The following is a 1,153,433-nucleotide window of genomic DNA, read 5'->3' as shown; positions in this document are numbered from 1 at the left end:
TCGGCCTATGTAATTTCCTGCACCACATGTGCTTGTACTAAGATGCCTTGCATGATACCCTTTGCTACTCTAATGTTCTGAAGACTCTGACCAGATCCTGGATCTCAATTGCTCTGGACTTCACTGTGGAGCTCCCAAACTCTGAGGGCCACACCTTAGTTCTAACTGTCATAGACTGACTGACTAAGATGGCCTAATTCATTCCCTGTGACCACCTACCTTTAGCAGAAATGACAGCCCAGCTGCTGGTAATGCACATTGTCTGCCCCCACGCTCCCAGACCAATTAATCTGTGGTTGAAGGCCTCAATTTGTCTCGCTTCTGGCAGGAGACACTCCACCAAATGGATGTTCGTGCATCCACCTCCACAGCATATCACCCCCAGACCCATGGACAGTTGGAGAGGATTAATCAGGTATTGGAACATTATTTGCTGTGCTTTATTAACTTCCATCAGGGCAACTTGGTTTTCCTGTTACCATAGGCCGGATTATCTTCAATAATGCCAATCATGTCTCTACTGGGCAGAGCCCCTTCTTTTCAAATTGTGGATATCATCCCCGTTTCCACCCTGTGTTACCCACATACTTCCCAAACCTGGTGGCTGTTGACTGGGTCCAGTGAATTCACTATAGATCCAAGATCAGTTCTGAAGTCACCTGGCTAAAAAGCCTACATGCAATTTGCGGACTGGCGATGGCAAGAATGTCTGGTTTTTATGGTGGGCCAGAAGGTCTGGCTCAGCATAAAACATCTCAGCAGGAGCAGGACTTCTCAAAAGTTAGACTGTCAGTTCCTTGGTCCCTTCCAAATCTGCAAACAGATCAGCCCGGTTGCATTTAAGTTGCAAAATTTTCCCAGTGACCTCCACATCCACCCTGAATTCTCCACATCACTTTGCAGCCCTACAGAGGGAATCTTTTTTCTGGGTCAGTCTAAACAACCCCCTCCACCAGCCTGAGATTCAGGGGCATAATTATATAGTGCACAAATTCCGTGACTCCCATATGTGGAAAGGTGGCCTCTAATACTTCATAGACTGGGAAGGTTACAGTCCCAAGAAATAATCCTGGGAACCTGTGGCCCATGTCCAAACTCTCGAGCATGTTAAAAAATGTCACCTGGATCATTCTGATAAACCAGGCCCTGAATCTCCCAGGAGGGGAGCGCACGTGAAGGGGATGGTGGTGTAAGGGTGTGCGTCCTCGGTTTTGGGGTGTCTAGAATCTGCAGCCATGGAGGCCCTGGGTCTCTGACAGTCCCTTATTGCCACCAGAGGGGACAGACAAAACAGCACTTTACCAATTCTGGGCGGTCAGGCTCCACAGGCAGTCCCATCAGAATGTCCAAGGCTTGCAGACACTTGATTGGATCGCACCCATTACTTAAGCCAGGAGGTGATCCAACTGGGATGTCTAAGCAACTGCACAGATTCTGTTGCTGCCACATCGGACCCCACTCTTACCGGTCTCCTGCAATCTGCATCTAACTCCGGTTCCCAGCTCCTGCTCCGCTCTCATTCTGTTCCTGGTCTTGCCTCTCTCCCTATCTTGCTCCTGCTCCATGCCTGATCTGTGCCTCATCTCTGGGTCCCACCCTATGCTTCACTCCTGACTATTGGCTACCTGTCCTGGCTGCAACCCCTGTTCATCTTTTGGCTTTTAGCTCAATTGCTGGCTCTGACCCTTGGCTTATGTCCAGACTCTGGCTCCTGCTCTGATCATTAGGTCTGACTGCCTACCCCCAGATTCCTAACACTTGACATTTATTGTGACAAATTGGAGAGGTTTCTTGGACATTTGTGTTGATTACTGGTAGAACTTCATCTCTTATATAGGTGAGTACTGTGAATATAATATTTCATTCTGCTGTGATGACATCTTCAAAGAAAAATTGTGAAATCAAAGTATTGTAAATATGATAAGGCCCAAATTCTATCTTCACTTATCCCTGGGCATTGCCCATATGGCTAGAATACCCCAGTGACTATTGATTAAGGTGAGACGTAATTTATTGTTTCACAACTCTGTAGCCAAATCTTTAAGCAATTAAGAGATGAAAATAACCTTCACTCTCCAGTGATGAAAAATTGAAGAAACAGCCAGTGGGCAGTCATTAATATTTCTTCAGAAAAGATAATCTTTCTTGGTAAATGGGCTAAATTCTGACTATCATTGTCTGAGTCCTTTATTTAGAAGAGGTCACTTTTATGTCACATAAATAAACTGGAATATGGGACATCTATGTACATCAGAAGGTAAAGCAGTAACATTACAGATGTATTTGACTCTTTTTTTTCTTTTCTTTTTTTTTTTTAAAGTTGAAGGGTTCTTTTTCTTGCGCTACTAAGAATAACTAAGCCTTAGTCATTCCATTTTCTCCATTACCATTATAGCCTCTTTACAAAAGTGCCTTTTAATTTCTCATAACGCTCTTCAGTGCCTTGTATAAAATGTAAGGTGACTGATACCTCTGTCTACTGTACATGTGTTATGCTTGGAGACACTCAGTTCTGGCATTTTGGAGTGGTGCTTCCTTCTAGTGCCACTGCTTACCCAGTTACAAAGTTGTGACTGATTTAGTTAAACACCTGAGTCAGAGAAGTAATGACTATACCTAAGTAGCACTAAAAACTGAAGTACTTGTGACTACTTGCAGTTCCCTTTGCATGGAGTAAGAAGCTCAAGGCCCATAAATCTGTACGCTTTTGTTTCATCAGTTCATCTCTTTTAAGAGGGTGTATCATTTCACACACTGTTGTCTTGAAAATGCATTAGTGATTGCAATGTATTTGGTTGGAAAATGCTCACACCTCATAAGTCTGTAAGAGGGCCCTACATTAGTGTTTCCTTCACCAGTTCAGCTATTTTAGTCCAACTATCATTTTACACACTGTTGTGTTGAAAGAGCAATAGAGTTTGCAATAGTTGACTCTGTATGACATGTACTCCTGGCCTTACCATCTAGTAGGACACCAGCTGAGATTACTGTGTTCACTTTCTTTCTGTCTCTGGGCGGACTTGTAAAGCGGTTTAAAAAAAATGTTTAATGCCTCATGGACAAAATCCAGTGTGTCTGCTACAATGATGACATCGTTTTCATCTTCTTTGAGACCGAGGGCAAGTGAACAATCACACAAAATCCCCCCAAAGTCACTCTGGATATTTGTCATTCTCTGCGAACTGGAAACGAAGGGAAGTTTAGCTTTTATGTCTTGTGTATAATCTGCTATTGAACCACAGTAAATGGCTGCCAATAGATGTAGGCACAGTGCTTCACTGTCCCCAACTTTCTAGTTCTTTACTGTTTTATACAGTCTGATCCAAAATAGTTCATGTGTGCCAAATTAGGAAAAGATCATTTCAGCTTTATGAAAATGTAGGGTCAACCTTATCTCTGAACCATGCGCAAATGTCACGGAAATCAATACACCTTTTATCCACTTAAACCAGACTTGAATTTAGCATGTGATGTCTACAAAAGCAGCCATATTAGAAAATTGGTTAAATGGTCAAGTTAAAGAGTAAGAATGATCCCCAAAAAATAACTGAAAAACTGACAGACTTTTGTTGTAAAGCCCTGATCTGGGTTCGTCATGGCAAGAACATTCCATTGCACAGCTACATTTGAGAGTGAATTTCTGAAGTTTGAGATCCTGTTTCTTGACTCCTCTGTCCTCTTCAGTTGCTATGAGGCAATAGGCAAATTTAGAGGTTTTTCTAGCACCCTTAGTGCTCTGTTTCTTACACTATATGCCCCCAGATTGGTCTGTTGCTAGGGAGGGTGGAGCCAGAAGGAATTTCAAAGCATTTTTAGTGTATTTTAAAATCCATATCTTGATTCAGGCTCAGAGTATCCTCTGCTTGAAGCTGCTTTGAGTCATCCGTTTGGAAGAACATTGCCCAGGCAGTCAGTATTTATAATGGGTTGAACCAACCCTACCTGCCCCTGCTGAGAAAAACCTGAATTTTGGGATCTGGATATTCTGACTTGAGGCAATCTCTATGTGGAATAAATGGGTGCTGGGGAAGGAAGGTGCATCAGAAGCCATTTGTAAGTGCTGTAGTTGCAGAGGAGTGAGCAGAAACATGCTGGGCTGTTATGGGTTATCTGCAGTAAGGGTGAGATCTGTGTCTGTGTAGTGGAGGGGCCTTCTCCCCTGCCAACGCTTGCAAATTCACTTATGATTCAGGTAGAATTGTAATCCCTACTCTCTAGGAGCACAGGGACTTCCCCTTCTCTACTCCCCTGGGAATGCAGGGTGCCCCAAAGAGGATAGGGAGGATGTAGGGCTCTGCCTCTGCCCTCTTTGCGCTGCAGAATTCGACTAGCACAGTGATGGAGTAAGCTGTGCCCCCTCAAGGTAGTTGTATTAATGTGTTCTTGGACTTGAAGAGAAAGCACTTTAAGGGCATTCTGCTTTTCAGAGGCAGAATTCAGACCTGCTCCCAGTGCTTCCTCTGCGATGCTGCTGTTCTGCATTATCCATTACCATGGCTGGTCCTTAAAGTCATGATCTAATCTTGAGAGAATTGAATCAAAACAACAACAACAAAGTTTTTTTTCTTCTTCATTTTAATAGAATACCTGTGATGCTGCCTGGGAAGGTCAGGCCTATCTAACTCTGCAAGAATGCTGGTATTCCTGGAACAACCAGCTGTTCATAATGCAGTGACAAATTGTGTTTGTGAACATGCAAAGTCACTTTACCTCGTAGATAAAAAGCTCCGCATCTTAGTACGTGGAATTACCTTTTGGAAAATTGGCTATTAAGCTTAGTGACTCCAGTAAGCTATGGTGATTTATTGATTCAGTTTAATATCACAGGCCAAAAGAAGGACAAGGACATCAAGCCCTCAGGACTTTCATTGTATGATCAAAAAAGATCCTGGTCAATGGATCACTTATAATGAGACGCACAAGGACAGATGAGATGGAAGTGAGAGACTAATCATGAAGAACTGCTCCGACTGGCAGTGCTTGAAATGGAAAAATAAACCGGCTTGTGTGCTCCACACCCACCTAAGGCTGTGATCAGCCCATAGATTCTCCCCTTTTCCACCCCAGTACATTAATGCATAAACTGAGCCTTTTCTTAGTCTCTTGCTTTTCATTCCATTATTCCCTTCCATTTCTTTCCTGCCAACTTTATCATCTCATCTTCTTTGTTTCTCTATTCTCTCTCTCTTTCTTTCTATTGTTTTTTCTTTCCCTCTCCTTCTTGATTACCAAACTGCCTTTTTCCTCCATTCATGCCCCATTTTCCAAGAATCTGATCCAAAGCTCACGGACATCAGTGAGACTCTTTCCATTGTCTGTGATGGGTTTTGTATCAGGTTCTGTGCTGCTTTCTAGCATCTACCCTCCAAAAGTGTTTTGTCCTTTGTCACAGGTCCAGACGAGCACCACCTCTTGGCCACTCACCAGACTGCTGAAAGGTGATCTAGCCACCGAATCCCATGTATTTTAAGCCTCTGGAGTTTGAACAGAGCTGAGGCATTGTCCCTGTATTGGAGTTCTAGGCACACTCTCAAGGTGCAGATTTTTTAGCCAGCACCACCTCCTAAGCCTTGCAACCATGTGATTTGGCTGCCCAGCCCTTGGAATCAGTACTGACCCCTCAGACTCTCAATGTAGCCATGTGGTGTCCTGGTCCACAGTTTACTTTTTTCAAGGGGCAAATGAATAGTGTAACACACAGACACTTTTTGCATAGGATTCTAAAATCATGGCTCTTTACTTAATCACACAAGAAATGCACAAATCTATACAAAAATAATAAACCTTTACATGTATTTTCCTGCCTCGGTTTCCTCACTACTCCAGAACATTCTTTGGGCTGGGGTCAGAATGTCTGCGGATATCCAGAGTTCTTCTGCAGTATGCATTGCTTATGTTCTGAAAAATGGAGCTCTCCCTCCCCACCTCTGTCTTGGCTAGCCTGTCCCCTTTCCTCCTTCTGCCCCAAACTTCCAGTATGGCTTCCTGGGTCTTCCCCTCTTAGTCCTCTCGAAAGGCTAGCATCATCACCGTAGTGTCTTTGGTCTGCTGCTGGTAACTTTCTAATCTTCAAACTGAGGGAAGTTGGAAAGAACTGGTTTCCCTGTGCAGGCAAATTCTTTTGCATCCCTATTGTCCACCAAAGTCTAACGACGCACTATTGTACCTGGTCTGGCAGAGATGTGGGACAGACCTGCCATCCCATGGTGGCTTCTGCAGGATTCAGTGATACAAGTTTTTATAGTAACAACTTCATCACTCCACATTTCATAAGCTGTATTGATAGACACCCTCCAAGTCATCAAATCCCTGTTGTAGGCCTGGACATATTTGACTGACACTGCTTTCTTCTCCAGCTGCTGGCACTCCAGCATGTGCTGATTTTTTATTTTGGGACCATGTGTGTCCTCTCTCTTTATGTGGTACCCCTTAGAATCATGGAGACAAGTTTGGGGGTGAAGCAAGAGATTTTTGAGGGGGTACCAAGAACAGGCATGTTAGGACTGTGGTTGCATGTAGCCTAATTAGCTGAGGTAGAAATGCACTTGGGTGCCAAGGCAGTTAGCATTATTAAAGCTAGTATAATAAAGAAGTGTAGTATCAAGTGCTCTGAGGAGGGAGAGAGCTATATACAGTGGAGCAGTTTTTGCCTCTAATTTCCTACCGACATTTTTTCACCTGCCTTCAAATATGGGTAGAAAAATTCAGCTAAAAATTACAACTCTCTTTTAATGATGTGGCTCAGCAAGTGCTTAAATATTGTTACTATTAAAATCAATCACTTTTATAGCATAGTACTTGCTCTCATTATGTAGTAAGCAGGTATGACCAAAATCTAATCTGATCACATAAATAGGGTCCCAGTCTGTGCGATGATAGGACTACAGAGATGTGATCTGGAACTTTTTTCTAAAGCATGGAATCAATCATTCCACTTTCCAAGTGGGATAACGCACAACATGGCGTACAGCCATTAGAGAGACCCTCACTCCTAAACAGTTGGATCTAGTTGACCTTCACCTCAAGATTTCGTTCTTTCCATAGGTATGAAGTTACCACAAATCTGAGCAACAATAGGGAGCTGTAGAATTAGGCCAGATTAGAAATTTGCTAATGGTGAAAGTAGAGCTCTATACATGGACATAAGAGAAAATTCCTAAGGGTTCAAATTTTTTTAAAAAAGAAATCCATTGCAATAAAATAAAATCGAAACTTAATAATCTTGAAAAATATATGGTACACAGCTGGTTGCAGAAAATGCTTACAATTACCAAAAGGAAACCATGGAAAGTTTCATTAAAAGTTACATCTCCAAATACAGTCTAAACGTAATAAAAGATAATGTCTTCAGCTTCTTAAAATTTAATTTGGTAGTTTATGAAGGAAATAATGAGAACATTGTGGCATTGGTCACATTTATTTTATAAAATGTATATAAAAATGTATAATTCATAGAGCAGTAAGGGTTTTAATTGGCATGCAAGTTTCCTCGATGCTTTTCGACACAACACTCATTAATCTAAAGTAAATAAGGAGTGGGGAGAAATTGATTTTTTTTTTTAAATAAAGGTTAATCATGATGAAGGCCCTACCAAATTCACAGTCCATTTTGGTCAATTTCATGTTCATAGGATTTTAAAAATTGTAAATTTCATGATTTCAGCTATTGAAATCTATAATTTCAGCTATTTAAATCTGTAATTGTAGGGGTCCTGACCCCAAAAGAAGATGTGGGGAGGTAGCAAGGTTATTGGGGGCAGGGGTGTTTGCGGTACTGCTGTCTTTACTTCTGCGCTGCTGCTGGCAGCGGCGCTGCCTTCAGAGCTGGGCAATTCGAGAGTGGCGGCTGCTGTCTGGGAGCCCAGCTCTGAAGGCAGAGCCATCGCCAGCAGCAGCTCAGAAGTAAGGATGGCATGGTATGGTATTGCCACCCTAACTTCTACACTGCTGCTGGTGGGGCGCCACCTTCAGAGCTGGGTGCTCGGCCAACAGCCGCCGCTCTCCAGCCACCCAGCTCTGAAGTAAGGGTGGCAATACTGCGACCCCCCTAAAATAACCTTGCAACCCCCCTGCAACTCCCTTTTGGGTCAGGACTCCAAATTTGATAAATGTTTGAAATCTTCTTGTGAAATCCTTACAGGGTAAAAGCGCACAAGAGACCAGATTTCATGGTCCATGATGCATTTTTCATGGCTGTGAATTTGGTAGGGTCCTAATCATGACCCTGTGGGCTATATAAAATGAGAGACTGCTCGAATCTCAGAAAAAATTCAGCCTCTTGGGGAAAGAGAATGTTTCCAGCATCTGATAATAGCCTTGGTGCTACCGTTCTTCTGATTAAGGCAATCAAAGATAACTTGTAAGGCTTCTAAGGACAGCTTGTGGTGCTCTTACTTTACTTTACTCCACAAATAGTCCCACTGAAGTCAATGGAACTATTAGTGGAGTAAGATATCACTCAGTGCAACTAAAGGCATCACGATATGACCACTAGTTAATAGGACATTCTGCTCTCAGTAACAGCTGGCTTCAGTGAACTTGTACGGATGAAACTGAGAGCAAAATGTAGTCCAATATCCGTTCTTAAGAGATTTCAGTGCCTAATTCGGGATTATTAAAAGTTAGTCTCTGGGCCAAACTGTTTGCTGGTGCAACTCCATTGGCTTGAGTAGAGTTACACCAGCAAAATATTTGGTTCTCAATAATTAGGAAGTCTATGAAATGGCTCGCGAGTCAGTGTGAGTACAGGTGTCTGTTATCATGTACATGTCAGGAGTAGGTTGTTTTTTTAATGGTGTTTTTTGAAAGGGGGAGCTGATTTCAGGGAGGCTTCTGGATTTAATTTAGTTGTATTAGTTGCTGTATTTTTAATATATGATAAAGGCACCTAGCGCCCTGGAAAGGCACTTTTTTATCTTTCTGCAAATCTAACTGAATTTCAGTAATAATTTGGTAACCGTTTTTCTTACCTGAGATCCTGAAAGAGCTTTTGAGTCCAGCTATGAGACAATACAATAACTCACTGCAGGATGTCAGTTTTCCCTGAAAACAATTACTTACTCTCTCCTCTAATAGAATTTCCTTCTTCAGAGTTTCCAGCAGCTCTCTCTCTCTTCATCCATTGGACAGGCCCAAATTGGTAAATTCAATTTGCTGGAGGAACCTGCGACAGTGTTTATGCAGCAGTGCCTGTCACAGCCTGCTCTGTCATTGCCTGTTACTTTCCCTCTGAACATCCCACACACCTTCTCCATGACACATTGGTCTTGAGCAATCTGCTTTTTGATGGAAGTTTAGTTCCTGTACTAAGGTGCCCAGTGCCCCTGCAACATATGGCAAAAAAAAGACATACAGATCCCCTGAACATGTGCTTTTAATGTTTACATATAAATTAAACTATCAAAGTTAGAGAGCTGAACCATGCTTCCTGCCAATTACATTTCAGACTAAAGTCAGTCTCTGTCCTACTGTACAGTGGCTTTTGCTAACTTCATTTTATTTTGGGGGACCAATGAGGGGAAAAAAACTTTCCTGTTGTTCCATTTTTTTTAACCTTATTCCAAACGGGAACCTTTTTCTTCACATAAAGCTGATTCTAGCTCATCCCATGTCTGTTTCTATCTGATTGGACATGTGGGTATTCAAACTGTTTATGCTCTGAGCTAAGACAATAGGGTTCAACAAGTTGTTTGCAGATTTTACTTGCCCCTTGAATGGTTTTAACCAAACTTGTTTTCTTCTATTCTGTCAACAGGTTGCAGCATCTGACCTCTGGAAAAACAACCAGTTACCTTCTTTAGGGATAAAAACATTTTTGGTCTAAAGCTGGGCAGAAAACTGTTCTGTCTGGATAAAGCCATTCCACATACATACTATCCAAAATGAAATGAAAACAAAGCTATTTAACATGCACTTCTAAATGTGCACTGGAAACCCCAGAAGAGGAGAAAACCCCTTGTTGGACATTTCATTCTGTCTTCTCAACTATTGCTTTGAACCAAGGAAGTAAGTATCTCTAACATGCCTAAGGGCTTGTCTACACTAACTGGGGGATCAGCAATCGATGCATCAGTGGTCGATTTAGCGGGTCTAGTGAAGACTCGCTAAATCAACCGCAGATCGCTCTTCTGTCGGCTCCTGTACTCCACCGGATTGAGAAGAATAGGGGGAGGCGACGGGAGAGCATCTCCCATCAACATCATGTAGCGTGGACCCCGTGGTAAGTAGATCTAAGCTACATTGATTTGAGTTACGCTATTCACGTAGGTCAAATTGCATAGCTTGGATCGAATTTCCCCTATAGCGTAGACAAGGCCTAAGACAGGTAGGTCGCAAGACTCTAATACAAGCACCAATTTGGAATTCTGCAGCCCTTCCATCTGAGAACTTCAAACTGCTTTACAAACAATAATGATTAAGCCTCATGGCACCCCTTTGAGGTGGGTTATTATCCCCATTTTACTGACAAGGAAACTGAGAGCCTGAGAGGTCAGGTGTCTGCCTGCTCAGGTGCTGAGCTCCTGAAACCCCAGATGATGCAAAGGGGAGCTGTGGGAGCTTACCCCTTCTGAAAGTTAAGCTCTTTTACAGAGTTGCCCAAAGTCACACAATATGTTGGTGGCAGAGCCAGAAAAAGAATCCATCTGACTGCCAGCGCTATGCTTTAGCTACTAGATAGGCGTTGTCAGCTGGATGCTCTGCCATTCTCACTGTACATGCATTTTTTTTCTTTGGTGTCTGCATATTTGAAATCTTGATTTTGATCTTGAACTTAATGTCTTAAAGAAAACAGGATTAAAAACTGGCCTGTTTAGGTTTATATAAACAACCCTGACTTTAATATAAAAAAAAAAAATCAGATGGATCATATCTATGCCCATTCACTGACACAAATTATGTTTAATCTCTATGCGGTGTGCGTCTCAATATTGAGCAGCAGAATAAGTATGAATTATGGCATAAGTATACTTTGTGACATTATGTCTGGGTTCTCTTCCTCGTTAATACTAGTGTGGAATGAATCCTGTGAAAGAGATAATCAACAAATTACCATGAAATCTCACAGTATTCTAAAATGGGCATGAGTGTCTTCATTAAAGAGTTCCTTAGCTCCATATTTTCATAATTACTTTTCAAAATAAATCTGCTCTGGTGTTGGTTATTAATTGTATTCGAGCTGAGGTATGTGCGAATCACTTCTGTGAAAAATCTAAGCTTCCCTTAACTTTGGAAATCTTTAAAACCAGGTAAATCAGACTTTGTTCGCTTATACTGGACCTGATTCATTGGTGTGCAGTGGTCCCTTCATGGCACCACAAAGTAGTTAAGAGTCCCTTGGTGCAGATTTCAGCTCTGCACTCCCTCCCATAGCAGGAACCCTTGGTGCAGGGCATGTGTCAAAGGTGGGAGGGAGCAGGCTGTGGGAGGGAGGAGTCACATCTGCTGCAGTCTTAAATGCCGGCTATTGCCCAGCTATCATATGTCCATAGGAGCCAGGCAATGTTGTTGTAGCCATGTTGGTCCCAAGATATGAAAGAGACAAGGTAGGTGACGTAATATCGTTTACTGAACCAACTTCTGTTGGTGGAAGGGACAAGCTTTTGAGGTTCACAGAGTTCTTTCTCAGGTCTGGAGAAGGTAACCAGAGCATCTAAGCTAAATACAAGGTGGGTCCATTGTTAAGCATAAAGGGTTGACATGATAGCACAGGGGTGAAGCAGAGGGGCCATGCTAGCCAAGGTGCAAGTTAGTTCAGCCCTCAAAGCATGCTGCACCAAGCCCCCATGACAGGCTCTGTGTTTGTTTGAATTTGGCCCACCCTGCCTGATTCAAACCTCAGTCTCAGAAGTATTAATTCATTCATAGCACATGCACAATTCTCCCAAAGCTTAAGCAATCCCCCTCTCTTTCGGCCTGTTCATTACTGTGCCACGCTTAGATCACAGCCGGCAGCACAGTGTCAGTTTGTTGTATGCAGGGGTGAAAGTAAGTTAGAGGACTTACCGGTAGGCCAGAATCCTGAGCACGGGGCGTGGCCTCAGCCGGAAGAGGCGTGGCCTCAACCGGAAGAGGCGTGGCCTTAAATCCCCAGGCCCTTTAAATCACTGAGGAGCCCTGGGGCCTCCCGGCTGCCACTGCTACCCCGGGGCTCTGGCAGAGCTTTAAAGGGCCTGGGGCTCCGCTGTGGTAGCAGCTGCCGGAGCCCCGAGCCCTTTAAATCCCGGCCTGAGCCTTCTGCCCGAGCCCTGGGATACCGGTGGCGGGGCTCTGGCGGGGATTTAAAGGGCCCCGGGGCTCCAGCCGCCGCTACTGCCCCGGGGCCCTTTAAATCCCTGCCGCCGCTACCCCAGGGCTTTAAATTGCCCTTTTGGAAAGCGGGTCCTGGTACGGCGCACCGGCTCCTACGGGCACGCCGTACCGGGGCGTACCGGCTTACTTTCACCTCTGGTTGTATGGCTTACTAAAAAGAAAAAGATTAATGTCTTCCTTAGTTTCAGGTGCCACAGCAGGTGCTGCAGCATGTGGGGAATGAAAGAAGGCAATCCTCGGCATTCTGTTTTCAGTACCCACCTTAATGGTGGACAGGACCTGTAATGATCTTCTTACCCCACTGCTGCTGTGCCTTTGAGTAGATGTGGGCAGTTGTGCTGAATTATGTGGTGGTTATGCAGTGTGCTCTGGCGACTAGGGTGAGATCATTGAGCTTCTTCTCACCTGTTTACCTAAGTTAGCTGATGACTCAAGTCAGCTGTCTTTGGTTTAAAAACACACTGAATTACCTCATTGTGCCACCTACTCTGGATATGACACTGTTCAGTTTAATTAGAGATGAGGTAATTGTATTGGGAAAATTGCAATGCCAGTCTCACGATTTGGTTCGTGAGACGGGTTTAATTGGAAAAGCAAAAAATGCAGAGAAGCCCATAAAATACATAAAATAAGAATGAAACTGTAGTCCTCATTACAGTGGGTGGAAATGTGAGTATGTGCAGTGAAAGGAATGAAGGATCTGATCCGTCCTCATTACATGTAAAATGTTAAAGCAACTCAGCAGGTACAGTATGTGGTTCATGATTTTAAAAAATTGGATCGCATTAAATATTACAGAATGACAGTGACCTGATTGTTAGAAACAATATTTTTACTCTCTTCTGATTAGATCTAAGGGTGAGATTCTCATCCTTGCTCTGGCCCATTTGAGCCAGGATAAAGGCATCAGAGTGGTGAAAGAGGCCCTAAAAGCCCCAGTTCTAGGTGGAGAGAATTCCCCTGGCACAGGAACTGCAGAACACAATTGCAGGCACAGCACTAAGGATCTTCTTGCAAGCCCTGGCATCAGGGGCTTGCCAGGAGTTGGAGGGGCTTGTCAGGGGCAGAGCCAGAGATGGATGGGGTATATCAGGCCAGGAGGTAGCATAAAGTGTTGTGGAGTTTCTGAACAGTGTTGCTGCCCATTCAAAGTCCAAGAGGCTGCTGTAACTTAGACAGATTCCCCAGGGCCGTCTAAATAATGTCAGAGGCCTCTCCAGAGCCCAGAACAGCAAAGAATTGAGAGGGCACAAATTACCAAATCCCCCACCACGAGCTGCAAGGTCTGTGCTGCATCTCTGAGGTGCAGCACTGGATCCCACTGCAAATCTTTCAGAAGAAGCCGTTATCTATTACTTTTTTTTTTAAATTGCTTGATGATGTTTATGTGCTTCCCACAACAGATACCTCTTTTCCTTTTTATAGCTAGAACTCCCTATATTGGTCATGGCAACCTTTAGATTTTTGTTAACATTTTCGCTTTCATTTGCTTAACTAGTTTTTCTTATGTTTAAATGGTATGTTTGGTATATAATGAAGCTCATCTGTAGTATTTAAACGTAGGAATCAGAACCTGCAAGCAGTGTTTAACTATGGCGTGCTTCCAATCCCTCTTCTTAGTCACACTCTAGGGGCCTGATCCTTCTCCCCATGAAGTAAATAGGGGGAGTGTCACTGACTTCAGTAGGAGTGAGACCAGGCTCTAGAGTTCGCTATTACGTGTCCTCTGTGGATTGGACACACAAAATACATGGACCAATGGTTTACACAACACTGAGACCCACGGGTGGGGGAGGCTGGGGCAGGCTGTGCCTCCCCAGACAGCCGGGCGTGGTCCCACCCACACTCTGCCCCCAGGGCCCCACTTAGGCAGTGTCACTGGGCTCCAAGGGCTGGGCCGCTTGCCTTCTCGGGGCTCCAGTGGCCCTATGCGCTCTCCCTCCCGACGCTCTGGGGCGGGGGAGGCCACAGTGTCACCGCTGAGCGCTCTCCCTTCTGGGGTTGGGGGTCTGCAACGGTGCCTCACGCTCTCCCTCCCGGTACTCCAGGGCTAGTGGGTGGGGGGCTACGGACACAAGCCAGCCTGGGGCGGGGGCCGGCAGCCGTGGGGTGTGTGTGTGGGGGGGGACCTCTGGGTTTTGGGGGTGCAGAAGGGCAGGGCCTTGGGTGGAAGGGGCAGGGCTGGGGGCTAGCCTCCCTCAGCTAGCGGTTCACACGCTACCTATGCTGAGGCTTGTGAGTAAGTGACGTCACTACTCATGGGCCCAATCAAAAGCTCATTGAAATCAATGGGACTCTTTCTTTTGACTTGAGTGGGTTTTGGATCAGGCCCCATGTTAGGAAATAGTTACAACCTGGGATATTTCTGTTTAAAATATTAATTTGCTGGTCATGCTGAGTCATACCCATTTGTCTTCCATTTTTGCTCAGACAGTAGCAGTATAAAGCAACACAAATGTGAATAATCGAAGTGTTATGTGGAAGACTTACTTTCTTACCTCCCATCCATAACCTTGTGGGCTTCTTAATTTGCTTCAATTTTTCTATAGTGTTTGATTAATGGAAAACGTGAGGAAGAAAATTAGCCACCCACATGCTGCTTCCAACACAATTGTATCTATTTGAAAAAATAAAGAATTAAATGGTATTAGACTGCATGCTTGACCAATATATATATATATATATATATATATATATATATAATTACATTGCAACTATCATAGTTCAACTTGATAAAGTAATAAAAAGGAAAAGCCTGACTACTTGAATATAAGGAAATTGCCCTTGAAAACAAGTAAACACATCTTCCTCATATTCACTCTTTGGATTGTTACCTCCCACCCAGTACATCTATGTACTATTTAAACAGCTGAAATGTTATTAGTTTTCCATTAATTTAGTATTCTAATAAAAGTAATATTGTGTGTCATTCTTGCATCATTATGTTGAAAACCTGAAACAGTTATCTCTAGGGCTGTCAATTAATCGCAGTTAACTCACGCGATTAACTCAAAAAATTAACTGCGATTAAACAATGGAATACCAATTGAAATGTATTAAATATTTTTGGATGTTTCTCTACCTTTTCAAATATATTGATTTCAATTACAAAACTGAATACAAAATATACACTGCTCACTTTATATTATTTTTATTACAAATATTTGCTCTTTTAAAATAAGAGTTTTTCAATTCACTTCATACAAGTACTGTAGTGCAATCTCTATCGTGAAAGTGTAACTTACAAATATAGATTTTTTTTTGTTACATAACTTCACTCAAAAACAAAACAATGTAAAACTTTAGAGCTTTCAAGTCCACTCAGTCCTACTTCTTGTTCAGCCAATCGCTAAGACAAACAAGTTCGTTTACATTTACGGGAACTACTGCTGCCTGCTTCTTATTTACAATGTCACCTGAAAGTGAGAATAGGCATTCGCATGACACTTTTGTAGCCGGCATTGCAAGGTATTTATGTGCCAGATATGCTAAACATTTGTTTACCCCTTCATGCTTCGGTCACCATTCAAGAGGACATGCTGATGACATTTGTTAAAAAAATAAATGCGTTAATTAAATTTGTGACTGAACTCCTTGGGGGAGAATTTTATGTCCCCTGCTCTATTTTACCCGCATTCTGCCATATATTTCATGTTACAGTGGTCTTAGATGACCCAGCACATGTTGGTTGATTTACAAACACGGTCACTGCAGATTTGACAAAATGCATAGAATCTACCAATGTGAAATTTCTATAAATAGTTACAGCACTTGACCCAAGGTTTAAGAATGTGAAGTACCATCCAAAATCTGAGAGGGGTGAGGTGTGGAGCATGCTTTCAGAAGTCCTTGAAGAGCAACACTCAGATATGGGAACTATCTGAACCACCAAAAAAGAATCAACCTTCTGCTGGTGGCATCTGACTCAGATAATGAAAATGAACATGTCAGTCTGCTACGCTTTAGATCATTATCGAGCAGAACCCATCATCAGCATGGATGCATATCCTCTGGAATGGTGGTTGAAGCATGAAGGGACATATGAATCTTTAGTGCATCTGGCATGTAAATATCTTGCGACGCCAGTTACAACAGTGCCATGAGAACACCTCTTCTTACTTTCAGGTGACATTGTAAACAAGAAGCAGGCAGCATTATCTCCTGTAAATGTAACCAAACTTGTTTGTCTGAGTGATTGGCTGAAGTAGGACTGAGTAGACTTGTAGGCGCAAAAGTTTTACATTGTTTTATATTTGAATGCAGTTATTTTTTTTAACATAATTTGATATTTGTAAGTTCAACTTTCATGATAAAGAGATTGCACTACAGTATTTATATTAGATGAATTGAAAATACTATTTCTTTTGATTTTTTACAGTGCAAATATTTTTAATCAAAAATAAAGTGAGCGCTGTACACTTTGTATTCTGTGTTGTAATTGAAATCAATATATTTGAAAATGTAGAAAACACCCAAAAATATTTAAATAAATGGTATTCTATTGTTGTTTAACAGTGCGATTAATTGTGATTAACTTTTTTAATCGCTTGACAGCCCTAGTTATCTCCATTATCTCACTTAATAGAAGCTGTTGAGTCAGAAGCTCTAGAATTTTTTGTGACAGTTTGACATCAATTTGAGATGCTCTAGACAATCAGAGTACTGCACAAGCGCACCCATGCACACACAAAGGCTGCAGGCTGAACTAAATGACCACTAAATGCCCGACCACTTCTGTGATTAAATTGCACGGTCAAATAAATTGTTGTTTTATTTATTCATTGTCTTATACTAGCGCTTGGAGCCTCGTTGCGTTAGGCACAGTTGTATATTCACATTGTAAGAGACTAAAAGAAAAGGAGGACTTGTGGCACCTTAAAGACTAACATTTATTTGAGCATAAGCTTTTGTGAGCTACAGCTCACTTCATCGGGTACATGCAGTGGAAAATACAGTGGGAGATTTATATACACAGAGAATATGAAACAATGGGTGTTACCATACACACTGTAACAAGAGTGATCAGGTAAGGTGAGCTATTAACAGCAGGAGAACGGGGGGGGGGGGCCGGGGGGGGAAGAACTTTTGTAGTGATAATCAAGGTGGGCCATTTCCAGCAGTCGACAAGAATGTGTGTGTGTGTGGGGGGGAATAAACATGGGGAAATAGTTTTACTTTGTGTAATGACACATCCACTCCCAGTCTTTATTATTTGTATCCAGTTTGCAAATTAATTCCAATTCAGCTGTCTCTCATTGGAGTCTGTTTCTGAAGTTTTTTTGTTGAAGAATTGCAACTCTTAGGTCTGTAATCAAATGACCAAAGAGGTTGAAGTGCTCTCCGACTGGTTTTTGAATGTTATAATTCTTGAGATCTGATTTGTGTCCATTTGTTCTTTTACGTAGAGACTGTCCAGTTTGGCCAATGTACATGGCAGAGGGGCATTGCTGGCACATGATGGCATATATCACATTGGTGGATGTGCAGGTGAACGAGCCTCTGATAGTGTGGCTAATGTGATTAGGCCCTATGATGGTGTCCCCTGAATAGATATGTGGACACAGTTGGCAACGGGCTTTGTTGCAAGGATAGGTTCCTGGGGTAGTGTTTCTGTGGTGTGGTGTGTAGTTGCTAGTAAGTATTTGCTTCAGGTTGGGGGGCTGTCTGTAAGCGAGAACTGGCCTGCCTCCCAAGATCTGGCAGAGTGAGGGATCATTTTCCAGGATAGGTTGTAGATCAATGATGATGTGCTGGAGAGGTTTTAGCTGAGGGCTGTATGTGATGGCCAGTGGTGTTCTGTTATTTTCCTTTTTGGGCCTGTCCTGTAGTAGGTGACTTCTGGGTACCCAGCTCGCTCTGTCAATCTGTTTCCTCACTTCCCCAGGTGCGTATTGTAGTTTTAAGAATGCTTGATAAAGATCTTGCAGGTGTTTGTCTCTGTCTGAAGGATTGGAGAAAATTCAGTTGTATTTCAGAGCTTGGCTGTAGACAATGGATCATGTGATGTGTCCTGGATGGAAGCTGGAGTCATGTAGGTAAGTATAGCGGTTCAGTAGGTTTCTGGCATAGGGTGGTGTTTATGTGACCATTGCTTATTTGCACTGTAGTGTCCAGGAAGTGGATCTCTTGTGTGGACTAGTCCAGGTTGAGATTGACGGTCGGGTGTAAATTGTTGAAATCCAGGTGGAATTCTTCAAGGGCTTCCTTCTCGTGGGTCCATATGATAATGTCATCAAAGTAGCGCAAGTAGAGGAGGGGTGCTGGGGACAAGAGCTGAGGAAGCGTTGTTCTAAGTCACGCATAAAAATGTTGGCATACTCTGGGGCCCTGTGCGTACCCATAGCAGTGCTGCTGATTTGAAGGTATAAATTGTCCCCAAATCTGAAATGGTTGTCGGTGGGGACAAAGTCACAAAGCTCAGCCACCAGGTGTGCCGTGGCCTCATCAGGGATACAGTTCTTGACAGCTTGTAGTCCATCCTCATGTGGAATACTGGTGTAAAGAGCGTCTACAACCATGGTGGCCAGATTATTGCACCAGTTCAAATAGTCTGCAGGAGCAGAAAGACATGAGTTAGCTTTGTAGGTGCTCGTGCAATTTGGAATTGCAGCAAAGAGCTGAGAGGACATTTCAAAGGAGAGGAGAGATGCTATACTTTTTCTATGAGAAAACAAAGGCAAGCCTGTGCTTTACAGGAAGAAAAGCACAGTGTGTGTAAAAATAATACAGTTTGACGGATTTGGCTGATTGCTATGCAGCCCACTCTCAGTATAAGCAGAATTCATCTATTCCACTGTTCTGTCAAGCAAGCAGACAGTCTGTGCCATTTTGAAAGTTGATAGGATAGAACTTCTTCCATCTGCCAATTACAGTGACCTTGGGAATCCATTGGACTGTAACATTCACTCTTTTGAGATAACTGCTTTATCACCAGGTATACTGAGAAAAATTACACAACCCAAAGATAATCAGTGTAGGAATTCTCTTTTCCCAGCTACTACGTGGGAGATAAAAACATTTCTTTCTTTTCTTTATTACCTCATGATTTGTTTTAAATGTTGTCAGCATGTGTCTTACATTTTTTTCAAATGTATTCCAAATAACCTATCAGGTCAGAAACAGTGTTTGCCAGTCCTGAGATGAAGTAATCTTTGCTGATATGAAGCATTATCACATATCAGTAAGGGAAAATGTTTAAAGTGTAGGAGGAAATTTCCACATAAGTAGTAAGATTTGGCAACTTGAAGAGCCAATGAGAGTTAAACTACAAATAAAGTAAACTGGTTAGTGCTGTTCACTGAGCAGAGTGAATATTTTTCACATTTTTCACAAGTATTTGTTTAAATTTGAAAACGAATTTCATTTTGACTGCATCTGCAACTCTTCCCTTGGACTTGTCTATATAGTACCTTGGTCCAGACTAGTTGGGATGTAAATTACCAATCCCTGTAACAAACCTTGTTGCCTACTTTGTCCCTATATCTACTCTAGTGACACCATCAGAGGACCCAACCACATCAGTCACACCATCAGGGACTCATTCACCTGCACATCTACTGATGTGATATATGCTATCATGTGCCAGCAATGCCCCTCTGCCATGTACATTGGCCAAACCGGACACTGTCTACGTAAAAGAATAAATGGACACAAATCAGACATCAGGAATGGTAACATACAAAAGCCAGTAGGAGAACACTTCAATCTTCCTGGACATTCTATAACAGATTTAAAGGTAGTCATACCTGAACAAAAAAAACCTTCAGAAACAAACTTCAAAGGAAACTGCAGAACTAAAATTCATTTGCAAATTTAACACCATGAATTTGGGCTTGAATAGGGACTGGGAGTGTCTGGCTCATTACAAAAGCAACTTTCCCTCTCCTGGAATTGACATCTCCTCATCAATTATTGGGAGTGGACTACATCCACCCTTATTGAATTGGCCCTGTCAACACTGGTTCTCCACTTGTGAGGTAACTCCCTTCTCTTCATATGTCAGTATGACAATGCCTGCATCTGTAATTTTCACTCCATGCATCTGAAGAAGTGCAGTTTTTACCCATGAAAGCTTATACCCAAATAAATCTGTTAGTCTTTTTAAGGTGCCACCGGACTCCTTGTTGTTTTTGTGGATACAGACTATCATGGCTACCCCCTAATAATTTTTTGTATCTCAAAGACCTACAGTACGAATAGCTGACATTGGCCCTTTCAAACCTTATCTAGATCTGAACCTACTTACAGAAAATTCTTTTGTGGATGTTAAAAATAGTACTGGTAGAATAATGTGCATGTTTGCAATGGCTTACGCAGGTCTCAATTAAAAAGCCTCTTCCTGTTTGAAAGATTTGATGCAACACTTCAAGGGCCTAATGCAACTCTCATTCGGGACAATGGAAAGAAGATACCTGATTTACCCGAATGGGAGTTCAATTCAGACCCAAAATGGTAAATACCAGTATTAGCGGTAATAGCTTTCAAACCAGCAGAAAATTTTTAAATTAACCCACTTTAATCAAGTTCTTCTGTATTATCAGGGGAATAAAAGTGTATTTTTTTTACAGTTAAGGAAATAACTTTAAGGGTCACAATGCAAAATACATTTAGCAGAATCCTTTTGCTTTACTATTTATATATCCCTTATTTTGGTATTGAAGGATGGGAGAACATAAAATTAACTATCACACCTTGAAACAACAACCTTCCTTTAAAAATGAGTCATTTATTAGCTGCTTCATCATCAGGAATCCTCAAGGAATCCTCAACAATGGATTATTTTGTTTACTGCACAATTATGTCCATGGCCCCCAGATTCTATGAGTTCTAGCGGAACAGAAATCCAGTGGAATGTGTCACTATTCATTCATCTGCATTGAGAAAATAGAGCAAATCACTCCAAAAAGAGCAAAAAAAGTAGACTCCACAAATTTAGTATTGCAATTATGAGAAATAATAATGTTCTCTGCAGAACAGCAAATTATCCTTAGGTTGCAAAAAGAAAGGAGCGAAAAGCCAAGATTATTAAAATTGTTCAGTGATTTTCAGTGCCCAACTTTGGATACCTTAAAAGAGGTCTAATTTTCAAACCGTGCTGAGTACCTATCCTCTGAAATGAGGTCCTTTAAAGCCTTTCAAATTGGGCACCGAAAAATTGTTATCCCAATTGTTATCCCAACCCTAAACGCTAGTCACTGATCACATTTGAAAATCTTGGCCCAAATACTCTAAGCACTAGAGAGGAAGTGTGATTTAAGAATAAGGCTGACCAACTTGGTATCATTAAAATAAGAACTGACCCCAAACTGATGTTTGAAGAAGTTGACACAATTTTTCCCTCTTTCCCATTTTTGTACATGATTGTGTCACAGACCAGAGTCGAATACCTTCTTGCAGTCTTAATCTGTACAAAGGATTTTGCAATAAAACCAGATTAAAAAAAACAACTTCTCCATTGCTTGGGATTTTCTTACTAACCTATAACTGGTAAATGGACCAAAATGTTCACTGAGGTAATGTAAATTTCAGTGAACCGAAGCATCATTACAGCTGAAACTCAACTGAGTTTCCCCATATTGTATAATTCCCATTCCCATACCAGGCCCCTCCATAAACACCAATGTATATGTCCATATCTTCTAGTTGTTAGCCTCAGTGGCTTGTTACCAAGACCCTATATACTCAGGGGCAAGTTGGACCTAAACTCTGTAGTAAAATCCTTAGTTTTTCTAGCATTCTAGTGCAGTGGTTCCCAAACTAGGGGCGCCGCTAGTTCAGGGAAAGCCCTGGTGGGCCGGGCTGGTTTGTTTACCTGCCGCGTCCGTAGGTTCGGCCCATCGCAGCTCCCGGTGGCTGTGGTTCGCCGCTCTCGGCCAATGGGAGCTGCAGGAAGCAGCGCGGGCTGAGGGACACCAGGGGCTTCCCCTGAACAAGCAGTGCCCCTAGTTTGGGAATCACTATAGTGCAATAGAATGGAAATTCTGTAGCAGCATCACGTAAATTTTAAAAATAGAGGAAGTTTTGTGTGTGTGTGTATATATGTAGGTATATGTGGATTAATTATGAAAATTAGCAATGCAGTCACTTTAGTCACCTCTGTTGTATGCATTTTGTTAATAAATTCAATTTATTTGAGGCTGTCCTGCATTTTCATTTTTCAGTGTGCTGCGGAAGATTTCATTGACCACGCATCACTGGCTCATGGAAATTGTCAGGGGAGAAGCTGTAGGTTTTGGCACCTCTGGAGGCCTGGGAAGTGGTTTGAGATTGTGGGATTCTTGGCTAAAATGATCAGCAGTGAAGTAGTTTGTGTCATCTGCAAAACAGACATTGATTTCTACAGATTTATTCATTGTTTGCAGTTTTTTTAGATAGTATATTTATGCAAATATATGTTAGCTGATAGGTTGTTTGCAATCTATAAACTTTGACTATATCTTTGCTGATTAATTATTTTTTATATGAGATTAGTTAGTTAAGGCACCTGGTATTGCTGCCGCTGCTTTGAGTGACTCTAATGAGGGAAGCACTTGCAATGCAAGTAGGGTACATCCTGGTACGTGTGTGTGTGTGTGTGTGCGCATAAAGGTGTTTGCATAAAGAACAGATCTTTTCCCAACACTCAGGTGAGCAAACATCCGTCCACACAAATGCTCATGGCCTAATTGCAAAATAATTCCAAATTAGAGTTAATGTTCATGAAGGATCTTAAGCAAAGAAAGCAGTCATGGGATAAGACGGAAGGTCCTCTCAAGGATCAGTTACTGGTTAAAGGGTAGGAATAAATGATCAGTTTTCAGAATGGAGAGAAGTGTCAGTTTCCCCCAGCGTTCTGTACTTGGACCAATACTGTTCAACATATTCATAAATGATCTGAAAAAAGGGGTAAACAGTGAGGTGGCAAAATTTGCAGATGATACAAAGCTACTTAGGATAGGTAAGTCCAAAGCAGCCTGCGAAGAGTTACAAAGGGATCTCACAAAACTGGGCAACAAAATGGCAGATGAAATTCAGTGTTGATAAATGCAAAGTAATGCACACTGGGAAACATAATCCCCACTGTACATATAAAATGATGGGGTCTAAATTAGTTGTTATCTCTTAAGAAAGAGATCTCGGAGTCATTGTGGATAGTTCTCTGAAAACATCCACTCAATGTGCAGCGGCAGTCAAAAAAGCTAAAGAATGTTGGGAATCATTATGAAAGGGATAGATAATAAGACAGAAAATATCATATTGCCTCTATATAAGTCCATGGTACGCCCACATCTTGAATACTGCATGCACATCTGGTCACCCCATCTCAAAAAAGACATATTGAAATCGGAAAAGGTACAGAACAGGGCAAAAAAAAATGCCTAGGGGTATGGAAGAGCTTCGATATGAAGAGAGATTACTAAAACTGAGACTGTTTCAGCTTGGAAAAGAGATGACTAAGGGGAGAGGTGAGAGATCTATAAAATCATGACTGGTGTGGCGAAAGTAATTAAGGAGGTGTTATTTACTCCTCCTCATAACACACAGGGGTCACCCAATGAAATTAATGGGCAGCAGGTTTAAAACAAATAAAAGGAAGTATTTCTTCACACAATGCACAGTCAACCTGTGGAATACTTTGTGAGAGTATGCTGGGTTCAAAAAAGACTATAACAGGGTTCAAAAAAGAGCTAAATAAGTTCATGGAGGATAGGTCCATCAATAGCTATTAGCCAGGATGGGCAGGGATGCAAAACCATGCTCTGAAGTGTCCCTAGCATGTGTTTGCCAGAAGCTGGGAATGGGTGACGGGATGGATCACTTTGATGATTACCTGGTCTGTTCATTCCCTCTGAAGCATCGGGCATTGGCGGCTGTCAGAAGACAGGATACTGGGCTGGATGCACCGTTGGTCTGACCCAGTATGGCCTTTTTTATGTTGTTTTGATTTTCCATCTCTTTTTGCCCCTCTAAATAGCAATGAATGACTAGGGAAATTTGAAATTGCTAGAGTAGATGAATTAGCAAGTAAGAGGAAAAACCACAAAGAAGAAATAATCATGTCTTTTAATTTTAATTATTTATTATGATACTTAATAGTACAATAGTAAATAGTATTAAATGTTTTCTAAGACTTTTCTGAAAAAAATGTAATCTTAGTAATATAAGACCACATTATAGCCTCTGATGGCACACTTTTTGACAAGAGGTGGGGAGATACCACTTTTTTTTTTAAATATAAAATGTGGAAAATAAATGAAGTTCTAAGGTAATATATCACCAGATCAACAGATTTCTGATTCGGTATTGTATAGCTGAATTGTAGGATCAGTGCCATTTTCTGAAGTTGTTAATTACCAGACTAAAGGCCAGCACACAGGGCTACATAAAACTGGCAATAAATCACCACTGAGAGGCTTGCTTTTTATATTTTATTACACAAAAAGCTGTTATTTTAAATTAAGAAATTAATTCAAGGAAAGAAATGGAAAGTAAGATTTAAAAAATGGTGGTTCGTATGCAAGGCAGCTCTGTATTTATAAGTCTCAAGAACTTTAAAATATATATTAAAATGTGCTTGAAGTTTTTTATTCGTAGCACATGCAATTTTCTATATTTTAAGAATATTTATGAGAATTATTACACAGATAGTGACAATGTGCAATTATAGGAAGAATAAAGTGAGGGTCTTGTAGTCTGTGACGGTCTACGCCCCTAGGGTCAGTGCAGCGTGGCCTAGCAGCCAGAGTCTCTAGAGGTGGGGCGCCCACCAAGGGGTGTTGCAGCCCCGGTAGGGGGGCCTGGGCCCACCTGACTCCACTGGGCCCCGACCCAGGGACCTAACAGTGGCATAGCAACTTGCCACTGACTCAGTGCGGGGGGTCCTACCAAAACACGCTGAGGTTTCCTGGGGGGAGGTATCGCTCCATCACCCTCCCTGGGTCACTTCCTACCAGTGTCTGTGTTGGGGTCTCCCATGAGCCATCAGGTTCTCTGTGGTCAGCTGGGCCGGTCGTCTCCAGTGGCTCCTCCAGTCGCCAGGGTGCAGGTGGGCCTAGGGAGGCTCTGATTCCGGGTGCAGTCAGGGGCTGTGGCTAGCCCTCCTCAGGAGCTTGCCAGCCAGGTCCTTCCCCTGTGGCCTCCAGCCCAGAATGAGGTGGGCTTCCTCCCTTTATACTGCTAGAGCATTTAGAGCATGTCCAGTCCTGTCGGGGAGGCTGTCAATAATATGGCCTTAACCCTGTCTGGGCTAGTGCGGCGTAAGCAGACCCCGTCACATAGTCATATGTATATATACAACTCTCAGACTAGATGTAAACCTGTGGATCCTGCTTACTGAAGATCCCATGGTACTTTTTGCAACACTATTGGTAACAGTTGTGGTGATCTGGCCAAATCCTAAAACAGAAAATTCTATTATGCTTATCTGAAATCCACCAGAAGTTTCAATTGTATACAGCCTCCTTAACTCCTGCTGCTCAAGAGTCTGAACCAAAGCCCAACTGACTTCGGAGGTTGGGTCAGATTCCTATTGTGTAATGTTTAAACAGTTATGTTCCACCCGGAAAGTTGTTGCATTTCAGTGCTGGGTGAAGCGATTCCAGTAATAGTTCCTATGGTCCCATTCAGAGTAAAGAGGTTTGATCCAACACCCATTGAATTAAAGTGAAAGATTACCAATGCCTTCAATGGGCATTGGATCTAATGTTACACTAATAAAAATGATACCAACAGGATCTTGTAAGAGGGACAAGGCAAATTGCCACATCTATTGTAAATACAACAAAATATTCCTATATGCAATTTCTAGATAGATCCATTCACACACACAGACATTCACACACAGGTTCTACATAAAGGTTGTTATAGTTACCAGCCTAGATGTTGTTTGTGCCAAGTCACTGGCCAGGTGGCCTGGACACGAAAGTGGAGCCGAGTCGTTGTCAGGTGCGCATCCGATGCTCCTGGAGGGTGGTCATAGAACCAGACTCAAAGAACACAGTCCCTAGACCCAATTTTTATAGGTCTCTGGTTCAATACAAGTCTATGGGAGTTGCTTCATCATGCTGAATTTACAATTGAGATGACCATCAATCAGCTCAATCAGCAGGTGGTACATCCATGACGGCTCCATGATGGCTAGGTGTTATCTTCTTGTTCTTCCTTGATGCGTTTTGGGTGGATTCCGGTTCGCCCTCCGGGGGTCATCTGGTTATCTCCACTTTGCATATTCTTCGGCCCATCAATATCAAGGTTGAAATTCTTAGGATTAGGCTGGTACCATTTACTAACCAATTATTTCCCTGCTTCAGGCTCTCAGTTCCATGCACTCATCATTCATTCTTTTACTTAACAACAAAATCTATGACTTTTGATTCATTTAACAAGTTTTATCCCAGTATCTATTGTTCCCTCTTTGGATACCAAGATTTACCTAGGCATGACAAGGTGTCCCCGCAGGGGAAGAGCATCAGGGTGTTGTTTTAAAGAACAGCATTGTTTCCTCAAAGTTCTTATCACTTTCCAGCACAGACTCTTTGTCCTATACCGGCCTGAAATAATTAGCACTTTGGCCTTGCATTTGTTACAGAGTGAAATTCAACAGCATGGAACTAAAGTTCATACCTTTTTACAATACCTATATACTCTTTTGTCTATCTTTATTTCTACTATACATAATTATAATTCTATCATACTTATATAACTTTGAGGGCAACCCAACACTAATCCAAAATGAATAGGCCAGGGGTATTTACTCCAAAACCTGGATAGTTTTGTGTCATCTCCACTACTTCATCTCATCTTCATGCAAGGCCTGCAGAAGGGCCTGAAAGTGGGGCCTAAACTGACTGAGCAAACCAGTGAACTACAGAAAGCTCTGCTAACAGTCTGCAGATCCCTGACTGGACACACACATGGCATTTCTCTCCTTGATCCTTTCAGGCTTCCATCTTGAATGTGGCAGCAAAGCTGGCCTGGATGCCCCACTGCTCCTGTGCCCTGTGTATAATGGGAGTCATGAAAGAAAAGTTAGCATGGCTGCTCGCAGCATTAACTAATCCTCTTTGGTGTAGAAAATGGGTTATGTAGAAAAGGGAACAAGCCGTTGAAGGTCGGGTGGGGGGGAGGGGAGTTCCCTAATTTCTCCTTTGTGCTCTCTGGCCAATAAGATTCTTTTTTCCTATTCAGCTCGTTTCCTCTGCGGATAATTGAGGCAGGAAGGTAGAGGTTGGCAGAGAAATTATTAGAGCCACATTTCCTTTCATATCAGCTCCAAGGCCTATTTCCATTGGATTTCCAAGATTTGTTTCCTCCTGTAATGTGACATTTGGTATAGGAACCTTTGTCTGCAAAGTGCTTTGGGATCCTTTGAGTGCAAGAGGATACGTAAACGCCAGATATTAAATTAAGAAATGAACACCGAAGGCCTCATTCTCATCCCATTGATGTAACTGAGAACTTTGCCATTGACTTAAATAGGAATAGAGTCAGGTCCCAAGCTGATGGGCCTGATTCACCTCCAGCTTGCACGCTTCATAGTCATTTAGGCCCTGATTCAGCAAGGTATTTGTGCACATAGCTTTAAGTATGTGAGTCATTTTGCTATCTTTAATTACATGTATTTTGATAGCCTCCTGGAATGAGGCCCTATGCCTGTGTAAGGGGCATGCAAAATGCTACTAAACTGGATTTTTCCATTCACACTAATAGCACCATCCCCCACCTCCATATCACGGCTTTAAACGACCACATAAGATGCAGGGAGTGGAAACTCTGGCCCATTGGTTTTTATTTTGAGATACCAGTGCAGTGGATGTAGTGGATATGAACAGCAATTTCTGAATCCAGATGGCTTATATTCCAATATTAGTAATATAATATCGTAACCAATATTCAAGTTCAGCCTTTTTTATCCTTTAAGAAATGCTGTACCAAGGCTCATAGAACATAATTTGATATCCTCTGACTTAGTACTAAAATATTACAACCATTGGATCCCCTGAGTCCTGAAGTTTGCAACGATCATTTCTTTTTTAGATTAGACCAAATATCTGGAGAAGATATTCTATTGTTCAGAGTAATAATTGTTTCATATAAAATATAATAACACAAGGGTCCTAAATTAATGAGGCTTACGGAATACTGGATTGTGTAACATATCTCAGCACATCATATGATAAAAATTGTGGTTTTGCTAGAGACTTTGCAAGGCGCCAATACACATCCTTTTTTACGTCAGTATCGTTTAGAATTGTCATGGATGTACACACACTTCTCACTTGGGGAGAAAGCATTTTTTCAGTCAACCAAGGTTTGTTTCAAGTTAATATATGATTTTTGTGCTAGTGCAAAGCTAACCTTCTATGTTTTGTCTCATGAAAATTCTCAGGATGAAACTAGAAACAGTTATGACATACTTGTGAATTTTGTCAAATGCAGTAGTTTTACCTAGCATTATTAGTAGTATTTATTCGTGTGTATTAATGTAGCACCTAGAGATCCCAATCAGGAATCAGGACCCCACTGAATTCGGTGCTGTACAGCATGAAATCGAAAAGCCATCCCTACCCCACAGAACCACTTTTGCAAGTTTATCCTCACTTTAGACAACCTATTGTCATTGCTTAGGGATGATTATGTGTCTCCAACATGTTATGCATATTGCTTACTGTGATGGGTATACAAACCCCACACTGGACAATAAGAGGTAAAGGAGCTGCTCTGGGCTCAGCAGACTCTGTCCATCACAACTGCAAGGCATGCACAGGCTGGAGGAGGAGCTTAAAAGGGGACCAGAACAGCTCACTTGTGGGCAGATTAGAAAGGAGAGCAGACATTCAACTTTCAGCTCCTGAGGAAAGGGCAGAGGGAAGACTTCCCAGACAGCCAGTGCCTGAAGGCCCCTCCCTGAGGGAAGGGAGGGCCAATTCCTGATGCACCCAGAGGAGGAGTCATTCCCCTCCATCTCTTACTAATTCAGTTTATTTGTGATAATTGCCCTTGCTTTTTGTTCATGGGCTACCCTGAAGAAGGAGAGACTTTGAAATGACCTGGCTGGAGAGCCAAGACACAGGAAAAAACAGGCCACTTTTGGCAGGAGACCTCCAGTGAAGAGAAAGCTGCTATGCCATGCCTGGCCTTGAGGAGATGAGTTGACCCCTTCACACTTGCATTTCATGAAACTCCTTCAGCACCATTTTTATACATTAAAAGCCATTCTACCATCAGATGGGCATGTGTCACTCCCACTGATTCCAATAGGGGATGCATAAACAGATCATAGGGCTTAATTTGACCCTATTTGAACCTGAGGGTTGTAGGGGGGTTTTATGTGAGGTAACAGAAGGAAAGAAGATACCTTTCACTAATGATGTCAGTCATATTCCTATGTAAGTCTACATTATATTATTATGTATTTGCTTTTCATGTTTAATCATTAGCAGTACAGCCAGGATAAGGAAAGAAAACATCTGTGTATCCTAAAGGAAAATTAACTTCTTTTGAAAGGTCAGCATAATTTAACTGCATAGTCCTCATTCCAACATCAGATATCTTAACCTTGATAAGAGACATTTTCAGGATTGTCAGATGGTGTTTTTTATATATATATAGCTAATATGAAATTAGTTTTTAAATGATATAACTATAAAATTAGTTTTAGCAAAGTGAGGAAACTGTTACAAAAGAAAGAAGATGAGGATGACATCATCTCAGTGTAGCCCATAGCAACAAAATTAACAATTTGTTAACTGATGCAGTACAGCATATATAATATATATGTTATCAATGGAGTCCACAGGAAGGTGGCACGTTGCACCATATGTGGGAGTTAATGAATTTATTTTCAATATTTTGCAGAAGTGCCATACAGATTGTGCACCATGAAAGAGAATGTAATAAATGTACGAAAGATGCATTATAATTACTGCACCTCTGTCTCTGTGGGACAGAAAAAGATACACCATCAGTTGCTCTCTCATAATAGCCAGATCTGCACACCTAGTTCACCTGCCCAAATAGTCTATACAAGACGCTTACTCCATCCTAGAAGTTTAGGGGCCATATTCAATACAGTATTTAAGCACATGCTTAAGTCTTATTGAAATGTAGGCGTGATAATGGCATGATGACCATCAGAAGTTGCTGAAGAGGAATGAAAGTGCAATTTGATTGTAAATCAGAAGATAGGTCAAAGGAAATACATTCAGGTCCGTAAGATGAAGCAGAGAGTAAAATTATATTTATTGCAAGTGGTTAAATGGTGAAGTTAGGTTGTGTACCCCTGTTCCACCCTGACTTTCCTTTGGATTTGTGTGCCTCATTCCCTAGTGTCTTTTGAGAAGGGTTTTTTTTTTTTTTTTTTTTGGGGGGGGGGGGGGAATGAAGACTAAGAGCTTCCTAGAATTTATCTCCCCGACTTTGTCCAAGAGATTAGGGTATATGCAATGTCCTTTTTCATTGTCAGACTTTTCTTGCTGCGAGGAATTCGGCTTCCTTGTCAGACAAGGTTATTATTTTATAATAATAATTTTATATAATTGTGACCAGAGTTGTAAGGGGGCCATTCTGAAATTGCTCAGTCAGGGCACACTGCAAAGAATGGGGCAGAGAATCCCCAAAACTGGTGGTTATTTCTAATACTTAGAGTCAACAAACCAGCAACCAGACAGCTTTTACAGTACTTTACTGGTTACCCATAAGCCAGAAATACAGTTCCATTAAAGCAACCCAGTCTTGGGCTCCCACCCAGACAGCCAAGTCAAATATGAGGAAGATTACTGAAAATCTTGTTCATCATATAAAAAGTTCTACCAATCTAGAAGGATTGGACACTTACCAACCAGCTTAATGAATATCTCTGATCTTACCCAAATGTACGCTTACAGCCAATTCTTATTAAGTAAACTAAGATTTATTGCAAAAGAAAAGAGAGAGTATTGGTTAAAAGGTCATAATACATAAACATATAAATAGAGTTCTTAGGTCAGTTTCATAGTAGAGATGGTGAGCTTTAGAGTTGCAAAGAGTTCTTTCAGAATCAGTTCATCAGGTTATAGTCCAATGTACAATATCAGGGCAATCCAGAGTGGAACTGGAGACCTCAGTCTTGCAACTCAAACTTCCCCTGTTGAAGCTTAAGTAGATCTAAGATTCAGGATCAGGGTCCTAGAGTTTTTTATATAGATTCCTGACAGGCTATTGACAACCTCTTGAGAACAGATGTTCCTTGGGTGAAACATTGTGGCTTTGAAATAAAAACCTTCTATTTCCTAAGCACCACTGGTAATTAGCTGCTAGGTAGTTTACTATAAACTTCAAAGAGAAATCAAGACAATGATATTACTACATTCACAGTTCATCTAAATGTTAACATCTCCTTTTGATCTCTGAATTAACAGATACAGTGACAGACAGGAACCATTCTGTTACATTGGCAACCTCTAGCAATATATATGTAAATGCTCTATAGTGGGGCAGTGTAGCATCCCTCCGAGCCAGAGAGGGAGGGACCACTCTCTCTGCCCAGCTGGGCAGAGTCTGGCCAGGCCCAACCCCCTCCATTGGAAGTTGAGAAGCGGGGCAGGAAGTACCAAAGGCGGAGCCTCTAGCCCAGTGGAGGCTGAGCCAGGGAAGGAGGCAGACGCATCCTGCTTGCTGCTGCCCACCAAACTTGCTGCTGAGCCAGGCGGCGGCCCAGACCTGGAGAGGCCCGAGCCCGAGGAGGAGCTGGTGGGATTGCCGGTGGCCAAATACTCTGATGAACCTGAGGAACCGGAGTTGGATCTGGAACTTGGGTAGGAGTAGCCCAGGGTTTAGTTTGATGGTGTTGCAGCTTAACAGCCGGTCAGTAAGTTACGGGAGGATCTCTGCTGACTCAGTGGCAGGACGCCCGCCGCTGTTAGGCCCCTGGGCTGGAACGCAGTGTAGCCGGGTGGGTCTGTGTTCCCCTACTTCTGGCACCCACCTCTCGGGTGGCAGCCTCCCTGCCATTGGCCACATGGCCACTGGTTGCCCGTGCTCCCCTGCCTACGGGTTAGTGCTATAGATGGTTATTTGCTCTACCCTGCCTAGAGGCCTCAGGCCTCTTGACCATTGGGAAGTAACCCTGGTATGAAGGCTGGGACGCTGTACCTACTCTGCTAATTCCCCCAATAGTAGGCCGTGATCCTGGTGATGTACTGAGGCGGGGTGGCATCCCTCCAAGCCAGAGTGGGAGGGACAACTGCTTCCATACTACACACACAAAAACCACAATTATCATCTACTAATATGTCCCTAAAAGCTGAATCTGGGTCAATTAGCCTGCTAGTTGTATAACCCTTTCTGGCCCTGTCATAAATATAAAGGGAAGGGTAAACACCTTTAAATCCCTTCTGGCCAGAGGAAAAACCCTTTCACCTGTAAAGGGTTAAGAAGCTAGGATAACCTCGCTGGCACCTGACCAAAATGACCAATGAGGAGACAAAGCTGGAGGGGGGAGAAGCAAAGGTTCTCTCTGTCTGTGTGATGCTTTTGCTGGGAACAGAAAAGGAATGGAGTCTTAGAACTTAGTAAGTAATCTAGCTAGATAGGCGTTAGATTCTGTTTTGTTTAAATGGCTGATAAAATAAGCTGTGCTGAATGGAATGTATATTCCTGTTTTTGTGTCTTTTTATAACTTAAGGTGTTGCCTAGAGGGATTCTCTATGTTTTGAATCTGATTACCCTGTAAGGTATTTACCACCCTGATTTTACAGAGGTGATTCTTTTACTTTTTCTTCGATTAAAATTCTTCTTTTAAGAACCTGATTGCTTTTCCATTGTTCTTAAGATCCAAGGGTTTGGGTCTGTGTTCACCGATGTAAATTGGTGAGGATTTTTATCAAGCCTTCCCCAGGAAAGGGGGTGTAGGATTTGAGAGGATTTGGGGGGGAAAGACGTTTCCAAGCAGGCTCTTTCCCTGTTATATATTTGTTAGACGCTTGGTGGTGGCAGCAATAAAGTCCAAGGGCGAAAGGTAAAATAGTTTGTACCTTGGGGAAGTTTTAACCTAAGCTGGTAAAAATAAGCTTAGGGGGTTTTTCATGCAGGTCCCCACATCTGTACCCTAGAGTTCAGAGTGGGGAAGGAACCTTGACAGACCCTGTGTCACAAAATAATATAACTTCTTTCTTTCAATGTATTTACTGTCCCAGTCCCCAACTCTAGATGCAATGGCATAATGGGGTGGCCTTGGGGAGCACGGCTAAGCTGACGTACTATGATATTGATTTTCTAAGCATTGTATATTTTTTTTGCCACGTTCAGCCTTGGGATAAGTGATTTTTAAATAAATCTAAATAAAAGGTGGGAAGAAAAAGAACAGTTCCCTTTCTAGCAAAGGGGAAACTAGTAGGAGGTGCTTTTTAATGTGCTCAGAGAGCAGCCTGTCCAGGAGGAAAGTTAAGGCAGCTAAATCGAGAGAGACAACCTAGATTGCCTCAAGAGTTCTCAGTCCCTAAATATAACATAGTTGGGCAGAAAGGTGGTATCTTGGAACATCTGGTACCATGAAGGTAACCAGCTATTCAGATTAAGTACTGGAAACATGTTTACTTCAGGAATATGAATTGAGAGGAAAAGGGAATCTAACCCCTCAAAGCATAATCACAAATCACACATGTCACTGAAACAATCACAAACTTCCTTCATTTTACTTCCCTGTAAAATGGAGTGTCACCATATGTAACATCAGGCTTGATGCTGCTCCCACTGCAGTCAATGACAGGTTTGGCATTGACTTAAAAATGAGGCGATTCTAACCCTGTCTGGTACATGTGTTCCACTGTACGCTGTAATGTATTCATTTTAGCAGAACTGGTGGAATGATTCTCAGCAGTGAGTATCTGTGTAGACAGCATGGATTAGCATACTGAAGGTAGCATGTAAAGATTTTGTGGTTCATAAATATTTGCTGCTCCAAGATCAGGAATATATCAGTGGCTCTTATCCTGGAATCTTCCAAATACTTCACAATGATTCATTTGCTTTATATATGTGTGTGACACAGAGAGCTTCAGAGAGGCAATGAGAACAAATACTTGTTATTTTTCACTATTTCAGTAATATTAAAAACCTGGAAACTAGCAGAGTTGTCGCCAATAAAAAGTCGACATTTACTAGCCATTATCACACCATGCAAGGGTATTTCCCTATAGAACAAACAGGAAATAACTTCTGCATTTTGGAGACTATGGTACAGTAACTGCTGATAAAAGTTGATTTTATGACAACCACTGCACCTTAAATTTACAGCTGCTTCTACCTGCCTTTCCATTTTGAGGAGGCCAAGGGTTGACCCCTGCTTACCTACTGAAGGCCAGCTCTGATGGATAGTTTCATTTTGTTTTGGTCTCTTTATTTTCAGGCAGTAAATCTTTCCTTTTCTAATGCTTCCCACATTCCTGGCTGCCCTTTGCTGTGACTACTGCATCTCTGCGAGACCTTATGTGCTACGTGATACTTCCCTGGATGCTGAATTTTGTCATGTTTGTTTAGTCTCTGTGAACCACAGAGCTCAGCTGAAACTGTAGTTCAGCATCCTGACGGACCAGTTGAATCTTTACCAGCATTTAAAAATAAAAAAAACCCAACCCTGACAAACTTACAGCTTTACATCAGCAATAATGATAGTGAGGAATCATTTCTCATGAGCTAGTCCTATCTTTGCAGTATTAGAGAGAGTTCCCCTCTGGCACTGGTAAACGTGAGGCTCAAGAGCTATCTTGCTCTGATGAATTGAACTATATTTTAAAAATCCCCTCCCCCCAATAGATTATTAAAATCGAGTTCCATATTCGTTCTCCAGACTAACACTGTACGGTGGCACAGGCTTTCCTTCATGGGCCTTGAGGATTGTTATTACCTTAGTTGAGCTAATTCAACAAAGATGGGCTCCTTGACTTAATTAAAAAGTGCAGCCTTGGTTCCTTTGTGTACACACACTTCATATTATTATGCCTGAACTTGTCATGATCTAAGGGGATTTGATTATTAAGTATAAAGGTGGAAAGGCAACCTGAAGGTTTGATTAAGGGACTCTTGTTTATCAAACCAGCAGAGGTGCGAGGAAAGCACTAGGAAAGAACATAGGGGGAGATTTTCAAAGGGAAATAATCATTAGACACCTAATTCCCATTGACCTTCAATTCAAGCTTGGTGCCTAACTGCCATTGGTGCCTCTAAAAATTTTCCCCAGGCTCACCACTTTAAAGGAACAGATTTCATCACTGTAGATGATCTTAATTCAATCTAGGCTGTTCTTCTCCCAAAGTAAAAATCCTATGAATACTATGGGTGGTGAAAACAATAAATTCCAGTGCTGATTCTGCCTGACCCTCAAGACACAGTACCTAGTCCCTACGTACATGCATGCCAGTTAGCAGTTTTACCCTGGACAACCTTCAGGATTCCAAAGAATGACAGCTGGAGGCTGCACATGTCACTTCAGGGGGATGACCATCACAGCCTGATGTAATATGCATCTACTCCCAAGCTCTCACCTCCAGCCCACTCTCCTTCTCAGGCCAGTCTGAAACTGGTGGCCTCAGGATGGCAATGTGGTGTATCTTAATCCATCATGTTTCTTCAGAAAGGGCAGCAGCTCTATTACTGTGGCCTGCCCATTGCCATGACCTTCTGTGCTATAATGTTTGTGCTGCCCTAGGTTTCCATTTTGTCATTAAAATATCTCAAATTATTAACTTTCCAAAAACTGAATAAACATGCAGAGAACTGTCCAGTGACAAGCAATCAACTGGTCACAACCTATTTACTATTTCAGTTCTTTTATTTAAACTACGATTTTCATTTGCACAGCAGTTACAACATTTAAATCAATACCCACAAAATAAAAATGCTTTGATTCCTAAGCCTTTGTGCTGGGGTCATCAATAGTTCATTAGTCTTGCTTTGCATCTATCAATAAATGGAACAATTGAGAGAGAGAGAGCACCAGGAAAGAAGTAAGCAAAATCCATATTGGGAAGCAGACATCTTCCAAACCATTGCTTTGCTTCTTATTCCTCCCCTTTCATTTTTAGAACCCATGATATGATTATAATACAGATGTTGGCCCGGATCCTGCAGAGAGTGTCTCATGGAGCCCTATTGAAGTCAGCGGGGTTCTTCAAGGGCTTGGTGGGGCTTTACACAAGGGGCTTGGTGGGGCTTTACAGCTCTTGCATGATCGAGGCCAGAAATATTTTTGAAATGCTGGCTTTTATAATCATCCTTGACGAAGGAATGAGTTGCATATGAAGGGTTTTTTTATAAATATATCAGGGAGGAAAGTAGTACTAGAGAAAAAGCAGGCCTACTAATAAATAAGCAGGGGAATGAAATTGATTGATTAAAAACTACCGAGTTACTGATTTTTTTAACAATTAAAATAAAGGAAAGTTTAGACAACTGGGTAGTAATGAAAACCTTGTTAAAATAGCAATTGTTTAAAGATCAAGTAAGGGAATCCATGGAAAATCTGAATATATGCAAATCAGCTAGTCCAGTGAGATGCTAGTTTTCACATCAAAAGTGCAGTTCTACTCTTCATAAGTTACCAAAGTGGTGTCATATTTACTAACCCAACATCTTGTGTCTGTTCAGTTACATCTGCTTTCTTAGTACAGAATGAGACTCCAACCCCGCAAACATGTATGTGAGTAACTTTCAGCCCATGGCAGGACAGGAAAAACAGAATCTTGCCTTCCATTTGACGGAGGGACAAGGAGGTATGGGGCTATTGCCTTTCATAGTAACATGAGAGCCATTCTGCTGGCCTAGAGACAGGATGGGTCCAGGAGGGCAAGAAGGAAGAGTTCTGCCCTGTGCATTTTACATTTCCTTTACAAAAGGAGTAGCATGCATCCCTAGCTTACGTGTGCTGCAAATGACAGCATATATTCTAGGTAATGGGGTCCTGGTTCAGTACTTTCGTTGGATAAAAACATCCCTTTGCGACATGGCTAGGAATCCAGGCTCCATGGTTTTTCAGTTGACACCAGTGGGGTCAGAATTTCACTCCAGGTCCCCTCCAGCACTCTCCTGAGGGTTAAGTGAAGCTCCTGAACTGTTGCTTTGACAGAAAGAAGCTTCCTGTATATCCTGGTAAGGCACTCACACAGCACAGGACAGGGCAGGGGATTTGCTCCAAAATAATAACCATACTACTTTTTATAAAGCTTTTACCTTAAGGTATAAGGTGGCTTACACTCACAAGGTGTTTTTCATCTCTGAGGATCCCAAAGTGCCTTAAAAATTCTTAGCTGTATATTGAGATCATTTCACACACCTAGGAAATGCAGACGTGTGAAAATAGCAGGTTGTGTGTTAAAAACAAAAAACAACAACAAAAAAAAACCCCACAGCAACACTGTGCACCACTTTAAAGCAGGGCGTATAGAATTCTGTATTACGTTGAAACAGCACTGTGGACTTAGGCAGGTATAGTGGCCGAGACTTTCAAACTCCATGCAATCTGGGCTTCTAAAATCCAGCCTGTGTCATTAACCAGAGTTGTTGTTTTGGCCCGAAGATAAGGCATACTTCCTACTTTTTAGGGGGAAACATGCGATAGGATGTCTAATGATTATAGTTATGACTTTGATTTTTACCATTAATCTATAAGATAGCAGATCAAGCAAATCAATGCTCCCAGGTTGGGACATTGGCTTGCTATTGATTCTGAAGATAGCATTCCACCTACTGAATAATGAGTACCACTTCCTGGAGCATCTAGGTGGTCCTTGAAGGCCTCCAATCCAAGTAATTACTCAATCTTGTGTAGCTTGATTTGTGAGATTTGACATTATATCAGCATGAGGTGCTGGGGCTGCAGATCATGCTACATGACGACTATAATGTAGCAAAAATTATATTAACAACAGTTCATTACCTGGTCCCTGTCAATCTGCACCACCAAATTTTACAGATAAACTGGAGATCATTTCTTGTAGCAGGTTCAAATCAAAGTTGACTTACTGGTTCAACAAAATTTAAGAACATGCTTGGTAATTTCAGTTTTTATCAATTAATTAGAACTTCGCATAGTATGATTAGAAGGTCAAGAACTAAATTGTATTATTAATTACAGGTTTCAGAGTAACAGCCGTGTTAGTCTGTATTCGTAAAAAGAAAAGGAGTACTTGTGGCACCTTAGAGACTAACCAGTTTATTTGAGCATGAGCTTTCGTGAGCTACAGCTCACTTCATCGGATGCATAGCATATCGTGGAAACTGCAGAAGACATTATATACACACAGAGACCATGAAACAAAACTTCCTCCCACCTCACTCCCCCGCTGGCAACAGCTTATCTAAAGTGATCCTCAAGTAGAGCCATTTCCAGCACAAATCCAGGTTTTCTCACCCTTCCCCCCCCACACACATACAAACTCACTCTCCTGCTGGCAACAGCCCATCTCCCTTTGAAACCCCTCTTTATAATGCGCATGATAATCAAGGTGGGTTAACCCTAACATGAGGGTCGCTATCTTAAAGCAAAAAAACTTCAAATCCAGACTCCAGCGAGAAACTGCTGAATTGGAATTCATTTGCAAATTGGATACTATTAATTTGGGCTTGAATAGAGACTGGGAGTGGCTAAGTCATTATGCAAGGTAGCCTGTCTCCCCTTGTTTTTTTCCTGCAAAACCCCCCCCAAGACGTTCTGGTTAAACTTGGATTATTGCTGTGCACATTGTAAGATGAGCTGTTGCCAGCAGGAGAATGAGTTTGTGTGTGTGGTTTTTGAAAAAAAAAAAAAAAAAAAAAAAAGGGGTGGTGGTGGTGTGGGGGGGGGTGAGAAAACCTGGATTAGTGCTGGAGGTGACCCACCTTGATTATCATGCGCATTATAAAGAGGGGTTTCAAAGGGAGATGGGCTGTTGCCAGCAGGAGAGTGAGTTTGTATGTGTGGGGGGGGGAAGGGTGAGAAAACCTGGATTTGTGCTGGAAATGGCTCTACTTGAGGATCACTTTAGATAAGCTGTTGCCAGCGGGGGAGTGAGGTGGGAGGAAGTTTTGTTTCATGGTCTCTGTGTGTATATAATGTCTTCTGCAGTTTCCACGATATGCTATGCATCCGATGAAGTGAGCTGTAGCTCACGAAAGCTCATGCTCAAATAAACTGGTTAGTCTCTAAGGTGCCACAAGTACTCCTTTTATTATTAATTAGATATTAAATCATTAGCCTGGTAGGCTTCTGGGAGTCTATATGATTGCTGTCATCTTGATCATGACATATTTGTACCAAGAGTTACTAAGCATCTGAATATAGTATATGCTCAAAACCTACCACACTACATAGATGCTCGAGTCAGAGTGTTGAAACAAAGTATCCTATCATCAATAGCTGTTTGAAGTTCTCAGCCTTCCCATCGTGAATTGAAAAAAATAACCAAACAATTAGCAGGCAGGAACTTGATTCTGTATTAATGAGAGCTCTGCTATAGGGGCACCAAGATGCTCCTGGCCTAATAGTGGGAGGGAGGTTGAAGAACAAAATTTCCCACTAAGATGATGCAACAACTTTCCACACTCTGCTGTGTAGCATTCGAAGACTTGCAGTTCAAGGCTAACGTGGGTTTCTACCAACCCACTGTGTTACAATTATTTTGCAAAGTTTGAGTGGTGTATTGTGAACTGTGTTGGAATTGCAAGTGGGGGCATAGATGGTTCTGGGTCCTGCTTTAAACTGGGGTCTCTGTAATCTGTAGTGAACCATGTAATCTGGGAACAGGAGTCAGGAGTGCAGCCAGCCAATCTACAGTAAGGTGGGGTGAGTTTTAGGGAGCAGCCTGCTTTATCACTCTGTTTTTTAATTCTTGCATGCACTGTTACATTGCAATCTTCCAGCAAGAATATTTGTTTTTAATCTAACTTCTCTGTGTGTATATCATGAACATAAGAGTTAGGGTCCATACTTATATTCAGCACATTTAAGTGAAGAACAGTGTTGTTTAAGTGGTCTAATAAAGAGATGGTAAAGACAAGAAACAATATGTGTAGTTTACTCTAAGAAAGCTACAAACTCTTGGGAGTTCTAACACTGGAAACAAGTTATTTGCCATAATAGTATTTATTAGGGCTATCAAGTGCTTAAAAAAATTAATCGTGATTAATTGCACTGTTAAACAATAAAAAAGGTATCAAATTAAATATTTTAGGATGTTTTCTACATTTTCAAATATATTTATTTCAGTAACAACACAGAATTCAAAGTGTACAGTGTTCACTTTATATTTATTTTTGATGACAAGTATTTGCACTGTAGAAAAACAAAAGAAATAGAATTTTTCAGTTCACCCAATACAAGTACTGTAGTGCATTCTCTTTATCATGCAAGTTGAACTTAAAAATGTAAAATTATATAAAAAAACACCCTGTATTCAAAAATAAAACAATGTAAAATTTTAGAGCCAGCAAGTCCACTCAGTCCTACTTCTTGTTCAGCCAATCACTCAGACAAACAAATTTGTTTATCTTTGCAGGAGATAATGCTGCCTGCTTCTTGTTTACAATGTTACCTGAAAGTGAGAAGAGGCATTCTCATAGCACTGTTGTAGCTGGCGTCACAAGATATTTACGTGTCAGATGCACTTAAGATTCTTATGTCCCTTCTTGCTTCAACCACCATTCCAGGGGACATGCGTCCATGCTGATGACGTGTTCTGGTTGATAACAATCCAAAGCAGTGCGGATCGACGCGTGTTCATTTTCAGTATCTGAGTCAGATGCCACCAGCACAAGGTTGATTTTCTTTTTTGGTGGTTCAAATTCTGTAGTTTCTGCATCAGACGTTGCTCTTTAAAGACTTCTGAAAACATGCTCCACATCTTGTCCCTCTCAGATTTTGGAAGGCACTTCAGATTCTTTAACTTTGGGTCGAGTGCTATAGCTATCTTTAGAAATTTCACATTGGTACCTTCTTTGCGTCTTGTGAAATCTGTTGTGAAAGTGTTCTTAAAGTAAACAACATGTGCTGGGTTATCATCCGAGACTGCTATAACATGAAATATGTGGCAGAATGCGGGTAAAACAGCAGGGGACATACAATTCTCCCCCAAGGAGTTCAGTCACAAATTTAATTAATGCACTATTTTTTTAATGAGCATCATCAGCATGGGAGCATGTCCTCTGGAATGAAAGCATGAAGGGGCATATGAATGTTTAGCATATCTGGCGCATAAATACTTTCCAACGCCTGCTACAAAAGTGCCATGCAAATGCCTATTCTCACTTTCTGGTGACATTGTAAATAAGAAGAGGGCAGCATTATCTCCAGTAAATGTAAACAAACTTGTTTCTCTTAGCGATTGGCTGAACAAGAAGTAGGACTGAGTGGACTTGTGGGCTCTGAAGTCTTACATTGTTTTGTTTTTGAGTGCAGTTATGTAACAAAAAAAAATCTACATTTGCAAGTTGCACTTTCACAACAAAGAGATTGCACTACAGTACTTGTATCAAGTGAATTGAAAAATGCTATTTTTGTGTATCATTTTTACAGTGCAAATATTTGTTGTTGAAATCAAAGTGTATATTATTTTTATTACAACACATAATACAATATATATGAAAATGTAAAAAAAATCCAAATATTTAATACATTTCAATTGGTATTGTATGGTTTAACAGTGCAATTAAACTGTGATTAATTGCGATTGATTTTTTTTAATAGCAGTTAATTTTTGAGCTAATCATGTGAGTTAACTGTGATTAATCAACAGCCCTAGTATTTATATATGGTACTGCAGTGTTTTTGTAGCTGTGTTGGTCCCAGGATACTAGAAAGGTAAGGTGGGTGAGGTAATATATTTTATTTAACCAACTTCTGTTCGTGAAAGAGAGAAACTTTTGAACTTACACAGAGCTCTTACATAAGGACATAAGAATGGCCATACTGGGTCAGACCAATGATCCAGCTAGCCCAATATCCTGTCTTCTGACAGTGTCCAGTGCCAGATGCATCAGAGGGAGTGAACGTAACAGGACAATTATTGAGTGATCCATCCATCCTGTCATCTAGTCCCAACTTCTAGTAGTACATTCCCATGGTGAAATATATTGTTATATCAAATTCTTGGTTAAAATCAATGAGATCTCTTGTACTGTTATTACAAGTGTTAGAAGAAGGTTGGGTTACTACTACTCAGTTATCCAAATCAAACCAATTGGCAGAGCTCATATTTTCACTGATATACTTACAGTAACTGGATCATTAGATCCTGGTGTGTAAATTGACTTGATTTTTGGTATTACATTAGATTTTCTGATCCCCACTAGATTCTAAGAGTGATATCTTGGCAAGAATAGCACTTATGCTCTTATAAAGTAATATGATATTGGTGAAAAGACCTTCAATCTACTCATTTGGGGATAAAAAAAAAGCTGACTGACTCAGCGATGCCTTTTATTCAAATTCTTGCTATACATACTTTGGGTGACAAGTTAGTGCAGATGAAAACAGAATATATAGTACCAAGGAGAAGAACACAGAGCAAACTGCAGCAGAACCAGCAACACCCACAGCAGCAATAAAGAATGAGTGTGGTACAGCACCTGTGTAGAAAGCCTGAGGCCAGACTGGTAGGTGGCAGAAAGATTGCAATAGGAAATGGACATGGGGAGTGCCATATGCACTGAACACTGAAAAGCTGAAAACAGCATTTTAATGCTGTGAAAAAAACTTGTGACCTTGAATAAGGACAAGAATAGGGAGGAATAGATGACGTTGTGCAGGTTGGCAAATGCAGTTGTTTGCCTAATTTAAGTATATAAATATCCAATCGATACATGACAGTCAAGTACTGTATTTGCATGTGGCCAGTTAGGCAATCAACTCTGTGTGCGTGTGTGTGTGTGCATGCACGCTTGTACACATAAGTAGTGAGTTGTGTACATATATTAGGTATTTGGACCTTTTTTTTAAAGGTTTCCTCCCCCAGTAAGAATATAAAATGGTGCCTTTCCATGTGCTTGGAGTTAAGCATGAGTTTAAGTGTTCTGCTGAAAAAAGGACTTACAAATAAGTCTTTAAAGATCTTTTTACTGACCATCGTGAAATATTTTGCATGGGGCTCCTTACCTGCTTGCTAAGTATAATTACATGGAGTGCAGTTAACTAAGCTTTAGTTCAGAAGGATCCGCCTTAATATTTTTTGATGTACATGGGTTGCACACCGTGCAAGCCAGTATCTGGAATGGAACTGATCATGGAGAAACAGAAATACACTGGATTTTTTTCCCACTAGAGTAAAATTTCTCATTTTCAAAAGACAATACAAATAAATTGGATGTCCTCCTTACAAGTAGTTGCAATTTACTGCAGTTTAGGTGTCCTACCGGTCACTATTCCATGGTGCTTAGAAAAAAAAGATCACTGTCAACAGCCAAGCCTTGTAACGGTTATTCGTTCTATTAAAAGCAAGCATGTTTTATATTTTTTTAAAATACACACGCCCATGTTTTGAAAGTACTTTACATATAGCTTTATCTAAACAAAGCATCAAAAAGTGGAAAATCTAATCTGACAGCATGCATTCTAGTGATCCCTAATTTCCAGTCACTCTGCCATGTCTTCCAGGTTTCTATTTAATTAGTGTGGGAGGTAGTAGATTAAAGACCTGAATGCCTTTGCACTGACTTCACATTATCTTGAGTTATTGTGATCGCTTTACTCCAAATTCTTTTTCAGTCTAATTTAATTCCTGCAGCATAAATGGCATTATTAATATCACATTTAGAAGACCAGCCTCCTTCAGCCTCCTGATAACTGCAGAATAACCACCTTTCTTTCTGGTTGATATTTGAAAAGTGTGGCCTGGAGTAAGAATAGCTTTAGGCTTAGCATAGATGAAATACATTGGTGGAGTTTGGTTTAAAAAAGAACTGCCCAATAGTTATACTATTACATTAGTTTAGAGAATAGCACTTCAAAACTCATTTTAGATTTTGCTTTTTATCTTGGGACTCTCTATGTAGATTGCAAGAATTGCAATAATTCCAAGTTTTATACAGCAGAGATATTTTCCTCAAATCATTCATTGTTTATGCAAGTGGATGGGAACCTGATTGGAGGAATATGGTGATAATAGCAGAAAGGGAGCTGTGATCCTCATCCTTTTCTTTGACCCCGTGGAAGTTCCTCTGTGGGTTCCCTGTAGGGGGTGGGGGACATGAAGTCGTATGGTGAGGGCTAGGGATAGGATTGGTGGGGGACTGCCCTGTTCTCCACATTGTTCCCTCACCTCGTATTGTGGAGGATGCATTAACAAATGTGCATAAACAAACATACAATGCAGTTCCTTCCACCTCCATCCCAAAGGAATTGACTGAAAGAGAAGCCATGGCTGCATGACTCGAGAACCATGCTTCCATGGAATATGGAGTGGTAGGCCACAAAGCAGTGCAGAGTCATAGGCCATTGACACAAGTAGCTCTTGTGGAATGCATGGATTTTAAAGGTCTGAATACCCTAGCAGTCCTGTATTGCTGGAGAAACTCCAGCCCTGAAGGAGCGATGACACTGAAGGTTGGTGACTGGCACTTTATGGAGTGCCCTGTCTCATGAGTTTGTTCCAGATAGGTAATGACCTGGCCCATCATATTTATAATTATGGTCAAAGCACATACATATTCTTAGTATTAAAAATGAGTAATTATATTGTGTTCTCTATAGTAGATGTGTTTGGTTTTTTTAAATCATTACAATGAAAAGAGGAAGTACTCAAAATTCGTGGTTCTTCAGATATCATTGCACACTCAGATTAAATTTTAGAACATATGGACCCATTTACCAGGGAGAACTGGCCACTTTTAGAACTTAAAGTGTCACTTTAAAAAAATAAACATAGCATTTATATCATAAACATGAAGCATCAAGGGGTTGCAAAACCATTCAAAAATGAAACATCAAACATTTCAAACAAAGAAAGTGAATATTTCACAGCTCTACTGGGAAGGTCAAATGGAATTACCTTGATATTTCCTTATTGGTGGCATTAGGAGTGATCCTCTATCTCTGTGTCCATGAATCAATGGTCTAAGGATTTTCTGAAGGATGCAAGCAACAGTGAAATAACCTCTCTTGGTAGGTCGGCTAAGGTTAAATAATCAAATTGATTCTTGGTCCAAGAAAATGATTAAAATTAGACAGAGCTGTGATCTTTTGTCAATATTGGTGGTATTAGGAAGCTGCATAGATGGGAAAGTAGAGAACATCCAGCTAATTTTGTAGGGAAAGAGTCTGAGATCCATTGATACAGTCATCATGGAGGCTAAGATTTGTTTGTAGATATAATTAACTCAGGGCCAGATTCTGATATCCTTACACTACAAAAATGGCCCCACTGGCTTCAGTGGAACTACATGGTGGAGTAAGATGCTACTCAGTAGGAGTAAGGGTGTCCGAATCTGGCCCTGCTACAACAATCCCAAATTCTTGCATAGCCTTGCTGTATTTATTCATGCTTTAGGAAATCTCCTTGATGCTATCCATTGCATATCAGCTAATGTGGAAGTCATAATGCACTGTAATTCAATCTGATTTAGTTAGGATGCATAGATCAGACAATAAAGAAATCATGATGCACAGTAGCTTCATTGTCCTTGTTAGGATCACATACTTTTCAGTAGTGATGACTTCTATAATCTTGGAAGTGATTCAGAGAGTAGAAATTGGGTGTCAGCTAAATACTGTTAGATTTTCTTTCAGACACTGGTAGTCACATTTGCAAATGTCCATTCATTGAGTAAACCTCTAAGGTTTTATGTATAGTGTCATCCTAAATCTGCTTGGTAGAGCCCTGTGTATATATAAGCAGCCTGCATAATGGTCAACAACAAAGCTCTTCAAAATAAAATTTATTAAATTGACAAATGCACTTTAGTAGTTAAATTAGTCAAATATCTGCTACACTATATAAACTTACTTTCTCTCATGTTCTTCCTCCCATTTTAGACCATTCCTGAAGAAGGTCTCAAGGTCAAAACTTGCTTTGTATTTCATGAATTTATCATAAACCCATTTGTTTCTCTGTAGCCATCACCATGAGATCAAATGAGAAAGGGAAGGAGGAGTGTTTCAAATACTCTTAGAAGTTTCAGTTCTGCCCATTAGAGTTTCTGAAGTAAAAAATATAGCAAAGTATTGCAGAGAATTCAGTGTGTTGAGAGATCTGCATTGCTGATTTTAACTTTAATGCATTATTTGGGCTGCTAAGCAAAATCTAAATGATAAATGTTTATATTTTGATGAAATCTATATCTTAGGATTTTATATAAGAAAAGCCACTGTTGCCATTTTAATTTATTAGGGGTCAGTTATGTGCAGATGGTATATACAGAGTCATTTCCTGACTGTAGTCCAGAGTAAGTTGATTTGTGGTTTAATGATTTTTATCAAAATGAAATAAGCGTTTGATCTTTGGATTTGATCTGACTATATCTGCAGCTGCTACTCCACTACAGCAATTACTTCCAAACTGGGCGTTATGCCCAGGCAAATGGAGTTTGTCCTTGTTTCATGTCTCATTGACTGTCCTGATAATACACATAAGTAACAGTCTAAGCTCTTCCTTCTTATAAATTTGATAGCTGTGAAAACGAGTAATATGATTTTTCTCCCCTAATCAAAGACGAGTGCTGTGCTAGAATAAAGCATTTGGTGGACCAGTTAATTTTATTAATATAAAACTTGAAGACACTTCTAAATAAAATTTAGTATGAATGCATGTAATTTTCTCTACATAATCCTGCCATAACCCTTTTTATAGGAAAACAAGAAACTCATCTATACATTCTAAATCTAGGCCCTTACTGGTAATCTTCACATCTGTCTATCTATTTTAAGAATTGTCCTGTGGAGATTTTTATATATATACTGGAGCAAATCTATTCTTGGTGTAACTCCATTGAAGCCAATTGAGTTGTGCCAGAGACGAATTTGGCCCATTATAACATCATATGAAATACGTGACTATATTTGCTAACCTTTGCTTAAAGCATGCACTAGGCTAATTTTAATGCTAGCTCATATTTTCTTTGCATGAAATATCTTTCCTATCTTTCCAATGCAATATTTTTTCTTTACTTACCTCTAAGGGTCAGCAAAAGTGTTCAGCATCCAGCAGCAAATAGTTAAGCTTCATCCGAGGGCAAACCCTGCAAACTGTTGTTCACGTGAATAGTCCTGACCCATGTGAGTTGCCCCATTGGCTGCAGCGTACTAGACAGTAAAGTAATGTGAAATAGTATGGGCTACTCATATGAGTAGTATCAGCCCTCTAGTTAGTAGCATGCAGTTTGTTCTTTCAATTGAATGGTATTATTTTTTTCCACTGTTTTAGTGCTAAACTATCTTTCATGCATCTAACAGAGCTCAAGTCTTCAGATTTGTAGCATTAAATAGGTTCAGTTGCACAAAATTACAAAACAGACCAAGGATCTATATTTCCCCCTATTTACAGTCACATGGAAAAATGCATGACACCTTAACTCTGTAGCACTTAGATTTTAAATAGTCATTTTTGGCAGAATAGTCTGAGTACAGATCCATATGTGATAAAAATGGAAATAACTGGAGAGCAATGGGGTCGAGCTGACTATGTATTTACATTCCTACCAGAAACTGACATAAAACAGGTAGTTATGAGTATACCAAAAGGATTTCCTATGCCACAGTTGCTACTGTGTCTTTAGCAGATCAGACCACATGTACTCTATTCACTTCTTAATCCAGGAAAATTAAAACCACCAGTGATAGCTTCATTGTCTTGCCATCTGCTGCTCCAGGTGCTCCCGTGCTTTATCAGAGATGGAGCAATGTGACCTAGAATTCTATTGCGTAGTTGGGATTGTTCCCAGAAGTCCTGAGTTTCAATCTCATGACATTGAAATAAAGTAAACATTAAGAATTGATGCAAGAACATATGTCCGTTGTATACCTCATTGGAAGTCTATTGTGGAGCTATTTTTAGACTTTTACCAACTTGCAGTCACCAGAATATCAAGCTTAGTGTAATGTTCAGAAAAATGTACAGCTACCTCTCTTAAGACGCAAACAAATTTAGTTCAGTTGTGGGGGGTGGTTTATGATTGTGGAAGCGTTGGGACCCAGTTCTGCAGCCCTTTAGGATGTCCTAAATTTGAGTTAATTTATCTCAAATGGAAATGGTTGAAAACTGCAAAACTGTGTTCCTTTTCTATGTAATGCTGCTAATAAACAACCATAAGCTTGGGTGACATGATTCTTATCTTACACCTCTTTCCCACTTGTGTAATTCCATTGAATTAAGTGGTTGAATCCTGATGTCCAAATATGGGGAAGTGATGAAAATGATTATCTTCTGTTTTCGAGTTATCCACTAAATATTCATACTACTCAACAGGCTGAGCAAACTGTTAGCCCTAGCCAGTCTGGGTAAAGTGTTACAACTCATTCTCTTGTGGCACCAAGAAGATTTAAAATGCGTTCAGCTTGTAGAACACCTGGGACATTCATGTGTTCTCAGATGAAGCAGTCTCTAGCACTCTTCTCTCTGCCTTGTTTCACCTGACAAACATGGTATGAGCAAAGCACTTGATGGTCATTTTGCTGTAAGAAATTAAAAACAATATATGAGAGGAAATGGAAAGAGGAGCTATTCTGAGAGCTTTTTCCATCTCCTTCATTGCTAGGAAACTGCTACCCATGAGTGCACCACATTTCATCTTCTCAACAGCTGCCTGATTTGTACTGCAGAATTAAGGGCTATTTACAGAGGAAACTTTCACAAGAGAAGGGGGAAAATGTAAATGTAGTTATTTTTCCCCTTTCATTGCTTTCATAGGACCTGATTAATTTTGGAACAAATCTAAAAATGTATGGAAACCAACTGTGCTAATGATAGCAAGAGCCAAGGCCTCAAGGTTTAAGTGATTTCCCCATAGGCAGATACCAGTACTTGTGTGGTGCTACAGTGACTTCAGTGAGGCTCAGTGCAGGTGTAGAAGTCTTGCATGGATCTCATTGTAGGCTTGAGACTCCGAGGGCTAGATCTACAAAAGGATTGAGGCACCTAACTCTTGTGGGGCCCCTAAGACAATATTTAGATCCTCAAAACCCCTGCTTAGCCATCACCTAACCCTCTTTTTTGCCTAAAGTCCCCATGTACCTACATTCCTGCTGCTTGGTAGGACTTAGGAGGCTTTGCGCATGATCCTGTCTTTGCTCCAGCATGATTATCAAACTAGACATTCCCTGCTTCTTGCTTATAAGGCAGGAGCACCTATTGGAACAGACAGCAGAGGAGCAGAGGATGGTGCTCACCTCTCGCTTTAGGCCCAAAGCACTCACCCAGAATGTAGAAGACCCGACTCTGCCTGATTTGGGGCAGCCCTTGAACCCAGCTCTCCCAGGAGAGTGCCCTAGCTATGAGACTATAGTGTAACCTAGATGGATCTCTCAATCTCTCCTGTTGAATCTGTTTCACTTTCCATGAAATACTTAAATAGTCATTTGGCCTGAGAGAGAGAGTGACTCTACAGCCCAGTGGTTAGTGTACTCTCCTGCAAAACCCCAGTTCCAGTCCCTGCTGCAGTAGATAGTTAATTTTTTTTATACAAAGTGGAACAGCTTTAACAGGAGAGATTGAAAAACCCGCCCCAGAAGAGCCAATAGCGCAGTAGTTACAGAATCATAGACTTTAAGGTCAGAAGGGACCATTATGATCGTCTAGTCTGACCTCCTGCACAACGCAAGCCACAGAATCGCACCCACCCACTCCTGTAACAAACCCCTAACCTATGTCTGAGCTATTGAAGTCCTCGAATTGTGGTTTAAAGACTTCAAGGTGCAGAGAATCCTCGAGCAAGTGACCCATGCCCCACACTGCAGAGGAAGGCGAAAACCCCCCAGGACCTCTGCCAATCTGTCCGGGAGGAAAATTCCTTCCCAACCCCAAATATGGCCATCAGCTAAACCCTGAGCATGTGGGCAAGACTCACCAGCCAGACATCCAGGAAAGAATTCTCTGCAGTATCTCAAATCCCACCCCATCTAACGTCCCATCACAGGCCATTGGGTATATTTGCCGCTAATAGTCAAAGTTCAATTAATTGCCAAAATTTGGCTATCCCATCATACCATCCCCTCCATAAACTTATCAAGTTTAGTTTTGAAGCCAGATATGTCTTTTGCCCCCACGGCTCCCCTTGGAAGGCTATTCCAGAACTTCACTCCACTGAGGGTTAGAAACCTTAGTTGAATTTCAAGTCTAAACTTCCTAATGGCCAGTTTATATCCATTTGTTCTTGTGTCCACATTGGTACTGAGCTTAAATAATTCCTTTCCCTCCCTACCCCTCTGATATATTTATAGAGAGCAATCACACTCATATGCAATCACACTCATAGTGTGGGAGGCCTGGGGTTTGAATGTGGGTCTCCATGTCTTGGGTGAGAGCTCTAACCACTCGTGTGTGGGATTGTGGCGGTGGGTGGTGCCACTATGACCTCCTCTGTTTTTGGTGAGAAGGGGCTGGCCTGACTTAGGCACCTACCTCCAGAGAGGAATTCATAGCTGTGAATCCTGTGTGGAGGGAGGTGCTTCCTCCAGCCCAGAGTTAGTCACCTATGTCCCGCTGAGGGGCAGGGCTTAGGTCAAACCGCTCTCCCTCAGCATTTCCTACTGGCTCCCTCAGGTGGCTGCCTGTTCAGTGTGCTGGCTTCTGTAAATCCCATTCTTAGGCACCTAACTCTCCCACTCATTGTATAAGGAGCCTGGGTGCCAAATTCAGGTTGGCAGGGTGCCTAGAGGTTAAGCCCTGCAACACTGAGCCTCAGTGCCTTTTGTGGATCTAGCCCTAAAGGCCTAATGCTTATTTACAATAACATCTCTTTGCCCTGTTCTTAGGGCTCCTTCATGTTGCCAGAGGGTGTAAAGATGCCTAGTGTAAATGAGAATTGGGCCCTAACAGTTTAAAGAAGGTAGAAGTGTTGGAGTGAAAAACAACTTTTGAAACCAGCTAAATTCCCTGCCATGAACACAATATCAGAATGACTTCTGCTATCAGCTAGTCAGGGTTCAGAGAGATGAGTGCAGCTTTGCCATTTAACTCTCTGAGAATTAATCCCCACTGATACCACAGCCTTGTATCATGGGTTTATGGAGGATTCTCCCTAGAGGGAATTAGTGTCTTCCTGTATAAAGAACAATGGGTGGAAAATGGGTAAATATGAATCCCTTTTTCCTTTTCTGTTTGTTGTTTTGTTATGCCTTCCTTATTTACTATGTACAATTACATATTTCTTTTCATGCAATTATTCATTCTCTACTTTTTTTCTTCTTATAACCTCACTGTCTCACCCTGCCTCACTGGACCTGGGGGCCTTGAACTGTTAACCCCACATTATTGCCATATTTCCTCCTGGCCGTTCCCTCAGAATTCCCCACTTGTGATTATGAGCAAAGTTTCAGGAGAGCAGCCAAATGTCAGGTCCCCTCAAATTACTGTACCGTATAAATAGACTAACAGATGCAAACAGTATGTTAGAATAGCTCTGTTCAACAAAAATTAATACTTACAGGAGCTGTCCTCAACATGTCCCAAAGGCAGGCCAGATGGTCACTGTTAGCATGGTCCGCCAACTCTAAGGCATGCAGCCAACTTGCTGTCCCACATGTGTCCCAGGCACCCCCACTTAATTTCTTTGCACCAATGTTGCACAGAGTGGTCTGCAATTCTGAAGTTCTTATTTTCAAAGGTCTGGGAGTTGTTTGCAAAGATTGACCCAGATTAAATGGCACTAAAGACTCAGTGCCTGGCTGTGTAATGAAACTGTCATTGTTCAGAATAGAAGTGGTTGGTCCTCCTGCATGTCCTCTTTGGGTACGTCACCCATGAATGTCTATAGGCTCAGGATATTTCCTGTGAGCTTTTCCATGAAGATTCAGTGAAAAGTGATAACTTTTCTGGGCTTCCAAGGGGCTTATTTGTATTGTCTGAGTGGATCCAGAAAAGCTCATTCTACACCAGCCAATAGGTTACAAAGCCTATGTAGAGTCTCGGAGCCCTTTTTTGTCTTTTTTAAAATTATTATTATTATTATTTTATTTATTATCCTGTGCATTATCAATCAAGGAGTTGTCAGACACAACCGCTGCACTGAAGCAAGAGGATAATGACAGGTTAGTTTATGTGAGCTGAACTATTTTGGGGAGAACACACTGCGGAATCGTATCAGTAGAATGGATGAGCTTTGAAGAACAAAAAGCATTTAATGAAAAAATGCTGCTTCAGTTTCTTTGGCCGACTCTCTCAGGGTAATGCATGCCCAGAGAGCCTGATCCTGAAAGGTGCTGAGTACTTTCACTTCAAATTGTATTCAGGGGCCACACAGCACATCACAGGATGAGGCCCTACTAGCGTATTGGCTGGTTCACATGGCTGCATGCGCTATGAAACATTAATTACTTTGCTGTGTTTGCTTTTCATTTTATACTGTCATATATTGCATCTTCCCACACAGGCAGCGTAACAAAGCAAATGGCTTCATTACAGATTGAAGAAAAGCACCAGATAAGAGCTGATGTGCAACTTCAAAATCTTGTTTGTGACAAACCCTGAGTAACCCATCAAGCAACACCAGGTTTGCAAGTATTTGAGTCATGTTTGGAAAGAGCAAACCATTCTAGGCAGCTCTAATTATCTTTTTTTTTTTTTAAGTGTGATTTCTTTCCTTCTGGTTAGATGTAAAGTTTGTCAGACTTGTCTGTACGTTCTTTAAAGTACTGAAAGGTACAAAAACTTCTCAGACTCTCCTTTCTTTTTTTCTTAGTATCACCATGCTCTCTTCTCCAGCCAAATCCTCTATCAAAAAATGGAAAAAGACTCTTCTGAACTGCAGCAGGAGGGATATTTAGCAAGATATTGCTACATTTAATGCTTTTTCGGGCTTCTTTTAATTGCAAAGGGCACAAGGAGCTAACTTTTCCCACTTTTTTTCTTGTCTCAAAATTACAGAAATCTCCCTGGTCTTTAATAAGGGGCAATCCTTCCCCTCTGCCCCCATACTACACACACATTCTCAAAGCACAGGAAGGCTTGACACAGTGACACTGGTGGGATTCCAGTGTAGCAAGGAGGAACAGAGGATTGGATCCTTGTGCGTGGGTTCTGCCCTGCACGGAGCTGTACCATACTGTGGCTCACTGCAGTCCAGCGATAAGGGGTGTTTCGGGAACAGGCTGGGAGAAGAATAGGCAGGGCTCAGGAGAGCAGCTACTATACATATACGCTGGCCTTTCCCCACAAGGAGAGGGGTTAGTGAAAGTCATTGACTGCTCCCAGCCAATGCTGGGTTAAGGCAATCTGGGGCCAAGGGCACACAAGGACACAGAGCTGCCTGTCTCTAACCCCACATGGAGCCATGGTGATATAGAGCTTTCCTCACTTCGCAGCAAATCAGGGTCTGTGGCATATGACCCCTGTCTCCTTGGGAGCAGCAAAGGCAGCTATGGGGATCCTCTGCACCCCATAAAACAGGGGTGGCAACATTGAGTCCTCAGTATTTACCCTAGCAGCCAGGTTATATATAGAGGTGAATAGGCCAGGCCCACCTGACTCTTCTCTTCCTGCCATACACCCAGGCCTCTGGAAGTGATGTTGGCAGGACTTCCCAAGGCAAAGGGCCTGGTCTAAACACCCCATTTAGATGCATGAAGCCATCTACACATCTGAGCTATTGTTCCAGGCACTCTGCAAACTCAGGCAGACATTGCTGCCTCTGTTACACTTGACTTGTTTTCAACCTTCTCTTCATGGTTACGGGGGGCTAGAGCCTTCATAGATTCATAGATATTAAGGTCAGAAGGGACCATTATGATCATCTAGTCTGACCCCCCGCACAACGCAGGCTACAGAATCTCACCCACCTACTCCTGCGAAAAACCTCTCACCTATGTCTGAGCTATTGAAGTCCTCAAATCGTGGTTTAAAGACTTCAAGGAGCAGAGAATTCTCCAGCAAGTGACCCGTGCCCCATGCTACAGAGGAAGGCAAAAAACCTCCAGGGCCTCTTCCAATCTGCCCTGGAGGAAAATTCCTTCTCGACCCCAAATATGGCGATCAGCTAAACCCTGAGCATATGGGCAAGATCTTCTTTAAATGAAAGCTGAGATTCTAGCACATGATTCCAGCAGCTACGGCCCTTGGCACAGACCATATGGTGCCTATCCCTTTACTCAGCATGCATCCCAACCCCGTGGACCCACCCAGAGCCTGACTACTCAGGCTGTATGCTAGAGACAAGATTTAGCCCTTGGTGGCAAAGTTCTTCAGATACTATACTAAGCAGCATTAAACATCTGAGGAGAATATTCTTCCAATTTTAACCTCTTACACACAATGAGAAAGTGAGATGTTGGGGGGAAGAATTGCATTCAGGTCCCATCCTCTGCTTAGTCCAGAAAATAGATGGCAAATATGCACACAGTAGTATCTGTAAAGTTGGCATCACTTAAGTATCACTTCTACATGATTGCCTTTCCTGAGAAGAAATTAGGGCAAATAACTTTTCAAACCCTGTAATATGTCATTCCCACAAAAATTGTTTTTGGGAGTAGGTCCTTCTAGGAATGACATCCCATATATACTCAAGGCCTTGGGCAAGTCACTTCACCTCTCTGCCTCAGTTTCCCCATTTGTAAAATGGGGCTAATAATACGGACTTCCTTTTTAAAGCATTTTGATATCGGTTGATAAAGTGTGATGTAAGAGCTAGCTATTTTTGTTACCTGAACACCAGTAGGTAACTCCCCAAATGGGAATTACCAAAATTGCTATACATTTTAAAAAACCAAACATCTGTATGACCCTTCTACATTGATCTAAGTGAAACATATAGTAACATTCTTCAGAGGCTTCGACAGGGAATCCCAATGAAATATCCCTTTCTCACACAAGCATGACACACATTGATGTTACTAATAGCAGGCAAAGGCATCAACGTTCAAAAGTTTCTAGCTGTTGCGCCTTGAATGATGAAGATGCCCTACTGACCACAGACTTCCAGAGTGGGGTGGGAAGGGCTATTTACAATATATAGCTGACAGATCAAATAGAGCTACTTCCTGATTCCTGATTAGCTCAAGAAGGGGTGAATTCACTCTTCCATTCTAAGCAGAAAACACATGGCAGTGCAGGGTCCTGAGGGTTAGAAGGTTAAAATCATGAGGTGACCGACAGAATGTCAGTCGTGATGACTGGAGAGCAGTACGGCCAAGAGCGGTATATAAACTTGGCACCAGGCTGCCAGAAAGCATGAATTTCAAAGGCAGAAGATTGTGCAAAAAGCAGTTCCCACAATTTAATAAACAGAAGATTATAATAGGCCCACAGGCAGCAATGTGAAGTATAATGCTTTAAATTCAAGTCACACTGATAAGAATAACAAATAAAGAGATAGAATTCACTTTAAAAGCAGGATTAGCAAGGCTGTTGGGAGGAAGGGGGATATTTTAAAGGATGTTAAACAGAAGTTAATCTGCTTTTATATAATTTGTTTTCCTATTCTTCCTGAGCTGGCTTGCTTTGGAGACAGCTGCTTTCAGGGTTTACAACCATGCATATGGTTAGGAAGGATAGAATTGGCAGCCAATCAAGTGATAGAATAATGACTAACTAGTAAAACAGCTGAGTATATAATTTACAGATGATTTGACCACATCAAATCAGTGAAATGTGAACTATTCATTTTTACTATCTCCAGCTTGCTGTCTGTTGTGAACTGTCCCGTTTACAAGTCTGATTGCCACCCAATAGATCTACTAGCCACACATACGCTCCTGATGGTGGAAGCCTTTACTTTCTGCAGCCCTCAGCATGCCGGCATGATGTAGTCTGGTGATTCCTACACCTTTACAGTGAATTGGACACACAAAAGCTATTTTAAATTCCATACCAGGTACAAAATAGAGAGAGACCTGAATCAAAACCTGGTCACTGGATCAGAATATCTCCTGAACTGTGGGACATTCCAAGTATCTGTAACCCCACCTTCAAAATACGGGACATGCTCAGGATCCATATGCCACCTATACTATGGAAAATTCAGACTTTATAGTTGTCCCATCTCTATGTCAGAGCCAGACCAGAAACCCTGGATCTGCATATTCCCAGATTTGGGAGAAGTATGGCACTGGACCCAAACTTTGTGAACTAGATCAATCACTAACATGGAAACAAAATTGGTAGTGGAGCAGTGAGAACAGAGACTAAAGTTACATTAAAATTGTTTAACTCTTTACAAGCAGCACCCTCTCTCCTCCTCGCCCTCCCCTCATCAAATTCTGTAGGAGAACTCCTCTTCTGAAAATTTTCAGCAGAAAATTTTGGGGGTTTCTAAAGGTATTTTTTCTTTTAATCTAAACATATATTTTCATTCATACTTTATTTTTTTATTACTTGGAAAAAGGGGGAAGGGAGTAATGCAGGAAGTGTGGGGGTGGGAGTGGGGGGTGTGCGAAACTCTAAAAATGGAAAACTGAAGTTTTTCATTTTTCAAGAAGCCCAACAACATTTAAAGGTGACAAAAAATGAAAAATTTTGTTTTGTTTCAAAATGTCAGTTTGAAATGAAATTTTTTGTTTCAGGTTTTCTAATTAGAAAAGTAAAACATTTAGTCACAATCAACACTTTTCCACACACACACAAATTCAATGTTGACAAAACCAATGTGAATTTTTTTGTGCAAAAAATTTTGACCAGCTCTAACAAAGGAATTTGGCTGTTGTTCCTGGCGCTAGGAGAACAATAGTGTAAAGTTTTAGGTGACCTTGTATTGTCTATCTTCTATCACATCCCAGAGTATATTCAAATCATTGTTGTTTTACAGGAATTTATGAATAGAGCTGTTTGTAATGTGGGATATTTTTCTGCAGAAAACGTTGATGAAATTGAAAAAGATACATTTTTATTGAAACCCCAGAAATGTTCAGTTTTACAACAGAAAGTTGCGACATTTCTACCCTTCCCCTTTGCCTTCGTGAAGCTTGCCCTCCTTGGGGCACCAGAACAGAATTGTCCCTATGCCGTCCTGAATATCAGGGCTGTCACTGTACCTGCTGTTTCATGGAGGCACAAGGAGACGTGTGCTTCTCCTCCTGTACACCCATGCAATGGCCAGCTCCAATCTAGCCCATAACGCCTAGGGACAACCACACACATTGGAGAATCATATGTTTCTTTTATTCAGATGCCTGTGTAAATTGTGTTCCTCCTCTGTGCTTATATTTTTTAATCACTTAGAACTCTTCAGCTCATCTTCACCTTAGAATTCTGTTCATTATCCCTGATTCAGGGAATTCAACTGTCCAGCATGAAGCGGCTTGATTCTTTCATGTTGCAAATTTGTTGGTCTGCTAGGCAAGCATTACATTTTGTTTGCAATGTATTTTACATGTGTTTGAGAGGGTCAGGTCACCACTCAATGAAACTGTCGGAAGAGTCCAAACAGGCCACAGTACTGCATGGAGTGCAGATAATATTGATTTTTCCAGCGTTATTGTATTATGGAGAGAAGTCTTGCATCAAAGGATATTATTCTAGCAGTTGTAGCAAATGTAAAAGTGCCATGTAATTTAACAGCTGAAGTGCCAGAATTTTATATGGTGAAGTCCAACTCTTTCAAAATTCTACAGGAGGATACTTAAACTAACAATTTTATTCACAACTCTTATGGAGAGAGTCTTCCCCATTAGGTTTATTGTAAGGCACCATTAAACCCAGGGGCTTAGTACAGGCCAATTATTACTTTTGGCTCATGAACAAAGTAGGTTATTGTGAACTTACACAAGGCCATATATTTGTGTCTTCAAAATGAGTGATTTGCTGTCAGAGTTTCTTAGAAGTCCATGTGTGCCCATGGTGAACAGCTTGAGACAACTGCGGCATCCCTATGTGACGAAATATGTCTGCAGTAGCAGATGATAATGGTGTAGAAGTTCCACAGAGTCTCTAAGCATCTTGAAGGTGGTCCAGAGGATTTAGGATTATGAAACTCTGCAGCTATCATCGTAGGAAAATTCTTCATCTTTGTTGTTCTGTCTTTCCTGCCAAAGCCCACTAGTATCCTTAAGACAAGGTCTGTGAACACTTGAGGGGTAGGAGGGGAGGAATGTTTGGTGCCATAGGCCAACTCATTTCTCTTTCCTAACTCACATTGTCTTCTGGCTGCAGTCTCAGCTTGACAGCTCTTACGAAATGGTATCTGCCCCCTGTTGTGCACTTCAGTTTGTTTGCTTTGCACCTCTTGAAAAAAACGTGTGTAGAGATTATCGGGAAATCATTGCTCTTCAGGACAGTAGTTAAGCATGTGCTTAAGTTCCACTTAATTAAAGTACATGTTTAAATGCTTTCCTGAAGTGAGATCTAGAGGACTGATCCAAAATTAGTTGAGGTCAGTGGGAGTTCTTTTTTCCCCTTGCCTTCGGTTCAGGCTTTGGGGGGTGGGGGTCATACAGTGCGAGAGTTCTGGTATAGTTTATGCCTCCTTGGCCACTTATTAGTTCAGTGTATCCATTCTCCTGATCCTTCCAGGCTGTGGAATGATTAGGGTGGTCTGCCCCTTGAGTTAAACCAGGAAGTCAGAAGAACTGACAGATATGGGGCATTCAGCTCAAAATTTTGCTCCCTGCATTGCATTTTCTGGGGTTCCACTGGGACATTGTGCAGAGTTGGTGAAATTGCTAAACTGAGTTCCTCAGTTTTGTGCAGGAACCAGGATGTGCATTCTGAAATGCGCATAAATTTGCCATACTCTTCAGCTGATGATGCCGTTCAGAGTAGCATACTTTGGCCAATATTTATGAGGCATGATTTATTTTTAAAAATTGCAGTGTTGCAACATGATATTCATTCATTCTACTTTCTTCTGAAAGGAAATATATTTTGCAGGCAATTTTTTAGGATTTGAAGAGGGAAAGAAAATAACATTATGGCCAGTACAGTAGAGTAGGCTTAGTGCACTTGGCTTCTCTCGGCTGGAGACACTTACAGTCAATGAGACCATAATGACTTCTCTACCATCGGTATCATCTTTTGAGTGATAAGTTGAGTAGGTAAACTTTTGTACTGGGTTGGCAACTGGGTTGACATAGAAGTCTATGGAAACTCCAGGCATATATTAGAGGACGGAATTTGGCCCATTTTTATTGTCATATATAGTGCAAATAGGCATGATTCTGGTCCCAAACCCAGTTTCACAATGGAGTAATTTCCTTGACTTTAATGGAATTACACCTATTTTCCACCAGAGGCAGCATTGGCTAGTGGATGGGGGCACTGGACCGTGACCCAGGAGACCTGGCTTCTCATTCCCAGCCTGCGCAACTGACCTTCTTTGTGACTTTGGACAAGCCATTCCACTTCTCTCTCTTTCTGTCTCCCTTCCCATCCTTTGTCTGTCTTGTCTATTTAAACTGTAAACTCTTTGAGGCAAGAATTGTCTCTTACTCTGGTTTATACAGTGCCTAGCAAAATGAAGTCCAAATCTCAGCTAGCCATTAGATGCTACATTAATACAACTAATAATGCACTAGCATGAATCCGATCAGAATCAATCTCCATATACTGAAAGTTTAATAGTTTCCCAGAGCAGCACTACATCATGGGCCAATTATCTACTAAATCACAATTTTCTAAAAATTCAAAACCAATTTTGGGCACACAAGTTCCAAAGTGTGTTTTGAGAAGTTTCCTGCTAGGTTAATCATAAACCTTTTTTTCCCAAGCTGCAGCACAACACACATTTTCAGGGCTGAGTTATAAACCCCCTGAACAAAATGGGATTTATAATGGAACGTTGATGCTTCACTATTGATTTTATACTTCACGGCTGTAGAATGGCACTAGTGGGAGCTGCCATAATAAAACTCTTCGAAACCTACGGATTATACAGGCCCCGAGGTTCCTACCTCTCCTTCCCCTCTCTAAATGGTGCCTTAACAAACTGCACCTCAGTTTCTTCTAGGTCTGGCATTGTTCCTCTTTGAGTTTTCAGAATATTTGTGTAAGTTATTTATCACTAATTTCTGCAAGTTTTATCTCTATAGGTGATATTTTTTCCCAAAATAACTACTCACGTTCAGGATTAATCAGACTATACAAAACTCTTAAAACTACAGTCAACATTGTCTCTGTGTAGTGGAGGAACCCATTAAAGGAATGGGTTTACTAAGAATACCCAAATCAACATATCAAGGCTGTAGTTCAAAGTCCAAACATTACCTTTTGAATGATACATACCCTGACCTCCCAGCCTTATATTCTGACACCACAACGATAAAGAGCCTTTCCTGGGGCCTGAGTCACAGTTGCCCAGTGGTGTCTTTGAACCATCACCGCCACCTGTTGTATTCATTTAGATGGAATAAACGGGCCAAAGGCATTAACATAAATCAGTCACTGTCCAACATTTAATGGTGTTAAACAAGGCCTGGGGTTTGGTGTACAGAGACTTCAGCCTGCTCAGTACCATGGGAAACACCATTAAAAATCCCTTTTAACCTTTTATTAAAGATGCATAAAAGAAAGAAAAACAGTCGAAGCTTTTCGAATTTATTGAATAGGGCTTTCATTTTAACAACATCTCTTGTTCCCCTTTCCCTTTTGCTGGAGACAGTTTCTAGAAGGAAAAAACCCTTGTTTGACTGACTCTTAGATGGTATCAAAGATGGTAATAACTGTTCTTTTGGGGAAAAGACAAGAAATTGGTTGAGATGGTTGGAGCTGTTGTTGAAGTATGATCCTTTTTCATCTCTGGTGGTATCTGAAATTCAGCTAGAGCTGGTAAAAGTGATGATGTCATCTGGGTCCCTTTCTCTAACTCAGTTTAATCAGGACTGTCTCTCAAGATTAGGCTGAAGGTCTGGAGTCCCAGAAGATGGTGGGGGTGGCAGACATGATGGTGAAGTTCACACAAATAGCCAGTTTTTCTCCCCAGAGTCTTTTTTTAAGGACCCAAAAGGCAGTGATAGGTAGACTAGCCCATCCCCTCATTACTTTGCCTACCAAACAGGCCTAATATCTAACATACCAATTTTGGTTCATTAATTTCTGGACACGGATTTTCTTGTTGGCCAAGAATGATTTTAACACAGTTCTTGAGTTATATGAGTAGGCGTTCTTGTTTGGACTAATTCAGTCTTTCTGTCTCCTCTAAATACCTTTTCCCATGAACATTTGTGGTTATAGGTTATTGTGATGGAGTGTTCCAGGCCCTTTTAGGCCCCCTGCTGAAGGCCTTGTGGTTCTACCATACCCCAGCCCAGGAAAAGGAGCAGTGAGGTTGAGTCCTCCAGGCCTGCCTAGAAAAGCTGAAGGGAAGCAGCCAAACAGAGCTCAGCAGGCTCAGTTAAAATGCGCCATAGGGCCTAAGTAGGGTAGTTGCTGGCTAGAACCAGAAGGGTGAAGAAGGAGTGGAAGGCTGTGAGACTCCACAGGTAAAGAGACTGGGGAGTAGCCCTGCTCAAGAAGGGATAGGACTGTAAAGCTTTCCAGATGCAGAGGCCTAGGAGAGCGAATCACGGCTAAAAGGGGGAAGAGACTGTTACAAGCTCTCCAGGCAAAGAGGCCTGAGATAAGATCCTGAGAAACCAGGAAAGAGACTGAGAAGCTCTCCAGGCAAGAAGAAGCCAAGAAGGTGGTAGGACAGAGTGTGAAGAAGCCCAAGGAATGCAGCAATAGCAGCTAGTAAAGAAAGCAGCATGTGACTGCTACTTGTAGGGTCCCTGAGTGGAGTGCCCAAAGCCCTGAGAAGAGAACAACTTCCATTTTGGAGCCCAAGAAAGGGGCTAGAGTTTAAACAGGCCCAGAGCCAGGGCTGAAGACCCTGGAGATGGCCAGCCATTTGTTGGACTGTGTTACCCCAGAAGGGGTTCCGTCATGTGTTTTTAAATTATTTGTGACTTAGGCTGAGGGCTGAGCCATTGAAGACCTGCCTGATGATTACAACCACCAACAAGGGGTGCCAGGAACAGAAATAGGAAAGAGTGCATGATTTCACCCAGCTGACAGGAAATGCTCGCGAGAGGCTAGTGTCTGTCCCCACTATAGACATCTTGTGAATTTTCACACACTTTTCACAGTTGAGCTCAGAATTACTATAAATTTGTAGGCCCAGTTATCATAACCCTCCCATCCCAGAGGATACCCTTAGAGCAGAAGGCCTGTCCCAACAAGTCTGCCACACCTCCACCACAAGAGCTCAGCACTGGTATTTCTGGGTGTGTCAAGGATAAGGGGGAAAGGAGGGGAGTGGCTGGCTTGGTCCTGCATGCCTGTTTATTCCTTGGCTGCTGCGTGCCCCATTGGAGCTTTGGGAAGGTGGGTAAAAGCCTGGTGGGCAGCCCCCAACAAGGCATTTCCTTCCTGTGACTTCACCAAGCTGTGTAGCATCTTAGGGACAAACTCTGCCTCCCTTGTCTGTACTGGCTGAAGAGGGAACACTCGCCCTCTGCTCCATTTCCCCTGATTCTTTTGGTTATAGATATTGCTGCTTATCTTCAGGTCACCAAATTGCTAATTTTCTTTTCATCCGTTCAGCAGCTGATTCTGGAGCACTTCTAGTTGGGCAGGATTTTACTGAGAGCACCAAGCAACGTGCGTCAGATATTTTGGCACGTTCCCTTTGCATTTCATGCTGAAAGGGTCATGTTCAGATTTATATTGAGTTTAGCTCCCATCATTGGGAGCACAAGCAGACTACTTGGAACAGTGCTGTGTGTGTGCTCAGCATCGGACATAAACACTTTCCTTGCCAAATATGCTGGCATGTCATTTGTATTTACCCTAATATTTATGCCAGTTCCTTGCAAATATGCTTGTTATGATCTGTTCCAAACAGCCGCTTGCCATGGGAGGTGGATGCATTTAAAGGGACTGAATTTTCATCTTTCAAGCTAAAACTAACCCTTTGCCTGCTCTGGCTGTATAAAGAGGTCTTAGTATAAGTAAGAATCTGAGCCAGCATTAGGAAATGCAACTTCTTCTTCAGTTGTGAGTAGCTAAAAATGTAGGCTGCCAGCAGTTGAGTGGGAAAGAAAATGCTTGTTTAGATGAACTGTTGGATAAGGCACTTGCATAACCAAAATGGAATGCTTTTTTCCCCTGCACAAACTTATTAATTGTCCTTTATTCATTATTCAATATTGTGGATCTAGGCCCCTTTCTGCAAGGTGCTGTACAAACAGAGAGCTATTGTGATGTTACACCCCATATTCTTCATAGAAATATTGTTATGATATAAATATGGCATAACTAAGATATATTTTAGGCAAAAAGGGTCATGTGAGGTATCATTTAAAGGTTATGATTTACTGAATGTATTTATCCAATTTGTATGCATGTATCATTTCTGTATCTAAAGTGAGGAATATTGTCTATGTAACAATTACTACAGTGTTGTTATGTGCTTGGGAAACGCCCACCATACAGTAAGCAATCAGCCTTAAAGACAGTGAGTCTTCAAAAGGTGTGGATCCCCCATCTTCCCAGGAGTTCCTTCCTGTAGACCTTGCAAATAAACCTTGTCTCGTGGTTGCCCTGACACTGCAAGGTGATATGATGATGTCACCTTCTACAAAATACCACCTTGGACACCGCTGGTACTTTTCCACTGGAAATGAAGGCTTCCTGCCTTATGTAAATTCTATTTAAGGCTGGGAAGGAAGGCATTCAGGACTCTCCTCCATTGTCTGCCCAGGAAGGAAGATGACTAAAAACGCCTGAAGGAAAAGGCAGGGTTGAGTCCAGTCTGTAAAGAGAAATAACTGGAACTCGATGATACAGAAACTCTGCAACTTGCCTAAAACAACATTTAGGGTGATAAATTACATTTTTAACCTGTTTCTTGAGTGTATTAAGCTTAATTTGCGTGTTTGTTTTATTTGCTCAGTAATCTGCTTTGTACTGTTTGCTATCCCTTGTCACTTAAAATGTACCTTTTGTAGTTAATAAACTTATTTCTTGTTTATAACATAACCCAGTTAGTTCAATTCATATCTTGGGGAGGGGCAAGAAGCTGTGCATATCTATCTCCACATTTCAGAGTAACAGCCGTGTTAGTCTGTATTCACAAAAAGAAAAGGAGTACTTGTGGCACTTTAGAGACTAACCAATTTATTTGAGCAAAAGCTTTTGTGAGGTGAGCTGTAGCTCACGAAAGCTTATGCTCAAATAAATTGATTAGTCTCTAAGGTGCCACAAGTACTCCTTTTCTCTCCACATTGAGGGAGAGGGTGATTTTTATGAGCTTGCGCCGTGCAGATTTTTCTATATAGCACAAGACAATATTATTTTGGTTTACTCCCCAAAGGGGGTGTGCACATGAGTGCTGGGTGAATCTCTGAGCTGAATCCTCTCACACAGAGCTGACTTCAGTCAGTGTCTCTGGGTGTGGTCTTACCTGTGTTTGTGTGCTAGAGAAGGCTTGAGGCCCTGCTGGCCTGGCACAGCATAGGCAGGGTTAGTAAGCCCAGGCTGGTGCAATGGGCGGGCTCAGTGAGACCCCAGCACATCAGGTGATACTCCAAATGGGGGCGGGGTCTAACCTGTCACTGCTATCATAAAGGAAAGGAGAGACTCCCATTGAATTCAGTGGGTGTTGGATCAAGCTTGTACATTGTTGTCTTTTTAAACTGTAAGCTCTTTGGGGGCAGGGCTTGTATATTCCTACAAACAGACCAAAGTCCTGGCTGTTTGGATGGGTGGGGTTTGAGGGGTGCTGGGGCCAGGGTTGGTAGGAAGTGGGGTAATGGAAGGACTAGCAGCCCCTACACATGCATAAATTTCCTGTTGCCTCCTTCTGGCCTTTGGGGTGGGGACTTTATTGAAGACATCTGTCAGTGCAGGTCTCACACTAAGCAGCAGAGCAATGTGTCCTTGTTGTATTTATTGTCGTTTATGAACAGTAAGTAACTCTGAATCCAGCCATTGCTTTTACTGTTTACCTAACAGTAGCTGCTGGATATCCCTTAGAAAGAATCATGCAACTTGTTAACTTGGCAGGATGGTAGCAAACCATGATACCTTCTTGTTGTAATCTGGCTCTTGGGCTTATAATGATTTACTTACTTCATTTACTGTAGGCTCTATGGAATGTTAAGCCCCTGCATTTCGTCATAAATAAGATAGTGTGTGCCTGTTGAAGTAATTGCATGTTTTAAATGTACGTTTATCTTATGTATCACAAACACAATACACACTGTCTCAAGAAGATAATAAAAAAGCAAACCTAATGTCACTGAACTGCATAAATCTTTGGTATCTAACTGGTTCTCTTAGTTATCATATGCAAAGTTAGCTGCAGTAGATTACATATCAGTTAACATCCTTATTAAATGTCAAGGAGTATTAACTGATCATTTCCTGCGACTACCTCACTTAGTACCAGTTCCATCCTGAAACCTGTCTTTGCAAGCTTAATATATGGAAAATAATGCTTATGCATTACCCACTTACGTAACCTAAAATTAATTACATGGCAACTGGAGTTATCTGTTATGGTCAAGATTTCAGAAAATGGATGCCTAAAATAAGGCTTCAAAACCCACAAGGGAGCTGTTGGGTACTCTGTATTTTTGAAAATCAGGTCACTTAAGTCTGTTCTAAATACCTTATTATGAACCTAACCTTCAGCACCTCTTGAAAACAAAATTTCCCTATATATTACTACTTAACCATAGCAGCTATTCTTTAATTATGAGCTCACTTGGGAGAGGTGAAATATCACCAAAAGACTTAACTTGCTCCCCATCCTGTAGATACTGCCAAAACACTTGTTGCTCACTGGGCAACCCTCCCCAGTCTTGTACTTAGGAATATGTGAATTGAGTATTTCTTATCCACAAAAAATCTCCCTGTAATCCTTGCCCTCTATTAGTTCCAAAGGGAAACTCATACAGTTCATACATGCCAGATCATTATTTCATGGCTATAACTCAAGTTCATTTGTTACAACTGTTCTTGTTATAAATGACCAGGCAGATCTCTCCAGGATTGACCCGTCTTCCTCATGGCAATTGTGTCATAGAAAGAAAGTGACAGAACTCAGGAGGATAGCATCGCACCATTTTGTATCCACAACCGACGCCCCAAAACATTTGGGTGAGTGGGATGAGCTCTATTTAAGAAAATCAGCATTTTGGTTGCTGAAAATATATGGTTGATTACTTTCTACTGCCAACGCCACAGCTTCTATTTATTAAGGTTGCATTGAGGTTAATCTGGACCAAGGTCAACCAAAATATCTGCTTCCGTGTCCACTTCCTCTGCTGCACCACTAAAAGAAAACCTTGGCATCTCCCAAAGAAGTCACCTCTTCTTCCTTCAGTTTTAGGATGAATAAAACAAGAAGGGCTGAAAGGTTCTGAATATTACAATATGACTTGTTTGATGGCTCAATAAAACTTTGATACTTTTCTGCACAAAGTTAAGAGGTTTTGGAAAGATAATTAAAAAATCATTAATTGATTTTTCCTTTATTGTTGTAATATTTATTTTCCATCAACATCATCTGCTTCATGATGGTTTTGGAATATTCTCCAGAAACATTGGACATTAGGATATTCTTATGCATGAAAGATTCTTAAACTCTTTAAGGAACCTGAGGATTATTTAGACAACCCTTAGCTCAGCAATTTAATTCCATCCATATGTTAATTGTTTGGATTGGGGAGGGTGAATTGGAGTGGGGAGTGGAAGATATTCACAAAGTACAATATGAAGAGATTGGATTAATTATCATTAGAGGAGATTTACCAGTAAATTTAAGGTATTGAATGCTATGCAAAACTAGGGTTACTATAAAAACTATTTGTAGCAAACTCCTCTGTGCAGTAATTGCTCTATGTGTAAGGAAGACTTGCCCTGGAGCATTCTTCCTTTACTGTATATGAAGCTTTTACCTAGGGTTTGTTTTCTCTTGAATAAATTCCTTCTTCCTTTCATACGTTTCACTCTTCCTTTTTAGATTTAGCTGCCATTTAGACATATGGTTTAATCTCTGAGCCTGCCTCTATTCTGGAACTGCATGTAAATACAGTGAAACACAACCAGTTGGGATGTATCCCTCCATGTAACAGAATATGGAATAATAGAAACATAGGGTTAGAAGGGACCTCAAGGATCATCTAGTCTAACACTCTGCCAAGATGCAGGGTTTGTTGTGTTTAACCCATCCAAGACAAATGTCTATCCACTCTCCTTTTTGAAAACCTCCAGCAAAGGAGCTTCCACAACCTCTGGAGGCAGTCTGTTCCATTGTCCAACTGTTCTTAGTAAGGAAGTTTTTCCTGAGATTTAAGCTAAATCTTCTGTGTTCTAGTTTGAACCCACTGCCTCTTGCCCTGCCCTCCATCTTTTTTTTTTTAATGTAGCCTTTCAAATGTCTGAAGACCACTATCATGGTCTCCTCTCTTCCAAACTAAACCTACCCACTTCCTTCAGCCTTTGCTCATATGCTTGCATTCCATCCCTTTAATCATCTTTGTTGCTCACCTCTGGATCCTTTCTATATGATGGTGACCAAAATTGGACACATTATTTAGTACCTAACCAGTGCCAAGTAAGTGGTACTATCAGTTCCCGGGACTTGCATGGTATGCCTCTGTTAATGCAACCTAAAATTGTATTTGCTTTTTTTGCAACAGCATCACATTGCTGATTCATGTTGATGTTGTGATCCACCACAACTCCCAGATTCTTCTCTGTCTTGGCAGCAGCACTGCAGTTATCCCCCATTCTGTATTTGTGCATTTGGTTCTTCTTCCCTCAGTGTAGCATATGACGGTTGTCTTTGTTGAATTTCAATTCTGTTGGCTAGAGCCCAATTCTCCAATTTATCAAGATCCCTCCAAACTTTAGCTTTATCCTCCAAAGTGTTGGCAACCTCTCTGCCCCCCAGCTTTCTGTCATCTGCAAACTTGATCAGTGTGTTCTCTATTCCTGCATCTAGGTCATTAATAAACATGTTAAACAACACTGGACCCAGAACAGAGCCCTGTGGAACCCCACTTGAGACCTCTCTCCAATCTGACATCATTCCATTAATAGTTACGGTTTGTTTGCAGTTGTTTAACCAATTATGTATCCATTTAATGGTAGTTCCACATTTCTCCAACTTACTTATCTGCTTATATATAACTGCTTCATCTTTATTTGGAGACCCACTTCAGTTACGCAACCAATTTTGGTTGGTGCATTGAGGCAGTTACCTCAGACTGGTTTCATAGTGTGAACTGGTGGTTCTGACATTCCTCAGAGTACAAACTGGACTGAACGGTGGTGTCTCCTTAACTCTCTAACCTGGGGTGCCTTTTATACTGCTTTGCTATCAGAACAGCCACCCCGGTCTGATCACACAGCCTTTGGCGTATAAATCCACTCCCAGCTAAATACATGAGCACTTTGACCATGAGCACTCTGAATTACATACAGGGCGACCCCTGCAAATTCTTAGTTCCTCCAGAAATGTGTGTCTCATGCTGTCTAGCACACTACTGAACAATGCACCCTCATAGAAAGTCTGTCATTTCATCATGGGAAGATGATATACGTACCAGCCTTGCTTAACCCAAATGGAGTTTCCCACACGCTTTAGGCTGAACACACTGATTAAGATAAAAAATAAGATAGATTTTAAGTGATTAGAAATATTGGTGCATAAAAGTCAGGATTGGTTGCAAAATAAAAGAAATACACAAGCTATTACCTAACTTAACAAGCTATGTAGCCTTGAAAGCAAAGATTTTTGTCTCACCATACTGCTGTAAATTTCACAGGCTGGGTCTTCTTCCAGCCTGGGACCCATTCCCCCATTAGTTTAGCTCTTTGAGAGTTGTTGATGTCATGAGCAGAGAGACAGGAGGAGGAGAGGGTGAGTTGGAGGTTACTGTCACTCATATTTATATCCCTCTCCCTTCTTTGAGGATCACCCCAGCTGGGGTGTAGGCAACAAGCAGTCTCTTGTGGATGTGAGGTTTCAAACATTCCTGTGATGCAATGTAAAGTTCTTGTTTACAACTTCCCATTGCTGGAGAATGGCCGCTTACGTAGGTGATGGCCATTTAACACCTGTCTGGTGTGCTAGTGTGTCTGTGTCTGAGAAACTGGTTTGTGGGTGTTACCTTGAATTACAACATATTTCAGTAACAGTCTTAAAGTTTCAGAGTAGCAGCCGTGTTAGTCTGTATCTGCAAAAAGAACAGGCGTACTTGTGGCACCTTCGAGACTAATAAATAACCTTATAATTTTACATACAATGTTGATAAACATATTTTTCCAGGACAATGATATCTAGCAGATTTTGACTTTTAAAATACCACCTCACAAGGCATACTTTGTACACAATTTATCAGAGTCTTGTAAAAGTGGTGACCATTATAGTATAGACTGTCACAGTGATGTATCATCCCTCTTTTGTTATATATCAAAACAAGCCCTCTTGTGGCATCTCATGGCAACCAGGATGACCATAGCACATGATCACCACCAGCAGACAGTTGTTGTTTTCTTGTGTGACTACGCAAGTAATTTAATGGCTAGGGAGGGAGTTGGTGGCTGAATATTTCTGCATTTTTACCAAAGATAGCATGGAGAATGAGCAGTCAGTTCTTGCATGTTAATTTCAGAGCGTGGAAGCTCATCACTCAGTATGTGCAGCCTGTTTCTGAATGTGGTTTTGGAATGGATGTGTCACTCCCGTGGTTGGAGCTTGTGATGGTATAATGAAATGGTGACCTGTGGCACATGCCTCTGCACAGTGTTAGGGGATTCCTGGGTGTATCCCAGTGCACAGATATTTGCAGGGTTGGCTGAGGGAATGGACAAATGCAGGTCCAGCAAATCCACCTCTTAGCCATTGTTCACACATGGAGGGGGCACAAGGCTGCTTCAGACCTGAGTCTGAATCTATTTATAATATGTATTACGGTCGTTCTAGGGGCCCCAAATGAGATTGTTCCCAATGGTGCTGTGCAGTGTACAGACATACAATAAGAGGTAGTGCCTATCCCAAAGAGCTTACTCTCTAAACAGAGAAGACAGAGAAAGGATGGAAAGGGAAACAGAAGCACTGAGAGGTGAAGTGACTTGTCTAAGGTCACACAGCAGGTGAGTAGAAGAAATGGAAATAGAAGTCAGGTCACCTGGGTTCCAGTCCTGTGCCTTATCCCCCAGACTATACTGGTTCTCACTGATTTCCTTCCTAGCTGGCCCTCTGCTGCTTCCTGACAGTTAGCTCAATGTAGTTTGCTGGAGAGACAATCCTCCCTCTGTAAACCATACCATCAAATCTGCTTTCCCTCCCCTGCCAATAGTTTACATTTTGTGATTTTAAAAAAAAAGTTTTACCATTTTAGCAAGATTGCAAAATTTGGGACCATCTCTTCCCACCCAAATCTGGTGCCACAGCTGCTAAATGTCACTATCTCACAGTCAGAGGCAAACTGCAATGACTTGAGACAATCACAAAGAGATTCCATCAAAGTGAATGGTTTCTAAGGCTAAGGGAAGATTTCACTCCAGCTGAAATACCTCTAGGGCTTGTCAGGACAAATCAGACAGGAACCTGACCCACTGGCATGAAGATAAAGTACATGCATACACACACAGCTACTCCCCATATACCTGAACTTTTCCCAACATGCTCATTTCCCCTCTTTACACTATAATAGCTTTTAATTTTATATACAATACCAGTAATCGTTTTGTCTCCTTTTGCCTGGATCATCTAAATTGCTTTAAACCCATCTGCAAAGCAACTGCTTCAAATTAAATTTTGTGATAAAAACAAATGAAGCATAATTGAGAACAGACAAAAGACACTTGCCTTGAGAAAAGAATGATAAGAAATGAGACAATGGTGTTCTTAGGTATATATTTTTTCTCTACAGTAGGCCAAATGTTCCTGCAGTCTGTGAGATGCTTACTACATTATAATTATGCCAGATTGGTGCTGTTATTGTAAACATTAAATGGTCTATTTTCCCCATCTACGTTGTACAACTCCCCCCCACCCCAGAACTTAACTATCATACTAATAAGAAAAGGAGTACTGGGGCACCTTAGAGACTAACCAATTTATTTGAGCATAAGCTTTTGTGAGCTACAGCTCACTTCATCGTCTGGAATAGGTCTAGATTAAACACAGATGCAGAAACATCTGTATTTTCAGAAGCCTTGTGTAAAGAAAGTATATTTATTCTATAAAGAATTACAAAGATGCTTTAAGAAAAGGAGTACTTGTGGCACCTTAGAGACTAATTTGTTAGTCTCTAAGGTGCCACAAGTACTCCTTTTCTTTTTGTGAATACAGACTCACACAGCTGCTACTCTGAAACCTGTCAAAGATGCTTTATACTTTTGTCCATGCTGCAGGCAGGAGCATTGGAAGAGACGCAGCTTGTCTCTAGTGGGGTTGCTTTACCATGGAATTGTTCATGCAAATATGGATCTATTGTTTCTTGTGTTAATTAATAAGCCAGCAGCTAAGGTTGCTAGAGGAAATTAAGAGGTACAATAGGCTGTTAGCAGAGAACAATCAGAAACCAGCTTCTTGGAATGTGTGGTTTAATGTTCTTTCTGATAATTAAGCTGCTGCGGAAAAGACTCCAAGGTGTGTGTAAACTTAATAAGGGAGCTGCTCAAGTAACATCCTAGCTAGTGTGTCTTGGGGCTGGTCTGCGTGGACACCTCCAGGAAGATTAATTCAAAATAACTAAAGGTGCAAATTTGAAGTCAGATAGTTAAATCACAATAATCCATTTGTGTGGACTCTTATTCAGAATTAAATGGGCCTTAATTTGATTTAGCTTAATTCGCATTGGATTGTGGAGGGCTCAGAGGTTGGACTGTGCCCGTCACTAACCTGCAGAGGGACAGTGGGGTCTGCATAGGCCTAGAGGGGAGCGCTGGTATTGCCCGTGGCTGGTGGTGTTCGGAGCTGTCACCTGGCAGGCACAGCCAAGGCTTCATCACTCTAAGGGCAGATTGTAGCAAGGTGCCTCACAACCCTGGGGACCCCAGGAAGTGTCATAGGAGGCATCTTCTGCCCCCTCATCAGATATCTGAACCTCATAAACCAACGTGTCTCTCACTTACCATTCTCAAGACAGGATCTAACCAAAAGTGTCAAATGTGTTTTCTAATGGCTGATCACCACAGGAAGCTGCTATGGGTTAAGTCAGACGTTGCTGCAGTTCACGTTCATTGGAACAAGTGCCTAGAGAAATTCATAGCACTCCAATGATTAGCATAGAGCAGAAATGCCAAGAGAAGACATTGCTGGGAACGGAACACGGAACTGTATAATTGAGTAACATTACAGTAGCATTGCTCATTGTAAGTTCAGGCATGTACAGGATTAATTGCCAGCAGGTGCCAAAGATAAGAAATTTCCCTTTGAGCTGGGGAGGGAGGTAGCTTTGTGTATTTCTTTTTATTGCTCCATTTTTACCAACATATATTTGAGCATAAAATGAGCCTTCATTTTAGGAAATGTGATAAATAATTTTGCTACCTTGGAGAAAAACACTTTAATACAAAAGCAATTTCCTTGTGTGAGCCTTCAAAGAGCAGAGAGTGTTAATTAGGAAATTACTACATGGAAAAAAGAAACATTGGGGCGGGGGGCAGCCCTTCATTCTTATGGGTGAAGCCGTTACTTTATAACCTGCCCTGAGTGAGGATGTAGCACCCACTGTCACAAGAGGAGACACAAGAATGAATTGGGACTCAGAGAGTCCCACATCCTCCCTCGTTGCTCTAAGGGGATTTGCACCTATTCTAGTTGGCACTTGGCGGGTGCGGAGCTAGGGAATTTCCCCCTCTTCACCCCTGCCCAGCCCCGTTGGTCACTGGAGAGTATATCAAGCAAATAGCCCTGTTCTCCCCACCCCGAGAGCCAGAGTCCCAATCTGAGCAACGGAGTAAGGGGATGCCTACTGTGTGTCTTGAATAAGGAATGTAGCAATCTAGCCTTATGTGAGAGAGGATTTGCTCACATGAGGTAACATTTGCAGAATCAGGCTCAGTATCACAATAAAAAGACTGAGGTTGAAGGGAATGATTTAAAATTCAGATGCTCCCTCAGCTTCTCAAAACATTTACTAAATACATCATTTTAATCAATATATATCAAAGAAAAGCCATGGGACCCATTAAAATCATGGGAATGCAAATAGAACAGTCAAAATAAGTAACCATATGATAACTCCCATCTTTGCCTGACTGGTCTGCTTCAACAGCAGTTCCTTTGTTTACTGTAATATTGCCAGTTAATTAGAATTGTGAAAGCTATGGAGAGTAGCCTATTCCTATTGCAGCCAATGTGGGTTTAGCAATCGTCTTCAATGGAAGCCAGACCCGAGTCACACACGTTAGTAGGAAACTTTTATGCACCATTTTACGTGGATGGAAAAAGAGCATTGTGCACTGAGCTCAAGAATCGTTGGTTTATATGGGCTCTAGGAACATAAGGATTCCAATGCATGTGCACACACAAAAGCAAAAACATCCTACCCAAATCTTTCTTTTTAAATTGGCAAAAGAGCCATAGCCAATCACTAGTCAAAGGAAAAAATAAAAATATAGTGATCCAAGTTTCTCCTCCTCCCAGCTCTGAACAGACATTTTTCAGCTGCTTACCAGAAACAAATGCTTGTGAAGAAGGATATTCAGCCATTGCCGAAAAATGATTTGTCTCACAGGCATCTTCTAAAATGTAAGTTTTGCCTAACTATTCCATTTCTCAATGGAACTGAACATTCTTTCAAGACCTTTGCTAAAGCAGGAGTGCAGATCTTTGAGTGGCAGGTTTAGGAAACAGAAGAAATCTTACAACATTGTATTTTAAAGTGCTTCCTGGATTTTCTTTTTTTTTCCTTCTGTATTATCTTTTACAAGTATCTGAGATGCAACTTGCAATGAATTCTGCCTGCCCGAAAACACAAAAGGCCAGATTTTGATACCCTTCTTCACAATGGAATAGCGCCTACCTCCATGAGGGGTCCCAGTGAAATCAGTTCACTCAAATGTCAATATTAAAGTGATCAAATATGAATTAAAAGCTCAGTTCAACAAGATTTTCTATTCACTATTCATGCTCTAAAAGAGTGATATCTAGATGTGAGAGCCACTTCCCTTTATGTATTTTGAACCATACTTCATTCCCATTAAACAGCACAAAGATCTTAAAACCTGTCTATGAGAAGTGCTAATAAATGCTAAACAAATTTCACCGCTACACCCTATGGATACCTCTATCCACAGCAGAATGGTTCACTGCACTCACTAGGGCTTCTGGCTGTAAGACAATGATATACAGAATACAAAGAAAATCTGAATCACTGGTGTGATATGGAAATGAATAATTAGAACGCAAATGAAACATTATCCTGTAGCGTGTCTGTTACACAAATATCATAAAGTTGCAATGGGAAAAATAAGTATTAAGTTAAAGGCTGACTAATGTAAGTCCTAGTGGATAAATTTGTAGATATTTAACAGTATTACCAACTCCTGCAATTTTATTGAGCATTTTATGGTATCTGGTGTTTTTCTTAATGCCTTAGTTCCTGTAGTCTTGGGATTAGGTGAGAATTTCAACCTTCATTTAAATTAAACCATAAGTTTCTCGCTCTCATGGTTGCAGAGAAAAGTTTGAAAATGTGACCTGAGTGCTCCCCACAAGCTCAAAACCAAAAGACAAAAAAGAACCTAACGTATATTACTGTAAAATAATTACATGATTTTGAAGCCACTCATGATTGTTTGAGGGGGTGATTTTTGAATTCTTGAGGTTGGCAGTATTGATTAAAGTCTGTTTTCAACAAAACAGACCAAACCATTTTGATAATCTGGCATGAAGATTGCAAAGCTACACATTACTTAGGAAGGAAAGACCCTTAAGTGAGCATTTTATTTCTTTCTAAAACACACTCAATTCACCTGATCACTGCTAGTTCAGATCACCCAAACAGCACCCTGCCTCCAGCTCCTGACCTTCCCCATTGCCACACCTGACAAGTAAAATGGAGACATTAAAGTGAAGGAGATTTTAATAAGGGTATCAAGAATTTCCCAGCCTACCTGGGAAATTCTGGAATCTAGACTCAAGGTTTTCATCCACTCATCAACTTTCATTCTCAATTCCTTACTTGTCTGTCCCTTCCTCCCATTCTGATCAGCAGTTGTCTTTGAGCAAGGCAGCTATAGTCATGCTGGGTGGGGGGCGGTTACAGAAACATTGCATGGCATCTGGAGTCCCCAGGAGAAATTCTGGCTTCTGGGAGTAAGAGGTGCACATAGGAGAGTAATAGGTTTACCACATTTGCGCAGAGTACACCATGTTCAGCCAGCTTTGTCTACTCATTTTCCCTTTCAAACAGCTACCAGCATGTGACCACTACGAGGCACTAGCGAGCACTAGCAAGGAGCAGCAGTGGTGTTCCCCAACAGGATTTTGCACAGCCCCTGTGCGGGAGTATGGATCAGGGAGATGTACTGTACTTCTTGCACCCTGTCTCCTCTACCCCCTTGTGCACCAGTGCCAGAATGCAGCCCTCTATTTGTATTTATTTCCACATTTGTCTTGTGAAATGTGCAAATGGATGACTCAGATGGGCAATGTGGCCCGGTTAACTTTTCTGTTAGAACTTCATTTCTTAGCTTTGTGGGTGGCCTACGATAGGCCACCCAACGTTGTGTGAATGTGTAGACATACTCCCATGCATTGGATTATATTTATTGTTTGGCAATTTAGAGGCATGAGCGCTCAAGCAATTTTATCCAATATAAAAACAATCGTTCAGAGAATGAGAGAGAGAGACTGTGGAACTGGTTATTCTGACCACCAAACCAAATCAAATCATGAAATTAAACCATTTGCGCTTACGGGGAAAATGCAAAAGCCATCCTATATCTTGTTTCGATGGCTGGCTCAGCTCAGCACCCAACTGGCATTGTACTCAGTAATGGATGAGGAATGACAAAATACTGCAGTATAGTGTATAGGAATAGTTACAATTTCTTTTTGCCATCGCAGTGCCTACATCCAGCCTGAAGCATATCAGCTTATACGAGCAAAATGAGGTTAAAAACAAATATAAGTATCTGAAGCACAAAGTAAGATATACTGGGCAGATCTCACATTTTGACAGCACTCTCCCAGCTGCCTTTGACATAACACGCTCATCAAGCATTTCCCGACCTATAAAGTGATTGTTCTCTCTCTCTCTGGTGGAAATTTTGCAGTGCTCAGTTTCTTGAACGAAAAAAGAGCTATGTTTGTGTCATGCACCAGCTGTTTTCCTTTCTGAAGGAAGATGTGCCGGGGCTAGATGAAAGCTGAAGTCAGTGGCAGAAAATAAGGCAGCCAGATCAGATGAAACACACAGGAAGGAACCGTTGGAGACTTTGCAAGTAGAAACAATGAATGGAATAGTGGTAAAGGAACAAGTGAAGAGGTGGGAGGATGTGGAACTTGAAAGGCTAGTAAGATGAGCAGAGGATAAATGTCCAATGTGTCTCTCAGCCTAGTCACCAACACTATGTTCTGATTGTGAGCAGGTAGCCTGAGAAAAGGCACGGACTGACAGTATCCTAACCACTGACCAGAATCAAAGACGTGTGAAGGGGTATACAGACTACATACTGGTCAAGAAGGGATTAATGACAGCCTGTGGGGTCAATCAGCTGTGCCCCACTACACCTGTGAGAGGTGTGAAGCCTGGAGGGAGGGGTTAAAAGGGAGAAAGCCCACCTCAGTAGTGGCTGATTGGGAGAGGAAGTAGAACCGTTGTGCTAGTTCCTTGAAAGATGGCCTGGCTGGGGCCAGGGCCTTTCTAGAGACTGCCTAAAGAAAGGCTAGGCTGGGGCCTGGGGACATTCAGAGACTCCTGAAGGAAGTCCAAAGACTGCTAGATGCCAGAGATTCCTTGGGGCAGGTAGGCCTGGTGCAGGACTTTTATCTTTGCTTTGTTTTCCACTGCTAATGTGCTGTCCTTTTGGTCCTGGGAGACTGAACCTTTACTGTAGCGAAGATACCACTTCTTTATAAAAAAAGACTGCTTCACAGCTGACAGCAGATAAACATAATTATACAGTCAGATAAACATAATTTACAAGACTCTGATGGTGCCAGCTGGTGACTACCAGGAATCTAAATGTAATGGAGTATGCTGGCAAAAATATCTCTCTGTCCATCTAGACATTTTTGCATAACAGTCACTGAAATATTTGAATACATCTCGTACCCAGAAAAAAGTAAACTGGATGGTATGATACCATCCAGCACGTGGATCAGCCATATCAAATTGACCTAAAATGTACTGGGGTTTCCTCATCCATGTGAAATAAATGATGCCAACTAAGAAGGAGTCAATATAGCCATGATCTGGGAAGATAAATAAACATGGTAGTGATGCAGGTAATCTCTCAAGGGCCCTTCCAGTGCAGAATACAAGGGAAGAAAGGGGAAGAGTAGTACTGGAGACCCATTGATAGAGGCACTGGTGATGTAGGAAGGTGTGGTGTGTGAGGTTCCAGGACCATTGGAATGCCTTTAGTAACGGCAACCTATTTCAGTAAGAAGGTCCTCCTTTAAAAAGAAAAATCAAGTTCCTAGAGAAGCTTTCATTTAACTCAGATGACCGAGTTTGTACTTTTGGCATACAAAGGAGAAGATAGAAGGATTCAAAGAAGAATAGAACATAAATGGGCTAGAGCAATGTTTGTACGATTGAAAGAAGCCTGGGAAAAAGCAAGAAGAATTAGGTTTAATACTAAATTCTGGAGATTTTGGTCTCCTGGGTATCGTGAAATCTGGGGGGACAATTTTCATAAGAGTAAGTCAGAAAATGGCAATACTTTGTTTTTGTAGGCTATCTGAATTGCTTAGTGTCAGATACTCACTTACGTAGTGTCTTAGGGCCACTTTAAGTGCCTAAAGTTGCAGATAGGAGCCTCAGGGGATTTTCAGGAGTGCAGAGGCACCTAACACCCATTGAAATCAATAGGCTGGATTAAAATCCCATTGAAATCAATGGGAGTTAAGCACCTAGACATTTCTGAAAATCTCACTAGGTGCCTAAATATCTTTAAAAATCTGGCCCTTATTCCTCAAGTAGTCAGACCTGGGACCTGGCCTGGGACTTGAGAGCCTGAGTTCTTTTCCCAGCTCTGCCACTGGACTGCTGGATCACCTTGGGCAAGTCACTTCCTCTCTTTGTGCCTCAGTCTCCTCATCTGTAAAATGGCGATAATGATACTGACCTCTAATGTACAGGGCTTTGCAATCTGCTAGATATTTTTAAGATTAGTATTATTATTATTCAGTGGAATATGCATGGAATAAGCTAGTACTCGGGTGATTAAGGATATTACAATCTGCCCTATAATGAAATGATATCATGTAATGAACCATTGGTGGACTTTGGAAAGGCCATTTAAGCAAAATGAAAGACTAGTCAGATAAATGTCACTCACCAGAATTACACTGGGAAACACCCGAGCGGGTTCTGACCCTTCAAAAATCACTTTTGGGACAGTAGTCAGTTGTGTACCTATTGATGGTAATAATTTAAATGCCATCTCTCTTCTGTCTTGCAGTATAATTAAATGGAGCTTCCTTTCCCTTCCCCAGTCCAGATACTTTTGACTAGAATTGAAATATCACAGAAGGCTAAACTGAAGTCCTGTCTCTACCTTCTTGCTTATAAATTAAAGGTGTAGGGTCAAGATTTCAATTCAGATTGTCAAAGCAGCTTCAGCCTGGCCTCTAACTTGCAAGCTAAATCAACTGCAGGTGCAATAGTAGAGAGTGTTTGAAAACAGGGTCTGTAGGGTTACATTTGCGTTGTGTTTGCTGACCTTCCAAAGTGTATTGTTTGCTTTTTAATCTACAATAAAGCCCATGGAGTGCATAATTGTGGTAGGCACTTAGGAGATGTGCTTAGATACAGTCTTTATGGGCACTTTAAAAACATCTAAGATAGGCAGATAGATGTAAGAAGACGTGATTTCCAGCCCCAAATAATTTTCAGGTTGTTTTCCTGTTCCCTACATCTCGGAGGTGTCTGAGGATTATCCCTATTTTACAGGGCAGAAAGATAAGGTGACTTGCTCAAGACCACACAGCAAGTAAGTAGCAGAGGCAAGGATAGACCCTGGCAGTCTTGACATCCAGCCTCCTGCTCTAACCAGAAGTAATGCTTCTTCTTGGGCCAGTTTTCTATTACTAGTATTGTTTTTATTGTTTGTTATGGTAGTGCACAATGAACCAAATCGGGATTATTTATTTTTCAAAGCACTAAAATATGCTGGGCATCTTATGGGAAGGCAAGAGGAGAAAGGAGGCTGCAGAGCCCAGTTTACTTGTTGGGTTGCTCTGAATAGGGTGGGGAAAGGGGCTGGTAAGACTTGACTTACCCCTTGTGTCCTCATCATAACTAGTCCTGACTGCTTCGGGGAAGGAATTTGAGGGGCGGGGTGTGATCTGATGGTGAATTGCTGCTGTGGTGATTGAGTTGTGATTAACACTTTTCTTTTTGTCCTTAAACTTTTCTCATTAACCTTTTTGTCTGTGTCTGTGTGTGTGTTTTAATTTAAAAAATAGTCAGAGTATGGCCATGCACAGTGCATAAATTAGAGCAATTACAACTCATTTCATTTTTTCAAAGCAGAGCATTGAGTATGACATACTCTGTGTCCTGTGGGACCCATTCTAATACCCAGCTTCATGTTGAATAGCTCTGCAGTCCGTGGGCATTTCCAGTGAAATCCACAAGACTCCTTGAAGTCCCTCAATGTGACTAAGAGTATCAGATTCTGGCATTGTAATTACTTCATTTTTTCGTCTTAATGTAATAGCATTTAATTGCTGTAAGAAGACATTAATAGAAAATACAGTACAATATGCATCAGATAGAAGTACTGTCATTTAAACCAATGGGATCATATTCTGGTTTATTCTTAGCATGTTCTCAACATAGTCTCAATTAAGTGTGTGTGTGTATTTTATTTTTCCCTCCTAAAGTTTGTAATCCGTGTTTACCAGAAATTATAGGCAGGTTGGCTTTCCAACACCACTGTGCTCCAGGTCAGTTTGATAATATGGGAAATGGCAGTTTAACACCAATTAACAGTCCACTTTATAATGGATTAGCATTCTGTTCAGTTGATAATTTCAGTAATTAACTCCCTGAGTTTGCATGCACTTTTGAACAGAAATTAGGTACTTTTATCAGTGCTGAAAAAGGAAATGCACAGGACAGACATGGCTCACTGAAAATATTATAATCGGTAATGATCATGGGTTTACTAAACTTGAGCTTGCTTGCGAAAACAGAACTAGCTGTATAGATCACTGTATGTGTGTAAGCTAAGGACAGCTGCAGGTGGAGATGGAGAACTTGACAAGTTTCTACAGTTCTGATAAGCTCTGCAGTGCTCGTTCTGCAAAACGAATGTGTTCATCCTGCCTTCAGGATCCCCAGGCTTCCAAACTGCTGACTTGCCGTATACTTGGGCCAGATGGTCAAGGGCTCAGCACCCACATTCAAAGCCAAATTTTCAAAACAGCTGAGTTCCCATTTAGACAATTAAATAAGGGCCAGATTTTCAGATTTTGCTTATCTGCATTTGGCCAATTTGTCCATTTTATGATCCCATACAACTCATTGTCAAAAATCAATGATATACCTGGTTCTACCAATGGGATAGCAATGGTCTTAAATCATTCTTAATCTTTAATCAACAGCATAGTGTCACCAAGAATTTGATTCTGCCAATGGGAGTTTTATTATTGATTTTTGAGGTAGAAGGAGGCAGATATAAATTGAAAATCTGCTCCTCCTACTCCTAGAGAAGGGGTTTTGTTTGTTTTGTCATGCCAGGCTGTCAGCAACAGAATAATTGGATGTGTGCATTGTGTAGCAACCAGTCTCCCAGATGACTGGGTAACAGCATTTATAAGGGTTTGTCATGCAGCTAAGCAAGAAGCTTTAAAACTTTGGCTCTAGTTAAAAATTAAAATATTCATTTACGCCAGCAGAACTCATGTCACTGTTCTTGACATTTCATGAAATTACCACGTACTCAGTGAAGACATGGATGGAATCTTCTTGGTTTATTTGAGAACCATTTAACTCAACAATAATGGAGCTAATTCAGAAACCTAAGTAATGTTAACGATACCACGGCGTTCATATAAAACCCTTGACTCTTTACATTAGTTGCTCACTGGGATTTAAGAATTACATGGGAGAATGCCCACTGGATGCCTCTTGTACTGGTTCTGCACGTGGGGAAATCCCTGTGATATCAATACACTGAAAAGATCAAGTAGTCCTAAATGCTGCCATCAGACATACATGTGCAACCAATTTGGTGGGTGCTCTGTTATCCTAGGGGTGGGTGGGCTACAAACAGACGTGATGAACATGCTACATCCTTGCTTTAAGATGGGGTACTAGCTGGTGTCTGCTACAGATCATCAAATCACACTAGATACCAGGATAACCAGTCACAGGAGGGTAGCCTGGACACGTACCACCGCAGTAATTACTGCAGTGGTACAAGTCAAGCTAGTATAGGTTTACTTACGTTTTTATTGTAGACAAACCCTGAATGACATATGCTGGAATCTCACGCTGTCAGTCCTAAAACATCCTCTGAATTTCTAAAAGTTATAGTTTGCAATTTCTTAATTCAAAAAGTGTTTGTTTAATCCAACATGGGGTGATTCTATATTCGATCTCATATTGACAAATAAAGAGGAATTGATCTCAGAACTAAAAATGACTGGTTGCTTAGGTGCAAATGATTGTGGCTTGATTACATTTGTTGTGTACAAACAGAATAAAGTCCAAACCAATAATATATATACTTGGTACTTTTAAAAGGGCCAGATTCACAAAGTTAAAATCAATTATCCAAATCAGCTGAGAGTAAAATGTGAATGATAATTGGGAACTGCTAAAGAATATTTTACTAAATGTTCCCAAATCCACAATCTCATAACTGAGAAAAGACTGTTCTGATTTAAAAAACAACCTGGCTTAAAGGGGTAGCGAAAGCAGCTATAAATTTCTAAAAATTCTATGGGAAAAGTGGAAGTTGATAGTAATGAATAGAAATTAGAAGCTAGGAATTATAGAATATTGATAAGAGAAACAAAATCACACAAGGAGAACCAAATGGCTAGCAGAGTTAAGGACAATAAGAATGAGTTATTTTAAAGGGGACACCATCACAGGGCCTAATAACATCAGCCACACTATCAGAGGCTCGTTCACCTGCACATCCACCAATGTGATATATGCCATCATGTGCCAGCAATGCCCCTCTGCCATGTACATTGGTCAAACTGGACAGTCTCTACGTAAAAGAATAAATGGACACAAATCAGATGTCAAGAATTATAACATTCATAAACCAGTCGGAGAACACTTCAATCTCTCTGGTCACGCAATCAGAGACATGAAGGTCGCTATCTTACAACAAAAAAACTTCAAATCCAGAGTCCAGCGAGAAACTGCTGAATTGGAATTCATTTGCAAATTGGATACTATTAATTTAGGCTTAAATAGAGACTGGGAGTGGCTAAGTCATTATGCAAGGTAGCCTATTTCCCCCTGTTTTTTCCTCCCCCCCCCCAGACGTTCTGGTTAAACTTGGATTTATGCTGGAAGTGGCCCACCTTGATTGCCATGCACAGTGTGGGGAGAGTGGTCAGTTTGGATGAGCTATTGCCAGCAGGAGAGTGAGTTTGTGTGTGTGTATTTGGGGGGGAGGGGGGGAGAAAACCTGGATTTGTGCTGGAAATGGCCCACCTTGATTATCATGCACATTGTAGGGGGAGTGGTCACTTCGGATGAGCTATTACCAGCAGGAGAGTGAGTTTGTGTGAGTATGGGGGTGGGGGAGTGAGAAAACCTGGATTTGTGCTGGAAATGGCCCACTTTGATTTTCATGCAGGTTGTAGGGAGAGTGGTCACTTTGGATAGGCTATTACCAGCAGGAGAGTGAGTTTGTGTGTGTGGTTTTTGAAGGGTGAGGGGGTGAGAGAACCTGGATTTCTGCAGGAAATGGCCCACATTGATTATCATATGCATTGTGAAGACAGTGGTCACTTTGGATGGGCTATTACCAGCAAGAGAGTGAGTTTGTTTGTGGGAGGGCGGAGGGTGAGAAAACCTGGATTTGTGCTGGAAATGGCCCAACTTGATGATCACTTTAGATAAGCTATTACCAGCAGGAGAGTGGGGTGGGAGGAGGCATTGTTTCATGGTGTCTGTGTATAAAATGTCTTGTGCGATTTCCACAGCATGCATCCGATGAAGTGAGCTGTAGCTCACGAAAGCTCATGCTCAAATAAATTGGTTAGTCTCTAAGGTGCCACAAGTCCTCCTTTTCTTTTTAAGAACAAAAAGGATGCTAACAGTGGTATTAGACTATTACTATGTGTAATGGTAGAATAGTCAATAATAATTAGGCTTGGTAGAATTTGTAATTTCGACAAATAGTGGTGTTTGTTTTTAAGCATTTTTTTTCCATTTTCATCATTTCAAATTTTCACAGTTGCAAGAAATTATGAGGGTAGTTAATCACTATTTAATGACAGGATATGTGGAGCTTCAACGAGTTAGAGCTTTGTACTGTTAAAACACAAATTGTCAACATCACATGTCAAAATAAACAAATTAAATATCCTTAAATCAAACTCTATTAAGTCCTAAAGCAACATTTTTCTTATTTTGCCAGTCTATACATTTAGATTATTGTCAATGGAAATATTTCTTTGTCAGTTTGTGTGTGTATGGTGAAACCAACATATACTGACATTTACTGATGAAAATCTAATCTTTCCAAGCCTAATAATAATGAAGAAAAGGCGAAAGTGTTCATTACGTAGTTTTGTTCTGTATTTGGGGGGGAAATCAATGACTATTGATATCATATGATGCTGTTGGAATGAAAATTATTTCATCGGTAACTCAGGAGGATATTAAATAGTAGCTACTAAAGTTAAACATTTTAAAATTAGTATGCTTTGATAACTTGCATCTGAGAGAGTTAAAAGAAATGGCCAAGTAGCTCTCTGGAGCATTAATGTTGATTTTCAATAAGTCTTGGAATACTGGGAAATTTCCAGAGGACTATGAAAAACTCTTGGGAGTCATGGTGAATAATCAGCTGAACATGAGCTCCCAGTCAAAGGGCTCATGCTATCCTTGAACATCTCAACAGAGGAATATGAAGTAGGAGTAGGGAGATTACCTTTGTATTTAGCACCTACATGTCCACTACTGTATATTGTATCCAGTTCTGTTGTCCACAATTCAAGAAGGAGGTCAGAAAAATTGGATGGGGTTTAGAGAAGAGCCATGTAAATGATAAAAGATTTGAAAAACAGGCCTTCCAGTGATAGACTCAAGGAACTCAATCTATTTAAGGATTAAAAAAAAGGATAAGATGTGGCTTGATCATAGTCTAAGTACCTACATGGGCAGCAGAAATTTGATAATGGAGGGCTTTTCAATTTAGCAGATGAAGCATAACAAAGTCCAAAGTCTGGAAGCTGACACTATACAAATTCAGATGTAAAACAAAGTGAGAATTACAGGGTAATTAACCAGCAGAACAATTTATCAAGACTTGGAGTGAAGTCTCCATCACAGGAAATTTCTAAATATAGAGTGGCTGTTTTGCTAAAAGATATGCTCTAGTTCAAACAGGAATTAATTCAAGGATGTCTTATGGCCTGTGTTGGGGAGGAAGTGGTCACAATGCTGCCTTCTGGCTTTATAAGTGAAGATGATCTAGAAGGTCACAGGTTTGCTTCTCACTGCTGACAACTCACACATGCTCTCCCCTCTTAACTCTAGTGGGGAAAGCATTGATGCTGGAGAGGGGAGACATTTGTGTTTAAGACATAGATTATTCTAAGGAGAAATGGTCAAATAGAGAAATAATGGGAAGAAGATGGATATCTGATCTTTTATAGAATTAGAAATTTGTTTCTGTTTTAAATTGTTAAGAAGTTGATTCAAATTTTCTGCATATGGGCAGGATATTTACTTTCTATGCTTGCTGTTCAACATAAGGTAAACACTCAGCTGATCCACTTAAGATATAAATAAGTAGTTTAATGCACTTTGTGGTGCATAAAACAGATGTTTGAAAGCACATCTGTTAGATGTTCGGGTTTTTTAGTCACCTTCAGTTTTTTATAATCTGATCTCCTTCTACAGTTGTATTAAAGACTATTTTCAGCTGTAAATGTGCACCGGGCCATCTTAAGGATGGAGTGTTTAGGAGTCTGCAGTCAATCTAGGTCTGATTCCTAGCCCTGGCATTCATGCCCCCAGGCTGGAAGAGGCTGAGACCACTGCAGAGAAAGTGTACATAGCCCCTGGGGCGAGGGAGCGCCTTGTATCCTTTGACATTGTCCTGTCTAGCTGCTTAAGGAGTCAGGCTGATGGACTGTAAAGGGAGCCACATTCTGTCATCTTCAGCTAGAAGGATGTGGCGGCTGCAGTGCAGGGGATAAAACTGTTAATGAAATGATGGGATCTTCCAAGAAAAGCAGAGATCCTTCTCCTACCAGAGAAAACTATCAGTTGATGTAAATCGAAGACAATGAAGCTATGCTGATTTGGCCCAATACCTCTCTAACACACTGCTGCAAGAACCCTACTGGCCTCCTTTCGTACTTCAGCAATGTGTTTTTTGTTACCTTGTGCATGGTATATTTCAAACATTACAATTGATTTAAGATTTTGTGCTGTTAAGTACAAAAAGAAGCCTAGCTTTCAGACCGCTTGTGGAAGGAATCCTTTCACTGATTCAAAGCCTGGAGATAGGCCTGCATTTCCAACAAATGTCTTCATAATACTTAATATTCAATAGAATAAGAGGAGAATAATGAGCACTGCCGTATCCCAGGTTAGTAATTACCTCTGTCATTATTAATTTTCTAAAGCAATCCAGTCAAATGAGTCATTATTATTTCAATTCCTTAGCTAGGACTGATTTGATTCTTTCTCCCTATTGTGCCTAATTTCATGTAATGTCTGACTACAATACAGAGCTAAGGATCCCGTGCAATTCTAATATAGAATCATTATAAATAGCCTGATTCTTTGATTATAGCCCAAATGGATCTGATGCTTTGTTACTTTACTGAAATAAATTAATCACTTTTGAATGAAATGGCAACATTTTCTAAAGGTGGCCACAACTATATCATAAGCAAAAAATACACTGATCTGAGCAGAGTTATTTGAACCTGCATTACAGAAATGTATTTATGGCTTGCCTTCATTTAAATCTTCTAAATAAATTTATCTATTCAGTGCAATGTCTGTTGAATCAAATTAGTCCCAACAACTGTGTTGTTTTTTACAGATGACACATTCAGTGTGAAAGTAAATGTTTCTATTCATTTTGGACGTGACATAATATGCTACCCAGGCTATTCTGCTGATTGATGAGTTCATCCCAATTGTATCCAATCAGCAGGCTGACCACTAAGAAATGCAGGTGGAACTATAACCTCACCTGATTAAGATGAAACTGTGTCCTGGAAAAGTGTGAATGCAGTGTAGTAAAATCAAGTTGATGCTCTATTAAAGGTGCCATCCTTCACATGACGGGTCAGATCCTTAGCTGGTGTAAATTACCATAGCTCCATTGAAGTCACTGGATTTACACCAACTATACTGATTTACACCAGCTGAGGTTCTGGCCCAAACATTTTAAATGAGGTCCTCATCTGTGCTGGTCATCTATAACACTTTTCTAAAGGAGTATGGAATATCCTGGGAACACATTAAGTTCCTCACTCTTTGTGAAATAGGTTCTTAGAGCCATCTTAATTATATTGTGTCATGCTGAAGAGAAATGGAAATGTGGCCAGCTGCAAGGGAGGGATATCTTGGGGTGCGGGGGGGGGGGGAGAATTAATGCTGGGAGGCTTAATGAGCTGGTTTTCCAGGTCCATTAGCACTTTTTTGAAGCCTTCATAGCAGATCTAAGCAAGATCTATCAGAAAGAAACTTAGAGGTTAGTCATCTTTTCCCAACTCTTAAAGAGTGAAGACAAGATCAGTGGAAATGGTGCCTTTACCAAGATGCAAAGGGCTTGGTAGATCAGTGCTTTAGTCCTGCCTCTTGGTGAGTTAAATGATTCCCTGTCATTTAGATAGCTTTAAATTATACCTTTTTAATTCATCTTCGCCATGGAGAGGTTGATGAGGAGGAGCCAATGGGAACTGTAAATCTTTGAACACTTGCCCATGCTAGGGTTCAAACACCATCAGCTTGCTTTGGAGGAAGAGAATGGAGTATACATTTGAGGATTGCTCCACACTTAGTACTGGTGTCATTTTTAATCAGTGTCAGACATGATGGCATATATCTGTTTCTCAAAAGCCTAGAGGCCTTGGAACTCATATGCACTGTGGTTGTAGCCATGTTGGTCTCAAGATATCAGAGAGACAAGGTGGGTGAGGTAATATCTCTTCTTGGACCAACTTCTGTTGGTGAGAGAAACAAGCTTATGCAGACCTGAAGAAAAGTTCTGTGTAACCTCAAAAACTTGTATCTCACCAAAGGAAGCTGGTCCAATAAAAGATGAACCTCACCCACAATGTCTCTCTTAGTACTCATTGACAATAAACACCACATAGTCTGTGTAATGGGGATATAGAGTGGGTATAAATTACACTTGCACCCACTTTAAAGCTTTTAGTGCTTCCAAAGAGGTGTAGAGAAGCCTCAGTGTAAATTAGAACAATCTGCAATGAGTAACGTCATGGTGTCAGTACAGTATGTAGTTTAAGGCAGTGGTACCTTTCTATAAGCAGGTCTAAAACTAAGTTTTTTATAAATATTCAACTGTTGGAAATGAGGCCTTCATACTGAGTTTTAAAGCCCAAGACCATTTAGGTATATTCTGTTTCCAGTCCCAGCTGAGTGGATGTTCATTTTTTTCCTGTGCACCCAGTGACCTTTATTTCTTGTGTTGCTTGGAGTTGTGAAATGAGAAGCACCTGCCTGTGTCACTGCTGTGAGCTCTGCTCATTTTTGCATTTCTCAAGCCAGTGTCTTTCCCCAGAGGAAGGCAAGTCTTGGAGCCCAGCTCACATGCTTCCTGGTGCTTTGCTCAAACATTAGAGCTTGTCAGTTTATGCTGTTTTGAGTTGAATTTTGAAATTAAAAATATTGAATTAGACATTTAATAAATGAGGAGACGAAAAAAGGACCTCTTGGGGCATTTAAAAATCTTGACCATCCAACATTTCATCATTTGCTAATTTCTACTGACCATTTGTAAAGAAAGCTTGATTTTGTCCTTTAACAGCAGAAAGCAGAAATAAACATTGTTCTTTTGTAGCTTTTATAAACTCACAAGCACAAGCTGGTTGGATGGCTTTTTCCTCCCTTAATTTCTTTCAACTGATGTGTTTGAATATTTACATCAGATAGTAATGTGTGATAAGTCAGTATTTGTCCTAGATGTTTATTATCTCTCAAAGCGAATAGGCTAAATTCATCTTCACTGTAATAAGGTTATATCAGGACTGATTTGGCCCAGGGAGATTAACTGCAGGAATTAATAATATTTTAGCTTCCCCAGTTTAAACTTCATTCTTTAAAAAAATCTTTATTATTTTGGGTGAAAATCACCTGTGTGAATATCTCTAGCACAAGTCCTCTACAATCTCCTAAATACCAATCTAAACTCTATTTTCAGTCAACAGGATTACTCCAGTAAGTAAAGTTACTCACACATATGAGTGTTTGCAGAACTGAGCCCCTAAACATTATGGTAAGGTCTTCAAAAATACAGACTGATGACCGAGCTCTGCTCCCATTGACATTAACTAGGTAAAACTCAGCAGTCAAAAAAGCTAACAGAATGTTACGAACCATTAGGAAAGGAATAGATAAGAAGATAGACAATATAATGCCACTATAAAATTCATGATATGCCCACACCTTTAATACTGCATGCACAAGAACCAGGGGTCACACAATGAAATTAATAGGCAGTGGGTTTAAAACAAAGAAAAAGAAGTTCTTCTTCACACATTGCACAGTCAACCTCTGGGACTCATTGCTAGGGGATGTTATGAAGGCCAAAACTATTGACGGGGTACAAAAAAGAATTCGAGAAATTGATGGACCTATCCTGCATGAACAGCTATTAGCCAAGATGGTCAGGCCTACAATCCCATGCTCTGGGTGTCCCTAGCCTTTGCCTGCTAAAAGCTGGGAGTGGACGAGCGAGGATGGATCACTTGATGATTGCCTGGTCTGTTCATTCCCACTGAAGCCTCTGGCGTCGGCCACTGTCAGAAGACAGGATACTGGGCTGGATGGATCGTTGGTCTGACCCAGCATGGCCTTCTTATGTTCTTAACTCCCATGGATTTCACTGAGAACAGAGTAAGACAAATAATTAGCATTAAGATCCCACCCTAAACTCTTTGTGGCAAGGACTGTCTTTATTTTTGTGTATTGTACAGCATGAAGCACATTGGTGCCAAAGAAAGAATCATTATCATTAAGAATCCAACACTGTACATTTCCGGGGGATTTTATTTTAAAATGTTGCCTCCTGTAGTTTATGCTCCTATTTATATTCTCGTTTCTGTAACCTGGAAGAGTGCTTGACGGCTTAGTGTAGGACAGGGGTGGCCAACCTGTGGCTCCGGAGCCACACACGGCTCTTCAGAAGTTAATCTGCGGCTCCTTGTCTAGGCCCCGACTCCGGGGCTGGAGCTACAGGCGCCAACTTTCCACTGTGCTGGGGGGGTGCTCACTGCTCAACCCCTGGCTCTGCCAGAGGCCCTGCCCCCCTCCACTCCCCTCTCCTGAGCCAGCCATGCCCTCGCTCCTCCCTCCTACCCCCCCCCCCCCCCCAGAACCTCCTACATGCCACGAAACAGCTGATTGGGAGGTGCGGGGAGAGAGGGGGAGGCGCTGATTGTTGGGGCTGCTGGTGGGCGGGAGGCGCTGGGAAGCTGATGGCGGGGGTGGGGGGGCTGCTGATGTATTCCTGTGGCTCTTTGGCAATGTACACTGGTAAATTCTGGCTCCTTCTCAGGCTCAGGTTGGCCACTCCTAGTGTAGGATATTTAACCCATTCATCCAGCACTATAATAAAAATGCATTAGGGAGCTAAGCCAAAGCCCACTGAAGTCAATGGGAATCTTTCCACTGACTGACTTTAATGGACTTTTGAATCAGGCCTTAAGTGTATTTAATTATAATAATCAAGCATGAACTTGTATAATCCATATTGATTTTAAGTGCCAAATAGAAACGATCATAAATCAGTGGCAATCACAAATAGTGGTAGAAGAGCCTGGAGCAGAAATTTGGAGAAGCCCCAGTTTGCTTTGTATTACCCAGTTCAATTAATATGATCTCCTCTAACAAGACTGTAGAGGATACAGAGCTATCTCTGCTTCCTCTCCTCACATAATTACAGTGTATATCATGTCATAGTCCTCAAGACATACAGTAAAAAAGCTATAAAATTTATATTAAAGTTTTATGATTTCCAGATTTTACTAGGAATACTTCATAATATTAGTGCCTTCTTCTTGGAAAGATTTCACTCCTATGAATCTTTGCTTTTTCTGATGTTTCTCTCCCAGCCATATGATGGGTTTAATCAGTGAATGAAAGTTAAAAATGGTACTGGCTTTAAATCCTGTTTCCCTTTAGTTATGATAAATATTCAACTTTGAAATCTGGTCTGAGATGCTGAAGCCACAGCAAAGGTCTGATCCTGAAAATCTTCACTCAGTTGAATAGTCCTTACTTGCATACAGACCTCTTGAAGACAAGGGGACTACTTCATATAGTGTGAAATTTGCCCCTTTGCAGATGATCCATGCATAGGGTGACCAGATGTCCCGATTTTATAGGGACAGTCTCGATATTTGGGGCTTTTTCTTATATAGGCTCCTATTACCCCACCCCCCACCCCCATCCCAATTTTTCACACATGCTATCTGGTCACCCTATCCACGCAAGGCCTGTGTCAGTCAAGTGCCCAAAATAAGGCTTAAGTTGTGTCTACATCATGTGCCATAAGGACCATGTGTCTGAGTAAGGGTTGCCTGGCTAGCCCTTGAACTTGGATATTTTGGTAAAAGCAAATACTGGAGGAAAAGAAGTGCCATAGCTGACAAAGAAGAGTCAATGCTTATTCTAAATTGGAAAAATGGAGAGCTGCCAAATATCTATTTATTCTCCCCACCCCCCCCACCCCCAAAGCCATCTAACGAGGAACACGGTGGCAAAGTTCCTTTCGCATCTGGAAATTTGGCAGGGATATAAATGTTAATGGAAGTTACATGTGAGAACAATGGAGTCCTCCAAGTAAAAACAGAAAACACCCATTAGGTTATACACCCATCCCCCTTCTAAGGAGAATTATTCTTACAGTTCATCTTCTAGTGCTTCAATCTAGTATTACATGTCTCCTGTGATGGTCAATCTGGTTAGATCCGTACCCTTCAGACTCTTTGTCTCTTTACATTTTCATCCTCATTTAGTGATGCATAATAATGAGATAATAGGCCTGACCCTACTCCATGGTAGAAGTCCCATTAATTACAACGAGAGCACCATGAGGCCAAAAAAAGTATAGGATAAAATCCTGCTGTCTTTTACTTAAGCAAAACTCCCACTGCCATTCAATCAGCCTGTTGCCTGAGTACGGACTGTAAGATTTGGGACCTGTTCCAGCCAAGCACTTAAGCGTGTGTGTGAATTTAAGCACACGAGTAATCCAACTGAAGTAAATTACACACCTGCGTAAAATGAAGCACCTGCTTAAGTGCTCAGCTGGGTCAGGGCCTGGCCCATAGAAATGGACAAAATTTTGGTATTATGGCAAAAAGCTGAATGAGTGAAAGTAAATGGAACTTCTTACATATAACAACTTAGCTGAGCTTTGCCATGAATCTCCGTGGTTTTTATAGTAAATGTTACTTTATGACAGTTGCCATGTTACTTCAATCCTCTTGAGTATAAATTAGAAGCGTATATATCCTAAAATGGTTTGTTCTTTATGTCACGTAATGCTGCCTTTCCTTCCATTCATGATTAATTTTTTTAATGGTTCCCTTTAGAACTTAAAAAAAATAATTAAAATGAATGAATCCTCTGCAGTGGCAGTAAAGCAGTGAGCATATTGCATCCTAGCTCTGCTCCCAAGTCTGATCAAAGGAAAGTGTGGTGCTGGGAAGTTGTAATGTTTTGTATTTAGCGTTCTGACCACCCACCGAGACCAAATGTTGACTTGGGGGATAGTCATGAATTAGAGTTTCGCTTATGCTCAAATAAATTTGTGAGTCTCTCGGGTGCCACAAGTACTCCTTTTCTTTTTGCGAATACAAACACAGCAGCTACTCTAAGAACTGTACAGAGATGGTAGAATTAACATGAGTAAACGTGGAGTTTATTTCCTACTGGAGTCATCTTTGATGCTTATTCCCTACTGGAAGATAATGTTATGCAGAAGATTTTACAATGGCCACAGGTATCTTTCCTCTGCTATCTTCCTTTCTCAATATTTCACATTAGACCTGGCTAACCTATTTCAAACAATAGTTGTGAAGACTCTACCCCTCTTTTATTTAAATGTATGCTTTACTTACTATCCTAAAGCTTTATTTTTTTCATATTTCGCAAATGCACTGAGTCTTCTAAGCCTATGCGTGTGTTTCAGTGGAGATCTCAGTCAGTTTTTAGAATTTCTTTTAAACCATTCTGGTTCACTGTTAAACATTAATATTTATCTGTAAATAATGTAAACAAGTAGATTTGCAGCCCATTATATCTGCCATTCCTCAGATTGTCTACAAAGGCTTTGAAATGAGCTTGAGGTGGGTAATTGACAACTGAGTGCCTGGTGGGGGTGAAATTGTCATTACCGCAAGAAGCAACCTTCAAAGCTCCAATTCAGTCGAGGACCAGCGAGGGCTGGCTCAAGTAATACAGTCCTTTGGGACTGGTGAAAAACAAGCTCTCTAAGCAGGCTCATGGGGCTTTGCAAGCTGTCAGCTACTTTTTTTTTTTTTTAAACAAAGAAGATTTGCTTGAATTCAATGGGTGTTTACCATGTGCAGACTGCAACTCTAAACCCTACGTGGCCTTCCCAAATTGAGCACAATCCCATGGGAGTGCTGGCTGGAACATTTATAAGTTCTAGGCAGAAGGAACGTTGGGTTTATGGTTCATATTAGGAGGATGCTGAAAATGCAAACCATAGCACGGGTAAAAATGGATAGCTGTTGCAATAGCCCTGAGGAGACGTACTTTAGGTCCGATTCTGCCACCTTTACTCACACTTCGTAGCACCTTACTCTGTGAGCAATCATGTTGAAATCAGTAGGACCACTCCTGTTGCCAAGTACTGTTTTTAAATGACTACAGATCGCACTATCAAGCCCTTAGAGTATATCGCCACTACAGATATCATAACCAAACTTCACCAAGTGTAGCCCCACCAGTAGTAGCAACTGTGGAAACTGTAGTGTAGATAGGCCTCAGTTGCTTTTACCCCCATCATGTTGTCTATACATGGACAACACAGTGCTGATAAAAACACCTGACTGTTGTCTGCACTCGGCTTCCTCTGTTGTACCTCTGGTGGAGATGCAGCCACGGAGCATTCAGTGTAGCACATCGTTGGGGCTATAAAGAAGCCACTAGTGCTATCTCGTTTGCCCACTGAGCGCTAAACTATTCACCGGTTTAGGTTCAAGCAGCCTAAAGCCTGCTGCAAACTGTGCTGGTGGCCAAAAAGGGGCCAGTCCAGCAGCCAGGGATGCTTGTCATGGGTCAGACTAAAAGTTCATTCACCTAAAACACATTTCCTGACATTTTGAGGTTTTGCCCTTTTTTTAAAAAAAATGGCAATTTTCTAAATGAAAACATTTCGAAATAAGTCAAAACATGTTGAGATAATTCTGATCTTTTTCACCTATTTATTTTTAGCCAAAACTATACTCTGAATTTGACCCAAATTTGCAAATAGATTCAGTGGCCCCCAAATGGCACTTTTTGGTGAATGTATTAATTTATTTTTTAAAATCCTTGGCTCTATTTGCTAGATCACTAGGATGTCACAGCCATGCGGCCTGTGTTAGGAACTGGAAGGACACACTAGGAATTGCTAGGGTGGTTCTCTCATGCCTGGGGGTCTGGGTGAACTAGCTTTAGAAGAGCTGAGTGCTGCTAGAGTAAGGGGCAGATGTCATAGCAAGGCTGAGAATCTGGCTCAGTGGATCCAGTGCTCTCCCTTTGGGAACTAATTTGCAGCTTCTCAAAATGGAGTTTTGCAGCAAACCTAGGAGAGCAAAAAAGTTTGTAGTTATGAGGGAGTTTGCTCTAAATACTTCTGAGATTTCTCCTTCAAGATATTTGTTGGGGGTGGGGGTGTATGCATGCACATACATTCATATTAGAGTTGCACTTCGAGGTTGGGCTCGCTCTGGGTGTGTGTGTACTGTACTGTACTAAGGGTATTTTGGTAGTTTCCTATTAAACATTGCATTATTCTGGTCAGCGGACTTTACTGGGAGCCCTGTTCATGGATCTGAGGCCAAAATTTGGTCCTTTGTTTGGATGTTTTGTTTATTTTTATGTTTCTTGTTGATTTCACTGAGAGCTTATCTCTTTGAAAATCAAGCAGGTGCTTCAGATGGATTCAGGAGACTCATTTTAAGCTCCTGTTTTAATAAAATCTTGAAGCAGTATCTTGCTCTGCAAGTAGCCCCACTGATTGATTTCCATGGGAATCCAAGGAGTAAGGTATTCCTCAAAATGAGTAAGGATGACAGAATCTGAACCTTTATTCTTGGTTTATCTGGACTGTGATTTCAGTTACTGTTTGTTAGAAAATATGTCTGCATGTCCGCTATCGCTTCTTTTTTTCCTCCCCTTGGAACCAATTAATAAATCATTTCAAAATGAAAAAGTGTGTTTTTCCCAAAGCTGCACTGCTCTACTTTTATCTGGCTTGTACAGCAAGTTGGTTTAAAGATTAAAAACTTGTCCGAACAGAAATGTACCAAATTAAGGCCCAAAAGAGGAAGGATGTTGCTGTGGTTAAGACCTCAAGATGGGCTTAAATTCTTGGCTCTGACATGGACTTCCTGTGTAATCTTGGACAGTCAGTTAGGTGGACCTGTGTTACCTGTCTCCCACCCTTTGTCTGTCTTGTGTAATTAAATTGTAAGCTCTTCAGAGCTGGAACTGTCACTTAGAAGTTGGGTATTATATATGTATCTGGTAAGTGCTAATACAAATAAATAATAAAAAATATCTTAAAGGAAAAAAATCTCAGAACTATTTAGTGCAAACTCTCCCATAACTGTAAACTTTTCTCCATCTTGTACAGTCGTACAGTATCATGCGTTAAAGTGAACCAAATCTAAACTGTTGTGGCATATAAAAACTGCAAACAAAGGAAGGCAGCTTTTTTCCCTAACCCCCTGAGATTTATTCTGATAGTTTGCAACAAGATGAAATGGATAATGGAAGTCCCTTGTCACAATAACTCAGTTTAAATGTATTGTCAGATTAATAGACTCGGTTATCCACTCTTCCAGGGAGAAAAATGACTCATAGTTTCAAATCATCCCCTCACTCATAACATCCAATCAAATTAACTGAACATTCCAAATTTAGATTACCAGCAGCAACCAGGCATTTTATGCTTTTTGTAATAAAAATCTCTTTTTTTTTAAAATATATTTTTAGTGCTAGCCAAATGATTTCCAATTGCCACAGCAACATCTGTTGGTGACTGAAATTCTATCACTAAACTCTCTATAAAAGCCCCGTTGGTTTGTACTGTGCTTAGAGTATGTATCAAAAGATTATTGTGCTGTTCTGGTGATAGGAATCTTTTTCTTTACATAGGTAACTCAACTGCCCAGGTACACGTGACAGAGCATTGGTAATATCCTTGTTTAAGGAAATCTATCTTCACACCCATCTGGAATGGACATTTAGACCCAAATCTGCAAGCAAGATGTTTATATGAGTGCCTAACATGAGCATGTGCATTGTCTTGTTGAATGCCACACTGAACTGGGGCCAAAATAGGGTGCTAGACATCACTGTAAAAGCCTGTCAGGCCAAATTCTCCGCTGATGTAAAGTGACACAGCTCCACTGAAATCAATGGAGCTGTGTTAATTTACACCAGTAGAGAAGTTGGTCCACTGAATTTAGATCCTTTCTATAGAATTTTTAACCCATCCTACATGATTACATAGGTCGGTTTAAAAATTCTATAGAAAGGATTTCACTGTTAAATTCAATAGGAAAGGCATATTAGCTCCTTCTTCTTCTTCTTCCTTATTATTATTATTATTATATATTATTTATTTTATCACATATAAAGGTAGTTGAGGGTAATTAGTGTGCTCAGTGTTATACAAAATAGGCATAAAAGCACTATATATTTGTCAAAGCAGGACTTATTAAATGCAGAGATTATGGTAAATTATTTATGGAAAGGCAAACAAGTTGAGTAAAAACCAGACAAATCTTTTCCCATCCCTTGAACTGAACCAAAAGCAGTCATTTTCCAGCAGTTTGGGGTAGTTCAGTTATGGCCTGATCCAGCATATTGACTTCCATGGGACCACTCACATGCTTAAAGTTAAGCATGTGCTTAAGTGGATCAGGGCCTTAATCTTATACCCCTGGCTCTCATTCCTAGTCTGTCATTTTGCGGCAGTGGGAATTTGGGCAGCATTGCAACTGGTTTCTAGGATTTCTTCAGCAGTGATGTCCCCAAGGTTATGATGTAAGTTCATTAGTTCACTTGATGACAGAATTTTTTGATAGAGTTTTGGCTATTAACTAGCTGATGTAGAGCTGCTGGGGCCTTTTATAATTGTTAAGCAGAATACTTTATGTAATTGTGAAAGTCTTTTCATATGCTGTTTTGTATGTAATTACAAGGAAAAAAATTCTGAATTTCCATGCCATCACATGTGGTGTAGCCTTCAAAGGGCAGCTTCATTCATGAATGCATGGGGAGTGAGTTATCCTGGTTTGCATCTGGATAGTGGCAAATTGCTAGCTTTAATAGTTCTGAGCATCTCTGATCTGCAATCACTGTCTAGCAGATTTTTTGATCTGACACTGCATTGTGGGGAGTATTGCAAGGATCGTTCTTCGACCTCTCTCGGGGAATCCTGCTGTCAGGCAGCAAACCTATGAAACGTGAAATGTGTAGTTTTAAAGTCTAAACTTCTTCTAATTCAAGATGCTCATAGGCACCACTTTCCATTCAAAGTTCTCCTCCTGTGTGTGCTTGTCCATCTCTTGGGATGTGTACCTCATGCCTATCTCGCTCTCCTTTGCATCACTAGAATTTTTTTTAGCAGTGAGTATCATAAGGTTTACTTTCAAAAATGTCATCTTCTCTCTTAATTAGGCATTTTCCTACAATGAACCATATGAGAATCAATTAGGAAGATGATTTTTTGTGTCTTTCCAGGATGATCACATGCAGCAGACTAGGTAAGTGTTTACTGATTGATAAAATTGGCAGAAGGGTAGATGATTGGCTTTGAAGATTGGATTTTTAACAGGGGAAGGTTTTTTTTTTTAAACTCACCAGACAAATAAGGAAAGGAACCCAATAGGGAAATGGAAGTGCAGCATGTCTCTTCACTACATAGCCGAAGGCTGCTCCTGTCACTGGGGACTCCGCTTCAGTGTTTCCCTCTCTCTCTCTGATTCTCCAAGCCTGTTTTTGCTATCACCAGCTGCCACTTTACACCCTCAAAGTGGCTGCATTTCAATTGCAACTCCTGCTGTGGCAGAACAATTCCTGGATGGTTCCCTGACATGGCTTCAAAGTCAATTCATCACCACTGTTTTATTTTAAAAAATCTGTTTCCTATGGGAATGCTATAAAATATGAGACCGTGAATCATATGAAATGAACTCACTTGACATTTTTGTCTTAGATCACAACCTATCCTATTTCCCATCCCTGATTGCTTTGTTGTGCCCTGTCCCCTATACTCTTGCTTTCCTCCTGTCTGGGATAGTTATCAATGCCTATTAGGCGGGATGAGCAGGAATTGTGTCCCTCACCTCTGTTTGCCAGAAGCTGGGAACGGGTGACAGGGGATGGGTCACCTGATGATTTGTTCTGTTCATTCCCTCTGAGGTACCTGGCATTGGCCACTGTCGGAAGGCAGGATACTGGGCTAGATGGACTTTTGGTCTGATCCAGTATGGCCGTTCTTATGGGATCCATTTGCACTTGTTATTTCCCTTTTCTGTTATTTTTCCTTTTACCCATTCCTCTCTCACCCATATATTTTCCATCTCCCACTCATCCTCTTTATATCCCTCCTCCCCCCTTCCCATTCCTGTCCTCTGTCAAGCTCCCATTCCCTTTTTTCATGTTTTTCTTTCTCCCCATCTTCCCTACATTTCGTTATAGAAAATAACTGTTGCATAGATGTTTTGGATCTTTTCACAGAATTTTTAATAGAGAATTACAGCCTTGCATAGAATCCCATAGAATAGGTTAAAAAACCTTTAGGCATTGATTCAGAAAATCACTTAAGCATATGCTTAATTTTTGAGCATGTGCTTAAGTGCTGTCCTGAACAGGACTATAGCACAGATCCCATCTTCTATTAAAAGGCATAGGTTTTTTAAGTCATTTCCATAGAACTCCATTAAACGTTTCTGCTTCTCTAGATCTTTGCCATAAGTGAAACTCCACTTGATGGGATGGAAGCCCAAACAAGTGGGGGTAAACACTGAAGAAAATGTTTTTATGTCCTCCTGAGTAGCAAATTTGCTGTACAACTCACAGCCCCATCACACATTGGAACACTTCTTCTTTAAACTATAAACGCAAAGTGGAAAAATCAGCCCAGACAAAGAAGATTCCCATGCCCTTTTCTTGTTGCTGTTAAAGTGCAAAAATGGAAACACCTACTGCTTGGTGGCTTGCTAAATAAGTCTTTTATTTTTATAAATCACCAGAGTAGAATTTGAATAATTTAGTTTGTAAACCTGCGGCAATGTTAATTTCCATTCTCCAGGTTTTTGTAACTTGTGCATTAACTCTCGAGACTCTGGCCACCCTTTCCTGAGTAGGGTGTCACCACCTCGGAACTGCAGGGGCTTCATGAATTACAAAAGCAAACTGATAAGCTGTTGCCAGCGGGGGAGTGGGATGGGAGGAAATTTTGTTTCATGGTCTCTGTGTGTATATAATGTCTTCTGCAGTTTCCACGATATGCTATGCATCCGATGAAGTGAGCTGTAGCTCACGAAAGCTCATGCTCAAATAAACTGGTTAGTCTCTAAGGTGCCACAAGTACTCCTTTTCTTTTTACGAATACAGACTAACACGGCTGTTACTCTGAAAAAAGCAAACTGAAATGTCAGTCACGTGCAGCCTTTTTGCAACCGCTAAATTATGGATCCAAAGCACTACAGCAAACATTTAGAAATTATTCAGTCAAAATAGTTGTGGGGCTCTGGTTTGTAAAAACACTAGCAAAACCCTACACTTGTGCTTTTGTCATCTATGGGATGGTTGTTGTACATGCTTATGAGTAATATTATCTGGGGGGTGTATGTGTGTGTGTGTGTATATAACTCATTTTTAAAAAAACTAGGTACTTCAATCAGAGCTTCATTCTACCATAAACCCAATTAGCTTCAGTCAGCTTGGCTGTTCACAGGAGTGTGTGTAAGGCTATGAATAATTCCTAAACTCGGTTTTCCCTCTAAGAAATGTCATGTGGCTTTTCTTGCTGCTAGATAACCTTCTGCACTTGTCTCTGAGGTCCCACATCCTAATAAACTGAAGATATCTGTTTAAAAATCATAAATATGTATTTAAATAGTATGCCGGGGCAGCTTTAGCAAGGGTACATGGGTGCAACTGCAGATGCAGAAATCAGGCTGGATTAACCAGTGGGCACTGGGTGCACTTGAACAGGGCCCCTATCTCAGGTCTGTCAGGGGTAGTCAAGGTTTACTTGGTCCTGCCTCAGTGCTGGGGGCTGCACTTCATGATTTCTTAAGGTCCCTTCCAGCCCTACATTTCTATAATTCTGTGATGGTGGGAGGGCTGGACCAAATTTGAGTGAGTGGCATTGTGACGCCATGTGTCAGGTCACAATTCCTAGAGTGGGCAGCTGGGCCCAACTCCATGGGACAGGAGCTGCCATCGTGGGGTGAGTGCAGGGCAGGCTGGGGGAGAGGGGGGATTAGGGTTGCAGTGCCAAGGCAGAGTGTGCTGTTGTGGGTAGTCAGTGCCCCCTCAGCAGTTTAGTGTGGTGCAATTCAGTGAATGAGGAGGCCACATCTGTCTAGTATGAGCATTAGTATTAGTATTCAGCGCATGAGGACATTCAATAAAAATATATACCTGGCTTCTTTTTCTGGTCTCAGCAAAAATGAATGAGGGTTTTGCCATTAAGTTTCAGTGGGAGCAGGATTGAGATACTACTATTCTTAACCAAGACCTCAAGACGTTGTTACCCATAAAAACTTCATAGATTATAAACTCTATTGGGCAGAGACCATCTTTCTGTTGAGTGTTTGTAGAATGCTTAGCACAATGGAGTCCTGATCTCTAGGCATTCCTGCAATTCAAATTAATAATAATATAGCTGCCACTGATAAGTAGATAACATTGCCATACTATTCAGTATACACCTAGACTATAGAGTGTCTAGACGACAAACCTGTTCAGTTCCAAAAACAACTGAAAAGTTCTGAAGGTGTAAAATGAAGCTCCAGCAAATACAAATGATTTACAAAAAGCTTGGGAAATGAGCTATGTGCTTTATGTCCACTCTTGGAGGCCATTTCTTCCTTGGCCTTTCGGCTGAGATGTCAAGATGGGCTACTGGTAACATAGACATCTGTGTACCATGACTGAAACCATTAACTCATTCTCTACAGGCTCAACCAGCAGGTCACCACACAGCAGGCGTATTGCCATAGAGGGGGGCATTTGGTGGACCACCTCGCATGTGGAAGAGGTAAGGCGAGAGAAGGCCAGGAGTAGCTAGTGGTCCAACAGTGCATATTGAGAAGAGAGTAACCTGCTTCACAGTATTTTAAAACACACACACAAAATGCCAACACTGTGTTTTTACAATGGTTTAATATACTTCTGGTGTCTAATGGGAAAAACGTGATAATTTGGGGCTCAAGGGTGTAAATGCTTACTAGCTGGTGTTTTCATAGAACATACTTTACCACTGACTACTTACTTTGGGATTCTAAACAAATAGCAGGTAGGCCTTGGAGGGTGTTAATTTGCTTTTCACCTGAAAACTTTGTCTAAAATGCTGTTGTTTCAAAATGTGCTGGGGAGGATCTGCACAGATCTCCCCGTTCATTCTTTTTTTTTTTTTAGGACTGTCAAGCCATTATAAAAATTTATCGCTATTAATCATGCAATTAATTGCACTGTTTAATACAATACCATTTATTTAAATATTTTTGGATGTTTTCTACATACATTGATCTCAATTACAACACAGAACACAAAGTGTATAGTGCTCACTTTATATTTTTATTACAAATATTTGTGCTGTAAAAAAACAAAAGAAATAGTATTTTTCAATTCATACAAGGACTGTAATGCAATCTCTTTATCATGAAAGTTGAACTTACAAATGTAGAATTATGTATGTAACCCACACACCTTCTGTGTGTGGTGTTCTGTCCCATCTAGTAGCACCAAGACCACTTAGAGAGAGGGAGATTATGAGTCTGCTCTACAGCCTTAGCTAACAGCCAATTGGCTTTTAGCTCATACAGTAGAGGATCGTGCACTGAGGTCCAGATTCGATTCTGCCTGACAACAACAGGGACCTGTTGGTGTTTAACTGCATTAAAAATAAAACAGTGTAAAACTTTAGAGCCTACAAGTCCATTCAGTCCTACTTCTTGTTCAGCCAGTCACTCAGACAAACAAGTTTGTTTACATTTGCAGGAGATAATGCTGCCCGCTTCTTGTTTACAATGTCACTTGAAAGTGAGAATAGACATTCGCATGGCACTGTTGTATCTAGTGTCGCAAGATATTTACGTGCCAGATGCACTGAAGATTCATATGTCCCTTCATCTTCAACCACCATTCCAGAGGACATACGACATACATCCATGCTGATGGTGGGTTCTGCTGGATAACGATCCAAAGCACTATGGACCGACGCGTGTTCATTTTCATTATCTGAGTCAGATGCTACCAGCAGAAGGTTGATTTTCTTTTTTGGTGGTTCGGGTTCCGTAGTTTCTGCATCAGAGTGTTGCTCTTTTAAGACTTCTGAAAGCAAGCTCTACACCTCGTCCCTCTCAGATTTTGGAAAGCACTTCAGATTCTTAAACCTTGGGTCGAGTGCTATAGCTATCTTTAGAAATCTCACATTGGTACCTTCTTTGCTTCTTCTAAAATCTGCAATGAAAGTGTTCTTAAAATGAATATGTGCTGGGTCATCATCTGAGACTGCTATAATATGAAATACATTGCAGAATGCGGATAAAACAGAGCAGGAGACATACTATTCTTCCGCAAGGAATTCAGTCAAAATTTAATTAACTCTTTTTTTTTTTTTTTTTTAATGAGCGTCATCAGCATGGAAGCATATCCTCCGGAATGGTGGCCAAAGCATGAAGGGGCATACGAATGTTTAGCATATCTGGCACGTAAATACCTTGCAATGCCGGCTACAAAAGTGCCACATGAACATCTGTTCTCACTTTCAGGTGACATTGTAAATAAGAAGCGGGCAGCATTATCTCCCGCAAATGTAAACAAACGTGTTTGTCTTAGCAATTTGCTGAATAAATAGTGGGACTGAGTGGACTTGTGGCTCTACAATTTTACATTATTTTATTTTTGAGTGTAGTTATATAACCAAAAACAATCTACATTTGTAAGTTGCACTTTCATGATAGATTGCATTATCGTACTTGAATGAGGTGAATTAAAAAATACAATTTCTTTTGTTTATCATTTTTACAGTGCAAATATTTGTAATTAAAATAATAATATAAAGTGAGCACTGTACACTTTGTATTCAATATTGTAATTTAAATCAATAGATTAGAAAATGTAGAAAAACATCCACAAATATTTAATAAATTTCAGTTGGTATTCTATAGTTTAACCGTGCGATTAAAATTGAGATTAATCGCAATTAATTTTTTAATTTGCGATTAATTTTAATTTTTTTAGTTAATCATGTGCATTAACTGCAATTAGTAAACAGCCCTAATTTTTTCCCCTCATCTCTTCATTGTACCCACACAATCACCCTACTATTTTCAGGCTAGCTATGGGGCTGCTAAAAAGCCATGAGATGGTATTTAGTACCTCATCTAACTCCAACTGAAGCCAGTTGAAAGATTCTCATTAACTTCAGTGGGAATTGGACTGGGCCCTCTTTCATCACCAATCTGTGCTTGCCATATCCAAATGCCAGTCTTGTAGCTACTCACATGTTTTCCTTCAATCACTTTTATGTTGTTCACATAAGCTGATACAGTGTATTTATCTCAGTCTTACTTACTATGGCCCAAGGTTCAGGAAGAGGTAGCGTACCTGAGCCAGACTGTCTGATGTGGAATGGAGAGCTATTTTGGAAAATTTCAAATTTTGAAATTTCAGAAAAAGGGGCCACTTTTTTTCAGATCTTGTTAAAAGAAAAATTCAATTCCAAATCTTGAATTTGTAAAATGTGGAACTTGCACAAAAAAGTGCCCCTTTTTTCAGCCAGCTCTAATCAATACAAAGTTTGTGGTGTTAGCTAGCTATGCCACTTTAAATATCTTAATACATTTGTCCTGGGTGATAATATCTGCAGTACATTTTGTTATTGCTTCACCAGTGCAAATTTCACATTTGAAAATATTGCTGACACTCCAGTGGGAGGTCAGTTTTAACCTCATCCTGACTGATTTTAATATGAGGTACAAAACGGAGTCTCTTTTAACAACTGTGAACTAAGTTCACAGACAGCTGCAGCGGCATAGGAGCTAGCAAACAGAGCTGTAAACAGGGGACTTTGAGTGGGAGTTTGTAAGGGGAGTTTGTCTTGTGGTGCTTGTTTGGTTTTTTGTTTTTTTTTTGCTGTGGGTGGTGGTGTTTTGGTGTGGTTTGTGTTTCCCAGATTAACAGGATTTAGGTGGGAAGGCTATGACAGATACAGAGGCAGCAGTGGGAGTGACCCATGTAGCGGAAGACACAATGAGGATGACTGGATGTGGAAGCTGTGGTATGTATATGATCCTGGAGGGGGCACCTGGTAAGAGTTTTGTCTGCATGAAATGCCGTCTGATAGAGCTGATGGAGGAAAAGATCCGAGGTTTGGAGATGCAGGTGGAAAGTCTGGTTGAGTTTAGGAAGGGGTTTGAGCAGATTATGGAGCAAAGACATGAGGTATCTGAAGGGAAAAGCTCAGACTTGCAGGTGGAATCTGGGCTGGGGAATTCTGAGGGGAGACTGGGTGAGGAAAGTGGTCAGTGGAAGCATGTGACTAAAAAAACCAGGCAGAGGAAAAGACGGGCTAGTGAAGGAGAAATAGAGCTCAAGAATAGGTTTGCAGAGTTGGAAAATGAAGAAGGGGCTCAGCAGGTAGTCACTGAAGGTGGAAGGGCAAGGAAGAAGAGAAGAGCGGCTAGTCCTATAGGAAAAGGGGAAGAGTTAATGGAGATTACACCAAATATGAGCCCCAGGAGGATACAGGATGGGTTAAAGAGGATTACAAGGGAGAATAGGAATGGAAAGAACTTGCAGCCAGAGGGAACAGGGGATAGACTGGAGAATAGCACCGTCACTAGGAAAAGGCAGGTCTATGTGATTGGGGACTCTTTACTGAGAAGAATAGATAGGCCTGTAACCAGAGCTGATCCAGAGAATAGGAGGGTGTGCTGTCTTCCAGGTGCTAAGATACGGGATGTAGACCTGAGGTTGAAAAGGATTCTAAAGAGAGCAGGAAAGAATCCCCTAATTATCCTTCATGTGGGAACAAATGATACGGCTAGATTCTTGCTGGAAAGTATTAAGGGAGACTATGCTAGGCTGGGGAAGACGCTTAAGGAAATAGAGGCTCAGGTGATCTTTAGTGGGATTCTGCCTGTTCCTAGAGAAGGGCAACAAAGGTGTGACAAGATTATGACTATTAACAGATGGCTTAGGCAGTGGTGCTGTAAGGAGGGCTTTGGGATGTATGGCCACTGGGAGGCATTCATAGACAGAGGACAGTTCTCTCGGGATGGACTTCCCGAGGGAAGGAAATAGACTTCTAGGATGGAGGCTGGCACAACTGATTAAGAGAGCTTTAAACTAGGAATTTGGGGGAGATGGTTGGGAGATGTCCGGGTAACCTCCATGCCGGATTTTAGCATTGAGAGGAAAGAAAACGAAGTAAGAGAGGATACAGCTGTGGGTAGGAGGAAGGGCAGTGTAGATACCAGTCTAATAGGTTATACTGGCTGTAGAATGACCGTGCCTAATAGGGTACAGAATGTGAGCGAGGCCAAACAGCAAAAATTAAGATGTTTGTACACTAATGCGAGGAGCCTAGGTAACAAAATGGAGGAACTAGAGCTACTGGTGCAGGAAATGAAACCAGATATTATAGGGATAACAGAAACATGGTGGAATAGTAGTCATGACTGGACTACAGGTATTGAGGGGTATGTGCTGTTTAGGAAAGACCGAAATAAAGGTAAAGGTGGTGGAGTAGCATTGTATATCAATGATGAGATAGAATGTAAAGAAATAAGAAGCAATTAAATGGATATGACAGAGTCCATCTGGGCAAAAATTACATTGGGGAAGAAAACTATTAGAGCCTCCCCTGGGATAGTGCTTGGGGTGTGCTATAGACCGCCGGGATCTAATTTGGATATGGATAGAGCCCTTTTTAATGTTTTTAATAAAGTAAATACTAATGGAAACTGTGTGATCATGGGAGACTTTAACTTCCCAGATATAGACTGGAGGACGAGTGCTAGTAATAATAATAGGGCTCAGATTTTCCTAGATGCGATAGCTGATGGATTTCTTCAGCAAGTAGTTGCTGAACTGACTAGAGGGGATGCCATTTTAGATTTGGTTTTGGTGAGTAGTGAGGACCTCATAGAAGAAATGGTTGTAGGGGATAGTCTTGGCTCACGTGATCATGAGCTAATTCAGTTCAAACTGAACGGAAGGATTAACAAAAATAAATCTGCAACTAGGGTTTTTGATTTCAAAAGGGCTGACTTTCAAAAATTAAGGAAATTAGTTAGGGAAGTGGATTAGACTGAAGAATTTATAGATCTAAAGGTAGAGGAGGCCTGGGATTATTTTAAATCAAAGCTGCAGAAGCTATCGGAAGCCTGCATCCCAAGAAAGGGGAAAAAATTCATAGGCAGGAGTTGTAGACCAAGCTGGATGAGCAAGCATCTCAGAGAGGTGATTAAGAAAAAGCAGAAAGCATACAGGGAGTGGAAGAAGGGAGGGATCAGCAAGGAAAGCTATCTTATTGAGGTCAGAACATGTAGGGATAAAGTGAGACAGGCTAAAAATCAAGCCGAGTTGGACCTTGCAAAGGGAATTAAAACCAATAGTAAAAGGTTCTATAGCCATATAAATAAGAAGAAAACAAAGAAAGAAGAAGTGGGACCGCTAAACACTGAGGATGGAGTGGAGGTTAAGGATAATCTAGGCATGGCCCAATATCTAAACAAATACTTTGCCTCAGTCTTTAATAAGGCTAAAGAGGATCTTAGGGATAATGGTAGCATGACAAATGGGAATGAGGATATGGAGGTAGACATTACCATATTTGAGGTAGAAGCGAAACTCAAACAGCTTAATGGGACTAAATCGGGGGGCCCAGATAATCTTCATCCAAGAATATTAAAGGAATTGGCACCCGAAATTGCAAGCCCATTAGCAAGAATTTTTAATGAATCTGTAAACTCAGGGGTTGTACCGTATGATTGGAGAATTGCTAACATAGTTCCTATTTGTAAGACAGGGGAAAAAAAGTGATCCGGGTAATTATAGGCCTGTTAGTCTGACATCTGTAGTATGCAAGGTCTTGGAAAAAATTCTGAAGGAGAAGGTAGTTAAGGACATTGACGTCAATGGTAAATGGGACGAAATACAACATGGTTTTACAAAAGGTAGATTGTGCCAAACCAACCTGATCTCCTTCTTTGAGAAAGTAACAGATTTTGTAGACAAAGGAAATGCAGTGGATCTAATTTACCTAGATTTTAGTAAGGCATTTGATACTGTGCCACATGGGGAATTATTAGTTAAATTGGATAAGATGGGAATCAATAGGAAAATTGAAAGGTGGATAAGGAATTGGTTAAAGGGGAGACTACAACGGTCCTACTGAAAGGTGAACTGTCAGGCTGGAGGGAGGTTACCAGTGGAGTTCCTCAAGGATCGGTTTTGGGGCTGATCTTATTTAATCTTTTTATTACTGACCTTGGCACAAAAAGTGGGAGTGTGCTAATAAAGTTTGCAGATGATACAAAGCTGGGAGGTATTGCGTGAGATTATTTAAATCCACATGTGCGTCTCACTTCTAATCCATCGCTATGAATAATGTATTGACAAACTGATGACTAGTGCACCTGTACTAGTTGAAGGGACAATGCAGAGAACCCAGCAAGTGTGTGTGTTGTTCTCTGAAGATTTTCACTGCAGTGAAAAGCATTCCATTGTGTATAAATAGTTGTGAGCCCTCTAATGGCACCCAACATCTTCTCTTTTAGCAGATGCCAGGAGCTGATCAGAGCAGCAGTATGTGTATAGCTTGGCCTTGCATGTTTGTATGCAGTTAGCAAATACAATTATCTGGCAACCAGCTCTGACCGTGTGGCGTCTTCACTTTCTTGTTTTTGTGTAAAGACTAAGATCAAAAGACACAACAAATCCAGCCTGCAGAGAAGGGGGCACCGCCTCTTCCCTGAAGTTCCTGTGGACTCTAAGGTAAAGCTGAGAACCTTAATGTGCATATAGTTATGTTCTCTAATATAACAGTGATGCAGTATTGCTAAGGATGTCCACACCCTTATATCCCCACTGCGCCATTTCTTGGAATATTTTCTTAATTCTTACTCAGGCAAAACTCCCATTGAGTTTTGGGATCTTGATTTGATCCTCTAAGTGTGCCTGCAATATAAATAATACATCATAATAAGAGCAGCTTCTGTGCATTGAGGAGTGCCCACAGATATACAGGTGTTTCATAGAAATTATGTGGTGAAAGAGGATATTTTACATCTAAAGGGCAAGTAAAAGATATTGTCCAACTGGCAAAGCTAAAGCTTTCAGAATTAAAGGCTAGCGGGTCTTGAATCATGTTCATGCTTCCCCCTTCCCATTACATTTGTAACCCTTTTTGTGCATTTATTACCTAAGGACATCCTTACAAATTGTTTTTTGTACTATATTATTCATTGTCTAAAATGTTATAGATAATAGGTAAAGCAGCTGGGAAATTAAGGAGTTATTTTAATTTCTGTTAATGAACTACAGCTTGCACAGCTGATAGTCTTCAGGGAAAGGAGAGAGAAAAAGTTCTTAGAAATCCACAGACTCTGTGCTTGCACTGAGCTGTGTTGTCATTGTACGTTTCAAGGGACAAACTTGAGAACATACAAGACTGTTATGAGTTCTGGGCAGAGAGTTACACAGGCAGGTTTTTGCAGTTCACAATACCAAGTTTTATGGCACCTATCAAATCCAGGAACAATGCTAGATAGTCTTGAGCTCCATCTATTGCCACTTCATCTATTAACTATTTGCATAAATATATAAATATATTTATAGATATATAAATATAATATATAAATATATTTATAGTAATAAAGTATTCTTGTAACACTGTTTTTATAAATCCCACATAGGATTTCTAACAGATGAAGAGCCAAATTCTGTCCTCAGATACTTGTGCACAAAGACCACTGAAGTCAGCAGGACTGACACACAAATTTTTGAAAGCAGAATTTAGCCCATATCAGCATTTTCTAAATTTAAAGAACTATTGGAAAGGCAGAACATGTGGCGGTTATTTTAGAAGATGGAATATATGGGAGCAACTTGGAAGAAGCTTGAAATCCAATTAGGGAAACTCACTTAAAGGTTTTGCATTAGCTCATTACAGGATGGCAGATGTAGGCGGTCTTCAAAGCAAAGAAATGTCTGTTAAATGAGGAAAGGCTGCATAGCTGTGTTTTTTGTGGTCATGTCTAAGAATTGAAATATTCTGGGACACAGTTACAGACTCCTGAAATGAATCCCAGAAATTTGCTTTGGGGGATTAGATAGCCTCATATTTAATACAGCTGTCTTGAGCATCCGGTTATTTGTAGCTCAAGAAACAATTCTGATTTACTGGTCGCACAATGTGCCCGTAATTTGCGCCCATCTACAGGAATTTTGGTGAGAATGCTGCCAGTGTGACAGTGGCAGGCTGAGATTGAAAGTGAGGATATTTCACTGCATTTTAACATTCAAAGGTTCTTTTTAATTTGGGGGCTTATATAAACAGGCTATAGAGGGAGACAGAGGCATTGCAAACTCCTCTGCATGCCTCTCAAGTCTGACCTGCAATGTCTATGCTGTTCCTGCAGGACTGAACCCACACACTTTGCATTCACATCAATGCCCATACAGCCCAGTAAGCCAAATTCAGGGCTGCCTACTATGAGATCAATGGGGTTAAATCTAATTTGGCCCCTCACATTTCTGCACTGAGCTCAGCTTGGCCTCTGCCCACAATGTTTATTGAATGTTTTGAATCCTACCTATAGCTTATATTGTCCTTGCATGACTCCCATTTGTTTCAAATGAGGGGAGAAAGTACCCCTTAGATTCTATACGTGCCCTTTTATTAGAGGTTGATCAGGAATTATTACCTTAAAAAAAAAGCTATTTTTAGCACTGATGTGTGAATTTAGACAAATACAGTCCTTTTAAATCTCCTTGCTATAGTGAATAATTGTCTTAAAGGGAAAAATGGAGATTGTGTATCATTAGGAGAAGCATCATTAATGATCTTTTGTGTTTATTTTGCCAATAAGCAGAAGTAGATTGAAAAATGAAATGTACAAATTAACTGGATGATTGTGCCATGATTGTCATCTCCCCCCCCCCCCCCCCCCCCCGCTCTCTCTGAAGTTAGGGGAAGCAGCCACGCTGTCAATGTGACAGGCATGAGTAATAGCATGCAGCTGTGCCACCAAGCTTCTTATTGCCCACGCCAACCAGAGGAAATGAGAGAATTCTGACAAGGCCTTGCACCTTTCAAAAACTGTGAAGGGAATAAGCAAGAAAATTAAACTAGTGTCAGAATGAAACCTGGCCCAACTGAAGTCAGTGGGAGTGTTTTTCCGTTGACTTCAATGAAGCAGGTATTTCATCCCTGGGACCTGTCTGAGAAGGAGCAATATTTCCATTTCAGTCTTGGGAGCCCAGTCTCACAATCCTTCCATGGGAGTTTTGCCTGAGTAAGGATGGCAGAATCAGATCTCTTTACCTCTGTGCTAAACTCCAACTGACCTCAGCAGGAGTTTTGAATGTGGATCAAGCGTAGTTTATGGCACTTAATCATCTACAAAGCTTATAAATGCAACTGAAGATCATTTGTCATTTAATGAGCATGGAGCTCCAATTTAAAACAATGGGAGCTCACACATGGAATGGGTATGGCATCAGGAGACAAACAGGTAATCCATATGTTAGCTGATATGGCCCCGGACCTGCCAGTGACTCTAGTGCACAGCCTCAGAGAGAATTTATTCAGGCATCTGGCAAGAGTAATCTGCCCTGAGATGTTAGAGGGAAGAAAGGAGGAAATATAAAGAGGGAGTGCAGGATGTGGAACTGGTGTTGGCCAAAATCTGAACACATGTTACTGCAGCTTTTGCAGCATGAATATTTGCTCCTATGGGTAGTGGTGATGCCACTGTCTCAGGGCCAGCCTTAGGGAAAATAGCACCCTGGGCAAACTTCTATTTTGGCGCCCCTGCTCCCCGCTGCTGCTCCCTTCTGCGGCCTCGCACCCCAGGCCCACCCCGCTTCTTGCCTCTCAATTATAGTGCCCCCCTGACCACGACACCCTGAATGGTCACCCATGTCGCCCACTCGTAAGGCCAGCCCTGCACTTTCTCCTGCCCAAAGTTGGCCCCATGCTATTAAGACTACTTAAATGAGTTGCTCTGCTGACGCTGCTTAAATCTAGAATATTGGTTAAATCCACAAGCTCTGTGATTCCTTTGACAGATTTGTGATTCCTCTTTAAAAGATATTCCCATGGAACCTCAAACGGCATAGAGACAATGTTTATCTAATTAAAGAGTTTAATGAACAAAAATGAAAAGTGTTCTGCTTTGCTAATGGATTTTTCATTTGAAGAATGCAGTGATATCGAGAGGTGGTAGCCACTCCAGAGTTAAGGTTACAGCTGACTTTTCATTATAAGTCCAACTGCAGCATCCCCTTCTGAAATCAGTGGTCTCCAAAGTGATATATTACTTCTGGGGTCTAGGTAGAATTTGTCTAAAAAATTTGATGTGACTTGGACGAGGGCTTTACAAATTATGATGCCCTAAGTATCCACACACATTTAATTTTCCAACAGAAAATAGAAAAAAGAGAGACAAAACCTCGTTTCCAGGATGCCCTATCTGAGATTTAGAGCCCAAATGGGGTTAGGGCTGTAGCTTAGGGGATAGTGATCTGGGAGGCCTCTGAGACCCTCCAAAGGCTCTGGATTTGGTCCACTACACTGCTAAAGCCGAAAGAGGAGAAGTGGGGAGGTGTGTGGACCAGAAAGGTTTGCCATTGGATTGCTGGATTTACCCACACAGAACTCTATTCCTGTGCACACCTGGTTTCCACAGAAAACAAGCTGTCCTTCTAAGGATCTTAGGAGGTGTTTGTTAGTGAGGTACCTCTCCCACATTCATCAGGAATCCCCCCCGCCCCAGCCTCCTTCAAGTTCCAGTCCAATTTGGGACAATTTAAAAGCAAATAAGGAAATCCCCACACAAAGTTGTTTTATTTTAAAGTGAAATAAAGTTGCAGAAATATATTTGAGAACTCAGCGGGTACTTTTAAAAAATAACATTAGACTTAAAAACCAAAAAAAAAAAAATAGAAATGTAGGAAATTCAGACTTCAGGCTAAAGCTTAAAAAACCCAGACTATTGAAAGCAAGGAAATTCGCACTTCAGGTAGCTCAACTACCTTAACTCGGCTCCCTGCAGATCCCAGCATACCATCTGTTGTTTGTGTGCGGAGTATTGAAAATGTGCACCACAGAACATTAGTTTTATAATGTGCTTTCTACATCTCTGGGCTTATTAGGTTTGTACCTGGAGTAATATTAGTTCTGTGTCTAATGACACTATAATAATTGGCAGCCACAGAGAATCAGACGATCTGATAGTATGTTGTTTAATCAGAGGGTTGTAAAATTCTTGAATGTGTATTGTATATAATCATAAACCAGGTCATAAGGCAAGGTAGTGTGACTTTCCAGTGGTTTCAGGGCATTGCTGGGGGGGAGGGGCAATGTGAATTCCCATACTTTCAAAGGTTTGGCTTTCTTGTTACCTTAACTCTGAATTTCCTAAGGTTCTAACATACATTTTTAAAAGGCACTCTACTATTCTTGCAAACTAACACACACACAATTATGTGCCTGCAACCTTCAATTCACCTTCAGTTTCATGTGGAAATTCCATACACTTATTAAGGTATGTCTACACTACGAAATTAGGTCGAATTTATAGAAGTCGGTTTTTTAGAAATCGTTTTTATATATTCGAGTGTGTGTGTCCCCACAGAAAATGCTCTAAGTGCATTAAGTGCATTAACTCGGCAGAGTGCTTCCACATTACTGAGGCAAGCGTCGACTTCCGGAGTGTTGCACTGAGGGTAGCTATCCCACAGTTCCCGCAGTCTCCGCTGCCCATTGGAATTCTGGGTTGAGATCCCAATGCCTGATGGGGCTAAAACATTGTCGTGGGTGGTTCTGGGTACATATTGTCAGGCCCCCGTTCCCTCCCTCCCTCCGTGAAAGTAGCAGCAGACAATCGTTTCGCGCCTTTTTTCTTGAGTTACCTGTGCAGACGCCATACCACGGCAAGCATGGAGCCCGCTCAGGTAACCGTCACCGTATGTCTCCTGGGTGCTGGCAGACGTGGTACTGCATTGCTACACAGCAGCAGCAACCCATTGCCTTGTGGCAGCAGACGGTGCAATATGACTGGTAGCTGTCATCGTCATGTCTGAGGTGCTCCTGGCCACGTTGGCCAGGAGCGCCTGGGCAGACATGGGCGCAGGGACTAAATTTGGAGTGACTTGACCAGGTCATTCTCTTTAGTCCTGCAGTCAGTCCTATTGAACCATCTTATGATGAGCAGACAGGCGATACAGATTGCTAGCAGTCCTACTGTACCATCTTCTGCCAGGCAGGCAAGAGATGTGGATGGCTTGCAGTCCTTCTGCACCGTCTGCTGCCAGCCAAAGACGTAAAAGATAGATGGAGTGGATCAAAACAAGAAATAGACCAGATTTGTTTTGTACTCATTTGTTTCCCCCTCTCCCCCGTCTAGGGGATTCATTCCTCTAGGTCACACTGCAGTCACTCACAGAGAAGGTGCAGCGCGGTAAATCTAGCCATATATCAATCAGAGGCCAGACCAACTTGCTTGTTCCAATAAGAACAATTACTTAGGTGCACCATTTCTTATTGGAACCCTCCGTGAAGTTCTGCCTGAAATACTCATTGATGTAAAGCCACCCCCTTTGTGGATTTTAATTCCCTGTAAGCCATGGCGTCAGTTGCCCCTCCCTCCGTCAGAGCAACGGCAGACAATCGTTCTGCGCCTTTTTTCTGTGAGGATGCCTTACCAAGGCAAGCATGGAGGCCGCTCAGCTCACTTTGGCAATTAGGAGCACATTAAACACCACACGCATTATCCATCAGTATATGCAGCACCAGAACCTGGCAGAGCGATACCGGGCGAGGAGGCAACGTCAGCGCGGTCACGTAAGAGATCAGGACATGGACACAGATTTCTTTGAAAGCATAGGCCCTGGCAATGCATGCATCATGGTGCTAATGGGGCAGGTTCATGCTGGGGAACGCCGATTCTGGGCTCGGGAAACAAGCACAGACTGGTGGGACCGCACAGTGTTGCAGGTATGGGATGACTCCCAGTGGCTGCGAAACTTTCGCATGCGTAAGGGCACTTTCATGGAACTTTGGACTTGCTTTCCCCTGCCCTGAAGCGCATGAATACCAAGATGAGAGCAGCCCTCACAGTTGAGAAGCGAGTGGCGATAGCCCTCTGGAAGCTTGCAACGCCAGACAGCTACCGGTCAGTTGGGAATCAATTTGGAGTGGGCAAATCTACTGTGGGGGCTGCTGTGATGCAAGTAGCCCATGCAATCAAAGATCTGCTGATATCAAGGGTAGTGACCCTGAGAAATGTGCAGGTCATAGTGGATGGCTTTGCTGCAATGGGATTCCCTAACTGTGGTGGGGCCATAGACGGAACCCATATCCCTATCTTGGCACCGGAGCACCAAGCCGGCGAGTACATAAACCGCAAGGGGTACTTTTCAATAGTGCTGCAAGCTCTGGTGGATCACAAGGGACGTTTCACCAACATCAACGTGGGATGGCCGGGAAAGGTACATGACGCTCGCATCTTCAGGAACTCTGGTCTGTTTCAAAAGCTGCAAGAAGGGACTTTATTCCCAGACCAGAAAATAACTGTTGGGGGTGTTGAAATGCCTATATGTATCCTTGGGGATCCAGCCTACCCCTTAATGCCAGGGCTCATGAAGCCGTACACAGGCAGCCTGGACAGTAGTCAGGAGCTGTTCAACTACAGGCTGAGCAAGTGCAGAATGGTGGTAGAATGTGCATTTCGACGTTTAAAGGCGCGCTGGCGCAGTTTACTGACTCGCTTAGACCTCAGTGAAACCAATATTCCCACTGTTATTACTGCTTGCTGTGCGCTCCACAATACCTGTGAGAGTAAGGGGGAGACGTTTATGGCGGGGTGGGAGGTTGAGGCAAATCGCCTGGCTGCTGGTTACGCGCAGCCAGACACCAGGGCGGTTAGAAGAGCACAGGAGGGCACGGTACGCATCAGAGAAGCTTTGAAAACCAGTTTCATGACTGGCCAGGCTACGGTGTGAAAGTTCTGTTTGTTTCTCCTTGATGAAACCCCCCGCCCCTTGGTTCATTCTACTTCCCTGTAAGCTAACCACCCTCCCCTCCTCCCTTCTATCACTGCTTGCAGAGGCAATAAAGTCATTGTTGCTTCACATTGATGCATTCTTTATTCATTCATCACACAAATAGGGGGATGACTACCAAGGTAGCCCAGGAGGGGTGGTGAAGGAGGGAAGGAAAATGCCACACAGCACTTTAAAAGTTTACAACTTTAAAATTTATTGAATGCCAGCCTCTGTTTTTTGGGCAATCCTCTGTGGTGGAGTGGCTGGTTGGCCGGAGGCCCCCCCACTGCGTTCTTGGGCGTCTGGATGTGGAGGCTATGGAACTTGGGGAGGAGGGCGGTTGGTTACACAGGGGCTGTAGTGGCAGTCTGTGCTCCAGCTGCCTTTGCTGCAGCTCAACCATACACTGGAGCATACTGGTTTGATCCTCCAGCAGCTTCAGCATTGAATCCTGCCTCCTCGCATCACGCTGCCGCCACATTTGAGCTTCAGCCCTCTCTTCAGCCCGCCACTTACTCTCTTCAGCCCGCCACTTACTCTCTTCAGCCCGCCACCTCTCCTCCCAGTCATTTTGTGCTTTCCTGCACTTTGACATTATTTGCCTCCATGCATTCGTCTGTGCTCTGTCAGTGTGGGAGGACAGCATGAACTCAGAGAACATTTCATCACAAGTGTGTTTTGTTTTCTTTCTAATCTTCACTAGCCTCTGGGAAGGAGAAGATCCTGTGATCATTGAAACACATGCAGCTGGTGGAGAAAAAAAAAGGGACAGCAGTATTTAAAAAGACACATTTTATAAAACAGTGGCTACACTCTTTCAGGGTAAACCTTGCTGTTAACATTACATACATAGCACATGTGCTTTCGTTACAAGGTTGCATTTTGCCTTCCCCCACCGCGTGGCTACCCCCTCAACCCTCCCCCATCCCCGTGGCTAACAGCGGGGAACATTTCTGTTCAGCCGCAGGCAAACAGCCCAGCAGGAACGGGCACCTCTGAGTGTCCCCTGAAGAAAAGCACCCTATTTCAACCAGGTGACCATGAATGATATCTCACTCTCCTGAGGATAACACAGAGAGATAAAGAACGGATGTTGTTTGAACGCCAGCAAACATACACTGCAATGCTTTGTTGTACAATGATTCCCGAGTACGTGCTACTGGCCTGGAGTGGTAAAGTGTCCTACCATGGAGGACGCAATAAGGCTGCCCTCCCCAGAAACCTTTTGCAAAGACTTTGGGAGTACATCCAGGAGAGTCACGAATGCCAGGGCAAATTAATCCTTTCACATGCTTGCTTTTAAACCATGTATAGTATTTTAAAAGGTACACTCACCGGAGGTCCCTTCTCCGCCTGCCGGGTCCAGGAGGCAGCCTTGGGTGGGTTTGGGGGGTACTGGCTCCAGGTCCAGGGTGAGAAACAATTCCTGGCTGCCGGGAAAACCGGTTTCTCCGCTTGCTTGCTGTGAGCTATCTACAACCTCATCATCATCATCATTATCTTCTTCGTCCCCAAAACCTGCTTCCGTGTTGCCTCCATCTCCATTGAAGGAGTAAAACAACACGGCTGGGGTAGTGGTGGCTGAACCCCCTAAAATGGCATGCAGCTCATCATAGAAGCAGCATGTTTGGGCTCTGACCCTGAGCGGCCGTTTGCCTCTCTGGTTTTCTGGTAGACATGCCTCAGCTCCTTAAGTTTCACGCGGCACTGCTTCGGGTCCCTGTTATGGCCTCTGTCCTTCATGCCCTGGGAGATTTTGACAAAGGTTTTGGCATTTCGAAAACTGGAACGGAGTTCTGATAGCACGGATTCCTCTCTCCATACAGCGATCAGATCCCGTACCTCCCGTTCAGGCCATGCTGGAGCTCTTTTGTGATTCTGGGATTCCATCATGGTCACCTCTGCTGATGAGCTCTGCATGGTCACCTCTGCTGATGAGCTCTGCATAGTCACCTGCAGCTTGCCACGCTGGCCAAACAGGAAATGAGATTCAAAAGTTTGCGGTTCTTTTCCTGTCTACCTGGCCAGTGCATCTGAGTTGAGAGTGCTGTCCAGAGCGGTCACAATGGAGCACTCTGGGATAGCTCCCGGAGGCCAATACTGTCGAATTGTGTCCACAGTACCCCAAATTTGACCCGGCAAGGCCGATTTAAGCGCTAATCCACTTGTCAGGGGTGGAGTAAGGAAATCAATTTTAAGAGCCCTTTAAGTCGAAAAAAAGGGCTTCATCGTGTGGACGGGTGCAGGTTTACATCGATTTAACGCTGCTAAATTCAACCTAAAGTCCTGGTGTAGACCAGGGCTAAGACATCCAGCAGGGAAAATACCATTACACACAGTCTTTTTAGCCCCTCTTAGTTTGCCTTTAATATTAAATAGCGGTCTTTGAATTTGGTAATGTGTGGTATCCGCTATTAGCACAACGGATAAATTCTCCTCTTTTCCCTAGTAATGTGTTTTAGGTTCTTTGCAAATAGTTTATAGCAAAAGGGTGGATGCATCTGTGGTACATCTTTAAGTGAAAGGCAGAACTTTCATTTCATTCTCTTGCTTCCATAAAATGATTTAGTGTTAACGTAATTATTAGCATTCTCATTAAAAACAGTTTAGCTAAAAACCAAGACACATAAAGACATAGTGACTTCATCAAAGCAACTCAAATCCAGATAAAGCTAGCTTTCTAATTTGACTTCTGTGCTTTGAAATAAATCCTCAGAGCATCAATTATGGTATCTCCTGTAAAGCAATTACTATCAGCCTCCATCACTTTCCTTTACACATTTTAATTGAATTATTATTTCTACTTTTAATATGTAGGGTAAGGAGTTTTACAGTCCAAAAAAAGAACTAAAGCAGGCAAAAAAGAAATTCAATATAAAAACAGAAATTGCTTTCTTTCAGAACCAGGTTGATTAGACTTGTGTATAACCACACACACAGCAGGTGGAAGGAAGATTAACATTTCACTAATTCCTAGTGGTCATTACAGCAAAGAAATTTAATCCACAGAGTTCACAAGAACTGCAATTGCATGCTGGTATGTCTGATTTAAGAGAGAGCAAAAATCGCACAATTTTTGTATTTCAATATCTGGTTTCATTTGAATCTTTTCTGGCCTGGAGGCAGTACCTGTACACCCAGCATCCTCTGTTTAAATGAAAAATTCATTTTACTGATCATGAACATTTAACAAACACATTCACGATCTGCTTCTGCCTCCAGTGGGAGTGGAATCAGAACCTCAGCTAATGAAGCCTGTCGATAGGAAAAGTGTTTGTAGAGCAAGGATATTATTAATCCACCAGGAAGTAACTGATTCAGATCTATGCTATATCAGAGTAAATTCAGAGGAACTCCACTGATTTACATGGGTCCAAATGAGATCAGATTCTGGCCCACTGCTTCATAAATTGGCAAATAAATGAATAAATCCAACAACTAAAATCAAACACAAAAGGCATGAGAGTTCAGCTGGGGTCATCCACTGTCCCTACCAGAATCTCTAAACTCTGTACCTCCTACCTCCACTTTTTATGAGCTACAGGTCCCTCACCAATGAATCACTGGCTCTAAGTTGGTCCCAGGGTCCCTTGACAGCCAGGACTCAGACACATAGATCAATGGGATCTGTGCCTAAGCTGCAAATGGTTGCAAGGATGTTGAATGCTCCCAGAAATTTTCCTTGTAGTTCTTTGGGCCAGCCTGAGCCTAGTTTTCCATTTCCCAGAGGCAAGACAAGAGGGAAGTGAAAGAATAGGAAGGAAAACATTGCTATCTCTAGAACTTACTGCGGAATGCTACTGAAGATGAGATGTGGGTATAGCCAGCAGCACTCTGCAAAATAAACTGCATACTGTTCACTTCACCTAGAACCTGCTGCATCTGCCTTAGAGGCCTTTGGTATAGACACATCAAAAAGATGAGCTACAAGGAGCTGTGTTGGCAGGAAACATTAGTTCAGACATTATAAGAAAGCCATTGCTCTTGGCTATGCACACGGTATCATATTTGTAACTAATACGATGTGATCTCATAATGCAGCAGTGTCCTGTGTCAGTTTGGTTCTTCTCCTGAAGAAAAAAACCAGAAGCTAAGGACCAAATCCATCATCTTTCACACCAGCTGCAGAAAGAAGGCCCCTGTACAGCAGGACTATCTGCAAAGAAGGGTTTCTGCCCCCTTCTCCAGCGTCTAGTCCACCTACTCAGCCAGGTGCTGAGACTGGATGTGCCGCTCTGGTAGATACCTACATGGTACCTCCCTCTGAGGTGTGATTTGGGAACAGTGAGGTTTCCATTAAAATACCTTGGCATTTTGCTTTGCTTGGTGTTGGTGTTGGGTTTTTTAATTAATAGTTTTAAAAACATTTAAAATAGAAAACAAAATGTGGGTAAAGATATTATGACTGGTATGTCATGGGGAAACTAGGTTACAATAGCACGACAATAGGCCCAATTCTCTCCCTCCAGAAGTCAGCAGGAGTTTATCACTAAGCTCAGTGGGAACAGAATTGGGCTCAGTACTATTGTAGCCCATGTTACAACATCAGTGTAAGTCTACAGAAATGTTATTACATTACTAAGATGAAAGCACAACAAAGAAATCAAAATCCGCTACTCAGGTGTATACATTAAAGAAGTTAAATATGCTTTTACATGGATTATCTTCTCTCAGAAAGTCGTGAATTAAAGAAAGTCTCATCCCAACCACTAACTGAAGGGGTCAGGAAGACATTTCCCCTAGGAACACATAATTCCAGAACTGTTCATTTCAAAAGTTTCTTGCACTGTCCTCTGAAGCATCTGAGGTATTGTCCACATATGGAGAAGGGACTACTTGGACCACCACTCTAATCCAATTTGGCAATTCCTGTCTTCCTAGATTCCAATGAGCTCTTAGACATGAGAGTCAGGGTGCTACACAGGTGTTTTCATCCCTTCCTTTCCATACCATGATAAATAAACTTTAAGATGTCTTAGGCATCATCTTTCCAAAATAAGCATGCCGTGAGATGGCTGTTCCATAGATGCAGCTGTCCATTGAGCTGTTCATACTCTGCAGAATGGTTTCAGAATTATGGCTTTTTGTCTATTGCTGGAGCCTGCTACAGTGTCCAAAATCCAAACGTTTTGCCTCATAACACTCCCCTCTCGATTTTGTCACCCCTGAGGTTGGAGCTGCTGCAGCCACTTATTCTTATTTGAACGGGAACCAAAGTGCACCAAGACATGAATGGGTGATTTGCTTTGGTCTTGGTCCAAGTGTTAGGCTGGATCCTGTTTCCATTGACGTGAAATGGCATTAACTTCAATAGGTGTAGAACTGAGACCATTAGTTGATTTTCTTTTTTAGTACTCTTAAGGCCAATAATTCATTCCTCTGGGCTATAAAATATATACACACAAAAATTGTTTTAAAAATAAACAGAAGCAGATGGTATTGCAACTAAATTATGTTTGTATTAGAATAATTGAAGAACAAATAATATATCCCTGCAAAGAAAACAACTGACCATCAGACATATGTTTTACCTGTGTTTTATTAAGCAACAGGGGTTATTTACTAGAATAATTATTATAGTAATGGCAGTGATATAACCCTTGCTGTCTGTATTCAGACAAATATTCTCACTGGGCCTGATCCTCAGCTGGTGTACATTGGCATAGCTTTCTCGAAATCAATGGAGCTAAGCAGCTTTGTGCCCTTTGACTTGCATGAGTGGAGACTGGAAGCTTGCTCCTGAAATGTGAGAGTCAGACCCCAGGGGAAAACTGTGCGGGTCCCATCGCTTTCTGTTTTCCTAGGTTGCCTGTGCCATAAAGAAGCTGTTTTATCCCACTAATGGCTGAGATGAAATTATGGCTCCTGCCTCCTGGCTAACGAGGATGGACGAGAAGACTTGTGGTGTTCCATGAAGGAACTTGTGGGAAACTACTGAGCAAGATATCAGACCTGTCACTGGCTAAGATAAATACACAAAGAAAATTAAACAATAAACGAAGAGGTAAGTTGTTGGGTTTTTTTAAAATGTGTAGGAGTAAATCTGATGCTTCGATGATTATATTTTCAGATATGTGGCCTAGAGCTATTTCAGACCACCAATACTGACTTTTGGCTGACGATAACTGTTTAAATGCAAGAAACAGAATTTATCGCATGCAAACTAAATGAAACAGTCCTTAGGACAAGAAAAAACGGATTGCAGGTGCAAATAAGCATGAAATGAAATTCTGCTAATGAGTTTCCATTAGTAGCTAAATACATAATCAAATCATTTTTCACCCAACATACAACAGTGAGAAAATCAATTTATTCATCATAAGCATTACTGTGTGTCTTGACACTTTCAATATGGGTCTATAACTAGCTATGCTGAGCGAACACTTCAATTTCAGTTAGGGTGCAGCTGGCATCAGCATATAAACCTTTCTCAGTGCAGAGACTGTAGGGTTCTGTGATTGGTCATCAGATGAAAACTAACAAAATGGTTTCTTTTAAAACCACAAACAATCAAAGTTAAGATTACAAAATACATGGCATGTTTCAGGATAATTGTATGTGAAATCAAAAGAAATAAAAAAGGTGGTCTTGGACTCATTAAATCTAGATTCTACTTACAAATGTCTCCGTGCGGTAAGTGGGTTAGTTTTTATTTTTATTTTTCTCTCCTATAATTTATTTAGTCCTCTTGTTAAATGTCTTCCTTGATTTCCTCTCTCCTGCCTTGATGAAAAGCTTTGAACCTGACTTACCTGACTTCTTGGGACTTTATCTGTGGCTTGTATTTCTGTTACAGATATCAAAATTTTGGGATTAGAGGAGAGTGTCCTGGGGTTAAGGTACTAGTTTGGGACTTAGGATACTCGGATTTGATTCGTTTTTCTATCACTGACTTACTGTGCAAGCTTGGGCAAGTCTGAGTCTCTGTCTCTTAGTTCTCCGTTTGTAAAAGAAGGATAATAGCACTTCCACATCACACAGGGTTGCTGTGAGGATAAATACATTAAAGAATGTGAGGCATTCCAATTCTAAATTTATTGGGGGCCACAGATGTACCTAAGATTGATAACTAGGAATAAATGTCGGATAGGAAATGTCCATGGTGAACTATATTCAGTGATGATTCAATAACAGAAGGCATATTTTAGAGTTAAAGGGCCAAATGTTTCGTACGGTACATGTAGCCAGCACAGTGAGATGCACAGTTGCAGTAAATGTACAACAGAGCTGGGCAAAAAAAAAAAAAATTGCCCAAAATGCAGTTTCAAGGTGACCAATTTGGTTTGAATTCAGCAAGTCGTTTGATTGAATAAAAAATAAAATTAAAAAAAAAAAATAAAAAAGTCAAAACCATGTGTTTTGAAATTTTCAGCACTCAGTGTTTCAGTTTTTCATTTTGAAACAATATTTTATTTAGAAATTTAGCTAGACTTTTTTTTTATTAAAAAATGTAAACGGTAAAAAAAATAAAACAACCAAAAACCTAAAAAAATGAAACAAACTGGGGGGGAAAAATGTTTCGGGTCATTTCAGCCACCAATTATTTGCACAGTTCTTGTAGAAATAAACAGACAGCCGGTTGATTATTTCTGCATGTAATGATTACGGCACACAACAGCAGCAATTTTGCATGCAAACCATGCATTTGGAGTTTTGTACATGCAAAACTGTAAAACCTTACATTCAAAAACTGATGGTGATTGAAGCCAATATACAAAATATTGATTCCTTATGGGCCAGATTGTGCCACCTTTACTCCCAATGAGTCAGTTGTCCCATTGATTTTCAATGGGGCTATTTGTGGAGTAAAATACTATTCAATGGAAGCAAAATTGGCAGAATCTGGTTCTAATTCAGTGTTATTTTAAAATACAGTAAATGAGCTGGATCACTGCATTATCCCATTAAAGAAAACAGCACCAACAGCTGGTGACTTTTAGCTACCAAAAAGCCCAAGACAGCTCTTCTTTTGATGCTGACACTCAATACCTTTGAGGACCAGGACCTTTGAAGTCACTGGGAGTTTTGCCTGGGTAAGGACTTTAGGAATAGCCAATAATCAGTCCATTACAGTCCACTGTATTATGTGCATTAGCATCTAGAAAGGCACATGTTTTTCAACCTCATAGAAATCCAAAGTAGAAGAAATCTTGGGGGGGGGGGGAGGGGAGAACCCTCATATCGACCTTTCTTTCAAGTAAGAACTCATTTTGACAGCTGAATGCAGTTATTAAATTTTCAAAACTCTCTCACTGACTGATGACATTGGGACAGTATACCAGCCATGCCTAGCTGATAAAAAGAGGATTTAGTGGACATTATTTCTCAGTGGATCTTATAGATGGAAGTTGAAGTGTGTATTAGTGCACCACTGAAAAGCAAATGAGATTGCTTGGACACATAATACTTCTAGAGAAGCTTTCAACAAATGTATGGTTGGGTGTAAACCTTCTATTGAGGCATGAAAAAATGCCTTTCTTGCTCATAGTAGAAATTTCAGCAAACTCGGAAATGAAATTTTCTTCCTGTCTCATGTCCAAAATCATGAAGAGGCAGGAGCTCAATTATACTAATTGTCATTGATAAATGCTTATAGTTAAAGGATCAGATTCTGATTCCTATTCACATGGCATCTTACTTCATGAGTGGCTGTGTTGATTTCTGTGGGATAATATTTTGCATTTACATGGTGCTTTTCATTCCATAGGATCCCAAAAGGATTTACAAATTTGGTAAACTGGAATATAGCCTCCTCTTGTGTGAAAAGCATATGGTTCTGCTAGACAACTATTTAGGCTTGGAAATGATGAATACCTTACAGTTGAAACTACAATGAGCAATTTAGCCAGGCACAATGTAATGACCTGACTTGGCAATTGCTGTGTTCCAGAGGGCAAGGTCTGAATTTCATAGTGGGTGTGGTGATTCCTGTATGTGCATTATAGAAGCAAAATACTAAACACATTCCAAAATACTTTGTTTTTCAAGTTCATAATTTTTTTTTTGCATCAGTGAAATTTTCATCTAAAGGGGACATAAAATATTGTGTGCTGTCTGTATGTCCACCACGCTTCTGAGGCAGCTTTCCACAGAGTATTCTCAAAGCATGTGGACAGTGTCTCTTTGAATTTCCAGTGGAGATTGGTTACTACTTGGTAGAAGTGGAATAGATGAAGTCACAAGGCATTTCTTCTCGTCTCTTGATTGGCCAAGCCTACCTCAGGAGAAGCAATTTGACTTGTTTTCTCAGAGGGAATGCCAGCATTTGGTGCCTGATGTAAAACAATTGACTCCATTGGATCAGACTCTTTGTGTGCTCTTTTCAGGTCAACCAAAAACAAAGTTACTTTTCCAGGGGCCTGAACCCTGGAATTTCTTTGAGCTATTCACAAGGGTTCAAGAGTTCTCTGTGTGCCTGTAGCAGCTGGAAGCATCTGTCTATTGCTCCCAGCAGCAGTGAAGGAAGAGGGGACTGCTTTTGTCTTCTAAATTCTGAAGACCATCATCCTGGACTGAGGAGGATGACTGCTATCCACCAATGTCACCAGAGGAGCTGAAGGCCCTTTGCCTCAGAAGACCAAGTAGTATTGGTGAGGTTTGTCAGGACTTTTCTTCCATGGAGGGAAAAGAAAATGTGTGGGACAGAAAGAAATGAAAATATTTGCACAACTTATTGTAATATAGTTCAGCAAGTACATTAGGCTTCTCAGACACTGTAGAAATGCACAGCATTCTTGTTGTTTATTATTTTTCAATAGTGTCTCAGAGCCTCAGGCATGGCTCAGGATCCCATTGTGGTGTACAAACAACAACAAAAAATCCCAGCCCCAAAGAGCTTACTGTCTAAGGCCTTGTATTCACTATACAATTAAGTCAACCTATGTTAGGTCAATATACAGCCATTGCAGTAATTACTGTGGTTTTTCATATCCACACTACCCTCCCCCTGCCAGTGGTGCATGTCCTCACCAAGAGCGCTTAGAATAGAGTCATAGAATATCAGGATTGGAAGGGACCTCAGGAGGTCATCTAGTGAGTCCAACACCCTGCTCAAACCAGGACCAATCCCCAACTAAATCATCCCAGCCAGGGCTTTGTCAAGCCTGACCTTAAAAACCTCTAAGGAAGGAGAGGTTTCAGAGTAGCAGCCGTGTTAGTCTGTATTCGCAAAAAGAAAAGGAGTACTTGTAGCACCTTAAAGACTAACAAATTTATTTGAGCATAAGCTTTCGTGAGCTACAGCTCACTTCATTGGATGCATTCCGATGAAGTGAGCTGTAGCTCACGAAAGCTTATGCTCAGATAAATTTGTTAGTCTCTAAGGTGCCACAAGTACTCCTTTTCTTTTTAAGGAAAGAGATTCTCCCACCTCCCTAGGTAACCCATTCCAGTGCTTCACCACCCTCCTAGTGAAAAAGTTTTTCCTAATATCCAACCTAAACTCCCCCACTGCAACTTGAGACCATTATTCCTTGTTCTGTCATCTGGTACCATTGAGAACAGTCTAGATCCATCTTCTTTGGAACCCCCTTTCAAGTAGTTGAAAGCAGCTATCAAATCCTGCCTCATTCTTCTCTTCTGCAGACTAAATAATCCAAGTTCCCTTAGCCTCTCCTCATAAGTCATGTACTCCAGCGCCCCTAATCATTTTTGTTGCCCTCCGCTGGACTCCTTCCAATTTTTCCACATCCTTCTTGTAGTGTGGGGCCCAACTTAAGTGGAGCAGTGTGGGGGGCTGACAGCAGCCTCTCAGCACGGAGAAATGCAGTGCTGACAGGTTATGTAAGTAATGCAGTATTGTAGCGGGGTGGTCACCCGCTCCTGCCTGGAAGGGCTTAAAACAGCCCTCAGAGAGGGCTGGGGCAGAGGAAAAGCGGGACTGATTGGAGTGTGGCCACAGCTGAGGCTGCCTCCCAAACAGTCCCATCTGGTCCTATAAAAGCCAGTGAAGCCAGGAGCAGAACTCTCTCTCTAGCCTGTTGAGAGGGAGGGACCTGGCTGCTGGAAGCATACCAAGGTACCTGAGGTGGAGCAGGGCTGGGAGATAGGCCAGAGGAGCTGGGGAGCTCTGGCCTGGAAACCTCCCAGACTGCAGGCCATGTGGAAGGCCAAATAGGTACTGGGGTTGCAGAGGGCAGCCCAAGGGGTAGGCAGAGGCAGCAGGTCCAATCCCCCTTGCCTATGATGAGTGGCACTTACACTGCAGTTGGCCCCAGACAACGGGGGCTAGGTGATGACTGGCAGTGGCCATAGGCTGAGGCGAGGTGGGTGTAGAGGGTTGGGGGTTCCCCGGGGAGGGGAGACCCAGATCTTTGCAGGGTACTGCAGGTGGCAGCACCCCGGCATGAAAGGGGGCACCGAGGCCCAGAAGAGACTCGGGGCCCAGCGGCAAGCGGGACACCGGCCTGTAGAGGGCGCTCTGGAGGCTGGAATGCTAATTTCCTGGACGACCAGCAGGAGGCGCCGCAGGGATGAGTCTCGCTCCGCTACAAGTATCTACACGGACACTACGCCACCCTAACTACATCGACCTAAGCACTAGGCCTCTCGTGGAGTGGAGTTATTAGGTCAGTGTAGTGGGGGACTTATATCGGTGGGAGCAACACTGTATGTAGACATCTACAAAGTTAGGTCAACATAAGCTGCCTTACGTCAGCCTAACTCTGTAGTGTAGACCTGGTCTAAGTATAAGACAAGAGACAACAGTAGGAGACAGACAGACAGGAGAACACCAGGAAACAATATCAGTCAGCTCACCAGTTCCATTACTGTATTACTGTCAAAGCATTAGAACTTTCTACATATTCTCTGGGAGAGCTGACTCAAGGATGTCCTGCTTCCGCACCTTCCCTTAGACTTGTAAATGAGAAACAAATAAAATGTACTACTTCTACTCTACACATCAGGAAACACCCTTTATCTCACACCAGCTGGATATCTTCATTGCCCTTCATCACCAGACACATTCATCAAACATGACAAATGCCTCCAAAATGCTAAATCACTCCTCTCCATCTCAATGGCTGCATGATAGTTATCATACCCCCAGTCAGTTTTAAAATATGTACATGCCAAACTGAAATACCTACAGCTCCTACCAGGGATATGAGAACAGGGGAAGAAAACTATGAGTTCCAAATGAATTTTAGTTTTTTTCACTTGCTCAAAAAATAAAGTTGAGATAAACTCATGAATTGTTCTGGGACTTCCAGACATTTTCCTGCTAATTAAGCTATGACCTGTGAAGTGTGAAATGAAAATGCAAATTCTTACAAATGCAGTTTTATTGATCTAATGGAATGCTCAGTTCCATGGCCTTTGCTACATAGTTAGCTTGGACAGCTTCAATTATCCGCTTATGTGAAAACTACAGGGTTTGGATTACAAGGGGTTGTAAATGAACAAATGCTTTCATGCTTCCTTGGAGGAGAGAACTGTACAAAGCGTGGCCTCTGGCGGTGGGGGCGGGGTCCCCATGTGCGCGCGGGGGGGGGGGGGGCGCCTGGGGCCCCGCCGCTGAGTGCATTTTTTCAGTACCTTGTTTTAGTCTGGAATTCTTTCAATTTCTGTAATCTGGCGCTATGCAAAGGTGTTTTTTTGTTTGTTTGTTTGTTTGTTTGGGTTTTTTTGGAGGGATAGATCAGAGGTTTGAGCATTGGCCTGTTAAACCCAGGGTTGTGAGTTCAATCCTTGAAGGGGCCATTTAGGGATCTGGGGCAAAAATTGGGGATTGGTCCTGCTTTGAGCAGGGGGTTGGACTAGATGACCTTCTGAGGTCCCTTCCAACCCTGATATTCTATGATTCTATGAAAAATGTTGAGAGGTTTTTGAGGGGGAGGGATAGCTCAGTGGTTTCAGCATTGGCCTGCTAAATTCAAGGTTGTGAGTTCAATCCTTGAGGGGGCCATTTAGGTATTTGGGGCAAAAATTGGGGATTGGTCCTGCTTGGAGCAGGGGGTTAGACTAGATGACCTCCTGAGGTCCCTTCCAACCCTGATATTCTATGAAAGCCTCCAAAGAAGCACCCAACTGCTTCCTTACCTCTCCCTTTCCCCAAGCTGTTCTCTATTTTACTTCCTGCAGGGACCCGTGCCACTCTTCCTGTCTCTGGGAAAACTGGTGACCATCTGGTACTTTGTGATGCTTCTTGAGCTGGGATGGGCCACTTCCTGGGTCTTTTGGGAGTAGCCAGGTGGTTGGTGTCATACAGTTTCCTGCAATATCCTGGACAAAGCTTATTGAATTAAGTTCCTGTATCATTGTGGGCCAGGGATTGTATGCAGTTCCATGGGGGAGGGGGACCATAGCCCTCTAGGAACTAAGAATAGTAGTGGGTAGTTAGGCAAATTCACTCAGGTTATAACACCTTCAGAGAGCTAACACCACCTGGAGAAAGGCTCCCATATACTGGTTCAAACTAGACTCTCCAGTGACCAATAGACAAAGAAAGGACTTTTGGTTAAATAGCCTGAGTTAAAACAGACTCAGGGCCTTCTTTCTGATCCAGCAGCAATCAGGACCTTCTATCCAAGGATGGCCTCAGGCCTTCCTAGTAAGGGTTGGATGGACATGACCCAGTCCATGTGCTTGTTCTGAACTAACAGCTGTTATAAACTTATGACCACAGGAAAAAAATGGTTGGTAGGATTTGAAGGACAGTTGACTGGCCAGAGTGATCTCTGGGACGCTTATTAGCATGTGTGTAGGTTCTTTTATCGTTTGAATATGTTGTTGCTGTAATGCTTTTACCTTAAGAATAAATGCACTTGCTTAGAAAGAGCTGTGTGGTAACTTAACTGTGGCAATTACATTGTTCAATTCTCTGAGGAGAAAAGTGAACAAGCCTGCTGAGGCAATCTGACTTTGCTGGGGAATACACAGTTTAGCCAAGGATCTGTGCAGCCTGAAATACTCCTGTCAGGAGGTAGAGAAAGATGCATGTCTCTGTCTGAGAGAGGTGATGGCTGGGGATCCAGGAACATAAGAGTGCATGCCCTTGCTAGACCACACAGGGGCAATACAGGTGCAGTTGTCCTGAACTGTCACATTCACCATAAGGCTTAGTAAGGCAAAGTAACTTAGGAATCCAAAGGCATCTCTAGCAGCTACCTTCCAGAAAGAGAAGCCCCAAAATCCTTAATTTCCAGTAAGCACACTAGGATGCTCCCTGGTTTTAATTTAGCAGTCTGCATTGGAAGAGGATGTTTCCCTCTCATTCTGTTCTCTGTATTTGTGGAAGAGAAGGAGGTTAAGTAGAAGAAAGGAGCTTGAGACTACATCCAGGCCTCCTCCTAGAAAATCCAGCAAATTTGGAGTGGGTAGTGGTCCCAACTGGCTGGCTCACAAAGATACACAAGTAAGAACACAGGAATGGTCATTCGGAAGCTCACTGGATTTACTGAGAAAGTGGGAGGTGGGAAGGGACTCTGGCTAGCAGGGGATGTTTTCAGAGGGGTTTTGGCTGTTTCCTATCATATAAACATTCTCTACACATTTGTAAAAATGTATCAGAATCAGGCTGAGTTGTGAAGGCTTGAATGAGTATCGCTCTGAGCTCTACCTATAATAACTGCTCCCAGGGAACTGAGTTCTATTCCCATCTGTGTCAGTATAGAAAAGTCCCATAAATTGGGTGAGCTTCCCTTTGGAAAGGAACTTTTATGAGGCTTAAATGAGGTTTGTAAAACACTTTGAGGTCCTTAGATGACAGGTACTGTGGAAATGCTAAACGATATTAAAAACAAAATACTAAAACATCAAATTTACTGTTGCAGCTAATATCCTTTGTGCTTAATGGGTTTGAAAGTGTTGCACTGTATATTCCATTGTTGTTTTACAATCAGGTTAGTGTGTAAATCTGCCTCTTTTTATTACGTAACAGATTACTTGTTTTCTGCTCTGTTGCCAAGGAAATATGCTGGGTTCATCTTGTGGAGTGTTTTCATGTTGTTTTCCCTTAATGTTGGTAAGTGAAGTTTCCTGTTTCTTATTATATATTCCTTTATTTTCATCCTCTTCAGTGTATTGGGTGTGTCTTCAGGCATTAAAATTCCATTCCTTCTGTATGGGGGATTTAATGTTTGAAAGACCCTGAAAGGGAAGCTTTGAGATCATCAAGGCCCAAAACATTGCAGTTATTTTAAAGAAGAAAACTTACAAAAATCTAAAATTGAAACCAGTGCTTTATGAATTTTAAAGGGTTTTAACAACTGAAAGACGCTGAAAGGGAAACTGTCAAGACATCTAGGCCCCAAAATTAGGTTTTATTACAATATATATTTTTTGCAAAATCCAAAATTTAAAATCAGTGTTTGTAGATTTTTCTAAAACAACCTCAGTGACAACTGTATAATTGTTTTGTAAATTTAAGCATTCCTTCTTTGGTGTTTTGCAACCCAAATACAAGAACCTTGTGTTTCATACATAAAAACCAGAAACTGACAAGGAGAGAAGAGGGGAATTTTTTATTTATATTCAGTTGATACATGATTCCAGAATCCTGAAAGCATTGAAATACATTCTCCCATGAAGCAAAATACTGACGGACGCATTTGCTTAGATCTATGCGGAGCACTTTAGTATTTGTTCCATTTTGTAGCTGTGCAAAGGAGAGTTTTTAGTTTTCGTTTTTAACATTTTTTTGCAACACAATTTCCATTAAAGCTGAATGCTGAATTTGTGCTGCACAAAAAAGTGCTAATGTTGCAAATGTCATAGAATGCAAAACCCACCTTGAAGTCGATGGGAATTCTGCATCTGGAGTGCTTAAAGAGTATGGCCACGAATGGAACGATGATCCAATGGTTAGGGTGCTAGCTTGGAATTTGGGAAATCTGTGTTTAATTCCTTGCGGTTCTACAGACTTCCTGTGTAATCCTGGGGAAGTCATTTAGTCTTGCTGTGCCTCAGTTCCCCATCTGTTTAAATGGGGCAGGCAAAGGGATATTGTGGGGCACTCAGATACTAAACTAATGGGGCCCATATAACTCATGATTTCAACAATTTCCATACCACCATCAACCTCAGCCTGGACCAGTCCACACAAGAGATTCACTTCCTGAACACTACGGTGCTAATAAGTGATGGTCACATAAACACCACCCTATACCGGAAACCTACTGACCGCTATGCCTACCTACATGCCTCCAGCTTTCATCCAGACCACACCACACGATCCATTGTCTACAGCCAAGCTCTACGATACAACCGCATTTGCTCCAACCCCTCAGACAAACACCTACAAGATCTCTATCAAGCGTTCTTACAACTACACTACCTACCTGCTGAAGTGAAGAAATAGATTGACAGAGCCAGAAGAGTACCAGAAGTTACCTACTACAGGACAGGCCCAACAAAGAAAATAACAGAACGCCACTAGCCATCACCGTCAGCCCCCAACTAAAACCTCTCCAACGCATCATCAAGGATCTACAATCTATCCTGAAGGACGACCCATCACTCTCACAGATCTTGGGAGACAGGTCAGTCCTTGCTTACAGACAGCCCCCCAACCTGAAGCAAATACTCACCAGCAACCACACAACAGAGCCAGTAACCCAGGAACCTATCCTTGCAACAAAGCCCGTTGCCAACTGTGTCCACATATCTATTCAGGGGACACCATCATAGGGCCTAATCACATCAGCCACACTATCAGAGGCTCGTTCACCTGCACATCTACCAATGTGATGTATGCCATCATGTGCCAGCAATGCCCCTCTGCCAGGTACATTGGCCAAACTGGACAGTCTCTACATAAAAGAATAAATGGACACAAACCAGATGTCAAGAATTATAACATTCAAAAACCAGTTGGAGAACACTTCAATCTCTTTGGTCACTCGATTACAGACCTAAAAGTGGCAATTCTTCAACAAAAAAAAAATTCAAAAACAGACTCCAATGAGAGACTGCTGAATTGGAATTAATTTGCAAATTGGATACAATTAACTTAGGCTTGAATAAAGACTGGGAGTGGATGGGTCATTACACAAAGTAAAACTATTTCCCCATGTTTATTCCCCCTCCCGCCCCACCGCAGTGTTCCTCAGCCGGAACTGGCCCACCTTGATTATCACTACAAAAGGTTTTCCCCCCCAACCCCGCTCTCCTGCTGGTAATAACTCACCTTAAGTGATCACTTTCATTACAGTGTGTATGGTAACACCCATTGTTTCATGTTCTCTGTGTATATAAATCTCCCCACTGTATTTTCCACTGAATGCATCCGATGAAGTGAGCTGTAGCTCACGAAAGCTTATGCTCAAATAATTTGTTAGTCTCTAAGGTGCCACAAGTACTCCTTTTCTTTTTTCATGGATATAGATAGTTCTCACACATTATTATTCTGTTCCCAAACAGAAACCTTTAACCAAAAATTAATGTTAAAAGTGTATTTCAGTGGAGTCCCACTACCATTCAAAAAGCATTTACAAAATAAAAAAGCAAATGTTAGGAAGTCTGGATATGAACAGTTAAGGTATTTGGCTAGTTTCCCCATTCCTCTGCTGCTCTCATCCCCACCAGATGGGTTTAGGCACTCAAATGCCACTGAAATTCAATGGGAGTTGGGCATCTAACTTTGCCTTCCCTTATTGTCTCTGTGGGTATGTCTGCATGAGGATAAACAACCTGCAGCTGGCTCGGGTCAGCTTACTCAGGCCTGCCTGGGTTGGGCTCCGGAGTTGAAAAATCGCTGTGTAGATGTTCAGGCTTGGTCTGGAGCCCAAGCTCTGGGACTCTGTGAGGGTGGAGGGTCCCAGACCTTGGGCTCCAGACCAAGCCCTGAATATCTACATGGCGATTTTTCAACCCCGCAGCCCATGCTCCGCACACCTGAGTGGGCTGACCCAGGCCAGCCGTGGCCGTGCCCCGGGTCTTTTATCCCTGTGTAGATGTACCCTATCTCCCTCCCTGGCCCTGCACCCATTTCAAGGCTGTGCACATTATTTTAGTCTCTTCGGATAAAATTTCGAAAGGGCCTAAGGGTAATGTTTCTAAAAGGGCCTAAATCATTCAGGAGCCTAAATCCCTTTGAAAGCCAATGCAAGTTAAGTCACTTAGGAGCCTAAGTCCCTTTGGGACTATTTGAAACTTTCCCCCTGGTATTAATTCACAGGCTGCCCTTTATAGAGTGGCTGAATTAATTCAAGTGTTTTCAATGGTGAAAGGTTGCAGTTTCTCAGGTATCATCCTTTCCCTCCTTACTGCCAGGGAGGAGGGTGCTGCCAAGTTCAGCCTGTGGTAGCCATTTATTGGAACTGCCAAGGCAGCTCATAAGCAGGGCTGGTTGGGGGGAAAGATGTGGGCAATCTTGACAAAAAAATTCAAAAATATATTTTTAATCAAAAAATATCCTGGGAAAATTTTGACTTTTCATTGAAAAACTGAAAAAAATCCAAAACTTTGGTTGGAAGGTTTTTGATGAACATATGACATTTCTCATGTAAAGCACACTATAAAACGTTAGTGTTTTGAAAATCTAATTTTCCAGCAAAAAACAGCTAGAGACCTAGTGGGGATTACAGATTATTCACATGCATGGTCCCACATTCAGCCATTGCAAACTGCTACTGTTTGACCTACACCGAAATGGTGAGGAAAGAACATTTGTCACATGCCTGTTGACAAGAACAAAGTGGTCTCGTGATGCTGCCCAAGCTCAATAAGATTCATATAGCACAAATGGTTGCATGGAAGCGACATTCTCTTAAATTCAATTTAATAATCCAAACTGTTAACACAGTTGAGGGGAAAATATTTGAAGATTGATTTTTTTCCCCTAAAGTAAAGATTCTCTAAGTGGTGACTCTTAGAAGCCAATTGCCTTACGAAATATATCTATTTTTTACCTAGCATTTGATACAAGTTTATCTGTCAAAATGAGGAGGGATGTCAAAAAGTTTAAACCTGTTTGCAAGAAACCTGTTTGGTGTGAAAACCTGTCAGGCTCCCGGCAGGAGAGGATTTCCCTAGCTGAGAATTACAAAAGAATATCTTCATTTAAAAGATGAATTTAGAAGTAAGCATGTAAAGTCATCTGAGAATGTTACCGGTATTAGCAAAAAGCCTCAGCCCAGAGTTAGAAAGCCTGCTGCTAGCATCCTTAACTAGTAAAGGCTTTATTACCTGAAAGATGAGATCAGATGGAAAGTCAGCATTGTTGGGGGCAGGGTGGGAATGAGCTAGTGGGTTTGGGAAGAAATCTTGCACAGCTGTTCATCTTGCTACTGTCCTTGAACTGTACCCTGGGGTGAAATTTCGTTTTTTGCAGGGGGACTGAGCATGTAATAATGCAGACACCATTGGCATTATCATACTTAATGGTTCCCTGTAGCTACAATGCCACCAGAAGTAGCCATGTCTCAGTCCCGATTCATTTCACTTGCAGAACATCCACTGGGTCAAAGGAAGGAGGAACACCGTCCAGTGTGCACCTCACTCTTTTCTGGCTCTCACAGAGGAAGGAATTCTCCTTCTGTGGAGAGACATCACTTCACCCGCCACTGAAATGCAGCCATCGTTGGGGTGGAATGCAGCTATTGTTTTACAGGGGCCAGGTACCACATGATCATTTTGGGAGCGAGGGAAATGGAAGACTTTAGACCAACATTCTGTGAGTCTAATGACCTCAACTCCATTTGACATCTGGCCCTGTAATTGTAAGTCCAAATCCCTACATGTTGCCAAGACCTCCAATGTACCCATCTGAAAGATGGTATTTCCAAGAAAACACTGCCCCTTTACACGATGTTAGGAATTGGCTCAGTACACAGCTCAGAAGGAAGAGGGCCACCTCCTGAATTATCAAACCCTGTTGGAAGTTCATGCTGGATGTTATACATATATATATATATATATATATATACACACACATAAACGTGTTCTGGACAGGCCCTCATACAGCTTAGCTTGTCAGAAGTGCTGAAACTGCAAGCCAAGTTGGTATAATTGCAGCCTATAATGAATCCTATGAGTTTCCTGTTAAAACCCCACCAAACAGCTCTCTTGTTCTTGTCTGAAATATTAACCTCTTTTTTTTTTTGTAATTTAATATGTAATTTCCATCCATAAACAGGTTAACCTCATCGAAGAAAGCTGCTTCCCACACTGGCTGCCAGCCAACCCAGATGCAGTTTGCAAGTGAAAACCTGTCATTGATGTGATATTACATATGAACTATAGTTTTGTATAGAGATGGGTAGCAAGAGTACCTTCCGTGGGCAGGAGTCAGATAATATGTGTATTTTGGATGTGTTTGCTCCATAATTTACTTTGATTGTGGCAGTATAAGATACTGCAATTGTGTAAAAAATTTGCTTTATTCCATTATTTTTCTAAAAAATCTAATCTTATTTTAGCATCTGCCTAGTTTTAATAAAATTCTGTTTTAGCAATAATTTTACTGTGTGAAAGTCTAATAGTTTTTAGCTTCATTTTGTCCAGGGGAATATCTCTTGGTGAGAGAATTTTATATCAATGTTTAATGCACGTTCCAAGTCCACTTTTGGAAGATTTGTATTTGATCAGCAGTTGATGCAATGCACTTTTCACCAAAGCAAAATGGGTTATATCTTCCATGCAATAGCTGCAAGATTAGATTTTATTCCCTTAAGTAAAATAATTGTGGAATCAAAAGTTTCAGTTTCAGCACCAGTTAAAGTTATAGTTTAATTCCTGCAACTATTTAAACTCTCACTGCCTTTCTATCAAAAATATTTATTTGAGCACAACCCCCTATCCCCATTTAAAGTGACTGATCAGAATTTTTCATCATCTGTCTTTCTACTGTTGTCAGCAGCAATCTGATCATCTCACGCCCTCCCAGCCTCACCCCGGTTAAGAAGAAAGGTGGAAGACGAGAGCATTCAGTGAACATACAATTTTCCCAATTGCTTGAAGGCTTACACTTGGTGATATACAATGGTATGAAAGGTTTTGGAAAAATGTGCATTCAATGTAATCCTCTAAATCCATTGTGCAATGTCCTCTTCCAGAATGCCCAATTACCTGAATGATTTGAGAAAAGTAAAGCATTAGAATGGCACCCAATTAGTCTTTAAGACCAATATATGTGATTCCCTTTATACTGTAAAGTCTCAGGGCTTGCCCTGTAAGGTGCTGGCCACTCTGGCCGTAATCCAGCAAAGCACTTAAGCACATGCTTAACTTTAAGCATAGGACTTGAAAGCCCTGGGTGCTACTGGATGTTGAGCACTTTTGTAAAACTGGGTCCCCAGAAGTAGTGATACTCAGTACTTTTCATCCACAGGTGGGTAAGCATCCTTATCCCCATTTTATAGATGGGGAAACTGAGGTCCAGGGAGGTGAAGTGACTTGCCCAAGTTAACACAGCCAGTCAGGGAAATTTTTGAATTACCACTCAGGTCTCCTAATTCCCAACCTTTATGCTCAATCCACTAGACAACAGCTGATCAGGAATGGTCTAGATAATACTGAGTCCTGGCATGGGTTCAGGGGACTGGACTAGATGACCTCTTGAGGTCCTTTCCAGTCCTATGATTCTATGATGCAGCCATTGTAATGTGTATGCAGTAGTGTTATAACCGTGTTGGTCCCAGGATATTACAGAGAGAGGTGAGGTAATATCTTTTATTGGACCAGCTTTTGTTAGTAAGAGAGACAAGCTTTCATTGTAATGCATAATTTGTTATATCTGCCCCATGAACTAAAGCACTATCCACATGTGCACAACAGGGTGATTTTACTGAGTTACTGCATGGTATTGATGTACAAACATCTACAGTGCCATAGTTCAACTCAGAGGCTGGGTCTTCAGATTTGCCCAGCTGATCATATTAGAATAGACTTTCTCACAATATTTTGGGGCTTTTTATCTTATTTGGAATCTGGAAATGTTGAACCACACAAAAATGAGAAGTAATAGGAGGTACAAATGTGAATGGACATTTCCAAACATCCAAGAAAGAATCAGTTGTATCTAAAAATGGGCAAAGGTGCAGGAATTGATGGAGGAGTTCTTGAATTTTCTAAGCCAGTTCAATCCCTAGTGTACATACTAATTTCTGAAATAATTGTTACACAATTTGCTGAACATAATCAAGTGTTATCTGTGCCCTGTAAAATGAAGCCACGGCTAATATTTCGACTAACCGCAGGGGTGATTTAACAGTTACACTGAGAATAAAGACTTGTTAATGATCTTTAAAAATCACATCATTTACTTCTGTGCTATTTGTAGTTAAGCCAAACTAGTCACAAAGGGGTACATGTTCCTTTCAGTGCATGCATGCAACTCCTGTTAATACTAAAGGCAGATGTGTACCCATTGAGAAACGTCAATCCCCCTAAACCAGACTTACCACCCTGGTGTGACAGCATCAGGAAGCACTGTGATGGAGGAGGAGGAGGAGAGAATTTTCTATTCTAATTGCACAGCTCTAACATTCAATGTGATGAAAATAGTTTAAGGGCCCGATCCTGCAGGCTGTTGAGCATTTCCTGTATGGTGCTGAGAACCCTTGCCGCCCATTTAGCTTTCCTAAACAAAGAACATATTAATATGTTCTAAAGAACAAAAACATTTCAGGCCAGATTTTCAAAGTGCTCAGCACTTGCAACTGGATCTGATTTTTCAAAAGACCTCCGTTCTCATTTAGATACCTAAATGCAGTGGTCAGATTTTCAAAAGTGCTCAGCAACCAGCAGCTCCCATTAAGAGCAATGGGAAATGCTGAGTGCTTTGATGCATTTTGGAAATCTGGCCTTGCAAAGTCATTAGGGCAACATAGCAATAACCCAGGACACACTGTCCTAGGTATTTCCCACTGGCTCTAGTTCTCTTGTTTACAGCAACATTCCAATCAACTCCTACAGCAGCTCATACTTATGCATAACTAATGGTATCAGTGGGCAATTCACATATAAGGGTGAGTGATGATCAAATCAATTCATAGATTATATATGATGGCACTGGGTCTTCACTGCATACCAGTAGTACAATACAGAACATCTACATTTTCACATGAATGATAGTGACTCAGAATTTACTTCTAACTTAATTTGCTGTATAAGGAGCTTAAACTGCCAACAAACAAGTAATTACTATTGTATCTCACACTTTTTTTTTCTTATCTTAAAAGGCAGATAAATGCAATTCTCAGCAAAGGGCCAGTAATTGGGAGAAAATGGTCCACACTTTTTCTGTGACGGTCACATTAATTAAAGTTGCTGGGACTATTTTTCCAATCCATAACTCTCAAACATGAAGAGTGCGTCAAATTATTCCCTTTGTATATATACTGCAACTCTGGATGAAATGGAAGCTTAGGTCCCAATTTTCCATGTTGTTACATCTGTTTTACACTGGAGTGGCCATGGAATAAAACTGGTTTTAAAGGGTGGAGGATCAGGACCTCAGTTTTAGTGTTTTCTTGAATACAAATTCTCCTAGTGTCTCCAAAATTGTAAGGGCTTGATGACTTACAGATATATATATTTCTTGTTTTGTAAGTCTGAAATTTGGATAACTTTGAGCTTATATAACATTTGTAAAGTACTGTAAAGCCTTTAATAAAGTATCATTTATTAAATCTCATACTAAGACTGTTAAATGTAAGAATTATATGTATGTGTTTAGTTAGTACAAGGAATGGGTTATATAGTAAATGCTACGCTAGAAATATACACTGATTTTTACCAGTGAGACAAAGGATGGTCCAGTTATTACAGTGATAGCCTGTGGCTTGAAAAACCTGTGTTCAAATCCCTGCTCTGTTGTAGACTTCCTATACGACCTTGGGAAGTCACTTGGGGCTGGATTCACAAAGAGACTTCGGCACCTAACTGACACTTCAGGTACCTCAGTCCCAGATTCAGGTGCCACCTGTATTCATCCCATGAATTGTGCTCAGCTGCCACCAAACCCTGTAGGTACCTAAAATCACTTGGCACCTAAATTTGTGCTGTGAAAGTTACCTAGGCACTTGTGTGTCTGGCTCTGGGCATGCACACTGCTGTCTCACACTAGGTGTTTGGATGCCTAAGCCCCAGTATGATGCATAAACTCTTGCCTAATTCACCTGCAGGGCCCAATACAGTAAGCATTCTCTGAGTAGCCTACCTCCTCACAAAACAGCTGAATGGGAGAATGGGGGATAGAGTCAGAGAAAGCATGAAAATGACTCGATAGCCTTGTGGTTAGAGTACTTACCCAAGCTATGGGAGACCCAAGATCCAGGCCCCTTCCTTCACTTACTTTCATCCACAGTGTAACAGCACCAATAAGAGAGAATGAGGGAGCCGCACATCAGAATATCTCATACCCCAGTGGTTAAGACGCACAGGCGGCAGATCCCTGTTCAAATCCTTTCTCCTCATCAGGTGGAGGGAGGACTTGAACCAGGGATCTGTTACATTTCACCACAAGTTTTGAAGGACCCCTTCCTCCTCTGCTTAATGCAAGAAACGCCTTAGGCGTTTACCTCCAGGAGAGGGTTCACAGCTGAGAATCTCAAGCAGGGATAGGCATTTCCCTCCAGCCTGGACTTAAGCATGAAACTCCCTGACAGAGGTTGGACTTAGGACACATCCCTTTCCTTGGCATTTCCCACTGGCTAATGTAGGTGGCTCTCCACTCAGCATGCTGGCTTTTGTGACTCCCATTTTTAGGCTCCTATCTTCCTCCAAATTGCTGTGTAGACATTTGTGCTCAGGCTGGAGCCCGAGCTCTGGAACCCTCCACCAAATGTCTACGCAGCAATTTTTCAGCCCTGGAGCCTGAGCCTAAGTCTAGCAAGACCAAGGCTGACCAAGGCTAGCAGTGCTATTTTTATCCCTGTGTAGACATACTCTAAGTGCCTGTCACTTTTGGAAATGGTACTTAGTTACTTAGCTACTTCTGCAAATTTTACCCCTGCCCTAGTCCAACCAGAAATTATGAGTTTGATGCAGGAGTTACTGGGTGAAAGTCTCTGGCCTGTCTTATGCAGAAAGTCACCTTAGATGACCATAATGAGACCTTCTAGATTTAAAAAACATTAATCTTTTCCAATGTGTGATAGGGTGTTCACCCCACACCAGAAATGAAGGGGTTGAAAGTAGCCTAGGGAGGCTGTGCAGAGAGCAGCCAATTGGAGAGAGGCTGCATGGAGCATCCAGTAAGGGCCCAGCAGGCTAACATTAAAGGGAGCTGCAGGGCCACAGATAGTCAGTGGCTGCGGGGACCCAAGGAGAGAGGACTGTGTTCTTGGTGGGAAGGTAGCACCTTGGACAGAGCAGTTGCTGGCAGGGACCAGAGGCGCAAGAGGGAGCTCCTGACTGGCTGCTGGGACTTGTGGGCTGGAGGCTCTGAGAAGAGGGTGAAGAAGGTGCTGGGGCATTGGGGAAAGTGAAGCAGTATTGGCGAAGTTAAGGAGAGGCAGCAGGAGGCTTCTATCTACAGTGTCCCTGGGCCAAGACCCAGAGTAGTGGGCGGGCCTGGATCCCCTCCACTCACACTGGGGAAGTGGCTGGACTATAGAACTGGGAGATTCTTAACCTCCCCGGAAAGGGGGAAGACACAGATGGTGACATGGCCAGAGGGCCGAGTCATGAAAAGGACACTGCAGTTCCTGGGCTGAGATGGGTCTACAAGCATAGAAAGTGGATAGAGAGGCACCACCAGGAGAGGACACGCCAGCTGGGCGCTAATCCCTGAGACAACCCGCAGGTGGAGCTGCTCTGGTGAGTGAATCCCTGTCACAGTAGCTTACTATGATATTGCTTACACTGATCTCCACATGATTCTGAATAGATCTAGATTGTATGGTATTATTAAGGTACAAATTTTGCCATGGAATGAAATCCTGGCCCATTAAACTCAATGGTAAAACTCTTATTGCCTTTAATAGGGCCAGGATTTCACCCCCAGTTTCACCCTAGAAGTTTCAAAGATGTCATGTTATTAGTATGTGTATTTCTTTCACTGAAATATACATCCCAAAATCTGTGGTTCATTTTTACTCTCTGCCAGGTGCCAAAATATTAAGTCTAGTTGCATTTTCCCCTACCTTATTTTATTTGACCTTCAGGTGTTACCTAGAGCCCCATAAGTGTTCCTGGCACCTTGCAAAACACACGAGGACATTACAGAATAATACAACTATGAGGCATGGGGCATTGGTTTAGATGCAAGAGATAGAAAGGAGAGACAAGTCCTAATACTGCACTGCCTTGTGCCAGGTATAACACCACCAGATCAGAATTTACCACTTTGCAGTCAGATTGCATAGGTGTGAATGACATCACGAGGTACCGGGGGAAGAGAGTCAAACCCATAACTAACGAGAGCAGAACAAGAAAGCTCTGCAAGAGAAATGGGTTTGAAGGTGGGGTTTGATGGAGACAGAGTTGGCGGGGTGCATGGGAGGTTGTTCTAAGCATCATGGAGGCAAAGGGAGCATTTATGAGAGGATACATAGGAACAAGAAAGCTATAGGATGAAATGAGAGCGGAGGTGCAGGTGAGGGTGGAGTTGTTCAGGGTCTTTGACCCCTAAGGGGAGAAGTCTGAAACTTATGTTTTCTCTATTATCAGTAAGATAAAGGGAAACCTGACATTGTGTGTCATAGGGGGTCTGCACTCTTCTGTGAAACCTTTTCAGGACTGCCTATAATTTAGGAATGGCTGTTCTGACGTTCTGAAGTTAAGTTCAGGAATGGGTTGTGTCGACTGGCAATGAGCTTCATGAAACTGCTGAGCTGTGCTGAGTTGAGTGCTACCAAACTATACAGTAGAAATCTTTTTTTTAAAGTCTCACATGCCTCAAGTTTCTGTCCTAATCGACCCCTGTTTTTAACATTCCCCTGCACCAGACAACTGGAGCATTTCTAGTTTGGTTTGATTGACACTTCTTTCAAAATACCCTTTGGAATGTGCTTTGGGTCTGGTTTCCCCACAGAAACCTCAATACATCCGAACATTATAATAACCTCTGTCTTGGGACTGTTTCTCTGCAGTGTGGCACCTCAGGGACAAGCCTGCAGTCAACAGTCAGAGTACAAAGTACATTCCACATTGAAATGTAGCTAAAATAGCAAAATGTATAGGTCAAACAGGTATTTAGATGTCTAGATTTGTTAATGATTCATTTGAGGCTCTGAGCTAAAATAAATATTTCTTTCATACATTTTTAAATGAATGTTTGTTTCTGGTTTCTACAAAGTCTTTTACGTCAATCCTTTGGATATTTTTATCCACCACGTACCCCGTAGATATGGCTGTATGAGTATGCATACACCTATCGTGCCACCATAAACTAGAATTTGCACGAACATATTTGGCAAATGCATGGCCACAAAAGCTAAGCATGCAGTTATGTAGTTTGTGCATGCAAACTGCACTTTGCATGTTCAACTGCAGAACCCTCTTTTGAAAATCTGGCTCTTTACATCTGGTAGCAATTGGCATTATACAAAGCTGGCATGAAATATCAGACCTACTCATGTAAATGTGTCCCATTGCTTTCTAGTGGCTTGGTTCTAATATGTATGCACTCATACTACTGCAGCTAATGGGGATTCTTCTCTTATTCGAATGGTAGGTGCTGGTCTCATGAGGCAGAACATTCTAGTTCTATCCCTCTTGACATAAATAGTTCTTGCAGCCACATTTGTAACTGCCCTAGGGGCTTTTTATCAGCAGGTCAGTTTACAGCATCTCACCCTAGAGAAAAACCTAGTGCTGAGCCACCCAAAGGTGGCCAAAAACTTGCTTTGCTCCCACCCCCGACCTTGTGTTGATTACTACAGATCCAGAGAATGTGGATTCAGCTGTAGAAACATCAGAGAAAAAATGAGTTATGCCTGATAAATACTCTTGGTATTTGTGGTGGAATATGCTCCTACACACTACTGTAATAATCTTAGTAAGAAGTATGCCTAGTTAAGGTATCATTTGAAAACTCATAATTTGCTGGTCAGTATTGTCCTGGTAAAATGTGTGGCAACATTGTATGTGAAGTTGTAAGATTCCCCTTTACGATGTTATTAACGCATGTTCCAAACCACACAGCCTGGGCCAGGCAGAAGTCAGGTCTGTCTTAAACAAAGGAAGGAATGTGTGCTTGCCTTAATTTGCATTTAATCCATAAACAGAGTCATCAACCAGGAAGGGAAAACAAAGGAAGTTCAAACAGGTGAAAAAAACCAGCAGGGAATATCCTTCCACATAGACTCTTTGTCTCCTGGGTCTCAGCTGGAAATGTTTTTCAAGAGGGGGACTGAAACTATAAAAAGGAAGGACAAACATCCCTAGGCATTCCCCTCCTGTCCTTCCCACTTCATTCTCCACACCTGAGAAGACAAAAGGAAACAGCCATTGGACTCTGGGGGAAGGATCCTGACCTGAAGAGTTTGGTCAGTAACCTTGCTGGAAACATGTGGTGAGGAAATTTCCTTTGCAACTAAGTTAGCTTCTTAAGTAGATGCTAATAAGCATTCTATATTGTTTTTCTTGGTAACCATTTCTGACTTTTATGCCTCCTTAATTATACTCATTTACAATCTATCTCTTTGTAGTTAATAAACTTGTTTTACTGTTTTACCTAATCCAGTGTGTTTAAATTGAAGTGTCTCGATAACTGTTTAAGGTAATAAGCTGTCATATTACTTCCTGAAATAAATAATGGATTTAATATATTTGTACTGGCCAGGAGAGGGCTGGGAAGTACAGGACATAAATTTCTTGGAGAAGATTCCAGGACTGGTGTCACCCTGAAGTATAACCAAAGCTGGTGAGAGCCACGGTGCAGCTGGCCAGCTGCAGTTACACACACATACACAGGGTGTGGCTTGCATGCTGGAATGCTGTTTGTGAACATCCCAGGTGGGAGTTACTATAGCAAGGCATTGTAAGGCACCCGAGGTTGCAGGGCAGGGGTGACACAGCCTCTCCCCCTCCCCAGTCTGGATTGTGCCCTGGTATGTCACAGTAGTGCAGACTTTTTTCACATGGGCCTTGCAGTCAGAGAAGACATCAACAAAGAAGGTACATTTGTATAAGTGTCAGGGATGCTTTGCAATCTCAAAGCACAGAAGCAGTGGATTCACTGTAAATATTGAAACAGAGTCCTGACCTGCTCTGTGCTGAGCTGGATAACAATAAAGATTGTCAGCTATTTTCTCATTTAAATAGCCCTAATTCTGAAAAAAGCAGCTGAAATGACTACTCATATGTAGTTGTGTTTTTAATAACCTGTGGGTGACATACAACTGCTATCTGCCTCACTAAGATGCTAGTTCACTGCATTAGTATAAACTATTTTGATTTTAAAATTGAATAGGGATGGTGAGATGGTATCAACAGAGTACTGAATCATTAACATATTTATAATTGTGTTCCTCCTCCCATATTTTTGACCCCTCTTTGAAGTCTGTTCTGTAGTAACGGAGTCAGAACCTTTACAAGGCTTTGGTGGACAATGACAGAGCTTTGCTTTCTGGCTGGAAAAGTCCCACAGAATTGAATAGAAACTGGGGTTTTTTTATAGTTTGTGGGGGAGAAGGGGTTGGACCATCTTACAGAATTAGATAGAGAATGGTATCCCTGCTCTGGGATGGTGCAAAACATCTACTGAAGAGTTATAATTCTTCATAAAAGCCTTTATGGTTTTTTTGCAATAAGTTCTGAATTGCCCTATTAACATTGTCCCTATCCTATTTATTCTGACTTTTCTACAAACTTTATTATCATTTATTTTCTGTATTACGATAGCACTCGGGAGTCTTAGTTATGGACCAGGACCCCATTGTGGTAGGTAACTTTTTTGGTTTTCTTTTACTCACTCAAGAACAGTCATTGGCTCTTCATAAAATAAGAGAGACTCTTATTGAATATTTTTGAGTAGTTGAATCAGAGACGTAAAGAGGCCTTTGAGCTGAGGTGGGACTTTGCAGAGTCAGATACATGCCCCGTTCTGGCTCTTGTTCTTGTCTGCCATGCTGCACAGCCCAGTGAAAGAGCTGTCTTGCTGTACGTAAGCATGAGAGTCCTAAAGCTGTGAAGCTTCTGGTTCCAGGGCTGGTCGTGTTGTGTCTGATTATACAAAAACTGATGGTTTTGTTATGGTTTTTGTTTCCCCCTAGGGACTGTACCTGAAAGAGCAACCAGCCACCTGCATTGTTTCAAATGACAGCAGACAGGCTGAGAACCTGTGTGTCCCAGGGACCATTCCCCACCTGGCCTGACACATGCATACACTCTGCCTTTCCCCTATAGGTCTCCCAGGGAGCCTACTCTGCATGAGTCCTTGAGCTAATCTTACCCTGCACGTAGTCACATGGAGTTAGAGTTACTCCAGGCAATGCTATAAGTGGCAAAGTAACAGTCAGCTGAGCTGCACATCGAAGAGATACAGGGGCTACTCATCTAGACTGAGCTGGCATCCATGATTCTCCTCACTTCTAGGTTGTGGCAGAGTATTGGAGGGCAAAAGAGAGCCTGCTTTTAGGGAACAGATTGTGGGGAGGTGAGACAAAGGAAGATTGAGAGTGAACGGAGTGTCAGAAAGAGAAGAGAGAGATCAGTAGACAAATGTGTGTGATGGTTTTGTCTCTAGGTTAACATGCCAATTGTTTGTGTTCAAAGGGGTCCTAACTGTATTTGGAGTTAAATGAGGACACAGTGCCTACTACCCTCTGGAGGTTAGATGAGGATATCATGGCTTACTACACTGTTTCCCTTCGCAATGTCTCCATCTGCTGTCACATAGGAACTACATACAAACATCTGAATGTGGTAGAGGAGAGACTTACACTGGATAGCCTAATTCGGGAGACACATATTCACAATTTACTATGAGTACGTATTGACTGGGACCACTCTGTCATTTTGCTTTTATGCTGAACAATCCAACTTGGACAATTGAAAGCTGTCACGAGCAGAATCATTTAGCAGAGCAAATTAAAAAGAAAAGAGCTATAAATTGCAAGGAACTTATTTCATGGATAACAGCCATCATACTTTTCCATGCTGTGAGAAACAAGATTATACAGCAACTGTCCTTTCATACAAAGCAAAATGTGTTGAGTGACAAACTATCCTGCAAGATCCTAATTTCCCATTCGGTATTTCTTAAAACTGGCATGATTTTACAGGCAAATACATATTTGCCCTAAGCGGTGTACTGATAAAATGTATTACAGGATTAATTACAAGTATAGAGATGGGTTTGTAGTGGCCTTCCTGCTTTTTATTTTCTATATAGTGCTATATTTTAGGATAGAAAAACTGCACTTCTTGGAAAAAATGGTATTTTGTATATGCATTCTTATTTCCTTTCTTGAATATGTAGCCTGAAAAGCAAGTAAAACTGTTCTTCCAAGGCACAAATACAGGGGTTGTCAACATTTAGTTCATGTTAAATAACACTTTCTTCTTATTATTTCCTCATTTTATAAAACAAATGACTAATGTAACTATTGAGAGACATATATTGTTGGGTTAGTTGATCAGCAGCTAAGCTTCCCAATATCAGGAAAATGAGATTGTGAAGGCCCAAAGCAGGTTCTAACATACATGCTATTGGAGGTAAACAAGAAGGGAACAGATTTAGTCCATCTGGAAGCTTGTACAGTGACAATTCCAGATGGCAACTCTGTCACAGTGACAGGGCTGACTGCAACTCTGACCCTTCTGGGTCTTTTTCAATGCACTCCTCTCAAGTGTTGAGCCTCAAGCCATCCTTCCTTTCTTGAGGTGTAATCGCACAGTTCTGCCACTCTCAGACTGAGCCTTGGTCTACAATGCCCAGGTACTAACTGTGATTGTCTCAGTAGGTCAGACTTAGGCTCAGACTCTGCAGTTCTGCTCCCTATGGGGGCAGTGACCAGTGGTCAGTACAGTTACCAAATAGCTTAAAGCAAAGTATTATTTATTTAGAACAGAAGCATTTAAGAGAAAACAGGTCTTAAAACAATAAACAGACTATATACGTGTCTAGCTTACCAGGTTATCCATCTTCCACACAGCAATCCTGGTAGGTCTACACTTCCCGTATACCCGCCACCAAGACCGCCAGGGTGTAGACGATACAATCTGACCTCATAACTCAGTTCATTCCTCTCCGCTTCTTTAAAGCTGCTTAGTCCTTCTGATCGCCCACCTTCTGTTTTTAACTGTTTGTGGCCTTTTGTTCTGTTAGTTCCCAGTACTGGCAAACAAGTCTTTTGACTTGATGGAGACAGCATATAGGATTATTGAAGTTAAAAGGTTTCCCCATTGTCTGTCAAGCGTGTGCCTTGGTATTCTTATCAAGAGCCAATGTGTTGCCTTCTGGCTTTGTTTTTCCAACAGTACCCTTCCTAGATCAATACATTCATACAGGAAAGGCTAATATACCATAACTACCTCCCTGATCTTCTCACATACAGGATTCATGAAAATTATTACATAGCAGCTCTGCATCTGCCACAAGCTCCAGCAGGTGGAATGGGGGAGTTTATAGCCAAACAGGAACCCCTATGTACACTACCTCCACACAGATAACCACTGTTTCTGTTTGAATGTCTTACACAGTCCCCCTGGCAACAAGTTACTCTTTAGCTCTCTCTAGTGGATTATCATCCTACAAAGTTCTGTGAAGTGTTTCCTTTGGCGTCTTGCATTCAGATTCCAATTGCCAGCTATCATTTGCATTAGTGCACACATTTTGGTTGCCTTATAGTAACATAGTTTGAAGCTAAATTAAGGATTTTAAAGGCTGAGGATTCTTAGATCTTGATATATTCTTTCAGGGCAGCTAGAGGAGGCAGATTGGCAAGCATTTTTGTAGATGAAATGATGCCTGTAAGAAGGATGGAATGTATGGAGGTTATTTGTAATTCCTCAGCTATTGACTGAGATAACAAGTATTCAAGTAGTTATGAGGGGACGTTTACAGTAACAAGGCCACCTTTCATTGTGTGTGTTTATTAACACATTTAGCATAGTTATAAGCTATTTCAAATTTCCTGCTTGGCAGTGAACCAATCATAAATAAATAAGCTTACAGTGTCATTAAACCTGCAGTGTTAATGGGGGTGAGTGCTAGACAAAAGCTCACAAATACTAACTTTAGTGAATGGAGTTTTAAATGCTTCAGATATTATTTCAAGAGTCCTCCAGATCCCTGTAGAACCTTTACTCCCTCTTTACTTCCTCCCAATCTTTGAGTTCCTATACTTACACCCATCATTTTTACTAGAGAGGACATGAATCCATATAAGACGCTCCTTGATCAGCTGGGACACAGTCCAATTCAATTAGATTCTTTCCAGTGTCTTTAATGAGAGTTGGATTGGGCACTTGCAGGGGATACTTAAATAATTCAATGTGATAATTTCTCTTTCTTTCAGTGGCTGCGGGCATTGGCACTACACCAGATTAAGCCACTTGCAAACCCTAGTAACCAAAAACAACTGGCTGAACCAGTCTCTTGCACACTGTAAATGCATTACCAGTATAGCTGCTGGAAATCTGAGGGTGCAGTGTGGTGTCTTGAAAAATCTGAGCAGGTGAGATCATGAATAATTTCAAAAGAAAGCAAACAGTTTTGCTTCCTTTGAAATTTTTCACTTTTTGTTTTTCCAGTGAAAAACTTATCAATGAATTTTTAATGAAAAGACCATTTTTCAAACTTCCTGGTTTTTTCCCCCTTCCTCTTATTAAATAAAAAAAGAGAAAGTGTTACTTCTCTCACTTTTAACATTCTTTTAAACTTTTTTCCATGAGAAATATGCAGTTAAGTGTGAGGAAAATGCTTTTTCACTCTTTCTTTTTTTCAGGCTTTCCACTGGGGGGGAAAAAAAAGGAAAAGGAAATAAAAATGGAGAGAGGGTTTGGACTTTTACAACAATTTAAACCAAAACATTTCAAAAATTCAGGCTTTTTATTTTAGATTTCAAATTTTAAACCCCAAACCATTACAATTGAAATTTTTCATGAATTTTTCTTTCAACAATACCCAATTTTTCACTGAAAAAAAATTTATAAAAAAAAATTCGATGACTCTAATTTCTCGTAGTTTAGCTGGCTAGTGCTGCTCTAAAGGTGCATCCACCTCTCAGAACTTCACAGTCAGAACTTAGATCTCCATGGACATCAATGGAAGCGCCACACTTGTAAGGAAAGTAGAATGCTGGAATCGAGAGACTTTTTGCCCTTAAATATTTCTTCTGAAATTTTATACTATGTGGAGGATCAACTGGGGAATACAGGAAATGGGGGGGAGGGTTAACTCAAATGGATGGAACGGCTTCAATGGAACTTCATCCTGGTCCATTTTTCACCAAGAAAGGGCAACAGAAGCAATATGTTTAAACTGGGCTATAAAGGTAGGGTGACCAGATGTCCCAATTTTATAGGGACAGTCCCGATATTTGGGGCTTTTTCTTATATAGGCTCCTAATACCCCCCACCCTCTGTCCCGATTTTTCACACTTGCTATCTGGTCACCCTATATAAAGGAGAACAAGCAAAAGGTAGGAGGCATTTAGGAAAACAATAAACGGACTTCTGGGGAGAATGATTAAAAGATCGATGAGTGAGAAGGAGAATGAAGATGAGGAAAAAAAGGAGCAGAAAATAAAATACTGACAGGGTCAGGTCCTCAGCTGGTATAAATCAGCTTTGCTTCCTTGAAGTCAGTTTACACCAGCTGAGAATCTGTCCCTGAATGGCAAATTGCAGAGAGTATTTACAAAAAGAACAGGAGTACTTGTGGCACCTTAGAGACTAACAAATTTATTAGAGCATAAGCTTTCGTGGGCTACAACCCACTTCATCGGCTGCAAGTATTTAGGTACCATGAAAGAATTTTCAAAACTAGTTGCAGAAAACGGAAGTAAAAGTGAAAATAAGTCCATTGACTCATGCTGGTGGGGAGAAGATGATGAAGAAATGGCAGGATTTTTTGTCTGTTACCAGCCAGCTGGCTCCTGCCTTTAGAGAGGAGGATAAGCATGTAAAACTGCTGAGGACAAAAGATTATATTTCCTGGTGTGATGCAACGGGGGAATCTGATAGTCTCTAGATAACAACAAAAATGAGATTAGATGCTCTCACAGTAAATGAAGTCAAGAGAATTTAGCCCCACACTAAAATGTAATGTAGTCTTTGGAAGAGAGTTCAGATTCCTGATGGCTGCAATGCACAGTAGTTAGCACCATTGTTTTAAAATACATCGCTACTCAGACATATCATAAGCAATGGCACTGCATGCATCCAGTGCAGTGAGCTGTAGCCCACGAAAGCTTATGCTCAAATAAATTGGTTAGTCTCTAAGGTGCCACAAGTCCTCCTGTTCTTTCTGCGGATACAGACTAACACGGCTGTGACTCTGGAAAATGGCAGAGCAGTGATTCCACAGCAACACTTTTTTATTTTTTGCTTTTTTTATTATTCTTACTCTCCACCGTTTGAAATACTCTTAGGACATGGAAAATAAATAGCATTTCTTCCCCTAACAGCTTTCATTTCTCCTCTCCTGTTTACCATTCTCATTTACTTAACTTTTCTAAAAGGAAGCTCAAACATCTGTCCATATCAGTACAGAGGCCCCCACCAACCAGGCCAAGTGCCACCTGCACCATCTGGTGGCTGAGTGCTTTACGTACATTGGATTTGTATTTCTCAGGCTTTGCAGCCGTGCTGAATATTAAGATTGAAAACAATGCATCCTTCTCCCATTGACTTTAGTCTTTATTTTTAATGGCACAAATTTTGCTCTCAATTATTTACAATGTAACTCCATCTTAAGCTTTGCATTGTGTTCATTGGCGTCCACTGGCTTCAATGGAGTTACTCACTCACTGAGAGAATTTGGATCCCTTTCTGTTACTTGTATGTATATTAGGGTACAAATATGCGGACAGTTTTTCAGATATGCTTCTACAACAAAAAATTTGACTGCACTAAGGATTTAAAAAGAAATACATTCTAAGCATGTCATGCTGATTCTCTGAAATAATGGTGTTGACGTTTCCTATGTAAATCATCATAAATACTGTACATGTTTCGAAAAGTAAAGCTTGGACTCTTAGCTAGCTATGACACTGACAAATGGATGTAAATGTGTACAAAGGACAAAAGGGCTAGGCTGGCTTTGAGCCAGGACCTGCATTGTGGATATGACTGAAAATGCAGCAGAATTCCCAGGAGCGATTCTGGCTGACTAAATTCTTTCTGTGGATTTGGGGAGAGTATTCTAGCGAGGCAGCTCCATCACACTTTGGAAGGGCACAGTGTGTGCTCCTGCCTTACAATCCCTCCTGATTCTTTCGCACCCACGTAATGCAAGCTGTGCTCTGGCCCTAAGTACTAGGGGTCCAATTTTGCCTCCCTTACTCATGCAGAGTTGTGCTTTCCTCAGATGGTACCATTTAAAGCAGGGAGATGCCCAAGGGAGGCAGAATCAGACACTGAAAATTGCAGAGATGTATCTGATTGCCCACTTTTGACACTTCTCAACAAGTGGGTAGTAGTAACAGCCAGACCTAATTGAGTAAAGGGCTTTCCAGTGCACAGGAGTTCCTTCCTAAATGTTCTGAGAGGGCCAGGTTTGTCCCCCAAACACTGGCAAAACTGGCAGTTGGTTAAGTCCCCTAAGCCTGCAATGACAGCCTTCATCACTCCCTGAATGATCTTACTCTGACATTCTGGACTGCACCAACTGGCTTCAGGCCCACCCAGCAGAGCAGAGGTTATGTGGCTTGTACCACTGTTATCCCCTGCTGAAGGAGTTTCCACTCTGGTGAAAATCAGTGGAACCCAGGCACTGACTCAGATACTTTTTCTTTTATCCGCCCCATTTGGTTTGCTGGTTAGAATTGCTACAGTATACTCTCCTACAACAGGGGCAAATCCTGCATTCCTTATCATCCAAGCAAAGTTCCCACTGAAGTTTGTTATGTAAGTTTTTCTTATGTAAGAACTGCAGGATTTAGTTTCATGTAGGATGCACAGATAGTCTTCTGAGGCCAATATCAGTGCCATCTCTGAGACATCTCCATCCTCCTCATCTTCATGCTGTCCAATAGTATGACTTTGAGTATCTCCTGGTATCTCCTGCCTGGGAAATAAAAGTCCTTAAAGCTACTCCAGTTACTTCTTCCATGTATTGATTTAGAAATGTTCAAACACAACTCAGTATATTATTATGAATGTGATTTGGTCACCTTATTTAAAATATCCTTAGATGACATTTAAATATGGAAGACTCAGCAAAGTGAGTTGTGATCAACCTCTTTCAATGAGCCAAAAGCAAACTCATTTACAAAAGTACTTTAGTAAGAATGAAAATAGAATGTAACTGTGGAAAATGGAAATTTTGATTCTAGTTGTCATTAACTTACTTGGAAACACATTTGGTATTTCAAACTTTAGTAAATCATTGTGTCTTCCAATTAACTCTCACACCCCAGACAATATAATGTGACTAATTTAATTTAACTCCGTTATTTAAACATCTAAACAATTCTTTATTTCTGAGGCAGAAAGAAATGTGCAGTTGTGTTTTATTGTACAAGCGGTAATGGGCAAAAGGAAAATTACTGGCATAAAATTCATTTTAGCTCCTTGGTTTATCAGTTTAAAGAAAAGATACAGTTTGAATGATGGCAATTAGAACATTAACTTGCCTTCACTGTCTTACAGACTTAATTATTTGTAGTTAAGAATCTAAAGTATTGCAAACTGAATTTTTGTCTGCCTAAGCAAAGGCATAATGGGGATCGGAGTCGGTGCTTAGCAACATCCTTGGATACCCGAGTGCTGACATGACCCTCAGCCTTGATTGTTACCTTCCAGGCGGCATTTTAAGGAGATACCACATCACTGGTGGACAACTTCAAGCAGAAGTTGAAACTAACTGTATGGGTGTGTGTATATGTATTGTGGCAAGGCACCCCTTCTGCCTCACCGGACTTAGCGCTCCCTTCTCTGGCAGGGAGGGGGCCCGGGGTAAATCAGCCCCCACTCTGGAGTGTGCCTGTCTTCCCCCTTCGGGGTTTATTTCTCAGAGCCTTCCTAGTAGGCCTCGGGGCAGGCCTGAGAAGTGCTCTTCCGCCAGACAAAGGGAAACAAGTCTATAACCCACCAAAACAAAAGGGGAATATCTTTCCCTGGCCCCCTCACTGGGGCAGGTGTTGTCCTGTCACTGGCCCCAGGGCTTCAGTCCTTCCCCTAAACAGGCACTGGGTTTGGGTGTCTCCCCTATGGGGAGGAGCGCAGTCTCCCACACTGGAAAAGCCTATCTCCCTGCCATCTCCAGCCTTGCAGCAGTTTGTCTCTCCCTCCTCCAGGCTCTCACCAGAAGAGAGATTTGAACAGGTTTCAGGCAGCCCTTAATTGGACTCAGGTGTCCCTAATTGACCTGAAGTAACCCCTTACCAGCTTGTAGGAAAAAGGGCATTTAGCATTCTAGGGCTAACATACCTGTTTTCCCAGACCTTCTTGCAGATGTCCGGCCTGACTCTGTCACAGTATATACACCTAAAGTGCTGCCCGATCCAAGTTTAAGCAATAAAGAAATATGCTAGGACTTCAACAATAGTAATTTTAGTAATAATAATAAGCAAATGAACTATACTATGCTTAGAGTCTGAGGACAGTATAATGGCTGCAATCATGCGGCCCCAGTCCTGTAAGTACTGCTGTAATACAAATAATGATCAAGTTAGAGAAAAAAGTCAACATGTTTCAGCAAAGTTTTGCTCCATTTAGTCTTTATTATAAAGTTGATAAGGTTTCCCATTGATATCTTTGATAAGGATTCCCATATACTATAGGAACAAATTCTCTGCTGGTGTCACTCCACTGATTTGGGGACGGTCCTGTGCATTTCAGTTTCTACGTGTCATCCCGGAAGCCTACATCAGAGTCAGGCATTGAATGCTGCTCTTAAGCCTCAGTCCAATGCCTTAACCACAAGACCATCATCCTTTTCGGTAGGAAAGTACGAATGCTCCATCAGCTCCCAGCAGACTTTAAAAGTTTCTCAAGTGATTCTAAGAGACCTATGTTTTCATTTAATGGTAAGTAAGTCTCTATAACTTTGCCTTGCAAGTATTCATGCCAGAAGAGTTTGAGCATCTATCTAAAAGGGGAGAGAGACAGTACTATGTGATTTACCTGACTAATCACAGGTGAGCAGCGCCGCTTGAAATTTGAATATCTGTGATCCTGCCATAGAGTAGAGAATTTGAAAAGATGATTGTTGAATAAATTCGCAGGATGAACAAATCTGAGGAAAGTGTGATTCGCTTGTAGTTATTCCATGAACAGAAAATCAAAAACACTAGATTCCTTGAATAAATTTTCCATTGCAAATTATTTGCTCAGCTCTAATTGTAATCACATGCATCCAAAACATGCTTGCTAAACTCCCACTCCTTTTTTTTCGCACAAGCACAAAAATCTACATTTGAGCTTCACAAGCAAGTCTCTTTACACCCGATTTGTGGGCATAAATGTGAGTTTTACACATGGAACAGCACAGCTGAAAATGTATAGGCCACTTTTGAAAATGTGGCCCATATTATACAGTGCTTTTATTACTGTAGTGTTGTTTTCAAATATACATGTTTTCAGATCCATTAAAAGCCAATGTTTAAGCACTATTCCTTTTGCAACCTTTTGTGCTCTATTCTGCAAAGAGGTAGCTACCCTGACAACCTCTTGGAAAGGCAGTTTATAGCATTTGGGCCACTTTCTGTCCTGGCTTTTAGTGACACTCCTGCAGAATCCACTGATTGACCAGCAGTGATCTCCACAATGATTCTGGAGCTTCCAAGAAAGAGATGTTAATCTGAACAATGTTGAGTACCAAGGGCAATGTGATGGTATATGTTTGTGTGCATCAAATTCATATAGCATCATCTGTGACGAGAATGAAAACTTCCCAGTTAATGATGGATAAAAATCTTTACTACATAATAGATTCAAGCATGGCCAAGATTTTCAGAAATGACTAGTGACTGTAGGTGCCTTGAGACGGCCTAACTTTCAGAGGGCAGGAGCTCAGCACTTTCTGAAAGTCAGGCCCCAGAAGGTGTCTCAAGTTGAGCGTCTCAAGTTGGGCACCCAGAATCCCTGAACCATTTTGAAAATCTTGGTCACGGCGGTCTGACTCTCCTTTTGACTTCATTGGGATTATTTCTTCTTTATGTTGCATCTTCAGGTGCTGGAATACAAATAGTAGTAATAATAATACCAGCAAGAGGGGAAATCAGGATCACAGGAAAAATGGCAACCCATGCAGATTTTGAATAATGCAAAAATACATTCTGTTTTCTTCTTTTCTTTTCTTGGCTTTATGGCGGGGGGGAACCCCACTTGATAGCCTAGTCAAAGTAAGAATAGCTGAACCAGGGCTGGTTCATTATACTTCATCCAACCATTGGATGGGAGTATAATGAAAACATTATGGGCCAGATACACATGTGGAACCTTCAGGCCTTTGGCAGCAGAAAGTTGATCAAAAATGGAGTCAGAAGGGTGTGCAATCTCCATTCCAGCTGCTGGCCCAGAATTGGCTGATGTAGCCCACAGAATGCTAGCCTATCCAGGGCTGGCCTATCCTGGGTCCAACTGGGTGTGAGAGTAACTGACTCACTACCTCACCAGAGCAGCCTCCAAAGATAGATCTCTAATCCTGCTTTTAGAGGGGCACATTCTGATATCTTTTCTCTGAATAGCACATTACTGCACAAGTAGTCCCATTGAATCTGACTAAGGGGGTAGACCTTGTGGGGGATGCAGTGTTCTCTGTTTTTATTTCATGGAAAACAAACAAGCCTTAATGCTTGATACTTTCATGTTTGGGCTAGTACTAACCAGTGAAGCATTGCAGATACATTTCAATGTTTTAAAAATATAAGCAATCTCTAAAGATCCGTGATTAATGTGGTTAGATTGACTGAAAACATTTTGCTGCAATGGATCTTAAGAAATTCACAGTTCATTTCCAGTGATTAAAAAAAAATAATTAAATGCTGTGTGGTAAGTTTACCACGAAGTGATTAAAGCCAAGCTTTACATTAACTATTCTACCAAGATCTAAGTCCTGCAAAAGCCCAGTTTTACTCATGTGGTCCCATTGACTTTAATGGGGCTTCTCATACAAATAAAGTTACTTTCATGAATAAATGTCTGTAGGGTCATAAGTCATTATAACAAAGGTAGATATTATTCAGGTAATCAAGAATAGTCCTAAGAGTTATTGGAGTAAAGAGCAATTTAAATATAGATGGTCTTTTTTTTTTTTTAATTTACATTATACTCCTCTATATCAGCCTTACAATTTAAAGGGACTTTTTGTAAATGTAATATATGCTCACTCTGAGATCCCTTTACATTGCCAAAGGGATGTAAAGGAATCTTTGTGTAAATCAGTCTGGCCCATATAGATATAATATTTCAATGATTTCCTCTTAATCAATTAAAAAATCTCAACTGATTTTCTCTTAGTACATTTTTAAAACAACCTCTGCCACCCTCTCCCCCCCCCCTCCCAAAAAACACAACAACTCTATTCTCATAATTCTGGTGTTAGGTGGCAACGTCTTGAGATGAGGTTGGCATTGTTGAACGTGGCTCTGAAAGGGATGGTATGGCTCAGGGGAGTTCTGAAGGCATGCAGAACCTGTTATGTCTGTGTTAGGAGATTGAATTCAGGCCAGGCGGGAGGTGCTGAAAGGTCTAGACAACACACAATTTTTCTATAAATGGTAGGGGTGTGATATTTTACAGAAATGCTTAAATCAGTACAACCTCTCGTGTGGATGTAGTTATAAAAGTGTTTTATAGTGGTATAACTTATTCCCTTTCCCATAAAAACCCCACTGCGAGGGGCAGGGCTTGAACCACTTTAATTACAGTGGTATACTGAAAGTGGTACAATTCGTGTGCAGACAAGCTCCAAGTCATTGCTAGCTCATGGCTGTTCTGTGACTTGTGTAAAATGAGTTATGGGCTCAAGCCAATTCACAGTGGATGCCCTTGCACTTGGGCCTTGTGTTGAAAGTCTTAGTGCAGGGACCGAGAGTTAATAGGGTACCAAAACTGATTCTCTGACCTCTTGTGTTTTTCTCTGTACAGAAAGACTGAAGTGGGTGGAGAACTAAGGCTAGAACTTATTATGCCAAACCTTACTTGTATTGTTAGCACATCTTTCCAACCCTTCCACCCCATTCCTCTTCTCTGATTGATCCAAGTGTTTGTGTTTAGTCACAAAGCTGACTGTGAGCTATCTGAGGTGGGGACTGTCCATTTGTTAGTTGATTGTGCTAGGCATTGTACAATGGGGCCCTAATCTTTGGTTGGAGCCCCTCAGCGTTAATAGTGGTAAGGCTGGATGGGGAAACTTCAGATAGCCTCTGCTATGATGTGCCAGTGCAGAAGACAGAAGGCATAAGTCTCTGTGGCTGCTGTTCTGAAACCTATAACAAAACGACATTCCCTTAATTAAAAATGGTATATGGATCGGCTTAGAATGCAACATAGTGCCAGTGACGTCAGACTTTCTGAGCAGATCACATTTTTGTTTTGCCTGATATCGTCAAAGCTAACTATCCAATTATTTATTAGTTACAGGGTAGCCAGGAAAATCTCCTCCCTCTCATTGCTTCCATCTCTAAACATTTAATCATTTCTCTGCCAATAATTAATCTATCCACTTCTGTTCGATATATTTTCTGTGGTTTGTACTATCATTTCATAAATGTACAATTACCACAGCTGGTTGAAAAATTGTCGTCTAAATACTTTTGATGGAAAGTTAGTTTTTTTTATTCAACTGACATTTTTGAGAAAAAATCCATTTTCATAAATTTAGGGGTTTTCACTGAAAAATCAAAAATCCCTCAAATGACATTTTGAGGGGGAAGGTTGTTTTTTAAAGGGGAAACCCTAAAAATTTCAAAGAAAATATCATTTCCCAGTGTGCTTTAATAATTATTTATTCTTTACCTGGGTCTGCAGCTTTGAGAACCTTTTGACTGTAGTTTTCTGATCAATATCTGGTTATTGGAGTATTGCAGGTGTTTAGAGGCCATGCTGTCTGGGTGTGATGGACTAGACATTCAGGGGCAATCAGCCATGACTATCAACAAGACTTTTGGACTCTGAATGTGTTGTGATGAGGAAGCTGTCAATAATTATGACTGAACTAAAGTTTCCACTGAAAATAACTTTAACAGATTATGCAATGATTAATAATAATAATAATAATAAATATAAAAATACTTAGGACAGTGTGGATACCAGTCTAATAGGTTATACTGGCTGTAGAATGACCGTGCCTAATAGGGTACAGAATGTGAGCGAGGCCAAACAGCAAAAATTAAGATGTTTGTACACTAATGCGAGGAGCCTAGGTAACAAAATGGAGGAACTAGAGCTACTGGTGCAGGAAGTGAAACCAGATATTATAGGGATAACAGAAACATGGTGGAATACTAGTCATGACTGGACTACAGATATTGAAGGGTATGTGCTGTTTAGGAAAGACCAAAATAAAGGTAAAGGTGGTGGAGTAGCATTGTATATCAATGATGAGGTAGAATGTAAAGAAATAAGAAGCGATGGAATGGATAAGACAGAGTCCGTCTGGGCAAAAATCACATTGGGGAAGAAAACTATTAGAGCCTCCCCTGGGATAGTGCTTGGGGTGTGCTATAGACCACCGGGATCTAATTTGGATATGGATAGAGCCCTTTTTAATGTTTTTAATTAAGTAAATACTAATGGAAACTGCGTGATCATGGGAGACTTTAACTTCCCAGATATAGACTGGAGGACGAGTGCTAGTAATAATAATAGGGCTCAGATTTTCCTAGATGCAATAGCTGATGGATTCCTTCATCAAGTAGTTGCTGAACCAACTAGAGGGGATGCCATTTTAGATTTTGGTTTTAGTGAGTAGTGAGGACCTCATAGAAGAAATGGTTGTAGGGGATAGTCTTGGCTCACGTGATCATGAGCTAATTCAGTTCAAACTGAACGGAAGGATTAACAAAAATAAATCTGCAACTAGGGTTTTTGATTTCAAAAGGGCTGACTTTCAAAAATTAAGGAAATCAGTTAGAGAAGTGGATTGGACTGAAGAACTTATGGATCTAAAGGTAGAGGAGGCCTGGGATTACTTTAAATCAAAGCTGCAGAAGCTATCGGAAGCCTGCATCCCAAGAAAGGGAAAAAAATTCATAGGCAGGACTTGTAGACCAAGCTGGATGAGCAAGCATCTCAGAGAGGTGATTAAGAAAAAGCAGAAAGCATACAGGGAGTGGAAGATGGGAGAGATCAGCAAGGAAAGCTACCTTATTGAGGTCAGAACATGTAGAGATAAAGTGAGACAGGCTAAAAATCAAGCCGAGTTGGACCTTGCAAAGGGAATTAAAACCAATAGTAAAAGGTTCTATAGCCATATAAATAAGAAGAAAACAAAGAAAGAAGAAGTGGGACCGCTAAACACTGAGGATGGAGTGGAGGTTAAGGATAATCTAGGCATGGCTCAATATCTAAACAAATACTTTGCCTCAGTCTTTAATAAGGCTAAAGAGGATCTTAGGGATAATGGTAGCATGACAAATGGGAATGAGGATATGGAGGTAGACATTACCATATCTGAGGTAGAAGCGAAACTCAAACAGCTTAATGGGACTAAATCGGGGGGCCCAGATAATCTTCATCCAAGAATGTTAAAGGAATTGGCCCCCGAAATTGCAAGCCCATCAGCAAGAATTTTTAATGAATCTGTAAACTCAGGAGTTGTACCATATGATTGGAGAATTGCTAACATAGTTCCTATTTTTAAGAAAGGGAAAAAAAGTGATCCGGGTAACTACAGACCTGTTAGTTTGACATCTGTAGTATGCAAGGTCTTGGAAAAAATTTTGAAGGAGAAAGTAGTTAAGGACATTGACGTCAATGGTAAATGGAACAAAATACAACATGGTGTTACAAAAGGTAGATCGTGCCAAACCAACCTGATCTCCTTCTTTGAGAAAGTAACAGATTTTTTAGACAAAGGAAACGCAGTGGATCTAATTTACCTAAATTTCAGTAAGGCTTTTGATACTGTACCACATGGGGAATTATTAGTTAAAGTGGAAAAGATGGGGATCAATAGGAAAATTGAAAGGTGGATAAGGAATTGGTTAAAGGGGAGACTACAACGGATCCTACTGAAAGGTGAACTGTCAGGCTGGAGGGAGGTTACCAGTGGAGTTCCTCAAGGATCAGTTTTGGGACCACTCTTATTTAATCTTTTCATTACTGACCTCGGCACAAAAAGTGGGAGTGTGCTAATAAAGTTTGCGGATGATACAAAGCTGGGAGGTAATGCCAATTTAGAGAAGGATCGGGATATCATACAGGAGGATCTGGATAACCTTGTAAAGTGGAGTAATAGTAATAGGATGAAATTTAATAGTGAGAAGTGTAAGGTTATGCATTTAGGGATTAATAACAAGAATTTTAAGAATGCTGGGGACGCATCAATTAGAAGTAACGGAGGAGGAGAAGGACCTTGGAGTACTGGTTGATCATAGGAGGACTATGAGCCGCCAATGTGATATGGCTGTGAAAAAAACTAATGCGGTCTTGGGATGCATCAGGGGAGGTATTTCCAGTAGGGATAAGGAGGTTTTAGTACCATTATACAAGGCACTGGTGAGACCTCACCTGGAATACTGTGTGCAGTTCTGGTCTCCCATGTTTAAGAAGGATGAATTCAAACTGGAACAGGTACAGAGAAGGGCTAGGATGATCCAAGGAATGGAAAACTTTTCTTATGAAAGGAGATTCAAGGAGCTTTTCTTGTTTAGCCTAACTAAGAGAAGGTTGAGGGGAGATATGATTGCTCTCTATAAATATATCAGAGGGATAAATACTGGAGAGGGAGAGGAATTATTTAAGCTCAGTACCAATGTGGACACAAGAACAAATGGATATAAACTGGCCACCAGGAAGTTTAGACTTGAAATTAGACGAAGGTTTCTAACCATCAGAGGAGTGAAGTTTTGGAATAGCCTTCCAAGGGAAGCAGTGGGGGCAAAAGATCTATCTGGCTTTAAGATTAAACTCGATAAGTTTATGGAGGAGATGATATGATGGGATAACATGATTTTGATAATTAATTGATCTTTAAATATTCATGGTAAATAGGCCTAATGGCCTGTGATGGGATGTTAGATGGGGTGGGATCTCAGTTACCCAGGAAAAAATTTTCTGGCTAGTGAAACTTGCCCATATGCTCAGGATTTAGCTGATCGACATATTTGGGGTCAGGAAGGAATTTTCCTCCAGGGCAGATTGGAAGAGGCCCTGGAGGTTTTTCGCCTTCCTCTGTAGCATGGGGCACGGGTCACTTGCTGGAGGATTCTCTGCTCCTTGAAGTCTTTCAACCACGATTTGAGGACTTCAATAGCTCAGACATAGGTGAGGTTTTTCGCAGGAGTGGGTGGGTGAGATTTTGTGGCCTGCGTTGTGCAGGAGGTCGGACCAGATGATCATAATGGTCCCTTCTGACCTTAGTATCTATGAATCTATTTAAAAAGCACATGTTTATAGAACTAAATAAATCCATAAACTGAATGCAAGGCTTATCCATTTCTAAATAGCTCTAAAACCAATAAAGATGTACCTTTTGAATTATGATTGCTTCTACCTCTGCTTAACAAAGCTGTGATCAAGTATAACACCAGCTGCAGATTCAAATAAGTATGTGATATACTTCAACTCTAAGACCCTTAACAGAAAATACACCAGGATTTACTGTAAAATTCCATGGAGCAGTAGAGCAAATGGTAGGTAAGTACTAAGTCAACGGGTCTTGGGTTACTTGGAGCTTTTAAAGTAATCAATACTTTCCAGTCATATTAGCTCATAAGAAGATGGAAGATGACATTAATATCTGTCTCTTTTTCCTCTCTATACTTACTCATACTCTTGCTTTAATCAATTTATGCTGGAATCAATAATAATATAGAAAACAACACTGTTGTTTAAAAATAACACATTTGATCCGTATTGACTGGCTTGTTGTAGCTAATTTATATGGTGTTTCATTGGAGTAAATAATTATTTTCTTTTTCTATCTCTAAATGGAAAATTCATACCCCTGAAAACTCTGGAGTAGCATGTGCTATTCCCCATGGTGGTATTTGTTCCGAATAAACAGTACGATAATACTACAATATCCATTTTAGTAAAATCTTGTAGGGTAGTTTCAAATAATAATACTGAGCATTTATGTAGTATATTATGATTTTAAAAGCAGGGTACAGACATTAACTAAAGTTAATTAACATTAACCTTTTAATCAATCAGCTCTGCACTAGTATACATTCAGAGTTACCTGAAATAATTTCACTCTTTGGTTGAAGGAACTGATTCTTTGCCTTTGATTCTGTATCAGAGAAATGGAGCAGTGCTTCCAATATATTGTCATTGGGTCCAATACTGCATTCCTTACCCAGGCAAGTCAAGATTAGAGGTGGTCAGAAAACAGACGTTCCACAGGAAATTCTGACATTCTGAAGTTTGTTTTTGTTCCAAATTGGAATTAAAAGTTTTGAAATTTCTCACAAAACAGTTCTTCATTGATGATCAAATAAGCACAATCCCTTTTGATGTCATGTCATGATACCTAAGTGAATTTACATGAGCGTAATCTCAATAGACCTTTGTGGATCCAATACTCACTGATAAAGTGTTCTTGGTGTTGTAAGAAAGTAACTTTTGATTTGCAGTGTGCCCATCAACCTGTTCTTCAATATAGACGCTATAAAGTCCAAATATACCCCCTTCCTGGGAGCCTGGTTTTACTACACAAATTGAGAATAATATTACATAAAGTTTAGCTCATACCTTCTTGGTTGGGCCTAGAGTTCCTGTATCAGGACCACTCCTGATCATCTCACCGCCACCACCAATCCCACCTCCTTTACAGCTGAGCGATTTAATGAGACACCTGTCTCTTAGTCAGCAGAACTCACTTTGCCCATTCTCAGCATGATTAACGCCTGCTGACAAGGTAGGGTTTTTTTTTTCAGGAAAACATTACCAGACGGGTATATACCTCTACCCAGATCCATGCCCAGGGCATGCTGTCTGGGTTCCTATCCCATGCATAACCCCTTTAGGCTGCAGCTGAGTGGCACACAGTGCATCTCAAGAGAAGGAGGTGTAAAGGTGGCTTTCAGGCCTTTCTAGTCCTCAGTCCTAGGTTTGGAGGTTGCTTTAATTTGCAGAGGATGCCATTTGGTCCAAGGGCCCGATACAACAGCCAAGAATCATAAGGGCATAGGGAAGCTTAGGCCACATCTCCTTCTTCCAGCCACACTCCCTCTCCTGGCAGCCAGGAGAAGAATGGCATAGGAGCTGCCACAATGACTCTCCACCACTGGGAAGGTGCTTTCAGGGCTGGCTACACTAGCTGAGAAGCTGTTTTGCATTAGCAGCACAACACATCCCTCATGCAGAATAGAATGTGATCCTATGTGTCCATCTCTACTACTGTTACTGGGATGAAGATCATAATGGTGAGTTACAGAACATGGGTTAATCTTCAGAAGCATGTGAACGCTTTTTTGCTTTAATCTGTATTCTACCAAAACACAGACGCTTTTGGAATTTTTTGAGGGGAGGGGAAAGTGTTTGATATTGTGTTTCAATTGCCTTCCCATTTTAGCTGGTTTTGTCCCTCACGTTCCTATTTTGTACATTCTTTCCATTGGCTGGGCTGTTGAATGAACAAATGTCGCTCTCAGAGTGAGGTTAAATGCCAGGATGATGGAGTATCCAATGTAGTTGTAGTTGAGCTGGTACCAGGATAATAGAGAGATAAGGTGGTTGAGGTAATATCTTTTATTGGACCATGTCATGGGGCGGGACTCACCCCTGCGGCACCTCCTGCTGGTCTCTCAGGGAATTAGCTCTTCCAACCTCCAGAGCGCCCTCTGCAGGCTAGTGTCCTACTTGCCGTTGGCTCCGTGTCCCTTCCAGACCCCAGTGCCCCTTTTACCCAGGGTGCTGCCCCCTGGCAGTACCCCCACAGTCTCTGGGTCTCCCCTCCCCAGGGAACCCCCCCCACTATCCCCACCTTGCCTCAGTCTTTAGCTCAGTCTTAGCTGGGGTGGACTACAGTGTATAAGCCAATCATCACAGGCAAGGGGGGTTTGGACCTGCTGCCTCTGCCTAACTGTGGGCTGCCCCTGAAACTCCAGTACCCCTTTTGGCCTTACACTAGGCCTGCAGCCTGGGGGATTTCCAGGCCAGAGATCCCCAGCTCCTCTGGCCTTCCCCCACCCCTGCTCTACCTTAGGTACCCAGTTACACTCCCCAGCAGCCAGGCCCTTCTCCCTGTAAAGGCAGAAAGAGAGTGTCTGCTCCTGGCCCACTGCCCTCCTATAAGGGCCAGCTAAGCCAGATTGGGGCATGGGCACAGCTGAGTCTGCTTCTCCCAATCAGCCTGGGATCTGCTTGCTCCCAGCCACAACCCTCTCCTGGGCTGATGTCAGGCCCTTCAGGTGACCACCCTGCTGCAGACCAATTTCTGTTGGTGAGAGAAACAAGCTTTCAAGCCACAGAGAGCTCTTCTTCAGGTCTGGGAAAGCTACTTTGAGCGTCCAAATGCTCAGAGTAGCTTTCCCAGACCTGAAAAAGAGCTCTCTGTAGCTCGAAGGCTTGTCTCTCTCACCCACAGAAGCTGGTTCAATAAAAGATATTACCTCAACCACCTTATCTCTCTAGGATGATGGAGTGTAAGACCACGAAACTCTATGCTGTGTTCATGAATTTGGCCTAGTATTTATTTTGGATACTTTTGCTAGGAGATATAGATGGCCTAGCTCTGAGTGCCTGGGTATCCACTGACCCAGACCACGGTGAAAAGAGTTACTTTTGACCTCATTTGTTCCAGGATTTGTATTGGGACCTAATCTTGTACTCCCAGTTAAGATCTGTAGCTCTCAGGCAGGATCTTGTTTAAAAATTCTATTGGTATAATGTTCATCTTTGGATATCAGGGAATTTATCGTTGAACTGGGGCGGGGGGAGCGGTTCTCACTTCACTGGTCTTGCAAGCCTCAAAAATATTGATTTTGTACAGATCTAAGAGCTTCAATGAATCCAACCTCAACAAAACAATCACTAACCTAGAGCAATCATGCCACAATCACGGGCTGTGATCTTGCCAAATCTCACAAACTAAGCAAGGTGGACCTAGTAAGTACTTAAAATGGAAATTTACAAGGTAAAAAGGAATTTGTGTATCATTAGGGCACCAGACTGCAGCTGCTGTTCCATCATCTGACAAATTATACCATATTAACTAATGGAAAATAACTGATATTTCTATAACCTTTACTGCCTAGATGCATTTTGAATTATGTTGAATGATCATATAATCAAAGACCCTTTTGTAATACGGAAGCATAAGAGGACTGTGTTGACATTGGTATGGGAACTTATATGCTATTAAAACTTCTGGACCACATTTTCAGCCAGTCTGAAAGTTGGTCTCTGTAATTGCTCCCTCAAGTTTTGTGCACACCAAGAGTTGTGTGTAATGTGTACAAAAGGGTACTTGTGTGTGTGTGTGTGGGGGGGATGGACTTAATAATGAGAAATCTAATTGCCAAGGGTGACTGAAGTGCATCTCTCCATGAACATTGTCTTCTTTATGGAAAGTAAAGTTTGTCTAACAGCTTGGAAGAACTTGACTGTGGAAATGCATTGCAATAATTTAAATTAATGTCTCTGTTGAATGATGTTCTTTTATAATTAACTAAATCATAAACATGGCCATCTAATCTACTCAAGAAGAGAATGGCTTGCAAATCAGTTATGTAGTTATGGACAATAAGCATCAGGGATTCCTTATGTCTGAAAATACAATCTGTTAGCATGAGGTCTGTTTAGCATAGCAAATTTTTTTTTCTTGTTTGAACAAACATGACTTGTGCAAACTATTGTTTCTAAGTACAGAGTTAATTTGCAAGCAGTGATTGCTAGATTTCTAAGTAAATGAAAATGAATGATGAAAGAATGTGTTTAGCTATTTGTTGAATTCACTCATTTATTAGTGTTAGATTCAAAAGATACTGGGCCAGATTCTCTGGCTTGTTTCCATCCCTTTTGCACCATCTGAGATGTACAGAGGACCAGAATATGGCTGTAGCTACCTAGCTGAAAATTGCCTTGGTGGAAGGCAGGATAGCTCTCAGCTGCTGTAAAGCCAGCAAAGCTTGTATCTATGACAATGGCCCTCAGCCTAAGACAGTTTTTAGGGGCTGGGAAGCATGGGGTGGAACACAGCTTTGCTTTGTCAGTTCACAGTTGGTATACCGGCCTTTAGGAACTGTAATAAGCTGTTGTAAATTTAAAGCAATCCCCTCTAGATATCTCCCAGGATCCACTACTTTCAGGATAGGTACCCAGAAAGCACTGCAACTGAAATGGTTTGGAACAGCAGGAATATGAGTGCAAGGGAACCTGAAGCTGTTCTTAAAGAAGTTCACCATGGCTCAAGTGAAGACACTGGCATTTATGCTTAAATTAGTTTACTGCAATAGGTTCAGTTACAAACAGTCCAATCCTGAGTGCAGACACGGCCACAGATTTAATCCCTCAGGAAGCTGCACTTTGGCAATGATATGTGACCCAGGTATAACTTGGTGTCAACTTGTGGAGGGCACAGGAGGGTTTTACAGGGATCCCCTGGATCAGCTATACGCATAATAATTCACTAATGGGAAGTCTGTGCTGAGAGCCAATGGCCAACTGGTCATCAGAATCATTGTGAAATATATGTATAGATACTAGTTAAGGAGTTATGAGTCTATACTGAAAATTTTGTTCTTGAGGCCCGTAACCAGGAGGTGGCATGTCTCAGACAGGTTTTTTCAGGCACGGGGTAGCAGACACCTATTTCAGTATCTGGTCATTTTGTAATGTGTCTCACAATGTATGCCTATTTGCACACTGAGCCAGATATCAATTAAGAGATTGTGAAATCTACAAGAAAGGAATATACAGGAAAAAACAACCAGCAGTGCTGGGGATGTAGGGTAGGGTGGAGTGGGGAGATGGTCCTGTTTATAATTAAGGACAATGGATTGTTCTGATATATCAGGGAGTGCAAACAGACACCCTGGATTTTTCACTGAGGAGGCAAGCGATGGCGTGACTTGTCTCATGAATAGTAGATCACAGTCAAGTCTGGCTAGAAGGACTTTTGGGTAAGAATTGCTCTGTAAGACATGAATGTATCTAGCTTAGCAAGTCTAGATTCTAGAATGCATCTTATGATTTTATTTTATATGTAACCATTGGTTCCCAACACTAAACTTTTAATTGTTTTCACTGTAAAAATATCTAAGTGTTGTGTGTCAAATGGAGTGATCTTAGGTGACACTAGTAAGCTGGAGTGTACTGCTGCCTTGGAAGCAATGAATCTGAGTACCGTTATTATTCAGTGAAACAGGGACTGGATATTCCAGGCAGACACTTGGAGGGTTTGGGGATTGGAGTGTGCATATTGCTGAACTGGAGAGAGACAGTGGGGTCTGCATAGGCCTAGAAGGGAGTGCTTGTGTTCCTGTAGCCACTGGAGTTGGTCAGACACAGACAAGGCTTCCTCATGCTAAGTATGGGTGGTAGCGAGGAGCCTCACGACCCTGGATAGTGTCACTTATTAATTTTTGAAACTCTGATCCAGATCAGGTGACTGGAGGTAGTAAACAAGGTTATGAATTTCAGAAGTGCTGAGTCCTACCCTAAAAGTCCAGTTTCTGCTGCAGTGTGTGAGGTGTTTGACACATAGTAAGTCAGTTTGCAATGCTCTTTGGGATTCTTCTAAATAGACAGCACCCCCATAAGTTATAATCAACTTTCTCAGACTATGTGCTTGCTTGTCAGTGTAAAAATCCTGTTCTATCTGTGGACTACTTGTGCAGAAAATATCTCTGTCTCAAGGATGGTAAACCTATCAACCTTACCAGGGAAGGCTTACTGATTCTTGTTGCTTGTTCGCCCTAGCTGTCGTGGCTAGTCTGAACTGAATATAATTAGATGAGCTCCATGAACTCAAGGGAAACAGCTTTTCCTTTTTTACAGCTCCTTATAAACAGGACATAAAAAGAGAATGAATCAGTTTTGCCTTCTACAAAATGGTCAGTTTTTGCCATTTCATTATCTGACCCTATTCATCAAACCAATGAAAATGAAAATACAGCACTCAAACACCTCTTACCTGAACACAGAAACGTATTCTGAAGAGACATGCCAAACCGGCAAACAAAACCCACAAAAATTGGGCTTGTTTTTGGCTTAATTGGCTTGTGAGTTGCTAGTTTTTGGCTTGTAGATTGTTGTTTGTTGTAGCTTGTTGCTTCAATTTTTTTGATAGGCTCTGGGCAAGCAGGGCTGACTTTAGTTTTTTTGCCACCCCAAGCAAAAAAAAATTTGGTCGACCTCACCCCCCTTTTTTAGGGGGGGGAGCTTTTACACATGTTTGCACTTTGCAATTTTTTTTGGTTTGTTTTGGGTTTTTTTGACTGTTTAAAATTTTTAAAAAATGAAAACAGAGACTTTGTAGTTAGTGAAATAAAACAATTTCCTACTAGTGTACTCATTTAATTTTAACAAAATCACAATTACAAACAATTTGGGTGCAACTATACACTGTAATGAAAAACATTAGTGTCTTCTGGTGCGCCCCGTTTCTCATAAATTAAAAGAATTTATATGAACTGAATTTTTCTGGTTTTTATACTTGCGTAGTCTTTTAATAATTCAGTGAAATCTAAATTTTTTTGCAATGGTACTTTCAACTGAAATTAATGCGAGTCCTGACAAACGATTGAGACATGGTGGACCTCAAATAATTTTTTAGTAATTTCAGTTTTGAGAAACTGCGCTCACCAGAAGCCACTGATACTGGTAATGTTAAAAGAATGCGTAATGCTATAGCAGTGTTTGGAGTGAGGTGCTCGGTGCTTTACATCCCGCCCGCGGGCCCCCAGCCCGATCTCAGACCCGCCCCCACTCCCGCAGAGGGTACAGTAACCGACAGAGAGGCTGGGGGGCGGGTCAGCCGCGGGGAGGGGGGCGGACCAGGGGCACCCGCCCAGTGCTGAGCTGCCTGGGGCAGCGGGTCCCTTACCAGCTGCAGGCCTGTGCCTTTTTCTGCCTTAAGACGTGTGTCCCAGCCAAACAGTAGGGCTAGACATCTCTCCCAATCAGGAGCTTCATAGGCAAGATGCTTTTTGAGCTAGTTGTGCCCCAGGGGAGAGCAGGAGGGAGAATAATTTTATCACAAATCTCCTTAATCTAGAACATAAGAAAGATTAAAATATAGAACCGTCTTGTCTTGCACAGAACAGAAATTCTGCTATCAGCAACATAGCTCAATCTCACAATAAAGATAATAAAAGTTGCACTCATGAAACTGACAGCAGAACTTGGTTTTTAATCTTTCAAAAGCATTAAGGTAAAGGAGCAGGATGGGGCAAGCACGGCGCACCTGCAAGTTGGCAGATGATTGGCCAAATGGTTTGCTTAGCAAATCTTTGAATTGTAAGTATCCTCACACCTTCTTGTCAACTGTCTAAATGGGCCATCTTGAGTATCACTACAAAAGTTTTTTTTCTCCTGCTGATAATAGCTCACCTTAACTAATTAGCCCCTCACTGTTTGTATGGTAACTTCCAACTTATCTGTATATGTATGTATATATATATATATCTATATATCTTCCATTCTATGCATCCGATGAAGTGGGCTGTCTCCCACGAAAGCTTATGCTCTAATAAATTTGTTAGTCTCTAAGGTGCCACAAATACTCCTGTTCTTTTTGCAGATACAGACTAACACGCTGCTACTCTGAAACCTTACATAGGATAGATTTTAGTTGCTTCACCCTTTATGGCAAAAGTTGCATGACCACATGTGCTACTATTTCATAAGTATACTTCCAATCCCTAAAAATAATCCCTCACAAAAGCAAGTACTATCTAGCATGGGATGTGCAATAGTACTTCACTGAGCTATATACAGTACCATAGCATAAGTAAACCAGTGGGTTTTAACCTTTTGAAAGACTTGCTAGTGGTATATACTGAATATAATGTTGTTGTGTCCCCACTAGCCCTTCAAAGGGAAGTTGCAATGTTTGCATGTACATTTCAGTACATCAGCATAGAAAAAAACCTGTGAAGGTCTTGGTTTCAAAACCATTACTGCTCCTCTTACAGTCCCTTGTCAGTGTTAAATATGACTGGGTAATACATTTTAAATTCTGTAGTCTGCTGAGATTACATATTCCCTTTCCTCAAAACTCGCTCCTTCCACTGTGAAGCCAGTAAAAACTGAAGCAATCCTTAAACCAAATCAGGGAGTATTCCTAAAATTAATGCCAACTACTGTTGGAAATGATGTGCTTGCATTAAGTTTTCTGAAGTTTGTTCACTATTGAATGACTTTGTATGAGAAACAGAGATAATGTAGTATAAACTGTGCATGTAAACTAGTGGTTTCAACTGATTTATGCTTTAGACTTGAGTCTAATTTATGAATTAGTTCTCTGTATAGATGTGTGTAAACAATGATTTTAAATTAGCTGCATAATGTATGGAAATAATTTAATCTTTGACTTTTCTGGTTAATATATACATGTGTAAACCTAACATTAATGCTCCATTACCCAATGATTTACTATGCCTTGTTTAAATATTGTATTCCCTTGAATTGTTGTTTGGAAACATTTACACATCCAAGATAAGCTTTGTAAATTGACTGTTTACATCACATTTCATTCAGTTTGCTCACTAGGGGCCCAATTCTCCTGCCCAAGTTAATGTGGAGCAGTGCCTTATTTTGCCAATAGTTCCCCCTCATTTCACTGTGAGCAGGGATGGCAGAAGTGAGCCCTAAATTAACTTCATTTTCCATTCAGATAGAGCTGTTCAGAGACTCCACTGCAGCACCAGCACTGTCCAAAACTATGCGTTGTTCCTTCTGCTGAGACAGGTGCCACCAAGTCAAATAAGAGCTGTGGTGACAGAGAGAGAAGTGAAAATCACATTTTAAAACTACCTGTATAGGCCTGATTCAGGTATAAATGAAAGTAGCTGTTTAATTCAACAGTTACTCCAGTTTACACCCGCTGAGTATCTGGCCCTATATGACCATTATCCAGTAATACAAAATAATTAAACAATAAAGGAAAATAGCAATATTATTCATTTTTATTTGACTGCAAAAATCTAAGAGCCAGATCCAGTTTCTGGTACGTGCTCTTTGAACTTTAAGGCAGCAGCTGAGGATACCCCAACCCTATGCCAACCCCCAGACTCTAACAATGGGGAAGTTTCAAGGTTGCGGGAGACAGGACCAGAGTGTAATGCTCCCCTGAGAGCTGCTCTCTTCTGGTGCAAGTTAAAGCAGCCCCACCTGTGCTGTCTCACTTTCATAGGTGCACTAAGAACGACTCTAGTGCGCCTGGGGATCTGACCTTAGGGCCTGATTCTGCTCTTACTTATACTAGTTTTACAACAGTGTAACCCAAACCACTTCAGTTAAGTTACTCCTGATTTACATTGGTGTTCATGAGAGCAGCATTAGACCCATAGATTTGGCTGGGAAGGGGCTCCTTGTCCTGTTCTCACTACAACAGAATCATCTGCTATGGGCAACAACTAGATTGTGAAGAGGTAACCCTCCCTATACCTCAAGGACAGCAGTGGATGGGACAGCATAGAACCAGTTTGGGGAAGGGGCAGGGTTGGATTTTTCTTGGGCTGGTTTGCATACTCCTTTTCCCCAATTAGCCCAATGTTGCCTAAATCTATGACTTCATTTTCTACTGTCTTTATCACATTTCACTTTATAACCACATTCACTTTCTCTCCCAGGCTGTGTATCACTAAAGTTGAATACAAGTTTTGCACACAAGCCAAATAGTTTGCTGCATGGGAATGCATTGGCCAGAGTTTACTGGCATGAGAGTTTGGGCATGTTTAGTAATGGTCTCTCTGTCTAAAAAACATTTTTCCATGTCCAATGAGATGCTCACTCACTGAGATGCCTGCCCCCATCATATGCCTGGTCAACAAATATAAAATGAGAATCATAAATATATCATGTCCTGATTTATTGTTTTTGCTATAGATACTGTATTTTCAATTATTTATCAAGTCACCTAGAGCCTGGGAGTCACTTTTTAAATTTAAATATATAAATATAGTGTTACTCTTCTGCCTAGTGGTAGCAGAGTTCAGTACCTCGTCTGGGTATTTTCTTAATATTACTTGTTTTATTTACACTATCTGTACACACCAGTTCTTGAACAGAAGTGATCACAAACGGCTGAGATTTCTACAATGTGCTTGCCTGCTGTGTCAAGATAGCAACGTCAGGTTCCCGAGGAGCAACACTGCCCCAAGAATTGAAAGATTAAGGTAGAGAGCAAACTCCCCTCCTGCTTGCCCCCTCCCCCCGAAAATACATCACAAACTAACAATGAACCATTTCGTCAAAGACCAACCAGTGATCACATGCTATGAAAAAGAACTTGCAAATCTGTTTGTAACAATGACATCTGTTGACTCCAATCATAGCAATAAAGTACATTAATCTTAAATGCACAAGTTTACACTTCACTTGGGGATATATGTTAGGCAGAGGGAACTCATATTTGCTACATTTTTGAAGGCTGGTTTTTAGAGACTGTATTCTCTCAATCAATGCTGAGGAGTAGGGGGCAAATAGCTCTAAAAGAACTCTGGAGTTTCACATGGCAGTAAGCCCTCTCCAGTGCAACTGTTGCTGCTCGTGGCTGCCACTTTCCATCCCTTAACCAACACAGTTTCCCCTCATGAGTACAGGCTGGGGGCAAGCACATGAAATCTACCACATTCTGGAAGAAATGCTGAACAAAGGGGGAGAGAATGGGAAGGGGGTGAGAAGCAACTTGACCAATAGGTAAATTATAGGACAATTTCTGTGATTGAATAATTAAATCATAAATGAGGCCCTGACTGAATATATCAACTCCCTCTACCAGAATAGTTACAGAAGTGGAATTCTTTCTTTTGCTTTCTGGGTAGAGGCCTTTATTTTTAGTAGCCAAAGAATGTAAATTCTGTTTCATGTATATAATTTGCTGTTGAGTGTGGTGTTGGTGTATGTTTGCAGCTAGGGAACACTGCAAACTGCACATGATATTAATAGGTTTCAGAGTAGCAGCCGTGTTAATCTGTATCCACAAAAAGAAAAGGAGGACTTGTGGCACCTTAGAGACTAACAAATTTATTTGACCATTTGTTAGTCTCTAAGGTGCCACAAGTCCTCATGATGTTAATGTGCATGTACTGTGTACTCAGACCTAGGGTCTTTATTTTCTGTATCACTAGTGTCACTCTCTGCCACTGCCAAACTAATCTTTGGATTCCTAACTTACCGATTTTTTTACTTCCTTTATATTGCTGCTCCTCTTCTGCTGTTTTCCTCTGGGAAGGTGATTACCTTCCTATGACACCAAAGCAACTCTGAGATTAGCCATCAGTAGTCTTGCAAGTAGCATATGGCCATTAACCACCCACTATAACACTGTCTTCTAGGACACAGGCAGATAACATGCATTTGCATGCTGTGCTCCACAGACTCAGGGAGAAAAGTATGTAAAGTGTATTCTCATATCCCAGTGTTCTAAAACACAGTACTCCTGAAATAATAAAATGCAAATTCACTGCAGCTGTCTCTAATAGACAGATGCAAAGGAAAAATGAAGGAAGAGAGATAAGGGCCCCTTCAAGTGCATTGACTTAGTTTAAAATTACAATAATTTAAGCTGTTCACAGACAGACTGGCACTAACCAGATTAACTAAAATAGCTTGGGATATACATTCACACTCACTGGCTCAGACCAGATTAACTAACATAGTTTTGAGTTTTTTATAGCAGCTTTCTGGTCTCTGACAACCTACCCTTTTGTTGCTGCTTGCCCTCCTCTATCAGAACCCAGGTTAGTACAACAGTAAGTGTACAAATTAAATTGACTTCTGTTAACTCTGGTATGAACTCTGGAGCAGCCTAATCTCTGCTGGGATGGATTAAAGAATGAAACCTTGTGATATCAGACCTTTCAGCCTAGTGATTGCCTGATGTGGTACAAAAGCCGATATGAATCTATCAATTTAAAAACCCGTTAGAAATTACATTTAACAATGTTCAAAAATTGAAAGAAAATATAACTTAGCAAAAATAAGAACAAAATAAGTAACAATACTTCTTAACATAATATAACTGCAGACAGAGCCACTGTGCAGAAGGCTGGTAGAAATTATCATCCATATTTTACACAGCGAGAAACTGAGTTAGAGGTTAAGGCCTAAATTTTCAATGGTCTAATTCTGGGTTTCTATTCTTAGACACCAACTGGAGTTATGGATGCTCAGCACCTTCGTAAATAGGTTTAGGAGTGTCTAATGACTTATCCAAGCCACAGGAGGAGTCCGTGTCAAAGGCAGGATTAGAACTCAAGAGTTCTTGTCTCCCAGTTTGCGTTCTCAGCGCTCACAATTTTATCATGAGCCAAACAATATTTAGTGATTTTCTTAATATCCCAGCTCCTTGAGTTGAGATCTCAGCTTTCATTTAAAAATAATATTTTTAGTTTTGTCTTTGCTTTCTATACAATATTAAATTTTTTTAAAAACTGCAATAGCATGGTTGGATTTCAAAAAACTATGTTTATTAATTAAATACAAATATACAAGACATAGCTACTTATGTGCACTGCTGCTGCAGCAGGGTTCTGAATGGCTTCTAAACAAAAGACAAAGAGGTCAACTAAAAGGCTCCCAAATGGTTTAAATGGTTCTTATACACTAGCCCTAATGATTGAGTAGAAAAGCTGAACATGTGACCCAAGCATGCACGTACCCAAGATGCAAAAACCGAAAGGCAAAAAAAAAACAACTCAGCATGTATTTTTTTAAAATATCTTGAGTTTTTAAGCCAAACTTATGATTTTTGTGGGTGCTAACTCATGACTTTTGAATGCTTGAGGTTGGCAATACCAGTACACTCACGTTGATTTGATTTCTTTCGTTTCTGTAGTATGTAACAAACATATATCTGGGTCCAAAATGCAGACTGTTCCACATTATGGATCACTGGAAAGGTATTTGATGATACCATCAGATGCCCATTAAAATAAACTGTCTTTTTGTTGTTGTTGATTCTGAAAAATCTTTTAGCAGCACTGGGAAACACTTTGGGCTACGGTCATACTCTTTTGTAAGTAAAAGTGAGTTGAAAATATCTATTCTCTGAGGGCTGCCAAACTTCCTTTCAGATTCTACTACTTCAAAAACACATATCCTGGGATAAGGATCTAGTTTTTGAACTAGTTTGAAGAATGTTATTTCTAAAGTATTTGTCAGTGTTCATACAGCAATGAGCATCGTATCTGTAGCTGCATAAAGAGTGTTGAGTAGAGATCCTTGTACTGAAACATTTGGATTTAAAAAAAACAGGTTTCAAATGTATCAAAGCTTTGAGGTGTTAAGATCTGCATTTTGGAGTTGGCCCATTATAAAGTATGGGTCATTTGTAGGACCACATATTCGACTTGTGTAAATCAATATAGATACACTAAAGCCAATATGTTTAGACCATCTGAGAATTTGGCCCACAAAATACTAACCTGGGTTCACTTTTCAAATATCCCCCAACCTCAGGCAGGGTTAGCATGTTCCTATCTGGGGTTTCAGTTTAGTTCCATCTCTAGTTTTGTAAGATCTGGCCTGAAAGCACAGTGGGCTCCCTTATAAGTTTCTTACTTGAAAATACATCAATCCTGTTCCTAATGACAAATATCATTATCCAAAGCACAGTTTTTTGTATAAAAGACCAGAGTTTTGTTTGTTCCATGATGAATTAACTTGGACATGCATTTGACCAAAAGGCCCCATATTACAAATATGAGCCAACAGTATTTCTTGTGAGCACAGTTTTGTGTACATAGGCCATTAGATACTGTAATCCCATCTCACGTTTTGGAAGATAATTCTCACTGGTGTTTTCTCACAGAGTGTTTTTAAAAAAATTAAAGCATTGTGTTGTAAATAAATATGTTGTTAAGGGGAAGGGAAGGCACATTAAACATAAGGGTTAGCATGGAATAAAGTGCAAATGTACTTGTGGAAGTAGACAAATGGGTGATCAAGGCTGATATCCTTGGTTAAGTGTGCATGTGTGTGTGTAGAGGAGCAATATGATTAAACACCAGAGCAAGTAAGGAGAAAGGGGTTAGGGCCTTAAAGAAAAGAACAAGATATTTGTATTTGATGCAGTAAGGGAAAGTCAGGGGCAGAAACCAAAGCAGCAGTGACATGGTAGCCTGAAGGGTCAGGAAAATGATTTAACAGCAGCATTCAGATGAACCCAAAGTGGGGAGCGTGACACATATTGCAACCATGTGCGGTATTATTGGAGACCATATTGTATTTTATGTTGAAAGCATGAAAAGCTCAAAAAGCCACGATACTGACTGGGCCAGACAGTATGAGCTATACAGTATTCATAGCTCTTGCTAGAATGCAAGTGATGTTTATTTGTGTGTTCTGGGAATCACTAGGGGGTGACTAATGCAAAATCACAAGGCTGGCTTTGAAGCTTGACCACCTGGGGACTATGGGACGAGGGCTATCTGTTTTCAAGAGGCTGGGAGACAAAGCAAGACTTTTTGTATAAAAGGCTGAGTTTAACAACTCAGGGTCTTCTTTTAGAGTCAACAAATAGGCCTTTTTTTGGCCCTAAGGTGACCTCAACCCTGGATGGTGTAAGGACTTTGTTCTACGAGGGCCCCATAAGACCAGTGGGCAATTTCTGATACATTTAATGAGCATATAGGACTTTTGTTTTCTCTGTATGGTTTTCTATCCTGGATGAATTACTCTGCTGAGAAAGAAAGGGCTCTGTGGTAATTTATAACTGCCGGCATTTTCTGGTCATAGTCCTGGGACAGGAAGTACAGCACATCACAAATTGGCTTGTGGGAGATATTTCAGTGTATGGCAGGGAACTATGCAGCCTTAAAACCCCTGGTCAGAAGGGAGTGGGACATAGGTCCCTGTACAGAGACAGCTGACAGCTAGAGGCCTGAGACTTGACTGGGGACTCCAGGAGTGGACTGCAAAGGGATGATACAAGTTCAGTTACCCTGAAATTGTGGCGGGAGATGGGTATCCCGAAGGACTAAAAGAAGGAAGTGATGGAAATCAAGATCGGAGATGAGAGTTTTAGCTGTGGAGAGAAAAAGGGGCTTATTTTGGAACATTACAAAGAATTAGCAGGCCAGCATGGCTTCCCACACTTTCACTTTGCTCCCTGCAGTTTGTTTGCTTTAGGCCTTCTGCTCAGCTAGACCAGTAATTTGTATTACTGCAATGTTTGGAGGCTAGCAGGGATTGGGGCTGCAGTGTGCTAAACACACAGCACAAAATAACAAACAGTCCTTGCCCTGAGGAATTTACAATCAAAAGTGCCAGAAATGAGGAAGGGTAGGAGAAGGGGATCTAGGGTGACGAGATGTCCCAATTTTATAGGGACAGTCCCGATTTGTGGGTCTTTTTCTTATATAGGCTCTTATTATCCCCTACCCCCTGTCCTAATTTTTCACATTTGCTGTGTTGTCACCCTAGAGGGATCTAACATACAGTGATGGGTTGCCCAAATCTTATTAGTGCCACAATTTTTCTCCCCATGGGGCTGGTGGATTTTGGTGGTGGATGGTGTTTTTGCAAAGAGTGGATTAGCTCAGTGGAAAGCCAAAGCAAGGAAGAGGGACACTGAAGGGGGGGGGAGTAAGGGGGCGAGGGAAGGCAGCAGATGGAGTGAAGCCACGATAACGAGACCGAGGGGAAGGGCTGGCTGCGGTTGAAGCAAATAACCCCTCAGCACAGAGGAGAGAATCTCCGTCGTGGAAGCTCTGGGAACCAGCTGACGCCAAAAGCAGCCGTGCTCGCCGCAGGCTGCCTGTGACGGGCTCCGTCCGTCTCTCTTCCCAAGTCCAGGCTGCTGGGGGGCGGCGTGGGGGGGTCCCCGGGAACCTGCAGCCCTGGCGGGAGAGAGCTGCTTCCCCCTGCGCGGGGCTGCTGCTGTTTGCGGCCTGCAGCGCGCCCGGGCAGGCGGCATGGACCTCCTCGGCCCGGCTGCCGGGAAGGGGCCCCGGCGGCCACGCGCTCTGCGCGGGATCCTCGCGCCGGACCCGTTTTAACCCCGCCGCCGCCGCCGGCAGCGCGAGGAAGGGCCCCGGCGCGGGTCGGCCCGGCCCGCGGCTCCCTCCCCGCTGGGCGCTAGGGGTCGCTGTGGCGCGGCGGCGGGTCGGAGAGATTCCCCGGCGGCGTCCCAGGCTCCTCTGCGGGTAAACAGCGATGGCCGCCGAGGAAGGAGGCGGAGAGCCCGACAACAACATGGGGAATCACCTGCAGCTCCTACCCGGTAGTGGCCGCTGCCGCCGCCGCCCCGGGCCGGCTGCCTGCGCGGGGGGAGAGCGAGGGGCGGGCTGGGCGAGCGGGGTGGAGAAGAGGAGCTCGGCTGGAGGGGGGCGCGAGGGGCAAGGGGCAGGGCCCCGTGGGATGGGGGGCGCAAGGGGCTGCGGGGGGGGCCAGGGCCCCGTGGGATGGGGGGAGCAAGGGGCTGCGGGGGGGGGCCAGGGCCCCGTGGGATTGGGGGAGCAAGGGGCTGCGGGGGGGACAGGGCCCCGTGGGATGGGGGGAGCAAGGGGCTGCGGGGGGGACAGGGCCCCGTGGGATTGGGGGAGCAAGGGGCTGCGGGGGGGGACAGGGCCCCGTGGGATTGGGGGAGCAAGGGGCTGCGGGGGGGGACAGGGCCCCGTGGGATGGGGGGAGCAAGGGGCTGCGGGGGGGCCAGGGCCCCGTGGGATTGGGGGAGCAAGGGGCTGCGGGGGGGGACAGGGCCCCGTGGGATTGGGGGAGCAAGGGGCTGCGGGGGGGGACAGGGCCCCGTGGGATTGGGGGAGCAAGGGGCTGCGGGGGGGGACAGGGCCCCGTGGGATGGGGGGAGCAAGGGGCTGCGGGGAGGGCCAGGGCCCCGTGGGATGGGGGGCGCAAGGGGCCAGGGCCCCGTGGGATTGGGGGAGCAAGGGGCTGCGGGGGGGGACAGGGCCCCGTGGGATTGGGGGAGCAAGGGGCTGCGGGGGGGGACAGGGCCCCGTGGGATGGGGGGCAGGGAACTGTGGCATGAGGCTGTGGTGGGGGGTAGGGGCCTGTGGCATGAGGGAGCAGGGGGCTGCAATGGGGGGCAGGGGCCTGTGAGGGGGAAAGGGGGATATGGTGAGGGGGCAGGAGTCTGTGGCATGGCGGGGTATGGAGCTGCAATGAGGAGCAGGGGGCAGGAGATTGGCGCAGGGAGGGGAAGAATAAAAGGGGGTACCGTTTGTTTTGGGCCTCTGGAAATGCCACCAAGGTCCAGAAGCCTGGGACAACATTGGGGAATAGGGAGCGGGGCTAGGTAGTGGAGTGCTACGGCACTGGTATGGTGGGGAAGCAAGTGAGAGATCTAGGGAAGGGTCTTGGACTCTGGGAGCAGAGGAGGGAGAACTAGGACGGGAACCTGAGGACTTAGGCAGTGGAGGAGGGATTGCTGTGTATTGGGCTCAGGATAGTATACAAATAATAATAATAATTAATGACAGGTTTCAGAGTAGCAGCCGTGTTAGTCTGTATTCGCAAAAAGAAAAGGAGTACTTGTGGCACCTTAGAGACTAACCAATTTATTTGAGCATAAGCTTTCGTGAGCTACAGCTCACTTCATCACTCAAATAAATTTGTTAGTCTCTAAGGTGCGACAAGTACTCCTTTTCTTTTTAATAATTAATAGAGGGACATGATATTAAAAGAGGTGTTTTTCAGTGGGGGACCAGGCATGATCAGATTAGGGGAAAGTAGGAGAGAACAGGTTCTTTGGTGGAGGGTGAGGTGTGGAGGCAGGGAAGGAAGACAGGCTGTGTTAGGATGTGGTGTTTATGAATGCTTATGTACTGCCATCCCTCCTGCTTTCAGGGGTGCTCTGAATCTGCCTCCAGGAGAATAGCCCCAGCAGAGGGCTGCTCTTGGGTAGAAGAAGGAGCAGTGGCAGCATCTACTACTGTTTTAACTTCTGTTTGTGTGTATTGAGGAAGCTTAGACAGAAATGGGAGGCGTTCTCTGATTTTTTTTTTTTTAATTGCTGCTCATGTAGTTGCAATCAGTATTTAAGCAGGGAGTAAGATATGTAGAGGAAACAATGTTTTACAAATGAAGCTGCAATCTTTAAGCCTTCATATGTCATGTACTTGTCTAGTATTGGCTTGCTGCTTGCTTACAGCAGGGACTGTGCAGAAGTTAAACACCAGCCAGGCAGCACAGAAGGGCAAAATAATTAAATATTGAATGTGTGTTAGAAGTTAGGAATGGAAACTTTATCTTTTAGATCAAGTCCATACCCATGTAAAAGGAGAATCGGATATTCAATGTATGATTTATGTAAATCATAGATATGATTTACAGGGGTGCTGAGCACTGATTCAAGGAGAACTGCAAGTACCTTTATCAGTAGCTCAAGAGTTACTGTATTAGTTTGAAGTCCAAGAAGAAACTTTCAGTTTGAACACTGTAAATCCCACTAATAAGCAGGGAAACTGGGATGGTCTGTGGTTAAAGCACTGAACTCAAGAGATCTAGAGTCATCATAGAATCACAGAATATCAGGGTTGGAAGGGACCTCAGGAGGTCATCTAATCCAACCCCCTGCTCAAAGCAGGACTGATCCCCAATTAAATCATCCCAGCCAGGGCTTTGTCAAGCCTGACCTTAAAAACTTCTAAGGAAGGAGATTCCACCACCTCCCTAGATAACGCATTCCAGTGTTTCACCACCCTCCGGGTGAGAAAGTTTTTCCTAATATCAACCTAAATCTCCCCCACTGCAACTTGAGACCATTACTCCTTATTCTGTCATCTGCTACCACTGAGAACAGTCTAGAGCCATCCTCTTTGGAACCACCTTTCAGGTAGTTGAAAGCAGCTATCAAATCCCCCCTCATTCTTCTCTTCCGTAGACTAAACATCCCCACAGCCTCTCCTCATAAGTCATGTGTTCCAGTCCCCTAATCATTTTTGTTGCCCTCCGCTGGACTGTCTCCAATTTTTCCACATCCTTCTTGTAGTGTGGGGCCCAAAATTGGAGAGTCAATTCCTCCTCCTGCTACAGAATTCCTGTGTGACCTTGACCCACTCAAGATAGTAATTTTAAAGCAGCCTAACGGCTTGTCTACATGGGGTAATTTGCGAACATAAGGAAACCACTATAATTATACTGCTATAACTCCCCATGTGGGAAGAAAAGGAGTACTTGTGGCACCATGTGAGGACACACATTTTGGAATGAATGCCTTTCACCATGTTAAAAGAAAAGGAGTACTTGTGGCGCCTCAGAGACTAACAAATTTATTTGAGTATAAGCTTTCGTGAGCTACAGCTCACTTCATCAAATGCATTCAGTGGAAAATACAGTGGGGAGATTTATATACACAGAGAACATGAAACAATGGGTGTTACCATACACACTGTAACGAAAGCGATCACTTAAGGTGAGCTATTACCATCGGGGGGGGGGGACCTTTTGTAGTGATAATCAAGGTGGGCCATTTCCAGCAGTTGACAAGAAAATCTGAGGAACAGTGGAGGGGTGGAGGGCGCAGTAAACATGGGGAAATAGTTTTACTTTGTGTAATGACCCATCCACTCCCAATCTCTATTCAAGCCTAAGTTAATTGTATCCAGTTTGCAAATTAATTCCAATTCAGCTGTCTCTCATTGGAGTCTGTTTTTGAAGTTTTTTTGTTGAAGAATTGCAACTTTTAGGTCTGTAATCTAGTGACCAAAGAGATTGAAGTGGTTTTTGAATGTTATAGTTCTTGACATCTGATTTGTGTCCATTTATTCTTTTATATAGAGACTGTCCAGTTTGACCAATGTATGTGGCAGAGGGGCATTGCTGGCACATGATGGCATACATCACATTGGTAGATGTGCAGGTGAACGAGCCTCTGATAGTGTGGCTGATGTGATTAGGCCCTAGGATGGTGTCCCCTGAATAGATATGTGGACACAGTTGGCAACGGGCTTTGTTGCAAGGATAGGTTCCTGGGTTAGTGGTTCTGTTGTGTGGTTCCTGGTGAGTATTTGCTTCAGGTTGGGGGGCTGCCTGTAAACAAGGACTGACCTGTCTCCCAAGATCTGTGAGAATGATGGGTCGTCCTTCAGGATAGGTTGTAGATCCTTGATGATGCATTGGAGATGTTTTAGTCAACATTCTTGTCAACTGCTGGAAAGGGCCCACCTTGATTATCACTACAAAAGGTGTGTCTTCTCCCTCTCCCCCCCGCTCTCCTGCTGGATCTTACCTGATCACTCTTGTTACAGTGTGTATGGTAACACCCATTGTTTCATGTTCTCTGTGTATATAAATCTCCCCACTGTATTTTCCACTGCATGCATCCGATGAAGTGAGCTGTAGCTCACGAAAGCTTATGCTCAAATAAATTGGTTAGTCTCTAAGGTGCCACAAGTACTCCTTTTCTTTTTGCGGATACAGACTAACATGGCTGCTACTCTGAAACCTTTCACCATGTTAGTTTATATTGGTTTGGAAGTGGTATAAATTAATCTAGAGAAAGGCATTCCACATGGGGAGCCAGACTGATATAGTTATAATAGTAAATTTCCTATTATGGATAAGCCCAGAGAATTAGGTGCTTAATTGCCATTTAAATTCAGTGAGTGGGGTGTCTTACTCCCTTAGACTCCTTTGAAAATGCCTACCTTAATCTTTTCCCTGTACCTCCTTTTCCCAGCTATAAAATGAGGTACTTTCTTACCTCACAAAGGCATTGAGAGTAAATTCATTAATATTTGTGATTGATGAGATATGTTTGAGTACCTAGGCTGGTGATCTGCCTTCTACCAAGTAACTGTAAGGTCTGCCATATGGTTTGAATGTTATCTTGGGTGCTTGCCCTGACTTTTAGTGTATTAAAACTATGCCAAGGTCACATTTTACTTTCAACTGAAAAATTAAATAGTTTCTGTTAGGTAAGAGAAGGCAAGATACGCTCTTTCTGCCTTCCCTCTCATTTTTTTGTGATTAAAATTTTGTAGAAAAATAAAGACACTGATGCTCTTTCAATGTTCACATTGTGCTACTGCAGTAAAATGAGTCATCGTTCCTCACAGGCTTCCAGGCTCGTTCGGCCAGCACACTGCAGTTGATATATATTTTGGCAATGCTATGCAAAACTTTGCAGGGCACAACTGATTTTTAATCTACAAATGTTGCTTTCTAGTCTCTGTTTCAAACAAACAAAGCATCTCCTCCTTTTCTCCCTGCCTCTTTTATAATTTAAAAAAAAAAAAAACCCACAAAAACCCATTACTTAGTGATATAACTGAATGAGAGTTCATTTGAACCAGAATATCATCTTTAGATGGAAGGCATCAACTAGCAAATATCTTTTGGGTATGACGTTTTAAAAAAGGTGGGCCTATTGCTGACTTGAATACAGTTGATTTTATAATATATACAAGACTTCTCCCTGGAGACAGTGGGAGACAACTCTAAGTAGAAATTAAATGTGTTAGACATCTTCCCAGTTATTGTTCAAAGTGTTTAGAGCTCCAAAATATAGTTAAAACAATATAGGAAATGAGATTAGGGGGTTGTCAGACCTGGTCATTTCCTATTAGTATGCATTCTGCACCTAGAATTGAGCCAGCATGTTAAAATATTCATATGAGAGGGAGAAATGTGATATGTGCAAGGTTCATAACACAGACAAATCAGATCATGTCCTCCTATGTGGAAAGTTATGTAAAATATATTTAGCACACATTTTCAAATGTAGTTTACTCTTGGGGGAATTCTGCACCAAAAAAATGAAAATTTTGCACACAATGTTTTAAAATTATGCATATTTTATTTGTCAAAATAATACAATATAATCACACCAGTTTCAATTATTTTTGGTTATTTATTTCAAAATACCTGCCAGCGAGTATGTTTGTAACAATACAGACAACAAAAAAAAAGATTCAGGAAATGTTTTTTGACAAATAGATTCCTTACTAGGCATATTAATACAGAACTCAGAGTAATAATTAATTTAAACTACAATATAGAACTGTATTTCCCGCACCCCTCAGAAGCAGTGCAAAGGCTTGGTGGAGTCAAGGGTAATGGAGGAGCTGAGGGAGAGGGAAGTAAATTGCTGGGAAGGAGCCTGGGTGTGAATTTGGAGGGTTTTTGGGTATGGGTGGGAAAAGTATGGAACAGGATTTTGGGGGTGGAGGGGCGGGATTATAGGGAGCTTCCCCATGCAGACCCTGGTTGACCCCTAGCCTCTCCCATTCAGTCAGGCACATTTGCCCCTGTCTCCATGTGTTCCTGCACCCCCAGATGTCCTTACACCCCCTGTCCACATGTGTCCCTCCACCCCCACTCAGACACCCACTCCCCATCCCCATGTGGCCCTGCACCCTTTCCCTGTCCCTATGTGTCTCTATGCCCCCACTCAGCCACCCTCTGTACCTATGTAGCTCTGCACCCCCTCCCGTCACCATGTGGCCCTGCGCCTCCACTACCATTCAGCCCCTGCTGCAGTCTGTCCTCCCCCACCAGCCCTTATAAGCCCCTGTCTGATCCCTCCCCAGCACCCCATGTTGTCAGTCTCCCAATAGCCCCTGTCTCCTGACCTGGCCTGACCGGTGCTGTAAAAAAGGCAGGCTCTTTCTCTTCTCTAGCTGGCTGGGAGCTGCTGCTGTGATCTATCGCCACAGCGCCCTCAGGTGGGCAAAAGGCAGAACTGTGGAAGTTATTTTCTGCTGGGAGCTGCTGCTGTTTTTGCGCCCCAGTGCCCCGTGGTAAGCAACAGGCGGAACTGCAGCAAAATTTCGGCAGAAGCTTTTTTCTGCATAAAAAATTAAAAGTATGCCTGGTTCATTAATTATGCGCACACGCAGTAGCGCAGATTTCCCCCAGGAGTAGTAATTGTCCAGTGGAACATATAGAAAACTATCAACCAAGCACTTGGAAAAGCTTGCATCTGTGGCATTCACTTGTGATGGGTGAAGAGGAGAACTTGAGAAATGCCATGTTCAGTGTTTTGCAATCTGTTCAATATTTACCTTATGTTAAGATCATTTACAGACACACATCTTAAAAGACATACAGGGTGTCATGCATCATGAGAATCCTCGAAAGGCTGTTGGTTTCTTTCCAATTGTGCCCCTTTACCTCTACTTTTGAAAACAAATAGAGTCTTGGTAAGCGAAGGTTTATGTAGCCTACACTTCCATTGCTGAGAATAGAATTGTTCATCCTGAGACACCTTACTTTTATAAGTCTGACCTCTTATTGTGATTTCGAAATAAGATGCAGTTGCTGATCTTTGTCAATATTTGTGGTTTGTCTTTGTTACTTGGTTTTGTTTTCTTTGTTTGTTTTAAAGAACATATCAATTATAAAGAAGAAAGCTGAGCAAGAAATATCTGTCATAACCCTTATATTAGGTCCTTTGTGTTATACAGTGTTGTGTTTCAAGATCTGAGTGATGTATTTCAGCACCATTACAATCGATTCACTACTCATCATTTATTGCTAGAATCCTGCAAATCTATTTTAGAAAGCTTACGTGAAAGCTAGGCATGACTATATCATGTAAAGGTCATTTTCATTTCTTCTGAAGAAAAAGTCTGAGTGTCATGCAACTAAAAGAGAAGTGTTGTGTAATTAGCTCATTGCACTATATGGATATAAACTAACAGTAGCCATTATGTAGTCAGTGGTCATGCCTAGAGTGATCACTAGTTGGCAGTTTATAGAGACATTTATTACTTTGATTTTCTCCACTGTAGGCTCTTACATTTATTACAGTAGAAAAATATTTAAATTTTTAAACACGTTTTCTATGTAAGTGAAGTAGCTATTCTGAGCACCGAATCACTAAATACTTTTCTTATATAGGAGATGTATTTACTGCATATAAATTATGAAAGTGAAGGATTAAAAAGGACATTGCAAACTTAAAAGTCACACTTTTGTCTGAAAATATTTCTGAAGTAACATCTTATAATTACTGTAATGCAAGAGATTACTACTTTCCTCCAGTTTTACATGTTGTTTACTGTTGTATTTGACAGCAATTTCTAAAGAATCAGGTTAATTGCTTCCCTTCATAGTAACTTAGTTTTGCTTGCTGATTTGTGTGGGTGTTTCACACAATGATGAGAGAGGTTAACAACAACAAAAAAAACTTGGCCAGAAATATTGTCTGAGGGCTTCAAATGGGTGTAGTACTTGATATTTCTTTTAACTCATTTTGTGTAGATACTACTACTAACTTTTATTGTGCAATTGTCTAAATTTCAAAGTACTATAAATGTAATAAAATAGCCTAGTTTTGTAGGTCTCCTCAATTCATTTCCTTACATAATGTGAGTAAAAATTTGGAATTAAGGTAAAGTACTACTTTGTATTATAGTTGGACATCTTTGATGATAATACTGGTTTACGTAATAATTGCTGTGCCTTTTTCTGTTTGGCACGTTGAAAACATGTTACCAGCACTTGACTGTTTCTGTGAAAATGTGATTCTGTGCAACAGCAGGAAAATAGTTTCCCATAAAAGTAAAACACATTTGTTTTTCACCAATTTATAAATATGAAGACTATTTGCCTATGGAAGGATATATTCAAGGGATGCTATGTATCCTCTTTTTCCTAATGCTTTGAGTTTTCGAGGCAGGTTAACACTTGCTGGATGATGTTTCTTCTTGACGTTCTGTTTCCTGCTTGCTAGCAGAGAGTGAGGAAGATGATGACCTTGAAATGGAAGTTGAAGATCAAGATAGTAAAGAAGCTGAAAAGCCAAATATTAATTTTGACACCAGTCTGCCAACATCACATATGGTATGTGGTTTTTCTATGTGCCTCCCACAGCATCTTAAGCATCCTTGTGAAGAGGTTTTGATCCAGTTGTATGTAAATGTACAGGCTTGGATTTAAATAAAGGCTCTGAATAGATGCAGTGGCTTTCCTAGTGTTGTCAGGTTACATAGATTATTCTTTCAAATATTGTCCTAGAAGTCCCTCCTTTTAGTTCTGGTAGTAATGGAATAGAGACAAGAGGTACATATGACTAACTTGAACTTCTAGAAGAAACAAATGGTGGGTATTTAATTTAGCACAGTTCCAGTTGGTGATCTCCATCATATACTTAGTGGATCAGGGATTATATCCTAAGAATTATGAAAGGCCGCAGTTGTCGCCCTTATTTTCAGCATAGAATCGAATGGCTACTTGAAGCCACCACCTTCTCACGCATAAGTGGGTCTTCCAGAGTAAGGTTGAGGCATTTTGGCAAACCAGTAAGAGTAAGTGTTCACAGCTGTAGCTTCTGGTGTGCCAGTTCTGTCTGAAAATAACAGACTTCACACATCCAGCAAAAGTATATCAGAGTCGCAGAACTAATTGAAAAATCTTCAGTTTAAGTATAGTTCAAAGTTTTTACATGCTAAAAAGGGCCAGGCATTTTAAAAAAAATCAAACACAGTAAAAACTCAAGTTTTCATAAACTTGAATGGGCATCATCTCTAGATAGCAAAATGCAAAATTATGTTTATTGTAAGGCCAGCAGAACAACTGTAAAATATTCCTTTGACGTTAAAATGTTACAGGATTCCTGCACTGTTGTCCTTTATAGGTACTTGATCATGTAAATGTTAATTACTGAGTGCAGGGCTTTACTACCATGAATAGTCCCTAAGTACCCTTTAGGCCTTGTCTAGACTAAGGAAAAAGGTGCTTTTAAAAAAGAAACATGTTAGCCAACTGATTTTAAATGTTACTTAGCATCTTGGTGCTGACTGTGTTTAATACCTTTAAAACATACTAACTGATTGTGGATGTCAGTAGTCTGGGGTTGACGAAAACCAGTGAAGTTTTTAAAGGTATTAAACCAGGTCTACATTAGGTGCTACATGAGGTTTAAAATCATAGTAGCTAACATGGTTTACATATATTATTCCTATCCCTTCCACTTGTCTTAGCATGTTACTAAATCCATGGGCGTTTTTGTAAATTAAGTGCAGTTTGCAGGCCAGAAGCTCCTTATGGAGTGCTTGCTGACGAGCTGCAAGGAACTGACTGATCATTTGGCCGTGGTTCTCTTGCTCATTTCTATCTGGTAAATCATTATATATTTTCCTAATATTACTTTTCCATTTAAGCAATTGGTATAGTTGCCACAGAAATGTTCCATGATCTCAAATGTAAGATGGGTATGCATGATTGTGAGTGTGAGGGAAGGTGCCTTATTAATATTAAGATGCAGTCCACGAAGACCCCCTGTATTAGTACATTAGAACCAGTTTTTTCATAATCTTTATTCCTGCATTGTTCAATATTTTTAGAAACTTTGCAAATACTATTATGTTGTCATCTCCTCAGGCTAGACATCTGGTCTTGCTTTATACCTACTAAGTACCATAACTTCTTATAGCTCTCAAAAGTAATATACTGTGATATTTATTTTTTGCTTTACAGTATTTGGGTTCTGATATGGAAGAGTTTCACGGGAGAACGGTGCATGATGACGACAGCTGTCAAGTGATTCCAGTGTTGCCCCATGTGGTGGTGATGTTGATTCCTGGACAAACCTTGCCTCTTCAGCTTTTTCGCCCTCAAGAGGTTAGCATGGTGCGGAATTTAATTCAGAAAGACAGAACCTTTGCTGTTCTTGCATACAGGTAAAATACTCAGTAGTTACTGATACTATGAAGCTTATGTTTTATCACTGATTTCTTTGGGCAGAATATTAAAAACAGATGGCTGAAATACTTCTGCAATATATTCCATGCTTTAATGGCTTATAGAGTTGTGTGTTAGAAAACCAAGTTTGCCTAATTATGTAAAGATTTAATTGGTTTGTTTCATGACATCATCACAAACATCCCCTTTGAAATAGGTGGGGAAATACATTTTGGGGTTTTTTTATGTGACTATTTTATTGATTTCATTAGATGTTTGAATGCAGTGCCCCTCTTTGCTTAAAATAAAAAGTCTCAGGGTCTGGAACATAAGGACACAAACCAGAGGTTAGCTTCTTATTTTCTAGAACTTTATTTATTTAAAAGTGTGTTTTGCCTGTGTAATCGAAAGAATGTATTTCTGATTCGCTTTTCCCCAAATTGAGTACTGCATAACTTATATGTAACATACTTAGACACATGATTCAAATAGAGCTACGGCAAATGAGGAGATATTGGAGCTGCTATATGGTGGGTGGGTGTGTAAAAGAGAGAAAGAAGCTTACTGTGACTGCCAAGATGTCAGGCTTTTCTCACTGCTTTGGTTTTTAGCTGTCCCTTTTCTTTTTTTCTCCCCTTACTCCTAACTGGCTCCTCATCAGTTTCTCCCTTGTTTCCCCCTTCCCCTGTCATAGGCAGTGTACTCTGAAGAGATGCTCTCCTTGCCATTTGCCCCACCTCCATTTGAGAGCTGAGGGAGTCCCCATGAGACCTAGTTAAAACAGTCAAATTGCAATCACTCCTCCTTCCTTCCCTCTTTCACCCCCACCTGCACCAGCCAAAGAGATGTTCCACAAGGGAGTAGAAAGGAGTAGAAGTATGGTTTGCTTTCTGTGCAGTAGCTGATGTGGGGAGAAGCCACTGCAGCCCCTCAATATCTAAAGGTCTTCTCCAACTCCAGCCATCTTGGTCAGACCTTGGGAGTGTTAACCAAGGTTCCTCACTTCAGAATCAAGTTCTTTTTCTTCCACCGTGTGGTATCCCTGCCTAGGGATTGCCCAGACTGGTTAAGAAAGTGCAGGTTTTCCCCCCTATCCACTAGAGATGTTACTAGATCATACTGGGGGCAAGAGAAGCTATTTTCAGAACCATACAGTCTTAAGAATTTGTTAGTATGTTCATTAGCAAAAATTTAAACACAGAATTGTTTGTTTTCTTACCATTATGTCATGGAGGAATCATTCTCGCAGATCAGCTGTGTGCTGAGTCTGAAGGGGTTTTTGCTAAGTAATTTTTGAATCATTGGTAAACACACAATTAACAAAAACAGACTTTATTTTTCCAATGAAAACAAATATTGCTTCCCCTTTGTAATAATTCAGATAGTTGAAGAGATTTTCCTCCTCAAAGTTAAGACCAAACAAAACAATTTTAGGCTAAGACAAAGCATGGATAATTTCAGCCCTAAAGGAGACTTTTTCAGAAAGTGATGAATGAGTGAAAAATGGAAGTGGGAGGGTTAAGTTGAGTGAACACTGTAACCTGTATGGTAGGTAATGTGTATCTTATTCTCTTTTTTAGCAATGTACGTGAAAGGGAAGCACATTTTGGAACAACAGCTGAAATATATGCCTACCGAGAAGAACAGGAGTTTGGAATTGAAACAGTCAAAGTGAAAGCAGTAGGAAGACAGAGGTTCAAGGTGCTTGAAATAAGAACTCAGTCAGATGGGTAAGAAAGTAGATAATATATGCATCTCTGTGTTCAGCAAAACTAGTGACTTCCAGCACTTTTTATAATTGGTTGGTAAAATATGACTGAAGAAATTTTCCCTCTGAAGAAAATTTGCTCTTCCCAATGCAACACTTTTAACTGTAGTGCTGGGAAATCATGCCTCTAAGGGTCACTGAACTGATCAGTCATTATGGATCAGGCTGTATTTTTAAGGTAGCCTGACGCTGCCTGTTATAAGACCCTGTTTTCAGTAGACTAGAACTTTACAAAATGTTTACCACAAAATGATTCATCCATTTTCTGAAATGAGACTAAGGAAAAATATATTGATCTGCTGTGTTAAAATTTTTTGGCAACTTCTTCTTTTAAAAGATTTACCTACCGCTGCTTTGGAACAAGGACTTGAAATTTGGCCAAGGGCATGGCCTTTGTGTCAGGAATGTGCTTTTTGCCATCCCCATGAAAACGCACCCAGATTTGGTCAAGTTATGAGCCCTTGCAAAATCGCAGTTCTCACTTGTTCAGTAGCAATTTCTTAGATTTTAGCAGCTAAATTCCATCTCTGCACATATCCCCATTGTGCACATATGTTATAAAATAGTATGTGATAATGTAATTATAGACTGTTTCTTCCAGAGGACCCCTGCCTTTTTCAATGCAGAGAATGGGCCTGCGTTGAGGGTGAATCAGGGTTGTATAGTGAAGGAGACTATTGCCTGTAGCACCTCTGCTTTGTGGCAGATGTTTGAAGGTTTATAGTGAATGAGGCAGGGGATTTCAGGAAGAAAAAGAATGATATCATGATTAAGTCAGCTGAGTGTTGCCCTGGAGAATTGGAGAATCCCTGCCTCTGACGGAGTTTGTGTGATGTTACTCAAGTCACTTAAACAAAACTTGGTTACTGATTGTGAGTTCCTCATTGTCCTCCTGACTAAGTCTCTGGGGTCTGATTTGCAGAAGGTGCTGAGGACTCTTAGCTACAACTGATGTTAATGGGGGCCCATGCTTTGAACATATGAAGTGCTATATAATGGTAAATACTCTGGAAAAAAAAAAATCAGGTCCGAGGCATCTCAAATGGGGTACCCAAAAATTAGTGGATACTGTTGACCTTAATCTCTGTGTCTCAGTTTCTCTATCTGTAAAATGTTGATGATGATATGCCTTCATCTCACACAGGTATTGAGGAAATAGATTCATTAATGTTTATGAAGCACTTAGACACTATAATGATGAACACCATGAAAAAGCCAATGAGGAAGTTTAATTCTGTCTTCAGAGCAGGGAGGAATTAGTGCGCAATAAATAAGGCCTGGGGCTACTCGATGAACAGTGAGGAGAAAATAAAATGTTGAATAGCTGCTCAATAAGTGAGCACATCCATCCTGTGCACTGAATTTGGCGGAGGTCCTGTGGAAAAAGTACTACATGTGAGTCGCATCATACGTGCATTTAATTTACACGAATTCAACTATACGCACTCGGCAAAAAAAAAAAGAAAAATAACAAGATACCTGTAAATAGTGCAGGCAGTTCCGCCCACCATTCCAATCAATGAGCGTATGCCCCGGAGTGAGCGTGAGATGGGAGACGTGAATCTGCTGTTCCCTCAGTCAGTCTCAGTTCTTGCGTGCCTCTCATAGTGTGAGCATCTCGCCGCGCTGAGTGTGATTCTCATGTTTAAAGATACTCTATGTATTTTTCGTACAACATGGCCTCTAAATGCAAGCCAACTACTTCATCTGGTGCTCAACCGAAGAAACAGTGATCTGCTCCAACACTGGAGGAAAAACTGGCTGTGTTGGACTTATTGAGAGACGGTATGTCGGTCTCCGATGTGGTGTGTAAATATGGTTGCAACGAATCTAGCATCTGAGCCATCAAGATTCGAGAGAGAGAAATTTGTCAAGCCATGGCAAAAAGTGCTCCAATAACTGCTAAGGTGACGAGCCAGGTATGTGATAAGACTTCAGTGAAGACTGAAAAGGCATTAGACTTATGGCTGGAGGACATGAACCGTAAACGTGTGCCTATTGATGGCAACACGTTGTGAGAAAAGGCTCTTAGCCCCTATGCGCTGTTCAAACTTCCCGCCGTAGAGAGACAGCCTTCTGATGAGAAGGAATTCAAAGCCAGCCAAGGTTGGCTTAACAGTTTTAGGAACTGCTTCAACCTCAAAAATGTGCAGACTACTGGTGAAGCTGCATCTGCCAATGAAGAGGCAGCAAAAGCCTACCTCACACAATTAAAGAAAATCATAGAAGAAAAGGGCTATCTTCTGGAACAAGTTTTTAATGCTGATGAGACTGGGCTCTTCTGGAAAAAAATGCCCAACCGCACTTACATTTCGAAATCAGAAAGACAAGCCCCTGGCTTCAAAGCAGCTAAAGGCCGTGTGACTGTGTTGTTTTGTGGCAATGCAGCTGGGCATTTAATAAAGCCAGGCTTGCTCTACAGGGCTGCAAATCCCCGTGCCCTAAAAGGCAAGAACAAAAATCTCCTGCCTGTGTTCTGGCAATCAAATAAAAAGGCTTGGGTGACGGCAGCATTATTTCTGGATTGGTTCCACAAGTGTTTCATTCCAGAGGTCAAGCAGTACCTCGAAGAGAAAGGACTTGACTTTAAAGTGTTGTTGATCATAGACAGTGCTTCTGGCCACCCTGCGGCACTCCGGTTTGCGCATAATGATGTTGAAGTAGTCTTTCTCCCGCCCAATACTACCTCCATCCTCCAACCTCTCGACCAAGGCGTGATTCACTGTTTCAAGGCCATGTACACGAGGCTTACATTCTCACGGATACGTAGTGCAATGGATGCTGATCACAATCTTAATGTGATAGAGTGTTGGAAGTCCTTCAACATTGCCGATTGCATCACTTTTATTAAACAGGCAATGGATGCAATCAAGCCTGAAACAGTCAATGCGTGTTGGCGAAACCTATGGAAAGAATGTGTGAATGATTTTAAGGGTTTCCTGACCATTGACAAAGAAGTGAAATGCATTGTTCAGGTGGCCAGGCAAGTTGGTGGTGATGGCTTCGTCGACATCCTTGAGGAAGAAATTGAAGAATTAATTGAGAGCCATAGAGAAACATTGACTAACAAAGAGTTAGAGGAACTGATAAAATCATCTACAGAAGATGATGATGAACAGGAAGAGCCAGCAAGTTGGAATCTTCAAAAATTTGCTGAAGTGTTCCAAGCAGCGAAACATTTGAATGATTTAATTTCTGAATACGATCCCTCTATGGAACGAAGCCTCAAAATCACACGTCGTATTACGGACAATTTGAGACGGTATCAAGAAATGTTTGAGCAGCTCAAGAGACAACAGCAACAATTGCCGATCACCATGTTTTTCAAGGAAAAACAACCGGCAGCAGATTGAGCCTACGCAATCAACTTCTCGAGCTGAACCAGAGCCAACCATTTCATCTACAACTTGCTCTCCATCACCCAAGCTCTCCGTCACCTCCGTCTCCTGGATCAACATCAAGCCCTGACAACCTTCCTGTAATTACCCCTTGTAATTAAAAATACAGTATTGTAAAATTATATTTTGCATATGTACTCTTTATTATACATGGTACATTACTGTATACATTATACATATTACTGTACAGGTTGTATACACAAAACCATGTACAGTATACTGTACTTTATGGGCGATTTAAGAGATTTTCAAGGGTAATTTTGACTATACGTGATTTTCGCCTTGCACGCTGACTTTAGAACCTAACCCCTGCTTAAGATGCTACTCCACTGTATGTGATCATGTAATTAAAGACTGTATCACATACTCACAAGAAAAATTAAAATTGCACAGGCAACCTTCATTCTGGCATTTCCTAACTTTTGAGTGTTTGACTTTGCAACCTTAATGTTGATTTAATGTTGTTTCTTATGTATCTACATACTTTTTCTAATAATTTTTGCTTTTTCTCATTTGCATTTTAAATGTTCTTAAAATTTTGTGCTAACCGTTCTAATTGAGAATTTTAAATTCTGACATATGATTTTTGAAATGGTGGAGTTATTTTTCTGGCCAGTAACTCTGCAAAATCACATCTCTGGCACGTTGGCTAATATACCTTTATCAAAAACAAACATTCTCCATTCAGAATTTACTGATCGGTTTTGTTTCACTCCGATAGCAGTGCAGAGCCAATACAGCCAACATGAGTGAAAAGTAATAAGTTGTTTTTAGCATTAAAGTAAGCCCAAATTATTTGGCATATTCACAGGGCCCAGATTGGTTGAGTAAGAAGGTGCTATATTTATAGTGATCTTTTTTTAAACAATAGCTATGCTTTAAGTTAGGGACACATGGCTTAAACTCCCACATAGATTTCCATCACAACTTTAACAACCACTACTGTCCATTAAATTTTCTCTGGAACACTCCCACACTAGCATCAACTTCCTGGACACCACAGTCAGCTTTAACAATGGAACCCTACAAACAACTAGATACAAGAAACCCGTGGATCACACACCTACCATCATAGATCCACCCCAAACACACCAGGAAATCTGTTATCTACAGCCAGGCACTCGGATACCACAGATTATGTTCAGAGGAGAAAGTCCGGGACATGCACCTTAACACACTAAAACCGCCTTCACCAAACAAGGACACTCCACCAGAGAAGTAGATTGCGTCGTAGAACGGCCCACCCAAATACCCTGAGAGAACCTGCTTCAATACAGAAATAAAACCCTCTCTGACCGCACACCCCTAGGTGTCACCTACCACCAGACACTGGAACCCATACCATACAGGGTATCATCAAACAGTTCCAACCCATACTTGATGGGGACCCCATCCTGAAAGGAATCCTTCCTGAACTTCCATTTCTGGCCTTCAAACAATCCTCAGCTTCTTTAAGCTCATCAACAGAAGCAAGCTCCCCACAGAGCAGGACACAGTAACTCAAAGCGACATCAGACCCTGCCAGAACAACAGATGCAAAACCTGCAGACATATCTCCACTGCTCAGTGATCAATACCGGTTGACTCCGGTTCTGGCCTCCAGGTGTCCATTGAGTCCAGTGCTGATGAGGGAGATGCTAGTATCAACTGTTCCACATTGGTGGTGAATCCAGCAGGTACATACCTCCTCTGCCTTTTGGTCCAGGACTCTGTCAGGGCCGTGTCAACGATAGCCCTGGAGATTGAATGAGCCGCTGTTAGCACCGCACCCCAGTGTTCCCCTTCCACAGGTTGTGGAAGCAGGGCCAGTACAGGTATCGGTACAGGGGGCCTTGGTACCGCTTAAGTTGGCACCACAAATGCTACCATGGTGACTTTCACCACCCTCCATGTCGGTACTGTCAAACACTATGGTACCACAGTTCACTTCGGGACCGACACCGGTATGCTTGATACTAATAGTACCACTTCCGTTGGCAGCATCGCTTCGTTCTGGGTGACGGATGAGTCAGACAGGGTACTCGCTGCCTCTGGTCTCCGTTCATCCTTATCTCTGGGGTCTGCAGGCTCCTCTGCATCTGAGTCGGTGTCATCATCCTCCCTCTCTCCAGCGTCTGACCTGCATCGAGGGCAGTTGATGGAGCATTATGGGTACTAGGATTGGTGCCCATCTTGCAATCGAGATGGAGGTGCCTGGCTGAAAGTGCATTAGGCAGTGATATTGGCATTTCATCTCCCTGTTCAGGGAAGATCAGTCTTCTCCAGTGCCATGGGAACAAGATTCTTAAAAGGGATCCTTTGTCTAAATCCTCTCATCCAAGAGCGTGTTCCCCTGTGGGACCTAAACACAGTCCTAACAGGTCTGATGGGTCCTTCTTTCGAGCCCCTAGCATCTTGTCCCTTTCCACTCTTGTGTCGGAAAATGACTTTTCTGGTAGCAATAAAATCCACAAAGGAGATTGTGTGAGTTGCAGGCTCCAATGGAAGATCCTTTTTATGCACAATTTTCTCCAAAGACAAGGTGACTTTATGACCACACCCAATTTTTTTGTCTAAAGTGGTTTCAGTTTCATTTGAGCTAGTCAGTATATTTACCTGTTTTTTGTTTTTGTTGTTTTTTGGGTTTTTTTCCTAAACTGCATTCAGCTCCAGAGGAGCAGTGTCTCCATACCTTAGATGTCAGGCAGTGTTTAGCCTTTTATCTGGACAGGACTAAACCGTTTCATGCTTTGCATCATTAATTTGTGTCATATGCAGACCACATGAGGGTTCAAGCAATATCTTCGCAGACTATCTCCAAATGGATAACATCCTGCATCAAGATGGCATATGTCTCCTCAGTGGGTGGGAGCTCATTCTATGAGGATTCAAGCAATGTCCATAGCGTTCCTCAGTGACATTTCCATGTTGGACATATGCAAGGGTGCTATGTGATCATTGATACATTCGTTCATGAACCATTACCTCGTAACCTCATATTTCACAGCGGATGCAAGCTTTGGTAGTGAGGTCTGAGTTTAGGTAGACTCTGAGCCCTGCCTGCTGCAGCTGGGGGACATGACACTTCTGCTTGTGTCACCTAATTGGAATACACAGCTGCATCTACTCAAAGAAGAAACAGGTATTTGTTGTAACTGTGGATCTTACAGACGTGATGCAGACTGTATTTCACGACCCACCCTGCATCCCCTCTGCATCGGAGTCTCATTTCTGGGCATTTAGTGTGAAATTACTCCGTTGGCGCCTCCTTCTCTATTGCATCAAACACTAACTTCTGTTCCTTTACTTCACCAGTTCACAGTTTAGCTTTCCCAGAACTTAATCCATTTCTTATCTTATCTCACTGCTTTGTGATCCATCTCCTTCACTCCACCAATCATGTCAGCCTTTTACCAGCTTGTCATTTCTCCCATAATCACTTCTCACCTTCTTCCATGCTGCCCATTATGCATTAAACACTATTCCCTAATCAATTTGCAAGGAAGTTCTCTGTCCTCTATTATGATGCCTATGGTAAACTACGTAATGATATTGGCTAGGTTGGTGGCCTGTAGGTGATTCATTAAGACTTCTTGTCTGCTTATTTAAAAAAAAAAAAAAAAAAGACACTTCTAAATTGTACACTCAATTGAGAATATATGCAACGTCCGTATTCCACCTGCTGTAACCCATGTATTTCTCCTCCTATCAGGGATGCTGGAACAATTTGTATAGTGGGGGTACTGAGAGCCATTGAACCAAACTGTAAACCCTGTGTACAATGGAAGCCACTTCAAGCCAGAGGGTGCAGCAGCAGCACCCCCACACCGCTAGTTCCAGCACTTATGTCTCCAGTTATGTTCTACACCTTGTTGGAGCTTGTCTCTATTTAAAATGTAACCACTCTGGGTTAGAGACTGTATTTTGTTATATATTTGTACAGAGTGCTGCACAGTCCCTACTGAGGGCTGTGCATGGTAGCAAAATACAAATAATATTTTCGTTAAAAAATTTATATTTAGAAATGAGATTTCCTGTCCACCCACTTAAAAGGAACAACATAAATGTTTGCATTCATTGTTCAGCACAGCAACATTCTTTTTAAAAAGAGGCATTAGAATATCAGCTAATTGAGCAATCTGATTAACTAATCATTCTGTTACTTTACAGTAAACTTAAGTAAAAGATTAAATAATGTGTTGCCGTTTACAAAGGCCAGTACTGCTCTGCTGTCCCTAACCATCTAATTTTTTTGCTTCTGTCACTGATCACTTCAGTTTTGAAACAAGAAAGTTATTGTTTGAACACAAGATGGCAGTACATAGTTAACAAAGGTAGCAACCACATCTGTTATGAAAATTGAATATCTGGAGGTGGCAAAGATACAGCTGTTTTATTCTGCTGCTAGAATATTTTACTATGGCAATTACATTCTACATGTGATTTAGAAAGTTCATTATCGCACAGCAAAATATTAATCAAGAAAATGTGAAATCTTAAGGAACTTGTTTTTTAGGTTTGTAGAACTAACTCAAGGCAGCGTTGAAAAATTATTTAAAAATAAGATATTGTTTAACTTTTTAAAGATTAAATTTATTGGAGTGCTTCAGATCTTGTAATATAGTCTCCAACATATGTTCAGTTTGATTGCATGGTTCGGGAGGCATTCTCATATTTGAAACTGTTGCCTGCATTTACAGCTTATACAACATAGATGTAACTCCAACATAGTTAATAACTCCAGTGTGCTGTATTCAGCTTCCCTAGTGTGACCTTTGAACCACAGTTAAAAATCAACGGTTACCTACGTATATTTATGTTGAACCTTTTAAAACCTTTTTATTACTGTATTTAAGTCATATGAAGTGACTATCAAAAACTAAAGGGTGCCATTCTTTTTTTATTTTTTATTGCTCACTTTCATCCTATTCTTTATCTTCAGTAAATATTAAAATATCACTTTACAATATGATCTGCATTTGTGGGTCAAGGCAGCGCTTCTAAAAAATATGCGATGGGAAAGTACTCATTAAATATACCAGAAAAAGAAGCAGAAATCTAAGTCTGATGCTTTTTTTTTGTTGAATTGAAACAACATGTGGAATCACACTTTCAAGCTGACAAATTCATTTTAGTATTTTAGCATTCTTGGTGCTTTATAATGTTAAGAGAACAGAACATATAAAATACTTTCCTACTAAACAGTACTCCTGGTAGGTGGTTTGGTTTTTGTTTTTTTTTTTAAAGTACAGTGGCCTTTTTGGGGAGTAGGTGACCTAGTGTATAAGTGGGGTACTAAAAGATGATTAGCATCTGTATCCTATTTCTGCTGATTTTGAACTCTAGTTAATCACATAACGTTTAGGGTTTAAAGAAAGGAAACTGCTTTTCAGCTAAACTTCCTTTCTGAGAGTTTGATATGTATTATCTGACAGTTATTTTAATACCAAAATTAACTTGGAGACAAAAAACTAAAAATATAATGCTGAGATGGTAGAATGTTCTGCTGTGACTCTACTTCCAAACTGACTTCAGTTCTGATCACAATTCTGATACATAAATTATGCCCTTAAAAATGTAGATGACACTTATTTTGTATCTCATGATAAAGGAAGCTAACTCTGAAAGGAAGAAAGTAACCATGCTGACAGTTTTAGATGGTAGTTTCCACATTCCTGCATAAAAAGATGTGTTAAAAGAATATTCATTAAGTTTAAAGAAAAATAAAAAATAGAGATTAAGAAATCTAACTATTTTTAAACGGTGATACTTTATTCAGCATGTTTTGAAAATGTCAGATACACTCAGCACCTAAAAGTGCTTCTGGTGGTTTGTTTATTAACTGGAACAAATTTCAGTGGACTGCACTTCTTGAAAATCGGAAAGATGTAAGATACCCTAATCTATGTTCTGTTTGCTTTCAAATACAGTAACTCCTCACTTAACGTCCTCCCACATAATGTTGTTTCGAAGTTACGTCGCTGCTCCATTAGGGAACATGCTCCTTTAAAGTTGTGCAATGCTCCCTTATAATGTCGTTTGGCTGCCTGCTCTGTCCACTGCTTGTAAGATTCTGTGGAAGATCAGCGACTTTACAAGGGACCATTGCACAAGTTCCTCTTCTCCGCCTCCTCCCCCTCCCTCCCAGAGCTTTCCCCGCTGACAAACAGCTGTTTGGCGGCACTTAGGACTTTCTGGGAGGGATGGGGAGGTGCGGGGAGGTGCCACATCTCCATTCCTCCCTCTCCCTCCCAGAATGTCCTAAGCACCGCCAAACAGCTGTTTGGTGGCAGGGAAGCGCTGGGAGGGAGGGGGAGAAGCGGGGATGCAGCGTGCTCCAGAGAGGAGGTGGAGTGGAGGTGGGAAGAAGTGGGCCTGGAGTGGAGCGGGGACAGGAGGAGGTGGGCCTGAAGGATCCCCCGGCAAAGTTGGCGCCTGATCTTCTAGGGGGGAAGCTGCTGTTGCGCAAAGTGCTTCCTAGCGTCCTTGCCTGCAGTGGGCTGTGCCTGTGTGGGGTAAGCCAGGGGCACCTCCCAACCACAGTACAGTGTATATATATAATGCCTTCTGTCTGCCCCCCAAAAATTTCCTTGGAACCTAGCCCCCCCCCCCGCATTTATATTAAATCTTATGGAAAAATTGGATTCATTTAATATCGTTTCACTTAAAGTTGCATTTTTCAGGAACATAACTACAATGTTAAGTGAGGAGTTACTGTACATGAGTTCTATGCTATGTAGTCACAACAATAGTTCAATTTGTATAAGTGAGATTTAAGTAACTTTAAAAATCTAATGAGATGGCTTCATGTTTGAAGATTTACATTGCTGCATCGAGGTTGGTTCTTCTGCACATATTTACATAGGCGGTGGAATCCAAACTGTTGCTCGTCTAAATTTTTTATATATAATTTTTTTTTCTTTATCAGAATCCAGCAGGCTAAAGTACAAATCCTTCCTGAGCGAGTGCTGCCTTCAACTATGTCAGCAGTACAGCTGGAATCCCTGAACAGATGCCACATAATTCCTTCTTCCAAACCCACAGCGTGGCAGGACCAACATATACATCAATGGTGGCAGAAATATCAAAAGGTCAGAAGCTAATTGTTTTTTTTTTTTTATTTTTGATGGCATTTCAAAAATCAATAAGTTCTATCTGTGTGTCTTTAAAGAAAAATGCACAAACTGGGACCCTATATGTCAACCTTCTGCTGTTGCTGCAGATTGTGTGGGTTGTTTATCAGCGGACAGCAGTGGGCAGATACACATTTTGTATTAGATTAGTTATGTCTTATTTTAATTACCATGTCATTGCTTGGGGGAAGTAATGTTGTATATGTATATCTTGCTAAATTGCTGGGAAGGTATAAGGATTGCCTACACGTGGAAATTCACCAGCAGAACTATACTGCTATAATTCTACTGGCATAACTCCCCATGTGGACACTCTTATTTAGGCATAAGAGTGCTTTTTTTTTTTTTTTTTTTTTGCATAGCTTATGTGGCTAAGTCCATATGAAATCTATTAATGTTTATAGTGGCACATAAACCTTTTTTTTTTTTTTTTAAATGTAAGCTAAGAATCCCAGGCTCCCAAGACATATTTACAAATGCATTCTATTTATTGGGGTGGTCAGTGTTAGGAGATTGTGGTGATTGCTACATAATGAGAATTAAATCTAAGGGCTTGATTTCTAGTTCCTCTCTCTAACATTTACTTTTTTTTCTCATATCAGTTCCTTTCATCCATCAGTTTCTTTCCTCTTTCATTATCACCGTGACTTCTAGTACTTCCGGTGAATTATAGACCAGTCAGCCTAACTTAGATACCTGGAAAGGTACTGAAACAAATAATTGAACAATCAGTTTGTAAGCACCTACAGCATAATAGGGCTAAACAAAATAGCCAGTATGGGTTTGTCAAGAAAAATCATGTCAAACCAACCTAGTTTCCTTCTTTGACAGGATTACTAGCCTATTGGATGGGGGAAGCAGTACCTGTGATGTATCTTGATTTTAGTAACGCTTTAGAAACGATCCTACATGACATTAACATGAGCAAACTAGCAAATGTTTATGTTCTGCATTGTTTTTCTGGCGATTTCTGTAAGTGTACCTCACTAATCTAACACTGATTAGTGAGGTTTGTAGAATACTGAGAGCGGGGGATAGGGCCAGCAAGTTGATATGATGATCTTTGTGGGCAAATAGAAGGGCTTCTTGACGTGCCCTGGGTTTAGCTTTGACTTGAAAACTGTTGGCCATCAGTGCTGCTTCTACTGCTCCTGCTGCTGCCTGGGTGCTACTGCCATGGCTTTGGTTTGGCTGTCGGAGAGAAGAGGGACGTGGTAGCTGATTTGTAGTGGAAAATTTTAGAGTGCCATCATTTCCTGTCTTTTCTCTGTGGTTGGGTAAATTCAGCTGAAGGGCAGAGGTGGCTTTTTTTGGTGGCTTTATTGATCTATGGGAACACTGAGAACGTGCACCAGTGGAAGAGCATGAGCAGCATCTGCTCGTGGTCAAATCTTCTTCCAGGCATTTGATATGTGGGTGAGAGGTAATCCATGGGTGACGCTGTGTTCCTGTAGTTATCCACAGGGAGGCGACTTCCCCAACATCAGAACCTCTGTGTTTACTTCCTCACTGAAGAGCAAATTTAGACGTCTACTTTCCCTTTGCACCTGTGCAGTTTAACAAAGTGCAAATCAGTGAGGTTCCATTGTGCTTAATTTTTTGTATTTAAATACACAGTTGTTCCGCTCATGTTAGGAGTGGTGGTCCTAGACCAGGGATCGGCAACCTTTGGCACACAGTCCGCCAGGGTAAGCCCCCTGGTGGGTCGGGCCAGTTTGTTTACCTGTCGCATCTGCAGGTTCAGCTGATCGCAGTGCCCACTGGCCGCGGTTCGCCGTTCCAGACCAATGGGGGCTGCGGGAAGCGGCGGCCAGCACATCTCTCGGCCTGCACAGTTTCCCACAGCCCCTATTGGCCTGGAGTGGCGAACCATGGCCAGTGGGAGCTGCGATGGGCCAAACCTGCAGACGCTGCAGGTAAACAAACTAGCCCGGCCCTCCAGGGGGCTTACCCTAGCAGGCTGCGTGCCAAAGGTTGCCAATCCCTGTCCTAGACCATAGATGACAATCTCATAGGCTGGATGCATTTTACTGGCTTCTACTAAATACTGTAAAGGAAATTTTATAAATGAGGTTAATTCACAGGCTGAATATGTAATACAAGAAATAGAAGTTTCTTGGTCTTTTTAAATAAATTGAGAGTGTCATGTTTTAAGATCAGAGGCCCCTAAGTGTTAATCCAATACAAATGATGATGATATGCCCCTTGCTGAATAACTCAAGAATCCTGACAGGTTTCAGAGTACCAGCCATGTTAGTCTGTATTCGCAAAAAGAAAAGGAGGAGTTGTGGCACCTTAGAGACTAACAAATTTATTTGAGCATAAGCTTTCGTGAGCATGCATCCAATGAAGTGAGCTATAGCTCACTAAAGCTTATGCTCAAATAAATGTGTTAGTCTCTAAGGTGCCACAAGTACTCCTTTTCTTTTTTCAAGAATCCTGAATATCCCAAACTGATATTTGCTTAACACGTTTTTGCTTAAATATAATCCTGTTTCGCTTTCAGTATTGAAATGAATCAGAAAGAAGGCAGGGAATAGCTGATTGCAAGTCCCTCCCTCCCTGCATATGCTAATCAGGTTGCCCCACACTTTTGCAGTGAAAAAATGTGCTTTATGGCCAGAGTTCATCACCTGGAGAAAGTAACTCATCAACAGAAAATGCAAATCCAGACTTTCTGAAGACCAAACCTCTGCAGGAATCAAAAGAAATCAGGTGTGTAGTGCTCCTAAGATTCCTTGCATCTCGATTCTCCCACCTGAGAAGCTGGTAGTTAAACCTAAGAAGCTGAAATAAAGCACGTTCATGTTGTAATTATATATCTCTTCATATGTTCTCAATATGATACCCATGACTGTAATTATATACAAAATATTTCTGCATACTTCAGTGCCTAATAACCTGCCCAGTAAGTTATGTCTACCAGAAAACTACAATATTTGTATTTAATCCATTTGTTTTGGACAAACTCTCTATATTTTTAATGCTGCTTCATTGTTCTTGGCATATGTTCAACACAAATATTTCATTTTCAGAAGAGCTAGTATATAATTTTTGATTACGTATTTTGAAATTTAAATTTAGAAAATTAATTTGATTTAATGCAACATTAAGGTTACACATTTAAGTCAGGAGATGCAAAACATAAAGTTAACGTAGGCAAATAAAGGTTTCTGTGTTGCATGTGCTCTATTTGTAAGTTCTAATAACTAGTGAAAGCATAATATATATGAATTAGTGTTTCTATGAGAATCTTAACTATTTTATTTCCTTCTCTCCTTTTTAAAGATTCACCTTTATGCTGCTGTAATGTAGCTTTTAGAATTTAATTCACTTTTTAAAAAAAAGAGGAGAGGAGAAGCTGCTATTGCACTTTAATAAGGTGTTGGTCTTGACTGACAGGAATTTAACTTCATAGAATCATAGAATATCAGGGTTGGAAGGGACCTCAGAAGGTCATCTAGTCCAACCCCCTGCTCGAAGCAGGACCAAGTCCCAGTTAAATCATCCCAGCCAGGGCTTTGTCAAGCCTGACCTTAAAAACCTCTAAGGAAGGAGATTCTACCACCTCCCTAGGTAACGCATTCCAGTGTTTCACCACCCTCTTAGTGAAAAAGTTTTTCCTAATATCCAATCTAAACCTCCCCCACTGCAACTTGAGACCATTACTCCTCGTTCTGTCATCTGCTACCATTGAGAACAGTCTAGAGCCATCCTCTTTGGAACCCCCTTTCAGGTAGTTGAAAGCAGCTATCAAATCCCCCCTCATTCTTCTCTTCTGTAGACTAAACAATCCCAGCTCCCTCAGCCTCTCCTCATAAGTCATGTGTTCTAGACCCCTAATCATTTTTGTTGCCCTTCGCTGGACTCTCTCCAATTTATCCACATCCTTCTTGTAGTGTGGGGCCCAAAACTGGACACAGTACTCCAGATGAGGCCTCACCAATGTCGAATAGAGGGGAACGATCACGTCCCTCGATCTGCTCGCTATGCCCCTACTTATACATCCCAAAATGCCATTGGCCTTTTTGGCAACAAGGGCACACTGCTGACTCATATCCAGCTTGTCGTCCACTGTCACCCCTAGGTCCTTTTCCGCAGAACTGCTGCCTAGCCATTCGGTCCCTAGTCTGTAGCTGTGCATTGGATTCTTCCGTCCTAAGTGCAGGACCCTGCACTTATCCTTATTGAACCTCATCAGATTTCTTTTGGCCCAATCCTCCAATTTGTCTAGGTCCTTCTGTATCCTATCCCTCCCCTCCAGCGTATCTACCACTCCTCCCAGTTTAGTATCATCCGCAAATTTGCTGAGAGTGCAATCCACACCATCCTCCAGATCATTTATGAAGATATTGAACAAAACCGGCCCCAGGACCGACCCCTGGGGCACTCCACTTGACACCGGCTGCCAACTAGACATGGAGCCATTGATCACTACCCGTTGAGCCCGACAATCTAGCCAACTTTCTACCCACCTTATAGTGCATTCATCCAGCCCATACTTACTTAACTTGCTGACAAGAATACTGTGGGAGACCGTGTCAAAAGCTTTGCTAAAGTCACTCATTTCAATTCAATTTCACTCATTTCCCCAGAGTATGCTCCACTGGGGAAAATCCTGTCTCCTTCCCTGTGCTGCAGAGTTGCACCATTGCAGTTTTGCCAATGGCTGAAATTGGGGATAATCTACAATGTAAACATTTCAAAAGAACCTAACATTTCAGTTTGTGACTCAAGTCTTGCCATTAACTCGATTCTCATCCATGTACAAAAACCTCTTCCTTAAATTAAGAGGTGTTTTAAGATCAACCTAGCTGGCCTATCAGGGAAGTGAGTTGAAGCTTGAGTGATGCTGGTGCTCAAGCTAATAATGCAAGAGCTCAAGTTACAGTAGCTAATCCAATCACTTTGCTAATCCAATCAGTCTGTGCTGTTGCTGCATGTTTGAATTTAATAACCATTTGAGATTGTCAAATAACAGGCTCAAATGGAATTATTTGATCAAAGATTTAATCAGAGATTAGTTCAGCACCATCCAGAAAGAAAAGATATATTACCACCCTTGGTGTAAGTTAAAGAGCTGGCTCTTTGTGTCTCTCCCCTGTGTAACTGGTGTGTTGATGGCAGATTTCATTTCCCTACCTAATTCCCAATATGTCTGTCTTTTCTGTGGGGTATGAAACAAAGAGAAACCCCTTTTGTGGATGGAAAAAATATTTTCCTATGATTGATTTTTGCCATATGTTATGTTTTTTAATGTTTTTGTTTACCTCATTACTTATGGAATTTCCTTTATGGTATCTGTAGGCTACATGATGGATAAGCAAAAAGGGAATTCTAACCAGATCACTATTCCTGACAACGGGCAATCCCCAAGACCTCTTTTAATGGATCCCCATTTCATCATTGCAGAAAGTATCTGCAATAATAATTGTTCCTTACCAAACAGTCCTGCTTATATCTCTGTAGAGTCTTTTGGTAGTTTGAGGAGGCCTTTTTCCTGGACATCTGTTTTCTCACAGAGTTGGATGGCTTATAGTCTAAGGGTATGGCTACGCTTGCAGATGTAGAGTGCTTTGAGTTAAACCAGCCTTCGTAGAGCGCAGTAGGGAAAGCGCTGCAGTCTGTCCACACTGACAGCTTCAAGCGCACTGTCGTCGCCACATTAGCAGCTCTTGCAATGGCCACAGAGAGCAGTGCATTGTGGTAGCTATCCCAGCATGCAAGTGGCTGCAATGTTCTTTTCAAATGGGGGGGGTGGAGTGTGACAGGGAGTGTGTTGTGTGTATGTGGGAGGAGAGAGAGTGGGTTTTGGGGGACTGAGAACATGTCAGCATGCTGTCTTGTAAGTTCAGACAGCAGCAGACACCCCTTCCCCCCACGCCTCTCTCTCACACACACAGCATTCCACAGTAACAGCTTGCTTTGTCTTGGAGCAGATAAGCAGCCAGCTGTCAGAAACGGAGCTTTCAAAGAGCATATCTGCATTCCTACAGCGAGTTAAAAACAATGAGAAGAGTGGCCACTTGACTTAAGGGGATTATGGGACGTTTCCAGAGGCTGATCAGAGCGCAGTAATGCAACACCTCATTCACACCGACGCTGTGGCGCTCCAGCGGGGGCGCAGCAAACGTTATTCCACTCGCCGAAGTGGAGTACCAGCAGAGTTGTAGCCACGGGGTCAGAGCGCTCTACGTGCCTTGCCAGTGTGGGCGGGTAGTGAGCTAGTGCACCTTTATTGTGCTGTAACTCGCGAGTATAGCCAAGCCCTAATACTCAATCGTAAGAAATTCCTGCATATAAGTCACTCACAAGTTATGGACCAATACTCTGGCCTTACTAGTCAAATGCACTTTGCTAACACTATAAAAAAATTTGGGAGAATATATCAATTTAATATAGGGTAGAACCTCAGAGTTACGACACCTCAGGAATGGAGTTTGTTCGTAACTCTGAATAAAACATTGTGGTTGTTCTTTCAAAAGTTTACAACTGAACATTGACTTAGTAAACTTTCAAAGCTGTATTATGCAGAAGAGAAATGTTGCTTATAACCATCTAAATTTAAATGAAACAATCACAGAAACAGTTTCCTTAGCTTGTCAAATCTTTTTTTAATTTTCCCTTTATTCTTTTTAGTAGTTTACCTTTAACACAGCACTGTACTGTATTTGCTGTGTGTGTCTGCTACTGCCTGACTGCATACGTCCAGTTCCAAAAGAGGCATGTGGGTGACCAGTCAGTTTGTAACTCTGAAGTTCTACTGTACGTTCTTATAAGAGTAATATGTATTTTGAGCAAAACTAACACATTGGTGACCTGGTCTGGTCCCCAGCTGCGAGGCTGTCAGTTCTTAGCTAATGCCTGCAGCCTGGGCAAGAACTAGCGTCTGGCCTGCTAGCGTCATGCGTACATCTCAGTATTAGTACTTTACAATATTGACTGTCAAAAAATTACAGACAGGGTACAGACACGGTGAATCAAAAGCTTTCCATTCTAAAGAAAATGCTAATATCTTTAAATTGGTGAACTCAACCTTGCAACATCTTTGCTGTTCAGTCTTCCTGTTCTATTTATAACAAGTGCTACAGATGCACGCAACATAAAATGGGGTGTTCACTGCAGCAGGTTCACAATGTGGGGATGTTGCAATTCCCCTTAGACAGAAATATATATATACCTTCTGAAGCTCAGAGCCATTCATTGGACATTACGAGCATTTTTTATTCATCTCCAGCACAAAGTTGTCCATGTAATTATGGAAACATCACTGCAATCCTTTATATAAACAAGCAGGGCTTTTCAGTTTTACTCATCTTTGCAGGGAAGCAATGGTTTTGTGGGAATGGTGCATTCTCTGCAGACCCTCCAGTTATGCATCTCTCAGGGAAGAACAAGAATCTGATGGACTAGCTATGCAAATCACAGTAGATATCAATGAGTGGTTACTGAAAACATCAGTGATACAGGAAATCTCCACACACTTGGGACACCCCCACTTCTTTACAGCCAAATAGAATGCAAAATATCAAAAGCTTTGTTTGAAAGCAGTGAGACATATTTTGGATGCATTCCTCATGTCCTGGAGCCAGTGTCTCTTCTGTGCCTTTTCTGCTATAAACCTAATATGCTGGATTCAAAGGGGGGAAAAAAAAAAACAGGACAAGGCAAAGATCATTTTAATGGCTCCCACATAGCAGTGGCTCACAGACCTTCTATGTTTTTCAGCAGGGATCTATGAGAGACTACCTCTTGTTCCAGATTTGCTGACTCTAAAAGATGATCAAGTGTGTCATCCAGATCTGAGCTCTCACCACCAGAGCATTAGGACAATGGGTTTTTAACTGACCTCGAACTATCTTGTTCCACTGCTGTTCTGAGTGTGTTAGAGAACTCTAGGAAAGGATCTACTAGAAAATGTTATAATTAAAGGTTCACAATGTGTGCAGATAATACTGTAATAATAACAATGTCCCCTACAATGGCCTCAATCCATTGTATACTCGCATACTCCGGCTCAAAATGTCATACCTATCACTTTTTTTTTCTTTTTAAATTATGGTCCATTTATCAGTCAGATTATTGAAAACTCTATTGATGGGGGCACCATCACTGTAATGGGAAATAAATGTACATAATTACCGGAGATTCCTTCCCCTGCGTTAGGCTCTCCCATGCTTGACTACCGTAACTAACTGGACGTCGGTAGAATCTCAAACAGGTGCTGGCTTGTGGTATAGCTCGACTCCCCCCTCCCACCTGCAGTTGCAAGTCCCCCTTCTTTATTCTTGCTGTTCATGTCCGGGGACTGTGATTTGGGCTCCTAAAAGGTATCCGCAGTGGTGTGTGGGGTGGTGGTGGGGTCTCCGCCAATATGGTATACAGCTCTTTGTAAAAGCAGCAGGTCTGTAGCTCAGCACTGGATCGACTGTTGGCCTCTTCTGATATGCCTGCCACAGTTCCTTTGTTTTTCACGCAGCAGTGGTATTGATCTCAGTTGTACTCCTTCTCCTGCATCCCCCTGCAATCTGCTTGTAGATGTCCATGTTACTATAGCTGTGCTTGCACAGCCTCTTTGCCCAGGAGGCCAATATGTCCTGTCTGCTCCAAGCTGGAGAATGTCTGGAACATGTAGCTGACATGGTCATCTGGGCAGCTGCACCGAACAACAGATAGCTGCTAGATGTGCTTGCCCCGATGGATAATCAGGAAAAGGCATTTCAAAAATTTGTGTGGTTTTAAAGGGGGTTTTGGCTTCTGTTCTTCATGACCCCTGGCAGTGAAGTTCACAGTTGTGACCAGAGTAGTTAGTGTCTGGGATTGTGGGACAGCTGCTGGAAGGACTGTCAGGGTCAACATAGGCAACGCAGTGTCTACACTCATGCTGCATCGACCTCAGTATGTTGACCATGGCTCAACACTGCTCAGGCAGGTGGTGTTACTGTGTTGGCTTAATAGAGAGCATATGTTAATGAAGACAAATTGAAATGTAGACATGCAGAGCTAGGTAGATGCAAGTGGCTTGTGTCGACCAAACTTTCTAGTGTAGACGAGGCCAAAGGTACCAGTTAGGACTGGTTGTGGTGTTTGTTTTTTGGCGTGTAAACCTCTGTCTGTTGGCAAATGGACAGAGACCCACCGTACTCATTTCTCATATGCTAGTGAACAATATAAAGTTTTCAAATTATTAGAATAAAAACAAAGAAGGAATTCTTGCATTGGTACCTTCACATACCAAGATTTCTGAAGGAAGATTATTTGACCTAGTAATATCCCTGAAAATAAGGGCTTATACTTAAATGCTGACAGATTTTTAGCTAGACCATTGCAGTAGGTGCAACTGTTAAGACACCCACACTAAATTAAATAAAGAAATAAAATAAAATGCCAGTCTTGTGTACTTGAGTTCAATATCTCAGTAAAAGGTCCCTAAGTGTGTAATGACCAAAGCATTTTCACTGCAGAAATCAGTCATAATATATGTCCTTGTTTTGTGTTGGGGCATCAGCCCTCATAGAGAATCATTAATTCCCAGGAAGTAGCCTGTCTCTTCCTCAGTATTGCTAATATCTTAATCTCTCTCATTCTCTTGTTAATTCTTTGAAACAAGCGTTCACTGCAGAGATTTGATTTGTTTTTTGAACAACTGAAAAAAGTGTGTTACTGTTGGACAGGTTGAACATAGAGAGATGATGTCGCTGAGCCTTTTCCCTTTCATGCTGTTTCTCTGAATCCACTCTGTATGTCGTAGTGCTGTTTCTTTAGAGCAGAATCAAGTGATCATGTTACTCGTTTTCATATTTGAGAACAACTCAGCTAACTCAGGTCACTCTTGACAGCTCAAATAAATTTGTTCGTCTCTAAGATGCCACAAGTACTCCTTTTTCTTTTTGTAGAACTTTACTGTAATCATTGTGGTTATGATTTGTTCTACATCTCAAACTGCGCTTTGTGTGTGTGTGTATATGGGCAGGTAAACGAACCGGCCCAGTCCGCCAGGGGCTTTCCCTGCACAAGCGGCGGAACAAGTTTGGGATCCATTGTCCTACTGTATTTTCTACTGCATGCATCCGATGAAGTGGGTTTTAGCCCATGAAAGCTTATGCCCAGGTGTGTGTGTGTATGTGTATGTGTATGTGTGTGTGTGTGTATATATATATATATATATATATATATATATACATACACACACATACACATCTATTTCTCCTGCTGATAATAGCCCACCTTAATTAATTGGTCTCGTTACAGTTGGTATAGCAACACCCATTTTTTCATGTTCTCTGTGTGTGTATATATATCTTCCTACTGCAGTGGTTCCCAAATTTGTTCCACCGCTTGCGCAGGGAAAGCCCCTGGCCGGCCAGGCCGGTTTGTTTACCTGCTGCATCCGCAGGTTTGGCCAATCGCGGCTCCTAGTGGCCGCGGTTCGCTGCTCCAGGCCAATGGGAGCTGCTGGAAGCGGCGGCCAATACGTCCCTCAGCCCGCGCCGCTTCCAGCAGCTCCCATTGTAGAACCACTGTCCCACTGTATTTCCTACTGCATGCATCCAGTGAAGTGGGTTTTAGCCCACAAAAGCTTATGCCCAAATAAATTTGTTAGTCTCTAAGGCGCCACAAGTACTCCTCGGTTTTTTTTGCTGATGCCACTCTGAAACCTGTATTCTGTTTGTTTTTTAGGGTCTTGTACCACACTCATGGTATCAATAATGCAACTATTATTTGATTTTAAAAAAGACACTTCAGTAATGTTACTCATTATACCTTCAGTTAGATAGCAATGGACTTGTGACTTGACCACAGTTTTGTACTTAATATGAAATGTCCTTACTCAACAACTGTTTTACTATGAGGAAGCACTCTTTGGATCTACTTACTAGACTACTACAGAGCTGAGACTCAGGTGATCTGGATTCTGTTTCTGGCTTGTCCACAGATATTTTTTGTGTGTGTTTTAACTTGTCATTTGGGGACACTGGCAGCTTAAAAATCAAACATCTATGTGAGTACTTCTACCTGCTGTTTTTACAAGCAACACTTACCATTGCTAATTCTTTAAAAAGTATTCTTTTGAAGTAAGGGAGACAGTTTACACCAGCTAATTATCTGGCCCATTGTTCTCAATTTTTTTTAGTTTGCATGTGCGTTTCATTATAATAATTTCATTGTTTACCCTGTGTAGTCAGTCAGTTTCCCCTCCTACCCCCCATTGCTGGAGGGGATCATTCATATACAACAGGAGAGGGATAAATATGTTTAAACTACAAAAAAAGTGATTGTAAAACCCACAAAAATTAACAGTGGACTAATGGGCAGGCAAACTACCTGAAACTACTGATAACTTCTTATAAAACTGACTAGATTTGAAGGTGATTATGTACCTTTAAAGGCCACATCTGCGTGTTGATTATTTGTCATTAAATGAGATTTAATCTCTGTTTGTTTGTTTGTTTGTAAATCTGCAATGTGGGTACTGTGTATCTTAATGCATTTGCAAAATATTTTGAGATTTTTTTTGGATTGAATGTGCTAACAAGTCCCCAGTGGTGTTATGTTGATTGACAATTCGTGGCATTTTTAAATAAGTAGATGTCTTCCCAGATTATTTTCTCCTCTCCCTCCCCCATATCTGTTTGAACAAGATCTACAGAAATGTTATGATTCAAAAGTAAATGTTATGTTTTCTGTTTCAGCGGAAGTTTCACTGTGCTAGTTTGACTTCTTGGCCTCCGTGGCTCTACTCCTTATATGATGCTGTAAGTATAAACCAGATCTTACCCAGGTATCTGTAATCAATTTTATGTTTTTGGGTATTTCATTATTAAGTGGCAAAAAACCATATAATCTGTTTTTATTTTGTGTTTTTAAGTACTGACTGCGGCATTATCAAAACATTAGCCAAAATGACACACATTTTAAAATATCTTCAACAAACTTACACATATTTGCTGCAGAAATACTCAACACAATAACAATTTTTGTTTTTATTTCCAAATCAGTAGCTTGGATTTTTATTTGCTACCTTATAGTCTGTGTACATGACTTTAGTAGAAACTGTGAATCCCCACCAAATATGACCTATCCTAATAGTTGATCCAGTACTGAAAGTTTCAGTGTAGTTAAAAAAAAATACACATTTAGAATCCTTAATCAGCACTAAATTAATCAGCTGTTCCGCTCCCTCCCAATAAAGTCTGCTCAATCTTTACCACAATCATTATAAACAAAACAGAATATGCATCCTGTGAAGAACTTTAGCAGTACCAGCCCTGGCTGTTAGTGTATTACCTCGTCTGTGAAATCTTGTGGTCCCACTGAAGTCAGTGGAAGTTTTGAAACTGACTTCAGTGAGGCCAGGATTTCACTCCTTGTGTCCTGTGGAGGTAAAGTGGACTATGCATCTGGTCACAAGGGGAGGGAGGGGGGCAGTTCTGCTGCCAACCACCCTGATACTACCATAGCATAGAAATCCTTTAAAGGTAGTTAATTTATGTTCCAAAACTGATCAGATCTCTTGTTTCTGAGAAGTATCCCCACCTTGCCTGATGGGAAACCTAGGCTGATTTTTAATTTATTAGCTTAAAATATGTAGACATGTAGATAAACTGTCTTTGTGCTAAGCTTTTTAAAAGCTAATGTCCACTAGAGGCCAATAGCTCACTCCCCATTTTGCTTTTATTTTAAAGGGGAAAAAATGTGTATTTAAATTACGCTTTTCTTCTAATGAAAGGAAACCTTAATGGAAAGAGTCAAGAGGCAACTACATGAGTGGGATGAAAATCTTAAAGATGAATCTCTTCCATCAAATCCAATAGGTATTGTAAAATTATGTTGCTTGGTTTTCAGCAAATTTGTATTTTCTCCCCTCGTATTTTGTTAAAGGTAATGATCTTTTTTTTTTTTTTTTTTCTTGCTGGCTAGCCCACGACTACTACTGGGAAGAGATTATGTGTAGTGAAAGCACATACTAGTCCATTAACAAAGCCCCTTTACCAAAAATTTTCCAACACACTTTTAGCACTTGTTTCCTGACCTGCTAGAAATTAATGTTTAAAGCTGGAAAGTCCAGCTTTTGAATTTTCTGACTGGCCATGAGATGGGACTGTAGTAGTATATCAGGCCTGTGCTTGTCCTGTGGTCTAACGGTGCTTTTGATGACATAAGAACAAGAATGAATACAGTAAAGTCCATTACCTCATGACAGCATAAATTCCAAGGTCTGGTTAAAGGCAGCTGATTTTTATATAATTTTTAAAAATAAAACTCAATTGAGTATATCAAGACTGAAACGTGTGACTGTTGTTGCGTATGTTTTTGTTCTGTTTACAAATCTGGTGGAGGGGACCTACGGAAATGAATGCACACAGAAAATGCTTATCCTTCCCATGATATAACACTTAAGCAAACGTTGATATTAGAGCCTACATTGCCACTTGGATACAATGTGTGAAAAGTGTATATTTTTGCTAGTACAATCTTGTTTAGAAAAGCATTGTGCAGACATAGAGAACTGAATAAAAGGCATCTGTATTTTATTTTTTTATTTCTTACATTGTAACAGGCATGGTGCTTTTCTCCAGATTTTTCTTACAGAGTTGCTGCTTGCCTGCCAATTGATGATTCATTACGTATTCAGCTGCTTAAAATAGGGAGCGCTATTCAGCGACTGCGGTGTGAATTAGATATTATGAACAAAGTAAGTATCTTATTTATGTTTAATTTACGTTACTTTGATTTAGTGTCACCAGGTAATAAGAGTAGAGTTTGTATAATCTATAACAAAATATAACTTGGAAATGGCAGAATTTTTTTTTTAAGAGGTGGTATTTTTTAGAACTTTTTTTATTTTTCCTATTTATTTTTAACTTTGATAGAATATGTGCTCCACTGATAGTGGCTGGCCCATTATATTTAGCAGCAGACTCGCAGTGCATTTTATCCTTTTTTTTCCTAGCGCTAAAGTACTTGCTGGCTTTTTTTCATCTTGAAAGAATGACAATCATATTTTTAAAATGATGTTCCAACACTTCATTGTACGTTGCCAGCCAAGAGATGGTGCTAGAAGCCTGATGCAGTTAGTACCATTCTTTCAAAAATCAGAAAGCATTTACAGTAAAACATACATTAATGAAATATTGCTGTGCCATGATAAGTGGAGTGGATTTTGGTGCTTTTTAAAGTGTGATATATCTCTACAATGATAAGACTATATAAATATTGGACTAAAAGGATTTTTACATTCAAACATCTACTACCCTGATAAGCAGCAGGATTCCAAGATGCTTTAAAACTTGTCTTTTGTTGCCCTTTTACGTGGGTTTTCTGGAACTAAAAATTAACCAAGACTATCTAACGCAGGAATTACAATAGCTGTGTGTTCAGATGGGCTGTCAATCTAGTGTACATGTACTAACTTCACATGAAAGAGCTATGAGAAATGCACAGAGGAGCATTTGAGAGTTAATAACAGATGACAGAAAGCTGAGGTATTTAAGGCCTATTTTGTTTCAGTCTTCACTAAAGAGGTTAATGGTGATCAGATGCGTAACACAATCAATATTAACAAGGGGGAAGGAACACAAACCAGAATAGGGAAAGAATTAGTTAAAGAATGTTTAGATGTTAGAGATATTCAGTGCAGCAGGCTAGGATACTTAATTCACGCTAGGGTACTTAAGGAACTAACTGAAGCAATATCGGAACCATTAGCAATTATCTTTGAGAACTCATGGAGGATGGGTGAGGTCCGAGAGGACTGCAGAAAGACACACGTAGTACCTATCTTTTCAAACGGGAACAAAAAGGACCTGGAAAATTAAACACCAACCAGCCTAACTTAGAAAGTGGAACAAATTACTAAACAATCAAATCGTAAGCAACTAGGGAAAATAGGGTAATAAGTAATCGCTAACATGGATTTGTCAAGAACAAATCATGCCAGACTAACCTAATTTTCTTCTTTGACAAGGGTTACTGGTGGGGAAGCAGTAGCTGTAGTATATCTTGATTTTCAGTAAGGCTCCTGACATGGTTCAGCATGACATTCTCATAAGCAGACTAGGGAAATGTGATATAGATGAAATTACTATAAGGTGAGTGCACAACTGGTTGAAGGACCATACGCAAAGGGCAGTTATCAGTAGTTCTCTGTGAAACTGGGAGGCTGCACCTAGTGGAGTCCCACAGGGCTCTGTCCTGAGGCCAGTATTATTCAATATTTTCATTAATTACTTGGATGATGGGGTGGAGAGTAGGCTTATAAACTTGTGACTGACGCTAAATTCGGAGGTGGTTGAAAGCACTTTGGAGAAGACCATTAGAATTCGAAATGAGCTTGATAAATTGGTTTGAAATCAAGATGAATCAGTAAAGACAAGTGCAAAGTATTTCCCTTGTGAAGGAAAAATCACAACTATAATATGGGGAATAACTGGCTATGCAGTAATACTTCAGAAAAGGATCTGAGGGTTATAGTGGATCACAAACTGAATATGTGCCAATAATGTGCTGCAGTTGTGTAAACTGCCAGTATCATTCTGGGGTATATTAAGAGTAGTATCATATGTAAGACAGGGGAGGTAATTTTTCTCTCTACCTGGCACTGGTGAGGCCTCAGGTGAAGTATTGTGACCAATTCTGGGTGCCACAGTTTAGGAAAGATGTGGACAAATTGGAGACAGCAACAAAAATGATAAAACCTTTAAAAAACCTGACTTATGAGGACAGGTTAAAAAAATCTGGGTACGTTTAATCTTGAGGAAGAAGACTGAGAGGGACCTGATAACAGTTTTCAAATATGTTAAGTCAAAGTTCCCTTGAGCCCATGGCTCATCGGGATGTCATAAAGAGGACGGTGATCAACTGTTCTCCATGTCCACTGAAGATAGGACAAGAAGTAATGGGCTTAATCTGCAGTGAGGCAGATTTAGGTTAAATATTAGGAAAAACTTTTTAACTATTATAATAGTTAAATACTGGAATAGGTTACCAAGAAAGGTTGTCTAACCTGTTCTTAAAAACCTCCAGTGATGGGGATTCCACAAACAGGGATGGTCTAAAGGAAAGGAGTACTTGTGGCACCTTAGAGACTAACCAATTTATTTGAGCATAAGCTTTCGTGAGCTACAGCTCACTTCATCAGATGCAGACTAACACAGCTGTTACTCTGAAACCTGTCATTATGCAAGGGATGGTCTAGGCATTCTTGGTCTGCCACAGCATGGGAGGATTGACTAGATCGTCTCCCGTGATACCTTCCAGCCCTCCATTTCTGTGATTTTTAGGGCTGCATTGGGAAAATTTTCAGATGGGATTTCTCTAATCATTTAGGAGATTAGCCACCTCTTTCCTGTTGCTGAAATTATAAAATGTTCTAATGTTAACACTCATGTAATTCCAAGAACTGCTCATCTACAGCATTAGGTACATCTTTTTATAAATCCTGAAAGAGACTAGGAGACCTGAACTGCCCTTATGAAATATATAGCATTGACTTTAGTCTATAGTCTTTCCTTGCCCAACAATATAGGACACAAGTGTACATGTGAAGATCCAGCTGTAAAAATATATAAATCTCTCTAACTGTTGGAGTAATATATAATATAAGGTCACTAAATTGATTACATATGGAATCAGCCAAATTCTGATTTATTTTTGATTTAGTGTTGTAACTGAGGTCAGAATCTGGCCTATTGCCTTAATGCATGTGAAATATATTGCATTAGTAATGCGTTTTGTGAATAAAACTTGCACTGCTCTTATGATAAACAGTTTATTTATATAGCGCTAAAAATGTGCATAGCACTATACAGAAATAATACATACATGATTCCTTCCCCAGAGAGTTTACATTATAAATCAGACAGTCCTAGTGATTGAAACACCAGGTAAAGAAGGGAAGGATGGACAAAGAATAAAATAAAGTAGAATATGGGTGATGTCTGATGCTTAAATTCTGATAATTTTAAGATAAGTGCGGTAGAATGAAAGAACAATAGAAGATGGCACACAGGAATGGGTTAGTGGTGGGGAAGTCACGCAAAAAGAAGTGGGTGTTGAGGGACAGGAAGGAAAGTAGTGACAGTTGGCATATTATTAGAGGGAAGTCATTCAGGGTATAGTGCACATCATCAAAAAGCCCCCCAAAAGGCATAAGTAAGAGGAAACAAAAGGAGCAACATGCTGAGGTGAGCAGGACATGAGGAATAGGGGTCAGAACTTAGTTGGAACCAAAAGTACGAACTGTGATTTACATAAATTGTTTTAAGTGAATATTGTTAGAACAACATTTTGTTTCATAAACTTATTAAATTGTTTCACTGACAATTTCAAAAGTATTATTCTTTTTTTTAAAAAGATAGGAAATATTTTACATCCCAAAAATTTATACTGGAATAAAGTATTATTATGAACTGATTTTTACAGGTTTAGTTTCTGGGAAAGGTCAGTAATTTTGTTTTGTTCCAGCTTACTTTCTAGTAATTTTAAGTGGTAGATTAATCTGTTACAGTACTTCAGAGGGGGTAATAAGAAGAAGGATGGTGAGGGAATCAATCCATTTAATTTTAAAAATATTTTTTCTTGAAGAAGTTAAAAGCACTCTCTCCCAGTATTTCAGAACTTAATACATTTTGCCGAAATTAAAAGCTCATGTTTATGCTTGTCCTCCTTTTCTGTGTTACATATTAAATAGCAACATCTTTTTATTTCTCTAGAAGTATTAGTTTTTCAAAAGCTCTTGAAAGAATAGACCTTTTCCTAATTTATTACAGTTACATAGTCAGAGACGTTTTCTTTTAAAAAAACAAAAACAAAAAAGCTTGTGATTGTGTTACTTTGATGACAAACATGCAGAAGTGAGTAAAGTTGTCCTCATGATAGTGTATTTGTTTTTCTTTTGAAGTGTACATCTCTTTGTTGTAAGCAATGTCAAGACACAGAAATAACAACTAAGAATGAAATATTCAGGTGAGTTTTTAATTAGTTTAGTCTCTTCTTTGGAAGACATGCAATTCCTGTACTTTGTCAACATTACAATAAATGAAAATTGGATATGTATTAATAGTTTTGCTCTTCCTACAACTCTCATTTTCTCTTTGCATATTATTCTTCTGAGATTGTTCTGAGCTGATCAATAAATATTCACAGGAAATTCTCTGTGTAAAACAATATAGATAAAATAAACTCAGACATCATCCAGTCCACAGATATCTAACAAAAGGGTTATTTATGATGACTTTAGAATAATAGAAGTTGGAGTTTGAAAGTCCATGTTATATTATCTGGCCCAGCACCCAGCCACTGTAGGGTTGTACTCTTATGGTGAATTTTGGAGTCTAAATTCTTGTATATCACTGTAATATTTCAGATCTGATTAACCTAATTCAAAAGTAATAGGGGAAAAAAATCTCAGTTGTGCATAATACTTCCACATTTTAACAAGCACTGATTTCAGATTACCGTATGTGATTTGAGTATCATAGATGTGCTATTAGTATGTTGTGAAGCAAGGAAGACATGTATCATTGGATATGACTTGATGTCAAACAGTCTAAAAATCATTCTAAGAGTTGTAGTAGGCAATTCATTCTTATATGCATGACCTATCCATTGTCCTTATTAATAGGTATGTCAATATAGTATTTCTTGAAAACAGTTACCACTGCTGGTGGCCTTGTCTCCAGCTTCACCCAGGATAACTAATATCTGTCTATCACCTATGATGATTTGAAGGTTAAAAGATTTCTTGGCTTAACAAAGGTTCTTCATAGTGGTTTTTTTGTTTTGTTTTGTCCGTGTGATAAGCAGCTGTAATAATTATCTAAATGATAGATTGTGGAACGCTTAGCTGCTGCTGTGTTCATTTGTGGGGTGTCTTTTTTTAACTACTTTTTTGAAATTGAGACCTTAGTGTGGTAAATGCTTAATTTTGGTGACTGCTCAATTTTAAAGGCAGAATTAAGAGGATGAGTAGTGTTGCTATTTGTTGTAAGTTTTTACTCAGTGGAGGCAAGTAATGTTCTCTCATGTAATGAAGATGCACATACCTATTTTTATTCCATCTTTTAATACTGTAACTCAATAAATTTTGTCTACAAGCATATTAGACTGCTTTTTATGCAAAATATTTTTAAGCATTTGGCAATTTCCTTCCTCTATTCATTTTCTAATTAGAGTTGTTTTAATTTTATGAACACTTTTCAGCCCTGTTTTCCTTTTTGATATATGTCTTGGGAAACTATCAAAGCACATAACTGGCTCTTATTTATCCATTGTAGTTTATCTCTGTGTGGACCCATGGCAGCATATGTAAATCCTCATGGATATGTCCATGAGACCCTTACAGTGTACAAAGCCTGCAACTTGAGTCTGAGTGGCCGACCTTCTACAGAGCACAGTTGGTTTCCTGGGTAAAACAGTATTTCTTTCTACTAATAATGTACTCCAGTATTACAAAATACAGTTCAGAAATCTTATTAGCAAATAATAGAAATTTATAATTCTGATTTAAATGCATTCTGGCCTACAAACAGAAGCAGACATTACATTATTTTCTAAACTCTTAAAAATGATAATTTAACTACTGTAAATGAAGAAAAAAGTAAATTTAGTATTCCTTCTTAATCTAAAATAAATTGGACAAGTTAGACAAAACGTATTGAAAATTCTCTTGTACCTTTAAAATTGTGCATACATTTTGCCACATTTTAAAAGTTGTTTTTGAATAATTCTCTTTTAATTACCCAACCAGCATCTTGATAAATAACTATATATAATAGGGAGTGTTATAATTTGTATCGTAGTAGTACCAAATGACCCCAGTCAGGTAGGTATCAGGGCCTCATTGTAAAATAGATACTCTGTCCCCAAAGGGCTTACAGTCTTTCACGCAGATGGCGAAAGAACCAGCAGCTAAAGTGTCAGGTGACATTAACTATCCTCTTAAAATCTGTTAGCTGTAGGATCATGTCTTTCATTCTTTTTAAAAACATTTCAGTCTCCAGAATGATACTACTGTTACTTCTTCCCTCCCTCCCTCCATCCCCAGTTTGAATTGTCTTCAGTATGTAATCTCCAACCCTAGAACTTTCCACATAGTAAACTGTGACAGTCTCTCATTATGACTAGAGATTATTTACAAATCTGAGGACCTTGTTTTAAACTATTTTGGTTGTTTATATTGCTTATGGTTGGGAATTCTGTCTTTCATGGACTAAAATGTATAGATTTGTATTTATTTTATTCATATTAGAAACTTTAAGTGGTGCACACTTTAATCCTGACTACTGATTCCTCACTATCAAATATCTGATAGATCACTGAAAAGGATTAAGTGTAATTTACTTCTGTTCTCCCTCAATCTCCTCCGTTTATCTTTGGTGCTCCATCACCACCCTCCCTACAAGTGTAGTTGATGCAAAATGCCAAGCAGAATATTTAGCGTATTGATCATTTCAGACCATGTCATGTTACTCATCTTGTCTAAAAAAATTACGAGGAAAATCTCATATATAAACCATATAACTGGACTAGTAGCTTCTTAAGTAGGTTGGAGATTTTGAATACCCAGCTTTTAAAATAAAATAGAAAACTTTAAATAATATATTTAAACACAATCCAGCTTCTGGAGCAGATAAGTGGGATATTTATTTCCTAAGAGTTTCTCTGTCTATGACATAGACAAATTTATGGAAAACATATTATAATTATTTCTGTAGGGACCAGTCTTGTCCCTACAAAAATTTTAAACAGGGAATTGTACGGCATAAACAGATGAATTCTGAAAAAAGCCATATTGTTTCTCTGCAGATATCTTTGGTGATAAAAAAATTTAGAGACAAATACAGAAAACGTGATGCATAAGTGGAATTGTTCCTATATAGAATATTTAGAAAAATCCACAAACTGTCAGCTATGCTTTAATAATAATTGAAAAATAGAAATATTACCTTATCCAGAGACTGATTTAAATGTTCAGTGATATAATTCTGCTGTTTGAGGAAGTAAGGTACTTACTTTTCAAAATAACAAAGGTGTTTATTCCTGAACCATTTTTTAAATAAACTCTTTAGCACCTGTAGCACTGCTGGAATAATAACCTAATTTTGAAGCTATTTGAGTTCTGAACACTTAAAAAGTGTGTACGCTTCAGCAGGTGAAAGATGCAAATAAATCCTGTTTTTCTAACTTGAAGGAGGTAGAGGGCAAGGAGGAAAACAAAATGTACAGGTGCAGGAACTGTCTCGGATCCTGCCAAAAATCAAAGGGGAAACTGAACAAATTTAGAGCAGTCAGAGTTGTTCATGGTTTATCCATGGACTTTTATTTTCAAAAGGTTATTCCACAGAACAAGTCTTGGTAAGGTAAAGTGATACAGATCAATTTCTCAAATAAAATTACAGTAATGAATTCTCTTAGATAGTGCACATGTTTGAAAGGTTGATCTCAGCTTCTGCAACCAGTAAGAGTTGCATCTGAGTAATTGGATTCCTACATCAAAGGGTTCCCCCCATTACCCACAGCCTTGTCCTGAGCTCTCCACTAAAAAACCTCGGGATATAACATTTTGGGTGTGGTGCGATTTTGGGGTTTTTTTCTGTCCTTTATCTGTTGTTTTCTTAAGCAACCACTATGATCCTTTCTTCCAACTGAAGTTTAGGTTCCCTTAAAGTTGCCGCCCATCCCTCCCAGAACCATTTAAGCTTTTGGTTTGAATAGACAAGCATATTTTAGAATAATTAAAAAAAAACAAAACAACAACTTGCACTTGTAAGCTTGTCATAATTCACATACATTTCAAATTGTAAGTTGTGTTCTACAACTCTGTCCTTAACTTTAATCCATAAATCGTTTTCTGCCTCTTTCTTTCTGTACAATACTATCAGAAATAATTTGCTCATCAAATTTAACTCACCTTAAACCAGTCTGTCTCTCCATGGTGATCTGTTGTCTCCTAAAGGAATTGGACCCTGTTTTTGCATTCACTTGCTGACTTAAACAAATTGATAGCTACCACAATAGCCATCCAGGGTACTTGACTAATTTGCACACATTTAAATTTGCCATTTCTCACCTTGCTGCCTGCTTCTCCTTTGAACACAAGTCCACCTGTCAGTGGTGAGTGATGTAGATGGGCGGTCATCAGGATATATGGAAAAACCAGTTCACTGACTGATCTGTCAGAGCAGTGGTTCTCAACCAGGGGTCCAGGTCTCCCTGAGGGGCCATAAGCAGGTTTCAGGGGTCCTCCAAGCATGGTCAGCATTAGACTCACTGGGGCCCAGGGCAGAAAGCCAAAGCCTACAGCATGGGGCTGAAGCCCAGGGACCTGAGCCCCATCACCCAGGGCTGAAGCCTGAGCAGTGTAGCTTTGCGGGGGGGCCCTGTGGCATGGAGCCCTAGGCAGTTGTCCTGTTTGCTACCCCCTAACGCTGGTCCTGGCTTTTATATGCAGAAAACCAGTTATTGTGGCACAGGTGGGCCGTGGAGTTTTTATAGCATGTTGGGGAGGCCTCAGAAAGAAAGAGGTTGAGAACCTCTGTCTCAGAGGATCTTTTTTCTTTCATGCATTCATCACAGAAGGCATCTGGTGACTCATATTATCTGTTCTGAAGTTAGTCCTTACTTCTCACTCTCAGATATTCTCCTCTGGAGGCAGCAGAATTTTGGTTTTCTTCCTTTTGAAGCTATTAAAAAGAAAGATTCCATTGCTCTATCAAGCTAGATGCCTCCTTCTTTATTAAATCCATCAGCAACTCAAAAAAATCATTCTCCTTTAAATATATCCTTAAAACCATCCCTTATGTCTTAAGTTTGTTATGATAAGCATTTTTGATACTCCTGTATTGGCACACAATAATTAATCATATTACTGAAATATATAGGGAAATAAAATGCTTTTATTATTGTACTTTTGTGGACAATATAATAATCTTAAAGCCTGAGATTTTCAAAGAGACCTAAGGAGTTTGGTGCCCAAGTCCTATTGAAAAATCAATGAGAATTGGGTCCCTGAATCCCATAAACCCATTTGAAAATCCCAAACTAAAACTGATATTTTCTACTTACTGAGTTATTTAACTGTTCCAGTTCCATTAAAATGTTCTCATGAATGATGTGACTCCTGCCAAAACACTTTCTTTTTTTTTTTAGGTATGCATGGACTATAGCCCAGTGCAGAATTTGTGGGAATCACATGGGGTGGAAGTTCACAGCTGCTAAAAAAGATCTGTCTCCTCAAAGATTCTGGGGATTGACCCGATCTGCTCTCCTGCCTAGAATTCCAGAAGATGGATCAGGCCACGATAGAACACCATTACTTTGCCTGTAATCTAGTAAACCTGTTTTTGGAGTGAATAAGCAGCCGCCAGTATCTCTCAGTTGAACATGGTCAATGCGGCTTCTGATGCTTGCTTAAATACGTTTTTTTTTTTAAATGAAAGCAAGGAAAAAGACAAGCATCATTACATTTTGGGTTTGGTGCACAGACAAGGTACTGTTGTTTCCAGATATACTGGGAATTGAAGGTTGTGTCTTAAAATTTGACACTGGGAAGAGAAGTACAGTGAGAGACCAGAAAATGCATCTGATTCTAGGAATGTCAGATAAATGCTGAAACAGATTACTCAAACTTGCCACTGTATAATTTAAGAAGATGTTTACTGCAATTGAAGTAAGGTTAAAAGATATGCAAAAAAAAGCACGATTAAACAGTATTTGATTCATACAATTTATGTATGATGGTAAATATCAAATTTTGTTTGTGGGATATTGGCTACTAGTATACTTCAAGTATATTTTGCTGAGAAATCCTTGTTTCCAATTATATGAAATACTCCACGTTCACACAGTCTTTTTCAAATGTTTGCCTAAACAAGTATCAAAGAGTGTGTCAGGTCCAAACCTCTGTACCGGTTGATGTTGCATTGGTTAATGTCATCCTTGTAGCGATGCTGTAAATGGTAGAAGCCAAGCACTTACTGATATCTGCTGCTAAAGCAACTACTGTATAAAATTCCTTTTTAAAGGAATCCTGTATTACTTGTTTTGTCCTTATCAGTTATTTCATAAACTTAGCATGTTTGACATGTTGATTAGCAATCGTATAAAAACTAAATTATGAATATAAAATGTACAGGTTGATTCCAGTGCATAAAATACATTATCATTTGTTTCCATAATACATTAGTAAATTTCAGTCAATAAAATTAAATAGTTTTACATTTTTTTAAACAATTTTCCTCTGAAATTAATTTACCTTGTATACATGCCTAAAGTTTGGTGATGTAATCTGTGAAATACTTCACACTGGAAATTGCTCACATCTGTATTTTGACTAGGGAGAGGCAGCATACCTTTACGGCTTTTTATGTTTGCATATCATAAGTGAAAGGCTGTGCATTTATCATCATTCTTTCCTGATAAAGGAGTAATGTTTCTAAATAAAGCAGAAATCAAAGGCAGGTTTGTTTTTATGAGACACTGTGCTACAGAAAAGGGTGCCAAAAAGGGTGCAGCTTTTGCTGTTTTTTCAGAATGCACTTTGGTGGTAGAATCTGAAGATGACAGATTTCTCCTATAAATATATATATATATTCCCCTCTTCTGTTCACTCTTTATTTGTTCAAAGTAAATCTTAGAGATCCTGTATGTGTGGTTACTTGTATTGATAAAGAAAAATTATACTAAAATGTTTAAGATTATATTTATGAAATGCTTCATCCATCCCCACATACCATGTTTGTTTATTGTATGTAGCATTAATATGTTACTCCAGTAAAGGAATAAGGACAAATATCTTTAAGAGATAAGCAACTGACTTTACTGATGTTGCCATGGTGTGTTGTACTGAAGCCAAAAAAAGATTTTCAAGTGATACAAGATGTTATATGCTGAAAGGGTATTAGAAAACTTTATTATGTTAGATATCTAGAGAGTAATGATGGTGTAACTCAGGTTTAATTCCTTGAAGCCTTCTACCTCTGTGCTTCTGTGATGTTTTTAGTTATCACATATACATCTGTAAAATCAAATTTTACTTTATTCTGCAACATTCTTAACTTATCAGTGAGCGGTGAAAAGCAATATTAGTTTAAACAAAATTCTGAACAAATAGAGGGTGAAAGATGATTCATTTTCTTAAAGCATTCTAGATTTTATTTGTATTTTTAGAATCAGCTTTCAAAAAGATTAAATGTTAAGCACTCGTGTGAAAGGAGCAAGAGTCTGTGAATTATCTGTACTATAGTCATTCAAATTATATTGAGGGTGTTTTTTCTAACTTAGTTTGATTATTTTTTTTCCTAAGGTACTAAGCACCTGAAGTTCCTATTGACATTACTGAGCTTTGTGGATGCCTAGCACTTTTGAAAATCATGTCATTCACTGTTAATATTCACTGAATTGCGGTGAGTGATTTTTTTCAAAAAGGATGTTGTCTTCGGCTATCATCAAACCTAATAGTGTGCTTTTATTTTTGGCTAGGTCTGTATCAGTTTGCCTCAAGTAAAAAGATCAGAATAACATTGTGAGACAATATTTTAGCATGAAATAGGCATATTTTTGGTATTGTGCATATATAAAAATGTAAAACTAATATAATCGAGTGAGATCACTAAGAAGTTAATTTAGCAGTAACTTAATGTTGTTTTTCACTCTGCCTAAAATTCTGTGTAATGTTTGCCATTACAAAGTTCATGACATTTTCTAAGTTGAAAACGTGTGATTCAGGTTAATTGCAAAGAAGATAAACTCGGTTGTAGGGCACCTTGCCATTAAAAAACTACAACTGTAGGGATCCTTAATATGTACAGTAGGTCTTTTATAGTATGGATGTAGAATTGTAAAAGGTTCTGTACATTAGTTAGAATTTTCTATGCTTAGAAAAATGGGTTTTCTTTTCTGAGGAAAAATTACTACAATGTTAGGATTGTCAGCTGTTATCAGTAAGTTATTCAAATACAGAGATTACATACTTCTGAGAACCAAGTACTAAACAAATCAGTAAACATCATGAAAACAGTTGTTTCAGCTTCATTCAGTTGCTTCTTTTAAAGTCATTATTGCGGTAGCACTAAGACACCACATTGATCTGAAAGTCCATTTCACTAACAAATATCAAAATTTCAAAACAATTTCTGTTAAATTTAGATGCATAAACAGAACCATAATAAAATGTTTTCTGTTGCATGTAGCTGTTTCTGTTCTAGAGTGTTTTGGAGTTCTATATCTCTTATTTTATTTTATAATGCTATTTTTGTACATGAAACATTTTGTTCATCCACCTGTTTTTCATCTGACTGTTAAAACTTCTTTGTAAAGTTGCAGGTAGGGTAACACGCTCTCTTTAACTGTTCCTTTGTCTGCCTTTTTAAACAAGTTTTCAGAAAATCTCATTGCTTGCAAACATTTGCGAAAAATAAAACTCTTTCAAATATATTTCAAAACAAATGCCTAGGATCATGTTTTTGGGTGGTGCTTGGGCTGGGAAGGAAGGATAGCATTTGGTTTTGTATTATTATTTAGATTGTGGTGTTATTCAAAGTGCCCTAGGTGTGTTCCAAAATACAGAGGACACTGTTTCCACTTCAAAGAGCATGCAGACTGGAAAGGCAAAGAAGGACAAAAGGTGTAAGATAGTCACACAATATGTAAGCAAAATGGTACACACATGGCTCAGTAATTCTACTGGGTTTTTGTTTTTGTTTTGTTTTTGAAGGGGGCGCTAAATGAAACACTAAAGTCCCTCGTCCCTTCCCCTCCCCCATCAGCCCTTTTAGGGTGATCACCCATCCTGAATTGGGTGGGACGGTTCTGAAATGCAGAGTTCAAGTCCTGGTCCTGGGTTGAATGACTCCAGACAGCATTTGGCCCAGATTCCCTCCAGTGCCTGCCTAAGGCTCAGGGCGGCACCAGCCTCTTCCCAGCGGCCTTAGCCCCCCTCGCCATGAGGCCCTGCCCTTGCTCCTCTTCCCTTCCCCCCTCCCCTAAAGGGCCCACCCCGGCCAAGCCAAAAGCCGGAGCTGGGCAGTAGCAAGAGCCTTCCAGGTCGCTTTCGGGAGCCCCAGACCCTCTACCTGCCCTGGGCGGTGCTCCCTAGGGGGCAGGGACACAAGCATCTCGAGCATGCCAGACCTCTGCCCAGGGGAGGTGGAGGGTCCTGGTCTCTCCACAGTGGCCCAGGTTCCTGGGCAGCTCTTACCACTGCCTGGTTCTGGCTTCTGGCCTGGCCAGGGGGAAGGGCCTCAAGAGGAGAGGAGAGGCAGGAGGTTGAGGGAAGAGGTGGGGCCTTGGGGGCAGGGCTCCTACATGGGTCCGAGTTTTGTCTTTTTGAAAAAATGGTCCCTCTAAGCCCTTTACTTCCACCCACCCAAGCAATCCCTAGCTTCAATTCCAATTTTTATCTCCCTCTCTTCTAGCGTTCCACCATTTATCTTCATTTAAATGAGTAAATCCTTCATTAACAGAGAGTTTAGATAAATAAGTAGATAACTTAGGCAGCTAGTTTTCGAGAGGCATCATGGAAGAAGTGAGTTTTGAGGAGAGAGTAGCTATGACAAGTTCAGGAAAAGTGAGCCATCTACGGGGAGTTGTGTGGAAAAAGGCTCAGAGACAAACACGGGAAAGGCAGACAAATGGTATGTTGAGCCTGGCAGAATTAGCAAAGAGGAGGGCAATGAGGATGTGATAAGACCAGGGAAGATGAGGAAAAATTATGTCAGGCAGGGTTCTCAAACTGTGGGTCGCGACCCCGTTTAATGAGGTCATCAGGGCTGGTTTAGACTTCCTGGGGCCAAAGCCTGAGCTCCACTGCCTAGGGCCAAAGCTGAAGCCTGAGACCAGCTTCCCTGGGGCCAGAGATGCAACCCAACAGCTTCAGTCCTGGGCATCAGGGCTCAGTTACAAGCTGAAGCCCTTGGGTTTCGGCTTTGCGTCCCTCCCCTGCCTGCGGTGGTGGGGCTCGGGCTTTAGGCCTCCCCTGCCTGGGGTGGTGGGGCTCGGGCTTTAGGCCTCCCCAACCCTGACCCCAGCGCAGCAGGGCTTGGACAAGCTCAGTTCCCCCTCCTGGAGTGGTGTAGTAATTTTTGTTGTCGGGGGTGGGGGGGTCTCAGTGCAATGAAGTTTGATAAATCCCAATGTAGAGCCTTAAAAACTGTTACAAGCATCTTGAATGTCTAAGATAAGCACAGGGACTAGCCAGCTCCAGGATGGGAAGAAATATAAAAATGATGTAAAGCCACCATTGCTCCACCTCTTGCTCAAGTCCTGCATCAAGTGCAACTGAGCCAGAGCAAAAACTCTCAGCTTAGATATGAACCCACCAGTATGCTCATAAATGTGTGCTACCGCATGAACCAGGAGCATTTGGACCTTGTCTAATCTGAGCTTTTTCACCTCTAATGTTCTATGCTCTGGGCTAGGTTACCTAAAGAAATAGAGTAACTTGGTTTAGCTGTTGACATTTTTGTTCTAAGTACAGGCCAGGAACTAATTTTCTGTCAGAAAGCATCCCCAGTTCTGCCCCCAGCTCCGCCTTCAGCCCAAGCTCCACTGCTGAACCAGCTGTGCAGTAATGAAGGTGGGAGGGGAGACAGGAAACATTTGGGCGCCACTGAGCTAAGGGCTTAAGTCGCTTGAAAATGGCTCTGAGGCATGTATCTTGCTTAGGCATTTCTGAAAATTTTACCCCTAGACTTGATGTAAAGTGGGAAGAGTTTTCTCCAGTTACCTGGCAAGAATTATAATGGAGGGTGGTTAGTATTACTGCCAAATACCAGTAAGTCTGAAATGTAAATCATGCCCAGTTCCTGTTAATGTTTTCACCAGTGCTGGTGTATGACTAAGTTTCTGCAGAGGCTTTTCAGGTCATACTTTGAATGTAGACTGAAAGTGTTTGCTATTTTTAGTATATTCTAGCAGTTTATAATCACATGGCTGAAAAGCTATTCAGTGCTACATATTATATGCATTTCTAACTTCTCCCCACCCACACAAGATCTAGCATGCAAGAAAACCTGTGTATGCATTTTCTCATAAACAAGTTGCCGTTGATTGGCTTACCAGATGCTTGACTCCGTACAAATTTAAGATGTCTGCCCCTCTTCCTTGGGAGATCCCATGTTTTTCAGCATTGTGCAAATCCGCTAGGGGCTAGTGACAAATGCATAGCTATTATGTTGGGCATGGGTTGATAGATTCTTCATAGAAATGTGAGCATGTACCATATGAAGAGGACAGATCCTGAGCTTGTTGTCTAAAGATATTATGACTAAAGGAGGCTGTTCAACTTGTACTTAAGGTTATATGCAGGTAGGGGAGCATGTTGAATTGAATTTCAGATTTTCAAAGAGCTATTGTGTTATGAAGAAATTACCTAAAATGTCAAGACTTTAAATCCTTGTCCTTTTACACACATTGATAATGAAGGGCACTGATAGCTCCTTTAGCACTAACATTCTATTAAAGCAACAATCTTTACTATCCCATTGGAATTCGAAGAGGATTTTGTGGGGAGGGGGAGGAAGAGAGGGTAGACTTATTAGACAATAACCAGTCATGCTTCACAGTATTCTATAGGATTTGCTGATTTATTGAAGCTCATAAGAAAGGTCAACTACCTGAATAAAATCAGTGATAAAATACTAGATAAGGATAAAGATATGATCACAGGCTTTACTTAATCCATAGAGAAATTACAAAGGGTTTGGAACGGCAGCGTGTTATATGACTTCTTTAATGTTTGTGTGACTTTTAAAAAATAAATAAATATGACTTTTAGAGGACTTAGAGGACAAACTGATTGAAAAGCTTCATCTATGTCTGAATACGGTAGCACTTGTCTATAAAGGGCTGTAATCTGTATTTTATTCTCTGTGCACATTTTCTTCACCTACTAGTAATTCCATTTGTAATATATAGGAACAAAAAGGTTAGTATTGTCATAAAAACTATCAACCGAGACTGTGAGAGTCCCACAGAAGTTAATGAGCCTTCATGTCTATACCAGATGGGCAAGTAAAATAAGGATAATGTTCTGCCTTCACATTCAGCCAAATGGATCCCAGTGCACAAACATTGATTGTGCAAGCTATAGAGGAATCACTCTTACTCCAAATTGAAGTATAACAGCGTATGAGATGAAACACAACAAATTCCAACAGAGCACAGCAGGACTTCACAAAAGTTTAGGAAGTAAAGAATAATTTACAGAAACGAAAGCACGAGGGAGATTTTAGTACTCAGTGATGTAGTGTTTATTCAGGTGTAGACCTCTGTCTGCTTTTAAAACACGGCTAATGTATCATTATTTCCTTTTGATGGATGGGGAAATGGGAAGTGACTTACATAAGGTAGTCGAATGATTCAGTAAGAAACTAGGATTAGCACTCAGGGCCCAGGACAGAGTCAAGAGACCTGTCTATGAGCTATTTGGCATACCTATATAGGAAAAGTATAATTACCCAAGATAAAAAGAGGGATTAGCCCTTCTGTGAAAACTTTCATAGCATCCGCACTGACCATAAATAATGAGGGCCATGTTCTACATTTCATCCAAAAGACAATGGGTAAAATTTTCCAAAAGTGCTCAAGTTATTGAGGAGCCAAATCCCATAGACTTTCAATTTAAAAAAATACAAAAAGTAAATAAAAGAATTCAACTAACTGGACAAATAGGGCCAGAGCCTGAGATCCTGTAAATTGATAAATCTCCACTGAAGTTCATGGAGCTACAGCAGTTTATACCAGCTGAAGATCTGACCCATAGCCTTTAAAAATACAGCTCAAAAATCTGAGCTCTGAGGCAAACATAAGTGTTATGCATTCATTATATTGTTTGTTTGCAGTGGAATGCAGCCATAGGTAAGAAAAACCCCATAGAAACTACCTTGCAGTGAGGGAGGCTGTCCGTCACACAATGAGCAATAATCAGTACCAAACTTGCAAACTGCGTCTTTATTTTCATTCACTGAGCGTACCAATCAGTACCATGACCTTGATTCTCCACCTGTGCTTGGGATGTAGAGGAGAGTGGGAGTTGCAGAGAGTTGTTTGCAGCCTTCTCATTCTTTGACACCTGGCTCTGGTGGAAGTTAGAACAAGAAGGTGGACCTACTCTAGCTGAGTCAGTGGCATAAGGTCCATAATGGACCACCACATTCCACTGTTCTCCCTCCTGCCCTTGCAAGTACCTGACAGTCCCCCCCCCACACACACACACACTCCATATTAGCTCTGGTTACCCTACAGAAGGGAAATTCTCTACTAGCTGTTTTAAAACCGTCTTGTGCAAAATGGCTTCAGCAGACCAACAAATCCAACTATACGCATCTCGCTGAGAACAAATGCTGGGAGAAAAGCGAGATTAACACAAAATGTAACTATCACATGCCTGCCAATTGTAACTTGCCTTCATCTGATATTTTGTATTCATGTGTCACTTGAGCTGTAATGTACTGGGGCCATGTTAGCACAGTCTCAGTAAGTTTGAATATGTACGGTGTGGTCCTTGTGATAAAATAAACTACAATTGCATTAGAAATTTATTTGTTGTAAAATGATTCTGCCCAATACCTGGGGAATACTGTTCGCTTTCAGTGAGCATGAAGTTTGAATAAAACTTTGTCATAAAATAAAATTAGGTTTAAATAATCATTTTCTCATGTAGGAGCAACAGATTTGTCTTTGTCTGTAAAAAGAAACCGTCATCTTACTGCAAATGCAGCATAAGTCCCTTCATAAATCAAATTGTGTCTGTTCATTGCTGAAGTCTATGCTTGGAATAGAGATAAGACTTTGAAGAGTAGGGGAAAAAATTAAAATGCTGCTTTTGTCACTAGCCTGCAGTCTGGGTAGCTGCAAACATACCTTATTAATTCAAAATGGTAATGATTTAACCCTTGATGTCTTAGAGTATGTTTTTCTTCAAAAGAACATTTGCAATTTAGGAAGCCAAACAATACAGTCATAATATCATTCTTATTTGTCTTGCAATAGCACCTAGGATCTTTAGTAATGGACCAGGACCCTGTTGTGCTAGGTCCTGTACAAACATACAACAAGAAAAGATGGTTGCTACCCTAAAAGACTTTATCTTGCACTTCTATCGCACCAAATGCCATAGAATCTCAAGATATTCAAAGCAATAAAGCTACACCACTCCTGAAAGCAAGATAGGTATTATGTGATGTGAGTCAGGTGAACTGAGGCAAAGCAATGTGACGTGATTTGAGGAAGGTCACAGAGTGAGTCAATGGCAGAGTCAGGAATAGTTCGCAGGAGGCTTTCCCCTTTCGTCATCCACACACTGAGACAAATAAGTTTCTAACCCCAGTCTGTTAGATAGACTGAAACAATGACAGATGTGTGAACTCACCCCAACTCTCATTGGAATGTCAACCCTGGAGCCCAATGATGTTATTATCTGCACTATATGTATATACATATATATATTTGCATTAAGCACCAATAACATTAAGCCCAAATATTGTAACGGTGATATAGCCTAAACTGGTCTATATCATAATCCTGTTCACTCATGCTAAGTATCCCATAACACCTTGTATTTGCTGAAGTAAGCACATGGCGCAGGCAGATAGGAAACTTGTCAAAATCAAGATACGTTCATTCTATGTCTTAGTACAAGCTAGGGAAGGATCTTCACAGATGGAATGCTAGTATCCAAAACAAAGATAAGGAAGGAACAGAACAACAGCTTAGGGAACTGGAACAAACTGATTGGTTGGATTTTAGTGACGTGTAAAGAAATGTGTAACTTGTAAAACCATCCAAATAATACCAGCTGAAATGTGTAACTTGGGGAGCACACCTTCTGCATAAGGTGAATGTAACTTCGCTGAACGAGTCTGCTCTTCAGAGAATAGTATCATTATAGAACCGTTTTCCTGTACCATATTAATAAATCAGACTGGCATTGGTCTCTTACATATATTTCATAAAGAACTAACAAACCAACCTGTGGTCAAGTAATTGACTGTACAATTTATCACCAATACCAGCACTAACTGTTCAATTGCTTAGCATTTTAGCGGATAGCCTGGGGCAAGGGGAATTGCTGCAGTGAAAGCAGTACAATGGTGTAAAAGGTTGAGAGAGAGAAAGCAAGGGAGAGGAGCAAAGAACGGAAGATGGCGGGGAAAGAGAAATAGCAATGGTCCTAATGTGGAATAGATTTTCTCTCTGGTGAGTGATACTGTGACTATAGGGAACTGAACACACAAATAATGGTAGTAACTAAAGTTAATTCACCACACACAAAATGCATTCTATCCTTGATCTTTGCACTAACTTCTCATTGCCAGCGGCAGGAGATCTTTTGTGGGCTGAGGGCAATATGAAGTCCTGAATTTATATCCCAGCCTGTAAACTATATTAAAAATGGAATTCAGTCTCTGCAACGAATGAGTTTAACACCTTATTCTAGGTACATGTTAGGCCATCCCATTGCCATGGTGTCGGTGGGTGTGAAAGGCATTTATCTTCCCAACTCCTCTGCATGGTAGGGAAGTGTAGGGGCAAGGTTGCGGAAGATTGGCGAGGAGCTAAGTGGTGGACTGAGTATGTGACTGGATGTAAGCGAAGGATGCAGGCAGTTTCAATGAACTTTGTCCGACAGACCCTGCCAAAAGACATTGTAGCATAGCTCAGCATATTTTTGCCTGTAAACGAGTCAGTTTATGTAATAAACATAAATCGTACATATAAAAATCTAGCTAGCTGTTGACCCCATGTAATCCCGAGATAAGTGTGGAGAATATAGCGCCGCAGAGGACTCCCCTCCCAGGGCGGAGTCCTGCCTGGTCAGCTGTCCCGAACGGCCAGAGTCCCCTGCAGCCCCTCCGTGCGTCCTAGGGGCTCCCCGCGCAGATTGGAGCGTAAGTTCTTCCTTCTGTCAATAAAGCATAGTTTACTATTCTTAGGCCTGAGTGTCCTCCTTTTGCTGGTATCTTCCCCCTGCCCACCCCCAGCCCTTGCGGGCACAGGAAATATTATCACCATTTTGCAGATGGGGAACTGAGGCACAGAAAGGTTAAGTGATTTGTCAATAAAATGTATGGCCATAATCACAACCAGTGTAAATACAAAACATACTGTTAAGCACTTGCTCAAATTCACCTCCTGCTGCTAATAATCTCACCAGTCATGGGCCTCTCTTTAACCTGCCCTTGTTGGGGAGATAATGATGACATCACATGACTTGATAGCTTTCCTTGGTCCCGGCATATCAGGATGGGCAGAAAATTTTCTTTCCCATTAACTACACAGGGTAGAGGATTGGATGATGTTGGCTGCGATTGTCTATCCAAAATAGAAGGGTTGCTGGTTGACTGCAATATGTGTCTTGAAAGAAAGGCATGTATGATGCCTACCAGACGCTGTTTGCTCAATTATCTGAAATTACTTCAGAGGGACTTTACTTTTACCTGAGCGAGAGAGTGCGTGTGTGCATGCACATATATAGAAAGCTGGCTCTGTATGTATTTTTTGCTCTCTTTGTGATTTGTGCCCAACAGAAAGCTGAGGCAATAACGGCCATCTCGTTGTGCATTGTTAGCCAGAGCTGCTCTTCTCTCCCTCAGTAATGGAAAAGGATAAAAATGTTAAATCGAAGAAACACTCATCACTGTGAGTTATGCTTAAAAAGTAAATTAATATCATTGCCAGAAACTCATCAGAAGAACAGCTCTAATCCTCATTAATGCAGCCCTTGTGCAGAAATATTATCACAGAGAAAATGAGGCTACAAGAGGGACTAGGCTCAATTGCTGTGAGTGAAATAGATTATATTGTCTTCCTTCAGATCAACTCCTAAATATTAGCTGTCACTAAGTCAGATTAGGGGTTAACCTATTCGGAAAGCGACATCTCAGCTTGCACATGGAGTTTATTTTCCTTATGCAACCTGATAACTTGTTTAACCTCCTTTATGCCCTGATTCCCACCGCCCAATAATTCATTTCTCAGTGGTATACTTTTCCACTTAGCATAATGACTATTATAAAAGCCCCACTCGTTCCTTGTCTCTTCCAGCACCAAGCACATTGTTTGCCCATTAAAAATGTGAATCAATACCATTAGCCAAGCTCTTAAGCTACAGGTTGCTATGTGGGCCTAACCCATAAGAAGGGATTTAGTTAACATTTAAAGCCTAACAGACACACACATAAGCAAATGAATTACAGGCCTGAAAACAAACAACCAAAAAATGATGTAACTGCATGTGTAAGTGCTGCTTTGTCGACCCTGGTTAGTGAACCCAGGCCCTTGCACTGTATAGAGCACCTGATTCCGCTGTGCTCACGCCTCAAGGACTTTGCAGCGAGTTAGCAGGCATGTTTGACACGAGCTGGTGTGCAGATTGATGGTTGGTATCACCGAAACACTACAGTAATGCATGTGGCATAAATGCCGAGCTCTAATGAATTGTTATTATTTAGCCTGGGAGGTGGCTGGGCAACTGCTGTTGTAACACATCTTTCTGAAAACACAGCTTTGGAGTACAGTGTGGTAAAATTCATCGTGCACTTCAGCGTAGGATGCGCAGTCAAACTGATTGTGTTGCCTCTTGCTCAGCAGACCCTCCTTTGTGGAATACAGATCCCCCGAAACTTTTCTTCCCCTGGAAAGGATGTCAAAACAAGCCCCAGCAACTAGGGTGGCCAACTGTCTCATTTGTGAAACGTGGACACTGAGCGCTGGAACCTCCCCCAACCCCAAAACACACACACCCACACTCTCTCTCCCTCTCCTTGGGGGCAATGTTCCTAGTAAAGCTCTTAATAGCACACATGCCCAAATAAAAGCTTGTTAAAGCTAGGCTTCTAAAAAGAAGGGTTTATTGTCCATGAAAAGACTGCATAAAAATACTTACTACTGGTTGCGTCTTCCTTTCCTTACCTATATGCAGAAACAGGCAGCAGGCGACTGCACTCACTGCCTGCTGGCTGAAAGAAAGGGTTGGCCTGGAGTGTAAATTTTACTTAAGTGTTTGCTTTTGTGTGATCACCCTCATCTATAAAGCTAATCTGGAGGGTGGAGCAATTGCTCAGCAGCACTGGGGTGCTTTGAATCTATTATAAGCAGCCTGGTTGTCACTGCAAACAGACAAAGCAAGGTACAAGCAACAGACATTTTACTTCAGCGAGTACAAAAAAGGGCAAGTGTGACTTCATGTCTTTCTCTGCATCCTTCATCTATTAGCAATAAGGCAAAAAGAGCTTTCATGCCTAGCCTCTTGTTACAAAGCTACAGCAATAAGATCCATCGGCTACTTTGAAATGGAAAGGAGTAGTCTAATATATGCATTAGGGCACCCTAAATGTTATTTGGACTGCAGAGGGACTAACCACCTCAGGTTGCTCAACCCCCATGGTACAGTCAAGAGCAACAAAAGTTTATTTTAAATTAAAGACCCAACTTGAAACTTGATTTACTGATTACAAATCCATATGGATTGTCACGTGACACAGCGATTACTAAAGGGGAACTGGATGGATGCAGTGACTGATAATGGGCCATATTAGCTGCTGTGCTGAGTTTACAGATACTGTACTTCCATGTACTCTTGGGAGGGTTTGTCAATAGGCGTGTCCCACTGAAACCTTTTCACCGTGCCTGCTGCCTCATAATGTGGTACATATATTAGTGAAATTTCCTAGTTTGTAAAGAGTCTGTGCCCACCCTGCTGTAGACCTGGTCAGAACCTGCTGAGCTCAGAAGACCAGCCAAACCCTGATTACAAGTAACAGCTTCACCAAGAAACATGCAAGATAATGGAGATTGTGGAAAATATTTGTTTCAATGTATCAATACATTAATTGGCCCACTGACTGAATCTGAAGCATGAAGCAACCCCACTACACTTTCCTACATTGCAGGGCCATAATAGGGGGCCATATGCTCCTTAGGTACAGCATGTGACTAGCGAACAGTGCTACACTTCACAGTCAGGCTGAAGACAACCAAGGTTGTGTTCTGTGTGGCCTTGTCACTCACGCGTGTACATAATATCAATTTTCATATTGTTTATCAGGCGAAAAATATGGGAATTTAGGGCTAGATGCACCATGGCGCCTTGGGTGTTGCATGCTTCCCTTTTAGGTGCCCTTTCACCTGGTGAAATCCACAACCCCGAATTAGGCGCCTAGATAATACATTGGGAGGTGCCTAAGACTGGGATTCATGAAAACCAACATGATTCTCAGGGAGCCACTTAAGCCCCTGGTCCCCAAACTTTGAGTGTTGTGGCCTCCCCGTCCCCTTACCACACGCATCTCTGCCCCCCACTCCAGAGCCGGGGCAAGGAGTGGAGACACAGCTTGGCGGGGGTGGGGGGTGGGAGACACGAGGTAGACAGAGGTAAGGGGGCTGAGGCTGGAGCTGGGAGCGAAAGCAGGGCCAGGGCCTGAGGCTGGGGGTGGAGCATAGCTGCAGCCAGGCCCACAACCGGTGTGGCTCTGCTCCCACCTCCACCCGCCTGCAGCCTCTGCCCCCCAGGCCGGGAATGGAGCCACGACCAGGGGTCAAGGCTCGGGCTGGCGTGAAGCTGCAGTCAGACTGTGATGGGTGTGGAGCTGGGCTGAGGCTGGGGACGGGCCAGGGTAGTGCTTGCGGTGGGGGGGAGGGAGGGCAGTTTGGGAACCTCTGGCTTAAGCTAAAGGACAGCAGCTGCCGAGAGAGGGGTGTGTGTCCTAAACCCCATCCCTCAAAGAGATGTAGGTGCCTAAAGCAGTGCTGCCAGGTGGCATTTATCACCACGTGGGAGTCTTCACAACTATGGCCCCTCTCTTGGCATCAGTCGCCCATTCCTTGCAAGAAACGGGGCTGTGTACAGCTACCTCCTTACAAAGCGGGGTGATCTTCCTGAGAACCCCACCGTTAGGTAGCGTACACACAGAACACGGGTGAGCCTGGTTTAAATCTGCCCTTTACCTGACGTAAGAAGGGCTTTGAACTTAAGTCTCTCACTATGCCAGTGAGTGCCAAACCACTGGCCTATTCTGAGGTGGGTCTCTGGTACTGAAGTTGTTGTACAAATAATGATTTGGCTGGAGAGTTTGTGAGAATGATGCTGTATTCACGTGAGACATGGGCGACCCAATTTCAAATCCCTTCTCACTAGGCAAAGGGAGAATTGAACTGGCAGGATCTCCCATCCCAATTAAGTGCCCTAATTACTGCGCCAAACAGTTATAAGGGGAAACCATTCTTCCCCAGGCTGTATTGTGTGAAATTAGGCATGCTCTGCACACACCTACCAGCAGCGATGACGTGTTTGGGGGGGCGCCCACACTGAGTTGTGTCCCCTCCTCCCCCAGTTTTTGCCAGGGTTTACACTGGATCATCAGACCCATCAAGTGAGGGCTGCTGCCCTTGTTCCCTTTGCCCTGCCCTGGAGCTGTCCCTGGCTTGTGTCTTTGCAGCATTCATCCCTTCCCTGCTTCTTCTCCATGCTGCAGCTGGAAGCAGCTCCCGCCCCTTCCCACTCCTCACAGTACCAAAAGGCAGCTACCATCTCCAGGTTGCTGCTGGCCATGGATATAGCCCAGCTGCCTCCTGCAGCATGGCCAAGAAAGGGTTAAGCCGTAATGAGGCATTGTGCACCAGGGACCTGGCTGCAGGGGCTTCACTGGCTGCAGAGCCACGCAAAAGGTGGCTCAGTGGGGAAGGCACCATCTGCAGGAGGAGCCGCACCTCACATGGCTCCGGGTGCAAAGCCTAGGGGATGGAGGAGCCCCTCTCGGCCTGGGGGCCTCAACCTCCCCACCCCACCACTTCTCCCAAGTCCCCGCCCCAACCCATTCCACCCCCTGCCCCAAGCGTGCCCTGTCCCTCCCCCATCCTCCAAGAGCCTCCTGCATGCTGCTGAACAGCTGATTGTGATGAGCAGTAGTGCTGCGGGGGTGGGAGCTGGCTGCTGGTGGGCGTCGACGCCTATGCTCAGGCTGAGCGTGGTGGCAGAGGGGTGAAGCCCCTGCCTGGGGCACTGCCACGCAGCCTGAAAATTCAGGGTGGCTCTGGACTGGAAATGACGTCTCTCTCTCTCTCACTGGGAGCAGGGTGTGCCCCGCTGAAGGTTTATGGAGCAACAGCAGGGCTGGGGAAGGGGCGGGGGGTGAAGGGCCAAAGCAGGGAGGGGCCAGCGAGAGGAGGCACTGAGGGAGGAGGCAGCAAGACTGGCCGATGGGTGGGCAGCAGAGATGACACATGGGGCCGTCACTTGCCTCCCCCTTTAAATTGTGGCCCCCACTATCGACAGTTGTGTGTTGCCTCTGCCTACCAGATCACACTCATATAAGAATCCTGTTGGGGCTTAGGCAGGAACATAGGCATAAAGGCCTTTTAGTGCCAAAAGTTACGTGCTTCGGGAAGGCAGGCACCGCCAGCGTTTGGTAGCAGCTGTGTAGGAATGCTAGGGGGTGCCTAAATGTTGGATTTAGGCATCTAGAGAGGGAGTCAGTCACCTTGTTGTAGCTCATTAGCACTGGCCGAGAAGAGTACCAGATTAGATGGCTCATGAGTGCATTCCTGCTTCGCAATTCCTATGCTACAGTCTTTTGCACATTGGGTAACTGGTGTACACTGCAAATTACCCAAGCTGATCTTGTCAGCGTTATATGGTCAACCTCTGCATAACGCTACCCATTTGGGGCTGTTATAAGAGGAACAAGCATTCCTTCAACAGCAGGCAGGCATGTGCAATGACAATGAAGAACACATTTACTGTGGCACATTCAAGGGACATCCTGCTGGTTACTGTAAATTTGAAGTCCTTGCTATAAATGCCAAGCTTATTTTAGAGCTTCCCCGATGAAACACAACCTTAACTCCAGGTCTAACAGTTACCACTGTTATCTTGCTAGATACACACTCTCATAGAATTTGCTTTTGTCTGAGAATTTAGTGTTTGAGAAAGTTGCCAAATTATTGCAGCTGTAATCCAATTTCCTCTGTTACCCACATCACGGGCAATGCATTTTGAGGCCCACTTAAATGTATCCATCTTATTGCTAAATGATAAACACTTGTAACTACGCTATAGCAGACAATAGATTATTTTATCAATACCCTTCCAGTGTTTCTTAAACATTTAGACGTGAAAGACAAAATTCTTAATTGTCCAAACCATTACTTGTCAGCTAGCTGAGGTGGTGGGAATATTTCCCAAATGGAGTCACCATGTAAGCGTGGCACAATCACAGCAGATGTGCCTAACTTACAAACTATTGCCCTGACTTGGAACCATGAAAGTAGCCTTCTATGCCTGTTCCAAGCACCAGTGAAATCCATGTCCGGCACTAAGCTGATGTGGGGGAATGGTGTCTGTGAATACCCAGTTGTAGCACTGGATCCTACAATGCTAATAACTTGCATGTAAGGCTAAAATGAAACTTGGTGGGGGGAAAAAAGTTTGAACTGGAAAAAAATGTATCTGAGGTTTTTTTTCAAATGCCACAGCTCTAAAACTCAAACACGATTTGAGCAATATGTTCTTGATTTTAAAAAAAAATCATCTGGGCTCAGATTACAAATATTAAGGCGAAAGTTTGGAAAACTGGTTTTATGGGCTGGTGTTAGCCTTATGTGTAAAACTTCAGCTCCAGTTGGAAGCTCCTGGAGTTGAGCAGGTCATTTTGATGTCAGGATTTAGAGGTGTGAATTGCATGGGTTGTTAACAGGCAATTTAGCAAGTCTGAAATGTTTAGCTAATGTCTGTACAGCACTTCGAAATGTAAACCCCTACGTAAGTGCTAAGTATTACTATAAAGTGAATAAGAAAGGTGGGGGGGGACGGGACAACACAAGAATGCCCTGGAAGTGGGGGTTGCCAAGCCTCCAGGATTGTCCTGGAGTCGGCAGGAATTAAAGATGAATCTTTAATTAAAGATTATGTCATGTGATGAAATCTCCAGGAATACTGCCAACCAAATTTGGCAACCCTACCTGGAAGCCACTCATGCATGCTTGTGAACACTCCCACTCAAGCCAGGCCTCAGCTGCCCTGCTCATCCTCTGCTCAGTACTGATGTCAAAGTGGCTTGAGTGCTGGACTCAACCAATGATACCTGGCTCTCAATGTGCTATGTGTTTTCTAAAGAAATCAAACCCTATATTCTATGTACTCCAAGAGGCCTCAGGTCCTTACAGTTATTTTCCTACTAACCTCCCTCCAGTAAGCCTTTACATTTAGAGTTCTCAGGGGGCATAAAAAGCCCCATGTAGTGATAATACTGCTCCCAGCCTGCTGGCTCTGCCCTTTCCTTTTGAGATGCATTCAGGCCCATTTGGGACATTAATGATATTTACACAAAGCACAGTAAATACATTCAATAAACCTCACAACTCACCTTGGTGATACGTAATTAGTATTATTCTCCATTTTGCCCTCCTCAGGCGGTTCCTTATCTGAGGTGGTGGCATATAGGTAGTCTTTTCTTGTCCCTTGGGGGTGTGGGGAGAACAGGTATCTGGAGAAGATGGAGGGCAGATGAGCTGATTGCTGAGGGCAGGAGCCCCCTTGAAGTTCTGCACAAAGCGAGGCTGAATCCATCTTGTTGTGCTGTGCTATGGATCCTGAGTGAAAGAACTCCCTTCTCCCTGAGATGATGGTTGCTACCTCAGCATGATATCCTTGGTAACATATTCTAAATATTAGTCCTTTTCTAAGCATCCCTTTAATGGACATCCTGGGATGGTTAGTCATCGCCTACCAAGACCCTGGAAGACTACAGAAGCAGAGTATCATTGCCTTGTTTATAGCTACTCCCACCCCTGCTTAAACCTGGCAGCACTGACTCTTTGCAAGAAAAAACAGAAGGGACAGAAAGCAGAAAAATTGCAGGGAAGAGACAGTGGAAGGGCACTTTCAACTCTTCCTCCTGGTTTTCTCCATGAGGAATCTACCTCTGCTGCGTGGTGGTTGGGAGCTCTTTTGAAGGATAAAAGGAATATGGTGTATTAGAACAGAACCATCAGTCGCTTTCAGTGACACAGGACAACAAATGAAGATGCCTGTCTGCACACCGTGGGGTGAGGGTGGGGCCGGGTATGAAAAATCTGAGGATGTCTACACTACAAAATTACATCGACTTAACTTACATTGGCAGACAGCCCCTGCAGTTATTAAACTGCTTGTGTGTATGCACACTTGGCTCCTTGTGAAAGCAGTGTGTGTCCTCACCAGGAGCGCTTGTATCATCAGAGTGGGGCGTTGTGGGATGGCTTCCAAAGGCCAGTAACAGTCAACATAATTAACAGTGTGTACACTGACAGCGTGTTGACCAAATTAGATAGACTGTGACTCTAAGCTGCTCAGAGAGGTGGTGTTACAATAGTCTTAGAGAGACACTTACGTCAGTAGGAGCCAAATGTAAGTGAAGACACTGCCTCAGCTAGATTGACACAAGGTGGTTTATGTCACCCTAACCATGTAGTATAGACCAGGCCTGAATTTGCTTAGGTATTCCAGCTTTACAGAAACATGAGAAATAATCCATTCAACCATCATGGTGGCAGCCACCTCAGAGAAAGGGGCACAGTATTTGGGAACAGGGATGTCCCACAGTGCACCAAACCCGATTTAATGTGACTTATATGAAACTTTACAAATTAATACAAATTATGAATATAGTAATATATAACTTAATTAAGCCACTATTACGGAATGCACTACTTAAAGTAAATTTGACTATGATCTCTGCAACAGCTTTGTTGCTTAATTGTGGAATTGAAAATAATAAAATTTCATACTGAATAGAGCTATTAACAGCAGCTTTTAATGTTTTGTAGAGTTTAATAGAATACAGTTTGTTTAAAATGTTATATAGTCATTTACAGATATGAAAATTGATGTCTCACAGTTTCACATCTTTTAATTTAATTTCTTCCAAATTCTGTGAAACAGTAATGTTGAGCATTCAATGAACCTGAGGTAGGGACCATACATTTAATAAGAATTTTAACTGGGCTATTTGATCTGAGATGCTAATCAGGCTGCAATAAAAACAGAGTGATTGTATTTAACCACACTACTTTCAAAGCAACTTGCTTCTCCATCTGCTGAGAGTGTGAAGTTTAAGGATCGAAAAGTCAAAGATGCCAAACCCTCCCTCAGAGTTTCATCCTGAAAAGAGAATTTTCAAAGCTGCCGCACTGAGTTGCTACCTCAAGGGGCTGCTTTAAGGATTAATTCAAGTTTGTAAAGTGTTCTAAGTTCCTTAGAAGGAAGAATCTACTTCAGTGCTAAATTGTATCCTGTTTTCCCAGGCAAAATTAAAAAAAATACTTTAACAAATTGTACAGGTAGAACGCTTGCAAGCATATCAACAGACTAATAAAATACAACCATGCTCTTATTAGTATGAAAATACAGTACTCAAGGATTTATGTTTTCTCCTCAGTTTCTGATCATTGGCCCTAAATATGTACAGAACAATGTATTATGTCTTGACTGTGTCAGTAACTGGAATTCCAACCCGCCCCATAATAATTAGCTATATAAAAGTACACAAATATACGTCCTGCTGTAAAACTGCTCTGATTTTACTGCCATCTAATGTTAGAGTCATTGTCTATTTTCCTGAACTAATCCCACTAATTTCAATTCACCTATTCATTGAATGACACTAAACATAAGTAAGGGTGGCAGGAACTCGACCCTACGTCAGTTATTTTGAGAGGTGTGGGGGGATTATGGTAGTAAATATATTTTTACAGTCAGTTTCTTATCCCCTCAAATGCTAGACATTTTTTACATATACACCCCTGTACGCGGTTCAGGTTCACTTTGCCTAGGGAATGTCAAGCAAACACACCCTAACCCTTTTACTCCCTTTGATATCTGTGACACTAGGGAAAGGTAAGAAGGGAATTACTTCTAATCAGTAAGGAGAATAGGAGGTGGTTCTCTTTTACTGTGACAAAATGTGATTACCTGACACTGGGAGGAGAAATCTGGACTAGCTGCTCTGGATCTGCTTTAGTTTTCAGTGGTTACATGTTACACTTTAATATTCCTCATTTCATGTATAAAAACTAAAATATACTTTAGGAAAAAGGACAGAGGGGCTCCAAAAATTTGTATACTTATAAAATGAGAAACAAATGACTGAAAAATCATAAGACATAAAAAGTACTTATACCCAAGTAGATATTTATGATATCAATTTAGACTAGTCATCCGTTTAATCTAAAGTTGATTTCGGAATTAAGATAAAAACTAAAAGCTTTAGGAAAACAGGGTTGTTTCACATGATAGGATATCATTTGTTTGGGAACTGCTGAAGTGAACCTTTCAAGCTGATACTCAGCCTTGACTACAAAAAATATTTAGATCTCATTAGTCTAGGAATATGAGACTCCCCCAGGCAAAAATAATGCATTAAAGAGGTTTTTATCTGGAGCACAGAAGTCATTCACCTTGTCTGTAGCTAAGTCAGAATATCAAAAATCCTTGTGTCACCTCTACTTGCCATTAGGAACACTGGAGATAAAAAACCCCCAGGTATTAATTATTTACCATTTAAACATAAACAGAGGTAGAGTTTTCAGTCAGATTGGCAGAAATAAAGCTCCATGTTACTGCAGAGCTAACTCCTGCATTCAGAGCATAGTATGAATTTTGAACATGAAACAATTCAGTGCCTAAAAGTCTTGAACTCAAATGCAATATTGGTTGGTAGTAGCATTATATTTACAAATATTTTGATTCTTTCTGTAACAAGGTAAATACAATTATGTGTATTACTAAATCATCAAACCCTACTACTCGTACATTTTACACCTTCTTTACACAACTTAAGAGTTCTTCTTTATCCATTTGGTAACCACTCTTCTTCCACTGATCCCTTAACTGCTGTAACATTGTTCCAATTTCCTTTCCAGAAGAAATTCCCATTTTTCTTAAATCATGGCCACTGACAGGAAAAGAAGGGACAGACCACTCTTGCATTTCCTTTAGAAGATGCTCCTCTCCTTGGTATTTTAGAAGCTCACAGATCCTGGAGTTCATATCAGGTTCCCTAGACTTAAACAAAACAAAAACACACAACAACTATTAAGTGTCAGAAAACAGCTTAGTCTCAGATCAGCTGATGTTGTTCCTACTCAACATCACAAACTGACACCACAACTGGCACTCGCTTGACAGCCTGTAAGGCCCTAATGGACAAGTTAATATATACATAACATCTCCATTTTGACTGTGCAGTTGATTAGCTTTCCCCAACATCTAACCAAGATTGGCACTTGCAATAGAGCCACTGTAGCTACCAGACTGGCTCAGATAAGTAGTTGGATTTAGCATTTTGGGGAAGGTGGAACAAATCAGAAGATATTTTTCATCCCAAGTGAGTGAGCCTGTCTTTTATTACTTAGGTTTGCAACCTGGGGATTTTGGCAGATCCTTGGAGGCTTCTGGAAACCCAGATAGTAGTAGTAGTAGTGGCCATTATTTCCGGTATATAATTGGCAAAGAGGCTATTACCAGAGTGATCCATGCCTTGCTCACCTCCAGCCTAGAGCACTGCAGTGTACTCAACATGGGGCTACACTTGAAAATTATTCAAGCTTCAGCTGTAGCAGAATGGGACTGGCTGCCTACTTAATAGTACTTCTCACAAGGAACATATTATACCTGTGTTTCAGAGACTGCACCAGCTTCCAGTTCATTTTGTGCACAATTCAAATGGTTGAATTTGATCTATAAAGCTCTTTATGGTTAGGGCCCCTTGAAGTCAACCTTTTTTCTTCTGTTTTGATACAGCAGAAGAGATCAGCTAGGACAGCCACAGCCAAACTAACAAACCATTCCCCAGATATGTTTACAAGGAGTTGTGTAGCACTGACTCAAACTTTTCTTTCAGATGTTTAACTCCAACATTTCAAACCTGGCTGCCTTAAAGTTAGACCAATAGGCCCATGCAAAAGCTGCTACCTTACGGAGTTGGGGCAGCTCAGCACTGCTAAAAATGATATTACTTCTAAGAAGGCGCATACATATGGATTTTAGGAGCCTAACACAAACCATCAAATTTGAAAATTTTGGCTTTTTTAGGTATCAAAGTGTGATACAGGTGCCCATGCGAATGGCAGCTCTGAAGGGGGTCTCAAAATATCAAACCTTGGTGTTTTATGTTGCAAGTGATAGATTTATTATAGTAATTAACTTCCTAACAACTCCTCCTCTGACCCCCAAACCTCCCCACCTCAGTTCCATACTTCTCCCACCCACACTCAACAACCCTCCAGGTTCACTCCCAGGCTGCTTCCCTCTTCTTCAGCTCCTCCGTTGCCCCTGACTCCCCCAAGCCGTTGCACGGCTTCTGGGGGGTATGAGAAATATGTTTCTATATTGTAGTTTAAATGAATTACTCCAAAAAGTTCTGTATTAATTTGCCTAGTAAGGAATCTATTTGCCAAAAAACATTTCCTGAATAATTTTTTTTTTTGACTGTATTATTACTGCCATACTTGCTGACAAGTATTTTGAAACAAATTACCAAAATAATTGAAACTGGTGTGATTATAATGGTGTTATTTTGACAAATAAAATATGCAGAATTTTAAAATATTATGTGCAGAATTTTTAATTTTTTGACGCAGAATTCCCCCACGAGTAAACTATAGTTAACTCTGTATAGCACTTTTCATCCACAAACCTCAAAGTACGTTTGAAAGGAAGGAAAGTATCATGATCCCTCTATTACAGGTGGGGAAACTTTGGTGTATAGAGGTGAAGTAACTAACCCAAAATCACAAAGCAGGTCAGTAAAATGTCTGGGAATAGAATGCAAGAGTCCTGATTCCCTGTCAAGGGTCCTCTGCGCTGGACGATGCTGCCTCTTTTCCTGTCTGTCTTAAGAGAGAGCTTTGAGTTTAATATGAGAAATAAAATAGACAGTGACGTGAAATGCACTTACATCTATAATGAAGTCTTGATATGGTTTAAGTGGTTCTGGACTATCTGTAGCTTTGATTAAGTCTCTTCTATGCTTCACTATAAAAAGGCCAAGGTTTTTCTCTTCTTTTGAGATTTTCAGCCTCAAATCGAGTTTTATGACATCATCCTGCACCTTGAACAGTGATGTTAGAACGGTCATTGGTTTTGGAAACAGATTCTGAACATTTTTACTGACTTTGTCAAATTCCTCTAAACTCCCATTAACAGGTAATCCTGAAGGGGGACACACAAAAAGTATCATGAAATAGTGTTACAAAAGAACTAGCAAATCAGCAGAAGAAATGGTCTAATCAAGTACTGCACGACGACACAAATGACTATGGAGACTACTGCCATCTTAATATGCTGGTCTGCAGTTATTTGTATTATACAATTCTTATGTAACCCTCATTGTACTTTACCTATATAATGGGCAACATCGAGCTCATACATAAGTCGAACCAAATGATTTACATGGTTTCCAACAAGAATTTTTTTCAGTTCCACCCAAATCCTCTCTCCTGATATTCCAGCCAAACCTTTGGCATTTTTCTTAATTGCTTCCAGAGTATTAGGTTCATGGTCACCAGGCTTTTCTGCTACTCTTCCATAAAACCTACAAAATAAGAAATTCTAAATCTTACTACATTTAACGATTCTCCTGTTTATTACTTCTCTTCAGAAAATTACCTCAGGGCAATATTAACTGTCCTAATCTTAAAGTATTCATGGAGTATTAAAGTGCAACTGATCTTACATAATTAGAACTTCTTGAGTGCTTTATATATCCACAGATGTCAAAGCACATCACACTTTCAAAGGCATCATCACTTCATTCTACAAATGAAACTGAGGTGCAGTTGCAAAAGGTCTTACAGAAAGTTGGTGGCAGATCTTGGGACAGAACTGAAGTCTCTTAGGGCCAGATTTTCAAAGGTATTTAGGTGTCTAGTGGGTTTCTCAAAAGCACCTAAATAGATTAGGTGCCTAACAAGAGTCGGGCACCTAATCTGTTTAGGCACTTTTGAAAATTCCACTAGGTGCCTGTTTGCATCTTTAGATGGCTAAATAAATACCTTTGAAAAGCTGGCTGTTGACTGCTATGACCTACTCCCAATGAACCAAGCAGTTTCTAAACTTGTAATGATTATCCAATTTTTGTGTCTTCGGAATACCGCTTTCCTTTTCTCTCTGCATGTTCTCAGATAACGTGTCATTCATAAACCATTCCCGAGAGCTTAATGCCATGTTGGCTCTACTCTTACTTCCCCTGTAACAGATGGCAACATTCCCCATTCCTCAACAGAAGAATCATATTACACACCCACTAACCTTCCCAGCCACTGTAGTGAACTTGGCAGCAGATGTCCAGAATCAGAGACGATCACAAAAGAAAAGCTGATTGATCACTGAAAATTTCTAGGCATGGTAACATTAGACCCATTGAGGGTCAGAGTAACCAGTAAATTGAGCGTCATGTTATTAATTAACTCCACAGTTCTAAAGCTGACTTAGTCTTGTTTCTCCATCTCCATGTTTTGTTAATAACTGGGACATGAGGTTGCAGAAACAAGTGTGGTAAGACCCATCACCCTATTTATCACTGCAGAAGGAAAATCATTACCAAAATTACATGAGTCCCTATTTTCAGCATCTTACTGAGGACAAGGCACTATATGAGTTTGGCTTGTGTGTTTTTCATGACACACTAAGCTTCTATTTATCCAACTGGCTGTGGAATATAACACTCTTGTGAAGATTTTGTTTGAAAATAACTATAATGTTATTCATTTCTTTATTTAGAAAAGCAAAATATTACCTGAAATATCTCAGTATTCGTAAATAATCCTCTTGTATTCTCTGGCTTGCATGTCCTACAAATCTTACTTTCTTGTTTTTTAAGTCTTCGTAACCCCTGAAATAATCAAAAAGCGTGCCATCCAAACCTAGTAAAGAAAAAGTGTTTTTAAAAGGTGTACTTAAGTACATGTAAAAACAGCCTATAATTTTAGTTGATTTAAAGCAGCAGAAATTATACACTTAGTTTTAACACAATACTCTATTACTGGGTAAATGATTAAATTGCAGCAAGGGAGATTAAGGTTGGACATTAGGAAAAACTTCCTAACTGTCAGGGTGGTTAAGCACTGGAATAAATTGCACAGGGAGGTTGTGCAATCTCCATCATTGGAGATTTTTAAGAGCAGGTTAGACAAACACCCGTCAGGAATGGTCTAGATAATACTGAGTCCTACCACAAGTGCAGGGGACTGGACTAGATGACCTCGAGGTCCCTTCCAGTCCTATGATTCTATGAAGAAAACGTTCACGTCAGAAGACATGAAAGCCAAGATATCCTCTGATCGGTCAGACCTCCCCCATTTGTGCAACCCCCAATTTAGCTATGGAGGCAAATTCTGGTTTTGGGCAAAGGCCTAGATGAAACACTGCCTTCAACATTAAGACAGAAACTGTATTTTATTTTTGGAAGAAGTTACCTAAAAACATAGAGTTGATTGTAAGATCTCTTCTTTCAGCATCTTTTTCCCAGTCCGTTGTGAATTCCACCTCTGCATGTCGTCCATCAGTGACAACATCAATTCTAAGTGTGGTAATTTCAAAGTTCTGTTCATGGAGCTGCAATTCACACAATATTGTTGTTTTATCTTCAAACACAATAGGGAAAAGGAATCAATGTACAAGAGTTAAATTTTCTTTGTGCATATCCACCTTCTATACAAAGGTACAATGAACAGAAAAATCAGAATACGTTCATTGCCTTTAGGTAAGGTTCGTTCGATAAGGTTTCATTTTTAATTTTCTCATGCTACTTGGGGTGCTATACTTTTGTTCAGAAAACAGAAGCCAAATAATTATACAAATCTTGGAGGAAATAATTGCAATGGTACTTTGGCTAAGATCAAGCATAGTATCGGTTTACTATTGGATAAGCCCTGTATTGGGGAAAATATATCCTGCTTTTATATGGGGATGGACTATCTAACAGATTTTTTCTAACTACTAAGAGCCTACAAGATTTATAAACCTAGTTTGTGATTACCCTGGCAGTAATGGTTCCATGTTTTTCTCCTTTGTTATTGATCATACGAACACCAGCAGACTGGAACATTTCCTTCATCTGAGTAGGTGTAGCAATGGTGGCAAAGTCCACATCTTGTGGTTTCATTCCATTTAATAAATCTCTGACAGCACCTCCAGCTATTCTTAATTCATACTTTTCCTTTTCAAATAACTCTGGGAGGGGAAAAAATCATGGTAAGAATATTTTCTTTTAAAAATGTAATATCCCTCTTTAACCAGCTGTAGATTTGGCTCACGCATATTGGGGCACATTTTCAAAGATATTGCAAATGTTAAATACGCACAAATACCAGGATTGCATATAAAAAAAACCCCCAAAACCAAAACCACTAGTCATGTGTGCATACAACCAAGCCAGCTGATTGCCTAACTGGCCATGTATGGATGCAAATATGTTTGCATTCATGACATCGCATGCACACATTTGAAAAATCTAGCCCAGTACATCACGTTAACAGAGGCTTGTTTTGCATAAAGGACAAAGAAAGACACTATAGGCCTTGTGCATTCAACAAATAAATATTTAGATGACTGAAATTTGCATAAGGTTATACTTGCTATAAAGTTTGAATAGCACCACAAGAGGACCTAAACAAGAATAATTGTGCAAATGCCTGAACATGCACACCTCTACCATTGGGTCCATGTGAAATTAAAACATGCGAACAACAGTTTAAAGCAGCGATACCCAGATCTCAGTGGTTCAGAACCCAAATTAGAGATCAACATTACCCAAAAGAGCTACAGTAGCATGAATTCATTGTCTCACAGCAAAATGAGAGCTGCAGGAGACACATTAGAGAGCCACTTCTGACTTGCGAGACTCAGTCAGTATCACTGGTTTAAAGATTACTGCTAGTAATGGTTCAGTAGTGACTTCTGTTGTCACTGGACACAGAATGTGAAGAAATGCCAATATGATCTTGAAGAACTAAAGAACTTAAACTGCTGCCTTCAGCAGCTTCTTGACATAAATTATGAGGAGCACTGTCTTCTTTGGAATTTATACAAATGATTGTCATATTTGAAATTGGTAAAAAAGAATACATGGCAAAGTACAGATCTCCCTGTAGTCTTAATATTTTACCAAAAAGGGCCAACTTCCTCAATTAATTTAGGTTCCTGCAAGCCTTGCAATACACTGAAATAAAAGTATCTGCAAGATTTGTGAGTTAGAAACAAAATATTTATTTTCTTTCAGGCAATACGTTAATTTTACTAGAATTTAAAATATTTTTTGAAATAAGGTTTCAAAAAACACCCTCTTTAAAGTTGAGAGGCATGGTCAGTACATTACTACCACACTCCAGCACGTGACACATTAAAATTTATGTAAATATTATTACAGTGCAGTTTTCCCAATCTCCCATGTTTTCTTGACAGATTTACTGATGCAGTAACCTCAAAATGTGATACATCTCAATTCAAGGTCAGAGGTGTAACTACAATACCATATTTATTCAGTGGTGCCAAAATTAGTTGTTCCACCCCAAGTTTAAAAGAAAAAGTCAGACTGAAGAAGTGAGATTTGTTTTCAACTATAAAGAAAAGAGAAACACACAAAGAGCGTATTATACATAAAAATGTGTTCAAATGTCCAAGTTTGCTAAAGTGAGGCAGGGTTTTTTTAGACCTCTTCATTGTAAAATGAAGACAGAAGAAACAAGAATATATACTAATTTAGGAACAAAATTGTTGATTTTTTCATTGTTTATAAACCTACTGTGAATAAAAATGTTTTCATTTATTATTCCAATTAAAAGAGTTTTGAGGATAAATATTCCCTTGTAGAGTTGAAATCCTTAACAATACCTGCACATGAGACCCAAAATGTCAAATGGACTAAAAACTGACTGAAATGGCTTTGACCAATGTGCCAATTATACTGTCCTAGCTGAATGAAATGCAAACAAGGAAACAACATAAGTAATTCCTCACTTAAAGTCATCCCGGTTAACGTTGTTTTGTTGCTGATCAATTAGAGAACATGCGCGTTTAAAATTGCACAATGCTCCCTTATAACGTTGTTTGGCAGCTGTCTGCTTTGTCCACTGCCTGCAGAAAGAGCAGCCCGTTGGAGCTAGCTGGTGGGGGCTTGCAACCAGGGTGGACCAGCAGCCCCCGTATCAGCTCCCCGCTCCCCTAAGTTCCCTGTGCTGCAGCCACCCAGCAGGCTACCAATTGCCGGAAGTTCAGCTGTCCCTCCCCCCACTGCCGTGTGCTGCTCCTGCCCTCTGCTTTGGAGTTGCTCCTGGGAGCCTACTGATTGCTGTGGAAGGGGAGGGTGGAGGGCAGGGGGGGCTAATGTCAGGGTGTCTCCCTCCCCCCCGCTCCTGCCCACCGCTTACCCCATCTCCACGGCAGGGGCGAGGGGGGATGCGACACGACAGGGTTCAGGACGGGGGGAGCTTGCTGGCAGCAGCTGCTGTCTCAACTTGCTGATCTACTTAAAAAGACAATGTACTTAGAGTGAGGTCAGTGTACTTAAAGGTGCAATACACATCTCTCTCTCTCCCCCTCTCACACACACATAGGGTATGTCTCTGTCTCTCATGCTGTCTCCCCACCCTCCATTTGTGCTGCCTTGTAGAGTGTGAGGCTACATTAATAACAATGAGTTAACCCTTGAGGGCTCAGTTGAGTGCTAGTTCATCATTTAGCAGTAAGGCATTCCCTGGGAAGTACTCCACCCTCTGACTTCACCACCTCAACCAAGCTTCACAATCATCATTGCTGTGTACAGTATTAAATTGTTTGTTTAAAACGTATACTGTGTATGTGTGTTGTGTGTGTGTGTATATAAGTCTTTTGTCTGGTGAAAAAAATTTCTCTGGAACCTAACTCCCCCTATTTACATTAGTTCTTATGGAGAAATTGGATTCGCTTAACATTGTTTCGCTTAAAGTCACATTTTTCAGGAACGTACAACGTTAAGCGTGGAGTTATTATACATGGGAAAAAACAGCTGTTTAAAACTTTCAGTTTCAATAATGTTCAAAAAATGTTCGGCATTTTAGTATCAGCCATATTAAAATGTTCTTTTTTCTTGAAAGTGTCCCCTTCAAAAGTTAGAATAAAATGTTATATGAAGAAGCCACTTTAATGTATTTATTCATTTATTTTACAAAGTGATTCAATAATATTTTAAACTTTCATAGTTCTATCCTGAAAGATCCCAAACACTTCACACATTACACAAAACACCCCAACTTTTGGAAGGAACAGCAAACAAATGGCACACAAAGTCACTGAAATTTTGTCTAAGACACTAGAGCAAATCCAAATTCAATATATGTACCATCATATCTTTAATATATTTACAAAGCTAACAGGATCTCTGAGTTTAGAATGCAGTTCTACCCTCAGGAAATGAATCTCTAAAAATGTCATAGTGGGACTCCATATACACTGTCTCACTGATTTGCATTCCAAATTTGCTCACTTTGGAAGTGAAAAGATTTGTTTTCTAAATGCCATCACCCACAAACTCACCCTGGACTCCTACTTCTCTCCATTTCATAAATCACCACCAGTAACAGAGGTTCTCCAAGTGAAATGTAACTTCATGCCTGCAGCCCCATAAACTTCAGATTTTGCACTCAGTGACACTATCAGCCTTAGGTAACTTTGCACAGGTGTTACCTATAATCTGAAGACAGAGGGGTTGCCAAGGTGCAATTTGGCAGATACCTACTAGCAAAATAAAAGAATCCAGCTTGACTGCAAGAGCACCCAGGGTTTGTACAGACGACACGTGAAAAAAAATACATATATATATTTTTTTTTTACTTGCAAACTGGGCGTATCTGAAATGTGAATCAGAGAAACACAGGACTGGAAGGAAGCTCAAGAGATCATCTAGTCCAGTCCCCTGCACTGAGGCAGGACTAAGTATTATCTAGATCATTCCTGACATGCATTTGTTTAACTTGTTCTTAAAAACCTCCCATGACAGAGATCCCACAACCTCCCTAGATAATTTGTTCCAGTGCTTAACTACCCTGACAATTAGCAAGTTTTTTCTAATGTCTAACTCAATCTCCCTCTCTACAATTTAAGCCCATGTATCACTCTCCTCTTTATAACAACCTTTTACGCACTTGAAGACTGGTACATCCCCGCTCAGTCTTCTCTTCTCCAGACTAAACAAACCCAAGTTTTTCTATCTTTCCTTACAGGTCATGTTTTCTAGACCTTTACTCATTTTAGTTGCTCCCTTCTGGACTCTCCCCAATACGTCCACTCCTTTTCCCAACTTCCAAGTGTGGTGCCCAGAACTGGACGCAATACTCCAGTTAAGGCTTCAACAACCTTGAAGAGAGTGGAAGAATTACTTCTCATGTCTTGATAAATCTAACACTAGAACTCACAATCAATTTGGGGCTTGTGCCCTGCATTTTGACAGTGCGCCCTGAGGTTGGTACTCACGCTCTTGTGCTTCTGCAAGACAACTTGACTCAGAGAACAATACCTGCACATTGGATGATACAGTTGCACATTTCATTTTCTCAGTTCATAAGTGGAGTAAGAGTCAATGAATATGGAACCATTTACACAAAGTCACGTTTGCAGGAAGAACTGAATTTTACAGGTAAACAAAAGCATACATGTTCTAGCATGCACCACTACCTAGCCCCTCCTACATACAAGCCTAGATAAAGGCCATGTGTACATCTGATGGAGATATCCTTTCATTGGTGAGAAATGCACTTGTGTCCACACTCAAATTTGTTCCAATACATATTTCTCTAGCCATTAACCAATGCATGCTGTGCCAACACAAGGTTAAAGTAAGCTTCCCTCTATTAGCTTCATCAGTTGAGTGGCAGCCTGGACCCCTTCAAATTCCATTCAGTGCTAACAGTGGTCTGAGCTACTGAGCTACAATAATCTGGTCACTTTTCTGAACTCCACTGCCAGAGGTTTGCTTGACCAGAAGTCACCTCTGAGGATGGAAGTATAAGCTGGTTTCAGAGTAGCAGCCGTGCTAGTCTGTATTCGCCAAAAGAAAAGGAGGACTTGTGGCATCTTAGAGACTAACAAATTTATTTGAGCATAAGCTTTCGTGAGCTACAGCTCACTTCATCGGATGTAGCTCACAAAAGCTTATGCTCAAATAAATTTGTTAGTCTCTAAGGTGCCACAAGTCCTCTTCTTTTTGGAAGTGTAAGCATCTCTCACCTGCCACACTCTTCAGCCCTGGGGTGAAGAGAGACTGGAATTCCGGAGACTCCAGCTTCATGGTGACCAAGTGCCGTCCCTGGACCCGGACCCCTCTCTGGGTGAGGGGGAAGAGGTGGAGACCCGCCCTGCAGCGCGGCAGGAACAGCTGGCACCACATCTAAGGAGAAGGAACGGACCCAGTATAAGTGGGGACGGAGCCCATAGCTGAGGGGGGAAAAGCCAAGTTCCCCTTCTCTGCAGCTTCTCCACAAGGTGGGAAGGGGCAAACGACTGATCTTGACGTGAATACGCCCCTCAACCGCCACAGCACCGGAGCGCCTCCAGGACTCCAAGGCAGGTCTGCTCAGGGGGAGATAAGGAAGCATCACCCCCTTGGCTTTACAAATGGGAAACTAAATGGCGCTCCGGCTAGACGAACGGTGCCTTGCTCTGGCTTCGCTCAACCGACTCTGACAGGTTGATTCCAGAACTAGAGCGTCCACACACACACAGAGCTACTCCGAGTCCGGACCCCGGCCCGCCACGGCGCGCAGCGCGGGGGGGGGGGCGCGATCTCTCCTTGCACCCCAAGACCCCCTGAGTCCGGGGTTCCGGACCCCCCCCAGGCAGGACTCCGAGGGGGCCGGCTGCCCACAGGCCGCACTGGCGGCCCCAGGTCGGGTCTGCTACCTCCGCGCGGGGCCGGCATCGCAGCGGGGCAGCCCCGAGCGAAAGGCGCGGCCCCGTGCAAACGGCGCCGGGATCTGCCTCCCCAGGCCGAGGCTCGGCAGGAGCCCGGGCAGCCGCTGCCCCCGGGACCCATCGCCCCTCCCCTGCCCGGTGCCCGCCGCAAGGTGGGGGGCGTCGCTGGGCCCGGGGCAGGCGCCGTGGGGTCCGGCCTGAAGGGAGCGGCCCCAGCACGCCGGGCGCTTGGACCGCGCGGGGGCGAGGGGGGAGAGGAGGCGGCGGCGGCGGCCTTACCCAGCCTGCGGCCTCCGTGCCGAGCTCCCCCGCCGAGGCCGCCTCTTCCGGGAAGGGCGCGTGAGCGGGGAGGAGCCAGTCCCGGGGCTGGAGGATGACAGGCCCAGCGCCCCCTGCCGGCCCCTGGGGGAGGTGCGGGCTGCTGGGCTCTGCGCCCCCTGCCGGCCCCTGGGGGAGGTGCGGGCTTGGGGACTCCAGCGCCCCCTAAAGGCGAAGGCCGCGGGACTGTGGGCTCTGCATCCCAGTGTCCTAGTGCACTTAGACCATCTCACCCCCCAGCCCCTCGACAGCCAGCACCGAGCTTTCAACCTGCACCAGCTCCATGCTGTCGTCCCGTCCCCCCGATCGCCTCAGTGTCCCGTGGCCCAGGCTGGGGGAGGTCACGATGAGCCTCCTGCTCCTGTGAGCATCCCTGTTGTGGCTGAAATAAATCCCCACGCAAAAGTGCCCACGGGCGAGTCTGAGGGACCCCACAGCTGGTCACTTGCCCTATTCACCTGTGTAGGGCACCTTGACTGATCCTGTCACTAACCCACAGACAGTGCTTCTGTTTTTTGGCATTTATTAATTTCATTTGGGGTTGGGGTTATTTTCAGCAGCGTTTGAGTTTTATGTAGCTGTCCAAAACCAGGGGGGGTTGTGGCTTTCTCTTTAGATATTCACTGATTTCGTCTTTTTTAATTGGGGCATTCATCCGTTGCACTAGAAAATCAGAAGCCAGCCCGCAGAGTAGCACGAGAACCTCCATACACTCTTGGGTAAGGTGGGCAGAAGAAACATACAGTGTACGGTAATAGGTTTGTGTTGTCAGACGTCACCAGTGTGGTGCTCTGCTCTATCCAATGTTGATAACAGTCGGCTGCGTGCATGTGTGTTCTCCCTGTGTGCTGTCCCAGCTCTTCGCAGATCAGCTGGCACAACGGATCTCGAAGAACCACCCAGTGACCACAGACTCAGATAAGGTACGAAGGCACCCGGCCAGGTTTACTGCCAAATGAAACACAGTCTCTAGCTCCCCGGATCAGATGTCTATAGCTCTGCTAGTTCATATGTGCTCCCTGACAGTGCCTGGGAATGTTAGGCCCGGGACCATGACTGAGGAATGTAGTATGATTGAGCATTAGAGGCACTCCCAAATAATTAATATATGTGAATAATATGGATATGGTGTATATATTTGTAGTGTATACGGGCATATATGTATGTATATGTACATATAACAGCAGTTTATATCCAAGCATAACAATTCTTTTCCAATCTGGTGTTATAATTTGGCCCTTGTGGTACTGCAGGTAGCAACCCACTTTTATTAGGGCAATTACAGTTACCATTTGTATCATTATTAGTAGTCGGCTGAGTGTTTTGAAATACTGGGATAGGGATTGTGATGTGTCCCACAGTGCTATGTATCTGAGAAGTAAAACAGAAATTCGGAGTAGTGACACTACCACTGAGGCCTTTCTATATAAATATATTGTAATTAGTTACTACACAGTAGTAGTAACTGTAGCTCACGAAAGCTTATGCTCAAATAAATTTGTTAGTCTCTAAGATGCCACAAGTACTCCTTTTCTTTTTGCGGCTACATACTAACACAGCTGCTACTCTGAAACCCGTACACAGTACTGTCCATCCTTGTTATAGATTACCCTTACTACTGGCTGTCACCCTTTGGTAAGCTTCACTGGGCAGGAAACAGAAGTGGCTAACTTCTCTGTTCCATTGGTTGAACTGCTCTGTGATACACCAGTACTTGACTTAGATCCACTTGTTTCTTGTGGATGCTGTCTTCCAGATAACCTACTGAATGGATGGTAACCAATTTATCAAATATTGCTGTGTCAGGATGTAGTATTGATATCCAGACACTGAATAAGATTGTTTTGACTAACATGTTAGTTAGGATGCAGTGTCAGTAACCCACATTATGACTGGTACTAACGGGGAATTTGTTTACCCAATTTGTAGTTACTGTGCAACTTAATTTCTTTACCAATTTATTTTTTCCTTGCCTTCATGTTGTTTGCTGCCATTCATCTGATGATTTTTACCTGTGTGTTGGTTAAGCAGTTTAGCAAGGTTATGCGCCTTGTAAACGTTGTACAGCAATAACACAATACAGAAATAATACCACAGTACAACGATAATACGGTAGTACAGCAATAATACAGCTGTTTTTACACAGTAACCAAGTTGAAATTAAATGACAGTTTATCCTGGTCCAGCTAGTGCTTTTTAGCTGATAGTTAACTTAATTGTCCATATATGGTAGACAGAGGTGTATTTGACCAGTCTCTTATTTATAAAGCACTTCATTTTTCTTTTCTTGATGCTTGGTAGTTTCTTCACTGTATACGGATATTTTCTGGTGTCTTCAGGGTGTGATATTTTCTGGTTTCTTTGGTCTGTGGGATGCAACTTAAACAACTTTGGTTAGTTAACATAGTAAAGTTTTTTGTTTGTTTTCAATAACCCACACTTAATACAAAATTTAACTAAGTTTGTTTACAATGTAATAGTAGGGTGCTGCCTCTCACCTTGTACATGTTGGTTCGAACAAAACAACTCTATCCATCATATTATCCTTTTGCCCCTCTTTAGGATGGGTCAGACTGTTCCTTGTTATCTGTGTGGAATGTGCAAGTATCTAAGTATTCTGGTACCTTTTAGGTATGTGTATTTTTGCAACATCAGCCCTTTTCTTGCCAGCGTCTGTGAGCAGGGTCTGCCTCTGGCTCACAGTTTAGCTTTGCTTTATGTTAACGAAGTCTTGATCATTACTTTAGTTCAGGCTTTAGGCCTCATACTGGGCCTCTGATACAAGGGTTTATGTTTCAGAGCCTCATCTTACTACAGTATGTTGCCAAACAGAGAAATGTAGTGGCTGGAGGGGACTTCACGAGGTCTAGTCCATCATCCTGCATCATCGTCCTGGGCCATCCCTGGCTCTGACAGATGCTTGTCCAACCCGTTCTTAAAAACTTCCCATGAGGGACTCCATACTGTCTTTTAATTCATACAGATGCACTGTTGCCCACCCCTAGAGTTCAAAGATCATGACTCAGGTCCCGCAAACTCATGATTAGCTGGTTTAGAAATAATGAGATTAAAAAAAAATGTGTTTATTTGCCTTGGACTTTCTGAGCCTTTAGGGTGCTTTACTATGCAACTATAAGGGCTAGAAATTTACATTAAAAAAAAAAATCAAAGCTGAGATTCATATACAATCCCCTGATTCCAGCAACCTGAACTTTAAGAAAAAGTACTGCAAGTCTCACAACAATATCACCAGAGCTGGCCACGCTGCTGATGAGCTGTAAACATGACGAGTATTCTGTGGTAAAGTCTTAGGACTAGAATTCCAGCTAGATTGGCCTGGTTGCAGCTGCTTACCTTTGGTGGAGCCCTGCCTGGATGTAGAGATGTATGCAGTTGGATCAAATTTCCGATGTCTTTAGTCCTTACATTTCAGTATAGAGAGCCCAAGCAGAACAGAGGTCCTGTGTGCAGCATGCCTGGATGCATTATGGATAGAAATAATGCAGAACATAGTTTAACTGTTAATTGTAAGCTCTTTGGGACAGGGACTCTCTCTTACTATATGTCCATAGCAAAATGGAACTTCAATCTCATTTGGAGCCTCTAGGTACCGAACATATTTTTTATATGACATATAGAAGTTATATAAAAACATAAAATACTATTGCTGGACAGTTGCAGTGTAACGCTACTTTATTTCTTAGAATTCAGAACAATACACACAAAAACTTAAAAACAGAGAGACGCAAAGCGGGTGACTCCCTAAAACAGAGAGACACGACTCACTTAAAGCTGGCTTTCTGCAGACTGTCTTCTGAGAAAGACCCGGATTACATGCTTCCCTATAGAGCCCTCAAACCTGCAAGCAGGACTAGTAAACCCTTTACAAATTACAGTGATAGCATCTTATTTTAATACAGCTTTCAATACATCACAAATACAAAGAATAAAGTAGCACATTCCCATTTGGAATGTTGCTTTCAGTTTTGGTATCTCAATTTGAAGATATAGCTGAGATTCAAAAGGTTCAATGAAGGACAGTAACGATGGTTAGAAGCCTTTTATGAGGATATGTGTATAGAAAGAGACTGAAAAGCGATAGAACAGTAAACTACAAAACATAATGAGCTAGTACTCTGAACACAGGATGGGAAGCCAGGAGCTCCTTGAGTTCTAATCTCAGCTCTGTTTGTAACTCATTGTTTGCCTTGGGCAAGTCACCTAACCTTGCTGCCTCAGTTTCTTCATCTGCATATTACCTACCAAATGATATAGTTTTGATGATTAATTACTATTTGAACAAAACTTTGAAAACGTAAACACTGTAACAGCTTTGAGTGTCATATCATAGCCTAGACTGTGGGCACGGGTACATTAGAAATACTATGAAAGATATATACACACTTAGTTGAGGTATTTAAAATTAAATATCATCCTGTTTTTTTTTATGTGGTCCCTTATAAAAGAACATAAGGCATCTGGCCCTGTCAGTTCAGAGTCCACAAATTCATGGATTCATTTCCTGTTGTTAGCTAAGTAGCTTTCCAGTGTACTCCTTACCTTTGATCTCAAGAGCAAGGGGTCATTTGAAATTAATGGCCGGTACTTTTAATATAAAGCAAAATAATTCTTCACAGTGTGTTTAGTCAGTGAGCTGAATTCACTAATACAGGAGGTCAGAACATTATATGCTGTAGCTGGCTTTAATAATGGCTTGGATAATTCTGTGACCAGAAAAACAAAATTATAGCTACAAAGGCAATGTTAGAGCCCATTGAATTTGATACTCCAGGTATTAAATGTTAGCCCCAGGGTCAGAAGGATCTCTTCCCCATGAAAAGCATTTCACAATTTCTGAGGTGCATTAGGTGATGGACATTCTGCTTTCCTGTGAAATAATGACAGTAGTTAGGCTACTGGTCCTGGTATTGCAAACCTGATGGTCCTATGTTTTCCAGTGCAGAGGGCACTATGCCTCACTTAAACCTTTCATTAAGGCTTTAGATGGAATATACTGGTGTAGTGGGACCTTGTTTGGGTCCATTGAAAAATTTTGTCGTTAAGCCATAATCAGCTTGGGAAGATGCTGGTGTTGGTCCATCCTCTGGTGCATTTAAGACAATCACAAAGAAAAGTACCGCAGGAGTTTGCTTAGTACCTACCCTGGCCCTGCTTGTTTCTTATTCACTGAACCATCATAATGCAAATGTTCTGATTTCTGGCAAATGTAGCATGTGACCTCCCTCTTAAGGTTACAAAAGAATACATTTATAATTGTGTTCAGAAAAATTCCCTCATTAAATACAAGTTCATACTAATCTTCAGGCTGCTTTAATATTAATAGAACTCTATCTGAAATGTAACTAATGTTTACAATTCTGAAATATTTTACAAACATAGGCCCCAATTCCGCAAAATGTGTCCACCCACACAGAGCCTTGTGGGGTCTATATAGACCTTAATGGGTCTATAACTCATACATCAACTACAGAGATCACTTCAGGTAACGAACTGGAGCCACTTCTGGTGTTAAACTTGAGAGCTGTTCAACAATGATCTGTGACATTGCATAATAGTTTGGGTATCTGGTGTACCTTTACTGAGAGGGAATGATTCAAAAATGGCTACATTTCCTCTTAGAAAGTTAAAAAGACACTCCTGACTGAGGTAAAGGGACAAATTTGGCTCATTAGAACATGAAGGCAGGCTGGGGTTTTCAAAGGAGCCGGAAGGAGTTACACATCCAAATTTCATTGAAAGTCATTGGGAGATGTCTGCCTGGCTTCCTTTGTGAGTAAAGCTCAGTCTCAGCAGCAAGGGTGTTGAAATGGTCATTGCAAATGGGAGGCACTGTTACATATAAATGGACTCTTTTGTCTCACATTTTACGCAAAGCCAGCTGACACAGTAGCATTTTGCTGTGGAAAGATTTTCCTGGCATTGAACACTTAAAAGACATTGCAAGAGTGAATGCCTGCAAGTATAAATGAACTCTTCCAAAAAATCTGATATATATATAATGGCCTTCAGTCAGACTTGTCTAAGATGGTAAGAAGACTAACAATCTGTCCCTGAGTGGCGATAGCTAGGCTGATGGAAGGATTCTGTCATCGACCTATCCAATCCACATTTACACCTGGGATAGGTCAGCATAACTACAGGCTACAGCTGTCAGGGGCATGCATTTGTCACACCCCTGAGTGCCATAGTTATACCAACCTAACTTTTAAGTGTAGACCAGGCTGATGTGGCATAGCTATGAAGAAGTTTTTTCTGCCAATGTAGGAACACCACCTGCTCAAATAATATTAGGTTTGGCAACAGAAGGACTCTTCTGTTGGTGTAGCTGCATCTATACTGGGTGGGTTTGTCAACATAGCTATTACAGTATAAGTTTTAAGCATAGACCAGGCCTAAAACTAGCCTCCTTTTTACTCCTTTACAGAAACTTTCCATTGATAATGACAGAGTTGCCTTCCCTATAAATCAATTCTTTACATTTGTTTTTTCCTTTGCTTCTTAATCTCTCATTTCCTCTGCTATCACTTTTAATTGTAACTTTGTGCCAGAATTCTTTAACCCCGCAGAGCATTTCGGGATGCAGTTTGTATGAAAGACAAAAATCATTGTGGTGTGTTGTATCATATTGCTATATGCCAAATTATTTATAGTCCATATTATGGTATATAATTAAGCCAACACAGGTAGAAGTAAAGCCATTTCATTGCTTAAGAAAGCTCTTCATTCTGTGGTTATATGCACAGTTCCCTTTTTTTCTGAAGTCTCCTAATTAATCATCCGTCATCATTTCTAACGTACGTCTCAGAGTTGCATTTAAACACAGAGCAGAGTTATAAAAGAAACACGGAGAGAGCTGCCCAGAGGCCAGTTTTCAGAAACAGAGCTAAGAATCTGAAAGGAACCCTTAGGATTCTGCTGGGAACCTCAAGGAACATTTTTTGGAGGAGCGAATGGGTATCCCTTTTACAGATTGCCTGGTCTTTCATGCACTGGGAAATGAGAGTCTGGAACCTGCTCCCAGTCAGTAAAGTCTTGACAGTGGACTAGACTGCAGCTGTGCTAATAAGTAAGAAAAACCTTAACTTCTAGCAGATGTTTTCTGCAACTGTGGTTTTTTGCTGTCTTTTAAGACGGAAGATATTATTTATCATTTTCTACAGTATTTATTTTATACCATTCGTAATCAAAATTTGCTTGCCTCTTATTTCAGTGTGAATACTTATGCTTATTAGTGAATAGGCTGTTAATGCTATTGTGGATATCTAATCACCTTGTCTAATTATTTAAAATGACACTTTTGTTTGGTCAGAGAGACAAGGTGGGTGAGGTAATATCTTTTATTGGACCAACTTCTGCTGGTGAGCGAGAAAAGCTTTGGAGGCAAACAGAGCTCTTCTTCAGGTCTGGGAAAGGTACTTCCAATGTCATAGCAAAATGCAACATGGAATGGATTGCTTAGCATAAATAGAAAAGGAGTACCTGTGGCATCTTAGTCTCTAAAGTGCCACAAGTACTCCTTTTTTTTTTGAGAACACAGACTAACACGGCTGCTACTCTGAAACTTAGCATAAATAGTTAGCACATAGTATAAGGGACCATTCAAGGTAGAGTGGCCCGTTAACACCAATAGAAGATTTTACCTTGCTCACCCTGTCTCTGAAATATCCTGGAACCAACACGGCTACAACTACACTGCATACATTTTCGTTTGATTACATTTTCAGTAATTTCACATACACACCCACCAGTAAACGATGAAGTACAATGATAAACATATCTGAAAAGTTTGTAGTATCACGTGAGTATGGAAATGCCTCTTTAAAGAGTTAATTTTTCTCTACTGGGGTGATGGAAAAATGAAGTATAAAATAAAAAGAAATGAGGAAGGAAAAGATTTGGAGCTAAAATCACAAGGATTCAAGGATAAAACAACGTAAGATTCAGTCAAGGTAAACTGATCTGCATTAGTATAATATTTTTCTCCCATTTTTCAAATGGGAAATTGAGGATCCAGGAATCTTAGGGCAGGTCTACACTTAAAACGCTGCTTGGCACAGCTGCACCAATGCAACTGCACCGCTGTAGCTCTTTAATGAAAACACTCTAAGCCGATGGGAGAAAACTCCCGTCGGCTTAGTTAATCCACCTCTGGGAGAGACGGTAGCTATGTCAGTGGGAGAAGCTCTCCTGCCGACATAGTGCTGGATTATGCATACTCCTGAGTGATGTACTTATACTGAAGTAATTCTGTATTGTAGACCAGGGCCTAGTGTCCTTCCAAGGTCCCAGGAAAAGTATGTGGTGGAAGAAGAATTAGAAACCAGATCTCTTGACTCCAAGGTAAAAATTTACAAACTTGGGTGTTAGGCACCCAAATCCATCTTTCAGCTACTAAATAGATGGCTTGATTTGCAGGCATGCTAAGTACCAGCAGCCTCCGTCCAAGTCAATGTTCTGAAATTACTGAAGTCAGTACAAGAAGTGGGTCTTCAGCACATCTGACAAGCTGGGCATTTTAGAAATCTAGAGATGAACTCAGGTGCCTAACTTTAGGCACCTACGGTTGAAAAATTTCATTGCCAGCGTTGTGCTCCCCATTTACTCAGAAAAATATAAAGCTCTCTTTAAAACATTACATAAAGGTACTGCTGCAGCTATGAAGCAATAATAAAGCACCTCCCATAGCTAAAAAGTTTAATCATAAGTGAAATCCAGTTCAATACTCTGATTACATCGGCTTCAATAATACCAGAACTAAACGGTAAGTACTGTTGCATTGCCTCTGGGAGGCTCAGACCTCCCTGTTAGGATTTGTATGTGATTTTTCAGTAATTTGGATGCGTTTTAGCAGAAATATGATCTAGCCATTGTCTGTAGATTTTTGTATCTTTAGTAATGTTTATGTAAGAAGAAAAACTGAAAATCTGTATGAGGCATGCAAATGGAATTTTAAAGAAATGCTATATTTCATATTTTTGCAAGACCCACTGGGTCTTTTCTTACATAAAGACTTTTTTATTGGTATGATTTCTGTGTCTTTACATACAGATTAGGCAACAATTAAATAGCCCATTTTAGGGCATGTCTACACTACAGCCCTAAGTCAACCTATGTTAGGTTGACTTACAGCCACCACACTAATTACAGCCAATGGTGAAATCCACAGACACATGGCTTTTCAGGAGCTATACTGCCATCGAGGGCAAGTGGTCTTGGAGATATTGTGCAGGCATGTGGATGGCCATGGCATGATTCTTTGAAATTCCCATGGATCTCAGAAGGGCATCAAGTATCAGACCAAATCTGCTTCCAACTCCATAGTAGCAGATGGAGGCCAAGCTTGGCTCCCCTGAGACTGATCAGTTAGAAATGCCACAGGTCCAACCAGACTCATTCACTTTTCTGACCAGCAAATAACTAGCTCCCCACAGGATATAAACATAGAGAATGGAATGGGACTTGGATGTTACACAACACCTTGTTTTCATGAACTCAAAATTAAAAATAGCTACTCTGCAGCAGCAGTTTCCAAACCTGCACTTGCTGGATCACTGGGGATCTGCAGAGTACTTGCTGATGGGTCATGGAAAACTGATAGGTCGCAGGATGCTAGCTCTTTTCACTTCCAGCTGCTAAATCACTTTACAGAAGCTAAAATACACTAAATACTTTCACAGTGTTATTTTTCCATGTAAGGAATTGCTGTAGTTGCCATAGACAAGTTATGTGAGTCGGACTGGGAGGGAATGCAGTCATGCCTGAGGATGTTCTTAGTGAGACAGTCTCTCTCTTAAGATGCAGTCCGTCATATGAAAGTTTGGGAACCTGCTGGTCAGTACTGCCTTGTTGTTTACTGGGTTATGTGTGAATGATCAGTCGAACAGATTTTCTGTACTTCACACACAAAAACCGAGTTTAACCTCAGCACACCATGCTGTTTACTAAACATTAAAAGTAATCACTCTTTCAGTCTTATACAAACAAAAATGGTTTCTCTTACACCCAGTAATAAACACAGACATGTAGGTCCCTGGAGAACGTAACCTTTAGGGCTAGCCTGCTAGCTTGTTTTATTAGAAACCGCAAGAACGTGGAAGTAACAGTTCAGGCACATCTAGCAATAACAGTGTTGATGGGGTAAGTTAGTAAAATAGTGTATGTGGAAGGGAAGGAGGGTAGAATGAAGGTTGTGGTGTGTGCAGAGACAACCTTTACCCTCAGTCTCCCACTCCGGAAAGCAGCAGCCCCTCTCTAAGCTTCCAGATTTTGCCCCTGCCTCTCCCTGTGGGGTGCAGCTCGCAGCACACTGACGCCGGCAGCTGCTGCACAGGGAAAGGGGACAGAAATTTAGTAATGGCAAGAGGTGTACCTGTAGGCAGGGCCATCCCTAGCCATTTTGGTGCCCTACTCAGCCCCCCTGTGGGGGGAAGGGGCAGGGTGTGGGGCCCCAGGCCTCCATGGGGGGGGCAGGAACAGGCTTGGGAGGCAAAGGGGAACCACCCCCCTGCACGAGCCATCGGAATGAGCGGTTTGGGGCTGGGTCGCTAAACTTCCTGCCACACAGTGAGTGTACGGTGTGCCTGACCCCTGCTGCAGTCCTCAGGGGAAGGGGTGGCGTGGGGTGGGGCTGGGGAAGAGCAGGGGGCGGGAAGAGGCAGGGCGGGTGTGGAGCAGGGCAGGGGCTTTGGGGAAGGGGTGGAGTGGGGGCGGGGCTGGGGCAGAGCCGGGGGGGCATGGGGAAGAGGTGGAGCAGGGGCTGGAGCAGCACGCAGTTGCATATTTTGTGTACGGGTAGGGATGGCCCTGCCTGCAGGGGAAGGAGTGGAGGATAGGCACTATAAGGTGACAACTTAATTTCCTTAATTTTGTTTATTTGCATGTAGCCACCTCAGATGTTACACTACAAACTTTGTATGTGTTAATTTATAGGTAAGGGGCTACATCTTGTATGATAACTAACCATTATCACTTATTACCAAAAGGATATGGCCATCCTGCTGAGCATTTTTCCAGTTCTCCTTTGGACAATGATGGCATTTCAGGCAAACTTATTGCAAGCTAAAGGAAGTAAGTAATTTTCTCCTAGTGATACTTGAAGCTTTTGTTCTTTTGCCATTTATATACTTACATTTTCCTCCCATCATGATTTGTTCTCCCGAGGTCTCTGTCACCTGGTCCTTCTAAATTGTCAGTCCCATCCTTCTTCTATCTTTGCTAATATTTATGCCTTATTTCCTTGTTCAGCATAAATATGTTCCACACATATATGTAGGCTTGGCAGAATTCAATTTTTTTAATTTCTTCAATGGATAATACCAATCTTTATTTCAAGCATTTTTTCCAATTTTTATTGATTCTAATTTTCACAGTTGGGCAAAATTATGGGTGTGTGTATCAGACAATTATTTAATGACAGCAGATGTTGTTATTAAAGTTAAAGCTTTAATACACTTTAAAACACTAACTGTCAACATCACATGTCAAAATACACAAAGTAAATGTCCTTAAACCAAACAAGAATAAGTTCTCAAGCAGCATTTCTCTTACTTTGCCTATTTGTAAATTTTGATTACAGATGGAAATATTTTTCGTCGGTTTGTGTGTGTGCGTACGGTGAAAGCGGTGTATACGGACATTTACCAATAAAAATCTAATCCTGGAAAACCTATACATATAAATTCTTGTGTTTTAAATGAAATCTCTCTGTATGCTTTAATATACATTTTTCCCAGGGACAAAACTCAATTCCATCTTGTTTGTAAGGCCCTGATTGTGCAAACTGATCTGTGGGTGATAGCCCTGGGCCAACACAAATGGACGTCAGGGATCCATCCATGTAAATCAACCTGAAGGATCCAAAACTATATTTTTTTAAACAAACTAGCTGTGATAGTAGGTTACTCAACTTTGTGAATTTAAAGTAATCTGGTTTTCATAATAGTTTTATCGTGGTTAGGTTTCAATTAAATTCCAATTCAATAATCTATTTGCTCCTATCTCTCAGCCTTTTGCCCAAGTATAAGAAACATGTTTTATAAGAAGCTATTGAATGAATAAAGTCTAACATTTAAGTGAAGTCTGTAACCATTTTCCTGTATTGATAGTTACTTGTAAGTAGCTATTGCTCTGAACTACTCACTATTCACTATTATTATTAGTGACATACTATTAATATATCATTAATTATTTTGTTTTTTCCCTTAATAAACAGTTCAGGTTCTCCCACCTGTTAACTTCACTCTCACAGTCTCTGCTCTAGCAGAAGTACTTTTGCAATGGAAACCAAACCCTGATCAAGAAGAAAAGAACTACACTATTAGATATGATGTGGAAATTATGACTCCTGAGAGGGACGAGGTAAGTGTAAAATATTGCTTATACATGTTGGATTAAATGTGCTATATTAAATTCAAACCCAAGATTTACTGATTAAGATATGACTTTCAGATACATTGGCTCATCAGATTTACTTTTGGTTTTGTGTTGTAAACAAATATATTAGCCATTGACCAGATCCATCTCTCTCTCTGTCTGTGGGAACAACTCTGTTGCAAGGGAGATTAACCCCAGGAAATAGCAGGTGTCAGTACTTCTGTCACGATTCCCAAGGAATTCTACTAAGTGAGGGTAGTTTTAATTTTTGGCTCACTGGAGGCTGTCCGGGAGAGGTGTTGAATCAGCACTGCTCCTGGATGGTATAGTCCACCACTGATGTTACTGCATTTATTGCAGATTGACGCCAGTATATAGCTAGTATTTGGATCCATGTTTCACCAAAATTCTGTACCTGGAAACCTTCATTTAACCCATTTCCAGTAGGCAATCCCCCATCTTAAGCAACACATTTGAAGTACCTTCAAATACCACATGATTTGAACTTTAGTAAAAGATCACCTTTGTTAGGAGACCTACCTTTGCTGGTCCTCTGCGTGAGAACCTAGGTCAGGTTTCATTGTATTTGATACTAATAAATTGTTTATTTTTCAAGTATGATACAAAGAAAACTTGCAGTACCCGTGTGGCTGTGCTTCATAATGGTTTTTCTGCACGTATTCGGACATTGCTTCTCTATACCAACTCGCAAATAAAAAGTAACTGGGTTACAGCTAAACTCCAAGCCCCACCAGGTAAGATGTGTTACGAATGTAATTTTATGTTATGTTGTAGTCTGTAGACAAGAAAGCATGAAAAGGATGACAGGTTAAAAACTTCAGAAGGAAGACACATCTCCTGCTCTACATGGCATTGTTCTTATACAATAGTTTTGGTCCAGATTCCAGTATCATTTTTCACACTGAATAGCATCTTACTCCTGATTATAACTCCATGACTTCATTTTGTCAGCGGCACTACTTGTGGAGCAAGATGCTATTTGATCTGAGTATGGGTATCAGAATTAGGCCCTCAGGAGGGACAACAGTCCCAAGGAGCAGAAGATGGCTGAGATTTAGGGTATCAGTTAAGATAGGCCTGGTTTGGCCAATATAATCGATAAAGAGGAGGTGGAGTAGTGGTTTTGTTAGAGCAGGGAGTGGGCAGAGATATCATGAGAATGTGTAAGATCCTGAAATGAAAAGAACAGAAAGATGCCTATCCTGGAAGACTCATTGGCTCAGGGGACTGGTAACAGAATAACAACCTTTTTCACCTGGAGGTTACTGGCTGACTTTTAATTACTACTACTTAACAGCTGCTCAGGGGTCTGCGTGAAATAAGTTGGGGAACCCTGTTTGGTTTCTAGTAGAGTTGGTTCCTCATCACAGTTTTAACTAATTGTCCATCTATGCTGACAGGACTGAATGGAGATGGGCCCTATTTCTCAGCCTTAGAAACGATCCCTACGGGTCAAGATAGAGGCACTTTAGATGGTAGGGATGCATGTAGAAGGTTACACTGCTGTTGTAAGATTTGATCCTGTAATGGACTCGCATTCTTCTAAATCAAATCTAACCATCCACCCTTTGTTTTAGAAAACATACTCCTGTTTTAGGATTTTGAATTCTCCATGAGACAAGTCTGTAGTACTCGTCTCCTACAGACTTTTCATGTTCCCAGTTGTCCTCATCTCTATCCTGCATTGTTTTCATTGTTGGCCTGGTATCCAGCAATATCAGCAATCAGAGCCTTGTGTTACAAAAAAGCTAAGCAAACAGGCCCCAGAGAATCATAGTTATCTCCATTGCTTCTTCCATCTCCTTTCCAATCCGTATCTGATTTCAATCTCTCTGCAGCTCTTGTCATCTCTGTGCTAGCCAGACTCACTCTTGGAAGCCCCCAAGCCTGGAATACGTTCTGCAGCTGTACAACTTTGATAATCCTTACAACAGAGTTCTTGAAAGACAGTAGCTGAGATCATCTAATCCTCCCTTATTTAATAATTTAGTTCACTTCTACTCTAGAGACAGTTTAGGACAGCTCAAGTCTAAATGCGCCGATTACATCACAAAGCCTGAAGGGCAGTGTTGTGTCTGTTCTAGTCTGACTTCCTTTATGCAAACAGGTTCAACCAATTCTGGGAAAGAAGGAAATGGAAGTGATTTTAAGAAGCTTTTGATTTTTGAAATGTTTATTTAGAGATAGATAGGTTTGTTTACATATGTATGTATGTATGTATGTATATTTGTCAGACATCATGCAAACTGCCTGAGAAAGCCTTATACTCTTGGGGCCTGATTCAAAGCCCTTACAAGTCAATGAGACTACTGAGAGGCTTAAAATTATGCATTATGTGTAGTAATAATTGGGCCTACAAATTCACCCTAATTGTGAGCTCAATTGTAAGAAGTGAGTTAAAGTTCAGAAAATGTCACAGTAGCCTATAACAATAAATGTTGATGGAGAAAGGTACAAAAGGGAGACAGAATTAGTTAAAAAGCCTACTGTTATAACTCAAGCACTGTGTTAAGCTCATGCCTGGTAAAGTCAGGGGCCAGAACTCAGTGAACCAAAATTGGTGTTTTGGAAATTAGGCCTAATTGGCAAGCAAAATAATGAGGAAATGGGCTATTCTGCCCATCATTCCCTTTTGGGCGCCTTAAAAGAAAAGTCTTTAGGAGGAAAAAAAAATCAAGCAGCAGCTGTTTGCCAACAACCGGTGACTGAAAGATGGGAGAACAGGAACAAGCAAACTTCACCACCATGGCTTTCCTCCCTCCCCCGCCTACTGGAACTCTGGGATCCACCGTGGGTCTTTGTCATCCTACTACCAAGAGATGTTCTGAACAGACTTGGCCAAAGGGAGGGACCCAGATGATATCACTACCCCCACTGCTCTGGCTAAACCCCGGACACCGTCTGGGGTCTGAGACTGTGTTGTTTTCTTCCCCGCCTGTGTATCTTTTGCTTGTCCCACCTTATTTCTTCTCTTTCCTATCTCTTACCCTATCTCTTCGTTTGCCTTCTGTTTAATAGACGTCAGGCTTAGCTAGCCAAGACTGCATATTTTTCCAATATGTCTGAGAGCCTGTGCCCAGAGAGGCAGATAAAAGCAATGCCTAATTAGTCCAACCCTGGTACAAGTTTGCCACGTCTTGGAGTGGCTGATAAGACTGCTATGCCTGTGTTTCTCCAGCAGTAATGCTGCAAATGAGAGTTAACACCAGTGACAAAAGTTGCATTTTCTATCTTTCCTGTTCTTTTCTCTCCCCTTGTGTGTATATGTCTTGTTTTGTGTTCTAGGAAATGGGATCAGACTTTAAAAAAAACAGCAACAGCAGCTCCAGCCCTTCTCAACTAACTTTTTCTCTTTTCCCCAAAAAGGACCATTTAAGAGACTGTCAAACAAAGATTGTTTTCCTTCTAAAGACTCTCTATAGGTAAACGAAAAGGGAACAAGGGATGCTGTTAAAATGAAAGTCTTGCTTAATACCTTACATTTGAAATGCTTTAACTGTTTTCCCTTCTTTTTTCTATCTTTAATAACAGGTTAAAAGGTGTTTTTAATGATGTATTTGCCATGGTACTAAGCAGGCTGAGGTCTTTGTTTACCAAATGTTAAAGATTGCTTAAAACTGTTTCATGTTGGAAAGTTACAGGGTCATGTTAACACCTTTAACTCTTTGGGTTGGTATATAAGGCCCTTCTTGAATTGTGGGACGAACTTTAGATAATTGCGGCTGAGTTGCGAACAAGACATGGAAAATCGTGGAAAAGTAATAATGGACCTTTATTAATAGCAGTAATTTGGAAAAGCCAAAGTAGACCTATTTGTTTATGAAAAAATTACTGGAAGGATATCAACACTGAAGTATTATGTTATGCCTGCTCATTGTTTTGATAACAACCTCTTTTGCTGCAACTATATTACATTCATTTTAAACCAGTGACAGGTACAATATAAAACTCAGAAGACTAAAAGTCTTAACACAACTGCTGTAGAAATTGAGTGCAGTCACGTTAGCCTTTTACAGGCATTGAATGTTAGTGCAGTGCTAATTGCATAATCAAAATGTATGCAAAATTGTGGACTGTGCAAAGTAAGCCAATTAAAATACAAATTGCAGCGGAAGCTGCAAGATCTGCAATTTCCGTAATATCACGAATGAAGTAGGGCTGTCCTCATATAGACCATTAAATGTAGTATAACATGTGTTTATGGTTTTTGCTGGAATGGGATTTAAAGAAATTGCTTCAAGTGAATGGGACTAAGAGAAAATATTTTAAAACTTTCTAAAACATTGTTTCCTATAATTGAGGGGCATACACAGAATACGTGGTGGTGTCCTGTGGTATAAAAATAATATTTGTAATGTTTGGGATGAACTGCTTCACCACTCATGGGAGAGATTTGATATATAGACAGAGAAATATTTGATATATAGACAGATTAGATAGAATATATACATATACAAGGAACCAAAGACTGTAATCCATTGTATTTTATGTTATTTTATAATCATGAGTAATAAGAACATGCTAGTAAATATTTAGCACGTATTACCTTACAAGTGCCACCTTTTATGTATTACTGGTGCTATAGGTGCTGTTGAGACATCAGTCACTAACTTGTCCTGTGTGATTTACACTGCCATTAATAATACTGCATCTCTTCATTGCACCTGGCTTGCTGGCAAAGCGGCGCCAGAAGATACCAAATACTTTCTATTTTACAGGTAAGTGCCTGCTTCTATTTTTGACCCTTGTAGGTTTCCTTAAGATAATAATGTCTTACAAACTAATCTAATTTAGGTATAACAACTACACTGAAGAATGCCAAGAATATAGTAAAGACAAATGGGAGAGAAATATTGGTTGCCGATTTTCAAACACTTACATAAAGACTAGTGAAACTGACGAAGTCATCGTAATACACATTAATGGGTCAAGCAATGGTACTGCAATCAAACCTTTTGAACAGATATTTAATCAAAATGCCATTCGTGAGTAAATATGTTTATTTTTTACACATTAATTTAAGGACAATAAAAAATAAAAGATATTTTTTGTCGGTTTGTCTGTGTGCGTACGCTGGAAGCAGTGTATACGGACATTTAAATAAAAATCTAATCCTGGAAAGCCTATACATATAAATTCTTGTGTTTTAAATTAAATCTCTCTGAATGCTTTAATATACATTTTTCCCAGGGACAAAACTCAATTCCATCTTGTTTGTAAGGCCCTGAATGTGCAAACTGATCTGTGGGTGATAGCCCTGGGCCAACACAAATGGACGTCAGGGATCCATCCATGTAAATCAACCTGAAGGATCCAAAACTATATTTTTTTAAACAAACTAGCTGTGATAGTAGGTTACTCAACTTTGTGAATTTAAAGTAATCTGGTTTTCATAATAGTTTTATCGTGGTTAGGTTTCAATTAAATTCCTATTCAATAATCTATTTGCTCCTAACTCTCAGCCTTTTGCCCAAGCGTAAGAAACATGTTTTATAAGAAGCTATTGAATGAATAAAGTCTAATATTTAAGTGAAGTCTGTAACCATTTTCCTGTATTGATAGTTACTTGTAAGTAGCTATTGCTCTGAACTACTCACTATTCACTATTATTATTAGTGACATACTATTAATATATCATTAATTATTTTGTTTTTTCCCTTAATGAACAGTTCAGGTTCTCCCACCTGTTAACTTCACTCTCACAGTCTCTGCACTAGCTGAAGTACTTTTGCAATGGAAACCAAACCCTGATCAAGAAGAAAAGAACTACACTATTAGATATGATGTGGAAATTATGACTCCTGAGAGGGACGAGGTAAGTGTAAAATATTGCTTATACATGTTGGATTAAATGTGCTATATTAAATTCAAACCCAAGATTTACTGATTAAGATATGACTTTCAGATACATTGGCTCATCAGATTTACTTTTGGTTTTGTGTTGTAAACAAATATATTAGCCATTGACCAGATCCATCTCTCTCTCTGTCTGTGGGAACAACTCTGTTGCAAGGGAGATTAACCCCAGGAAATAGCAGGTGTCAGTACTTCTGTCACGATTCCCAAGGAATTCTACTAAGTGAGGGTAGTTTTAATTTTTGGCTCACTGGAGGCTGTCCGGGAGAGGTGTTGAATCAGCACTGCTCCTGGATGGTATAGTCCACCACTGATGTTACTGCATTTATTGCAGATTGACGCCAGTATATAGCTAGTATTTGGATCCATGTTTCACCAAAATTCTGTACCTGGAAACCTTCATTTAACCCATTTCCAGTAGGCAATCCCCCATCTTAAGCAACACATTTGAAGTACCTTCAAATACCACATGATTTGAACTTTAGTAAAAGATCACCTTTGTTAGGAGACCTACCTTTGCTGGTCCTCTGCGTGAGAACCTAGGTCAGGTTTCATTGTATTTGATACTAATAAATTGTTTATTTTTCAAGTATGATACAAAGAAAACTTGCAGTACCCGTGTGGCTGTGCTTCATAATGGTTTTTCTGCACGTATTCGGACATTGCTTCTCTATACCAACTCGCAAATAAAAAGTAACTGGGTTACAGCTAAACTCCAAGCCCCACCAGGTAAGATGTGTTACGAATGTAATTTTATGTTATGTTGTAGTCTGTAGACAAGAAAGCATGAAAAGGATGACAGGTTAAAAACTTCAGAAGGAAGACACATCTCCTGCTCTACATGGCATTGTTCTTATACAATAGTTTTGGTCCAGATTCCAGTATCATTTTTCACACTGAATAGCATCTTACTCCTGATTATAACTCCATGACTTCATTTTGTCAGCGGCACTACTTGTGGAGCAAGATGCTATTTGATCTGAGTATGGGTATCAGAATTAGGCCCTCAGGAGGGACAACAGTCCCAAGGAGCAGAAGATGGCTGAGATTTAGGGTATCAGTTAAGATAGGCCTGGTTTGGCCAATATAATCGATAAAGAGGAGGTGGAGTAGTGGTTTTGTTAGAGCAGGGAGTGGGCAGAGATATCATGAGAATGTGTAAGATCCTGAAATGAAAAGAACAGAAAGATGCCTATCCTGGAAGACTCATTGGCTCAGGGGACTGGTAACAGAATAACAACCTTTTTCACCTGGAGGTTACTGGTTGACTTTTAATTACTACTACTTAACAGCTGCTCAGGGGTCTGCGTGAAATAAGTTGGGGAACCCTGTTTGGTTTCTAGTAGAGTTGGTTCCTCATCACAGTTTTAACTAATTGTCCATCTATGCTGACAGGACTGAATGGAGATGGGCACTATTTCTCAGCCTTAGAAACGATCCCTACGGGTCAAGGTAGAGGCACTTTAGATGGTGGGGATGCATGTAGAAGGTTACACTGCTGTTGTAAGATTTGATCCTGTAAATGGACTCGCATTCTTCTAAATCAAATCTAACCATCCACCCTTTGTTTTAGAAAACATACTCCTGTTTTAGGATTTTGAATTCTCCATGAGACAAGTCTGTAGTACTCGTCTCCTACAGACTTTTCATGTTCCCAATAGTCCTCATCTCTATCCTGCATTGTTTTCATTGTTGGCCTGGTATCCAGCAATATCAGCAATCAGAGCCTTGTGTTACAAAAAAGCTAAGCAAACAGGCCCCAGAGAATCATAGTTATCTCCATTGCTTCTTCCATCTCCTTTCCAATCCGTATCTGATTTCAATCTCTCTGCAGCTCTTGTCATCTCTGTGCTAGCCAGACTCACTCTTGGAAGCCCCCAAGCCTGGAATACGTTCTGCAGCTGTACAACTTTGATAATCCTTACAACAGAGTTCTTGAAAGACAGTAGCTGAGATCATCTAATCCCCCCTTATTTAATAATTTAGTTCACTTCTGCTCTAGAGACAGTTTAGGACAGCTCAAGTCTAAATGCGCCGATTACATCACAAAGCCTGAAGGGCAGTGTTGTGTCTGTTCTAGTCTGACTTCCTTTAAGCAAACAGGTTCAACCAATTCTGGGAAAGAAGGAAATGGAAGTGATTTTAAGAAGCTTTTGATTTTTGAAATGTTTATTTAGAGATAGATAGGTTTGTTTACATATGTCTATATGTATGTATGTATACTTGTCAGACATCATGCAAACTGCCTGAGAAAGCCTTATACTCTTGGGGCCTGAATCAAAGCCCTTACAAGTCAACGGGACTACTGAGAGGCTTAAAATTATACATTATATGTAGTAATAATTGGGCCTACAAATTTACCCTAATTGTGAGCTCAATTGTAAGAAGTGAGTGAAAGTTCAGAAAATGTCACAGTAGCCTATAACAATAAATGTTGATGGAGAAAGGTACAAAAGGGAGACAGAATTAGTTAAAAAGCCTACTGTTATAACTCAAGTACTGTGTTAAGCTCTTGCCTGGTAAAGTCAGGGACCAGAACTTAGTGAACCAAAATTGGTGTTTTGGAAATTAGGCCTAATTGGCAAGCAAAATAATGAGGAAATGGGCTATTCTGCCCATCATTCCCTTTTGGGCGCCTTAAAAGAAAAGTCTTTAGGAGGAAAAAAAAATCAAGCAGCAGCTGTTTGCCAACAACCGGTGACTGAAAGATGGGAGAACAGGAACAAGTAAACTTCACCACCATGGCTTTCCTCCCTCCCCCGCCTACTGGAACTCTGGGATCCACTGTGGGTCTTTGTCATCCTACTACCAAGAGATGTTCTGAACAGACTTGGCCAAAGGGAGGGACCCAGATGATATCACTACCCCCACTGCTCTGGCTAAACCCCGGACACCGTCTGGGGTCTGAGACTGTTGTTTTCTTCCCCGCCTGTGTATCTTTTGCTCGTCCCACCTTATTTCTTCTCTTTCCTATCTCTTACCCTATCTCTTCGTTTGCCTTCTGTTTAATAGATGTCAGGCTTAGCTAGCCAAGACTGCATATTTTTCCAATATGTCTGTGAGCCTGTGCCCAGAGAGGCAGATAAAAGCCATGCCTAATTAGTCCAACCCTGGTACAAGTTTGCCACGTCTTGGAGTGGCTGATAAGACTGCTATGCCTGTGTTTCTCCAGCAGTAATGTTGCAATTGAGAGTTAACACCAGTGACAGAAGTTGCATTTTCTATCTTTCCTGTTCTTGTCTCTCCCCTTGTGTGTATATGTCTTGTTTTGCGTTCTAGGAAATGGGATCAGACTTTAAAAAAAACAGCAACAGCAGCTCCAGCCCTTCTCAACTAACTTTTTCTCTTTTCCCCAAAAAGGACCATTTAAGAGACTGTCAAACAAAGATTGTTTTCCTTCTAAAGACTCTCTATAGGTAAACGAAAAGGGAACAAGGGATGCTGTTGAAATGAAAGTCTTGCTTAATACCTTACATTTGAAATGCTTTAACTGTTTTCCCTTCTTTTTTCTATCTTTAATAACAGGTTAAAAGGTGTTTTTAATGATATATTTGCCATGGTACTAAGCAGGCTGAGGTCTTTGTTTACCAAATGTTAAAGGTTGCTTAAAACTGTTTCATGTTGGAAAGTTACAGGGTCATGTTAACACCTTTAACTCTTTGGGTTGGTATATAAGGCCCTTCTTGAATTGTTGGACGAACTTTAAATAATTGCGGCTGAGTTGCGAACAAGACATGGAAAATCGTGGAAAAGTAATAATGGACCTTTATTAATAGCAGTAATTTGGAAAAGCCAAAGTAGACCTATTTGTTTACGAAAACATTACTGGAAGGATATCAACACTGAAGTATTATGTTATGCCTGCTCATTGTTTTGATAACAACCTCTTTTGCTGCAACTATATTACATTCATTTTAAACCAGTGACAGGTACAATATAAAACTCAGAAGACTAAAAGTCTTAACACAACTGCTGTAGAAATTGAGTGCAGTCACGTTAGCCTTTTACAGGCATTGAATGTTAGTGCAGTGCTAATTGCATAATCAAAATGTATGCAAAATTGTGGACTGTGCAAAGTAAGCCAATTAAAATACAAATTGCAGCGGAAGCTGCAAGATCTGCAATTTCCGTAATATCACGAATGAAGTAGGGCTGTCCTCATATAGACCATTAAATGTAGTATAACATGTGCTTATGGGTTTTGCTGGAATGGGGTTTAAAGAAATTGCTTCAAGTGAATGGGACTAAGAGAAAATATTTTAAAACTTTCTAAAACATTGTTTCCTATAATTGAGGGGCATACACAGAATACGTGGTGGTGTCCTGTGGTATAAAAATAATATTTGTAATGTTTGGGATGAACTGCTTCACCACTCATGGGAGAGATTTGATATATAGACAGAGAAATATTTGATATATAGACAGATTAGATAGAATATATACATATACAAGGAACCAAAGACTGTAATCCATTGTATTTTATGTTATTTTATAATCATGAGTAATAAGAACATGCTAGTAAATATTTAGCACGTATTACCTTACAAGTGCAACCTTTTATGTATTACTGGTGCTATAGGTGCTGTTGAGACATCAGTCACTAACTTGTCCTGTGTGATTTACACTGCCATTAATAATACTGCATCTCTTCATTGCACCTGGCTCGCTGGCAAAGCGGCACCAGAAGATACCAAATACTTTCTATTTTACAGGTAAGTGCCTGCTTCTATTTTTGACCCTTGTAGGTTTCCTTAAGATAATAATGTCTTACAAACTAATCTAATTTAGGTATAACAACTACACTGAAGAATGCCAAGAATATAGTAAAGACAAATGGGAGAGAAATATTGGTTGCCGATTTTCAAACACTTACATAAAGACTAGTGAAACTGACGAAGTCGTCGTAATACACATTAATGGGTCAAGCAATGGCACTGCAATCAAACCTTTTGAACAGATATTTAATCAAAATGCCATTCGTGAGTAAATATTTTTATTTTTTACACATTAAAATATCTATAGCTTCTTAGATCTTGGTGAAATGTTTGCAGTGAAATCTTAAAAAAATCTGGTGTAAAACTCAAACGTGCTCTGCATTTTGGTTTAAAGATTTGCTGAAGTTCATTGGTGGTTTGAATGATACATGGTCCATTTTAAGATATGGGCTAGTTTAAGGGTTCGCATGTATATTTTCTGAAACTGGAGGTGTTAGTGTGGAAATAGGGGAAATATGATGATTTTAACAGTGTGATTTTAATAGTTAGGTTTAAATTTAAGGACAATAAAACTAAAAGATAGAAATAACCTATTAGTTCCCCTAATTTATCTGTCTGCCAAAGGTCTTGTCCCCTAACGCCCCTACTCTACTTGCACTACATTAATGACATCTTCATCATCTGGACCATGGAAAAGAAGCCCTTGAGGAATTCCACCATGATTTCAACAATTTCCATCCCACCATCAACCTGAGCCTAGACCAATCCACACAAGGTGTCCATTTCCTGGACACTACTGTGCTAATAAGCAATGGCTACATAAACATCACCCTATACCGGAAATCTACTGACCGCTATACTTACCTACATGCCTCCAGCTTCCATCCAGGACACACCACAGGATCCGTTGTCTACAGCCAAGCTCTAAGATACAACCGCATTTGCTCCAGTCCCTCAGACGGAGACAAACACCTACAAGATCTCTATCAAGCATTCTTAAAACTACAATACCCACCTGCTGAAGTGAAAAAACAGAGTGACAGAGCCAGAAGAGTACCAAGAAGTCACCTACTACAGGACAGGCCCAACAAAGAAAATAACAGAAAGCCACTAGCTGTCACCTTCAGCCCCCCACTAAAACCTTTCCAGCGCATCATCAAAGATCTACAACCTATCCTGAAAAATGATCCCTCACTCTCACAGATCTTGGGAGGCAGACCAGTCCTCGCTTACAGACAGCCCCCCAACCTGAAGCAAATACTCTTCAGCAACCACACACCACACAACAAAAACACTACCCCAGGAACCTATCCTTGCAACAAAGCCCGATGCCAACTTTGTCCACATATTTATTCAAGTGACACCATCATAGGACCTAATCACATTAGCCACGCCATCAGGGGCTCATTCACCTGCACATCTACCAATGTAATATATGCCATCATGTGCCAGCAATGCCCCTCTGCCATGTACATCAGCCAAACCGGACAGTCTCTATGCAAAAGAATAAATGGACACAAATCTGACATCAGGAATCATAACATTCAAAAACCGGTAGGAGAACACTTCAATCTCTCTGGCCACTCAGTAAAAGATTTAAGGGTGGCAATTTTGCAACAGAAAAGCTTCAAAAACAGACTCCACCAAGAAACTGCTGAGCTTGAATTAATATGCAAACTAGATACCATTAACTTGGCTTTGAATAGAGACTGGGAGTGGCTAGGTCATTACACATGTTGAATCTATTTCCCTAAGTTAAGTATCCTCACACCTTCTTGTCAACTGTCTAAATGGGCCATCTTGAGTATCACTATAAACGTTGTTTTCTCTTGCTGATAATAACTCATCTTAATTAATTAGCTTCTTACAGCTTGTATGGCAACTTCCACCTTCTCTGTATGTGTATATATAGCTTCTTACAGTATGTTCCATTCTATGCATCCGATGAAGTGAGCTGTAGCTCACGAAAGCTTGTGCTCTAATAAATTTGTTAGTCTCTAAGGTGCCACAAGTACTGCTGTTCTTTTTGCGGCTACAGACTAACACTGCTGCTACTCTGAAACCTGCCAAAGTATGGTTTCCCACAGTATTTTTTTACTGCTTTGTCCAGTCTAGCTTTAAATGTCCCAAGCAATGCAGCTTTTAGCAGTTTTTAATGTACAGTTTAATACATTTCATCGGAAGGAAGCTTTTCCTGATAGGTTATTTTTCCTTTTCTTAATGTCATCCCTTTACTCTAGTTTATACTCCCTGGATCCTCTTATATAATTCCCTTCCCATCTTAGTTTGTACAACCTTCAGTTATTTATAGACTTATCACATCTCCTTTCATATGTTGCTTAACTAAGAGAAACATATTGAACTTTTTAAATTTACTTCTTAGAGGTATCCACATATTCAGTTTCAATGCTCTTCTCTGAACTTCTTGCAATTTTTCAGAAACTTTATGGCAGCATGGTGCCTGGAATACACTGAAGTATTGTATTCCGGTCACCATATTACCAAAAGGATGTTGAAAAACAGGAAGGTCTTACAACACAGATGGACTCAGCAGGACATATAGAAGCACCTTTGGCACGGTAGAGGCAAGATTTGTGTGTGGAGGGCAGCCTCCATATACACAATTCTAGGGGTCATCATCCAACCCCTAAAATAAGGCAACATGAAATGATATATGGTGACAAAAGCTGGTGGAGGCTAAGGAGAAAAGGGGGAAAAGGTTATAGCAACAAGACCTATTTTGCATGAAAAAAATCTCCTTACCTTCTCTTTGTCAATAATGAATCTTACAAGGCATGAAATAATTGAAAGTTGTTGTTTTTTAAAATCTTGTAAAGGATTTTAATAAAGGAGATCAGTTACTCAGTAATTGTTAATATATCAGTGGCTTTACCAACTTTTCAGTGTTTGTTTTTCCACTGATATATTCAGTTCTCTTAAACCCCTTCCTATCATACAACAAACTCAAAGTGAAATTCGTGGGCTGTAAATTCAACCAGATCCAAACCATAGCCAAACTTTTGAACAACCTCCTGCCAAGAGAATTGCTTTATGGGTAATACATTGGTATCTTATTCATTTTCTAGAGAAAGTAAATCCTCCTAGAAATGTCACCATGTCTTTAAAACAAAACAACCTTCTGGTCAAGTGGGAAATGCCAGCTTCTTCTTTCCTAAAGGAATGTTTTAAATATGAACTTAACATCTACAACTGGAAGATGGGTTACAAACAGGTAACTGCTTGTTAAAAGTTGAGGTATTCTATATAGAACTTACCTATGAATTGTCTTTCTTATATGTCTAAAATATGTCTTATATGTAATCTAGCAAAAAAGTCTTCTGGTTCATGGATATCTTTTGAGTTTCAAATTATGCATGTAACCAGCACTCCAACTACCATCCTCTAAAATCTACAGATCTAGCATCAAATCTTAGTCCCACTGAAATCAATGGCAAAACTCCCACTGACTTTAATGGGGCTAGGATTTCACCCCTAATTTTTAAATCAGCTTTCTTTTATGGAGCACTTTTTTTTTTTTTTGCCTACAATGAATTATACCCACATTTCAGCTTGGAAAACACGAATGGAAGAATTTAAAATGTACATCAGTTTTGGATGTTCATCTTGACGCATCCAGGTCCATTCTGTCAAAGGTACAGGTGCTCAGCAACTCTGAAAATCTAACAGTAAGGGTCTTAAACTGGACCCCCCAAAACCAGTGACTACTTTTGAAAATTTTGGCCTGAATGAATTGCAGGGGGAAAATGGTGGATGTAATTAATTGTGGGTGCAAAATTGTGTCCACAAATATGGAGGTTTTGTGTGAAAATCATGTCTTTCACATCGACCTCTAGGCTATTAAAACTAATTTAAAAGAAGAACAAACACAATAATCAATTTGTAACAATGCTTATATCTATGCCTAAAGCAAATATTGTACATTTACTTCTGAAGTTTAGTAACTGGAGCAATTTAAGTGTTGCTGTCTTGACCTTATTAGTCTTAAGAAATCTATGACAGAGTTATGTTGTTTTTAACAGATATTGGAAACCGAGTTAAATAGTTTCAGTTTAAGGATTGATGACACCTGCAGATACTCCATACAGATTAGAGCTAATCATCAATCATGGTGTACCGAAGGATTTTGGAGTGATTGGACTGAACCTCTTTATATTGGTAAGAATCAAAATGTCTTTGTTGTCTAATAGTTACTTTAATACATATGTTATTGAAGGCCAAATTCTGTTTAATCATGCGCATGTATAGCTACCATTAACTTCAGTGGAAGCCATGCAAGTGTATCTGAGGACGTACATTGACCCTTTCATTGTTGCTACTCCTTGCTACCTCTGGATAGTCCAGAATATGGGTTCCATTCATAAAGATATTTGTGGATAAATGAAAAATTTGTTTGAAAGAACACTTGAAAATAGTGTAGATCCCAAATTCAGGTTTTAATTAAAAGAATCAATAAAAACAGCTTACTAAAAATAAACATGGTGCAGTGAACACAAATGCTATTGTATTGCTAACACATGAGAACCAGAAAGTGAAACTGACTGGTTCAAATTCTAGAGCTGGTTGAAAACGATTCATTGAACTACACCCACAACTCTTTTTGAAGTCAATGAGGGCTGTGCATGCTTGGCACCTCTGAAATCATGGTCGTAGGGGAGTGTATAGCGCTCCTTCCTGCCTACTGATACAATGTTGGAGCATTGGCTATGTCTACACTTGCAGAGTTTTTGCACTATCAGTTTCAATGGTGATAGTGAACCAGTGAAAGAAAAGCACTGGTTTGTGTACTCACTTATTTCCAAAGGTGTCAGAGAGTTTTTACATTTGCAGCACTTCCATCGCGGATCAGGGCAGCTATCCCACAGTGCAGCTCTCTCCATTTTGACGATGGGTCTTGTGGGAAGGGTGGGAGGTGATCACGGGGCACCCTGGGTCCCTGCACAGCCTCCTCTCCCCAAACACTGATCAGCTCCAGTAGCTCAGCATTGCTCCAAGCAGGGGATCGTTTGCTCAGTGGAGCGGCCATTGTCACCTGGCCAGAAGATAAATGAGCACTTGCAATAAAACAAGAAGGGGAGTTTCAAAGTTCCCGGGGCTTTACAGGGGGAGGAGTGGATGTCTGTTTACCTGGCATCACAGCAGCAGAGCTGCTGCCACAGTGGTCACCTAGCATTGTGGGATATCCTGCGGAGGCTAAAAGCTGTGTAAACAGGAAGAACGTGTCTTCACTTGCACATCACCGCAAAAGCATCACCAGTAAGAGCTGCACGCCTCTCGTGGAGATGTTTTTCTCTTTGCGGTGAAACTTCTGATTATTACTGCAAAAAGTCTTTGGCAAGTGTAGATGCTCCCATGGTTTTTGCGCAAAAAAGGGACTTTTTCTGCTTTAAATGGCAAGTGTAGACATGATTGGTGCAATACTATTTCAGAGAAACGAATGCCACCTCCTGAATCTACCTGTTGTAGTAACCTGCTGTTTCCTTAGGTGTCTCCATATAATTACTAGCCTGGGGCAGTTTTGCTCTCCAAGTGAAATATGACAAGATCCTAGCCTGAGCTGGCACAGCTGGATCTGACATGCGTCACACAGGAAGAAATCAGCATGTCCTGCTAGCTGTTTAATTCTTTAAATTTGACACATACTTGCCTCCCCCGCCCCCTCCCCCCCCCAGTGATGTGGGTGCTGATGTGCTAATGCCAAAAGTCAAAGCGAATGGTGAGGTCAGGTACTCCTTATTAGAAGTTACCTGAACTCCCATGGGAGTCTGTGAAGGTTAGTATCTTTGGAAGGCATTAATTTGCCTAGATCGGATCCACTTGATACTGCATTTCCTGATTGCTGAACATGTTCTCATAGAAGTAGCAGTTATCATATCATAACACATTATCGACTGTTTGTTCTCAGCCATCCCCTCGCTCTCTTATCTTTGGAGTTATATTTCTTTACTTCCTGATTTTCTTTTTAAAAAAATGTTCTTCACTTTGCTCTCTCCTGTTTACCAAACTCTTCAATGCCTTTACACCTATTATCTAATGAACATTAATGTGTTAATCTGCCTACTTGGCTCTAATGAATTCACTGGGTACCTTCACCCAGCTCCTGGTAACAGAGTGTCCTTCAGAAATGGGGCCACAGCATTGCTATGCAACTACAATTCATGCTCTGGCGCTGACCAAGCTGTGCTCACAAAATGAAGGAAGTCAGTATAGGGTTGCTTACATCAGCCCTAATCTGTTTCCATTCTGGGGCTCAGCCCTTTGTGACTCATTTATAGGTCCCATAAGCCAATGGTTCTTAAACTTATTTGATTGCACCCCCCATTCTTTGTGTCTGTAGTAGTTTAAACTCCCCCCCCCACACACACACACTCCCTGTTCCTGGCCCACAAATACATATATGGCCACCCTAGCTCTTAGGACAGAGCGGGGAGCAGTGGCTGCTGGTGGGGCGTCCAGCTCTGAAGGCAGCACCACCACCAGCAGCAAAGCAGAAGTAAGGATGACAATACTACACCATGCCACCCTTATTTCTGCACTGCTTTCAGAGCTGGATGCCCAGCCACTGCTCTCCTAAAACTTCTCCCCGCCCCCCACCGAATACATTCCACGCCCTCCCAGTTTGAGAACCTACTGGAGCAAGGGTCAAAATTGGCCCTACAATTTCCACACGCACAGTATCTGAGTTGCCATGGTTAAGGCCCTGTGTTAAGTTCTTTCAGCTGCCATTAGTTGGGCCCTTACTTCTTATTTGAAGTATGAGGAAATACTGCCTTGTCTCAGGTAGCACACTGGTAACTTTGGCAAATGTTGGATCTGCAGAGGATAACTGGGTAAATTTTAGTCTGCTTGTCTGTGGAGAACTTATTAGACATGAACTAGCCTACGTCAATGAACTGTTTGTGCGCCAAGTGAGTCGGCAGAGAGCTGGTTTCACATGTTTTTTGCAGAACTTGAACTTGCAACCTCATATGTTGCATCACTAATTGCAAACATGAAACATATTCAAACTGATGAAAAAACTAAAAATGTACCTAGATGTCTCACCAGGATTATTCATTTAAAACCTAAAAAAACTCAAGGAAATTCCCCAAAACAAACTTAATTCAGTGTCTGTTAAGGTTGCTAGGTTTCTCTTGTTTACAAACAGAAATTTGTATTCCTGATTCCTGCCTTATCTGATGGCTCTTTAGGATCACAGGCAGCCAAAAAAGGACACAGAAGCTTCAGGACTACTCTACTATGTGCTGGGAACCAGGAGTAGCTCACTCCAGTTTTAGGACTAAGAAAATGTAAATGCATCTTAGTGCCACTTTCCACCCCACCCTCCCAGACTTGCACCAAGCACAGCTTGGCCTTAGACCTCATTTTCTTGGAAGTATAATTGTAATCAAAATTTAAAAAAAAACTATTTAAATCAATGGCAGTAATTAATATGCACGTTTGCCCCGGTTGACAAGCTGCAATGGCACAGGCCCCAATCCTACAATCGTTTCTCATGTGAGCACTCCATACCCACAAAAGTAGTCCCAATGACTACAGGAAAGGAGTACTTGTGGCACCTTAGAGACTAACCAATTTATTTGAGCATAGGCTTTCGTGAGTTACAGCTCACTTCATCGGATGCATACTGAAGTGATGAAGTGAGCTGTAACTCACGACAGCTTATGCTCAAATAAATTGGTTAGTCTCTAAGGTGCCACAAGTACTCCTTTTCTTTTTGCGAATACAGACTAACACGGCTGTTACAATGACTACAGGGTGACTCCTCCCATAAGATCTGCAAGCTTAGACACTTAGGCCTTCATTGCACAGAAAAGAATCTGTTCCAAAGGTGAATATTATTTCTTCGTGAAACCTGAGTATTGTGCTGCTGACCAATTTATATCCTTTCAATTATTCAGTGACAGTCATTCTGTCACCTTGATATCGGCTGCGTGCCGTTCTCGTAGGCATACGGGGAGTGGGAGAACTTTAAAATCTAAGGTTTCAGAGTAACAGCCGTGTTAGTCTGTATTCGCAAAAAGAAAAGGAGTACTTGTGGCACCTTAGAGACTAACCAATTTATTTGAGCATGAGCTTTCGTGAGCTACAGCTCACCGATGAAGTGAGCTGTAGCTCATGAAAGCTCATGCTCAAATAAATTGGTTAGTCTCTAAGGTGCCACAAGAACTCCTTTTCTTTTTAAAATCTAAATGTTCAAAGGTAAATGTTTTCTTTATATAGCTCAGAGTGGTGAAATGTGACATTAGGAACACCTTTGTCAAATAGGCACATTGTCCTTAATACAATAGGTGTTTCTGCCCCCAGGCAGTTGGAGCAGTGACATTCTTCCTGAGGGAGGATAAACAACAGACTTCAAAGAAAAATTGGTGGTCTCACTGCGTGTTTTATTGGCCCTGGCTATTAAGCCAGGAAAATCCAACTCCTGGCTTGAAAGGATTAAAATAAATAACTGAAGGGTGGTTTAACGGAAAACAAGTTCTTTGTGACCACGATTATAAGCAAACTGTCTCTTTATTGCAGCCTCAGACATATTTGCCTGTTGTGTGGAATTGCACAACTCAGTATGTTAACAAAGCAGGGTGCACTGCACTGATAATGACTGTGGCCCTGATTCATGCCAATTCTTAGCTTGCTTGCTTTCTTCTATGCATAAACTGAAACCTAGCCATGTGGAAGAAGTTCTTAATGCTTAATTTGCTACAGATTGTTCCCCAGTCATAGGTATAAAAGATTTTATATGGAGAGATATAAATTGTGATCTCAGATACATCCATGTAAACCCACTGAATGAAGTAAGCTTGGTTCCAAGGGCTTATCTACCGGAAGAATTTTTCCCAATATGTTTTCTTCAAAGGGAAAAAATCATCCTTTTTTTTTTTTTAAATCCAGGAAAAAACCAGCCAAGGACTCCTGTAGACTCCAAGACCTACACGGTTCTCATTGCGCTTATAGTATCCATATGTTCCATGGCATTGCTTATTGCTATAATATGCAGAAAGTAAGTATTTTTGCTTAGGCAATAACTAATTCGCCTAGATTACATTTGCATGAGGAATCATTAAATGCATTATTCGGTACTCAAAGGGCTTTTATTTTGGTATTAAACATGATTAATACATATCAAGAATATTGATTAAATAATAATAGTTGTTCAGTGAATTTGAGGAAGTTTAGGAGAATGAACAATTTAATCTCAAATTCCAAAGCCATGTGTTGAAAGAGGGACTGAAACTGTCTCAGTGTGAGATGGACTGTTGGGAAGCTACCTTATCTACTTTGCTCAGTCCTCAGTAAGATGGACCCTGGTGGCCATTTATCTCCATAGAAGAATGCCACCTTGAGACCCAACAAAAGCTGCTCAGAGAAACCATCTTTCATGGTTAAAGACAAAGGCCAGTATTTTCAACTTGTGGTCGAAAACCAGGCACCTGAAATCCATATTTAGGCACCTGTACATGTGGCCTGATTTTCACTGACTTCGCTGGGAGGCAAAGGTGCTCAGCACCACCAGAAAACCAAGCCAGTATGGACTTATACCCATTAGCATTTAACTATTCTCTAGGACTGGTTTGGCAAGTATTTTATAGCAGCTTCTTTTTAATATTAGGGCCCATGGATGCCCTTGTAGCCAACCTTCCAAAGACATTGTGTGAACAAAGCCAGAAATAGTTTGGATTTCAGTGGCAGTATTCAGAAATCAAGGAAGAGAATCATAAATCAATGATGAAGTCAGTTCATCAATGATGATTCAAAGAATCAATAATGTAATTACAAACTCTTCTCCCTAAGAGCTATATCAAGCAGCAACCATTAGGTTCACAATAAAAATGCTCCCAGTAATTGAAGCACTGTCCTTGAATCCACTAACTGCCTGTTAATTTCTTTAATGGCTCCTAAATTAGTTGCTCACCTGATGAGTCTTCAGCTGACTTCCTTCCCCCAAAGTTTCTTTTGTCAAACTAAAAGCACAGGTTGTAAAAAGAATCACTTTGGGTATGTCTACACAGCCGACGTTAAAGCGCAGCCATAGCAGCTCCAGTGCTGGGAAAGAGCCCAGTGCTGTAAAAAAGCCACTTCCACGAGGGGAATGAACACTGGGTGCGCGGGTCCAGCTCTGTAGCACTGTCTACACTGCCACTTTACAGCGCTGAAACTTGGACCGCTCAGGGGGGTGTTTTTTCATTGTATATTCCCAGTACAGAGTTAACTTGGGAGTTGGCCCTAATTTCCCTCCTAGCCACACACAAAACCCTCCAATCCAAATTTCATGGGGACTTAAACCTGGGCTAGCTGGTATGGTTAGAGGTGTGGGTTAGAACTCCAGTTCCACTTTCACCCAGGCTGGTAATCCACCCACTCTGCAATATGGACACAGGCTCACTCATTTGAATGCTGATAGTCCTCCACTACCTTCCCACAATTCCCCTTTTGTGCCCAGGACAGACATGTTCTCTCACAATTCACTGGGGAGGAATTATAGAGCAGGTCAGCTTACTTCAGCTCAGTGAACATGGGATAGGTCTCTGAAGTCCTAGCCACACACATGCATGAGTGCAGCACCAGTGAGGTATGTCTACGCTGTGATAAAAAAACCCCATGGCGCCGAGTGTCAGAGTCCAGGTCAGTTGAAAAATAGCATGTTTGAGCTTGGGCTGGAGCCCAGGTTCTGAGACCCCCCATGAGGTGGGAGGGTTAAGCCTGAGCCCCAACATCTACACTGCAAATTTTATAGCCCTGCAGCCTAAGTCAACCCACTCAGGCCAGCTGTGGCCGTGCCACGGGTCTTTCATTGCAATGTAGACATACCCAGGAACTAGGGTAGGGGGCTTTGCAGCATGGCTGCTCACACCTGGGCTGGGACAACATAAGTGCTCAGACCGGCTGCCAATCTCCCGAGTTAACTGTGCTGTGATGATATTCCCTTTGTGGTACAAGTAACTCACCTGCCAAGAGTTGAAATGATAGCAGCATGTACAACGGTACTATCTCCAGTCAGCTGTGTCCCATCCCTTAGCTGGATCCCCAGCTGCAGCTGCCCCCCCGAGTGACTCCAGCTGAGCCACACTTCAGGGGTTGACATGCACATTCCAAATCATTTTGTGACGCCGTGTTCAAAATAGGTTGCAGAATGTTCCATCTTTTCTCCTTGGTAAGGAAGAGGAAGTGCCTAGGTCCCCTTAGAAATCTCTTTCTTAGGAAACCCTCTTTCTCCCACATTCCCAATGATTCCTTGGCCACACACCTCAGGCATAAAGTTATAGCCTGTACAACAGTGAAAAGACTTCATTGTGTTTTCAATATTCCAAGTCTTCCCTTTTGTGACTTGTAATTTTCATCATCACATCACTAAATAATTAGCTAAGCACAAATAGGTGTTGTAACATTTACCTACTGAGGCAGTGGCCGTTTTAGCCAGGGCATGTCTACCAACTACAATACCGCATGATAGTCATGGAAGACTTTGAAGGAGCTATCTGTGGGGTATAATTAAGTGCCAAGTGGGTGACATGAAAGGGAATAAGTTAGTAGCAGGAATTTACTGTAGATAATTTGCTCAGAAGGAATAATGGGATAATAAGAGCGTGGCAGGAACCAAAGAGGCTTTTGAAAAGGGCAAAGTGATGGTCATGGAAGAGTTCAACCAACCAGATGAACTGAGACAGTGGTGATAAAATAAAACGATCAGTAGCTTAGTGGGAATGGTACAGGACTGCCTCTTCCTTAAGCAGCACATAACAGAGTGAAACAGAAACAGGCAGTTCTCACCTTGACCCCGACCAACACAGATGAAAGTGGTGCAGATGTAATGCTAGCTGAGCATCTAATCAACAGAGACTACACTAATTGTTGCACTGGTTTTAAACCAGTGTCATTTCACTTAAATCATATCAGCTTGTGATGGAACGGACAATTAGATCATGTATATTAAGGATATAATTTTGTCACGGAGATCACAGGATCATGTCTGTCCTGGGCAGAAAAGGGGAATTGTGGGAAGGTAGTGGAGGACTATCAGCACTCAAGTGAGTGAGCCTGTGTCCATATTGCAGAGTGGGTGGATTACCAGGCTGGGTGAAAGTGGAACATTGCCCCTCAGCATCAAAGTTGGGTGTAAGGATCTTGATACTGTTCCATAGGGGGTTGCGGGATTTTAATCTCATCTTTGGCGGGCTCTGCAAGTCATAGTGCAGTGGGATCCTCGTATTTGATTAGGAAAGCAAGATAGTGCTTTTTTCTCAGCAGATACTGTAGATTTTCATTTTGGTGATCAAAGACTGTAACTGAGCCTCTGATAAACTCAACCTAAGCTTTTGAGTTACTTCTCACTGTGTTTCTGTGGGGACTGACCTGTTTAGCCTTACTTTGTTTTATTTATGTTTGTGTATAACTGTGAAGTAGCCTTGTTATAATGCAGAAATTGTTCTTCTTATGTTTCTTTAGCATTATAAGATTATATGAAGTTAGTACTTGAGAATTAAGTTCATTCCTTTTAGACTTGGTTTGGGGAGGTTGACCCTGTGCAAGCCTTGTTGAATATCTTCAGCAACTGAATTCTAGGTCTCCATATGCTTTCCTAGGGGAGATGGGTTTTTTGAGGCACTGGAGAAGGGAAGCGAAGTCCACCCAAAGTGTACACGGCATATGGGCCACATGGGCTTTTGCAAAGCAGAAACCCTGACTACTTACCCGCAATGGAGTCCAGCTACAAGGAACCTATTGAGTATACCCCAAACTACACCCAATTTCAGGAACTTCTGGGTGTGGCTTGCTAATTTTGCATTTATCAAGCACCAATGACCCAGTTATTCCTAAACCCCCACCCTGTCCCCCCTCCTCTATAGATCTCTTAAAGAGATCTCTCGCTATTAGGCACATGGGTTACAGCGGCACCATCCCAGCACCTCAGAGAACAGATTATGGCACCGAGTCACATTCCCTCCCCTTTGCCCTGGGGAAAGCGTAAGTTATTGCATTCTTTTCCACTGCGTGGCACTTCACTACCCACAGCGTGCTAGGCCAGCTGCTCTGGCCAGTCATTAGGGGTGAGTGGAGTCTCCTTCCTCATTGCTCTGGCCTCAGCCATTTACTAGCAGGTGAGTAGCCCCCCAGCTCTCCTCCCTGGGGCAGGAGTCACAATCTGAGTAGGAGTTGGGGCAGGCGAGTTGAGTGTATGTGACAATAGAGTCCCTGGGAATCAAACCATTGTTAATCATGATAGAGTGAAGAAACCAACTGATTTCTTTCATAAACCTGCTTTACTGTTTCCACAGGTATCACGTATGGAGCAGACTATTTCCACCAATTCCAACACCCCAAAACAGTTTAAAAAATATGTTTTTAAATAAAAGCTATCAGGTAAAAGAAATGTATTTACGTTATTTGCACAGAGAAGACAATTAACAGTCTTTGGCTGCTGCCTCTTTCCTAGACATATGTTAAGTATGTCTTTCTTTTGTATTGTCCTCCTGGAGAGCAACTAACATTGCTCTGATTAAGAACTCCCTTCCTGCTGTTCATAACTTCCCATGTAAATATTACTTGTGAGCCACATTTCCAGACTAGTGCATGCAGAAATGTGTGCACATAATTTGTGTGTGCAATTAATGCAATAACTCAGACAATCCTAACTGCAAGCACAAAAAGCTGAGCTAGAAACGGAATGAGCCATTTGCACCTGCAGTTGGTGAGGTTGGGTGTGCAATTATGGCAACTGTGGCCAGACTCTCAAACTCGTTTAAATTAGCAAAGATCTGTTGACTTTAGAGAAGACTTGTGACCGAGCCCTGTTTGTGCATCGTATATTTGTGTGAAATCCTAAAGGGTGGCCCTATGTATTACATAGCTCTACTATATTAAATACACACTAAAAATAAGCCACAAAGTTAAAGGTATAAGGCCAAATCCTGGTAAAAGAACCATGCCTGGGTAGAAGACTTTGCTTGCTTGAAGAAATATCTGTAGCTAGACTAGGGCTGGCTGCAGTTGTGTATGTGTGTGGGTGGGTGTGGGGGGGAAGAGCAGTGGATGTGGCCTGCTACTACCTTCTAATGTGAGGCATGATAACGTCCTGCCATGCCTGTAGCTTGCCCACTGTGTTGCAGAATGGAAAACTGCTGCAGTGTCTCCTTCTGGGTAGCACAGGGGAAGCCATATACATTCCTTCCGGATTTGAGAGAAATAGCCAGATTTTCAAGGTAAATGTGCACCCAAATCACACATTTGCTCAGGCAAACAGGCACTTAGATGCCTAGCAAGCTACCCATTGGAAGGCCAGAGCGCCAGCTTGCCTAGTCAGCTGTAGGATTTGCACTTACGATTTAGAATTCACTTTTGGAAGCTGTGCCCACAAAGTCCATTTACTGTGTTCCAGTGTGAGCCCAGATTGCTACAGATGATGCCATAGCTTCAGTGGGGAAAGGAGCTGTCTCCTGAACAGTGAAGTGGAGTTCAAGTGGCAGATTTGTTCAGGATAGTACAAGTGATGTAACTAGGACTAATCTGATGAAATGAAGAAAGGGAAAACCTAGGCAGATTTATCTGGAAACATTTGCTGACAGCAAGATGTATGTGGTGGAGGAATGGTGCGAAGTGCTGGAAAAGTCCATCCCATAGGAAACTTAAAACCTGAATGGACAAAGCACTAAAGAACGTATTCTAGGTAACATTCTAGGGAGGAAGGATGATCCAGTGGTTATGGTACTAGCTGGGAACTCTAGGTTCAATTGCTTGCTCTGCCACCGACTTCTTGGGCAAGTCAAACAGGGCACTGCAATCGGAGGTATGAGCGTAGTACGTTACATGCCTGAATAGCTTTAATCCAGCCAGCTTGGGTACTAATGGCAGTGAACCATTCGTACTAGTTTCAGAGTAATGGCCCACCTTGATTATCACACACATTGTAAGGAGAGTGATCACTTTAGATAAGCTATTACCAGCAGGAGAGTAGGGTGGGGGGAGAGAAAACCTTTTGCAGTGATAAACACCCATTTTTTCATGGTTTGTGTGTATAAAAACATCTGTATTTTCCACAGTATGCATCCGATGAAGTGAGCTGTAGCTCACGAAAGCTTATGCTCAAATAAATTGGTTAGTCTCTAAGGTGCCACAAGTCCTCCTTTTCTTATTAGTACTAGTGACAGCATGGACTGCAGCATGAGCTAGCTGTCCGAGTAGGTACCCAGGGTTCTGGGCCTGGGCTGCAACCTGCTGTTGGTACCCAAGCTAGCCAGAGTAAAGCTAGTTCAGATATGTCTACTCCAGCTGCAATCACACCCCTGATTGCAATGTACGTACCCTTAGTCTCTCTGTGTTTCAGTTCCCCGCCTGTAAAATAGGGATAATGGCCTCTCAAGGACGTTGTGAGAATAAGTACATTATAGATTGTGAGCACGCAGATATTACACTTCTGTGGGATATGGAAGTACCATAGATAAATAGCCCTGTGTTGGCATGGATGCAAACACCATGTAACTTCTGTCTTCTGACCTGATTTACTTTGTGAAAACTGATGAGAGATTCTTTGGACTTAATATTAAGCAGTTTTTATGCCTTCTTATGTTTGCTATTCCTGAAAAAATATAATTGCCTTACAGATAAGATGTAACTTGGCCTTGGCTTTTCATGGAGAATTTTGTATAGTAACTTGCTTCTAATTTCCCCCCGCCCTCTGAAAAGTTTTCCTTTGTTATTCCACAGTCTGATCAAGGAAACAGGCTTAAGAGATTATTGTATAAGCTTTCAGTTTGTTTTTAATTAAAGTAAAGTCAACTGTGGAAAATAACATGACTGGGTATGACAAACTGATTTTAGAATAAGAGAAATAGCAAATATTAACATAGCAGCTAAGCAATCTTTAGAAAAAGTGAACTGAGACAAAGAGCATTTTACATTACTGAGAGCAGCACTGGGGTTTATTTAGCAATCTTTTTATTTAAAGTACATTTAATGCAGGTGAACGAAACCACATTGAGAGCCCTAGTGGCAGAAGGCCGGTGTTCAGCAATAGACTACAATACAACCTGAGCAGCTAGCAGTGCAAATTTCCTCCCACCCCACTGACATGCCTTAGTTTGTTCTGATGGGACCACTTCTGTGCCAGATCAATTTTGGTGTCTCTGCTGAGATTGCCAGAATGGGTGCAATTATAGTGTTGCCCCTCAGTTCTTAAATATTTAACACTAGGGTGTGGTTCAACTCAGAAAGGGGCCTGTGTAAAAATGGCAATTCACAGTTTCCATATTTATTGTGTTTCAATGACTCCAAGGCAACTTTGTTCAACTTACAAGTAAACAGATATTTTATCTCTCTGCCAGCCCTATAAACTTAGCTTGGGATCATGAAAGTCCAACTGTGTTCTTTCTGGTTCATGTATCAAGGTTCTGAAGGCCACATTCTATCCATAATTACACCTGTGAAAGTCCATTTGGGGTTCAGAGGTCAGAATTTGGCACCACCATTCTTATATAGAGAATTCTTAAATAATGGATAGCCCGCTCACTCTCTCCTAATACTATTCATCCTGCTTTTCCTCCATAGATCTCAATGCATTTTACCAAGGAGGGAAAGTATCATTGTCACTTTACAAAAGGGTGAAAATCTGGTCCCACTGAAGTTATGGCAAAATCCCCAATGAAGTCAGTGAGACCAGGATTGTACAGGACTTGTCCAAGGTTACGGCAGGCCAGTGGCCAAGCCAGGAATAGAACCCCAAGTCTTTTGTATGCTGGTATGGTGCACCACTCTGCTCCTCTCGGAGCCTTATTAGCTCTGCAGTGCTAACAGGACAGAGTTAAAAATGGTAGTCAAGCATTGATTTTGCAACGAAAATAATTAGGTAGGACACCAAATACACCTGGGGCAGATCTGTGGAGTAAGATAGTGCCATTTTCCCCACAGCCCGTGCTTTAGCATTTTTCTTCTGCCAGTTAAGGCAATATTATACAAAGCTGGATTTGTGACCTTTGTCAATGGATCTCACATTGCCAGTGACAAAAGTGACATGCGTCAGCAAAATGGCCACAATCAGCAACGGGGTTAATTGTGATACAAACTTTTACACAATTTATCCCCTGCTGAGACATACTTCGCACCCTGCAAAATTTCATACTGCTTGGATGAGTTAATGGGTGCATTGCTCCTGGAATACACCAGTTTCAGAGGTTAAATCTCAAGCATAAATATATATTTTTGAATTGTGTGTTTTTAATCATAGTGAACTTTGAACTATCATGAACTGGAGCTCAAAAGCATTTTTCACCTACCATTTGGTAGCTAAAAGCAGTGTTTGTGTTTCAGAGAGCACGTACCTATACCAGTGAAACGGAAACAGAAGTCGGAAGTTGCTTTGAAGATCTTGGAAGTTATACTGAAGACCTTTATTTCGAGGTCCTCGAAGATTCATAATCTGAAATATTACTCCATTCCTGATCTTGAAATTAACAGGAGTGTTACTGCACGTGACAACAGCTTAGAGTGGATGGACCTTCAGGCCACGCCATCATCAGCGCTTCAAAGATAGAGAAATGTGTTGCTTCCAAGCGGTTAAGTTGCTTAATTACAAACTAACACATATGAATATGTCACTTTTTAAGAAAAAAGTGAGTACAGCCTGTGACGCTCTGTGCCTCGGGGGGGCACCCGACACCCCCATGTTCATCTTTATAAAACGATTGCGTGGTATCCAGTGCAAAGTTTCTCATGTCGGGTGTCTTCAGAAGCCTCATAATGCACTGAGCATCGTTGTTATAGTGATGTTATAGTAATTGTTACAGTGATGTTGTAGGTTATCATTTCATGTATATAGTTACGAGGCTGAAAATGTGTCCTCGTGGCTGAAAGCAAGCCCAGACAGAAACTCTCCAAGAACAGGGAAGCAGTTCACACCTTGTCAGGGCATGGATGGGACAGCCCAGCCTCACAGGAACAATGGACACTGGCTCAGGCAGCAACAAAAGAATCTGTTAGACCCTCGAGGGAGTCACCCCCTTCTTTGGGCAGTCTGGGACTGCGATGAGATAATGCTCACCTGACTCTGACGGGGGGACGGGTAGGCAAAGCCAAGAGGAAAGAAAGGACACGATAAAAGGGAGAGATATTGTGCCATGCTTTCTCTCTTCCACCTACATCTACAGACACCACCATCACCAAGCGACTGAAGCGCTGATCAAAGGGGAGAGCCTGGCTGAAGAGCCAGCCTGTGGTGAGAAGCATCTAAGTTTTTAAGGACACTGAAAGTGTTAAGATCAGCTTAGAATGCGTTCTGCTTTTATTTCATTTGACCAAATCTGACTTGTTATGCTTTGACTTATAATCACTTAAATCTAACTTTATAGTTAATAAATCTGTTTGTTTATTCTACCTGAAGCAGTGCATTTGGTTTGCAATGTGTCAGAGACTCTCCTTGGGAGAACAAGCCTGGTACGTATCAATTTCTTTGTTAAATAGACAAACTTATATAAGCTTGCAGCGTCCAGTGGGCATAACTGGACACTGCAAGACGGATGCTCCGAGGGTTGTTTCTGGGCAGGGCCAGCTCTCGGCACCAGCTAAGCGGTGCTGCTGAAGGGGCGGCATTCCGGCAGCAGCCCCGGTGGCAATTCGGTGGCAGCCCCTCTCCGTTGTTTCCCGCGGCGGTAATTCAGTGGCAACTCTTCTGACTCAGGTCTCGCCGTGGGCAGCAATTCAGCGGCAGCTCCCTCCGATGGTCCTGTTCTCTCCGGCAGCGGCGTATTCGGCAGGGCTTTTTTTTTTTTTTTTTTTGCTGCTTGGGGCAGCAAAAAACGTAGAACCGGCCCAGTTTCTGGAACCGGAGATATTGGCTAGTGTCATTCAGCTGCACAATCCAAGGAGCAGCTTACATGCCAGAGGCTGTGCGTGAACAGCCCAGGCGTGGGGGCTCTCACAGCAGAACAGGGTAAGGCTGGCTCCCAGAGTCAAGGATTGGAGTGGCCTAGCAGATCACTGGTCCAGACAACACCAGAGGGGAACGTCACACATTCTGTAAGCATTTCGTATCAAAGCATGAAAAAATAAATTCCTTTCTGTGAGAGCCAAAGACCTCTTCTGCTTGGCAGCTAAGAGATAGAACTCCAGTAACCTCAGTGAAGCTACTTCTACTTACATCGGAGCTGAATTTGGCCAAGTGGAACTACTCCTGTAAGAGTGGGCTGAAGAACTTGTCTCCTATTGCTGCTTTTGTTCTCCGATAACTGGCATATTTTTGTTCCCAGGACCATATGTTCTGAGAAAGGGGCTAGGGAGCTATCACACTGATACAAATCACATTTGAGTCTTTGCTCTTTGTGAGCTCAGGTGGGACAGGGCCAGAAAGACTCAAAAATCAAAATACAGTGAAAGAACTTTTTCAAGAGGTGGTGGCTCAATCTGTGTTTTGTTACGCAAGTTCCTTGCCCTCCACTCCCTTTTTAAAAACTCACCTTTTCCCAGACAAACAACCCCCGACATGGAACTAAATTATGATACATCCTTCGTTGCCATAGCTGTTCTAATATCTGGTACTATGAAATCCATCCTCCCGCCGGCCTTCCCTTTTTTAATATTCATTCCCTTAGCATCCTATGTTTGTTGAACTCATCTTCGGTTGTAAGCTTCTCAGTTTGCAAGACCTGTGTCTTAATATATGTAAAAAGTGTAATTAATATCAGTGGAAGTATAAGCAAATACTAACAACTTATGGATAAGGGAACATCCAAACTACCTAATTAGGCAAACTACCCGGAGATTTAATTTAAAATGTGGATTTTCTTCCTTTTTTGGGCGGGGGGGGGGGGGAAGGAGGTGTAATTAGAACTGCTTTAATGGTGTGTGAGATTTGATGTGCAGAACTCTGTTTCATAGTATTTAACCAGAGGTCAAACATGAGGGCCTGATTCTCCATTACCTTGTGCAGTTAGTTACAGTACTGCAAAATGGGTGTAAAACTTTGTATTTGCATTCTTTTTGCACTGCTGTAATTGATTAAACAGGTGCAGAATAATGGCAGATCAGGCTCAGACTGAACAAGGTGCAGGATATGGCAGCTCAGGCTCATCTGGTCTTCCTTAATTACAATTACAAGAGTTTGTAAACTGTGAGGTCATGAGAGACTGATTTTGAAGAGGTTAGTTACCTTCTGCGGCATCCAAATAAGCTGCTTACTTTGCATATGCAATTGATAACTGCACATGCAAATTATCTTTTTGCATGCACAACTAGTCAGACTTACAAGCGATCATGTGCATTCAGATAATTCATTGCTTCTGCAATCAATGCGACCTCGGATGTTATACATCAGGATTATAGTTTTTGTGCGCTGCAATGCTATCAGTGTGCCAAATTCAAACACTGAGTGACTTCATACTGAAAAGCATTTAGCGCAACATCTATAAAGTTCAACAGAAAACTAACAAAAGTCACACATTCACACGTAAACAGGAAGCCAACAGATTCTTGGTAGCTGCCCTTTCAAACATTATGAAATGGTTAGTCTATCAGCATCAAGCCCATCTGTACTACGTGCCGTGTGCAGACAGGGCCGAGCACATTGTCAGCACTTAAATCGTCAGAATTTCTTTGAAAATGCTGCTTGTGCAGATGAAACAAATTCTAGGCCTAAGTGACAAAGTCAGTGGGAGTGGCAGGCACTCAGCACCTCTCTGGAGCATGTCCTGTGCCCTCTCATGGCTTCTTCTCGAGCATGTTCTTCACAATTTCTGTGCTTGAGTGCCAGATATCTTCAGCAATGTCCTGTTGTGCTAGGAATGCCTTCAATCTGAGGACTGGCCATTTGCCCAAACCAAAAACTGAGTGTTAGAGTAAATGGTGAAAATGGTGTTTCTCACCTGACCAAATAATTTTCCACTCTGAAAAGGAACCCTGTTTGGAGCAGTAAGTTTTGTGAGATCCTGTCTCTAGGCACATTGGCACACTTCCTAGGCTATAAATATGTGAAGATAGAAGATATCCCGAAAAGAGCGAGGGAAACAAAGACCTTCAGTTACTATGTTTTCAGCCCCAGTCTCTGTTTTCACATGCTCATTTTTGTGAGAACAGTTGAATGCACCTGTAATAATAGGAGCACATCCATTCTGTAGCCACAGACAGTGAACTTTGGACAAATGGATCTCTGTGCATAAAACAGGATCATGCCCATTTCTGTGGTCTTAGTCAGTTGCACTTGCAAAAGGTTGGCATGGAAAAGTAGAGGGCATGGAAAAATTTGTTCCCAAATAGATATGGATGTTTCATAAAGTCGTCCTGACTAGAGTGCCCTCTTGTGGCAGGCCATGGTACAACATGTGTACCCATCACAGTTTGTCCACTCAGGTAAATCAGGGACTCCATGCTAGGCTTTCTTGGTTGAATAATACCCCTCTGGGGGTCTGTTTATTACAAAATGTAACACAAATAGTCCAAAACATAAGTCCCACAAAGTCCCTTTATCACAATCAGTGCATATAGTTCTTAAAAAAAAAATCACACATCCTCTTGGCCTTTAGCGTAACACATACCACATTCTGGCATCTTCCACCACACCTAGGCTCCTTGTCAGTCCTTTTTAGTCCCTCTTCCAGGACAGCTACCCCAGCCTCTTCCAGTGAAGTGCAACCCTGCTCTTCCCTCTGGAAACTGCCACAGTCTCTCTGCTGGGAGAGCATCCTCACCCAGGGAGCCCTGCTTGCTCCCCCAGCCTTCTCACTGTTCCCCTGGGTCCAGCTCTGCAGAGTGGAGACATCTATGGGTGAGCACCACTGCTGTTCCCCTGCTTTCATCCCTCAGCTTTGGCTCTCCAGCTTAGAACCAGCCAGCACCTCCCTCCGATGCTCCTCCTGCCTTCAGCCCCCTTCAGGAAACACTTGGCAGTTCTCACCTGCATTTTCCTGACTGACTCCGCCAACCTCGACTCACCAGGTCTTTCTGTTGGATCATATTAAAGAAGTTCTGTATTAAAATCACAAATGAGTTTGATTCCCCATAGTTTAAATTCCAGGGTATTACTAATTAAGAGGTCTCTTGGTTTTTTGTACTGTTTCTCTCCCTCTGTGTGTGAAACTTGCAAGCTGCTAATTGTGTTAGTACATTCTAAGACAGAGTCTGTTCTCAAAGCAATTCACAGAGAGAGAGACTCAAAGCAATACTCTAACAACAGAAACAGCACCCAGAGACTCCCCACCCTTTTGTTGTATTAACAATTGTGATTAAAATAGAGATAGAGGATGTATGTGGATGGATGCTTGGTGTGGATAATAACTGAATGGTCAGGGAGGTGCCAGCCTAAGAATCCAGTGTCCATCGGCTGAAGAAGGCGTCACGTGGAAATAACCAGAGGACCCCCGGAGGGCAGACTGGAATCCACCCAACAGCCTCAAGAATGGGAGAACCAAAGAACAAGATAACATCTTGGAGCCGTCAGGAATGTGCTATCTGCTGATTGATTCAGCAACAGCATGATGAAGCAATTCCCATAGACTGGCATAGGAAGAAATTCCTATAAAAATAGACTCTAAAAAGTGAGAACTTTGGGGTCTGATTCTGCAAAGCAACTTCCAGGAGCATCAGATGAGCATCTGACAAGGCCCTGCTCCCTCCTCATGTCCAGGCCACCTGGCCAGTGTCTTGGCATGAGCAACTCTAAGGCTGGTAACTATGATAACAACCTTGCAGAACCTGTGTGTGTGTGTGTGTGTGTGTGTGAATGAATGTGTGAATAAATATGAGATTGAATGGAATGTTATAGCTGTAACTAACTGCTTACTATGATTCTTTCTGTATTCACAATAAATGTGGTATTTTGCCTTTTTCCCTTTAATAAGATCCTGCTGGTTTTTATTTTATTGGTATAACATTTCTTCCTCCTAGATTCTCCCTGAGCCTTTATAGCCCCAAGTGTTGCGCTGCCCTCTTAACTAGCCAGCCTGGGAGCATCTGTTCTGGCACAGGGAAGCTGGATCTATTTAATTTATGGCAGCCAGCCACCCTGTGACAAGGTGAAAGGAAACCCCCAGAGAAATATTATTGCTCTTGGCTGGGATTTCTGAACAAGCCAAAGGGAATTAGGCCCCCAACTCCCCATTAATTTCAGCTCCCTTAGGATCCTTGAGAATTCCAGCCTTAATCAATAGGGTGTTCTGGTATTGCCTACATTGTACACTACACATTTCAGCTCCCAGTTGCATCAGTCCAACCCCAATGAAGCAGAGTTTAAGCCAGTGTTTGTTCTTTTAGTTTAATCTTGTTGCCTCCCTTCCAATCTGTATGCTTGCCTTGTGTAATCCACAGAGCACACTGTAAAATAAACCTGCATCTCAGAACCACGCAGGCAACTTTGTCTTGAAAGGGAACTTGTTTTGCTGATGCTCATGAGGTGTGGTGACTTGTGCAGAGTTTCTCCTAATACTATCAGGAAGTTAGTGCCACCACTGTCCGGTGCTGTTGTTAAATAGGTGCCTGGTAAGGCAACTCCCATATTTTCACATGCTGTGTATTTATACCTCTCTACTGTATTTTCCTCTCCATGCATCTGATGAAGTGGATTGTAGCCCACAAAAGCTTATGCCCAAATAAATTTGTTAGTCTCTAAGGTGCCACAAGGATTCCCCATTTTTTTTACTTTAATTAGCCAGTTCCCAAACTGGTGTAAATTGGTATGACTCCTTTGAATTTTTGTGCCTAAAAATCTCCCTTCAGGTGATTTTAATGGATCTGAGGAGCCAAGATATAACAGCCTAAAAGCAGAGTGTATTAGATCAACAGAAGCTTAAAATGGAAACAGAGGAGAATACATTTGCTATTGACGTATTTTATTTGTTTTATGCCGTCAACTGTCCTAATTTATAAAAATGCTAAATCTAGTTCTCTCTCATTTATTAAGCCCTTTTTAACAGAAGGCTACAGCAGGGATTATGCCGTGTATTTAAATAATTTTTGCATTGTATTACTATAGGTTCAGTGATTAGAAACTGTCTGGAATGCTCAGAATTTACCAGCCAAGCTAGTGATGTAGCCAAAAAATGTGATCAAACATAAAAGACAGGTATATTAGGCTGGCGTACTTGGACAAATATTTGTGTTTCTGATTAATGTCTCAAATAAAAACGAAAGACAATCTTTCAAGTTTTAGTGTTATTGACAAGAGCCAGACGGATGGTGCATGAGGAAATTACACAAACATTTTGAAAGATTTGATGAAAACATACGAGTATGTGTACAGATTTTCATAAAGCCAGAAACAATGTTCCAGATGCTTAGTACTTCTTGAAATGACTTGCTTGCTCAAGAGGGGCCAGATTGCAAAAACCTTACTCACAACACTAGTTGTGGTGCAAGGTATTATGCAGTGTGAGTAAGGGTATCATAATCTATCCCATAGAATATAAATGCTGTGTGGGGACAACAGCCATTGCCTTGCTCTTGGAAAAATGCACTTAAATAAAATACAACATGAAAGATATATGTCCAGCAACAAACTGTTAGGGTCTGGCATCTAGATTTGTTCGTTCTGCCCACAGGTGAGCAATACTGCATATCCATGTATCTACACTGGTATGCGCTCTTCTGGAATCCAGGTACCCCATCTCTAGAGAAAGAACAGGAGTACTTGTGGCACCTTAGAGACTAACAAATTTATTTGAGCATAAGCTTTCGTGGGTTAAAACAATGGGTGTTTTGATCACTCTTATTATGGTGTGTATGGCAACACCCATTGTTTCATGTTCTCTGTGTATATATATCTCTTCCTCCTGTATTTTCCACTGCATGTATCTGATGAAGTGGGTTTTAGCCCACGAAAGCTTATGCTCAAATAAATTTGTTAGTCTCTAAGGTGCCACAAGTACTCCTGTTCTTTTTGCTGATACAGATTAACACAGCTACCACTCTGAAACCCATCTCCAGAGAGTTGTTGTCTTGTCTAAACCACACAATTTCCAATAAGATTCTAGCAATAAAGTCTCATCAGGCAAGTTTGTAAATATAATTGAAAGAGACAGTGTGGTCAGTGTATAAGGCACTGGACTGAGAATCAAGATGCCTAGCTGTGTGACTCTGCCTCTCTGTGCCTTAGTTTCCCCCTCTGTAAAAAAGGGCATCATGACCTCACATCCCTTTGTAAAATGCTTTGAGAATTGCAGATGAACAGCAGTAGGAAAGAGCTAAATATTATTATTACATGGTCAAAGATATTCAAGATGTAAATTTCCCTTTGAAGACAAAATGTTTGTGTGTATCGGATGATAGGAACTAAGTAGTTTTCAAGGCAATCACTATTTTCCCCTCCTTACAGCACCAATTTATACTGGGTTTATTCTTGTAATGGGATGAGATCCTAACCTGATATAAATCATCATAGCATCATGAACTTTACCAGCTGAGGATCTAGCCCATTGTATTTGCCGTTGTTGACATCACAGTACTGCCTGTCTCATGCAGATGTAAATTGGGAGGCTTTGCTTGTGGCTTAAAGGGACTAGCTATTTATTTAAAAAGAACAATAAAACAACTCTCTAGCAAGTCATTCCTTACTGTCATTTAGCAATTTAAGCCACAGGACAGTAATCTGAGTCACTGAAAAATTTCTAATACACTCATAACCCTCATGGTTAATTGAACTATCATCATTTAGTGATTATTGCCTCGTTACAGTGTAATGTGGCAGAGATGATGGGCCAAATTTACCAGTGGCGTGGTGGCTGCAACTGTGCTGAAGCAAATATTGGGCCTGTTTATACCAGTGTTTTTAGATCTGGATTACAAATAGGTTCAGTACATTTGTGCTAGACACCCAAGTGAATACTTCACACAGATTTTGCCTTCAATTAGGATGCACAAACCCAATACATTCATCATATACATCAACACAAAAATATCTGAGATAACATCAGGTGGAGAGTCAGCATAGGGAATGCCTACCACTAAATACTGACCTTGACTGAATATTGCAAATTTAAAATTGAGTTACCAGGCCATTTGATTTTTAAGCTCCCTTGGTCACAAAGTGGAGCCTGGCTCCTTTGAAAATGTACAGCGTCATTGGACTGCTATAATTATATTGCCTTCACACACTGGTGCACCCGAAATTCAATGTTAGAAATGTAATACAGCAAGATATTCATACCCCACCCCATTCTGCTGGAAATATGTGATGGTGGGAAGCTTGTGCATATCGAGTTCTCCCCTGGCTTGCTTGTTCACTGAGCACTGGAAAGTTGGAGTCTGTCAGAAGAGCTGTGTTGGACTGAGTGGCAAACCAGCTAGCATCAAACTGGGAAAATCTGCTTGGAAATCTTGCACCTTTGCTTACGTAGCCTGTTGCTCTGCCTGGGCCTCTTGCTTAGTCCGTTCAATAGAGACTCCTCTTTAAATCCACATAAGGGCTGCAATTAACTCCCCTCCACACCCTTTTGAGGAGTGTCTGTTTACTAGTAAATTTAACACACAGCATCCAGTGAGAGCACATATCCAGATCCAGAGATCATGTTCACAAGCAGAACACTGAGTTTATGAAACCGCAGTATGGGCCATATAAAAGCCAACTCATGACTTTAATGCCATTTTCAATTTACCATTACCATAAATCCAGCAGCACTGACAAACTGAGGATACTACTGATATCAAAGAAACTGTTAGCCTCTCTAGTGTTGAATTGAAGAGAACCCTCACAGTACAAATGATGACATATATATTCTTGACACTCTGCGCATCAAATTCAGGGGTAGTCAATTGTTAAGGTTCAAATTTCTTGGGAAAGGTACAGTCAAGGTCCAGGAAAAAAAAAAAGCATAATGATAATAATAAGTAAATAAAAAGATTTTAGGGTCTGTTCAAAAGCGGATTTGGCCCGCAGTCCGCCTATTGACTACCCTGATGTACATTGTAAACCACAAAGCAACAGCCTTCCTGGTGAAGGTTCATTGGAATTGTGTATAACTTACAACTGGATGAACGTTTAGAAGAAAATTTCATCAGTAATACCAAGAGTCAGCAGGAATCTTGATCAAGGTTATATATCCTTATGTACAGAATTAATATTCCCACAGGCACCAGAAAAAAGGTCCTCTCATCCTCTGGACTGTATTTGTGCTATCTGCAAACGTTATCAGCAAATTGGGCACCTGTACTTGTTCTGACTGCAGTTCCTTCCTACCTGCTGAACTTTTGTAGCTTGTGTCCTTCCTCAAAAACTGTCCGAAGTGTTAAATGGGTTTGTGAAGATAAACATTTCATCTGTTTCTTTTTTCCATATCTAAATGAGATGCTAACTGAGGTTCTCCATCAGTAAACACTCTATGATATTAGTTCACATAAGCTTTGAAAGGTCACAGAGCAACACAAGAGTTTGGAATCATCCAAAATTCATCAGATACTCTTTTTTATAGTGTAGGAAGCAGAATAAGCCTAGAGACTTCATGTAATTTGATTTCTCTGCCTCCCCTTAGTTCTGGGTTGGACTGCTTCCCACTTTTAAGTCAGTGGCAATCCGAGATAACCAGTGCTGAAGTTTGTCTCAAATTATAAACAGGTATTTAGGAAAAATGCTCCTGGAAGACCAGTATCTTTACAAATGACAGAATATTTATTACCAATACCTTTAAAAAAAGATTACATCTGCTAGATCACTGATAAATATCATTTACACTGGGGAGAAAACTACATCGGCTTTTTTTTGTTTCATTTTCTTGTTTTTGTGGTTTTTTTTGTTTTTCTGTTTACATAGAAGTAACCATATCAAACTAAGAAAGGAACACAGCTGGAAATATTGACAATATTTCTCTGGTTAACACCCCTGACTTTTACACAAGTGGAATCCCAATGATGAGTTACTGAATAAATATATTTAGAAGGTTGAAAAGTTAACTTGTAGTATTTTGTAAGCAAAAAAGACAAGTTACAGGCAAATTTAAGCTATCAGGAAAAAAATAAAGCACTGCAGCGCATTTAAACTTGAAAATTTGTATAGAAAATTCCATTGCCTTTTTACCAGCATTGATCCCTCTGAGTGGACTTACAAAATTCTCCCATAGTAACAAACAGTCCTTTTCTCAAGAAGAGTTATTTTTCTGTTGATATTGTCATTTTCCAATATGATTCTACTTAGACTTTATATTTGCATGACGAGTTTGTAAAGAAACAAAGACTTCCTAGCACAGAACGGTTGAGGGACCATACACACAAAGATTCTTTGCAAATGAATATGAAAATTATACTTTAGAGAGTTATTCACTAGAAACATGATACATCTGTCAGATTCAGTTTATGATCTACACTCAAAAGAGATTATAAAAACAAACATAACTTTGGAATTAAATTATGAAGATTTATGAATTATATTTAAAATGTACACTGAAAAGAAATACATATTCACACAGTGGAACCCAGAATTAGTTTTAAATCTTAAAGACATGCATATTATGATTATAATTTCCTTGGTGTAAGCCCAGAGTAAAATAATTGATTTAAACTGGCATTACTTTGGATTTACACCAAGATAACTAAGGTCAGAATCTGATCCTTCTTTTGCTGCAGTAACTTTTGGTCTATGTTACTATAGGAAGAGATTACGACTAAGTAATATCAACTTTAATGTTCAATTTAATGTTAATTATGATCAAGACAGAGCTACTTAAATACAATAAAATGAAAGCTTAATATATGATGTTAAATTATTGGCTAGGAACAAAAATCTGTATACTTATTTTTGAAGATTGTAGCTGTTCTTGAAGGTTAGCTCAAGTTTATCTTGTTTACTCATCTGATCCAAAATGAATAAATATCATAAGCACTTGATTTAACATAGGAACCATCATAACTGCCGTTTAAATACAGCTGCCTTGAGTTACGAACCAAGTCCTAAACAGTTCTCCCAATGTGTACCCTTGTAAAACTGTACAATCAATTTGTAACCAATTTACTAAGAACAACTTTGAACTCTCAGTTCTAAAGGAAAACATTCCAAACAATATTTTTTATGATAGTGTTATCTGTAGCATTTTATAGCAGAGGAAAAATTAATATCTACATCATATGTTAACTTTAAAAAATTCTATAAAACACTAAATATATAATAAAAAATATGCATATAAGGACATATGTAAACTGCTTTGGTAACATCATATTACAGATGTTTTCAGTGCATTGCAGAGTTTCCAAGGAAACTTCAAACAAAGCTATATTTGCTTTGAGGAAGTACTGTATAATGCCATTCCTAAAGAAGCATAAAACATTTTTTTTCCAGTAGTAAGATGTACTTGAACAACAATATTACTTAGTACTGGGTGTCTTCAAAACAACTAGCTAAATGTTGCTTATATTATAAACAGGAAGTCCTTTATGTAATTTTTGTCATAAACTTGATCTAGCTGTGAGGGATATCATTATTGTGCTGATGGCTGACAACGTACACGCATTTGAAGTAGAAGAACCAGATCCTCTCGCATATGCATCTGAGAAAAGGAGAGAGAAAAGTAACAGTAAAGAGAGCAGGATTCACCCCGCAGCCATTAAATCCTGCCATGATGAACCCAAAATGCATTTGACAGCAAAATGGGTAACAAACCACAAATGAGGAGGTGGTGACCTCCGAAGGTCCAGAGTTCAGAGTAAATTTGGCTACGGACCCAAGAGTTCCTTCAAAGGTTAGCCAACCTGTATGTCTGCAGATTGGGCTGGGGATCTTACTACAACAGCCTTCTGATGAGACATCATGAGTACAGGCACAGGGTTGGTCAAACTCCCAAAGAAATCAATCCAAGCATATTGAATGCCCAAGATTTGTAAATCTCACAGTCCCAGTCTGAGGAACATGGGGAAGACGGGATGGAATTTCTCTTTCTTGGACCTAACCAACCTCTTCTCCCCTTCTAGATTCTGTCTATTTAGTGGGACCTACTACTTTCATTAGCCATTCTGCATTATGGAGTGTACTTGAATTCCCCCAGCCTTTTGTATTCCAGGTACATTCAAAATTCTATTACTTTAGGGAATATATCTCTTTAGAATAGAACAAAGTTCAAGTTACCAAACACTATACCAACATGGCATGATGGGCCAGATCCTCATGTAACTAGCTGATTTATACCAGCTTGGAATCTGGTCTGATATATTTTGTGACTCCCATGTTAGATCAGAGAAAAATAGCATGCACGTTACTGGCTTTTGATCTTATGATTTTCTGTGACCGACACAGATTCCTGACTCATTTGTATGAGTAAGGTACATATCTACATAGGTAAGATCGGAATCGTAGCCTATTACCTTTTACACTGCTGTAACTCTACTGACTGCGGTGGAGTTACTCTGTAAGTAAGGGCAAAATCAGGCCCTTAGAATGGCTTAGAATGAGTACAGTATAGCATCCAGAACTCTGAGAAATATTAAAGATTCCCAGTAAAACCACCAATCTGGATTTAAATTCAAACCTAGTCAAACACCGCAAGCAAAAGTGACACAGCCTTAAAAATTCCCTTCAGAACATCCATAAACACCCTCCCCTCTGACAAATTTATGCCAGGGTCAGGCTTAAAGAACCTGCAAAAACAGTTAGCCTAGCAACACCTCCCTAAACTTTCAGCTTGATGTCTTGCCCTATCAGCTCTGATCCTGCTTGGAGAATTTCAGTCATCTCAGGTGGATTGGGGCTTTTCTCCTGACTTTCCCATGGTATGTGTCAAATCCTGCCATCCCTATTTCAGTGGGAGTTTTGACTGAGTAATGATGTCAGGATTTGGCCCATGGCCGTAAACTCCCCCAGCCACCTGATTAAATCAGTTTGCCAACTGCAGCATCACTCATGGAAATCACTTGGGAAGGCGGAACATAGGCATTTTATAAGACCAGTGCATTGTAATAACTACTCCTTTCTCTACTTAAAATGAAAATATCAGCTTCTACATGGAGATAAAGCCTCATTTCCCTAAATAAGTAAATATGCACACAACATACAGTGAAGTACTGATATAAGGTGACAGTATAAATTAATACATTTTTGCACATCATACTGGACACTTTCTGATCATAAATTGCCGTGAAACAACAGATTCAATATATTGATATTGAAGAGACTATCAAAACCTGTAATAGCAAATGAAAAAAACATGAGCGTGTCAGTCTAGAAATGCTCAGTAAAATATAACCCTTTTTACTATGCTGTTGCATGTAGTTTATTCTTGAGTTGGGGCCAAACCTAAACTTTGGGTTTGAATGCCCCCAAATTCTGGGAAAGTTCAGGTCTGAATATGAGCGCTGTAGCTCAGTCTCCTCTCTGGTTTATTGTTTCTCAGCATACCTACCTGCGTACGTGTGGAATTGGGCAAATTTGAAACCTGCCTTCATTATGATTGAACGCTTGCACAAAACCTTTCTTTGTGGCTGCAGCTGATAATCTGCATATGCCAAGTGGGCCACAGTGCCCGCAAGAGCTCAATTTTAGAGTGCAAGCAATGGGATGCCATCTGAAAATTTGGGCCCTTGATCCATTAAGAATCCATGCTCCACGGTCTGGAAACACAAGCACAAACCCCAAAATGACAACATTCTTACTTGATATCTTTGGAATTCGGATTTGTTCACTGCTGCTACCATCGCCTCCATCACTAAATGGCTTTATTTCTATGATGTAGTCTTCATTAAAAGGCAAAGAAAGCTCAACAGATGTTTTATTCGTTTCGATTACAGATGTGCTGCTCTGTCTGTTCCATCTGTATAAAACCTGCAAAACATTGGAGCGGAGAATGGGGGTGGGAGGGGGAAAGAGAAATAGCAGAACTGATCATCTCCATAACAACCTGAAGATTTACTATTGCTCTTTCCCTTCCTAGAGTACCATAGAATTGTCTCTATTATCACCAGAAGCACGACAGATTTCACAGATGTGTTGATCTGAACCTGATCAGTGCTTTAGGAAGCAACGTTTGTGAATACTTCACTTTGTGCTGATGTGAAGCCACTGGGCACTGAGGGCTAACTACGGAGGGAGCTTGCAGAACACGGTTCTTGCTGGAATTCTGATGGGTAGCCCTGTCATAATGCCACATGACACGCAGCAGAGGCCCTTGTCACTGGCAGAGCACCTCTGCCTCTCAGCTTGATTAAACTTCATTTTCCCATCAGCTGGAGCAATTTCAGAAGCTCTCCAGCACAGCCAGCTTTAGCCAGGTGGGTGTGCTTCAAAAGGGCCATCTAATTTATGGGTCAGCCATCAGAAATCGTTCTGAACAGGTGCTGCTGCTGGGCTCTTTATTCACTAGGTTGTTGGGAGTAGCAGGGAAGAGCACTTCAACTGGAAAATAAAAAACAAAAGCGATTCTGCTGTGGCTTGTGATCAGATGAGCCTGGCATAAATCACCCTTCCATTCAAAGAGCTAACCAGGCATATGTCAACTTTATTCAGAATCACTGAGTTCCTCTGCAGATACTTCCTTCCCTCTCCTCTAATGTAGCATTTGGACACCTTAATTTATACTTTGTAAATGCAAGGAGCTGAATATGATTTTCCTTAAATTAGAAAGATCCCTAAGCCTCCTTTCTAAATTCTGGGCACCAGAGACATCAAATTCAGTATCACCTTAGTCCTTACTAAGGATCAAACTAAAATAAATCCTTTGGCTTATTTAGAGATGTCATAACATCTTATTATAGTGCTTCAGAAAACTGGACTGGCGTATTTGATGTAGTGTCACAAGCAGCTTCACAGAATAAATTGCTTCTTTGATTTACCTTCTGTCTTTTCCTAAGATCTGGAAATTCTACTTATTTAGAATATAAACCCTGCCACAAAATAGCATATTTCCAGAAAAAAAGAAGTGGTTTTGCTCTCTGCATATAAGTGCAACAATGTGGCTGTACGACTGTAACACAAAAGAAAAAGAGGAGATACAAAAAAGACACACTACTAGATGAGAAGGCTTTGGAAAGGTCATGAGGGCCTCTCTTCCACCATTTCAGGCTGACTTTTGGTTGAATTTTGAACTCAAAAATGTGGCCAAAACTGCTGAGATTTGCTGGGTTTGGATGGAAATGAGTTTTGCCCATATAAAAATGTGGTCTAGATTGGGTCAAATATCAGCACAGACATGCATGAAACTTGGCCCAGATTCATGAAGGTAAGTGAATCTGTCTTGAGTTTCATGTTCCTAACAAAACCTGAAACTTTGTAAAATTTTCTGTAGTTTCAGGTTCCATTGCAAAAGGTTTGCCGAGTTTGAAACTCAATGTAACTTGCTGCTTCCTCAGGCCAAAGTAAGGTCTCGTGTAGCATGGCATAGTTCCAGGACTGCATTCTACCCAAGATTTTTCTCCTTATAATTTGTACCGGACCAAAATTGCTACTAACTGGTATGTCATGCCCTCCTTCCTTCTGCTTTATGAACAAAGCTGAACCATCAAACAAGCACTTTAATCTTGTCTGCTGCAATTAGTGGGCTTATTTCAGCCACTGGTGGGCCCCAGTAAGCAAGTCTGTCAAGGGCAGGGGTACAGTGGTGCAAGCTGCCCACAACCCCTAATTGGCATGTTGGCTTTGGCCAGTACAGCCCAGATAATTCACCACTTCTGCCAGAGGGGTTCCCATAGAGCCTTGGCTAGAGTTTAAATCGCTTTCCTTCTGGCACAGATAGGAATCTCTGGAGGTGAATGCCCTTTACTAATTACAGAACAAGCCCACTACGTGTTGATTTTGTATCTATTTCGGAATGTCCTTACATAGTTATAATGGGCTATGTAACTGTGTACATCGTTGTTCCTGCTTGGGTCAGGATAGCTGTGCAAATAACACAAAAGTCTCTTGGCTAGGGTGACCATATTTCTCAAAAGCGAAAAAGGGACACTTCCTGGGGCTAGCGCAAAGTGCCCTCCCTCTCCCGATGGGGCTGGCCCGATCCCTGCCCCCACATCTATGTGGGGCTGGCATCAGGCACCTGGCCCAACCCCCCGCCCTACCCCCCACGGGCCATGAGCCGCCAACCCATGCTGCTCACCCCCTCAGCCTGCGCTGTTGACCCCACCCCCCTGCCAAGCCTCTCACCCCCCTCCTCCGGCTCATGCAGGGCCAGCCTGAGCTGCCTGCCCACTCAGGGCTGGCCTGCACTGCTCACCCCCCTCAGCCCATGCTGCTCACCCCCCTTGGCCCCTGCCGCTCATCTGAGCCACTCCCCCACTCCCCGCCTGTGTGGGGCTGGCTTGGCTGGAGCCCCTCACCCAGGACATCATCCCTGGATGTTCCTCCGTGCCCCACTAGTGGTCACACCCCACTTTTTTTTGCAAAACTGGGTATTTGTCTCCTTTGCTCTTGCCAACGGATGATCAGGACAGGGTTTAAAAAAAGGACTGTTCCAGTCAAACCGGGACGTATGTTCACCCTACTCTAGAGTTCTGATTTTATTCCAAACTCTAAATTTAGCTCTGGATTCATGGATAGGTTCACTTTAACCCAAAAGTCAATGTGAAAATCCCAGGGAAGTTGAATCTGATGAGTTCATCACAGGCCTACTGTCAAGAGGCAGTTAATACAGATAAATAACCAGTCTTATGTACCCATGCTAAGAAGTTACCCACTTTGTATCCTTTCACTTCAGATTCATTATCCAGTGCTTTAACTTGATCCCAGTTCAGTATAATCTTGGAGTCAGATGAATTCCATATGATGTTTCCAGGGGGTTGACTCGGTGCTATATTAAAATATACAAAGTATTATATGGTTATGTAGCAATGTTTTCTGGCTTAATCCATCTAAATACTTCTATGGCTTCCATCACCACAGTAGCTGAACATCCCCAAAACCCGAATGCTCTGGTAAGTTAATGAGCTGTTGCAGCAAGGTATGTGTTCTAGGTCAGAGCAGGTCTTACACAACACAGTGATATAAATGAAAAGGGACTCAGTTGCTTGCTCGACATGAGTATGACCAGAAGAGAGAGCACCACCTTGAATGATGATATGAATGTTTAGCTTTCTTGCATAGCAATAATTTCAGTAGAGTTGTTTAAAAAAACCCAAACCACCACCTCAACCCCACAAAGCTCTTGCAGGAAAAACATGGCTACAGAAAAAAATCTCACAGCACCTTCAAACTAGAGAGAGACCTGGAAAATGCCAACAAGGAAAGTGCTTGTTGGCATCCCAGTGTTAGACCATGATCTATCACAATGAATACTCACGGGGCTTTTTGGTAGTGACATTGACTGGAGCACTGGAGGGTCCTGTCCCTGCGGTGTTATATGCCTTGACGGCTAAGTGATATAATGCATTGCCTTTCAAATTAGTGATTTTTGTAGATGTTCGATTACCAAGAGTCCTGATTTTTCTAGCATTTTCTTCCTTATCTTCATGTCTCCAACATCTAACCTGAAAAAACAGAATATGTACATTTACCTACTTAAGTCAGCGTAATTGAGCCTATCCATGTCTTAATTCTCAATAGCCATGGTACTGCAGTAAGCGAAATCCCGAGATTAATAATGTAAAATTTATCTCTATGGTTAACACGCCCTTAACTACTGTCAAATGGAACAGGGCCATTCACCATCCTGAAAGTGAGAATCATATTAAGACAGTGTTCCTGCTCCACTCTGTAAATCTTGCCATTCTCTCCATCTTAGAGAAGACCACAACTGGAAATGTTCATAAACCCAGAGGTCAGTGCTTCTGACCTGCAGTGGACTCTGAGATGGAGAAAATGAAACAATTTATAGATCTCAATTTTCAACTGAACAGCACTTACTGTGGGCTATTATAGTCTCCACAAGTCCCTAGAAAAGACAGGTTCCCCCCCCCCCCACCCTGCAACAGACTGCTACCCATTTTCATCATGGATGACATATATATTTTCCTTTGTACCTTAAAAAGAGACATCCCAGTGTACAGGGAGAAAACAGTGAGCAAGCACTGCTTTGGGTCATCATCAGCCAGCAGATACCCATGTAAGAAGCAGTGTTTAGGTGACCTTCAATTATACATTGCTATGATCTCCTCATTGAACAGTATTAAGTCTGTTCCAGCCTGATATCATATTTTATTCTCATACCTCATAACCCTGTATCCTTCCTTTACTCTGATTCTCACGTGGAGAGGCCCAATAAACTTCAATGTCTGAAGCAGAAAGGCTTTTGGCAAAGACGCTGGCTGGAGCTCTGGTGGGTTCTATATGTATAGATGGGGGGAAAACAAAGGTCTCAATGTAGGTTCTATGGTTAACTTTGCTACAAACTTCAGGGTTTACTCCACTAACTAGAAGAGAGTGGGGTTAAGCAGCTAAAAATACTGTTTCAAATTCAAAATGGTGATCCATCAGACCTAGGAATGAATTCATTATGCCAATGTGTAATAAATAATCAGATGTCATTGGGGCACTTAAACCAAGACACGACGTATTGGTATTAGGACAAGAGAAACATTTTCTAACCAGTGAACGTTAATTCCTGTTAAATCTCAGTTGAATTCTTTCAAAATTACATATTACGTTCCCATTAATATTAAAAGATTTCACTGTGACTAATGTTATTTTAATGACTATCAAAAGAATTAGTTGTGACTCACCATTTATAATAAATCAGAGCAAGGATTAGAAATCAACGGATGTGTCTACCTGGGATACTAAACCCTTTCAAAAACAGTTAGCAGCATGCCTCATGCATCAGATTTCAAGACAGTGCAAAGGAAGGAAGTGCAGTGCACAGCATACTGTACCTTCTTCTGCAGAATATACAACTGTCACAGGGCTAAAAGAACCTTCCCCTTTATTGTTGTACACTCCCACTTTAACTTCATAGGGAGTGAAGGGCGGCAAGCTCTCATTTCGAAACACGTATCTGGAGGCATCAGAAGAAGCTACTACAGTCTGCATCCAGCTTACTGTGCCCAAGGGTCGGAATGCCACCACGTAACCAAAGCCACCTCCATTCTGTAATTCTTCAGGCACTGTCTATAAGGAGGGCAGATCATACACAGAATAATCAGTAGTGTCAGGTACTGCCTGGATTTATTTCTCCTTCTCGCATGCTTTCCATTCTCAGTTTGCTCCCTTTAAGAAACCCTCTCATAAATGGCATATTCCAAACAGGAAACAATTGTAGTTCTCCAGTAGGTGCAGCTAATAATTACGCCAGAGCATCTTTTTGCCAAAGATCTGCAAGGCAGCTCCTCAAATTCATATAGAAATTCCTGTATAAAACATTCTGAGCCACATCATACCTGCAGACACAACTGTCTACCCATCTTAGGGCTGTCTGCAGCCCGGTGATAGCACCTATCTCTGTAGCATATCCCAGGTAAACTAAATCTGCAGATCAGCTCCTGTTTGGTTTCAGTGAGTTTCTCATCTGCATATCAAAGTTAACATGTGGCTCCATTGTTTATACAAACTGACATCAACCATGTGTATTTCTTATCCAGATCTCTGACTTTATAACCATCAAAGCCTTTAGCTTGTATGCTCCTCTGGCTACTCTCTGTGCAGTTTCCAAATTCCTGGTCATGGTACGTAGCTTGTTTTCAGGCAAAGAGCATAACGTGAAGTATACTAATAGCTGTAAGATAGCAGTGAGTGACATGTCATAAAAGTGATGGAGACTGGCAGGCAAATGATGTATCACATAAGATGAAGAGATTTGTCCCCTTCAGGTCACTTTTGTACGTGCTGCAATTGCCTAGCTTCATATTTTTAACCTTAGAAAAGGAACATAAGCAATAAAAGCCCCAAGTCAGTACAATTACGTGCTTTAGTCTCACTAAAGCCAATGGATCTTAAGTGTGTGCTTATGTGATTTTTCTGAGTATCAGAGTAAAAATAAAACAACTTAAAGTGACAGGTTTCAGAGTAGCAACCGTGTTAGTCTGTATTCGCAAAAAGAAAAGGAGTACTTGTGGCACCTTAGAGACTAACAAATGTATTTGAGTATAAGCATCCGATGAAGTGAGCTGTAGCTCACGAAAGCTTATGCTCAAATACATTTGTTAGTCTCTAAGGTGCCACAAGTACTCCTTAACTTGAAGTGAGTGTTCCATAATCAGTGTTATATGGATTTTTAAAAAAAGAAAAGAAAATGACTGTGTGTTGATCATTTTAGAGGAGCCTAAACTAAGATACTTTCAAAGCATGATTCAAAGTCATGGATGATGGTTTTGATATCTCTCTAATATTTTTTTTTAAAAAACGTATATTGAGTGTCTTTAAGGGATTCAGTGAAACTAATTAGTCCAAGGGAAGATAAGGTTCAACACACTGAGCCATGCAGTGAGGATAAAAACACATTTGCAGATTTTTAATAATCTTCAAAAATACCTCTGGTGACTCTCGGCTGCCAGGTTGCTCAAAAGAAATGCTGAGTGTGGGCAGTATCAAATCTAGTTATATTAATGGCTAGTTTAACTCACTCCATCACACCCCAATATGAAAATAAGAGCAGTCAAAACAATGAATATTTCACCCTCAATTGCCTTCAAGAATTTTTCATCTGTGCTTTCTTCTTTTCTAGGCTTTGCGATAGACTGAAATCAACCGCTAATGCAAATTCTGTATGATGCACTATCATTAGAGCCACCTTCAGATCATTTACTGTTATTCAACAAAAATAGCCTGGCGCTAATCACCTACAACTCATCAAGCAAATCAGCACCTCTCAGGATTTGGCCTCTTGAAACTTATTTTATACACCAAGGTTAATTCTCTGTGGAGTGGCTGGCCTGAGTAACCAGATCAGATGATGGGCAGGTGTGCAGAGGAGCAAGAGTGGAGGAATCCTGCCTCCGCTTCCCAGGCCATGGAGCTGCTTCCTGGGATGGGGGACAAAAGGATCCTTTCTCTCTCTCCACCCCCTAGCCCAGCCCATCCATGTTCTGCCATTGTCTGTGCTGATGTGCAGGGATCATCGTGGAGCTCACTGACACACTGTAGTGCACACATCCTGCACCGCCGACCCACAGCCAGCTCCACCCCCCTTGAACAAAAAATATGCATTAGTTCCATTGCTTGGAGAGCCTCCATGGAAGAACAGGCTGGATTTTAGTCTAATTGAATCAAAGGCAGGAACCTTTTCAATAAATGTGGTCTTGTGCTCACATAGACAGATGTAAATCAGCAGTATCTCCACTGGAGAATGGAAATACAATGGGATAAAATCGGTGTGAGCAGATCATCATCAGTCATGTGCTGCACACTATATAAGAATGGCCCTATTGGGTTAGACCAAAGGTCCATCTAGCCCAGTACCCTGTCTTCTGACAGTGGCCAGGGTCTGGTGCCCCAGAGGGAATGAACAGAATAGGTAATCATCATCAAGTGATCCATCCCCTGTCGCTCGTTCCCAGCTTCTGGCAAACAGAGGCTGGGGACACCATTCCTGCCCATCCTGGCTAATAGCCATTGATGGACCTATCCTCCATGAATTTATCTAGTTCTTTTTGAACCCTGTTATGGTCTTGGCCTTCACAACATCCTCTCGCAAGGAGTTCCACAGGTTGACTGTGTGTTGTGTGAAGAAATACTTCCTTTTATTTGTTTTAAACCTGCTGCCTATTAATTTAATTTGGTGACTCCTAGTTCTTGTGTTATGAGAAGTAGTAAACAACACTTCCTTATCTACTTTCTCTACACTAATCACAATTTTATAGACCTTAATCATATCTCTCCTTAGCCGTCTCTTTTCCAAGCTGAAAAGTCCCAGTCTTATTAATCTCTCCTCATAAGGAAGCCGTTCCATACCCCTAATAATTTGTGTTGCCCTTTTCTGAACCTTTTCCAATCCAATATATCTTTTTTGAGATGGGGCAACCACATCTGCGCACAGTATTCAAGATGTGGGCATACCATGGATTTATATAGAGGCAACATGATATTTTCTGTCCTATTATCTATCCCTTTCTTAATTATTCCCAGCATTCTGTTTGCTTCTTTGACTGCCGCTGCACATTAAGTGAATGTTTTCACAGAACTATCCACAATGAGTCCAAGATCTCTTTCTGGAGTGGTAACAGCCAATTTAGACCCCATCATTTTGTATGTATAGTTGGGATTATGTTTTCCAATTACTTTGCATTTATCAACATTAAACTTCATCTGCCATTTTGTTGCCCAGTCACCCAGTTTTGAGAGATCCTTTTGTAGCTCTTTGCAGTCTGCCTGGGTTTTAACAATATTTAGTAATTTTGTATCATCTGCAAATTTTACCACCTCACCCCTTTTTCCAGATCATTTATGAACATGTTGAATAGGACTTGTCCCAGAACAGACCCCTGGGGGACACCACTATTTACCTCTCTCCATTTTGAAAACTGACCATTTATACCTACCCTTTGTTTCCTATCTTTAAACCAGTTACCAATCCATGAGAGCACCTTCCCTCTTATCCCGTGGCAGTTTACTTTGTGTAAGAGCCTTTGGTGAGGGACCTTGTCAAAGGCTTTCTTAAAATCTAAGTACACTATATCCACTGGATCCCCTTGGTCCACATGATTGCTGACCTCCTCAAAGAATTCTAGTAGATTGTTGAGGCATGATTTCCCTTTACTAAAACCGTGTTGACTTTTCCTCAACAAATTATTTTCATCTGTATGTCTGACAATATTGTTCTTTATTATAGTTTCAACCAGTTTGCTCGGTACTGAAGTCAGGTTTACAGGCCTGTAATTGCCGGGATCACCTCTGGAACTCTTTTTAAAAATTGGCATCACATTAGCTATCCTTCAGTCATCTGGTACAGAAGCTGATTTAAATGACAGGTTACAGACTACAGTTAGTGGTTCTGCAATTTCACATTTGAGTTCCTTCAGAACTCTTGGGTGAATACCATCTGATCCTGGTGACTTATTGCTGTTTAATTTATTAATTTGTTCCAAAACCTCCTCTAATGATACCTCAGTCTGGGACAATTCCTCAGATCTGTCACCTAAAAGGAATGGCTCAGGTTTGGGAATCTCCCTCATATCCTCAGCCGTGAAGACTGATGCAAAGAATTCGTTTAGTTTCTCCGCAATGGCCTTATCGTCCTTGAGTGCTCCTTTAGCACCTCGATCGTCCAGCCTTATAAAACAGATGCATTAATTCTCCCATTGATTTATACTTCATTTACCTCCCAGGTAATGACCAGCTCCGACTTGCTCCCTCCACCGCCACTGACGTTAGCCGGGGTGATTTCAGGAACTGTGTAAAAGAAATGTTACAGGAGGTGGCATGGAAGCACAAGTGATTAATTTTGAAGCTAGAAGTTTGATTCATTTTAAACAGAGAAAGAAAGAAGCACATGTAGTACTGGCATCTTGTGACTTTTCCCTTTTGGGACCATGAGCCTGACTATCGAAAGGAGCACAGAGAACAGATACTTTTAGTTTTTTGTAAGTGAGATGGACTATTATCCATGTATCTAGTTGCTTGTTTTAAATATTTATTTTCCATATAACAAGGTCCATTTATTTTCACAATATTGATTCCTGCTTTTCAATTTAGAGCCAAATCCTGCAGTCAGTAGGAATTTTTCCTGAGTTAAGACAGAGCAAGAACTACAAGATTGGATGCATAATGAACAGTCCTCGTGACAATTGCCTGGGGTGATGTCTCCAACCCTGCTCCAAGACCTTTAGGGCAGGTCAAAGGGCCAGAGCGGCATAAAGGGGCTCTGAAAGCCCCTTGGCGCAGACACTGCAGAAGACGGCTATAAGGCTGCCTTTTAAGGCTCTCCTCATGAGCACTAGTTTTAAAGGTGTCAGGGAGTGTGGCTTGTCAGGAACGAGATCATAGCACATTGTGCTGCAGAGATTATGGGCAGTGCTGTGGAGCAGAGGACAATCCACAGAGGCTGCAGTAACTAAGGCCGGTTGAAATTTTTTTGACAAAAATTATTTCTGTTGGAAATACCATATTGTCTAACCCAGAATGTTTCATGGAAATATATTGGTTTCAGTGAGAATTTCAAGACAGACCCACCCCAGAGTAGCCAAAAGCCTAGTGGTGAAGGTTGTCTCCTAAGATGTGGGAGACTCAGGTTTAAGTCTTTGTTCTGCCATATCCCAGGTGAGCGCCCTAACCACCAGCCCATTGGCTATTCTGACATGCAAGCACAGCATTCTGTCTCTTGTGTTTTTTTGTGAAAAACATTTCAAAAGGTCTTACTTTTGTTCCTTATCAAAATGAAAAGAAACCTTGAAATTTTTTGTGAAACGGAATTGATTTTTTCTGGCCAGCCCTCACTATAACTCTCACAGATGCCCCAGAGCTGTCTGAACATGGAGTGGCCCAGGACCAAGAAGGCCTCAGGATGACTTAAAGCTACCTAAGTCTCTTCTCTGTCTCTGCACTGCAAATTCTGTGCTCTGCCTCTTAAACTACATCTACACTGCACACCACTAGTGACAGTGTGTAGAGTTAGCGTAGCTACACACCACAGTAAAAAACAAGCTGCCTCCACACTCCTGTGGGGAAAGGCTCCAGCAGTGAGGAGCTGTCAGAGCCTTTCCTGGCTGCCTTCCCCCCACTGCCAGAGCCTTTCCATGTTGCTGGAGCCTTTCTCTGTGACAGGGAAGGACTCTGGCAGTGAGACACGACACTGCTGGGAGAGGCACTGCTTGGATGTGTACAGTGCTGTATAGATTACATACCCTAATGTAAGAGTTCAGGGGCCTAAGCAGTGCCTCAGTATATACTGCCATTTATACCCATGCTGGAAGGGTGTGAAATGTATGTCCTCTACTCTCCACCGTAAGGAGTGTGAAGTGTAGATGTACCTGAGAGGAGTAGACCAGAAACTCACCTCTGATCTGAGGAAAAAAGTAATCATACTGTACTCTACTAGTGTTTCCTCAGCACAAATGTGGGACAACGCAGGAATTACTAGACTGGTTCATATCAGTGATCCATCGTATCTTCAGAGGAGGCTGAATTCACCTCTCCTCAAATGCCCTTTGTCAGCTGGGCTATACAGGACATGGGGGGAATTGGGTGAAGTGTTCCCAGTCATGTACTTCTAGAAAGCATGGCATAAAGCCCATCTTGGGCCTCATTTTTTCTATTAATTCTATTCTACTCTATTTATGTGTGCTCTTTGTGAATGTTATACCATGAGGCAGAGGAGAAACTAGATAATATAGCTTATAGAAACTGTCATATAGAAAATACTTCTTAACCTTGTTCGAGGTAACCTACTGCTTATGGCAAGGTGCTTTTTAAAAAAGACTTTATTGGGCTTCCTTTCTACTACTTACGAGCTTCTTCAGTTCTTCTTTTCTCTGAGGGTCTGCTTGGTTCCCCAATCCCAATGAGGTTGGCTGCAACTGCTCGAAATTCATACTCAACCCAAGGGTTTAAACCCACCACGGTTGCAGTGAATGTCTTGCCATCAATGATATCTGGAACTGAAATATACCCTCAGGTTAGGAGAGTGAGAGTTGGACATTAAGAGCAATTACACTTATTCAGTCATTGAATAACAGTAGCCTCTTGATCTATAGGCGCAGTCTTGAAACTATTAAACAATGGGAGTACTTGTGGCACCTTAGAGACTAACCAATTTATTTGAGCATAAGCTTTCGTGAGCTACAGCTCACTTCATCGGATGCATACTGTGGGAAGTATAGAAGATCTTTTTATATACACACAAAGCATGAAAAAATACCTCCTCCCACCCCACTCTCCTGCTGGTAATAGCTTATCTAAAGTGACCACTCTCCTTACAATGTGTATGATAATCAAGTTGGGCCATTTCCAGCACAAATCCAGGTTTTCTCACCCCCCCGGATTTGTGCTGGAAATGGCCCAACTTGATTATCATACACATTGTAAGGAGAGTGATCACTTTAGATAAGCTATTACCAGCAGGAGAGTGGGGTGGGAGGAGGTATTTTTTCATGCTTTGTGTGTGTATAAAAAGATCTTCTACACTTTCCATAGTATGCATCCGATGAAGTCAGCTGTAGCTCACGAAAGCTTATGCTCAAATAAATTGGTTAGTCTCTAAGGTGCCACAAGTCCTCCTTTTCTTTTTGCGAATACAGACTAACACGGCTGTTACTCTGAAACCTATTAAACAATGGAAGATCACCTTGAGAGCAGAACAGTTAAGGACTATGAATCTGGGCCCTTAGTGTGTTTTCCCATTTTATTCTTTTGACGATGCTTAGTATGGGAAGCAAAGCAGGATGTATACAACCAATATGCAGGCATTAAGGAAATCTATGCTTTAGAAATTGACTTTTCATCCTCACAGAAATACCACCGTATCCTTATATAGTCTCATTAAAAGGTAACACAACTTAGTCCTGATCTACACACAGTTTTTGTACCATATGATTATTTTGTTTAGGTGGTTATTGGTTTAACTAATAGAGATATACTGATACAAACCCTAGTGTGGATGCCTTATAGCATTATATAAGAAGGTGCCTTATAACATTATAGCTTATTTCCCCTCCCATGCAGGAATAGGTATACTGGTATAAGCATATTTACATCAGTGTAACTATGTTCACTCTAGGTTGTATAGTTTTAACTATATGGGCTTGGTTAAAACAGTACAACTTTCATGTGTAGAGAAGGCTTTCCATACATACTGTAGCATTCTGAACTTTTTGCTTACAACAGTTGAAACAATTATTATAAATTGTGTCTTTCACAAGAATTTGCTGAATCAAATGAACATATTGAAGAATGAGCAAATATACAGTGGAATTTTGTTCTTCCTCTGTTGGGAAAGTAATTCCGCCAAAAGAGACGGTACTCTGGATGACGCTGTCTGTCACCTGAAAGATGTCTTTAGAGTACCATTGTTGTCGTCATGTTTGTACATCACCAGCGCAGCACTGTGTAATATATGAAATAATGGAAAGAAATATTTCCCCGAAAATACAGCGCATAAAAACTGATGAGAAAAACTGGTTGAGTAATACCACTGCAAGGTTGGCAAATCATGGAAAGGATTAAGAAAGACCGAATGTATTGCTATTAGAGCTGGACAGGAAGTGGTTTTCCCATTCCATGAAACTTTTTGAGATTTCAGCCATTTTTCCCATTCCACCTTGAGACAAACCCAAGATCTTCTGAAGTTTTTCTGTGAAAAATGAGAGAGACACTACCTCATAATAGCCAGGTGGTCAGGGCACTCACCTAGGATGTGGGAGACCCAGGTGAGAATTCCTGATTCAGGCCAGGAACTTGAACCTGTATCTTCCACATCTCAGGCAAGTGCCCTAACCACCAGGCTATTGGCTATCCTGGAACAGGTGGGTGGGTCTGTATCTGTCTGTTTCTCTCTCCCTCCCAGACTTGAGGAACCTTTTCTGACAAAAGCTGTATCTAAATGGATAGGTTCCTGGAAAAAGTTTCAGTTTCACTGAATGGGCGTTTTCAGACAAAACAGTTTTGGTGAAAAATTCCCAAACAGTTGTAATCACTGTGCTGGAGGCATGAGTTATTCTGGCTGCATAGCTAACTTTACTCATCCTGTATGTTTGTGTAATGGATCAGTTTTTACATGTACAGAATTCTTTCGTGGCCAGCTTTAGATACTACTGACTTCTGCATTTACCTGTGTTCACTGCTTGCCATCCCACAGAAAATGGGGTCCTTGCTTGAATGACATACATAGTAATTGGGCTGTGATTATCTGCTCCTGGCCTCCAGGATAATTGAGCTGTAGTGTCCGTGATTTCATCTATTGTCACGGCTTCAGGTGGGCCTGGTGGACCTGTTATAAAATACATACAAAACAGTTCAGCTGAAATTATTGAGATGACACAATATAGCATGTGAAGGAAGAAATGTTCTATTCTTCATTTAAGATTCAGAAACAGAAAGTTCAGCCTTAGAATGGTATGGCTCTATGGTTTTTGCCTCTAGCACATAGATCTAGGAGCAGCCCTAGCTGTTTTGCCGCCCAGCGTGAAAAATGTGTTTGGCACATGCCCCTCTGCAGAGGTATAGCAAAAAACTCCCCCAAAACTAAGAAAAAAGCCACAACAGCCAAACAACTGTCCAATCAGCAGAGCAAAACAAAGGCTGGCCAATCAGAGTGGAGCAAAATCAGCTGGCTAATCAGAGTGGAGCAAAAACAGCCTGTCAGAGCAGAGGGGAAAAGAAGCACCCAGTGGCATGGTGGAGCCGCAAGGAAGTTGGTGCCCAGGGCTACCACCCAGTTTGCCCAGCCCCAGAACCAGCCCCACACAGACCTACCAATGACCTTAGTGGCAGACCAGCAGTGCAGCGCATGGGCAGTGTAGCCCATATAGAAGAGAATTGCTACAGCTGAAGTAGACTTTACAGGAGAGAATTTAATTAGAAAAACACATAAGAATGTGCTTAAGTGCTTTCTAGACAACTTAAACTCATGCTTAAATGATTTGCAGAATCAGGGCTTTAAAGTGATGGTACATCTAGTTCAATCATTTCCCTGTAGTAATAATCCAATGCAATTAGTTTAGAATTTGTACAGCGCTCTGTGTGAAACAGCTATTATCACAAAGTATTCAATAGCAATGACCTGAAAAGAAATAACCTAAAGAACCAAATGTCCAAAAGAAGAAACACAAAAGTTTGGTCTCCTAATTCCAAGAAGTCAGACTCCTCCTCTCTACTAACTACTGAAGTTGGAAAATCTTTGCTTGATAACCATTTGGGTTTCCTCTGGTGATAAAACAGACAGCTTTCCTGCAAACTCAAGCCATGATTTGAATAGGCTGAGAGTGTATGTGCACAGGAAAGGCCAAAGACCCCAAACTTCTGATTTCCTTCTATAAAGAAGGAAGGCAGAAGCATGATACAGATAAAGACCTATTTAAAACCTGGTTAAGAGAAGGCTTTACTAGAGCTGGTTGAAATTTTTAAAAATTCAATGACATTTCAAAATTCTAAAATAAAAAAAAAAACCATACTACATTTTCACAATCCTCTTCCCTCTCTCCCACCTCATTTTTGCCGACTTGTAAGATTGGTGGATGTGTTTCAAATTTCAAAATTCAGCAGAAATTGAATTACAAGATTTTCCAGCTTTTAAATCTAGATGATTTAGACCAACACTGCACAGATTCAGGCCTCTCACCTCGTACCTTATTCAAATACACAATATAATATCACTTTCGATTACCTGCTGTAAGACTTGCTTCTTTCGCAACCAGCCTGGTCAAGTGTCTTACAAATTAGACAACAAACCCTCCCCAGTAACACAAACTTTAAAGCAACTGCTGCGGTACTTTTTACTTCCAAGACTCTGGGAGAATACAGTTCTCCTTAGACAAGATAGTTTGATAACATCGTAGACGTTCTTCCATGTTATACTAATTAAATCTATTGAAAACTAGAGACACAGCTGGGAGAGAAGGGAGAGAAGAGAAAATGAAATTAAGATATTGATCCACCATCACTTCAGCAATGTGTGCCTGTTTTAGCTGCCAGCATGCACAGACAAGAGACGCTATCATTACGTGGCTTCAGAATGGAACTCTAAGCCTATGATGGGTAGCTTCTTTGTTATTTACACAATGCCATGGGTATGCTTGTTCAGTATTATCTTGTCAGTTTTTCTTGTTTTGTATCCTCTGACATAAGGTACCTAATTTATTTGAATTCTAGATGTGAATAACACACCATATCTAATCTGTGTTATTAATATAACCTAATTTGAATGGCTATATTGTACATTTATTAAAACTTTATTTCTTTGCATTTATTAACACACTTTTATGGGATGTATTCTCTTTCTCCATGCCTATCCCCATAGTATCTTTGTGGCTCTCTCCACAGGAAATTTTTTTGTATGCCCCAGTAAAGGGGGAGAGGGAAGAACAGAAAAATCTATCTTATGTTTTTATACTCTCACCCACGATCATAGTATCTGAGTGTCTTGCTTGAAAATTGGTAGGTATAAGTCCTTAGTAGGCTTCATGGAGTCTCTGGCTTACCTCCTTTTTGGAGCTCAAACTATGGTTTGGTGTTTTTTGTTTTATTTGTTTGTTATAGGTTTTTATATTTTATTTTTATTTTTGGGAGGTATAGGGTGGCGTCTGTGTGGTAAGGGTCATTCTGCCTATTATGCAAAGGAAAAAAATATGAACAAAATGTCAGTGTAGTGAGAAGGAAACTCATCTAGACAAAGCACAGACCATGTGAGCATTCAAGGAGGTCTTGAAAGAGCCAGCATTCTTGACCATGCAGGGATGCTGTCGTTTTGGGAGGTAGCCTCTCCAGCATAAGTATGGAAGGGCGGAAAGTAACAGAGCCATGACCCTCCTGCTGTTATGAGAGTATAGACCATAACCTTCCAAAGGATGACTCCCCTCTTCTGGAAGATATATAGATCTTTAACAGCATGAGGGCTTGAACATGGGCCTACAGGTCCCCTGGTAGTGCCCAGACTGCAGTGGCCTTCTGGCAGCTTACTGAAACCAGTGTAGAAGAGGACTAGCAGAGCTTTAGCTCACTCAGGGCCACGCCCACAAAATCTACTGATTGGGGGAGATGTCTGGCCCCACAGATTGGCTCAGATGCGCAATTTAAGCCATCAGGAGGCCCAAGAAATTATCTGAGCAACTAGGTGAATCCCTGGCTGGCTGCCATTTTGGACCCTGCCTAATTCCTGGTTCCTGTCCTCCTTATCCCAGATCTTCCTCTGCTCTCAATTTCTGTTTTCCTACCTCACTCCAGCTTCCTGCTCTTTTGCTCTACCTACTGTAGTAAGATGAGGACCTGAAACATAAACCCTTGGTATCAGAGGCTCGGTATGAGAACTGAGGCCTGAAGTAAAGTAATGGTCAAGACTTTGCTAACATAAAGCAAAGTTAAGCTGTGAGCCAAAGGCAGGCCCTGCTCACAAAAGTTGGCAAGAAGAAGGCAGTTAATTGGACGTATTCACATATCTAAAGGGTATCAAGTATTAATAGGATAAACAGGTGCCGGGATGGCACCAGAACAGTCCAGTACGAACACATTCCACAGAAATAATGAGGAACAGGCTGACCCATCCTAAAAGACAGGGTCAAAAGGGTAATATGATGGATAGAGTTGCTTGTTTGAACCAACATGTACCAGGAGAGAGGCAGCACCCCAATACGTAGAGGGGTTGTACCTTGATGTGTCAGGAGTGATGTGTAACTTGTTTGTACCTGTGTATAAGAATGCATCCCTGAGTGGATGTCTTTGTCTGGCCTAGGGGGAAGTGGTAAATCCCACCACTGACTGAGCCGGTCCATTGTCAGGGACCACATATGTACTAGCAGAACTGTAGACATCCGATCCGGGGAGCTAGAGACTGTTTCGTTTGGCAATAAACCTGGCCGGGTGCCTTCGTACCTTATCGGAGTCTCTGGTCATTGGCGGTTCTCTTGAGATCTGCTGTGTCAGCGATCTGCGCAGATTCTGGACAGCACACATGCACACAGCCGACTGTTACCAACATTGAAAAGAGTAGAGCACCACACTGGTGGCATCTGACAACACTGGTGACCCCAATGGCTGATCTGGTGAGTAAGCGAGCTGCCTGTTGTAGGAATCAAGATCTAATATGACAGAAAACCATGAGCTAGGGGACCCCTTTAGCCCCTCCCTGCAAATCCCCAAAGAGTTTAAAAAATATTATGGGGAAGAAACATGTAATGTAATTTGTAAGGCTAGGGCAGAGACTGTAGCCTTAAAATGTAAAATATTGCAAACTATAACCATGGCTGTTAAATGGTTAAAACAGCACACCACAAAATTGGTGGGGCAAGTAACAGTAACAAAGAAAGAGTTAAAAGAATCAAAAGAAGCTACACAGCCTTGGAATGCTTCCACCCCCCTTGCAGGATGGCAAGCAGCTGAGAGACAACCAACACAGGAACAGAATAAAACATTGGAAACAGCTGCAAGGAACCTACAAAAAACACATGTGCCGTCCCCTGTTATAAGTATTGGTGGTAAACAGCAGGCTCCAGGTAGCTACCCTGTGCCTGAAGAATGGAGACAGAAATGGAAAAAGGTGGCCCTCGTAAAATTAAAAGATGAAATGGGGTCCACTGCATTGCAACCACTACCTTATGATAAAAGCCAGGTGCTGGTAAAACCTAAATTGGGACCTGGACTGGTGCCTGTCAGAAAGGGACAAGTAAGTGCACAGATGGAAAAGGTAGCACACAATACTTTCGCTGAATTGGTAAATCAAATGAAGAAAAAAATGGTACAGTTCACAGAGCACATTAGGAGACAGGAGCTGCGACTGGATCGCAGGGGAGTGAATAAAGAGGAATTTCAAAGTCAAAAACTAAAATTGAGCAAGTTAACACCTAGAATTGATGCATTAACATATGGAGTTGCCCAAAAACAATTAACTGCAGGAAAAAAAAGGGCACTCCTGCAATCTGTTTGGCATGCAGACAAAAGCAACAGATTCAGGTTTTACAAGAGCAGATAATTACCCCCATTCTCATCTCAGAGTCAGGATTGAAACCCAGTGTGCGGTTTCCCAACTGCTTTGACCCACGGAACCACACTCTGCACTCAGCTAAAAATATAACCTCCTTTCTCAAATATTTTTACATACCAGTATGTTTTCTTTTATATCCTTTATCAGTTTGCTAAACTTGCTGCTGCTGCCTGTACCTTAAGAGTTAATCTCTCTTAGCTCAAGTCTCACTACCTTCCTAGGACGGTAGCTTTTCAATCCCCCCACCCCCTTGTTTCCTGCCTCTCCTCACTTCGACTCTTTCTCTGTGTTAAAAGTTATAGTTTTTACAGAAACCTCCAAAAGATAAAGCAACTGAAAACAGAACAAAACAAGAAACAAAAAGAAAACAAGGTAAAAACTTTACTTTAAATAGATCCAGTAAATTAATTAATAGATTCACAGATACTAAGGTCAGAAGGGACCATTATGATCATCTGGTCCGACCTCCTGCACAACGCAGGCCACAGAATCTCACCCACCCACTCCTGAGAAAAACCTCTCACCTATGTCTGAGCTACTGAAGTCCTCAAATCGTGGTTTAAAGACTTCAAGGAGCAGAGAATCCTCCAGCAAGTGACCCGTGCCCCATGCTACAGAGGAAGGCGAAAAACCTCCAGGGCCTCTTCCAATCTGGCCTGGAGGAAAATTCCTTCCCAACCCCAAATATGGCGATCAGCTGAACCCTGAGCATGTGGGCAAGATTCACCAGCCAGATACCCAGGAAAGAATTCTCTGTGGTAAGTCAGATCCCACACCATCTAACATCCCATCACAGGCCATTGGGCCTATTTACCATGAATATTTAAAGATCAATTAATTACCAAACTCATGTTATCCCATCATATCATCTCCTCCATAAACTTACTGAGTTTAATCTTAAAGCCAGATAGGTCTTTTGCCCCCACTGCTTCCCTTGGAAGGCTATTCCAAAACTTCACTCCTCTGATGGTTAGAAACCTTCGTCTAATTTCAAGTCTAAACTTCCCAATGACCAGCCTTCAGGAATGCTGGAATTATTCCTAACTTTCTTGAAGATATGGTTGCCAAGTAACAGAAATGCACACTCTGCTTCTAATCCTAACCACTCACTAATATTTTAATCTTATTTCCATATAGCACAGTTTTAAAATAATCTGAAATATAAAGTAATGCAAATTCCTTGTTACCAAATTAATACAATAAATTTGGCAAATATTAATATATATTGTATCCATTTTTGTTAAAAGTTTTAAATCAGGTAATAACTTGTTTATTCAAATGTTTAACCCTTTTTTATTTTTGTTTGCCTTATTTGAAAGTTTAATACCCTTAAAGTATTTGCATGGACCTGTATTTAAAATTTATTTTGGTTTAATTTTATAGTTGGCTTAACTTTATATGCTTTTCTTTTATGTTATGTTATGTTAATAGGAAGCAGTGGTTGTTAAAGTTTGTGCTTCTAAACAGTTAACAAGAGTGAAATTGGTATCACGAGCAAATTAACTCTAAAAAGCTTAGTAAAAATTATGTGATTGTCTTTTGCTAACACAGAATGTTCAGCAGGAAAAAAAGCAATAAACCTTCTCACAGAAGATTGTGAGCATTTATTTTAGCAGTTAAGCATTACATTTAATATAAAATATTAGTAATGCACCTCAAATGAAAATTACTGTCTATACAACAATTGCAAAAGTATAGCTTGTGTTATAAAAGACTTGGTCCCTATTACGTTGTCCCTATTACATTGTAAACAAACTAAGTTAAACTTTGTAGTAAGTTTGGGTTACTGAAAACAAAAACAAAAACAAAAAAGTTTACTATGTTAACTCACAACAATTGTTTAAATTGCATCCCACAGACCAAAGACACTAGAAAATATCACACCCTGAAGACACCAGAAAATATCCGTATACAGTGAAGAAACCCTCAAGCATGAAGAAAAGAAAAATGAAGTGCTTTATAAATAAGAGACTGGTCAAATACACCTCTATCTACCATATATGGACAATTAAGTTAACTATCAGCTAAAAAGCACTAGCTGGACCAGGATAAACTGTCATTTAATTTCAACTTGGTTACTATGTAAAAACAACTGTATTATTGCTGTACTCCCGTATTATCGTTGTACTGTGGTATTATTTCTGTATTGCGTTATTGCTGTACAACGTTTACAAGGCGCATAACCTTGCTAAACTGCTTAACCAACACACAGGTAAAAATCATCAGATGAATGGCAGCAAATTACATGAAGGCAAGGAAAAAATAAATTGGTAAAGAAATTAAGTTACACAGTAACTACAAATTGGGTAAACAAATTCCCCGTTAGTACCAGTCATAATTTGGGTCACTGACACTTCATCCTAACTAAGGCACCTGTTATTCAAAACAATCTTGCTCAGTGTCGGGATACCAATACTACATCCTGACACAGCGATATTTGATAAATTGGTTACTATCCATTCAGTAGGTTATCTGGAAAACAACATCCTTAGAAACAGCTGGAGCCACGTCAACTACTGGTGTATCACGGGGCAGTGCAATTCATGGAACAGAGAAGCTAGCCATTCCTGTTTCCTGCCCAGCAAAGCTTACCAGAGGATGACAACCAGCAGTAAGGGTAACCCATAACATGAATGCACAGTACTGGGTAATAACTAATTACAAGACAGTTATATATAAAGGCCTCATTTGTAGTGTCACTAGTCCAAATTTCTGTTTTACTTCTCATATACATAATGCTGTGGAACACACTATAACAATGCCTATCCCAATATTTCAAAACACTCAGCCTACTACTAATGATGATAGAGGTGATAACTGTAATTGCCCTAATAGGAGTCTATATGTGTCACCAAAGTAAAAGGGCCAGAGTACAACACCAGACTGCAAAAACTTGGTTATGCTTGGATATAAGGTTGTGTCATATGTACCCATAAATACTATACATATATACCCATATATGCTTCAAATATATATGCCATATCCATATTATTCATATGTATTAATTATTTGGGAGTGCCTCTAAGACTCAATCATAATACTACATTCCTCAGTCACGGTCCCGGGCCTAACATTCCCAGGTCCATCATAAAGGACTAAAAAATAATTGGATAATAAAATCTGTCTATCAGTCGTACGAGGGAATGTGCAGACTAAAAAGACAGGTGGGGCATAAGTGTATGGATGGTAAAATGAGGTAACCACATAACAGTGTTTAGCCCACTGGGTTATCTGTAGTCCATGCATTATGCTTTTCCAGGACGATGGGGAAACATCCTCTCCATAGAAAGACAAAAAGTGGGAGAATGTAGTAAGATGGACTACACACATATCTAAAGGGTATCAAGTACTGATAGGATAAACAGGTGCCAGGATGGCACCAGAACAGTCTGGTACGAACACATTCCACAGAGATACTGAGGAACAGGCTGACCCATCCTAAAAGACAGGGTCAAATGGATAACATGATGGATAGAGTTGTTTGTTCAAACTAACATGTACCAGGAGAGAGGCAGCACCCCAACAAACAGAGGGGTTGTACCTTGACGCATCAGGAGTGATGTGTAACTTGTTTGTACCTGTGTATAAGAATGCATCCCTGAGTGGATGTCTTTGTCTGGCCTAGGGGGCCGTGGGCAGTTCTCTCAGGATCTGCTGTGTCAACTATCTGCGCAGAGCCGGGGCAGTACACAGAGGGAACATGCACACAGCCAACTGTTATCATCATTGAACAGAGCAGAGCACCATACTGGTGGCATCTTACAACACCTATGACCTGATCCTGGCTTCGAATCAAGCGGTTTGACCGCCATGCTCCAGTCATCACAAACAGCTTCCTCTGTGGTGGTGTGACTCCACGTAAACCTCTAGTAAGTAGAGTTTGGCAAATAACTGATTTGTCAGTTTGGTGGCAGTTCAAGAAAAAAAAACCCAAAATATTTTTCGTTTGGGTTGAACTGAATCAGAAATATTTTGGTGAATAAAAAGAAAGTCTGTTTCAGACCAGGGATTTGAACCCACATCCCAGGTGTGTGCCCTAACCACTGGGCTAATGGTTGTCAGGTGGGGAATAGTGTCACCACCACCTCCTCCTCATTCTCTGTCTGTTTGGGAATAGGCAAAACTATACCAATAGTTTATGAATAGTTACAGGTCAAGCTGAAACTGTTTTTTTTTTTTTGTGGTCTAATAAACTATTAGTCTGAGAAACTTTTGCCAGATCTACTAGTAAGGACGGCCCTCAGTATGGCCTCACAATGCTGCAATAGGTATTTTTCAGCCTAATAATGGATATGGAAGCTGAGGACATAAATGACTACTCATAAGGGTCAGTGGCAGAACCAAAAGTGAAGCTCGGGAGCTATGGCTCCTAGTCGCACATCCTAATGTTTAGTCAATACATTTATCTGCCTTTGTGGCATGCATAAACCCTTATCAATAAGTTACCTGCTTTTTGTTTCCTCACCCATCCTGACACAGAAAGTTCCCATAGTTTCCCTGGCCTTTTTTCCCCCTTCACTTACGTTTGAATGATTTCTTTATTTTGGTAAGATCAGTACAATTAGCAACAAAAATGGCACTACTTTTCAATCGAGGAGGCAGAATCAACAAGAGTGTGCATAGTCGTCATGGGACAACAATCTTTTAGGAAAAGGTTCAGACTAGGCTGACCAGATAGCAAGTGTCAAAAATTGGGATAGGAGGTGGGGGGTAATAGGTGCCTATGTGAGGAAAAAGACCCCCAAAATCAGGACTGTCCCTATAAAATCAGGACACCTGGTCACCCTAGTTCAGACTGGTGTTTTTTGTGGTGGCAAGGTCACTATTTCTGCTATCTTTGTGGTCATTTTGTTGTAAGAATCATGTTCTTGTTGACTGCTTACAGAGTTGGTTTACGGGAAGTTACCTAACTCATGTTCCCACCAGCGGACTGTTTTGAAATGTTTATGCAAAAATATTTATCTGAAACAATAAAAGACAAAAAATATGAAACAGCAATGTAATTGTATTACTTGAGCTCTCTGGGGATACGGGGTAGTAGCTTTCCTTATTGGACAGGGGATGTTGGGTATAGCAATTAATGAGTTTTTGCTTCACACATGCTGTCACAAACAATGATTTGATGATCTGGCACATGCCATTTCATCAACAGCTTTCATCAGCATGTGTTGATAGATTCATTAGGAGAAAACATGAATGTTAGAGTCATTCCTCCCATAGGTATAGCTTTTCTCAACTATTTTGCCAATCGAATAAAGAGAAATTCGGAGTTAGGAACAAAAGACCTAAATCATTCATTGTGTTCACTGGGCTTTTTAGAATACGTTTTCTTCTAAGAATGGTGTTGACAAATTCCTAGCAGAATTTGTCTCCTGTAAAATGAAGTATGCAATATCACTTAAGAACTTCACATACTACTAATTTAAATACTTAGTAGTTTAATTTATTGGCATTTAAGTGCTGATCTGAGCATCATCCTCATTAAATAGAGAAAACATTCAGAACAGCAATAGTGTCTTTTATCCTACCAGGGAAGGACTGAAAAACCATGGTTGTCTTCTTAAATGGACAGAAATAATTTCTCCTCTGCTAGACTCTGACAGCTTGCCTGTGGTTAAGAACTTCAGCATTCACCTCCTAAAGTAGTACACATATTTAAACTCATAAAATAGGATGTTGATGTCAGGAATTCCCATCTATACACAAGGGTGCATTTGTGACGGTAGGTTTATGGCCTAATCTTGTATGTTTTACTCTGACAAAACTGCCACTGCCGATAGGACAGGGGTGCAGGATCTAGCCCTTGCTACACAGTTTTCTCTTTTTCCTTTTGGAGTGAAATGAAAGCTTGTGGAATACATTGGGTAGACAGCAATAAAAACTGAAGTCTTCCATTGGCAGATAAGAATGCAAGCTTCTCCTCACACTGCCCAAAATGTATGTGCCTTTATCTTGACCCAGAGGGACATCTTCAGTGGGGAGAGAGTCCAACTGGATCTCAATTCCGATCCCATTCATAACTGCTTTGCTGAGGCAACCTATCAAAGGCAACTGGAGCAAGTTGCAGGTCTGGGTTTTGGGACAGTGTCCTTTCCTATGAGGAACTGAGCATTCTCAACTTCCGCTGAAATTGGTAGGAACTGAGATTGCTCAGCACCTTGCATGAGCAGAATGTGCATTTTAGAAACTGGTTTGGTTGAAACTAACAATTATTTTTCCCCACACAGCAACTGTACACTGAATCCAGCCTATATTCATGCCAATGACCCAGAATAGAGATTTAATACATTCAAATTAAAGGCCAGATTCACAGATCATCTAAGCACACTAAAGATTTGATCTCAAAGTTAACCATGACGGTCGTTTTACTAGATCATGATTAATCTGGAGAAGCAATGCAGTATTGACAGCAACGAATTTAGTGAATTAACATTACAGTATTTCAGCTGCAGAAGTAACTCAATACAAAATCTTGTTTTTGCAAGTTATGAAAGTTTTGTGATGGCTATGTAAACACACATAGAAGGATTTTTGTGTGCAGTATTTGGAAAATGTACTGTGTGGTACCTCGTAGCTTATTTCTTACAATAATGATAAGGTGTTGGGAATTTCTCTGAGACCATGCATTGTATTACTAAGAACAGCAGACAGTGTAAAAAGTAGTTTTACAACAACAACAAAATTCAAATACCTCTTACAATCAGGTCTGCAGTAGCCGATAGCTTGTCCACAGTTGTTTGCACCATGCAGACATATTTCCCAGCATGCTTCAGCTGGATGCTTCTGATCATCAAATCACCAGCTGAATCCTGCTGATAAAGTAGGGAAAAGTGGTTACAATTACTTTTTAATGAGCTCTAAACATCATTACCACATGAAGGACACTGTGACTAATGGATTTATTTTACACCGGCTGATGAAAACATTAGTAATGGAAGCTGTGTGGCCTATTACAAATATGTGAACCTGCCTTGAAGATAAGAGCAGTAGCATTTCTAAAATTATAGTTTCTACAAGGGATGGGGGAGTCTGGTGGGTTAGGTAGACAGTTTACCATTAAAATGATGTGACAAAACTTATGTGAGGCAGGTTCTCTATGATTCCTTATTTATCTCTCCAGCCATCCAATTTATAGACTTAATTGGTATTCAGATACCTATGTTCCGCCTACAGCCATTTCATAGGTGAAAACCAGCCTAAATTAGGAGGCATATAGTTTGACAACCTTGTCTTACAGCCAGCATTTTGATTGCCCACCATTTATATATTAAAGATCATGAGAACAGCACTCTCTAAGGAAATCTTGCTTCACCTAGCATGGAACAACACTAATGCATGTCTGATTAACAGTTGAATAGAACTAATTATGTTTATGTACGTATATGTATCTCAATATTTCTATACTCTTCACCAGACACAATGCTTTCAGTACATTAGAAATCTCAATTTAAGATTGTGATTATGGTATCTTCAGTGAAGAATATTAATAAAAAGTTTGAAATTTTGTAGCCCTGTCAAGTGTAATCACTAGAAACAGCTGTCTCTGTTGCTGTGTACCCTAGAATGCAGATCTTTGAGTGATATGTTGCATCTTCAAATTCATTTTGTTCACCACCCCTCAAAATGATAACAACAAGGCTCATAAATTGCATTTGCTTTTCCCTGCAGCACTAAATTTCACACCTGACAAATGTAAATGGAGACCATTACTCTGTTTAAAGTCTAGAAGAGGCTCTAACTTTGTGAAATGTCCATGAAAGCCACATGTGGAAACCTTTTTCTTTCCCTCCACTATTTCTAGTGAATACATATTTGGTTTCTTCCATCTTTTCTGTTAGCTACATTGAATGCAAGCAGACAAGGGGAAAAAATGAAATTAAATATTTTTTTTCTGTTGCAACTAGGATAGATTAAACCCTCAACAGACCCGCACAAAATGGAGTGGGTACAATTAGATGAAATAGGAAATGTGAAAAATAGCATAGATGGATTCCCTCTCTGTATGAAATACTGCACACAACCCAGTTCTCAAATTTTTTATTCAAATGAAACACGAGTGAACCTAAACCTTATATTTTCAGTGAACTGAGAGGGATTTTGGTCCTGTGGGCCCAAATGACCTCAAAAGAAGTCACACACAACAACTCAACCCATGCTCTACCCCTCTGAAAATTTAAGGGGTGAAAACTTTTCATCTGTGTTATCAATTCTTTTCAATCAGCATAATAACATCCAAAAGTTTGGTTGATTGTTGGGAGAGACTCATGGATCTGTTATTCCTATTTTAAACCTCCTTTATAATGACTTAATCCAGGGCTGTCCCTGGGGTATGGTGAATCGGGGTGACCGCTCCGGGCCCCATGCTTTGGGGGGCCCCGTGGGCCAGTGCAGTCAGTCCCGGAAGTGATGGGTCAGTCCTGAAAGTGATGGATTTGTCACTTCCGCCCCAGGCCCCGCACCTCCCTAGGGACGGCCCTGACTTAATCACATACATTTTATAGCACCCAATCTGTAAGGACTTCCAGAGATGGTTGGTATTACAAAAAAGTGTGAAAATTAAAACAATTACAGGTGAAGACACATTAAAGCAGCGAGTGTATTATTCATATTTCAAACTACTGACAACAATGCCATAGATTGCCTCAAATGACTGTTAAGAACTTAGATGTTAAGGTGCATTGGATGACTCAGGGGCTCTTTTCACCTCTAGGTCAACAGTTTGATCCTCACTAGTGACTGAAAGTTATTACCTCAGGATGGCTGTTCATGAGTCCACATATAATGAGATCTCATTCTAATTGGGTGTGGATTCACATTACTAAATCCCCTTTCAAATGAGATACCTATGTCAATAATCTCAGTAGAGAGGCCAAGTACTGATGTGATTAATGAAATGGACTCTATTCCTGCCTTGCTCCCTTGTTTTCTTTTCAAAGGCAACTCTAGGACTTTGTACTGAAGTAGTAAGCACTTTTCTTTCCTACAGGGCCCATGAGGAAACCTGCTTGTGACCACTGCAGGAACACCAAAAGCACCATGAGGTTGTCATCTTCATACGGAGGACCTTGACTGCAAAAGTATATTTACGGCTTTAGCCTTTGAGAAATGACTTCAACTTAGTGGCTTTGATAATTATTATATTCACTGCAGCTGGGATCTTCAAAAGGGCCCATCCCTAAACAGCACCCAACTTCCATTGAATGGATGCATTAACTCCTTTAGGTTCCTTTGAAAATATCAACCTACATCTATTAAGTTAAACCTCAAACATACTGTCACAGACAAGGTACCATGCAGAAAGATTGGCTGCCTCATGGTGTTCTTCCTGCTGCACTGTCTGCCATGCAGTGGATCCTTGAAGAGAAAAGACAGTATGACCCGTTAATACCATAAAAATGGCCAAATCTTGATTACATTCAACTAAATGTGAAAATTCCCATTGATTTCAATGGGACCAGGAATGGGCCCAACGTCTTTTGTTTTAAAAACAAAAGAAAACAATAAGGTTAAGGCATGGAGGTCTTTTCAGTGAGTTTAATGGCCACCAGGGTACTAGATTCACAGCCATGGAGACAGAAGCCTTCTCCTGACAGACAGAAGAGGTTTGGCACAGGTAGCAGTTGGGCAAACTTCCCCACACTGTCACACCAATTTACCATGCCTCAGCAGACGGGAGAGGGTGGTTCATGCCCTATGCCCATTTAGCTTGAAGACTCTCCATGGGGGCTGCTAACAAAAGTGTTAATTAGTGCCGATTACGGCAGTTGTTTTCTGATGTGCTCCAAACAACTCTAGAAGAAAATGGACACATTTCACACAGGCTGCTAGGCAGTGATCAGACAGTAACAACTCTGGGAGCTACATTTGACTAGTGACCTAGAGGTGAAAGGTGTGAGGTCACTAGTTAAGTGAATTTGAATTTGAATTTGAAATGAAATAATGTAACTCATAAGGCAGAGAGAATTTTTATGGATGCTTTCCTAATCCCATAGTCTATTCTGTAATGAGATACACACATTTTGAATGTGAACAAAATGGTTAAAAAACTTTTATCAAACCTGCTCTTTTACTCAATACCATGTTTTCATGGACACAATCTTTCTAACCTACGAGTATCATATTCTTTGGTCATTGAAAATATTTGCATTATCTGGTGTCACAGTTTAGATTTCAGATAAACAAAGTAGTATTAAGTGGTGCTAATACCAGCCAGCCATATCACACAAACAGAAAAATCAGATGGTAAAACATTGAAAGAAAACCTGATCCCAGAGGCAACACTGTTGTAGTTTGCAGGAGAGGGGGATACTTATTTTGCAGATGTAAACTGGCACAAGGGTGAGCAAACATTGATTTATGAGGTCACAGAAATATACTGACAATGACAAAGACTAATCAAACAGGTTACAGAGCTCCAGAAAAGTGTGTTCCCCAAATTCTTTCTACTTTTTATGTGAATATAGAGTTTTACAATTACATTCAATTTATACTTTGCTGTTTCAGCAAGGAGGAGAACGCTAAGCAATTTATTCACCTTGGGGCAGATTAAGAAATCTATTCTACGCAAAGGGAATTGCCAATGTATTGTAGGGCACTTTAGCATTAGTGGGATTTATTGGCATAAAATATGTCCCTCAAGAACCCACAGAAAAATAGACCTTGAGAAATACCAGTCATATTGGGCTATATATGAATTACTACAAACTGGGATACAGTACCTATTTAATGCTTTACTTAATAGTCAGTAAAACGCAAGATACAGTTCTCACTATTAGCAGGGATATATCACTACTTTATCTTTCCCTTTAAGTTTGATTCTGTGTAGACAGTCCTTTTCTCAGTTATCCATGGTCATTACTGTGTCTCAGTATAACATATGCATGGCTTTTGGGGGTAGTTAATATTAATACTTACCCCTCCAACTCTTTCAAAGTGATCCCCGTCTTTCTCAAAGTCTATCAGGTGTCCATTAAATGACCAAGTAAACATAATATCTAGCGAGTGATCATGAGATACCTGGCAAGGCAGGACAATACTTTCTCCAACAGTGACATCTGTGCTGGAAGGTGGTACCACAACCCGTGTTGGATCTGTATACAACAAACAGAGAATACACAAAAGAAGAATGACTCCCTTCTCCTTTAGAAATACACAGATTTCAAGAGCTGATTACAACACTAGGCAGCTTGTTGCAACCTCTTTATTGGTGAGTGAACTTTTAAAAAGTTAAGAGGTTCAATTAGGAGAAGAACTTAAGAGTTAGGAGGATGCTTAAAGGAACAATTAAGTTTGTAAAAGTGGGCTGGGAATTTTGTAAGAACAGGCCCTTGAGCCCTCTGTTTTCAGCTGAGTTGAAAATACCACCTGCAAATCTTTCAGGATGTCTGCTTCCATCTGCAGCCTGGAAGTGTAGGGAGAGGTGTATGAAAATGAAAAGGTAATGACCAGATGTGGAGAGGGGGCGGGGAGAAGGGGTATCAAATTTGAAAGGCTTGGTTCAAATTTAGGGGAGGGGCCAAAGATCAGAGAATATTTCATCAGAACCTGTTTATCCTCCCTTTATTATAACCATTGTCAGTTGATCACTTTCCTTTTATCTGGGAATACATGCTGCAAGGTTTATCAGCGAATGTATTGGTTCACGAGTGTTATAAAAAAAAATTGCGAGTATTCCCCAAACGGAGCACTACCTTGATACCATTCATTCATGGACTAACATGCACTTCTTGCCTGAATCATCCAGAGTGCTAAAGCAGCAGCAATCAAAGTGAAGCAAGAACATACTAAAATTAAACTAAATACATTCAGAATCTCCTTTATTCATGGCTCTTATCACAAACTGTGTATTTGTTTGGTACATCTGTTTACCATCTTCCAAATTCTGATGCTCTTAAGTCCATTCATTTTGGGTGAAATTCTTTGTTTTGAAGAGGGCCCACACAAGGTCTATGCACCACATTCCTCTTAAATGGGAGAGTTTAAGTGATGCATAAGCCGTATGCTGGCTCCTTGCACAAGGATGAATTTTACCATTATTAAAATTTCAAAGCTTATACTGGTTTCAGAGTAACAGCCGTGTTAGTCTGTATTCGTAAAAAGAAAAGGAGTACTTGTGGCACCTTAGAGACTAACCAGTTTATTTGAGCATGAGCTTTCGTGAGCTACAGCTCACTTCATCGGATGCATAGCATATCGTGGAAACTGCAGAAGACATTATATACACACAGAGACCATGAAACAAAACTTCCTCCCACCCCACTCCCCCGCTGGCAACAGCTTATCTAAAGTGATCCTCAAGTAGAGCCATTTCCAGCACAAATCCAGGTTTTCTCACCCTTTCCCCCCCCCCCCACACACACATACAAACTCACTCTCCTGCTGGCAATAGCCCATCCCCCTTTGAAACCCCTCTTTATAATGCGCATGATAATCAAGGTGGGTCACCTCCAGCACTAATCCAGGTTTTCTCACCCCCCCCCCCCTCCAAAAACCACACACACACAAACTCACTCTCCTGCTGGCAACAGCTCATCTTACAATGTGCACAGCAATAATCCAAGTTTAACCAGAACGTCTTGGGGGGGGGTTGCAGGAAAAAAACAAGGGGAGACAGGCTACCTTGCATAATGACTTAGCCACTCCCAGTCTCTATTCAAGCCCAAATTAATAGTATCCAATTTGCAAATGAATTCCAATTCAGCAGTTTCTCGCTGGAGTCTGGATTTGAAGTTTTTTTGCTTTAAGATAGCGACCCTCATGTCTGTGATTGCGTGACCAGAGAGATTGAAGTGTTCTCCGACTGGTTTATGAATGTTATAATTCCTGACATCTGATTTGTGTCCATTTATTCTTTTACGTAGAGACTGTCCAGTTTGACCAATGTACATGGCAGAGGGGCATTGCTGGCACATGATGGCATATATCACATTGGTGGATGTGCAGGTGAATGAGCCTCTGATAGTGTGGCTGATGTTGTTAGGCCCTGTGATGGTGTCCCCTGAATAGATATGTGGGCACAGTTGGCAACGGGCTTTGTTGCAAGGATAGGTTCCTGGGCTAGTGGTTCTGTTGTGTGGTATGTGGTTGTTGGTGAGTATTCGCTTCAGGTTGGGGGGCTGTCTGTAGGCAAGGACTGGCCTTTCTCCCAAGATTTGTGAGAGTGTTGGGTCATCCTTCAGGATAGGTTGTAGATCCTTAATAATGCGTTGGAGGGGTTTTAGTTGGGGGCTGAAGGTGACGGCTAGTGGCGTTCTGTTATTTTCTTTGTTAGGCCTGTCCTGTAGTAGGTGACTTCTGGGAACTCTTCTGGCTCTATCAATCTGTTTCTTCACTTCCGCAGGTGGGTATTGTAGTTGTAAGAATGCTTGATAGAGATCTTGTAGGTGTTTGTCTCTGTCTGAGGGGTTGGAGCAAATGCGGTTGCCAGAAGAATTCCCAGAAGTCACCTACTACAGGACAGGCCTAACAAAGAAAATAACAGAACGCCACTAGCCGTCACCTTCAGCCCCCAACTAAAACCCCTCCAACGCATTATTAAGGATCTACAACCTATCCTGAAGGATGACCCAACACTCTCACAAATCTTGGGAGAAAGGCCAGTCCTTGCCTACAGACAGCCCCCCAACCTGAAGCGAATACTCACCAACAACCACATACCACACAACAGAACCACTAGCCCAGGAACCTATCCTTGCAACAAAGCCCGTTGCCAACTGTGCCCACATATCTATTCAGGGGACACCATCACAGGGCCTAACAACATCAGCCACACTATCAGAGGCTCATTCACCTGCACATCCACCAATGTGATATATGCCATCATGTGCCAGCAATGCCCCTCTGCCATGTACATTGGTCAAACTGGACAGTCTCTACGTAAAAGAATAAATGGACACAAATCAGATGTCAGGAATTATAACATTCATAAACCAGTCGGAGAACACTTCAATCTCTCTGGTCACGCAATCACAGACATGAGGGTCGCTATCTTAAAGCAAAAAAACTTCAAATCCAGACTCCAGCGAGAAACTGCTGAATTGGAATTCATTTGCAAATTGGATACTATTAATTTGGGCTTGAATAGAGACTGGGAGTGGCTAAGTCATTATGCAAGGTAGCCTGTCTCCCCTTGTTTTTTTCCTGCAACCCCCCCCCAAGACGTTCTGGTTAAACTTGGATTATTGCTGTGCACATTGTAAGATGAGCTGTTGCCAGCAGGAGAGTGAGTTTGTGTGTGTGTGGTTTTTGGAGGGGGGGGGGGTGAGAAAACCTGGATTAGTGCTGGAGGTGACCCACCTTGATTATCATGCGCATTATAAAGAGGGGTTTCAAAGGGGGATGGGCTATTGCCAGCAGGAGAGTGAGTTTGTATGTGTGTGTGTGGGGGGGGGGAAAGGGTGAGAAAACCTGGATTTGTGCTGGAAATGGCTCTACTTGATGATCACTTTAGATAAGCTGTTGCCAGCGGGGGAGTGGGGTGGGAGGAAGTTTTGTTTCATGGTCTCTGTGTGTATATAATGTCTTCTGCAGTTTCCACGATATGCTATGCATCCGATGAAGTGAGCTATAGCTCACGAAAGCTCATGCTCAAATAAACTGGTTAGTCTCTAAGGTGCCACAAGTACTCCTTTTCTTTTTACAAAGCTTATACTGTAGCTCTCAACAGATACTTCCTCTCAACCCGCCCTTGATTTACTTGCCTTTGAAGCTAAAAAAATTATTTTGGCTTTAAAATAGCAGTGACTCTTCCTCCCAAACAGCCCTTTATGAAGGATTTCTCATTCTGTCTTGAGATATCAGATGTTTCAATACTTAGGTAACAGAATCCAAGAGGCATTTCCAGAGATACAACAAAGCAAATATTCCACCATATACCTAATTGTCAAAGACTAAATAATCATGTATGTAATGTATGTATCATGAATGTAATGATATTAAGGAATATTTCTCATCATGGCATTGACGCAAACATTATGCATAAACACTGCTGAACATTTTACAACTTGTTAAAAGACAAGGCCAGGGGACAAGGGCCTGAATGTACAAAAGAAGTTATGCATCTGTCTGTTTTAGGCATCTAAGTCCCAGTTTCAGGGACTGCTGGGATGCACAAAACTTCCACTGAAACCCTGTAGACGCCTAAACTCACTCGGCACCTAAGTTTTTGCAGTAAATGTTCCCAAGTTGTTTTTGCTTCTGTCTCTGAGCATGCACATTGCTGCCCTACTGTGGGTGTCTGGGTGCTCATCTGCCTATGCCCCAAAGTGATTCACAAGCTGGGGAAAATAGGCATCTGGCCACCTAACTCACCTGAGGAGCCCAATCTAATAGGGTCTGAGAGCACTGTAGCTTGGCAGATTGCTGGGATAACTGGGTTGGCCTCCCGCAGTAGGATGATAAAATTATTGTTTAGGCATCTCCTACATGATGTATCTAATCCAAAGGTAAACGTTTAAAACCTGGGCATTTAGGGCTTGATTCAAACCCCACTGAAGTCAAGAGAAAAAGAATCCCACTGACTTTGTTAGGCATGCTTTCAAACCCTATGGACTTTAGAATGAAGTTGGACTGTTGTTGGTTCACTAACTACATAAATACAAAGAATAGAAGACTTGGGTAATACAGATTTCCACAATGTGTAGCAGGAAAATTAGCAGAACAGGTAAGGAAATACAGTATGGTGCCTCTCATCTCAGGTTTAGTGTTACCATAAGTAGGCCTACAACATCTGTACTGACTATTGTGTTTCATTATAAATGTTATACGTTAGCTAGAGGTTCAGAGTCTAAAGGATTGAGTACATTGGTTTCCACCCAACCCCCTGGAATGGATTAAGACACACTTGATTCAAGCTACTCTTTACAGCAATCAAGCATGTTACTCTAGGGTTTGTACCAGTGAGGGTTACATTGATGTTGCTACACTCATGCAAAATTCCCTGTGGGCCTGATCCTGTGAAGTAAAGTTAATGGAAATTGAGGGCACTTAGCATTTCAAAGGAAATCTTAATTTACCATTTCTGTCCACCCATCCCCCGAATAATTTCAAATAATAATAATGATAAAAAACCCACCTATCAAAGGCTCTACATGTCCTAACACGTCATTAATGCTACAATAAAATCCTAGCAGGATTACAATAATCGTTTAGACAGGAACTCCCTCAGCCCTCTCCAAAAATCCTATAAAATGTTTAAGGGTGTGATCCTGAGAAGAAATGAGTGTCTCCTACAAGTTTATGAGCAGAGTTGGGCAAATTTTTTTTGCACTAACCTTTTTACTTAGTTTAAAAAATGCAGATTTGGTGACACCAAAATATTTCTTGAATTCGTGTTGATTTTGCTGAATTTTCCTATTTTGGAAAAAAGTCAATAAAATTTTCCAAAAATGTTGAAATGGCCAGTTAAAATGATTAGTTTTTCAGTTAGAAACATATTTTCGTTTCAAAATTTCCAGTAATTTTATTTTAAAAAATCTAAAAGGTTTAAAATGCTCAAAATCAAAATAAAATGTTTGTTTTGTCAAAACAAAATATTTCAGTGAACCTGAACTGTTTTTGTTTTCTTTTTTTAACTTTTTGGAATTGCTAACATCCGATGAAGTGGGCTGTAGCCCACAAAAGCTTATGCTCTAATAAATTTGTTAGTCTCTAAGGTGCCACAAGTACTCCTGTTCTTTTAACAAACTGAAAAATCTCTTTTGCCCACCCAGCTTTTGTCCTGATCACCTTCAGCTTCTACTAGAGTCCTACAATTTATCTTGCAGGATTGGGCCCTACACAAGTATTAGTGGCTAGTTTTTGCTGAGTCTAGTCTGCACTTCCCTGTGACATCCTGCAAAAATGCAAGAGGTCATCACTACAAAAGGGAAGGGAAGGGCACAGACTGGTTGCTGATATACACACACACACAAACGCTTTCAGAGATGCTAAACATAATCCCAGTGGAAATCGATAGGAGCTACAGGTGCCCTTGCCTCAGGTTCCTAATCCCTTAGTGTCGAGAAGCAGAGTGATGTTATATTTTAACATATAGTTTTTCACTGAACGGCTGATACAGCCTGATGACAAATCACACCTGAGTGGAATACAGGCAAGACTTTGACCCTAGTCATATTTAGCATGAATGTGAGCCCTCTGTGATGCAATTTACAAATCACTCTGGGGAGAATGGTTACCAATCTGTGTTCAAAGACTGGAGAAGTAAAAAAAAGTTCTATTTAATAGTCCTAGTTGCAGCAGCAAATGGAAAGTGTTATGCACAAGCCAGTTGAGGACAGTCAAGTGGCAGACCTTGGCAATATGAGGCCAAATGGTAATCAAAGTTATTTGATTTGCATTGTTAAAAGTCATAGTTTGAAGCACCTATTTAATCAAAGAGAGTGCTTCAGTGACACCAAATTTGTTCTGGTTAGCCTCCATATTTCAAAGTTAGCTACAACAAGGATTTTTATGAGCTAGTCAAAATTTGCTATGAAATAACTATTTAGTTATTCATTCTCTATTGCTCTTAGTTACTATACAAGAAAGACGAATGAACCATTTACCTATATACTACAGCAGAGCGGGTTTTTTTTTGTTTTTCCACCATGATGTTCTCCTAACTACAGATTATTTTCCTCAGCTATCTTTGTTAAGTAACCTTTACACAGAGGAAGATTTCCAACGGCAGCTAATTGTTTTTAAAAAGTGGTCAAACGGAAAGGTTTTTTTATTTGCGATTCAAGTGAACATTTGCTTTTGGAAGCCTTCTTGTGCACTTTGGCATGGCTTTAAAAATAAGAGCAATCAAAGTTGTTGAATGGGAGTTCTGAGAAAGTTCAGCTAGCATTACTGCACGGATACTATTGGAAATACAGCCGCATATTAAATTGAAAAAGGTAATGTTCAGTTTCTCTAGAAGTTTTTATTTTCTTCAAACACCAAATGGGTAAAAAAACCTCCCCACTTTCCAGTTGTGAAAAGGAACACATGACAGATTAAGAAAAAAGGGCAACTGAGTGAAATAGCATGTTTTGTATGCATATATGTAAGTATATATCATAGATTAATATACATAGGGCCAAATGCAGCCTTGGCGTACAATGAAAGAGTTCAATTCCCATTGCAGAGGGATGGAGTTCAACCATAATTAACAAAAAGGCTTTCCTAGATAAGTATTGAGAGGACAGGCAGTAAATGATGAGATTTACAGTTTGATCTGACTCACAGCTACAAATACTGTCAATGAGTAGTTAACACTCTTGTCTGTAGGTGTCACTGAAAGCTTAGTAGAAGAGGAAAGCTGCTTTTTTCTTTTCTTCCCCTCAAGTCAGCAATTTTCAGGACCACAGTTTTAGTGCTTATCATGTAAAGGAAACTTCATTTTCTTATTTGACATACAATATTTCTTTGCATGCCAACTATATCTGAGAGATCATTTATGTTTTGAAAGCTTAGATCTTTTGAGAAGAGAATATGCTTACAGGGCCAGATCCTCAACTAGTGTAAATCAGCACTATTCCATTGATTTCAGTGAAGTTATGCCAATTGACACCAGCAAAGGATCTGGCCCATAATACATACAAAAGAACCCTCAGAGAGTATTCAAGCTTTCCTGACCTATCTTTTGATCTGCATTGTTTCTCTTCGTTTTACTGTTGATTGCAGGCTACCAGAATCTGCTGTATTTCTCATTAGTTTAGTTTGCTTATGTTGGACTATATTTTTAGCAAGAGTTTACCTTCAAAGTGAGAAGACGTGGGTAGCATTTGTCATCAATGTGCCTGCTGTAACTGTTGCTTTTGTCACTTGTATTCTACCAGAAGAAAATCTTCTCTGGCTGTTTGCACTATTTGGTTTTCATGTTTCATTTCGGGAAGTTGCTACACATTTTATAGTTACAAACCGCCCAGCTGTATATATCACCGATATTTGAGGGGAACAAATTATCCAATTTGAAAAGAAACCAGCTTGCCCTGATTTTTTTTAATTGATTCTGTGTCCATTAGGAGGGATTGTTTGTTGAGAATAAACAGCTCCATATTGCCATATTTGCTTGTTGTAGATCACGCAGTGCTGTGTTGTGTCACGTTGATCTAGAATACATGACACAGTGGGACACAATCTGCTGTGGCACAAAATAAGCAACATAAATAAATCAGAGGCAGACAGTCAGAGACGGATGCATTGTTTTAAAGTCAATGCCCAATGTGAGAGTGTCAGCTGCTGAATGAAACGAGTGAGCAACAACAGAGTAATGAATGACACCACAGTGAATAACAGTTTATCCCTAGTGACCAAAAAGACTTCAAATGAATTGGGGATTTCTAACTAGAGCTAGGCTGGTTTGCTGGTCCATTGCATTGCACCGCCACACAGGGTCCCATTTCAAGTGTGTTCACTTCCAACCTGGCAATGTTGTGTGCTTAGACTGTGAAGGGATGGGAATGCTATAATGTTAATAACCGTAATGTCTTTCATTCAAGGACATCAAAGTGCTTAGCAAACAAAGGATGAAGCATCCTAAGTCCTGAATGAGGTGGGAGGATAGAGTATTTTAAACCCCAGAAGGCTGAATACTGTTTGCAACATGCTCAGGACTTGAGACGAACAAAAGGAGTTGTGATTCAGTGGGAGTTGAGCGTCTCAAATGATTGGTCCCAAAGAGACGTAGGGCCAATGTTTTCATATGTGGGTCTCTAAAGTTAGGGACCGAAATATGTATTTAGTCATCTAAATAAGTGATCTGATTTTCAGAGGTACTGGGCTGAAGAAGACAAGCCTTGTGATATTGACACAGGACTGGGACCTGTGAGCTGGGGGTTCACTTCTTGGCTTTGTTACAAACTCCCTGCAACACTTGGACAAATCAGTCTCTGTGTGCCTCAGTTCCACATCTGTAAAATGGGGATAATAGCACTTCCCTTTCCCCACCCTTGTCTATTTGGGGACTCTCTCTCTCTCCTCTGTATGTGGGGTGCATTGTACAAACGTCCCTATCATTTCCATTGCTTTGGCACCTCGAGCACCAGACAGCTTATTTAGGTGCCTAAATACAGATGTAAATGCTTAGCTTCAAGTCCCTACGTTTACATTTTTTGCCAAAATGACTTTCTCAAGGTTACACAAGTCACTGGAAGTGCTCAACAAAAAAACAACCCAGGAGCCATGGCCCCCCTTCCTATATTGTAATCACTAGATCAGGGGTTCTCAAACTTCATTGTACTGCGACCCCCTTCAGACAACAAAAATCACTACATGACCCCAGGAATGGGGAACCGAAGCCTGAGCCCACCTGAGTCCTCACTGCACTAGATGGGTGGGTGGGTGGCAAAAGCAAAGCCCAAGCCCCACTGTCCTGGGTGGGGCAGGGGGCGGGGGGTGGAGGGGATGGGCAAAGCCAAAGCCCAGCAGCTTCAGCCCCAGGAAGGGGACCTATAACATGAGCCCCACTGCCCAGGGCTGAAGCCCTTGGGCTTTGACCCTGGGAAGCGGGGCTTGGGCTTCAGCCATAGATGGTGGGGTTCGGGCTTTGGCCCCGGGACCCAGCAAGTCTAAGCCAGCCCTGGCAACCCCATTAAAACAGGTCCCGACCCACAGTTTGAGAACAACGCTGCACTTGATCAAATGCTCTCGTCATACAGCCCCATTGGACTGATGTAAAGAATGGCACAGACAGGGTTCATAAGGAGTCTGGTCTCTCTCTGCTCCCCGCTGTTATTAAACATCTCCAGAAGAATAGCACTATGCTTAGCACCGTATCAGCATATTTGAAGACCCAGATCCCCAAAATGCTTCATAGAGTCAGAGGTTAGACCAGAAAGGACCACCAGATCATCTAGCCTGACCTTCTACATATCACATGCCATCAACACCACCCAGCAGCCACACACTAAACCCAATATCCAAACTTAGATCAAAGTATTATAAACTTCAGGAGACTAGACTATTATCACAGAATGAAAGGCCAGAAAGGACCTTGAGAGGTCATCAAGTCCAGCCTCCTGTGCTGAGGCAGGACCAAGTATACCTAGACCATCCCTGACAGGTGTTTGTCTAAGCTGTTCTTTAAAACCTGCAGTGTCGGGGATTCCACAGCTTTCCCTGGAAGCCTATTGCTGTTCTTAATTACCCTTATAGTTAGACAGCTTGTATTTTGCCTCTTAAAACTCTCCAGTTTGTACCCGTGTTTCTTAGAGTAGACTGGACACTGTACTCCAGCTGAGGCCTCACCAGTGCCAAACAGAGTGGGACAGTTAACTCCTGTGTTTTACATACATAAGAATTGAAGCTAGCTCATGGAGGGAGAACAAACCTGGTCTGGCTCTTTACCTGGAAGAAAGAAAGTGAGTCTTTGCTCAGGTAACTCATGTACATTTTCTTCAAGCTCCTTGGTACCATTTGGTACCCACATATTAGCAATAGACTTGGAGGCAATGCCTGAGTTAGAGAGCCTGAGGAGCTCTGGCACAGAATGGCCAAAGTGGCTGCTGGCGAATGCAATGAAGAAGATTTTGTTCTGAGCTGGAAAGAAGGATGCCGTATAGGCCAAGGCCATTTCAGCACACAAGGTGCTGACTTCCGATACTGTGTATCGTCATTGTTAGATTTTTAATGAAAGCCAGTGTGGATGACAAGGTAATTTCAGGTTCAAGCATGAATGCTCAAGTGCAGGGGTTTATGTTCAATTGCCAGATGCTTCAAGCAAGCAGCTAAGACAAAGGAAAGCAATGCCAAGCACAAAGGGTCAAGTTCAACACTATTGAAAATGGACAGAATGTTGCCTTTGCTGTTGATGTACAGTAATCAGATAAGACACAACAGGGTTAGGTAAAAGGTTCACTAAAGTTTTAGCATCCTTTGTGTGGGTCAGGGGATTTATGCAGTAGCTATAAATTTGAGGCCAGCCATTCTATGGCCTCAGGTATTTAACAATGTTAGGAACACCTCCCCTTCCTTCCCCCGTGCAAATAGGAAGAATAATAGACCACAGTTTTTACTAAACTCCACCCAAATGCATAAAGTTATCACTTTTGATTGTGCATTCATGGTTGATTCCGGAGGAATTTACTTTGATTAACAATACTGAAAGGCTGGTTCAGGAAATTATATTGAGTCATTTTTGTGCCCAATTGACCCTGATGTGCATACAAGATGCCCCCACAGCAAAAGCAGATACAGGGCTATATTTTTTCTGTGGCCTCCATTCCGCATCCATTTTTGTAGATACAAATGATTGTGCTTGCAATTGTGGACCTGGAATGATTTTCAAGTGCAAATATTCATCCCCACCCATTTAACTACCTGATTTTGTGATGCAAACATCAGAGTTAACTTTCAAAGTTCTGGGCCATATATCTTTTATTTTATGCACAGGCACTCATGCAACTTTACAAGGATTTAGATTTAAATTCAATTTTTAAAGATAAATTATAACCCCAGAATTTTGGGGATGATTTTTGAAATATTTTTGTTTGGTTTATTTATTTTTGCCATAAGTAGCTGTTCAAAGATCTCCATTACTTAGTTTCAATTGGCAAGGACCAGTGATTAGATGGATATAGCAGAAACTGCTCCTAGGCAATTCATTTTGGCCTTGGATGTGTGTGACTTTGGAAATCCATTATGAAGGGAGATAATGGGCAGCATACCAAACCAGTATGCCCTAGATTTTGCCCTGCATTGTAGAGCATTATGTTGGTTTCAAGTAAGACTGAGTCTTATCTTCCTTTGTGTAAGTGCAGAATTTTAAAGTGTTCCTAGCATGTGTATCTCACCTGAGTGAGCAGATGTTCTCACCTTCAGATTTAGGTCATTCTGGTATTGTTGTTGAAATTTTGCTTGCTGACTTTTGGCTTCAACATCAGGGGTTAAGAAGTTAGGTTGTCTTGTAAAGGTAACAAAATACCAGTAAGATAAGAGATGATCTCACCATTTTCCAGGAATATTTTAATTGCATAATATTGGTACTAAACCACACTTGGTGCCTGAATGTAAGTTTAATAGGAAACCTAACATGAAGGGTGTGTGTGATTTCAAAACATATTTTCAAGGTTTGTTCTAGGCAAAAAGGAAGTCAGAATTTTTCAAAAAAGGACAAGAGGATTACAAAGTTGTAACGGCTTGGGTACACCTCCACCTGAGTTCTGGACTGTAGAATAAAGGAGGAAAAGAGAGAAAATGAAAATATTTGGAGTCAGTGGTGATCTATTTTATGAGTGGTGTTTATGGTCATTCTTGGTTTGTGACTAAATTATTGCATTATGTAAATAATTCAGTGGCCTTTTCCCTTGTCATGTTAGTTTGTACAAACTGACTAATTCTCTGGGAAAGGGTTATTTGGGTGTCTGCCAGGGTTTAGATATAAATTAGCTAGGATATAAATTAGATAATGTCTTCTGCTGTTTCTATAGATGATAATGTGATGGAACCAGAAGTACTTGCAGTTATAGTTTGGTCCAGAAGCAGGATGCTGGTGACAAAAGGGCATATTGACAAACAAGGAGAGAGATTAAGCAGATGGGGAACCACATGAAGTGGTTGGAAAAGCCCCCAGAAGCAGACCGATAACAGTCAGCACCGTGACAGCAAAGAGAGAGTAAAAAGACACACTGATTTGGTTTTTTTTAACATGCACAAGTAGGTGACATTTTTGCCTGTGCAGACAGTGAAGGTCGAATGCCACACTGTCGTTTTTGATCAGGCAGAAAAAAAGCTTGGGTTATCATGCAAATATGCTCAACAATAGTCTTGGTGTCATCATAAAATTTGTCAAACTTTTGAAGAAAATAATGACTGCCTTAAGAGTGGCAATGTGAGATAGCAGATACAGATTAAACTGAAGTATTAAAAGCCTAAGGCATCCATGTAACACAGGCAGAATACCTACCCATTCAGGTAAATAGGACCAGGATAACGACACAATGAAAACACAATGAAAGTGTAAATTCCAATGATTGAACCAAATTCACCCATTTACAACGATGAGGTGACATGTAAACTTATGCTGCCATTTATGTTACCTCTGAATTTGGCCCTAAAAATCTATAAGCATCATCCAGTCCCCTAGCATATGCCTGCATCCCACAAAGACATAACAAAATGCAAATTCGCAACAGCACGGATAATTAACCATTGGAACAGTTTAGCAAAGGATGTGGTATGTGCTCCTTTATTTAGAGTCTTCAAATCAAGATTGGATGACTTTCTACAATAGAATGTTCTAGCTCAACCAAGAATTATTGGACATAATGCAGGTCTCCTAATGGGTGACATTTTATAGCCTTTGTTATGTATGAGGTCAGACTAGATGGTCATAATGGTCTCTTCTCTTCTATGAAAGACCTTGCAGGACAAGATCTATATTATATTAGAGACAATATAAATCAACAGTAGCATTTAAATCACTCTGCTTTTGATATGTGACCAAAGATTAGAAATCACCCACAGGAATACACTAAATATTCAGACAAGCTGCAACATTTTTCCCCCCTCCCCCCTGCCTTTTTGTATTTGCTAATGCAACATTTATACAAGAACTGCAAATTGACTTAAAGTCAAAAGCATCTGAAGCTTGGTGACTATCAAACTTCTGGGACCTCTTAACATTCTAGACATCTTCAGACACTGTGAAAAATGCTGAAGACAGGATAATGTGACCCTGAACTGAGAAGATTAATAACCGGTGAATAGCTAAACTAACATGTGGTAGTTTGCTATGCTAATTTCTATAGCTATGCTAATGGATTGTTTGAGTAGTTTATGGGGCTTGGCCAAAATTAATTTTAGTAAGGAACAGGGAAAGGTCAGAGCAAAGGTGAGTGGTTAAACAAAATCTTCCGCTTTACAATATCACAGCATCCACCTGCATTGCTTTCACTTATATGCTGTCAATCTTACAGGAAGGCAACAGCACATAATGGTCCACATATAATCAGTAAGACTCAGGCTGGCTCTTTTCATATACCAGTATATGTTTCCATGTGTTCTGTACAATGAACCACTGTACGTGTGTATTCACAATCAAAGGAACTGATTTGTAAGGCATGTCCCGTATAAGAAAATGTATAACATTTTACTGTATTATTTTCTGCAGTAGTATGATATTGCTAGATATAGAGTAAAATTTCTCATGACAGGTCAGTGGGACTTAACCTCCTAAGTGCCTGAGTCACTTTTGAAAATAGGACTTAGATGCTTTTGAAAAGTTAACCCATAGTGTTGCTATATACTCCTGCCATACTTTTCTGTAATAAGGGATGTCAGTGATTTATAGCGATGTACATAATTGGGAGTGAGGCTTGGAGGGGGAGAAATGCGGTCTTTCCTGAAGGAGCAAAGGTCCTGATTCAGCAATTCATCCCCAATTCAGCTATCAAACACATGCTTAAATGCTTTCCTGAGAGGGGTCTGCATGATTACAACACTGGCAACTTTAACATGTTTAGTCTTTGCTACATTAGAACCACATTTTATAAACGGAGAGCTTGTATACTTTTTAGATATATGTTACAGTGTCTCCTGAGCCATTTTCTGTTAGGAAGCATCTATTTCATTTTAACGTGGGCAATTTTTCCTTTTAAGTAAAATGTGAGCAAAATACTGTTCCATTGCTTTTCCTACTAAGCTGTCCATCTGTTCACTTTTAAAAGTGGCAGTTTTCTTCTTGGCTCCATTCATACCTGAACGACAGTTTTGGTACAACATATTAACGCATTTCTTAAAATGACATTGAAAAAAAGTTTCCCATAGATTGAAAACTGTCTAAACATGATGTAAGAGTTCCCCTCCCAGGAATTAATGCCTCCCATCTCCAAGAAAGGGACCAGCCAGTCAATCAGCAGACAAGCATTTCTGCATACTGAAATACACACTCTTTGTGTGGCTGAATAGTAAATGAAGGTTAATTTAAATCTGAAAACAAATTAAAAACGGAATTGGATCAAAGAATACCGGGAAGGGATGCACCATTATAGCACTATGAAGACATAACAAATTAAAATATATCTGGTCCAGAAAGAGAGCACAAAGAGTGTTTCTTAAGTAAGAACAGGGAACAATACTTCATTTTAACCTCCATTTTAACCTGTGCAATGCTATCTTATTAAATCAAGCTCTCTCCGTACAAATGTGACAAAGAAAATCTTATGTAATGGGGTCTGAAAATGACAATCAAATCTGTCACTCAGAGAAATTTTTACTTGCTCTTTTATAGCAGTCAGCATTGGTGCCTGATTACAGTAGGAAAACAAAGCATACTCTTTGCTATACATGTATCGCTTTGTATTTTGCACTAAAATAAAAGGCACTTCACTTCAGAAGTACCTTATATGAAATCGGTATATTTGACAAATGATTGTACCATTTGTGACAGACTTTATAGATAATCCAGTGAATTCAAGGTGTCACCTTTTGTGGGCTATTGATTAATACTAGCTGATATCCATCTTTGCAAGTATGGAATAATCTACTGTCATTAAAAAAATGATGGCCATCTTACGAGGAAGGTTAATCAGATACAGACGCAATCATATCTGGTCTTTGATAAATTACAAGTCACTCAAAGATCAATCATCGGTCCCCCCTGAAACAAGCCATTGTTACGGCAGAAATGTGATGACATGCAGTGTGTTCTACTGTCACATGCACAGCATCCAAAAGAATTTTGCCATTTTGAACAATGTAGCCTGCTGAGATTGTTGATTTGTGGCGTTTTAAAATATGTTTAGAATGATAATGATTGTAAATATAGAGAAGTGCTGGCTTAAATTTTCAAGGCACTACAGGCGAGCAATAAAAAATAACTAATATGCCTGTACTCAAACACATCAGCTATAAGGTGATTGATATAGTTTGTGCATTTGTATGGAGCTGTATGTATTCTTACATTTCTCTACATGCCCATCACGCCCCGACATTTATCTCTGCTCTGCTACCTCCATACCCAGGGTGCAGGCCAAGAAGTTATTCTAAAGCTCAGGATTTAGTGAACATGCAACAGTAACATCAAAATAAACCATTTTTAAAGTCTAATAACTCCGGGCTCACCAAAGCTAGAGAATACCATTAGACATCAATGGAAAACCAAGATTTCCAGCAAACATGGTATAGCATTAGTTTCTAATCCTTAGTATCATGGATGTCATACCATGAATTGGTCACTGGTCTGAAGGGATAGGCAAATATCTAGGCCTTCCAGGACATTTACTATACAGACTATGGTACTTTCAGCCACTTATGGCCACTATCCTTTTGTCTGATGACCATTCCCCAGAAAGCTGAAGTTGCTGGAACCAATCACTATATATATTGCTATACCAATAATCTCAAAAGAAGTTGGCGAATTTATTATTACTTATTATTTGTATGATGGTAGCCACAGAAGGCCCCAGTCATAGACCGGAGCCCCACTGTGCTTGGCGCTGTAAAAACAGAACAGACATCCATGGCCTCATGGAGCTTACAGTCTAGGGATTAGGGCAGCTCAATACTTTAAATGCTGCAGCTGCACCCCTGTAGTGTTTCAGTGAAGACAGTACCTATGCCGACAGGAAGGCTTCTCCTGTTGGTCTAGGCACTCCACCTCCCCGAGAGGAGGTAGCTGTGTCAACGGAGACTTCTCCTGTCACCTTAGCGCTGTTTGCATCAGGGATTAGGTCAGTTTAACTGTGTCACTCAGGGGTGGGGCGTGTGTGGATTTTTCACAACTCCAAGCAACGTAGCTATATCAACCTAATTTCCTAGTGTAGACCTGGTCTTAGACAAGATGTAGATATGACTGAGGAGGGGGAGAGGGCACAAGATAATAATGAGACAAAACGGGATACCCCTCTCTTCTGCTTTTTCCCTATTCAGTTCTTTTGTATCTCCCTTTCCCCATCTTCTCTCACTCATTTCCTTCTCTACCTGCTCAGATGTTGTGCTATCTTAATCTGATGTAAAATATTAACCGTTGTACCTGGCTCCTTGAAATGGATAAAAACCTCGAGCTGTGCTTTGTGTCAGTTTTATTCATTAAGACAAAACTCTTAGGTATTATATTTTGTAATGAAGTTTCTTTATAAATCTGTACTTTGTATTATTTTGTAAGACATATATAATTATTAATGTAATTTTTAGTACGGGGTGGGCAAACTTTTTGGCCCAAGGGCCACATCGGGGTGTGAAACTTTATGGAGGGCCAGGTAGGGAAGGCTGTGCCCCCCCAAACAGCCTGGCCCCCGCCCCCATCTGCCCCCTCCCACTTCCCACACCCTGACTGCCCCCCTCAGAACTCCCGACCCATCCAACTCCCCCTGCTCCCCGTCCCCTGACCCCTATCCACTGCCCCATCCCCTGACAGGCCCCCCAGGACTCCCATCCAACCCCCCTTGTTCCCCATCCCCAACCGTCCCAGAACCTCTGCCCCATCCAACCATTCCCTGTCCCCTAACTGTCCCCCAGAACCCCCTACCCAACCCCCCCACTGCCGCATGCCACTACTGGCCCCTTACCATGCGCTCAGAGCGGCAGGAGCTCACAGCCCTGCTGCCCACGTGGCAGCGTACCTGCAGGGGAGGGGGGACAACAGGAGAGGGGCCAGGGGCAAGCCGGATGTGGCCCGCGGGCCGTAGTTTGCCCACCTCTGTTTTAGTAGATGGGGAGCGGGTGGGGAGCATTATCCCGGTTTTTAGCTGCCCAAATCCTGGTACCATTATTTTGATTGTACATGTCTTAGGGGGTGACAACAGGGGATTATACTCAATGGACAAGTATTTTGTCTCTCAGATGTTATAGTAAAAAATATAAAGGCCACACACCTGTCTTTTAGATCTCAATTCATGTTGCAAATAAAGCCACAGGAAAACATTTCCTTTTTCTTCCATTTGGCTAAGAGTCAAGTCCTAATGTTTATTTCACAAAAATTCATGTTTTGCCCCAGAATAACGCAATTACTGGTCATAACATTTCATTTGAACTGTACTGGGTTACTGAAGGACATCTGTTGCACATTTAAAAAAATAAAACATTCCTGATTTCATGCCAATTTGTTGCAAGTTTTACAAACTTTTTCAAGGTGTGAAAGACGAAATTCTATCTATCGTCCTCTGTTGGGCAGAAGCAGATATCAGGGCCTTGAAGTTTGGTTTCCTGGTGGGGGAGACATCAGTGATGTGGAGTCTAGATATTGTCTTAGTGCAACTTTTTTATTTTACACTAGATACATCACTCCTTGAACAGTCATGGTCACAAACAGCACACAAGCAATCCACTTTCAGGCATCTCACTCTGCACACCAATGTCTGGCTCCCAAGGGGCAACTCTGCCACAAGAATTGACCTTAACGAGCAAGATTAAGGCAGAGAGCAGCTCCATCTTATTGCTTGCCGTAGGTCCCACAAGAAGAAACTACATAACAATAATACAATCATTTTTTCCAAGACTGAATAGTGCTTGCACACTAAGAAGAAGAACATCCAGGACTATGTAACAGTGCCACCTGCTGACATACCTAAATACAGTTACATATTGTCTTTCATTTACAGGGGTGATTAGTAATTCTTAATGCCTCACTTTTTTGGGTACCCCACTGGAAGTATCAATGAGGGACCTGATTTTCAAAGGGTGTCTTATCATCCCTTTCTAAAATCCAGACCCCTAGGCAGTGTCACAAGCTAGGCACCCAAGATCACCGGGCACTTTTGAAAGTCTCGGCCACAGTATGTGAATCAAAGGAATATGCTGAAAATGTCCAGCGGAAATTCAGTGTCATAAATGTCTGAGGGTAAAATTAGCTAATGCTGTCCTCAATTCAGCAACCTGAGGATGAAGGGGATGAAGAAAAACTTTCCAAAAATAAAGAACACTAAGTATTTTCATACTAGTTAAACAATTTTCATTTATTTTCTCTATTTGTGATTCCCTCAGTGATGCAGAGTACTGAATGCCACAAAGCATTAATTTTTTTAAACAGAACTATCACTGGGGTGGACTCCTAGTCTTAATTTATTCTATTTAGCAAGTTGAACAAAACTCACAGCCCTACACAGAAACTAAAAACACAGACGGGCAGATTTTCAGCCGGTGTAAATTGACTTAGCTTCTTCGACTTCAACAGAGCTACACTGCTTAGCTCTAGCTGAAAATCAAATCTTTTATCTCTCCGTTGACGCACAATTTCCCTCTCCTTCCCTCATCCCCATCTTTGTATATGAAAAACCCTGTTCCCACCTTAAAATGGTTTTGGACAGGAAGTGGACCATCAGAGCTTATTGATGTTACTGGAAGCCAAATTCTCTCTATTATCGTATATTGGAATCTGTGAAGGAACACAAAGGACAGTGTAAAAGAAGAACAAAGCAAAGAGTTTCACACTGGGACCTACAGTTATTTCTCCAGAAAAATGACCACCTCAGTTTTCAGCAATGAGTGGCAACAGCCTGTAGTTATTGCAATGGTTTCTCTGCAGGTTGGGTTGTTGAGTCAATCTCGCAGATGACTTCAACCAAAGTATTCCTCTAAACAGCATCTGCTGCCACTATTTTATAATTAGAAGAAAATTAGTTAAAATGTTAGCAAATAGCTCCCTGAGAGAAATGATTCTTCAACACAAGTGCCAAGTCTAAGACCCTTAAGCTTTTTAGAAACCACACTAAAAAGAGAAATCAGCTAGGCTGTGCTTTTGCAGTACAATAAAGAGACAAACTAGACTGTAGGATATATTAACTTACTGTTATATATGCAGAAGTGTAGGTCATAACACAACCTGTGGCTGTTACAGCTCACTTTGTTTAGTTCCAACCCAATGTATTTTGGACTTGCACAAAAAGATAAGAAGTTTGGGATCAGGCCTTCCATGTAAAGTTAAATTCTGCCTGTATATGGACCAAGCGGAGAATGGCAAGCAGGCCCTGAGACATGACTGCGTAATAGAGGGAAATACCATCATATAAATGTAGATAATTCTTATTTTGAAATACATCTTTATCCTATATCCTGTTGATCCTTTGCCCTATTACTGCACGCAACACAGAAGACAAAACACATCTTTCTAAAAGGACCAAATGCCAAGAATTGAAAGAAGCCCAACCAAACAAAACCCTCCAAAACAAACCCCTTTTAAAAAAATTCCACGCTCAGAAGAGACTAATTTCTTTTCTGGTGAAGATGATAACCTCTTCTCAATTTACTTGGGAATCCTGCACGGTACTGATTAATGTTTCCTTGTCCCATTGACAGATCTTGAGACAGCAAACTTTTATTTTGATAGCTGAGCTTTTCTTCTATTACTGATAACTTCCTGGCATTGATGTGAGAGAAAAGTGGAAGGATCAAAGAAGAATCATGTGTAGAATAAAAAACTCTCAAGATCATCCCTTCTTCAGAGGTTGCAGAAAATCTCTGGTTCCCACTCCTGACTAGAAGTACAATATGAAGCATTATTAGAAAGCATCTCTAATGTTGCTCTCCTTTCACAGATTTTTTCTCCAAATCAATCACAGGTTTCCTTATGTAGATCACTTCATAATATGACTCAAGAGCTAACTTATAAAGATATACAATGAGAGAGAAACATATAGTGTGCCAACATGTAAAATAATTTTCGTATTTCAAACTTTATTTTCAAGATTTTTTTAAATGATTAAATTTAAGAGTGGGTTTAGTGTTCATAAAAGTGAGAAACTAAAGGCACTAGGTTTGGCTGAAACTACTTATTATTTGCATTGGGTATATATAATAATAAGGGATCTGAGCTCAGCTGTGCTAGGCACTGTATAAATATATAAAGAGAAGATGGCACCTGCTCCAAGACATACTGGGGCATTCATCTCGACTTCAATGCAGTTAAACCATGGATGAATTTGGCCCAGTGCTGGTAGCTACCATAATAGCTATCCTACCTACCCCTGCTGATGCCCTTTAATCATTAGCTGCAACACCACTCCTTGCCATTCACATTCATGGTGCTCTTGAGAGGAGAAGATCAGTCATCTTGAAATATATCAGACAGTTTGGTTATCCGGACAACTTATGTCTAGCCTTAAATCATTAAGATCACTTTCTATTGTACCTAAGCCAGGATATTAATTCAGGTCTCCAGTGTTGAGATGCAAGTGAATCACTATATCACATCTCTCTCTCTATTTTTTACTAGTAAATACAATAATAATAATAATAATAATACCCAGCTCTTACATAATGCTTCTCATTAGATCAGTAATGTAGATGTTGGAAAGAGACTTCCTGCTACTCTGATTTCAGAGTCACTGTTTTCAAATTTCACTGTGTACAATTTTCAGCACTGAAAAATTCTTGACACTGCTGTCCGTTTCACTCCCCCACCCCGCCCCCATATTGCTCCCTTTGGCTTATCACCAGGCACTGAGACAATCAGTCACATTTTCAATGTGTGTAACATCTAGGTTTAGGTCTCCAGTCTCCTTCAATAACATGAATGGATGGGAGTCAGATTGCTCCCCACACTTTGACAGCCATTGACTCTATGACAAGCTTTCCCTTTCCTCCAAGACAGGGTTGCATATTAAGGGAGGGTTTGTACTGTTCTCTGTGGTGTCCTTTCCCATTAGAATATCAGGGAAATAGCAGCATAAGATAATGGTGACCCTGTCTGCAATTTCTCCCTCCTGTGAAAGTCATGCTGCCTTGGCAAAGGAGATATGAGGCAATACTGCAGAGTCCCTGCCTTCTCTACCCCGCCCCCTCCCCAGATCTGTGGGATTCCTGTAGAGCTGATGCATTTGGAGGTCCGTTCCCTGCCTGCTCTGGAAAGAGACAAACCACACCCCTTAGAGTGGATGAGTAGGAAGACATGCTAAGAGTTGAAATTCACACAGTTTGACTAGCCTCTGTGATGAGGGTTTTTCCTGCACTGGGGTGTTCTGGGACAGTAGGAATTTTAAGCCATGGCAGCACAACTGTCACATTTAACTTTATAAGAATCAAAACGGTCAAAGGAACAAACAAACATACAAACTCACTGAGCCAGATCTTCAGCAGGTGTAAACTGATGTAGCTCCATTAAGACCATGAAGCTACTCAAATTTACACTACTAAGAATCTGGCCTACTGCATCCAATTAGAAACGGACTCTTCTTTTTATTCTTATGTTGCAGACATTGGCGTTAGCAGTACAAATCATTAACTGTCAGAGCTTAGTGATGCAGGAAAGGTTAGCCAGCTCATCACTCCTGTTCTAACCCTGCAGCTACCTCCAACTGACTAAATCTGTCAAACGCATCTGTGGCCTTCTTCCCACGATGTCGCTGCCTGACTTATTGGATTCGAAGATTCTCTCATATGCTACAAGTTACAAACATTCTCATTTCCCTAAGTCAGAATCAAAAGTTGAGCTACTTTCTATTACTGATAGCTGAGGGAAGTGGGTAGGATGATAAACCAAATGTAGCCGCTTTACTGTAAACACACTCACCATGTTGATAATTTTCAGTTAACTGGCCCTTGCTGCTCTTTACATGACTTCCCTAGCTATGAAATTAAAACAGCTTCCATCTGGCCAGGTTCAAAGTAACTTATTCTTGATATTTTGTGCTCATACACATACACGCTCAGATGCAGATGTAAGTAGGCATCAGATACATATCAAAAAACCACTATGTGTGCTTTGAGAATGCTTTCATTTTAACAACATTGAACTTTCATTTGTATTCAGAAAACTGCAAAATATTGTAACCTTTCTGAAATGGATCATGTTAAACTAAATTGGAACAAGTTGATGAAAAAGTGTTAATTAACCTTCTTTCATCTCATTGAGCATTTGTGTTTAACCTACAGGCCATCTCCTTTTTGAACTGCTGTATGGATTTGATCTTCAACGACAGGCAAATCGACTGAATCATCTATTGACAGTGAAATTAAGTGAGAACTCTTGAACCTCTTCCTTTCTCTGCAAGGGTAAGTAAATTCCTAAAATGAACCTGTTCATGAATTATTTTAATGGGTTTTTTTATGGTAGAAGAGGTTGTAATAATTCTTAGTCTTAACATGTGAGCTTGTTTAAATTTGTCAGCTATGCCTTAAGCTGAAAATACAGGGTGACAAATGGAAAAACCTCTCCTTTTCTACAGGGAATGTAGACAAATGGCTGACCTCTTTAAAGTCATTTCCCCACAAGTTTTACATACTGACATAGGAATATTTAGAAACACAAGACACTTGCTCCTGTCTTGACATGGTTATTTATCTGTGCAATTATCTCATTTAAAACCACTAATTGACTAAAAAAGTAAATGGGGGAGGAAAATCCTTCTGAATTTAACATTTAATAGAACAGACATTTCACAGCACCCAGCTTTCTCTAAATCAGAGTGGGATAGGCAAAATAAGAAACTGAACTGAAAAAAGAAGCTCAGAAGGAGTCAATATATTTTTATTTCTGCTGTTAAAAATATAACTTTAATAATGCTAGAAATAAGTCCAAAACTGGCAAGTGAGGTAGGTCAGAGATCTATGCTTTTTAATATCTAGCTTTTCTCCAGTAAGACTTTTATCACATTAATGGCTAAATCATACTGATTGTAAAACAGCCAAAATGAAGCAATTAGTAAGGCCTGTGACAGCCATGGAGAATTAAATGCACAAGGTTTTCAATGCAAGCCAGATGGATATCTTCAATATATTTCTTATTATCTGCTCATGGTAATATGTTCAATTAAACTGAATCAGTACTACGGAAGACCATTTGAATTGCCTGAAAAAAATAAGTGTCTGCTACAAGTTTAATGAGGCTAAACAGTCATATTATGTTGACAAGTTTTATTTGTTATGATCAGTAAGTGTTTACAAGAAAAAAAGGAATCTATTTCATGTGAGCAGCCTTTCCTAAGTGAAAAGTATTATACTTTACGCTTCAATTTAGCTGCCTGAGTGTGTTCTATTCACTTTTTAAATCCTTTAGGTATCGGAGTTGAACTTAAATGTAAAAAGGGCAAGAAACAAACATTTTTTTCACAAAGCACTTTCTGTTCAGCAATGATCATAAATTAAAGGAATGCAGTTTTATAACAATATACACTTAACCAATTATGGGACTGAAGCAGCTCCCAGTGAGGTCAATGGAAAAGCTCGGTTGTAGTTGGATGGGGCCCTAAAAGAGGGCAATGTTCAGTAAGCCATTATGCTTGCTATAATCTTTATCAAATGTTATGGAAAGTTACTGACCTTTCTCTACTACAACACAGTGCTAATGGTCCATGGCTGTACTGCTTGTCATGTTGGCATTAAGAAAACCAAAAGTAAAAGACATTCTCACAAGAACCATGAGGATGGTAAGGATCATACATTCCATGGCACGCACACATTTTATACTCCATGGGCCACATTTTCAGCAGTCCTCCTTAACAGTGTTTGCAAAATTTGAGGGGGGAAGGGAATATGATTCAAAGGTTATAGCATGGATCCTGGGTTCTATCCTGGCTCTGCTGTGTGACCTTGGACAATTTGCAATCTCTGTGCTTTAATTTACTCATTTGAAAAATGGAGATACTGAAACAATGCAATTTATTTTACCTCAGAAGGGTGTTCTCTGAACCATAGTCAATGTTTCCAAAGTACTTTTTTAGATCCTCAGGTGAAAGGAGATGTCTAAGTTCTAAGTATTATTAAATGCAAGTTTTGCATGCATAAAATGCATACCCCCACAAATTTTGATTTCTGAAGACGATTTCTGAATATTTGACCCTACATATGTGATTTGGAATGGAAATGACTTGTGTCTCACAATGACGATCCCAAAGTGGTCTACAATGAGACTATTCAACCTACTGTATTTAGGAGAAGATGTGAAGAATAACTTACCCCAATTAAAACTATGTGGGAAATGCAGTTAGGCAACACACTGGAATTCTGCTTGAAATTGTAATACTGCTCTTGCAAAATGATACCTACTGGACATCAACAACACATTTTTCACTTCTATCCAACTACTGACCAGGCTTAGCTTAGAACAGTGATTTTCAACCAGTGGTCCGTAAACGGCTGGAGGGCCGCAGACTATGTCTGAGGGTCCACGAAAGGTTGTTGTTACCACAGACATGGATCCCTGGGGGTCCACAAATTATGTCTAAGATTTCCAAAGGGGTCCACACCTCCATTCAAAAATTTGTAGGGGTCCGCAATTGAAAACCGGTTGAAAACCACTGGCTTAGAAGATCCACTACCAGCACGACAGCCCCAAGGGGTATGGCTACAACAATTTGGGGAGGTGACAAAGAAGGATCAGTGAAATGTATAACTTTCTCATTTAAAAACTTTTCTTTCATACAGTGTATGCATTGGATCATATTTAATCCTACTAGAAGACACTTAATTGTATCCTAGGAAATAATTGGTGCCATTGGAAACAGTCCAATTAGGGAGAATGTACTCAGTTGCAGTTTTATGGCCAAACGTTATTGCTTTTGTTAATTGCTAAAATTTAGTGTTCATTACTGATTTCTAACTGTTTGTGAGTCAGAAGACAGGACATATTTTTCAATACTTACACATATTGGTTAGTTTCAACAGACTATGTGAACACTATCACAGTTTTCTTTAGAAAAAAATGCACAGAGATGGTCTCTCTACTGAAAAACAAAGTGGAAATCAATTTTATTTTTCTACTCCAAAACTAAACAAGAACACCACACACAAAAACCACCAGGAATAAATCAGAGGTCAAATGTCTCTATATCCCCTGTATTTTTCCCCATAGAATTTTAAAAATCTGGATTTACTGAAACGTGAGATCAATTGTGGGTTTTTTTTAAACCATTATTAAGCCAAAATTGGGATTTCTCTCCCCAAAATTATTTCTTTAAACTAGTATTAATTTTTATGGAATACTCAGATCTTACATATGTATGATGAGTCCCCATAAAAATGGTCCTCCATTACTTAACAAAATATTTTAAAATTGTCTTTCCCCCCCTCTTTTGACCTTTTCAAAGTTCTTGATGATGGGTAACTGAATAGTTTTGGCTCTGATACTAGTTGACAACACACAGTGTGCCATCAAATATAATTACCAAAAACCAAACCATGGGCAGCCCAAATTGCCTCTCTTTGATTGCTGGTCTATGGAAGCTATGCTTTTTTCTCAATGGGCATTGTGACACTGGCAAACCAGCTAACCTGTGTATGACCCTTATAGGCATTGTAATCAGGATAATTCACTTGTGTGTGGGTATCAAAGAAATGTTAATTAGACTAGCAATCACTAACTTGTTCATGTGTAGTGATAAGACTCAAGAGCAAATGCTAAATGTATTTGTCCGTGTTTACCTATATCTTCTTAGAACTTTACCAATGTCACCACATCAGCTTGTAGATGCTAAATCATTTTCATGTCTCTTCAGATGATGTATGTGACTGTACTCAATCAGCCTTAAAACCAAAGATGTGTATATAATGCATGAGACTAATGATAATAACTGATGGTCGTCAATTATCCATGCCTGTTATAATGAACGGTCAGCAATTACCTTATGTAAATCAATGTACAGTAACTGGTTTGTTTATTTATGCATGGAAAGCAGAAGGTTAACTTCAAAGAAGGGTTCTAGTTTAACAATGAAGATCCAACTTGTTGTGACAATTTCTGTCAGAAGGCTTGTCAGCCTGCCGGAGAGCTATAAATACTGGACCTTGGGCAAGATCCTGCCATCTCTAGTCTGTTGAACTTTAAACAGGGAAAGTTTAGGCCATTGGACAGAGATGTCCAAGTAACTTCTTGGATTGCCCTGGATAATTCATGCAAGGACTCTAACAGACTACAGCTAAAATGTCATTTGTACTCTAATCTTTTGGATGATCTAAAGAAATTTATTTGCAACCTACCAGATTTAACATCATTGGTATTAACCAGATCTACAAACTCTGAAATCAACTGTAATTTACATGACTCATTTACCCTCTTAATAATTATCTTTCTTTTTCTTTTATATTATTAAACCTTTAGTTTTTAGTTCCTAAAGGATTGGCTATCAGTGTGATTTTTGGGTAAGATCTGAAGTATATTTTGACCTGAGGTGCATGTCTGATCCTTTCGGATTGGAAGAACTTTATATGTGAATTCTGGTTTTAATAATAGCAGAAGTCCAGTTGTCTGGGTGGTAAGCTAGGAACTGGGATGCCTAAGGGGACTGTGTTTTTAGCTTCTTGTTAACCAGTGTGGTGATACAAGAGTTCAGTTTTTTTACCGTCTTGGTGAACTCTAATGTTGGAATAACCACCAGTTTTGGGGTGTGTCTGCCCTGAATGTGGCATTCTCAGTGGTGAGCCATACCAGGCAGCATGACAGGCCTATCCCCTTCTATTTCAACATTAAGTTGCCATTGCAACTTGCTCTCTTCTCAATGGCAGAGTCAGAGATAACTATCAGGGCTCCTGGAAATGACAGTCTGACCATACTAACTTTCACAGTTCAAAGCAGACTTCCTGGCTGGTGCTAGGATGAACTTTTTTAGGAGTTTAAAATTGGATGATGTACATCAGTCAGCTGGGAAAGAAATGTAAAGTAACTGCATGTCACAAAGCACCACCACCTCAAAACAGATCTCAGAGAAAAGAAAAAAGCAGCAATTTATTATATTGATATGGTGAAAAACTGGGTCATAACTCACAGAGCATGTGTGAAGAAGATGCTAAGGTTCTAAAATCTTATTCTGGTAAATATGAAATATACCTTGTAAATATGAAATATACCTTATGTCTTCAGACAAATATTTTATGGGGAATAATGCAAAGAGACATTTGACCAGTGATTTAGAATTCTTAAGTCAAACATTGTAGCTAATACTATGCAGACAGCAATGAAATGGTTAGAGGTAGTAAAGTATTCGATGCAAATTCTCTCCTGGGGAATATCTTCTTGATCAAGGACTCAAGCTCCCCCTAAGTGAAAAACAATTGATATAGATATGTCCCTGGAAGTACCTCAATCATAACTGGAAACAATAGCTAGTGAAATGCATAGTGATAAAATGCATATGCAGTCAGTGATGAAAAAAGAAAAAGAAAAAGAAAAAGAAAAAACAAGGGCTACAGAAAGACAGCCCAAACTCTTGCAGAAAATCTGCACTTTGTATATCCGTAAGGCAAAGAAATGTTGTAGTTAATGCCCCGCCAATGAAATAATATACCCAGAAAATGGTGGTCACTGTTCTAAATGTAATACATTGAAAAACTTGGGAAAGCCATGTAGATATGACACAAACCAAGCCATGTATATTTTTGACCACTGCATGATAAAGGACAGTTAATGAACACAACACATTTGTATTGATATAGTCAGCATTAATGTTTGAGAAATAGATCAGTCATGCACAGGCCAAGCATTTGCTGATCTCTTACTGTTAGATTTAAACTTGACACTGGAGAGCCCAAAGAAACGTTATATCAAAGTACATGATGTATTTGGCAAATTCAGCCTTTTGGTTCCATTGCATTGTACAAGTCAGAGTTTCTATGGCTATAGAACTAAATGACAAAGTACAAGGTACAAATATAAGCAGAAATGCAGACATGCTGAGGACTGAGATTTTTGTTATGAACACTCAAGCATCTTCAATTATGGACCTGGAATCATAGAAGATTAGGGTTGGAAGAGACCTAGGAGGTCATCTAATCCAACCCCCTGTTCAAAGCAGGACCAACCCCAAATAAATCATCCCAGCCAGGGCTTTGTCAAGCTGGGTCTAAGGATGGAGATTCCACCACCTCCCTAGGTAACCCATTCTAGTGCTGCACCACCCTCCTAGTGAAATAGTTTTTCCTAATATCCAACCTAGACCTCCCCCACTGCAACTTGAGACCATTGCTTCATGTTTAAATCTTGCAGTTATTAAACTGGGGATATCTGTAGATCCAGTTGACAACATGTAACTCTGACACTCTAAGCATCATCCCACAATGAGAAGAATTACAATGCAAGAGTGATGAGACCTATGAAGAATTTGCAAGGGTCTAAAAACTCTACTGCAATGCAATGCAGAAGAGGCTCCTTCTTTTAAGCAGCCTTGGTGGTATGGCTGAACCCAGGAAAAAAGATTGCTATGTGTACTGGAGGTAAACTAGTCGGAACATTGTTTGACGGAAATGGGATCAAACCGATCCAGTTTAAATCATTCCAATAAAGAACATGAAACAACCACATAAAGGAGCAGAGTTACATCATGTTCTTGTAGTTAACTACTGTGGCTGGCAAAGTTTGCACCAGACTGTTTGAAATTAATGCACCCCCATGGCCATACTAAAACAAGTCAATGAATTCCATTTAAGATAAAGAACATGACACTGTTTTCCATAATATGATGGACCTTTTCGCAATCCAACCCAGTTCAGTGTTTTCCTGAGTTTTTATTTGAAAAGTTGACCTTGCAAAGCAGATGCTTCTATGAACGGCCTTGGTGCAATAGAGCCTCAGAAAGGCTGATTACTACTGAATGTAACAAAGTCACTCAGACCAATCTGAAGAGCATTATGCACACGCAGAAAAGCAATTCCATCTGATTGCAAGTGTGATCATTAGTATTGGCCCAATCACCCTATTATAGAAAAATTAAATCACTTGAAGAAACACTAAATTCTCCAGCGCCAATCACTTTCAGAACAAAATTTCTGAAACATGCAATATTGGATAGATGGCCAGACATTAGAAAGCAATATTTTTCTAGTGTAGCAAAGTTTTGGAACAAGACAGTTAAGTTCTTTTCAGCTCCGTCTTGGATGTCATATTCTTAATTTTTGAAGGTGAGAAAATAGTTATTTCACATCCACTAAAACAAGATATAATAGTGCAAATCCACACTGGTCCTATGGGTATAATACGAGGCAGGGACGTATAAAATGCAAGGCAGGGACATATTCTCTCGGCCTGGCACATGGCAGCAAGTTAACCACTTACTTCAAAGTGTTCAAACAAAAGGTGCATGTGACATAGAAAAGAGTCATAGATTGCAAGTTAATGTCTGTAAGACCATTCCAGACCAGGGATATGGTTTATGTGGGATAATAAAGTCTGTATCAATACTGATTAATACAATGCTCTTTGAACTACAAGTCTGAACATTACCAAAGGTATTACAATAATCCATGAATTGTCAGATACGGAATCCCTGAAAAGCTCTCAGACCATGGAGGTAAATATTCCTCAGAGGAATTTGCTGAATTTTGCCAAACCACATGATTTTAAAAATAGGTCATTAAATCAGTGTATCCGCAAAGTAATGTTCTTGCTGCGGGTGGAAGAAAAGAATCCAAACTCGAGCTGCTGGAGAAAGCTGAGGCTCTTGACAAAGACCTCTATCTCAGTCTATTCCAGGGTGGGAATACACCTATTGGCAATATCGTTGCTCACTACTCCTGTGTGGAGGTAAATAGCTGAAAACCAAAGCAGCCAATATGAGATGGATGCAAGCTAGTCTGAGACACAAACAAAAATAAACAAGGGTTTAAATCTGTTAAGCCATTCACTGCTTTGAGCGCTGGCATGATGGTAGCTGGCAACCTACTCCTAAAATGAAACAGGTAAATAAGGTAATTAGAACTTGTCCTTGCCCTAGTTGCATGTAAGTACCGGAACCATTGTTATAATCTGCTCTGGATTATCAGTCTACAAAACATACTGACTTTATCCCCTACCTACTGTGATATCGGACACCACAAAGTGATAAAGCCACTCCACCAGACTGTTACTTACAAACCCCATAGATTCTCCCCTGTCCTGAAATTTATCTAGCTATTTACACCAGGGAAAAGTGAATGCAAATCATTACCATTGGGAACGTGTAGTGTTTTACATACACTGAGTAGTATGAGGTGCAGTACAGTGAGGAACCTGACCCTATCTCCCCAACGTAATCACAGTTTATGAACCATTAGAACAATAATACTTGCAGCATCACTATTTCTGGCTAGAACAGTGAAAAGGCCTCTGCTGTGAAGCCAAACTTGGCCAGACAATACTACCAAACTTGGCCAGACAATCAAACCAATATTGTTTCAGACTCAGAAGCGATTTGATATGATACAGAGGGCTATACCAAAACAGATATACACTGCATGTGTTTACACAGTTTGAGTGTTAAGAACTGATATGATCATTCCATTTCTCTAAAGCTACAAGACTAAATCATATTAAGAGGATCATGTACGTCAAAGTAATTTTGCCACAAACTCACGTAAGTATTTAGTGTAACTCATAAGCACCAAGCTGTATGGGAAGGATTGTCTTATTTTGGGAAGGGAGCAGTAGCAATATCATTTGCATTTATGTTATTATTAGCTTGTTTACACGGCTCCCTCCTGAACCCCTGCCTGCCAGAGAAACTTCATTTATGTATTAGTTATTGCTATCCGAGTGAGAAGGGAACTGGTGGTAATTAAGCCATTCTGCAAGCAAATGGTATCCGACTTGTGCACATAAACAAGACACAAAATAACACTTCAGTGAAGATGAAGGAAGCTGGTCCTCCCTTAGCCATTGACAATGCAAGGCTCAGGGGAACCATTCCAGCAGGCTGCTTGCACCCACTCTGATAATGTGAAGTTGAAAGAGGCAGAAGACAGGAGTCAGGACTGGTAGTTGTGGTGTGCAGGGGAGCTACCTCATTGGAAATAAGTTGCTACTGTAGTAGCTAGAGAAGCTCCCTTTCCCAGAGTCTCTCTATAGTTAATGTATTCAGCTTTGCCATTAAAATCTGAATTAGTCCTCCAGCAGCTCAGAGCTGCCTCTATAAAAAGCCACTTATGTGACTGCATTAAAGTACAAATAAGCCAGCATTCGACAGTATATGCCTAACACTGTTTACTCTATTCGTCATATAAACACTCTAGTACTAAGTCTTTTTATGTCATGGAAGAATTGGAACATTTAGCCTCAGGTACAGCAAAAATGGAAAAATGACTGAAAATTAATATGTATATGCTGCATGTAAACACAACCGGTGTTCTACACATCTCCTAATAATATCTGCTGAATTGTTCCCTATCCGTATAGATGCAATCCCTGGTTTTTAATGTAAAGGTCAAATTGTACATGCAAGGTTTGCAAGAATTTGAGTCTCAAAATCCAGGACAGTTTTCACTTAGAACTAACAGAACAAACCAAAAATGTATTCTGATTGGTCTGGGAAACCACTGAAGTTCAGAATTTCTGACAATGGCATGTTAATAAACAGCCCTATGGGCACCTGTCAGAATGTTATATTTTTAAGACATCTACTGATGCATAATACAAATATTTATTCATCTCTCTGGTTGTTTACCAGAGATTATTTTAAGCCTCCACGTATCTGGTGTAACAGATATTATCCTTCCTCCCCTCCCCCTCCAAATCCTCCGTCCTTGCTCAGCCTATATGTGACACTATTGGCATCTCTCTTCAAATTTGGTGGGGGAGGAGGAAAGAAGGAAATAGGATTTAAAAAAGAGAAATGCTTATTGTTAATGGAAGAAACCAGAAAGGTTAGAAAAGATGTCTTCTGATGTATGACCTTCACGGTTTTTTAATGAATGACATATGATGAGATCAAAAAGAATAAAAACATATCTTAAGGTCAGAGAACACATCAGCTGACAAATTAGCCCTTTTGTAGACCACAAAATTGAATTAAAATATGGCATTCAGAAATATTTCCCCCCCAACTATTAGATATGTGTAGGTCCTATTAATGTTAATAGGATCAAGTTGCTAATGAGCACTGACGATGAAAAAATAATACTTGCTAATCTCTTATAACCTTAACACAATGTGAAGCGATACTTAAACCATGTGACCAATAAACAATGACCAGATGCAATATATACACTTGCACTAAATAGCAAACAGGCTGTCTCTAATAATAATAAGAAGGAAGAATTAGATAATTCTTAAATTACAAAATTACTACTTTTCCACAGCATCAGCTAAACAAAGTAATATTTTTAAATATTAACCTTTTATGGATGTACAGTCAGGGCCTGATTTGTGGAGGTGCACCTGACTTCAATTGGAGATATGGGTCTTAGCATTTCTGAAAATCAGACCTTGTATCAATTATATTTAAACTAAAGACCCAGGGTATGGTTCTTATCTTACTTATGTTGGTTTTACATCTGTGTAACCCTCTTGACTTCAATAGAGTTAGTTCTGATATACATCACGTAAGATCAGAATCAGTCCCTAAGGGTTTGTCTGGACACCAGCTGGGAGCATGCTTCCCAGCGCAGGCAGACAGACAGACATGTGCTAGCTCTGCTAGCTTACGCTAAAAATCGCAGTATGGCCATGGCATGTGGCTTGGACTATCCACCAAGTATGTACCCAGAGGGCTGGGCGGGTTTGAACTTGGGTGGCTAGCCCGAATGACAGCACATGCCGCTGCAGCCACACTGCTAGTTTTAGCAAGCTAGCTCGTGTCTGTCTACCCATGCGGAGAAGTATGTGCGCAGCTGCAGTGTAGACATAACGTAAGGGCAAATTCTGCCTCCATTTACACCTATGTAACCCCTCATTAGGGCTGACTAGAGTCAAATTGGTCCTCAAACACAGAGCTCTTTATTATTATTATTTAAAACAGTATGTTACAATTCACACAGAGGTGAGGAAAGTGTGCTTCTATATCTCTAGAGGCAGGAGTGCTGGAACAATTTGTATAGTCGGGGTGCTGAGAGCCATTGAACCAAACTGGAAACCCTGTATATCATGAAAACCCCACTTCAAGCCAGGGAGTGTGGTGGTGCCCCCAGCAGCGCTGGTTCCAGCACCTATGTATATAGGTTCTAATACCACTCTCATTACCGTAGAATCTGGGCGCCTTCTAGTAGTGCATTGAGCAACGTGACTGACATCTGTCATGGATTGTTCTCTCATCTGCTCCCCGGGGGGTGAAGCCCATATAGTGGAGTGTCTTGTTTTGGTAGGGGGGTTGGTTGTTTTTGATAAATATACATATTGCCCTGTTTATTGTTATGGGTCGAATTAAACCCCCACCGAGACGGATAGGTGTGAAACCACCCTTCAATTAACATAACTGTTACCATAAGCCCCTGTGTCAGACAAAAGATGTGTGTGAACCCACCCAAGAGCTTTTGCCTGAGTATTGTTTTGGGTGGGGATGTCTGCGGGAAGGGGGAAGGGGGAAAAGATATCACACAGAAACTGAGACCAGACAAGAACAGAGACAGAAGAGGCAAGAAAGCCAAGCAGGAGCCTGTAAGCACAGTGTGACCATGGACAAAGCTAAGATCTACTGTTGGCATGATAAACTAAGAAACTGCTCCTTTTGTTCTTGGCTCCTTCTGCATTCAGAGACACAGGACTTTGTACCTTCCTTATAAATAACCAAAACTGCATCAAAGAAAATATCAGACTCCATCGATTTCTACTTGCAACTGAAACATCTTTAAGGCCCTGAACTTTGACCAGCTACTTTGGTCGAAAAGGGGCAACATTATTTTAGAGAAGGCAAAGGCAAAGAAATGAACCTTGCACTAGGAACAGAAGTGGTGAGGTTTATGATGGTCCTTTGTTCTTGGGAGAGTTCATTCCACAGTCTTGGACTGGCCCCCAAGAAAATTCTGTGTCCCACTTGACCTGGCTATGCTTTGGGCAAGCGTTGTTCTCACATATAGCCACCACAATGCCTGACAAATGTCTCAAGTCTAGCCCTGGCCCTCTCCTGACCTGAGATTGACGCCAGGGTTAGTTGTGTCAAATTGTATGGTGGTTTTGAGATGTGCACAAATGAGGGTTCACACACTGGGATTCACACTTATTTGGTGCTACCATCTTTAAGATCTGAGCCCAGGGTCAATTTCACCGCTGATATAAGTGAGTGCAACTTCATCATAATCCATGGAAGGGCCATTGCACCACCCAGTCATATTCCTACCCTATCTGCTTTCTTGTACTAACCTAATGGACTTAAGAACTGTATCCTTTTGTGCCAATAAAAGGTCGGTTGTTATATTCTGTTGTTTACGTTTTCCATGCAGTAATAATGTATTTAAATTAGTACATTAATTTACAAAGGATTCACAATTAGACTTTTCCTTAAGGAGAAGCTATTGGGATCCAAATCTACAAGGGGCTGAGCACCCTCAGCTTCTATTAAAATCAATAGGAGCAGAGGTCACTCAGGGTTATCTCCTGTGCCTGCTGAAGTGTTAAGCTCCCGCTGACTTCAGTGGTGGGGCACAAAGCCTTCTGCCCCTTACAGGAGGTGCTCAGAACCTTGGGCAAGACTATTCCTGCTGTCCTGTTCTTGGGAACTTCCAGAATTTCAATCACACTTATTTGTTATGCCTCAGCTTGAGGAAAACAGGGATTAATGTTTAACATGACTCTGACAGCCAGAGTCATCTTAAACACAGACCTAATGCTAACCTTAGGGACTTCCTGTTCAATGAGACTAATATCTGCTGAGGCACATGCTGTACAAGCTGCACAAACTGGAAGTGTCTATGTTAAGTCCAATTTATTTCTAAGACATAATATAGTCCCCCTAGAGCCTTCATTTTAAAATAAAAATTGCACAAAGGTACATGAACGAAAGAGAAGAAATATGCATTATGCAGGTGCTGTCCTACTGTGGAGCCTGACCCTTCAATTCCTAAATATGTGCCAGCCTCATCAATGGGAGTTCTACCTGGGAAAGGACTGCTGAATTTTGAGATGGTATCGCAGAAGTGACAGAATGTTACACTGCACATCTAGAGGTCCCAAGGGGAAAAAGTGAAGGGTATCAAGCACAAAACACAAAGGGACAGATTTTCAGCTGGTATTATTCCATGAAGCCCATTGACTTCACTGGAGCTATGTCAATTTACACCAGCTGAAGATCGCCCCAATATACCTAAAAACTTTTCTAATATAAAGAGAAGCATGTAAAATTAAAGATAGAGAGAAGATCTAATAATATAATTGGGAAAGTTCCTATTCTCACACACAGGTGCACACCCAGCATTTTAGGGACGATTTTGCTCCATGAACATGCTGGTGCTGCATCACACACACACACATAGGTCTGCAAAAAGAAAAGGCGTACTTGTGGCACCTTAGAGACTAAGGTGCCACAAGTACTCCATTTCTTTTTGCGAATACAGACTAACAGGGCTGTTACTCTGAAACCTGACACATAGGTTTGTAGCAGGTAAAGCAACATGGGGGATCACTGTGTTTCTTAGGGCCAGCTGTCCTGGGATTCGTTGCTTAAACCCACTCTGATTATAAAAAGCACCCGTTTAAACTTGCATTAAAAGCATTTTTAAGAAGTCTCTGTATACTATAGAAATAATTGATAGGGAGAGCCTCTAAACCAATACTGTCCATCAATGCCAATATATGGGAGAATTAAAACTGACAGCATTAGAGCTCTGTGATTGATTACAAAATAATAAATCAATCTCTCCTGATCCGTTATCCAGCATAGCATTTTCCACAAATAAGAGAGAGATGGAGAGTGTTTATCAGTGTAATAATCTATATACCTGTTGCCTATAATAATTCATCAGACATGCAACTTCTCATAACAGTGCATAACTTTAAAACATTTGTCAGTGTCACTGCATTTAACAGATTTGAACTTTAAATCCTTTGATCAAACATTTTATGTTTACTTTTTTTAAAAATTTGTTGAGAGAGAATTTCTGGGCATACACTTGGGATTCGTGGGATGTATAAAGAATATCACCCAGTGGGAAGAATTAATAAATCGTGTTAAATCACACTGATTATATTTTGGAAAATAAAAAGCTGTATTGCACGGGCAAAAGTTGCATATTATTTTGTAAACCTGCATGTATTAAGAGTTTACCAGGACTTTTAAAAGGATTAGACATCTGCAGTTTCATTAGATTAGATAAACATTTTTAAAGGACATCAACAAGCCATTAACTGCCTAGGGTAAAAAAACTTCCTCCATGGATATTCCGACTTTAATGCAGAGGTGGGCTGGCCCCTGAGCGCCTGGCCCGGGAGGCTTGCCCCCGGCCCCTCCCCTGCTGTTCCGCCTCCGCCTCCACCTCAGTGCGCTGCGCCACGCTCTGGGCAGCTGGGCAGCGCAGTTGCAGAGCCGTGGCCTGACCCGGTGCTCTGGGCGGCACGCCTGTAGTGCCTCCAGCCACCGGTGCTCCAGGCAGCACGGTAAGGTGGTGGTGGTGGGGGTGTGTGGATAGAGGGCAGGGGAGTTCGGGGTGGTGGTCAGGGGTGGGGGTGTGCATAGGGGTCGGGGGGGTCAGGGGGTAGGGAGCAGGGGGTGGTGGATGGGGCAGGAGTCCCGGGGGAGCCATCAGGGGGCGAGAAGTGGGGGGCTCGGATAGGAGCCGGGGGCCGGGCCACACCTGGCTGTTTGGGGAGACACAGCCTCCCCTAACTGGCCCTCCATGCAATTTGGAAACCTGATGTGGCCTCAGGCCAAAAAGTTTGCCTGCCCTGCTTTAATGGGTTTCAAGTTAAGCATGTAGTTCAAAAACTTTGCTGGATCAGGGCCATAGTGCATAACTGTTCATAATTAGTCATTAGGGAGGCAACTTCTTCTGAAGGGTCTAGTGCTGGTGACTGTCAGAGACAGGACAGTGGACTTAATGGACCATTCGTCTGATCCAGTGCAGCAATTCTTATGTTCCTATATTTCATTCAGTTTAATCTTATATATATCACAAAACATAGTACCAACTTGCAATAAATATTATTCAAGACATCAAACAGATTTTACTGTTAACATATCTTTGGCCTCAGTGATACTGAATGGCATTAGGTAAACTTTGATATTTGAAAATCAGCAATCTCTGTATACTCCACAGAGCCATACAGCAGAAGGGAATGTGTAGCAACTGCTCCCATTGACTCGTGGGAGCTGCTGGGAGTCAGTACCACGCAGGATCGGAGACATTAAGAAGCGTGGAACATGTGTGGCTTCTTCTTTCTCTATCAGAGATGAAGGAGGAGGTATCAGTATTGTGTAATAAGGGCTGTTACCTTTCACCACCAAACTTCCAGTGCTGCTAGCCGTACCAAAGTGGTTTGTTGCGATACATGAATAACTTCCAGCATCTGCCTTAGTGACATTGACAATTCGGAGGCTTCCATCATCCATAATATTGATTCTGGAAAGACAATCAGGCATGAAGAGTTTTTTTTTAAGATAGCATAATATTCTTTTAAGTCTGTATCAATTATTTGCATTTTGAACAGTACACAGTCCATTGCCAGTTACAGAGGGAGTTCAATTGACAGAAATCTCTTAGGGCCCAATTCATAAATACTGCATGCATCATTTACTTGAGTTTTCTGTGTCTTTACCTGAGAGCAACTTTAATTTACACACTAGGAGCACGTGTAGGTTTTATGTGAATCTGCCCTTTGATAGTCAGTGCTCACCGGAACAACTCTTGCAGCATGTGGTGCACATGCTACACCCAAAAGTCTAGAGTCAATTACTTAATACTGCAAAACAGTGTTATTACAAAATTTGACTTGCTTTCTCTGATTTTTCTGTAAGACACTTTGTGGCTTCTAAAATAAGGGTACAAAATTTATCAAAAATCAGGGTGAATTTTCTGCTTATTGAAAACCTACTACCTGGATGTTTTAATTGCACTCTCATTTCATGGCATGTCCAGCAGCACTGGCCTATACAATCATGGTTTGAGAAGTCCTGTAAACTTTCTCTCCTTTGCAAAAGAATTCCTGCACCATGCAGTGTTATACCTTGCTTGCACAGCAGGGGGCAGCTGGAGAACTGAATGTTAACAGGTCAGCTTTTCTAAACCTTTTATCATTTTTGTTGCTTTTCTCTGGACTCTCCAATTTGTCCACATCTTTTTTAAAGTGTGGCAACCCAAATTAGACATAATACTCCAGCTGAGGCCTCACAAGTGCTGAGTAGAGTGGGGCAATAACCTCCCATGTCTTACATACGATACTCCAGTTAATACACTCCAGAATGACGTTAGCCTTTTTAGTGACTGCATCACACTTTTGACTCATGTTCAATTTGCAATCCACTATAAGCCCCAGCGCATGTCTTTACTCGTATACTGCCACATATCAATGTACGTGTGACGTGAACTGTATATTGGAACATAGAGATTGCCATACTGGATTGGACCAACGGTCCATCTTGTGCAGTATCCTAAATCCAGCAGAGGCCAGCATCAGCTGTTTCAAAGGAAGCACTTGGTGCTATTATCCACTTCAAGTCTTAAGAACAGAGCTAGAAGTGTTTTTCTGAAAGCTGAAGATGCCCTGGACATGCATTAAAACTTCCAAATAGACATAAAGAAACAAATGCAAAGAACAAAAAATATTCTCCAGCCCCCAAAAGAGAATCCCACCCACTCACTCCAGCCACAGCATACATCCCTCCCCCCACCTAACCCAGCCCGCAGCACCCCTACTCTACACAAAAACCCCAAAAAGGTGATAATCTTATATTTTATTTTTGGTTTTCAGAACTTAAAGAAAGGGATGAAAGGAACATTATTAAAAATATCACATTTTTGAAACCAAAAAGGGAAAATGATTGTGTATTTCAATTTTCTTTTTTAGAATTAAAAAAAAATGTTGGAAAAAAAAACCCTTGTGTGTCAGTGTTCATTGTTTCACTTTTTCAACAGAAGCCAAAGCTGTACAGACAGGAGAATGAATCTCTTGGGTCTGCTGGAAAAGGCGTCCGGGGGCAACATGAGCTTAGACCGTGGCTGAAAAGAGCCAAGTGTGGCTCAGGGGGCAGAACAAATGGAGCAAATTTATTTAAAAGGTGATTATTCGATTTAAAAAAGCCATGAGGCAAGTTCAAGGGTGAACAAGAGAGTCTGATGGGACTCCTTTAAGTGCAGAATAGGACTGAATTCAGGAGGCAGTGCTGCCTAGTCCATAGGGCACAAACAGTATGTCAGGAAACCTGGGTTTGCCTCCTAGCTTTGCCACTGACCTGCTTTGTTACAGCTGGTAAGTCAATTACCCTCTCAGTATTTGTTTCCCCATATGTATGCTGGAAAACCCTTTGAGGTCTGTGGATGAAAAGTGCTAGATAAGTGCTATTAAGTACTGGCATAATGCTCCTAAGGGGATGGATCATAGATCTTTATTTCGCATAGAGCTAGTTGGAAGCTATTTATCAGATAATATATTTCATGAATAATGCATTTTAATTTTATCCAGTGTTCAAATGGCTCTAATTTTGAGTTTTGTCTAATTCTCTCTCTCTGGCTTCCAAATGCTACCCTTTCTCTTTTTGTATGAGCTTCCTTCACGGCATAAATTTAGTTTGCTTATCACTTGAAAAGAATTTTGGATTTCAGCTTCCAAAGAAGTGACCTTTGGATGATGCCAGTGAGTCTAATATCAGCTTTGTGCACACTCGTGGGGAGGGGGATGTTAATGCGGCTTTACTGAATGAGGATCTATGTCACTTCTGTTTCCAATTTTGAGGTTCATGTGGGTAGCTCTCAAAACTGACGGTGTCTCTTAATGATAATATGAAAGTGCCAACAGTCCACTAAGTACCTACATACACCGCTCCACCTGCATTTTAATAGCTGTGAATACACCCTTCTTAATTCTGAAACCACACTCCAGTAAGTAATCCCTTTTACTTTCATGCTAAGGATTTACATTAAAACAGACAAATACCTATGTAAGACAAATGTATTTTAAATAAATCAGAGCCTTAAGCTTACTGTTTAAACTGTGACTCATTGATTAAGTGGGCCTCATGGTCCATTTTGCTGAAAGTACTCTTCTAACCTGTACATTTTGCCCCTTAACATGAAGCTCACGTGGTGGAAGTTAACAGGAACAATTATTTCAGCACTTTGAAATTAGTTAGAGAGAGTTCAAAAAGTAGGAATGACTTCCACTGCTTCACAAGTTTTCTTTGTAGATGTAGCCACATTAAAACAAGGGAAAAAGCTCATTGTAGGCCTTTGAAGGCTCTCTAACTGCTAACTGCGTTGAAAGAAAACATGTCTTCATCAACCACTTTCAGCAGTTTGGTTAAAAACGTTCTTTCAAGATGAGAAGTTCAAATTAAATGAAGCTTTGCTCAGCATACTTTTTGTTCTAAAATATACCCACCAACACATTTTCTAATTAGTTGCCAGGAACGATGTTAACTAAAGCAACATTTTCCATAAATGCATGTATTACTTTAGCGGAGAATCAAATGTCAATTGCTGAGTACATTTTTTTTCCAAATTAAATAGTCCTTTAAAACTGCTTCAAACTTGAAAGTAAGAAAAAAACAGTAGTTTTCCCTGGAGAGAGTGTTAACAGTACTACCATCTGCAATTAATTTACAGTTATAGGTGTCTAGCAACATGGTCAGAAAATGTAAAAAGTTCCCACAAAGTTTGCCTTGTTTATTGCAACTCAATGCGCATGGTTTTTCAGTCTCTGTCAATCATTATTATTTATACAGAGCCATATAAGCACAGTATTATCTAAATATTATTCTGTAATAGACTTCCATTGACTTCAATAGGGTCTGGATTAGGCCCCTAAGAGTTACTCTTATCCTAAAGATCCACAAGGGACAGATTAGGGCTATAGAAATATCTATCCAGACTCAACAGGCAATAATCACTTTGCTGACATCAAGCAAGTATAATGCTACTGAAACCACCAGGCTCATCATAACTTCACCTCTTGGAAAGGCCTGCCAGCCTTATCTTATTCACCATTCTTCATTTCCCTCTCTTCTCCTATTCTTTTCTCCCACCATCTGCAAAGTGCTAAGCAGGTATTTATGAAACGTGTAATTCCCCGCAGCATCTAAAGTCAGCAGAAACCAGATATTTCAGAAGAATGAATTTAAGAAGAATGCTTCAGCAGCAGCATGGCAACCTGGCAGCAGTGATATTGGACAGCTGAGTGGCAAAAGCTGAAGTTTTATTTGTATAGTGACCACAAGTTATTAGGCAAAGCCAATACATACATTAGGATGTTACTTAGGCTCAGAATAATAATCTTTAAAATTGATCCAAAACCCTTCAAATCAAGGAGATCCTTTCTATTGACTTCAATGGGCTTTGGATCGGGCACATAGCTCTTAAATATGGGTATTACTACATGCTGTAGGATTAGACATCGGACTTTCCCCTTGCATGGCTAGTTATTTATATGTTTGGAGAGGCACAGCCTTCCCCTGCCTATGTTACCCGCTGCCCATGACTGCAAAAGACAAAAATTGGTAACTTTGGGCCTGATTCAACCAAAAAGAGGTTGGGCTTGTCAGAGTTGAAGCTGATTTTCTGGGTTTTCTGCAATGAAGAATTTAGCACCCTTTAAAAGTCAGGTCTCACCCATTGAGAGAAGCATTTCAGTTATTAACTTTTTTCAAATGGCCCATATTTGTGAAAACCTGTATTTCTAACTCCTCTGGTAGAAGACACTCATACTCTCAGTGAAATCAGGCCCATGCAGAGAGTTTTGTGAAGGTAACCGTCACAGGAAGCAGGCTGCAGAGCACTTTCATCCTAACAATGAATAATTCATATCTGAAATACCCATATTTAGTGTCCTCTTAAAAAGGACTGGACACAGTAATTTTTTTAACTAATGGCTTAAGCCACTATTACAGAATACGTTAGCATGGTTTGTAACTTGAACCTGAGAAAAGTTACATGTGAATACTCCCAATGATTTCACAGAGTATTCTCATTAATCTAACGTGTTTTCAGAATTGGACCCTTAGAATCTACTTCAATCCTGCCTTTACCCAATATTTAGGATTGCATTATGCTTACTATCTGTGTAAATAATATAATATTATTTGATTAAAGGATAACGACTATACGCAAATAATTGGTTAGGCAGATTAACCACATTTACTTGCTCTTTCCATGAGTATCAGGGAGATTGAAAGATTCCACTGAGGCTAGTTAAACTGTCCTTGTTCATGCTCATATGATTTTTAATTTTTAAGTCAGTTTGTTGTCCAGGTTGGATTTTCCAGGTTCTGGGTTTGATATACTTCAAGGCCTCCAAATTTTAAACAAGTGACTGACTTGCAACTATTAATCTGATTCTGAGCATCGGGTTCCCTACTAATTCCCATGAATCCTGGTAACATTAGATAAGAACTGAAAATGTATATCTGCTTCTACTCTTGCATAGGCTAGTGAAACTGACCGACCTGTAGGCTGCCTTTTAATCACTGACAATATCATAGAAAAGTCAAAGAAGATAAAAGTATCAAGGTGGAAAAATAAGGAAGAGACAAGTACTTCAGCACCCCTTTATAAAGATAGGTCATCTTAATTACAACATATTACATTATCTGTAATGTACAGAAGCTGCTGGTCTTGGCTGTCAACTAGAGATTCAGATCCATCGAGAGTAGGAACATATCTGGACTTATGAGATAAATTGAATCTCTATTTCTTAAAATGAGGCTTTGGGTTCTAACCATTGAAGAGTTGACCTTGTTCTTCTTGTAAATCAAAACCAGCCTGGGGAGATGGTAAAAATGCAGATTTTTCTTCCCCTACAGCAGCAGCAAATGACAAAACCTGCACACATCCTGTCACCCTAAGGAAGAGGTCTATCCCAAAACTGAGACATACACAGTTTTCATGACAGCTCCTCATTGATGCTGTATAGCCCATGTGGGAGCAAATGCCCTTAACTGTCTTTGAAGCAAGAGAAGAAAGTGTCTTAAGGCATTTGTTCATTTGGCTGGCATGGACCTTGGAAAGGAGAACACACAAAGGAGAATTATGAAAGAAGAATGTAAGAAAGAAAAATGTAAATATTGAAAGCAGAATTTTCAGTAGGAGTTATATTTTTCAATGAGTAACAAATTTAGAACCAGATTCTGCCCCACTGAAGTCCATGAGAGTTTTTATCATTGACTTTATGGAAACAGGATCAGGTTATATAAATGGGCAGCCTGCCTCCTGAGCCACACCTCATGGCCAGGGGTGGCTCTCTGGCATCATTTGTCTGATGACCCAAAGTTACACAGGCAAAAGACCTCCTAAACTCATCACAAACCTGGAAATCAGTGCTAACCCCTTACCAAACCTCAGAGGAAATCTGACAGATCTTTTGTGTGTCTGAAGATATGCATTTCGACCAAAACATGCCATCGATCTGTTCTTCAGTTTCAAACTCCTATTTCAATCTGGTATTCACTTAGAAATCCCAACCTTGCATTATTTACTGTAAAAACCTGTCCCAAGCTGTATGTTTAATTTAAAAAAAATCTATAAGGGATCCAAACACTAAATCTAACACCTTTGCTGGCCAGGGATTGACAGCATCATCCCTACCTTGCAACGATTAGGGAGAAGGATGCCCTTGTACATGTGCATGTAGGTGCTCTGCTGGCATGCAAAATGCTAACACAGTTCACTTTGATTTATTTACTAACCTGCAAAGTACATGCAACAATATTTGAAAAATTAGATTTTACCCAGAGTGATGATATTGCAGGTATTTATGCTTATACGATTCTCAACATTCCTCTTTTTACTGCTCTGTGAGATGAACGGGGGTGGGATGGGGGCAGTGCATATGGTGGGCCAAGTGTGCAACATTAACATTTTTACCTTCTATAAAGAATTGATATGGACACAGGCTACAGGACTTCTGGGCTATCATTATTGACTTATAGGATGGTTTCTTTAGAGCAAACTACTCACAATTATATGGTGGCTTTTGTCCACATTGGGCATATTAGTTCTTCTGCAATTAAATCAGTTATGTTGCTGCTTATGTGATAATATTAGTATTGCAATTTATGAATTACAAGCAGATCTTTACTTGCTTTGGCTGTTGATTAAACACATAAATCAGAAATATTTCCTGCTTAGCCAAGTGAATGTTTTAAATTTTAGTTCCCCAAGAAACAATTTTTAGAATGTCTGATCTTTTTTCTATTACAGGGAGAAAAGATGTCTTCGAGCAAGAATTTAAATGAATGTCAGTTGGAAGAAACACACACAGAGTGCAATTTCAGATAAAACTACCATTGATCCCTTCATGTACAGCCTTTGTGGCAGTGGTTGACATGGCTATTGAAAAGAGACTGTGGTGACAGAATTCTTCTAAAAGGTAATCTGTCTTCTCTGGGAAGATTTAGGTTAAATGCACCTGTGTTTCAGCCTGTATGATAAATGGCTCACTGGCCATCCTCTGAACCTTATGGGAGAAAAAAAGAAGGGCTGATCAGACAGACCAGACTGTATTCCTAGCAATTTATCTGTTCAGTCTCTAGCCATAATTCTACAGACAGAATCAGGCCCTACAGCATTTTAAGAGCATATTTAACCTAACTCATGACCCAATTCTGCCATGAATTCAATGGAAGGGTGAGGGTGTTGAGCACCTCTTTGGAGGTGCTCAGCATCTGGTATGATTCTGGTGCATTTTATTATTTACCATATTATCTCTCTTAATTTATTTCTATCTAATAGCCTTGTCAAAGTGTGTTACCCTTTTCTATTTCTTGCCATTGAACTAAGCAGAAGGCTGAGATTATTAAAGTGATCCCATAACACAAGTATTAGCCATTAATCTATTTCAGTAAAATAAGCAGAGATTGCAAAAGGCTTACAGGGCAGATTGTGAATCCCTTACTCGCAGTGATGAGTAATGACTCACAAATGTGTTGCTACTGAACTCCGTGAGACTGTGAGTGACTGCTCAACATATTGTGAAAGGGGTTGGTTCAGAATATGACACACATACTGTAAATGCTTTGGAACAGGGACCTTGTCTTCATACTTGAGTGTAAAGTTCATATAATTCTATATAAATAAATAAACAACAATGATCAAATATTGCATTTACGCCCATTCTTTACCACGGTTGTGAAATTAATCGCTAACAAAGTGAAGGCAGAAGGCAAAATTCTGCACCCTTAACTGTACAAAGCTGGTAGCAGAGTTTTGCCCTAATGGCCCAATCTAGATCCCATTTACCTCAGTTCCATTTACTTTTATGGAAAATGGATCACACGCTAAATCAATGGAAGTTTAAAGTGCTCACCATCTCACAAGCAGTGATGACCATCTCCCAGATCAGACCCTAATAAGTGGCAGATAAGACATTGATACAAAACTGTATATTGCAGAATAGGGGTCAAAAATTATTACCACAGTATAGTTCTCCACCCGAAACAAACAAACAAATCCCCCAAGCAAGGTTTTTACCCCATAAAGGGACAAATGCCAGAAACTTCATGAATTCCAATAGAAACTTCACTATTGCTACTGATCTTACATGGAAGATGGCTCAGACACTGATGGCAGTATAAAAGCGTAAGATAGGGAATGCATGGGAAGAAAATAGTCTTATAGACTGGTCTGATCAAATCATTCTGACAGGATGATTGGATACCATATGACATTTCTGCCCATTTTAAAATCTGTGGTATGCGGAAAATCCATGCTACTACAGTTGTGGGAGTCACTGAGCACCGCTTGAATATCATATTAATTATTAACTGAGAAATAGAAATGAGGGACCTGAACAATATTCACAGTTATGTAATCCAGTCATTACGTTAGATAGGACCACAGGGAAGACAGGCAGTTTTTGTTAGCACTGCGTTAGAATGTATTTCAATTTCATTATCAAACTAAACTCAGAATTGAATGAAAAACTAGGCAATAGATGGCTAAGTCCTGCATTGTGCACACGCAATTGCCTCTCTGAAACCTGTCTTAAAGACTTGTTAGTTTTGCTTTAGTTAAGCAGATAGTTACCTCAGCACACACTTCCCTATATATATTGTGGGAAATAGTCAGGGATTACTGCAAATACTAAGGTAATGTTATTTAGTGACTGATCGAAAGCCATTTAAATCACTGGGAATTTTTCCATTGATTTCAATGGGCACTGGATGTTGCACTTACTTGTCTATGACAATTGACAGGTCTTTTAATAGTGACCACTGTAACTAAATCTCAGAATTTACATTTGCTAAAAAAAAAAAAACTCCTCAGGTAAAACGCTGACATTATCAAGGTCAACAGAAAAACGGCCATTGACTTCAGCGGGGTCAGGATTTCACTTCTCATTTGAGTCTGATAGATGCAAAGAGAGTATGTGCTTTTCCCTTAGGGAATTACATGTATAGTTGTTCACAGTGAAATGGATATCTGCTATTTTGTAAACAGAAGACAAACCAACCATCATGTGAAAAATCCCATGTTTAATTGGTCACCTCTTATCATCTCCTTCCCAGGTGACAGTTATTTTTTGTACCGTAGAACCTCAGACCCTGATGGGCAACCAATCTGGAAAGAACTGTGAAATCACCCAAGTAATTGGCTATAATGACTAATTAAATCTGTTGACCGGACATTTTGCTAAAGAGTTGCATTTTCTGGAAAATTTAAATATTCCAGAATGACAAAGGCCCTTCCATAATTCTAAGGAGATGATGATAACAAAGAGCTTTTTGTATTCCCAATAACCGAAATACATATGAAATCAGTGAGTGTACTCTGTGAAATCACTGGGAATATTCACATGTAACTTTTCTCAGGTTCAAGTTACAAACCATGCTAAAGTATTCTATAATAGTGGCTTAAACCATTAGTTATTCTCATTATAAAAAAAAAGGAAGAGGCCAGATTCTTAGCAGGTGTAAATTGATGCAGTTGTCTGTGATACTATGCTGATTTATGTCATCTGAGGATCTGCTGCAGATCCTCCTTCTCAGTAAAAATGTTTTCTTTTACTATTAGAATAATATTTGCAATTCTTCTCAACAATAACCTGGAAAAATTATAGCTTATATCTTCCTCAGTCTTAACTAGACTGTCTCTACTGACAATCGTATAATTAAAGTGGAAATAAGTTCCTAAATCACAATTCACTTCATTGAAGGAAGTCCATTTTGTGTTCTGCAGGAGATAAGTATCAGGAATTAGCTATGAACTGGTTATATTAAAAAAGTCTGATTGCCTGTTTTTTCAATGCAACCCGATGTGATTGTTAATTAGAAAGACCTCCTGGAAGTTTCATTTTATTTTAACTCTGGTTTCCGTCTCTGGTCTCAGAGCACTCCCGAAGCCAGCTACATTGAATCATGCAGGGTTCAGTTTACCTCAGAGTTTTCTAACCAATTTACCACCTACATAACTGAATCGATGTTCCAGGTGATTGTACTTCATAAGTACAAATTGTACAAGACACTCTTCCTCAATATGTTGCCAAATGCAGCTTCCCCCATGAAGCATGACATTTCTCATGTTTTGCTGCGAAAGCTAATATTAGTCAAAATAAAATTTCAAATTTAGATTCCTCTCCCCAATGAAAATGTCCTTGGTTCAGAGTGAAAGACACCCTTCACTGTCACTCAGATGCATTAGGGAATTGGTTTAATTTTACAAAATACTTAAAAAAAAGTCCTTTGCCTCATAGAAGTTTTTCCATTGGGAGGGAGGCATTTTCCCCACAGAGAAGTCAAATGCTCAGCCACCAGGCCAGACGCCACAGATCCCCAGAGAACTGCACAAGTCTCAGAGGATCCACTAGAGAAGGGGTGGGCAAAATTTTTGGGCCAAGGGCCACATCTGGTTGGGGAAATTGTATGCAGGGCTGGGACAGAGGGTTGGGGTGCGGGAGGGAATGCGGGGTGTGGGAAGGGGTGCGGTGTGCAGGAACAGGCTCAGGGCAAGGGATTGGGGCAGAGGAGGGGTGTGGGGTGTATGGGGGGCTCAGGGCAGGGGTTTGGGGTGCATGGGGGTGCAGGATGAGACAGGGGGCTCAGGGCAGGGAGCTGGGGTGCGAGGTGCAAGCAGGGGGCTTAGGGCAGGGAGTTGGGGGCCAGGGGTGCAGGGGTGCAGGAGGGGTTCGGGCTCCGGCCTGGCGCCACTTACCTAAAGCAGTTCCGGGGTGGCAGCAGTGTGCACCGGGACCAGGGCAGGCTTCCTGCCTGCCTGCCCTGGCCCCACGCAGCACCGCTCCTGGAAGTGGCCGGCACCACGTCCCTGCGCGGCCCCTGGGGAACAGGGAGCACAGGGCTCCAAGCGCTGCCTCCAGGTACCTCCCCCAAAGCTCCCATTGGCCGCAGTTCCCTGTTCCCGGCCAATGGGAGCTGTGGGGGGTGGGGAGCAGTGCCTGAAGGCAAGGGCAATGCATGGAGTCCTCTGCCCCCCACCCCCAGGGACGTTCTGAGGCGTGGTTCTGAGGCGTGGGGCCCGCGGCACCATGGGGGACAATCCCACAGGCCAGATCCAAAGCCCTGAGAGGCTAGATCTGGCCCGCGGGCCGTAGTTTGCCCACCCCTGCACTAGAGGTACAAGCTGCACAAATTCACACACACCCCGGAGACTCAGCCACCCATTGGAGGCCCTACAATGACACTACAATGGTGACACTACACCATCTCTGGAGCTCCAAGACTTTTCCCGTCAGCAGTGTAAACCCCTCAGCATCTCTCTACCTGCCAGTTTCCATCAGCATCTGCCCCAGGAATGATCCACCCGCATCTCCCAGTGGAAATTCCACAGCGCTGAGCAGCCACACCAGCAGAAGTAAATACAGCTTGGAGTCATATTAACGTCCTCTGTTTGTCTCTCAGCTGCCCACCTGACCTCTTTCCAACCCCACCAGTTCCACAGATAGCCTAAGAAGGGGCTTCCCTCAGATTGAGGTGAACAGGAAAATGCCTCACAGGTGAGATTCTCTCCTCCACCCTCCCCCACTTTCAGGCACAAGCTCCATTCTGCGATTGGATGGGGAAGGAATCACAAAGCTCTCATAGCTGTATACACAGCTGTTAGCCCTTCTCCTGTTTTCTGGGACCTCTCCTTTCCTCCATGAGTTTGTAAATATTATTGCCAGTGGCTCCGAGATTTCTTCAGCACTCTCTGACCCCGCTGATTTGAATTCATTCAAATTGGTCAGAAGATCTCTGACGTGTTCTTTACTTATCCTGATCTGCATCCCTACCCCTTTATTGTCTATGGTAACTTCGCTAGTCATCCAGAAACATTATTTTTTGTGAGAAGACTTAAGAGTCCATTGAGCAGCTCTGCCTTCCTATATTTTCTATTACCAGCTCACCTGCTCCATTGAGCAGCGAACCCACACTGTCCTTGATCTTTCTCTTTTTTGTCTGACATATTTGAAGAACCCCTTCCTATTGTCTTTAACATTTCTTGCCAGCTGTAACTCACTCTTTGCCTTGGCTTTCCTGATTTCGTCCCTACACGCTCATATTATTCCCATGTATATTTCCTTGGTGACATGCCCCTCCTTCTATTTCCTGTATGTGTCCCTTTTGGTTTTTAGATTGGTAAAAAGCTCCTTGTGTAGCCACATTAACCTCCTGTGGCTCTTCCTATCTTTCCTCTGCATCAGAATAGTTTGATTTGAGCCTCTAGTATTATATCTTTTAAGAACTGCCAGCCCCCTTGACTCCTTCTCTTCCTAATTGGTCTTTCCATGGGACCTTGCCTACTATTTCTCTGAGTCAGCTGAAATCTGCCTTTCTGAAGTCTAGCGTCCTTGTTTTGCTGTTCTCATGTACTCCTTTCCATAGGAGAACATGAGAACAGCCAAACCCTGGGCACTGGACTGGACCTTTGGCACGTTGTTTAAAGATGCCCAGGGTCACAATTCCAGTATAAAAATATCTCTAAGTTATTTAGGAGGAACAGCTCATTACAAAAATATATTCCTTAAAGGCTACTGATAACAGGAAAAATAAATAAATACATAAACCAAATGGTTCTAGGAAAACCAAAGGAAATGAGAATGCTGTGAATATTAAATAATAGAAACTCTTTTCTTTCATCTCTCTCTCTCTCTACTGATTTATCAGGATTCAAATAATTAAAAAAATAAATTTGGGGAGACCAATTAATGAAAATAAGTGTTTGGGTAGCCAATGTGCATGCAAAGCCATGGAAAACTAATTTTTCATAGCTTCCACTGTTCATAATATAAGCATGTTTGGTGTTAAATGGGGCCCTTTGTGTTGAATTGGGAGGATTATCTAAGGTTGGAAGGGACTAATGCTGCAAGATGCTGAGTTCACCCATTTCCTGTTGAACCCAGTGGGACATGAGGGCATGACAAACACATACGAATTCTCAGTCCCTACTGAAATCGAGCTCTTATGGCAAAATTCTCCAGCTCCTCATTTTGTTTTTATAGTAGAAAGTGGGTTAAAAACAGCTACATGTCCTCAGACTGGTCCTGAGGTGTCACTGTGGCTCTTTGGGGATAGGGAGTGGCACACAGCCTGCATTGGGATGGGGGATGTAAGCATGGACCAAGGTATGACTGTTTGTGGCACTAACTGTATCATCAATACCACTCCCCATTTTCCCTTCAGTGGCCTGTTGAGTTTGTCTGTTCTTAAAACTGGGTTCTTGTATGGGAGCCATGCATTTAAAAGTATACGTTCTGGTTATGTTTCTGACACTAGAGTTTAATATACAACAGCAATGGTTTACATTTAAATCGGCAAAATTTACCCACATGTGGAGGGCCAGTGCAGAGTCATTGGCACAGCTAAGGCTCGGTGCTGGGGGCTGTGAGCAGAGAAGCTGCACAGGATTGCTTCACACTCTTTCTATTCACTAGAAGAGATCTCTGTGCTGGCCTCACATAGACTGGTGAGAGGTGGGCAGCAGGTGGGAGGAAAGGGGCTTGGAAACTAGCCAGCGGAAGGCCTACAAGATCCACATTTATGTAGCTATAATCACCACAAAACACATTTTAAATGGGGAGGAAGAGCTACAGTTACTACTCTAGCTTTTAGCAGGAGCAGCGGACAGGCCATGGTTTGGGGAGAAGAGTTCACACATGTCACATTGTTACTATATAAGCCCAATAAACTCAGGATTTATGCAGGTGAAGTGAATTCCACACAAGTATCTCAAGGTGCTTTACAAAAACTAATTCATTCAGCCTATCCAAAGTCCAGTTGAGGTACTTTAGGAAGCCCATTCTTACACAAGAGTAATTGTAACCCAAGTCACAGTGGTTAAGTGACTTTCCCAAGGTGACTCAGATTCAGTGGAAGCACTAAAGAGACCCCAAGAATTGCGACTTCCAGCCTCCTGCTCTAACAGCTCTACCAATTGGAATGACAAGCTCTAGTCCTCTCTGTGGAAAAATATGTACATTCATACAGATTTTCTATGTGAATCAGCTGCTGACACAACCCATTTTTGGAACCATTCATGAGATTAGAAAAGAAGCAGTAAATGCATTCTCAGCTTATTGTTCCAGCTGATACCATCTGAACAGAAGCCCAAAGGCATAGTCTTTCAAATACAAGACATTCTTTTTGTTAGTTTCAATGAAAAATGTCCACGGTACAAAGACAGATTACCCACTTCACTTATAATTGACATTAACATGGATTTTAAAGTTCCAAAGACACATTTTAAACTACATAAACATAATATTTAATTACTCATCAAAAATACTATGATAACATGCTAGAATATCTGAGAAAAGTACTTTAGAAATCCTTTCCCCCCTCCCCAGATATATAGTTATTTCCTCAGATTTTAAACTCATTACATGAATTTCTTAAAGCTGAGCCTTGAATGTAGAATCAGTATCTTGGTTTTTTTAATTATGAAAACATTGTAGAAAAGAAACACTTGACAATAAATAATGTTTTCCTTTAAAATGCATAGAAGTTACTGAAATCAGTTTCTTTGGATTAGGGGAATACTGTGTGTATGTGAATGAATGAATGAATCTACACTTGCATTTAGGAATCTAATTTTAGCATTTTTGAAAATTTTGGGGTGTATGTGTGTGCGGGTGTGGGGGTGTTAAGCCCTCCCCTAAGAAAAGTTCTCTGCTACTTGGAGACAGATTACACCCGTCTCCTGCGTAGTTTCACTGCAGGGGATAACTCTATCTTTCGCTAGAGTGCACTCACAGGGTGAGAGGAATAATTTAGCCTTATGTACAGTACACTGGGATAACTTTAATAGTCACTGAAATGTAGCCATTGCCGGTGTGGAAAGCAACAGCTGTTTAACAGCCCAGAGAAAATGACACTATTTCTTAGGAAGGTGTAAGCACATAGTGCCTCTGACTGCATCCAGGAGGCATGCTGCCTGTCAGAGGCAATACTGTCTGTAGGCCCCAGTTCCTCTCTCTGCCCTCCACCTTGTGACCTACCAAACACCACCTGAGAAATGTCACAACTGAGCCCAATGTTAAGAAGTCTGTTGACAGCTTTGGGTTCTTTAGGTGAAACTGCCGCTAGAAGGTTAGTCATTACTTTGACTAGGCAGACTTAACTCGCATCCAACTTGTGTGTGTATGTGTGTGTGTGTGTAATGATGATGATGAGGAGGACAGAACACTCAACACTTGCATGATGAGCATATATTTTAGTACAGTGGTCACCAACCCGTCAATCACATTCTCCGGGCTGCTAAAAGTCTGGTAATGCAGCAAGGCTCTGGCAGGCTGCCTGCCTGCCCTGGCCCCGTGCCGCTCCTGGAAGCAGCTGGCTGCTGGTACATCTCTGCGACTGCTGGGGGAGGAGGTGGTGCCACGCACTGCCACTGCCTCCAGAACAGGCCAATGGGAGCTGTGGGGGCAGCGCTTGTGGGCACGGGCAGCTCAGGGAGACCTGTTGCCCACCTCCCACCAGGGGCTGCGGAGATGTGCCAGCAGGCAGCCGTTTCCGGGAGTGGAGCCTGCCTGAGACCTGCTGCGCTGCCGGCCGGGAGCCACCTGTGGTCAGTGCCTCCCAGCCCAGAGCCTGCACCCATACCCCCTCCTATACCCCAATCCCCTGCCCCAGCCTGCAGCCCCCTCCTGCACCCAAACTCCCTCCCAGAGCTTGCACTCCTCACTCCTGCACCCCAACCCCCCACCCCAGGCTCAGCCAATGCACATCCCACAGTTGAGAATGTTACACTGGTTTGTGACAATCCCTGAAGGATTTTGGATCTATAAACCACAAATGACACTAATAAAAAGTAAAATTCATGAAATGTCCAGTGGATTCTATGAGATTAGGTGCAATGTGACCATATGACCTCTGCACCCGAACTCCCTCCCAGAGCTTGCACCCCTCACGCCTACACCCCAACCCCCTGCCCCAGGCTTAGCCTGGAGACCCCTCCCACACTCCGAACCTCTTGGACCCACCCGCCAGCCCAGAGCCTGCACCCCCTCCTGCACCCCAATCCCTTGCCCCAGCCCGGTGAAAGTGAGTGAGGGTGGGGGAAAGTGAGCGACAGAAGGTCGGGGGAATGGAGTGAGTGGGGCGGGGTCATGGGGAAGGGGTGGGATAGATCCTGGGTTGATCTTAAATTCAAAAAGTGATCTTGTGCGTAAAAAGGTTGGAGACCACTGTTTTAGTACTTTTTCCTCTCATTTCATGAGAATAATATACATGAAACGCTCAATACTAAAACATCTCTGACAATACAGAGCACTGCATAGGTCAAGTGGCTATGGAGCCTGTCAGCTCCAGGTCACTGGTTGAAATATGGCTTAGGTTGGTATTAACAAATTCATTATTGTCTGAATGTGCTAGGTGACCTCTGTAAAATGAACTGAGGAGTGCCATTCCTAGACAATAAGTGATCGTACTAAGGACAAGATCATGGGAATAAGAGTAGAAGATGCCTGCTTACTCCAGTAGGTGGGATATCCAAAGGAAAGCACCTCCTTGCGGCTGCCACTCTTCCTCTCACACAGAAGGCACAGGCAGGAGTGGGAAGTGTGCAAATCTTGATTCAGCTGGCATAGGACTGGGGTAGATTATTTCCTCCATGGAGCAAGGTGGAGCCAAAGACTGAACTGCGACTCAGACTTGTTTGTGTGGAACCACGCACTGCCCTTTACTCAGGGTAAATTGTATAATTACAATCTGTCCCTAAATAAGCATTAGTTGGAAACCAGAGAGTCCATCAACGGCTATTAGCCAAGATGGTTAAGGATGGAACTCCAGCTCTGGGTGTCCCTAAACTTCAACTGCCCACCTCCAACTGGACGACAGAGGATGGATCACTCGATAACTGCCCTATTCTAGGAATTCCTTCTGAAGCATCTGGCACTGGCCACTGTCAAAAGACAGGATACTGGGCTAGATGGACCACTGGTCTGCTCCGGTATGACTGTTCTTATGTTCTCACTAGACTTTAGAGGCCTGGACATTGAACTTTTCCATGACACTTACAGATGGGCCTTCCAGTTGAGCAGTCGAGCATTTGTTGGCAAAGGTTGCACTGCTATTGCTAGTGTTATAACTCTTCTGGGGATAAAGTGAGGACCTCATTCTCCAGGGCTATCAATCCAGCCCCTTTTAAAAACACTACATTCTCCAATTAAAAAGAAAGTTAAGTTTTGAACACACAATTTCAGGGCATTTAAGCATTAATAAAATAAAATAAAATAAAATAATAATAATAATTAAAAAAAGCAGAAAGCACCTTTGCTTCCAAAGAGCAGTTTTCTGATTTTTATTTTTCTTTCTTTTTTATTTTTGGTAGGGCAAGTATCCATTTTTTGCACTATTTAATAGACATGTTTCTAAAGTCCAGTGTTGATGACAATGACTTGACACAAAATGACTGTTCGATATAATGAACAAGAAAGAGGCAAGCAGGTCTTTATGGATACATGTGGCGTTTGTAAAACTGCAGAGATGTTGATTAACAATATATTCAAATTATTTTTAGAATGTCTTTTCTTTTACTTAAAAAATTTCAAAAGGAAATTGTATTGCTCTAGTAACGTATGTACACAAGTCCCATTAGCTTTCGTTGAACTTGTATGTGTTCATAAAAGCTAAGTATATTTATTATATTTTCTTACTTTCCAACTAACTGTAACAAGTTTGGCATAAAAATTATTGAAAACGACATATGGATCAGAATTTCAAAGAATGGAAAAATGACCACAAAAGGATACATACAAAATGCTACATCAAAAAAGTTCATATAAGGTTCAAATATCCATATTCATAAAGTTATGAAATTTGAGGAAATAATTAATTGTATAGTATAGTATAGTTTGTGGGATGGTTAAGTTATAATGAAAACAAACCACTGTCCTATGCAAAGAACATTTTGGGCTTGTCAACATGGGGACACTCAGAAAAATTAATCCAAATTAGCTAAAGGTGGATATTTAAAGTGGATTTGTTAAAACGCATTAAATTCCTGTGTGGACACACTCATTCATAATTATAATGGCCTTAATTTAGCTTAGTTTAATTCACTTTAAACCTCTGGAAGTGATTTAAACTCAACTAAATTAAGGCCACTTTAATTCTGGGTGGTTGTCTACTCTAAGAATTTATGTCAACTTAGCTTCATCTCTTAGGGGCGTGACAACCCCGAGAGACATAGCTACGCCAACTTAATCTCTGGTGTAGACAGTGCTAGGTCAATGGAATAATTTTTCTGTTGACCTAGCACTGTCTACACCAGGAGTTAGATTAGCTAAACAATGTCATTCAGGGGGGTGAATTTTTCACCCCTTGAGCGACGAAGGTATGCTGAGGTAAATTCCCAGTGTAGTCCAGCCCTGGGTTAGTTAGGCTTAACTTTCCTGAGCGTTCCCCTGTAGATAAGCTCTTATTATGAGGGTATGAAGTAAGCCTACTTCAGTCCGATTGATTTTGATAGCATGTTCTAAAATTCTACCATGGGGATGGAGAACTGAATTCAAGGGTCAATGAAAAAACCTGATAAATATAATTGCAATTTCTTTGCAATATCCTTTTTGATGATCAGACTTCTGACATTGTGACAATTTAATATGGGGAGGTCTAGACCTCAGTCCCCTCATAGAAATTGATCGTGTTCATAATTCTCTATGGAATTTGTGGATGATTACGATAAACCATTTCCTCGTGCTAGGTGAGATGAGGTGACAGATCGAGCTCATTTTTGTGACCACTGCAACTATTTTACAAAGGGAGGAGGGAGGAGAGAATGGCACTAAATGAAGAGTTCAGATAATGTTAAAGCAATTCTAGGAAGAGGCTTCACTGGTAAATTAGCTTTGTTAAGAGTAGAAGGAGACCTTCATTGTAGCAAGTGCTACGGCAAGCTTAAATAACAGATAGGAGGGAGCCACACCCTGTTTCACAGGAAGCTTAAAACCCTACCTATGGCGAAACACAAATCTTGACGACTTTTAATGCAGTGAATTTTTATCTGCTTTTCAAATTCTAGTCTTTGTGGAGATGCCCTTCACAGGAGAAAAGTGAAATTGGTATTGTAATAATTTAAGGTTCCAGTGGACGCAGCACCAAATGGTGTTGGTTTTATAGTGGACTATACAACACACTCATAATTTCAAAATGGGATTCCATGTTTCTATGATCCTCCAAGTGCAAATCATTAGGTGCCTGATACTGTGAGCTCCTCTGGAGAGGCACTAAGCGCCTTCAATTCTCATTGCCTTGGGCCCCAAATTACCAAGGTATTGAAGCAAAAACACATGTTTAAAGTTAGGCATGTTCTTAGTAACTTGTTGAACTGGGGCATTAATCAAGAGTGAAGGATGCTGAACAACCCCTTAGGAAGTGCTCAAGATATCACTAAATCAAATCCTAGAACAAAATGGTTACTTTTTTTTTTTGAATACTTGCAACACAGAAGACTAAAGCAAAGAGAAACGTGTCTCACCCACAAGCGGTCAATGGAAGTTTAAGAGAGAAATAAGATGCACCCAACACCTCATTTTCTGCCTCATTCTCTGCACACCATCCAACCTGTCCACTGAGGGCTCAATGTAATGAAGATCTATACTGTGATAATTGAAAACAATTGCATAAATAAAGCACTGATTTGTAGCCTCTCTGTCCTAAACTCAGAGTAATAATCATGTGCTGCTTCGGGTGAGTGAAATGGATTGAATCCGAGGATTAAAACTGAATCTTTAAAACCAATAAAACATACATTTTTCTGTAAGTGGGGGTGGATTCTTAGAGCCAAATTCTTAGCTGATGTAACCAGCATAGCTCCACTGACTTCAATGGAGCTATGCTGATTTACACCAGTGGAGAGTCTGGCCTTTAGACTCCAACCTCTTTAAAGTAATTCCATAAACCAGTGATCTTCAATCAGCTTGCGAAGCAAAACCTGATTCCATGTTAGGAAATCTTGGAACTCATTCAATTCACTAATAAAGTGAGCTTGGACTCTTGTAGAGCTGGGTGAAATTTTTCATGCAAAAAAACTTTATTTTGCTGAAAAATGCAGATACAGGTCTACTGAAACAATCTGCAAGTTCAGGTTGGTTTGGGTGAATTGTTTTGGTAAAAAAAAATAAGAAATCTGGAAATGTCAGAACAGTTTGTTTCCACATTTCTGAAACATTTTGTTTTGGCTTTCCCCCTAAGTTATTTCATAAGCATTTTAAATGTTTTTAAAACCCCAAAATCAACACAATTTTTTAGACATTGTGGTTCACCAAAATTTTGAAACATTTTCATTTTGGGTTGACCCAAAACATTTTTCCCCAGACCTATGCTGGAGCCAAATATTCAGTTATTTACAGCCATCGCCTCTTGATAGCCTTTACAATGGTTGAACTGTCACAATTATGATAAGGCAAAGTGGAATGAGAGGTTTGAATACTGCCCTTAAGTTAAATGCACAAAGTTCCATTTGACTCAATTCATTTGCATGGCTGTAACTGATGGCAGAATTTGGCCCATGGAATCTGCCCCTAGGAATGGGCAGCTACAGTGTCAGAAATGTATCGTGTGGAACTGTAGGACCTAGTCTTGGACAAGTTCTGATTCCTCAGAACTCTGAGCAGTCTTGGCAACTGCCAAGGCCAGGAATCTCATGAATCAGCCTGCGTGGCTCACTTCTGGCTGCTCATCAGAGCAGTGGTTCAGAGTCACTTCCAAATGCCAACTGAGCTAAACTAGTACAAAAGGCAGCCAAGGTGTTTTACCAAAGAAACTCCACAAAGCCACAAGTTACATTGAAAGTGTTGAACACATATCCATGAGCTTGTGTGACATTACACTTTGATCCTTCCCTGAACAAAATACAGAGAAGCACAGGTTCTGCTGAGAAATAATCAATTAAAATGATTCCTTTTAAGAACAGGATACCCAGTAATTTTGGACCTCTCTCTGTCCAATCAAGTAGTTAAATTCTTCATTTTAGCTCTCTTTTGCAGTAAATGGGTTAAAATAAGTTGACAGGCCAGTTATTTCACATGTTCAAACAAGGTAAAGCCACCTCTTTGAGAACTAAGATAAATGCTGTAATGCCAATTCAAAGCTCAGAAAGCTATTTACACAGTGTCATTTTTCACTCTACCAAGGCAGGATGTAATGAAAAACCGACAAGTTATTGATGATTTGGCTACCTGCCTGCCTAAAAGAAATTGCATAGGTGCTTTATTAAAAAAAATAGCCAATGCAATCAATGCAAGACAATGGCTGGAAACTTCCTTTGGGGTTTTGGTCTTCTCTGGAATGCCACTAGACTACATGTCCAAAACAAATTCTTACACTACATCTGTCAAGTTATCAATATGAAACTAATATCATCTCTGTTTGCATACAGGCACCGTATGGCTAATATGTGTTTTCTATCCTACTGTCATTTTCTTTTTGATGTTCAGAGCAGTTAAGAAATAATTAAGTAGGTTCAAGGCAACCAACCCCTCTCCCCCAAATCTGTATTAATACTCTTTAACTCAAGAAACATCTAAACTGCTAGGGAAAACCAATTTGCATTCTCTTTCTTATCTGGCTTTGCATTTTTTCCTTACTAAAATGGTACAGTTATACAGAACTGTAGTTAATATAATGTCAGAATTTCCATTACGCAAAATCCTTCTAGTTTTAGTGGCTTGTGAGGAAGTCCTAAAATTTTATTTTTTAAACACGGTTCTTGGCATGCAAAATGACAGCCTGGGAGCAAACATTGATTAATATATTTCCCCCCTAGAAAAGCAAAGTTGTTAAACCTCTTTAAGGATCAAAAGTTCCAAAAAATAAAAGTTGAACAGAAAAATCTCTACCTTTCTATCACTTAATTCAGTTTACCCCTTGCAGAGAAAGCAGAAAGCGGTGTGTATATATGTTTATTTAAAGTTATGGGCCAAATTTTAAACTCTTTGGTAAATCACTACAGAATATGGACCTACTTGCTTAACTTAAAATACCCAATTCTGCGAAGAAAATACATTCAATTGAGTAAGCAAAGTAATGAACATAAAAACAACAGTTTGGCTAACTGGCAGATAACTTCCTATTTTGGAGTAGTGCTACTAGTTATTTGGGAGTTTTTAGAAGCTCTAGTTTTTTTTAAAAGGGGGTTGTATACATTACACTGTCAAAATTAAAATAAGTTAGATTTCAAATAACAGGCCAAATTCTTCTAATATAAGTAGTCAATATGGCCATTATTGTGAATAAGGTGAATTGCAGTAGGATAAAACTAATGAAGTAGCACAATGGGGATGAATTCAGTCCATCAAATCCAGGCTATTCAGAGACAATTCTAAAAGTCCAATTTGACGGTTAAGTAATGCTAGTGAGCCCAAGAACTGCTATCATTTAAAAATCACAAACATACCTTATGGCTAATTCTCCACAAACTAACTTTAGTTAGAAGAGTGACAACTGAGCATGTCGGTTGACATTTTCAAAGCAGAGTAGGGGAGTCTGATTCACATTATATCATTTTTGCAGAAAAACGTGTGTCTGAACTGCACACACTACTTTGAAATTCTCAGTTTGAACAATTGGCTTCTGGCCGACACCTCCTGGGTTGTAGTGGTGCCGAGATGAACGGACTCTTCTGGAGCTTTTGCGTTCTCTCCTGTCACAGATCTGAGTGCACGGAGGCCATGATCTTGCAAGGAGCTCCACATGGCAGACTGCTACATTTGCAGAATTAGGATCTAAGTGCACATATATCAAGGGTGAAATCCTGGCCCCACTGGACTTCAATGGGGTCAGGGTTTCACGCTACATTAGTGAAATTGACACAATTAGAAGCCCAAATTTAGAGCAGCATCCTTCAGGACCAGCAATTCGTCACAGGCGTAAGTGCTATATGATTAAGCATGGATGTAAGCATGCGCTTAAGCACTTTCCTGAATCAAGGCAAGAGAAATCAGCCATGTATTTTTAGACAGCAGGAAATCTGAAATCAAGAAATACATGCTTTGACAAGATACTGTCATTTTTATGTATTGCAATAAGCAATATTTTTCTTTACAGAAAGACTCCATCCAAGTGACAAGAAGAGTCTCTTTCCGGTCCTTGACCTGTTTTGACTATGCAGTATTCTCAGGGTTGCTGTGCTTATGCAGAAGGACTGAATTCCTTTCTCAGCTCCTAGCTAATGAGGTAATCTGGGCAAGTCATTTCACTGGTGAATCAATGAAGTAAGGATACCAAGAGAGCTGAAATATCCAATACTACTTCATCCTCAGTATGTGACTGATGTGCTATTAATGGTGTCGACAAAATGTAAATGCTAAATGATTTAAAGTGATGGGATTCTTGTTTATTTGAAATGCTCAATAAACTCTAGCCTTTTTACTCAAACCCTATAACTATAGCAGAGAGTAGGACGCCTTGAAACAACTACAGAATCATAGAAATGTAGGCCTGGAAGGGACCTCAAAAAGTCCTCTAAGCCCATCACCTCATGCTGAGGCAGCATAAAGGATACCTAGATCTGACAAAAAGAAAAGGAGTACTTGTGGCACCTTAGAGACTAACAAATCTATTTGAGCATAAGCTTTCGTGAGCTACAGTTCACTTCATCGGATGCATTCAGTGGAAGCCTAACACGACTGCTACTCTGAAACTAGATCTGACAGTTATTTGTCTAACCTGTTCTTACAACCATCAAACCTCCCTAGGTAATCTGTTCCAGGGTGTAACTATCCTTATAGTTAGAAAGTTTTTTGTAATATCCAACCTAAATCTCCCTTGTGGCAAACTAAGCCAATTGCTTCTTGTCTTACCCTCAGACGACAAGCAGAACAATTGATCACCGTCCTCTTTATAATGATCTTTTACTTATTTGAAGACTTATGTCCCCTTATCAGGGGGTAACCGTGTTAGTCTGTATCCACAAAAACAACAGGGAGTCCAGTGGCACCTTAAAGACTAACAGATTTATCTGGGCATAAGCTTCCGTGGGTAAAAAACCCACTTCTTCAGATGCATGGAGAGAAAATTACAGAAGCAGGCGTTATTATACTGACACATGAAGAGAAGGGAGTTACCTCACAAGTGAAGAACCAGTGTTGACAGGGCCAATTTGATCAGGGTGGATGTAGTCCACTCCCAATAATTGATGAAGAGGTGTCAATTCCAGGAGAGGCAAAGCTGCTTTTGTAGTGAGCCAGCCACTCCTAGTCCCTATTCAAGCCCAAATTGATGGTGTTAAATTTGAAAATGAATTTTATTTCTGCGGTTTCTGTTTGAAGTCTGTTTTTGAGGTTTTTTTGTTCAAGTCTGGCTACTTTTAAATTTGTTATAGAATGTCCAGGAAGATTGAAGTGTTCTCCTACTGGCTTTTGTATGTTACCGTTCCTGATGTCCGATTTGTGTCCATTTATTCTTTTACATAGAGACTGTCCGGTTTGGCCAATGTACATGGCAGAGGGGCATTGCTGGCACATGATAGCATATATAACATTAGTAGATGTGCAGGTGAATGAGTTCCTGATGGTGTGGCTGATGTGGCTGGGTCCTCTGATGGTGTCACTAGAGTAGATATGGGGACAGAGTAGGCAATGAGGTTTGTAACAAGGATTGGTTCTTGGGTTAGTGTTTCTGTGGTGTGGTATGTAGTTGCTGGTGAGTATTTGCTTCAGGTTGTGGGGGCTGTCTGTAAGTGATGACTGGCCTGCCTCCCAAGGTCTGTGAGAGTGAGGGATAGTTTTCCAGGATAGGTTGTAGATTGCCGATGATGTGCTGGAGAGGTTTTAGCTGGGGGGCTGTATGTGATGGCCAGTGGTGTTCTGTTATTTTCTTTGTTGGGCCTGTCCCGTAGTAGGGCCTACTTTCCTTGTTGGGCCTGTCCTGTAGTAGGTCCTACTATAGGACAGGCCCAACAAGGAAAATAATAGCTCTTAACATGGCCGGGTTGCGGTTCCAAGGCCCCGTACCCCAGCCAGAGCTGGGTTGGGGTAAGAGCCATGCAGATAGCTGTTGGGAGCCATGAACCCTCCACCTGCCCTAGGCGGGGGACTCGCAGGGTGGGGACACGGACTGGGGGCTGATGTGCGCCCCCCTCCCATCCCAGGCAGGTGGAGGGTCTGTGGCTCATGGTCTGCTCCAGCTTCTGGCTTGGCCAAGGGCAGGTCCTCGGGCAGAAGGGGAGGGGTAGGGCATGGAGGGGGCAGAGCCTCTGGCCCCACATTTTTGGGAAGGCTCTGCTGGGGCTGACTCCAGCTGAGGCCTCACTATTGCAGAATACAGTGGAACAGTCACCACTCATGTCTTACATATGGCACTCCTGTTATATCCCACAGTGACATTTCCCTTTCTTGCCACTGCATCACAGTGTTGACTCATATACAATTTGTGGTCTTCTGTGTTAAGTAAAGATGGTCTGTGACACAAAGGCGTCAATGCAAAGAAATCCAAATGTCAGTGCTGGCACTATCAGTAAAATTTCCAAAAGCCAAGCCAAGCGAGTCAGGAGCCTGTGTGACTTTCAGTGAGATGTAGCCTCCTTAGTTACTTTTGAAAATTGGACTTAGGGATAGATGCCTAATTCCCAATATCTTTAAAAATCTGGCCCTCAGGCATATTTGAAAATACTACTGTATCACCTTAGCTTGTCCCCTCAAGCCTTCATATGGCAGAAGTATAAATTTAAGGAGCGATGTGACAGACCTCCAAGCACTGCATTACCTACGCTCAGAAGAAGACCAGTTTGAATGCTGCATTTCTTTGTTTTTACTAGATTTCATAAAAAAGAAAACCTTCTGGACTTAAACAATACGGTTTTGTGTTTGTGCGCTCATATATCACCAAGCTTGTCAAGGCTGCAACATAAATGGGACCAACTGGGAAAATTCCCATGAAGATAGCAAGCACGCCTAGAGTATCTAGGTCAGATCGTGCTGTAACAAAGCACACCGTGAAGGCCCCTTTATAAAGAAACTTGTTTAATTAAGATAACAGATGTTGTTATTATACAAGTCCTTGTGAGCGGCTGTTTAATTGGACACTTTCACATTCTTTGCCAGCAGTCCTGAACATCATTTACTTTTTATGATTTTTTCTCCCTTACAAATGAACCGAATAAACAATTCACACACTGTATGTTCATACAAAGGAGAGTATTCTAATGGTAAAGGAGCTTAACATGAGCCAGAATGGGAGGAGAGTAATCTTTTTTGGCATAAAAGGAAAGTTAGTTTTCTGTGCGTGTGTGTCTGGTAGCAGCGTCAGTTTAATATTCAGTGTCTTTCAGGAAAACATTAGGAACACCAGCCCCCCATTTGTGGATTTCAAATATTAATTATTTTAATAGAATATTAACTGGTTTGGAAACGCTCAAGCTCTGGTTTTGATATGAGCTGGCAAACTGGATAACTGACAATAGACCATGGGGCTCAATGTGTGATGGAAGGGGAAAAGGATGAATGACTGAATCGGAAGGCAAAACATAACATAGGGTCTCTTGTCATCTTTGCATATTGCACAGCTCTAAGTCTGAAAAGGGAAGACAAGATTTCTCACTTACCTACACCTGGAGAAAGAAAGCATGTCCAAATCCTAGCCTGCATAAGGGCCAAATGCGGTCATCTCCTTCATGGGGATGGAAGGTGTTAAATCACAACTGATTCACTATGGTTCTGCAGCGGGGGCGGGGGTGGGGACTACTAGCTGTGAGCTGCCATGAAAGCAGATCGAGTACACCCTTTGTGCTGTGGAGATTTGCTTTACAGTGCCTATCTTCAGAAGCAGTACACAGCAGGAGTTAGGGGGTGGAGAGCAGTGAGCGGATTCATCATTATGCAGTTCCATAGTGCTAAATTCTTTCAGATAGGGGGGTGTACAGGGCTCTCATGTGCCATTATTGTCCTTAGGCTACAGAAACATCAGTGGAATGGCTGCACAGCATCCCCACAACAAGCTCTGGGGCTTTTGGGAAGATTTCCTTCAAGTAAACCCTTCTTGGATTATCCCTACAAAGGCTATTTACTGGAGCTATGCAGAAATGTGTGGGGAGTAGCATTTGACATTTAGACAGTTACTAAAAATTCTTTTTTTTGTGTCTGGTCATGGAAAAGTAATAAGCTTTGATGTGTGTACAGAGAGACCGATATTTTAAAATGAATACCTACCACTTAAAACAGTGCCTTTCATCTGAAGACTGCCAGTGCTTTGCAAACATTCATTTAGTCCCATAAACCCCTGCCCCCATGTGAAATACATAAGTGTGATTATCCCCAATATATAAGGGTGTAAGTTGAGGGGGAAAGAGAGAGATGGTGACAGGCCATCCATGATGGAGCAGGAAAAGGAACGCATAACTTCTGGATGCAAGACCTATGTTCTAATCCTTGCCCAACCCTCCTCAACAGCGACATGATTTCCCATCAACAGCGAGGTACATGCTGGGGAATAAGATCAGTTCAGACAAATATTCTTTCCATATATTACAAACACACACAAATGCAAATAAAGAAAACCCAACTGTGAGGCTTCAGTGAGTTTGGTAATGCAGATTAATAAATCATATTGTACTAACTGCAATGCTCCTTTGGCTGAAGGTGCCAAACTTTATCCATTTAGCATATATGGTACTGCTTGCAAGCTCTTTGGCCTGTGCAACTTTATAATTTTTTGGACGATGGAGGATTATACTATAATGAAGGGGAATATATATTTACAAATATTTAAAAATATGCTTTCTGATTTAATTACATAGCTCAGGTGGATAGTTACCTAAATTATAGGATATTTCTTACTCAATTTGAAATATGGGCATGGTTGTGCCTGAACATCATAGCTTTAGTTGACAGCGCTCTATAGACCACCTGGATTTATCTGTAGTCTCCCAGGGCCTGATTCTCTCTCTCTTACACTGTAAACCAAGAGTAACCACTATAGTCACTGACTTTAGTGGAGTTACTTCTGATTTACACCCATGTATGCTAGAGCCAGAACAGGCATTCTATCTATAACAGAGTAAGTTCCCTGCAGGAACCATACTGTAATTATAAATAAAGGTAAATCTTCCTATAATAAGATCACCTGAAAAATAAAGGTTTTAAAACACAAATTTAGGTAACAAATCTATCTAACATTGTAACTGAATTATTATGAGAGGATTCAGAAACCCTGTAGGAACAAGTCTGTCATGACTACCCCAACCCTGTCTTCCTGTATGTTAGGGGGCTTATTCCTTCACCCACTTACTTCCCTGGTCCTTCTCGCATGAACAGAGAGCAACAATACCCAAAGACCAAAGGTGCAAACAATTTGATGTTTATTGGGGTGAACTTCCAGCAAGCATGATTCCAATTTCCTTCCTTAGTGTCCCCCTTCCCAGCTCTGACACCACAGAGCCTTACCTTTGTCCCTGTTCCCATTCCCCCCCTTAGCAAAACATGATTCCAATTCCCTACCCCCATTCCCTGTTCCCATTTCCCCACCCCACCCCCACAGTTCCTGATTGACTGCAGACTATATAGTAAAACTTGAGTTCTGCTTAGCTATACCTTAACCAATTATTTTCCTGAAATTTAACTAACCAATCCTAACATATTGTAACATGATTATGTAACCAATTATATCCCACCACCTTAATTAGTTTACACCCAGCAAAATTAATTATACAGCAGACAACAATCACAGAACCAGACAGAGAGTATGCAGACAAACAGTAGGGAAATGGGGACTACAGTGATAGAACAAACAGAAATGAGGATTTCACATCCCAGCTATTGATAAGTGAGTTCTTGCCAGACAGGATGCTCATCAAACTAAGTTTCCTTTTACATTTTCTAGGCACTTCCCTTTCTCTGGAGGCAATAGGCATTATCAGGACAGGATTGTATTCCTAACAGCCCAATAGCACCTTATTTCAATGTGACTAGTTTGGAATGTGAGGATGTGACCGTTTGCTTCCTAGCTTATGGCTGCCTCTGCTGCTTAGCCAAGGGCCTTAGCCTAAGAACAGGGCCTCAGACTGTCACAGTAAGAGAAGGACCTTACACCGGCAGACAGTGATTTTGATTCTTTCTTTATACCTCTATAACTAGCCAAGTGATAAGAATATACCTAAATTCTTAGAGTATAGGCCTTTACAGACAGGCCTGAATATCTATATCCTAACACTGTATATGGCATTTAATGCTAAGAAATGATTGTCACAAATAGGGAATATGGTGAAACATAAAATGCTTAATCAAAAACTTGCATGAAAGGTGCAAGAGTTTAAGAGAAGAGTTTTCCCTAAGAATATGAATCTCCTCTCATTTATACCAGCCTCCCACTGGGGTAACTATTCAGTCCAGTGAAGTTGTTCCTGATTTACACTGGTGTAACTGAGAGCAGTATCAGGCCCTGCGACTGAACATGGCTCAGTTTCCATAGTTACCACGATTCATTTAGCATTTTCTTCTGACCAAAGCTCTCATTAACTGTTCAATGTTTAGAGCCCCGGCTCTGTTTCCAAAAGGGTAGGGAAGGGAGAAGAAAGGTAGGGCCCACGTCTGCTCTCTCCCCCGCACGGTGTTGGGATCTGTCGATCTGGTTCAGACCCTGCTGCTAGTCTACTTGTACTTTTGAAAAACTATAGGGCCAAATTGCTTGGCAGAGCTCAGGAAGGTGGTGGTGCAAAAGTTTGCAACCTCCTCTTCCCGATCCACAGACCTATCTAGCATAAGGTAGAGCAGCAAGCCTACTCTACATTTTGCCAGGTGCGCAGAGTCTCAAGGGTCTACTCTGAGAACCACAAATTGCCAGAATCTAGGATGTCTGGCCATAACCCTTACGCCGAACGCTTGGAGGATGGGAGCTGCTGTGGTAGCACTGAATTACTAAGAGTTACCCCAGGTTAGGGAAATCCTCTACTGGGATGCTTCAGCCATATGTAATGTGGTTATGCACAAGGATTATGTTATGTGTTGCTCATAGAACATAATAGGCTCTGGGCTGTGAATAATGTGATTGGATGTTCATGTAGCACCACGAACGGGTAATGAACTCTGGATCCATAGCTATGTAGGAGCGGTCTTTATTTCCAGAGCTGATTTTGCAACATTTCTATATCTATGCTATAGCTATATATAATTTAGGTTCTGGAGCCAGGCTGCTAACATTACTTTGATGCAGTTATGCCTCCAAGGCAGGATTTCCATTATTATGGAGATGAACTGCCCTTAATGATTGCAATAATATAATTGTACCCCAGGGCAGAATTCCTAATAACACAATGGTAGAGCTCTCAAACACCACTCAGAGATACCTCCAGGGCAGGTTGTTCATTAAGGCACAGAACACAGTAGTTCTGCCTCCAGAGAAGAATACAAAACCTAAAGCAATAAAGCTCTCTTTTTCAAGATAGGCTGTGCCTTCTGGGCAAACACTAAGCATCACATTTAGTTCTTCCTCCTGGACAGCAGTAGCCCCCAGAACAGGATTCCTAGCAGCACATGATGCATGTTATTTCTGCCTCTGGACGTTATTCCCTAATATTACACTCTGTCTACAAAGTCACAAGAGCCCCAAGGTAGGAACTTGAACAATTGCCATGATATGGCAGAATTCAAAGCATCCCAGGGAACTGGCACATTAACATTGTTTTTAATTCCTCTTGGAATTGGAAGGACTATCCACACTAATGAACCTCCACAGCATCAGAGCTGAGGTTCAGCTAGGAGAAGTATCCAGAAGTTCAGATGCTCGTCCAAAGTTCACAAATCTTCAGTGTTGACTAGGCTGGAAATTTTGTGGGAACAGCTTTTCTCACACGCTACCCAAAACTTCTGCTTCCAGCCCAGATGAAAATATCTCAGCAGCAGCTATTCTTTATGCTCTTTTTTCCATAGATTTCAATATATTTAAGACCAGAAAGGACCGTCATGATCAACTACTTTGACCTGCATAACACAAGTCAGAGAATTTCACCCAATGAGTCCTGCATCAAGTCCAATAAATTGTGGTTGAACAGGAACATATCTTTGAGAAAGACATCCATCCCTGATTTAAAGGCTCCAGTTGATGGAAGATTTACCACAAGCCTTTGGACCTTTAGTATTTTCAGTTTCAGTCTGAACCCAGGACTCACTCCTGCTCTGGCCCCTTTGGGCCTGATAAGACAGCTGCAGTCACATAAAGGGATTTACAATGCCCTGGTTCCTGCCAAAGGATTCTCTTGGCACAGGCACTGCAGGAGATATCCATAAGACTGTGCTATGACGATCCCCTTGCAAACCCTGGCATAGGGATGAGCTGAGGCAGGATGGGCATGGCAGGGCTGTACAGATTCTGAGCACTGCTGCTGCTGAGAGGGCAGCCAGGGTGGCTGCTGTAACTTAGGCCCCTAACGCTGTCTAAATTACATAGGGGGGAAGAGGTGATCTAGCAACTGGATTGTGAAGATGCAAAGATGGCTTAAAGCCACTTTAGCCTCCCCCTCCTCTGGGGCTGTGAGTTCTGTGCTGAGTCTCTTAGAGGCAAAGCAAACAATCTCACCCTTGGTGTGCTCTGTTATCAAATATGACCATAAGGCTTCTGTATTAAATTGCCTATTTTGATCTGTATCTAAAATGCAGTCTGTGTGCTTGACTTCTAAGATGGAATGTTAGACTAAGCTGGGGATAGGCAGTTTCAACACCCTCCCGCAAGGGGGAGACAGCAATCAGGCCTCTGATTATAACCCATTGAGAATGAATGGGTTTAATTTCCCAAACAATGGAGCAGAAGCCAGTGCAGGGACATTCTCCTGGATAGGCCCTGCTGAAAGATCCAAAGTCAGAAGTCAAATTTCCCCTGAGCCAATGGCTCATCAAGCTGACAGGGTTAAGGCACATCAGTTTCACAGCCAATAGCACACAAGGGAGTGATGTGGCCAGCACCTCATCCAACTGTCTTTGACTGCCGTAACCTGATGCATAAGGTACCCACTTTGCAGCTGGGTGAACTGGAGGTGGCCTTTCAGTGTGAGATCCAGCTGACTGGAAAAACCCAGGTTGAAACACCAGAAGATGCCACATCTTGGCTTGTAAGCAGAAAAACTATTGACCAATATGGTAAGTGGGCTCTGAACACTACACAGAAAGGGGATGGAGCTTTCTTGAACCAGTCAAAGAGAGACACACTGGAGGATGTGACCTTTGCTAGAAGAATGAAAGCTGGATTGTCTCTGTTCCTGTACCTTATAGAGAAAGCCTATCTAACATAGCTTGAGGGGAAGCATAAGGTTAGATAAGACTAAATACCCATGCAGACTGTTGGTTGTTTTAAGATCTATTTTTCTCTGACATACTGTTCCAGCTGCTAAATAAGAGTACTTTGTGTGAAGAAGGCTGTTGTTCAATATCACTGGCCATGGGTTCCTCAAGGGAGGATCAAGCAGATGTCCACAAATCTATTTGGACCTGCAGAGTGATAAATGGTTAGTATATATGGGGTAGTGAACTCAGGACCTGGTCTAAAGGCTTGTCTACATGGCTAGTATGTCAAAGCATACTCAGGTTTCAGAGTGGTAGCCGTGTTAGTCTGAATCAGCAAAAAGAACGAGGAGTACTTGTGGCACCTTAGAGACTAACAGTAGGAAGATATAGTATGTATGGCAACACCCATTTTTTCATGTTCTCTGTGTGTGTATATATCTGTATCTATATCTTCCTACTGTAGTTTCCACTGCATGCATCCAATGAAGTGGGTTTTAGCCCAAGAAAGCTTATGCTCAAATACATTTGTTAATCTCTGAGGTGCCACAAGTACTCCTCATTCTTAAAGCATACTACAGAACTGTTAGTGCAGTAGCAGGGTCCATGTGGTCAGTTAGCATGCAGCAGGATAGTGCACTGTAGATTCACACCCTGGCTTGCTGCACACTAACTCACTGTGTAGAGAACTGCATATTTCCACCCCAAAGCAAGTAATTGCAAGACTCGAGATCTGATCTGCATGCATTCAGAAACACCAGGAAGGGAATAGGACCACGGCCCATGGTATGGAAAAATGAAAAGTGGGTGCAGGGGAAAAAACCCTCTCAACATTTTCATAGAATCCTAGAATATCAGGGTTGGAAGGGACCTCAGGAGGTCATCTAGTCCAACCCCCCTGCTCAAAGCAGGACCAATCCCCAATTTTTGCCCCAGATCCCTAATGGCCTAAATGGCCCCTTTGAGGATTAAACTCACAACCCTGGGTTTAGCAGGCCAATGCTCAAACCACTGAGCTATCCCTCCCCCCAAAAGTTTTTAAGTGACTTTAAAAAGTTTGAGTTTGAATTTCATTCTAACAATAAATGAAATATTGCAGAGGAGAGACTTTTTTATATTTCCAAGCAGCCAGCATCCCCAATGGTACCCAGTTTTACATCTGGACAGGTAGGCTATCATGTATTTGTAATAATAAATACAGTATGGGAAACTTAGAAGGAAAAATGGCTTATTAAGGCATTAGGGCTGGGAGAAATAATTGGAAGAACAGTAATTCTATTTGGGTCCATATGAAAGAATGTAGTGATATCATGCTTCAGATCTTGCATTAGTCATCATTATCTTCTTTGCTATTTTTTCGACAATTGCATCTGGCTCTCTCTGGTGAATATGAGTTAGTTACATGGAACAGATGTGATACTGTGATTTGCTAAGGCTTTTACGAATGAGTAGTTAATATACTATAGTTAATGTGTCCTGCTGAACTATTCATGTATTTGATTATTTTTTTCCCATTAGAAGCCAAAATGATCTCACCTTCATGAAATATTTTGGTGAGCCACCCTTGCTTAAATTCACATGGTATCTATTACCTTCCAACTCCAACTGTTCTGTATCTAAACTTTTTCTAATAGTAACTATAGGAGTTAAAGTATAGTTTTCATGTTTTAGTTCATATTTTCTTCTGGGAGGAAAGGTTAAAGTCCAAAGAATTGTGTTTGGTCAGCATTGTATCACAGTGAGAGTACATATTTAGATGAGAAATATATATTCGTATATTTTCCCTTCTAGATAGTAGCCCTTTGTCCAAATAAACCAACCCTCAGTCACCCCACCATCAGCACACATGAGAAAATGTGCACAGGTGATGCTTATACAAACTTCAGATACAGAGTTTGGCTAGTGCAGAATGCAAGGAGAACAGTGAGCTTACAATTCTGAGACAGTAAAGGCTTAATTGTTCAACATTTTCTATTCTCTTTAAAGTCTTTTGTCTGAAGAACAAAATATCTCCATTTTAAAACCCAATACATTGTAAGTCCTAAACACTTTTTTATAACTTTAATCTAGACTTGCCTCAGATTCTAGTTGGTGGAGGTAGCTCTATACTTTATCCACAGGATAAGACTGAATGAAATTCTGCTGGGCTCATCCAGGAACAACTTGCACTTACTTCAATGGGTTAAATGTGCAGTCTAGCCCACTTTAAAGAGGGAGTGGGGCAAAATGACTGGTCTATTGAAAATGGCATCTTGAGAGTTCAAAGCAAACAGCACATAATGCAATAGTTTAATAAATAAATGTCAGATATTGCAACGCAATGAACACCCTTGTTTTATTGCAAGGCAATGAGCACCCTTGTTTTAGCATCTGGCCATAAATGAGTTAATGAGCACCCTTGTTTTAGCATCTGGCCATAAATGAGCTAAATTTTGACATACCATTCTAATGTTTGCAATGAGAATGGGTTTATTACAGGTAAGCAGTTCAGATAAAACAACGCATGAGGCTAGACTTTCAGGTGAACCAAACCTGAGCCAGTCTAAGCTGTGAAAAAGGTTGCTACATATTTTAAAAGTAGTACTTGGGCACTTCTGCATTTGCTGATTTCGTCCATGCCTAACTGAAGGATGAAGGATAAAGTCATCCTTGTGGGCAGGTGAAAAGCCAACAGTACCAGAAGTCTTGAATGTAAGTATATTTTCATTGACAATATTTTAATAAACACATAGAATTATGTGCATTAATTTTAAGAGCTATAAAATTCAGCTATCTGCTAGCAGTACAGGAATCTGCTCATTGAGCGAATGCCACCAAAATTGGCATGTAACACTATCTCATAAATTCCTTGAGACAAATTTTCAAAGAATGGTTTCAATTTTTTTCCTGTGCATAATTGCAAGCACAATTGTTGCACAAATTGGGTAGATAAAGCCATCAGATATAAAAACATTCAGTACCAACACCTGACTGCATGTGCGAAATGTGCATGTGCAAATTTAGAGGCCATGTTGAGGCCAGTTGCAAATATCATCCTTGGTATAAAATAAATGTGACTTGGCCACTCAGAAAGTACTGTCTCCAAGTCAGACATCACAATTGCCAAACTAGTTACTTACCCCAAATAATTGCTGTTTGCTGGGAGACTGAATAATTTACAAGGGGATAATAATTTGCAGTTGAGAGTTTCAGGGAGAGGATCTTCTGGGAAATCTTTTTGAAGAACCATGGCTATTTGGAGCAATCCAAAGGCAAAATATTTGCTCTTTAGACTATATCTTTAGTGGATAAGCTTCTTGGCAGGGCTTTTTTTTTTTTTTTTTAAACTCTATACAGAGCTTGGGATGAACACAAGAAGAGCAGCTCTCCCACCCCAAATACCACAGATTGAACACTAGGGGTATGTCTACACTACGAAATTAGGTCGAATTTATAGAAGTCGGTTTTTTAGAAATCGTTTTTATATATTTGAGTGTGTATGTCCCCACAGAAAATGCTCTAAGTGCATTAAGTGCATTAACTCGGAGGAGTGCTTCCACAGTACCGAGGCAATCGTCGACTTCCAGAGCGTTGCACTGTGGGTAGCTATCCCACAGTTCCTGCAGTCTCCAGAAATGAGATTCAAAAGTTTGCGGTTCTTTTCCTGTCTACCTGGCCAGTGTATCTGAGTTGAGAGTGCTGTCCAGAGCAGTCACAATGGAGCACTCTGGGATAGCTCCCGGAGGCCAATACCATCAAATTGTGTCCACAGTACCCCAAATTTGACCCGGCAAGGCCGATTTAAGTGCTAATCCTCTTGTCAGGGGTGGAGTAAGGAAATCGATTTTAAGAGCCCTTTAAGTCAAAAAAAAAGGGCTTCATCATGTGGACGGGTGCACGTTTACATCGATTTAACACTGCTAAATTCGACCTAAAGTCCTAGTGTAGACCAGGGCTAGGTGTTTTTACATTTATTTGCAATTCATTTCCAGGAAGCTACTAATGACCATTTTAGCTTTCATTGCTGAAAGCCCTTGGGTTGGAGCAAGCTAACAAAAGTAATGGTTACTTTAAGAGTTTACCTCTCGTTTTCTCTTAGGATCTCTTTTCCTTTCTTCCAAGTATAAGTAGGTCTGGGGGAAGCTTTTGGCTTACACTCTATGATTACTTCACCGCCCACTTTAACAAGAGTTAATCTTTTCAAGAGGGTTTTGGAAAAGTCTGGACCCAAAGCTGAAAAAGAAAAGTAGAAGCAGCTTAGAATTCACTCTGGAAAGAACCAGTCGGGTTTCGTTTAACATTAGAATATTCTGGTGTAGCCTCTCACCAATTTAACATTTGTAACTTCCGTAATTATCAACATCAGGAGCTACACATGCAGATTGCTTAGGAAAATAGATACTTTTGTGCTTAAAAGCTTAATTTATTTAGAAAAATATATTTAATAGCAAAACTTATTGGTAATGAAACCTAAAGATCATGGACCAAATACTCAGCTAGTGTAAATCAGTGTAGCCCTAATAAAGTCAATGGAACCTTGCTGATTTACACCAGCTAGGAATCAGGCTCCATTTATATAGTGCAATTTGGAGAAGCTCACATCAGAAATACTTATATGTGCAGTGGGTGTCAATCTTCCATGTACATAATATAACAGTGTGTGGTGATGATGAAACTATGCTAAGATGCCTAACAGTACACAGGAGATTACAGATCTCTTCCCCAGTACTGTGTGTGCATAACACAATAGTATGCAGGGAGGTGACTGTTGCCATAATTATGGAATGGAACACATAATATAGGACAATAAATGCTGTGGTTTGAAGAGGGGTTGAGTGACTCAGGGAATTTAGTGGGACATTTATGTTAGGTTCTCAGCTTTTTTTTTTTTACATAAATGTTTCTTGTTGTAACACTTTTTATTGTAGATACCGTGATCAGCATTAAACTGTCAGCATTTGTAAACAATTACTCCAGAGCGGCTTCTGAGATAGCACAATTTACTTTATACTTAAAAGAATGCCAAATAAAAGTGATATCTCAGTTTCCATCATGTTGGAGCTCTTGGCAGATGTTGACATGCTAATAGTATAATTTAAAGAGTCAGAAAAAGTAACATTTATATTCAAATAAGGTGCATAGTTTTGTATAGATACAAGAATCGATTCTCCTTTTACACTAAATAAGCTAGAAGTACTATGAAGTCAGAGGAATTACATTTGTATAAAGCCAATTTTAGGTCAGAATAAGCCCCATAGTATATAAATATGTTCATTGTGTTCAGAATCAAACTTAACACCCATAGTGACAGTTAAAGGGTTTGATAAATATTTTTCAGCTGACCAAATACATCTTTGTCAACCTGTCTCAAACCCAAAATGAAGCTTTTTGATTGAACTTGGTGCTCCCACTTTCCCCCTCCCCCTTGATCTGTAAGCCTTCTAGGCTTTGGGGAACAAAAATCTTGTTACACAGCAACATTTACTTCAGGCCTCCTTAAATACATCTGCACATTTTACCGATGCACCCAATTGCATGAACAATCACCTACACCGGCATATACAAACTGAAGTGTCTGGAAATTTGGAAGATGCAAGGAAGCCTGCTGAAAGTTTGGTCCATTTCAGTAGAAATTCAAGTTTTATTTAAAAAAAAGTTTTATAATTCAAACCACAGGCGTGGAAAAACCAAACCAAACAAAAAACACATTTTGTAGGTGTCCCCTGAAGACTTCATTCACATATCCACAGACCACCTGGAACAATGATCTATTCTCTCCATGCTCACTGTATAGCCTGTCAGCTGGGCCTAACATGGAAGGTTTCTGCAGTATAATGGAAAGTACTAGGACTTAATACAGAGTGCCAAGCCCAGAGTTTGTGATTTGAATTATCTTTAAGCATACAGTAAATTTTGTTTGCTAAAATGTCTTCAACAAACTTCCAGAATTAAACTGAATTATGGAGTACATACTGTATTGACCATAATTAACATGTATGCACAAATCCAAGTTTAAAAAATAGTCAGCCCTATAAATGTGACACTTACAAAATGGGACAAATTAGAAAAGACCTCATCTCCCCCACAACTGATAACATACTAAATTTGCTACTTTTGTAACTACAAAAAAGTTATTTTTACATCTTACATGTCTTACTGTATTAGCTAAGATACGATGCAGTATACTAATTCAATATGATTATTTTACATGTGTACTAATCACATTAGAGCTCATTTCACAGTACATTTCATACAGTTATACTTTTGAATACAATGCTTTGGCACCATGTTTGGCTTTTAAGAGTTATGACATTCATTTTGCATTCTATTTTCAAATCTATTGCTGTTGTTCCAATGCATGATGGTCCTCACAACTCCCTTCTCGGATGCAGGTTTTTTGTTTGCTTGTTTGTTTTGGCAAATAATTCCTGCTTGATAATATATCGAACGTGGCCGCCAGAATGCTTTGTGGCAAAAATTAAAAACTTTTTCATGTTATGGCATATAATTCTAGAAGTGAGCCCAAAGATTTGGCTTGGCTCTCCAGTTTTATGTCACTCCGCTACTTCAGGAGAGTTTTAATTCACTGTTTGTAGATCAAGTAGATGTTACACATAATGACTAAAATAATGGCTGTAGTTTGGGGAGGCACGGGAGAGGGGAGGTATTGCCCCCTCCATCCCTGAAACTGCAAGCCTCAGGTAGGCACGGAATTCTCCCCCCCATGCATAGCCCCATTGTCTGGAATGGAGCTGCCCCCCCCCAAATATAGAAGTCGAACTAGGCCTATGTCTACAATGCTCCTGAAGCAATAGGGTGGCACAAAACTGGATAGTGGAACCCAGGAGAAATTCAGTTTTCTTGAAAAAAGAAAAGGAGTACTTGTGGCACCTTAGAGACTAACCAATTTATTTGAGCATAAGCTTTCGTGAACTACAGCTCACTTCTCTGCCACTCAATTTTCTGCCATCCACTCTGCCTCCAGTGCAAAAAGAATATAGGATAAGGAATAACTTCATGCTGATTAGGGGATGGACTATATGGCCTAAGACAACTCTTCTATCTCCAATTTCTGTAAATCAGTGAGTCAACTAACATCTGAGCTGTCTTGCCTTTTATGTGTGATCATAGATGGATCGTTTCATTTTGGCATAGAGAAAAGTACAATACGTTATATAGGAGACGATCAAAGAACCAGAAAAACAACACTGGTGCCAAAAAACCTTTCAAAATAGAAGACACACAGTAAGGACCTCTACATATTAATATACTATATATATCAGAGTTGGTCACATTGCTCTTTGAGAACAATATTAATTACCGATTTTAAAATGAAATGTGCCACTTTTTTTCTATTGAAAAATAATTTGGAAATCAATCTTTGGGTAGATCAGTTACTTATAAATGTTTACTGAACAGTTTAGACAACTAATGTTCAGAATATGGGTTGCTTGCAAAGTATTTGCATTGACCATTCACTTTTGTTACTCGCATACATGTGTTCTATGTATAGTAGCCTGAGACACACAGTACTAGCATTTTTGCTCCCGGATGGTATGAGATGGCTGTAACTTTCTAAACTGGAAAATAATGAACACCACATTCATTGCAGAATCATCATTCTTGTCATTTTGTGTAGGGGGGGGGAAGGCGGGGAGAGAGAGACAACCACACAGAAACTACTATGATTTACATATAAGATACCGAATACTGAGCAACAGCCTAATTATTTGTGAAGAGATAATATAACCCTAGGAATCACAGAAAATTGAACTCAGGTCTTGGAGTTACCAATATATTTGTAAAGTAGGTTTTTCAGTATTCTACTAGTCCTTCTATTTCAAGCATTTATCTGGAACAAAGAACTGGTCTGAATATAGAAGGAGGATCAGTTCCTTAACAGCACAGAGTCATTGCAACCTTAATGTGAACAAAGCAAATCTAGAATTAACCATATCTTTCTCTCAATCTGCAGGTTTTTAAGGATAACTCTTTAAGATCTTTGCTAGTTATGCATGAGCAGCTCTCTTAGACTTGTTCTACATTTGAGCTTGATGAAGATGTAAAACACTGTATGTAAAGACCCCGGGCACTCCTTGCTTACCCATTACATTTGCACAGGCCCTGATGAAATGGGGTATAATGCAGAATAGGACTGCTATCAGACAGGCAGAGTGTCATACCAGCACAGGGATTTATTGAAGAGGCAGACAGAATAGAGAAACAGGGATTTTGTTTGCTGCTTTAAGAGATGCTGACCTTGAAGAGCTGGATTTTCTTAGAAGTGAAGCATCAGGGTAAAAGCTATCTAAAATCCATCCCTGTTTCCTGTGTGGATATGGGAAGCTATTGCTCTGGCCCATTTCCTCATGTTTCCTGTGTCGATATGGGAAGCCACTGCACTATACTCTTTCCTCTCTGGGGGCTATTGTTAGGATCACCCACCAACTCCACAATATACTGGCCTAGACCCTCGGCTGCAGCCAAACACTGGAAAAGTAAAAGTGACTTTCAGCCACGTTTTTGTACTCCTGATCTTAGGGCTGTTGTGAATTTGTCCAGTCCACAGGAATGAGAGAGCAGTCTCAGGGCTACTCTAAATGACTTCAGCTGTCAACAGCTCCAAGAGGCCATTCTACCATCCAGAGATTATTGGGGCACAGGTAAGCCCTAGATATGCCCCCTATACCAAGTGCAGCCTGCATGCAGGGAAGAATCTGGGTCTTTATCTTATGCTAGTTTCTGCCTACCTTACATGGCTCATTTTATAATAGTTCTGAAGAGACTGGAAAAGCATCAGTAGGTTTATCTGGATTTCTTTTATACAGTAGGCAACATGCCCAATAAATCTTATCACTGTGAAGCCTAATTGTTGAACATGATTGTACTTTCCTCGAGCAGCAAACTTCCAGATGAAAATGTTTTTTTCTATGTAGGCATCTCTCAGGTTGATAAAAGGATGACCTACATTGAAATGTGATGTGCAGAACATACCTCATGCCTTGTTCTTAAGGACAAAGCAAATCAAACAACGGTACTGAACATTCTCTTTGAAAACTCCTAAGACTAGATTGTTTAATCAGAAACTCTAGTTTCCCCTTGGAAATGCTGCATGTAATCTGACCTCTTTACTGGTTCCCTCTTTTCTCTCTGATGGAAAGAACTTTCCCAGCATTGTAAGAGAGCAAATTAGCTACTCACAAGCTTATGCTGAAGGAAGGAAGGAAGGAAGGGCAGCTTTCTAATTCAGTGCAGAACTAGGAGTCTGGAGACATGAGTTCTATCCCTGACTCTGACATACACCTCCTGGAAGTCCCTTTAGATGTGATTCTGATCTCCCACCAGTTTTATGCTGCCAATGAATACTATGGGGCTACTCCTGATTATCAACAGGATAAGTGAGAGGAGAATCAGAATTAGTCTCTCTGTGCTCCAGCTTCCCCCTCTGCAGATAAGATAAGGAGACAAGATTTCTAGTTCAAAGTGATGGTCTGAGGCTCAGTCCATGGATCCTTGTAAAACTGACTGGTTGGCTCCTCATTATTTGAAACTCTTTTTATCGCATGGTATGAAGGGATAGCCAAAACCCCTGGTTAAATGGAATTGTATAATATGCAAGACCAACAACCAGCTGGTCTCTATTCTGGACTTGCTCTAGCGTTACACAAAATGACCCTGATTTTCCTCTTGCTTACATCAGTTTTACCAGGTGTAACTCCACTTCAGTGAGTTACTCTTAATGTACTCCAGTGCAATAGAGGCCAATATATCAGGCCCAATGGGTTTACTTACTGAATGGACCTCAGAGTGCATAACACTTTTTATGTGTGGATTGACAATCATTTGGCAAATGAGCTGCTCAGTGCGTACTCATAGCAGACTGTCGCAAAACAAAAATGCATACAGTGGAACCCTCTTGTGGTGTAGTCATAGAACAATTTGACTGTAAGCAGATATACAGGAAGAAGTGCAGTTTTACTATTGCAATACATTGACACAATTTATAGCTGTCATTATGCTCACTGAAATGGATATATAACATGGGCATGACCCACTGAAGTCAGTCTGTCTCGTTCTGTCTGAGGATTTTATACGGCTTTCCACGTAAAATCAGTAGCAATAATGAAGTCCCTACTGGATGTTATGGAGTCTCTGGCACTTCCCTTTTTGTGGTGTCAAAGCTCTGTGTAAGGTAGAGGTGTTTTAGGGATTTAGGGGTTGAAAAGGGTGTCAGCGTTGTGAGTGTCATTCTTAGGGTGAAAAGGCTATTCAAAGAGGAAAGTTTTGCAAAGTTTCCTAAAGAGGATTAAATTCAGACTCTGTATTCAATAGACAGACTTATTGAGTTCAACATGGATCAGTTCCCAACTGCACTATCACTGGTTCCCACTGTCTTATTAAAAGGCTGATATAGGGGCTTCTAAACACCAAGAGGTGGGTAGTAGGCCACCAATTTTCCATGCTCCTGTATTAACAACAAGATGGAGTGATGTGAGGAATTCTTTGTTCCGTGTATAACCATCTGCCTCAATAATTGTTATTACACTTGTTTCCTTGGTGCCAGAGGTATACTGATGTACTCTTGGCTGAGACATTTAAGCTTAGCAACATTGGTATAGGTAACAAGAGATTTTCGGTTTTTAGGAAAGGAAACTCACCAATTACACTCAACTCCGCACTGGTGAAAATGACTCCATGTCTGTTTTCTGCTACACACTGATACATGCCTGCATCTGACAGATTCACATTTGTTATTGTAAGTGCTCCATGTTCTATCTGAATTCTGTCCTGTAGAACAACAAAATAAATAAGGAAACCCCACCTTAGAATTTATGTTACAGCAGCTGTGTCATCTCTTATATCACAGGGGACAAGAAAAAAATAGTAATATGAACAATTTACATGCTACAATCTATTTGTCTGTCAACTAAATTTATATCAGGTTAGACTTTAAATGGAAAAACCAATACCGTAGTTGGTAAATGCAATTTAAATGGGAGGACTCTCCCTTGAGTTCTCATTGATTTAATACCTAAACCATTCAGATTAATATCCCCTTCAAAGAGATAAACTTGAATCTAAAAATGCACTTCTGTTTTAAGGTAGTGTATCATGGTCAAATACATTCTTGAGAACATTTAAAACAGTTGAGTTATTAGCCTGTAGCCCTCTGAAGGTTAATAGGAATAGTAATCATCTTAGGTAGTGCAGAGAGAAACATTTAAAATCAGCTGCAGTTTACTGGAAAAAAATGTAGATGTTAATAATTTAATGATCCTTTACTTTATTTCTGCCACTAACGTGATTTAAGAACAAGACCATCTGCTAGTGACCAGCATGAAGTAAAATTAGCATGTGGAACAAAAGACCATGGTATCATTTGTCAGCCTAAGGATATGGCACTCATATTATCAGTTTTAATAAGTACAGCAAAATGTTCCCTCCCCCCTGGGAGTTCTGCCATTTTTAAAAAATAAGTAATATAAAGAGCTATTGGCTTTCTACTTGGCTGCAGGGTGGCAATTTAATGTTTGTGCAATCTTTATTAGGACTTGATCAAATCTAGGCAGCCATGTCCTTTCACATTAAGTGGAGGGAGAAAAATGCAGGCTACCCTGATAACCCTTTAGTAATTTGCTTTAGTTTTGCTGTATAATTGAGACAATAATGGGACTCAAAGTTGCCCTCTAGTGAGAGAAGGAGGGGGCGGTGGGAGAGTGAGCTTTATCCCCCACTTCTGTGGATTGCTAATCTGTAGGCAGTTCTTCATGGCACTGCTAATGGCAGGTCAAGTCTCTGGTCGCCTATACAGGAACAACTCTAAACAAGAGAAATTGGATTATTGTTTAGAGACTGGAGGAAATGCCAAAGTTTCATTAACATTTGAAGTTCAGCTGAAAACTATCAAATGAAAATCATTTTATGTCCTAAAACCCCATGGTACCTGATTTTACTGGGGCCTCTCAACCATCAGATTAGTATTATGAATTACTTGTTCCACAGAGCTATAAACAGTTGAAAAAGTATAATTGCTTCATATACCCTATTTTCCCTAATATAAATCTCTTCTGAACCTGTCCTGAAGCCTTCCCCATCATCCTACAGAAAGTAAGGGACTATTTTTCTTCAATACAGGAACTCAATGTCATATAATGGCATTGACCCATGAAGGTAGAAAATATGCTCTAGCTTGAATTTTAAGGCTCAGTCACTGTTTGCACTTCTATTTCAAAGGCAGTGAACTATGCAGACATGAGAAAGCTGCCAAATCAGCAGAATCCTTGTAGAACATTCTGCAAAAGGCCACCTCGTTCAAAGAACAAAGGCATTAGACTTCAGCAATATTCTTACCTGAGGCATCAATGGCTCACCATCCTTTAGCCAGCTGTATGAAGGCTTTGGTCTCCCATTTGCTTTACACTCCCAAAAGATGCTTTCTTCTATAGCTTTGTGAGCATCACTTATTTTCTGAATCCAGTTAGGTGGTGCTGCAGTGCAGAAAGTAATGAATAAAACCACGTTTGTAAACAAGAGTCTATTTTCTAGATGCCAGCAAACCCCCCAAATAGCTTTCCTCAAAGAATCACATATTTAATACCATTGGATTCGCTTTGGGGATTTTTTCCCTAGGGGTCCAATTCTGCTCCTTTTGAAATTAATGGGAACAGGATCAGGACCTCGTTTCCCAACTTTTATTTTTAATATAAGTATTAAATAAAAAAAAATTGCATCTTCAGAAATGAAGTACTTCAGCACATGAGAAGTGCCATTGAAATAAATGGGACTGCTGGCATGCCTGAAGTTAGTGCTTTCCTGATGTTTTCACAAACTGGGCCTAAGTGGCTTGCTGGGTCACAGCTCTCGATCAAAACCCTTTAAGCTTTGGGAGCGTTAGGAGCCATATTCAAGCACTATTCAGATCTAAGTTCAGATCCTAACACCACATCTTGGCCCGTTGCTAGTTTAGGGACAGATCCTGCAAAACCCGAGCTACTCGTGAATAAAGGATACATGTGTAGAAAAAAGCATCTCATGTCAATAAGAGTTCAGAGGATTGGTACTTAATACAGTAGCATTTAAAGTACTGACTTCACATACTTAATCTTCTAAATAGATCTCTGTGAAAACTGGCATTTGTTGTTTGCAGGTGTCTGAAAACCTTTTTCTAGTTTTGTGTTAGGTAGGTTTTCACACCCTTATATTATCCATATTCAAAACTGAGAGCAAATTTCTGCTGTAACTCTCAAGTTTTCCTTGAAACCTTGAAAAACCACTGAGTTTATGTTATCTCCACAAAACCACATTGACATAGGTTTGTCTCTAGTCCACTGCATAAAACCCCAGTGAACGTTTCAAAAAACTCAGTCTGAGCTTCAGGACTGTACTAAAATCAGATGTGTTTCAGGTTTTTCTTAAAGGTAGATTTGCCCTACTTTAAAATAACAAACACAACCTGAAAGAATTTAAAAAAATATTACCAGCAGAGGTCTCCAAGAACCTGAATAATATTTTTTGATACTTTCCCTCAATAATCAGATAAAACAATTAGGATTTCTCAAACAAAAGACAACAGCTTTATAAATCCCGTTTAGCCTGAGATGAGGGAACAGAGAAAGGTTTGACAGAATAGATGAAAAAAACAAACGATAGCAAACACCAAATGTTAAATTGAATGGAAACTTGACATCACTACACTTTAAATACTGCTGTGTCCGTCTTTTTATGTTCCTGCTGATAGACGCAGGAAACCTCAAAGAGCTGGGATGCTTTTTTAATGTTCTGCCTGGGGAATTTGTCTCAAATGATGTTGCTGTTCATAACAGATATGCACCTAATTCCACATGTGCCACATTGAATATTTCCCCTCCCACTGTGTCTATAAACAACAAATCAAAGGGAAAAAAACATAGAAATTTGCATAGAATTTTAAATACACCACAGAAATACTCAGTGGGGATTACAAAAGCAGAAAGGCAAACTTAATACGGTGAAACAATGTTAATGTAGAACTTAAACAGATCTCACAACCAAAAATGGAGAGGTGGACGAGGCTTACCCCTTCCTACCTTTCCTACTGTTATACTTTAGGCTTGTTCATTACATGCATCCCAAGAGTCATAAAAAGGGGAGGTCGTGAAACATAGCAAGATGGGTGGCAACTGCTAGCACTGTATTGAATAAGACATGAAGTAATGAGTTCCGGCACACATTCCTTCTCTCAGTGCAACAGGTTCCAAGATTTAATGCTATTTGCAAGTTACAGCTGACTGCACAATTTGTCTACATGGCTACTATTACTATTAGCATCTAACGCATAACTTTGAAGAAAGCCTTAGGATACCCTTTGTTATGAAAGGACTCTATAAAACCTCCTTTTTGTTTTGTTCATTTCCCATTTCCCAAAAAAAATTCCCAAATTGCTCTTTTAAAAAAAATAGACAAAATAATCAAATGAAGAAAATCTACATAATCTGTACACTGTGTTCTGTGGCATAGTTATATTGGAATGTCATATATAAATTGTCTCAGGTGAAATTATAAGAACTCAAATTCTATAATAGGTGAGATTTTAGATCTTTCTTTTTCCTTTTGTGGCTATCAATCTTACATTCCTTGCATAAGCAAAGATTTCACCCATGCAAATGGCAGCTTTTTGCCTGTCCAATCCTGGACTGAAGGACTGAGCCAGTGTTTATGAACTGGAAGGAGCAATCAGATCCCTACTTTTAGAACATTCCAGTCTTTATTTTATTCGGGTTACAAAATCTTAAATCCTAATGCAAATAACTGCATCGAGACTCAAACTTCTGATCCTGGAAATGATCCAAACAGCTACAGAAGCTATTCATTTCAATCTCTTGTGCAGCACCCGTGAGCCACAGACTTGAATGATAACCCAGTGTTCATCCATTCTAGTTATGTGAACTGGTTAAACTTTTTAACGTAATGCTATTTATGATGCAGACAGCTATCGTGAAAGCTTAGTAGCTCAATAATAAATCTCAGTGACAACAGCAGGGCCCATTGTTTCACAGGAATGCAGTTCTGTGGTTCTCTTTGGGAGACATTTTTAATTAGGTCAAACTCTCCATTGAACCACTTGTTCTAGAGAATACAAGACATTCTCCTAATTTAGTCTTATGTAAAACACCAGGGCTGGTTCATGAAGTAGGTGTGTTTGAGCCATCAGCACCAGCTACCATAATATAATGAAATTTTGACATCCTCCCATTGGGGATCATACAAAGAAGCAGTAAAGTGAGACAAAGCTTCAAGCAGGCTAATTTTTTTTTTAAAAAAGAATAAGGGTGTAAGGCCAGGTGTGCATTACAAACTTTTAATGTCATAGCTATGTAGGTCTGGGGTGTGATGAGGTGTGATTTGTGACTGACATGGGGCTGTGCTGGCAACAGCTGCTAGTTTAAAGGCAGCTATATTGAAAAAGCTGCTTCTTTGTTGGTAGAGCTTCTTCCAGACCCCTGAAAACTCCGGAAGGGAAAAGCTAGGTCATTAGACATCATAAAAGCAGCATGGAAGCTAATTTAAGAATAATATTAACATCACAAGAAATTGGCATATGTCACATCTATGAGAGAAAGGAAAAAAAGGCAAGAAAAAATACAAAAACGGTTGAATGGATACGAGTATTCTTTAAAGAAAAGAAATCCATCTCAAGTGATGGAATCAGGGCCTGGAGCTCAGTCTCTGGCAGGTACAATGTAAAGTAGAGAGTAAGGGACACATTTCCAAAGCCCTGCTTACCTTTTACCACATTCAAAGGTTTAAAGGTTTAGTTTAGGACATTTCGAGAGCTAAGTGAGTAGCTATACTCAGATTAGGGCTGCCAACTTGGTAATATTTAAAAACCAGACACTCCAGCAGCTGTGCTGGAACCTCCCTTGTCCCGCCTCTTCCTCCCAAGGCCCCACCCTTGCCCCACCTCTTCTCCCAAGGCCCCACTTCTATCCATGCATCTTCCCCCATCCTTCCCCACACTTGCTGCTTTTCCCCGCCCAGGTCAGGAGGGACTCGCCTGCTTTGCCGGGGTTGGGAGCTACAGCTGCCTGACGCAGGTAGGAGGGGGTCCTAGGTGACTAGGGGCTGGCGTGGGTGATGACCCAGCGCCACCCTGCCTCCCCCACCCACGGTAACTGGACTCTGGGTGTTCTGGCAGTAGAGCTGACCGGACACTGTCAGGTCCCCTTTTTGACCAGACTTTCCAGTCAAAAGCCAGGTACCTGGTCACCTTAACCCAAATAATATAGTCTGGCACTTATATGTCTAAATAGCCTAAGCTGAGTTTGCAATTATTGCACAAATTGCAAGTGCCAAAAAGGAGACCCAGCTAAGGCTGGACCTGCACTAAAAGGGTTAAAAGCAAGTTTGAAGATGAAATAGACAAAACTAGCAAAGATGTGTCTGGAGCAAAAGAGCGACTAATACACATATTGTTAGATTCACAATTGCTATATATAGACTTCAGTGGAGCTAAGCCAATTTATAGCAGCAGAGGACCTGGCCCAGGCTGTGTAATTCATCATGAACAGCAGATACTCTACTGAAGGGCTAGAAGACTGCCTATTGTTGTATCTATTCTTTATGAAGACGCTGAAAGTGAACCTGGGAATCAGAGCAGAGAGCCGAACACTACTACTAACTAAAACAGTTGAAAAAAATAATTAACAATAAAGCATTTTTTTGTTCTGAAGCACTACACAGTGAATGATGTTTGCCCCCTATGAGGGACAATTAAGCACACCTGTTATATGGGACAAAGAAGAACGTAGTCTCACTAATTTATACATCCCTAATCTGTTAGAATTCTTAGTGGCCATGTGAAGGCAGATGACAAGCTGTTTCCTTTTCTCTACCCTCAATAAAAAACAAATGATAATCCACTTATCTAACAAAGCTGTCTAACAAAACTTCAGCAGGTTCATTGGCTTGAATGCGGTATCCTCATCACCTACCCTTCAGCTGTTTGTGTCTGGAGAAAGTAACCCATTCTGGAAAGGGATTGTCTTTTCTCTGTTTGTACAGCATCAGCACAATCCTGACTGGGGCCTTTTGGTCAATACTATAATATCACAGAAGTAGAAGTAGCAGTTCGCCGCTCCAGGCCAATGGGGGCTGCGGGAAGCGGCGCGGGCCGAGGGATGTGCTGGCCGCTGCTTCCCTCCGCTGGCAGGAGACGCTCTCCCACTAGCATAGCTACAGTTGCTCATTGGGGATGGTTTAATTATGTTGATGGGAGAGCTCTCTCCTCTCGGCATAAGTGGCCAAAATGGAGATCTTACAGCAGTGCAGCGGCATAAGTACAGCAATGCCGGTGTGAGGTCTGTACTGTAGGCATAGCTTAACACTCCCTTTGTCTGTCATGCACATTCAGGCCCCCAGACTTGCAAGCATTTACTTAAATTAACTTAATTTTATTCACATTGAAGCTAATAGGCCTACACATGTGCTTAAGTTAAGGATATGCATAAGGGTTTGCAGGATCATGGCTTTCATTTGTAAGTTCTCTGAGAAAGGGGCAGTCTATAAAGAACAGTTTCTTACCCTACAATAACTGTGGTTATTCATCATGTCATCAGTGTAGATTCCATTATAGGACTGCATGTACCTTATGCTCACAAAATTGGAGTCTTTCTACCATCAGGGTCACATATATGCCCAAGCCTCCCAGTGCTCCCATATGAGGGCATAAAGGATGGTGCAGGGCCCTCAGATCCCTCACAATCCAAAGACCATGTCACTGAGAACACTGAAAAGTGGGGATGGAGGATGATCATGGAATCTGCATTGACAACAATCTCTGTAACCCAAGCACCCCCCAGTGGCCAGAGGTCACTCTACAGCACCCTGCCTCAACTACCTACTCTCTTCAGGATCCTTTAAAAAACTCAGTTTAAAGGTAGTTCCAACAATCCCTTCCTAAGATCCTATTTATTGAGTTCTTAGGCACGTACGGGCCCTCTGGGCCTCAAACCCAGTTCAGTATCAAAATAACGCTTTCAAACATAGAACACAAACTCACACACAGTCTTCATCCCACATTCAGTTGGGCACAAACCCAGCTCCCTGCGGGACTGCCTTTCTGCTTCTCCCGCAGCATCTCCTGCCTAGAAATTGTCCTCCTTCACAGGTCTTCCCAGCTGGGCCTTTGGAGTCTCTCCCCAGCTTGGACAGGGTCTCTCTCAGGCTTCTTTGCCTCAAGAGCTTTCTGCACTCTTTCCTGCTTCTTGAGCTTTCCCCTGCTGACTCAGAGACTTTCTGTTCCCTGCAGTGTGTACAAATATAGCCAGAGTTTCCTGGGGCTCCCACCTTCACTGCAACCTCCTGCTCCTTTTTGTACTTGAATTACCTGATTCCTCTCAGGTGGAGATCATCCTGTAATGGAGGTTGGCTTATCCCCAGCCTCTCCAGCCCATGAGGCAAGCCACCCTGTTTCAATCTCAAAGAACCACAGTTACAGTAGGGCAGAGGTGGGCAAACTACGGCCCGCGGGTCACAAGAGGCTTGTGGGACCCTCCTGCCCGGTCCCTGAGTTCCTGGCCTGGGAGGCTAGCCCCCGGCCCCTCCCATGCTGTCCCCTCTTCCCCCGCAGCCTCAGCTCACTGCGCTGCCAGCGCAATGCTCCGGGTGGTGGGGCTCTGAAATGCCTAACTCACTTTTGAAAATGATTTAGGCTCTTAAGTCACTTTTGGGTAAATTTTTCAAAAAACACGTAGTCTCACTGAACATCAATAGGGTTTAGGTGCTCAAGTGCTAACATCACTTTTTAAAAATGGGAGTTGGCACTTTTGAAAATTGATTTCACTTGCAAAAGTCCTTTTAAAGACATCATGTAGCCATTTGTTTTCTGTATTTTACATTATTTGCTATCCATGAAAACTTGTTTTACATGGGACTTGTAAAAGAGGTGCATGGCAAAGCTGAGTGCATTTGCTCAGCTGGCGTGGGGCCAGTTTGCACTGGAACAGCGTACTGGGACGTTTGCCATGTGGAGGATGACATTTTGTTCTCAAAATGGCATCCTCCACACAGCATGACCTCAAACTACATGGAGGATGCAGAGCAAAATGGTGTCCACCGTCCAACATGTGTGTGAAGTCAGAGTGGCGGGGGCATCCTGGTAGTTGTCCATTCAGGACTACACCACAGTGTGGAAGTAAAAATCAGAGCTGAAAACATGTTTTGCACCTTGAATAGTCATAGCTTCATAGATTCCAAGGCCAGAAGTGACCACTGTGATATCTAGTCTGACCTCTGGCAAAACACAGGCCATATAACTTCCCCCAAATACTTCCTTTTGAACTAGAGCATCTGATTTAAAAAAAAACATTCAGTTTTCATTTTAAGATTGCCAGTGATAAAGCATCCACCATGACTCTCAGTAAACTGTTCCAATGGTTAATTACCTTCACTGTTAAAATATTACACCTTATTACTAGTCAAAAATTGTCTAGCTTCAACTTCCAGACATCGCATTGTGTAATACCTTTGTCTGATAGACTGAAGAGCCCATTATCAAATATTTGTAGATACTTACAGACTCGTACTCACCCCCTAACCTTACCTTTGTTAAGCTGAATAGATTCAGCTCCTTGAGTAAAAGACTCAAAGAGTAGTTACCAAGAGTTTACTGTCAAACTAGGAGGATGTATCTAGTAGGTTCCCTCAAGGTTGTGTCCAGGGTGCTGTACTAATCAATATATTCATTAATGACTTGGGTAATAGGATATGCTTACAAAATTTGTGGATGGCACCAAGCAGGACGGATTGCATGCACTTTGGAGGATTAGAATTCAAAATTACCTTGATAACATGGAGAATTGGACAGAAATACAAAATGGGGAATAATTTGCTAAGTGGTAGTACTGTAGAAAAAGATCTGGGGGTTACAGTGGATCACAATTTGAATATGAGCCAACGATGTGATACAGTTGCAAAAAAGAGAAATATCAAGCGTACGTGTATTAATAGGAGTGTCATATCAAAAACATGGAAAGTTATTGTTCTTCTCTACTAAGTACTGGTGAAGCCTCAACTGGAGCTGTGTTCTAGTTTTGCGCACCACACTTTAAGAAAGATGAGGACATATTGGAGAGGGTCCAGTGGAGAGCAAGAACAATGATAAAAGGTTTAGAAAACATGACCTATGAGGAAAGGTTAAAAGAATTGGGTATGTTTAATTTTGAGAAAAGAAGACTGAGGGGGGCTATTATAAAGAAGATGGTGATCAATTGTTCTCCATCTACTGACCATAGGAAAAGACCTTAATCTGCAGCAATAGACATTTAGGTTAGATATTAGGAAAAACTTTCTAATTATAAGGATATGTAAGTACTGGAATAGGTCACTAAGGGAGGTTGTGGAAATGGAATCCTTGTCATTGGAGGGTTTTAAGAACAGATTAGAAAAACACTTGTCAGGGATAGTCTAGATTTACTTGCTCCTGCCTCAGCATGGGGGACTGGAGCAGATGACTTTTCCAGGTCAACTTCCAGTCTTATGATTCTATGATAAGCCCTTTTGGGTTATTAAAACACATATTGTTTGCTTGTGCTCCACTTACCAGGCGATCCAAATCATTGTGGCAATCCAAATCACTGTGTATCAGTGACCTGTCCTCTTCATTATTAACCACTCTCCCAATGTTTGTGTAATCTCAAAAGTTTATCTGCGATGATTTTATGTTTTCTTCTAGGTCACTGATAAAAATGTTAACTAGCAGAGGGCCAGGAACCAACCCCTGCAGGACTCCACCAGACACATTCCTACTCAATGATGATTCCTTGTTTACGTAAACTTTGAGTCCTATCGGTTAGCCAGCTTTTAATACCTTTAATTGTAGCATGTTAATTTTGTAGTGTTCTTGTTTTTTTAATCAAAATGTCATGCGATATGGAAGTCTAAGTATATTACGCCAGCACTATTATCTGTATCCACCAAAGGTAATAGCATTGGTGTAATAAACTTAGACTTCTGTCATTTATAGAGCTTGCTAATAACTGATTTTTAAGTTTGCTGGTAATTCTAAAAGTAAAAAAAATTGTTTCAGATCAACGCAAAACTGAAATCTTTAGCAAACAGAAAAACGGAAAAAATATTGTTTTGTTTTTTTAAGCAGTTTTTAACTATTAAAAATAATATTAAAGGAAATTCTAAAACAAAAAGTCATTCTGAATCAAAAATTCAAAACATTTCTTTTAAGAAATGTTAAACACTGTGACTTTTACATATTTTTTTTTTGTTTTTTCGACCCAATTCGTCAAAACTGGCATAAACTTAGGGCACATTTCAGTGTCACTGAATAGCGTTTTTTGTTGAAAACAGTTTCTGTTAAATAATTATGTCCAGCTCTAGTCACTTACACTTCTACAAAAGGAATGTAACGCTATGATGTGGTAGCATTTTGCTCCCACTAGGTGCAAGACAGAGGAGAATCAGGCTCACTGATTTCAGTAGAAATATAGCAGGGATGTAGTTGGCCCCTTTTTTCCTAGGAATGTTTTTTAATCACAGTAGTTGAAAAGGCAGCACTATTGTTTCTTTGTGTTCTCCCATCAGTCTGTGTCCAAAGTTGTCTCCTGTTCTATATTTAGACTATAAGCTCTTTGGGACAGAGACTGCTTTTTGTTCTGTGTTTGTACAGTGCAGTCCTGGCTCATGACTGTGCATCCCAGGAGCCATGGCAAATAATAAAAAATAATAATAAATAAAAAAGTTATCTTGATGCTGGTTTTGTGAAAGGAAAAGCATCTCTCTCTTAGAATTAGCTCAGAAGAGTCTCCTTGGAAAACCCTAAAAGTGTTGGGTTTTTACCTCTGCATAATATATAAATCTTTGCTTCATGTAAGGTTATCAAGTTTAAAATTTCTGAGCCGTTCCATTCCAGATTAAAAATGGAATTCAGGTTAAAGTGAATACTTCATAAATGTTTTGGATCAAAACATATTGCTCTGACTTCTGAGGAACCTTACTTCCAAGTTCAATCAGTTCAATGAGAAAGCAGAAGCTAGAAGCCCAGGAGCCAGTCCAAATGATATGGCAATAATGCATTCCTACCATCTGGGAGCCCTGGATCTGGTAATAGGCTCAAGTTTAAAGGCTCACTGCATTGCAGAGGGAATTTGCACACCTTCTTCAGCAGCAGAGGTTCAAACTAGATCTTGTTATGAAAGCTCATTTTTTCAGCTCAATAGGGAGCAGATTGCAAAGCCAGATATACCATACAACATACCTGTGACTGCTACTGTGGTGTTGTATGGATAAGCAACACATAAGGGCTAAAAAAAAAAAAAAAGAGAGGTACATCTCCAAACTTAATTCACTCGTATTCAGGAGTTAATCTCAGACACAAAACACCTGGTTAGGTATTGTGTGTGTGTGTTATGATAGCCTCTTATGGTAAAAAAACCAAGGAAAGCAATGTTTAAGTCAGGGTTTGCCATATACTTTTGGTCGAGAAATACGAGTACTTATAATTATATTAATTTGGTACATTTTCTAATAATGAAGTAGGACAGCTGGATAACAGGAATGCATGCCTTTGGAAAACAACAACACAACATATTTTAGTGTCTCAAAACAGAGAAATCTATGGAAGAATACATCTGTCATGTTTAATTATTCTTTCCTGCAGCAATGAGAATGCCAAACAACTTTCGTGTCACTGATATGCTAACAATGGGAAAAGTCACACAAAAGAATAAACATTGATACAAGAGTGAAATACAATAAAAGTCAGCCTTTCCTGACAACTTTCTGAAGCACCAAAAGTGGTTGACAAAGGAGGTATGCCTGGGTTATCTACAGCAAGCAGGCAAATTTGAATTTCATTTTCCTTTTTTCCACCTGTTCACAGACGTAGATAACTCAGTTTAAAAGAGTAACACTGTTAGAGCCAGATTTTAATCTCTGAGGGCATGCATTGCGATAGAACATTTCCCTGAGCAATGCTGCAAGTAAGTGACAAGTCTGATTTTCCATATCAAATACTCTGGAGTGTTCCTCTTTTTAGGCTGTGAACGTTTGTCCCACTAGAACCAACTTGAAAAGCTGTAACAACCTTAGTTATATTTCCATAAAGATATAACATTTCCCATCTTTAAAAAGAAAAAGGATTAAAGGAATATGCTTTCATTCATTCATGCACCACTCATATGAGGTATTTACACGAAGTTGCTTTCAGGATGAAAATTTTAGCCTTTATATGAAACTCAGGGTCAAGTTTCAGGGCCTATGTTGTGAAAATGGTCTACATTTTCAACGTTAAATGGGTGCCAACAAAAAAAGGTGTCCTTGAAAACTGGAAAGATTATGCCAGCCTCAAAATGACACTACTGGGGATAAAAAAAAAAGATAATATTTTAATTTAGTATCTTCCAAATAAACAGTGGAATTTGCACTGGTCACTGGTCACGGAGGAACAGTTCTGGAGACTGAATGCCTCTATTTGCCCAGAGAAAAGGTAGGCACACAGGCAGCAGTAGAACAAGCCTCCCAGCATTGCACTGCCATGTGCTTCAACCCCGACCTGGAGGAACAGGGTTTTAGGGATAAGCGGGTAGCTCAGTCTCCGTCATCCCATAAAATCCTGACCTTCTCTGCCAAGACTGCTGATAAGTATGACAAGCGACAGCAATTGTGGTTGTGGCTTTTGTGATGTGGACAATTGTCCACTGGGAATTGGATTGAGGTCACCAAATTCATGATGCTTACTGCTTATAATCTAACAGAGGTTGTGCCAGCAATGCAGTGGAGACATGCTGTACTGTCGTGGTGGGGAACATAGATTTGGTCTCAGAGTAGCAGCCGTGTTAGTCTGTATTCACAAAAAGAAAAGGAGGACTTGTGGCACCTTAGAGACTAACCAATTTATTTGAGCATAAGCTTTCGTGAGCTACAGCTCACTTCATCGGATGCATGCTGTGGAACGTGTAGAAGATCTTATTATATACACAGAAAGCATGAAAAAATACCTCCTCCCACCCCACTCTCCTGCTGGTAATAGCTTATTAGTGATCACTCTCCTTACAATGTGTATGATAATCAAGGTGGGCCATTTCCAGCACAAATCCAGGTTTTCTCACCCCCACCCCCCCACAAACTCACTCTCCTGCTGGTAATAGCTTATCTAAAGTGACCACTCTCCTTACAATGTGTATGATAATCAAGGTGGGCCATTTCCAACACAAATTTCCTAAAGGCTGACACAATTTGGGGCTGAGTTTCCAATAGATGATCATGTATCTGCAGACACTTCTGTTAGGATTAGAGGCACCAATACAAGCTTAATCGGAGGCCCATGTAGGGTGACCAGACAGCAAGTGTGAAAAATTGGGATGGCGGTGGGGGGTATTAGGAGCCTATATAAGAAAAAGACCCAAAAATCGGGACTGTCCCTATAAAATCGGGACATCTGGTCATCCTAGGCCCATGCATTTGAAATTTGACATTTATATCGTGCTCAGATCAATACCGATGATTTAACTCTAACAAGAGCAGATACAGACAATCTTTGGAGTGGGAAGGATTAATCAAGCACTGACTTGGTTAATCACCAACAGTTTTCAGTCTGTGTAGTGTTACCACCAAACCCCTTCTAAAAACAGCCCAGTTAAGAGCAATTACCAATGATTAATGAAGGGCAGCACACAGCTCTCATAATAAATCACAAATCATAACCACCAGAATGCCTCATAGGACTGTTAGGTTTGCAGCTATTTGTAGGGAAAGGCAAACAAATTGCTTTACAATTGCTTTCTGTGTGTTACCATGCCAGTCTCCTTTCCACAATGCATGTTTTCATTTCCCTCACTTCTTTAGTCACAATCAATATGCCCTACTCAGAAAGATTTTATTTTATTTCAAATTGTACTTGTTGAGCACTACTGCTGGCAAAATAAAATAATTAAGAAACCATAAAAAAACCCAATGACATCCTGGCAAGATGTTTACAACACATTGCTTGTGCGGCAATAAAAAAACAGGAAAGTTGTCATGCTGCTTACCATAAAATGTAAGCTGCCCTCGCGCCATGTTCTTTCCTCTCACATTTTCAGCCACACACTCATACAGACCAGCATCTTCCTGCTGAAAGTTTGGGATTTCGAGAACTCCACTCGATTTTTGTCTCCTGGCTTTCCTGGGTATTTGTTTACCATCTGCTCTTCTCCAGCTAATAGTAGGAACTGGGCTGATAATAAGAATAAAGCAAAAGAGCCTCATAGTAAAAGCTACATCCCGTTACTGGGTTATTAATTCATATTTTAAAAAGTAGAACCAGTAGAAGTTCTGTTTCCCTAAAGCAATAGTTTTGTTCATATACTAAGTATAGTGTGCTGTGAATCCAAACTGCAAGCAACAGACACAATCCCTAGATAAACCTCTCCCCACCTTCCCTTCTGACTTTGGGAGTCAGGACTAGAACTTTGATCCATTAACTCCAAAAACACAGGTGTGTTTCACTTGAGGTGAAGAGCATGTTCAATCGCTGGTTACAATAATAGGTCCTTTATTCTCTCTGGGGGTCAGTCACTAGCGGGTGATTACACAAACACATCCACCCATCTTGATATATTATGCATGTTGCTAAGTGAGAGCTGCTTACCCACTTGAAAATATTTCAACAAGCACTTCACAGGCTTAATTTTAATTATTTGATTTGATCACCAAAATCTCAATTGTGTATTCCTGATACTTCTCTTGGAAAGTGAACAATGCTATTCTCTTGATTTTATGTCTTCCTGGGCCTAAGCTTAACTCCCACTGAAACTCAGAGGGAGCAGGTTTGGGCCCCATATTGGTATAGTATTGGCCAGATTAAGATAACTGTTTCTCTGATCAGTTCCCTCTGTTTCATATACGATGACCTCTCTTTCCACAGGGTGAATACTCTGCTGAGGAACTGGAGTAGTTTGGTCACTGATTCCATAATTTATTTTTTAATCGGTTTACCAGCTAGCCCATCATTCACATTGTCTGCGCTGGCCTAGTGAGCAGGAGTCCGTGAATGAGTGCCAACAACTCCATTTTCCCATCTTCCCCATATATGTGCTGAAAATGTATGGTAATTGCAACATGTGACACTTTTCAGAGCCTCTCAGGTGCCAAAAGAAACTTAGTAACAGAATATACCTGATGCAACTTTACAAAATAAATTGTCTCTTTTCTTCTCCTTACCAATCACATTTTTCATGGCGGGTTAAGCTAAGACAAATCTCTTCCATGTAAAGGAAGTCAGCAAATATCTATACTACAAATAAAGCAAGTGATTTAAAAAAGCATACTCTAACATACACTACTATTATACCCGGGTAAGCTAAAGTAATAATAATGAACCAAAACTTACTTTCCCAAGGCAAAGCATTCCAGTTTCACAGTTGTTCCTTTTGCAGATGGAACATTTTCTGGGAACTGCACTTCTATTTTTGGCTCATATTCACCCATCACCCCTGTGAACACATCATAGATGCTAAAGTGTGGCTGAATTTTTGTAATACATTCTCAAGTGTTCCTGCATTATCACAGAGCCGTTCTATACATCATTACTTGCCCAGTTAATCTGCTCATTTAAAACAGGGCCTGTCTCTAACAGCCTAGTACTGTGGGCTCTCTTCCCATTTACTGCCAGAGGAAAATCTGCATCACAGCTCCCCTCCATCTGTTTAAGATTAAATTTCTTCATGGTTCCATTACTTTTTTGCTTTTGAATATTTAGTTCTTTTTCAGGTATCTTGTAAAATACGGAAAGAGATAATAAAGTAGGATCACCATCTTTTGAATAATGTAATGTGGAACAAATAGCCACTAGAAAAAGTTTTAAAAGCAGTGGGGGCTAATCAGGGCTCCTATTAACTTCAAGGATTTAGATGCTTAGAGATCGTATACTGTACTAGTAATTTCTTGATCTTTAACTGCCTTATTAAATAATGTAACATGGCAGGATTTTTATGAAATTGTGTTTAAAAATTTGTGCACATAAAAAAGCCATTAAATTTATGATAAATTGCCAGATTTCTACTGACTGCAGAGTCTTAAAACTGGTACATATAATTTCACCGATAGTGATTATAAACGAAATGATGATCGTAGTTTAAATCTTAACTGTTTCTCTCTGGGAGGCCACCATGCAGGACTGGGGTTTAAGAATGGGGGCAGTCCTGCAGTTTTGGAGATAAGGAACAGCGCACCTGATGAAGAAAAATGACTGCTACCAATACACACTGATTCAGAATTTGGGCAGCACAGGTTCCCACAGAGTTAATTCTGATGAGTAAATCAAATATATTGAAGTAGTTCTGGTGGTCTTTTTTTCTTATTTGCTGTATTGCCATGTGTGTCATTGCTTTATAAAAAGTACTGCATGGTGCAAGTTTAATGACAGCAAGAAGAAGCCGGAGAGGCTATTTGCTTTGCTTTTTCACAGTGGGATTGTTTTATATCAAAAATGCCCAGGATAAGTGTGTGTGTAAGACTTACATCAAATCCATTTTTACTTCTTGACCTATATATTATCTGTTCTGATACAACAACAGGTTACATCACCTTCCTTCAATCCATTTGCTTAAATGAGCATTGTCTCTACATTATATAAAAAGCAGCTGCCACATGAAATCAGTCATCTGAACAAAGTATGTTTGTTAACAATACAAATACACAACACTTACTACCAAAACAAGACACATAAAAGTATCAGGGAATTCACAAGTGAATGTCACTAAACTAGGCATTTCAGTTTGAATTATTAGGCCCAATAGTTTTCAGCCTTTGGAGATTATAATATGGATGGAGCTGATAGTGCTGTTCATTTTAAGGCTGCCTGACAGTTTCCAACATAAGACCCTGTTTTCAGTTGCTTAAAACTTGGCAAAACTTCAACTGTTTGGACTGAAATTTTCTATTCTGGGTGTCTGCCTCAGGATGATTTTGTTGTGTTTGTTGAAAACATCTGCCAAAGGAGACTGGGCCTGGGAACTAGGGAGGAGAGGCTCAGGCTGGTTGGGCAAGAAAACCGGGATTGGGAGCCGGTGATAGAAATGAGCAGGACTGGGAGCCAGTTGGCCTGAGGAAAAACACTGAGATTGGACAAGGAGCTGGAGGGAAAAAGGGAGGCTGGGATGGCTGGATAAGGTGACTGGAACTAAGATCCAGAGTAGGGGGGGGAATGGGAGCCACTGCACAGAACTGGTAGCCCTGGGGCAGAAGGGGCTAAGGTGTCTTTAGGTCACATTTTTGCCCCGAGATCCTGGGCTGCTCCAGGAGCTGGTGAGACCCTTGGCATAAATTAGACAGCCCCAGGGGCTGTTGTCCCAGGATGCAGTGCTACCTGGAGTCTCTGCTGTAAAGTGTGCTGTAGCCCTGTCCCAGACACACTCTCCCAACCTCCACTGCTGACCCACACCCTATACCAGGGTTTGCAAGGGGAGCCTCAGGAGACAATCTTACGCCTGTCTTCCACAACGCCTGTGCCGGGGGAATCCTCCCGAGGCAGAACTGGGGTTTTTAAGGCCCTCTTTATGCTGCTAAGGCCCTTCAACCCAGCGTAAAAGAGCCAAAGTGGTGGAAAGGATCTCCACCTCAGGTTTTCTACAGGTGGAGAGCATTTCATCCCTAGTCTAGCCTATATTTTTTGGGGAAAAAACCCCAAACCTTCCTTTTCGGGGGTGTGTGTGGAGGGGAGGCTTCCTATTCCACCTCACCATAGACAGGAATTCTGCTACATGGTTGCATGTTTAATCATATATAATGTACAGTAAATAGATTAATAACAGTTTAGTATATTTTAAGTAAAGTGGGAGAGGTACATTGTGAAATTTTCTCATGTAATTCTAATTGAAATTAGATGTAACTGGGACATTAATTGTTGATGAATAGGCCTCTTAGCCTGCTAATTTAATGATACAGCAGTCTAATGAGAATAATATGTCCTATATTAAGATGTGCTGGACATGTCGGCATAAATCCAAAAGACAAGCAAGACATATTTGCCAGTTTAAATACAATGTGGCTATTCTGTGGTTTCCACTTCATTCATTTGCGCTCTTTATATTTCTGAAATGTGCTGTGTTCTTTCTTTTGATGCATCATAGCATGTTAAGTCCAGATTTTATTGCATCACTAACTGTTGTATTAGAAACCAAGTTGTAAATGATTTTAGATGTTGCACACAATGTTAGTGACAAGCTTAGTTTCAAAATACAAAATTTAGCACATCTTAAAGATACTAACTTTTGTGCCTGGGGAAATCTGACCATATTTTGCTAAATGGACATTATAGCACCTTTCCTGTTTAATGCAATGTTTTCCAGGGCTCCTCAGCAGTTCAATTAAAATTTCAAGTCCATAATAAACTCTAGAGTACACCTCAAAGGAGTTGGAGTATGTTTAGGAAGGCAATTGGACCCTGTAAATATGTTAGTGTGAGTGTGCAGAGGAATCATTTGCTAAGGCAAAGCCCTTGGCGATGTGCTTCACAGTGAGTACCACTAGTAAGCATCATAACATTATGCTCCATTTCAAGAACAGCAGCATATACAGGGCCCAATCTTACTTCCGCTGAAGTCACTGGAAGCAGAGCATTGTATGATCTGTGTAAAATATTGTTACTGAAGATCTTAAATAACATACAGGCTATTTTTATTCCTCATATGGAGCAGATGCTAATGGAAGACTTGACAACTTTAAGCTTTCATCTTTTTCTTTCGTGCACTGTAGTAACCTATACGGGAGCTAAGGGCCAAATTCTGCTATCCATTACTCCATTGACTTCCTAAGGCTAACTTGATCATTTAAACACTGCAAGCAATCACGAAAATATGATTTATGTATCTACTCAAAAACTTAATGTGATACAGGTCTATTTGTGGTATAAAATTAGAAATCTTTACTTATTTTCCCCTTCTTGTACCACTCCTCTGACTACTAAAAATAGCATTCATTCTAGTGGGAACTATTGCCTAAGCTAATAGCTTCCAAAACAGCAAAGTGTTTGTGTGATCATTTTTGGCCTGTATAAAATGAGCAAAACTGCAGCATATCCACTAAAATCTGTTTTCTTCCCTGTCCTTGCTCAAGTGTCTCCAAGTTTGTATTTTATTTTACAACAATCCCCTGCTATTGTGGCATCTTCCAGTGACAAAGTACCTTTCACAACAACAGCTTTAAAAAATACTGATTTCTATGACATAGAACTGCAAACTGAGTCTGTGCATTCTTCAAATTCTCAGTGGAACTTTAGAAAGTTGAGACTAATTATTTATCTTTACTCTGAATAAAAATTCAGGCCGTTTCTTAATATTTGCAGAATGATTGCTTCAAAAAAACAAACAAACAAACAAACAAACAAAAACCAGATATCTTACCATCATTTCTCAGTATCAAAGGAGTTGGGGGGCCCAGCACTTTATTATTTGTTACAGTGTTTGTCACCACGCATGTGTAGTTGCCCACATCAGATGTTTCCACCTTTGCTATGTACAAATTCCCAGTCTCTTGAGAAACAAAGCGACGATTATCCTGGTGCACAAATGATGGATATTCATTGAAGATCCATGCGTAAGTCAGTTCTAGAAGTAAAAGGTATTATTAACACAATGCTTTTTTAATTTTAAAATATGGTTCCATCCCAGGGCAGAACTGAATCTCTGAAAATGAATTTCTCCCTGTCTCTTGTACTTACAGTAAGGGGACAGTAACTCATAATGAAATGAAAATGTCTTGTTTGTACAATTATGAATATAATCTTCCATACGTGTACTGGTGCAGTGCTGTCTTTCAGAGTCTTCAGCCAGACAGCTTATAGCTCCAATGCCTCTGTTGCCCCTCAACTTTTCCAAACCAGAACAAAATGAAATTAACGAGAATTTCTCTAATTCTATTCTGAAACTGTCAAGAATCATGCCAATTTCACATGGCTTAGAAAAGTGATGAGCTGTAGCAGAGGCAGGCACTGGAGCTATTTATGGCAAAGATGACTCAAGAGCAGCCTTGCATAAACTGTAAAGAAGCAGAAATGCAGATAGACAGTACTGTATAGAATAAAGGTGTCTCAGTATCTCGCTTCTTTTTTCTGGACTAGTCATTAATTCGGGAAAAAAATAGTAAGAAAACCTGCTACATTTGGGTATAGATAATGTTGGTCTTGTTTAGTGGGCTTTTACATCAATTGCAATGTTGATTTTTGTGAGACTTCTTTGATTTATACCCAAAGGTTCAGTTTTTAAAGAATTTCATCAAAAAAATCAGCTTTGTATGTCACAGCATCAATTAAGAGCAATCTGAATTTTTTTTTACAAATTTAAGAACCATGATATCCTGTACCTACAATAAAACATGTGTGTAGTCTTAAAAATTTACACATTAACACATTTAAAAAGAAACTGGTTAAAACTGAATATATTTTCCTCCTATACTGACCTACGTCCAGGCTTCTATTTTTCTCTTGCAAGTGTTGAAAACTTTAGACACAAAGCATAACAGGGAACAATGCAGCTGCTGCCATAGCATTTGGTCCCAATCTTGCAATGTTACCGTGCTGGCTGACTTTCATGCCCATGTAGAATTCCCAAGTAAAGGCCCCACAAATGTCTTTCTGCATTGATCACTTACCAGGATCAGGCCTTCTACCATTATGCAAATGAAATAGAGAACTATCATGAACCATTGTCTTTGGCAGGGGAAACTTACTTTGTAGTTCACCTTTAAGAACTGTTGTGGACCAGCTTTCACAAGCAAATTCTACATCTTCGCTTCCAAAACGGCGCATCAAAATTGTGGGTGACTATGTTTGTATGTGCACACAACTCATTGGGATCCACCTCCATTTATTTGAATTTATCATCCACCATATCGCAGAGAATTCAGACTTAATGGTTTGACAGGTCAGGACGTTTTATCACATGGAAACTAAGTGTGGAACAATTGTTATGCCTTTGTCACCAAGAACATATCTGTAACAGGGTGTGCTGACTCAGGAACTAACTCAGCACTCCGTCACTCAAATCCCCATCTGTTTACGCTAACTGAGTTCTGACTGAAAGACAGGCAGTTGACAGAAGAGGATAATCAACTGAATGGGGATACAGCTGAGTGGCTAAGTGGGTAGAAGCAGGCCCAACAACTGGGCCCACATAAGCAGACAGGAAGGAAGGGTCGTGGGAAGGGTTGGTAGCCGGAAGGAAGGCAGAAGTAGGCAGGACTGACTGCTGCTGCTGCTAGTAGGGTTCCCTTTGCTAGAAGCAAGTGGGGAAGCTGGCTATGAACAGTAAATATATGTGAGCAACACTATACGCGGTGGCCTGCTGGAAGAATACGATAAATAAAGGTGGTGGAGAAGGAGACCTGGAGAAGTTGTGATCTGTGATAAAGGCCGAAAAGGACTCACAAGGGACCACCCCGTGACAATCTCATTTTTCCTGAGTCATGAAGAATACTCTTAACTTTATTTATTCTTTCCTTTCAAGATAAATTATGGTGGAATCTGCCTTACTCTGTTCTTGTGAACTATACGGTTTTATACTTTGGAATTTTTTAATACACTAAATTAAGTAGCTATAATCTTCAGTGTGACTAATTCGATAATACTTTAATTTATAACATGTCTTTGGAAGTTATTTGCAAAAGAAAAAACAGTGAGAGACATACTGCAAGTGATTGCAGAGTTTATAAGTTAGGTTAATGTAATATAACCCCATTATATTTGTCTAAGACTAATACCTAAACATTGAAAATGTTTGAGAAATTACAGTAAGGAAAGATCACTGTAGCTTTGTAAAGTGAACATTAATTATAGTAAACAGCATATTCTTAGTTTAATACTCTAATGAGCCATAATTGTAATTGACCTCAAGTACTGTTATGTACTTTAGGAAATACATTCTGTCCTAATGTTCCAGTGTTTACACACATAGGAGGGGGTATGCAGTTTGTTGTGGTTTTCATTTTAGTTATTTATTTATTTAATGACAGGATTATAAAATATCTGCTTAGACCTCTTGGAAGATATAATTACGTTTATGTGGGAATATCTAATCATTGTATTTACACATGTGCATCTAATTATAAGTAACCCCATGCTGATGTCAAGAGGATACTTCGAATAAACGAGGTAGCACTTCTCAGCAGGCTTATTATTTCCTGCAAGTATTTAGATTTTTTTTTTTAATTTACTCATGGTGAACAATTAACTTGTTTCCCCCAGAAGCATCCAACAATAGACAAACATTTCTGCTCTAGAATGCAAACAGCAGCTTTTAGGTTTGAGTGAATCTCCACAGACCATGGTCCCCCCCGCAAAATAAGGAAAAGCCTAAGACAAAAATGTTATGTAGTAACTACAGCACAGTCAATGAATAAGATACTCAGCAATTTGTTTGACTCCGATTCAGTGTGAGTTTAGAAACCCTAGGCAAGCAGATACAAGAGTGAAGAAGACTGTGTGGATGTTGTATGCAATGGGGAAGACTGATTTAAAAACCAACTAGTGATTTTGAGTACTTCAGTTATTGGGAGCCCATCTTGAGGCAAAGTGGACAAATTTTCAGAGGCTGGATGCTCAGCACTTTCTGAAAATCAGGTTCCTTTAAGTTGTCTCAAGTTGGGTTTCCCTCCCCCACCCTCAAAATACAAAAAGAGGAACCCCAAATCACTAGCCACCTTTGAAAATCTCAGCCTTACTAAAGATCTAATGATTTAGTATCTCTGCCTTATGCTGATTCTAACACAGTTACACTGCACAGTACTACAGCTGTATAACTAATAACTGCTGTAGTTATAAGGCATGAGGCAGCATTATCAAGTCAGATGTGCTGTGTAGTATTGAAAATAACTGGGTGATACTATTAAGAGTTCTAATTTTATTGCTCTAAAATAACTGGGGACTTTTTATTATTGTAGAATTACAGTGAGTTTGAATCAAGTGATATAATAAAAAGGATGGGAAATAAAGCAGACTGGAGAAGCCTTAAGTACATTTCCTTCTGTAGCAATACATATATATTGTACATACTGTACAATACTCACTTTGATTTCCTTAGAGATCCCTGAGCAATATTTATGTCTTTTCAAACTTGACAGATTTCTTTTGATAAGGTTTCACATACTAATTGCTCTGGAAGTGACAGACAGTTCCTGTGCCGTAGGCAATTTGTAACATCTGAGTAAACAGACACTTAAAATACAGTATGAGATAGCATTTGGTGATTCTGGTGGGTGATTGAAACACTTATGTGGGTTATAACAAGGTGCCTTACAGTGTAAAGATTGTATCCAGAGTAGTTCATGGTTTCTCACAGACTATACCAGGTATCCTTTCAGGACTGAATGTGATGTGCTGTTTTCTAACTTGGGTCCCTTCTCATGTAATTTTGGGTAACAGACAATGTTTTACTACACTGCATACAATGTTTTATTTGTCTTTTTAAAATACATTAAGCTAGATCTCTTAAATGTGGTGCACTATTTTATATATTTTGACTCAGATTTGCAACTGGTGAAAATCTATGAAGCTTGATTGGTTTTTAGTCAATTGATACCAGCCGAGAAGCTGACCCTTTATACATTGTATATCTTTCTTTTCCTAGGGAGATGCACGTTCCATGCGGGGAGTGCTTTGACTGCACGCATTTCCAAAAGAGAGAAAGGTGTGTCAAAAAAATTTAAGACTGCTGGCAAATTCACACTTTGGCAAGGATTTCAAGACTGGACAGAGGAAAACTGCTATTTTTGAACTTTTAAGGCATGATCACAGGCTTCCACAACTTTTTAAAATTCACTGGATTCAGGACATTAAATAAGAAACTTTTTTCACTACACTGTTCATGTTAAGAACTTTTCCTTATATATACACATGTATGCTGCTGATTTAGGAAAACTGGTGACTTCAGCTTACTCTGCTGTTCGTGCTTCTGTACATACTCGGGATGCTCAGTGCAATAGCAGTAAGCTTATCGCATTCCAAGAGAAGGAAAGCAGATTTCCTTTTGTCAAAGAATGAACTTCTTTGTGCACAAGGTCACAAGATACTAGGATCTGCTCTAAGGCTCTGGAGCAATGAAGCAAACATAATACAGATATGGAACAGCATGTTAAAACTCTATAATATTCCTCAGAATTCAAGGGAGCCCTTGGTAAATGCAAGCACAAGTAAAGACTGGTGAAGCGAAAGGTGGGGAATACATTAGGTTGTTGAGAGAAGCTTGGTCTCACTCTGGCTAAAATAAATGGTGGAAGAGAAGTGCAGAGACATATAGTCACAGAAATGGGAGTCACATAAACATATCACAGAGAAATGTACCACACAGTAGTACCTAAGAATCTACCTCATTTAGTTAGCCATCAAAATTCACCGACAACCGGAAATACCATAAGCTTTTAGGGAAAGCTTGGGCACACAGCAATAACAGAGAACATATTAACATTACTAGTATTAACATATTTAATTTTATGTTATGGATTAGTGATCAGCACTGGAATGTGATAGACTGCATGATACAGGTGGAATATACATTTTAAACACATCCATCTAAGGCAGTGGCTCTCAAACTTTTGAACTGGTGACCCTTTTCACATAGCTAGCCTCTGAGTGCGACCCCCCTCTTATAAATTAAAAACACTTTTTTATATATTTAACACCATTATAAATGCTGGAGGCAAATCGGGGTTTGGGGTGGAGGCTGACAGCTCGCAGCTCCCTATGTAATAACCTTGTGAACCCCTGAGGGGTCCCAATCCCCAGTTTGACAACCCCTGATCTAAGGGACATTAACCTTTATCCCAGTTCAAAGCCCTGTGAACATTCTTGGCTTCTACTCAGGCGCAATATCAAAAGATAGGAACCCTTTACTTCAATTCTTTCATCACCTTCATAGATTCTCCCTCACTACCTGCCTGAGCGTGACAATTTCGCTCCACATCAGCTTGGACTATGTCTGCATTTCAGAATCGAGTATATTGATCACAAATCCATATTATACACTATAAGAAACACACAAAAATAACCCATTAACAAATCTCAGCCAGGATTTAAAAACAAGAAGTTTTAGGCTCTTGCATTCATTCCTAGATGGCTAAATAAATGGCCTGATTTTCCAAAGTTTGGAACATCCAATAACTCCCATTTACTTCACTTAACACTTTTGTAAACTGACCACTTATTTAAGCTACTTAAATAAAGATTTTGGAACCCAATGTAAGACACTCATTTTTGAAAATCTTGTCCCAGATACTGTCTCTTCTGGCCTGTGATATACTTGTAGTTTTGCTGAGGAACTCTCTCACACAAGTTGCCACTAGAGAATCTACAGAGACAAGCAGACAAAGGCAATCACTCTGCACCAGAAACAAAAGGAGGACTTGTGGCACCTTAGAGACTAACAAATTTATTTGAGCATAAGCTTTCGTGAGCTACAGCTCACTTCATCGGATGCATACTGTGGAAAATACAGTGGGGAGATTTATATACAGAGAGAACATGAAACAATGGGTGTTACCATACACACTGTAACCCGAGTGATCACTTAAGGTGAGCTATTACCAGCAGGAGAGTGGGGAGTAATAGCTCACCTTAAGTGATCACTCGGGTTACAGTGTGTATGGTAACACCCATTGTTTCATGTTCTCTCTGTATATAAATCTCCCCACTGTATTTTCCACTGAATGCATCCGATGAAGTGAGCTGTAGCTCACGAAAGCTTATGCTCAAATAAATTTGTTAGTCTCTAAGGTGCCACAAGTACTCCTTTTCTTTTTGCGCATACAGACTAACACGGCTGCTACTCTGAAACCTGTCACCAGAAGCAGTATCGCTAGACATGGCCTGAGTGTGATCTCCATGGAATGACAGGAGATGGAGGTGTAGGGATGCAGAATTACAGAAAGATGTGTAAAGCACGATACAGACACAGCGCAAAATGGCATCTTTTAGCACAGCAATGGGCAATGGTGGAGGACAGAAGAAATCAGCAGCCTCATCAATCTGTCTGCCTGTGTATTCTTTCTGCTAGCAGCATCCACTTGCTCTCTCATACTGGGATGTCTGTGCCTTTTTTTCGATTTATCATCTGTGTCATTACTTCCTGTCTGGCTACTCTAGAGTACCTTACATTCAGATGCATGCTTAGTTTGCTACTAGTATCATCTCGTTCAACTCACAGAGGTTTTATAATATAAGTAGAAAGTGCAGTGTCTTTAGGAACATTTGTATATGTGAGAGAACAGTTTTGCTGCTGGTGTGCTCAGTCTTCATTCTCTGACAGAGCTAAATCTGATGAAAAATGGATTACCCCATTCTTGCTCTTTTATACAATTTGGATGTTACTGTGAACACCTGATGCTCTTTCCATGGTGCAAGCTAAAGCACTGTAGTGCTCTTCAGGCTGGCAAAGGTTCTCTTGGTCACTGGCCTGGTTCTCTGTGACTCTTGTTATATCTGTCTGAGAACTGAGACTGGCCAATTTCCTCTTTAAATGTAATCCTTGAATTATAACTATATGACTTGTGAATATGTAATTTAACATTCCTCATAATCTCTTAAATGTCTTGCATCTTGTTGCATGCTAGATTGACTTAAATAACCATCTTAAGTCCATGGCTCTGGATTTCAGAAGCCAGCTGAGCCAGGATGACCTGAAAATATACGCATTGTAGCCAAGACTAGTTACTTTGCTAGGACACTCATAATACCCTGGACAACAAAAAGCTTCTGTACATGCAAATAATAAATAAACAATAATGGCTCACTCTTATAGAGCTCTCTTTATCAGTAGATCTCAAGGTGCTTTACAAAGGTGGTCATTATTATTTATCCTGTTTTACAGATGGGGAAACTGAGGCACAATGACTTGACTTGCCCAAGGTCACCCAGCAAAGCAGTGGCAGAGCCAGGAACTGAACCAAGGTCTTCTGAGTCCCAGTCTAGTGCCTCTATATGTGTATATATGTCTTCTTTTAGATATTCTTGTTATCTATAGGTGCAACAAGGTGCCTGCAATGCCAGTGGACAAATGGTCCTGTCATTAAAACAATGAGGAGTCCGGTGGCACCTTAAATAAATCTGTTAGTCTTTAAGGTGCCACTGGACTCCTCATTGTTTTTGTGGATACAGATTAACATGGCTACCCCTCGGATACTTGGGTCCTGTCATTGTGCATGAGAATTTAGGGGTGGAGTCACCCATTTATTTTCTCAATTTGGTTCAAGGGTGTGCTACTAGGTAAGCAACCATGGATTCTCTTTACTCTGTGACAAGTACTGTTCCCATGAGTATCATCATGCACTTCTCCATAGTATTCAGTTCTCCTGAAAGGCAGGCACATAATCAAGCATATCTACCTGAGGAATACCTCAGGCTCCACATTCCTCTCCAGAAACTCAAAACTCTGCCCAAACTGAGAATTACTTTCAGTCATACTAGAAATATAGCAAATCCCTACTTATGCATCAGGCAGAGAGAAGAGCTGAATCCACATATCCTACTTCCCAGGTGAGTGCTTTTAATCACCAGGTTATAGAGTTGTTCTTACTTGCTCTCTCTGGCCTAATGTATATATAAGTATGAATACAAAGTAGAACAGCTTCAATAGGAGAGACTATTGCCCATTGGTTAGGATATTCACCAGGAGGGAGAAGATCTGAGCTCTCGGATGGGGATTCAAACCTAGGGCTCCCACATGACATCTCAGGCAAGTGCCCTAACCACTGGGCTAAAGGTTATGGGGGAGGAAAGGAATGGACACATAGACATACTGTCTCTCTCTCATTTCTGAAGCTGACCCTGAAAAACTTTTTTCCAACTGAAACTAAGTGGGTCACTCTATATCTGACCTATCAGTCATCATCCTCAAAGGAAACACGCACAAAACTTTCAAAAGACAAGCCTGGGAGCTTAAATTCATTACTCTGCTAGGTTTCAGAGTAACAGCCGTGTTAGTCTCTATTCGCAAAAAGAAAAGGAGTACTTGTGGCACCTTAGAGACTAACCAATTTATTTGAGCATAAGCTGTAGCTCACGAAAGCTTATGCTCAAATAAATTGGTTAGTCTCTAAGGTGCCACAAGTACTCCTTTTCTTATTACTCTGCTAGACACCAAAGATCACTTGGACTGAACAGAGACACAGGATTTATGATTTATTACCATTAACCCCCTCTTTTTGTCCTTTGACTGCAGAGGTGTTAACAGGCCACTCTATCTTGAATGGTCCCTTTCAATCTGAGCTAACTACTTATGCTAAACAATCTGTTCCACCTTGCATTTTGCTGTGAGGCTGGGAGTTCCTTTCCCAGACCTGAAGAAGAGCTCTGTATGGCTCGAAAGTTTGTCTCTCTCACCAGCAGAAGTTGGTCCAATAAATTATATTACCTCACCCACGTGGGTCAAATTCAGAGATAGTTTTGGGTTGACTGAAACTGAACTTTTAGAGAATAAACTATGGATCCAAAAATTTTTGCCTGGCTCTGCCAAAGTGGCTCTCAGTTACACCATTAAATACGGATTATCTCTATAGTTTTCAGTGTCTATTCTGCATTTACTTTGGTGCGAATGAGAGCAGAATTTGGCCCACAATATTTCCAAAGAGCATTTGGGAAATGTATTCTTTGCACTGAACTTTCCCATCGTGTAGTGCTTGGCAATTTTTGGCTTAGAGCACATCACTGAATATATAAACCTTGAACAGTTAAAAAGGTGTCTCCCCATTTTTGTATATATTCTTCCCCTTTTACATTTCCATTACTCCCTGTTTATGTGGCATGGCCCAGCATATGGGGCACGGCCCAAAGCCCTGGCAGATTGCATTTCTAATTAATTGATGAGAATCTATATGAAACAGAGCGTAATCCTCAGTACATCCCCAGGACAACACGGCAGCATACATTCTACTTTAGGAAAAGATACACACTTAAAGGAAGTTAATGTTAATTGCAAATTTTCTCAAATAATAACTTTTACAAAGTTGTCAAAAATGTTACTGAAAGCTGAATAGGAACTTATGCTTTGAATTACAATTTTAATTAGACAGATAATTTGCCAGAATAATGTTCTCTCAAGCTCCCATGTAATTTAAACCTTTTTTTTTTCTCTTAGTGAACACAAAATGCACATTTCATATCTCATACAAAAACAGCTTTGTTTCTGGTATTGCTTTTAGACAAAATATACATTTTCCATAAAGAGAGGTCTGCCACTGAGCAAATTTAAAAGGTCTATATAGTGATTATGAAAAAAGCTATTAAAACATCAAGATTTCATTTACCATAAAGCTAAATGGAAGAGTAAAAAATGTAAATGAATATTAACAACAAAATGGGGAATGTTTATCATTTTTAATACCAAAAGTGTGCTATATATAATATGCAATGTTAGGTTTTACAGGCTTTACTGAAAGTTACAAAGATAGATCATTAATAATTCCCCTAATTTATATAGTATCACCCAATATTTCATCCTCAACAAGTGGGTAAAAATTGGGACTCCCTTTTAATCACAGAGCTTGCAACATTTGCTGTAAAATCTAATATAGACAAAGAATGTATACAGATCTTAAAAGATATATATGCTACAAATTCACTGTATGATCTTGGGGAAATCATTTAGGCTGTTTGTGATTAGTTTATCATTGGTAGAATGGGGATATTTATACCTTAACCACCTTTTAAAAACTATCTTTAACGCTGGGATGAGAATGGTATGGGAAGGCTTATCCAGCTACCAGTGGAGTCAATGAAGGACTCCCATTAATTTCAACAGGGGTCAGGCCTCAGTATGAAATATCTTTATTTATTTTTATCTTCAGATAGTATACGGCTCGAGCTATGAACTTTAAATGGAAAATATCTACCTTATTATTATTGCTAGTATAGCAAACAAACAAGCAAAAACTCCTGAAATAAATCAAACTTAAAATTAATATAATTAAAAACATAAAACAAAACAAAAAAGCCCACCCTAAAAAGACTTTTTACCCCACTAGGGACTTCACTTAAGCTTAGAGATTGTTATGAAATATTCATATTATGGCAGTACCCAAAAGCTCTATCTCCATGTATCTTATCTGTGCATTTCTAATGCTCCCATCCACACAGCGTCTGGACACTGATCGCACTGTAGGGCATACCATTGTAACAGAGTTCACTACATTAGTCTGCAAAATACGTAATCTCTCCCTGCTGAATTCTGCAGAAAGAGACAATTCTTTTGGCTGTCTTCATTGTACACAAAAATATCTTTACTCTTTGGAAAGTAGGCTAAGTCTCCAAGCTGCTGCAATAGTGAGCATGTGATCAAATTGAGGGGAAAAAATGTCAAATAATGTATTTCTCTCTTCTTAAAGTGTCTTAGATTAAAGCTGTTGTATGACAGACAGAAAAAGGCTTTCAACCTGAATAATTGTCTCCGGCACCTATCACGACTGCACAGCCTTTTCACCAATCAGATTAGCAAACCACTGCACCCACCATTCAGTTAGAGATGGCGCGTCATATAAATGATACAAATTATTTTATGCTGAAAACAATGCTGAAAACAAATTAACAATTATTGGCTTTGAAGCCTCCCCCTGAAGAGGGATGCAGATACATACTCCCCTCTACCCTTGCAACAGGCACTCAGACTTCTTCCCACTGTAGAGATGGTTGAAGCTTCCTTTCCCACAACACAGTCAAGTTTTGTTAGGCTATGGCTGCCCTACAGAGCTTACAGCGGTGCCACTGTCGCACTGCTAATGCAGATACTCTAAGCCAATGGGAGAGAGCTCTCCTGCCAACTTAATTACTTCAGCCCCCGTGAGCGCTGGTAGCTATGTGGGTGAGAGAAGCTCTCCCGCCACCATAGCGCTGTCCAAATCGGCGCTTAGGTCAGTGTAACCTACATTCCTCAGTGGGGTGGCTCATTCACACCCTGAGCGATGTAACTTATGCCAACCTAAGCTGTAGTGTGCACATAGCCTTACACTCTCTGCAGCCTTCCTGAAAGTGCCCTAATGGGGTGCCTCCCACTTGTGTCTGTGTTCCCTTTCTCCCTCATCTGCCTGCTTCCGTTCTGGGTCTCTGCCTGTACAGGAACACACGGCCAGGGGGAACGGAGATCTCACTCTCACTCCCCATTGCCAGTTCAAACCTAATGGCAGGTTCAGGAACTGGAAGAGGAGAAGCAGATTAGCTGGAGAAAAGGGGCATGAGTGGAACTCTCCGGCAGAAAACCCTCCTCCAACCCAAACATGTTCACATTACATGAACACTCAAACCCCTTAAATGCAGTCATTCCCCGTGGATAAGAAGTTCCAGCCCCAGTCGGCAGGGACTTCGTTAGCAAAACTCCAAGCATGAAGATGCTGCAAAACTGGGCTCTTAAACAGAGTGTGGGCTGGGAGGAGGAGGAAGTGAAGGCTTTTTTAATGTCTTCATTGAATATGAAGGGAGTCATCTCTTCTGTGCCCCTCCACTGTAAATTGTAGGCCTGCTCCTGAAGCTCGATGCTGTGCAAGGTTCTCAGTTCCCTTCATTCCCACTGGCTTCCTAAGACCAGCAGCACACCTGCTGCTTTAGTACTGCACTCTTGATCTTCCAGGAGAGAGAACAGCTCATGTTGCACTGAGACTAGTGATCCTAAGAACAACTCCCTTTGCTCCTGTGAAGTACTGAACTCTATATCACAGATCACATTTGTTTTTCACACACACACACACACACACTAGTGATATATCAAGCATGTGTATGTAACCATATACATAGGAATTACATTTGATATTAGGTGGGTGGTATTGGGGCTAGAGAACAGATTTGCATTTGCCTTCATAAATGATGATTATTGCTAAGCTATAGGTAATGGACAAAAATATGTTATTGCCATTCATATAATACAGCAGCTTGTGACAGAAGACCATATATTGTGCTGTAAGCTATCGTGGCAAAGCCTCAAGGGCCCATTGCAGATTTATCTGAAAATTTCTTGGCTATGGAGGGTTGAAAGCAGACTCTTAACATTATATTTAATATGCTTGCTTGAATTTCCATAGTAATTTCCATGGAGACTTACTAACAAAGTAACAAAGTAACAGGAGCCGGTATTTTGCTGCATTTCCCCTAGCAGCAACAAACAGAGGTAACAAGAATACAGAACTGACACATCACATACATCCCAGCTGTTTCTGGTATCTACCATTCCATTCCCTCTCCCAAATGTTGCTATTCTTCACTTTTATTTCTTTACACTATCATCTATTTTGTAACATAAAAAGTGCAGAGGCTCTGGGAGGGAGGGGACCTGAAGAGGATTGGAATATAGCTGTTTACTGCCAGATATTACCCTGAACAAACACTGCATACCAAGTCACACAACACAGTCTCACAAAGCTCATACCCAAAGTTACAAATATGGCAGCTGTCAATATTCACTTGTTATTACAACCAGACAAACTCCAAAGCATATGGTGTGGGGACGAATGTGACCTATTCTTAGGTTGTTTCAATCCACACTTTAAAGCACTAACACCTTCTCTCTCTCTCTCTCTTAACTGGCCTTCACTGTTGATCTTCATTCAATTTTAAAATAAAAGAGGAGATCCTGCAAAAAGCTGGGCTTCCATTAACTTCAGCACAAATTGAGGAGGCTTAGCATCTCATAGGATCAGACCCTTAATAAAAGGACAATCTCTTACTTTATTATCACTGAATTTTCAAAGAATCTGCTACAACTTGCATTCACAGGTTAAAAAAAAAGATACACTGCTGATCTAGTACCAGTATACTCCTCAGAGAAGAGAGACATGAGTAGTGAAGCTGTCAGAGAAACCACAAAAGGAGCAGGAGAGGAAAGCAATGATGTTTCCCTTCATTTGGTCCTACTCAGGGAGCCTGCAGAAATCCTTCTGTTTTCCACTGTACAGATGGGGCTCTGCAGTTCTAGGGCAGAAGGAGGGGGACTGAAGTCTGGGAGCATTGTCCAGGGAATACGCTCTTCTCAGCCAGGCAGATGAATTAGTACTTCTCTAGATAAAGACAGATAAAGGGCAGTATGGCAACTGCTGGCACAATGTAACTAAAGGAGAAGAGAAGACAAGGCTTCATCGTGAGGTTAGAGCTACCAATCTGTGAGGTTTGGAGAACACACTTCTGCCCTGTCTCCAGCCTCCCAAGCTCCTTCTCACTTGAGTGGAGTGTTTGTCTGGAATTCTGCAAGGGTTGTTGGAGGGCAATGGTTCTCAACCCTTTGTACTGGTGACCCCTTTCACATAGCAAGCCTCTGTGTGATCCCCCCCACTTATTAATTAAAAACACTTTAAAATATATTTAATACCATTATACATTTTGCTGGATACAAAGCAGCATTTGGGGTGGAGGCTGACAACTCATGATCCCCTCATGTAATAACCTCGTGTCCCCCTGAGGGGTCCCGACCCCCAGTTTGAGAACTGCTGTTGTAGAGTGTTCTGGCTTCTCTGCCTCTCTCCGGTGAACTGTTCTGTGGCAATAAAGCTAGCTATATTATTAGTTGTGAATAATATTTGTTGTGAGCTTAGCCCATTTCTCTTTTCACAGATTATTCATTAGCTGATTCCCCCAATTTCTATCCATGTATTAACTTTTAAAAATAGCTGCTTAATCATTTAATTGTCAGTGGTGCTTGCACTCACAACTCTCACTACACAACTCAAAAGATTGCTCTAGAGGAGATAGAATAAAATGAAGAATAGTAAAGTAGATGGTGAAAGTGAAATAACTGTTGATATGATCAAGGCAACTGGAGATACTGGAGTAGAGTGTCTTCATAGATTATTATGTGTTTACTGGGATCAACCCTGATGACTGGAGAATGGGGTTGATGGTGCCTCTCTTGAACAGTAAGTGTGATCCAAATGATTTTAACACCTATTGGGGCATCACCCTGTTAAGTCAGCCTCTCAAAGTCCTTGAGAGAGTTCTGGAGGCAAGATTGAGGTGCAAGATGGAGGAAAATTTAGGAGACGAGCAACATAGCTTTAGGAAGGGAAAGAGTACTATAGATACAATATATGCAATGAGACAGAAGGTTGAAAGCATGATAAATGGAGGCCATAACTGCTATGTAGCAGTTATTGATCTCAAGAAAGCACATCACTTGGTTCTGCAGCAATTGGTGTTTGGAGCAGTGAGCTGGATGGGAGGGGGCCTGCAAGAATTGGAGATGATAGAGGGTCAAGAGCTAAGGTGTAACAATATGTGGAATTTCAGAGAGTTTTTGAGATAACCATGGAACTGAGACAAGGCAGTGTGCTGAATCCGCTTCTCTTCATCCTGGCTATGGACTTAATTAGTAGGAGAAACAAGCCTGTGGAGACACAGAGGAAAATAATGTCTGCTGATGATCTGTCCCTTTTGGCTGACAGCAAAGAGGAATTGGTAAATACAGTATCAGAGTGGGCATTGGTGTTTGAAGATCATGGTTTGAAGGTAAACACAAGGAAAACTGATGTTATTCAGTTAGGGAAGGTAGACAAACCTGTTGGCTGATGTTTGAGGAAAGAAGCTGAATCATAAGAAAGAATCTGTGCACTTCTGAAGTACATTTGGTGCCATTAGAGAGAGATCTAGAGAACCTTAAAAGAAGAACCAAATGTGCATGGGCAGTAGTGAAAAAGGTGGCAGGCAATTAAGTAACAAAGTGAAAGGAAAAGCATATGCTGCATGTGTTTGTGCCTGCCTGCTCTATGGTTTGGAAATGGTGGATCTTGCAGAGATGAACGAAGAAGACACAGGGAAAAACAACATAATGAGGAATATGCTAGGTAAGTGAAGGGTAGACGGAGCATGCATGGAAGAAATCAGGGCACATGGAAGATCAACTTGGGAATCTGAGTGATAGGCTGGAGAGTGCATGTTTGAATTGGGTGGGACGTGATATAAATGGGAGAAGAATGACCACCAAAGAAAGCATGGGACGAAGAAGACAGCAAGAAACAATGTGGAAGACTGAGGATACACTGGAAAGACACTGTCAAGAGAAGTTTGAAGAGAAAAGGGGTGGAACTCCAAAACCTTTGAAAACATGACAGGGACTGAAAGGAGTGGCAAAGAACTATGGGCACCTGTGACCCCAGGTAAATGGAAAAAGGAGTCAAGAGGTGAAGGGAAGTGATCTGCTTAATAATTTAGAGGAACCAAATTTAAGACCATCAATTTATTCACTTATTCTTCACTTGGACTATTTGCTATGCACTAACCATGCTGTGTGATTGGTCACTAAGCCACATTCCAGGTTTCTGGCCCCTAATAGGATGACAAATTAAAATAACACATTTTCAGAAGAATAATTACTTGAGCTAAAGTTTATACAACTTTCAGGATGTGTGAATATTTTCACAGATACTCAGCGGCCATCTGACTATTTGCAACAACAAATAATAAGAACCCACAACAGCAGTAGAGAAAATATACTACTTTTAGCCTAAAAAAATCCAGGAATCACCTTTCTGTACTACTGTATTTGACCAGTTCTATGTAAAAGGATATGATGTGGTCCTCAATAAGTAAAACATCAGAAGATTTTTGGTGACTGATACAAGGTGTATTCCAATAGGAATGTAGCACTTATGCAACATATTTAAAAAATAATTGCTACCTCTTTATGGACTTGCCTCATACCTGAGGGTTTCAGGAGGCAAAACAGGGAATTAAATAATTAGGAAATTTGGAATGTACTTTAAAGGAATTAAAATTGCAAGATGAAGGCCTATGTGATGGGAAACATTTATAATAAAGATCTACATAAATATCATAGGCCCAAGTCCTGCAAACACTTATGCACATGCTTAAATTTACCCCCTGAGTAGTCCCTTTGACTTCAGCGGGACTAATCATGTGTGTATAATAAGTTCACAGTAATAAGTGATAGAAGAGATGCTATACCATAATATATATATATATATAGAGAGAGAGAGAGACATATTATGCACACACAAATGCACACACACACATTTTCCTTACAATGTGTTCCTGCATTTAAACCTATCTTTTCCCACTTGCAATAATTTGAATACACAGATTAATTATATTTTCATTAAGGAACTAAGACTGTGTAAGAACTTCGGTATTACATGAATTCTGGTCAATAATCAGTTTGACCCATTCCTTATCTCTGCTTTTCTATATCTCTAAAATGGTTAAATATTTGACAGTTGTTCAATAATTGACCTAGCTTATCTCCTACAAACAGGTTGCTATTCTAGTTGCTATAGCAACTATAAACATTAACGATTATTACCCCAACATCCCATTGGGGATTTTGACACAGTCTTAACTTAAAAGTTCCCTCAGGGAGAAAAATCACCAGTTGCCTCCATCTACGACAGAATGGAAAATATTACGAGACTGAAAGTCCTCTGTATTGTATTTATTACAGCTAAATACACAAACCTATTGCAGAAACTTCTCATGGGTAGCAGATTTTTTTCCCTGCCAGCCTAGCATGCAGGCAGATAGGTCTTGGGAGTAAACTGTATGGATAAGAACTGCATGGGTACTGTCACAGTTCAGGGCAACTGCACCCTTCAGTGGCCCAACAAGGGAACCTACCCTCAGGCTTCTAGGTCCCCATCTGTTGCCTCTCTTGGGTGGAGACCTGCATCCCTCTCTCTTCTGACTGGGGTATTCCCAGGCTGCACAGGTCCCTGACTTCTCTGTGTATTTTCCATCACAGCCGGGTTGCCCAAGGACAACGGCTTGCTTTTTCTTTAGAGACAGATACCAAGTGTAAGGGCTACAGATATGTACCCACACAGGCTTCCTATGCAAGCATACTTTATTCTTAAGGTAAAAGCACCACAGAGAAAATGTATTAAAACAATAAAAGAACCTGCATGCATGCTAATAAGCTTACCAGAGTTAACCCAAACTCTAACATGGATTCTGACAGGATAAGTCCTCCAACCCTGCACCTTAGGAGTGTCCTTGTGGTTACCAGTTCATCACAGCTTCAGCTCAGAACAAGCACGCTCATAACTAAGGCTGAGATTTTTTCACCGTTATTTTTAGTAAAAGTCACAAACAGGTGATGGGCAATAAACAAAAATTCATGGAGCACGTGACTTGTCCGTTACTTTACTAAAAATAAGCAGGGGCAGGGCTAGGTAGGGGGAGGAATGAGTCCCATATGGGGGGAGACTGACAGGCTGAGCCCCGGGCCATAGCAGGGGGCAAAGCTCCGACTCCAGTGGCCGCAGCAGGGGTCACAGCCATGGGTGACACACAGCCCTTGCTCCAGCGCTGGCCCAGCTGCGGGACAGAGGTACACGCCCGACTGCAGCCCCAGCCACAGTGTGGGGAGAGGGGAGGCACATGGCCTTGGGAAGCCGCATGGGGGGCATGTGACCCCAGCTGCAGCCTCCGGTGAAAGCCACGGGGCTGGGGAGCGTGGACCCTGCCAAGCCCAGGAAGCTGCATTCCTGATTCCAGCCAGCCCCAGTTGCAGGGCAGGGGCGCACAGTCCTGCCTCCTCCTCCTGAAGCCCTAGAAGTCACAGAGCTCCGGCAAAGTCATGGAATCCGTGACTGCCATGACCTCTGTGACTAAATCATGGCCTTATTCATAACCTGTTCACTTCATTCTTTATACATTTCAGGGGTCTTTAATCTGGAGTTTTCAGAAGAGGTAATTAGTACACAATGGGTCTCTCTCTTCCAAAAGTTGGTTTCTGGGGGGAGAACTTGCATTTCCCTTCCCCCAAAATACTTCCTTAGAAGTCCACCTCATACATATTGTTCCAAAAAAGACTTCTGATGTTCCTACTACCAGCCAGAGATAGAATTAATCTTGTCTTCCTGCTAAAGCAATTCTATACAATCTCACAGTAGTACATAAACATTTGTATTTCTAATACAATGAACTCCAAAGATGTTAAATTTAATTTACCAAAGTTTAACTTAATTCCATAAGGTTTATTCAGGATAACACAGGATATTGTCAGTCTGTCACAGGTACGCTGACCTAACAAACCAGAAATTGCCTCCAGAACCTGTATCTTCTGGGAACATTGTCTCAGCCTCAATTAATCTAACTCTCTGGGTTTTCAACTTAATTTCTTTACTTAATTTCTGGGGCCAACTGGAGGGGAGAGGAAGGTCAGTGGCCCAGAAGATAAGTAATTCTATAGCTGTGAAAAACCTGGTTGGTAATTTCAATTAGCAAACGTTTTTTCCAGTGTCAATTCACACCAAAGTTGACACCACTACAGTTTTTGGTCTGACTCTGGGTCATAACCATGAATTGTCTCAGATTCATTCAGAATTTGTTTGCTTGAAGTTTGTTTGAAAAATCAACCCAATTTTGTAAAAAAAAAGATTTCAGAAACATTTGATGATCCAGTCCCAATGTTTGGACTGTTATAAAATTTTAAAAAAAATGAATTTTCCCTGGTTGCCGGTTTCATTACACACATATTTTGCAGGTCTAGTTTCAGCTAGGCTCAGTTTGCTCCTGGCACTAGACCAATGGGTCTCCCCTAGAGTGGAGATATAACTATTAATACTGTCCAAAACCCTACTCTGTTGAGGAGGGGACTGTATCTGGGTGGAACAGAGACCCCAAAGTTGGGAGAGGATGGGACAGGCCCAGTCAGCAGATGTACTCTGTAGAGAGGTCTGTGGAATTTAAAGCTGATCTCCTTTAACAGAACTTCTGGGGGTAGGTATCCCTCAAGCCAAACCCCACATAGCACGGCTACTACAATGGGCACAAGTGTTGCAAATTGCACCCCTTGTGTCCTTCCGTGTGAAGCTGTCTCTTAATGTTAAAATAATGATTTCAGGCAAACTTTACTGCATGGGGACTGTACAGTGTCATACAGCTTCATCCAGTCATGGCCACAAAACCAGCACAGGGCATTCATGAGTGGATCAAAACCCCTATATTAGCAATTACATTCTATGTGAAAATACTTGCTCTTCTATTCAAGCCAAGATGGTTTCACAGCACTTCCTATTGAACTATACATGGGGCCATATGCTTCTCTCTGTTTTTGATCTGCACTTCCTCATTAATTTTAGTCAGGAAATTTTCCTTAAAAGAATAATAGCATGATATGGTCCACAGAGTGGCATAGAAAGAAACCTCTCATCCCATTCTGCCAAGCAGAGATAAGGTTCCTCAATGGTAGATCTTGTCAGTAGTAAATAGGAAGAGGAGAGAACAAGAATAAAGATAGGACAGACTAAATGATTAGGAGGACCAGACCATGGCTGCTAATTACCTGTGGCCTTAAGTCAAAAGAGAGTCCAGATGCCTCAAGTTAGTTATGTACTTAAATGATACTGAAATTGATTTTTAACTCTAGAATATATTTGTCCTTTACATAATTCAACCATTACTTATATTTCCCAAGCTTATTATGTGTACTATATAAACTATAAATAATATCACTTTAAAGAGTGATTCACAGATTTAATCAGTCAGTTTGTTTTCTATTTAAAGTCATGGAGAGTTAGCTTAAAGCCCTACTTTTGTATGCTTGCTTGAGCTGAGCCTGATCTAAAGGCACCATTCTTGTTTTAAAACATATTTCAATGTGACCTAGCTAATCCTTTAATACCACGCTTTCACTACCTTTGATCAGCCTCTTATTGTAGCTATAAGAGATTAGATCAAACCTTTAAAAGAAAGTTGCTTGTGGAGAATTTTCTTACTGAAGTGTATTAATATCAACTCTAAGGCTGAAATATTTAGCAAAACAGTATGGGAGAGATGTCCTTTTTAGGAAATATCAGACTACCAAAAATATTTGATATCTGTATAGATATTATTATTGCATTACATTTTTGATGCTACTGTAACGTGCATGCTAAAATAACATTATATCGATGAGCTGGATTTAATTGCTGTAAGTAAAGTTACATTTAGACTTTACTAAGACACATTGTTTTCTGAAAAAACTCTGCATTTGGGGGTTAAAACTTTATTTATTTTTAAGCTGGGCAGTTTCTCTGTTTTCTTTTTAAAAAATCATGGAAATTATCCCATGTTCATACAATATTAAGGTTACACATTTACACACAGAGGGAATGTAAAAGTTTGGGTTTTCACAGTGCCATGACCTTGCTCATGATTTTGTTTTTTAATTGAGGTCAGATTTTGCCTTCGTCTTATTCCACATGGATTAACACACTACCTCTATGTGCATAAACGACTGTACTGTCAGATCCGTTAACTTAAATGGGACTCTACAGGAGCAAGCAGATCTAATTGCAAGATTGGAGATGCACCAGTGTAGTGTTTTGCATATATAATATGTGGGTACATGTACACAGACAACTGTCCCACTCATGTGCTTTGTGTTCTGTTGCTCAAAATGTTGCTCACATTTTGCCTTCGTCTTATTCCACATGGATTAACACACTACCTCTATGTGCATAAACGACTGTACTGTCAGATCCGTTAACTTAAATGGGACTCTACAGGAGCAAGCAGATCTAATTGCAAGATTGGAGATGCACCAGTGTAGTGTTTTGCATATATAATATGTGGGTACATGTACACAGACAACTGTCCCACTCATGTGCTTTGTGTTCTGTTGCTCACAGTCTCTGCCCTTTTTTGACATCTCTGTGGGAGACTGCCAAGCAAAGTTCAAATTATTATGGGAGGAGGTGTGTGGTTGTGATGTGACCAAAAGTACACTAGTAACTGGACTCAGGTCTCTAATGTATTGTATATAGACCACAAAATGGTCATAACATAACATAACTTACTGCGTCTATTTACTCAGTGGTGAAAGGTTTCAGCCATTAGTCGCCTCCCTTCAATATTCATTCAGTATAGACCCCAATTTAGCAAGGTAGTTAAGCACATGCCCAACTTCCAGAATATTTGTTTGTTTTTAAACCCTGTCACGAGCCATCACCAAAAAAGAATAAAAAAAATCCATTAATGTCTTGTTCCTTATTATTTCAATATCGTCCAGGGTCTTTACCTGGGAGATGAATCACTTATGTTTTAGTTTTTGTGAATGCAGCATGAGTTACATATGCCAGATGTCTTTTCCCATGCTGTCTATCTTGTGACAGTCCAACAGCCCAACTGGCATATAAGGGAAAATAGTAAGTGTTCGGTAGGAAACTTGCTTTTTTCAAAGATTTAGTCAGTTATTAACAAGAAAAGTCACTGGGTTGTTAATGCACATGTGTCAGAGTTTCAAACTTGAATACAGATCCCTGGGGAAGCTGCACTGACAGATGTGCTGAAGACAAAACTGCAAGTGGGCAGTCAGTCAGCAGGAGATCATTAGTCTGCATGAAGAGTTGCAGCTCCTAAGTGACTGAAGGGTAAAAATCTACAAGAATCATGCATAAATTATATATAGCGGGGTTACACTACCAAAACATCATATATATTAAACCTGCAGAGGTATAGGGCAGCTGTAAGCGGAAACTGTAAGCAAATGTATTCCCTCCTTTCATAAATAGAAATTTTTAAATCCTCAGATGGTATAAATCTGTGTAGCTCCATTGAAGTCAAAGGTGCTACTCAATTACACCAACTGGCTCCAAACATCTGAGCTAAATTCTACTCTCAGTTATGGCCCACTTCTGCAACTCCAGCTCACAAAAGTTGACCCCACTGAAATCAGAATTACTTACTTTGGTAAGGGTTGTAAGATCGAACAGTTAAAGAAGTGTAAATCCAAAGTAAACTGTATTTACACCAGTGTAAACAAGAGTAGAGTTTTACAATTTCTTGAAATTCCCAATTAAAACAAAACAACAACAAAACAATCTTAACTGTAATGTTGTTAGAATTGAACAGGTGATAGACCAGTAAAATGCTAAAGGACACATATGTGATGAGACATTTAAAAAAGAAGTTCCAAAACCAAAAAAAATTAATCTATTTCCCTCCCATCTTTAAATAAATTGATAAACATGTAAACATACTGAATGAGCAGTTTTAAAACAAGGATTATGGAGGATTAATTTTAATCTCATCCATGTCTATCTCCTGAGAAGCTTTTTACTTCTTGATCTTAATAATTTAAACAGGCTGCATATAAAACATAAATGATGGACCATATACTTTAAATGGAAGTTACAACTTTCAACCCATCTAATTTAAATTAGAGTAGAGTTTTTTATGAGTGATTTTAAGTTTCAAGAAACCTGTCTGGCAGATCAGGACACTTCTTCAACATGCTGAATCAGAGAGAATATAGACTTATGCTTGATGGTACGGTTTCCTAACCCTGTAATGTCGTATTTCATTCAGCAATGGCCTTCTTTTTCTGTAATTTTTTTTAAACTGATTTTCATAAAGGAACAGACAATGAAAAGTACAAAAAGGTAAATGATTTATAGGTTGTATTTGTTTCCAAATACTGCCCTGATGCAAATGATGCAGGACTGTCCAGCAATGGATTCTTGATTCTGACTCATTGTTTACAGGCTAATCTGTAATACTAGTACCTAATGAGATAACTCACATTAATTTTGTTCTGTTGATAAATGATTGCCCCTGGTACACAGGATTTCAACCACTGGCTTCAATGTAGCTACATTAATTCACAGCAGCTGAGGATTTGGCCCAAAAATTCATACTGAAGCGTGCAGAATTTGGAGCAGCATTTTTTGGGTTCTCTGCCTGCAATATGTCACTTGATGGCTTTCAGAGCCAAATATGTTTTTCCCAGACTAGAGAGCACTTTTTTGTATTAGTTATTTGTATTGTCATAGCACCTAGGAATCTCAGTCATGGACCAGGACTCTATTGTGTTGGATGCAGTCTCTAATATTGTAACTATTTTTGATCCATGCGGTTGGACAAAATGTAGGATCTTGTGGGTTGTTTCCGTTAGGGGGGGAAATCCATGATGGATCAAATCATGTTTCATTACAAAGAATGAACACAAAATCCTGTTTCCCTAAACACAGTTGGAACATGAGGAGACAGGTTTTTTGCTCACAGTTCAAAGCCCCTTTCCAGCCTGCACTTAGCCCAAAGTTCTTTCTCTTAGCTTTTTCTCAGGGTCATGGTACCAGTTCTTCTACATCCGTGTCTGATGCTTCCTTGGTGCCGTCTCGGTCTCCTTCAGTGGTCTTTCTGGTTGCATCTTCTCTCTCATTCTCTCACTCTCTCTCTCTCTCTCTCACACACACACCCCTACCTCCAACAAATGATTACCAGCGAAAAACCTCTACCAACATAGCTCTGCCTCTGACCAGCTCAGCATGACTTGTTTTGGGCAGTGTCTTCTACTGTTTCGGCTATCTATTGTATAAAAGAGCCTGACTGTTTTCTTACATTTATTCTGAATGAAGGTTAAGGTTTTGCCCACCAGCTTCCAAGAAGTGTAACCCAGAATGACAATATTAAACATATGGGTGTGGGAGTGCTAGTTCAATGTGGAGTGTGTGTGTGTGTGCGCGAAGTGGTCCTCTTGTCACAAGATAGCTCATTTGTCCCCATGTAGATCTCTGAAATAGGCCACACTGCCATTTGGCTAGGATTTGTTTAGCTATTTCAACTCCAGTTCTGCTCTGTCTTCCCTCACTGCATCTTTCATGCACCTCAGTAAACACGTCTCAATGGCACAGATGAAAGTTCACCTTTTGAGATCCTAAATGTTTCAAGGCAGCAGCTCTCTCATTAGTGCTAATTCAAGCAGTTTTAGTGATAGCTGCTTTTTCCCCCAGGCACCAAGGAATGATCACATTTTCATTCCAATCTCCTCCACAGTCAACAGCGGATTTTTCACAGATTCAGCAGTTAAACCAGCTAATCAAGTCTCTCCATTAATTTGACCGAATAGAACACTGTGATTTTTTAGCATAACTTTTAATATTAAACTCAGGTAATTGATGCAGGCTGCTTTGGTTTTGTCTGTTCTAAATTGGCCCATTCTAATGACTTTGCTCATTGCAAAGTCCCTTTTTGGACATATACAGATTTTTTCCTGCAGAAAAAAATTCCTTTTCAAAAACTTTTGTTAGGGGAGATGAGAGCCACAAAAATAGAAAATGTATGGACATCCTGTGATCCTTTCTATGTAAACAAAGGAAATAAGCAGAATTCTGATCCCAACTGACATAAAAAAATAGCACTTTTCCGAATACAGCATCCCACTCCTCCATGACAGCTAGAAATAACATGGTAGGAATCCCAGGTCAGGTCACAGCGAACCAAGGCTGGACCTATTCTTCCAAGCTCTTCTCCATGTTCCCTGCATGAGGGTTTCAGAGAAAGGAGGATAAATTAATGCCACTCTGAGTACACTTAAACAATCTCTCATTTCCCCGTGGACACTGACTGGCATGTTTGATCTTCCATATTGACTAGAGGGGCTATTTCCTCACTCTACTTCTTACTTCCTTGGCCCATTCTCTTTGACTACCTTGGGTTTTTTGGGCCACACATTATATTAAGATTCCATTTATAAATGGTTAATAAAGGGTTAACAATGATGACGAGATGTTACATACATCAGCAGCATATGAACAGATGGTTATAAATGTTATCAGAACAAGGTGTTACAAATGGTTATTAGCCATTGTTATAAGCAACTTTTTGATCGGTTGGACTCTAACATTTGTTGAGACGTATTAATAATTTATAAACCCTTTATAAATGGCACCTTGTGTGACCATTATTTTTGGTGGATGGGAGAGAGGTAATGAATGGTAGGCAAATATTTGGTGCCAGAGTGTGATACCCAGGATTTGTCCCAGGGACAAAGGGCTAGATTGTGATACCCTTTCTTATTTTGAGTGGTACCTTACCCTTGTCTGCAGGGAGTCCAACTGAACAGTCCTGCTCAACTTTCCTGCTTTCCTCCCCCACCCTACTTCCTCCTCAGCAGAGTTGGATAAGCGAGGGAGAACTCTGGGACATGATCCATGCAGAGATGATTGCACAGGCAAAAAATAATTCATTTCACACAACAGTTCATTGTCCTCATGAGTACAACCAAAAACATTGTATTGGTTTCAGCCCGTGAAATGACTGTCATTGTTTTCCAAAAAATTCAGGTGAGGACAAATGTGTTTTCAGGCCTGGCCTTAGGGAAAATGGTGCCCTGGGCGAATTTGTATTTTGGCACCCTTTCTTTGAGTCAAGTACAGATACACAGTATGGTCACACACCTGAATTTACTGGAGAAGCTTTAAGTTACAGTCGGGACTGTGTGTACCCTTCAGCAGAGACCATTGCATGGGCACCCCTGGCAAGAACATCAGGCTGGCGACTGTGTGAAGCGCTGGAGGGATGGCAGGGCTGCGAGGGACGAACTGAAGCCTAGCACAGCACGCACCTGGCACAGGGTCTGTTTCCCTGAGCTGCCATAAACCTGCCCAGGGAGCCCCGCTGCCTCTGTTCCTCAGTGCTGCCCAACTTCAGACACTGCTGTGTGCCCCCAGGAGAGCTTACCACTAGCCTGGGCACACCTCATCCTCCCCTGATCCACGGGCTTTTGGGAGCGAGTGAGCAGCTACCCTGGCAGGCAGGTTGTGTCTAGGGTGACCAGACGTCCCAATTTAATAGAGACAGTCCTGATATTCGGGGGATTTCTTTTATAGGCACCTCTTACACCCCACCTCTGTCCCAATTTTTCACACTTGCTATCTGTTCACCGTAGCTGTGCCAGGCAGCCTGGGGTGAGTGCAGGAGACACAAGGTGGAAGTAGCTCTCCCCCGGGTGCTCTCCTCACCCCCCAGTCCAGTGCAGACCGGCACATGGCCAGTCCTGGCCCCATCCTGCCCTGCAAGGTGCTCCCCAGGCCTGCTGGGGCTCCCAGAGCTCAACCCTGGGACAGACCGTTCCCAACCACAAGTTGTAACAACACCCCTCACAACTTCAGCTCCTCCCCTATCTGGGAGCTGTCCCAGCCTATTCACTCCCTCTGCCAAGCAGGACCTTGTGTGGGCCAACAAAGCTATCCACAAGTGGGGAGTGGAACCTGGCCGGTGGGCACTTGCCTCTTGCCCTGCCCGTGTGCCAGCATCCTCTTAACCACGGCTCCCCCCTGACCATGGTGCCCTGGGCAGTCACCCACGTCGTCCACTTGTAAGGCCAGCTCTATGTGTTTCCCCAACCAATGACACCCTGTGCTGAGGACTTTTCTGCAGAACTTTGTTGCTGTAATTCACAGTGTATTTTGAAAACAGGGCTGGCAGCTGCACTTCACTACCTACCATATAGCATGAAAGGCTGAGATTGAGATGAAATCAAAATTGCCATCTCTTCTGTCAAACGCTAAAATTTAGTTAGTTCTACTTGATTAAGCTGTGCAACAGAACCAAAAGTTCTCTGAGCTATTGAAAAAGTCAGGAGAGAACAAAAAAAGAGAGAACCTTTAGCAGCTCATCCATTATGTGAAAAAGATGTGAAAATAATTCCCTGTCAACATATCAGCTCAAAGGCACAGAGCTTACAAATGCAATTCCATCAAAAGTAATGTTCTGAGATAGTTAAGAGTTCTTTGAACAGGTTGATCTTTAATAACTCCCTTCCCCTTGGGAAGATGGAAATATGCAAGTGGATCTTCGTAACATGTATGCATACAATAATTCCGAAGAACAAGGTGTCAACTCATTTTCCTTTAAATCTTGTTTTTCCAAATAAAGCCCTACTAATCAACCCCAATGTTTTAAAATTCGGTACCTAAAGCTAGGCTCCTAAATGGAAAATAAGTGACTAGATACGAATGTATGAGCTTCATTTCCAGCATCCGGAACTGAACACATGAGTGCAAATTTCTATTTTAATTAGTAAAACGTACCTCTTTTATAGTTCTAACAGAACAAGGTGGAAGAAAAATAGCTGAATTCTGTCAATATTCAGACAACACCGATCAATCTATGAAATGATCAGGTTTAGCTCAGAGTTGTGTTGCACTGAAATTCCTGTGAAATTCTGGATACAAATTTAGAATGATCTTTTTAAAGTCTCTTTGATGGGTAAATATTATAGCATTTAACCGAAAATACTACGCCAGATCCTCTCGTTGGTGTAAATCTGCATAACTCCACTGAAGCTGTTTGATAATCTGGTATAATTTCTAAAGAAATGATGGGAGTGGAAGGATAGTTCAGTGTTTAGGGCGTACTGAACCTGGGTTCAATTCCCAGCTCGGTCACAGACTTCCTGTGTGATGCTGCCCAAGTTACTTAATTGCTCTGTGCCTCAGTTCTCCATGTATAAAATGGGCATAACAACACTCCTGAACCTAAGCTGGGTGTTGTGAGGCTAAATCCTGTAAATATTGTGAGGTGCTATGGCCATGGGAAACCACATAAATAAAACAGAGAGAGAACATATAAACCAATCTATGGAATTTACTATTGAATTCTACAGCTGGATTAAAGTAATATTTATAACATCTTAGAAGTCTCATCTTTATTATTTTATAGGATGTTCCCACAAGTGTTGGGAATAGGCCTATGTGGCTCCTCTTATCAAGAGGCATGGAGGTGAGCAAATGAAACAAAAATGGGGAAGAAAAGCCCTAAAGGCAAAAGAGGGGGAGAATGACTCATTATGGCTCAGCCACAGTCTCCTCAAAAGCCTGTAGTGGGAGCTCCCTATACACTGTTTGAGGCAGGAACTCTCTTTGTTCTGTGTTTGTACAGCGTCTAGCACAATGAGATGCTGATCTGCAACTGGGTCTATGAGGTGCTACCGCAATACAAATAATTATAGGTGGGGTTCTACTTTCAATTATAAACTCCTGTTTTCCATTGCTTATAATTTTACCAGACTTGAATTATTTGGGCTGAAACTTTCCATGCCAATTGTCTACCTTGGGCTGACTCTTTCTGGAAAATTTCAGCCCAAAGAGTATTGCTGTTTATGAGAATGAGGCTAGGGAAAATAATGTTTTCAATATTAAAAATAAAAAAACCCCGGCTACCCTTTCTTTGGAAAGCTCTAGTACCCCCATACTTTGCAGCAGCCACATGAAATCTGTCATGTGGGTGGCCTTTGTGCCACAGATGTGCTGCTTGCCATCCCCATGAAAATCTATCCAGACCTGGTAAAGTTATAAGCGTTTGAAAAAAAAATCACAATTCGCACATGCTCAGTAGAGACTTTCTAGAGCCTAACAGCTAAAAGGTTTGAAGCTGCAATCCTCACTGAGCCTGCTCCATCCCCTCACAGCTCCTGTGTGTTACCAGACTGTGTACACACCATCCTCAGAGAGTGACCGATCATGCTGTATCCCCTCAGGTTTCCTGCACATGACTGGACAGCACATGCACCGTATTCACAGAATGACTGAGGCGTGCTCCAGCCCAGGGATATGGGGATGGAGCCAGCCTTCCCCCGTAACAGCTGTTCTGGGCCGGGATGCGGCTGGGCACAAGGACTGAGAGCAGGAAGCCTGTCTCTCCTGTGTCTTCAGTAAATTCCTTCTGGTACCTAGGTAGCATGGAGAAAGAAACCATCTGCTTCAAATTCAGGGGGAGGCAAGAGACAGATCTAGGCTGTTGTGGGGGAGGACTGGGATAGTGGATTGGAACAAGGAGCCTGGGACTGGAGGGTTGCATGGTGCAGAGACTGAGAAACCAGGGAATGCAATGGGGTAGGGGAGAAACTGAGATCAGATGAAAAAACAGGTGGGGGATGGGTCTGGGAGCCAGTGGGGTGTGGAGAAGGAGGGAAAATAGATCTGCCAAGGAGCCAGGAGATACAAGGGGAGAATAGGCACTGGCTGGGCATAGCCTGGGGTAAGGAACTGAGGGTGGCGAGGACACAAATTGGATGAGAAACCTGGGGAGGGAGACTGGGACTGGGAACTAGTGGGCATGGGGAATGTGGGACAGGGGGGATGGGAAATTGGAGGGAAACAGAAACACATCAGGGAGTAGGGAAGAGAAATGGGACTGGCTGGGCAAGGATACTGGGAGTGGGAGTCTGGGGAAGAGAGGGATGGGAGGTGTGCAGGGGTAAGACTAGGATTTTCTGGGCAAGAAGACAGGGACTGGGATCAGAAGCCTGAGGAGTGAAGACTGGGCCTGGGTAGGCAAGGAGAATAGGAATGTGATGAGGAGCTAGTGGTAGGGTAGAGACAAGACTGGGATATGGAAATGTTAGGGGGAATAGGGCGGAAGGGCCAAGCTTGTGGGCAATGGTCAGAAGCATAGGTGCCGACCCCGGGGTGCTGCAGGGCTCAACCACCCACAGAAAAAAAACAGGGGTGGGGCCACCGATCAACTGTTCAGCTGTGCCACAGATCAGCTGTTGGGCGGCTGGTGGAAGGACGAAGAGCAGCGAGGGGCCTCAGGGTAGGTGGGAAGAGGCAGAGCAAGGGTGGGATCTCTGGGGAGGGGCCAGAGTGGGGGCAGGAAGAGGCGGAGCAAGGGTGGGGCCTCAGGGCAGAGTGGGGGTGGAGCACCCACAGGGAAAATAAAAGTCAATGCCTGTGGTCAGAAGAGTCTGTGCCCACTAGAATGCACACATTTCCAGAGTCTTGAATTACACCCTCCTCTGTCAGCAGATATTTGTGAAACCCACTGGCAAAATGTCCCATCTCCCTCTAGAGCTGGCCTACATGGAGAATAACTACCTACTACTGCTATCAGTTATTCCATTAGTTTAAGTGGCAGAGGTCGGTGTGGCAGATCTAAAGACTTCACCCCTGCTAATGATCTACGTGGGTATCAATATGATGCCACACGATATAATTTCTGGTTTTTCAGTTTGCTTTTTTTAAGAGGCACGAAATCACACACAAACCCCATGTTAAAAGATTATTAGGGTTGCAAAGTCAAGCACTCTGAAGTTAGGAACTGCCAGAATTAAAGTTGGCTGTGCAACCTTACTTTGGCCCCTTTATGGGTATAGACTAATTTGATCTCATACTGTATATTTGCGCAGCAACACTGCTTCATTCAGTGCACAGAACAGACAGTCCGTATTTTGTTCTCTCCATGTTGCTCAATGCATGGCCTCATGCCTTATTTACGTCACATTATTCAAGCCCGACTCTGAAGACAGAACTATTAATTTCCTCATGGGCTTTCCTGTGGTGCTCATCACTATAGAATATGAGTGCTTCACGCACAATAATGAAAATTATTTTCATACTCCCACTGTACAGATTAGGGATGTAAATATCGGTTAAAAATGTTAACCGACTAAATGATTTAAATTACATTGTTTAACCGGTAAACCATTAACCGAGGTCACTCAAGTGGGACGGCACGGCGTGGCAGAGGCTGGAGTCCCGCTGGCCTGGCTGGGGCTGGGGCCTGGCTGGGGTCCCGCTGTGGGCTGCGATGGTCCCACGCAGCTGGGGATGGGGTCCCGCCTGTCCAGTGCACCGTGGCTGGGGCCGCTCCAGCATGGCCTGGTGCGGCTGGAGCTGGGGCCGTCCCAGCCTGCCCGGCCCATTGAGGCTGGGATCCCGCAAGAACCCACCTGGCCCACCGCGGCCGGGGTCTCACCCCAGCTCACCTGCTGCAGCCGGGGCTGCCCCAGCCTACTGCAGCTGGGGTCCCGCTGCGCAGCCCGTCTGGCCCGCCAGCCCGCCCGTGGTGGCTGGGTCCATGCCAGCCCGCCCGCAGCAGCCGGGGCTGGGGTGCTGTTGAGGCTAGGGTTCCTCTGGTCCGCCGGCCCAACACAGTTCTGGCTGGCCACCAGGGTAAACGGTTAAGATCCGGTTAATGGTAAACCTAATGTTTATTGGTTAACTGGTTAACCAATTAACCTTTTATATCCTTAGTACAGATGGTGAATGGAGGCACAGAGAGAGAAAGGTAAAATGTATTCACTAATTTTGGGTGCCCAATTTGATACATGTAGGACCTGATTTTGCAGAGTACTTTGGATTATATAGCACTATTTACACTCACAGCCGAGTTCCCGCTGAGTTCAGTTGCAGTCGTCAGCACTCCTGCAAATCACGCCCAGGGTCTGAAGTCAGGCATTGAGAATATGAGGAACATACAACTAGTGATCACCCCTAAAAAGACCAGTTTAAGTAACTTGACTGGTATCTCACAGGAACTCTATGGAAAAGGCAGGGACAGAACCCAGTTCTCCAGGGCATCATTCAACTGCTTCAACCATGCAACTGTCTTTTCTCTTTCTGCAGTACCCTGCCTCATTCACTACACACCTTCCAACTTCTCAAACAAATAATGTAGGGGTACTCCAGACAACAGCCCCCTTCACTACACAGCATTCAGCAATCCTGTATAGGAAATGAGGCTGGGGTCCTGTGGAAAAAAGTTGTATATGATCATGTAATTAAAGACAGTATCATAATGCATGCAGATAAGGGGGTGAATTAAAGTTGCACAGGCAACCTTAATTCTGGCATTTCCTAATTTTTGAGTGCTTGACTTTGCAACCTTCATAATTTTTAATATAGTTCTTTTGCATGTAATAAATAACAACAACAACAGCAACAGCTAACTCTTCTCTGTCAGGACTCGATGATGGGAGGAACATATCAAGGGCACACAATAATTACTTTCTCTGACAGGATTTGCAGATGGCAGGAACACTGATGGCAAAATCAACCAGAACTGATGCTTTGATATGTATTTAAATTCCACACTGTCCTCTCCTCATGGAGACGAAGAATAGCACAGATACAGGTGGGGCAGGCAATGCAGATCTGATTCTTGCAGTGCTTTGATTCCAGAAGGAAGGGAGTCACCCCAAAACAGAACAGGTCAGAGAAGCAGGTGGCAGAATTTACACTCCCCCATGGGTCATTGATGTTGGCAAGCTGCCTGTCCCATCTTCCTATGTGCACTGCCCCGAAAGGAGATCGTACATCAAGAACACCAAAAGGACAACCTCATGAACTTTCCTGGGCCCTCCACCCCACTCCTGTGGGTTTTACTACAAGCGTGTGTCCTGTGTCCCTGCAGTTATTACATTCTACAGGCTGCAAGAGTTACAAAAAGAGGCTGTTAGTGTTCAGTGCAATTGAAGCCGGCTCAAATTTAAACAGTTCAATGTCACTGTTTAATCTATAGACTCATAATGAAATGGCAGAGATATTGTTAGCAAGTATTCAAAAATTAAATTACTATTTGTATAGTAGGTAATGCAGCACTCAGCAACAACATACATCTGGCAAATGTGACAGTTAAATGTCCCAATTTCCATAAATGCACAGAATAAAGTACCAGTGTATTAGCACTGATTCGACATGAATTAGTGAAAAGATATTAAATATGGAGATTTGTACTGGAATTCATTTAAAGGGAAAGAATCCCTCAAATATTTCCAAGGGGGTCTCATCCCCTATGGAGTGTACTCATCTTCAGAGGGTATTGATCTAGCAGTACTTTGAAAATGTAAAGCACTATAAGTACTATTTTTGCTACCTCCAAATTATAGGGCTGATCCCAAGAAACGCTGAATACTCACAACCTGTCTCATCAAAAAAGCCACCCAAACATTTCCTAAAACGGCCATTGGTTTTTAATGTACTTAGCAGGAGATACTACGATTTATTATTATTGACTAGTTAATTTGATGGTAGCACACAGAGGCTGCAATCAGAACTCAGTGTTGTTAGGTGCTGTGAAAACAGAGGTAGATGTAGTCTTTTGTCTGAAGTGTTTACCATGTAAAATGATTGAAGTAGTTACTACAATTCTGCTCTTTCCTAGAGTGTATTCAACACTGTGATTCCCCTCCGGAGAATGGAAGTTACTGGCGCCGTTGCCATTGTTAATGTCCATCTTTAAAAAGCACTTTGTCAGCAATACCAGTGGATCTAGGCGTGGTGGTATGAATGAAGGAATTATTAGAAATGGACTTATTAATGATGAGAGAACTGAGAAGTATTGGGAAGAAATACATGAATGTGATAGGATAAATGGCTAAGGAACAAAGATGACGACTTGGGTAGCTTTTTATTATTCTTAGTTTTACTACTTCCCTATTTTATACTTGCCTAATAGTTATGAGTGAATAAATGGGGAAAGGGAAAAAAAGGGAACTTCTAAAAGACAGGGTCCTATAAATACGGCAAGCCAATCTTCTCTGCCCATCTATGTAATGTTTCAAGAGCTGAACATCTGACAGTGCCAAACGTTTGATTTACATCCATTCCTGCCCTTATTCCTCAGCTCCAAATAGGTGTCTATTTCCAAATTTCCAGCACTTAGCCAGCATTTTAGCATTTCAGCATGTCGCATCATTATGCTGCTTAACACAATATAACACTATGATACACTAACCTGACAAAATGCTGACTCCCTGCTGAAAATGTATCCTAAGAAATACACATTTCTTTTTCAGCTGGAGGGGAAAAAAGGACTGGATTCATTCATTGAATTTCCAGCTTGTATTAAAATAAGAATTGTTGCAATGCATCTTGCACTGGAAAGTCCAAATGACTATGTATGAACTGTATTTGGTCCCCTTTAAGAAGCTGAAAATACTTGTTAATCATTTGCCTCACATTAAGATAAATTACTGCTAGCATTTTAATCAGAGACAGCTGACTTTTTTTTTAGCATCTCTAAGGTAGAAAATGGCTCAAAGCTCAACTAGCACAAGAAATCCAACATAATTTTGCTCTCAGCTACAATCCCTTTAAAAAACAGATATATCCCAAAGACCAAACTTCTGTTTACATACATGTAGCAAACTACAGCTGAAAGGAATGAGGGTAGGGGAGAAAGCAAAGAAGTAGAACCATTTGGGGTTTGTTTTTTTTAAAAAGGATGAACCATTAATAGTTTTTCTTAACAATAAAACAAAGGGGAAAAAATTGTCCCGGTGCCATACATCTACTGCTTTCACCCTGTCTGATCTCCCAAGTGAAGGAGGGTTGGGCTGGGCCACTACATGGCTGAGTTTTCTCCAAGGAATAGCTGAGGATGTGCTAGTGGTAATGATTCACTAGATGGTGCTATTCCATCTAAGTCACAGTTCTAAGGGGCACTGTGGTCTTTTTTATGATATGTAAAACCATTGTCCTGAGTAGAGGTAGTTGGGATTTTTTGGACAAAATGTTTTTTTTGTCATTAAATGCCAATCTGTCAAAACCAAAGCTTTTTGGAGAGAGACTCACCTCAAAATAGGCAATAGGGCAGTGATTAAGGCACTTACCTTAGGAAGTCCAGATGCAACTCCCTATTTTGAATGAGGTAGAACAAGCACTTGAACCTGGGTCTTCCACTTCCTAACTACCGCACCATTGGCTATTCTGGGGTGTCTCTCTCTTGTGGGTTTTTTTTTTTGAGAAAAAATACAAAATGTCTAGAGTTAGACGTGAAAGGAAAACAAATGTTGACATCTCAAGATTTTTCATGAAACAGATTTCTTGTTTTCTGGCCAGCCCTAGTCCTCAGCAGGTAAATCAAAGGTCCATGGCACTATTTGCCAGGCTATGGCATTAAGCACAGTGTCCTAATCAAATTCCAAATCAGATAATTGTATTTTCTCTCTCTAAATTGCTCTTGTATTTTCAATTACATATAGTATTCTTCACGTCTTGCCTAAAACTGCTGTGTATTGCTGTAGTAAAGCATTAAACAATTGCTGTGTTACATCCCAGAGATGGCAGAACTACAGTGTTGGATGAAGTGATCTCTATAGTTTTAGTTTGTAAAAACTACTTTGGGATCCCTTGGGATGGAAGCTGCTATAATTTTTCACTAATAAAACATCCCTAGAAAGAGTATCCACCAGGAACATCAGATATTCTCATACTCATTTCTATCTCCCCACAGTTGGAAAAGGAGATATCTGCAGTAGTTGTGCAGTAATCATTAATAGGTTTCCAATGTATATTGTGAGCAAGCTAGTTGGCTAACTAAAGTGCAATTGGGAAACAATGTGCAATTGGCAGCCTAAAAATTCTACCATTCCTTCAGGTTATTTCCTGCTGATCAGGGTGAACTATATTAAATACAAATTAGGTCCTGTTAAAAAAAAAAGAAGATGACATTTTCTTCATGCAGGGCAAGTGAGATTACCAGGATCCAGATCAGAAGAGACTGGAATTACTTTGCCTTTCATAACATTTCTTCTTATTGAAAGCGGTTTAGAACATCAGCTTCTGTACGCTGGCACAGGCCAACTGATGACAACGGAGCTGTGCCAATTTAAACTAACAGTGGATCTAGTAATAATACCTTCAGTCTTCTGCCTTGCTGGGCACCAGAAGCGAGTGTCCTTATCTCACGGGCACCAAAACATGCCTTTCCTTACATGCTGTACATATTCAGACCCGAGTAATGGGAAATAACTTTATCAGCTCTTTAGAGTGTTACTGTCATCACTGAATACATTTACATTAGAAGGTCTTTGAGTCACTTACACACAACACATCCCCCTGACAGTTCAATCTGGATCTCAGCCATTTTCTCTGCAAAATAGCAACAAAATTCCTCACTGCAAAAAAAAATAAAAAACAAATAAAAAATTAAAAAAAAAAACCCACCTCAGCACATAACCTGGAATTCCCCTCACCCTCGCATTGCTCGCGCTAAATTAATTTACACATTTAATCTTCGTGGCAGAGGAGTTGGTATGTAGACCAATTCTCTGTAAGGGTGAGATGGGACTCATCGGGGTGGTATGGAAGGAGCATGGTTTGATTTTAAGGCAGCTGAATTAATTGATGGATTGGAGAGAGTAATTGGGAATAGCATTATTTGTGTCTTATCTCTTGTTTATAAGTTTCCCCGTTACCTGCCCCTAATGGGAAATGGCAGCCCCTTTACTTGGTGATGTTATTGTCAGGGTAGGGGTGGGTGATAATTTGTGAGGGTTCATGATGTGAGGAGAGAGACTGGATGGTAGCGTTGGTTTTATGGGAGAGTGTGCATCGGGTGTATGCAGGGAGAGTGGGCCAAATTCATCAATGTAGTTACACCATGGATGGATTTGGCACCAGTGCTTAACGTTATTTTATGTTACAAATAATAATAAAATTGTCAAGATTTTACATGAGCTCATGCATTACTTGAAACACAAGCCACAATTCTGACACTCAGTCCAGTAGCATTTTCAATCAAATTCCAGCCTACAGCCGTTTCCTAGGTAACCAATATACAGCCACAGAAACTAACTGCATAGAGCACACAGAAAGCATGGGGAGAGGAAGGAGGGAGGAGAGAATGGGGCATAATGGGGGAAGATGGTGCCTTCAGACAGTAATATTCTGTTCTTATTTTTGGTATACAGTGCCTCTCTCTATGATGGTGAACTCATTATAAATAAATTGTTAGAGGCATTTGCATACATACGTCTTGAAACTATCTGAAACTATTATATCTTTAAGAAGCCAATTTTAAGTATTAGAGTAATGTTTGTTCAGGATTTTTACAAAGCAATGGGTTCAAAGACTGACCAGTTACTGGTACGGTTATAATAGATGCGTAATTCTTATGAGTATCTCAGCAGATCTGTTTAAATCCCATTTCTCTAGACAAAAGCAGAGATTTGAATGCAGATCAAGTACCAGCCTCCTGCAAAGTTCAGTGCATCTTTGATTTCAGCATGGCAATAAACATGATCATAACACTAAAACGGTCCAGAAGAGAAAGAAACCCCATCAAAATAAACAAAACAAAAAACTCCTCCCAAGACTACAGCACCAAAATTGGGATGAAGGGGTTTCTGAGCACCTGGGAGGCTAGGGCTAAATAACAGTGACCAAAAGAGGAGCAAAACAATTTATGTCACATTGTCAAGAGCTAAATTCAAAGTAAACATAAGAACAAAGAACGACCCTACTGGGTCAGACCAAAGGTCCATCTAGCCCAGTATCTTGTCTTTCGACAGTGGCCAATGCCAAGTGCCTCATAGGGAATGAACAGAACAGGTAATCATCAAGTGATCCATCCCTGTCATCCATTCCCTGCTTCTGGCAAACAGAGACCAGGGACACCATCCCTGTCCATCTTGGATAATAGCCATTGATGAACCTATCCTCCATGAACTTATCTAATTCTTTTTTAACTCTGTTATAGTCTTGGCCTTCACAACATCCTCTGACAAGGCGTTCCACAGGTTGACTGTGTGTTGTGTGAAAAAATAATTCTTTTTGTTTGTTTTAAATTAAAGGGGACTCATCATAGGGGTAGGGGAGGTGTAGCCTGCAGTTGGGGAAATTAAGTCAGGAAACTTGTCACAGGGAGGGAGACAAGGTTTTTGTAGCTGGGGGGAGAGAAAAGTTGAAGCAGTTGGTAGTGGGTGGCAGGTGATGGAGGCTTTGTGCACCTCGGGATATGAATTGGGTAACAGGCTTGTAATATAGAAGTCAGCTCAGGGTACATTTTACTGAAAAGTTCCTACCGGACCCTTCAACCTCTTACACTTAGTTCTGACCTTTCAAATGCCAACCACTACAACCTCAGGGTCTTTTTCCTTGCAGAACCCTCCAGTAACAGCCCCTCTACCTTAAAATTGCAGGTTTCGTTGCATCTGTGTTGGGCCCCACATCTCTAATGAAAAGTTGGGTAAGCTGGTATGCATTGGGATCTGGGATCTCTATAAAACCTTAGGCACACCAGATTACATGAGTTGACAAGAGCCAATCCTTCCATTATATACTCGAGTACTTAGCAGTTAATAAATGCAGATGCCCCAATGGGGCACAGTCCAGGTGCAGGTAGGTCCCAAATGTAACCTTTAAGGTAGGAACAAAGTGCCTTAGATTGCAGATGTAACAACCATGTCCCTGTAATGGGTACTTCCATGGAGATTCCAGAAGTTGTAATTCTGATGATAATATTATACACTGAAGGAAAGGCATAATGCCTAAAAAAATGAAGGCAAAAGGTGTCCTACTTACAGAAACTAGGTAGATGGTTATCCTTGTCATGGCATTCCCCCTCTCCCATACAGTGACAGCATTGAATGTACCTTTGGTGAAGAAAATCTTCAGAGCGCCCCACAAGTTAAAATGCAGAACAATGTCATTGGTGCAAAAAATATTTACTCTTCTCAATAGAGGTCAGTGGGATTTCTGCCTGGGGTTTATCCTGATTCAAAAGGTTTGGTCAAGGCTTACAGATGATATTCAGAATTAAAATCTCTCTTGATTTGTGAGCAGTAGCAGATCACACAGGTCATTAAAGTATCAGACCCAGGGGCCTTCCAAACTATTTTTTTTTTAATTTTGTTTCTTTCAAGTGTCAGTCTAGGTGGGGATTGTGAAGCCCAGGGGCCAAAGGAGGCTGGCAGACTTGTCAAGCTTTCGTGACAGCTGGGCAAAAGCAAATGGGCTCAGTAAATACTTGCCTCATTGTGTCTGAGCAGTAAAAACACCACAGTGGCAAATGGTTTGCTAGGTAATTTTTAGCTGATGAGTGAGGACTCAAATGGCACATAGATTTAAAAAGAAGATTACAATTTAAAAGAAAAAAGAGAGAGAGAGAGAGAGAAATTACCTGAAAATTTATATGTGGATTACTGGAAATACCACTTGGGTGTATACCCAGCCAAAATAGACGGTTGTTGATCATAGTGATTAGTGACAATACACTGAAGTTGTATGACACACTTCATTGACTATTGGGCACACAATGCATTGCCTGCAATCAAATCTAATATCAAATCAATTGATATAATAGACAACTAACTAATTATCTTTCCAATGCTTGATTTGTGAGAATCGCAGCACAGAAACACACATGTATAAACACCCAGCCAACCAAGATAGTTTTGGCACCACTCGTTACATACCTACATAGGATATAACCAGAGATCTTTATAAAATTTTAGTTGAAAATGATTGCTTTGAATTTTCTAAACTTTTTTTTTTATCATCCCCTTTTAAAGTGACGTTGTAGTAAAGTAATTGCTATAGTCTTCATAGTTTATAAAATCCATTTAGAAACTTGATTTTTTTGGGACCATCTACCACTTTCTTGGCCACGGAGGAAACACTGAGTTTTTATTGAAATGTCCCTGTTAACTTGTCTGAACAGCAGCATCGATGATGCTGATTCCCATCATGGACGAGGATTTGATAGCTATCAAACACTGTCAGAAGAGAACAAATCACTTGGGTTACTGTAGTGTGTTCTTTTTCATTTCCCTGTTAAAGACTGTTGAATATTTCTTTATAAAAGGAATATATTTAGAATATAGGGGATGTTATGTACCATGTTTTAAGGTAATTCATATTTGGAAGTTACACTAACTTGATAACATCCTTTCATGTCTCCCCACATTATTTAAAGCCTTAGAACCACATAATGCAGGGTCAAATTTAGATCTGGAATAGTTGGGTGCAAATCTCATTGACTTCAATGGGATTTGCACCTCAGGGCTAAACTTGGTGCACAGGATATAAATTCTCTTGCACTGAGGGTGAAATTCATTATTGTGAATGAAATAATAATGCAATGGAAAGAGGCTCAACATGTGATCCACCCTCTTTCTACCTGGTTACCCTCTCTGCCTACTGAAAATCTGCAGAAGACCAAACATACAGAGCATAAACAGATGAGCTTCTATGAGCTCCATGTAATCTAGGTTCATCTGCTCCACTTTGGCACACACTGGTATTTGCATTAGTTTCTTTCCCTCCATGCATGCATTTAGATGATAAAACTTTTTCCTTTGTCTGGGTTTATCACACCAAGTTCTTAGCAGATTTACCCAGGTGTCTGTATGCCCAGCAAGAACCATTCAGGATGGATCATTCTCTCAGTCCAACACTATCACCTGCTTCTTCCCTGGATGGAAACTTTAAGAACTCTTGAAACCCTATTCTGGAGCAAGAGACAGAGAAACTTGCAAATTGCCATTGAATATTGAAAATAGTGTTATTAATATGATTTACCTCCAGAATGCGGTGGTGGTCCACACAGCAGTACCATTCCCTGACCCTGTCGGACTGACACTGTACTTCTTGTTCTTGTCTTGAAGTTTTCAAGGTCTGTTAGCAAGAAAGAGTGCATGAAATGGCATTAGTATTCTCTTCTGGAAGGACTGCATATGTTAGGGCTGTTTATTTTATTTTCTGAGGGAGATACAAAATGAACATCAGTTTGGAAAAGATATTTGTAGAAGTCTGCTCCTAAGACACAGGCAGAACAGGCTGTTGCCTAGCGTAGCAAAACATTGGAGGAAGCAAAAGGTTCAATAAATATTTGGGTGATTGTGGACTGGTACTGGTGGACATTCACCTCGGGCAAAGTAAACTCTTTGAGATACCACTGACAATGTATTATGCTTTGCAGATAACATTATAACACACAATGAAAGAAATTATTGCCATAAATTGCTATTTATCCTCATTTATTTTATAATCCATGTCTGTTTCCCCACAGATTATGATTCTTTCCCTTTTGGATGAGTCTTTGTTATCCATGTCCCATGCAACCCACATGTGGATGCAAATCTGTAGTTCGGAACATGGAAAGATTCACCATGGTGAAGCTCCCTGCTAACACTTACATTAATCCACCAACGTATGTTAGCTGCACAGTGCTTTATTGCACTAAATTCCTCAGTTCATTTCTCTCCTGTCCTTTCCTGGAGGTATTAGACACTGTGAAAATGTGCCCCCCCTCTCCCTGTCTTGCACAGTGAGCTTGAGAAAGTTACTATTAATTGTTGAGGTTACAATTTGTGACCGAACTAGCAGCACCAAGTATTGATCAGCAGCATCAGCTGCCATGGGAATTCTATGCAAGAGCTCTAGTATATTGAGTCACCCCAGTAGCCTTTTTATCTTATACTGTGGCTTGCTTTTAAATTTCCATTCTGTTTTTCCTTTTGGTGCAGCTGAGCCATTGTTTGCTGATCTCAAAATTGCTGTTTGGCGCAGCAGAAAAACACAGAAAATACACCTGAGATAAGTGAACAACAGGAATGTCATTACACTGTTAGAAAGTGAAAACAATTATACTTAATTTTTATCCCCTTTAGATCTTTTTGCTACGGAAGAGTTAACACAGGTCCATAGATAGTGCTCTTTGCTATTAAGACGACTCCATTTTTCATTTTAACCACAGTGCTGTTCAGGTATTAATCTCACAGTAGTGTCGTAGATTCTGAACCTGCAAAACAGTTATGGATGCACATACCTTTACCCTCCGGTGTAAAGCTACACAATGTGGAAACTGTTTGCAGGGTTGGGGCCTCGTTCTCTCTTATGCCTTGGAATGAATGCTATGCCCGATCACAAAGAGACTTTTTGGGGACAAGGCAAGGGTTTATTATTCTTTGTATTGTGGTAGCACCTAGGAGCCCAGCCATGTTCCTAACTGTCAGGGTGGTTAAGCACTGGAATAAATTGCCTAGGGAGGTTGTGGAATCTCAATCATTGGAGGTTTTAAAGAGCAGGTTAGACAAACACCTGTCAGGAATGGTCTAGATAATACTTAGCCCTGCCACGAGTGCAGGGGACTGGACTAGATGACCTCTCGAGGTCCTTTCCAGTTCTATGATTCTATGGTCCAGGACGCCATTGTGCTAGGTACTGTACAAATTCAGAACAAAAAGACAGCCCCGACACCAAAGAGTTTACAACCTAAGTAAAAACAGTAATCAGAAGGCAAATAATGGGCAACAATTAATTATAAGGTTTATACAGATTTTAGCACAGTTCTGCTGTGTCCTTATGCTATATTTTACTATTTTTTAAATGACTGAATAACATTGCACAATATTCAGAAGGTATATGGCTTGTGAAGGGAGATAAAGTAAATTTGTGCACTGCTGTGGGTTAGTATATAAACCTGTTTGTTAGCCTGAGAGAGAATTTTGGGTTTGACTTTTAATACTCTTACATCCTTACTAATATGTGTGAAGAACAAAGGACAATGATGCTGTGTGTTGCATTTCCCACAACCAGATGGGGCTTTTAGTACAATGAGACAGATAAGGGATGGAGCTGAAAGTGTTACAGGGTATGGTGGGAGTGCACTATATGAGCGCACACTTGACATCTGCCTCAACTCCTTATCTCAAAGCAAGGTCAGGCAACTAGTCGGGAGGGGCAAGGGGAGATTGGGGCGGAAGGTAAAACACTGAAAGACCAGAGGAATGCCTGCCCCTAAACGGAGCACAACCTCACTCCTTACCCCTTCCATGGGGTACAAAATGGATGGGATGAAGACCCCAACTCATGACCCTCCAGAACGGAAAATGACCATAAGTTATAAGGGGTGTGACTAGGGTCGTGTGTTGCAGGTATATTTGGGCCTGCTAAGAAGAAGGAGTGGGAATGGGGAGTGGGAAGGGGAATGAGAATGGTAATGGCAGAATGGGAGAATGGGGGACTGGGAACAGGGCAATGAGGAACAGGGACACAGGTAAGGCTCTGCAGCTTCAGAGCTGGGAAGGGGGACACGGGGTAAATGCTCTGTGGCATCAGAGCTGGAAACAGAACACTGGGACGAGGGAGCTCCATCGGTGTGCGTAGCTAGGGGTTAGAAGAAGGGTTTCTATTGGCGTACAGAACTGTAGTTGTGGGAGGGAAGGGAAAACTCTCTCGGCGTATAGCAATAAGCCTGACTGGTGTGAAGGGCTTCAAAATATGTTTGCTTGGAACTAAACCCCAATAAACATCACAGTGCCTGCACTTTGGACTTCTGGTCTTCTGCTTTCCGTCTGCATAACAAGAACCAGGGAAGGGGGTGAAGGGAAAGCCCTCTAACACTGTGAATGAGTTGTAAAAATTATAACAGTCCAAAATATCAACACGTCTCAGTTCCTTTTGGAGTCAGTAGACTGAGGCAATGATAAGTAAATTGAGGCCAGTCAGCAATTGGCTAAGCCCTTTACATGATCAGACCCTTAGGGAAGATCAAAGTAACATATAAGTCTCAAAGCTATGATCCAAATTAAATAATGTGTCATCATAATTTGGGCCCCAATTCTGCATTGGATCAACTGCGTAGGACTCCACAGGGAGAAAGAGGTTCATACTGGCAACCCTGATTAAAGATTGGGAACATACGTAGCAAAAACAATGCAGAATACAAAACCATGCATAAATAAGGAAGAAAAAACGGAGTCATATTCCTTAACTGGGAAGTTACTGAATGCTGAGAATCAAGCAACAGACAGTTGTGGGTGAAGAGAATGCCTTCACACTGCATTACTTTGGTTGTAGCCTAGAGAAAAAACAATGGTGATGTCTTTTCAAGCAGGCAAAAATATACCTTTAAAATTAATAATACACAAATGGGAAAGTGGTGCTTTTAAAGGTCAAGTCCTGCATTCCTCATCCTCCCCAAAACTCCCACTGACTAGTTATGACTGTGCAAAGAATGTATGATTGAACTTCATTCTTGCTGAGGATGGTAACATAAGAACTAATGGCCTGAAACCAAAGTCGGGAGAAAATAAATTAAATATTAGGATTTTTTTAACCGTAGAACCAGTCTGACAATGGAATAATCTGCCAAGGGAGGTTTGCATACATAATAACAAAAGCACTAGTGATTTTCAAAACAGACTCAAGAGATTGTTGCAAGGCAATTCTGCCCCACGGGCTTGAACTGCAGGTTTAAACATGTGAGGTAGTCCACTAGGGCTCCTCATGTGGGTATGGGTTGCAGGATCAGTTCCCCAGAGCAGGGGGACTAACTAGATCAGTGGCTCTCAATCAGTGGTATGCGTACCCCTTGGGGGTACTCAGAGGTCTTCTGGGGATACATCAACTCATCTAGCTATTTGCCTAGTTTTATAACAGGCTACATGGAAAGCACTAGCAAAGTCAGTACAAGCTAGAAGTCCATACAGACAATGACTTATTTATACTGAAATGCAAGTACAATATTTATATTCCAATTGATTTATTTTATATTATATGGTAAAATGAGAAAGGAAGCAATTTTTCACTAATAGTGTGCTGTGACCCTTTTGTATTTTTATGTCTGATTTTGTAAGCAAGTAGTTTTTAAGTGAGGTGAAACTTGGGGGGGTACACAAGACAAATCAGACTCCTGAAAGGGATACAGTAGTCTGGAAAGGTTGAGAGTCATTGGACTAGATGACTCAGGAGATCTTTGTCAGTCAGTTCACTTCATTGTGATTTCATTCATCCACACAGACATCTTTGCTCAGGTATAAGACTTCACCAACATCACTTCTCTTCAAGTCAACAAGTAAAGCTTTAACGTTATCTCATTTTTATTTTATTTTAAAGTAAGTTTCTAGCCTTTGTGGTTGTGGAGAAAAGTTTGAAAACATGAAGCAAGGACACACCAGAGGCTCAGAAACCAGAAAGCAAATAAAAAGAGCCCCTTTGAAAAAATCTCATGATTTTTAAGCTAATATCAGGTTTGGGTTTTTTTGCCAGGCTTCAACATTTGCAGTTACCAATACTGTACAGCCGGGGCTAGCTCTTCAACCCTTACTCATATCGATGAGAACTTAATCATTGAAATAGTCCTATTGGCCTCAGTGGGACTATTTGCACGAGTAATGGTTACCAACATGTGTAAGGGTTGTACAATGGGGCATTTAATAAGCAAAAACTGTGTGTGTGCATATGTATACATACACATGTATTTAACAAATAATAATGACACTACCACAACCACTATTACTACCAATTAATATCATCATCTGGGAAATACAAAGTTAAAACTGCACAAATGAAACCATTTGGAGAAAAATGTAATGATTAGTACTGATGATAAAAAATCCAAGGAAAAGGCATCATGGTTCCACTCATCAAGGGAGATGTATGTATTTAAAATGTGTCCATCTATCTAGAAAGAAAATTTTAAAAGTATTATAATGTCAAAGTCCTGCAGATATGTAGTAATAGACTTTTTAAGCTGTGACTCAGCTATTCAATTATTCCTCCACCATAGACTGAAGTATTTAGTTTTGCATTATATAAAAAGGCACTGCACCGCTACAGACTAGGGACCGAATGGCTAGGCAGCAGTTCTGCGGAAAAGGACCTAGGGGTGACAGTGGACGAGAAGCTGGATATGAGTCAGCAGTGTGCCCTTGTTGCCAAGAAGGCCAATGGCATTTTGGGATGTATAAGTAGGGGCATAGCCAGCAGATCGAGGGACGTGATCGTTCCCCTCTATTCGACACTGGTGAGGCCTCATCTGGAGTACTGTGTCCAGTTTTGGGCCCCACACTACAAGAAGGATGTGGATAAATTGGAGAGAGTCCAGCGAAGGGCAACAAAAATGATTAGGGGTCTAGAGCACATGACTTATGAGGAGAGGCTGAGTGAGCTGGGATTGTTTAGTCTGCAGAAGAGAAGAATGAGGGGGGATTTGATAGCTGCTTTCAACTACCTGAAAGGGGGTTCCAAAGAGGATGGCTCTAGACTGTTCTCAATGGTAGCAGATGACAGAACGAGGAGTAATGGTCTCAAGTTGCAATGGGGGAGGTTTAGATTGGATATTAGGAAAAACTTTTTCACTAAGAGGGTGGTGAAACACTGGAATGCGTTACCTAGGGAGGTGGTAGAATCTCCTTCCTTAGAGGTTTTTAAGGTCAGGCTTGACAAAGCCCTGGCTGGGATGATTTAACTGGGACTTGGTCCTGCTTCGAGCAGGGGGTTGGACTAGATGACCTTCTGGGGTCCCTTCCAACCCTGATATTCTATGATTCTATGATTCTACAGACTGTACATAATACAGTTTTCAGGCCCCGATCCTGCAAACACTTCTGTGGGTGTTTAATTTTAAAACTAGCTGCAAAGGGAGAATTTTTTTTAATATTCTGATTTACTGCTCTTGGCGATTTTGCTGGTAAGGATGGTTTAGAAAAAAGTTCTTAGGTCATTTGTCATGACACCGGTAACTCTAGTTCTTTCAGCATGGGAAAAAAGTACACAACATAATGGTAAGTTTAAACCCAGAGCTGGTCTTCTAGCTTCTTTGTGGGTGTGAGAAAATCACTCAGAGGACATCAGTTTGTTGGCAAAACAGCCAGTAATCTATTTATGACAAGAAAATGATTATAACCAGGGGAAAAAATGTCTCCACTTGAGTGAGCTGCGGAGAGATGACAGAATAATGGCCAGAGCTCATTTCCGGGTAAGTTTCAGGTTATGAATATAGACGATCATTCATCACTCACGCTAACATTGCAAATTACTATTTTGTAAATTAGGCCTGTGTCCTGCAAATGCTCATGCATTACTCAGCCTTACACTGTAAATAAGGGCCCTACTGTGAATCTGTTACTCACATGAGTAGTCCAATTGGCTTCAGTTGTGAGTAACTTTTCACTAATGTGTGTAAGAAGGATTTTCAATCTAGTCCTAAGTGAACAAACATGAATAAAACTTAAAGGCTGATGCATCACAAAACATATTTCATTCCCTTATTTTGAAGTGCATAGTTTTATTTATGCATCTCCACAGTGTACATATGGATTTACTGTGGTACATAGTATCTTGCTATTACATTTTTTTGTGAGAAGTGAGGATAAATTTTGGCTTTTCTTGACTTATTTATACAAATATATGGATTAGTGAAGTGCTAATTAAAGAGGTTCTGCTTTACTCTTGATGCTGTGCAATGTGGAGACACTGCCTAGAAACTTGTATTCAAATAGTTACAAAATGTTCTATTTCAGAATTAAATTCTGCACAATTGAACAATCAATACATGAAAGCAAGACCACTTGCCATACAAAAGTTAAATGCACTTGCTGAAAATTTCCCCAGAAGCAGCTTTATTGCATAAGTGGCACTCATACATTTTATTCCTTTGATTTATGCTATCCTCAATCAGTGGCAACACACCTTTCTAGTGCCTCTCCACCCCTGCATGAAGAGTAGGTGGGAAACTGTTCTCTTTACTTTTTACCATAAAGATCAATGGGATGGCATCGGAGAAGAAATGAAAATAAACCTTTACAACTTCAGATTACTGTGAATTACAGTGCAAATGGTGCAGCTATGTATATTTCCCAGAGTGACTATCATTCCTAACCTGTCATGTATTCACTACAGTCTGACTTGCCCACAAATTCTCAGATTCTAGATAACATAAGGAAGATTTTATCTTTCTTTTAGTTAATTAAAAAAATAATTACATAACTCTAAAAGAGCTCTTGCTACAGTATTCTGACTTTCTAGTTTGTGCTTTGTAAACTAGATGAGCCCTTAAAAGTCATGAGACTCAGAACATGAACTTTTTTAGCCAATTTTTAATTAGTTAGAACTAGGAAAGTAATTAACAGATTTACTTGAAACTCCTTAGAAAATTCAAGCTTCACTCTGAGATAACGTGCTGAAAATTTGAGGTGGTTACGCTGTGGTTTTCAAACAAAAACAGAGGGTGAAGTCCTGCATCGAGTGCAAAACCGAACCGCTGCTTAACTATGGAGTCGCAACGGCTCTGCCACAATGCATAATAACATAAGAATGGCCATACCGGGTCAGGTCAATGGTCCATCTAGCCCAATATTGCATCTTCCAACTGTAACCAGTGCCAGATACTTCACAGGGAATGAACAGAATTGAGCAATTTTCAGGAGATCCATCCCTTATCACTCAGTTCCAGCTTCTGGAAGTCAGAGATTTAGGAATACCCAGGGCAGGGGGTTGTGTCCCTCACTCTTTTGGTTAATAGCCATTTATGGATATATATGCTCCATGAACTTATCTAGTTCTTTTTTGAACCCAGCTATACTTTCGGCCTTCACAATCCCCTGGCAATGAGCTCCACAGGTTAACAGCGCATTCTGAAGAAGTACTTCCAAATGTTTGTTTTAAACTTGGTGTCTATTAATTTCATTGGCTGACCCCTGATTCTAATGCTATGTAAAGAGGGTAAATAACACTTCCCTATTCACTTTCTACACATCGTTCATGGTTTTATAGACCTCAATCAGATCTGCTGTTTGTCGTCCCTTTTCAGAGCTGAATATTCCCAGTCTTTTTAATCTCTTTTTCATATGGAAGCTGTTCCATACCCCTAATCATTTTTTGTTGCCCTACTCTGTACCAATTTCTGATATATCTTTTTTGAGATAGGGCAACCAGAACTGCATGATTCATGAGAGCTAGTTCTTAGATCTACACTGAGTGAGGTGATAGTATACATATTGCACAGTGGGGCATTTTCTAAATTAGGAGCAAGTGGGCGTACATGATCTGCAGCAGTTTGCCATGCCAAATATAATTCACTTTCTTCTCCTGTCTTGCTCCATATGTTGCTTGTTCAGCCCCTGTTGCTCCACTCTTTCTCAACCTATTTCTCTCTCTCTCTCTTACATCTCTTCACTCTTGCGGCCCATTTTCTGTTGTCTGGTTCCCGTCCGCACCTTTCTGTTGCTGACGCTCTCCATATGCTTCACTCTGCTATTGCCAAGATCCGTCTGTGCTCTGCCTTTCTGTCTGCCATTGACCCAAGTTTCCTATCTCTTATCTCTTCAACTTTTTCTTCTTCACCATCTTCTTTTTTTCCTATTGCTCCTAAAATTTAAACTAATTTCAAATATCCCATTTCTTTTCTTTCCCCCGTCACAGATCCTAGCAAGTCACGCACTAGACAGCTGTGAGGGGAAGCCAGGCCTCTGTGCTCTGGATCCCCTGAGGTGTGTTTGTGAAGGCCTTGGCTGGCCTCTCTGGCACATTTTCTAGGCATTGACTCCCAGTCTGCTACCCCTTCTTGGAAATGAGGATCCTCAGCCCACCTGCTTGGGGCCTCCAGGACCAGCACTGACACCCAAGATCCCCAGCAACCTAAGCACACCCCTTTCCCAGAACTCCACCCCAAAGGTGTGAAGATTTTGTTTACAGTTTAACTCTCTCAGGGGCATGCAGAAGCAGTCCACACACACAGAGAGTACAGTCTAATACTACTATCCTCTTTTATACTTAATGATGCAAAGCACAGGAGACTACAGACCATACAAAACAATAAACATCTAAAACCACAAATATCCTTCATTTTCTACATGCTACAGGCGCTGTCAGCAATGGTGGACCCATATACATATAGGCACTCATAATAAAGCACTTTTTCATAGTACAACTCCACAATATTAATCAGTGTTCATAAATTGTACAGATTTCACCAATCCATAGCACCCCCTTCTCATGATGACATCATCTCCCTTTCTTTGAAACCCACACTGAAGGAAGGGGACATCAGTTGACTCATTTTTGGACAGTGCATCATAGGTTCTTCGACTTTGCACAGCAAGACACACACTCAGAGTACAGGGGCCAGAAGGTGGCAAACAAAGAAAATGATTCAGCCAGCAGCCCCGCAGCAACACAAGATAACTTCTTCCCCTTCTAAGAAAGCAGGCTACCAAACAGAATATAATGCCCAGATTCCTACAGCACTTAGATAGCAGGTAACAGTAGAGCTTTGGTAATATGGGCATGAAGACGTACACAAGTTGGATGGGCTTAGATCAGCTGTGTTGATAGAGAAAAGGCACGGTCCTATCTTTCTGTAAATATTCTTTATAAAAAGACTTTGGATAATTAACTCCGCTTAAAATGAAAATTCTGAGATACAAGAAATGTTAATGCTACCAATGTCTTAAACAAATTAACTTCTCAGTGAGAAGAACTCAAATTATGTGAAGTGACTGAGATGAATAAAACATTAAGCATCATGAAAATATACAGATATGGTTACCAGTGGTGTAGTACTTTCACCACGCTGTCAGTGATGTATCATACAATTATTTGGTCTTCATTTACCATGGGAGTTTTATAACTTAATAGGCTACCAAGCATGACATTGAGAATTAAACTATATATCACAACCGCAAAGGGTTATGTGAGCTTTATATAAGAAATAGGCTTCAATCATTATACGGTATAAATCTCCAATGAATTCTTGATTATATTGGTTTCTAAACAATTTTCTTTGTTTAAACAAATAAAAGATGTCTTCACATAACAGAAATCAACAATAGTGAAGGTGAAATTAAATAAATTTAAATGAGGCTTTGCAAACAACTGAACAGAAAAAATGCTTTATTTGAAGACTGGGGGAAAAAAACATTCAGGCTACAAGAAAAGGTTTACGGATTGATTCTGACCTCAATGACATTGATCACACAGATTTAAATCCACAGACTTCATAGTGTGATTACCCTTGATTTACATTGGTTTGCGATCAGAATCAGGACCACAATCTAGTTCAAATTTGTAAGTTATAGTATCAAGAGGAGATATATATTAGTGACTCATATTGTTCTACTGGCTCCTTAGAGACTAACCAAATTGTCTCTAAGGTGCCACAAGTACTCCTTTTCTTTTTGCGAATATAGACTAACACGGCTGCTACTCTGAAACCTGTCATATTGTTCTGTGATGCCCTTGACTGCCCATGGATAGGTACCATCTTTAGCTCATCTGCTTACAAACCCACCTGGATACATTGTACTATATGAAAATAATATCTCTACAAGACAGCACCTTCTCCGTGTAACATATTGGTAGTACTGAATATTGAGATTCACAGATAATAGAAAGCCACTTTCTATACAGTACAATCCTTCCACACCCAATAAGATATTGGTAATGTAATAAGAGATCAGCTCAGTGCAAGGTATGCTATGTCATCCTTCATTACGGGTAAGTACAAGTGGTTCCCCCAATCCACTAATCAGAAGTCAGTAGACACACATATTTTTGGGAATACAACCAGCCCCTACGATTTGCCCAAACTTCTTCATCAATAAGACTATGATGCCATCGAGGTACTTGCCACTTCATCACAAAAGTGCATTTTAATAAAGCCAAATACAAAGTTACATATCTAGAAACAAAGAATGCAAGCCATAATGACAGAATAGGAGACGGTAATCTGGAAAGCAGTGAATCTGAAAAGGATTTAGGGGTCATAGTGGTGAAACAACTGACCCTGAGCTCCAAGTGCAATATTGTGGCAAAAAAAGGCTAATGTGATCCTTGGATGTATACCCAGGGCAGAAGTGAACAGGAAGGTGATTTTACATTTGTGAGACCAATACTGGAATGCTGCAGCTTGGGGATTTAACTAAAAGGGTTGAGTATATTTTTGTTTCATTTATTTATTTACATTTATTGTGGAAGAAGGGAGTCAACTTTATATTTGTACGTCAAGTCAATAAGAATATTTATATGTAAGACAAATACAATGTGACTAAAATTGGGGACCCCTGAGATGATTAAAAAAATCATACCATATTAGGCTGTGTGTGTGTTCAAGCACTTCATTAGATCAGGCCCTCAATCGAGGTATCCCAGGATAATCCAGATTTTTTTGTGGCAGCAAGGTCATGTGTGAGGAGTAGGAAATACCCTTTCTAGTCACGTGATCAAGGGAGAAGCTTTATACCCTGACACCATTTCACGGTTGGTTTAGCAGATGATAAAAAATAAGTGGGAACTCATTCTGAATATAATACTTATTCTCAGATACCGACCACTGTCAAAAGCAGGATATTTAACTTGATGGACTGATGGCCTGAATGTGGGTACAAAATCCCATGCCCTACTCATCACAGATTGCTTGCATGATCAGTAACTACAATTTATGCTGTATTTTGTTCAAATGAGTATTAATTATCATATATTTTTGTTTTCATCAAACCAAATATCAACAAAAAATCAACTACTGTATTGGGGGGGAAAAAAACAACCCAAAAACGAGCCCTCACATGTACAACTGTTGTGTGTCTGCACAATTCCACTAAGTGGACACTTTAATGGAATAAAAAGAACTGGTAATTGAAAATTACTCCTGAGAATAAAATTTTTATGTTAGCATTAAAATGTAGGGAATAAAGAAATACAAATCAAGTAGGTACATAAAATCTGCATAAATTACACTGTATGTAAATTTCTATGGCCCTTGAGCATCAATAACTTATGCACTGTCTTGTTCCATAATTTGTGATTATTTAATGATTGCAAAGAATGAAGAAAATGAAGAAGAAAGGGTTGAATCAGGGACCTACTTTCAAATCAGGTTTTTATTTTAGAGCCTTGATAACAAACTAAATAAGACAGAGTTTCTTTTTTATAATTTGCTTAAAAAAGCCAAACTAACATCAATATGCATATATGAGTTTTGGTTCTATTTAATCTGAGCGTTCCAAAATAGCACAAATTTGTTGTTAAGAAATGATAATATTGGTGGGTGAAAGTTATACTACAGGGAAATTATTATGAGTTTACATTCATTTCATAACAACCAAAAGGGCTATACAAACCACACAGAGGATTGCTTCATCAGCCATTGGAAGGTACCAAATATTTAACAGGGCACGGAGATATCACATTCCTATTAAGAAGCAAACAGTAAATTTTCCAACTGACACTGCAGAGGGGAGATTATTAGGCAGTAAATAACCAGAATATCGGTATGCCACCAGGATTAACATAGTCAATCTTAGCAAAAGTGCCACAGGATCTGCAATGACCATGATTGTCCAAGACCTGTTTTTGTCTCTCTCCAGAACATATGTCCAGAAACACAGCAGCTTTGACCCAGTACTGATTCAAAATATTCTATCACATGCTGAAAGCACCACTTTCTGGTTTTCCATAAAGGTTTTCCCTTTCATGTATTGTTTCAGCCTGTTCTTGCTTAGGATGGGAGTGTGCTGACGGGGCCACGTCTAGTGGTATAGCTGGTTGAAAGAATAATGGTAAAGCAGAATGGTTGAAAGAAAGATGACTTGATCATTAGAAAATTATTGTGTTATGAATCTTGATTCTGTCTGCAAATTGCATCTTTTGGCATTCTTTGGCTTTGCTGTTCATTTGGAGATATATATTTGATTATGTTGCATTTTTGTGTTGCATAGTAGAGATCAAAACTTATCTATAATTATACCTATAAATAAGGCATGCCCTGACTTTGCATCTAAAATTCCTAAGGAAATAGTGGAGGAAAAGATGAACCATGTATTTTAAGAGTGGTAGCCGTGTTAGTCTGTATCAGCAAAAAGAACGAGGAGTACTTGTGGCACCTTAGAGACGAATGAATTTATTTGAGCATAAGCTTTCGTGGGCTAAAACCCACTTCATCGGATGCATGCAGTGGAAAATATAGTTTATTTTTTAAAAATAAACTTATTTGCCTTTAGTGAGGAGCTTTAATTTATTATGTGATGCAAATTACAAAAATGAGGAACACAGATTAAAATAAAATCAAGCAACACCAATTAAAATAGCATTTCTTGATTGTGCCAAATTCTGCTCCAAGTTAAATGGATGCATATCAAGAGTAACCAAGAGCAGAATTTGATCTAACAATTCAAAACCTTTGATGTTATTAAATATCAGCAAGAGGAAAGCTGGAGAATATTTTAGGTCTTCCATGATGTAGACATGGAACTCACAAAAGTTACAAATTCAGATTTGAATCATAACCCTAAGAAAGCCTAAAGGGAGTCTAATTAAGTTCCCCTCAATGTGTATGTTATGCCAATGTAGATTCCATCAAGAATTAACTGTTCAGGCCTTGGCTACTCATTCATAGGGCCAGATTCAGGGGTGAAGTGTAATTTAAATTCCCTTACAATAACTATGATCCCATAGACTGACTTCAACTCCCTGAGAGCTACTTTCTCTCACTCTACTGATGTCTAAGGGAGGGTAAGTGATTGTTGCACATACATCTGTGGCCCAGTTGAGGGTGTAAAGAGGTATAAATTAAAGTAGCCACCATACTCCTTTAACTATACCTTCTTCCAGTTCTTTGGTGTGTAATTTACACTGACTTAGACATCAGTAAAATGGATTTAATCAGCTCTAACACCAACTAAGTGAGCATAAGGGAATCTAAGTTAGTGTAAGGTGGTCTGATACATCTCCTTCAAATTTGGTCCATTGCCTTACATAATATATATTAAGAAGAATTACATCGTGCAGACCTAAGACTACAACTAAAACAGCAAGAGGTGCTGTTCTAAATGTATTGGACACCACAGAGGCTGTGCGTGATGGGGGCCTTCCCCTCCGACATCTGCCGGTGCTGTAATAGAGAAAAAGGAACTGTGAGGCATATGCTGTGGGACTGTTCAATGGTCAGGCAGCTATGGAAAGAGGTGGACACAAGGGTGAAAATAGAGCATGGCTTTCAGCAACCAAATCTCATCTGAAAATTATATCCTAGATTATGTACCGATCTACTAAACTGGGTTTAATTCCACCAGAAAGGTTCTTGGAGGGCATAATGATTACAAAAGGCATGATTTTACAAAAATGGACTAGACATATGCCCAGACGAGAGCAGTTGTATTCAGTTCTGTCTGAGTTAGTAGCAATATAATAACTTATTGACGTAAAGAGCAATTATATAAATCTGAAAAGAAATTGGATCCTGTTTCTTTGTATATTTTGATAAAGAATGCTGAGATAGCTCAAACAAAAGAGATTTCCATTCCACCTCAGCCTTTTCCCTTCCTCTTCCTGCCCCTTCACTCTCCCTGTCCCCTCCTTCTCTTTTTTGCCTATTTGTGTATGTCGTGTGTGTGTGTGTGTACATATATACAGTGGTGAGCTGGAGCTGGTTTGGACCGGTTCGCTGAAACCGGTTGTTAAATTTAGAAGCCCTTTTAGAACCGATTGTTCTGTGAGGGACAACCGGTTCTAAAAGGGCTTCTAAATTTAACCGGCCAAAAGTGGCGCCTTAGGCGCCGACTCCATGGGTGCTCCAGCCCTGGAGCACCCAAGGGGAAAATTTGGTGGGTGCAGAGCACCCACCGGCAGCTCCCCGCCCCGCCTCACCCCCGGCCCCAGCTCACCTCCACTCCACCTCTGCTTCCTCCCCTGAACGTGCCGCCCCGCCCTGCTTCTCCTCCCCCCAAGGCTTCCAGTGAATCAGCTTCCCGCTCAGGCCCGGGAGGCTCAGGCACAGGGAGGCGGAGGTGAGCTGGGGCGGAGGGGCGCGAGGAGGGCTGCCCGCGCCGCAGCAGGTAACCTGGTGGGGTGGGTGCGTGCAGGGGAACCGCTCCCCACCCCAGCTCACCTCCGCCACCCTTGGCCTGAGTGGGAAGCCGCCGCCTGCTTCTCAGCCCTCCCCGGCTTTCCGCTGAACAGCTGATTCACGGGAAGCTGGGGTGGGGCGCGAAGAAGCAGAGGGGGGCAGCGCGTTCAGTGGAGGAGGCGGAGCGGAGGTGAGGTGATCTGGGGCCGGGTGGGGAGCTGCCAGTGGGTGCCCTGCACCCACCAAATTTTCCCTGTGGGTGCTCCAGCCCCGGAGCACCCAGGGAGTTGGCGCCTAAGGCGCCACTTTTGATGTGATCAGTGCGGGAGCGGCCACTCCCCCTGCTCCCCCCCTAGCTACGCTCCCCCGCCCCTAGGAGCCAGAGGGATCTGCCGGATGCTTCTTGGGAGCTGCCCCAGGTAAGCACCTCCAGGACTCCCCACCTCTCCCCCTGGCAGGTGCCTCTGGCTCTTAGGGGTTGGCACCCACTACGGTGGCCCACGAGACCCTCCTGCCCAGTTCTGGGGGCAGTCAGGGGACAGGGGAGGGGGGTGGATGGGGCAGGGGTCCTGGGGAGCGGGAGTGGGCAACGACCCCCTTGTGGGCTGAGGAGGGAACCCGTTGTTAAGATTTTGGCAGCTCATCACTGCATATATGTATTGTTACCTATGACTCATAAATTTTAAGATCAGAAGGGACCATCGTGATCATCTAGTCTGACTTCCTGCACACTGAAGGCCACAGAACCTCACCCACTCACTCCTGTAATAGACCCATAACCTCTGGCTGAGTTACTGAAGTCCTCAAATCATGCTTTAAAGATTTCAAGTTACAGAGAATTCACCATTTACACTAGTTTAAACCTGCAAGTGCCCTGTGCCCCATATACTGCAGATGGTGAAAAATACCCAGGGTCTCTGCCAATCTCCTAAGGGAAAATTCCTTCACAATCCCAAATGTGGCAATCAGTTAGACCCTGAGCATGCGATCAAGATAAATCAGGTGGATACCTGGGAAAGAATTCTCTGTAATAACTCAGAGCCCTCCCCCATCTAGTGTCCCATTTCTGGTCGCTGGGAATTTTTGCTATTGGCAGTCAAGGATGGGCCACATGCCATTGTAGGCAGTCTCATCATACCATTCCCTTCATAAATTTATCAAGCTCAGCCTTGAAGTCAGTTAGGTTTTTTCCCCCCAGTGCTCCCCTTGGAAGACTATTCCAAAACTTCACTACTTTGATGGTTACAAACCTTCACCTAATTTCGAGCCTAAACTTGTTGATGGCCAATTTATAGCCATTTGTTCTTGTGTCCACATTGGTACTTAAATAACTCTTCTCCCTTCCTGGTATTTATCCTTCTGATGTATTTATAGAGAGCAATCATATCTTCCCTCAGCCTTCTTTTGGTTAGGCTAAACGAGCCAAGTTCTTTGAGTTTCCTCTTATAAGGATTCCTTGGATCATCCTAGTAGCCCTTCTCTGCATCTGTTCCAGTTAGACTCTTAACCTGTTATGTCTGTGTCATAATGTCTGATTTTGTGTGGTCTGGTCTTGCGGTTTTGACAAGTTGTAAAATTGCATAATTTTATTGGCTATCCTGTGAAAATGCGGTATTTGATAACATGTGTGCTGTAGGTCATTTACCTCTTGTACCTGTTACTGTTGGTTTCTTTACAAAAATTAACAAAAATTAGTCACAGGCACACCACCATTACTTTGGATAAGTCTCAAAACATGAAGAAACAACAGATAAAAATTGAGGAACACTGCTTAGACTACATCATCTCTATAATACTGTCATCCTTAATCAACCATCATTGAACCCATGCGACTGTAAGAAAATTTGTGATATATTTAGTCCGTGAAGAAAATGTTGATTTGTGTCACTGGCTCACTGTGCGACCTTCGGCAAGTCACTTAACTTCTCAGGGTCAAAGTTTATTCATCTGTAAAGATGGTTATAATAAAACTTGAACTATATACCTCAAAAGAGGCTTAATTAATTAATATATGCAAAGAGATTTGACATCCTAGGATGAAACATACCAGATACGTGCAAGATATTATTAGCATGCATGCATTAACAACCTTCCTTTAGTACAAACTTGAATTTCTTTTTAGTGCAATACTAGCTTTTTCTGTGACCTTTATTAACATGCCATATTGAAACTTCTTACTTTTATGAATGCACCCTATTTTGGTAGAATGAAGTGATGACAGTCTAGAGTAGATTATTAGACTATACTAACCCTCTGAAAAATGTCCAAGGTCAGTCAAACTTGCCAGCTGCAGCTAGTATGATATCGCAACACATTTAACTTTTCCTTCTAGTTTATCATTTAATATAGGGTACTACATGATTCACTTCTGAAACATCATATGTGATGGAATAAAAGTCCCCCTGCTCCAAACAAAACGCCCCTAAAAAACCTCACAAGCCTCTGTAGTTTACTCAATAAACTTAATACAGAAATGTTAACGTGGAACATATGGCATTTGATGGTTATAATTATCCAACTTTGGCCGGGGTAGGTAATATTTTCTCCATATTTTAACATTCACAGAAAGCACAATCATCAATATTTATAGGCTAAGAAGATTAAATGATAAGCAAACCAGGGTTGCTGTATTTGTCCTTAATTATGAATGACTAGGGTCCACATGGCCAGGGATTAAAGCAATATAAAATCTGGAAACTCTAGCATATAACTTTTACCTCCAGAGAGGTCTTGAAAATCACAATTTGATCTTTTATGCCAATGTCACATCAGTTAATAGCAGAGATCAGAAATGCACCAAATAGCAAGAAAAAGTCAAGATGATCACTCTTTACAAAGAATTCATGGGTAGAATGAGACACAGATAATGTAATGTTTGACCTCTATTGTTAGTATTTAAACCCATTTTCATTTACTGCTCACCTAATTGCTTAATTTTGAAAATGTGAAGTCAGGCATGTTTACAGCATTTGTATACTAGGTCCACTTGCTTCCTGTTGTTGGCTGCAATGTGGAAATAATTCAACTACTGAACTCCAGACACCCTGGAAACAAGAATGAAAACAGTAAGACTTCCCTAAGGAGGCTGCATGTCTCAGGTCATTGGTGATTTGACAAAGAGCTTCCTATCTTTTATGAAAGCTAAGCTCTGGTTTGCATTTCTTTGTTTGCCAGGGGAGTGTTTCCATGGTTGTTTCTCCTTAAGCTTGTATAAAAAAATGCTTAGCATATCTTTAGAATCCAGAATGCTTTTTGTAATTATTCCACTTCCGAAACTAAGAGTGTTACACACACGAGGAATATTTCTTAACTACTAAACAAAATAAAAAATATAGTAGAAAAATGATTCAAATTGGTTGTGACAGGTGTCTACATGTCTTTTAGAAAGCCAATTTATGTGACTGTATCTTGCAGAAATAAGCACAGTTGTGCATTTGGTTGAATGATGCACTGTCAAAACATCATACTCCATTGGTTAACTCTTTTTTATTAAGTTTAAAGCATTTTATAATGATTGGGACATGAAGTTTCAATGTTATTTCTTATCTACTACACTTCTACCTTCTTTTTTTAAATTTACAGCTTATATGAAAAATAATTATTCATTCTGATATATCGTAAGAGCAGCAGATGCTTAAATCAATCATAGAACTGGAAGGGACCCCGAGAAGTCATCTAGTCCAGTCCCCTGCACTCGTGACAGGACTAATTCTCTAGACCAGTTGTGGGCAACCTACAGCCCATTAGGGTACTCTGATTGCGGGCCACAAGATATTTTGCTGACATTGACCATCCGCAGGCACAGCCCCCCGCAGCTCCCAATGGCCACAGTGGGGAGCGGCGGCCAGTAAATCCCTGAGGCCTGCCACTTCCCGCAGCTCCCATTGGCTGGGAACGGCGAACTGTGGCCACTGGGAGCTGTGGAGGGCCGTGCCTGCGGATGGTCGACACCAGCAAAATGTCTCGTGACCCGCAATCAGATTACCTTGATGGGTTGCATGTGGCCCGTGGGCCGCAGGTTGCCCATCACTGATCTAGACCATTCCTGACAGGTGTTTGTCTAATCTGCTCTTAAAAATCTCCAGTGATGGAGATTCCACAACCTCCCTAGGTAATTTGTTCCAGTGCTTAACTACTGTGACAGGAAATTTTTCCTAATGTCCAACCTAAACCTCCATTGCAGCAATTTAAGCCCATTGCTTCTTGTCCTAGTCTCAGAGGTTAAGAAAAACAATTTTTCTTCCTCCTCCTTGTAACGACCTTTTACATACTTGAAAACTGTTATCATGTCCCCTCTCAGTCTTCTCTTTTCCAGACTAAACAAACACAATTTTTTCAATCTTCTCTCATAGGTCATGTTTTCTAGACCTTTTATCATTTTTGTTGCTCTTCTGTGGACTCTCTCCAATTTGTCCACATGCTTCCTGAAATGTGGTGCCCAGAACTGGATACAATTCTCCAGTTGAGGCCTAATCAGGGCAGAGTAGAGCAGAAGAATTACTTCTTGTGTCTTGTTTACAACACTCCTGCTAACACATCCCAGAATGATGTTAGCTTTTTTTGCAACAGCGTTACACCTTTGACTCATATTTAGCTTGTGGTCCACTATGACTCCCAGGTCCCTTTCTGCAGTACTCCTTCCTAGGCAGTCATTTCCCATTTTGTATGTGTGCAACTGATTGTTTCTTCCTAAATGGAGTACTTTGCATTTGTCCTTATTGAATTTCATCCTATTTACTTCAGACCATTTCTCCAGTTTGTCCAGATCATTTTGAATTTTAATCCTATCCTCCAAAGCACTTGCAACCCCTCCCAGCTTTGTATCGTCCACAAACTTTATAAGTGTACTCTGTATGCCATTATCTAAATAATTGATGCAGATATTGAACAGAACCGGACATAGAATTGATCCCTGCAGGACCCCACTCATTATGCCCTTTCAGCATGACTGTGAACCTGATAACTCCTCTTTGGGAATGGTTTTCCAACCAGTTTTGCACCCACCTTATCGTAGCTCCATCTGGGTTGCATTTCCCTAGTTTGTTTATGAGAAGGTCATGCAAGACAGTATCAAAAGCTTTACTAAAGTCAAGATATACCATGTCTACCGCTTCCCCACTATCTACAAGGCTTGTTACCCTATCAAAGAAAGCTATCAGGTTGATTTGACATGATTTGTTTTTGACAAGTCCATGCTGACTGTTACTTATCACCTTATTATCTTCTAGATGTTTGCAAATTGATTGCTTAATTATTTGCTCCATTATCTTTCCAGGTACAGAAGTTAAGCTGACTGGTCTGTAATTCCCTGGATTGTCCTTTTTCCCCTTTTTATAGATGGGCACTATATTTGCCCTTTTCCAGGCTTCTGGAATCTCTCCCATCTTTCATGACTTCTCAAAGATAATCGCTAATGGCTCAGATATCTTCTCAATCAGCTCCTTGAGTATTCTAGGATGCATTTCATCAGGCCCTGGTGACTCGAAGACATCTAATTTGTCTAAGTAATTTTTAACTTGTTCTTTCCCTATTTTAGCCTCCTCTGATCTTATCTCATTTTCACTGGCATTCACTACGTTAGACGTCCAATCACCACCAACCTTCTTGGTGAAAACTGAAACAACGAAATCATTAAGCACTGCTGCCATTTCCACATTTTCTGTTATTATCCCCCCCCCCCCCCCGCTTTGAGTAATGGTCTTTCCTGTCCTTGGTCTTCCTCTTGCTTCTAATGTATTTGTAGAATATTTTCTTGTTACCCTTTATGTCTCTGGCTAGTTTGATCAAAATTTGATCAATAAATAAATTCTTTATACATTGTTAAATCCCGATTTAACATGATTCAGGGCTTACAGCAAAATATTGGACGCTATTATTCTGCTATACTTGGCTCAAAGGTATGTCTACACAGTATCTGGGAGGCTGGTTCCCAGCAGGGGTAGACAGACACATGCTAGTTCTGCTCCAGTTACATGTTAAAAATAGCAGTATGGTTATGATCGCATGGACAACGGCTCAGTCTAGCTGCCCAAGTACAATTGTTCCTGACTTCCTGGGAATGTAGCCTTAATTAATATGGCAATTTACTAAACTAGGCAAAGGCTAAATTATAGTACTTTACCTAGCTACATTTTCAGGTATATAATAGCCAAGAAACACAAGGGGATTTTGAAAACTGCCTAAGATTTAGAAGCACAAGTCCCATTGATATTCAATGGTTTGTGTTTGTATACCCGCTATTTTTTTTTAAATGTTTCCAATAGTGTATAACCTTTTCAGATGTAAAATATCTTGGATCTATGATGAAGTATGAATTTTAAGGCAAAATTCAGGTGTCCTTAACAAAATCAATGGACATTTTGCTTGATTAAGGACCACAGAATGCAGCCCCAAGTGATTATGAGTAAGTCAGAAATGCCATATTATTGAAAGCACAGACCAAAGAGGTTGGCATATTTGCTCATTTTAGATTGGATAAAGCATGTTCTATCAAGAGATTGCTCATACACAGTCTTCCAAATTGCTTTCACCAGATTTGCATAGCTCTAATACACACAACAGACCCATGCTTTCATATCCTGGACACAAATACACAAACAGATGGAGAAAGAAGCCATTTGCATTGGTGCATATGGAGTAATGTGACTTCACTAGATGTAGACTATAAAATCTTCTAATTTGGCCCATAACACAGCCTTTAAAAAGCAGGTTTCAGAGTAGCAGCCGTGTTAGTCTGTATTAGCAAAAAATACAAAAAATAGCATACTCCAGGCCATCTTAATAAGCTGTAGAGTTTAGAGGACATAGCTTAAAGGAAATCATAGCCTGTCTATAAGAAAGTGTGCTGAAAGCACTTTAACTGATGACTAGCACCCAAAAACATTAAAGCTTTTTGCTCTCAAAACACTAGACAAGACTTGCCTCTCGATATTTATGGATCTAATATTGCTAAACACTGTCTCTACAAAACCTGTGGCTGACTTCTTAAAAGCAGGTTTTATGTCATCCCTTTCACAAATACATAAAGATTAAGTGCTTCTGCCTGTGTCCTTGCTGTGGTGTCAGGACTGTACAGCTGCCTGTGTAGTTCAGAAAAAAAGCTCTGTTGATACAGGGCTTAATAGTGTTTTAGTTTAAAAGCTTGTGTTTTAATGAATAATTTTTAGAGTCACTGATTTGAGAAATAGTTTACAAGTCTTAGGATGGATGCTTTCTAATTTGACCTTCGGAGTAGAAATTTCACTGGGATTTGAATTTAATTGGGGGTGTGTGGGGGGGAGGAGAAGTTTCAAGAGGGTAGGCCCCCAACTCCCCTATCCCCTATGAAAATACTGTTGTTATGAGATTTTTACTGTGTGCATTAAACAAGAGGCAGTATAAGGTGGGAGGGATAACTCAGTGGTTTGAGCATTGGCCTGCTAAACCCAGGCTCGTGAGTTCAATCCTTGAGGGGGCCATTTAGGGATCTGTGGCAAAAATTGGGGATTGCTTTGAGCAGGGGGTTGGACTAGATGACCTCCTGAGGTCCCTTCCAACCCTGATATTCTATGATTCTAGGTTGAACACTTTTATTTTCTGTTACAGATTTGTTTTTATTAAACTCCGTTTTATTAAATGAAAGCATTGGTGCCTTTCAGTAAATACTGGGGATTTTACTTAATTGAATACCAAACGTGCTAATTACTAAACTGAATATGTAATTTCTTGTTTAATTGTTCTAGGGTAATTAATATTTCTGTAAAATATTTCTATTATTAACCATTATATTTTTATTGCAATAATATGCAGAAAATTCAATCAGTGTCAAGGGTTCATTGTGCTAAGATCTATACAATCATAAAGGAAGTCCCTGACCTAAGAAACTTGCAATCTAAGACCCACAATGAATTAACTTTATCATGTTAGCTCCATTGAAGTTCATGGAACTTAAGCACATGGTTAAAGTTAAGCACATACTTATGACTTTTCAGGATCAGGTCCTAAGAAGCAAGCAATATATGAAGGGTTAGTGAGAGGGATAAAATCAAAATGTATATAAAATTTAAACAGAGATCTTAATCTTTCCTCCCAAGCCTTCCCCGCTACCTCTCCTTTCTTGATCACTGTGGACAACATCAGCGGTCTATTCCTGAGGCCTGTTACTGTGTGTCGACTTCTACTCAAATCTCTCTCTTGATTCTCACATCCAGACTATGTCTAAATTTTGCAGAGTCTTTCTGCATAATATCTGTAAGATATGACCTTTCTTATCCACATAGCTAAAACTCTTGTTCATCTCACATCTCATTTACTACAACATCCTTTTCTCTAGTCTTGATAAAAGCAATTATGCTCATACCCCTTAAGAACACTGCTGTAAAGACCATTCTCCTAGCCCATCGTTTTGACCATGTCATCCTTCTCTTTGCATCCCTCCTTTGGCTCCCTATTCTCTATCCCATCAGTCATAAGTTGCTGGTCAACATTTTTAAGGCCCTTCCTGGTCTTTCCCCACCCTGTCTTTCAGTGAGCTGTCGATGGTCACCTTCAATCATCATGATGTCAGCCTCCACCACCCACTTGTTAAGTTTTCAGACGGGCACTTTTCTGCTTTCTACTATCCTTCCCTACACTCTTGGGAGGAGATCCTCACAAACAACCACAGAACTACCCCATTATCCTCCTTCAAATCCCCCTAGAAAATTCTCCTTTGCCTTGATGCCTCCAAAAAAATACTTAACAATATAACTTGACAATAGTATAACTGTCTATCACCAGTATTGTCTCATTGTTCCCAGGTACATCTGAATCCATCTCTTGTTTTATACTTAAATTATAATCTCCTTGGGGACCATCTTTTTGTTCTGTATTTATAAAGCATCTAGCATAGTGAGGTCCTGGTCCATGACTAGTGCTACTAGGCCCTACGGTAATCCAAATACAAATAATAACAATAATAATATACTGTACATAAATGCTTGTACTATAACACTCTCTTGCACTGAGGATGGAACAAGGGCATCTAACAAAATTCCTGACACCCTCTTCCCCATGACAAGGAGTAAGTGTGTTTGCAAAGAGCAAGGTTGAGGGCCTTGCAAATTTATTCATTCATTTGCTTACTCATGGAAGCAAAATGCTTTATTATAACCAGGATACAAGGAGGCACAAGCTGACAAATACACATACAGGTGCCTACTAAATGTATCTGCTGGAAATGATTCTCCTTTGTTTCTGTTAAAGTATAGTGTAGTGTTCAACATGTGTAATCTGAACTATGGCTCTCATTCAGCAAAACAGTTATGCATATTCTTTAATTTTGAGCACATGAACAATCCTGCCAGAAAAACTTTTAAGCATGCGCTTAACTCCCATAGATTTCAATGAGATTTAAGCATGGGTTTAAGTGCTTTGCTTCATTGGGGTTTAAGGGACGTTGAGTGAGGACCATGCATGTTTGTGGAGTACTGGACATTACCTTCCCTAAGTTTTTATTTTAGTGCAATTTAATGCATTTAAAAATCAAACTATTCTTCAGAGGTATCTTCATGACCTTCATTGAAAGACCATTTCTAGCAAAGATTATTTAGCAGTATCTAAAGAGAGAAGAGTTCATCAGAGGCAGGGAAAAGCACTCAAACCCTCTCTTCTGCTTGATTACACCACATTATTAAGGGTCCTCTGAGAACTCCTTCAGCACACCAAACCTGTTGGATTGTGTTGTACCACACCTTGTTACTTTGGACTGCTGCTGGCCCAACCCAAGACCAGATTTCAATAGCAGACATTTCATTCTTTCTGCTCCTATTTCTATTCTAGTGAATGATAAAGTAGTAGTCATGTTTTGTTGCAGATGGGCAAAAGGAACTGGCAAGAGACATCCTGACAAACATGTGTTTAGAGTCTCACTGTTCCTAACTTACAATTTATGTCATTGTTTTATATTTTCCCCTCCCAGAAAATAAAATGGGAAAGGAAGGAAAGAAAGTTCATGCACTGAAATTACACTGTTTGTTTTCAATTCATTAGAATGTCCTAATAAAACCCGCAATCCACAAGGCACCATCCTACAAGGTGCTGAGGGTCCTCAGCTCCCACTGATATCAAAGGGAGCTGAGAACTTTCAAAACCGCCACTCAACTATCTGGCAAGATATAGCCCTAAATGCTCATGGAGGCACTTCGATACTATGTTGGTGGGCACTGTCTAAAATCCTGGAGAGACAGATTCAAAAGATGCAGGTGGGTTCTATACTTCAGAGATAGCCTGGTCCAACACAAGCTATCTTTTAACTAATGCAAATACAATTGGAAAGTACTTTTAAAATATGGACAAGTAGTATTATCCTCATTTGAAAAATGGAGAAACTGAGGCTCCAAGAGGTGATATGACCTAACAAAGGTGTCACAGCAAGTCATCTTAAGAGTTGAATCCTGGATCCCTGTCCTGTGCTCGATTCACTAGACAGAGCTGAATAAAAATTAAATAGCTGAATGCAATATACACACATTTGGCGTTGTGTATTCCATCCCAACAGTTTTAAAGTTACATACATTGCCCACTTGATCTCTAAGAAAGATGGTGACTGCTTTTCACCAGGGGTTTGTGTAAGTTTTGGTTCAGGTGAGTTCACAGGCCTGAATTTTAATTTCAGTTTAAGATCTGAAAGAAACTGAACCAATCCAAACCACAACTGAAACCACAGAAATTTGTGTGGCTTTAGATGAAACACATGTTAAAACCAAAAAGTTCACAAATCTGACTAAAGCTTTAGTTTTGTAATGAAAAGACCTGACAAATTTTGTTTACTTAAGGTTTCATTATGAAAATTGTATATAGTTCTATTATTCTTCCCTTGTTGGAAAAATAAGAACATAAGAATGGCCATACAGTGTCAGACCAAAGGTCCACCGAACCCAGTATCCTGTCTTCCCACAGTGGCCAATGCTAGGTGCCCCAGAGGAAACAAACAGAACAGGTAATCACCAAGTGATCCATCCTCTGTTGCCCATTCAAGCTTCTGGCAAACAGAGGCTAGGGACATCATCCCTGTCCATCCTGGGTAATAGCCACTGATGGACCTATCCTCCACGAACTTATCTAGTTCTTTTTTGAACCCTGTTATAGTCTTAGCCTTCACAACATCCTCTGGCAAGGAGTTCCACAGGTTTACTGTTCATTGTGTGAAAAAATACTTCCTTTTGTTGGTTTTAAACCTGCTGCCTATTAATTTCATTTGGTGACCCCTAGTTCTTGTGTTATGAGAAGGAGTAAATAACACTTCCTTATTTAATTTCTCCACACCAGTCATGATTTTATAGACCTCTATCATATCCCCCCTTAGTCATCTCTTTTTCCAGTCTTAATAATCTCTCCTCATAGGCAGCTGTTCCATACCTCTAATCATTTTTGTTGCCCTTTGCTGAACCTTTTCCAATTCCAATATATCTTTTTTTGAGATGGGGGACCACAGCTGCATGCAGTATTCAAGATGTGGGCGTACCATAGATTTATATAGAGGCAGTATGATATTTTCTGTCTTATTATCTATCCCTTTCTTAATTATTCCCAACATTCTGTTTGCTTTTTTGACTGCCGCTGCACACTGAATGGATGTTTTCAGTGAACTATCCACAATGACTCCTAGATCTCTTTCTTGAGTGGTAACAGCCAATTTAGACCCCATCATTTTATATGTACAGTTGAGATTATATTTTCCAGTGTGCACTACTTTGCATTTATCAACATAGAAAATGGAAAATTGAAAACAATGGATATATACAAAATGAAAATGCAGATACACAAAGATAATATAATTTGCACAGACATAGTAAGGGTAACTGAATTCTGGCTTGTTTTGACTAAATATTAAGGGCCATCCAATCTCTTTGATCTTTATATATAACTTTCACTGATGCTAGAAACAGTTGTACATAGAAATCAAGGTTGATAATATGGTTCTAGAAAATTAGAATGGAATGTGCTAATATGTAGGTCATAAAGATGATCTGCAAAAGATTTTTTTCAATGATTTTGTGTTCTTTTTTTCTCCTTCATAACCAGGGTTGACAGTTTTGGTTGGACATATACCTGTAGGTTTCATCACAAGACATTATCTTTAATTAAAGATTAATTCCTGGGAGACTCCAGGACAATCCTGGAGACTTGGCAACACTATAATAATGACATATGACAAGGAAAGGTCTCATTTTTTTTAAGCCTTAGAAATATCAACGATTTTCTTAGCTATCAATTCAAGTCAAATCAAATCATTATGGATAAATGTGTGTGTATTGTATACATACACACACATCATTTATATAGGTGTGTGTGTGTATATATATATATATTTCCATCAGTACTAAACTTCATTCTATTCATGTTAAAGAAGCTTGCAGGCATTTTAAACAACAGCTATTTATATAACAAAACAGTTATACTAAGTAAAATTCTGTAGGATGGAAGGAAGACAGGGCTTTTCTAAGGTCATTATGCTCTCTTTTGAGAGACCTATTGTAACCCACAATATTTTTTTCCTGATGAAATTACTTACACCAACTGTTCTGATTGCTGACTTTCGTGTACCTTTCTGAATACTCATCATGTTTAAAGACATTCTAAGAATTAAAAGAATTACCATTATATTCATTTAGCAACAATGTTCCTGAGCCATATCATTTTGGTCTTATATTTGACACACAATAGCTCAGATGGTTCTCCAGCATCACTAGTCTCCATTTCCTTGAAAAGTCAGTAGCCTTCAGTTAGGACACATCTCAGTTTTCTCCCTTTGAATAATCAGGATCCCTGAATTGTTACTGCAGTCTGGGGACACTGTATTTTACAGTATCATCTGCATTTCTCGACTATTCTATTTATTGTTGAAAAAATAACTTCATTTGATGGTATATATATTTGCTACTTCTGTTTAGGTATCCCTGCTATTTTACTGCAAAAATAAATAAACCGAGTATGTACTGTAGTCAATAGCACAAATTTTTCCATGTATAGAAAGATGAGCAATCTAATAAAAGCTACTTACCAATCTATATTACTCAGTTACTCCTGTCCTGTATTTTAAATTATAAACAAACAAACAAAAAGGCTAAGAAAAATATTTGGTAAATATAGTCATGATCAGAGGATTAACACCACAGCTAAGGAGACATTAATATTCACAACAGGCTACTTATCTTTAAGGGACCCATTTTTTTATTTCTTTATTTTTTCCTTCAAAGACTGGGCTAGATTTCAGACAAACGTCACTGAGTCTCTAATAATCTAGGAGTAAACAGCCAAATGGGCCATGAACTGGAACTAACTTGGTGGTAATACAGATAGGCTTTGGGAATGAGACAGAAGAGAACAGGAAATTTCACTGATAATAGTACAATATGAGATTCTCTGCAAGGTTGTGGTAAACAGGCAAAAGGTAAAAATCACCTTGACCTTCCTCAGTCTTACTAATGAAGTTTTATATTGGCTTCTTTATGAATAGCATATTTTTACATATAATTGTGCGTGTGTGTAATATATATATGTATATACAACTGGATCAGGGAGTCATTAGTTAATGTTAGTGAATTTGTAACTGGTTGATTAAGGCTGTGGTGACCAAATGACCTTTAAAAACACAGACAGCTAGTTTATTTTAAAGTGAAAACTGTCCTGAATATCCGGGATCAAATCTGTGCTTCAGAAATAACAGAAAAAAATGGAAAGTTTTATATTCACTTCAATCTAGCAGCAATCTGAGTAAATCATAATACTTTGCCACAATTCAACACAATGTATAGTGTGGCTAGCAACTGAAAATAGCAACAGGCTTTGCAACTCATAAAGTCTATTAGCAGAGCTTTGCAAATTTTTTTTTTCACATTTCCAGCCCTAGCTATGCTGTGCCCAAATGAGTGCTATTTTACCGTCAGTTTAATAAGCAACACGAGCCCAATCCACAGCTCTCTGAAGTTGCTGGCAGCCTTTCCATGGTCTTCATTGGGCAGAAAAAATGTTTGAGGCCTTAACTTCATTAACAATTATAAATAAATAAATAAATGTGGAAGTAACTGACAAATCTATGTTCTCAAAGAACAGAATTTTGGAAACCCTTCCAAATTGTATCCTGACTCATATACCCTGTGCAACCCAATTAATTTAATTAATTAAAGGGATTTACACTGACTAAAGATCTAAACATAGGTAAAAAAGTAATTTGTACCTTAATTTCTTTGGTTTATTTTCTACTTAGAAATGGCACTTCACTTGTTTTAATAAAAAGAATAAACAATCAGAAAAAAAAGAAGTGATATCAGTTCCGGAGATTACATTGATTCAAGTAAGTATGGCAGATGAATCAGGCTGGAAAAAAGCCTCTGATTTTTTCCCCCTTGCACATGTAAAAACTGAGATTTTTTACAGTTCAGAACTGGGTCTAACGCATATGAAAACAATCATCACAAAATGTAATCAGGTCAGATTCCACCTTAGAATGCCATTGAAATGTTCAAGTCTTTTACTGAGGCTTCTAGTATATCTAAATTTCAATGGTATGCCAGGTTTTAAAGTAAACTTTAGAAGAGCCAGAGAGCTTAAATTCATAACTTTGCTAGACACTAAAAATCATGGACTGAATAGAGACACTGGAGTTATGTCTTATGACAATGATCTATAACTCATTAACAACTCCCCAGTTGGTCCTCCCGGGCCCTGCCCCAACCTTTCCCCCCTATGACTGGACAGATGTTAACGAGCCACTTCACCTTGAATGGTCCCTTGAAATATGTGTTAACTACTTATGCTAAATAATCTGTTCCATCTTGTATTTAGCTATGACAAAGGCTGCGAGTTTGTCATGGAGGTCTGGAAATCATGGATTTTGTGACTTTCCGTGACCTCTGCAGTGGCCACTGCCCCCGCCAGCAGCAGCAGGAGTTTGGGTTGGGGGCTTAGGGCTGGGGCATTGGACAGGGTGAGGGCTCTGGGTGGCGCTTTGGAAGTAGCGACTTCCCTCAGCTCCTAGGGGGAGCCGTGGTCAGGGGGCTCTGCATGCTGCTGCCGCCTGCACACACCATCTCTGCAGCTCCCATTGTCCGCGGTTCCTGGCCAATGAGAGCTGCGGAGCCAGCACTTGCGGAGAAGACAGCATGCAGAGCTGTGTGGCTGCATCTCTGTCTAGGAGCTGAGGGATGTCGCCCATTCCAGGAAGGCACAGAGCCGGGTAGGGAGCCAGCCAGCCTTGCCAATGTGCCCCCCTCACTTCCCCAGCACCAATGCGGGTCCTGGGCCACCCACACTGTCTATCCCCCCCAGCACCAGCAGGGGTCCCAGCCCTCCTCAGCACCCTGAGGACAGTCCCCTCCCCAAGACTTACTCAGGGGTATATACTACAACTCATGAAAAGACCACGGGCTGAGAATTTTTGTTTACTGCCTGTAACCTGTCCATGACTTTTACTAAAAATACCCATGACTAAAACATAGCCTCTGAGAAGAAAAAGAGCTCTGTGTAAGCTTATAAACTCGTCTCTCTCACCAACAGAAGATGGTCCAATAAAAAATATTACTTCACCCCACCTCACCTTGTCTTCAGAAGAGCCAGTCATTTTAGATATTAAGAATGACTACAGTTTTTTTGAAAGAAAGTGCTCCAATAACAATAGTTCTCTTTGTAACAGGCACTTTCAAGAGACAACGTGATTAAAGCTCAGGTAGGGGAACTCACTTCACAGTCCATTATCTCTCAGTATACTGTAAAATCTCTGCTAACTATAACATTTGTCATTAACCATCAATGCAATCTCCCTCAATCCTATTTTACTTGTAGTCTTCTTTCAATTCTAACTTCAGACAGGTCACGGATTTTATTTATTTATTTTTGGACTTGCTCTTGCATCTGGCTATTTTTCACTAAAGGAAAGATTAACAGAATTTTTGAGTAACAAGTGTGACAGGATAAAGCTGGCCCCTCATAGGTTTGAGATCATCTGCTCTGTGCTGTCTATAAAACAATCTAATGCAGAGGTGGGCAAACTACGGCCCATGGGCCACATCCGGCCCGTGGGACTGTCCTGCCCAGCCCTTGAGCTCCCAGCCGGGGAGGCTAGCCCCCAGCCCCTCCCCTGCTGTTCCCCCTCCCCCACAGCCTTAGCTCACTGCGCTGCCAGCGATCTGGGCAGCGGGGCTGCGAGCTCCTGCCAGGCAGCATGGCTGCAAGGGCCACTGGCCTGCCCCAGTGCTCTAGACTGCGCAGCGGCGTGGCTGGCTCCAGCCAGGCGGCGCAGCTGCCAGTCCTGGTGCTCTGGGCGGCATGGTAAGGGGGTGGGGAGTGTGTGTGGGGGGGGTGGGATAAGGGGCAGGGAAACCCGGGGGGCAATCAGGGGATGGGGAACAGGGGGGGGTTGGTTAGGCGTGGGAGTCCCGGGGGGGGTGGGCTGTCAGGGGTTGGGGTGTGGATAGGGGTCGGGGCAGTCAGGGGTCAGGGAGCGGGAGGGTTGGATAGGGCTGCGGTCCTGGTGGGGCAGTTAGGGGTGGGGGTTCCCGGGAGGGGGCAGTCAGGGGACAAGGAGGAGGGGGTTGGATGGGTCAGGGGTTCTGAGTGAAGCAGTCAGGGGGTAGGAAGTGGGAGGAGGTGGATAGGGGGCAGGAGCCAGGCTGTTTGGGGAGGCACAGCCTTCCCTACCCGGCCCTCCATACAGTTTTGGAATGCTGATGTGGCCCTCGGGCCAAAAAGTTTGCCCACCCCAGATCTAATGCATATTTCAAGTGCTATGTTAGGGATCCAACAGGATAAGCGTTTAGGTCCAAATTTTCAAAACTTGCCTTCAGTTTTGGGTGCTTCCACCTTTGGATGTCCACTTGGGGCCTAAATCCTCAAATGGTGTAAATCAGGGCAGCTAACTTGTCTTTATTGGCTTCCGTGGAGCTACCTCAATTTACAGCAGTTGAGAGTCTGGCAGCCAGAAACAGAGGCCTCTAGAATTTGAGGCCACTTTTGAAATGTGGGCACTACAGCATTCACAGATTATAGATGTAATTTATAAACACCAAGATAGCTCGGACAGACGAATGTTATATTCCATTTTGCAGCATCTCTGGCTATACTTCTAAAGCACATATTTTAACAAACTGGTTAGCTTACATTGGCCCATGGTTACTTAACATATCGCTCTGTCAGGTACAAGAAAGACATTGATGGCAGTTATCCAATACATTTTGAGTAGCTACTTCTGTGAGTGTCCCTTTAGACTGCATCTATATTAGGACATAACACTCCCTTTTGCATTGTTTTCTTGTTTCAATAGTAGCCTCTCTGTGTGATATAAATTGAAAACCATTTCCTGAATATCAAAGGGGGCCTACAAAAGTACTAGCTTTGAGATAGGGTGAGCCGATTATTTACCAACATCCTGCCACTGTTTTAAGTAATAACACAGTTATCTTATTTATAACCCTCAAGTAGAAACAAACTGGATATTAATCCTTACACCTCTGTTTCTTGTTCATTAAGGTTATAAAACAAACCTCTGTAATGTACTACATATTAGTTCTATTCATCCAAAAAAGCTGATGGTGCTTAGAATGTCTTCCTACTCATCAGAATATGTGCTTGAAAAGGTGCAGAGTTTGTACAGCCGATACCAGAAAGACTAGTAATGTGCCTATTACAGCTGTGTGTGAAATGATGATGTAAGCAAAGAAGAAAATGTGTATTTGGAAGCATTTGCATGAGCAGAAATTCAGGGGAGGAGTTTGCAAGTCATCTTTTACAGAACATACTCTCCTGCATCATAGCAAACACGATCACACGGGACCTAGCACAATGGGACTCCAATTCTGGATGAACACCAAAGTCCTACTGTAATACAAACAATAGCAATTAAAAAAAAAGATCAGGGCCCTACTCTGTTAAGTGTTGAGTACACCCAGAGATAGGAAGACACAGCTCCCTGTTCCATGGAGCTTACAGTGCAAGGAGGAGATCTGCTCTTTCAAAATTGTGTCAGATGCTACAGCTTCCCTCTCCTCCCGCCCCCGGCTTTGGCCCTCTACGTACCATGGTGGAGAGCTGTAAACCAGGCCCAGACCCATCTTCACAACACTGATGCTTTCTTATTGATTAAGGAACCAGTAAAGACCCTAACATGCTCCACTGCATTCGACAGACTGGACCTACATCCCAATGGCATGTAATCAGTGTGGGCCTGGGAGTATTGGGGCGGTAGATGTCAGCTTTGTGGAAGTGAATGTCGGGTTCCTGAGTTGTAGCTAGGCTGTATACAGCTGTGCTTGGCTTAGAGATACTGCTGAGAGAGGGGAGCTGTTTCTGCATATGCTGCTGCTGCTGCTCAAGAATGCATTGATGCTGCAATAATGCAATTCTTCGGCCATGTGCAGGGATGCCAGGGTTTGCTGTCTCTAACCTTCTGGTCTTTATTCTTAATTCATCTGAAGCCTAGTTCATGAAATTACCCTGTGAACAGCTTAGGCACTGAGTGATCAGCAAGAACATGGAAATGCTGAGGCCATTCAAATTGGATCATCTAAACTGTGCTCAGCTGTGAGATTGCCTTGGTCAGGCAGTCAGCATGTGAACAATGTAAGCGTCCATCTGGGTTTTCAAACAACTAAAGGACAAACTGTACAAAAAATGAAGTTTATTTTTAAGGGGCCTCACCTCACAGTGTTTTATTGATGGTACAAAATGCACCATGTGTATCACAGTGACTGATTGCCTGATTATTGCTTGGAAACAGGCGTGACTGAATGTTTATAAGCAGCTTTTTATTGGCTGTGGGTCAAAGACATTAGTCACCAAGGAAGGGATGTCTCTTGAGCTATAAGATGGGTGGATCAGCCTTCTGTTGGGCAATGGCTAGTGAAAGAAAGAAAACAGCTTCTGCAGTTTAGAAAATGCATGTGATGTTTTATTTCCTGGAGGAGTCTGTAGCTCAAAGAACATGTTTTGATTTTGTGAAAAAATGGAGACTATGAGCAGGGGCAAAGGTGCATTGGTTATGTGCATTGGTGCAGTGGTTATATGCACAGTCTAAATGCTGGCGCAGGAAATCAAAAATATAACACCCCGACATTGTCATAGAACTGCAAAGGTTTTAGCCCCACAATCCCATGAAAGTCAATGTGAATTAGGGGGAGGGGGCTAAAAGCCAACCCATGACTGAAAAAAAATAGCACTAAGTGTTCTATCAGCTGTTCATCCTGATGAACTAGATTTTGAATTGAGTTCATGACTAGATCACTATGTGGGCTAGCTATGTATGTTGAGGGTCATACAGCTAGCTCTCCAAAGATTCTGTTTCTTTCACAAACCTTCCAAGGAAACTATGATGCACATCTTAAAGAGATACATTAATCTTATGTGGACCATGAACTGTTATAAAATTTGGCCATTTGGGTAGCAGAGCTCCTGAGCCAATGGACACTCACAGGCCCAGGAAGTCTGGCAGACAATCACCTGAGTTCACCTCAGGCCCTTGGCTCTGGACACAATTTACTCCTTAACACCTCCCTATTCACTCCACTCAGCTCTTTGCCCTTCCTCCTGACTGATCCCTACAGGATTAGGCTCCACTGGCCATCTATCTGGGAGTTGCATATGAACTGCATTCTCTCAGTCAGCGTTCAGTATAGCCAGGTCTCTAAAATGACTTGCTTCCTTCACCATCTGGTTGCTGAGGTGATCTGGGCAACTGTTTGCCAAACTTCCTGGGCCAGTAAATCCATCAGTTCATATCTGGTGGTGGGGTGGGATCTCAATGCCTGGGTGAAAAACACGGATACTGAGAAGAACCGCCACAGAAAACAACTGAAAAAAGGAAAAGAGATAGGGAGGAACCTGGAGAACTAGATTTCTACCCCTTGCTGGCAGATCTGGAAAAAAAAAAAAAGTTCAAGGTTGAGATTAACTCAGGCAATCATTTGCCAAACCTTTCTGGGCCAGTGAGAGAACCACCAGCTCACAAGGTCTTAATTTCCAGATTTTATTTTTTCATCCAATATAACGACTTCCAAGAGGTTTGATAATTAAATTACTGCTTATTAAAGGCACCATCTTTTCTCAGCAGCCAGAAATTACAGTTACCACCTTGGAACTGATTTCATTCAGATGTGCCAAAAGCTTCGTTCAGTTTCATACGGTAATGTCAATAAATTAATTAGGGAGTTTTGTTGTTGTGCTTTTTATTTATATATTTATTTATTTTTGTCCTGAAAAATGCAGAGGCATTGGTGGCTTTCTGCAAATGTTTTCATTATTAATTGTTCTTGAAAGAATTACTTCATTGATCATTTAATCTTCAGAAAGCAAATGAATCCACTTCAGGGCAATAAGAGGCTACAACAATAAAAAATTTGAGCAGCAATTATAATTTGTTTCTTAGCAACTAATAGCAAAAATTATGGGATTTGGTCTACCACCAAATATTACAGGAATCATTACAGCTTTGGGAATATTGCGAAAATCCTTTATTGTATAATGCTGGGAGTAATTTTCGTTTTCAACTATCATAGTGAAATTATTTTGGGACTGGTAGGTCAAACCCCAAAAGTAGTCTCATTACAAGTGTATTATTATTGTTTTTGCTACTGCCATTGCATTGTGCTGTGCTGCACACTATCTGTTAAGTCACGCATAGTAATAATTTTCAAAGTAGCATTTCTATAAAACAAATTCCTTTAATAAACTCTGTGTGTGCGTGTGTGTGTGTATGTGTGGTGGGGGGAGGGAAGAAATAGGTCTCTAGCTATTTCCTGCACTTAAAAAAACATCCTGTTGGTTAAGGCAAATTAAAATTTCTATAATGGATCTGAATGAAATCAAAAAGGATTTTAAAGAAAGGAGCCACGCTAGAAAATAGAGAAAATGCCCACAAAATTTGAGTGGATCCGTTAGATTAAACTGTCCGGGGAATTTACAGTTCAGCAGTTTCCATAAAGATATCAGACCTGTGGCCCACATTTTCATCAAAACAAAAATCACACCAAAATATAGATTTTTCAAGAAACCCTTCCATCCCCCCATAAAATGTTACTAATTTTTTTTTTAGAAAATATATATGTTGTGTAGCAAATATTTAGCCAGCCCTAGGAACAACCTCTGTTTGGTGGATGCGAGGATCACCATTTTGGCTCCATCAGAAATGAAGTGCAGGTGCAAGTCTGAATACTTGCATCTCTAACTCCCTAGTCTGTGCTCACAACCAGGTGGTACAAAGTGCAAATACTCCTGTTGGTGCACACTGTTCAGTTGCTGGCAGAAGTGTTGCTGGCACAAATTGCATCCACCACAGAGAGGCTGTGTGGCTGGACACATACCTTTGAATATCAAAATCAGTTCTGAGAGTTAAGTATGAATAATAAGAATACAAGCCAAGCAACAGAAGCATATACATTTCTGTATTAAAGTTGTATCTAATTAGAGAATACACCCAAGAGATGTTAAAATGGAGGGTTAAAACTTCCATTAGAAATTATTTGGTTCATAGATGTCAAAGATGGACCCTATTAGGTAATTTACTTCATCACCATGCCAGTGAAGAATTATTCTTTTAGTGCTTTGTCCATTTTAGTTTTAAATGTTTCAAATGGGAGGGCTTCAACAGCTTTTCTACCGTCTAAGCAATCTCACCCTTAAGAAGTATACGGTGATGGCTTCCCTTAATTCTCCATGACCCAGGTTGGGGATAGTTGGGAGAGAGACAAATGTGCGTGGGAGATAGCTTGGGGGAAGATGAAGAATGATAGCATGGTAGATCCTCAAACCCAAAACATTAGAAGTGTGTAAGTGGAATCTCCCTCCTCTAAATAACAAGGGTGACACCTACATTTTTGGTGCATCCACAACTAAATTTTCAAAATGAAATTATTACATACTAATTGGGACTGAAGGTTTTCCTTAGGCTCAAAAATCAGAAAGCAGAGCAAAGAATCACTGTATTTGATTTTTTAAAAAATCTCATGATTTTTAACCCAAACTAATTATTTGGGGGGGGGGAAACTAGACCTGTGTCGCAGTGTCCCCAATTGTAAAATGGGGCTAATAATATCACTTGCCCCATGGATAAATTCTGATGATTAATTAGCTCATGTTTATGCAGTCCTTTGCAAAATATAAGTACTAAGGGGTAAATGCTGCCACAGGCAAACAACTCAGATAACTGGGCTGAGATCTATGAGGGAGGGAAACCTCCCCTCCCGGTGCTCCACAACCATTAAGGTAACCCTAACTCAGTAATGTAGCTTCATTGGCTGTTTGTCCCCAGCCCTTGCTGTGCAACTAACTTGGGGATTTATACAGGTTCCATCCCGGCTTCCTCCCCAGCCTGTCTCTCTTCACCTACAACCTTAACTTTCTGGAATGGCATGGAAGGAGCCACTGCAGCAATGGGCTCTGCCAAAATAGTCCCAGAAGCGATGATCCTGGCTTCTAAGCAGACCTTGCTTGGCTCTTCTGCAGGTAGAGTCCATCACACCAGTCCAGGAAGGGATAGGCTTTGACTCAATACTATATTTATTAATAAGTAAAGTCCCCAAACTTCCTACATTTTAGTGGTCAGACGTCCTGAGCGAACACAGTTCGTGGACCACGGTTACACAGTATGTGATTTACATTGTTAGGAACAGAAACAAACCACCGTCTGTGTCTGTGGAAGAGCCCTTATGGGCCTGCAGTGAAACAGTATATGATGAGTGAGCAATAAAGACCAGATGCCGTGCTTAGCATTACCTCATGTCATAGAATCATAGAATATCAGGGTTGGAAGGGACCTCAGGAGGTCATCTAGTCCAACCCCCTGCTCAAAGCAGGACCAATCCCCAATTAAATCATCCCAGCCACGGCTTTGTCAAGCCTGACCTTAAAAACTTCTAAGGAAGGAGATTCCACCACTTCCCTAGGTAACGCATTCCAGTGTTTCACCACCCTCCTAGTGAAAAAGTTTTTCCTAATATCTAACCTAAATCTCCCCCACTGCAACTTGAGACCATTACTCCTTGTTCTGTCATCTGCTACCACTGAGAACAGTCTAGAGCCATCCTCTTTGGAACCCCCTTTCAGGTAGTTGAAAGCAGCTATCAAATCCCTCCTCATTCTTCTCTTCCGTAGACTAAACATCCCCAGTTCCCTCAGCCTCTCCTCATAACTCATGTGTTCCAGTCCCCTAATCATTTTTGTTGTCCTCCGCTGGACTCTTTCCAATTTTTCCACATCCTTCTTGTAGTGTGGGGCCCAAAACTGGACACAGTACTCCAGATGAGGCCTCACCAGTGTCGAATAGAGGGGAACGATCACGTCCCTCTATCTGCTGGCAATGCTCCTACTTATACATCCCAAAATGCCATTGGCCTTCTTGGCAACAAGGGGCACACTGTTGACTCATATCCAGCTTCTTGTCCACTGTAACCCCTAGGTCCTTTTCTGCAGAACTGCTGCCGAACCATTCGGTCCCTAGTCTGTAGCAGTGCATTGGATTCTTCCGTCCTAAGTGCAGGACTCTGCACTTGTCCTTGTTGAACCTCATCAGATTTCTTTTGGCCCAATCCTCCAATTTGTCTAGGTTCCTCTGTATCCTACCCCTACCCTCCAGCGTATCTACCTCTCCTCCCAGTTTAGTGTCATCTGAAAACTTGCTGAGGGTGCAATCCACACCATCCTCCAGATCATTTATGAAGATATTGAACAAAACCGGCCCCAAGACCGATCCTTGGGGCACTCCGCTTGATACCGGCTGCCAACTAGACATGGAGCCATTGATCACTACCCGTTGAGCCCGACAATCTAGCCAGCTTTCTATCCACCTTATAGTCCATTCATCCAGCCCATACTTCTTTAACTTGCTGGCAAGAATACTGTGGGAGACGGTGTCAAAAGCTTTGCTAAAGTCAAGGAACAACACATCCACTGCTTTCCCTTCATCCACAGAACCAGTTATCTCGTCATAGAAGGCAATTGGATTAGCCAGGCATGACTTGCCCTTGGTGAATCCATGCTGACTGTTCCTGATCACTTTCCTCTCCTCTAAGTGCTTCAGAATTGATTCCTTGAAGACCTGCTGCATGATTTTTCCAGGGACTGAGGTGAGGCTGACTGGCCTGTAGTTCCCAGGATCCTCCTTCTTCCCTTTTTTAAAGATGGGCACTACATTAGCCTTTTTCCAGTCGTCCGGGACTTCCCCCGATCGCCATGAGTTTTCAAAGATAATGGACAATGGTTCTGCAATCACATCCGCTAACTCCTTTAGCGCTCTCGGATGCAACGCATCCGGCCCCATGGACTTGTGCACGACCAGCTTTTCTAAATAGTCCCGAACCACTTCTTTCTCCATTGAGGGCTGGTCAACTCCTCCCCGTGCTGTGCTGCCCAGTGCAGTAGTCTAGGAGCTGACCTTCTTCGTGAAGACAGAGGCAAAAAAAGCATTAAGTACATTAGCTTTTTCCACATCCTCTGTCACTAGGTTGCCTCCCTCATTCAGTAAGGGGCTCACACTTTCCTTGACTTTCTTCTTGTTGCTAACATACCTGAAGAAACCCTTCTGGTTACTCTTAACATCTCTTGCTAGCTGCAATTCCAGGTGTGATTTGGCCTTCCTGATTTCACTCCTGCATGCCCGAGCAACATTCTTATACTCATCCCTGGTCATTTGTCCAATCTTCCACTTCTTGCAAGCTTCTTTTTTGAATTTAAGATCAGCAAGGATTTCACTGTGAAGCCAAGCTGGTCGCCTGCCATATTTACTATTCTTTCTACACATCGGGATGGTTTGTCCCTGTAACCTCAATAAGGATTCTTTAAAATACAGCCAGCTCTCCTGGACTCCTTTCCCCCTCATGTTATTCTCCCAATGTCAAAAAAGTTATAATGAAAAGTAGAAAAAAATCTGAAGAGGATAAGGAAAGTGAGCAGACAATGAGTTCTGTACTAAATATTTAGAAGATGAGAACTATTTCAGCTTAGAAAAGAAAACAATAAGAGGTAGCCTACCATAACGTTATAAAACAATTAATGCTATTGAGATGATGGGCAAGGCATTACTATTTTTTCTCTCTCATAATACTAGAAAAAGGGGATGCCCAAATAAATTAAAGACAACAGATTTAAAACTGTGGAAAACCTGTGGCATTCACTGCCGGGAGACTGAGGCAATTAACTTAGTAGTGTTTTTAAAAGGATTAAACTTTTATAGGAAAAATAGGTCTGATTCTGACCTCATTTAACCCTGCTGATTTACACCAGTATAAATGAAGTCAGAATCAATTCCAGTAAGAGCATCCATATTTACAACAGACAGTATAAAAATGCACTCAGGAGATAAGCCCTCTTGATCCAGGGAACATTTCTCGGTTAACTGACAGGGGTTATGAAGAAATATCCCCATTGTGCACAATGGACACCTTCTCCGGTGAACTGTGGGGACTCCAAAGATCTGTGGGGAATCCTAGCCTCAAGTCAGTATATCTCAGGTCAGCTGCCTGGGGAACATGTTCCTCTGTATGCTATCCTGGCCCTGTCACTCCCTGAGCTGCACATCTCACTTCCTAGCAGTGTTCCATTCACTCTGTTCCTCAGTTTCTACACATCAGGGTGGAAGAAGCATTACAGTCTGACAGGAAATCTGTGCTTTTCCAAAGAAATCAAACTGCCTAGGATGGCTGTACGTGGCTCATAGTACAACAGAAATTAGAGAAAAGACTCGTTAGATCCAAAGACCCATCCCGTCCATCACCTCGAGGCCAATACAAGATTGTTCCCTGCTGTACAACTAGGATTTTGTCCAGTCTTGTTTCAGCTATCCACAGCAAGAAAGCCTCCTGACTTCTCCTTGGGGGACTATTCCACAGCCTAACATGTTGCACTTCTAATATTCTTTTTGTTTTTCAATCCTGTTATTCCTATTTGTGCTTTCCTCCTTCTGCCAGCCATACTCCCCAAACTCACAGGGGACCCAGTCATGCAGGGGGCACTTTACAGTGACGCTGGCAGTTCAAAGAGAGCGCATCCATCAGTTCTGCTCCACTCCTCTTCCCACAATTTTCATCTCCCTTCCATCTCTGTCTCCTTCTCTTTCCTGAACTATGCAGTGGAGGGGAGCATAGTGGAGGGCCCAATATGTGATTTCCCCCTCACCCCCTTTGTTAAATAAACCTCTTCTGAATTTGCCTGTTACCTACGGCTCAGCAGCAGAATAAAACTTGGCTTTATCCGTCTGTCTGCATCTAGTATATTTGTGACTATGCGTGTTCACTGTTGCCAAGCACTGCTGGCAACGTAGGTCTCTCTTGGCATTGTGCTATTAACTAAGTGTTAGTTTTGGACTCTTGCTATTCCCAGTGCACCAGGTTTTCCAAATGCAATTCATTCTCACGTAACACTGTACTTGCTCTTAACAACTCCTTTGCTGTGCACATTTCACCTGTACCATCTGCAGTATCATGAGCTTTGCTTTCTCTCTCTTGTCCCGCCCTGCCCATTCTCATCTTTAAGGTACTTGGTGTGACGATACATGAATAATGAATGAACACATCTTGGAGAGTTTATGCTAAAACATTTACCATAAACATCTGCAAATCATTTTACATTTGTTAGCTTCAGCTGGTAGGCAAATTTTGGGGGATTATTTCCCTTCAAGGGCCCAATTCTGCTCCCTTTGATGTCAATGGGAGTTTTGCTATTGATTTTAAGGAGAGCAGGATTGGGTCTTCGATTGGTAGAAGCTATTCTATTCTATCTAGGTTCAGATACCGCATTCATCATAGTACTAATCTGAATGCTTTCCAGTAGTGCATTAAGCAACATGACTACACATCTAGGCCTATCCTGCTCCCATTGAGATCAATGAGAATTTTGCTATTAACAAGATTAGAGTACAAGTGCTCTGAAGAGCTGAATGACTTGGCCATGTCTGGTGATGGGGTGTGTGTTGAATTGCACAATCTCGTGAGGCATCCTCCAACCTGTCTCTCCACATTCTTCAATCAGAACTAGCCAAACATTATTCTGAGGAGCTCTCTTGTCCTGCTTGGGGTAGGTTGTATATGTGGAAAACAACTGCTTGAGAGAGAGGAGACGGTCATTGGATATAGGAGCTGGTGAAAAAGATGTGCTGAGAACTACATTTAAAACATCAAGGAAAGATTACAGTGTATCTGATGCAGAACTAGGTAGGTAAAGTGCACCCAGAAAAGACTCCATTGGTTGGAGAATACCTCCTCTCCCCAATGAAGGACACGTATAATTTGAGTGAAAAACGTACTATGCAACAAATTAGCATACATTTTCCTGTTTTACACTGCAACAAAGGTAAAATGTAATACACAATGGAATTCATTAGAGGCTTGAAATCAATAGCAGAACTCCCACTGACATCAATGAGAGCAGAGATTGGGCTCTAAGAGAAAGTAATAATCCCTCACTGATTCCAAGAGGAGTCAGTCTGGTCCCTCACTATGGGTTCCTTGTAGACACAGCCCTGCCATGCAGTGCTGCACTACCCCAGGGAGAGCACTGGGAGACATTCTGGTTCAAGGAAGAGCTTCCAGATATGCAGAGTCAGAGCGCTTGCTGCTACCCCCTTTCATGACTGATTTCCAATGGCTGGTGTGTAGTACAGGGCAGACACAACCTCACTTCCTTCCAGTCCCTTCAGGGGTGCCAGGCATCTTTGGAGAAACAGAGAGTGAGCAATCCCAGTTATCCTGAAGACAGGGACTGAAAAGTCTTCATATATGGACTGCCAAAGGGTAAGCGAGACTCCTCTTACCCTCCCAACCCTCCATACTTCCCTGCACTGCAAACCTGGGTAAGCGACAGGCAGAATCTCAATGACAAACAAGCATAAAGAATGACATAGGTTTAATATCCTGAGTCTTTTAGTAGTTCTACCAAAAGAAGGGATGCAAGGATGCAAAGCCTTAGACTTCAGTCCCAGAAATATTATGGATTGACATTTAAAGGGATGCATCAACATGAAATCTAGTCAGTTTAACAAAAAGTGAGTTCAGAGGCACTACACCCATCCGAGTTCTCCTGCTAATGTGGGTGTTTTTGCAATTATATCTTCTTTGCTTTTCTTCTCTTTTTCAAAGTGTTTTTCCCCCTGCCCTGCTGCCATGTGGAAGACTCCCAGAAACAAAAGGGAAAATGACTAAGTAAGACTCAGATTAAATAAATCGTGTTGATTTCAGAGGGACTCAATTGGGGCTTAAATGATAGTGCAGCAGGACCAGTGGCACTGGCTGTTCACACAGAGTGGGATGTATTAATATTCCAAAGCTAAAACAAACAGGACAAAAATAGAGAAACATGCATTTAAATACAATCTCATCTTTCAGTCACATCAACCTTAAAAGTATTACTCATAACTAAAGGAAGCAAAACTATTACACGATTAATGAACTGTATGCTGTTTTTGTTCCTCTAGATTTTTATTGCATAATCATCATCATGTGATGAGAACCTGCAGTTTGTAATAAATGTATTCATCTGGCTCACCTTATGGCCAGTTTATAATAAATCCCAATTTGTGGGTAGTCTATTTATTTATTTTTAAATCAAAGCTACTGCATATAGCTACTGCCTTTGTATCTTTCCATGTCTAGCTGTACATCTTGTTGAAGAATTCAGGTACTTCAGGCCAAATTTTACCCTGGCTACCATAGCAACATCATGCCCCCTTCCTCCCTTGCATCCCGCTGCTGGCTACTAGCATCCTGGGTAGCAGTGAGGGAGTAGGCTAAATCCCACCCCTTGCACAGGCAGGTGGGAGGCAGCAGAACGGGGCAGAGCCTTGGCTGCACATCCTCAATGTGCCAGGCAACATACAGTGGCTTGGGTATAGACTGGTTGCAGTTTACTGACTCCCCAGAGTAGCAGCTCAAGCGGGAGGGAGACTATGAGAGTGAGTCAGAATCTCCTTCCTGGGCTGCTCCTGAGGCAGCGCTAAGATGCACTGCACCTTACTCGGGCCTGGTGGTAAAGTCACAGTTGAGCATTTAATGAAATAAAATATGATATTAAGTTTATCATATTAGGAGACTGTGTGCTTCACAGAAAATAAAGTGAGCTATCTGAAATGTAAGATTATATTATATTATACATGCCAGAGTGTGTGTGTCAGTGTGTGTTTGAGACAGAGATATTACTGTCATCCTCCACCTCCGTTTCACTAACTCAAATGGATTTTAAAACAACAGATTTAATTTAAAAAAAAAAGTCATTTAACAAAGGTTTGTGAACAAAAGCAAAGGAACTGAAATAATATCACAGCTTTTTACCAACCCTTCTAAGCTACCCTCTTTTTTGGGACTGATTCTGCAACCCTTTTACTCATTTTGAATGGTATCTTCTTTTGCAAGTCATCCCAGACTCTACTCAGGGTAAATAAAGGCAACTGAATTTGTTTCATTGTCATTCTTTGGTTAGTGATGGCTGGATCGAAAGAGACTAGACAAAACGTATGTGATAGTTGGGATTCTTCCAGGGGATAGATATGGTGTTTATCCCTGGGTTTTCAGCTCTGTCGTGAAGGTTTCTCTCTACAACAGTATGGTTTCTGCTAGGAAGGGGTCACAAAGCATGAGTTGTTGGAGATTTCTGGGACGCCAACAGGTCAATAAACCAAGAGTAGGTTTAGCCTCTCATATGAGCTAGGCTCCAATTAGTTGAAACATACAACAGAGCTGTTGCTTTTTTCAGTTTTTCAAATCAATCACAATATGGCAACTTAATAATATTACAGTGAACAACCGTCACTCTACTGCATATCCATCTGATGTAATGATAAAACTGATGTCAATCATTTGATACAATAATGAAGTCATTGTTAAAGAATCTTTCCACGGAATCAATATCACCTTCTTACAAAGCAAATGTCTCCTCTTTGTCTTCACATCTATAGTAGTTTGCACACGTGCCCCAGAATGTTCCTTCAGTGTTTATGTAGCAGTAGGAGACCTGCATCCTGAAACAATTGTCTCTTTATAACTGGTATTGGGGCCTACATTCTTCTCTCAGTCACACAGGTACTACCCCATTCGAGGGCCATTGAGAGGAGTGGCTAGCTGAGCACCTAATTTTTATGCTCAGAACAGCAATTAAGTGCTCAGACTGGTCCAAGTATTTTGTACCCCATGCTCTTGAGAATAAGGGAGCATGCATGCTAGGGGGCTTGAGACTTACTTCTAGAAAAATTGTGGACAACATTTAAGCCTTGATCTTGCAAGTCAAAGCACACAGCACAAGGCTGGTGCACTCCAGGACAAGTCTGAGTAGGGGTAACTATGTACAGGTAAGGTTAGGAACTAGCAGAGTCCCCAGACAAGTGGAAATAAATCTTAAGCCCACGTGACACCTTGCTGTTATTACTGTTAATAGCATACACACAACCTGAGGTGAGGAGAAAAAATGGCCATGACTGACAGGACAATCCTCAGCATGGAAATGAGATGTTTTGTTACATACTTCCCTCTTCCATCTTACTTTTGCTAGTATCTAGGAATTACTTGGCAGCCACGCAGCAATGCTAGGATCACACTCCCTGTGTAAGCCCATTACCTATTACTTTCCTGTCCAAGCCCATTACCTATTACTTTACACTTATATGTACAACACTCTGCACCTGTGTTGGCAGGATCAAGCCCCCTGTATTCAATGTTACTTGTGCCCATGTGTAACTTCTGCTCCCATGTGCACCAGAGTACAGCCTTGTGCTCCTTACTACACGTCAAAAAAGGGTTTGCAGTGTCAAGGCATAGGTATAACTGTGTTTCTTTAAGTGGAATTTCTTTGGTGTATGTGGTGATTGGCCACACCATAGGCTTTACATGGGGGAAGCAAGCTTCGAAGTTCCCTGTACTTTTTCCCCAAGCGGAGCTTTCCTGAAAGAAGCCTTAGTTTAAATGAAAATTCATACACACACATTCATACACATACATTATGGCACTCTAAAGCAGAAAGTAGATGATCAGTTTACAAATACACTTCTGAATGTGGCTGGATTTAAAAATTAATAGAAATATCTTGTGACGTATACATGGAGGAAGCACATCTTGCCCAAGGACTTCCTCAGGCTCCTGTCTTGAGACACCCACTCTCCCTCCAAATATCTGCTCAACCATAGGTTGGTCCTACTGATTCCTAAACCCAGGGACAGTCTGAACAGTGTTCCCCCTTCACACATCTCAAAGGGCTCACTCCTAAACTCAGCCATATGGCCTTGATCCAACTCTCCATAAAATCAGCGGCGAGACTTCTATTGCCATCAGTGGGAGTTGGATCAGGCACAATACTTGCAGAGTTAAGAATTTCAGGTGTAATCCATGCTCAGTACCTTGAAGGATAAGGCACTTTGTGATGCAGTCATGTGCTAGCAGGGCCTGATCCGACGCCACTGAAGTCAACAGCAGTTTTACCATTGACTTCCATGAAAGCGCGACTGGGGCCATAGTTAGAATTTGTAATGTTATCTTTGAATAGGTGAATACATTTAAAACACAGCACAGGGGCTGCATTTCTTACCTAGGCAAGACTCCCTATCAATTTCAGGCCCTTTATTTCGGAACACAAGTTACCGTACAGCAAATAAAATCGTCAAACTATCCCTCCTCCACAAAAGAGAAAACACACAATTCAATTTAGTTTAAATGTATTTTCATATATCATTTTGAAAAGCAATTGTTGGGTCTCATATTAAGAGTTTAAGGCTTTTTCCCCCCATGTGAATCTGTACTGCTACAAACACAGGGTTTAAAGAATCATTAATCCATATTCCATTAGTGTGGTGTAGCAGACTCCTTACTTTTTGAAAATGTGTTCAATTTAAGAGACAACTAGCATGTCAGGAAAAAAAGGAACAAATTTGAAATGTTAATGATGTATAACAAAGCAAGTATTTGGGGGCATATATTAGCACTTTCATCATAATTAGTTTGTAACCTAAATACATATTTCAAGAATAAATTGCTGACCCTCTCTGACCTCCACAAGAGGCTGAATAGCTATTTCAGAGTTTAATCTGCAGTGAAAAGGCTAGAGAAGAATAATTTAGCCCTTGAAATAAGAATGAACATCTTTTAATGATGCCCCTGGATTCAGAATTTAACCCTTGCACTTAAAAGCGAGTATTAGTCTCAAAAGGGCTGGCAATAACTTAGCTCTCAAATAAGAACGAGATAACAAACAGCATAAATACAGAGCAGCCCAGAGAAAAATGGATTGTTCATTTTAAAGACAAAGCAGTGAAAGGTGCTGGCTGGTAAAACAACTGAGTCTTGGACTCTATAACAAAATGGTATTCCACAGCTAAAAATGTCATAACATGTAACGGTAACAATGCTTGGGAGACCACAGTTGAATTGCTGGAGCTGCAGGTAGGGCAGAGATTGCAAGTGCAATAATAGCAAGTTTCTAGGTCTCCAAATGCCACACAAAGGGGTTAAATTCAGGGTAAATGACCCTGGTAAAAAATAAAAATCCAGAGAGAGGGATTGAGGGCAAATGGACTTTACTGAGACACTTCAAACTGCTAGAATGGATTCTTGCTAGGAAATAATTTTAGATTATTCCATAAAAAACCTACAGAGGGCAATTCAAAAATGATAATGTCAGAAAAAAGTATAAGGGAAAGAGGTTACGTGCTCTGAATTAGCGAGGACTCCCAGTTCCTGCAACAAGTGCCTCTTATTGTTGATTGCGTTGTAGTAAATAGCACCGGCACATCCACATATCTTGGAATGTCAGTGTTCAAAAACATGCGTTATTAAACCAGATTCACACTTCTCAGAGGCAGAGCTTGTGTAATAAAATTAAAACTACAGTGGGTATTTCAGAATTCAGCCAGTTCTGGTTGCAATCTCTTTGCTCATATAACTGGGAATGACTTACTGTTTTGCTGAAGAGCGGAGTCTGACTTAACAAATGCTTGTTTTTCTCCCCATCTCCAATCCAAATGTTCCTAACATGATTAAAATCTAATTGATCTACATTTGAGCAATTTATTTATCCAAACACTCATCCATCACCATTTTAAGTGCTAAGAAACAAACTTCGCCTCTTAAAGCAACCTTCTTAATTAAGAATCAGTCAAGCCTATCTTATGCTTGGTCATCTATCAAAACTCCGAGTACAGTCCAGATTTATTATTGTCAAGAAAGATAAATCAATTAATTATAAATATAATAGACATTAAGGTTCCATGTTTGAAAATAAATATGCAATGTTATGATTGGTTGGTTTTTTAAAATACAGCCTTGTTTTTGTGATTACCGCTAATGGTCATTTGATACAAAATGGCTTAATGAATATAGTGGCATATCCTGCTCCCATTCATGTAGTCAGTGGGAGTCTGACAATTGATTTTGATGGGAGCAGGACCTTGCCTTACATCACTGAACTTTTAACTTACTACACCTGCTCTCACCCTCTAGGTAGTTAGAAGCTGAGATCATTATTGACTTTCATAAATGATACAATTATAGCACAAACTGTTTTCAAGTGCTTAGCTATGAATAATGACATTGCAAAGGCTTAGCCTGATGGATTTTGGAAGTCCTTGATTTGTAAGATTTGGGCTGCTGTGAAGCAAGTGATATGCAGAGAAGCAGGCCCAAAACAATATTTATGAAACAATCCCCTTGACATACTGAAATCTAACGTTATTAGATGAGTTTTGCGGAAGCAGTTCATTAGCGCTCTACAGTGAAAGAGCGTCTTCAGTCATGGAAAAACACAAGCAGATCATAAGAAAAACTGATAATATATTGTTAACTACTCTGGGAGAGGGAAGACTTTAGCTTCCCACAGCTCTGTTTCTCATTACAAATCACCTTTTTATGTGCAGCGAATCTAGCACAAATTTGGCATCTTACCCCTTTTACTTGCAGAATAGGATCACATTAATTGTAGATATTAGACAGTCCATTAAACATATTGCATTATATTAAAAGTCTAGCTTTCCCTTACCAGGTAAATTATGCTTAAGAAATACTAAGATCTGACCAAAAATGCACATGAAGAAAATTATTGTTAAGGTATAGCTTGCACCTTTCACAGCACAAAGCCTCTCAGGGTACGTCTACACAGCAAGTAGACACAGCAAGCAGCAAGGCCCCACTGCTGGCCTGTGACAGCTGACTTGGACTCGCGAGACTCGGGCTCCAGGACTGTTTCACTGCTGTGTAGACTTTTGGGCTGGAGCTCAAGCTCTGGTAGCCTCCCACTTTGCAGGGTCCTAGAGCCTGGGCCTGGGCCCAAGCCAGGAAGCCTACCCACCAATGAATCAAGTTTGCTGGCCTGGGCCAGCTGCAGGAGTGTAGCTGCTGTGTAGACATACCCTCAGAGCTTACAGGTATGAAGGAGGAGGGACTTGCCCTCAGTGCTATTATGCCTGCTAGTCAAGGAGGTTGGCCATGGCTCTTTATTATCCATGGTCTTCCTTTCAAAGACCCTCACCCTGCACTCTATGAAGTCAAATGCAGAATTCTTACTGGCTTCAAACAATGCAGGTTCAAGCCCATAAAAACCTATTTAGCTCTCCTCATTTATGAAGGTGTGTCAAAAGTGCTCAATAGGCCTTAAATAAATATTATAAAGCAGCCTTTAAAAAAAACAAAAGCAACTTTGGTGGTTCTAAAATGATCAAATAAATCAATGTACATGATACATAAATAGCACATATAAAGAACTTAGTATTGCACATCACCTTTACATTAATTTCAATATTGTGTATATATACACCCGTACACAGTGTCAGTGTAACCCACACACCTCCTGGGTGTAGAGTTCTGTCCCATGTAGTGGCACCGAGACCACCTAGAGATTAATGAGTCTGCTTTACAGCTTTAGCTAAGGGCCATATGGCTTTTAGCTCATGCAGTAGAGCCTCATGCATTTAGCTCCAGAGGTCCGGGGTCCATCGGTGTTACAAGTGGGACAGAACACCACACCGAGGAGGTGTGTTACATCAGCACTTAAAAACTCTGTCAGATATGTACCTCCCACTAGATCTTCTATCACAGGAGTGATAAAAATTGCCATTATGGAACTGCTGCTTCTGAAGTGCCCTTTGGGCACTTTTGAAGCTTTAAAATCTTTGTTTTCCATTGGAGGGAAAAATCATTTTTGAACATTTCTATTATTCACTTGTAAAAAGTGTTAGTAGCATGTTTCCTACTGCCACGTACTCACATATCCACTGTCTCTTATCGCTAGGCAGATATACACATTCTGTGCTGTACGCCCATTTAGTTAACTAGTCACAAAATAGAACATTTCCAATCCTCACTCAGATTTAGTCAAGATATGTTCTCAACAAAACAAGCAGCATGACAAAGAATAATGAATAACAAATTAGATGAGGTTAAAAAAAAAGCCATCATCTTACCATTTTTCCAGCATTATATTGCAAGAATTCAGTATTTGCCATGGGTTGTAATCTCTACTTACAAGCAAACTGAAGTTTTGCCTCTCTGCTAACAATGGTTCCAAATGAGTTTGTTGCTATGCACTGGTACATTCCAATATCTTGGGTTTTATTGAGGTTATTGATCAACAAGCTGCCTCCCACCACACTGTAGCGGTAATCCATACCGACGTCAACACTGGTTCCATTTAACTTCCACCTACAGTATAAAAATTCCAGTTGAATTCTCCTAACATTAACCAATATTTCTGTACGTTTCTAAAGCAACATGAAAAGTAAATACAGAAAACATTACAACCCATGATTTCTTATTTTTAAACCCAGCATGAAAATGCATGTTTCCTGCACCACATTGAAATGTTCTAATATTTCACTTATAGAGCAACATCCTTAACATATATTTCAGTCACTGATTTGATTAATGTTCTTATTGTTTTGGCTGTTGTTATTGATGTTGTTAGTCTTTGGAAGTAATCATTTTGCAAGGGGAAGCCCCAGAAACAGAATTTTTGAACCACTCAGCTTCTTTTCTTTTTCTGCCTTAGTTGTTTGTTTGCTTTTAAATTTAAGAAAACTCACTCACAGCAGATGTTTTAACAAACTGGGGCATCAAAATTTTCTAAAAAATCTCTCCCCAATTACAACTGCCATCTCTAGCAGCCCATGATGGAACATATAAAGGATTAGATCCTTAGAGCAGTTCCCTGTATTGGAACCTACGGGGAAGGAATTTGAATATATTTGCATGACAGAATCAACATATTCTACTGCATTAAATGCTAAGTATTGCCAGAAGACAGCAACAGGATTGGGGTCTTATGAGTTTAATCAGTTTCAAAGTGGGCATTTACACTAGAGAGCAAAATGGGGGGTGGGGGCGGGGAGGGAGACACCAGGTTAAATTGGTTAAGACAACCAGATTAATTCTATGTAATAACAACAGCATCACCAGAACAGCATATTTTCGTATATATAGCTTCTTTCATCCAAGGTTCTCAAAGCACATTATAAAGCTAGGAACCATAAGTAGCATTATTGAAATTTTACAGATTTTTAAGATAGTTAAGCACATAGATCTTAAGGGACAGATTTTACTGTGAAATTATCATGACTGTGCACAGAAAGTTAGACCTCACACTGCTGATTTGCATTACAGCATTAATGTGCAATTTTTGTGGCAAAAAAGAGGGCGTAAGGACCAGATTTTTAAACGTATTAAAGTTCAGGGGATTTTAGGTAGATTCAATGTATTGCATAAAGATTTTAATCCCAAATATCTCATTTAATGTGTCAACGCAAGTCTTAAGAAGCCTTAGCAATAAATGAATAGGATTCAAATTAACTACATTATAGTATTTGGTGTGTTTCATGGATTTTAAAAGTGATACGAAAGGGTAAACTATTGTATCAATTCAAAATCAAACCACACCAGCAGATAAAGATGCATCACACCCCAAATTCTGATAGAGCTTCTCTGGGTGGGATGCATGCAGACATGTGTCTTGGAGAGACACGATCATGGAGAAGGCATGCTAAAGAATAGCAAAATATGTAACAAACCTAATAGTTGGTTTAGGATTTCCCTTTACGTCACAGCTCAACTTCACTTTCTTTTCCTCAGAATCCAGTGGAAAAATCACATTGTTTGGTTCCTGAATGAAAACTGGCCCATGCAGCATGCTGTCATCTGTGTTACATGGAACAAAAATGTGACAGGTATTGTACAATATCTTAATATAACAAATATAAAGAAAAGTCTTAAAGAGAGGTGCATCTGGTATATCATTCACCCTAAAAATGACCATGCAACAACACTTTTACTGGGAAAAGAAGTCAAAAGATTTATTCTACAATCATACAATCTCTTATACTGCTGTCTTTTCACAGACTGTTGGACTTTCACGAAAGGGATCACAAACATAACCAGCAGAAAGATCTGAATTTCATATAGGCCCCAGTTCTGCAACTGACTGTGAGCTGGCTCATCCCCCCAGGCCTACACATACTTCTATTAAAATTAGAATGTATTATTCTTGCGTGTGTGGTTTACATGCTTTGATGTAGACATTATCTTTAAGAAACATTTTATTTTGAAACCATTTTTAAATGCAATATTTAAAATAATGTGAGTTGTAGGTTCATAGGTATTTACAGGGTCTGATAAAATCCTGCATGATAATTGGGTACTGTTAACCCACTGTGTACTGAAACCCCTTTGTACTGAAAGAGTTCACTAAAATACTGGCATTTCAAAGGGGTTCTTCGGCCACACAGTATTTATTGTAAAATACTTTTCATATTATCAGACCCTTGACATAGACACTGTCTCTATTTATTTTTTGTCTTGTACAGCTCCAAGCAAACAGTTGCCATTTGATGTAGCCTTATTTATGTTATTATGATCAACTGTTATGATATTTTCATCATTATTATCATAAGCATTCAACAATTACCATAAGAGCATTTTGTTTCATGTACCTGGTATACAACACAGCAGTGAAAGAGCTAAGTAGAAGATCCATATATTGCTTCTTTCTATGGTCCTGATCGTGCAATGAACTCCACATGGACAGACCTCTTCACCCACAGTAAGGGCATCTCTACACTTAGCATGCTGAAGAGCACAGCTGCACCACTTAAGTGTAGACACTACCTATACTGATGGGAGGGTTTCTCCCATAGGTATAGGTAATCCACCTCCCTGAAAGATGATAGCTCGTTCAACAGGAGAATTCTTCCATTGACCTAGCGCTGTCTACACCAGGGATTAGATCGGTTTAACTATGCTGCTCAGGGGTGTGTGGATTTTTCACACCTCTGAGTGAGGTAGTTAAGTCGACTTAATTTTGTAGTGTAGACCAGGCCCAAGTTTATTGCAGAACGAGTGCCTGTATGTTTAGCTACTCAGAAATGGCTGAGTGCAGCTCATGGGAAATGGGCTCTGAACTTTTCAGAAATAAATGTGTGGTTTTCCTTCTGCCCCCCCCCCCCGAAATGTAAACTAAAAATGTCCTAAATTGGTGTATAAGAGTGAAGATATTTTATCAAAACATCCCGATATGAAATGCAAAGAATGCTGTAGCCTCTTAATATTCTACAGTAAATTAGGGAGGGAGAGGGTGGATGAAAACCTAGCTAGGGTTGAATTTATTATACTCTCCATGCTATTATCTTCTGTTAATCCTTTCATTCCCCCCGGCCCTTTCCTTCTTTTCTTTTCTTCTTATTCCCCGATGCAACAGGAGCTCTCCTAACCTTCTCCATCTTCTTTTTTTTAATCTTTATTATGCATGGAGCTAAAGGTGAGCATTGCTAAGAGATATAGGTGAACTGGTTCAATGAAACTAAAAAGCAACCCAAACCTTCAGCCAAACATTGACTGCTAGACCTTTCAGAAGAGCTAAAAAAGTTCAGTTAACTTTTCATCCCCCACCTTCTGCTTTCAGGCTTCTGTGCTCCTAAACTAAAATTGGCAGCAGAATTTAAATTGTGTGAGGGAGAAAATGCAGGTGGTACTTCTGACCTAAGTTCAACTTGAAAGTATAAAAGAAAAAAACTCACAAAAAAGTTATCACAAGATTTCCGGTCTAATTACCTTACCTAAGAGCTTTGATGGATAAGCCTGGATAGGAACTGGAAAAGCACTTGAATTCTGCATGCTTATCTGAACCACACAATGTCCTGATTTCATAGTCAATGTCTGAGTTAAAAATCTATCAGTATATTGTTGGACTCATTGTTACCCACAATTCCTTCTATTGTTTTCTAGGAGTTATGTTAGATATAGCTGATAGGAAACGCCAAATACGGTTCGTGTTTCTCACAAACATACAGACCAGTAGTTACTAAATCAGGCTACAAATATATTTTAAAACTACTAATTAGGGCAAACTCCCATTGTGACCTAACTGGACTTTTTAAAAATGTTGTAAAGGACTCATATTTTTACAATGATCCAGACAATTTCTGAGCTTCTTAAATTCTTATGAGACATTAATAGGAACTTCTTGTGGGATCACCAGCACTGTGTCATAATTAAACATAAAACAGTATTTCAAAAAGTAACACCAATGTTGTTTATGATATATAAACACATAGTTTGTATTATAACATAAATTCATTACCATCATAGATCATGTCTCTGAGTGATTTCATATTATCTTTAGAATAACTGTAACATAAAGTAAACTCTGATTTTTTCTCTCTCAAAAATAATTCATCTTCTTGCTTTTGTCAAGCAGTTGTTGTTGTTTTTAATTTTGCTATTCAGTATCATAAATACTGGTTCCTTGCTAGATGTCACAAAGCCCAGTCTGACTCCATTTTAAGTCAGAGAGGCTTTTCATTGACCTTAAAAGGAGTTTGATCTCTCCCTCTAAGTCAATAGGGATCTTCACAGGCCACTCTACTACACTACTACTCTCACGCACAAGAACCTGGAGAGCTCCTGTTGCATCGGGGAATAAGAAAAAAAGAAAAAAGAAAAGAAAAGAAGATAACCTAATCTCCGTATTCCACAAATGAGAAGTGAGGTAGATTCTGTTTACACACGTTTACTCTCAACTACACTACTGATTGTGACCTACCTATGGATTTAACTTGAAGCCTCCTAAGAGGCGCTAATCCCCTAATTAAGGATGAGGATTCTCAACTCAATTAACAATTTAAATAATTTTTACATGAGGTTAGGTGACCAGTCTTCCTGGTATTACCCTTCCACCTTGTTCTGACTCCCTACTACCGCCTCAATAAACTCTCAGGAGAATTGGAGAGAGTGGGAGAAAAGGAGTCACATAAAAGAGTGACAACGAGGCTGGAAATGAGCAGAGGAACTATAATACTATGATATAATACTCTGAAGCAATCATATGTGAGGAAGATGTATCTCAGTGGATGCATGGCACTCATGGCCAGGCAGCTGGGAGAGCATAGAGCTGGTGGGGGTAACCTATAATTCTAGCATATATTCAGGAACTCTACTGAATTGTTTTGAGGGGTGTCAGAAGAACTATATAGCAAGTACCTCAGAAAGAAAACTCTGCCTGTGTTATGTAATGATTTGAGAGAGACTGTGCAAAGATTATCAAGGAGCTACATTTCCCAAATCTCCTCTCCTCAACACAAAAGGGGATGCTCTAAGCAAATACCTGTTGTATTTATCTTTATTTTTAAATACATATTAAATATGTCCGACTGATTCATATATTATTCAAAACACATTTCACATAATCTCTACCTTCAATTATAGCTGTGTGCAGCTCTCTGTTGCTGGCAGAAAAAGAAAGATAATAACAACAACTAATAATAATCACCACCACCTCAGGATGAGATTGGGATATCCTTACTCATTTCTGATATGCATAGGTACTTTACTCCTGGAGTAGTTGTATAGGCTTCAAAGGGGGTAGATTATGCAGCATGAGGAAGGGAATTGCAATCTGGCCCACAGGGATTACAGCTTCAATTTTTATACTGACTGGATTTACAACAAAAATTAAAGGACATTTTAATTTCTCCAATGTCCCAAATAGTCAAATACAGAAATGAGCATTTTTAAGCATCTAATTTCAATAGATGTGTTGTCCTGATGCTCAGATAGTGTAGTGATGGGTGCCTAGAAATATCATAGACAGACTGATTGATCATGCTGGAATAGGGAAAAGACAAACTATCCCCTCATAATTCTATTAGTCAGTGAACCATGCTGATGCAGATATCTACTGTATCGACTACATTATCTATGTTACACCACATTGAGGTACTTGAGTCACATTGTCTTGTTGTTTCACATTATTTCAAGTGTGGTGTGTCAGTTTACATTGCATCACATCATACTAAAGGTCACAAGATCACAAGAAAATATACCTCATGTTTAAAAGGGAACTGTTGCCATTAAGCTCAGATACTCAAACTAATAAAAAAGGCACACAGCAAACTTGTCTCTTTATTGCTGGTCTTTGTCAGACCCCATGGACATATGATGGCTGACGCCAAAGTGTAATTTTTAAGGCTGTTTTAAGTGGCTTATTCCTCCAGAGGAACTGATGTGGTTCTGGTATGAAAGGTGGGGCAAGTAACCACAGTGTGCCAGAGGGTCATAAATACCTCACTGTGCAAATGTTCAACCAGCAATGCAGCACGGCTGGAGAGGGACCATAGAAAAGGATGTTATTGCACGGACCTGATTGTAGGACTGGTGCCTAAATAATTTTCTCTTTCATCCTCTGCCAGTGAACCAATTTTGAAAAGCAGACGAGACAGCGGTTTTCAAGCTTCAACCATACTGGTTCATAAATGTCTAGAGACATTTGATTTGGCACTGTATTGCTAAGAAATAAGTGCAGCCTATTTACATCATTTGCAAGCACTGTACTGGGTAGTTAGAAAACTAGTCACAACACACAAAAGATACAGAATTCAAAGGCAGTAATGGCCTCAGTTAGGTAAAATAATTTTGTTAATTGATGTAATTAATTTGTATCAAACCCATGGGAGCTGAGAACAAAATGACATCAAGTGTAAGCTGATGACAGATCATGAGATCAAGTTGCTTTCCACATACCAAAATACATGCACTTGACACCTTTTAACATTTGTCTTTTACCCCCAACCCCCACTCCACCCCACCACCAACAACTTTTCTGCTACCTAACAACAACAACAGACACAGCTAAAAATACTACTTGGCTTTCAAAAGAGAAAATTGCATTGGTTAAGCAAAATAAATGAGAAACTCTGGGAGCAGCTGTCAGCATAAAAGTAGAACAAAAGGGGGAGAGAAAAATTACAACGATGTACAATTAAATTTATTTCTCAAATTTATTTCTGAGTGGCTATTCTTCCTTCTTCTTTCTCTTGCCAATTACTGACTGTGGGTAGTCAAGATAAGCAAGTCCAAACTGTTTAGTCCATAGCCCACACAGTCTTGTTGCCACGATCCAATGTATTATTGAAACCAGGACATGATCCTCTGATTGTATCTGGTAACAAATGTGCTACGCTGATTTATACCAGATGAGGATCTGGGCCAAAGAATTCTAAATACTCAGCAATTAATAAACAGAACAAAATTGCTGTCTTGTCTCTTGTATGTGGAAACTACTATTTGCACCATAAATATGATAGTCTTGATTAAATTACAATATTGCTGGTTAAAAAATGAATTTAATATATACAGTATCTAGTATATCATGAGGCAAATACATTTTATTTTACTATACTATGTCTTTTGCAGGAAGAGGTTTGTTACACGACGCTTGTTATTGTAAAATAGTCAAGGGCATTTAAATTCACCACAAAAATGATGATTATTTATATTGCCGTAATGGCAAGAGATCTCAATCACAGATTCGAGCCCCATTGGGCTAGTCACTGTACAAACATACACCAAAAAGGCTTACTTATCTAAGTATATGTTTACTAGATGCAATTGTTAAAATAAAGATAATGAAAAAGATAGTGTTAGTTTTTATAGATCTATATATTTTGATAGAGGCCCTGGCTGAAAGATTGATAGATGGGTAGATCTGTAAAGACTATCAGACCACGTGGTGGGTATCATTAAAATAATATTAAATATCAGTAGTGGCCATGGGACATGGTTTACCAGTTGAGAGCCTTGACATCAATGGAAGTCCTTCTGTTGAGTTCAGTGAGCTTTACATCTAGCCCTAAGTGGGGAGAACATTTATAAGATTATTTTAATTATACTTTCTTTTAGGCTTTTATGCCTATAAAATGATGATTCAAAGTACCTAAGTTTACAAAGATCTACTACCATATGATTCATGGTGCTCTCTTTGATCCTTTACTTTCCAGCATCTACTGTCTGGTCTGAGTTAGTCTTTACAGATCTATTACTTTTCTGTGAAAATTCAAGAAATACCCTTCATGTGTAAGCTATGCTTTCTGTTTATGTATTTTCACAATAATAGATTCCTTTTGAGTTGCATCTGTTACTCAAGACAGAGACAGCTGACCCAAAATGAACATGGAGCAAGCTTAAGCTTAAGGCCAGTTGCAAACAGTGATTCACCTCCAAAAGGCATCTCTTCTTCTATCAGCAAAAATAAACAGAAGCGAAGATCAAGGTTTTGACTCCTTTGAAAGGAGCATGCTTTTTTATGCTTGTGAGGCTTTCATCCAACACACACAAAATTACATTGAATTTTAGGAGAAAAACTATCTTTTAAACACAGTAGTACAGGAACTGCCAGGCTGGATCGAGTCCAATATCCTGTCTTTGACGGTGTACAGAAATAAATACTGCAGAGGAAAGTCCCTTGCTGTTCTATTTCTACTGGGACGGACAGCTGTGGATCAGTGAGCAGCAATTTGCCCCCTGCAGCCACATTGTCTACTAAGTCAAGCACGGCTTAGAAATAGTTGAGAATCAGGTCCCAGGTACACAGTGGACATAGGAAAGTATCTACATTTTCACCCTTCATGTCTGGGTTCCAACACACTCGCTGGGCACTGCAGGAGAGCCCAGTCCAGAGCCACTGTCTATATTATGTATGTTCCATAGATACCCAGAAGCCATGGTTTTCTTGGGCTGTCAATCCATCAACTTTCAGAAACACTAAATTCACTATAAAAAAGTAAATGAAGTAATTGGAAAACCCATCTGGAAATTTCTTTACTAACTGCAGTTTATTCTATCAAAAAGAATTTCTTTATCTGAATTTTAAAAAAATCTTGTCCTACGTTGCCTACTTTCAGTTTTTTGAATGTACAAAGTTTTACCCATGTCACCGGTGTCTAGGGTTGGGCAGGAACTGGGCTTTCTGTTTCAGGGAAATTTCACAATTTTGGGAAACCAATTCTGTTCCAAAATGGGACCAAAAAAAAACAACCCCCCCACCAAAAACAAAAAAATCCTCTTGGATCAATCATTTTGAGGTGAAAAATTGAAATGTTCCATTTTGAAAATGTCAGAACAGGAAGTTCCAACCTTATCACAATTTTTTTTTCATTTTGTCCTCAAAATGAAATTTTGTTGATATTGACATGTTTCTGCAAAATGTTCAACTTTTGACATATCAGCATTTTCGGATGGAAAACGGTTCCATCGGAAAAATTCCAACCAGCGCTAGGGGAGTCCCAACAAAGTGATTACTTCTCTGCAGAGGAGCTGAATTTATGTTTACAAGTCTGGCCCAGAAAGATCGCTTAGCCTACAACTACAGGGGACCCAAGCCAGAAGTCTTCTGTCACCATCAGGAGCAAGATTCACTTGTGTGATAATTCTAGTGCCACGTGACTTGACTCACAAACTGCTACCTGGTGGCTGAGTGCTCTGTGGAAAGAATAGCTAAGCTGCCTGGAAAATGAGGATAGCTCCACCCCATCTCAACGTTTGTTGGAGCGCATCACAGGTTTTGCCCTCTTGTTTAATAGAAAACTGACATCTGTTATTCCCTCCCTAAAACACACCCTGGTTTCTGGATGCTTTGCTCACAGATCTGTCTTTTGCATGACTGAAAGTCCCCCAACTACTGTGGCAGGGCTGTTTGTGGAAAGTGGCATTTTGAGGGACTGGAAAAGCACAGATGAATTAACTGCTACTCAGAATCAAACCTCTTCTGAGCTTTAAGACACTTTATAACCTTTTGATCCTCCCTTTTGATTAGCGGACCCACATGGACTGAAAAATAAACTTTTATACCATGCATATTAAGTCCTTACTTTTTTGTAGTCAGAATTTTTCATCTCATTGTTTCATGGATTTATTACAACTTGATGTTTCACCCCAGTGATCTTCTAGCCTAACTTTATTCACTGTCTTTGAGATGTAACTTAAACTTATGGAGAGAAATGCCTTTAATGTTCCCTTAGCATTATAACATCTTCAATGTACTGTACTCAAACGATCCTCCCCTCTTATGTACCTAAGTCTTCCATTTATGCAAAGCCCTTTCCCTGTTTTCTTCCACCCATCTCCACCACTCTATATTTAATTCACCTCAGCTACTTTTATTGAAGCTTCATTACTCTTTGTTATGGAAGAAACCTGAGTTAATATTGTATAATTTTCTGCAAAAATGCACAGAATAAGCACAGAAAGCACAGAAAGACTTGGATATTTTACTCAGACAGGGATCTGCCCAAGGATATATACATTTGAGTCCTGTTGACATCATCAGCATCAGGGCAACCTTCCAAGTGCTGGACTTGGCTCCCTCTGATTGTGCCATAAATCTATCACACAGATCAAAAAAATTGAACTTAGGGGGATCTAAGTGTGATCCCCATCAGGCCATGTCCCGAAAAAGTTGACTCTGATGCCAAGTCACAAGGAGTTCAGTAATGAGTTTAAAGCACAGACACTGGTTTAATGGCATCATAATAACCTCATTTTGTTTTGGTTTAAGTCACCCATTATAGGCTGGCTATTTGTTAGTTTGTAAGATCTAATAAGAATATTGAAGTCAGCTGTGATATCCCTACAGCTCTCAATTCTCCTCCAACCTTTATTTATTTATTTAAACTTTCAGGTCAATTTTGTCTGACCCTCCCTCTACTTGCTTTGCCATAAACAGTGTACAAATAGCAGGAAATATGGTAGAAGCAAACCTGTTTGGGGCAAATTTTCTATATCCTCCTAATATGTACCTGTAAAATTGCAAGTGCACTTATTTGCCTGTGCAAAATCTTACATTTATGAATACAATTACCCATTTCATGAGAGTAAGCATAGGAATTTACAGACTCAAATGGATATGCACATATATTTTAAAGATACACTTTAGGAGGCTCTTTAGAATATTTTCCATGTGGAAATACCATGTGGTATTGAAATTATATGCAAATGCTATAATGGAACTTATATTTGACATCTCTGTTTTATGTTCAATCATAAATAAATCATATTCAGATATTTTAAGTTATAGGAAAGTGTACTATTTCATATGTTACTGAGTCACTAATGCATCGTATGAAAATATATTATATACTCTTTAGGTATATGAAACTCATATTTCCTTTACACATGGGGTGGTCCACTCCAATTTTAAAGCTAGAGGTTTCCTCAATTTCACAAAAATCTAATACAACATTTGATTAAAAGAAACCATGAAGATCCTGCAAACTTTTTGTTTTTTTTTATCTATAGTACATTTTTTGTATCCAGCAGTCAAAACCCAAGGCAAAATAAGAAAGCATTCAGGAGGCTGCTAAGCACTAAGCCCTTGTTGTCTGTCTGTACATTTATTAAAATGAAACTTGAAGGGAGTTTAGAGCAAACTGAGGTTAAACATTTTATTTCAAATGAACAGGTGGAAGCCGTTCTTATTCTCTCTGAACATTATACTCAGTGATTGATATTGTTAGCTAAGTGGAACTTTTAAAATTTCCATTGAAAATTATGGCCAATTTGAGAGACAGTTTAATTGAATATTTCATACTGTAGGGAAAGCTAATAAAATTGAAGAGAGAATTCTTGGAATATATCCAGTTTAAATGATAAAACCCCTTTCCTTATTTTCTTCCTAGGGAATTGGTTTTAACTACCTATGCCAGTGTATTTTCATACAGTTACAAATCGGTATTTCTGCAAGACAAAATTGTGCCTTGGGAATAGTAACTCTTTTCAGGAAAATAAAAAGCCAGATAGATTGGACAGCTGAAGGGCATCACTGATTAACACAACATAATGCTCTTCAAGGTGAGTCAGCTGTACTAAGACTTCCAGAGCAGAAAAGATCTAAAACTCTCAATTTCTCTCTATTTTTTTTTTGCCTATCACTTCAATTACCTTCATTACATCAAATGCACAAACATATCTTGCTAATAATATTTAACTGATAAGAATGAGATTTCACATACGACATTTCTAATGCAATAAATAAATAAATAATAATCTGGGTGTTTTTTATAAACAAGTTGCACCAGGCATTTTTGGGGTGATGCAGTGCGGTAAAAAAAATGAAATTATATTTGAAAATGGATGGAAACACTCCTGCATAAAGAGCTGTTTTATGGGGGAGGCTTTCCAACCTTTGCATGCTTATGGATGCTTTGCATGCTTCCTTTGCTAACAGAACTGCGGATAATGCCTGCACCACAGCCACACCACTTGCTTTTAAGAAACCAAGATGGTCAAGATCAGACATGCAACCATGAGCATTCTCATCAAAAACCAATTTGAATCCTTTGATATTTGATCAATATCATCATACCCCACAGATCTCAAAGACAAAGGGTCTGGCGACACCAACCCCACAGCTGATATATCTTAGCCATGGAGAATAGAATAAATTCATCACAGATAATTGAAGGGAGTATTACGAAGTTGAGACACTTGGTTTAGTAAAATGGCAAAGAGGTGGATGGGTGGTTGCTGGTGGTTTCTGTAGGTTAGGACAAGCAATTCCTCTTGACGTCAGTCATATCACTTCTGCAACTTTGAACAAAGGCCTACAGAAGACCATACTCCAAGAAGCTCCCGCAGTTATCTCCTCTCTTGTCTCTCCTTCACTTTCCACAGATCACGGTTATGCTGAGTCCAAGCAGCTGTGAAGTGGCGAGAACTGTCTAACAAGTGATGTACGTCATTGACCCAGTTGACACTTTGTCAGATATACCTTGCCATCAGTAACAGGACCACAAAAAATCCATAGTTTTCCTTAGCCTCTGAGGATGCGAGCAAATAAAGCTATTCCAGTGTTAATTTAGCTGTGGAAGAGTTCCGGCACTGAAATGGATGTGGGAATGGATAGACCACTGTATGAGAGTAAATTAAGTGTCTGAAATATTTGAATCAAAGTCAAAGACAAGGCAAAACATACATCCAGCCCAATAGAAATGGGCTTTACTCAAAGGTCACGGAGCAGAGTCCATCATTCACTGAGCCAGGGAGAATGAGTATGACTCTATAGCCTTGGGGTTGGGTACTCACCTGGGGGTGGCAATGACAGTCCTTACTCCAATTAATCTTTAACTATTTATACAAAGTGGAATGTCTTCAACAGGTACTGAGAGTGCCCCACCCCAGAAAAGCCAGTAGCCTGGGAGAAGGAACACTTGACTTCAAGTCCCTGCTTCAGTTGTGGGTCTGCCACATCCCAGGTGAGTTCCCTAACCACTAGGCTATTGGTTATAGAGGGTCACCACTACACCACCACCTGCTCCTCCTCCTCCTTCGTTTTGAGATTGGTGCCTCAGTCTCCCTGGGAATCGAGCCTGAGAAATCAAAATGTTTCATTTTTAAAATGTCAAATGAACCATATCAACATTTTCTACCCCCCAACACACACTTTTTTATTAGACTGTAACATGTGTCATCCCTATAGTTCCACACTATGATCATGATCACAGATGCTTTCTCTTCAGTACAGGTCAAGAGCACAGAGTTTATGGATTACTGACACAAATGTTCTGACACCAAACATCCATATAGTCAGCACACCGCAGCTGACCACAGCTAATAAGCAGATATATTCACACTACTCCATTAGGATTACTTATATTAGCCCAATACAATGCATGATACAATGATAAAATGTATAAATACACTGCATATTAAGAATACATAAAACACAAGGAGACATCTCTAAGTCCCTTAACATGAGATAAGTTATCAAGGAGAGACAGGCCCCACAGCATATTTATTAATGACCAAGTCATTTGTTGTGTTCAATTTCTGAAAGTTAGGAATTGCTCAAGGGACATTTCTGAAAAGTAGTTTAAAAAACAAAATCAGTCCTGTGCTGATGTCTTATTAGTTAAGTTTGAGCCTAGAGGAAATCATTAGAGTAAAGCTGCACATCCATGGAAATACAGGAGTATAATGGGAACTTCCAAATACCAACCCTTAACTATAGCAATACCTGTAGGGGTACTATAGGATGAAGAAAAAATACAAAGAACTTCAGGAAGAGAAACAGAAATAAATATGGATTATGTTTATAGAAGCAAAATTATACAGCAGTTTCTGCAGCAACTTCCAAAGCAGCTGGAGAATGAATGTATCTATTATTCAGCCGAGCTGCATGAGTTTTACAGCTAGCAATAGGTGAATTAAGTCAAAGTCAAAAACTCCACTGAAACCTTTGCTTATTTCACAAATTAAAGATGTTGGATCTAGAAGTTTTAAAAGTTTTTTTAATCTATTATTTTTCTTTTACATGTGCCTCTTCTTATGAGTTTGGGTTGTTCCCATGACTGTCATAACATCATTGGAGTTTGGACATTACATCCACACTTTTGGGGCTTATCAGAACCAAGCCAAACCCACACTCTGAAACTTGGTTCTTCAATTGCTGGTTATTCCTTCCCTTTTGACCTTCTTCACTCTCCCAAACATACATACAGTAAAAATTGAGGGTATTATGCTATCTACCTAATTAATTCAAAGCTTATTGCTTATATACACTATTAAGTGTCTCATGAGCTCCTCCTCCACTAGCATATATAGAACCAAACTAAACAGATACAGTACAGTATTATAGCAATTTTATGCCGAGGCTTATTTAAACTCCATCATATTTGCGGGGAGGAGGAAGAGAAGGTCAAGTTAGAAGTTGTTCCAAAGTATATGTGCCCATTCATGTACTACTCTTCGCTGTAAATTTTACCACTTGTAGTCGGACTTCATCAAATTGATATCTTTGCCTAACACATTAAAACTAAAATGGGGTCAGTTGTTTCATTTGGTTTTGAATAATATTGTACATTTATTTTAGCATCAGAGTTCAGGCACATCTCTAGTGAAAATACAGTTTCGAGTAAATTACTGCACATTTTATAGTTAATTCTTCCAGGTCAGGGCTTTTTATAGTTCAAGTTGGGGAGGTCAGTCAATGAACAGTGGGATCCAGTTGGGATTCATTATTTTTTTAAGGGAGATTTTTCTGCAGCTAGTAGCCTGCTCCAAGACTGTCATTGTTCTCAACCATTTACGCAATGGCTTCTAACCATCTTCTGTCTATTCTTCATCCTCACGGGTCACACTGATGGTCTGTAGATACTACACTGAGGTGCAAGTCATGTTCCATATCTGATGAATTGTGGCTTTGAGTTTTTGTCACTCAAAGCTTATTGCTTGTATACACCAGAAATTATTCTATTAACAAGTTTCTCATGAGCTCCTCCTCCACTAGGGGACTGGAACTTGGATTGGGGCAAACTGGCTGTGGTTCAGTCTTAACAAGAGTGACGGGACGCTTGTGGGCTTACAAGTAGCTCCTGCCTCTATTTTTGAGAAAGTATGTTCGTTCTTTGTCAAAGAGTTTTGATTTTGTGGGCACCTTTGGAGACTTCTGTTACCAAAGTATCATTTGGGACTGATAACCAAGAACATCTTTTTCATTGGCATGTGGCCTTTCCTATCTGATCTGGCTCTCTCCACAGCAATCCATGTAACTTCCATGCTGCATTATTGCACTGAACTTTACTTGGAGCTACTCTAGAAGATCGCTCAGGAGCTTCCTCCAGTGCAGAATGTTGTTAGATAAATTATCGATTTTCTCCAGGGACTGTCCTGGTCTCCTATTCATTTTGGGGTACAATTCAAGGTGTTACCTTTGATGTAACAGCTTCCTGTCTAGCTGAGAGTCTTCATCTCTCTTTATGTGCTTTCATGACAATTTAGGTCATCTGAGCTCCTTAAACTAAAAATCTCTAGATAATAAACATGAGGGTTCTTAAGGAAAGTATTCTCTTGACGGATGAAACAAAAGCCAGACTACAGATACTATTTTTCCACTAAAGAAAACATTAGTCAATAAAAGTTATGGAATAACCACCTTACAAGGCTGTAAAATACTGGAGACTGGAGTAACCATTAATCCCTGTATCATCTAATGGTTAGAAAGCTAAATTGAATTCTTAAAATATATGCACAGGTTCTAAACTAATTGAAGAGAACAACTTTTTGCAGAAATCCTCAAGGGGAAAGGAATTCTCTCTCAATCACTTCAGTGGAGAGCCTGATGCTTTTGTTGTCAGGTCGAAGTACATCAGGCACCATCAGAAATAAAGCTGATTCCTGCCAACTTTGTATCCTGCTATTTACAGAAAGGTTTAGGCAAGGGATTCAGTTCTCAAATATTTGTGAATAAGCAGATAAAATTACCAATGAGTAATTTAATACTTCTCCTGGGTAGGAGCAAGTACTAGATAATCTGTCTGGCACGTTTCTTTAACACGGAAGGATGTGGAACCTAATTTGCACTCACTGGACTGCAATTGTGCTGTATTCTGTTACCTAACAGAGCAGCCAAAATATATTTTTCTATGTTATAGTTGCATATTTTGTAAATATAGCAGAAAAACATGACACAATACTGCAGAGTTACAGCATTACTGGTCTTGCTTCAAATAAGGCAACAGGATACACCAGGAGTGCTTTAGGCCCTGGATGTTTATAGTTGTAAAATATTAAGAGGACTAGTGCTTACATGTCAGAATTGTGAGCTGGTGGCTGGTATAAAAATATACTTGGCTGTATCCCGTATAAGGAAGGCTGCGGCGCAATTATGGAAATCTTGGGAATATTTTTTTAAAAGGAGAGTGCTGTTAATTTTAACATGCATGTTTTAATGGTAAAAGCAGGTTTTTAAATTTTTACACAGTGAAAAGTAAAATGGTAGTTAACCAATTCAATAGAAATCCATGTAGTTCTACCTACATGTTTTGCCTTGACAACAATAGGAGCACTTAAAACAGTGTTCTTGGGAGGACACCATAACAGGATACCAGTGAGTGAGTGTGATGAAATTTCATCATACCCACCTGTCAAAAAGGAAGTGTTTTCTTTGGCTCTATTTCATTTTATGATTAAAGAAGCATGCAGCGTCTGATTGATTGATTGATTTGGGTTCTTCGTCTTCATCTTCTCTCTTGCTCTCTCTCTCTTCCAGATTTGGTTAAAAGTACTTGACGGTAATTCTGTGCTAACACTCCCACAGATCTACCAATGAACTGTATTCTGACTTCTGGTAACCCTGATTCCCCCACTCCCACAAAAACAGAGAGACTTTAAGACACGTGGCTGCTTTGTGATGGGCATAAATACTTTGTCTCTCTCATTCTGGGCCCCTGGGGGTGGAACCAAGTTCTGTAACTCCCTGCCTTTACCACTCTGTTTTGATTGCATCTTTCACGGCTCAAGGCTAACCAATGTAACTGTTCCGGGGGATCCCCTATTGGTTTTCCTCTCCGAAACTGAGTGGTGCTTCAATTATTGATAGGTAACTACAGCCATATATGAATTAAATGTATATTATTCAAGTTAAATGTATAACTATTTTATACTGAGTTTGTAAACTCTTTGGGACAGAGACCATTTTTGTACCAGCACCTGGCACAATACACTCCAGAGCCATAATGGGCTCCTAGGTGGTATTGTTTTACAAATAATAAATAATTATAATAAGATAATAACTGTACAGTCATGGGCCTTTGAAATTTCTCTTTTTCAGCAGGGAGAGTGTTATTTTTTTAAAGGAACTCAGGTTAATTCAGTTAAATTGATTCTGCAGGAGTTGTCATCGGAAAATAGGGGTAATAGGCAACTTGTATCCTGTGGCGGGAGAATCAGGCCTGGGTGGTATTTTTCAAAAGAGTCGGGGTGATTTACGCACCTACGCATCATTGAAAATTCAAAGAAAGGCAGGTGCCTAACTCACTTAGGCTCTTTTGAAAATCTCACCCTTTGGCTGTTATATGTCTGTTCTTATATAATTGCTTTGATGTTTACATGTTAGTGTTATAGTCACATCCTCAAAAATGTAATGGATGGAATGCAAAGATGATTTATTTATTTTTTTTACAGAAAAATGTAATGTTTAATTTTAAAACAAAAAGAGAGGGGAGGGGAGGAGGTCAGACTAGTAAGCAATGTAGCACTAGCTGTTAAATAGGTCAGCCGACTAAACTGGAGACACTTCTGAAAAGGAAGCATACCAAATTTAAATGGGTTGACTGGCCGAGCTTGGTTCACAGGTGGCCACCTACTGTGTTGTATAAAGAAGCTCTTTTAAGGACAGGTAAGTTGGTTGAGGATTGAGGGTTGCAGAGAGGGGTAAGACTGTTAAAGTCCAAAGAGGGAGCAGAGCGGGACAGGCCCTGTTGAGATGATAGGGAGGAATACAGATTCAAATGATTTCAGGGGCTCACCATTTAGATTAGATTCTTCTCTCCTTATTTCACACAGGTTAATCTCTCCATCTAATACTGGGGTTTAATCACTCAAGTAAATGCTATATTAAGTGGACTGTTTCTAAGTATTGGAGCCACAATCACAGTTTTGGAATAATACGTGGCAATACCTGGAAAGTCAGGTCGTCTTCACTGATTTCACCTGACCTGTCTTAAACCCACTATTTTCATGTTAGCTGTCCTAGATCATGCTTAAAACATCCAGTTTTAATATGCTGAGAAAAACAGCAACAATCTGATCTAGCAAAGCAAAGATTAAAGGAAGTAGGCTGAAGAAAAAGCACTGTGCTGTTCCCTGTATAAATCAATTTACCTCATGTTTTAATCCTTTAAAACTATACAGATCATTGTAAAACCAGTCACACTTTTAACAGACCCCTTTTATTGACATTGCAGCTGCTTTTATAGAAAGACTGCAATTGAATTAAATTGTAAACAGATTCCCCAAAAATAGAGTTTGGGATTTGCATTTTTCCTAGTGAATTTCAATAAAGGGGAGAATAAGGAAGGCTCACAAGGGAGATAAGCACGGTCTTTCCCAAGATTTATTTGAATTTACAATTACTTTGGATAATATTAATATATTTTTATATACTTAAGTTACCAGTGGGACCAATATGTTTATGCTTTGGAGGGAGAGGCCTGTCAATAGGCCTGTCAATAGCTTGATTATAACTCCCTCACTTGGGATGTATGTAACTCAGCGTATGCCTGTACTACAAATTAAACATGATGTTCCAGGTCTGAGCCCAGGAGTAAATTTTTTCAGATTGGAAAATCTTCTGTAGTAAGCTGTGTGGAAAACCATCAGAGGAGAGGGAGATACCCACCAGAGAACTTGGAGGGTGAAGTGTATCTATTTATTAGAGCTGACTGGGAATTTTTTAACAAAACTTTATTCATTAAAAAATGCCAATTCACCATTGGTTTTGACAAAAATTTCATTGAGAAGGTTCCCCAGGTCCAGAATGGAATCTCTCTCTCTCATTCACTCTAGAACAGTCCAATGGTTCAGGCACTTACCTGGGAGGTAGGAGACTGAGGTTAAAGTCTCTACTCTGCCTGATTCTTGTTTTCCAGTCAGCTCTACTGTTTATGTCCATTCTATTATATTCTAATGCTAGAGAAATTCAGCTTCTAAACGCTTGCTTCATAACACAAATCAGGCTGATATATTACACCCTAAAGTAAACCATGCATCCTGCCCGCTATTATTAGTTACAGCATTTATAGTCTACCACCCAACAAAAGCAGGCACAATAAAGAAATATTTTTATGCACAGATTTCAACACATTTGGAAGAATTGCCAGGCAACCTCTTCATCTTTATTCATTCATTCATTGGTGCAAAACTAGGCATCAGCAGTTTTCAATTATCTCTTTGATTTTTCATTGATTAGAATGTCTGCCTACCACCACAAAGACCCCAGCCGTCTGCTTGGAATTTAAAGAGAACTGATTTGGAAAGACAAAAAATATCTCTTATGCCAAGTGCGATATCAAAGCAAAGTTTGTGTGATTTTGTTCTTCACTATATCAAGTTCCCTCTTCAGATGCTCTGGCCAACATATATCACAGCATAGCTTCAAAAACTGATGGCGTGTGGTTGTGGGTGATTGTGAAAGTTTCACTAGCTTTTCCCACTTGTCCCGAATGTTCAATCCTCTAAACAGGATCCAGTGTTATAATCTCCAAGTTGCTACCATGTATAAATGGATTTATGTTATTTGATATATGTTGGTTGGACATGGGGCCAAATTCTCAGCTGAGGTAAATCTGAGTACCTCCACTGAAGTAATTGGAGTTACACAAATGTACACGGTCTGAGGAGCAGGCTCAATCTTAAGAAAGTTACTGTGACCTAAAACTGAAGCAGCTATAAGGCACTTCAGTTTTCCTCAGATGTACAATAATTAATGCACATTGCCAGGACAACCTTTGGAATGGTGACAAACAATGCTGAATCATTTGTGGTCAACCTATGAACACTAGATCTTAAGAGGACTTTCTTTAGCATTCTCTCTGGATTTTTCACTTTACAATACCCTATTTGGGACTGGGGGCATATTCACGCACTCTTTCTTTATGTCTGCTTAGTATGAGCAAAGTAGCTTTAGGCACAGGAAAGTTTTCACAACACTGTCCAGTAATATTCCATCAACCATTTCTTTCTTTTATGGACTCCAATCTTGCAGACCCTTTCACATGCCCACTTACTTTAATCGCTGTTCCATTGTAGAGGGACTGGAGAACCTGGACCCACCTAAATGTAATCACACGCACACAAAATCATTCCACACAAACACAACATTTAATTTAATGTTCTGAGTTACACCAGTGTAAATTCAGAATATTCAGTTTTCCATGGAGTTACTGGTATAAATTTAAAATGTATCTGAATGCTTAGGATCCCTTCTGCACATATAATATAAATATTTTAATCTTCAAAAGGGTTTATAAACTGTAATTAATCTTCACAACACCTCTGTGTAATATAGAAACGTGATCACTATTACCCCCTTTTTTCAGTATAATGTAGCTCATAAAAGCTCATAAAAGCTGTCAAGATGTATGACACGGAAAGTGATGTCATCCATACAACTGGTATAGCATTGGCAATTTAAACTTCCTAATGCTGTCTTGCTAATGTGCTTCAACTCTAACCTGGTGGTATCACCTGTAGAGGTGAAAGAGTTGTTCATTTTCAGTGGTCCATTCAAACCTTGACCTCTCTGTTCAGGTAGCCAACAAGTTGGACCCCATTCATGGTCATTCTTGTCACAGGGGACACACATCCAGTGGAAAGACTATTAATGTTAATGCTGATACTTCAAATACATACTTCAAGTTAAACTTCAAACTTAATCCAGCAGTACCTGAACAATTGCTTTAGATACATAAAGCCAGGAAAGAGAAAAGGTGTCTTTCTATCTAAACTATTTACAAACAAGCATAAGAGTAACAGATGTACAGCGGTCTATCAAATCTACAAAAATCTTTGAACCAGGTTAATCACAAAGTAGAACTTTCTATCAAATCTACAGAAATCTTTGCACCAGGTTAATCACAAAGTAGAACTTTTGTACAGTACAATTAATAACTGATACCTAGGTATGATGCAAGGCTATTTTCAGCACTAACAAATAAGGAGGTTCTTTTATATGCTGCATAGAGGATTTCCTACATCATCATACCCCCAAGGCATTAAGGATAAACACAAAATAATTGTATCTCAAGAGATGGAACACAGCTAGTTGCCCCCTGTGGAAGCTCTTGTTTTGATGTTGTAATGAAGGAAAATCCCTGAAGAAATGTATCACAATAAAATTGATACACAGATAAAAATCAGATCAAATATTAATGAAGGCAGCACACTAACAAATGAAATGCAAGGGAGATGATATGTATATCTTCAGAAGAAAAGTTTCAGTCAGAAATTTCTATTACCTTACAACAAACATATTTGTTTTATTGCATAGTAAGGAATGCTATTTCTATTGGGTTGGTGTGATCCTTCTAAAGTAAACTAGTTCTAAATACCGTATATTTGTGGTAATTTGGCAGATCTTAGGAAATCATCAAAGTCATGGACTAGAATTTCAATGGAAAGTAACAAATGTTACCCTTTGACATATTTACTGGGATTAACACAAGAAACAAAACATTCATGAGGCACTAAAGCTGAAGAATCTTAATACACCTACGCTACTAGTCAGAGAGTTTATGACTACCTGCAGTATTTTATCAGATGGTCACATGCCAATTGGAGAGTGGTGTGTCTCATTTATTTTTCTTTTTAAATTACAAGTCATAGAAGCTGAAAGAAAGACTATTAAAGAAAAATATAATTTCCTATTCAGTGAGTAAAGTGCTCAGTGGGTAATCAAAATGTATGCACTGCTTCAGCAAGTTTTTTTAATTACAATTTAAATAATAGGTTTCTCTATATTGAAATTAAAGGATTATACTGGATTGAGAACTGCACTACACAGAGTCTATAGATTATTTTTTTTAAATGCCTCGAAGACAATAAGAACTTTTCTAAGTAGTCTTTTATTTAGTCTGAGTGCTTTAGTTTTAACTTTATACTGTACTTTTTAAAAAAGTAAGCCATTCCATGTCATAATGAGGAATATTCAAACAAAGTAATTAAAATAAGAATAACTATGTATAGATTGCTTTGGTTGCACTCTGTTTTCTCATTAGAACAATGTTCAGAAAACAGCAGAAAATTAAAGATGTTCAGAAGGGTTTTTCTTGACCTGTTGGTTTCACAACCTGCTGTATATGAAATAGAATTTAAAATGAAAGGTATCAGAGCCATTAATATTTTGGTTGTTAGCAGAAGAAAAGTCTGTAACGCACTTAGAGGATTGTCAACAACTAGTTCAAAGTCAAGAGAATTAATACATTTTTAATTATTTTTAAAAAATCATTTAACTTGTGAAAGCTGAATGAGCTGTAATGATGATATCTCATTAAATGTTAACGAAAATACTACTATAGTACTTGTGACCCACATCATCATCAGCATTATCACATAAACACATGGTGTTTTTAACACCTCAGTGCTCATTAATTTTGCTACAGCCACTGTTTCTAGAATACATCTTCGTACAGAGATCTCCTAAGATTTCTCAGTAAAGAGGCAATGAACACAGAGCAAAGATATGGCATCAGTACTATAGCGGAAAAAAAGTTCATAAGCATATTCTAAATAGAATGGAGGGCTAGCTGAACATGACTGTGGTGTACATGGGTGGGTTAGCGGTCTAAACTTCAGGTTTGACATAAACAGACTTCTTACAACCACAAAATGCAATGAGGATAGCGACACACCTCTCTGCTTCATTCACAAGTGATCTTTCAGATAAAATATTTTAAAACAGCAAGAGTCTCATGGAAAATGGAAATGATCATGGAGACTATCCAGTCCTGTCTTTTCTATTGACATAAATGATGTCCCTTTTGTGAAATAGGGGTTTTTACTAGGATCCCTGCCAAAAAATGCCTCCACCTTCAGCTCCACTCCGTCTCCCACATACATGCACATTGTTCTGCAGTGTGCTGAACACTAATTACCTACTTCACTATCAGGTTCCATCAAAAAAGGAGCTGCATTTCAGTGCCTTATGAACTGATATCTGTATTGTAGAGGCAAACCTAAGTTTTGGACTCATGCTTCCCACGTAAACTTATAGCCCACTCCAGGCATAACTTATTTATACATGTCAACCCTGCATATTTGCTAATGTTGCTGAGACTGTAATTAAGATTTGTATTATACTGAGAGAGAGAGATTATGTTGTGGGTAGCATATCTCCTTATCAGTTGCAGACACTCTCTTGTGACAATGTGAAGTCTTGTTACTGTCAGTGCAACTGTGCTTTGGGTATAAATATATGGCTTAATGATGGCCTACCTATGACTTGTTATATCTTTGCTTTTGGGGGTTTGCACTGTGGTGGTGGGGACATCCACTTGAAAGACAGTATACAAATGAATGAGTAAATAGAAGAAAGTACTGACATTCCTAACAGTATGAAAATGTGATGGCCACCATTTTGGCCAACATAGAAGATTGAACTGGGGATCTCTGGAGCTGAAAGCCATGAGTCTCTACAGCCTGAACTAAAGAGCCATGCTCCTTAGTAGGGGGCTGTGACAGACTCACATCACTACAAGAAGGATGTGGAAAAATTGGAAAGAGTCCAGTGAAGGGCATCAAAAATGATTAGGGGACTGGAACACATGACTTATGGGGAGAGGCTGTGGGAACTGGGATTATTTAGTCTGCGGAAGAGAAGAATGAGGGGGGATTTGATAGCTGCTTTCAACTACCTGAAAGGGGGTTCCAAAGAAGATGGACCTAGATTGTTCTCAGTGGTAGCAGATGACAGAACAAGGAGTAGTGGTCTCAAGTTGCAGTGGGGGAGGTTTAGGTTGGCTAGTAGAAAAAACCTTTTCACTAGGAGGGTGGTGAAGCACTGGAATGTGTTACCTAGGGAGGTGGTGGAATCTCCTTCCTTTGAGGTTTTTAAGGCTTGACAAAGCCCTGGCTGGGATGATTTAGTTGGGGATTGGTCCTGCGCCGGGGGGGTTGGAGTAGATGACCTCCTGAGGTCCCTTCCAACCCTGATATTCTAGGCTTCTGTGATTTTATATGAATCAGTCATTGAGGGGAACGTGGCGCGCGCGCACACACACACACACCAAGAGTCAGAGAAAGCTCATCCTGTGGCACTGAGGCCACAGGAGCTCGGATATTGGACAAGCCCCAATTTGTGTGACCGCTGCCATTTTGGCTGATACACTGGGGATTGAACTAAAAGTGTGAAACACTAAAGCTTAAGCATAGGTGTAATTTGACATCTATATTTAGGGCGGGCAGCTCCAGTCCTGCCAATGGGGCCACATGTGGGGGTGAGGCAAATTCCACCCCTACCCGAGGTTTCCATAATGGAGGGGCAACACTCTTCATGCCCCCCACAAACTTCAACTAAGGCCAGAGTGTAGCATTCAGCCATTGCCCTAATGTGGGAGTAGCAATCAGCTACTTTTCCCTCAAAAGGAGCTCTTGGGAGGGGTTGTGGGAAGTCTGTATCTAGAACAATATTAATGCTAAGTGGTTATTAAGAACCTTACGTCTTCTGCTGACTACAAATGAAAACTGGATCTGAGAAACTTCAGTTCTGTAGATAAGACAAATATAAAGAAGGACTTCAAACAGCATTCAGAAAACATGATGAATGAAGAAGGTTGCAAGGCATATGTGACATCATGCTAAGTGCAGAATATTCAAGTATATTCCAATAAAAATAAAAACAAAACAAATATTTACCAAGTTATTGCAGAGTACATGTGTTATAGCATTAACCTATATTAGGAATTAACTGCAATAGCCAAGTTGCCACAATGTGGTAAGTGTTAACTTTGCTGGTTTCAGAGTAACAGCCGTGTTAGTCTGTATTCGCAAAAAGAAAAGGAGTACTTGTGGCACCTTAGAGACTAACCAATTTATTTGAGCATAAGCTTTCGTGAGCTACAGCTCACTTCATCGGATGCATACTGTGGAAAGTGTAGAAGATCTTTTTCTACACACAAAGCATGAAAAAATACTTCCCCCCCACCCCACTCTCCCGCTGGCAATAGCCCATCTAAAGTGATCACTAAGTGAGCTCACGAAAGCTTATGCTCAAATAAATTGGTTAGTCTCTAAGGTGCCACAAGTACTCCTTTTCTTTTCTCCTTACAATGTGTACGATAATCAAGTTGGGCCATTTCCAGCACAAATCCAGGTTTTCTCTCTCCCCCGCACAAACCCACTCTACCAACAGGAGAGTGGGTTTGTGTGTGTGTGTGTGGGTGGGAGGGGGAGGAGAAAACCTGGATTTGTGCTGGAAATGGCCCAACTTGACTATCATACACATTGTAAGGAGAGTGATCACTTTAGATGGGCTATTGCCAGCGGGAGAGTGGGGTGTGGGGAGGTATTTTTTCATGCTGTGTGTGTAGAAAAAGATCTTCTACTCTTTCCACAGTATGCATCCGATGAAGTGAGCTGTAGCTCACGAAAGCTCATGCTCAAATAAATTGGTTAGTCTCTAAGGTGCCACAAGTACTCCTTTTCTTTTTGTTAACTTTGCTGACGCTTTATTTATCATGTCTCTTGATCCTTTAACAATTAACGTCCCGCAGTTAAGCAGTTTTGTCCACAGACTAAATTAACTGCAAATAAATTGATTCATCCTCTAATAAAATGACTTAAATTTTGTGGAGAAACAATTTTGGTTTAGTGTTTTCGATTAATTTTAATTTGCTTCTCTCTCTTTTTTTCTCCTTTACACATCTACATAAACTTTCAGAGGAAATTTATAAGGTTTTAGTCAACCTTTTTATTATATCAATATACACATAATATCATCTCAGAGGAATTTCATATATATTAAAATGCAAATATACGTCCAATAGTTACAATTTAAATAAAATGAGCATTTACTAATAGATACTTCATTGTGATTTCCGAGAAATAACATTAGAAAATAACCTAGAAGAAGAAATAACTGATGCTTCTCAGATACTAACATGTTGTAAATGTTGATTTTCTTAATGGCTACCTGAGCAGTACATGTAGCATACACAAAAGATGTGTATCCTCAGCTGATGTAAATCTATTAAGCTCTGTTCACTTCAGCGCAGGATCTGGTTCTACATGACAATAAAGTGAAATAAAACCCAGATCCTGAGAGCTGCCCAGCACCTTTCTGGCGATTCTAATTCCTAGACCAGTATCTTAATAACAATGCCATATTTTCTCTTTCTGCAATGAACGAGGCAGAGGTCCTAAGGCCTCATTAATTACACAACCTTGTCCAAAGGCAATTACACATCAGTCCTAAGGCCCCATAAATTACACAACCTTGTTTCATTCCCCATCCATCCTGTACACTCAATGAGGCAAAGTTCCCAAGGAAAAAAATAGTATGTGAAGACATAATTAATAACTATGATCTACATAAAGGAATAAAATCAAGGTTGCATGGCAATCTTACTTCTGACATATCCTTACGTTAAAGTGCTTGAGTGTTCATTTAATGGAATTTTTGTATGGAATTTCACAGGGGCCTTTAATAAATAAACAAAATAAATAAATAAATAAATCTGAAAAAAAAACCATTGCAATAACACGGGTTATCAGAAGAGCGTGAATCCAGGATCTTTATTTCACACTGCAGGTCTCTACCACTTGAACTAAAAGGTTAATTGATATCAGCTAGCGGTATCACTAGAAACCTGTCATCCTTGTGCACCAGTCACCGAAAGTGGAATCTGACACCTAATTTGCCAGTCAGATACACAACTACGTGCTACAAATTAGGATTCCAGTATTCTGTTCCTGCTAAGGAGGCTGTATATTCTAGTAGTAAGAGCAAGGAACCAGGAATTAGAGCATGTGGGTGCTATTAGTTTGTTACTAATGCTTTGCATTTACATGATGACTGTTTGTGCATAGTTCTTAATGGTTGCAAGATAGGCAAGAGTATCCTATTTTACAGACATTATTGCCCAAGAAATAGATTTGAAATATTAATTATGAAAGGTAGTTTGAGACTTGGGTCTACCACGCTAAGGTGCTGGGTTCTGTTGCCAGTTCTGTCAGAAGTGACCTTATACAATCTCTCAGACCTTAGCCAAAATTTCGAAAGGCGACTAATAATTGTTAGCTTTCACAAACTATAATAATTCGAGCTATAAATTATCATATTTATTTATTTATTTATCTATCATAAAAAGCTCCTCAAAATGTGAGTGTCCAAATAGAGGCACCTTAAAGGAGCCTGACTCTTGAGACAGTGGATGCTCTGTGCTTTCTGAAAACCACCCCTTTAAAATGCCTGAAGATGGCCACCCAAGAACAGAGGCACCTAAAATCACTAGTCACTTTTTAAAATCTTCAACTCATCTGTAAAAGGGAGGAAATTATGCCTGCCCGCTTGCCGAAGTAGGGCGTGAAGATTTGTTCAATAATAAGGACTATGACATGCATAGAATTATTAACACCAGCCACTGGGAGAGTCAAGACTAAAATTAGAATAATAGAATCATAGGGTCTGAAGAGACCTCAAGGGTCATCTAGTCTAACCCCCAATACATGGTTTCTTGGCTCCCAGACCAGTACATCTCCCCCAGGCCAAAATATATTCTGATGGAGAAAAAACAGGAGAGGCTCTTTTGAGCTTTAGCTCTATAGGTATCATTTACCTATTATGTAGGTTGTAGGAGACACTTGGAGCTCAGGGAGCATATTCAGTACAGTTAGAATGTTCAGCAAAAATAAGGAACGAAAAAAATAAGGAACTATAGAGATTTTGACTGTGTGTGTGCAAATGGCAATTTTCTGTGGCTTATAACTCAAACTCGTCATGTTTTCATAGGGACAAAGAAAGACACTGATTTGACCTCAGAAATATCTCCCTACCAAATTACTGTTTCCTACTTGAAACTATGGATGTGCTAGAACTCTTTAAAATGGTTAGGCTTCTTTAATGTTTGAAAAACAAGCATTGGTGGGCTGTCATACACAGATGGTCAGACTAGATGAAAAATATGATTCTTTGAGCCCAACCAGGAAAATTTCAACTTGAAAGATTATAGTTTGTTAAAGCTAGCAGCAGCTGAAATATTTTCCATTACAACTTTAACTAAAAGTATTTGGAAACTGTCACTATAAGCATCATTGCTGCTCCATTAATAACAGTATAGATGTATGTACACACACACACACACAGTCCTGCTCTTTAAAATTTTTCCAATCCCACATGTGATTTCCTCACCTGCTGGGTGAATTCCATTGAAAAACATTGAGTTCCTAAAGAACAAAAACAACAATAAAATATTTTCTTCCTGCAGAACCGGAAGAATATTAAAAAGTGAGGCTGCATACACAACCATACAAATGCTGCATATATACACCAACACCCTGTGTGCAACCGTGGATTACAGAACACTTAGAAAACTATTTTACTTCCTGCATTCCCTGTAGTTCTATCTTCCTTTCATGTAGCTGTTCCAACTTTCAATTCACAAAAACAAAACCTCTTTAGAACCAAAATAAATACTAATCTTAAATTCAATGTACCCTGACAGCAAATAAGTTTGCTGTGCTTACTTCAGCATGAATAAAAAGCCCGCTAGGAGACTCCTACATAAGAGTATATTTACAAGTTCCATTACCCACTGGAGAGATTGATGTAATAAACCTATAATAAAAAGCCTCATGTTATGGATTTCTCTAATGTTTCTTATCAAATAGCCTGTATTATGTTGGCTTGTGTATTCAATTTAAAATAGGTTTTCAATAAGTGCCTCAGAGCTAGAGGTCATTTTTGCTTAGTTTTCTGACACGTAGAAATGTTTATAGTCTTTTCTATTCTTTTAGACTCTGAAAGCTGTGTTTGTAGTTTGGTCAAGTACCTTACAACATTTATCTATATACATTCTTTTCTTGTATCTACCTCCAAAGCTAATACAATTGCTGGTCCCATTATGTAATTTATTTTTTATTACTAAGTAGGAATAGGTGAAGTGTTTCACATCAAGTAAGACTGGCATACAGAAATTGTTCTGTACTATTCATAGCTGTCACTGATTTCCTGTTGTCTTGCTGGAACACAAATAAGGTATTCCTTGTTCCTTGCAAGGCAGGAACACTCCAGCAGTTACTTCACCTTTTATGTTAGTGGAAACAGCACAATGTCATAGAATGGATGCAGTGGTAGGAGATGCAGGCAATAGTAAAACAGATGGTCCTCTTTAGCAGTTTTTATTTCTGTGCACTGGATGTAGCTAACCGCATGAGATATCTTTGCCATTAATTTAATTTAATTGCTAATTGCTATCTGTTGTAATTTACCTTAGGAAATATTTGGAATCAATTAAATATTACTATGCTACCTTTTTTCTTGGATTGTTATTTAAGATGCTTTATTATTTTTTTCCAATCTGTACAAACCGTTACAATCTTAAACTCTGATCCTGCAATCAGAATAATGTGGGAGACCTTCTTATCTTCCAGGGGTTCCATGGGGGGCTAAGGGCTTGTCTACACAGTGCAGCAGTACGCTTCAGTGGGGTGTGACTTCAATGCGCACCAATATGTCACTAACTGGCCCGTATACACCCTGCTGGTGCTCATTAAAAGTTCTCTAGTGCACAATAACCTAGTCCCGTTTCTAACAGTGCTATGTTAGCAAACAGTAGGGAACTTTTAATGCATTCCAGCAGTATGTTCACGGCCCAATTCGTGTGTGACACATTAGTGTGCATTAGTATTGAGACTCCATTGATGTGAACTTCCCCACCACCTAGACAAACCCAAAGAATCTGTGTATGAGTATCTGATTTCAGGATCAGTGCCCTAAAGCTTATTCTCCCTTCAATGGGTACAAAGTTAGTACCATTGGGAGTTACATGTATTAAAATGAGCTTTCTCTTCATGGGCCAGATCCAAAGCCCACTGAAGTCAATGGGCGTCTTTCCATTCATTTCAGTGGGCATTCAGTCAGGGCCCATATGCAGGCAAAACTGGAAGTCAAGAACTGGTAAAATACCCCCCCCCCCAACTTACAGAGGCTTTTTTTCTCCTCTAGAACAGTTAATATTCTGTATTCTACGTGCTAGAAGCAAATAAAAAGGGAGAGAGAATGTCAGACAAATGTGAGAATACTGTAGTGCATTAAATGGAAATTAAGACTCAATTCAACTTCTATGAGAACAGTAGCAATACTTTTCCCCATCAATCTCAGTCTAACAAAGGTGAAGGGCACTCAGAGGCGAGGAATCAACTTGCCATTAAAAAAAGTTAAAAATAGAAAGCTTCCTTAGAGTACATCAGGTAAGCACTAGTCATCCAGCACCCCAAATACTGGGGGATTCTTTCAGATCCGACAGCTGCAGTTATACATCCAAACTTCCCTTTGAAAACAGAGGGGGATTTTGAAATGAAAAGTGGTGCCTTTTTTTCTTTAAGCTACATTTCAGTACTCCTGTCATAAGAAATCTGGAACACAAGATGCATTTTTGCACACATTCAATATAATTTAGCCTACTATTTAAACTCCAAGCATTTTCCAGCCTAGTAATTAACAGTACTGGTGCGACTACATTCTTGTTCTTGAGACATATGCTGTAGCAGGGCCATAGCCAGGATCTACATGAGGTGTGACATAGCAGCAGAAGCATAGCATACAACCCCCAGAAGTATCATCATGTGAAGTATGATGTGAAGCCCGGCTTACCCTCAAGAGGACTCATTCCCTCCCAGTGTCTGTGCCCCCCTCAACGCATTCCCCTCCCTTTTCCATTTCCTTTCCCCACTGTGTCTGGCTTCTTCTTTCACTCTCAGCCACTGTACCTACCCATTTTGTGCCGTGAGTTCGGTTCCATCCCTCCCTTTCATCTCTCCCTCACTTTTTCTTCTTTTCCTTTCCTCTCCCCTGCATTTATATTTTCCCAATCGCTAAGTGTTGCCCCTCCCTATTCTTTCCCCACTTCCCACATCTCACCCTTATTTGTGTAAGTTCATTATTTTTAAAGAACACATTTACAGCAACTCAGAGAAGCATGAAAGTTGTAACATTTCCGATCCCATTAACCTATGCATGGTAAGAGTTCAGTGGTGACAGCGCTCAATCCACAATATCAGTGTAGCTCACTCACCTCTCAGACAAAAGGTCAGAGGCTCAAGTTGCACACCAAAGTTTAGACTGTATATAACACTGACATGCTATTACTACAGCATGGTACAGGTGTTTTTCTTCAGATGAGATGCTCAGTGATATCCCTTTTGCCCACGTAGATGTTAACCGCATCAACTCACTTTTGAAACAACTAAGTTACATTGTCCTGACCATCATTCCCAATCTCAGTACAATAGGTTCTAACATCCTAGTCTGGACGAGAATTTAGACACAACTTTAATTACCTACACTTTCACTGTATTACAAGTATCCCATTAATTTGAGATACTCTGTGTATGAAAAGTACTATGAAATAAAAATCTGTTCTATAACAAAACTCAATCCATTCACCTCTCATGGTGGTTAGTAATGTCACAGAGAATAGAACTGTTTTTTATTTATAGGCCCATTAGGTCCATGTTCCCCAACCTAAATAAACAAGCTACTAAGAGTAACTTGGAAGCAGAACTTCATATCTACACATCGAAAACATGATGTGCTGATGCATCTTCAGATAAAGAGGGTACTGGCTTCTGGAAAGCACTCACCCTCCCTCCCTACTTTTGCTCTGGCCTCTATGCACAAACAGCCCAAGATTCTCCTGCAGCATTCCACTCAGCTGGGGGGACTAGAACCTGTGGCAAGGAGGAAATAGAATAGTAAGCAACAAATGCTGACTGCCAGAAATCTCACAAGTACAGACTATCATGACATTTCAGGTATTGCCTGACTCCGTCCAGACCAGAAACATTGTGTTAAGAATGTTTCTTGGAGTATTTCAGTACTCTGTTTTTCACCAATATAAGCAACTATAAAAATCACACACTTCCTAAAATACTCAGAAGCCATCAAGACACTGCATGAAGTGTATGTATTGTCAGTGTAAGAGACAAATGAAAAAGGTGAACACCTTTTCATTCTTTACAGTATTCTCTGATTTGGGAGGAGGCAATGGTTGGTACCTACAGCAGAATAATACCCTTGCTACTTTCATTCAGGGTTGAACAATATTTCCATTAAAAATCTTGAACTATAAAAATCAGATAATGTTTTCTAAAACAAAACTCTCCTTACAGCTATTTCCAATAACCTGGGTAGCTTGATACTTATTTTATTGACATTATAATATAAAAAAGTGTTGTTTTTTAAAATTGATCTTAAATAAAAGCACAAAACCAGCCTTAAAACTCGGAATATTTCATGTGCTTTTAATGCAAATATGATAGAGTTCTAAAATGCTTTAAACTAGACTAATATATTTGGTTACAAAACAACATTATTTACTATGGAATATCACAACGTTAGGCTGATATCACAGTCTCTTGAATTATAAGGTTTCCAGTCTTAATAAATGACCTACCAATCCAAAGCAACTCAGAGGAAGATACTTTTCTTTTTCACAATGTTTCAATACTGTAATAAGGGTGTGGGGAACAAATCTTCGGCCAGTATTTTCAAACAGGGTCCTAAGGTTTGGCACCTAAAAATATATATAGGCACCTAAGCAAAAGTCACATAATTTTCACAGGTAATGAGCATTTTCATGTCTTGTTGAAGCCAGGGGAATCTGTGGATGCTCAGCACCCCTGCAAATCAGGCCATTTTTATTTAGATTTCTAAGTACAGATTTAGAAATTCGTGATTTGAAAAGACTGCTTTAGAAAAACGATGCTTGAGCCCCCTCTGAAATCACTGGGAGTTTTATCATTAACCTCAAGGGTGAAGGCTCAGATCCATAGCTATTATACCTACAAGCTACAGTGGGGTTGTTTAAATAACCTCAACTCAAAATGTATTTGCTTTGGTCAGCATAAAAGAGAACTTTAATGTTTTTATAACATAGGGTTGGTTTTTTGTTTTTGTTTGGTTGGATTTTTTAATTTTATTTTATTTAGTAGCCTCCTAAAAAGAAAAAGGATGCTCGGGACTAACTTTTAATGAAACATCTTGAACAAATTATAGCAAAGGAAAATTTGAGTCCTTGATAATTTAAGTGTTATTTTTACTACTAATGTGAATTCAACCCTAGCAAATTAAAACAGAAAGAATTAATTGGATATGCAAATGAGATTATTCAGTATATAAATCTAATTACATACCAATTTGCATTAACAGCATGAAAAAAGAATAAATTGTTCTTTGTAAATTGATTGTCTTAAATAACCACCTGTAGCACAATAAAGTGCCATGCAAAAGGTATATTTTATAGGCAGTCATTGTCAGCATTAATAATACAATGCTCTTCAAAGATCTTGTCAAGAGTACCTTCTAAAGAGGAATCCTGCTTACACTTCTGATTTACAATATTGCATTATTAGTCTCCTAGTATATACTAAAACACTGTCACAACTTCTCCAGTTTTTTATGTCAGCTATAGACAATATGTAAACAAAACACACTGATCTTTAAAATATTCTGTGCTTTCAGAGACAAAACCAGACTTTCAGCAGAAAACTTTGTTTTTCCTTATCTGACTTTAGAAAATCCAGGAACATAAAAAAGAACACATTTGAATGAGACATGAGACACTGCACACATCCTTAGCAATCTGACATTTACAGTAAGCTCAGTGATCCTGAAACAGCTACCAGTACACTATATTAGATGATCCCTTTAGGAAAATCAGCTTACGTTTTAACTTTTATTGTTGCACAGCTGATAAAACAAAAGGGTGCAGGAGAATTTTAACAGAATGCAAAGAAAAAAATGAGAAAACAATTCCTTAGAGAGAGACACTTCTGATAACTTTGGGCCAGCTTATAACTCTCCTATTCCAACTGTGGAACTGGTACTGGCACAAGAAGCCTCTTGAAATCAAAGGACTTCTTGTTCAACATACTGTTCATTAGCGGGAGTAAGTAGTTTAAAATCTGGCATTTAAATAACTTCACATATATGATGATGGTCAACAAAATATACTGTCCACAGTCAGAAGAATGGAAATGGCCTTTTCACTGGTAACAGAGGAGATACTGGGAGAGAGCAGGGCTGCTAATTATAGAAAATTAAAATATAACAATCTAAAATAAGTTTTACCCATTTAGTAAAAAAGTAACAGTCAGAGATGGGTGAATACTGCTGAAAGTTGTCTGTGGTTTCATCAGTATTTCTAAACCAATCTGATTTGACTGTATGTGTGCATTCTTTTCACAAATACTTTAGCAAATGAGTTTCCCTGCATGAAGGTCAAGGAAACCACATCTAAAGAGAATATTCCAGATTAATGAATTTGAACTCAAACTTTACTGTTCAAAGCAGAAACCTGTTACTAAGCGTTCTACTGATCCTACCAGAAACAGACCACATGACCTGTGTTTCCAATCAACACTAAGCAATAAAACTCAACTACCCAATATCAAATATTTACAATAAACAGCTCATGAACAAACTGCAGAAATTACTGGGAAAACAATTAACAAGTAATTAAACAACTGAGAATGTCCCAATCTGTTTTCAGACAATTCATGAACAGAAAGAGTGAAATCCATCAAATAAATTATTTGCTACAAATTGTTCATTTCTAATAAAAATACAATAAAATTTAGTACAATACAGTAGAGAAACAATTCACTAACATACATTTCACCTATTTTTAAAAAATTAAAACAGTAAATATATGAGAAAAATAAATCAAGAAATCAACAAGATAAAAAAATGATTGCTCCAGGGCCAGTATGTGATCAGAGGATGGAGTGCAAAGAGAGTGAGGGAAACACAGAGAACTCCCCTGAAGCCCCTCACTTCCCTCCCCTTGAAATACAGGAATTGCTGCTCTTTGTAGGTGAAACCTACCCCTCAAATAGGCTTTAAGTGGGTCTTCCTGGCTTACAGCTGTGGGATAAACTAGCTTGCCTGAAGAGAAGAGAAAGGTCCTTCTGGCACAAAGATTTCTCTAACTCCAGTGAGTACTGGGACAAGGAAGTGAGACTTCTTTCATAGCGAAGTTGACTATAACTGCACTCTGAGGAGGACAGCTCTATAGCGACAGGCAGCAGATTAAGGACAGAAACACAACCATGCTTCCACCCAGAAGCTGGGATGGGATAGAGACCTCCAGCTATGCCAGTTGAGAGAAATTTGGTGCCGGTGTACATCATGTTCACTGGGCCCCCCTACCTCTCCTATTTCACTTTATTTACTTGGATGTTACAGACATTTTGACCCCCACCCCCAAGCTTGGCACCCCAGTACAACTGACCCCCTTTCATCACCTCCTTGTCAGACCTACCTCCAGTCCTGTGAGCTCCTCCCCATTACAAAGCAAGAGATGTTCTTTCAATGGCCTCAAATTAACATTTTGGAGTTCAATAGGTCCCATTCTACTCTGCCACTGGCATGCTCTCTTCATTAAACAGAATGGAAATACCCACAGCAAGGGGTTTTGTTCTTCCTCCCACTTTGAGACCCCACTACCCCTGGAGCAGCTCCCTTGGATGGAGAAAAGGGAAACGGGAATAGTGAGTAGGGCTGCTGTTGTTTAGGGGAGGAGGAGGGAAAACATTTATTATTCTTCCATGCCAGATCTGATGAACTTCAGTTAGTTAACAAGGGGGGCTGCTACATTTTGCACTAGCTTCCGATCCCAAATGGACAAGGCAAAGAGCCACATAGAGCTCTTTGCAGTGGTCTAGTGTTGAGGTGACAAAGGCACAGATCAAGGTAGCGAGGGTCAGATCTACACCCTTTGTTGTAAACCACTGAGCATGAATAAAAATCCTCTCTTGGTCATACCTGCTATCTGATAACCTGAAAGCAGATGGGAATCAGGCCCTAAAATGAGAACTCAAGTGACAACTGGTGAGCAAATTCCCTCTCAGTCACCACCTGAAGTGAAAGGCCTATTCTCAATTCTCCTAAAACATCCAGTCCATTTTATGGAGATGCCTTTCCTCCTGAACTCCTTCCCCATACACAACATTCTGCATGGTAATGAGAAGTGAACTATAAAAGGAACTGTGAATTTACAGATTGTTTTGTAATGGAATAACTTTTGACTTTAAATTGTATTAAGGAACAGAGGACTACAAGGGACCTCTGGGGCATCCAGTCCAGTCCCCTGCTACCACAGGCCACCCTGTCATATAATCCCATTCACAAATGTATCAATCTCCATTTAAAAACTAGTTTGCCCCCACTACTCCTATGGGAAAGATGCTCCTCTACACAGAGTTTCACTGTATCCAACCTGACTAAGAAAAGGTTCCACTGTATGTGTATCAGTGGAAAAGGCAATCTAGTGTCATCTTGCACATCTGGAGATTGAAAGCAGCAGTTGTACCCAAACACATTACAGTCACTTTACAGGCATTTCTTGTTTCATCTCTGTAGGTAACATGTCACTGTTCATTGCTGAAAAGTTAAATAATCACTGCACCATTACTTTGAGGAAAATCTAACATGATCTTTGATACTGTTGATCCGCCAACCAAAAGAGGAGCACCACAATGCATTAAGTTGTTATGACTAAAGCGTCACTTCTTTAATGAAAGATGACAGCATCCTAATTAGCCAGCCCACACACCTACACTCCTGCTTTGAATGTATGTGTTGAATGTAAATATTTAACCCCAAGTCACATTAGCAGCCAGGCAGATTATGGTTCTAGTTGATCTTTCTCATGAATATTCTTGTCAGTTTTCCAATGGGATAAAGTGTTAGTTTATTGAAACAGTCATAATTCTTCACCTCTTTATTGCCTGCCTTGCTTTCAGTTGAAGGAAAGATTCCCAAACACTAGTTTTTTTCTGCTAAGTTTAGAGAGATTTAAAGGATTTTTTTGGAGGTAAAGGAGAGAGAGAGAGAGAGAGAGAACAAAAAAAATGGTGAAAATGTTCCCCTACTCATTTGCAAACCCTTGTCTCTGGTTGGATTTTCTTCACCCTATAGAAAAACAGATTTCATTTTACAGAGAAATGCTGGGATTTATGATATACATTTTTGCTCCAATGGACACAGTTAACTATCCTTGAAAAGCTAACTGCCTCCAGGTCCCCTCATTTGATTACATGTAGAGGACAGATTGAAAAGAGAAGGGCTCTGTCCCAGGAGCAGCTCACTCCATTTTCCCCCACCTACATAAGCACCATGGACTGAAGGGGGCAGGGCACTGGATCTTCTCCTCCTCAACACACAGACCTATGGCCTGTATATTAACTTTTGCTGCTTTCCTTCCAAGCCATGGAGAAACTTCTGGGCTAGACAGGGCAAGAAAGATTGCTGGAAGTACAGCTTGTAGATTAAGGGCAGATCCCCTGTTGTGTGCGTGCAGAGAGAACCATACTACCCGAATATAAAAATTCGAAGGAAATACCATGACTTGAAACTCACAAAGTGTCCTCTCACATATGAGGGCAATTCCTGCATGAGGAAAAATGGCGCCCCAGTCTTGCAGTTCATGGCTGCAACACATCTACCTCTACCAAAGAAGAGGGAGTTTCTTTTATTAGACACGGAACTACACAACAAAATAACCTGTAACATGCTGCATAAGAACATCCTTCGGTTTTATTTTTCTGTGTCAGAACCATTTATTAGCTGATTCCCATTAACTCAAAGGGCATACGATATATGGGATACTTTACTGAATGAATCACTGCAGGACATGATGCAGCACCTTTGGACAGATGGGCTAATGAATGCATAAACAATATCTTTGCTTGTTGATCAGCTCATTTTTTTGCATTCATTTTCAATATTTGTATGTGAGTTTCCTCTAAAGAAGATGAATTTTCTTCACAACAGGCATTTCCAAAACCCTCCCATCTTCTTCCCTGCATAGCTGCCTTCACTGTTCAGGGTAGGATGCTGGTGCTAAAGCTAGTTCTCATTCCACAGGTGTTCTTAGAAATGATTCCATACTTGACCCATATTTTCTGTATCCTGGGTTGCTATCGAAGTATAGAAAAAATAAAAGTCAGTTTTGCTAAATTAAGGAGCAGGTGTTGGTGTGATGTGTGATACCGAGTGCTCCATTTTCTCCCTCCTCCCCATACCACTTTCAGTACTGTAATGACAACGGCCCAGATAAACTCAGCTACATGCCAAGGAAGGTCAGGGCAGAAAGAAGCGAGGATTAATTGGGGAACAGCTGGAGAAGTAAGAGGAAACTGAGCCCTAGATTCTCCAAGTTGCAACCAATTGTATGTGTTGGGACTCCTTTTAGAAACCACAGAAATTAACAAAGAAAACACAACTCCCCCGCCCCCCAACTCTACACTTCTGTGAGGTGTCACTACAAAGTGGATGCAGTGAAGCTTCATTTATAGTCTGAGTGACCTTTGGAGTCCTTGAATGAAATGTTCTAGACCAATGTTTCCCAACTTTCCCCCTTTTAGGAGGCTGATTTGTCTTGCATACCACAAGTTTCACCTCACTCAAAAACTACTAGCTTACAAAATCAGACATAAGAACACAAAATTGTCACAGCACACAGTCACTGAAAAATTGCTTACTTTCTCATTTTTACCATGTAATTATAAAATAAATCATGACCCCCTGGTTGAGAAACACAGATATAGTATATAGAGCAGTATAAACAAGTCATTGTCTGTGTGAAATTTTAGTTTGAACTGACTTCACTTGTGCTTTTCATGTAGCCTGTTTTAAAACTTGGCAAATATCTAGATGAGTTGATGTACCCCCTGGGAAGGCCTCTGTGTACCCCCAGGGGTACGTCTACCCCTGGTTGAGAACCACTGTTCTACATAATCATACAGCTACACTAGTATTCTCAGGATCTATGTCAGTGCTACATACCACAAAGGCGTGTTTACACGGGCCAGTTAGCTCTGGGTTTAAGGCTTTCATTTAAGTTTGGCTTGTAATAACGAAGATTATACCACATTGTACAGTGATCATCTCAATGCAGCTTACTGCAGAAGTAAAACTCAGACACAGTATAGTGTAACTATGCACCTTGGTTGGCACAGTAATAGGGCTCATATCCTCAGTAACATTCCTCAGTGACTTTTACAGTTTAGTCACCTTCAGCTTCATAATACACAGAAGCTGCACAAGGCAGAAATTCAGGATATGTGCACTTCCACATCCATGAATGCAAGTTTCTCACACAAAGGCTGCATCCCAGGAAGCTGTTGTTCCATAGATCATATTTAACTGAACCACTGTTTTAGCAAGGCAATTTAACTCGCGTAGGGCCAAATCCTGCTCAGTTGACACATGCAGATGATCCTGCTAAAGCTACTACCCAAGTGGTCCTGGGAATTAAAGTTTGGACCGCCTATCAAAAGGTATCATCTCCACATGCCTCACCATAGATGCAACCCTACTAATCCCAAGTTTACTTTATCAGTGGCCTTTGCTGGTTCAGAAAGTAAACTAGCCAATTTTTTGTAAAGCTGTCACTACAAGAGACTCATATCAAGCAGGTAAAACCATATAGACTGACAAGGGCAGAAAACTACCCACTGACCAGGGAGCAAATTCCCTTGGAGGAATGTCTACATGAAAGGCAGGCTACTGTTAAAAAATTCTCAGGACAGTAAAGATATGTGTGCTGTTAAGCTGAAATGACCACATTGATTAGAACTATTAGGGCCACATGACAACCCAATGAACCAGTGTAAACACAGTGAAGTTACCATAAGACATCAGGGCTTGATCCTTCCAGCTGACACAAGGAAGTGAGGCAAGCTGCGTTCCCTGAGCCAGGCAGCGTCAGTGTGTCCTTGGGGGATTCCCCACCTCCCCCACTCCCATAGAAAAACAGCTGGCATTTTCACATTGCCCTCTCCCAGGAATTGCACAGGTGAAGAACATCTTCATATTGTGGAAACTCAGGACTCCACAGCAGCATTGCTTGGAGAAGCTGTTCCAAATCAGCACTCCAATGGACTGATTTGGCCAATCCTCCCTCTCTACCAGCAACACCCGCTTTTTGGGCGGCCCTAGTTGGCTGCAAGCTCCCTGGCAGAGTGGGCCTTATGGAAAAAGTCCTGAAAATTTTTAATTGGGATGAAACCAATAGGAAACTATAAAGGCTTTGTCCTGCATGGTGTTGAACACTCCTGAAAGGTTGTTCAGTATCTTCAGCTCCTGCCTACTTCAGTGGGAGTTGAGAGTGTTCAGCATCTCTCAGAAGGCCTCAGAACTTGACAGGATAGAACCCTTAATAGGGTTTTATAGAAATTATTCATAAAACCTATACAATTTATTAGAGAGTGACATCTTCTCTACATGTTTTTCAATGTGTAGCAAGGATATAATTATTCATTAAAATATATAGGATAGTCCAAAATACCAAGAGGAAGTTTTCATATTCTATTAAATTATACACGACTTTCATCACATAAGGGAGGAGAAGGTAGTTTGTGGGTGCATTGTATTGAAAACTCCCTTCACACATACTCTGCACCTGCTAGGTCTCCCCACCTCGAATCTGGACTAATCTAAAATCTCTCCAGATTGGACCTTATGTAAAAATGAAAATCCACTTTTTGACATATACTGTATAGAATTTAGATGTGACGTAGGAGACAAACTAAGACTATTCATACAGACAAGTTCCTCCTTTAGTTGTGAACTAGTCCTGGGTTCTGAAAATCTAACTGCTATTCATAACTATTTCAACAAATAATTTTCAGCCTAGGAGATGTCCACAAACTGTTAACTTTAGCTATTTGTTATTGTTCACCTAACTCACATGGTGTTGTTTCTGCTCACTGACTGGATAAGTGAAATGGAAAAATAATTTATGAAGAATGAATAAACGTCTAATTCAAATGTACAAACAAACATTTGCAACACTAATTCATGAAACTTCTGGGATCCACAAGCATTTTCAGGACTATGGGGCACTCCTCTGAATACTCACAAATACCTCTCCTCTTCAAAAAAAAAAAGACCTCATCAGTCATATCAAAGCAAACTGTACTTTTGCTCACAAGAATATTCACAAATCAGAGACTGTTTGTTTTTTGGGGAGGTTTGCTATTCAACCATCTTTAAGATGGGAGATAACTATATTGACTGTCCTATGCAAATATTCTATGAACAAATAGTTTCTACCACTTAAAAGAAACCAAAGGAAGCAGTTTATAATCCAGTATTTATTGTATATTTTAAATAATATTTATACTTAAAGGACTAGCTGAAGTTAAGCATCATATATCAATCTAAAGAGAGGCTGGTAATACACTTGTATAGTTCAGCTAATACATTTTTCATTTAACTACACAGTGGATGCCAATACATTTGTATAGTGAAACTAATACATTTTTCATTACTTTAAATGCAATGTGGGCAACTACAGAGTTACTAATGAATTTACATGAGATCCTCCAAAGACCTCAGAAACAATTTAAATCATTTTTAAACCACTGTATTCTCTTGTTCACAAAAAGCAATGATGGTAATGAGTAGGATATCATTTGTACAGAGTGTGTCAGCATATTTATTTCCACTATCAACTAGGACTAAAGAATCATAGAATATCAGGGTTGGAAGGGACCTCAGGAGGTCATCTAGTCCAACCCCCTGCACAAAGCAGGACCAATCCCCAATTTTTGCCCTAGATCCCTAAATGGCCCCCTCAAGGATTGAACTCACAAGCCTGGGTTTAGCAGGCCAATGCTGGAACCACTGAGCTATCCCTCCCCATAGTAACAAAAAGCCCATAGTAACCAAAAACGCATGTTTTCTCCATGTTTCTTCACGATATCTGCCTCCCACTGAGAGCTGTAAATATAGTGACTTACTCCTGGGGGAATTCTGTGTCACTGTGTGTGTGCAGAATTCATGCCCCCGGTAGATTTATTTGCTTCCCTGCAGAAAAATGACTTCTGTGGTGTAAAGGAGTCTTATTGTAAGGACAGTATGGCTTATAAATGCTTATGGTGCTTTAGTGATTAGAACTGGTCTAAATTTTTGGACTGAAAACATTTCCTATCAAAATATGCTCCATGAACTGTTTGCTACTGACTTTTCTGGAGATGGTCAGTAGCCAATATAAATTGTGAGTTTGATTCACCAGCCCTCACGTGCTCTTCACTTGCCTATGGTGTAACATTGAACATATGGCTGCATATATTTGTTGACTAATAACTAGAAATAAATGGTCAAACCTAGCTACATTACTATTAGACCAAAGAGGTTTGGGGTTTTCCTCTAAAGCTCCCCACTCCCATTCCCCATCCACTGTATTGTACAGATGCTCCCCCACTTACGCGATCATTCCGTTCTGGAACACCTTGTGTAACTCGAATTTTGCATAAGTCAGAAACATATACCTGACCATTACGCAAAAAAACCCTAAACCAAACCAAAACAACAACAACAAAATCCTCCTATTTCTAGTTTACGGAACTTTTTCTGTAAGTGCGGATTTGAGTAAGGCGGGACTTGCGTAACCCGGGGAGCGTCTGTAGTTTAAAAAAATTACCAAAATAATTGAAACCAGTGTGATTATATTGTGCTATTTTGACAAATAAAATATGCAGAATTTTAAAATATTGTGAGCAGAATTTTTAATTTTTTGGAGCAGAATTCCTCCAGGAGTGGTGACTAAGAGAAAGTTAGAGGTCAGAAGACAATGTTAATGTCTCCATGGATGCCAGTACCAGGACTTCTAGGTGAGGGCTGCACAGTTGGACTGGGATATTTCCCAGGGCCCATTTGCCATATAGAACAATTTGAGAAGATATTCTGTTGTGAAGTTTCTGATACTATTATCATTAAATATCATCTCAAATTATTTTAGAACACAAAAACAATTAAAATCAGGATCAAACACATATTAAATGTTTGAAATCTTCAATTTAAAATAAAATTGTGCCAGATTTCTGATTATTATTATTATTTATAACACAGTAGCATCTTGGGGCCTTGATGGAGACAGGAGCTCCATTGTCGTAGGTGCTGTACAAACACAAAATGAGACAACCTCTGCCTCACAGATTTGACAATCTAAAGAGGACACACAGAGAAGTGAGAGGAAAGGAAACAGAGTCACAGGTGGGTAAAGTTAATTGCCCAACATCCTAGTACACATACAGCACAGCAAGGGATAGAACCCAGGGCTTCTGACGGCCAGTATATGAATCTATCCACTAAGCCACAGTTCAGAATCCTGTCTGAATACAAGCAGGAAACAAATTCCGTAATCATCGGACAGACCACTCAAGCAAAGAGAAGGTAGCTAGGTCCCAAATCTCTCTATACTAACTGCAGTCCTGGAAGAACTGTCAGGCATATCCTTGTCTCCATTCTATTGTCTCCAGAGTGGAACATGGATAAAATACATCACTGGAGGAGAAGCCTGGTGGTGCCACTGGAGAACTCACCAATAGCTCTCTAATCACCATGCCCTGGTGGAGTAAGCCCATTCATCGATCTAGGCATCCACAACATATTTGACTTAAAAAAAATTCAGAGGGAGAAAATAGAGGGATGAGGTAGAAGCAGAACAAGAGGGGAGAGAAAGAGAAGGGGACAAATTGATAAAGGGAGTGAGCCAGGAATGTCTAATGACCTTAGGCCTAGAAACAACCCTGGTGCCATGTTACCCATCATACCGAACAGATTTAATTGTATCCCTAGGATAACATTTTTCTTCTTTTTTACCCCACAAACTTATCCTGTTTCACTGACAACACTTGACTCATTCAGTGAATCAACGATAACAAGTTGGACCAAAAAAACCCAAATCTGAGCAACACCAAGAGCAGAGACCATAGCCCCAGACCAAGCTTTCTGGGGGTTAATTCAGCAGGAAAGATATGCTCTATCTCAACTAGGAAGTTAAGGGCTTGATGCACATGTTATTGATTGAAATTTCATGGCCTGTTTTATCTGGGAGATCAGATGAGATGATCATATTGGTCCCTTCTGGCCTTAAAATATATGAAACTTAAAGATCTGTTTGGCTTTAATCAGATCAGACTCTGATCAACTAGGGAAGCCAGATGTGGTGAGGTTCTTAACCCTGAACAAAAACAGCCACATTCAGCCACAGAGTAAGTGACAACACCAACAAATGAAACCCATGGGAGCCACACTCGCTTCGTTCACTGTTGGATTTCACCAGAGAGGGCTGGGGCTGAAGACACCTTATGAAGACATTCCCCAAATGATTTGGATGAGCCATATTTCATTTAGTGTGGGAGTCATATAGTCTGAGGCCAGAAGGCACCAGCAGATCATCTAGTCATACTTCCCGTATATCACAGGCCTCCAATCCTACCCAGCACCCACACACTATAGCCAAGAACTGAAATGAGACCAAAGTATTACAGCCCCAGGAGACTAAATTATTATGTGCCACAAGAAGAGAATAGGGATGACATGGTGCACCAGTGTCTGAGGTTCTCACGATAGCATAGAAATGATTAAGTGGGGAATTCCCAGACAATCCTGACAATGATCTACACTCACACACTGCAGAGGAAGGTGCCCTCCCCCCAGTCACTGCCAATTTAACCTGGAGGAAAATTCCTTCCCAACCCCACATATGGTGATCGGTTAGACCCTGAGCATATGTGCAAGAACCAGCCAGCCAAGCATCTCAGAGAATGCTCAGTCCCACCTCAGAGTCCTGGACCTCCCTGTGTAATGTCCCATTTATATCCTGGCCATCACTGGAGTACCTCTAACACATAGGTAATACATCCAATTACATAAGAAGGCAGAAGTATTCATTGCCAAAGTATTCACTGTTATATTTTAAAGTTTAAAACCTAAGATGAACAATCTGAAATGTGTTCACCATAGTCCCAGTCCTCCAAACCTCTAAGCATGTGCGGATCTTTATTTATGTGAATAATCCCATCAATTGTAGGGCCACATTTTATCAGTTGATAAATATTAAAAAAGTTCTTTATTTTGTTTCTTACAGGAATGTTGCAGCTTCTATCAATTTTTTGCAAAATACTCATTAATTGCTATGTTTGTTCATGTGTATCTCTCCCTCTCTTTTATATTCAAAAGGCAATAATTTTAGAAACAAGCAGTTAAAGATTCCAAATAATCACTAAATTCCACTGTGACAGGGGCTTGAGGTATTTGTTACCAGTAATTGGGTGCCGCATTAAGGAATGCTAAAAAAAATTGTGTTGAAAGGCTGTGTGATAGTTTTTAACTACAGCACCTTACACATGAACTGCGAATTCTGCTGCTGACTCAAATGTGTAAGACCTAACAGAAGGTTAACAACCTTTCACACATCAATCTGCAAACATCTGATAGACAGATTTTAACGTTGCATCACTATGAAAAAGTGAAACTATAAGTATATTTTATGCATAGCAAGGTTATTTCAAAAGAAGCGCGAGCACGCGCGCGCACACACACACACACACTGATTTTGATGGTTCTCAGAATAAACTAAAACAGAGAGCTTCCAACTAAGTTTAAAAAATGTAATTTAAGGTACATTTGGTTCCACAGGATTCAGAACAAATTTAAATGAGAAAACAGTAATACGCTTATGAAAAATTAAGCAAACTTTATTATTGGTTGTAATGATCATTTCAGCGAGAACATCTTTGTCATAGAAGTGCCACGATTTCTCTCTAGGTCAGCATAAAATGTTAAAATAGAGTTTTCATGTGTGTGTGTGTGTAAAATGTTAGCAGTCATTAAAAGGTTGAAAGAATTAAACATGAAAGATTGACATCCCTGAAGAATAAAATCTATTCTTCATCCCAGAGCTCTGTGGCACAATACTAGACCTGATTGTGGCCCTTTTATTCCACTTCTGTAAAGGGGGCATAACATCAAGCGTTGGGCCCTCAGAGGCAGACCCCCCGCCCCCGTACAGGGCCATACTAGAGGTAGGAAGGGAAGGATTGTGGGTGGGGAGGGGAAGTGGCTCAAGGGTTATGTGCTCCAGTTCACAGATGCTCTAACTTATTCCAGTGGCTGCACTGGCCTCTGAATCAGACCAGAATATGGGAAATGCAAACATGGTCAGAAGCCACCTTTGCTCTGTGACTGTGGGGCCTACTTCCACTTCTCCCTGGTCTCACGCATTCGGGCAGAGTTCCTCTGAGCGGCGTCTGCTGGCTCCCTTGACGCCTTTGAGGAGCAGTGGGTGCTGTCCGGGGTTCTCTGCTCAGTGTCCCCGTCCTGTTCCCTTAGTTTAGCCCTGTGACCTCACTCCCATCCCTGTTCTATCTTTAGTTGTGCCCCGTACTTAATTGAGATCCCGGACCTTGTGGATTCTCCCCTTAGGCTCTGCCCGCCCATCTCCAGGATCCCAACAGACTGACCTGTGTTTTCTGTGCTTTGATTCCTGAGACACATAGCATAGATTTTGGCACCTTGGATTCTACCTGTCCTGCAGGAAGGGAGTATTTTGCTTTCATTTTAACAAGAACTCAGTCTTATTAAACGATATTCCCCCTGCAGAGCAGGATTTACTACTTCTAGAGGAGAAAAGTACAGTCTCTTGTCTCATCCATTTCTTGGGCTCAGTGCCAAGATTACTAATAAAGTGAATTACTTGCATCAGCAATAGATGACAGTGTATTTTTGCAATGTGGATACATTCTTTTCTATTCTATATAGATTCTTATACCTCCCTCTTCACTGTAGAATCTGACCAAATCCTGATATTGCACTAATTGATGTGACTGGCCTGTGTCACGTGGTTCATTCTCTCTGTCATCCTCTCCCCAGGTGGAGAATTGTGTACCTAGTGAAGTGTTTTGGTAGAGACTTTAAAAAAAAAAAAGTACATACCACTAGAGAGAATGCAATGACAAAAATGCACCTTGCACTTAAAGCAGAATGTGGTCAGGTTTCCAGTGTTGTAGCAGCGAAGAGCTCAGAATGCTTCTACCTATGCCTGTTTTCAGTCATCATGATTGAAGTCTTAAAAGCTTCCGTACTGGTTTATAACACACTGTTGTCATGTTCTGCATTTTCTTATTCAGCTCTGCTCCTAGTGCAATTTGTTTTTTGTTCAGTTGCTGGGTGCAGTAATTTCATGTTTCATCAGTGCTGATACCGTATTATTGCATTTTGTTCTCTACTCCCAGTTCCCATGATGTAACCCAGAGACCTTGTTATTGTTGCTGTTTCTATTGTTGCCATTTCACCAGGGAAAGCTTCTGTGATTTATCATTCATACCCCCTGTTCTTTTTAATAAAGTAGAAGTTGCACAAAAGAAAGAACACTTTTGGAAACTACCATCCACCATGCTTGTTTGCACACATCAGTGTTTACTTTCCCTTTGACCTTTCTCCCCCATTCACATTTTGATAACTACCACTGCAGATGGGTGACCTGAATTACCCTGCAGTTTATTACACCTAAAACAGAAAGGTAGTGGTAACTAACTAATAGAGATTATTTATCGAGTAATCTGTAAAATATAGAAAAGACTGGGGCATTTCAGGCTGTGAGGTGAATACAATAGATAGATGTACAATATGATCCATCTATTGCATTAGTAAACTAAGGGTATGTCTTCACTACGATAGGCGGGTAGTGATCAATCTATCGGGGATCAATTTATCGATCCCCGAATTGATGCCTGTACTCCACCTCAGCAGGAGGAGTAAACTGAGTCGACGGGGGAGCCGCCGCGGTTGACTCGCTGCCGTGAGGATGGCCAGGTAAGTCGAACTAAGATACTAAGTTGTGTATCTTACTTTGAAACCACCCCTCACCCACCCGCCCAGTGTAGCCCAGGCCTAAGGCATAGAAAACTGATAAGAAGCAAGACAATAGAAAGTAGAAATGTAAGGTGATGTCATTATAAAAGTATGGGCCAGATCCTCAGCCAGTATAAACTAGCACAACTTGATAGAAGTCAATGCCCTGATTTGAAGATCCAAGCGCATACTGTCATTCTAAGTTTAGAGTTTTCTGATCAGCCCAATGATTTTGTTTCTTTCCACATCACATGTGATCGTTATAGAGGTTTTTGTGTGCGTGCTCATTTATTTTTCCTTCCACTTGCAACAAACTGTGTGGGTTTTTTTTTCAGAAGGGAAAGTTTGCTAACTCAAGTTTTCCTATTTCACCCATTCACATATTTTCAAAAAATTAAATCTTGCTTATTCCAAGTGCTTGCTTATACAGATCCCTAGATAAACAGGTTATATTGCACATATAAGCACACAGATCTGTTTTCTTTTTAATTTATTTCTAATTGTATTTTTTCCAAATATAACAAATATTCCAAAACACCAGATTCATCATAATACACAAAATAAACAAACAGAGTTTGGATAAAGGGAGGGGAGGGGAAGCGGCATATCTATCTTCAGAATCTATGTTCATTATATACTTCTAAAAGGTCAGACCAAATTGCTTTGCGTTTTTCAGGCATTTCTTTTCTGTGCAATGATAGTCATTTGTTAGCTGCGAGGTCAGCCATATCATGGAGCCAGGCATCCATAATTGGTGGAGATCGACTTCTCCATTTTTGCGGGATTCATTTTTTGGAGACCAAAGCTGCACGTTGGAACCTTGCCGCCTTGTTACCAGGAATATATACAAGAATGAAACTTTAGGGGAGGGCTCCAACTTAGCAGCCAATATCGACTCAATCCTTTGACCCACCACATATCAGAAATTCTTGATACAAGGGCACTTCCAAAGCATAATAGCTAACGTAGCACAAAGGGAGTTACATGTCCAAGAATGGTTAGCATTTATGAGGCCCATTACCGTTAGTCTATGTGGGGGCCATTATATTCAAACAAGTGTCTTTTGATGAATAAACTGTAGTCTCAGGTCTATAAATGTTTTTTTTAAACATTAGATACAACTGTATTTCAATGGGTTGGCTATAAACTGTGTATCCAAATCTCTATTCCAAGCAATTCTCAAATGATCAATCTTTGGGACAGGTTTTTGGGCCATAAAAGTGTAAAAGGATACTGATGGCCAAGAAAATACAAGTTTCCTCAAAAATAAAAGTTCTCGAGGTTCTGGAGTTCCCAATGCATCCAGTCCAAATACATTTGTAAGTAAATACTTTAGCTGAAGATATGTCCATGCTCCAGAGCAGGCCAAGATAAATTGTTGCTGAAGACCTACAAATTGTTTACAATTTATTATAGTCAATTTGCTGTGACATAGTCATAATTCCTCTATCCATCCTCATCCCTCCACATCAAGGTTTTGGCACTGATTTCCAGGATAGGATTGTACCCTGGGACCACCTCTACATGGAAAAATGAATGGAAGCAGAACTTTCTAGCCAAGTTTGACAAAGCTTGCCTCACAGACATTATTGTGGGAGCTCTGGAGCCATCACATCTATAATAATTTGACTTTACAATGCCTGAAAGAAGACAGTCTACCAATTCTTGTTGAATCTGAACCCAAGGTGGGGTCTGTGTGGTCATATCTAACAGGCACTTGGATGCCTGGTTTAATAAAAAGGAGATATGATATTTTCCAAGTTGTGAAAACAAAATCCTCCCAGAGACAGGGGGAACTGTAATTTGTTCAGAGCCAGGCTATGTTTCTTACCTGTACCCCCCAAAATGTTCTGAAAATAATACTGAATTTCTTAAAATAAGTTTGAGGAATAGAAATAGAGAGATCCCAGACATTCAACATTCTGGGAAGGACATTCATTTTCAACATATTCATTTTACCCCACAAACTGAGGGTTAACGAAATCCATCCCCCCAAATTGTTAGCTGCATGCATAATAATTTGTTCCATATTTATCTTAGGGATGTTCTGAATATTTTTGGGACTCAGTATTCCTAAGTATTTCATATAAGAGGATTGCCACTGAAAGTCCCAATTTGAGAAAAGGTGTTTTGTGGGCATATTTGTTAATGCCTAAGATTTCTGATTTACCCCAATTAAGTTGATATCCTGAGAGGAGTCCACACCTCTGTTTTCTTGTAGTATAGTGGCAAAGAATTGACACTATGGAAAAGGCTCAACATCTACTTTTTACAAATTATACATGACAACTCTTATTACAAAGCCACTTCCAAGTTTCCAAAAGTTTGTGAGAGAGACATATTAGATGAGCAATAAAATATAACTTAAAGTAATTGTCATTGACCCTATTAAGTTATTGAACCCCATTCCAACCACATGAATGCCTGGCTCACATCCAAAATTCACAGAATTTTGATGGGGAAATGATATACTGTGTCTCTCCAAGCAAGCTGATGACGTATCACTATGTAGTCACTCATTAGAAGGTAACACGCATATGCTACGCTGTCAATTTAGGATTAAAGAGACAGAAGAGAAAACATGCAACTCCAACTGAGCATGCAGTAGGAATCTACAAATGCAAATGGAGAGAAGGGGATTTTCAAAAGCTCTCAGCATTGGCCTAACTTTGCTTACACCAAAGTCACTGGTAAAACTCCCATTGACCTAGGTGTGAGACTAGAGTTAAATCAACAAGTAGTTAAATGTTCATCCATTCTGCTCCACTTTACAAAAAACATTTCAGCCCTGGCTACATTAGAGAACTGAACTATTACTGATAATGGCTCTCAGCAATGGATCCACAAAGTTTCAGTCAGTCTTTCTGAAGCAGAACAGAAAGCAGTTTAGTCTTCTCTACATTAACACTGCAAGCATTTTCAATACCAATTTAGGAGCACACATTGCGAAAGCCATTGTCAACAAAGTTCAGTTTTCTCCTCCACCATGTATTAGACTTGCTATTTCTCCACAAGCACTTGGATGTACCTAACCTTCATGGTCTGGAGTCAGCCACTCTGCATATATTTATGCATGGTTCTGCTAATAATTCTCTACTCTCTTTTGGTTTCCAGGGCCCCAGCTATCCTGTTTATCCTCAAACCTATCCAGCTGCTCTTTAACTATCTCCTCTCCTGGCTCCCTATCTATTGGTGTCCATCTGGATTTTGTCTTTGGTCATCTTCACTGTTCCTTCATACTTTAGGCTTTAAGGAGCTCACCTATCGAGCTCACCTATCGCTAATGCCTCTATATGAACATCTCATAAATCTCTCTCTTCATCCCCAGTCTTTCCCCTACCATCCTGTCTCATATCTCTGACTCGCTTTCTAATGTATTATCCCAGATCTACCATTGCTAGTGAAAGCTTCACACGGCAAGAACCGAGCCCCTCATATCTTAAACCCCTGTTCCTTCCTCTCCATTTCCACGGACAATCCAGCATCCTCCCTTTTAAATCAAGATTGGATTTTTTTCTAAAAGATATGTAGGAATTATTTTGCGGAAGTTCAGCGGCCTGTGTAATACATGAAGCCAGACTAGAGGATCACAATGGTCCCCTCTAGTCTTGGAATCTATGAATCTACCCATGAGTCTTCAATTACAGAGAGAACTATTTTTATTTGCTCTCTCTGGCAAGGGGCATACTGTGTGTGCCAATCAAAAATGAAGCTGGAGACATTCTTACTGGTAAACTATAGGCATTGGGTCTGCATTACATGCTCAAGAAGATCACAGATCCGTAAGAATTGAGACATCAAGCTAACATTATAATATCACTGTGACCAACTGAACTCAGAAACAGAATGATCATCCTCCTATATGTTTGCTTTTTAATCCCAGTAACAAGAACATAAGAATGGCCATACTGGGTCAGACCAAAGGTCCATCCAGCCCAGTATCCTGTCTACCAACAGTGGCCAATGCCAAGTGCCCCAGAGGGAGAGAACCTAACAGGTAATGATCTAGTGATCTCTCTCCTGCCATCATCTCCACCCTCTGACAAACAGAGGCTAGGGACAACATTCCTTATCCATCCTGGCTAATAGCCATTAATGGACTTAACCTCCATGAATGTATCCAGTTCTCTTTTAAACCCTGTTATAGTCCTAGCCTTCACAACCTCCTCAGGCAAGGAGTTCCACAGGTTGACTGTGCGTGAGTGAAGAAGAACTTCCTTTTATTTGTTTTAAACCTGCTGCCCATTAATTTCATTTGGTGGCCACTAGTTTTTATATTATGGGAACAAGTAAATAACTTTTCCTTATTCACTTTCTCCACACAACTCATGATTTTATATACCTCTATCATATCCCCTCCCTTAGTCTCCCTTTTCCAAGCTGAAGAGTCCTAGCCTCTTTAATCTCATATGGGACCCGTTCCACTTGGCACCTGAAAAGTTTAATTAAGTTGAAAGTCATCAACTTCTGCTCAAGATGCTGACTGCCGGCTTGTTAATTAGTTGCCTTTCTCATTGATTAGCCACTTGTATAGTACTCGATTATAAATGGTTGTAATGCTTGCTTTGTTTCAGTGCCTAATTAATATGATATAGACTATTTAACAGTTGTGTCTTAGTTTGATTTATGATGCTAAATCTGTATATTTTATTGCTAAATAAAAATAATGCACAAGAAAAAATAAAGAAACAAACTGAAGCACTGAGGTGATAACTTACAAGTTTTGTTTTTTCATCATAATTTATAAGAAAACTTTTCTAAACTTGCAATAATGACTCAGTGCAGCCTGTCATGGGTAAATAAATTTCAGTGTGCAAGTTGTCACAATACTTGACAAATGCTTCAATAAACCAGCATTAAACAATGTTCAAATGACTGAGTTACAGTATATCATTTTGTGGTGTATTCATGAAAAATAATATTTATTGTGAACAACCGTCATATCTGCCATTTTGGGAGATAACATTCCTTTGCAGGAATATATAAGGATCTCATTTCATGTTAAGGGCTTAATCCTGATAGAGGCTAAAAACCCTCAGCAGCCAGTGAGGGCACCCAAGCACCCTCTCAGATTCAGGCTTTTGGGTAAAATCTACACATGGGGCTGGATTCACAAAGGAACTTGTCTGTGGTGATGTTGAGTGTTGCCATGACTAATTTTAGGTGCTTAGAAAAATCACTGAGATTCACAAAGCCTGAGTTCAGTGCTTTGACTCCCTATACAATGAATGTGGATAGGTGCTTTAGAATGGGATTCATTAAAGCCAGCACACTGTGAAGTTCTTGACTAAACTAGCCAATGGGACATTTCAAGCTGAGGGGTGTGCACAAAACCCCAGCCCTCTCTCAGAGATAGGCCCCCAAGCCTGGGCTACAGGGAGATGCCTACCTCTGCTTGGGATTTTCAGCTGCCAATCTTCTCTTGGCATTAAGGCATCTACACTATTTTAGCAAGAAGCTAGGGGTGGGGAAAAAGAGGAGGAGGGACCTCCCTCATCACTTTTAACCCAGTGGTTAGGGTACTCCTCTGGAATGCAGGAAATCCAAGGTTCAAGCCCCACCTGAGAGGGAGAAGGGACTTGAAGTGCGTTCTGCTACCCCAGGCGAGCGCTCTAACCATTAGGTGTGGTTTAGTCTTATGTGGGCTCCCTCAGTCTCTCCTGCTGAAGCTGTTCAACTGTGGATAATAAATTAAAAAAACTGGAACAGAGGGACTTGATCCTTGGTCTCCTGCTTCCCAGGGGAGTGCTCTAGCCATCAGGTTTCAGTGTCATACTCTTGCTCTCCTCTCTTTTTCACTCCCCCATGATTCTTTCCTTATGTGTTCACAGCTTCAACAGGAGAGACTGAGAGGGTCCCACATCTGCATATCCCATAGTCCAGTGGCTAAGGCACTCAGTGAAAGGAGGTAGATCCCCATTCAAATATCTTCTCCTCCTCAGATGAGGGGAAGACTTGAATTGGGGGTCTCCCACATCAGATGAATACCCTAACCACTGAGCTAAAGGTTCTGAGGGAGGTCCTCCCTTCACTCCTAAGCCTCTGTGTGTAAGTTCACTTATAGGGGCCTGATCTGGTAGGTGAAGTCAGAGTATGCTTACTGGACAGGGAACCCTTGGTGAGTTAGGCAAAGGAATGCCTATTTTCCTCAGTACGTGAATCACTCTAGGGCAGGGACTGGCAACCTTTCAGAAGTGGTGTGCCAGGTCTTCATTTATTCACTCTAATTTAAGGTTTTGCATGCCAGTAATACATTTTAATGTTTTTAGAAAGTCTCTTTCTATAAGTCTATAATATATAACTAAACTATTGTTGTATGTAAAGTAAATCAGGTTTAAGAAGATTCATTTAAAATTAAATTAAAATGCAGAGCCCCCCCGGACCGGTGGCCAGGACCCGGGTGTGTGAGTGCCACTGAAAATCAGCTTCTGTGCTGCCTTTGGCACGCGTATCATAGGTTGCCTACCCCCGCTCTAGGGCTTAGGCCTCCAGATGCTGGTGTGGGCTGCAGTGTACATGTTCAGAGGCTGAAATATAGACAAGGAAATTCTACTGCACAAATTTAGGTGCAGAGTGATTTTAGGCACCTACAGAGTCCAGGGACAGCAGAGTGGGGGGTTTTGTGAATCCCAGTGGGGTCTGATTCTGAGATTTAAGCACCAAAAGTGGCAGTGAATCCAGCCCATGATGCAGAGTGCCAGCAAACTCTCATAGCAGGCTACATGCCATAAATATGAGGGGAGCAGTCATTCAGCAGTCATACACCCACTTAGGCTGGCGTGAAAGACAACAATGAGGGTGGGCCAAGAGAGAGAGCACAGAATCTATGATTTTGCGGACTCGGTAGCCCCAAACTCCAGCACAACTAGTGCAGAGTGGCTGTGGCTGTTCTTCTAGCTGATAGGATGGAACGGCATCTACTATGAGGAGCTGTACAGCAGTCCTGCTCAATGGCTCCAAGATTCTCCAGTCTCCTCCAGCCACAAAGAGGGCCAATGAAGATGGAATGGATTTATTTTCTCTTTCTTTCTTTCTTTCTTTATTCAGACAAACAGCAAAAATCATGCAATCCCAACTAATGTAAAACTCCTAGTTGTAGTCAGTGTAAGGTCTAAGGCCCCTCAACAACTAAATAAAGAATATGAGGAAACACTTGCTTTCCCCATGAGATAATATTAGCCAGCCATATTCTGCTGATATAAATTTACACTTTATAGTGTCAGAAAAAGGACAATTCTATCATTCCCCACACTTACAGTATCATTAATTATCAGGGTTGAAATGCCCCTTTTCCCATTTCATTCCATCCTCCTTGGAAGTGACACATCCATTGACTGCATGGATGAAAGATCTTTATTTAAGCTATAATGACCAATGGCAATTGCATTCCTTGACAGTTAATGATAAGCTGGAGGAGACCAGTGCATGAGCCTAAGTCAAGGGACCTGAACCCAAATAGTTATTAACTGAAATTAAGTGCCCTTGGTGATTATTGTTACTATTATAAATGGTGGACTTAAAAAAAATGGAAAGAACAAGAAAAGTAATTCCCTTTATGTGTGAGGGAAAGTCAGACAAAGTTAAAGTGGCCATGACACAGCCATAGATACTCTGATTAGGAGTACTGTTTTTTTCCCTAGCAGTTCAAGATGGGGATAGGGACCAAAAGGCGCACAAAGCTTAATTATCCACATTAAATAAACCGGCAATAGAGCTGGCAACACTTTGCATTATAACATGCAATGAATTTAAATGGTACTTTTTCTAGAGAGACCAAATTATGGATCCAATCCTGCGGTCCTTAATCTGTATTTAGACAACAGCCCTGCCCCAAAGAGCTAATAATATAAATCAGTAAGAGATAGGGTATTCTCCAGGGTCACACAGATGCTCAGTGTTGGAGCCAGGAATTCACCAGATTTCGTGATTCTCAGTCCTGCATCTCCTGGACCATGTTCTCTCTCAGCACTACCATTTACTTCAATGACTGGGTAAGGATTACAGGATGGTTTCCTATCCCATCACACAATTCAGATTTTCCAGGGAACACCAAACTTTTAAACTACCTAAGAGTATAGCAATCAACAATGCCTATGCTATGGCACTTGGTACTTACTAGCAGTAGAGTGATACTTTGCGTCTTCATTCTCACCTAATTTGAGAGGAGGCTATGTTATGGCTCCCTAACAGATTTAATTTCAATCTCCACACAACTAATTTTCAAAGCAAGGAAACTAAAATGAAAAAAGGCATCATATATAATACACAAGGGATCAATATGCAACCAAATAGTGTGAACATTTTCTTACAAAAGATCTTCTGTATATTTTTATCATGATCAATATTTTTTTCTTAGAAGATGTCATTAATCACGTCCAGATAGATTTGGGACCGATAGGAGAGAACCGCAAAATACCTAGCAGTTTGTGTGGAAAACAAAGCTGGGCAAATTATAATGCTGTTGCCTCTCTCTATAGGTACTTTCATATGTGTTGCATTAATCAGAAGCTGGAAATTATGGGTCAGAGACTTTGTGCTAAACCACTGGAGGATTTTGGCCATTGAAGTTGTATGAATGATCACTTTAATGCAGTGGAGTTACTTGATGTAGGTCACACACCCACATTGTTGCTGGCTTACTGGAAAAGGGGGTGACACCATCTGAAAGAGGGTTTTGACTGGAATGAACACTCCTCTACATCAATCCTGGGTTATGTATTCTGCCCTGTGTGGCTGTTACAAACCAGCATAGTTTAGTGAAGCCCTGATGCTGTGTTAGTAAATAGCCTGGTTAGGATATGCATTAAATGATATGTGATCAAATGGGTGCTTCATGCTAGCATTGCATATCATCTTTCCCCTCTCTGTGTATCAGGAATACCAGAGAATGTGGCACAATGACTCATAATATTTATTATTAGCGGTGATACCTTTACAGGGCCTTACATCCAAACCAATGCACTTCACAAACATTAATTAATTATGACTCTCAGTACTCTTGTAAAGTGGATAGCACTTCTTCAAGGTCATACAGCAAGCTGCTGATAGACCAGGACCAGAGAACCCTGAGACAGAGCTGTCAACAGATGGACTAACAGAGTTGAGTATAATTCCTGAATTTTAGCCCCAAATTGAAATGGAAATTGTACAAAATCTATAAAGGCTGGATAACTTTCCTGCCATATTACATGTGTGTACTTCCTGGTTTCTGAACAGCACTAGAAAATGAAGTATTTGGGTCCTGATCAGAAGCAGAATGTAAAGCAAATTAGATTTAAAAAAAAAGTCTGTCTGTTCTCATGAGATTACTAGCCCAGTTTTGAGGATTCAAGAGGCCAACCAGATAAGCATATGGATTCAGGGTAATTTTCTGAACTGAACTGCCAGAACCTTTTGAGATATGCCTATCTGTTCTTGTAACTGACCTAGCTATTAGAGTACCCCCTGTAAAATGGATAGGACTTGCTCAAGTTCATATAGGAAGCCATGTATCTTTTTTTCATGATGGGCCTGATACTGCTCTCTTTCCTCATTGAAGGGGGAAAAAAGACTGCAGGGTTGGGCATGGTTTTTTTCCACTGGAACTTTCTATATAGAAAATAAAATTTCTGGCCCCATTTTAAAAGGAATTAAAAGAAAGACAAATCTGTTGTGACTGTAAATTTAGAAACATGTTTGGTATGAAAATGTTTAATGTGTGTTTTATCTAAGGATGCTGGCACTTTTTAAAATTATAGCTACCAAGTTTACCGTTGTAATTTAGAAAACTCTTTGTGAAAAAGAAACAAATGCCTTTCCACAGCAATAAGGAATGGTGAGCACTATTAATAAGCATTTATCATCATTTTTAGGGAATATTTAATGTTTATGTTCATTCTCACTTTCCCCTAATTTGTTTTATTCAGACAATGATCAGCAGCATGCAGGCGTAGCTTTCCTTAGGCAGTTATCTCTGCACAGTATTTTGTACTGCATCTGAAAACCCCTCAAAACATTTAAAGCTTTCTATACTAATAAGGGGAGTAACTCTAATCCTGGGAGGTCTTTAAATCTTATAAAATGCTTCATATTGGTGGAGCCACTATGTGATTTGATCTCAAATTGCTACATGTTGTCAGCTGCAAATTGCGATGTTTGGCCTCCTTTGTTTGATCACCCATAGTTCTTCTTGCCACAAGCAATTACTTTTACAGTAGCAAGTCTTATCATCACTACAACCTCCCTTGTTTATAACAGAATTGTCCCCAGACATAGTGAAAACAAACTTAAAATGTTGATGGGATCTAACCGTGTTTAACAGGCTGTAACATAGTTTGGGACACAGGTTGAGTCTATGCTAAAAGTCAGACCCATGTCTTAACTGCATTGGGGGTAACAGAACAGTTACCCCCAACACTCTTTTTGTGGTATATGCAGGCTCTTTATATTCCTATGGGTCTACTGGGAGAGGGCTGAGAGATGAAGCACAATTGAAAGTTAAAAGATGACCAGACTTTGCCAACGAGACAAAAAAATAAAGTTTGTTAACCAATGAAAACCCCCGCCAACAAACAGGGAATATTACTGGGGCTAAACTCATCTGTGACCTGGGTCACATGCCGATTGATATATTTTATTATTCTGGGAAGTGATATTTTACCTCTTTTCCAACTCCTGACTTTAAATTTTTTCCATGCCCTCTTTATGCTTGAAATTATCTCTGACCCCTTGTGTGGGAAAAAGCCACACTTTCTTCTTTCCTCTCCACAATTTCCTCTTTAGCTCACTCCTTCCACAACACCTTTCAACAAGTGTCAACTGGATAACGATCTTTCATTTAACAAAGCTTACTTTTGCCCTGACTCAGCAGTTTTCAAACTTTTTGAGCTAAGCCCCCTTTGAGTTACAATTTTTGGTTGTGCCTCCCCCCAACCCAGACAAAAAGAGGCAAGTCAGGGGGTGGAGGTGGTACTCCCTCTCCAAGCCCTTGCAGGCTGAAGCGTGAGCCCCACCAGAATAGACTGAAGCTCGAGCCGCCTGGCGTCACCTCTCCTCTCCCCCCCGAATATTCCTTGGTGTGTCCCACTGTTTGAAAATCTGTGCCCTAATTTACGTGAGGTTTTTGCCTGACCACTGTATTAATTGTGGCTGATTTGACTGGAAGCTCCTTTGGGGCAGGGATTTCTATGTTTGTATTGTGTCACCCACATGTATGGTGCTCAAGGAACAATACATAGCAATAGTAAGTCTTATATTCATTGTGTGTCCATGTTCAACTGTAAGTTTGTGAAGATAAAAGCTCTGAGGTGCACGCGACACAACTGCAGTTTCCATGGAAATGGAAGTGTTTGTAAACTAACACCAAGAAATTAAGAAATATCATATTCTGGGGGGAAAAAGCCCAAAATATCATACACGAACACATTAAGGGCAAAATTACTTTACCCGCATAAACAACAAATAACCAGGATTTTTACAAGTGGGCTGGGAAGTTAAATATACTCATCCAACCCTGGGCAACCTGCCATTGTAGCCTATGAGCTACAGTAAAGGTTGCTTTCTCTCCCTATCACTTGTGCAGTGTGTTGGGGCCAATCCACATAAATATAAATTCCATGAACCATCCCCTGGCCTGCCCAGTTGCTGACCTCCATATGGCTGATAGTGGGCCAGCATGTGAATTTCACCTTAAAGTATTTATTACTGCTGCCGTGAAATCCTAGAGTATGTTAACTATGCAACTCAATGACATAGAAAAACATGCACATTCTTTTAAATCATCTAGATAAGTGGCTCTCAACCTTTACAAACTACTGTACCTTTTTCAGGAATCTGATGTGTCTTGCGTACCCCCAAGTTTTACCTTACCTAAAAACTATTTGCTTACAAAATCAGACATAAAAATACAAAAAGTGTCACAGCACCTTACTACTGAAAAATGGCTTATAATTATAAAATACGTCAACTGGAATATAAATATTGTACAGTAAAAGCTGATTTTTCTGGCACTTCACCACCCGGAAAGCTCTATAAATTGATACTTCTTATCTTCATTGAAATTCCGGTTTATAATCCGGTTGGCGCACTGCCTCTGCCAGCAGGTGCCGCCCCCGCAGCTCCCATTGGACGCAGTTCCCAACCAATGGGAACTGCGGAGCTAGCACTCGGGGCGGGGTGGGGGCAGTGTGCGGAGCCGCCTGCTGCGCCTAGGAGCCAGGACAGGTCACCGCTTGTGAGGAGCTGCCCGAGGTGAGTGCCCCCCAGATCTGGCATCCCGTGCCGCCAACCCGAGCCCCCTCCCACACCCAAACTCCCTCTCAGGGCCTGCGACCTACACCTCCTCCTACATCCAAATTCCCTCCTTCTTAGTTAACCAGTATTTTTCACTTACCGCCCCACCCCACATTTCCCCAACATGCCGGATAGAACAACTTTTACTGTACTTACGTTACAACTTTTACTGTACTTACATTTCATTCTACTGTACTTACATTATACAGTGCAGTATAAACAAGTTATTGTCTGCATGAAATTTTAGTTTGTACTGACTTCGCTAATACTTTTTATGTAGCCTTTTGTAAAACTAGGCAAATATCTAGATGAGTTGATGTACCCCCTGGAATACCTCTGCATATCCCCAGGGGCACATGTATCCTTGGTTGAGAACCACTGAATATCCTTTGGGCATATGTTTGTACAAATTTCAAATCACTACATGCATAAATATATGAACTAATTGAACTAATATACATTACAGTAGCTGCTAGCAACCTTTCTATTCAGCTTCCAAGTCTAGTTACATTGAATTCCCGTTCAAGTCTCTTTGGTTTATTTGAACCATGAAAAAATAATAATTATAGACAGGTCATGCACTCTGGCTTTATTGCAGCCCAAAATATTACACACATTTTCACCTTCCAACTTTAATTTAAAATAGAGATGTGCCAAATAGTGAGATTAAAATTGTTCCCTGAAAAGTCAACGCCACTGTGATTAGAATATTAAAAAGCATCAGAGAAATACTTTGATTCCACCCCCCACCCTTATTAGTTATACACCACAGGACATGTTTTATCAGAACAAGGTGTTCCAGAATGAGTGATCATACTTTTTTAATAATATCACTATTTATGATATGATGTACATGCACACACCCATAGCCCGTTTGGTGATATTAACGTAAAAATACTTGACAATCTGGGTTAAAACCGGGAGTCAATGAAGACCTGATCAAAGAGAGGTAAATAAATTGCCTGCTACCCCAAAAAGGGGCAGAATAGAAGCTGCTGGACTGTGGGCACATTGCAACCTAGAAATAGCCTCGTGAGAAAGGCCATAAAAAGTGAATTACCAAAATCAATTCCTGAGGTAACCAAGACATGAATAATATTTTAGCAGCCTGCCTGTTAAAATATGTACAGCTGCAAGAAATGTTCATGAGGGAAAAAAATAGAACCTAAGTAGGAGATGTAAAAGTAATAAAGCCTACCTTCCGTTTCCAAGATGAAACAAATAATTAAAGTGATGGTACTTATTTGAGTAAGACATAAAGGTTCATTTCTAAAGTCTTTTAAAAAAATTATATTGATTGTACCTAAAAAGTCAAAATTTTCCTAAAAAAGTTAGGCTCCTCAGTCCTTATTTAAATGCTTAAATAACTAGCCCAATTTTCAAAAGTGCTAAGCACTTAGCATCTTCCACTGGAGGCAACTTTAGGCATATTTTTAGGCACCAATTTTTATGCCTTACCCAAAGCAGAGCGTGCTGTACCTGTGACAATATTCTATAACTTCTATAGTTTCTCCAGATAGTGCTGGGTGGGAAATATGGGTATTTTTTTTATTAGTTTTTGTGGCAAAACTGTAATCACATATTAAATATGCCATTGTTTCTGTAGGTGTTCACGCATTATTTTGCCTCACTTTTACTTTTAAAAATACATTGTTTTATGGAAGTCACCCTTTGCTGTTGAGTAGAAATGACAAATCACTTCAGGAAAACATTGACTATTAAGGGCCATATCATGATCTCAACTCATAAAAGCAGCTCTCGTTGATATTTGTGAGAGCTGATTGTGCATCGCAAAGCCATTGGTGTTTTGATACAATGGGGTGCTGTTATGCTAGACAACTAATGATGATGAAAACAGTTATACCATGCTTTACCTGTTCAAAGTGCTATACAAATATTAACTAGGCAGTCAGGTACTGGAGTTACTGGAAATACATAAATTAAAATAATTATATAATTAAAACTAACAAATTCATTTGAGCATAAGCTTTCGTGAGCTACAGCTCACTTCATCGGATGCATTCCTGATGAAGTGAGCTGTAGCTCACGAAAGCTTATGCTCAGATAAATTTGTTAGTCTCTAAGGTGCCACAAGTCCTCCTTTTCTTTTTGCAGATACAGACTAACAGGGCTGCTACTCTGAAACCTATAATTAAAACTGATCATTCCCTATTTACTGTCAACACTGAAGGAGGAGGTGTGGAAACTACGTAGCACTAGTACAACAGTACTTCATGGGTTAGTGGTTCATACTTATCTAAAGGCACAAGCAGAATTTCTCTTATATTTGTAGTCTCCATTTGTACTGAAACATGAATTCCACTAGGTTCCGTAAGCATTCATCTGGATTTTCAAAGGCATTTGAGGGAGTTAGGCACTCCGATTTTATTAAAATTCAATGGGAGTTGGGCACTTAACTTCCATTTGTGCCTTTTAAAATCTCCTTATATTTTATTTGGTATATTGGGGTACACCAAAAATACTGTATATACATTTTGTCTGATTCCTCCTCATGTAATTTGTGCTTACATTAGTTTAAATATTGCACTCTTCTGAAACATTTGGCTTATGTACCTAAGCAACATATTCTTATATTTTGTTATGCACATACTGCATCATGGACTTTGTACCCATCTAAAATCATTGCCTTAAATTAATGTACTCACTTTGGAAACTTTTCCGATACAAGCATGTGCATTTGCTCATATACAATGTTCTCAGTGGGTCATGGCCATACGTCTAAAGGCAGAATCAATCCCTTTACATGTTGAATTCATTGATCTGGTTACACTGATTTTTGGTATGAAAATACAGGATTCTAGAAAATACACTGGAGTTTTTCTGTGAAGCACAGAAGTATGTTTGAAAAATATCGGTCTGCATCATTTTTTATTGTTGGGTTGAGAAATATATGGTTGAGGTCTTTGGCTATATTGTACCATCATGTCAGAGAGAATGTCCAGAGATGATGTTGACAGAATATTTTCATGTTTGAAAAACAGTACTGAAAATTACATTGAAAATATACCTCTTAAAAATCTGTCTCCAGTTTCAGAATCTCTGTTCTCATGTACATGTTTCAATGTTAAAAAATCCAGTGTGGGTGGGATAAATGATTATGCAGAGCTGCATATTTTTAACTTTGTGAAAGATATCATCCTACTGAATGTCTGAAGCTGGATTTATTAAATCTGGACAGGTGCTGATGGTACACTATTCCCTAATGCTGACATTCTCCCATGTCTAGAAGACCAGCACAAGGACTGCAGTGCTTAAGTCCCACTTAAACCCTATTTTGATTGCCTGAGTGGTGTATAGGCCTTGCACTGGTGCTCTGTGAATTTCACTACAATTTCAGATGAGAGAAGGTATTGTGCCCATTGTGCTCATGAACAAATGCACATGCAGGGAAAGGGTCACAAACCCAGGAAGTGATAGTCAGACATCTTGAAGAAACTCAGAGCCAGGACAAAGTGCAGTGATCAGCAATCACTAACGGTTATGTTTCAAATGGTAAACAGAAAAGGAGTACTTGTGGCACCTTAGAGACTAACCAATTTGTATATACAGACACACATCATCTTCCTTTCCAAATGCAAACAGATGGACATCGTAATACAGACAGACATCATCTTCCTTGCCAAATGCAAACAGATGGACATCGTAAAATTGGTTAGTCTCTAAGGTGCCACAAGTACTCCTTTTCTTTTTGCGAATACAGACTAACACGGCTGTTACTCTGAAATGGTAAACAAAAATCCTTTGTATAAAAGAGCGTACACTTCACAAAGTAGCAGAACTACACATGGTACCGGAAGTGGGAGAGCACTTGGTGGGAGAACACTGTTCGGAAAACATCTGAAGTCAGCATATAAAGGAGAGAGGGACTGTTTCAAGCAGCCATTACACTAAAGAACAGATCAGAGGAACTCCCCTCCCTGCTCCAGAAACCCACCTCCTCTGCAACACAGACGGAAAAAAAAATGATAGCCTAAAGCCACCTCTGGAACATGGAGGAATCTTGGAAGAGGCTTAAACAGTGGTTTTTTTTTTTTTTTTTTTTTGCTTATATGACAGCAATAGATGCAGGCTTTTTGAGCTGAACCTGGAAAGTAGCCTTACTGCTAACCCTAGCTGGTGTGGGAAGCTCTAGATATTTTTACAGCTTCCAGCTCTCCCCAGAAGACTGTGCAAATTTTGATAAAGTCTGAGGACAATTTGAGACACACTGCACACCTAGAAAGACTGAAACTCATGAAAGACTCCTTTTTCCACACAAAAGTAGAAAAGGAAAACAAAAAGGCACTGACGATTACATCACAGACTTGAAGCACAAGATCTTGCAATTTTGGGCCCCTAAACAATTGCTTAATTAGAGATAGGCTGGTGGGAGTCTACAATGATGCAGTGCTGCAGGAGCATCTCCTGAAAGACTGTGATTTACCTTTGGAAAAACATAAACATCTGCAAAGCAGCAGAACAGGCAAAACTGCAAATGCAGGCTTTAAGCAAAGAGGATACCAGGGAGACTGTGCAAGAAGTCACTCTACAGGAGGACAAGAAGGAAACATACACAAAAAAGTGGTACACTGACAACAGTCAACATAAGAAAGGGCAAAAAACCCACAAAAAACACCACCACATTTTATAGCAGGGCTAGCCCAAATAAATGTGTTGGAAGTGTGGAACCAAACACGGGAACAGACAATGCCCATCATCTGGACAAAAGTGCAGAGTGCATCACAAGTACAACCATTTTGCTCACCAATGCAGCCCACAGAAAACCAGGGCTGCAATGCGGGAATATGGTGATAGCTCCAGTGAGGAGGCAGTATATGTTGATGCCATGCGGCAATGACTGCCAGTAGACAAGAACTGGCTCATTACTCTTAATAGTAATGATTCACAGACCACATATAAAGTAGATACAGGGGCTGACACCGTGGCAAACTTTAAAATACAAGCCCCCACTGGAGAATGAGGCAAGCATCCTGACAGTGTACAATGGACTCCCTATTCCAGTGATGGGCAGATGCCAGCTCAATCTGATACACAAGAAAGAAAAGACTAGGCACACCTTTGTTATTGTTACATGAGACAAAACATCTATATTGGGCCTGGAATCATCTGTGGGGACTGATATGCCAGCTGTTTAATATAGAACATAACTTGTCTTAAGGCATCAAAACCTTAGTAGAGAAATATACGGATGTGTTCAAAGGCTTGAGAAAGCTGCTAGTCATACCTAAAATTACTTTGAAGAAGGAAAGGAACCTTGTTATACATGCAGCCAGGAGAGGCAGATTCCAGCAAGAACTGCAATGTCTCCTACCCATGGAAATAATAGAAAGAGTTGAGGAACCAACAGCTTGGGTGCCCTCGCTGGTGATTATACAAAAGAGATCTAGATCTTAGTGCTTGTGTCTCCATCCCAAGGAATGAAACACTAACATAATAAGGGAGCATTATCACTTACCCACCAAACATTAAAAAGAAAAGGAGTACTTGTGGCACCCACCTTAGAGAAACTAACAAATTTATTTGAGCATAAGCTTCTGTGAGCTACAGCTCACTTCATCTGTAGCTCACGAAAGCTTATGCTCAAATAAATTTGTTGGTCTCTAAGGTGCCACAAGTACACCTTTTCTTTTTGCGGATACAAACTAACACGGCTGCTACTCTGAAACCCAACAAGCATTAAATCTGGGGAGAGATGGCAGGCACCAAATTTTTCACAATTCTAGATGCATCTAATGGGTTTTGGCAAATGTTCTTGACCGCTGAGATCTCACAGCTGTGTACTTTTAACACTCCTTTCAACAGATACTGCTTCAAACCTTGTGGCATTTGCTCTGCACCTGAAGTATTCCATAGAACAATGCAACATTTACTGGATGACATTGAAAGTGTTAAAGTGTACATAGATGATATCCTCATCTGGGGCACTAGAGAACAGGAACACAATACATGGCAGGCAAAAGTTCTGCAGATTGCCAGAGAGGAAGGATTGCAGTTGAGCACAAAGAAGTGCCAGTTCATGAAGACAGAACTTCTCTATTTTGGGTAAATCCTGTCAGAAAGTGGTGTCAGTCCAGATCCAGCAAAAGTACAAGCCATCTATAGGATGCCAAGCCCAAAGCAAAAAGACTGACAAAGGTGTGTAGGTATTGTGATTGACTCAGCAAATTCATAGATAACCTGGCTGATAAAACAGAAAATGTGAGAAAACTGTGACTTAATGGTGTGTATAGGAACTGGACTAGAGAGCACGAAAATGAATACAACACACTGAAAAGATTACTTGCAGGTGCTCCCACCTGACAATATTTTGGCATCTCATGCCTTGCAAAGTTATCCACAGATTCTCCTAAGGATGGATTAGGTGCAGTGCTACTTCAAAAGAAAGGCTGTGCTGTAATCCTACAGTGTATGCATTGAGAGCTTTCACAAATACAGAGCACAGATTGAAAAGGGAATACTGGAAATACCAGGAATGGTATTTGGCTGTAATATTTTTTACAACTACATTTATAGAATAGCTTTTGTAATTGAAACAGATCATAAACTGTTGATAACCATTTCAAGAAGGAACTGCCTAGAATTCAGAGACTTCTAATGAAGCTTCTAAAATATGACTATGTCATTGAATTCACTCTGGGAAATCATTTAATCATGGTAGGTATGGTATCCAGGATCTGAGATGAATCTCAGAGAGCTGTGGATCCAGAAACTGAAACAGAGAGATATTCCCATCAACATGACAAAATATTCAGAAGCCATTTTACCTCACACATGGGCACAGCTAAAAAGTGCTACAGTGAAGGATGAGATGCTGCAGTTCATTATTCATGCTCTACATTTTGGAGGGAAAACACAATTCATGCCTAAACAGTATGTTCTTTCACGCACAAGCTGTTTATGGTTGAAAATGTTCTTGTCATAAGTAAGAGCATTGTGATTCCATTTGAACTCAGAAAAAATGCGCTAAAGACCATTCACGAAGGGCACTTGGGTACAGAGAAGTGCAAAAGAAAGGCACGGGAAGCACTCTATTGGCCAGGCATGAATGATGACATCACTGACATTGTAAATAGCTGTGCCACATAGGTAATGAGCTTGCAAAATGTGGCATAAAAATGATTAGGTGGCTGTTTAAAAATGCAACACATGATAGAAGACCCTCCTCTTGCCTTGCTGAATCACAGAGCAGTACCATTACAATGTGGTAAGTCACCTGCAGAGCTTTTGCTAGGACATCAGATAAGAACTAAACTTCCTCATCTGAAGATGAAACAAGGTGCAGTTAAGGAACAGATGCACAATTGAGCGCACAAGGACGGGGAAAGACGTAAAGGTATTAAAAAGTTCCACTGTGGCAAAACCTCCATGTGCCTGAGGTAACTACACCCTGGAGAAGCTGTTAAAATTTAGAATAATGGTTCTCAGGGAGATTAGGCTGAGGTGATTAAGCTGGTTGCTCCAAGATCATATGAGATCAAAACAAAACAGGAATTTTTGTTGAGATGGAACCGTAAGCATCTCTTACCAGTACCAGTGATAAGCATCCCAGATGAGCTACCTCCACACACAGCGCAGGACTTATCAGCAAAACCACCTACCTATCAAACTGGGCACATCCCAGTAGTCACACCAAGACATACCAAAATGATACCGCCTGCCGAGACGACTAAGGATGTGGACTTATCAGACACAAGATCATCAGATAACCAGGCCGATTACCCGCGAAACTCACTGCCATAGCCACAGGAAACTGATGCTGTCCCAAGACTTCCAATGGAGACGAGGACACATTGTGGCAGAACTGAAACCCAAAGAGACTAATTGAAAGCTGCTGAGCAGCAGGGAAATCACATCTCACCATTTTATGAAGTTCTGCAATATTGTTTTGTTCATTTGGTGTTAACAAAAAGGCTATGCTGTGTATGCTAATGAACTAATGCATAAGCAGAGAAAGGGACACAAACCCAAGAAGTTGTAGTCAGACATCTTGCAGAAACTCAGGTCAATACAGAGACAGGACACAGTGCCGTGATAAGCAACAAAATCACCATTAACAGTTATGTTTCAAATGTTAAATAAACACCCTTTGTACAAAATAGCATATGCTTCATAAAGTAGCAGAACAACATAGGCATGAGATACTGTAGGCCACATTTTCAAGAGCTCACATTTAGACACCAGAAGAGGGGTCTAGATTTCTGAAAGAGCTTTGCACTTAGAGTGCTAATCCGTTTTTAAAATCTGGCCCTAAGTGTCATAATAGGAACTGATGGGAGCTGAGCACTTTGGAAAATCTGTCTTCCCCCACCCAAATGGTGCCGCATATTTGAAAAATCTGGTGATGAGGCTTTTTGAAAACCTGGCCATATGTGACTTATTGTGTGTAGGCCTCAGATTTTTTTTTTCGTGGTGGAGAATAATGGATATCTGCTCTCAAACTGCTATTAACCAGTGTGAAAGAATGCACGTTATGATAAAATGAAAAGTTGTAGGCATTTTGGTTGCTTGTGTTTTGGGCACTGGCGGATTAGGGTTTTGTGGGACCCTGGGCCAGACCCTCCCACTGCTTCTGCCTGCAGTCCCTCCCCACTCCCTCGCCGGCACTCTGCCTGGGGGGAACAGGGTTGGAGCACAGGGGCTTGCCCCGCTCTGCCTGCCTGGTGCTCCTGCTGGGGGGGGAGGGGGGTCAGGTCATGGGGGCGCCCATTTTTCTGGGGTCCCCCAATTGGCTGGGGCCCTTGGACACATTGGCTAATCTGCCATGGTTTGGGGTGGGGTGGGATTGTTTTGTTCTGTTCCTGAGGATGGAGTTCTGAAGAAAGGTTAGATCTGGGAGTGAAGAGTCAGGATTCCTGGATTCAATTCCTGGCTCTGCCATTGAGGGTGAGTCTGGTGTAGGTGTGGTTGCAGCAGAGGTAGGCATATCTATATTAGCTTTAATCTAGCTAGCACAAATAATAATAATAGTGAAGATAAAGTAGATCAGGTTTCAGTGTGGGCTAGACCCCCAAGTACAAACCCACTGGGGACCCTGGGTACGTACATGGGTTGCTAGCCCATGCTATAGCCTGTGCCAGCACATCTTCCCCACTATTGTTACCAGTGTTAGATAGATTAAAGTTATCATGGGTAAATCTACCCATGCTACAATCACACCTTCACTTTGCTGAGTGTGAATTGCTGTGTGATCAGGGGCAAAATACTAAATGTGCACACGTCTGCACACACCTTTTTGAAAATACAGGCCACACCTTATCCATCTGTATATGGGTAGTCTCCTTCTAGTACAACAGTTTTAACAGGAGTGTTGTGAGGACACGTTCATTTTACGTCTGAGAGATACCCGGAGATCTATGTATCAAAGTGTCCCCAGAGTTGGGAGATTGGTTATCTTCAGAAACCCAAGTTTACAGAAGACAATTTTACTAGGCGTACAGGTAGAAGAAAGGAAATCGCTACCTAAATTAGAATTGGAGGAACAGAACATTAGCTGGTGTCAATGAGCATAACTCCACTGACTTTACTACTGAGAATGCGACCCTGAAAATGGTCTGGAGTGCTGCAAAAATACTAGCTATGTTCTGGGTGACAGGCAAAGATTTTTAACTGAAAAACTTGAATAGCGCAACAGGATTTTTAATCTCAAGTATTGCATAAGAGTAAAGGTGCCACTTCATGCCTTGAAAGAAAATACATGCATCAAGAGAAAGGAAAAGGCACTGCAAGGAAAGTGTGCATAATGCTTCACACAAGCACAGTGTGAGAACACACAACCCAACCCAGCAGACACCCACTAAAAACTGCCAAGATGGAGTTAGGCTGTGACAGGAGGAACAGGTTCTCATTTTGTAGTAAGAGTTCACTACAATTCTCTTATTTTGTTTTATGTTGGTATCATTTTCTCCTTCTCTGCAGTAGCCTTGTTTTAACTATGTATCCCCCTCATCTTCTCTAGCTTTCATAATTATTGCATCTATTCAATTTAATCCCTGCCCTCTACAATCTGTAGGGCAGGCAGTGACACTGGTCAGCCGGACAGTATTCCTTCCAGGGCTCTCATGTTGTACTAATGGGGAAGTAATTTGTGACACCCCTTTACGGGGTATAAAATACTCTCTTCCATGCATCTAACCACCTCCACTCACCAGTGCATATAGGGGGCTGGGTGCCATGGTTCTGCCTTCTGACCACACACTTTCTCAAGGAAGGAGCACCTCTGGAACAACCCCTCTGCTCCTCAGCGCCAGGAGCTAGGATCTGGGAAGCTCTAACACGAGCTCAAAAGGGGTGGGGGAATCCTAACTCTCCTTTACTCCTCTATACGGCCACCTTCATGTTAGGCACAATTCTTAGCAGGGTTCCAACATAATTTCCCTATCCCTGCCATTCTCCCTGCAAGTTTCAGCTATTCTTTTCCTTTTATATATACAAACAATTCTGGGAGCTAGCAGCAGTGCTCAGCACCTATCAGGATCAGGCCCTATCATACAACAAACCAATGACAACAAACTCATCTTTATACATATCACTTCATTGATTATAAACCAAAGACTTACACAGACAATCCAATAGGTTTCATTACCAAGCTATTTTGTTGGAGAGTAAAAATAAAATTCTGCGTGCATTTTAATCAATAGAGCAAATATAAATCTCATGATGCGACACATCAAGTCTTTGTACTTTGGCCTGCACACTTTGAAGTCTGTTAAATGGCCACTTTAATTTTAAAACCGATCACTCAAATACTAAATGGATAAACTCTTTATAGCATTTTCCCTATGACAAAACACACTTAGTAAAAACAAAAGCATTATCATAAAACTGCATAATAAGTTGTCTCTTTTGGATTCTTTTATTTGGGCATGAGTTTATGAGCTTTATTCTAAAAAAGGAAGGAAGGCAAACAATTTTACTTGATAAGTTTTGCTTTGCAAAGTGCTCTGAGTAAATGTTATGAACAAGTCTAGAAACCCAAATGTCCCAGAAGAACTAGAGAGGGGGAAATTATAGGAGCAAACAAATTCTTCTTAGAAGTTATTGGTTTCCTTATTCTCTTTCTCCATGTGGTCTAACATCCTCACTGCCAAACACACAATATCTGTGTATTTTATAAAATGGGGCGTGGAAGGGTGGGGAGGGGAGAGGGAGCTCAATCGCAAAACTTTCAGGTGAATATGCTTGGTCACATGTAGAATACTCATATTTGCACACAAAAAAGGTCCTACTCCAAATGTATGAATAAAGACCTGACTTCCTTAAACAGGATATCAATAAGCAGCAACATGATAAAAGCATATAAATAATAACTAGCACAGAGGAAGTAGATCATGAATTTCTGTTCTCTCTGGCTGCCTAACAACACAAGAGCACAGGGACAGTCAATGAAATTAAAAGGTGGCAAGTCCAAAACTGATAAAAGAAAACACTTTTCACACAATGTGTAATTAGACTGTGGAACTCTTTGCTACTGTAGGTCAATGATGACAAGAACTCAACAATATTCAGGAAGGGATTGGACATTTATATGAACAACAAGAATATCCAGAGTTACAATTAATGGTAATAATTTAGAAATTGATATTAATCCTCATGCTTCAGAGTTTAAGGCAGTCTGGAATTATTAGAGAGCAGGATGAGACTTAATATGGGAGGCAGATTATCCCACATCTGCTTGCAGAGGGGTGCTTATACCTTCTTCTGAAGCATCTGATACCGGCCACTGTCAGAGACGGGATAGAGAACTAGATGGACCTCATAGCTGATCTAGTATGGCAATGCCTATGTTTCTTTTGTGAAACAGAAAAGAAAAGAAAAAGAAAAAAAAAAAGAAAGAAAAAGCGCATGTACAAAATTGTACTGCAATTGGCAAGCATGTTTGCAAATACATTTCCCCTAGTTTCCCCTTTGCCATAATCCATGACGATACTCTCCTGGAAAGGAAGACAGACTTAAAGCTTCTACTGTCTGTTGGTTCCTTGGTGGCCTATGTTAAATGAACTGGTGGACAACAATCACACAATCCACCGCCTCAAGAAGCACCTTTGTTGAGAATCTGAGGTCAAGTATACATTACGCATGGAGAAGAACTACCATCTGTAGTACTAGCCTCTTCTAGTCAGATTTTAGGCAGGTTGCGCCAGATCCTCAGATGGTGTAAATTGTCATTGCTCTATAGAAGATAGTGAATCTGTGCCTTTGCTTCTAGAGAAGGCAATCAAGCAATTTACACCACCTGAGGACACAGTCCATTACTGGGACAGGGGAGGGGAAGTTTGCCCTGTATTATTTCCTTTATGGATAAATTAGATGGCCTCCGTATTCAATGCTGTCAATCCAGCATCCTTCATGAGCACACAAATTCATCAAGGAAAAAAAAAGTCTCTGGTGAAATCCCAGCCCCAATATAATCAATGGGAGTTTTGCTTTGTTCTACATGCTGCATGAGTAATAGCAACCATCTGAGAGGTAAATGACCTTTTAGGAAAGTCCCTTGCTGGTGGCAACCAAGAATTTTCAAAACATTAAATGATAGAAGCTAACAAAATAAATAAAACTGCATTAAAAGGATTCAACTTTAGACAATATGCCACCCAGTAAGCAAAAGTACCATTCCTAGAAAAGCTGAGTGAATCAACTAAAGTAACACAGACCCCACCACTCCACGGGTAGAGCTATCAACTCTTATTCTCCTTACTCTTCATATTAATCTGAATACTAATGATCCAAATGATTGATGAACTTGATTTTATGTTTTATGCCCCCATGAACTGTGGGGCTTCGCCTAAGGTCAGAAGGGCCTGGTCCCATATGTAAAAATTAGTCTGATCGTTTCACTCAAATCAGAACCTATTTGATGTAACTGATTTTTTTTTCTGTAAAGTTTAATCTTCATGCTCCCTGAAAATTATTACAGTGCTTTGCTCCTGAATCACAAGTTTATGCTTAGTTGGTTGTCTTGATATTCATTTCTTTTGTAGCAATGGGAGTGCTTTTCTGGTGTGTTAATTTATTTCTGGTGTTGGTGTCATTTACATTGGAGTATTACACTTTAATCGGTGGCTTTGCATTTTGATTATTCATCTTGCTACCTCAGCTTTATAGGCTACGTCTGTGAGGTCTTGATGTATTTTGTTTATCATCACAACACTTCCCTAGATTCTCTTATGGTTCATATTAGTCGTTCTTTATTACTACTGTTTTGGTTGACTTGGGTTCAGTTTAGTCTCATGAGTGGAATTTATCATTTGTTTATGCTTTGATCATTTTAATTAAATTGCAATGGGGTTTGGAAGATTTTGCTTTGTGGGCTGGTTTTAGTTCTTCAAGGTCACATGTCATCTGAATATCATCTCCAAGTAGAATGTGTCATTTTTATATGCAGGATTTACAGCCGTATATTACTACAAAGTTTCAGTCAACACACAATCAATTTTTTCCTCAGTTCATTCTTCTGCTTTAGTTTTGTGTATTAATGCTCAGAAAATTCTGGGGGATGTGCGGGAGATATTTTCTGCATGGAGAATTGCCATACGTGGCAGATATACTGGACCATATACATTCCTGGTATCATCTCTTTGCCTTCACATGGCCCATTCTATACCATAGCTTCAGTTTCCCATCCCTATCCACACATATTTTATTCTGTGACATATGGCTATATCATACTTTCCAAGAAAGAAATTGCTGGATCTTTGCTAAAGCCTGATAAATGTTTTTTTTATGGGCCATTCCCCCTTGGGTTACAATTATTAGCATAAGGATTGTTTGGCATAGTAGTATTAATATAATTATGAGGAGTGCAGTTCTGCAAAGTTGGCAATTCAAGGAAAGATTCTAGAAAATATAGCAGTCTTTAAGAATATTGGTGTGACAGAATATTGGTGTGACAGAATACACCCTTGTATTCACATCCTACACATTATTAAAATAATCTTTGTACAAAATATGCCTTGTAAGGTCTCATTTGAAAACTCACAATTTCCTGGTCAGGACTGTCCTTGTAAAATATCTGTGGCAACATTATATGTGAAGTTTTAAGATTCCTTTGTATGGTTCCTAACCTCATAGCCGTGCCCAAACAGAAGTTGGCAACATGTCTCTCTTAAACAAAGGAATGTGTGGTTGCCTTAATTTGCATTTAAGCAGTAAACAGAGTCATCCAGCAGGAAAGGAAAGCAAAGGAAGTTCAAACAGGTAAAAAAACCAGCAGGGAATATCCTTCCACATAAACTGGTTCTCACTTGGAAATGTTTTTCGGGGGGGGGGGGAATAAAACGATAAAAAGAGGGACAGATATCCTAAGACACCTCTTTCTCTTTGTCTGGCTATCTCATTCACTATACCTGCAGAGACAAAGGAAGCAGGTGTTCAACTCTGGGGAAGGGATCCTGATATGAGAGTTTGGTCAGTAATTTGCTGCAGCATGAGGTAAGAAACTTTGCTTGAATCGAATATAGTTTATTAAGTTAGCCATTAGTAAGCATCTTATCTTTATTTTTCTTGTAACCATTTCTGACTTTTATGCCTCATTACTTGTACTCGCTTAAAATCTCTGTGTGTAGTTAATAAATTAGTTTTGCTGTTTTATCTAATACAGTGTATTTAAACTGAGGTGTCTGAATAACTATTTGAAATAATAAACTGGCACATTATTCCCTGAAAGGAATAATGGACTTAAAATATTTGTGTTGTCCAGAAGAGGGCTGGGCAGAACATTACATACGTTTCTGGGCGAAATTCTGAGACTGGGGCGGGGATTGGGGGTCACCTGGCAGCATAACCAAGGCTGGTAAGAGCCAAGGTGTGGCTGGCTGGTTGCAGAGAGCCTAACTGGGAGTGATTTACATGCTGGGGGCTGTTTGTGAGCAGTCCAGGCTGAAAGCTACAGCAGCAAAGCATTGTAAAGGGCACCCCAGTTTAGAGGTCACAATTGGCATTAGTTATGATGTCCAGGGAAAATGCCATCAGTGATCAAGAACAAGATCTTGGAATGATCAAAGTAAAAAATGAACTTTGAAGACTGATCCAAGGTTATATTGTATATGTTCAAGGTTCCTATGTATATGAACAGGATATGTTGGGAGTTTTATTTCATTCTAGGTGGACCTTCAGCAGTGCAGGATATGAGGGAGACTAGATAACTCAAGGAATTAATAGACTTTCACCTGTAGGTAACATTTAAATACAGTCCAGGATTGGTCTATATATAATTTATTTTTTTCCAACACTCCTCATTGCATTATTAGAGTTAATATTAAAGTAGACTGTGAGCCTCTTACACTGATGACTACTCACACAAATAGTCCCACTGACTTCAGTGACACTGCTCATGCGAGCAACTGCTCCCCAGTGTGAGAGAAGAGCTAAGAATTCTGACCTTTATAGCTCATAGTAATGACCAGAAAGGTAGGTAAGTAGCTGATTTCCTAACTGGATAGCTAAAATGACAATTGGCAATGCGCTAAAAAGGTGGTTTCTGGAAACTGGAATGAATTAATTACTTTTAAGAGACGGGAAAAGGCTTCAAAATTTAGCTCCAAAGTTGTATTCTGAACAGTAAGATTCAGGAGTGTTCAGATTTAGACTTTGAGGTTGGATTAATCTCAGACTACTACAATACTAAACCATAATTTTTATGAAAACTGAAAATTACCTCATTATATTCTTTTGATTTGATTGAACTTTTTTTTTTGAAGGGATGGAGTCAACAAAGCTTTCTAGCTAACACCATGGGACTTTTAAAAAATACCTTCTTTTGAGCCCAACAAAACGATACACAATCTTTGAAAATTTAAAGTAACGCAAAAAGTCTGATTTGATTCATGGTGCTAATTCCATAGTGGGATTCCCTGACACCCCTCTTTCTTCCTATATGTCCTTCTATGCAGAGTCTTACAAGTTTTCACAGGTAAAAACAATGTTCTGAGATCACAAGGAGTTCCAGAAAAGGAGAGTAATGACGTTTGGTCCAGGCCACATTTGGAAGGTAAGTTTTCCTTCCCCCTCTGTAGTGCTGAAGAAGGCTTATCCATAAAACCAAGAGACTAAATCCCATACAATCAATTAAAGGAATTAGGAACTGGGGAGCCTTGTTAGTTTCTAATTAGGACATATTTTTGGGAAAATCTCAGTTTTACTGAGAGATACTTTGAAGGGAACCTGAATCATGTATACCTTTCCCTAGGAACAGGAGAGTACAGTACTTTTATATTTTAACTACTTTATTTTGGTGCCTAGACATGGTTGGTGCTCTAAAAATACATCAAATAAAATAAAGACTGCAAGCTTTTTGAGATAGGTGGTGGGTTTTTTAGCGTACTTTATGTATTGTAATGTACATCATACAGTAAGGCAGCTGCAGAACTAGTAATTAACCACTGTCATACTAATTAACAATTTTTAATTAACCATGTCATATTTTACATTTTTGTCATATTTCGCCCCTTATGGGGATCATGGGGTCATGGCCTGAGCAAACGAGGCTGTGGCTATTCTCTGTTGCAGAATGGCCCACAGGGGGCCATTACAGCTGAGATTAAGTTAGAACAGTCCCAGGATAGTACAATTTTATTTATTTTCGATTTCACTCTAAGTGGAAATTCCACATCAAAGGATGTCCCTATCCAAAGCTTTGGCCATCTTTGGCAAACAATTAAAGACACAATAATGCAGGAGTTACAAATATTCTCTCAAAGCAGCAGCACCTCTCTCTCTTGCCATAAAACCAAGCCTCATATATTCGTCACCTGAAATAAAACGTGCCCAAAACTTGAGATCACCCACTCCATTCCTGGGGTGAGTGCAACTTAACTGGAACACAGAATGTGACACCATGTCATTGGGAAATTCACTGCAAAGCACAGAAGAGGGAAAAACTGCTGCTGCAGAACAATCTGTGTTAAGGCCAGTTTTCATTTAAATTAGATCTTAAATGGGAAAAGTAGGAATGGAAAAAACATCAGGGCTAAAACCCAAACACAGTCCTCTGAAATATTCTTTTACTGAATTGCTTTATATTTCATGGAGAAACAGATTCTTTATTTATGAGTTTTTGGGATGGAAATGATAGCAAATAAACATGCATTCTTGTGGTTTGTGAGATTGGGTGAATTTATTATTATTATTTATAAACAACATAGATTGCATTTAGGGAGGACAGAAATACCGACAACTCTGCAGTTCACTCACAGCAGTGCTGTAGCAGTTAAATTATTCTAGATCTATACCTAAGACACACTGTTAGAGTTAGAATTTCTAGTACCATGGATGGAATAGTATAACACTTTGTAACTAGTTTTCATCCTGCTCTGAAATTGTCATAGTACATTTAAGAGACTTGGGCCAAAATTTTCAAATGTGGGTACCTGAAGTTAGGTACCTAAATCAATATTTAGGCACCTAGACAAAGTGGCCTAATGTTCAGTGGTCCTGAGTATAAGAGAATAAACATATTTCCAACTGGCTTTTAGAGAATACTCAAAAGTAACACAGAAACATAAAAATATAAAAAGGGAGGAAAACACAAGTTAATGAAGAAAACACTTAAGAATTCTGAATATCAAGCAGTGAATAAATTAGAGCAATCAAGATGAACAACAAGATGACAAAAACATTAATTAAAACCTAACTACCCCCATTCTGAACAAAGCACGTGTTTAAGAATATTAATACTGTGTAATGAGAAACCTATCAATGAAGACTTAACGAGGGAGGAGGAAGATTCAAAATGACCTTACTGTATTTCTTTATCATTCATGAGCAATCCTTTGTTCTACCTCTAAATGTGTTTTTCATCACAATTTTGGGTCTGATTCTGATTTCACTCACACTGCTTTTAGTAGTATAATGCAAATTTAGCTATTCCTATTTTACATCTGTGTAAACAAGATCAGAATCAGATCCATTGTTTGCAAAGTAGTGGCTTGTTTGATTGAATTAGAGTGCATGCTTGGCTGTATTGCCTTAGTGCTTTTGCTTCTCAGGCAAGTTACATATCTCTGGAGAGAGGGGGGTGGAAAAGCAGGCCTCCATTCTAGAAAAAAATATGAAATTATTTAGTAGGGCTTGTATTTTGCAAAAATACAGTGTACAAAGTGATTTTGAAGATTAATGTTTAAGAAATTGGATAGGTCCCAAGTGAATAATACCTAGGAGACTAGCTGTTTTAAAGGTGTGGAGGGGAGAATTAGGGATCAGAGTGTGGGATTTGGAGATTTTCCCACTGAAGGGGTTTAGGGTGTATAGCACTCTTGCTGGGAAGAAGTCATATCCCAGAAACTCTCACTTAGTTGAGGCCTACGCTCCGCAAAGCACTCATTTCCCAGTTACATATTGTTGAGCAGACAATCAAACCAGAAAACAGCACTGGGTCAGAAGGTCAGCTGAGAACAGACTGCACAGATGCAGGCAGGAAAAACACTGAAACAGGGCAGAGAAGGTTGGGAGACAGGGAAGGGAAATCAATTTATCCCTCTTTGCTGGGGAGGATTATAGTTCTAAATAGGTGGATGAATGAGACAAAGTCAGAATTTTAATTGCAGAACTCAATTAGAGAGACGTCTTTTTCCATAGACATTTTTGGCATCTGTGAGACACACTGGACTGGAAGTGGTGAACTTTCCATAAAGCACAATAAAACCATCTACTGTGGAAGCACAGACAATGCCCAGAATGAAGGAGATGCCTTCATACTATCAGAAAATATTTACAGCTCTTTGAAAATCTTTAGATGTGTCTCATCACGCATAATGAGCATTAAACTACAAGGGAAACACGACCCTGCTACCATAATACAATCTAAGCCATTGGTGGGCAACCTGTGGCCCCACAGGGTAATCCGCTGGTGGGCCGTGAGACAGTTTGTTTACAATGACCATCCATAGGCACGGCTGCCCGCAGCTCCCAGTGGCCGTACTTTGCTGTTCCCGGACAATGGGAGCTGCAGGAAGTGGCAGGCCATAGGGCCATACTGGCCATCGCTTCCTGCAGCTTCCATTAGCCGGGAACAACGAACCACGGCCACTGGTAGCTGTGGGCGGCTGTGCCTGTGGACGGTCAATGTAAACAAACTGTCTCACGGCCCACCAGCGGATTACCATGACAGGCTGCAGGTTGCCCACCACTGCTGTAGAGTGATTCTTGACCAAATGAAAAAAAGAGCAGAGGAAATCCTTTGAATGATAAGATGGCTTTTGATCTGGATGTTCTATGACATACCAGATACTTGTTTTTCCATCAAATGTTGGAGTTACACAGAGGTCAATGAATGCCTAAGTATTCAAGTCTTAACAGAGAGGCTCTGTGGCAAGTAATCAAGTGGTATGGTTTTAGCAGCAAGTTGATTTAAATATTGCAGAGTCTGTATAACATAGCTTGGCATACAGTATGAGTCAGCGGCAAGCTGACAGAGTGGTTTGAAGTGAAAACTGGAGTCAGACAGGGATGCATATAAAGTCCAATACTTTTACTGTACACTTAGAAAACATCTTATTCAACTCCCTCAGCAACACTCATTGAGCCTGCAGTGGGGAAAATTATCAATCGCCTTGACTTTGCAGAAGATATCATAGTTATTGTGTTTATAGAGGAATACAACCAAGAAGCAGCAAGTAACCTGTACAGAACAGCCATAGAATGGGGCTTAGAAATGAAGGAACAAAAGTCAAAACCAATGATAACATCAAGAAACAGGCTAAACTCGTCATTAAAATGGTGTAGACATTGAACAAGTAGAGTTTCTGTTAGCTGGGCTTCATTGTATGACAACTGCTGTGAAGATGACATCAACAAGCGGGTAGCGATTACCAACACAATGTTCGCATGCCTGAATAAAAGTGTGTGGATCTTAAAACGAGTGTCCATACGAGCTACAACCTGACTACATACAACATTTGCAAACAATTGAGATGAAGTGCCTGTGCTATATCTTAAGTGTCACAAGGCTAGACAGACCAAGAAACGATGACATCTGTGGAAGACTAAAAGTGCAGTGCATGACTATAATCATCAAAAGGTGCCAATTACAACGGGTTGGCCATGTTGATAAAACATCCCATTATCCACTGCCTAAAATTGTTCTTTCAGGACGAGTCAATGGAAGAGAGAGAGGCCGAGAATGTCCAAGGAGACAGTGGTATAACATAAAACCATCCAGGCAACACCAAACAGGCTCAAATTATGCCTCAAAACAGATGTGGATGGGGTCTGTTCATAACCTCAGGCCTACCCAACCTTGGTGTTGGAAAAACAAGATGATGACAATATAGGTGGGAGAGGATCTGGACTATGGTGGGCAGGGATCAAGCATTTGAAGGAGTGTTAGATTACATTAAGGGAGGAGGGAGGACTGAAATACCGACAATTCTGCAGTTCACTCACAACAGTGCTGTAGCAGTTAAAAAGATGAGTACAGTGTTGCATCATATTATTCAAATTATTTGGATCATTCCTCTCAATATTGTTCTCAAAGGATTTAATGTTATACTATACCAGTGTTTAATTGAGCACTGAACTGCTTAGCATGGAACATGGGCAAAATGATAGCTTTCATCAACAGCAACTCAATTAAAAATGGGTAGAAGTGGTATCTGAAATAGCAGGGTCTAGCTTTGGAGATACTAATCAATATTAAAGGAGCAGGTTGAGAGCGTTGCTTTGGTCTGTTCAGCAGCCTTTGCTAATGCAGTTCACAGAGTGGAGTCTTACTTTGCTGGTTTATCATTGACATATAAAACTTGGTGTACTTTTGAATTAGTGTGAAATACAGTGGCATTTTTAAATCAAAAAGTTTTAAAGTGACACTTTACCTGCAAGGCACAACATGAATGATTGCAGCACGAGCAGTTCCCATAGCAACCTCATTTTCAGTTTCCGAGGTCAAAGGAGGATCGCGTCCAATAACTAGTGAATAAAATGCTGCTTCTTTTAAGTTTTACACAACCTTTAATCTGTGGGGGGGGAAAAAGAGAGACACATTACAATGAGATTTAGGATTACAGCTCTTCATACTATGAGAGTATCTTTCCATGTGAGCTAAATGAAATTGACACCTGGAGGGAAACAGAAATTGTTGTTTTATAAAGTCAGTCCAGGTGGGTTGGGGGTGGGGAGCAGGAATTAGAAATTGTGGATCTGAAGAACAAAGAAGAGGATTTACAGAGTGTGTTTCCGTATTTGCAGAGGAGCAGTATATCTGTGAGATGTGCGGTCTAAGTGATCTGAGCATAGGACTGGAAGGCAGACTCCTGTGACATAATCTTGGTTCTGCATCCTCCTCTTTCTCTGTTACCTTGGGCAAGTCATCTGAACTTCTCTACTTCACTTTTCCCATCTGTAAACTCACCTGTTTGCCTCATGGGGGTGCTGTTATTAGTTAGTTAATTGTGTAAAACACTTTGAAGATGAAAGTATTACTACTATCCCTCTTTACTGTCTGACAACTTTAAGTACTTCAGCAACTGAACTGAAAGAAGCAAAATGTAGCTACCTCCAGAAATCATAAATATCACTCTGTACAAAGGAGACTGTCTCCAGAGGTAGTGAGGCCTTCTCTCTACCTATTGAGCCAGGACACTCCCTCTCCTCCTCATGACCCTGCAGTGACATGGTCAGCTTTGGACTAATTTCCACATTGTAACTTAGATTTTCTGCATGGCAGCATGTCGTGTTACCACTAGACTGGGGTGGACAAACTTTTTGCCCCGAGGGCCACATCTGGGTATGGAAATTGTATGGAGGGCCATGAATGCTAACAAAATTGGGGGTTGGGGTGCGGGAGGGGGTGAGGGCTCCGGCTCGGGGTGTGGGCTCTGGGGTGGGGCCAGAAATGAGAAGTTCAGGGTGTGGGAGAGGGCTCTGGGCTGGGGCAGGGTGTTGGGGTGCGGGGGGGTGAGGGCTCCAGCCGAGGGTACGGGCTCTGGGCTGGGGTGAGAAATGAGAAGTTCAGGATGCAGGAGAGGGCTCTGGGCTGGGGCAGGGTGTTGGGGTGCGGGGGGGTGAGGGCTCCAGCTGAGGGTATGGGTTCTGGGGTAGGGCTGGAGATGAGGGGTTGGGGGTGCAGGAGGGTGTTCTGGGCTGGGACCAAGAGGTTTGAAGGGCAGGAAGGGAATCAGGACTGGGGCAGGGGGTTAGGGCACAGGAGAGGGTCGAGGTGCAGGCTCCAGGCAGTGCTTTCCGCAAGCAGCTCCCAGAAGCAGTGGCATGTCCCCACTCCAGCTCCTATGCGGAGGCACAGCCAGGTGGCTCAGTGCACTGCCCCATCTGTAGATGCTGCCCCTGCAGCTCCCATTGGCTGTGGTTCCAATGAGAACTGCAGGGGCGATGCTTGGGGTGGGGGCAGCATGCGGAGCCCCCTGGTTGTCCCTACATGTAGGAGGTGGAGGGAGACATGCCACTGTTTCTGGAAGCCATGCGGAGCCACGGCACACATGGACCGGGGCAAGCCCCCAGCTGAAGCACCAGAGAGGGACAAGCCCTGGATCGCACTCCCTGGTGGGAAATTGAGGGTCAGATTAAAACATCTGCAGGGCCAGATATGGCCTCTGGGCCATGGTTTGCCCACCCCTGCACTAGACCATCAGGCCAGCCAAGGATTACAGTGCTGTAAAACATTTGAGAGTCACATCAATTTGTCTCAAGGCAATATATTTTCAGTAGAGCATGACTTTGTTCTTCCCGCCCCTCCTCTGGGAAGTTTTTCTGAAGCATCCGCACAATTACCGATGCTCAGATAAGGAACCTGAAACACACTGGAAACCTTCAATGGAATTATCATCTAAGCATTTCCAAATGAAACTTGATCTTTTCCTGGCACTCTAATCTCCATTACAAATTAGGAGGAGAAAATACCCCTTTTCTACAAAGGGCTCCTCTCCAGAAATAACCACAGGAGGCATTTAAATACTAAAAATACATACATAATTCCACCCAATCATACATTCTTATCATTTATTCATATCACTGATGTCTGGAAGTTAAGGGGCCTTCATGTTTACAAGACAAACTGCATGACTAATAGAAAGTGAAGTGGTATCATTAGAGGTCTCTGGTTGCTTTTCTGAGTTAAAATTGATAAGATTCTTCTCATAAAGTCAGGTTCAATGTGCTGAGAAGACTAAGAACCCTTATCTTCTGATCTGAAGATGTAATTCGAAGAGGGTGAAGACTAACTGAATATATTCAGATATTCTGACATGCATGGTGATTAGACTGGTTGTAGATAAGCAGGAAGGGCTGATCAATGAAACGAATAACATCTTAAGTGAATTATTAGGGCATTAATAATTAATTGTATTTAAAAAAATGTCGTGACTGACCTCTGAATTGATCTACAATGTTAAGCCATTTCTCTCTTGCAGCAATTAATGAGGAAAAGTATCCAATTTCGTAATACAGATTTCATACTAGGTAAAAAAAACTAGTTATGCTCTATGTGCCAAATTGTGCTCTCAGTTACAGTAACAGAAGTACAGGGTAACTCCACAGAACTCAAGGCAGTTATTTTCAATTTACATCTGTGTAACTGAGAGTAGAATTTTGCCCTATGCTCAACATCATGTTGTGAATTTCTTCTTAGCATTCTGGCTTTCCAACAACGTATTCTCACCAATAAGCAGAGATCTTTATGTATAAGGTATTATTTGTAAAACTTGTACTATACTGGGGCCGTTCAATGGTTTAGGATTATTCTTCTCACTTCATGGAATAAGCTGAGTGGAACTTGAGCAGAATAGTAATTTACATGTAGTATTTCCTTTGATACCTAATTAAGAACACAAGAGGTAGGATAACACTTATAATTAACTTAATATACTGCCAGAAAAATATCTCCAATGCCCACAGACACATGCCACAAAAAACACAGCTACTAGCATATAGAAAGACTAACTATGATGATCCCCAGGGGTACTGAGATTTGTGAGACACCTCACCAACACCTGGCTTTAGCATGAGGAAGTCTGGTCTGTGCCTGCTGTGGATCCTCTCCCTGAAACCACCAGCCCCTAGTGACATAAGCACCTCACTCTCTCAGCACAGGTAGCAATAGGCACACACCAACTCCAAAATCCTGAGGCTGTTCCCTGTAGCGTCCCACCCCTTGTCCACTGAACACTCTCAGAATTTCCAGGTCCGCTGTTCCCAAAGAACAGTACACACCAGCGTGTAAGATTTAACTCAGGATCATCACTTTGCTTAACTCCACACCACTTAGATATATTTACAGTGAAAACAAGAGTACATTCATTGTCAAAGAACAGAGATTCAAGTGAAAGTGAGTAAGAATATTGGAAACAAATGGTTACAGGCAAAACAAAATCTCAACATGCTTTCTAGAGACTAAACTTAACCAATAAGTTATCCTCTCAGCTAGAGAAGCTTATCTCAGCCAAAGTTCTCTCCAGCCATTTCAACCAAGCCTGGTTGTAGTCACATTTCCATGCAGTAAACTCATTGTTTGTTTACTACCTTGGTGAAGGATGAAAAGGATGTCCCCCAAATACAGTAGAGCAACCCTTGATGAGCAGCTCAAGATACATCCTCCCCTTCCCACTGCTTGCTTTCCTGTTCATAGAATCATAGACTTTAAGGTCAGACGGGACCATTATGATCATCTAGTCCAGTGGTTCTCAAACTAGGGCCGCCACTTCTTCAGGGAAAGCCCCTGGTGGGCCGGGCTGGTTTGTTTACCTGCTGCATCCACAGGTTCGGCCGATTGCGGCTCCCACTGGCCGCAGTTCGCTGCTCCAGGCCAATGGGCCTGCGGGAAGCAGTGCGGGCCGAGGGATGTGCTGGCCGCCCTTCCTGCAGCCCCCATTGGCCTGGATCGGCGAACAGCAGCCAGTGGGAACTGCGATCAGCTGAACCTGCGGACACAGCAGGTAAACAAACCAGCCTGGCCTGCTAGGGGCTTTCCCTGAACAAGTGGCAGCCCTAGTTTGAGAACCACTGGTCTAGTCTGACCTCCTGCACATCGCAGGCCACAAAATCTCACCCACCCACTCCTATGTCTGACTACTGAAGTCCTCAAATCATTGTTTAAAGACTTCACGGTGCAGAGAATCCTCCAGCAAGTGACCTGTGCCCCACACTGCAGAGAAAGGTGAAAAACCCCCAGGGCCTCTGCCAATCTGCCCTGGAGGAAAATTCCTTCCCGACTCCAAATTTGGTGGTCAGCTAAACTCTGAGCATGTGGGCAAGACTCACCAGCCAGATACCCAGGAAAGAATTCTCTGTAGTAACTCAGATCCCACCCCATCTAACATCCCATCACAGGCCACTGGGCATATTTACAGCTAATAGTCAAAGATCAATTAATTGCCAAAATTTGGCTATCCCATCATACCATCCCCTCCATAAACTTATCAAGCTTAGTCTTGAAGCCAGATATGTCTTTTGCCCCCACTGCTCCCCTTGGAAGGCTGTTCCAGAACTTCACTCCTCTGATGGTGAGAAACCTTTGTTAATTTTCTTCTTCGAAATTCCCACAATCCTTCATTAACCTTCAGTTCAGACTGGTGAGAAGAGACTCCTGGTAAACTACACAATACTTAATTTACATGTAAAAAGCCCCCTAGATTAAAAATATATATATCTGACAGAAAACTTGTTCACCTTTGCTGGTGATCATTCCCTAGACACTGAGACATTAGAACATAATTTTCACTGTATATACATAACTCCTTACACAACATCTGTACATGCATTTCGAAATGACAACCAGTGTGAGAGTGGCTTTTATTTGAGACCTCACATGACATTCTTTGGTGACCTAGAGTGGACATACCAGACCCAGGAGATCCTAGTTGTGCTAGTTGGCACAAAGTGGTTCCTGGATCACATTCACCAGTCACATTTTATTAGAAAGGTTAACGACAACAGTACCAATTTCAAGCCAAAAAACTCTCCAAGTGGTTTGCATACATCCCTGTGAGGTAAGGAAATATTATAGCATCCATTTTACAGATGAAGAACTGAGAATAGAGGCTAGAAGTGTCATCCAAAAAGCCTACTGAAGGATTTCCATTGATTTAATGGACTTTGGGGATCTGTTTGTAGGCAACTCGATCAAATTGATAGCTAAGCAAGTCACTGACAGAACTGGAACTATATGCCTGGAGATCTGGCTTGCTTTCTTCCCTGTTTTTCCATAGGCATCAGAAAGCAGCCAAATAGCACTCTGTCATTCATGTGGCTCATATTGCAATTTCTAACTCCTCCTCTTGAGGTAGAAACCCCAGAATGGGGTAGAAACCCCAGAATGTGCCATGGCAGTCACAAGTACTGCCATCCTACTTCCAGAAATTGGGGTGCTCACACACAGGGGAGTAATTGGGACCTTTCATATTTGTGCTGTGTCTGGTCTTAACGGGATGAAGTATTAAGGTGGCTTCCAAGTATATATTATACCACAACATGCAGATATATCTCTGTTCACATTTTCGAAACTTTCAGTACACAGGAAAAAGAAAGAGAAAAGTAGATCATTGACTGACATGATGTTATTACCATAAATTTCTTCTAAACATTTAAGAAGGGCATTCAAGATGGCAGCTTCTTTCCCTTCTATAAAATCATTTTAACACCACAACTACCTGTCCTGGTTTTAGCTGAAAACAAAATAATGAGACAGATATTTATTAGTATTCAGCACAGTTATTTATCAAATACAATGGAAAATGTGAAAAACTCCCTAAAATTCTGCTTATTTCAACATTTTCAATGTAATCAGAAAACTTCAAAGGGAGATCATCTGCTTTAAAGAAGAGGTATTTTGAAGTAATCTCTGATGATGGTAGACCAGGTGCCAGCTCTTTCCAAGGCTGTAGCCTTCAGCTGAGCACGGACAAATTCATAGCTAGAAACCAGACCAGCTCATCTGCGTGTTCAAGATATGTATTGCAAAGATGTATTTAATGTTTAGTGTAGTGTTTAAACTATAAAATACTTGTACATTGCTGCTCTGAATTTGTGAGCCCAGGCAGACGGAGGAAGATTATCAATACTAAGTTGGGGGGTAGTAACACATCACAATACAAAGACTGGGTTAATGGCCTTCTCACAGGGGTGAAGGTGCTATGTGCAAGCAAGCTTGTCCCATCATTTTGAATTCTGGAAATAAAGATACCTGGCATGAAAATTCTTCATCTCTTTGTTGTTTGCTGCAGCTAGGAAACAGAAGCAGAGATCCCAAAGATCAACCTGGGTTAACCCTAAAACACATGGAGTGTTGACGGATTACTACATGTCTGTCACCTTTTGGAACCATATCTGCAACTGATTTGTTTATGTATGTTGTCTGTTTTAACCTGTAAATAACTCTTTCATTTTCTACAACCATTGTCTTTGGTGTGAGATCTGAGGTACAAATTGACCTGGGGTAAGTGACTGGGCTCTTGGGACTGGATACAACCTTAATCTTAGTTGATTGCCATACAGTAAAGATCAATAATCACTAGTTCAGCATACCTGGGTGGCATGACAAACTGGAATGCCCAAGGGGACTGTATGACTCTGTGGTAAGACTGTTAGAGTGCTTCAGAGTTCACATTTGTTACTGGGTTGGTGATATCTAATTATAGAATATACAAGCAGTGTGGTGTGTCTGCCCTGAGTTTGGCACTCAATGCCGTGAACCACTCCAGCCAGCATGACATAATCAAAGTTCAGAGTAGCAGCCATGTTAGTCTATATTCGCAAAAAGAAAAGGAGGACTTGTGGCACCTTAGAGACTAACCAATTTATTTGAGCATAAGCTTTCGTGAGCTACAGCATCCGATGAAGTGAGCTGTAGCTCACGAAAGCTTATGCTCAGATAAATTGGTTAGTCTCTAAAGTGCCACAAATACTCCTTTTCTTTTTATAATCAAAGTTGAAATTCTCATCATTTGTGACATTAAGGACCAGCCTACATATGGCACTTGTCTCCTTCAGGACTTCCTCGAACCTCAAAGAAAATTTTATGCATGTACAGGGGGGCGGGGGGTACATCAGGTTTAGCAATTACTTTAGAATACATTCCTTGAGGATGTGCTTGCAGATATTGAATTTCTATTGGACCAGTACCGTGTTTTGATGTCATTCCCAGAAATACCGTTGCTGAAAGCAATTATTTCCTGGAATGATATTACAGTTTTAGAAGCACTATCTTCCTGATACTATATAACAGCTTTCCCAGAAGTCCCATTGCAAACAGGCACTTGGATTATTGGCATGCCAGCCCAACATAGGCATTGCGTGATAAAGTACCTATCCTGGTCCCTAAATGTGACATCTAATGGGCTATGGGAAAATCTTCCAATAGAAATAATGCAAGCCCCATCATGAGAGGAAGTAAAAAGTAAGTGGGGAGGGGAGGTGCAAGCACACCATTAGAATTAATATTCATCGATATTTACAATATGGTGGTATCTTAGATACTGCTTTATTTTCCTATACTTAGAATCGCAGATTCTTCTCCCATTTCACATATCAATGAGCCTGAGCCTGAAAACCTTTTCTCACATGTGTGGTTATTATTTATGCCAGTAGGCCCATTGCCAACAGCTGTGTTTGTGCTGAAAGTGTTGGTACATGTTTTATGACTACCACCTTAGAACAGGAAACAACCAAGCCTGGGCAACGAATTTGATAATTGAAAAGATCCTTCCCATCTCAAATTTCTATGTTTTCTGGCTGAGTAAAAGCCTTTGGTATTACTTTTGCAAAGGAATGCAACAAACCTGAACACTCATAAAAGGAATTCTTATTCTTAAGAGGAAATATCAATGGAGTCAAAGTAGCGTGCAATTTTTTTAAAGATATAAAAATGAGAGCCTCATGATTTAAACTCTAATTATATCCCCTCTGAAACACCCCACCTCGAAACACTTGTGCAGATGCTTTTCTATCCTTACTTTTCGTAATGCCACCATCAGTAGCAATTTGTTTTGAAAGGCACCTTTTTCCTAATTGGATTTTGACAGAGAAAGTTGACTGTACAAGTTTTGAGCATAAGGTATTAGAAGAAACAGGATGTGCATAGTTGTTGAGGCATTTAGGAGTTGGTTTTCCAGAGATGCTGAGCACACATTGCTCTCATTAATTTCAACTGTAGTTGTGAGTGCTTAATGCTTCTGAAAACAAAACAAAACAGGACTTCAGCCTTCAGGGCACTTGGGATGGTGAGTTCACATTGTACCGAAAGAGAACACCAATAGAGGGAACTCCCTTTTTCCCTCCAGTGTAAAGGAAAGCATTGTAATCTTTGATGAAAATGTTAGTGCCCAGAGTCCAGCATACAGACCCTCCACTTTTGCAGACATTCAGAAATAAAATTTGCAAAACGCCTCAGGCTCTCAGCTGAAGTAGTAGTAGCAAGAAAGGTTTCTTAGCAATCATCTCACGTTTGTTTTTCTTCTACCCATTGGTGTGCTACAGAGTGCCAATTCCTCTGAACTCCAAAATAAATCACTGGTAATGAAGCATGGTGCACATACAGACAGCAACAGGCATTTTTTAATCACCTAAACAAAAGAAGAGCTAAAGGTAAGCACAAAACACTCCAAAACCTAATATATGAGTTGTCAGATTTAAAGTGGCAAGTACGCTATGATTTTCACAGCTCTCACCTGAGTGCAGTTAGGAGCACAAAGGCTGAAGTGTCATTTTCCATACTAGCTTTCAAGCCACATACCCGTAACCCCTTAAAGCCAGAAGTCTTTTTGGTCAGAAATACAGTCATTTTCAAACTCAGAAATTCAGGATGCAACATGCAACACGAGTCAAATACTGGTCCCCACCAAACAGGAATACAAAGGCTTGGTGCAGCAATGCTCTATTAGGAGTGAAGATTCCTCCCACACAAACTGAAGAGAAGAAAGAGACCCTCTCAATAGCGGCTACTGCAGCCTCAGTGTTGCAGTGCTCCTGTGGACTGTTCACCACACACAGGTAAGTGGCTAGCATCTGTGCAGTCACAGAGCGACCTGGTCTGGTCCCATTCTTCCTTCAAACATAATCACCCTACAAGTATGGAAAGGGTCCTGTAGAGCACAACCCCAAGGAGCACAGGGCTGTGAAGGCACCTTGTGCAGATTCTTGGCATGTCAACCCTTCTATCCTATAGAATTGCATTGGTTATGCTGCCTTCAGAGCCCTCCATGTCAAAAGGATGGAGCGTCTGGATTCAGTCCTTTGAGCATTATGTTGCAAGACACGTAAATAGTGCATTTCACCGTGATACTTACCAACGGCTTTTAAAAATGGTTTATGTTCCTTTTTATAATGCTGCACTAATAAATGAGAAAGTAGTTATTACAATTTGTACTTGCATCCAAGGAACTAAAGGTTCTTTGCAACGGTGATTTAATATTAGCATATTATTTTAAAAGGTAAGGAAACTGAGGCACAGAGAGTTTAACAGACTTGCCCAAGATCACACACCAAAGCAGCACCCAGGAAAGCTGGCTCCCAATCCCCTTCTCTAGCTGCTAGATCACAGAGAGTGGGGTGGGAGGAGGTATTGTTTCATGGTCTCTGTGTGTATAATATCTTCTGCAGTTTCCACAGTATGCATCCGATGAAGTGAGCTGTAGCTCACGAAAGCTCATGCTCAAATAAATTGGTTAGTCTCTAAGGTGCCACAAGTACTCCTTTTCTTTTTGCGAATACAGACTAACACGGCTGCTACTCTGAAAAAGTGCCTCCTTTGGTACTTTGCTCAGCCTTGTACAGTCTTCCTGTCTTTATAGGTGTTGGCTATATGCCTTTAGTGCAGAGGTGGGCAAACCATGGCCCATGGGACCCTCCTGCACAGCCCCTGAGCTCCTGGCCCAGAAGGCTCGCCCCCGGCCCCTCTCCCGCAGCCTCAGCTCACTGCGCCGCCGGCGCAATGCTCTGGGCTGCGGGGCTGCAGAGCCTGGGCTGCCTGTCCTGGTGCTCTGGGTGGTGCTGCTGTAGCGCCACCAGCCATCGGTGCTCCAGGCAGCGCGATAAGGGGGCAGGGAGCAGGGCAGGTTGGATCGAGGGCAGGGGAGTTCGGGGAGAGTGGTCAGGGGGCGGGGGTGTGGATAGGGGTCGGAGCAGTCAGAGGGTGGGGAACAGGGGGGTTGAATGGGGGCAGGGGCAGTCGGGAAGGGATGGGGTTGGATGGGGAGGCAGGGGGCAGTGAGGGGCAGGGTTTGCGGGGGCCGTCAGGAGACTGGGAGGAAGAAGGGGTGGTTGGATGGGGAAGGGGTCCCGGGGAGGGCAGTCAGGAATGAGAGGAGGGGTTGGATGAGGTGACAGGGGGCAGTCAGGGGACAGGGAGCAAGGCGGGGTGGATGGGGCAGGAGTCCTGGGCGGCTGTCCGGGGGTGAGAAGTGGGGGGAGGGAGGGTCAGATAGGGGGTGGGGCCGGGCCACGCCTGGCTGTTTGGGGAGGCTCAGCCTTCCCTAACCGGCCCTCCGTACAATTTTGGAAACCCAATGTGGCCCTCAGGCCAAAAAGTTTGCCCGCCCCTGTTTTAGTGGCAAGGTCCTTCCCAAGAGCAGACTCCATGCCGCCTTCTTCCTCTGTTTGACACAAAACTTAAAACAAACATTAATGTGACAGACAGCTTAGAATTTGTGGGATAAATTTAATATTTACCCTCCTGATTCTAATAGCTACTTGCTGCCAAAACGGTTAGAGAAAAAAATAGTGAAATATTCACATGATACAATCAATATTGTCAAATGTTGTAGCTGGTTGGCAATTAAATTAAAAATATTGCTGACTGTTCAAAATAGACCACGAACAGATACAAATTCATCCTGTTTTCATGAAAAAGGCTGAAAATAAACGCGTGTAGGATTTCGGAGATTAAAAAAAACCTTGTCTTTGGAAACGTGTGATCGTTCCAAAGACACACTATTACACAGATCATGATACAATCATCATTATAAAAATGTAGGAACAATCAGCACCATTGCATGGTCGCAGTTTCAGTTTGTATCAGGACATAAACCTAGCTCCTTAATTAGCATTGTGGACATGTTGTGTGGGCACGTAATTTCAGTAGTTCTGGTTACCTGTTGAGAATAACAAATGGCTGAATTATGCAAAAAACCCAACCAATCACTTTTGAGAATAAAGACCTCATTAGTTTGAGTTGTTTCTGAGTTCTGTAATCAAAGTCCTGTGCTGTTTTAATTTTGTATTTATTTTTGCTAATTTGCTGAGAAAAGAAATGAGGGAGAAAGGAACAAATGAACTAAGTTATTTCAGAAGCATTCAGTTGCTGTGATAATTGAGGGTCTAAATCCTTACTCCAATTAGTAGTTCTTACTTACCCAACTTGTCCCACTGCTGCTTGTGTGTATAAAGACCGCTCATGTAAGATCAGACCTTAAGAGAGAGTACTTTACTTCCTATAGACACTTTATCTGATTCTTCCTGGTTTAATATTTCAGAATATTAGTCAGAACTGAATCTGAAAGACATTGTTTTACATAAACCTTCAACTTGGCTTGTAGGGTGCAGGCACTCCCTCCTCATTTGTACACATAACAGCATTTATTCCCAACTAAAGAAGTGTGGACTATGCATGTTAGTGCTATAGAATCACTACAAACATTCAAAAATTCAGCAAAGTCCCCACAAATCATTATTTTTCTTTCCCTTGCCTCCTTGAACTCCATGCACATCCCTGGAAAACCCTAGGGGAAATAGATAATCTTTTCAGAGTTTCCTGAAGGTCACAAATCTAGGCTCTGTCAAACCAAGGGAAGTAAGTGAATTCCAGAGTCAAGGCCTCCTTTCTGGGCATTCCCTGTCACCCCAAACCTACCCTTTCATTTAAATTGTTGTCACCACAAGCACTTTAGTTGCTCACAATTGCCACATCCCCCCATGAGAGTCTGAATCCAAAAAATCATGAGTTTGTCTCAAAATCATGAGATTTTGTAAACAAATTGTTTTTAAAAATTTATCTTCTGATTTTTGAACTCACTCTGTCCACCCTGAAAGTATGTGACAATTACAGTGGTGCCAAATTGCAAATTTAGCATAAGGCAGTTTTGGCCTGCAGGAGCTCTTGCTAGAAGACCCAACCAAGATTGTGGCCCCATTTTGTCAGGTACTGTACAAACACATAGTGAGAGAGGGTCTTTGCCCTGAAGAGCTTGCAGTATAGTGCAAAATACAGTGGTGAATTTGTGATGAGAGAGCTGGAACTCGGAACCACAAAACTGATCTAATTTTTGACCACCAAAGACCCATTAATTGGAAACAACTTTGCATTCCTGCTTAATTAAGCAGAATACAAACTAGTGAACTTCAGGTGAAAGGTTCTAGAGTGTGTTATCAGCATACTGAGGCATCCAGTCCCCTGGAAGTATTAATGTAACTTTCCAGAAAGCAAGCCACATTCTCAAAGGTGTGACATTTACTAAATCAAGTTCTGACAATGTATCCTGCATTGATTGGGTTTTCCAGTCTCTGGACACACAGAGATAATCTCCTACACACTGTTCTCAATCTCAAATACAGGATCTTAAAGGGACAGCTTTCATTAATCAAAAGACAAACAATAAAATTGCAAGAACAAAACAAATATTAACACAAGGTTCAAAATCATTTCTTAAGTCAATGTTTGGCAGACATAATAATCTCAGCTATTACTCTTTGGTCCTTGTACTAACATTTAAATTTATGAGTATAATTTTTTAAAGTCCACGTAGGTCCTCCATAAGGCTTAAGCTCACAACCTTCAGATCCACAGCACATACCCCATCTACTTTCACTAGAGACATAAGTGGTGGGATAAAAACATGCTGATTTCTTATATGTGGATCACCAGTACAAGGAAACACAACATATACTTTGCCAGTGGGATACACTACTATTTGCAAGACAGCAGAAAAATTTTGGGCATCAGTGTTCCTGTTCCTGGCTCTGGAAGCAGAGTGTGATTTAATGGTTATAGACAGAATATCATCACCAAATGTAACACGACCTCGGTTTGGGTTGTGAGAAGAAAATGAACTTGGGACCTCTGGATATAAAAAAAATGAGCCCCTGCCACTTAATCATATCTGCTAGCATCAGAGATAGCAGCCAAACATCTATAAATGGTATAACAGAAGGTCAATACTGTGTTGTTCTCAATTACAGAAGCACCAAATTTGGCACATTCCTTCTGAAAGGCTGTATGCCAAAGCAAATGAGACTTAGCTCTTATATAGACACGTGGGTCCTACTCCTAACTATGCCTGAAGTATCCTTGTGGGAGCACTCTGATCTGTGAAACGGGTGGAAGATGGTTACCGTCAAAGTAGCATGAGGCTTTGATTCATAATAAAGTTATGAAGATCCCAGAAATATTAACAAATATTAGTGGAAAAGATGTGTGCAGAAGTCAGGTTAGTGTACATTCCCCTAGACTACAGGGTATTGTGTGAGGGAGAGTCTGTCTGTCTCATTTTCCTTCATCAAGATTGTGTGAAGGCTAGACAACTTTGTGAGCACATTGGCAACAGAGGCCAAAATAATGTCACTCAGGAATAATTAGTAAGAATTGGTAACAATGGAAGAGGTGGTTTAGGTGGCTTCAAAACTGTCCACGATTTAAACAATGCAAGGCTTTTCAGGGCCTGTGTTTCATTCAGGTATTGACTGGCATTCTGTGCAGTTCACAGAGAGTTAACATGATCCTTTCTTCATGAAACACACTGTAAGTAGGGAGCCACAATTTCCCAATAGTTTTAAGGAGTAGGCCACAAATGTAGACTGTAAAAAGAAAAGGAGTACTTGTGGCACCTTAGAGACTAACAAATTTATTTGAGCATGTAGTGTCCAGAAAGTGGATCTCTTGTGTGGACTGGTCCAGGCTGAGGTTGATGGTGGGATGGAAATTATTGAAATCATGGTGGAATTCCTCAAGGGCTTCTTTTCCATGGGTCCAGATGATGAAGATGTCATCAATATAGTGCAAGTAGAGTAGGGGCATTAGGGGACGAGAGCTGAGGGCCATAAAAATGTTGGCATACTGTGGGGCCATGCGGGTACCCATAGCAGTGCCGCTGGTTTGAAGGTATACATTGTCCCCAAATGTGAAATAGTTATGGGTGAGGACAAAGTCACAAAGTTCAGCCACCAGGTTTGCCGTGACATTATCGGGGATACTGTTCCTGACGGCTTGTAGTCCATCTTTGTGTGGAATGTTGGTGTAGAGGGCTTCTACATCCATAGTGGCCAGAATGGTGTTTTCAGGAAGATCACCGATGGATTGTAGTTTCCTCAGGAAGTCAGTGGTGTCTCGAAGATAGCTGGGAGTGCTGGTAACGTAGGGCCTGAGGAGGGAGTCTACATAGCCAGACAATCCTGCTGTCAGGGTGCCAATGCCCGAGATGATGGGGGTGTCCAGGATTTCCAGGTTTATGGATCTTGGGTAGCAGATAGAATAGCCCAGGTTAGGGTTCTAGGGGTCTGTCTGTGCAGAGTTTCTTGAGCAAATGGTATAGTTTCTTTTGGTAACCCTCAGTGGGATCAGAGGGAAATGGCTTGTAGAAAGTGGTGTTGGAGAGCTGCCTAGCAGCCTCTTGTTCATATTCTGACTTAGAACAACGCTTCCTCAGCTCTCATCCCTTAATGCCCCTACTCTACTTGCGCTATATTGATGACATCTTCATCATCTGGACCCATGGAAAAGAAGCCCTTGAGGAATTCCACCATGATTTCAACAATTTCCATCCCACCATCAACCTCAGCCTGGACCAGTCCACACAAGAGATCCACTTCCTGGACACTACATGCTCAAATAAATTTGTTAGTCTCTAAGGTGCCACAAGTACTCCTTTTCTTTTTGTGAATACAGACTAACACGGCTGCTACTCTGAAAATGTAGACTGTGTGTCACTAAATGGTACATACTCATTTTCACAGGTGGAATCACTGACCCACACAAAACCTGATGTACCAAAATAGAAGCTGCCTACAATGTATGTCCCACAAAGTCCAAGTCTTTACAGAAATCTATGTTCTTGATATACGGAGCCTAAATCTTTTTTTAAAACCTAGGACTTGATTTTAACCCTCTCACTGTTGTAGGTGTTGCTGTGAATCTCGATGTAAAAAAGTTATGCAAAATTTGTTTTTTCAGAGACAGCCCTTTCACACCACAAAAATCAATCAACCAATAAATAAAAATAAATAAAAAAGAGAGATAGTTAGGAGAGAAGAAGGTAATGGGAGAGTACCAGTGACATCTCTCACTGTATTCTACGTGCTCTTGTTATTCTCACGGCATGTTTGTCAGATACCGAAATATCTCAAGTTCATTTGCTGAAATTATCCTCTTCAAAACTCCATTATAAAATGAATTTTAATATCTGGTGGTTGATAAAGCAAACGATATACAACTTTATATGTAACACATTTACAGAATGTGTTCATCATAAATGGAAGAGAGATGCTCTTTTTAACATAAATTTGAATATCTTAAAAAAAACCCTCAAATTTGCTGTCTAGTTTTCTCCTCTGGGCATTTATTTTTAGTGGCTAGATAGAGACTTCATTTCATTGCATCTCAAGAAGTTTTAACACCTCAACAAACGAGTTTCCAACTCACCACAGTCATTTATATTTGTCAGACCTTTTCGGTCTTTGGCATGCGTTGCATATGAAGTCTCATCTCTTAGTTGCACATCTGCCATAGGCTGTCACAAAGCTCAGTCATCATAATCTGAAGAAAATGAAAAGGTGTGCAACTGCCAGAAAGTAAGCTGGCTCCTGTTCGATTGCACCACCTCAAACAAATCCAAGCTAGAGATACTTAGTATCATTTCTACTATTCTGCACCATGGGGATACAGCCCAGGAAAAGAATATTCCCAGAAGAACAGCACAATGGATCCAAATCCTTTGAGGTTCCGATTGCCATCACATTTGACTGAGTTTACTGAGTCACACAGTATCTCTCAGGATTGGGCTAAGTAACACTACCATAAACTCAGTCATATTACTGAAGAGTAATAGACCATCACTTCCTACAACTCTTCTTCATTCACTAATTGAACTATTAGAAGACCAAGGAAAGCGAGTGAACATATAAAAAAGAAACAGTCTTGTGGTACATTCAGCTCCATCTGCATGCAATGCTCTCCATATGTCCGGATGAATTTATTCATTTTAAATTTATGGTGGTTTACAAAGAAACAATTTATCAGATGATGATGTCAAAATATTGCGGGGAATTCCGCATGGTGGCACCAGTTATAGAAACAGAATCATGCTTAAACTTGCTCCTCAAGGGCTATATAAACAACTAGACTATTCAAAATAGATTAAGAGAATAAACATGCTTCCAACTAACAGCAGCATAGCTCACCGAAAGGATGGTCTGGTAACCAAGATGATGTCCAGTCTGGTGCATTGCGATCCACAGAATTTGAGCATAATTTGTTCTTGCTGGCTTCTGTGGAACACAGAGGCCTCATATTATATACTCCTGTTGTACAATGGTTTGGTGCAGGGGCAGGTAAGAAAACTCTTTTAAGCCATGTAACTACCAACTTTTGAAAGAGGGAGAAATATGTGTATATATTCTAAGGCTTCCTGCCCGCATCACTTTGTATGTATCTTCTTTGATTATAAACAATCTGATCTTTGCAGTGATAGAGTCTGTCTGTTGCTGTACAGCAACAATCTTAAAAGGGTCCAAATCCTGATCTGAGCCCTGGCCACCACTGTAACAAAAATACCAAATCATCATCATCATTATCTGCTAACAGTTCTGCTGTAGTTCTGGTGTAGTATTCCCTATTGTCATTGCCTGCAAAGAAAAACATGATACAAAGCAGCAGTATGCCTCAGAGAAGCTGAATATTCCCAGCTGTACAACTTTTCCTTTTACACACTTCAGATCAGAGTGCAGGTACCACTGAGAAAATCCCACTAATTAAAGCCTTTTAAGGGACCCACACACCACCGCAGATCCCTCCATTTTCACTGCTCCTGCTTGCTTACTTTCAGTGGTAAGGTCCAACATTGTAGCAAGAATCCTCCCACAGCAAGAACAATTGGGTGACTAATGTAGTTGCCTCTGGATCCATCAATGGGACTTAATCAAGGTTCAACTTTGGAACATGCCCTCATGCGGCTAGAGATGGAGTGCTCTGCCAAGGCTACACCATCAGTTAACATGCCACTCTTCTTACACCGAGAAAACAGTGTTTCCTCCTATGTAAGACAGCCATTTCTGCACACCACCTGCACGTCAGCATCCACTACAACTTCGTGCTGAATTCAGAAGCATCCTGCTGCGCAGGAGTGGAATTTCATAGCCTAGCATTTTCTATAAATTACATTATAGTCCCTGGAAAAAAACAGTGTTCTTATGGAATGACAGTCCAACCTTTTCCTTAGCCTCCAAACAATTCCCAGCTGCATGCATAATAAGATTATCCCTTTAGTTGTTTGGCAAATTTAAAATAAATAAATATTTTGTATACCCAAGGAATTAACAGTAAAACATGCTAAAGAAGCTGATTTTAGAGACAGCAAGCTTTATTCCTTTTAACCTTGGAGCACAGTACACATGGAAGAGGTTAGGCTCTATATTCAAGAAATAAAATGGACCTCTTCTTGCCATACAGCAGATCTTGTATCCACAGAGGAGGTAACGGAAGCATATTCTCAGGTAGCATTCTCATGGATGCCAACGGGAGTTCTGCACATGACACAGTACAGGGTGTGCAGCAGAAATCAGGAGAGGTTTGTCCCAAAGTCACCTCAACACAAGCAGGTATATTCCAAACTGTTTTGTCTCCCCTCCACCAATAATTCAAAATAGTCCATCAGGTGCTGTACAATACGGTAGATGAGAGATTTTGGGAGGTCTTTCCATAGAAGTGCTGTTCTGTGTCAAGAACTGGTGTTTAACGTTTAATGAAAGACACAACTCGGCAGTGGGAGTGGAGTTTAGCTTTGCCTATTGCCCTACTTTTCCCAAGGATTGGGGTTTTTTTTTTAAGTAGTGGGGGTTAAATTACCAGTATCTCAGTGGCTAATTCCACTGAATTCTTTCCCTAGGAAAGATGGCTCAAGGGACTGACAGTGACAAAGATATTTATACATCTGCGATTTTGGACCAAGAGAGGTAAGTCGTATACAAAGTTATTATGCAGTGGGTGTTCAACAGCCTGTAGGAAAAAAAGTTTCTACCAAGTCCACACCACAAAATACGCCATCACCAAAAACAGCGATCTTGTCGGTGAAGAAATTGAATGGTCATGGATGCTGAGCTAGACCATCTCTGGCAGTCAGAGGTGATGCGTGGCAGGGGCACGCGGGGTCCATTGGTCCCCCAGATTTCTGCTGGGTGGGAGTCAGGCTGCAGGGGGGGAGACATGCCTGGGAAAGGCTCCAGCAGCTAGTGCTCCTGCTGAGCTCTGCTAGGAGCAGGGAAGAGAGACAGGGCTGGCAGCACAGCTCTGCCAAAGGGGGCATGGGCAAGCCCTCCAAATCCTGTCCCTTCCTCGCCCACAGCCGCAGTTACCTGCTTGGTAGTAGGTATCCGGAGCCTGCTCCAGCCTGCACTGTGCCCGCAGCAAGGAGGCTATGGGAGAAGTAAGTGTGGAAAGAGCTGTGAGGAAAGTGGAAGCAAGGTGGTGCCGGCTTGGAGCGGGTGTGGGAAGTGCAGGGGGAGTGAGAAAGGAGCCAGAGGCAACTTGTGGGGCAGTCACTTGCCCCCCCGCTTTAAATTCTGCACCCTTACCATCAAGAGTTACAGGTTGTCTCTGCTGGCAGTGGCTCCTTCTCACTAGGAATGTGGCATATTAAGGTGATGGCACGTGAAGCATGCCTTGCCTATTTTGTACCCTCAGTGCTATAATCCTGACACCTCCGGTGAGTATAAAATTTACTTAATTTTACTGATGATTTTTCTCTCTTTAAACTTTTCTAAGAAGTTCAAGTCTTGCAGCTTACATTATACTCTATATTCCTTGTCAATGTAGTCTATTTACACAAGATCATGCGTAGCCAGCAAAGGTCCTCAAACATAAAAATTAAGTTTTGTGGGTCAAAATATTTTATACTATTTTGTTAAAAGTGCCTATTCCCATGGAGGGGGTGTAGCGAAGCGATGACTCACCGGTGCAGCGCCTCCTGCTGGTAGTCTTGGGAATTAGCTCTTCCAGCCTGGAGCGCCCTCTGCAGGCCGGTGTCTTGCCTGACGCTGGCCCCATGTCCCTTCCAGACCCTGGTGCCCCTTTCCCTCGGGGTTCTGCCCCAGCAGTACCCCCAACCCTCTAACCCCACCTTGCATCAGCAGCTACTGCCAGTCGCCATCTAGCCCCCGCTCACTGGGGCAGACTGCAGTCTGTAATGGCCACTCATCATTGGGCAAGGGGTAGGACCAGCTGCCTCTGCCTGTCCTCAGGCTGCCCCTCTGCAGCCCCAGTACCTTTTGTAGGCCTTCACCGAGGCCTGCAGCCTGGGGGTTTACCAGGCTGGAGCTCCCCAGCTCCCTTTGCCCTTCCCCAGCACTGCTCCACCTCAGGTACCTTGCTCCCCAGCAACTAGCCTTTCCCAATCCAGGGCTAGACTGAGACTCCCCCAGCTTCTGGCCCTCAGTCCTCTTATAAGGGTCATCTGGGCCCGGATTGAGCTGGCACAGCTGCAGTTAGCTCCTCACTCAGCTTTTCCCAGCCGCAGCCCTCTCAAGGGCTGCTTTTAACCCTGCTACAGGGGGGGAACAAAAATCTCACTTCCTGGTAACTCTTACTATTTCCTTATGGAATTTTTTTTTCCCCTCTGAGTTTACTGTAAAAGGTTGTTTCTGAATCTGAATGGCTGTAAGTGAATAGCAGTGTCTTCACCCTAAGACTTTTTCAAAGATAAGGTTAGCAGCTTAGCTCTTCATTACTGCTGTGATGCCATTAAAGTTCTACTCCTTTCAGACAAAAAGACATCCTCCTTATTTTTCAAACTAATGGCATCTGGTGAGCCATATATTTTCTCTGACTGACAAAAATAGGCTTCTCAGAGCAATTGGAAACAGAAGTAAATAGTGAGGGATTTATCTCTCAGCATCCTCTGACACAGCCATGCCCAAAATTTTAGCTGTGTGCGACCTTTCATAAAATTAACATTGTTTGAGTTCAGAGTTGGGTGAACACTGAAAAAAAAACTGAATTTGTTCAAAGTATTAAACAAATTCAACTCTTCTGTGATTACATTTTAGGAAAATTCTAATGGATGAGTTTACTGGCAGGAACGTCCTTCGAATCAATTAGTTTTAAGGAGACCTGGCAGGATATTTGCAGAAATCATATCTCCAAATCAGAATCCTCTAGGCTTCTCTCCCCTCTCCCACCCACCAGAAATGTGATTCTGACACTTACATTTATTCAGTCAGAGAACAGAAATATACCAGGTGACCTATACATCTAATCAAAACCACCTGAATACTCACAACAGCAACAAAACAGGCTTAAAATGATTTGAAGTAATTATCCAACAAATAATTATGGATAATTAATACATGCATGAAAATAATTTGTTCGGGCACAATTCATAACAGGAAAAGGTGCAAAATGTGTCATATCTAGTTGGTGCTTCTCCTGTTCCCTTATAACAGACAATACACCTACACAGGATTTGCCTCAAACTCTGCAGTAATCAAGCTGGAAGTGCAGGAAAATGTTCTCCTTCAAGAGGTACGCCAACTCTGCAGTACATCTACCACCAATGGGAAGTCAAAGCACAAAGCACCATCACTCCTTTCATGATAAAATTGATATTCCTGAAGTCAGGAACAAAAGCTGGTGCTGTAATTGCTGTGCGTGGTTCAGAACGCAGGTGTCTCCACACGACAGCTTGCTCTGCTTTCAATCTGCCAATGAGTCACCAAGCTCTGTTTTTCCAATTTATCTAATAACGCAGAACTTCCACACTATTCTGGCAATATTTACAACAAAATCCATCCAAACCACCTAAAAGCAAATCAGGCACAATAGGTTTCTCATACCGTGAAATTATTTCACTGTCCTAGAACTAATCTGCAACTATTTGTGCCTCAGTCTTCACAATGAACAGCATGCTTGGTGACATCCAAATTTCCATTCTGAGAAAGGGAGTTTTGTTTCAAGTCACACATGGTTTGAAGTCAAATCAGCAAGTGACTGAAAAAGAACTATACCCTAAGACGTTGGGTTCTTCAAAGAGACCACTCCTTGAACAGCAATATAAGAAATTAGTCTGCACAAAGTACTGTAGCAAACATCCTGCAGTGGCAGAGTGATGGACATGAACTAATGGTACAAAATAATCAGTCAAACTCAAACTGGCCTTCATTTCTGTTTTTCTACATAAATTGCAATCTCAAAAGCAGGCACACCTGTTTCATCTATTGATATAGTACACAGCATTGGATCACCTTGCAATATTAAATTTATTTATCCTCACAACACCCCTGTGAGCTAAGGAACTATTATGCCCATTTTACAGATGGGGCATTGAGGCACAGAGAGACTAAGTGACCTGCCCAGGGTCATCCAGGAAGCCTGTGGCAGAGAAGGGAGTTGAGCCACAGCCCAGGCAAGCACCCTAACACCCTAGCCCTTGGCCACCCTTCTGCCACATACATAAAATCATCATTTCCTAAATTGTGCACACAGAGAGCTGTTTCCAGGCAAAAATTTGGAATATGTTCAATGTTTCAGATGTGGTGAGCCGCATCTGTTAAAATTGGCACTTGAAAATAGAGGGGCTGAAAATCTGGCTCCATGCATTTGTTATTTCTTCCATCTATAATTTCTATGATTTTTATGACCACTAGTCTTAGCATTTTACATAACTGTTCAGGTTACCTTAAAACATCAAACTTTAACCTTGCTCTGGTAAAGGATCTTAATATAGTATCATGATTAGCATACATGAATTTTCCATACAAGAATTAAAACATCTTATTCCTACTCTGTAACTACCTTTAAAAGACCCTTTCATGTTTGGTCAACCTCTTATCATGGCCTGTGTATTAATGTTGTTCAAATTCCAAAAAAGGTAACTGTACTTTTTTGTTTTAAATACATTTTGGATATTCTCAGAATCTTATAACCAATTTATTGCAGCTCCAGAGGACAGCATAGAGAGAGACATCACGACTATTGTTCCAGTTCTTTACAGCTTTAACATTCACCTCAACTTTGTATGGCAGGGGTAATGTTATCAGTCTAAACTTTGCACCAAATATTTTCTTCAGCCACGATTAAGCTTAAAATAAAAGTCTAAAATCATATACTGTAACTAGCACATTTATGGTCTCAACATTTTATTTAAAAATAGTGAAGAATTGCATTGCAAGGTCTCTGACGCATAATGTAGCTAGCGTATATTTCACATGGGCACAAATCTCAAGTAAAAGCTGCTCCTTCTCATTCCAAGTTAATTAGCAGATTAAAGGAGTCCTTTAACTCTGCATGGCATCAATTCAGAATCCCTTAGTGCATGGTTCTATTTACAGTGAATTTTTCTGTGCTTGTCTGAAACATCTTGGCTACTACATCCTCTGTCATTGGCTGTCAATTAATTTATAACAAATGTCTTTAAGACATTTTTTAAAAAATATTCCAAACAGGTTATTACTGACAAAGGTTTGACAACAGGTGTCAAAAAGGTTAAGCCCCACAAGTTCAAAGTTTTCAATATGTACATCTTTTTTTTCCTGAAGAGTTGCCAGTATTATCTGTGATCCTTATAATTTTGACATTTACAGTAAGTTTCCTAATATTAGTAGGAAACACTTTACATTACAATCATGTCTTTTAACTTTGTTGGTTTTTTTTTTAATTTTGTCAGAAATGAGGCCAATTGTATTGTAAAAGGGCATAGCCAACTCTGAAATTAGTCACTTAAAAAAAAAAAGTGAGAAATTGAGTTCCAGCTGCTACAGCAGACCCTCAATCCCCCAGCCAAGTTTTGTGATTTAACAATCCCATTATATTTTTATGTTAAAAATATTTTTCTCATCTCAATGTTGTGTGAAAAAGCCACACAGCACAGGAATTGACTAAAGCTTGACCCTACAAACACACATTCATAGAAGTCATTTTACTCATGTCAGTAGTTCCATTGGCTTCAGCTAATGGAACCAATCAAATCCAATTGATTGCCATGTAAATTAAATAAAGAATTCTTAAAGTCGTGTGTCAGGCCTGAGCAGGAGACAAAAATGGTACATTCATTTTCACGTCAGCATCTGTCAAATCTTGCAGAGCGAAACTGTTCCATGCAGTGGGCACACAAGTTAAACCAGTCTCGCTCCCATCAGTTACAGACATGGGTGGGTCTCACTGAGGAATTTTTATCCGTTTCACTGCGACTACTCAAGTGAGTCACCTTATTTGTGTGTGCCTGAGTTTGCATAGAATTACTATACAGGGGAAATGCTGAAACAGACTACATAAGAACTGCCATCAAATGCATATAAATAAACTGAGAAAAAAGTTTGTTGTTTTTTTTTATTTTCTCTCTAATCTCTTTTGTGGTAGTAAGCTTATTTGGTGTTTGTTGTTATAACAATAGCAGGTACAAAATTCAGGTAGCAGAGGGATACTTGTGTCCATTGTGTCCCTTTAACTCATATGTTACCACCACTCTAAATATAAATACTCCTGGTAGGAAGATACAGATTTCCCCCCCCCTGCAAATTGTATCTAGCTGATGTACTAAAGAAGGAAAAATGGCAAAGTATGAACCTTCATCTACTGAATTTTGTTTTGTAGCAAGGGCTCATGTACCTTATTACTGGTTGGTTTTTTTTTTTTGCATTCTCTAATACTTTTCATCCCCCAAATATTTTAATGTTATATACATAACAATGACATATCAATGACTTAAGACATATCAGTCAGAGGAGTGTTCCTATAAATTCTGTACTTGTGTACAGTAGAACCTCGATTTTATGAATGCCAATCTTAAACCCAACCAGTCATACGAACCATTTTTCCTGACAATTAAAAAAAAAAAAAAAGATCGTGCAATGGAAGTGATGAAGAACAAGCCAACATCCCTTCACATTCTGATGCCTTCGGTGCACTGGAAATCACTTTACAGTGATTTGAAGAAAGAGATGCAGTGTGCCATACTGCAACTTATGCACCTGCTGTAACTTTGAGATGTTCAATTTTATGAACTACTCAACCTTCAATTAGTTCAAAAAACTAATTTCTGTATAGAAATGCACAATATATTGTGGGATACTTCTGTAGATCCAAGAAGCAACAATGGAATTTCTAATACAAAAATTAAAATTAACTTGTGAACTAACATTGCAAATCTCATTAAGACTTATGAAAGCAGACAAGTTTGAAGACTATTTCTTGGACTGAAACTAACAGTTTGAGACTGCAAAAGAAATTCCAGTTTGTATTATTGGCTACATTTCCTGTCAGTGGTTACATAAAATATTTATTAATATAAAATTAAAGTCTAATATAATACAATTATTTGTACTTTTATTAAACCTAACATTATGTTCAACTCATTTTATGCTATTAAAATATTATGTTTATGCATGAGGGCAAAATAAACACTGAAGTTGTTATTTAAACGCACCAATTTCTGACTACTGATTTCTCAGTTATAAATTGCCCTAATGCAATTCTGAGTTTCTTTTAATATGGAATTAAATAACATTAGCAGAGATGATGGTATGGCAAAGTAATAGAATGACAGGGTTAAATCCTCGGCCCACTGAAACCAATGGGAATATTGCCATTGAGTTTAATGGGGCTAAGATTACACACATAGAATTCAAAGCATAGCCATCATATCCCTGTTTGCAATAAATGTGAATATTTGCCATTTTGTATACTTCAGAGATTGTGGGATACTTACTTGCCTAGGAAATCTAAAACAATTAAGTAGCAAATGTGTCAAAATCCTACCAGGAAAGGCATATTTTTTCCTCTCAATGTGTTTGGTTGACCTCTAGGTAAACAATTGTGTGGAGATCCAGTCCTGAACGTTGTCGGCACAGAAAGGACTAGCTCACTGTCTTAGAAATCATTAGATTGGTAGGACTCAAATCCCCTGGGGCAGATCAAGGACAAATCTCCCACATTTACAACATGGCTTAAAGAACTTTCAGTATCTTTGAACTGAAGAGCAAAAAGGACCTTCATCCTTTCCCGATAGGAACTGCTTAGCCATGCTCTGTGTTGTTAGCTGATTTAACCTTGCTTAAGAAGCAAATCCCTTGTGGCACAATATATAGAGGGAAGAGAGCCCTGCTTCTCAGGTGACAACCATAGGAGTCATGTTACTGTTAGAGGTTTGGGGATTGAATTGGGCAGTAGTAACAACAGCATACTGGTCTGTCTAGACACAGGAGTAACATTAGCATTTCAAATCTATACACATTTTTAAAATATCTATTTGAAAGTAACTGCCATTCCCTATAGCAATAGGTACCCAGCCACCTCAGAGGAATGGGACCACCAATATCCTATTTCCCCACTAGCTACAGTAGCTGGCCAACCATAAAGGAGAGGCCAGCAGCCCTTTTAGGGATGGAGGCTTCTGTGTGCACCTGGAGCTCCAGGAAATGTTTTCCTCCTGTAACATGCATCCCACTGGGGCAATAAACCTCTGCACACACCCTAATGAAGGCCCGTGACTTCAAAAGCACAACTGAGTCCTGACTAGCCAGTCAATAGTTCTTTTGGCACCAAGCCCCTTGGATGAGTTGGGAGGGCAACCATGCCAAACTGTTTTCGACTGGATGACCCTGTCTCAGCTACGCGAGTCTTGCTTGGCAGTCCAAAGATGCAATCTACACAGTGTCCAGAGCAAAAGGAGGTCATTCCTATGGTATCCTCATGCAATCATGGCTATGCTTTGGTACATTCCACGATGCAGTATTTCCCCCCTGATTTAATTACTAACATAAAAGGAAATAAACTTCAGAATGCAAACAAAGAAATTGCATTTCATCTAATTTATGTAAGCTATTCTTTAGCTGAATGCCATAAAATCCTGCATGTTTATGATGGTCTATTAGAGGGCTGAAAACATGCTTGCAGTTGCACATATTGACTATGCAGATTATGTGATATTATTGCTTTTTTCTGCCTCTTTCATTTTTCACAGAAGAAATTTATTTGTTTAAAGACATCCTTGCACAAAGCGCTGGCTCCTGCTAGGAAAAAAAAAAAAAAAAAAGACTGTCTGCGTGCTCCCTCATAGCCACAGGCTGTCAAGCTGGTAAGTGCGCTGCAGCCAGCTGTGGTATGCTAAAGCAGGGGGCATCGAAGACTGTTTTGTTTCCCATTCTGGAGTATCAATTATTGGAGGGAGCAACCCCGTGGCCAGATAAGTATTTCTGCAGCGGAGAACTTAATGTCAAATGATCTGAACGGCATGGAATTTCAGGAATGGCTGGATGGCAGTGTGAGGATTTGTTGAGGTGTCACATTAATCCCTTGGTTTTCTTGTCATGTGCAGCAGATGAAAGGAAATAAAGGAAAGCAAACCTTAACGCATCATTGATTTATGTATAATAGATTCTGGGTGCAAGAAGAGAAATATACACTTCTGTTATCCCTAGCTTCGGGCTCCATGTTCCCCTTCTCTCCTTGAGCCACAATGTGTGGCTCCTGGCTGGAGGAAGTCCTACATCTTTGACATGCTCCAGAGCTCTCCTGAACCCTGCCTTCCCTCCGCCCCCCCCCCCCCACCCCAGTCACTCACAGGGTGTCTCTTCATAGCACAGTTAGCTCAAAGTTATAACTTGGGTGTTACCCCTTCCTTGACTCCTGTCCACACACAAAAAACCTCTAGCTTAAGTTAAGTGGGGCTTTAAGCTTGAGCCAGCTGGCCCATTGGGAAGAGTGGATTGAACCTCCAGGGACGCTGATGCTCAAGCTAGAGATCATAGAATCGTAGAATATCAGGGTTGGAAGGGACCTCAGGAGGTCATCTAGTCCAACCCCCTGCTCAAAGCAGGACCAATCCCCAACTAAATCATCCCAGCCAGGGCTTTGTCGAGCCTGACCTTAAAAACTTCTAAGGAAGGAGATTCCACCACCTCCCTAGGTAACGCATTCCAGTGTTTCACCACCCTCCTAGTGAAAAAGTTTTTCCTCATATCCAACCTAAACCTCTCCCACTGCAACTTGAGACCATTACTCCTCGTTCTGTCATCTGCTACCACTGAGAACAGTCTAGAGCCATCCTCTTTGGAACCCCCTTTCAGGTAGTTGAAAGCAGCTATCAAATCCCCCCTCATTCTTCTCTTCCGCAGACTAAACAATCCCAGTTCCCTCAGCCTCTCCTCGTAAGTCATGTGTTCCAGTCCCCAGTCATTTTTGTTGCCCTCCGCTGGACATTTTCCAATTTTTCCACATCCTTCTTGTAGTGTGGGGCCCAAAACTGGACACAGTACTCTAGACGAGGCCTCACCAATGTCAAATAGAGGGGGACAATCATGTCCCTCCATCTGCTGGCAATGCCCCTACTTATACATCCCATTGGCCTTCTTGGCAACAAGGGCACACTATTGACTCCTATCCAGCTTCTTGTCCACTGTAACCCCTAGGTCCTTTTCTGCAGAACTGCTGCCTAGCCATTCGGTCCCTAGTCTGTAACGGTGCATGGGATTCTTCTGTCCTAAGTGCAGGACTCTGCACTTGTCCTTGTTGAACCGCATCAGATTTCTTTTGGCCCAATCCTCTAATTTGTCTAGGCCCCTCTGTATCCTATCCCTACCCTCCAGCGTATCTACCTCTCCTCCCAGTTTAGTGTCACCTGCAAACTGACAGACTGGATGTAACAGCAACAGTTCATTAAGAGCTAATCCAATCACTCTGCTAGCCCAGTGACTCTGTGCTGCTAATCAAATCACTCTGTGTAACTCCAGCTGTTGCCCAATGTGATCGCTCTCCCTTGAGCTCAGAGTTGCAGTGAAGACAAGCTCAGAGTGGCTGGAGGAGTTGGGTTCCAGCTGTTCAGATGGGGAGACACCAAAGTGATGGTGGGGAAGACACAGGAGGAAAGGGGCAGAGCTGACAGGCATAAGGGCTTAATATGGAGGCAAGAGGCAAGTCCCCCTGAATTTCAATGGATTCCCAGGTTTGGTGGTTTAAACACACTGTGGAGTGGCAAACTCTTCCCCCATCTTCCACAGGTGAAATGCTTATGAGTGAAGGTCTGTAACAGCCTTCCAACGAGAGTAGAGGAGGCAAAAACCTAACTTGTTTCAAGATTGAGTTTGCTAAATTTATGGAAGGGACGGTATGATGAGATTGCCTACGGTGGCATATGATGCATCTGCGTCTGATATGAGCAAGTATCTCCAACAGCCACAGATGGGGAGGGCTCTGAGTTACTACAGAAAATTTGCCCTGGGTATCTTGGTTGGTGGGTCTCATCTACATGCTCAGGGTCTAACTGATTGCCATATCTGCAGTTAGGAAGGAATTTTCCCCCCAGTCAGATTGGCAGAGGCCCTGGGGTTTATTTGATCTTCCTCTGCAGCATGAGGCACAAGTCACTCGCTGGTTTTAACTAGAGTAAATGGTGGGTTCTCTGTAACTTGAAGCTTTTAGAACAAGATATGAGGACTTCAGTAACTCAGCCACAAGTTATGGACCTATTACAAAGTGGATCGGTGAGCTTGCGTAGCCTGTGATGTGCAGGAGGTCATGAGTTGATCATGATGGTCCCTTCTGGCCTTAAAGTCTACGAGGAAATTTGGTGGGTGCAAACTCATGGGGTTTCCATTCTAAAACGTAGGCTACTTCCCTATAGAGGGACTAAAGTGGCCATTGTTTGCAAACACAGAGTGCTCCAACAATCTATCAGATTATGTCTGTGATGTTGTAGTAGAAATGCTCCTCTCTATTGCCCATCAAAGGTCTGGTTTAATATAATCTATGAGTGCTAATTTTTAACATTTCAGCATTCATCTGTTCTTTATCTACAGGCCTTAAGTACCAATTCAATTCCTGACATGGTCAATAGTTTCTATGGCTCATCCTGTGTAGATATATTTGTCAACCCAGATTGAATATTTTCAACATTTGATAGAAACTCCTTAGTGATTTAAGGACCAAATATTTTAAAACTACTTAATTTCTTTTTTTTTTTTTTTTTTAAAGCCGTAAGGGTCCAAATACCAGCTCATCAGGGAAGTATAATAATGATTTTAGACATGGGATTCAAATCTCAAACTTGGAGCCAGATAATTAAGAATTAAAAAAGGGAATGAAAAGATACATTTGTTTAATCATTTCACCCACTTCATCTTTATAGGTTTGAAACTCATTGATCTGAAGCTTCCCTGAATCACCTTAAAGTCTCAGGGCCAGATGCCCCCCTCGTGTAAATCAGCGTAGCTCAACTCACATCAATTGAAGATCTGGCTTTAACCTTTCCAAAAATTATCACAATAGCAAGAGTAAAGGCAAGCTATAAAGTAAGACTATTTAGAAGCTCATGGTTCTGTTCTTGGTTTTGCAGCATGAAGGAGACAGAATGTTCTTAATGCCTGACCTCGGTAGTGTCACCTCATGACTCAAGTAAGTTTTTACTTTGGTTATATAATCCCTTCTAAAACAGTCTCTGAGAGGTGAATAATTCCTTGAGCCCACTGGAGGAAAAGTCTTCAGCTGGAAAGGTCAAATGTTTCAATATAATCAAATGGGGAGATTTTTCAATGCATTCATTAAGGAAATTCTTCATACAGAATCCTCTTAGTAGGGCACATCAGTTATGAAACCAGAGATGAATCAGGTTAAATGCAAAAGGATTCTTCAGGTGGGCCCCTCGCAGGATACAGCTATAACTCATTGACTGTGATGAGAATTACTTGTATCCTGCCAGGGGAGAATCAGAGTAGACTGCACAAGGAAGCACTCCTCCCTTAAATATGTCAAAAATCATTAAGAGTGACTGGGCAGCATGGACAAGAATCAATATTAGGGAAGACAGGAATAAGCACATGAAGCAGGAATTGCAGACACAGAGAGAAACCTAGAAGCAAAACAGAAACCTGTGGGAGATAGAAGGAGACCTTGGACCCGAGATAAAAATACACACTTGGTGGGAGAGGGAGGAAGGGAATGAATGAGAGAGTTTGGGTGTTGGAAGCCGTGACACAAGAAACAAAGTGACCTTTACAATGGAAAGAAGAGGCTCTAAAATGAAAGAGAGCCAAGGCTAAAGGGGAAGGCTTGGGAATCCAGCGTAGGGGAATTCATTTCACTATGGGGGTTGTGATTCTGATTATCTTTATTTCTTTGTATTTCTTGCTTTTTCATTTTATAACATCAAAGTGATCTTTTGAGTAGCCAGATAAGAATTTACTGCATATAGTAAACTTCAATCCAGCTATTTAAAATCACAGTGATAGTATTTTAATTTCTCTCCTCTTAAAATAGTTACAACCACCATAAGTAGCTATATCGTGCAGTAGGAATGGGGGTAGGAGTAACCCATTTTAAGGCTTGATCCAAAGACCACTGATGTTAATGGAAAACCATTTACTACAATCAGACCCATAGTGAAAATAGTTATATTATCTGCATTTAGTGGGAAAAAATATTGCCATGAGATAAATAACAGTCTATCAGCTAAACTGCTGCTGTGTGTGCAGTTAATATACAGAGAGGAAATGGACCAAACACAGAGAGATGGTAAACTCTACAATTAAATTAAATAAGCACCTTTATTATCCACTTTTTTATTAAATTAAGGCAGCATCCAAAGGAATTCCCAGAACAACCCCCCACTCAATATTTCATGGCTATACTATCTCTTCAGAGGGAACTCAAAGTATTACTAGAAGAGAACCAGAAAACTCACAAATAATCTAGGAGTAAGATAAATATTTCAATAAAAATGATGCTTGTAACATAGGCAGATCAGTTGTGTTACATGAGTCAGGCACTGAGCAGCAGGAAGTAAGTTGGGATAAGATTCAGGGTTTTCAGAGAACGCACGCGCGAGAGATGTTATATGTATTGCAGATATGCTGTGTTCAATTTCTGCAGTGGAAGAGTGAGGGGGGATATGGCCGCCCTGAGAAGAATTCACAGACAGATGGCAAAGGAACAGAACTGGCATAAGGTTACAAAGGTATAAGGAAGAATCCTATTTCTTTTTTTAAAGTCACTGCACACGAGAATGAAAATGACAGTGAACTCACAGCAGGCAACTCTGTTCAGTGATAATCACATGGGCTGAAGTGTGTCAGTGTTAGAGATGGGCAGATGCTTGGTTTCAAAATGCTTACCAGATTTTTCTGGTTTCTTTTGCAGCAGCTCTCACTCTGACTTTTACAATTGAAAGACCCTGAAATTCACTGAAAAGGTTTCAGCTTCAATCAATGCAGCAGTGTCACAGGGTGACTGGCCTCTTTATGGGGAGATGGGGCCAGCCACACCTGTGACTTCAGCAGCTGCTTCCAGCCTACGAGGGAAGGACTAAGGGGAGCCAGATGGTAGCTTAATGGATACCTGGGCCTTGTAAAAGGACTGACAGTGAGATCTGTCTGGGAGTTGGAACCACAGAGAGCAGGCAGGTAGGCTTCTGTGGAAGGCACTGAGCCAGGATTCGGAGGGGAAAGGTTACTCCAGGGGAACCAGCCTGGGGCCAGCACTTTAGCCCAGACCAGAGAAAGACTCTCAGAAGTAGTACAGAAGGGAGCTAGGAATAGGGCCCAGAGCATAGCCTGAAGATAAGCCCCAAAGGGCAGAAGAACATTTCTGTTTGTTAGATCTTTTTAGTTTAGACTTGTTTTGTGAGTTGGCTGGAGGGTTAAGACACCTCTCCAGAACTGACTGGCGTGTGGAGAGCAAACCCACCTCAGGAAGGAAAACTGACGCAGGGATCCCTTGCAGTGCAACACTTGTCCAGCAGGGGCACTATGGGAGGCCACACCCACTTACAAGCTGAAATATTTTAAATTTATTGGAGAAGCAAACACAGAAATGGCTACACTCATAGCAAGTAATAAATGCTGAGCCAGATCATCCCCCAAACCAGCATATATAGACACTATTATGAAAGTATCATTAATGTGTGCTTGCACTTTGGCAAACCAAGCCCCTCTGCATAGTCTGCCAGTACTGCTACCTGCCAAAAGATGAAATACATGCTGAAGGCTCATCGCTGAGTCTGTGGTTATATTCCCTGAAAGATGCAAGCCATCACCATGGGATTGCCCGTCTGGTAGCAGAGGGCCTGGAGAGTAGAATCTGTGAATCCGAAGGACCAAAGGGCCCAGTCAGTCAGAATTTTGCTCCGAACGGGACAATTTATCACTTTTTCCTAAGAGAAGTGTCATGAAAGACTGTGGAGGAAACTGGAGGTAGTTCTTCTGCAATACATTATTACGTTTTGAAGCTCACTTGATGAGCCTTGCTACATGTGAATTGAGCAAATATTAATCAAACTGCTAGAATTTAAAATGAAATCACCCCAGTACAGCTGCACAGTAGTGGGAATTATTTCACGGTACAGAAATAACACAGATTGGCAAAATATTTTCTCATCTCATCCAAAAATATATTATATATTAAAAAATATAGACCAAAACACCCTCAAATTAATTTACTATGGTATTTTGAGTACCAAATCATTAAATCTTTAACAATTCCTCTTTTCAATAGTCCTTCAAACGTCATAGACAGAAAGGCAGTTCTTCCAATTCCATTTTCAGATCATAAAAAATAGTGACAAATCTTGTAAGAAAAATATCTCTTAGCAACCGGAGGAAAACGAAAGTGCACATATATACCCAAAGGGATAAATGCTTAGAAGCATCAATGTATAGAGACAGACCGACAGATATAGATATAGGTATTAAATAAATAAATAACCACATAGTGTGTTGTACAGTTGAAAAGTCATGTGAAATCTAATATCTTTTAGTTTCACTAATGTTTTTCTTTCATTTTATAGGCAAATGTGTATTAAGTGCTTTGGGCTCATGTATGGTCGATGTCAAAATAATAGTTAGGGTCAACAAATGGCCTCTCCCGAAAAGCCATCTTAAGATAACTCCTCTTGACATCCAAACCATCAACTTGTTTTCTTCTGGAAGAACAGTCTGGACGAACAAATGACTGCCCTGCACCTTTAAGCAGGGAGGTAATTGGCTAGCTGGCCAAATGAAGGGAACAGTGCTTTATGGCTGGGGGGTGAGGGAATGAAAACTGCTGAAAAAGGGTCACCCCGCTACAATGGGGTTTCCTTGTAAAGCCTCGGAGCCCATTTGTTTGGCCAATATAAAAGCGGGGCAGTAAGAGATGTCTGGGAACCCAACTGGATTTGGGGGAAAGGTGTCAGCCAAGCTAATTGCTGGTGCCTCTTTGTGTGGATGTCCAGTGCAGGTACTCCATAGGAAAGGTATACAGTGCCCGGATAAATGGCTTGGAAAAGGACTTAAAAGAGGTGTTCATTAAAGGAACGAATGGGGGGTGGTTGGGGATTCCTATGATTGGTACGTCAGGGAGCCAACCCCCCATTAGTATAGCCAACCGTAACCCTCCTACAAGGGGGGTGGATGGTAAGGTCCCGGCAATCCATTTGTTGGAGGGCCCTGGAGGGAAAAAGAGGGGGAACTGGTAAGAACTCCCGGGTACTTCAGTAATAAACATGGGGTTACTTGCACTGTACACTTTTATCTGCTAGGTAGTCCCAGACATCTAATAATAAAGTTGCGACCTGATTAAACCCATGTCAGATGTCTCCTGTCCTTCTTTTGGGGCAGCCAGAGAATGGCCTTGCAGTGTTACCTGAAAGAACAAGATCTGGCCTTTGGTGAACGGAAGAGAGTTCCATGGTCAAGAACCTCTCACTGAAATGTCCTGCCTCCAGTCCCATCACAATTAAACTAGTAACTGTTAGCTCATAGTTATAATGCAATCATGAGGAGAATTATAAACAAAGTGGAAAGCCATTTTTGTGATTGAGACCGTAAAATAGAAAGTTACTTTTTAATCAGAACTTCTTAATACCCAGGGTATCCCCGCCTTCATAAAGTTAATCATTTTGTATTCTCACAATAGCATGTCTGGACCACACCAGAACCAAGTCGTTAAAGAAAATACATTCAAGTCTTAAAATCTGGTTTGAATTTACGGTGAAGTTTTACGCCATTCTTATTTTAGCCTGTTTTGAGCAGTTCCATTCTTATACTGTTCTCTGGATACATACATGGATCACACGCTCTTTTTCTCACTGTTGTTTTATGCAGCAGCACAAATGCATTCACTATATGATTTTCAAGAATCACCTCTGGAAACAATTTTTCTAAGGAGCTGAATTCCTATTTAGGTGCCTAGATGAAGTGACCAGATTTTGAAAATCGCTGAGCACCCAATGGCTCCCATTTTACTGAGTGCTCTACTGAAAAACACAAATTGGTACCATTGCATTGGACACTGGTAATAAGTGGAGCAGAACTTTACAGAACTTTTCTTTCTGGAGAGCTCTCCCAAGATTTTGAGTTCTTCCTGCCTCACTTGCTCTTATTAGTTTTGTCTTAATTGGGGGAAGTGGAGAGACTCAGTGGAAATCGGAAGAGGAATCTTCTTACACTCACCACAATGAAAACATTTCCCTGTAGAAAAGGAAACACAAGTTCCTGGTACTAAAAATATTTGGTGTTGAATATTGCTCTTTGGAAACCTTTACAAAGAATCATTCATCTCAAAGACACCCCCTTAATTCTGCCAAGATTTGTGGCACCCTGTGTTGTGCTCTGCATAAATTAAGGCTGCCTTAGGACTGCTCCTCCATTTTTTGCACATTCTCTCTCTCACACACACACTTCTGGACTCATATAAGCCCCTTTCATATGTCAGATGAGTATTTTATTGCAACATGAACCATCAAAGATAGCGAAAAATGACCTTTAACACATTAGATGAGAAAGTCACATTCCATAGCCCTGTGTGTGGTCCAAAAAGGACCCTTCATCTTCACACCACTAAGGGTATGGCTACACTGCAAGGAGACACCAACAGCTGGCCTGTGCCAGCAGACTCGGGCTTGTGAGGCTCGGGTTATGGGGCTGTTTCATTGTGGTGTAGACATTTGGACTTGGGCTGCAGACTGAGCTCTGGGTCTCTCCCACCTCGCAGGATCCTAAAGCCTGGGCTCTGGACTGTGCCCAAATGTCTACACTGCAATTAAACAGCCCCCTAGCCTGAGGAAGCAGGCACAGGCCAGCCGTAGGTTTTTAATTGCAGTGTAGATATGCCCTAAGAGCTCCAAAATCTGTCACCTGAAGCAACTCTCATTAAACTATCGCATTGAATATACCTTCATCTGAAGAACTTTGAAAAATCACTTTATTTTTACCCCTTCCCATGCAGCTGTCATCATGTCACTATTGCAGGGAGAAGTAAGTGTCTCTCTATCCCTAGAGTTGTTACTAGCAGCAATGAGTCATGTAATATGCAGAAGAAAAATAAACATTTTTATTGGGAGCCACAGGATGTAAAGCTCCAAACAGACCCCGGTCAGCTCACACAACATACTGTGTAGGGGAAAATAAAGTTTCCCGTAAGAAACATACTCCAGACCAAGAGCATACACAATACATTCCAAAGTCAGAGTTTGTTGTTTCCATCTCTAAGAGAGAGAAATTGTTCTCCCCCTACAGTAAGTCTAAAGAAATATTCCAGCAAATCTGATGGCAGCCTGAACCTGCCTAAAAGCCATGAGATCTCATTAACTGAGCTTTTTATGAACAATCATAATTCATGGTAGGAGATCCAGCGAGTTTAAAACAGCTCCAACTTGCTTGAGTTTGCACACCTTTCTCTCTGGTAGTTTAAATCTGCGGGTGGGTCAACTGAAAAAGCAACTCAGTTTTCTAGTGAAAAGGAAATCTATGCTATGCATTAAGCTGTTTTGGCCTTCCATATATAGCAAAATATGTCACTGTGGGGCGGGAGACACAGCAGCAGTTTGAGATGGAAGGGTTACACACAAGTGGTGAAGCTTTGAGTGAGTTATTTGGGAAGGGCCTGCGTGACTGCCAGTAAAATCTGTCACATCATCCTGTCTTCTGTACGTGCCACATATTTTACAGGAAAAAAAATAGAGAGAGTTAGTAAATTTGTAGCAGTACGATTTGTCAGGTTCCTCCACGTTCAAAGTGCTTTGGTTATTATAGGGTTCAACTGTACAGGACTTTGCAGGAGAGGAAAATGTGGCATAGAAAATGTCTTTTGTGTATATATTAATTATTAATTATTATTATTATAAGTTTAAGGTTTGATATTTTGGAAACTCACACCCGAGAATCAAGTGCCATACAACTCAAGGGAAAGCTGGAAACATCCTCATTCTCATGGTAAAAAACCTCCTGTTTCTAGTCCTGATACGATATGAGAAATCGGATTTTAACCCTCACACTGGTCCAGCACATTATCTGAATTGGCCCTCAGACCAGTGTAATTCTTTTTTAAAGGGGTATGATGGACTGGCACATTTGGAGGAAAGGAAACATTTCTCTACTACATGAAAAGAAGAAGTTGTTGTTGTTGTTACAGGCTTTTCATAGGTTTGGAATGTTGGAAGTACCCTGTAGGTTGCATCTGAAGAAGTGGTGTTTTACCCACGAAAGCTTATGCCCAAATAAATCTGTTAGTTTTAAGGTGCCACCAGACTCCTTGTTGTTTTTGTAATAGCAAAAGAGATGGATTAGTGAGAACATGTAGGTGAAGTGGTCAAAGGTGAATGTTAAAAACAATTTAGCACACAGCTTTCACTGCCACATACTATATATAAGATGTTTACTGTATTTGTTTTTTCATTACATTTCTTCTCCCCATTCGATCTCTTCCTCTTTTTTAAAGAAAAAAACTCACTCTTTCTATATTTTCCCCTAAGACTCTTCTCTGCTCTTTCCATCCCCACCAGTCTTTGATAAGTGGATTATAAGCTACAAACAATCAAGTAAGACCTTCAAACCTATAAGGTCACAAAATGGGGAAGAGATGGCCAGCCCTCTGTAGAGATAGAGGTGGTTAGGGACTATTTAGAAAAGCTGGACGTGCACAAGTCCATGGGGCCGGACGAATTGCATCCGAGAGTGCTGAAGGAATTGGCGGCTGTGATTGCAGAGCCCTTGGCCATTATCTTTGAAAACTCGTGGCGAACGGGGGAAGTCCCGGATGACTGGAAAAAGGCTAATGTAGTGCCCATCTTTAAAAAAGGGAAGAAGGAGGATCCTGGGAACTACAGGCCAGTCAGCCTCACCTCAGTCCCTGGAAAAATCATGGAGCAGGTCCTCAAAGAATCAATCCTGAAGCACTTAGAGGAGAGGAAAGTGATCAGGAACAGTCAGCATGGATTCACCAAGGGAAGGTCATGCCTGACTAATCTAATCGCCTTTTATGATGAGATTACTGGTTCTGTGGATGAAGGGAAAGCAGTGGATGTATTGTTTCTTGACTTTAGCAAAGCTTTTGACACGGTCTCCCACAGCATTCTTGTCAGCAAGTTAAGGAAGTATGGGCTGGATGAATGCACTATAAGGTGGGTAGAAAGCTGGCTAGATTGTCGGGCTCAACGGGTAGTGATCAATGGCTCCATGTCTAGTTGGCAGCCGGTGTCAAGTGGAGTGCCCCAGGGGTCGGTCCTGGGGCCGGTTTTGTTCAATATCTTCATAAATGATCTGGAGGATGGTGTGGATTGCACTCTCAGCAAATTTGCGGATGATACTAAACTGGGAGGAGTGGTAGATACGCTGGAGGGGAGGGATAGGATACAGAAGGACCTAGACAAATTGGAGGATTGGGCCAAAAGAAATCTGATGAGGTTCAATAAGGATAAGTGCAGGGTCCTGCACTTAGGACGGAAGAACCCAATGCACCGCTACAGACTAGGGACCGAATGGCTAGGCAGCAGTTCTGCGGAAAAGGACCTAGGGGTGACAGTGGACGAGAAGCTGGATATGAGTCAGCAGTGTGCCCTTGTTGCCAAGAAGGCCAATGGCATTTTGGGATGTATAAGTAGGGGCATAGCGAGCAGATCGAGGGACGTGATCGTTCCCCTCTATTCGACACTGGTGAGGCCTCATCTGGAGTACTGTGTCCAGTTTTGGGCCCCACACTACAAGAAGGATGTGGATAAATTGGAAAGAGTCCAGCGAAGGGCAACAAAAATGATTAGGGGTCTAGAGCACATGACTTATGAGGAGAGGCTGAGGGAGCTGGGATTGTTTAGTCTGCAGAAGAGAAGAATGAGGGGGGATTTGATAGCTGCTTTCAACTACCTGAAAGGGGGTTCCAAAGAGGATGGCTCTAGACTGTTCTCAATGGTAGCAGATGACAGAACGAGGAGTAATGGTCTCAAGTTGCAATGGGGGAGGTTTAGATTGGATATTAGGAAAAACTTTTTCACTAAGAGGGTGGTGAAACACTGGAATGCGTTACCTAGGGAGGTGGTAGAATCTCCTTCCTTACAGGTTTTTAAGGTCAGGCTTGACAAAGCCCTGGCTGGGATGATTTAACTGGGACTTGGTCCTGCTTTGAGCAGGGGGTTGGACTAGATGACCTTCTGGGGTCCCTTCCAACCCTGATATTCTATGATTCTATGATTCTATGATTCTAAGGTCTGAGTGGGTTTGAAATTCAGCATGAGTTTAGCCATCCCTAGGCACAATGGATTTTTCATAATACATGTGTCCTCCAAGAATGTGCAGGCCCAGTATAAAAGTAGAACCTAAAAACTGGGACAAGATTTTCAGATGTGACTAAGCTATTCTTGGTGCCTAACAAGACACACCTTCCAAGATACTAATTTCAGAGGGTAGATTCTCAGCACTCTGTGAAAATCAGACCCTTTTAAGGTATGCCAAATTGGGGACCCAAAATCACTAATCTAGTTTGAAAATCTTGATCTGGGTATGGAAACTGGTATAGGTTGGTGAGAATTGAGAAGAACATAGTTCTTTACTGATAGCATAGGAGACATGGCTGGTGGTAAGATTGAAAAACACAATACAAAAGCAAGTTTCTAAAGTCCTGGCTGCTTGACTATTTGGTTACCAATGCAACAGATACGTGCTTCTGACTAGAAAAATCTCAACAACAATACCGTCAAATGGATAAAAATTTCTGATCATTTATGAAAGAGATGCACTCTAACATGAAGTACAAAGATCACATGCATCCGATGAAGTGAGCTGTAGCTCATGAAAGCTTATGCTCTAATAAATTTGTTAGTCTCTAAGGTGCCACAAGTACTCCTTTTCTTTTTATGGATACAGACTAACACGGCTGCTACTCTGAAAGATCACACCGTAGATTTCTTGTGGAAGAGTTATACTAAGCCCTAATATTGATGTAAGATTAAAAGATATTCTAAATCAATTGATATTTAAGACTGCATCATTTGTTAGTGTCTCTGTGGAAAATGCAACAACCTTGTTAACACTCTGTGTATAGATCTTTACCTTTAAAATACTACATCAATTTGATACCAGGCAATGTGCCACTTAGCATAAAAGGAGTTTCCAGGCTATTAAGAAAGAGTTATATGGTATGTTTTTATTTTAAAGAATATGGGTCAGATCCTCAGCTGTTGTAAAATGACATAGCTCATTTGATTTAAATGGACTACCCCATTTGATACCAGCTGAGGATATGACCCTACAGAGATAGAAACCAATTTTGGAAACATTATAAACGTTGTAATTTTACCTGTCACATAAGGTTTTGTCTTGTTTGTTGAATTTTTTCAAAATGGCTCATTAAGTGTATTCTATTTATGCTTAAAATCTGTAATCACAACCGCATATGCCCACAAAAGCCAGAATGTGTCAGGAAATGGAGATTCTGATCAGGTAGGCACAAATGATAGAGAAAATTTAGTCCTTAATTTCCATAGCTGAGGCGAAATTAGGTGTGAATACTTGAGAGACCACAAGTGATCAAAAACACAAAATAGCAGGTGCACATTTAGGGGCAGATAGCCTTGCTCTCATATAATAGCACGTTACCCCATGAGTTATCCCACTGATTTCAGTGGGACTCTTTGTGGAGTGCAGTGTTTCTTTTTACTGTGAGTTAGGGAATCAGAATCTACCTACCATCCCTTTAGACCACAATATTAGATACACAATATGTAATAAATATATATTTTACAGTGACCTAGTCTTTTAATATCAGGGACCACTTTGTCACTCATGTCCTTTCTGTGTTAAACAAAGCTGTCAGTTTCAACAGATTGTTTACTGGGAACTGCTAAAAATAGCCTTGACAGTGAAAATTTGGGGGTTTTAGTGAGAATTCAGATGTGCATTCTATATAAAGATACCAAACTCCACTTTTCTACCATTGGAAGAAACAATGTCAGCACCTTCCATCACTATTAATCTTACATGAATCTTCGATTTCTGGGCATTGCAAAAAGAAAGCTGTCAGCTATAAATCATTTTCAATGGCTAGCTCAAATCTCATGCAGGACTTCAAGCTACTCAGTTAAAATAATTCAGGAAGTGGTAAAACAAAAAGTTGTGGAATAAAATATGCATCAAGGTGGTTATAGTGTATAGTATCAATTCTGCTTTTGTTGGAAATAGTATAGTTTGTATCTGTTAGTGCTTATCAGCCTTACTATTTTTAACCAGCATACCGCCTGGGCAGTGGAGACCCACTGATCTGGGGGCCAGTGCCTTTGTCCGCCAGGGGGCAGCAGAGCTGTCACATAAGTATGACAACAGCAGCTTGTCTTCTGTAAAGTGATAAGGAAAGGAGTACTTGTGGCACCTTAGAGACTAACCAATTTATTTGAGCATAAGCTTTCGTGAGCTACAGCTGTAGCTTATGCTCAAATAAATTGGTTAGTCTCTAAGGTGCCACAAGTACTCCTTTTCTTTTTGCAAATACAGACTAACACGGCTGCTACTCTGAAACCTGTAAAGTGATAGCTACCATCCCAAGATGAAGAATAATACAACCCCAAGACCACAGATTGCTACCTACAGCATCCCTACCTTGCCACCTCCCTGCAAGCACAACTCCCACTAGTGGTTAGCAGACCTCCAGGAGAAGGAACTAGAGAATTACTAGAGAAACTAATGCATTTCCTGCCCAGTGTGGTGCTGGGAAACCCCAGAACCACTGTGATTGGCAAATGCAACAATCACAAAGGCAATACCAATAATACTGTAGCCTCTGAACTCTTTTTCTGCACAGAAACGTAGTTCATGCCAACAATCTCCACAAATTTAGCTAGGGACACAGTGGACCTAATCTTCAGCCTAAGAGTAGAACAAGGGACATCATACATGAAAGAAATTGACTCATAAGACTCACTGAAACACTTCAACACTTCTCTCCGTAAGGCCAATAAATATACAATAAAAGATTCTGGGTAACACTTCCAAAAGTACCTAAGAGATTTAGGCTCCCAAGTCCCATTTTCAAGAGTCTTACTGCCAGATTAGTAAAGGTATTTAGACACCTAAAGATGTACTTGAACATCTAGTGTGGTTTTCAAAAGCAAACAGGTACCTTACACAAATTGAAATCAATGGGAGTTAGGCACCTAAATGATTTTGAAAAGCCCACTAATGCCTATCTGCATCTTTTTGCACCTGAATGCCTTTAAAAATCTGGCCATTAGGCAGGTAGTAGTTTATATGTCATTGAAAGTGCATGGGAATAAGGCTTTTAAGTGCTGAAGTCACTTTTGAAAATGGGACTTAGGTCTAACATTTTATTAAACCTTGAGTTTTCACAAACTCTTTTCTTCAAATTTCCCACCTAGTTCATTTTTGCAACGAATCCAAAATGCATAAACTGTCTAGATGTCTCAGCTGAAATCCTGCATCCAAAAACCCTTGAACCTTGGGGAAGTGTGGACCCAGAGCTGAACTTTACAGTTTAGGCCCATCTCTAATAAAACTCAGCTTTGTAAAACTATCTTGAAAATTTAGTAAATCAGCCACAAATCCAGCTAGCCCAGCCTTTACAATCATGTTGAAGGAGAAGGAGGTTTTGTTTGCTCATCAGAAAATGCATTTGGCTTTAATGAATGTACAAATATATTATCCTAAATTTGTTATGCCAACACATTACACCAGTATTTGCTAATTCCCACATTTAGGTTCATAATTTTCAACCTCACATAAGAAAAGTTTAGTGTAGCCCAATCTATGTTATGAGACAAGCTACCTGGTTTTATTCTATGTTGCTTTTCTTTCTAAAACTATGCATCTTTCACAGATTAAAATTGTTGCAGTATTTCTATTATTAGTGCAGTGCAATGCTGCTTATTCTGCTCAATTTAGCAACTATCCTAATCTTTAACGTCATTTCTTCACTCTGTTGGGTGAATACTCCCTGACAGATGTGGGATAATCTACTAGCTCTTCATTATCCGTAGCTGCTTAGTTTTACTTGAAAAAAGAATTCAGGGAACTTTCTGTAGTCTTTGTGGATAAATGTAAAGTAATGCACATTGGAAAAAATAACCTCAATTATACATACAATATGATGGGGGCTAATTTAACTACAACTAATCAGGAGAAAGATCTTGGAGTCATCATGGATAGTTCTCTGAAGATGTCCACACAGTCTGCAGCGGCAGTCAAAAAAGCAAATGGGATGTTAGGAATCATTAAAAAAGGGATAGAGAATAAGACCTAGAATATCGTATTGCCCTTACATAAATCCATGGTACGCCCACATCTTGAATACTGCCTACAGATGTGGTCCCCTCATCTCAGAAAAGATATACTGGTATTGGAAAAGATTCAGAAAAGGGCAACTAAATGATTAGGGGTTTGGAACGGATCCCATATGAGGAGAGATGAAAGGGGCTAGGACTTTTCAGCTTGGAAAAGAGGAGACTAAGGGGGGATATGATAGACGTATATAAAATCATGAGTGGTGTGGAGAAAGTGAATAAGGAAAAGTTATTTACTTGTTCCCATAATATAAGAACTAGGGGCTACCAAATTAAATTAATGGGCAGCAGGTTTAAAACAAATAAAAGGACGTTCTTCTTCACTCACGCACAGTCAACCTGTGGAACTCCTTGCCTGAGGAGGTTGTGAAGGCTAGGACTATAACAGGGTTTAAAAGAGAACTCGATACATTCATGGAGGTTAAGTCCATTACTGGCTATTAGCCAGGATGGATAAGGAATGTTGTCCCTAGCCTCTGTTTGTCAGATGGTGGAGACGGATGGCAGGAGAGAGATCACTTGATCATTACCTGTTAGGTTCACTCCCTCTGGGGCACCTGGCATTGGCCACTGTCGGTAGACAGCATACTGGGCTGGATGGACCTTTTGTCTGACCCAGTATGGCCATTCTTATGTTCTTATGTTTATCTAGTCCTTCAAGTAGGATACCAATTTCATCTTATGAAGCATATAAAGAAGATATTGTGAGATACATTGAAGTCAATCTACTTGGTGAAAAATCTAGATTTGTACACCACTTTTATTACACATTTAACATATTACTCCATCTATATGGTAACTTCCCAAGATAAAAAAAATACTTCATTTGTATTTTTACACAGGTTTTCTAATTTGCAGGGAAGCATTAACCTTCAAAATAGGACATTTTGTTAAATATTATCCTCAATAGTTTGGCTACATTTACTGTAAAATAGTGACATAGCATTTTCTCTCATATAAGTGTAGTTATAGAGTTATCTAGCATATGCAATATTTTAAGTGTACTGTATTCTACATAGTTTCAACAAGAAACACAATAATCTAAGAGAGGTTAACAACAGTAGTAAAGTGGTTTTCCCGAAGTAGGTACTGCCAGGGAAGGGACTGTGCGGGACCCCGAAGTATCTCTTAGCCATTGCATCTTCCCACTCCATACATGTATCAATAGTTGAAGACGAAAACAGAACACTTTGAATTACAGAATCTGCTTTTGCACAATACATCACTTACACTCCCTTGAAACCATATTCGATCACAATATTTACTCTGTTCTGAGAGCCGCCCCAAGGATTTCTTTTCGTGTCATGAAATTCTTTCTGTGCAAGCAGCTCTTCTATTCTAAAAGGTGCCTGAACGTACAAAAATCCAAAGAAGCAGAACAAGAAAACCACTTCCAAATTACTGTGCCTAATGACTGACCTTGCTCATTAATAATATATCCAGAAGGCAAACAATATTTTACGTCTATAGCATCCAGATATGGTTTTGATTCTCAGACTCAGAGAAGGTTTAGACAAATGGTTTAGAAATTGTCTTTTTGCTAACTAAACACATTTTCCATAGTTGTGTATAATTACACCTACACACACACTTCAGTTTGAATCACTCATTCACAATAAAATGCTCCAAGTGTACTTTATATACACAAATTTCCTATTATTTAGTGAGACAAGGTGGATGAGGTAATACCTATTATTGGACCAACTTCTGTTGGTGAGAGAGACAAGCTTTCGAGCTTACACAGAGCTCTTCCTCATGTCTGGGAAATGTACAGAAGCTGGTCCAATAAAAGATATTACCCTACCTTGTCTCCCTAATATACTGGCTACAGCATATGACAAGGCTACAGCACTGCAACATTGAAAACTGTTATTTAGTAATGCCTATCTGGCAACCACATTCACACAACCTTGCAGGGAGATTCCGTGTTTCTAAAGCAGAATCGTAGGGCACTTATAGTATCACTCTAACTACTTCCTACAGAATAGCAGTTTTTATTTTAAAAAAAATCTTTTTAAAAGCATATCACAGTAATTTTATTAACACGCTAAGGCATCAAAAAGCAGCTAGAGGCAACAACACTTTTGAACATCTCGCTACGCGCTGTTCAAATTTCATAATCATTTACACAGTAACTTACCAATGCGTGCGGCAGCTGTTTCTGAATTTGTCCCAGTGGTCTTATATTTGATATTTTTCCACATACACCACATCTTCCCTCCTCAGCTTGAAGCTGTTTCTGTGCATTTCATTTGACTACAGAACTCTCAGATTCTACTGCCTTATTTACATTTCCTTTGCAGGGCACTTGAATCTACCCACCGAGATAGGGTTTCCTTCTGGCAAGTCTTAACTCTGTCTTCTTTAGTCCCTTCTGCCAACTGCCTGAGATAGTCAGCTTCTGTAGATTCTGCCATCGCCTCTAATATCTACAGCCCTGCATTCTATATCTTGCCATAAGATATATTTTATTTCTTTGCAGTTCTTCTGATGCTTTCCTCTTAACATTAAATCACTGGCTTTCCCTTGCTGAAAAACAAGCTAATCTGTTTTACTTTATAAACAAAACTACTACTTTATTCATTCCTTGAGAATATGTACCTTTTAATTACAGAAAAAAAGGACTCTAACAGAAGGGTCCTTGTGTAAATACAGCCATGTCTTATCTATGATTTATAGCTTTCTCATACAATACAATAAAACTGTCTGGTACACCATTGGAACTATTAACTAACCAATATTGAACTGCACTTTCAAAATCTTCTCATTCATTGGTTTAAACCCAAATGCATGATGCCACTGAAGAAAATATATAAGACTGCAGCTAAGGAATTAACAGTGTAAAGAAATCCTGTCTGTCACCATTCTATTCTGCATAAGAGAGAGACTATGTGGATAAGAATATATTATACTTTAATATGGAAATTCATTGCCTGGATGGAGAGGAAGAATACAATGACAATAATCTTGCATCGCTGCTTTCACTTAATTGGCTCTGTGCTGTCCAGCAAGCATACTGATACGTGGGAAACCAAAAGCAAATGATTTTCACATACTGCATTGATCTCATAAAAAATTAACTATTTCCTGCTTCAATATGTTACACTATATAAGTTTAATCGGGGTGAAATTAGAATTCCTAAAGTACAGCAGAGCAAACCTGAAATAATGCCAATCTCGCTCAAGAAGTTTGTGCACATTTACATACAATTGTATGCATAGAGTCCAGAAAATACTGCATTGTCCTGTTTTATATTACATACACATTAACATACAAGCATTGAATGTTAGTGAGAATCAGTGTCCATTAAATAAGTGCTCATTAAATAATTTAAAGAAGCGCTCATTAAATAATTTCTTATGGTCTCCAATTGTGTGTAAAGTACATGAACAAATGTACACTCTCCACTAGCTAGCTCTTTCTTTCAACAAATTAGCCTGTGGAAAAGTAAATCACAGTAATCTGATCCTCTTGCAGTTACTTAACAAATGCTCATTCTAAAATATCCTCATGTGATGAAGCAACAATTGGAGGTCAGTAACTATATGTTTAAAGTAGGGTCCTATAAGAATCACAGGTTTGAAAGTAGTTACTATAAATCCATAATCAATGCATCATAAGTATTTCCCAGGGTTATTATTTTCCGGGGTGGCTGTAATGGGTGTCGGAGGGGGGTAATATTAGCCCATCTGAGTTGCTTCAGAGTTAAAACTTCTACAGGATTAGAGATTGTAATATGCAACAAATCATGTGTTACATACACATTTTTAGTAAATAATTTGCATTGACCTAATTTTGTCATGTCAATAGCTTAAAATTAGAGAAATAAAATTCCCCATGTACAACTCCACTTCTGAGAAACAAATGGATAATGACTCATTTGGCATTCAGCAAGTTCTGTATCTCTGAAAAAGATGGATGCTATTATTATTCTGGCAATTTTATGCCAGATCTTTAAGTTGCAATAATCAGTACTTTTTAAAGTTTCTTTTGTCTTATATGGGAATTAATGCTGTGGAGAGACACTAACAATATAGATGATCAAAGTAACAAGCACTGTTCCTAATCTTACAACAAGTGGTTTGGTTTTGTTTTTGGACATCAGAAGTGACCAGTAGCTAGAACAGGAGACTAGAAACTGGATGCAAAGGTTTACACTTCTGGTTGCATCACAGACTTGCTGTATTGTGACCTTGAGCAAGTCTCTGCCAAGTGAGTCTGTGCCTCACTTTCGACTTCTGTAGAAGAGGGATAATAATGCTGAGCCATGGCACAGGTGCCTTGGGAGGCTTATTTCATCAGTTTGGGAAGCACTTTGAGAATTGCGTATGGAAAGTTCTATACAAAGCCCTGATTCAACAAAGTGCTTAAGCATGAACTTAACATTAAGCACATAAGGCGTCTCACTGACTTCAACCCATCTGCTTAAAAATCACCCACATGTTTAAAAGTATCTTGCTGACCCAGGGCTGTAAGCTTAAGCATTATTATTTACAAGACCAGTAAAACCACCCCCCGGCACTTGATTACTCAGTATGGATAATAATAATTGCTGTGTTGTTGTTCTGCAGCATTGCTGGAATTGCAGTTTTCTTTTAATTCCCTCTTCTCCCCAGTATACGTTTTTAAGCAAATCTGGACCAAAATCAAAACCTTTGTTTCAAATTCACACCTGCCTGCAAGGTGTGCTAGCACTATGTATTGTTAGTTGCCTCATATGCCACGTCCTGCACAATGTGCCGTAACTCAACTTGTGCCTTCCATGGGTGCTCCTTTTGGGAATATTTTGCAAGCTGCTTCGGACGACTCCATCACAGTTGCAGTCAGATGCTTAAAGTTTCAAATCTCCCAAAAGGATAAGAAACATTACAAAAATCAGTAATGGCAAACACTGCTCACTAATATTCAAAATATCTGTGTCTTGAGGCTCAATAATAATAGTGAACATTCCCGCATAAATTTTAAATGTGCTAGTGAAGTTTGGCTAGGAGGTCAAGTTCAAGCAAACAAATCTCCTAGTGTAAAAACCTGAGATGAATGAAAATGATAGCTCTCATTTTTATGAAAACATACATATTTGCAAAAGGCTGACAGATAACTAAGTACACTGGTTTAGGTAACGCATATCAGAGCAATATCACATTTCATGCTGCATGTGCTCATAATCATTAAAGAAATGCTGAAATAACACCATTAATAAAGAAACAAACTATCATAACACCCATGTAGCGTTTTTTAAAGCGGGGCTCATTGGAGATGCCTTCTATTTTGAAATGAGGACAAGTTCTTCTTTCAATTATGGGGAAAAAATGCTTAGGAGGCAGTTGCTGAAAACAATTAACCTTAAACATGTTTTCTGCAATACTTAATTCAGACTTACCCTTTTCCATGGAAGCAGAAACCTCCACACTAAAATCCCAGCATATGGACGGCACATGGAAATACTGTATTCATTCTCTAGCATCTCCTCTTACTAAATGTTATTTTTTCCTTATTTTCTCCCAGGATCCCTAGGATCTGAGAAGATCTGTACTACCACAAATAGCCATCTATTGTGACTCTACTCTTTCTTGTGCTGTTCCCCTCAACCAAGTCTAATGAGAACATATTCTATCCTCACCAGCAAGACACTTTCATACTTCACAGCCTATGGTTTTCTCAGTGTTGAGACTTATTGCCTATACAGAGAAAAAAAAATATTTGCACTCCTTATGTACCTTCTGCATCATAGGATTTCATTCAACTTGTCTGACTATTCTACCCTTCAAATCAGAACAATTTTGAATTACTTTCATCTATTCCAGGGCTTGCCCTATTGCACAAGAAGTCCAAGGGCACTGTATGTAAAGCCACATGTTATATAAATGTATAGAACTGGAAGACAAAGCCCATGAAAGCCAGAAAAAATAATATTAATACTGATATTAATTTTAATGCCACTACTGTCACTTATAATTTGCCAGTCACTACAAAAACTTATTTGTTCTGCAAGTACAGTGCTAGATTAATGCACCTTTGTAAATGACAAATATTAACATGATGGATGCTCAGATATTACAGTAATCAGGGCTATATAAAGCATGTTGATATATTGCATCTTTTACTAAAAATAAATAAAACACCTACTCCAAATTTCAGTTAGTCAGATCTGTGTTCACAATATGCCTTGCAAACAAAATGAGATTCTTATTGTATATAGCATATGCTTGTCTTATATTTTAACTCAATCCTCAACATTTAAGTGAAATTAACCAATACCACAGACATTCCATTATACATATGCATGTACATTTTAAAAAGAAAGTTTTAAAGCACTTTGCAACTCACTGAACACTTCACTCCCCTTCTTTCCCCATACAGTTTGTGGGGAAGACCGAAAGCTGGTAGCTTGAATGAACTATTTTGTCAACAAGGATTTTCTACATTATAATAAAGAATACAAGCACCTGTTTCAGCTAAATAATCTTTGGTCATACTTTTGTTATTGATATGCACAGAAAACCTGTAAAAGACTCAAATGCCTGCTTTAAGAGGTCTCACACGAGTCTTTGAAACAACACAATACTACCTATGTAACAAGATCTTTAATGTTCATAAAAAGCATTTTGGAAAAAAAGACAACTAATTTGCCTAAGTGAATCAATTACATGCCTGTATAAAGAAGCCAAAGAAAACTGCAAGCTCTAAACAGATTATACCCTGTCTCACGGGTTAGATTCAACAAAGAGCAGTGGAATAGAAAATCAAATGCATCGGGCAAAGTCACATTCACATGCAGCTATGGAGGAAAAACTGGTACTTACAGAACTGTAAAGTAAAATGTCCCAGCTTCTCTTTACATTTTACAGCAAATCAAACAAAGATTTCAGCTCTCAGCAAGTCACTCCTTCCACTACGTTGATCAGCCAGGCGGAACAGGCCCTTATGGATTGTCTATGCAGCTGGGAGATAATGGAACCATATTCTCAGCTGGGACTAGAGATGCTTAACTGCTATCCACTGAGCACTGCATGTCTCTTCCCCAGCATTAATCAGGAAGTACACTGCTTCACTGCTGTATTCCCCCAAAGGACCTACACAATTAGCACATGAATCAAAGATGCATACTGAGAGAGAGCTGCACACATCTTTAACTGGATATCCTAACACAGATTCTGATTAGGGAATCAATTTTATTCACTGATCAAGTGTGTCAAACCTTTAAAAAAAAACAGATAAATATATATATATATATATATACTTGTTCACCGGTTTGAATGAGGGCTTTATGTCTGCTATGACCACATAAAAGATGATTACACAAATCCCTATAATTAAACTGGATGCTTTACATATACAGTAAACTATGCTGTTATAATCCAACAAGTCTGTGTCAGGTCTTCTCTGCAGCCCTATTTAACTAATATATGGTGCCATACACACTGCAGTATCATTTTCACCCCTTCTCTGTATAATATTTATATCCTTTTCAGGTTTAATCTTTGGGGAACAGAGATTTGGTGAATTCTGACCCTAGTGGGGAAGAGCCTTTTCACTGAAGATAACAGTCCTGCAGCAAGAATCAGAAGCAGACCTAGTTTTCTTTAAAAAGCGAGAGCACTATTGTACTTGTATTTTTCTTGTTAATATACTGTGGTTTTATTTTGGGGGGCATGTTTTATTTAAGTTTCAAATCTACTAGTTCATAAGAAGGCTGTGTAGGAAAAGGGTAGTATATCCAGTTGCCACATTTCGTGAAAGTGAGCCATTCTAGCCATTTAAAGACTGTGCTCAAAGTTGGTGTAAAATTCATCTCTTGGAAAGTGTTTTCTCCATCATCACACATCAATATGTAAGGTATGCTGTCGTGAGAGTGGTTTTGGTTACTGAACACTAGTTTTTTTAAAAAAAACCCTTTTCTATTTGTTGAGAAAAACAGTTAGGATAAGGCAGAGTGACAGCAGACACTATTATAAATTATTTGTACTACCACAGTGCCTCAGAGTCCTGATCATGGACCAGGACCTCATTGTGGTAGATGCTGTAGAAACACAAGAACAAAGAGATGGTCCTCTGCCCCAAAGAATTTACAATCTACGAATAAGACAGCAGACAAGAGATGGATTCAGACGGGGAGCACAAGTAAACAGAAAACATTGGTCAGCACACAGTAATTTACACCAGCCAAGAACTGAGCCCACCACATGAAAACTTCTTCACAGAACTCCCAGGACACCTTACTCATTGTCATGCTGCTATCCAATGGCACAATCTCTTGAGACTCTGAGTCCTACCAACTTCAACTGAAGGCTCTTAGTGTTTTGTGGGATCAGTGATTTGGGCCTCGGAAAGAGTCTTCTGTGAGCCAAGATGAAGTAAAACATTCATTTGTGACCCAAGTCAGGATTTTGACGAAGGTTTTCTGCAGTGACAGGCAAATGACTCCCAGTTCCCAGACAGGCTAAAAATATCACTGTGTTGTATGGGAGTATACGTACCCCTATTAACATGAAGAGTAGAATATACAACTCAGCTTTATGAAATAGCCTTCACTTGCATGTCAAGTAGTGAATAATTCTTCATTTGCTCAATGTGAAACAATGAAAATGACACTGGTCCAACTTACATGCAATAATCTGAATCCACACCTTTGGTGAAAATTGTTTTGGCTGTATTCTCAGTTGATGTAAACCGGCATAGCTCCTCAGAATTCAGTGAATTGAACTGAATTCTGATTTACAGAGACAGAGGGTCTGGCCCAAAATTTCAGATAATGGGCTTGATGGGATACTTGCTAAATGATTGATGCTTACGAGTCCCTTATTTTTATTCTTGGCATTATGGGAACTTCAGCCCATGTGTTTCACAGAGAGTATGTGAGATGCAGACCGTAAAAAAGGTTAATTAAATAGCAATTGTGCATCTCAGTCATATTAGTAAGCAGACCACAGGAGCAAATAAAAAGAGAAGCAAATTAATATATACTGAAGTATTTATTCAGTAATAAAGTTGAAAATAAATGGTTTAATTGATTTTAAGTTCTATTCAATTCTTATTTGCTGGGTAGTTATTTCGATTCATTTTTGATTATTGTTTGGGTTGGATACACTGTAGTGCCCAGTGATTTGCACTTGTTTCAAAATATAAGTGATAATTAGTAACCACAATTTTCTTAAACTCCATCAATCACTAGTGTAATCCCCGGCAGGAAAATTATTAGAAAAATAGAGCAGAATCGTAGAAAGCCTTCAATTGTGTGATGTAATAATTATTTCTTTATTGAAAGTAGAATACCAACATTGATGAGAAAATAAATAATAAATATAAAATCTAGAATCTTTATAATTTACTTAGGGAAAGGTTGAAAAAAACAGACAGACCTCCAATCGAAAGCTGTCAAACAAGAAGTGTATAGGTATTGTTAAAAGAGATGGGTTGAAATAAATAAAAATAATAAAAAGAGCTAGCTGAATTGGTAATGTTTTACATTTATTGCTTTGTAGGAAGTTAGAAAGTGCTATGGTTGATATTGTGGTAATGCTTAGGAGCTCCAGTCAGAGACCAGGATGCCACTTTGCCAGATGCTGTATAAACAAAGAACAAAAAAATGGATCCTTTCCCAAGGAGCTTATGTACAAGGACTTACATGGATTGGGACCTTCCTACCTGACTCTTCCCTATTTGAGATGTAGTGCCACACTTGTGATCAGTGGAGGTGCTCAATCTGTTTAATAAAGCGGGTGGTGGGGGTGGTAAAGCCTTCTCAGGGATGAACATTCAACTCCGAGTCAAGCTTAGGCCCCTGCTCTGAAAAAGCCCAAGTCTGTTGATCTTCAAGCATGTCTATTTGTGCAGCATGCTGCAGAAAGTGAGGTTCGGTTTCCACAGGGAAAAGAGTTCTGTGTTTTTGATAGGGGTTGAGCTCTGCTGGCTGCCAGGAATAAAGCAGCTAGGGTTGCCAATTTTGGTTGGTCATATTCCTGGAGGGGTCATCGCACGACATAATCTTTAATTAAAGATGAATCTTTAATTCCTGGGAGGGTTGGCCACCCTATCACCGGCACACCTTGAACCTTGGATAGTGATCTCTTTTTCTCATTGTATAAATCAGTCAGTTGTCTCGAATGTTGTCTGATGAGTAGACAACTGAAAACCAGCATCAGGGCTCCTGTTCCTGATCCTCTTCCATTGACTTACTATGTGGCCTTGCAAATCGCTTCAGGTCTGATATTCCAAAAGTCAGGCTCAGGACTGCACGTCAGCAGCCTGCACACGTCAGGGATCTGCCTGTACCAATGGACAGACAGATGCACGACGTGCCATGAATATGCAGAAATATGCAATTTTCAAAGGCAACTATGGCAACGGCATGAAAAAAAGTATTAAGCATCCTGTCATGTGTCTAATTTTGGTAAAATAAAGGTTCGTGGAATACAAGGCCATTAATCTCTCTGTCTTATATGTAAAATGGTTCCACCAATGATAATTACCTACTCCACAGAGGTGTTCTGAGGCTTAATTAATATTTATAAAGCAGTTTGATATGCTTGGACAAAAGGCGCCATATATAAATGCACATCGTTATTGTTTTTACTCCCAGTCCACGTAATTCGGAAACAAGATTCTACATTAAATTTCTCCTCATGGTTGATTCCTAATCTAATAGCATATGCCACTCACCTCAGACCAACTGCTCTACCCTTATTGTCAACAGACCAGGGTTCAAATCCAATAGTTTGCCTTACTGAGTGGAAGTGTATATTCAAAGTCTGGCACTAATGCAAAGTCCACTAAAGTCAATAGGAGTCCTTCTCCTGACCTCAGTGGGCTTTGCAGCAGGTTCTACATGCAAGGAAGCATTCGGATTATCTTTGAATCCTATGTATATTCAGTGTCTTTGAGCTTCTTATTGACAATTAGGGGACATAATGGAACAGAGAGGCCCAAGGTGTGCCAGGTGGAACAAAATGGGTTAAAAGAAAAAGAAGGGAGGTGCTCCTGCAGAAATAACAAAACAAAACAAAAAAAAAGAGAAAGAGAAAGAGAAAACTCTCAGCTAATACTCTCAAACCAGGGGAGCTGCAAGGCATCTATCTATCCCTGTGTTGTAGGCATAAGAAGTAGGTTTTAAACATATTATTCTGCATCAAACCCTCCAACCAGAGAAGGCAGACAACTATCATAGCACTGCTCCTCCAATTGCCAACTCAGAGCTGCCAACTCTGAAGAATGTACTGGGCAGAATTCCTTCCTCCAGATATTCTTGATAAAAGAAAGGTCAATTGGGTGCTGGTGGTAACCCCGTGTTTGGCAACGAGTGTTACCTCTAACTGCTGAAAAGAGCCACATACAAAATGAATACACTGTAAACCAGTCTTCCAGAATCCTTCTTGGAATGCTTATAACTGGTCTGGATACAATGGTTCTTAGATTCTACTGCTGAAAATAAGTAAAAGGATGAAGTTGTTTTGTTGCAAATTTACACCCATATGTCTGTTCCCAAAGATGCAAGGGCAAATTGGTAGAGGTCCATTGAAGTTCATGGTGCTATGCTCATTTTAAGATAGTAGATTATTTCGCCCAATTTTTCCTATGACATTAAGTGGAGGCAATTTCATTGGCCAGCACTTACATTCACCCAGAGTGAATATGGCCAATTCTGTATGGAGAAGCTCATATTTTGAAACAAAAATCTCAGTAATTACTGAGCTTCAATCTTTTGATTGAGTGAAGAGCTCTAAAATTATCTGACCAGAGACATAAACTCATCTATTCCTTAAACATTCATTCCATAGAACCGTTGCTTCATATTGCCAGTTTTGCTACTAAAAAAAATGCAAAGTGACTTTTAAACTAAAGAAAAACACTTGTATGTAGCCACAAAGGTGGAAGGAAACCCCATTTCAGGATGTTAACTGATTTAGGAATCAAATATTCTCAAAAGGGATATTGTCAACAATGCTTAGTCTATATCTCAAATACTAGAGGGTTACCATACTTCAACCCCACACAGAAATAAAAGTGCTTTGAAGGATGTTCTTGTGAACAAAATGCTGGAGGCTATATCTTCAACATCCTCCATATCCATTTCCCTAGATCTCATGTGTCAGGTATATATCTTAAAACACATCATTTTTTTAGAATGTTGGACAAGACAAAAGAAATTGGAGAAACAGGCACATCGATTCCACCTGCTGAACCAGCAACAGCAGTGGGGCAAGGGGAAAAGCAGGCATGCCTGAAAGTGGAGACTATGTACCGTTAACATTACTTGATCCATCTCTCCTGGGAAGAATTGAAAAAAAGTCCCTCCCCAGGCAGATTTTGATTTTTGGAAGGATGCTCTCATAAGCAAATTGCCAGAAGACATAGCATTCACCCTCGTCCATCTCCTGAAGTCCCATGTGGATGTCAGGTATATCATATAAAACAGAGTATCTTCCTGGATGTCTGGGAGTGCCAAAGAAACTAATGAAAGAATAACAGGCACACAGACACTACAAGCACCTTTAGCAAAAATTATAACCACCAACATGTACTCAAAGTATATCTTAAGTGACGCTGGGGGCATTTCATAGACCCAGTTGAATGCAGTCAAGGACGAAAGCCTCGCATTTTAAAAGAAAACTGGAAAAGTTATTTCCAGGTGCCTTCTCTCTTACAAGTGCTCACGCACTTAAATGATGATGGCCAAATAAATATCAGGGTAGTCAGATTACACTTCAGCAGACATGCCTAGAGAGGTAGCAAACATTTATTTATAGCTGGTTGGGCATGTTTACCTCTGTGTTTGAACAGCAACTGGAACAATGGGATCTCAATCCTGACCATGGTCACTGTGTGTGTTACCACAATACCAGTATTAAATAAAGAAGAAGAGAGGTAAACTGCTTTCCCCCTTTTGCTGTCAAATATGCTGTCGATGATCTCCCTGAAAATTTGTCTGCTGTTTCTGATCACTTTTGCCACTTTTGATGCAGCTAAAGAACATGGGACTTGCCAACTGTTTTGTTTACGATCAGTTTGGCTTGGCATCTCTTCCACTCACACCTGACCCTTATTTGTTTTTATTGTATCAGTATAATTCAGAAGGGTCACCTTTCTTCTCTTCAAGTTGATGACTGGAATTCTACTTGGCTCCCCTCATCAATGGCCAAAGAATATAAAATTTCAGGGGGGCCTGAACTGCAAATGTGGCATACTTCATCAAAGCTGACAATGCAGTATGCATAATGGAGTAGGCTGCTTTGCAAGCCATTGTCACCAATGCTGTCATGTAACTCTAGCTTCTGACGTTGCATTGCCAAGACTTTCAACAAGATTGTAGAACTGCTGATGTTCTCCACCACAAGACTCAAAGCATGCCACCGCTACTTCAGAAGAAGAAAATCAGTCCAAGAAGGTGTTTCATTTACTTTCCTGGTTCTTGATGTCTTCACTACTTTGCAATATTTCATAGCTTTGTGGGAAGGGTATTATGGGAGATCCAGACAGAGATCAATAGCTCATCATATCTTCTATTTGATCTATATTCCCCAGTGAATATACCTTCTCTGCATCAGCTTGTTTCCTATTTTTTTGAGCAAAATATCTTTCCCCCCCCCTCTTGAGTTCTATACCTCTGCAGAAGATGGCATTCCAGATAAATTAAAGAGAATGCCACCATTTTAATTAATTCTCACACTTGATGCCTTTGGGAAAGGCCATAATTATCACAGAGGATAACCAGTTATGCCTACAATTAAAAGACTTTAAAATATTAAAAGCAAGATAGACACTTGTTTACAAGAATTAGCATTTATGCACAGAAAATATTTCCAATCCATAAAAAATAGTTTATAATGCTCCAGGGTGATCAATTTTTATGTTCATACAATAAAAACTGGACAGCTCAACATGCCCAGACACTGTATTTTGCAATGTTTTCCTGTAAAATTGATTGACTTGACAATAAAATATAAATAAACTTAAACTAGTCTATCAATATTATATTCATTAATTACTGTCAACATCAAAAGGCTTTTGAGGCACCTCCCAAAATAAGGTGGTGGTATAATCTCTTCCCAAACTATATACTATATGACATATGAGGGGACTAATGATATAGCGGGAAGGAAGATGGGATAACAACAGTAAGATCACTTGATTATTCTGCACAGGCTACACATGGCTGGAGACAGTAAAAAGGATGTTTTCTGCTGTTGTGTTTTAAACATTGTTCCTGAATATCACAACATATCAATCTAGATGGATAGAAAGCTGTTTTGCATAAAAGAACTGGCCACTTCTTGGACCTTGTGATGCCATATGCTGGGTATGACTAGCAGGCTTACCAAGGCATCTCTTGGGGAGGTGGGGAGAGCGTTCAGGAAGTCTCCAAAAGGCTAAAACTCCTATCGGCCCAGCCATCTAGATTCTAATGTGGCCGGGACCACTGTATTTTGAGCACTGCCAAGGAGTTAAAAGATAGTAATGCACTCTCTCTCTCCTCTCTGCCTCCAAGAACCAGGCTGTGGGGGGGGCGGTGAAAATAAAAAGGAATCTAGCTCTAATTCTTTTATTCTTGTTAGGGTAAATCATACCCTCTCTTCTACATAGGAAAGCTAGAAGGGACTGCCTTGCCCTTACCAGAAAATATTTCACACTAGGAGACCTCTCATGCTATCTTCCACTTTCTCTGATATAGGAATCAGGGTGGATGAGTCTTAGCCTAACAAGGAGAAGAGTCACCATCACAATTTTCAGTAGATCCAGAAGTAATCATTGACTGGCTAGTAAAGGGGGGAAAAGAGGTGAGGGATTACATCTTGGAGGAGAGCGGCCCCATGACACCACAGTCTACTAATACGGGATTAGGGTTGTGAAAGTGCCATCTCTCATTACAGCATTCTACTTTAACTGTGGGATGTAGCAATTGCATCTGCATGGTGTCTGGTGCCCTGTATGCTAGGCCAATGGGGAACTGGGGTCTTGTACACCACAAAGGCAAATGGGTTTAATTATAGTGGGTTGAAGATCACTATTTCACTACTGCATTTGTCTACTTAAGTCACGAAACGTTCTGTAAAGGAAAACAAGGGCAATGGGGAGGTTCAGAAGGAACAACTGGAACCGTCTCTTTATGGTAGAATGAGATAAGGGAAAGAAGCAGAGGGGCACTAAAAGTTTTGGTCACATGCATTTCCTGCTGCTGTGCATCATCAAACAGACAGATCTTCCAGTCTGGATTAGTGGAGCTGAGGGTGCTGAAAAAGTATCATTTAAACTTTGTTTAATGTTAGATTCCAGTTTTTTTTTTTTTTTTTTGTGTATGTCATTGTAGCATTACTCATCAGGAACAATATATATAGGAAACCATTCAAACAAAGCACTCTGCTTATTTATGGTCTTCTATGATCCTGCTGAGTTGCCTACAGTAAATATGAGAGGTCAAGAATGACATTAATTACTGAACTTCAGCAAATGCTTCCACAAAACATCATAACTACCTACTGAAAGGATATTCTGCATAAGTGGAAAATCATACTGGAGGTCTCACAAAATGGAACTTAGTTTGGCAATAAAATGGGGGGGAAATCATCCTATGCAGTTTTAAACTAGAAAGAATCAGCCTGTGGAGGGGAATATTTTCTCTCTTACCTCTTTGATGACTTCCTAAATGAATCACAATTGTCAAAGAATAAAATAAAATAAAAATCCCTTTATTTCAAATTAACAGTTTCCAGGTAGACTATCAGCAAACCTTGAACAGCTGATGTAGGTAAAGAGTTTCTTCATTTTATCAATAAATAAATAAAAATCAGGAAACAACTACATTTCATTGCATAACCAAAGACAAAAAAATAATTTGCAAAACCAAAACAAGGCTGTATGCCAAATGAAAGCTAATGCAAGTCAGCAAGTCTCTATAGGGCAATGCTAAGATGAATGATTCGGCCTCTTTTGTATTATTTATCATGCCTTTTTATCTATGAATTCTAAACTATCCATTACCAGAAATGGTACCTACCCTCAATTTAAATAATATTATGACAGTCAGTTGTTTCTCTCATTCCTAAAAGCCACTTCAACTGAGGCTGATATTAATGCACTAATACCAAAGTTAGGATTTGTGCTAGCTCCCAGCTATTGTTTCATTGTGTATGGTATGGAATTTCTTTGCTCGCTTTTTCCAGCAAACAAGAACTTGAATGGTTAATTGTTAAGCCTGTGCATTTTAGAGAATTACTGATTGCTGTATTTGAAGTGTAAGTGATTGTAAAATGTGCTGTGGCTAATGCCCAGAAAGCCAACCTGGTATCAGGGATAATTATAGACAGTTTAATTGCTTTTGGTGTTTTAATTGGCAAAGTACACTGACAACGGGAGGCCGAATGAAACTGAAAGGATTGGCTAGCCCATGTAGGTGTCCAAATTTGCTAGTGGTGAGCTGATCTTATGTACTGTGGGTACAGCCTTCAAGGACCCAAGCATTCCTAGGACAAAGGAGACCTAATTATTTTTCAGATAAAACTATTACTGCCCCGTGTATGTATTTAGCTCTTGCTTTTGAAAAATAATTTTGCTTGCCTGCCACAAGGGTCTTATAAATACTATGTTTATTTCAGTTATATACATTATGCAGAGACAGACTCAGCCCATCTCCTGCAAGCCCAACTTTCTTTTGGGGAGTTTCTTTTTGCTTCAGCCTGGAAAGATGCTCAAACCATGAGTTTGAGCCTCAGCTGAGCTAAGATGCAGAAGAGCCAAAATCAGTGGTCTTTATGCTTCCTAAATTTCCACTGACTAAGGATTACAGGATTTGACCAACGAAGCAAGCCCAGCCAGCAGATACGGTGAAGTAGTCTTCACTACTTGTGTAAGTCTGCTCCAGTGTTTGCAACAACTCAGTAAACCCCACTTCACAAATATTATTAGTGACATTTCATGCTCGTTAAATGTGTCAGATTGACAGATACGAAAACTTAAATCCTCTATTTACCCCCAGAGCAGAAGGCAACTGGGCAAGCTTCCTTCATTCTATCCTGTAAATCTGCCTTAATCCTGCCTGCTGAATTCCCCTCCAGTGGCTCTAGGGTAGTTCTCCTTTTTAATGCACAAAAAAATTGAACCATTTTCCTCTCTGCAGTTCCTCATTGCAGTTCCTCTCTGCAGTTACCTCCTTGTTCTGTGACTTTCATGCACCACACTGACCGGCTGTCTGTCTGCCTGTCATCTACCATAGACCCATTATACACGTTATTTAGTCTCTTCTGTTATAATTTACTACATTGTGATAGGCATGTGTAGGATCCATGGATCTTGAAAGGTGTGTTGTGAGGGGTGTTGATCACTGTAGCAGTGGGGATATCATAGAATCAAAAGGGCAGGTCTGGAAGGGACTTCAATAGATCATCTAGTCCAGGGGTTCTCAGACTTTTGTACTGGTGAACCCTTTCACACGGTAAGCCTCTGAGTGCGATCCCCTCCCCCATATATTAAAAACACTTTTTTTATATATTTAACACCATTATAAATGCTGGAGGCAAAGCGAGGTTTGGGTGGAGCCTGACAGCTCACGACCCCGAGGGGTCCTGACCCCCAATTTGAGAACCCCTGATCTAGTCCATTCCCAGCACTCAAGGCAGGAATACGGGCATGTCTACAAGTACAGTGCATTTATCAACATCTACTATTTGTTTCCCGGTCACCCAGTTTTTTGGGTGCTTCCCAAGATAGAGTCCCTTATCCTGCAAGTATCACCTACATTCTTTATTCCTAGATACACACATTTACATTTAGACATATTAAAATGCATATTGTTTGCTAAGTGATCTAGATCAGTAGTTCTCAACCTGGGGTATGCATACTCCTGGGTGTACGCAGAGGTCTTCTAGGGGGTACATCAACTTATCTAGATATTTGCCTAGTTTTACATCAGGCTATGTGAAAAGTGAAGTCAGTACAAACTAAAATGTCATATAATGACTTGTTTATGCTGCTCTACATACTACACACTGAAATGTAAGTACAATATTTATATTCCAATTGATTTATTTTATAATGTTATGATAAAAATGACAATAGTCATTTTTCAGTAATTGTGTGCTGTGACACTTGTATTTTTTTGTCAGATTTTGTAAGCAAATAGCTTTAAGTGTCATGAAACTTGGGGTACGCAAGACAAATCAGACTCCTGAAAGGGGTACAGTAGTCTGGAAAGATTCAGAGCCACTGATCTAGATCACTCTGAAACAGTGACCTGTCCTCTTCATTATTTATCCCAATCTTTGTGTCATCTGCAAAATTTATCAGTGATGATTTTATTGGTAAAAATGTTAAATAATGTAGGGCCAAGAACTGATCCCTGAAGGACACCACTGGAAACAGTCCCACTTGATAATTCCCCGTTTACAATTACATTCTGAGACCTATCAGTTAGCCAGTTTATAATCAATGTAATTTGTGCCATGTTAATTTTATATCATTCTGTTTATTAATCAAAATGTTGTGTGATACTAAGTCAAACACCTTATAGAAGTGTAAGTATATTATGTCAATACTATCACCTTTATCAATCAAGCTTCTAATCTCATAAAAAAAAAATATCAGGTTAGTTTGACAGGATCTATTTTCCACAAAGCCATGTTGATTTGCATTATTAAATTACCATCCTCTAGTTCTTTATTTATCAAGTCCCATATTAGCTGTTCCATTATCTTGCCTGGGATCAATGTCATGCTAATAGGCCTATAATCATTTAACCTTTTAAAATATGCACATTCACTTTCTTCCAGTCTTCTGAAACTTCTACAGTGCTCCAAGACTTATTGAAAATCAACATTAATGGTCCAGAAAGCCAACTCTTTTAAAACTCTTGGATGCAAGTTATCCGACCATGCTGATTTAAAAATCTCTGACATTAGTAGTTTCTGTGTAACATCCTCCAGAGATACTAGTGGAATGGAAAGAGTGTTACACCATATGGTGAGACTGCATCATCTGTTGTGTAATCTATAGAAACCTATTCAACTTAATTAAAATGTGACTGTCTTAAAGGCTGTTCAATTCTATATTAATTTCTGTAACTGCTTTTGAGCTCATTTAATCTGTTATGGGTAGTGTATTTGTTTTAAGGATGTCTGCTTCATAGGCATATTTCCCTTATTTTTGGCAATTTGTTTTTAAGAATGCCTCCATTCTTCTTGGCATGTTTTGTAAAGTATTTCTTATGAAAGGGAACCATAGGGCAAAAAGGGGGGAGGGAAGAGAGGGAGATTCAAAGAAGAGAGCAGTGATGGCTGGGAGCCAGATAATTTGATGTGGCAGCTGTCTTCAATTCACCATTTTGTTTGTCCTGTGAGAGGGAATCAAAACAGTGCAGCAAATGGCATTTTCATAAATTCTCTCTCTTGCTCTCACACTCACACCCCACTACAGTAAACGAATATTGTATTATACTTGTGAGTTGTGAAAGGAGAAGAATAAAAGCCTAGATACGGGCAAGCCTCCAACACCGAGGCACACAAAAGTGCATTAAGGAAATAATTAAAGGGGCCTGCAATGGTGCTGGTGTTTCACCCCCCTAACAGTGGTTAAAATTCCACAGTGAATTTATTTGCTTTCATTTTGGCGCAGTAAAAGCCCATTTATATGTAGCTGGCATGTTAGTTCTGCATGTGTCTGTGTGGCAAAAGTGATTTTCCTTCTGTTCAATTTCTCCACTAAGGAAACCCAACTCATAGAATCATAGAATATTAGGGTTGGAAGAGACCTCAGGAGGTCATCTAGTCCAATCTCCTGCTCAAAGCCGGGCCACCACCACCTAAATCACAACTGGTCACATAGACATGAATGTGTGATGAACTGAACCCTTAATTTAAAATTTGGTGCAAATTTAAGTCTTTTTTTCTACAAGGAAAAAAAAAAACCAAGCAAAATCCTTCCATGCGTATTTTCATTGGCTCAACATTTCTAATGTTAAAAGCTCTACCATTTTGAAAAGTTTATGGTTAAGTTTGTGTTTATTTTTGCATGAGTTAATGGCTGGGGTGCATGTGGTTTCACAATGATGAATTGCTCATGGAAATTAATCTGAATATTAAAAACGTGAATGCTTTACAGAGATTGTTAAAAGTAAATAAGACTGATATGGGCAAAATGAGCTGTTACCATCATCCTTTTTAATATGCGTATATATAAATATAGCTATGAAATAACTAGTTCAAACCTCAGTAAATCTCTTGGAACAATCTCCTGAGCACAGTAACTATTTCAAAATGTTTAGTATTGCAGAACAGTACTTCCTAGGGACAAATACCCTGAGTTGTAAGAATGTTAATATGAAAATATGGTTACCATATCTTTTTACCTGCTTATTGTTAATAGTAGTCCTCACATAGAGGCTGGGGCCTTCCATCTTTTTTAAATCCACAGGATGAGGTAACAATGAGTTTTGTGGTCTGGGGGATTGATATATCTTCGTATTCTCAACAGTCTGATGAGAATAAGAGGGTGTAATGAATTAAATGCTTCCATATTGATGTCTCATGATGGTTTGGTTACAGGCAATTTTTCTCATTAAACCCAAACATTTTTTTGCCTGACATCCAGCCCTCTATTCCTAAGAATCAGACAAATCTCAACCTTCCCTGCTTATTATCTCCTTGATGCTAGGATAACCTTTATAGTCAACTTCTCAGAAAATAGAATTATTCTCCCTTTATATAAAGAAAAAACGTGTGATAATAGCCATTCCCCAGAGATGTGGGTATGTTAGTGGGAGACTATAGTACCCAGGAGAGATGCCTGGTTTGACGGCCTTGTATGTTGCAATGCGTAGTCAGAGAGAATGGGATCTATCGAAGAGTACAGGCCTCACCATTCTGTCTCATCCACATGCTTTAACCTCTGGACAGCACATATCCAGTGGCACATGGCCCTCTATCCCATTATCAGTCACCTGTGTCATTCAGTCCCTCCGCTTGATTCAGGACTCTTACATTCAAATGGCTTCTGTTGATCATGGAATCATAGAAGTTAGAGATGGAGACAGCATGTTAGGTAGACTACGTCAAATGCCTAGAGATGAGTTGGTTGAATTAGATGGTCTTATGCATCTCTTACTTCGAAAAGCCTATGAATTTCGGAATATTGTGTTCTGAGAAAAAAATCCTATGATAAACACACTAAGTGCGATCGGCTACTTTTGCTGTTGTTTTTAAATCCTAGGAGTTAGTAAACATATTAGTCAGTAAAACATCCAGCTAAGTGTATCGTTTACCTTCTCCCCTTTAGTGTGTGTTGGGGCATCTCTGCCAATGCAGGATTGTTCCCTACAGTGTGTTTTCTAGTGTTTAGCCAATTTCATTTAAAATGTTCAAGTAAAGAGCCTTCCACTACGTCCCTAGGGAGAATATTCTACAGTCCAATACATCTCATGCTCAATACATTTCTTCAGCTTAAATGTTATCTTGATTATTTTTTCACCTTTCACTTCTAGTTACACAACTTTTTGTACAACTTTAATTAGATCCTTTCCCTCGTTGGAGCTTTTCCCTTCAGCTATTCTTGTTCTTTACACTCTTGATTTTCAGAGGAACTGCAGAGCCAACTCTATTGTCAGTTACACCTGTGAAATCCTGGAAAACCATGGGGCTCCACAGGTGTAGTTAAGGGCAGAATTTGTCCTGCAGATTCTTTATTGCTGTAGGAGATGTACAAGCCAGAAAGAGCACAGCGTGACTTTCAGATCTCATAGAGAGCCAGCAGTTGGAGAAAAGAAAAACATCTTTTTACTTGTAAACTGAACTTACTGAGATGCAATAAGCCTGGAACTCCACATTGTCCCTTTTGCTACCTCTTTTTAGAGCAGAACCATACTCTGATATTACATTTTTAGAAGTGTAGCTATTTGAAGAGCTTACAAAGCTGCTTTGCAACTGCCTTAGTTTGGAAAGACCTTTTACTTATCGTTAAAGACTGCAAAGGAAAGAATTTCATTTCCCCACATTTTGATCTGCTTGTGCTTACTGAATTCAGTGGCATTCCCCAGTGATGGAAAGGATCTTTGTGTGTATTACAGACATCTTGAAGCTATCACATCTCTGATGCAAATGTTGATGCTTTAAGGATGATGGTAGCAAAACAGGCTAAACATTATTAAAACTGGAGATGGAGTGGAAGGCTGAATTCTTAGCTGTGCCCAGCTCACATTTGGAGCATCTGAGGAATGGGGAAAGTGGCTGTTCATCACCTTCCTGCCTTCCATGATCCACGGGTTGTTGGGGGCCAAGATATCTACCAGCATAACTTACAGCAGCCAAAGGGTTTCTCCAAGATACACCAGAGGCACTGGTCCCATAGCTATAATCAAGGACTGGGAGCAGTGTGTTCATTTTAGTCCTACGTATCCCTCCCCCAACCATGCCTCCTAGCCTGCCTCTCTCTGTCCCGTACACACAAAGATCTTATCTTTCTTTGGAAGCTGTTCATTAAGTATGCTTGAATCTTTGTTGTTTTAGTTACCTGGTGCCCGGGCAACTGGTACATCTTTTGACCTATCGTGACAGGCGTGATAAGGAAATAATAACCATTAATTTGCAATAGCTAAATTCTGCCTATAAGAGAACAAAGTGGTAGTGATTCACTGTACATTCTTAAAACTGTCTGAGGACAACTACAGGATGGAACGTGTGATATTACTAGAATGTCAAACTTACAAGACAGCTCAAATACATGAGTTGTGGTTTGAGGTGAGAGCTTCCATCCTGAAGGTATTGGATATCAGATTAAAAAGTGGTGTTACTTCAGAAACAAAATGCAGTGTTATGTACAATGGAGACAGCTGAAGAGTACAAGGCTTCCTGCCAGGTCCCTCAGAACAGGAAACACTTGTAAGTAATAGAGATGTCTCTTGCTTCCCAGGAAGATTTCACAGACCCTCTGAGTCCTTTACTGTGGGCCCGTACTTTTCTATTAGTTTAAAAATAACCCATCAAAATGACAATATTTTGCACTTCTAAAGCACCTTTCATCAAAGATTCTCAAAGTGGTTTCTGCTCATTAAGTCACAGACTACTCTATAAATATCAGTGTCCCTGCTAGCTGGGGAAACAGAGCCTCAGAAAAGTTGCTCTTCTGACACAGTGAGTCAGTGATATGGGCAGGAACATACCCCAGAACTCCGATTCATATGCTTTGCTTTAACCACTGGGACGTGTTTTCTCATGATCTATCCAGCCCCATTGATGCGTATCGCGCTTTACCATCAAGTATACAGACAAGGTCTCTGACCCCATGTAAACCTGTCCACCACTTAAGTCCTATTTTCAGGTCTTTAGAGGGACACAGAGGCATCAGGCTCTCTGTACAGGCATCAATTTCACCCCGTTCAAACACTGCTAGGGAAGTAATATTCTAATACAGAGAGCTACTGATGTCAATTGGGTTTTAGGACCACTGTGGGGACAGAAACAATTTGTATTGTGTTAGGAATATACTAATGGCTACTTGAAGGACACGTATAGGAAGGATAAACATGACAGACTACAGAGAGAGAGCGAGAGAGAGATTACAGAAAGGGAGATATACTTAAGGAGCACAAAAAGTTTGGAAGGTGTGTAGTAGGATCTGTGACATCAAAGGACACTGAAGATTGTGGAGAGGCATCGAGAAGAGGAAGAAATACTAGCAGTTTTCCATTGATGAAAGGAGGCATTGGTCTAAAAAAAAGAATAATTAAGAATATATATAAAAAATAGGATTGGAGTACAGATGAAGTATTAGTTGTGGTGAAGAGTATTTAAAATCAGAATGACATGTTGAGAATGCACAAAGCCAAGCACAAAAACCTTGAGCAAAAGCTGACGGGGATGATGAGATGAAACAAGCAGAAACACATTGGTGCACTTTCTTTGCTACCGCATAAATCCAGCACAGCAGGAAAAGCAGCAAGAAGGGTCTGCATTATTTCACTGTATGAAAGTCACCCAAACAATCGCTGCTGTATGAGTCAGACAGTCACAACATAATCGGCATCGCAGGTAACAAAAGTACTATGAGTAGAGAGATGTATATGGCACCTCGATTAATACATTACCTAAAAATGTAGAATGTTATCAGAGTGTTTATACATCAGCAGTGGTAGCCATGCTCAAGTAACCTTATCAAAGGGCATTTTATCAGGAAAAATGTGTTAAAGAGGAGGATAGGGATGAATGAAGAGTATCAGACTGGCTTTGCATTTTTGTTTAAGCTGAAAAAGTGCATATGTTCATAATGTTGCACAACCCAGGCACTCTAATTCATATTAATTGTCAAATTTGCCTAATGAATCAATTCCTATTTAATTACATTTAAAGTGTGTGCCCTTTAAAAATTGCATACCACTTTCCCACCCTGTTTGTCCTGTTACGCTGCTTATCAGTTCAGGCCCCAGTGAGACTAACCATGTGCTTAAAGTTAGGCAAATGGATAAAAACTGGCAAGGTGAAGGCCTTAGATTGTAACTTCTTTGGGTTTGGTTTTTGCCCACCTAGCACAGTGGAACCCCTTCTTGATTATGGCCTTTAGTAGCAACAATACAAATACTAATATAAGAAAAGATGCAGAGACTATAACCCACCTGTACTGGAACCATCCACAGTTAAATCCTGGTCCACAAAAATTGGATTTAAGTGAGGGAAAATGACCTAGGTGGAAGTTTATGCTGCAAATAAATACAGATGGGATAAAGACCAAAAAGACAATATCCATGTGTTATCAGATCCAAACTCCTGAGCTTTGTAATTTGGCATTATTTGTACATTTAAGGACACGGCAATGGCCTCTGAACTAAATTTAGTTTCGTGTGGTATGATGCCAGCCCACAAAAAAGGGGAGCTTCCAAGAATGACACATATATATGTTTGTCTTGGTCAATTTTCATAAAAGAGGAGAATGGCCATACCAACGAGTAGGTGAAGTTAAATTGTTTGGGTAAGAGAACACAACAGAAACAAATGCCTATTTAAAATGTGATATGTTATTACAATACTGTGCCACACATCATACATGGCATGAATAATTATCTTTTCTTATACAACGCTGTGTCTTAAATGAATAGTGCCAAGTTTAGGTAACTTGCAAAAACCAACACTCATGCACATGTTATGCATACGCCACATCACAAAATTCTGCAACCCCTGCTGCATGAAGTGGTCATACATGCCAGAGAGGTATCTTGAATTGCCAGACTATAACATTCAATGTCTGACAGTATCCCGGTAGACTAAAACTGAAATACTGGTAGGACACTATAGTGCTGCTGTGACAAGTACCCTGTAAAGTTTTTACAGTCCTAGGTACACAATAATTTTGTGCCTAGAATATTATGCAACTCCACATACCACACTATTTGTGACATTTTTGCTAAATGTCTTGGATCGCGGAATAAGTTTTTAGATTTAAAAAAAAGAAAGGAAAAAATCATAGTTTAATCTGTATTTTTTGTACCTATTGTTATAAGCAACCTCCTAAACTTACTATAACTGAACAAGATGAGAGAGGGAAACATTGTTCTCTCCTTCCCCCACCCCATCCCCCCACTCAAGTTTGCTTACTTTGTGCATTTGAACAGTAAAAAGTCCATTCCATTGTTCTGAGGATGGTCAGTTACACTTCCTGTCTCATGTACTAGCATGATATCACTCACTATTCTGGTGCAGTCTCATGCACTGCTCATTTGTACAGTCCCTGCAAGAAGATGTTTTAGTAGTTACAGCAGGAGCAACAAGAAAACTGAAATAAGAGCTGTCATAAATATAAAGGGAAGGGTAAACCCCTTTAAAATCCCTCCTGGCCAGAGGAAAAATCCTCTCACCTGTAAAGGGTTAAGAAGCTAAAGGTAACCTCGCTGGCACCTGACCAAAATGACCAATGAGGAGACAAGATACTTTCAAAAGCTGGGAGGAGGGAGAAAAACAAAGGGTCTGTGTCTGTCTGTATGCTGCTTTTGCTGGGGACAGAACAGGAATGGAGAACTTTTAGTAAGTAATCTAGCTAGGTATGTGTTAGATTATGACTTCTTTAAATGGCTGAGAAAAGAGCTGTGCTGAATAGAATGACTATCCCTGTCTGTGTGTCTTTTTTGTAACTTAAGGTTTTGCCTAAGGGATTCTCTATGTTTTGAATCTAATTACCCTGTAAGGTTTCTACCATCCTGATTTTGCAGAGGTGATTCCTTTACTTCTATTAAAAGTCTTCTTGTAAGAAAACTGAATGCTTTTTCATTGTTCTAAGATCCAAGGGTTTGGTCTGTGGTCACCTATGCAAATTGGTGAGGATTTTTACTAAACCTTCCCCAGGAAGTGGGGTGCAAGGGTTGGGAGGATTTTTGGGGGAAAGACATGTCCAAACCACGTTACCCAGTAAACCCAGATAAAGTTTGGTGGTGGCAGTGGAAATCCAAGGGTAAAATAATTTTGTACCTTGGGGAAGTTTTAACCTAAGCTGGTAAAAGTAAGCTTAGGAGGTTTTCATGCAGGTCCCCACATCTGTACCCTAGAGTTCAGAGTGGGGAAGGAACCTTGACAAGAGCGTACAACAAGGACAAGATAGGGAGTTTGGTAGGTCTTCATGTGCTTTGTTCTAGGGCCCACCCAAAACCTTTATAAAAATAATGAAACACTATTTAGAGAGTGTCCTCTCAGAAATAAGATCTTTTTATTTAAAAAAAAAAGTTTAAAAATACTCCAGTTGGCAGTGTCCCTTCATATATTAAGATTCTCATCTTTCAACACACACAGAAATGTGCTTTAGATAGTAATGGTCCAGGTTAGAAAGATGATTGGATTACTTTCAAGCAAGAAAATTATTAAGAAAGGCCTATTGTGTTCTTTGTGGCCAGAAAGAGGAAGCTTGAATGAAAACAGCCAGCACAAAGAACAGACAAATGGAAGCAAGGAAACGATTGATAAGAATATGAAGACCGGGAAGAAAAAATATATACAAGAAAGGGTAGAGAACAGAAAAAGTATATATTAAAAAACAGATTTTAAAAAAAGCATAGCAGAAAGGATAACAAAAGCAAGAAAAGTTCCCCAAAACAAAGAGAAAAGAACAGAGAATAAAAGAACACAGGAAAAAGGCAACTGACAAAAAAATCCCGAAAAAGCAAGACAGTAAAAAGAGACTATTTATGCCTATGAATGCAGGTGAAACTAAGACCTGTTCAAGTCAGAACAGATGTGTCTGGTGTGAGTCTATCAGTAGGGTGACCAGATGTCCCGATTTTATAGGGACAGTCCCGATTTTTGGGTCTTTTTCTTATATAGGCTCCTATTAGCTCCCAACCCTGTCCCAGTTTTTCACATTTGCTGTCTAGACACCCTACTCTGTAAGTAGATCCTCTACTTTACTGACTCTCTACACTACATCTTGATTACAGTTCTCAGGAGGAAGTGTGGTTGGCTATGGGCTATGGTAGGGTAGATGGAAATGTTTGTTGTGAGGAGAATATATTGCAGTGCAGTATTTGACAAAATAGTAAACCTGCCTACACAGAGCCATCCATTAAGCTTTGTAGACAGATTTCTGTTTTTTAAAAAATTTGTTATAAGGTTAATTTTCAAAGTGTAGTGTTGACTTCTTTTTGCTGAAATTTCTTTGTTATTAATTGGAGTTACATGGCTAACAGCACATGATGCTTTGATAGGGTGACTGGATGTCCCATTTTTAAAGGGACAGACCCGTTTTTTGGGACTTTTTCTTATATAGGCGCCTATTACCCCCCACCCCCATCCCGTTTTTTTCACCGTTGCTATTTGGTCACCCTATGCTTTGATAATTTAGCTCTATGTTTAGAAATAAAGATATGGAGGACATGTCATCTCAGCTTCAAATGCTCTTGAATACAGAGGTGGGTTTACTTTTTCTGATAGACTTCACAAAACAATGAGGGCATTTTCAGGTTCACAGGAGCTTTCAAAATCTGCAGTCCTACCATATTTTATGGCCTGATCCTATTCTCATTGAGGTCAATGAGGATTTTGCCAATGGATTTCACTGGAAAAGTCCCATTTACTAAAACGGGAGCTGGATCAGGCTGTAGGAGACTAGATGAAGGTTAAATCACTGGACATGTCATACGTAACAAAATGACCTTTGATCTAGTGGATTATCTTGTCTACGTGATAACCAAAATACATGACAGCTTTCAACACATCCAAACAACTTGATTAACTATATCACTGAAAAAGGTTTGCAGGGAATTCAGCATTTAAAAATCATAACATTGTCACCAGAAAGTTTTGGTTCAGAACAAATGTAAAGGGGAAAGGTACAACAGATGGATCATCAGTGTTTCTCATTGTAATGGGGTTCACACTGGCCCCTCCAGATTCGGCCCCTGGGCCCTTCTCCTCCGTGAATCAGGGACCTTTCAGTCTGGTGCAACACCTGTATTCTTTATCCGTGATCAGTTTCCCACCACCAGTTTCCAACTATATACAGGCTTTACAACTGCTTGGCCTACCACAGGCCTGGCCAGCAACAGACTAGGAGGCTCCTACTCCCTCTGAGCCTGGCCTCCCACTCTTAGTCTCCACCCCTCTTTCCCTCACTTCCTGCCAGCCTTATAGCTCCTGCTAATGAGGCTGGCAGGTGTGGTCAGCTGATCAGGCAAACATAGGGCGGTTCACCCAGCCCCAATCCATTCTCCCTGGTTGGGGCTGGAGTGGCAGGAGCTGATTAAGGGCTTCTGTAGCAGCACCCTGCCACACTCATATAATATATATATATATATATATATATATATATATATGAGTTTTTGTTGTTGCAGTTACCTAATACAATGAACTTTTTGGTATTTTTAATATGCCTGTAATTAATGATACAGAACAAAATATAAAGATCACCAGTGATTTGAGTCTTAAAACAGGAAAGACTGGCATTTAGTCCAAATGTCAAGGTTAAAATTAGACAGCGACTAAGTACTTTGGCACCTTTAAATGAGGTGTCAGATGATTTAGTGATTGGTAATGGGATATGGATGTTTTAATTTTAGGAAAATCTGCAGTAGCTGAGTAACACAATAGATCTTTTTATGGAGTGTTGAACTAATAACCTGTAAACAATGGAATATGTATAACATGATAATTCTGCTGACACTATGGTTCATGACATAAATAATTATTTTATATAGCTGAAGCATGATAATCAGTTTAAAATATTAGATTTAAATAATATTCATTTAAAATAAACACGTCAAAATATGTATACAAACGAGAAGTTAGTTGTGGCATAAAACAACATACATTAAAATTAGTTTATGTACCAGGTATTTTAAAATACTATAACTAGATAAGAGAGAAATGCAATGTCCACTGTAGTTACCATTTAGTATTATTTTTATTAATTATTTGTACTGCAGTAGTAAGTAGGAGCCCCAGTCTTGGTCCATGGCACTGTGCAAATTCATTGCAAAAAAGACTGTTCCAGCCCCCAAAGAAATTACAATCTAAAAGTAAGGCATGAGACAAGAAGCAAGTACAGAAAGATAAACGAGGGAGCACAAGGAAACAATGAGACAATAGTCCGATGTTTCAAACAAGGGATAAAAAATCAAACTGAAGGCTGTCAAATCATTCTTTAGACCATAATTTTGTGCTTTTTGCCCTTCCCACACCCTTAAGCTCTTAAGAACAGTGTCAGTCTTAACTTTGAATTCCCTATTTTTTGTTATTTTGTGTAAAATGACCTTAACATTTTAAATATACAGTACATTGGGCTTGATCCTACATTCCTTGTGCACCCAAAATTTCCACTGACTTGAAAAGGTGGTTTGAAACAGGGTCAGAGATGTCTCTTTTTCTATCCTTGCACATGTACCTTCCATGAATATCAACTGGAGTTATAATAGTGCTTGTGAAAAAAATCAACTCCATGATGTTTGTCTGCAGTAATTTTTTATGGTCCAGAGAAACGTTACTATTGATCAGAATTTCCACTTTAGAGATTTTTCTTCTTTAAATTCATTTTCCTTAATGTCTGTTCAAGATGTGTTTGATTATTGAATGCTTTCAGTGATTTTTTTAAAAGTCCATCATATGATGATTGTCCATTTTATATGAGCAGGATCACCTGCATTAATTACTATGAGAGATTAGCAAACCTATTCTATGCTCTGATGGCTTCATGTAGTGTTGGTTTAGTGCACTGAAGTGCATGTAATAGATTGAGTCCCCTGGTGTTTACAACAGACAGCCAATTACAAAGTACTTGCACACTTGATGTTTTTGACCTTGTCCATAACAAAATGTGAATTGATGTATTGAGTCACTTTCAAATGATAAAACTTTTGAGCAATAAAGTGAACACAACTCCTTCCAACGAAAGTTTTCAAACTATAAAATGGAAAATGTATTCCAGATTTATAGGAGGATTATTGTAATTTATTTCTCAAATTGACAAAGTCTACTACACATCTTACTGTTCCATCTCTCCCTACTTTATTGGAAATCAGAGGAAAAAACTGTATCACCATTGTTTCTTCAAAATTGAAGGCCAAACTGAGAACCCAAATTTTGAGGAAAGTGAAGTTTTATAAGCATCCTACCTACCAAAAATTTAGGATTTTCAAACTGCTACACTCATAGTATTCTTTACACTGTGCTGTGCTATATATATAGCCACATTCCTGATTTGGGTGTAACGTGGTATTTCACCAACCCAGCAGCTACTCTAGAAGGAACAATGTCTCTTATAGAGCCGTTGGGTAGCACAGCCTTTTGACGCTGGTCAGTGGAGAAGTGTTTCAAGGGCAAGAATAGTAAATTATTTAAGAAATTGCAATTACTTGAAAACTAGACAGGATTCTCTGTGAACAGAAGCATTGATATAAAAAACCCTCAGATTATGGACAATGTTATCGTCAGTCTCTCAATCAGACTGGGCTCCTGTTCAAAAGTGAAACCATGTGACCTGGTAAAATTATTTCTTCTATTACATTTCTCAGAAAAGGCCCCCCAGTAGCCTAGAGGGAGAGTGTATAAGTTCAGCTTTCAGATGTGGAAAAAAAACTCAAGATAGGTCACGCAGAACGTTGATGTCAGAACAGGAAATAGAACCCAATAGGTGATGTCATAGCATTTAACGAACAGGGAAACTAAGGCATAGTGCATAGTGTGTCTAAGTGATTTGCCCATGATCTTATGATGAATCAATGGCAAAGATGGGAATTGACCAATATTAAAATTATAAAGGCTGAACTTAAATGTTTATTTGTGAACCATTTTCTTAGTTTCCTTTCCCTTCCTATTACAAATTTATTAATAGAATTTACTCCACGTGTAGCAATTTATAATTCCCAAAATTGTTGAGGTGAAAAGGGAGAGTTTATTTTGAGTACTTTGGGATGAAACTCAGGTGTATTATATGCCTTGGTTGAAAGTGTCTTCTGAGAACAACTTATTCTTAAGAAGGTCTGTTCTTCTGTAGATGCACTGACTATTTACACAGGTAAAATACTCACTCTGTGAGATCTATAGGGCAGGGTTTACCTTTGTGTTAGTAATTTGTAGGTTGCCTAATAAAAATGAGGCCATGATCCCTGCTTGGGTTCCTTATGTTAGGCTTGGCAGAATTCAGTTTATTTTATTTTATTTTATAGTTTCAACAGACAATATCAATATTTAAGAACTTTTTCCATTTTTATCTATTTCAATTTTGACAGTTGCACAAAATTATGAGTTTTAAGCTTTTTTTAGTTTTTACCAATTTCAATTTTCACACCTGTGGGAAATCAGACAATAATTATTTAATGACAATAGACATTAAGATTCAAATAGTGAAAGGTTTATCACCATTAAAACACAAAGGGTCAGTGTCACATGTCAAAATACACAAAGTAAATACCCTTACATCCAACTCTAATAAGCTCTCAAGCAGCATTTTTCTTACTTTTCCTATCGGTACATTTCAATGATCTTTGATGGAAATATTTTTCATCAGCTTGTGTGTGTACAGTGAAATCAATGTTTACCAACATTTACCAATAAAAACCTAATGATTCCAAGCCTACTTACATGCTACCACAATAGAAAAATAAATACTATATAAGGGAGTTGCATTTTCAAATCTTCCATATGTGGACTGGAGAGTCAATACTAAAGACTTTGAAGTTAACATGTTATTACACATCTGTTGTCCAAAAAACATTTGTGATATATTCTTGCTACAATTTTCATCTTTAATATCAAGCCTAGTCATAAGCAGAACAAAAGGAATTAATACTGTTGTTGAAGTACTCACCAGATGGCACTCTTGTGCATGGTCTTACAAGTTTTGGTGTGTGTGCACGTGTTTTGTTTTGCTTGCAAGCAACAATGTACTGTTAATTTTGTTGTTGCCAGTTCTTTGGGGTAGGGAAAGCTGTAACGAGCAGCGGAGGAATATACTTTTGGCTCAATCTGTCTACACTAGGCTTTGTCTACACTACAAAGGTAGGTCAACGTAAGGCAGCTTACGCTGACCTAACTCTGTAAATGTCTATATTAGAAGGTTGCTCCCGCCGATATAAATTGCCCACTACCCCGACCCAATAACCACCTCTGTGAGAGGCGTAGCACTTTGGTCAATGTAGTTAGGGTGATACAGTGTCTGTGTAGACACTGCATTACTTACATTGCTTGTTGGCTGTCAGTCCCACATGGGGCTCACAGCTGGAGCCCCACCACCGCAGGGCTGACAACCTGCCCCACACGGGGCTCACAGCTCCAGCTGTCAGCCCTGGAGAAGTGGGGCTCCAGCTGAGAGCCCTGTGAGGGACTGATAGCTTGGGCTGTGGCCATAGGGCTGGGGGGGCTCCAGTTGTTAGTGCCCCACAATGCCCCACACAGTTAAGTCAGTGGAAGGGCTCCTGGTGAGGATGCACACCACCGACAGAGGGGGCATAGAGTGGACATGAACCACCACAGTAATTACTTTGGTAGTGTCGACCTAACTTAAGTCAACTTAATTTTGTAGTGTACACAAGACCTGAGTAGAGTTTCTCCCTCAGAAGTGGGCATTGTTGTTGGGCTGCAATTTTGGAAAGAAGAGATTTCCATGGTGTTTGACCACCTCTGCTCCAGGGATAGGCAATTTGTAAGTAAAGCAAACTAATAATATACTCTGCATCACTGATTCTCCTACAACAGGGTGCTGACCTGCAAGACTCTGGATGTCTATCATCACTCAGTACAGAGCTGCCTCTATATTATGAATATATACCTCAGCCTCTCAGAGTTGCCTGTAATAGGAGAAAAGAAGTTTAGACAGACAACTGAAATGCTAAATATTGAAAAAGATCATAGTAGCATGTTCCACTACAGTAATTCCTATGATATAGGAGAGACATTCTGCATTCTTGAGCTGTGCACTGAACAGGAAATACGTTAACATTAATATATTCTTCTGACAAAGACTTTAGTGTGAATAGGAAACAACTTGATCTTCACCCAGTCTCTGTTCATTCTTCCTTAAAAATGTGTCTGTTCTTCTCGGATATTATATCCTAAATGAATTCAGTTTTCAATTGGCATTCCTTTGCATATCTGTGAATGGGCCTTTGCACAGATCCTCATCCCAGCCGCATGCAAATTATGTGCCTGAATGTTGCTTTTCTAATTGTATGCATCTACTTTACAGCCCATGAGACTTCATCACACAAAAAAATGATTAAAATAAACAAAATATTTATTAACATTGTTAGTTTAATTTCAGCCACTGTATTTTCCAGTGTTTACTAAATAGTGTTTAGAAAATACAACCGTTTTCCCCTATGCTCAGATTAGAAAAAAATATCTACGAAGACTGCTGACAGATGTTGACTTTTTATTGTCTTCTACTGTAGGTTGCCATTTAAAATGAGAGTTTCTTTTTCCCCCCTTTATGATCAAGCTCTTAATTAAAACAACATTTATTTAGAGTCTCAGGGCATAGGACAGTAAAGTCTTTACGAACTACAATGGACTCGCACTCACCATGTGGCAAGCGCTGGGGTGGTATTTGACAGTTTAAACAGCACACAGAAGCATTACTCAAGGGTTTAGAATGATAAGTGAACAATATCATATCTGAATCACAGAGGGAATTTAGTAAGTACCATGTAGTTACTGAAACTGAATTTTGCCTAGGAGACTGAGGTTAGTTTGGGCCCCAATCCTGCAATGGCTAACACACATTTAACTTTATGTACTATGACTAGTCAGATTGAGGCCAACGTAATTAGTTGCAGCAGGTACAGGTAAGAACATCTTTGCAGGATCACACCCATACTTACTAGTACTAAAAGTGTCACAAGAACTTTAATGACTACAGGTTTACAAACTCACTTTTATGCCTCATTTGAAAGAGGATAGCTCTCATAGCACTGTGGCCCCCAACACCAGATCAGACATTTTTGGCACGGTCCTGACTCAGAGAAAAGAGTAGCAACAGAATCACCAACAGCAGTTCATCGAGAATCTCAGGAGTTCCACAGAGATCTCCCATCCAACTACTGAACAGGCTTCGCTTATGAGATCTTACATGTTCCCATCGTGGGCATGTAGAGCTTCAGGCATAATACAACCTTACTAGTGTGTAAGACCTTTACACAGCAGTTCAAATAAAGGCGTCAGTGGAAATGCCATAGCCATTCCTTTGAAAGATGTGATCTGCCTTGGATATGGCATTCTGAAGCCAGTATTAATGCAACTAGAGTAATGTATGTGTGGAGGTAAGGTATACAACTAATTAATGTAATCAAAAACCTCTAAAACTTGAGTAATTCCAATTTTCAAATTCTCTGTGCATATGTGCAGGGATTAATAAGATTATAGCTACATTATTTCTTTAAAATATACATTCCTGTAACATTCTGTTAAAAGTCACCAGCCATGGTTTTTTTGTTTGTTTTTTTGTTGTAAATTCCCCATGAATATACAAAGGAGATGACAATAATTCCTTACCACGAATGCTGCTAGGAAAGTGTTAATGCTCCCTTTTGCATCTACAAGAAGCAAGGTTATCATTTAAGCTTTTGCTGAGATTGCAACTCACTTGCCTCAGGTATTAAGTGTATGTAATTTTCCTAACCATGGGATATCCATTTATCAGATTTGATACTTAAAGGGAAAATCTATTGCTGACACCTCCTAGTTGCTTTAGCTGCAAGAAAGTGTGTTACTCTGAAAAAAGGTTATTCAAATCAAATATGGCGAAGAATAAAAACCAAAAGCAACCTTAATATACTAACCAGGTCCAATTTGATAAAATTCACTGGAAATTGGCAGTATGTTGGGGGAATTTAATATAGCAAAACAGTAAGTTATAATCCTTCACCCAGCAATTTATTCTAATAGTCACTGTTTCATTTGCATTAATGTATAAAAAGTACTAATGAAAAAGACCAGCCAAGAAATACCTTTGACTATGCAAAATCATGTAAGGATCTTCATTATCACAAGAAAGTCATTAAACGTCCTTTTGTCCCTGACCACCATAAAAGAAATCACTAATATTTATGGGTGTTGTCTTAGCAGAGAAAATTAATTCTTTAAAAATTAATCTGCAAATTGCATGCAAATTTCACTAGCACCTCCACTCCAAATGACCCCTATATACTGCTCATAAGAGGTGGAGAAAAGATAATGGCCAATTAATATCTTTACACTTAATGAAGCCATGAAACTTTAAGTCCATATATAGTTTTTTCATTCTATTTCATTAATGCATTTCTTTTAAAAGAAATAACCTTCCACATAATGAGAAGCATGCACACAATCCTTGGGCCAAATTCAGCCTTGCTGTAACTCCACTGCCTATGAGCTGAACTTTTAATTTAACAAATATATGCATACAATAGTATATACCATATCATTAAATTATTTGTTAGAACACTGCACATTTCAATGCACCTGCCACCATGGTGGACTTAGCTTATTAGCAACTTGTATGGTTAGATTTTCATCAGTTGGGTAAGAGCTATCTATTCCCAGAACAACATGTCTGTGTAGTTTGATTTCAGTCAGAGCATCCTGGGACTTCATGAATTTCAGTAAAGGGAAAAATAAATAGGGAAAATGAGTACATCACATTAAAAAAAAAAAGTCTGATACATGTCCTACCCACTCAGATTTTGAGACTTTGACATGTATTTCCAAACCTTTTCAGAATGTTGAGTTTTGTAAGTAAGATCACTATGAATTTTGAGGACATGAAGTCCAGCAGTATTTTATACTAGCTATGAATTTTGGATGCAAATTCTAAATTTCTACAGATAGTCTAATATTATGGCTTGCTTCCACCTCTGCCTCAAATCATCCATATACTACCCCTGGCTCCAAATTCTGTTCCTCTTCAGCATGTGTGAGAGGGCAGTGGGACCACGGAAGTTCTGCTTCACTGAGAGGAGCACGAGTTCAAGAGCCCACCCCTGTGCAGCACAGATCCGAGCTCTACAGGCGATTTCTGCATGCCCATATGCAGCAGGGTTTGGAGTGGAGTTGGGCCGGTGGCTCTGACACTATGCTGATCCTTACATGGAGGTGATGTCACAGAAGCTATGGTGGCTCCTCTAACCCTCCATTACTACCTCCATCATAAATTCAGAGAGGATCCTTCCAAGTTACACCTACAGAATTCTTCAGAGCCCAGTCCAACCGCTTGGGTTATGCGCCTGGAACCAGATTTTCCCTTTAAAGTACAAGGAAATGGAGGTCACTTTCTCTGCCTCTCTCCCTGTATCCCTGTATGTATAGCTATTACTTAGCAATAGAGATGGTGTGAGATGTTGCTGTTGTGATGACAACAAAGTGTGCTGAATCTGATAACATCAAGATATCAACAGGTTTGGTATGCTTGGTATCGACAGAGATGGCAGTAGCTTTTCTATGTCAGCTGGTGGTGATCAGTGTTTCAGTGTTCTGCAACTACTACCATTGTCCGTGTGCATGCAGCACGGCTAGTCTTAACCGCTAGTTTGTGGAAAAAGGTACTTGGTGAGTGAGCGATTTGTATTTAACTCTTAGCCCATGCTTCCTGTATCTACTTTGTAAATACGTATCAGAATAAATGATTGTTCAAACTCATTTCTAAAATTCCGTAAGGGCTTTGTGAGTTAAAAACACAATTAATCATTACAAAAGAATTATCATATGTGAATGTGCCCTCAAAGTGTGAGTGGTGGCATGGAAAAAGTTAGGGTTGTGCTGAGAGACGGAGTGTTAACTGGCACAAGGGAACATGGTCATCAGGAAGAAGAATGGTGATGGCAGAGGGTAAAGAAAGCATCGGTTGCTGGTAGGTGGCCTAGGAATCACCAAACTTGATTTCAGGTCACAATGACAGTTCAAAACGTGTGGGCAAAAAACTAGTTTAATAAAAAAGGTTCCACAAAACAGATAAGAACAAAAACAATACGTGACCAGTATTGCATGGTTCCAGAGCACTTAAAATGATAACTATAGAGATTTTGTTTTACTTTGAACGCTTTGGGAACTCTCCCAGAGGGAAAATATTTGAGATAGCGAGGTAAATGTGCTTGCTTTCTGATGCAAACACAAGAACAGTTGGAAAGTTCTCAGTATCGTACACTCCTCCAAACTTGTGATAGGACACAGATTACGTATTAAATATGATTAGTCTTTTAACATTTGAATATAGCACAGTAGACAAGCCTAGAACTGCTTCCTGCCCCAACAGTTTACAATCTAAGCATGATAAGACACAGACAGCGATGGAGCTAAGAGGGAAGGGCAATGGAGGGAAGAAGATAAAAATAAACAAACAAAAAACCCCAAGGCTATGGGGCTGCTTAGGTATACAGTAAGCATCATGTTAGTTCCTAGCTTTTAAAAAATATATATGTTTAACTGATATAAATCTCCTCTGTTGGCAGGAAGAAAATATATCAAAGGCATGAATGAAAAGGGGACAAAGGGTCTTTCCAAGAAAACAGAGGGGCTTCACTAGATTATTTGAGAGTTATGATCATGAACTAGGTGTTAATATATAGTGTCTAACTATCACAATCCAGCAGCTGTTCACCAAGGAAACCTGGTGTCAGGGAGATCATGTAAAGCTCCTGTTTGCAACTGGAAAAGAGCCCCTCCCTACAGTGTTTTTCTTCTCCAGTTCAGAAAGTCAAAGAGCTCCATGACCAGTATGTACGGTAAGATCTTCTTTTCTTAATATTTTGAGGGTTACTGGGGTTCTCTGGTCTTGGTTTCACTTAAATAATACAGATGTGTCGATAGCATACATTTGCTGCAATATTTATCTGAATGTTTAAACAAAACTCACCTCAGCAGGGTCTGCACCCTTTTTCCATACATGTTGTGTGCAATTGATATTGCTAACAAGAATGCTCACAGAAAGTGCATGCTAAACTTACACACTTAAAATACTCATCAGAAGTAAATTTTAAATTCAGTTTCTGCAAACCTTCACAAGAAAAAACTTATTGCTGTAGTTACGCTCACCCAATCAGGGAATAGAGACACAATTAAAACAAAGCAATACAGCTGAAAAAGCAAGCCATGATATTCACAAAAGAAAAACATCATTGAATAAATTCAAACAACAAATACATTAGAGATAATTGTTAGATCCTTTGAGAACATTCCAGGAAAAAGAGGCAAAATTAATAAAATACATTATGAAATTATGAATTATTAACTCAGCTCTATTAAATACCAACTAGAAAAGCCCTTTTGCATCAACCATGGTTTTAAAAGGTCTGCAAACTACAGATTAGATATCTTTGAATTTAAAGTAATTTTGATTTAGACCTCAAACCTATAACAGAGTCTCTGAAGGGAAGCTTTCCTAAAAAGTGTATCAGATTCATTGCAAGAGCATCTTATTCTGAAGCAACATAGACAGTAAAGTTAAGCTGCTTTCATAGAACTTTCAGAGAGTGAAAATGATGAGGAAGGAAGACAGACACTTTCTATCTTACAGTATCGTATTACCAAATTTAGAAATATCTGAAAATTAAAGAAGTCTTCTTACCGACTCTTGTAAGTGCGCAGTAGTTTTGTTTCTATTTTGAATAATGAGGTTGTCTACTGTTGCGTCATTTAATTCCTAAATGAATAATGGCTGGTCACATATTGCTGTAACAATTTCAAAGCAATCTCAGGATTTTGTTTCACTTCTCTGATAGCACTTTGGACATTTTAGCCGTTTAATAAAGTTCTTTCTTAATCACACAATCATAGAAATGAGGGTTAGAAGGAACCTCAAGAGGTCATCAAGATCCATCCTCTGTGCTGAGGCCTAGACCACAGGTGTTTGTCCAACTTATTTTTAAAAACCTCCAATGATGAGGATTCACAACCCCCCTTGGAAGCCTATTCCGGTGCTTCACTATCCTTATCATTGGAAAGTTTTTCCTAATATCTAAACTAAATCTGCCTTACTGCAGATTAAGCCCGTCACTTCTTGTCCTGCTTTCAGTGAACATGAAAACATTTGATCACTGTTCTTTTTATATCCATCCTTAGCATACTGGAAGACTGTTGTTAGGTCCCCACCTCAGTCTTTTTTTCTCAAGACTAAACATGTCCAGTTTTTTTAACCTTTCCTCATAGGTCAGATTTTGCTAAACCTTTTTCATTTTTGTTGCTCTCCTCTGGACTCTTTCCAATTTGACCAGATCTCTCCTAAAGTGTGGTGCCCAGAATTGAGCACAGGACTCCAGATGGGGTCTCACCAGTGCCAAGTAGAGTAGGACAATTACCTCCAGTGACTTAAATACAACAGTCCCAGTAATACACCCCAGAATGATATTAGTCTTTTTTGCAGAGGCATCATATTTTGGTTCATATTCATAACCCCAGATCCTTTTAAGTATTACTACCCACCTAGCCAGTGATGCTATAGTTTGTAGTTGTGCATTTGATTTTTCCTTCCTAAGTGAAGTGCTTTACACTTGTCTTTACTGAATTTCAACTTGTTGAATTCAGACCAATTTTCCAAGTTTATTTTGAATTTTAATCCTGTCCTACACAAGCACTCCCACGCTAGTGTCATCTACACATTTTATAAGCATTCTCTCCACTGCGTTTGCCAAGTCATTAATGAAAATATTGAATAGTACCGGACTCAGGACTCACCCCTGTGGAACCCCATTAGATATGCCCTCCCCGTTGGACAGTGAACCATTGATAACTGCTCTTTGAGTACGATCTTTCAACCAGTTGTATACCCACTTTCTTGTAATTTTATCTTGACCACATTTCCCTTATTTGCTTAGGAGAACATCATGGGGGACTGTGCCAAAATCCTTACTAAAATCAAGATATATCACCTCTATTACATTTCCCCATCCACTAGGCCAGTAAACCATGTCAAAGAAGGAAAGTAAGTTGGTTTGGCATGATTTGTTCTGGAGAAATTTATGTTGGATATTCCTTATAATCCTATTATCCTCTGGGTGTTTACAAACTGATTTTTAAAGTCATTTGTTCCAGTATCTTTCCAGATATCCAAGTTAGGCTGAGTGGTCTGTAATTCCCTGGGCACTCTTTGTTTCCCTCTTCAAAGATAGATACTATGTTCGCCCTTTTCCAGTCCTCTGGGACTTCACCCGTCCTCTATGAGTTCTCAAATATAATTGCTAACAGCACCAAGATTGCTTCAGCTAGTTCCTTAAGTACTCTAGGATGAACTTCATCAAGCCCTGCCAACTTGAATACAGATAATTTATCTAAACAGTCTTTAACCTGTTCTTGCCCTAGTTGGGCTTTCATTCCTTTCCCCTTGTTGATAATATTAATTGTGTTGAGTATTTGGTGATAATTAACCTTTTTAGTGCAGACTGAAGCAAATAGGATTAAACACCTCAACCTTTTTGATCTCATCACTTATTAGCTCTCCCTGCTAAATAAAGGGCCAACACTTTCTTTCATCTTTCTCTCTTGCTGCTAATGTATTTAAAGAACCTGTTCTTATTGCCTTGTATTTCCCTTGCTTAGGTGTAACTAATTTTGTGTCTTAGCCTTTATGACTAAGAACTTCTTGACAGGAGACATTTGACATGGGTTTAATCAAGCCACAACGTTATTACTAGATGTCTGGGACTACCTGGCAGATAAAAGTGTACAGTGCAGACAACCCTGTGTTCATTCCATAATTACCTGGGGGGCTTCTGTCAGCTCTCCCTTTCTTCCTGTCTGTGTCCCCCCACCCAATCCATTACTGGGATGTTATCATCCACCCCCACCCCTGCCTCATAGGCTGCTGGGCTATAAGCAAGGGGGGTTGGCTCCCTGCCGTACCAATCATAGGAGTCCCTGACCTCACCCCCGTTCTGTTCCTTTAATGAACACCTCCTTTTTAAGTCCTTTTCCAAGCCATTTATCCAGTCACTGTGTACCTTTCCTTTGGAGTACCTGCACTGGACATCTGCCACATAATTATATAATGACTTGCGACATATAGCCTACCGTCCTTTATGCAATGCATGAACAGAACCCTTCCTGAAACCCGCTGTGGGGAAGGCAAAAAAACCTCAACTCCACCTGTGCTAATCTGGTGGTAAGGGAAAAATTCCTTCCCAGCCTTCCTAAAAAGGGGCACCTAGTGCAATGCCCACAGCAGGTCTTGACCAAACCTGGTATTTCACCACCTAAAGGGGAAGGAGGGCAGGTGCTTCCTCAGCCTGCTCCGTGTAAAAGGGGGCATCATGCACTGAGCTGCCCCTTTTAAACCTTTCCACCCATCCGGTTCTCAGGGGCTGAGTTAGGGTTGCCACGCTGGCCCTTTCTCCCCTTGTGCAGCAGTTTTCCTCTCTTTCCCCCCACCCAGCTATAAACCACTGTTCCCTTCAATCGGCCAGCCAACCAAATTCCCCCCTCCCATGCTTAAAGGTGCGGTACAGTCATTAGCATGTTGTTTCCTAAACAATTTGTCTAGCACAGTCCATTGTTCACTGTATTCAGCATGATGAAACTACATACTTTTTCCTCGAGTAGAAGAATACGAACCCGCAAGCTTTACAGTCTGCTAAATATACTTAATTGTACAATGATTTGTTGTTTCCATGCTGTATTTACAGGTTTTATTTTTGTCTCTGCACTTGCCGACCGATACAATGCATCTAACGTTTAGTGATTTAGCCACTGCTCTTAGATATTTATGGTGAAGTGCACTTGAATCTGTCTGGCTTTCTATTTCTAAATGGCTTACAGTATGTCTAATTACAGTATTATAGCAATAACAGTAATATTCTGACTCAAGTGAAATCCAGTTTTGGGGGGCGGGGGTTTAGTTCTTTAAAGGTTGTATTTCTACAGGGGAAGAAGTTTCTAATTAGCTCAAGATTTCTGCAGAGCACTACTCCAAACACGACAACTGTTAGCTCTTTTTTACATTGTGCTCTGATTGTTGTGTGTGTTTATATTCTAGGGGTGCAGAACAACAGTGGGGGAGCCACATAGCTTCTTGACTCAGCAGGAAGAATTTCAGTCCCATTCTTGCCTCCTTCTCAGCTTCCCCTCAGGGTTCTGAGTCCTATTACCCTTATCCTTGCATTTGTAATATGACCAGCTGCACCACCTGTGTTTACAGCCAGCTCTGGTTCACCTGCCTTTCAAACTGTAAAAAGAAAAGGAGGACTTGTGGCACCTTAGAGACTAACAAATTTATTTGAGCAAAAGCTTTCGTGAGCTACAGCTCACTTCATCGGATGCATTCAGTGGAAAATACAGTGGGGAGATTTATATACACAGAGAACATGAAACAATGGGTGTTACCATACACACTGCAAGGAGAGTGATCAGATAAGGTGAGCTATTACCAGCAGGAGAGCCGGGAGAGGGGGAAAACCCTTTGTAGTGATAATCAAGGTGGACCATTTCCAGCAGTTGACAAGAACGACTGAGGAACAGGGGTGGGAGGGAGGGAAACAACATGGGGAAATTCAAGCCTAAGTTAATTGTATCCAGTTTGCAAATTAATTCCAATTCAGCAGTCTCTCGTTGGAGTCTGGTTTTGAAGTTTTTTTGTTGAAGAATTGCCACTTTTAAGTCTGTAATCGAGTGACCAAAGAGATTGAAGTGTTCTCCGACTCATTTTTGAATGTGATAATTCTTGACATCTGATTTGTGTCCATTTATTCTTTTACGTAGAGACTGTCCAGTTTGGCCTATGTACATGGCAGAGGGGCATTCCTGGCACATGATGGCATATATCACATTGGTAGATATGCAGGTGAACGAGCCTCTGATAGTGTGGCTGATGTGATTAGGCCCTATGATGGTGTCCCCTGAATAGATATGTGGACACAGTTGGCAATGGGCTTTGTTGCAAGGATAGGTTCCTGGGTTAGTGGTTCTGTTGTGTGATGTGTGGTTGCTGGTGAGTATTTGCTTCAGGTTGGGGAGGCTGTCTGTAAGCAAGGACTGGCCTGTCTCCCAAGATCTGTGAGAGTGATGGGTCGTCCTTGAGGATAGGTTGTAGATCCTTGATGATGCGTTGGAGAGGTTTTAGTTGGGGGCTGAAGGTGATGGCTAGTGGCGTTCTGTTATTTTCTTTGTTGGGCATGTCCTGTAGTAGGTAACTTCTGGGTACTCGTCTGGCTCTGTCAATCTGTTTCTTCCCTTCAGCAGGTGGGTATTGTAGTTGTAAGAATGCTTGATAGAGATCCTGTAGGTGTTTGTCTCTGTCTGAGGGGTTGGAGCAAATGCGGTTGTATCGTAGAGCTTGGCAGTAGACAATGGATCGTGTGGTGTGGTCTGGATGAAAGCTGGAGGTATGTAGGTAGGCATAGCGGTCAGTAGGTTTTCGGTATAGGGTGGTGTTTATGTGACCATCGCTTATAAGCACCGTAGCGTCCAGGAAGAGGATCTCTTGTGTGGACTGGTCCAGGCTGAGGTTGATGGTGGGATGGAAATTGTTGAAATCATGGTGGAATATTCTTCTTTTAGCTCCAAACTGCACCCACAGTACATGGATACCCTTCACCAAACATGCCCTTAATCTTTCTCTTTCAAAGCTTAGAAATGATTTTGTCCATGATGGTGCATTTGTCCTTGCCCTTTTCCTGTTTAGTTCTAATGTCAAACAATTGAGCTGCTGCCCTCTGAATTTGCATCTTAATCTTCAGCACTGAATTCAAAAGGAGAATTCAAAGGAAGCAACAGAGGAGGTTCCACAGCACTCGAGGCACTGTGGAAAAACTTGTAGCGAGTTGATACATTATTTGATGATTTTGATATGATTGATTTTGTTCTTGGTGAGTTTATTATATAATTACAAATTAGTAGATTATTTTATACTGGAAAATTGTTCCAGGAATTAGGTCACTGTCACTTATTATAATTTCTTTACCTAACACAGCCACTCTTTTGATCTGTTAACATTCATTTTTACTCTGCCACATTTTTTTCCAGTTAATATCTACTCTTGATAATTACCGTGACACAATGAAGAAGAACTAAGCTGACAAGATCTTACAAAGCCTGAAAAATGCCCTCCTTCCCTCTCTGTTTAATTTTCCTCATTAGAAGGTGCATAACAGCAGCTAATGGCCAGCTCTATACATCTTCCAATATATTGTTCTAATACCGATGAAGTTCTAAGCAATTACTGCAGCACTGACACTGTCTAAAGTCACCTTGGGTGGGTGATATCACTATTGTCTAGGCTGTCTTTAATTAAAGATGTGAAGTAGTAATAACTCTATACCTTTCCTCATCACGTATTTTTTAACAGCTTATGGTAGTGTAACGCCGACAGACCCCAGTCGGGTGGGATCAAACCTGGGACCTCTGGAGCTTGGTACATGAGCGTCTACTGCATGAGCTAAAAGGCAACTCCCTGTTAGCTAAGGCTGTAGAGCAGACTCATTTTATCTCTCTCTTTAAGTGGTCTCGGTTCCACTAAATGGGACAGGACATCACACCCAGGAGGTATGTGGGTTACAGTAGCACAGGGGGCAGCTCTGGATGACTGTTCAAGTTCATACATAGGGGCTCCAGGCAGGTTTGTGCTTGGGCTAGCCACCCGAGTACCTGCCTGGACTCCTAAGTACACATTTGGGCTGTTAGCCCAAACTGCTGCCAATGCTACCCCAGCTACACCGCTATCTTTAGCACACTAGTTTGAGTGGAACTAGTTCAGTCTGTCTACCTGTGCTAGGAAGTGCTTGATATCTGCAGTGTAAATGTATCCTACATTTCATTTTTGGCCACATGTGCATTTTTGCCGCCATTCAGCAATTTTGAAAAAAAAGATTTTTTTAAATGTTTTTAGTTTATCCTTATTGTAATAATTGAAAATAAATTAATAAATATAGATCCCATGCCTTTTTTCCATTTTCAGAGGAAAATATGCTCTTTCTGCAGTTAGAACGAATTTTAAAAAATTAAATAATTGCACAAAACTGCTGGTAAAATTTGAAATAACTTAAATACTTGCAAAAAGGGCACAGTAAGTGAAGAATACATGGGAAGAATATATTTCATTTGATTTTCCTCATTCCTTCCCAGACAATTCGTACAATTCTATATTTTTGCTGTATATGTGTAACACTGACAGGCCCCGAGCTTTGGCATGATGGGATCAAACCTAGGTACCTCTGAAACTTAGTGTTTGAGCCTCTACTGCATGAGCCATATGCCTCTTAGCTAAGGCTGCAGCAGACTCTTTAATCTCTAGATGTTCTACATGCCACTAGAGGGGGACAGAGCACCACATCGAGCAGGCATGGGTTACATATGGACTGCAATACAAGGTCCACTGAAGTCATTTGACCTGTTTCCATTGATTTCAATGGACTTTGGATCAGGCCCTAAAATGTGAATTTAAAAGAAGGGGCAGGGGGCAAATCCTAATTCTGAAAACATTCTTTAAAATATTTTCTTTTAATAAGGCCTTTTGCCTTCCATGCTTCCATTCAAACTGTGTCACAAGGATAACAAGCAATCACTGTGACCATATTTATTTACTTACTTTACAAGAAAGGCTCTTTAACAGTACTGCAGACAAAGTACATCATTTCTGCTTCTTTTCAGAGCACAATGAAATGAAATGGATGAAGTTTGCTGGTATTGCCACTGAATTATATAATCCTAGAGAAGACATTAACGGCCGCTCTAAAAATCTAATTAAATTTTAGAGCGCAAGTAATGCAGGCATAAGGCCTGTGTAAGCCATTATCTACATTAATAAAAATTAAAGTCAAACAATACCTATACAGTAATAATGTACCTGGACTCAAGGTCACTTTAATTCCCTTACTCCAGTATTTTTCTTTATTGTTGCTATAAATATTATTGATTATTTAATCAAATTCCAAATGTATGTTCATTTGTTTCCCTACCCTGTTTTCCTAATGAACAGCATTGAGAGAGAAACTATGAGTCAATTATTTCTTTTACTTACTTAACTATTTTCATGCTTTGACCATAATGTTATGGTTATTACTAGCATATCAAAGAACAAGAAGCCAGGACAGGCAACAGGTATTTTTAGGGAGCATTTCTAAATATACCTCTAGAGTCATCTTCATTTTTAAGTGTATTGCTTTTATTCTAGAACAAATGACTATTACTGAATACTTGACTTTGCTTTGTTTCTCTCTTTCTTCTGCTCCCCCTGCTTCAGATTTTAAACCTCTCTCTACTTTATGCCTTCTGTCTCTCTTCCATAAACTCTTTTCCTGTGTTCCATAAACTCCCTGTGTTGCATAAACACTTTCCCTGTTTTGTTTTGGTTTTTTTTCACAATATGCAAAGCTTTATTGAAGCGGAATGACAGTGCTAATATAGTGTTCATTAACATGTGTTGCGCAAGAAAAATAGAGAAATAAGTAGTGCTTTAGTATTTGGTAAAAGTTTGATCTAAGCAATATTATAATAGACTTGTGTCAGTTTCACAGTAACTAGTAACGCTAAACCTGTGCCTTGTTGCAGAGGAAGAGTCTCGGTGAATCATGGTCAGTCTTGGATTTTACTCTTTCACTGAGCATGAACAAGGGCACCTGCTCCCTGGCCATATCCTAATCCTTTGGAGCCAAAGTTCTTTCCGAGGCTGGTATTCTGAGGCTGGTATTCTGCAGTATTCCTCCCCTTACCCCACTCAGTACTGTAGTTTCTTCCTTTAATCTCCAGATAACAGGATCTACTGGTAGTAAACTGAGCTCTCTTTCAGATGATGATCCTAGCAGTGTCACTATAATTTCTTACTCATTCTCTTCCCTTACTTAAACTTAACCCCCATATTACACTTTTTTCAACATAATTCAACTCCCCCCTCCCATAAACTTACATTCATACATTTTGAATAGAGGTGGAGAGAATTAGTCATAGTACACTTTTTATTACTCCATTATTATTTTGTTTTTCTTTTTTCCTGTATGTGTTCAACCTTGTCTCTCTGCCAACAAGGATATCGATTAGTGGCAGTTGTGAAGAAGCGGAGATTTATTCAGTAGAGCTGAGTGAAAAATCAGAATTTCCATCCTTTGTGAAATTCAGGTATTTAAACTTTGTGCGTGTGTGTGTCCAGGTGCATCTGTGTGCTGATTCAAGATGAAAAATCAAAATATTAATTTTTTTGATGGAATGAAAAGTTACAAAAAAAAATTCGATTTGGAAATGCCAAAATGTTTTGTTTTGACATTTCAATTTGAACAAAATGTTATAACATTGCTGAACTGAAATGTTTCATTTCATTACATTGAATAGAAACAAAATGTTTAAATGGTAGAATGATCAATAATGCAGAAAATGCATTATTAAAAAGCAGAATAAGTCCAATAAGTATTTCTGATCTGTATTTGGAGGAAAAAGATCAGATTACATATGGTGATGATAAAATTCTTTCCATTCCTCTAGTATCACAGGAAGATGTTAAACAGTGGCTATTAAGTTAGATATTTTTAAACCAGCAGGTCCAAATAACTTGCATCCAAGAGTTTTAAAAGATTTGGTTCAGGAACTCACTGCACCATTAATAAGTATTGAAAAACCAGGAAAGTTCCAGAAGACAGGGAAAAAAAGCTAATGTTGTAGCAATATTTAAAAAGTATTAACAGGACAAACCAGATAATTATGTGCTTGCCAGTCTGACATCAATCAAGGAATGGAGTGGCAGATATGGGACTTGATTAATAAAGAATTAAAGGAGAGTAATAAAATTACTTACAATGTGAGTTTTTGAAAAATATATCCTGTCAAACTAACTTGATATCTTCTATTGATAAGATTATAAATTTGGCTGATAAAGGTAATAGTGTTGATGTAATAAGACTTTTAGAAGGCAGTTGACTAGGTACCGCCTGACATTTTGATTAAAAAATTAGAACAGTATACAATTAACATGCTACACATTACATAGATTAAAAGCTGCCTAACTGATAGATCTGAAATCATAATTGTAAACCAAGAATCATCATCAAATGGGTGTGTTTTTAGTGCGGTTTTGCAGAGATCAGTTCTTGGCTCCATGTTATTTAACATTTTTGGAATGATCTGGAAGAAAACATTAAATCATCACTGATAAAGTTTGCCTATAACAATAAAATGGGGCAGACGTAACTAACGAAGAGGTCAGGTCACTGACAAAGAGTAGTCTGGCTCACTTGGTAAGATGGACAGAAGCAAACAATATGCTTTTAATACGGCTACATTGTAAATGTATACATCTAGGGAAAAAGAATGTAGGCCACACTTACAGGATAGGGAACCATATCCTGTAACAGTAACTCTGAAAAGATCTGAGGGTTGTGGTGGATAATCAGCTGAATGTGACCTCCCACTGTGACTCTGTGGCCCATAGGGCTAATGCAATACTCAGATGCATGAACAGGGGAATCTTGAGTAGGAGTAGAGAGATTATTTTTCCTCTGTATTTGGCACTGACATGACTGCTGCCGGAATACTGTGTACAGTTCTAGTGTATACAATTCTAGAACTCTATGTTGATAAATTGGAGAGGGTCCAATTGATAAATTGGAGAGGGTTCAGAGAAGAACCATGATAATGATTAAGGGATTAGAAAACTTGTTTTATAGTCATAGACTCAAGGAGCTCAATCTAGTAAGCTTAAAAAAAGAGAAGGTTAAGGGGTGATTTGATCACAATCTATAATTACGTACTTGGGAAACAAATAGTTGATAACAGGCTCTTCAATCTAAAACAGAAAGGTGTGACTTGATCCCATGGTTGGAAGCTGAGGCTAGACAAATTCAGTCTGGAAATAAAGTGTAAATTTTTAACAGTGAGAGTAATTAAATGTTGGAACAATTTTACAAAGGGTTATGGACTCTCCATCATTGGCAATTTTTTAATCATGATTGGATTTTTTTTTTCTAAAATACGTGCTCTATTAACTATTTGGGGGGAGTTATATGGCCTTTGTAATACAAGAGGTCAGAATAGATTATTACAGTGATCCCTTCTGGCTTTGCAGTTTATAGATCCATCTGCCTCAGGTGCCATGGTACCTTATGGGAGTTGCAGTTTGGGTGACTAATGTTGTAATTCTTCCCTATAGGCTAGGATCCCTGGTTGCACTACATGTCCCATTATACACTTCAGTAATAATGGTTTAGTCAGAGGTGAGACCATAATGCATTATGGGAAATGTGGTCTTAGAAAGAATGTTGGGCATGATCATCTCATGATTCACTGCAGCACCATTGGCAGATACACTTTAATGTCCAAATGACAAAATGTTTCAGTTCATTTCATGTCTGAATGTCTTGATTCAGATTAAACTGATCCAGAACAAAAGATTTCACTAAAATTTTCCATGGAAAATTTCAACTTTGCAGAAGCTGCATTTTCTGTCAAAACAAACAAACAAAATTAAATAGAAAATTCCTGACCAGCTCTATCCACTCAAAACTGGACTGAGACCATCAACTTATTTCACATTAGATAAAAAAAACCCAGCAGTTACTGCTCAACTGGGGTGGATCTCAAGTTGCAATGTTTCATATCTCATTACCAACCTATTAGCCAACCGAGGGATCTTAAAAGTACAATTACCTTTTGGTCATTTTCTTCTGTGATGCACTTCCATTTGAGAAAGCTAACAGATATTTCTTCTTCTGCTTGGACCAACTTCTGCTGGTACAAGAAAGAAGTTTTCAAGCTCCACAGAGCTCATCTTCAGGTCTGGAAAAAGTTATCAGTAATCTTCTGCTCATCAGGTAGACAGGTGACAACCAAATGTGACTTAGAGGACAATAGAGATTTTGGTGCCTAAGGAAGGGCCAGTTCTTCCTATGTACTCCAACAGATCCAGATGATCCAGAGCTGTAATAATCTCAGGCCATGATCCAAAACTTCACTGAAATCAATGGCAATCTTTCTATTGAGTCAAATGGGCTTTGGATCAGGCTCTTAAGATAGGCCACAACACAAATTAACTAAGGATGCTTCACCATTACCGAAGGGCAAGGGCATCAGTAAAACCTAATCATAGCAAGGAATGATCAAGTAAGAAAATCTCCTCTCTGTGAATGGAAACGATCAGGGGATGGTGAGTGATGTGTTCCTGGGTTTCTTTGTCGGGGTTCCATATCTGACTGCTATTGTGATGTAAAGTAGGCTCATCAGAGCTTTCATACCTATCCCCCTCCCTCCCCGACACACTCTAGGAAGTGAATGGCTGTTGACATAAGGGTAGCGTAGCTGAGCACTGACAAAAGCACAGATGAGTGGGAGACTCACCTAAATGCATGGAAGAAGAAACTACCTCAGCACTGGGCAGAAAGACCTAGCCATGGACCTAGCTCTTCCATGCCACACTGCAAGTGGAACAGTACTGGCTTTTCCTCGTTTGCTCCAGGTCTGAATAAGTATTGGTAAAAGAGCTGAAAATAAAGGACTGCTAACAAAGAACATACAATCCTAGCAGCACACAAAGCAGCGAGCCACCTTTCAGTACACATTCTGAACCTGGTCAGAAGAGGGAGGGGTTGACCTTCAGGGGAGGGAAAGAGGGCTACACAGTTCACTCCCATTAGTTGGGACCTCTCTCACTGACAAACAGAGGAGGGACTAGCTGTGTCAGCCTGCACTCATGCCAAATGCATCACAGCAAGGGAATGAATAAGTAAGGAGCCATCACTTGAAAATTAGTATCTACTACACATTTCTGATTGGCAATGTTGCATTTATAATGAGATAATTCTTCCTAGAGCTAAGGATGCTTACAGTTGATGGAAAAATAATCACTAAAGTGCATTTGGTACATTATAATGCACCAATTGTTCTGAGATATGGAATAACAAAGAAGTTGGTTTTGCAATGCCAGGCTTCTATAAAGTACAGTTTTGCAAACAGCATTGTGCTTTCTCTTATTGCAATAAATGCAGTCTTGGTTGAATTTACCTCACAATAACTGGCGATCGCTATGGTAAACAAAAGCCAAACAATTACCTGATAACAACTACCTAACACACCAATGGTGAATATTAGTGTTCTTATAGTATGTCTCTTGCCACTGTCAGTAAAATGAAGTGCACTCATAAATTTGCTCTTTCATCTGGATAGCATCACAGCCACAAAGAATGTGAGTGAGTTACATACAGTGTTTTAATCTGCGTCAGAACTGCCCCAAAGTTCTGGAGTGGTTTTTGGGTTTGTTTGTTTGTTTGTTTTTGTATTGGTATTCTAGTTTAGTCAACCACTGAGGTGGTTCCAAGCTCTTAGACTCAGTGTAGAGTTAATATTGAGATGAAAGCCAGAGAAAAACCTGTAAACAAACAGAGGAGAGATCACCAGTTGCTAGAGCTGGTCAGGAATTTTCCATTGGAATGATTTTCTGAGGTAAATCTCACTTTCCACAAAATCAAAATTTTCCATGTGAAAATTTTAAATGTTGCTAGGAAATTTTAATTTTCTGTTGGAAAATCATTCCCGGCTCTGTGGCTCTCCTGCTATTTGGCAGCCTGACTGGTGGTCTCCTGGGCAGCCAACTGATCCAGGCTCCAAAGCTGCCCAGCCATCTGCCATGGCTCCAGCTAGCTTGAGAAGCCTCAGAACCTTTTTGAAAAGGTCAAAAGTGAAACAAAGCATTATTATAACTAGGCTTGGCAGAATTCAGTTTTTACTTTTTATAATTTCAACAGATAATATCAATGTTTATTTTAAGGATTTTTAATTTTTTATCAATATAAAATCACAGTTGCACAAAATTATGAGTTTTATGCTTTTTTATTTTTATCAATTTAAATTTTCATGGCCATGAGATAATTATTTAATGACAGATGCTGAGATTCAAAAAGTTAAAAGTTTATAACTGTTAAAACATAAATTTTCATGATCATATGTCAAAATGTACAAAATAAATATCCCTAAATCAAACTCTAAGAAGTTCTCAAATAGCATTTTCTTACATTGCCTATTTGTAAATTCAATGACCATCAATGGGAATATTTTTGTCAGTTTGTGTGGGTTGGAGAAATCGACGTCTAGTGACATTTATAGATAAAGAATTCTAATTCTTCCAAGCCTAACTATAACTTTTTCTAGACTAAGAACCTTGTTAAAAAGGTCAAAAGTTAAACAAAGGACCATTATAACTTTTTCTAAATAACTTTTTTGAATTCCTGTTCCACGGGAAATTGCAAAATTTCAATTTTTCATTTCATTTTGGAACTTTTTTTTTTAATTTCCCATTGAAAGAAAAGTCTGTTTTCCAGTCAGCTCTACCAGTTATAGATAAATTCCAAGGGGGATTCAAAAACACACCTCTGATTCAGCTGGGGAAGTCTCTGGCTCTTGTTTGTTGTGGTAATGAACTTGAAAGGGTAAACTGGTCTTTAGGGGTGAGAGTTTCTCACAGATTTTTCCTGACATTCATGTTATTCATAATCTAGTAAGCCATCCACGGATGGCCTTTCTGACTGACAGAAGCCCATGGCTGTGGCTCTCTTGTGTTTTGGGGTTCCTTGGAGTAATTTTAACTATGGGGGCTAGAAGTTGCCAGAAATGCTGTTAGGCTAAGGCTACCACATTTTCTTTCAGCTATGAAGCAGCTGCTTTATCTAGAGAGCAACAAAAATGGTGATCAGTGCCAATATGAAATGTAAAAATCTTTAAAGGAAAAAAAGCTGATATCACACAGGCCTCTGAACACTCTTTAGGTAGTGACAGCTTTTCGTGCCAACCCCTCAGCTGGATTCAAATCAGTAATCTAAAAGGGAGGTACTGTCTAACTGAAGGGGAACAAAAACAGAGCACAGAGATTTTATAAGACAGTTGAGAGAACTTTCTGCTTGTTTAGGAAAAAGATTTTTTTTTTTTAAAGCATGTTAACTACTTGGATTGGCCTTGTGCTGATAGGACTGTCGAATGATATTTGCAGTTTATTTCTGTCTCTAATGTGCTCTCCCTGCAGATGTGAACAAATGGTTTTATTTAGTTTTCTTAGTTTGAACAGTAAACGATATTGTGCATTTAAATAACATCTCTCCCCCACTAGGGTTTATTTGAAATGACAAAACAAATTACAAAGATTATTTTAGAATAGCTTCCAGGAGATGGAAGATTTCATTTTTATTTATTCATGTTTTTATTGCAATTTCTTTGGAAGCCAGAAAGGACCAAAAAGTAGTTTGAAAACCAAAGATTATTGTAGATCATGTACAGATTCTCTACCTTATTTCTATCTCTCTGAACCTTTTCCTTTCATTCTGTACTAGGGCTAAAACTGTGCTAACTATGATTGTATTCAAACAAAATTGTAGCTTGCCTGATTCTAGCTTCGTTTCTCTGATTAGTATTGACAGGGATTGTATTCTGAGATCGAAGCTATAGCCAAACCACCCTAGAGGTTACTCCAACCACAGGTCTATATGCAGCTCCAACCTCTATTCCTTTGAATGATCTTCCTTTCCCTCAAACAACACCGGCAAGAATCTATACACATATACAATCCGCCAGCATGGTGGCATTCCTAGTTTGAAGATAATGGCAAAAATACAAACATTTGATGTGAAAATTTTAATAATTTTTCAACTTAATAATTAATATGCACAAATTATTTCCATAGAGATGTAAGTGGGGTGAGTAATAAAAAAGTGAAGTATATTTATTTAAAATATTTAACTTAGGTGAATAAATTATTCGGTGGCTATTGTTTAAACCAACTCTACCCACAGTAACTTCCTTATTACTTAGGAAGCAGAACAAAAGGTCATATTGGTTGTTGCTCCATCAGTCCCTCAGATACAACAGATACCTAATTAGCTATATTAAACTAAGTGCCCATCTTTGAGACCATAAAAATAAATAAATGCTGTTGCACATACAAAATTGCAGTGTAGGAACTCTGGCTGACTGTAGAGTGTTTTAGACAGTGTCATATGCAACTCCACCCTCTATCCCTTTGAATGACTTTCCTTCCCCCAAGACATCATTTGCACATGTACAATCCACCAGCACGGTGGCTAGGCTGCTCGCTTTAAACTATTCATCAGTGTCTCAAACTAAAGAGGCTAAGAAGCCTGCTGCTGCTGTAGCTGTTGGAATATTTCTGTTAACACTCCTAATACCCATATATCTGGTGCCTCCGATGGTATAAGCTAAGAAGCTCTCCAAATAAGTATCCATTTTAACAGGTGAGGAAGGGTTATTTGCTGCTCTTTAGAGTCCAAAGATAAATTTAATAATTGTCTTGCTTAAAAAGGAAAATACAGATCCCCATGTACTTCATTAATGGAAAGAAACAGAACACATGCTTATATTACCAGTACAGATATTAACTCTAAGGATAACTCTGCCCTATTTATTAATAGCAGAGGATGTTTCACATTCAGAGAAAAGTTCAACATCAGATACTGAATCTATTTGAAGAAACTGAGGATGAAGGTATGAACTATAAGAATAATGTGCTGGAAGATGTGCATTTGCGGAATCCTAGTGAAGGGAAGCAGAAGGAGAATAAAAGAATAATTGGCATGAAGACAAACAGACCTTTACGAGAAGTGTCAGTTTAATGGGATAGCCACGTTCTAAAAATAATAAAATAAAATCCAAAGAACACTGTATATGAGCAAAATAAAATCGACAACAGGTCATATTATTATGTTTTCTGCCTGAGTCAGCAAGGGAAAAAAAATCTAATTTTTACATGTTATGTGTATTACACTATATTTTGGAACCAAAGACAGGAAGAAAGGGTGAGATGATTTCTGGTTCAAAAGCCATAGACAGATTCTGTTTGTAGCTGAAGTGGAGTGTGAACATGAAAGGAATTTTTATGGAAAGCACATTTGCTGCTATGAAATCAGATGTTAAAATAAAACTCTAGTTCAAACTGAGTGTTCAAATGTTTGACTCAAGTGTCTCTGCTTTTCTGAGTTATGATTAGAGCTGTGAGAAATATATTCTCAGTGAAAGCTGCAAACATTCACCTGCTTTTGGATTTGACTGCAAAGCATGAAATCTGAATCATACTGGATGAAAGGTTCGATAGATGTCACAAGCCTGGACCAAACACTGATGAACCTTGGCCAAGAGATGCCTCCACGTCAGAACCATGCTATTTGCTCTTTCATGGTGCGAGGGACATCTTTGGGAATGAATTGAGGCCATACTGTCTTTAAATCCAGTAATCCTTAAATGCAGCCAGAGCCCTCACCCACATACCTGCCTCCTCTACAGCTTGGAGTATGCAGCACCACTCCCATATTCCATGGTGTCAGCTACTTATTTTAAACCTTCAGTTCCAGTGTGACACTCTGAGTACATTTCCCAGACCTGAAGAAGAGCTCCGTGTAAGTTCAAAAGCTTGTCTCTTTCACCAACAGAACTTAATCCAATAAAAAAAATTGTCTCTTTAATATATGGTTTATATATGACTGATGATAATTAGACATTAATTGTTTCATTGGTTAAGTTTGTGTACATTCCTGATATTAATTGGAAGATATATAATGCTTAATGCCAATTGGAAGAGACCTAATGAATATGTAATTTGGATATACACATATATACTAGAATGAATGTGGGTAGGTGAAGTATTGTAGGAGAAATCCATCATGAACCTCTGAAGCCCCAGGAGAAGTTAATTGATCATTCTCTTTTGTTCTGTGTATCTGTTACTGCTTTAATAGTAGTTAATTGCAAAAACACTTTTGATTCAAATAAAGTTTTGAATTAATAAACGTGACTGTATTGGCCTGAGTGTGTCAAACTACACCCAACAGGATGAATCGAGGTGTGGATGCTGAGCTCAGCTATGTGGATTGAGACTTAAATGAATGTTTGCACAGATCCTTGTAAAGCAAAAGAGGCAAGTTGTGCAGCTCTAATGATAACCAGTTACAGTTTGTGACTGAGTGTGAATTTTTGTGCAGATATTATGTGTGACTGGGTAAAGTATGTTTATTCAACTGTGTGCATCAGATACTGATTACGTGGTGCATGTCCACAATACAAGCAGCCATAGCTCCAACTTCAGTGGATTGCCCTTACTCGCATCAGCAGCATATCTGGCCCAACATACATAACTGGAACTGTGCACGTACCAGAAGCCTCTCAGAATAGCAACATAGGGCCACATTCTGACCATAGTCTAAAGTTCTTCCTTTGATTTAAGAGGGCAAAATTTGGCACAACTGAAGATAAAACTGTCACCTGCACCACAAGTCCTTTGCTGAATGTGTTATCAAACACACATCACAGTCCTAGATAAAATATCGTGAAAAAGCTTCCCACATTATTTTATCACTTCTGGTTTTAATTCAGGCTGGAACCCTGAAGTAGGGAGAAAAGAAAAAGCCAAACATCTGAGAACTTTGACTCAAGTTTGGTTCCACAATTGGGGAAAAAAATCCCAGGAATTTATAGGGTAGAGGGAGAAGGGGTAGGGGACAGCTACATTTTTCAGGATTGGTTCAGTCATCTCTAGTGAATTTGCAGAGTTTTGGTTAGTTGGGTTTAAAAAAAAAACTGTTTTAAGCATTCAGTTTGTATGTTCAAGAATATGTACTAATTCTTAATTTATGTATTTTCCCCTGAGTTCCTTTTCAAAAGGTGACCAAGCAAAAGACAGCGCACAACAGGAAATATCAACTCAGGAAGGGAAACATTCTGTATTCTGTTTTTCTACATCGTTTTAAAGAAAGTACCTCACAACATAAGAGTGGCCACAGTGGGTCAGACCAATAGTCCATAGAGCTCAGTATCCTCTCTTTGGACAATTACAGGTGTCAGTAGATAGCTGCATGACAGCTTTTTCATTTTTAAGCAACAAACCCTAACGACTTTTTCCAGCTAAAGAGAAATATTCAGGCAGTGTTATTTTCTCCAAGCAATCCATTTTGCTGACAGGCATACTACAAAGGAAAATCTCCATTAGCAAACGGATTTTTTGTTTGTTTTTCAACACTGATTCTTACAAAGGATGGTAAGAACTTGCTTTGGGGAATTTAAAAACCACTTCAATATTGTTGGTTCAAAATTTCTCAACAGAACTGAATATTATGAAGTTCAGCTTCTATTTATAACATTTTCCTTTTAAGGCTGGTTGGCAAGGGAAAGTGAGAGTTTGAGTGATAGTTCCCTTAGCTCCCTGTACCTACTCAGCCAGCCAAAGTTTTGTAGGCTGGTTAAATGGTGTCACAGGGAAAAGGAGGGGTGGAAGCAGTGAAAGAAGTATGAGAAGTGTTTCTAGCAGCCAGTTCCAGAAGTGATGGGAACAGAAACACTGAAATAGCAGAGGCATCTTAGGGTAGAGTGCATAAGAGGTTATCAGAAAAAGACCTGTCAGATGAAACACTGTGTGTGTGGTAGGAGTGGGGAGAAGAAAGAAAAGAGGCCTGGAAGCAGAAAGAGGAGACTCCAAAGAGAGAAAGCCCAGACTAAAGGACCCCACAAGCCTAGAATATAATGACCAAAAAGAAGTCTTCAGCCTGATTGTTTGCATTTATATTTTAAGATATAAACTTCTCAGTTTAGTGAGAAAAAAACTTTTTGGGCCAGATTCTGCTCGGGATTTACACCAGAGATTTCAAGGCAATTATTCCAGATTTACACATGTAACTGAGATCAGAATCTGGGATCCTCTGTACGTGCCTCTGCTAAACAAAACTTTAAAAAAAAAAGTCGATCTAGGTCAGGGGTGGGCAAACTTTTTGCCCCGAGGGCCACATTGGGGTTGCAAAACTGTATGGAGGGCTGGGTAGGGAAGGCTGTGCCTCCCCAAACAGCCTGGACCCCACTCCCTACCCACCCCCTCCCACTTTCCACCCCCTGACTGCCCCCTCAGAACCCCTGAACCATCCAATCCCCCCTGCTCCTTGTCCCCTGACTGCCCCGACCCCTATCCACATCCCTGCCCCCTGACAGCCCCCCCCCCGAGACCCCACCCCCTATACAACACCCCCTGCTCCCTATCCCCTGACTACCCCCTGGGATCCCCTGCTCCTTATCCAACCCCCCAACTCCTTGTCCCCTTACCATGCTGCTCAGGGCAGCAGGCGCTCGCAGCCCCGCTGCGCAGCTGCGTGGGAGGGGAGACAGCCGGGGAGGAGCCGGGGGCAAACCTTCCTGGCCGATAGCTCAGGGGCCGGGCAGGACAGTCCCGCGGGCTGGGTGTGGCCCATGGGCCGTAGTTTGCCCACCTCTGATCTAGGTATTTAAAGGGAAAACATCCAAAATATTTTGTGCTACATCTAGAACTTTCCAAAGAGCTCAGTGAGGATTCTTACCCTCTCTAATTCTATTGCTGAGCTTGCTTGGTTATTGCATTCTCTGCTTCAAGAGCTTTGGTTGAGACTTATAGAGAGATTGAGGGACCCTGAAGGAAGTTAGTGTTACCACACTATTGAGAGGGCAGCTACACTACTGTGGTTAATGGGGGGAAGACAACCAAAGAGACGAGGATGGATGGCCATGAGTGGGTGGAAGAGGCAAGAAACACAAGAGCCTGAATATACTGAGAGACACTGTAGACTTTGGGTGACAAATTAGACTATAATATCCATTTCTTGCACCATTTCCTATTCTCTTTAGGATGGGTCACTGGTACACTGGGAGGGAGCCAGTGTACCAATTACAGTAAATGGACAAATCCTCCAAACAATGTTTTCTTTGCTCTGTAGCAGCAGGGACTGGCTGTTTGTTTTTACAGTTAGTCTTTCCAGATGTATTTTATATAGTTGTTAAATAAATTGCTTCAATAACTGAGTGGCAGAAAATGTCAAAACAAAAGCATTACTGAAGCCTTGCACTTTAGATGCCTGTTTCAACTTTTGCTGAGATTTAGTTTTTGAAGACTGTTTTGGGGTAAAAAAAATATGAACTGTCTTCTGCGATTCAGAAATTCACATCTAAATGTGGGTATCTGAGGGGGAGCAGAGGGAATGTGTGTGTAATACGTTGTGCTATTCTGGACCACTGTGACTCACTAAACATAGATAACACAGTCTGGCTGAAAACAGCAAGTATTCTAAGAAAGTCGCCTTCTTGCTGGCCTTTAGCAAATTGGCACATTTCAGATTCATTATGGGACAAATACCGCACATTTACTGTATGTAATGCCTTTGATTCAGAGTACCCCAGGGTGTTGCAAAACTTTCAAACTGATTTACCTAGGGTGGACAAGTTCTGCTCTCACTTAAATGGTCTCAACCCTATTGAAGTGATCAAGGCTGTACAGGTTTATCTGAGGGCCTAATCTGATTCTATGTTTACGGGAATCACTAGTGACCAAATCTTACCAGCAAAGTTTGTTGTGAGGGGTGGGAGGGAGAAGAAAGAGGGGAATACAGATTCAGTGATTCAAGTCTATCACAGACAGCCCCAGCAATACATGTTCCCTCCCCACCTCTAACCAAACATTGCTCACCTTGCTCCTCCTTCCAAATTCCAACTCTCTCCTCCCTTTTCCCCACACATCCTCATTTTCCCAGGCCTCCCCCCATAGCCTGTGCTCCCTGCAACATCCTTCCTCCCCAGGGTTTCTCTCTCAATCCTTCCCTTGTCTACATCCTTAAGTCTGTGGCTATCTGTGCCTCCCCTCAGCCTGTGCCCATCCTTCAGCTCTAATCCTGAACCTCCTTCAGAAGGTGGAAAGGAGGAGGAGAAGCTGGAGCTGCTGGGAAGGGTTGGTCTTTCCTCCGAGGCCAAATCAGCCTTCTACCTGCCCCAGCTGCACTCACAACCAGCAGAAGGAAGAGTTAAGGAAGGGAGCCGTGGCTCCAGAGAGCAGCCACCTGCCTATCCAGCACAATGACATTACTGCAGTTATCAGCTGCTCCCTCCTGGCTCAGTCCATCATCTGGGCAGTAGATCAATGGGGAAGACAGGAAAGTGTTGAGCTGCACTGAACAGCCTGAAACCTTTCTCCCCCAGCACCCTCACAACCTTCCTCCCTCTGTCCCACTCCAAGGTTGGAGAAAAGAGGGTGAAAGTTGGGAAGGAGAAAGTGTTGTTTCCCCCTCTTCCATACTGGACATTGTGTGGGAGGGAACTCTCCTTATATCACTCCTTTGAGGGGACCCCCAAATGTAGCCACCTCTCAGGTGGAATGCAGCAACGGATTAACAGCACAGAGCAACATTATGCAAGTGCAAGGCAGTAGACGAACTGTATTTTACTTACATGAAATTAATGGGGGAAGAAAGGAGGGAGATTCTATGCAGTTAACAAAAACTGAAATTTGTCAAGACCAGGATCCTGGGATGAACCCATATAAAATAAGGCTCCAATCCTGCAATTGGACCCATGCAAGCTGACATGTGGGTGCAGACACAGATTAAGGCCGTTGTGTCTGACTCATGTGAACGAGTTGGTGTCAGGGCGGGAGGTAAACAGATAGTTGCAGCATATACACACATATCTGACTGCTTCTATTTGAAGAAAAAAAAGTTTTGAAAAAAGCTGGACCAGTGTTTTGCTTGGGGGAGGGAAGGATCCACAACCTTTCCCCAGTTTGACACCTTATCTGATCCAGAAGCTGGCACCCCAAGCAACACTGTGCCGACTAACACCTTTCTGCGTCAATGGTACACTGCCGACTCAAAGGGAAGAGTGCCACCTTCTGAGTCACTCCTAAGTTTAAAACATATTATTATTGATAATTCCTTTCATGTGTGGACCAAGATTGTTTTGTAGATACATATGGGGATAGGGATCAACACAAAAGCAGCATCTTGGAAAGTCTCTAGCGAAAAGTTGTCAGGAGTTTCCCTTCTTGGTTCTAATATATTGTCAGAACCATAATATGAAACTGCATAAGGCAACACAAAGTTGGTCTCTCTGGTATTCTTTCGAGTGCAAAAACAAAGCTATTGCTATAGTCTGACCTGCAAAACAAATTCAGAATTACCTCTAGATGAAATGTTAAAGATAAATTGATTGAAAGGTTAAAGCAGTACTTTATAAGAAAAGCAATATAGCTTCTAAATGAAAATATATCTTGGAACCCATTATGACTTCAATGGTGCCTTGTGGACGCTAAAGCTAATTCTCTGATCATAACTATCACCTACTTATTTTATTTACTTTTTAAAAAATAATTTCCAACTTTACCTCTGGTGAAATGGCTGTCATATTGTCTAGTAAAAAAAAAAAAGAGAGAGAGAGAGAGAACAATACAGTACAAATGGGATTCTCTTTCTCCTCTCTGGACTAAACATTCCCAGTTCTTTCAAACCTTTCCTCATAGGTCATTCTTCTGAACTTCTTTAAAAAAAACAACAACCCCCTCCCTTTTATTAAAACTTAGCTACAACAAAAACTTGACTATATCATACATTACTTATTCAGGATCAGGTTAATATTCTAAAAACCCTTCTAAAGATTCTGGCTTGTTGGATGGAGCATCCTCTTCCTCTGAGTATGCTAAAGAGAGTGATCAAGTTTTTAAACACCTATCCTTTTTTTGTTCGCGTGTGTACACATACTTCGTATGAAAGCTTTTCCATTACAAGGACAGTCCCTATTTTATTATACCAGAGTTCCACAGGAGGAGAAGTCACATTTTTCCAATCATATGAAATACAAAATCTTGCTGTTAACAATAAAAAAAAAGGAATTAATTTGTCCTATTAAAATGTTGATCCTTTACTGGAGCAATAAGAAAGTAGGTTGGGACTCTCTTTGAAGCTCACATTTTGTTATAAAATGATCTTTTTAATAATGTCTGCCCAAAATAGTCTAATTCTTGGACATAGCCACCACATATGCAAGTGGCTCCAACTGAGTGCATCCCTAGTAGCAAAAATATGATGGCTGTTAACTTGAGTCAAATGCCATCTACACAGTAATTTATAAACATTTTCTTTGTGAACTACACAATTTAAAGATATATATCTTTTTTCCCATTTTGAGATCCACTCACCTTCAATTTCTTTGTCCAAACCCCTCTCCCATATTTTCATGTGGGTTGTTTTCCTATCAATATCTTTTTTCCGTCAAAATTGTATATTATCTTACAAATTAAACCCTTTGTTCCAGCTTGCCTAGGGTCAAATCTTCAGATGTGATTAAAGATGTAGGCAGAGTCAACTTGTATTCAGATTTCACAATAAAATGTTTGAATAAATAAATATTGAAAATATGGGATCTTTATATTATGCACATTATTATAGATATCTTGGTATGATTTCAAATCAGGACCCAGGAACAGCTGTCCAAATTGAATAATCTCAGCTCTTACCAAAAACTAATAGTCGCTTGGCTATTTTATAGAGCTAAATTCCTGATTATGAATGGAAGTAGCTAAGGGAGAGGGCCTGAGTGCCAGGAATTTTAAAAATTACCCCAAAGCTACTAAGGTGGTCTGGATGAAAAGGTGATTTTTTTAATTTCATTTTCAGTGACCTAAATTTCTTTTTAACTAACAATTGCTATAAATAGCTATATTTGGGATCCAGTCTTCTTTGAGTTTTATCCAATGTGTGGATGGTTTATTGTTAACCCAATTGATCACATCTTTTAATTGTGATACATAATAAGAAGTCAAATTAGGAAAAGCTAGCCCACTGCCACTTCATAGGTTTATATAGAACCTTTAGAACTCACCCTTTGTCTTTTCTGTGTCCATATGAATTTTAATGTCATGTCAGGGATACCAATAGGGATGCACTGAAACAAAACCAACAACTTTGGGAGAACATTCATCTTTCCCAAGGCTACCCTACCTAGCCAAGAAATTTCATATTTGGTTGTTAGTCCCCTCTGGATTCTGTCCAGTTTGTTCACGTTCTTCTTAAAGCATGGTGCCCAGAATTGGAGACTGTACTACAGCTGAGGTCCCGCCAATGCCTAATAAAGCAGAACAACTACCCTTGATATCTGACATATGACATTCCTGTTAATACACCCCAGGATGACATATGCCTTTTCTGCAATTGCACTGCACTGTTGACTCATTCATTTTGTGATCCACTGTAACCCCCAGATCATTTTCTCAAGTATTACTGCCTAACCGGTTATTCCCTATTTTGTAGTTGTGCATTTGATTCTTTCCTACTTTGCATTTGTCTTTATTGAATTTCATCTTACTGATTTCAGACCAATTCTATGATTTATCAAAATCATTTGAATTCTAATACTGTCCTTCATAATGCTTGCAAGTCTTTCTAGTGCGTTGTCATCTGCAAATTTTGTAACCATATTATTGAATATTACTGGACCAAGGAAGGACCCCTGCGGAAGCTCACTTGGTATGTCCTCTTGGTCGTCTCACACTAAGGAGCTAAATTCCAGGAGTCTGAATCCTGCAAGATAATTTCAGAGAAGGTAAATCTTCTCATTTTTCTTGAACTCTCCCTACAAGCAACAGTGTCTCTCTAACGGGCATGTGATAGGATACTAAAAATAAGATACAACTGTCCTCCAGAGAAGAGCTCAACAAGTATGCCTCATTCTACCAAATTCATGTCTTTGGTGAGACAGATTATGATTTATTTCTCACACACTCAGAGCGTTACTTGGTTTTGAGGATCTCTTCATAGCTTACTAGTCACTAAGAGACAGAACTTTAAAATGTTATACATTTCTCCTTAGTTGGCTTTTCAGTCTCTCCATGTGACTCTTTCAAAGCCACACAGAGGAAAAAACGTGCACAAGTTCTCTTCTCCCTCCACTGGCTGTAAATGCTATTGAATGTTGGATGAGCAAATTTGTGTGTCCTGAAACATTTCCATCTTAACTGGCTGACCAGAACCTTATCAACTGAATACCAATAACACCTTCATTATTATTGTATATTATTTTAATTTTCAATACAGTTTTAGTTGATTTGAGAAGTTACTTGATTTGAGGGTTTTGTTGTCATTCTTTCCCCCTTCCCCTCTGTAGTCATAAAAGATTTGAAAGGTTTAACATACACTCTATGTAAGTTCTTGGGAAAGGGTATATTGTATTAAAGATTGAGTATCAGCAGGGTCTCAGAGTCTTCTCTTTAGCCTGTAGATTAGGTGGGAGCCTCAGGCAGCAGAAACTAAAGATTAGAAATAGAACCCACTAAGAATCAAAATATTTTAATATTTTTGTGTGCTTTATTGCTTTCTTACTTGACTTGACAGTCTCATCAACCTACTGCCATAGGCTATCTTTATCACTAACTGATCTCTCTCTCTTCCAGCTACATAGGGAAATTTGAGAAGCAGGATAGAATATATACCTTTATTTCATATAATAACAAGCGGACTATAAAAGGGACTGCCATGTGTTGAGCACTCTGTGACTTAACTTCCATTTATCTATGTTTAATATTCCTTTCTGTCTCTCACTATAACAATTGGAACAATTTGAAACTGCAGAGAAACAGAATACAGAACAACACAGCTACAGTCAATCCAAGCCCTATGGGGTCTTCCACTATGACAAAAAACGCTAATCAGTTCCATTAGTACTGAATACAAAGAGCATCCATCTTCTACTGCCTCTCCTGTTGGTATGATGTTGCTATAAATAATAGCTTTCATACCCCGTTAAATAAATTTCTGAAAAGACCAGCTCTTAATTTGGAAGAACTACAAAAGGAAAGAGAAAAATGGGCATGAAAGGTGTTTAGACTTGTCATTGTTTGCAAAGGAATAAAGTGCTCGTGGAAGCAATTCATAGAAGTTGTGCATAAAGTTCTACCAGAGGCCATATACTGCACTTATTTCAATGGAAAGGGGAATATATTAAGTCATTAAAACAAGACTGAAGTGTTTGGAAGAGAGAACATGTTAAAATAAAATACCACCATCAGGAAAATGACATTGAGGCAGCTATAAATTCTCTGAGTGACCCCATATATGTTGGCTGGACCTCCTTTATAGACACAGGATACAGCACAGTTACTTTGAAGTGTTTTCCTTCATTTAAAAACTCTGCATTTCAACCTACTACAGAAGTCAGCACTAGAAATGCATTTTGCCTGATGTATTGAGTAGGTCAGAATACCTTGTAGAGATTAATGACACCAGCTACACAAAGAAAGAAAGAAAGAAAGAAAGAAAGAAAGAAAGAAAGAAAGAAAGAAAACCATTGCTATGTCCAATGTTGATAAGCTCTGAAGGTTACCCACATGTCCATGACATTAGAAGAGTACATCAACTGACAAGATCCCTGTATTACATACTAAAATATTTCCAAATTATATGCTAAAATGACGGCAGCCACAGGAACATGCCATGCTACTAACAACCACTATCTGAGTGATAGCCAACATTCACTGTGTTAAGAGCAGTGCATGAAATGTTGGCTTACTTTAAGCAAATTGCCTCAACTCAAGGATGGAGACTAAAGCTGTTCCAAACTACTGTTTTGTTTTAAAGTTGTTCACTTGTAAAAAAAACCCTCCCAACATTTTGAGAAAATCCTGTTCCTGCAAATATTTATGCATTGAACCAGGAGGAAATGTTGGCAATTTCAAATCTATCTTTTCATGATGAAATTCCAAAATTCTGCCAAGAGGACAAAATCTTGAAATTTTAATGATATTTACACCCCGAAAAAAAATCCCACGCTCACTGCAAATTTTGCCAATTTTTATTTTTTTTAAACAAAGTTCCTCTAACAAAACAAAATGAAAAACCCCAAACAAACAAACAAACAAACAAACAAACAAAAACCCACAACTTTTCTGACTGTAGAAATTACCTTTTGTTTCAACAAAACGTGTTAGGCACACACAAACCAACTGCACTGCCAAAAATAATCCTTTGGCTTTTTCATGAAACCGTGAAAATCTGATTCTTTTTCACAAGTACGGAGACATTAGTGTGCAGGGCTCTCTCACAGCCATTGCTGAGCTCCCACCTCTGGACACTCACCATACTACAGTGTCCAGGTCCTAAGACTGGAGCCATGTGCTTTAAGCTTCCTGAGACAGAGCAGAGTCCATAGGCAAACTCCTGCACTCCAACTAGCTATGCTAGGTGTTCTCAAACTGGGGGTCAGGACCCCTCAGGGGGTCACAAGGTTATTATATGGGGGAGGTCACAAGCTGTCAGCCTTCACCCCAAACCCGGCTTTGCATCCAGCATTTATAATGGTGTTAAATATATTAAAAAGTGCTTTAAATTTATAAGGGCGGGGTCACACTCAGAGGCTTGCTATGTGAAAGGGGTCAGTAGTACAAAAGTTTGAGAACCACTGAGCTATGTCTTGTGAGTAGTGCAGACTCCTCCAGATGCTCTGGTTGCTTTAGTCCCTCTGAGTTTTTAAATGCTACCATTAACACTTACACACATACACACACAAGTTGGAGAAAACTGGTTTTATCTAGGATTCAGTTACTCCCTTAGGGCAGGTCTACACTACATCTGGGAATGACGCTCTGAGATCGATCCCCCGGCAGTCGATTTAGCAGGTCTACTGAAGATCCGTCAAATCCACTGCAGATTGCTCTCCAGTCAACCCCAGTACTCTACCCCCGACGAGAAGAGTAAAGTAAGTCAACGGGAGATTTTCTCCTGTCAACTCCCTGCGGTGTAGACCCCGCGGTAACTTGACCTAAGGTACGTCGATTCCAGCTATGTTATACATGTAGCTGAAGTTGCGTAGCGTAGGTTGATTTACCGCGGTAGTGTAGACATAGCCCTGGCTATTTTTTATTTTTCCTGGTCAGAACTATTCAGGTGCTGATAGTCTTTAAGGACAGACCTATTCACAGGCAGACATGCAGGCACCACTTTCCTGTCTCCAAAGCACAAGCAGTATGACGCAGAGCACAGCACATTACAATTGTAACACAGAAGGATACAGAGAGTTCATAACATCAAGCTGGAATTCACAAGTTGTACACAGACAGATTCCCTAAATTATAACACACATTTATGGAGGAACTATCTACTATGCAAGAAGCAGGAACATGAGTTTCCACAATATTTCGTGAAACAGTGGGTTCCATTTCATTTGAAATCTACTTGTGCTATGCTCAAATGACTCCTGGAATGAATAAACATATGGCTGGCCAATTAAGCATCCTATTCTGAGGAGCAGTCTAGTTCCTCCTTTTTTCCTATTAGAGATGACAAGCCAGAAAGTCAGTGCTGTGACAGTATATCTGAGCATGAATATTAGGTATCAGTAGAAAGTACAATACATGAGGCTTAAGGGGAAAAGCTATTTAAATTAAAAGGAATTCTTCTGACAAATCACTTGGAAAAAAATATTGTCTATCAAATTTTAAATCAGTGTCATTATGAACCATTTAAAAGCAGAGTGCTGGCCTCTGGAAGAATGTTAAAAATATTTATTCTCATAAAATGTATTGAAAAATTGACAGGAATTTTCATTGAATAAATTAATTGCTGGTCGACTCTCTAAAGCACAGATTAAAATAATGAAAAAAAAGCAGTGTCAAATAATTTCTTCAAACAAAAATGCCAAAATTCATCAGATCAGTTACTTACAGTGAATAATTTGACTTGTTCTATCAGGCTAAAAATTCAGCTGTCAGCAAGAGGTTAGCTAATTAGGAGGATCATCTGACTTTTCCACTGTGAAAATGTCTATATTCCAACAAATCCCACCCAAATTTTATTTATTTTAAATTATTTAACATTTGCTTTTATTCCCCACACACTTGTCCATATCCTGGTTTCATCTGGGAACAGAAACAGAACCTGTAAATGAAAAAAATACTTTCAAACTGGCCAGAATCTAAAATTATTAGAAATCTCAAGACAGCCTATTTTTGTGAGATTTCTATACCAATTCTAGACCTAAGAACTTTACACATACATTTTAACATGCTTTATGTAAAAATCCAAACTCTTAGATTCATATCTAATTGATCATTAAAACCTTTTGTTGTTCACTTTTCCACCAATTCTGATGCGTTCTTACGCAGTCATTTGGAGAATTAATATTTATGTATCTTTCATTCAGAACCCCAAAAGTGTGATGTGTAACTGCAAAAAAAAGATAGTATGGACATAGACTTATGGCACTTTTGGGGGACTTATGGCACTTTTGGGGGACTGTTCACCAAGTTTGACCTGACCCAAAATGAAATATTTTGTTACATTTTTCCCAATGGTAAAATAAATAAAAAAATCAATTTTGATTTTGCAGCAGCTGCATTTTCTGCTAAAAAAAATTAAATGGAAAATTCTGCATTAGCTGTCGTTAAAACAGAAGCCATTGTAGGGTAGACTGTGATCAATCAGTCTTCAAGATCTACAGAAATAGGGAGTTCAACTATACAGTTTCGGAAATATTGCGTCAACATTTCTTCAAATGCAAGAAATTCAAAGGTTATACTTTGGGAAAAAAAACAAAAAAAGGTGAAAGCATTGTAAACAAGGGGAATGCAGAGTCCCTTACTCTGTCAGTCTCAGGGTACTCAATTATACAAGTAAGGAAGGGTAGTTATCCACATCAAAGGGTTGCTGTGAATTCTAAGGGCCCAGTCCTGCTCAGGAACTCACAGGATCAGCCCCTAAACAATATTTAAAGGTAGGTTTTTGAAAAGCTTTCACTGCTGACCTGCCTCTGCCACCCTCAGTCCTGTACTCATTCCTCTAGTCCATGTGGTCTCCACTGAAGTGGCTCATCTTCTGGGCATGTGTGGTTTAGAAAACTTCTGTTTGCTGATTCCTAAAGTACAGTACATGTCTACATCACAGGTCCTTAATAATTTTACCTCCTAAGTCCTATTTTGGATCAGCCACACTATGCAGCATTCCTAAGGCATGCGTGGTACTTCTGTGCAACCTGCTCTTCATTAAATAATTACATAAAGAAATACACTACAGCTAGACAAAGGCAGCAGTCTTTGCCAAGCAAAATAGATTAAAATACTATTGGCACTCCCGGGCCATTTGGAGGTCTGTCAAGTAAAATAAGAAGATTTAGGAGAATGTATAGCAAGATATGTTACTCTGAAGTCCAATATCTCCCAAATACCTCATCCAATTTACCTTAAACTTTCCAGAAAAAAAGTGTGGTCGGGGCTGGTTTACTTCTGGTCATCTCAGAGGAGGGGTTCAACTCTGTGTTTGTAATGGAAGACCAGCCTTAAATTTAAATGTCAGCAAAACTTATTGCACTATCACAACAGCAATGTTCAACACATCTACCTTCTGATTTCTTATCTAAGGCATTTCAGCTAAGGTTTTATGGGTCAATTGCAGAAGAAAGATGCATGATTATTTTCATGCAAGGGCCACTAATCAAACCTGCCAATAAAAGTTTATTGTTTTCTTTATCCCTCTTTCTTCTTTTATACATGTCATTTCTGTCCTTTATCCTGGAATACCAGCAAACAAAGCTGATACTCAAAAGATGCTGTTTCTTTGCTTATAGTGGGCCAGAGAGATTGAACAGTTGACTGGATAACTGACTGATTTCCAGCTATTGACCACTGGAAGAGAAATCTTTTTAGGTAGTAATTTGGAGTTATCAGCAAGCACCTGCTCTAATATAAGTCACTTTGTTAGGTTTGTCTGCAAATAGTTTTATTGGGTAGTTCTACATTTCCACATCTGTCTCCAAGTTTTTTGGCCCCAGAGCACAGACAATCTATAGATCAACAAATCCCAGTACAAATGTAGGAGCAAAACACCTGCATCTTTAGCATCTTGAGATAAACTATGTCTAATGCTGAAGAGTGGAATTCCTGTGTGACAAAATATTATATGAAATAAGTGAAAAGGTAGAAATTTTTGCCTAAAATTACAGAACCCTCACATATATGAACACTGCTAAGGAGTGCTTCCTGTAAGCAGAACGAAAAGAAAGGAATTACCAGTACGAAGTTCAGATTCTCAAATTCAAGCAAAATAATAATAATTCAAGGGAATATTATGTAATGTTTGCACCAGTGTGGATTTATAAGGGTAGTTCTAGGTTTTTTGTTTTAACTTATTTGTTTCACAGCAAGCTACTCTATAAAGTGACTCCATGGGGATTAAACCCATCCTCATCGTGTACAAGTGAATCACAAAATAAACTGTTGATGAATTTTAGCAAGAAGACTGAAGTGCATCTGTGCTAACCTATTTCTCATTCTGTAAAGGATTATTTATTTATTTATTTATTTAAGAGGGAAGCATGTTACTGGGATTTATATTTGCCTATACTTTATTGAAAAAAAGAGAACATCTTTCCAGGTACTTCTTGAGGGCTCTCTAAAATATTATGCAAAAAGAAAAGTTCATGCAGTGTTTTCAGAAACTGCTGCCTATTTGCTTTATTCAAATATATGTCTGGATGAACATGATCAATGTTCATTAAAAGCACTAAAGTGACAGGTACACAAAACAGCATTGGATGTTTGCGCATCTAAGCTTTCACAGCTATAATGAATAAATGGAGCGTGTGCTTCCAAATGCAGCTGGCACCATCCATAACTTTGCATTTGACACTTGACTGCCCTTAGGAGGAATCAGTTTTTCAAAACTAGTATATCTGGAGAAAAAAAAAACTCATCAAAATAACCCTTTAAAAAAAAAGGCTTTAAAATTCAGTTACAAATGAGATGCCAGGAAAAAACGCCCTTGCAAATAGTAATCTTTATCTTGGCTGAATCAATTATTTATTATACATGGTGAAGTTTATTACCAAAAACGTTCAAAGTTTATTTTAAGTATAGTAGGAGCATATACTTACATATTTCCTCAAGTAAGTTTTAGATCAAGTATATTTCCGCAGGTAAATTTAGGTAGACTATCCAAATCATTCACATTTCTGAGCAGCCATGTGGACTAACATCAGACGTCTACAGCAGGTGTTTTGACCTTTCACCGCTTATACTAAAGCTGCCGTTGTGGATGATGAACACAGAGTACAGTGCTCAACCAAATGGCAAACAGTCACATTATACTGACGTTGTCTTCTGCTGCAGAATGGCTTTCAACACAGAGCCAGCTTCTGCCCCTACTTATCCTCCAGTGAAGCCCAATTATTTCAATGAGGTCACATGAAGTTTAAAGTGAGGACTGAATTTCGCTTATAGCTAGAAAGGTCTAGAGGAACTGGTACTTTGGCAATGGCACAATTAGAAGATGAGTAAATCCTAGCTGCATAGTCTTCCTTTCTTATTACTAGACAGCAAATTACTTTGGAACTCTAACACAGTGCACAGGCATAGACATCTCCCAGCAGGAGATGCATCTGATCCTCCGCACTGGGTGCTCTGGCTACAAATACTCCTGTGAAGTGGTAGGCATAGATAACCTAAAGCAACTGCTACAGCTGTGTCTCTTCCTCTCAGTTTTTTTTTAATCTCCCTGTGTCAGTAGCCCTGCCAGACTCAATGCCTTTAGGCTGAGCGCCTGCTGTTTAAGAAGCCTCTTGCAGCTTTTTGGTTAGAGGAGTCTGAGGAAATAAATGGTTTGAGGGCTTGCTTCCAAGCTGTTGTTTCCTTCCCTTCCCCATGTCAACACTAATTATTAGAGATGTACATGTTAGCATGTTTGGATAATAAAGGAAGCATCCTCACAGCTAGAACTGAATGATGTCAAACTTATAAGGTTCACAAATATCTCATTAACTTTTTTGGCCAGCTTCTGTTTCCCTTTCTCATGCTGAGTTGTATCTGAATTCACAACAAGGGTGTCGCACACTTTGTAGCTTCTGTGAGGCGAGCAGATTACAGGCCCCAGAGATTCCTTGCATCTTTCCATTCTCCACAACAAGGTCCCTGTGTGCCATGCTCCCATCTTCCCATCAGAGTTCCCAGCAATGCCTCACCTTCCGTCCTTAATGCCAGGGCTTGTGTGTATGTCCTCCCTCCCGCTCCATGCCCATCCCTCATTCTTCCCCCTTCCCCATAGGGTTTTGTGTGTGCCACATTCTCTTCCTCAGCATTCTGCCCCCTTCTAACAAGGGGTTCTGTGTGCCCCCCATTTCCCCCCCATCAGGTATTTCTGCGTGTCCCCCATTCTCCCTTAATACCAGGGGCTGTGTGTGCCCCCATGCCTCCCTTCCTCCATGTTCCCTAGTCCACCCTCTGTTGGGAGTTCTGAGTGCCCCCCCATCCTAAAGGTTCTGTATGTCCCTTATTCCCCCCTTCCCCCGATTCTCCCCCCTATTCCAGGGATTCTGGGTGCACTCCCAGTTTCTCTCCTTCCTCATCCCATGCCTCCCTATTTCCCCCACTGTTCTTATTCTTCTCTCTTTCAAGATGTCAGCATTTTTACACTATATTGGGAGGGAGGAAAGAGCTAAAATGAGGATTATTGTTTCGCTAGAATGTGTTAATGGCTGCTATAGTTTCCGAGGTGGTTGAAGCTGGTAGCTCTGCTAACCAGATGCTCTGTGAAATATGTACGTATATTCTTGATCTGTTGAAGAACTTTGAAGCCAGATCCAATGAGCCTGACAAATAAAGAAATAGTCTAAATGCCCAGTATATATGAGCATAAGTTGATTAAATTGTGTAATACTGCAGGCTACTGCAAAACTAAAGTATAAATTGCAATCGTATATAACAGAGGCACAAACTATGCTGCTCCCTTCATTCAAAGAATTGTATTTTGCTTTGGGTAGAACATTAAGGACCCTTTACAAAGCAACACAATCAATACCAGTACAAATATATTTGCTCCTGGCATGGTCACTCATGCTGAGAAGGTTAGGGATCAGAAACCAGAAGAAAGAGTCAACACTCTAGCATGAAATGTGATAAGGCAAAGTACATTTGATAACATGATGTATGATTAAATGGCTATTCTAGTGATTCCCCTCTTCTTCAAATGGCTGATCATTGTCTCTATTTACATTTCATAAATTCTCCTTTAGGAACTGGTTCTACAAGGTGTTGAGCATCTTTAAAATCAAAGGGAGTTCAGGACTCTCAGTGCTCTCCAAATCAAGGAGCTAGGTTTTCAATAATTGAAAAATACCAGCGTTAAGGGCTGGCTTAGGGCTGCCTGCTGTTCCACTCTATTGATCTCCAGAGTGTGGAATGGCCTTTTGCTCTGGAGGGGCATGCAAAACTATGTTAAAGTGCTAATCCCTCAAGTAGTCTGCTAAACTCACAAAAGCAGAGAGAACACTCACTCCACATCTCATACATGTCTACAACAGCAGATCTCAAAAAAAGGGATACGCCTAAAGTTCTTCCTAAACTACCTTCTAAAACTTGTGGGCAAGATCCCCAGGCAGCGTAAATCAGTGTAGCTCCACTGATATGATAGTCAATGGAACTATGCCATTTACACCGTCTGAGGCCCCTCACGTTAGGATTATGGAGCCAATGTATTGACTATGATTTATTCCTGATTTTTGTTGGAACAACATAATGCTTTTGCTTAAGTAAGAAAGTAATCAATATAGCTATCTATCTAAATTAGATTTTAGGCATCTTTCAACAAAAATCTGACATCCAATTTTTGGCCAGATATAGAATAATCCTCATGTACTGTGCAAATTATTCATAGTGAATAATTTATTAGCTAAATTTCATAATTTTGTTTGCAAATTGTCCACAAACATCTTACGATTTTCTCAGATTTCTTTAATATTTAAATCATTTAGCAAATATTCTCTGTGGTCTACAGACTATTCATGAGCAGTATGCATGACTGTGAGTATTCAATATTTGAATTACAATGTGTTGGTTAGTTTTGATTAGACCCATAGATAAGGTGCAATGTTGCAGTTCCCTGATTGGATGTGTAAAACTCTCAGTATAAGATTACCTGGATAAATACTCAGGATCCTTAATTTTTGTGTTGCTTTCCAGGAATATTCTTCAATGTTCACTTCATAGTCACTGAATGTTTGCAGAACATTCTTGCCATTAACCCCATGCATAAGAATATTTTCAGAAAGCAAATATGAAATGGACACAAATACAACTGAAGTTAATTTATTTAAGAATTAAAATGAAGGGTCAGGGACACTTTTTGCAGGAGCTGCCCAGTTCTGCTCAGGACAGTTATTGTGTAGATTTGAAACACTGACCAGAGAATTTTAGATACAGAATAATAAGTGAATTTAATGTATTGAACATGCCATTTTTCCCTCTGGGTCTGAGCAAATGTGGTTGAAGTGTATTCTGGACTGGATTTGTCCAAACTGCCCTATAGACAAAGGGGATGAAAACCCAGTAGATTTCTGGCTAGGAGGCAGAAGGTGGGTGTGCATGGGGAGGGAAGGGGGAAGTCAGTTTCCTCTGAACAATCATACTCTTCATCCTGCACCCCCATAGAGAGGCCTCCATAGGGTCATGGGTCTATGTGTGAGGAGGAGCTTGCCATGGGGCTATGGTAATGAAGTTTTCAATGCATGTCATTTGTCACCCCAGAAACCAGCAGGGAATTCACAGAAGCGCAGATAAGACCCAAGTCTATAAACTAATCCCGCTCTCTGTGTGTTGGCAGGGGGGCAGGGTGGTAGTGGAAGAAATGGAGGCAGCTTTGAGGGGCATTCCCTCTGTCAGGGGGTAAAAGAGCTGCAGATTACCATGACATCTGTACACAGGCAGCCCTGGCTTCTTTGGGTTCATTGGGTCCAAACTCTGCCCACTTCATGGAGAGAAGACAGGGAGATACAAACACATGGACAACTGTATGATCCGGTGGAAACTCTTTGAGGAGGATTTCACAGAATTTCTTTTCCGTTAATAGGGTTTTTCCGCCCACACAGAGGAAAAATCTGCACTTATGTTCTTAAGTTAAACATTATCCTCATTTAGCAAAAGTGCAGAATGAAAGTAGATTGATGGCTAAATCCATGAACACAGATCCATGAAAATCAGAGATCAGAATGTTGTCTACCTTTTGATTGACTTGGTCTCTCTCTCTCGCTCACACACACACACAGATCTGCCAAAATGTGTGGTGAAACTCATCCTGATTATGCCACTGATGCTGTCCGGGGCAAAAAGGAGCCTTGCATTCCACTTCAATGGATTGCAATAAATACTAAGACAGTTTATTCATTCCAAATCAGGAAACATTTCAGTATGTGCTTGTATTATATCACCGAAGAATTATGAATAACTGACAAAGGGGTCTCCAAATAAACATACAAAATTAATTATGCCATGCACAGGAAATAAAGGAAACCACAATCCCCATTGCTAACATGAGAGTTGGTAATAAATAATAATATGAAAACACTTTACTGTACTTATTTTGGTAAAATTAAAATCAGTGTTCATGCAACAATACATACTAAATAATACTGAACAAGGAAAGTCTGAGAATCCTAAAGTGCAACAAAATGTGTGTCAAGAATCAAACCACACAGTGAGAACAAATGGAATAGATCAGCTGCACCATTCTGAAGTCTTTGGGACAAAAGCAGCAAGCAAATTAGCCACAGATTTGTGAAGTCAATTGAACATCTTAAAGTGATAATACCACATGTTGGGGTGACCATAAATTCTTGGTGACTGATCATCATAGAATCATTGAATATCAGGGTTGGAAGGGACCTCAGGAGATCATCTAGTCCAACCCCCTGCTCAAAGCAGGACCAATCCCCAATTTTTGCCCCGGATCCCTGAATGGCTCCCTCAAGGACTGAATTCACAACCCTGGCTTTAGCAGGCCAATGCTCAAACCACTGAGCTATCTATCCCTCCCCCCTTATGATCCCATCTATGCAATTGTAAATCAATCAAAACTCCACTGATTCACCACTGTGTTACTCTAATTTTACACTGGCATAATTCCACCCAGATCAATGGAATTACACTGATAGAACCTGCCACTCAATTAAACAGACTATGTTAAAAAATAAACTATTGGCCTTCTAATGTAAATACCCCTACAACTAATTATAATAACCCTCTAATACACCTCCACATTCACGTACACCGTTCATCAGCTTCTCAGAGGGGAAAATATTTGCCATTTGAAAATTTGATATGAATCACTTTTCACTCCAAAAATTAAAGAGAGGCTAACCTCAAGAAAACCAGTCCACTAATTTCCCCGATAATAACATCTTCATCACAGAATGGATTGGATGAATCATTCTTGTTTTAACCTCCACACAAAATCATCTTTGAAATCAGTTATACTGCTCACAATAGGATAAGAGAGAGGATTTGAAAAATAGCAGAATTAAAGACGTGCACCTTCAGACTTGGTTTGAGAGGATGAATATAGAGGATTAGAATCTTAAAACTGGTAAGAAGAAAGAATTAATTTGTTATAATTTTCTGTTTTCATTCCCTGATGTGAAAGGGTTACATGAATTTCATTGTCTTTACTCACATGGTGTAATTTAAAGATTTTTATAAGAAGAAAATAGTTTTGCACCATAGTGCAATTATTCCAATTTTTGTCTTGCAAATTTTTAACATTCTGTTCTCCTCATAATATAAAGACAGCTATTAGTCTGGTTTAATTATGGACCTCTTATGTTTTCAATATAGTTGTAGTAAAAAAAAAAGACACACAAGAGATTTATCAGAGCTATTCAATCTTCTTATTCTTCCCTGGACAACATCTGTGGAAGACAACTTGATTTGGTTAAATCTAAATTGTTAATCCTCCTTACTGCAATTCTTTTTGCTTTGAATGGATTAATGTTATGGTAATGGTCTGCGCTCATAAGAATGTAGTACCTATTATACTATGTGAATTATGGCACTATGCTGTTTCACTTTGACCTTTTCAGTATTTTCATCCTGATTAGCTAGCCAACCTATTGTTTTCATCACAGGGTAGTATAGCCATAAATATGCCAAATGAATGGGATGAACCAGTTAAGATATAAATGATCAAAATGGTCAAAGTAGTATATCACATGACTGGAGCTCTCACATAAATATAAAGTATAATTCTTTATAACATTGAGAAGCATCTTGTATCAAACATAGGGTAAATGTATAATGATGCATGACCAAAAATATGCAATTAGTAGAAAAGAACAGACCATATAAAGCCCTCTGGAAATGCCTTTAAATGACATAGTAAATGGACAACACCTCTTTAAATTTTGTAATAGCAGACTCCCAATGTCATTAATATATTACTGCTAAGGGCACAGCGTGGATTGAACTGATTTCCTCCCCTGATTTCCTCCCCTTGCAAAAGCACTAAAAACCAAGGGAGAAATGGAAGGAATCGGAGGGAGTTTAGAGGTGAAGGAAGGAATAAAAGCCTGAATATTGCACTGTCTTGGCTCACTTTGTCTTCTTGTGATTGAACACTGAGCATACACGCATATTAAACCCAACTGCCAGGTAATGGAGGGTACCTCAGAAGATGTCTCTGCAATCTAGAAGAGCTGGAGACTGAAGAGGCAGCACAATCAAGAAGCAGCTGGTTGGACCATTCCACGGCTAGGACTTTATACTGTCCAGAGCAGATGATAGTAGGTGACTTGGAATGCTATTTGTCCTGCTGCCCTCTAGTGAATTCTGTCAGTCACGCGCTAAAGCGCTAAGAGTCAGCTGTGAGAATCCAGCACAGGTGGACTCTTTGGAGAACAACAACGCTGCCACGCAGCAGTGTTTAAGAAGGTTAATTAATGACAAATTTTCAAACTTGGGGACCACCTACATCCATGTTCAGGCACCTAACTAAATATGTGGTCTGATCTTCAGAGGTAATGAAGACTCACAACTGCCATTAGTGGGAGTAGGTGGAGCTGAGGGGCCTCAACATTGTAAATATCGGGGCACCTGTTTAGCTGCTAACTTTTAGGACTCCAAGGAAAAGGTTAACTTAAGTTTCTCAGAAAATGGAGATGATGTACTTGCAAAGTATTGCAAATTCAAATAGGAGACACTGTAAATGTCTCTCAGGGGTGTGTGTGTGTGTTTTATGCTAGCTTCATTCCTAATTATCCATGGGCCGCTCTAAACAAAAATTAGCTCTCATATCCACATTTTATTAAAATGAACCACAGGTCCAAATACATACACTAAAAATCCTCTCCGCCTATTAGCTCTATTTATTATATAAAACCACGACAGTCCTTTAACAGTGACTTTCTCTGCACTTCCATTAGCAAACTGCTGGCATGATTCCCCCCATATGAGAATTATAAGTTATACCTCCCTACTACTACTGTTTTTTTAAAACACATTTTCCTAATATTTAATTTATAAATCATTTCCCAGATGTATTAGTAATAAATGTTTGAAGGCGGCAGACAGGAATACAACAGGAAAGCAATAATGCGTGCTGTTTACTAGGAGGCCTCATTAAAAAGGCATCAAGGAAAATAAAAACAACCTTGTGAACCTTTGTAATTGGTCTCAAGGGAAATGTAACTCTAAGGACATCAATGCAGAGATGTCCCAGGCCAATCTAGTGCTTAACATTATAGAAAATATTAACTTCAGACTCCATTTCATACTCTTCTGTTCTTAGAATGGAAGTTATTTGTGATTAGAAAAGCATTTAGTATTGCATCAAGGGTGACAGTTATATACCACACTTTATATACCATACTCGACATTTAGAAGTATGACTTTGCATAGCATAAAGTACCTGTTTTTACATCTCTTTCCTTAGAAGTTATTTTGTTGGCAGGACAATTATATACCACTTTCATTGCAGTTCATCTTGATCACGTTTCACTGTGCCCTCCTGGATGATCTCTGATAATGTGGCCAATGTCCAATGCATTCGGTTGTATATTTTAACGGTTTCTATCACAGTAGCTTCACTTAAGAAATCTACAGTGGGTGTGAAGTTAAGTACTTATATTAACTTGCTGTTTTTAGAATGGATTGGGCCAAGGAGAAATTTAGTCTGAACTCTGGGCAACAGAAAGGGTTAATACATCACTAAAGTGAACAGTTAATTTGGCACATTCCTTCCCCTTATCCCCCCACTCCCAAAGTGCTTCCTGTATATTCATTTAAACACAGATGTCACTTGCTAAGCTTCATTTTTAGACCAAATGTAGCATACCACTTATTACTGAACAGACTTCAAAATCCATATTTAAACCCAGCAGGTCCCAGAGGCTCTTTTCAGATACTTCTGGGCTTCCCAGAAGACTCATGAAAGTAGATTAAACTAAAAATTGCATTTCATTTTCCTGTTTTGTTTGCATTTAAATAGTGGAAGTTACAGCTGGATAATAGCCATCCATTTTCTTATGTACTTCCATTCCAGCAAAATGCATTTCCATAAGGTTCTTAGGCCCATAAAGTACATATTTCTCTCTACTTCTTGGAACATGGAATAAGACAGTTTTCTGCTGTGTAATTTTGTATGGGGAAAAGCTAAGACGTTCTAAATGGATTTAATTTGTGAGATCTAAAAGCCATCAAAGCACAATTATTTTTAATGTCTTCATTTAGAGATGTATTTCACTGCGCAATAATCTGCTGGGGGGGGGGGGGGGGGTAATCTACTTTAGATGCCTAACTCTATGGGTTTGTGTTCCTCTCATCTTCTTCAAATCCTAACACTTAGTCGGATGTCTAGGATCTTATTTATGGCCTGGAATTATTACCAAGGGCACCCTGTTAGGAATGCTACGTATCTGTCAGATTACCTATTCATGGTATTAGTATTTCTACCATTTTAAATCCTGAAATACGTTGGTTGTTATTCCCACTTACTGTTATTTCATATTTAAATTAAAATTGTGACCCAGAGGCCCCACTGAAACACACAGGATGGTGCAGTTCACTCCACCACACTTAGAACAACTCTGCCTTGATAGGAGTAGGGGAGTTTCTGCTGCTGTCTGTAGTGAGGCAGGTCAGAGTGTTCTCTTTCACTCTGGACCAAATCACCTTCAACAGAGGTAAGAAGAAGTGAGCATGGGCAACTGTTGCTTTGGGATCCTGGTAGCGCAAGACCTTAAAAATATGTCTATTCTTAGGACCTGCTGAATGAGTGCTTCCAGCCCCTATCAGCTGGGGAGGCAGTAACGATCAATGGGCAACTTGTCAGAACAGCTGTTTTCACAAGCTGTTCTGCCCCTTTCCCAATAAGGCTTTGGAAAAAACTTGGGTCTGAACTTCTGTATGCATGTTCAAGCCAAGCTTGCAAAGCTTTAAATGTTTGCACGTTGCCGTTTCAATGTTTTGTTGTGCAGTATTTCATGGTTTAAGTTGCTGTATGCTAAAGGAATGTCTCAGCAGAATAAAAACAGTCACAGTCAGCAAGGTCTCTTCTTCAAGTGTAATATTTACAACCAGGAAGGCAAATAATTTAACATAGTAGAAAAGTAAACAGAAACACTCCCCAGTTTGAAATTCAACCCTGTTCCACGAAGTGCAGAGTCCAGTTGCACTCTCTCCTCTATTGCCACTATTATAGCCCTGCCTTTGAGCACCTGGGGTGGAGGAAAGCTGAAATGAAGTGGCATCCAACAGCTGAGAACTGGGTGAATGACATGCCAAAACTGCACAAAGCTTCAAATACCTCCTTTTATGCAGGGACAATCTCTGCTTTCTCTCTTACACATGGGCTTATGAAACCGTTCACTATATTCATTCTCAGTGTTATAATTTTCACTAATAAAGATAGCTCCATTCCTGGATGAACATGATCCAACCCTTGGTCTTCTGCACCCAAATCCTCCAGACTACGTTCTAAATCTACTCAGTGTTTTTGAACGCTCGAATTTGCATTCAGATGTCTTGTTCAAATGAAAGAAGCATAAACACTGCTTTAGTTCGCTGTTGGTTATGTATCTAAAAAGGCCTGACAGCATAAATTATTCTTTCCAAAGTCAATTTGTAAATTTTTCAGGCCCACCTTTCCCAAGCAGAGTCATAGGAACAGTTTATTAATTGAAGAAAATCAAACTCTCCAATACAGGAAGATGACACCCTTTGATACAGTTGTCATCACAGACAAGGAAAATATTTCTCTCTGAGGAGTAACATATTTAGGAGGATACCTGAAAACTAGTACTTCCCATAGGATTAGATTCCTAGATTCTAAGGCCAGAAGGGACAACCATATCATCTAATCTGACCTCCTGGCTATGGCAGGGCAATAAACACCCCCTCCCGCACCAAGCCTCCCCAGCAAGATCAACAAGTAGAATTAGAGAAAAGTATAGAAACACTCAGGAGACTAAACTATTGTATACCACAGGCAGAGTACAACAAAGACCAAGGCAAACCGATGTCTGAGGTCCCTGCAATGTCAGGGAAATGATTTAGTGAGATATGCCTAGGTGAGGCTGCTATTAGTTCCTCTGAAGTACAACAAACTCCAAATTTCAGGGATCTGCAGCGTAAATCTGAGAAGAGAATTTGGCCCTCGAACTTTGAAATACATATGTGTGATGGGATCCCACCCCAGAGAAAGTCCCATCTGGACAGAAGCAACACCCTGGCTGGTACCCCGTTGTGGCTGACTGTGGGTTTGCTGTATTTAACCCTTGGTCACCTCCTGTTGGCTGCCTGTGTCTGAATCTTCTGTGGTCTAGCCCTCCAGCCAGGTTACTCAGACATTCATTCCCTTTCTCAGGTATCCAAGTCCAGCTGTAACTGCCCAGGCCCCAAGCTGGCTTTCCCCAGCAGTCCATTCACCCAGCTTCTCCTGGGCTGGCAGCAAAGTCCTTACAAGTCAAACAGAATCACACTCTTCTTTTACTTCTCCCTGGCCCCTCACTAGAAATCCAAAACTACAAACAAAGCTAAATGCTACCAAAAATCTTTTATCCCTCTCTGGACCTCCCCCGCCTTTGAGGAGCTGGACTTGTGCCCCAAATGGTCTCTCCTTAAACAGGAATCCCTAGCTCACTGGGTTGTGATTTAGCCAGCTGCAGGGCCTTACCCATTTTATCCCTCAACTGTCCCCTGCTGATGTCTACACCCTGCAAAGAGGGAGGAGTCAGCATTTATGCTGATTCCCTTCTCCCAGCTCATCCCTAATTGTCTGGGTGAGAGCTGAGCCTGGCCCTGCCTCCTCTGCAAGGCTGCTGGCTTTGAGCCCTTAAAGATACAATGATGGGATTATCTCCCAAACACCGCTTATTCCCAGGATCACTTCCTCTCTGTCAATATCCCCTAGATCCTTTTATAGACAAACACACACACATACATATTGCACCTCTTAAAACCTTAAAGGGCAATGCCACATGACAGGGGTGGGCTAACCACTAAGCACCATTATAGTTAAGGGCAGGACAATACGAGAGGCTATAAATCACATTAGCTTTGAACACCATTCCTGCAATTCACTAGGGGATTCAGTTCAGACAGAATAGTGGTGGAAAGATGTTTGTCCCTCCTGCTACTCTGGCAGCCATGTGTGCCTGTCCCTTTTAACAATATGTATAAAAAAATACAGGGGTTGCTCAGGTGTAGTTACAAGCAGTGCACATGTCAAAGACCTCATCTTCAGCTGATTCTGTTTTATTAGATTACAGCCTCACAGCTGTTTTTTGTCCTGAGGAGTTCCAACATACTTTACATTCAAAGTCTGTCTCCCCTGAGAAAAACTGAAAATCTAGCTACCATTTTGCAGCCCTATAAAATTGCTTTTGAGGGATTAAAATATTAAATCTCCCAAGCTTTCTGTGGCAGTGGGGCTAGTTCTGGATACAGGTAAAGGAATGATCCAGGCATGTGCAATTTATCTTTAAGAGGACAAAGGGAAAACTAGGGAAAATCTGTTTTGGACCCAACTAAAATATATTTTTAAAAATATACAGATTTAAATGATATTCAAGAAGGGGAGTTTAGTCCATCAAGCATTAATGCCTAGCTGCTGAAAGGGGAAGTTATGTACAATGATGTACATTTTCAAAGGCACATTTGGGGAAACTGTGTGTGTGCTTCTATGTGTGCCCAAAAAGAACATGCACACTCCTTTCTGAAAACTGATAATTTATTCCTACCCTTTGTTTCCTGTCTTTTAAGCAGTTACTGATTCATGAGAGGATTTTCCTTCCTATCCCAGGGCTGCTTACTTTACTTAAGAGCCTTTGGTGAGGGAAGTCCAACTACACTATATCTACTGGGTCACCTTTGTCCACTTTAGTCGACCCCCTCAAAGAATTCTAGTAGATTGGTGAGGTATGATTTCCCTTTACAGTTTGGAGGGAAGAGACTATGGGCTGTCAACCACAGCCTTAGCAATTTACAATTTTACCCACTGACTTTCAATGAGATTTAGGGAACAATTTTACAAAGTGCCTAAATAGTTTAGGAGACTAAGTCACATTTTCAAATGTGACTTAAGAAGTTAGGAGCCTAAACTCTATTGACTTTCAATGAGACTTGGGCTCCCAAGTCTTTAGTGAAAAAAGTAATCCAGACAATGGTATTGATCCACTATTAGATGGAAATGGTAGAATTATCAGTAATAATGCAGAAAAGGCAGAAGTGTTCAATAAATATTTCTGTTCTGTATGTGGGGGGAAAACAGATTACATAGTCTCATCATATGTTGATGATAAAACTCTTTCCATTCCTCTGGTATCTCTGGAGGATGTTAAACAGAAGCTACTAAAGTTGGACATTTTAAAGTCAGCAGGCCAAGATAACTTGTACCCAAGAGTTTTAAAAGAGCTGACCAATGAGCTCACTGGACTGCTAATATTGATTTTCAATAACTCTTGTAAGCACTGGAGATGTTCCAGAAGACTCGAAGAAAGCTAATGTTCTGTCAATTTTTAAAAAGGGTAAATGGATGACCCAGGTAGTTATAGGCCTGTTAGCCTATAAATAAAGAATTAAAGGAAAGGAACTCGATAAATAAAGAATTAAAGGAAAGTAAGGAAGTAATGCAAATCAACATGGGTCTGTGGAAAACAGAACCTATCAAATTAATTCAATATCTCTTTTGATGAGATTACAAAGGTTGGTTGATAAAAGGTAGTAGTGTAGATGTAATGTACTTAAGGCTTCAGTGAGGCATTAACTTGGTACCATATGACATTTTTATTAAAAACTAGAATGATATACAATTAACATGGCACATACTATGTGGCTTAAAAACTGTCTAACTGATAAGTCTCCGAATGTAATTGTAAATAGGAAATCATCATTGCATGGGTGTGTTCCCAGTGGAGTCCCACAAGGATCAGTTCTTGGCCCTACACTGTTTAACATTTTTATTCATAACCTGGAAGAAAACATAAAATGATCACTGATAAAGACTGTAGATGACACAAGAAGGGGAGAACTGGTAAATAATGATAAGGACAGGCCACTGATTCAGAGCGATGTAGTTTACTTGGTAAACTGGGTACAAACAATATGCATTTTAATATGGCTCAATGTAAATGTATACGACTAGGGACAAAGAATGTATGTCATACTTACAGAATGAGTGAATCTGTCCTGGGAAGCGGTGGCTCTGAAAAAGATTTGGGGGTCATGGTGGATAATCAGCTGAACATGAGCTCTCAATATGACGCTGTAGCCAAATAAGCTAATGCGATTTTAGGATGCATAAACAGGGGAATCTAGAGTAGGGGCAGAGGACTACCAGGAGTACCAGTAAACAAGGGAATCTTAGTAGGAGTGGAGTACCTCTGTATTTGGCACTAGTGTGACAGCTGCTGGAATATTGTGTCCAATTCTAGTACTCACAGTTCAAGAAGGATGCTGATAAACTGGAAATAGTTCAGAGAAGGGCCACGAGAATGATTAAAGGATCAGAAAACATGCCTTACAGTGATAAAGTCAAAGAGCTCAATCTATTTAGCTTAACAAAGAGAAGGTTAAGGGGTGACTTGATTACAGTCTATAAAGTATGTACATGGGGAACTATTTAATAATAGGTTTGTTGGGGACACTGGGCACTACACTAGGTTACTCGGGAGGGTGGAAGACCACGAGTGTCGAGGAAGCCCTCCTGCTCTAGGCCCGGATAAACCAAGGCCCCTTTGCTCCTTGAACCCTCTGTGATCCTGCATAACACTGAGGAAGCTAGCACACAAACAGACAAGTTTGCACATGGCTCGCCAGCCAAGGCCAGCTTCGGCCTGGGAAACAGATAGATAAGGCAGAAATGTTTAGCAAAAACCAGTAACAAATAGGACCAAATAACGCAAGGCTCAGGCAATGCTACTGAAGTAAAACACAACTGGCTGCTTTAGCTGATTGGCTACGGTATTGTACGGCGCAACAGATAATTGGTTGCATAAGCTTGTGTAGTGAAATAGGCAAAGGTATAAAATGTATATTGGAATCTGCTGCACTGCGGCAGGATTTGAGACAGCTCAGTCCCCCTGCGCCCTGTTTGGAGCTCCAAATAAATCTCTCTGCTTCCCCACCCCGTTGTGGTCATTGGCACGACGCATACCGGGCAACAAACCCAGGTGTTGCTTGCCTCAGGCACTCTGTGCCGGCAACAGGTTCTTCAGTCTAGGAGAGGAAGGTATAACACGATCCAAAGTCTGGAAGTCAAAGCAAGACAAATTCAGACTGGGAATAAGGTGTACATTTTTGCCAGTGAGGGTTATTAACCATAGGAACAATTTACCAAGGGCCATGGTGGATTCTCCATAACCGACAATTTTGAAATCAAGATTGGATGTTTTTCTAAAAGATATGCACTAGGAATTTTGAGGCGGGGAACTCTATGGCCTGTGTAAAACAGTCTGACTAGATGATCACAATGGTCCCTTTCTGGCTTTGGAATCTATTACTCTAAATGATTACTTCTGTTTTGAAAATGGGATTTAAACTGGATTTAAAATATTCCGAAGCATCTAAATGTTAAAAAGGATGATTTGCGGAGAACCCACTGAACTTATCCTTTAAAATACAGCAATTTATTTGCTTCTTTCATCTATAACACACTCTGGAACTCTAACTTAGCCCACATGAGAGCTAAAAATATTATGTGAGCCACTAATCCAGGTAACTAAAGCAGGAAATAGAGTTTGAAATGCTCCTCTAGTCTTACGGCCAAATTTGGCCTTAGCTTTCTCCCCGTGTGAGTATACTCAGTTCAGCAGGGTTGCTCAGGTGGGTAAGTAAGGGCAGGATTTCCCCCACAATAAAGAACTGCCTGACAGAAGGAACCTTCTATTATTCTGAGTAAGAGTGAATGAGACACAATGGTAGTGACACTCTGGCCTTTCTTTTCATCTGCAGGGTTGCTGGAGATACTGCAAATACACAAGGAGAATATGGCAGTTGAATGCATACAGGCATGAAGGAGAACTTGTTCAGCTACTGTCGCAGGCCAGTTTCATGCTTTCATAGTCAGAGGAGCATGATGGCTGCAGGCATATGTCAGGCATGAAACAGACCCTCTTCAAGTGCTCTGGTCAGCCTGCTTCACGCCTGCACAAGCATTATGCAATGGCTGTAGGCACACAACAGTGCTTCTGCATTTGTACAGCAGCTGAACAGGACTGTTTTGCCATTAGAGATATAAAACAGTGGAAATATAGGTACATAGTAGGTATTTTGATTTGACTAGGAATATAGTCAAAGACTGGAAATAAAGGTATACAACACAAAAAAGAAGTGACCCATTCCTTTAACATTTTGATTTCCTTGATCTGACTTTGATGTAAATATGAAGGTGTTCTAAATGGCTTATAGAAAAGGAGTACTTGTGGCACCTTAGAAACTAGCAAATTTGTTAAATAAATTGGTTAGTCTCTAAGGTGCCACAAGTACTCCTTTTCTTTTTGCGAATACAGACTAACACGGCTGCTACTCTAAAACCTGTCATTATAAATGGCTTATGGGAGACGTAAGCTGCAACTGAACAAGTGAGACCAGCTAATTTGGAAGTAGCTCAAGGACTGGTCTGCTATTTAGGCCCCAATATTCAGATCACACATTGTATGCCCCTCAAGACTTTTTAACATAGTGGAAATTGATATAATAAAAAAGTTTAACTTCATGAAGAAATCATTCCTAATTACCTTTGCCACATTAAATTATTCAACACACTGCATACAAATGCACCTTGCCTTGAAAGATTTTATAATTAATGAAATGCCCTCTTCCACTGCCTATAGCGGAAATAAAATGCAGAAGTTATTTTAACAGGTTGTGCCTCACCACAGCACAATTATGTGTTGAGTTAATAATGAAAGAAAAACCGTCTGCTTCACAGCCTGAGCAAAGCAAACTTTAGAACTTCTCCTTCCACAATTCCGCAAGCAGCATTTCATAGTATAGATGGACAAAGAACTAATTTAATCTCCTTCCAATCAGAGTGGTGCACTGTGGTTCAATGTCAGCCCTGACATAAGCGAATGCAGCTCCCATTGAAGCAAATGGGACAGATTTGATTTCAATTAGAATAGGTTACATACGGATTAACACTAAGGGCAGAATATGCCCCACAGTAGCAAAAGTGCAAGGATCACACAGGGGTCGTGCAGGGCATGCCAAGATCAATTATTCAAGAATTAATGCAGTCATTCTTAACCTGGGTGTTGGAAACATGAACTGAACATAAACCAATTTGGTGCTATCTGCCTGAATCTTCAGACAGCTTGCAACGAAAGCTCTGAAAACGGGGATCCCCAGTTTGGACGTTGTGATCTCCCAGCTGGTCATGTATGGATGTCACGAGTCACAACTATCCTGCCCTTCCAATGTTGCTAAATTTGAGAGCGGTCTCATCTAAATCCAGGCTAAATGGGAGCTGATGTCTTTTTAAGATAAAAGGGGCTCTCAGCACTGAAAAGTTGAGAACTGCTGCTTTAATGCAATGATCATGTCTGATTTAAGACATTCACTCTTCTATCTTGTAGACTGCATGCATAATCTCTGCAGCACGTGTTTGTGATCCATGTATTTTTGCCTGCATGTGATCCTAATATGGATACTTTACAGAACAGCTTTAATTAATATAGATGCAGAGTTATAAAAGACTAGCTACCTATACTTCCACAGTTCCTCTCCTCCTCCCCCCCTCCACTTTTTTATTATTATTATTTGACATGATGAAACAATGGCAGTAGTTCCAGGTATAATATCACAGAATGGTTGATTTAACTTTTCCAGCAGGAAAATGGAACTCCAGAAAGAAGTGCTTTCTGAAGGGGGTACTTCCAAGATGATACTAAACAGCAGCAAGGCACCTGACAGGGCCTTAGGGACTGCAGATGGTGAATCAAAATCTGTTACCACGTTTGCTTATGTTGAAAATTATCTTTTTTAATAGAGATATTTTAGAAATATGGCTGTTAATGATGTTCATATATTTCCCAGCAGGAAATCAGTTCTTTTTTCAGACTCTACACTCTCAGAGGCAGTTGGGGGATAACAGTAAGTCAGAAAAAATTAACAAGATTAAAAAAATATTTTCAACTTTTTTTCCCAATATGGTATCACATACCAAATGACTCACTGTTCTATGTAATCATGAAAAAAATCCATAATTAGTGTAGGCGCTTGCATACTTCCTTTGAAATCTTGTATGGAGTAATTAATTTTCTGAGAACCAATTTTATATGCACTTTCTTCAACACCCTGAACTACTCCTTTAATAATGTTGTCTGAATTGCTTGAATCAACAGATGGAAGCGTTTTTTTTTAAAATAAGGTACAAATGGTACTAACTATGCAACGTGCTATACTCTTTCAGCTGTCCCTGTTAAAATTTCACATTCGAATTTCACTATAATATCACCATATGTACATTTTATACTGTTATGGTGATGAAAGAGTTGTAATTTAAAAAATATGTTGACCCAATTTCTCATTCATTCCATTTCTATCTTCTATTAAAATTAAAACAAAACATTTAAAACAAGGGGCAATACTATAATATTTTACATGTAAGCCTCTTTCCTTGTTAATTTATTACAAATTATCTTCATATGTGAAGAAAAAAATATTTCCTTTTTTTTTTAATTTTAGTTCTCAACTGACAATATAAAAACTGGAGTATTGAAATTTTTACCCAGATCCACTTTAAATGTTGAAGCTGAGAGTTTATGAATAGCTATTTCACTCAGATGTGATACTGTCAAAGGTAGGTTATGTTTGAGAAGGACAAGATTTTGATCCTTTTGTAAGTGTCCTATGCAAATATAATTTTGTGATAAGAAAAAAAATGAAGAATTTTAAGTTCTAATTTCTTTTCAGACTGTTTAAATATTACATGGGCAATATGTACTAGAGTGAAACAACATTTTAAGCCTCTATTAAATAACACTGAACAAAATTAATGCACACCACACCCTTCCAATATTGTATGTTAAAAATTAAGAGAAGTACATTTCTTATAGAGAAAAATTGTACTTACAGTATCAGATGTCTGTGTACTCTCATTTGCATTAGCCTAATTTCAAGACTTAGAGTATTTCTTCTTTTCATCTCACATACAAGTGGATACAAGTAGCTTCAACCCTTTATTTTCAGACAGTTTCCTTCAACCACAGACTGTCTCACAAATGAAAGAGCTTCATCACTGGGACAAGTCCAAAAACCTTGAGAAATCCACGCACATTCATCTCTTTTTACAGTATTTCACAGAGGTAAGAAAAAATACTTCCTTACTTTGTGTTACATTTCAGAAACTTTAAATGGTCTAATATCCTATTCCTTTTCAACATACCACAAAGTGCTAAATGGTAAGAATTACATTACTGCTGCTCCTTAGATTATGACTGATAAGGTGAGCCTTTTACATTTATATTGAGTTCCGAAGAGCTGATGCTATACTGGTCCAATAATTAATAATTCATGGAGCCAAATTACAGCCCCAGAAGGATACAGTCACTTTTACTAGTTCTTTCATATTCCACTGATTTATGTATGACAGTGGAGAAGCCTGAGCAAAGGAAAAAGTTAAAACTTCTACTTTAGGTTTAAAATTAACTCCTTTTTCTGTCCTTGCAAAAGAGGTACGGTATACAATGACAATTCTGTCAAAATAAATATAGGTGCCATTAATGAAATCTCAGAACATAAATTAAATTTATAAAAAATTAACTTTCTCAGGTACTCAGAAATTTGGATATTAAGGCTGATAATAATCCTCAACACAAATATCTCTCTTTTTTATCCCAGAAATGCTGTATGGCCATTCAATGATCCATTAGTCTTCATAACCTCTTCTCAATGCTCTCTTTTTCCTGCTGTCTTACATGCAGTCCCTTCATGGACTGATTTTCCAATCCAGTCTGTCTGGCCCCCAGCTTCTTCTTGTTTTTCTTCATGACTTCTGATGTGAAGCCCAAACATGGAAACAATGAAAAATGACAGACTAAGAGGTTTGTAGGCTAACCACTTCATCTTGGTTTCTCAAGCACACCTTAGTTGGGATTTTCAAAAGCGCATAATTCCCATTTTCAAAAGTGACAGGCCAGATTTTTAAAAGTATTTAGGTGTCTGAAGACACAGATAGTGGCATTTTTAAAAGCACATAGCCTTACTCTCGGAAACCACTGAACTGTTTTGGCTGAAATGTTTCAAAACAATTCACCCTGAGGCAGATGTCCACCATGATAAGGTTCAGCCCAAACTGTAAAAGTTTGGCTAAGTCAGGGATCAGCAACCTTTGGCTTGTGACCCAGCAGGGTCAGCCCTCTGGTGGGCCCGGCCAGTTTGTTTGCCTGCTGCATCCACAGGTTCGGCTGATCACAGCTCCCACTGGCTGCAGTTCACCGCTCCAGGACAGTGGGGGGCTGCAGGAAGCGGTGTGTGCTGAGGGATGTGCTGGCTGCCGCTTCCCGCAGCCCCCATTGGCCTGAAGCAGCGAACTGTGCCCAGTGGGAGCTGCGATCGGCCGAACCTGTGGATGTGGGAGGTAAACAAACTGGCCCAGCCTGCCAGGGGGCTTACCCTGGCGGGCGGCGTGCCAAAGGTTGCCGATCCCTGGGCTAAGTTATAAGCAACTGAAAACTGGATCTTATAATAGGAGATATCAGGCAACCTTAATAATAGGCCCACCAGCCTTATAACCTGCTTGAATGAGGCAGGCTCAGAGTGTCTAAACCAGTGGTGGGCAACCTGTGGCCCATCAGGGTAATCCTCTGGCGGGCCGCCAGACCGTTTGTTTACATTTGCATGGCTGCTCGCAGCTCCCAGTGGCCACAGTTCGCCGTTCCCAACCAATGGAAGCTGTGGATGACCCTGACGGGCCGTGTGCGGCCCGCAGGCCACAGGTTGCCCACCATTGGTCTAAACTAAACCCATGTCAGATCAATATTTTCACATGGAGAAATTTCTATTTCTTTTTAAAAGCCATTTTTAATTTTCAGTGTTTACAGGGACTAATGAGTAATAATTAATGTTTTGATAACGGACACTAGAATTATATGAATAAACGGTTATAGAGGGGGTTATCATGTAGATTTAATCTGGGGGAAAATAAAATAGGAGTTGACATAAGACTACACTAAACCACTCTATACCCTCTTATCGTATCTTCTAGTTCATTCTCTTATCTGCTTAGCATGTTTGGACTGGATACCTGCTATTTTATTTGAATAGGTGGCAGATATCCAATTACCCAAATAAGGATAGTCTTTCTATTGTAACTATTGTATAATGCTAGTATGATGTCCACTGCTACTTTACCATGAAAGCCAAAATTAAATCCTTAAAAAGATAAAGCTGCCATCTATATCAGAGACTAGCTATTGAAAGTCTGCAAGAAACACCTGTTATTAAAGTTTTAGGCCAGATAACAGCCATTAAGTCTTCTGATTGGCACTTCATATTTTACAAAGCCATAAAATATGCTTGAACAACATATATTTCCATAAAACATAATGCCTCTTGGAACTCATGCTGTTTAAAAAGGATTCATTTGAAATCTGAGTTTTGGCAAGACTCCGAGCAAAATCTCCCACTCTAAGCAATATACGAGGAACCATTATTTAGAACAGGGGCGGGCAAACATTTTGGCCCGAGGGCCACATCGGGGTTGCAAAACGGTATGGAGGGAAGGCTCTGCCTCCGCAAACAGCCTGGCCTCTGCCCCCTGTCCGCCCCCTCCCACTTCCTGTCCCCTGACTGCCACCCTCAGAACCCCCAACTCATTCAACCCGCCCTGCTCCTTGTCCCCTGACTGCCCCCTCCCGGGACCCCCCTACCCCTAGCCACCCCCTCCCCCAGAACCCAATCCTCTATCCAATCCCTCCTGCTCCCTGTCCCCTCCTCCCAGGACCCCCCGACCCATCCAACCTCCCCACACTTTGTCCCCTGAACGCTTCCTCCCAGGACCCCCGTCCCTAACTACCCCCCCAGGACCCCACCCCATCCAACCCCCCCCCCCCGCTCCCTGTCTCCTGACTGCCCCCATCCCCATCTGAACCTCCGCCCCATCCAACCGCCCCCTTTCCCTGACTGCCCCCCAGGATCTCCTGCCCCTTATCCAACCCCCTCCCCCCACCCTCTTACCATGCCACTCAGAGCGGCAGGACAGGCTTATTGGAAAGCCTAGGAGGTGGGCGGGCGCAAGCTGTACCTACAGGGGAGGGGGACAGGGGAGGGGGACAGCGGGGTAGGGGGGGACGGGGACTAGCCTCTCCGGCCGGGAGTTCAGGGGCCGGCCGTAGTTTGCCCACCTCTGATTTAGAAATTAAAATGGCCTGCTGAATTCCAGGTTATTTGTTCGGAGTTAATTTTGCATTGTTCAAATCTCACAAAAGCACTCCCAAGCAGTTTGATTCATTTTTAAAAACAAATTGAAACTGCTGTTGAGACGAAAACACTTCTTGTTTGGATTTTGAGAATGTTGTGTAGGGGTAAAATTTTCAAAAGTGCCTCAGTCTTAACATTGGGCTAAGTCATTTTTGAAAATGTGACTTAGGCTCCTAAATCAATCAGGAGCTTTTGAAAAGTTTGTCCTAATTCTGTTTATATTTATTTATTTATTTGTTTATGTAGTCTGTTTTGAAAAGATTATGTTGGATTTTGTAGGCTCAAAATGTGAAGCCCTGCAGGGTGCCATATATATATATATATATATATATATATATCTTAAAGTGTGCACACAAGTGTTTACACATTTCAGATTCAAGTGACCAGCCAAATTGGCTGAGGCAGTAGTTTCTGTGGTGGGCACTCGGATTGAAAAAACTTAAGAAGTCCGCAGCCCTTTCTAAATTAACCAAATTTAAACCAGTCGTTTCTGCCTGAGCTATTGACAGCCTAGATTAACAGGGATGTTAAACTCTGCAGTTTAACGATGATAATTTAAATGTTAACACTCCATACTGTTTCACTGCAGAGCAAAGTATGCAAGAAAGGACAGGGACAATCATATGACGAAGGTCTGCACAATTCACTGTGAATGGCATGTGGTTTGGCATTTCAGACAGGCAGAGTTTAGGAGAGTAACTTTACAGGGAATGATCTGGGGGGAAAAGTGGAAATACATGTGCAATTCTGCATGTTTGTAAGTGGAGGCCTGAAACATTTTTCAATCTTGAGAGTTTCATTCAATCGAAAGCATGTGTTGACTATTAACAGGCAACTGATACCTAATTATCTGTATCTGGTTTTTAAATGTAAGGTAACTAGGCCAATAGAGTTGAACTGTTATTAATAAGGATCCTGTGCTAAACATGTCATTGAGCATGATCTAAAAATGGTTCCATGAAATAGGTTATTTTATATATGTGACCCTCAAGGGGATTACCTAGCTTCCTGGGGCTCCACCTGCTGGCAGCTGAGGGAGAGGCACCCTGCCCCTGGTAGGGAGAGGGAGCCAAGGCAGACTCAGAGTCTGCCCGGCAATCAATAGGGAGTAAGAGGCCCTTCCCAGGGAGTCCAGGAAAGGGGAGAAGCCATTTTTGAGTCAGTCTGGAGCCAGCTAAGGCAAGGGCAGGATTGGCTGTGTGGGGAGCTGGTGAGTCCCAAGCCTGCATGCACGGTTCCCCCTGAAAACTGGCCTCTAGGGACCTGAAAGCAAGATCCTTCAGCTGGGCTTTTCCCTCTCCACTGATGACTCCCAGTTTGTAGAGTTTTGATGGGAAACTTGCCCAGCGAGGCTGATTTAGCCCTCCAGCTCCCTAGGTGAGACCAGTCGCCACATGGTCCGCTCTGCGCAGTCTCCTAGTCCAGGCCTGCTGTGTGTGTGTCTGGACACTGGGCTAGGAGACTACAGTTTGGATTTTAGTACAGTTGTGTAATCTGCACCTGGAACCCTGCACCCCTTTTTGTGGTGAGGGGAAATCCTGAGACTGAAGCAGCCTGATTCCTGCCTGACGAGGATCCCTGCCAGCAGAGATCAGCCCCTCTGCAGTGTCTGAGGAGTCCAGAGTCATCTCTGAACCTGAGGATCATTCATGGAGTTTGTGGGTACACCATCTTTCAGTCAGTCAGGGAATTTGTTTTGGGGACCCCCCCCCTCCCTGAACTGTGTCCTTAAGCCAGGGAGTAAGGGGTTGGGGATTTTATAACCTGCTGCATATTAAACCTGTGGAGGGATTTACCACCTTCTCCCACTTGTGAGTCCTTTGGGCTGTACTGAACCCAGTCAGCCACACTGCTAAACCACTGCAGAGAAGAATTTTGTGGTCATAGGTCATCAAGGCCCCCAACAAAGTACGCGTACCAACGGGACACTGATCTTACATTTGCTACGTCAAGTCACGTGATTGAGGAAGTCACAGGTATTCGCAGCATGGGCACCAGTGAACCTAGAAATAGTGTTTTACCCTGTTAAGTTATATTTGTTTAATATAATTATTGTGCTGAATATATTGTATGTGTTTGTGTTATTTCTTGGAAGTCTCCAACTATCTGACAAGTGGGGATTACCTTTGGTTAGAATTTTCCTCCCAAGCTGCCCTGGTGACCCTGCCAGGAAGGAGCGACGGGAGTGGAGGCACCGCCAAATAAATTCATAGGAAAAAATAAAGAAGATACACCCTGCTGAGTGGGTGGCGGGATCCAGAAGAACCCAGACCTGTCCATCAAAACCTGTAAGCAGATTGGCATTAAAGAAGGTAACCGGGTGGAGAGGGGGCACTACATATATAATTTATATATACAGAAAGTTAACAGGAGATGATAATGCTCAGCACATCTAAGAAACCACTCAGCACCCGGGGGGGGGACGGGACGGGGGGACGACTGGCCATACATTTGGAAGAGGGACTTCTAAGAAAGACCCTGGTATAAGCTTTATAAATCAAATCACTGTATGTGAACTAAGAATTTCTAAATGGCATTCTAATCTCATCATTTTGAACAAGATTATGTAGGTTTAAAACATGGGTATTAATCTAGCACAGTCCAGTTTTAAAACCAATTCAGTTCACATTATGTTCTTGAGAAACATTGTTTTCTGCCTTCTAGAGAGGCTCACAGAGCAGGTACAATATAATGGGAGAGGCATCAAGAACAATAGAGAGCAACAGCAAAGGAGACCTCAGCAGAAGCATTACATCTTTTTGGAAGACAGAAACATAACATAAAACCTCATCCTCAAAGAAACAAATTTAAGGTGAATTTAGAAGTGTAAGTTTATCAAAGACTATTTATCTTCACTGGCAATTCTATTTATGCTACATTTTTTTTCTGTGGATTTAATAATATTCCCCTCTAAACAAAATGCATCCGATGAAGCGAGCTGTAGCTCACGAAAGCTTATGCTCAAATAAATTTGTTAGTCTCTAAGGTGCCACAAGTACTCCTTTTCTTTTTGCGGATACAGACTAACACGGCTGCTACTCTGAAACCTGAGGTCAATTTGTAGCTTTTGAATTCACACAGTCATTAGTAGCTGCGCATCTGTACTTCCTGTCACTCGATATGATAAAAGATACGGATGCCATTTGCAAAGATTCTGGTAGGAATTCAATCTGACTGTCACGTGCACGCATCCTGCCATTTTATGTACAATTTCTTAGCCCTTCATTCAAATGAAAGCTTGTGTTGCCTGAATTCAGACTTTAAAGCTGAGATTTTTTTGAAACCATTTACAGGACTTGGACATCTAGTGTAAAATTTTCAAAAGTGATTTAGGGCCAGATTTTCAAAGGTATTTAGCCTAAAGATATGGATAGGTACTTGGTGGAATTCACAAAAGCAGGTTAGCTGCCTCAATACCATTGAAGTGAATTGCAGTCAATGGGAATTAGGTACCTAACCTGCTTAGGCACATTTGAAAAAGTCTATTAGGTATCTCTCTCCATCTCTAGGTGCCTAAATGCCTTTGAAAATCTGGCCGTGACTTACGAGTTTTAGCCTCATTTTAAAAAGTGATTTAGGCGCTGCGGGAGCCTAAGTATCATTGAAAGTCAATTGGAATTAGGCTCCTGAGTGCCTAAATCTCTTTTGAAAATGGGGTTTAGATGCTTTTGAAGATTTACCCACAAATCCCAATATGTTTAATGGGAATTAGACTTTCAAACCCCACCCCTCCCAGCAGCACTGAAAATCCCACATTCAGATGTTACATTTGCACTACTAAAATAGGTATTTAAATAAATGAATAAATAATACAACACTTGCTTAATGTATTGCTAAATTGGCACAGTAAATGATTAAAGCAATAATATACATTTTCAGTCAGAAGGTAAAAGCAAAGCCACAACAGAGAACATAGAACATACGCAAGGATTTGAGCTTGAAAACACCTTTAGTGGTTCTTTAGTAGACAGACTCTATTCAAGTAAAGTCTAAACCAATTAAATATAATTTAATCTTTTCCTTCATCTGACAAAATCACCCTTCCCCACTGACAGATTAGTTTTAAACCACTGCCTTATTTTTCTCATATCTAGTTGTGAAACTGCCATCCTACAGAAACCATTAAAAAATCCTGTGAGTTGTTTTCTCCCCTCATTGTGAATGTGATGCAACTACACATGCATATAAAAAGAAGCGCAAGTACTGTATCTATACACATATACACAACTTACATATATGCATCCCTATTCCTATCACCTAACAGATGGTCAAGTTCTACAGTCCTAACATGGGTAGAATTCTTGTTGATTTAAAAGGGAAGTAGCCTCCATGAAAACTGAAGGATGAGGGTCATGTGCAGCAGAGTGTGCATGTGTACATCAAATATACCATTCTGTTGCTAAAGAGGATTTAAATTAATCAAAAGCATTCAGTGTGTCACCAGCGTGGATTTTTTTCTTGAAAATACCAATGATTTTCATGATAGGCTTCCACTTCTGTGTCATTTAAACTTCAGACTAAAAAAATGGACACACATACTGAGCTGAGCAAAGTTCATCCATTCTTAGGAACAGACAATGTGTGCTCCATGAATAAAGCTGCAAATGCAATGTCTCCAATTAAAGAACATCTATACTGCTTCATGTGCTCAGCTGACTTTTCTTTTTTTTTTTTTACTGTATTATCTATGAAAATTGCTGGTAATTACTACATCTGCATTGTCTTTGCTGCCAGGTTTTAAAAAAAAAAGTACAATGAAGCACTGCTATATCTCCAGTATTAACTTCAAATTATATTCAACTCTAGTGAGAGCGATGTGTCAACTGAACCTCACATTGCTAAGAGAACATTAGATAGATTGGCAAAATGCCAGGCTAAATTTGAAATTAACCCTGGAAATTTTCTCTGTCAGCTAAATATTTAATCTGTTTAAATACATTTCCTCTAAACAGCATCATATTTCTTACCTTATATCATTTACTATTTCCGTGCCATGCTGCTGAGCTGAAATGTATGTTCAAATAGAAAAGTGGATTTTTCTGAACTGAGATGTTTAAGAGACTGACCTTATTATACTTCAGTCTTCATTCATTATTACCAGAACAATTTAAAATCAATTTGTCGTATCTGCACGGTGTTTTGGAAACTAGGATCTCTGAACCAAGAAATCAACTCTCTGCTCTTTCCAAGTCTTTCGATAAGACAAAACTGAAATACTGACCAAATGTCATTATTAAATATCTCCTGGCCCTTTTCCCAAGAGTAGAGGTCTTAGCCCCATTGTTCTAGTCAAATTTCTGTTTCAGTAATTACGCTCTGCCATCCTAAATTCCTCATGTAATATCAGTTGCATAAGCTATTCTTCCCTGTCTCTCCTAAAGCATTATGTAGAGTCATCGTGTGCTGTTCAACAGATGTCACTTTTCACCCTAGAGGTAGCTGCATTTCTGTACTGGGTAAAGTGATTCCTGCAATTTTGTATAGTTTACAATCTATGTGTAATAATATAATGTTGTTAGGGATCATTTGGGAGAGACAAGGTAGCACGGATGCAGTAAATGTAAATTGCCATTCCTTTCTCGTGTGTCTTGTTGATACCCACTAGGAAATAAGATATGCAGAAATAAGTTTTTCCTTCAGATGTCTTCATCATGTCTGTCTGAGCATATAAATAAATTCGCAACAAGCATCTTAGCAATTGTAAAGACATTTATCCTGATAGTGGTCTTATCCCTGTAATACAAAATATGTTGTATTTACATTCTTTCAAAAGCTAGAAAAAAATTGGCTTGTATCATAGTTACCTATGACATATTTTAAATATCTGATTATAGAAGTGTAGGACTGGTGCTTCAGAGGGAATGAACAGATGAACCATTGGTCTGACCCAGTATAGCTGTTCTTAGGATCTTAACAACCTTTCATGTACTTGAAAACTGTAATGTTCCTCTGTCTTCTCTTCTTGAGACTAAACAAACCCATTTTTTTAATCTTTCCTCATAGGTCATGTTTACTTTCAATCATTTTTGTTGCTCTCCTCTGGACTTGCTCCAATTTGCCCATATCTTTCCTGAAATGTGGCACCCAGAACTGGACACAGTACTCCGGTTGAGGCCTAATCAGTGTGGAGTAGAGTAGAAGAATTACTTCTTGTGTCTTTGCTTACAACACTCCTGCTAACACATCCCTGGACGATTTTTTTGCAACAGTTTTACACTGTTGACTTATATTTAGCTTGTGATCCCCCAGATCCCTTTTTGTAGGACTCCTTGCTAGGCAGTCATTTCTCAGTTTGTACGTGTGCAGTTGATTGCCCCTTCCTAAGTGGAGTGCTTTGTGTTTGTCTTTATTGAATTTCATCCTATTTACGTCAGACCATTTCTCCAGTTTGTCCAGATCATATTGAATTTTAATCCTATCCTCCAAAGCACTTGCAACCCCTCCCAGCTTGGTATCATCCTCAAACTTTGAGTGTATCTCTATGCCATTATCTCAATCATTTATGAAGGTATTGAACACAACCGGACCCGGGACCAGTCGCTGGGGGACACCACTCACTTTGTCCTTCCACCTTGACTATGAACCACCGATAACTACCCTCTGGGAACCGGTTTTCCACCCACCTTATATTAGCTCCATCTAGGCTGTATTTCTCTAGTTTGTTTATGAGAAGGTCATGAGAGACAATATCAAAAGCCTTCCTAAATTAAAGATATACCACATTTACAGTTTCCCCCATAACCACCATCCTTATTACCCTGTCAAAGACAGATAATAGGTTGATTTGACATGATTTATTCTTATACAACATGCACTATAGTCATAGATACAGTAAAAGACAGATTTAAGTTCAGCTGCACAGAATGCACATTACTTGGGGAAAGGAATGTCTTTTTATCCCTTGGTTGCCTGAAGTGTATATACCAATTTATCAATATTCTCAGGTTGTCTTATGGGAGTGCTTAGAAGAGTGCCTAACCAAGATTGCAGCCCTATTATGGTAGGCATTGTGTACACGCATGAGTCAATCTCTGCCCCGAATAGCTTACAGTGTAAATAGAGAAGATAGGGAAAGGAAGTATTATCATTTTCAATTTGCAGCTGGGTTATTGTCATACAGAGAAATTAAGTCATTTGGCCAAGGTCACAAAGGCAGTCTTTGGTAGAACAAAGAATTGAATCAGATCTTTTGAGTCTTAGTCCAGTGCTTTAACCACAAGACCAGCTTTTCCTGCCTAAGTACTGTTAATAAGTAATCATTTTGCCATGTTAAGCAATGAATGTTGTGGAAGGGCAGAGAGTATACTGGATGGAAGAGTGTAAACAGAGAGCACTAACACACACACAAAAACATTTAGGGCCTGGTTCTCAGAAGTGGATCCAGGCCCAAATAGGTCCTGTGGATGCTCAGCACTTCTGAAAATCTGGCTCCTGTACTATATTTGTTTGTGCTTCAGTCTTGTCTACATTCGATTCCATGGGAGTTCTAAGTTCGTATTTGAAACTAGTAAGCCTCCAAGATAGATATGTCTGCACATCGGAACTGCGCCACACACTGTAGTTAAATAACATTTTCATTTCCGACACTAGAAAACTTTCCCAGTATGAGACTGTTCATTTAATCCCTGAATAAAAGCACTTCGATATGGCAGAACCTCACAGAGATCCCCTGCACATGCAGCAAAAAACACACCTGGGTGAAATTACCTGGCGACTGAATATTATTGTATATTCTAGAAATAATATATTTTTACATATGTATAAGGCCTTTCATCTCAAAAGGATCCCAAAGTACCTTACAGTTAAACACACACGCACACACCTGTGCACCTTAAAATTGATCTGTCTCCAGGGCAGATGGCACCAACCGATGCACAGCATGCTGCACAAAAGGGGAGAGAAAAATAACCTGCACCTAAAGGCAACAGGGCAAAGTGCTACTCTTACCAGAAGTGCCATAAGATTTTTAAGGCTCATGCGTAACAGACAGATTCTTGGTTCTTAATACCCTGCTATAGTATATTGCACGGAAGTCAGTTTTTTTATTATGGAAGGATGAAGAGCATATTCCACCCGGAGGGTATACAAACCTCTGGATCCAGCAAGGCTAGCTATTTGAAACCCGATACTACAGGCATAGCTATTCTGCCCCTCCAGCGGCAATGAAAATATTTCATTTACTAGGAAAAATAATGGACAGGCAAGTACAGACAAACTGGCATCCTAATATATCCGCCACAGAGCACCCCTCCAACTTTACTTGCACACTGAAATAAATAAAAGGGCTTTGCAAAGGAAGATAAACATCATTATCCCTACTTTGCAGGTGGGGACACTAAGGCACAAGGCAGTGAATGAGATGCCAAAATGTCACTAGCACAGTCAGGGATAGAACCTAGATGACCTGACTTCCACTCCAATGCCCTATATACTGTACCACACTGCCACTCCAACAGGTTCTGCTAAATCATAGGTCCATACTTAGCAGCTCATGATATACTAATTTTGATTAAATACAATTTTCCACCAGCCTGGCATTTGTTAAAAACACAAAACAAAACAATCAACAAAGTGTTACAAGATTTTTTTTTACCATACAGAGAGTAATTTCTTTGTTTGCTGCAACTCGTGTTTCTGCTGCGCTTTTCAGCACAACGCTGATCTTGCTTTCTCTTCTGAAAATCAAAAAGAAAGTCACCGCGAACAACAAGGACACCAACCTGACCTTTCCCAGGCAGACATCACATCGCTGAAGGAAAAAGCCGTAATGCTGCACAGCAAAAACACAGCCGCGTGGCCACCACAGGGCATTGTGTGTGAGTAAGAGGGAGATAGAGAGAGGCTGAGACAGACAGGCACTGCTGAGCATCCAATTAATGTACTCTACATAAGGCACAACTTGGTATTTATATTACAGATGCTTAGATAGTGAACAAGCCACTCCATTTGGTACCTATCAGATAGCAAGGCTATCAGGGTAAAAATCTTAATCTGCTGCATGTAAAACCACTGGACAGTGTATCAGGAATTCAAGTATTACAGTGGTACATTTTTCTATTTTAGTTACACTGGTACTGTAACTCTCCATCTGCATTTCACAAGGATGGACAGGCAAAAGGAGGGTGCGATCATAAAAGACAACTCAGTAGTCAAGTAGGGATAAAGGTGCAATGACACAACTTAGCAGCATGCTGAAGGACAGCACTGGTAGCAACAGCTGGACAGAATCTCAGTGCAACAAGGAGACAGCAACAAGATTTATGAATTGGTTGAATCATTTTTTTTAAAGAGTAAAAATTAACCCTCAACCACATCATGTATGGGAATGATGCGATACTGTAGTTATGTATCAAAGATTTCCATCACAATATAGTCTGAGCTTCAAATACAGTCATTAAGATTCATATAGAGTGGCCCATATTGTTCGCACAACTCTTCGAGGCAGCCACTTCCTTTACTTTAATTCTTCCTCTCCAGTTTTAGCAGAAATGTATTTGCAAAAAAATGATGACAGTATCATTTACAGAGCTGCTGAGCACTCACTGCTCCTAGTAATTTTGATCAAAATCTGCACACCTGAAAATCAAGCCCCGATAACAATCACACTTGAGCTCTTATCTCCTCCAATAGGTTGTTCCATAGTCAAGCACACTTGGACAAGAACACCTTATCTCTAGTTCTCAAGAGTTATACCCTTATCTGCATTTTCCCAGAAAAGTACAGCTGTCTCGATGACCCTGATGCAGCCAAGCTCCAAACTACTGCAGCATTTAAGATTAAGGAGTTTGATCTGATGCCAAAAGTAACCAGGAACCAATAAAAGATGTGGAGTACCAGTGAGATATGTTCTCCAAGTGCTCCTGAGGAGGGGAACAGGACACACTGGCTGGGGTTTCCCTCTTGTCCCCACCTTCAGCCATATATACTGTGCTGTAATTTATTGTTGTTGACATTCAGCTGTTCTTGACATCTCAGCTATTGTATTTCTAACTGTGTTTGTTTAGTAACCGAGTTTGCGTGTGTTCTATATACATTGATATGGAGGGATGCTTTGCCCTGAAAAGTATGGAATGAGAGGTTTTTACTGTAAGGTTGTACAAATGTTTTGGGATCAATTTTGCCTGGCACAAAAATAGGTTAGCTGAAGAACGAAAACTATTGAACAGTATGTTGAAAGAGTGGAGTTCTGGCATTGCAGGAACAGCTGTTCTTTTCCAGTTGATATATTTAGGACAGACATAACTAGAGCTAGGAGAACATCTGGACAAAACCCGAAGTATTTAATATTTCCAAGAAACTCAGTGAAATGGATGATTTATAGTTTTTACATTTTATAGTGCCATCTTGCTTTATGGAATTTAGATAACAAAAAATCCTTACAGTTTCGTATCATAAAAATAGTGTAAAGGTGGTGATAAAAAAGTCAACCCAGCTTAGAGCTGCTCTGTAAGCAATCCAAGTCTGGGTCAGGAGTACTCTGTATATTGCTTAGCGGCTGCTACTGATTCCTTCCTGGCTAAGCATCTTTTAGACCCTGCCCTCAAGCATGAAATCAGAGCCAGGTCATTACAAAGAAAACAATCAGAAAATTAAATTGCTAAGCTGAATTATTTAATACCTTTTAAAATTAAGAAAGCTGAAAATAATATTTTAAGATCCCATCTCAGGAGGGGTGAATGAAGGTCCTGTTTGATGCCTTATTTAAGCCACGGAAGTGCTATTTTAGTACCACACAAGTGGGCCTTCTGCATTGCTGGCATACTGCAGGGTAGAAGAGGGCTCTGAATAGGCTGGCAGAATCAAGCTGAAGCATGACTGGGAGAGCCATAATTGTTTGGATATAGAGGCTCAAAGCCCACATGCTTTGGAAACAGCATGGTAGCAGCCACTGTTCCAGTTTGTAGGCTGGAACTGGAGTCATGGATCAGCCTGCTCTTCAACCTCATGGTCTGCTCAAATAGATCTCATTCCTTCCATCCTCTACACAAAGCCTAATTATTCTGGTTTTGTTTGCAGGGAGGGATAGATGCAAAACCCACTTTCTAAAAAAACCAAACAGAAAACAAAACCACAAAGTATGGGCTTGATCTAAAGCCTACTAAAGTGAGAGAAAGACTCCCCATTGCCATCAATGGCCTTTGGTTCCAACCCTATCTGAACATCATCTCTTCCTTTGCTTATCTGCCAAGGCCTGACATCACAATTCTTTATTATCTCTGCAGCAAAGCAGGAAGCATTTTCCCGTACGCCCTTTATTGTATAATTGTGATGGTACCATTAGTTTGGGGAAGATGCAGTAGCTATCAGCTAAGCGAAGGAGGAACTGATGTACAAATATATAGACTTGTCATTTAGATAGTGTCATGAATTTGCAGGTCTTCATTGTGTTGTAGTTCTGACAAGAGCTACGGAGCTCACATATCTTCATACCAAGTGTCACGAAATTTTAAAAAATGTAATAAAGAAATATTGCTATTAGGGAGTACCCTGAATTGTGAGATGTTATACATACACAGAGAAAGTAAATACAGCTGTTGACAATAGTTGATTCAAAATTTCCATTGCTTCCAATATAATGGAGCTCCAGTCTATGTATGTCCACTCCCCATTTTCAAGAGTATGTATATAGTTGCTTAATTATTGCATCCTGTTATACATCAGGTACAGCTAAACTTGTTTCAACCTTAACAAAAAAAATCATGATAATAGATAAAAATGTCATTTTAAGTAAGACATCAGGGAACCAAAAGGATCATTTCTGCTCTTTCCAAATTAAGCTTGCAAAACTTTAAGCTGCAAGTGAAAATGCCATATATTGGATTGCAATGAATTTCCAATAATAGTATCTACTTTATATTGGTACAGACAAACTTAGTCTTAATTAGGTTGACCTTTAAAGAGCTTTTCAGGAACTGGAGAACTTTAAATTCTTTAAAATACGATGCATTCACATTCCCGTCTGCTCAAACAAAATTATAAAAGCTTTGAACACACACATCTTGGGCCAATGCAATCCCTTGTGTAACTCAGCTGAAGTCAACTGAGTCAGGCCTGGGATCAGTTTTGGTTCCCTTATATTAGAATTTCATCTCTCATATACTTTGGAATACTTGCAGCAAATTCTATGTGCACATGTTTACATGGGATACAGTAAAATATTTCATTTGTGATCTGTATGTGGCGTGACGTGTACTTTACTTCTTTTGTAAGGCACCTCATGAACACGTCTGTCCCACCTCATTAAATTGGAAATATAGCTGTAAATTGGAAAACATGGAATGGAGGCAGTGCTGGATTGGGGTCCAGATGCAATGCAACCAAAGGCTCTTTCACAGTCCCTCAGCTAAAGTGTCTGTGGGATTCCTGGCTCCCTGCTCTGTACCTCCTGCTCCTCAGTCCCCTCTGGCAGTGTTCCCCTCCAAGACTCCCTGAATCCAAAGTTTGATCCGTCCCACCACCAAGAACAGATCCACGTATATCCACGGATCCCACCTTAATCCACCTCCTGAGATTTGGAAATCACAACAGCCGGCATCTATAATCAACTGAAATGGATGAAAATTGATTCCAGGTCTCTGTCAGATGTCTGTGCCCGATGTAACATATCTGTTGACACACTAGTAAATGCACCATAGCATGTGGGTTGAATATGAACATGCTCTCTGAGAGCCTAGAGATTTGCCTATCAGATTCCAGTTTAGAGTTTAAAGAGAGTGTATCTCTTCCGCTGTGTGTATATTTGTAATGCAATTTGTTTACTTTAATTGAATTGTTTTAAGCTGCCCAGACTCTCGTTTTAGTGTCATTTCATCCAGCAAAACATTACAGCTATTGCTGTTAACAGCTAGTGCTGCTACAGGAAAACACATTTCAATATGACTGGACTTCTTTTTTTTTTTTTTTCAAATGTCTGTTTCTGGCACAAGATTAGTTGCACTGCCAAGCTGGAGCAGTAAGTTTGCTAAGGCAGGGCATCAGCTGTTTTCGGATATTGGTTTCAGATCAGCTGGAGGGCAGCTATGAAGTTTTAACTGATGTGGATAAAAGGCCACAACTAAGGGGAAAATTAAAGGCACATTTGAGGCTGCAACTTCATCAACTAATGAACTTTATCTGTTTATCCTCATAGATTGGCTGATTTCCTATGGGACTTGCAGAACCAGCTAAGAGGAGCTGCTGGGTGCTAAGCACTTTTGAAAATCAGGCCACTAAGATCCCAGTCCTGCAAAGCTGTTCACATGTGCTTATCTTTACCCACATATGTCGTTCCATGTGCTAACTGCAGATTGTATGACCAGAGTTGCTTGTGATGGTAGGGGGCTGGACTCAACAGCCTTGGGGCTCACGTCCAGTTTATGTCTTATGTTCCTAAAAGCTCATGCTTCAGGGTATCAGCCCCTTTACCCCTGCCCCTCCCCACCATGCATAATGTATTCTGTTTTTGTTGTTGTTGTTTTTAAATTTCCTTCCTCAGAAGAATCAGGAATGGCCATGGCTGGAGATGGGACACTGGACGGGGTGAGCCAATCCTCAGAGGTGTTTTTTTGTTTGATTGTTTTTTTTGCCTTCCTCTGCAGTATGTGGGTGCAGGTCACTTGTCAGGATTATCTGGGTGTCTCTCACTTAATTATTTCCCTGCCATTGTGGGGGCCTCAGGCACTAGTGCATGATGGCCCTTCCTATTCTCTGCCTGTGGTACACAATCGGCTTCTCTCCTGTGGGCTGTAATACTTTGGTCTCACATTTTGGTTGTTTGGTTTAGTGCTGGGTGGCATTGATGGCCTGTGATATATATGAGATCAGACTATATGATCTGGTGGTCTCTTCTTCCCTTAAACTCTATGAATATATTTACTGTGTCCTATGTAGGCTTCACGGGCCACTCAGAAGGGCTCAGATTTAGAGATGCGGAGCAGCCACAACTCCAGTTGTAGTTGTGTCATGGTTCTTTGAAAATTAGGCCTGTCGTACACATGCTAGAGAGCTAGCTTATGCCCACCCCTGCGTGAGTGAGGACAGATGGCATGGAGCTTTCTCTCCTTATGTCCCTGTACATGGGCCAGGGCAGTGCACTAAACAGCAAAGTGTGTACCACTCATGCTACATGACCCATTTATTCTCCCAGACATTTCCGGGAGGTGGAGGGATGAGTAGATGGGTGGGAGCGGTAGGAAAGGATGAAGGTTTTTGGTGGGGTCTGGTGGATTCAGTTTGTTGGTCTCAGTTGCTGCTGTGCTCTAATAATAAACATGCATGTGCCTAGAGCACTGGATGGTGGGTTCTGGGTGCACTTTTTAAATAAATTGAAATAAATCAATACAAGAAATTCTAGAAGGCAAGCCCTTTACCTATTTAGTATATTTCAGTCCTTGAAATGCTGAAGTGACTTTTATTGTTTTCAGTATGCATAAAAATCAGTTGTCTCATGGTGTTTCAGCCTTTGAGGTTTAAACGCCTATAGTGTCTGTCCTTGATGTGAAAGGGAAACGAACAGTATGCCATCATTCTCATGAGGGGTATTGAGGTACTGATCACATTTATACAATTCTCCTAGCTTGTGTGGGGACAAAAACTCTGTGACCTTAATATCCACGACTATTACCATTTGTACACAGATATGCAAAGTGTTCATTTACATGGACTAAAATTGTTTTTGTCAGCCAGAAAAATACAAGATAGTCAAGCTTTAAATTGTCCCTCTGAAAACATTTCTAATATCTAGAGAACCTGACAAATTGGTATCTCATAAAGATGCTGCCTGTTTGATAACACAGCCTGGATCCCAACCTCTCCAACTCATGGCAAACCACTTAAATAGCAAAGCACAGCTTCCACTCGACATTCATGCAAGGAGATTCTAATGCTTTCTCCTCACTAAAATCCCTACTGACCAAGTGAATGAGGGAAAATTCAACCTACAACTTACTTGGGTCTACTGTCTACAGATATATAGCTGTCACAGACTCCTTGCAGCAACAAACGTATTAACTATTATCTGGGCTTTCTATGTATAGAATGTCGAAGCCAATAAACTGCAACCTAAGGGCTAGATTCAGACACCGCCTTGTGTTTAGGACAGGGTGGTACCACAGCATGGCCAGGGCATTCTGTCCCAGGGAAAATGGCTGCCTTTTGGAGCTCTCTGTTATGTGGGGAAACATAGAGACTACTACAGCATATTTCCCCCGTGCAGAGGCAGCTCAGTGATTGCATCTTGTCTTAATTTAACCCCTGGATTTGTAAATTATTCAATGTGGGCAGACTCCTGCATTTGTACAGAGAATCTTGCAAGCTCAGGGCCACAGATTTTAAGTTCTCTGGAGCAGGGACTGGGCCTTCGTATGTGTGTTTGTACAACACGTACCAAAATGGTGCTACAATCCCGACTGGAACCCATAGGAGCTATCATAATATTGGGATTGGAACTGAGGTCTCATTAAATAATGATAAAATACAGGGTTTTGGAGTGGAGCCCGGAGCAGCTCCGGAGCAGTGGAGCTGCAGGTTTTTGCTTGGAGCTGGAGTGGAGATGGAGCACAGCTCCAAAGCTCTGACAAAATATCATTCATCCCTCACAATCTCTTATAGAGAACAAGGCAAGAAAACTGTAAATCAATGCTTTATCTCATACATTTTCAACATTGCTGAAAGGTCTTTTAAGAAAGTGTATTCCTATGCTATATCATCATCTTGCTGCTGTTAGAAGATGAAGTTCAATTAGATGCTTCCAGTGGATTGGTGCTGCCTTCCAACATCCATTTTAAATTACACTCAAATTATATTCAACGTTCTTATTTTTTTATTGTTCCTAAAGCTATAATAAGGGTCTGCTCCTTTACTCTGAATTGTAACTTTCAGGCACTAATTTAGTATTTATTTGGAGTGTAATAAACTAGAACCAGGAACTGGATTTGAAATAATAAGGGAATTTATTTTGCTGGTCATGGCGACCTTTAACAGTGCGTGGACCTCGAACAATTGAGCATAGGAAAGCTCATGTTTTAATTCCTGCACTTGTCATCTTTTTCTACATTCCTTTTCCTAAAACACCATTGCAGCAACTTGGAGACAATCGTAATTATAAATAATAGTGGGCCAAATTCTGCAAACTCCTGTTTATTAAAGGTTTGTATGATTTGGCACTATACTAACAAACAACTAACACTAAGACGAAGAATAACAAGATTATCCTCGAATCAGAAAAAGTTGTTGAGTAGGGCTAGGTAGTTGGTGGCCACACCCCCACCCAATTGGAAATGAAGGGCCTGATCCTTCAGATCCTGGGTTTACAGGATCACATCTCAGGCCAGTCTTCTCTTTAAGATTTCTGTTCCCCACTGCCCAGGCAGCTAAAATTTGGATTCCCAACAAATATAAAAATGGAAATGAGAGCCCAAACTGTACACAAATCCTGGTAACTTCCCCCTTGGCAGCAGCATGTAATGCAACAGCATCACCACGCCAGTCATGATGACTTGCTTTTACTTAGTTCCCATAAAAATTCCTCCTCTTTTTCTTTTGCATGTGAGTGTGGCTGATTGTTCATTTCACACTGTCAGTTTAAGGGATTCCTTTTATGAACTTCAGCTCTGACTAGATTACAGAGACCGCTTATGTTACTGGAAATGAAGAGAAGAAGAAATTAAGGCTAGTAAAGCTGGGCAAGTATCATAAAAATAACTGCATATAATTGGCTAACCTGAAACACAAGTACAAGGAAACGAGCAGGGCAGGCAATAAAGAACCTGAGGAAATGACCTTAAAATTTCTGCCTTGGGATGGACTGACTACCGTCTAATCAGCATCGAGTGCTATTGCCACAGACTGAAGGAGGAAACATAATGCAGAAACATGAGAAAGAGGGGAGATAAAAGAAAAGCAGTGAGGCGAACAACATGTTTCTTAAATCAGTCAGGGAATGGAAGGAAAATGGTATAGCCTATTTATTAGACCTCTGGGTCTATGGCAAACTCACTAATATATTTTTCAGTACCATGCTTAGAATCTTTAAGAAGCAAAGTTAAGCAGCTTACAAAGAAAGGTGTGTGTATATGAGTTAGACTAGAGTCTTATTATGCAAGTGTGCAGTAAGATAATCATTGTGATGATGTGTTTTGGAGGGGATTTTCAAAAGCATTTAAGAAAGTAGGATGCCCAATTATCAGTGATTTTGAATTGGAGTTGGGCACCTAACTGCCCTTTGTGCCTTTGAAAATCTTCTCCTTTCCCCTTTAAAATGCAGGCTCTGAGGCAGAAACTGTGACTTTCTGTGTGTTTGTACAGCACCTGGCATATTTGGGTGCTACTGCAATACAAAAGGATAATTACAATGTGTGTCTGTGTATGTACACACTTGGTTTCAGTGCTTATCCATCTATAGTCAAACCACACAATATTTTATTTTTATTAGGGCTGTCAAGCGATTAAAAAAATTAATCGTGATTAATCGCACAAATAAAAAAATTAATCGTTATTAATTGAGCTGTTAAACAACAATAGAATACCACTTATTTTGAATATTTGTGGATGTTTTCTACATTTTCAAATATATTAATTTCAATTACAACAAAGAATACAAAGTGTACAGTGCTCACTTTATTTTTATTACAAATATTTGCACTGTAAAAAACAAAAAAAAATTGTATTTCTCAATTCACCGAATACAAGTACTGTAGTGCAATCTCTTTATCATGAAAGTTGAACTTATAAATGTAGAATTATGTACAAAAAAACCCCTGCATTCAAAAATAAAACAATGTAAAACTTTAGAGCCTACAAGTCCATTCAGGATTACTTCTTGGTCAGCCAATCACTCAGACAAACAAGGTTGGTTACAATTTGCAGGAGATAATGCTGCCTGCTTCTTGTTTAAAATGTCACCTGAAAGTGAGAACAGGCATTCGCATGGCACTGTTGTAGTTGGCGTTGCAAGATATTTATGTGCCAGATGTGCTAAGATACATATGTCCCTTCATGCTTCAACCACCATGCCACAGGATGTGTTTCCATGCTTGTGATGGGTTCTGCTTGATAACTATCCAAAGCAGTGCAGACTAATGCATGTTTATTTTCATTATCTGAGTCAGATGTCACCAGTACAAGGTTGATTTTCTTTTCTGATGGTTTGGGTTCTGTAGTTTCTGCATCAGAGTGTTGCTCTTTTAAGACTTCTAAAAGCATGCGCTACACCTCGTCCCTCTCACATTTTGGATGGCACTTCAGATTCTTAAACTTTGAGTCAAGTGCTGTAGCTGTTTTTAGAAATCTCACATCGGTACTTTCTTTGTGTTTTGTCAAATCTGCTGTGAAAGTGTTCTTAAAACGAACATGTGCTGGGTTATCATCCGAGACTGCTATAACATGAAATATATGGCAGAATGCGGGTAAAACAGAGCAGGAGACATACAATTCTCCCCCCAAGGAGTACAGTTACAAATGTAATTGACACATTTTTTTATGAGCATCATCAGCATGGAAGCATGTCCTCTGGAATGGTTGCCGAAGCATGAAGGGGCATATGAATGTTTAGCATATCTGGCATGTAAATACCTTGCAATGCCAGCTACAAAAGTACCATGCAAACGTCTGTTCTCACTTTCAGGTGACATTGTAAATAAGAAGCAGGCAGCAGTATCTCCCGTAAATGTAAACAAACTTGTTTGTCTTAGCGATTGGCAGAATAAGAAGGAGGACTGAGTGGACTTGTCGGCTCTAAAGTTTTACATTGTTTTGTTTTTGACCTCAGTTACGTAATAAAAAAAATCTGCATTTGTAAGTTACACTTTCACGATAAAGAGATTGCACTACAGTACTTGTATGAGGTGAATTGAAAACTACTATTTCTTTTGTTTATCATTTTTACAGTGCAAATATTTGTAATAAAAAATTATATAAAGTGAGCACTGAGCACTTTCTATTCTGTGCTGTAATTGAAATCAGTATTGAAAATGTAGGAAAAAAACCCAAAAAATTTAATAAATTTCAATTCTATTGTTATAAGTGCGGTTAATCTCGATTAATTTTTTTAATCACGGTTAATTTTATTTAGTTAATCGCGCAAGTTAACTGCGATTAATTGACAGCCCTAATATATATGTCAATATAGCAGCGAAAGCATTTTTCATTTTGTATTTCCCAACTAGGTAATAGCACAAATGACTCTCCCTCTAAAAGCTCTCAGCTTTTCCCTCTGAGAGTTTGTGATATCCTGGCACCACTGCTCAGGAGAGTTTCTAATCATTGGTAGGATATGTTCAAAAAGAAATCACCCACAGGCCCACCTCAAATTCTGAAAACAAGGAACTGAATACCAGCATGCATGTCAGTCCAGTGTCTGAAAAAATAGAAAGGAAGCCCAAACAAAAATCAAGCGTGTCTCATGACACTCAGATTCACAATCTTCCTAACTTCTTGATAAGCTTGTGGGATATTCTACATAGTGGTCTGTGCAGGACAGAGTTTTTTAGCCAGGTCCTCTTCCAGCAATAAATTGGCTAAGTTCCATTATCAGCAGAGGAACTATACAATTTCCACCAGCTGAGGACCTGGCCCTTATAGCGTAAATGTTCTCTTTACTACATAAACATGTGTTCATCAATGGAGACTGACAGCTAACCATGCAATCAGACATAGTGAGCTATTATACACAAGAGAAGGTATCCATTTCCTTTCCAGTATTACTTATTTATTCATTCATTCACTCTGCTAACACAAATTCAGATGCTTATTCACACTATTTGACAGAACACCAGTGCACCCAGATACAAAATAAGAACTTCCTCAAAACTTTAAGTCCTTGACATTAACTGGTCTATAGTAATTCAAATACTAGCAAAGATGTTTTGTCCAACGAACTATTATTCATAGAACATTGGCATGCTTTTTTATTTAAACTGTCAAGTCAGTAGGGTGCAGAGTATGCACCTATGCGCTACAGATGCATATAACTATTTGCACGTTAATGTATTTTCAAAACACCTACTTCTCACGAACTCATAAAGTGATAGATACCAATTTTCAGCTGGGAGAACCACTCGCTGCTCAAGAGAAGGTCTCTCCCAGATGAAATAAAGATGCAAAACAAGCCGGAATCAAATATTCTCATTAGGCAGATTTCCTTCTATTCTTCTTAGATCAAACATGAATACAAGCAGTAGGAGGTAAGCCCATATCTACTTTGCCATATGTCACCCTATCATACTTATCCTCAGTCCAGTTAGCTCTTTCAAATGTCATTAAACTTGACTATACTGGAAAATATCATAAGATCACTGCATCTGTGCTTTTCCTGACCCATGGTATTTATGTCTATAAAAAGATCTCACAAAGATTATAAAAAAAGCATTGGCATACACTCAATCCGTGGAAAGCATACGGGGCTCAATCCTGTGAGGTGCTGGCAACCCTCAATTCTCATCAACTTTAGAGAGCTGATTTTGCTCAGCAGCACCTCACAGAATCAGGCCAATATTAAATACAAAGGAGATTTACAAAGTTAGGTCTGGATGCTGCAATTTTATACATTAACACAAAACTCACATTGACCCCCCGACTGAGGCCAGTAGAAGTCTGGCCTGAATAAGGAACCATGGATCAGGCCCATATTATTAATTAATAATAAAAGGAGTAATAACCAACAATTAACATTCATATATAATAGGTACATGAAGAGATCTATTTTCATATACCACACACAGGGTCATAGACTAAAAACTGTGGTAGCTCCTGAAGAAAAACTGCTGCACTATTACTCCAATGAAGGTTTTGCATAATCTGTATTGATTTTGATTTACAAAGCCCTAAATTGTTTGGGACCTGCCTATACATTTGATATTTGCCACAGTGACAAGTGCACAAGCCTCTTGGTTAAAAAGTGTTAGAAACTGGTAGCAGGGCATGTTCCATGCACTGACCTTAACTTTGGAGTTCATTTCACCTGTGTTCTGAGATAACCTGATTTTCTTCCTGCGGAGGACCAAGATTTCAGGAGACTTTTTGAGGAGGTTTGAGAGGTCTGAGGTAGTCACGGCTTTAGGAAAGGAAGCGAGTTCACAGTCCACCTATTCTGATTTTTATACCATGCCCATCATCATGGTATCTGGTTCACTGGTTCTGTTTCTTCCATTAAGATGTGTTCAGGATGAACTGGCAATCATATTTTTGGATTAGATGTGGAGGTTTTAAAGTTTGTCCCAGAGCCTAAGGTTTTCAGTAGGTTCTCCTTAATACATGGAAATAAATATCAGAAAAATCTTGGATCTCAGGAAAGAACCCACAGAGTTTAAAGCTTTGTTTTTATTCACTCAAACCATTATTTTAATTAAGGGATTATTGGTTCTACTTGATACAACTGATATTGGGCACTTGCCTGAACACACGAAAAGCTTGGTTGATATTAGTCTAACATCAGTGCGTAAGTCTACAGCAATGGAAGGCCACTCGAGCTGTGACCCAGAAGTTAACAAATAATAGTATACCTAGCTCTCATAAAGGGTTTTTATAGGTAGATCTCAAAGCACTTTACCAAGGAAATCAGTGTCATTATCCTCTTTTTTACAGATGGGGAAACTGAGCCACGAAGCAGTTAAAGTGACTTGTCCAAGATCAGCCCACAGGCCAGTGGTGGAGCTGGAAGTAGAACTGTGGTCCCCAAAGACCAGTACAATATTCTGTCCATTAGGCATCACTGCTCTCTAGCATCTCTGTTGCAGATGGTTTTCGTGAGATGAGATCACATTCAGAAAGAGAAACAGAGGAGAATTTCTGAGGTTATTTGGAAGACTTGTATGCTCTGTATTTACAAGGCAGATGTTCCTTCTTAGCATTTAACCTCAATTCCATTTTTTGTGTATGTACAGTTTGAATTATATTACAAAATGCTGATCTTCCCTTCCACAAGCAATTAAAATTGTCCCTCACCTTTTACTGATATATAGCTGCAGTTATGCTACCCAGCCATTTGATGTCTCTGCTCTATACTGAAAATTCCAGAAAAGAAGTGGTCTTTGTTAAAAAAAAAAAAAGACAAATATAGAGATTAATGGCTAATGGTGACCAGATGCTCAACACAATTAATATTAACAAGGGGGAAGGAATGCAAGCCAAATCAGGGAAAGAATGGGTAAAGAATATTTAGAAAAAATAGATGAATTCAAGTCAACAGGGCCTGAAAAAATTCATTCCAGGGTACGTAAGGAATGAGCTGAAGCAATCTTGGAACTATTAGTAATTAACCTGAGAATTTATGGAGGACAGGTGAGGTCCCAGAGGACTGGAATAGGGCAAATATAGGGGAACAAGGAGGACCTGGAGAATTACAGCCCAGTCTGCATAAATTTAATATCCTGGAAAATACTGGAATAAATTATTAAACAATCAGTTTGTAAACACCTAGAGGATAATAGGATAAGGAACAGTCGGCATATCAAGAACAGATCTCATGCCAATCCAACCTAATTTCCTTCTCTGTCAGGATTACTGGCCTAGTATGCAGAAGAGAAGCTGTAGACATGATACATCTTGATTTTAGTATAGCTTTTGGCACAGTCCCATGACATTCTAATTAGCAAAGTAGGGAAATGTGGTCTAGACCAGTGGTTCTCAAAGCCGGTCCGCTGCTTGTTCAGGGAAAGCCCCGGCTCGCCGGACCGGTTTGTTTACCTGCCATGTCCACAGGTTCAGCCGATCGCGATTCCCACTGCCTGCGGTTCGCCGCTCCAGGCCAATAGGGGCTGCAGGAAGCGGTGCAGGCCAAGGGACATGCAAGGGACACGCCCTTCCCGCAACCCCCATTGGCCTGGAGCGGCGAACGGTGGCCAGTGGGAGCCGCCATCGGCCGAACCTGTGGACACGGCAGGTAAATAAACTGGTCCGGCGCGCCAGGGGCTTTCCCTGAACAAGCAGCGGACCGGCTTTGAGAACCACTGGTCTAGATGAAATTACTCTAAGGTGGGTGTACAACTGTTGGAAGGACCATACTCAAAAAGCAGTTATCAATGGTTCAGTGTCAAACTGTGAGTGTGTATCTAATGGGGTCCTGCAGGAGTGAGTCATAGGTCTGGTACTATTCAATATTTTCATTAATGACTTGCATATTGCAATCGAGAATATGCTTATAACATTTGCAGATGACACCAAGCTGGGAGGGGTTGAAAGCACTTTGAAGAACAGGTTTAACATTCAAAATGACCTTGACAAATTGGAGAATTGGTCTGAAATCAATAAGATTAAATTTGATAAAGACAAGTGCAGAGTAGTTCACTTATGAAAGAAAATAAATTGCACAACTACAAAATGGGGAGTAACTGGCTAGGCGGCAGTACTGCTGAACAGGATCTGGAGGTTATAGTGGATTACAAATTGAATATGAGTCAACAATGTGATGCAGTTGTGTGAAAGGCTAATAGCATTCTGGGATGTATTAACAGGAGTGACATATGTAAGGCACAGGAGATAACTGTCCTAGTCTACTCAGCACAGGTGAGGCCTCAGCTGGAGTACTGTGTCCCAGTCTGGGTGCTTTAGGAAGCACTTTAGGAAAGATGCGGACAAATTGGAAAGAGTCCAGAGGAGAGCAACAAATATGATAAAAAGTTTAGAAAACCTGACCTATGAGGAAAGGTTAAAAAAAATCCTGGTCATGAGAAAAAAAGACGGAGGAGGAACCTGATGATCATGTTCAAATATGTTAAAGGCTGTTGTAAAGAGGACGATGATCAGTTGGACTATGTCCATCTAAGGTAGGAAAAGAAGTAATGGGCTTAATCTGCAGCAAGGAGATTTAGGTTAGCTATGAGGAAAAATCTGTCTAACTATAAGAGTAGTTAAACTCTGCAATAGACTTCCAAGGAAGGCTTCCAACCTCCCATTATTGGAGGTTTTTAAGAACAGGTTGGACAAACATCTGTCAGGAATGGTTTAGGTCAGGGGTCGGCAACCTTTGAGAAGTGGCGTGCCAGGCCTTCATTAATTTAAGGTTTTGTGTGCCAGTAATAAATTTTACATTGACAGGGGCCCCCCCGATGGAACCCCAGACTGGCAGTGGGATGAGCGGGGCTGGCGGCTGGGACCTCGGCTGGCAGGCGCCGGCGGATGGAACCCCAGACCGGCAGCGCGCTGAGCCGCTCAGCCCGCTGTCGGTCTGGGGTTCCATCCTCCGGCCCCACTCAGCCCACTGCCGGCCCTGGGTTCCGTCCATCCAGGCCAGCAGCAGGCTGAGCGGGGCTGGTGGCCCGGACCCTGGCTGGCAGCAGAGTGCCACTAAAAATCAGCTTGCGTGCCGCCTTTGACACGCGTGCCACAGGTTGCCGACCCCCGGTCTAGGTTTACTTGGTTCTATCACAGTGAGGAGGCTGGACTTGATGCCTTCTCGAGGTGCCCTCCAGACCTACATTTCTGATTAAACTAGTAATGAGTGACTGTTTAGAGAGTGTTATTTTCTTTAATAAAAGGCAGTTGTTTATGAAAGTCTGTGGCTCTAAAGAAGATGACACCCCATGTATTGGCTCTCATTTCTCTTAATTTTCATTTCAAAGATGCAGTGCATTACTGTACTGTATCACAGCTTCCCAAATCCTAGAGCTTTTCTCTCAAAGGGTGTTACAGTCAGGTAGAGCATAAGCAAATAATTGTTTTTTCCATTTTTTAAACCTTCCAGCATTTTCCTGAATCCCATCAGGGTAGGAAACATGCTCCTTTCACCTTGTGTTGATTTAATCAGAGCCCAAGTATCTCACTTTTTCTCATTCCTATTTCAGAACAGAACTCAGGATAAATTAACTTGACCATGGGAATTTATATGTGGATTATCTGCACATGCATGTCAATAAATCCTGTCAGTTCTTCGTGATGTAGCACCATGCAACGAGTGGAGTGTTCTTGAAATTGGAGCACATTTCAATCCATTCTGTATAGGCAACAAAGCATTCATTGAAGATGCAGCATACATCCATACAGTTCTCATTAGTGTCCACCCTGCAAAGAAATGTTTTTAGGTTTAAAGTCAAATTTAAAGGGGAAAAAATCCCAGTGTGATTATTGATAGATACAGTAAATAAAGTATTTGGAAAATGAATGGTGTTTGAAGTAGGAAGATATTGGATTAAAAATCTTAAAACATGTTCCAAACCAGTCATGTCAGAAAAAGAAAATGTTAATTGTATGAAGAGGTGATATTTTTAAAGTTAATATTCAAGAACCAAGTTGGAAAGAGACACCTAATATATATATATGATAAATGGTTCTCTATCACACATCAATATGAGAAAAGCCAAAAGGAAAGGAATTAATTAAAAGGAACGAAATGTTAAGAAAATATCATGTTGATCTCACGTGACTAGCAGTGTATTACTATTTTTTGTGTTTCAAATTCTTTATGTGTTTTCTCCATTTCATGTGTGTTTATATTTTGATATCCAGCAGATTATGTTTGGTCATACATTTAATAAGGCCAAAATGTTTTGAAAATGCCCAAATTTAACACGATAGAATTAGGTCGTAACTAGAAATAGCCAAAAAAATATGTTTTTTTTCCTAGGGACTTTTCAACACATGCCTCATGGGAGTTGTATGGATGGGTGCCTCCTTCTCCCATTTTTCTCTTTGGGGTGGGCTCCATGGTTGGATTACATTTTCCATGATGCTTCAAGGCAGTGGTGGGCAACCTGCAGCCCACAGGCCACTCGCAGCCCATCAGGGTAATCCGCTGGTGGGATGCCAGACAGTTCATTTACATTTGCACGGCCGCCCACAGCTCCCAGTGGTTGCATGGCCAATGGGAGCTGCGGGAAGTAGTGCGAGCCACAGGGATGTGCTGGCCGCCGCTTCCTACAGCTCCTATTTGCCGGGAACGGTGAACCGCAGCCACTGGGAGCTCCAGGCGGCCGTGCAAATGTAAATGAACTGTCTGGCAGCCCACCAGTGGATTACCCTGATGGGCCACAAGTTGCCCACCACTGCTTCAAGGTCTACTCCTAGTTTTAGGCATTTGCATTAAAAAAAATCAAAGTTTTCTGTGAAAAGCAAATGTTTTTAGCAAAAAAAATTAATTTATCCAAAAACCCAATTTCCCACTGAAAAATTAGCCTTGTTTGCAACACCGATAAAAACATAATTCCCAACAATATCTTAATTAGCAATCTTTGAAGTGAGAAAGCCCCTCTAACTAGTTTAGATATAACACACACAAACCTAAAATCATAGGACTGGAAGGGACCTCAAGGGTCATCTGGTACAGTCCACTGCATTCATGGCAGGACTAAGTATTATCTAGACCATTCCTGATAGGTGTTTGTCTAACTTGCTCTTAAAAATCTCCAATGATAGAGATTCCACAACCTCCCTAGGCAATTTATTCCAGTGCTTAACCACCCTAACAGTTAGGAAGTTTTTCCTAATGTCCAACCTAAACCACTCTTGCTGCAATTTAAGCCCATTGCTTCTTGTCCTATCCTCAAAGGTTAAGAAGAACAAGTCTTCTCCCTCCTCCTTGTAACAGCCTTTTATGTACTTAAAAACTGATATCATGTCCCCCCCCTCAATCTTCTCTTTTCCAGATGAAACAAACCCACTTTTTTTCAATCTTCCCTCATTGGTCATATTTTCTAGACTTTTCATAATTTTTGTTGCTCCTCTCTGGACTTTCTCCAATTGTCCACAACTTTCCTGAAATGTGGTGCCCAGAACAGGACACAATACTTCAGTTGAGGCCTAATCAGCATGGAGTAGAGCAGATATCTGATGAGAACATGATATCTGGCTGTTACTAACAGGGAGAAAGAATTATTTCAATTCCTACCATTTTGTCACAGCCAGGGATGGGATTGGCCCCCTCCAAACATGTAGGTCTCTCTGTGGAGTCACAGTGCCTTCACAATGTTTCCCAGCCACAGCAATAAGTTTTCAGTAGAAGACTCCTGGCTTTTTTTGCTAGCACCTGTCCCTGTCCCACTCTTGGAAATGTGTGTGTGTGTGTGGGGGGTGAGTGTGGTCACACCAGTCAGGATGAAGATCTAGGGCTTTTTTATTTTATTTTTTTAGTCTATTTAGTCTCAAGGCTTCTGCGCATAGCATCAAGATCCTCAGCATAATCCTGCTTGCTCCTTCCTTATGATTTCTGGCGAGATGGGGCTGCATAAGGAGCCCAACTTACCTATCTCCTCATCTTCCCCATCTGTACAGAACACACAGAATGCATACCATAGGGAAATTGGATGGAAGGAAGTGATGCCATAAAGCCATCACCCCATGTAGATGAGGCAGATCTGAATCCTCTCTAATCATATGGATCAGTGGTTCTCAAACTTTTTTTTCTCAGGGGCCACTTGAAAATTGCTGAGGGTCTCAGCGGATCACTTAATGATCTTTCCAAATGTTTGTACAGTTAGCTAACTATTGTAAAACGCTTTGGATAAAAGTGCCATATAAAAAAACCAAACTTAATAATAATAAACATTATTTTGTTCTACAAATAAAAGCACACAACTCATATTTTAGTATCAGTAGTCTTACCTTTCTAATGCGATGGATGTGCCCTCTCCCCCCGCTGCGGCAGCCCCCAAGCTGGGGCTGGGAAGTAGGGGAGGTCTCTCCCTCTCTCCCCCACTGCAGCAGCTCCTGACCTGGAACTGGGAAGGGGGGGGTCCTCTCCCCCACCACAGCAGCCACATAGCTGAGGCTGGGAAGGAGGGCCATGTCTCCCTGGCAGCCACAGCCTTGGAGCTGGGGAAAGTTGCCTCTTTCTCTGGCCGCCACAGCCCCCAAATGTCCCAAATTTCCCCCAGCCCCTTTTCTCACCCCACTGCCCCCTCCCACCTACTCCCTATTCCCCCCAAGGCCACCACCTCACCTTACATGTGCATCTTCTCCAGGGTCCAGACACCTAATTAATGGAGCCACGCCTGCACAGCTCCACTAATTAGGTGGGTGGCCCTTCATTCTCTCATGTGCAGCTGAAGGGGATAGAGGGAACTATCCACCGACCACCTGAATGGAGCTCGCGGACCACAGTTTGAGAACCTATGATATGGATGGTGGGGGATGATCTAGCCCATTGGGACTAACCATATCTACTGTCCTGTCATCTAACTTGTTTCAATGACAGCACAGACACACAGTCGTGCCCAGCAGCAGAAGAGTTAAGCCTTATACATAGCAATTACAGAGCTCAAAATACCAAGATTCTCTAGTCATGTGACTACCTACATGCACACATTAATTTAATGAAAAATCAGACAATGTACTGTTTATTTTTCTTCTTCAACCAAAAAGGAACTACTGAAGTGTTTTAAGGAAATGAAGCATATTTGAGGATGCTAAAGGCAATTGGGAGTGAGAAGTTAGTTTAAAAAGATGTGTTTTAAAAAAAAAAAAACAACCAAAAAACAAACCATAATCCCAACGGGATTTAAATTCACACAATCTTAACATATGGCAGACACTTTCTCAAGCAAGTGTATTCCTTCAAATTTTACCATAGCAAACTTATACACAGCATACAAAATGAACACAATACATCACCCTCCGCATACTGCAGTTGTAGCAAATCCTACATAAACACACTGAAGAGAAAATCCCAGCATCCTGTCGTATCGCTAGCTTCCTGAATAACACTACATTGCATTAGTTCCACTCAAGAATGTACAGTGCATCTATTTAATCTTTCATGTTTTCCAGGCATCACAGATGTGCTAACCTCAACACTTTATGATCTAAGTCAGGGGTTCTCAAACTTTTTTATTATATTAATTATTATTTATATTATTTATTATTGTGTGAACAATATCCCACTAGAGAAATTGTCCTGTTTACCACCTCCACTCTCATTCATGATGATATAATACCTGTGTGGCAACTACAGCAACTCTGTACCTGGGAAACTAAATTTAGGAAAGTATGTAATGCATTTTTATTTCTTTTGATGTAATTTAGCAGCTAGAAATAAGGAAGACATGCCTACTTTTCAGGTGACTAGCCTACTCTTAATAGACACCACCAAATTGTCTGTGGACCAGACTGGGGAATCTCTCAATTAGGGAAACTCAGTCTTTGGTTCTGGGTGCTGGGATTGGAAAGTGCTAATTTGGCCAACAAAATGGAACTTATATTGTTTCATTAATGTAACAGAATCAATGAGTATTGCAAAGCAAATTAATACAAAATTGTATCAGAAAGCAACAGAATTTGTGCAATCTCTGGTTTGACAAAATAAGTGCATTCAAGAAAAAAAAATCATTAATCACCATACTTCATTCATTGTCTGTTTGGTCTAATGGGGAAAAGAGTTTGGTACAGTGATTAGAACAGCACTTTGAGTCAAGATGGCTGTACTCTACTCTCAGCTCTAGCTTGGACTTGCTGTTTGAATTTAGGTAGCTTACTCAAACCTCTCTGTGTCTCAGTTTATGTATCTGCAAAATAAGTAAAGTATTAGTATTTATTATTTATATTACATTAACATATAATACTCCAGTATTTATTATTTATATTACATTAACACTCAATACTCCAGTCCAGGATTTGGTACCCATTACGCTAGGCTTGGTACACATAATGACAAGATGGTCCATGCTCCAGAGATTTATTACAATTATTTATAATTTGTGCTGTGGCAGTGCCTCAGAGGCTCAGTCGGAAACCAGGATCCCATTGATCTAGGGCGTTGTACAAACACAGAACAAAAAGATGGTCCCTGTCCCAAAGAGCTTACAGTCAAAATACAGGACTAACCGTTGGTACCTCATGGACCTACTACAATTCATAAGCAATGTTTGTAATGTGTTTTAAGATTCTCATGTAAAAGGAAGTGCAAAGTGTTTTTGGTTATTGCTTCCAAAAGGAAAGAAAAGAAAAATAAATGGAGGGTTTTGGTACATTTTAGTTATTATTTGTCTTATTAACTTGTACACCTAAAAATAAACCAGTTCCCCCTCTTTGCGATGTTACAACAAGGAGGGAGGTCTGAACAAAATTATATAAAAGAATGAGGTTCCAGTGCTTTATATTGTCATGGCAATGCCCTGGATTCGCTGGTCTGGTCCTGGACAAATTGTAGGGGATAATATATAGTGGCTAGAACCACTAACATGAGTTTCATTTACCAGAAAACAATGATGCACGATGGTATTTTTGCCTTACTTGCAACTTACACAACACAACGCGCTACACATCTACTTTGTCCCTATATGTAAGAGGTACATAAGCAAATTGAAATAATTGAGATGTAAGAGTCAATTGAGAGTAAAGGCTGAGTGAATATGACATTTCAAAGGGCCATGTAGCTCTTTTCAAGTAACTCAAGTAGGCTTTGCAGCTTGAGGTGAATCCACAGCCCATCAGCTACCCAAGAATGTGGCAAAATTTACTTCACTAACCACAGACCTTCTGGGTTATTATTACTCTTATAAATGATCATTTCTATACACAGTAACCTTTTAAAAGATATCCAGAACAAAGAAACAAAATGCCATAGCAACTAGGGCTGTCTATTAATCACAGTTAACTCACAGGAGTAACTAAAAAAAATTAATCACAATTAATTAATTGCAGTTTTAATTGCACAATTAAACAATAGAATACCAATTGAAATGTATTAAATATTTTGATGTTTTTCTACATTTTCATATATATTGTATTCTGTGTCGTAATTGGAATCATAGTGTATATTATTTTTTATTACAAATATTTGCACTGTAAAAATGATAAACAAAAGAAATAGTATTTTTCAATTAACCTCAAACAAGTACTGTAGTGTAACTTATAAATGTAGATTTTTTTTGTTATATAACTGTTCTCAAAAACAAAACAATGTAAAACTTCAGAAGCTACAAGTCCATTCAGTCCTACTTCTTGTTCAGCCAATCGCTAAGACAAACAAGTTTGTTTACATTTACAGGAGATAATGCTGCCCTCTTCTTATTTACAACGTCACCAGAAAGTGAGAACAGGCATTTGCATGGTACTTTTGTAGCCAGCATCACAAGGTATTTACATGCCAGAAATGCTAAACATTCATATGCCTCTTCATGCTTCGGCCATCATTCCAGAGGACATGCTTCCATGCTGATGACATTCATAATGCATTAATTAAATTTGTGACTGAACTCCTTGGGGGAGAATTGTATGTGCCCTGCTCTGTTTTACCCGCATTCTGCCATATATTTCATGTTATAGTACTCTCAGATGATGACCCAGCACATATTGTTCATTTTAAGAACAGTTTCTATCCTGATTTAATGAAACGCAAAGAAGGTACCAATGTGAGATTTCTAAAGATAGCTACAGCACTCGACCCAAGGTTTAAGAATCTGAAGTGCTGTCCAAAAGCTGAGAGGGATGAGATGTGGAGCATGCTTGCAGAAGTCTTAAAAGAGCAACACTCCAATGTGGAAACTACTGAATCCAAACCACCAAAAAAGAAAATCAACCTTGTGCTGGTGGTATCTGACTCAGATAATGAAAATGAACATGCATCAGTCCACACTGCTTTGGATTCTTATTGAGCAGAACCCATCATCAGCATGGGCACATGTCCCCTGGAATGGCGGTTGAAGCAGGAAGGGACATATGAATCTTTAGTGCATCTGGCACATAAATATCTTGCGATTCCGGCTACAACAGTGACATGAAAATGCCTGTTCTCACTGTCAGGTGACATTGTAAACAAGAACCTGGCAGTATTATCTCCTGCAAATGTAAACAAATGTGTTTGTATGAATGATTGGCTGAACAAGTAGTAGGACTGAGTGGACTTGCAGGCTCTAAAATTGTACATCCTTTTATTTTTGAATGCAGGTTTATTTGTGCATAATTCTACATTTATAAATTCAGTTTTCATGATAAAAAGATTGCACTATAGTACTTATATTAGGTGAATTGAAAAATACTATTTCTCTTTTCATAAGATTTTGAAAGTAAATTTCACATTTCTATAGGCCCTGGCTTCAGGCTGCACCAGAAGCAGTAATGTGGACTAGAGTCACAGATGGTGTAACTGGATTACTTTCACAACAACAGATTAGATTCTCAGCTGGTGTAAAGTGAAGGCTAGGGAGCCTCTATTATTAATAATAGTTTAGATTTACGTGTCACTTTTCATCCTGAAGGGTTCTAAAGATCTTTACAAGCTTACAGCAATTTACAAAATATAGAAGATATTCATGTATGTATGTTGATATTTAGCTATTAATAACATTGACCAATAACAAAATAATTAATTTTATGTATTAGCACTTTTTCCCACACTAACAATACATTCCAGGCCCTGCCCAACATACAAAAAAAACAATTAAAACACAATAAAAGAACTCTTACCAGTGACCTTGCTAAATTCAAACAGATAGAAGCCACTAGATTTCAGTAGTATTCCTGTTTGTTAAAACAATACAGCCTCACTGTAAATTACTGGCTATTACTGAATTAAATGGTACAGAACTGATTGCTTCTGTGTGTGGCATCATACTTTACATTGACAGTCACCCTCATTTTCCCGGTTGTCATTAAGGGCTACAATAGATTGATCATGCAATCCTGGAAATAATATAATTCTGTTCTACTAGGCATATTAGACCTATTGATCTTACAAGTAATTGCAAGGGCAGTTACCACTTTTGGAAGGTGTGGGTCTTCTGCCATATAGCAGTGTTCACTACTAATAGTGTTGTCTTGCACAAGGGAGCTGAGAGGACCATACAGCATTGCAGTGATTATTTACTGAGGCTATTAGACACAGACTGATCCACAGCTATTGGGTCTCTACCTAGCAGACTAACTCAGCCTGGCAAGTCCCAAGTCACCCACACGGGGTCTCCTTACATCCTTGACTGAACGAAAGAATGGAATACTAACTTCACCAAGCAAATACTGCTGTTCTATATGGAAGGAGAGGATGTGCTCAGAAAATTCAAGGGGTCTGAATTTGCAGAGTTTCCACGGAATGCATCCCTCAGGTAGAGACTGAAGCCTTGCAGAGGGGGATGGGACCCAGCCATTAGTTCCTGTCCAACTGACATGTTTCCATTTAGAAACATGCCACACATAGCAATTGTTCTCCACCTCAGCTCTCAAAACCCCATAACACCTCACTAAACCCACAAAACCCCAAACAAATGCTGTAATGAAGTGGAGGAGCATGGAACACAACCACTTTCCTCATTCCTTGACCTGAGTCGGCATTGGTGGACTTTCCATTCCCTGGCTTCTGTTGACAGCCCAGGATGGATGGTACCCAGTGGCCCCTTGAGTACTGAAAGATTTGCTTCATTAACATAATTTTAACATCCATAAATAACTGCTGCTTCCTGACATTTACTGCAAAGGACTTGACTGGGGGAGAAAAATAAAAAAATCCACACTCCTAAGTCCCTGATTCCCTATTTTAGTGTCTGCACCACTGTGACCCCAGTAGACTGAATGAAGTTACTCCTCTTTTACACCAGGAAGACGACAATCGGGCCCAGGGTAGACATACTCCATTTATATAGTTTTACTGCCTTACCGTACTTGAGAATCATAGGATGATTATGAAGAAAATCCCAGTACTGTTCATTGTTTTTTTCCCAGTCCAAATCTTAGTATGGGTTGAGTTCTGTGTTCTGATTATAGAGGTCCTGAATTACTTTAATCTCAATGCTTCAATGACAAACCACGGGATCCAGTTATTCTGTTCTCTTCTCACATACTGATTTACTAATCAAGTCTTGAATGAGAATAAAATATAAAGAAATGTTATTTTCATTCAATTTCTTATGTATTATGTAGGAATACAGTGTAGTGTCTTACTTAATGCTTTGTCTAAGGGCCAGGGAACAGGAAAGAGACCTGACTGCTGTGCTGGAAAGCCAAAACGAGCCCTTGTCACAGCACCAACGAAGAGAGGCAAGCCCTTGCTAGTGACCCACGAAGCAGGGGCAAGACTCTGTTCTGCTCGTGGAGAGGGCTGGCAAACTGCAAGTCGGCTCGATTTGCAGGTTGGAGAGCTGTGACTGAGGAATGCTGAGATGAAAATCAGAGATGTGTGTTCTGTTACTGCATTTTTCTTTACCATATTGTGTTATTTACATGAGGACTGTTTTCTGGACCTTCTCCAGGACCACATGTTAACATATTCCCAGCTGTCCTAGCTCTGGACACTTCCTGATCATGCTGCTGTTGCACACTGCCAAGCCTTTCAGTTTTTATTTATCCCTGAATAGGTTATGGCCATTTGTCTGGGGTGTGGGGCAAGAGAGGTATCTCACCTTGTTTGGAGCTCCTGACGAGTTTAAGCAGCACAAGCATGATAGGGTGGTTGACAGGACAAAGAAATCTGTGTACACAATCAATGGTTTATGCCCAACCAGGTGGTGGTGGCTGCAGTACAAAATGAAAAAAACAAAACCCTGCTTAAAAATCATAATATAAATTCTCTAAGTACTGAATCACTATCACCATAATTTATGGCTTTGCTTTTGAAAATAAATTAGACGCATAGGGCCTAATTCAAAGCCCACTGAAGTTAACATGAAGGCTCTTGCTGACTTCAACGGGCTTCAGATCAGGTCCTTGGAGTCAGAGAATGGGTTGGCTTGCTCTGACTTGTATAAGAGGTGTTTTTAAATCTCTCTTTTGGTACAGTCTCTGATCATCAGGGTAAAGAGAGGAGAGCCTATTTCATAAGGGGCTATAGATGTACAAGGTATTTTTGTAGGATATTATTTTTTCTGTGCCTAACTTTTTTTCCTTTAGGTTCTTCTTTTCTTTTGTTCTATCTTGGTCTTTTATCATACACCAAAGATTAATTTTGAATTTTCTGCTGATTGTATGAACATGGACTTCAGGCACAAAAGCTCTTTTATGGGAGACATTAATATTCATGTTGATGTTCCTGAACATCTACTTTCTGAAAGATCTAATAATTTTTTTAAACCTCATGATTTTGTCACAGTGAATTGTATTCACAAAAGAGCTTGTACTTCGTCTTGGGCGCTGGCATTTACCTTGAGGTTTGCCTGCATAATTAGCACTGGTTAGGTCCCTTATTCATCATCTTAGTAATTGTGATTTCTTTTCCTATCTAGTTTTTAGAATAGAGAACTTCAACCTGGGCAGAAACAGGAGCTAGGGCCATGGGAGGAGGGAAGAGGTGATTTGAAAGTAGACAGTTGCCTATGTCTCCTCAGTCATTCTCTCCCCAACCTCAACCATCATTGAAATGGGACCTTTTAAAGTCAAGATAGTGAATTAGGAGCCTCTTAGTTCAGCTTCCTGCAGTCAAAGTCCACTCTGAAGATGACCAGCTATTTCTGGGTAGCTGAGCTCTGAGCCTGGGCTGCTCAGAGAATCAATAGTTTCCCTTTGAAGCACTGCTGCTTGAGTAAAACCAGCCAATGCTTCAAGGGTGCCTCTTCCTCCTGCAGCCTACCTGCTGTGAACACCACCACTGAAGTGGACCCGGGTCTGGAGGAAGCTAAGCTACGAGCTGGACTAAGTTGTTTCTTGACTTAAAATATCATGTATAAGAAGATGGAGGTCCTGGAGGAATTTCCTATATTGGTATAAATTATAAAAAATGGGCTGGGAAAAAGTGGAAATTGTAGAAATATAGCTTCCAATATTTGTTTAAAAAACATTTTAAAATAACTTATTTATTTGTTTTGCTGGTACAATTCTAACTGTGCATGATTTGCATTCAGCCCCGGGTCTGTCATGCCCCCAAAGGCCCACAAGATGAACAAGAAAGAATATGACAACGAAGTGTGAGTTTCTGTAGGATTGGGGCCACAGTGAACAACATATGTTACAGCAAAGACCTGTGTGTAGAGTTTGTTGCTGTTTTTTGGTTGATCAGTCGGGTCTTTCTGAAGATAACTTAACCACGGACAAAGATAGGGATCTATAGTATCTTCCCTGACCTCATTTTTATTGGTTTCAGAGTAACAGCCGTGTTAGTCTGTATTCGCAAAAAGAAAAGGAGTACTTGTGGCACTTTAGAGACTAACCAATTTATTTGAGCATGAGCTTTCGTGAGCTACAGCTCACTTCATCGGATGCATACAGTGTTACTTTTAAGTGGTGCCCCTCCTGGTAGCTTTCATATTTTTTTTCTTTCACTGCCATTGGCAACTTGTGTTTTTTCCCCACCCCTCTCATTTCCCTCCCCCCGTTAAGTATTGATGAGATTAAGAAGATTATTCAGCAGCTTCATCCTTCCACCACTCTTGATACATTGTATACATACCTTGGGCTCAGTTCTTACCAACACCGTTAATCTTTCCCTTCCTCAAGGCTCCTTTCCGTCTTGTTTGAAGATGACTGCAATTAGGGATCTTATAAGGCCTCAGTTCTTTTTAGCAAGTAACTAGCTAACTTTCATCTAATGACTAATCTGCCTTTTTATTTCAAAGGCAGCTCTAAAGTAAAATAGGAAGTGATGAAATCTCTGCAATATATGTGAGAGCTTGACCTTTTATGGTAAGTTTTAGCCCAACTTCTGAACAGGCCACAGCATGGCTGAGACACAAGGGTTCAGCAGCCCTCATGTATCTGTTAACCAAGCAGGTACTTACAACCTACCACTGAAGGATTTTTCTTATGCTTTTTATAATATTGGCTATTACCTGCTTTTATCTCACGTGGATGTTTTTGTATTGGTTTCCCAGGTACTGTTCTAGATTGAGGATGATTCTATTTGCTTCAGCCTCCACAATGTGCTGCACTGGGGCACCAGAGCTCCAGCTGAGATCATATTTAGTTCTGCATTTGTATGTCCCCACAGGGTGCCATTCAGTCTTCTGTATTTGCAGTAGAAAATCCATGCTAATAATACTCATTGATTCCATTCAGTTCTTGCAGAACTCAGGAAGCAACTTGATGTTTAGCATAATTGTAAGACATCCAGTCATAGATGCAGCAATTTGTTACATTTTAATACAAACTAAATTAACCCAGTATTGATTAGTGCACCTATTCAGAGGTCTCAGGTATTATCTGTTATGGTTTCCTCGAGTGATCATGCCCTCTGTCTTTCACACAATTCATGGGGCTTTGGGAATTAAGAGAGATTATTAAGAACACTGTATCAATTGGAAATCTAGCAAGACAGACCTACACTTTCCTAGTCTGATCTCTGAAACCTTAATTCATCCTATTCATTTACTGCACTTGTGTCTTTATGAGATTCTGCTCTCCACTGGGCTAGATACTCAGCTTGTGTAAGTCAGTATAACTCTTTCAAAGTCAATAGAGTTATGCCAATTTACAGCTGCTGAGGATTTGATCAGCAGTAGTATAGATTCTGGAAAAGGAAGCATTTTACCAGGTCTGTTACTTTACCCCATGTTTGGAGAATTTAGATAGAGTCGGATGAGCTGAAGCTTTTTTTTTTTTCTGTTCCCTTTCAAGGCTTTAGTATAAAAGCATCAACTCCATCCAATTTATCCAATCCTTTGGCACTTCACTCAGCCTCCAGATGGCTTCCATGTGTACAGACTGCATCATATAGATCACACATTTGCCGGTTATGCTCCTTCCTTAGCTAGAATAGATAATTTATTCATTCAAACTTCAGGGAAATCGATCGATTTTCAGGCTATATCCATCTGTTTGATTTTGCTGTTTCACCTGGTATTGGTAATAGTTAAAGTTGTGTGAACAAAATAACAGATTCTCAACTAGCCAAAATATTGACTCGGACTGGGAGAAAGTCATTTTCAAATAGTAATTGGAAACCATTCAGCTCGGTGTATGCAGCTGTATTTCCTCCCGTAGCTCCCTCCTGTAGAGCCTCCAAGATTTCTTGACGCACAGTATGCCATTCCCTGGAACACTGGTTTAGTTTTAGATGCTTCCAGATCTGCTATTACAAGGTGCCCCATCCCCGCAGGGCAAAGTTGCCAATGGGATATGCATTGTTCTTGTTTCAGTGCCATGTGGTGTTGAGTGAGAATTGCTATTTCCTGACTGGGAAACCTACAGTTATAACTTGAATCTCTGGGGAAAACAGAATGTCTTCTCTGATTCCAGTCCTGGCAGGAGAATATGACAGGCTCCTCGGGTCCTTTAAACAGGCAACCTTCATTCACATTTTCTCTTAACTCTCTTAGGAACATACTACCTAGTTCTTGATACAATATCTATTCTCCCCTTCACAACCAGTTAGTGTAACTGCAGTTATTGTATAAGTCTTTCCCACTGTCTAGCAGACTATACAATTAATACCGATGGGTGGGAAAGGAATATTAGAACAACTGAATCACTTAGCAAAGGGCCCCAGTTTATCTTGAACTGGTCCTAATCTCTAAACACAATCCCTCCATTTTAAGGGATATGCCTCCTTACTAGTGGATCCGAGTCTCTATTGCTCTGTATGTTTACACCAGACCAAAGAGGTACAAAATGTTATCATATCAGAATGGTAACAGATTACACTCTGCACTCACTTGGCACTGCTGCAGATGACTACACAAAGCATGAAGCAACATAGAATCAGGCCCCGTGCATTAAACCCTCATCTCAATCCTGTGAGGACAAAGGGAAGGCATCAGAGAGGGTACGAGGATAGGCAGCCCTCCATCTTGAATCAGTGTTGTGGGGCTAGCCAGGTAAAGTTTTGGAAGGAGGGGGTTGGAGACAAGAGACCCATCTGTTTCCTTGCACCCAACTGCTGTAGAAAAACTGCTTTCCCTGCTGCTAAAGGGAAAGAACCTTTCGAGCCATAATCAGGGCAACGCACGTTTATAAGGTCAGAAAGCTATCGGATATAAATTCCTTGGCCCTGATGTACACCTCTCTGCTATTCTATTGGTCTCAGTAGGATTGAATAGGTACCAACAAGAGAAAATCTTGACCCTGTCCATAAATTGTGCACAGAGAGGTTTGCATTTAAATTTGCTGTAAGATCAGAGATTTCTGATCCAATATTTCCATTGATTATAGTTCACTGGCTATCTACTAAAATGTTGGCATTTTAATTATCAAAATTAATTAAAATGCACATGACACCAATTTCTAATTTCATACAGTTGTGTGATTGCAAATGAAAAAGTACACATAAAAAGGAATCCACAGAAAGCATGTACAAATATGGCAAATTTATCTGTCAAATTTGACCAGGTACATTTCTGTTTCATGTTTCCTTGAAATAATTGTCTTAATTTTTTCATACAGTATTTAAATAGAAGAAATACAGAAGGAAGTTAATCTGCTGAAGAGAAAAATCAAATTCTTAAGTCTCAAGAGAGAAAAGAAAAGGAGCGTGGGGAAAAAATCTGTTGATTAGGCTTTACAGCTCTGTTTCTGTGCCTATAACATTATTTGCCAGTCCCAAAATAGAATCATAAAGGTATTGAATTATTTACAGATTTGAATTAGAACCTGATAATAAAAATTAAACTTTTTTTTTAGTCCTAAGCTGCTCAGAAAAGGCCTTATTTTCATCTGTGAACTGACTATACCAAACTATGCCAAAATGAGGTAAGGAGCATAGATTCCATCAGTTCAGTCATTGCCCTTATGACATGTTAATGCTGTTCTTGCAAGGCAGCTAATATTGTGTCAATGGGGGAAAGTCACTCTACTATCAGGAGAAATATATAAAAAACTAAAAACATGAGTTTAAAAAAAATGGAGTTCTCTGCTATATCAAAGGCCCCATGGGAACTTATTAAGCTCGTTAAGAGCAAGTAGAAAATCCAACAGCACGTTCATTTTTGCCACGTCTCAGAGAGTAAAACATGTCAGGTTATAGATGTCTAAGCTGTCAAAAGCCCAAAGCAGGGGCATAAGGTAATCTCAGGAACCAGCATTATTATCTATCTCTTCGTTTGCCTCAAAACGTTTTATTTTTGCCCTCTGAAAACATTATTTGTTATTTGAACATTTTTAGAACATCAAGCACACAACCACAGCGGGAAAGGCAGAGCTAGAAATATGCAGTTCAGAAATACTGATATTCCTGATGAAGAGTGCTGTAATTATAAGGTATATGGTCTTAAACTGGGTTGATCTTTGGAGGCTACCAATGTCAATCGAAGGAAACTACTGGCAAAATAGTGCCTTACAAGGATGACCTCACCTTGGTGACAGTGTGCCCTGCTGTGGATGAAAGGACTCAGACACAGATTGCTTAGAACCCATTGCCCTGGTGCTCTGCTCTCTGCACTGGCTCCCTTTCAAAAACAAAGGTGACAGATTTGGGTCTTTATCTTCACAGCCCTCCTTGTTTGAGCCGAGCCATCTGAGATCTCATTATCAAGGTCCCATGTATGTTTCAATGGAACAAATCAGTCACAAGAGTAAATGGGATTCTGCATGGGATTCAGCTTCCTGGGTAGCTTGCCTGACAATGCAGAAGCCACACCATTGTCAGACTGAACTATGAAGCCCACCTTTTTGACTCTCCTCCCCACGCCCACTAAGATAAATGGGCATCACATACCAGCCAAGGAGAGGAAAGAAAGATATGGTGGATCCTTAATGGGTTTGGTTTCAGAATTTGTAAGGTTCTTAGAAATCACGGTGATTATCAGTACATAAACAGTGTTACAGACAGACATGACCACACCTTATTGGGATGCAGCATGAGCTACTGTCTTACAGAATTAATGAGGGATGAAACTAGTTGGGTTCTATAGAAATTACGCTAAAAAATCCTGTAGGATTGAACAAGGAATGAAATCCCCTCTGTAGGTTTCTGGAACCTTCTACAGAGTTCTATACCAGGGATATAATTCCCTAATGGATTGTCTATCAAGTAGTAATAGGAAAAAAACTCCACCAGCTAAATAAAAGTTTATTATTTTCTATTGAATTCTACAGGAGTTTTACATCAAAGATACTGACTGGTGCAGAGGGGGAGTGAAATGAAGCATGGCCTGGCCCCCTTCCGAGATCCCTTTGAGAGAGTTAGTGCTGATAGTTGAATTCTGGTAGATGCTGAGCACTCTGGTCTCAAGACAACAAAGCCAGTTTAAGCACATGTTTAAGTTCCTGAAGTGAGTGGGTTACATGTATGCCTAAAATTAAACCCACACTTTTGTGTTGCACATAATCAGGGCTGGAGTACTCAACACCTTGCAGGACTGGACCCACAATCTTTTTGCTTACCTGAATGCAGGGACTGTAATGATGCTGAGTTCCTCTGTGGGTGCAGGAGGGGACACAAGTAGCAAGGGGCTGGGTAAAGTCTATTACAGATTTTTATTTTTTGAAGTTTGCCATGTTTATTTTAGATGAAACTTCTGTGGGGTTTCCCTAAATTTAATGAAGTAAAACAATTCACCTAACAGTAGCTAGGAAATGTACAGAAGACAGCTCCTGAGTGATGGTTTAATTCCTTCCTATTCCTATTCACAAGTTTTTGAATAAAGAAACGCAATGGTTTAATAAGACACTGACTGGGTGGCTGAGCCAAATATGGCTTCTGGGAGGGGTAAACTGAAAATGAGAGCTGATTGAAAATATTTTCCGTAGAATGGTTTTCTGTCAAAACCTCAAAATTTAACCAAAATTTAAACATTTTGTTGGACTTTGACTCTCTCCTTTCATTTCAAAAAGGAAGAACATTTCATTTGGCCTTTACAATTTTAATTTATGTAGTTTTCACTATTATATTGATATTTTATTATATGTAGATTATATATTATGTTTAATATTTTTTGAATACTGCAATGTCTGACATAAAAATAAACATATTTGATGGTTTTAAATATTTAATTATTATTATTATTTTGTGTGGATTTTTTTATTCATGGTAAATTTTTGTTTTTTATTCTCATTTGGAAAGAAAAATTTTCAAAAAGTTTGATTTTCCTGCAGAATGAAAACTTTCTGACCGCTGTATTTAAAACATATTTAGCCTGTAAACTCTTTCAGGCAGTGACTGTATTTTACTCTTTTTGTATTGTCTTTCCATTGTTTTCAGCGAACACTGGACCAGATCCTTTTCAAACTTATTGGTAAAGTTGAACTGAATAAAGGCAATGCTAGCGACCTAAATTATACCACTCTGATGAGGTTTACATAGACAGAATATGGAATTAATAAGGTATATAATGTAAGCCCTGAATTGATGTTTTGCAATCATAACAAAAACACTGGCAGTCTGGGGAGTGTATAGGTTTATTGTGGGATAGGGTTAGAAAAGAAGGAATAGATACAAAGTATTTCCAAATGCTAAAGAGGAAATATAAATTGAGGAAATAAGAGGCCTTTGAGACCTTATATATATATTCATTCTGAAAGTAATATATCTGAGCCTGCAGATTTGAGCTTCTTCCTCATGGCATTTCAGGTCCCCATGCTAAATAACAAACAGAGAGATGGATTACAGGAAGCTGTATCAGCAGGGGAGATAAAGGGGGCCATAAAATCCATGCAGTCTTTTAGGAGTTCAGAGTTGGATGACTTTCCTGCTGAATTTTATACGTAATGTATGGATCAGATCACATCATCGCTGCTAAACACCTTTAAATCTGCTTGTAATATTAGTGTCTTCCCCTTTAGTTTAAGAACTGCTCTCAACACTCTGATTCTCCACCCAGGTAAAGATGGGGAATAACACATAAATTATCATGCAATCTTCCTAATCAATGCTAATTGTAAAAATTCTCACTCAGGCCCTTGATCACAGACTTAATCATGCCTTGCCTGAACAGATTTATCCACATTAAATGGGATTCATCATCAATGGACTCTCCCATGACAGCATCATATTATTTTTGAATGTAATATATTTATTTAGGAACAAACAAAATTGAGTTGGAACAACTTCTTTAGAGGCAGAGGGAGCATTTAGTCAAGTGGGATAGGCTCTTGTTCCTGCATGAATTCAACTGCTATTTATTAATCTGGAAACCCGTGTTATAATTAAAGGTGTAGCATAGGTTGTCTTTTCCTTATATTGTCATCTGTTTCTGAAAATACTTTCAATAACTATTATGCAACTTTATTTTTGGATTAACAAATGAAGAAAGCTGTGAACAAAAACAACAATAAACAGGGTTGATATACCTTTTGCATCAAAAGTGAAAACAAGTCATCATCTATCTAATCAGTCAAGTGTCCTAGGCCTGGTCTAGATAGTGCATTAGTCACATGCTCATTGACCGATGTGAATACTGCTGGGGTGCACTCCAAGTTCCCTAATGAGCACTAACATAGCAATGTTTGAAACAGGACTACATGAATATGCACTAGGGAACTTTTACTGTGTACCAGCAGAGTTCACATGGGCCAGTTAGCACATACTAAATGGTATACCCTTATGGTATGGATTAAAGCACTGTGTAGACAATCCCTTAGAGTTTTGTACTGCTGTCCATCACCACAGTATCTGAGCTCTCTGTGGAACTGGAAGTAGGGAAGCTCCAGTACATTTTAGTCTCTGACGCGTCTCCCTTTTTAGGTTATAGAAAGCTTTACTTTGTGTTTGTTTATTTATGTTTTCCTGGTTTATTTTAAGGGGGATGGTGAAGGAGTGATTGATGTTGTGAATGCCATTCTGGTCATGGTGGGAAGGCTTTATCAAATAGGAAGCTTTTGCAGCTTTTCTTAATATGGTGATCATTGTCAGGATTTCTCTTATGGAAGCTTGTTCTTCACCTGTATCCCTGAAATTCTTTGCCTCATTAACTAGTAGCTATTTTGAACTGGGAGAAATTGGAGGCATTGTCACTTCACAAAGTATGCCTAATACATATTGAATACTATTTTATGTGGATTCTAAGTGGTTTAAAATACTCTATCTTAGCAAAATCAAGCAACCCCAATGTCATTGTAAGGGTAAATCTCAACACCATCATGAAGAAAAATAAAATTGGTTTACAAAAGATGAGAAGACCATAACTCCATGTTTGGAATAAAAGATTCACTATTAGTGGAGTCTATGTGACTAAACTCCCCCAAAAACCCAACCTAAAAAATTCATTTAAATGATTCCCAGCTTGTACCCCAAAGTACTGGGTTATGATTTTCCCTATTTTCTTAAACTGTGCATGCATGTCATATGTATGTATTAGCCATAAAATACTTCTAGCATTTTTTTTCAGTTAATTGTTTTTATGTTTTTTCTGATTTTCATTAAGTGATGGTGAGGGGAAACTATATTGGCCACAAGGAATATTTGGATACTTTAAAAGATTGATCACATACTCTAATATAAGTCTTATTCAAGATGCATAGACAAATAACCAAGCTGTTCAGAGAATAAGGTATGGTATAAAAATTATCTTTTTTATTCAAGTGTTTGACTGGGGAACATAATTGGGAAAATATTCTTATGAGAGACTGGGGAAGTATACATTGGGAAATTGTGGCAGATTAATTGACTCCATTGTTTAAAAATATCTATAATGAGTCCCAGTGCCATAGGAATGCAAATAGAAATAATTACATAATGAAATTTTGACTTGGATTTCTATATAACAGGAGCGTAGACAAGGGACATATTTTAAGGCATCAGAAAAACATCACACTATGTTGACAACTGGTAAATGCACATTCATCCAACACCTGATATGCCAAACTTACAATTGAATTACTTGGACAATTATGAATAAGTGGCTATTATCTGAGGAACAATATCCTTTTAACATTCATTAAAAGATGCATGCCACACAGAAATTATAGTATAAAAGGAATCTGCAGTCTTTGAAATTTAAATACAGGCTTTTACCTGATTTATTATAAGGATGTTACAATCAATAATGGAATTGAGGCTTAAAATAATAAGGTCTCATTTACTCGTAATATAAATCCTATCAATGACTGTACAGTATCTTCTTTATCTGCTGTAACTGCAACAGATGACTTCTGATGCATTGCATATTAAGTAATAAGACTCACTTTCTGCCAATGAAAGGGCATGTCTTTCCATTGAGTAACATTTTTTTTCCTAAATGTCTAGGCAGATTTAATAGTGCTTTTTCACGCCATCTGTCTCTTTCACGTGCATCTAGAATCTAATTTCACTTTCTACATCTTTTATCAAGAGAAAAATGGTTTTGAGCTGACACCCAGAAATCAGCAACACAAGCATTATCTCCAAAGCTTGTCTTTATGAATTTCTTTGCTTAATGAACCAAGTCATATTTTTTCTTTATCCCTGACAAAGCCTTAAAACTTTAATCTTTTATGACTCAATTCAATGGATGGTCAGTCTGATTTTGTTGCTAAGACCTCCTACCCTGTAAAGTCCTGTGTAGGGCATTTGAGTCTTCTTCATGTTGAAACCACCTTTTTTACAGGGTACCAATTGGCTTTTGTTTCACACAATTACCATGTTTTGCTGCCATCCTCTTTAGAAACAAGTTAGTACAGATGCTGCATTTCAAGTACAGTACAAACAATCTCAGTATGCTACTTTGTGTCAGTGAGTCTATTTTTCACCTTATGATCCCTGTCATATCACCACCGAGTATAATAATGTTATCAGAGATGCAGAGTCTCATAGGAAACAAATTTTGTCTTACTCTGTGTAAAGGCCCAAAGAGAAAGTGGATGACATTTTCCTATCTGATAACCAAGCATGTTATCTGTATAATTTGAACATTTTCCACTTGTGGGCCTGCCTCTGAACTAAGGTTCTACTGTTGGTTGTGTACGACGGAGTGACAGTCATGAACTCTGAGTCATGAACACAATATATATTCTAAGATAGACATCTGGATACAGATGTAGACTGAGACTGTCTTCAACAGAAGTTTAGCATGAGTAAGGGGAGCAGAATTTGGCCCTTAATGTGAACCTGTATAGATTATAATATTATCTACAATTAACCCTTGTTTACCACACAGGGAGTCCTTCAAGGTGGGCCCCATGGCAAATGATGAATGAATGATTAACTTCAAGCTAGCCATATTTAACTTAGGAAACACAACACAACTGAAACATATCCATGCGCCATCCCAAAGGCAATTTAACTGGACATTGGTGGTCCCTTCTGTTTCACAAGCATGCAAGTGCATGGGCACTATTCAAAGGAATGAAAACATCGGCTCTCTGAGCTCACTGATCTTGCATGATTCTATTATTGATGTGCACAAGTCTATGTCTGCAACTAGAGATTGGCCACAGTCAAAACTCTGTATATCTGGACACCTGAAAGCTCAAGGGAAAATATGATTTTGGATCTAGATCAAAACAGTGTGGACCAGGTTTATATCGGATTAAAACTATGTCATGATCCATCTACCTATATTACTAATGTTAATACCCAGTAATTTCTTTTTCTTTTAAAGTGCATGTCTAATTCCTGTTTTAAGTATCTTCACAGTTGCAGCTTTTGTTGTGCCTTTGCTAATCCATGGTAATTAGCCTATGTGTAAACATATTTTCCCTATACTACTTTAGAGCTTCATCTTTTCTTGGCTGCAGCTGAATTTTACACGCAATTACATTTATGTAATCTGTGAAAATTGTACATCCAATCTATATATATATATGTATGTATATATAGAAATATATTCTGCTATATACATTGCGCATGATAAACAGGCCAGGGTAAACGTACTGGGTGAAATTCTGCTCTCATTTGCACTGATGCACTAAATCTGAAGTAATTCCAGGTTTCAGTGCAGTTCCACCAGATTTACACCAGAAAAACCAAAAACAGAATTTGGCCCCAAGTGGCTTATTTATTTGTTTAATATTTGCATATTCACTGAGCCAAACAATAGCATTCTTAGTGACCAAGTGGAGCTTTCGGAGCCCACGGCCAAATTTGGTTAGCAGGCACTCCTCAGAAACGTGGTTAAAAGTGCCCCACTAAATATAATGGCTGCAAAAGTGGTTCTAAACAGGTGATGTACATGCTTTTTGAAGAAGATAAAAAGGAATATACAAGATAAACAGAATTTTTAAACACTGAAAAAACAACAAGAAAACATAGTAACATTTATACACCCAATTCAGTAATTTGATTAAAGGTAATGAATCAGCATTTTTCATCAGGCATTAGCTAAAGGATCGGCACTAATCGCAGTCTTCCAGTGACATCTAGTCTTTTTGTTTCCCAAAGATATTTGAAAATGTAATTTGTTAGCTACTCAAGTGTACAGGCTTTCTGCTATTAAGAATCTGTTAAGCTTGGCATTATAATGACAGAATAAAAAAATTTCACACAAAAACTCATTCTGCAAACACTTAAGTGAAATTCAAATGGCATTTGAGTTATGCAAAACAAACAGAATAAACTGTGGGATTTAGACACTTAAGCATCAATTTTGAAATCCTGACATCAGAAGAGCTCTCTTTAGATCTGGTTGAAAATTTCTGACCAAAACATTTTCCTTTCAAAAAAATGGGGGAAATATTGTTGGGAGGACATATAAGGGAGGATATTTTGAAGATTTTTTTCCCCAGGAAATTTGAAGATGAAAACCAGAAAATGATCTTTCCAGCTGAAATTTGTCTCATTTCATTTTACTAAAACCAAATTTTAAAAAATTCCCCTTTCTAATTTTTTGCCAATTCATGTAATAGAATGAATGAGGTGTAGGTTTTTCCCCACTTTTTTCCCTTGTGTTTTTCTTTTTATTTAGTAAGAACATTGTAGATAAAACTGCAGCAAGTGCTACACATTAAAATAGCCCAAAAGATGACAGTCTTTTCAGAATATGACTTCATTCAGAGCATAACTTGTGCTTATGGACTAAACCTCTGCTCTTTCCAAACACATTCACCTTCACCCCCACGCATGCAGAACAGTGCAGGATCCATCTCTAGTGCTTGAAAGAGGCATGACAAGCAGATGTTGTGTGCTGTTTGAGTGAGAAGAGGCTCTCCAGGCTTTGGCTGATTAATACATATACTCATATCAACAGCAAGGACTAGTTAAGGATACAGGCTGCTCGTGTTCAAGTAGCATAAAAATGTGCCCCGCTGTATAATCCCCAAGAATGCCCTGTGGGATCCTCCCTGGCTATCAAGATGTCTATGGCAGAGAGTGTACTAGGAAGCATCTCTGCTAATCTTTGCTGCAGGATTTACCCCTAAGTGCACCCATTAAGAATTCCCAAAGGGTACATATTTTCTGCTTCAAGTAGCAATTTTTTTTTCCACGTGATGTCCCTAACAAACATAGTGAATGATCGTTAGTACCGGAAAATCCCTGAAGGGGTAGAATGGTGGAGTATTTCTTTCCTTTTCAAAAAAAAAGAAAAGAGAGGGGGAAGGACTGAAGGGAAAGCAGCAGGGGTCTCCAAAAGAGGAGAGGAACAGGGTGATGAAAAGCAGAAAATTCCTCTAAGAATTTAATAGAAAATGATAACCTTTCTATAGATTTTAAACCCTACAGTATAACATAATAGTCAATTACATCCTGCTATAGCATTCTATAGGTAGTCTTTAAAAAGTATGGAAGTATTGAGTTCTCCATTATATTCTATAATGCAGCTTGGAAGCACCTCTATTGATTTTACCCTGATTAGGGAAAGATCCTGTTGTGCTTAAGTATCAGAGGTTATTTAGACTAGAGTTTGATTGCAACCTCAAATATTAGCCCAGGTTTACAAGCAGGCAATGAATCGCAGCTAGTGCTGTTTGCACAGCCCACCCCTCCTCCTCCACTTTATTCCTTTTCTGAAAGCCCCAAGACCTTAACTTTGTTGCCTATGGGCAGCCTCTGGCCTGAACTGCCTCCTTGCTCCAACTTGAGGCTGGTGGGATGAAGCTACTTGAGGTCTTCAGGGATAACCAGTCAGTTGCCTCGATAAATTCTTCAGGGGGAGGGGGGGAAGGAAAGAAGAGGGAAAAATAAGTACCACTGAGCCCCGATCCTTAGTTATTCTTCAAGGGACAGGATGCTCAGGGATTACCCTTCACAGCAGCAGAAAGACTCTTGCTCATGCTGCCTGTGACTGCTGCAGTGAGCACAGGTATATATATGGGAAATAGGGAGTCCCAGGAACCATGTAGTCAAATTTATGTGGCATCCAATCCACTGCCTGGAAGCTAGGAAACACCCATGGATTCCTTAGCTGCTGTGCAAGAGGGGATGAATCTGAGCTCACGGCCGCAACTGGCTGTGAATTTCCATATGATCAAACTGCGCAGGGTTATCAGAGCCTCAATTATAATAATCTCTTTGGGTATGGAAATAATTTGAGAACAAACACAGGCTATGTGTCTGCTGCCTAAAAATATACAGCTGGTCTCCAGTCTGAAATATAACGTATACGTACAAACAATAAATGATTGCTAACAATTATCAAGTATATACTGTATTACTTTTTGTCACAGACCTGCACAAAGTTGGCTTAGTATCATTATTATTCCCATTTAACAGGTGGGAAAACTAAGGCAGAGAGCGATAAAGTGATTTCCCTAAGGTCACAAAAATTCAGCAGTGACAGAGGCCGGAATAAAATTCTGGTCTGCCCACTTTCAGTGCAGTAACCTATCCACTCCCAGTCCACGTTGCCTTTCACAAAGACACCAATATAGTTTCAAAATGGCTTTCTCCCTTTCTTATTGAAATCCAGTACGTTATTTTAGGTATATTTAATCTTAAGACACTCTATTAGCACATGATAAATTGCGGGAAGCCTCAGAAATTTCAATTGCTTGCTATATAGGCATTTGAGAACCAATCTGAATTTGCTGTGGGAAGAAAAGGTCATACAGATATTAAAATATCTATTTGTTTCCAGAATTCCTGTTAATTTTGCTTGGTAAAAACCGTATGAACACTGAGAGTTACTGAAATAAGACCAGGACAGAAATTATATTTAAATGCATTTACTTTTCTGCAACAACAAATGTAATATGTTTGGGCTTCTAATCACAAAGCCTGACACTAACAAGTAAATGGTCACTTTATTCCTTTATCATTATCACAATGAATAAATATGAACTACATACAAAGGTTACAGATACTTTCTCCATTGTAAGTAAACAACAAAGCATAACAGGCTACAGAGTTATCAGGAGATAATCACATCCTTGGGACATCTACTGGGTATAATAAAAAGAAAAGGAGTACTTGTGGCACCTTAGAGACTAACAAATTATTTCCGATGAAGTGAGCTGTAGCTCACAAAAGCTTATGCTCAAATAAATTGGTTAGTCTCTAAAGTGCCACAAGTCCTCCTTTTCTTTTTGCGAATACAGACTAACACGGCTGCTACTCTGAAACCTGGGTATGATAAGTGCCACTGCCAGAATATGATTATCTCTTGATAACAAGAGTCCCTGGAGTTTTCACACTGTTGCATAAAAACTCATTACAGGGAAGAAAATGGGTATTTATTGTTTGTGAACATGAAGTTGCCAGTTTAGACTACTGAGCAGCAGTTTTACCTGCGATACTCATTTCACATAGCCAGCTGTCAATGTGACCCAGTCAGTCATGCCACTTTAAACTATTCATTATTCCAAGAAGTTTTATAACTAAGCCATGCTATGTTCTTACATGATCTAACCCTTGGAAGCTCTTCAGTGAAATAACTGACAGTTGGAAGAGTTGTGTGTCCAGAGGGTGAGAATGCATGTGAACCTCAAGATTAATTAGATGCTCCTGTGGCAAAAGTACTGGAGTGAGTCTCAGGAGACCTGTTGTCACAAACTTCCTATAAAACCTTACGCTAGTTGCTTAATCTTTCTGCCTCACTTCCCTTTCTTCGGGATGGAGATATTAATACCCCCCTGCATCATAGGGCTGATGTTTTGTGTTGATAAACTCATTATGGTTTGAGGTGGTCAGATACTATGATGACTGGGAGAAGAACAAATGCATAGAAAAGAAGACATTACTTAATTGTTTATTTAAGCACCCTCCGTTTCTCACTGAAGTCAAATTTCCCATTATAGGATAACAATCATGGGGTCCTGTGCCATTTAGCCCTAGCAACTTTTTATTTTCACTCAGAAAAGTGAAACACGCCATGTTCTAAGCACAAATACATATCAGGGCATGTGTTATTTGCATAACACCTTCTCTTCTCAAGAGCAGAAGGCACTTGGCCTCAGGCCTCACTGTGCACCAAAGGCAAGAATTCCTCTCTTTCTAAATGCATCTCCTGGAATGTGTTGTCCCTTATCTAGACCCTCTTCCCCCCCCCGCCAACATTCTGAACTGGTCTGATTACAATGTCATGCAAGTAATTTGTCTAAGAAAGAACAACAACAAAAACAAACCAAAAACAAAAAAAACCCTGAATGTTAAAGACTTAGGCTTCTTCATTTTATATGCATCTATCTCCAGCTGGATTCTCATGCAAGTTGATGCCAAATGGAAATAAAACAGAACTAGAGACTTCCACAGACCATTCCAAGCAATGAAGGAGTGTAATGGGTTTCTCTTCCCCCATTAGGGGACATGATAAAAGTTTTCAAGTACATAAAAGGTTGTTACAAGGAGGAGGGAGAAGAATTGTTCTTTTTAACCTCTGGGGATAGGAAAAGAAGCAAGGGGCTTAAATTGCAGCAAGGGAAGTTTAGGTTGGACATTAGGAAAAACTTCCTCACTGTCAGGGTGGTTAAGCACTGGAATAAATTGCACAGGGAAGTTGTGGAATCTCAATCATTGGAGATTGGAGACAAATACCTGTCAGGCATGGTCTAGATAATACGTAGTCCTGCCATGAGTGCAGGGGACTGGACTAGATGACCTCTCAAGGTCCCTTCCAGTCCTATAATTCTATGATTAGCTGAGTTGCAGGCAGGTGCTACAGTCTTCTGAGGCACAAGCAAGAAGTTTATACCAGCAGAACTAACTATCCCAAACAGGTTCCTTCTTCAGTACTAATGAATGGGAGGAGGGGTTGTCTATAAATATTTTCCCCTCAAAATATTTTTATTTACTTAGACTCTGGCCAAGCGACCATTTAAGCCATTTAGAGCCATCCCTAGGGTACGGCAAATCAGGGTGACCACTCCGGACCCCGCGCTTCATGAGGAGATGGGCGCGGAGGTGAGATGGCGGATGGGCGGGTGGGGGGCAAGGCGGAGCCCCCCTACCAACCTCCCCTTCCCCTCAGCGCCTCCTGCCTTTCAGCAGGCACCGCTGATCAGCACCTCCCCCTCCCTCCCAGCGCCTACCCCCTATTAGCTGTTTCGCTGTGTCTGGAGGCACTGGAGGGTTAGGGGAAAGGAGAGAGGCTGCAGCTCACTCGGGGGAGGGGGTGGGACTGGGAGGGGAAGAGGTGGGGTGGGGTGGGGCCGGGCCTTGGGGGAAGGGGTGGAGTGGGGGAGGACCTGAGGGGGGACCCCCCCCCGACAGATAGAAACTCAGCACCTATCTCCCGGGCCCCGCATCTCCCGAGGGACAGCCTTGAAGCCATTAACTCTCTTATGATATAGAAGGGACTGTAGATTACCTGTAATTAGTAGTAAATTAATTACACTGGACCCTCACTAGAACGTGTGTATATATAGCGCGAATTCGCATTTAACACGGTCATGGCCATGGATCCCAAATTTAATTACTTTAATTGCATTTCATTTTAACGTGGTCCCCACTATAACGCAGTCCCCACGGTACCGCGCATGGATTCCAAATCCCGCATTCTAGCGAGGGTCCGGTGTGTGTGGCAATGAACTAAGAATCACCTCAGAATTATCTTGCATGGCAGAGAGAAGTGTTGTTTGTGGTTGCTGTTTATTTTGCAATATATTCTGGGTTTTCTTTTCCTTTGCTGCCTGTGAGAGGGAAGGACTTAATTTGCTTCATTCTACCATAGGCCTAAGAGGTGCTTTGTGAAATCTTAAAGCTCCTCTTAGGACAGTCATCCTGGTAGAGAACCCCTCCCTCACTCCTTTTTAGAAGCCTGTTCAGAGTACAAGATAGGGAGCTTCATCCATCTGTGGCTGCGCTCTAGACTTATTTGGAATTGAGGAGGTGGGTCTATCAGACCTTCTTTCTGAGTCTACCCAAGGACTGTGGTTAGTTTATGGACAATCCACTCACTCTACAAGGAGTCAGAGTCTTCGTAATAACTCATTTGGGCCTGGCCATGCAAGGATGCACAAGGAAGGAGAGAGAGACAGCCTGAAAAGAGCCATCCCTCATCCTGCACACCCACATACTCTCAGACCTTCTGTTCCTTGAGTGCAAGAAGCTGGGGTCTCTATTACTGGCTGTGGGACCTAAAACCCCAAAATAAGAGCGAGAAGTGGGGCATGATCTCTGATCTCCTCTGCTCCATTTAGGGTTGCCAACTTCCTAGTCACACAAAACCGAACACCCTAGCCCTGCCCCTTCCCGAGGCCCCGACCCTGCCCCACCCAACCGGACACCTGGTCACCCTAGCTCCAGTCAGTGCAGGTGGCCCCATACGAGGGAGACCGTACAGTTCACCATGCCAAAGAGTCACAGTGCTGCGTGGCTGCCTGAGACACAATGCCTACAGGAACTCCCGGTTCATCTCTGCACCATCCCTAACACAAGAGGTGCCTTCAAGGCACAGCTTAGCCCCAAAGCAGGAAACTCTAGAGGTGTTGGTGGAGAGAGAATGATAATTCTTAGGAAAAGGTGCTTTACTTTATGTAGCCCAGTTTGTCAGCTGGCTACTCCAGCAACCAGAAAGACAAGCTTTGTGCCTGCAAGGAACAGCTTTCCCCATCGGAAAAGATAGGGGGGAATTGCCAGGCTTTTGGCTTTTCACAAATCCAGTGAAGAAAATGAATTTCTGCCCATTTCACCAACAGTGCAGAACCCTTGGCACAGCTGTAATGGAAACCTGTCACTCTGCATTTTCTGGTTCTATCGTGCCAATTTGTGTCACATCACAGCTGATTAATATGTCACTTTATGAGATGTGATATAATAATATATTGGAAATTCGAAACACAGTATTTCCTGCAGGTACGTGCCCTCTATCTCACGTAGGAAGTAGCTAACTTGAATATCTGCACAGGTAATAAAGCACACAGACTAAATTACCCACATTGGCCACTATTCTGTACTGGATGATTCAATACTTCTCTTATTTGAATGATGTTTCAGCAATATATGAAGGTCATTTCAAGGCATGTCCAAACTTGATCAAAATCAGAGTTCTTTTCAGAGCCAACACATAGTACATTATCTAGATTTAGAAATGACATAAAACAGAACAGCCTATTTCAGTGAACTAAGGGCTATTACAATGAATTCTCTCCACTCCATATCTTTGCTGCACTTCCCATGCTGCCATGGCTACACTGCTATTTATACTCCTCCTAGTTCAGTGGTTCTCAACCTATTTACCATTGTGGGCCACATTCAATATTATCTGTATGGCCCTGAGGATGTCACATGGGCTGCAGCAGTGTGGCAACTGGGCCGCAAACGGCCCATGGGCCACAGGCTGAGAACCACTGCCCTAGTTCTATGAGAGCTAAAGTGAGTACATGTACAGAAGCATGGGAATCACACCCCTAGCTTGTAGTGTAGATGTAAGCCTATGTGTTCATATGGTACGCAGCACGAGGCCCTAATATTACTTGAAGATTCTTCATGCTACTGTAATACCATTACTACTTCTAATAATGATTTAGTTCATAACCAAAGATAAGAAAAGAACCTCCCACCTCTCAGGGTCTTACAGCCCAGGCTTCAGCCTGAGTCCAAAACATCTACACCATTATTAAACAGCCCCTTCTCCCAAGCCCTACAAGCCCAAGTTAGCTGGCATGGGCCAGTCACAGGTTTTTAATTGCAGTGTGGACATATCCTTAGGTAACTAAAGGGGAAGATAAAATACTTGCAAAGAATATAAGAAGAAGCAATTCAGAATTAGGGGCAAGCCTTGCAAATAGATTAACATGTCCAAGCATCCACATGGCAACACATTCACTTTAATGGAGTGCTCTCTGATGCAGTGATGCACCAATAACTTAAAAGATCCTTCCTCCGGACATTGAAGGTGTACCTTATATGTAGATGTTGGAGACTTTCCTAACATTTTCTAAAGTCTCTATTTTCTGATATAACAAGGCATTATCCTTAATTAAGATACTTGTTTACAGCTTTGGTACATTCACTCTGTTTCCAAATGTGAAAACTTTTTTCAGCATACATGCAAGGTACTTCTCTGGACAATGGTGTTATACCTTATTGACATCTATATGAGACCGGCCCAATGTACCTCTCCCAAATGGCTTTGTTAGTTTCCAGCTGCACTGTTCCAATAAGACAGGCAAAGAGAGCACAAAGATCTGTAGAGCCACATCCTCTATAGTCTTCCTATGGCAACTTTTTGACCCACCAAGCAGAATTTCATCAAGCCATGTTTGGTAAAACAGATTAAGGAGGGAGATTGCAAGGGGAACAAGTTGGGTGCCTTGATATGTATCTTTCTGTGCTAAATCAGATGGCACCTTATCTGTTCTCTTAAAAGGTCCCTTGATGTCATATTAGCACACAGAACTACAATATGGGGAATAAGTGGCTAGGTGGCAGTGCTACTGAAAAGGAGGTGGGAGTTATAGTGGATCACAAACTGAATACGAGTCAACAGTGTGATGCAGTTGCAAAAAAAAAAAAAAAGCTAATATTATGGGGTGTATTAGCAGTGGTGTCTTATGCATAACATGGCCGTAATTGTCCGGCTCTACTCAGCACTGGTGAGGCCTCAGTTGGAGCACTGTGTCGAAGTCTGGGCACCAAAATTTAGGAAAGATGTGGTCAAACTGGGAAGAGTCCAGAGCATAGCAACAAATATGATAAAAGGTTTAGAAAATCTGACTATGAGGAAAGGTTAAAAAAACTGGGCATATTGAGGGTATGTCTACATTACGAAATTAGGTAAAATTTATAGAATTTGTTTTTTTAGAAATCATTTTTATATAGTCGATTGAGTGTGTCCCCACACAAAATGCTCTAAGTGCATTAAAAGAAAAGGAAGACTTGTGGCACCTTAGAGACTAACCAATTTATTTGAGCATGAGCTTTCGTGAGCTACAGCTCACTTCATCGGATGGATACTGTGGAAATTGCAGAAGACATTATATACACAGACACCATGAAACAATACTTCCTCCCACCCCACTCTCCTGCTGGTAATAGCTTATCTAAAGTGATCATCAAGTTGGGCCATTTCCAGCACAAATCCAGGTTTTCTCACCCTCCGCCCCCCCACAGACAAACTCACTCTCTTGCTGCATGAACTCGGTGGAGTGCTTCCAAAGTACTGAGGCAAGCGTTGACTTCCGGAGCGTTGCAATGTGGGTAGCTATCCCACAGTTCCCGCAGTCTCCGCCGCCCATTGGAATTCTGGGTTGAGATCCCAATGCCTAATGGGGCAAAAACATTGTCGCGGGTGGTTCTGAGTACATGTCGTCAGGCCCTCTCTCCCTCCGTTAAAGCAATGGCAGACAATCGTTTTGCACCTTTTTTCCTGGGTTACCTGTGCAGACGCCATACCACAGCAAGCATGGAGCCTGCTCATCTCACTGTCACTGTATGTCTCCTGGGTGCTGGCAGATGCGGTACTGCATTGCTACACAGCAGCAGCTCATTGCCTTGTGGCAGCAGACGGTGCAATAGGCCTGATAACCATCGTCATCATGTCCTTGGTGCTCTTGGCCGCCTCATTAAGGTCAGTCAGGAGTGCCTGGGCAGACAGGGACTGAAATAGGAGTGACTCGACCAGGTCATTCTCTTTAGTCCTGCAGGCAGTCGTATTGCACCGTCTTCTGGCGAGCAGCCAGGAGATGAAGATGGTTATCCTTGATTATCATACACATTGTAAGGAGAGTGATCACTTTAGATAAGCTATTACCAGCAGGAGAGTGGGGTGGGGGGAGAGAAAACCGTTTGTAGTGATAATCACCCATTTTTTCATGGTTTGTGTGTATAAAAACGTCTTCTGTACTTTCCACAGTATGCATCCAATGAAGTGAGCTGTAGCTCACTAAAGCTTATGCTCAAATAAATTGGTTAGTCTCTAAGGTGCCACAAGTACTCCTTTTCTTTTTGCAAATACAGACTAACACGGCTGTTACTCTGAAACCTGTCAAAAAGGTTGACCAACTCCTCCAATAAGGAGAGGGAGAGTTGGCTCTTGGTGTCCCCTTGCCACAAGAAGAACAGTGCTAAGAAAGAAAGGATGAGAGATGCAATAACTGTCATGTCAAAGCTTTGAGTGGTGTGACAGAGTCAGGCCAGATGGCTACAGGAGAGTGATAGAAGGCAGATATATTAGCCCCAGGTTAAGTAGGTCCCTTTTCCCTGGGTAAGGTAACAGGGAAGGTTCCTGAACAATCAGGAACTTTCTAGAAACAATTAAGGCAGACAGGCTGATTAGAACACCTGCAGCCAATCAAGAAGCTGCTAGAATCAATTAAAACAGGCAGGCTAATCAGGGCACCTGGGTTTAAAAAGGAGCTCACTTCAGTTTGTGGTGTGCGTGCAAGGAGCTAGGACCAAGAGGTGCAAGAAGCTGAGAGCGAGAAGGCGTACTACTGGAAGACTGAGAAGTACACGCATTATCAGACATCAGGAAGAAGGTCCTGTGGTGAGAATAAAGAAGGTGTTGGGAGGATGCCATGGGGAAGTAGCCCAGGGAGTTGTAGCTTTCACACAGCTGTTACAGGAGCCACTGTAGACAGCTGCAATCCCCTGGGCCCTGGGCTGGAACCCAGAGGGCAGGCCCGGGTTCCCCCCATTCTCCCCATCCCTCCATTCCCCCAGCTCCCTATTTGATACCGGAAGAGTTGACCTGGACTGTGGGTTCCACCAGAGGGGAAGGTCTCTGGCCTGTTCCCTGATCCACTAGGTGGATCAGCAGAGACTGCGGGGATTGTTCTTCTTCCTTTTCCCCATCCTGGCCAGCAATGAGGGTAACTGAGTGAACAGCAAATTTGAGCCATGAAAGTGACCAAACTGGGGGATGCCGTGAACCTCTGAGGCGAGCAAAATCCGCCAATAAGCGCAGGACCCACCACGGCAGAGGAGGAACTTTGTCACAGTGGTTACAGAAGATCTCATGTATTAGGTCCCATTGATGAGGTCACTGCACATATAAAGAGGCTGACTCACATACTATACATTTTTCTTTCTCCTTTGCTCTTGTATTTCTCCTTCCTGTTTATACTGATCCGGGGCCATGTAATAGAGTTAAGTTTTAATACCACTGTAGGGCTTTCCAGCAGTAGATTCCAACTAGCAGTAATCAGAGTTGCATGTATGCTCGTGAAATTAAACTGGGACAGTTTGATTCCTTGGGAGTATACTTGCTCATACTGAAAATCACTCAAGATTCTTGCAAGAGCTGCCTTGACCAATAATGCTTTGGCTTATCAATTTGAGGCTTTTGAGCTCTGTGCAGCCAGAGTTACAATTCCTGACCCATATAGCAGCAGAGGGAGCTGAACCATATAACTCACGACTATAAGCTTCAGTGATACTGTACAGTGCTCTGCCCTCAGCTTTTGAGTCATACTTTCCTTTGATTTTAGTTCTTTAAGCAGGTGAATAAAACAAGTTGAAACATATGGGTATCAGAATATAAATGCAAGAATTTTCAGACTTAAAATAAAAGGTTACTGATAGTTTGAATCATGTGCTGATCACAGGTTACTGAAGACATCTGAGTAGGGCGCATAGAGCCAGATCCTGCAAATTTTAATCACAGCCTGTGGCCCAGATATACTAAGACCTTCAATGTTGTTAACACTTGTGGAAATGAGGCAGCCTAGCTGTTGGGCAAAAAAATTTTAGTGTAGACAGGGCTTGAAGCATAAACACCTTCATCCACACTGGCTGGCCAAAGAGACTTGAACAAGGAATCTGGGGTGGAGGAGAAGACTGAGATCAGATGATGACTGAGATCAGGAGACTTGTGGAAAAAACACCATGTCTTCATGTAATTAATGAGTATATTGTAATGAATACACACATAAGGCAGGGGAGGCAGAATTAAGGTTGCATGGGTGACCTTAATTTTGACATTCCTAACTTTTCAGTGCTTAACCTTAATTTTTTCAACATAGCTTTTGTAATATTTTAATAGGGAACAAACTCATATCATTCATTAAAATGCTCCTTCAGACCAATATGTATATGGTGTTCCTATCCAGCCAGTGAAAAGATAACAAACATTATTATGAATATACTCATCACATCCCACAGAAACACCCAACTAACCATAGATTTGTGCTTTGTTCTGAGCAGTAGCATTAATAGATTTAGAACATGGCAGCATGCACATTTCTGAATTCATATTGATAATTGCTACAGGATAATTTACTGCAGTAAAGTGCTACACAAGGAGCATAATACCGTAGTAGATATTACCATAGTAAATTAAAAAGGAACAGTTACTGATAACTTGTATAAAATTAATGTACCATTGAGTGTATCTATATCAATAAAGGTACACTATGAAGGTTAACAGCAAGAAATAAACAAACTCTGGATACGCATCAATTTGCCGGCAGATGCATAGTCACCTGAAATTGCAGTATGGAAATTTCACAGAGAGAAGAGAGGAAGAGATCATAAACAAGAGACTATAAGACAAATTCAGGCCTGGTCCAATTCCATTAACTTCAAAGGAGTTGCATCTGTTTCCACCAGTCCTGAATTTGGAACCAAGACTATAAAAGATACACTAAATAATGCACACAGATTTGGGTACAGAATTTACTCCAACCTCCAGGCAGGTTTAAGTTGCCTCATTTTCACTTATATGGTAGAAAAGCATTCTGACTTTGGATTCAAAAGCATTAGAGAAACAACAGTTGCTTTAAGATAACTTTTGAGAATGTGCGTTATACTAGAAACAAGTTCTTCTTCAACATCAAGCATCCACGTAATGTTCCCTCTTTTTTTTCCATTTATACATTTTTTAAAAATAATGTAGTACTTGTGAAAGGTGCTGGAATGACAGTCCTGGAGGTTGAAGTCTTCTTATATATCCAGAGATAGGGCAGTAGTGCAAATTTCCTCACACTGGTCTACCAAAGCAACCCTCTAGGGATCATCTTTAGGTGCGTTAAAATTGTTCTGAGGCACTATTCGTTAATTGGTCTCTTTGATGTGGCTGCCAGTAAAGGTGCCAAATTGCTGCCAGTTGTGATGATTGCTACTGTGATGTAAATATAGCTAGGAGGTAAATTGAGAACTACCAACAGACCACTGAACAACCATTAGATGCTAAACTTTGGGGTGGGGCGGTCATCACTCCTGATATGGGACTGTTTGGAAACTGTATTATCAAGGTGAAAGGCTCCATATTCCATGATCAATGCCTCTGTGCTGGCATACAGAAAATGCACAAGGGATAAAAACAGGAAAAACAGGTACATACAAGCAGTAACATCAGAAGCAATCCCCTCAATAAATTTGATTCTATGCTTTAATTTCCGTATTGAAAAGTCTTCTAGAATTATTTGGGATCAAACTATGGAGGCTCTCTGGAAATTCAAAAATATAACAAGCATCTACAGAAATTAATCTAGAATTTCATAGAGAATGATCAACCTCCTTTGGATTTTTGAAGTATCCTACAGAGTAGGATAGAATCAATGAGGATGGTTACAACAAACTTAGAGAAAATTTACCATTTTCTGTTAATCCTAGATTATGATACAGAATACAGGACACTTTTAGACTAATCGGCATGTAGGTGAAAGTTCCTCACAGTAAACTATAAAATAGGATGATAGAAATGTGCAAATTTTGTACTTCTCTTTTTACAACTTAAGGAGAGAAGCAGAAATGAATGAAGAAAGCAGAAGAGTAACTAAACAAGTGGATGTGATGGGGTGTTCCAACCCCGCACTGGGCCAACAGGGACGGACCAATCATTGTGGGCCCAGGAGACCATGCCCCCTTTCCCCTGCTGTGCATGATCCAAGTGGAAGAGCTAGATAAAAGGAGGCAGCCCCGCTCAGTCGGGGCTGGCTGCGGAGGGGGAAGGACATGTCCTGGGGGCTCCTCAAGATGTACCAGTGATGCTCTAAGCAGCAGGGCCCGTGGACCCGGAGTACACTGTGGATAACTTGCTGACTACAGAGACTGACGGGGATGCTGGATCACCGCCAGCCAAGGAGACACCTGAGATACAGCTTGTAGGAAGTGATGTCTTCTGCAGTTTCCACGATATGCTATGCATCCGATGAAGTGAGCTGTAGCTCACGAAAGCTCATGCTCAAATAAACTGGTTAGTCTCTAAGGTGCCACAAGTACTCCTTTTCTTTTTACGAATACAGACTAACACGGCTGTTACTCTGAAACCAGGGGATATAGTGGAAGCTGCTGCCTAAACCCTTAACTAGGGAGTCCCTGGCTTCACAGGGCCCTGGGTCGGAACTTAGTGGAGCAGGAGGGGTTGGGTTCCCCTACCACACCCCCCAACGACTATCACTTGCCACAGCCAGGTTGCAGGGCTTCGGACTGTTTGTTTGCTTTGCCCTGCCCAGGGGCTGCAGCCTGATTGCTGCTAAGTACTATTGTTTGCCCCAGCCAGGAAGCTGAAGGGCTCCAGACTGTTTGTTTTGCCCGCCCAGGGACCCACGGACTGTTCGTTTAAGTGACCGCATCAGGGGGCCAGGACCCATTTGACTGAAATCATCTGCTTAACAGGGAATTCCAACAAACTGGGTGATGGGCTGTATCAACCCCGCACATGGCCGACAGGGGCGCCCCAAATCAACAAGCAGGGCCCCTGTCACAGTGGAATTAAAGAGGAAATAGCGCAATCATCCACATTCCACAAGCTGGTACATTAGGTAGCAGGTGTGCCACAGAATCAGCAACAGCAGCACTTCCTAACAAGCAGCAGTATGAAAATACAATCTGTCGTATTTTGGACTATCTGATCTGGCTCTAATATAATATGTCCCCACATGAGTCCATGTAGGAAATGGTTTCTAGAAGAGTATCAGACTGTACTTTCCAGTCACTTTGTTTGGAATACAGCAATTTTAGTAATAGAAGATTTATAATCACACATGATGTGGTGAACAGATTTTTTTTTCCCGTTCCTTTATCTACGCAGAGACAGAGCATTTGAGAATGGAGACAACCAAACCCGTATAGCAAAGGCCTAAAACAATGTATTTTAACATAATAACTAGAGCTCATTGAACATCCCTTTCTTTACTGCTGTAACATTTCAAAAGTTCAACTACCATTTCTCTGGAATTCCATGTATTCCCTCTCTATGAATTCGGAAGGATAGTCTGATAAGGAAAATCTCCATAGCTCTTGATCTGACTCATGGAAGTCCTACTTCACTTTTCTTTCAACAGCGTGCATTCCACATGCTGTCTTTCTGTATTATTCAAATCCACACTATAGAGTTTTGAAAGCATTGCTGCCAAATACATCCTGGCTTGTTATTTTTACGCTATGGATTGTAGTAGAATATCCTAACAAAAGATCCACCCCAAAAGACCAAACTAAGTATCCAGTCTCAAATACTGTAGATATTAAAGAGGACTTTCAATGCTCATCAATATTACACAGTATATTTTCTATAAATCTGACAAATTTGCTATAAAAGATTCAGCTTGTCTGGGGAAAGGAAGACAGAGAAATGGAGGCCCAAGTCGCGTTTGTTTTCACCTGAGTCGATTTATCACTCCAGCCGCCTGGAACTCCTCAGTTCTTCAATGCCAGGCATAATCTTCCCACACCCCAAAGACAGCTGAGTCAGCAGGTAGTGCAATAGGGCACCTGACTCTGGAGTTTACCCATAGATTCTTAGGGGCAGATCCTCAGCTCATATAAGTAGTTGTAGCTCCACCGACTCCCATAGAACTATGACAATTTGATGAAGGAATCTTATGTCAATGTCAACATATGAGGATTCGGCAAACCTGAATGGTTTGGAATGGAGGGATGCTGAGATAAAGTTTCTTGACACCTTAAATGACTGCTTCTTGGAGCAGCTAGTTCCGGAACCCACCAGAGGAGTGGCAATTCTTGATTTAGTCCTAAGTGAAGCACAGGATCTGGTCCAAGAGCTGGACCGCTTGGTAATAGTGACCATAACATAATTAAATTTAACATCCCTGTGGCGGGGAAAACTCCACAGCAGGCCAACACTGTAGCATTTAATTTCAGAAAGGGGAACCACACAAAAATGAGGAGGTTAGTGAAACAGAAATTAAAGGGTACAGCACCAAAAGTAAAATCCCTGTAAGCTGTGTGGAAACTTTTTAAAGACACCATAATAGAGGCTCAACTTAAATGTATGCCCCAATTTTTAAAAAACATAATAAAAGAACCAAAAAAGAGCCACCGTGGTTAAACAACAAAGTAAACGAAGAAGTGAGAGGCAAAAAGGCATCCTGTAAAAGCGGCAAAGAGTCCTGTGGCACCTTATAGACTAACAGACGTTAGTCTATAAGGTGCCACAGGACTCTTTGCCTTTTTTACAGATCCCGACTAACACGGCTACCGCTCTGATACTTGACATCCTTTAAAAAGTGGAAGATAAATCCTAATGAGGAAAATAGAAAAGAGCATAAACTCTGGCAAATGAAATGTACAAATATAATTAGAAAGACCAAAAAAGAATTTGAAGAACAGCTAGCCAAAGACTCCAAAAATAATAGCAAACATTTTTTTTTAAATACATCAGAAGCAGAAAGCCTGTTAAACAACCAGTGGGGCCACTGGAAGATCGAGATGCTAAAGGAGCACTCAGACGATAAGGTCATTGAGGAGAAACTAAATGAATTTTTTGCATCGGTCTTCACGGATGAGGATTGTGAGGGAGATTCCCAAACCTGAGCCATTCTTTTTGGGTGACAGATCTGAGGAACTGTCCCAAATTGAGGTATCATTACAGAAGGTTTTGGAACAAATTGATAAACTAAACAGTAATAAGTCTTCAGGACCTGATGGTATTCACCCAAGATTTCTGAAGAAACTCAAATGTAAAACTGCAGGACTACCAACTGTCATCTGTAACCTATCATTTAAATCAGCTTCTGTACCAAATGACTGGAGGATAGCTAATGTGACACCAATTTTTAAAAAGGTCTCCAGAGGTGACTCTGGCAACTACAAGCCAGTAAGCCTCACTTCAGTACCGGGGAAATTGGTTGAAACTACCGTAAAGAACAAAATTGTCAGACACATAGATGAACATAATTTGTTGGGAAATAGTCAACATGGTTTTTGTAAAGGGAAATCATGCCTCACCAATCTACTAGAATTATTTGAGGGGGTCAACAAGCATGCGGAAAAAGAAGATCCAGTGGATATAGTGTATTTAGATTTTCAGAAAGCCTTTGACAAGGTCCCTCACCAAAGGCTCTTAACCAAAATAAGCAGTCATGGGAAAAGAGGGAAGGTTCTCTCATGGATTGGTAACTGGTTAAAAGATAGGAAACAAAGGATAGGAATAAATGGACAGTTTTCAGAACGGAGAGAGGTAAATAGTAGTGTCCCCCAGGGATCTGTACTGGGCCCAGTCCTATTCAACATATTTATAAATGATAGGGAAAAAGGGGTAAACAATGAGGTGGCAAAATTTGCAGATGATACAAAACTACTCAAGATAGTTAAGTCCAAGGCAGACTGTGAAGAGCTACAAAAAGATCTCACAAAACTGAGTGACTGGGCAACAAAATGGCAGATGAAATTTAATGCTGATAAATGCAAAGTAATGCACATTGGAATACATTATTCTAACTATACATATACAATGATGGGGTCTAAATTAGCTGTTACCACTCAAAAAAGAGATCTTGGAGTCATTGTGGATAGTTCTCTGAAATCATCCACTCAGTGTGCAGTGGCAGTCAAAAAATGAACAGAATGTTGGGAATCATCAAGAAAGGGATAGGTAATAAGACAGAAAACATCATATTGCCTCTATATAAATCCGTGGTATGCCAACACCTTGAATACTGTGTGCAGATGTGGTCGCCCCATCTCAAAAAAGACATATTGGAATTGGAAAAGGTTCAGAAAAGGGCAACAAAAATTATTAGGGGTATAGAACATCTTCCGTATGAGGAGAGATTGAAAAGACTGGGACTTTTCAGCTTGGAAAAGAGGCGACTATGGGGGGATGTGATAGAGGTTTATAAAATCATGAGTGGCATAGAGAAAGTAAATAAGGAAGTGTTATTTACTCCTTCTCATAATACAAGAACAAGGGGCCACCAAATGAAATTAATAGATAGCACAATGAAATTAATAGATAAAACAAACACAAGACAGTATTTTTTCACGCAATGCACTGTCAACCTCTGGAACTCCTTGCCAGAGGGTGTTGTGAAGGCCAATACTATAATGGGGTTCAAAAGGGAGCTAAAAAGATTCATGGAAGACAGGTCCATCAATGGCTATTAGCCAGGATGGGCAGGAATGGTGTCCCTAGCCTCTGTTTGCCAGAAGCTGGGATTGGGTGACAGGGCATGGATCACTTGATGATAACCTGTCTGTTCATTCCCTTTGGGGCGCCTGCCATTGGCCACTGTCAGAGGTCAGGACACTGGGCTTGATGGACCTTTGGTCTGACCCAGTATGGCTGTTCGCATGTTCTAAATACTATAGGTAAATATGTATGTGTTATGTCAGACCAACCCAAGAACCACAAACATGGTTACCTGTGGGACATATAAGATTGTCAATGATCATTGCAGACTACTGTATCCTTGCTTTGCACTGTTCACATTTTTCACATAAGGTGTTAATGCACCTTGCTTCAAAATGGTAAATGGCAATATGACAAATCTGTCACCACCTTGCTCTGTCAGGGACTGTTTGACCCCAGCAACTGGGAAACATCTGACATGCTTTTAAGCTTGACATCCAGTGTCTTTTTATCATTTGTACTGGCTACAATGAACATTTAAACCAGTTGTGGATCTGTTGCCTGTTGTTACTACCATGAATTAAAGTTTTCTGTCTGAAAAAAAGAAGAGAATTCCCACTCTATGCTTTGAAAATTCTAAAGAGCTTGGAATTGGCCATCCCTTTGCTGTAGAGCATTTTCCTGTTTATGTAGAAGTGTCACAACTACTAGGCATGTTCATAAAATGCAGGAAAGATCAATGAACTTAGTTATTTAGTTATTGGGATTTGACTTGTATTATCACATACAAAAGAGACTTGTCTCATTAGAGACAAGAAATTGTGTGAAACCTCCCAACCACAGCCCAGGATTTCATTTAATATACAGTACCACAATGTCAATGCAAATGAAAAGGAAACATTTAAACGGTGCTATCCTTTTTGGGGGGAAGCAGTGACAGCTTACTAGGATATGGAATCACATTGCTGGAACATCAGCAATTTTAAAGAAATTACTGGCATGCTGTGTTTGGTTTACTGTCTCCCACCTTGCATTTTACAACGTGTATCAAAGCACACAGTGTAACAGCTCCAATTTCTTTCACAGCAGCTACACTGTCTGAGAAAAATTGACAAATTAAATAGAATGCAGCCTTGAAAGCAACTGTAAACTATGGCTGCCCAACAGAACAGAATTATACTCCTCAGAATAACCTGTTAAGGAATGCTTTGGCGCTCAAATGTAACATGAGCTGGTGGCACTATAATGCTTTTGGAGAAAGACACACACACACCCGGACCCAGCAATTGGAACCTCTGGTGTTCTGCTTGACAGTATTTTCAGGTGAGGAGCACTACCTAGAACAGAAATGTACCTATTGATTTTTCTTAGTATATGTAGTTTTAATTTGATGAATTCTCAAGCTGCCCTTCAAGTAAAAAAAAAATTTAAAATATCTGATCTTAACAGAAATTGGTGATGCCTAGCTAAATGAAATCCCTACTACTTCACTGGAGACATTAGTGTTAAGCCAGTCAAAACACTGGAAGTTCGCTACTTTAGCGAGTGTGACATGCACAGGACTAAGTGCTTGTGACATGTGCCTACATGTGTTATTTATCTTGATCTAAATATATTAAATGGATAAATTAGTACCACAAACACTTTAAATTCATGTTGTCTTTCCAAAGAATTATAAACACTGCGGAATGAGTCTTTTCAACTTCAAAGGCCAGTTATGATGTTAACCTTATTGGATAGACAAGATATGAAACACACTTTATTATATTGTTTATTACTTGAACTGACATCACATTATAATCTGGATAGAGTACTGCCTCACAGCATAGCTTTAGTCAGAAGTCTATCACAGATTCCATTTAAAATCTCATTTTTGAATAGTTCATAATTCAGCCATTCAAATCAGCACGTAAGCAGAGGCTTGAAACAGCATGTTCCCAAACTTGCACATATATACATATTTCAGAGTAACAGCCGTGTTAGTCTGTATTCGCAAAAACAAAGGAGTACTTGTGGCACCTTAGAGACTAACCAATTTATTTGAGCATAAGCTTTCGTGAGCTACAGCTCACTTCATTGGATGCATACTGTGGAAAATACAGAAGATGTTTTTATACACACAGACCATGAAAAAATGGGTGTTTATCACTACAAAAGGTTTTCTCTCCCCTCACTCCACTCTCCTGCTGGTAATAGCTTATCTAAAGTGATCACTCTCCTTACAATGTGTATGATAATCAAGGTGGACCATTTCCAGCACAAATCCAGGGTTTAACAAGAACATCTGAGGAACAGTGGGGGGAGAGGAGGAGAGGAATAAACAAGGGGAAATAGGTTACTTTTTATAATGAATCAACTATTCCCAGTCTCTATTCAAGCCTAAGTTAATTGTATCCAATTTGCAAATTAATTCCAATTCAGCAGTCTCTCGTTGGAGTCTGTTTTCAAAGTTTTTTTGTTGAAGGATAGTCACTTTGAGATCAGAAATCGAGTGACCAGAGAGATTGAAGTGTTCTCCGACTGGTTTATGAATGTTATAATTCTTGACATCTGATTTGTGTCCATTTATTCTTTTACGTAGAAACTGTACAGTTTGCCCAATGTACATGGCAGAGGGGCATTGCTGGCACATGATGGCATATATCACATTGGTAGATGTGCAGGTGAATGAGCCTCTGATAGTGTGGCTGATGTTATTAGGCCCTGTGATGGTGTTCCCTGAATAGATATGTGGGCACAGTTGGCAACGGGCTTTGTTGCAAGGATAGGTTCCTGGGTTAGTGGTTCTGTTGTGTGGTATGTGGTTGCTGGTGAGTATTCGCTTCAGGTTGCGGGGCTGTCTGTAGGCAAGGACTGGCCTGTCTCCCAAGATTTGTGAGAGTGTTGGGTCGTCCTTCAAGATAGGTTGTAGATCCTTGATAATGCGTTGGAGGGGTTTTAGTTGGGGGCTGAAGGTGACGGCTAGTGGCGTTCTGTTATTTTCTTTGTTAGGCCTGTCCTGTAATAGGTGACTTCTGGGAACTCTTCTGGCTCTATCAATCTGTTTCTTCACTTCCGCAGGTGGGTATTGTAGTTGTAAGAATGCTTGATAGAGATCTTGTAGGTGTTTGTCTCTGTCTGAGGGGTTGGAGCAAATGCGGTTGTATCGCAGAGCTTGGCTGTAGACAATGGATCGTGTGGTGTGGTCAGGGTGAAAGCTGGAGGCATGTAGGTAGGCATAGAGGTCAGTAGGTTTCCAGTATAGGGTGGTGTTTATGTGACCATCGTTTATTAGCATTGTAGTGTCCAGGAAGTGGATCTCTTGTGTGGACTGGACCAGGCTGAGGTTGATGGTGGGATGGAAATTGTTGAAATCATGGTGGAATTCCTCAAGGGCTTCTTTTCCATGGGTCCAGATGATGAAGATGTCATCAATATAGCGCCAAGTAGAGTAGGGGCGTTAGGGGACGAGAGCTGAGGAAGCGTTGTTCTAAGTCAGCCATAAAAATGTTGGCATACTGTGGGGCCATGTGGGTACCCATAGCAGTGCCGCTGATCTGAAGGTATACATTGTCCCCAAATGTAAAACAGTTATGGGTAAGGACGAAGTCACAAAGTTCAGCCACCAGGTTAGCCGTGACATTATCAGGGATAGTGTTCTTGACGGCTTGTAGTCCATCTTTGTGTGGAATGTTGGTGTAGAGGGCTTCTACATCCATAGTGGCCAGGATGGTGTTATCAGGAAGATCACCGATGGATTGTAGTTTCCTCAGGAAGTCAGTGGTGTCTCGAAGACAGCTGGGAGTGCTGGTAGCGTAGGGCCTGAGGAGGAAGTCTACACAGCCAGACAATCCTGCTGTCAGGGTGCCAATGCCTGAGATGATGGGGCGCCCAGGATTTCCAGGTTTATGGATCTTGGGTAGTCGATAGAATATCCCAGGTCGGGGTTCCAGGGGTGTGTCTGTGCGGATTTGATCTTGTGCTTTTTCATATGTGTGTGTGTGTTCCTTTTAGATACTTCAGTGCAATTTGTGCAGTCACACTTTTTCAAAGAACAAATACAACAATTTAGATGGTTTCAAGTGTCATTTTGGGAGCTCTCCAGCATGAGAAAGCGCTTGCTCCTTCCACAGACTTACAAAAGGAGCAGGTTTATCCTTAATCTAATCTTTTACAACCCTCTGAGCCATTCCACAAGCTTGGCCAGGCAGCTGAACTATTCTTCTGTATGTTCCACCCTTTTTAAAGGAAGAAGGAACTGGATAGTCTAATGAGGCATCCACCACCTGTAGAGCTTCAAAGTGAAAAATTAAATCTATACATTGTCGGTGAACACTCTTTGATGTCCAGATAGGCTGCATTATTTAGCTGGTGAAACAAAGAAAGCAATGGGCTCAATCCCCCAGTTCTCTAAACCCCCTTTAACACTCCTCATCCCATGCTTGGGAAGTCTAGGACCCAAATCAGCCCCTACACAAGTTAGAGGAATCATAGGTATGTTCTGTTCTAGCATGTACCCTAGTTACCATTCCACCAATGAGAAATCAACACTCCGCCTCTGACCTGTCAGACCCACTTTCCACCCTAGACAATCCCCCGAAGCTCACTTTGCCATCAGAGGATTCCCCTCTGCCAGACAGCTTTGAGGTCATATTAGGCCACTGGGGCAGAGGCTCAGGCCTCTCGTTTGCGATCCAAACATTAAAGGCATCTAAATCGCTGCACTCACTTTCTCTGACTCTCCATCTCATTCCCTATGCTCTTCTTGTCCCACTCTTGTAATTCCTCTTTTTGCCTCTGTGATCTCCTCTGGCTAACCAACCAACCCTTACTGTGTTTGTTATACAAGTTGCAATGAGTTTAATTCTGTGTATATGAAAGATTGTGTTGACTGCCAAAACAGGGAGCCTTTCCAGAATGAAGGGGCAATAAACATAAGAATGGACCTTAAAGAAGGGAATCCCAATAGTGAAGTAACTGGAGTCACTGGGACCACTCATATATATAAAGTTAAGCATGTCTTAAGTGTTTTGCTGGCTCACTGTGCTGGGTGAGGGGATAAGAACAGTGAAAATGGCAACACAAGTCACTGCCAAATACAAAACCAAAACAAACTGAGAAACAAGCTTAGAGTAGGTTTCAGAGTAGCAGCCGTGTTAATCTGTATCCGCAAAAAGAACAGGAGTACTTGTGGCACCTTAGAGACTATCAAATTTATTTGAGCATAAGCTTTCGTGGGCTACAGCCCATTTCATTGGATGCATGCAGTGGAAAATACAGTAGGACGATTTTATATACACAGAGAACATGAAACAATGGATGTTACCATGCAGACTATAACGGAGTGATCAGTTAAGGTGACCTGTTACCAGCAGGAGAGAAAAACAAACAAACACCTTTTGTAGTGATAATCAAGGTGGGCCATTTCCAGCAGTTGAGAAGAACATGTGAGGAACAGTGGGGGGTGGGGGGTGGGCAATAAACATGGGGAAATAGTTTTACTTTGTGTAATGACCCATCCACTCTCAGTCTTTATTCAAGCCTAAGTTAATGGTGTCCAGTTTGCAAATTAAGCTTAGAGCAGAATTTTGCAAACAACTGATTTTTTTGGTTCTCTGGTTAAACCAAAAAACTGGGTGGGGCGGGGGGGGGGCGGGGGGAGGTTGTCTCAGGTTCACCCAGACAAAAAGAAATAAATATTTGAAATGTTTAGGCAAACTAAAAAGTCAAAAACAAAGTAGTTTGGGATAGAAAAAAAATGTTCAACTAAAAAAAAGTGCTTTGAGTTTTTTAAACCCTTTCAAAATAAAATTCAAAACAAAAGTAATTTTGAACTGAAAAATCGAAATATCAATTTTTCAGATCTTTAACAAAAACTCTTCAGCAAATTCGACAGAAGTTCATGACACTGAATCTGCATTTTCCCATGAAAAAAATTTGGCCCAACATGTGTTGCCCACTCTAGTTTACAGGAATACTTGGACATGGAACATTCAGTCACGTGTCAACTATGGATTTGGTCCACCTGTGCACATGAGTATGGCGGGATATTCTACAGCCCCAACTGACACATATTCCTGACCCCTAAGTCAGGTTTAAGGTCTGTGAGTACCAATCTGTAGACATTAGGGGAATTCTTGTGTGCTGCATATCAAGATCGATATCAACTTGTACTTCCTTTTTAGAACTTACATGTATAGCCTCATATTTCACCATGTGGTGGTCTCAGTTCTTTCAGCATTTGAAATCAAATGAGACTATAACTAAGCTTATTTATATTTGGAGAGTAGCACTGCTTGCATTTAGCAACTTTCATAACAGATGATAATGCACATACACATTCCATTCCATACTATGAATTACTTCATGGGTATTCTGAAAACATCACATTAAATTTGGTTTGAATTGGAGTACAAAGATTTACATAACAATTCACTTCCAAGCATTTATGATGTTCCGGTCTTACCAGGATCTTGTGTAATATTCTCACTAAGTGATGAGGTTTTCCACTGTCAGAATAAGATGCAACCTGCAGGGTTCTCATTACACAAAATGCCATTAACAGGTACTATGATGTTAAGGAAATTGCTAACACTTTAATAAAAACAACCCCTAGCAATTCTAGTGTAAGCAGAATTTAATGCACTTTCTTTCTTATGTTTTATTTCAGTTATACAATTAAAATAATGCAGCAAACTAACCAATACAAAACGGATATAAAAATAATATTAAGAAGCTGATTTCAGAAGATACGAGCAACATATTTCAAATCAAAGCAGACAATTCATTATTAACTAAATCAATTGTAGCTAAATCTTAAAACGGTTTCTGATTCACGCATGCTGGAATAGCCAGGCAAGACAGGGTAAGTAACGAACAGAGTGGCCGCAATTATAACTCCCTTTCTTTCATCAATTCCAATCAGCCCTTAATACTATTTTAATGGAGATAAGTTTTTTGGGTTTTGGGGTTTGTTTGTTTTTTTGAAAATTCCTGCCATTTCTCTCTTTCTTTGTTTAGGGCCTGCTGCACTGCAGGGTAAGCCATTATAAACTAAAGGTTTGCCACTCTGCAGTGATTGCAGACCACGGTGTCTCATATCCCAAGCATAGGAAGACACTGCAGCTACCACTGGCTTGTGGGTGGTGAACATTGAGATAATGCCTATATATTGTTAGATGATAACAACAAAGTTATTGTCTTCCATAGGATTAAAAAAAAAATTGAAAGCCTGGCTCCATTTTAGGTTATTCACAATGGAAATGATTTACAAAAACCATGCAAACAGAGAAGATGATGATTTTTGTTTATAAATCAAGTATGGCCATTGCAAAGCAGCCTTATTGCTTGTTAAAGGATTGGCCACGTGGTTAACAACTAATATTTACCTAAGGCTTTATTCATGTAACATGTTTTTTTCCTTATTCCTTTCAACTTTTTAATGAGGTAGCAACATAAATAAAAGAAAGAACATTACCACAGGTCATGCAGTGGGCCAGATTCTGATCTCATCTGCACTGCTATAAATCCAGACCAACCAATCACTTACTGCAATACAATTAATTCAGTAGAGTTCCACTACATTTAAACAGCATCAAGAGAACTGGTTTATATTACTACCAATATTTGGTTCATAGTTTTCTCATATGCTTTTGAAACTGCAAAATCAAAATACAAGGAAAAAAATTTAACAACGTTCACAGAAAGAAAAAAAGGAGACAATTATTTCTATGAGAATAAGCATGAAGTTTTAAAACCCCTTTCAAACAGTAATAATCTGCCATTAGTCCACCTTAACTCACAAGACTGTACTCTGCACTAACCTGCAGAAGTCCATCTTAACTCACAAGGTTGCTGCATCAGCATCTTTCCCTATAAGTTCTGCTTTCAGGATGCGATCTAACATCAACCACTATGGTATAATTAGGTAAAGAGTCAGAGAGTAGAGATGGTCAGAAAATGTACCCCCCAGTGCACAAAGTTTCAATTTTTCAGTGACAAACTAAATATTGTCCAAAACTAGGATGACCAGATAGCAACTGTGAAAAAATGGGACAGGGGGTGGGAGATAATAGGCACCTATATAAGAAAAAGTCCCCAAACACGGGACTGTCCCTTTCAAAATGGGACATCTGGTCACCCTATCCAAAACCAAAATTGTTTGATTTGCAAATGCCACAGTGCCTTATGGGAATTGTAGTTCAGATGCTTCCTGCTTCCATTCCCCTGTCACACGACTTCTGCCACCCAGGATGCACTGTGGTCTCTCCTCTTTTTAAGGAGACATGATGCATCATGGGAATCCACGGCCATGATTCATCATGGGAGATGTAGTCCAGCTGGAGAGCCCGACCCAGAACAAATGGGGACACCAAACTACCTCTTCCATGAAACACTACAGCAGAATATCCAAATCAAAATATTTTACATTTGCAGACCGTTTTTTCAAAGAATATTTACACAAAATTTTCACCCAGCCCTGTATAACAGGTATTTAAAATATAGTGGCACAGTTCTGAGCATACCTATGCACACATTCAAGAGAATTTGGAAAGATTTCTGGTTTCACATGGCTTAGCTGTGAAATAAGCCAGTTTGCTCTGAGTTTTTCTTTCAGTTTGTGAGTTTGGAGGCAGGAATGTCCCTTTAAACTTGTATTTGAGAGTGAAACCGTGCAATAGTAATGGTTGGAGAGCCTACATATATTGGTTGAAACTAAAGGAAGTTTGCACAACCCCACTGAAACAAAATTACCAACTTTCACCTCTAATGGACATATGAGTAAATTCTCGAGGCAGGGTTATCCCTGGGAACTGGGCATTGGTATTGGGCTCAGATTCCTGGAAGAAGGGATTGTCTTGCATGCTGTTTAATCATCTTATTTCAGGACTGATGTTTGTTTGCAAATAAAGACAGTTCCACTTAGAATATACCCAGGCCACACTTCACCGATTTCTTCTTCAACAGGAAGCTAACTTGTATGGTCCTGAACATGTGATGATCTATCCCACACACCTTCTGGGTGTGGTGTTCTGTCCCCTCTAGTAGCACCGAGACCACTTAGAGATTAATGAGTCTGCTACAGCCTTAGCTAAGAGCCATGTGGCTTTGGGTTCATGCAGTAGAGGCTCATGCATTTAGCTAAGAGGTCCCAGGTTTGATCCCAGATGAACTCCCACTTGTAACACTGACAGACCCCACTTGTCGGTGGGCGGGATCAAACCTGGGACCTCTGGAGCTAAACGCATGATCCTCTACTGCATGAGCCCAAAGCCACATGGCTCTTAGCTAAGGCTGTAGCAGACTCATTAATCTCTAAGTGGTCTCAGTGCCACTAGAGGGGACAGAACACCACACCCAGGAGGTGTGTGGGTTACATTGCCACTCAGTAGAGGGGTAATAGTGGGGTTAAAACAGGAAACTTATGTCAGAAGAAAGTGCAACATAATTTACAGTGATAACACTGATAGGTCTTGCCATTGTGTGAGTTGAAAATTACACGATCAAAATGAAAATGACAGGAAAATGCAGCATGCGTGCTGATTTCTGGTGCAGTGCAGTGAATAGGTGGTCATGCTGATTGTTCCTCTAGGATACATGTCTACACAGTAGCTTCCTAAATCACGGAGGATATTACTTATACTAATAGTGAGTGACAGGCATTTTACATTATGTGAGAAACGAAGGCTATTCCTTTGTTGAACATGCTCTTTTGAAAAGCACAAGGGCTGAAGAGAATATGCCGATCACATCTACGGTATTTGCAAGGGGAAGCTTTCAATGAGCAGAACAGTATAAAAAAGTATTGTTAGGCTTAGGGCTTAGACACACTCATGTGATCACCAGCATCCCAGAAGAAGCTAGAAATATACTTTATTCTCCTCCCCCCGTTGCCCAAGACAAAGACACCAGAAAAACCAAGTTTCAGAAAACCCACTTGTACTCCCATTTTCATTTTCTAAGAGGGGGGAAGTGACAAGGAATTAATACCAGATTTGTTTTCTCCTCATCCCTTAACAGTTACCTCCTTGGGAAAATATTCTAGGTCAATTGACTCACTGAAAAGCATAAACACAGTGCTCCCCCGCACGACTAAACCAGAGCATTCTCTCGCTTTTGGAACTTCACGACACCATTTTATTAATTCTTGACAACAAACCCTTGAATCTTGGCACATAAACAAAACAACAAATGGCAGCAAACAAAAGAGAAACACCAAACCAAGCAGATAATGAACCTGTGGTAGACATGCCTGTCGAAAATATGCTGCCTAGAGTTTTGACAAACACTTATCCAGCTGGAATCTGTAGGTCTTCCCAGTTCAATCAGGGCCTAAGCTGATGGGGAAATCTACCTCTTGCTATCACTTGCTTGTCCCTAATGTACAATAAGGAAGCCTGGCTTATAGTCTCATCTTTACTTGAACATGTTGAAAATATAACTAGAGATTCCACTTTATCAATGGAGACCATTGCTTTGACAGCCCATTCACCCTATTCTGTGCCTATACCAATATCTTAAATTTACTGTGAGAACCTATAATAAATCATAATATATTTTGTTTGTACAGTTCATATCTGTGTGCACGGCCGATAAGAATCACTTCACCCCCACCTCCCCGCCAAAAATGTAGTGGATCCTTAGATTAAATTTGGCAAGTACTTGACAGCACAGGGCAGCAATACTCTATAACAGTGGCTCTCAACCTTTCCAGACTACTGTACCCCTTTCAGGAGTCTGATTTGTCTTGCATACCCCAAGTTTCATCTCATTTAAAAACTACTCGGTTACAAAATCAGACATAAAAATACAAAAAAGTGTCATAGCAGACTATTACTGAAAAAATACTTACTTTCTCATTTTTTACCATATAATTATAAAATAAATCATTTGGAATATAAATATAGCACTTATGTTTCAGTGTATAGTATATATAGCAGTATAAATAAGTCACTGTATGTATGAAATTTTCGTTTGTACTGATTTCGTTAGTGCTTTTCGTGTAGCCTCTTAAAAAACTAGGCAAATATCTAAATGAGTTGATGTACACCCTGGAAGACCTCTGCATACCCCCAGGGTTACATGTACCCCAGGATGAGAACCACTGCTCTATAATGTTTTAATGGCAGATGTGAAGACTTATCCCACATGCTAGTGAAACCACCTATCTGAGATTTATGTAGGTAGAGCTTAATTATGTAAAACGTAAGAAGGTTGAGATACCTCTTTTCTTGGAAACAAATGTCATGGGATATTGAATGATCAAGTATTCTGGGCCATTGTTTTAGGACTCATTTGAAAAACAACATCTCCAGCAGCACAGTGCCCCGTAAAATCATATTGGGAGCAATGGGAAAGTATCAAGAGAGAAGACAGCCATGTTCTGAATCACCATCATTACATCGTACAGCAGCCTGCGTGTTCCTCAAGGGTTTTACATTAAAGATTAACCAGAATTGGCTCGTTTTAGCTTAGGTTTGATATGTTCACAGCCTGAGGTGATATGGCTACTAGCCAATAAAAATGAGGGTAGTACCAGATGAATCATTTCACAGCTAAAGCAATCAATAATGACATTCTGTTGAAGTGACAGCTAAAGGGTCAATGGATTAAAAAAAACTTTTATGTAATAACCACAAATAAAAAACAAATCTTATACTTTGCATTCTACCCTATCCAGAATATATCTGCCACATGCAACCAAAGAAGGACTTTGCATTTGTCATCTTCATGGCTCATTGTCACCTTGATACTTTCAGTTTTAAAGATATTGATTGTGGAGGAATGAGAGGAACCTGACTCCCCTGTGCCAGGACAGTACCCTGTGTTTAGAAAATCTGGCAGAATTGGACCTCAGACAGCATTATGAGTCAGATCACCCACAAAATAATGAAGTGAGAACCGTTTTTGTATATGTCTACACAACCCACAACCCCCACGGCATTGGTTCTTAGAGACCGGGGCAACCGACTTGGGCTTGTGGGGCTTGCACTGTGGCACTAAAAATAATAGTGTAGCAGTTTGGGCTGAGGCAGCAGGCCGGGCTCCAAGATCCTCACCAGGTTTCAGAGCCCAGCCCCAGCCCCCAAGTCTACACTGCAGTTTTCAGCCTGGCAGCACAAGCCCCCCAAAGCCGAGTCAGTTGATCTGGGCTCTGACACTCACTGCTGCATAAGGGTTTTTTTTGCTGTGATCTGTTATTTATTAGGGGAAGGTGCCAACGTTGTCCAGAGCTTTGGTCACCCTTTGCTGTGAAGCTTGCAGAAGACTGAAATCTAAATGAGTAAATTACACAGTCTCTCACATGCACACGCGAATATTTTGGTGTGGTATATGTCAAGATATTATACAATGTCACGTCATCTCATTTTCTGGGTCAGGTCATATGAGGAGTCTGGCTTTTGCACTTCATTATTTTTCCTAATTACTGAGACCAGCAGTGCAAGATCTAAATTACACTGTAAACTGAAGTGAAAAGATGGTAAGTGTTTTCAACGTCAATAAATGAATGCCCCTTTCCTTCCCTCTTCTTGTCCCATCCCCCATATTAACCAGGGTAAGTAAGTAACATGGGTATTTTAATTTACATGGAATCATTTCAAAACTATATCCAACACTTCCAAAATTGTGAGCCGAATCTTAGGCACCAAAATAAAAAGTAGCTTGGTTTTGAGTGGTACCTTCTATATCCTTGTACTTCCAACAAAAACTGCAGGTGCTCAGCACCACTAACATTCTGGACATTTATGTACCTGCCTAACTTTAGACTCTCAAGCTTGAAAAATGTTGAATGAACACCCATACACACACACACACACACACAATGGGTCATATCAACAGATAGTGAACATCAGCAGAGCTCCATTGAAGCCAGTGGAGCTAAACCAATTTACACCAGTTGAGGATCTGGCCCACGTTTATAGTGCATTATACCATTGTAATGTATTTTAGCTTAATACTCCTCCTAATAAGCAGAAAGGTCTTTGCAATATTCCATAAACCTCATCTCTCTGGGCCCCAATTCAGGAAAACAGTTAAGTACATGCTTAAGTTCATCCTTATTTATGATAGCAGTTAAATGTGCTTAAAATTAAACATGTGCTTAAGTGCTGCCCTGGATAGGGATGCTTCCTTGAATTGGAACTTCAACTAAATTAAATAAGAAAACTCAGCAGCAGAATTAGAGATTTTTACCATTCTTACTCCACAGATTTATATTGCTACTGCTGAATGGCATGTTAAAAGAGTAAGGGCTAAACGCCATTCTCAGTTACAACTCTCTGGAGAAACGTTCTTGGGCTTCACCTAGAATAGAGTGAGACTTCCTTACAAAATTAGTCTCATTTCAGCTATAGAATTGCTCTTGCAAATTCAGTCATAATTCAAAGACAACTGAATGACTGCGAGTCTTTCTATTGATTTCAGGGGGCTTTTGATAAAGCCCCACGGAAACAGGAAGTAACCATAAATTTAATGTGCATGTGGAGTGCAACTGTATCTCATCAAAAGGAAAATTCTCCTATTCAGTAGAATAATTGTAGAGTTCCTACCTCCACCACTTCCACACTCATGTATACAATGAAAAATATACACTCATGTGAAAAAATGAGTTATCTCTCGGTGGATGAAAACCTATAGGGTTTACATGTAAATAAGAAAAACTACAAACTCGGTGTTTGTTGGAAGGCATAAGGAAGGAGAGGATACATTTTTAGGTACCCAGAACCTGATAAGCCAAACAAGATATCAACTTCCTGCCGGAGAAATAATCATGGCAACAGGTTTAAAACAATAGGTATATTACAAATTGTGTAGTTTGTTTTGTAGTAATCGAGAAACTTGTGGGCTGGCACCAAAAGGACCACACCTCATGGAGGTAATTACATCATTTCATTGACACTTCTTTTGTGGGCATGCGGGGGAGAAACCCAGAACAGGTTCAGAGCTCTTGATATTAGTGGCTTGAAGGACATTGGGAAAGGGTTGCATATGTTTAGAGAAGCACTTACATTTTGCAAGATGTTTATGGCATCACAACTGATTTAGAGTTTTGTTCAGATTCCTCCAAACTCTCACTCTATCAGTATTTGAAGACATTTTGTATTATCCCCTAAATGGCTTGCCTCTTTGTTGCTGTGATTATGACTACTGCTCAGGGCAGATAATCAAATTTCTTGTGAATCAAAAGGAATAAAACTATAAGGTGAAGCTGTTAAAAACTAGCCATCAACAAAAAGGTCAAGCCTCTGGCAATGAAAGAAGAAAAAAATGCTCCCCAGGCTTCAAACAGATTTATTCTTGATATAAAGCTGGTCTATTTACAACTAGGCAAAATTTCAAAACTGGTGGTAAAGCATGTTACAAGCTTTCGTAATTCAATTTTCTCTGGCATTTATCATGTTTAATAAAATACCTGAATGTCAACTAGATTTATAAAAAATGTATTTATAGTTTAATAAATGCATAAACTGGATTATTTATGAACACAACTTACATGGAGCATAATATCTTAAATTGATATAGATTTTTGTTTACTTCTCCATCACAGAGGTAATTAGTGTTTGTTTACAGAGATTTTATTTTACAGTAACAGGTACTAAAAAAGCATCCGGTTGCTTTCATGACTCCATGTCGCATAGTCAGTGGTCAACTTCATGGTGTTTATTTTGCTTTTTCTTCTTGACTATGAACTTTTATTGACTTTGACACAGAAACAAAGGTGCAAGGATGCCTTCGCACAAGCCCAATCCGCTCAGAAATCTGACCAACATCTGTATTATTCACAAAAACAGCCCCACACAATTATTCAGTTTGTTAGAGGTCAGGTGGAGTGGAATACTGTACCTGACTTGGTGAACACCACTGACTTGATATAAATTTCATTTGTGCACTAGTTTTATGATTAAGCTTTTCTGGAAAGACAAAGAGGAATCTAAGAAAAAAACATGAGTTCATTGATGGAACTGTGCCAGAACTGAGACCTCTGGATAACTTACAATGCACTGAAATCGCTTCTTTATACTGTAATTTACTGTTAAGTAATAATAATAAAAACACTGTTAGAGATATTCATAATCTATTTCGCTCTTTTCCATTTATAGAATGCAAGCATAGAATGCAAATAGGATGACATGAAAATAATGAAGTCTTAGCGCTATTTCAAAGTCACTGTGTAGTGCAATGAAAGGCCAAATATCTTCAGAGAGTGGTTTCAGTTAGAAGTAGTGCTACTGGATCAGCTCAGCTGATTCAACTGCGTCATAGCACAGCAGGTTTAATTATTTCCGTAACTAACCTTTTCTGATGGATGTCTAGTCTAGCCTTGAATATAGTCAATGTTGGAGATTCCATCACCTTCCATAAGTAGTTTTATGTATAAGTAATATTGCTGTGTAACCCACTGACCAGTAGCTCACAACTGTATAGGGTCTAATGTTTCTGAGGGCCACACTTGGTAACTGATGAGCACAATCTCCTTCTCTGGCAGTGCTGGAGAAGACAACATTCAACTAAACATGCCTCTGTACAACTAGAGAGTGAGGGTGGTGAGCCAAACACTATCCAAGCCCATTTTGGAGCTTGGGGGTCCATTCTTATTTGGCATCCTGCAGATCATAAAGCCATTTCTGAGCAGCTTGATTTCATTGACAAGTATTTTTTTAATTGTTATAACAAGTTCCCTGCAGTGCTTAATTCAGGGTTTACATGCTGTAACTTAAGCCCCAAGCCACTAATTCTGTTCTTGCTTAAAGACAGAATGGGCCATATCCTGAAAATGGAGCCAAGACAAATAAAGGGATTTAGTTCTGAGGGAACTGCTTGGAGCACATCAGGGTTAAAGGAAGAAATCCTCTGAATCAGAATGTCCATCAGACCCATCTAAGCCATGGCTGGGAAGCTACCCTGATGTTCTACTACACATGAATCTACTCAACAAGCTTCTCAGCGTGGCCAATTCTCCCTCTGCCTATAGAGGAGGAGGAGGAGGAGGAGAAAATCTATTATGGATGTCTTCTGCAGCCTCACTGGAGCACATTTAGAATCCCCCTAGCTGGGCTCTCCACTGACTTGCCCTCCATTGCAGGTGAAGCGTGGCATCCCTTGCTGTATCTGGATCATATCGATTTGGGGGACCCAGCATAGGATGTAGGCTATGTGAAGAGTTAAATATTTGATGACTTTGGGAAGGCAAAAAAGCCTGATTTCAAATAGCAAACATTTTAAAGCTATTGTAATTATTTTAGGGGCCTCAAACTAGTATTTCAGGTTCCAGAATACTTTTCTAAAATGGATCTAAGCAATAGAAGTGCAAAAGAAATCTATGCTTCTACATAGGGTTTATTTTAAACCTAAGTTTTCCCTATACCCATTTGGCAATTCTTAAGGAGACCACCTGATTTGGGAACTGTTTACTGGCTTGCTATGGTTATGTCAAACCCAGCAAAATATTACAGGCAATTCAGAATATTCAGCCTACCGGATATTTATAATTTCAATACCAGTTTTGTCATTAACTGGTATAAAAAAGGACTTGCAAGAGGAGGGAGGGATGATTATAACACAAATTGCAAGCATTTTGTACATCTTCAGGCCAAAATTGTCCTTTCAGATTTCCTAAGTTCCAGGAATATAGGGAACGAAGAAGAAGATCAGAGTCCAGGTACACAGAATATCCAGAGTACACTGTGCATATCTCAGAAAAGAATTCGGTCCTTAATGTCCAATTTTCTAGTTCAGTGAAATTTTCTTTCTGAAAAATGATAGCATGTATTAACCAAAAGCAGTTCTGCTTACAATATTTGTCACTTAGGATAGCTGAATAGTCCTCTCTCCCTCTTTTTAAACTCCCCTACTAAACCTCAAAGCTAGTTTTGCCATTTCAATTTTACTGAACTTTGTCATAAGAATTTGCTGACTACCCAAAAGCTTTTTAAGCTCAGCCTTCCTACTTCCATCTTCAGATAACTATTATATCTCTAATAGTACTTCTAGTCAGTGTCAGCACTTCTTTCTGATAAACTTTAATGTTCTTTAATGACATCCATGGTAAAGATGATGGAGAATACTACATTCTAAACAAGTACTTGAACATTAGCGTAACCAAAGCTTTTATGTCTAATTAGTGCTCTGAGCTGAATTCAGGTACAGTACCATTTATATCTGAAATACATTTAATGAACATTTAGATACACCAGACTAAAGGACTACATGTTTCTAATACTATTAATGAATATTTTATTTTAAAACTGTCTAAAATACATCTCAATAAGCAATACAAACAAAATTAAAATAATCGGTGTTCCAATTTACTTTTACGAGATATTTGTTCAAATTTCATCAGCATTATGAAAGTTTCATGTCTTTTAGTGCAAAAATTTAAAAACATATATGAAGTGCAAATAGATTAACTTTAGAAAGAAGTGTGTGTGTGTGTATGTATACACACGTACAAGAAGAGGACCATAAAATCTCTTTCTCTCTAATATATATGGATGGACGGATATATTATGCCATATCGTCCTCTTGTTGTGTGTGTGTGTGTGTGTGGATATAGACACGCACACATGTTTCTTTCTAAACTCAATCTATTTTATTTTTTTTTTAAATTTGCTCTAAAAGCAAGAAGCTTTGTATACACACACACACAGCCATTTTGACAGTTTCAGATGAACAGCCCCTAGACATTTTTATGCAAAATGAATAATCTAAAATACGTTAAAAACATTTATGATCAAGTTGCCCAGAAAGTTAATATATGCATGTTCCCTATCTACCCTAAATACTTCCTGAGCCCTAGCTAATATGGAAGGCCATATGACTGTTTTGCCATTCATTCTGTGTACTGGTAGCTGCAATTTTGAAATGATGAAAGCTTTTATTACTTCTGAAAGTAGAACTTCGGGAGGGTTCTCAGACTTTCGACTAGAGGGTCTTTGTTTTTTATGTCTTTGATTTCCTTTGAAAGCTGCCATTGGATTATACACTGTATGCCAAGGTCTTCGTGTGACAAAGTCAGTGACAAAGGAAGGGTGCTTTGAAAAAATTGCTGCTCTGCTGTACAGAGCACAGTTCAAACCTTGTCTTCCGAATTGCGTTGTGGGGCTGCACAACCTTTGAGTTTCACTCTGAATTTTGGGTTTGAATGAGTTCCAAAAAAGTTAAATCAAAAGTGAGATGAAACTGGTGAAAATTCAGTTTTATTGCACGTTTCAAGGCAAAAGTCACAAAGCAGGGTAGGTTCACTCAAAAGGCTGAACTATTTCATGAGCTTAGCATGAGTGTCTAGTTTATAACCCAGATAAGTCCCAGATGGGGATGGATTTTACCATGACTGGTTTTGCACAGCCCTGAGGAGCCCAGTACTCTTTTCTGGTGGCTGGAGGTAGAGCTCACTCACTATGAAAAACATAAATGCCGGATGATGCAAACGTTTCCTGGGAAGCTTTTTCAATATTTAACAACCCTCAAATATTTTTACAGAGATTTAATACTGTTTAATCAATATTTAATTACAATTTTTAGTTCAGAACATCTCTAAACGATTAAATAAATATTGAAGAAATTTATTAGACCTTGGCTTTTTATAAAGCATATGACTAATACAACTTTGAACAGATGTATTATAAAAAAGAAATCTTTAGCATCTAAGTGAACCAATAAAGTTAAACTGAATAAGAACTTTAAAAACAGCAACTAGGAAAATGGAAGATTTACAGTTAATTTCACTATCATACCAATTCCAAAAAGGTATAAATAAATATGTACCTTCCCTACTAGGAAAATAATTTAGACCAGCATTATTCTAGTGCTAAAACCACATTTTCACATGTGAGAGCCTAATATTAGGCACCTACGTCCATATGTAAACACAAACAATGGTCTGGGATTCAAACCGCACAGAACTCACTGGGAGTATTTCCATAGACTTCAGTGAGCTTTGGATCAGTTCCAAAATAGCCTAGCCTGTCCTCACCACTCCCGTTCGCTTCATCTAGACTTATGCCTCTGAGAAACTCAGGCTGCTTAAATAAATACATAAATACGGATTCAGGTGCCTAATTGTAGGCAGCCAGGCTTAAATGTTTTGCCCCTATTGTAAACACAGATTTAAATGATTAATTGTAAGCATCCAAATTTGGTCTTCACTATGTGACATTGTGCAAGGATGATGTTTATCTGTCATGGTCTTTCAAAAACAAATGCTAATTTTCAACTTGTATAATTTTTCTTCGGAGAAAACTTTTTAACAGATGGTTATTAGCTGTATCCTTTGCTGTTTGACCTCAATATTTATGGGTCTCATTCACTGACCTTTCATGGCTTGGCACAATTTTCTCTTTAATGAATTCATGTCAAGCCAATTAAGGTCTGTCACCGTTCACTGACCAGTTATATTAAAAACAAAGTCGACTGCAAAGTCTACTGCCACACTTAAATTGCGCCTAGTTTCAAAGTTACAGGATGATGGCCTATTAGTTGCAGTGCAAGAAGTGCCTCATAATGGGAAAGCACAATCCTGTTGCTTTACAAGTGAGTTTTGTCATCTTGACCAGATGAAAGTTCTAGCTCCAAAGTTGTTGCAGTTACCTATTCCATTTAATCATTGATTGCATGGTTTCTAGTATCAGTGTCTATAGTTTTTTTTTTATTTTTAAACTTTCCAATAAAATTTGTATGCATAATTGTACTTCATAAAATTAATTTCTCTTTTATAAAAGTGTATAAAACTCAGGACATGACACAAAGATCCAAACTTCATTCAGGGACTAAACCTGCAAGATGCTGTGCACCTCTTTGGGTGTGCTAAGTGCCTTCATCTCACACTAAATGGCCACAGAGCGGTAGAAGGCACGTTGCAGGAGAAACCATGCAAATTTAGTTCCAAGCAAAAGAACAAAGCTTGAGGCTGGCCAGTTTCAATACCAACAGATGAATCTATTGCTACTCAGAGCTTTGGGACAGCACTCAATTTTTCCCCCGTAGGTTGGAAGGAACTGAGAGAGATACACAAAAGCAGAATGTTCAGCCACTGAGGAAGGGTTGTGCTTTAGTGCAGCACTGATCAACACCTGTTGCTCGATTTTCCACACCTCTTTTTGAAATTTACATCAGGGCAAAATGGATGGAAAAATGCTAGCATGTCAGAATGGTGGTGGTTTACATTTTGCAAAGGAGAAAGTGACTGCACAGATTCAAGACTGCGGTCAGTCAATCCCATAAAGGGGCACTGAGAGATTCCTTAGGTAACCAGTTCGCTCAGAAGGAGAGTTATCATACAATGGGATCTCTAAGTACACTGGGGCTTCTCAGAATATTTGGGGTATGGGGGAGGAGCAATAAATAAAAATTTAAATTAAATATTTACATATAAAGCTCTAGAGGTTGTTATGGCACGAAGAACGGGTGCCAGACGTGGGGAACTGGGGTGGAAGAGGAGCCACAATATTATTTTAATTATCACGGAGGAAATGACATTGTCACAGGCAATGGACAACAGACGTATCATTAGGACATTCACACAGACTGAAATTTAGGTCTCATTTATGCCTGAGCACTTCCATTAAATGCAATGAGATGGCAACCTAATTCTGCCTTCATTTAAATAGGTAACTGTAATTATGCAAAATAAGACACTACTCTAGTCAAGAAGCACATCTATAAACAAAGCAGGAGTTAAAGGTATGAGCTATTAAGGTTTATTTTATGTCCATGCTATTAATCACGCTTTGGGTTTGTATATGGTAACATTATGTCCTATTTTATCCAGAGCCTGAAGTACAAATTAAAATGTTCCAGAACTGCAGTAGGACAAGATTAGCTGCAGCAACAGGCAATGAGTATTCACAACTATTTCCTGACTTACCATAGGTAACTAAAGATAGGTAAGTGCTTTGAATCAAAGGGTACATTGCTCCAACTGTATGACCAAAGAAAGATTTCAGCCATTACAAATCACAGCCCAGACATGCTAGAGTTGAGTAATCAATTTGCACAAATGAAATCATCATCATCCATCATCAGATGAATGCAACCTTTTCTCTTCATGTGGAATATCCAGGAGGAGATTTTCTAGAAACTATTAGATAACAGAAAAGCATTCTGTGAACATATATATTTTAAACCTCCAGAGAACTGATCACAACAGGCAGTTGATATTTGACATTTATTATTCTGTTATTAATAAATTTGTATTACTTTAGCACCTGGAAGCTCCAATTGAGGACCAGGATCATTTTGTGTTACGTGCTGTACAAAGACAGAACAAAAAGACTATTCCTGCCCCATACAGCCTACAATCCAAGTACAAGACAAGAGATGGATACACACAGATAGTGGAGTTCATGGAAACAAAGAGACAATACTGGTCAGCATGATTTGCAGTTGTATCAGCACAACAATGGCTTAATTCTTCCCAAGTTTTTTTGTAGACATAATAGAAAAGACAAGGTTTAAGGAGGGATTTCAAGGAGGACAAAGAGGTAGCTTTGCAGTTGTTTAGGGAGAGCTCCTCTCAAGAACGAGGAGGAGCATGGGAGAAAGTATGACTGTGCTTGTAAAATTTTCAAACAAATGGCCAACGGAAGCTGGCAGCATGTGCCAGCCCGAAGTGGGAGTTGACTCAGGTTACAAACTATACAGGGCCTGGGCTTGCATTCGAGCTTCTAGCCTGAGTTAAAAGCTGAGTTGGTATGTCTACACTGCTAATTTAACCCAAATTAAGAACACAGCTTTTTTGTAGCATAGACACACTCTTAATGACACTGAGGCCTGGTCTACAGTATGCGGTTATTTCGGAATTAGCCGAGTTAATTCGAAATAAAACAGATTCCGTCCAAACGACCAAACCGTTTTCCCCCCCAATTTAAAGGGCTCTTTAATCCGATTTCTGTACGCCACCTCGGAAAGTGGAGTAGCTCTAAAATCGAGATAGCAGTTCCGGGTTACAGGTACTGTGGACACAATTCAATGTTATTGGCCTCCGGGAGCTATCCCAGAATGCTCCCTTGTGACTGCTCTGGACAACACTCTCAAGTCCGATGCACTAGCCAGGTAGGCAGTAAAAGCCCTGGGAACTTTTGAATTTCCTGTTTGGTCACCATCAGCACAGTCCACCATCACAGGCGACCATGCAGAGTCCACCATCACAGGCGACCATGCAGTTCTGGATTCGCAGACGAGCTCCAGCATGGTCCAAACGGGAGGTACTGGATCTCATCGCATGTTGGGGAGACCAATCTCCGTAGCTTTCATGGAGGGAGGAGCTACTGGCAACACACACCCAGAAACACCCACGAGAATGGTTTTGCCCCATCATGCACAGGGAGCTTAACCCAGAATTCCAATGGGCGGCGGGGACTGCGGGAACTGTGGGATAGCTACCCACAGTGCACCACTCTGACATTCAATGCTAGCCTGGGTACTGTGGATGCACTCCACCAAATTCACGCGTGTTAGTGGGACACACAAGACCGAATGTATAAAATCGCTTCCGAAAATTCAAATAGAATTTTGAAATAATTTTGTACTGTAGACGTACCCTCATACTACTACTTCTGTATTTTTTTTAAATCGGCCTTTGCCTTGAATATGCAGTGTTGTTGCATCCGTGTTGGTCCCAGGATATTAAAGAGACAAGATGGATGAGGTAATATTGTTTATTTGTCAAAAAAATTATATTAACTCAACCATCTTGTCTCTCTAAGTCCCTTGAATAATAATGACTGGTCACTGGTAAAAGACCATCCATGTGGCCCTTACAGACTCTCACTCAGAAGGCATGAAAAATACATTTGTTTTTAATTTTAAAATATGTTCATTATGATTATTTTGTCTTCTTTAATTTAGCTGTAATGTACAGAGCACTGGAGAATCCCTGCATTAAAGGGTGCTTCTGGCTCTCAGCCACAGATGACAACCACTTATTCTTCATGTTCAGCACTTTGGCAGCATGAACTTTACCCTTAAGCAGAAAATACCCATGGTTCCCCTGCACAGCAGAGACTTTAGTCCTACACATGTTGTGTCTCTAATTCTGTTCTTGGGATAACACGAGAGCCTTAGTCAATGAGGATTTGTGATGGTCTGCTTAGCCAGTAGTTGGTGCTCAGTTCTGCCACCTGCCTCATGCTGAGTAGTGCTTTACTCTGCAAAATATTCCACTTAACATCCCAGGTGCTAAACACATGAATTAGGCCCTGAATTATTTAAATGCTATTTTAAGGAAGGATTATACCATTCCAGAACACTCCCCAGATATACAGAGATTGCATACCTGCTCCTACACCGCTGAACGGGTTACACTTAGCCCTCCAAACAGTGGAGCGGACTGGCATTTAGGAAGGGGTAGAATAAGGACATTTCTTCCTTCCTGCCTCCAGGGCATTAGTGAGGGAATTATCCCTGTGCTTCCTGGAGTAAAGGAACTGCTATTCTGCCTAGCTCACAGCTGAGGAGGTTCCTTATGCTGCCTGCAAGACTCCCTTCTGTTCTCCCCCTCCAATCACATGTGCAGTGCAGCTGCCTAAGGGTCAGGCAGAATCCAGTCCTCTGAGCCAGCCCATCTTGTCACGTGATACACTGGCTGATGAGTTTAGCAAAAGTGGTCAAGAGAACAGCAACCAGGTTTAAACAGAAAAGGGGGTTGGTGGTGACTCATTTTATTTTATTTTAAATATGTTTCCACAACACCCAGCTATTGAGGCCTTCTGTCTAGGAGATGATTTAAGTGGGTCATGTCTTTAAATAGGTCTGGGCAGAGACGAGGGTCTGATCTATACTTAAAACTGAGGTCAACACAGCTACAGCACTCAGAGGTGTGAAAAATCCTCCCCCACCCCAAGTGACATAGCTATGCTAACCTAACACCTAATGGAAACACAGCTAGGTTAAAGAAAGAATGCTTCCATCAACCTAGCTTCCGTCGCTCAGGCAGGTGTAGTTCCTACGGGGATGGAAAAATGCCTACTCTGTGGGGTTCTACCAGTATAGCTATCGTGCCATAGCTCTGCCTCTATAGTCCCTGGTGATTTGAGGGAGTAGTCCTCCTTTGTGGCCTCTTCTCATATTCTGAGGTCCTTTCCTCTGAGTCTGTTCCTTCTATTTCCAGTAGTTGGCATCTAGTTTCCCTCATTCTAACCAATGTGAGATTCATATTTTTTTTGTAATTAGGCTGAAGTTGAACAGTTAGGTGTTTGGAGGAGTTAAAAGAAACAATAAATGGATCCAAGAATATTCCACACTGAAGAAATAAAGAGGGATGCCTCAGAAAATTCTCACCTACATTAAAACAAAGAATAAAACTGGATGTTTATATCACATGTCTGAGAAAATAATTTTCTGTAGCTCTACAGACAAGGGCTATAGGGAATAACTTGTCTAGACTGATTATAATAGTTCTTCCATGAAAATTACAGTCCTTGCTCTGTGAGGAGAGCAGCATTTCAGAGCTTTCTGAAGTGATGCCACTACCACTCTAGAAATGAGATAGCTGTTGATACCAATAGCATGCCTTCCCTAGACAGCTGTCAAATGAGGCAACCCCCACATTATATCCAACCCCTGTAAGCCAGGAGCTCAAATTCTTCCCTGAACTTTACTCTATTAGTCTGTAGAGCAAGATGCAATGGCTGGAACTTGGGCTGTTGACTTCAACCATAATTCATTTTTTTCTTATTTCTTTTCTCAGCTTTAAAGCAAAGTGCATTTGGTTCCATTTTGATATAAACAAAACAAAAAAACACAACCAAACAAAAAACCTTATATTTTTTTCTGTAACATGATGTTCTCACTTGTATAGTTTAATTACTGCCCTTCGCAAGAAAACATAGATTCAGTGTTTAAGGGCAGAAGGGACCATTATAATCATCTCACCACCTGCATAAGACAAGCCATACAAAGTCTCCTTGTCATTCCTCCATCAAGACCTTTTGATTGCATTACAGCATGAAGTATGATGTAAATACTTTTAGTTATGTCAGACCAAAATTCTCTACTGTCATTTTATTTCTTTATTCCCAATGAAAACTGGGATTTTCACAAACCTGTGCGTATTTGTGATGGAGGACATGAGAACAGTTTTCAACTACGTAAAATGTTGTTACAAGGAGAAGGGTAAAAAATGGTGCTGCTTAACTGCTGAGGCTAGGGCAAGAAGCAACGTGCACAAATGGCAGCAAGGGAGGTTTAGACTGGACATTCGGAGAAAACTTCCTGTCAGGGTGGTTAAGCACTAGAACAAATTACCTAGGGAGGCTGTGGAATCTCCATCATTGGAGGTTTTTAAGAGCAGGTTCGACAAACACCTATCAGGAATATTCTAGTTATTACTTACAGTAGAGCCTCAGAGGTACAAATACCAGAGTTACACACTGACCGGTCAATAACAAACCTCATTTGGAACTGGAAGTACACAATCAGGCAGTAGCAAGACAAAAAAAACCAAAACAAAACAACAAAAAAACCCAGCAAATATAGTACAGTATTGTGTTAAATGTAAACTACTAAGAAAATAAAGGGAAAGCAGATTTTTCTTCTGCATAGTAAAGTTTCAAAGCTGTATTAAATCAATGTTCAGTTGTAAACTTTTGAAAGAACAATCATAATATTTTGTTCGGAGTCATGAACATTTCAGAGTTACAAACAATCTCCATTCCCAAGGTGTTCCTAACTCTGAGATTCTACTGTAATCCTGCTTTGAGTGCAGGGGACTGGACTAGATGACCTACTGAGGGCCCTTTCAGTCCTACATTTCTATGATTTTGATCAAAAATGTGCTGGTTACACTGGTGTATTTAATGCTTTGCATTTACTTCATTAGGGCTCTGCATGGCTGTGGTGGGGCTCTCAAGTGCAGTAATTTGCAAGATCAGGGCCCTAGGGACTACTCTTGAAATTTTGCTGGGTGTCTGAGATGAACAGAGACACAATTACAGCAATCCCTATTCCTTACAGCCTCCCTATTCCCAGAAGCCAACCAGGGTTCCTGCTTCTGATTCAACAAGTTGTAATGTGCTGCTTATTTAAAGTGACATAAAATAATTAAAAACTTGGAGAAAATGGAAATAACTTTATGGAAGACTGGTAGAGTTCACAGACACTCTTCAGACTCCATCTGCATGTTTTCCAACAAGTCTGCAAACTGTGAAACTTATATTAAGCTCTGCATAAGATACATACCAGAGAGAGCAACCTTGATATAACTTTGAAAAACTTCCTCATTTGCTTTTTACATAATTAATTCCCTTAATATTCATAAATTTCTCTCTGTTCACTATTGACCCGAATGACATACTGTAATGAATAGTGATGAATGAAACCCTAAAGATTTGGAATTCAGGATTCAGTCCAGCTGAACACCCAGAAAATTCAGAGACTTATTCACAATCTATGGGAATTATTCAACACCTTATGGTTATAAAAAATTGGGCTGGAAATCTCAAGGACATGTTTTCTTGTGAGATTTGTGGTCCTTCCAGTTTGCAGCCAGTTTGTAAGTCATCAAATAAAAATGTCCTTTATGCTCTCTCGCTCTTCTCTGTCTCTGGAAAGCAGAGGTAAAAATAATGCAAAGGAAGAAGAAAACCAAATCAATAAAACTATTTCCAAACTTCATACAATGCCCATTTCAAGGTTTCAAAAAATTGTGTTACTTTTAATTTTATCTAATCCAATTCAATCATTAATAATGTTTATCTCTTTTAACAAAAAAAGAAAAAAGAAGCAATGTTATCAAGTATATGTTTGATACAACTCACATTCTCCATTATATATATTGTGTGTCACGACAGTACACCTCCCCTTTATATTTAAGCAAATTATAACCACATCAGCTTTCACAACTTCATCTCCTTATCTCAGTACAAAAGAAAAACAGAGCTAAATTTTCAAATATGCATGAACAAAAGTGTGCATCTATTTGTGTCCAAATTAGGCACGTGCAATGCATGTACCCAATTTATGCATCTGGACTAGACAGGCGCACTTTTGAAGAATTGGATCTAAATTCTAGAAGATTTCACTTTTTAGAAACGTTTACAAAACAAAGATTTTAAGGCCACGATCCATAGCCCATTGAAGCCAATGAAAAGATACAACTGATTTCAATGGGCTTTGAATCAGGCCCTAAATACAATTTGCACAGTGCTCAGGGAAAATTATCTTGGAGGAAAGATTGACACATACACTTAAGAAGCCCAAAGTACCATATTGAAATCCGGTCACAATTTTTTTTTTTATAAAGACCGAAGTTCCATTACAAACAGCAGGACATTTGCTTTCATAAGAATTTTGCTTTTCATAAGATTGGAGTGTTCAAATTTTATGGTGGCTGGTGCAGAAGACATGCTGGACTGTTCATATTTTCCTCTGTAAAGCTCCATAATATGTGGTCTTGAGTTGACAGAAATGTCTGATTTTGATGGGAGTAAAGAAGGTTTTTTCCTTGAACGTGGACAGAAATCAGCTCTCAGAGTCAGTGCTGACAGTGATACTTAACGGAAATTTCGAACATGGTCAGTTGAATGATTTGACTGTTCTAATTCTTTGAATACTAGAGTCAAGTCTGAATTCATACTGCCTCATGCATATAAATTAAACTCAAAAGTGTCTAAATTGGAATTTTCATACCTCTTCAGGACTACCTTAATTCATGGGATGCTGAAGAAGTGCAGTGTACCATCCTGTCAATATACAGAACAGTAGAGGAAGGAACTTGAGTTATAGTCTACATTAATTTCATTCCCTACTGAAAGTACTTTCAGTTCATTTAGAGCTTAGTGGATCATGACATATATTTCATCTACTTATTTTTTTAAGAAACAGAATAAGAATTTCAAGCAGAAGCAAATTTCAACTGTCCAATAAAAAAAAAAGCATCAAAAAGTGTACTACATATTTGGCATTTGCCATCTAAGAACTTAAAAGTACATTCTAGTTCCACGAAATACTAATTTTGTGTGTAAGATTTATTGCACGTGTAAGCACTTGAGTAGTCCCATTGACTCATTTTACAGCACTGTAAGTCCATTGACTTTCATGGAGTTACACCAGTGTAAGGAAGATAGGAATCAGGCCTTTAGAACATAAAAAGACCTCCCAAACTACCAGATGATTAGATAGATCGAATGACAGATAGCATGTACAATCGATTGATCTAATCTGTCTAGCTGGCAATAGCAGTTGTATGCCACTGCGTTCTGCTGGATGGAATCAGAGCTGCTCCAAGTGTCTGAGACTGTGCTACTCTGAAGGGGTGGCCTCCACAGAGGATAAGTTTGAAGTTAATAACACCACCCAATGGAGGCTCTCCGTTCATACAACTGGTAAAGGCTTGTTTTTAAACTGCAGTAAGTCCTGAATTCTATTACCAGTTTGTATGTATATGGATAAGTGACCCGCACCCACTCAGCGTGTGGCATTCTATCTACTTCTGGTGGTGGCTCGACCATATTAGAGAAGTTGATGAGTCTATTACAACCTTAGCTAACAGATCTGATCTCTTACCTCAGGCAGTAGAGGCTCATGCTTTTAGAACCAGAGGTCCCAGGTCTCATGCCCGCTGCAGACAACAACCCAGGGGGCATGGCATGATAGATAAGAGCTTCTCCAATGCTCAGATTGGCCATGCCCTAAATCTAAATACCTCTGGCAATACAAATAACAATCCCATAGAAAGGACTGATATACCATTTTGAAATCATACGCATCTTGACAGATTCATTGACAATCTCCAAATTGCTAAACTACTACAGAGAAGCATATGAAGAAGATCCAAATAATAGCAGGATTTTCCCCAAAATACTTTATGAGTCACTTATTTTTCTATGAAAAAAAACCATGAGGACAACAAATAAATGTCCTAACTGCCTGTGTTAGACTTATTTTCCAGGTCAGTACCTTTACCAGTTGGAACTAAAGGTAGCTGCCCTCCTTCATCTTTAACACCTATTAGATACAACTCCACTTTTAATCCAACAACTCTTATAGCTCCCTGAGAGACTGAGATAATACAGCAAATGTTGAAGGATGAGGACATTTATAGAGGGGCTCTATGAACACAGGAACAGAGGAATTACCAAACTGGGCCACAGCAGTGGTCCATCCAGTCCAGTATCATGTCTCTCCAGTACTGGATGCTACAGAGAAAGGTGCAGGATACTGTGCAGAGTACAGTTATGGAGTTATGTTGTTACTGGCCCATAGAGATGTTTCTTCAATTAGAAGTAGTTAGTTTGTATTTGGAGTTTCTCTTTTTTTAAGTGCTATTATCTAATGTGATTGCAGTAGTCTCATTGTCCATATAACTTCTGCACCCTTTTTTTCTGAATCCTAGGCAGCTCTTCATCCCAGTGGTATCTTGTGACAGTGAGTGCCACAAGTTAATTCTATTTATCAGTTTTATCCATTTAATTGAATCTCTCCCTTGATCTTCCATTATGAGAAAGGGTGAATATGAGTCCCTTCTCCATGGCATTCATTATTCTGACTGTTCCATCACGTCCCCACTTATTCTTCATCTCCACACTAAACAGTTCCAATCATTTCCATCTCTCTTCACACAGAAGTTTTTTTCCCAGGTTTCTAATAATTTTCATTGCCCATTTTGGGTCTCCTTGTATTGAATTTGAAAACAAAAGTAAAATGTGGATTCATGAAAAAATGGAAGATAACAGATAAAGAACTGACTATGAAAGAGTGAATGGGCTTCCACTTTCTTTCTTTGGGACACAATGAAGCAAAATCACTGTAAAGGTACAGGTATAGATATATCATTGGAAGCTTAGTCCAGGAAGTTTAAATAGAATTTATAATAATGCTTCAGACACGTGCTAGAGGGAGTACATTCATGTCTGATGGAATTGCCCTAAGCCCCAGTATTCTGGGGACAAATAGAGACAATTATAGGAAGTACACGACCAATAGATCCTTAGAGAGACAAGGTGGGTGAGGTAATATCTATTATTGTACCAATCTCTTTTGTTGAGAGACACACACACTCCACTCTAGACATCCCTACATGGTTTTATACATTTAGGACTCCACTGGCGATCGAGATGATCAGACAGCCAGAGAACAGGACCTGTGCACTGCCACCTTGAGATGTTGTAGACATTCTTTCCCAGGACTGAACTCATGAACTGTCCCATTCAGGCCCACCTAGGTTCTTAAACCAAACCTATCACCTCGGCACCTGAGAAGGATTGGAACCGGAGATGTCAGTAGGGCTACACTGATTTACACCAGCTGAAGATCTGGTCCATTATATTTACATGCGTGAGGCACGTTAGTCTTTAGGCACATCAAGACAAAATCCATTAGACAATTTGGAAAAAAACAGCTAAGCCAGAAACATTGTCCTGTCCAACCTACGTAGTAAATTTTGTCTCTGATGCTCTCTTCTGTTTATCTGCATAGAAAACTCCTTAACATCAAATGGAATTCTATTTATTTAGGAAGGGCAAAATATTGGAGCCAAGGTATATTATACAAATCAAAAAGGAAAGATGTGTATCCTAAGATAGCACTAAACTGAAAAACTATTTAAAAAAAATGTTCCCAGCCAGAAAATAACCCCACAATCTCCCATAGCACCTTGCAAGAAAGTACTGGTATATTCTCATTTCTTTTCCTTTTTATCACGTACATGCACTTAAATTGTGCCACTTCCTGTTTTGGACTAGCCCTCTTTGTTAATGAGCTGCAGCAGTAGCTATGTTTTTGTCTTGGGTCTGATAACAAACTAAGGGGCCGCTTACATGTTTACTGCATATTGCACTGTCACCAAACTGTTCAGATTTGCTCTGCTGGGAGGCTGTCTCATTCCAGGAATAGAAATTACTTAATCAGTATGCTTGCCGCCCACGTGCCAGGAAAAACCTCTCTGATTAAATTAATGTAGTAAAGTTTTGCAATCACCGGTGACATAACTACTGATTAAATGGAAGCTTTGTAAGCACGTACTCATTTTATGGGTTTATTTATTTATTTATTTCACTTCCTCTCATGCTTTTGTTTTAATTACAAGGGTGTAATTCTGAACACTTTGCTACTGAATAATATGGCTCAAAAAAAAATCTAGATTAAATTCCTAAAACAAATTATGGTCTTGTGGTGAAGGCATTAGATTGGGACACAGGAGCTGAGGATTCTCTTCATGGCTATGCCACAGACTTCTTAAGTAAACCTGAGAGAGTCATGTAATCTCTCTCTGACTAAATTTACCATCTGTAAAATGGAGATAGTAATATTTCCCTAATGGCTAACTTCAATAACCAATAATGGAGGGCTATATAAATACCTAGAGGAAAAACAATGTAATTTAACCTATTACAGTAGAGTAGGGCAGCTAATGTGTCCAAAATGTTGGCAGCGGTCGGTGTAGCTAAACTTGTTATAGCTCTCCTGAAACTCTGAGGTGATAGTTTCTATTTATCTTTAGGTATTAGATACATATTATCTCTGAGAAGGAAGGGGGGTCCCTGCAAGTCTGTTTGATTTAGAGTCAGTGACATAGGGCCTGACCCAACTCCCATTAACATCAAAAAGTTTTTCCGCTAACTTAATGGCAGCTGGATGAGGCCAATAATCCCTTAGGCACTGATTCTACATTTCAATCTGCATGGACGAATTGGGTGCCCCCACAGAACTCCACTCAGGTCAAACGAATCACATGGTATTATTTTTGTTCTTTGATTGGATGAGCGGTAAGAATTTACAATTTGAATACTTGCACGTGTTCATCCTGCAACTGGCTCTGTTCAGGTGGATAAACTGTCTTCAGTGGGGCTCTATGCAGGTGCAGTCAGCTCCAGGACTTAGGGCTAAATATGCCCTGTGTGCAAATATTGCAGAAAATGAATTTTAGATTTGCAAATGCAGGGATTCAAACTAGAAGTGTTTGCAGCGCATCCAATCCAGGAACAATAGTTTGACTTATCACCACAGCTAAGCAGCACAGCTGAAATGTCAGATATTCATGATCAATGCAGAGTTTATAAAAAAAAGACTCACCATATTAACTGGGCCGTGTAATTTGTGGACCTGGAACAGTGGGAACATAAGTGCCACCCTGTCCTTCTCTCCCCACTCTTTGGGTGTGTGGGAGAACTCTGGTTCCTGCCAGGGTCCCCAGGCGGGCTTGGGGATGTTGAGGGAGTATTGCCCTCATACTTCTCCACAGGTGTATAGAATCCAGGGTCATTGGTGACCAGTTAAAATCTGCACTGTTACTGCCCTGTCATTTGGGGACCGGTTCCTCATTGGTTGATTGTTTAATAAAGTTGCAGCCTCAACATACACCAGAGAAAGGTTAATGTCTCATTGCTTCCTTCTCCACATCAATACTGAAAAGATGTTCATGGAATAATTTTGGACAAATTAATTAGCGGGATGAATCCTCACATACATTTTGCTAGAAATACATGGATGCTGCATTCATGCAATGAATTTCAGGTGGTGAATTTTCAGTCAGCTCTAGTAATAGGCAAGAAGCAATGAAGGCCTCATTCTCCTAATCATTTCCCCTATGCATTTCGACCACTTGGTCTACATGATTGTTTTATTAATTATCCTTGATCCTTTCCTAGCTGGCATTCTACTCCTCCTCCCTTGCATGCAAGTGTGTGTTATGTTCACAGCATACATGTAGAGAAGTTACATAAATATATAAATATTCTTGCTGGAAGGTTGCAATGTAGCACTACTTCATTTTTTAGCATTCACAATGATAACATGCAAGAACTCCAGAGAGACACACAGCAGGCTGCTCCCTAAAACAGAGAGGCACAACTCACACAACTTTACTACAGGAAGGCTGTCTGCAGACTGACCGTTCCAAGGCCCAGTTAATACACACCCCTAGAGAGCCCCTTAACCTGCAAGCAAGATCAGGAAAACCCCTTAATTTTAAAGTGACAGCCTACAATTTTAACAGAGTTTTCAATAAACTACAGCATGTGTCTGATGGAGGAGCTGGCAGAATTGGGTAAAGAGTTGGGTTAACTTACCAAAGTTGCAAATTCTCTCTTCGGAAGAATTCTATAACATTTTCAAAACTTGATGTGCATAAATTAGCAGTACCACATAAGGCAGCAATAATTTATGCACTTGCTATGGACCTCATTAGGCCCTCCATAACACAGAGTGCCAAACAGATTTTTTTTTTAAAAAAAAAGCAGAACATAATATTGCATCTAATATTTATATATAACACATATGCATCCCAGTTTTAGTGCTGTCATCTCATTGTACTCCCTTCAGTTAGACATAAAAAAGAGCTTAGAAATCGGCTTGCTTTTCACATGGAGTCATTGACGGAACATGGGACAGTTCTTCAGGCAGGATAAATCAATATAAAGCAATAGCCAACGGAGCTTCATTGATTTATACTGGCTGAGGGCCTGGCTCTGTAAGTGTCTGGATATTGTACATGTGGGTTTCTACAAAGTTCCATATTATTGAACAAGGGAGAAATGTGTATAAGGTCATTAGGATGCGTAGGGGCTTATACAGTGGGAATCTTCCCATTCACTTCAATAGGCATGAGATCATGAAGTGAAGAAGAGGGGCTGTGGTGCATTCAGTACGTTGACGACACTTGTTTTAACATGTCTTTTCTCTTCCAGCCTAAATGGTGCAGATTAGTGCCTTGGTCCAGTATCTTGCCGAGATTGAAGTACAACCGAGAGCTAACAAACTGAGGCTCAGCCAAAATAAAAAAAGAGTTGGTCTGGTGGAATGAGGAAAGCAAATCCAAGCTGCAAATAGATTATTTTATCTGTCTCTCTGATTGCACGCGTTTACCTGACATTTTTCATCTGAGTTTGCAACCTGGAAGTCTCAGTAGATTTCTAGTTATTGCTGCATAGCCACATATCAGAACAATTCTCCTTTGTATCTGTGACCTTTATTTCAGATATGGCCCTCAGTACAGTGATTCATAAGTCTGTCACCTCTAGGTTAGGCTCTACTTGGGGGCTACATCTTAAATCAATTTAGCAAACCTGATGCAGAATTCAACAGCCTGCTGACAAACAGGATCTCTCATTGCAAGTATATTACACTGCTGTTCTGAGGTCTTTGGCGGTTGCTTGTGGGTTTCTGTAGCTCAGGGTGTTAGTTTTGACCTTAAAGTGGCTTGGGATCTTGTTACTTCAGAGATCACATATTTCCCTGTGCCACATTGCCACAGCTGAGGTTCACAAAGATGCCCAAGATGGAGCTCCTTCAGTTTGAAAGGAAAGGTGCTCCTGGTGAAACTTTTTCTATAAAGGACCCTGGACTTTGTACTCCCTTTGTCCAAAACAACCTCTATCTGCTGACCTTCAGGGCACAATGCAAAGATCACCTTTTTACCAGGCCTTGTGTGGAGGAGGCTGATGCCTGACTGTCGCTATCTTGGAATGGTGTATATATGTAGGGCCCTACCAAGTTCATGGCCATGAAAAACGCACCATGGACCGTGAAATCTGGTCTTCCGCCGTGAAATCTAGTCTTTTGTGTGCTTTTTACCCTATACTATACAGTATACTTTCCCGGGGGAGACCAGCGATTCTGAAACTGGGGGACCTGACCCAAAAGGGAGTTGCAGGGATGTTGCAAGGTTATTTAAGGGAGGTCGTGGTATTGCCACCCTTACTTCTTTGCTGCCTTCAGAGCTAGGTGGCCAGAGAGCAGCGGCTCTTGGCCAGGCACCCAGCTTTGAAGGCAGCACCCTGCCAGCAGCAGCCCAGAAGTAAGGGAGGCAATACCATACCATGCCACTTTTACTTCTACGCTGCTGCCTTCAGAGCTGGGCAGCCGGAGAGTGCTGGCTGCTGTCTGAGGGCCCCACTCTGCAGGCAGCAGCGCAGAAGTAAGGGTGGCAACACCATACCAGGCCATCCTTACTTGTGCACTACTGCTGGTGGTGACTCTGCCCCCTACAATAACCTTGTGACACCCCCACAACTCATTTTTGGGTCAGGGCCCCTACAATTACAACACCGTGAAATTTTAGATTTAAATAGCTGAAATCATGAAATTTCTGATTTTTAAAATCCTATGACCATGAAATTAAGCAAAATGGACTGTGAATTTGGTAGAGCCCTAAATATACAGTAGCATTTGCTGATAGATCTTTGGTTTCCCACAATAATATCATGGGTGCCTAGAGCCTAGGACTGGTGCCTTTTTAGTTCCTTCTAAATCAAAATAATGACAGGGATACACCAGTATATGTAAATGAGGTCAGTGCAGAAGTACCAGCAATAATGATGTGAAAGTCACATTCAATGAAGATAAAAGGTCAAATGGAGTTTACATATTTAAATATGATTAAATTTCTCCTTGTGTAAATGGTGTTAACATAATCAGTGTGACTGGATCACATGTACTTTCTGTGCTCTTGGCACTAACTTTTAGAAATGGCTTCTGGTTTTGCACCTTCAGCTGGAATTGAGAAAAATATTTACAGCGTATAGGAGTTAATCTGGCTTGTAGGATCTAGCAACCTGCTTATCAACCACAGTACCTATCATCATTTGTCTGCAGAGTTGCACTCACAGTAAACAAATTGGAGATGCCATTGAAAAGGTGACACTGTGAATACATACAATTCTCTCAGTTCATGGAGGATCTTCCATTCCTCCCAGCCCCCATTTTCACTCCCAACCCTGTTGATCTTTGGCGTATTCACCTTCCTTCCACTAAGGAAAGAAAAAAAGGAGGTTTCTTCAGAACCTGTTACTTTAATTAGCCAGAGTGGGGATCACTGTTGAGTGAACTTCCTTTCCAGTGACTCAGTAACAACTACAGTCCAGTGATCTCTAAAAATGAGACTTCAGGATATTATCATGGGCCATTTTAATACTATATTATTATCATTATATTAATATGCCTGCAGTGGTTAAAAGGGAAAAAATATGTATGTACATTATTCTGAAATGGCCATTTTACTCGGTTTCAGAATGAGGCAGAACCAAGAAGTGCATTAGGTCATCCCAGATGAGTAGCAAAAAAATTAATTTGTCCCTTTGGTATTTATTTCAACAACATTAATCACAATGAATCCTTCTGATATTCATACAGAAGTAAATTACCTGCTTTCTTATGCAGAATGACATTTCCCAATCAAGAAGCTCCTAATGGACTCATAATTATGTTATTTATTCTGGCATAAAGCCTCTGTAAAACACAAATTTAATACTTTTATAGTCATGCAAAAGAACATGACACAATATTAGTAATAGGATCCAATTTTAATATATTAGATTCAGACAGTAATGCTATTTATGGGCTTTGTTTTGTGTTGCAGACTTGGATTCCAGAATCCAAACTCCACATCTGGGCCTGGGTCAAATTTCCAGATAAAAATGCCCATCTCTAAACATTTCACTTTTGGCTTACAGATATTTTCTTTCCTTTTTTTTTTAAAAAAAAAAACAGGCTTATAACTGTTCAATGAAGTTTGGCATTTCTTAAGCAGAGGGCAGTATTACATCAGTGAACGATTATTGAAGTTACCTAATCTACAGTATGTGAAATTGCATTTCTACAGAACAAGGACACATAACACAGTTTACTGGCTTAAGGCACAGATATAAAACATTAGTGAAGCGGAGCTGTTTTCAAGCCTCTTATGGGAAATAATAGTAAAAACACTTGATTATTAAAGCCTCCTTTTTCCCCAAGTGCTTTACCATTGAATGGTGCCTTGCAACTCACTTTGTAGCTTGACTTTGACCAAGTACCATTACGAGATCCTTCCACCAGCCCAGTTTTTCTTAATATTTTCTCCTTCTCCTTTGCATGGTGCAGGGACAGGATCATTAAATATTCTCCATGCAGTTAGATGCTTTTAGTTCACTTAAAGTTCTCTAATAATGAACAGTGCCTCATTCATTTATGTCTCCGCATCCAAAGCCAAGAACTAGAACAACGATCACAAGTTTCCCTTTTACTCTATGGCATTGGTCCTTCTGGTGTCAGTAATCTCAAGCAGAAAACTTGTCAGTCTGCTGATGCTGCCGTCCTTAATTGAAAAGCTGGAAATGATAACTCTGCTAAGAGATAACATTCAAAAGTAAAAGACCAAACCTTAAAACTGTGCCCAATACTTTGACATTTCAGTATCATTCAGAAACCACTTACTCACACGGAGGTGGTGTTCTTTACTCATGAAGCAGTTCAGATGGAAGGTATTATCAATTCCTAACTGACATCTTTCACTCAATGAAACAGTTAATTAACTTGGTCCTAGGCCACTTCTCATCCTTTTCACACATGAATACATGAAAATGAATGTGCTTTTTACTTCTTTGGCGCTATGTTCACTGCCTCTTCTGTCCCTTTAACAGGAACTTTACTTGGTTGCAATGTACAAGAAATTCCAAGCTGGTACTAGCCACACCTCATTAGTCAAAATACTACACAAGATAGGAATGCTTTGGTACAGAGATGGCTTTGGAATTCAAAATTATATGCGGAAGCTGGAATAGAAGTTAAAGTGAAAAACATATCTGGCTGTAGCAGCAGAAGAAAAATATAATGCATCCCTTTTTTAGCAACCACTGGGTGTATTACTTTAGTTTAGAGTGTGAATTTTGTACAAACAATTTCATGGAATATGCTGTATATGGGGGTTATAAAAATACTTGGAACCGGTATACTAAAAAAAAATGCATGGAGTAAACTCAGGACATGATGAAGAAAAAGGGCCTGAAAATAGCAGTGCAGAAACTGCATTTCACCAGCTGGAGATGGGCTTGGGTAATAAGCAGAGACAATATGATTTGTGAGTTACAGTAAGTTGCAGAAAGCACTAAAGAGAAGGGAATGAAAATAAAATGAAGACGACAGCATGTTGGAGACTCGTTCAAATAATAAAATCATTTTTAGCATGCATCTCACACATACAGTGATGCAGATTTAGATGATCAGTTCTGACAATAATAAAAAACTGTACAAACAGAGAATACCCAGACATCTTCAAGGTAAACAGTTTTGTCTGGAAATTAAACCACTAACTTCCGACTCACAACTGTCCATTGCAAGGAGAGAGCTAGAATACCGCCTGCCTCATGTTACTTGCAACACACTGCACAATTATTTCTAGCTCTTGCAAACTGTATCTGAGCAGCTTGGAAGAGCTGGCTGATGTACACACTTCTGGGTCAGAAGGTAAATAAGATCAGAGACCTTTATAGACATGACACTCCGATCCCAGTTTAAAACACATTCTAACCACATTAACACGGGGTTGTATCGAGTACCAAATGGAAACTGGTAGGTGATTATCAGGAAAATGGGGCGAAGTCAACATGAGCCATCTATAGAAAATCATAAATTGCAGCTTTCCATATTCTCAATGACCAACCAAAAGTATAGAGTCTAGGGCTCAGACACTGCAATTGTTTGCAGTGCTACATCTGTGTGGAGTCTTATCTTTAAACCGGGTTCTTGATAGAGCTGTGCAAATAACTGATTTTTTGGTTTGGTGGTTCCCCTTCCCCATATAATAATATGTTTTGAGATTTTTAACCTTTTACATTTTTTAAAATAAAAACTGTGACATTTTGAAATGAAACCTCTTTCTGAAACAAAAAAAGTCAAAACATTTCTCTTCAGAAATGCCCAAACGAACCTTTTCAATATTTCTGAATGTATCGTTCTTTATTCAACTGAAACAATTTACCAGCCAACACAACTAACACCAACTTACATTCATGAATTATTACAGTCTCCCTGAATTTGCATTTTTAGTGGGGAAAAATGATTCACGTGAAATTCTATTGTAGGATTGGAGCCTTGGTATAGACTCTTCTAGAATAATTTATTCCGTGCTGACATTTTTTTCTTCTGAACACAGAAAGAAAGAAAATAATTGAGTAATGCAATTAGAGGACATGTCAAACATGAGACATGAGTCTGGGAGCCTTAGCAATGCCACATGCCACTTCTGCCCAGCTGGGTGAATGTCACTGAATAATTAAATCAGGCATCACTCTCCTGAATGGGCCCATGGCATTTTTGGTTCCAGGATTGCATATAATGAAGTTCATCCTTGGCTCAGACTTCCTCCCCTGTCACAGGGGTCTCGTGGTGCAGAACTCAGACGTTCCCTCTTTTCTTACTTTTCAAGTGGGTTCGGATTAACTGCTCTCCCAATTTTAAAGTCTATCTAGGAGATTTAGAGTATGAACTGACAAGGAAGGTGGGGCTACACAATCAAACAAAGTAAAACAGGAATGAGTAGCAAACAAAGACAAAATAAAGGTTCGACCCACGGACCCATTAGTGCCAACTAGCAGAGGGCATAATGGGTGCATGGTGGTTTATAGGGGCCTTCCGGGTCAAATGTCTATATAACAGTACACCAAAGGGCCACATGAGGTCTCTACCAACAGCCAATAATGCACCAGTCATCCTAATCATTGTGAGATGTATGTACAGATGGTATTTAAGGAGTTATGTATGAAAACCGTATACTTAAGATCTGAGAGTTATGACAGGTCATAAGGTGATAAACAGGTTTTATGTAGGCAGGGGGTAGTAGACTCTTCTCTGGCTGATCATTGTGTGTCTCACAGTGTAAGCCTATTTGCATTGCTAAACCTGAGGCTATTGAAGAGATTGTGAATTCACATGAGAGAAGATATGCAGCAAAAAACAAAAAAACAGCAGGGAGCATTCCATTTATAGGTAAAGAAAATGGAATTGGGGGGGTATAACTGGGAGTACAATGAGGAGATAAACTGCAAGTGTATTCTGTTTTAAGACAGCTGGGTCAAACTAACATCCTAACTGTAAGAACAGCAGGACAATGGAACAGACTGCCTCGGGAGGTCGTGCACTCTCCTTCACTGGAGGTCTTCAAAAGGAGGCTGGATAGCCATCTGTCTTGGATGGTTTAGACACAAAAAATCCTGCATCTTGGCAGGGGGGTAGACTAGATGACCCTTGCAGTCCCTCCTAAGCTGACGGTTCTATGATTCTAACCAACCTGCCTTGAAAATGCTGCAAAGACTTTGGGTGAGCTCAGCTTCTTTAAGACAAGGCAATATTTTGTTAATCAAGTCTATGCTGTAGGATGCATGTTGTGATTTTATTTTACATATTACCATTTGTTTCCACTATTTGACTTGTAACTTTTCATATCTCTATACGTTGTTAAATAAACTTTTACTTGTTTTCACCATGAACATTGTGATGCTGGCTGACCCAGGTCATGCTAGACTGTATTGCAAACTGGATACAATTAACTTAGGCTTGAATAAAGACTGGGAGAGGATGGGTCATTACACAAAGTAAAACTATTTCCCCATGTTTATTCTCCCCTTGCCCCCCCCTCCCCCCGCTGTTCCTCAGACATTCTTGTCAACTGCTGGAAATGGCCCACCTTGATTATCACTACAAAAGGTGTTCCCCCTTCCCACCCCCCCCCCCCCCCGCTCTCCTGCTGGTAACAGCTCACCTTACCTGATCACTTTCCTTACAGTGTGTATGGTAACACCCATTGTTTCATGTTCTCTGTGTATATAAATCTCCCCACTGTATTTTCCACTGAATGCATCCGATGAAGTGAGCTGTAGCTCACGAAAGCTTATGCTCAAATAAATTGGTTAGTCTCTAAGGTGCCACAAGTACTCCTTTTCTTTCTGAAACCTATATTCAGGTCAATTCACATGTCTATTAGTATAGATCAAAGCGATTAGTGTTTTGGGTATTTAGACTTCACAAAACTAATGGGCTGTTACATCCATTGTTTTCACATATCTGTTCCTGTCAGAATGTAATATCAAACTTTTACATTGTAAATCCCCCTGTAACTAAAGAACTCAGGCATCAAGAAAAGCCTGGGAGAATGCTAATGAAGGACTTTGTCAGCCAAGGTGTTAATTCCAAAGTAAATGTCCATTGTGATGATGACCTGAGGTCAGAGGCTCAAAGTGCATTCCTCACTCCCTGTCATCAGAGGAAAAGCCCACATGGGTAGAGAGACTGTCAGTTTGTCTTCAGTGAGAAGATATAAATATGGATTCAAAGAAAGATCCTTTATCTCTGACTGTCTGGACTCTTACAGTGGAGTGTGCCAGATGCACAGTCGAGATCCCTAGAGACAATCTGAGTACTCTGAAGACTTTGGGGAAACTCACAGTTTATTACATCTCTGCCACCATTTGGAGTTACAAACTGATTCACCTGTACATATATTTTACCAGCTTTAACCTTTCAATAACCCTCATTCTTTTTTCCTAGCTAATACTCATTCAGTTAGTTTCTTATAGAATTGGCTACCGGCACTGTCTTGTAAGATCCAGAGGACCAACTGATCTGGGGTAAGTGACTGGTCTCCTGGGACTGGGAAAAAACTGGATGTGGCGTGATTTGGTGTTTAAGTCCCATTTGTCTGGGTGGCAAGATAGGCTGGAGAGTCTAAGGGAATTGTGACACCATGGTAAAATTGCTATAGTGATCCAGGACGTCACATTTGTTACTGGCTTGGTGAAACCTAATTATGGAACATAGCAACAGTTTGGGGTGTCTGCCCATGTTTTCCAACAGTCTGCTCTGAGGTAGGCACTCACAGTTGTGAGCCACTCCAGACAGCATGACAAACATATCTAAGTTCAGCATGTATTACACAGAGCAGTGATCTGAAGGGAAACTGGTAAGCTGGGTTGTACTGCCTCTTTGGGAGCTGCTGATCTTCGAGTGTGTCTAGTGGACCAGCGGCTGATCACTCCAGGAGCACCCTCGGGGGGCTCAAGGGTTAGAGTGTGCCTATCACTAACCTATAGAGAATGAGCAGGGCCTGCATTGGCCTAGAGGGGAGTACTTTTGTTGCCCATGGCTGGTGGGGTTGCGGAGCTGACCACCGGCAGGTATAGACAAGGCTTCCTCACAACCATAAGTAACCCAGGAAACATCACAATGGAAAGCCAACTGGGGGGCGGAGGGGAGATAAGCTATAAATCCAGAGTGACTCCATTGGCCTCAGGGCAGTTAACTCCAGTGTAAATTTAAGTTATCAAGAGTTGAAACTGGCCAAAAATACATACGAACTAAGCAATGAACCTTCTAGGATGCTAGTATATTAGGAGACAATTAGGAAAGGTTATGATCAGAGGTACAGGAGAAGAATTATGACCCTTGTATCCTGTAATGTTATCACAAAAAGAGGGGGTGATAAACCAGATCACTGGATTGTCAATATTGCAGGGTACAATTTATTTTGAATGGACAAGGGTGTGCGCAAGGAGCTTATGTACTGCAGCAAGAGTATTTATACTATCTACAAAATACAGACAGATAATGAAATAAGTGGCAACAGTGACATTTTAGAAGACAGAAGAAGAGACAAAGATGAGGGATACAAATTTTCACTAAGTATCTCATATTCCTAAATCATGACAGAAATGATGATTTAATTCTAGAATACACATAGAAAATCTCTCTCTCACACACACACACAAAATCACAGGCCACTATTACTCATGAATGATTTTAACTTGAACTATTGTTAAGAGTAAAGTCATCAAGGAAGTTATTGGACTGTACAGAAGATAACTTCATGTGTCAATGAGTGAGGAGATCAAATGGAATTTTAGATTACATACTAAAGGGGAAATAATTGAGATCCTCGAGCTGCTGGTGAAGAGGAGCTTATGAGCTGAACACCATGAGTGTGATCTTGCACTACTGAAATCAGTGGGGTTTCGCAATATACTTCACTGGATGCATGATCAGGCCTTGCATTAAGATATTCAAATTGGGGAGTTTACATATTGCACTTGATTTCAGCAAGTTTAGAAGAACTAGCGTGCATCATTCTATGGGTGGAAATAGTAAGAAGTAAAAAGATAGAGAAGGCCTGGAATACAGTCAAGATGCTACAGCAAAGGCAATCAGTGGAAAGCAATTCTTTTACAAGATAAAACTGAAGGAAAATGGAAAGGTCAATGTGACTGTACTGATAACTTCTGAAAGATTTGAAGGGTGACAGGGAGTTGTACCTTAAACGAAAAAGGGAGGAAGTAACAAGACAGGAGTATAAGGTAGCAATTAGATATTGCAGGCAAAACAAGGGCCTGATTCTGATGTCCTTTCTTAGGCCGTGTGGCACCTTGCTATCAATATGGCTACTCCTAGTCAGTGAGAATTGGGTCATTGTTAAGGAAAGAGGTAAATAGAACTTCAGAAGATAAAGTAATTATATACTTTTATCAGAGGCAAAAGGAAAACTGGGGCAATGAAAAAGTACTTGAAAGCAAACAGTATAAGAAATGAAGGGTGTTTGTTTACAGAACTTACTGTGGCAGAACTAGATCAATGATCTGTTCATGAAAAAGGAAAAAAATTAAACATGATCTAAAGGATCAAATCCTCAAGTTCTTTCCCAAGCAAAACTCCCGTCAGCTGCAATGGTAACTTTGGCTTCAAAAAGAACACTGAGAACAGACTCCAAGATTTGACTAAGGATTTTTGTATGTTGTTTTAAACTGATAGATTGATGAATTGTTCCCTTGTTTTAATCAAAGAGGATGGTAGAGGAGTCAGCACTAGAGATGTTTACGAACATACTAGCTGAAATGTACTGGGACCAAATTTTGCCCTTGTAAACCAAAGTGAAGTCATTTACTCAAGCATTGTTATTGTTGCTATTCTTAATAGCAAAGGCTCCAACTGTGCTACCCTTATTCTTCCTGTTGAATAGTACCTTATTCCAAAATCAGATTTACTTCAGAGTAAGGTACTCTGGAGTAACCTGGAAAACACAATGTCAATGCATTTTACCAGCATTCCTTGAGCAAATGTTTAACTGTTTAATGCTTATTAGGAGTAAATGGGTGACTGGGCTGAATTTCCTAAATGTTAATTGACGCTATTACAAACTGCCAGTGGCATTGTCAAGATGTACAAGGCAATTAACAACAGGAGAATTAATGGCAAAAGGAAACTATTTTAATAACTGGTCAGAATGACAGATAAGGTGGTGGTTTACTATCCGTGGCAAAAAACATTCATTCTTATTTAGCTTGTTGAAAAGCTTGTAAAGCCGATCTAATTTATAGTGACAGAAAACACTATTAATCTCAGAAACCTGATTTCCCTTTTTCATTTCAAGGTAGGGCTACTTTTAATTTGGCTCTGGGCCTGAATCTGGGAGGTGACAAGCGTCTCATTAACTAAGGAGTTGAGATGCTGATCACCTTGCCACAGTTAATTGGCACCTCCTAGTATGACTCTGCCTTTCTATCCTCCCCATCTATGAATGAGCAGTATCTTCATACTGCAATACGTAATCACACACAAAAGAAAGCAGGCTACCTAGTGAACAGGATTCAGACAGTATTGTCTGCTTAGACTGTAAGCTCTTTGTAAAAAGAAAAGGAGTACTTTTCGATGAAGTGAGCTGTAGCTCACGAAAGCTTATGCTCAAATAAATTGGTTAGTCTCTAAGGTGCCACAAGTACTCCTTTTCTTTTTGCGAATACAGACTAACACGGCTGCTACTCTGAAACCTAAGCTCTTTGTGGCAGGGACAGTCTTTTGGTTCTCTGTTTGTATAGTGCCCAGAGCAGTAGGATCCTGGTCAAATACAAATAATACATACAACTGCTGGGAGTGGACAACAGGGGATGGACCACACAATAATTGCCCTGTTCATTCCCTCTGAAGCATCTGACATTGGCCACTGTCAGAATACAGGATACTGGGTTAGATGGTGTAGTAGGAAGAGAGCCTGAGACATAAGCCATTGTATCAGGGGCCTGGTATGAGGCAGGACTTGCTCACAGAATCTGGCAAGAACAGGGTTGATATTGCAGAAGTACACATTCCTAAGAAGTGCTAGTCACAGAGTATTCACACAAATACATCCCGATATGGTACCAGAACATCCCGATATCAAGGATGGTACAAAAGCATTCCCCAAGGATAACAGGAACACACTGACCCCTCCTAAAAGATAAGATCAGGATGATAGTACGTAATAGAGTTGTTTTGATTGAACCAAAATGTACAAGGTGATGAGTGATAACTAGCCACATCAGGGGGCAGTAACTAACTATGTTAGAGGGGCAGTACTAACTTGTTTGTATCAGGGGATAAAAATGTATCTCAGAGGGAGTATCTCTGTCTAGCCTAAGGAGGAACAAAAAGGCCCGCTGTTTACTGAGCTGGTCCACTGTTTCAGGCATACGTGTATTAGTGGTCCGGTAGAGACTGTGGGATACTAGTACCATGCTTCGTTGACAATAAACCTGGCAGGGTGGCCTCATCCCTTAACAGATATTGTAGCCATTGGGCGGTTCGCTCAAGGTCTGCTGTGTCAGCTGTCTGCGTAGGGCTGGGGTGGCAAACAGAGGGAACACACACACACACACACACACACAGCTAAACATCTATCAACATCTAACCACAGATGGACCATTTGTATGATCCAGCCTGGTAATTCTTATAATAGATATTAGGAACATTTGATTTATTTGGTCACTAGTTTGAAGAGCCAATAAATCTTAATAAATCTTTGGCTTACCTCTTTAGCCCTTCATTTCTTTGCGCTCCATACCTTCTTCAATTAGTTTGCCTACAACCTCTCTCTCCTGTACTGAAGCTTGAGAGAATTATTTCTTTTAATATTTAAAATTGTGACAGCCATTGCTTCAGCCAAAGAAGAGATTCCTCTTTCAACTCTGCAGCACCAAACAAGGTTTTTGCATTCAAATTTGCTATGGTTCAATTTTGACTGCCTTGCTTTTCACACCCAAGAAAGCTCTTTCGTGTTCATTTTGATGCAGGATTCTGATCAAGCTGCTGCTGCCTCTAAATTCTCTTTCATTCTGAAAAGGGCTTTGTAGATTACTAATGCTTTTTGCCCTGGTTAACTCTGAGAATATTTAAATTACGGAAATGTGGAATACAGACATTACCTTTACCTCATTCTTATTAAGATGGGAATAGTGGCTGAATTTATCATTCTGACTCACAAAGTTTAGTGACTCTTCTTACCTATAACAAGCACTCACACAGGTAGTAGTTTGAATAATATTACATTAAAATGCGCAGTGGGACTAGATGACTTAGCAGATGAATAGTAAGACATGGAACTGTTCTTATGAAGATCACCAATTCACGAATGGGGGCTGCGGGAAGCGGCGGCCAGCACATCTCTTGGCCTGTGCTGCTTCCTGCAGCCCCCATTGGCCTGGAATGGTGAACCACGGCCAGTGGGAGCTGCAATCGGCCGTACCTGCGGACGCTGCAGGTAAACAAACTGGCCTGGCCCAGCAGCGGATTTCCCTGATGGGCCATGTGTCAAAGGTTGCCCATCCCTGGTCTACGCCAAATACCAACCAGCCACTGAGTCTAACTTTTGGGAAGAGGTGATTTTCTCCCCCTAATACATAGGGATCATCATGATCATCTATTTGACCTCCTACACCTTGCAGGCCACGGAACCTCACCCACCTACTCCTGTAATAGACCCCTAACCTCTGCTAGCTAGAAAAGTGCACCTTCTCTTTTAAAAAAATAATAATGGATTTAAAGTACAAGGGAAAAGAGCAACTGAAATTAGTTTGTGAGATATGCAAAACCTTAAATCTCTCTGTATCTAGCTATGTGCCTATGGTATGATATTGTATGGTATTGTACTTTTGATACTGTTTGGTATCTAAGTCCCTAGGGTTCATTCATCCCAAGTCACAAACCATTAAAAGTTGTTGATTACGTCGTAGGCGTCAGGAAATAAGATAGCGGTCTCATTTCAGTTCCTAAATCACTATGGCAATAGATATAAGTTAGCAATCTGCTTGCAAGTCTTAAAAGATACCCAGAAACTGCACTTTCCTCAGTCCTAAAAGTGTATCCTTTCTGCTCAGGTACAAGTTAGCCTGGCAAACCCTTGTATCTGTGCTGCACGTGCTGTACCTGTCCTGTGAGTAAACAGAGAACCTCACTTCCAGGACTGGCATCTTTCATGAGCACTAAATTCACTTAACTGTCCCTTGAGTCATCTCCAGTCCTGAGACATGGGATGATGGATGTAATACCTGAAATAACAGCTCCTGTAGCAATTTTCATCTTTCTTATTGCACCAGACATATTGTTTTGCCGTGCCCTTTAGAACCAATACCACATGCTTGCTTACAGTGATGCAACATTTCATTTTTCAGTACAGTAATTCTTTCCATGAAGCAGTTTTTCATTCCCTTTAAACAGTGCCCATGACAGCAGCTACCTATAGCATTGTTTAAGGCTCTCTCCCTCTTTCATTTAATAAATGTAGTTTATCTCAGACAGACCTCTTTGCTTTCAGCCCCAACCACTTTTACACCCATTGGAAGATTCTCTACTTATAGGGCTTTTAGTAGGTGATAGTAGACATGATGTACATTTCTTCAAAATCCCAAACAAGACCTGACTTCCGTACTACAAAAGGGTACTTTCCAAAAGATCAGTCAGAGATTGCAGTGGGAGCACGCTACCAACCTTAAAACACAAACAAGCTCTAAGAGGCTCTTCCTCATGTCAGAGCAACACATTTATTCTGCCAATTTTCAAGTGCTCACTCAACAAAACTGCAGACAGGCTGTTTTTATTGTTACCCTGAGAGAGTACTCAAGCTCATCATCTAAACTCCCAGATTTGATAAATAGCCATAGCATACATGTATTTGTTAAGGAAACAGCCGTATAAAGCTGGGAGAACTTTGATTGATAATGTTTACTGAATGGATATAAACATTATTGGCCTTTTCTTTAAAACTGTTTTTTATTCATTCTCCCTTTTGTTCAAGCATTGGAATTAAAATTCAACCAGGGCTTAGCACACATAGTAACAACACTGGAAAAATGACTGCTGGTGTCACATGAAGAGAAGGGTTGAGTGTGCTGGCGCCAGGGTCCTGTGATGTTATAGAAATAAAGCTGGAAGGACTAGACCACCTTTAACAATTACTTAAACCTTATTATGCATTTCAAGGGCTTATCTATCACAGTAATGAGTGCTTTAAAAAAAAAAGTATAACAATATGCCTCCACCATTATCATACCAGAGCCACGAGCTGTTTGTCACAGAAAAGCAATCCTCATAGGAGTGACCCCCTATTGTCCAAAATATAACACTGTCACTCATGTAATAAGTGGGCAATAAATCACCACAACCTATCCTGTAGCACCAGTGTTAGTGCTATTTCAGCATGGCGGTTACTTTCCCCTTAAACAGAAGGGATGTCTAATGCAACTAGAAACCCAGATTACATCATAATCTAAGGAAGGAACCTTGAAATGTCTGGCAAATGGGCAGTTTGTGTGCATCTGCACACACACACGATTTAAAACAACCACCCGTCGTCAGTATCAATCACAAGTGGCAGCAGCTTTCGCAGCATTGTTTATTTTCAGTACATATTTAACTAGATGACAGCTTAACCTTCTCAGAAGATCAAGATAATCTCTCTGTACATCAACCAAGTGAAGAAAAGTGGATTCGCTCCGATGTAGAAACTGTTTTTCCATCTGATTTCATAAACATGTAAGTACACTTGCTAATTTAATAGATATTTGGTGTTATTTTGAGCACTGTGCACTCTTATCAGGACAGTAAATACCATATAACTCAAGGGCAGTCATTTTGAAAGCCAGGCTTGCAGCGATCAATGCAAAAGCCTGCATGAACAGCAAAAGAAATAATCAGCCCCAAATCAGTTAAACAGTTAAAGGAATATAAGAAAACTTCCAAGATACACTGTTTTGGATAGCTACCCGCATCTTTCAATTTAAACTAGTCACAGAGCTCTTTCAAATATCTCACCCCGTGACCATGGTGGGTATAAAACTACTGAATTAACACCAAACAATGAGCATTGCCCCCGATAGATTTCCTCCTTCCCTCATTCTCCAAGTCATAATAACCCCAATGCTAAACACCGTTGTACTGTGACCAAGTGTGGTCCAAAGTGTATATGTCAAGAGGAATGCAATCCGGGTATGCTGTGGACACAGAAAGCTTCCTCTGGGTCTCTTCTGAAATGCAACTTCATGAGAAGTAAAGAAAACTCATTGTCTTGCAAGAGAAACTTAGCACGTTGCAGTAATGGGTCATCTTTGGGTCTCATTTAATGGTACCTGTCTTTGAAAGACTTAAAATGACACAGTGCGTAAAGTAGTGCATAACCTTTTAATTTAACAGCTAGAAGAAGTACTATAGAACCCACTTCCTCCGATAGAACTTCCACAGCTATAAGATCAGATAATAGTTTTACTGATTTTTGACATTACTTCAAAACAATTGGTTTAAAAATTGTTTGTCTAACCAGGCCAAAGAAATGCCTCGTGTGTTTATTTACTGACAAGTTTAAGACATTGAAAGTTGCATTTTTAACAGCAGCATATTGAGAACCTTACACTAACCCTCCATGAACAGCCCCGGTATGAGAATGCCATGTGAGTGAGTAATGGTAGCAGCAGAAATCCAACAAATATTTTCAAGAAGAATAGTGAGGAGAACAAAAGTACCTAAAGGTAACGTTAGGGAGAGCTGGCAAGAGAAATGAAAACAACTAGGAGGGAACGGAAGTAGGGGAGAGAGAAAAGACCCTAAATAAGAGGAGATGGGGATGTTGCTGGGGGAGAGGGAGGGGGGAGAGAGAGAGAGAAAGAGCCTAGTAATGATCAAGGAAGTCCTAGGAGGAGAATAATTCTCTTCAGTGGGGTTGAGAAGACTACAGGAACAGCAAAAGCTCCCAGTGCCTTTGAAGAAGACAGAAAGAGATAGGAGATCTAGATCTTAAATAGTCCATTTAAGGACACTGACTAATTGAACTAATAGAGAAATGTCTCCAAACTGAATGCAATATTAGTCAGTCTGTGACAATTATTAATAGCCAACTGCCACAATTGCTCCTTCACCCCAGAATTATCACTTTGCCAATAAATACTGAGGGGAAAAAATAGTCTCAGATCTTTTCAATAACTGATTGCTATGTATGCTATATAACTGAATATGCATCCGTTACAGTTTCCTACCCTAGAGCTATTGTCCTGCATTTCCAAGCAGGAAATGATGGCACTGAAGCTCGTGTACAACAGTACAGTATGTTTGCTGGTAATATTTCTAATTAAATTACATTGACAACTTAGTTGTTGAATACAAAGCATTGCAGCTAAAAGCTTTCGAAGATTAATGTTTGCAGGCAGATGTTCCATTGACCTCAACAAGTAATAAAGGAACAGATTCCACATTATTTTAATTGTATGTTTATAAATATTTGCCTACAAATCTTTACTTATTGGGCCCTTTTTGGAAAATGAAAACCTGATACGGAACATCTTGCTTATGTACTGAACCACAGAAAAACACACTTCTATCACAAACCAGCTATAACGTCACATTAAGGGAATACATCAAGCGTGCGTACATATAAGTGTTAGACTACAAATATTCAGCCATTGCCAAATGATCTTAGAGACTAAATGTTTGTTTTTAAACTACATTACTAGGCACATATATTAAATTTGGAAAAAAATATGTTGGCTAAGGACGTATTTAATACAAATGGAACACATTTCATATGCAAATTGAAACCGACAGCATTCGTGTAAAAATATCTAGTTTAGCACTGCTAAACAGAAGATAAGTAAATAGGGCAGTTGTTTTATTGATGTTTGTGGGTCATTAGTAGCACAGCTATTACTGTTCCAGAACTTTTCTTTGTATCAAATTGATGTTTTGAAAATTCAGAGTGCAAAACACAGACCTAGCAAAGTTAGGATATCTTTTTCATAAAATAAATCTTGATCCTACTGTTCGTATTCAGGCAAAATTTAATAGTTCCTTCAGATTAAATTTCCTTTATCTCTTTCTTTTGGACAATTAGAAACTGACGTGTCACAGGAGCAAAATTTATCAAACCATATTTAAAAAGAAAAAAGAAAAAAAAATAACTTTGCAAGTTTAAGAAAGAGGATCCAATTTCCAACAGGACCACATTGTTTACACAAAGTCACTTGAATTCTCTTTTGATTCAAATAAGTACACAAAATTCTTCAATTGGCATTCTACACAACATGCAAGCTGCCCAGGAGAAACATTTTAAATTATTCAAATCTAGAAAAGGAGAACAACTGAGAAAATAAATATTTTAATGATGTGCTGTCTGCAACTACCCAGTAGAGATGGAGTAATCAAATCTCAGATTAGAAGAATGCCACAAGCAAATTCATACCCATCTCCCAAAATATGACTCAAAGAACAACTTTTGAAGAGGCTTATATAGATCCAACAAAATTGCTGAATGCAATACTTACTACCATGAGTACTCCTAGTACGTAGCTATTTAACAGTGGAAATTGACTACCTCAATATTAGAAAAGGTGAAAAATAGATTATAGAATAGGATACAGTATCTGACCCAAAATGAGCTCATTTCTGCCAATCTTGATTTGAATGGGAGCAGACTTGGGCCCCTAACTTCTTTCACAATGAAATTTAGATTTAAATTCTTACCCTGCACCACTGAAATCAATGGGTGGTCTGGCGTGCCAGACCTAACTCAAAACACAGAGGCCAAAATCTCATCTCAAACTAGTAAATTTTCAAACCTAGGTGATGTAATTTTGCGGAGCACCCAGCATTTCACACTCACATGACCTACTTAAAAGTAAGTTGATTAAAATAAACACACTCTTAATTTACGTTCTCAATGAATTACTAACCATCAGGTTTAGAAATGTTATGATAGAACCACAGGAAGGGACAGAAAATATAACCTGAACATAAAACACAATTTCTGTGAGAAGGCCATTCTATCAGATATACACACGGAATCTCAAATGAGGTTACTTTTGGAAAAATGAGGGGGAAGGAGGCAATTAAGATGAAAATAGTTACATGAGTGCTCTATGTTTTGTCTAATCCTAATTTATGCAATATAAACTATAACTCAAAAATTATACCTATGTTACTGATCCTGTGTCATTTAACTAGGTAAACAGTAAGCAAACTTCTCCACTCAGTTTTCAGAAGTTAAAGAGGGCCTTTGCTACCAATTAAACTATCATTCAATAAATGAATGTAGTTCGAAAGCTGAGAATCTATGGTGAAATGCAGGGTATAAGACGAATTATAAGAGATGACAACAGTAAATATTAAAATATAAATACTCTACCTACTCCAGTGCATGGTATGTAGTCTTGATTCAATTCACCATAACCTGAAAAAAATAAATACATACAAAAAATAAGACATAGTGATTTTTATCAGTAAACTGATTAATTGTGTGTGTTACATCATTTTTACCTGAGGGGAGGGATGGGTAGAGCTATTTGCAAGTACAAAACAGAATATAATCTACAGTTATTACAACAACATGAAACAGCAACCTACAGGTTAGCAATTCAAACTGTACCAGAAGATAAGACGACAAGTGGACAATTAAATGAACACACTTGTGCTGTGCTGCTAATGAAGGAGGATGAGACTATACCATACAGGACTTATTGCATGCAGGTGCCCAAATGTCTCTCTATGCAGCTGAGACAAAGTATTACAAGGGCCAGATCCCTATGTCCTTAATTTTTACTCAGGGCTAAACTTTTCGTTGTCAATAGTAATTTGCCTTGAGTCAGGACTGAGTACAGACTTCAGGATTTGGTACTAAATAGCTTTTCTGTTTTTAGAGAAAATACCATATAAAACTGAAATGCTGGAAAATAAGTTTACAAAGGTATGATGGGCAGCAAAGTTACCCAATCTGCAAAAAGTGTTCTGTGAAAGTGTAAATGTAAGTTGTCATACGCACCAAATAAATATATACAGTGATGACAAATAGTCAAGCATAAACAATTGAATGCAGTCATCCCCTTCCCTATTCCAAAAACTAACCTCTCTCTTCCTGCATTTCTCCTAATACATCTATGTTCTTGGATTATGAAAGTTAAAATTTAAAAAAAAAAAAAAAAAGAACAATTTGAAAACCGAAGGGTTAATTGAACAAAGTAACAAAGGGAGTTAAAAAGTAGGTTAGGCCAAGTACTCCACTGGATTTTTCCACCCTATGATTCACAGTTCCCTTCCACTTGAGTTAATTCTGTCTTGAACAGCTCTCGGCGGTGGCATATGACTCTCAGACCTACCACTCACTGCACTCAGTAGCTTACATTCACGTTCAAGAATTCTACTTGTTTGAACTTAAGCTTTGGACTTAACTGTCGACTGAACACACTCTTATAGCCTGCCAAGTCCTCCCAGTAAAACCCAGCTTCCTTCGCTGCACGAACGTTCTCAGTCTGCCAAAACTGGCAGACTTCCACTGCTTGCATGGATAGAACTTACAGTTCCTCAAGATCTCAGCTCATAGCTTATAGCTCACCAAAATGGGTAGGCCTAACACCCTAAAGTTTGGGTGTCAGATCACTCTACCTTGCAGCCCATGCAGGTCCCAGGAAGTTCTAACTCTGCAGGTAGCCAGTTAACCCAAATGACCATCTGCTCAAATTTTGGTTTAGGGTAAATGTGATGGAGTGACCACCCCACACAAGGCCAGGAGGGGTTAAAGTGGCTAGGCAGGCCAATTAACTGCCCAGGCTGCACCTGAAGAAGGAGACAGGGAAAAGGGCAAGAACTGGAAATGGGCAGGAACAGGAGGGGCTTGTATAAGTGCACGAGCTGCAGGCAGCAGGGGGCTTTATGAAATATCTATACTCACTCCCTGGGGAGAGGGAGTTTGAGCTGGCAAACCCAGGAAGAGCGGGAAGCCAGATAGGTAGGAAGAAGCCCAGGGAAACAACAGTAAGGGGTAGTATTGTATAGACCTTGGCTGCTTGTTATAGGGTCCTCGGGATGGAACCCAGTGTAGAGGGCGGGGCTGCGTAATCCTACCAGCCATTGGAAAGTGTCACAGAACTTTGGAGACACTAGCCAGACAGCTGGTATGGAAGGATTCTGAATTCCCCAGAAGGGGCGAACTTTAGTGACCTGGCCGGAGGGCCAAGCCACAAACAGAAACGTGAGCAGGGTGAAAGAGATGGGTAGAGACACCACCAGAGGAGGGCAGTGCCTGGCAAGAGCTAATCCCCAGAATCACCTGGAGGCGGCACCACACGCGGTGAGTGGACCCCATGACAGGAAATAATTGGAACATTTGAAAATACGGAAACCATTTTGAAAAGTAGAAGATGCAGAAACAATTTCAATATAAGGATTTAGAATACGTTTCTAATATACTTAGTATAGCACCCAGCCCTGGGACATGCAAATATCAGTTGCTTAATAAAAGTCAGCTTTTGTATAACTTCAGTGGCCTGCTTCTAAAAAAAAAAAAAGTGTTGAAAACAGTGTTGCAGAACAACAACGCTGCACCTACTGACAGTCATGCCACCAACAGCAAGTTTCACACATAATTAATGGAACAGAACAGCAGACCTCAACTACAGAACAATGGGCTCCCACAGGGATCCATGTTTTCAGCATTTGCTTTTTAATATTTATATCAGTGACACATCATTGACCTAGTTACGGAAATTTGGATACATGAAGGATTCAAGCGAGCATTTTCACCCAAGTGGAACACATCTTCACAGAAGACCTACAAAAAACTGGAGTACTATTGGTCATGGCAGCTCTGATCTGAACCCTAAACTCCCCCCACCCCCACCCCCCGGTGTCTCAATTTTCTACCAGAGCAACCAACATGTAAAGAAGTGCCTGAATGTCATCTTCCTCAACATTACACTCAGGCACAAGGACTTCCTGAAACAGCTGAGTGATTCTGGATCATAGCCTCACATACTGACAGCATCTGATGAGGACGGCTGCCAAGATAAAGGAACAATGTAATCCACAAACTAGCCAGGATCAGTTGGGAAGCAGAGCTCACACCTTGTGGACAGCCACTTTTGGCCTTCATCTTCTCAACAGCTGAATATTGCATGCCAGAATGGGCAGGTAGCAAACATATGAAATTTGTTGATGTGCAATTGAACACTGCTATGAGAATTGTCAGACTGCTGAAATCAGAGGCTGGTTTCCTGTCCTCATGCATATCTTACCACCATCCCTCCAAAGAGAAGCAGCACTAATATGAGAACACATCTCTGTGATAATGAACTCAGTCTTGCCCATTTATGAAGATCTCAAAGAAACCCTGAGATGCCACCTTAAGTCCAGGAACCTACTTCTGGTTAACAGCTAAAACTCTCATTGCTTTGGGACTGTCGCCAAAAGACAAGTGTCAGAAGCTGTGAGAAAACAGTGATGTCAAGAATCAAGACTTGATTACAGATCCTACAGTCCACCACCTGGTTTCACCATGCCACATACAATATGGATCACAGCAACCTGCATTTGAACCTCACATGGATGCTGCAATTACTTACTACACAAATGAAGAACAGGCCAGTATGCACATGTGGAGAAGACATCCAAACCATGGAACATGTAGTGAACTGCTGCCTTCTCCAGAGAAATAGCCTTGATTCATTCTGTTTCATCAAAAGCCATAGAGTGGATTGCAAACTTGGATGTTAACCTTTAATGTTGCTTATCAAATTGTCATATGAAAAAGAATGTTTACGCAACATTTGGGTGGGTATTTCTTTAGAAATAAGTGCAGACCCCTTTTTACTGTCAACTCTGACTCTCCAAGATAGCCGAAAACTAAGAGTCATTGGCCAAATTCAGCCCTAGTATAAGTCCATTGATATCAATGGAGTTGGAGCTACTGATATCACCACCTTCACTCTATGCACTGTGCCGCACTGAGTTTCAAACCAAGTCTGCTATTTTTGCTTTGAATATGGAAAATGTTGCTTGTTTATTTTGTAAAATGAAAGTTTGATACATAGAGGCTGGTAGGTATCATTCGTTGCATTATTTAATGTCATGACGTAATACTGAAGGGGAAAGAAATAAGGAATTTTATATCTTTCAACAATATAGTGACCAGAATGTGTGCCCATTCCTGCTTCTGTTAAAGTCTCTGGTAGAACTCTTCCATTTAATTCATTGGAAAAAAGATCAAGCTCTAAATTCCTAGATTATTAAACAATTTTGCTGGCTGTAATTTCATGCGGGGGAATTATACATTGCTACTCTCTATTGAAATGTAATGGGCACATTTTACAAATATCTACCACAGCACATGCATTTAGACTTTTTCTTGAGGACTGACTGAGAGTTTCTCAGCCAGTGTTTGAGTCAGCATAACTCCACTGAAGTCAATGGAGCTATGTAGATATATAGCATCTTGGAATCTATCCCTTGACGTTGAGAAGAATGCATATAACTAAAGGTGAAAGAAATCATGTATATGGTACAATTTATTCACTGTGACTGTCATTTATTTAAAGAATCTGCAGTTAAAAATAAATTTCTTTTAGAATTCATGGCTTGAGTAGAATTCCAAATATTCCCATACCCAAGAGGGGGAAATTCTGATCTTGCTTACACTGTCTTAAATCTAGATCACTGGTTCTCAACCAGTGGTACACATAGCCCTGGGGGCACACAGAGGTCTTCCAGGGGATACATCAACTCATCTAGATATTTGCCTAGTTTTACAACAGGCTACATAAAAAGCACTAGTGAAGTCAATACAAACTTAAATTCCATACAGACAATGACATGTTTATACTGCTCTATAAACTATACACTGCAATGTAAGTACAATATTTATATTACAATTGATTTTATAATTATATGCTAAAAATGGGAAATTAAGCATTTTTTCAGTAATAGTCTGTTGTGACATCCTAGTTCATTCAAAGTTAAGAAGGGAGACAAAAGCAGGAAAATTTGTTTTCCTCTTCTAATCTATGAACTAAAAACTAGGTGTGAGAGAATGAGATCTACTAGTTCTAAAAACTTAAGGACATGGTTACCAGAAACAATCAATTCATTGCACTAACCACAAATAATACTTCCTTTGTCTGATAAATCAGTTTTAAATGCAAAACTTTAATAAACTTTTTTCTTATGTATCCAAGACATTTTAGGTAATTATTTAATACTAGTTTTAAAAATAAATGTTTTTGTGCATTTTAATTGGATTTACATTTCCAACCAAATAGACACATCAGAAGTAAAAAATTAATCTAGTAAACAAATACATCATTCAGCATTTTCTAACATAATAAAAATGTAAACATTAAGAATCTGAATAAATGTAACTTAAGTTATACAACTGCTTAAATAAATGTAAATATAAATAAATATATCCTCCTCGTTTACAAAAGGAAGCACCAAATGTGTAAAGGCTATATTTAGTCACAAATCAATATGTTTTGATTGTTAGCCACCAGTCAGAATCAACCTTTCTTTAGGAAAATAACTAAAAAGTACAAATGAAAAAAACATGATTTAAATCAGGAAGCAGTAAACACTGATTTTAATCATAATTAAAATTGCTTTGATTTAAATCAATCTACCCTATGGGTTGAACAAAATGGCAAGTTATGGGAGTTCTTTAGTGCATGGGCAAACTTATATTTAAGATTTTATCTAAAAATGATTTAAAATTAATCAAAACAAACTGCAAATCTCGTAGCCTTCTTCGGCTAGATTCTGCAAGATTTGTATATTTACCAACATGCTAAATGACAGCTTGTATTTCAAGTAATGTCCTATAAGGGACAGCCAAGCCTGGATTTGGATGAGAATTTTCCTGCATAAAAACTGCCAGATTAAGCTCACAAATCAGTTCTGATGTTCTATCTTTTACACCTTTTGATTCCCAGACGTTACATGTTTTCGTTTTGTAGTTATACTTTCTACTGTGCACTTGGTTTTGCTCTTGGTTTACTTAAGATTTCCTTTTGGTTTCACATAAATCAGTTTAGTCTAGAGTGATCTTAGTCCACTCCTCATTTCACAGTTTTGGGATACTTCTGAAACTGATCTGCAGTAGCAGCCTGAAACATTTCTTAGAAGGATTTCTCCTGGGATTCAGGCAATAACAGTGTCACTATTCTATGTTCACTGTTCAACACTTACACTAGAGTCAAAGTATACAAGTGAGAATTAGCTTTCATTCCTTAGGATCCACATATAAACTGGTACTCCTTAAGAGAGTCTTGTGACCTCAGAATAACTTTTGAAAGGATATTCTTTATTTGCTTATCTCTATATGAAAAAAGAGGGCAAAATTATTGCATGGTACATGGTCTAAAGTTTCCATCGGCATGAATTTAGAATGAATGCATTACTCACTGGTGGTAAAGCCAAGGGCATCCCACACTCGTGCCAATGGAAACTTTAAATTGTACAACTACATCACAGTCAGAAGAAAATTATTCCAGAGCATAGGAGTGTTTGTCAGAGCCAGATCCAATATGGCTATGTGAATGAGTTGCTATAACCAGAGGTGCAGATATTCATTATTGGAATTTGAAGTGTAGATTCTTGTGTATTCAAATAACCTTGGGTTCACAGGAATCTGCCAGCATTTCACCCTAAGGTACACAGATCGCCTAAAGAGACATTGATGTTGAAAGTCAATGTGAGCTGAAAGCCCAAGTTCCCTTTGTGTCTTTAAAAATCTCCCCTAAGCTTGTGCCCTTTAAAACACAAATAAGTTCCAAAATAACCACAAAATCTTTTGAAGTAGCTCTGAACGATGAGAGCTGAGGTCTTGCATTCATATAGGTCCTGAATTTTTCTAGTGTTCCTGCAACTAATTTTCCTTTATATGAACGCTTCATTAACTAGTACTTAAACTTAAAAAAATAAAAAACACCCTCAAGGAACTTCTCATTTCACTCTAGATACACATTGTTGAGGAATATGTTTCACAAACTTTTTGTGGTGTATATGTTCAAATATTAACAGTTGAAATCCTCTTATTGTTTCATTAATTGGTGTCATGTTTATTTCGTTTCCGCCACAGATACACTTCTCCATAGCACAACCCTAGAGGGCAAAGATGAATGACTGCCTGACAAACAGATAACTTGGTGGCCAGGTGCAAGCATAAATTTACATTTAGCAGAGAGGAGAAGAAATGAATGACAAAACACTACATCAGATACAAAAACTAATGGAATTAGAAAACATCACACAAACTTAACTCTGGCCCTAGGTTGCTTGCTACCCAGGATGGAAAACTTTATCTGAATCGCCCTTTCCCCAAGCAGCCTAGCTAAGGTGGACTGGTTGAGTGACTGATCAACATGTTCCCTTCCCTCCCCGCAGATGCTGAGTTGATGGTGTCGGAGATGGGTGCCCAGAACAATTGCCTTGATTGCCCACACCCTAAGACTGGCCCCACTTCTTCATTCTCCTATAGCAGCAGTCTTTAACTACCTGATCTCATGACTTATTAGTTAATATGAGCAACTGGTGACAGAGGTGAAATGTATCTCAGGGAGATTTCCATAGAAGATTGAGGCTCCTCCTTGGCCTCCCTCCAACACAGGATGGTGCTGCTGTGGATACAGGCATGTCATCCTCTATTACCCATCTTCCTCTCAAACCCGTCTGTTCTGGGCTTAGGGTCATTATCCTCCCTCACCATTCCAGGCCATATTGTTGCTTTAGACGTACAAGAAGGAGATGAAAAGCATATAGGTCCACTTGCTCCTTAGAAGGAGCTTGTTAAAGTGGGGTGAGGTTCACTCCTGAGCACTGTGATTTTGCTCATTGCCAAGAAAAAAGCATTTGGCCATAATGGAGTCCATTTAATTAGATATTTTTCAAGGTGACAGATTTGAGCCCAGAATAATTTTTTAAGTTTCAAGGATATACTTGGAAATGAAAACATTTACATGAAGGAAAAATTATTAGATCGAAGTGTTATAATTCCTTAAATATTTATTCCCAGGAGCTGCTCTAGCTTTAGGCAAATTAGGTAATTGCCTAGTGAGGCAGATTCTGCCTAGCCAAGCAGCGGTGGTTGGGCTACCTAGCCAGGCAGGTGAGGGAGTGGTGCTGCAAGCTGGTGCTGCAAGGCGCCTCTCCCCCGGGGCCACTTCCACCATAACCACCGAACTACCAAAAAGGCTCACTGTGCCCCCACAGAAATTCTGATGCAGTTCAGAATCTCAATAAAAGGGGGGCAGCACCCTGAAATTTTGCCTAGTGCAGCAGATTGTCTTGAGTGGTCTCTGTCCATTTCTCCTTTTCCCCTCCGTTCTCCTATTCTTTTTTTAAATCTTTTTCCTCACTCTCTCCCTGAATTCAACTGTTAATTTCATATTATTTATGAAACAATACACAGAGGTCAGAGGAAAACCTTAGAACCTACATGTTTTAATGTACCTGTGTTTGTATGTGTCTGTCTATAAACACAACAATAGACACTTTCAAGCATGTAAGTTCTCAGGCATTCCATTGACCTTTGTGTATTTTACACAGTTTTCTGTTCAGCTACCTGCATGTTTTATCTGTATCATAGCCACATTCCCTTTGCTCAAGGAACTCCCCCTCACAAACAAGCTGAGGCAATGAATGGACAAAAACTGCCACCACACACTGTCTTCTTATTGCATTTGCCATTGTAGCTAGGCCACAAAATACAAGGTGGAGCAAGAGAAGGGAACTAGTCATTCTTCCCGTCATGATGGCCTGTGTGTTACCAATAGATTATTAGCAGTGTGAAATAGTCAAAGCCGAAGAACTTTCAGCTTCAAAACAGAAGCATTGCTTCTATGGATGGTTTCATGCAAAGCACGCCATTTACATGGAAACGGCAACTCGAAAACTGGGAAGAGGGGCAAGTTTATAGTGCTTTAATTTCACTGCAAATATTTCACCCCGCTCTAACCCAAACAGTATAGTGCTCTGGTAGGCCTGGTCTACCCTAGGGCGGAGGGGGGGGGTGGTTGATCTAAGATACGCAACTTCAGCTACGAGAATAGCGTAGCTGAAATCGACATATCTTAGATCGACTTAGTATCACTTACTTCGCATCCTCGCAGCATGGGATTGACGGCTGCCGCTCCCCCATCGACTCCGCTTCTACCTCTCACCCTAGTGGAGTTCTGGAGTCGACAGCAGAGCGATTGGGGATCAATTTATCGCGTCTACATTAGATGCGATAAATCGATCCCTGATAGATCGATCACTACCCGCCAATCCGATGGCTAGTGTAGACGTGGCCGTAGACACATGTTTGAGATGGTGATTAAAGTAATTGTACTTGTATCCTCACAATCCACACTGAACGCAGATTTCCACACTTGAAAACCTAATGCATTACCACTAACAACCAGCAACCCCCAAGCAATTTTGCTTTAGAATAAATATTAGTCATAGCTTCCAATCAGCTCGAACACTCACTTCATACCCAGGTGGCGAACACACTGGAATTAATAACTATGAAATTACCGTGAAACAAACATAACACTCTCCTAGATGCCACTATATAATGCGCGAAACACATCCTGGAGTTCTTAAGCTGCTCAGAATTTTCTGTATGCCTTTCTCTCAAAATCACTGCACGGAGCTGCAGAATGCAGATATAACGTTGTTCCAAAAGCTAAAGGAAATGACAGTTCTTTAACGTGGCTCCCCAGTCACCACCTGTAAATTTTGTTCTCTCAGTTGTCTCTTCCAAGAAACGAAAAAGGTTCATTTTTAAGTGATTCTCATTTTATATAAAAGAGTAACACAGGCTCCAAAGGAACAATTACTTCAGGAGGAAAAATTAAACGGAAGACACCGCTTCATTTCACAGAACCCCTGCTTAATTGCACAAAAAATAAAATCTATTTTTCAGGTGAAGGCAGCTTTTTGGTGGCTAGTTACTGGGAGCTACTGATGACAGCCTAAAGACCATTTGATGTTATCAGTTGGCAATAGAAATCTTTACGCTGCACTCTGCATCTGCTCAGTTCTGGTAGATTGCAATTTGTGTTTATATTGACATTATTCAGATTGCAGTTTTTCAACAACAGGAAGCCATACCACAAAAGATGCACATTCACATCTCAGGCACTTGTGTGTCCCCAGTCACCATCCAATCCCCAGTCTTTACTGCATTTATCCTCATACCACCCCTGTGAGGTAGAGAACAGCTATTTCCCCCATTATACAGATGAGGAACTGAGGCACAGAGAAAGGAAGAGAATTACCTCAGTTCATATCAGAAGTCTGTGGTAGAGCAAGGAATTGAACCCAGGCCTTTGGCAGGCACCATATTCACTAACTTATCCTTCTTTATCCCTCTTCTTTTGTGATTTCTCACTGTAAAGTACTTAGTTAGAGGTAATCGGCATCAGAAAATTTATATAATCTTTTTGCCCATTGTTATGCTGTGAATGCAGTAGGTTCTGGCCCAGGGAGAGAGACCAATTCTTTGGCCAACTTAAGAGTGGCACTGACTGACTCCCGAGGGAGTTGCTCATACATGGATTGTGAGTGATGGGATGAATAGAGAAAGTTTCTTAGGGCTGTAGGAGGGGCTCAGACTACAATGAAAAGAATATAGCCCCCCTGGCATTTTTGAAGTCTTGAATCCAGCAGTTCAGATTATCACATACAACATGCACTGTTAGGGATTATACTAGTACGTGTACTGTCATGGCTAATTACATACTAGATTGTTAATGCTATTGTTATAGACGTTAAGTTATAAAAATCATCGTCCCAGCAATTTGTTGTATCTTTACTATGCTGATGTCACTTGGCTATAGGGACTGAATCCTCAAGTGTGCTGGAATAGCCCTCTGTACCTATGGGTGGGATACAACTGATGCCGGGGCTGATTCAGTTACTGGCATGTGAGAGGAATCTGATGAATCCCTAGATTGAACAGAGCAGGAAAAACTAGCTTGAAGACACTCCTTCTAGCTCACCCCTTTCGACACAATTACTTTAAGTCCCCATTGTGTTGTTTAAGCAAATGGGCCAAAGCAAGGCCAAGAATTTGACCCTATACATCCTTCTCATAAAAACTGTACAAACTGTAGGTTTCAGAGTAACAGCCGTGTTAGTCTGTATTCGCAAAAAGAAAAGGAGTACTTGTGGCACCTTAGAGACTAACCAATTTATTTGAGCATGAGCTTTCGTGAGCTACAGCTCACTGTAGCTCACGAAAGCTCATGCTCAAATAAATTGGTTAGTCTCTAAGGTGCCACAAGTACTCCTTTTCTTTGTACGAACTGTAGTTTTCAGTTCCATGAAGGAAGCCTGGAACAGGTTGTGTTTGTTTGTTTCACTTTATTTATAAAAAACAAACATAATAAAAATAAATAAGTTATGAGACAAATGCCAACAAATTCACAAAGTGCATGCAACACTTAGGGGTAGACAGAGCCTTTGTTCTGTGCAGGGGTGGAATACAGCTCCACAGTCTCACGAGATGCACTAGATAGGAATTGCGACTCAGTGGGATTAAAACGTGGATCTCCCACCTTCCAAGTGAGCGCCTTAACCAGTGGGTATTGGGCATAAAGGGGCTGCCAGTGCTACCTCCATCTCCTTTTGTGACTGGTATTTAAGTTCCCTTGTGAAATTCAAGAAATTGGTAGAACAATTTGGCAAATTTGTTTCAGTTGACTCTAAACTGCATTTTGGGAGGAACAAGCCATTCTTCCAAAAGATTTAATTCAGCTCTATTCATTAGTGACTTTTTGCCTTCTAATCCACAGTATGCCTCCACTGGCTTATATTTTTCTTTTCTTAGATTCAGGAGAGTTGATTTATGGCAGTAAGTGACTCACTTTTATAACCATTCGTTTGTCAATTATTTCCCTAATAAACGGCTAGATTGTGATATTTTTTACCCGCCCTGAATAAAGTGAGTCATGTAGCCACACTGCCCCCAGAGCAGACCAAGCCATGAATTTTGATGCAGTCACTATTTGTTTCCTGGTTGCCTTCTTGCTCCAGGAGAAAGCCATCTGTTACTGTTACCGAGAAGTAGGAGATCACTTCCTCTTGGTGCTGCCTCAGCTGTGCTACTTGGACAGCTCCTCTCAGACCCTACCCTTACCTGGTTTCAGAGTAACAGCTGTGTTAGTCTGTATTCGCAAAAAGAAAAGGAGTACTTGTGGCACCTTAGAGACTAACCAATTTATTTGAGCATAAGCTTTCGAGAGCTACAGCTCACTTCATCGGATGCATACTGTGGAAAGTGTAGAAGATCTTTTTATATACACACAAAGCATGAAAAAATACCTCCTCCCACCCCACTCTCCTGCTGGTAATAGCTTATCTAAAGTGTGTAAGGAGAGTGATCACTTTAGATAAGCTATTACCAGCAGGAGAGTGGGTGGGAGGAGGTATTTTTTCATGCTTTGTGTGTATATAAAAAGATCTTCTACACTTTCCACCCGATGAAGTGAGCTGTAGCTCACGAAAGCTTATGCTCAAATAAATTGGTTAGTTTCTAAGGTGCCACAAGTACTCCTTTTCTTTTTACCCTTACCTGATTACCTACAACATTGCCTAACCCTTGCCCTTCGAGCCATCAAAGGGGAACAATGACATGGTTAACTCCCCTGTGCAGGTGCACACAGCAAGCAATCATCTTGCCTAAAAGGAATACCGTGTTTTACTCACCTACCAGCTGTAGCTGATAAATTACGAACACTTTTCTCAGATATTTGAATCCCTGGCTTTCCTCCTACCCCTGAATTCATACATAGTCATTAACACAACAGATTGATGATGACAACTAAACTGAAGAGATATGATTTCAGAGGTGAAATATAAATCCTGTATGTATTTGTCATAAGCACATTTCTTGTTCATCTAAAACATTCGGTAAAAGCACTCTGAGTGCAATCTGTCTCACGGAAAGAGGACTCCAAGTCCAATCGCCACAGTAGCTCTCCCAGCGTTCATCTGTTTAACTTTGAAGAAAAATGCTGTCAAAACAAAGATCTGATGGTTTGTTACTCCTTAAACGTGAAAATGTGATAGCTGAAAATGTTTTTTTTAAAAGGTAGTAGAACACACATCATCAGCTTGAGAACTGTATTATAAATCTCTATTGATTTTCAGGTTTTAAAATGAAATTTTCTCAATGTCATTTGCTTCACAAATGAAATGAACATTGAGCTGCGTGACTGCATGTTGACAAATAAAATCATCTTTAGAAAGTGTCAAAAGAAATGTAGACATGATTTACAGGCTGATTCATAAACTGAAGATATTAGCCACATAATCTTGAACTTTTAACTCCTTTATTGTTTACAGTGAGCTTTCACTCTCCATTGAGCTAAGCTCAATACACACCAATATACTGAAAATAAGAGAGAGAGGCATGAACCTGAAAAACTGTTCTTAGGGAAACATTTTGCTGTGTGGGTGTAAACAGGTTAAAGTATATCTGTCAGTAAAAATGAATGATTGCTAAAGAATGCAGTCTGGATTAGAACAAATTAGGTTAATCTCCTTTCTACTTTAAATGCAATTAAATGCATTACATCATTTTGTATTTCCTCTAAGTGATACACTAATCTCTGAACTGCTGAGTAAGTGATTCTTTACTTATTTGCATACAGTACATCAACCCAGTCACTTATCATAAAAGATTATTTAACAGTATGCCAGACTCCAATGGTAAAAATGGAGATTTGTTGCTGATTAAGTTAGTTCTGCTTTGCTTGTTTTAACTTTTTCTTGTCACTTTAGCAGCATCTTCCAATAGTCATGGGTTTTCTGAGAAACAGAGGGTTATGGGTTGCATCAGGTGGTAGCCAGTCTTCAGTGAACAGTCAGAATTCATACACTATCATTTTAATCGGCTGATGTATTTTTTTCTTCTTTGTTTTTAATGAGATGTCTAATAAGTAGCAGCCAACCTGGTGGCAAGTGGTAGAGCTCTGCTCTCTAGGAGGATCAGTGTTCAGATCCTGATCCTAGTCTTTCACTCTCTAGAGCATCAAAACAGTCATTGTCATCTCCATAACATGGTCGGCCTATAAGGAAGGGGAGAGAGAATGCCTCCTCTGGCCAAAGAAAGAACAATGCTGACCGATTCTCTGAAGTGCTCTATTTCCTTCTGCAAGAAAAATTCCAGCCAACCCACTGGTGGTTAAAGGAGGGAAAAAATCCACAACTTCCGAAAGTCCAAAATGTCTACAGCTTTTCATGAACAAATGCGGGTTTCTCGTGATTCTGTATTTCTATTTCCAAACTGTTGTATTTCTACATCTTTTGCCCAAGAAACATATCATATTAAGACAAAGATGCAATGCAAAGAAGATTTTTCATGGCAAGTCAGTACATCTTCTTTGGAAAACACATCAGAAAGAAAGATATACAGTAGGCAAAAATCTTGAGATAGCAGGGTAATTGGCTAGATGGCCATCAGATCTTTTCCTTTTCTAACGTCTATAATTTTCTGATTTTCAAATTTGTTTTTAGGGGAAAAAAGTGGTTAAGAATCTTTTAGCGTTTTCCTGATCATGACTACGTGTGTGTATTTGATTTTGATTCTTAGTAAGATCAGTATAACAGGACACCGGATGTCAAGAACTCAGGAGAATGCCTAAACAATCTATGTTTTATGACAGCGTCTGTAGTAATTATTGACATCACTGTATCATCCACTTTGCATTTCTTTAGAATTCAACTTTTGCTTATTTGAAGTGATGATTTTGTGGTTCTTTGCCAGCTAATATATTCATCCATCCAGTCCATTGATTACTCTGAATGAAGGCCTTGAATATTTAATGCTAGTTAAACATTTTATCAAGGTTCTACTGTCACTGATGACTAGCTTGGTAACTGAGATTTTAGCATGGCTCTCTCACTTTTCTGTGATAAGAAGATCAGATGGATACACACCCACATTCTGGCCTGCCTGGCACAACAGCTCCATCTCTCTCAATTTGTCTAGAGTTGTTTTTTTTTTTTTTTTTTAAATACTGTTTCTTTACTTCTTAAGACTTCTTGAATTTGTTCTCAGCTACGCTTCAAAGCTACAAAGTAGGAGCTGCAATCTCAGATCACTCACATTCTCCCACACACGTGCCTTCTCTTCCACAAAACAAAGAACAGTTTGCTTTCTACACCAATTTACCAAATAATTTTGCAAGCTCATATATCTGGGTCACGGGACATAGACGTGTAAAATCATCATCGAATCTTACAAAATTTGAAAAGTTCACTCCAATAAAATAAATAAGTGTCTCTCCCATCATTGTATAAGAAGTGAGTGTGGGCGAGGGACTTAACCACTGATCAGCTGTTTGGTGTCTAAAAAGGCGCTTTGGGGAGGGTGGAGAGCAGCAGGCATGAGCCTTGGGGAAAGAGGCGGAGCATCCTTGGAGAAAAATAAAAGTCAGTGCCTAAACGTGCAACCCTCTAGTTTATAGCTCAACTTTATTTAATGCTTCCTTTAGGCAAACGTTCTTTCATTTGACTCACTTAATATTAAAGGAAGTCATTAAAGGAGTACAGTCCTTCGGTGGCAGTTTTTGGCTTTGGGTGAAACAAACACCTTTAGGTTCACACTAAAATCTCCATGCCTCTACTCCACTTCTGGAAGCATCCTCGTACACCAGACAACAGAGTGTGAGATGTTATGTTTCACGACATTGAGAGAGCTAGTTGATTTTTACTGCAATCTGACCCATACTATTATTGCACAAACAAATCAAGTCTGTGTGCTCTAAAATGCCCTCATGGAATTGCACCTGCAGGTAATTCCAGGTCTATAATTACAGAAAGAAAAATCTATGGCTAAGTTGAGACCCTGGTGAAAATCAGAGCTGCAGAGTCGATCTTTGGGTCTGATTTGTTTGTTTCGGTTAAGCCTCCATGGTTCTAGACAGAGGACCCTTTTGGTTTTTTAAGTAACAGTTTGTATGAACCTACTGTAGCAGCTCCTAAACAAACAAACAAAAAATAGGACAATAGACTCCAGCAATCCATAAAGGCAGTAACATTTACTGCTTTCAGTAGTTTCTTTCCTTTATTAATGCCCCTAAGAACTATGGGTTAATACGATCAATGAAAGACCTTTTCATGCTGTAGGCTAATTACAGCACTTACACATTTTGTGGAAGCATTTCCACATCTCTTGGCCATGAGACGTATGACCTACGGGCTCAGGCTTTTCCCTTGGAGTGCAAGAGTGATTCAGCTTCCATGCTAATTTCTGTGCTCTGAACAAAAGCTGTCCTCTGGGTTGAACTTAGCCCACGGGGCCTTTGGCTCTAATATTGGAACAGCCATGAAATGACAGAAAACAAAAAAACCTGTGTCTTTGGTAATCTGCATAATTTAAAAAAAATGTGGGCACCTTGACAACAATGCCTGAAATGATCAGACTGCTTTTCATATGCACATGGTGAAAATAGCCCTACAAATTTCAACTTAAGTATCACATTTGTCCTGCAGATAAACCTCCATCAAAATGCTGTTTCCCTATAACTCTGCTTTCTGACAAAATTCAGATGCAACTCCAAATTTCAACGCCATCCCTCATCTCTCTAACAGGCCAAGGCAAAACCTGGGACCAAATACTTCAAAACTTTGGAAAGACTTAAGAAAGTCACCCTCTAATGAATTATTTTCTGAACTACCTTTTGTGTTCAATATTATAGGGGCCAAGTTACCAATTTAACTTCATTTTTGGATTTTTAATTTATATCACCCAAAAATATTATTTGTTCAAAGATTATGATTGGAGTCAAATTCTGCCTCTGGTACCCGTGGCCAATTTCCATATTTGTCACTGGGAGCTGCATGTGTGTATGGGAAGCATGCCAACCATCAAACCTACCAATGTGCGATATAAGTAATTCAAATATGACAAATTAAACATGGAATGCCTGGATTCTGTTACATGACATCCCATAATTGACATATTACAATTTTTTTTTTAACTGTGAAGCCCATTTCAAAGGAGGTTAATTATCTAAACTTTTTTTTTAAAAAAATACAGGATAACATCTATCATTTGATCAAAAAGAGTGTTTTTTCCCCTATATGGACCAGACACTAAAGGTGATATACCACACTTTGCCAGTGGCTTACACAACACTTACTAGAGAACAGAACATTGAGGATCAAGAATTCTAGTTTCTATTCCTGGCTCTGACAGAGGATCATGGTCCAGGGGCTAGAGCACCAGCCAGGCACATAAATTGACACGTTGATTCTAAAAGGATAAGAGGATAACACTTTCATTTTCCACATTGGGTACTGAGTTATATTCCCAGTTCCACTTGGAATGACTGTGCAATTTCTCAGTTGGCTTGTTGTAAAATGGCAGACAATACTGGACTACCATCTAAGACAAGGGTATATGGCCTAGCTCAGTAAGAGCTATGAAGTGTACAGTAATGTAAACAGCGGTTAGACGTGAGATTGGAACTCATATCTTGACTCCTAGCTCAGTGGATTTTCTCATTTCCTACAGGGTATTTGGGAAGTGCAGTTTCTCTGCTCTGTCCACTCCATGTGGAACCTGTGATGCCCGATTCAATATATATACGTGAAACAACCAGCAACTAGAGAGCTCCAATTAAAGACACAGAACATAATCCTAGGGGGAAAAATGTCTTTCTTGGTTTTGCATTACTAGAATTGTGCTGTCTGCCAACTTTGAGAGCACAATACAAACACTGTTATAGATTGTAATGCTGGAAGGTGTAAATGGCTGCCATCAGTCACAGACCTGCCTAAAGCTGGTTAGTGTGCTAACCACTCTTTTCAAGCTAAATGGAAGGAGCAATTAAATACTTCTTTCTGTAGCGATAACCAAAAACAAGAAAATGGTATTGCCTAGGGCACTAGGCTACATAGCCAACTGTGAACAGAGTTAAGCTGAGGGTATGGCTACATTCACATTAAAAACTCATGTGAGCCCAAGCCATACGGCACAGGCCAGACAGGTCTTAGGCTAAGAGGCTGTTTAATTGCAGTGTAGACATTCAGGCTCGGCCTGGAGTCCGGGATCCAGGACCCTGTGAGGTGGGAGGGCCCCAAAGCTCATGCTTCAGCTTTAGCATAAATGTCTACACCAAAATAAAACCTGAGCCCTGAGAGCCAAAAAGTCAGCTGATCCAGACCAGCAATGAATGTCTAATGGCAGTGTAGACATACCCTGAAAGATTTCCCTGGGACTGATTGTAAACAGAGGTGCTGGAACAATATTTATAGTGGGGGTGCTGGGAGCCATTGAAACTGTAAACCTTGTGTATAACGGAAACCACTTCAAGTCAGGGGCTGTGATGGCACCCGCATTACTCTTAGTTCCAGTGAACACAGGGGCTTGATTGCAGCTATGTTTGTGAGAGGCAGAAAGCATGAAGAAAGCCAACAGAAACTGAGGGAAGCAGTCATGAGCATGGCTCTGGCAAGCAGCAGAGACACAGATTTTTTGGCCACAGTAGTGCCTGGAAAGGCAGACTTGGATTTCTGAGCAAGGAAACTGCCTGCTGTTAGTTTCTACTTTGTTCAGGGAAACATGACTGTGTGTATACTCTTTGCAAACACAAAACCAGAACTGGAAAAAAAAGAAAAAAAGAAAAAACCCACCACACCAGTTGCACCAAGCTCATGTCATTAATTTCTCCTCTTAAAGGAAACAACAGGGAAGGCCCCAAATATTGGGCAACAGCTTGGGCCAGACAGATAATAATACTTTGCAAAAGTTATCATGACTAAACGAGTTCATATGCTGTATTTGGAAAACAGTAAACACCCATTCTAACCATCAGTCAAATCTTACATTAATTTTCACTCTGAGCTAATATTTAATATAGTTCTATCTGAATACTCTTTATTTTTCCTAAATTCAGTCTCCCTTAACAGTGCACTGGAAGCAAGCAAGGAAATAAGACTCATCCTGAATGATAATAAAATTGATAGTGCACAAAGCGACAGTGAAGGCCTCATGAAAATTTCCAAAGCAAGGGAGAATGTCATTAGCAACTGATGTACAATAAATCTTACTCCCTATGAGACAGCATTTGGGATTTATTGCTCAATGCAATTCTGCCACTAATCAGAAACCTCATGTTATGAGATTACAACTTCAGTCAGACTGTTCCTTCAGGAGGATTCATGCAATACTGGAAAGTAACGGAGAAGAGATAGCTCAGGTAAATAGATAGTGGGATAATACCTTTCACATGCATGGATTGAGCTTGTAGTTTCTGTGCACAGATCCCGCTGTATATGAGTTCAACACGCAAAAGACAAAATGTGTATTACGTCACTTTCCATTCTAAACTCCTGTTTTCAGTTGCTTATAATTTTGATAAACTTTAACCATTCAGGTTAAAATTCCCATGTTTCCTCTCTGCCGCTGGCTGACCGGTTTTGGCAAGTTTCACTAAAAGTGGTCGAGGCTTTTCTGAGAAGGTGCTTAGGGAAAAGATAAGGTTTGTGAACATTGAAGCTTTCTCCCAACCATTTTTCTGAAGAGCTGCAACACCTCCATCTTGGTGTCAAAGAGATACCTTTCGTTTTTTCCATCAAAATCCACCCAGAAGTCATAAGCCTCTGAGAGCCACCTGTTGTCAGATGCTTACTACTAAAATCTCCAACATCCCTCTGCACTGGCATGCTCCAAACTCATAGAACTCCGCAAATACCAACCGCACTGATCATAATCCAGCCAGGTAGGAAATGCCAGAATTAAGGTTGCCCTGTGCCTAACTTTTGAATGCTTGTCCTGATAAACAATGTTTTAAAAAGCATACTACTAAGGTTTTATAAAACATGATTTGGGGATAAAACCTGTACGTCATTCCTTGCCTTTGTGCATTCTGTACATGCCAGAAAAACTATTTCAGGAATTTTTAGACACTTTTTTGCTTCTCTCTTCTGTAAAGCAGGTGCCTTGGTTACCATATGTAACCATCTGTAGAGAGCTAAGATGAAGCCATAAAAAAAACTTTCATAAACCTCTTAAAACCTTTAGCTTTCCACTACTTAAAGTCACAATTGTAATGTTTCATATCTCAAGATATTCATGGTCTTTTAGCAAGTGCTCACAGAGAAGTTGGAAGTCTCCCATTTCCAGTGAGACTATGTATTATATTCACACTCATTCTTTATGTAAGTTATATGTGCTCCAATATCAATAGGGTAGGATGGGTGTTATAGGGGATATGACACTGGTCTGGAACTCAGGAGACAGGTCAATTCTTGGTTCAATCACAAATTTCTTGTGCCATCATCAGCAAGTTGCTTTATCCTCCCCGAGACTCAATTCCCCATTTGTAAATTGGGAAAGCAGTTCCCATCACAGAGTTGTTGTCAGGATAGGACTGTAAGACACTCCAATATTACTGTGGTGAGGGCCATATCAGAAGATAACAGTCCTAACTTTGCTGCTCTTCTTCAGGTCAATTCTAGTTCCCACTACCTCTCCCACATGCTAAAAGAGAACTAATAAACGAATTTAGCAGGCATAGCTGTTTATTCACATCAGCGTTGCATCCTTGAAACTGACATCATCTGAAACAAGCACATGTGTTTCATTCACGAAGAGTGAATGCAGATTAAGCTAAATAAGTGGAACTTCATTAAACCCGACAGACTGCTCTGTCCATGTGGCTGAGTTGCTCCCAGCCTAACTCCCCCATGATCCTGTTTTCCTGGTATCCTATCAATAACAGTCCCTCCAGGGAACATGGGTCCCCTCTACTCCATTTCCACTGGTCATGATACATCTTCCCTGTTTCACAAATATTTTATTATAAGCATTAAAAACAAAAATGATTGACTCCCAGACCTCCACCCCATATCCCTTCAGCCAGAGGTTAATAGCCTAAAGCTGAATTAGAATCTTGTTTTTAAAACATTATCTCAAAAAATAGCTGAGTCTGTTTGGTTTCCTCAACAGGTGACCACACTAGGAATGACCTTTCTCTGACTCCCTGTTACCTGTCTCCAAGTCTAGCAAAACTATCTGTGGAGTCTCCTCCCCCCATGTGGAGTTGGCCTCCGAATGGTTCTCTCTGTCCTCAGAATATGATTTCATCCTGCACTCTGCCCTCATCTTTTATTTGAAAATATGGACATATTTTCTAGCCACCCTGCTAGTATTGCTCTCTTGATGCCTGTAGCTGGACATCCTTTCCCATAGGCTCTTTGATTATGAGCTTCACTGTTGAAACTGGGAGATTAAATCCATTAACATGCTGCACCTGATTACCTCCTCCCAACTCGCTGATGCTGAGTATATGTGCCCTGCTCAGGGTGTCAACACACACCAGTAAACATCCTGGACAATCTCCAATCTCTACCGGGTTGCCCTGGACATGCATCAGCTCTTTGGTGTACTAAGTAGGAGCTTTGCTGTGATTGTCTGCACAGGTTTTTGGTCTGATTGCACTATTACTGGGTGGCCATAGTATTTGGGTGTATCTGTGTTCAGTCTGACAGGCTTCTGCCGGCATAAGCAACTGACAGCTGCTCCTGAAAAAATGCTCTACCCAATTGCATCACAACTGGATCTCTCCTGGTTGCTAGTACTTCAGGACAGGGCACTCTCACCATTTGTTTCAGGATGTCAAACGCTTGTTGATGGGGACTTGCCCAATCCCACTCAGAATCCCATCTCATGAGCTGCCACACCTGTTGCTTTTGAAAATATATTCAGAATTTTTTTAATTGTCTGTTGTGTATGGGACTGCCCTTCCCTGTTGTTTCTTGCACTGCAGCTATACAATTCTGATGCTACGCCCTGATCAGATCCATGGCTTGCATGGCTATAGTCCCCAAAAGGGAGCTGTGTGCTTACCACCAACCACCACAAACATCAGTTGGTACCATCTGTTATTTTTCGGGTTAGTTATTATGAGGTCACATTTTCCTACGGATGCATTATACTCCTATTGTACATTTTTCGGTTGTGACTGCTCTTTGTAATGGGTGCATTCAAGCCTATTTCACCCAAGGAATCGTATTGAAGGAAGCCCCGCCATCCACGTGAAATTGCACAGGGCAGTTCCTGATTAAACACTGTTGCATGCACAAAGATTGGTGTCGTCCCTTGTTGCTTTCCTATCCCAACAACCTGAACCTGATATGCTCTCAGACTCCAGGAGAGAGTTGTGTCGTCATCACCGCTGTCTGATGCGCCATCCCCCTTGTGCACAAGTCTAAAAATCTTTCTGAAACCTTCCACTGCTCTTGCACGTACTGCTAAACTGGTTCAGCTTGCCACATTCCTTGCAATGCTGGCCTAGTGTGGGGCACTTTTTCTTTACCTGCTCATGCTGTCTGTTGCAGTAAATGCATCTCACTATGGGTATGGAAACCTGGCCCCCTGTTCTTCTTTACTGTGGCTTCACTGCATGGACTACTGGGGGTCCGATGCCTCCTGGGGCTTTCAGTTTCTCTCTTCTGGTTTCCACTGCAAGCCCTACATCTAAGCACCTGTCTAATGTAAGATCACCTTCCTGGAGCAACTACTCCTGCAGCTGGTGATCCCAAGTGCTGCAGACTATCATGTCCCAAATTAGGGAGTTCTGTCAATTCCCCAAAATTGCATATAGCAGCCAGTGTGCATAAGGCAGGAAAAGAGGGGTCTAATCCCTTCCCTTTTGGACTCATCTCTAGTGAAAAACATGTGATGCTCCACAGTTTTATTCTGCTTTGGAAAAGAATAGGTCCCAGGGCTCCTATAACTGCTGTGAGACTTGAGGCAGTGGTGAGCTTCAGGAGATGCATACCACTTGGACTTGTTCCACAATAAGGTAAAATAATAGTTTTACTTTCCTGCTGTTGTTTTTCTACTGCACTGTCACGTCTGCATACAAATCAAACTCTACCTTCCAAAAGGTCCATCAGTGGGCTTGGTCTGTGTCTGCAAAATCCAGGGCTCTGCAGGGCTTCTGACCAAGCTCCATGGCTCATACTGCCAGCTGCTGCACTGCAGAAAACTGATCGTTCCAATGTTGCCACCATGTTTCATTTGCAAAGAATTTGCTGAAGTCAGGTTAAACCGAACAAGTGGAACTTCATTAAACCCTGTGGACTGCTCTATCCATATGGCTAAATTGTTTCTGGCCTCACTCCCTGCATTCCCTGTCTCTCCTGGGAACATGGCCCCTCTGACTCTCTGATCATGATAGGTTTCCTAAATATATTCTAAAGTATTATCACAGCCTGGTAGGAAGGCTGGACATATGGTAGCCAGACAACTTTTCATTTTAGATCTCAGCTATTTTTATATTTGGATTATTTCAGAGAAATATCAGAAACTATGATGAATGAATTTTGTAATTCTTTGTGAGCTTCATAAATCACCATAGGCACCTACTCCTGTAGGAAATGATCTTTCTGCTTTTACTCCCTCTCCCACCCCTCCCCCAGCAACTTCCAGAAGAGAAACTGCTGCGTTAACAAGACACGTAAAGTACCTGGGAATATTCTACAAATTTATTCACTAACTTCAGACTGCTTGGTTATGACTAGGAAAAAAGAAAAGTGGTCGGGGGACGGGAACCCTGCTGCAATGTAATCTATCCACGTGCAGAGGTGCAGAAAGCTATTAGTCTGTGTCCCGGTGATACCATGCCATTTCAAACATTAGAACAAGCTAAGCTATCCAGCTATGACACCTGTCAAAATAAAGTAGGTCTTGGGTAGTAATTGGTAAGTTGGATTTTTTCTGTTTCCAAGACTGGTTCAATTATTGTAACAGCATCACAAATAAATGGTATGGGTTTTTAGGGGAAATTGGGGGCGGGGGGGGGGAGAAAAGAAAAATATTAAACCCATAGTTAGCTAAAATCTCTTCCTGGATTTCTGTATACTTGCCCACTCTCCATGGATTGCAAGATCTATTCCTAATGAAGAACTGGTTTAATGGTTACAATTGCAAGAATATTACTCAGATTCACCTGTTTTGCCCTGATGTCCTCTTCACCATTTACCACTAAGTCTTGCACTGCTTACACAGACAGTTAGCATAGCTGAAATCAATGGATTGCCTGTATGAATAGGGAAAGCAGCATTTAGCCCTTAATCTGCATTGGATAATCTAGAAGGCATTAATAGGGTCAACCGCACATACAGTATTTTATTGGGGCAAGATCCTACTGCCATTGATCTAGTGACAGCATATTCAAGCCCTTCATTCTGTGCTTTGTATATCAAAGTAATTCATGTCATTAGATGACGTGAGCCAAATTTTTATTCTTGCCTGTGCAGTACGGCTTACAATACCTAGGCACATGCAGTCTGCTTCTGTGCAAAATGGGCAAGATTGTATGCTAAAGCTGGCATGCAGAAAGAGAGGCTGCAGCTGAGAAGTTAGTGCTAAAATTTCAAAAGTACTAATGATGTTTTAAACTAAAAACATTTCTTATTAACACAACATTTTTCAACCATGAGAGAATAATAGGTTCTCAGATACCAGCTATAGGGACCATATAAATACCTAGAATGATTTAGGTCACAAAGATTACAGATTGCTTCACAAACTATATACATCATTACCAAGCTCCTTCTGAAGACCCAGACAATCACCCAAGGGTACACAGTACACTGTACAACAATTGAGAGGAGGAGAAGAGGCTAGGACTGTAAGGCAAACCCAACAAGAAGTGCCCTGGGAGTTTTAATATCTCTGCACATCAGACATGACCTAATTCTTTAAGGTCTAACCTGATAATTACCCACAGGGTAAATTCCTTGCTAGTAATTTCATCTTCTTTGGAAGGAAGAAGGGCTGAGCCAACCCTGTTAGGAATCTAAACCATGTATCCAGGGTACCTAGAATATCTATCCTAATGTGTACTCCATATATTAGGTTTCAGAGTAGCAGCCGTGTTAGTCTGTATTCGCAAAAAGAAAAGGAGGTTTCTAACTAGTCTCTAAGGTGCCACAAGTCCTCCTTTTCTTTTTCCATATATTAGAACACTTTGCTACACTAGGTTTTGATCCCATTGACACTAATCATGAAATTCCATTTCAGGTGTTCATAGAAGAATTTCACATTCAGTGCCTCACAGGTGTATAGCCCAGGGGCAAGTGTACAGTAAAAAATAGTTTTAAATAAGTCTGATCTTTTGTTTTATTGAAGTAACAAAAATATATAATCATTTGCACTTCAGAAGCGTTTCTCCCCCCCGTGGAAAAACTCTCAATTATTTCCTAAAGTGTGAGGGGACCCACAGGATATTAGAGAAAGAGGTGAGATGCAGCTTTACAAGTAGACATGTTACCTCTTCAGCAGAGTACTGTAACATGCTCCACAGCGTAATCATGAGGGGTTTGGGGGCCTAATTACAGTTTAAAGCTACAGAAAGGAAGAACTTACATTTATTGTGGCTATCTCCTACTCAGCTACAAACCGATCGTCAGCATTTGTGTTTTATTTAGTGAGTGAGTTACATTTCCGAACCTATTAGAATAAAACAACATGTTTATGTTACCAATAGTGTATTGCAATAAAGCTGTGGGACTTTGATCTCCAAAAAAGGATATCTATGAAAAGCAGGAAGGCTATGGGCGATGTGATGAACATCCCAGGCTTCATTTAGAATGATACCTATTGCTTTTATTACGTGTTGTAGCAGGTTCCTCCTAGTGAGATTAGAAAGAGCGTCATAGTTGGCTGTCGCCTGCATAAACATATGCTTGAGGAGGTCTGACAGTTTGGTGTATATTTGATATGCTAGCTGCAATGCTAGTCACTCGATTGCAGCCTTGAATGGCAAAATAGCCAGTTGGTTAATTACATTGTTTCTCCAAGCATTTATTATTACTAGAACAGATTTGTTGTGGCTACGGTGGAATGACTGGCTATGTGAAAATATGTTCTATTCTCACAGCACAAGTGATGCCATAGAGTCTATTTCAAATATAGACATTTTGGGGGCAAGCATAAAAAATAATCTGCCTACAGTGTTCCTAGGCCCTACATTTATATGTGCATAGGGTATAATGTTAGTAATATCTCAAGATGATATTGTGTATGTTATAGATATAGTTAGTTGAGTGTATGCAGGTATGTTTATGAAGGCATATTGCACAGTGTTATATTCAGTCTGTATTTGTATCTATATTCTAGATATATAAAATATGTTAAAGATTAATTTTGCTAAATCAAGTACTGAAAAGTTAGAAGGTGACAAAGTTAAGAATACTTGTGAAACCTTAATTCTGCTGCTTTGCATGTATGCATTATGACAATCTTTAATAACATGATTGCATACTAATTAAAGTCAAATTCAGCTTGGGAGTAAACTAGTACAGCTTAATAAATAGAGCTCAGTTTTGCCCATTAATTTTTATAATTAAAAATCAAGCCCTCCTTTTTGTGAAGTCCTTATTTCACTGCAGTGAAAATGAGTGACCTTTATGTTTGGGAAAGATTAAAATTAAGGCTGTTTAAAAAAAACGTACGGAAAATTTTCAACAGACAGCTGTTTTCTGTGAAACTTTTCATTTTGTCAAGTCTGCCTTCCTTGAAAAAAATTTGGGTTTTTTTTTTTTAATAAAAAATCTAACATATCTAAAGTGTAAAAATAGAGGAAAAGTCAAAGATTTCTGCAGGAAAAAAATTCCAATAATTCCAGCTCTAATAAAAATGCATTACATTGTTTAAAAACAGGCAAGTATAACTCTGCTGCTCTTACATTTAATTAGGGGGGAAAACCAGGTAGAATCAGAGATGGGACCTGTCATTATGGTCTCAGTCTGGACTTGTTGAAATCAATTGCAGTTGTGTAATTGACTTCTATGAAAATGGGAATGAGCCCAATATCTGCATCTTCAAGAGTTTTACTCCATAATATACTAACTGATTAGCAGATAGTGGTTTGAATAAACATTTTATATAGGTCACAAATCTACAATTTAACTATGTATGTAGTAAAATTGTTCAGTGATCAAACAGCAAATGTGACATTTCATGTTATATGTGACAACTGTAGTACTACCATGAATTTACCTGGTTCTCCAGCCATTTTATCCATGGTTCGATGATTAAGGCTGTACTTTTGTCTCAACGGTTACAGAATCCATTGATTTTATTTTTGTTTTTAAAGCAACATCCATGACTTTTGACATTTTTTAAATTTTTGCATGTGGTAGACAGATGCAGTAGCAAATAGTTGTGCTAGGAACATTGACAGCTGCCAAGTTAACACCTGGACTATGAAACCCATCACAAGGAAATGCGACATGCTTCTCAAGATACACGAACAAAGAAACCCAGGCAGACCTATCGTACCTGGCCACAGCTTTATTACTGAAGGATCATCAGAACTCATAGAAACCATCCTCAAACCCATTCACTGCACACACTGTCAGCTTCCTTCAGGACACAGCCAACTTCCTCCAACTCTGCAACATTAACAACCTCCCTCAGAATGCCATCCTTGCTACCATGGATGTCTCTTCCCTATACACCAACATCCCTCGCAATGATGGAATAGCTGCCTGCCTCAAATATTTACAAGACAATGGATAACTCTTAGCCACCCCAAACACATTTCCAAGGCCATCCATTTCATCCTCATCCATAGCAATTTTACATTCAGCAATAAACACTTTGTCCAAACCATGGGAACTTGGATGGCTCCCCAGTATTCCAATCTCTTTATGTATCGCCTTGAAGAGGAATATCTGGACAAGTGCACGAAAAAACCAATACCTGAGATACATTCGTTATATTTTCACCCTCTGGACAGATGGCTTAATCTCCCTCCAAGATTTCCACCACCCATCAATCAAATTCTCTCTGGAACACTCCCACACTAACATCAACTTCCTGGACATCACAATCAGGTTCAAAAATGGAACCCTACAGACAACTATATATGAAACCAGGGATCACCACACCTACCATCATAGGTCCAATAACCATTCCAAACACACCAAGAAATCTGTTATCTACAGCCAGGCACTCAGCTACCACAGAATATGCTCTAAGGAGAAAGTCTGGAAAATACACCTTACACTCAGACTGCCTTCACCAAACCAGGACACTCCACCAGAGAAGCAGATGGCATTATGGATCAGGCCACCCAAATACCCCAAGAGAACTAGCTTCAGTACAGAAATAAAAACCCCTCTGACCACACACCCCAATTGTCACCTACCACACCATACCGGGTATCAACAACTACAATCCATACTTGATGGGGATCCCATCCTGAAAGAAATCTTTCCTGAACCCCCCTCTTTTGGTCTTCAAAAACCCCCTCAATCTCATCATCAGAAGCAGACTTCCCACAGACCAGGACACACCAACTAGATATGGGTCAGGCAGGGTCTGTTGTTCTGGCAGAGTCAGAGGCACCAGAACAACAGATGCAAAACTTGCAGATATATCTCCACTGATACAATGATAAAACATGCACCATAACACACCTTTCAAGATCCATGGGTCCTACACTTGCCTGTCACAGCATGTGGTGTCCCACATCCAGTGCACTAAATGCCCCAGCAACAACTATGTGGGTGCAACCAGACATTCACTACGCTCTCAAATGAACTCACACAGGAAAATGATAAAAAGACAAAACCCACAATATTACCTGAGAGTGAACACTTTTCTCAAAGAGATCACTTGTGCCTGACCTATCAGTCCTCATCCTCAAAGGTAAACCTCAACAATACTTTCAAAAGATGAGCCTGGAAGCTTAAATTCAGACACTAAAAAGACACTCAAATGGTTTTAAAAAGACACTGGATTTATGGTTTATTACAATAATCTGGAGTCCACTAGCTCCTCTTTTGTCCTATGAATACAGGGGTGTTAATGTGTCACTTCAGATTTGAATGGTCCCTTAGAACAGTGGCTCTCAACCTTTCTAGATTACTGTACCCCTTTCAGGAGATTGATTTGTCCTGCATGGCCCCAAGTTTCAGCTCACTTAAAAACTACTTGCTCACAAAATCAGACATAAAAATACAAAAGTGTCACAGCACACTATTACTGAAAAATTGCTTCCTCTCTCATTTTTACCATATTATAAAATAAATCAACTGGAATATAAATATTGTACTTACATTTCAGTATATAGTATATAGAACAGTATAAACAACGTATTATCTGTACGAAATTTTAGTTTGTACTGACTTCGCTCGTGCTTTTTACGTAGCCTGTTGTAAAACCAGGCAAATATCTACATTAGCTGACATACCCCTTGGAAGACCTCTGTGTATCCCCACTGGGACATGTACTCCTGGTTGAGAACCACTGCCTTAGAATATGCACTAACTACTTACGCTAAACGATCTGTTTGATCTTTTAGTTAGCTGCAACACTCTCAGTATCTTTCTGGGACCTGAAGAAGAGCTGCGTGTATCTCTCTCACCAACAGAAGTTGGCCCGATAAAAGATATCACCTCACCCACCTTGTCTCTGTATACTTTATGTATACTAATGTAGCTGCCTGCTACAAGTGGTATTTACGAGTGTGTGAAAGAGAGAGAGAGAGAATGTGTAAGAATACATATGGGAAAGCTATTTGAAATAGGGCAGGGCAATGTGTTATGTCCAATTTTGGATTCACTTAAGCCTCCCATTAAAAATGGAGAGTTCCATTTGGCCTGAATAAATGTAAATTTGCTTTCTAGTCAAACTCATGGTTGATATTGCCAGTCCCAATTGCTCAAAAATCATAGTTAGGTCCCCAGTGATTATGAGATTGGCTTAAAAATAAGATAAAAAATAAACACATACATTTTGAGCTCTTTTCATTTGTCTTCTGGTTCCTGAGCCTTTAGGCTATACTCACTTCACATTTTCATTCTTTTCTGATGCAGATACGAGGGCTAGTAACTTACTTTTTTAAAAAATGAAAGCAGATTGTCATGCAGTTTCTTGCTTCCAACAGTTGGAGCTTTAGGGAAAGACAATTATTTCAAGATTTGCAATAAAATTGCAAGAGTTGGCAACAATGGATTTATTTCCATAGCAGGAATTACAAGTGATGGGACTTGCTGGATGGGCAGATGATTTGAGTTTTAAATTTGGCTGGTGGTAGGTTATCTATAAATCTACTGCTGCATTTAATATGTATTTTTAAATTGCATCTAAGGCACCTAGAGCATATGGATTAATGCCCTCAGAGCATTTCTATAAATAATAAGACAATTACTACCTCCCTAGATTTCCAGACAATGAAAGTCTGTCATGGCTGAGTGAAATCCTGTTGCTGGGATAAAAGGAACAGGAAGAGGTTGACAAAGATTTTCTTTCATACAGATGATTTTTAAGGAGTAGAGAGCAAATCCTTCATTAAATACATGGGGTTTCTATGCAGCAGAGCAGAGAAAAATTGTTCATTACAAAACTCCAGCCTGGTAGGAGACCTGGCTGTACCAATGATAATATTGTCGTACAGCTTTCCATGCCACTCAAACTCATTCTGTGAATCCCAAGTATTCTCTCAATACCTCAAACTTCATTGTGTTTGCCTATCTCTACTCTGAATTGGCCTTTAGGTAGGGGCATAGTCAGAATTTGAACTCCAAGGTACCGGACACTCTTAACTCTCCATGAAGTCAATGGGAACAGAAGGTACTCAGCACTCCCACCAGGGGACAGTCAGCAACTTGCAGAAGCTACAGTGAGGGAAACTTAGCCCAGAAGTTATTATAAAGCCAATATATACCAGCTGTTACCACAGATCCTTCCTATTCTAAGCATAAGAAAAAATTAAATTGATCTCAGATATAGTGTTACAATAATTGTTGGCAAATGCTAATTTTACAAGGGCACTGTCACCGGGGTGTGGGAGAGTAGGAAGAGGGGCAGCATTTGCTAGCGGGTAAAGGGAGCAGTTGCCTCCCCTGACTTCAGTTTACCCCCCCAATTTTTCATAGACCTATATGCCCCACTCACTGCTCCTGCCAACTTCACAGGATATAATATAAATTACATAGAATGCTCTTTATGCTGACAGAACTTTCTCTCTCCCCCCTCCCCATTTTTCTGAAATGTCACTCCTGGGTAGGGAGCAGTGCACCTGTAGAAAGTCTTGCCAGCAGAATAATTGTAGACGGAATAAAAAGTGTGTGTGTGGGGAATAAAATTCCCATTAGAAATATTGGACATGAAAGCCACCATTGCCCTTGATGACAGTCATAGAGTGTACCCTTAGTAGGTATTATCTTAATGGGGTAATATTTTTTGTTATAGATGCTACATGGAAAGTGTTCTTCCATGCCAAGAGTAGAGGTTATTGCCTCCAGGCTTCCTCGTGGGTTACACTGGGAATTCTATCAAACAGATCTAGCAGTCTCACCTCTTTTCTTAGGCAGGGGGTGGGTGCCATGAGGGATGGCAATTATTTTAAAATGGCATGTAGGTTCAGGCCAAGATTTTCATACATGACCAGTGATTTTGGGTGCCTTAATGTTTGGCTGCCTATCTTGAGACAGTCTGAGGGGCCCTGATTTTGAGGTGTACTCAAGCTGGGCCCCACCCAAAACATCATCCACAACAATCTTTCTATAGTCACTGTTTGACAGAGCGTGGTAAGGAAGAAGAAGGGTGAAAGATTTGTGGACAACTCCCTTAAATTCAAATATTTAATGATGTCTAAATACACCATTCCCTTTACAAGGTGCAAATAAGTATGTGCAATTACATGCTAATTACTTACAGTTTAATTACTGTGTAAATACAGTTATGTAAAAAGATAATCAGATGGTTACTTGTGCAGTGTAAATTAACTGATAGGAGATTAACAATTGCAAATTAGGGCGATTACACTTTGAGTACTATGTTAGATGTTAAGTGTAATGCATAGTTAATCACTTATCTTTATTTCAATACATCACTGCATTATGCATTAAACATGATGGCTTGTGCCCAGTATTGGGGTGATATGGAGGGGAAGAATGACAATATTTTCTGAGTTCACACATTCACATTGTGATATTATTTCCACCATAATTTTCCTGCATAATTTCTGTCATTATCTGTTACGTTCTCAGTGCTGCTGGCAACAGGCGACGGTTGCAATTTCATTTGGAGAGAGAAATTTCTGCAACCTTATCTTTAACTTTCATTTCAGATTCCTTCATCTGGTACTCAATTTCATTTCGCTTGTGTGGCCGTCTGCAGCTATCAACCAATTGTCTGCAACGGCATGCCACCAAAATGCTGCTTTGACTTGTATTTCTTTCATTGTTTCACCAGCTTACAGGGAAAAAAAGTACAATCTATGCATAAAAACGTGGATGGTTGTTTTTGCTGCTTACTAGAAGTTGTTTGTCCTCTTTTTAAACATTTCTTTGTGTCTGTGTTATTCTTGAATCTCTGCATGTCACGGCAGATCCTTGCTAGATAAAGGATGCCTGCAGTAGCTGCTTGTTGATGTTCTATTGACTTCTGTTTGTGGCTGAAGGTGTTTCTCATTACTTTCTTATAATACAGTGAGGATACCAATTTAGCTACATTGACCTTGTAATGATGTTTATTTCTTCTTTTATTAGTGCCTATGTTGAGCATAGTTCTCATTACTCAATCCATGCCTGGGTTTTGTTGCTTTTTGGATTACATGAAACAGCTAGTACATGCTGGATACCAGTCTGCGTTTGTTCAGTTTCTGAAATCTGAACATGTGTTTTTTTTTATAGCAAGGAACTCCTGGCATAGTCATCACTAGGAGTTTAAGATATAGTTTATTTGCTGGATTCCATTTGCCTTAAACATTTGTCTGGATTAAAAAATAATAATGCAGTGAGTGGGCACTTATGTACGATTTCCTGCATTTATGTGGTAAAGTAATATATTGACTGATTTACGTAGTAAGAACTGTATTGCAAACCCTGTGAGTTGAAAAGCCACGAGTTAGGTTCCCCCAGAATCATGAGATTGGTTCAAAAATCATGAGCATTTTAAAAGAATAGTAAATTTGGGGTTCTTTTTATTTGCCTTCTGGTTTGTCAGCCTTTAGGGTGCACTCAATTCATATTATTCAGATTCTTTCTGCAACTAAGAGGGCTAGAAATTTACTTAAGTAAACAATGTGAGATTCTTACCTAATCGCATGCCTCCAGGAGCCGGGGCTTTAGATATCACAAAATACCAGAGAAAATGAGATTAGTAATAAAATCGCGAGAGTTCGCAACACTGAAACTCAGTTTCCCATTACCATGTAAAGTGTTGGTAATCCTCAATCAAGTCATTTGGTCTTTAAGCATTATTACTTTTTATTATTTGTATTACCATAGCACCTAAGATCCCTGGTTACGGACCAGGCCCTCATCGTGCTAGGCACTGCACAGACACAGAACAAAAACTGCACTTTTACGCATTTTTATATGGCAGGTGGTAAAGAATTGCCCAATTAGTGCTTGTTTGATCATTTATTATGCACTGAATATTTAGGAGTTTATCGTAACAGAAGCTAGAATGTTATGTTCCAAGCTGTGTAGAGCTTGAGTGTACACAATGAATAACATTTAAAAATATATATTTCTGGTACCATAGGTATCCCCAGCTATTAGAAATAAAGGCCTGATTCTTCAAACAGACCCACATAAAGATACATTGACTTCACCTCTAATTGTGCTGTGAGGTGGGGCTACATTTTAAACATAAAATAGTTAAGTTATCAAAAGCATTCAGCATTGGTTTAACTCAGCTCCCACTGATTCAGTGGTAAAATTCCCTTTTAGGCTAATGTTGAGTGCTTTTGTAATTTGATCCTTAGGATTTTTGAGGTGGTCACCTTAGACTTAAGAAGTATAGTTAAATTTAAGAAGTATAGTTCTTGGTGTATGTATCTTCTTCTCCTTAAAAATAGGCACAAATTATGTGTAATCACTACAGGTTAACTGACGCAGTATGTCATATCAGCTTTGGAAAGACAATTGGTATAAAAACAAAAACCAAAGGTCTCCACACCCTCTGGAAATACTTTCCACCTCATGAACTTTCGCCCCCAGCGTTTATTAGATAGTTTCTTCCTAAGTCAAAACTTTCATATCAAGTTGAAGCATTCAAGAGGCTTTGTACCTGGGGTGATCATTCTGTTAAACTGTATGGAATTTATATAATAATGGAATGCTTCACAGATCTTTAACTGCATCACACTGAAGTAAAGATCTATCATATTGAATCCCCTGCATATTAATATATGTTTTCGTGTTTCGTTATTGTACGCTTCTAAAACAGAAACCAAAACACTAATTATTTTAGACCCTCAGTGCATGCTGAATGAATGAGACTAGTAAAGCTAATTATTGGTGCTTCTTGGATTAAGTTTCTAGCTTCCTTATTCCCCTACCGACTACACAGTTTTAATTATGCATTTTTTTGCTAAAACTTAATGCCCACATCAACAAGGACAGCAGGTAGCACTCAAGACTTTATATCCGAGAACTCTTTTTTGGCCACCTAACTCTTCAAAAATTGTTTGCCAGTGAGTATGAACATTTTTCAGTTATCACAAATGGACTTCATCACCTTTGTAAAGCCATGCCTTTCATTAACTGTATTTCATTTCCCTGTCACCAAAAATCTATCTAAAATAAAATTGCTATTATTTATTCAACATACTGAATGAATGTGCCTGATCATATAATATTCCACTGGTACCAAGTGACAACAGCTTGCAACTTGCCTGCCAAAACCCAAACATAACCAGAATGAAAATGGAAGGCCACCATAAAATCTTCAAAAGTTATGTTACAGTTCAAAAAGACATTCTATACAAACCGCGTAGTAGAGGCACATGTGCATTATCTGTCAGTGAGTTTTAGAACAAATCTGAACAAGCAACAGGATATTTTTCAAGTTGCCAACTCTGCAAATTTAGCCTATGTTCCTGAAGTCAAGAGAAGAATCATAGAATCATAGAATCATAGAATATCAGGGTTGGAAGGGACCCCAGAAGGTCATCTAGTCCAACCCCCTGCTCGAAGCAGGACCATTTCCCAGTTAAATCATCCCAGCCAGGGCTTTGTCAAGCCTGACCTTAAAAACCTCTAAGGAAGGAGATTCTACCACCTCCCTAGGTAACGCATTCCAGTGTTTCACCACCCTCTTAGTGAAAAAGTTTTTCCTAATATCCAATCTAAACCTCCCCCATTGCAACTTGAGACCATTACTCCTCGTTCTGTCATCTGCTACCATTGAGAACAGTCTAGAGCCATCCTCTTTGGAACCCCCTTTCAGGTAGTTGAAAGCAGCTATCAAATCCCCCCTCATTCTTCTCTTCTGCAGACTAAACAATCCCAGCTCCCTCAGCCTCTCCTCATAAGTCATGTGCTCTAGACCCCTAATCATTTTTGTTGCCCTTCGCTGGACTCTCTCCAATTTATCCACATCCTTCTTGTAGTGTGGGGCCCAAAACTGGACACAGTACTCCAGATGAGGCCTCACCAGTGTCGAATAGAGGGGAACGATCACGTCCCTCGATCTGCTCGCTATGCCCCTACTTATACATCCCAAAATGCCATTGGCCTTCTTGGCAACAAGGGCACACTGCTGACTCATATCCAGCTTCTCGTCCACTGTCACCCCTAGGTCCTTTTCCGCAGAACTGCTGCCTAGCCATTCGGTCCCTAGTCTGTAGCGGTGCATTGGATTCTTCCATCCTAAGTGCAGGACCCTGCACTTATCCTTATTGAACCTCATCGGATTTCTTTTGGCCCAATCCTCCAATTTGTCTAGGTCCTTCTGTATCCTATCCCTCCCCTCCAGCGTATCTACCACTCCTCCCAGTTTAGTATCATCCGCAAATTTGCTGAGAGTGCAATCCACACCATCCTCCAGATCATTTATGAAGATATTGAACAAAACCGGCCCCAGGACCGACCCCTGGGGCACTCCACTTGACACCGGCTGCCAACTAGACATGGAGCCATTGATCACTACCCGTTGAGCCCGACAATCTAGCCAGCTTTCTACCCACCTTATAGTGCATTCATCCAGCCCATACTTCCTTAACTTGCTGACAAGAATACTGTGGGAGACCGTGTCAAAAGCTTTGCTAAAGTCAAGAAACAATACATCCACTGCTTTCCCTTCATCCACAGAACCAGTAATCTCATCATAAAAGGCGATTAGATTAGTCAGGCATGACCTTCCCTTGGTGAATCCATGCTGACTGTTCCTGATCACTTTCCTCTCCTCTAAGTGCTTCAGGATTGATTCTTTGAGGACCTGCTCCATGATTTTTCCAGGGACTGAGGTGAGGCTGACTGGCCTGTAGTTCCCAGGATCCTCCTTCTTCCCTTTTTTAAAGATGGGCACTACATTAGCCTTTTTCCAGTCATCTGGGACTTCCCCCGTTCACCACGAGTTTTCAAAGATAATGGCCAAGGGCTCTGCAATCACAGCCGCCAATTCCTTCAGCCATCTCGGATGCAACTCGTCCGGCCCCATGGACTTGTGCACGTCCAGCTTTTCTAAATAGTCCCTAACCACCTCTATCTCCACAGAGGGCTGGCCATCTCTTCCCCATTTTGTGATGCCCAGCGCAGCAGTCTGGGAGCTGACCTTGTTAGTGAAAACAGAGGCAAAAAAAGCATTGAGTACATTAGCTTTTTCCACATCCTCTGTCACTAGGTTGCCTCCCTCATTCAGTAAGGGGCCCACACTTTCCTTGGCTTTCTTCTTGTTGCTAACATACCTGAAGAAACCCTTCTTGTTACTCTTGACATCTCTTGCTAGCTGCAGCTCCAGGTGCGATTTGGCCCTCCTGATATCTTTCCTACATGCCCGAGCAATATTTTTATACTCTTCCCTGGTCATATGTCCAACCTTCCACTTCTTGTAAGCTTCTTTTTTATGTTTAAGATCCACTAGGATTTCACCATTAAGCCAAGCTGGTCGCCTGCCATATTTACTATTCTTTCGACTCATCGGGATGGTTTGTCCCTGTAACCTCAACAGGGATTCCTTGAAATACAGCCAGCTCTCCTGGACTCCCTTCCCCTTCATGTTAGTCCCCCAGGGGATCCTGGCCATCTGTTCCCTGAGGGAGTCGAAGTCTGCTTTCCTGAAGTCCAGGGTCCGTATCCTGCTGCTTACCTTTCTTCCCTGCGTCAGGATCCTGAACTCAACCAACTCATGGTCACTGCCTCCCAGATTCCCATCCACTTTTGCTTCCCCCACTAATTCTACCCGGTTTGTGAGCAGCAGGTCAAGAAAAGCGCCCCCCCTAGTTGGCTCCCCTAGCACTTGCGCCAGGAAATTGTCCCCTACGCTTTCCAAAAACTTCCTGGATTGTCTATGCACCGCTGTATTGCTCTCCCAGCAGATATCAGGAAAATTAAAGTCACCCATGAGAATCAGGGCATGTGATCTAGTAGCTTCCGTGAGTTGCCGGAAGAAAGCCTCATCCACCTCATCCCCCTGGTCCGGTGGTCTATAGCAGACTCCCACCACTACATCACTCTTGTTGCACACACTTCTAAACTTAATCCAGAGACACTCAGGTTTTTCCACAGTTTCGTACCGGAGCTCTGAGCAGTCATACTGCTCCCTTACATACAGTGCTACTCCCCCACCTTTTCTGCCCTGCCTGTCCTTCCTGAACAGTTTATAACCATCCATGACTGTACTCCAGTCATGTGAGTTATCCCACCAAGTCTCTGTTATTCCGATCACGTCATAGTTCCTTGACATCACCAGGACCTCCAGTTCTCCCTGCTTGTTTCCAAGGCTTTGTGCATTCGTATATAAGCACTTGAGATAACCTGTTGATCGCCCCTCATTCCCAGTATGAGGCAGGAGCCCTCCCCTCACAGACATTCCTGCCTGTGCTTCCTCCCGGTATCCCGCTTTCCCACTTACCTCAGGGCTTTGGTCTCCTTCCCCCGGTGAACCTAGTTTAAAGCCCTCCTCACTAGGTTAGCCAGCCTGCTGGCAAAGATGCTCTTCCCTGTCTTCGTAAGATGGAGCCCGTCTCTGCCCAGCACTCCTCCTTCATGGAACACCATCCCATGGTCAAAGAATCCAAAGCCTTCTCTCCGACACCACCTGCGTAGCCATTCGTTTGAGTTTGTTTGGGCTCTATCAACACTATCAAGAGTTTGTTTGGGCTCTATCAACACTATACTAAAATTTAGCTAACAATTCCACTGATACGTAAGACAAAAATAATCCAGTTCACTGTCCTATAATGGTGCTGGCTCTGCAACGCTAACACTAACGCTTACTTATGCAACTGTTACATAGTTCACTTATGATCAGAACCCACTTTAAATGATACAGGATCAATTTTTATTGCTTGCACAACTTTATACATAACCTCAGTTTCATGATTCAGCAATTACAATTATGACGGACTAGAGTGCATTCAGACTGGTGTGCCTTTGCATGGAGAATGTAGGCCACAGGCAACCCTCTGCCCCGTGTGCTTATGAATGTGGCGCAAAAGTCATAACCAGTGTGCTCCCTGCATACAGGGAGCAGGGTACTTTAAACCGACAGCAGCATTAGAAATCCCCTAACAGGTAGACGGTGTTAATATTGATAGGTCTTTTGAAGGGGGTGTTTTAAGCAGAAACAAGGGAGAAGACAACAGAGCCATGGTGGACCAAATCGAGGGGAGTACTAGCATATGGGCCAACTTGGGAGAGGGACTGTATGTGCGAGTGAGATGAAGGTGGAGGTGAGAGGGAGACTGAGAAATCTGATGGCGACATGGAGTTCAATCATAAAGAAGGAAATGGCAGCACCCTGATTTGTAGGTCATTTAACTAGCAAATACATGTAACCCAGAGGTTGAACATGTATGGCTGTAAGGCTTGTTAGGAGTCTGATTGAACTAATTGATGGAACCATCATGCTGCACCAAACTGACCTTATTATTGTCCAGATTAAAAAAGGTCAACACTGAGCTATGACAGCCACAGCTTTCGAGAGAGCTTTCACCGATAATGTGACATTTTACCAACATGCAGAGATATTTCACACTGCAGTCACTCCTAACGGCACCCATCATGGGAAGGCTGTACAATAATCCTCTGAGAGATGGTATACAGGCAGGATCATTAAAATGCATGCTGTTCCCTGCTTGCTATCAGATCAGTAGGGCATAGGAATATGATGTCTCTAATAGCGAAGGCACTGGCTCCCACCTTCTTCTTCTTTTGAGATACCTTTACTACATCAGAACTGAACTGACTTATTTCATAAAAGGGAATAAGCCAGGTGTACATGTCTCCAGCTGGCAAGATTTACCAGGAAATGAAACAGAGGAAAGCATACAAGTAGCTTTTTTACTTAATCTCAACTGAACTCACCGTAGGATTATTCAGGTTGCAATTTATTTATATATGGAGAGGCTAAAGTTTCTTTTTAAAAATGTACATCTTAATCATTCCTCATCTATGGAGTCTATTATTTTCATGGGAGACAAAAATATCAAATAAAAAAACAGGAATTGATCTCTGTCATGGTGAGATATGAAAATATCTGAAATCATTCAGTAAAAGAAATCAAAACAAAAGGGTCTAAATGTGTTTGGCTGTTTTCCTAGCTATTCACCTAGAAGAAACAGAAAAGAGCACCTGAGAAAGGAGATTACAGTCAATTTCAAGGTAAGTAAGGGGATACTTTTTTCCATTCTACCTGAAGGCATTGCACAACCAAACGAAAAGGCTGAATGGTGATGACAGACTAACAGCAGTCTGCATATCAAACAAACATTTTGAGGGGAAAAAAAGCACAAAACTATGCTAAACAGGGTCCACATGAATCCTGAATACACTAAGGTCCTTGGAAATAAAATGGAGACCTTTCACAGTTGGTTAGCAGGTAGACCTTATGAATCCTAATAACAGTATTTATTGTACTTGTATTTTAACAGGTGTTTGTAAAAGAGAGGAAGAAAGTTCACGAGGCATGATTAATTAATGCATATGAAGGTCACAGAGTGGATGAATTTGCTGCATGTTATATATATCAAGCAGCCACATGAGAATTTCAAGCCCTGTAAAGGTGTGGGCAGTCCTTATGAACCCCCTTGCGATCTGGTGTTGCACTGTGAGGGAGCGCCACTTGAATTTTCCTCAGGTGGGGCAGCAACAGGTTCAGTTTATGAGCCCAGGACAAGGAGAAGCCAAACACACATTAACAAAGTAGTAAGCCCCCTTTTTCATAAGAGTCCAGTACAGGAGCAATTACAGCAAATGATTGATAAGGTTCTCAGAGCCTCCAGACTTAACATCCATAACACCAAGTCTCTGAGTCTGATTAGGTTAGTCTCCTGGAGCATGGGAGAAACCACTGCAGCCTGAAAGGCTTCTACTCCTCTCTCCCTTAGCTTCCTCTTCCTGTTTATATATCTCAGCCCTGATACAGGGCCTCCTTGATTACACCCCATGCTGTCCTAACCATAGGTTCCAGCCTGTCCCTTAAAGGGATAGTACAGTTCTTCACAGAGCCCACAAAAAGATAGTCCCCCCATACCCCTGCCACCCCCAGGAATTATTTATAGAAATTCAGGGTCATGTAGCTAGCTAAGGCCACAACTTGAGAACATGGGAAGGATTTACAGAAAATATCTGTTCCGTATATAATTACAGAAATAAATTTGAGTCTAGCAGTCGGACACTCCAAGGTGCACTGCTGTCAACCTTAGCTGAACCTAAAACCAATCTCCAGAATTAACCATTTATTTTTTGTAGTATGGGTATCTCCCTCAGGCCCCAATGTAGATCAGTTGCCCATTAGATTAGGTGCTATACAGATACAGAGAAAGACAGTCCCTTCCCCCAAAGAGTTTAGAATCTAAATAGACAAGAAACAAAGCACGTTGGAAAAAAAACACAGAGATGTGAAGTGATTTGCCCAGGATCACAAAGCAGGTCAATTGTAAAGCCAAGAATAGCACCTACGCCTCCTGACGCCTTAGTCCAGAAGTCTGTCCATTAGACCACACTGCCTCCTAAGCAAATGAGTCGGCGTCGCCTTATGGTGACAAACCAAGCTTGCTAGGTAGTTATTACAGGAAAAGACACCTATAAGAGCAACTTCTTTTTAAGAAGTCATTCTGGAGATTGCCATCTTTCAGGAAATCATGTAAAATCTTTGGAAAGTCTACAGTAATGGAAAATACAGAAGCTCATCGCTGACAAGCATCACTTTTCTGAAAGAGCAGTATGCTTTTTGTGTGGAAGTTAGAGCATTACAGGCCTGATTTTATCTTAAAAGCAGGTCCTTGAAAACAACTGGGAGCATGCCAAGAAGGTACACATGCTCTTCATGGATTTTGAAAAGATATAAAGGCAGATAGCAAGAGACAAATTATGGGCAATGCTTCAGTAGGATGGAATGCAGGACAAGCTACTGCAGCCTAGCAAATCCCTTTGTTACGAGGGCGAAAGCTTTGTACAGGTATGTCTCTATGGCGTCTGTTTCTCTAACTTGCTCTATTCTATTGCATATATGGACAGTGGCCTGAGGAAAAAATGTCTTGGTTTATATACGGTTGCTAAACTTGACTTGATTATTTTTATTTCAATGAAACAGAAACAACCAAAATATGCCATATAATTTACAAAATATATTAGCAGTAATTAGGAGGAGTTATGTGAAAAGACCAAGAATATTGTCCTCTGGGGAAATCACCAGGTACTGGCATTTTGCATTAAAAATATCAGCAGGACACCAAGGGTACTGCCAGAATGGAAAGAATAAGAAAGGTTAACATTTCTGGCTTAATGATCGTCTGGCACAGGGATAAATGCTAATGCAAGTAAACTAAACAATGAACAACAATTTTTGAGGGTATACAATTGACTGTATTCCTGGAATTAAACTGTGCATGCCATTAAGATGCAAATGGCTGGGGTTTCTAATAACAAAATGCTAGGTAATGTGGCTCTGATGGAGATGCTGCATAAATACCCCAGCCTCATGAATAAAACTTCCACAATGCCAGATATCTTGTCATCTGGGGATTATGATGCAATATACTATATTGCTTGGGCATGATACTGCTAGGACTCCAAAAGGAATCCAGAATTATGTTTGATTGAAAAACATGCCACGAAATACAATATAGTGAATTATTAAATGTTAGAAGCTAGTTTGGAGGAGTATTCACAAAGACACTGGACCAGACTCTAGTCATTGTCTGGCTATTCTGGAAGAAGGATAGGAGACGCAGGATATGGTTTAATCAGCCTGCAGCTTTATTATGAGATGTCTGGGACTACTCGGCAGATAGAAGTGTACAGTGCAGGTAACTCCATGATCATTTCAATATTTTCCCATGGGCTTCCACCCCCCCCACCACCCCTTTTCCATCCTGGTCCCCAGCCAACCCATTGCTGGGACCTTACCATCCCCACCCTCAAACAAAGATTAAGGTGTGCTATAAAGGAAGGGGATGGCGGGATGGCTCCCTCTGTGCCAGTCATAGGTGCTCCAAACCCTTCCACCCCCCCACCATTTTGCTCCTTTAAGTCCTTTTCCAAGTCATTTATCTGATCACTGTATCCCTTCCCTGTGCGGTACCTTCACTGGACAACCGCCCCACATTTACATAATGAGTTGCAACATCATAGCCTAACTCCTTTCCCTACTCACTGTAAAAATCTCCCCCACCCCCTGAACCCGCTGCGGGGCAGATGAACCCCCCCTCCACACACACACTCCACCTTGGCCAATCTGGTGGTGATAGGAAAAATTCCTTCCCAGCCCCGCTAGAAAGGAGCGGCTAGCGTGATGACCACAAAGGGTCCTGACTATGTTTTATTTTGCCACTTCCAAGAGTGGGAGGGTGGGTGCTGCTCCATTTGGTTCAGGGAAAAGGGGCTTCTTCCACCTGGCTTACACTTTATCAACTCCTCAGTCATTCCAGTCCCTGGGGGATGTGTCAGTGTCACCAAGCTGATCCACTCTGCTCTGACTCCCCACCCTTAAAGCGATAGGCCCCTTTCCCCGGCAAGCCAGACAGTGCCCTCCAACCACCGCTTAAGATGTGGTGTGATCATTAACATCAATGCAAAACCTGAGTAACTCCTTTGAGTTCTGTGGAGCTACACCAGATTCACACCCCAGCATTAGAACAGAATCTCTTCCACAATGGCTGCATCTACATTAGCTTTTTCCTCTGAAAAATCCCATACCATTGTTAACATTGATGCAGCTTCACCCCTGATAGCAATCATGGGGTGGTGCCCATGTACATGTAATGACCCCAGCCCAGGTCACCAGATTGAATCTGCTCAGAGCAGGACCTAACTATGCTTTCTGACCCTGTGCTAGATATAGCCTGTCCTTGTCTGTACTTACAACATAATCAACTGCACTTGTAGCCAACCCCCACTGTCAGCAACTGGCAATTTCCAAGCATAGTCAAGACTCATGAGGTAAGACAACAGGAGAAGCTGAGCAAAAAGATTAGGCATTTTCCAACCTATCTTCCCCCTTTCGGGTGGAAATTCCCAAGGAATGGTAGAGGATCAGTGAGGGGACCATCAAATCCAAGGTTATGAGATCTTTACAGTGACAGTTTAATTAGCATTGTATAAATATTCTTATTTAGCCTTGTCAAAAACATATGTTGTTAAAAACAATGATTTAATGCGATCGGAAAGGTCATCCCCCGCTTCCTGATTTAAAGGAATAGGTCACAGCCTTGTCAGATGCTTTTGCATGCAAGCGAGCAGTTTATAGGAGACTATTATCGTTATTGCTATTTGTTTTCTGCGTCATGACAACAGTGTGATCCAATTTACACAGATATAAAGACAAGGTCTCTGCCCTGAGAGCTTATGAAGTCATCCAAACCCCACAGAAGTCAACAAGAATCTTTCTGTTGACATAAGTGGATATTGGATCAAATCCCTAAAATCTAAATAGAGAATTAGAGGACCATTATGCCATTTGAAATCATCTAACCTGTGTTAAAATATATTGATGAATTTGTGACTCTTTGAAAAGCAGGGGCCACTTTCCATTTTCATTCTTCCTTCCCTTTATCATAAACGATCTGGAAAGGGGTTAAACAGTGAAGGTACAAAATTTGCAGAAGATACAAAATTACTCAACATACTTAAGTCCAAAGCTGATTGTGAAGAATTCATAGAATAGAATATCACAAAGGGATCTCACAAGACTGGGTGACAGAGCAACAAAATGGCAGATGAAATTCAATGTTGATAAGCGCAAAGTTACACACGTTGGAAAAACAGAATCCCAAATATACATAAAAATGATGAGGTCTAAATTAGCTGTTACCACTCAAGAAAGAGATCTTGGGGTCATCATGGATAGTTCTCTGAAAAGATCTGCTCAACGTGCAGCAGCAATCAAAGAAACTAACAGAATGTTAGGAAACATTAGGAAAAGGATGACGATAAGATAGAAAATATCATAATGCCATTATAGAAATCCATGGTATGCCCACATCTTGAACACTGCATACAGCTATGGTTACCCCATCTGAAAAAAAAAGATATATTAGAACTGGAAAAAAGTACAGAGAAGTGCACCAAAAATTATTACAGATATGGAACAGCCTCAATTTGAGGAGAGATTAAAAAGACAAGGACTCTTCACTTTAGAAAATAGATGACTAAGTGAGACTGTGATAGAGGATTATAAAATCATAAATGGTGTGGAGAAAAAGTTTGTTATTTACCCCTTCACATAACACAAGAATCTGGAGTTACCCAATGAATTAATAGGCAGAAAGCTTTAAAACAAATATAAGGAAGTACTTTGTTACACAACGCACAGTCAGCCTTTGGTACTCATTTCCCAGGCCAAAAGTACAACTGGGTTCAAAAATAATTAGATACGTTCATGGAGGATAAGTCCATCAATGGCTATTAGCCAAGACGATCAGGGATGCAACTCCATGCTCTCGGTGTCCATAAACCTCGTATTAAAATAAGCAGTAGGCCAAGTTTTCTTAAGATTTCATGGCTTAACAATTTACTGCAAGTTGTTACACTTCTATTCAATAGCTATTTGTTCAGTTTATTATTTTGGCATTTCATTATGGATGCTGTGGTCTCATGAGATTCCACACTCTTATTACTCCTTTCTACAAATTGATTTTTTAAAGCAGTCACAGAAGGGCCCAATCCTATGAGATGATGCAAACACTCTCCCCCACATCACCTAACCTTCCACAATAGGATTTGTGCAGGACTAGAGCCATAGCTCAGGGGAAGGAAGAAGAGAAGTGCTGTTATTGATTCATTGAGACTGGGAGGTGCCCAGCTCAAGATATGGGTAACCAGAATAAGCATCTATGCTGCTGAATGATTCCAAGCACCACTGTCATTCCAAAGTGGAAGTCAGTAATCTGGCACACCTTTCAACTTTATGGATCAGGTTCTTTACTGATATAAATCAGCAGAGCTCTATTTAAGTCACTGTAGCTATCCTGATTTACACCAAATGAGGATCTAACCGATATGCCTACTTACAGGTGGCAATTCTCTTTAATCATATTGTTGGTTTCTCTTCTCAGGATGATTGTTAAGAATATCTGGATCAATAAGTCAATTATGTGGGACCTATTAATAGGCAGATCACAAACTCAGCTAAATCTCCATCTGTCTCCATTAGTGATAAACCAAATATCATTATACCCCACAAGTACAGTACTGGCTCACACACTGTTTAGCCGTACATTTAAATTAATGTTGCTGGAGTCTGACAGAATCCCAAACACTGTCTTGCTATACTTATGCCAATATTGCCTCATTAATATACATGTTTATAGGATTTGACAAAGGGATTTCTTCAGTTTAAAGTGGAAGACAAGCTAAATGAGTCAGTAAATGTTAATGTGTCCATGTTCCTTCCAGATAACTAGTTGCCCCTAGGACAATATCAATAAGTGGCATTTATGTGGTATTATGAATGTGTTAATTATGTGTAGACAAAATAATGAGTAAGCAAAGGTCAAGGACTAATGTAATTTTCCCAGAAATACACATCACAGCATTTCCAATATTGAGGTCATTACCATTACTGAATATTAACCACTACTTAAATTATGTACATTCTATTCACTGTGCTTGTATTTTTTGTTTGGGAGTTATTGTGTAATTTACAAACATTTCAGACAGATTTTTAATAAAACCAGGACTCACTTATCTACCTCTTCAGCAAAGCTAGTCCAGATTTTGAGCAAGCCTGGCTTGATTTTCAACTTGAACTTGGACTAATTTATGGTTTGAGAGGGAATTCTTTTTGGTATAGTTTTGAAACAGCGCTGGGTTAAATTTGACCATTTTCGCTATGTTTAACTTTTGAACCTCAAAAGTCAGTTGACTGCAAACATATGCAAATCAAACTGAAAAAGGTCTCATGGACCCTTGAGAACTAAGCCGCTAGTTTTGCCCTGGTCTGTTCATTTGTCAATGTATATCTTTTTTAAAAAAAGAATGCCTTTAGTCTGTAGGGGATTTTTTTTAAAGTATATTGCTACACTTCTGTTTCATTAGTCAACCATAACAATAAACTTGTTAGTTTAGGAGATTGTTCTGCAAATTGAAATATTTAAAGCACAGTGTATGTTTGGGGGGGCGGGGGGGAGGGAACCCTACCTGTTTAATATTAATGTTTATTTTTAAAGAAGAGAAGCTTGAATCATGAGTTTTCCTTATGAACAGACATGATTACTGTTTGAGTGTTTCAGAGTAGCAGCCGTGTTAGTTTGTATTCGCAAAATGAAAAGGAGTACTTGTGGCACCTTAGAGACAAACAAATTTATTTGAGCATAAGCTTTCGTGAGCTACAGCTCACTTCATCGAATGTGTCCAGCCCTCCTTTCCTTTTTGTTTGAGTGTTGATACTACTTTTCATTTGCCTTTAGGCTTGATGAAACAGTTGGGTAACTCAGTAAGCATCCAAAAGTTATTGTGCTGCTAGGCTGCTCAAGGAAAAGCTGAAACTAAGATTCATTGAGTCTCAAGGGGTTTTCTGGAAGTCTCTCTCCTCCAAACAAGATGTTGTTCATATATGAAATATTAATGTTGCATAATAAAAACATAGTGCACAATGTTTTAATAAGAACAGGAGGACTTGTGGCACCTTAGAGACTAACCAATTTATTTGAGCATAAGCTTTCGTGAGCTACAGCTCACTTCATCGGATGCATTGATATTTTATATCTTATATATTTTAATAGTGCAAGCTGTTTCTGTCAATTAGGATTTCTAAATCAGTTTGTCTGTGTTGTCTCGAGAGAACATTGTTTTCTGAATATTTACCATGCTGTATTTTATTAATTAATTATTTTTTAAAAATAAAGAGACACATTGCCTCTGCATTTAAGGTTGGAGCTCAGGAAGTTTTGCTTCTTTTCTCTCTCTCCACAAGCATTTGCCGCCAAACTAACCTTCTATTGAGGGCACAGGAGTCGCTCTATCAGAGTGACAAATAAACTACCCAAAAATATTGGATGTGCTTTAATTCTTTCTTCCGTCCCAGTACAAATGACACCAACAAAATGCATTATTACTTTTATACTGACAATGTATATAATAAAGTAATTGAAAATATGGGGGGAAAAAGGAGAACATAATATAAGAAAGTCCATCCTGGGTCAGACCAATGTTCCATCTAGCTCTGTATCCTATCTTTCCATAGTGGCTGGTGCCAGGTATTTCAGATGGAATGAACTGAACAGGGTAATTTATTGAGTGATCCATCCCATCATTCTCCATATCATTTATGATATTATCATCTCTATCATATCCCCCTTAGTCATCTCTTTTCTAAATTGACGAGTTCCAGTCTTTTAAATCTTTCCTCAGACGGAAGATGTTCCATACTCCAAATCATGATTATAAACCCATTTCTAAACATTTTTTCCCAATTCTCATATATCTTTTTTGAGATGGCATGACCAAATGTCTACACAGTATTCAAGGCACGGGTGTACCATGGGTTTGTATAGTGCCATTATAATATTTTTGTCTAATTATCTATCACTTTCTTAATGATTCCCAACACTGTCACTATTTTTGACATCCACAGCATGTTGAGCAGATGTTTACAGAGAACTAACCATGATGATGCCAAGATCTCATTCTTGAGTGGTAACAGCTAATTTAGACTAATTTGTATAGATAGGATTCTGGTTTCCAATGTGCATTGCTTTGCAATTATCAACATTGAATTTCATCTGCCATTTTGTTGCTCAGTCACCCAATTTTGTGAGATCCCCTTGTAACTCTTCACAGTCAGCTTTGGACTTAACTAATTAATTTTCCATCATTGCAAACTTTGCCTCACTGTTTACCCCCTCTTCTAGATCATTTATGAATATATTGAACTGCACTGATTCCAGTCAGATCCTTGTGAGACCCTGCTATTTACCTTACTCCACTGGGAAAACAGACTGTTTATTCCTGTACATAGTTTCCTGTCTTTTAAACAGTTACTGAACCACGAGAAGACTCTTTTCTCATGACAGACTAGTTTGCTTAAGAGCCTTTAGTATGGGACCTTGTCAAAGGCTTTCTGAAAGTCCAAATAGATTATATCAGCTGGATCATTCTTGTCTACATGCTTCCTGACACCATCAAAGAATTCTAATAGATTGGTGAGACATGATTTCTCTTGACAAAAGCAGTGAAGACTCTTCCTCAACATATAATGTTCATCTATGTATCTGATAATTCTATTTTTTAGTATAGTTTCAGCCAATTTGCCTGGTACTGAGGTTAGATTTATGGTGTGTAATTGGTAGAATCACCCCTGGAGCGTTTAAAAAAAAAAATCAGCATTACATTAGCTATCCTCCAGTCAAGTGGTACTTGAGATTTAAGTGATAGATTACACATCAAAATTAGTATTTTGCAATACCACATTTGAGTTCCTTTAGAACTCTTGGGTGAATGCCATCTAGTCCTCGTGACTTCCTATTGTTTAATTTACCAGTTTGTTCCAAAACCTTCTCTATTACCACTTCAATCTGGGATAGTCCCTCAGATTTGTCGCCTAAAAGCATGTGCCAGTATGAGGTTATAAACCCTGGCATGCATCCAGGACACCTATCACCCAACAATTTATCATGACTTAATCATTTGGAGGATAAAATGCAAAAATCCAATCCCTTTGCCAAACTGCATATAATAAAAGCCTTTTCTACGCACCCATTAATGACAGTGCCTCCCCTGCCATTATTAAATCCTTCCCACCAACATCATAACTACAAGTGCTCCTGCCCCAAAGGAGCTATGCAAGTTACAGAAGTCTACCTGCATCCCCAGATCTATGGGCCTGGGACTGATTATTGTTCTTTCCTTTAAAATATTTATCCAGTTATTGCTTCTGCCCTCAATTAAGAAAGAACGTAAGAAAGGCCATACTTTCCATCTAGCCCATTTATTAGACCTGGTCAGGAATTTTTAAACTAAACTTTTTTTTTGTTGTTGGAAAATGCTGATTCACAGTGACACTGAAATTATTCTCAGGAAAGAGTCAGCTTTCATGAAGTTCTCAACTTGAAAACATTTTGAAATTAATTTTGAAGTTGTCAAACTTTTTTTTGACATTTTCAAAAGAAAAAAAATCTGGTTTTCATGTTTCAAAATGTACACTAGTTCCAGTATTTTTTAAATGGTTGAACTGAAAGAAAATGTTTCAGCTGACCTGAACTAATTTTTATTTTTAAATTTTGGTTCATGAAAATATTTGAGATTTTGACGTTGTCCAGTTCAGAACAGGAAATTTCAAAGAAAAGAAAATGGTTTCCCATGCAGCTCTATTTTTTAATCAAGAAAGAACAAATGGAGTAAAGGCCTAGAAAAGAATTTGTTATGTAATGAAGGAATATAGTATGTTTGAATCTAAGTGATAGAAACAAAACATGGGATGTAATGGCTACCTTGGTTTGCTGTTGCCCATTTATTATGCAGAAGAGCTTGGAGATAAAATACAAGTTGAATCACTAAGTAAAGTCAAAAAGAACAAGGAGGACTTGTGGCACCTTAGAGACCAACACATTTATTTGAACATAAGCTTTCGTGGGCTAAAACCCACTTCATCGGATGCATGCAGTGTAAAATACAGTAGGAAGATAGATACACACACACACACACACACAAACATGAAAAAATGGATGTTGCCATACACACTATAATGAGAGTGATCAATTAAGGTGAGCTAGTATCAGGAGGAGGAATAAACCTTTTGTCATGATAATCAGGATGGTCCATTTCCAACAGTTGACAAGAAGGTGTGAGTAACAGTGGGGGGGGGGGAAATAAGCATGGGAAAATAGTTTTCCTTTGTATAATGACCCATCCACTCCCAGTCTTTATTCAAGCCTAATTTAATGGTGTCCAGTTTGCAAATTAATTCCAATTCAGCAGTCTCTCATGGGAGTCTGTTTTTGAAGTTTTTTTGTTGTAATATTGCAACTTTTAGGTCTGTAATCGAGTGACCGGGGAGATTGAAGTGTTCTCCAACTGGTTTTTGAATGTTATAATTCTTGACGTCTGATTTGTGCTCCATTTATTCTTTTACATAGAGACTGTCTGGTTTGGCCAATGTACATGGCACTGGGCATTGCTGGCACAGAAACAAATGAAGTCAACAGAATGTCACAGTTAACAAAAATCAAAAAGACATTTACACCTGTGTAACTGAGGGAAGAATTTCCCCTTATGTCTCTTATCAAAATAACTTTTATTTTAAATACATGTTCACAAATGAACTATGGGCCAGGAATTATTCACTGAAAAATTTCAAACAACAAACCCATTTGAAAAACTCCAATTTTTGCAAACAACTCAAAATAGAAAGAACAAAGTCGTATCAAATCAATGATTTGCCAAGTTCCAACAGTGAGATTCTCATATTGTTGCATGATCTGCTGTCATAAATATAAAGGGAAAGGTAAACACCTTTAAATCCCTCCTGGCCAGAGGCAAAACCCTTTAACCTGTAAAGGGTTAAGAAGCTAAGACAACCTCGCTGGCACCTGACCAAAATGACCAATGAGGAGACAAGATACTTTCAAAGCTGGAGTGTGTGTGGGGGGGGAGAACAAAGGGTTCTCTCTGTCTGTGTTGTTTTTGCCAGGACCAAAGCAGGAATGCCGGTCAGAACCCCTGTAAAAAGTCAGTAAGCAATCTAGTTAGATATGTGTTAGATTCTGTTTTGTTTAAATGGCTGATAAAATAAGTTGTGCTGAATGGAATGTATATTCCTGTCTTTGTGTCTTTTTGTAACTTAAGGTTTTGCCTAGAGGAATTCTCTATGTTTTGAATCTGATTACCCTGTAAGGTATTTACCATCCTGATTTTACAGAGGTGATTCTTTTACTTTTTCTTTAATTAAAATTCTTCTTTTAAGAACCTGATTGTTTTTTCCTTGTTCTTAAGATCCAAGGGTTTGGGTCTGTGTTCACCTATGCAAATTTGGTGAGGATTTTTATCAAGCCTTCCCCAGGAAAGGGGGTACAGAGCTTGGGGGGGGGAGGGAAAGGCGTTTCCAAGCGGGCTCCTTCCCTGTTATATTTGTTAGACGCTTGGTAGTGGCAGCAAAAAAGTCCAGGGACAAAAGGTAAAATAGTTTGTACCTTGGGGAAGTTTTAACCTAAGCTGGTAAAAATAAGCTTAGGGGGTTTTTCATGCAGGTCCCCACATTTGTACCCTAGAGTTCAGAGTTGGGAAGGAACCTTGACAGCTGCAAAGAATATATATCGGGAAACATTTAGAGTATCTGCCAGGTTAGTGACAGTTGAAGGATGGATCAAATCTGATACCTGGAATACTAAATGATAAGGTTTGAAAATGAAGGGAAAGAGTGACAGTAGGTTTGGGGGATGGAGAAAATTTAACAGAACAAGGTCATATATTCAATACATTATTTCCCTTCATTAATCATTACCATAATGAAGAATGGGTTGATTCCAGTGTGAATGCATGTCTCAGTACCAAGGGATGGCACTAAGAAACTTCCATTTTACTGTTATGTCTGTTAATGATGTTGCTAACATCTGAAAGTATCTTATGAAGACCAGTAATGATAACCATTAGGTAATACCAGCTTGCAGTCACAGTGCTCACCTTTGCTTTTGGTTTGACTTTGTCTTTTTTTTTTAAATTAATTAATCTATGCCAATGGGTGCATGCTTCAAATCCAGCACTTCTACCCTGATCTGTTGGGAGATAAGACTAGAGCTGTAAAAGCAGTAGAAAATATTTTATGACTTGATATAGCTTATGTTATCAATTCACTCCTACTTCTAAAAACAGAGAGAGTTATACAATATGCACTGTAACTATTCTTTGAAAAGTTGTACAATCCAAACTCAGTTTCAACTTTGAGTTAATTGTATATTTGTTTGCTTCAGAAGCAGGAATTTGCTGTCAGATTATTACACTCAGTGTGTTATCTGAGGCTATGTTCACACTGCAGCTTAGGTTAGTATAAGTTAAGTCACTCAGGGATCTGAATAACCCATGCCACAGCAATGTAAGTTATACTGACCTAAGCGCCAGCTGGACAGGGCTATGTCGGTAGGAGAGCTTCTCCCGCCCAGGGCTGTCCCTATGGGGGGGGGCCAGGGGTGCAGAGCCTGGGACAAATCAGCCCCCGCTGGCTTGGGGCCCCTGCTTTGCATCAGCTGCTGGGCCGGAGGGATGGATGCTGTAGCATCCCCTGCGCCCCTAGTTCCCATGCCTATGTCTTCTGGAACTGAGCACGCCGGCCAATAGCACCAGCCCACGGGGCCCCCCCCAAAGCACGGGGCCCAGAGCGGTTGCCCCACCCAAGGGACGACTCTGCTCCTGCCCACATAGCTACCACCGCTGATGGGGGCTGGAATAATTAAGTTGACGGGAGAACTCTCTCCTGTCAACTTAGACCGTCTTCACTAACAGCACTACAGCTGCATCAGTGCAGCTGTAAGCTCTGTAGTGTAGCCGTAGTCCAAGAGTCATAATGACAACTGGTCAGAAAAGGGATTTTTTATTGCCAGAAAGACAGGGGATTGATCACTTGCTAACTGCCCCGTTCTGTTCATTCCCTCTGACGCCCCTTGCACTGGTCACTGTCAGAAGACAGGATACTGGACTAGATGGACCATTGGTCTGACCCAGTAGAGTTGTTTTTATGTTCTTATTTTGCTAGACAATCCAACATTTCAAAAATGTTTTCTCTTTTCATTGTGAATGAGAAAGTCAGAAGTTTCCCATGGAATGGAAATTTAAAAAAAAAGTGGAAACATTTTGTTTTGATAATGTCAAGCCATTATAATATAAAGTATTTCTCTCTCTCTCTCTAAAATATAATTATATAATATAATCTTAAAATATTTTAATATAAAAGCATAAACAAAATTAAGGTCAAAACAAAATGTGTTCATCTTCTTGAAATGAAACATTTTGAGTAGAGGTAGAAAATTCCCTGATGAAATATTTTGGAAAATGCTGATTTGACAAAAATCAAAATGTTCCATAGAAATGGATTACCAGGGAATTATGAAACGGTTTTGACCTTATTGAAAGGGAACGTTTCATTTTGATATAGATTCTGAACTACCAATAAGGATGATAGAAGAAACGTTTAAACGGTTTTAATCCTTTCCTCTACAGTTGTGTGTTGGAACACAAAGAGATTACTTCTCGTGATTTTTTTTTTTTTTTAAAAAGGATGTTTTCCCCCCTTCTTCGGTCTTTGTAAAACTCACCCGTCCTTTTCAGTCCATACTAAACAGTCACTAGGATTAAATTCCATGTAGAGCTGTGCGGGATCTGGATTTTGTTTTGTTTTGTGGGTAATTTATGTAATTTCAGAATTAATTCTGTTCCAGAATGGTTGAAAAACAAACAAAAAAAATTGGAATTTCCCATGCACAGAAATTAATAAATTATTTATATTTTGGGTTGAACATTTCAGTTTTGCTTCATTCTAATTTTTGACTTTAAAAAAAATGATGTAGTATAACACAATAAAAAAAGACAGTCATTTTGAATTGGAAAATTGAAATATGCCATTCAAAATAGTTGTAACATTTCAAGCTTATCAAAACCTTAATATTTCAATTTGTCTTCCAAAATGAATTTTTGTCAAAGGCAAAATGTTTCGATTTTGACAAATTGGCATTTTCTGACAGAAAAAAATATTAGGTTGGAAATTATCCAACCAATTCTTCTTCTTCCATGCTTGTTACTCCTCTTCTCCCACTACAGTTTCAAGCTTCTTATCCTTGTTTTATAGCCTCCCTCCTGCCTCTTTTTCAAATGGTCCCTCCAGGCCCCTCTTCTCTGCCAGCGATGTGGACATGGGTATACTGTTTGTTCTTCAACTATCAACTCTGTGCTTCTTTTCACATCATGTTTACACAAAGAACATCTTAGCTGTGAGCTAGGAGTAAGTGGGGGAAAACAACCAAACTAATTTTAAGATGGAGCTTGATATATTTGTGAACAGGATTATATGATAGTGTTGTGTGTGATAGCAGGGGATTGGACTTGATGACCCAAGAGTTCCCTTCCAGGTTTATGTCTTATGTTCCTATGTCATCCACAAGACCACAAAACAAGCCATTGTACTACTCAAGACATGGCCCTATATCACTGACTCCTCCTCTTACATATTATATCCCTATCTCTCCACCCTTTGTCTGACTCTTTTTGGACTATATGGTCTGTGGGACAGTGACCGTCTTCGTACATTTTCTGTACAGTGCCTAATGCATTGGTGAGTATACTGGAAACCATGATAAAGTTCATAGAAAGCCTGCATAAGTGGTGCCAGTCATTTATACACATTGTTTACATAACTAATACACAAAATATACTTTGCAGTAATAGAGACCTTGGGAGACTTGTGTAAATCCCTGAGAAGGAAAATTTGCCAAGTTTTTTTCTCCCTAAATTTAAATTATAGGATTTCAGCCACCACATTTCCCGCCCCCCCCCCCGAAAACAAACCCAAAAACTCAAAGAAAAGAAACTGGCAGAAACAGGTGTTTTCTAGAGGACTAAAGAAATCTGTACACAAAGGCTTGCCACCTTTGTGGCAAAAAAAAATATAAAGTTACCCCAATAATTCACAATGCTAGATTAATTTTCACTAAAGAACAAATCAAGTTTATCTACAAAGAGATAGATTTAAAATTACCACATGTTTTCAGTACATTACTGACCAAACTTTCAGGCCAGAATCTGTCCCCAAAGTGCAATGGCTAGGATTTTTGTGTGTGTTGTTTTCTTAGGTGAAAAGAGAGAGATGGATAGGAGGAGATAACTTGGGGTTTTCTTGTCACTTATTTTTATAAGTTAGCCACCCTTTAAAAGCATTTTCCTGAGCATGACCTCTAGTTGAAGTTCTTTCCGGCTGAGAGCAAGGAGACGTGGAATCCAGTAAAGGGAGGCGGCTTCATGCTGTTTCTTTTCACCTGTATATAATGAAATTCAGATTTTCTTTGTCTTGCTGTCTGAAGACTTTTTAAAGCTTATAAATAAATTGAAGTTAATACACATCCCTTTGTTTAAAATGTCCTCAGTCAAGCAGACCTACTTTATAACTTGGATACATATATTTTACCACAGTATTATTGACCAGCAAGTTATTAGTTTTCAAATGATACCTTACAAGGCATATTTTGTTCAAATCTTATTCCCATAACGGGTAGGGTTTGAATACAGGGGTACATTCTGTCACAATACGGAAAACACACAAGTGCTTAGCTTTACCTGTAATCATAGACTTATGGTTCACTTTAAGTGACTTTAAAAATAGAGGTTTCAGAGTAACAGCCGTGTTAGTCTGTATTCGCAAAAAGAAAAGGAGGACTTGTGGCACCTTAGAGACTAACAAATTTGAGCATAAGCTTTCGTGAGCTACAGCTCACTTCATCGGATGTAGTGAGCTGTAGCTCACGAAAGCTTATGCTCAAATAAATTCGTTAGTCTCTAAGGTGCCACAAGTACTCCTTTTCTTTTTTTAAAAATACAGTTCATGAGGTGGAATTTTCAATTGCAGGACAGAGTTCTTTGCACTATTGTATAAAGGAGATGATCTGAGCCAGATACAATTTTCATGACCAGAGTAAATTCCAATGGAGAACTACAGTCTTGTGTTATTTGGAATTTAATCAATTATTAAGGCTGCCTGGAACAATCTAAATGATTTGAGAGCTGTACTTGGATTGAGATATTATAAAAAAATAAGTTTTATGCAAAACCTTAAGTAGTTTGCAGATTTATACCACTGTAATGTAAGAGTTTGTGATATGTTAGTGTCTAGTTATTATTATAGTATATTATTAGGTTTTCCTATGGTGTTTATTCCTCCTCATGTGTAAGTCCGCTTTTGAAAAATAAAATACATTTTGAAACCCAAGTATTTGATTAGGTACTCAATTCTTAAATTTTGAAGTTTAATTTAGTCCTTTAAATACAGAAAGATTAATGAATTTTAAAAGACTCTGCATTAGAGATACTCTATCCTACATATTCCAATGGCTAAAATTGAAAATTTGAGGAATATACTAAAGATGTGTCCAAAGCAAAAAAAAATTAAAATAAAAAAATGCAAAGACACTAAGACTTTGCAACTCAAGACCATTTCTTATTTTAATTAGGCAGGATATAGATTTATAACGCTATTCATGGCCGAATTAAAAAGTTAATATTAGGTGCCTTTCTGCCCATTTTGAAAGGTTAAGTTAGGGGTGGCCAACCTGTGGCTCTTCAGAAGTTAATATGTGGCTCCTTGTATAGGCACTGACTCCAGGGCTGGAACTTTCGCCACCAACTTTCCAATGTGCTGGGGGGTGCTCACTGCTCAGCCCCTGGTTCTGCCACAGGCCCTGCCCCCACTCCACCCCTTCCCGCCCCCTCCCTTGAGCCTGCAGTGCCCTCGCTCCTCCCCCCATGAAACATCCATGCCATGAAACAGCTGATTGGGAAGGGAGGGAGCGGAAGGCACTGATTGGCGGGGCTGCCATTATCTGGGAAGCGCTGAGAGTGGGGCGGGGGAGCTGATGATGGACTGCTGACATATTATTGTGGCTCTTTGGCAATGTACATTGGTAGATTCTGACTCCTTCTCAGGCTCGGATTGGAGACAGATAATATAGACATAAGCCGTTTCTTAATCCACTTCAGAACTATGAACTTCCATCTTTTAACATAATAAATGACCTAGTCTAATTTTGATAATTGTCTTTTTTAGAGAGTCACTTTTGGACTAAGACAGTGTCTGCCATTTCAGAGTGAGGGAAAATTGTAACAGCTTAATTATTTTATAAATCCTTGAAGGTGTGGGGTTTTGTTTTTGTTTGGGGGGGGGTTTGGTGTGAAGACCAATACAACCTTAAGTAGTTTGCATATTTTTAACACTGTAATGTAAGGATCTAACATCTTATGTCTGTTACAGACAAAAGATGGATAATCCAGGAATAGAAGTACCATTCTGAAGTGTGACCCTGAAGTTGACAGATTGTGTTATTTCTGTACTATCTGAACTCAGTTTAAGTTTGATCTATGAGATTATTTACATTCATCCCCTTTGGACAATTGCAACAATGTCGTCTCACTTCTCCCTACCCGGATCTCATTTTGTCTTGCACTGCAACTTCGCTTAGAAAGCTGTTTGGCAGCAGTATTTCAGAAATATGAATCAAATTTTGCTGAATGAAATGAAATTAACTATCCAGGAAAAGATAATCTACTTTTCTAGTGGTAGCAATTCCATATTTCGTGCAATAGTACTGAAATACACTAATAAATAATATTAAATGGTTTTTATTCTCTACTGAATAGCAAACAAACAGGCCATCAGAACTAACCATCCTTTCTCTAAATACTGTGAATATTGTCTGGGGATGTTGTTGGTCCACAAAACAGCCAGAAAACTATGTGTTCACAACAAAAATTCTAGAGGAGCCACCAAGAACTTCCCTGAACTTGGAGAGAAATGGAAGGAACTGGCCAAGCATTTGGTCCTCAGTACATTTTGGATTCTGAATATACTCAGGGGGTGTCTACACATCAACTAGACACCCACGGCTGGCCCCTGCCAGCTGACTCAGGATTGCAGGGCTTCTGGGCTGTTTAAATGCAGTGTAGACTTCCAGGCTTGGGCTAGAGCCCAGGCTCTAGGACTTTGTAAGGTGGGAGGGTTTTGGTTTGGAGTGTAGACATACCCTCAGATTCCACATTAGAAATGCAGTTGAACAGGATTTGAAGGAGTTTCCCTCTTTTTATGTTTTAAATGTATAGGATATAGTTTTGAATTATAGTTGAGTAATATCATATTGGTGTGTTCCCCCGCCCCAAAGGATGCACAATAATAGCCTCATTTTGTAAGACGGCATGAGTTCCCAATCCAGCAAAGCACTTAACGTCAATGGGATGACTTACATGCTTAAAGTTAAGCAGATGTTTTAAGTACTTTGTTGGTTTGGGGTTCATGAGCACTTGCTGATATTCTTTAGCTCAGGGGTCCTCAAACTGGGGGTCAGGACCCCTCAGGGGGTTGTGAGGTTATTACATGTGGGGTCATGAGCTGTCAGCCTGTACCCCAAACCCTGCTTTGCCTCCAGCATTTATAATGGTGTTAAATATATTAAAAAGTGTTTTTAATTTATAAGGGGTGTGTGTGTGTGTGTCACACTCAGAGGCTTGCTATGTGAAAGAGGTCACCAGTACAAAAGTTTGGGAACCACTGCTTTAGCTTATGTAAGGGAAGAGGATGTCTCTGCCACACAGGTCCCCCTTCCCTGTGGAAGCCCATCAGAAGAGGTCAATAAGGGTGAATCTGTGCTGGGGTGAGGGAGTGGGCTCGGGCTGCAATGAGACTCTCACCATCATTCTCCCCTCCCGATGTAGTGCATCCATGTAGATTTCTAAGCCTACATTAATGCTGCTTGAAGTAGCAATCCCCTCTTTGGCATCGAGACCCTCATGGAGAAGTTTTCTGCAGGAGTCTCCCCTAAGAGCTGTGATGCCAGATGGCAAGCATCCATGGTTCAATTCTCTGTGGGACTGGGGCTTCCCTTCCAACCAGATCTCTTCATACTCCATTTAAAGTAGTGGCCGAGCTATCAGAACAATAAATAAAGGATTAGCAGGGAGGAGACAGGTGTCAGTGATGGCAGAATAACTGAATGTAGGGATTTTCTCAGTCCACTGACCAATCCCTAATCACTCATTTACATTCCTCCCCCTGCTTCTTGCTCTGTCCCATGTTCATCATCCCTTCTCCATCTCTTCACTTCCCTGCGGCTGTCATGTCTCTCCTTCTTCTGGAGCACTATCAGGAGGGTCTCTAGTTGCTTTGTTTTCTTTTCACATACCCTCCATGCTCCTTTACTTCTCTCTTTGCAGACAGCTCTAGAGGGAACCAGAGGCTCAGAGACTTGCTTATTCAGGTAAGTGTTTACAAAAGGAGGATATCTAAATATAATTAAAGAAACAGCAATGCAAATATTGCACTTTTGCCCATTTATGCCAGTCATTGATGATGGTCTCTTCAGGGTCCTTAATATACCATTGCTCAGGAACCATACTGTATCACTTAATCTACTCCAAGTACTCTGTTTACACTGTTCCAGATTCCCCTGAGGTGTGCTATTCAGCTACATTGTAACCTCTTATGTTGGACTGAACAAATCAAAGAGTATATATTCCTGAACCATCATCAGCTGGTTTTGGCACACACAGTCAGTTTCTGCTTCACATGGTATAGTCAGACTTTATACTTTTATGTACTAGCAAAATACAGATTGACCTTGAAACTCACTTTTCAAAGGGAAGCGCTCAGAATTAAAAAAGGTGGGGGAGAGACATAACATTAAGCCAGAGGATCAAAGAGGCCAAAACCACTTATTCTATATCAAGTCAATTTACAAAATGGTATAGTTGCTAACATTACCTAACAGTGTGATTCTGATTAGATCACAAATTAGGGTATAAGTTTTACATATGAAATCATGCATAAAGATCTAGGATGTCTGACTTTTAGAAGTTATTGTGCTTTTTAACTGAACAGCATATTACCTCTATTGCTTTTGTTTCATGAGCGCACACACAAGGACTATGGACCTGCGAAGTTGCTGTAAAAGCTGGTTGTATGCTTTTTAGCATCTTTCCAGGACAAGCTTATGGTATCTTCCTTGATTTGCAGGCACATTAGAGAAAGAGGGCCAAGTTCCCAAGAGCAGAAAGAGGTGCATGTCTGTAGCCAGCTGGTATAGCTCACGAGAACAGGTGGAGCTGGCCAGGAATGGGCAGAACCACAGCATTCTGGAGATGCACTGACCGTGCACACTGTAAGAAGAGCTTTGACTGGCTGACCTCTCATGGTGCCTCAGCCAGAGTTTAAAGATGCTTGCTCCCCACTCCTCTCTGTCCCCCATTGACTTGTCCTTCCACCAGTGAGAATGCTTTCTCAGACATAGCTGCCTCTGTGGATGGAAGGTCCTGCAAGTTTCACTGCTGCATCTCAGGGGGCGAATCAAGCGTGAACCTCTTACTAAGTGCGTAGACAATTATGTGCCTAATTCCGTGGCAAACGAAATTTCTCCTGTGTGGTGCTGAACTCCCACTGAAGTTACTGGGAGGTGCTGAGTATTTCACAGGATTGGGACCTATATATCTACCTTGAAGAAAATTTTACAGTCACATGGTATCGTTTAAACAGCAATCCTCTTTTTAAAAGAGGTCAGTGAACACATAGCTTCACGCACAAAGCTACAGCATCAACTTTTGATCGGAGATGATTAAACTCCACTTTTAAAAATGTCATATATAGCAAGATGCCTTTAAAACATTAAAAATACATAGCTCAAAAGTTGCCATAATCACCAGTAGAGTCACATTTGCAACATATGCTACATTCGCCTATTTTGTAAATATAGGGCAGGAAAACCCTGCGCTTAATACAACTTGTTGTCAAGTATCTTCAGTCTTTAGTATAAGTACTACATGGCTCCAAGCTCCCTTTTAGCTGAAAAAAAAAAAAATGAAACTTGGGATCCATTAATTCATTGCATGAGTTATAGTTCCCTTGAGCACCTTTTGTTCACTGTCAGAGTTCTGCAACAATGACGAATGCAGCTACAGTTAGCCCAAACTCTAGAAATTTATATACTAAAGCATTAAATGGCTAACTATAAACCTAGCAAATGATTTCCTACGTAGCCTAGAAGTTTTACTACATATGCCGCAGAAGAGTCTAGTGATAGCATTCCACTAATGAAAAGCTGAACTGTGTGTGATTATGCACCATGATTACCTTTTTCTGTGAGAAATCAGAGCCTTCACAAACATCAGGCAGTGATATCAGAGACCCGGCAGGGGGAAGAGGGGGGTGTTGTGGAGGAGCATGGCTAATTAAGTCAGCTGAGGAGCTGGATACCTTTTCCCGCTTCAATAGTACACGTGTATATGATTGGCTATTTATACTATTCACCCCACAAGAAAGGCTGCATCAAAAGGAACAAACAGAAAAAAACCATTTGTAATTGAAAACAGCAAGTTATGGTCAAGTTTTCTGTTCTCTGTTTTGTTCTTATCAAATGACAAGAGTTAAAACTGTGATGCTGTTACTTAAACTCTAGGAACTTCATCATGGGCCCCATCCAGAGCCCAGGGAATCAGTGAGAAGACTCCCATTGATGTCAGTGGGCTTTTGGTCAGACCCTAGCAGCAGTAACAGTTCAGAAAAACAACTTTCAAAGTCTTTAGAACCTCTGGCTCTTCAAAGGGATCTGAAACTAAATTAAATTGGTGAGGAAAGGGTTTGGGGTTTTTTAAAATTCCTCTAAATTATCAGCAAGTAAATCACAGTGGTGAAAAGAGATTTTGCAGTCATTGTATCAATGATAGAAGGATTACCCATGGTCACAGGAGTAAAAAATTACTTTGACCTTTGCAGGATTCTAGTACTAGCTTTTTCCCCCCCCGCCCCACCTTGACTTCAGAAAATATTGAGTCACTCTACATCTGTGCTCCCTCATTCTCAGATCTATTTGACGAGTGGTTTCCCCCCTACATTTGCAATTACAAGCAGCATGTCAAACTTTAAATTCACCTGAGCAATTTTCATTCAAAAGCGTATTATTAGCATATCATATAAAAGCGATTTAACATTATGCCTACTCCCCCCAGTAAAATGTGTTAAATGTCTAATATGTACATTTAATATTCACTGTGCAGAATGTACACAAAACACTAGGAAAAACAGCAGGGAACTATCCTGACTTGGAACAGAAACGGAGAGCAATTGCGTGAAAAAGTTGGATGTATTTCTGTGAGGCTCCTCTTATGGTGTCGTTTACTCCTGCAAGAAAGATCCGTTCATAGCAGGTACTTAGCTGAGAAGTCCTGGATACCAGTACAGAATGCCCATTGCAAGTGGAAATATCTGCTCTTGTGGCACATCACTCTTCCCCATTTTCCAGGGGAAGAAGCTGAGTGTGGAAAGGATGAGCAAAACTTTTTTTTAAAAGGGAGACCACAAAAGAATAGGTTTTGGAGAGAACAGGGGGGGAAAAGGAGAGTTTAGAGAGAGACAGAGAAATCTCTGCAGCCCCTTGCTTTATCTTACGGACCTTCCAGCCAACACTGAGGGAAGGGAAGAGGCTATGAAGCCTCCACCACAAACTGCCCAATAGACCTTGCACAGATGTGTTGTTCCAGTCCACAGACCTTTCTCCTGGTCTACTGAGGGAGATTCATGGCTTGGACACTGGGTGCCACTTTAACTCCTGTGGAGAGATGATGTGACCTGCCTCCTGTGAATTGAGCAGTGTATTCCCATGCCCAAGTCGATTTCTGAAATACCTGGCTGGCCCTTACATATGCTATGGGTGTATTTGTGAGTACCCAGGAGGAGATGCCTCTACAACTAGTTAGCTGGTGAGTAAGGTAGGTTCAGAGCCTGGGTACTAGCACTATGCTCTATCCAGGACTCAGTACTAAGCATTTCAGCACAGGATCCCTGTGTAGGAATGTGCACTCATAACAAGCACCCAGCTTGCTGTCACCATTTCATATGGGTTCTAACATTTGGTCCAGAGAACAAGTTCTGGGAACTGTTAGCTGTTCATTCGTGTTCTAGCAAGACTGCTAGAGTGACCTTGACAGCAGCCTGCTCAACTTCTAGCCTTCCGGCCCCATCTGACTCATTGATCCTTCCATGTTTTTTTTTTTTTTTTTGCCAGCTACAAGAGTGGGCTGGGCTAGTATCTAATACTTCCTCTTTGCCTGCTCTGAGTTCTCCCCCATTTCCCTCTCAATGAAAGCCAAAAAAAGTTATGGAGGAGCAAAGAGAGGAATGCTGAACAGCCAGCAAAGGCAGGGGCAGTGTGAGGAAATCTAAGCCATCAGTCATACCACTACAGAAGCGTCTGCTGTTGGGAAGACTAGCTCAACACCCAGGAGGTCATGAGTAATGGAGGATAATGGTGAGGGGCAACCAGGGGCAGAGAACTGAAGGGTAATGAAGGAGGAGAGTGGATTTGTGGGTTGACAGAGAATTGAGAGGGAAATTGATAGAATGTGAGCAAGGGGAAGGATGTGTGTGTGAGTAGCTGATAGATATTGGGGAAAGTTAAGGATTCTGGTGGAGGAGTTGGGTAGTGACATACACCGTTAGGGATTAAATGCAAATTTGCAGACAGTTTGCATGTATATGTAAATTAGCCATGAGCTTTTGGCTGAGCTCATGCAGACAAGTCTGCTTCCAAGGCTTCAAAAATATGGGGCAAACAGTCAGCCAGCGTGTAGGAAACGCTGAATTGTCTGTGTTATTTGCTGGTCAACAGGAGGATGCTGTTTGCTTTACATGGTATTACTTTCCCCTCAGGTCCTTTTTCCTCAAAAGGATGTTTCTCCCCCTAGCACCTTGCCCTAAAGAAAAACTTCTGTGTGTACCCAGTGGCTCATGGATTCCTTGGAGCACTGTGCATGCCATGATAGATACGAAATTTGGTATCCAAGTCTGGGCACTGCCCACTATGTGCACAATCCCATTAAAGCTGGACGATTTGTAAAATAACCACACTAATGATGGCCTCAAATCCAGTTGCCAATGCCTAGATGATGCCATAATCCAGTTGCCAATGACTAGATGATGCCATAATTATGCAGTGGCTGTCACCATCTAGTGGAATAGGGGTAACTGTGTGTGTGCAAACAGAGATTACATGCAAAAGTAACTGCCCACTGAATTGGGCACGTGTTTTAAAAATGAAGGTAGTGACATGATTCAAGGAAAAAAAAAAAAACCCTGACAAGCTGCTTCCAATTAATTGCAAACACTGAACAATACTGCAAAGGTTCTTTTGGATTAAAAACAGGTTCATATAATGATTTGGAAGAAATGGTCACTCAAATATGTTCAGAATAATGAAAAATATTGTAATTCAAAATAATTTACATGCACAAATTACCAATCTGCTATATCTACAAAAATCCTATTGACATGCATATATCAAGGGTTGGTTTGAAATCCTGTTTCATATGGTGCCAAGAGTTGATGCTATTTGAAATATATTTTTTCCTCCTGCAGTGCATGATGATTTCTACTTCTAGCCATACATGCACAGCAGAGGGCATTAGATATCTCCTAGCTGAACAACAATACAGGTACAATTAAATAGGAGAAATCATTCACAAGACTAAAACCATCTTAGGCAAGTGTTCCGCTCTGATGCTAAACAAGCAACTCTTTTATAAACCAGGAGTTCTGTGTTGTTCAGGAGTTCATTTCCAAAGACTGGAATAAAGAGCGTTCATCCCCATTCACCGGAACAGTCTAGTAGTGATAAAACATCATTATTTGATGACAGGGGTTCAGTGGTGGTCTCACTCCAGTGCCGAGTGGACAAGCTTCGACCCTAGCAACATTTACATCCTTGATTGTCCCACAAAAAAGCCAAGGTTTTAAGAGGCTTGACAACAGAAATAACTTCTGAACCCTATGATATTCACTCCAGGACAGCGATGAAGCAACATGGCTTTTCCCAATGACTCTGTTATGCCTGTCCTGTGGCTAGACAGAAGATTTCATTTCAGAGACGTTAGACTGTCACTTTTCAGGAGGAGTAAATTCACCTTAAAAATAATAGAAATTTAAGAGGCCACATCTTGCCCTGATTTACAGTGTTATGTCCAGAGAAGTTGTAACTAACTGGAGTGGGAGTGCATTAGGTTTAAATCAGCTCAGAATTTGGCCTAAGTATTTGATCACATCAATCAAATGCCGAGATACATTGCAGACAATAACCCTCCTGGCATCATTTGCAAGTTTTGTTGACTCACTGAGAGCGGCGAGTCACCATCTAACCTGGGTATAATGGAGGTGGGAGTGACTATCTGGAGAATGAAGATCAAGGCAATGGGCTGAGCACATTTGAAGGGCAACAGCTAAACACAGCTTGAACTGAACTTTATCATACTGTTGATTATTAATAAAAGCCAAACTCGAGGAGGAGAGTTTGGACTCTAAAGTGAGGGCTGCACTCGCAGACCAAGTTGGGAAAGGCACCTGGTCAAACTTTTTTTTTCAAGCTATAGATAATAAAAGACAAAGGCTGGAGAACAGAACAATGAACTAACTATATCATGAAAAAACATGCATGCAGCATACACTCAGAAGCTCTGTGGACTTTCACAGATAGCTATTTAAGTCTTTACACCCATATATTATTAGAAGCATATATACGGAAATGTGAACAACTGTCTAGTTTTGATGTTATTTGTAAGTATTGGCAATAATACCCTGTGATCACCTACATAAGAAGTGTTTAATAAGACGGATATTAAAGTTTGGTTTAAAAAACCCTTGTATATTACTGCCACTCAGTACATGAAGGTTTAATTACCATTTGTAATGCAAATTTTTTCTATTAGAAACAAAATAAACTTTACTGTTTGCTCATTATCTTAGTCCTCTAATTTAAGACTAAAATTACTTGTTAAGCCTTATGCATATCAGGTTTAAATGGGAAATATATAAATCCAGTTAAATATTTTATATAAATAAAATGCCATGGCATATATTGTCTCAAGCCTACAATTACCTTGTACTGTATATGATTTAGGGGCGGTGTCATCAAATCTCTCACCTCCCTAGTGCCTGGATGAGGCTCCGGGATCCCGTGGGGTGGGGAAGAGGGTCCAGCCCAAGCCTGAGTATCTAAACTGCAATTTTACAGTTCCACAGACTGAGCCCCAGATTCAGCTGATATAAGCCAGCTGTGGGCATTTAATTGCAGTGTAGACATACTCTGTGGTTCCTCACAGCTTCTCTTGGGACTAGCTCAGGAGATGTCACCTACAAGCCAGTCTCCATTTCTCTCAGTGGATGGACCGTACTACTAGCAGTTTTGTGCCTTGCCTTAAAGCAGTCAGTAGCTCTCGCCTTTGAATAGACGTTCCTCTCAGCCATCTCCCTGGAGCTGGGAGTGTGCCTCTCAGTCCTCTTGCCTTTGGTTACTCAGTTGCGAGGCCTTGTGCCAGCTCCCCTCCACTGAATGCCCTGCCTAATTAGCTGTCCACTTTGGAGGGTACAGCAAGCCAGCCTTCTGTTGTCAGCATCACCCTGATGTGAGGGAGGAGGCAGCCTTTATACAGCTCCTCTTCTCCCAACCTCTTCCCAGGTGGTTGGGTTAGAGGGGAGCTTTTCCGTTCCCTGCATGCTCTGCAGGATTTGAGTCCCTTTAAGGGATAGTAGCCTGATTCCTTTTCTGAGCTCCATTCATTCCCAGGACTCAGTCTCTACATGTATCTTTTGGACACTTCTCAAGCCTTAAAGATTCAAGTCAGGTGGTGGAGTGGGCTGACTACTAGAAGCTACTGCCCTCTATGGTGGACTACCCTATCACAGATGAGCAAATGAGCTTTGAGTTACTAATAAAGTAGAATTGGCCTAAACCTTCTAGACCAGCCATCAAACTCAAATGAAGGTTTGAATCAATTTTAATAAGAACACCTCTTCTCCAGCATAACATCTATTCTGCCCATCAGAGGCCTTGCTAGCTTGACTTGGCCCCTTGTGGAATCACACAGGACAATCTCTACTTTCCTGGGTACTGTCCTCAACTCTTGGGTGCTCTGGCTTCAATCATAGGATACATTCTAGAACTCCTGGAGTAGAATGCGGAAAAAGGCCAATTCTCTGAGGTGGGCAGGGGGTCAGGTCAGAAGGGGAACAGATCCAGCTAGCGAGAGGAAGGGAAAAGGGTGAATAGGGAAAAACATGGTACAGTATAGTGTATTAAGTAATAGTCATCTTTTGGTCCTTAACATACACCTGTTTGATGTGGATTCATAATGTATCATTCTATTTATTGAGCTCTACTACCTAAGGTTCATTTCAACTGAGCGTATTTATGGTAACTATGAAGTCATTACTGAAGAGTGTTTATTTTTCTAAACTCTTGTGTTAACCTTTAATTAAACTAAAAATTACATTTGAATGGATTCTCCCTGAATATTTGCTTTGCTTGCTTGTTAAATATCACTTTGTTTGTTTGTTTTTGACAATATAAATATGGAGATATAGAATCCACTGTATTCATTAAAAAAAAGAAGAAAACAAAATTTTGTTTTACCCCAAAACTTGTGCTCTTAATGAAATTTTATCTAGTACTAGTCTCAGCTTGTGGCTCACTGGGACTTTATGGAAGAATTAACAGAACAATGAATTTTGTAAGATCAAGTTCTTACCCCTTCAAGCTATTTAATGCAATCATTTGATTTACCTTTGAGACATTGATCTTAAAAGATTAGGTATTCAAGAAAATAGGCCATAATTGCTAAGAATAAATTAGCCATTTTTTCTTTAAATGGAGTAGCAGTGTGATGATCTTATGCTACTTAAAGCCTTCAAGTAATTATACCTACACTGTGATGTTTGTGTGTGTGTGGGGGGGTGAGGGGGTAGGTGCGATAGGCTCCTTACAAAATCCCAATCTATATTATTAGGGCCAGAGCTTGCTCATTTTGACCAGGTGGGTAGTACACTACCTATCCATCATGCACATAATTATTAAATCATTAGATTAAATGTTTAACAGGTTTTGAATCAGTTGATAACAAAGGCCACCATTTCAGTAATGCGACCCAACAATTCTAAAATCCCTGTCTTTATTTTGTTGGTATCAGATTAAAATAGGTTTTAGTTCCTCAGATTAAGATTAAAAAAAATAGTGCTTAGGTCGAGGGAGTAGCAAACAACAAAATTACTTCCTCAGTACAGCATAGACCATCTTGCAACCATTGCCTCATGTGTGAAATATTGTTGCCCAGGTTCTGCAAGGAAATGTGAAACTTGCATATCCTAACACTGGCATCTGAGGTTTTTATATCCTTGTAACAAGGTTTGCTACTCACCACAGGTGCACCTCCTTGTGGTGCATCTGGGGATTAGCTTGCCAAAGATTGGACACCTCTTCCACCAGTCACTCAGCCTGTTGTCTCAATCTCGCCCTCCAGGACTCTCTGTGACTTGACCATCTGGCCAGGTCCCTACAGTCCCCGTGTTCTGGGGTCTGCAAATACCTCTCTGAACAAGCTGTCCCTCTGCCATTCCAGGCAGTCTTCTTTCCTACATCTGAGCTTCCTCCACTCCCTGTGGCTTCTTGCCAGACCCTGTAATCGCCATCAAACCTCTCTCCTGTCAGGGAGTGACTGCAGACTACTCTCCCCAGCAACTCCCCTTCTGTTCTCAGCTTCTTAGCTTTATTGAAGCCCCACCTGCTCCTGCCCAGCTTAGCTTCATCCTTAATTAAGTATTACTGAGCCCTGGCTTCCCTCCAGGTGCAGCCTATGCTGTTAATTGGCCCATCTAGCCTACCTTAACCCTTTCAAGACTGGTGTGGGGTGAACACCTCATCACAATCCCCAATTATTTTTTTTTTAGAGGGGGCAGGGGGTGTATTATTAAGGGAATGGAAAGTGATTATATACTGCCATGTAACTCATTAAATTTGTTAGGAGTCATCATTAGGTATTTATCTAATGAATAATCAAAAGAATGAATCACTAGCATCACAACATTCATATTTATGTTTATATCTGAGTAACTATCGTAACAGATGACAATAAGAATGTGTACAACTCATATTTTGGCTGGTTTAGAGTTTTAAAGCTGACATCTGTGTATTTCCCCTGATTCATGTTACTTTTCTGTGTTTGTGATTACCTTTGCACCAGAGCTGGACATCACTCATGCAGCAACAAACAGTATACAATTCCTGTGTTTGAAGGAAAATTCCCATCTGGTTCCCCAAACACTTCTCAAAATTACCACCACCCTAGTGAAGCTGTAAGTAGCAGATCACAGCTAACACGAAAGTGGGTTAGAAACAATATTTAAAGGGACACTATCAGGTCAGTACAGATGTGGTAAGAAAGCCAGACTTTACAAAATCCATAATCATCAGAAATAGGACAATGATTATTCTTAATTTCAATTAGTTTTAATTGTTCTTGCCTCAGCACAGGGGACTGGTCTAGAGCACCTCCTAAGATCCCTTCCAGCCCTACATTTCCTTGATTCTATTATTCTAATTAAAATATTTTATTTTTAAAGAAATAATATTCTCCAGTAGTGTCTGAAACCCAAACTGTGCAGCATGATGCTAGTGTAGGGATATGCCTATATGTACTTACATTGAGATATATCTCAATAGATGCTCCTACATGGCACAGATAGTTTTTCCCCTCAATATAGCTAGTAGATGTGAACTCCAGCAGGGTGGGGGCATAGTCTTGACTTCAACTAGTTACACTGAGGTGAAAACTACCTGTGCCATGTCTTCCACTTTGAGTTTACATCAAGATAGCTAAATGGACCCAGAACATGAACACAGCTACAATGGCAAGTGAAACGGATGCAGCTGAAAATAATGAAAAAAACATTAACCACATTATGTTTATGGTATAAATGAGGTTTGTTTTTTTTAATATCACAGGTGTTACTAATAACACAGATAAGGAAATCTGTCTGCTTCTTAAAAAATAAAATATAGGACTTTTAACCCAACAGTGTCATAAGGGTAAAAAAAGACTGAAAAGTAATCCTGAAGATCAATAGCAAACATTTGTATCCACCTAGGAAACTCAGGTTCAGGAACTAATAGAGGTTCTTGCTTCCAGGTGACTGAGAGGCGTATGTGTCATGGAGGTCACACACTCACTCTGCGAGTTGTTTGAACTCAGCAACACCACTTGTTTTGTGGCTTGCAGTGCTATCCAGCACAAGTGATTCTCAGCTGACAGTAAAACATCAGCATTCAGAAAACCAACAATAGAGGGACTACAAATACAAATAAGCCAGTCACAGCAAAGGATGGTGGAAATCTCAAAAACTACCCATCATAAAGAGTGATGTCCTGAGTTATTACTAAAAGATATGAGTCAAACACCCTTCCTTCAAGTCATGGGAAAGAGGACTAGAGGCCACCAGTTGTAACTGGTGTCACATCACAACATATGTAGGCACCGAATGGCTGCACACAATTCCAGTAGAGAATTCCAAATATCAATAGCACATGACTAGATTTTTCATGCAAGTTCATGGTTAAAGGAACTCAGTGTCATTTTACCATTAAATTTCCCTATGCTAAAGCAAAGCTCCCTGAATTTCCTCTAGTTCAGGGAAAGCTCTTTCACCGCCTACCATTCACATCTAAATCAGATACATTCAGGGATCCAAGAAAAGCTTAAACATCAGGAAAATGAAAGAGGCTAGAACAGAGCTCTGAAGTTAAACTGCAAGAGATTTCCAAATTCTTCAGTTCTAATCATCCCAGCTCGTCTGAATACATCCAAATCAAACTGTTCAAGAAATCTAGGCATTTTGTGTATGATTTCGCTATGCAATACTTAAGCATGATCTTCAAACAACCTAAGCACATGCACAATTATTTACAAATTCCCACAAATTTAGAATTCATCCTGCCAACAGTTCACTTAGGACCTGATCCAAAGCCTACAAAGTCAATGGAAGTCTTTCCCATTGACTTCAGTGGTGTTTGGATCCTGCCCTTAGTTTGCTTTTGGTGTGCACACAGTCGCTGTGAAGATGAAACCAATATACGAGTGCACTCGCTACTGGAAGCCATTGCCTAAAAGGAATCAGGAGTTTTTGGGGAAATTAGCTGCCTACATACCTCTAAATGAGGAAGTACAGAAAGGGGGGGGGGGTATCCGCATAAAATAAGTAGTTATGGTAGACACTTAAGGAGTGGGGGACTTTAAGGAATTATTTAGACGCTATTTAGGCAGATTCAGTAACTGCCAAATGCAAAGCAAGGACACACAAGCTCTGATGAGCCCAGAAAGAAGACAAAAAGTTGCCTGCAGAGTGAAGTAGCAGAAGCATCGGGAATTTTTCTCCCCTGCACCCCTCCTCCCCCTGAATCCAGCACCAGATTTTACTGGTGGTTTTGAGTTCGACATCTAAACATAGAAAGATATGCTGGAAAGATTTACTGATAGCTAGAGAAATGAATGGATTATTTCAGATGGCAAACTAGCCTGGTTAAACATGCTCTGATCTTATGCCCTGTGGCATCCCCAGTAGGGGAAACAGGTTTTGTTTGTTTGTTTAAGAGAAACACCCCCCCCCCCATAACTATTTAATAAAGGATTTCAAAAATAACGTGAGAGTGTTAATATGAAGCCTGCATCAACTTCTACTGCATACAACTCCAGTAACTTATCTGTTAGCATAAAGATCATGGACCAAATCAAGGATAGATACTTTTAAAATGAGAACAGATACAAAAAAAAAAAAAAAAGATTGAGAGGAAATAATTTTATATGAATACTTGTGGCATGTAGCTCTTTAATATTTTACCCTCTTTTAGCCACTACGAAAAAACCCCAAATACATTGCCGCAGACCCCAAGCTTCCCTTTATCTCTTCCTGCAGAAATCTGCTTTCACTTATTCTAAAAGGTGATCTACAATTAGTATGTAAGATACCAACTAATTCCACTTGGTATGCAAGCAACGTCGTCTAATTTGTAGGTTAGAGAGCAAGTCACTCTTGTCTGGGATAAATAAAACAACACGCTGCATTATGTTGCTCCTAACACGGAAAGCTAACATCAGCTCTTGGAAAGCAAGAGCAGCCTGAACCCCTAAACACCAAGAAACCCTCGTTTGCAACAAGCAAAAGTTATGCATAGGTTTCCACTAGACAGCGAAATAGCAGGTCCCTCCACCCCCCTCGTACACCTCCTATTGCTCGGATAGCTGCCCTCTGTATCTAAAAATCTCCCAAGGACACCGGCTTGATCGATCTTTGTCATGCATTTGGTTTCGCACTTGCGAAGAACAGAGAAGAGAGCCCGGCTTTCTGCGAAACATTAACTTGCACCCGGCTCCTGTCCCTAAGTGGGTTTGCTCAGCGCTGCTGCGGCATGTCAGGGATCTAGCGCGTCTGTCTGTCTGTCTTTTTGTTGCTTCAAGGGAGATAAATTAACAGCGAAAAAGGAAGAGGAGCACTTGGGGCACCTTAGAGACTATCAAAGTGCTGTCCCAAGCCCTGAAGCGTTAGGAAGAACTAAGGCAATTCCCTTCAGGGTTGATCATCCGAGTGTCTGTTTCGCCGCGGTCCACCACGCTGCTCCGCTGTCTCTTACCACATTGACTGAGGGGAAATGGGGACCTGCCGTCTTGGCTTTATTGCAAAGATAGCCGCTACCTAGCAAAGTTGATCGGAAAATCCTGACTTCTCCGGGTAAGCCCTCCGCGTAGGATCGGGCTGGGGAGATGGATGATACGGACGAGACAACCGGGAAGGGGGCCCTTGGTCTATTTCACAAGTCCCGTTGCGAATACACAACTTCAGAACCCCGCACGCTGTTGCCTCCCTGCCGTGACACCGCAGGATCAAACCCTGGCAGGTCCCCTCGCTGCCCTCCCATAACAAACCTGTTCGTGGGCAAAAATAACACTAGTCAAAAAGTCTCCTAGCTGGGATAGAGGGAAATCGCCCTGACCGTTAGCGTCCAGCATCGCTGCCCGGGGAGAGGTGCCTGGCCACGGGCGAGCGGGCAGCTGCGGGCACTATTACCCTACACGACGTGGGCTGGGGCCGTTTTCACCCGGGCGAGCCCCGGCCGGGCGGAGGAAGCCGCGCGTCCGGACAACCACCAAACTTACTGCCCGCCCCGCACCCCGCTTGCCACGAGCACGGGCTAGAGCCGCCTCCGAAAACCGGGGGCAATCGACGCGCCCGCGGAGCGCGCCCGGCCCCCGCGGGACGCCCCAGCCCGGCCCCGGGAGCTCCGATCCGCGTGCGGGCCAGGCAGCCGCTGCCCATCGCAGCCAGCGCTCCGGTCCCGCTGCACGCACCCGCCGGCCTGCCTGCCTTTTTACACCGCCCTCCCCCTTCTCGGAGCAGCTCCCCCAGCGCCGCCCGTGCGATCAGCGGCGCCTTGAACTCCCAGCTTCGCCGGCATCCCGGCTCCAGTCCCGGGCTTACCTTAGCGCGGGCTCTGGCAGGCTGCGAGCCGCAGTCGGATTCCTGCCCCCCAGCCCCAGCCCCGGCCCTGGCGGCGGCGGCTCCGAGACACCTCGGCTCTGTGCCGCTGAAGAGCCGAGCGTCCTTTGCCCGAGCGCTACCTCCCCGCTTTGCCGTGCAGCCCGGAGGTGTGTTGTTAAACCGAGCCGCCTTTGGCCGTAAGATTGAACGTCAGAGATTTGGGAGCGCTGAGCAAACCCCACCCTCCAACCCCTGAGCCTTGGCCGCCCGCGTGGGGGGGAGAGGAGAGAATTAAAGAGCAGGCGTGTGCGCTAACTACAAGCGGCTCCTCCATTAACCCCTTTCCTCCCCTTCCTCCACTCCAGTGCCCTCCGTGGGGGGAACGGGGCAAGGGCTCTCGGCTGGGATTCCTCCCTGGGCATGTTAACATGCACCTGACGGGAGGGCGGCAGATTTGCTTGGCTCCAGCGCACTTTCTGGCCCTGTTGCCATTACAACTGCTTGCAGGGTTTACAACTTTGCGGCAGAAGGAGTCATTCCACTCTCTCCTTGCAGAGAAAAGGCTTTCAGGGTTTCACGGAAAGAAAAGGAGTACTTGTGGCACCTTAGAGACAAACCAATTTATTTGAGCATAAGCTTTCGTGAGCTACAGCTCACTTCATCGGATGCTGTAGCTCACGAAAGCTCATGCTCAAACAAATTGGTTAGTCTCTAAGGTGCCACAAGTTCTCCTTTTCTTTTTGCCAATACAGACTAACACGGCTGTTACTCTGAAAGGTTTCACAGCTCACTGATTATTAGTGACGTGACAGTAGCATCTGGGGGCGCAACTCAGATCAAGACCCGGGGCTGCTGGGTGCTGCCCGAAAGAGCTTACCGTCTAAACGCAGCAGACAAAGAGGACGAGAGAGAGGAAGTGACCTGGGTACGCCTACACAGCAAACAAACAAACAAAACCCCCAACAACAAGACTTGGAGGCCTGGGTCTACAGACTCTGGCTCACTCTAAAAATAGCCACGTAGCTGTACGTGCTTGGGCTGGAACTCTAAAACCCATCCCTGGCCCGGTTTAAGAGCCAGAGCATATACAGGGCTATATTGAGAACTATAGACCCAAGTTCTGAGACTGGCTGTGGCAGGGTTTGTTTTTGCGGTGCAGACATACAGCCAAAGTCACCGCAGCTCAGCGGCAGAGCTAGGAATAGACACACCTGTGCTCCGGGCCCCCAGGCTGATGTCCAATCCACTGGACTAAGTTTAGGGTTGGATGGGTTCAGATTTTTATCAGGCAATGTCAATTTCACCATACTCAAAGGGACAAAAAAATATTTCCATGACTAACAAGTGCTATTTACAGATAGGCAAAATAAGAAAAATGCTGCTTCAGAACTTATGAGAGTTTGACTTAAAATATTTACTTTGTACATTTTGACGTGTGATGTTGATAATTTGTGTTATAATGATTATAAAGCTTTAACTTTTAATGTTTATTGCTATTAAAATAATGATTGCCTGGCACGCACACCCTTAATTTCCCACAACTGTGAACATTTATATCAATTAAAATTTAAAAAAAAATACTTAAACCCCACAATTTTGCACTACTGTGAACATTTAAATAGATAAAAATCTTTTAAAACTGCTTAAAATGAACATATAGTACCCTGAGAAATTTTTAAAAAATAAAAATCAAGTTCTTCCAAGTCTATGTTCCCACCCTAATTAAAAACAAAACAAAACTTTATTTCTCTATTTACTTTTACTCAGAGGCTTCATTTCAGAACACTAAGAATGTTTTTCTTTTGATGTTGGGGAAAAAAAAAAGCCCTGGATTCTATTCAGATAAGATATACCTTGAAAAACCCTAAAGTTTATCCAAAAGGAAATGACCAGCAGCACTACTGGTTGGGGGAAGGAGGAAGGGGTGAGGCCAACTGGCTCTCCTCTCACCTGCACTCCCTCCCCAAGACCTAATGACCGTGAGAGCACATGCCTGGGCACCACGCCTTAGGCATAGGGGAAGCCAGAAAACAACAATTCCATTTTGAAAATTGTTTTTTTTTCCTACATAGGAACAAAAATGAGACATTTCAAAAATTTTAATGGGAAAACAAGAGAAAGTCAGAGAGAGCAACAGGCACAGGAATAACCAATAGCCTGGTGATTAGGGCATTTGGCTGGGAAGTGGGAGACTCAGGTTGAAGTCCCTGTTCTGCTGGATTCAGTGCCCAAACTGCCAGGCTATGGATTCTTCCTCTTCTCTGTATGTGTCTGTCTTGAGAAATTGCACCCTGGACGGGAGAAGCCCTTCCGAATGAATTTTTTTGTTGGAACAGATACATTTCCATGAAACGCTCAAAATGGCCGTTTTGATAGAAAAAGTGTCAATTTTTTTTCAACCAGCTCTGCCCATGCAGCCCACGTCCCGCACCCTCTTGGGCTCAGTGGAAGTATAAGCCGCAGCTCTTGCAGTCTAAGCAAGCCTCAAGAGCCAGAAACAATCCCCTTCAGAAGGAGCAGAGAATGAACCCCAAAAAGCATCCTGCTGCTTTACACCTGTGAACATTAGTGATGTCATCAGACTGACTTCGTAAATTACAACTCTGGATGTGGTTTTCTATTTTACCTACTGGCTATTTGCTCTGCTCCCAGCCTCACTTCCTTTGCCCTCCATGCCTCTCACCAGCCTTTCTTCCCCGTTACTTCCAGTCACCTTCAATCTCCCTTGTCCTCTTCTTTTGTCCTTCCCATTCCCTTACTCCCATGAATCCATCCCTACCTGCATTCCTTCTTCATCACCCCAACCTGACCCCTCGTCACATGCTTAAAAAGAATCCCAAGAAAAATCAACTCAGACAAGAAGAGTGGAACATATGGTGTTTTCCATCACTGTGATTGTTTTGCAGATATGGTATATCCCTCTACATTGCCCTTTGCCCCTCTTTTCTATCTACATTTAGCTCTTTGGAGCAAGACTGTCTCTCCCTATGTGTAGGTCCTGTCATCTGATACCATAAAGATATCAATCCTGATTAGAGCCTCTAGCTGTTACTGCAATGCAAATAAGTAAGCCAACAGCTACTTGGAGATTCAAAGTTATTTCAAGACATAAAAAGGAAGGAAATTTGTGTTTAAAGCTGTAGGGGACCTGCCTTTACACCTGAGTTGCAATCTAAGTTCAGTGCATGTTCTTAATGACTGTGCAAGCAGTGTCATTAGTGCAAACAGGGTGTTTAACCTTAACTGTGCATCTCCTGGGTTTTGGTGGATTAACTGAAACCCCGAATATATTTAATTATCTCCAGTGCTGCCCTCTGTGATCATTGCCTTGCTTTATGGCTTAATAATCTGCACATTGATATAAACCAAATGACAATTAACATTAGTGCAGGTTGGGTTTGCATTTATTGCTGTTCCTAGGTCTGCACGCCACATGCTTCCGCTCTGCGGTTTCATTGCCATTTATCAGCACCTCCTTATTGGAACAGCTCCTGACTTTAAAAACAGATCAATTGACTTTTCCCCAAACAGCTAGGAGAGTGAGGATCCTAACAACAACTTGACCAGTTTTCTGTCAGAAAGCAAGGAAGCTCTTTCAGACAAAATTGCAGTCCTCAGACTTCACAGTCTGGGATACCGCAAAAGGCAGCATGGGAGGGAAAACATTAGCACGTGTGAGTTCCCCAGTACCTAAGAAAGAATCACACAGTATCAGGGTTCACCCCCACCCCCGAATCTCTGCTATGGGCCCAATCCTGACAGCTGCTGAATAGCAGCATCCCCCATGGTCTTTGATGGGAGTGGCCATTGCTCAGCATCTATGAGGATAATCTAAATAGACAGACTCCAAACCCGATAATCAAATTAATCAGCCTCCCACAGTGGATTTAAAAGGGACACAATCCTGCTTCCACTGAAATCAACTCCAGAAATGAGATTGGATGAGAGCCAGATCTGGTAGATGCATTTGACCAGTACATGATTGAATTCTAGTACTGTATTTCATGAGATGTTCCATAAATGTTATTTATTATTTGCATAATCTCATTCTGATTTATACAATGGTAACGTGTGCTCAGTAATCCAATATATATAGATTATATATTTCAGGTTTAGCTCCGAGTGCTTTCAGTGTGGGAGTGCCTGTGTCTCCAAGGTCGCCTCATAAATCCAGGTATTGTGGCACTGCACTGCCAATCTGTGTGGGGTATAATAACTCTTAAGGGAAATCAACGCTGAAAATGCTTCCGAATTTTTCAGAAAGGACATGTGTAGAATACATCACCACAGCCCAGCTGAGCATGCAACATCTTTGCAAACACTGGTGAAATACATCACATCCCCTCAGTTGGGTGGTGAGCAAAAGCAAATAATGTGCAATAGGTAAATCATGGGACATCTGTGCAAAGAGATTACTTACTTAAACAGCATTTCACCCGTGCACATTTTCTGTGCATATTTTATAACCCATCACTAACAAGGCCACCTGCTTTGTTCTAAATAAACTCATGAAAAAGTTAAAGGTGGACAAAAGTTGTCACAAATCAAAGGCCCTAGCTCAAAATTCAGATGCATTCTGTTTAGACAATAGTCTAAAATATTTCATCGACAGGATGACAAATTCAGCTACAAAACTGTTTTAAGATCAATTGTAATAATAAGGCTGACATTTTGGCCAGTGCCTTACAGACCGACCTTCAGAAGCTATGTAATTGTACTAGATGATTGACAATCAGAATACCAGTTTCAGAGCATCATAACAAGAACAGTACATAGTGTGATAATAGTAATTAAACACACAAAACCTATGTTTAATTACCATAAAGGTTGCAACACACGCTGGCAAGCCAATCCAAGTAAAATGTAAAAGCTGGAATAATCCTTAACCATTCTATCATGTCCACATATAAAATGATAAACGAGGACCTACGGAGTCCGGCAAACATATGTACCATGTTGCATATCCGGTTCTCTCCTCCCCATGGCAGTTTCATCGTGCATCCTGTTGTGACCGTGCATGTGGAGATGTACACCTCCTGCATTGCATGGCTCTGGAGAGGTTTATTCTATGACAGAATGTCAGGACAAGATATCTGAGGGCTGGGGTGAAGCCACAGGATTAAGGATGCAGAACCCACCATCCAACTTCACTTGGCAGTGGCTTCTTTATCCTGTCGCTTGTGACACTCTTGAAAATGACGTTTACTTGTATATTGAAGCCTTCATTAGGTAACCCTGTTTTAAGTAACTACTTCAAAGTATCCTCCAGGTTTGCAGTACAATTCAGTTTGACCTTTAATTAAATACCAAGGCTATCTTTAGTAGGCAAAGGGTATTTGCTAGGTGCTCAGGGGATTTTTAATTTTAGCACTTCTTGTAGCTCAGTGGTTGCAGTGAACAGGGATTTGTGCAGCTATGTTCTTCTGTTTTGATCTGTGTGGGCTTCTAACCCATGAGTTTCACTTTAAGTCACAGGTTCAAATGATCCCAAAAAACTCAAAGCAAAACTCAGATAAAACAGCATTTTCACACACAAACCCATGGTTTTACCTCATTTCTTGTTTGAAACAAAGACCTGATTTGCTTGAAACCAATTCTGGGTTCAGAAACCTTACAATGGACTAAGGGTGAATTCTTCATTTGTAACAAAGCCTGAAACCCGGTCAAGATTTAGCTCATTCGCAGTTTCTTAAAGCAAGTTTTCTACAACTCTGCTTACCTAGTACAATGTAGGTTAATATCCTGTGTGTGGGTTTTCTTAACAGTGCTCTAAATAAAGGAAATGTATTTTCAATTCTCATATACTGGCCATAGCAGCTCCTTTCATGTAAATAATTATTCACACTCATTTAGAGATTACACTCCAAATATGCATTTCAAAGGAGATTTAAAAAGCAATAGACTGTAACAAACTTCTGCAGGAGCATTATCTGCAGCATAATGTATAAATATTCTAGAGTTCACAGATAAGTGACAACATAAATAGTAATGTTTTCAAAGACTATGACATTAATACACTGAATCCTGGGAGTATAAATCTTTTAGTCAATGTTTTAAGTAATTTTAGGGCTGATGAAGAGGTGCTGGATTGAAAGTCCTGGAGGCTGAAGTCCCATAAATGAAAAGGGATGGAATGGAAGAAGCACCTTGGTGTTCTGCCAATGTGCTTTGACCCTTATTTCAGAAACCATCTCTAGAAGCTAAGGAGTTTTCCTTTCTCCAGATAGATTCAATCCCTGGCCCCTGGCCAAAAAAAAGATGCCAATTATGGTGGAGGGTTTATGTAATGTGGACATTTATATATTAGGAGATGGATGGTTTCACAGTTCAGGGCAACAGCATATGTATTTCTCCTCCATGGTACCATGAGGGAACCCTTTTTAGGTTCCCAGCTCCTCAGCCATCACCTGTCTTGATCTCTCTCCCTCTGTACTGGGGATTTTCTAGGCTGCACAGTTCTTTGCCTACACTGTGATATCCCCAGCAAACCAGACCATCTGAAAGGCCAGCATCTGCACTTTGTTTTTTTATGAACCTTTTAATTGCCCACAGTTACAAGTTACAACACTGAGCTTAATAAGCAAGTATATTTATTCTTAAGGTGAAAGCATTACAAAGAAAACATATTAAAAGCCAAGTAAACCCCTACACACATGCTATAAAGCTTACCAGAGATCACCCCCAACTCTTAGCTCAAGTTCTGGTAGTTGTCAATGCTTCAAAACTCACAACTGGGTTTTCCCCATGTTTACGTGTTCATAACTTTCTCCAAATCAGAATCAGAACCACCATGAAAATTTCAATCTTTCCTTTATACGGTTTCGGCCTTTGATCTTGGCCTTAGGTAATGATGATCGGCAGACAATGCCTCACTCCTCAGTATGTAGCTTCAAAGGGCTGGGTTTTTTGCCTAGCCCAAGGTAGGGAATTTGCATTCACCTCCCCTTACATATTCTCCAAGAAAAGCACTTAAACATTTTGTTTCAAAAGTCCATTATTGTTGAGCATGTTGTTCACTATAGTCCATTGAATACCCAGGTCTCACATTTGTCAGATCTGCCCCCTGCAAGATTAGATACAATCCTGGCCAAGAATAATATATAAACCATTTATTTAATACAGTGGATCCCAAAAGATATTTAAACTTAATTCAGTCAAGTCTCCCAAGGATATGGCAGGAAATGGCCATATCTGTCACAGATAGAAACCAAACAATTCATTTAATATCCTTAGAATCTCCATACGGCCTTGAGATGTTCATATTTATGTTCCCACTGTTCATGGATAAAAGTATGTAGATTGCACTCACTTTTCAAGATCCAATTTTTTGGAAGACACCTAAATCCACTACTGATTCTTCATTCTTTACCTCAGCAAAACTTCCAGGGAAGTCAGTGGCAATTTTGCCTGAATTAAGAAGTTCAGGATTTTACTCAACTAGAGTTGTAAAATCAAAAGACTGTTTTTAATCTTAAAATGTGCAACACAGCATCTGAATCCAGTCCTGTTTTTTTGTTGTTGTTGTTGTTGCATTCATCCAAGACATCCAAATGTCCTCCCAGCCCTTTGAACAAAAATGCCTGTATACCATGTCTGAGTCCAAAGCTAAATTTTATCACTGAATTTCCAAATCCTGAAATTAGGGGTTTTATAATAGAAATTATGTAATTTGCAAATAAATGGTACCATTATAATTGTAATTTGTAAATTAACACACTAAAAAAAAAACAGCACAGGAAAACCCTGCAGCTTCTCAGTTCAAGTGCCGTAAATTATTTTTAATCGTGTTTAAGATTCTAAGATGACACCTACCTCTAGATCTTAGTACTTAAAGAACCACATTTATATAGAAAACTATTATCTGCTGTGAACTTTTCAGATTACATTTTAACACTATGCGCCTCATTATTTCAGTTAATAAAAGAAAAGTTCAACAGTCATTTGAGTTCAGCACAAAAGGGAAGTTTTGAATTATAAAACATGTGTGGAAAAATGTAAATCAGAAGCAAATATGTTTAAACACAGGCACACCCAACATTCAGACTGTGTTGGCATGATAAGGTGCTGACATTTCTAAATGTCATGTGAAGAAGAAATACAAAATCATTGCATAATAAAACCTATTAGTCAGCTATTGACTAATAAATATACAGTCTAGTGCCAGTGGAATACTTTACTACTTGTAAACATTTTAAACGGAAAACAAAATATTTTGTTAATATATTTAAAGAAACACTTATCATAGGTGACTGTGGTCATGGATTGTCCAAAGATTGGTTAGTGGGGCCTATTGATGGAAATCAATTTCATGCACTAACTGTGCACATCCAGGACCGCACTGAAAAATAAAACATTGTCTGTGGCCATTGTGTTAAATTCAGAAAACATGTTGGTACAGCGATAAAAAGACAGTGAGGGTGGGTAATAAAAATGGGCAGATAAGGCGGGGGCGGGGGGGGAAACGGTGTAGATACTGGGGAAGGAAAGAAAAAACAGTTGTTTAACCATCCATCAAAAATGCCATGCTGCCTTTTCAGCAAAAGTTTAAAATGTCCAAGTACTTGAAGTCACTTTTCATCATAAGTGCTGCACCAGAAATTCATTAGTATTCCATGTCTAGGCTCTAAGTCTGCAATCTGATCCACATGCCTCTAGCCTTTTGGTGTTCCATTGACTTCAATCAATCTCTGTGTGGTCTCATGTGGATCCAGTTGCAGGAGTATAGCTGAAGGGATGGCTTCTCTTCCCAAGAGAGATCGGCCATGGAGATGTGATCTTCAGGCCAATGGAGTGCTGGATGACTGGTTAGGGAGAACTGATGTCAGGATACAGGGGAGTTGATAATCATAGGACATAAGATTTGCCATACTGGATCATACTTGTGGTCCATCTAATCCTTTATCTAGCTTCTGACAGTGGCCAGCACGGCATGTTCCAGAGGAAAATGCAAAAAAACGTCTTAACCCTTACTAGTTATGGAGAGGTTGAAGTCCTAAACCATCAGGATTAATATCACTATAAAATTTATATTAACACTTATAATTCTGGATATTGTTATCATCCATTTAAGGGTCCAATCCCTTTTTTGTATCTTGCTAAGTTCCTGGCCTCAGTGTCATTTTGTGGCAATTAGATTGTGGAACTTATTACATATTGTGTGAAAAAGTATTGCCTTGTATCAGTTAATTTGCCATATTTTAAATTTCATTGCATTTCCCCTAGTTCTTCAACATGAAACAAGGACAAAATTTCCCCATCTTCTTTTTCTAGACTATTCATTATTTTATAGACTCTTATCATCTCCTAAGATTACAAAATCTTGATCTTTTCAATCTGTCTTCATATACATTTTTTTCCCCATGGCCCCTAATCATTAGTCCCCATTCATAGATTCCAAGGCCAGAAGGAAACATTCTGAGTATCTAGTCTGACCTCCTATTAAAAAAAAAAAAAAAAGGCCATAGAACTCTGCCAACATAATTCCTTTTGAACTAGAACATTTCTTTAAAAAAGATCCAATCTTGATTTAAAAATCACCAATGATGGAGAATCCACCACAACCCTTGGTGAATTGTTCCAATGGTTACTCACCCTCACTGTTAAAAAATTACCTCTTATTTCCAGTATGAATTTGTCTTGCTTCACCTTCCAGCCACTGGATCTTGTTATACCTTTGTCTACTAGATTGAAGAGAGCATTATCAAATATTTGTTCACCGAGTAGGTTCTTTTAGACTGTGATCAAGTCACCCCTTAACTTTCTGTTTATTAAGCTAAATAGATTAAGCTCCTTGAGTCTATCACTATATAGGACTCTTCTCTAAACTATCTTTAACTCTACAATACCCTTTTTTAAGATCAGGTGACAAGTATTGCACACTGTATTCCAGGAGAGACTATCTTGATTTACATAATTGCATTACAATATTTTCTATATTACTCTGCATCTCCTCCCTTCTACTTTCTTACATCTTGCTTCCATTTTTGACCACAACTGCAAATAGAGCTGTCCACAATGACAGTCAGGTCCCATACTTGAGTTGATACAAAGAGTCTGAATCCTGTAAGGTGCAAGAAAATTGTAAAGGTTTCCTTCCAACATGAACTGCTTTGCATTTATTAATATTGAACTTCCATTTACCAGATTGTTGCCCATTGATCCAGTCTGGCTAAAACCCTCTGAATTTTCATCACAGTTCTCCCTAGACTTGAATAACCTGCATAGCTGTGTGTTATCCTCAAATTTCACTACCTCACTGCTCATTCCCTTTGCAGATCATTAATAGAGGCATTAAGCACTGGCCCTACCATGGAATCTTGAGATACCCCACTGTTCACCTCTTGAAATGATAATGTTGTGTCCCTTCAATATTATTCCAATGAAAATAATTGCCATTAGCCTGGCAATTGGACTGGGCCTTGTTAAGAGCTGATGTAAAAAGCTGCACAGAGGAAGCCAGAAACTATGCTACTTGTTCTTGAGCACCATCTGCTGGCACCGTAACTATTTACATACCTTACACACACACACACACAGACACAGATATAGATCACTGTGATTTTACAGGTGAGTAGCCAACATTTGCATTGTGGGCTTGATTTTGCTCCCACTGAAGTCAACTGCAAAATTCCCATTGACTTAGTGACGTAAAACCACGTCCTATGTGGCTGCTAGGAAGAGTGATGTATCCCTACAGAATTGGGAACAGTCTTGAACTGTAAGACCTCTTGGACTTTCCCTAGGGCCAGCAGCCACAGAGGCAATTTTGAGCAAGAAAGTCTATTGTCAATATAGAGACAAAAAAGGACAGAAATAGAACCATGTTTATTTCAGCTCAAAGACAGAGGGAAAAATACATTTGTGCTAAGCAAAAAATGAAAGAAATTTTATTTGAAAGGTTTCTCTAGAGGCCATTACAAACCACAAAGAGAGAAAAAAAATGAAAATTATAAAGTAGTAGGTGAAAACATCCTTCTACAGGTTATGAATAACCGATAAGCCTCATTCAGGTAATGGTAGGTTACAGTTAGATGCTGAAGTGTAGTAGTATGTCAATATTAAAGGTAAAGACAAATCCATTTGTAGCTGTTAGAAGACAAACTCAGAGATGCATTTTCCTCCCATCAGTCTTCCAAGGGGTATAAGGGACATTTAATAAGCAAGTTATTAACAATCATCTCTAAAAGTATGCTGCAGAGTTATGTAGCAGTAACACCATTCAAATAATACATTGCAGATGTGCTGGAATGGTTTGCTAACAAAGACATATTTTAATATTTGGCAATTAGCAATAAGTGAACATAAACATTCCTATTTAAGGCCATTTTCTGAAAATAATGTCTCTGATGTATACATTTTACGAAAAAATTTTTTTTGAACACCTTGGGTCAAATTTGTTAATGGTAAAAAATTAAGCCTAAAGTATATACTGTATGTGCCAAAACTACTAAAGACAAACTAGCATCGAAGTACAAAAATATTTCTCAATGATAGTCCAAAATATTGCAGTATCAATACTATGAAACATATAGTGGTTGCCATTAAAATCTACACAGTTTCACCTTTTATTTAATTAATGTTACTACTAGTTAGTATAAGGAATAACATGGTAATGTGAGTTACTGTAATTTTTATTAAAAAGGTAAATGGAGCTATTATGTAATGTCTGGAAAATTATATTCAAATTTGTGTTTAAATATTTGCATCTTTTCTGCATCCTTATGAAACACAGTACACAATACCTGAGATATTGAAATTATATGGGGACTTATAGGGAGGGACAGATTTATTTATTTTTAAAATTATTTATTATTTGAATTACTAGAGACCTAAATCAGAATCGGGGCCCCATTGTTCAAACACATAGCAAGAGATGGTTCCTGCCGCAAAGAGCTTACAATTCAAATAGACACAGCCCACAAAGGATGGCATGGAAAACACAGACACCGAGAGGTTAAGTGTCTTGTCCCAGTTATAAAGCAGCAGATCACTGGAAGAGCCAGGAATAGAACCCAGTACTTCCAGTTCATTACCCTAGCAATGAGACCATGCTAGCTTGCATTCTATGTGGTATATATGCCACTAACATCTACACAAAGTCCCATCTTATTGACTTATCTGCCACCTTGAAACAATATTTCAGAGATGCAATTACTTCACCATGTCACCACCAGCAACTGAGAATTACAGCTGCCGAAAGGCTTTTCCCCAGAAGTTCTGGCAGTAGAGCAGGCCATGCATTTTGAAATTCCTAACCCAGGCATTCATTTTGCAAATCAGATCCATGCGGGCAGATCAAGAAAGAAAAAGTAGTCTCCTTGCAGCATTAGTATTAGTAGGGAGTATAATTAATATAATAGATGCACACATCTTGCTCCTGAACTCTACTTCTGTGTAATCTGCTAGGATACTCACTACATCAGTGTGGGGGTCAGCTGATATTTCATTATTACAAAAGGGTACAGAAAAGTGCAGCTGGGATCTTTCAGAAGCTAAGAACCTTTGATAACCAGATGTAGCCCAGTCAAAGGAAGGGAGTGTGCATTGTTGAAGCTTTAAGGAAGTGCATTGCTTCCTTAGCAATGCTGAGCTGTTCTACTAAAGCTTATATTGATTTGTGAGCATTTATGACAGTCTTAATGAACAATGCTGCTTCTCAGGAAGAGAATCAAACTATGGGGAATAATTCAAGGTGTGCCAAAATACTTATACGGAAAAATAAAGAATACCTCATAGCAAGCTACTTTAGAGATAAAGGTGGTGTCCCAAAAATGTATTCCAGCCATATATTAAGTCTGATAAATGTAGCAAAAAGATGGTGGTATATTGGACAGCAGCATAAAGTCATGAAACACCATGTAGGAGTTACCGAACATGCAATATAAATTGTTAGCAATAATGGATGTGTACGACATGAGATTGATGGCACCATCCATGAAAGGCATAGTATTGGACCATCAGTAAGATCCTTTTGTGCTTCATATTGACAGATTTAGAGCTGCTACTCATCAGATGTTGAGGAAATTAGAGCTAGAGCCAGGGCAGTGAATCAGCTACCAGAGAAGCTTATCTTAGTTTAGTTGCAAGGGGAGAAGGGAACAGCAGCTGGAAGCTGCCTCTTTAGATGGCCATACGAGCCATATTTTGCACCTACTACCCATTTAACAATAGTTTTTTCCCATGCTTTCTTGTCAGTGAAGAATCTACTTCTATTAAACTATTCAGGGGACAGAGAAGGCTTACTAAATATCAGGGAGAAGGCTCACTAAGTATCAGGGAAAGCAATTGTACTGATCTTTTTAGGCTTGAGTACAGGGCACTTGGTTGGGATAAGAGCATGCTAAAATGGGAATGTTTTGGATTCAGATTGTTTTTGTTTATGGCATTTTATGAAATGTGGCTTTCCATAAAAATCAGGGGACCTGGACCCTGTCACAAGTGAAAAAACTTAGATCTTTCAGAGGTAGCCAAGATACCAGTCCTACAATCAAATCAATCCCTACCAGCTGACTATCTGAGAAATCAAGATACGCACTGAGCCTTGATGGCCAAGAAAACTCAAATTTGTCAATCCAGTGTGGGTATCTACTTCCAGGAAGTACCTCTTCCCTCCACAAGAATGCTCTGTCACCAGCCCTTTCATGTTTCAGTCTTAGGACTGTTAGCTGACCTCATTCATATCAGAGACAAGATGGGCGAGGTAATATCTTTTATTGGATCAACTTCTGTTGATGAGAGAAACAAGCCTACCAGCCACACAGAGTTCAAAAAAGAACTAGATAAGTTCATGGAGGATAGCTTCATCAATGACTATTAGCTAGAATGGGCAGTGATGGTGTCCCTAGCCTCTGTTTGCCAGAAGTTGGGAATAGGCGACAGGGAATGGATCACTTAATGATTAACTGTTCTGTTCATTCCCTCTGAAGCCACTGCCAGAAGACAGGATACTGGGCTCGATGGATCTTTTCCAGTATGACCATTCTTATATGAGCTCTTCTTCAGCTTTTTGTAGCTCAAACATTTTTCTTGCTCACCAAGAAAAGTTGGTGCATTAAAAGTATTACCTCATCCACCTTATCTTGCTAATATTCTGGGACCGACATGGCTACAGCAACACTCATTCACATCAGCACTCCATAGGCAGAGAGGTTAGTTCTCAGATAGCTAAGGTTGAAGCAATGCTGGGCATAAGAGACCAAAATAAACACATTGAATCCCACACAGATGAGAAGGAAGTCAGAACATTTGTTGACAATCTCGTGAATAGTATGCTTCCGATAGGCATTAGCTCTTAGTGGAACAACGGGAGAAGAGATCTTAGAAATGCTCCAGGTGTCCTGACCTAGCAAATGAGAATCTGCGAAAAAGCATAGGAAAAAGTTGAATATCTAACTGTTAGGAGAGGGTTGGAATTGATTTATCCATCTGTCCCCTGTTAACATTCCTTGTTCCCATGGAAGCCAGTTTCTCAGAGATACTGATGGAGGAGTAGCATTTTTCCTCTGTGCCATCATCCATCACATCTGTTTTTAAATGCTCACATGTGCACTCAACTTAGTTTTGTGTGAATAACTTTAGGGCCCAATCCTGTGAGAGGCCAAGGACCAGCTGGGAAATACTGCCAATGAAAACTGAGTTTACTCACTGTCCCCCAGAATTGCAGCCCTGCACTAGATACTCTCCCGGACCCGATCTCACCTGGGCCCAAGAGGGAGGGGATGGGATATTGTCAGGGTGTTAGTGGAAAGCTCCCTGATTCTGGCCACAGCGTGATGCAGGGTACATCTACATTTGAGGTGAGACAAGTGATTCCCAGCTCATGTATAGGCACCTGCATTAAGCTCCGCTTGAGTTAGCCCCTAGAAATAGCAGGGTGAGCATGACAGCAGCTTGGGCTAGCCGCCCAAGGAATGCACAGGATTGTACTCTGGGCAGCTAGCATGAGCAGCTGTCTATGCTACTGAAGACAGATGGCTCTTTTTAGGCTGAGCTAGTACAGGTACATCAATGTAAGCTGGAAATCGCACCTCCTATCTCCAATGTAGACATGTCCTTAGAGCAGCTCCCAGGCTGCTCTAAATCATTCCACTGGCGTAGGGTCCTTAATAGCCTATTCCAGTGGAGGACTGGCAAAGTGAAATGGAGCTCTACCACATAGTTGTGCCCCCAGCATACCCCTACTCCACTGGGCAGGGTGTGGGTGCAGGGGAGACTGCAGGGTCAGGGCCCAGATCCTACACACTCATATTAGCAGGGAGGTTTTCTCTTCTTCCAACAGGAGAATTCTCTAGCATACATCCATAGCCTGATGATGATCCCCATAGCATCTACTTAGTGGCAGAGAAGAGTGATAACTGCAGAGAATCTGCCCCCTTGTCACTTTTGGACCATCTTCATTTTGGTCTTTATTTTAAAATACAGACTATAGATAACGGCTTTTTGAAAGGGGAGAGAGGAAATATGGGGCTGGTACTATAGATAAAAAGGAATGTCGTCTTTTCTGGGGTGGAGCAATCCAGCTAATTTAAGTGATTTTTTAAATGTTCTGCATTTGCTGCAAGTGTCACTCCCGTGTACTCCGTATAGCCGCATGCAGACTGTCTCACTATTGTCTTGCCTTCCGATTTATTTTTAGTTCTGTGGAAAGTACAGCAATTAGCTGCCTTCTTACTGTGGTTGTTTCTTCCCAGGCGTTTGCCAATCATTTTTTAAACCCTGTATTAGCCATCTACATGTCATATGTTGTACCATTCAGGCTTCAGTTTGAGGCCATAATGCCTAATTAGTGACCTTTTTTGCCTGTGCCAGCCTTTATTTTATGTGTGTGTGTGTGTGTGTGTGTGTGTGTGTAAGTCTAAGTGCAATTGAAAACATGCATACTCCAAAAGAAACTCCACAAAACAAAAACCCACTAAACCTCTATCCCAGATAAATATCATAGTTATCTTTAAAAAGTTACCATTTATTGTGGGTTACCCCATTATTATATTCAAGTAAAGCCAAGTGGATAATCTGCAATAATAATATCTTTGAACAATTATTTTATTCTTTGTAAGTCTAACTAAAAAGGTGGGGGGGGGGGGAGGGGAAGAGTGCGCTCATTACGATTTGAGGTCTGTAGAACCTATACCTCTAAGCAATAAAATCTATCTTCTCAAAATTCAAATCTAACCTATTCTTGAGTGCCCGCAGCAATGCCTCAACCACCACCTTGGCTCCAATGGGATAGCTCACAGGAGTGACTGCTCACCAGTGAGGGTAAGGTAGACCCAGTCTGCTAAAAGAGGATCCAAACATGTTTAGCTTTATAGATGCTCCCAACTGATCTGCAGATTTCCAATTGTTCTGAATAGTTGAATACATCCAGAAAAGGTTGATTTGCATCAAAATATATCACAGAAATGATATTTTTATGGAAATAAGTGACTGTATTATGCTAAATGTGTTCCTTTCAAAAGGATGTTCATTGGAACAAATCACTGCAACCTGAAATGCTAGGTTTTCTTCTAAAAAGAAGATTACATGTGGATAAGGAAAGTATGTAGCTTATAAACATGTTTCTGCAACATGCTCACAAAGGCCTAAAGAAAGTCATTGCACATTTGTGCATCAAGGAATTTTAAGACCCCAAATACAGTCTTCTGCAGGTTTAGCACAAGTTTAGCACAAGTTTTAGGATAATATCGAACCACAGGCAGACATATGTAACATTAATTCACATAAATCTTTAAATGGTAATGTATTTTAAACAATTCTGTAATTAAAACTTCACAGAGATATTTAATTTCAGCTTTAGAGTTTTAAATCACCATCAGCTCATTCAGGAATACCACATGGCTATTTGCCTCTGCTCTGTTTTGTCAGTGTCTGAGTTAGTTTGCATAAGCTTCTTGGAGTAGGAATGTTGTTTCCTTATTTGTTTATAAAGTGCTAATTACACAGTTGGAACATGATGAAATAGTAATTAAAAAAAAAAAAACTGAAGCAAAGGGGGCTGGAGGCACAACTCCAATTTCCTTTAAGTATAGGAAGTAATTTGTACATCTTGTATTAATTTCTCTCATCAATATTTCCAGTCAACCATTGCCTGCTTTCTAATTAGGGAAAAGCACCTCCACACACACTTATACTTGTCTTTTTCAGCTGTATGATTAAAAAGAAATGGGATAGAGTTTGTGTGGTGGAGGCTGAACAAAAACAAACAAACAAAAAAAAGATGAGACAGCCTGCTAGTAACACATTGTACATTTTCACTTCCACCCACAGGTTTTGAGCCTGTGGAGGTTTTCTTATCATAGTAATACTTATTCTTACATAATCACACTGCCAAGAAACACTCCCACTGTACTGTGGCTGTGGGAGAGATGCACTATAATCTCTTGTGAAATCCCCAGCGGGGCATACTAGCAGCCACTTGCTGGAGATTAGATGACGTTGTCATTGAATTCATGAACAAGGCTGGCAAGAGAAGGGGTGTTGCTCAGCAGTGTAGGTGCTTTCTACAATGCACTTCAGAATATCTTCAGAATATGATCTTAGTTAGGATGGGGTCCCTAGCCCCAGTTTGCCAGAAGCTGGGAATGGGCAACAGGGGATGGATCATTTGATGATTACCTGTTCTGTTCATTTCCTCTGGGGCACCTGGCACTGGCCGCTGTCGGAAGACAGGATACTGGGCTAGATGGACCTTTGGTCGACCCAGTATGGCCACTCTTATGTTATGTTCTCCAGACTGGGGGCTTATACTTTATGGTCCCCTGAGTGCTTGTTATGGGGAGCTGTTTGCTTCTCTTCTCAAAAGTAGAAAAGAAAGTGGTGGGAGGAGGGGAAGATGTCAAGCTATCACTGTTCCTTTAAGTTCTCCAAGTCCTTACAAAGGAAAGGAGGGCATTAGTTTAAAGAGGCAGCTGTTGCGGGGAAGGGGAAGGGAGCATTTATAATGATTTGAGTTCTGTAGAATCTATGCTCCTAAGCAATAAAATCCATCTGCTCAAAATTCATATCTAACCTGTTCTAGAGTGCCTGCAGTGAGGCCTCAGCCATCACCTTGATTTCAATGGGATAGATCACAAGAGCGACTGCTCGACAGTGTGAGTAAGGGCGTCACAGTCTGACCTACAGCCAAACCAAAAGGAGTCAAATTTTTGTGCTCACCAACTTTTACTGTGTGTCTGATAGAGCTTTGCTTATGCCATTTGCTCTAAACGGGAATGGCAATGGAATTTGAATGATCAACAGCAAATATTCATTGAAATCTCTACATAAGAGAGAAATACTTGTTAGCTTTTAGACCGGGGCGGGCAAACTTTTTGGCCTGAGGGCCACATTGGGTTTCCAAAACTGTATGGAGGGCCGGTTAGGGGAGGCTGTGCCTCCCCAAACAGCCAGGTGTCGTCCGGCCCCGACCCCTATCTGACCCCCGCTTCTCGCCCCCTGACAGCCTCCCTGGGACTTATACCCCATCCACCACCCCCTGCTCCCTGTCCCCTCGCCACCCCCGGACTTCCCCCCTGCTGCCCCATCTACCCTCCCTCTCCTTCTGGACTATTCTGTTTTCTGCCACTGATGCACTGTATGATAAGAGATTTCAAAAATCTGACCAATAAGGAAAGGTCAAAAGAATTGGGCATGTTAGCCTGGAGAAGAGAAGGCTGAACAGGGAGATAACAGTCTTCAAATAAGTAAACTGTTTTGAAGATGGTGATCAATTGTTCTCCATGTCCACTGAGGGTAGGACAAGTAGTAGACAAGTAGTAATCAGCTTAGTTTGCAGCAATGGAGATTCAGGTTAGATATTAGGGGAAAAATCCCCTTTCTAACCCTCAAGATAAATAAGCACTGGAACATGTTGCCTAAGGAGACGGGGGAATCCCTGTCCTTGGAGGTTTTTAAGAACAGGTTATACAAACATCTGTCAGGAATAGTTTGGTATACTTAATACTGTCTCAGTGGAGGGGGTTTGACTAGATGACCTCTTGAGCTTTACATTTCTATGATTTTATGGGTGCCTTCATTTCAGAAGTAGTGGCTGATTCACGTGGCTATGATGTTGCCATGGTGGCACATAGAATGGATTTCCATCATGAACACTTCTTCGGAAGTCTTCTTAGAATCATAGAATATTAGGGTTGGAAGAGACCTCAGGAGGCCATCTAGCCCAATCCCCTGCTCAAAGCAGGACCAACACCAACTAAACCGTCCCAGCCAGGGCTTTGTCAAGCCGGGCCTTAAAAACCTCTAAGGAAGGAGATTCCACCACCTCCCTAGGTAACACATTCCAGTGCTTCACCACCCTCCTAGTGAAATAGTGTTTCCTAATATCCAACCTAGACCTCCCCCACTGTAACTTGAGACCATTGCTCCTTGTTCTGTCATCTGCCACCACTGAGAACAGCCTAGCTCCATCCTCTTTGGAACCCTCCTTCAGATAGTTGAAGGCTGCTATCAAATCCCCCCTAACTCTTCTCTTCTGCAGATTAAATAACTCCAGTTCCTTCAGCCTCTCCTCGTAAGTCATGTGCCCCAGCCCCCTAACCATTTTTGTTGCCCTCCACTGGACTTCCTTCAATTTGTCCATATCCCTTCTGTAGTGGAGGGACCAAAACTGGACACAATACTCCAGGTGTGGCCTCACCAATGCCAAATAGAGGGAAATAATCACTTCCCTCGATCTACTGGCAATGGTCCTACTAATACAGCCCAATATGCCATTGGGCCTCTTGGCAGCAAGGGCACACTGCTGACTCATATCCAGCTTCTTGTCCACTGTAATCCCCAGGTCCTTTTCTGCAGAACTGCTGCTTAGCCAGTAGGTCCCCAGCCTGTAAGGTGCATCGGATTCTTCATTCCTAAGTGCAGGACTCTGCACTTGTCCTTGTTGAACCTCATCAGATTTCTTTTGGCCCAATCCTCCAATTTGTCTAGATCACTCTGGACCCTATCCCTACCCTCCAGCTTATCTACCTCTTCCCCACATCTGCAAACTTGCTGAGGGTGCAATTCATCCCATCATCCAGATCATTGATAAAGATGTTGAACAAAACCAGCCCCAGGACCAACCCCTGGGGCACTCCGCTTGATACCGGCTGCCAACTAGACATCAAGCCGTTGATCACTACCCGTTGAGCCTGACAATCTAGCCAGCTTTCTAGCCACCTTTGGCAAGAGCCATTATGGGATGGTTTAAGCTTCTTACATTCCTCAAAATTGCATCTTCCAATCTCATTCATGGTCAGTCGCCTGATCTACTTTCTTCTACTTCAGCTGTACAAACTTTAGGAAAAAGCATACCTTCCTCTGAACGTTGGACATTACCCCACCATTGCATTTGTCTTGTTCTCAGCTGGTGCGAGGCTGCATCTTGCTGGGATCATCTAAGTATCTTCTTGTTTGACCAAAAAAAATAATCAAACCAATGGATGTTAAGAGTACCTTCATTTGCCTATCTGTAAAGTGGATGTGATAACACTTGCCTTCTTCATAGAGATATTGAAAATCTATTTAAATCTAATATTAGCACAGCACTTTGATACTTTAGATGGCATAATAGTGCTTGAAACATAGTTTTTAACTAGTATTACTATTGTCAAGTGGCAAAATGTTTGCTTGACAATGAATGTTCAACCTACTGTAAATATGTTTGAAAACAGAAGCCATTATACTGTTCAAAAAACCATTTACCAGTTTCTATTAATATGCTTGTTTAAAGTGTAACATGTTGAAAACCAGATGTGTATCAGGTGTGTCTTGTTTTAGTTATCAATGGTTTGTTGTCAAATTGGAAAGGTGTATCTAGTGGATTCCCCCTGGGTCTGGTACTATTCAATATTTTCATTAATGACTTGGATAATGGTGTGGAGAGCATGCTTATAAAATTTGCAGATGATACGAAGCAAGGAGCGGTTGCAAGCACTTTGGAGGACAGCTTTAAAACTCAAAATTTCATTGAGTCAAAAATGTTCCAAGCAGCTCAAATGATTATAGCATGTGGGGGAGACATCATGACACAGAGGCTCAAGCATTCAACTCAAAGTCAGACTAGAATTCTAATGCTGGCTCTGTCATAAATTCAGTGTGACACTGGGGTTACAGACATCATCTTGTCTTGCCCCAGTTTCCTTATCTGTAAAATATAGATGTACCTATAGCATCCTGAGAGTTATTGATTTCACTGCAAAACCATGAGTTCACAAACCTTTTGGGAGCACATTAGACACACCTTTCTAGGAACCAGGTCAAACTGGAGTTTATAACCAATTAAAACCAGACAAATGTTTAATTGGTTTCAGGTTTCATTATGAATATTTCACATCTCTAATTAAGAGTGCAGTTTAGAAGATTCATTGCTAAATCTGAAGTTTCTTTCATTAATCCATTGCAAACTGCCTCGGGGTTGCAGAGAACCGGGCTACAGAAGAGATTAGAAAGATTTATCATTATATTGAGATAAGGACCAGGAGATTGAATTTTACCTGGGGTAGAATTGACATGGTCTTTTGCATTTTGGATTAATTTAATTTATGGATGGCATTCTGGGTCAGGTCAATGTAGAATAAATTTCAGTAATCTAGCCTTAAAGTGACAAAAGCACAAATCACCTAAAGGAATGGGTATAGCTTCCTGACTTGTCAAAATGCGGAAGAAAGTATCTATGGTTGTTGTTTCTGCAATGTATAGGTGTTCTTGAGTTGGGACTGGTGTAGTAGGACCCCAAGATTTTTAACCAATATAAGGAGAGATATTCTTAATAGAAGGAGAACTGAAGTTTCCTGCTAGTTACTCCAAGGTAGTTCTCTCTTCCAGTCAGCACTACTTTAGCCTATGTGAATATGAGCTAGCTTTTCCCCCCAGATCTTTATATCCTTCAAATTTTGCAACAACAGAACCACCACACTGTGTGGATTTAAGGAATAGGAGATGGACTTGGGAATCAATAGCACCAGAATCCACACTGTCGTCCCCAGCAGCTTCACATATGCCATAAGTTGCATGAGAGAGAAAATAAGATTGAGACATGTAGTACGCCACAAGAGAGGGCCCACCATTTGATCTCTGCAATAAAAAGGAGCAGAGCAATACCAACAAGGCTGCATCCACCCTTGGTAGGTCATGAGTGTATCAACTAGATCTCATGATTAACTTTGTGGAAGGCTATCAGTAGGACTATCAGTACTAGCATGGATGTTTCGGCCTTGTACCATAGACTTGAGGACTATCAGCCCTGAAGACTATGTGGCCTGCAATATCTAGGGCAATAGAAGATGGAAGTTCAGTTGTAACTCTGATTTGTTACAGGTTTAAAGCAGATAAGTCATCATAATGTTCACACAGCTTTGGTATAAATCATTTTAAAAAGAAGAAAATTAAAAAGTCTTTGTAACAAAAAAGTGTGTATATACCCGATAAATTCCAAAGGCAACCCCTGACAGCCTTGTGCACATTTGCAACTGTTACCCAACCACCTATGTGTGTTAAGAAGAGATTTTGATCTTGACACGTACGCAGTGAGGTACTCGGCTTATTCATGTTTATAAAATAATGTGCAAGTGTAGCTATGCTGCTTTGGCTGCATAATAACTGTTAAAAACAGTAATGGTAGGAACTCTCTGTTTTGCAAAAGACCTTGGAAAGCTAAAGTTTCAGTCAGACCAACACTGGATCAATGGAAAACACGACATTGTTCCAAGTCAGGGACAAATTCCTCAGTCTTGGCTCAAGTGTTACAGTTTATTACTCATCATGCAATCTGGACTGTTGCAAAATTAAATTTTGCAGGCCTTCCAACCTCAATTGCTGGATGTGCTAAGAACATATTCATTTGTGCATATATTTTTGGAGTTTTTTAAAGTGGTGAATCATTTTTAACTTCAAGTGTTGTGATCATGAACTACAGAATATCAAAATATCAGTACAAATACTTCCAATGAAGTCACATATGCTACCAAATGATACACTGGTTGGAGACAAGTGGTCAACAGATCTCTCATCCATTACCTGTCTGACCATCATGGGAAATAGGAACAGTGTGTCTCAATTGATTTTTACAGAATGGCTTAGTATAGAATATAAACACAGTCAGCGAGTCGTCCACAGTGTAGTCCAGGTCCTTGGGCTCTACCGCCTGGAGCATCGCGAGCACCTCTACAGGAACTTGAGGTCCACATCCTTCCTCCTTTGCAGCCAGCTCTGACTGAGCTAGGATGCCTCCTTTTATCTGGCTCTTCCACCTAGAGCATGCGAAGCAGGAGAAAGGGAGCCCGCAGTGATTGGTCTGTCCCGGTTGGCCCAGTGTGCAGTTGGTGCAGCCTGTCACAATCCCATGCTATGGGAGACTCATTTAGGCAGAAAGCTGTCTCAGACTCTTGGCTGAAACCACACTTCCTTCAGCAAGAGAAAATGCTCCCTTCCTGGGGAAGAAGAGCTGGGTCTCCTCCTTTTAACTCCTCTCTCCACTCCTGACATCTGCTACTGGTGACAAGGTCCACCGGCCTTCATTAATCCCTCCTTCTCAGTATGGAGCCTATATACCCCATCACAATCCACTTATTCTTAAAGATAAAAAGGCCCTTCCTGACCACAGCCAGTAACTGACCATGAGAAATTTTAATATCCCATATGTCTGTTGCATCCTATGAAATATCTTCTCATTAAAAAATATGCATGGCTAGAGAGAGATAATTTAGACCTGTCCAACATCTATTTAATTTATGGCCATTTAGAAGAAGGCTTTAAAAACAAATAAAAACAACCTTAAGCTTATTTCCTATTTTATGCCTGCTAAAAAGATTGCATGATCCAGCTATTTCCAATGTTTGTCCCTCCTGTGGGTGAAATAGTTTGTGTACGTTTAAAGCAACTGCAAGGAATTGGAGCCAACACGAGAGATTAGGTCAGAGCACAATGGATATTGCTGTGTACAAATTAAAAAACCAAAAAACAAAACAAAAACAAAAATGGCACAGAACAAAACATGATGCTTAGCATTACCCAAGGTCGTTAAGTCCAATTTGGTGCAAAATATCAAATATTTTCGCAGATACTGTGCATTTTTTTTCCAAACAGCAGCAGAAATTTGGATAAAAGCAGCCTGGAGGAGTTGGGTGCAACTCCCACGGAAGTCAGAGGAGCCCATCCACTTGCAATTAATAGAGTGGTGTAGAATACATGTAAGTAATAAGTAGAGCTGAGCGAAAAATAGATTTTTCTTTTTGCTGGCAATTGTGACAAATAGAAAAAAAACTTGATCAGAATTTTTTCCCCAGATTTTGCTGTTGTATTGACCAAAACAATTTGGCAAAATGACATGAAATCACAAAAGTTTTGGTATCACTGATTTTTTTTTTTTTGAGAAATGCAAAGTTTTGTGCAAAAGTATTTGCCCAGCTCTAGTTATAAATTAGTCAGAAAACAGACCTATGTGACAAGAAGTGTAACTTGCAGCACTGTGGCATTCAAGGACTATATTCAGATACCCTTACTCATGCTGAAATACTACTTTACTCAACAAAGAGCCAATGCGATCATCATGAAATAACATACCCATGGGTAAAGGTATCAGACCCTGGTCCTAAATGAGTGTAATTTAAACAAAGAGCCAGTGAAGTAGGTAAAACAGCTAATGGGAATATATGAAATAAAGCAACCCTGCTTCCCTCCTCCTCTCCCCACCCCACCACACTTTCAGACTTAATGTTGCGTGACCCAGGACAGTCATTCAATAAGATTTGTGTTCACTTACACCAGGGATGAATTTTTTTTGGAATATGCCAAATCTGTGCTTATTGCTCTTGTTTTGAAAAGCCACAGATGACATATTTGTACAAATTACACTGCTTTTTATATCTTTGCCAGCAACGTGCACTCAAAGTGTAAATTATTCAACTTATGTCCCCGCAAATCTCTAGCATCCACTGATATAAAAGGATGATATCGTGAACTATGGGAAATTGGATAGGTGACTTTTCAGGGATATGTGGCAAATATTTGCTTTGGTTCTAACTCCACTCCACCCCCACCAAAAATTGAGTTTTGGATCAAACACACCTAAAAAAATCTCAAAGAAAATCTAAACCACTGAGTTTTACCGGGTTTCCATAAATCCTTAGCAAACAAAACTTAAGCCAAACTCACTCGAAATTCAGCTGTCATCCACTAAAGCTACTGGAACTAGACCCAAAATTAGAGGAATTGCACCTAAATTCAGGTTTCAGGATGGAAGTTTTACATAACTGTAGGAACAACCACGTCCTTCCGGTTCTTATCCTTGATACCACCTCTTATAAACTGGATTCTGGACTGAGTTCTGGGTAGTACTTTGCTGGGGTGAAGCACAAATTAGTAGTCCAGGCACTTAGCTGGTGTAAACTGGTGCAGCTTCACTGAAGGCTATACTCCAAGGTGAGGATCTGTTCTATTGTACTGCAGCTCTTGGGGGTTACAATCCTGTGTGTAGTGTCACAGGCATTATATTTGATAACCCAGGTAGTTCACTGAACCATGACATTTACGGTAGGGCATTTATGGTAGGACATTTATGAAGAGCATTTACTTTCAGAGCATCCCTTCCATAGAGTTTCAGATGGATTTAAAACAAACCAAAGGATCTGTCTGCTTTTCAGAAACAGGTGATAAAATTAGCATCAACTCCTTTCTTAATGGTAAGTGGCGCAAGTACAATTTTACCTGCCAGGGCCAAATTTGGTAAGGACTCATTACTGGCAGTGTTATAGCCACAGTTATCAGGAAGGCAAATGGACTGCTAATTTCCTCCGTTACCTGTGTCTCCTTTGCTAGAAGGAGATTATCAATTTTCTGTTTACTTAGGTCACTGGATTCACAACATTCAAAATGTATCTTGTGCTGCTACTGCAACGCATTCCCTTGGCTTCGCACTAGCTTTGCCCCCAGATCTGTGTGGGCTCTTTCAGTCCACACATACTGGTAAGAATCCTTCTCGAACTTTTTCTGGAAAGTTGCCAGAGGGGGCTACGTAGCTAAACTTGGAAAGAGAACAGAAATCTAAGATACATTCGGTATACATGGAAAAGCCACCCCAGGCAACTTTAATTTGCTTGACCAGCATTTACTTAGCAAATGATCAAAGGTCTCCTTGGCCTTGTCAGAATAGTGGGTGTTATAACATCGCATGGATAGCCAATTTGAAACAGTTTGTCCGGTGCGTGAGAAACAAACAGGCTCTTTTTCAACAGCAGCCTTTCGCAACTTCACTTTCTGCGACTCTCCTCATCCCGCCAAGGATGTAAAGGAAAAGCAACTGGAAGAGTTTGCCACTTATGTGGTCAGCCCTAGATCCATCCTTTTAAGAGGACAAGTATGTGCACAGTATACCCCTTCTCTCCTCTTCCAACAGCACGCACTGGCACTGGCAGCAAGGGACGTGAGATGGCAGCTGTTTGAATACCAGCCTGACAGCCTGTGTATATTGATAATGTTGAGGCAATAGTTCCACTACCCATTTCCCATGGATACAAGCAGGTCCAGTGTGCTGCTGTGTTCTGGCCTCTTTGTGGAACTGCAATCATGTGTCAATTGTGCGTTATGAAAGCCAAAACCTGTAATAATCTGTTTACCTGCACCCTGTAATATAAATGTTGATGCATCCACATTTGCACTTGCAGAAAGAATGGCTGTGCTAATCTGGAAAGCTAAAATGACGAGTTCAAATGACAATTTTCTCCACTGACCTTTCTTGTTTCTGAAATTAATGGAAGCTGATCTTTTCACTTGCCTGCCCTAATTAGACTAATGAAAATATTTCTGGGGAACGGTCGGAACAAGTGATTGTTAAAAGACTAAACCTGAAAAATATCCCAGCTTTAAGCACAGCCAGTCATTATTCTAATGTACTTTTTTATAATTACTTGTGTCCATTTAATGTTACAAGAGGAACAGCCCTGAACCTCAATATTTTATGGGAGGAGACATCTACCGCTGAATGAATATTTGCAAGTGTTTAAATATGTCATATAACAGTGGGTTAATTTTAGATTAGTAATAAATACAGCACGGAGGCACAAATACATGAATACTAATGACACACTACATAGTTTGAGAATAATTTGGAAAATATATAATAAGCAAAGGATGTGTCATTTAGCGGCAGCAGTAGCCCAAGAGATTTTCATGAAGCGAGGTCTGCGTGTCACTTGCATCTCCCAGGCTAGGTTTGTGTTTGCAGTTACAGAAAATTGTGCATACAAGTCGAGTTTTCATGCATGCCAATAAATGCTCAGGCAAAGGCACCTGTGCGTGGTTTGGATGTGCCCCTGGTTACTTAGGCAATTGGTGAATAGATGCATTTTGCCTCTTTTTTCTAGCTAGGCATTCATAACACCAGCGTAGTATCTGAGCACGTCACAATCACAAAGAGATTTTATCCTCACCATGCCCCTATGAAGCAGGGAAGTATTAATCTTAATTTATAGAAGGGGAAACAAACACGAGGGAGATTAAATGACTTGCAGTGATCACACAGGAAGCCTGTGGCAAAGCCAGGATCTGAACCCAGGGTTCTTGGTCCCACTCTAGACCATGCTTCTTATTAGAGAGACAAGGTGGGAGAGGTAATGTCTTTTATTGGGCCAACTTCTGTTTGTGAGAGAGACAAGCTCTTGAGTTTACACAGAGTTCTTCTTCAGGACTGGGAAAACAACCTAAAGGAGAGCTCTGTGTGGCTCGAAAACTTCTCTCTCTCACCAACAAAAGATCCAATAACAGATATTACCTCACTCACTTTGTCTCGCTAGTATCCTGGGACTGACATGGCTACAACTACACTACATGCATCCTTCCTGTTGTAATCTACTAAAATATTGCACACTATTTGACTAGCTCGATTTGGCAATTAGAACTCCAAGTTGAGTTAAAAAGCCCTTCTTTAAAGAGGGGCGTGGGGGTAGGGAGCCTACCCCATGAACCAACGTTTAGGGATGTACTTTAAAACTCTTTTCACCATGGCTTCCAGTTACTGGGGCAGATTCCCTGGCCTGTTCAACTGCCATATAGCAAAGGGAACAAAAGCCACAAACATCTCCTCAAACAGATTCCTCTTGCAGGTGTACAGGCAGCGTTACCAGGTCCTACACTATGGTCCCCATAGCCCCAAGAAGGAGGGTTAAGGTAGGAGGCATGATCAGAACATGCCGCTCTCCAGCTACTCCCAGCTGGTGGAGAGATGCTTGTCAGCACACCTTAGAGCAGCCCCATAGCTGCTCTAACCTGCACTGGTGGTAGGCAGAGGTGTAGGTTTGAGCTGTAACCAGCTCCCTGACAGCCCAGCTCTACTTTGATCTGTAACCAATAGTGGAACAGCAGAACCTGGCCATGTATGTACAGTGGGACACTGACCTCACTTCAAAATTCACCCAGGTCAAATTGCTGTTCTCAGAATGTAGGTCTATGTTTATACTATGCATCTTTGTATATGGAGTACAGAGGGGCACAATACATGTGTGGGGGGTGTGGAGGGAGGGGGACAGATGTATACATTTTCAGATCCTCACAAAATATTGTGTTTCAGTTGGTACACTTGGTTTTCTGAGCTTGACTTTTCAGATAACAGGGTTTCTTCCCCTCTAATTGTGACTTATAAATTTCAGAGTTTTTTAAAACTCATTCTGTTCTATATTTGTTGCATAAGACCCGTTGGCTGTTCTGTGAGGTGTTTTTTTTTTGGGGGGGGGCAATGGGATGGGGTAAAGAAGGAGACAGAGAAGAGTAGAGACTTGTTAAACCCTTTTTGGGATCTAGCAGACTTTCTCCACACCCCTTGGAGCTAGCCAGCTCCACTGACTAACATGTATGTGTGTGTATGTGTGTGTGTAGGACAGAGGGAGGTGGAGAAGAAGAGGAATAAGTGATCTGTGGCTCTGCCTATTCTTCATCCACTCACCCCTTGGGGGAAGCATCTGGCTGAGCTCCCTACAGCATCCAGAGCTGAGGTTGGAATAACCTTAGGCCTGGTCTACACTACATGGTTAGGTTGACATAAGCTGCTTTGAGTTAACCTAGCTGTGGAAGTGTCTTCACTTATATTTGGCCCCACCAACATAAGTGCCTCTCTATGCCAATTTAGTAACACCCCCTCCCTGTGTGGCGTAGAGATACAATTGATGTAATTAGGTCAGGCAGCATTAGGGTAGACACTGGGTTGCTTACGTCAACTGTTACTGGCCTTCAGAAGCCATCCCACAATGCCCTCATGCTGACAATACAATCAATACAACCGCTCCTGGTGAGGACGCTGACACAAGGAGCCAAGTGTGCACACACACAAGTGACTTAATAACCGTGGTCGCTATATGCATATGTAAATTGGGTTACCATAATTTTGTACTGTAGACATGGCCTTAGTGCAGTCATGTAAAGGAGTAGGGGGGAAAAGGACAGGATTAATACTCTCTCCATGCCCTTACTGGGAGGCATTAGGGCTACCTAGATGTGAACTCTAGGTGCTGAAAGAAGTTCATTCAAATGTTCCCCTCCTGGACAGAGTTGGCAAGCTGCACGGAGAAGGAGGGGAAATGCATGTCACAAATTACTCCAATGCAACAGGGGAATCCTGGAAATAATTGTGTTTGAGGGATGCTTCTCAGTTTCTTCCAGTGTTCCACCCATTACCCAGGGATGTGCCTAAAGATAACTTAGCCTTACTGTCAAGTCTCCTTCCCCACTCTGAACTCTAGGTTACAGATGTGGAGACCTGCATGAAAGACCCCCTAAGCTTATTCTTATCAGCTTAGGTTAAAAACTTTGCCTTGTCCTTGAACCCTATGCTGCCACCACCAAGCGTGTTAAACAAAGAACAGGAAAAGAGCCCTCTTGGAGACGTCTTCCCCCAAAATATCCCCTCAAGCCCTACACCCCCTTTCCTGGGGAAGGCTTGATAAAAATCATCACCCATTTGCATAGGTGAACACAGACCCAAACCTTTGGATCTTAAGAACAATGAAAAAGCAATCAGGTTCTTAAAAGAAGAATTTTAATTAAAGAAAAAGTAAAAGAATCACCTCTGTAAAATCAGGATGGTAAATACCTTACAGGGTAATCAGATTCAAAACATAGAGAATCCCTCTAGGCAAAACCTTAAGTTACAAAAAGACACAAAAACAGGAATATACATTCCATTCAGCACAACCTATTTTACCAGCCATTTAACAAAAGGAAATCTAACGCATTGCTGGCTAGATTACTTACTATCTTAACAGAAGTTCTGAGGAGTTATGAAGAGCATTCCTGATCTGTTCCTGGCAAAAGCCTCTACAGACAGACAGACTCTTTGTGTGTCATCCCCCCTGAGCTTTGAAAGTATCTTGTCTCCTCATTGGTCATTTTGGTCAGGTGCCAGCGAGGTTATCTTAGCTTCTTAACCCTTTACAGGTGAAAGGATTTTGCCTCTGGCCAGGAGGGATTTTATAGTTCTGTATACAGAAAGGTGGTTACCCTTCCCTTTATATTTATGACACCTACATGTTCAGCTGTATTAAATACAGTACAAAATCTACAAATGACTAGTTTTCTTTATCTTTCATTAAGAATTCTCCAGCAGTTGCTTTCCCATGATCTGTCAGTTTCTAGTGAAATATCACACAGGTGTAGTAATATATGAAATATTATTTATCACTCTCTTATGTATTCCACATAGGAGATGCGTTATGACAATGGAATAGATTGTATCAACTTGATTTACTCCTTGTACATATGCTATATTTACAAGAAGGGATTTCACATGTGATTTATATTTAACTGTAAAAAAAAATCCACAGGAGATCTATCAAAAGTAATAGAAGACATAACATTTCCTATTTGCATCAGTGAATGGATCTTTAACAGGATAGCTTAAAATACTGCCATACAGCAGCTGTTGTTCAGTAGAGCAAAAATAATGGTTTGGGAAACAATGAATATTGCAGCTTCAGTGCTTCTGAACTAAATCCAGGCACTGATTGTATCACTAGTATACCGAATAGTCTCAGAAACCCTTAAATCTGTTAATTTACAATTAATTAGAACACTTCTTCATACCAGAGACTTTCCTTTGGTTTGTCACAAACATGTGATGTGAAGTTTTGCTAGGATTTTAGGTAGTGTGATTGTAAAATTGAAATTTACGGATAGATTTTTTTTCTGAGAATATGTATTGGAACTGAACCCAAATTAAATTTGAATATTTGCAAATCTGTTGATTTAAGATCTTTTTCCGGTTCAGACAGAACAATTTACATGTTAATCAAAAACTAGAGATAAACCTATATCAAGTCTCAGATCAGAACAAATCTAATTTTAAGGGAAATTTTGACCCAGCTCAAAATTGCATGGCTGTTCCCAACCCTGGTGCCCATAGTACAAAAAAGAGTCTATTGAAGTCCACATTAGGAGTGGTCAAAAGTTTGCCATTGAAACTGTTTTTTGATGGAATATTGGATTTTTGGCAAAATATTTTCTGCAGAAAATTTCATTTTTTTGTTGAAAAAACAAATGCCCCAAAACTGAACTAACTCAGCTGAAAGGCAAAATATTTGAGTTTGGAAATGCTGCCACAATGGCTCATGTCCTCATCTGTTCTCCTGGGTAGGCTCACCATCTGGGCAATATCTCCCATTATGCGCCATGACCAGGTACTCCCTCCTCTCGCTGAGAGGGGAGAACAGGATGCATCATTGGCTATGTAGTCTAACAAAGAAAACCTGAAAAAAGGGGAGAACGGGAGCTTGAGTCACCTAAACTACAAGTCCCATGTGGCACAATGACAGCATTTCCAAATGGAAATATTTTGGGGTGTGGTTTTTGAATTTCAGCTGGAAATGGCAGATGGAGATAAAAATAAAATGGTTTTTATAGAAATTTTTAATGGGGAGGAGAAAACCCTCTTTTTTAACCAGCTCCAGTTCGTGTTACTACTCAGATTGGTCAGGTGCTACTACTCACAATTAGTAAGGGTGGCAGAATTGGGCCTCATCATGCTCAAATTTTCAACTTTGCTCCCTTTGTTTCCAGAAATGAAACATTCAGTACAATCCATCTGTGGCCTTCAGGTACAATAAACAAATAAATAAATAAATAATGGATAACTAGATTCTGAATCTGAACAGGGAAGGGAAAGTAGAAGAGTTACATGTAAATTCTGGAATCAGCACCCCAGAAATATCATAGACTACTGAAGACTTGCAACCATTATCGGTGGTCACCATTATCAGTGGTCTTTGAACATGATCCTGTAAACATTTACTACTCACAGTAGTTAGTGTATGCAGGAGGCTCCCTTTTGGGTCAGTAGGTATCTTACTATATGGGAAATGTTGTAAATTTATTACTGTATTCTACCTAAAAATTCAACAAAAATATAAAAATAAAATAACAGTACCAAATAGAGACTGGGGTGTATATAAATAATCTCTCACACACATGTACACAGATTCATGTACATACATTTGTGTATATACATATCATGACCACCCTGTGGCCTACATCTCAACCGGGATTTGGATCTGCATTTTATCACTGTCTCTTATCTCTACGGCATACTGAACTAAGACCTCAGGTTCAAATGCTCTGATACTTTTTGATTTTCACTCATCTCAATTAAGAACATTAGTTTAGCATACTGGTGATTTGTCTTCTGAACATACACTGGCCAGGGGATTTTTGCATGCAGATGTCTCTGCCACATTATAGCTAGTTTGCAGGTGGCATATTAGAGCAGACGTTCCCAATCTTATCTTTACTGGCACTCTCTCTACACAAACAGCAGATTGCATTGCAGCTGCCCTCTTGACCTAAAGAGAAAAAAAGTTGCACACTCGTGATGTTGGTTTTTCCTTGCAGGCTCCATAATGATGCAAACTGGCATGTGAATCCTTCCTCATCAGCAGCATCATACCACTGAGCCCCATATCATCTTAACTCTCACCCAGATCCTCTCACTCTCTTCAGTTTAAACCTTGCTGTCTACTCTCTTGCTTCATTAGTTCCACAAGGAGTCCTGCATTTGTCTTCTCCTGGCTGCTACTATTTCTCATATAGAGACTGAGGGAGGGGAGAAACGCATTGATTCTGACAGGCTCTTGCATGAGTGCACAGGTATGCGGAGAGTGCTTGAGACCCTGCTCTCCCTTTTGTGCATGCCCCTTGCAAGAGTCTGTGAAAACTGCAGTCCCTGTCAGCAGCCACTACTCCTCTTGCTCATCCATGTAGGCAGTGCCATGGATCTGCCACCTTGTCTGCACCAACCTGCAAGCAAGACCATGTACAGTGTGAAATATGGTGCAGCCCATAGAGCAACTGGGCTTTCTCGCAGCGCCTCTTGGCACTGTGCATCACTTCATTGCTTCCTTAATGCGGGCCAGTGTCCAAGAGACCTAATATAGGCCAAAGAACGCAATAAGCTTTAACATCAGTGATTTGTGATGCTTATATAGGTGTCATCTTTCGTGCCCCCAAAACCCATGACCATGTTCATTTGGTCTCCCTCCCTATGCCAGGTCAAATGTGTGCTTGGTGTCTCCTTTTTACCACTTTGATTAACAACAGTAGTAGTTCTAAAACTCTTCCATGGAGTGGACCATTTCTTAACCTAGAGACACGTTTCTAGAACATTCTATGCACCCAATCCCACCCAACCACATCATCCCTGAAGCAAATAGAGACCATGATTATATGAAACAGTAATGTTAGAACAGCACCAAGATAAATATACACTCGCTTTCATTTGAGGACATATGACTGCTTGGTTAGTTCCCACATTTTTGATCTGTGTTGTTTAATTCCTTCCCTTGGGTGTCAGGCTTGACATTTTAGTTCTGGATCACTTCATCGCCTACGGCATCCATATTTGTAATCTCAACAGCTAGCCTTGTGCTTTGGTTCAATCCCTCTGTATGATTGCTACTGTACTCTTCCAATTTCAGTGTCACCACAGAGATCGATCATGGCTTAATTATGCCAAAGGATGACATGAAGCTGTCACACGGGATGCTGACTGCTTGTTAACTAACGCATGCTTTACCATTGCATTAACTGAGGACCACATAAAATTGCTTCACTAATTCAGAGCAGGTAAGAGAGGTTTACTTCAAGAGGAATGTAAGGAGTATAAAATAGGAGCTGATTCTGTGGCCTCATTGTTATGTTGTGCCCGTTGGTGGATTCTTGACAGTGATGATTGAACCTAGAAGCTCTGGTTCTAAAAGTATGAGGTGTAACCATCATATCTGCCTTCCCTTCATGTAGACTGTCAGGGGCAGGGAACATGGCTTTTTTCTCACTGATGTTTCATTAGCAATCAGAGATTACTGGCTAGCTGGCAAGTTGTAATAAAGAGAGCTTTATTAAACATGTTGAGAGACCAGTATTACATACTAAAGCTCTAGAGTTTGTCTGTTAGTGACCTCACCCCAGCATGTGGTCTGGAGTCCTGGTGTTACTCCAGAGTAGGTCCCTCCTGAAACCAAACCCTCTTTCTCTAGCTCCGCTCATCATGCTACATTTGTAAAGTATCATGCACGTATATGGTCCTGCATATAAATGTTAGATCACCACCACTGAAGGAAAGTTGGGGAACTTTAGTACTTCCCTCCTTAAATTTCACTTCCTGAAACATTCATAGCTCTCATATATACTCTGCGTCTTTCCACTCTCTCAAAGATGTCCTGGTCACATGACTGAGGTTCATATCTCAAGATAAAGCAATATAATGTTGAGATTACTAATTTGATCTTCAGTTCTATCTCAGCTATTTATCATGCATCTGCAACAGTGGTATCAGGCATGCACTGAAGCTTCCACCCCCATCGATTTGACAGAAACTATTGTTTTATTTCAAATAAGAAGCACATTGTGGTGGTGAAACTGCTTTAGTTAGGGTGGGATTGGTGCCCAAGAGTCAAAATCCACCCTATGCACAGGCCCAACACCATGATTATGAACCTCTTTAGCCCTACTTAGAGGTTTTAAATGGGAGTTAAGAACTTTGTCATTCTGGAAGCTCTGTTTGGCTCCCTTGACATTATATTGGCTTGATTGACTCAGAGAATGATGAGAAATGCAATTATTCTCAATTATGAGAAACACAAGGATACTTTGGTATGTGAAATTTAAACATTAAGGAACAAATTCATTCACAGGAGGCCAGCACAAGGCCGAAGGCACCACAAAAGCTGCACATAAAGAATGATGCATATGCATTGTGTGGACTCTATGAAAAGGGGCAAGATTCACCTTTAATACACTGAAAAGCCATAGTCTACAGCCCCACTTCAGGCCTCACAAAAACAAGCATTGCTTCATTGAACTCAATGGAGTTACACCTTCTTGCACCAGAGGTGAACTTGGCCTTGAATGAATTGTTAAGCTCAAACACTCGTTTGCTATTTCTGTCTATGAATTCCAGGCCCCAGACAAAGATGGGATTTACCTACCTACTGGAAAAAAGAAAAGGAGTACTTGTGGTACCTTATAGACTAACAAATTTATTTGAGCATCTTAATTCATAATGTCAAGGGAGCCAAACAGAGCTTCCAGAATGACAAAGTTCTTAACTCCCACTTAAAACCTCTAAGTAGGACTAAAGAGGTTCATAATCATGGTGTTGGGCCTGTGCATAGGGTGGATTTTGACCCTTGGGCACTAATCTCACCCTAACTAAAGCAGTTTCACCAACACAATGTGCTTCTTATTTGAAATAAAATAACAGTTTCTGTCAAATTGATGGGGGTGGAAGCTTCAGTGCATGCCTGATACCACTGTTGCTTATGCTCAAATAAATTTGTTAGTCTCTAAGGTGCCACAAGTACTCCTTTTCTTTTTGCGAATACAGACTAACACGGCTGCTACTCTGAAACCTACCTACTGGAATAATCATATTATAGCTAATAGTATTTCTCCTGTATCCTTTCCCCACCATCACAGCTAAGTAGTTATTCAGAATAAACTGTAAAAATGACACCCACCAAGTAAAAAAGCAAAAACACTCTAAAAATCCACCACACAGTATTCTTTTCTACGTCTGGTTTGTTTGATTTTTCCATCCTACTTTTTGATCTAAATATGAGATGTCAGTCACTAAATAATCACAATTTTACTTCTCTCTTTTCTTTCCCCTATGTAAATTAGTTAATAAAAATAGGTAAAGACTGACAAGAGAAGAATCATCTCTAAAGGCCACTAGTAAGGTCACCTCTGATGCAGAGTCAGTAAACAATGCCAGAGACAGAGGAAGAGCATTCTTCCCTCAGACAATATACTGATGTATCATGGGAGCATAGGGGAAAAAAACAGGTTAAGCCAGGCTTTCTTTAAGTGGAAGTCAACACATAAAGGGCATGCACATGCTGGACAATATAAGCCATTCCAGGGCATAATTTATCTTTGTCATGTATCAGTGGAACTGGCCTTTTTTTGAAAAGCAGTTTAATTAATGAGATCACTGAAAAACTGAAAAACTTAGTAAAATGAATATATACAGTCTCCTGCTTTAGAAGGATTTTCACCCATTTTAATATAGGTTTCAAATACCAATATTGATCATGCAATTATCCAATTTAAAAAAAAAAACAACTAAAGAAAACAGAATTCCTCTTTCTCTAAAACGAGCTAGAACTCTTTTTTAATATGGTTAAAAATTAAATCTTATATATTATGTTGCAGCAGGTGTGTAGGTTCCCCCACCCCACCCTACCCCACCCCTCCTTCTTGAAAAACACTCTTATGCTGTTCGAAAGGCCTGAGGCAGTTTCTACCCCATTTATTTTTTTGGATTTTTCTCAGCCCCATCTGTTTATTTTCTATGGAGCAATCATAGTAAAGCAGATAGCCAAGCTATAAAGAGCTGAGAGCAGGTGGGATTGGGAGATAATTTGTGAGGCACAATGTTATGTTCTGAGAATATAACATCTCTGATTTGATGACTTGACTGGTAATCTAATTTGCCTGGTATTATTTATTTAATTAAAAACAAATATACGTTGTGTGTCAGAGAAACATTTATTTGTGGCCAAATACTGAATGCCAACCTGAGGGGAGTCCACACACGGTATATCTAGGAAACTTACTTTCTACAAAGGAATTGCCAACTTATCTATTTTTTTAAAGTAGATTAAAAAATGCAGTTTCCTGAAATTTTATAGTCTGTGGGCCTGATCATCTAAGATATTGAGCCCCCTCAAATTCCATCATCTCCTTTAAATTCAGTGGGCTGAGGGGGAGATCTTTAGTTTGCAGGACTGAACTCAGTTGTAGGCCCCAAAATACTATTCAGAAGACCAAAGCAATCCTAAATCTTTTGTTGCATAAAGGTTTATGAAGCAATTTGTACATTAAATCTCATTAGATTGGATAACAAAACATTACAGATGTTATTTTAACTTCCCTTGCAGTGGAATACCAGAGGAGATTCAGGAGACCATGTGGTTATGCATACAGATATGTATCTGTCTGTGCTATTTTAAAGCTAGAATTAAGTTGGATAATTTGCTACCTTAGGGTTTTCTATGGCAAAATGTGTAAGGTAAGCCATTTCAGCTATGAAGACTGAAGAGACTTCTTTGCTTTGCTGGCTCAGAGCCAAAGTGTGATTCATTAAGTATCTTCTCACCACACCTGCAGAACTGTGACCATACGACTGGTTTTGCAGATGCCCCCCAGCCTACACAAAAAGCCGATACGTGGCAGATGGCCATACTCCTAATGATAATAATGTGCTGCTGACTAAACAGGACACGAACCAATTAAGTAATGACTTACACACTGCGAGGGTTCTCTGGGGTACGGTAATAACAGCCTTGCATTTGATCACCCATAAAGAAAAACCCACACTTCATGATTATACCTGCCAAGACTTTGCTAGTGAGAATTTGCAGACTCCAACTGCTGATAAAAATAACCAGTTGAGTCAGTTTGAATTCTACTGATTCACAGTGTGTAGGTGGACAAGGACCAGCTGATCTATAACCGTGTCATTGCCTTCACTAAAGCTAGTAAAGCGTGTATCAAGGTTTATTTTCTTTCATAACCTGAATAAAGAAACACTAAGGCCTTGTCTACCCTACAGGGAAAGGTCGATCTAAGCTATGCAATTTGGGTTATGTGAGTAGCCTAACTTAAGTTGAGGTAGCTTAGATCGGCTTACCACAGGGTCCATACTACGCGATGTCGACTGGAGACGCTCTCCCATCGACTCCCCTTACTCTTCTCGATCCAGTGGAGTACAGGAGTTGACAGGCAAGCGATCTGCCCTGTGTCAATCCCCCGGTAAGCGTAGCCAAGCCCTAATACTAGTGACCAGTTAACATCACATACCTCACTTCGCAGGGTGATCAAGACATATCCCATGTTGCCAACCCCAAATGTTCAAAAACCATGAGTCAGGCTCACCAAAAATCATGAGAGTGGCTTTAAAACAATGAGATGATGTAAAAATAATAGATTGTGTTGTTTTAATTTGCCTTCTGTTTTTTGAGCCTTTAGGGTTTACTGGCGTCTCATTTTAAAGCTTCCTCCTCAGCCACCAGGGCTTCTTTTTTTCTAAGAATGAAGGCTGAAATTATCACATCTCCACTTGACTCCAGGAGCTGGGGCTTTAAGGAAAACAATCCTGGGAGTCATGACAAAATCATGAGAGTTGGCAACACTACATATTTTGAACTCCATCAGCTTCAGTCATTTGTAGCTCGGCTTGTTCCCTGCTGCCATCTCTCTGCATTTCATATGAGATGAGGAATTCTTTTTTAACGACAGAGTTTGTGACTTCACAGGTGTCTGATTGGTGTACTCATACACATAGAATTTTAACATCTCAGGCAATATAGGTTCCCAGAAATCTTTTTCCAGAAGCACAACCTGGCCTTGTGGCTGCCAAAATGCCTGCAAACTCCATGTCTTTATTTCAAGCATAGTTCAAATGTATTTCTTTTTTTGATGGGGGTTGGAGCAGAAGTATATTTAAAAGCATTGGCTTTAGTTCCATGGTGGTGCAAGATGGCATCCAAGGGCCAAAAAAGAATGCAATTTTGATGTAAAGGTCTTTTTTTATCATCCCAAAATTATCCAGCAGTAGAGCAAGAAGTGTTTCTGTTCAGATAGAACGGAGCCCGATTTCCACCCTGTGCAACTCCTCTGAACTCCTCCCTGAAGGGACTCCAGGTCCCCCTCACAGTACTGGCTTCTCAAATGTAGGGCTGGGCAGGCAGACACTTGTGGGGTGACAGAATCTCCACTTATAATAGTAGCTTTGCCCTGTCTCCTCATTCCTCGTGAGGAGGGGTGTATCATGGCAACATCGTGATGCATGGGTACACTCAGTCAATCTGGCTGTGGGACATTTCTGTTGAATGGGCCTTCTGTGTTACCAAAAAATCAGCCTGGTTTTGTCCTAGTTCTGCCCTTAGATGGATACAATGTCAGTTGAGTTGCATTCTGGGCTGATTTGCATCCCTCCAACCCTATTATGCGGTTTATTTTTTCTAGAGTTACTAAGTTTTTCATGAAAGATGCCAAAACCAACCCATATCAGCTGCAACAGACTCAAAAGCAGCATCTCCATTAAGTTAAACACGAACTGATCAATGTACTAATTGAGGGATCGTGTTGCTTTTGCCTTTAGTAGAGCTATCTAGCTGACAGCACACCATGAAAATTTAATACCCCAGTTTCTTCTATCTTAATTATTCCTAATGAGCTACTTGCTTTAAAAAACAAGCAAATTCCAATATCCTGTCCATACGTTTCACAGCAAGACAATATCATGTTAACTGAAATTGTGTTTCTCAATAATTGGATGAATTTAAGAGAGATAGTAGATTATAAGATCTATAAAGATGCCCATGTGGTATGAGCCAGTTCCCCTCATGGTTACAGACAGTGAGGTTTAATTTATTCATTTATTTAATAAACATATCTTCCTCTCTGGGGCATAGCTGGCTTCAGTTAAAATGATATTTCCAAAAGATAAAAATAAGTATCCTAATAAAGATACTAATTGCAAATATATTCTTTAGAGACAGCCATAAATTAGAATATTCCATAGCGACTAACGCTACTTGTATTAACAGCTACACAATGCAAGACACAATTTCCCCATCAACTAATTTTGTATTTTACAATGTTCAGAATGCCAGACAAATTTTCTTTCTAATGTCAGTTAACACTGCTTTGATTATGAACGGAAAGGTGTTGAGAGGTTAGCTGCAGACTGAGAGAGCAAACGTAATAATTAGATACAAGTTCCAAATGACAAACAAACAGCTGTTAGAACATCGGAGAACTCATTTAAACAAAAGGAAAAAAAACCCACAAATATTGAGAATTGAGCAATGGCCAAAAATGCCAGGAAACAGACTGGCAGAAAGGCCAGGTATGAAACTGATGAAAATCATGATCATCTACAGAACATGAGAGGTCTGAAATAAACTTTCTAGAATAAGAAGGATGTTACAAAAGTGAACGATCACTTCCAGCCAAAGACAAGGTGTTTCATGCGCAAGTATGATGGATGGAAACCATAAAAAAGTAACACTGATGTCAATGGAGATATGCTGCTTTACACTCGCTGAGGACTTGGCCCAGAGAGTTTTAGGACTCAATCCTGTATGATATGGTGATATGGAGATATGACGCAAGAACTCTAAGTCTGATCCAACAAAGCACTTACTCACACATTTAAATCGTTAAGCTCTGATTCAGAAAAGCATTTAGGCACCTGCTTAAGTCCTTTGAAGTCAAACCTCAAATGTTTCAGCTTAGAGTTACCCCAAATCATCATGGATTTTGGCAATATTGTCATCAAGTTATTTATGAATAACCTTTTAAATTATTTGAGCAGATGTAAATATGGTTGAATAAAAATAAATAAATAGAAAACCTGTAGCACCCTACTCTACAGGATCTAGTGTTCTCATCCTAAAAGTTGATTCGCGTGGGCAGACTGCTGCAGCCATTGACTTCCATGACTCTGCATGGGCACCAGGGTCTAATGTTATAGAGAGAGAAACAGATAGAACTGTGTGGATCAGTTTTCGAGATCAGGGCCCAATCACTGTTTGTAATGGCTATTCTGTAATAATATTCAGTGTGAATTCTGGCATTTTCTACATTGATTTGCAAACACAAATAATCCCACCAGCTCTAGTTTAGCTTCATTTTAGTTTAGCACACAATAGTTTGATAATAATCCAAACCTCTTCACTACTATCCTTTTTAAGCTGCCAAACTAAGCAGCAAGTCTCATGGGGAAAGGGCTCACATTATTTCCAAAGAACAATATTTCTTGTTATGTCTCTCTCATTCTCTTTATCAACTTCTCCTTTTATTTGCTCACTTAAGAGTCTCCAGAGATACTAATAGGTTGTATTAAGGATGGTAGGATAGTGGTGAATAGGGGTTGGGGAGGAGGGGAGAGAGTCTAGGATAGCACATGCGCTAGTAACATCTAGCATAACAAAACTGACTTTAAAAGGTCAAAGCTTTAGGCAAGACATGGCATCCTACTCCTTGCTCCCTCCCCTCCCCTCCAGTATAGCCACAGTTTCAGGAGAATTGGTAAAGTCTCTACGCGATTGCCAGGTCTTCTCTAGTGGTGTTACTGTTAATTTATGAGGATCTCTCTGGTCTGCACAGTAACCCTAATTTCTTCCTCTCCTGTATGTATGAATATTTCCCTTTAACAATCCCTTTCCAGACCTGGGACCTCTGTCTCAAACTATCAGCAATACATATCATTTATATAATTCTCTATTCCCCTTTTCTTTCTTCTGAAAGAAATTGTGCTGTTCTCTTAACCCATCCCTAAAGCAGGGAGAATTTTTCCCTTTTCTTTACTTTCTCCCTTAACTTGAAAGGACCAGCAAAGCTCCTGAGAAATTGGTGTTTAGGTGTAGCTGGACAAAAGCTTTCTCCTCAGGAGCTGAGCTGAGCCCCAAACAAAATTTCCCAGCTAATGAACACCGAAAGAGGAAGCTTCAATTAACAAGTAACTGTAATACTGCTAGGTTTCAGAGTAGCAGCCATGTTAGTCTGTATCCGCAAAAAGAAAAGGAGTACTTGTGGCACCTTAGAGACTAACACATTTATTTGAGCATAAGCTTTCGTGAGCTACAGCTCACTTCATCGGTTGCATTCAGTGGAAACACTGTATTTTCACGAAAGCTTATCATCAAATAAATTTGTTAGTCTCTAAGGTGCCACAAGTCCTCCTTTTCTTTTTGTAATACTGCTGTAACTGAGTTAAGATTAAAAGGCTTAAATTTATTTTGATTATCCCACATACAACATTTTTGAGTAAATAGAAAGTACCTTACTTGATTAGTACCAGGAAAGAAAAGATGCAGCCAGATCCAGGAAAAGTGAATTTGTAATGCATTTCCCTTCCACACCAACCACTCCCTAAAAGCATCACCATAGGCTCTCTCTTGCTCAGCTGTGGGTGGTTTAAGGCAAGCTAGGTGTAGCAGGGGAAGGACAATAAGACTGAAGTAATTTGTGTATTAAGGAATAGGTCCTGAAACAAGCAGGACTTCTTTACTTCAGAAGCTACAAAGAAGTAAGTGGGCAAGATTCTGGTCTTACACCAACATCCACTTAGTAACCCCAGACTAGCTTTTATGGGTGTAAATGAAATGAGAACTGCTCTAAATCCTATTTTTTTTTTTTTGCCAGTGCTGTTTGAAAAGTACATAGATTTGCCTTCATGTCGTAAAAACATAACTTATCAGGTGTGCCAGTGAATACATTTGCACCCCATTCCTTAATGCAAAATAGCATGAGTGATGGTACCTGACATCTTATAGTGAAATAGGAAGGGCAGTATTCTTAAAACACACACAAAAAAAACCCCTCACGAGTGTCAGATAGTACATTAAAAAACATAGGCTTTCAACAAGCTCTCCTCCATCAGACTAAACAAACACCCAGTTGGTATTCAGAATCTTATAAAGCAGGACGTATTTAGCAAATGCACCACGGCTATTTGTAAATGAAAACACAATTCCATGTTTATCTTAGAAGTGCTCCCACAGTTTCTAGTCATCCTTCTCATCTCCAGGCTGTATAGATACATCTCTGTATTCAGAGATGTAATTACTTGGCTCCTATCTAGCACTTTTCATTGATACATCTCAAAGCTCTTTACAAAGGAAGGTAAGTGGTATCACCCCCATTTTACAGATTGGGAAAGAGACAATTCTCTTTGCCTCAAATACACAGCAGCTGAGAGGCAGACTTGGGACCAGAGCCCTTCCTGACTCCTAGTTCAGGGTCATGTCCACTGAACCACACAATCTTCCCTAAATAGAATTTATTTAAAGAGTATCATAAATGTTGATGTGCTGCAGAGTACACTGGGGTCATACAATTAAAGAGAGATTGAGAGTTACGTAATATGGGATTAGATCTAGGAAGAATTGGTATTGTACTGGGTCTTCAGGGGCTGATTCTGATCTCACTTTCACTGGTTTTACAGTGGTGTTTTGCCAGCGAGTTCAATGGAGTTACTCACGATATATGTCAGGGTGAGATCAGAATCAGACTCTCAATATGTAAAGGTGTGTCAATGCTTTCAGAAGCTACTTGGCTAACTGCTACCAAATGAGCTCATTCCTTCCCTCCTACATGGCTGCTCTTCACTTCTAATTAACTTATGGATTTGAACATGATCATGGTAACTTTGGATAAATAGAAAGCAAAGCCATTCAAATTGCAATGTGCCAGCTGACACAGTTCAAAGCATTCAGTGATTTTTAACTAGAAAGGAAGAAAAAAGGCCCAGTACCAGTTACATATATAGATACATAGATATTACGGGTCAGAAGGGACCATTATGATCATCTAGTCCAACCTCCTGCACAATGCAGGCCACAGAATCTCACCCACCCACCCCTGCGATAAACCTCTCACCTATGTCTGAGCTTATTGAAGTCCTCAAATCATAGATTAAAGACTTCAAGGTGCAGAGAATCCTCCAGCAAGTGACCCGTGCCCTATGCTACAGGGGAAGGCGAAAAACCTCCAGGGCCTCTTCCAATCTGCCCTGGAGGAAAAATTCCTTCCCGACCCCAAATATGGCGATCAGCTAAACCCTGAGCATGTGGGCAAGATTCACCAGCCAGATACCCAGGAAAGAATTCTCTGTAGTAACTCAGATCCCACCCCATCTAACGTCCCATCACAGGCCATTGGGCCTATTTACCATGAATATTTAAAGATCAATTAATTGCCATATATTCTGAGGCTCAGCATTACAATACCTAACTCTAAGGTGCTCTGTCACCTAGTGGAATCTCTGGCTCTGAGTGAGGTACCCAAGCGCCGTATACAATACATGGGGAGAGTTAGGCCCCTAAGAATTCACAGACACCAGCAGAATGAGCAAGGAGCAGCACAACCTATCCATGCCTGAACTGAAATGAGAGAGAAATGGTGGGGCCTAAGCCCCATCCCCCAAATAGAGTTAGACACCCCCCTCCACTTGAGATTCACAGCTGAGAACCCTCTGCTGGAGTTAGGCACCAAAGCCAAGTCAGCCCTTTCTCACAAAATACTGAGGAGGAGTCTCCCTTATGCCTCACAGATACAGGTTCAAATACCCACTGCCTGATTTGGAACAGAGACTTGAACCCCAGTCTCCTTCATTTTCCAGGTGAGGGGTCTAGCCACTGGGCTTCAGCTCAACAGCTGTCCTGTTGAAGCTTTGTATACACTATTTAAATATTCATTGGTGCAATGACTGGAACCTGGTCTCTCAGGTAAGAGCACTAACCCCTGGGCTGTGGAATCACTCTTTGGCCCAATGAATATTTAAGTATTTTGTACAAACTGGGACAGCTTCATCAGGTGAGAGTGAGAACGCCAGAATACCCTAGACAGGGGTGAAAGTAAGTCGAGTGACTTACCGGTGCGCTGGGGCCAGCTCTGGCCCCCGGAAGGGGCGGGGCCTAGGGTGGAAGGGGCGAGGCTGAGGGGGGTCAGAACCAACCCCAGCCCACCCTGTAAGGTAAGTGCCCCCCTTCCTTCTCCTCCCTCCCCCACTGGGGTAGCAGCAGCAGCAGCCCAGGGCTGCAGGGGCTATTTAAAGGGCCCGGGGCTCCCCTGCTTCTACTGCCCCGGTCCTTTAATTAGCCGCCGGAGCCCTGGGGAAACAGTGGGGCTCCAGCGGCTATTTAAAGGACCAGGGCGGCAGAGGGAGCTGGAGCCCAGCCCTTTAAATAGCCCCTGGAGCCCCCGCTGCCCCAGGGCTCTGGGGGCTATTTAAAGGGCCTGCGGCTCCCCTGCTTCTACTGCCCCGGTCCTTTAAGTAGCCCCCGGAGCCCTGGAGTAGTGGTGGCAGGGCTCCGGCGGCTATTTAAAGGGCCGGGCCAGTAGAAGCAGGGGAGTCCTGGGCCTTTAAATAGCTGCTGGAGCCCCACCACCGCTACCCCAGGGCTCCGGCAGCAGGCCTCTGGAGGCAATTTAAAGGGCCTGGGGCTCCACCCACTGCTGTTTGTTTGTTTACCTACCGCGTCGGCAGGTTCAGCCGATCACGGCTCCCAGTGGCCGCGGTTCGCTGCTCCAGGCCAATGGGAGCTGCTGGAAGCGGCGGCCAGTAGTCCCTCGTGCCCAGTACAGCTACTGGAAGAGTCTGTTAACGAGTCTGGGGATGGAGCGGGAATCCTCCAGGGACATCTCCATGAAGCTCCCCTGGAGGTACTCTGAAAGTCTTTGCAGAAGGTTTCTGGGGAGGGCTGCCTTTTTTCGTCCCCCACGGTAGGACACTTTACCACGCCAAGCCAGTAGCAAGTAGTCTGGAATCATTGCAGTACAAAGCATGGCAGCGAATGGTCCTGGGTTTTGGTCGCATTCAAGCAACATTCGGTCTTTATCTTTCAGTGTTAGCCTCAGGAGAGTGATATCATTCATGGTCACCTGGTTGAAATAGGGGAATTTTTGAAAGGGAACAGTAAAAGGACCCCGTTCATGCTGGGTTGTTGCGCTTGGCTAAAAGGGATCATTCCGGAGAATAGCCACGCGGCGGGGGGAGGCATGAAGGGATCATCCGGGAGAACATCCATGTGGTGGAGTGGGGGGAGGTGTGTGCTGCACATCCACCCAAAAACCGCAGACCCTCCTTTTAAATGTGAAACCCAACCAGCATTGCTTGCTATGGGAAAGGATGGCGCTGCAGTTTGAAACCATTCCCACATGTTATGAAGGCGTAAGAAGCCAAACCCGCGTACCAAAAGGTTTACTATGGCTGCCTGGAAACCGAATTCTATTGTCCAGCTGTTTGTGATGTGTCACCATGCTGGCAGGTGCTCAATATAAAAGGCAAAATGCGACCTTGTACCTAAAGCACACGTGCTGTCTGCTGTGAATTGCTTGATTCACTGTGAAAGAGTCTCCCTTTTGTTCTCAGAAATGTATCATCTTAAATTTTACTCTCCCTTTTTATCTCCCCCCAGGTGCAAATGTTTCTATGCTCCCCCTACCATCTCCATCCCTGAGGTTATAGCAGATTAGAATGTGAAAAAAAAGCATTTGCGATGACATGTTTTCTGAGCTCATGCAGTCCTCCCACATTGATAGGGCACAGCTGAATGCATGGAGGCATTCAGTGGCAGAGGCCAGGAAAGCATTAAGTGAGCGTGAAGAGCAGAGGCAGGAGGCGATGCTGAGGCTAATGGGGGAGCAAACGGACATGATGAAGCATCTGTTGGAGCTGCAGGAAAGCCAACAAGAGCACAGACCCCCACTGCATCCATTGTATAACCGCCTGCCCTCCTCCCCAAGTTCCATATCCTCCTCACTCAGACACCCAAGAACGTGGTGGGGAGGAGGCTCCAGGCACCCAGATGGATGGCCCAAGCAACAGAAGGCTGTCATTCAAACAGTTTTGATTTGTAGTGTGGCTACAATAAGCAATGTGGCCTTGTCCTTCCCTCCTCCTGCACCTCACCGCACCTGGGCTACCTTGTCAGTAATCACATTTTTTTTTAATTAATAAAGAAAGAATGTATGGTTTCAAAACAATAGTTACTTTATTTCCTTTGCCAGCTGTGATCAAAGTGGGGGTGGTGGTTGGCTTACAGGGAATTAAAATCAACAGAGCGGGTAGGTTTGCAGCAAGGAGAAATACACATAACTGTCACACCATAGCCTGGCCAGTCATGAAACTGGTTTTCAAAGCCTCTCTGATGTGCAGCGTGCCTAGCTGTGCTCTTCTAATCGTCCTGGTGTTTGGCTGCTCAAAATTAGCTGCCAGGTGATTTGCCTCAATCCCTCCCCGCCATAAATGTCTCCCCCTTACTCTCACAGATATTATGGAGCACACAGCAAGCAGCAATAACAATGGGAATGTTGGTTGCGTGGAGGTCTAACCTACTCAGCAAACAGTGCCAGCGAGCTTTTAAACATCCAAAGGCACAGTCTACCACCATTCTGCATTTGTTCAGCCTGTAGTTGAACTGCTCCTTACTACTGTCCAGGCTGCCTGTGTACAGCTTCATGAGCCCTGGCATTAAGGGGTAGGCTGGGTCCCCAAGGATAACTATTGGCATTTCAACATCCCCAATGGTAATTTTCTGGTCTGGGAAGTAAGTCCCTTCTTGCAACTGCTCGAACGGCCCAGAGTTCATAAAGATGCAAGTGTCATGCACCTTTCCCAGCCATCCCATGTTGATGTCGGTGAAATGTCCCTTATGATCCACCAGTGCTTGCAGCATCATTGAGAAGTACCCCTTGTGGTTTACGTACTGGTTGGCAAGGTTGTCCAGTGCCAAGATAGGGATATGCATTCCATCTATCTCCCCACCACAGTTAGGGAATCCCATTGCAGCAAAGCCATCCAGTATGACCTGCACTTTTCCCAGAGTCACTACCCTTGATAACAGAACGTCAGTGATTGCGTTGGCTACTTGGATCACAGCAGTCCCCACAGTAGACTTGCCCACTCCAAATTGATTCCCAACTGACTGGTAGCAGTCAGGCGTTACAAGCTTCCACAGGGCTATCGCCGCTTGCTTCTCAGCTGTCAGGGCAGCTCTTATCTTGGTATTCCTGCACTTCAGGGCAGGGGAAAGCAACTCACAAAGTTCAAGGAAAGTGGCCTTATGCATGCGAAAGTTTCGCAGCCACTGTGAATCATCCCATACCTGCAACACTATGCGGTCCCACCAGGGTGAGCTTGTTAGCCGGGTCCAGAATTGGCATTCCACTGTATCAACCAGACCCACTGCTGTCATGATGTCCCAATTGCCACAGCCCGTGCTTTCAGGAACGTCTGTGTCCATGTCCTCGTCACAATCGTCCTTGTGCTGGCGTCTCTTAGCCCGGTTCTGCACATATTCCAGGATAATGCGCAAAGTGTTTACAATGCTCACAACAGCAGCGGTGAGCTGAGCAGGCTCCATGCTTGCCGTGGTATGGCATCTGCACAGGTAACCCAGGAAAAAAGGCGCAAAATGATTGTATGCCGTTGCTTTCATGGAGGGAGGGAGGGGCGACTGACGACATGTACCCCAAACCACCCGCGACAATGTTTTTCCCCATCAGGCATTGGGAGCTTAACCCAGAATTCCAATGGGACTGCAAGAACCGTGGGATAGCTACCCACAGTGCGCCATCCGTAAGTCGATGCTAGCCACAGTATTGAGGATGCACTCCACCAACTTAATGCGCTTAGTGGGGACATACACGACTGACTGTATAAAATCGATTTCTAAAAATCAACTTCTATAAAATCAACCTAATTTCATAGTGTAGACATAAGGCTGCATCTTCCACTAAGGAGGCGAAAAGAAGATCTCAGTCAGGTTAGGCTGTAATATGCTGGAAGGACTTAAGATGAGGAAACGTCCCTAGAGAGGAGGTTATCTTGTTATTTAAGTTTAGGTTCCAAAGTACCTGTTATGATTTTATATGTAACCATTTGTTCCCATCTCTTACACTGGCTTTTATTTGAATCTCTATTCTTTCTTGAAAACATTCCTGTTTGTTTTATAATTGAACTCAAGTTCTGTGTGTATTACAGGAGTGGTGGTTTAAGGTGAAACTGGTGAACTGTGGTACACTGTTCCTTTGGAAACAGAGGATCTGCGATTTCTGTGGGTATCCAGTGATCAAGGACTGGATCAGTGATTCAGGGTATCCAGTGATCAAAGGGGACACTTTGAAAGGACCCCAGAGGCTGGGATGCGTCTACTGTCAGCCTGCAAGGGCTGGTGTGGCTCAGAGGACAGTGGCTGACAGGTTGCTTGTGTTAGCGAGTCCCAGGCAAAACTCCGTTGTACTGGAAGCAAGTGGTGACAAGATGACCCACAGCCCTGGGTGCCATGAAAAGAGTCACAGCTTCTTATTTTGTGTCATCAACCAAGATGGTAGCAAAGTGGTGCTTAAATAACTAAGCACCATAGTCATAACACTGATGCACAAATGCAGGTTGGAAATCTTGGCTCTGTGGTTTCTAGAAATGGCAGAATAACAGACACTAGCACTTGTTTGGAATTATTTCTGTAGAAAACACAGGGGCTGGAAAGACATCCCAGATCCTACTTAGTTTCCCTCCTCATATCCAACCCTCTTCCCCCTCCCCCCCCGCCCCGGTAATGCTGTAAACATATCGGTCACTTTCCATGTATATATAAAAGAGCATAGTATGAAAAAAGGGTTAGATAAATCCCATATTTAATAGTGGATTTCGTGGTCATTAAATCATGAAAGCTAGAGCCAAGTTAAAAGACAGACCAGTGATCTCCGCAGTGTGGTGGAACAGCTAGCTTCATGTTATCACTGTCACTGAGATTTTATAGAATTATTATACCCCTTGTTACAGAATATTGACCAGAGTCTTGCAGAATTCCAGGTGCCCTGGCTTTAATTAACCTTTTTCATGAATGGAGCTGATGGCGGGGGGGGGGAGGGGGGGGGGGGGAGTGGAGGAGTGAGGGGAGCATCTACACATTGCATGGGAAGTTTATAGTCATTTTATACACATTAATAATCTTCATAATACATAATTTTATGGATGAAACAGGCACTATTTTTACAGCTGTTCTTTAGAGAAAGAATAAGTTTCTCTTCATTAAAGACTAATGAATGACATTACGTTTAAGTGCTCGCATTAGATATGCTTCTTTGAATTTAATGATGGGGCAATGAGGCCTTTAATTAAATAGTCAAAAATTTCCACTGGGAGAAACAAAACAAATTTATCTATAGGATTTTCCCCCTAAAATTAAAAATAAAACAGAATCCATCTGCTAGATAATAAGTGCTTTTATTCCTTAAATTAGGCCTCACTACTAATTTGTCTTCTGAAGATTTGTTCCCCATTTCTGAAGTCTGTATGATGGGATCAAGATATATTTCATCTGTAGATGTAATATCAACATCAATTAATGCCTAGGTACTGATCCCATAAACAAGTTTTTTTTCTGGGAAGGAAAATAATACAAATCTTTTTGATAGATCTCTGACTTGTTAATGCATGACAATCTGTCGCTTTGTGGCATACTAGAAACTCCTTCATAGGGTAGTTCCTTTATCCAGTCAAAGAATTAGAGCTGAAGAAGCATGATCAGACTATGAAAGGGTAGCCTGAAATTGGTCTGTTTCCAGCGTTAGAGCGTGCTATGCTTGGTGTCCACATTACCCAGTGCTCATTAATAAGGTATCTATCAAAGACCCATCGTTAGGGACGTGTTAGTGGAAAAAAAAGGTTCAAGCGAGCTAAATTCCATTTCACAGTCTTAGTAAAGTCCTCACAACTGAAAGCGATTAATAAAACTTTCTATATTCTCAAACATTAAAACCAGTATCAGGTGACACTTGGAAAACCTGCCTGTCTAACCAACCATCTTATGTTCAGGCAGACTGTTATTCCTATGCACAGCTCCATTGCAATCAATTGCCATAATCCAAACATAATTCATAGGTTTACTAGGATTACGAGCAAATGAGGTTTAATGAAATCAGTAGAGGAAGTCTGCAGTTTACTTGGTAACACCATCTTTATTCTGAATTTCCAAATTTCCTCCCTTTAATGTATTTTCTTTTAACTGAAGGACCCTGTTGTTCTTTAAAATAGATTTAAATTTGTTGCGCACAAAGTGTATTAAGTTTAAAACAGGTACCATCTGTGTTAGTCTGGTCAACTTTCTGTACCAGTTTACTTCTGCCTCCTGTGAAGTTTTTTTCAGATTCACTGTATTTCTTTATATGTCTGGTTTAGTGCACAAAAGTGTTTTATTTAAGCAGTCCTTAATATGCACACTGGTTGCCATAAATAAATCAACATTTTCCTACAGTTACCACACTGGGATACTTGAGATACTGCAGTATTTGCCTATACTTACAACTAGATCTGGATGAATCAATGATCTTCCAGTTCAGTGGCCAAACCTGGGGAGAAGGAGGGAGAAAGTTTCACGTCAACCCAAAATGACAATTTTTCAGTTTTTCTTCACTGAAACAAAAACTGAAAAAGTTTCATTTTGCATTGGGACAAAACATTTTACAGTTTCAGTTGACCTGAAAGTGCTTTTTGAGCAAATAACTGATTTCCTGAAAAAATTTCACTCAGCTTTACTTAAAAGAAATAACTATTATGAAATACCTCAAATAATTGGCAGATAACTTCTGATAAATGCTGACTTTCCAATGATAATCGCTGCATTTAGTTTAGCTAGTATCCTGAATTTTGTTTGCAGATACATTATCTATGTTTCCTTTCATTTCTTTTAATAAATTGGAAGGAATAAAAAAGGAAACCCAGCATATAACTCTTCTGGAAAAGTTGAAGAGCAAAAAGGACAGCAAAAATACAATATTATTTTAGAAAATGATTAAAGAATGTTTGTTTTCAGTGTTGACTTCATTGCAAACAATGCAGCTCATTTCTATTGATGAGAATAAAAATGATTTTAAAATATTTATAAAGAAATCAAATATATTCATGAGTTATTCATTAGTTCAAGAAGCAACGTGATTGTTAGTAATGTAGACACATTTTTCAAACACCACCTGATATCATGACATTATTTTTCAAATGGCATGTGTTGGAAGTAACAGTAGCATACCACATAGACATGAAGTTTTATGTAAAAAATGTATGTGAATGTCCAAAGGCAGTGGTGGGCAACCTGCGGCCTCTGGGCCGCAGGTTGCCCACCACTGTCCAAAGGGGTACATAAATATGTGTGTGCAAATTTCTTATTGATAACGACACAAGGGCAGATCTTCAGCCATTGTAAACTGTCATTGGTCTATTGAAGTCAATGGAATTTACACCTGCTGAGGATATATCCCCCCCATCTCCGTGTTCTAAATCTTTGTTCTCTATTGTTGCAATGACACATGCATATTAAAGTGGACAGAGAACCAAAATCTATATTTTACATGCTTTTATATGAATTTGAGGTATGATTTTTATTAATGTTGATCAACCAAAGGACCCAATAAATGTAGCTGGAATTGTGGGTGCGCAGCGCCTCCCTTGATTTTAGCTATTCTCCAAAGCTGTTACTAAACACTGAAACTGAGCTAGAATTTCCAGAAAATCAAGGTTCTTATTTTCTTAAGTGTGAGGATTGTTAAATGAGAAAATTAAAAAACAAAACTTTGCCAGGCAGAAGCAAGATATATTATCACACAGAACACTCATGGTTTCACAGCTCCATCTGTTCAACCAGTGAAAGCAATTTTAAAAAAAATTTCTGCACAATTAACCCCCCGCATCAACTTAAACTCTGGCTAAGGCATGAATTGAGTTAAAAATGGATCTATTACTAATAGGTAACATAAAATCAAGAGAATGAAAAATAGCACCTCAGTATCAGAGATATGCTGAACAAAGATTTTATCCAGCAAGTTACTTAGAAATATTCGTACTGATTAGCACATGAATAGTCCCATTGAAGTCAATGCTACTCACGTGCTTATATGTCCCGATCCTGCAGACACTTAAGTGCATGCTTAATTGTACTACTGTGGGTAGATCCATGGGTTTCAATGGGACTTCTTATGGTAGAAAAGTTAAGCATATTCATAAATATTTGTAGGATTGGGGCCATAATTAGGGACCTGCTTTAGTACCCTCCTGAATTGGATTTCAAGTGATAACTGATACCTGCAAATTCTTAAGTCTGGATTCCTCAAAATTAAAGCTAATAGTGCACAAATATTAGAAATTCACCAGTGCCATATTCACACAAATCTTACCCCCCAAATGCAACAACAGCAAAAATTTAATTAGCCACCAAACATTTGCAGGCAACCCCTTTAAATATTATAAGTCTTTGCTCCTCACTCACTTCTGCTTGCAGCCACTATTTTATTTTATATAGCCTCTTATACCACACTTTTATCTGAGCACCTTCATTTAGTTTGTTAAGTGATGTGATGGACGTCTGTCACGTATTGTTTGTTCTCTCATCCACTCCCAAGGGGAGGGGTATAGGTGAACGGGTGGAAGTGTATGCAGCAGAATGTTTTGTTTTGGTAGAGTGGTTTTTTCTTTTTAAAAAATATATATGTCACAGTTTATGGCAACTATGCCTGTATTCCTCCTCCATTCTCCCTTCAGGGCACTCACTCTAAGCACCTGGCTCCTCAGCCATCTCCTCTCTTAGGTAGAGACCCATGTCTCTCTCTCTCTCTCTCGAGCAGGGTTTTCCTAGGCTGTGATATTCCCAGCATGCCAGGCTGCCTAAACAGGACAGCGTCTGTACTTTGCTTTCTGCTCTTTGCCCTTCAAGGGCTATAATTTGCCAGAAGTTATAAATGACCACACCACCTTTTATAAGCAAAAGGGAAACATAACAGAGAAAACATATAAAAGAGCTTATATGCATGCTAAAACCTTACCAGAGGTCACACATCAGTCTTATGGGGCCTCAGTAGGCCAGAGTCCTTCTAATACTTCTTAGGAAGGATTGGGGCTCCCTTCGGACAGAGTGCCCTGTCCATTTGCCGGCTCAGAAAGAAGGACCTGAGTCCATTTAAACTCAGGCTATTTATCCAAAATCCCCTTCCTTGTCTGTTGGTCTCTGGAGAATCCAGTTTTAACTAGAATATGCAAGCCTCTCCAGGTGGTGGTACTTTTCTGGAGGTGTTACAGCCTGAGTGAATTTGCCTAACCATCCCGCACAGTTCTTAGATTCTGGAGGAGCTGTGGTCACCTTCCCCCATGAAATTACATGCAATTTTGGGCCCACAATGGTCCATAACATTAATACAGAGAACATGAAACAATGGGTGTTATCATACACACTATAACGAGAGTGATCGGATAAGGTGAGCTATTACCAGCAGGAAAGAAAAAAAACCTTTTGTAGTGATAATCAAGATGGGTCATTTCCAGCAGTTAACAAAAATGTGTGAGGAACAGTAGGGGGCAAAAATAAACATGGGAAAATAGTCGGGCCTCTCGTTGGAGTCTTTTTTAGAAGTTTTTTCGTTGTAATATTGTGACTTTTAGTTCTGTAATCGAGTGACCAGGTCAAAAAAACTTCAAAAACAGACTCCAATGAGAGACTGTTGAATTGGAATTAATATGCAAACTGGACACCATTAAATTAGGCTTGAATAAAGACTGGGAGTGGATGTGTCATTCCACAAAGTAAAACTATTTCCCCACGTTTATCTTTCCCCCCTACTGTTCCTGACACGTTCTTGTCAACTGCTGGAAATGGCCCATCTTGATTATCACTACAAAAGGTGTGTGTTTGTTTTTCTCTCCTGCTGGTAACAGCTCACCTTAAGTGATCACTCTCGTTATAGTGTGCATGATAACACCCATTGTTTCATGTTCTCTGTGTATATATATATATCTTCCTACTATATTTTCCACTGAATGCATCCGATGAAGTGGGTTTTAGCCCATGAAAGCTTATGCTCAAATAAATTTGCTAGTCTCTAAGGTGCCACAAGTACTCCTTTTCTTTTTGCAGATACAGACTAACACGGCTGCTACTCTGAAACCTGTCATTAATAGGGAAAGGAATTCCAGACAATTTTCTGGCTTTTCTGTAGTGTTGCCAGGCCTCTTTTACTCTCCTGAAAGCAGTATTCCTATCTCTGAGAAGGATGAAGGCATGCAATAGAAGTTAATGCTGCTTGAAACAGTATTTGACTTTTGCATGGATATACAAATATTATATTCCTACGAGTAGCATGCTGCTCCTCAACTTTCCCATTTCCCACTCAAACCCTGCAGAATCCTGACTACATGGAGCTGACAGAGATGGAATATTCCTTCCTCCATGCCCTGTGGAGGGTCATCTCTGGGTTTGGATCAGAATAGGGCAAGTGGCTGGACCAGGGGGTTGCATATCAACCCCCTCATTGACCCATGTGTATTGTCTTTTTCCACAGAATCCCTTCCATTGTGGAGACCCCCATTTTGTAGGAGCCTCCAGGGCACATTCTCTGTGTCATAGCTCCAGCAGAGCAATGCTGCTATGGGGCAGGAGGATTCTGGTGTCTGCAGGGATGCTGCATAGATGATTCTGGCCTTCTGCTCACCCCAGAAGAGCTGCAGGGTTAGAGGGCTGGTTCCATGACCCATGGGGGGCGAGGGGGGGGGGGAGGAGGGAGGCACAAACCCTCAACAGAGCAGTTTTGGGGGATTTTCCTCACCTTAGCCCCCTTTTGTGTTTTTACCATGTTTTACCATGTGTTTTTACCAGCCTCTTGTCTTCATCTGATATTCAACAGTCAAGAAACACAAGAAATAGCAGTTTTAATTTTAAAAGAAAAAGGGAAAAACAGTTTCAGTTTCTGAAACTGAAACCTTACTGAGTTGTTAGACATGGTTGAACAAAATTAATAGTATTTTGTTTTCTTATTCTTATTTCACTCTTCATGACTTTCACAGAAAGCACCTCCATAAATACTGGTAAGCACAGAGAAACAGCTAATTAAAAATAAAGACTTCCATATTTAATGAAATTTAAACCAACAGACACTTAAGTCTGAGAAGAAAGAGCAGCATGTCTTGGCAATGCTATCCCTTCAAAGTAACAGTAATCTTTTGTCCCCTTTGGAATATAACAGTGACTTATTGGATTTCAATGAAGTTACACTAGGAGAGGGTTTGGTGGATAATTTTAACTTTTCCCTAGACATGATTTAATAGATTGCTCTCTGTGGGGCTTGTGGTAAGTTTTACAGTACTTGCACAAGTACCAGCTGTGTTAATTACAGCTGGATCAGAAGCTGTCAAGCTCTTCAGTGTTTGTAAAGCAGTGACCCTGGTGCGTTTTTCTTCTTCCTGTCTGAGATCCTTGAGGCATGTGTATCCCAAAATGAGGTGAGTCTAGAAACATAGATTTAAGTGCCTGATCTTTAAGTTGTTTAGTGCCTTCAAGTCCTTGTGAAATCATGGGTATCGAGGGAGTTCAAAACCTCCCTGGACACATGGTGACACTGTCATCTTTACTGTACCTTGTCCCCAATCCCAAACCCATGGGTGAAGTCCTGATCCCATTTACTTCCAGGATTTCACCCCCTGTGTTTAGCCCCCTGTTGAATCTTGTCCTAATTCTAGAGTGTCTTTGTTTTACTTGTCTGTACAGGACCTAATACAAGAGGGCCCCAATTCCTGGTTAGGCTTCTATGTTCTACTGCAACAGAAAGAATAATAATGACAACATGGAGGCATTCAGCATCTTGCAAGATCAGATCCTAGGTACCCTCTCCACTGCAGTGACCCTCCTGAGTGAAGTAGCTAAAGATACAATAATGCCTATAGAGGGCAAATTAGAGAGACAACTTACCTATAGTGTATTCAATTTCCATTCTTCAGGTGTATTTCAACTGAAGTGTAGTTAAATACACTGCTTACGTACTCGTCTTAGGAGGAAATCTGTTAAGATGAACACCTGGAAATGAATCCAACTCATTTGCACGTTAACTATACCTCTCTTTGATGCCACTATTCACCCTAAATGAGTGCTGCTGAAAACTCCTAGCAGTAGTTTGGCTTATTTTAGAGGAAGTAGGGTATTTATATTCAAGCCTACCTCTATTTTTAATTCACTTAATTTCATCGTAGTGAACAAATACGACCGTATCCAAACATTCACCTTGAATCACGCAATTTGTATAATAAATTATGACATAAGTTCTAATTTTTGACCAAAATAATAGGCCATTAACACTTTCCAATTGCCTTGGATAACTAAGTATTTGCAGTTAGATAACCTCAATATTTGCCGTATTTAAGGCATTTCCTATAGTAAATTTAGGGAAGGACAAGGAATTACTGCAGAAATTATGGTAAATTTATGGATTTACCTTGGGTTGTTGTTTTTTTTAATCCACCATTCTTTTTCTTAGAGATTTTGCTCATCTTGTTACATTTTCTTGTTCTTCATGAAATGTAAGTAATTCAAACACACAACAAAACCACCCTTTTGCTAAAGGTTTCCTTTTTGCCTTATCACATAAATATTGTTGTTTTACAGCTCACATGTTAAGTAATTGGATTCCTCATGCCTGATTGAAGGGGAAAATATCTGTGCAAAGCTGTTAAAGAGAAGTTTTCTGAATGTTTGACAGCTGAAAATGGTGCTGGAGTTCTATAATCTAAAAAATACTGGAACTTGGTTCTTAGCTTTTTCTAGGTTGTGCCACGTTTGATAAAGATTATATTTTGTTTTCTTATTTTGTATCACTCAAGTTTTACAGTTGCAATGAACCTGTGATTAAAGTGGGAGTGTTCTGTAGTGAATATTAATCTGTAAACCAAAATGTGTCCTGTATATTGGCTTATTAAAACATTTTTAAGCTTTTCAGAAAAAAGGAAGGAAAATCAGCTACACTCACTGCAATGAAATGTAAGCTTTCAATTCACAAGTATTCCACCAAAGCTGAGATAGTCATAATTTTAAAAGAATTAGGCAGAAAGAGACCTACATATATTTGTAACATTAAAAAATCACCATTTTGCAACTCACGTGCAGTATGATTTCAACCTGAGTAGCCACTTGTATGTTCTGAAATCTATTTACTCTCTGGGTTATATTAGTATGAAATCAGCTTTTTTTAAAAAAGCAATGGGCCTGCTCATGCATATTTAGAACCAGACTGGTAAAGTTATTCATATGAGTCGTCCTACTGAAGTATAAATTAAGCACATTTCAACCATTGCAGTCAATGGGACTGCTTGGGTGAGCATTTGTTCATGAATTCAGCTTCTATTTTTCCTTCAGTAACTTCATATATATTTCATTAATTAAAAACAAACAAAAACACAAATGTAACCCCCCCATTGGGGTTTTGAATCATGTTAAATTTTTAGCCTCAGGCCTTCTATGGGCCAGATTCAAAGCCCACTGAAGTTAGTAAGAGTTTTTCTGTTGACCTCAGTGGACTTTGGCTCAAACCCAAAAAGCAAACCAGTTCATGGAAGTTCAAGGAATTTTTATTAAGTAAAAAGGGGAAAAATGATAAAATAACAACCTTCTAATGCCAAATTTTAGTGCAAAAAGCCCCCAGCACCTCCAACATTTTCCTCTTTATCATCCTTTACTTTATTGCTTCATGGACCTCATCTAAAAGGTTCTCTGGGTAAAAAGTGTTATCACTTTGATGCGTGCCAGCCCTTTGACATGAGGCAGAAGTCTTTTCTTCTCTGACAGTGGGCCTGACAATGCTAAGGAGAAGATCTGGGCAGAACGCAGTGGGGAAACCCCACTGCTGATGAATCAGCGCTCCCTGCTGAAGGGCAGGCTGAAGATGCCTACTAGCTAAGTTTAGCATCTTTTCAGTAGGTATAAAAATCAGGCTTCTTTTTTTTTTTAAAAAAAAGAAGATTCTTATCTAAAGCCTAAGGGCTGAAACTGAAACTCAGTCTCAACATATATGTGATTGTTTCCCCCCGTACATTTTTTTCTTCAGTTTTAAGTTTTGGGGATTTTTCTCTTTTGTAATACTTCAGGCAATAATGTAACACACTCTCTTCTGTCCTTACAATTGTGAGAGGCAGATGTGAAAAGGTTGAGAGACCAGGTAAAGTCCCTCAAAGTTTAGAGGCAAAATTAGGCTGGAGAAGCCCCAAGATCAAGCTCTGGCATGAAACGTCCAGTGCTTTCTTCTTTTGATTGGCGTGAGCGGAGCACACTATCATTATTATTGTTGTTATTATTATAAATTCCACTGTAATACTTTTTCTTTACGTCCTGGGCCTTGATGGCATGCAAAAATACTCAGGTAAGAAACAAACAAAAAAAAAATAGTGGGTAAAGTTGTTTACTAAGTATTTTAAAGCTAAAAAAACCCAGGCTGTTCAGGTCAGTTCAGTTTATTTGTTTAGGGTTTTAGTTGTTGCTATTTTATTTGAACTTGTTTAGCTCTATCTGCCTAAAAGAGACACGGATATAATTAAATTACCCTTGGAAAAATGCAAAAGGTATGTATTATTATTACTAGTTATTTATATCACAGTAGTTTCTGGAGTTCTCAAATGAGTTTAGGGACTCACTATGGTTGACACTGTACAAACGCATATGGAAAAAAAGATGTGTTCTTACCTCATGTTGGTTACCACATGGTAATTAACACAAGGTAAAATCCTTGAGAAGAGAGGCAGTTGTCATTTTCATATGTATTAGCAGCTAGAGGGTAGCTTAGTGTTTCCCTCAAACTGCTAACACTTGTTAATACTACATATTGTTCATGGATAGTGAAGCAGAAACAATTGGAAGAGAAACAAATATAGAGATCACCCATAATCTGGAGAATTTAACAAGAAATACACACTGCCCAGCTACTGCTCAGAGCATAAACTGAATCAGACAAGTTGAAGGAAGAAAGCAAGCAAGTTGAATGCTTTAATCACTTCATGTGAAAAAGGCTTACTGTATAGTTGCCAAAGCTGAAGATATTTAGAAAGGAGAAAATTGATTAGGAAGAGGTAAGCGTGTACAAGTAATAAAAGAAGACTAGGATACGAATGAATCAGAGGAACCATTAGCATGGAATTGTGTGTCAGGGACTGGGAGAAAAACTATATGTGATAAAAAATATTGAAGTCAAACAGCAGCAGAAGAAAAAGGAGGTTGGAGACTCACATCAAGAATTACCCCACAATAAGTCTTTACCTACCTCAGACTCTGATGCCAAGAGGATTTGGACTAGGTAAATACTTGGTGTGTTGGAGATTCAGAGAGGTGTGTTGGAGATTCAGTCTGTGGCACTATTCCTCCTGAGTCAGTGGGCCTAATTTTTCTCTCACTTGCAGCAGTGTAAAGTAAGAATAATTCTACTTGTAATCAATGGGCTTACACTGATTTAAGTAGGAAGAGAATGAGGCCCAGCATGTCAGCATAATAGAAGGTAGGGGTAGCTGAACCAATGGACGTATTGAGTTTGAGAGGTAAAATTAAAATCCTCCTAACCTGCTGTGGTTGATTAAAACCCCAGGGCAACTTTCATAAGAGTGATGGTGCCAATCTCAGTAACTTGACCAAATAGCAGCTCAAGTTATTACATTTCTCTCCCCTACATTACCTCTGCAGTTTCATTTAGTTATATAGTGAGCACCATTAAAAATGAATATTTACCACATTTCAGTTCTTACCATGGTACTTACTGTAGTGCCAGCACTAAGAAAGGTAAATACTGTATGTTCTGAGGTCAACAAAATACTATGGGCATTAACATGTCTGGCTCTTAATGCAGCTTACTCTTGTGTACTTCTTAACTTCCTAACATACACTTCGATGCTGCAGTCCAAGACACTCATGTGGACCCCTGTGCCTGTGTGGAGCTTCAGTAATAATACACATTGATGTCAGGGTCCATCCATTCACATTCCTATTAAAGTCAATAGTGTTTCATATGAGGGTCCACCCTCATGTATCAGACTGAAGGATCAGCTCCTTGAGATGAATTTGAGATAAAACATTCAGATTTGGATACTTCAGAGCTGGGTAAGTCTTCAATAATTAGAGGGGAACTCCACCCCAACCCTCACATAGCTTTAACACATGTATTACTGTTCACATTGAAACATACAGATCCGACTCACAATTTGGGCAGGTGATCTAGCATGGACTAGTTCCTAAAATGGTGTAAATTGGAGTAGCTCCATTAAAATGAATGGAGATACACCTACCAGCTGAGCATCTGGCACATTCCATGTAGCTTTGCTGTGTGCTGTTAAATGGCTGCATTTTAGTGTCAGGTGATGTGACCTTTCTAATATTCCTCACTTACCTCATAGTTTGTCCTGAAGTTTAATCTTAGGTGCTGATCCTGTCAGTTCTTTGCAAATGCAGGATTATGCTTCCACAAAGCATCTTGTATTATTGTGGTCTTAATATGCATATTAAAAGCTCAGATGAAAGTCACTATTGTGCAGAAAAGTATGATTATCATTAGGATCATTATAATGCTTTTCATTATTTCAATATTTGCTCCCCACAACAATAAAGGGCTTTAAAAAGCTTTACCTTATCTCCACATGATATACTTTAAAAAGATCCTGTTCAAGACAGAAAAGTTTAAGTAATATAATAGACAATAGAAAAATCTCTTACTATAATTAAGATACAGATGAAGCAATGCTTACTCACCTTGTAAATATAGGTTTCAGAGTAACAGCCGTGTTAGTCTGTATTTGCAAAAAGAAAAGGAGTACTTGTGGCACCTTAGAGACTAACCAATTTATTTGAGCATAAGCTTTAGCTCACGAAAGCTTATGCTCAAATAAATTGGTTAGTCTCTAAGGTGCCACAAGTACTCCTTTTCTTCTTGTAAATATAGGAACAATGAGAACAAGTCACCTGAATGTTTTAAAATATTTTTTCTCACAGTTTATAATAATTCTCCTGGAAGCTTGAAATCTGTTTACTTACCAAATATTCATTAGCTAATGTTTGTACAGTGCTTTGAAAATGTGAAGCACTAAATATGTGCTAATTATAATTATAATTACTTTATTACTACCAAAACCGTTTTCTTTACCTGTCTTTTTTTCTTTTATAAGGAAGCTCACAGAAGCTGGGCTCACATCTTTATTTTTCCTAGAGGAAAGGATTAGGAAAGTGTTTGCTTTGAAAAAAGAGATATTACCAGGGCCTTTCATATGCAGCCAAAACATAGTAGGTCAAAAATCAAATGTTGTGCCTGTCAGCCTTAACAATGCCCCTTTTTGGCATTGCCCTTGATGGACTTCATCCTAGACCCATTCCAGTGAATGGGAATTTTTAATTGATTTCACTAAGTTGGTTCATGCCCTATTTGAGAGGCTCATTGATGGGCTTCATCCTAGACCCATTCCAGTGAATGGGAATCTTTCCACTGACGTCACTGAGTTGGTTCATACCCTATTTGAGAGGCTAATTCATTAGGGCTAACTCTTTATGTTAAAAGAGGTAAATCCAGTCCCTTTCAAAGGTTCTAGGAGGGACTGCTCCAATCTGGTTCCCCCAGATTTCCTGTGCCTGCTTGTTCTTAGTGCTTCCTCCCTATCTTTTTAGAAGTGAAGGGTTCACAGCTGTACCCTTATCTTCCCCACTATTTGGTAGCCTGCTGCATGCTTCACACATTTTTCCTCCATTTTTTTATGATTATTGTTTTAGTGTCTTCTTAGAGCAAATATTCCCAGGAGTGCATAGTCCTGCTCTCCACTAACACTTTTCCTACACAAACAGCAGATTGTATTGCGGCTGTCTTTTTGATATAGAAGGGAACAAATCCCACTGTGATGATGTTGGAGTCTTTGTCAAACTGGCAATAATGCATGTGGGCACCTATGCCCTTCCTTCCTCCCTCGTCGCTAGCTCTGCTTGTTGCAGATGCTTTCTCCAGGCCTTTTTTCTTCTTAAGTCCCTGTTTCCCTGAGTCACTCAGTCTCTTATTCCCACTGTTTAAAATTAAACTTTCCTATCTTCATTGTCTGGCATCCTGGAACCTCGTTGTTGCCAACATCATAACACTCTACCTGCTCCCTATTTCATTTCCTAGTGGTGTAATTCAGTCATTTTGCTTTGTATGTGCATTTTTCTGGCATTTTAATGAACAAAATGGCATGTTTTTAATTAAAAGGTACATGTAAGCAGTAAGAAAGGGGCCAAAATGGCAACATTAACCATTGGAACAATTTACCAAGAGCTATGGCAGATCCTCCAACATGACAATTTTTAAGTCAAGATGGGATGTTTTTCTAAAAGCTCTAGTCTAGGAATTATTTTAGGGAAATCTATGGCCTGTGTTATACAGGAGGTCAGACTAGATGATTACAATGATTCCTTCTGGCCTTGGAATCTATGAATCGCACTGGAAAATGAAGCCCTCCGTTCACTCACAGAACAGGTACAAAATGGATAGCTTCTCTCACATAGCCCTATCATTCCAGTTCGAATGGACGAGACTCTAGGAGAAGAAGAAGTTAGTTCACGCTCCATGGCCATTCAGTCCTTCCCCTCCCTTCTGAGTTTCAAGACTGTATACAGCAAGGCAAGGCAGCCCATTTTGTGGGTTTACATGATGTAGACACATCTACAGACAACTGGACTAAGATCACCAACTGATTTCACATGAACCCCCAAACACTGTCCAGCTGTTAACAAGTTGCAGCCATTTTGGACCTGGACCTCGACAATGAAATCAGTGGTTTTGAGGTTAAAGGCACCATAAACCTTAAGCAAAACTATTGAGCACTTATGCAGCACTTTATATCTAAGAACAACAAACTAAAATAAAAAAGAATTTGCTGGAGCTGGACAGAGAAGGGTAATTCCATTTCACAAAGGATTATGATATTTCAAAATTTGGTTTAATCCAGTTTGGAACAAAAGCCAAAACAATTTGAAATTCTCCATGAAAGGGAATGGAGCCCCCACTTCCAACCCATGGATCCTGGAAACGCAGGCTCCCCAGCAGTTCCCTAGCAACCTGTCTCGGTTCTGCATAGCTTTTGTGAAATCTAACCACCTCTGCAAAACAATTTGAGTTTACCAAATTGGAAAATTTAGACAAAAAATGTTTTGTTGGATTTTTTCCAACCATCTTTGGAATTTATATTACAGTGAAGCTTGTGTTAAAGGTCCAAGATTTATTAAGAGATCATCTGCCCTCAGCAACCACCCTGGCTTTCAAGTATTTTTCAAAGATAAATCATCTGTATCAAGTGGCTACCTCTCCAACATGAACAATGACCTCTCAGAATTGGTCCTAGACACAATAGCCACTCCTAAGTGACCAGCAGAGCTTCTTTTGGGCTTTAGTGTCAATAGGACACACAGAGAAAGGGTGAATCCAATGGTAAGTCACTAACCTAGGAACTGGGATACTTATTGTGAGAAAAATTGCCTATATGGATACAGATGCTATATAAAAATGATTTTCATTGTTATTATGATAAATTTGACAGGAACTTTTCTGTCAAGGGCAGAAATTTCCAAAGGAAGAATTGCTTGGCCTGTCACCCAGTCCTAATACAATATTTCAACTGCTTTGTTTGCAAGACAATAGGGACCACTGGTCATGAGATGTTTAAATGTATTTTTATTTTGCATATGGATGAATGTTGATCTGATGTAGATTTTTTTTTTATTATGAATGTAGATTCTTGTAGTCCAGCTGCTCAGAAGTTGATTTCTTTTAAGACCTTGTCACCCTGAGGAAACTATTTTAGCCATTTCAGAAGTGATTTCTGTTCTTCATTTCAATCACTTTTGGGGGGTGATGAGCACGTAGTCTCTGTGTGGTATGTAACAACTGATATTTTAAGAAGATTGCTGTTTAGGCAGGGCTTTTCCCAGATATGTCGCTAGCTGAACAAGGACTGAATCTGAATGGGTCATGTTGCATAGTGATAAGGAAGAATATACCTAATTCACCTGGAGCCTCAGAAGGAGGTACTGTAAGGCATAGTGAGCATAGATCGGAAACCTTGTAAAGCCACGGTAAGGTCAGGAAGCCTCTTCCTTTCAGGCCAACCCCGCCATATAAGAAAGAATCGCTAGAATCCCAGAGCCTGATGAACTCAGGGGGAGGGATTCATGACATCAAGTGACAGTTGCCCTTGATCAGTCTTTTGCTAGCAATAAACTGTGCCAACAACATCTGATTCAATAAATTGAGCCATAAGCAATATGCTTTGGAGTCTCTTTCTCCTTACCTTCACAACATGAATAAGAGTTTCCTGCAGCTTATTGGAGCTCCAATCTTTCCGGGCTGAACTCCTGTACTTCCTGAGATAAATGCTCCAATACGAAGGGGGTATCTGATCACAAGGCAGATACTGAATTGGCTGACTGGTGATTAGGGTAAAATGGGTACAAAATCAAATGAAGTTGATTTATTGTGTAGCGTTGAATGAAAGTGTTGGGTGTGTCTTACCAGTGGTGATTTGAGAAAACCAACCCTTACCGTTTGATTCTTCTTGGAGCAGACTCTAGCAGTCTCACCATAGGTAATTTGGGTAATAGCTTTTCACCAGTGATGAATAAGGTAGTTGGTTTCTTTCTCAAAGGTTTCACTGTATATAGCATTTGATTGCATGACCAACTCCTTTCTAATGCAAAAAAAAATGTCTTGGATTAAAAGCTTCAAGCAGAAATTTAGTACAGGTAATTGATAAATGAGAAAGCAAGCTGACAGCCATAATGTAAGGGATATTTCACAGCCTTGCAATCTCGAGTATAGCAGCAATGAAAAAAGGCAGCAGAATGCTTTGGTATCTTGCTAGGGGAACTGCATATAAATCAACAGAGATGGCCTGATCTCACCGGTCTGACCTCACCTAGGGCAAGCATTGGATTGGTCGTTACAAAATACCTTGAGGAGAATATAGCGGATTTTGAAAAGGAATCGTTTAGAACAAGCAGAGAGAAAGTACATCACAAAGAGTGTAGTTATGGAAGAAAATCTAAGAAAATTGATTTGATCCTTACTGAGAAACAGTAGACTTTGTGATGATCTAATTGAGTTGTTAGTAGTCCAACACACTAGTGGGAAAAAATATCAAACAAACAACACAACCACACATAATACCAAACAGGCTGAGATGTGAAAGAATTATAGTACAAGGAGAATATGGAGAATTCAGGGTTAATCAGTTGAAATCAGACCAAAACTACTGACATTGTATAAGCCATTCATGATCACTACAGCTGTAGCTAATGTTCGCAACAAATGGCAAGCAGTGAAATTTCCCTGGATTGGGGTTTTATTACTAACATGAAACTCAGATAAGGGACGTTAAAAGATTCATTCATGTACATGACCTTTTGCATAATTTTGGGGCCAGTTTTGAATGGTATCAAAATCATAATTTTTTAAACAAAGGAAAATGTAAAGTTTCACATAGTTTTGATATAAAAGCTGCTTGAAAAGCTGCCGTACTGTTTTTTTTTTTAAATCCAAAGCACAATGAGAATCTTATGCAGGGAGGTAGGAAGAAGAGAGGGGAAAGGGTGAATATGTGCATCGAAAGAAATGGCACTAATGAACCCCTGTGAAAAGATATTCTCCAGTTTTGCAAAGATAAAAACATCAGCTTTTAAGGCAAAGTCATATGTCCATATACACTAATTTGAATAGTTCTAAATTGTAAACCTATGTACCAGGTTACTGGACAGCTTCATAATTTAAGGCAAAGAAATTGGATAGTGATGCACAAAAACGGTTACATTAACCTTCTTGTGGATTTCTGCACAGCATGGTGATATCTGCACTGCACACACCACTGCCTAAACTCTAAAAGTCTTATCCCAGCTCAGTGTAAAACTGGATGGATTCTATGAAAGCAGACTTTCCTCTGGTTTTTCTTAAGTCCCAGCCTTAAAAAAAAGGCTCTATGAAGACGTCCATATGGGATTCCTCGCCAGTCATTCTATCAGAAGTGTATAATTTTCCTGCTCATGAAACAGTCTATAGAACTGTCCCTCAAGCCTGGTGGATCCTGGGGAAGCCAGAACCAGGCATGTGGTAGCTTCATGGAAATGATAATACAGCTGTATTGTATTTTTTGAGTAATGGCAGCTGGAGAGAACTACATACAACCCCCACCCAAGGCTTAGTCTTTTCTTCCCTCCAGGCTACCCAACTCTACCTCCTGTTCTGTGTGGGGTGCAGACCATGGTGAGCCCTGTCAGAACTTAAATATGGGTGCTACAGAGGCAGGTGACTCTGTCCATTCTGTGCAGAAGGCACAGATCCACGGACGGAGGGCCCCTTCCATACAGGTGCCCTGCTCAGGAATCTGAATGGGATATCTTACACATATACATACAGGGAGATAGAGGGGAAAAAGAATAGAATCAAACACTGTACCTCCCTAATCCTCTTACTCAAAGGACTAGGCATGATGGAGCTAGTGCTTCTCTCCCGGCTTAGGAATCTGGATATATACTGGTGGACAGTTTCAATAGCCAGCGAAGGGAAATAAAGCTTCAAGCACTAGTTATTATATAGATCTTCCCTTAGGGATTTTTTATTTCCCCTCCCCCAAATGGTCAGAGAACAAAAGCAAATAAATTGAAATGCACTTGGCAATAATCCTCGATGAGAGGAGACACCCTTCTCCTTTGGCTCAGCTTCCCCTTCTTTTTATACTTTACCCTGAGCACCCGTATGACCAGCTGGGACCTGTTAACACTTTACAGGCTGTAGTGTCTTTGCCTTGTCCCACTGGGGTAATAGGAAACAATCATTATGTCAGGAGATGGTACTCACATTTATTGCTCAGATTACATTCCTTAGAGAACAGTGGGTACAGTTGCAGGAACTGCTTCATCTACAGATTAAGTGCTTAGTTTAAAGGCATGCATCTACCAGCTTCAGCCTTATTCTTGGACCTATCCAGTCCAAGTATATTAAGCCTCAGGATAACAATGTCTACACATCATTTGAAGCAGATCAAATACCTCACATGTGGTCATTTTTGTACCTTTAAAAAATATTAGTTAACTTTTTTTTTTTAAAAAAAAAGAGTCCATTATCTAGTCACTTCCTATTTTTCTCCAGGGGTAAAAAGAAAGCTTGAGGAATTTACATAAAACTCTACTTTGCTGCTGTTTGGCTAAAATGGAAACTCTATTAATTGATTAAATTAATCTGAATTCCTGGGGAGGGAAGTTGATTGTTCACTAGATAAGATCACTTTTCAGAAGCCCACAAGCCCCTAGCAAAAATAACTAGTTGCTCGGCAGCTCATCTTTATTTCATTTGGCTCTGGCTGGAACATTTTATTGCATTGCTTCCAACGACATTTGTCTAGTCCTAGCCATTATGCACTTGTTCTTTAGCAAGTTTCTTTTTCTGATTTGTCAACAGTTATTTACTGGCATTTTATCCATGTATTTAACTACTCTCACTTAAACTGGGGAAATCACAAGCAATGAAGATATTTATTTAAAAGATGCATGTTTAGTCTTATTCTGATCTGACCTGTCCTTATGTGTTTCATGAAATGTTTATCTGCCACTTGACCTTAAAATATGACCTGGTTTTATGTAAACATCAGAAATAAAATTTGGCACTAATTGTACGCTTTCATCCCATCCAAAATCTATGATAAGTGAGACCTATATAGTCATCACATTAACTCCTGTTTGCGTTTTGTTCTTGCCCGGTCAAACTCACAATGGGCTTGATCCAAAGCCCATGACAATTAATGGAAAGATTCTCTGACTTCAGGGGCCTCTGCATCAGGCCTAGTGAGATCCAAGGCAAGTCATGTGACCACTTTAATCCAAATTAATTCTCTTTTATGCCTCTCCACCAGTGGAGGGAGGAGTTAAAGCTGTACTAAACAGGCAGCTGGGGACTCCCCTGGCTTCAGTCCTATACCACTAAAAAGTATGTGTTTATGTGTGTGTGTGCACATGCATATGTCATTAAGAGAGAGAGAGGCAGAGAGAGACGGATGGTGATTTCGTTTTATGAGGTTGCTACTTTACACACCTTGTAGAGAAGGTTTTCCTGGGGGCATAGCAAGCATAAAACGCTGCACATTTTTGATCCATTATTTTAAAGGGTATATTAAGAGATTAATATGTTACAAGGTTATCAATTGAGATTCTAGAAAAAGAGCTGTTAGCCATCTTTTACTTCAGCAGGACAACAGGCATTTACACGTGGCAGTGCACGAAGGGAGCTAAAAGAAAGTCAAAGAGAGAGGAGCAGAAGAAAAAAATGATATGCATTTTTACTAGTCACCATTACTACATAACGTCTTTGTCATTTGAATTATTTAATTGTATGTTTGCCATTATATTTGCACTTCACGCTGTCACATACATCAGGGTACATTTTGCTATTCTCTCATCTCATCTGATTATGTATAGTTGACTATTTGTCAAATTTCAAAAGGCCATAATACACATTAAAGAAACAAAATGATGTAGGAGTCACCAGAAACAGGCTCATCGCAGTAAATATACAGGCATAGGGAGCTCCATGGCTCTCTAGCTCCAGAAACCTGGACCTGAACAGAACTAGACTGTCCTGTTCAGGAAGGGACTATTGAATACAGTACAGTATCCAGGAACCATTCCTTTAGACAACTGCACAGCAATGTCAGCTACTGCATAATTTGCATAATGCTTCATTAGCATTTTCAGAAGCATATCCCAGCCAGGATTAACATTCGTGCAGCTACTCCAGTGGATTTGAGGATCTGGCCCTTTGAGTTCCATGTAGTACTAGTTAAACGCTCTTTTGTTATTTTTTCTGTTTGCTATAAAGTCTATGAAGAGGCAACTCAGCATGCACAGATTCTCAGAAATGCAAATGCAATGGCCACTAAAGCTTTATGAAAGTGTCTTAAAAAGGGAGGAACAAGGGATGGCTTCTTTTTTAGAGAGATGATTTGTATTCATTTTGCAGGTACCCAAATGCACAGAACGCAGGCTTAGAAATGCACCCAATGGTCATAATAATAAAATAATCATTAACTCACATATGTTTGTCCCAAAAACATAATTTATTCTGCGAATAATGAAACTCACGGTGGGGGTGGCTCAGATTTCGACAACTCGGGTATAAACCAAGAACAACTCTCCTGAAGTCAATAGAGTTACCCTGGTTTCAGACCTGTGAAAGTGAGCGGAGCTCTAGCTCAATAGCTCAGAACAAAAGCAGTTTACTTCTCCTTTACACACAACCCCACTAGCAAATGAAAACGTGAATATTCATGCGTTAGTCTGAATGACAAGCATGACAAAGGGACCAGACAATGTAATTCATCATTGAAAGCAAAAAGAAAGTGTCTGCCAACCTACTTATTGTTTCTGTATAGCAATTGTGCTGGCTTTTGCACTCCAGCTAAGCCTTGTTCTGCTGTGCCTGGGCCAAATCCCGCTCTCACACCAGACTGAAGCAAGAGTGGAGTCGCTGGCATCACAAGATTTACACCCCCAAATGCAGCTAGGAACAGAATTTGGCCACGCGATTGTTTTTTTTTTTTGCCAGATCACTCAATCTGTTTCACTGCAAATACGCACTCTGCTTGTTTCACTTGTAGTTACACAGCTGTTCTCTTTCAGTGCGACTCACAGTCAGATAATGGAAGTAATGACAAAGGGGCTGAGTTTGGATTAGAGCATTTTACAGCAGATTTTAGCATTTAGCAGAAGGAAAAGGAATGAGCAGCTCTCTCTGTCTCTCTCTCGGCTCAATGGACTACATTTATTCCTGATTTCTGAATGGGATTCTGTAAAGATTTCAGGAAATAATTTAAGGGTATTGGTGCTTTTATTTATGATTGGGTTAGAAATTGAACATCGCTGGCCTCTACAAACCAAGGAGCAGAGGGAGGAATGAACCTGCTTTCCATTATGAGTAGTGTTCCACCTTCATATTATATTCTTGCCATTTCCTCTATTTGCAGATCCCGAATGCCTAACCTCCTTGTCTTACTTTTTTCAGAGTAGCAGCCGTGTTAGTCTGTATCCACAAAAAGAAAAGGAGGACTTGTGGCACCTTTTGTTTGTCTCTAAGATGCCACAAGTACTCCTTTTCTTTTTGTCTTATTTTTAGTTTTCATGTTAGATGTCAAATGAATTGGAGAGAATTTCTGAAGAAATGATTAGTGTAAATGGAAGAGGCTATATATGACAGCTAAAATAAGACTTTATTTTCACAACCCTCTCAATTTTAAGGGGTGACTTGACTACCTCTCTTTCCATGTTGCATGAAGTCATAGACAGCTCAAGAGAAAGTTTGCCAGAATTCAAGTGGATACTGTGCTTCTGCTTAAATGCCTCAAATCACTTGAAAAGCTGTTTATGTAAAAAACAACATATAAGGCAGGGGCTTGCACTTTATTGGATGGTTATGGAGGAGGTGAGCACCTTCTGTGCTAAACATACATAATCAGGAATGGCCCAATTAAGTTATGTTGGCTTTACATCAGCTGAAGATCTGGCCCATCATTATTTCTTCAAAACAAGCTCAAAATTATACTGTAGCTATTCTACCACAAGTGAGTCAGAAACAAAAAGTGTAAGAATTAGACCAGGGCAATTATTGAAATAATGAAATGACACAAAACCAGCTGCTTGCAGAAATCACCAACTGTACGGATAACAAGGTAGTCCGCTGTTGCTAATATTTGACAAAGCTTGTTCAACCAAAAGGATATAAAAAAATCATCAAGTATCATTTTACCTATATTCTATACGACAACTACAGTAGAGCAAAAAGGGAAAATAGTTTATTGCATTATACGTGTACATAATTGTTGCTCTCTGTTTATGTTCAGGAGAAAATTCACTTTGGAATCGCGATCTTTTTTAATGTGGGAGTAAAATGCATAAAGACCTAGCCACCAAGAGCAACAACAATAGATATCATCTCCTTTCCTTTGCATTATGCTATTGTTCATGACAACGCTATCAATGCACTGCAGTCAGAACAAGATCTTGGTTTCCAATATATGCCTTGACGTGAACAGAACTTCCAAACACTTCGGTCAAATTTAATGTAACTGACGTAACAAATTTAATGTAATGTAATTTGATGTAACAAATTAATGAAGAATAAAAGAATAATAGAAATTGCTTTCTTTACTGGTACAATTTAATAAGGCGTGCAAATAACAAGTTTTAGCGTTGTATAAATACTTCTATGTACTCTACTGGCCTCCAATCATACCGCCCTTGGCTTTGATCTTGTCAGATCTCATAATCTAAGCCGGGTCTGGTTTGATTTGGTACCTAGATGACAAAACTCCTTGGAAAATCTCCGTGCTGAATGTACATGGGTTAATGAATGAATGCCCTTTAAGTCAGTACTAAAGCACAGCCCCAGCATGGTTCTAGTGGGCATTGTATCATCAGAGTTGTTTGTCAGCTGAGATGTTAAACTATAGGCCAAAACACTAGGCTTGAAATAAGAACAGGAGGACTTGTGGCACCTTAGAGACTAACAAATTAATTTGAGCATAAGCTTTCGTGGGCTACAGCTCACTTCATCGGATGCATAAAATGGAACATATAGTAGGAAGATATATACATATACATACAGAGAACATAAAAAGGAGTAAGAGGCTAATTAATTAAGATGAGCTATTATCAGCAGGAGAAAAAAACCTTTTGTAGTGATAATCAAGATGGCCCATTTAGCCAGTTGACAAGAAGGTGTGAGGATACTTAACACAGGGAAATAGATTCAATATGTGTAATGACCCAGCCACTCCCAGTCTCTATTCAAACCCAAGTCAATGGTATCTAGTTTGTATATTAATTCAAGCTCAGCCATTTCTCGTTGGAGTCTGTTTTTGGAGCTTTCCTGTTGCAAAATTGCCACCTTTAAATCTGTTACTGAGTGGCCAGAGAGGTTGAAGTATTCTCCTATTGGTTTTTGAATGTTATGATTCCTGATGTCAGATTTGTGTCCATTTATTCTTTTGCATAGAGACTGTCTGGTTTGGCCAATGTACATGGCAGAGGGGCATTGCTGGCACAAGATTGCATATATCACATTGGTAGATGTGCAGGTGAACGAGCCCCTGATGGGGTGGCTAATGTGATTAGTTCCTATGATGGTGTCACTTGAATAAAAATCTGGACAAAGTTGGCATCAGGCTTTGTTGCAAGGATAGGTTCCTGGGGTAGTGTTTTTGTTGTGTGGTGTGTGGTTCCTGGAGATTATTTGCTTCAGGTTGGGGGGCTGTCTGTAAGCGAGGACTGGTCTGTCTCCCAAGATCTGTGAGAGTGAGGGATCATTTTTCAGGATAGGTTGTAGAGCTTTGATGGTGCGCTGGAGAGGTTTTAGTTGGGGGCTGAAGGTGACAGCTAGTGGCGTTCTGTTATTTTCTTTGTTGGGCCTGTCCTGTAGTAGGTGACTTCTGGGTACTCTTCTGGCTCTGTCAATCTGTTTTCTCACTTCAGCAGGTGAATATTGTAGTTTTAAGAATGCTTGATAGAGATCTTGTAGGTGTTTGTCTCTGTCTGAGGGATTGGAGCAAATGCGGTTGTATCTTCGAGCTTGGCTGTAGACAGTGGATCGTGTGGTGTGTCCTGGATGGAAGCTGGAGGCATGTAGGTAAGTATAGCGGTTAGTAGGTTTCCGGTATAGGGTGGTGTTTATGTGACCATCGCTTATTAGCACACATCCCATCATCTCAGGCATTGGCACCCTAACAGCAGGATTGTCTGGCTATGTGGAGTCTCTCCTCAGGCCCTACGCTACCAGCACTCCCAGCTATCTTTGAGACACCACTGACTTCCTGAGGAAACTACAATCCATCGGTGACCTTCCAGAAAACACCCTCCTGGTCACTATGGATGTAGAAGCCCTCTATACCAACATTCTACACAAAGATGGACTACAAGCTATCAGGAACAGTATCCTTGATAATGTCATGGCAAACCTGGTGGCTGACCTTTGTGACTTTGTCCTCACCCACAACAATTTCACATTTGGGGACAATATATACCTTCAAGTTAGCGGCACTGCTATGGGTACTCGCATGGCCCCACAGTATGCCAACATTTTTATGGCTGACTTAGAACAACGCTTCCTTAGCTCTCGTCCCCTAATGCCCCTACTCTACTTGTGCTACATCGATGACATCTTCATCGTCTGGACCCATGGAAAAGAAGCCCTTGAGGAATTCCACCATGATTTCAACAATTTCCATCCCACCATCACCCTCAGCCTAGACCAATCCACATAAGCGGTCCATTTCCTGGACACTACTGCGCTAATAAGCGATGGTCACATAAACACCACCCTATATTGATGTTTCCAGCTGAAATTATTAAAAAATGAAAACCAAATTTTGCCAAGCCTAATCATCAGAAAATTGGTCTCAATTCAGTATGATGAAATTCAATAAAGATAAGTGCAAAACACTTCACTGAGGAAGGAAAAATGCAAAACTACAAGATGGGGAATGACAAGGTAGGCGGTAGTACTGCTGAAAAGGACCTGGGGGTTATAGTGGATCATAAACTGAACATGAGTCTACAATGTGATACAGTTGTAGAAAAGGCTAATATCATGCCGGGGTGTATTAACAGCAATGTTGTATGTAAAATGGGAGGTAATGGTCTTGCTCTACTCAGCAATGGTGAGGCCTTAGCTGGAGTACTATGTCCAGTTCTGGGCACCACGCTGCAGAAAAGATATGGAAAAACTGGAGAGTGTTCAGATGAGAGCAATAAAAACAATAAAAGCTTTAGAAAACATGACCTGTGAGGAAAAGTTAAAAAAACCTGGGCATGTTTAGTCTTGAGAAAAGAGGACTGAGGGGGGACCTGATAAGAGTCTTCAAATATGTTAAGGGCTGTTACAAAGAGTACAGTGATCAATTTTTCTCCATAATCACTAAAAGTAGGACAAGAAGTAATGGACTTCATCTGAAGCAAGGGAGATTTAGATTAGGAAAAAACTTTCTAACTATAAGAGCAGTTAAACTCTGGATTAAGTTTCCAAGGGACACTGTGGAATCCCCATAATCGGAGGTTTTTAAGAACAGGCCGCACAAATACCTGTCAGGGGTGGCCTAGGTTTACTTGGTCCTGCCTGAACGCTGGACTTGATGACTTCTTGAGGTCCCTACATTTTTATGATTAGTTATTATTAGAGAGCATGACTCTTTTCTTAGGATTCGAGTGATATTAGCCCGAGTATTATGGACATATTCAAGACCAGATAATTACATATTGTTTTCAGTTTATATAATTTTCATAGGACTGTCTGTCTATCTGTTTTCCTATGGAGGCTTACCCTGGATAAGTTAGTGTACATGTCTTTATCTGAGAAGTAGTGTTGTATATGACTCTTGGTATAGATGCCCGGTGTGCATCCACCCCTTTGGTGGCTGCACTTCAGTGATAGCGATGATTTCTACATACTAATATCTAAAACTTCTTTGGCAGCTTCCATTGCCAGAGCTCAATGTGCTTTACAGAAAGCAGGTAAGCATTACTATCCCTCTTTGACAAATGGGAAAATTCAGGCCCCAAATTTCTGTCCCTGATTTATGAGCTAATCAGTTTCACTAAAAATATATATGTACAGATATTTTGTAAGACTTTGGCAAAAAGGAAGGACAATTTTGCTTTGACCTAATGTAGAGCACAATCCATCTCTCAGTGGTGTCAATGGGAAGTCGCCACATCAATGGGATTTTGATTGGACCCTACACTCTAAATTCAGAAGTCATTCCTATGTTTGATGAATACATTATCTCAGTAGTACTGAACTTGTTGTGTTTCAACAAGAAAAAAACAATACTTGGTCTCATGCCTAAAATAGTGGAATTGAATGTTATTTTCAGGACATGTTTTCGTTCATCATTTGTGTAAGTGCAATGGGCTTTTCCTAGCGATGCTTTGAATGCTTAATTTCAGGACACATCTGTTTTTCCTCTGGAGTTAACTTTTTAAAGTAACCTTTCAGAAGATGAAAGCGAGACATGAAACATTTTCATTTTCTTGTAGAATCTCATTTCTCAAGAGATTGTTCCATTTGGGAGGTGTCTGGTTTACTTTAAATGATAGCAACTTGTTTGAAAAAAGACAGACAGACTCAGGTAAAAAAGAAGTTTGTGAATAAAAAAGCCACACAAAGTGGAGTTCTTTTTATTTTAATTAATCTGTACAAAAATTAACTGTAAAGTTTAAAGGCTGAAGCAAGCTAATGTTCCACAATTGACAGATATAATCAGATAATTACTGCTTTTTAATGAATATTAAAACATCAAATATTCAAGCCTTGTGGCTCACTTTATTTTTAATATTCTGCTGTAATGTTTTACTTTTTACCCTGATTATAATTTGGGAAATTCAGTGCAATTCACCTTGAGTGAAATTCACCCCAGTGCCAAAAGCGAGAACTAAGGTGAATGCACCACTCAAGTCTCACTTGAGATCTAAAAATAGGGCTTAAACAGGACATAAGCGGTACATAAACTTGTACTGACCCCATGCCTAGGAGTGAACTTTATGTCTTATGAACAAGCTAACCTTTTCCCCATGTCCCTGAGCTCAGGAATGTTGTGAATCCAAGCAATTCTTCTCAGGGGAGTATTTAAAACATTAGAGGCCATAGGTTTGTGGCAAGAAATAAACTAATAATATTCAATAATAATCCCAAAGACATAAAAGCACTCCAGCGTAGCCAGGTGTCAATTGTCATGAACTCATCTCCACATTCTGCATTAATGACAGGAAATGCCATGTGGCTACCAAGCAAAGCTGAGTTGGGGGAGCAATGGGAGGAAAAACAAAATTTGATTCCATCTACCCTGGAACAGCAGAGCATGCTAAGTACAGATTTTCCATTGCGGATTGATATTAATGGAATGGATGCAGAAAATAGTACTTTTTATAATATATTGCAATTTTAAGGCACAGTCCTGTTACCTATTGACACATAAGTTGTCTGTGCTATTCATTTCAACAGCACTAAGCACGTGATTAAGGTTAGAAGGATGGGACACTCATTCTGTGTGTGTCATCTGAGATCCTAACTCCCATTAGTTACAATAGGAGTGAGGCACCTAAATACCTTTGAGGATCCAGGCCATCATTCCTACAAAGTTTCTTGAAAAAGATGTTGCTAGAGACCCTATGCTGACTTTCCTTATCCATTGTCCTTCTGTCCTGCCCGAAAAAGGAAAGGAGGAGAAGAGAACAGGAGAGAAGAGATTGTGTTGAGAGGGAGGGGGCTGACAAACAGTCAGTGAACCAAATTGTTGTCTTATGGTCAATATGAGCAGGATTTAACGAAGTCTATTTATGTCCTTCCTGGCCTTTCATTCAGCCATATTCCACTCATTAAAAGTCAGGATTGTCAGTGCTAAGGTACCAAGGGATTTTCATTCAGAAATTTCTTTCTGGCTGGTATCAGATGTAAAAAGCTGAATGCAAAGAAAGAATACTCCACCTTTGAGATGAAATTTAAATATGAAATAAAAGTGACCTATTTTGGGAAGCACATATACCCACTGTTTGGGGCCTAGTCAAAAATCCCCACTGCTTTCTTGTTTTCCTTTTTCCTTCCCTCAGGCTCCCGCCACCCCCACCCCATTGTTTTTTTTTTTTTTTTTAAGGCACTTGATATCTTTATACCCCAAACCTGCTGTCCCCTAACACCATAACCATAACATTTATTATGGTCACACAAAGTCCAGTTTTCTTACAATACTGTTTGCTAATAGAAAATGATGCCCATTTGTCATAATCCATTGGAAAATGCTCCACTGTGTGTTTGCTTTTCCTTGCTCACATGCCCACAAGCACAACTGCAGACTCCAAAGCTTTGGAACAATGAGAACCATGATCCAAATTATGGTGTGTACTTTTGGCAGGACTCTAAAGGCCCTTTGATGTCAATGTGAGTCATTTGGTTGGCATTAGATATGGCCCAACACAAGCATCATAACTGTGGAACATTCAATAATGTTGTGCCTTGTTCATTGGAATTAGGTCTATATTATGTGTGCAATCTATGTTCTGTGTCTTTATATCTGAGGATCCAGGAAATATCTCATGACATAATACACAAGGGTATATTACCTAAGTGTGTTCAATGGCACCAAAAGGGTGAAACAGCTTCAAAGTCATCCTGGGTAGATTAAGCAGGAGTGTCAACATCAAGAATGCACTGTGTTGATGCATTTCTCCTGCTTGATAATATAAAACCAAACCTGTCTTTCTAGGACCTCGTCTTGCACCACTGTAGTCAGTAGGAACGTTGCCACTGAATTCAGTGGGTACAGGATCAGGCCAGAAAAGGGCTGCTCCAAAGCCCATTTAGTCAAAAGGAGTCTTTTCCGTTGACTTAAATAAGGCCACCAGCGAGCTGCATTGGAGACTGCACTAGTATATGAAACGTATTATTATCCCAGGCACTTTTTTTTATTTTATGAAGAAATGGAGGGGGATAATGATTTACAGACTATACACCTATTCAGCTGTAGGAAGGAAACACATGGACATGACACAGCCGTAGTTCTGAGGATTATATTTAGCTTTCTCACTAAAATATTTTAATTTTCTTTTCTATGCCATCTGAGCTGCCTTAGAAAACAAATGTTAATTTCAAAGTTTTTGAACTCATGATATTTTTACTTTTCATTACACAAACAAAATCCTCCACTGATAACTTACATTTGTTGCAACTGGAGTCACAGATGTTATCTATGTATATATAATATAGTTGGATTTCAATATTTTTGCACTTACTATATATAGTCTTTTCATGTTAATCCCTGTTGTCATGAATTTTGAGCATTTGTGCATTAAAATTATTGCTTTTATTACTGTTTAAAGTAGTTTTAACAGGAGTATGAATATACTTGTATTGATTTTATATTTACTTAGGCCCTGATCCTGCAAATATAATGCTCACAGACCCTGGTCGTCGGTGGGCAGGATCGAACCTGGGACCTCTGGAGCTAAATGTATGAACATTTACTGCATGAGCTAAAAGCCATATGACTCTTCGCTAAGGCTCTAGAGCAGACTCATTAATATCTCTGTAAGTGGTCTTGGTGCCACTAGATGGGACAGACAACCACGCACAGGGCACGTTACACAAACACTTAGGCAAATGCTTAATTATACTACCATGAATAGTCCCATAGAAATCAATGGGGTTAATCATGAGAATAAAGTTAAGCATGTGCATAAGTGCTTGCAGGAGAGAGACATTACATTTTATACTTGAATAAATTCTCCTTCATTGGACCCTGATATTCTTTATTTCAGAATAAAGTTTTTATTCTCTAAGGCATATGCATTGATTACATGATTGTTTATGAGTGAATAAATATTGTTTCTCTAACCTTTTAAAAAAAGAGTATTCCACTCACACTCAACCAGTAGAGCAGCTCAGCTACGGTAGTAGGAGTTAAAAATTCAGAATTTGCTGGAGTCCTTTTTTGGTTTTACTGTGACTACATTGGGCCAGATTCTTCTCTGGTTCACACTGAAATCGTGCCTCTGTGATCAAATTCTATGGGTCATGCCTCTAAAATAGTGCACCTTATCTTCCACTTACCAGCTGAGAATGTACTCTTTAGGAGAGGTTAACACGATTATAGCCCATTATCTACTTCCTGAAGAAGTGCAATCAAGTTAGAGCCCTGTTCATGGAAGAAAACACATCTCGTCCAAAAATGGAGGATAGTACCACCAACTCTTGACTTGAACAAAATAGGGTATGTTAAATGAGACCTTATTCTTGTTTTAGAGAAAATTACAGCTATTAGTCGGCTACTCAGTAGGAGTTTAGGATACACAACGAAAGCAGGTTGGTCCTTATATATTGTTGATAAATATAATAATAGTAATAAAAATAATAATAATAATAATAACTGAAAGGCATGGAGCTTCTGGAGGGATTCAAAGATCTGGTGATGTTATCAGACAGATGGGCAAGAGAGATGATCTCAGCTTCTGTGTTTTGTATGGACTGGAGTTGGATAATGTGGATGACAGGGAATCCAAAAAAAGGGGATTATAGTACTCATGATGTTAGACGATGAAGGCCTGGACACGAGTTTCATTAGTGCGAATCGAAAGAACAGATCAGCTTTTAGAATGCTATAGAGAATAAAGCAGCAGGATTTGGACACTGCTGGATATATTGTGAGAGGGATTAGTCAATGGTGAGATGCCCTACAAACTTAGCACTGTACACTATCAATAGAGCACACATTAAATGTATTAAGAACTGGCTAGCTGACAGATCTCAAAAAGTAGTTGTCAATGGGGAATCATCATGAAATGGGGGTGTTTCCATTGCAGTGCAGCAGGGCTCTGTACTAGACCTAATACCATTCAGTGTTTTCATCTGTGATCTGGAAGTAAATATAAATTCACTGCTGATAAAATTCGTGAATGATGAAGACTGGTGGAGTGATAATGATGAGGACAGGCAGTCATACAGAGTGATCTGGATCATTTGGTAAGATGGGCCCATTCTTTAAAAAAAAAAAAGTTTTAATACAGCCAAATGCAAAGTTATATACCTAGGAACCAGAAATGCCCCACTCACAGATTAGGCAGAGGTTCTGTATCATGGGAAGCAGTGACTGTGAAAAGGACTTAGAGTTCATTGTGGAAAAGCAACTCACCTGAGATCCCATTGTGATGCTCTGGAAAAAGGGGCTAATACAATATTTGGGTGTATAAATAGAGTGGTATTGAGAAGGAGTAAGGAGGTGATTTTACCTCTGTATATGGCACTGGTGAAACTAATACTGGAAGACTGTGTACATTTCTTGTTTTGCCATTTTAAAAAACATGTTGAAAAATCAGAGAACATGAAGAAGAGAGAGACAAAATGATTTATGGGCTGGAGAAAATGTCTTATAATGAGACACTTAGGGACCTCAATCTTGTCTAGTTTAACATGTTTTTTAAGAGGTGACTCAATTACTGTGTACAAGTACCTTCAAGGGGAAAAATTACTATGTGCTAAAAGGTTCTTACATCTAGCGCAGACAGGTACAACAAAACCCAACATTTGGCCCTGATTTTGGGTCAAGGTTCCATGTGTATAAGACTAGATACCTCGCTGCGATCTATTGAAAGAACCAATATCTGGAAGCCAGGGGTGAAAGTAACATTAAGCACTTACTGGTACGGTGGCCCGGCTATGGGCCCCTAGAAGGAGCAGTGCCTTGGGCTGAAGGGCCTCGGGCGGGGCTGAGGGGTGTTAACCTCCCCCAGCCAGCCCATCTGGGCTGCCTGGCCCGCCGCTGGGAGCCCATGGTCCTTTTAAATTGCTAGAACCAGCCCAACTGCCCCTTTTGCCCCCCACATTGGCAGCCCAGGTGGGGCAAAAGGGGCAACGACATTAAAGCGCTGTCACGGCAGCACTTTAACGTCAGTTGCATATGGGCCCCTTTTTGCGTACGGTACTGGTGGCCCCTTTATACCGGTACGCCGTACTGGCCTGCTTTCACCCCTGCTGAAGCTAAAGCCAGACAAATTCAAATTGGAATTAGGTGCACATTTTTAACCGTGAGGGTGATTAACATTGAAACAAACTCCCAAGGAAAGTGGTGGATTCTCCACTTCTTGATATCTTCAAATCAAGACTAGATGCCTGTTTGGAATATATGTTTTAGCCCAACACAAATTATTGGGCTCAATATATGGATAACTAGATGACATTTAATGGCTTGATATATCTAGGAGGTCTAACTGGATGATCTGATGATCCCTTCTGGTCTTAATCTCTGTAAATATGAATGTATAAATGACAGAGAGGACGGTGGTGTTATTAACAGTGAAGGAAAATGGGATTTTAGATAAGTGACACTGAAAATGTGCTCTCTCCTATGTCCAATCTATTGATTCCAACCCACTCTTGTTGAGCCTGGGAAGTCAATGAGAGTTTGCCATTAATGTCAATGGACACCAGACAAGCGATAATTCCTTTCTGTTCTCCCACAAATTTTCCTGCATGCTCTCATCCCAAATCTCCGACTGAGACAATCCTATAGTTGATGACATGGCACATGGGATGGGTTAATTTTGTTCGTGCCAGCAGTACAGTGGAAGATGCATCTATTGTCTGACTTAACGTTACTAAGGTATCTTTTGATTAAATCCTATAATCCAACATTTTCCTGATTTATCCTATCCCTTGATGTCATACCAATATATTTTAGTGGATTACATTGATAGTTAAAAATATGTCAGTCTTTGATGGATGCTTAATTGTATATGGACTGGATACAGCAATCTATTTTAGGAAATGAAATTACAGAACTGTGGAAAAGCTTCTAAGCACCTAAAATTATGTAGATCCTACTGAATTATATTACAAATAACCAGTTCTCCCCCTGGTACTAATGAATGGGTGGTCCTGAAAAACTACACTGTGAAAGAAAAAGGATAAAATATTTGGAGCTATCTGTTGTATCATATGCAGACTGTCAAAGGGAATCCAGAGATGCTTTAGGGCAGCTTTCTATTTGCTTTGCACTACTCAAGCAGTACAAAGTTGCCATAGGGCCAGACTCTTGGCCCGGGCTATCTCAATAAACTTATCAAAGACCCACTCTATTGCTCTGTTCCTGCATGCAGCAGCTGCCATATGGCAGGATTAACTTTTATAGCCCTTTCAAAATTAAAAAAACAATTTTTTTAAATGATTATTGTAGCTGGAAAAATCACCACATTCCAGCCTTTTCTCTTCTACAGATTCCCAAGCCTATTGCAGAAAAGTTTTCACTTACAACTAAGAGGAAAGGGGGTTAATCAGCTATAAAGAAGATACATTAATGTTTGGAATTAAGTTAGAAAAAAAGGAAAAAAGACTAAATTTTAAAAGAAAAGAATAAACCAGCCCCTTTCTATTGTGTGAAACTTAAATGATCCTGACTGATGATCCTGTTCAATATCTCAGTCTCTCTTATCTGAATTTTAAATCCTTGAAAACTTTGACAAGCAAGATTTGGCAATTTTATTTTGGCAAGTGCAACCATGCAGCCTGATGTTGTGTTATATAATGATTAAAACCTCGAAAAATACATGGAATATGGAAGGAACCCAAATTGCAGTTGCATCCTCTGAGCTTATCTATAGCAAAGCCATTGCTGTAATAAAAATGAACTGGATGGTAATGCATGAGTAAGTTCTTCAGATGTTACAAGCTGACTTGTGAAAAGAGGAAAATACAGTGGCGCTCATGAAATGACGCTTTCTTCTGGCCATTATTATTTAATTCTTCATAGAGGAGATGGAAAGCTACTAACACACATGTGTTTTTTTCCCAGCATTGTAATTTAAACAACATATATGTGCTTCAAGACCATATGTACACAAACATAACCTGCACCATCACTTTCATGGTATCAGTGATGGGCAATGAATGGAGACAAAAAACATTTATTTTCTTATAAACTGAAGATTAAAGAGTCTTTTCTGCCATAAGAACTGTGCTTATGTTAGAAATGTCTTGGGAAAGAAAGTTGCCTATGAGCATCAATGTCAATAGTTAACTGTTTTTATTTGAAGAACATTTGTAGTGTAGAATATCACCTGCTATCAGCGTGCTCTCTTCAGAAGTAAAAAAATCTTTATCCAGTCCATTCAAGCACAGAAAAATTGCCAATCCTGCACAGTTTGGTGCTTTTCCAAGTACCAAAGACAGGTGTAATGGTTCATAGAATCATAGAATATCAGGGTTGGAAGGGACCTCAGGAGGTCATCTAGTCCAACCCCCTGCTCAAAGCAGGACCAATCCCCAACTAAATCATCCCAGCCAGGGCTTTGTCAAGCCTGACCTTAAAAACTTCTAAGGAAAGAGATTCCACCACCTCCCTAGGTAACGCAGTCCAGTGCTTCACCTCCTCCTATTGAAAAAGTTTTTCTTAATAGCCAACCTAAACCTTCCCCACTGCAACTTGAGACCATTACTCCTTGTTCTGTCATCTGCTACCACTGAGAACAGTCTAGATCCATCCTCTTTGGAACCCCCTTTCAGGTAGTTGAAAGCAGCTATCAAATCCCCCCTCATTCTTCTCTTCTGCAGACTAAACAATCCCAGTTCCCTCAGCCTCTCCTCATAAGTCACGTGTTCCAGTCCCCTAATCATTTTTGTTGCCTCCGCTGTACGCTTTCCAATTTCTTCACACCCTTCTTGTAGTGTGGGGCCCAAAACTGGACACAGTACTCCAGATGAGGCCTCACCAACGTCGAATAGAAGGGAACGATCACGTCCCTTGATCTGCTGGCAATGCCCCTACTTATACAGCCCAAAATGCTGTTAGCCTTCTTGGCAACAAGGGCACACTGTTGACTCATATCCAGCTTCTCATCCACTGTAACCCCTAGGTCCTTTTCTGCAGAACTGCTACCTAGCCATTCGGTTCCTAGTCTGTAGCGGTGCACGGGACATGGGATTCTTCCGTCCGTGCATTTAGTTATTGTTAAGCTTTTCAGTCTTGTTTTGTTTGCATTGATTGTATGGTATTGATTTTGTTTCTAATTAATTGTTAGGGGTACCCAGAATGTAAGGCAGGCAACAGCTGTGTTTTTATAAATCCAAATAAGCAAAGATATAATAAAAAGCAGAGGCCCTGGGCGGTATATCCCAGCATAAAATTTCCTTTATCCTCTAGAGTGTGTGGTTATGGAGAAAAAATGGGGCCATCAGACAATGGACAGCTATTTCCCAACTCCTATTTCCTTCACTGAGGGACGTAGCCTGTATGGAGCTTCTCTGAAGATCCCTGCAGCTTCTAAAAAGTATGTTTTATGGAGGGTGCGAGAAAAGGGAAATAGAAGCATAAGGTGGATAGGTGTGGGAGGAATCTTTGAAAAGAGGCACAACCCTATTGGACTACATATATAGTGAACTTATTTGGCTCCCATTACATTAGTAGAGCACTCCGCAATCTTTAAGGCATTTATCCTCACAATACTCCTGTGAGCTAAGGAACTGCAATTACCTGCATTTTACAGATGGTAAATTCAGGCACAGTGAGATTGAGTGAGTTGCCAAAGATCACACAAGAAGTCTGGTGAAGAATAAGGACTTAAACCCAGGTCTTCTAAGACCTCATCTAGTGCCCTAACTACTGGACCTTCATTACTGCTACCTGGTCTGGCTTCTAGTTTCTATTTTAGCTGTTCATTTTTGCCTGCTTTAATGCCATATAGCTTTCTAGAATGATTTTTAATGGGTTAATTTGGATAGTGACTGCTCCAATTAGAGCAAAAATGTGTTGTTTCAAACAATCTCCTTTACTGTTTGCATCCTACATTCCCACTGGAACAGTGAACATACATGAGCAACAAATCTACTTACCACCCTGCTGCTGCGTGCAACCATGAAATGAGCCACAGGGAACATGAACAGGAACTTCAGGAAGTGACACAGACTGTAATTAAAAGCTGACAGTGTGAGCAGAAGGTGAATTCCATTGAAAGCCCTTTTAAAGGAACCAGGCCATTTTCTGGTTCCTTTCCCTCTCCCTCCTGTGTTTATTAAATAAAAAAGATCCTTGAAAAACTATGGTCTTGTGCAGTTTTATGTGTTTCCAGTTTCAATAGCACAATACAGATGGTAAGTGACCCAATATAAAAGGTTTATGATATTCATAACAATCTGGAGCTTAAGCTAGTGATGAGAGACCCTGATAGCTAAATGACTGTTTTAAATATGGATACCCAGGAGCTATCCTTTGTACCTACCCAGGTTCTACACAGGCCATCTACAAACATCCAATGCCTTGATTGTCCCAGCACAAGATCAGAACATTAAAATATATTAATAATACTTGACTCTTATTAATAGAATTTTCCCCAAAGTCCTTTACCATGGTGGCTGGTATCATAACTCCCATTTTACGGAGAGGGATGGAGGCACAGGGAAGTGAAGTGAATTGTGTAGGTCACCTAGCCGGTGAGCCAGGAATAGAACCCAAGTCTCTCAAATCCCACTGCAGGGCTCCAACCATGAGGCCACACTGCCTCCCAATAAAACAACAGGCATCTTGAATTTTGCTAAAGCAACTTAAACTTGCAGCTGACAAAATTGGGGGAGTGGTAAATAATGAAGCGGAGAGGTTATTATACAAGGTGATCTGGATCGCTTAGTAAACTGGGAGCAAGCAAACAATATGTGTTTTAATACAGCTAAATGTAAGTGTATCCATCTAGGAACATGTATACACATCTAAGAATGTCAGTCATACTGAGAGAATGGAGGACTCCATCCTGGGAGGCAGTGACTACGAAAAAGACATGGGGGTTGCAGTGGATAATCAGCTAAACAGGAACTCTTAATGTGACACTGTCCCCCAAAGAGATAATTTGATCCTGGGATATATACGCAGGGAAATCTTGAGTAGGACTAGAGAGGTAGTTTTCCTCTATATTTGGCACTGGTTCGACTGCTGCTGGTGTACTGTGTCCAGTTCTGGTGCCTATACAATTATAAAAGGATGTTGATGCATTGGAGAGGTTTCAGATAAGAGCCAGGAGAATGATTAACGGATTAGAAAACATGCCTTATAGTGGCAGATTAAGCTCTGTGAGTCTATCGAGCTTAACAAAGGGAAGGTTAAGGAGTGATTTGATTACACTCTATAAGTACCTTCAAAGGGAACACATATTTAATAAATGGGCTCTTCAATCTAGCAGACAAAGCTAGAACACAATCCAATGACTGGAAGTTGAAGCTAGACAAGTTCAGACTAGAAATAAGGCATACATTTTTATAAGTGAGGAGAATTAACCATTGGAACAATTGATCAAGGATCATGGTGGATTCTTCATCACTGATAATTTTTAAATCAAGCCTGGATTGTTTTTCTAAAATATCTGCTCTCAAAATTATTTTTGGGAAGTTCTATGGCCTGTGTTACACAGGAGGTCAGACTAGATGATAACAACAGTCCCTTCTGGCTTTGAAATCTATGAAAGTTAAAAGGCACAGCACTTCCAAATTCCTACACATTCCCTTTTGGTCACTCAAAATCTATTGGGTTTTATGTGCACTAATATATCTCTATGGAGAGAACACAAGTATTCCCTTTCAAAAAATGAAGCTATTTTAAACTCTGTAAAAAAACCCCAACCTGTTAATTAAGAACATTCACCCATCACTAGATGATGCTGTTGGAACTTGATATCTGTTGTTTTTAACTTGTAGACATTTAACCAGCAACTTTTCCTCAAGCATTGAGTCTGTACAGACTCAAGTACGTTTACTTTGCTTTACACTTATCTGTGATTAGTATTTACTGTTGGGATGTGACCTACTGGACAGCTATAGACAACTTTCCATTTCTTCTCATATCTATCATAAAACGGCGCTGTTAGACATGTCACAGAATTTGCTGAGAAGCAGTACATAGCTGGCATGATCTACCCTACTGTATGTATTCCTTGCCTCTGAATGTCACCACTTGGCAACTCAAGAAGGAGCGATATGATGGAAACTCCCCCACTCTCCCTGAAGTGCAATTGAAGCAAAGCTACAAAATCTGGCTGCAGGTCTGTGGAATAGGTCCCTCAGTAATGATTGACTTGGACTGGCTGTAATAACTTCTTATGTCTTGTACTGTACTGGGCTTTTGCTGGATAATTTATTTTCAGTGTTTCCTTCTTTTGTTTCCACAGGAAATCCGGATCTCAAGGTCAAGAGTCCACCATATATATATATACAACCCTGCATGACCAGGCACTTCTCCCTAGTAAAGCTGCCACCTGTCACAGTTTACCTGAGGACAGGGGGGTCAATTTAAGGATAATGATGGCGGTTAAAAACCATAGATACGTTTTTCTCTGCCAAGCAAACAGGCACATAGATACAGCTAAGTAGATATATATGAATTTGGTGGATTGGGGGAACCTTTGTTTTTAGCATTGCTCTGTCTATAATTTAAATAAGCACACAGGGAAATGTAATACAATTTTCATCTGAGTTTGATCTCACATCAGTTTTCTCTATTAGAACAGGTTGAAACTCAGGATCTCTGAGTTTCACAATTCAAATTTGAGTTTATTTTGAGTTGGACCAAAAACATTTTCTTTGTAACACAACCCACTATTCCATAAAATGTTCATTGTCATGTCATGCCATGCCAATTTCAGACACCAGTTGTTAGGGCTTCCAGTGTCTGTAGCCCCATCATGCAGACTGCCCTAGGCTGGGGACTTCAGGGTTTCCAGGCTCCTGGGCCAGCTTGCTGCCCAACTCCCGGCCAGCTGGCTCCCCAGACTGCTGGAGTCAGGCAGCCTGGGAAGCCCTGTGGTAGTCTGCATGGTGGGGCTGCCCCAAAGCTACAGCCACTAGAATAGCTGCGGACCTTGGCCCAGGGGCAATCTGTATGATGGTGGTGCTGTCCCAGAGCCATGAACCCTGGAAGCCTGGGCTCCCCAGCAGGCTGCTAGAGGAACTGGCAGGAAACTTTCCTAGTGGTCATCAGGAGTTCATCAAACCCAATATGTTCCCACAAAACAAAGAATCATAGAATTAAAGGGTGGGAGGGACCCTGAGAGGTCTTCTAGTCCAGTCTCCTGCACTCAAGGCAGGACTAAGTATTACCTAGATCAGCACTTGCCACCCCTCCCAGCTTGTTATCATCCACAAACTTTATATGTGTACTCTGTATGCCATTATCTAAATCACGGATGAAGATATTGAACAGAACCGGATCCAGAACCGATCCCTGCGGATCTGATATGCCCTTCCAGCTTGTCTGTGAAACACTGATAATTACTCTCTGTGAACAGTTTCCCAACCAGTTATGCACCCACCTTATAGTAGCTCCATCTAGGTTGTATTTCCCTAGTTGGTTTATGAGAAGGTCATGTAACACAGTACCAAAAACCTTACTAAAGTCAAGATATACCACATCCATCACTCCCTCTATCCACAATGTTTGTTATCCTGTCAAAGAAAGCTATTAGGTTGATTTGGCATGATTTGTTCTTGACAAATCCATGCTGACTCTTACTTATCTCTTTATTACCTTCTAAGGGTTTGCAAATAGATTGCCTAATTATTTGTTCATTATCTTTCCAGGTACTGAAGTTAAGCTGAGTGGTCTGTAATACCCCAAGTTGTCCTTATTCCCCTTTCTATAGATGGGCACTATATTTGCCTTTTTCCAGTCCTCTGGAATGTCTCCCGTCTTCCGTGACTTTTCGAAGATAATCACGAATGGCTCAGATATCTCCTCAGTCAGCTCCTTGAGTGTTCTAGGATGTATTTCATCAGGCCCTGTGACTTGAAGACATCTAACTTGTCTAAGTAATTTTTAACTCATTCTTTCCCTATTTTAGCCTCTGATCCTACCTCATTTTCACTGGTATTCATTGAGTTAGGAGTTGAAACTACCATGAAAGATGAAAGCGGCTAACAGCCAAACATTAAAATGGAACACAATAAACGAAGATAAAGATAAAATAAAAAAACATCTATGGAGTGGAGGAAAGGGAAATTCCATAAGCAATGGTGCAGCATATTAGCTGAGGTAGTTCGGCATACGGATTTATTTGGGACAGTGCAGGGAAATCAAACCAAAAAGTAGTAACTAACAAGACAAGCACCTCAGGCATTTTATTTATCCATCTGTCTATTACCGTTTGTCTATCTCATCTATTTAGACTATAAACTCAAGGGACCTTATCATGTCCTGTATGATTGTACTGCACTTACTCCAATAAGGCCTCATTTCTAATTACAATCCTAATCTAGGGTACTGCTCAAACCAAAAAATAATAATAAATAATGAAAATGCACCCCAGAGAAACCTTACACATTAACTGTGGAGAACAGGAAACCTGAGGCTTTGGAGCTGTATAACTTTACTCCACATTTAATGTAGGGTTTAAAGCTCATGCTGTTTGATGGGTAGATTTTTAGAAACCTGAGCAAGAATGCGTTGCTGCTTTGGAAATGAAGAGCAGTGAGATTTCCATTCTGTCTGCCATCACATTAACACCAGCACTGTCTCTTCAAATGTTTCCTGCTGATTCCTATCGAGCACAAGAAGCAATGTTCTGGTGATTAAGCAGTAATATCATTATAAAAGCCAAATGAATAATCATTGTGTTAATGAACTTTATCTTAGGAAGGATTAGTTTTTTATGTTAAGCTTCTTTCCATATGAAAGAGGAAATGCACTCTCATTCAATTTAATCAACTCAGAGATGTTCATGATCTATACAATTTAATTTTCTGTCTGCACATTTTCCTCCATATCTGCATATCTAGTTGCTTAAATAGATAGCATCAAATCCTTTTAACAGATCAGAGGCCAATAGATCCTCTTAACAAATGTAACAAACGTGTTTGATAGAACCAGATGCATTTTGTCTTAATGATGCCTATGTCTTATTGGCTAGATTTCCTTCCTTGCAACAAGCAACATGGTGTTACCTGATAAGTAATTACAATGCAAACCACACAAACAGTTGGTGACTTGAGTACACTACCCCTTGAGAGATTGCTGAAAGTATTTCTCAGAGGCTTCTAGAGACTTTTTGGTTCCAAGACCTCCCTTGATTAGTTTGCATATAGCTGATTACAAGGACAAGATGCATTTGGAAGAAATCTCTCATGGAAAGTGGATTTTACTTTTTCAGTTCCACTTCTTTTTCCTACCATCACCCCACCAACAATAGTATAGTGCAGGGTTGTTGTTTTTTTGCAAGCTCAAAGCTATTTGCTAGTTACACCTGTTATGGAGTCATGGCATAGAAATCAAGAGTCTGCACTAGAAAAAGGAAAAAAAAATATTTTGGTGTCAGTGTAGTTATGTACTAATTTTTATTTAGTAAATATTTTCCCTAGTTTTAAGCTGTGCTCGACCATCTGAGATGAAAGGAAAACAAGTTAGGCTAAACCAGTGGTTTTCAACCAGGTGTACATGTGCCCCTAGAAGTACTCAGAGATCTTCCAGGGAGTACATCAACTCATCTAGATATTTGCATAGTCTTAGAACAAGCTACATAAAAAGCACTAGCAAAGTCAGTACAAACTAAAATTTCATGGACAATTATTTCTTTATACTGCTCTGTATGCTATACACTGAAATGTAAGTACAATATTTTTTCCAATTGATTTATTTTATAATTATCTGGTAAAAATGAGAAAGTCAGCAATTTTTCAGTAACAGTGTGCTGTGACACATTTATATCTTTATGTCTTTGGTAAGTTTTTCAGTGTGGTGAAACTTGGGGGTACACAAGACAAATCAGACTCCTGAAAGGAGTACAGTAATCGGGAATGGTTGAGAACCACTAGTCTAACCTACTGGTCTATCTTAAATGGCCACATGACCACGATATTGGAGCACCTCACACTATTTAAGCTCACAAACACCCCTGTGAAGTACTATCATCTCACTGACAGATGGGGAACTAAGATACAGAGAGACTAAGTGATTTGCCCAAAGATCATACCGTAAGTTTGTGGCAAAATAGGGATTTGAACCCAAATTTCGAGGCTTGTGCCTTAACCACCAGACCATCCTTCCTCTCTTTAGGACAACTAAATTAGAAAGAATTCAGACCCAAGTCATGGCCATAGGCCTCAGGTAATTGCAGATTGGTACAATTTAATAACACTGACACAAAGAAATTGAACATCTTTGCACAGTATTTCCTTAATAGGTCTGAACCCTAAACCATTTGGACTTATTTCCAATTTAGGATATTTTAGTCTCTTTATTTATTTATAAAACTCCACCATATAGTTTTAGTTTTTATTTCCTTAGTTCCATTTATTTTATACCACAGTTAAACAGAACTTCTGAATAGGATTTTGGTGGTTGGACTTTGCTCCTTATATTTACTGATTTTCCTTGTAGGTGGGTTGTTTCTGCTTTCAAAGCACACACCCATCTGAATACAAACACCCTGCCCCTCCCTCCCCAAGCTATAGTGGTCCTTTTTTTGAGCAATTATAGGATTTTTATTAAGTAGGATGTCTTGTTTACATTTCTTTCCCCACCTTTTACTGTATACATGGTTCATAGGTAGGGCCCTACCAAATTCACAGTCCATTTTGGTCTATTTCATGGTCATAAGATTTTACAATTGTAAATTTCATGATTTCAGCTATTAAAATCTGAAATTTCACAGTGTTGTAATTTTAGGGGTCCTGACCCATAAAGGAGTTGTGTGTGTGTGTGTGGCGGGGGGGGAAGGCATTGCAAGGGTATCGTGGAAGGGGTTGCAGGACGGCTATCTGTACTTCTGCGCTGCTGCTGGCGGCGGCGCTGCCTTCATAGCTGGGCGGCCAGAGAGCGGCGGCTGCTGGCCGGGAGCCCAGCTCTTAAGGCAGAGCTGCAGGAAGCAGCACTGCAGAAGTAAGAATGGCTCAGTATGGTATTACCATCCTTACTTCTGTGCTGCTGCTGGCAGGGCACCGCCTTCAGAGCTGGGTGCCTGGCTAACGGCTGTTGCTCTCCAGCTGAAGGGTAAGGGTGGCAGAAGTAAGGGTGGCAATACTGTGCCCCCCCGCCCTAAAATAACCTTGTGACCTCCCTCCCCCTGCAACTCAGGGCTGTTCTCCCTTCCCTGTGAAATCTGTATAGTATAGGGTAAAAGCACACAAAAGACCAGATTTCACGGTCTGTGACGCGTTTTTCATGGCCGTGAATTTGGTAGGGCCCTATTCATAGGGCTACACATTTTATAATTTACTTTTTACTTGCAATAATATTACATTTGCTCTGTTAAGACATATTAATATGATTGCAGCTTTTTAGCGGTTGCTTTATTACTGATAAGGAATTTAGAGGGGGTTTTGTTTGTTTTTTACTATTTTGGTTTTGGCCACCTTTTGGGTTTTTATTTTTATTTACTCATTTATATTTAACATTTTATAACTTAATTTAAAAAAAAAGTTAACCTTTGTAAAAGTACTGAGATACCCGAATGGTTAATTAACAAAATTGAGTCTGCCAGAAACCGTTGGCTGCCGCTCAAAGAGTGTCTGTGTTAGCTTTACAACTTTGAATGAAAGATTTGGAGGGTTTTTAGTGGGTTTTTTGTGTTTTTTTTTTTAAACAAGAGAATTTATTTGACACATACATTTTTACATTTTTTAAATAGGTTTTTTTAAAAAATGTGCAGTCCCTCGCTATGTTGTAAACAGTTTATTACGAGAGGCTGAATAAATATTTTAAGCTTGCTGTGCTTAGCCTTGGTAGTAGAGCCTTTGAACTTTTTTTTTTAAATCATTTTACAGCCCTGAAGTTTTCCTTTTGTAAATTGCAAATTATAAGCAGATGACACATTTAAGTTGCTTACACTTTTAAATTGCAAATTTTATTTGTATATTTAAGCTTTGAGTAAGTTTTTTTTACAGGCAAGATAACTTTTTGACTTGGGCTTTGATGATTGCTCTATTTTAACAACATTTTTTTTTATTTTGTTTTATTTTTGTATTTTAGTTATTTGACACTTTAGTAAGCTTACTATTACACCTAACTTTTGCTGACAGTTTTAACTGCTGTTTTATTCATTTATTTTTTAATTTAGCATGACAATTTATTACTCTGGGAGGAGGGGGGATTGTATTACATTTTTACTAGTACATTTGGAAGCAGCCAAGTCATACAGAAAATTTTATTTCCTTTAGTTATTTTAACTAAATTGTTTATATCTAGACAATTTAAGTTAGATTGTGCATGCTACTGTAGGTACAAAAACAACTGACTATTTATATACACATTTATGGGGAAGGGCCGATTTTCTTTAGAATGACTGTGAAGGCTTTTCGGGGGAAAAAGCATTCAGGGGGTAATTGTTACCACCTCTCCTTTCCTGCCAAACTGCTGCCTTTATTTGTTTGGTTTTTGTTTGTTTGTTTGTTTGAGGATAAAACAAACAAACAAAAAAACCCAAAACCCAACACAAATCCCTCTAGATTTTTTTTATGGCTGCCAGTGCGTTCCTATTTTTTTAAAACATTTTAGTGTCACTTAAACTTTTGGTGTGCTTTGCCAAGCATTTTCTCCATAGGCATTTAAAGTACCTCTTTAATTTTTTAACAACTTTCATTTTGTTTTAAAAATGCCTTGTTAGACTGCCTGGCACGTATATTTCCTTTTGCTCGTTCAGCCCATTCTTTTCTCTCTCAAGATTTCCTACATAATGTGTACCTCTTTTACTTTACACAGGGCTTCTATTTCCAGGATTAATCCCTGCAATAACAAGTTTTTTGCATCTCTTTTTTGCATTTTTCATTCAGCACTATTCATTGGCGCTCCGTTTCCACCTGGTCCTCTCTCTCTAGGGAGTCAATTGGGTCCACCCTTACATTTAACCTACTTCTCCAGCACCCTGGAAACCTCCTCAAATTTAAACCCTGCCAGTGCCATTGCTAAACTGCTGGGTTTTGACTCTTGACTATTAAGCTACTCATATAATAAACTATAAGTTACCTGCTCCAGATGCATGGAACCAATCAGAGTCATGGCACCACTATGTAGCGGTAGCCTCTGAGACCTCTTCCACGTTGACCTTCCGCCAATTTGCTTAAAATTTCCTGTGTCCGTGAACATTGCTGCTGTTAATCATGGGTGCTAAAATATTGCTAGAAAGCACATACAAAGGAGCTCAAATTTGATCTGACTGAATATTTTCAAACATTTTTGAGGTAGCTAATATGCACTTATTACAGCAATTGTAATAAAAAGTTCTGTCATAGGGGATATAAACATTCTGGAAAGACTGCAGGATCCTGCCACATCTGATTCAGAGATGTGACACTTTTTGCTGTCTCAAAGCTTCGTTTTTAAATGTAATTAGGCCAGATGGACATGACGCAGAGACAGAGAAAAGATAAAATGATTTCCTGTAGGAGCTAGGAAATACCATAACCTCACTGGGTTAATGTCTAAATGTAAGGCACACTCTATTCACTTTCCACTTCTTCTTTCCCCCTGCTTCCAAAAAAAACCCCAGCCACCCCCAAAGCCATAAGTCTCTGACACTCTCTCTATGTACATGCTGTACATATATCTTTTCCCCTTCCCCACTGGGAAAACATGGAGAGGAAAGATTCTATAGACATTAGTGTCTTTGATTAATTTTCTAAGTCTAGAAAGTGTTTACATACCACAATGATGGTTGTGGTCTAAGAAACTGACTAGAAGAGAATAGCATCCATGGTCTTCCTATAGCAATGAGATAAGATACTGATTAAACTCCATTTGTTGTCATTTGAAAAAAATATATCATAATTTACTAATCTGTTACCACAATGTGGCATCTCATATTAAAGTGTGTCTTAAAATAGTACATAGTTGCAAACTCAGACCAAGATCCAACATCCATTTAAGATAGCGGAAAAACTCTTTTTGACTTTAATAGGCACTGAATCAAGCTCTCGGATACCATAATTTGGGAACTGGTTGGTAAATGTAGATATTTTAAAGGTGACCATGTACACTTTATGGGGAGCAATATATGTTTAGAAGATTTGATAGGTCAAGAGATTTGCTTGAGATTTAATTAGTTTTATATCCTCAAAGGTAAAGGTGTTTCACAATTTACTCTCAACAGTAATAGACAAAACATCTTGTTTATTTGCTCATCAAAAATGTCAGCACACAGTTGGTTTTCTTCCACACATTTCCTCAATTATATTTATAACATCATTCTAAATGCTGCTTTCTTCCCTCACATCCATAATTCAACAGGAGTTGAAGTTATGTTTAAATGTGTGTTTAATTAGGTTCTCTTGTAATCAGTACAGTACTTCATTACCCTTAACTATATCAGTGTGTTGCTATGGAATTTTTACCCATGTAAAGTAAGGAACAACATGATAAGCAAAGACCACATTGCTTATGAAAGAATATATTCCTGTTGTATGACTCTGCAAAAGTCATTTTTTATCGGTTTGTAATAGGTTTGGGAAATGGATAGCATATGCTTGGAGGAGAGAGAGCCAGACACAAACACATGCTCAGAAGTCCAGAGGGAGACACTCAGATAATTACAAGCTTTTTGTGGATTAATCAACTTGCAAAAATGCTTCAGTGGCGTTAGGCACCCAAATACATATTCATCTCCCACTAAAGTAAAAAGAAAAGACCTCATGGGCTCCCAGTGTAACTGCCCAAAAGTCAGTAGTGTTGCACCAGATTTACTGATGAGGCCAATCCATTTTCAGACCTCTACAGGGCTGCTCTCACTTTTCCCCAGCTGGCCATGACCAAAGGGGCCACTCCAGTACCCAGCAATAGCTGGACCACCGCAGTATTCTTGCCTTGCTAACAAGCTGCTGACAAAGCAGGGGTCACATGGCAGTCACAAGGATGCCCCTGTGGCAGGATACACTGGTATTACAGCCTACTTGTGCCATTGTTGCAGCCTCAGTATCACAACAGAGAACTGCAACAGTTATTTCAATTTTTGACCTGAACAAAATGAAAAGTCCTTCCCCACTACTCTTACCCTTCATTATAGTCTCTCTGCTTCTCTTTCCTCCCTTTTTTTCTATACTTCTTCACTTTGAAAGTCACAGTCAGAATCAACGATAGATTTCTGTACCATTAAAATACTGAAATTCAAGTTAAAAAGAGTTTCTCTCTTTAAGAACAGTTTCTTTGTGTTCTGAGAAAGGCTACAGGTGGTTGTTTCTTTGTTCACCCACCTTCCGATGCAGAGTGGAGAAAGCAAACCCAAGATAGGAAGCTCAAGAAAGGAGGAATGTGAACCCTGGTATGAACGTAGTTTTGAAGCTCTTCAGGGCACTTTAGGTGCTGTGCATATTTATGGTCTGTAGCCATCTGTCGTCTCTTGTCTCATACTAAGATTGTAAGCTCTTTGGGGCAGGGACTGTCTTTTTGTTCTATGTTTGTACAGAGCCTAGTTCAACAGAGTCCTGGTCAATGACTGGAGTTCCTAGGCTGACAGTAATACTGATAATAAAAATAAACTCATTTCACATAAGTCAGCCAAAAGTTGCCACATGGGAGAGACTTTCTGTCCCTGTTGAATTTAACTTTAAGCACATGAACAGCATATGGGTCTCAATGGGATTACAGTTTAAAGTTGAGCTTGTGCTTAAGTCTTTGTAGGATTGGACATTGGTCTTTACTTCCGTCAGCATGAGATGGAGCACATTACAGGTGTCACTCTCAGCTCCTGGGTAGCAGTGAGCATCTCCTATCATTCAGTAGCTCTCCTTCAAAGAGCAGCATTAACTCTTCACCCAGAAGAATGTTAACTATTATGTGGGACTCAGAGTCAAAGTTAAATGTATTGGAAAATTAGGAGATCCCATGTTCTGGCTGGGAGATTGCAGACAATTCTTTCCTTTGGCCTCTTTTGCCTGGGAGAAGACTATTTATATGGATCTGTAAGCTTGGAAGTATATGTAGAGTGAACTAAAATAATATACAGGAAAATTCAAGAGTAAAGGAATTGTTCTTCTCATTGTGATTTGTTGGGGCTGAGCCTATATCATTGTGCTTTTTGCTAGGACTCAGCCGGTGCTATTTGTTGGCTTGGAAAGATATGACTTTTATCTGTTATTGGTAGTAAATGTCGAGTTCACTATTCCCACACAAATCAAGAAAAAATGTTTCCATCAATAATAATTGAGATTTACATATAAGCAGCATTTTTCTTACATTGCCTGAGAATTCCTTTAGTGTTTGATTTTAGAATATTTACTTTATATATTTTGATGTGATGTTGACAAATTTGTGTTTTAACAATTATAAAGTTTTAGTTTTTTGAATCTCTACATCTACGGTCATTAAATAATTATTGTCTAACCACCCCATTTCTGACTGCCCCATAATTTTCCACCACTGTGAACATTGAAATTGATAATATTTTTCTACAAAATACTTACAAATAAACATTGACAGCCATCAAAATTATAAAAATAAAAATAGAATTCTGCCAAGCCTAGCTAATTTGCATGTATGCTGATGCTACAGTCCTACAGTTATATTGTGAAGGTGTAGAAGAGTGGACTAACTGATAGAGCATCTTATCATGGCTGGGTGACACAACAGGCTCTCCTCCCCTTACATTGCCTGTTCCTCCACTTGCATGGTGGTCCATTTCTTCTTGTGACTTGGCTGTCCAGCCAGGTCACATTTTATCCCACTCCTTCCAGAGTAACAAAGTCCAACAAACCACAGTCCAGTGTCCTTACAAAAGATCTTTGGTCCCCCCCCGCCGAGTCCTCGTACCCTTTACTCAGGTTCCGAGTTGTCCTCATCTTCTCAGGAGCCTCAAACCACCTTCCTCAGTGGCTGGGGACTGCAGGCCCATCCACTATGCTGGATTTCATTTCAGGGACTCCCTAATGAGCAGCCAAGGTTTGGTCTTTCAGACTCCATGCTGCTTCCTGCTTGAACTTCTTCCTACCATAATCTGTCAACAGACCTCTCCCACAGCCTCTCTATGTTCCTCCTCCTTTCAGAGACAGGATTCAGAGGAATCTCCCCTGATATCCCCCAAGAAAATCCCAGATGTAATCCCCCATTTTCCCCTCTTCAGGCTTGACCTTTGTCCTTCTCTGTTCCTCATTTAAATGTCTCTCAGGGTTCTCTCCCTGGAAGTTCAGATCTTGCCCTATTATCAACTTGGTTGCTCCTGGTGGGTGAGCTCTGCATCTCCTGGCCTCCAAACAGACTTCACCACTCAGGAGAGGATCCCAAGGCCCACCTTCCCCCGGGCTTCCTCCTTGATCCTGCCCATCTCTCTAGTGCCAGAAAGCAACTCCAATGATTTTGATCCAGCCCCCTTCTTTCTTTTTCTCTTTGTTTTAATGGTGAAGCAGACTTGAATGAATAGTTTATAGCCTCCACAAACTATTATTCCTAAATACTTAGCAGTTTATATACTCTCACTCTGCCCTGTGCTCTTCAGGTAATGTAACACCACCTGTCTAATGCGACCCCATTTCCCCAATATTTTTTACTCTACCACATAATGTAACTTTTATTACCTTAAGGCATTTAAATTAATCAGAAAGCTTTTCCCTTTCTTTATCAAAACGCTTGCATAGCCATAAAAGTTGTTCAATTGTTTCTTCCACCTTAGAGAGCTCACATAGTCCACTGCTGTGTCTGTGTCTCGAAAATGATTTTTGTGTAAGTCACAATGGACAGTTAGTACTCTAAACAAAAGCACTTCGTTTTCCTATCCAGGCCCTGAAGTATGTCATTATCCTCAACTCTAGGGCACAATTAAAAAAAACCCTCTTCCTCCCTCCCGCCCCCCCATTCCTCTTTTAAACTTTTGTGTAATAGGTTTTTACATTCCTGTTTACACAAGGGTATTTCTATGCCAATCTTTCTATTTCTTACAGCCTGTTTAGCTGTTTTGTCCACCGTTTCATTCCTTGTTATCCCAATATGTGCGAACATCCAAGCTAGAGCTACATGTATCCCCATCTGCACTAACTTTCTGAGAAATATAATTTCATTGATTAAATCACTTATATGTCCTGAGACACCCTTTTGTATCGCCATGAGGCTCACGATTGAATCTGAAAAAATGACCTCCACTGCTGGGCATTCATCCCAGGGCCAATTTACTGCTAACACAATTGCTGCTAGCTCGGCTGTCATGACAGCTACAAAATGGACTAATCCTCTCGATGTACTAATTCCAGATTTTGGTATACAATATGCCGCCCCCACTCTTTGGGGGGAGGAGGAGGGAGGGGCAGGACCCATCGGCATATATTTGCCACAACTGTCTCCACTTTTCATCTGTCTACTGGTACACTCCATTTTTAATACCTACGGTCTCTTTGTTACCCTTAAGTTTATAAAATAAATCTAAAGCCACGTTTGAATATGAGACTTCCCATCCGTAACTAATTTTCCCATGACTAAAAAAGTTTTGATGATGTCATACATTTTCCCCTGGTCTTTCAACTTTTGCATGCACACTTTAACTCAAATGGCCTATGGAGTGCTAACATTGCCTGCTACAATTCGCCTACCAAAATCCTCGTATATTTGTTTGGTACTTGCATCATTACAATTGGCCCTGACAGTTACATCCACTAATTTCATTCACAGCATAACTGGCCTTTCACTAGAAGCTATCTGTAACATGCATAGGTGTTGTAATAAATGCACTGCATGCAATATAGAATGCCTGCAGCCCGCTTCTAATCTGCACTTCCCTTTTCAATAGGTCAAAGCACAACTCCTTCCCCAGCTAGATTTCATATTTAATTAAGCCTGGCCCACCCTCCAGGTGGAGCCAGGTGGCATAATTGACCTCTCAGGCTCACATTAACCCTTTCAGAGCCAGGAGGGTAATCACAGCACAGTAATGTGCTTTGCCCAGTCTTTCGGTGTAGGACTATACTGTAGATTTTAACAGAAAATTATAACCTTAATACAGAATTTTAAAATCAACGTATGGTTTTTAATAGCAAATTGTACCAGTGCTGTTGAATTTAATACAATATCTTAATATATCTAGAGTAAGGACAGAATTCTCTATTGAAATCTATATTTTTATTAAAGAAATTTCTATAGAAACATATTAAATATCTATAAAACCCCTTAGGTTTAATCTCTATTACACTGTACATGACTTTCCCCTGAGGAAATTCATATCCAGCAACATAGCTAAGAGGGCAGATAAACAGGAAACTAAAATTGGAGTTAACGGAGCAAATCCTATTCTGATTTCACCCCTGCAATTCCACTGAAGTCCATGTAGATTCACTGCTGCAACTGAGAGCAGAGCTTGGCCCATCAGGTTAAAAATGTTAAAACAACCCCCCTTTTCTGAATTTTCCCATGCTAAGCTATTGATTCCCAAGCGGAGGGGGAGAAGACATAACACTGGTGTCCTTTGCTGATTTTAAACCAAATGGTTTTAATGTCATTCCCCTTCATTAGAATTTAAATTAATACAGTGCACTTGCTGCACCTGTTTAGCGGGAAAATAGCTCTGGAATTAGATCTGGACTTGTCAACAGAAAGCAAAGAAGCCAGCTACCAAAGGGCACAGGTCTGTAAACACTGTCTCCCTCAAGTAGCGTGTGGAGTATAAGGGTCATTTCCTATTGTAAGAGCTGCTTAATGGGAAAATAACTCTCATGTTAAAATGTCATTAGATGAGAAAGTTAGAAGCAGGTGCAGAATTATAGAGCCAGACATAAATTAAAGCCTAGTAGACAGATATATCGTAAAATCTAACGTACACGGACCATTAGAGGTGCACAGAATAAGGTAATTGTATACAGCACTAAGAAAGGCCACAGCACTTTCTCTCCTCTGCTTTTGTTCTGAACTCCCCTTATAAAGAACAATGCAAAAAAACCTCTCTCTAACAATTAATGAGAGCTACTGCTTACTAAAAAATTGCCATTAAATGTCACAAAATGCTTTGCTTCAGCGGGAAACAGGAAATGTGTAGGTCTGGATAGTGAAGCTGGTTAGAAAGCAGGGGTTCTTTTCCTGTTAAAGTTGACTTTTCAGCAAAAACAAAACAAAGAATTAAATATTTTGGATGACCACTTAAATATTTCGGATGACCACTTAAATATTTCTATTTGGAAATCCTGCCACAGTGTCCCGCAGGAGTTGTATTCTGGGTGCTTCATGATCCCATTCTCCTTTATGGAAAGGCTCCCGAGTCATACTACATCTCCTATGATGCACCATCGTTCCCTTTCTTTGTGAGGGAAGACAGGCTACAAGGGGAGCCCCACGGCCAGAGTGCAACATGAGATATTAAGTCTGGCTGCGTAGTCTAGCTCTGAGGAGAATGAGCATACGAAGCACTCATATTACAAACCCCACGAGGAATCGTATCAGCAGTGAAATATTCTGAATTTTACTGAAAATATTTTGGGTGGGTTTTTGATGAAAAAAATCAACATTTTCAATGGAAAATACTTTTTGCAAAAAAATGATGTTCAATCAAAACCTGATTTGCCATTGAAAAGTAGTTATGATGGAAATTTTTTTGACCAGACCTAGTCAATGCTGTTTTTAAATATTTCATTCTAACCATGTGTGTTAAAATCGCATTCTACAAGTACTTTAATGTTGCTTTAGTCCTTTTTGGATCAAGTTACATCAAGGATCCTTGGAGCCATGTTGGTGTGTCTCTGAGGCCGTCTACACTAGAAACTAAAGTAGACTACGCTAGAAACTAACCACTGCAGTAATGGCTTGGAGCTGCGAGCATGGGACCCGGGCAGCACCTGGGCTGGGGGAGCTGGGACCTCAGGGGCAGCCTGGCTCCCAATGGGGAACAGAATGGGTGCAGCCCGGTTGGGAGCAAGGAGTTCATGGGGCAGCTGGGCTCTAGCTGGTGCCCCCCACCTGCTCTGGGGTGACAACCCAGTTTTCTTGTCAATTTCATGGCTCCAGCATGGACAAGACAGACAGACAACCGCCAGTGTCAGCAACATAGAGTCTACACCGACACTGCGTCACCCTGACTACACCAACATAAGCCCCACGCCTCTCGTGGAGGCGGAGTTATTATGTCAGTGTAGAAGGGCACTTACATTGGTGGGAGCAAGGCCGTAGTGTGTACACTGCCATAATTAGGTCGACGTAAGCTGCCTTATGTCAACCTAACTCTGTAGAGTAGACGAAGCCTGACTCTCACCTCATGAGAGGTGGGTTCAGCACCCATATTCAGATGTTTAAGAAGACTGTGTGAGTTAAACATTCTCTTTTTTTATCTATGGGCACTAGCAAAGGAGTGGGCTCCAGTGGACACTAGTTGTAGTCACACCTGTGTAAGGTTCCTTTGTGTTATTGGGCATCTGCCCAAAAGGAAGGTTAACACCTAAACTAGTCTATGCAGTCTAAGGGTAGTGATTTCAGTCTAGGAATGAAAAATACTTGTTTGAGGTCTGGTCTACTATGTCGTTCAGGGGTGTGAAAAATCAAAATACTAATATTATTAAGTTTCTCTTCTAACTAGGGCCCTACCAAATTCACAGCCACGAAAAATGCACCACGGACTGTGAAATCTGGTCTCTCCCCGTGAAATCTGGTCTTTTGTGTGCTTTTACCCAATACTACACAGATTTCACGGGGGAAGACCAGCGTTTCTCAAACTGGAGGTCTTGACCCAAAAGGGAGTTGTGGGGGCGGGGGTCCACAACGTTATTTTAGGAGAATCGCAGTGTTGCCACCCTTACTTCTGTGCTGCCTTTAGAGCTGGGTGGCCAGAGAGCAGCAGCTGTTGGCCGGGTGCCCAGCTCTGAAGGCAGTGCCCCACCAGCAGCAGCATGGAAGTAAGAGTAAGAGTGGCAATACCATACCATGCCACCCTTACTTCTGCCTTCAGAGCTGGGCGGCCGGAGAGTGCTGGCTGCTGACTAAGGGCCCAGCTCTGCAGGCAGCAGCGCAGAAGTAAGGGTGGCAATACCATACCGTGCCATCCTCACTTCTCTTCCTTCAGAGCTGGGCTCCCAGCCAGCAGCTGCCACTCTCCAGCTGCCCAGCTCTGAAGGCAGCACCAGCAGCAGTGCAGAAGTAAGGGTAGCAGTACTGCAACCCCCTCTACAATAACCTTGCCACCCTCCCCTACACACACGCAACTCCTTTTTGGGTCAGGACCCCTATAATTACAACACGCTGAAATTTCCGATTTAAATAGCTGAAATCATGAATTTTCTGATTTTAAAATCCTATGATCGTGAAACTGACAAAAATTGACCCTGAATTTGGTAAGGCCCTGTTTCTAAGCAAAAGGAAACTGCAGAGTGTCAGAATCTGCTACTGCTTTGCAAAGGGACCACAGTACATTGTATTTCAAAGTGACCATTCATATTCCTTCTCAGCCATGTCAGAACAAGCAGAATATTAATAATTCAGGGATTATTAGCCTGCACTAGACAATCAGATATAATGAGTCAGCAAAATACACACACAGTGTGTGTGTGTGTGTGTGTGTGTGTGTGTGTGTGTATACACACATACACCCCTATAGTTTGAGTGGACTTATGAATTTAATTATATTGTAGGTAAAACCTGTATTTCCTTGGAATTCTCAAGCATGATTAGGAAGACTTAAAATTCTTCACTTAAAAATATAGTTCCTTTTCTTAAATTCAGTTATCTTTCACACAATAAAATTCTGTGAAGCATTTTTTTCAAAATACATTGCAATCATATACTACATATTTGCTTCATTCAAAGTGTCTTTTAAAATTTTTTTTTTTTTTTACATTGTAAACACTGAGTAGACTCTTTCTCCTCAGCAGCACTATAGGAAGACAATATACCTTGAGGCAAGTGTATGACCACATAATTGGAGCAGTAAATTGATAACAATTAGTACATTAGCAGTGAATAGCAGCATGCCGTAGTCTTAATTGACAATGCAGTGGTTAGTAATTGATGTTAATGACTCACAACAGAAAAGGAGAATAGTGACTAATAATCGCAATTTTTATGGCTTTCCTTGCACATAAGCAATGCATAACACCCAAGTAAATCAGAAAATGTACTGGGCACAGACAGTTCATAAGAGGATATATTGACTCAGGACTTATGTAATGACAATGTGCACAAAAAGGCAATTCATTGCTTAAGTGTGGATTTTTGTGCATTACTGATAGAGATCCAAGTGCAACTTTGCACTTTTCAATTAAATACGTTAAACCTTGATATTATACCCAGCTACACAAGCCTACCAGCAGTTTGATCAACACCTCAGCACTTCATAATTCTCAGAAATGATTGTCTATTCTTTGCAAGGTTAACAGTTCAGGAAGTGCAACGTGTTTCAGCGGTTGGGGGAAAATTCTGTTCTATTACAAAATGTGACAGTGTGCAAGGAAAAAAAGTAGTTTATGTTCATTTACAACTTTAAAAAGTATGAGGCTAGTTATCCTGAACAGATGGTAAATGTACACTGTATGCTTCACTAGACAATTAATGTCCATATTATTGATCATTATACACTACCCATTGAAATTAAGGCAATTCACCAAGCTATTGCAATTCAGTGCAATTCACCAAGCTAAGGCAGTTTTACCCAAGTAAGAAATACAGGATCTTAATTTTCTTACTATACTTCGGAATGTTCATGTCCCATCGACTGTATATATGTATGTATGTATGTATGTATGTATGTATTTATCTTTGCGCTTCACCAGTGTTGGGCATGTTTCACAATAAAACATATAATGACATGAACACTACATTAGCCTGCAGGGTTGTAAAAGTTACTGAAAGCTATTGTATTACAATAGCATCTAGAAGTCCCCAGTTGAGACTGAGAATCTCATTGTGCTAGTCACAGTACAAACTCATAGCAGGAGATTATTCATGTTTGAATAACAGTGTCTCAATCTAGCCCCAAATGCTTTACCATGTATATAGGATACAGTTTACATCAATAGAAATAAAGGAAGCTGTGGTCCACAGACTAAAATGTTAAGGATGAACCTGCCATTAAAAACACCTTATGCTTGTAGGTTTTTAAAATTTTATTTTAAAATAAAATGTGATAAAGATTAAGAGAGTCATTCCATGGCTCTAAAACGTCTGAATGCTGTGTGAATATTACAATCTTTAAAGCATTCACTTTCAGTGGTGTTTGAATGATAAAGGGCTCCCATAAATTTTAAAAAGAATTCAATTCTCTTTATAGTCCCCCTAGAATGCTCATTACTTTGATTCAAATCATGGTAAGCTTTTTTCTACAGCCTTTACATGCCTCTGCATGGCCAACCTTTACTATATGGGGCTAGATTCTCAGCTGGTGTAAGTCAACAGAGTCCATTGAAATCAATGGATCGATGCTGATTCACACCATTGCAGGTTTCTAGCCCATAGTCTTTAAGCTGTTGATGATTCCTTAACTGCAAGAATACAGTTGAAAAGTTCTCCTCACCTCCCTAAACATATGGTAGTTCACCCTGAGATGAATTCACGAGGCATGGAACTTTCATCACTCCTATGCTGATCATATTTTCTTTCTATTATCAGTTGAGGACAAATTGGTGCCCAGCAGCCACAGGGAGAAATTTTCCCGGCATCCACAGGGAGAAACTTCTAAATTCCACAGAACAGCAGGGATTGGGAATCAGCTTTTTCCCCAGAAGAGGAGTTCACTGCCAGAATGGTCCCTGCATTACTGAGCTTGAAGCAGTGGCCAGGGAGCATGGTAGTGGCAGGATTTTTGCAACTTCCGTACACCAAGCCTAGGTGTGTGGACTGGGAACAGGGTTGAGGGTTTGCCCCCTGTAGCATACAGAATCTATGTTAAGAGAGAGAAGGTTTAAGAAGAACATGTAGGGAGACCACTGCCAAGTGAGATGCCATTAGGGTGACCAGATGACAAGAACAAAATATCGGGACACATGGGAGTGGGGACAGCCACAGGCCCAACCCCCCACCAGGGCCGGCTCTAGGTTTTTTGCCGTCTGGTCACCCTAGATATCATCTATAAAACAATCACTTAACCTCATGGAACATCCCTCCACAGCACCTACTCCCAGCCCAGTGAACAGATTCACGCTAGCCAGCTCAAGTTAGTGCATTAAAAATAGCGATGTAAACCTTGTGGCTCTGTCACAGAGTTGGCCCACTTGATCCCTAGGCATGAGCTCGGGTACAGGAATGCACACTTGAAAAATCAGGCCCTTAATTTGAGACACCTGCTTTCATCAAAGTCAATGACAAAATTCTCATTGAATTCAATGGGAGCGGGATCTGGCTGCGTTTTTGTTACTTGTGAGAGGGAAGGGGGAAAAAAGCCTAAGAATACATAACAATTTTTAAAATACTATTGTGAGTACATTAACTGCATATTAAAAATAGGCACTCAAATTATTGAAATATATATTCCTTCTATCAGCTCAGCAATGGCTGCATTTAGATAATTCTCTCTCTCTGACTGATTGCAGATATGGTACAGTGTTTTTCTAATACTCTTAGACTATTTTTTTGCTTTAAATTATTCATTGACTCTGATCACTTAAGCATTGAAAATATTTTTTTAAATAAAAAACCTCTTTGCTTACTAGTTGAGTTTTTGAAGGTCTTACAATTTGATTAAATGCAAAACTAATTACTATACTGATTACTGAGTAAGAAGTACCAGTAATGTACATTTCTTAGTTCAAGCCACATCTTTGGTAGATGCGCTCTGATTTTAATTTTCTAACTACACGGAATAATTAGTGTTCTTTGCAGATACAGTAAGCTGCTTCATATAGAATATATAGATTACATCCTCTTGTCATTTTTCACAGGTGCCTGGCTATTACACAGTATAGAATTCATTCATAGTGCCTATTAGAGGTCATTATATGGTAACTGGCTTCCCTTCCTGAATATTTATAGCTGATGAGAAATTTATGGGTAGACCTAACAAGAATTTGAGGAAATACTAGGAAATGCTACTTTATAACATCATTAATATACTTCACATTAATGACAATGGCCATAAAATGTCATCTGATTGCTATACTCATACATTGTCTAAACTTTGTATTGATAGGGAAACTTAGTTATTCATGCTATCAAAGGTCTCTTCAGTCTAAAATGTCTCCAGGAAGATATTTTGCCTACTACTTAAAGTAGGTATTTTTAGTATAAAGAGTCGGGGTACCTGTACCTAGAATTAGCTGCAAATTGAATCCAAGGTAACAAACACTTGAAGGAAAGACAAAAGTTAGATTGAATATCTGGTGAACAGGATTACCCAAAAGAAGATTAAATTGGCTCATTTTATAATTAAAAACAATCCTGAGAGAACAATTAATAATGAGAAGACAACTTACATGACAATGACACTGTTTCTTTATAATAATGACTTACAATAAGTAGGTGGCAGAGGATAGTTCTATAGAGAATGCTCAAAGGGAAATAGAAATGCCATCTACTGTAGAATTGCCTGTAACTTGAAGATTAAACTTGTATCCAGCGTTTGCCATGGATTTCAGAAAGGCAGAACTCCTCGTCAGAGATAAGTGAAAGAATTTCTTCCTAACCTGGTAATTTTTCAAGCACTGGACTAGCAGGAGTGAAGCTACAAGAAATGAACATTTTCCTAAAAAAAACATCTGCTTAGGTTACAAAGGAGGACACAAGGTGAATACATATTCTTCTTATGGTCTTACCTCACGAGAGAACTTTGCCCCAGTGTAGTATTTAAATAAGAGAATATTCAAAAGAAAATAATTGTTGTGCAAAACCAAAATATCCAAGAGCCACATTTTGCCAGAAGTATTTTAGTGATCGTCTTACATTCAGAATAAGGGGCTACTCAACAGGAGCTAGAGCAGAAGAATAGAGTTCTAAAATACATGAACAACACCAGCTTGCCAGTAAATGAGTTCTGACTGCTTAGCTAAAACTGGACATCTGCACAGAATTTTAAGAAGTTAAACAAATGATACTAATGACAGTACAGAAATGAAGTGACAGAGCTATACACATGGTTTCCACACATGGAGGGTGTAGGGCAGTTAGTAGTCCAGTCCACAATTTCTGATCAGTAGCCCCTACTTGATGACACTGAGTAGATCAGGCTTGATTCAAAGCCAACTGAAGTGAGTGGAAAGAATTCAACTGGCTTCGATGGCCTTTGAAAGACACCCTTAACTATGAGTTATTGGTGTCTAGCAGCATGTGGCCTGCTTATTGCCCTACATAGCTATGTAATATGCCTCAGTTGTTATCAAGATTGTGAACACGCTCTCTGGATATAAATATCATTTTAAGCAATCAATTTCTTTTTAATACAGCCAGGATAAGTCAAAGTTAAATAAGGTGTAGACCTCAGAGTACATGATGATATGGGGCATGAACAAATGCATCTCTTTTTAATTCACCATGTCATTTCTAAGAACAGAAGAATTTAAAATTGTGTTTGATTTTTGTCTCACCCAATGTGGACTTAATACTCTGAAATAAATTTTGCCATTTATAACCCATGTCCCTATTATCATTCATCCTATCTTCTGATCATATAAAGATCAGCCAGGCTAACGCATGGCAGTCTGAGGAATAATGATCTTGTTATGCCTTGCATTTTCTGTCACCAGTGGGTGCTCCACTTAAGCATTGGCTCGAAGGAAAACAGGTGTGGAGATATTTCAGATGTACATCCCCTCACCACTCAAATTCACACTTGTAGCCCTCTCTGCACCAGTGCTGATAAGACATGTCTCTTCTCCACAGCTCCTGGCATCTGGAACAGCCTGTTTGCAACTTCCATGCTTCACCAGCTCCATCTATTTTTATCTCTCATCTCTCCTTCCTTGATTATCCCTTTTAATTTCTCCCCATCTGCTCTTTATATTAACTTATAACTCCATAGAACATTTTTGATGCAGTTTGCCTGAAAGACACCAGCTACCAATGTTCTCTCTAATTTTTGACAGGCAGTGTACGCAAAAAATTTCTTCTGTGCAAATTGTTGTGCGTGCGGTGTTTCGCCGTGTGAGTGGGGTTTAGGTTCTGTGTGCACGCGCACAGCTTAGAGGGAACAGTGCCAGCTACACCAAATAATATTGAAGCTTGCTATAAGGAATTTATTATGATTGAAGGAGAGATCCTCAACTGGTGTAGATTCAAGTAGCTCCATGGACAGTATTTTACACCACCTTAGGATCTGGCCCTTTTAATATTTATATTTCAGTGCCATCCCCAAGATCAAGAAACTGGGCAAGCACGTAAGACAGGGAGTTCACAGTTTAAGAAAATGTTGTGAATGTCCATAACTGCAGTGATGGATATAGTATAAGATACATAGAGAGATGTTTTATTTATCTGAAAACTTCATCCAGAGATCAGGTTTCAGACTAGCAGCCGTGTTAGTCTGTATCCGCAAAAAAGAACAGGAGTACTTGTGGCACCTTAGAGACTAACAAATTTATTTGAGCATAAGCTTTCGTGAGCTACAGCTCACTTCATCGGATAATCAAGCTTATGCTCAAATAAATTTGTTAGTCTCTAAGGTGCCACAAGTCCTCCTTTTCTTTCATTCAGAGAATAGATCTCTGGCTAACTAATTTACTAATACTGGGCCTCCTTTTGTAGTCCTTGACTGAGGGCTTGTCTATACTCACTGTGCTGCTGTAGCGCTTAGCGTAGATGGTAGCCGGTCAACATAGCACTGTCTACACCTGGAGTTTGGTCAGTATAACTGCATTGCTCAGGGGTGTGGGTTTTCCACACTACTAAGCAACATAGTTATACTGAAGTAAGTTTTTAGTGTAGAGCAGGGGTTAGAGAAAAAGCCTAGTTAATGGGAGTTTTGCTTGAGTCTAGGGGTGCAGTATCAGGTCCTTCATCTACTTTAATCTGGTTTCAGCACACTTTATGGATTTTAATATTGCATCAACAAGCTCCTCCTTTCCCCAGATAAAATATATGGCACTCCAGTTGTTTAAAAAAAAAAAAGTGTATGGGGAGTGGAGTGTTTGGGGAGTTTACTGCAGTTTCCAACTAGATCATTTACAAATTACAGTGTTGTTTGGAAATTTTTATAGATCACTGTAAAATAAATCATGATCAGCTCAACCCAATGCACTTCTTATTGTCTAATATCAAGTACACGATGAACATACAAGGGGAAAAAAATCTAAGTTCTTCAATAGTTCCAGGTCTTACATTTTTTGGGAGGCAGTCTGGATCTCTGATGGAAAACTTCTCATATTTCATTTACAGCAAGTTGTATGAATTCCAAGAGGTTATAAACCTTGATTTATTTTTTGTGATGAATATTTCAATTAGCATTATTTATTACAGACAACAGAACTCTGGAGACACGTGAATTATGCTCTCTCTCTCCTGGGACATTGTACAAGTACAATATAAAAGCTATGTGCATAGTGCTTTGTTTTATACCACGTTAATTTCCACCTGCAATAAGGCTGAAGTTTAGATTTATCTAGGTTTAGTGTAGCTCAATCTATTTGTGTTTCACACATATGTAATATTCACACTGAGCCAGCATAGGATGTATATTGCATGGCTTAGGGATGCAAAAATAACTATAGGGAATTCACAGTTTTGCACAGTAAGGGGCATATTAGAGATAAAGCTATTCACAAGCCTTTTAAATTCTTATGCGTTTCTTCCTAAGCGCTCCTCTGTGTATGATGTGAGAATTGTTTTCACTGTGAATCAGTGCAGATAAATTTGTGGTGAATTGTCTAGAAATTTCCTCTACCTTTGAAAGAAAAATCCTCAAGAAAAAAATACAAAACTGTAAGGATTATCAAAAGAAACTTTGGGAAACCAAAGACAATGTCAGCCTTAGTATTATTATTCTATCACTTCCTTTGGTAATAGTAAGATGGAGTCTAAATATTACCTCAGACTTCTCCTTTCAACTTCATACTTTGTCTCCCTCTGTCAGGTTTCTGTGCCTACTCTGCTCATGCCTGCAGAACCTAATTAGGCCTCATCCTTTCTGAATTAGTGTGGAGTCCAGTGTTGTTTGTTTGGCTATGTGTCTCATGCTAAGGGTGTTGGATAGAGGCCACCACTTCTTGGACACTGTGTATCTAGGTGTCTCTCAATGGGAGCTGGGGGAAGCATAGATTAAAAGGAGCATGTTTTATCATCATGGCTGTCACCCGGACTGTCTCATTGGACCCCACTATCACACTGGCAGGACTTTATCATCCTGATCCTGAAAGGCACCCTTAGAGTGCTGAGACAATGAGAGGGAACCAATGACATTACCAGAGGTGGCCAATGGCTTCAGCTAAATCCAGAACATCACCTGGGATGCGAGTCGTGGGTTCCTGCTGTCACCCCGACCCCAGTCTTTCTCCATCTTGTTTCTCCTTTTCTCTTCTGTTCAGTAAGAGTCTGGATTAACTGGCTAAAACTACCTTTTGCGACACTGCTTTGAGCCAACGGTCAGCGAGGCAGCTAAGAGCAACGTACTAAACATCCCAATGCTGGCAACATTTGCCACTTCTTGGAATGGCTGATAAGACTACACTGTGCCAAAACGTTTCTCTAGTTGCTAGGGTGCAAGTAAGAGTCAGCACCCGAGACAGAAGCTGTATTTTCTAACTTTGATATTTTTTTTCTGTCTCCTCTTGTATGTTTTTGTCTCGTTTTTGGTCTTTAGAAGCGGACTTTAACAGCAGCAACAACTCCTCTGGACCATCTCTACCCCTACCACCAAAATATCCCCACCCCAAAACCAAACCTAATTATTATCATCCGAAAGACTTCAAAGGAGAGGGTAGGGGAAGAAGTTCTAAAACTCTCTGTAGCTAAAGAGAATAAGGGACTGTTAAAATGAAAGGCTTAATACTTTGAATTTCAAATGCTTTAACTGTTTTTCCTTTTTCCTCTTTATCTTTAATAACATGTTAAAAAGTATTTTAATGGCAGTGGTTACACCGGTAGTCTCCAGCACAAAACTCCAGAGAACACAGATGTTCATAGTTACACCATTAAACAAGGATTTTATTAACATCTTATTTCTAGTTGGGCCTGAAACATCCTGTAGGCTGCTGGCCAGTTATTTCAGACCAGGAAGGATTAAACACCACACCCAGAGTTTGATCAGGCCCTTCCTTCACAGCACCATTTATTGCTTGCACCGACAACCTTCAGCAAACCTCAGAATTAGAGGTCTGTTGGATTTACACAGAACTCTTTCTCCCCAAAGCCTCCCTGTTTCTGACATCTTTTCTTCAATCATCCCTGAGATCATCTATCTAAAAGCTCCCTTGCCACAGGCACTAATCTATTTCCCATTGCTCTTATTGCTTCTCTCCCTAATGAGCTCTTTCAGCCTTTATAGCAAACAGTGCCCATGAGGCAATCACCTGACCCCTTCCCAGCTAGTTCTAATCATTCCCTCTACCAGGCCCAAACACCTGTTCTTAACAGGGCTCTACCTCAGAACAGGGCTTACTGGTGCAAGGCTCACCTTAAAGGGACACACTACCTTATTGTTCACCCCTTTTTCAACAGCTTCTACCACGCAGCTCTGCCTCTGATTGACCATGGAGAGAAAGAGAACCACTGGCCCTTCATTTCAGGGCCTAGCAAAGCCTGAACTTTCCTTCCATGAGGATGAAGAAGGTTGTAGGTTAGATTCGTGAAGGGACTTAGGTGTTGCAACACGTACCATTAAGGCACCCAGAAAACCACAGGAACAGTCCACTGCAAATGTAATCCACAAAGCTTGAGTTTGGTACCTAGGCTCCCTATACAAGGAATGGGGAGAGATAGGCACCTTAGACTGCAACTCACAAAGCCAGTATGCTAGGCAGGAAGCTGCCTAAGCTAGCCCCTAGGAGTGGCCAGTTACAGAAGTCTGTCCTAAACCCCTCTCACAGAGACAGGTGCCTAAGCCTAGGCTGGAGGGAAATGCCTATTTCTGCTTGTGTCTCTCAGCTGTGAACCCTCTTCTGGAGTTAGGCATCTAAGGTCTTTCTCAGGCTCTCCAGTTGAAGCTGTTTCACAGTATGGATAAATAATTAAAGTGTCATTGAAGCAGGAGGACCGGATCCTGGGCCACCCAACTGAGTGCCCTAACCACTAGGCTAGAAAGTTATTCTCAGTGTTGCTCAGGCTCAATTAATATTTAATTATTTATCCACAGTGGATGAGCTTCATCAGCAGAGACAGAGGGAACCCCACATCAGAATATCCCATAGCCAAATGTTTAGGGCACTCATCTCAGAAGTTGCAGATCCCTGTTCAGATCCCTTCTCCTCATTAGGCAGAGGGGGGACTTGAACTGCGGGGTCTCCCACATCCTGGGTGTATAGCCTAGCCACTGGGCAAAAAGTTCTGAGGAAGCACCTCCTCTTCTTCCCAGCTGGTTTGTGGGGGGTTACGTGGCTTCTGAGGGCACCTACCAGATCAGGTCCCCTTGATGAGTTACAGGGAGGAACATGCATCTTTCCCCATCTCACAAATTGCTCTCAGGCAGGAAATAAGCAACAAGGTGCCTAGTGGGAAGCAGCATCATGCATGCCCAGAGGCAGAAGCAGAGGTCTCTAGGAAACTTTTACAAAAACACATAGGCACTGAGTGATTTGGGGCATCTAGAGGGTTCACTAGCAGCTGAGTGGGGATTGTGTGTTTACCAGTGGTGCCTGATCCTGGATTTAGGTGTCTAAAGCCTCAGTTAGGCAGCTAAGGCCCATTGTGAATAAAGCCCTTATGTGCCAAGCATGGTTAGGTACCTACAGGATTAGGCAGCAGCTGAGCAGTTTAGTAAATTGCAGGACATCTAAAAATGAGAGCTACTTATCTTTGCAACTCTAGCCCTCCTTTCCCCAAATAGCCAGTATCCTACTGCCGCCTCTTCTACTCCTGCTCCTTTATGAGTCCCACCTGGAGGGCTCTTTGGCTCTGATTCAGCCAGGTTCTTAAGCATATCCCTATCTTTAAGCATATGGACCTTAAAGATAGGCATCTGCTCAAGTGCCTTGTGGAATCAGGGTCATTGTCTGCCTCAGGGTACAACCTCTCTTTTTACCACAGTGGGCTATTAGCCCTTTCCTTTCTTCGAGTGTGAGGTACCTGTACCCCGTGCCATTTGATATGAGGGAAGCAAAGTAAATTGAAAAACATCCCTCCTACACAGGAATGCTTCTGTTGTGCACTCCCCTCCTACATTCTGTCATCCTTCTGCACACTGAATAAAATTGCATTGAGCTCCAACATTTTTCTTAGTTTTCATCTCCCGTTCTCACTACATATGATTTTATAATCTGCTGTCATAGAAATCAGAGATGTGTCAAAAACACTGCACTGTGGCTTAATTATATGATCACACCAGGGAAAGACAAGGCATTATGCTAAGAGGTGGGTGAAAAATGTTGCAGGTTAAAGCAAAAGAAGCGAACAATACTTTTGCTGTTAAAAAATTAAAATCACCTTTCACACATGAGATTGTGTCTATTATTGTTACAAGCAAAAGACAATTTGCAGGTAACGATTGTTTTCTGTACTTGGATTTGTTTAGTTTTTCTGTTATTTGGTTATTTTATGCTTCAGAAGTTAATAAGTACTTCTGAGGACTGACCCGTATCGAAATTATGGGTGCCCCATTTATAGTAAAAACACCGTATACTTGTCTGCACTACAGATGCTATAGTAGCATAGCTACGGCTCTGCAGCTGTGCTGCTGTGGTTGTAATGTGGACACCTCCTAGAGTGGCAGAAGAGGTTTTTGCATCACTGTAGTTAATCCACCCCCTCAAAAAGTGGTAGCTAGGTCAACAGAAGAATTCTTCCATCAACCTAGCAGCGTCTATACCAGGGCTTAGGTTGGCTTAACCACATCTCTTGGGGGTGTGAATTTTTCACCCCCCCCCCCCCCCGCCCCAAACGTAGCTAGGTTGACCTAAGTCTTAGCTGTAGAACAGACTTAGGTTAGAGTAGAGATAGGCACATTAGAAACACCTGAGATAGACCAGTCAAGGTGTATCACCACATGAACTGCTTCTATAATTAGGTTTTTGCAGTTGTTCCTTGTTCATGAACTTAGCCAGTGGCATGAGATGTTTCTTTCTAAATGTAAAACTATCTGAACATCATCAGAACAAACTCTGAACAAAGGGAACAAAGGAACTAAATCCATATGTTGTGCATGGTTGACATAGGAGTTTATTTCAGTTATTAAAAGAATGACCTCACCACACGTTAAGTGGTGGGGGCCATTGTCTGGCTTGCTGGAAAAGGTATATTTTCCACTGTACGCATCCAATGAAGTGAGCTGTAGCTCACGAAAGCTTACGCTCAAATAAATTTGTTAGTCTCTAAGGTGCCACAAGTCCTCCTTTTCTTTTTGCGGATACAGACTAACACGGCAGCTACTCTGAAATCTGTGGAAAAGGTGTGTGCCCCTTTAAGGACTAGGGAGCCAAGGAGTGACTTTCGGCTGCACCTGCAGACCAGGTCAGCATGGGGATATTGACCCATCCCCCCAGGTGACTGGGTGTGGTGGCAGGAGAAGCCCCCAGCATCCCTGGACTCCATCCCTGGCAGCAGGGGAAGCCCCCAGCCTAGTGTCCCCCCATCCCCATCCCCAACAGAAGCAGGGGGCAGTAGGGGAAGCCCCAGCACCAGGTCCCCTGCTGCAGCCCCAGGACTGGAGGAGCTACCTGCCATGGCTTCAGGGCTGGGGGAGCCTGGGGCCACGGTGTGCGGGACAGAGCTTCTCTGGCCTTGGCAGCATGGAATGGGGGGGACCCTGGGTGGAACATGGCCTGCAGAAGGGGAAGAAAGGTGTGGGGCCATGGATGGGGTCACATGTGTAGGGGGAAAAACAGGGGCAGGATCACAGGTGGAAGGAAGTGGGGGGCACTTACTCTGGCCCAGGGCCCCAGGAAACCTTAATCCGCTTCTGGGACCAATGTGTTGTTCAGGCGCAACCAAGAAGCTGCAGAACCCTTATTGCTAGTGATGATACACAAGATGTAAAGAACCCAGCTTGACTCTCAGGGCCCAAGGTGTGTTTGAAGGCCTAGCATTTAGGAAAATGAACAAACAAACCCAACCAACCAAAAAAAACCCCTTTATTTGTAAATGGAAAACATTTGATACAGACGTCCTTGAGAGACAAGAAACATGCCACTCCACCGTGCCGTTTTCATAGAAACATGATTCAGAATAGAGCAGCATTTTTCATTTAATCTGGGTTCCAGACATTGAGTCCTATATAAAGTAAGAATTGATTGAATATTATATGTTGCACTGGGGCATATTCCATCAGAAGATAATATAAGAGACATTGTGAGATTAGATAGTTAACACTGATATAATGAAAGTGACCTCATCCCCCAAACACCTTGAATAATAATTGCACAACATTTAAACAGACACAATCAATAATATAATAACCATAACCTGTTTACCAGTGTTTATGGTGTTTTAAAACAGAACGAATAGTGACTATTCAGTAATTGGTATTGTAGCAATCAGTTTACATCCTTACAATGGCAAAATTAATGAGTGTCAGTAATGGTGAAATTACTTCATTCCGTCGGGGGAAGGGGGGAAAGAAGTGCTGCTAGGAGGAGAAAAAGCTGAAAAATTATGAATACGTTTGATGATTTTTAAAACCCTCCCTTTTATTGATCAAAGGTTTCTGTCTTTGATTAAAGTAGCACAACTCAGTGTTGTCACAACATTTAAAAGTGAGAATTCGTCATAGGTGACCAAGTGTTCCCACAGTTGCCAATGCTGAAAACCATGTCTGGCCACTAGTGCTCTCTATTGCTGTGATTTCTTCCCAAGTTTGACCTTAAAACTATTAGTTCAAAGTAAACATAAAGTTATAGAAAATATATAAAGATCTGCAATTTCTCGTCATTTAAGGCCTGCATATCTTGAATATCTTTATGCTGAGTAGCACCTCTATGAACGGCCCCACTGAAATTAAAGGTAATGCTTATGTAGTAAAAAGAAAAGGAGTACTTGTGGCACCTTAGAGACTAACAAATGTATTTGAGCATAAGCTTTCGTGAGCTACAGCTCACTTCATCGAATGCATCCGATGAAGTGAGCTGTAGCTCACAAAAGCTTATGCTCAAATACATTTGTTAGTCTCTAAGGTGCCATAAGTCCTCCTTTTCTTTTTGCGAATACAGACTAACACGGCTGCTACTCTGAAACCTGTCCTTATGTAGTAAGGTATTATTCCATGTGAGGAAGAGTGGCAGAATGTATACTACTACTTGCCTTATATATCTTCTGCATCCCAGTTGCTGACTGCTTACCAACTGGTTTTAGAAAATCCTGCTGTAGCTCTACATTGTTATAAACATATTGGCACTATTACCACAGGCTGCTCCCAATTTACTTCTGGGTAATTAAAGTATCTTATTACTAACTGTGTCTTGTTGCTTGTTCTGTTTCCTCGTACAGTGTGCTGTGGTCATGTTCATTTCACCCTAGAGGACTTTAGCAGATTCCTGTAATTACATCTCCCCATCTCTTGTTCATTCATTATAACTGAAATTATCTCTGAACATTCGTTCCGTTTGCTAAATCTGTTCTTGCTTTATTAACTTTAATCAAACTAATATATATTACTGAAACAAAAGGTGGTCCAGGACTCCCATACCTGACTTGGCCCTATTCCCAGGAGAAAACACCCTTCTTGAAACAGTGACACTAGTCACGGGGTATAATTTGGCTGCTGTAATATCAATTATTAAATAGTTACCATTGCTTCTCTGCTGCATTGTTACTATGAAATAGAGTTGGGGAAAAAATCCATATTAGTCAATGGAATTTAAAAATAAATTTGCTCTGGCCATGCTTGTGCTTCCTAGAGTATTTTCTTTCAATGAATTTTCAAGTGAAAGAATGTTCAAACAGGCAAAATAGCTTGAATGGATGGAGGGACATTTAATTAGAGAGAGAGGTATCTTTCATTGTGTTTATTTTTAGAATTTGTAATGCACCTAGACACAATAAAACAAAAGCCTGGATGGATGAATGGACTAGACCTGACACCACCACTTAAGAAGCATTTTCCCAATAGAAAAAGGATGAACAAGCGTGCCAGGTTTTTTCTTTAACTCTTCATTAAAACGCTTAGCCAAGAGACCTCCAAACACCATTTTGCCCAGTGTAAATCTGCCTGAGTCTACATAAAATGCACCATAAGGGCCCAATCCTGTCACCACTGAACTCAATGGAAATTTTGTGACTCGTATCAGTTCTGTTAAGTCCCATTAGGTGAAGAGAGTCACAACAGGGAAAAGTGAAGAAGAGAGATAAGCCCAGACTTCTTGCTTGTACTACCACCAAGCATTTACACCCAAGAGTTTCTTGTGGTCATCAGAAAAGTCAGTTATATCTATCATACTGTACAATGAAGCACAGACATCTTGCACATCGAGTTTAACAAGGACTGGCAATTTTCAGTAATTCATGCATTCTCCCACTCGGAACCCCAGTCAGAAATTGGGTTATTTAGTGTAAAGTGGGACATTGGTCCCAGTTGTCATATCTCAACACCAAAGAAGTAGAGATTCCCACCCATTAGCAAGTCATAAAATCTACAGACACTATCCTATTACTGGTCTCAGTAAGAAATCCTGTATCTTTTTTTCCTCTCTAAAAATTCTTTATTGCCTTAAAAATGAACCCACCATTTTATAAACTTTAGAGCTGCTCCTGCCATCTCTAGAGGCAGTAACCTCCACTTAACTTCAGCCCAATCCTGGGCAGGATCAAGCCCTATATTAGACACTGCTACTGTTGTTGCTGGTTGTTCAAAGTTCTCGCAGCTTTAATGCCTGCTATACATCTGGGAAAATCATTGATGTTGCTCCAGCCTTAGGTCATTGATTGCACTGACCACCTTTTCTAGAGTGGACATACAGTTAGGTAGTACTTTCTTCATATGTTTACAATTGCCAAGGAAAAGATGCAAGTGTGTACAATGTGCATAAAAGGGTAGATCATCCACATTTCAAGCCTTTGGGGACATGGACACCATTTTTCATGCATGTCTGTAAAGACTCTAGCACATGGGGCACCAATCCTGTTTGGGGATTCTGGGTGTTACAATAACAGAAAGATTTATTCATAATAATGCACACAGACCACTGTGTACCTGAGCCAAACCCTGTGCAGATTAAATTCTCCTTTCCCACCCTTGTTTCTTGAAACCAGTGTAGCTCATCTTAAGTGGTGGAGTCCTTACGCTATCTCATGGCTCAGATGTTTGACTTTGTTCCCAAAAGTAACTAAAAAAAAACAAACTCCAATCTAAACCCTTCTCCCCAGTCTGTTTGTCCTAGACACTAACTTCCTTTCTGGAGGGCTATTCCCAGCTTCAGTGCTTGGCTTCACTACAGTGTTAGTTAGCTTGAGATATAACTCAAGTGTTGCCAGTAACCCACCTCCATCCAGACACAAAGATGTCTAATTTAACTTAAGTGGTGCTTTCAACTTGAGCTAGTTGCCCCATCAGGAGGTGCTGGTTGGAGCTTGAGTAATGTTGACACATGTGCTAGTAATGCAAAGGGGACTCAGATACTCTATGTTGCTAACAGAAACACTCTATGAAGGTCAAGTTTTGCAGTGAGGTCGCTCTTACGTGAGCGAGGCTAGCTCAAGAGGAGTTAACTCAAGCTAACACTGCAGGACAAGCCAGGGTAGAGTTCAGTGAATCACACTTACCTCAGCGAATCAGTAGGAGTTAATCTGCAATGTTATATACCTGCTAACAGGGAAAGGCATGTTAAACTCTGCTGATTCACTAATGCAGTTTGTTTCATTAATCTCCACTCTGAACGCTGGCTAAGGGCCCCATTGTGTTAGGTGCTGTAGAAACTCATACGAAGACATTTTTACTGAAGCACTTATGCCCCACACCACAAAAGTATTTAGGTGCCTAAACCCCAATGTTGAGCTCATCTGTAGCCCATAAAACTCCTATTGAACCCTGTAGGCTCCTAAACTCACTCAGCACTTAAGTTTGCAGGATAAAAGTTCCCTGAAATATATGAGTTTCTTCCTGTGGGCCTGTGTACTGCTGCCTCACTCAGGCATATGAATGTCTAACTCCTGCGTAAGCCCCATAGTGATCCACAAACCAGGGGAGACAGGCCTATCTCGTGTGTGGGGCCCAACCTGCACCTCATTCAAAATCTGGCCAGAGAAGAAGGTGGTGGTTTTCACATCCTCTCTTCCTTTCTGGCAGAGAGCAGGGAATTGAATCTTGGCCTCCTGTATCCCAAGTGCTCTATCACTGGGCTAAGAGTTATAGGGTGGGTTCCTCCTCCTCTGGCCATTATGTGTGCAGTGAGGCACCTAACTCATTCCCTCAGGAAACATCTCAGGCATCTCAGGAAGCTGTTTCCTGTTTGTGGATCACTAAGTAGAGATAGGCACCTATCTCTGAGAGAGGGCTGGGCTTAGGACATACCCCTTTCATTGATATCTTGGCTATTTTAGGCAAGGAGCCACCTAGGATGCTAGCTTTTATGGATTGCAATCTTAGGTACCTATCTCTCGCCCTTCATTGCATAGTGACTCTATGCATCTGCTCAGCTTTGTGGATCACAGTGTTGTTCTGGGATTTATTAGGCACCTAAAAGTTAGGCACTGCAATGCTCAGTGTTGCAATGCCTAAGTCCCTTTGTAGATCTCAGCCTTATAGTCTCCAAAGACAAGTGACATAAAATGGGTGGAGGGAGAAGGACACAATCAAATTTATGCCTTGTGATTTCAATGGGGCTAGATGCAGAGTAAGGTACTATTCAGCCTCAGTAAGAGTTGTAGAATCTGTCCCTAACTTTTCAGTAATTAACAAAATAAAATAGAGAGATTTCTCTCTGGCAAATCGTTGCAATTTTCAGCACAGAATCTAAGTTTTAGATGACTTTATTTTTGTCTTGCAATTGTTTTTAACCAATATATTTTGGATTGCACACTCGTTTTAAAAATCTGCTCAGCCAAACAAGCAGCGAAGTCATAACCTGAAGAAAAAATAGTCTTTATTTTTCTGCTGTTTTATTGCTGTAGGACCAGATTCTTTCCCTACTGATACCCTTTGTGACCCCATTAAAATTACTAGTAGGAACTTATTGCTACTAAATATAATTGATACCAAGAGCATGGTAGGATTGAGAAAAGGGTTAGGAATTTATACAGATAATGAGAACTTCTTCATAGTATATACAAGGGATAAGAACACTTATACATGAGCCAGCCACTAAATGATAGGTATGTATGGAAGAATGGAAATACCTGTGTGTCAGTGAGCGGGACAAGGGCACTTGTGTCTTGTGCTTCAAGCCCAGTGGTTAGAGCAGGCATTGGTAGCCTGGTATAGGAGCCCAGGTCAGAGGCCAGATGACAGAGCTGAAATCGGAAGTCAGGAACTGAAGCCAAAGGTCAGAGCTAGGTTACGTGGGGCAAGGATAGCACCAAAGCTGGGTCTAAAGCATGAGCTATCACAGCCATGGGCAAACGCTTTAAGCAGCCACTAAACTGCTGCTAATGGGACTAAGAGCAGGTCTGCTGACTCCTCCCACCAATCATGTACTGTAGTCAATCAGGCAGCTTACTACAGGCCAGATGGGTTTGTTAGGGCACCTGGAGACTGGCTGTGCTGCAGGTCCTGATTTGTCACACTGTGTTCCTACCTTCCTAATTTGGCACTTAGGGTTTAACCCCCAAATGACTTATTATCTCATATATTGTTTGCACACATCAGCTGAATATGCACAAAATGATGCATTCACTTTGGTGCAGGTTCTGAAAATCAGGGCCCATAATTCAGCTATCTGTCTCATTGGGAAAAAAAATGCCAAACATCAAACAAGTACATAGTTGGTTCTAACTGTCCACGTATTTATATTGGGTGGGACTTTCAACATGCCTGAGGAACTGAGGCACTCACCTTATCAGTGAGTTAAAAATTAGATTGTATATACATACAAGATTATTTCCCGTAGGTATCAGTGATAACAGCACAATGCTGTAAAAGAATTAGTTTCTTTTCTATAGTTGTACTCAAATTGGCCAGACATTAAAGCTCCTGGATATATTTCAGCATTCCCAAAATGAAACAAAGAAGTTCCTACATCTCTGACATTTTTAGAAGTGTTTGGCTCAGTAATCACAATGGTAGCTGTGATGTAAGCAATTTTAAATATCACGTTGGGCTAGTTAGTAGTGGGATTGTCAGCTTTCCTTTCTGTGTTGTCCCTTTACCACAAGCCTGGTTGGGGGGATTCATAGTTCTGGTGAAGAATCAGCCACTCTACTGGTAGGAGCACAACTAAATCCCAGAGCTTCAAGATTCTTCTGAAGTGTTAATGCTGATACGCTAATGCAAAATATGAATCCTTTCCATTTTCTTTGTGCTGACTACATTTTGTAATTTTACAGGGAACAACTTCAACATTTTTCCGTGATTTATTTTGCTGCTAAGACTGCTGCTTCACAGACCCTCATTCCAACAATAAGCATTCATTCATTTCATTTATGCTAAGCACAAAATGTCCACGTGGGATTTCACATTTCTCTTGGCTTCTGTGTGTTTGAGCAGAAGAAAAATCATTTGTGGTGTGCACTTAATGCATCTGGTGACCTAATTCTGTTTGTTCAGGTAAAGACAATAGTGTCTATTTTAAATGGGTTATAGATATGATCTTTGCAAAGCTAATTTAGAAGGTAACTCTCCCTTTGAAAAAATTGTCTTTAGAAGCAGTGCAAAATAAATCAAAGTGGAGAAAACTACTATTCTTAAATATTGCAGATTATCTGTAAGACAGACTACAAAAGCAGAACATTCATCCAGGTTTTAAAAGACCCATTTAATGATCTCTTTCCCGTTTCCAGAAAAGGGCTCATATGAAAAATATGAAAGGAATGAACGTACTGGATCACCTGGGTAATCTGAAATGCTGTACTACCAAAATATCAAAAGAGAGCCATAATCCGATCTTCACGGGAGGCTAAACAAGTTTAGAACAGGTCTTGATTGCTTTGAGAAAGATGTCCCCAAAAAGATCTTACCATGCTTAGACCATGGTTTTCTTTATGGGACAGAAAATCAGAAGATTACACAAATTCTTTAAATTGGGGGTGGGGTTCTCCTTTTTTCCTGGATCCCTCTTCTTATCTGTATCACAAAACTAGCAGTTGGTGTGGAGTTTTAGCCAACAGATGGCTTACACACTGGCATGAATGCATCTGCCCATATCTGGCACGCAGTTTATATTTCACACCAAGTTGGAATGGCTGAAAAAAAAATCCTGCACAGTTGATAGACATAAAAAAATAGTGTCATTCACCCAAGTGGATTATTACCTAATATTATTTTGAGATAACTGCTTCTTCTAGGGTCTGCAGAATCCGTTGGGTATGTTTTAAGAGAGCAAGGAGCTGTCTGGGGTATTTTGCATATATTATTATTATTATTATTATTATTATTATTATTTTTATTTTATTATAAAGTGAGCTGTTGATCAGAGGTTAGCTAACAGCCTTCTGGCTGTTGCTTCAGTCTGCAGTGAAGAATGTTTCCTTTTTCATTCGGAAAAGTCTATCCTTCTGTTAATAGGGATAGATTGACTTTACCTGATTTGTCCTATCCAATTCTTAGAAGAATCAAGATCCTAGCAAACTATCAGGTTTTTCTTCACCAAGTGCCAGTCTTCTTGATGTTTCATTAGCCTCTTTTGTACCTCTTGAAATCTCCGATCTTCCATGAACTATTGGTGGCCTAGAAGATGAGGAGAAAGAGGTGGGGCCAACCAGAGAGGAAGCTGAAGGGAGCAACTCCAGCAAGAGTAAGTGAGGAAACCCAGCAACACAAAATGATTTTTTGCTTTCTGGTGGATGAAAAAAAAAAGGATCAACTTAACTGGGATAAAATGAAAAGGGGGGGAAAGTGAGGGGAACTTGGATGGATATATGTATCTGTGCAATGTTCGCTATCTTTTTTTACTACAGAGCTAAGAAATTTGGGAGAGACAGGCTCTGCACGGAGGCCACTGTAGGACAGCTGATAAAAGTGTGAAGCTTGTAGGAATAGTGCTTTCCTAGCAGGAGAAGCTGCACATATTCTCTCCAAAGCAGAATGCCATGCAGAAATCAAAACAGGACTAGTGCTGAGGGCAAGACGCCCTCCAGAGAAGGCTTTCAGGGGAGGCTTGCCTCTTTGGGCATCAAAATGTGTAGTGCTAGCCATGGATAGAATGATTATGCTAGCATGTGCATAGTTAGAAGTAGGTGTGTGAAGAAACCAGGGTGGCAAGGTGCAAAGTGTGAAGCTACACTGTACCTGCTCATGGTGCTACCTAAAGACTTTCCCTCTGCCTACTCACAATCGTCTCACTAAATCCTTCTTTGTTGTTATTTGGTTCTAAAGTCACAAAGTTTGATAAATCTTCCACTGCTCTTTATTTACTATCACTAACCTCTGCACAAAATGAGTATAATAATCCTTTCAGGCTCTTCTATTTCTCCTAACTACCTGGTGAGTTTCACCTGCTTGCTTTGTTTTAAAGCTGTAAAATGAATATAAAACCCAATCCCATTTTCACACAGGCCAAGAAAACTAACAATAGATTCAAAAGTTTTCCCAAATATAATCACCCCTTTAATCACAACAAAACCCAAATATACTCAAACCTTTAAAAAGAAAACCACTTTTCCCTAATGGTGTAGTTATAAAATAGGCTTTGGAACTAAGACTATAGAAAAAGAAAGAAAGTAAACCCCAGTGACAGAAAATCAGCTCACTGGAAATATATTACCTTTAAGAGTGTCTTTTTTATGTGTGGGGTTGATTAGCTAAGCCAGCAACAAGAAGCATTGCTTTTATGTAAATAGTATTTGAAAACATTGGGCCCAATCCTCAATTTCTTGTACATTCAACCTCTCACTGAAGTCAATGAATAGGTTAAGTGTTCCTTCTTTTCATTTGCACCTCCACTTGCAAAGATCTGACCAGCAGAACTGTTTGAGGAAGTGGAACTACTTGATTAACCCAAACCCAAACTGTCCAGCAAGCCCCTGAGGTGAGAGTCTCATTCTGTGAAGAACTCTAAATGTACTTGAGAGAGAGGAGCTGTTAGAAGATTCAGGGCAATACTGACAGTCACAGGAGCAGTTCCAGTGGTAGAAGGAAGGAGTTCCCCATCTTCACTGACTACGTTTCATTTGTTCTCACAATACAAAGTCCTCGATACACTAGAAGAGATTCACACAACTACCTATAAGATGGATCTTTGTCCTTTTTTTGCTGGACCCTGTACTGATGGCTACATGTTTCCCTCCTAATGGAGCACAACTCTTAAACATGCTGAGCTCTGACCCTTGCTTATAGAAATGATGCTGGATAGCGACAACCTCACTAGTTAGCATCCAGTCTCTAGCCTTCCCTTCCCAGGTACGTACAATGACAAAGGAATGGCTAGCCTTCTCTTGCTACTCCTGGCATTTCTGCAATGTTTCGGGGCTACTTTCAGTTAGGCTTCCAACCAGATTATACTATGGGGACACAGCATTAATTACAATGGTTCATGATCTCCTCAGCGCAACTGACAGAGGCCAGACATCTATGCTGCATTGGCATCAATGGCTTCAAAACCATTGACCCTGATGTGTCACTTACGTCTTATGAGACATGGTACCTTTCAGAGAGACTGCAAACAGCAGTGCAGGACAATTGTTCTCTCAGCTGTGTAGTACTATAGGGCTTTAACTTGCCACTACTCTCAAATAATGTTTATGAGAAACCACCAGGGGAAACTGTGAGACAGTATGGCCTACAATGTCATCAATAGATTGATTATATTCAGCTCTCCATCTCCTTTTCAGTGGACCCTGACAGAACTGTCTCCCTGTTCTCTAAGTGCCTGAGTAATATAGGACCTGGCTGAAAGCCAGATGGCTGAGGCTCAGTCTAAATAAAAAGGAAATGATGCTTGGCTGGCTGAAGGAAGCTTTATGAGGAATTGGTAAAGACTCTTCCCTCCATTTGTTTTCCTATTCCCAAGGTAGTTCAAAATCTTGTGGACTTAATGTGGCCCGCGTTGATCCTAGGAGACAAGGCAGCAGCAACCAGTAACATCTTTAATCTCTAGCTGGCCAGGAGGTTTCTCTCAGATGCAGAGCACACCAGAGCAATTCATACTTTTATCACCTCAGTGCTCTTCTAGCTTTGAATGCCACTTGGAAACTTTAGGTATTGCAATCGACTACTACCCACAGTTTAGTTAGACTGAAGACATCATATCACATATGTACTTCAAAATCTTAACTGGCTGCAAGTTCATTTCTGGAACCCAGCTATCTCAAAAATTGGATTCCGCTCAGAGAGAAAAGCTTTGACTAGATATCAGTAATGTGAACACCAAGAGCATCATAGTAAGACATTCTTGGTAGCATGCTCTCAATCCCACTTGAAATACATCTGAACTCCAGCCTGGCCTGGTTCAAGTTTGAGATACCAGATGCATCTCTTCTTTTAAGTTTTCCAACACTGATTGGTGCTAGATTCCTCTGAGATTTAATCTACTGAAGAGTCCCCACGTCAGTTTCCTTCAAGGAAACTGAGTTGGGTGCCCTGAAAAGTGGCAGAGTATGTGCCCCCAACTCTTGGCTCTTTTTAGTGGGTATAACACACACCTAGGCAGCATGGGTAATAAGTGCCTTACAAATAACTGAAACAATAAAAATAGCAAAAATAAAGATAGCAACATAATTAGAGCACAAATAAATACAGATCAGTAGAGCAACACAAATGTATTGGATGGAGGTCAGGTCAACATCTGCTTTTTCTGATTTTGCATGTCTATAAAGGCAGGTATGGCAGTTTGTTACCCTGGAGCCATTCAAGCGTGCAGTTTGTGGAGTTCCAATAAACGGAGACCTTCTGCTTGAGCTTATGTTGCTTTTTTCCTGCCGCTGTTCTGGGATTTATGTATAGTTCACAGAATGGATAAAATGTCCACTAATCTTATGGCAGCACATTGAAAGTGTTTTCTGTAATGCAGTTAGAACACAAAAAGCCATTCATAACCAAGTGCAAACTATGCATTGGAACATGCCATGTATGTATTAAGAATAGCTTTTCTCTATATTTAGATGAAAGTTGAGGGTTCCCCCCACCCCCCGAAAATGTCGGGAAACAAATGTTGGGCTCAGTCAGAATTATGATCCTAATAGGAATGAAATCCATATATATATATATATATATATATGATTGCCAAATCAGATCTGAAAGCCAAATATGAAGGCAGTTTTTCAAGCTGAGTGTGCTACTGATATTATATGAATGTTGACAAAGCATGTGCTGTTTGAATCCAGTTGGTATATCCCTGTAGTTTGTGAAAAAGTAGTGCAATGAGAAAATCTTCTCCTCTAATGAAACCAAAATATGAAAGAGGGGAGGGAATGGGAAGGAAATGCCTATGAGATTCTCCTAAAAACAACATGGGGGATGCAGGGCTCAAATTGGAGCAGTACATAGTGATATGATGTCTCTTCTTGGCTTCTCATGGGGTAGAGCTTATATTGTAGGTAGAGCTTAGATGACTACTTACTATCTTTTTATGTAGTTTGGCAGCTGGTGTTCTGTGATGCTGACTAGTATTGTTTTATTGTTCCCATGCACTTCCCACATATCTGTATGTATGTACCTGTTGTCTTTTTTCTTTTACTTATATTGTAAGCAATTTGTGGAAGGGACCATCTTTTTTTGTTTGTTTATACGGTGGGGTCCTGATACAGTACTGGAGCTCCTAACCACTGCAACACAAATAATAGCAAGTCAGCCCCTGGGGAGAGGATTATTCTGTGAAACAAACAGGAGGTTCTGCCCAACAACCTCTAGGTGCCCAATTAAGATGCACAGATCTCGAGACACGTGCTAGAGGCTTTGTACTTCTATAAGAGCTCTGGGGCCACCTGTCCCACTCAAGCTGGACTGGTGTTTCTACAGCATGTGCAAGGGTTGCACAGAAAAAAGTAATGCAAAACTCAAGTGAGCAAAAAGTGAACAAAATGGATGTGAATAAAGTGATTTCAGCTTTTGTAAGCAGTTGGATATATTCACCAAGTTCTACACGTGGATCTCAACACCAAAAATGAGCTGGTATATGTGTGTGTATATTAAATAAACCAGTTCTGTGACACAGAGTTGCTATAGTCCATGGGTATTAGAGTTTAGGATTAGAAGGAACCAATTAATGTAAGATGATATTTCCTCTCCTATTCATGTTAAAAGGGTTTGTCCCATAAATCTCATAAATGTAAATGGCAGGAAAGGAAAGCATAATCCTCCAGCATAATGATTTATTACTCATATTTCTAGCATAGGGCCGGTAGTTCCTGATATAGGTAAGTAATTAACCATGTTTAGTCTCTGTTCAGGAAAGTATTTAAGCTTGTGCTTACCTTTAAGCCTGTGACTTCAATGGGACTTAAACACAGGTTTAAGTGTTTCTCTGAATAAGTGTCCTTTCCTCAATCAGGTCCTTAAATGCTTCATTCCTATTCATGTTAAAAGGGTTTGTCCCATAAATCTCATAAATGTAAATGGCAGGAAAAAATATCTCTGTAATCACATCAGGAGAAAATCAGTTAACATATGACTTATGATTTTGGATAAAATTGGGTAATGCAAAATTGATCAAAATGCCTGTGATGGAGGGCATGGCCTTCTGCTAAGAAAATTAAGGTAAATACCAATCATAAGAAAAAAACAAAACAATGCCATGTTGGTATGAAGTTTGGGAGTTTGTTATAACTAAGGTTCATCTTTAAAGCACATGTTTAAAAAAATAATATTACAAGTAGTTATTGCTTTTTATTAGTAGGTTAATATCTGTATTTGGACATTTTAGGTAGTCGCTGAGAATTGGGTATGTATTCTGATCTGTAGAATTTCTGTACAGTATATTCTAGCAAAGCCTGTCTGTTGCAATGGCCCTACTTCTCCCACTATGGCTAAATTCTGATCTCACATATGTCAGTTTTACTCCAACATGGCTATTAATTTCAATGGAGTTACTCCTGATTTATTCAGGTATAAGTGAGAACAGAATGTGTCCCGCTGGTGAGTCTGTCATTTATTTTTACAAGAAGCCTTGAACGAGCTCATCTAACTATTTTTGGCCAGAGTGTGATGATACCATGATATTTCCCACTTAAAATAGTGTGAGATGCTGTTGAAAATTCATGTTTCTGGGGTTTTATTGAAAGCAAATAGCAGGGCAAGAGAAAAATTTAGATCCCCAGTGGTTTAGCTGGTTGATTTTCTAGTCATCTTTCAGCCCCAAGCCAAGAGGATATTGGCAAACATTGTTCAGTACAAAATAAAGTAATAATCTTTGTAAGGATGTCTATACACCACTAAACCTGTAGGGTCTTAAGAACCACAAAGTGATTGTGAACATAGGTCTCCTGGGTTAATAGCTGGAAATCAAATGCATTAGGAAGTCCAGCAGGAAGATGCTGATAAGAAACATTCTTTGTTCCTTTGGATATAGCAATACTTAAGATAAAAGTAGAGTATATTTTAGAGTGTGGATGAATCTAACTTCAGAATAAAACATCACATGAATATTGAAAAGAACAGCAGGAAAGCACTTTTGATTTTCTTCTAGAGCTCAATATTTGAACCTTAAAAATAATTTATTGTTTAGTCGGTGTTCATGGCTCTATAATATAAACTTACCTTGCACTTAGTCTATACAGTACCTATATATTTGTATCTATTTTTAAAGTGTGAATGCTTGCATGCTTTTTTTTTTAAAGCAACACTTTGTTCGAAGCTGTTGGCCTAAGCAACATGATAGTTCTGACCAAATCTGCATATTAATTTCAAGATGACTCAGGCCCTTATCCTCTTGTCTGTTATGCCAGTTATACAGCTGAATGCGTCCACTGTTTCAGTAGCGTTACACCTGATTTACACTGGTGCAAATGAGAGAAGAATCAGGACTTGAGCTGTGTAATCCCTAGTCAGTTTTGTAGTAACATAATCCAGTGTACTGCTCAAACATGCTGTGAAAAATCTTTCTCACAGTATTATTAACTTATCTGTTCACTGAAACTGGAACCCAGGTGAGTACCCTAACCACCAGGCCATAGAGTCATTCTCACGCTCTGAGACAATGCATGTTTAATTATTTATACAGTTCCAACAGGAGAAAAACACCACCGGAGAACACACAATAGCTTAGTGAACTCACCTGAGGAGGGAAGAGATCTGGGTTTAAGTGTCTGTTCCAGAGTGAAGATTCAAACCTGCATCTCCCACATCCCAAGTGAGTGCCCCAGCCATTGGCATAATGGGGGCATACCTTCTCCTCCTCTTTTTTTTTTTAAACTAGCCTTTGGTTTCCAAGTTCGCTTTGCTTTTATTTAAAAAAACAAACAAAAAAACAGTTAAAATGCCTGGAAACAAAGCAAAATGTCTCATTTCAAGTTGAACTGAACATTTTGTTCCACCTGAAACTTTTTTCTGACTTTCTGATTTATCAAAGAATCCATTTTGGGTTGACCCAAACAAATTTCTTTTTCAAATTTTTCAGACCTGCCAGTGACTTGAAAAAAAGACAGCTTGGGTGAGGTAATATCTTTTGTTGGACCAACTTCTGCTGGTGAGAGAGAGAAGCTTCCAAGTGACATAGAGCTCTTCTTCACGTCTGGGAAAGGTATTAATGCTATGTCTACATTACCACTTATTTCGGCAAAACTTATGTCGCTCAAGGGTGTGAAAAAAAACCCCAAAATGACATACGTTGTGCCACCATAAGTGGTAGTGCACTTGTTGAAGTGGTTTTATTATGTCGAGAGGAGAGCTCTCTCCAGTCAGCATAGGACAGCTACATGAGCACTCTTACAGCAACACAACTGGTACAGTACAGCTGTGCCTTTGTAAGCTTGCTAGAGTTGACATGGCCTTAGAGTGTCACAGCTGAATACAAGGTGGAACAGATTGTTTAGCACAAGTAGTTAACACATATTCTAAGAGACCATTCAAGGTGAAGTGGCCTGTTAACACCTCTGCAGTCACCAAACTTTGGTCCAGTGAAATATATAACCTTCCCCACCTTGTCTCTCTAATATCCTGGGACCAACATGGCTACAATATTGCAAATGGTGAACTGAAAACTCAGCTATTCATATAGCTCTACACAGAAGCATCAAGTCACACTGGGGATGGGAAGGCCCTAACAACAAAAGACCTTGAAGTGGCTTCATGAGAGCACTCTCTGGTGCACTGAGCAAAGCTCCATCACACAGGAGAATCAAGACCTTTATCTTTCCTCTTACTCTGCGCAGGTGTAATGCCTCCAAGCACTGCTATGTGGTCTGTGCACCTCCTGCTCCAACCTACTAATACAGTCCTGTCTTTAGAAGCCTCAGTTATATATAATTAAAGTCCATAACAATGAAACGAGTGCCCTTCCCCCCCAGAAACATTTCTGTTTTATAAGCATCATATATTCTATAAGCATGACTATAATTAATGGGAACGTGCCGAATCCCTTCAAAATGAATTTCTCGCATGACCTACACTCATTGGGAGGAAGCAAAGTAAATTTCAGAGTTCTTGTTTCCTGTCAAACAACCAAATTGATAGATCCTTTCCAGTTTCACTCATTATAAGATTTCTTTTTCATTTGTAAGGCTAATATACAATGACTTCTTCTGCTAGCTCCATTCAATCATCCAGCCACTTACTCTACATGGCACAACGACTTTGTTTCATTTCACAAGGAGACGTGTATGCATTACAACATATGCTCAGACTGTTAAATGTAGGGTCTAACTATTGATCTTGTCTGTGTTCTCTACATCAAAATAATATTTTGGAGGTATTTAAAATAAGTATTAAAACCTCATCTATTCAAAAACTACTTATTATGTGCAGCCTACTGTACACTATAACTGCCATTTTTCAATATTCAATAAGTAAATGGGTATTACTGGTGAAGTGTATGTGAAGAACTACAGTAGCTACATATTTCCAGTCAAATTATAATAAATCCTCATGTTTTTGTCATCAGTTTTATCAAAATGTCCTACAAAATTTAGGCTCTAGTTCAGCAAATTACTTACATGTGAGTAATCCTATCCCTATTTGTCAAAGTAATTAAGCCCGTGTTTAAAGTGCTTTGCTGCATAAGAATGGGATTACTCATAAGCATGAAGTGAAGCATATACTTACATGCTTTGCTGAATTGGGACCAGAAAAGGAACAGAAGAAAAAGGGCTCTGCAGAAATCACTCTAAAACCCTATAGACTTTTAAAACCAGATTTGAGGAAGTAACAGTATATTTATCCATGATAAAAAAGCTCTACAGAAAGATTTTCATATGCTACTAAATTCTGTAGTACTTTCCCATAAGGAGAAATCTTGTTTGTATGGCTAGAATTTACTATCTTGTAAAGTATACCTTTGCTTCTATTAATATAGTCAATATTGTCATTCCATCTAATCTTTATAGCGCAGTTACTTGGAAAGAATGGTCCTTTTATCCATTAGATTGAAAGCATTTGCCCACACTCCTGACCATTCAACTTTGCTACTTTACTATTGGTACGTTCCATTCCAATCCTGGCTATATCCCAGAGTACAACAAAATCCTAACATAAAAGGTAATGAGTACCAACATATTATCTCAACTTTCTGAATGACAAAGTATTTTCCTGGAGTTCAGCTTGTGTTTCGGGCAGTGGTTCAGAGAAGTTCTTATTTTTATCTGAAGTGGGTTCCCATCCCTATGTATCAGAATTTCCTGCAGATTCCATATTTAGCCAGTTAAACAAAAGGATAATACAGTATAGTCAATAAAGAAAAGCAGAAATGTATCAACTGAATACTAAGCTTTGTTTTCCATAAGGATTTTCACTGGTCAAATATGTGCTTATTTGGGACTGAAAATTACACTCCTTCTGTATATGTTTTCTGCAAAATTTATTTCTTTTACAATCTGTCAGTATTCCTCCAAGGCTTAAAGCTGGAGATGGGGGCGACAGAGTGGGATATGTCAATATCAAACTATGAACTCCATTGTGTACTATGTATTGAATACAAGCCTGGACATGCCCAAAGACAACCTATGGTTCTGCCTGTTGTTACAGACAGTTGCCCTGCTGAGGACAGGTGTTTGATACTTGTTGAAGGACCAGATGGCAATCTTGGGCCATCAACATTGATTGTCTCTGCCTGCTGGCCTGTTCTCATGGAACAATAGTTTTCCTACACAAGGGCCTGCAGGTGGAGCAAGCATGAAAAAAAGGGGGTGGGGGAGAATGCTAGAGAGTCTCAGCTGAGCACCTGGCACAGAGACCAGAAACTCTACTTGAGAGCCAGCTGCTACTCTGAGCAGGGGGTGCCCATCACAACATGTAAGAAGGACCTGAAGGAGAAAGAGGTAAGAAGGGACTCTGCGTAACTTGAAATGCTAATGCATCTCAGACTGACAGGAAGGGTGAGATCAGATGAGGTGAGGGTGCAACTCAGGACTTCTGTTATTTTCAAAGATTGATAACTCTCAGATGCTTTAAGAGTAAAATCACCATGGTTAAGATATTCCTTTGCTAAACTTGTGTTCCTTGCTTTCCTACCACATTGTACTTGACAGGGTTAAACCAGAATTCCAGGGTGACCACAGCCTCGGTGGAGCTCTGGGGGAATGTGTATAAGCAGTGAAGGCAGGGGGACATAGGAAGGTCTCAGACACTGGTTTCAAGGTCTAGGGTGACAGTGCCTCTTGAAAGGCATCAGACAGGAGGGCTGAGCCCAAGCGTGTGCCCTAAGAGTTCAGAACTGGAAATAGTGTCTGGAATCTACTGAGACCCAGTTGGCCTGGAAACACTAGCGACTGGGCTCACTCATCACTGACTGGTGACTGCATTGAGCACTACAGGGCCAGGTAGTAACAATGAGTGCTAAGTGAAATAATGGACCTAAACTTTGGGAAAGATTGGGTCTTGATCCCACCTTCATTTTTTAGATCTTCTTTCTATAATGGACCAAACTGGAGCACCAAATTCCTCTAAACTTTGGGGGAGTTTGGACAGTAATCTGATTCTGGGGTTAGTCTCTGTATCTCTGGCCCCGCTTGTAGTTCAATGGCAAGAAAGTGATTGTAACAACAACAAAAATCAGTACAAAGCCAGTAAATGGGATCTTATTTGGACAATGTGTCCCTATAGTTATATGTACATATATACAGTACAAGGTATACAAGACAGTTACATTTGTTGAGAGGTATTTTTAAGAGAACAGCAGTCAAAGTGAGTCATCCATTCTGATCCAAAAGGGGTCACCTGCCATTTCTCCAGGTGCCCCAGTTTTTATGTGCATTGTGGGATATTAAAACATTCAGTAATCCCCGACTGCTTCTCCCAGAGTAAGAATAATATCAACCATACACTTCAAATGGCAGAAGGTCACATCCCGAATGCTGAACAGCCATTTCTCAATGCCAGACTGAAATGTGTCTCTCCTGTTCCCTTTCCTCCTCGGAGGAGCTGGCCTAGCTTTTGCCAAACCATATAAATCAATGACTACCACATTATTGTATCAGCATTTTACAGCTTTTTCACAGCAGGAAAAGGCAAATATCTGCCAGAAAAACTCCAACTATTTCTTTCTCTCCCTGGTATCATCCTCTCCCCCCCCCCCCCCCCCCCCCAAGATAACCTTTAAAAGCCACCTTTTTAAAAAAAGGGTTTTTTTGGGGGGGGGGAAATGTTTTGTAACTTAGTTTAAAAAATAAACCGTATCTTCTTCCTGCCAATCACTGGTGCATTTGCTGTTGTGAGATGCTTTTATGCAATTGTTGGTATGCATACTTTGCCAATATCTTGTATATTTTTAGCAAATGACATATATTTAAGAAATATACAAAAGGTGACACATGTCATCAAAAATTATGCATGTCATGATGAAAATACAGAGAATGTGACAAGCACCATTAACATGTGTCAAAAGTAATCAGGATCTATTTCCATTAGGCTACCTGTAAAAACAACAACAAAAAATGCCCAATCTTTTTATCGTCACATACTGCCGTCAGTGCCCCTTTTATTATGTTGTATTAAGGTCGCTGGCTGGGTCTTAGAAATATACTTTAATTCTCAGTTTTTACAAATTACACCTGCCTGTGGTCTCTTTTGAGAAAGGTGGCCAGAAACCCACACCCCTTCTTCCGCTGTCATTTCAGAAATAGTGGCAGCAGAGCAGCAAGTTTCTGATAGCACTTGGCAGCGCTTACCACATCCTGATAGGATTTATGGAGATTAAAATGCAAAGCAAGTTGATATTCTGATGCTGAGTAACTTTCAAAGCTAAATCAAAAGCAAAAAACTTAACAGGCCTGTTTTTCCTCTCAAACATTTCACTTACCTTGACCTTTGCTGTTCACCCACACAAGCAGATTCTCACTCCCTCCTCCTCTGTTCTCAGCTGAAAATGAATAAGTAAAATTAAATACCTAGATAAGTTACAGAAGTTGCACCAACACATGTCAACGGCATTATGAGTGAGTGCTATGGGAAACACATACCATCAATTCCACTTACACTGGATCTGAGTGGTTGGGACAATAGAGACAAAGATCATTTTCCAGACCAAAATGACTTGTTGTATGTCTTGTATTAACAGGCAAACTATAAAGAAATCTGACTTCGTAACCTGATGATCAAGCAAGATGTTGTCCAGGGAATACTAATATATACTTAGTCATTTACTCTGGATACTGATAGCATTTTTCTTTTTTAAAGTGCTTTGCTGGTATTAACTAACTAATCCACAAGGTACCCTGGTGATGTACGTAAGTAAGCATTATAATCCCCATTTTACTGAGGCAAAGAAGATAAGTGACTTGACAATCAGAGACAGATCTGAGATGATAAATAAGGAGTCCCTGGCTCCTGTTACACCACTCCTTTCTGGGCCGTGAGCTGATGCAAATCATATAGGTGCAGAGTGCCCCCTGAACAGAGAAACCTTCCTGCATGAAAGGTTCCTCTTTACAGAAATATCCTTTGGATGGAAGGGGTATGAGGGTTGGGGTAGCAGGACTGTGAAACTCCTCCTGATGACTCTTTACCAAAAGCTACATAGAAAAGAAGGTGGAGGCTTTGCACCCTTCATGAAATGGTAGTGGTATTGCCTCCAAATTCTGCTGGTCCTCCAAGATCCAAAAGAAGCCCTGGTTCTTTGGGTGGAGATTACAGGGGCCACTTATTAGAAGTTCCTGGAGCAGAAGGGGCTCCTGGGCAAAATATAACTGCCAATGGCCCACTGGAAGGTGGGGCAGAGAGGATGAAGGAATGCGGGTTTATGGAACATTTGCACTCCTCCAATCCTGGGGGCAACTCCAGGTTGGAGCAGTCCCCTGGGAGCAAGGACCAAGGATCAAGCTGCAACTCCTCCAGTCCTCAACAACCATAGATGGGAGGAACCCCCACATAGCCTGTTAGGGTAGATTTCCATCATATTTACAGTGCAATTGGAGTAAAGTACGGTTGAGAATATGGCCCTGTGAGTGGAAATTTGTGGAACTTCTGAATATCTGGCTCTATATTATAATTGAAAAAAAATGCTCTTGATAGGCTAGTGAGGGGAAATAAATTTCAGGAAGTTTGTCACTGTGCATTTTTTAATGTTTCCTGATGTGCTGTTACCCGGGGTTCTTTCAACCCAAAGTTTTCAGTAACTTTTACTCTGTGCGAGGTAGTGTCAGGAAATAAATCGGGGGAGACATGGCCGTCCAACTAATAGATGGCTGGCACAAACAGGACTACACAAGAGGGCTTTCACTTAAAGCTAAACTTCACTTAGTCTCAAGCACCTATACACACGTCTGCAATGGGTTAGTAAAACACCCCCAACCCTTGATAATTACCAAAGCTGACTGGCTCTCGAGTGGCACAGCAGCAGGCTTCCAGTGGCCAAATCTTCTGTCTGCCGGCAGGGACTGCAAGATGCATCCAGAGGGAGAGTCCAGAAGAGGCCAAATACCTCAAACTTTTCCCTCTTATTTATACATTAGTAATAGAATGACATGTCCCCTAAAGCAAACTTGTTAAATAAGCAGTTTCAATGGTCAAACAAGAGGTTCCTTCTGATTATTTATTAACCAAGTGTGGGTTTTTCCAGAGTTTGCAGTCTTGAGGCCCCAATAAACATTCCTGCCGCACATTCTGGTCTTCTAAAATGCATGTATCAGCAACTTCAACACAATTCTTAACAGGAAGGACCAGGGTCAAGCTGCCCTTTCTGTGGCACCCAAAACTCCCTCCCCTCCTGCCTTGGTCAAGCTGAGCAGGGCCGGTGCAACCACTAGGCGAACTAGGTGGTTGCCTAGGGCACCAAGCGGTTGGGGGCGGCCAAAAGCGTGCTCCGGGGAAGTGGTGGAGCGGAGGTGAGCTGGGGCAGCGGGGAGCGGGGAGGGCCGCCTGAAGCAAGTAACGGGGTGGGGGCGGTGCATGGGAACTGCTCCGTGCCCCAGCTCACCTCTGCTCCGCCTCCTCCCGTGAGCATGCTGCCCCGCTCTGCTTCTCTCCCTCCCAGGCTTGCGCGCCAAACAGCTGATTGGCGCCGCAAGCCTGGGAGGTGGGAGAGGCGGCGGCGTGCTCGGGGAGGAGGCAGAGCAGAGGTGAGCTGGGTCGGGGAGCTGCCGCACGGCTGCCTGGGCTGAGGGGAGGGGGCAGCGGGGAGTTGCCGCTTGGCTCCCCGGGCTGAGGGGAGGAGGGGCGGTGGCGGGGAGTTGCCGCACGGCTCCCCAGGCTGAGGGGAGAGAGTGGGGAGCGGGGAGTTTCTGCACGGCTCCCCAGGCTGAGGGGAGGGAGGGAGAGAGTGGGCAGCGGAGACCTGCCGCGGGGGGGTGCCTCAGGGCGGGGCTGGGGGGGAGCTGCCGCAGGGCTCCCGGGCGGCAGGGTGGGCACAAGGTGGAAGTTTCGCCTATGGCGCGAAACATCCTTGCACCGGCCCTGAAGCTGAGCCTGCTGAATGGCCAATTTACAGACTGCTGACTTGGTTGCTTTTAGCAATAAGCCATAGTGGTTAGGCACATCGGCACTTTACTGGTTTGCTGACATCTCCCTGTACAGTACAATCCACAGTGTCTTAAAAATCATCCTGAAGGAATATAGGATTTTAGGATCTTATGTTTTCTGTACCTCAGATGATTGCTACCATTCAATTCCCTAATACAGGAGATCTGATTTCATTCATCTCCCACACCCTCCATCTCTTCTGTGTTCCAAGTCAAATAAAATCTTTCTGTTTGTATAAAAAAACCTTGTGCTAATCCTGAAACCAAAAGATATTTACACCACAGCTTGTTTGCCAAAGAAGTCTTATTCTCTCACGGCACATTGATCTTTTTCACATTGCCTTTGTTCTCTGGTTAGCATACACAACAGCTTACATTATGCCATGCAGAATAGAACACATGCAGGATGTGCTTGTCAATTGTGTCAAGCCTGAAAATCTATGATTAAAAATTATGTAACTCATTAGCCACTGCAAATCAAAGTCAGAATAATGCTTTCTGGCCAATTTCATAAACAAACATGCCACTCATCCTTTCCTGTGATTTCTCTTTAAGGTGGAGGGGGGAAAAACAGACAAACCTATAAATAAATAAATTGCTAATTCTCCTTGCTGCATGTGCACACAGCAATTTCATGGTGATTGATAAGCATTTCATAATTCATTTTATTAAAAACTGGTTTCTATGCATTTTGGCTTGAAGTACCAAGAATACCAGTAATGATTTACAATGATTTTTGATGGCTGTTTTGTAAGCACAAGGTGCGTAGTCTCCTGCAGACAGATAACTATCGTTATAGTTCATTCAGTCTCCTCAGAGTAATGAAAAGAGTATGTTGTATTAGCAGTAAAATCCATGACTTCAGCAGGAGTCTTCCAGGTATTCCCAGTTACTTAGGGCTAGCGTTCTCCTTCTTGCAGACAGAAGCCAGAGGGGACTGAAAAGTCTGTGAGGTTCAAGAAATTGTGTCCTTGGCTAGGAAAGGTTTTCTGAAAAGGCTTGCAGAGAGGACCTCCCAGCCCCAAAAAGCTACAACATCTGTGAGAAAAGATGCCTAGTTTATCCTGGTTTGCTTTGGAACGTGAGATTACTGAGTCATACTGGAATAAATTCAACCTACCCCTCCATTTAAATCAATAGAACTACACCAGGAATGAATTTGACCTATCATATTTTATGTGTGATGGAAGAAACTAAGAACAGCAAAGGAAAGTAAGACTTGAGTATCAAGGGCCAATTCTCTGCTACAGTGCTGATTCGGGGGGGAAATGGGGGGGAAGACTCAGCCTATGGAGGATCTTCTGATGGTGTAGAGCCAGTATTGTACACCAACCATCCTCTCTGCATCCATTGTAGAGGGCATGGTCAGGGAAGAAGGGTATGGGCAGGATAATTCTACATTATGCCAGTAGCACTGGACCTCAATATTTATCCCTTCAGGCTATTCCTAGTTTTGTTAAGGACTAACCTGATGCCCAGCAGTTCCAAGATTGGTAGCATGGATCTTTGCTTTCCTGAGCTGTGGTAGGCAGTCCTCAGCCATAGCTGAAGAAAGGGGGCTCAGTCGTGACTACAGGAACAATGGAATTGCTACATTTACTCAGAGCAGCCATCCATCTTGTCTATTAACCTGTCTCTGACGGAGGCCAGGACAAGCTTCTCCAAGAAAGGTGCAGAAAAAACTCTCCCACAGGCAATTATGGGATGACCTGGCTACCAAGAAAGAGTCTTCCTAAATTCCATTAACTAGCCTTATGGTGTGAAGCATGAGGATATATATAACTTATGATGATCTTTTTTATGTAATTCTGAATATTTTGTTTTCTGTAATGTCCAATTTCTTTTCGAATCCTACTAAGATCTTGATTTACATATATTTTATTGATTTAGCAACCATTTATATATCTGTATAGATATAGAGAGAGACTTAAATTGGAAGTGAACGGAAACTGACATGTAGCCATAGCCATAGGACTGTGAAAATATGTAGGGTTTTTTTTTTTTTTAGCAATATACATTATATACTGAATACACTGATGGTATTATAGTTTATCAGGTAAATATCTATTTTGGTCTGCCTACTAATTTCCAAAAAGGGTATTAGTTACTCAGTAGACTGCAAAGAATCATGCGCATCTGTTATGCTCTGTTATGTTGCTCCTTTTTAGTTCCCAGATCACTGTACCAATAGAAGCCAAAGGATACTTTGGAGACATGATAGTCTGTCATGTCAATGCAGCAGATGTGCCTACACACTAGGGACTCAGTCCTGTCCTCCATGACACACTGTGCATCACTGCATCCTTCTAAAAATGCAGAAGCTGATTTTCCAAACTGCATGACAATACACACACACACACAGGAAAACCTATAAAAAGTAAATGAAACCCATCAGCTGCCATGATTCCTTGTTAGAGGTTAGTTGAAAGAAACAGTCATGCTCACTATACAGTATTCCATCTATTTTTAAATTCCTTCAAATTGTCAAGTATTCTTTGCCCACATCATAAGTAAATATATTTCTCTTCTGGGTTCTATTTGTATATAAGGAAAATCATAATAATAGTAGATGAATGATCCCTTAATAATCTAACTGTGAAGCATGTGAACAAACCCTGCTCACCTTATGATGCTAACTGAAACCGCCTTTTAACCAAGGTGGGTCTATTCTTGATCTACAGTTTCTTTCAGCAACACTGAGAGGTTGAAGTTGCTCAGTAAAGAGGTCTTGGCTTTTAACAGACTATACCTGGTCCAAAGCCCATTGAAGTTAATGGGAGACTTTCCAATGACTTTGATGGGCACTGGGTTAGGTTCCACAATAGGAGATTCATCAGAATCTCGTACAGCCTGTCTTTAGGGCACACTGTAAGTCCAGACTGGTTTGGTTGGCCTATTCTTGTCTATTCTGCGCCTTCTCCCCCTACTTTAACATTTGCAATGTGTCACTAAGTTTTTCGGAGTGCCAATCTTTTTGCATCAAATTCACCTCTTAACTGTTCAAATATAAATTTGAAGTAACTCCAGAGGGGTAACGGACACAAAACTTGGCCTTTTATTTCTGCTTGGCTATTCTTTTGAGCTGGTTGGTTCTTTAAGTGATTTTTAAAGTTTTGCACTTTGGTCTTTTTGACCTCTAGCATACATATATAATCTGTGGCAGGCACTGTAGAAAAATGGACTCACTGCTAGCATGCCCACTTGTGGCTGGGTGTGGCATAGCAGGCTCCCCTCTTCTAGCACCCCGCCAACAGCCACTCTCTCTGGCCCCATTGTTGCCCATCTTTTCTCATGACTCAGCCCTCTGACCAAGTCACATTTGGTCCCAACCGTTTTGGGGTAACCAAACAGTCCAATAAACTAAACTCAAATAAAGCTAGCTCTTCACCCTACCCTGGCTCTCTCCTCTGCAGACTCTTCATGCCTTCCTGGGCTCTGCAGGGCTGTCCTTCCATTCTTGGGCAGAGACATACTTCTCAGGGCTTTCACTTCAGAGGTCTGGCTCCAACTTTAAACTTCTTCACTCTCTTGCATCAAGGTGTTTCTGCATCACCTTTGGGTTCCATTCCAGGGTCCCTGTGGTGAGCAGATAAGTCTACTTCCTTAGCCCTGGTCTATACTACAAGTTTCGGTCGAATTTAGCAGCGTTAGATTGATTTAACCCTGCATCCGTCCACACGATGAAGCCATTTCTATCAACTTAAAGGGCTCTTAAAATCGATTTCTGTACTCCCCGACGAGGGGATTAGCTCTGAAATTGACATCGCCGGGTCGAATTTGGGGTAGTGTGGACGCAATTCGACGGTATTTGCCTCCGGGTGCTATCCCAGAGTGCTCCATTGTGACTGCTCTGGAGAGCACTTTCAACTCAGATGCACTAGCCAGGTACACAGGAAAAGCCCCGGGAACTTTTGAATTTCATTTCCTGTTTGGCCAGCATGGCGAGCTCATCAGCACAGGTGACCATGTAGTCCCAGAATCGCAAAAGAGCTCCAGCATGGACCGAACGGGAGGTACTGGATCTGATTGCTGTATGGGAAGATGCATCAGTGCTATCAGAACTCCATTCCAAAAGATGAAATGTGAAAATATTTGCAAAAATCTCCAAGGGCATGATGGACCGAGGATACAACAGGGACCCCAGCAGTGCCGCATGAAAATTAAGGCGCTCAGGCAAGCCTACCAAAAAACCAAAGAGGCAAACGGCCACTCTGGGTCAGAGCCCCAGACATGCCTCCTCTATGATGAGCTGCATGCAATTCTAGGGGGGCCCCTTACTACTACCTCACCCCGTCCGTGGACACCTGCAAGCGGGGAATCTCATGCAACAGGCATGAGGATTTTGAGGATGATGATGAGGAGGACAGCAGGCAAGCAGAAAAACCATTCTCCCCGACAGCCAGGAACTTTCATCACCCTGGAGCCAATACCTTACCAACCCTCCCAAGGCAGGCTCCTGGACCATGAAACCGGAGAAGGCATCTCTGATGAGTGTACCTTTGTAAATATAATACATAGTTTAAAAGCAAGCATGTTTAATGATTAATTTGCCCTGAAGACTTGGGATGCATTCGCAGCCAGTACAGCCCCTCCTTTTAAATGGCCAACCCAACAGGTGCTTGGTATGGGAAAGGAGGGGGCTGCTGCTTGAAACCATTTTCACATATTATGAAGGTTGAAGAAGCCAAAAGACTGTGGCTTACCATGGCTGCCTGCAAGCTGAATTCTGTTGCCCAGCCCTGCGTGTGTGATCTCTCACACCAAACCGGCAGGCCCTCAATATAAGAGGCAAATGTGACCTTGTACCAAAAGCACATGTGCTATGTAATGTTAGCAGCTTGGTTCACCATGAAAGAGTCTACCCACTGTTGTCTAAAATGTGTCTCTTTAAATACTACTCTGCCCTTTCTTCCTCCCGCAGCTGCAAATGTTTCAACTCTCCCCCTATCATCTCCATCCCAGAGGCTAGTGCAGATAAGAAGGCAAAAAAACCACACTCACGATGAAATGTTCTCAGAACTCATGCAGTCCTTCCGCACTGAAAGAGACCAGTAGAATGCGTGGAGGCAAACAATGTCAAAGTCCAGGAAAGCAGAAAGTGAACGCGAGGACAGGAGGGACGAGCAAGATGAGAGGTTGCAGGAGCAAGATGAGAGGTGGCGGCAGCATGATGAGAGGAGGCAGGATGCAATGCTGAGGCTACTGGGGGATCAAACTGATATGCTCTGGAGTCTGGTGGAGCTGCAGGAAAGGCAGCAGGAGCACAGACCACCGCTACAGCCCCTGTGTAACCAACTGCCCTGCTCCCCAACTTCCATAGCCTCCTCACCCAGACACCCAACAACACGGCGGGGAGGGGGCCCTCCGGGCACTCAACCGCTCCACCTCAGAGGACTGCCCAAGCAACAGAAGGCTGGCATTCAATAAGTTTTGAAGTGCAGTGTGACCTTTTCCTTCCCTCCTCCCCTCCTCCTCCACCCCACCTGATGCTTCCCTCCTCCCTCACCCCTCCCAGGCTATCTTGGCAGTTATCCCCCTATTTGTGTGATGAATTAATAAAGAATGCATGATTTTGAAACAATAATGACTTTATTGCCTCTGCAAGCGGTGATCGAAGGGGGGATGGCGGCTGGCTTACAGGGAAGTCGAGTGAACCAAGGGTTTGGGTTTTCATCAAGGAGAAACAAACAGAACTGTCACACTGTAGCCTGGCCAGTCATGAAACTGGTTTTCAAAGCTTCTCTGATGGGCAGCACACCCTGCTGTGCTCTTCTAATCGCCCTGGTGGCTGGCTGCATGTAATCAATGGCCAGACGATTTGCCTTAACCTCCCACCCTGCTATAAACGTCTCCCCTTTACTCTCAGGGATATTGTGGAGCACACAGCAAGCAGCAATAACAATGGGAATATTGGTTTTGCTGAGGTCTAGCCGAATCAGTAAACTGCACCAGCGCGCTTTTAAATGTCCAAATGCACATTCTACCACCATTCTGCACTTGCTCAGCCTATAGTTGAACAGCTCCTTACTACTGTCCAGGGTGCCTGTGTATGGCTTCATGAGCCATGACATTAAGGGGTAGGCTGAGTCCCCAAGGTTAACTATTGGCATTTCAACATCCCCAACAGTTATTTTTTGGTCTGGGAAGTAAGTCCCTTCCTGAAGATGCAAGCGTCATGTACCTTTCCCAGCCATCCCACACTGATGTCGGTGAAACGTTCCTTGTGATCCACCACTGCTTGCAGCACCATTGAAAAGTACCCCTTGCGGTTTATGTACTAGCTGCCAATATGGTCCAGTCCCAAGATAGGGATATGCTTTCCATCTATTGCCCAACCACAGTTAGGGAATCCCATTGCAGCAAAGCCATCCACTATGACCTGCACATTTCCCAGAGTCACTAGCCTTGATAGGAGCAGCTCAGTGTTTGCATTGGCTACTTGGATCACAGCAGCCCCCACAGTAGATTTGCCCACTCCAAATTGATTCCCGATTTACCAGTAGCTGTCTGGAGTTGCAAGCTTCCAGAGGGCTATTGCCACTCGCTTCTGAACTGTGAAGGCTGCTCTCATTTTGGTATTCTTGCATTTCAGGGCAGGGGAAAGCAAGTCACAAAGTTCCATGAAAGTGCCCTTAAGCATGTGAATCACCCCAGAGCTGCAACGCTATGCGGTCCCATCAGTCTGTGCTTGTTTCCCGGGCCCAGAATCAGCATTCCACGGCATGAGCCTGCCCCATTGCCACCAGAATGTCCAAATTGCCAGGGCCCATGCTTTGATAGAAGTCTGTGTCCATGTCCTCATCACTCTCATCACTGCGCTGCCGTCGCCTCCTCACTTGGTTTTGCAGGTTCTGGTTCCGCACATACTGCAGGGTAATGCGTGAGGTGTTTACAATGCTCATAACTGCCGCGGTGATCTGAGCAGACTCCATGCTTGCCTTGGTGTGGTGTCTGCAGGACAGCAGAGTTGCAGCGGAAGCGGTGGCTAAAGACGGATGCCACAAGAATAGATATTTATAGAGAACAACGAGAGGACCTGCGAGGTGGATTCATGAGAGCTGGAGAGCAGAGTTGCAGCAGAAGCGGTGGAGGACAACAGTTAGTACCGCACACATTTCCTGAGAAAGAACACACATACCTGGGATCCCATGACAGACAACATGGAGAAATTCTCTATTGAGACAACAGCAGCAGAACAGAGTTGCAGCGGAAGCGGTGTATGACGATGGTTAGCAGTCCTACTGCACCGTCTGCTGACAGCAGCACCCAGGACACAACAGCGGAGGTGTCAGTGAGCTGAGCTGAGCAGGCTGCATGCTTGCCGTGGTATGGCATCTGTGCAGAAAAAAGGCATGAAACTATTGTCTGCTGTTGCTTTCACGGAGGGAGGGGCCACTGACGACATGTACCCAAACCCACCCGTGACAATGTTTTTTCCCCATCAGGCATTGGGCGCTTAACCCAGAATTCCAATGGGCGGCGGAGACTGTGGGAACTGTGGGATAGCTACCCACAGTGCACCGCTCCGTAAATCGATGCTAGCCATGGTAGTGAGGATGCACTCCGCCGACTTAATGTGCTTAGTGTGGACATACGCAATCCACTGTATAAAATCGATATCTAAAAATCGACTTCTATAATATCGACCTAATTTCGTAGTGTAGACATACCCTTAGACTCCTTGCTACCTCCCTGGATTTCTTCGGGCCTAGGCCCTTTCCCACAGTTCCTCCCCAGGCTTATTGCACATCTACCTCCTTCTAGGTCTTTCCTTCACTCTCTAACAAAGCAGAGAGGGACTACAGAGTTCTTCCCCCCTCTCTCTACAGCCCCCTTCTCATATGGGCTTCCTCTCCATTTATGCTCTCCAACAGCTCTTCCCTCAGCTGGCGTTCATCCTGATCCACCATCCAGGTGCAATCATGTGCCTTAATTGAGCTCTATCACTCCAAGTGAACTCTCTTAGTGCCAGAGCGGGATATAAACTCCATCACAGACACCAAGTAAATAGGTTAATAAAAAATAATGAAAGTTTGTTCTTTATAATTACAGAATATCAAATTGATAAACTATAGAGCTGGTCAAAAATGGGGGGGGGGTAGGGGGAGAATGCATATCTTTTTTTCATCAAAATGTGAAATTCAGAAAGCTTTAATAAATTTACTCTTTACAAACACAGAATGTTAATCCATAGGTAAGTACTGTAAGAAAGAGCCCGTACCACTAACAAAAGGTTCAAAGTGTTGGTTTTTTTAATTTATTGTGAAATATATTTCCAATCCCAATGAAAGATTGTAACCTGTTTCCTATAACCTCCCCAAAACTATGGCCCTAGTCCTGCAAACACACATGTTTCATCATGATTTTAGTGAGATTCCTTGTGTGCTTAAAGAAAAGGAGTACTTGTGGCACCTTAGAGACTAACCAATTTATTTGAGCATGAGCTTTCGTGAGCTACAGCTCACTTCATCGGATGCATACTGTGGAAACTGCCACCTTAGAGACTAACCAATTTATTTGAGCATGAGCTTTTGTGAGCTACAGCTCACTTCATCGGATGCATCCGATGAAGTGAGCTGTAGCTCACGAAAGCTCATGCTCAAATAAATTGGTTAGTCTCTAAGGTGCCACAAGTACTCCTTTTCTTTTTGTGAATACAGACTAACACGGCTGTTACTCTGAAACTTGTGTGCTTAATGTCAAGTCAACACAGAAGTGTTTGCAGGGCTGGGGCCCATCATTGCCATGAAAGGGCTTTGATAATACAGCCTGGATTCTTAAATCAAAAATATGCTGCTATAATTCTATTAATAGCAACATAATAATGACACAACGTAATATCATATTAATAGAGTTGCTAATTATCTCAGTAAATCCTTGTATATGTCAACCAAATTCTGCCTATTGTCCTGAATTTAAAATGTGGGGACTGTGTTTCGAGACACTTAAATACAAACATATCGCTTCTACAAATAACAATAGATCAGAAATGAACTATGTATGCATGCTGATAAGCTCCTCATTAAAAACAAATGTATTGATGGTATTGTTGTCAATTAAGATACCATGATATATAGACAGTGGGATCATAGATAATTTGAACTGTTCTCACTTTGCAAACAGACAACTGAACAAATATAATTGATTCATGTATTGCAATTTTCATTCCATTAGTTAGAATATATATCCAAAATTGAAGGTGTCAGTCAAATTAAATGAATGCATGTTTTTATAGTGTTTTCTGATTCCTTTTATTAAACTAAGAACAAAAATCAATCACTATTTTTGTATTCAGATTCAACAAGGGTATCAATCCCGCTGAAAGTTATGTGGCAATAAATATACTTGTTTATTTTAGTCATGTGAGAAGATTACTTTGGACACCTTCGGTCTATTAAGTGTGCAAGAAAATAAGCTAGCTATAATAGCGGTATCCGTAAACATTTTTAGCAATACATTTCATGCAAATGTAAGGTTATAGTATATAGTCCTGATTCTGATTTTATTTACACCAGTTTTAAACTCCATTGCCTTCAGTGGAATTATTCTTGATTTACACCAGTATAAGTGAGATTAGAAGCAGGCCCTGTATTTTAAATGCTTTTATTCAGTTGCTGATCTCTGTATATTGAATTGCAAGATGAATAATGCTGAAAGGCAAACATTCCCAGTTATTTCTGTACTTCTGTGACCATTTGCTACTGCTGCACAGAATAACAACTGAGGGTCTTACATAAACAAAATTCTCATTTCTTTCATTGGGAGTTTTGTCTCCCCCAGATGTAGTGGACCTGGCCTGTGCTGTAAACATATTCTGTGAGCACTTTGTTCATAAAATAGGATAACCAAATGCCGTTTTAACCATTTTAAAATTTCAAATAGCTGCTCTCTGGTAAGGGCCTGATAGTGCAAACATTTAAATGTGGGCATTTCTAAAAGCTATTTGCAGCATCAGACCCTTAGAATGTTAAACATATAATGGACATCAATTCAAGCTGTAATGACAGTCTCAATAAATCCCTCCCTGACAACAAGCAAGAGCTGAGGCAGGAAAAAAAAATATGAAGGAAGCAACTTTTCAGATAAACCAAGTGCCAACCAGGTTGAAAACATTTTTTTGTCAGGAAGTAGGGGTGAGTATTGCCTCACCTATTCTATTCTTAAATTGTGCTCATCACTGTAGTATGAGTGCCCTGTGACCTGTGAGCACTCCAAAGAAATTGAGGATTACTGTGAAGAGCTTTCCCCAAAGCAGTGGCTTATCAGATTGTGGCTATTTGACAGTTTCCACAGAATATTTTGATTTCAGTCCATCACTGATACCCAGCTGTTACCAAATTGTGGACCGATTTGTACATATATAAAAGTTAGTATGTATATAGATACTATATATGTATATAGATACTATATTATAGTACAAATTCAACTTTTGTTTAAATGAATGGTATTAATTATTATTGTTTGTATTGTGGTAGTGCCTAGTGGCCCAATCCGGGATTGGAGCTTCACAGTGCTAGGCGCTGTACACACATAACAAAAAGATAGTCCCCATCCCAAAACATTTACAATCTAAAGGCAAGATTCTGAACAACTTATTCACATTGAATGATCTACCAGCTGTCTGATAAGTCAATGGGGTCACTTGTCAAGTAAGATTCTACTCAGTGGGAGTTAGGACATCATGGTTGTTCCTGAGAGTTTTGCTATTGCCCTCAATGGATTTAGGCATTATATGGATTAGTAACCTGCTATGATAAAAGAGTCTATGCAATGGCGAGCTCTGTGTGATTCGAAAGTTTGTCTCTCTCACCAACTGAAGTTGGTCCAATAAAATCTCACCCATCTTGTCTCTCATGATAAAAGATTTACATTTTGGAAGCAGACTTTCATTGCACTTCTATATAGTCAACACACATCCAGTTTTCCCATTGCTAATTCTGAGCATATTACTGGGGATTCAGCATGACTTAGATAGCCTCATAATCAAGACCCGAAGCATCTACTAACGTTCAAAGAAACTGCAGACAGAGAGAGGCTGTTAGAGTAAAAGTTGTGTGCTTTTCCTTTTTTATCATTCCAGCAGAACTCCAGTCAGCCTGCTGCAAGGCAAATCCATTGGGACAATTTGCACTACACTTAGAAAGAGGATATCTTAATGAACGCTGAGTCACAACTGAACAAGAAGATCTGTAAAAAAGTTATACATGGAGATATAATCTTACTTTGAAAAAGGCAGCATTATATGTCTACTCGTTCTTTTCAACCATACACAATAAAATGTGCACAAAAGGCTAAAGAGTATGTCTGCCACATCTGCGCTGTTTAAAAACAATACGGCTTACAGGTTATTGCACTGGGAATTGGAACATGTCTGCATAACAGCAAGACGCTCCCAGCCTGAGAACATCTGTAGTAAAGTGCTTAGTATCACAGAGTGCTTTTTTGTACTTGGTATTATGTCCCGGCCCTGTGGCCATTCAAATCATAGACAGTTACATCAGGAATTCTTGCCAACTTCTTCTACCCTGGCTTTGGTTTTGATATTGCAGACTTAATGTCACTTGCAGCAATAAGACTTCTCTGCCTTCTAATATGTTAAAAGAGAACAGGGATGCACACATTAATGTGGAGAAAGCCCCCAGGGGAGAGGCTGTCCTACATTTGATTGTGACAAATAGGGAGGAACTGGTTGAGAATTTGAAAGTGGAAGGCAGCTTGGGTGAAAGTGATCATGAAATGATAGTTTGTGATTCTAAGAAATGGTAGGAGGGAAAACAGCACAATAAAGATAATGGATTTCAAGAAGGCAGACTTTAGCAAATTCAGGGAGTCTGTAGGTAAGATCCCAGGGAAGCAAGTCTATGGGAAAAACAGCTCAAGAGAGTTGGCAGTTTTTCAAAGAGACATTACAAAGGGCACAAGAGCAAACTATCCCACTGAGTAGGAAAGATATGAAGTAAGTCGAGAGACCATCCTGACTAAACCAGGAGATCTTCAATGATCTGAAGCTCAAAAGAGAGTCCTACAAAAAGTGGAAACTATGTCAAATTACAAAGGATGAATATAAACAAATAACACAAGCATGTAGAGACAACATTACAAAGACCAAGGCACAAAACAAGATTAACCTACGTAGAGACATAAAGGCAGAGACAACAAGAAAACATTCTACAAATACATTAAAAGCAAGAGGAAGACCAAGGACAGGATAGGCCCGTTACTCAATGTGGGGAGAAAAACAATAACAGAAAATGTGGAAATGGTAGATGTGTTAAAGGAATTTTTTGTTTTGGTTTTCATCAAAAAATTTAGTAGTGATTGGACATTTAACAAAGTGCATGCCCGTGAAAATGAGGTAGGATCAGAGACTAAAATAGGAAGAATGAGTTAAAAAATACTTAGACAACTCACCACGGCCTGATGAAATACATCCTAGAATACTCAAGGAGCTGACTGAAGAGATATCTGAACCATTACCGATTATCTTTGAAAAGTCATGGAAGACAGGACAGCCTGGGCAATTACAGACCAGTCAGCTTAACTTCAATAGTTGGAAAGATAATGGAGCAAATAATTAAGCAATCAGTTTACAAACATGTAGAAGGTAATAAGATGATAAGTAACAGTCAGCATGGATTTGTCAAGAACAACCTAATAGCTTTCTTTCACAGGGTAACAAGCCTTTTGAATGTGGGAAGCTGTAGATGTGGTATACCTTGACTTTAGTAAGGCTTTTGATACTGTCTTGAATGATCTTCTCATAAACAAACTAGGGAAATACAACCTAGATGGAGCTACTATATGGTGGGTGCATATCTGGTTGGAAAACCATTCCCAGAGAGTAGACAGATAAGCTGGAACAGCATATCAAGTGAGGTCCCATAGGGATCAGTTCTGGGCCCGGTTCTGTTCAATATCCTCATCAATGTTTTAGATAATGGCACAGAGAGTACACTTATAAAGTTTGCGACAATTCCAAGTGCCGAGGGGTTGCAAGTGCTTTGGAGGATAGGATTAAAATTCAAAATGATCTGGACAAACTGGAGAAATGGTCTAAAGTAAATAGAATGAAATTCAATAAGGACAAATTCAGAGTACTCCAGTTAGGAAGGAACAATCAGTTGCGCACAAACAAAATGGGAAATGACTGTATAGGAAGGAGTACTGTGGAAAGGAGTCTGGGGTCATAGTGGATCACAAGCTAACTATAAGTCAACAGTATAACACTGTTGCAATAAAAGCAAACAACATTGTGGGATGTTAAAGCAGGAATGTTGTAAGTAAGACACAAGAAGTAATTCTTTCACTCTACTCCACACTGATTAGGCCTCAACTGGAGTATTGTGTCCAGTTCTGGACACCACATTTCAGGAAAGATATGGAAAAATTGGAGAAAGTCCAGAGAAGAGCAACAAAAATGATTAAAGGTCTAGAAAACATGACCTATGAGGGAAGATTGAAAAAACTGGGTTTGTTTAGTCTGGAGAAGAGAAGACAGGGGGACGTTGGGACATGATAATAGTTTTCAAGTACATAAAAGCTGTTACAAGTAGGAGGGAGAAAATTTGTTCTTGGTAACCTCTGAGGATAGGACAAGAAGCAATGGGCTTAAGTTTCAGAAAGGGCAGTTTAGGTTGGACATTAGGAAAATTTTCCTAACTGCCAGGGTAATTAAGCACTGGAATAAATTGCCTAGGGAAGTTGTGGAATCTCCTTCACTGGAGATTTTTAAGAGCAGGTTACACAAACCTCTGTCAGAGATGAGCTAGATCAGTGTTTCTCAAACTGGGGTACTCCAGGGTGTCCGCCTGCCCTTCTGATCAACTCCTCTTCCTCCCTCCCTCAACTCCTCCCTCTCCCTCCCAGTGCCTCCTGCATGGTGGGGAACAGCTGTTCAGCAGCGTGCAGGAGGCACTGGGATGGAGGGGACAGAGTGGGGATGGGGCATGCTTGGGGGAGGGGGCGGAAAGAGGAGGGAAGAGGAGGGGCAGGTGTGGAGCAGGGCGGGAAGAGGTGGGGTGAGATGAGGCCTTGGGGAAAGGGGTGGAGTGGGGGCAGGGCCTGGGGCTTAGCGGGGGGCTGCGAAAAATTTTAAATAAAAATGAGGGTCCTTGGATTCCTAAAGTTCGAGAACCGCTGATCTAGATAATACTTAATTGTGCAGGGGACAGGGACTAGAAAATCTCTCTGTGTTCCTTCCAGTTGTATGATTCTATGATTTAACATTGATCCTGAGTCTTAGCTGTGTTCAGTCATCTTTCTCATAAACCCATAGACTTTAAGGTGAGAAGGAAGCATCATGATCATCTAGTCTGGCCTCCTGCACACTGTAGGCCACAGAAACTGACCCACCCATTCCTGTAATAGACCCCTAACCGCTGGCAGAGTCCCATCAGCCTTCTTTTGGTTAAGCGTAACGAGCCAAGTTCTTTGAGTAACCTCTCCTAAGGTAGGTTTTGCATTCCTTAGATCATTGTAGTAGCTCTTCTCTACATCTATTCCAGTTTGAACTCGTCTTTCTCTCATCATTGAAAATGTGTGTGTGCATATAACACCTCTCTCTGCATTTCTCTTGTCTAAGGTCCAGGTGCTTAGCTGCAAGGTCTCATCCAACACCCTGCCCTGGCAGAAAAAGTGGGCAGAGTAAGACCAGGAATGGGAGAAGTACTACTCAGAGTAACTGGGAGAAGTAAACAGTATCCTGAAAGGGCATTAAGTAATCCCTCTGCAGAGAATGAGAGGAACAGTTGAGAAATTGTGGCTTTCTGGGTCACAATTCGTTCCTGGAATGACTTGACTATAGTCTGCCCTTTACTCTGGGCTAAGACTAAAGGCTCAAACTAGCTCTATAAAAAACCCTATATTTTACAGTTACCAAATTCCACACATTTCAGATACTAGAGCATTATTTGAAGTCATTTGGATTCCTCGGGGTGCAGGGAGCTACACTAATAGATCTAACTGTAAAATCACGGTGTAAAAAAAAATCATTTTGGATAATAAGGATGTTTTTAGCAACATAGGTAAGATTTTTAAAAAATATTTTCCCATACTTATGTAATTTTTAACTTGAAAGTGTTAACAAAATTATAGGATTACGATAAAGAAGTGATCCAAATAATTATCTGTTCTGTCTCAGAAAATCTCATTCTGACTGCAGTACCTTAATGTGCAGTACCTTAATTATAAATATAGAGCAAAATGTTACATAATAATAATATTATAGCCATCTGTACTTTATTTGTGTAAGATCAAAAGTAGTGTTAAGTGGAAAATAGACCAAAAAAAGCTTTTATTACATCAAATTAACACATACATCAATATTTGTCTCATTGGAGAGCCAGAGACATGCACTGTGCTTGAAATTCAGCTCCTTAAAAATTTATATACTTGCCAAAGGAAATATGACAAATAAATAAATAAACATTCATTCCTTAATTGGTTTAAATGAACTAGACTTAAGTTTAGAAGAAATGGCATTGGATCTGACCACAAATGCCATCGCTTGTATGAACCCATAGAGGAGAAAATAGATTTTCTTCGAAAGAAATAAAAAAACCCTCAAATTAAATTCTTTCCCTCTATCCTGCTTTGGCAGCCCATGCAGCATTTGCTTCTAATACTTAGCTTTCTGCAGTTTTAGATATAACTGCTAAAACACACCATCCAAATGTGTGTCAATGCAACACAGAGGACCTGCTTCTTCTGAGGTAGGTTCTTCAGAGTGATTTGAGTTGCTTTTCTCTTCTTTAAGCTATCACTTTTTAAAGGTCACTTTTTTCGTGGCCTATAATCTTATTAATGATGAATTCAAGTCATACTATATTTAGCCAAACCTGCTCTGTTTTGTTCCCCAATGGTTTCATTACCTGCTGCACTTTGTTTTTGAAATATCATAAGAACGTTCCTGTAGTATTTTGAATGAATACTAAGCAGACAGAGAGACAAAAGAGAAAGAAATTAACCCTGTAGTAGGAGATTTTACCCTAAATCACCCTTAAACTTCATTTCCAAATATACATCCAACATTCCTATTGATGTTATTAGGTGATTTAGAGAGGGAGGATGGTCCGGTTATGAGGACACTAGTCTAGGCCTTAACAGACCTGGGTTGTGCTGCTCAAAGTTTTGCTGCACCACAGACTTCTTGTGTGACCTTAGGCAAGTCAGCTAGTCTCTTTGGCCCACATCCTGAAAGGCATGTAGGCACCTATCTCCTATTGAAATCAAACTGTGTCTCTGTCCCCCATCTGTAATCTGGGGATAATAGCACTTCCCTACTTTCCAGGAGTGGTGTGAGGAAAAATGTATTAAAGGTTGTGCAGCGCTCAAATACTACAGTAATGGAGGCCATATAAGTACCTTAGATAGATAGATTTAAATGTGAAGGACTGCTTCTTTAATGGATCTGTAGATAGTTTTTAACCATTTTTTCAAACAAACCTAGGTCTGTTTCTGCAAGCTTTTACTGCTGTGTATGTAAGTAATGTTAATAGACCATAACTACTGTGTCAGTGTTACTGACTTGCACACGTGTTGGTAGGATGTGGGCTAGAGCTGTATGGAGAAAAGGAATTTCACATCCTGGAAGATATCAATATTTTGAAATCTGGTTTCATTCCAGTCAGGACTAAAAACAAAAATATTAAAATTCCCTGTGAAAGTAAATTGAACCCTGAGTCATGGGCAGGCTGTCCTGGATTCATGAACCCCGGAAGACCAGCACCCTCCCAAGGCGGCTACTGGTAATCTGGGTGTGCAAGCTGGCAGGAAACCAGGCAAATTCTGTTGGAACTTCAGCAAAATTTTATTGTTTCCACAAAATTTTCCAATGTTACCGAATCTGCAAATTCTGATAAAACCATGTTCACATATGTGGAGACATATGTATGTCTGTATTATTTTAGGTATGAGGAAGGTGGGATATAAAATATGCTGGTAAAAGTGAAATCGTAGCTTGAAACCTAAGGACTTTGTGAGAGCCCATTGGGTTGCTAGGGGCAACCTCAGATCATTTGTTCAAAAGTTGTCAGTTTGAGGACTCTTGGAGGGGTTACTATAGAGTCTGGCTGGCTGGATGTGGTTTGGTCCTGGCTTGTTGAAGTTGAGAAGCCTGGTCTCTCCAGACTGTAGAGACTGGTCCATCAGGGAGGGGTCAGTGAGTGGGGTGTTGAGACCAGACTTTAGGCTCCATGATTTATTGTGACAGGGTGCTGGGCAAAGGGTTGCTGATTCAGCCCTCTGTCACACCAGCTCCCATTTAGGGGAATAAATTAGAGCTGGCTGGAGGTAATCTGTCCCTAATTAGGGAAGCAGAGCGAGCTGCCACCTAATTAGCCTGGAGCTATATAAAAGCCTCAGAGGAAGGAAGCCAGGGGGAGCAGAAAGGAAGGGAAAAGGCATGGAGTAGAAGCAGGGAAGTAGCTCTTCCCTTCCGCAGCTGGTGAAGGTCCAACTGTACATGGTGAAATGGTGGTGGGAACAAACCTGTGAATAAAACTGCACCAGTGGTTACTAATCCCAAGGTCTCAAAGTGACTTTATGGACCTAGCAGAGGCAGGAGCCAAAGGGGCCCTGCCATGCACTACTACACTTATGAAGAGAAAGCCTTAACTGGGGTATGAAATAAAACTTTCTGGCTCTTTGATAGGACAGCTCATCAGTACCAGAGTTCATTAATTGATTTTAATTGTAAACAATATTTTACAGGTTTGATTATGCAATCTGGAGTGCACCTATTGTTAATGGGGATTCCTATAGTAGCCTTCGATGAACACCTATCTTAGCTATCAGAAGCCTTCCTCCCTCTTGGGGATGGGGTCCTTATGACAAGGAAGCAGAAGGAGAAGTGCCCTGAGGTAAAATTTCCATGTGAGAAGGTTGATAGCGGCAGCAGGGAACCAAGGTCAAGTTGTAAGAAACCCAGGATCATGGCAACACGCTTAATCTTTCTGCCCAAATATCTTTCCTTTCTCTTCCCCATAACTTATTATTGACACACAATGGGCCAGATCCTCAGCTGGCGCAAATCTACGTAACCCAATGAATTGTATGGAGTTAGCTGAGCTTCTGGCCTATTTTGTTTAGTTCAATGTAGTAATTTATTTAATTGGTTTTTATATACTGTAGCTCATGCCCTGTTTTGGCAAATATTTCTCCAGGATGCTAGGTCTTTCTATCTATAAAAGTAGATATTATTTTCTTTGCCTTCCCCTTTTCAAATTATACTGCAAATAAATGGATAAGTACTGATAACAATCCAAAATTTGGGTCTGATCAAGAAAGTTGCTGAGCACATACAATTTTCATTAAAGTTGCCCTATAAATGCTATTTTATTAACTAAGAAAAGAGGTGACCCAATCTTTAATTCCAATTCAAAATGTAGACATGATATTTTTTTTGAAAGCTCACAGGTCCATAAGTAGTTTAGAATGGCTCTCTTTCAACGTGGGCATTGTAGCATTCATAAAGAACAAGCAATTGTCCTTTTTGCATGTTTTTACATGATATCTGTACCACATAATGCTGGTTCAAAGAGCTGCAATCTGCTGGGCTAATTCATTATAATGGAGATATCATCCCTTTTCTGCAGCACAGAAAGTCATTCAAGTGAATGAAAATAGTGAATGGCATAGGAAATGTAGATTGGGTGATGTTATTCTAGCTTTTATATAATGCAAGAACAAGTGTGATATTCAGTAAAACTAAAAAGAAGCACATTTAAAACTGATAAAAGTAAATACTTTTTCACACAATGTACAGTTAGCCTAGGGAACTCATTGCAACAGGATATCACTGCGGACAAGTGCTTAGCAGCATGCAAAAAATAAAAGAGTTGATATTTATATGGCAATGAGAATGCCCACAATTTTATTGGTAAATATTAAAAAATAAACGAGCACTGGAAAGGAAAAATAAAATGAAATAAAAACATTTTATGCATCATGGTATAATCTAACCTCTAGCTATTCGGGGTTAGGAAATAATGTTTGCTGAGAGCAGGTTATGCCATAACTCTCTATTGCATGTTTCTTGCACTTCCACTTCCCCTATACCAGAAACAGCATCTTCCTATGAAACTGAATTAACTGGACCACTGGTCTGATTCTGTATGGCAATGCCTGTGTTCCTTTCATCCCATGCATCCTTTGGCTGGTCCTTTCCACAGGGATGAATTTCACCCCAAGATCTGATTAAACTCCTACTGAAGTCACAATGGGACTCATGCTGTAAGAACCTATGCTAGTAGCATATTTCATAAACACTCAGATCAGAAAATATCTTTTTACTTGGAAAAATGGGAGGGTGGTAGGTGCAGATGCCTAAAACTCAGCTGCTAAGTTTCTCTGGGGAAGAATTAGACTCAGCCATAAATATTGAGTGTAAAAGTTTTTGAGTGTTTTTCCCCCCAGTGGTCATTTCCTACAGCATATACAGGCAGGAAATTTTTCTTGAAAGACTCATTTCACAACATGAAGGCAACCAAAATGATCAGAAGCCAATATGGTAATTAGCATAGTAGTAATAGCATTTTTGCTTGCTTACAATAGTTCCATGAAGCATGTGTGGTAATTTGGAAAGTAATTCTTGAATGGATGGTCTTAAGAAAACTACTAAAACATTATGACTGGGAAAGACTAATTTGTTTCGAATAATGTAACACAATACCGTGCAACTTCTATAACAGACAAGTGACCTGATTTTCCATTGCCCCACACCTTATGTAGTCATTCACATAGTGAAAAGTGAGTATAAACCACTGCCATTCTGATTTGATAGTGTTCTACATCCACGTTGTCCTAGTCTAAACTACAACTCACGGCGTGAAGTATTGGAGAATCAGACAGAGATTTGAATGTTTGGTTCATTAATGCTAGATCCTGCCACCCTTACTGATGTTGACTATGCTCTTCTATGAGCAGTCCCATTAAAATCAGTGTACTACTCAGTGTGAGTAGGGTTACATGAATTAGGTCCTTACTGTTTAATGCTGTTTGTGTAGTTAAAAAGATGCACACTCATAAAAGTCCATATAGCCACTGTCATCTTCCTCTCCTGGCACTGCAACCACGTCCTCATCTTGAGTCACTGGGTTTCTGTCTGTTGACTCAGATTCAACCTCTCCTATACCCAGTGCTCTACTAACTTACCTTAGACATCCTTTATCACTTCTACCGATGCATGACTCTGGGCCATTTCCACACCAACAGCCTCTACTGGATACATTCTTCTACGTCATGAACATCACTGATGTTGGTTAGTTAACTGCTCATTCCTACCTGGGCACTACCTATGGCCACTCCCTTGTCTGGCCCTTGTACAATATTTATTTATTCTAATATTAAAAGTAAGACAATTCAATGACAGCAGCTCGTGGATACAGTAAAAAAGAAAAAAATACTTTACACAGTTTACAATTTCCTTTCCCTGTATTTGTCAGCCAAGTCTTTCTCCTTCCCCACCTACAGTGTTGCAATGTTTAATGTGCTGTTTGACCCATGTATTTTCTGTCAAAGATCCTATCCTTCAAACACTCTGAGCATCTAACTGCCATTGACTTCCAGACTTTCACTAATCTTGCACAGACCCCGAGTAAGCTGCTTAGAGCAGGGATCTCAGCTAACTTTTGTTAGTAGGACACCCAGGAGACCCATGACACTCTGTAAATACAGTAATAAAACAAAGAATAATGACGTTGGGCTAAATTGTGTTTTTGCCACAAGCCCAGTGTAATAGACAATTTGTAGTTGTGTTGTCCCAAGAACAGATCAGGCACCATATTATGAGAGATTCATAATCTGGTTCCTGATTCCTACCCTGGTCTGGTATCTGAATACAAAATCTGATGCAGATGACCTCCCCTGGTGCACGGGCCTCCTAAACCCCTTCCTCCTCACCTATGCACGAGAGGAAACTGCTACCTGTGATATGGATAAATGGTGCAGGGGAATAATGTAGATCTTTGCATCACTTAGGCCCCTGCATTGCAACTTAAAGCAAAAGAAAATCTAGACTTTTAATATTATGAAGGTATTTTGACACATTCCAGAAATATATGTACATATAACATCATATAAACAGTGATTGAAAGTAATCTTCAGGTTACTATTAATTTAAGAACATTTCTGTCTTTTAATGGGAGATAAAAGTGAGAATCAAAGACATCATCAGCTTCAAGTTGAGGATGTTCTGCACTACTTGAATCAATTTAAACTATCCTAAATTTAACGTATTGTATTGAATTAATTTAGTAAACTGAATACATCAGGATGATCAGTGTTGAACTTCATAGATACTAACCTAGTTCCCTCAAAATAGACTTTTTTTCCAGATAAGAACAATCTGCACATTTATGTCTCTTAATGACTAAATCAAGTGGAAGAACTGGATGCATATCCATCAGGGATTGTATGCATAGTTAATTAAGTCTGAAATAATAAATGCCTGATTTCCACAGGATATGGTAAACAGCCAATTAAAATAAGATGCAGTATACACTTTTCCTACTCATTAGTCAAAGCATAAAGCATTTTAACATTTCCTAAATAATTTACTTGTATCAAAATAAAGTGAAATGCTTAAAACATTAATAGGGTACTTTACAATGCTGTAGTCAATAAGATGCTATATGAAGGTAATGTAAATAATTTATGGATCTATTCAGCAGAAATGGTAATGGTCTGCAGCTTTCTGCACTGCAGAAACCCACTGAAGCCATAGAACAGGCACCCAGACAAGCAATTCCAAATCGCGATTAAACTCCATGACAGCTGAGCAACGGAAACCTCCAGTGACATGAAACTGTTTCCTGCTAAATAGGGGTCTGAGCCTGCCAGGTGCTGAGAGCTCTCAACTCCCACTGAAGGGAATGATACTCAGAACCTGGTAAGGTCAGGCACTGTGCGGGGGTAGTTTTGTAAATCCTTGCCATTACTTGTCATTGAGATACGGGGTAGCGCACAAAATGTGCTAGGTGATTTCCAACACAGTCCCATGCCCCAAAGAAAGTGAAGTCTAAAAGATAAAGCTAGATAAGGTATTGGGGAACAGCATACAGCGTAATGGCAAGATGATCAGAGTAATGATGATTCCATGTATTGTTAGTTATATTTTAAAGTTAAATACATCAGGCCCGATCTTCAGCTGGGGTAAATCAGTGTAGATCCATTGACTTTAGTGAATATGATGTTTTATACTGACTGAGAATCTGGGCCACTAAATTCCCTTCCCCTATCCTTCCTGAACAGTTCATCCCCCCCACCACAACCCCCAGATTCTGTTCCAGTGTCCTTCTACTTCTCCCTCCAGAAATTTGACCCCTTTTTTGCCCCTTAAATGAGCAATTAATGTATGGAATTGGGACTGCATTGAGATACAGCCATATGCAGCAGTGCAGAGTAAATAAAGGCTAAGAAGACCTTGTGTATCCGTGTTACAGCTCGGCTCACCCTGACTCCCAGTCATCAGGGGCACAGTATGGGCTGCAAGCCCTGTACTCTCTCCTGAGCAAGTGGATTGGGAATGTCATGAAGTGTGCGTGTCGGGGGAGCCCTCTCCAATGCATTGACCAGCAGAACCGAGTCAGTGCAAGAGGGGAAATAATCTGCGCCCAGTAAAGGGATGAAGTAAGTTGCTTGCCTTCTAGAAGCAAGAGGGAATCATGGAAGAGATTGTGACTCTCAGAGATCGCCCAGGGAATAAAGTGCTGATCATTATTAGAATCTGACCTCTTTTTTTCAGCATCACCTTCCATGTCAAATGTTGATGAGAACAAAATTAGCATATTTAAATGACACCTTCCTATGTGCAGCTATCTAGGGCTTGGTCCTGTAGTCCTTTTAGAACCACAACTCACGATGAAGTCAGTGGGAGTTTTAGATGTACAAAGTTTGCAGGACTGGATTACAGACAGGAATAACAGAGATAAAAAAAGCAGAAGAAATTTTTAAAAAATACTCACCATAAAGTTATTTCGTTCTAACTGACTAGCAGTTGGCAGGTGGGAAGAAGTGATGAGAGAGAGAGAGGGAGGCTGTAAAAAAAAAGTGTTTTTCTTTTTATTACAGATAGGTAATGGATGATGCAATCTGGCAGGATTTAAATTAGGTCATCAACTCATAGGCCCAAATTCATCCTGGCATAATTCTGCTTAAATCAATGGATTTCCACCAGGGATCAGTTTGGTGCATTGTTTTTCAAATTTTCTAGGCTATGGCAGGAAGGAAAGACATCTGATTTTTAAAGTTATTTAGGCATCTGAAGATGAACATTGGGGAGTTACATGCCTAACCAGCTTCAGCCCCTTTGCAAACCCTCTAGGCAGCTAAACACCTTTGGAAATCCAGCCTTAGGGCAGGCCTACACTACAGCCGGGATTGAAGCTTTGAGATCGATCCACCGGTGGTCGATTTAGTGAGTCTAGTGAAGACCTGCCAAATCGACAGCAGATTGCTTTCCAGTAGACCCCTGTACTCTATCCCCGATGAGAAGAGTAAGGTAAGTCAATGGGACAGTTTCTCCTGTCAATCCCCTGTGGTGTAGACCCCACAATAACTCGACCTAAGGTACTATGACTCCACCTATGTTATTCACGTAGTTGGAGTTGCATAGCATAGGTCGACTTACCGTGGTAGTGTGTAGACATAGCCTTAGATCCCTGTTCATGTTGAGTAGTACCTTATTCTGCAAGTAGTCCTATTTTGGCCTTAACAATGTTCCTAAGGGACTTATAAAAAATCAGTGACAGAGCTTGGAATTCCAATAGGACTATTCACAAGAGTAAGGTGTCTCTGTGTGAATTTGAGTTATAAAATTTGTCCCTAGGTAAGATCTTTAGTTTGATAATTTGAGGTTGTTCTTTGTTGTGTCTCAGAGAAAATTCCCTTCTATCCGTCTTATCATATAAACACGATTTCCAAAAATATGGCCTCACATTCATTTAGTGAACTTCTGTAATAATTGTTTATGATTTTGAAATAACCCCATTGTCTTGAATTGTAATCTTTTTCTAAAACTGTAAATGGGATAGGGATCCCGTGTTTAGATGTGTACTTAGGATCTCTATCCTGATTGGGGCCTCTGGACACCAAAGCACATAAATATTAAAAAATAATAATGATGGTAACTGCTCTTTCTTCCTCACTTTCTGTCTTTGTACTGTTACTGTTGCCATCTCTAAAAATTGTGAATGAATCTCCGTGCTAAGGGCATATTCACCATTTTAATCCCATTTTCAGGAGTCAAATGGGACATAAGCGATATTAGAGCACTCTGCACAAACAGGAATATCACCATTTGAGATCTGAATTACTGACATACAAAACACAACAGGTATTTCAGCTTTAATTTCAGCTTTAACTCAAGTTTCTGTGTTTAACCTGGGCTCTTTGATGAAGTATGACATTAATGTAACCAGGCTCATCTGCACTAAAGTCAATATGCTGTTCACATTTATCGGAGTGGTAGATCTGGCCTTTCATGGTATTGAAATACATTTTGTGAATTAATTACATTTCCTCAAGGTTTCTGATTTCTGTATTGAGATTTAATGAAGTAACCACTATCCGGATGGTTTGTAAATGTCATAAAATAGTTCCTATCCCTCCCCTTTTTTATTAACTGCTTCCCAATAATATCTAAAATGCCGAGAATGAAGACTTACGAACTTTAAAATCTGATATCCCCATTATCTGCTCAGCAGATAGTATAACAGTAATATAAAATGACTTCAGACAGTCTCATCTTTCCCTTTACTTCTTTCTATTCACAATAGGTACACATTTTCCAATGTGTGTGTACAAAAATTCATACATAGTTTTGCACATCACTGACTTAGACAAACAGATCTCTTGATAAAGCAGATCAGGGTTGCCATGCATTAACAATACACATATCATGGATTTGGACATCTAAATCATGTGTGCACACATTTTCTTGAGACCTTTTGCAGTGTGGACAGACTTTTCAAAAAATGTCCTTTTTACAAAGTTGGATATAACTATAACAGCTGAGATAGAATCTCAAAGAAAAATGGCTTAAAAAAGTCTTACCATAAAACCTAGGTAACATTTTACTATAACTCAAATTTACTGCTCAACCAATACACAGAAACATGGCATTTGGACAGGACAGCTTTTTAGCTTTCTCAAATGCAGAAAAAATAAATAAATAAATCTTCCATCAGAGTTTCAATTAAAAGTGAGAAATAGGCATATTGCCTTTCCTTATCTGTACATTAAATCACGCTCTTGATGGCAAGTGTTTAACATTTTTCTGTTTATAGAAAGCATGTACAAGATCTTCTTTGAATCACACCAGTATCCATCTGTACAAACAGGGTTTCATTTGCCTCCTGATAGAGCTTTAAAAATGTGTAATCCAGACAGTCGTGACTTAGAATTTACTGCTATTAGAAACACCTTGTCTTATGCTGGTTGTAGTTATTCTAGATAATTAATAAATTATTGAAAATCAGTAAAATCTCTAACATATCCTCCTTCAGAATGAGTTACATCCAATTTTTATACTGATCTAATTTATACTTTTAAAGTAATAAAACAAATACAGTAGCTCAAGTATCCAATATTTATGTTTCATTTTTATTTTGTAATACTGGTTTGAAAAAAATCAGACAAAAACTCTGACCCCAGAATCTCTGTTCTTCAAAATTGAAGGTCATAGATACCAAAGGGTGCATGCTGCTCTGTGGATTAGATAAGCAGAGTGTGCATTTGAAACTTTGGTAATGGATCACCACCCGATATGTTTAAACGAAAAAAAGGATAAATCACCCCTGCAGTGTAATACTAAGCAATTGCAAAGATGGCATGCAAGATAGCAAAAATGTAACTTGAGTTCACACTGGAATGCACTTTGTCCCTTAGATACAGTGGCATTGCAAGATATGAAATTAAGGGCTAAACTTTGTCATATTGCAATGCATATATTCCTGAAAGTAGCCCCTAGTGGGTTTACTTACCCATTGCGGGTATAATTTTCACAGTCTTGCCCTACACCAATCATTTGTTTGTCGACACCTTTCCCCAACATCTTGGTTTAAAGTATTCAAAATTGTACCAAAATGGAACTGTACTTTCCCCCTGGACTTTGTATTTCCTTCTGCATTATCTTTTGCTATTAATATTACAGTATTCTATTTACAGTATTGTGCATCTTTAACGCCCTTTTTTGGAACCGTTCTGTGGAACCCTTCTGTAAGTTGGGGGACTCTTTCACCAGCCTGACAAGGGAAATAAACATCACACCGTAGTCCTTTAAAAGTCTCAGGGATCAATTTATTATTTGCAAACAGAAGACATTAATAACAAAATCAATCAATTCAACTACCAAAGTTGGCCACAGTGCCTCAAGCCTCTACTAGCCAGAGGAAAAAGAGAACACACCCTCCCCTCTACACCCTGAGGCCAGCTGCTTCTTCCTTTTTTATCCTGCCCAGCTATGTGACAGGCAGGGATCCCTTAACCCTTTCCAGGCAGCTGCTTCAGCTTGTCACCTCTTCACTCTTGGAATATGACGTGGTTAACCTGTAATTACTTACTTTGCATCTCCATTGCAGCAAACATGAAGATGAAACACAAGCCATCTTCAATTTTGTGGTCCATTCTTGAAGTAGGCTAAAAGCAAAGGGCCCTCCATGAAACATTTACAATTCAGCTTCACCCTAAAGCAGTCATATCTATGAAAAGGTTGGTGGAAGCCTAAATTAAATGTGGGACCCAATTTTAAATAGAATCTCAACCTCCAGAGTAAACAATAGATGGAGCCTGCCTATTAAATCATCGTTTTTTTAATTAAATTCTTTGCAGCTTGTGAGTTCTTTGAAGTGAGCTAGGTGATAAATGAATTGTAATTTTAATAGGGTTATATTTTGTGCTAAACTCTCATAGAGAAGTGACACGAGATACATACTGTGTGACCACAAAATGCTGCATGGTATTTTGCTGATAACTGCACAGTTGGTATATGACATGGCAGCTTCACAGAGGAAACAAAGGCGATGTAAAGTGGGTTATTTTCAATTACAAACTTTTAAAAAATGGGGAGTAAAGGAGCATTAATGGCATTTTAAAGTTTATTCTTCAAGGGCCTGATCCAATTCCCATTGAATTCAATGGAAAGTCCTCCTAATGATTCAGTGGTCTTTGGATCAGGCCTCAGTTGAGGAATTAAAAACAAGGAAGATATTTACAAAACTACAAGTGTCAAATATATCTCCTCATGAGCTTCCTAAAGTAATGTAACATGGAGTGGTACAGGGCCAGAATAAAAGACACTGTAGGCAAAGGAAAAAATATAAGTGTGTATTTTTTTAACCAATTAAGGGTCCTTTCAAAGGTTTACCATTGACTTCTTTAGGAAGAGGATTACACCCACCTGTGACACAAATCCATAGCAGGACAAGGGCTGCTCACTCAGCTACAACAACTCACTCCTCTAGTAGACTCTGCAGTGGCTCATTGCCTAGGCATGCTGCAGCAATTCAGCTGCACTAACTCATCCCTCAAGCAAAACCTGCAGTGTCTCAACCCTCAGGCATGCTGCATCAGCCTACCCCTAGGCAGGGCTCAAGTCATGACCCCAGGGCACAGGTAGTTCACTTTCACTGCCAGAGCTGCAAGTTAATCTGTGCAACAGTGCCGCTTGGCTAGGAACCCTCCTGCTGCCTTGCAATATTACCGGCTCCCTAGTTTTCTAGTCTGCTTTCAATCCTGTCCCTGTGCCAGCCTTGCCCAAGCCTTGTTCCATCCTGCTTCAGCCTTCTCTGTACCATATTCTGACCCTGTTCCAGTGCTGTTCCTGACCTGCTCCAGAACTGTACCTCTCTCTTGATCCCCAGATCCTTAGACCAACTTCAACCCGGCTTTGACATTTGGTCTGTTTCTGGACTCTGACTACAATCCTCATTTGACTTGCCTATGAACTCTCAGCCTGGTTCTGACCCACAGGCTGTCCCTGAACCCCAGTTTCAGCTCATTCCTGGCTCTGTCTGGCTTTGACCACCACTCCTGCCACCGGCCTTACCACCTAGAACCAAAAGACCATGTCCATTTCCTGGCTTATTCATAATTAACATGAACTCATACTTTAATTTTCACTGTCTTTGAGTTTCCCCCTTTTAAAGTAGGAAAACTAGTGAGCCTCAGAAAAACTGTTTTTTTTTTTCAGTTGTAATTTTAAAATGAACCCTAATCTCTCCCACCACTGAATTTCTCCTCTGTATTCTTATCACAGGATATTCAATGAGACTTTCCTACAACGGACTGACATATAAGAAGATTTACCAGCAGAAAATCTTACATGATCCTAAAATAGTTAATCATTTTCCAGAATCACAAACATATGATATTTAAGGTGGTGAGATTCTCCTCTGCTTCCCTCAGCTCTGTTTAAATTGTATATCAAATGCTATAAATGTTATGGAGAAAATCCTGTCCCCATTGAAGTCAATGGGAGTTTTTCCATTGACTTCAATGGAGCCAAGGTTTTACCCCAGGTATTTCCTTGAAACACGCATTTATGCAGGAGTGTGCTGATATTGTTGGCATCTTCTTTGTCTGCATGTACAAAATTCATCCAAAAGGCCAATTTTTATCTTGATGTGAGCAGGTGAGGCTCCATTGAATTAAGTGGATGGAGTTATACCTATTTACAGCAGGGCTGTGTTTGACCCAATGGCTCTGTGATGGGCATAGTTTCATATATCTGAAAAAAACCACCAACAACTCACATAATGACACATATTACCGATGCTTAGCAATCATAATATATAATGCCACTGCTGCTAGGTTTCTGCTTGTAGAGTCCTGATTATTCCATCTGGATAGCAGCTTAAACAAAGGAACAACTGGACAAAAGAAATATATGTGCAAAGTCCGAACCATGCTATTGTTTTCAGTAGAGTTTTTCTGGCATTAGCTGCAGGGAAATGAATCACACAGAGTAACATTTTTCACCAACCCCAAACATCCTACACTCCCATCAAATTGATGTACACCACAAATGTTCACTGGGCTGTAGAATGGGAACAAAGAGGGTTGCAGACATACAATTTGTCACCCTGATTTTATATAATAGCAGGATATAAGCATATAAATGGATTGGTTTGGCAGGTGAAAAGTAAAATTACAGAGAGAGGGGAATATTGTAGCAAATTCAAAAGTTGTCATGCTGCCAACAGATCCCTTTGCCATTTGACAGCTGTCTTACAAATAGAATGAAAAATGACGTTGTAGCTAAGATCAGTTTGATCTCCATTTCAATAACTTAGGATGGGACACATTTCCCTACAAAACCATAGTATTTGATCTTTCTTCAAATATCAATAGGGTTATTATGAAAGGCATGTTTTTGTGTTCCTGCTTTCTGAAAACTCTAATGATATAGCTGAATGATAGCACGGTAAGAATACCCCATTGTCTTGTATAAATGAGTTTGCCTTGTCATTTGAAGAGATATTTTATAGCTGTCCATGTGACATTTGGGAATTTCACTTTTGTTTTCCAAATATTGTTTGAGTGTATGTTTTTCTTTCCTAAAGAAGGAAGGGAATGCTGATAACTGGCCAAATCTGGCTCCCATTTCCTCTGTAGGAGGAGAAGGTCTCACATGCAGCATATAAGACACAGTTATATCTCACCATCTTATGCAGGATATGTAGGGACTCCAGAAAGGTTGTATCCTATATAGCGCAAGACCATGTCCTTATGGGCAGAACCCATGGGCAGGACCTTGAAGGGTTAGTTGAGGAAAGGTTCAGTGTATATGCAACTGATGCACTGCATTTTCTTCAAGGCTACTTCTTGATTTGTAGTTGTACTCAGTAACTTGTCGGATCAGATTAAGCTGTAAAAGTGACATTAAACCAGGTCTTGGTGGTGCAGATTGGGTTTGGTGTTTCATCCAATATCAGATCATGATGTTCCTAACTTTACATTCATCATCAGCAGGTACTTGAGATAGCTGTTTTCTTCAGATTTGCTTGTTGGCATTTGGGGTAAGAAAGCTAAAGGAAGAAGTGCTCACTAGTAAATCATTATAGTTTTATTCCGATGACATGACATTCTTGTGTGCTTTCTCCTCCTGCCAACGATAACCAGGCTGTGGGAGAATAGACAATTTTGGGTTCTCAGGGCCCTTGAAATGACTTGGGTTCCTCTTCTCAGTATTCAAAGGTAATGACAATGTTGTCCTGTCCTTATAATAAAGAGTTTGTATAGTCATCTTTATTTACATGTACATATATTCAGTGAAGCAAATTTTTAAAGAGGCCTCAATCCAGCCACTAAGTTTGAATCCACATAAACTGTAGGCACAAATAACAGGTTTTAGACATTCAATTATCTTAGTTGCAAGTTCAGACAGGTAAGTGAGATAATATAAATGGTTATTTACACAAGAAATTAATTGGTCTGAATCTTAAATAGAGGCACACAATCACGAGCCATTTTAAAACTTGTTTAAAATGGATGGGTATGTTTTATCCCCCAGAACAACCAAAAACAAAAAGAGAGAGATATCAGGGACACCTATAATAGAAAGAGCCATTCAACCCAATAGTTTTAAAGGGCTGATGATAAAAAAAAAATAATAGCAGAAAAATAATGAATGAAATCAACAAAAGCCATTACAACATTAACAATGTACCCAGTGATAGTTAAACAGGTTTATTCTTATGAAATCAGAGTAACAAGAGGATAATGAGTATGTACAAAATTGCATATATTAATATCTTCTTCAGTTAGAAATCAGTTTATTAAATGGTTCCCAAATGTCTTTGTGTTTAGGAAATGGTGTAACCAGCAAATAATTCTATCCACTGTACGTGAAAGTCACCACTAAACCTTTGCTGGTGCATGTGGAATCACGGGAGACATTTACCTCAGATTTTCTAATCATAAGAAATATACTAGTAATAAAGCAATTAATTTAGGCTTTGTATAGACTTACTATAGGTATTGGCTCCTGCTATGGATACATCTCTAATATAGTCCTGAAATCACATTTAAAATATATTGGATATAAGGTACTCATTATCAAGACCTAGGAGTAAACTATTGAAGGAAGGAGTCCTGCCATTCATAGTTCCATGTGCTATGTTATGTCTCTAGTCAAAGTGATCTTACTGAAATTTAATTGTGTGGTATTGGTATCAGCCTTAGTTTTCATTTGGCAAATGATAAATTCAGTTTAATCAATTTTTATGATTATCTTTATGAATATTATGATCTTTATTTAAATCAATGAGCTAAGGTAAAATCCTTTGGGTCAAACTTGTCATTCAGATGAAGAGACGTGGTGAAATTTTGGCCCTATTGAAATTAATGGCAAATCTCCCAGTGACTTAAAGGGGGTCAGGAATTCACTCGTAGGGTTTTAATGGGTTATCAGTGGAAGCTGTACCAATCTACCTACAGGTGAAACTTCTCCCCTTAAGAGTAGTTGGCTTTGTGTCTATTTTGTTATGAGCATGCAGTTCTTTACTGTATGACACTCACTTTTCAAAATGAGATACCCGTTTTCAAAGCAAAACTTATACTTAAGCCTCATGTAAAATGTTCATGTAAAATGTTCATGTAAAATGTTCCTGGCTAAGTACAAAGTCAGTTTATATAATGTGATCTCTTAAGGCTACACCTATTAATAATTTCAAAACACTTCCATTACAAAAAATTCCAGGCATTTATTTATAAAAATGATCTACATTAGAAATTTTGGAATTTTTTTTAACAGCTCTAAGGGTAACCAAAATTTGGGGTCATTGGATGGAAGCAAGTTGGGAAGGTGTAATCTTACTTAAAGGCCATACAAATTATGCCAGCCCTAATAATTAAGAGCAAAAGGTTCAATCATGCAAAAATATTGTGGATCAGTGTAGTTACACCATTTTACCCCAGCAGAGGAGCTGGCCCTAAATATCTCCAATTCCCAGTGCAATCTCTAGGAGCTGATGAAGCTCAACACCTCATAGGAGACATTCCAGCTACCCATAGTCCCTATAAGTCTAAATATTTAGGTAAGGATTTACATAGATCAATTATTGACTCACTGTGTCCATGTTTATCAAACATTGTGGAGAGAGATGGGAGCATCATATGAAAGAAAATGATATGTTATTGGCAAGGCAAAAAGAGATTATTTCACAAGCTGTTTCTGTCAGTTATTCATTACACTTCTGATATTCTGCTTCAGCTTACAGCAAACTCCCTAAAGATTAAGGAACATTCAAGTACAGTACTCGATTGCGGTATGGTAGATAGTTTACCATGTAAAGTGGCTAAACTTGCTATGAATTAGAAAAAGAAAATAACCTTTTCATTGGATCCACACATAAAGAGGAGAAGCTGTGGAGTCCTTACAATTATAAATTATACAGTGGCTTGAGTATGCATGATGAAAATGACCTAAAGACTTAATATTGGGGGCTTATTTTCATTATGACTAACTTGGATACATTTTCTGGTTGCGGCCTTGAGCAACAAACCACTCTCAAATCAAAAGATGATGGTTTCTGTGCTCAAAGAGTTGCATATATTACATATATATGTGTATGTATGTAATATATATCTATATTACACACATAAGGAGCCAGGGATGGTCAAAGGTGGTCCCACAGGATATTAGGGGGCTGGAATCTTCCCCTCACAGGCCACAGAGCATCACAGGAAAAATTATTACAGCCCAAGTGCTGCAGTAGCTTGTACTCTATCAGTACCTTTCAGAGGGCAGTAAAGGGTGAATCTATACAACTGTGAATCTATCAGTCCTACCCCTGCTGCCAATCCTGTCTCAATACTGGGCCTCAGGAGCTAGGGGGACTGTATATGGTCTCAACTCCTGCAGCAGAATGATACCTGGTCTCACCTAAACATGGCAAGAGTTCAGTGACGCCGGAACAGTTTTTGGAGTGGGGGTGCAGAGCTGCACTCCTCTTACCCCTGTTCATGCACCTCACCACCCCCCACAGCTGGGGCTGGGAGCAGGGCCGTGGCTCCAGGACAGGGAGATGAGGACGGGGTAAAGCGGCGGAGGCTGGGGCCACAACTAGGGGTGGGTTCGGAGCCCCGGGCGTGAGGCCAGGACCCTGCATGTGGGGTGTCAAGGTTCCTTCCGCACTCTGAACTCTAAGGTACAGATGTGGGGACCTGCTGAAAAACCCCTACGCTTACTTTTACCAGCTTAGGTTAAAACTTCGCCAAGGTATAAACTATTTTACCTTTTGCCCTTGGACTTTATTGCTGCCACCACCTACCGTCTAACAAATATATAACAGGGAAAGAGCCCACTTGGAAACGTCTTTCCCCCCCAAATCCTCTCAAACCCTACACCCCCTTTCCTGGGGAAGGCTTGATAAAAATTCTCACCAATTTGCATAAGTGAACACAGACCCAAACCCTTGGATCTTAAGAACAAGGAAAAAACAATCAGGTTCTTAAAAGAAGAATTTTAATTGAAGAAAAAATAAAAGAATCACCTCTGTAAAATCAGGATGGTAAATACCTTACAGGGTAATCAGATTCAAAACACAGAGAATCCCTCTAGGATAAACGTTAAGTTACAAAAAGACACAAAAGCAGGAATATACATTCCATTCAGCACAACTTATTTTATCAGCCATTTAAACAAACAGAATCTAACGCATATCTAGCTAGATTGCTTACTGACTTTCTACAAGAGTTCTGACCTGCATTCCTGCTCTGGTCCTGGCAAAAGAAAAAACACAGAGAGAACTCTTTGTTTCCCCCCCTCCAGCTTTGAAAGTATCTTGTCTCCTCATTGGTCATTTTGGCCAGGTGCCAGCGAGGTTATCTTTAGCTTCTTAACCCTTTACAGGTGAAAGGATTTTTTCCTCTGGCCAGGAGGGATTTAAAGGTGGTTAGCCTTCCCTTTATATTTATGACAAGGGCTGGTGACCAGGGCCCCCAGATGCGGGGCTGGTGGCCAACCAGGACCCGGGGCCTGCAGCAGAGCCCCTGGGCAGCAGTGGGGCCGGTGGCCAGGACCCCAGGCAGCAGCGGCATGGGGCCAGCAGCCGGGAAACTGGGTGCAAAACCTGGAGGTGCTGCAGCTATGCAAGAGTTGCAGGATTTTTCCTGCAAAGCACCAGAAGGCCTTTCTGGTTTTGCTTCATTCCTGCCAGAAGAAACATTTGATTTTATACAGATTTCCATTTCTAGAAGACTGTTCTAAATTAACGCACTCTGTTCAGATGTTTGAAGATATCATGAGTTAAGCCTTTATTGAAACTGAATATGATTTATGTTTCCTAGCTGAATCCATGCTACAAACTACGATTGCATCTTTATTTCTATTCCATGAGGATTTTAATTGTAAATCTGCCCAAGAATTCACTTTAGAATTGAAACTACCTGCATGGATGGCTTTGGAATTTACTCTTTCACTTTTATGTCACAAAGTTTTTGAGGAAAATATTTTGTGTTCTTTAGTGAAAGACTAAATGTGCAGAAACCTCCTATTCAATGAACCTAGCAAGGTCAAACTTGTTAGATATAAAGTCCAAACACTATAAAAACACTTTTGTGACAAACTGTCACTCTGTTTGCTGAGATAGAACTGCATAGATATTCAGTGATATAAAAAAACAAAAGCCATGGATAAGAGCTACTTATTATTAGGGATACTACTCAGAACTCATAAAGGATGTCCTAGGAAACAGGCACATATTACTAATTATTTTTGTTACCATTAAAAACTGCCTTTATTAATTTTATTTTTGGTACTTCAATTTTTGGTTCTCTTCACCTACGCTATTTTTAATTAAGAGCCAGACTGTGAACTCTTTACTCACACTTATGAATAGTTACTCCCCTGTTTAGTCTCATTGATTTCAATAGGTTATTCCTATGATTAAATGCTGGCCAGTGTGGGTAAGAGGTTCAGCCTCTGCTGAAGTAGGCAGATTTATGTTCTGTGCCATTTAAGATGCTACAAAATAGAGTGGATTGCTTATCAGTGACATTCCTTGCTCAAAAAAGAAGGTTGAGGAATCATAATAGATACCAAGAGCTAAAATTCTGCCCTCATTTATTTCTATACAATCCCATTGACTTTAATAGGATTGCATAGATATAAAGGCAAAGCAGGATGAGCGTTGCTCTGTGGCTGCTGTGAAATAAATTACTGGCATCTGGTCATCCTACACAAAAGTTTCTGGAAACACTATATGATAAACTGAGCATCTGCATGAAAATCTGGAAAATCAATAATATAGATGATATATTACTTGTGGCCAATGATATTTAAGCCATAGCTCGCTAGAGTAAGCTGGTAGTTTAAAGTAGAGTTGAACACAGGTCCCAGAGCAATTTATAAAATGTACAGGTTTTCCAGAGGGCAGTGAGGATTTCTAACCCCATCTCTTTTCCTCTAAGTTTTTCAGTCAGCCTTAGATCGAATGAAGGAAATCATCATGTTGGAATACCCATTCCCCAATCACAACCCAACAAGAGTGCCAGTGCTATTGTTGTCATAGTTGTCAATATCCAACGGAACATCAGATTGTAACAAACTTTGGGGTAAAAAGAACAAGCCCTGTATTTTTACATGGATTAGCTTGGGTGTGGCTGATTTATTAATTTGAATTCCTCGTGAAGTTTCCTAAAATGAGTGTTATTCCTATCTATGAAATGCCACAAAAGACTTAAGTCCAATATCAGTTCTAAGAGGATTAAATACTTAGGCATTATACTGGCCTCTAAATTAAAGAAGTTGTATAAACTCAATTTCCAGAGGACTCTAAATGTGATTAAACTGGATATGCCAGGTTTAAATATCTTGCTGTTATCCATTTCTGGGAGGATTAACTCCATTAAAACAAGCTCTCCCCAAATATTTATTTTAAATAACTTCCAGGGATATGTCTTATTCGTGTTTAAAAATCTTACCAAAAACTTTGGCAAATTCATGTGGCAAGTGAACAGACCCTTCCTGAAAATACAAATATTCTAGAGACCTAATGATGGGTGTGCAGAGCTCAGCTTGTACCAATAATATATAGCTTTTGAAGACACACCTGTATCAAATGATAAGTCAAGAAGGTTTAACATATTGCATGGTGTGAAATTGAAGCTTTTCATGTTTCACCTTCAAAAATTACTGTATCTGGGGTCTTCATTCCCTCGAAGGTTAACTCAAGATCTTTTTGAAAAACAACACTATGAAAGCCATAGTCTTAACTTTCTGCAGATAATACTTCTCTAGTCACACCTGTTCCTGGGATTCTTCCCTTCTATGTCTTCAAAGCTTTCAAAATCTATTTAGACAGGGTGAAGTAGCCTTCTTATTAGAATTAGAGGATAATTTAGTCTTGCATTGTGGATATACAATATAAATCCATGTGATAGCTATATGGTCTTGTAGATTTCTTTCTTCTTTGCAAAGTAAAATAAGCGTTGGCCTTTTCTTGTAAATCAGCTCCTCAGAATATTAATACCATGTAACTCATCTTCATGAGGTGTTGGGGGGATAGTGAAGGGTGGAGATTCTTAATTTTTTTAAGTGAGTTTAGTTCTTATAAAAGATCACAATGACATTCCTGGTGACTGAAATCCTATACCCTGTGAACCATTTAGGAGCAATATATGTTCTTATAATAGGCAGAATCCAGAACGTGGCAGTTTCAATCACTACAGTCATCATTATGTTGTAAACAGATGTTACTCATAATCTAGGCCTCATAGTGAATGTCTCAGAAGCTGCTATAGAGGATCCACATACAACAATCTGCATAGACAGGGAAGATCCTTTCGGAATTGGTTTAGCTGGCTGTAGAGCTATATATCTGCAGAGTGACACCAAGCTTCCTCAGTGCAAGTCAGGATCTAGCTTAAAGACGTTCCTATGGATTTATACCAGTGTAACTGAGAACAGATTTGGCCTATATAGCCTAATTTCAGCATACCTGAGCCCACAGAGGTAACAAAGGACAGTCCATATAACCTTATCAGGACTCAATCCATTTCCTTCATTGATAATGTTGGGCAGAAAACTGAATAAAGTTGCATTTCTACCCATAGGACTGATTTCAGTCTTGTAAAAGTGTAAATCAGGAAGAGATCCATTGAAGTCAATGGAAGCTAAGTGAGGTTAAAAATGGAGTAAGTGAGATCAGAATCAGGACCCCTGTTTTTATTTCTGATTTTCTGTTACCATCCGATTTTGTTCTTTGCACTTACATTAGTTGTGGTCAAGCTTTCTCTATCCAATTCCTTTTCAGATAAAGGGTTTCAGATGCAGCCAGACCTTGTTCTTAAGAATAAAATCTACTGTCATTTCTCATTACCACTACCCAATACAATTGTCCTTTCAATGTCAAAGACTTGGTTTCATTGTGCAAACCTAAAGATATTTGTAAAGCTATCAGACATAAACCACAAAATTGGGCTTTAAAGCAGATAACACATGCTTTATAACAAGTAGTGAGACAGATACTCATCTGCTGTAAATCAGAGTAGCTTTGGATATAACTCAGTATTTTTCACATTCATCTCATGATATTTGTGGATGATATAATGATTGATTTGTAAAAAAAAATTGTGTTATTACATTTGAAAGAAAATCAGATACCTCATTTGTTCAGGTTTTATTTTGTCTGTTTTCTCATGATCTTTGGGCCAGATTTTGATCCTTTATTCACTTGGAAAAGCACCTGATACCCACAGGCAGCCCTTTGATCTCAGTGGGATGATTTGTGTAGCACAGTACTTCAGCAATCTGATCCTCTGAATCCAGAACCATGGCAGAGCCAGATTATGATGCCCTGGCTCATACTGAGTGAAATCCCATCTCCAGTCAAGCTGAAGACAAATCTCCCATTTGCTTCAATGGGGACAAGTTTTCACCCATTGAGTAGCAACTTATGCAATAAGTTATGCAATTTATATCAATGGGAATGTTCAAGAACATACTGTTCAACACAAGTAAGATTGAAAGAATCTGTCCTGGAGTTTGAAGCTAGATCATATGAATAAACCAAAAACAATGGGCTTGCAAACTCTGTTTTCCATTATGCTAGTGCAATTGGAATGTAACTCCACTAATGTCAAAATAGTTACTTTGGAACAAAAGAGGGTACAACTGGGTCCAGCGGGCCAGAGGATGATTTCACACTCTTTATATCCTAGCATGCCTCTATTACTCAGTTGAGTTACCCCCTGATTAACTCTGTTGTAAAGGAGATCAGAAGCCGGTTAATGAGGTCTGGATGTAGATCTAGATTTACACAGCTGTGTGAGTTAGTAGGATATACTGTACATTCTTTCTATTCAGAGCTGAATTTACTTTTGAGATCTCATGTGCGTGCAGTTGGAATTTGGCCAGCGGGTGATTGGTCAATTGCCTGTTATGGAAATGTACCAGACCAGCCGGAGACATTACACACTCCCAGTATGGGAACCAGACCCTGTGCACTTAGTGAGAGTGGAACAGCTGCTTCAGGTTATGATTCTAGGCTGTCTGCTCCTTCTAAGATGATCACTGCACAACAAACCACCTATCGGCTGTTAATCTGCATTACAGCTAAGGAATCAAGACAGCTGCTCACAACAGTGCAGACAAAGAAAGCGTGAGGAGCTGCTGAAACAGAAAATTGAGCAGGCAGAATATCCTTGAAGTATGGGGGGAGTACACCAGTTATAACTTGTTACAGGGCACAGTGTAGGTTCCTGTAGCTCTGGCCTTATCTCCAGTGCCCACGTGTACCCAGCACTGCTCTGACTCTCTCCCTGCATCATTTTGGACAAGTTTCCCATAACTTTTTTCAACAATGGGCCAATTTCTTAGTATAAATGAGGTTCCATTTTGCTTTGCATACAGATAATTCCATCACTAGTGTTTTACTAATAAAGTTGGTGCCAGCAATTGATATTAATCAAATTGAATATTAATGCCCAGATCAGCAGTGACTGAAATCACTCTAATCTAATGTCCTCTATGAAATGGTTTCACAAATATGATACCATGAAGATTGAGCTATCTTTTTGCAGTAGATCTTCAACACTATGGAAGAGTCCAAAAGGCATGCTAACGTGGGGAAGCATAGCGATGAATGAAGTGATTGAAAGGCAGGAATTGAGGACTGTTGCAGAGAGTCAAATGCATTTCCATAAGCTCTGCGCTTTATAGTCAGCTTTGTACCTTACAGCTGTAGCTTTATTTACAATCTTTTTCTATTTGTTTGATTTTAACAGGCTGTTGTGGCAAGATGACCTCTTTGTTGGATAGGTTGAGCTCCCGCAGACTAGGATCCATGAAATTTCAGAGGCTTGTGTGTGTACTACCAGGTCACATGTTGTCATAAATATAAAGGGAAGGGTAAACACCTTTAAAATCCCTCCTGGCTAGAGGAAAAACCCTTTCACCTGTAAAGGGTTAAGAAGCTAGGATAACCTCACTGGCACCTGACCAAAATGACCAATGAGGAGACAAGATATTTTTAAAGCTGGAGGGGGGAGAAACAAAGGTTCTCTCTGTCTGTGTGATGTTTTTGCCAGGAACAGAAAAGGAATGGAGTCTTAGAACTCAGTAAGTAATCTAGCTAGATATGCGTTAGATTCTGTTTTGTTTAAATGGCTGATAAAATAAGCTGTGCTGAATGGAATGTAGATTCCTGTTTTTGTGTCTTTTTGTAACTTAAGGTTTTGCCTAGAGGGATTCTCTATGTTTTGAAACTGATTACCCTGTAAGGTGTTTACCACCCTGATTTTACAGAGGTGATTCTTTTATTTTTTCTTGAATTAAAATTCTTCTATTAAGAACCTGATTGCTTTTTCCTTGTTCTTAAGATCCAAGGGTTTGGGTCTGTGTTCACTTATGCAAATTGGTGAGGATTTTTATCAAGCCTTCCCCAGGAAAGGGGGTGTAGGGTTTGAGAGGATTTGGGGGGGAAAGACGTTTCCAAGTGGGCTCTTTCCCTGTTATATATTTGTTAGACGGTTGGTGGTGGTAGCAATAAAGTCCAAGGGCAAAAGGTAAAATAGTTTGTACCTTGGGGAAGTTTTAACCTAAGCTGGTAAAAGTAAGCTTAGGGGGTTTTCATGCAGGTCCCCACATCTGTACCCTAGAGTTCAGCGTGGCGAAAGAACCTTGACACATGTTCATAGCATGTCACGAGCTGAATGCTACAGTATTACTCTAGATGGAATATCATTCCAGGTTTTGTTTTCTTGAGCATTTATATAGCACATAATTAAATGGGACTTGCTTTCACGATGCTAAATCCTGTGCAAGGATGCAAAATCAATTTCTCAAAGCTTTAAAAGTATGTAAGCCAGTGCATTTTTGTATACGGATCCAGATATCAGCATCCCTTTTTGTTTTTTACTTGCAATTATATAATTACTGTACACCAACATATTACATTAAAGGAAAGTAAGTCTTATTTCATTTGGATTTTCCTTTCACAGCAGCAGTGTCACAGCTTCTAAAACACTTTTCATGTGAACACAATGAGAAACATCAAAGTGTCATGACACTATTTTCAAGAAACTTTTTTTCTTAAAAGAAAGGCTGTTGATAATTACAGATAGTGTGCATGTAGGTGGTGATAGTGATTCATTAAAACATTCGTTAACATCAAATCTTAGTTTCACAGGTTTTATTGTAAATGTCTTCAATGTCAATTTATCTATTGCATTTATTTGCATTGATCATGATTGTCTCCTCCAAAGGGGTCAGATAGCTGGCTTAAACAACCTTCTATGGCTTCATATGGTGTAGGGGCAAATTCCTAATGGCAGCAGCTAGTACAGTTGCCACTACAGCACTCCCCTCCCTGTTCATTGTGTGTGCTGGGAATAGAAGGACATTACGCTGGAGTGAACTGCTATAATAATCTCTAGCTATGGATGGCCCCTGGGGAGCCATTAAAGTTGAGGTGGAGTTTAGAGCAGCCTTAAGGCTGTCCTAGATCTTTGGGGGGCTCTACAGGCAACTGGCTCTCTGTAGGATAATGTTTGGCTACCATCCTCCAGCTTCTTATTCGCTCTCCCATCTCTGCTGTGCCCAGTGGTGACTGAGCACAGAAAAAGATTGAGTCCATTATTTGCTGTTCTATCATGAGCTGTAAGACACATGCAAAAGGAGCAATGCAGTACAATATGAAATATTAAAAATGACAGCTAACTTTGTCACCCTAAAGGTCTAGCAAAACAACTTTGCTTTGTCTGCCAAACTATCATTTCCCATTGCAGATTCAGTATAATCCCTTATCAGTGTTACTGCTTCTCTTTCCTCTTTTATTTTGCCCAGTCTTCTGGAAAATTCTGTATTCTAGTATTTTGAATCCCCAGTTCTATTTTCTCAGTCAGTCCTGTGTCTGTTATTCTAAAAACATCGTACTTGTCCTTGAAAATGTATAACGCCAATTCAACACTCTGACTGAGCTCCCAGCATTTGTTTAAGAATGGACGGAGAGACACAAACACAAAGCACACACATGCCAAGGTAGATTTTTTCTGCCAGACATCCTTTGCTCATTATTTTATAGTAGCCTTCAATGTTAATGGGGTATCTTACCTTGGGATGTTGACATCTACCCTGTACAATCAGCTCCCTCATTATTAACATTAAACAAAAGAATGACAATAATACAAATACCTAGCTCTTATACAGTGCTTTTTATCAGTTCCTCTGAAAGCACTTTCCAAAGAACGTCTGTGTCATTATCTCCATTTTACAGATGGGGAAACTGAGACACAGAATGGGAAAGCATTTCCTAAGGTTACCCAGCTGGTCACTGGCAGAGCTGGGAGTATAACCCAGGTCTCCTAAGTCCTAGTCCAATGCTGGTCTCATTGCCTCAAATAGATGATTAGCCAAATTAATTTCCATATTAGATCAAAGATTTCCTTTCATACAGATGGAACACAGCAGTCTCAATGACAAGACAGGTGACTGACAACTTCTGTATAAGTCATTCAAAAACATAAAGCTAAGAACAAAACAGACAGCAATGCCTAACTCCCAAAAATCTCTTTGGGCCAGATTCTAATTCCGTTACTCATGCTGAGTAGAACATTACTCCATGAATAGTTAATCGACTTCAATAAATGAGACCACTCGTGGAGTAACATATTATTTTGTAAGTCTTTGATCTGCTATGATTAGAATATTTAAAAGGAAAATTCCCACTAAGAAGTTTTTTTTTTTTTAATTCCTATTACCTTTTATTCTCTGTCAGCAGCAATGACAAGATTTATATTGTTTACAGCAGTGTTTTACAACCTGGGTTAACCAGTTGACTGCTGGGATCTTCTGCTACACTGTAAAATATGAGTGTCTTTTCAGTAAACACTTGAATAAAGATATTGGAGATGCAATTTTCAAGTGATGTGTAAACCCGTAAACGTTTCAGAGATCAGGTTGTTTGTATCTACTCAAATGTTTGCTCCAAAGCTTACATAAACTAACCAACCCCCTCATGGCTCTGAGAAACTGGTCTGAAAACCTCAGGAGAACATGTTGTCTCATATTTCCAGCAGTTTCTCTTCAGGCTATGGCCAGAAATTGGGAGAAAAGCATATATCATGGTATTTTGGCCTTTCTAGTTCCAGTCTTGTCCTGACACTAAAAGTGAAAAAAAAAAAAAACCCAATAATTTTAGAAGGTAAAAATAAAAAATAAGGAAATATGAATCCATGAAAAGAGGAATGCAAGAGGATCAAATGAAAGATGCTCCCTCATGGAAATGCTTATGTTATATTTTTCCTTCTTATGATCTAGACTTACAGTTACTTCCAAAAGACAAAGAGCAATAGTAAAATCACAAATAAGCAAACCCACTACAAAGGACAGATGTGCATTTATAAACGAAAAGAAAAAGTAAAGCCACAACAAACATGGAACACAATTAAATATCCTTGAAGCACATGTCCCCATATAAAGCCTACAGTTGGACTACATGACTGCTTGGGCATTTCCTGTGGGAAAAATGTCTGTAAAATTTTTAAGACTTACTGACATTTCTGCATAAGGAATGGTAAAAAACAAACAAACAATCAAAACCTTACTATTTATGGCCGACAGAAAATTAACTGTGCCAAGTACTAACATTTGGAGAAAACAAAAACTGCAGGAGACCACTGGTGTTTTCTCTGTTTTAATGGATAGATTCAAATAGCTTGAGTGAATTGTCTTACTTCTTACACTGGAGAAAGATAGTACAGCTCTAATTAAGGATCTGAGATTGTTAGCATATCCATTCTAGCTTTAAAGGTTGTAAAAATTAATATCCACTGAATTTTGGCATAGAAGTCTCATCAACAAGCAAGAAGTTCTAGAAATAGAAAAGAAAAATACCATCCACACGTGTTGGTATAGAGAGAATTTTCCATTCATGCTACTTAAAAATGCAAATGTCAATGTAAACAAAGTTAATGGCAGTTGGCCTAATGAGCCAGATTTTTTTAAAAAAGGTAATTTTCCTATTTAGGCACCTAAATAAAGTAGACAGATTTTCAAAAGGGCTCACCAACCAGCAACTCCCACCGATCTCACTTCTGAAAATCTGGCCACTTCCTTTAGGTGCCTAAATAAGACTAAGCTCATTTTACAAATCTGTTGGATAAGGTGGTGACAATTTTAACTAGTTATTTTTCTGACCATTGTAGACATTTACATTTTATCCAAAATACATATCATATTATGTATCATGATTTGGATAATCATTAATCATTTAATATATTTAAAGTAAAACTTCCACTCGGATTAAAACCAAACTATCTGCATGCTTTCCCCCCCCCCCCCCCGCCCCACTGCTGATATCACAATGCAGTAGTAGATATATCCATCATATCATTATACATGGCACTACATCAGAGTTATACCAATAGTTCAGCAGTGTACTGTACACTGAATGAATTATATCAGGGATGAATTTGGTCCTAATTCTTTATTCAGAGTGATAAAGCCTATTGTCTGGCTATACCAAAAGAAGGACAGGAGACATTTGACATGGGTTTAATTAGGCCACAACTTTTTTATTAGATGTCTGGGACTATTTGGCAGATAAAAGTGTACAGTGCAGGTAACCCCATGTTTATTCTATAATCACATGGGGGGCTTTTACCAGCTCCCCCTCTTTTTCCCTCCAGGTCCTGCCAGCAAATTTATTGCCGGGACCTTATCCTACTCGGGGGGACTTCCACCAGTTCCCTGTCTTCTTCCATCCAATTCCCTCCAGCAAATGTAACCCCATCCTCCCTGAATAATTTGGTTCTCCAGGATGCCCAAATTGCTGAGCCTTTTATGACCCCAAGGAATTTGGCCACCCCCCTGTTAGAATCTGTCAAGCCTGGCCCCCCAGGTGACGCCCCATGGCTCCCAGCCAGACCCTGTGTTAATGCATTCTGACAACATGGACCTGCATCAACTCCCTTCTTGTTCTGGGCAGTAATGGAACCCCTTTACACATTCCCCAAAGTGTTCTCCAATGTGTGCCGCATCATGACAGTGGCTGCTGATGGGCCCCTCGGCGCACAGCAGTGGCATCAGCTAGTCCAATAACATGCTTCTCCTTCCATGCCAACACAGACTTGCCCCGTCACTGGACCCTGGTTGCCAACCCTTAAGGCCACTAGGACATCTGCTTATCTGCAAAAAAAAAAATCCAACAAGCCTGTGCCCACAGATCCACAGCACTGCCTCCATGGAATGAAATCACAACACATTAATGGAGACTGACTGCCCGATGCTTCAGACTGCTCCATGTAAAAGGGAGGTTTCTGGTGCAGGTCTGCCCCTTTTAAAATCTGAATTCCTAGGGAATGAGTCAGCAACCACACTGTCCTCTTTTGCAACAGTTTTCATCTTCCCCCCAGCCATAAAGCACTGTTCCCTTCATTCAGCTAGCCAGCCAAATACCCCCTCTCTCCCCTGCCTAAAGGTGCAGGGTGGTCATTCTGCATATCTGTGATAGTAAATCTATTACTACAAGTTTTACAGATACTTCTCAGTCAAAATATTAATCTATACCCCTTCAGCCCTGTTTTCAAAAACAATCCATTATGGAGACCACAGCACTCATTGGCATTTGTCCCTTTAAATCTTTCAATCTCCTGTAGTTGCACAGTTGAGGTATCAGTAGAATACACTTTAATTAGCCCAGAGGAAATCGCAGTAGGGATGAAATGAGTTGGCTTGTTATTCTTCTGTTTGTACTAACTGCAAATAAAAGCATGTAATTGTTGAAACTGTTGCACTGTGGATATATAATAAAAGAATCATTGGGCGAGACAGAAAGCAAGCATGAGAATGATTCTGTAGACTGGTAGTTAGATCACTCACCTGGTAGACTTAGGGTCTAGTCCGCCTGCTCGCCTGAATTTTTTTGACTTTATTATTTCAATTCATTTTGTTCAGACTTGCATATTATATTAAACTAGTACATTTAATATATTATATGATTGTATATTAGATTTAATATATTATAGTGCATTTACTATTTCTAATATAGAAGTCTAAACAATAGGAGTAGAAATGAAAATCAAATTGAAACAAATTGGTTTCACCTTATCAAAATACAATTATTTGACATTATTGAAAGAAAATGATGTGACGTGATCAAAATGAAACATTTCAACGGGCCTGAACTGAAATGTTTCATAAATTTTGTTTTGCACGAAATTTAAAAATTTTCCCTTTTGATTCCAATTCAGAACAATATATTTTTGGAAATGTTAGGATTTTCCATGAAAGGGAAATTCAGGTTCCTGACTAGCTCTAAAATTTTGCTCCTGTGAAGAACCCACTTTCCTGGTGAACTCTTTGTGGGCTTATTTCTCCTTCACTGAGGTTGGTGCAAATCAAGGGTAAATAAATGGAGTTGTACTGGAATAAGCAAAAGGAGAAACAAGCTCTATATACTTAAATGAGACACTGAAATAACATTCAGTAGTGTATATTCACAATTACCTCATTTCAGCAATCATTCTGGAAAGGAAAATTAAAAACATGCCACACCTTGAAAAGAACATTCAGGGCAGGTTTTGAAAGTAAAAAGCTAGGGAAATGGTTTCGAATGGAACTATGCCAAACTGGACCCAAACATGGCAAATTTGCTTTATCAAACACCATGAGAACATTTGTGCCACTGACAGACAGCTAATTGCCCACAGCTGTCCCTGAAAAAAAAGGTGCTTTTCTATGCCCAGTGAAGTGAGAAGCAGTCCTTCCATTCACTTCCACAGGAACAGGATGAGGCCCTAGGTGTTCAACCCCAGAAGACATTTATCTGAGTAGACATCAACAGAAAATGAACTGGGATTATTCTGGATTCATCTCCTCTGCATCTAAAAAAAGCAGTCTTTTAGTCCCATGTTAAAAATATGTATATGATAATAGCACTTATATATGACCTTTCATTTTCAAAGTGTTTTCTAATTATTAATAAATTAATTCTCATATTACCCCTGGGAAATAATTATGCAAGTAGTATTTATCCCCATTTTATAGATAGGAAAACTGAGGAAGAGAATGTAAATGCTTTGCCAGGATTTAAACACAGGATTTTTTTGATCCAACAACTCTGCTCAGGCCATAGACTGCATCTCACTCTGTTAGGAGTTTGCAAAGTCCTAAACAAAGAAGGGTCTTGGGAGAGATTAAATAAAGCTCCACAAGAAAGTACCTGAACTCTTTTCTAAGAGAATGTAGTACAAATTAAGCCTCCAAAGGAAAATGATCACCAACAAATTCCTTAAAAAGGAACAGTCTTCCTTTTAATGGAAAAAAATCTTTGATGCTTAAAGAATCCATATTATAAACCTAATGGAATGTTGAGAATGAAGTGCTGCTTTCCTGCTGGGTTCTGTATTGGGTTTTGTCTTCCAAGTGCTGCCGAGTCCTGTGCTGAATTACACCCTGTGCCAGCCTTCAGCTTCAATTCTCAGCACAGACGTTTCAACACTTTTAATTTTCATGCATTTATTTTTGCTTTAAATGTATAGAGCTATACTCACAGTCTATATTAGAAATATAGACCTTTGGGTCATTCAGGCCCTGGCAGTTAATGACCAGCTGGGCCAACGATCCACAAGTACTCAAGCCAGGAAATACCGACCCTGGAGTTTACTACTGCTTAAAGTGCACTTCTAACATGAAAAACGACCATATAAAGTTGACCTGTGACATATCTGCTTTTGTTGGTGACCTCCCACCAAAATGATCTTTACTGCTTAGCAGGCTTGCAGAGCCAACACATCTATAACTCAATGGAATCTTTCCCATCTTGTGCATCATCCATATGAATACTCACTAAGCACCTATCAGTTACGCCTATGTAAATCAATTGAAGGGTTTCCCAGTTGTCACTGATGGCATAGTCTGACATCATTGGGGTTGTCCAGGAATAACTGATGCCTAATTTGATCTGCCTGAGAAACAAACAAAGAAAACAACTTGACATGCCAATAACTCTACTAAGGGTATGTCTACACTATGAAATTAGGTTGAATTTATAGAAGTCGTTTTTTTAGAAATCGGTTTTATATATTCGAGTGTGTGTGTCCCCACAGAAAATGCTCTAAGTGCATTAAGTGCATTAACTTGGCAGAGCGCTTCCACAGTACTGAGGCTAGAGTCGACTTCTGGAGTGTTGCACTGTGGGTAGCTATCCCACAGTTCCCACAGTCTCCGCTGCCCATTGGAATTCTGGGTTGAGATCCCAATGCCTGATGGGGCTAAAACATTGTCGCGGGTGGTTCTGGGTACATATCGTCAGGCCCCCCTTCCCTCCCTCCCTCCATGAAAGCAAGGGCAGACAATCGTTTCGCCCCTTTTTTCCTGAGTTACCTGTGCAGAAGCCATACCACGGCAAGCATGGAGCCCGCTCAGCTCACTGTCACCGTAGGTCTCCTGGGTGCTGGCAGACACGATACTGCATTGTTACACAGCAGCAGCAACCCATTGCCTTGTGGCAGCAGACGGTGCAATAGGACTGGTAGCCGTCATCGTCGTGTCCGAGGTGCTCCTGGTCACCTCTGTGAGGTAGATCAGGAGCGCCTGGGCAGACATGGGCGCAGGGACTAAATTTGGAGTGACTTGATCAGGTCATTCTCTTTAGTCCTGCAGTCAGGCCTATTGAACCATCTTATGGTGAGCAGGCAGGTGATACGGATTGCTAGCAGTCCTATTGCATCATCTTCTGCCGGGCAGGCAAGAGATGAGGATGGCTAGCAGTCCTATTGTACCATCTTCTGCCGAGCAGCCATGAGATGTGGATGGCATGCAGTCCTTCTGCACTGTCTGCTGCCAGCCAAAGATGTAAAAGATAGATGGAGTGTATCAAAACAAGAAATAGACCAGATTTGTTTTGTACTCATTTGCAACCCCCCCCGCCCCGCCCCCCGTCTAGGGGACTCATTCCTCTAGGTCACACTGCAGTCACTCACAGAGAAGGTGCAGCGAGGTAAATCTAGCCATGTATCAATCAGAGGCCAGACTAACCTCCTTGTTCCAATAAGAACAATAACTTAGGTGCACCATTTCTTATTGGAACTCTCCGTGAAGTCCTGCCTGAAATACTCCTTGATGTAAAGCCACCCCCTTTGTTGATTTTAACTCCCTGTAAGCCAACCCTGTAAGCCGTGTCGTCAGTCGCCCCTCCCTGCGTCAGAGCAACAGCAAACAATTGTGCATCTGAGTTGAGAGTGCTGTCCAGAGCAGTCACAGTGGAGCAGTCTGGGATAGCTCCCGGAGGCCAATACCGTCGAATTGTGTCCACAGTACCCCAAATTCGACCCGGCAAGGCTGATTTAAGCGCTAATCCACTTGTCAGGGGTGGAGTAAGGAAATCGATTTTAAGAGCCCTTTAAGTCGAAATAAAGGGCTTCATCGTGTGCACGGGTGCAGGTTTACATCGATTTAACGCTGCTAAATTCGATCTAAAGTCCTAGTGTAGACCAGGGCTAACTTTAGGTTGAGTTTGCAGACTAAAAAAACATCTTTTTACTTGTAAACTGATCACGTTTAATATAGAAATGAGTGGCTTTCTGACAATTGACATGGAACCCCACAATGCCTTTTTTACAAGACTCTTTTTCCAGCTAAAGACTCTCCCGGCCACTAAGTCCATAACTCCAGTCAACAATCTCCTCCAGTTCTCTTTGACATTCATCCACAACAATAGAGATCTGACTAAATCTTTGGCACTTGTTTGTGAATGCTCAGCATCAAATTCTGGAAATAGGCCAAAAAGTCAGTGACCATTGCTAGAGATGCCCAGAAAAGGGCACTGTTTATACCTACTGTCTTCAGAAGCAAAAGACTCAAGCCTAACGGAACCACCTTGCATTCATTGTATGGTAGACAAAATCAGACATGCTCACAGAATTTTGAGCAAACCTTCTTGCATACCACAACCCATGTTGTTCCTCTTCTTGCATACCACAACCCATGTTACCAAGCTGCTTGGGCCATTATGGTGGCAGTACATATTGGCTACTGCATTTTTGAGCACTATCTGTACATCCACATGCTGATGCCTGTGTACTGACTTTACCCTCCTTACAAACTCTCCTTTCCTTACTATGTAAAATGTATCATCATGGGCTGTATTTAGCCCAAAGTCATCATCATTTATATAGGGAGAGTTCTGGTTTTACTTCAACTAAAGCGACTGTAGGAATTTAATGTCTTTCTTTATTCAGCGACACAGAGGTCACTACTGTGAGATTTATTTGATTTCACAGTTTGGCTAATTAATTTGCTCATTCTGAGCATTCACCGTCAGCATTGCTTTTGGAACAGTACTACCAAAGCAATAGATTAATTTACATGGTACATTGCATTTGGAATAATTATTACCCCACAGAATTGTTATTGCTCAAAATCTGAAGGGAGAGGTAAACTCCCCACTGTGATAAAAGAGTTTCTGTTGTGGTTTTATCAACTGAACACAGACTAAATTAAAAAAAAAAAAAAGAAGCCTCTTGAAAATGTTAAGAAGCAAATATTCCAGTTGCCCACAATGCTATTTTTCCACCCAGTTAGTTTATTAGATATCATTCATTTCAAGTTTTAGCAAACTAAATAGCAAAAAACCCTCATTATTAAGCCACTTCACTGATCAGTGCAAATAAACACTGTAGACCAGAGATCGGCAACCTTTGGCACGCAGCACGTCAGGGAAAGCCACTGGCGGGCCGGGATGGTTTGTTTACCTGCAGCGTGCACTGGTTCGGCTGATCACAGCTCCCACTGGCTGCAGTTCACCGTTCCAGGCCAATGGGGGCTGCGAGAAGCGGCGGCCAGCACGTCCCTGGGCCCGTGCCACTTCCTGCAGCCCACATTGGCCTGGAAAGGCGAATCGTGGCCAGTGGGAGCTGCAATGAGCTGAACCTGCGCACGCTGCAGGTAAACAAACCATCCCGGCCCTCCAGCGGCTTTCCCTGATGGGCCACATGCCAAAGGTTGCTGATCCCTGTGGTAGACATTTCTTCACGACTAGCTAGTCATGAGCTCCCAGTACACCTGCATTATAATGATTTGTTTAAAAACTGGTGAGAGAACACTAGAAAGGAGTAGGGGGTTGGTGACACTGGATTTATAGTATCTAGGAAAATCAAATGAGCTAAATAGTATGAATTTTGCCCATTAAAGACTATGTGGGGATGTGAAAGCCATTTATATCATTTGAAGGACATAAACACAAAAGGGTGAAAGGAATTAATTAGAATTTGCCAGCACTGTAAAACTAGGATTCATGACATGAAAATAAGTAAAGGCAAACTGAGTGTAAGCATCATGAATATAATGGCCTGATGAGTCCTATCATATTTGGGAATGCAGTAGTTTTCCAGTGGAAGGGTTGAAACCACATTTCCTTGAATCGATTACAGCAAGATTTGACAAGGGAATGGTGGACATATGGAAGGGAACAATTCTACATTGCCGGGAAGGGATGAACTAAATTCTCAGATTCCACTTATTGGGGTCCTTTTAATTTGCTACCTGAACCACTCTTTTGACTTGCCTATTAACTCTTTAGATGAAGGTCAGCGAGTGCCTGGACCAGGGGTTCCCAAACTCTGATATGTGTACAAGAGCTTGATGTTCCATCAATTCACCTCACAACAATTTTTTAAGAAGGTGTTATGTGAACCAATAAAGTTTGAGAAACTGCTGGATTAGATTATTTTTCTTGGCTTCCTCTTTTGAGATGTAATTCTCCCCTCACTTTCTTGTTTATGAGCAGCTACCACTCAGATAAGTGTAGGACGATAGACAAGGCTTGATGGGTCATATGGACCCTCTGCCTGCCAGTGCTCCTGCTGATTTACATTCAATTCTGATGTTATATTTCCTATCACATGAGAATAATTGTGACTATTATTTTCTAATTGGAGCCCCAGAACAATTCCATCATCTCTGTCCCATTCAACTTCACTTTCAGTTTTACAATGACTATCTGTGTGGCAACCATGAAAACTGGTTCAATGTGAGTCCTGAGATTTTGGAGTTAGTTGTAACCCATGGAGGCAGGGTTACACTGAGATTACCAAATTCAGAACAAGCTGCTGGGAAAAAGGGCAGACACACCCCAAAGCTGGTGGTTATTCTTCCATGAGATATACCAAACCAGCAACAAAAGTAAACTTCTGTCTCACTTCAGTGGCTAACAAGAGGTCAGAAATGCAGCCTCCTTGGGTATTTCAGTCCTGGATTCAACACCCAGAAACTAGACTTAATGATGAGAGGTTATTTAAAACCAGTTACATCAAAAAAAAAAAAAAAAAGGGTTCTTCCATCCTAAAGGAGCCGCCACATATCCAGGTCCCTATAAAACTCAGATCTTACCCAATAATCATGCTGTTGCTAATCCTTTAGTATCTAATATCTAGAGATTTATTTAAAAAGAAGAAAGAAAGGTGAGAGTTAAAATTGGTTAAAGGAATCAAATACATACAATAATTGCAAAGTTCTTGGATCAGGCTTGTAGCAGTGATGGAATAAACTGCTGGCTTGTTAAATCTCTGGTTGCTTCCAAATCACTGGAAGGTCCTCAATCCATTGGTTAGAATGCTCCCATTAGTATAAGTTCATAGTCCAGAGGTTTGAGCAGGGAAGAGGCAAAATTAACATTTTCCAGGGCCTTATATAGCTTTTGCCAAGTGAAGGGAAACCCATTGTTCTAGTTTGTGGAAAATTACAGGTAACAAGGTGGTGTTTGGAGTCATATGGGCAAGTCACATATCCATGCAGGCTTTGCTTAGTCAGAGCAGAGGCCATTACCCATACTCTAGTTAGAACATTCTCAGGAAAGTCCATTAAGTGTAGACAGGTGTCTTCCATGGTCCATTGTGAATTAAGTGTTCTTTGATGGGCCATTTAACATGAATAGTCCCTTCATGATGTGCAGGCTAAATACCTTGTGGGTGTTACCATATGAGCAAACATTTGAAATTCAGGTGCAGAGTTAGTATTCATAACTTCAGATTTAAAAATGGTACATGCATACAAATAGCATAATCATTCAGCAAATCATAACTTTTTCATAGACACCTTACTTGACATACTTTGTACAAGATTTGTTGCGATTATATAACAGTGATAGAAACAATGATCTACATGACCATATTTTAATCAAATAACGTCACAGTTAGTCATTCTAATAGTCTGAGAAATCCCCACAAAGCCTCAGGCCGAACTCCTGAGGCCAGGCAGATATGACTATTACAAGAAAAGAGAGAGATGAAGTCAAGGTGAAAGTCTCTTAAGTTTTCTGACGATGATGGGAGCATCAGACAAAAGGGGTAATGTAAAAAGAAAGATTTTCTAATTAGCCTGGAGAGGGAAGATGGGAGAGGGGATTGAATAGCTGTAATTTAGTCTAGTGAGTTAAGAGCATGTTCCACCACAGACTCTTAACGGGTAATTGACAAGTCAGATAACATACAATTTGAAGCCAATTTTAAAGTGCACACGCAGAATGCTGTACACCTACCTGTAGTTATGATTTTCCTAGGCAACAAAATAACCACTGCGCTCTTCTAAGCACATACTGTACTCGCCTTTCCTCTGACTCTTAACCTTTTCATCCAAAGCCAAGGAGAGGCTATTTATAGATACAAAAAGAAAAAGAAAAAAAGTCAAATGGAAAATTCTGTTCAGAGTAGTTTGACATTTGATGGTCAACTTCACACTCAAACTTATGTGCTAATACTGGGATTTTGAAAGATGCTTAAGCGATTAAAACACCTGAACTATATTGCTTTCCACATCCCCTAGGTTGGCTTTAATAAACTTTCCAAAATGTTAACAGTTCTAGGATATGTTCAAACCACTAACAATAGTCTATTCTGGGCCTTTAGGAACTGCGAGGACATCGTCTTCCAAGCCAATCTTATTAAGTACAATTTTACTGCAACTGGCAGAATTCGAAGGAAACCAGTTAACTAGTATCCCCATGAAAGAAAAAGGGACAGGATTGTGACAGCATGCAGCATTCTGGGAGCAAAAAAATAGAAAGTAACAAGACAAGCATTTCTCTCTCTGTGTCCCTTATCTAGTGAGATATAAATAATACTGTAGCTATTCAGTATCTGTTGGATGTCTTTAAGGGATTCCAGTAGGTATTGGTATTCTGCCGTGAGTTTCAGGATGATAGGTTGTTGCTGCTCTGACCATCTGTAGTTCAAACAAGTGACAAGGGTGACAAGAACCTTTGACAAAACAGGTTCAGAAAAATATCTGGACTCATTTGTACTTTCCCCTCTGCTCCATCATACCCCCCCTTTAACAAAACCTCAGTGATAATATAACCTGCAGGTCAAATAATCATATGTGCTGTAAGGGAGGGTCTGAAATCTGAGCATAACTCTCAGAAGGAAAAGGGTTTACATGACAGTATCATTTTATTTAATAAGCATAACTTATTGTAATATCAGCAGCTATTTCCTGATCTTTGAGGTTCACACATATGTATCTTAGGTCTGAGGAAACTCATTTGCAAGGGGCACTATAATTTGTCTAATATTCTGGTGTTCCATTACTATAAACTCCATTTTGCTACTATAATCTAATGCAGCCATAGGAAAAACAACCAACCACTGTATATTCAAAAAGGGTGCACAGTCTTCAACCCATGTAAAGTGATTTGGCCACCTGTGCATGAAATATTTGATACAAGGGCAAAGTATTATTAGTTTACTTTTTTAAAATGCATGATCATTTCTCAGTGGCTGTAATATTGTGTATGTGCTGTACAATGCCTACAAATAGGCAAAATGCACCTGCTCTGTATATGCACTCATCTTTTCACTCTTTATAAGAACTTCTTCACTTCTGTTTCCAAAGTGCTGAAGTTTTAAACACAATTAGACCAACTCAGCTCTCAGTTGCATCAGCGTAAATTCAGAGCAATTCCACTAATGGTAATGGTCTCAAACCTGTTCTAGGTAAAGTGATATTAATGGGAGCAGAATAAGGCCCAGTTGTTTTATTCTTGATTTACTATGTTGAACTAGGAGCAGAATGAGTTTGATGAGTTGAAAGTACTAAGCGTTATATCCTGTCCTTGTTCCACATACAGGGAAATGACAGGTTTTAGCTGGAAGCATTGAAAGTGTATATATCATGTGAATCTTTTTTCCAGCAGCTTTAAGAAAGCTTAACTATGTGAGTAAAATGGGCTTGTAGTAACTTCTGTTCTCTGTATTAATTCAGTGCCCACGAAGTACCATCCCATACATTTTACCCTGAATCATCCATTAGGCTTTATACAGATTCTGAAAGTTTGTCATATTTTTCATGGTGCTTTGCTTCTAAGTAGTGTATTAACAATAGACATTTTAAAAAAATCCCTGAATGTTAGCTATAAATACAATATTCCAGTTGTATGAACCTGATTGAAAGTGCATTATCTGGCAATGGTATATGGAGCTATTTACTCTTCTCTCACTGGTTCAGTTCCAGAACAGCTCAGTATTGACCCAGATTTATGACCATTGAACAGATGCTCAATGGGCTATGAGGAACGAATTGTGATATCAATCCAGTTCCTAGTAGATACTTGCCACCATCACAAATGGAAGCCTTAGCTATTATTTATACAGAACTTTGAAAAGATAAGGTCAGATCCTGGGCTGCTGCTTTGGGCTGCATTGCTGATGTAGAACTGCTGAAAACAGCTGATAGAGGATTACCATAGTGTGGGAGAATATTCTGGTGGATTAGACCTAATGGTAGTTCGTTGTTACTCCTTCCCAACTTTCGGCACAGGAGCATGGATAACATTTACCAGTGACCTGGTGTTCGCTGGCTGTCACAGCACCCTCATGAGCAGCATAAATTGGTTGCATCTGGTCCACCCAGTTTAAAACAGATTTGCACCCACCTCTGATGATTAGGCTATAAAAATATTATACAACTGCTAAATATTTATTATTATTGTTGTTCTTGACCATCTCAGGAGAGGTCAAGGTATGAATGGACAAGAAAACTAACTTGCATTCTTACACCCCTTAAAGTGCTCCTCCTGGCTAGAAAAGGAATACATTTGGGTACAGGCAGGGTGATAAAGCCTGCAATGTCATTGCCCATGGAGAACTAATTCTATGCACAATGAGTCTGACCCTGAGAAGTGTTGACTATCTGCAACTACTAGTAAACAGGAGAGACACATAGCTAGTCTTGCTCAAGATCAAGCCACAAAAGAAGACTGCAGTCTCCAGTAATGTCCATCTAGAACCTTACACCAGCAGTAAATTCACATTTAAAACATCTGTATCTGGTATACATATCTAGACTGGGAATAAATGGAATAAGATGCATTATTAATTTGACATTTTTGTTCTTGGACAGATGCTTCTCATATTTACCAATAATTTATCTATCAGTGCATGGTGCATAGGTATGTGTGACATTATAAAAGATGTATTCATTGCTCTCTTTCCTCCCTTTGTTTTATGACTGTTCTGCTGTTTTTCTAGATTTTTTTTGCTGCACATGCAAATAAAAGAATAACTCCTTAATAGAAGTATGCTATAATTAATTTGATTGCTTGATATACTTGTCATGAATACATACAGGAAAGGTATTTACAATGTATTCCAAGCATCATATCCATAGATTCATACAGTTTAAGTCCAGATGATCTAGTCTGACTTCCTGTATATCAGAGGTCCTTACATTTTCTCAGTTTCCCTTGTACTGAATCCAAAAACTTGTGTCTGTGTTTGGCTGAAACATATATTCCAGAAAGGCATCCAGTCTTGATCTGAAGACATCATGAGATCGAGAACCCACCACTTCCCTTGGTAATTTCTTCAAATGGTTAATTACCCTCGGTGTTAAAAAAAAAAAAAAAAAAAGGTGCCTTATTTCATATTCAAATTTGTCTGGCTTTTGCTTCCAACCACTAGTTCTTGTTATGCCTTCCTCTGCTAGATTAAAGAGCCCTTTAGTACCCAATATTTTCTCCCCATGAAGGTACTTATTCACTGTAATCAAGTAATCTCTCAGTTTTATTAAAAAAACTACAGATTGAGCACTTTAAATCTCTAATCATAAGGCATTTTCTCTACCCCTAAAATCATTTTTTGTAGCTCTTTTCTGCACCTTCTCCAAGTTTTCAACATCCTTTTAAAAATGGGGGCACCAGATCTTTATGTAGTATTCCAGTCCAGTGTCATATCCTTAACCCTACTCATCACTTCCCTATTTATACATCCAAGGATCACATTAACCCCTTTTACTGCAGCACTGCCCTGGAAGCTCATGTTGCATTGCTTGTCCACTATGACCCCTAGATCTTTTTCAGAGTTACTTCTTTCCAGGGTACAATAACCCATTCTGTAGGTATGGCCTCCATTCCTTTTTCCTAACAGGATAACTTTGCATTTGGCTGTATTAGAACTATAGGTTCAATTTACCAAGCGATCTTGATCTCTCTGTAGGATTGCCCCATCTTCATCAATGTCTGTGGCACCTCCAAATTTTATTAGGGATGATTTTATCTTCAATGCATATCATTAATAAAATGATCAGTACTGAGCCTGGTACTGATCCCTTCAGAACCCCTCTAGAAACCTTATTTGATGATGACTCTCCATTGATGACTATTTTTGAGATTTGTCAAATTCTTAATTGCTAATTGCTTAATTCTTTGATATGCGCTTTATTGATATTGTATAGTGCTATTTTTTTCATGAGAATGTCATAGGGTACTGAGTCAAATGCCTTATAAAAGTTTAAGTATATTACATCGACTTAATTATCTTTATCAAACAAATTTTTTATCTCAAAGAACAACATATTTGTTTGATAATACCTGTTTCCCCTAAAACCGGTGCTTTAATTCCTTATTAATTGAATTCTGTATAAGCTTTCCATTATTTTTCCTGAGACTCATGACAGGCTAACTGACCTACAGTTACCCAGGTCATCGCGCACTCAGATCTATTGCGTGCTAAACACTGCACCATATTTATATGCTCAGTCTACTCAAAGTAAGGAAGGGTCTGAATCGAGAGCCTAATTAAAATGAAGTGTAACATGTTACCTGTAACAATTTATGTTCTGCAGTGCGTTTGCCATGTTGCTCATTGCTTTGATTTTAGTACCTACAATTTAAATACAGTACACTAGAACTGTCACTTAAAATGAAGTGTAACATGTTCTTTCTTTTATTTATATCCAGTGTCTTAACCATCTGCTATATGGAACTTCATCAGTTCACACATCACACTACTGTATGTACGGAGACTCTAGAGTGTGTTAAATAATAAAACAGGATATATGTCTATTAGTAATGGACACAACCCAAGCGATTCTCTTCTGATGAACATACTGCATTTTCAATTAAAGCATTATTATATTTTTCACTCCACTTTTATAAAGACACTAAAAAAAAATATGAACTTTGTTAAAAATGTCCCTACTGGGCCAAGACTCAGGTTGATCTCAGATGTGTTCCAGGAGTACACAAGGATCTTGAAGGGTCAGGGCCTTATAATACACACATACCATAAACTCCTACTTTATTAAGTGTTGTCTGGGCCTTAGCCACACAATTCCTTTGGGCTGTAGTATGGTGTGCCTGGCTAAATTCAAAGTAACTCTGGAAATGTATAGCATTGGTATAGGTAGGCACACGTATAGAGGTACACTGCATCTGTTTAGATGCCCATACTTTTTACTTCTATTGTTTGAAGAACAGATTGCAGAAGCAAATCTGAGTTTCAGTGGCTCTAAACCATCTGGTTTGCACCATAATCTGACAGAGACCAAATACATATCTGAGCCAGCAAACTTCATGTACAATATACAAGAGCAAATCTGTGGTTTTACTTTGCACCTATACAAAGGGGAGAAAATGTGAAAATTTACACTTATGAATTCCTGGCTTGATTCAAGTCAGTGCAGCATGATGTAAACAGATAAGTTCTGTGAAATGGATGCTTCATGATGCAGTAGAATAGGAGGCCATGTTGCACTTTGTTTTAAGTGGTATTTGCAATGTAATATACTTGCGTATTGGGCCCAAATTAACAGTCAATGTAGCCTACTGTAAAATATGGCCGTTACACTGAAACATAAATGAAAACTTCTACACAGACACTACTATTTAACATTTGGCAACTCCAGTGTGTCCCTACATTTCACAAAAATTGAGCAAACCGAGTACAGTATATCATATATCTAATGCTGAGACTATTCATACAAATCTGGGCTATGACACTGCATTCTGAGTGTAAGTGTAATTTGCCATACCTACATCAGCTACAGGGTGGTAAACAGGAGTATACTGCACTGTGGTATATGCATAATATGTGGTAGGGAAACTTTAGAGATGAACTACAAAACAAATTATAAAATTTTGTGGCTGTTAGAAGAGGTTTCAGCTATCCTGAATACAAGTGTACATTAAAGTCTCGCTTGTATCTTCATCTAATAAGCCTGCATTATAGAGGTTGTGGAGATAGGCTGCCCCAGCTGATCCTCTGGAAGACATGGTAGCCCAATGCTTCCCAGAGCTTCCGGGTGTACAGGGAGCAACACACCACCCTTTGAAGCCAGCCCTGTCTAACCTGGCTATTACTGAGTGGAATGGAACTGTGATCTCACTGCCTTCCAACCACCCTTATTTTGGTTGGTGATGTCACTAGAAGCACTAGCCAGAAGCAGTCCGTACACTCAGACATACTCGAGAAATGCAGCTGTGGCCTGTTCAGGGAGTATGCCTAGGAAATATTCTTTGTACCCTCCCATCTCTCCTTGCAGAGGCTGGCTACAATCTGTAGCATTATCAATATGTGCTTGTTTAGAGGGCAGTCAGGGACAGTTTGTGTGTGACTGAGGAGAAGTTGTCCCAGTGACTGCGATTTGTTTTCCAAAGTCACTTAGGTACTTTTGAAAATCCTACCCTTTGTCCCTCAGTAAGAAACATCTACCTTTTAAATACTGGGGCTGGTGACTATAAAATATTTTATCCTACTCTTTTATCTACTGATGCTCACATTGTACTGTGTTTTAAGGACATTATTGTATAACTAATATTTCAGTTTTTCTTTGGGGAAAAAATATACCATTCTTTCGGGGGCAGGGGGTGGTTAAAGGTTGAAATCCTGATGTTCTTACTGAGTCCCTGTTATGTCAAAAATCCCTTGAAGTCAATTGGAGTTTTGCATGAGTGAAAATGGTAAGAACGCCAGGATTTAGATTAACAATGACAAAATAAATGCAAACTACAGCACTTTTTTGTTGCTAAAATTGATTGTTGATTTGTGGGAAAGAAGATTACCGGCTCCACATTCTGTTCTCATGGTTATTAGCTTACCCTTTATACTTGCAAAATCTTTGGCTGTGGACCATAACTTCTCCAAGGAATCGATGTGACTTTCCAGATAACGCATCTGAAATGTGAAATGCAGACATCCCTCCTCTTAGCTGCTGAAGTCCATTCTATCGCTTCAATGCATTTTCTAGTGATACTTCAATTTAAAATTTCGCTCAAGTTTTGTGGACAAATGGAAAAATACCCACTGCAGTCAGTTATATGATGTCACTATAATCATCTAGCAGGATATGCACACAACAGTACCAAAGACTATACTCAGTTCAAACCAAAGGATAGTATTTATTTTGTCTGATAATTGCATCTAGTTAATTAATGAATCCTTGTGCCAAAATTTAAACAAGAAACATTTCCAAAGTACTATTAAAAATCACTTGCATTTGCATAGTCTTTGAACAAGGAGTATTGCTGAGAAAAAGGAATTGCATGTGCAAGCTACAAGGTAATTTTGACACAGTGCAAACTTTTTCCAGTGCAGGTTGAGTGCTAAGGGTCTATAGTCTAAGATTAATTTTAAAAATATATTGGTTACCAACCTAGATGCATAGTGGGATTAAGAATGCCTTAGAAAAGCAATTATTGTTTGCATTTCTACAGTGGCACAGAAAATAAGAAAATTTCCCTCAAGTAAAATAATTCCTGTAGAGAAAATTTGCTACCTTATTCACTAAACATCAAATAGAAATATTTCAGTTTCACATCAGAGGTTGCACAAGTGGTATGCAAAATTGAGTCAAAATATTTGTAAATAATAGAGCTGTCAATTAATCAGCTAACTCACATGATTAACTCAAAAATTAATTGAGATTAAAAAATTGTGATTAACCACAGTTTTAATCGCATTGTTAAATATAATACCAATTGAAATTCATTAAATATTTTTGGATGTTTTTCTACATTTTCAAATATATAAATTTCTATTACAACACAGAATACAAAGTGGACAGTGCTCACTTTATATTATAAATATTTGCACTGTAAAAAACAAAATAGCATTTTTCAATTAACTTCCTACAAGTATGTAGTGCACTCTCTTTATCATGGAAGTGCAACTTAGAAATGTAGTTTTTTTGTTATATAATTACACTCAAGAACAAAATAATGTAAAACTTTAGAGCCTACAAGTCCACTCAGACCTACTTCTTCTTCAGCCAATCACTAAGAGAAACAAGCTTGTTTATATTTCCCGGAGGTAATGTTGCCCACTTCTTAATTATAATTAAGTGAGAACAGGTGTTCTCATGGCACTGTTGTAGCTGGCATTGCAAGATATTTACATTCCAGATGCGCTAATGATTTATATGCCTCTTCATGCTTCGGCCATTGTTCCAGAGGATATGCTTCCATGCTGATGATGCTCGTTAAACAATAATGTGTTAATTCCATTTGTGACTGAACTCCTTGGGGGGAAATTTTATGTCTACTGCGCTGTTTTACCCGCATTCTGCCATGTATTTCATGCTATAGCAGTCTTGGATGATGACCCAGCACATGTTTGTTTTAAGCAGATGTTCACTGCAAATTTGACAAAATGCAAAGAAGATACCAATGTGAAATTTCCAAAGATGCTACAGCACTCAACCCAAGATTTAAGAATCTGAAGTGAAGTCCAAAATCTGAGAAGGATACGGTGTAGAGCATGCTTTCAGAAGTCTTTGAAGAGCAACACTGACACAGAAACTTCAGAACCCAAACCACCAAAAAAGAAAATCAATCTTCTGCTGGTGGTATCTGACTCAGATGACAAAAATGAACATGCGTTGGTCCACACTGCTTTGGATTGTTATCGAGCAGAATCCGTCATGAGCACGGACCATGTCTTCTGGAATGGTGGTTGAAGCATCAAGGGACATATGAATCTTTAGCGCATCTGGCATGTAAATATCTTGCGATGCCGCCTACAACAGTGTAGGAGCAGGATTTTAGAATTGCACTATAAGAATTAATGTATAATTTGATTTCATCCTGCTAGCCACCCCATTTGAATGGCAGAAAGGAATGACCCTCTGGGACTATGAGATTCTGTTTTCCCATATGCATTACAAATTGGGCCCTCTTTAGTTCTTTGTTCTAAGGTTTAGTTAGTAAGAGACAGGATTCTGTATTGTGTCCATGTTAAGTAGATTAGAGGAACATTGAAGGCCTGGGTCACAATGTAAATTGTCTTGGTTATTGATTGTAAAACTTAGCAAGGTTTAATTTGCAATATCTTTTTGCTCGATATAAAATACTACTATTTGTATTCTCAAAGTCTCTGTAAAAGACTGTTTGGTCTCTGAAGAGACCACTTGTGTGAATGAGGAATGCATGCATCAGGAAAAGATAAGGTATGAAGGCCATTGTTAACCAGATGGTCAAGAAAGGAGGAGCAAAGATACTTATCAAGATTTGTTGATGCCAAAGAAACGTCAACGTGTATCCATGATTGAGGAAGGGCAAATTGACAACCCTGAGGTGAAGGCTGGCACCCCTAAAGACAATTGATTAAATCGAAACCAGGACAGGGTGACCCTCTCAGAGGTGCTTTGGAATGTTAACACCAATCAAGGAGTAACCGGTCAGAAACTGACACAGCAAAATCTATAGACTTCAACAGAGAAAAAGGACTATAAGAACAGGTTGCTTTGCCACGGGACTTTGGGTTTGTCTTGCCATACTCCAGGAGCATTGGATTGCGACTGACAGAGCCCTGCTCCCCTCTGTGACCAATCTGGCTTGCCACTAGATTGATCCAGACTCTGGACTGGTAACTATAAACATCAACTGGCAGGAGTGTGTGTGTGTGTGTGTGCGCGCGCGTGCGAGAGAGAGAGAGAGAGATTGAAAAGCATATGCTAACTGTTGTATTCGTAATAAGTGCAGTGTGCTGCCTTCTTCCCTATAAAGATCCTGTGTGCTTCTTATAAGTGTAACATTTCTGGTGAGAATTGCGAAACAGGGAAGAGTATATGCACTGTAATTATTGACAATACTGCTAATTGATGGATCATTCAGGTGTGCACACCCCAGGTCATAGAGATACCGGGAACCAAGTTTGGTTAATATTGTATTCACTGTTGGTATTTTATAAATTGAGAATTTGTATGATTAAGTGGTATACACACCCTCGGTCGTAGAAGGGCTGAGAGACAGGAGAGAGGTTTAGTATCCCTCCCTCCACCCTGGACTGCTGGGGGGAAATAATTGGAAGTTGGTAAACCCCCAGTCATAGAAGTGCTGGGCATTAGGGGGAGGATTAGAGTCCTCACTCTGACCTGTTTGTCAGGGAAAACTATAGGTGCATACACCCTCGGCCATAGCAAGACCGAGCATAAGAGGAGAACTTAAGGGTTTCTCGCTCTGCCCCGGGAGGGGTTTTTAATATTTGTTATATGAACCGTCGGTGGTAGAAGGTCGAGCAATACAGAGGGGGACTTAGCGTTTCTCCCTCTGGCCCAGAGTGGGTTAAAATCATAAGCCCCGGCACTGGCACGGGCAAACATAAGATCTTAATTAAGGTAATTAGAAACAACAACTAAACACCTTAGATACAAAATGTTCCGACGAAAAGAGTCCTCTAAGTCGAGTACTCAGGCAGAACTAAAAAAGCTGCTGTGTGTGCCAGAGATCACTCCTTTTAAACAAATCTCGCAGAAATTTGGCCACAGCCCACGGACAGAACAAGCAATAGCCAATGTCCACACAATGGCCCACTTAGAAGATAAACTGGCAAAATATTTGTTGATTTATAAACCTTCAAACTCAGCAAAAAAGGATTCAGCTGCACTCTGGCTATTGTGGGAAGCCTGTAATGAGGCGTTCCTCCGGCTGGCCAATTGCCAAGCAGAGAACACTGTACTGTGTGAGAAGCTCAGCGCTAGTGAGCGGCAGGCAGAAAAACCTGAAAATAATGGCTACAGGGGTTCACCGCCAATTAGATGTACTTAAAGACACTGTGAGGGAACTGAAAACAAAAGAAAAGGGATTACTGGAACAGGTAGAAGAAAAAGACAAAGTTGTAAGAGAAAACCAGGTCCTACAGGGCATGATAAAGAAACTAACAGAGCAGGGCAGAGCTCCTGCAAGCCATAATCGCTGCGAATCAATTATCAAGCAGCTTAAGCAGAAGCTAGGCTTTGCAACCCGCCAGGCTGCAACAGTGACAGCAGGGGAATGGGATCAAACACTGTCCAGGGGAAACCTGGGAGGGAGACATTTGTGATAATCCACAAGAATGTCTACATGACGGGTGCACCCCCACTCCCATAGCCCCAGTAGTAGCTGTCGAACGATGCACTGTGACAACCCCCGTGGATGGTGAGAGTAGCACGACTGTTACCACAGTTCCAGGATCAGCCACCGATTTAAAAGCAATGGCTGATCATTTGGGGACCCTAAACCGAGACACCTTTTCTAAATGGTGCACTAACACCATCTTACTTGCAGGAAGGGAAGGGCTAACTACCCCAGAAGTCTATCGACCCATGGGGATATGTGCAGCCCCAAAGATTAGAGCCACCCTGGATAGGATAGCAGTCACCAACAACGACGGCCTCCTGGCCCCGACATCTGGGAAACGAATAGGCAGGTGCAACTTCACAGCACAAGCTGTAGCCTCCACCCAGGAGCCTAACGAGGACCCTGAGAATTACTTAACCCAATGGGCTCTGATGCAACTAATGGCTGGCCTGATGGCAGTCGATGGTACCACCCCGATAGATGACTTAGCATTCAGTGTCCAGTCCTTAGGAATTGTGCAGCATCTTTGGCCCCATATTACTCTGGTCAACTTGCAGTTTGGCAGGATAATCACCCAGCTAATCTGTGGGAATTAAGGGGAATGGTCCAACAAATAACCACTCACTCTGGACCACGACCCACTAGAAAGAAAAAGGGTCTCTTATGTGGCAGCAATAGAACCAGCAGTCACATACACAAATGAGAGCGGTACGAAAGGGATCAGTGGAAACCGGGGAGGATCTGCTAGGGGTCGATCCCGAGGACGAGGGAATAGGGGTTGGCAAGGGGACCGGATATACCCAGATCTCCGGCAATATCAGGCTGATCCCTCTACACAGAGGGAAGGGGGAGAAGAGAGAGGTAACTGAGAATGAGATTCGCTGCCTAGCCTGGCAAACCCTGATGCAGTATAGAGCCAACCGTGCACAGTGGGATGGGGCACCCACAGCTGACTTAGTTAGAGAAGCTACAAAGTTACAATATCCCCATAAGGGAGTAGCCTGTGTAACCCCCAGGGCACCTCCACCACCAACACCACTGCAGCTTCTCCCCGATACATACCCCCATCCCGCAAACAAATAGAGAGGCCCGCTGAATGACGAACTTCCACTGTCTGTACGGGCACAAGGGTGGAAGTTCATAGGAAAGGTCCATTGGGACCCTGGAGGAAGACTGTGCGTGTAAGTTCAGCAGGGTGAGCACAGCCCTACATTGGCTTTAATAGACACAGGAGCCGTGGTGTCTTTCATCAAAAACACTCCAAAAGCAGGAAGACAGGTTAAAGAGGTAACCCTGAACTCCTTCCAAGGCAGTCCCAGCATTGGTTAGGAATGGGCTCAGGTCCCCTTTTCAGTACAAAGATTTAAAACCTTTGGGAACCTGATCCAAACTTCTGATATGACTAATGAAATCATTTTGGGCTCAGATTGGTTGTTCACCAATAATATAGTAATAGATATGCCCAGGGGTGTCTTATGGAAAGTTGATATTCCCCCTCCCCATTCTGGGAAAATTGACCAAAAGATATTATTAGCAAAAGGGGGAGGGAGACCAATCGCAGCATTATCAGCCCAACAAATTAAAGAATGGCACCAGAAATTCCCCTCAGTCTGGACTCAAAAGAAAACAGACTGTGCAAAATTAATGCCTGCGTAAAAATTGTTGGGGAATTAGTGCATCCCCAGAAACAGTATTCTTATCCAAAGGAGGCAGAGGCCCAATTGGTACAAACTATCCAGGAGCTGGAACAGCAGGGAGTAATCCGAAAAACAAATTCACCTTTTAACTCTCCTGTTTGGCCGGTTCTAAAAGCAGACGCCTAACAATTGACTACAGGAGGATTAACAAAGGTACAATACCCACGGCTCCTATTGTGACAGACATGACACAGGTCATACAAAAGGTCCAAGCCACATCAAAATATTTTTCAGTAATTGATTTAGCCAATTGTTTCTTTGCTATTCCCATACACCCTGACTCACAGGATCGGTTTGCCTCTACGATGAAAACAGCAATGGACTTTTTGTCGATTACCCCAAGGGTATCACAACAGGCCAGCAGTCACACACAGGCATGTGGTAGATATGTCGGATAGGTTAAGCCCACAAGATAGACCTTTGTTTGTGTTTGCATATGTAGGAAACTGAGGCACAGACACAGATGACAACTGAAAAAGCGTTAGCATTAATTCAAGAAACAGGATTTAGTGTAGCCTTGGTTAAGGTTCAATTGGTGCAGCCCCAAGTCACATATTTGGGTCTAATTATTGGACAAGAAGGGAGGCAAATAGATCAGCGCCAGGGGAGAGCCCTAGTAGAAATGCCGGCTCCTACTGGTGCTCATTCCCTGAGAGTACTGTTGGGGGGCTTTAGTTTTCTGAGATCACACATTTACAAGTATGCTGAGACAACACACCCCTTGTGACGATTATTAAAGAAAAAGGCCAGATGGGAATGGGGAGAGGAGCAGGACGCTGCTTTAAGGCTCTTAAAGCAAAAAGCTCTCACAGCTTCAGCACTGCATTTCCCCGATGAATTGCAGCCTTTTGTGATTCACTTAACTGCCAATCATACGGCCTTGGCCGCTACACTGTTACAGAATAATGAGGAGGGAAAGCTGGTTCCAGTGGCATATGAATCCAGGAAGTTACATGGGGCTGAGATAAATTTTGATCCCTGTGAACGCGAATGCCTGGCAGCAGTCTGGGCAGTGCAATCTTTTGAGCCACTCACAGGCACAGATCCAATCACCATTCAGAGCACCCATACTCAACTAAAATACATTTTGTCAGGAAAACTGGAAGGCAAGTCTCTAACACCCGAATGGCACAATGGACTCTAATTTTAATTAACAGAGGAGTAACTACAGAAACGGTATCTAAACCAGACATGTTAACACATGCTTTAAATTGAGAAAGGAAACTGACACGATTGTCCAGAAATCACTCTGGAACAAAGAATTGCTTTAGTAGAAGCACCCTGTGACGGGGTAGGGACTCACCACCGCAGCGCCTCTTGCTGTTTGCTCGGGGAATTAGCTCAGTTCATGCAGCGCACCCTCTGCTGGTGGTGTCCCGTCCGTCTCTCGCCCTAGATTGGTGTCTCGACCCGCGTTGCTCCCAGCTCACGGCATCCTCTTCAGGACACTGCCCTCCGGCAGTGCCCACTGCTCCGGTCTCACTGCCTTCCAGGGGTTTGGTGTTATCAGCAGTCCTTCTCTTCGCCCCAGCCACAATGGCCAACCACACCCCAAAGTCTAACCCCTTTTGGCAGGGGGCTGTGCAGTCCATGATGGCCACTCCAAACAGCCAGGTGGAAGTGCAAGGGGGGGACCCAGGTCCGCCCTCTACTCTGGGTCCCAACCCAGGGACCCTTTGGCGGCAGCCTTCCTGCCTACCCTCCTTCTCTCCCTGGGACGTTTCCCCTTCGGCCCCTTTGCACCAGCTAGGCCCTTTTTCTCAGGGCCTGCAGCCTGGCAGGTACTGGGCGGGAGTTCCCTTCTACTCCCCCTGCCTGCGCTGCCCCGGTGCTAGTCTCCTTACACAGGAGATAGACCTTCACCCTATGAAGGCCTGGGAGAGACTGCCTGCTCCCTTCCTGGGAAGCCTTTATATAGGGCCTAGCCTAGCCCTGATCGGCTGACTGTAATACTGGCCCTGATTGGCTCTCTAGCAGGCCCTCCCTGATTGGCTGTCACCTTGCGCAGCCACTCTGGCCTGGTGTAGCCCAGTCTGGCGTGGGGGTGGGGCACCGCCCCACCACACACCCCCACTGAAGGAATTGGATACAGTAGAGCAAGAGAAGCACATTTGGTTCACTGATGGAAGTTCAATGGTGATAAATGGGAAAAAGTATGTAAAGTATGCAGCTATCAATTTAGATAAAGAAGTTATTCCGGGCCAGCTGGACCATGGGTCAGCCCAACATGCTGAATTACATGCCATTTATCAGGTTCTGAAACGCCCGCCCACTTGCCGGATCCCAATAGGATCAGGTTCTGAAACAATATGAGCAGTCCCCACGACTAGGTATATTTATGCCAATAGCAACTTTTGTGTAAAGGGAATTCAGTTCTGGATGCAGGACTGGAAAAGACATGAGTGGAGGGCGGCGGACAGTAAAGATATTGCATATCTAGAAGAATGGAAATGGATTTATCAGTGGGTACTAGAGAATCCGAGGCACCTGAAAATCAGACTTGTAAAAGCCCTTATCAAGGGAACAAGAGAGGAAGCCATCTGGAACAGTCAGGCAGATAACATAGCCCAGCAACACAGTATAGCAGTTGTAACCAGAAGCCAAGCTAAAGGTGCCCCTACTGAGGCCCCTGAACCAACGGATGATGCTGTAAATCACCAAACTCCAGGAAAGGAGGAGAGACAAGAACCGATTAATGTAGCCCATCAGTTCATGCATGAGGGAGTAAAGGGGACCTCGAAGGGTAAAACAAGTTGCAGAATGGAAAACCATGGAGGATGATGTTAGAACATGGGTAAGGAATTGCATTTGGTGTGCACAGGATAAAGCACGGCCTCCTCACTGGCAACCCATAATGCACCAATGGAGGCTTGGGCCCTAGCATAGGGTCCAGATTGATTTTATTGACAAATTGCCAAGAGGTAAAGAAGGATTTCAATACTTGTTAGTAATAATTGATTCTTTTTCAGGGTGGGTAGAGGCATTTCCTACTAAAACCAACAGCACCAAGGTGGAGTCTAAAAAGTTTTTTAATGAGGTGGTATGTAAATATGGCACCCCTGAGATAATAGACTCAGATAATGGGGGGCCTTTGTGGGAGATATTTTCCCATTAATGTTGCAAGCTTTAGTAATCAAACAGAAGTTTCATATCTCATACTGACCCCAATCTTCAGGTCAGGTAGAGTGTATGAACCGTACCATTAAGGAAGCGCTGTGGAAGGTAGTAAACCACACCGGAAAAGACTGGCCAGACAAGCTGCCTCTAATTCTAGCAGCTATCCGCAGCAGCAACAGATTAAAAACCAAAATCCACCATTCCAAATTATGTTTGGATACTCTATGCACCTTATGATTGACCCTAGCCTCCTGGCACAAGATGTGGGGGGAACCCCTAATATAACACAGTACGAACATATACAGTGGCTTAAGCGGCTGCAAGAAGACAAAACCACTCTTCAGTATAGGGTCAGTCAAGCTATTGAACAAATGAATAAGAAAATTCATGCACAGAAGCATACTGGGGATCAAGTTATATACCTTAAATTGGGAAAAAAAGGGGCCACTCCCTGGAATCAGAATGGACATGACCCTTTTCCATAGTGGACCGCCTCAGCCCATTGGTATATCGTATTGAAAAAGATGGAAAATTGAAATTGGTACATGTCTCACAAATTAAACCTTTTGCATGATTAATAATGTTTTGGATTTTTTACAGAAAAGGACTCCTGGGATTTGGAACATAAGACGCTGCTCTCGACCACTACTACCTCTAAATCCATGAAACCTCAGTATAAGATTTGGCAGTCCCTGTTCTTGGGGACCTGTATGTCCCAGATATTTAGAGATATTTTGGGGAAGCCCATTGCTGTTTCTCCCCTGATAACGAATAATTCCACTCCAGCTAATCAATCATGGATCTCCATGATTGATTAGCTAGAGTTAGCTAATCATCTGCTTTAGGAGCCAAAGTAACGCAGTTTTTGCAAAAATTCTCTTAGAATGGTATGATAAAAATACAAATCGGATCCTGAGGCCGCTGGGAAACACCAATATTTATGCCTGGGAAGGGGAAGTGGAACTTAAGGTTCACCTTACAAATATCACAGGAATACCAAACCACTGGGAAATAGGGGTGAAAATAGAGGATCCTTACGGGGACACCACCTGGAGTGCCAGTTACCCATGATTACCATATCAGTGGGATAAGCCTGTTAAGACAGGAACAATACTAACCGTCATAGTAGGATACTGTCCAATACCTAATGGAAATTCAAACCTTTGGTTCCCAGACACATGTACTAAAACTTGGACCAAAGATGTCACTTTGATCCAGACTCTGGACTGGTCACTATAAACATCAGCTGGCAGGACTTTGCATGTGTGTGTGTGTGAGATTGAAAGCATATGCTGTTGTATTCTCAATAAATGCGGCATTCTGCCTTCTTCCCTATAAAGATCTTGTGTGCTTCTTATAAGTATAACAACAGTGCCATGCAAATGCCTGTTCTCACTTTCAGGTGACGTTATAATTAAGAAGCAGGCAGCATTATCTTCTGCAACTGTAAACAAACTTGTTTGCCTGAGCAATTGGCTGAACAAGAAGTAGGATTGAGTGGACTTGTAGGCTCTAAAATTTTACATTGTTTTAATTTTGAATGCAGGGTGTTTTTTTTGTACATAATTCTACACTGGTAAGTTCAACTTTCATGATAAAGAAATTGCACTATAGTACTTGTATGAGGTGAATTGAAAAATACTATTTCTTTTGTTTTTTACAGTGCAAATATTTGTACTAAAAATAAATATAAAGTGAGCACTGTACACTTTGTATTCAATGTTGTAATTTAAATCAATATATCTGAAAATGTAGAAAACATCCAAAAATATTTAAATAAATGGCATTCTATTATTGTTTAACAGTGCGATTAATCACGATTAATTATTTTAATTGCTTGACAGCCTTCATAAATAATAAATAATAATAATACTAATAATTAATAATAATAAATGTCATGTCTCCCCTTGGATAGGGCAGATATTTTTAAACCACTATGCATGCTACCTAGTGAAGATTTTCTTAAACATGACTTAAACACTTCAAAAATCAATCAATGTTTCTTTCCATCTACTGAGGTTTTTAACATAGCTTTTATCACTATTGTGTCTGAGTTGTGGGCCTGAACAACTTACCTTTAATAAAATGGGTGACTCACCAGGGTGAGCATTTCAGATGTGATGAGGAATTTGGAAAATGGTGACTCTTGTATTAGATGACTTGAGTAATTTTGAAAAATGCTCTCAATCCAACTTCTAAATTGGACTGTCTAATTTGGGCAAACAATATTTGCATATGACCATTCGGGTACGTACACATTTGCATTCTGCCTTCACAGACCACAACAAAAACAAAAACACAGACCTTGCTCCTGCAACAGTATTTGTGCGCACAGCTCTGGTTTAAGTGTCTTGCTTCTCAGTTTTTCACGTCACTAACTTTTAAGACATGCAAAATATTAGATGAGCTATTTTCTGCGTTTCAACTTAGAGAACACATTTAAAACTTTGACACTCTCTTGTGCTACACATACCCCCTCTGATTATGAAAACAGTGAGAACGACCATAGAGTTGTTGACATCCTATTTTTAAAAACTCTATTCTCAACAGCAGCACATTAATAAAAATGATATATAAATTAAAACTGAAAATGTTTGTTTGAAGAGCTAATTCTGTTGTCATTTAGGGCTACTTTTTTTTCTTTTGCAGGTTTTAGTCATGTCCTTTTAAAATGGATAGCAATAATGTTGTTAAATTTCTACTCATTGCACTAAGAATGGTTTCAGAGTAGCAGCCATGTTAGTCTGTATTCGCAAAAAGAAAAGGAGGACTTCTGGCACCTTAGAGACTAACCAATTTATTTGAGCATAAGCTTGCATTCAGTGAAGTGAGCTGTAACTCACGAAAGCTTATGTTCAAATAAATTTGTTAGTCTCTACGGTGCCACAAGTATTCCTTTTCTTTTTGCGCTAAGAATGTAGCCAAAGAGTCAATTGCCAATCAGTACCAAGAGGTCTCCGTGAATGTTGTCTTACATTTTAGTGTTAGATAGTGTGAGAAGGACAAAGAAAACTCAGTCTAATTAAAATGTAAACTCTTTATACAGGCTATATCATGAGCCTTTGGTTTCCTTAACTTAAAGTGTAGTGACACTACACTACTAATGTACTGTAGTGACATTATCTTTGTAATAATAAGATGTCACATTTTCTTTTTAAAAAAGATGCTTTAGTGTGGGATATTACAAATAAAAGAGTTGTGTTTTCTAGAAACTAGAAACTGGAGATGTTTTATCCAAGAGTTCTTTGTCAGGTTGTTAAACAGAAATAACAAGGCTAATGAAAGAGGAGAAAAGATACACTAATATAATCAGGAAAAAAAAAGATGAAAGAGTAAAAAAAAGGTATGAAAATTCTTTTGGGGGTTAGCTAGGAAAACTGTCAGGTTGCACACAGAGAAAGAAAGAAAGAAAGATCAAATGGTAAAAAAAAACTTTGAAGTCCTGAAAAGTAGATAATAGTTTCAGGTATGTATTCAGGTATTTACATATATGCATGAGAAGGGAGTAGATTGTACAGGCAATAACTATTTAGCTGTAAAAGAAAATGTTAGTGATGGTTAAAGCAGAACTGCTGAAAATAGGAATTACATTTTTATTTTAACATCTTATTTCTTAGAGGCAGATTCTGATATCCATATATTACTGTAGATTCTCATTCCATTGACTTTAATCAGACTACGTGTGGTACTTAATCAAGTACTACACAATGTGACCTGGATTCTAGCCCTTATCTCTATAATACTCTGATAAAAATACACTGCTGTTTTTCTTTACTATAATTCTTGAAATGCTTTTTGGAATGTGGAAGTATAAGAAAACTGTACATATTATGAGCCAGATCCTCAGCTGACATAGATGGATGCTGCACCTTTGAAGTCAAATGGAGCTGTGCTCATTAACCCCAGTAGGGGATCTGGCCCAGATGAAAGAATGGTAGCAGGAAATGATCATTTCAATCCTCATTGCTACAATTGCATTGTGCCCTACAGATCTGTTAGTTTGTCTATTAACTATTCTGAATGTCTATGCGTTTCCTGTAAAGGCTGTGATGAATAACATAACAGTATGGTGAATTTGAATGCTTTAAATTACTAGGTACTTTAGCTACATTCTTTCCTACTTAAGTTCCTAAAATAAATCAGTCTGTGGGTGTCTAGAATTTGCTTTAGATTAGTTCAGATGGTCAAGGGGTATGCAAAGTGATTAATATACTTTGTAAAACAAATCTTCAGTATGTCTGACTGCACAGGACATTCACCATTTCTTTGTACAGGGATTGGAAGGAAAGAATTAAGGTCTTAAGTAAGCAATTAATGTTAGGTTGAAACAACAGCAAACTATAATGAAAACCTAGGTGTCACCCTTGACTTGGAAGTTCCTGGCTTTTATCAGGGTGCTTCAATATAGAATGGGACTCTCTGTAGAAACAGACACTAGTTACACTGGATTATGGGTGAAACAAAAGCTGTCTTTCCTGGTTTCAAATTAATTCAGTGTTCAAGAGAATAAATAAGTGAAAAACAACAAAGATCTCTTTTACCGAGGGTCATAGGCCAGAGGTGTTGTTCACTATCAACACATTGTAGAATAATGCTAAGGATAACTTGCCTAGATTATTTTGCAGATATCCTGTCTGCTGGGTCTGCAGTTAGTTTCTGTGACCCCCTGAGCAAATCAGCAGGTTATGTCCCACTGGCTTCCCCACAGGCTAAGGAGGAACACCTGCCTGCAAATTCAACTACTTCTTAACCTCTACTAGGCTTGAATTCATTCCGGGGGGGGGCTTAGTTTCCTTCCCATGATAAGGCTGGCCTGGGGAACTTTTTGTCTCTGGATTCTTCTCCAGAACTACAAAGGGTTGGTACACATGACTTTAGGGTTTATTTAAGCATAGCGTTTTGTACTGAATTTTCTTAGACAAAAAGTACACTAGGGAGAAGATGTGAACAGAGTGAATGAGAAGCAATGCTTGTGAAAATCCTTACTGTCGCCAAAAGTATTGCCCTGGGTACAAATTCTGCATACACAAAGCAACAGCTATAGTGAGCATGGTATCAGCAGAATATCTATCTAGGTTTCTATATTTTCACTCATTGTCATAGTATCTGTCAACCTAAAATCTCTGGACAACGAATGACTTTTATTAGTTCTTCTACTTCCTACTAATCATGTCAAGTTTGGGGCATAAAGAAATGGTTTTATATAATGTATCCTAGGTGAACCCTAAGGGCTAGATACAGCC

At 40.5% G+C, this 1,153,433-nt stretch overlaps 4 protein-coding genes across 23 annotated transcripts; 2 read left to right on the top strand and 2 right to left on the bottom strand.

Annotated features, from left to right (window-relative positions):
- The first annotated feature begins 169,848 nt into the window (after positions 1–169,848).
- CRBN (cereblon) lies at positions 169,849–228,251 on the top strand. Of its 8 annotated transcripts, none has more exons than XM_043550931.1 (12): positions 169,849–169,859; positions 179,077–179,165; positions 187,584–187,690; positions 189,326–189,528; positions 191,110–191,259; positions 201,603–201,765; positions 213,501–213,563; positions 214,538–214,622; positions 215,388–215,503; positions 219,710–219,774; positions 221,085–221,216; positions 224,959–228,251. In XM_043550931.1, the coding sequence occupies exons 2-12, from the start codon at positions 179,099–179,101 to the stop codon at positions 225,134–225,136; spliced, it is 1,329 nt and encodes a 442-aa protein (XP_043406866.1). In that variant the 5' UTR covers positions 169,849–169,859; positions 179,077–179,098; the 3' UTR covers positions 225,137–228,251. The 8 variants fall into 8 exon arrangements, with proteins under 8 accessions (XP_043406866.1, XP_043406865.1, XP_037759698.1 ...); XM_043550930.1 differs by having other exon boundaries at positions 187,581–187,690; XM_037903769.2 differs by lacking the exon at positions 169,849–169,859 and adding an exon at positions 185,524–185,643 and having other exon boundaries at positions 179,080–179,165.
- Positions 228,252–244,595: 16,344 nt separating this feature from the next.
- TRNT1 (tRNA nucleotidyl transferase 1) lies at positions 244,596–258,152 on the bottom strand. 4 transcript variants are annotated; one of them, XM_007061283.4, is made up of 8 exons: positions 258,008–258,152; positions 257,045–257,204; positions 251,823–252,016; positions 251,260–251,398; positions 250,581–250,707; positions 249,184–249,377; positions 248,742–248,995; positions 244,596–246,847 (listed from the first exon to the last, which is right to left on the bottom strand). In XM_007061283.4, the coding sequence occupies exons 2-8, from the start codon at positions 257,202–257,204 to the stop codon at positions 246,599–246,601; spliced, it is 1,317 nt and encodes a 438-aa protein (XP_007061345.1). In that variant the 5' UTR covers positions 258,008–258,152; the 3' UTR covers positions 244,596–246,598. The 4 variants fall into 4 exon arrangements, with proteins under 4 accessions (XP_007061345.1, XP_037760692.1, XP_043407247.1 ...); XM_037904764.2 differs by lacking the exon at positions 258,008–258,152 and adding an exon at positions 254,212–254,306 and having other exon boundaries at positions 257,045–257,182; XM_043551312.1 differs by lacking the exon at positions 258,008–258,152 and adding an exon at positions 254,212–254,309 and having other exon boundaries at positions 257,045–257,157.
- Positions 258,153–264,879: 6,727 nt separating this feature from the next.
- Positions 264,880–299,030, top strand: IL5RA (interleukin 5 receptor subunit alpha). 4 transcript variants are annotated; one of them, XM_037905466.2, is made up of 16 exons: positions 264,880–265,133; positions 266,326–266,407; positions 269,050–269,134; positions 270,279–270,424; positions 271,056–271,194; positions 275,046–275,178; positions 275,255–275,445; positions 276,130–276,275; positions 276,907–277,045; positions 280,896–281,028; positions 281,105–281,295; positions 284,118–284,263; positions 285,072–285,207; positions 289,942–290,050; positions 294,324–294,408; positions 298,348–299,030. In XM_037905466.2, the coding sequence occupies exons 3-16, from the start codon at positions 269,053–269,055 to the stop codon at positions 298,453–298,455; spliced, it is 1,884 nt and encodes a 627-aa protein (XP_037761394.1). In that variant the 5' UTR covers positions 264,880–265,133; positions 266,326–266,407; positions 269,050–269,052; the 3' UTR covers positions 298,456–299,030. The 4 variants fall into 4 exon arrangements, with proteins under 4 accessions (XP_037761394.1, XP_037761392.1, XP_037761393.1 ...); XM_037905464.2 differs by lacking the exon at positions 266,326–266,407; XM_037905465.2 differs by lacking the exon at positions 266,326–266,407 and having other exon boundaries at positions 268,997–269,134.
- Positions 299,031–308,750: 9,720 nt separating this feature from the next.
- CNTN4 (contactin 4) lies at positions 308,751–941,338 on the bottom strand. 7 transcript variants are annotated; one of them, XM_043551001.1, is made up of 24 exons: positions 940,970–941,338; positions 867,906–867,946; positions 614,956–615,096; positions 535,407–535,533; positions 533,870–534,045; positions 483,397–483,492; positions 443,040–443,243; positions 439,028–439,130; positions 437,688–437,872; positions 425,020–425,156; positions 423,327–423,456; positions 416,751–416,901; positions 380,341–380,468; positions 342,324–342,499; positions 338,101–338,218; positions 326,547–326,705; positions 324,229–324,378; positions 322,104–322,174; positions 317,725–317,959; positions 317,063–317,178; positions 316,197–316,383; positions 315,595–315,707; positions 312,583–312,751; positions 308,751–310,487 (listed from the first exon to the last, which is right to left on the bottom strand). In XM_043551001.1, exons 3-24 carry the CDS (start codon positions 615,008–615,010, stop codon positions 310,387–310,389), a joined length of 3,087 nt encoding a protein of 1,028 aa, XP_043406936.1. In that variant the 5' UTR covers positions 615,011–615,096; positions 867,906–867,946; positions 940,970–941,338; the 3' UTR covers positions 308,751–310,386. The 7 variants fall into 7 exon arrangements, with proteins under 7 accessions (XP_043406936.1, XP_043406934.1, XP_043406933.1 ...); XM_043550999.1 differs by having other exon boundaries at positions 338,101–338,221; positions 940,970–941,316; XM_043550998.1 differs by having other exon boundaries at positions 338,101–338,221; positions 867,902–867,946; positions 940,970–941,257.
- Between the last annotated feature and the right edge of the window lie 212,095 nt (positions 941,339–1,153,433).

Source organism: Chelonia mydas, chromosome 7 (genome assembly GCF_015237465.2).
Source record: "Chelonia mydas isolate rCheMyd1 chromosome 7, rCheMyd1.pri.v2, whole genome shotgun sequence".
NCBI lineage: Eukaryota > Metazoa > Chordata > Testudines > Cheloniidae > Chelonia > Chelonia mydas.
Note: the sequence above shows the minus strand (reverse complement) of the source record. Positions and strands in the feature narration are given on the sequence as shown.

What these genes read in the sequence shown, in the direction of transcription:
- CNTN4 (XM_043550999.1), bottom strand. Translation starts at nt 615,010, where the DNA reads ATGAGGTTGCTATGGGAACTGCTCGTGCTGCAATCATTCATGTTGTGC. An exon ending in TGCAGACCTGATTGTAAGAG is followed by an intron (nt 326,706 to 338,100) that starts GTATTTGAATTT and finishes ATTTTATAACAG; the next exon opens with GTCCACCAGGCCCACCTGAA. An exon ending in GAAGGATACAGGGTTATGAG is followed by an intron (nt 316,384 to 317,062) that starts GTATGAGAATAA and finishes CTGTTTTTTCAG; the next exon opens with GTTAGATGTTGGAGACATGA.
- CRBN (XM_043550930.1), top strand. Translation starts at nt 179,099, where the DNA reads ATGGCCGCCGAGGAAGGAGGCGGAGAGCCCGACAACAACATGGGGAAT. An exon ending in GTCTGCCAACATCACATATG is followed by an intron (nt 187,691 to 189,325) that starts GTATGTGGTTTT and finishes TTTGCTTTACAG; the next exon opens with TATTTGGGTTCTGATATGGA. An exon ending in TCTTCCATCAAATCCAATAG is followed by an intron (nt 214,623 to 215,387) that starts GTATTGTAAAAT and finishes GCTTTTCTCCAG; the next exon opens with ATTTTTCTTACAGAGTTGCT.
- TRNT1 (XM_007061283.4), bottom strand. Translation starts at nt 257,204, where the DNA reads ATGTGGTGCCAGCTGTTCCTGCCGCGCTGCAGGGCGGGTCTCCACCTC. An exon ending in ATGGAACCATTACTGCCAGG is followed by an intron (nt 251,399 to 251,822) that starts GTAATCACAAAC and finishes TGTGAATTGCAG; the next exon opens with CTCCATGAACAGAACTTTGA. An exon ending in CGAATACTGAGATATTTCAG is followed by an intron (nt 249,378 to 250,580) that starts GTAATATTTTGC and finishes CTTATTTTGTAG; the next exon opens with GTTTTATGGAAGAGTAGCAG.
- IL5RA (XM_037905464.2), top strand. Translation starts at nt 269,053, where the DNA reads ATGGCCATCCTGCTGAGCATTTTTCCAGTTCTCCTTTGGACAATGATG. An exon ending in TAAACTCCAAGCCCCACCAG is followed by an intron (nt 277,046 to 280,895) that starts GTAAGATGTGTT and finishes CTGGTGCTATAG; the next exon opens with GTGCTGTTGAGACATCAGTC. An exon ending in ATTGCTATAATATGCAGAAA is followed by an intron (nt 290,051 to 294,323) that starts GTAAGTATTTTT and finishes CTGTTTCCACAG; the next exon opens with GTATCACGTATGGAGCAGAC.